General features: G+C 46.2%; 4 protein-coding genes across 6 annotated transcripts; 2 read left to right on the plus strand and 2 right to left on the minus strand.

Annotated features, from left to right (window-relative positions):
- Positions 1–181,332: 181,332 nt before the first annotated feature.
- Positions 181,333–422,515, minus strand: MORN2 (MORN repeat containing 2). 2 transcript variants are annotated; one of them, XM_085612314.1, is made up of 5 exons: positions 422,207–422,277; positions 372,869–372,919; positions 309,248–309,354; positions 246,154–246,290; positions 181,333–181,765 (listed from the first exon to the last, which is right to left on the minus strand). In XM_085612314.1, exons 1-5 carry the CDS (start codon positions 422,214–422,216, stop codon positions 181,663–181,665), a joined length of 408 nt encoding a protein of 135 aa, XP_085468440.1. In that variant the 5' UTR covers positions 422,217–422,277; the 3' UTR covers positions 181,333–181,662. The 2 variants fall into 2 exon arrangements, with proteins under 2 accessions (XP_085468440.1, XP_085468439.1); XM_085612313.1 differs by lacking the exon at positions 422,207–422,277 and adding an exon at positions 422,325–422,515 and having other exon boundaries at positions 181,340–181,765.
- DHX57 (DExH-box helicase 57) lies at positions 422,266–809,397 on the plus strand. 2 transcript variants are annotated; one of them, XM_085612311.1, is made up of 25 exons: positions 422,292–422,405; positions 478,798–478,973; positions 480,974–481,266; positions 510,127–510,276; positions 514,506–514,691; positions 531,403–532,235; positions 534,711–534,898; positions 612,000–612,121; positions 614,498–614,693; positions 625,211–625,335; positions 626,998–627,131; positions 639,134–639,188; positions 689,300–689,526; positions 717,979–718,095; positions 731,981–732,077; positions 733,127–733,300; positions 752,030–752,230; positions 752,622–752,898; positions 753,813–753,908; positions 754,035–754,118; positions 761,295–761,432; positions 779,708–779,782; positions 782,324–782,458; positions 788,899–789,099; positions 808,567–809,397. In XM_085612311.1, exons 3-25 carry the CDS (start codon positions 480,983–480,985, stop codon positions 808,708–808,710), a joined length of 4,239 nt encoding a protein of 1,412 aa, XP_085468437.1. In that variant the 5' UTR covers positions 422,292–422,405; positions 478,798–478,973; positions 480,974–480,982; the 3' UTR covers positions 808,711–809,397. The 2 variants fall into 2 exon arrangements, with proteins under 2 accessions (XP_085468438.1, XP_085468437.1); XM_085612312.1 differs by lacking the exon at positions 478,798–478,973 and having other exon boundaries at positions 422,266–422,405.
- A 181,520-nt stretch (positions 809,398–990,917) lies between these two features.
- On the minus strand, positions 990,918–1,078,284 carry GEMIN6 (gem nuclear organelle associated protein 6). Its single transcript, XM_085612316.1, has 3 exons — positions 1,078,147–1,078,284; positions 1,024,907–1,025,058; positions 990,918–991,538 (listed from the first exon to the last, which is right to left on the minus strand). Exons 2-3 carry the CDS (start codon positions 1,025,032–1,025,034, stop codon positions 991,175–991,177), a joined length of 492 nt encoding a protein of 163 aa, XP_085468442.1. The 5' UTR covers positions 1,025,035–1,025,058; positions 1,078,147–1,078,284; the 3' UTR covers positions 990,918–991,174.
- Positions 1,078,285–1,078,668: 384 nt separating this feature from the next.
- Positions 1,078,669–1,121,179, plus strand: LOC146821377 (serine/arginine-rich splicing factor 7-like). The gene is made up of 7 exons (XM_085612315.1): positions 1,078,669–1,078,853; positions 1,097,098–1,097,278; positions 1,100,367–1,100,546; positions 1,102,996–1,103,064; positions 1,103,967–1,104,074; positions 1,115,785–1,115,820; positions 1,120,899–1,121,179. The coding sequence occupies exons 1-7, from the start codon at positions 1,078,823–1,078,825 to the stop codon at positions 1,120,942–1,120,944; spliced, it is 651 nt and encodes a 216-aa protein (XP_085468441.1). The 5' UTR covers positions 1,078,669–1,078,822; the 3' UTR covers positions 1,120,945–1,121,179.
- Positions 1,121,180–1,153,433: the final 32,254 nt, after the last annotated feature.

The raw sequence follows: 1,153,433 nt of genomic DNA on the forward strand, positions 1-1,153,433 counted from the left end.
ATGACTTGTTGTAGGCACAATGCAACATATGGATGTGGGATGGCCTCCATCTCAAAAAGAGCCAGGATGTTCCTAAGTACCACATTGGGAAGCCGGTGAGCAAGCTCCACCATCACTCTGCAGCCGACTTTCTCCACGTCTGTGAACTCAGACAGCTGATCAAGATGATGAGAGATCAGTTAACAATGAAGACTGACTACTTTAAAAAACAATCCCTAGTATCAAACCAGCAGACCATAATCTTTAATTCTGTAGAATGTAAAATCTAAACCAGAGGCTGGGAACATAGCTGTAGTCAAATACTAACTGCGGTGTCAAAAATCCCTTAATATGATGTGTATGACTGCAGCTGGGAGACCGTGAGCTCAAGATCCATCACCAATAAACCTTGAATACAGTGCCAGAAGATAGAAGGCCTGTATAGCCCAAGGCACAATGCATGTATGTGTGTGCTGCATGGAGTAACTGCACTGCAATAGTACAATGAGTGCAGTGTGTGTCAGAAGATAGATGGCCTATGCAGACCAAAGCACATAGCATTTATGTGCATGTTGCATGGTGTAACACATTGCAGGGATGAGCACTTAGGATATTTTTAATAAGATGTTTCAAAGGTGCACTCAAAGCATAACACAAAATTACTCAGCTCAATTGTTCACACATCCCTTAGTAAATGTTATAGGGCTTATTTACAAGCCCCTTGCGCCACTTTTGCGTCATTTTTAGCAAAGGAAAAGTGACATACGGGTCCCGCAAGGGGCTTGTAAATAAGGCCCTATGTGCCTGAATTCTGAGGAAGAAACATCATAAAATCTAGCAATACTATATAAACTGGTAATTTGATTTTTTAAATAATTCAGTGGGCTTCTTCTTTATGAGGGAAAGAATCCTGTAAACAAAATTTAGATGGTCAGGATCGCTACTCCTCACTAGACTCCTCATCACTCCTCATCTCTCCTCACTACACCTCGAAAAGGGGATGTTTGTCAAACGAGTGATCAATGAGCCCACTGTAGCGTCTGGGGTTTTGGGGGAAGGTATCTTGTCACCTGAAGGATGGCAGATATGACTTTGGGGGAAAGTATCTTGTCACCTGAAGGATGGCAGATATGACTTGTTATTGGGTTTTTTGTTTGTCTCTTTGTAAGATTAGTAAGTTCACTTATCCTAGACAGTGAAGCTTATTATCTATAGTTTCCTAAACTAGGGGAACCTCAAAAGGGGCTGATACAGGTCTAGATGTAGGTGAGCCTGCAATACATCTACCTGACCATGTCTATGCATTGCTAACTTGTTGCACGTATTGACAGACAAAACATTGACAAGTATATAAAGGTATAAATGTAGATATTTCAGTTTTGTTAAACTCCATAAACACGTACCTATGACATTTGTATCTTTGCTGTACATGTATGTTGAGTTAAATCCATAATTACTAATTTACACTTCCACAATATTTGTTTTTTTTATATTTTTGCTATGATATTCTTGTAGCAAATATTTTTGTAGTTAATATTGTGACATACAATCTTTTATGCAGCTAGCCTACATAAGATATATTTTATACTCTATCATTGCATTAATACATGCTCTGACCACTGAAACATGAATGCTAGTATGTATATACAGCAGTAACTTTAAACCTTAATTGAAACTAACGAGAACTGCCACACATCCCTTATCTAGGTATTCCTAATCATGTCTAGCGCATGGTGCTCCTGTGGTGATCTAATCGCCCCTGTATCTCTGAAAAGAATGTGTAAAGTCAGAAATTTCCTGAATTTAGATGATCTGGTAGAGACTTTCACAATGTTTCCAAATGTGTTACTTAGAAGCATCTACTTCTCTAACTCCACAAAAATAATTGACACGGTGGAGAATTAATCCTGCCAACTTATATGTAGATAAACATGTGTTTATAGTGTAGGGATCAAAACATATTCAGAAAAATCTGAGAATAGCACTTATTTCTTGCCCCTTGTGCTTCTAAGTAATTAGAGCCCAGAACCCCACAGAAACGACAACTCGCCCCTCAACACCTCTACACTCTCGCCACTGAAACGTACGCCCTCGAGAGACATAACAAAATGCCTCATTCGGCATGGAAAGTCAACTCAAATTACTATCTCCATTGAACTATGTAGCCACAATCGGCATAACCGATCGTTTAACTCACTTGGAAAATCCACTCGATAAGGTATCTAAGGGTATCAACAACATCCTTAAGATTCTTAAACCCCCCCCTGCATACGATTGACAATCAAATTGACCCTCCTCCAACTTCACCAGCCTACCCCAATGTTTATCTCAGACCCAGATTAACCACTGGCACAAAACTTCCCTCAATAACCAATTTCACAGGCCGAAAGATCGTGCCCCACGATGTTCCTAAGGGAGATGAGAGATCTAGATAGAACATACAACCCTACAAAATCCATGGACACCCCCACCTTCAAGATACAGGTGATCTATGAGGTAGGCAGAAATCTTAACCCTCCTTGGTTTGCAAGGCCACCAGCACAGTATATCACAATACCTATGGCACCCCTCTCCCAGAAGATCAGAAGCAGCAGTAATACAACCTGCATGCTCATAACCTGCAGATCGGCGATCAAGCATGCAACACAGCTGGCAGAAACAATCCTGAACTACAACATTGACATCACATTCAATCTTCCTATCCTATCCTCAACTTTATTATTATTATTATGCAATCTCTAATGCATGCAGCTACCCCAGAGTATTAACTGGCGCAGCATAGCGCACAGGTCTGATGAGATAAGCTCAAATAACCGGGATTTCAGACCCTTAAGAAAGCACAGGAGTGAATTACAATTCCTTGAAGCTGAGGGGAGATAGTTCCACAGTTTAGGGCCTAGATTTTCAAAGGAGCGGACTTTCAGGCGGATTAGAAAAAACCTCGGTACAGAGAACAGTGTTTGATTTGAAGATCTTAGAGAGCGAGTTGGCTGGTAGGGTAGGAAAGTAGGATCTGCTTCTTATGGTTACCCCCACTTTTTGCTTGATGTTGCACTGCTTTGACTACTCTGACTGGGATTCTGCTAATCAGGACCCCAGTTTATCTTCTTTCTCCTTTAAATAGTTATGCATGTACTTTGGTACACTCCAGATTGGATACTGGGGTACCCAGGGCATAGGTACCCCAGAGGCCTCCCATGGGCTGAAGCATGTATTATGCCACCCATGAGAGGCCATGCAAAATGAAACTACAGGTCTGCTACTGCAACCTATGTAAGCTGGTGCTTGCACCACATACTTTGTATATAGGTTCACTATATCTATAGGTCACTTAAAACTTATAAGTCACCCCAATAGCAGGCCTTAACAATCCTGAAGGCAGGGTTCTTGGTTTTACTTGAGAGGGTGCCCTGCATGAGCAGAGCCCCTCTACAGCCTTCGGAGACCATTCTCCCGGGTTGTCTGTGACTCAGCCGGACAGGTGCATTATAACCTTGCGGTGAATGCTATCTCGAAAACGGCTGCATAGAAACATATTGTGTTTGGTGTCAAACACCTTGGAATCATACCTTCACACCGGTAACCGGTGTGATAGGTATGATTCCACCCTTCTGAAGTGAGCTTCGTGGGGTCACTGGTCTATACGGAGCCATCCTTCTCAGCCCGGACAGCACAAAATGGATGCTGCCGACCAAAGACGCATTTCTGCCCTCCTGCTGCTGAGCCAAGCTCGAGCAGAGGAAGGCAGCACAATAGGCATCCTGTCACAGGGAGGTGTGACCACCTCCCAGTCAGGATTTTGTGTATTGGGACTGGGCGGGTGCATTCTGAGAGTGCCTGAAAGTCTGCACCTGGGGCACATTTGGTGTCCCTGTGCATAGTCCAGCTCAACCCAGTTCTGGGAACCGTTGGCTCCTGCTCTGGCTCAAAACTGAACAAAGGACATGGATGTAAACACTCCTCTGTCCTGACTCTCCCCTAGGAGGGTCCCCCAAATCTCTCCAACCCTCTCCTGTGGGTACAAAAGAGATTACCTGACTGTAGCTCTTTAGATTTTACGTGGCCAAGATTCTACAAGAAGAAACCACTGACCTTCGACTGTCTGGACACGCTGGACTTCGCTGGACTTTGACTGGGCCCAACTTCATCTCCCTCCAAAGCTTTGTCTGTGCACTTGCTCCATACAGGCTCGGTGCAGGACCTGTGGTGCACTAAGGAAAACTGCTGAATCTCCCTTGGGGTAAATTGTAAATTGATACTTGGGTGAAGGAATCACTCCACTGCATTGGCAGGCACCTCAACGCAACTGACCGGTCTGCTGCTCCTGTGCTCTTCTGTGGACACTGAAGACTCCAGCAACACGGGAGGTGGGTTTCGAAGGTCCCTGAGGTTGATCTGCCCTCTCAGCAAGTTTGAGATCAGTATCCTTCGTGGGGAGTACATACCTTGAACCCCTGTGCACAGTGTCTATTTGCAAGAGCATGTGCTTGTTGGCAATTCCCGAGCTTGTGCATTGGACTCCCTGTAGTCCTGACCCTGAGCAGTATGTCCACCAAAGAACTCCAGCCTCCTCGCACCGAGTGCTCTGTGGGCTGGTGCTTTGTAATGTTGCTCGAGGTCCCCTCGCTTTTCCTGGTCATTCGGCCTGTGGGTCCTCCTGAAGGTCATCTTGAATTCTGTTGGGCTTTCCTGGTTTCTCCAGATGTGCCCTGATTCCCATTGCTTGGTGAGTCCCCTGGACCTTGCTGGTCCACACCATAACCTGCATGACCTTCTTTCGTGGGTTGCTTCTGCCAAGGCTTGTTGGTGCTCCAGCCGGACAACGACCCCTCAGCACTCGACATCCTTTGTGCAACAGCTCGCATCTGGCTCCTGGTCATCGTCAACATCTCCTGGTCCTCATGGCTGCAGAGTCAAGCATCCCTTCTTCGCACCTGAAGCACCCGACATTGGTGGGCATTCGTCTCCCAAGCCCCTGGTCACTCTGAAGTGACCCTGACTCTGTACCCTCTGCTTTCAGGTTCCTTTCTTCCAGAATTCCGCTAGGATTCCATCGGACCCTTTTCACCTTTACAGCAGCAGCACTTCTTTGCAGCCCTCCATTGAGAACGACGGCAGTTTCCGACACCACTCCAGACCATGCACCCGGCTCCTCTGGGATTGGTAACTCAGGTACTACGGTATCCACGGGTGGTGTGGCTCTCCAACCGCCTAAGTTCCAATGGGGTTTCCTCGAAGTCCTCCTAGAAGGGTCCTTAAACTGTAAAATTGCAACCTCGACTGCCCCATAGAATTGTACGGAAACCACTTTGAAGAGTGTCTTATGGCAATTTTGCATGTTCATGATTTTTTTCAGTGTAATAGTTAAAGCAGGCATGATAGCCTTTTAGAGAATCCCCATACATAATCTTGCAGTCTTCTGCAAACTATTTCCTCCTCGTCTAACGCTTGGCAGCGTTTCCTTTCTGCATTAGGTGCATCATTAAACCAAGGGGCTGGCAGGTGAATTCTGCCTACACGTATTAATAGTAGTTGGCAGATTAGAATCAATGGCCTCAGTGAGCCAGTGACAAATTGGATCTTAATCTAAATAGATCTGTTGTTGTAGAGTAGGTTTAGTATAAAGCAGTTGCTCATTCAGTGCAGATTAGAATCAATGGCCTCAGTGAGCCAGTGACAAATTGGATCTTAATCTAAATCGATCTGTTGTTGTAGAGTAGGTTTAGTATAAAGCAGTTGCTCATTCAGTGCAGCAATATTGAGTTTAGGCCAATTTCTGGATTCTGGTTGCAATTTTAGCCACGCTGTGGAAAGGAAAGAAAGGGGCTTGACCGTAAAAGGCACAACCAAGTGGTCAGACCAGCAGAGTGGATGGGGAGGCTCTATCTTTAAGTCCTTTATATTTGAAAAAATAGGATCTAAAAGATGCCCAACCACATGAGAGGGCAGTGAGTTAGTAAGTGCCAAATAAAGTGAATTTTAGATCCCCAATCAAAGAAGCACTTTGAGTTCTCTTTGAGCCATCTACATGAAGATTTAGGTCCCCAAGTATCGCAAAATTTTCAGTTTGCAAAATGTGGATAGCCAGTAGATCAGGTTGAGAGCCGCACCATTTCCCAGCGTACCCCGGGGGCGGAGGGGGTTAATCAAAGCTCTGGAGAACAAACATTTAGGAGTAAAAGCAAGTGTAAAGATCAATGCTTCACAATCAGAGATCAAAAAATCTTCAATTTTACAGTGGTACTCCTTCTTAAAAATAATAGCAGTGCCTCCACCTATCTGGTCTTGCCTATCTATCCTTACTATGGAAAAATTGGCAGGTAGTGCCATAATTATATCCGGCAAAGACTCAGCATGTAGCCAAGTCTCGGTAAGAAATGGGGCATCAAGGTTGTGGGTGCAACATCACTATGACAGAAACAGATTCCTTCTCCTTCCCATCATTTGAATATCTCAGCGCTAGCATAACGCCTAAAGACAATAAAGTACTAAAATGTCAATTCCTCTACCACCCACCAGGAAACACGCATCCCCCTTCAGCGAACAACTGTTGGATCTGATAATGCATTGCTGTCTCTCCAATGCCAACAACAGAATATTAGGAGACCTCGACCTCCATTGGAATGACGAGAAGAACACACTACTCCAAACTTTAAGCTAACTCTTACCCAGCAAAGATCGGACCCAATATTGCAAAGGCCAAACCCACAACAGAGGCTCAACCTTAGACTCCATCATAGCCAACAACAATTCAATAACCATTGACAACATCCTGCCAGTCGACAGGTCAGATCACCACATCATCCTGTTTCACCTGAACCAAACAGAAGCACCTCCAAACCAATCTCAGAAGTCTCTCCAATGGTCCAGAAACATCAATCAGATACCCCTTTCCGATCTGGAAGAAAGAACGGTGTCCCCCCTCCCCCCGCAAGCTTACCATTGAAAAACTTACAACCCGCTACAATTTGACAATGAATGCCATCCTAGACCAAGTAGGCTCATGAACCTAAAAAGGATCAGAGAGACATCACCAAGATCCTGGTTCAATCACTGACCTCAACTCGGAAAGCAGACAACGAAGAGCTGCAGAAAGACTCTATTTCAGGATATGCAAAAATCCCATACTAACAGAGAAAGCCACCTTCTTCCGTAGTATGCTTGATAAAGCAAAAAACCTCCACAGAGAGCTTTTCAACATCATCAAACCACAAACCTACCAAAGAAGCCCCTCTTGTCTCCAAAGAAAGATGCAACAACTTTGCCAAATTCTTCAACAAAAAAATCATGGAGATCGAACTCTCTCTAGGTGGCCAAACGTATATGTTCACCGGCAATCCCCCACCACATCACAGAGGTTTGCAACTCCTCTACCTACTTACCGACCTCGCCGGCAGTGGCTTCTCTATCTTTGACCACTGGACTTTACCAACACACAAGGTCCTACACAGCACCCAGGAGTTGGAAGACTTTCCACCCACTCACGGAAGAAGACATCTACAAGGTGATCGTAAAATCCAAACCCTCCTCATTCTAGGCAGACCCTCTTCCAGCCTCCCTGCCTAAAAGTCTCAACCACACTATAACCCCTCTCTGGACCAAGATAATAAACAGCTCTCTCATTAATGGGACTTTGCTTGACTGCCTCGAGGAGGGCCAAGTCACTCCTCTGCTAAAACAAAACAGGGGCAGACCCAGAGATCCTCTACAGTTTCCAACCTCCCCTGCCTGGTAAAAACTATTGAGAAGTGTGTTCTCTCCCAATTCAACCAATACATTGACAGCAACAACCTATTCGATTCCACCAAACCGAGTTTGGGAATGGATGCAGCATAGAAACAGCTATGATGAATATAACAGATGATACATATAATTCTTTGGATGCAGATAAATGCTGCCTCTTCATCCTCCGTGACCTATCAGTGGCCTTCCACACGGTCGACCACAAACTACTTTTGAACTCACTACAACAACGAATCAGAGCAGATGGCATGGTTACCATCACCCAAGGCATCCCACAAGGATCTGTACTCTCACCCTCACTATCTACATGGAGCCCCTCACCATAATACTTAAACAAACAAACATTGCCTACCACCTATATGTGGATGACACCCAATTATACCTGGAAATATCCTCTTTGGATGACATACGCCAGCTGAACGCTACTCTCGCACAAGTGCAAAACTGGTTGACACATAGCCACCTTAACCTTAACCAAGAAAAGACAGAAATCCTCCTTTTGTCCAATCACAGCCAGCTCCCTAGACATAAGAATCGCTAAATAACCTAGATGCCCTGAAATTCAAACTGACAACGGCAGACTCCACTAAATCTCTGGGGATCACCCTGGACTCAAATCTGAACATGAGCACTCACATAAAGACTACAGCAAAGGGTGCCTCTACAACCTAAAACTCCTTAACAAAATTAAGCCCTTCCTCCCACCAAATGACACATCTCCCACGGAATCAATAGTTAAAGTGGCTACCTATCGAAGCATACTGTTGCTTTAGCAATGCCTGCATGACCCATAAAGTTGTACACATTGGTAAACCAGCATACCTCGCTTCAAAACTCACAAAGGCAGGCTAAACAAGAAGTCTAAGAAGCTCCAATAAACTTCTCCTCATCCCCCTAAAAAACACAAGCAAAAAACCCTCTCTCGCTCCTTCTCAGGCAATGCCCCAAAATCTAGAACTCTCTCCCAGTAAATATCAGAACTAACTCTTCCTTTATGAGTTTCAAAAGACAACTGAAATAATTATTGCTCATTCAGCACCTCAACAATCCAGGATAGAACCTCTAACTCACTCTGGAACTACCACTTCATTCTATCTTGTTTTTGCTCAAGGACTATTCACTGACTTGACTCTCGTCACTCTATGTATATTATATTGCTACTGACTGATAATGCCTTGACAATGATGTTAAGTGCTCTGATACCCTCAGGACTAGCCAGCGTCATAGAAAACTCTTTAATAAATAATCTATTAGACTTGGACAGTTCTACAAACACGACATAGCTGAGTTGAATCTAGCTTGTAACAGGCTTTATGCTTTTCCCTCATATCAGTCCACACCTGTCACAACTTGCTTCAGGCAACATACCGGCTGCTGCAGGAACTTTAAGGAGGCTTGAGAGATGGACACAATATTCTTGAAGTCAACTGTCTCACGCTGGAGGATGAGGAGAAGTATTTCCAAAACTGCCAGCCTTTGCTCCCATAGGAGCTGAGATAAATAAGAAATATGGTTTTAAACATGACTGTTCATAACAAGTGTAAGAAGCCCACTTCCTCAGTTCTTACCATTGCCTTCCCTTACCCTCTGCCAGTGGAGGTGGTAGGCAAAGCTGTACTCGCATGAGCAGACTTACTTTCTTAGAACACCCCAAATAGCGACAACAGGAGATGGCTGTTTTATCTGGGTGGCACGTAGCACAGACATCCAGTATTCTTAGGATTGTGGGTCTGTCCATCTCTTTCAGATACTTCATCTTTGGAACTGTGGTAAAATACAGAAAAAAAGAAACATGCTGAATTCCCCAAATAAAAGATGTTTTTATCCACCAGAATGTTTAGATCAATTTATCTCTCCAAAATGTATTTTACTTTAAGACTCTAGATCTTTAACTTAGAACCAGCAAGACACAAAGAAATAATCAATTTTCAATCCGTGAAATAGCAAGAGTATGGTTTTGTCAGGAAGCCTTTGCCTTGGATCATAATCTTGCATATTTAGAAAGCCCCATGTACCTAGTAAAGATCTCTTTCTATAGTGCATCTGCCAGTGCGCTCATGCCCTGTAGGTACAATTGAATGTTGAGCAAGCACCATGTTCTTTTGTCCCGCTTGGAATCCTTTGTTTTTCACAACCAAACTACAAAATCATGACCTAATTAGAGGAAAACTAAAAGTATGTGGCTCTGATGTCCAATTATTTTTATCTGTGCATCAGGCAATTGTTTGCCTTTCATGCCTGAGTAAACATGCCTTAAAGACTCTACATTAACTGCGTTGATGTTTACTAGATCAATACTGCGGCTTTAAGGGCTACCAACTGCTGAGAACGGAAGGGCAGATCGATGGAGTTTACAGCTTGAAGGATAAGAGATACATTGATCTGCAATGTATAAGACATTTTACTCTACAGCCCAACAACCTGGCAGAAAGTGCTTAAGGTAAAGAAATGATTTCCAATATCATAGAAGATTGAGACTTTAAACAGCTCCAACCATGTAACTGGTAACTGAGTGGAGCATATATTCCTGATAAGTTCTGACATGTTGATACCTTAACACAGACAGGCTGGCCAAGAAGGACATCTTATAAAATGCATCATGTTGGATGGGATGTGGTTCTCTGGTATCTTGATAAATATGTTCCCAGAATATTCCCTTTATCTGCCTTATTTAAAGACACTGTAGGCTTCAGGGTATGAACACACTGTAGAATGCTTATCTAAGGTTCATCTCCATGTTGGTACAGATCTTTCGGGCCTGTGAAAACGTTTGAAAAGTAGTACCATTGCCTCATGTGCCAGAGAACCCATTTTCTACTGCAAGGTCATTGAATTGATAGGTCTCATCTTTTGAGGATTCTACTTTTGAAGCCAACGCTCCTAAAGGCAGGGAAAGTACACAACTCAGTTTGCAGGTGGTAGACGAGGGTTATGCTGCTTCAGCAATGGCAGTGCCTTCTGAAGGTCTCTGGCTCCAAAGACAGATAGGAAATTTCAGATGGATATTATGGCCCATGAAACACACTTCTGGTTTTACATGAGGGATGGCAGCAGGCCCAGGTGCTCAATTATTTATTGCGACACAACATTGAAATTACCTGCCTCTAGGAGACACACTTATCTAAGTGTGACTCCGCCCCTATGGCAGCTAGCTGGGGTGCCCATAGATACTTCTCTAATTATAGTAGTTATGCCAGAGGCGTCGCCATCCTAATACATTAGAGGATCCCTTTCAGCCCTGGTAAAGTGATAGAAGACAGCGAGGGCCGGTTCCTCATTGTCATGGGTACACTACTGGGCCACCTTATTGCCCTCATAGGCGTCTATGGCCCAAACGCAAACACTCCTGAGTTTTTTCACTCCCTACATGTGCACTTGTTGAAATTAGAACCTAGCTGGATTATTATGGGTGGAGATTTCAATTTATTGTTAGGCCCTACACTGGACATCACCTCCGAATCTCCTGACACCAAACCACGTTCCCGACGTGCCTTTGGCGACAACTTTCACTGATAGACAGAGAAAGAAAACATAACCCCATCACCACCTCATATACTCACTATTCTGGTTGCTATACCCAGAGAGACTACTGGTTAGTCTCTCCGGGTATAGCTGGCTGGTTCAGGACACTGGAGACACTGCCCCGGACATACTCTGACCACTCTCCGGTAGTTCTGCTGCTGGCTGTTCCCCGCCCCCGGGGCTTCGAACGGCAGTGGCGGTTTCCGAGCAGAGCACTGCAGGATGAGGTATTCAATGCTGAGGTGCGAGAGGCCATCGAGGATTACTTTGCCATAAATACTGGTTCGGTAGATACTTGGGCGGTCCTCTGGGAAGGTTTTAAGGCGTATATCAGGGGGGTCTGCATTGCCAAAAATGCGGGTGTGCTTAAAGACTTGCGTACCACACTGGCTCGCATTAAGCGGGATATATCGACATTAGATGCTGAGCTGCTCGCGAATGCCTCTGTTGAGACCGAAAATTGGCATCTGGCTCGCTTGGTAGAATTTCGAGAGGCCGCAGACAGAGAGACGTTGCACTTGGCTAAGCACCAGACTGCTAGAAGATACGGGGAAGGCGAGAGACCTGGTAGAGTTCTGGCACAAATGCTCCGCCCCCTGTACAGCAAGGCGTACATAACTGAGATATGCATCGCCTCAAACCAGCCAGTCTATTCCACCCCTGAGATTCGTGACACTTTCCTTGACTATTTCAATACCTTATATACCTCCAGGACTAGTGGCGATCTTCGCAAGCAGGAAAACTATTTGTCAGAAATTGTTCTAGCGTACCTAGAGAAGGGCATGCAAGATTTCCTGGCATATCCGAAACGGACATTATGGGTGCCATAGACGCACTTAAGGCTGTGTTAAAGTTTGTGATTTGAACTGAGGCACATACACCTGGCTCTACAATGGTTTCTCCTTTGAGAGTGGGTAGAAATGAGAGAACAGTGCAGAGGGGAGAGATGAAAAAAGGACAAAGCAGCTCATACTACCAGTAAACTTTGTTGATCATCCTACAGCCTTAGGGGCTTTATATAGACCCACATTGAGAGGTTTGTCACCACTTATGTACACAATGAGTAATCACACATACAATCAGAGGAATGAGGAGACCCAATCATGAAAGACTGCACATGTGTACTAAGGATAATATTGTATGCACTCCCTCCACTGGGATGCATCCCATGACTATTAATCAGCTATCACAAACCAGTGTCTTGGCCGCGTCATAGAAACAGTAATCACCCAACAGATTCTAGCACTGTGCTGGTGAGCAACATCCAAATCCAAACACCTCTCAGCGGACTTTTGTCACAAGTCTCTTGCGTAAAAAATCATACCGGGTCAGGGAGTTTCAAACCTACCCACATGGAATCCTTGGAAAACTTCTCAAGAGAATGCCTTTGTCTGTCACCTGACAGGGAGAAGAATCCTTTTGGAGAGGTGAAGATTACAGGAGATTCCTTTTTAGAGTGGGTTGAATCACTTGACATAGGTTACCGGTTATGGTAAGTTTCCTTCAACTTGGGCCGGAGAAAATAAGTTCACTAATGTTTGGTGCCAATAAATTTCCTTTTCTTCAAAGAGTGTGCAGAGGTTCCATGTTGCAAACTGTAATTGTGTTTATTGATCTTCAGGTTCTTTTAACTAGATGCCTTATGTTGGACGTTTCTACATCATATATTGAGGGAGAGGGGGGTTTATCTACCTGAGAAGGTGTCTTAGTTATGCTAACCACTGGCATTTAGTGCCAATGAAATTTTCTTTTGCACTAGGTACCGGAATTGTAATGTTTGATTAAAAGTTTACTCCCTGATCGCATTGTTTTTATTGGTCATCACCAATGGATTACAGGCTTGAATATCTATTCATAGCTTATCAAAACTCAATCTAGTTTAAACTAATTCCAATGAAGAAAAAAAGATTGATCTTACTTCCATCCTGGACCATGCGGGAACAACATTGGGAAAAACAGCACCTTTTCTGAAATATTAGAGAGAAAAGTGGTTACCTTTTCATACATAGAATTAATGTTCATACATTGTTATTAATTAGCACTTGTACAGGTTTGAATATGTTAAAAGCATGACATTGCAGTGTCTTTCATTGGTCTAAACTACCAGAAGCTTATATTTCTGCACCTCATTGTTTGCTTTCAGGAGGTAGCACCTATTCTCTGCAACCAGCACTTGCTCTCGGTTAGTCTTAAGGTTAAACACAAGGCTCTCATAGGAACTATACTGAGATGTAAGCCTGGCCTCACCTAGCCTGCCCAGCCCTGAACAGTGTGCCATGTAAAGAAGGCACAAGGGCCAAGTTAGACCCCAAAATGTCAACTGCCATTAACAAGCAACAAGGCCAAGCAGAAAGCAAACCCTCACATTTCAGAGAAGTAAAGGCCCTGCCAGAATACAAATCATTAGTAACTGCACATCAACCCTGCTCATGCATACACACTCTTCCCTCTCATAGAGTAGCTACCAGATCCTGAGAGACATTCATGGGGGAGCCAAAAAGAAAACAGCCACCAAGTGAAACAAAATGTGTGCTGCACAGCACTGCAATTTGTCTCTAACAAAATACACAAGTCCTGAATTCAGTTGGTTATTGTTTTATGGTACTAAGTATGTCTAGGTGATCTAAGACTAGTTTCTTGTCAGAGTGTTCTGCATTATTGTTCAAATGCCTCCAGTAGCAAAACCAAAGTCATCTGCTTGGCATATCCAGAAAATGCTTCTACCTGTGTCTCAATATCGCGGCTATGAAATACAAAGGCATGCAGAGCTAGGCAGTGTCCCCATCGCTGCCAGTGAGAACGTGAGATAAATATGTATTATGCCATTGAGGAGGTGAAACACATTCTGCATCAAATATCTAGCTTTGTATTTTAGATCCCCATAAATCCACCAAATGATAACAAATGCAAAACAGAAAAAGAGGCCATGTCAGCCACAAACCTAACAAGATTAGACTAACAGCCATGCCTCCATCAATCAAGTACCAATTAGGATTGCCACCAAACCAGGGCAAACATTCGGATAATTTACCAAAGGACCAAAGGGAACACTGACCCTTCTCTTTCAACAATAAAGCACCTTTGTACTCTGAACAACAAATTGATACTCACCCTTAACATTTTGAAATTGGCTTAAATTAATCAGTTCGTAGATTCCTGGAGATGGCAGGAAACTGAAAACAAAAAATACAGCATGAAATAAATACAATAGTTGACAATACCTTTAGAAATACATTTGCGCATTTTGTAGGGGGCTGGTTCTGTATATACTATGCCAAAATGAGATGTGTGCACAGAGTCCAGTGGAACCCCAAAGGTAGGCAGAGGTAAAAGTAGATAGCACCTTACTCTCTATTTGTGGTAGTGTGGGGCAGCAGTAAGGCTTTATCAGAGAGGTAGTGTTAAGCATTTGTTGTACACACTCAATCAACAAATGATTGTCACACACTCAAAGACTGATCTCAGACCAATTTTGTTTGTATAAATATATTCTTTTAGTTATTTTGTTTCTTAGAACCAAGCAAGCCTGGCACAGGTAAGTGTTTTACACTTTGCAGTAATCATACAGGTTGAATTGCTACTGTAATCAAATTAAAGTATGTATGTATATATACATATATATATATATATATATATATATATATATATATATATATATATAGATATATTACCTACTGGCGGTCGCCAGTAGGTAGTTATAGTTAGGACCACGTTTCCATAGGAAAACCTCAACATTCTATTTTGAATAACTTTGGCGCCGGTCTACGAATCCTCGCGAATTTCTCAAAATAGGTGGGGCGCTACGCTCCGCTCCTACCCTGAAAGTCTCGGGGGGATTCGTCAAGCGGGGGCTGAGATAAAAGGGGGGTCCCAAAACGCGTTTTTCCCATGCATTTTTCCATAGGACCTTTAGAACGAGCTACAGCCCGAACGGCTGAACAGAATTACTTGAAATTTGGCAGAGAGGTAGTCCTCAGGTCAAGGAAGTGCCTTTTGTAGGTTTGGTGTAAATCTGTTCAGTAGATTCTGAGAAAATAGCCTTTAAATCAATATATATATCTGAGCCCGCTTACGGTACACTTACCGTACGCTTACGGTAAGCGTACGGCGGCGTGCGCGAGCGCGATTCTGATTGGCTCTTAGATCTTAGTAAACATTCGAATCGGTCGAAACCATGAAGCGGCGGCCGCCATTTTGTGTATTTCACTCTGAAAAAAAAGAGTGAAAACAAGGAAAGGGGGCAATGAGGAGAGTTACAGACCCCCTAACATTTGTAAGGGGGTCAAAGAAGGACAGAAAAGTACAAAAAAAACATTTATTGATTTAAAAAAAAATCACGGGGTACGCGTACGGTAAGCTTACGGTAAGCGTACGGTAAAAAAAAAAAAAAAAAGATAAATGAAAAGCAGATTTAAGAGTTTAGAAATTAGGGAGCTCTAAAAAGAGCTGTTGTGTTTATGAAGTCATTTTTTTAGTGGTACCTACAAGTAAGTACCGATGCAGAGTCTAAGGTTCAAGAGGAAGACTCTGTTCCCTTCATCATTGAAGTGCACACCATCTCCTCTATAAATGTCTTGCATGTCATAACGCAAGTTGTTGTGGTAAATGGCACCCATACCATAGTCACGGAGGAAAGCAGAAACAGATTTGTTGACGTGCTTTCTTGCTTTGTCAATCTGTGGACAGAAATGATTGGACCAGTTCCATTTTTGCCTTTGGCATATGTTGGAAAACACAAAGGCAGTTTTAGGGAAAAGTGTAAACAGTTGTGCAAAGGTGTCCTTCATAAGCATTTCCAGACCTACCCCAGTCAAAGTGCCTAGGTCATTGCCACCACAGTGCACTATTATGAGGTCAGGGTGTTGGATTTGAATGAAGGATTTCACCAATGGCATCAATTGGTGCCACTTTAACCCTCTCTGACCAATCCATTTAATGTCTACATTTGGCAAAGCAAGGTCTCTCACCATATCTGTTTTCTCTGCAAACTTTTCACTCCAGAAGACATAGCTGTGCCCTACAATCCACACTGTGAACATCTTCAAAGGAGAACTGGATGCACTCAGGAGGTGTCTTTCAGTAGAATGGCAATAAGAAAAGAAAGACAGTTTGGAAATGGAGGCATACATATTTTTTTAAAACAAAAAGAACTGATTGATTGGCTGTTTCATACCATTCTAGAATAAAAACTAGGCTGTATGTGAAAATTAATAGAAGCATGTTTTGTATTGGTACAAAAAAATGTGTAACCAAAGAACAGTACTATGGATTTGCTGTAAGGTTTGAAAAGTCAAGCACTCTTGCTCTGTGGAATTGAAACATTGTGTGTCGAACTTCTGACCTAACTGCACACAGCAGTGTTCCATGAGCTGTTGCTATGGTAGCAGGCAGAAGTCAAGTTGGGGGAAGGGTACTAGGCAGAAGTCAAGTTGGGGGCAGGGTACTTTTGGAAAAGGGTTGGTTTTCAACCAATAGAAATGTGTGAATACATGTGAAAAAAGGGGGAAGCACTGAGATTTGAAACTTACATGTATATGTGTGGAAAAATAGAGGGAAAGTTTGCCATTATCTGGTTCTGCTGAGAGGAGAGAGGTGAACAGAACAGAGATCCTGGCTCTGATAATCTGCTGTTTGAGTGTCACATTTCTTTCACAACTAACTAATTTTAAAGGTGAGTTTACAGTTTGAGAGGGGATGTATGTGGTAACTTAAGAAATGAATAATAGAAATGGGAATTGTTTTTGTTGTAGTTACACATGGTGGTTTCATAATGTGTCAGTGTGTAAAAGTGATTTACACTTGCCCCGAAAAAAAAAAAGAGCAGTAAGTGTGCTTTCAAATTGGCAAAGAAATTTCGTTTTGGCACTAATGTGAAAACATGACTCTGTGTGCATAGAAGAATTATAGGCAGAGATTTATTGCGTCTTGCTCTGGTGATTTCACAGTTGCATTAGATGGAAAGGGGGAGCGAATTTTTGGGGGAAGAAGCAGAGGCTTAGCACACACCCATGTCCTTGCCGTGTATAGTCATGCACAGTATTTACAAGCGAGTGGGGTTTTCAGGTTTCAGTCTGTAATGCAAATACATTCAGCATCACTAAGGCTGGTTGCCCTTGGTGGAGTGTAGGCAGTCACAGAGAATGCACATGGTGGTGGTCTGAAAAAAAAACAGCTTGGACACGTGCAATTAAATAAATCAAAAATAGTGGTTTCATAATGTGTCAGTCTGTAAAAGTGATTTCAAATTGTAAAAAGAGATTTTCACTTGGCCCGAAAAAAAAAGAGCAGTAAGTGTGCTTTCAAATTGGCAAAGAAATTTCGTTTTGGCACTAATGTGAAAACATGACTCTGTGTGCATAGAAGAATTATAGGCAGAGATTTATTGCGTCTTGCTCTGGTGATTTCACAGTTGCATTAGATGGAAAGGGGGAGCGAATTTTTGGGGGAAGAAGCAGAGTCTTAGCACACACCCATGTGCTTGCCGTGTATAGTCATGCACAGTATTTAGAAGCCAGTGGGGTTTTCAGGTTTAAGTCTGTAATGCAAATACATTCAGCATCACTAAGGCTGGTTGCCCTTGCTGGAGTGTAGGCAGTCACAGAGAATGCACATGGTGTTGGTCTGAAAAAAAAACAGCTTGGACACGTCCAATTAAATAAATCAAAAATAGTGGTTTCATAATGTGTCAGTCTGTAAAAGTGATTTCCAATTGTAAAAAGTGATTTTCACTTGCCCCGAAAAAAAAAAGAGCAGTAAGTGTGCTTTAAAAATGGCAAAGAAATTTCGTTTTGGCACTAATGTGAAAACATGACTCTGTGTGCATAGAAGAATTATAGGCAGAGATTTATTGCGTCTTGCTCTGGTGATTTCACAGTTGCATTAGATGGAAAGGGGGAGCGAATTTTTGGGGGAAGAAGCAGAGGCTTAGCACACACCCATGTCCTTGCCGTGTATAGCCATGCACAGTATTTACAAGCCAGTGGGGTTTTCAGGTTTAAGTCTGTAATGCAAATACATTCAGCATCACTAAGGCTGGTTGCCCTTGGTGGAGTGTAGGCAGTCACAGAGAATGCACATGGTGGTGGTCTGAAAAAAAAACAGCTTGGACACGTGCAATTAAATAAATCAAAAATAGTGGTTTCATAATGTGTCAGTCTGTAAAAGTGATTTCAAATTGTAAAAAGAGATTTTCACTTGGCCCGAAAAAAAAAAGAGCAGTAAGTGTGCTTTCAAATTGGCAAAGAAATTTCGTTGTGGGACTAATGTGAAAACATGACTCTGTGTGCATAGAAGAATTATAGGCAGAGATTTATTGCGTCTTGCTCTGGTGATTTCACAGTTGCATTAGATGGAAAGGGGGAGCGAATTATTGGGGGAAGAAGCAGAGGCTTAGCACACACCCATGTCCTTGCCGTGTATAGTCATGCACAGTATTTACAAGCCAGTGGGGTTTTCAGGTTTAAGTCTGTAATGCAAATACATTCAGCATCACTAAGGCTGGTTGCCCTTGCTGGAGTGTAGGCAGTCACAGAGAATGCACATGGTGGTGGTCTGAAAAAAAAACAGCTTGGACACGTGCAATTAAATAAATCAAAAATAGTGGTTTCATAATGTGTCAGTCTGTAAAAGTGATTTCAAATTGTAAAAAGAGATTTTCACTTGGCCCGAAAAAAAAAGAGCAGTAAGTGTGCTTTGAAATTGGCAAAGAAATTTCGTTTTGGCACTAATGTGAAAACATGACTCTGTGTGCATAGAAGAATTATAGGCAGAGATTTATTGCGTCTTGCTCTGGTGATTTCACAGTTGCATTAGATGGAAAGGGGGAGCGAATTATTGGGGGAAGAAGCAGAGGCTTAGCACACACCCATGTCCTTGCCGTGTATAGTCATGCACAGTATTTACAAGCCAGTGGGGTTTTCAGGTTTAAGTCTGTAATGCAAATACATTCAGCATCACTAAGGCTGGTTGCCCTTGCTGGAGTGTAGGCAGTCACAGAGAATGCACATGGTGGTGGTCTGAAAAAAAAGCAGCTTGGACACGTGCAATTAAATAAATCAAAAATAGTGGTTTCATAATGTGTCAGTCTGTAAAAGTGATTTCAAATTGTAAAAAGAGATTTTCACTTGGCCCGAAAAAAAAAGAGCAGTAAGTGTGCTTTCAAATTGGCAAAGAAATTTCGTTTTGGCACTAATGTGAAAACATGACTCTGTGTGCATAGAAGAATTATAGGCAGAGATTTATTGCGTCTTGCTCTGGTGATTTCACAGTTGCATTAGATGGAAAGGGGGAGCGAATTTTTGGGGGAAGAAGCAGAGGCTTAGCACACACCCATGTCCTTGCCGTGTATAGTCATGCACAGTATTTACAAGCCAGTGGGGTTTTCAGGTTTAAGTCTGTAATGCAAATACATTCAGCATCACTAAGGCTGGTTGCCCTTGGTGGAGTGTAGGCAGTCACAGAGAATGCACATGGTGGTGGTCTGAAAAAAAAACAGCTTGGACACGTGCAATTAAATAAATCAAAAATAGTGGTTTCATAATGTGTCAGTCTGTAAAAGTGATTTCAAATTGTAAAAAGAGATTTTCACTTGGCCCGAAAAAAAAAGAGCAGTAAGTGTGCTTTCAAATTGGCAAAGAAATTTCGTTTTGGCACTAATGTGAAAACATGACTCTGTGTGCATAGAAGAATTATAGGCAGAGATTTATTGCGTCTTGCTCTGGTGATTTCACAGTTGCATTAGATGGAAAGGGGGAGCGAATTTTTGGGGGAAGAAGCAGAGTCTTAGCACACACCCATGTGCTTGCCGTGTATAGTCATGCACAGTATTTAGAAGCCAGTGGGGTTTTCAGGTTTAAGTCTGTAATGCAAATACATTCAGCATCACTAAGGCTGGTTGCCCTTGCTGGAGTGTAGGCAGTCACAGAGAATGCACATGGTGGTGGTCTGAAAAAAAAACAGCTTGGACACGTGCAATTAAATAAATCAAAAATAGTGGTTTCATAATGTGTCAGTCTGTAAAAGTGATTTCAAATTGTAAAAAGAGATTTTCACTTGGCCCGAAAAAAAAAGAGCAGTAAGTGTGCTTTGAAATTGGCAAAGAAATTTCGTTTTGGCACTAATGTGAAAACATGACTCTGTGTGCATAGAAGAATTATAGGCAGAGATTTATTGCGTCTTGCTCTGGTGATTTCACAGTTGCATTAGATGGAAAGGGGGAGCGAATTATTGGGGGAAGAAGCAGAGGCTTAGCACACACCCATGTCCTTGCCGTGTATAGTCATGCACAGTATTTACAAGCCAGTGGGGTTTTCAGGTTTAAGTCTGTAATGCAAATACATTCAGCATCACTAAGGCTGGTTGCCCTTGGTGGAGTGTAGGCAGTCACAGAGAATGCACATGGTGGTGGTCTGAAAAAAAAACAGCTTGGACACGTGCAATTAAATAAATCAAAAATAGTGGTTTCATAATGTGTCAGTCTGTAAAAGTGATTTCAAATTGTAAAAAGATATTTTCACTTGGCCCGAAAAAAAAAGAGCAGTAAGTGTGCTTTCAAATTGGCAAAGAAATTTCGTTTTGGCACTAATGTGAAAACATGACTCTGTGTGCATAGAAGAATTATAGGCAGAGATTTATTGCGTCTTGCTCTGGTGATTTCACAGTTGCATTAGATGGAAAGGGGGAGCGAATTTTTGGGGGAAGAAGCAGAGGCTTAGCACACACCCATGTCCTTGCCGTGTATAGTCATGCACAGTATTTACAAGCCAGTGGGGTTTTTAGGTTTAAGTCTGTAATGCAAATACATTCAGCATCACTAAGGCTGGTTGCCCTTGGTGGAGTGTAGGCAGTCACAGAGAATGCACATGGTGGTGGTCTGAAAAAAAAACAGCTTGGACACGTGCAATTAAATAAATCAAAAATAGTGGTTTCATAATGTGTCAGTCTGTAAAAGTGATTTCAAATTGTAAAAAGAGATTTTCACTTGGCCCGAAAAAAAAAGAGCAGTAAGTGTGCTTTCAAATTGGCAAAGAAATTTCGTTTTGGCACTAATGTGAAAACATGACTCTGTGTGCATAGAAGAATTATAGGCAGAGATTTATTGCGTCTTGCTCTGGTGATTTCACAGTTGCATTAGATGGAAAGGGGGAGCGAATTTTTGGGGGAAGAAGCAGAGGCTTAGCACACACCCATGTCCTTGCCGTGTATAGTCATGCACAGTATTTACAAGCCAGTGGGGTTTTCAGGTTTAAGTCTGTAATGCAAATACATTCAGCATCACTAAGGCTGGTTGCCCTTGGTGGAGTGTAGGCAGTCACAGAGAATGCACATGGTGTTGGTCTGAAAAAAAAACAGCTTGGACACGTCCAATTAAATAAATCAAAAATAGTGGTTTCATAATGTGTCAGTCTGTAAAAGTGATTTCAAATTGTAAAAAGAGATTTTCACTTGGCCCGAAAAAAAAAGAGCAGTAAGTGTGCTTTGAAATTGGCAAAGAAATTTCGTTTTGGCACTAATGTGAAAACATGACTCTGTGTGCATAGAAGAATTATAGGCAGAGATTTATTGCGTCTTGCTCTGGTGATTTCACAGTTGCATTAGATGGAAAGGGGGAGCGAATTTTTGGGGGAAGAAGCAGAGGCTTAGCACACACCCATGTCCTTGCCGTGTATAGTCATGCACAGTACTTACAAGCCAGTGGGGTTTTCAGGTTTAAGTCTGTAATGCAAATACATTCAGCATCACTAAGGCTGGTTGCCCTTGCTGGAGTGTAGGCAGTCACAGAGAATACACATGGTGGTGGTCTGAAAAAACAGCTTGGACACGTGCAATTAAATAAATCAAAAATAGTGGTTTCATAATGTGTCAATCTGTAAAAGTGATTTCAAATTGTAAAAAGAGATTTTCACTTGGCCCGAAAAAAAAAGAGCAGTAAGTGTGCTTTCAAATTGGCAAAGAAATTTCGTTTTGGGACTAATGTGAAAACATGACTCTGTGTGCATAGAAGAATTATAGGCAGAGATTTATTGCGTCTTGCTCTGGTGATTTCACAGTTGCATTAGATGGAAAGGGGGAGCGAATTATTGGGGGAAGAAGCAGAGGCTTAGCACACACCCATGTCCTTGCCGTGTATAGTCATGCACAGTATTTACAAGCCAGTGGGGTTTTCAGGTTTAAGTCTGTAATGCAAATACATTCAGCATCACTAAGGCTGGTTGCCCTTGGTGGAGTGTAGCACTGTGGACATGGGCTTTTTAAAAAATCTGAAAAGTGGTTTCATAATGTGACAGTTTGTAAAAGAGATTTTCACTTGCCCAAAAAAAAGAGCAGTTTGTGTGCATTCAAATTGGCAAAGAAATTTCGTTTTGTGACTATTGTGAAAAGAAATGTAGTAATATATTTAAATACAATAACAGATTTTTTTTTTAGTTTTTTTCAGGTATTGCTGAAGAACAGTGAACAAAATTTAAGATGCCTACAAAATCTCGAGTTCAAAAAACGCTAAAAAAAAAACTATATTTGAAGACAACTGGAGGACCAAAGTTAGTAGAAGATGCTGATGTTGGGAAAAAGAAAAAATCTTCTGGTAAGCAAAAAAAACAATTCCTAAACAAAATATTTAAAACAAAGAAAAATGTACAAAATGTCTGTTCTCGGAAAAATGTAACAAAACATAGAGAACAGCAAAAAATTGAGAATTTAGTTAATGCAAATATACCTTCTGCAATTGAAAAGTTTAACATAAACAGAAAAACAGCATTTAAAGAGATACGTAGAAAAATGTTTCAGAGAAGAGTTATGTCCAATTTGATAAAGGATATAAAGAAATATAAGCAAAAGGCTAAATATTACAAGAGAAAAAAAGAAATTGAAGCCATTGCAGCAAAAGCATTAGAATTAAAAAGGAAACTATTCATATTAATTTTGAATAGGATGCGTACATTAGACAAAATGGTTAATGTACTGAAATCACATAGCAAAAGGAAAAGAGTAGTGAACAGAACAAACTTTTGTAAAGTGTTTTTAGGCAAGTGGATGCATAGTTCAAGTAGTGAACCTTTTTTTAATGAAGAAAGCTATTTTCAAAGTAATAGTTTGCTGCATGCAGTTGACACCAGAGGTCGTTCATACGAAGTAAAAAATGGTTGCATAATGGAGAAGGAGATAATGGTTCCAAGAGATGAGGTACAAGTGATGGCAGATGAGGCAATGGGGAGACGTCCTAAAGCCCCAGTGTACACTTGGAATTGTAGTAGTATTTGCACTGTGCGTCAGGAATCTATTGACAGATTTCGAGAGTTTCTAAGAGAATATAGTAAAAAAAGTGTAAAACAAAAGATTAAGGTGCTTCAAAGTCTGGATCCATGCAGAGTGAGAGAGAATACTGGTTTGCAGGGTCATTCTCTTGCTTGTCTATCTAGAAAAGTGTGCAATAGTGTTTTCCATCATTTTAGGATGCTGGCTGTTCATCATACTGAAATGAGAAAGTTTGTGAGACGGTTGTATTTTGCCAAAAGTCCAGCAATAAAGTTAAATGAATTGAATAGGGCTCTGTTCCGAGGAACGGTATCAGATGTAGAGAAGGTTGTTGATGAAATTCAGTTTTGTTACTTTGGTCCTGAACAAAACAGTGCAGAGAAGGACACAGTAAATGAGGAAGAAGTGGAAGAGAATGTAGAACCCTCTGTAAGTAACACATTTAATGATCACATAACAAAATTTGCAATAGTCTCTAATGAAAGACCAAATTTTACTTGTATTTGTTGCCGCAGAACTCATTATAGAAAACAAACTAGGAATGTTGATCTCTACAGAAAGAGTGAAAATGAAGATAATTATAAGTGGAAGGATTTTGCCACATATATATTTCTTGAAAATTGTTTTGAATTGGGTGAAGATCAGCGTATTTGTAAATACTGTTATAACAAGTTAGAGGAAAATAGAATGCCGACCAGAGCTGTACATAATAATTTAGAATTGGATGCTATTCCTGCTGAACTTTCTGAATTAAATACATATGAGTCTATACTCATTCAATGTGTTCATCCGTTCCAGACCATAGTACGTATGGAGCCCAAAACTGGTAAATTACCTCCTTCAGATTTACTGAGAGGTTTAAAAGGTAGAGTGGTGTATTTGCCCTTGGATTTGAAAAAAAATATGGAAACTATTGATGCGGATACTTTGGAAACTGAACCATTAATTATTCTGGTTAATGGTGTACCTACAAAGAATAAGAAGATTTGGCAGGAGCTGGTAGATGTGCGGAAAGTACAAAGAGCAAATTTGTATTTGAAAAAAAATAACAAATGGTATGAATCAATTTATATAGAAGAAGAAGAAGAAGAAGAAGATTTACAAGGAGACACAGAAACACCAACTGGACAAATTGAAAAAGTGGACAAGTCAAAGGAAGAAGAAATTTATGAACATTTTAGCATACATCCTCTCCATTCGAAAGAAGTTATGGGAGACAATATTGATCTCTTTCAGATGAAGAAAGCAAAAGGAAATCCCGTGAGTGTATGGGAGGAGAGCTTGGAAGCTCGATGTTTTCCCCAGCTGTTTCCTAAAGGAAAAGGAGGACGATACGATGAACGTCCAGAACAGATTCCAGCTTCAGAGTATCGAACTACAAGACTATATGCTGAAGATCCCAGATTTCGACAAAGTATTCCTTATTTGTTCCATCTTTTATTTGAAAGCGACTTGTCTGCACTGTCTTATGCAGTAAATCACATTTTAAAAAGTGGAGTACATTTACAAAATGTGTCTGCTAAGGATTTTATGGAGAAAGTGCAGCACCGAGATGATCATTTGGAAACACAACTGATCAATCTGATGGCTTGTCAGCGTGGGACAAATGAATATTGGTACCGACGCCATGGTGAACTAAAATGCATGTTACGCAATTTAGGAACACCAACATGGTTCCTTACCCTAAGCTGTGCCGAGTACGCTTGGGATGATTTACTGGATTTTCTACGAGAGGCCAATTCAAACATTAAAAACATCGAATACAAGACAGCAGGAGAACTGTGCTCATTGGATCCGGTTAATGTTTGCAGATATTTCAATCATAGATTTGAGGCTATGATGTCCTTCATCTGCAATAAAAAAAATCCACCCCTTGGAGAAGTAGTGGATTTCTTTTGGAGAAAAGAGTACCAGGCAAGAGGTGCTCCTCATATTCATATGCTGCTGTGGATCAAGGATGCCCCAAAGTTTGGAACAGATACTGATGAAGCAGTGTTATCTTACATTGAAGAATATGCAACATGTGCTATACCAAAAAGCACAGAAGAGAACAAGTTAAAGGAGCAAGTTCTACGTTTCCAAAGTCATCGGTGTGGAAAATACTGTCGACGGAAATACAAGAGCAAAGAAAAATACTACACTAAATGTCGATTTGGATTTCCTAGACCTGTTCTTTCAAATGGAAGAGTCAACAGTTTTATGTCAGCTGTGAGACATACTATCACAAGAAAATCACCTAAGAATACCTACAACCTTAAAAGAAAAGAAGAATCTAAAAATATAAATGACTACAACCCAGTCATTTTATCCATGTGGAACGCTAACATGGATATACAGTATGTTGCTGACAATTCCATTGCTGTTGCTCGATATGTAACGTCTTACATTACGAAATCAGAAAAAACAGAATTGAAGGAAATGTGGGAAGAGATTTCTCACGAGAAGACTGTCAGTAAGAAGCTGTACAGTTTCAGTTTGAAGATGTTATCGCATCGAGAAATTGGATCCTACGAATGTTCAGATAGGTTATCTTCTGCAAGTCTCTACTCGAAGTCAAGAAGAATAATTTGGGCAAGTTTAGGCCTTGCAGCAATGAGAAATCGGGTACTGAAATCTGTTGGAGAAATTGAATATTTGGCTGAGAATGACCCAGAAAGTACAGATATATTGAAAACAAACATGTTGGACACATATTATCCCAAGAGAAGTCATCATCTGGAGAACATGTGTCTCTATGAAGTGTTACAGAACTACATTTATTCACGGAAAGCTGCAGAAGACATCAACAGTGGAAAATATAAAGTTGTTGGTGAAGAAGGATGTTTGGTGAAGCAAACCAAAGGAAGTTTGATAAATCACCGGAAGCTGAGTTGCGACACTACCGACAAGAAAGAATTTTACTACTTGGCTCTTTTACAGTTGTTTAAACCATGGCGTACAGAGGATGAACTACTGGGAGAATTCCAGAGCTATGAAGATTCTTTTAATGCTTGTAAAGACAGCATACAATGCAGTACATTCTCAACTTATCTGCAAATGTTAAATGAAGAAATTGAACAGGAAACTACAATTGCAGCAGAAATAGCTAGAGACAGTTCTCAGGACAGCCAAAGTTCAGGAACATACAGTCAAGATCCCCTAGGACAACCAATCGTTGAAAATGAAGCATCAATAGCCATGAATGAAGTGGAAACGGCTATGAATCAAGGTCAAGAAGAATTTATAGACTTAGAAAATTTGGAAAGACAACTGAATCAAGAGCAGCAACAAATTTATGAAGAGATCAAAAACAAAATTGATCACGGATTTCTACATATCAAAAAAGAGTGCTCATGCACATCATTTCATCCAATCAGGATGTATGTAAGCGGACAAGCTGGCACTGGAAAAAGTTTCCTAATTAAAGTCATCAGAAGCTACCTAAAGCAAAAAACGGATTCTACTTTGTCTTGTGTGGTTACTGCTCCAACTGGGTTAGCAGCATATAACATAAAAGGAATCACCTTACATCGTTTGCTAATGTTACCAGTGGAGCATGAGAACAAAATACAATTCAACAAGCTAACTGGAGAAGCATCCTTGGAAGTTTCAAGAGTATTGAAGAAGATGCAAGTTCTCATTATTGATGAGGTGAGCATGGTATCGAACTTAATGCTTGCCTTTGTGCATTTAAGAATGCAGCAAATTTTGAAGACAGACTATGACGTGTTATTTGGTGGAAAACACGTCATAGTTTTTGGGGATCTTTTGCAACTTACTCCAGTTAAAGGACAACCAGTGTTTAATACTGTGACACATGAAGACACGAAGAAGTCATTGGGAAGCATTGGAAATACAAATATTTGGTCCTTCTTTGAGTACAAGGAACTTACAACTAATATGAGGCAAGCAAACGATGAAGAATATGGAAGTATTCTGAAAGATATCAGGATTGGAATACTCACAGAAGTTGGGAAAAAAGCATTACAGAGTCGGCTGCTACATAATTTATTTCCAAAGGAAGAAATAGTTGCAGAGAAAATATACAAGAATATTGCAGAAAACAAAAGTGTCATCTGCTTAATGCCAACTCTACGTGAATGCTCAATATTTAATGAGGAGCTTTTGAAATTGAAAAAGGAAGACATCAGGAAATTGGAAGCAGTGGACAAAATTGAGGATGGAAGAATTACTGTCACAGTAACAGGCAAACTGAAAAATAAATTGGACTCACTAGAGAAGAACATCTCCAAAACAGCAGGATTAGAAAAAAATCTATATGTTTGCATGAACTGTAGAGTGTTTTTAAGGAGAAATTTGGATGTTGAGAAAGGCTTAGTGAATGGAGCAATGGGAAGAGTTGTGGGTTTTATTAATTATCAGAAAAAAGAAGGAATTGAATGTTTAAAAATAAAATTTGATCAGATAGAAGAAGTTAAAGATATTTGTCGTTGTACAGTTCGTTTTATGCTTGTGAAAGACTTATATGTACGTAGGAAGCAGTTTCCGTTTTCTCTAGCATATGCTGTAACTATTCACAAGTCTCAAGGATTGACTGTAGATTGTGCATTTGTGAACATTGGTTCAACTGTGTTCAAAGAAGGTATGGCATATGTAGCTTTGTCACGAGTCAAAACATTATCAGGTTTATTCATGATAGACTTTGATGACTCAAAAGTTAGTGCTGATACAAACTGTGTAAAGGAGTATAATAGATTAAGAAGAAGCTATGCTCCTCATTTAGGTCAGTATCCTGTGTTGGAGAAACGTGTAGTTTCTCGTAAAAGGAGAAATGAGAATATCTGTAATGAAGATATAGAGAAGAGGAAAAAAAAGAGGAGTGATGTAATTGCAAGCAAAAAGAAAAAGGAAAATGAAGAACAGGTTGTAGGATGTCATTTTGAAAATAGCTCTGGTGTCAACTGCTATGCAAATGTAGTGCTGAATGTTGCATTTTATCTGGAAAGTTTGCAAGAGCAGATAATAGTAAATCAGGGAAAAAGATTCTGTTCAGAGCTGAGTCTCCTTTTTCAAAAGCTGAGTAAAGATAAAACTCAAATAGAAAGTGCTACTGACATTAGAAAACTTTTAGATGTATGTTCAGGACGAACACAGTTTTCTCAAAATGAACAGCAAGATGCACACGAATTTTTGATGTATTTTCTTCAGGTAGTGGAAGAAGAAGGAGTTCCCATTGACATTTTTTTTGGTCTCTCTTATAAATGGGAACATAGTTGTGATAATTGTTATAATATATGTGGCTCTATTGTTGATAATGAAAGGTTTATTTATTTGACATTGCCAGAGAGTAAAACAGTCACTTTTGCAAAATTAGTTAAAGATGCTAATCATAGCATGAAATGTGGTGAGTGTAATTCTGACATGTTATCAACATTAATTTTAAGGGAATACGGACAGTATGTAATTTTAATGATGCAACGATGTAGAGCTGATGGATCAAAATTGGATACTTTAATAAAGAAGTTTACAGGACAGCAATTATCAATTTCAGGAAAAACTTTTGTAACTGTTGCAATAATTTTCCATGATGGACCTACTGTTACTTCTGGACATTACACAGTTTATCTAAAATGTGAAAAAGGCTGGACACTGTGTAATGATTCCCAATTGATTTTCAAACAACGTTTGCCTTTTGATTTAGCAAATTCCTATCTAATCTTCCTGAAACCTAAATTTTAGAGAGACTTGGCAAGATCTGGACAAAATAATTTTACCATTTTACTGGATTACCATTGCAATTTTGTAGAAAAAATATTTTTAAAATTATCATTTGGCCTAAAGGAAAGATAACCAATTGTAATGTGGACTTTTTTAATTTTTAATGCAATTTTGAAAAACCAATAATTTAGAGATAATCGGTAACTTCTGCACATTTTAAATTTTGGAATGCTATTGAACTGCCATTGGAAATTTTTTTCAAAAATGATTTAAAAAATTACTATTTGGCCATGTGGAAAAGTAAGCAATTCTATTGTGGACTAAATAAATTATTCAAAAAATTTTCGTGAACCAAAATGTTACAGAGAATCGGTGAGATCTGGACAGATTAAACTTTAGAATTTTAATGGATTTCCCTTGGAAATTTATTCCAGGAAAAAAAAAAATATACTATTTGGCCTAAAGGAAATAAAATCAGATGTATTTTGGAGTTATTTGAGATATAATATTGTGATTATACTTCTCAAACAAACATATCAGACGGTATTTTAAAGAAAAAAGTATTGTTTTTAGATGATATTTTTTTAGAATAATATGCATTTCTGTAATGATAAGTTTAAGTGAGAAGAGATTCTGGGCTTTTTTAATACAATCTTTGTGATTGTTAATTTTTTTTGCCCGCTGTAAAATGATGAATGCAATTGCTTTCACAATTAATAGTGAAATGCAATTTATTCTGAAAACAGCAAAAATAAGGCAAAAATATTTTTTGGTAAAAAATGTAAATATGTGTACTGTATTATTAAATGGTTTAAAAATATTAATACTTTTTTCTTTATTTTCAGATCGATATAGAAAATTTTCGGAAACTACAACCATTTTAAAAACTATTTTTTTAAAAAACAAATGAATAAATATTTTTTTGAGTGAGTATGGTAAGTCAATAATAAAAATTGTAGTCTCTCAAGGACTTTATAATGTGATAAATGATTTTTAGTGTTTTTTTTTAAAAAATAAAAAAAAGGTACGCTTACCGTACGCGTACGGTAAAAAAAAAAAAAAAAAAGTTTTTAAAAACAAGTAAAAAAAAGATGGAAGATAAGGTTGGCTCTTAAAAGAACCGTTGTGTTCATGCAGGGACAGAGGAAAGGAAGCATGGGAAAATCATTCAAAGCTACAAATGTGCTGATCTATTTTGTTGTTCACTAGGGAAACACTGGTCTCCCTATGACAAATTAGACCTTTACAAAATGTGCAATGAATATCAACCTTCCGAAATCGAAGGTTCATTTCCAGAGGGCCAGCAAAAGGAGATTCTCCCCCCACAGATGAAGGGCTCACCTGACCTGCAGAAGAAGGAGTAAGCCCTGCAGGTGATGGTCCAGGCTGAGCTGCTGTGGATGTACTGGCTCGTCTTTCTGAAGAGTTACCTCCAAAAAGATGACCATGTGTCCTTCTGTGTACATCCTGGAGGTGTCTCTTCATGGTGTGATTCCCAAAGGAATACTTCCTGTTAGGATTACCTCTAGAAAGTACACGCTTACACAGCTTGCAAGTAACTAAGGGTGCATTCACCTTTTGCTGGCCTTCTGGAAAAGTAAAATAATCCCAAACATAAGAAGGCTTTACTTTCCTCGCTCTCTGCCTCAAGACAGTGCTGCTGGTGCTAGCCTCACTCTCAGAAGAGCTCTGCTGTTCTGCCATCGTATCCCAAAGACAAACCAGCTCCTTCTCCCAAGGGATCACAAGCAGAAATGAGGGGAATGGGTGTGGTGTAGGAGAGTTCTAGAACTGAAAGTACTTTCAACCAATCAAAAGTTGTGTTTCATGATCACATGACCTACCGTACGCTTACGGTACGCTTACGGTGCGCTTACGGCAAAAAGTACGCATGCGCGTAAAAAAGACACGCGCTTGCGCGCATGCGCATAACAGTCACTCCCCGGCACTTCCGCGTAACGTGCGCGTGTGGCGTAAGCGCGCACGCGACCCACGCGCAGTACGCGCGGCTACGCAAAGTACGTAACTATACGCAAGCAGCGTAGATAGATTACGGGCGTTGCGTAAACCGTACGCTTACCGTGAGCTTACGGTACGCGTACTATAAAAAAAAAAAAAAAAATCTGGAAATAAATTTTACATGTTTATTTTAAAAAATTTATATAAAATAAATATTTAATGATTTTAAAAATTTAAGCATAGTCTTTATAAAAGGTAAGAAAATTAAATTAAAAATATGTTTGAAAAAAATGAAGAATAAAAAAAAAAAATAGCATTTAAAAAACCTTGCAAATTCACTGAAAAAACCATGGGTTTCACACACGTTATAGTTAGGAATTAGCATTTAAAAAACCTTAGAAATTCACTGAAAAAACCATAGGTTTCACACACGTTATAGTTAGGAATTAGCATTTAAAAAACCTTAGAAATTCAGTGAAAAAACCATAGGTTTCACACATGTTATAGTTAGCTGGACATTTTACTCGTAAAAAACCAATGAAATTGCCCCGTTATAGTTAGTTCAGCTAACTATAACTCGCGCGCCCGCAATGCACTGCTGATGACGTCACATATTACATCACTCATGACATGGTCAGTGACATCACTCATGACATCACTGATGACATCTCAAATGACATCACTGATGACATCACTGATGACATCATCCTTGTGATAGAGTGGCAGACCTCCTCTCACCTTAATATAAGCTTTGATACACACATTCAAAAATAGAGACTAAAATTTTCAAAACAATGGACATACCAATACCAGTTACAACAACCTCTTCAGTAATTCTAAGATCAACATACACATCCACTCATTCACCAACAGTCCTATACAGTCACTCATACATGTACTCACTCATCATATGTACTCATACACCTATACATCCTGTTACATAATGCCACTCATCCATAGAGTTGCTCACACACATAGTCACTCATGCTAGTAAAGAATCAAACATACATTCACCTGCATATACAGTTATACACACACCACCACACTTACTTCTACGGAAACTTACACATACTTAGTCTTTTAAACAATCACTTATAGAAACACATACTTATTCATACAGGAACTCTTTCAATCTCTCCCTCTCACATATACTCACATATATACACCAATAGTCACATATACTAGTTTAAAACATATGTAGTTACTCATAAAGACACTATTGAGACAGTCATTCACTCACTAACACACCAATACACACACGCATCCACCCATGCAGTCCTGCACACATGCTCTGTTCAACACATACAAACAGTGAGTCACTCATTCATGCACCTATGCACTACGTCATACCCCCCACCGAACCATGCAGACACTCAGACTAATACTCAAAAAAACCAACTAATAACCTATATAGACACCCATGTAGCTACTCACCAACCCATGCAGCCACTTATACACAAAGTGAAAAAATGATACAGATATTTACATATTTAAATATTACTCACTAAGCCATGTATTCACTATGATACACTTAATCAGTCAGTTACACAATCAATTTTTCAAAAAGAAATCATCCATTTAGACAGTAATATACCCATTTATTCTTCTATCAACCTTGAGATATACATATATAAAACATATTTAATTTTCAGAAAAACACACATTCACTGGATGATGTCATCAGTGATGTCATCAGTGATGTCATTTGAGATGTCATCAGTGATGTCATGAGTGATGTCACTGACCATGTCATGAGTGATGTAATATGTGACGTCATCAGCAGTGCATTGCGGGCGCGCGAGTTATAGTTAGCTGAACTAACTATAACGGGGCAATTTCATTGGTTTTTTACGAGTAAAATGTCCAGCTAACTATAACATGTGTGAAACCTATGGTTTTTTCACTGAATATATATATAGATATATATATATAGATATATATCTATTTTTTTTTTTTTCTTTTTTCTGTTTTCTTTTATCTAACAGATTGATAAATAGCCACTGGTTTATGGTTAAGAGCACATGAGATTCAGCAAGTTCAAGTGAACAGCCGTCTCTACAATATTACTTCTACTCTTGAGTATTAGCATCACGAATCGCTTATTTGATTTTAGATAAAATATCATGTGGATAGTACATTAGATAATGAATGACAAGATAACATATTGAATAAATTGATTGTTTGGTACTACACCAATTATCTAATCTCCATCTATAGAATTTCATCAGTGCTTAAAAAACATACAAAAGTAAATGCGTACTATACCATGATCTCTTTTGAAATGTATGATGGATTAATTGTATGAATCATTTCCTATACTCACATTAGGAGTTGGTAAACTGATTATAAGAACACAAATATAAAGAAACGATTAATACTGTTTAAAACTTTATTAACAAACCTAAACTGAACAAGCACATATGGTAATGTTTAAGTGTTTCTTTTTGTCAACTGTGCACGCTGCGTCGTGCCTGTATACTGCACCTTTAAATATTTGTTAAACTCACCTAAGTTCATGTGACCAAGATCTCAGCTGAGATCGAAACGCGTCGTTTGTCTGCCAAAATAAACCCGCACTATTAAGGAATGAAGAACTGGTGTGGCTCGTCTTTTTTGCACGATTTGCAGAATTCATATTCGCATATATATATATATATATACATACTTTAATTTGATTACAGTAGAATCACTGGTAATGCAATGCTTTGTAATATTGTACATATACTTCTTATTGGCTTTTCAATATGATGTCAAATACATTACTTTACAGATTACTTTTCTTGCACAGTGTAGTATACCTGGATACTACACTGGAACATCTCCTGTTATCCAACAGGGGATAGGGGGCCTCCGGTTGGTGGCTGCTCATGAGTAAAGCTCCTGGACTTAAGCTCCGAGCAAATAGAGTTTAAGTTTGCCCCAAAGGTGCACCCTCAGCAGCACGAGGGCGGCCGGGTGCAGGGTGCTGGTTTGTCGTCGGGTGCCCTGTTACTTTGAATAGGGATTCTCCAGTTTGCAAACACACTGCAGGCTCGGGGACGAGTTGCGTAACAAAACTTGAGGGGACCCCCCTGCATGTTACTGTGAGGGGCCCCCTCTGGATTAAATCAGGAGCTCTCCGCCCAGAGTTTTGTGATAAGGGGCCCCCTTGATCATGGGGGCACCTCCTGCACCATGCCACTGCTCATGCTCCTCACTCATATTGTCTGTCCATTTACACCACACTTCTCACACTATCTGTCCACGTGCCCCAGGCTGCTCGCACTGTCAATGTACCCCAAGCTCCTCTCTCCGTCTGTCGATGTCTGTCGATGTAGCTCGGGCCGTCGCACTGTGTGTCCATGTTCCTCAAGCTGTGCTGTGCCTGCGCCCCTCACTCTGTCCACGTGCTCTATACTCCTCACTGTTCATGTGCCCCGCCATGTCCCTGCACTGTCAATGTACCCTAAGCTCCCCCGCTCTCTATTAGCCTCCAGGGCACTCATATTGTGCACCCCAAGATCCTTATGCTGTCTAAGATTCCCGGGCTATTCACAAAGTATTTCCATGAGCCAGTAGGTCCTCGCAGGTTCTGCCCAGGTGTCTCTAGCTTAAGTGTTCCCCACACTGTCTGGCTATGTGACCCGACACAGCAGCCTAGCTATCCATGATGTCTCGCACACAATTCCCTTGTGCTCCAGGCCCTATGTGCTGTTTTCCGTGTGCTCCAGGCTCCTCTTTACACTTGCCACCTCGGGCTCTGTCCATGTTCCCAGCTCCTCACATTCTGCTTCCAGGTGTGCTAAACGTGGGCACCAGGCTCCTCGTGCTCTCTGCTCACATGCTCCCCACTCCTCCTCCCCATCTTCCCTCTAGGTGGCGAATGTCCGCTGGATTATACCACCAGGGGTTGTCCTCCCCTTGCAGTAAGGCTGTGGCCCTCCCCAGAGTGTGTGTCTCGTCTGAGAGCATTACTCTGATGCTTGTGACGTGGAGGGTGGGCCCCTCGCAGACCTGTGCTGCAGCTCGTGGCGCTGCTCTGATGAGTGCCTGTCACGTGCTGCTGCATGTGTCTAGAGTGGCCTGACTGGTGCCTTGGTGTATGCTGTTGTCACACCGGCGTGTCTCCCCCAGGCCGAGCCCATGAATAATAGAGCATAACATTCAGTGGATGCTTTCTGTTTCCCACGCAAAACGCTGATGATTTATCTATCTCGGAAGGATGAAAGTCTGAACGAATCCACCAAAATTCAAACCTGTGAACAAATGGTTACACACTGTAGCCTGCAGGGGACGCTTCAATCGCCTGAGAGACCCCTCTTAAATTAAGGTACAGCGCGAGATCACTAAGCAGTGTCCCTCTCGATAATAGCAGGCGGTAAACCAGGAAGAATTGCACATTTTAGCTGTCATTGTTCTGGCATCCGGGAGCCAAATAACAGCTTTCACACCCATCCTACACATTTTCATTGCTATGGTTAGAAAATATGTGGAAAGGCCGTTGGTTGATTTTAGAGGCATGTTCAGTGCTACCAGCCACCCCTTCTCCTCTGCCCGTCACTGTGCTCTCTGGGACAGGATCCTGCTGTGGGAGCCCCACTCCACTCAATCAAGAAAAATGAGCCTTCGCAAAGTCAAGTTAGGTGAAATGTCCGGGGTGATTTGTGGCTCGATTTGATTGCAAATACCTCTGCAGTAACTGAGGGTATCCTTAGATTCTTTGGCCACCTATCCCCCACCCAACCCCACACACACACTCATCACCCGCCCCACCCAACTCTTTTGAAGGGCCTCTTAGCCCCAAGATCGGGATAGGTCAGAAAATAAGCTCAGTCCCAAAATAAACGTGCCCCCATTGGTGAATTAGATAGCTAAAGAAGTGGCCCACATATGCAGATCAGGGCAGTTCTGAACTTGTAAAGACACACTGTATAAGTGTTTTGGAATGTATGTGAGACTGCATGGATTTGTGCTTGCTGCAGGCAATGTTTGTAGATATATCAGAGTAATCAATGGCATACCGACCCTCCAGACTTTAAAACAGGCCCACAAACAGAAAACACCAGCCCACACACTGACCAGCCATGCCACCCTCCTGGCACAGCCAGATTGCCCTATAGGCCAGTCCGACCATTCTTAACCCCAGTATACCGGGCGGTCTTCTCGCTAGGGATACTGGGGTGGTGCATGAGCATCACCCTGTGTGTGACAGGTGATGCATGCGCAGGGCTCTATTCTCTCAGGCACACGCCCTTAAAGCCATTGGCCAAACCATCATGCGGGTCCAGGGCTGCCCCTGAGTGCCATGGTGTCCATTCCAGTGCTCGCTGATACTGATGGCAGCAGAAGACGGGAATGGCACCTACCTGTGTGTCTTGGACTCCACGAATCCTCGACCGAGAAACCTGTAGTGAGACGCTGACAGGAGGTGGTAAACCCCTACAGGGTCTGTATTGGGATCCTGGGTCCCCAACAGTGCGCTGCAAGGAGTGAGGGGGCGTCCTGGGGTCGGCACCGAGACAGTGATGGGATTTGGGGACAAGGCGTGAACAGAAACCACTGTTTTGACAATGTTACTTAACCAGAAATGGCCTCACTCACCGTCTCAGTGCCCCCGGCACGCCGGCGCCGCCTTACGTGCAGTTTACACTACATGAACATTCCAGACGAGCTCTGCTCCACCCAGAGGCTGAAGACTACGAAGCTGCGCAGCATTTGATTTATTTGATAGGACTGGGGCGCGCAACGGCATAACATTCAAACCAGGGCTTAATTTGTGCCAGTGCTTTCCGGTGCTTAGCACCGGCACGTTCTTCACAGGGCCGGGTCTACACTCTTGCACTGCGCGCACCAGGCGCACGTCACATTTTTCAATTAACTTGTACTGCGTGTGATGTGTGTAGTGTATATCGTGCCGCCCGTGCCGCAGTGTGTTTTTCGCATCTTCTGAGGAGTGAGTGAGTCACTCTCACGCATGCTCACATACACTGGCTGTCTGTAATATTATATAAAATTTAAAAAAACAACTGTCTTTAACTTAACTGATTGTCATGGAGGCATTCGCGGCAATGCGCGCGGCATCATCGCACTGCGCGCTTCGGAGGCCTTTATGGGCGGGCCAGAGGAGGACTGCTTTGGGCGTTTTTTGGGCTCGATTTTGGTTGTGATGGGGCGGCTGTGCGGCAACGTGCGCAGATTTTTTACAAATTGCTGACACGCCCCAGCATAACCTACGCTGCACGCATAACCAACGCGCGCAACAGGCAGCTGAGCGAGTCATCGCGTTAAAGTCGGCCCCGGCCCCCGCCGCCCGAGGCCCGACCCGAGTGTGCCGCCTGGTTACGGTAGCTAGCAGCAGCAGTAGCAGCACCGGTCCGGACCAGGCCTACTAATCGCAGCCGCCCGTTGTGTCCAAACAACTCGAGTTCCTGCCGGCCGGCCGGGCCCACCACAGCAGGTAACGGACGGAATGTTAAGTTAAGACAGAGTAGTACTTTATGATCCCCACAATGTGATTTTTCAATAGAATGATGTGATAATGAAACAAATGGCTGGAGGAAGGAGAGCAATATTGGAAATTGTTAATTGCTATCGGGCAGTTCACTAGTTCAGACATTTGTAATTGGAGCTGAATTACATTCCAGAATTGACTCCTATCTTATACATCATGAGCGCAATGGGAACAGCCTGTCTCCTTTGTTAGTGTTATATATTGTGAAGAGCACAATGCATCCTGCCCCAGCCAAGCGAAGTGCTTGTTAGTTTATATTTAGTGCAGCATAAAGATCAGTCGCTCCTCAAGTGTGTGGTCATTAAACGGCCCGAGTCCCCGTTTTGTAACTCCCAGCACCCCTTACTGCTCTGCATCGTACTTGGAAACATGCACTCTCTTGCACATAAATTAAACAATCTGTGGCAGTGCATGTTCATGAACGGGGCAATACATTGACAGTGCATTACATACCGTTGAATTTACATTCCACACGACCACACCATGGGATAGTGTGTAAAAATTGACTTGCACACATTCATGTTGCCACTGAACAAATTTTGTGCTCAATGTGTGGAAGGTGCTGATTCCTGAGCTTATCTCGTTCACAGAGAGAAGGCCCACAATGTGTGTCATTACCCTTTTGCAGTTGGAACCGAGCTGTAAGGCTCCCTCAGGGGGTGTGACAATGCAGGCGGGCGAAAGAACCAGCGGTGTAAAGTAAAATACCGAATGTGATGAGGGGTCCTGAGTCTCCCATATCTGAAGATTATTCAGTTCATTTGCGCTGAATAGGGGCTTCCTGGAAGATTTCAGGCCCCCCTGAAGTACTGAGGGACCCTAGCACTGCTGGAGCTTCAGGGGTCTGCGTTACGCCCCTGGAGAAATATGTCTCCCGTTTCCTTTGCAAAACCCATCATGGACCACTCAAGGCATGGGCCGTGGTTTGCAGATTTACGAGTGGAAATGTGAACATCAGTACCGAGTTGTGATTTGTAAATATGTGACATAGATAGAAGGACTTATTGGCAGTCAAAGCATTAAAACTGCACCTGCAAGTACACTATCTCACTCATGTGCAGATGTGCAACTTTTGGGACATTTCAAAACTTTTCGAAGTTATGCCATGAGGATCGGTGTCACTTGCAGCCCTTCTGTCGTTATCATGAAAACGTTTTGTGAATTCTACTTTCTAAAGTAAAACCATGCACGTCTGTTCAGAGTGAATTAGCAATCTGATCTATCGGGGTCCTCGGAGCACGAGCGCGGGCCTGCTTCCCAGCAAGCCACAGTTGCGCAGACAGCATTACAGCAGGGGAGGGAAGTGGGGGGGTACGCGGAAGGAGCTGCAGCAGCCAGCACCGCATTCCATGTGCTTCGTTTAAAGCATTAAATATGTAATTATGTGAGTTCCCAGTAGATTAAAAAAAATATGTTAATCAAATATCCATAAAGATGCAGCTGATTTACAAATAAATATCATTACCTAATAAACACCTGTTCTGGAGATTCCTCCGCATTCAATTACTTTTACTCTCTATGCCCCTGGGAAAAAGATGTGCTTGGAATGAGTGAGGGATCAAGTCTCCTCGTGCGTGCTTACAGGACAGAGAAATGCGTGGTACATTAATGGCTCTTTTTAACCAAATGCGAGCCTTTTCATTATGTGAGTAGGGGGGGTGGGGTCCTGCCGCAGTACGGACCTCCTGCTGGGGTTAATACTTCTATGACATGGATATAGATGTAGAGCCTAGAGATGACTCGTGTACGCACATCCGCTTTCTTTCCAAACATGGTGCGCAGCATGAATTAGGTTGGTGGGTGGTCCTTCTCGTGACCTAGGATCCAGTGTAATATAAATAATAAACTTTAACTTAACTGATGATTGTCATGGCGGCAATGCGCGCGGCATCATCGCGCTGCGGAGGCCTTCGAGGGCGGGCTGGAGGAGGACACTGCTTTGGGCGTTTTTTTGGCTGGATTTTGCTGGTTATGTGATGGGGCGGCTGGGCGGCAACGTGCGCAGATTTTTTACAAATTGCTGACACGCCCAGCCCCCAGCATAACCACCGCGCACAACAGGCAAGTCATCGCGTTAAAGTCGGCCCCGGCCCCCGCCGCCCGAGGCCCGACCCGAGTGTGCCTGGTATGGTTACGGTACTAGCTAGCAGCAGTAGTAGCAGCACCGGTCCGGACCAGGCCTGCTAATCGCAGCCGGTGTGTGTCTGGCTCTGGCTGGCTGCTCTGTGTGTCCCAACTCGAGTCCCTGCCGGCCGGCCCACCACAGCAGGTAACGGAACGATGTTAAGTTAAGAAATGCACTTTTGGTTTAATCTTTTTAAAAATGTTCACAGGGCAGGGGAACCTCCTCTCAAAACCTTACTATGAGGAAGGCTCCCTTGCTGAAATTCAGATCGATTGGTATTACATCTGACTTTTAGCAGTGCCAGTTGAGGATGTGGGTGGAGCCAATATAGTGGGTGGAGCCAGTGGAGGAAATGGGTGGAGCCGAAGAAAAGTAGGTGTGGCCTCTCAAAAACATTTGAGCACCTGCACTTCATATTTTACAAATTAAGCACTGATTCAAACATCAATGTCCCAGCGTGGTGCGCGGACCCTGCTCTCAATGACTACTGGTGGTGCAATTTACTGCATGATTTAGAGTTTCAGTTTTAAAAAACGTTGTTTTATTTAACAATTGCTGTGTAGGAGTACAGTTTAACCAACAGCCCTGCCAAGTATCACGCATCAGGCGTGAGACTAATGCATTTCAGTGTGGTGGTCCGCATCACCGCAATGAAATGTGAAGTCACGCATTATGGTGCCTCCTTTGTGAAAGCGGAAGCGCTGCTAGTGCACCTTTATTAACTGAATTCATAGCTGCCAAGTTTTCTGATTGCTATGTGTGACATTTTCCTAATTTCCGTGTAATTGTGAGTGACATTTCAACGACTATGATTGACACTTTCTCGCAAGCAAAATCAAGCAATAGAGTTGAGGGAAACCTATAAATATCAGAAATTACACCCATTTGAGCAACAAGAAGCTCTGAGAAGAGCTTAAAACTGCTGCAAAGCACGAGAAATGGAAGGGGTGACTGCAGTTCTCAGTAACAGAGGGCAGACACTGCAGCTGCTCAGAAGATGATCTTATGAATCTGATCATTCATGACCACGCGATAGCCTAAAAAGCAAATTTTAAAGCATAGCAAGTGCAGTTAGGAGATTATACTGTCTCTCGGTCTCAAGCACGTACTCATAGCTGGCAAGTTTTCTGACTTCTTATGTGTCACATTTTCATGATTTCACTATACATATGAGTGACATTCAATGGTAACATGTGACAACATGTGTAACACTTAGAGTGACACTTTCGCAAACCAAGCAATGAAGTGCATTGACAGAAATAAATATCCGAAATTACACACTTGCAAGTAATGAGAAGTTTAAAAAAGATACTGAAACTACTATAGAATACCTGAAAAGGAGGTCCACTAACCTCCTGCCTCGTTCTAAGATGATCGTACTGTCATCCGTCAGGGGCGCAGTGAGGCAGTGAGTGTTGGCATACATTGCACTCAGCTGCTGTCCTCTGACTCTGGCCTCAATGCTGGCGGCTCACTTAGGATTGCCACTTCTTGCAGAAAAAATACCGGCCACCATTCCAGGTTTTAACAGTTTGTTAAGGCCTGGACTTGATTTTTAAGGGACATTTATTTGAAATTGTCCGTATTCGTTTTTGATATGCACTTTCTGTCTTTGTTTACGTCATCAGTCGGAGGTCATTAGGACAGCTTGACTTGGGAACACATTTTATAATGTTTTCTTATCATATGCACTGTTTACAGTAGGAACAGCTATGGGTAAAATACCTTTTGTGTCTGCCAGGATATTAAAATGCTTACTATACTGGAGTCGCGCTTCTAGTGTTGTTTTTTCTGATAATTTAGCTGAATGCTGCTGCTGGTGCTGACGTGGTAGGCTGAGGCAGAGGTTATAGTTACTGGGGTTCAGTGCTGCAGAGAGTTCTGGCATTCATTACACTCGACTGCTGTCATTTAACTTTGGCATCAATGCTGGTGCTCACTGCACCGGAAAGGCTGTGGCAGGAAATTGAACATCAAGCCCATGCACTAGTTGGAAATGTGTTGCTGAGCCGGCAGAAAAACAATTAGATCATGATGCCATTTAGCCAGCGTATGCCGACTGGGCCCCCTGGCTCCTACCCTGGCATTTGCAATCATAATAATAGCATGATCATGCGTTACAGCACTTTGGGCGTCAGGCCGCGCTCTGTTCCACGTGGGACCTGGGCGGGGCCAGGCCGACACTCGAGTCTCCATCAGGATGTGAGAGGCCCCAAACACGGTCGGATGTCATCATCAGCTGCCTAATAATTATATAAAAACACTGTTAGATTGAGTCAGTGGATTCACTCGAGCCAACGATACCGGACATTAAGTCAGACAGACAGACAGACAAAGCAACTTTATTCGATTAATTAAAATCATAAAGTACAATGCATAAGTACACAAAAATAAAAAGAGGTATGTTATCATAAAAAAGTTAAAATACCAGGCCAATCAAAATTCATTCAAAATAGTTCATGGCAATGTTTTTTTTCTGCGGTGAACAGCAGCAACAAGAAAACTAGCCACACAGAAAATAGTCCTAACATCATCCAGTAATTGAAGGTGTAAAAGGGCTGGTCTAACCTGGAAGAAGCCGTTTTCCCTCAAAAGAGGGACTAGAAACCTCCTCCGTAGGTCGTTATAAGAGTCACAAAACATGTTAAAGTGCATAGTGTCCTGTGAAGAAAAATTGTCACACTGGCACGGGCCCATCTCCTCTAATTTACACCAACCAGAATAATTACCTAACAAAGAGGGGATTAAATTAAAACGAAATCTGGTCAGGAGCCAACGGTGGTAAGGTTTAGTCACAACACTTAAATAGGGCTCAATCAGTAAAGTGGAAATGGTTAAGTAATGGGCTTTAACCATAGGTTTTTGTAACTCTAGTTGCTCCCTTTCTAACATTGCTGAAGTAAAAAAATATGTTTTCACCCAATTTACATCTTCTTTTTTAATACTTGCTGGAGTGTTATAAATTTCAGGGCGCCCTAGTTTGTAAAACATAGACTTAACATAGGACAGCCATGGGATATTACTAGCGTTATCCAGAGCAACACAATCCCGCAAAATCTCATGGTTCAGGGTCAACTCCGGGTTTAGCCATGTTTTAATCCAGCAAACTAATGAGGCCAATCTCAATTGATCAGTCACATACCCCAACCCTAGTTCCTGATGAATAGAAAATGTGGGGGATGATTGGGTCACAGACAAGAGTGAGCGTAAAAAGTTATTTTCCGCCAACTGCACCCCTGTCGCAGGTTTATAACCCCAGATAGCAGCACCATATGTGGCACTAGCCAGACATTTAGAGCGGTAAATGGCGAGAATAGCATCAAAAGGTCTGGCTCCCAACTGCTTTGAGAACCTCAGAAGTGCTGAAGTTGACCTAACTACTGCATTTTTCTTGGCTTTAAATTGAGGGACCCAAGAACCTCTTTCATCGAACAAGACCCCCAGATACATAAAAGAGGACAGTTTGGAGATCTCTACTCCATTACAGAAAAATGTTCTGTCTTTTCTGGGTCGTTGGCCGGTTATCATAACATGTGATTTGGACATATTCACCACCAGGTCCAGGGATTTCATATGGGCCACGAATGCATCCAGAAGTCTCTGGAGCCCTACAGCAGTCCGGGATAATAACACGGCATCGTCCGCGTAGAGGAGAACCGGGACTGACTTATTTCCTATACGGGGAACGTCCAGACTGGCCTTATCTAGGGATCTATCTAGGGCGCTAATATAAAGAGTAAAAAGTAACGGCGCCATGATACACCCCTGTCGGACTCCTCTAACCGATTTAAAAGGTCTAGAACATTTACCATCCTGAGTAACTCTAACTACAGCTGAGAGGTTCTGATGTAAATCTGCTAAGAAATGGACCAGACACGGGTCAATGCCCATGTCGAGTAAGATGGACCACAGCTTCGATCTGTTTACCAGATCGAAAGCACTGCTGAGGTCCATAAAAGCCATTAGCAGGGAACCTTTTTTAGCTATTGTATACTTGCCAGCCAATAAATGTAGGTTGAGGCACTGATCCGTAGTGCCTCTACCTGACCTAAAACCATATTGAAGGTTAGACAACACCCCGTTGTCATTGACCCAGTCTGAGAGTTTTGCCAAGATCACCTTACCCAGAATCTTAACGACATTAAGTCTAGAGAAGTGGTGAATCAGTGTAGACGAGGCTGAGGCAGACTGAGGCACAGGTCAGTCACATAGGTCACAGCCAGGCAGCCTCAGGCTGGCTGTATTATAAAAAACAAAAAGAACACTACAAAGTTGTTTACTCACGGCTGCACGGCGCAGGTAGTCAGCCTGTCATATAACCGTAGACATAGCTGCACCAGATCACACAAGCACGGTGCGCCCAGCATCCACTCATTCACAGAGCTGAGCTGGGGCGACTCTGCTGTACTTTAGTGACAGGAGCAAATTAATTACCAGCATAAGCAGCAACTAAAGTCATTGACACTCCCCAGACACTTACTTTTTTGCAGCGAGCAGGGCAATTTGGTAACGTTGATGTGACAAGCCGCAACATTACAACTGGACTTGGACTAAAACCCACCGGCACGACCCTGAAGCCAGCAGATGGCAACCAATGGAATCTCCCAGGTAATCATGGTTTCGGACGGCTGGTCATGTGTGCTAAGCTGTGGGCTCCAGCTGCACCATGTGCTGCTGAGATTCAGATTACCCGGGCCAGTAGCCAAAAGGTATTAACTGCAGCTGCCGCAGTGCGCACGCTCAGATAACTGAAATTCAAGCAAATTCATTGGCCAGGCAGTCACTGACTCCTGATGACGTCACTTGAAATGTTGCGCGCGAGGTCAGAGTCAGTGAAAATTCAATAGTGTTTAAATTAGCGAGAAACCGCCCAGACCCAAAGCCTGCCCGGACCAGCATGCACCCGGGTGACTACGCACTGCCTAAAATTCTGCAGCGACTACTGTGTGCTGAGGGGGACCCTCGAACTTAGGGGCCCCCGCAACGTGGGGGCTGCGGGGGCCTTTGTTACACCCCTGCCGGGGACGAATGTCTTCTGGGAGCGACCAACACTTGGAGAGGTAAGTTGGGATGCTGGGAGTTGGCTAGACACCGTCGGTTGGGCCACTCAAGGCGTGGGGCTTCGGGTGCAGGGGTATCTTTTAGGGTCGGATCTTCTTACAAGCTCTTGGTCGCAGTTGGTGGAACCTTCGGATTGAGGCTGCAAGCGTCGGCTGGAGGCTTGAGGTCGGTCAGGGATCGCTGGATCATGGGTCAGGATCGCCGGGGAGAACTCCTCTTGGTGTTGGGCCACTTGAACTCGGGCCGGGGACGTCGGGTGCAGAGTTGTGCAGACTCACGGATTTGGCCGGAGCTGGAGTCTGTTTGATGAACAAATCCGGTGTTCACGGGAGACAAAGTCGTTTACTTGGAAGGGAGGGCAGGTCCTCTGGGTTCTTGAGGTTGCTGGCTGAAGAACAAACCGTAGTTTCGCTTCTGCAGGTTCAAGGTAGGGACAGGCCAGTAGGGCTGGGGCCAGGTCAGTAAGCGTCCTCCTCTTCTAAGCTTCGGCACGGCTGTTCGGTCCTTCTTCTTTTCTTCTTGGTCGTTGCTTGTCTGCCTTCTTGGTTCAGGGCTGCCCCCTAAATACCGTATTTAGGGGGCGTTTTAGGGGTCTCGAGGTCAGGAGCCAATGAGCTACTGACCTTAGGGTGACTACACCCTTGGTGTGCTCACCCCACATGGGGGAGTGAGAACAATCCCTAACCCTGATTGGGGAGTGCCTGCCATCTGCAAGATGGCGGACACTGAAGAGAGGGCTTCACCTTGCCTCCCCTACCTGAGGGGTGGGGTTGGCAGAGGTGGGCATACCTTCTGGGCTGGCAAATTTTTCCCGCCTGTCTTCCTGCCGAAAAGGAGGGGAGACAGGATGGGGGCCTGCTCCTGATAGCAGGAGAGGCTGGGGGTCGCATTACAAAGGCTGCAAGGCATTTGAGGCTCCCCTGCCACAGATGGCTCTTTCTTGCCTGGGGATGATAGACCACCTCCTCCCAGGAAAGGCTTTGTTTCTGGGCTCAGGGAGCAAGGGCCTCCACCCCAGGGGTCCAGAAACATGTCTTGTGGTGGCAGACTGGTGTGTACCAGTCAGGGAACCCACCAGAGGCTGGTCGTTTTTCAGGGGGCATCTCTAAGATGCCCTCTGAATGCATTTTTCATTAAATCCCACACTGGCATCAGTGTGGGTTTAATGTGCTGAGAAATTTTATACCAAACTTCCCAGTTTTCAGCAAAGCCATGATGGTGCTGTGGAGTTCGTAATGACAAACTCCCAGCACCATATACTCTTAATGGCATTACTGCACTTACAATGTCTAGGAATTGGTCTAGACACTGTAGGGGCACAGGGCTCATGCACCTGTACCCTCACCACTGGTATAGTGCCCCCAGCTAGAGGGGTGGCTGACCTATGCCAGGGCAGTGGGTTGTAGGCATGGCACACAGGGATGTGTGCCATGTCAACTCTTCACTTTGTTCTACACCAAAACATGCAGCCTGCAATGGCAGTGTGTGTGTGTAAAGGTATAGGACCTCTAAAGGTGGCACAATAAGTGCTGCAGCCTCCTGTTCTGAAGTCTCAGGGACACAAAGACTTCGCCACCAGCTCCCCCTGAATTTCCTTGCTGGGAATTCTACCTGCAGAGAGGTGCCTGCTTTTGTTTTGGGCCCTCTAGAGACTGCCTGTTGCTGGGAGCTGGAAGTGCGACGCAACCAGGAAGAAGCGTGTCGCCGCTGGAACTGTTGTCATCGCATCATCAAAGAAGCGTGCCACTGTTGCTTGCCGTCGCATCGCCGAAGAAGTGCGTCACATCACCGGAGAACCGTGCCGCCGCCATGGAAGTTGCCGTCGCATCACCGGAGAAGCGCGTCACAGGGCCTGTCGTGGCTCCAGAAACCATCGAGTTTGCCGCACTGCTGTCGGACATGCATGCATCAAATCCAAGTTGTCGCATCGCATCAAATACGCCATTTTGTCGCATCGCACCTGACGTCGCATGGCATCGAGGTGCCATCTTGTTGCATCGTAATCAGAACGAAGTAAGAAACCGACGAATCACCTCCTCTCCGTTAAGGAACCAACGCATCACCTCCCCTGCGCTGCAGTAAGGAACCGACGCATCACTTTCCCTGCGACCCTTTTGTTTGTTTTGCATTACGCATTCAAGGTACCTCTGAGAGTAAAGTGTTGCATTTACCATCTACATTAAACTAAGCTATTTCTACCATGTGAAAGTCTTATGTTTTTTAATACTGTATTGTGGATTTGTCGTTTGGTCTTGTGTTAAGTCTAGATAAAGATTGCTTATTTTTCTAAACTGGTGTAGTGTCCATTTGTAGTGTCTTCACCGTATTACTGTATGTGTTCACACATGCTTTACACGCTGCCTATAAGATAAGCCTGTCTACTCATGCCAAGCTACCAAGGGGATGAGCAGGGGTTATTTTAGGAGTGTAGCCCCCTTACCCTGACTATAAGCAAGGGCCCCTACTTGGTCAAAGGTACCTACCTCTGTCAACTAGAGACCCCCATTTCTAACATTGGTGGTCAGCAGTGAGGATTTGTACTTGCATTTGTGACTCATATACAGTGATTGGTGTACACTACTAGTGAGTGCAGAACAATAACGCGACCACATACATTTTGGTAAAATGTTTTTCCTTGAGACGTCTATTTTTGCTAAGAACTGCCAATCCTTGTTACCATGAGCAAAGCAGCATCCAACGCATCTATGGATCTACAGTTTGAAGAAGAGAGGATTGATACCTACACTGTGCCACAGCTTAAAACCCTCTGTAAAAGATTTAAAGTCTCTGTGAAAGGTCTCACCAAGAAGGAGGAGTTCCAAAAGGCGCTGAAGGCCTGGTTGGAAGCTGGAAATGCTCCAGAGCATCATGAAGTGCCTAGGGAGGAGGTAGAGAATACAGAGGGGCAACTAGATAGGCCATTGGGCCTGACCGGGGATAAAGTACCTTCCAGGGCAGGCAGCAGTGTTTCTTCAAAGGTCCTGTCCCCAGAAGAGCTGGAGGACAGGGAGAAGGGTAGAATGCATACGATGGAGCTAGCCATGCCCAAACTGGGTGGTCAGATGGAATTAGAAAGCAAGAAGTTAACCTTGGAAGAAAAAAGAATGCACTTAGAGCATGGGAGAATGTTGAGGGAATTGGAGCTGAAAGCCAAGAGCTTAGAAATTACTCCCCTGGTGGCAGCACACCATCCGTGCCTGTAGAAGCAAGTGTATTTATCCCCAAAGATGTATTTAAGGAGTTCCACAAGCATGAAGATATTGGGCAATGGTTTAAGGCCTATGAAGTGGCCATGACCTCCCACCGGGTCCCTGAGAAGGATTGGGAGCGGGGTTGTGGGCGCGGTTTCTCAGTGATGGGCAGGACACCTTGTTAGACTTGCCCTCTGAGGACCAGAATTCCTATGTCCACATGAAGAAAGCCTTAATGACCAGGTATGGGTTGACCCCAGATCTTTATAGACAAAGGTTTAGAAATTGTAAGAAGCTGGAGTCAAGTACCTGGGTGGAATATGTGTCTTTTTTTTCAGAGCATTGGATGGTTGGGTGAAGAGTAGCAAAGTGAATGATTTTGAAGCGCTCTATGATTTGATTGCATGGGAGCACTTGTCCAGTAATTGTTTTCCAGAGCTACGCCAGCACCTGATTGATAGTAAGCTGACTAACCCTAGGAATCTTGCTGAGGAGACGGACCGCTGGGTTAGTACCCGGGTCCACAAGGGTCATGTGGGAGACTTTGCCAAGGGTGGGCAGGGTCCCCAGCAGGATAGTGGGGGGGACAAGGGTAAACAGAGGGAGTTCCAAAAAGGACCCCAAAGTAATCCCCAAGGGAACCAAGGGAAGGGTTCCCAGCCTCGCCCTGAGAAGAATTCAGCGGCCCGACAGATAAGCCTGTTCAAAAAGGGCCCAGGAAATATTATAATTGTGGTCAGGTGGGCCACTGCTTTTGGTATACTAAGTGTCCCATGAAAGCGAATGCAGCACCCACTGGTGCACCACCCGGCAGATGGCTAGTGTGGCCCTGGGGGAGGATTTGGGTGCCCAAGGTGGGTGGGGTCCCGCAGAGATGTCCCTAGTCTCTCTAGGAGACAGTGAGATGGTCCTTAGGATCCAGCTGCCTGATACCACTAAGAAAAACAGGCAGTGGGTGACCATCAATAGCCAAAGGGTGGAGGCTCTGAAAGACACCGGAGCCAGTGTGACAGCTGTCAGTTGTCGGCTGGTGTCTGAAGAGCAGGTGATCCCCAATGCATTTTACCCTGTAGTTGCAGCTGACAGCTCGGAGAGCCACTGTAAGGTGGCCCAGGTTCCCTTTGAGTGGGGGCGGTCTCAGGTACCTTTTAAGTAGCTGTGAGGCCAGCCATGCCTGTTGACTGTCTGCTAGGCAATGATTTGGACCGCTCCCCTTGGACTAAGGTGGAGCGAAGACCTCATTTGGAGATGTTGGGTCTGCCTGAGTGGGAGTGTGTGACCACTCAGTCCATGGCAGACAGTAAGGGAATTCAAGAAGACCTGGAGCCTGAAAGAGTGGCCCAGGTGCCTGCCTTAAAGAGAAGAGGCAGGGGGTGCAGGAAACCAGCCCCCAAAGTTCCCACGGTTTAGGAGGAGGCAGACCTTGAGGGGAATGCCCTGGAACCTACAGGGGAGCAAGTAGCTGAACTGCGGGACCTGCCTGAGCTGACCCATTGGCAGCAGGAAGGACGACCCTCCAGGGAAGAGTTCTACAAGGAACAGAAGAAGTGCCCTTCTCTTGTGGGTTTGCGGCAACAGGCCACAAACCAGGCAGCAGATGATCAGTCTGGATCCCATTGGATCTACTGGGAGAATGGTCTCCTGTATAGTGAGCCTAAGGTTGATGAGCCTGGGTCAGCCCGTGCGCTGGTGGTACCCCAGCAATTCAGAGCTTCCTACTGGGTCTGGCTCATGGCCTTCAGCAGGACATTTGGGGCGACACAAGACCTTTGGACAGCTTGTCATCCACTTTTATTTTCCCCTAATGCGCAAGAGTTCAGATACTCATTGCAGAACCTGTCAGACTTGCCAGGCAAGTGGTAAGAGTGGGAGGAAGCAAAAGGCCCCTCTCCAACCGTTCCCTGTAGTCAGCACCCCCTTTGAAAGGCTGGGCATTGACATTGTGGGGCCTCTGGATCCCAAGAAAGCCATGGGCAACAGGTTCATCCTGGTCTTGGTGGACCATGCCACCCGGTACCCGGAAGCCATCCCTCTCAGGACTGTGACGGCCTCCGTGGTGGGACGTGCGTTGATAGGGATTTTCTCCTGTGTGGGGTTTCCCTGGGAGGTGGTGTCAGATCGTGATCCCAACTTCATATCTAAGTATATGAAGTCCCTGTGGCAGGAGTGTGGTGTAACCTACAAGTTCACACCTCCTTATCACCCCCAAGGTAATGGGCTGGTGGAGAGATCCAACCGGACCCTAAAAGGCATGATTATGGCTCTTGAGGAACCTATGAGACGTAAGTGGGATGTCCTCTTGCCATGCCTACTGTTTGTTTACAGAGAGGTGCCACAGAAGTCCTTAGGGTTGAGTCCCTTTGAAGTGCTGTATGGTCTCCCTGTAAGAGTACCTCTGAGTTTGGAAAAGGAAGGCTGGGAGAAAGCTCCCAGTAAACCTCCCCAGGATGTATATAGCCACATGCTGGCCTTCAGAAACCAAACCAGGAGTTTTATACAACTCGCTCAGGCGAATCTGGAAGCCAGCCAGGAGGAGATGAAACGGTGGTACGATCAGAATGCCACTCTGATTGAGTTTCAGCCTGGTCAGAAAGTTCGGGTCATAGCCGCCGTGGAGCCTTGTGCGCTCCAGGATAAGTGGACCTTACCATTTGAGGTGGTGGAGTGCAAGAGTCATGACACCTACTTGGTAGACTTGCGGTCTCCTAGGACCCCTTTGCCGGTCCTGCATGTTAACCGCCTGAAGCCCCACTTGGAGAGGTCCGAAGTGGGCCTGCTCCTAGCAACAGATGATAGAACGGAGGAGGAGACTGAGCCTCTTCCTGACCTCCTGTCTGCAACAGAGCAAAATGGGTCAGTGGACAGTGTGAACCTCTCTCCCGCCCTGACCCCTGAGCAGCAAGATGACTGTCGCCAACTGTTGGGGCAGTTTCCTGATCTGTTCTCCCTGACTCCCAGTGTCACTGATTGGTGCGTCCATGATGTGGACACTGGGAACAGTCCTCCTGTAAAGCAAAAAACTTACAGAGTGACTGACAGGGTGTGAGCTTGCATCAAGGAGAAGGTCTCCAAGATGTTTGCGTTAGGGGTGATTGAGTCATCTAACAGCCCTTGGGCCAGCCCAGTGGTCTTGGTCTCAAAAGCTGCTGCGCCTGGTGCCACACCCGAACTCCGGTTCTGTGTGGACTACCGAGGACTCAATTCAGTCACCAGGACTGACGCGCACCCCATCCCCAGAGCTGATGAGCTCATTGATCGGTTAGGGGCTACCCGGTACCTCAGTACGTTTGACTTAACGTCTGGGTACTGGCAGATCGCCTTAACTGATGGGGCCAATGAGAGGTCAGCATTCTCCACACCAGATGGGCACTACCAATTCCGGGTTATGCCCTTTGGGATGAAGAATGCCCCTGCCACCTTTCAGAGGTTGGTCAACCAGGTGTTGGCTGGACTGGAAGATTTCAGTGCCACCTATCTGGATGACATCGCAGTGTTCAGCGCCAGTTGGGAAGAACATCTGCGCCACCTCTGAGAAGTGTTGATGGCGCTGCGGAGGGCAGGCCTCACAATCAAGGTGAGTAAGTGTCATATTGGGCAGGGTTCCGTGGTGTACTTGGGACACCAGGTGGGAAGCGGTCAGGTGGCTCCCCTACAGCCTAAGATTGAGACCATCCTGGCTTGGGAACCCCCCAAGCCCCAGACAGAGGTGAGAGCCTCTATAGGACTCACAGGGTACTACAGGAGGTTTGTCAAGGGGTATGGCAGCATTGTTGCACCCTTGACCGAGCTGACTTCCAGGAACCAGCTCAAGAAAGTGAACTGGAATGACACCTGAAGACTGCCATGTGTACGGCGCCTGTGCTTCAGGTGCCCTATTTCTCTAAAGAATTCATTGTGTAGACAGACGCTTCAGAGCATGGTGTGGGGGCTGTACTTTCACAGATGAATGAGGAGGCCCTGGACCAACCTGTAGCCTTCATTATTAGGAGGTTACTTCCACTGGAACAGAGGTGGAGTGCAATTGAGTGTGAGGCATTTGCTGTAGTCTGGGCACTGAAGAAGTTGAGACCATACTTGTTTGGGACTCACTTCCGGGTTCAGACAGACCCCAGGCCACACAGATGGTTGATGCAGATGAGGGGTGAGAATCCAAAGCTGTTGAGGTGGTCCATTACCCTAAAGGGGATGGACTTCACGCTGGAACACCGCCCTGGTACAGAGCACGCCAATGCTGATGGTCTGTCCAGATTTTTCCGCCTTAGTGAAGAGAACTCCCAAGAGGTAGGGTAGTTCTCCTCACATTTCAGAAGGAGAGGACACGTGTTAGACCTGGCAACATTGGCGTGGGTCTCCCTTCCATTTCTTTGCTGTTGCCTCCTGTGTTTTTGCTATGTTTTTGCTGGTCTAGATGCTTTGGACACTTTGTCACTGCTATTCAGCGCCAAAGTACAAGTGCTCACTATTGTAAATTGATGTAATGGATTAGTGACTCCATGATTGGTGTTAGACCTGGCACCTTGGCGTGAGTCTCCCTTCCACTTTTTATTGCTGCTCAGAGCACTGTGCCACTGCCAACCAGTGCCACAGTGCAAGTGCTCCCTATATAAAATGTATATGTTGGTTGGATTCCATGATTGGCTTATTTGGTTTACTGTCAGACCCCAGTAAAGTGCACCAGGAGTGTCCAGGGCTTGTAAATACAAATGCTGCTGGTGGGCTTTCAGCACTGGTTGTGCCACCCACAGAAGCGGCCTGGTAAAATGTGTCTAAGGTCTGCCACTGCAGAACCTGCGTGCAGTCTGGTACTGTCATGCTGACTGGGCAAGTGCACCCACTTGCCAGTCCCTAAACCTTCCCTTAACTTCATATTAGTCACCCCTATCGTAGGCCCAAGGGCAGGGTGCATTGTAAGCATAAGGTAGGACAAGCCCTGATGTGTGTGGCATGTCCTAATAGTGCATTACAGCCATTTTCGTTTTTCACTCAGAATAATAAAATACATCTGTTAGCAAGGTTTATTTTAATGTTCTGTGTTTGCAAACGCCACTTTTAGAAAGATGGCCTTTGCTTGCCTAACCATTTCAGCCCGCCTCTGTGCTGATGTGTATCTGCTGTCTGGTTTGTGTGAGTGACAGGGCTGGGGAATTCCAAGAGACAGTCTGGGCAGCCAGGTGGTGAATAGGAAGATTACACCAGGATGGGTGGGAGGAGTGCACCTGGATTTGAATAGGGCTGTGCTCTGCCACCACAATGCTGGCTCCACCCCCTGTGGAGTGTCTGATGTCTCTGACCTGCACACTGAAAGCAGAAGCCTGCATCATGTCAACAAAGTGCTCAGAAACCGGACCGAACTAGGCAAGGGCCCCCCTGGCCTGCAAGAACAAAAGAAATGTAGTATAAATGTAGGAGCCCTGCTCCTAAGAAATTAGATCCTGCTACAAGACGAACCTCTGCCTGAGGGGAAGGAACCGGGAAAGCTGTAGGAGGAGTAGTGTCCCTGACCTGGGGGATTGGCCTGCAGTGGTTGCCTTGCTGCTGAAGGAGAGGAGAAAGATTGCTTATAAACTTTGCTTCAACTTGTGCTGTTTAAGATCTCCAAGGGCTTGTGCTTGAGCTTGCCCCCTGAACGAAGTCCCAGGACCAGTGGACTTCACCGCCTTGAGAGCCGCCGCTCTCGCCGTGAAGCTGATGCCGAGAGAAGTGTGCACCTCCCCAAATCGGCGCGTACACTGGCAGCTTGTGCTCCGCTGTCCGGCTCAAACAACACGACTAAGGCCCCTTACGAGCCGTAGCTCGCATTGTGAAGGAATGACTTTGTGACGTCCTTTGTTGCCCCCTCTCTGCATCGTACTGCTCAGCGTGCCCCCCCTACCCCTGTTGTGGGCAGATTGCGGCGAGTGGTTGGTACATGGCTCCCCACCGGAGTGTACTGCCTGCTTCGCACCACGCTGAGAGAAAAGGCGCCGCTTTCAAGGTACGGCTCGTACGCCGCAACGAAGAGCCAGTGCACCGTACTTTCGCACCGTCCCTTTGAGCATCGTGACTGAGGCCCCCTACGAGCCGTAGCTCGCACCGCAAGAGGAGGACATCGCACCGTACAACGCGCTGGGATTCAACGCATCGTCCGTGACAAACTTCTAAAGTTAAAGGTACTGTGTCCGCTTCGCACCGTTGGTGTACGCTTCGCACCGGAGCGTCGGGGCGTCTGTGAGCCCCGTACGTAAGCTCCGTAGGAGTACGCTTCGCCCGGAGTGTCTGCAAACGCTTGTGAGCCCCGCTCTTAAGCTTCTTTCCAGCCCGTACGAACCGTACAAAGAGCGCGAAGCGCACAGAACTAATGAAATACGCTTAAAACCAAGAACTGCTTATTACAAATTGTATTGTGGGCCCGTTTATCGTTATTGGGTCTTGTGCTAAGTCTACCTCTATATAAAGTAATTATTTTTGATAAAACCAGTGTGGAGTCCATTTGTGGGGGTATCATTGAATTACTATATGTGGTCACAAATGCTTAACCATTGCGCCCTGAGATAAGCCTTGTCTGCTCGCGCCAAGCTACCTAGAGGATGAGCAGGGGTTATTGTTAGAGTGTAACCCCTTACCCTGACTGGAAGAGAGGATCCCTGCTTGACACAAGTCCCTAACTGTGTCAACCAGAGATTCCCGATTCTAACATTGGTGGTCAGCGGTGAGGATTCTGAATTTGCATTTGTGATTCATGTACAGTGATTTTGTGAACACCACTTAGTGAGTACAGACCCATAACGTAGCCACATACTTTTTGGATTTTTGGTTGCCAAGGAATATACATTTGTGAAGAATCATGCCTGGTTCAGTCATTATTGAAAAAGCAGCATCTGTAGTCTCTGAAGGTGAAGAAGTGGAATGAGAAGAGGAAAGACTAGAGAGCTACACCAAGGCCCAACTGAAGGGCTTCTGCAAAAAATTCAAAGTTCCCCATGCTGGATGCAAGGTCAAGGCAGATCTACTCAAGGCGCTGAGGGCCTGGATTGAGTCAAGATCGCATGAGGAGGCAGAAATAATTGAACCAGCAGAAAGCGTCCGTAGCTTTGGCAGAGGCCTGTCGCCAGAAGAGTTGGCCGATAGAAAAGAAACCAGGATGCATGAAATGGAAATGGCAAAACTTAAATTGAATGGGCAACTGGAGCTGGAAAGCAAAAAGCTGGCTCTGGAAGAAAGAAGAATCCAAATGGAGCATGAAATGAAGTTGAGGGAATTGGCTCTACAGGCTAAGGGTTTAGAGCCCACTCCCTCTGGTGGCAGCACACCGTCAGTGCAGGTAGAATCAAGGGTGTACATACCAAAAGATGTAGTAAAATAATTTTTTTTAAATGATGACATAGGGCAGTGGTTCAAAGCCTATGAGGTAGCCATGTCTTCCCACCGGGTCCCTGAGAAGGATTGGGGAGTGGGGTTGTGGGGACGGTTCCTTAGTGAGGGGCGGGACACACTGCTAGACTTGCCTTCAGATGTTTATAATTCTTATCCCCATATGAAGGCAGCTTTGATGACTAGGTATGGGTTGAACCCTGAGTTGTATAGGCAAAGGTTCAGGGGTTGCACAAAGATTCCAAACAGTACATATGTTGAGTATGTAACTTCTTTTGGCAAAGCACTGGATGGTTGGGTGAAGGGTAGCAAGGTTGATGATTTTCAAGGGCTTCTTGATTTAATGGCATGTGGCATGGGAGCACTTGTCTAGTAATTATTTTCCTGAGCTACGCCAGCACCTGATTGATAGTAGGCTGACTAACCCTAGGAAGCTTTCTGAGGATGCGGACCGCTGGGTCAGTACCAGGGTCCACTAGGGTCCAATGGGAGATTCCGCCAAAGGTGGGCAGGGTCCCCAGCAGAAGAGTGGGGGGGACATGGGTAACCAGAGGGATTTCCCAAGAAGGCTCCAAAGTGATCCCCAAGGGAACCAAGGGAAAGGTTCTCAGCCTCCCCCACCCCAGAAACCGACCGGGGCCCCGACAGGTCCACCTGTTCAAAAGGGGCCCATAAAATGTTACAAGTGTGGTAACATGGGGCATTTTGCCTCTGATTTAAAGTGTCCTTTGTATGGTAATCCAGCACCCACTGGTGCTCCACCCCGGCAGAAGCCTAGTGTAGCCTTGGGGGAGGAGATGGCAGTCCAAGGTGGGTGGGGTCCCGCAGAGATGTCCCTTGTCTCATTAGGAGACTGTGAGATGGTCCCCCAAACCCAGCTGCCTGATAACACTAAGAAATACAGGCAGTGGGTGACCATTAATGGCCGTAGGGTGGAAGCTCTAAGAGATACAGGAGTCAGTATGACAGCTGTCAAGTGTCACCTGGTGTCTCAAGAGCAGGTTGTCCCAGGAGCATTCTATCCAGTTGTTGCCGCTGACAACACAGAGAATCACTGCAAGGTGGCTCAGGTTTCTTTTGAGTGGGGGGTCTCTGGTACTCTTCAGGTAGCTGTGAGGCCCGCCATGCCTGTAGACTGTCTGTTAGGGAACGATTTGGAGAGCTCACCTTGGGCTAAGGTGGAGCGGAGTGCTCACCTGGAGATGTTGGGTATGCCGGATTGGGCGTGTGTCACCACACGGTCCATGGCAGCAAGTAGAGGTGCTCAAGAGGTCCTGGATCCTGAAAGGGAGGCCCAGGGACCGGCCTTAGAGAGAAGAGGCAGGGGGCGCGGGAAACCGGCCCCTGAAGTTCCCACGGCCCAGGAGGAAGCAGACCTTGAGGGGCATGCCCTGGAGCCTACCGGGGAACAGATAGCTGAACTGGGGGACCTGCCTGAGCTGACCCATTGGCAGCAGGAAGTAGGCCCCTCCAGGGAGGACTTTTGTAAGGCACAGAAGGAATGCCCTTCTCTCGTGGGTATGCGGCAGTAGGCTGCAGACCAGGCCGCAGGTGATCAGTCTGGGTCACATTTCATTTACTGGGAGAACGACCTCCTATATACAGAGCCTAAGGTTGCTGAGCCTGGGTCAGCCCGGGCGCTGGTGGTACCCCAGAGCTTCAGAGCCTTCCTACTGGGGCTGGCTCACGATGTGCCATTGGCAGGATATTTGGGGCAGGACAAGACCTTTGAAAGGCTTGTCACCCACTTTTATTGGCCCCAAATGCGCAGGAGTTCAGACACTCACTGCAGGACCTGTCTGACTTTCCAGGCAAGTGGAAAGAGGGAGAGGAAGCAGAAGGCTCCTCTCCAGCCATTCCCTGTGGTCGGTACCCCATTCCAGCGAGTGGGGATTGACATTGTGGGGCCACTGGACCCCAGGACAGCCATGGGCAACAGGTTTATCCTGGTCCTGGTGGACCATGCCACCCGGTACCCGGAAGCCATCCCTCTGAGGACAGTGACGGCCCCCGTGGTGGGACGTGCACTGATGGGAATTTTCTCCAGAGTGGGATTCCCTCTAGAGGTGGTGTCTGACCAGGGTACCAATTTCATATCCAAGTATATGAAATCCCTTTGGCAAGAGTGTGGTGTAACCTACAAGTTTACCACACCTTACCACCCCCAAGGAAACGGGTTGGTTGAGAGATTCAACCGTACCCTCAAGGGCATGATAATGGGTCTGGAAGAACCCATGAGGCGAAAGTGGGATGTCCTCTTGCCATGCCTTCTCTTTGCGTACCGTGAGGTGCCACAGAAGTCTCTAGGGTTCAGCCCCTTTGAGCTCCTGTATGGCCACCCAGTGAGAGGACCTCTAAGTCTGGTCAAGGAAGGCTGGGAGCAATCTCCCAGGAAACCTCCCCAGAATCTATATAGCTACATGCTGGCCTTCAGGAATCAGACTAGGCGATTCAGACAACTTGCTGAGGCAAATCTGGAAGCCAGCCAGGAGGAGATGAAGCGATGGTACGACCAGAATGCCACTCTGGTAGAGCTTCAGCCTGGACAGAAGGTGTGGGTCTTGGCCCCCGTGGAGCCTTGTGCGCTCCAGGAAAAGTGGACCGGCCCCTTTGAGGTGGTGGAGCGCAAGAGTCCAGTTACCTATTTGGTGGACTTGCGGTCTCCCAGGAACCCCTTGAGGGTCCTACATGTCAACAGCCTGAAGCCCCACTTGGAGAGGTGCCAAGTGGGCATGCTCTTGGCAACAGATGCTGGGATGGAAGAGGAGACCGAGCCTCTTCCTGACCTCCTGTCAGCCCAGGAGCAAGATGGGTCAGTGGATGGTGTCATCCTCTCTTCCGCCCTGACCCCTGAGCAACAGAATGATTGTCGCCAGCTGCTGGGACAATTTTCTGATCTGTTTTCCCTAGTTCCCAGTGTCACTGATTGGTGCGTCCATGATGTGGACACTGGGGATAGTACACCTGTGAAGCACAAGGCCTACAGGGTGACTGACAGGGTGAGGGCATGCATCAGGGAGGAGGTCTCCAAGATGTTTGCACTCGGGATAATTGAGTCCTCCAGCAGTCCTTGGGTCAGCCCAATGGTCTTGGTCCCAAAGGCTGCAGCGCCGGGAGCCACACCCGAACTCCGGTTCTGTGTGGACTACAGAGGACTCAATTCAGTCACCAGGACTGACGCACACCCCATCCCCAGAGCTGATGAGCTCATAGATCGGCTAGGGGCTGCCAACTACCTCAGCACGTTTGATTTAAGGTCTAGGTACTGGCAGATCGCCTTGACCGATGGGGCCAAAGAGAGGTCAGCATTTTCCAGCCCAGATGGGCACTACCAGTTCCGGGTTATGCCCTTTGGGATGAAAAATGCCCCTGCCACCTTCCAGAGGTTGGTCAACCAGGTGTTGGCTGGGTTGGATTCGTTCAGTGCTGCCTACCTGGATGACATCGCAGTGTTCAGCTCCACTTGGGAAGAACACCTGCGCCACCTCTGGGAAGTGTTGATGGCGCTGCGGAGGGCAGGCCTCACGATCAAGGCGAGTAAGTGTCAGATCGAGCAGGGTTCCGTGGTGTACTTGGGGCACCAGGTTGGGAGCGGCCAGGTGGCGCCCCTTCAACCCAAGATAGAAACCATCCTGAATTGGGAGTCGCCAGAGGTGAGAGCCTTCCTAGGTCTCACCGGGTACTACAGGAGGTTTGTCAAGGGGTATGGCAACATTGTTGCCCCCTTGACAGCGCTGACTTCTAGGAAGTAGCCCAGGAAAGTGATTTGGACTGACACCTGTCAGAAAGCTCTTGAGGCCCTGAAAGCTGCTATGTGCACGGCGCCCGTGCTCTTGGCTCCCAACTTCTCCAAAGAGTTTATCGTTCAGACAGACGCTTCAGAGCATGGTGTGGGGGCTGTTCTTTCACAGATTAATGAGGAGGGCGTAGATCAAACTGTAGCCTTCCTTAGTAGGAGGTTACTTCCACGAGATCAGAGATGGAGTGCTATTGAGCGTGAGGCATTTGCTGTGGTCTGGGCGCTGAAGAAGCTAAGACCATACCTGTTTGGGTCTCACTTCCGAGTTCAGACAGACCACAGGCCCCTCAGATGGTTGATGCATATGAGGGGTGCGAATCCAAATCTGTTGATGTGGTCCATTTCCCTACAGGGTAAGCATTTCACGGTGGAACATCGCCCTGGTACAGATCACGCCAATGCTGACGGTCTGTCCAGATTTTTCCGCCTTAGTGATGAGGAACTCCCTGGGGTAGGGTAGTTCTCCCCACATTTCAGCTGGAGGGGACACGTGTTAGACCTGGCACCTTGGCGTGAGTCACCCTTCCACTTTTTATCGCTGTGCCTCATGTGTTTTGCTGGTGTTAGCTGCTCAGAGCACTGTGCCACTGCCAACCAGTGCCACAGTACAAGTGCTCCCTATATAAAATGTATATGTTGGTTGGATTCCATGATTGGCTTATTTGGTTTACTGTCAGACCCCAGTAAGGTGCACCAGGAGTGCCCAGGGCTTGTAAATACAAATTCTGCTGGTGGGCTTGCAGCACTGGTTGTGCCACCCATAGAAGCGGCCTGGTAAAATGTGTCTAAGGTCTGCCACTGAAGAACCTGCGTGCAGTCTGGTACTGTCATGCTGACTGGGCAAGTGTACCCACTTGCCAGTCCCTAAACCTTCCCTTAACTTCATATTAGTCACCCCTATGGTAGGCCCAAGGGCAGGGTGCATTGTAAGCATAAGGTAGGACAAGCCCTGATGTGTGTGGCATGTCCTAATAGTGAATTACAGCCATTTTCGTTTTTCACTATTGTAAGGCTACCTGTTCTCATAGGTCAGAATGGGCTGTTGGAATTGTTACATCCTATGATCCTAACAGACCCAGGGAACATGGTAGAAAATCGAGTTTAGTATGCCTGAACTCAGAATAATAAAATACATCTGTTAGCAAGGTTTATTTTAATGTTCTGTGTTTGCAAACGCCACTTTTAGAAAGATGGCCTTTGCTTGCCTAACCATTTCAGCCCGCCTCTGCGCTGATGTGTATCTGCTGTCTGGTTTGTGTGAGTGACAGGGCTGGGGAATTCCAAGAGACAGTCTGGGCAGCCAGGTGGTGAATAGGAAGATTACACCAGGATGGGTGGGAGGAGTGCACCTGGACTTTGAATAGGGCTGTGCTCTGCCACCACAATGCTGGCTCCACCCCCTGTGGAGCGTCTGATGTCTCTGCCCTACACACTGAAAGCAGAAGTCTGCATCATGTCAACAAAGTGCTCAGAAACCGGACCGAACTAGGCAAGGGCCCCCCTGGCCTGCAAGAACAAAAGAAATGTAATATAAATGTAGGAACTCTGCTCCTAAGAAATAAGATCCTGCTACAAGACGAACCTCTGCCTGAGGGGAAGGAACCGGGAAAGCTGTAGGAGGAGTACTGTCCCTGATCTGGGGGATTGGCCTGCAGTGGTTGCCTTACTGCTGAAGGAGAGGAGAAAGATTGCTGATAAACTTTGCTTCAACTTGTGCTGTTTAAGATCTCCAAGGGCTTGTGCTTGAGCTTGCCCCCTGAACGAAGTCCCAGGACCAGTGGACTTCACCCCCTTGAGAGCCGCCGTTCTCGCCGTGAAGCTGACGCCGAGAGAAGTGTGCGCCGCCCCAAATCGGCACCTACACTGGCAGCTTGTGCCCCGCTGTCTGGCCTAAACAACGCGACTAAGGCCCCTTACGAGCCGTAGCTCGCAACGTGAAGGAAGGACTTTGTGACGTCCTTTGTTGCCCCCTCTCCGCATCGTACTGCTCAGCGTGCCCCCCCTACCCCTGTTGTGGGCAGGTTGCGGCGTGTAGAGTGGTTGGTACGTGGCTCCCCACCGGAGCGTACTGCCTGCTTCGCACCGTGCTGAGAGAAAAGGTGCCGCTTTCAAGGTACGGCTCGTACGCCGCAACGAAGAGCCAGCGCACCGTACTTTCGCACCGTCCCCTTGAGCATCGTGACTGAGGCCCCCTACGAGCCGTAGCTCACACTGCAAGAGGAGGACATCGCACCGTACAACATGCTGGGATTCAACGCATCGTCCGTGACAAACTTCTAAAGTTAAAGGTACCGTGTCCGCTTCGCACCGTTGGTGTACGCTTTGCACAGGAGCGTCGGGGGCGTCTGTGAGCCCCGTACCTAAGCACCGTAGGAGTACGCTCCGCCCGGAATTTCTGCAAATGCTTGTGAGCCCCGCTCGTAAGCTTCTTTCCAGCCCGTACGAACCGTACGAAGAGCGCGAAGCGCACAGAACTAATGAAATACGCTTAAAACCAAGAACTGCTTATTACAAATTGTATTGTGGGTCTGTTTATCGTTATTGGGTCTTGTGCTAAGTCTACCTCTATACAAAGTAATTATTTTCGATAAAACCAGTGTGGAGTCCATTTGTGGGGGTATCATTGAATTACTGTATGTGGTCACAAATGCTTAACCATTGCGCCCTAAGATAAGCCTTGTCTGCTCGCGCCAAGCTACCTAGAGGGTGAGCAGGGGTTATTGTTAGAGTGTAACCCCTTACCCTGACTGGAAGAGAGGATCCCTGCTTGACACAAGTCCCTACCTGTGTCAACCAGAGATTCCCAATTCAAACCATTGGCTATTTGATTTACTTGTCAGACCCTAGTACAGTGCACCATGGTTGCCCAGGGCCTGTAAATCAAATGCTGTTGGTGGGCTTGCAGCACTGGTTGTGCCACCCACAGAAGCAGCTTGTAAGTGTGGCTCCGGCCTGCCATTGCAGAGCCTGTGTGCAGTCCGGGACTGCCATGTCGCCTTTGCAAGTGCACACACTTGCCAGTCCCTAAACCTTCCCTTTTCTACATATTAGTCACCCCTAAGGTAGGCCCCAGGTACTCCTGTGGGCAGGGTGCATTGTATGGGAAAGGTAGGACATGCCCTGATGTGGGTGGCATGTCCTGATAGTGAATTAAAGAATCAACAAAGGAGTGTACCATCAAAATAGAAGAAGAGCAAGCATGTAGAAAATAACAGTTAGGCTATACTGTAGAGAAAGACCCATTAGGTTTCTAAAATAGCCCTCACTCACCAACCTGGTTGGTGACATGCTTCATCATAGGGCCCCACCAGGAGGGGCCGAATGCCACCCTAGTTTGCTGCGACGCCAGTTTACTGCAGAGCTGGTAATTGGTGTTTGGTGAAGAGTGAATAGTGAGTTTTAAAAATGTCTAGACTGTCAAAAAAACATTTTATTAGTTTTGCCAATCAGACATGGATAAAATATGTATTGTGTGGGATAAAGAACTAAAATAAAAGTTAAAAATTAAAAGTTCAGTTTTATCCCTAGGGGTGTGGTCAACATGTTTCTGCCTATGTGTGATTGCTAAACAGGCTTTCGTCAGGACCAAAATGTAATGATGAACCCCGGCGGTATGGGCGCGCTAAGGGCCACCCTAACCAGGGGTTGCTAGTGTGAAAATTTTTTAAAAACACTAAGAGTTCAGATTCCCTCGAGATTGGAGAGGAACCGAGTTTATTCTGATAATAAATGTGACAGACATTGACAAACAAACAAAAAGAACAAAAAAAGACAAAGAAAAGTTTTGTCAGTATGCTCCTAGAGGTTGTCACAATTGAGAGACCATGCAAACATGCTCTTCTTGGTGCTCTTCATAGACAGTATCCAGTTCACATGTGATGCTATTAGTGAACTCGTGCACGTAAAGGACTACGATCGAAATCCTTGTGAATGGGGACAGCCGTCCCCTATCAGACTCATACAACGTGGTTGTATAGCTAATCGACTATGGGGCCAAAGGTGTACATAATGCCCGTTTAGCGTTACTTGATAACATGTGAACTAGGGAAAGAAACGTTGGTTCAGTAAAAACATACACAATAGTGCTGCTGGGCAAATTATGGCTAGGGAAAGCAATTTAAAGTTCTAACAAATAATACAATCGTTCATTGTAAAATTGAAAAATAATGATCATCGAGGTTGGGACTAGGCAACTTTCTACCATAAACCGACCAACTGAAGCATGGGATGCAGAATCACTGGTGCAACCAGATGGAGCGGACACAGATTCCTCCAGTCAAGTGCAGGACATTGTACCTGATACCCAAATTGGAATGGTGGGCGAGACTGAGGGTCTATGAGCAAAATGTCTAGGGCTATATGGGGTTGGATTGTGAGTTGGGTGTCCAACGGATGTGAATTTATGTACCAGTTAATGTGTATGGCATGGTGCTGAAGAGTTTGTCCACATGCGTGGGGTGGATAGGGTGTGCCTAGGATCCTCTGGGTCGAGGGTGCATCCAATTTCCATTAGTTCTGTAGTTCATCATCAAATACTTTATTCAGCTCAATTGAACCATAAAAGTCGGAGCAAATATAAGAAAACCACATACAGTATTAAGCTTCATAAATTTGAGAAAGATACCTCCTAAAAAAACACTCAAAACAAGTTTTAAAAGACATCTGAAATGAGATCGTATCTATATAGCACTTAAAATTCAATTTAAAGCAGCATGTATCGCGGTTTTTATTTTCCAAGCAGTGCAAAAAATCAAAGTTCTGTAGTTATACCGTGTGCCTCGCCTTGGTGTTTGTGCGTGACGACATATTCATTGTGAAGATGGGAAGTATGATTCCATGAATGCCAGGCTGAGACGCTGTTTGACAGTTGGGTGTAAGTCAGCTTCTGCTGGACTTGCCAGGGATGCTGTGTGAGTCCTGGCATGCATGATTGGTGGACATAGATAGACATATGCTTGTGCTATGTTTGTCCGAGGGTGGGTGGGGGAGTTCTATTCACGTTGTTTGTTTACTTTTACAGTGGTTCATCAGCATTGGAGAGGTGGGTGGGGTGACGATGCATGGTACACATTCACCTCAGGAATGGGGGGCATTTACAGAGTCCTGGCCTGAATTTCTGGGGATGGGGCTCATATGTAAAGAGATACCAGGTGCTCACCTTTCTTAAGTGCCACAAAATTGACATTGCATGCCAGCAGGAAACTCACATGAACGATGCAAGTGCCACCACACTAGCCAAGAAATGGATAGGTCAAATTTCCCATTCTTTCTTTTTCACATACGCCAGAGACACATTGATCTGGGTGGCCCAGGAGTCCCGCTTTCCCTCACATACATGGAGACGGATGTGGGGCAGATACTTCCTCATACAGTGTTGCCTGGGAATAGATCTGTAGAGTGGGAAGCACTCAAAGTAGTGCTAAGGGGCCATGTATGGGACTGTCCTGTGGGGTCTGTGGACAACTCCAGACCGACCTGTGTGAGTCAGTGCAGATGTTTGCTCTGAGCCATGTGATGCATACAACTACTCTGGCCTTGCTTCAGGATAAACAAAACATATGGGGATGTATCTCTGACATCTGGGACAGACTAGACAAATACATACATGTTAAAGCAGTATCGACAATAATTGCATCGTGAAGGCGATAAATCTGGGCACTTATTGGTCTAGATTTCGAGTAGGGAGCAGTCACCCCCAATTCTGATGAGTTTAGTCTCTCCGAATGTGACTAGGGTTACCTCCAGGGCGGGTATTGTGGAAGTGTTTTGCACACACTTACAGCGCGTATATAAGGTAGCTCAGAATGTCAGTGCGAGTATCTACTCCCCTTTTTTGGAAGGGTTGGCCACTCCCAAGTTGGAACGGGTCTCCTCTGAGGAGATGGATGAACAGTTAATACTACAAGGTGCTAAACATGCTTCCACGGGTCAAGACGCCAGAGGGTGAAGGGTTTCCGACTGAGCTTTATCAGGCATTTTCAGCCACAATAGCACAGGGCCTGTGAGAAGTTGGCCTGATATATGCTGTCCACTAATTATAGTGGGCACCTTGTATCAGTCCAAACAACCCCTTATGGTGAATAGGTTTAAGACAACCTTTATTGAAAGCTATCCTAGTGGTAGCTATGGAGAGCAGCCTTCAGGCTAAGTCTTGAAGGAATGTAAAGCAGCTTGTTTTACCAGTCAATAATCTCTTGAATGACCAAATGAAAGGACAACCACACCAGGTATATATGTAATATATATGTATTTAGGATAAAACACACCCCTCTAGTCTCTTTATGAGACTGGAGTTCAAAGTACTTAATTTACAAGTTAGCAATCAATAGTAATAGCACAAATACACGTTTGGGCCCTAGGGGCGTACCAAACCATATACCAATAAAGTGGTATAAGAACCCCGACTGAACTAGACACAAGGCCTAGAGCCTGTAGAATTGCTGGGACCCCAAGGAACCACCCAAGGTAGTGATGCAGGGGTCCCACGGGGGCCGTGTGCAGTGTGTAAACACAACCGCGGGTTCCCGTTAGCTTCTATGAGCAATGTCGCGGTTGGAAAATTAAAGATTAGGGACACTTAGAATCGAGTTAGTACCAAACCCTTTTGGACTTAGGCAGTTCTAGGGCTAGCACCCACAAGAGCACCGGAGTACTCGTGTTACCTCACCCAGGGAAGCCGGGTGCATAGGTGTCTTTTGGTGTTGGGTCGCGTTGTCGGTTTCAATGGAAGCTGGCGAAGAAGTGCCAGTGACCAAGGGCAGGATGGACCAATGCCCACAGATGTCGGGTGCTTCAGGTGAGTTGAAGGGTGTCTTGACTCTTCAGCCACGAGGTCCAGGAGGCGCCGATTACAACCAGGAGCTGGATTCGAGCTGTCCCACAAAGTCTGTCAAGTGCTGCGTTGTCGGCGACCAGATTGGACCCAACAGGCCTAGGCAACGGCAAGTTAATTGAAAGCAGAGTAAGGACGTCGGTGCAGACTAGCAAGGTCTGGAGAACACACCCAGCAAGGGTAAGTCGGGGCACATCTGGATCAACCTGGAAAGCCCAATCAGAAGAGGAGTTGCCTACATGGGGACCTACTAGCCAACGGGCTAGGGATCGCGAAGGAGCCGCGAGCGGTCGCACTTGAACCTGGCCCACGGGTCACTCGTGGAGTGGAGGCCAGCAATCTTCGGGGCAGGAGGTGCTCAAGGCTGGGGCTACTCGGAGCCCAAAGCACAATTTCAAGGAAGACCCAGAAGATAGTGCTGCTCCAAAAGTTCACGGTGTCCAGGGGTCAAGGTTCCACGTCACCCACGATAGCCACGGGCCATAGCTTAGCTGTGGACTCACGGTAGCCTCAGGGAAGTCTGGAAATCCACTTCTGGTGATGCAAAGACTCCGGCGTACGGTGGGAGCTTCAGCGATGCAGACCAGTCAGTTGCTTCTTTGGTGCCTGCCAAGCAGGGGAGTCACTCCTTGACATCAAGGGAGATTTCTTCAATCTTCTAAGCAAAGTAGAACATATATGGATATGGATATATATTGCAGAGTTTCGTCCAGGGTAATCTAAAGTCTCAAGGACTGGGTTCCCATACTTATACCAAGTTTGGGGGTTGGACATACTCTAGGGACCCACCTATGGGAGGGTTTGGAAAGAAGGGTGGTTACACCCATTTCCTTTGTCCAGTTTCGCGCCAGAGCAGGGGCAGGTATCCCCTGCAACCGGTTTGAACTGGACTATGCACACGGACACCAAATGTGCCCCCAGTGCAGGACTTCAAAGCACCAGAGAGTGCTCCCGCCCAGCCCCAATACACATCTACCTGTCTGGGGAGGTGGTTACACCTCCCTGGGACAGGAAACCTATTGTCCAGGCCTCCCCAGCCGGAGTTTCGGTCATCAGCAGGAGGCCAGACCCGTGTCTATGGCAGAGGCATCCATTTTGTGATGCCAGGGCTGTAGAAAGTCCTACCGGGTTAGACCAGTGTGAACATGTCTCTCCCTCTAGAAGGGTGGAATGCTACCCCCGCCACCCAAACTCGCCGGGGGGTAGTATTCCAAAGCGTTTGACACCAAACACGACATGTTTCCGTGCAGCCATCCCAAAGTTAGCATTTACCGCGAGGTTATAATGCACTTAAGAGTATATGGTCAGGCTGCACCACAAACAGCATCAGAAGAGGTACTCCGAACGCTGCAGAGGGGTTCTGCTCATGCAGGGGCACCCTCTCACATAAAGACAAAGCACTCTGCCTTCAGGATTGTTAAGGCCTGCCATAGGAGTGACTTATAGGTTTTATATGTGTGTGCAATGGTATTGGTATAGGTAGCCTATACCACTGTAAGGGGTGCAAGCACACCCTTACCCAGGCTGCAGTAGCAGACCTGTGGTGCCATTTTGGAGTGCTTCCCAGGGGTGGCATAATACATGCTTCAGGCCCTGGTAGGCCTCTGAGGTACCTATGCCCTAGGTACATAGTATACCATATACTAGGGGCTTAGAAGGCACTCCAGAATCCAATTAGATATGTACCTAATATACATGGAAACCATTTTAGAGAGGAAGCAGCTAGGCTGGGTTCCTGATTAGCAGGGCCACAGCCAGACTAAGGTCGAAAAACAGTGAAACACCAGCAAAAAGTGGGGGTATCCATGTGAAGCAGATCCTACTCTCCTACAGGGCCTCCTGGAGGTTTTTACTGAGGCTTCAGAATTGGGTGTTTTACCTTCTACGATGCGGGAAGGTGAGATCTATATGCTCCTTAAACGAGGGGGTGACGCTACTGACTCTACAGCATTCAGACCTCCCACTATAATAAACACACACATGAAAATACTTCGCAAGACACTAGCCGTTCCTTTAACGCCACATATGCAATGTTTGGTTCACAAGGACCAGTGTGATTTTATCCCAGGAAGAAGCACCAGCATGAACGTTAGGTGTCTGACGCATGTTTTACACGAGACATTCAACGAAGAACTTGTGCTTGTGTCGATTGATCTGGAAAAGGCATTTGGCACTGTGGATTGGGGTTATTTACACCAGGTGCTTCAGATCATGGGTTTTGGCCCTGGGTACTGCGGTTTGGTTTGGCTCCTCTATACAAACCTGACTGCAAGGGTGAGGGTGGGGCAATGGCGCTCGGAGTAGTGGACACTCGTTGGTGATAGCGTTATTAGCTATTTGGGCAAACCAGGAACTACACGACTGGGGCATATGGTTGGGTGAGGTACAACATGTCATTTCCCTATATTGGGATAAGGCTTTGTTTTATCTTTCCTTCCCTAGGGTCACCTTGCTGCAGCTTCCACAGCTGCTAGATGATTTTGGAAACATCTCCTGTCTTCGTGTGAACTGAAATAAGTCCTTAATATTCCCACTTGCTTCTCTCATAGGCATACCGGTGTATTGTTTACCGGTTTTGGAACTGCGGTGTGAATTAGAGCAATTTCTGTATTTGGGAGTCCTTGAGGACATCAGTAACTTTTTGGACCACCTTGCCCCTCTCCCTAATGGTCCAGACGGCTATTGCAAAAATGGTGTTGCTTCCACTAAGTCTCTACGTGCTGCAAACCTCACTTTGTCCCCTACTGCATACCATATTTAAGCAGCTCAACTCCCACTTAAATGTGCCCCTCTGGGCGAGCCTCTCAGCAGGGTAGCTCTGATGACCTTAACCAAACATTATGAAGATGGGGGATTGGAAGTTTCGGGTCTAGAATTATATGACGATGCCACACATCTTCAACTTGCAGTCAGGTGGCTTGATCTGGCTGAAAATTGGGAAAATAGGCTACTGTTGGGCAGTGCAGCAGTGGGCCGCTTACCGTAATCGCTGATGGAGGGGCCTGGGACGCCTGTGGACACCTGTACATAGTGCGACAAACAGCTTTTATCTGCCAATGTTTCATGCAGACCATCTTAAAGCGGGCCCCATTCCACAGGCAACTTGACATATGGACATTAAAACCAATTAGTCAGTTATTAGGCAATATATCCTTTCAAGCATGGCAGGAGGGTGGGTGAGCGCTTTTTGGAGACTTGTACCCTGGAGAAGCATTCATCACTTTTGAGGAGGCAAGCCAGGAATTCACGCTTGGCCCTGGTCACTTCTTACAACATGATAACCTGGCCGACGTAGCTAGGACCACCTGGCCTTCATACCCTGAGCCCCCGTTCCCACATAAACACTTGGGGTCTTACTGAAATGTGTCACTGGGCGTCACTTAATATCCTTGCTATCCCTTGGCATGTGGGCAGAGGGCACAGCGACCCTTCCCCGGGAGCGTTTCACATGGGATTTGGACCTCGACACACCACTGTCTGACAGGGATTGGACACAGGTGAAGGAACTAACACGTACTGTCTCCAACAATGCTTGATTTCAGTTGCTACACTAAACATTTTTTACAAGACCAACCTCACACCTAGGGCCCTACTTCGTTTATCCTCAACACGTCCCGATAGCTGTCCCCGATGTGGTGCAGACAGTGCCGACTTTACGCAATATAATTTTTCACAATTGGCATTAGTATTGGCTAGACGTAGGGTTGCCATTACATGGATGGGTCACCAAGTACCTGAGATAATACACTGGCATATAATGGAGTGGTCACTAGCAGAAGAAATTCATATGATGCTACAGAGATGTGATGACAAGTTAGCAGAGGATCTAACAGACTGGAGAGACTTATGTGGTGTCCTCCTGAATCCGATATCGGATTGGCCCTCTTCGGCAAGTGAGGGGGCAGACGATACTGGGAAGGAATGTATGGATGGGGGGGTCCACAATGGGACGTGCTGAAGCGAAGGGGGATTACAGTCCTGTGGGGTGAGGCCCTATGTCCTATTGAGGAGCCTAATGTGTCTGGTGCTTTCAACAGTGTCATATGTAAAATTGTTCTTGGTTTCTGTGCTCACTGTACTCACCACTACTTGCTGCCTGGTTCTCTGTACTGTGTTATAAAATGGTAAAATAGGAATAACATCCCCCTACTTTTGGTGCTACTGTGCAGAAGTTAGAGCTTAAGAAGGCATATTGTTTCAATAATGGAGCAAGTGAGGGTCATGAAACTTTGTCCTCAAGCAATGAAAGAGGCTACATTTGCAGGAATGTGTTAGTTGGCCTCCAAATATGTTTTTCCCCCAAGATGCGGCCTTTGAAAATTCTGTCCCACCCTCCGTATTATCATGAGGCATCTGTTTGAGTAGCATATTTTGACATATTCACAGATAGGTTTTGGTGAGAAAGGCCATGTCGTGACCGATAGGAACAGTTCATTGATCCTGTCTAACTGGACTCCAACCTCCTCTTATCATAAAATTGTATTTTCTTGTAAATCTGCACTTTTTTTGCTCATTTATGTATCATTCCTTTAAATTCTGAGGCAATCAGCAAGCTTTGGGTGTGCAATCTCAAAGAATCTCCTACATGCTGAGAGGAAGAGAAACTTTACCTCACATCCTATATGCCTGTCAATTCTCTTCTTCTGTAAAGAAATGTCATGCCTAAAATAGCACAGTTTTCAGATGAAATGAGGATTAATAAAAAGAGAATTAAAAAACATGTGTTCACGATATTTTTTTTACAATATTCCCGTCTGTAAAAGAAAAGATGGTTGTTTGGGAAGAAGCAGATAGGAGAGCTGAAACTATCATATCCTATTCCTCTCTTCAGACATCTATGTGTTTTGAAACTGTTCATTTTCTTTGATGCATTGGTCAGAATTCATTAATTCACTTATTCTCCCTCATACACTTTGACTCTCATTGTCTTCCCAATTTCCCTTCCTGTCTCCCTCACTTGATCGTCCATTGTGACATCTTTTCTTCCACACTTGTTATTTACTTATAAGACATACAGTTCCCATTTCTCACTTCCATTTGTCCTCTTTGTTCTTTTACTGCAACTCTGCATGATTTTAGGCTGACTACACTGTGAATAAAAATGTTGTTTTGCATGCAATTGAATAACGGGGTCACCATTTCATTATTTAAATATTTGTTTGAGAAAAAAAACTCAACTTACTTTTGTGAAAATGTGACAGCGTTCAGTTTTCACACGGCCAAGCAACTGTCCAAAATACCCCAAAGTAAACCTTTTTTCTACACCAGTGAAGCTGCTGCCTCAAGTAATTATGAGCTTCAGCCTTGATAGCTGGGTATCTCTCTCAAGAAGTTTGAGTTTTTTAGATCAAGCTCTACAAAACAAAACAGTTAGTTAGGAACCACGGATAAAAGTCTCCAAGAAAACAATAGACTCTGAAGACCAATGTTTCTGTCCTACATATCAGAACAACCTGTGAAACCGCCTACCTCACCCTTCTCTGGGCAGAAATGGTCACACAGCTAGATTTAGGCACATTGAGGGACGGGGGGAACTCACCATGACATGGCTGATGAGGCCATTTCTATATTTCCTTGATATTCACAGTGAGGTTTGTAAAAAGCCAATGACTAAAGACTAATAAGCATCTCCCTGTTTTCTGTCTTTACTATACCTTATATTTAGGTGTTATTCTTTAGTTCACTCTGTGTAAAGCACAAAATGATATTTTTTGCAAAAAAGGTATCTTTTTCTCATTTCAGTGAATTATGTTTAACCATGTGTTTCCAGAATTATAGAAAGAATATCAGTCTCCTGTTATGGCCTTTGCTTTACAAATGCTGGAGGCACTATTCCTTCTCACACTGACAAAAAAGCAGCAAGAGTTGCCCAGGTCTAAACTCCTAGTTTTGCTTTAAACCTCGTGGGTTTTTTTGTAACATAAAACATGAATATTGTTAACGGGGCAAGTAGAGGTTCATTAACCTCTGTTCTCAAGCAATGAAAGTGGTTAAATCTCCCAAAAAAGTGTTAGATGCCCTCAGGAGTCTTGTCTTCTATGGCTCAGGCCACTCATTCTGTCCCTCAGTAACATTATCAGGCACCACCTGTTTGAGGAACATACATGCTGAGATACACGGAGATGCCTTTGTTCTTTAGCAAGGGTTATCTTGCAGACTCGATATATGAACACCAGACGGGAATGCTTCACTGAACCTGTCTGATAAGTCTACAACCTCCCCATATCAGTAAATTGATTTCCTCAATCAAGTACTCTTTAGTAACCGAAAGGCAACATAGAGCGCTCTTAAAAAAATCTTCAATAAATCAGAAACTTGCGTGCTCAACATTGTAGGTTATTTCTTTAGTTTCTGATTTATCCAGATGGATGAGTCTGCTACTTCTCAGCACAGGATGAGCCTATTAAGGATAAGGTCTTTGAAAGATACAGACTGCCATTCCCAAAAATAGGTTACTGACTCTCACAAGAGGACAGATTCATTACACAAAACTCTACAAAACAAGAATATGGATTGGAATTCACAGAGGTAGATTGACAAGAATTGATAGACTTCAAATACCAGTGTTTATGTCCTAAAGAGCAGAGCAACCAGAGAAGCCTCCTTACTCTTCTCTGTCTGAGGAGAAATGGCCGCACAGTATAGTTTATGCTGACTAGTGGGACAGGTGGTAAATTCCTATGACATGGTTAATGGGAGTATTTACATTGTCTCCTTGTCCGGGGGGCATGGGCAGGCCTAGGACCTTGAAGCTCTGGAGAACCCGCCACCATTTTGCAGCCTACCTCCGCCTCCTGAATCTTTCTCGGAGTGCCAACGAAGGAATCAGCACACTTTGACCTCCTGGGGCCGGCTATCCAGCCTGCTTCCTGCTGCGAGGAAGTGGCAGGGTGCTTCGGGTTGCAGTAGTCATGGGCTGATGCAGCCCTCGGAAGCCCCGTGAGGACAGGGGTCGGGGCGAGCCTGAGGCCAGGGCCAAGATTGGGCCTGTCGGCTGCCCCCTAATAGAGGTAGGGCCATCTTCATGTCCTCCTCCTTCGAGGCCTGGTCCTGGGTGCTCACGATTATTGGCAGCAGGCACCCTGCTGCTGGGTGACACGAGGCTCCAGATTACGGCGGTGAGCTACTTGCTCTGTCAACCCTGGTGCCCCGTGGCTCCTCTCCTGTCATCCATGTCCCTGCAGGCTCCTCTGGGTTACCAGCTCTGCGGCAGATGGGGCCACGTGAGTCCTGTTGCATGAACGCCACTCCTGTCATCACACTGATGTCCCTCTGCATCTGCCTATTTCCCACCATGTGTGCAATCCAGACTGCAGCTGGAAGGACGAGAAGCATCATGCCAATATTCATTATCTTACCAGACCTAGCATGCTTCTCTGCTCCCGTGCTCAATTTTACTTAACAGGCCCTATGTCATTTTCCATATATAGATTCTACTGACCATTTGTTCCCACCATAGGAACGCACCTATAGTTTTACGAGACCGGTCTTGTATATAGTGGCCTACCCACAATCTACTTACCTCGTTTGGCGATGACCTGCTGATGTTTGTCCTCGCTTTGCTTGGCTGGCACTCTCTGTTCCTCTCCCCCTGTAACGTTAGCACCTGGCATAGGACAGTTCTACTTCCAATGGGGCGCAGCAATCCCAAGCAGCACCTGCTGTCTTTTGATGCGGCCAAGACCCCCTTGCGTGGGGCGGGTAATGGTCCCCAGGGGGATTCCCTAAGATAATCTATGGCGGGCGCACCGGCATTGGAAGGCACAGTGGCCATAATGGCTGAACTGAAAGCCAACCTCAAATCAATTGACTCTCGTTTCGAGGCGCTCTCAGCCTGGCTGGAGAGCATGCACAAACGTCTTGACCAGCATGAGACTCAGCTCAGTGCCACGGAGTAGCATGTCTCCAACCTCGAGGATGCCAGTCCCAGGACCAGCAAGTGTATCGAGAAGTTTAGGAGACTACTCAAGACGGTGGCCACTAAAGCTGATGACTTGAAGGTATGTTTGCACTGGAATAATATCCGCATTGCAGGAATAGCAGAATCTACCAATACTGGCCGCATGAATACCTATGTGAAACATCTACTCGAGGAACTCTTTGGAAGAGAGGCATTTTCGTCCACATTTGCAGTTGAGAGGGCCCAAAGAACACTTGGCCTGTGACCAGCACCTGGCACTCGGCCACGCTTGATCATCGTGAAACTTCTTAACTATCATGACTGAGACACAGTTCTACGTCTTGCATGTGACAGGGAGCAAATACAACACCAGGGTGTGACTATATCTTTTTTCCCAGACTTCACCCCAATTGTGCTGGAGATGCGCCATATATTCTGTGATGTTAAGCGCACACTCCAGAAAACTAATATGTCCCATGTATATTGTACCCTCCGTGACTATGAATCCAAATTAATGGCAAATATCACTTTTTTGACTCTCCTGCTAAAGCTACAAACATCTGTAAACAGTAACATTTTGGGTCCAGATCACCGAGCGGTGGGGAGTCTTCTTCTCCTGCCTCCCATGACCAGGCAGACCTGTGAATCTCCTCTTTGCCTGCTCCTGTTTGCCACCACACTGCTGTGTCAGATTGATTATTACTGGATTCAGTTGTGTAACTAACTACTGTGGCTGCATCGGCATGCCACCTGTCTCTTTTACTCATGTTCTAGATAAGGCGATAACACTGAGGTGCATGACCTGGAACGTAAGAGGACTGACTAATCCTCAGATGGGATGGCAGGTGTTGTCCTACCTGACCAGACAAAGTACCGAGTTGGCCTTCCTACAAGAAACCCATTGTGCTCTGAATTCCCCCAATCGCTATGTATCAAACTAGCGGGTAATTACTTTTTTGCTAACTATAGCACATACTCCAGGGGTGTCTGTATCTCAATCCATAGCGCAATCCCTTTCAGGGTGCGTGAACTCATTGCGGATCCAGAGGGCCACTATTTGTTCGTTTCCAGCACACTAGCCACCACATCCCTTTTACTGGTCAATATCTATACCACTAATGTGAATACACCCGATTTCTTTTTGAACATTTCCACACATATCACCCGTTTGTCTGCAGACAGCATAATAATGGGGAGCGACTTGATTTAACTCTCTGTACTTCCCATTAACTAGCTGTTACCAGACATGTGACCAAGCCCCAATCTACACAGGTGCTTTCATCTCTTTTGCAATCCTTTCACCTCGCTGATGCCTGGTGCCCCAGATATCCACTCAATATGGCATATACTTTTTATTCTGCTCCCCATGGTACATGGTCACATATTGACCATTGGTATCTTACCTCGACTTGTTGCTTACGATTACCGATGCTGAGCATATCCCCCAGACCTTATCAGACCACTCTCCGGTGCTTTTGACCCTTCACTTCCACAACATTGTGCCACCCGTCCACCAGTCGATTCCCTACAGGCGCGTTTCTGGACAACATTTTTCGAGTGGAGGTTTGTGATGCAGTTGTGGAATACTTTGCGCTCAATACTGGAACCGTATCACAACATTGGGTACTCTGGGAGGCTTTTAAAGCTTATATCAGGGGAGTTTGCATTGCCAAGCACTCAGTAGTAATTCGATCCATACATGGGGAACTAGTGGCAATTGAACGTGCACTAGAAGAACTCGAGGCACAGACCTTGATTGCTAACCGACTTCCCCACCCCTGGTGTTGCACTGATGCGAGGCACTGCTCTACGAATTTCATGATCTGGCAGCTCGCAAGGTGAACCGTCTGGGCAAATATGCACGGGTGTGAGTTTACGGTGAGGGTGAGAGACACAGCCTCATGCTGGCTAGACTGCTCTGCCCCCCATATCAGGCTTCCTTCATCACGCACTTACAGCTGGATGATGGTTCCTAAGTTACACATAGCAAAGACATCTATGATGCCTTCCTCTCCTATTACTCTCATCTGTATACGTCCTGCAGCTTTGCGACTGATGAGGTGCTAGCTGATTATTTAGCAGAGGTAGCTATGGTATGGCTGTATGAGGGACATCAACAGTTCCTCACCTCGCCCATCTCCTGTGACGAGATTTTGCATGCCATTGACGAGCTTAGCGGCACTCGCGCCCCAGGTTTGGATAGCTTCACAGGTGATTTTTACAAGGCCTATAAGTCTTTATTGATCCCTCACCTGCTAAAAGTCTATGCAGAATCTTTAACACAAGGAATTCCCCCCCACAATGCGTGAGTCGGTGATAACTCTTTTACTTAAACCAGGCAAATCTCCACAGAGTTGCACCGCATACAGACCCTTGTCCCTGCTAAATCACAACAACATTTTAGCTAAGGTCCTTGCTACTCGCCTCTCCCTTCTTATGGACAGCATAATCTCCCCATTGCAATCTGGATTTGTTCCAAATCGCTCTACATTGGTTATTCTCCAAATTGTATTCGGTGTCCTTAACCAAATAACTCCTGATCACCCGCTACAGCAGTTTTACTCAACGCCGAGAAGCCGTTTGAGTCGCTGGAATGATCCTTTTTGAATGCTATGCTACGGAAACTGGGTGTGCCAAAGGGCTTCCAGGACCTTGTCTGTCTACTCTATACTGCCCCATGGGCCCGACTCAAGGTGAATGGCGCATTACCCGACCAGTTCACACTCTCACGAGGCACTAGACATGGGTATCCTCTCTCGCCCCTATTATTTATCATCGTCATAGATCCCCTGGTGCGTAATTTCCAGGAGTGCCATTAGGCATGCGGATTGCACTTCCATCATGGCCCCCTTTTGGCTTCCCTATATGCAGATGTCGTAATGCTCTTTGCCAGAGACCCCAAATTCAATCTTTCTCCCATTCTCCGAGAGGTCATCCGATTTGGGGTATTTTTGGGACTTACTATTATAGTAAATCTGATTTTTTTCCAGTGGCAGAGGCCACTGTCCCCTGTCCCCTTGAGTTTCCTTCACAGTTGTGCACAGATTCCCCCAAATACCTGGGCATCTATCTGCATCAGGACAACGCAGAGGTGTTCGACCTCAATTATGGCCCTGCTATCGATAGGCTTTTATCCCAAATCGATCAGTGGATTAAACTCCCCTTATCCATTGCTGGCAGAATTGCCATCATCAAGATGGTGGTGTTACCTCGGTTTTTCTATCTATTTCTTAATATCCCCATAGTCCTGACGGGCGATTTTTTGACACTTTGTGTAGCATGCTCATACGGCTAGTCTGGGCCGGTAAACAACCAATAATTAGCTGGCAAACATTAACCTTGCCCTACGTGCGGGGGATTTGGCGTCCCTGACTTCTATCTCTACTATCTTATAGCACAGGCCCAGTTTGCATTTTATTGGTACCACCCGGATGCTCGCTTGCAATTCCTAAAGCCGGAATGGACTCAGGCCCACCCATATCCCCTTTCAACCATTATGCCGCAAGGCCTCTCCAGGACTCCATCAGAAATACAGATGGTCCCTACTATGCAGTGGGCCTCTACCAGACTCAAACGTTACCTGGGCTTTGACTTATTATATTCCCCACATAGTCTCTTAAAAAAATCTTCAATAAATCAGAAACTTGCGTGCTCAACATTGTAGGTTATTTCTTTAGTTTCTGATTTATCCAGATGGATGAGTCTGCTACTTCTCAGCACAGGATGAGCCTATTAAGGATAAGGTCTTTGAAAGATACAGACTGCCATTCCCAAAAATAGGTTACTGACTCTCACAAGAGGACAGATTCATTACACAAAACTCTACAAAACAAGAATATGGATTGGAATTCACAGAGGTAGATTGACAAGAATTGATAGACTTCAAATACCAGTGTTTATGTCCTAAAGAGCAGAGCAACCAGAGAAGCCTCCTTACTCTTCTCTGTCTGAGGAGAAATGGCCGCACAGTATAGTTTATGCTGACTAGTGGGACAGGTGGTAAATTCCTATGACATGGTTAATGGGAGTATTTACATTGTCTCCTTGTCCGGGGGGCATGGGCAGGCCTAGGACCTTGAAGCTCTGGAGAACCCGCCACCATTTTGCAGCCTACCTCCGCCTCCTGAAACTTTCTCGGAGTGCCAACGAAGGAATCAGCACACTTTGACCTCCTGGGGCCGGCTATCCAGCCTGCTTCCTGCTGCGAGGAAGTGGCAGGGTGCTTCGGGTTGCAGTAGTCATGGGCTGATGCAGCCCTCGGAAGCCCCGTGAGGACAGGGGTCGGGGCGAGCCTGAGGCCAGGGCCAAGATTGGGCCTGTCGGCTGCCCCCTAATAGAGGTAGGGCCATCTTCATGTCCTCCTCCTTCGAGGCCTGGTCCTGGGTGCTCACGATTATTGGCAGCAGGCACCCTGCTGCTGGGTGACACGAGGCTCCAGATTACGGCGGTGAGCTACTTGCTCTGTCAACCCTGGTGCCCCGTGGCTCCTCTCCTGTCATCCATGTCCCTGCAGGCTCCTCTGGGTTACCAGCTCTGCGGCAGATGGGGCCACGTGAGTCCTGTTGCATGAACGCCACTCCTGTCATCACACTGATGTCCCTCTGCATCTGCCTATTTCCCACCATGTGTGCAATCCAGACTGCAGCTGGAAGGACGAGAAGCATCATGCCAATATTCATTATCTTACCAGACCTAGCATGCTTCTCTGCTCCCGTGCTCAATTTTACTTAACAGGCCCTATGTCATTTTCCATATATAGATTCTACTGACCATTTGTTCCCACCATAGGAACGCACCTATAGTTTTACGAGACCGGTCTTGTATATAGTGGCCTACCCACAATCTACTTACCTCGTTTGGCGATGACCTGCTGATGTTTGTCCTCGCTTTGCTTGGCTGGCACTCTCTGTTCCTCTCCCCCTGTAACGTTAGCACCTGGCATAGGACAGTTCTACTTCCAATGGGGCGCAGCAATCCCAAGCAGCACCTGCTGTCTTTTGATGCGGCCAAGACCCCCTTGCGTGGGGCGGGTAATGGTCCCCAGGGGGATTCCCTAAGATAATCTATGGCGGGCGCACCGGCATTGGAAGGCACAGTGGCCATAATGGCTGAACTGAAAGCCAACCTCAAATCAATTGACTCTCGTTTCGAGGCGCTCTCAGCCTGGCTGGAGAGCATGCACAAACGTCTTGACCAGCATGAGACTCAGCTCAGTGCCACGGAGTAGCATGTCTCCAACCTCGAGGATGCCAGTCCCAGGACCAGCAAGTGTATCGAGAAGTTTAGGAGACTACTCAAGACGGTGGCCACTAAAGCTGATGACTTGAAGGTATGTTTGCATTGGAATAATATCCGCATTGCAGGAATAGCAGAATCTACCAATACTGGCCGCATGAATACCTATGTGAAACATCTACTCGAGGAACTCTTTGGAAGAGAGGCATTTTCGTCCACATTTGCAGTTGAGAGGGCCCAAAGAACACTTGGCCTGTGACCAGCACCTGGCACTCGGCCACGCTTGATCATCGTGAAACTTCTTAACTATCATGACTGAGACACAGTTCTACGTCTTGCATGTGACAGGGAGCAAATACAACACCAGGGTGTGACTATATCTTTTTTCCCAGACTTCACCCCAATTGTGCTGGAGATGCGCCATATATTCTGTGATGTTAAGCGCACACTCCAGAAAACTAATATGTCCCATGTATATTGTACCCTCCGTGACTATGAATCCAAATTAATGGCAAATATCACTTTTTTGACTCTCCTGCTAAAGCTACAAACATCTGTAAACAGTAACATTTTGGGTCCAGATCACCGAGCGGTGGGGAGTCTTCTTCTCCTGCCTCCCATGACCAGGCAGACCTGTGAATCTCCTCTTTGCCTGCTCCTGTTTGCCACCACACTGCTGTGTCAGATTGATTATTACTGGATTCAGTTGTGTAACTAACTACTGTGGCTGCATCGGCATGCCACCTGTCTCTTTTACTCATGTTCTAGATAAGGCGATAACACTGAGGTGCATGACCTGGAACGTAAGAGGACTGACTAATCCTCAGATGGGATGGCAGGTGTTGTCCTACCTGACCAGACAAAGTACCGAGTTGGCCTTCCTACAAGAAACCCATTGTGCTCTGAATTCCCCCAATCGCTATGTATCAAACTAGCGGGTAATTACTTTTTTGCTAACTATAGCACATACTCCAGGGGTGTCTGTATCTCAATCCATAGCGCAATCCCTTTCAGGGTGCGTGAACTCATTGCGGATCCAGAGGGCCACTATTTGTTCGTTTCCAGCACACTAGCCACCACATCCCTTTTACTGGTCAATATCTATACCACTAATGTGAATACACCCGATTTCTTTTTGAACATTTCCACACATATCACCCGTTTGTCTGCAGACAGCATAATAATGGGGAGCGACTTGATTTAACTCTCTGTACTTCCCATTAACTAGCTGTTACCAGACATGTGACCAAGCCCCAATCTACACAGGTGCTTTCATCTCTTTTGCAATCCTTTCACCTCGCTGATGCCTGGTGCCCCAGATATCCACTCAATATGGCATATACTTTTTATTCTGCTCCCCATGGTACATGGTCACATATTGACCATTGGTATCTTACCTCGACTTGTTGCTTACGATTACCGATGCTGAGCATATCCCCCAGACCTTATCAGACCACTCTCCGGTGCTTTTGACCCTTCACTTCCACAACATTGTGCCACCCGTCCACCAGTCGATTCCCTACAGGCGCGTTTCTGGACAACATTTTTCGAGTGGAGGTTTGTGATGCAGTTGTGGAATACTTTGCGCTCAATACTGGAACCGTATCACAACATTGGGTACTCTGGGAGGCTTTTAAAGCTTATATCAGGGGAGTTTGCATTGCCAAGCACTCAGTAGTAATTCGATCCATACATGGGGAACTAGTGGCAATTGAACGTGCACTAGAAGAACTCGAGGCACAGACCTTGATTGCTAACCGACTTCCCCACCCCTGGTGTTGCACTGATGCGAGGCACTGCTCTACGAATTTCATGATCTGGCAGCTCGCAAGGTGAACCGTCTGGGCAAATATGCACGGGTGTGAGTTTACGGTGAGGGTGAGAGACACAGCCTCATGCTGGCTAGACTGCTCTGCCCCCCATATCAGGCTTCCTTCATCACGCACTTACAGCTGGATGATGGTTCCTAAGTTACACATAGCAAAGACATCTATGATGCCTTCCTCTCCTATTACTCTCATCTGTATACGTCCTGCAGCTTTGCGACTGATGAGGTGCTAGCTGATTATTTAGCAGAGGTAGCTATGGTATGGCTGTATGAGGGACATCAACAGTTCCTCACCTCGCCCATCTCCTGTGACGAGATTTTGCATGCCATTGACGAGCTTAGCGGCACTCGCGCCCCAGGTTTGGATAGCTTCACAGGTGATTTTTACAAGGCCTATAAGTCTTTATTGATCCCTCACCTGCTAAAAGTCTATGCAGAATCTTTAACACAAGGAATTCCCCCCCACAATGCGTGAGTCGGTGATAACTCTTTTACTTAAACCAGGCAAATCTCCACAGAGTTGCACCGCATACAGACCCTTGTCCCTGCTAAATCACAACAACATTTTAGCTAAGGTCCTTGCTACTCGCCTCTCCCTTCTTATGGACAGCATAATCTCCCCATTGCAATCTGGATTTGTTCCAAATCGCTCTACATTGGTTATTCTCCAAATTGTATTCGGTGTCCTTAACCAAATAACTCCTGATCACCCGCTACAGCAGTTTTACTCAACGCCGAGAAGCCGTTTGAGTCGCTGGAATGATCCTTTTTGAATGCTATGCTACGGAAACTGGGTGTGCCAAAGGGCTTCCAGGACCTTGTCTGTCTACTCTATACTGCCCCATGGGCCCGACTCAAGGTGAATGGCGCATTACCCGACCAGTTCACACTCTCACGAGGCACTAGACATGGGTATCCTCTCTCGCCCCTATTATTTATCATCGTCATAGATCCCCTGGTGCGTAATTTCCAGGAGTGCCATTAGGCATGCGGATTGCACTTCCATCATGGCCCCCTTTTGGCTTCCCTATATGCAGATGTCGTAATGCTCTTTGCCAGAGACCCCAAATTCAATCTTTCTCCCATTCTCCGAGAGGTCATCCGATTTGGGGTATTTTTGGGACTTACTATTATAGTAAATCTGATTTTTTTCCAGTGGCAGAGGCCACTGTCCCCTGTCCCCTTGAGTTTCCTTCACAGTTGTGCACAGATTCCCCCAAATACCTGGGCATCTATCTGCATCAGGACAACGCAGAGGTGTTCGACCTCAATTATGGCCCTGCTATCGATAGGCTTTTATCCCAAATCGATCAGTGGATTAAACTCCCCTTATCCATTGCTGGCAGAATTGCCATCATCAAGATGGTGGTGTTACCTCGGTTTTTCTATCTATTTCTTAATATCCCCATAGTCCTGACGGGCGATTTTTTGACACTTTGTGTAGCATGCTCATACGGCTAGTCTGGGCCGGTAAACAACCAATAATTAGCTGGCAAACATTAACCTTGCCCTACGTGCGGGGGATTTGGCGTCCCTGACTTCTATCTCTACTATCTTATAGCACAGGCCCAGTTTGCATTTTATTGGTACCACCCGGATGCTCGCTTGCAATTCCTAAAGCCGGAATGGACTCAGGCCCACCCATATCCCCTTTCAACCATTATGCCGCAAGGCCTCTCCAGGACTCCATCAGAAATACAGATGGTCCCTACTATGCAGTGGGCCTCTACCAGACTCAAACGTTACCTGGGCTTTGACTTATTATATTCCCCACATAGTCCTCTACCAGATAATCCTTGGCTTCCGATGACTGTGGAGGCATTCACTGAGCAAACATTGGACACGTGTTGGCTTCACACACTGGGCAATCTCTTTGTTGACAGAGGGGATTGATGTGTCCTATATGGACAGATTCATTCTGCATTGACTATTCAACACCGTGCATGCTACACTCACGTCCTTTCCTGCGGAGCCTTTGGACTTCCCACCACCTACTATGGTAATTATGTCCGCTGATAATGCCTATTTGGTTTATCTATTATACCATTCATCTTTCCTACTGAGACCTGTCCGGGTGGGGGGGGCTTGGGTTGCATGGGGGAAAGACTTGGGGAACCCCCTACTGGACGTGACATGGTACTATTGTTATGAACAGGCACGGTTTGTCTCCAATAACCTTCAACACAAGCTAATACACTTTAAATACCTACACTGAGCATATACTACCCCACATCTCATCGCAAAACTGACCCTGCCAAATCGAGGCGGAACATCTGGCCCGGAACTGTGCCCTGATACTTTCTTATTGGGAGGAATTGTTTAACATTTTATCGCAGATGATTGATTTTGCACTTACTGCGACCCCACTAATGGCATTATTAGGCTATGTTAAGCTATTGCCTGCAGGAGTCTGACGTTATTCCGCTATTGCTCTGTTATTGGCTAAACGTTAGGTGTCTCTGCTCTAGGGCAGCCCTACCGCCCCGACGGCAAAGAGGTGGAATCGTGATTTGGTATATTGAGATACCACGAGTGATCTATATGCTACATTACAACCACCAGCCTCCAGACCCAAGAACATATCGCAACAATTGCAAGACTATTTGCTGTTTTTCCCTATTGCTATAGAGGGACCCGAGCATGGTTGATGCATACTCCACTGAGTTCAACGCATGACTGGGAACATACATGTATTCATTGTGATGACTCTGGTGTTTACTTCAACATGGCCACTATCGGGTTGCCCTTTAAGTTGGTGAAGCAGTGTAGCTGCCTGTTCTTCTTCATACTCCATCTCATGCTCTCTCTCCACTTATTGATTTGTTCACGTTGACTTTAATAGGTGTCATTTATTTCATATATAATGTGCACTGGCATGAATTGCTTTATGTATTGTATGTGCTGATAATTATTTTGTATCTCTTCAGTCCCTTGTACATTTCCTTTGTGCTTCTTCTGCATTGTTTCAGTGTTATAAAACTCTATAAATAAAGTTTTAAGCTACAATATCTCCTTGCTCTTAACAATGAAGTTTATAAAATGCCAATGACCCTGTGGACCAACTGGTCTTTCACAATTTTATCTAGCTTCTTTATTATATATTCTAATCATAATTTTTTCTTTAATGTACTTTGTGAAGTACAAGACGTTGTTTTTAATAGCAAAAGGCTTATTTTCATCATTTAAATTCTTTCTGTTTGGCCATATGCTTCTAAAATTGTACAAGGAATATCCCCCTCCTGTTTTGGACATGTGCACTGTAAATGCCAGAAAGGCTTAAAAGGTTGTTTCAATAATGGGGCAAGATGAGAGTCATCAATCATTGCCTCAAACAATAATAGTGGCTAACTTATAAAAAAATGTGTTAGATGCCCTCGAGTATGTTTTCTTTCATGTTTACCCTTTCAAATTCTATCTCTCGATAACATCATTAGGCACTACCTAACAAAGTAGCACACATGCTGTGATACCCTTGGATAGGTTTCAGTGAGAAAGGGTGATCTTGCAGACTCAATATAGTGAACGGTGGGAAAGGTCACTGATCCTGTCTTGCTAGACGCCAACCTACTTTCATCAGCAATTGTAGTGTCATCTGCCAAACGCTCTGAGGGGCAACACACAGTACCTTATATAACTCCTCAATAAATATGTACTTTCTTTGTTCTGTTAGTCACCATTCCTTTACTTCCTGATTAAGGCAATCATTAAGTATACTCCAGGTATCCCCATCTGGAAGAAACACATCCACTCGGAGAGAGACTTGTCCCTTCCTGTCTCCCTCACTCAAACACTCCCACTGCTATGCCTTTCTCTTTTCTTCCCAATGTATTATTTATTTATAATGCACACACGTCCTGTAATTAGACCATCAAGGTGCACATAAAACAAATAAAAACATACATTTTAAAGAATATTATAAATCAAAAATAACAATCCTAAAATAAAATAATATTTTAATTTAATTATTGTTTCTAGATGAAAATCAGATCACATGATGCCATAAATATTCTTTCAGAATGAATATTATCACATTTCCACATCTTTAGCTCACTGTTTCATGCCCCTCTTCTTCTGTTCACTCTACCACTCTACATATTTCTTGGGCACGCCAATACATTGCCCTACTTTATTTTGCTACCCGGCATCAACTCTGTCCATTATCCTAGACATGTTGACACTCCTCCTTCGTCGCACAACCCTCTCCATCCCTCCATGATGAGTCTAAACAGACCATGCGATGGAAAACTTTGGAATATAATTAAATTAGAGAGAGTGGCTACTCCCTCAAACTACCTGCATGAAACGGAGCTTCTAAGACAGGCTTTAGATCATGCTGTCAAACGTCCTGGTCGCCATCTCCCACATCAATTGGTGAGAGAAGGAGGATTGGAAAAGGCGACAGCACCCTTGGTGTCCTAGTAGTATGCTTGACGTAGTACAATAGAACCAATATTGGGTTTTGCAGTCAGCAGTAGGTAGTGTAACATTTATACCACACCTAATAGACTAGCCAGACACATAGCCTGCTGCTAGTTACCACAGCCCTCCTTGACCCACATCATGATGGGACAAGAAGGCTCTGTTGACCTGATGCAGTAGCCTCAAAAGAAACACGTCTATAGTTGCTCGCAGAGATACCCTACTGACTCCCAAGCTACGTACTACAGCCTTAGACAGAATGATATGTGTTAATACCTATTGTACCAGAAGCAATGACATCAAAAGGATAATTATTGGACATTGGGGATTGATCTCAGACACTATAGAAATACAAGAACCACCCATGCATGCTTTTAAAAAAGCTAAAAATATCAAGGACCAAGTTGTCCGTTCATTACTAGACATGCCATCCAACCCGACCATCCAAACAATGTGGAATCTACCAGAAATAATGGGTCACTACAAGTGCACAAAATGTAAGGCGTGCTCAATGTGCATGGAAACCAAAACCTTTGAATTCAAAGATCATACCATCAATCTGCAGGCACATACTAATTGCAACACCGCAAACGTAATCTATGCCATTCTGTGCCCCTGCAACCAACTATATGTGGGTCAACCCGACAAAAGGTGAAGACACAAATCCTACAGCACTGTAGCAGGATTAGGTGCAAGACAGCGGGAGCACCACTTGTGGAACATTTCTCTACCAACATGCACACTCCAGAATCTATCAAATGGCTAGTGCTAGAGAAGGTATCTCTTGGCCAACGAGGAGGTGACCTATGCCCTATCCTTAACATCAGGGAATGTAAGTGGATGCACCGACTGGACACAGTGATGAATGGTCTTAACGAGCAAGATGCCACCTATGCCCAAATGGCGGGTCTACATGCAGAATAAAGCTGATTACCTTGACCTTTAGACTAATACATACAGGATCGACACTAGTCTTTAGCTACCAATCCAACATATCATATAGATGCCATTTTATGTATCAGGGAACATTAAAAACACGATGTTACTCCAGCTTTCCCCTCTCTAGGGCTAATCCTTAAGAAATAAGCATCTTTCTCAAGGTATATACAATGACTAACTGCACCTCTCTGTCTCCCAATTCGATTAATTGTAATCCTCAATGTTGAATATGTAACGCATTATATCCAAATACAATCAGATGTGGTAGAGTGCTCACCATGTATGCCTATCATGCACATACACGCTCTCTACCAATGATCATATATATTCTGATGTTTGCCGGCTTCGTTTTAATAATGCTTGTAATAACGTTTGTTGAACAGCGAATACGTTACTAGACGTTGCTCGACATTTGTGCAAATTGAATATAAACAGTTCTGTGTAAAGGTTGATACCACTTAATCACGACGGATATTTCAATGCGGTATGAGATAGTACCCGTCAAGTATGCTTACTGTACACAAAATGTGTTCCCAACTAATGATCATTTTACAATGTGTGTTTTTGTAAATAATGCATGTATAACATTTGTCGATAAGCCAATAGGTTAGTAACGTTTATAGAAAGTGAACCCTACTACTTGGAGCTAAAGGTCAATATACCCTATTCACTACAGACATTTTCCACCATGCCTTAGAACTATAAATGCTCGAGATCATTAACTCTAAACACGCCAATTCGTGACACACCTACGCATGGCCGGTTCATGCCTTTTACTGCCATGGAAACGAGCGGCTCCGTCCCAGCACCCTAATACACGCCCCCCTCCTTCCTATTGGCCAGACGTGAGGCGAGCCCCCAGGAACAATCAAGCGACTGCACCTCTGGGTGCATGCACGCCGTGGTTTCTGCCTACATCTAGCGTGAGCACACTGAGCAGGCTCATTGTTCGAGCTACCCAGCCACGTTGAGGAGGTATGTGCTTAGCTGAGATTTGCCATGTCTTTGCGTAATCCAACACCGTGCTAAATCCCTTCTTAATGCAAAGACCAGCACACGTTATTCGGTGGTTCATTTGCATATAATGGATTTTAACATCACTACGATCGACACATCATGTCCGCTTTTAAATATTCTGTCAGATGCTATCCACAACGGGAACTCTTTACTTTAAGGTATATGTTCCCATTTGTAAAACGCGTCTTCGGCGTTCATTGTCCCGTTTAGTAAGGGATTTTTTTAATCACCACTCCGAGCCTTTTCAACATCACTTAGATCTTTCACAACGATCGATATGCCCTGTTGAGCACTGCTTACACTAACCATTTTGCCAGATGCTACCCACATTTGGAAACGCGGGTTCGGTAGTTTACCCGCGTTCAGCATCTCACATAGTAGGAGAGGAGTTTAACACCGCTTTGAGCTTTTCAACATCACTTGGATTTTCCGATGTGGCAGAATATATGAGTGTCATTTCTTTTTGATTCCCACTTACTAACTTACCAGCGCGTAATTGACATTTCTGCACGATGCAATAGCCCTTATGACGCCCTACTCCCTTCCTCCTTCAGACCCCGATCTGGATTCACTCCATCTTTTGCACCAGGAGAATGACTACCCCGTTTGCAAGATAAGCGACAGAAGTGAGCATGCTACCCTTCTGTCTCTCCTATGTATGCAGAAATCTTCTGCCCCGACATGTACGTCAATTAAAACAACATGTCTCCCTTTAGATTTTCAGGAGCCTCTTGAGAGCCCATTAAGGATCGTACATTGCCCGTCCTTCCTTACACAAGTAGGTGTAATATGTCTCACCTACCTGACTTTTCACCACTTCCACTATATCATTGCACTGAACCAATATGAATTATTCTTAGGTGCTCACCCCAAGAATGTGTCCTGACGAAGACCCCGACGCGAGGACACCACTCACACTCCATCTTGCTGGGGTCGAAACGTAGACCGTTTTACCAAAACCCCCACAAGCTCATAGAATAGAATAAATCAATTGAAAACGTACCTATGAGCAATGTGTGTATAGGAACTAACAGACCTTTAATAGGCTGGAAAAGTCATTTTGTATATCATTTTAATTGTGTCTTTGTCACAACACCTTTACCCTGTCCCTTACTCGCCAATCCACTACCATTGCCCCATCTTCCTTTCTTCTCACACTGAGAGCACTGTGAATACTTTATGTATTACCAATGTTTTGGAACTAATACATTGCGACCCATTAATGCTTTGATTGACAATCGCATTTAATGCTGGTGTTACCTATGGAAATTACATTTCTGTTTTTGAATTTGCTTTTGAATCTACAGTGGTGAATTGTTTTCTGTTGTTTTGTAATTCTTAAGAGAAATAGAACTACCTCGACCATTCTTTTCAATGTACTGTAATACTGACCCAGGCCGGGTAGTTTTTTCTTGGGGTCCAACCCGTAAAAACGTATCACTCTCAGAGCAAGTGTCTGCTTGCGAGGGTTTATTTCAGATTGAATGCTTATCAATTGGGTGCCCTATCATGAATGAACGGGACACTCTTTCATACACAGAGGAATATATCAGGAGTCTGATAGAAGGGGAATCAGGGTCTACATTCCTGTCATCCAACTCTCCAAATATTGACTTTTCACTGAACGAAAAAATAAACAAGTTGGAGCGGTTAGAAAAGAAACTGGTACGCACCAGGTTACACGGACACTTATTAACAAAGTATCTCCAAGCAAATATCATACCAACTGGTCTCCAAGTACGCAACAAGCCGACGATATTTGCAGATAACCCTAAATTTAAAGAAGGATTCAGCTTCGTAGCCAATAACTGTTCACGTCACTGGATGGTGTTGGGGGTGGAAACAGCACTGGAACAAGTTGAGAAACTAATCAAGGAAATCAGCGATCTCAGGCAAGTGAAAAGTGGCGACTCCGCATTTGCTAATGCGAGGAGACGTTAGAAAGACTTGAGAAGACATTAAAGGATTTTGACGTGGACACACAGGCCAAGAAGTTAGACAAATTGGCAAAGGACGTACGCTACTACGATAAGAAGAAAACATACCCTTACCTGTAGGAAGACTACTTTAAGCAGGATAACCAGGGACATTTCTTCTACAGAGGAAGTGGAGGATACAGAGGTGGAAGGAGGTTTACCAACTTTTCTGATTCATCATACAGCACAGGAATATACTGGGATGGGTCCACCATCAACGTTCATGCCTCCAGCACACTCTGTATCCCACAAGATTCTGACCTATGAGAGCGTGGTACTATGTGACATTATGAAGATCTGCACCAAGAGACCATATGTGAAGTACAACATTACCAAAGGGAAACAAGAAGCCCTCAACACCCTGAAGAACAATAGAACTGTTGTTATAAAGCCTGCTAACAAAGGGGGAGCAATTGTTATGCAAAATGTCGAGGACTACAAAGTGGAGATCTACTCACAATTAAGAGATGGGATCAGCTATACACACATCAGCGCGGACCCTACCAAAGAAATCTGGATGACTATTAGAAAGAACACGGAAAAAGGCAAAGTATCGGGTTTCCTGTCGCAGAAGGAGTATGACTTTCTAAACGTGAACCAGCCACGCACTCCCACCATCTATACTTTACCTAAAGTACATAAGGATCCACTCAAGCCACCGGGATGACCAATCATTTCCGGCTGCGGATCGCTCCTGGAGCCGGTCTGCAAGTACGTGCATTTCTTCCTAAAACCACTGGCTGAGACAACTAAAACATACTTGCGAGACACTATGCAAGTAATTAACCTGGTGGACGACATAGCGTTTGATGAGAATAAACAACTATTGCTAACCATGGACATCGTCTCCCTCTACACCAGTATCCCCCAAACACCAGCCTTGGAGTCTATGACAAGGGCTCTTGAAAAAAGATCAAAACCCGCTAACGTCCCCACTGAATTTATAGTGGAACTGCTGGAAGTGGCAATGACTAAAAACTCTATTGTCTTTCAAAATGAATTTTTCATACAGAGCAAAGGTGTGGCGATGGGGGCAGCCTTCGCCCCAGACCTAGCGATCCTCTACATGGACGACTTTGAGGAAACTAATATACTTTCATCAGATAATCCATTCAGGAACAACATCACTGAATGGAGAAGATATATAGATGAAGTTCTCCTCATTTGGATGGGAGAGGTGAATGAACTCACCAGTTTCTTCATCTGGTTGAACTCTCCGTCTGACGATATCAAGTTCACCATGCAGTATGACAGACACACTATTGATTTCCTGGATATCAGCATAAAAGCCAAAGATAACCACCTCTACACCACCCTTTACAGGAAACCGGCAGAATTGAACACGCTATTGAAATACACGAGCCACCACACCAGAGGACTGCGAGATAACCTGCTGTTTGGCCAGTTTCTCCGGATCAGGAGAAACTGTTCCCTCAAGGAAGATTTTTTCAAAGGATCAGACAATTTGATCAACCGCCTTTTGGAAAGAGGTTACCTGAGCAGACTGGTCAAAAGAGCTAGGAAGAGAGCGTGGTATAATGACAGAGATACCCTACTGACTCCCAAGCTACGTACTACAACCCTAGACAGAATGATATATGTTACTACCTATTGTACCAGAAGCAATGACATCAAAAGGATAATTAATGGACATTGGGGATTGATCTCAGACACTATAGAAATACAAGAACCACCCAAGCATGCTTTTAAAAAAGCTAAAAATATCAAGGACCAAGTTGTCCGTTCATTACTAGACATGCCATCCAACCCGACCATCCAAACAATGTGGAATCTACCAGAAATAGTGGGTCACTACAAGTGCACAAAATGTAAGGCGTGCTCAATGTGCATGGAAACCAAAACCTTTGAATTCAAAGATCATACCATCAATCTGCAGGCACATACTAATTTCAACACCGCAAACGTAATCTACGCCATTCTGTGCCCCTGCAACCAACTATATGTGGGTCAAACCCGACAAAAGGTGAAGACACGAATCCTACAGCACTGTAGCAGGATTAGGTGCAAGACAGCGGGAGCACCACTTGTGGAACATTTCTCTACCAACATGCACACTCCAGAATCTATCAAATGGTTAGTGCTAGAGGAGGTATCTCTTGGCCAACGAGGAGGTGACCTATGCCCTATCCTTTACATCAGGGAATGTAAGTGGATGCACCGACTGGACACAGTGATGAATGGTCTTAACGAGCAGGATGCCACCTATGCCCAAATGGCGGGTCTACATGCAGAATAAAGCTGATTACCTTGACCTTTAGACTAATACATACAGGATCGACACTAGTCTTTAGATACCAATCCAACATATCATATAGATGCCATTTTATGTATCAGGGAAACATTCAAAACACAATGTTACTCCAGCTTTCCCCTCTCTAGGGCTAATCCTTTAGAAATAAGCATCTTTCTCAAGGTATATACAATGACTAACTGCACCTCTCTGTCTCCCAATTCAATTCATTGTAATCCTCAATGTTGAATATGTAACGCATTATATCCAAATACAATCAGATGTGGTAGAGTGCTCACCATGTATGCCTATCATGCACATACACGCTCCCTACCAATGATCATATATATTCTGATGTTTGCCAGCTTCGTTTTACTAATGCTTGTAACGTTTGTTGAACAGCGAATACGTTACTAGACGTTGCTCGACATTTGTGCAAATTGAATATAAACAGTTCTGTGTAAAGGTTGATACAACTTAATCACGAAGGATATTTCAATGCGGTATGAGATAGTACCCGTCAGGTATGCTTACTGTACTCAAAATGTGTTCCCAACTAATGATCATTTTACAATGTGTGCTTTTCTAAATAATGCATGTATAACATTTGTCAATAAGCCAATAGGTTAGTAACATTTATAGAAAGTGAACCCTACTACTTGGAGCTAAAGGTCAATATACCCTATCCACTACAAACATTTTCCACCATGCCTTAGAACTATAAATGCTCGAGATCATTAACTCTGCCGTTAATAAACACGCCAATTCGTCACACACCTACGCAGGGCCAGTTCATGCCTTTTACCGCCATGGAAACGAGCGGCTCCGTCCCAGCACCCTAATACACGCCCCCCTCCTTCCTATTGGCCAGACGTGAGGCGAGCCCCCGGAACCATCAAGCGACTGCACCTCGCGGTGCACGCACCGCGTGGTTTCTACCTACATCTAGCGTGAGCACACTGAGCAGGCTCATTGTTCGAGCTACCCAGCCACGTTGAGGAGGTAAGCGTTTAGCTGAGATTTGCCATGTCTTTGCGTAATCCAACACCGTTCTAAACCCCTTCTTAATGCAAAGACCAGCACACGTTATTTGGTGGTTCATTTGCATATAATGGATTTTAACATCACTACGATTGACACATCATGTCCGCTTTTAAATATTCTGTCAGATGCTATCCACAATGGGAATTCTTTAAGGTATATGTTCCCATTTGTAAAACGCGTCTTCGGCGTTCATTGTCCCGTTTAGTAAGGGATTTTTTTAATCACCACTCCGAGCCTTTTCAACATCACTTAGATCTTCCATAACGATCGATATGCCCTGTTGAACACTGCTTACACTAACCATTTTGCCAGATGCTACCCACATTTGGAAACGTGGGTTCGGTAGTTTACCCGCGTTCAGCATCTCACATAGTAGGAGACTGTTTAACACCGCTTTGAGCTTTTCAACATCACTTGGATTTTCCGATGTGGCAGAATATATGAGTGCCATTTCTTTTTGATTCCCACTTACTAACTGACCAGTGCGTAATTGACATTTCTGCACGATGCAATAGCCCTTATGACGCCCTTCTCCCTTCCTCCTTCAGACCCTGATCTGGATTCACTCCATCTTTTGCACTGGGAGAATAACTACCCCGTTTGCAAGATAAGCAACAGAAGTGAGTGTGCTACCCTTTTGTCTCTCCTATGTATGCGGAAATCTTCCGCCCGACATGTACTTCAATTAAAACAACATGTCTCCCTTTAGATTTTCAGGAGCCTCTTGAGAGCCCATTAAGGATCGTACATTGCCCGTCCTTCCTTACACAAGTAGGTGTAATATGTCTCACCTACCTGACTTTTCACCACTTCTGCTATATCATTGCACTGAACCAATATTAATTATTCTTAGGTGCTCAGCCCAAGAATTTGTCCTGATGAAGACCCCGACATGAGGACACCACTCACCCTCCATCTTGCTGGGGTCGAAACGTAGACCGTTTTACCCAAACACCCACGAGCTCATAGAATGGAATAAATAAATTGAAAACGTTCCTATGAGCAATGTGTGTATAGGAACTAACAGACCTTTAATAGGCTGGAAAGGTCATTTTGTATATAATTTGAATTGTGTCTTTGTCACAACACCTTTACCCTGTCCCTCACTCGCCACTCCACTACCATTGCCCCATCTTCCTTTCTTCTCACACTGAGAGCACTGTGAGTACTTTATTTATTACCAATGTTTTGGAACTAATACATTGCGACCCATTAATGCTTTGATTGACAATCGCATTTAATGCTGGTGTTACCTATGGAAATTAAATTTCTGTTTTTGAGTTTGCTTTTGAATCTATAGTGGTGAATTGTTTTCTGTTGTTTTGTAATTCTTATGAGAAATAGAACTACCTCGACCATTCTTTTCAACGTACTGTAATACTGACCTAGGCCGGGTAGTTTTTACTTGGGGTCCACCCCGTAAAAACTTATCACATGTAAAAAGGCATGGCTGGACATTTGGGTGCTTTCTACATGTCAATTAATCATATCACTAAATAACCATAAAACAATGGCATATTAACAACCAGCTTCCCTAGAGCTAGAAATAAGTGACAATGAAGGAAAGCTGTAGAGGAACTCACCCTCTGGCTACTTCTATTCAGCATTGAATGTGAGAACACATACACAGGTTAACTTCAGTTCTCCTTGATATATCCACACCAAGGACAGTACAGCCAGCACAGCTCCTATCACTTGTGAATCGCCTTGTTGCCAAGTGCCCACCACATTCCAAAGATCATGATGTAAACAAAGCTCCAAGGCATTACATCACCTTAAGGAGATAGTACAAAAACGGTGAGAGAAGGCCATAATATATCTCCCTCCTAACAATACCAACCAACATAATCCTAACCTAAAACAAAAGGATAACAAAACAAACACATGCTAAAGACCAAAAGGATATACCATAATGTCATCATAGCATAATAATACAAGAAATGATGATGGGAACAGGAGGTTTGGATAATACCCAAGAGGACACAAGTTTTGCAATAATATGGTAATACAGGGAATAAAATCAGACACGGGCATATTTTTGAGAAAGTGGCAAAGCGTAGGTTAGCTCCAAAATTGGTAACGCAGCGCTCTCTCACTTTAGAAATGCAGGGATGCGCCGTATTTAACATAATACAGCACACCCCTGTGTTTCTCCCTGCGCTGGTGCTAAATTCAGCTGCCCTTCAGGCACCCTTGCACCATAGTGCAGGAGTGCCTGTGTTGCGGGAATGATTGTTTATGTGCAGGAAGGTGTTCCTTCCTGGACATAAACAATCCAGATTGGTGATGCGCAACTGCTATGTGTGCTGCATCTTGCAGCACATATAGAGGTTGCAAATCGTCATTTTTTTAATTATTGTATATGTGCAGGAAGGGACTTCTTCCTACAAATAACCAATCATTCATAGCAATTTCCTGTTTCTATGTGTGATGCATATTGCAGCACACATCGAAACAGCAAAAACGAGGAGAAATACGTTCAGAAATAAAGCATTTCTCCTCGTTTCACCATGTTGAGACCAGGTATTCCCTGGTCTTAAGTTTGGTGCTGCCTACGTTTTACACCACCGCAACACTGATTGCCCACCCCTTTCATGCTGAGGCTAGCATTAAAAAAGGTCTTATTTACAAGGCAGCGTTAAGCCACGTTAAGTGGCTTAACACCGCCTTGTAAATAAGGTGAAGCCCCTATCGCCAAAGGAACGTCACAAAAAGTGACCTTCCAATGGCAATAGGGGCTTGTAAATATGCCCCCTAGTCCTTGAGGTATGTGGGTCTCCTCCTGTTACAAGTGTCACGGGGTGAGTCAAACCAGTAGCCAAACCATTGTTCAGAAATTGCACTTCCCCCACCCTAGTCAGGACTGACATCCCAAGTACTAGTGTCATATGTTCTATATAGGTCCTATTGTAATTTTCCCTATTTTAGCCTAATTGTGCACGACTCAGGCCGCATTACCTTTGTACATGTTACTACATAATCATGTTTGCTTTTTTGCCACATTATATTTTCACACAGAATCTGGAGTTGTTTTCTAGTTCTGTTCTTTCCTGGTATTTAGTCTGCACAGCAGACAAGGTCAAGCAACAATATCCCTTGTTATTTTGTTCTGGTCAGTCACTCGCACCTAGACACAACACAAAAATACAGCTGTTGTTTATGAACATGTGAACCTTGTCATATAGGTATGCACATCCCTGTAACACAGAGAGAGAAAAAGATATTTCCAGAGAGATCACAGCTGTATCTGAGATGTAGAATGTTCATTTGTGTATGCTAAGGTACGGGGTCCGCTGCTAAGCCCAGAGATCTTTGCTGTATAAACAGTTTTGATTCTGTAGAAGGCAGGAGAGTTAAGCTATATTGTCTTATAATATGACAGGGCTTTTTATAGTATACGGTTTATTGACATTGCTGATTGTATTTTTGCTAGGAAGTTGTTTTCTAAGTGTGGCACGTATACTGCATTTCAGAGTACGATAGTTTAAATAAACATTTCAAACTTCCTTTGTCTCTCTTTAATATCTCACTGTGAATGAGTACGAGTGTCTTAGTCAAAGGGAGTGTCCTGTCACGGTGATCCCTGGGAGGATCGGGCGTGTTGTTTTCTGGAGTGTCAATTCACTTGTTCCTCTGATTATGAGTAGGAAGGCAAGTGAGGCACTATAGCCGGTCGGACTTGGACTCATGATACTGGGGTGGTATGGTGACTCAGTCCCTAACTACTGATGTTCTTTTGTCCCAAGCATAGTTCTGTTACTAAGCAGAATCCCTGCAACATGAAGCTGCCAACGTTTGATCTGGCACTTACTTGCGGTAACCCTGCGTAGCGCTTATGCCTTTACACAGTACCCTTACACCATCCTGCAGAGACGTCCGTGGTGATTGGAACTTATCCTCCATAGTTTTTAGGGAACACTTACTTCTGCTGTTTTTTCAGCTTGAATATTAAAAGACTTTTACCCACGTTTGTGCTGCCTTTTTTAATCCTTTGCTTGTACATTATGGCTGTAGTCATTGAGGCTTATTGCCGCCCGGCGTTTACTCAACACTTACTGGCACATGGAGTCCCTAATGCTGGAGCTCCTGTGGTTTTTGTCATAGTAGCGGATGCAGCGTACCGCTTTGAAGTTTTCTATTCCTGGGTCACTTTTCCGGCTGTCAACGCTAATGATAATATCTTTCATATTTATACTGTTGCAGCGAATGTTTAATTCTACTTATGCACGTCATGAAATTCCTCCCACGGTCTGGGAACACCAGACTTGGTTTAATATCGCCCTTCCCCATGTTCTTGCCATTGGTTTTATGGGCCCCTTAAGTATTGACAGGGCCACTTGGCCTACTCTTGCAGGATTTACACCTCAACCAAATGTGGCTGATCCAGAATTTGGCTGAGTTGCATGCGTTATGTAACCAGATTGCTCTTTTACATCAACGCCTCATACAATTTGTTTACCGTGCCTTTTTAGCAGGTCCGATAGGACTGATGCTACTGCTCAGGCACACCAAGCTCCAGGACTGGTTATTACTCCAGTGATTGTGAATTCAGTTATGGGCAAACACCCATCTAATCGGGAGGACATCTCATTTTGGATAGCCTAGAAAATGTGTCAACATGATGCTGTATTTCCGTTTATGGGTCCACAGGAAAAACGTAGAATGTTAACCATGTGCTTGCCTATTGATCTGGTTCTCCATTTAGCCGACTGCAACACCCGGGGGACTGTGTTTGTCTCACTCTTTTCGTCATGTAACCCTCTCTCATGCTGAAGTTTCTTGACGATACACTACAAGGAAAGAAAAACATTTTCCTATTCAGGCTTCAGTGAGCCCTCGGGCAGCAGGATGGATAGACGTATTACATCAAACATCAATGCAGTTCCTTATTTTCCCCTCCCTAACCCAGCCAGAGACAATTGCAAAGTTTTATGTAAGAACTGATGAAACAAAAAAACCAGAAACAGCAACTTTGCCAAATTATTTGTGACAAGGTGGTAAACATTCAGTTTTTATACTACAAAGCAAGTAGCCAATATTCAAAGTAATTAGCCCTGATATCACAAGTAGATTGTATTATATTCTAACAATAATCTCAAGAACATCTCACCAACTTGTGTGAAAAGTTGACAATGCTCCACTTTCAGAATCCCTAGCAAAGTCCAAATTCAAAGCAAATATCCAAAATTCCACAAAGCAGACCTTACCCCGCAGGGGTATAGCTATCTCCTCTCAAGAAGCAATGAGGCTCTCAAGATGGATAAGGTCTCGAAAGACATGAATATCATCTCCGACAAGAGGTTTTGTGTCTCATAAGCAGATGGATTCTTCAGACCAAATTCTACAAAATGAAATGTGGATCAAGCTACAAAGAAGAAAATCTACAACAATAGGTAGACTCTGAATACCAATATTTCTGTGAAAAAGCGCAGAAGAAGCAGAGAAGCCTCCCAACGTGTATCTTTCAGAACAGAAATGGCCACACATCTCAATTTAGACACATTGAGGGACAGGCGGTTACTAACTATGACATGACTGTACCATATTTTCTTGACCTTCGCAGTGAGGTTTGCAAAACGCCACTGATTCTGTGGGGCAACTGGTCTTAACCTCTTTTCTTTCTTCTTCAGTATATGTTTTAATATACACTTTTCACATTCATTTATTCTCTGTAAAGCATAGAATGTTGAACAGAAAAAGGTCTCGTCCTAATTTCAATACTTATGTTTGGCCATATGCTTTTAAAGTTAAACCGGAATTACAGGCATCCGGTAGGCCTGGGCCAAAATTCCGTTCCGTTCGCGGAAATTGCGATAATTTGGCATTTTCGCGTTTAGCGGAAAGCACGAAAATGTCAAAATTATCGCATTCCGCAGCTTAGCGATAATTTGTTTCTTGCTCGCACTGTAAAATAATACATTCTCGTATGCGCGCGATCGCCTTACCTGAATCCCCGCGTTCGCCGACAAGTTTTCCCGATCCGGTCGCGTTCTCCACGAGATGTTGGATTGTTGGTAGCCATTTGCGCTGTCTCGCGACAGTTCGCGCTCGCAGTAACGTCATGCGTTGCACGATCACGTCTTTCTTCTCGCGATCATGCACCGCGAGACAAGTGAAAACAAGATGGCCGCGCCCACGAGCAACCGCATGGGTAAGTTGGCGAGCCGCGACCACGCACAAAATACCTCGAACGGGCGGGAAAAAAACTTCAGCATCTTCGCGATATTTCCACTTGTTTGCGGAGATTTTTAAAATTTTCGTGATAATTTGCGAAAGTGAATTTCGCAAATTCCGCCCACCCCTAGCATCCTGTTCTTGGCAGTGTCAGCAGTGGCTCAGAGAGCCGGTCCTGGCATTTCCACGGCGGGGCTGATCACAATCTGCTTTTTATGGAGGGGCCATCGCCATGAAATGGTCAGAAGACAGGCAGGTTTTGAGGTGCAAACATGTCTCTAAGGTGAGTGGGCCCTTGATGTTACTGGTGCCAGCTGTGTTTGCCCCCATGCCATCAACCCTGTTGCACGCACTCCTTCTCCACTGGACCATGCTGCAGAAAAACAGTGCCAACGACCGCCCTGTGCGCCATCCACGCTGGCAGTGCATGGCATCCCACTGAGGAAGAGCTGCTGCAGCCAGACGGTGCCCGTTTGAGCTGCCTCCATCACCGTAGCAGCGGCTGCAGACGAGAGGCCTAGCACAGCTCCCGCGTGGTGAAGCCGAACGGCGGCGCCCTCTGGAGGGGCCTGGCTGACCACGCCGCGACTGCCGCTGTGCTACTGCCACGCCGGAGGGAAGGGTGCGCACGGCTTCCCCCGCGCCTTCAGATCCTGCAGGAGAGGCGGACGTCGCTGTGCTGCAGCTGTCGGCGGTGAATCACCCGGCGGAGGCTGCCTGAGTCTCGGGGGCATGGTGCTGCGCGACCTGTGGGCCGCTGGAGGGCTACGGGCCTGCGCCTGGTAGCGGTATCCCTGGTGGGAGGCGTGCGGAGCGGGGGGCTGCCCTAGTGGTGCTGGCTGGAGCCGTGGGGCATTGACGGACCCTCCGGAAGGCAGCGGGGCCTGGGTTGGAGCCGTCCTGCGTGCAGAGTGGTGGCATCGGCGGTGGCAGGCAGGGAGTAGCGGCCCGCTGAGGAGACTACAGACGGCCCGCCGCGGAGCTTGCAGCGGGCGGCCCCTGGAGGATCCTGTCCCTCGGCATCGGCTGAGTGCTGGAGGGGAGGCGTCTGGCGGGAGCCGCTTCAGAAGCAACCAAGGTGGGAGACGCGCTCTGGGACCTGGGCATCGCTGCGAGGTGCAGACTTCCTGGCGCTGCCTTCACGCCTGGCCTGTGTCTTCTGGATCTCCTGAGCTGCGGAGCGCGGGGGCTGCTAGGCCGCACCGGGGCCTGCTGGTGACCATCCCCCTGAGGAACTGACACTCATCATCTGGGCAAAGCGGGCGATCGGCCTGCGGTGGCGGGGACGTCTACGTAGGCTGCATTGACTCCCTGGCCCGGTTCTGTGCCCCAGAGACTTGGAGGTTGTTGCTACGCCTGCGGGGGAGGCCACAGAGAGCATCCTTATAGGGGACAGGCGGCTGCCTCGAGCAAACCACTATCCTTGGAGTGCGACACTCACCTGGCCCTTGGCCTAGACGCACACAATCTCACTGTCGGCCCATACAGGTCACTTCCTCGTGGCAGGCGCGGGTCCGTGGGCACACGGTTGCGGCTCGTGTGCCGTCTCCATGAGATGGATGCGGCTGACGGGCGGGGGACACCTGCAGCCAGCGACTGCGGCACACTGCTGTGAAGGAGGCGAGCATTCCGCCACTACCCTACCAGACGGAGGACCCCCACGGGTGTGGACCTGCGGACAGGGGCCGCATCAGCCCGCTACAGGTGGGGAACCTGTCTGCCAAACTGCCGTGAACCTGGTGTGCTGGCGGCCCTCCCTGTTGGGGTCACACTCAAGGCCTCCTCCGGACACATCCTTTGAGAACCGCACGCTCAATGGTCGGCCGGCCTCTTTCCCGTGCTGTGGGCGCATCTACACCATCCGCGCACTCGCTCCCCTGGACGCTGGCTGCGAATGCCCACAGCACAACAACTGGTGATGGGACGTATACGTGCCAAGATGCAGCAGGGGCCGCTGCGCACGAGCTCTCTCGACCCTGCGCACCTGAGAGGTGAGAGCGAAGCAGAGCCGATGACCACAGCGCTCGCAGCCAAAATGCACTCCGTCCTTGCAGCAGTGGAGAAAATAGGGGCCGCCTTGGACCACACCAGGACATCCCTGGAAAACAGGATTGACAAAGTCACCTCTGACTTCACGCACCTGCACGCAGATCATCGCAAAGTAGCGGACACAGTCACCACCCAAGGGCACACGCTCAAGGAGCTGCAATCGGTCACTCACTGCCACGCCGCTGCCCTGCAAGATATGTTGGATCGTATACATGTCCTGGAGGACAGAGCAGAGGATGCGGAAGGGCGCTCTCGCCACAACAATATCCGCGTGGTGGGACTGCCGGAGGGCGAGGAGGGGCGGCACCCGGAACAATATGTGGAGACCTGGCTGTGCGACCTCATGCCACAGGGCACACTGTCGGCCCGATTTGCGGTGGAAAGAGCCCACCGTGTACCCCACAGAAACCCCGACCGGGAGCCAGACCGCGCCCATTTCTATTCAAACTTCTCAACTATAGGGACAGGGATGCGGTGCTACGAGAAGTCCGGAAGATGGACGACCTCACTGTGGGCGGCAGCCAGGTCGTGGTCTTCCCTGACTACACCGCTCTTGTGCAGCGCCGCAGAAACAACTTTACGGCAGTGAAACGTCAGCTCCGTGAACAAGCACTGCCCTACTCGCTCTTGTTCCCTGCCAGGCTGCGAGTGGTTGAGAAAGGAAAAAACCTGCTTCTTTGATTCACCCGCGGAGGCGTGGGACTGGCTTGAGGAATTCGGACTATGGACGGGAACAAGGTCGACTGCTCTTGGAGATGGCGCCTCGCCGGGAAGATGGGAAGGCTGCCGCAGACGACACAGGACCACCCGCGGGACCGCGCCCAGGGCTGTGGCCCCAACCCCGGAGAAAATGAGACTGGAACGCCAGCACGTACTTGCAGCGGTTACCACGCTTGCCAGCCTGACTCCCACGGATTGTCTGAAACCCTACGCACAACACACGGTGGTGGTGAGAGGCTCCTCATCACCGTCAACTGAAATTTCTGATTACCTTTGCTTGCCGGAGGTCACCCCGCAGACTGCAGGTGGTATCCTGGACTGAGGACACGAACATGCTGCACTATGCGGCGCATCACTCACGCAAGTATCTTATTGTATGTTGCTATGGCTCTGCTCATGACCTATGTGGGGCGAGGGAGGGTTGGCAGTGTCATTGCTTGTATGTGCCGGATGCGCGCTAACAGGGAACCGCCCAGCTTATAACCGGATGCCCCTTGCGCCCCCCCCGAGAGCGACTAGTTTGCGCGAGGCAGTCTCTAGCTCCACACCTGCACCTCACTAACCCCACAAGACATTTTAGTGACACTCCTCGATGGCGCACTGCGTAATTGTGTGGTAATGGGGGGAGAGCCACTGCAGTCTGTTACCTACACACACGCCCCTCCGAGTCACAACCTGACCTAGTTTCAACCCGCGCAAAGTTGCGGAAGCTTGGTCGGACACACAAGCAAGGTTCGCCCCAGCCGTTATGTTTTACATAGTTCATACACTGTTCTTGTTACCTCAGAACGGTGCCTACGCACCTCGCCGAATCCCGAGCTCACTAAGACATACCCCACCCCCGGCTTCCTCAATGACTACCCACACTAGTGATGGCACGGGTTAACATACTCACATGGAACATACGTGGCATGCATACCCCCACATGGCGATACTCCTTCTTCGCCTACCTCCAGAGACACTCAATCGGAATCGCCCTCCTGCAGGAAACCCACATGACACAGCCGGAATTGAACAGACTGCGGAAGTGTTGGAGAGGGCGGGTGTATGGCACAGTCTATTCAGCTCACACCAGTGGCACCCTCGTCTGGGTTAGAGCAGGTGTCCCATTCGTTGACACGGATGTGGTCATAGACCCTGACGGCAGGTACACCCTCGTACGCGGTACACTCAATGGTCAACCACTCTTGTTGGCCTCGATCTATGCTCCGAATGTGGACCAAGTGCCATTCCTCACACACCTGTCACTGGCGCTGACCCCTTATGCTGGACTCCCCTGGTTTCTGGGAGGAGACTTCAACTCTGTGCTTGATGTACATCTCGATAGATCTTACGCCCCCTTCGGAAAATGACAGCCATCTCTACAGCGCAGGCGCTCCAGGACTGGCTCTCCCACTGGGCGATACTAGATATCTTGCGGACCCTTCGCCCCACTGACCGTATTTATTACCACTACTCGGCGACGCTTGATCTCCATGTGCGATTAGATAGAGTGGTAGGGTCCCAATCTTTGCTGCCGCTGGAAGCGAAATCAGAGTACCTGGGGCGGACGCATTCCGATCATAACCCCCTGTGAATACATTCTCGCGTGCGCGCGATCGCCTTACCTGAATCCCCGCGTTCGCCGACAAGTTTTCCCGATCCGGTCGCGTTCTCCACGAGATGTTGGATTGTTGGTAGCCATTTGCGCTGTCTCGCGACAGTTCACGCCCGCAGTAACGTCATGCGTCGCGTGATCACGTCTTTCTTCTCGCGATCATGCACCGCGAGACAAGTGAAAACAAGATGGCCGCGCCCGCGAGCAACCGCATGGGTAAGTTGGGGAGCCGCGACCACGCAGAAAATACCGCGAATGGGCGGGAAAAAAACTTCTGCATCTTCGCGATATTTCCGCGCGTTTGCGGAGATTTTTAACATTTTCGCGATAATTTGCGAAAGTGAATTTCGCAAATTCCGCCCACCCCTAGCATCCTGTTCTTGGCATGTGCGTTGAAAATGTGAGAGACATAGGGCCCATTTATGACTCTAGCAGTCTTTGAACTGCCGTTGCAGTTTGACGATCCGACCACCCACTACCCTGGCAGTCCGACCGCTGGTATTGTGAGCAGGGCGGATGGACCGCTCCCACGCAAAGTGTCTGCTACCACAGTGTCAGCAGTGGCTCATAGAGCCGGTCCTGGCATTTCCACCGTGGGGCTGATCACGATCTGCTTTTTATGGAGGGGCCATCGCCATGAAATGGTCAGAAGACAGGCAGGTTTTGAGGTGCAAACATGTCTCTAAGGTGAGTGGGCCCTTGATGTTACTGGTGCCAGCTGTGTTTGCCCCCATGCCATCAACCATGTTGCACGCACTCCTTCTCCACTGGACCGTGCTGCAGAAAAACAGTGCCAACGACCGCCCGGGGCATAGCAGCATGGTTGGCATTGGCTGCAGGCTCTTTTCAAGAGCCACAGCATGCCGCCGCCATGACTGTGCCACCTACACACCGCCAGCCCTGCGGTGATGTCGTAATGCGTCAGTCGGGATGACGCCTCCTTGGCGGCGAGTTCCAGACTGCTGCCGTGACAGCCCCGCAGTGTGTCCGCCCAAACTTCATTTTTCAGCTCACATCATATAATGAGTACAGAGTTCTTGGTGACTAAACTCAAGGTTTCGTTTTTAACCAGGAAATACTTTTCAAGTTTTTAATCACATTATTTATTCTCAATAAAATAACATTGCAATGTTCATCGACCCCTGACCTAAGCCACTGCAAGTGGGTAAAAGGAGACCTGGACAAAAAAAATTATAATGCTGGGAAAATATATTTATATTCCACATTCCACAAGTGTTTGCACATGGAAGGCTTTTTAAAGCAGAAAATGTCTCACAGACATACATTTTCTGCTCAAACCTATCTCCTGTTGATATCATTTTTTATGCAAAGTTCATACTTGCACGAAAATAGTCCCACAAGTACTTGCAAAACTTGTTTTGTTCAAAAATCATAGTTTCACAAACGTTTAATGAAATTTTGTAAACAAAATACACAATTTCATGCACGTCTTTATGACAAAAAAGCCACAAAATGTGTTTGATGCCCTTAAGTGTAGTATATAATACAAGGTTTGTCTTTCCCACATTTTCTAGTCTAACCATGGCATCACCAGGGACCACCTGTTAGCGTATCATATGTTCTGTGATACCCATTTGTAATTTTGGTAGAGAAAATGTGTCAATGTAGGCTCAATATGAGCTCAGTGACTTCTTGGCATGGTTCACCGGACCTCTCTGATTGGACCTTGCATTAGGCTCTATCAAGCGTTCGGAAGTTTCCAAAAGCCAAAATCAGCGATTTATTAAGCTCCTTGTTAAATATGTAACTTCTTCACTCATGGTTAAAGGTTATTGCGTTACATTCTGATTAAAGCAATCATTTAGAATGCTGAGACCCCTCCTCGGAGCAGCCCTCATTCAGAGAAGGTGACATCGCCTCATTTTATCTTCTGCATGTTAATTGACTTCTGCTGAAGAGACACCACATCTCCAAAACGTGAACACTGTCTGAAAAATCTATTATTAATCAAATAGAAATTGAAAAACATGTCATCATAACATTCCTTTTTCCAATATGGCAATCTTTAACTAAAAATATAGTGGTGGAGGGAGGGGCGTCCAGAAGGAGTGGCGGAACAGCCCCACCCTACCTGTCTCATCACATCTCAGTGTGCCACTCTTCTTCATTTCATACTTCTGCTTTGACCCTATTACTCTCACTCACAATCTCTCACTGCCATACCTTTGTCATTTTCCCTACTCTTGCTGTCAGCTATCCATCCAAATGTATTTCTCTTTCCCCTTTTCTTCTACCTCCTCTTCTAATGTCTAGGTCATCCCTATCAATTACACGTATGTATCTTCCTCTGACAAATTGTCTCACGTGTAAATGTTCTCATCCACTCTCTGACTCCCTCTTCATCTCAGTTCCTTCGGCCCTCCCTCCATTTCTTTGTCTAACTTCCTCAAACCCTTTTTATATCAAGAAGGGTACAGAACAGGCCCATCAACACCGCTTCACCACTGTTACAGGCCAAGTGGGAAGCAGAAGTGATGAGGTGTACACATATTCATGGCATGTCCCTACCCCCATGCAACTCTGACAATCCATCTGGGAAATTATACATTGAAATGAACAGTGGCTACTTCATCATTATACCTGTATGAAAAGATGTGAACTCTGAAAGTCTTTAGATCGCAAAGCCAATGAAACAAGTTCCACAAACTAGATATTTTTCCCGTCCTCACACAGGCAAAGTCGCTGCCTCCCAGGATTAGGTTGTTCATATATAACCATATACATATATATATATATTTCCAGAGTTTTATATAGCGCTGACTTGACCCTAAGGTATCAGAGCGCTTTACATGAGCACCAGTTGCGTTACAGATGGACACATCCATGTTTTGTTAGGCACGGGGAAATTAAGTGATTTGCCCAAAATCACAGGATGTTGGGCGTCCCTGCCGAGACTCGATCCCAATTCCCCAGCGTCTAGGCCACATCCTCTCCCCAGAGAGGATATATGTGTGTGTGTGTGTGTATATATATATATATATATATATATATATATATATATATATATATATATATATATATATATATATATATATATATATATATATATATTACCTACTGGCGGTCGCCAGTAGGTAGTTATAGTTAGGACCACGTTTCCATAGGAAATCCGCAACATTCTATTTTGAATAACTTTGGCGCTGGTTGACGAATCCTCGCAAATGTTTCAAAATAGGTGGGGCGCTACGCTCCGCTCCTACCCTGAAAGTCTCGGGGGGATTCGTCAAGCAGGGGCTGAGATAAAAGGGGGGTCCCAAAACGCGTTTTTCCCATGCATTTTTCCATAGGACCTTTAGACACAGCTACAGCCCGAACGGCTGAACAGAATTACTTGAAATTTGGCAGAGAGGTAGTCCTCAGGTCAAGGAAGTGCCTTTTGTAGGTTTGGTGTAAATCTGTACAGTAGATTCTGAGAAAATAGCCTTTAAATCAATATATATATCTGAGCCAGCTTACGGTGCGCTTACGGTGCGCTTACCGTACGCGTACGGTGGCGTGCGCGAGCGCGATTCTGATTGGCCCTTAGATCTTAATAAACATTCGAATCGGTCGAAACCAGGAAGCGGCGGCCGCCATTTTCTCTCTCGCACTCTGACAGGGGGTTGAAAAACCAAGTGCAAAAACATGTAAAGGGGCTGTTTACACAGCTCCCAAGCACCTAGCCATGTCGAGGGAGTCCCCAACGATCCCCCAAGTGAAAAAAGGCAATTTTAATTTTTTTTTAAATTTCGCCGATTACGCTTACCGTACGCGTACGGTAAGAAATAATAATTAAAAAAAAAATATCCACATTCTCCCCACCCCGTGTGCAAAAGGTGCCCGACGGGCACCTTTTGTGCATGGCTTATTAGAGATAAACAAAACATATATTTTACCTATCACAACGATGCTCATCATATGTCCTCATGTGCGCACGGTGCGCGAAGCGCATCGTGCGTTCATGGCCCATCTAGCGTAACGTGGGCACGCGGTGCGCGAAGCGCACTGCGTGCTCACTGTGCGCGCACGGTGCGCGAAGCGCACCGTGCGCGCACGGAACGAACTGCGTTAAGTGGGCGCGCACGCCACAAATGGCGTAAAGTAACTTAGCATTTAAAAAAACGTACAAATTCACTGAAAAAACTATAGGTTTCACACACGTTATAGTTAGGAATTAGCATTTAAAAAACCTTGCAAATTCACTGAAAAAACCATAGGTTTCACACATGTTATAGTTAGCTGGACATTTTACTGATAAAAAACCAATGAAATTCCCCCGTTATAGTTACTGTAGGCAACTATAACTCACGCGACCGTAATCCTCTGCTGATGACATATGTGTCTTTATGAAAAAAAAATATTTGTAATATATGTATAGCTAAAATTTAATGGAAGAAGACATGGGCAAATAAATGTCTAAATACAGTATTAGCATCAGCAGAGGATTGCGGTCGCGTGAGTTATAGTTGCCTACAGTAACTATAACGGGGGAATTTCATTGGTTTTTTTATCAGTAAAATGTCCAGCTAACTATAACATGTGTGAAACCTATGGTTTTTTCAGTGAATATATATATATATACATATATATATATATAATCTAGGGCTTCAAAAGACCTGGACCTGGACAAGTGTTGATGGAACAAGGCTAACACCTCATACAAGAGTTTTTCTTATTTTCAGGCAAATGGACAATATGGATCAGCATCTGCCTATAGAGAGGGTCTCCAAATCTACAGTGGATATTGGAAAGAATAATAAACAGGGGTACTTCGCAAGAGGTATCCCTCTAGGCATGAGAGGTCTCTCAGGTAGCTGTGAAGCAGAGGTCAGAGAGGATTCTGTGATATCACTGAAAGCCGATTTATAATGTCTTCTGCTCACCCCAGTGAGATTTAGAAATGCTAATCATGCTACGGGCCAAGTCTACTATAAAATGATAGTCCTAACCTCAAACAACAAAAGCACAAAAGTGTAAAATAAAGAGTATAAAGACTACCACTTCTACCACTTTAATACTGATTTGGCTCATCAGGGAATTAATAATGCTAATTTAGTGAATATTAAGACATAGATAAAAAACGGTTTTTTTCTGTTAAACTCTGACTAATTATATCGCTTGTTCAACTTTAAATAACAATGCTAGATCACTTGAAAGTGCTCTACATCAACTCACCATACTCTCTCTATATATATCGCCCTTCGATTTTGAAATATAATTAGCCTATATTTTATCATGTTAGTTTTAGTCGGAACTAGGAACAGCTAAGCACTGATTAATTTGTAAAAAAAAAATGAATATGGGCAGTTACACAAATGTGTTCTTAGGAGCTCACCCCCCACTGACATGCCCAAGTCCATCTTTGACCCCACCCACCTACACCACTTATGCCACCGTATGCCTGCATGAATGATACCTAATGCAAGACTGCAGCAAGCAAATAAAGCGAGTTAGCCTTCTTTCCACAAGTGGGGTTCCCCACATGAGAAACATTTGAAAACATTGGGTCCAATAATGCCTTTTACAGCCCACTTATGACTTACACGTTCTCAAAAGTCTAAAGCTCTGAAAGCTCTTGTGAAACAGCCCAGCCCTTTCGAGGTGTGTTTGGGAGGAGGCAGTACTAGTCTCTAACTCAGGGAGGTATCAGACTCCATGCAGAGGGTACACTTAGATTGGTGTTGACTGCTCAGCTTTAGAGAGGCTGTGGCCACTCTACCAACCATACAGTGCAGAGAGGGAGAGCCAAACATGCCATCACACCCCACAACCCTGGACCTACTGCTTTTGTGGGCAGCTGTGTGCATATCCAATTTAATTGGTAGTGTACTGAGAGTTGGATTCCCACTTCTCTGTCCATGATTTACAAAGGTCATTGAGTGTAGTTTCAGTGCCAACAGGTGGCTGGTGACTGACCATATAAAACATTATAGCTGGACATGTGGGTCCTTTCTATATGGTAAGTAATCATATCACTAAATAATCATAAAACAATGGCATATTAACAGCCAACATCCCTAGAGCTAGAAATAAGTGACACTGAAGGAAAGGTATAGAGGAACTCACCCACTGGCTATTTCTATTCAGCATTGAATGTGTTGAGAGAACCGATACACGTGTTAACTTCAGTTCTCCTTGATATATCCACACCAAGGACAGTACAGCCAGCACAGCTCCTTTCTCTCATGAATCGCCTTGTTGCCAGGTGCCCATAACATTCCAAAGATCATGATGTAAACAAAGCTCCAAGGCATTACATCATCTTAGGAAATAGTACAAAAAAGATGAGATCAGGCCATAACACTCCCACCCCTCAGCAATACCAACAAAAAACAAGCAAAAAACATTAAGCTAACAAAACAAACACATGCTAAAGATACTATAATAACTCAACGGAAAACAGATACCATAATGTCATCATAGTATAATAATACAGGAAATGATGATAGGAACACTAAATTTGGATAATAACCAAGCGGACACAAGTTTTGCAATAATATGATGACACAGGGAATAACATCAGACATTGGGGCATATTTTCGAAAAACAATTGTCAAAGCGCAGATTAGCTCCAAAATTGCTAATGCCGCGCACCGTCACTTTAGAAACGCAGGGATGCGCCGTATTTACAATAATATAGCACATCTCTGCATTTCTCCCTGTGCTGGCGCTATATTCAGCTGCCTAATGTAGGAAGCTGGCTCTGTATATACTATACCAAAGTGAGGTTTAGAGTGCACAGAGTCCAGTGGAACCCCAAAGGTAGGCAGCGGTAAAGTTAGATAGCACCTCACTCTCTATTTGTGGTAGTGTGGTCGAGCAGTAAGTCTTTATCAGAGGACAGTGTTAAGCATTTGTTGTACACACTCAGTCAACAAATGAATTCACAGACTCAAAGACTGAACTTCAGACCAATTGTTTTTGTATAAAAATATTCTTTTAGTTATTTTATTTCCTAGAACAAAGCAAGCCTGGCACAGGTAAGTGATAAGTACTTTGCAGTAAATATACAGAATGTAACACATTTTGGATTGTAATTGTAAATGCACTTTGTTTTGAATTTCAGTATTGTTTCTGAGAAATGCAATGATTTGTAAATACAGTACATATACTTTTGTATAGGATTTTGAATACAATTACAGGTAAGTTACTTTTGAAATTACTTTTCTTACACAGTGTAGTATACCTGGGTACTACACTGGGACATTTCCTGTAAACAGGTAAGTAAAATCGTTGGGGGGTGTGGCTAGCTGGCCAACATGGCGGCCGCGGATTCCTAATGCTCCGGCCAATATCCCTTTATCCGACAGAGTTCTCCTACCTGTGCGCCATTCACGCTGGCAGTGCATGGCATCCCACTGAGGAAGAGCTGCTGCAGCCAGACGGTGCCCGTTTGAGCTGCCTCCATCACCGCAGCAGCGACTGCAGACGAGAGGCCTAGCGCGGCTCCCGTGTGGTGAGGCCGAACGGCGGCGCCCTCTGGAGGGTCCTGGCTGACCACGCCGCGACTGCCGCTGTGCTACTGCCACGCCGGAGGGAAGGGTGCGCACGGCTTCCCCCGCGCCTTTAGATCCTGCAGGAGAGGCGAACGTCGCTGTGCTGCTGCTGTCGGCGGTGAATCACCCGGCGGAGGCTACCTGAGTCTAGGGGGCATGGTGCTGTGCGACCTGTGGGCCGCTGGAGGGCTACGGGCCTGCGCCTGGTAGCTGTATCCCTGGTGGGAGGTGTGCGGAGCGGGGGGCTGCCCCTGTGGTGCTGGCTAGAGCCGTGGGGCACTGACGGACCCTCCCGAAGGCAGCGGGGCCTGGGTTGGAGCCGTCCTGTGTGCAGAGTGGTGGCATCGGCGGTGGCAGGCAGGGAGTAGCGGCCCACTGAGGAGACTGCAGACGGCCCGCCGCGGAGCTTGCAGCGGGTGGCCCCTGGAGGATCCTGTCCCTCGGCATCGGCTGGGTGCTGGAGGGGAGGCGTCTGGCGGGAGCCGCTTCAGAAGCAACCAAGGTGAGAGACGCGCTCTGGGACCTGGACATCGCTGCGAGGTGCAGACTTCCTGGCGCTGCCTTCACGCCTGGCCTGTGTCTTCTGGATCTCCTGTGCTGCGGAGCGCAGTGGCTGCTAGGCCGCACCGGGGCCTGCTGGTGACCATCCCCCTGAGGAACTGACACTCATCGTCTGGGCAAAGCGGGCGATCGGCCTGCGGTGGCGGGGACGTCTACATAGGCTGCATTGACTCCCTGGCCCGGTTCTGTGCCCCAGAGACTTGGAGGTTGTTGCTACGCCTGCAGGGGGAGGCCACAGAGAGCATCCTTATAGGGGACAGGCGGTTGCCTCGAGCAAACCACTATCCTTGGAGTGCGACACGCACCTGGCCCTTGGCCTAGACGCACACAATCTCACTGTCGGCCCATACAGGTCACCTCCTCGTGGCGGGCGCGGGTCCGTGGGCACACGGTTTAGGCTCGCGCACCGTCTCCATGAGAGGGATGCGGCTGACGGGCAGGGGACGCCTGCAGCCAGCGACTGCGGCACGCTGCTGTGAAGGAGGCGAGCATTCCGCCACTACCCTACCAGACGAAGGACCCCCACGGGTGTGGACCTGCGGACAGGGGCCGCATCAGCCCGCTACAGGTGGGGAACCTGTCCGCCAAACTGCAGTGAACCGGGTGTGCTGGCGGCCCTCCCTGTTGGGGTCGCACTCAAGGCCTCCTCCGGACACATCCTTTGAGAACCGCACGCTCAATGGTCGGTCGGCCTCTTTCCCGTGCTGCGGGCGCATCTGCACCATCCGCGCACTCTCTCCCCTGGACGCTGGCTGCGAATGCCCACAGCACAACAACTGGTGATGGGCCATATACATGCCAAGATGCAGCAGGGGCCGCTGCGCACAAGCTCTCTCGACCCTGCGCACCTGAGAGGTGAGAGCGAAGCAGAGCCGATGACCACAGCGCTCGCAGCCAAAATGCACTCTGTCCTTGCAGCAGTGGAGAAAATAGGGGCCGCCTTGGACCACACCAGGACATCCCTGGAAAACAGGATTGACAAAGTCACCTCTGACTTCACGCACTTGCACGCAGATCATCGCAAAGTAGCGGACACAGTCACCACCCAAGGGCACATGCTCAAGGAGCTGCAATCGGTCACTCACTGCCACGCCGCTGCCCTGCAAGATATGTTGGATCGTATACATGTCCTGGAGGACAGAGCAGAGGATGCGGAAGGGCGCTCTCGTCACAACAATATCCGCGTGGTGGGACTGCCGGAGGGCGAGGAGGGGCGGCACCCGGAACAATATGTGGAGACCTGGCTGCGCGACCTCATGCCACAGGGCACACTGTCGGCCCAATTTGCGGTGGTAAGAGCCCACCGTGTACCCACACAGAAACCCCAACCGGGAGCCAGACCGCGCCCATTTCTGTTCAAACTTCTCAACTATAGGGACAGGGATGCGGTGCTACGAGAAGTCCGGAAGATGGACGACCTCACTGTGGGCGGCAGCCAGGTCGTGGTCTTTCCTGACTACACCGCTCTTGTTCAGCTCCGCAGAAACAACTTTACGGCAGTGAAACGTCAGCTCCGTGAACTAGCACTGCCCTACTTGCTCTTGTTCCCTGCCAGTCTGCGAGTGGTTGAGAAAGGAAAAAACCCGCTTCTTTGATTCACCCGCGGAGGCGTGGGACTGGCTCGAGGAATCCCGACTATGGACAGGAACAAGGTCGACTGCTCCTGGAGATGGCGCCTCGCCGGGAGGACGGGAAGGCAGGCGCAGACAACGCAGGACCACCCGCGGGACCGCCCCCAGGGCCGTGGCCCCAACCCCGGAGAAAATGAGACTGGAACGCCAGCACGTACTTGCAGCGGTTACCAGCCCGACTCCCACGGATTGTCTGAAATCCTATGCACAACACACGGTGGTGGTGAGCGGCTCCTCATCACCGTCAACTGAAATTTCTGATTACCTTTGCTTGCCCGAGGTCACCCCGCAGACTGCAGATGGTATCCTGGACTGAGGACACGAACATGCTGCACTATGCGGCGAATCGCTCACGCAAGTAGCTTATTGTATGTTGCTATGGCTCTGCTCATGACCTATGCGGGGCGAGGGAGGGTTGGCAGTGTCATTGCTTGTATGTGCCAGACGGGCGCTAACAGGGAACCACCCAGCTTATAACCGGATGCCCCTTGCGCCCCCCCAAGAGCGACTAGTTTGCGCGAGGCAGTCTCTAGCTCCACACCTGCACCTCACTAACCCCACAAGACATTTTAGTGACACTCCTCGATGGCGCACTGCGTAATTGTGCGGTAATGGGGGGAGAGCCACTGCAGTCTGTTACCTACACACACGCCCCTCCGAGTCACAACCTGACCTAGTTTCAACCCACGCAAAGTTGCGGAAGTTTGGACGGACACACAGGCAAGGTTCGCCCCAGCCGTTATGTTTTACATAGTTCATACACTGTTCTTGTTACCTCAGACAGGTGCCTATGCACCTCGCCGAATCCCGAGCTCACTAAGACATACCCCACCCCCGGCTTCCTCAATGACTACCCACACTAGTGATGGCACGGGTTAACATACTCACATGGAACATACGTGGCATGCATACCCCCACACAGCGATACTCCGTCTTCGCCTACCTCCAGAGACTCTATTGCTTGGACGTTCTATCGATGTGCGGTCCATTCCCAATTTGGGTACACTACTACCTATCTGCTCAGTATACCTCCAGAGACACTCAATCGGAATCGCCCTCCTGCAGGAAACCCACATGACACAGCCGGAATTGAACAGACTGCGGAAGCGTTGGAGAGGGCGGGTGTATGGCACAGTCTATTCAGCTCACACCAGTGGCACCCTCGTCTGGGTTAGAGCAGGTGTCCCATTCGTTGACACAGACGTGGTCATAGACCCCGACGGCAGGTACACCCTGGTATGCGGTACACTCAATGGTCAACCACTCTTGGCCTCGATTTATGCTCCGAATGTGGACCAGGTGCCATTCCTCACACACCTGTCACTGGCGCTGACCCCTTATGGTGGACTCCCCTGGTTGCTGGGAGGAGACTTCAACTCTGTGCTTGATGTACATCTCGATAGATCTTACGCCCCCTTCGGAAAATGACAGCCATCTCTACAGCGCAGGCGCTTCAGGACTGGCTCTCCCACTGGGCGATACTAGATATCTGGCGGACCCTTCACCCCACTGACCGTATTTATTCCCACTACTCAGCGACGCATGATCTTCATGTGCGATTAGATAGAGTGGTAGGGTCCCAATCTTTGCTGCCGCTGGTAGCGAAATCAGAGTACCTGGGGCGGACGCATTCAGATCATAACCCCCTGTGGTTACAGCTCAGCTAGGACGCCGATCGGCCTCCCATACCCAAATGGCGGCTCCAACCTGCTGCGATGGAGGACCCCAAATTCCGCTCCTCGCTAGGGACGGCTATCCTTACATATTTTCATCTCAACGAAAACACAGCGAATAACGCGTTAGTGGAGTGGGAGGCCCTCAAAACAACGCTTAGGGGTCACTGCTTGGGGCCACATGGAACATACGAAAACAGCTGGCGCAATCACTCACCCGCCTTGAATCCCAACTGCTACAACACAAGCACGAAGGGGAGGGAGGTGGCAGACATGCAAACCGCTTGCTAGACCTTCGGACATAGCATGCGGCACTTCTGGAGCACTTACAGTGTCACAACTACGCTGCACACATGGCCTGCACACACGCCACGGCGGATAGAGCGGGCCGCCTGCTCGTCTGGCTCCTGAAACAAGAGTATACTCACGCCCCGATTGCAGCTATGCGCACGCCGGAGGGGGACCTAGTGCACACGCAAAAAGAGGTTCACAGGGTTATGGCAGACCACTACACGCAGATGTATCGGTCTAAAGTTGCTTGCATGGGCCAGGACCTGGAGAAGGTCTTTGAACAGGCCCAGCTACCCACGGCATCTGACGCACACCAGGAGATACTCAACTGCCCCCTCACGCTGGAGGAAATAGGCGACGCGATCTCCTCCATGGCGTCTGGGAAGACGCCGGGCCCGGATGGCCTACCCACTGAATTTTACAAGGCCTACTGGGAGTATCTTGTGCCGCGCCTTCACACGCTATACGTAAGAGCACTTGAGGACGGCATACTACCCCCTTCGATGTGCGAGGCCTACCTGGTGTCTTTGCCCAAACCAGACCGAGACCCCACAGACCTGGGATGCTATAGGCCTCTAGCGCTCCTCAACGTCAACTGTAAGATCCTTGCCAAAGTTCTGGTGGACCGTCTGGCGCCAGTGGTCTCTGATCTGGTCCACAGGGATCAAAACAGCTTCGTGCCCAAGCGAAGCACGTCGCTGAATCTGAGGAGGTTTTTCAGGGTGGCTGCGGACAGCCTGCGGGAGTGGCCACGAGCAGGTTGCTTAATGCTGGACCTGGAAAAGGCATTTGATTGCCTGGAGTGGTGCCACCTCTCGGCACTGCTGATGCGCTATGATCTGGGACTGGGCTTTCTGCAGATGGTGGGCCTACTATACAAAAACCCCACGGTTAGGGTGCGGCTGGGTCCATACATCTCGCACGGCATACCGATCTGCAGGGGCACCAGGCAGGGGTGCCCACTCTCGCCACTCCTGTTCGCCTTGGCAATGGAGCCTCTGGCGGCGACATTACGCACGACGCTGGGAGATGGCATACCACTGGGGGATGCAGTACACCAAGTGTCGCTATACGCTGATGACCTGTTGGTATATGTGCGAGACATAGAGGATATTCCAGCCCAGTTGGCCCGCACTCCTACCGGGTGAACGCCTGTAAGTCCTGTCTTTATGCGTTTGATGAAGGGAGGCGTGATCCGGGCTATACCCTTAACGGCACGTGGGTACAGTGGAGAAGGGACACATTTCGATACCTGGGGCTCCAAATTTACCGGCAGCCGGCAGACCTGTTCAATGGCAACCTAGGCAGGGCCTTCACGGCCATTAAATCACAGGTGCGCTTTTGGGGTACGTTGCCGTTAACGGTCACTGGTAGAGTAGCGCTATCCAAAATGGTGATTCTCCCGCGGTTACTGTACTATTTTGCTAAACTATCTCAACTACTCAGAGATCTCATCTGGGGGAACAGCAGGCACAGGATGTCACTGGCGAAACTCTATCTCCCCACAGACCAAGGGGGTCTGGCCGCGCCTTGCTTCGAACACAACTACTTAGCCGCTCAGCTGCCGTGGACAGCCCGCTGGTTAGCGGATAGGGGTCGGGAGGACACTGCCTCCACACTGCCACAATGTTCTCTAGAGCAGCTACTGGCGCTGTTCCACCTGGCCACAAAGTCTTCAACGCCGACTCCGCATCTCCTCGCGTGGCATATCGTTGCTACCGCAGGAGCCTGTTCCTCACTAGAGCCTTGGTCCCCTATGCACCGGCAATCCCATTAGAGGGCTCCCCTAGCGGGACAGGAGCGCTTACCTCCCTTGCACTTACACACTGGCGGGACGCAGACATACAGAGCTTGGGAGACCTGTACCGCGATGGCATGCTCATCCCGTACGACTCTCTGACTGATGACAGGGGATTACCACCGGGACAATTCTTAACCCACCGCTCATTAATTATGACCCTGAACGCTAAATGGGGGGACATGTCCACAGAACCCTGCCAACACCTTACCATACAGTATCTCCACGTTATGGGGCCAGGCAGGCGCCTAATCCGCTGGTTCGCGGTGTCACTGTGCACACACTCGGCGATCACCCTGGCGCCTCTCCGACGCAAATGGGAACTCGACCTGGGCAGACAGTTATCGGACAAGGAGTGGGAAAGGGTACTGAAAGGCCCCGTACACATACCCAGAAACATGAGACTCCAACAGATACAACTGTTCGCTGTGCACAGGGCATATCTCACACCTGAGGCGCTCAATAGGTACTTCCATCGTACAGACGCGATGTGCCCTAGATGTGCGGAACCAGGGGCTGATCTCATGCACATGCTGTGGAGTTGCCACAGGCTACACACATACTGGCACACAATCGGCGAGTCGCTGCGCGTCAGCACAGGTCGCGACATACCTTTTGACTGGACTGTCTACTTGCTGCACCACTTCCGTAGAACTCCGGCCACCAAAGTGACATCCCGGTTTCTTGACCTGGGACTCGCAGTCGCTAAGCGACTTCTGACCAAGAGGTGGAAAGCGCAGGGCATGGAGGTGCTCTCTCTCCGCGTGGGCCGGAGCGGAGGGAACCGCCATTCGCCGGGAAGAGACACTGGGGTTGTGCAAGGTATCCATAGCCACACAGTGGGAGGGCTTGCTCCAGGCACTTCAGCCCGGGGGAACAACCGGAGGAGTCCACACCCAGGGTGGGAGGTGGGGGTCATGCCAGCGCGCAGCCGTAGTGTTCCATGCCAGACGATCCCGAGTAGGCACAATGGGTGAACGCAACTAGCGCCATGATTGGGGAGCCCCAGCCAGACCGCTAAATAGCGGAGTGCGGCAGGGGACCGTCTATGTTGAGGTTGTTGGGTTTTGACTGTTTTACCTATTTGATGCCTGATCCGCAGTCCGCACCGATTCACTTGGAAAACTTTATGCGTTGAACTAATCTCGCTATGCTCTCACTGCATCGAGTCCTGTCGTGTCCATGCAATCAGCCAACCATGGGACTCATCCGCATCCTGGTGCAAAGACTATCCTATAGACCATTGAAATGTTCCCACTTCATGTACCAGAATTGTGTTTCCCTTGCTGATATGTGATCTGATGCATAGTTCATTACAGAAGTGTATAGCTTTTCATATACATGTAACCTAAAAAAGTCAATAAAACAGAGTAAAAAAAAACAGGTAAGTAAAATCGTTTTTGTTAGTTAGTAAATTTTTAAAGAATTTCATTAGGTTTTCAAACGTCACACTTTGAAACTTTTCCAAGAAAAACAGTCAATGTCATCCTATGGAGAAAAATAGTGTTATCAGTTTTAGGGTAAGTATTCAGTAGTGGTAGTTGAGGTTCTGGGGGTAGACTCAGGGGTTCCCCAGGGTCAGGGATGCACTCTCGTTACACCCTCAGCGGAACTAGGGTGTACGTGTGCAGAGTGCTGTTTCAACGTCGGGCACCCCGTTGTTTGCAATGGGGAACCTCCAGTTTGCAAAGGCACTGCAGGCTAGGGGACAATGGTCTTCTGGGTGCGACAACCACTTCGAGAGGTAAGTTGGAGGTTGATTAGGCACCGTCGGTTCGACCACCCAAGTCCACGGGGCGTCAGGTGCATGGGTGTCTTTTAGGGTTGGATTTTCTTACCAGCTCCTCGTCGTGGTTGGGGGCACCTCCCGGATTTAGGCTGCATGCGTCAGCTGGAGGTGTGAGGCAGGTCAGAGGTCATCGGATCTCGGGTCAGGATCGCTGGGGGGGACCTCCTCGTGAAGTTTGCCCACTCGAGCTCGGGCTGTGGACGGCGGGTGCAGAGTGGGGCGGATTCGTGGTGTCGGGCCGGAGCGAGGGGATGGGGATGAACAAATCCGGTGTTCACGGGAGACACAGTCTTTGTGGTTCAATGCAGGCAGGTCCTCTGGGATTTTCGAGGTAGCTGGCTGCAGGACAAACCGGGAGTTTAAAGGTTTAGGTTCAAAGTGGAGACAGGGAGGTAGGACTGGGGCCAAGTCAGTGGGCTTCTACCTCTTGTTAACTTCGGCACGGCTGTTCGGTCTTTCTTCTTTTCTAGTAGTTTTTTCTGGTCTGAGGAAGCAGGGTTCAGGGGTGCCCCTAAATACTAGCTTTACGGGCGTTACAGGTAGGTAAAAGGTTGGGACCAATGGGTCTCTTCCCTGGGGTGGGTACACCCCCTATTATGAGATCAATCAAAAGTGGACAGACCCATTGGTGTTGGTACGAACACTGGCAAGCAGTGCTTGGGAACCCACTAGGTGAGTAAAAGGCCCCTCACACACCAACCTAGTTGGTGTCATGCTTCATCATAGGGGCCCCAACCGGGTGGCCGAGCGCCTCCCGGTTGTGCTGCAACGCCTGACTACAGCGGAGCTGGTGTGGTGTGATAGTGTGATATTGTGAAAAATTAAAAATATCTCTGAGAATCCTTGCCGGGGGAACTTTAATGGTGGCGGCTCAGGATATATTAAGATTAAAAATTATGTGTAGTAACTAAGAAAAGGAATTAGATTTCGTAGTTAACTATGTGTGTGGTCTACATGTTTCAGCCCGCTTAAAAAAGTGTGTGGGGCTTTCTTCAGGACCAGGAAGTGCAGTGAATGGCAAAATAGTGCCACGTGAGTAGTGAAAAGAGAAAAAGAGGGTAATTTACCTACACACTCGCTAAGGTGTGTGGAAGCGATATCAGCTCATTGGCAGACACCGCAGCGAAAAACCTGTGGGAAAGAAAACAATACACAGACATAGATGCAAAAGAGATGCTGTAATACGTAACAATTATAAAATGCAATCTTTGACTGACTGTGAAGAGCAATCTTACAGGGCAGGTGGTCGTACAGATGGTAACACACACGTGGTGACATGCGGCTATTGGCTAGTGCTTCATATGATCAGATGTTAGGGTGGGCGGAGTGCGCCCTTGGTGAGCTAATGGTGAGGCCAGCAAGGAGCGTGTGGGTCGCTCTCGTGAGGAGTGGCAGGCAACTGTAAGCCCGTGATGGCGTGTGGCCACAGGCTAGGGTAGTCGGGCTCGAATGAGCGAGGGCGAGACTAGAATATTCAGATAAACTGTGCGTGTGCCAAGTAAACTATAGGGCACACTGTATAGAAAAGGGGCGATTACCCTTGAGTGGCGCTCTGCAATTGTGTGCTCAAAGTCAAAGCAAGAAGACAAAGGGAAAATATATTACACTATGGCTGAGTATTGTTCGCCGATCAGGAAGGGGAGGAGTGCGCTCCTCCTGACACAGAATCTGTGAAGGAACGGTACAGGGTCAAAACAGGGTGGGTATAGTAGTTAGAAGTCCGGCAATGCCAGGATTTGTTAGCGCGCGTCACCTTACTTGGTCTGAGAGCAGCACCCGCTTGGCACCTACTGAGGTCTCCCGGCTCCTGGATGGTGTGGAGTCGAGGACTGTCGGGGATTTTAAGGAGGCGGGGGCCATGGCGTACGTGCTGTCTGTCCGGTGATCGCGCTAGGGGCCAGGCAGGCTGCGCAAGCGTGTGTGCGAGGCACTGATTCGCTAGAGAGAAAGCGAATACAGGTGATCGCGTGAGGGACAAGGCTTGCTGCGCATGCGTGCGTGCCAGAAACTGAATCACTACGCTAATGCGTGTGTCAGGGATGCTGTTACCGTGCGCGTGCGCACAGGCAAACGAACTGAGTGTGCTGTACAGCGTGTTTGCCAGAAGTGTCAAATGATTAAGGCTTCCAAAATGAGTGGGGCGTCAGTGCCCCTACTGGAAATATTTTAGATATCTGCCCAGTGTGTACTAGGGAATGAATAAGACTGCCATGCAGTGTGTGGCGTCAGTGCCCCTACTGGGATAGTGATTAGGTATGTGCCAAGTATATTCAGGGGCACAGGGGATTGATGTGAAAAGGCGGACTTATAGTGGCATAGTGGCTACGATGTTAATGGGTGCAACAGCTACGGTAGAAGTGGCGTCTGAGCCCCTGATGGGGATGATGGAAGTAACAGTCACACGGTTAAGGTCTCCTTAGGCTGTTCCAAGGGATATTGTCGTTCAGCCCATTGAGGTGGCTGGAAAGGCGATAGATCCATCTTTGCTCTTGTTCAAATAGGCGGTTCTGGATATTGGGTAAATTGTTGTCCAGGGCTTCCACAACGACCCATCTCATATCGTTGGTGGTATGGCCCTTCTCCATGAAATGATTTGTCATTTTGGTGATGTTCTTTTTACAACGTATCGTGCTGCGATGCTCGCAAATCCTGGTTTTTACCTTCCGAGTGGTCATGCCAATGTAGACAAGATTGCATGGGCACGTTATGCGGTACACCACATTTTCTGTATTGCAATTCGTGTGTTTACGAAGCTCCCATACTTTGCCAGGTTCTAGGTGTAGGCTTTTAGTTGTTTCTGTGATGTGGCAAACGCTACAGTTGCCACAGGGGAAATGTCCTTTGATGTTGGGCAGACCCCAGGCGTTCAAGACCGTGTTGGTAGGTCTCGGAAGGGGAAGAGGTCTTGTGGACACTACAGTGTCTTTGATGGTGCGTGCTCTCTTGTTCGATAGGAGTGGGGGTTCCCAGTTGAGTTTGCCTGTATTGAGTATTTTCCAATTCCTTTTGATGATCTGGGCGACTTTAGGTGTCACTGTATTGTAGGTGGTGACACATGTCAGTGGGGGATTGGTGGGTTCCTTAATGAGGTTATCCAAGAGGCCATCACGATTTTGATTCCTGGCCCTTTTGTTCGCAGTCTTGGTTATCTTTTTGGGGTAGCCACGTTGGTGTAGTTTCTCACAGAGGTCACTGGCTTGTATTTTATAGTCTTTGATCTCACTGCAATTCCTCCGAAGGCGGAGGAACTGGCCGTATGGGAGATTCTCACGGAGAACCCGTGGATGGAAACTGGTGAAGTGCAGTAGGGAGTTCCGGGCTGTAGGTTTAAAGTGTGTCTTGCTCGTGAGGCCTCCCGAGGTTGCCTGTATGTCCAAATCAAGAAAGGTGGTCTTGTGCCTGTCTGCGTTATGTGTGAATCTGAGATTAGGGTCACATGTGTTAATCCATTCGCAGAACAAGGCCAGGGACTCATGTGATCCCTCCCAAATTAGGAGGATGTCATCAATGTATCGCCTATAAAACTTGATTTGCGGAATGCGTGGTGTGCTGTTGTTGAGAAGGTGTTTGGTCTCAAAATTGAATACGTACAGGCCTGCTATGCTGGGGGCGAAAACGCTCCCCATAGAAGTGCCGTACTTCTGTAAGTACAATTTGCCCTGGTACTCAAAGTAGTTTTCCTTGAGTGCTAAGGTGGCGCATGTCAGTATGAACGAGCGTGGGGTTTTGTGTTGCCAATTGGAGTCTCTTAGAGCCTCTTCTAGTACTCTCAGTGTGTCGTCTTGGGGAAGGCTAGTGTAAAGGCTTTCCACGTCAAGTGATACAAGAAAGGAGGTGTTGGGGTCGTAGTTCACGTCTGCTAGTAGTCCTAGTAGGTCCTTGGTGTCTTTGAGATACGTACTGGTGGATTGGACCAGTGGTTGCAGGAAGTAGTCACAAAAGCGTGACAGGGGTTCAAGTAGTGACCCAATGCCTGAAACAATCGGGCGTCCAGGAGGGGGGTTTTTGTTTTTATGGATTTTAGGGACTATGTAGAAATACGGAATTTTGTCTTGTGTAGTGGTAAGGAATTTTGCCTCATTCTGAGATATGTGACCAGAGGTTTCTGCATCATCCACTATGGTTTTGATGCGGGTTTTCAAGGTGGGCGTTGGGTCACGAGTGAGTAACTCGTAGTTTTTGGTGTCGTTTAGTAGGCGTTCACATTCCTGATGGTAATCTTCTTTGTTAAGTATAACCGTACCACCCCCTTTGTCTGCCGGTTTGATTATGATATCTGTATTGTTTTTCAAAGACATGAGAGCCATACGTTCTGCTTTGCTGGTGTTCTGGAACGTGTGAGGTTCTTTGAGTGCTTCTATTTCTTTATACACTGTCTGTTCGTATACCATGATCTCTGGTGGTATGGAGCAAGGTGGAGGCATGAATGTGGATTTAACCCTGAGGGTGGTGTCCCCCTGGTCTTCCGGATCGGTGGTAATCGGTGTGTTTTCAAAGAAGGCCTTAAGTTTGATTTTGCGGAAAAATTCGGCAAGCTCACGATGTAATTTAAATTTGTCCAATTTGGCTGTGGGAGCAAAGCCGAGGCCTTTTTCCAGGATGGTTGTTTCTGTGGATGTAAGAGCATAGTTGGAGAGGTTGGTGACTAGGCTCAGCGCGTGCTCGGGCCTGGTTGTTGGTCTCTGGTTTGGCTCCTCGTTTGGGCTCCTTGCTGTGGGTTGTCCTGCCAGTGTACGGTGTTCCCTCTGCGTCTCCTTCCGCGCCCTCGTCGGCCTCTTCCTAAAAAAGCCTGTGGATGAGTTTGGTTCAGGTATGGCGGTGGAGGTCCAAACGGCGGGTTCCAGCCGTATCCGAACTGAGGGGGCATTGGTTGGTACAAAGGGGGGTAAGCCAGGTTGGGTCCCTGGGGGCCGTGAGGCCATGGTGGTTGCCATCCGGGTTGTCCGTTTCTGCCTTGTTGGCGTCTGCGGTAGCTGTTGTTGCTGGAACCGCTACTCGCGGATGAGTCATCATCTGATGAGGTGCCTGTGTTATCTGCCCGGTGTGGTGGTTGGTAATCAGCTTCCGCATAGGGATATGTCTTGGCGTAGGAGAATCTTCTGAGGTCTTTCTGCTGGCCTCACCATTAGCTCACCAAGGGCGCACTCCGCCCACCCTAACATCTGATCATATGAAGCACTAGCCAATAGCCGCATGTCACCACGTGTGTGTTACCATCTGTACGACCACCTGCCCTGTAAGATTGCTCTTCACAGTCAGTCAAAGATTGCATTTTATAATTGTTACGTATTACAGCATCTCTTTTGCATCTATGTCTGTGTATTGTTTTCTTTCCCACAGGTTTTTCGCTGCGGTGTCTGCCAATGAGCTGATATCGCTTCCACACACCTTAGCGAGTGTGTAGGTAAATTACCCTCTTTTTCTCTTTTCACTACTCACGTGGCACTATTTTGCCATTCACTGCACTTCCTGGTCCTGAAGAAAGCCCCACACACTTTTTTAAGCGGGCTGAAACATGTAGACCACACACATAGTTAACTACGAAATCTAATTCCTTTTCTTAGTTACTACACATAATGTTTTATCTTAATATATCCTGAGCCGCCACCATTAAAGTTCCCCCGGCAAGGATTCTCAGAGATATTTTTAATTTTTCACAATATCACACTATCACACCACACCAGCTCCGCTCTAGTCAGGCGTTGCAGCACAACCGGGAGGCGCTCGGCCACCCGGTTGGGGCCCCTATGATGAAGCATGACACCAACTAGGTTGGTGTGTGAGGGGCCTTTTACTCACCTAGTGGGTTCCCAAGCACTGCTTGCCAGTGTTCGTACCAACACCAATGGGTCTGTCCACTTTTGATTGATCTCATATATACTACAGGGGATACGGACGCACCCTTGCCTCCCTAGCTCTCCCATTGTTCTCCTCACACCCCCTATTATGCCACCCTCCAGTGGAGGGGAGCATAAGCCTTTCCTGGTTGGCTGAGTCCCCCCATCTGTAAGATGGCAGGGACTGAGAGTTGTGTTTCACCTCGCCTCCCCCACCTGAGGGGTGGAGTTCGCAGAGGTGGGCACAACTCTCTTTCTCACTTGTTTTTTCCCGCCGCTTCTCCCGCCCAAAGTCGGAGTCAGGAACCAGTGGGAACCAGTTACTGAAAGCAGCAAGTGGCCTAGGTAAACTTACAAAGGTGGCAAGCCTTTGAAGCTTCCCTTTCGTGGACCCTACCAATCCTGGGGAGGTGGCTTGGCACCTCGTCCCAGGATGTGCATTGTTTCAGGCCCCCAAAGCAGCAGGTTCTCGACCCAGGGGTCCAGAAAAATGTCTGGTGGTGGCAGCTGAAAGCAGCCACTCAGACTGGACACTAGTGGTAGGTTAGTTTTCAGGGGGTATCACTAAGATACCCTCTGTGTGCATTTTTCATTAAATCCCACACTGACATCAGGGTAGGTTTAATGTGCTGAGAAGTTTGATTTCAAACTCCTCAGTTTTCAGTGTAGCCATTATGGTGCTGTGGAGTTCGTATTGACAAACTTTCAGCACTATATACTCTTAATGGCAGCACTCCACTTACAATGTCTAAGATCTACTTAGACACTGTAGGGGTACAGGGCTCAAGCACCTGTACCCTCACCACTGGTAAAGTGCACCCAGCTAGAGGGGTGACTGATCTATGCCAGGGCAGTGGGTTGTAGGCATGGCACACAGGGATGTGTGTCATGTCGACTCTTCACTGTGTTTTGTACCAAAACACGCAGCCTGCAAAGGCAGTGTGTGAGTGTCAAGGTACAGGACCTCTAAGGGTGGCACAATAAGTGCTCCAGCCCTTAGAGGCCTTCTTTGGTCATAGTGCTCTGGGTACCTGTGGTATCATTGAACAGGGGCTGACCTGTGGCCAGAGATGCCAATTGAGTTTAGGCATTGATGCAGTTTTAGGGAAAGAACATAGGCTCTGGGTACCTGGTTAGCAGGAGCCCAGGGCCCACTCAGTCAAAGCACATTAGCAATTCAGCAAAATGTGGGGGCAACCATCCAGAAAGAGGGCACTTTCTCACACAACATCTCCCCCCCCCCAAACGAAAGAGGATTAGACCAACCTTTCCCTACAGAGTCTTAATTTCCTAAGTGGAAGAACCTGGAAAGTACATCTGCATTGGGTTGGGCAGTCCCAGGTCTGTGTTCCACTATAAAGTCCATTCCCTGTAGGGAGATGGACCACCTCAACAGTTTAGGATTTTCATCTTCATTAGCCACTGGTCTGTGATCAGTTTGAACTAGGAAGTGAGTAAGAAACAAGTATGGTCTCAGCTTCTTCAGGGACCAAACCACAGCAAAGACCTCCCTCTCAATGGCACTCCAACGCTGCTCCTTGGGGAGAAGCCTTCTGCTTATAAAAGCAACAGGTTGATCTTAGCCTTTAACACTGGTCTGGGATAGGATCGCTCCTATTCCTATCTCAGAGGCATCAGTCTGCACAATGAACTGCTTGGCATAGTCTGAAGCTTTGAGAATTGGTGCTGAGCACATAGCCTCTTTCAGGGTGTCAAAAGCCTTTGGACAACTAACGGTCCAGTTTACCTTTTTGGGCATCTTCTAGGAGGTGAGTTCTGTGAGGGGAGCCACAATGGACCCATACCCCTTCACAAACCTCCTGTAGTACCCAGTCAAGCCAAGGAATGCCCTGACTTGGGTCTGAGTTGTTGGAGCTGTCCTGTCCAGGATAGCCTGGAACTTAGGCTGTAAGGGTGTACCTGGCCTCCACCAACAAGGTGGCCCAAGTACACCACGGTTCCCTGCCCTATCTGGCATTTGGATGCCTTGATAGTTAGGCCCGCAGTTTGCAGGGCATTTAAAACCTTCCCGCGTTGGATCAGGTGATCCTGCCAGGTGGAGCCAAAGACAGCAATATCATCTAGATAAGCTACACTAAAGGACTCCAATCCAGCAAGGACTCGATTCACCAACCTCTGCAAGGTGGCAGAGGTATTCTTTAAACCAAAGGGCATAACAGCAAACTGATAATGCCCTTCAGGTGTGGAGAATGCTGTATTTTTTTATGCTCCTGTTGCCACTGGCTTGACAGGTGACACACTCCTTCACCTTCTGAGACATCTGGGGCCAGTAAAAGTGGCTAACTAGCCTTTCTCAGGATTTGGTTTGGCCCAGATGCCCAGCTAGAGGGATGTCATAAGCTAAATTTAGGAGAATTTCCCTGTAAGTCTGAGGCACTACCACTCTCCTAGTGGTTCCAGAGCTGGGGTCGCTGGCCTCAGTGTACAGTAGTCCCTCTTCCCAATAAACTCTGTGGGTACCACTGACATTTCCCTTTTCCTGTGCAGCAGCTTGCTGCCTCAGGCTTTCAAGAGTTGGACAGTCCTACCTTCCAAAGCACAGCTCTTCCCTAAAGGGTCCCGCTGGACCTAAGAGTTCAACCTGATAAGGGTCAAGCTCCATGGGCTCAGTTCATTCTGGGCTGTCCAAGTCCTCTCCCTGAGGAGAGGGGTTCTGATCTTTTTGCTATACAGAAGCTGGTTCCCCAGTCTTCTTACCTTTCCTCTCGGAAGGTTGGGCCATACTTTCAGGCTCCAACACTTTTCTTCGCCCCGTTTTCTGCTCTGTGCTCTTGTTTTTACACACACCAACTCAGGGATATCCAGCATTGCTGCATGGGTTTTCAGTTCAACCTCAGCCCATGCTGAGGTTTCCAGGTCATTGCCAAGCAGACATGCAGCTGGTAGCTTTGGAGAGATCACTACCTGTTTCAGGCCAGTAACCCCCTTCCCCAGTCTAATGTCACCATAGCCATTGCATGGTTAGTGGTAACACTGTCAGCATTGATGACTGGGTAAGTTCTCCCAATCAAGTATTGCTCAGGGGAAACCAGTGTATCTCTCACCATAGTGACACTGGCACCTGTATCCCTCAGAGCTTCTATCCTTGTTCCATTAATCCAAGGGTATTGTAAATACTTCTTTAAGTTGGGTGGCCACACAGCTGCAGTTGCAAACTGAACTTCCCCTTCTGAAACTAGAACTACTTCAGTGTACAACCTGATTTGCTCTTGGTACACTGTTGATCCCATTTGGAGACTTGCTACACCAGGAGGTGCTGTAGTTGGAATAGGGGGTGTCTTGTTTGGGCAAGCAGCATCCCCAGTTAACTGACCCAACTTCTTACAGTTGTTACCCAGGTCTTTAAAGGATCAAAATGCTTTCCCTGTACCTATTATTGGACTGGGAAGAGTTTTGGGACCCACTCCGTGTGCAGGTTTTTGGGGCCCTTTAGAAGACTCTGGCTTTTTATCTTGGGGATTCTCACCACCTTTCCCCTGGGGAGGTTTTGTAAGCCCTTTCTTTTGGTTACCCCGAGTGGTTGTTTTTGTCACCCTTGTCTTGACCCAGTGGTCTACCTTCTTTCCCAATTCTTGGGGAGAAATTAAACCTACATCTACTAAATACTGATGTAACTTTACATTAGTGCAATTACTTAAAATATGTTCTTTCATAAGCAAATTGTAAAGGCCATTGAAATCATGCACATTGTGTCCTGTTAACCAACCATCTAGTCAATCCAGGATTGGTTTTGGGTTTTGTGAGCCCCCCTGAATCTAATTCTATATTCCTCAGTTGTGAGTCCAAATCCCTCAATCAGAGTTCTCTTCATGAGGTCATAAGACCCAGCATCTGCCCCAGAAAGGTTCAGGAGTCTGTCTCTGCAGTTACCAGAGAACAGTTCCCAAAGGAGTGCCCCCCAGTGTAACTTCTTCACTTTTCTCATTTCACAACCACTCTCAAAGGCTGTGGCCCGTTTTGTGATATCATCACTCTCTTCATATTTAGGGACATTCCCTTTGGGGATTTTAGGATCATAAGATTGCTCTTCATCCTTATTAAGTAAATTGATGCCACCATTGATGGGTGCTAGGCCCATCTCTACTCTCTCTCTCTCTCTAGAGCCAGCAACCTGGTCTCTAGATCCAGTCTTTTGGTCAACCTTGCTAAAAGGCTGTCCTCCTCATTCAGGCTCTCCTCAATGTCCTCAGTAGTGCCTGACCTACCTGTGTGTAATCTAGGTTCTGAGAGGTTGATTCTCGGAGTCAGGGCCACTGGGGGCCTTTTCTCCCTATCAAGTGGGGGAGGTTGACCTACCTGGCCATCCTCTCCCTCTTCTTTCTCATCTGACTGGTCTTCACCGGTTTCAGATGGGTGGTCCTTAGCATACTCAGCCAACAGCTCCTGGAGCTTTTGTTTGGTGGGATGGGACCCCATGGTTATGGTTTAATTTTGCATAGAGACCATACCTCTTTGAAAGATAACTGAATTTAAGGGGTGAGGTCAAGCTCCTCACCCAGGTCCTCCATGACATTGTGGGTATTTTTACTAACAGCTGGGTTCTTGTTTTGAGACATTGAGGAAAAAAAGATTCTAACCCCTCTAACCCTAGCTAAAGTGACTCTTTATTTTTCAAAAATTCTACAGGTACTCAACCAAGGCCCTAACAAGACTTTTAGTAATTTTGCAAAAATGCCAATTTGAAAAAATCTGAATTCTAAAGACAATTTAAGAGTTCTGTCGTGTGATCAGGTGGTAACCAAGTAGTCCAACAAATGCTAAGTTGTATATCCCACCACTCATCCACCAATGTAGGATGCTGGCTCTGTATATACTATACCAAAGTGAGGTATAGTGTGTTCAGAGTCTAGTGGAACCTCAAAGGTAGGCAGAGGTAAAGTGAGATAGCACCTCTCTCTCTATTTGTGGTAGTGTGGTCAAGCAGTAAGGTTTTATCAGAGGACATTGTTAAGCATTTGTTGTACACACTCAGTCAACAAATACATTCACACACTCAAAGACTAAACTTCAGACCAATTGTTTTTGTATAAAAGTATCCTATTAGTTATTCTATATCCTAGAACCAAGCAAGCCTGGCACAGGTACGTGATAAGTACTTTGCAGTAAATATACAGATTGTAACATAGTTCGGATTGCAATTGTAAATGCACTTTGTTTTGACTTACAGTATTGTTTCTGAGAAATGCAATGCTTTGTAAATACAGTACATATACTTTCTATAGGATTTTGAGTAAAATTACAGTTAAGTTACTTTTGAGATTACTTTTCTTACACAGTGTAGTATACCTGGATACTACACTGGGACATTTTCTGTAAACAGGGAGGTAAAATAGTTTTTGTTTGTTAGTACCTTTTTAAAGAATTTCTTTAGGTTTTCAAACTCCACACTTTGAAACTTTCCAAGAAAAACAGTTAATGTTATCCTACGGAGGAAAATAGTGTTATCGGTTTTAGGGTAAGTATTCGGTAGTGGGAGTGGGTACATAAACATTTAATGTTGTTGAGCAGGATGTTACTTTTGGGCATGTTGGAAGGAATATTTTGTTTTTCACTAGGTTTTCCTTTTAACCCCTTCAGTGCTCATGACAGAACAGTTCCGTCATGAGCACCAGTGGGCGTGTGCTCATGATAGAACCGTCCCGTCATTGCACCCACCCATGGGGGAAGCGCTGGCTCTCTCCCCATGATGAGCAGCCCATCTAACCCATTCAAACAGAAATGGCAGCAGAAGAGTTTCCGCTGCCACTCCCGATCCCGCCCCCTGGCAATCCCATTACTTCAGCACGCATGGCTCACGCCAACGTCATCAGGAGCCCCCAGATGCTCTTGAAGTCATTTGATTCCAGGCATCAGAAAAGGAGGTAGGTGTTTCCTGCTCCGAGGGGGGAGGGAGTGGGGTTCTTAGTGCTCAGAGGCATCAGGGGAGAGCAAAGAGTATTTCCGCTCCCCTGATGTCTCTTTGCGAGGCATTCCTGCTGCAAGATCGCGCATTGGGTCACGATCGTGCAGCAGCAATGCTACTACTAGCACTAGGGACTCTTTTTTACAGAATGGAAGCGACCCCTTGGACAAGGGTCACTTCCTATTGGGGGCATTTGCTGTTGGTCATTTTCTGCCCCTCGGAGGGGGGTAAGAAAACCCCACTAGCACCAGGAATTCTAGATGTTTGTGCATGGGGCGATCTCTTGGGCAAAGTTCGCCCCACATTTTTTTTTATACTTGTGGCCATTTTTTGACCCTCGGGCGGATTGGCCCTATTTGAGACCCATCTGCCCTCGGAGGGGGTAGAAAACCTACTAGCACCAGGGATTTTCTTTTTTAGTAAATGGAAGCAACTCCTTGGGCAAGGGTCACTTCCAAAGGGGGAGCATTTTGTATCTGCTGTTTTCTGCCGCCCCTGGGGACAGATCGGGCCTATTTGAGGCCCATCTGACCCCGGGGGGGGGCAGAAGACATGAGTAGCACCAGGGATTTCTAATGTTTGTGCACGTTTGTGGCTGGGGGCGATCCCTTGGATAAGGATCGCACCCCAAATTTTCTTTTGGATACTTGTGGCTGTTTTCTGCTCCTACCCAGTGGCAGATCGGCCCTATTTGAAGGCCCATCTGCCCCCTGGGGGGGTAGAAAACCCACTAGCTCCAGGGAAATAGTTTTTAGTGAATGGAAGCAACTGCGTGCCAAATCCAACCAGTATGTGTGCGTACTTGAGTAATAGATTGTTGTGCAGTAATATTTGTCTTTTCTATCTTTCTCTGGCAGGGAGTAGTTTGTCTCTTTTTGTGAATGTTTTAATGTGTTGCCTCCGCGACTGGCGGTGTGAATCGTCTTGTGTGTATCACATACGAAAGGTGTGTGAATGGCCTATAAAGTGGTTGGGGCCTTGACGTGGCTTTACAGCTCGCGAGCTGAGAGTCACTGTTCAGTTTCTGTCCTTTCAATTATTAACAGTGCATTTAATTATTGTGTAACCTCATGTTGAATCCAACCTGTATGTGTGTGTGCTTGAGGAATAGATGGTTGTGCTGTCTTTCTCTGCCAAGGTGTACATCCGCTGTAGTGAAAATCTACCAACTCTAGATATTTTTGTAAACTAAGCACCCAGGGGCGTGCACGTGATGTCTCTTTTGTGGATACCAACAAGTTATCTTACATCCAATGACCTGCAAACCAAAAAAATTGACTAATGTCACCTTTTCCTTGTAATATTGTGCCATAATTTTGCAAATTCAGAAAGAAACCACAAATATCCAACTACCCAGCATTTCCCCAAGTCTCCCAATAAAAATGATACCTCACATGTGTGGGTGGGCCAAGTACCCATGGCAGGGAAGGGTGAAAAATGTATTGTGGAGACATCAAAATTATCTTTCACAAAACAACCTGGTTTTGCAAGATGGCCACCTGCGTTTTAGGTCCCGGGCTCGGCGGACATCTGTGGAAACCTACCTAACCCCGACATTTCTGAAAGCTAGAAAGCCGGGGGAGTCCAGAGTGGTATGGCTTGCATGGATCCCCCAAAGTTTCCCTGCCCAGAATCCTCTGTAAACCTCAAATTTAGCCCCCACCCAACGTTCCCTCAGGTCTCCCAATAAAAATGGGGCCTCACTTGTTTGGGTGAACAAGTACCCGCAGGGAAGGGGCCAAAACGTATTGTGACTCTCTTGCAAAACCAGGTTGTTTTGTAATACATTTTCAAAATGGGATACCAGGTTGTTTTGTGATAGATCATTTTGATTTCTCCACAACGCGTTTTGGGCCCTTCCCTGCCGTGGGTACTTGGCCAAACCACAAAAGTGAGGTACCATTTTATCAGGAGACCGGGGAAAATCCTGAGTGGGTGGAACTGTGTGGCTCCCAGCAGATTCCAGAACTTTCCATCACAGAAATGTGAGGAAAATGTGTTTTTTTACACAGTTTGAGGTTTGCAAGGGATTCTGGGTAACAGAACCTGGTGAGAGCCACACAAGTCACTCCATCCTGAATTTCCCTGGGTTTCTAGTTTTGAAAAATTTACCGGTTTGCTAGGTTTCCCCCGATGATGGCTGAGCTAGGGTCCAAAATCCACAGCTATGCACATTTCTAAAAAAGGCTTCGTTTTCTGTGGAAACACGTGATGTGTCCACGTTGCGTTTTGGGCCGTTACCTGTCGCGGATACTAGCCCTACCCACACAAGTGGTGTACCAATTTTATTACGAGACTTAGATAAATGCAGGGTGGGTAGAAGTTTGTGGCTCTCTTCAGGTTCCAGAACTTTCCATTATAGAAATTTGAGGAAACAGTTTTTTTTAAAAATAGTTTGAGGTTTGCAAGGAATTCTGAGTAACAGAACCTGGTAAGAGCCACACAAGTCACCCCATTCTTGGATTTCCCAGGATGTCTGGTTTACAAAATGCACTGGTTTGCTAGGTTTCCCTAGGTGCCAGCTGAGCTATGTTCCAAAATCCACAGCTAGGCACAATGTGCAAAAAGAGTCCGTTTTCACTGGAAAAATGTGATGTGTCCATGTTGTGTTTAGGGCCGTTTAGGGCTTTTTCCTGTCGCAGGCACTAGGCCTACCCACACACGTGAGGTACCATTTTTTACGAGAGCCTTAGGGAAACACAGAATTGTAAAACAAGTGTTATTATCTTTCTATGCATTTCTGTTTTCCAAATGTAAGACAATGTGTAAAAAAGAAGCCATTTTTAAAAATGTCCTCTAATTCACAGGCTAGTATGGATACCCACATTATCGGAGATGTGCACAAAACTACTGTTTCTAGACTACATTTTGTTCCCCTTTCAGAAATACATAGGTGTCCTTGATACCTATTGGTCACTCTTTATATTTTACCAAATAAATTGATATATACCCGTCACACAATGAAAACCCATTGCAAGGTACACATCAGTTATTGGCTCTGGGTACCTCAGGTTCTTGGTGAACCTACAAGTCCTATTATATCACAACACCAAGAATCCTCAGGATGCTGGAAGAAAAGGATGCAAAGTTGACGTAGATACGTTATGTGGAAAAAAGGTTGCAGAGGTTTAAGCGCAAACTACCCCAACTAGCCCAAAAGAAAGCTTGGCACAGGTGAAAAAGGATTAGCAAAAAAGGGATTAAGCACCAACGCCCTTGTATTTTGTTTATATTTTCATGGTTGTTTGATGTCACGTGACGTGGATTTATCACATGAAGAATGACCAAAGTCCGACACATCACAGTGTTTTTTTAGAACATGCAAGATGTATTTCAACATGCACGTGTTGTTTGGCAGGTGCCAGATTTTTGGGTGATGGAGGTAAGTCACTGGTAGGCTGGTGCATTGTTGTTTTCTTGGATGCATGTTTGTATTCACTGTTCACTACCTGTTGAACTTTGTGGTTTTTGGGAAGGCATTGTGGGAGAGAGAAATCATGGAGCATGTAGCATTTACATTAAGCACTGGATTTAAAGAGTTGGGGCATAGCACATGGTTTGCGCAGTGGCAGTATCGGAATGAGCATGTTTGTTTAGTCAGGGACACTACGATTGAGCACAAAAGTAGGGTCACGTAAAGCAGCATATGACTTTTTGTTTTAAGAAGGTATATTAGTTTGTAATGTTCAGTACATAATTTAGGATTAACCTTTTTTGTTAGGGCGTAGATGTGTTATTTTAAGTTATTTCACATACTTGATTTATTTAGGTCGCTATTATGTAATGATGATAGTGCTGATGTTCATTTGTTTTATTTATGAGGCTGGATGATACATGGTTTTCATGTGTGTGTTTTTCACTGTAGTTACCCTTGAGGTAGGACAAATCTGCCCAAAATGCATTGGCATTACCGCATTTACGTTGAATTATTTGGATTACCATCTTCACGTTGAACTATATGGATTGTGAATCTTTTGTGTCTAGGAGCAAAGCCGATATATGCACTCGTGGAACTATGTAAACAGACTGAACACCCACAAAGTTTGGGAAAAAGTTTGGATTACTTCTGTAAAAAAAAAGAATAAAACTGGCTAAAACAAGAAGATACTGGTTGCCTTTATTGGATGGTCTATGTTCTTTTAAGCTGTGCATCCTGGGCTGTGGGACCTGACTAGGCTCCAACTGCTTTCATGAGACATTACCGCACACAGACAGAACACATTCTAGGGTGGCACACCCCATATATTGCTTTGAGCATCTAAAATGTTGAAATACATTACAAATAGGAGTGCATTCTACCATTTGTCTTTGATATTTGCTCCACATTTCACAATTCTCAAGTTTCACTACATTCCTCATGACTGCAACAATGCGGAAAGACCTTGAAACTTGGATCCACCCTTGGCACACCACCTCGGTCTCTTCGCAAACGCATCCTCCCCCAGCTTCCAATTCCTGCGAGTAGCACCAAATCTGGCATCAAAACGTTCTTTAAAACTCCGCTGGTGGTGCACCACCTTGTTTCTGTTGTGGCTTCCCCCATTACTTTTCCACGCCAACCACTTGGGAATGAGCTTTGAACCAGCTATATAGCCTTTTAATCTTTGAAAGAGCGAAATCGTAATTCTCATGTTAGGAGCAATACAGTGTGCCCATAAACTGTCTCTTAATAGCTCTCCAATGGACCCCCTGCCTGTTACTGCAGCTTGAGCACAATTCCGTAACCAGACTATTAATTTTCTCTATCAGGCCATCGGCCGGTGGGGGGGTCGGGAGGTCGGGGGGATATAGTGCTGTTCGTTGATGCTCGACCGCCAGAAGCAAAGTGGACACCATTGTCCATAACAATAACTCTTAGTATCCCCTCACAACTAAACACATACTTGAACTTGAGGAACGCCATTATACTTGTTGTGGTTATAGAATAAGTAGAACATGCAGACACATATTTATAGGTATAATCAACTAACACAAGTCCATATCTTTCCCTGGGGATTAACAGATTGAAAGTGCCAAAAATGCCCAAACCTATCTTATACAATGGCTCCTCTCGCATTTTACAGAAAACAAAAGTGTTGTCCTTACCACGTTAGACTTGTCACTGCTTGAGCATAACCCACAATCTTTCACTAGACTCTCTGTCTATCTATCAAGTCCCGGCCAACAATAGCTGTCCCTCACCCTTGCTTTGTTGAGATGGTCTTCATGAGTCAAATTCATTATTTTGTCCTTCAAAATCACTGGTGGAGCTAAGCGGATTCCTCTGAACGACTTGCCATCCATGATGCTAGGCTCCTCCTTCACTCCCAAAAATGTCTTGACCTCAACTGCAAATAATTTAAGTTCAGGTCAACACTCCACTACATTCCTTTTCACCTCTGTCCAAACTCCAACTTCTTCTCAAGCTTCACCCCATTCAAACTCACCCAGTAAAGGATCTTTCACCAACAACACCGGAGTCTCAGGATCAGAGAGAATATTGTCTATAAGGTAGCACGCCCTATATATTGCTTTGAGCAACTAAAATGTTGAAATACATTACAAATGTCTTCCATTTGTCTTTGATATATGCTCCACATTTCACCATCCTTAAGTTTCACTACCTTCCTCATGACAGCAACAATGTGGAAAGAATTTGAAACTTGGATTCATCCGTGGCACACCACCTTGGTCTCTTCACAAATACATACTCCTCCAGCTTCCAATTCCTGCGAGTAGCACCAAATCTGGTATCAAAACGTTCTTTATAACTCCGGTGGTGGTGCACCACCTTGTCTCTGTTGGGACTTCCCCCATTCTTTTTCCGCTCCAACCACCTGGGATTGAGCTTCGAAACAGCAATATGGCCTTTTAATCTTTGAAAATGCGAAATCTTAATTATCATGTTAGGAGCAGTAGAGAGTGCCCATAACTTCTCTCTTGATAGCTCTCTGTCTGGACCCCCTGCCTGTTACTGCAGCTTGAGCACAATCCCTAACCAGACAATTCATTTTCTCTATCAGGCCATCGGCTTGGGGGGAATATAGTGCGGTACGTTGATGCTCGACTGACAACCTTCCAAGGAACTTTTTCCTCTCATCAGAAGAGAACTGGACACCATTGTTCGTAACAATAACTCTCAAAATCCCCCCACAACTAAACCCATCCTTGAGGAATGCCATTATACTTTTTTGTGGTTATAGAATCTGTACAACATGCAGACACCTCTTTAGAGGTATAATCAACTAACACAAGTACAGATCTTACACTGGGGGTTAACAGATTGAAAGTGCCAACAATGCCCAAACTAGCTTATACAATGGCTCCTCCCGCATTTTACAGGAAACTAAGGTGTTGTCCTTACCCCTTTAGACTTGTCACTGCTTCAGGATAACCCACATTCCCTCACAAGGCTCTCTGTCTGTCTATCAAGTCCTGGCCACCAGTAGCTGTCCCTCACCCTTGCTTTGTTGCGATTCAGACCCAGATGGCCTACATGGGCCAAATTCATTATTTTGTCCTTCAAAAGCCACTTGTGGAACTAAGCAGATTCCTCTGAACGACTTCCCATCCATGATGCTAGGCTCCTCCTTCACTCTCCAAAATGTCTTAACCTCATCTGCAAAGAATTTAAGTTAAGGTCAACCCTCCACTACATTCATTTTCAACTCTGTCCAAACCACTTCTTCTGCAAAAGCTTTACCACATTCAAACTCACTCAGTGCAGATTATTTCACCCACAACACCGGAGTCTCTGGATCAGAGAGAATGTTGTTTTCCAAAGGCAATCTGTATAGAGAATCCACAGCAGCATTGGGAACCCCAGAAATGTATTCCACCTTGAAGTTAAAATCCGCTACACCCTCTAGCCATCTCCTGATCCTGGGAATGGCTTTTTCAGAACCTCGTGCAAAAAGATTTTTGGAGGTACCCTTATTTATCAATCAGGGACAAGGTCAATAGTTCGGGAAAACACACAAAGTCCCAGAGAAAAGAGAACTATAGCTCAAACTATCTAGAGCCGTCTAGACTCAAAAGTTGTGGTGACACAGAAATGTAACAATTTATACAATATACAATAGAAATCAATTGTAGTGAGTCAAACATATATAGAGAACTAATCACAACAATAATTCAATAAGTTAAAATTTATTCAGATTAGTACACATTCAAAATTAAAAACATAACATATAAAAAATCTTTTTAATAATAATCTCATTTAAAAATATACATATATTTTACAAAACAATGTGAAGAAAACATCAAGTCGACGCAGCGTTTCGGTGAGAAGTAGATCATTCACCTTCCTCAGGACGCTGCGTCGACTTGATGTTTTCTTCACATTGTATTGTAAAATATATGTATATTTTTAAATGAGATTCTTATTAAAAAGAGTTTTTTATATGTTATGTTTTTAATTTTGAATGTGTACTAATCTGAATAATTAGTAATTTATTGAATTATTGTTGTGATTAGTTCTCTATACATGTTTGACTCACTACAATTGATTTCTATTGTATATTGTATAAATTGTTAAATTTCTGTGCCACCACAACTTTTGAGTCTAGACGGTTCTAGATAGTTTGAGCTATAGTTCTCTTTTCTCTGGGACTTTTTTGTGTTTTTCAGAACCTCTATCCATAAAGATCTGCACTAAGGGCTTAGGATCAGACCTCCAGGTAAACAGCAAACCCCAAAGGAAGAACTTGATGTGGTGAACAGCCCAATCGCATGCAAGTGCCTGATGCTCAATGGCAGAATATCTTTCTTTGGAACCTTTGAACGAGCGTGAGGAAAAAGCTATCACCCTTTCCTCACCATCCACAAATTGGGTGAAGACAGCCCCTAGACCCTTAAGGCTAGCATCGGTGGTTACAAAAGTTCTTTTAGGTACATCAAAATGCCCCAAAGTGGGCATGCTTCAAACCACTTCCTTAATGCTTGCAAAAGCTTCCTCACATTCGCTTGACCAAGCAAACGTGACCCCCTTTTTCAGCAACAATCTCAAAGGCATTACTATGCTTGCAAACCCTTGAATGAAGTTTGAATAATATTAATCCAATCCGAGGACGGACCGGACACCATCCATGTCCATAGGAGCCGCAGCTTTAGTGATGGACTCAGTAAAACTCACCGTAGGCTTGATACCCTTTCCAGAGATCGTGTGCCCTAGGTAGGATACAGTGCCAACTCTAAATTTACATTTCTCACACTCAAAATTAAGTCCACAGGTCCTTAGCCTCTCAAACTGTTGTCATGGGCCTCACTGTCCTTACCGTAAACCAAGATGTCGTTGTGGAAGAACAGTACATTACTGATGCTTTCCAGGACCCTCTTCATTAGCCTTTGGAAGTAGGCAGCGGCTAAAGCTAGGCCAATAGGAAATCTTTGTGCAGCACCACTTGATGTTAGGCCACAGAAAGGTCCATCATACCAAACATCTGGGCTCCATTTAACATAGACAAGGTTTCTATGATGTTTAGAAGAGGCTGTTGGTCCATCCAAATACATTGGTTCAGATCTCTGAGGTTCACACACATCCTAATTTTGGACCCATTGTCCTTGGGGGCCAGGACCACATTGGCCAACCATTCCTATAACTCAATCTCTGCCACAACATCTATGCTCATGAGCTTATCGAATTTCTCTTTCAAAGGAGCCACCATTAGGTTAGTGACCTTTCACATTTTATGGACAACGGGTTTGGCATTACTCTTAAGGATAATCCTGTGCTCAAACCCCTTAACACATAACTTGATCAGTGGCATAAGGGTTAACAATGATCCCCAAGTTTTCTAATGTCGCCATCCCAAAAGATAGTCTCCCCGTTTGGCCATGTAGCTCTTACCAACCATTTCATACCCTTTAAAGTTTATACTCCCAATGGTGTAACCCAAGAGATCAATCTTCATCCACCATAACCCCCAGGTGCGATATCTTGTGTACGTAGTTCAATGTTGTCCTTACCAAAAATAAGTTCCCGATTCTTGTCCCCTATGAAGGTGAATGGGAAACCAGAATCTGCTAGGACAGTGATCTCTTCATCATCCAAAGATATATGACATTCGGGCATTTGCGCATGCCCAACATCCATTTCCTCACTTGTTTGACCCCCACATTGATTCTGTGACACTCAAAGAATGGCATATTAATACACATCCGGTTGATCATCCACAGCTTTCACATTCATGTTCTTGCAAACTTTCACCATGTGTCCCCTTTTCCCACAACATGCAGGACGTGAGATTTCTGGCAATGCAATTCAAACTTGAGGAAAGATGATTGGTGTTTCTACTTTTGTAACATCTCATCTTGGATGCCTCCTCGGAATCTCTGGTCCCAGACCACTTGGTCCTAGTATTTCTAGAACTAGACTTGAAGCTTGCAGCTCCTACCTTATGTACTGACACGTGATGTTCATCCTCATCCTTAAAGTTCATGCATAAAGGAACTAACATGAACTTTGCCTTGAATTTCCTTGACCCATCCCGTAGTATGCTCGATGCCTCAACAATTTCCACTGCATCCTTCAGGGTGGGATTCTTTGAGTGAAGCTTCTCCTGCACTCTTGGAGTGTTTGTGCAATGCACCAGTTGGTCCCTAATCAAAGATTCTGTTAAATGCTAAATTCACGAGTGCACACCAAGCTTTTGAGAGGAGTTATATAATTACCCACCTTCTCTGTTTTGCCTTAGGCTCTGGAGAAAAATGTATTTCTTTCTATAACTACGTTTATGAGAGGTCCAAAATGCTTCTCTATCATCTGCAACAACATCGCAAAAATGTCTCCAGGATCCCCTTCAGCATCCCCCACTATAACTTTATCTAGGCTTTCATATATATTACGGCCCTCAATTCCAGGTGGTCGCGCTCCAAGGCTGTGTGCACCAGAATTTAAATGCCACTGAGCACCGCTTGGCCAACGACAGGGTAAAGGAGAAAATATAATGTTTTACACGCCCCAAACTGCAAAAGCAAAAAGGGCTTATCACAATCAAGTTCAGTCAAAAGTACCTTGAAATGACCTACTGTGGCACACACACCCTCCGGCTCTACTTCAAAGCATAACAAGGGAAATCAGGTCAAAGGCAGTTCCTTGACTCTATCCTTCACAACAGTATGCAGCTTGTAATACCTGTGTATGCAGGGTTCTTTAGTGGTGGGTGTTCCATCTTGTTACCAGTGTTGTGAAAACACTCATACACAGGTTAACTTCAGGTCTCTTTAATATATTCACCACAAGGACATTACAGCCAGCACAGCTCCTCTCACTCGTGAATCTCCTTGTTGCCAAGTGCCCATAACATTCCAAAGATCATGATGTACACGAAACTCCATGGCATTACATCACCTTAAGGAGTTAGAACAAAAAAGGTGAGAACAGGCCATAACAGAATACATAGCACTTCAGCAACACCATTGTAAATATAGCATTAATACTGCAAATATTTTGTAGTGGTTATCTAATCTGTAGTTATCTGAAAAATCTGGTAATTATTCATATCTTCTCGGACTACGTTTGAGCTCCCTTCGTTTTGACAATTAGGGCCAGATGTATCAATGCTTTTTGCGATCGCAAATGGGCCGATTTGCAGAAACGGCCCGGTTGCAAACGCAAAAATGCATTTGGCAATGTATGAAACATTTTGAATACCGCAATATGAGTAATCACAATTATTTGCGATTACCTAAATTGCGAATCCAGTTAGGGAATTGCAATTTGCGATTCCCTAAATGCAATTCTTGTAACTATTGCAAATTGCGAATTAGCATTAAGGAATCGCAAATTAATTTGCAAATTCCTAGAAAAATTCACTTTTTTGCATTTTTCTAAGTGCCATGTGACCCTTAGGGCATGTATGTGTGCCACATGTGCACACATGCATATTTCAGGGGTGCAACAGGGTGTCCTTTTTGCACTCTTGCACCCTTGAAATTGCATGCGCAATTTGCGAGTACCTGTTGTGTACTTGCAAATTGCGCATGCCCATAGAAATGAATAGGAAGCCATTCCTTATTTGCAACTTGCGATTTGCGAGTCACAATTAAGGAATGCGTAGGAATCGCCAAATGTTTGCAAAAACCTACATACATTGCATTTTGCGAGTCTATAATAGCGAATCGGTAAAATTCGCTATTATAGGCTCACAACATCCAATGTTGATACATCTGGCCCATAGAGAATTAAATATGGATGTTAAGCCTTACCACATAACCAATCATTACCCTTCCCCCAACATTAATGATACAGGATGTCACTCAGTGTTGCTGGGCCCTAATCATTCTGTAAAACAATCTCTTCCCAACTATTTTATGTCATAAAATGATTGTCATTGCATTAATTAAATTCTTCGGGTTTCAAAGTGAAAACTAACCTACCTTAATCATGAACTTTGCATTCGAACAAGAGTTGAGGCACTTTATAGCTACATTCAAAATTGTGAAACTGTGCTTTTCTTAATTTTTCTATATGTGAATTTTCTTTTCCCTTCATTTACAAACATTACACTCTTGCGATGGGAGGCATTCAACTGGTTGCTATTAAAGTATTGGACAAGTCCATCATGACTGGTGTCAGTGTTTTGCAATTTCAACAGTTAAAAGGAAAAAGAAGATGAACCCACATTATTGAATTCAAAGAGTGAAAAGACTGTGCCTTTCTTTGCTTTTAGTCCATAAGAGCTCATTGGAACCTCTGCTACATGGGGGTAGGTGAGTATAGGAAATGCATAAGGCACCAGTATAACAAACTCCTGAATTACGATGTAACTTCCCTCTATCTACATGAAATAAATTGGAGTATTATTTGAGGTTGGTGAGAACCCACTTCAAACAATAATCGCAATCCTAGGCAGGTGAACTAAATAAACCTGTGCTTAAACTTGTGATGGCTTGATGCAAAGCCAGCCAACTTGGAAGCTGGGGAACCAGGTTTGAGTCAGGCAGGAGGTTCAAACATCCTGTGATTCTGGGTAAATCACTTAGTCTCCCTGTGCCTGGAAATGATTTAGTCCAACTGTAATGCAACTGGTGCTCATGTAAAGTGCTCTGATACCTTTGGGTCGAGATCGCACTACATAAAACTGCAACAAAAAAAGTCAGGCTTAATTTAAAGGCAATGTGTGAAGTATCTATGCAGTACTGAAATAGGATTAAAGTGAAAACAAATAACATAATAAAAATCACAAAACAATTTATAAAAAGAAAGTACATTTTAATGAACAAAATTACACCACAATGACACATATCTAATAAGTAGAACCAGAGATATGAATCTTTTAAACTTTGAACTAAAAATTGCAACAAAAAGTGCAAAGCCTCAACCATGGTTATCTAGTCGCACCAGACCGCGTCAAAGTTAAAAGTTAAGGCAGAACATGATGGAGCCCAGGTTGGATACAAGTACCAGGTTTGTCCCTGTGAAAGTTTACCTTCTGACATAAAAACGTTTATGAGGAAAAAGTTGTCGTCAATGAGTAGTCGTCAAGGCAATCTGCAAGCTGGTTCTGAAGTGGGGCTCAACAATGGTAGGTTCCTAGAGAGCAATGTCATGGTGTTTTTGTCAACAAAGGCGGAAAAGCTCTGAGCAGGAGAAGTTCAAAGTCTGTGCTCAGGAATGCCTTGATGTCGATGGGTTGTTGCTCGGTGTCAGTCCTGATGAAGCCTTCTATTTTCAAACTTAAAAACCTTTCTGAAATCAGACCTTCTTCAGCAGGTCAAACCAGCAAGCTGAGGCCGACTGGCGATTAAACATTGACGGCTGCGGTTTTGAATGGCAATCCCAGTTTCCGTTGGTTCTCGGGCAGAAGTTTGGCAAAAAGTTTCAAAATCCCAGCTTTTGCAGTGGGCAAAGGAGAAGTACTGTCGAACAGCAGCCAAGGGTCCAGATCCTGGGGGCACCACTTGAGGGTTAGGACTCACTCTCACAGAGAACAGCAGCAGGGTCCAGGGCAGGTCCAGTTGGAACTGGTCAGCTGGGCATCTGCAGGGAGAGAGGCTTTGGAAGCTTGTTGTGTCCCTATAGCTCAAACAGGAGGCTAGATTATGGACCCCTGGAGTCACTTCCAGGTTTCCTGGGTTCAAGGCAAGCAGGTCCAGTCTTTCTGAAGATTCTTCTGACAGCAGGGTGGTCCTTCTTCTGATCCACAATGGTTCTGGAGTGTTCTGAGAGGGGTCAGGGGCTGCCATTCTTATACCCAATGCTGGCCTGTGGTTGGTGCAAGTCAGCAGGGCAGTCATTCTGATTCTCCACAGATCCAGGTATGTTCTGAGGTGGTACTGGGGTTGCCACATTTAGGCCCAGTGTCTGCAAGTGAGTGGTGGGAAACACCTGACCATTACCTAAGAAATGGGGTAAAAGCTCCCAAGGGTGACCTTACCCACTTTTGCAGTATGTCCGGTGTATTTTACTGTAAACTATCCCACAGTGCCCTTCTGTTCCTAAATCCAACATGGCAGAACCCTTCTTCCCCTGGTCAGAGCTCCCTGTGCCCACCCAGAAGAGTCGCATGATAATGGGCAAACCGGCCCTTGTGGTCACTCCTAATCAGTTCTCTGGCAGCTCTGCCATCCCATTAGGTTTGGTGCCAAGCTAACTAGGAAGACAAAGGGAGGAAGGCCTAGATGTGAGCTACACCTGCCAGTGACAGGGTAGGCATTTTTGAAGCTCAGGAAGGGGTTGAGCACAGTCCTCCAGTCCATCCTGCTCAATGAGGAAACATACCTCTCCACACCCAAGCCTTTGTCTACTGTCTTGGGGAAATCCACATCTCCCCACCGGGCAGCACTTCAACAGTCCGGTGACACTGGGCACTGGTTGAAAGGCCCTTTTAGCTTAGGCAGAGAAACAGCAATCATCTAAAAGTGAAATTTCTAAAAATAGTAAATATAAAATCTGACTTGACCATTAACTTGGATTTTAAATAACTATTAATATTAATCCTTGAATCATCTAATTATGTTGTTGATTCGTATTATCCCTGTGATTTCCCTTCTACCAGTGCCTTAAATTGAATTCAAGTTTTAAACTTAAAAAAGTACACCTCATACCTAATTTTCAATTTGCAATGCACTGGACAACATTCTTTTCATACTTAACTCTTGTTGTGTAATGTTTTCCTTTACTTCGTTCACTTTTTGTAAAGCAGTTTTTCACTTTTAAAAATAACAAGTTTGATATCGCCTACTTGGGGGAATTGGATCAAAAAAAGAAGGCTAGACTAGCTCACAAATTTTACCCAAATCATTCTTATCCCAATATGTGTCTCTCTTCTTTGAAAAAAATGGCTGGAGTAATCAACAGTGGGATCAGCGGTGGCTCCTCCTCTGAGTAGTTCAAAAAGGAAAAATAAAATGATAATAAAGCAAAGGTATTATCATTTTATTGTTCTGTACTGGCTCAGTTGGTTTACATTCTAGGGGGCAAATTAACAAGAAAGTTACTCAGTCCGTGCTGAAAGCCATTTGGCTGTGCCGCACTGAGTCACTTTCAAAGCATAGGGAAGCGAAATATTTACAACAATATGTTGCATCTCTGTGCTTCCCCCTGCGCTGGCGCACAAACTGCAGCCATGTGCCGGTGCAGGCACCCTTGCACCATAGTGCAAGGATGCCTGCGTTGTGGGTAGATTGTTTTTGTTCAGGAAGGGTTCCCTTCCTGCACGAAAACAATCTGAAATGCCGTTTTTCAACTTCTATGTGTGCTGCATTCGCACACCTAGAAGTTAAAAAACGTAATTGTTCCAATTAATGTTTATGTGCAGGAAGGGACACCTTCCTGTACATAAACAATCATTAGAGGTGATTTTCTCTTTCTATGTGTGCTGCAGAAAGCAGCACGCATAGAAAGAGAAAAACAAAACGAAGAGAAATGAATCTTTGCACCTCCCTAGGCCTGCCCTGGGGAAGAGTAGCATTCACACGCATTTCCAGATTTACGATTCCTTATAAATCTGGAAATGTGTCTGGTTCCATGGGAGGCTTTTCCTTTCCTTGTAAATATGGAGCAGTAAAATGCGCCTCTGGTACGTCACAAAAAGTGACGCACCAGTGGCGCAAGGAGCTTGTAAATCTGCCCCTAGGTGCAGGTGGGGCTGGGCTGGCCAGAGCAGGATGGGGCGTGGTGGGCACTCTCTAAGTGTGCATGATGGTTTGGCCGGCCATCTTGGGCACTTAGCATATCTAATCCGGCTGTATTGCACAGCCTGGTGGAGAACATGCACGGGCTCCCACTTTCTGTCTGAGCGCTGAACCATGCGACTCAGCCCAATCATGATGTTGCTATCATACTGGTGACAGCAGCGTCGTGATTGGCTAGGGGAGTTTGGGAGCCTGTGTGCTTCTGTGCTTCCGGGAGTCAGAAAAGAAGAGGACGGAGGCAGCAGCCGTACCCAGGTAAGTGCTATATTTTTCTTCTATTCCATCCCCCTTGCCCCAGCGCACCACCCCATGTCGGTAGCAGCTGCCACTGAGTGGGATAGTCACACACATATTTCACAAGGAAATGTGGATTGTTAGTGCTTGATTTCATTTACAAAGGAACAAATTGGTGAGCAGTCTAATAGTGGCATCCTGAAAGGGGCTGATGATTTGAGACTACTCCAACCTCCAGAGGAAGACCAATTACTGAAGGGCTTTTTGGAAGAGTTCTGCAATTTCCTGAGGAGGCGTCAAACAACTCTAAGACAATGTACTGGATCTCATCACTGAGTAAGGTCAATTCTAGGGGAGGACTCAACAGCTGGAGAACTTGGCACGCTGATATCATAGACTCCTACAAGATAGGATATCACATGCATGTGGATGATATAATGTTCCACTTCAAGCTTGAGGATGATCACAGCACCATTCTCAACTTATTTCTTTGATTATTTTCTGATTCAACAGTGAAAGCAGAATAACAGACTCTGACTAGAATAACAAAAAATGGATATTGTGCTCCGGTGCAATATCATTTCAGCTGCCTCCCCTGTACCTGAACCTGATGAACTGGGTGCCCCACAAATTTCCAGTAGAGAAAGTACGCAATTTTGGTGTGATCTTTGATGGAGATCTTTAATATGTCCCCAGATAAATGACGTCTCCAAAGCAGCATAACACCATCTATGTCGGCTGAACGGTGTCCATGTTCATGTCACTCCCAAATTATAGCAACAACCTATAAACTCCCCCCCCACCCCCAACCATGACCAGTCACTCTCAGAGATTCAGATGCTTCCGTACTAAGCAGCTTGCTTGCTATAAGGCCGAAAATGACACAATCACATCACAATGGCATAGGGTGGTTTCCAGATGTGGTGGTCTCATAGTAATCTGCCAGGAACAGCCAAATGTTTCCTTCTGTGATTTAGGTTTCCCAGCTTGGATTGCTTAAATGGAGCTGCTATCATGCAGGCCTTAAACAGTGGTGCTTCAGGAACAATAGCATGCAACTCTGGTATTTAGACAATGTCATGATGATATAAATGTCCTCTCTCAAGAGTGGTAGTATGATTATGATTTTATTATAGAATTTATGATACTCCGTTTATTGACCTCGAAATGGTAGACGGCCAAGTCAAATTCATACCCTCCTGCTTAAAGAAAGAAACTTTAGACTGATTTGACTGCCTGTGTTTCCAAACCTCACCACACACTCCAAACTGCCTGCGAGGGGCACGGAGGACTAATTAAGACGGTTATGCTTTGTGTTTTTGTGCCGAAAAATAAGAAGAACTTAATAAAAGTGTGTTACTGTGGAGCTGTGAAGCACGATGGAGGTTGAATTTGGTGCGATGGGCCACTTAGACACTGAGAAATTTAGCAGTTTTGGGTCACATTCAACAGCTGACTTGTTCTTCACCGCCACCTCAACTTTTATTAGAGTCTTACATGTCTGCCGACAATAGCACATGCAGCATGACACTAATGAGGGATGGGGGGGAGGACTGCAAAAGAAGCCAAACATTGAGGCAGAGAAAGAAAACAAATGAAGAAACATGGAAGGAAGTAGACATTTAAACAGAGGAAAAAACATAGTGAGATATAGGAAAGGAAGAATGGAGGAAAACCAAGTAAGAAAGGGAAAAAGAATAAAGTAGAGAAGAAAAGAAGGAAAAAAAGAAACAGGGAAGCAGAAAGAAGAAATAAAAAAAAAACAAGCAACAAAGGAGAGAAAAACAAGTTAAGAAAAATAAAGAACTAGGGACGTAAAGAAAAAGAATGAGAGATGGAAAAAAGAAAGTGAGAAGAAAGAAGGAGTGAACATAAGAAAGAAAAGAAAGATGAAAAAGAGAACATGAAAGAGGAGAGAAAAAAGTCAGAGAAGGAGAAAAGCAAAGTAAGGAAAAAGCAAATCATGAAGGATGAAAGATCAGAAGATAGAAAAACAAAAACAATAAAGAAGAAACAAATAAATAATGAAGAAGAAAATAATAGCAAAGAAAAGGAAGTAAGAATGAAACAGAAAGACAGAGTTGTATGAAAATTATTGAGAATAAACAACAAAGGACTATGGTAATTGAAAAAAAATACAAAATGTAGAAAAGTAAGAAATCAGAAAAATAGAAAGAAAAAAGGTGAGAGAAAAAGATAGAACGAAAAGAAACACAAACAAAGAAATTGAAAGAAAGAAATGTTGAGAGGAATGAGAACGCACAAAAGAAAGAATGAAAGAAATTAATCCAACTGGCCTTATCGTGATAGGGGAACCTCAATCCAAGCTTTACCGCTATCCTTCTTTTACCCACCCCTGCTTCAAGTTCAGGGAGAGGGAGATTGGGAACTAGTACGGAATAGAGGCGTTAGGCGGGGCAATAGGGAAAGGGGTATCCCCTGTATGAAAGAAAAATCGTACCTCGATTACTTCCCTACCCAGAACAGATATGGGAATTTAGACTGGGTGGATTGACAGTCTAGGACAGGTAGCAAAGAGGAATGCGCTATATCTCCCCTAACTGAGGAAGTTAACTCTGTAAAGGCTGACATCACGAATCGGATAGTTAATTCCCTTGCTCACTCTAATATTCCTGCCCGGGAGGTAGAGATTTCCCAAGCCCTTACCTCCGGCACCAGTATATCGCAGGTGGACCGAGTGCGCAGTCCTCCTGTTTTAGAAGAACCCACTGACAGCACTAACTCTCCCTTTTTAAAAATATTATCATGGAATGTGGCGGGCCTCACTAGCAAGTTGCACTGCCCAGAATGGAACACATTTGTCAGGAGTAAAGACATATGTATGTTTCAAGAAACCTGGGCATGTAAAGAGGTGACTTACCCAGGATACGCGACATTCTTTACGCAGGCGAAATGGGGCGGGAAAGGACGTCCCTCGGGTGGACTCGCAACTTGGTTGGCAGCAGACTTGGGATGTGTTTGTTGTAACGCTTTTCGCCCTAAGTGGGATGGGTATTCCCAGACGTGGGACCCGTGCTCACTACGCCACTGGAGTCAAGCTATCCTGGCTGATGACGGCTGACAGCCAGAAACCGGTCCTAGGATGCTTGATTCCGGTCCAGGGAAGACATGGCTTGGCAGTTCGGGCTGGACTGTTCCCATGAGGCACAGGGTCAAGACTGATTTGCATATGGCCATGTCTAAACTGGGGTGGTGTAGTGGGCAAAAGAACGATGGATTTAACCCAGATCTCTTGACTGGGGGAGAATGTATGCATTGTCAGCATTCCGTCCATCATTTGTTTGTTGTAACGCTTTTCGCCCTAAGTGGGATGGGTATTCCCAGACGTGGGACCCGTGCTCACTACGCCACTGGAGTCAAGCTATCCTGGCTGATGACGGCTGATAGCCAGAAACTGGTCCTAGGATGCTTGATTCCGGTCCAGGGAAGACATGGCTTGGCAGTTCGGGCTGGACTGTTCCCATGAGGCACAGGGTCAAGACTGATTTGCATATGGCCATGTCTAAACTGGGGTGGTGTAGTGGGCAAAAGAACGATGGATTTAACCCAGATCTCTTGACTGGGGGAGAATGTATGCATTGTCAGCATTCCGTCCATCATTTGTTTGTTGTAACGCAAACCCTATGATAGGACACGAAAGATTAGATCGGGTTTCTACCTTTGAATATCTAGGTGTAACCCTAAATCAACATCTGACCTGGGGCTCACACATAATGAAGGCAAATCTGAAACTCGCCCAATTATCAGGTGGCATATCTAGGATGATAACTAGGTCCTCGTACAAGCCATTTGGCCCACCTCTTCACATTTATAAAACCCAGGCTAGAGGGGCAGTAACTTACGGGGGTGAGATATGGGGGCATATAGTGTGCCAGAAGTTACAGATAACTGAGAACAACTTCATTAGACAACTGGCCGCACTACCATCTAGTACCCCACTCCTCCCGTTAAGACTGGACCTCGGCCTAAGACCAATTACTGAAGAGTTGGGACTCAAGCCCCTGACTTATTGGCGCAGAATATGGAGCTCTATAGAGCTATCTAGCTACAGAGCAGAACTAAAAGAAATTTTGCGCCTTCCAAGAGTATCACAAATACCCTGGTTTAAATACATCAAGTACACTTTTGAAATGATGGGGAGACCGGAGCTGTGGCTTGACCCGCAGAATGCTTGTCCCAGGATCTCTCGTAGATCCTTGGAGGAGGCATACTACGAGTACAAGTTACGGGTAGCAATTGAATCCCTACGTCAAGACTCACTTTCTAAACATTTTCTTGTTATCAAGGATCAATACCATTTGGAAATGGTCCTTGATGATGTAGGTCCATCATTAACACGGAAGTTGTATATGCAGTGGCGTTATGGAACCCTCCCCTTGAGGGCCCACACAGAACACTGGCATAAAACGCAGACTATTCCTAATTGCCAAGTATGTCCTCTCTTGCGAGAAGACGAACTACATGTGATTTTCTTCTGTCCTGCATATAACAACCCACGGAAATACTGGCTCGCCCCACTCCTTAGGAACCTAGGCTTTAGGGAACACCGCCCTGCATACAGAATTCTAAAATCAGATCTATCTGCCCCACTGTATTTGCAGTAGCCAAATTTTTAACTGCAGCATGGTTCATTCGCAATCGTTTTATGTCTAAATAATATTATATTTTAACTCTAAAACGTCTTATACGAGTGGCACATGTTTTTTATCACTGTTCACGTTTTTTTTTTTTTTGTGTGAAATTGTTATTGTATTTTGTCGCATTCTTTTATGGGAATCAAACAACAAGAGAGAGAGGGTCAAAAACACACTCTTCGTCCCCCTAGGGTAATTATGATAAACAACAAAAGTTTATGGGAAAGAACAACTACTACAAAAGAAAGGGAGAGAGAACCTATATTGCCAAAACAATCAAAATTTGTAAAAAGAGTCCTCACTCACCAACCTGGTTGGTGACATGCTTCATCATTGGACTCCCACCAGGGAGGTCTAGTACCTCCCCGGTGTGCTACAACGCCTGTTTACAGCGGAGCTGGTGATTGAAGTGTCGCGTGTGATAGTGCAAAGTGATGTGCAAAGTGAATGTAAAAAATGTCTAGGTTTCAACCAAAAACCTTTATTATGGTAAACCTGGCATTAATTAAAAAGGGTATGATAACTAGATACCAGATTTTGGTTAGTTAACCCTAATAGTGAGAAGGATAAAATTTGGTCAACATGTTTCTGCCATTTTTAGTTGATTCACCAGGCATTCGTCAGGACCTTACTGCCCCGGTGGTATGCACACGCTAAGGTGCACCCAACCGTTGGCAGTGATGTTAGTAAAAGACTCACGGTTCTTGTTACCGGAGAGGCTTCAGGATTTCTGAAGAAAAAAGTGTCTGCAAGAATAAACAGAAACAACATACAACATAAAAAGATCATTGCTTAGTGAAAATAACATGCATTTACATGTTTTTAGTCAAAGGCAAAGGTCCCCTTTCACTTGGCAATATCGTTTTTTGGTATACGATAAAGACCACACAAAATCTCATTTAGAAATCATCAAAAACTACTGTAGTGTGTGGAAGTCTGTAAATATTTAACAGCATGCGTATCAATCATTACGTTTCGAAAGAAGTCGCAACTATTCCACTTCCTCTTATTTAGGGTTGAACTCATTGGCCAAGGAGCCAAATGTAAAAACAATGAACTCCAAGATTATAATCACGGAACTTTCAGGGGTCCCCAAGGGAATCAATAGAGGACAGAAAGGGTCTTAATGGGCTTAGTCATTATCGTGCCTTGTCACAGAACGTGTTCGTAAAGAGACTTACTAATGGCTATGATCTGCCTCACACCATGGACCCAGGGAGGGGGATGCGCACTTGTAGTCACACACTGCAATAGACAATAATAAAAACGTTACCATCTGGTAACTGGAAAAGTTAAAATAGAGAGCGAATTATGCAGTTGCGGGGGACCACTTACTTCGTCAAAGCGCAGCACCCGCCGGAACACCTAGCGTTCCCTCCGATTTGGATCCCGTAGGTGTCGTTACTGGTCAGGGCAACAGTTTAAATATCTTTAACATCCAATCAGTATTCAAGCAAAACGGATGTTATTTGTTTCTCAAACGCGGAAGCCCCGAAATACGTGCTTCGTCATATTACGTCTTTGTAGCCAATCAGAAAATGAGGAAATCGCTCAGGGACTAGAACGTTAAACCCACTAAACAATCCAGCCTTTCCTACGGGTGTGTCATGTAAAATGTAAAGGCGGCAGCGTTACAGTGTGCTATCGCATAAAAGCAGACACAAAAGAATTATAAGTGCCCTACTTCTTTACTGAAACTATAAAGTGCAGTAGGTCTTGAGAAACAAAAAAGAGGAGGGATACCTCTTTTTCAAACGTTTTTTCTTTGCTCAAAAACTTTATTCAGTGGCACTCGTGGACATTTAGGTAAAATAGGTAAGGTACCAGTCCCTATTATTTTTATAGGGTGACCACACTAATAAACCAAAAGCCAGATAGAAGATTCAATGCTGCATTACACTATTCCAGGGTATATTATCATTAAGGCCTGATGTATGAGTGGCCAGACGATATACCCATCGTTGTTCTTTCTCAAACAGTCTCTGGGTTATATTATTGCCTCCTTGTAGATGTTCAATAATGGTCCACACCAGATCATCAATTGTGTGATTGAAGCGGAGAAAGTGTTCGGTGAGCTTGGTGGTATTACGCTTACACCTTATATTACTCCGGTGTTCACACACTCGTTGCTTAATTTTTCTGGTGGTCATTCCTATGTACCGTAACCCACATGGGCAGGTAATAAGGTAGACCACGTTGTTAGTGTTGCAATTTGTGTGTTGTCTTTGCGTCCAGACTTTGTCGCTCTCCAACAGCAAGGTCTTACTTGCTTTCGTTAAGTGGCAAACACTACACGACCCACATGGGTAGTTTCCCGTTATTTTAGGCAGACCCCAAGCATTAAAAAGTGTATTTTCGCCTTGCATAGTTATGTTCTTGGGACGAGTATGTACTAGGGCATCTTTAATGCTTCTTGCCTTCTTGAAAGAAAACAAGGGTTTTTCCCATTTCCTGTTGTTACTCACCAAAATACGCCAATTCTTGCGTATAGAGTTGGTGACTGCGTTGGAAGCCGTGCTATAGGTTGTTACGCACGTCAAGGGGATACCCGTGTCTGTCTTTACTGTTTCTTCAAGGAGAGCTTCCCTAGGTTGATTACGAGCTCTTTTGCAGCTTTTTGTAAGGAGTCTTCTAGGGTAACCTCTTTTGCTTAGTTTCTGAGTCAAATCCTCTGATTGCTTACGGAAATCAGCAACCTCACTGCAGTTGTGTCTCAGACGCAAATACTGGCCATATGGTAAGTTTTCACGTAATGTGCGTGGATGGAAACTCGATAAAGCAAGTAAGTTGTTTTTTGCTGTAGGCTTATAATGGGTACGTGTTGTTAATGACCCATTGGTTTTTGTTATCACCAAATCAAGAAAGATCATCTCCATACACGGGTATCCCCTTGACGTGCGTAACAACCTATAGCACGGCTTCCAACGCAGTCACCAACTCTATACGCAAGAATTGGCGTATTTTGGTGAGTAACAACAGGAAATGGGAAAAACCCTTGTTTTCTTTCAAGAAGGCAAGAAGCATTAAAGATGCCCTAGTACATACTCGTCCCAAGAACATAACTATGCAAGGCGAAAATACACTTTGTAATGCTTGGGGTCTGCCTAAAATAACGGGACACTACCCATGTGGGTCGTGTAGTGTTTGCCACTTAACGAAAGCAAGTAAGACCTTGCTGTTGGAGAGCGACAAAGTCTGGACGCAAAGACAACACACGAATTGCAACACTAACAACGTGGTCTACCTTATTACCTGCCCATGTGGGTTATGGTACATAGGAATGACCACCAGAAAAATTAAGCAACGAGTGTGTGAACACCGGAGTAATATAAGGTGTAAGCGTAATACCACCAAGCTCACCGAACACTTTCTCCGCTTCAATCACACAATTGATGATCTGGTGTGGACCATTATTGAACATCTACAAGGAGGCAATAATATAACCCAGAGACTGTTTGAGAAAGAACAACGATGGGTATATCGTCTGGCCACTCATACATCAGGCCTTAATGATAATATACCCTGGAATAGTGTAATGCAGCATTGAATCTTCTATCTGGCTTTTGGTTTATTAGTGTGGTCACCCTATAAAAATAATAGGGACTGGTACCTTACCTATTTTACCTAAATGTCCACGAGTGCCACTGAATAAAGTTTTTGAGCAAAGAAAAAACTTTGAAAAAGAGGTATCCCTCCTCTTTTTTGTTTCTCAAGACCTACTGCACTTTATAGTTTCAGTAAAGAAGTAGGGCACTTATAATTCTTTTGTGTCTGCTTTTATGCGATAGCACACTGTAACGCTGCCGCCTTTACATTTTACATGACACACCCGTAGGAAAGGCTGGATTGTTTAGTGGGTTTAACGTTCTAGTCCCTGAGCGATTTCCTCATTTTCTGATTGGCTACAAAGACGTAATATGACGAAGCACGTATTTCGGGGCTTCCGCGTTTGAGAAACAAATAACATCCGTTTTGCTTGAATACTGATTGGATGTTAAAGATATTTAAACTGTTGCCCTGACCAGTAACGACACCTACGGGATCCAAATCGGAGGGAACGCTAGGTGTTCCGGCGGGTGCTGCGCTTTGACGAAGTAAGTGGTCCCCCGCAACTGCATAATTCGCTCTCTATTTTAACTTTTCCAGTTACCAGATGGTAACGTTTTTATTATTGTCTATTGCAGTGTGTGACTACAAGTGCGCATCCCCCTCCCTGGGTCCATGGTGTGAGGCAGATCATAGCCATTAGTAAGTCTCTTTACGAACACGTTCTGTGACAAGGCACGATAATGACTAAGCCCATTAAGACCCTTTCTGTCCTCTATTGATTCCCTTGGGGACCCCTGAAAGTTCCGTGATTATAATCTTGGAGTTCATTGTTTTTACATTTGGCTCCTTGGCCAATGAGTTCAACCCTAAATAAGAGGAAGTGGAATAGTTGCGACTTCTTTCGAAACGTAATGATTGATACGCATGCTGTTAAATATTTACAGACTTCCACACACTACAGTAGTTTTTGATGATTTCTAAATGAGATTTTGTGTGGTCTTTATCGTATACCAAAAAACTATATTGCCAAGTTAAAGGGGACCTTTGCCTTTGACTAAAAACATGTAAATGCATGTTATTTTCACTAAGCAATGATCTTTTTATGTTGTATGTTGTTTCTGTTTATTCTTGCAGACACTTTTTTCTTCAGAAATCCTGAAGCCTCTCCGGTAACAAGAACCGTGAGTCTTTTACTAACATCACTGCCAACGGTTGGGTGCACCTTAGCGTGTGCATACCACCGGGGCAGTAAGGTCCTGACGAATGCCTGGTGAATCAACTAAAAATGGCAGAAACATGTTGACCAAATTTTATCCTTCTCACTATTAGGGTTAACTAACCAAAATCTGGTATCTAGTTATCATACCCTTTTTAATTAATGCCAGGTTTACCATAATAAAGGTTTTTGGTTGAAACCTAGACATTTTTTACATTCACTTTGCACATCACTTTGCACTATCACACGCGACACTTCAATCACCAGCTCCGCTGTAAACAGGCGTTGTAGCACACCGGGGAGGTGCTAGACCTCCCTGGTGGGAGTCCAATGATGAAGCATGTCACCAACCAGGTTGGTGAGTGAGGACTCTTTTTACAAATTTTGATTGTTTTGGCAATATAGGTTCTCTCTCCCTTTCTTTTGTAGTAGTTGTTCTTTCCCATACTCTTTTGTTGTTTCGCACTCTTTTATGGTCCATAGTGACCGAAATAAAGATTTGATGATTCTGAAAAAAGAAGGAAATAAGGAGAGGAAGACAAGGATGGAAGAATACAACAGACAAAAAACGATAGGGGAATACATTGAATGAATCCAAAGTATGTCTTAATAGAATGTGACAGAAAAGCAAATAAAACAGAAGCAATTATAAAAGAAAATATGGGAAAAGTATAATGTGAAAGAAAGGTAAAGAAAGAAAAAAGCATAAGATTGAATGGGAGATGAGAAGTAAAGATGTAGAGGACGGAGAAATTAAAAATAATAGAATTTTGAAAAATAAAAAAGTGAAAATGGAGAAGCAAAGTTAGAAAAGGGAACAAATGATGAGAAATACAAGCGTAAGATGGTGATAAAGAAAATACTTCAGATGACAAAGGGATGGTGGAACGAAAGGGTAACACAAAGAAAAAACTAAGAACAGAAAAAAGAAAGAAGAATGAAAACGCAACGGTAAGAATTCCTTTTTTGAGTGCTACGGGACAAGCAGATGCTTCGAGGCCCAAATGTGGGTGGAGGTTGAGGGCTTTCATTTTTGATGTCCCAGGACCAGACTCACTACAGACTTTGTTTAAGTGATTTAAATACTAACCCTTTAGCATTTGACTCTAAGTGGTAGAGTGGGTTGAGCAGCTAAAGGCTTCTAGTGGGCGAGCAGGTGCAAGGTTTACATGGACACAAATCAAAAAATACTCTTCGTAACCTCACTAAATGAATGTCCAGCCAGATACTCGCCTCCATGAAAAAAATAGCATTGATATAGGAACACAAAGTGAAATACAGCAGACCACAAATAATACACACAGACCTCGTACGGCCAGCTCTCAAGCACTGTCCAGGTAAGATCCAGAGTCGTTCTTCCCTGTCTACAGACTGTGGTTATTCCCCGTTTACTTGAGGCAACATTCAGGCTAGATACTGCTAGTATGAGTCTTAGAAGTTCCACACTTTTCTTTTAAATCAAAGGGGCAGATTTCGAAGCCCCTTGCATCATTTTTGCACCACCGTTGCGTCACTTTTGGCGACGCTGCGGTGGCTTTAAAATGCGGCCCATTTACAATGTGACTCATCTAGGGTGATGCGTCACGTTGTAAAGCCATGTGTCACATTATACCTCTGTCAGGTATAATGTATGCAGGGTGGGTGTTCCCACACAAAAAGGCCTGGTAGAAGTGACGCAGTGAAATCTACAAGATTTCACTACGCCACTTCTAGGAAGCAACTGCGTCAAAACCTTACACCTGCTTGGAGCAGGCGTAAGGAGTGACGCAGCACAATGAGGATAGGCATTCCTGTGCATTGCTGGAGTTGCGCAGTGCTTGCGACACGACTCCAGCAATGCGTGACCTTTGCACCAACAGATGCGTCACAATTTCTGACGCATCTGTCAATCCTTGCGCCATGGTGCGGCGTATTGTACAGATACGGTGCATCCATGGTGGCGCAAGCGTTTTTCAGGGTGACGCAGGGAAAGTGACGCATCTCTACAGATGCCTCACTTTCTTGTAAACCTGAACCAAAGTTTCTCAGCATCCTAACACTACAGTCAGAGCAAGTTCCCCCATAGGCTGGGTGGCCCGTGATCAGTCTGACCTTTACCCGCTGGTGTAGCAATAAGGAAGGCCCAGGCACGTGTCAAAGGGCCGGTGATGATAAGTAGTGGCATGCGCCCTCTATGCCCCTTCGGTCAAGAAGAAAGTCCTCCTGATTCTGGCGATGCTCAGCTTATATGGGTTGCAAATCGAGACGTTTCACTTTCAAATTCTGCTCAATGGCAACGGCCCTCTCTCTTCATTGTCGTCCCCACCTGGCATACGGGGTTCACAAACAACGGCACACAGGGAGACTATTTCTCCGGCTCACAGTACTGCACAGCGATACCGCCCTCTTCAATCACAGTGATGCACCAGGACGACGGCTCTTCAGTTACAGCAATGCGTCGGGAGACATTCTTCATTTGCAATCCACAACGCTTTACTTTTGCATGCTGTTCAAGTGTGACAGGCCTTAATCTTCACCACAGCCCCCACCTGGCATGCAAGGGTCGCATACAGCAGCACACGGTGGTCAACAAGATCGGTGCAGTGGTTCCAACAGGATGGGAATCTCACACTTCGTTTTAGGGATCCACTCGACAGGATGTCCAATGGACCTCACTCTCCTCCAGGCACTCACCTACTCCTCACAGAGTCATCTGGTCTCAGCGGCAGGCAGATGCTGGTGCTCTAGGCTCCAGGGCAAGTGGTCTTGATTCTCCTGGGTGATATCTTGGCACTCATCAGGGAGACTAAGAGAACTTGGCATCCAGCCCTGGTCAAAGCAGACAAAAGCTGTGCTGAACTTCTCTACGTGGGACATCCAGCCACGGTTTGACTGTTTGACAATTTGAGAGATTCAAGCTCCCGTTTTCATAATCCATTTCCAGACATAGGTGTGATTTAAAGCCTCAATCTCTGAAGTTTGGGTTGGGGAGGTTGCCTTCTTTGAAGCGCCCACTCCTCTATCCTGTCCTTTCTTGCCCATGGAAACAGTCTGTCACAGCAGAAGCTCCAACTTTGATAGGCCCACAACACCGGCCATGGGAGTGACTCTTGGATAACACCTGAATGCCAGCCTAATAAAAGGCTAAAATGGCCCTAGACCTGCTCTTTATGATTCCCGGTTTCTGCAGTGTTTCTCTTTTCAGGCCCCTCATCCTCCTTACGATGTGCCTAGGCATCACTTACCAGTGATCATTTCAGAATCAAAGAATTCTTGAAGTTCCTCCAGTGTGTGTCCAACCCTGCTCTCAAGAAAGCGACAATCCACAAATCTGTCTGGGATGGCTCCTCCACTTGCTTTTTCAATACCTTGGGTTTCCAATGTGGAATCCACTGACCTTCATCTACTATACCACACAAAGGCACACATACATCACAGCACGCACACGCAGATTAACATGTACTGCACAGTACTACATACTACCTTGATGTAAGCACACAGCAGTGGAACTTTTGTATAAGTGGGGCGGGTTGGCCCCATTCTAGTGACACTAGTAAAAATGCCTGTCCACTCTACTGATCATTATTACAAAACATACGGCATGCTGCCACCACCGTGCTTGTGCTACTTAACTCTTGGTAAGAGCAGTAGCTATTTACCACTGTGAGGGTAGCGATTTGTGCAGCCCTCCTGGTCGAACAAGATCCCAATCTGTGAGAATGGCCTAGGTCATGGCACATACAATGGTCCATGTATGCCCATGACCAAAAGTAGGTACCAAGGATACAGGTATCACTGCAGCTGAGGCTCTTAAGGTAGGATTAAATGTTCGTCCCCATGCAGGGGACATTTCCTTCCAGACAACAAGGTAAAAGGAGGAAAAACAAAAAAGAAATGAAATAAAATAAAGAAATGAACAAAAGTATAAATGTGAGTGCATATCAAAAACAAGAAAGGAAGAATTCAAATAAAGGCAAAAAGGAGCAGAGAAAGAAAAGTCATTACAAATGATAGAACTAGCGAACAACATGACCACCTCACCCAACACCTCCGCGACCTCCACTTGCTCCCTGTTGAAAGAAGAATAGCCCTCAAACTGCTCACACATGCCCTACATAACACTGAGCCCCAATACCCCAATGATCGAATATCCTTCAACTCACCCAAGAGAAATCTCCGCTCTTCTGACCTCGCCCTAGCCACGTTCACCTGCATCCACACTGCCAGAGCGAGTGGCAGGTCCTTCTCCTACCTCGTGGCCAAGACCTGGAACGAACTCCCCCACCGTAACCGATGAAGCCCAACACTGTGCCAATTCAGAAAGGACCTCAAGACCTGTCTCTTCGAATTACCTAAGGAGCTGCTCGCAACACCCTCCCCCCCTGCGCTTTGAGACCCTCACTGGTGAGTAAACCCCTGATTGATTGATTGATAAATGGAAAGATGGGGAGCGAAATGAAGGGGACAGACAAAAGGTAGGGGAAGGATAAAAAGATGAAATATGAATCGAGAAGGACTAAGATAGATAAATATTGGAAACGATATAAAGGAGGATTAGAACTGAGTCACAAGCAATAATGTGGGGGTGATACAAGAAAAATATGGAGAAATATATATGAGGAAGAGCTGTAGATAATCAGGTGAGAACGGATCTGGAAAAACTGGAGGCGAGAGAAACAGAGCTGTGGATCACTGAATGAGATAGGGAAACAGGAACATTGAGGTCAAAGCGACACTGGTTCAGATTGAGGTAAAAAATGTCAGGCATTAAAGCAAAGTGGCCATAGCATAAGATAGCCCTCACTGGTATACTGTCAACATTTTAATCATTTTGATGACCTCTTTTAGCATAATGAAAGCATTGTAAGCATTTTAGTGGCTCTACCATAATGTGTCCATTCTTGGCATAGTGAGAGCATTCTGAAGTCCCTGGCAAAAGTTAACCTTTCTTTGCATACTCTGGGTAGTCATGGCTTCATACAGGCTCTGGCATTAGACTGTCCTCCTTGGCATATTGTGGCCATAGTAGGCTTTCTGGTGTCCCTGGCATAACATGTCCTTTCTCAGAAAGTTATCAGCCTTCCTGGCTTTATTGTGGTCGTCCCAAGGACTGTGGTGGCCATCCCCAGCACATATTGTCTGTCCATGGTTTCTGATGAGTATCTTGGGATAAGGTGAACATTCTTGATATTTGCTGGCTATTACTAGTAAATTATGGGCAATTCTGACATGCAGCTTTAACATGTGTGCATGTGAGACAGATTCATTCCATATGGATGTGTAGTACACAAAGTGTTGATGTACTGAACAAGTTGCTATTTGGGGGACTAATCCCTAAAAATTAAAACTTGCTTTTTAGATTGCAAAAGATTATTTTTTTAAGTTTTGCACGCTTTTGCCTGGGGGAATTGGGCTTACTTATTCCAAATGAAAAACTGCTATTTAGGTACAAATTATTTGGGTACAAACTAAGACAAATGTTTGTTTTTCTATAATGTACAAAAAAATTGTATTTCAGTGATAATGTGTGCTTAGTTAACTGCACATTCTGCTGATGCCAAGTTTCTAGGGGCATTGCTGCTGTCTCAATTATTTCTTAGGGTGTCTGAAATAATAACCTTGTCTACAAAGTCGTGAATATTTACCCTTCAAGAAGGTGGGTAATGTTACCCAACTTAGCTGAATAAAACTATTGGCTTTTGACTTCCTGCATTCGGATGTCCTCCCCACCAAGAAAAGTGAGTCATGCGACATCAGGGATTACCTGGAAGAAGGAGTGTTTTACTCACTGCCACTGAGAGCTCTCTTGAACATTCAATGGAATTTAGGAAAACAGGAGACAGAGCTCCTCAGCAGACTCAGTTAGTCTAGTCCACGTACTATAGTAAATAGTGCCCCTTATCTCAGGACTTATGGCAGCACTGAAACACTGATACACTGTTGTGGACCTGAGGAGCCACAAGAACATGTGTTGCTGTCCCACAGGAACACTGTTTTTTCTTACTCCCCAAAAAATGATGTGAAGTTGAAAGTTAACTGACTTGTCAACTTTGCACACTCCTACTCATAAATTGTAGTTAACAAAATCATGAAGATTTGTCTAGCTTAACGTCATGAAGTTAAACAAAAGTTGCAAAAGTGTGTCTGAACCTCACAAAGTTCATGATGCTTTGCAAATATCGTGTACAAAAAGTAGAAGTTAAAGGGACAAAAGCCATCAATACCTTCTGTTAGTAGAAAAATGTTAGAGTGAAAAAAAATTATAGACAATTCTCTCATCTCTCAAATCCGTTGAGGTCAAACATTTCCCTCTCATGCAAAGTTGGGTGATAAATAACATTTACTGAGTTCAAGTTGTATTTGTCACTGAATTTTTCCAACAAATATATTTTTTTTTGTACCCACAATTATGCGTTGTCCAAATGATGTACATTTCAGTTCTACAGCACTCAAAAGATTTGCGCCCATATCCAGCACACTTCATGGGCGACAACATCACTACATTTACAACAAATATCACAGAATGGCGAGAAACTGTATGTTTCAAGTCAGCTGTGGCTGCTGCAGGTAAGAGAGGTGGGGCCGGCTGCAGGGGATTTCGAGAAACAACCACAAGGGAAAATTAATTATTTATTTAATTTTCCCTTGTGGTCGTCTTTTGAAAGCCATGTCATAAAAAAAAAATCACTTCTGTGGCACCCCAAGTTTCGTCATCATCAATGTTCCTTTACAATATATACAAGAGACACTTGGCAGAGGTAACTGTAAGTTAACAGATCCAAATGTATGGTGATAAAAATGCAGCTGAATTTTCATTGGTAGAGCAACCTGGAGAAAGACAGAAAAAAATAACGAAGGTCGGAAACATAATCAAGTCCTGGATGAAGGAGACTTATCTAGGCTACAATAAGTCCAAGTTAGAGATCCTGAGAGTTACACCTGCAAACTCAATACACCTAATTACATGAAAGGTTATTTTACTATCACATAAAGTGAAAAAAACAATCTGGTATCCCGGTTGAACTAAACTCTCTTGAACATTGCAAGACAACACAAACTGATGATCCTCTGCAGAGTCTTCCCACTCAACCCGAAATCATCACAAAAAACATGTTTTTCCTTTCTAGACTTCTATTATAGCATCTACAAGGGTTTTCCACAAATAGATGCCCAAAACATTAACAAATATGCACCCAAATACCTTACTGTGCTTAACCTGATGAACTATAGAGGGTTGAGCAGCTTTGAGGGAGCTATTTGGCCACTCAGCTAGTTTTTTGACAATAGGTTATTATATTGAGAGAACAGAGAGAATTATTACTAGGCGACGAGAGGGAGTCTGGGTGTAAATACAAATGCAGCTATCTCTTATCTATATCCGCTTAGCTGCACAGGACAGCCCCAAGATCTATCTGTTGGGAATGAATACCAATTCTAAGACGTATAGGAGGAAAAATAGACATTAATTGTGTGGTGAGGACATGGAATAGACTGCTGACGTTGTAGCCCCATCTATTGCTGAATGCATTAGTTCCCCCAAACTTAATGATCTTATTTCTTTCGATACTGTTAAGGTCCTAAGCTGGAACTTGGCAGGCATTCAAAGGAAATTGTGTTCTCCTGAGTGGAATGCCTTAGTGGAGGCTCATACGATCTGCCTATTTCAGGAGACATTGGGCCCGATTCACAGAACTAACTTAAGACAAAATCCTAAACTTACTACCATTTTGGTATTCACAGAAGGCACTTACTCATTTTGGTATTCACAGAAGGCACTTACTCATTTCGGTATTCACAGAAGTTAGGAGTCCTAACTTTAGGACTCCTAAATGCCTTCTGTGAATACCGAAAGTCTTAAAATTAGGATTTTTCTCAGTTTAGTAGTAGTATAGTTAGGACTCCTAACTTTAGGACTCCTAAATGCCTTCTGTGAATACCGAAAGTCTTAAAATTAGGATTTTTCTCAATTTAGTAGTCCTAAATTTAGGACTCCTAACTTTAGGACTCCTAAATGCCTTCTGTGACTACCGAAAGCCTTAAAATTAGGATTTTTCTCAGTTTAGTAGTAGTATAGTTAGGACTCCTAACTTTAGGACTCCTAAATGCCTTCTGTGAATACCGAAAGTCTTAAAATTAGGATTTTTCTCAATTTAGTAGTCCTAAATTTAGGACTCCTAACTTTAGGACTCCTAAATGCCTTCTGTGAACACCGAAAGCCTTAAAATTAGTTTTTTTCTCAGTTTAGTAGTTGTAAAATTAGGAGTCCTAACCTTAGGACTCCTAAACTGAGAAAAATCCTAATTTTAAGACTTTCGGTATTCACAGAAGACATTTAGGAGTCCTAAAGTTAGGAATCCTAACTTCTGTGAATACCGAAGTGAGTAAGTGTCTTCTGTGAATACCAAAATGAGTAAGTGCCTTCTGTGAATACCAAAATGGTAGTAAGTTTAGGATTTTGTCCTAAGTTAGTTCTGTGAATCGGGCCCTTGGTCTCTTGAACCGCTCCACCGGGTTGGTTATACTACGTATTTTGTCCCAGCTGGTCTTCCTAGAAACGGCATGGGTCGACCTCTGGGTGGCCTGCTTATCTGGGTAAATATTGCCTTGAATTGCCGAATAGACCAAAAGAAAATTAATTCCCCCGACATCCTAGGAATTTCTTTAAGAGGCCCTCGTATGGGTCCCACCCTTGATTTGTACAACATCTATGCCAGAGGCACTAAACATGGTTCAATATCCTTGACAGTGTCTACTCTCGAATCGGAACTTAGGAATAATTCAGCTGTAGCTCAAGTCTTGGTTGCGGGAGACTTTAATTGCACATATGAGCCTCTCACATCAGATGATATTCTTGACTTGGGCGAGGAGGATGCTAGATGGGGTATCCCAGCTTTAACGATCCCCCCGATTAAGAAATGGACACAAACAGCGATCCAGTTGAATGCTTTAACATCAGAGTTCGGCCTAAGAGCTACCAACGGCCGCACAATCTCAGACCCCACGGGCGCGGCCACATTTAACAGAGATAACCACACCTCAAGGATTGATTATATCATACTTGATTTTTCTCTTCGGGGTTTGGTTCAAGACATGAAAGTTATACCCACAATTGAAAGTGACCATAATTCACTTTCTTTGTCCCTCAAGAACCCTTGGCCAAGTGAAACTATTAGACCATCTTCTAGGTCAACCGACGCGATCTCTGTCTCCTCTTATGGAAGACGGTTGAAGTGGAAATGGGTTGCGGGGGACGAAAATAAGCTCAACATTATTAATTCAGTCCTTCTTGCTTCACAAATAGAGCTGGATAGTATTGACTCGGCCTCTCTGCCCCTTATAGGAAGGGTTACATCTATCTTTGAGGGAACCCTTGAATCTATTGGCAATGTGTTCTTGAAAAAGAATTGGGTGGATAAAAAAAATGGTAGCTCGGACCTTGAGGGGCAAGCAGGAGTGGTTTACACCCACTTGTAGACATGCTAAAACTATTTTGATTAAGGCTATTAAAAGCAAAAACCAAGGAAAAATTCAGGGTGCTAGGAAAAACTATAAGGATACTCTGACAAATGCCAGAAAGGAGTGGGACCTAGAGTATTGGTATACCTTAAAAGAGGCAAGCTCTGGGAAGGACTCTAGGCGCTTCTGGGACACAATAAGAACCAGAAATAGACCGGATAGTGATATTATAACATGCAATATCACTAGTCAGGCGTGGACTAGCCACTTCTCCAAATTATATTCAAATCAACTGAGTGAAATTGTCATAATTCCTTCTAATGACGAACATGCCGGGTCGTTAGATTGTGCTACTCTTGGCACTCCACATATAAGTACCACTATTTCTACTAACATCTCATGTTTTACTTCACATCTGATTGCCCAAAATCTTGATTTTGCTAATCCCCCCTTCACTATTAAAGAAGTTGAATATGCAATCAGAACCATTAAGCCCCAAAAAGCAGCTGGTCCTGACGGCATTCCAGGGGATTTGTTGCGCTCAGACATCTCGAAATGGGGCAAACTTATCCTTGCCCTGCTTAATGCGATTGGTAGGGGTGCACCTATTCCTGCATCTTGGAAGGGGGCGGAAGTTGTGCCTGTTTTTAAGAAGGGGGCTAGGGACGTCCCATCCAACTACAGGCCGATAAGCTTGCTTGATATATCTCAAAAGGTGGTTGGCAAGGTGCTCCTAGTTAGACTGCTTCAATGGACCGATGAAAATAACATCCTTTCCGACCTCCAGGCAGGCTTTAGAGTGGGTACCGGCACAATTGAGCAAGCCTTTAGGTTGCTATTAGTTTACTGGAAGGTGGTGGTCCTGGCCAGGGGCAGTCTCTATCTCGCTTTTATCGACTTGAAGACTGCCTTTGACCTAGTACCCAGAGCGACCCTATGGAGAGTCCTCATTGATATGGGGGTACCCCATCATATACTTTTGTTAATCATAAGGTTGCATGAAAACACCTTTGCCCAGATTAGATGGGGTAGTGAGGGAGAAAAAACTGGTAGAATCCCGGTAGAGCGAGGGGTTCGCCAGGGATGTGTGTTGGCTCCCACTCTCTTTTCCCTTTATGTTAATGGCATGGTAGAGCATCTACTGAAAGATCCTTCAGATGAACCATCCCTGGCGGGGAAACGCATCCCCACCCTCCTCTTCGCGGACGATACACTCTTACTCTCCAAATCACCAATTGGGCTTCAAAAATTGCTAAACAACTTCCAGACTTTTTGCGCAGAACGGGGCCTAATAATCAATGTTGATAAAACAAAATACCTTGTGATGAACCCACCCAAGAAACCTGTGCGTCCCCCGAGGTTGAATGGCGTGCCCTTGGAGAGGGTAGACGAGTTTGATTATCTTGGGATTCGTTTGTCGCACAATATGCTTTGGGCCCCCCATCTGTGCAAAATGCTGTTAGCACATAAAAGGGTTACAGGGGCACTCCTGAGAGAACAGCGCCAATGCGCATTTAGACCTATAGCCCCTGTTATGGAAATTTATGCAGCTAGGGGAGTCAGCTCTGCACTTTATGGGGCTGAATTGTGGGGCTCATGTAACGCTAGTGAGCTGTTAAGATCAGAAAGAAAGTTTTGCAGGGCTATCATGTCACTTCCTCAGGGTACCCCCATGACCCCGTTGATGCTTGATCTAGGCTGCCGGCCCATCGATGAGTTGGCGAAATTTCGACCCTTATTGTTATGGGCGCGGATATGGAGAGTTCCAGAATTAGCAAACTACGCCAAAGGTCTCGCAGAAGTAATGTCACTACCTGGGTGGCACAAGATTAAATGGTTGAGAGATATGAAAACTCTCCTTTGCAATCTGGGATTGAGTTCAGCATGGGAAAGCAGGTCCTCCCCATCGAAAGCGTCTCTTAAAATATTATATTGGAACTGGATTGCAGTACATGAGAATACTACTTCTTCATTGGGCAGACTCACGGAGGACTTTCTGAGTTTTAAGGACCTGCCCCTCCGTGAACTATATCTGGACATTATAGAGAAGCCTTTTGATAGGACCCTTTATTTTAAATTTAGGGTTGGGACTCTCCCACTCCACGCTTTCACATCTGGATGGAAATCCCCTGCACAGACGACAGATCTTTGCCCTTTTTGTACATCTAGGCGCGAGACTGTAGCACACTTTTTATTTGAATGCCAAGTGTATACTCTCCCGAGGAGAAGATGGCTCAAACACTTGTGCCGCTCATTAGGCACTAGACAGCACGCTGTCGCGCTACGTATTTTAAAGTCTGATTCTCGTTCATTGTATGTTTGCGCCCTCTCTAAATTTTTAGCCTGGGCATGGCGTATTAGAATTAATAGGCTTAAATTAATTCTTTAATCTGTTTCTTAAACTTTATTGATGTGACTTTTTATTGTAATATATGGTTTCTATGACTAAAATGAACTGAAACTTTTTATTGTAATGCTTTTATGATAACTTTTTATCGAAATAAAGCCTTTGATTGATTGACTGCTGACATTGCTAAATTTGCATATGCTTGGCTGCCATTTTGCTGCTTTTTGCACGCGTTCCTACATGGCTCAGTTCTCGTAAATACTCTGCTTGCCCTTTTTCACATGAGAACTGTCTGCCTTTCACACATATAGCTGTACACTGTGCTCCTCGCCTGCACAGCGTGTTCAAGTTCGAAAAACAATGTATGCTGTTGATTCACTTTGGTCAGTCCCACGCCCATAGACATAACATGGAACACAGCTGCACTACTGAAACTCGGGTGCTTTTAATATGGCATTACATGCATGAAAAGGCACTTGGAGAAAATCATTCCAACCAAGAAGAGCTGTGCTTGTCCGGAGATGTAAAATCCTTGCATCTAACTTGGAGGTATGGGGTCCCCCTGACAAGCCTAGAGGTCTTCTATTATTATAATAATCTAGCTCATAGCACGGGAAGGGTGGGAAGGCGCTGTAGTTCTGTTTCCACTATCATTCTAATATGGTTTCCCTTTTGTGCTTTATGGAATTGTAACAATGCTGATTATATTATTCTCATGCATTTTGCTGCTAGTATTGGCTCATGTACTGCATTATAGAGCACGTTAGTTAAAATAAACATTTTAAACTATACCGTGTCTCTGTTTACTCACGTTGTGGACAAGTATGAGTGTTTGAACGAAAGAGTGTTCTTATTCCCGCGATTCCTGAGAGGGTCGAAGTGACATGTTCTAGGATGTCTAATCATTGGTAGCTTCGCTGTAGCACGGAGAACGAATGAGACACTATAGCTAGTCGGATTGGGGTTCTGGGCACCGAGGTGGGTTTTTTGGTACACCACTACACACCAAGGTCCTGGTTTCCTGCGCATAGTTCTGTGTATGTGCAGAATCCCTGCAACATGGCGCACCTAACGTTTGGTCTGGTACTTATTTACGAAGCACTCTAGTAGTACTTGTCCTTGTCCACAATACCCTTGCTTCTGTTTTCCGGTAAAACAGCTGTGACGGCAAAACCTACCTATATTGATGTTTTTTTAGGTTTTTTCAAGCTTGATACAATTAAATGGTTTTATTATTCTTTTGAATTACTACCCTATCGTGCTGCCACGCATTAAGTTGTTATTCTTTCTTAGTCCTTATGGCTGATGTAGATACTGCGGCAGCAGCACTCTGTCATCATTTGACTAATTATGGAGTGCCTGGCGTGGGTATCACACTTATCTTTGTGGTTGGAGCTGATCCAGCTTTCCATTTTGAGGCAGGAACTGGTTCGCCCATTTATATAACATACAACGTGCACTAAATAATCTCCCTAGAATATCTCTGGGTGGGCGGACCCCATACGAAATGCTCTTTGGTATGAAAATGTTTGTGCCAGACCTTGATGGACTAGACATGGCGGCGGCTGACGCATCCTTTGACGTAGATAATCATTCTGCTATGTTAAAGAACCTACAAGAGACCCGAGACAGTCTTGCAAAGGAACATTTACCCTCTGCCAGAGATGCAGCACTGCAGATTCCGGTAGTCGGCTGGCTACCCAAAGTCGGAGACCTGGTCCGAGAGAAGGTGGAGAACAAAAAAGAGTTTGGCCCCTCTTATCGTGCAACTGTCCCAGTGCTTGGTGTGAAGGGTGCTGGTACAGTAATTTTACCACCACTTCCTGGTCTAAAAGACAACAGATACATCTCAGTGGACAATGTCAAGTTACAATGTCTGGACGATCCTGAATAGTATAACACCGGCTGCATCCTGTCCAGCAATATCCAGGAATCCAGTGTTGGGCACATCTGACAGCATGCAGCGTGACACTGCCATAGAGATGGAGTCTGTTACTAATCCCTTGCTAAACCCCCTTGCTTCCAGTCATAATGAAGAAACTGAGTATGCTTATCCCACTACCAAGTCATTGCCTGGTTTGCAACAGGATACCCTTAACCAGTCACATTTTTCTTTTGACTCGAACTCCACATCATCATTGGCCCCTACCAAATCCTCTATTCTAGTCACATGATTTAAACAGACTTATTTGGTTCCGCCTTGGACATACATCTGTTTGGTATTTATCGCCATTTTTTGTTCATGTCGATTGGATTTGTGACATTTCTTTTCCTTCTCATCAATGGTCACTACCTGTAGGCTCTGCTTTAAAACTGGTTGATGGAACTTTGGCTCAGCACTCTTCTTCTCACATCATGAAAAGAGACCAGACTTTTGTCAACATCACCGCCTGGCCAGTTGCATATGGCATAGTATGGGATGCTGTGGATTTCCAAATTCATGGCCCTACAGAGATAATTAATGTACCAAATGTACTTCGTTTTTCAATGGGTGATGTAGTGAAACACAATATGAGATCCAATGATTGGGACGTACATGCCATACAATCTTTGTTTTCTGATTTAAAGTATTATGCTGCTTTTGATGCTGAAGATTTATATGTAAATACTGCAAATTATGCTGATTTGTTTTGCTACCAGCATTATGGACATCACTACCTGCATAAAGCTAATACCTTTAGAAATGTTTTTAATTACACACAGTGAGAACATTACCCGACCCCTTTGCAAGGCAGCTCAAAAACGCCTTTGAAGAAATTTGCATATTTCACAGATTTTAATAAGTCAAATCCAGAGTCGTTCTATTTTAAGTTAAATACTTCGTCCTATCCTAAGGTGATGCTCACCCACACAAAATGCGGGGCACAGAAGCTTTACATTGCGCGTGCCTCATCCCAACTCAGATTTCATTTTTAAATGCTTCAATCTATCAGACTACTTGTTTTGGATTGGCTCCTTCGAAGCAAAATAATCCCCCTACAATACCAGCTCTGGAGCAAACATACGGATTATTACATTGAAGACTTGCAAACATTATTTACAAATGATACCTTTAATATTTCTAGTCTAGACCCCTTAGGTTGGTTGGTTTGGCAGACCACTGTGGATGCTTGCCAACTCCGTTTCCATGACAAGGGCCCTGGCTACACACAGGATTGGCCTGATCCACGTTTTTCCAACTCCTATTCAGTTACCACCTATTCAGTGGGAAAGTTATGTCAAAATTGGTTAAAACACTCAACACTAACGTCAGTAAAACAACATTTGTCGTTGTTATCAGGTGACATTGATTTGACAGACTTTATAAAAGGGCCTGTTGGTCCGAGATCGAAAAGATTTATTTATGCAGCTTACAACAAAATCTGGAAGCTATCCCAAATTGAAGCCATTTCACGTTTAAGGGCAATAAACCAGGCTAATTTTGAAAAGGTACTTGCCGTTGTTGATAATAGTATTAACACACTTTCTTCCCGCATTTACACATTGGATAATATTGTTTCATCTGTTGTTGATATTGTACAGGATGATGTTTCTGTTTTGTATCATGGTCAACATCAATTGCGTTCTGTTATGCAGTTTGCATGGACTTTACAAACGCTGAAGATGGGGAAAGTTCCATGGGATTATTTGAACACATCATCTTTATTTTTGCCTTTTAACTTGACAGATAAACAACAGTTTATGTCCATGAAAGATGCTACATACACTCTTTTACATATTGAAAAGTTAGAACCTTTACCATTCTCTGTGGCCGAAACGGACTCTGCAGTCTGGCTCATCCTTGGGGTAATAGCCCTATCGTTTTCTTTGTTTAAATTTAGTTCATGCATGAAACATTATCCACTAGGCTGCTTTGAACCCCCGGGTACTGCATTCCTTCATGAGGTGTGGTCGTTACCATTCACATACAGATGCCTATGGGATGAAAAAGAGGTTTACCTTACTGGGGAATCCTGCAATTCATCCATGGGTCATTCCGGGTCATTCCGGAGTTTGCAAAAATATTCAGTTGCATGAAGCTTGTAACCTTACGGCACCAAATCTTGCATGTGTTTTGAAGGGTAATCCAGTGCCAGATATTAGATTGATTGATTGATGTACTTATAGAGCACAGCTATCACCTTACGGGCATCTTGGCGCTTGCATTGGGAACCCGTCCTGGTTTTTCCCTGTAAGATAACCCGTACTGGGCATCCCCAAGGTGAAAGCCAGGCATCCCGCCGCGGGGGGCCATTGTGGAGATTAAGCAGGCTTGTTGCCCAGAGCTGCATAGTGTGAACTCGTGCTTAGAGTGGGCACCGAAGCGAGAATTATCAAGTCCGTGGACGATTGGGCTCTGGACCCTGCCGCGTCGGGAATCGAACCCAGGTCCCGGGTCTGATCTCTGCTTCAGGGTATGCCTCCTCTAACCAGTGAGCTACACTTTCACTCTGCTTACAAACGGGAGTTATCTGCTTTTAAATAATGAGGAATGCTGCGGCATGCTTGCTGGCATCCCTTACATTGTGTCAGTCTCACAACGTGTGGTTTGCTGTAAAAATGTACTTTTTCCACCCCCACACGGGAGGCTCGATAACTCGATCTGGCCTTCCCTCCCGACCTTGAAGGCAGACTTCAATAAGTTGAGCAGAATCAGAGCATTGTTATCCCAAAAATAAGTTTCGCTCACATCTGCCCGTGAGACATTCGTCCTTCATGTAGCTAACATCCGGACAGAGGTGCAAGCCCTTCTTAATACTGACCTCCCACTGCATTTCGGTGCTTTAATTCATACCATTTTCAATGCCTTGCATACTACAGGCTTGGCCATCTTTTTAAAGTTGTGGGCTCTGGCCTTGTGTCTTCTTTCCAAACTATATTTGGTGTGATGCCGGGGGCGTGGCCGAGCCGAGCTGCAAGATGGCCGCCGTGTAACGGGGCTCTGCCGGCCGGACACCTAATCCGTCAGACAATCCGACCTTTGCCTTGCTTTTTGACCATTAAAATACACGGCGGGAAGTGCCCAGGTGAAGGGGATCCTAGCGGTGCCACTGCGGTTGAAATCGGCCTCGGAGATCCGGAGCTACACGGCCGGACTGGCCGAGCGGCTTTTGGGCACCGTGCTGGGCGGAGACCTCTCCTACGTGAGACCCTGGTCGAGGGCCGCGATCTGGCGGATACGAGGCGGCTCTCGTGGACCCAGCTGAGACGTGGTGAGCCCTGCGACTGGCGCCCGAGTGGCTGCGGTGGCTTCCTGACGTGCTGAGGCCGGCCCCTGCTGGGGAACTGGTACCGGGGGGAGGCTGAGCTGGCGGACTGGCTGCCTAGGCCTATCCGGCGTGTCTGTGCCCTGGTCTGATGCCTGGGCCGACGGGCCTGCTGGAGTGAGGAGACGGGAGAAGGAAGCTGTGGCGCCCGCTGGTGGGCCCGATCCCTGCCCGCAGAAGGTGATATCCGGCTGCCGGAACCTGCCGACGACCTGCTCTAACCCTTGTGTGCCGGCGGGCCGGGGAGACACGGCGATTGAGAGGCTTACTGAGCGGGAGGTCGGCCGGGCTGCCTCCCGGGCCACTGCGAGAGGACGGTGAGGCCGCCATTGTTACCCGACTAACGCAGACCCGCGCCCTGAATGTGACGAGAGCTGGCCTGGTCTTCCCTACTTGGCGGTGTTCCTCGTGTGGAGGGGGTGACTGTGTGGTGACCACTCCACCTACGCGTTCCTTGCGCTTGGTGGCCTGCTTGTTGCTTGATACCCCTCACCGCCATTGTTGGTAGGTGGCGGGCCCTCGGGGGAACCATGGGGAAATCGGACGCCAAACAGAGGAAGCTCCCCTTCGAGAAGCAGACCTTCCGTGGCGCCGAAGCGGTGCCGGAGTCGCAGACGGTGGTCCCTGAAACACAGTTGGACCCAACACCGGACGATGATGTCAAAAGTATGTTCCGTGACCTTAAGGGCTGCCTAAAGGAAATTGACGGAAAACTCGACTCCATGGCCCAGCGACTGGATGGCATATCGCACAGGGTCGACAAGCATGAGGAGCGTATCACGGCGATGGAAGCGAGAATTGCGGACTGCGAGGAGGGCCACGGAGACACCCAGGAGAAGTTACTCCGAATGGACAGGGTCCTGGAGGTGATACGTGGGCGCAACGAAGATTTGGAAGCTCGCTCCCGCCGAAATAATGTACGAATTATTGGGGTTGCCGAATCCACTAACATTGGTAATATGGAACTATTTGTGGAAGGAATGTTCCGTGAACTGTTTGGAGAGGGACTGTCGGCCATGTTCTTGGTTGAACGCGCACATCGCACGTTGGGGCCGCGACCCGTGCCGGGGGCTCCGCCGCGGCCAATCCTGGCCCGGGTTCTTAACTACCGGGACAGGGATACCATCCTGCGGTTGGCACGTGAAAAGGGGGAACTAACTTTTCAAAATATGGTTATCTCCTTGTTTCCGGATTTTACGCAGGCTGTGCAGGCCGCCAGGCGCGAATTCATACCGGCCAAAAAAATCTTCCAGAAGGTGGGGACTAAGTATGCGATGCTGTACCCGGCCAAGCTGCGGATCCATCATAAAGGGAAGCCCATGGTATTTACTACGGCGGCAGACGCGATCAAGTTTGCGAGACAGGCGGAACGTTCGCAACGTGAGAGGCGAGATGACCAAGAGAATCCGCCGATGGGACAGCTAAGTGACATTGAATGACATGACACAAAGACACGCGTGCCCATGCTGGGTCGCTATACTACATTAATGTAGGGCGCGCGCCCTATGTCCAACACTGAGTGTCCCTGAGACCTGCAGAGGGAGATAGGTCCGTCCCTGAGCTGAGAGACTGGTCTGTTCATGCATTATTAACACTACTAGTATCCTGCGGAGAACTGTGATGAGAAGCATGCAGGGACTTCCAAGCTGTACCTTGAGATACTGCTTTAAATGCTAGGCGGAAATGTCCGGCCACCCGGTCGTTTATAGACTGGGGAGTGAGCCGGTAACCCCACGCCCCTGTGGGATGATTCCCGAGATACTATTGCAAGACAGTTTCAGTTGGGGGGGGTGGTGGGTGGGGATGATATCTCAACCTGATTGGGGGGTTGGAGTGGGTGGGGGGGGTTGGGGTTATTGTTGGTTGGTTCTACATCACTACACTTTCTGGCTACACCACTACATGGCGATGCGGTCCAGACACGGGCAGACTTACTGTGGTTGCTGATTCATAGGACGGGAGGGCGAGATACCTGCGAGTGGGCCCTTCTACTGGGTCCCTCGGTGACCACACGTCTACATGAGAAAGGCACACACAAGCCGCCCTGACCGCGTTGCGCTGCCTTACCTGGAATATCCGTGGTCTTAACGATCACCGAAAAATACGCTTGACCCATGCACATCTGACGCGACACCAAATAGATATATGTTTCCTACAGGAAACCCACTTGACTCGCGCCGCCGGGGACAAGCTTAGAAATGCACGGTGGGGAGAGGTACACACATCGGGTTGCTCCAACTACTCCCGTGGAGTGGCCATTCTTATCCGTAAAGGCCTTCCCTGGCAGACGTTCAAGGTACAAGCTGATTCGGATGGGCGCTACATCATACTACTTGGGCAGCTCTTTCATATGCCGATCACGTTGATTAATGTATATGGCCCCAACTCGGATGACCCTGGCTTTTTCCGGAATGTCTGGAACCTGGCGCAATCCCTGGGTGGGGGGGCTTGCTTGTGGGGTGGAGATTTCAATGCTGTACTTTCACTGGAGCTAGATAGGGAGGGGGTGGCCCGCACGCATCATCCGCTAGCGGCTGGCCTCATCCGTGGCCTAATGGCAGATTACACTCTACTAGACACGTGGCGCGTACTGCATCCCGCGGTTAGGGAAGGCACCTGCTTCACCCCGCACAGAGGTGCCTGGTGCCGCTTGGACTACTGGCTCTTAACCCCGCAGGTACATGTATGGGTCTCTGCAGTCACTCACAGGGCGCGTTCCCTCTCCGATCACTCTCCTGTCGAACTAACTCTGAATGTCCCCAAGCCATATATCACACCCTTCACGTGGCGGCTACCACCACATGCCCTGACAGATAAGGTGTTTCGGGAAGAGATTCATCAGCAAATACTTGACTACTTTGAGCTGAATGAGGGATCTGTGGCTTCACTAGGCACGCTGTGGGACGCATTTAAAGTGGTGGTAAGAGGCCACTGCATTGCGGGGCAGGCAAGGGTCCTAAAGACTATCAGGTGTTCGCTAGGCAAATTAGAGGATCGCCTGCATTCCTTAGAGGTGCAATACTGTTCGGACCCCTCGGCGGCCACGTTGGCCGAAACTCGCACAACGCTAACTGCATATCAGGAGGAGGCTGACAGGGAACTTAAGTTCCTGACTAAGCATGCTGTGGCCCGTAGATATGGAGAAGGGGACCGCCCGGGTAGAACACTCGCCCTGCTCCTGCGCGCACAAAGACCATCTCCCTTCATATCCTCAGTGATGACACAGGGAGGGGATAACGTATGCACTCCCCCTGAAATCCTAGATACGTTTCGGACCTTCTACAGAGACCTCTACAGGTCGCGGGAGGCCCACACGCCGGTGGAGCTTGCTGAATATTTGGATACTGTACAGCTTATCTGGTTCAATGCGCACCAAAAAGGCTACTTCGATCGGCCTTTTGAGGCGGATGATGTGCGGGAGGCCATAGGCTCCTTGGCGGCCGGAAAGGCGCCGGGTCCGGATGGACTGCCGGCGCAGTTCTACAAGGAATACGCAGATCTTCTGGTCCCCCGGCTGTTGGCAATGTATGCTGAGGCGGTCGAGTCGGGTATGCTCCTAGGGTCGCTTAGAGAGGCTGTCATCATCACCCTCCTGAAACCGGACAAGGATAGCCAACAATGCGACTCCTACCGGCCACTGTCATTAATTAACACTGATGCGAAGATTTTTGCGAAAATGCTGGCCACTCGGCTACAGCCGGTGTTGCCCCTCATGATCCGTCCGGATCAGTCGGGATTTGTACCGGGCAGATCGACCTCTCACAACCTCCGTACCCTCTTTGGAGTACTACACTATTTGGCCCCACATGTTAAGGTTGCGGCGGTGCTACTGGACGTCACCAAAGCGTTCGACTCCCTGGAATGGGGGTTCCTGTTTCCGCTGCTGCAGCGCATGGGTGTGAGTGAAGCCTTCATTGGCTACATTAGACTGCTCTATACCGGCATCACGGCTAGGGTGAGAGTTAACGGGCTCGTCTCGGCGCCCTTTGCAATTCAGAGGGGTACCAGGCAGGGATGTCCCCTGTCGCCCCTGCTCTTTGCTATCGCCACGGAGCCTTTGGCTGCTCGCATCAGGCAGCATCACGCGGCTAGAGGCATTGGGTTCTCGTCGAGGGCCTTGACGGTATCACTGTATGCTGATGATATCACGTTATATGTCACTGATCCTCAGACGAACCTCTCCCCTCTGACGGGAGAACTGACGCATTATGGTCAATTATCGGGGGTGAATATAAATTGGGAAAAGTCGGTAATTATGCCCCTGACGTCCGGGACTCCCCGCTTTACTCCGGATTGCCCGCTGAAAGGGGCCACTGGCCCGGTGCGATACTTGGGGATTTGGATAAGCACGGATAAACAGCAAATATGGACGGAGAATTATGGACGGGTGATGAGTTGGGTGGAGGAGAGGGTCGACCGCTGGAAGCACTTGCCCCTTTCGCTGGCTGGAAGAATTGCGGTGGCCAAAATGGTGATCCTGCCCAAACTCCTCTACCTGTTTGGGAATATCCCACTACCCCTGAATGCACATTTTTTGCGGCGGCTACGCTCGAAGATGGTGGAGCTGGCCTGGGGGGGTAAACAACCGAGGGTGGCATGGGAGACTCTGACTCTCCCACAGCGACAGGGAGGCCTGGCGGCGCCGGACTTCTCCTTATATGCTTACTGTGCACAGGCAGAATTCCTGCATTACTGGGCACATCCTACACCGTTTCAACCACATGTGGCGATAGAGACGGACAGAGTAGCCCCGCTGCCGCTAAATGTAGCACTTTACGTGCCACACACCCGGAGATGCACGGACATAGACCCGGTGCACGCACTCAGGTGGGCATGGGATGGGCTGCGGCGGAGGGCCGGACTTGACCTTCTTTATTCACATTCTGTGCCCCTGCGCGGGAACCCGATGTGGCCGCCGCTGCGCAGCATGCAGACCGGGGAGCGAGCTGAAGAGCTGGGCCTCCGCACTGGGGGCGATTTGTTTCCGGGAGACACCTTCCTAACTCCGGAGCAGATGTGTAATGCAGAGGCTCCGACGGTGCTGGACACGCTTCTTTACTATCAGCTCCGTCACTCGTGCCGGAGGTTGTCTCCCGCGTTCCCGGCGCCGCCGCCGGCCCTGCTTGCCTTGGAAAATGTACTAGCTGTGGAGTCCGGGCGCAAACTTATATCCCGCTTGTATGTGCAAATGCAGACTTGCCACCCCGTGGTTCTGCCGGCGGCGTGGGGCATGTGGGCGGCAGAACTGGGTACGGATATTTCGGATCAACATTGGGACTTGTGCTGCAAGAATCTTGAGATTTTGTCCCCCAACTATAGGCTGCGCCTGATCCACTTCAAATATATACACATGACGTACCGTACCCCTAGCCGATTGCACCGGATGGGTTTAAGAGACACGGATGAATGTTGGCGCTGCTACACTCAGGGCGCCACCTTTCTGCATATGGCATGGAACTGTCCTACATTGTCGTCATTCTGGGCAAGGGTAGTAGAGATTATATGCGAAATCACTGGCCTACAGATCCCGTGCACCCCACAGGCTGCGCTGCTTGGTATTTTGCACATGGTTAAGCCCAAACACCGTAAGCTACCAGCGATGCTATTGTTACTAGCTAGAAGACAAGTTGCGATGCACTGGGGAGTTGCTACGTCACCTAGCATTCGAGCGTGGGTCACGAGCGCAGTCTACTGCCAGACACAACTTGCCCTGTACTGGGAGCTTATGCCGCTGCGTTCACGACCTAAGGACATTTGGGGGCCTTTCACACAATGGTTGGAGCAAGCTACACTGCAGGCGCTGTAACTCGATACTATTCCCTAAGGCGGACGTAAGATGGCGGTGACTGTATTTCTCAGGGGGACTTTTTGGGTGATGAATCGGATTGAGGTGACGCATGCGGGCGGGATGGGACGCTCGGCTGCTGAATGCCACGCACCTGATAGTGTAGCACTGAGTTCGTGTGATGGTACCCACATTTTGATGATCTGCTTGGTGTGGAGGCGTATCGTCATCGCTTGTCATATGTACACAACAGTGTGTGATGTTGTTTTAAGTTTGTTTTTGAAAACTGCAAATAAAAAGAATTTAAAAAAAAAAAATATATTTGGTGTGATGCCAGCCTTTATTCATTCTATTTTTTCCAGCGTCTTCGGTGGTTTGCCACTGTTACTTGCCTTAGCTGGTGGAGTGCTGCTGTTAATTTGCCTACTACGAATTGGCTGCTCCTCTTGTGGTCCTACACAGCCCAGATCGGTTGCAGATGCTTCGTAGCCGTATGCTTGAATGCTACGGTACTCTGCCCTTAGCCACACTGAGCGTGGCTTATGGATTATCCTTTTGTTTCACATACTACACTTGTGTGCAACCAGTCTTCACCTGCTTGGAATATTCATTTGAATGGGCACTGGATCTTTGCCTCTCCAATACGGTATTTCCTGCACCAGATATTGATCTGCTAATGAGTCCCTTATTGTCCCATGAGCAAGAGTGTTACGGAGTTGGGATTATGGCCAACGCGGCTGCGCATGGAGTTTTGGCGCAATGGGATATCTGTGCGGCTACACATGACTTTCTCCAACTGAGTTATATCGAGTATCGCACAAGTTGTCCTCTAATGGTGCTGGAGGCACCCATTATAGAAGAGCACATATGTTCGTTCTCTTTATTACACTGGATGGGGTCTCTTTTTTCTGGCGATAACAATGACTTCCTCTTGGAGGCTGTGGCAACTTACTGCTCATACACTCTAATGGATTGACTTGGCCTGCGCCCATCATCAGCAGGATTATTATTATTTTTTTTGATGAGTTACCTTTTTACAAGATACTTTTCTGTTATTTGTGCAATATTTAAAATTAACTCTCTTTGTTTACATCTGAGGTCACATCACTGTTGATGCTCTTGATTCTTGCTCAAACTTCTTGAACTCTGTGTTCTCTACAAACCTCTGTCCGATGGACTGACCAGGGGAGGGTGTAGTGAGGAAATGGGATAGACTGCAGACATTGCTAAGTTAGCAAATGCTTGGCTGCCATTTTGCCGCTTTTTGCACGTGTTCCTACATGGTTCAGTTCTCGTAAATACTCTGCTTGCGCTTTTTCACATGAGAACTGTCTGCCTTTCACACATCTAGCTGTACACTGTGCTCCTCGTCTGCACAGCGTGTTCAAGGTCGAAAAACAATGTATGCTGTTGATTCACTTTGGTCAGTACCACGCCAGTAAACATAACATGGAACACAGCTGCACTACTGAAACTCGGGTGCTTTTAATATGGCATTACATGCATGAAAAGGCACTGGAGAAAATCATTCCAACTAAGAAGAGCTGTGCTTGTCCGGAGATGTAAAATCCTTGCATCTAACTGGGAGATATGGGGTAAACCTGCCAATGCCTTGAGATCTTCTATTATTATAATAAACTAGCTCAGAACACGAGGAGGGTGGGAAGGTGCTGTAGTCCTGTTTCCACTATCATTATAGTATGGTTTCCCCTTTTGTGCTTTATGGAATTGTAACAATGCTGATTATATTTTTCTTATGCATTCTGCTGCTAGTATTGGCTAGTGTACTGCATTATAGAGCACGTCAGTTAAAATAAACATTTTAAACTATACCATGTCTCTGTTTACTCACGTTGTGGACAAGTATGAGTGTTTGAACAAAAGAGTGTCCTTTTTCCCGCAATTCCTGAGAGGGTCGAAGTGACATGTTCTAGGATGTCTAATCATTGGTAGCTTCGCTGTAGCATGGAGAACGAATGAGACACTATAGCTAGTCGGATTGGGGTTCTGGGCACGGAGTTGGGTTTTTTGGTACACCACTACACTCAGAGGTCCTGGTTTCCTGCGCATAGTTCTGTGTATGTGCAGAATCCCTGCAACAATTGTTTTCATTGATTCTGTCCAAGAAGAATATAGCCTTGAACAGGATGGCACAGGGGACACCTGTGAGAAAGGCTTGATGAAGCAATGTACAAAAAAGGCCAAAGGCTGAGGTACACAGAACAGAGAGGTATAGAAGAAAGGGCAAGAAACAACAGGAGGATCTGGCAGACTGAGAATTATAAGTGAATTATCTTCCTTTCCCGCCCATTGACATGATGCCCTGAGTCAACAGGCTGAGATTCTCTAAAGATGTTGTGTGATGGTCTCTGTTTGCCTCCATATGTAGAGCTTTCTATTGGGATTAATTTTCTTTGTCTTCTTTAGGACTCTTTTAGACTTGGTTAAGGGATGCATATATGGGACATTCTATATCTGTAGAGGATTTTATAGTTTTGATACTTGTGAATAACATGTATGAAATGGAAATATCACACATTTAAAAAAAAAAAATTAAAACAGAGGAAAAGTGATCATGTGACACCAACTTTTAAATCACTTCACTGACTCCAAGTAGATCAGAGAACGATATTCAAGATCATGACCCTAATTTAAAAAGCTTAAAAGAGTAAAGATCTTTAGTACCAACAGAAAATGGAACTCCATTACTTGGTTGACTGCAATTCAGGTCCAGTAACTGAAAACAAATCTGTGAAACCAAGTCCAAAAGAAGCAACATGGGGCCAAACCTCTTAGACTAAAAGGCAGTTACCTAACTAAAGTTAGAGTACACTCAAGCTACTCAATGTTCAAGCCTAGTGCTACTGACTGCACCATTAGTATTTTCCTCTCCTTTATACTTCTTAACTCAGGTGATCATAGTGTGCATTTCAAATATTAAGTGATGTTCATAATAAAAAGTATTGAAAAATAAAGCACATAAGGGAGGCCACAGTTCCACCAACATGTTTTCAACTTACAGAAAATGTTGAAATAAATCAAAGAGACATTAAAGGGCTTATGAACCACACTTAAAAGGAAAAAGCAGTGACACAAAATACAAACACTTGATAAAAGTATAAGAATGTTAGTGCAATTTTGGGAACAGGAGACAAAGTCAAGAGTTTGTTTTCTGTAGGGAATGATATGCCTTTGGCTCTAGAGAAATGACAAAACCAACAAACTCAAATAAAATAAACATGATTTTTATCTCAATGCAGTCCTCATGTTCCCAGTCAAGAAGAAAGGAGTCAACGTACAGGTTTACCATGTGACATAAATGGAGGCATGGGAGGATGAGAAGCAGTGTCATATGACACAAAACAACATCTCAGCCAACACTGCAAATGGCCATTACCTCATCTGTACTTTTAAACAAATAACATTTAAAGCTAGAGTTTATGTTTAGACCGCACGTGTCCAGTTTTCCTATCACCCTAGTACTTTTATATTTTTCTTTTTTCTCCTGTCTCAGTCTTCCTACTCTTGTAATGTTAGCATATTTCACCATAAAACAATTCATTGTTCAAGATCATGCATAAAAATGTTTAGGTAATAGTGAAGCAAAAGCAAAGATAACAAACTACACAACACATTGGTATAATTATGTTAACCACACTTTAATTTGCAATTTATGTTCACCAAAGACTACATTGTAAAACAGTGACCTCAAGTAATATAGAGTCTATCACAAACCATTTTCTTTAGTGAAAGATAACTTTGATGTGGGATGTCTACATTTCAATGCACAGTGTCTGCTTTCGATGCCTCAATTTTATTTATAATGTCCAGTGTCTGCATTTCAAGCTCCAGTCTCTTGCTTGATGCGTAGATTTCGAGGTTGGGCTCAATATTATTGTCTGATGTTTATCAAGCTTCAGTTTCAAAATCAAGGCACAATTTAAGCTTTATTTTGGTTTTGATGGAGATCTACATAGCAAGCTTCAGTTTCAGCCCCGGTGCTGCTCTCTTATGGAACATGCCTCTCCATTCAAGCCCCTGGGTATCAACAAAGTCCCCCTCTCCTTCCAATCTGCAAAAATAAAGAGACATCCTGTCTATTTACGTTAGGAGTTTGGTGTCTTTTAAAATGAAATGTTCACTGGCCAGTTCAGCATATTGTTATGTACAGTAATAATAAATGCAATAACCTTCATATATGCCAACATTAATCTCACAAAAACAGAAAAGTAGAGAGTTCCACGCATCAATCTTCACAAGCGACCTTTTTGAAAAAATTGACTTAAGTGAGTAGAACCATGCCTTTGTTGATTGTTCTTTTCACAGGTTTTACATATTTCCCAGTCTATCTCAAGCTGTTTTCTAATTGTTTTCCTGCTGGTTTCAAATTATTTGAATTACCTGGAGTGGAAGGCTTCTTCCTGGTAAATCTATAAGTGGCAGGAGCAAACTTATTGACAGAATGTATGATAGCATGGTTCTTCTGATTAGTGAGGGTTTTAGTAGAAAGTGGGATCAGAAACTTTGACAAGGCTTTAAGTTCTTGACATAGAAATGCTTATTAGTGGTTGTTGCATAATTTACATTGACCATTTCTCCTTATTGTGAAGGTTCAGCAGGGTAAAGTAGAATGCATAGCAGTCTTTTCAATTGAGTTTAAATGATTGCTAAGAATGATGATATTTGAATGAGAAAATATAAGATACAGGGTGTTACAACTGTAGTCAGTCAGTATGGACAGTGATTGAGAAAGATAATGAAGTAAGCAAGTTTCTTTTAGCTTTGAAGCAAATAGGTTTTTGCTGTTGTTCCTCTGGATATTGAGGTCTCCTAGGGGAACACTGACTGTTGTGAAACATCTTGGATGTAATGAGTTTGTTCAAGTTTTCAAAAAGGGTAGCATTATGCTCTTGGGGATGGCAAATAATATGAATGAAGGCAAGCGGTATTGTGATCCAGTCTGATGATTACTAGTAGGAAAAGGAAAGGGAGTCACCTATTGTCAGGAGCAGCTAGTGCAGGTAAAAACGGTGGGGCAGGGGAAGCAGTGGGGGATTCGACATACGACAACAAGAGAAACAAATAAAAAAAAGAAAACCATGGTTTCTATTCTTTTTAATGTAAGTTTCCCACATCGTCATATGTCAAATCCCCACACCCCTCACCCCTCCCCAACGCCCTTACCTGCATGGGCCACGCCTGCATTTTGTGCAAATCTAGCTATGGTTGTGTATTAGAAGAGCAGTGCTTAAACCATTTTTGAGGTCTATCTTGATGAGAATGAGAATAGACATCAGCTAATAGGGTCAAACATGATGGTGGTGTTTGTGCACTGATGTTCAATGCCAGGAACATATGGACGCTGCTATTATTCTGTAATTTGTCTGTGGGATAGGTGGTGGGAGGGGGTAGTAGAAATCTTGGGGGAAATAATGTCAATTTGTTGTATCTTGATGCGCCACAATATAATGTTGCTTTTTTCTGGTTTCTTCTTACTCACAATAAAAATATATATTTTTTAAATGGTGGTGGAGAAGAGGGAGATAGCTACATTTCGACAATGCATATGAAATCTAGACTGTGAGATGTACTGAGTTCAGAAATCTCACAAGTTTGTGAAGATCTTGTATTAATTAACATACATTTTCAGTTAATATCTTTGGAGAAAACAGTATGAAAGATGTAGGTGGCATCAGTTTGCATACTTAAGGCTATCCTTTGGAATACATTTGTTTCTTTATGGCCTCAAGGACGGGATGTGGGATCCTGAGTTTTTAGAAAGGTATAGATAGGTATTTTTGAAGGTAATAAAAGTGTGGGGAAAGGGAGGCGATAAAGTCAATAAATGTGAAGTGTAACTAGTGAATGGGGGGGCAGAGCCAGCCACCATGCTCTGACTGAGTCGACCTCAGAGCACCTCTAAACCTGTGGTCTCCCTGGCCTCTTCCAGCAGCCTTCCTGTTTCTGAGGGAAGGACTTGAGGCACACCCTTGGACCTCTACGGTGCTGGTGATTGATGCTGTGGACGTAAATTGGTACCAGGAAAGCAGGAGTACCATCATCCCTGGAAGACAGCAGAACTTTAACATGGTGGCTTCCCTTGGAGCCTGGGAGCCTCCCTGATCTCACCTAGAGTTGGGGTGAAGCAGCTCTTGGGAGGAATAGCTGCCCAGTCCTGAGAGTATTAACAGGGGGAGCAGTAGATATGGAGGCCCGCGACTACAGATGACCTCGGGAGTATGGCTCCTTGGACCCGCCCCCTTTCTCATCGGCACTACCCTGAATTGCTGAGACTGCAGTGACGGCTCTACTCTCATAGTGGGCGACACCCTATTCTCGCCTCCTGCAGTCCCAGCGGTGGTGCCTTTGTGCCTGAACATTGCTCCCCTCAGGAGTGTGATTTTGTGGGGCCAGTGGACTCGGGGCCTTCCCGCAACCAAGAACACTATTGAGTGTGATATTGCCTGGGCCCGCCCAATTTCCTCCCTGGCATGGTCCTGCAGCATGTCTTATGTGCCTTGATTACTCGACTCCCTAGCGATTGCCACCTGCATGCTCATCTATGACTAACACAGGGTGCTCCCTGATACCAACCCCTGTAGCAGATCCTTGCCTGCTGGGCCAGTGCTGGCACATGAATTGTAGATTGGATACTGTGGCCTATATTCTACAGCCTTGCAGGTATGCTGGTGGAGTATCAAGTTTACTTGTTTGGCGAGCTGGTGTCTTTTATTGTGGACTAATTTAGCTGACGTATGTACCTGTCAGCTATTTGGTGTTGGGACAGGCCTACTTGTGTGGAGGGTTAGGTTGCAATGTCGGGATATCTTGTGATGTTGCTGGTACTCTGGGCGGAGTGAGTCACTGATGACAATAGGACCTGCCTTGTTGCTACCTGCGATCCTGGAAGTGTATGACTGGTGACTTCGGGATAGCTGTGGAATTGGAGGGCCCAGGATGTTCTGGTGCTGCTACTGGGGACTACCTATCTGGGCTCACCTTCTCTCTCCTGGTTGCTGTGGCTTGACTTTTGGTTGTGCACTAAGTCCCTTTACTGTTGTGCTACTGTGGGGGCTGTGACCCCTTACTGCACCCCTATTGGGATCTTAGCCTGGGACTTTCGTGCTGCATCAGAGCCATACTGGGAGGCTGTCAGCGTGCCAAGGATGACGATGCCACCAGCACCTCCCTGCAGGGATCAGGCATGGCACCTGGTGGAGGCGACAGTGCCTACATGGATGACAAGTTTGATAAATTGCTGGCCACCATTGATGCATCAGGGGAGCACCTAGATGGAAAAATTGATTTCCTGTCCATGGACCTCGGTCTGATCCGTGAAGATTCGCTGAAGGTTTCAGAGAGGGTCTTGGCCTTTTAGACCACAGTACAGTAATTTTCGCCAGTAGTTCAGACAGCAGACCAACGTATTACTGCTCTGGAGGCCCCAACAAAGCACTACCTTACCCGCTTGGATGACCAGGAGGGTCGGGCCAGGTGTAACACTGCTTGCATTGTAGGGTTTCCAGTCCCAGTTGAAGGGGACTCTCTTCTGGCCATCCTTGAGACCTGGCTGTGGGATATTGTGCCCCTGAGGGAATCTCAAACTTCCACGCCCTGAAACGGGAGCACAGTGTCTCAGCATGTGAGCCCTGGCCCGGGGTTCCACTGCAGCCGCTGGTGGCCTGTCTTCTTCATTTTCTGGACCGAAATTATCTTCTGCAGCAGGCCCAGGCCCATGGCCCATTTGTGGTAGATAACCCTTAGGTGTCCTTGAGTCCAGATTTTATGTACAAGTTCACATGCAGGGAGCGTCTTTTGTGTCAGTAAAGAAGAATCTAAATGAGCTGGGGCTCCTGTACTCTGTTCCTGGCCCACCTGGGGGCTCAATCGGAGGATAAGGTGCATTTTTTCACAGACCCATCAGCGGCGTGGGACTGGATTGAATTGCACAACAAGGGTATGACACTTCCTGAGGCATCTGGGCCCAGCCACGCTCAGTGCCCCAGATGCCAGCGGTTCAGGCAGCGTGGAGCAACCCGCCCCTCAGGAACTCAGGTGGAGTTGGAACAATCTTGAGCAGCTGAGACAGCTGCTGCTCTATGGTCGAGTGGATAGATGGCCCGATCTGTGCCACAGGCGAGCTGCTCCACTGTGTCAGACTCTGCGAACTCTCTTCCCCCTGGCCTTGGAGAGATATTACCAGGAGCTACTCCCAGGTCTGTAGAAGACTTGATTTGAGATGTTACTGCAATGCCTATGAAAATTCGCTTTACCTCATTGGTTTTTTTCAGGTTGTATGGCTCGCTAATTATCTATGATTGTTTCATTTCTTTACCTTTCTTATAAGACGTTGGGGAGGGGGCTTCTGGAACATTCTCTATTACCATACTGTCTTGTTGTGGTAAGTTCACACCTACTGCTGGCGGCTTATCTTCCTCTGTGGATCTGTTTGGCCCTTTGGCCCAATCTTTGTTTTTTGTGGGGGACCTCTATGTGGTGTTGTTTGGACAGGATGGTTGTGAGTCTCAGTCCTTGGGGGGTGGTGGGTATCACATTAAGTTGGAATTTTATGTTTAGCTGTGTGTATTTTAGTTTTCCAGCAACTATGTTTACAGTGTTGTAGTGTTGTAAGATTGGCACAGTGTTCAGCAGGGCTCCCCACAATTGTTGTGTTGATTGGCCTGCTTCAGCGGCTTCCCCCTCCCCTGACATGTCCTCCATGGCTCTGCATGTTAAAACACTAATGTGGAATGTACGGGGCCTTACTTACCCATCCGGGTGCTGTAATCTGCTGTCCTACTTAAAGCAGTGGGAAGCCCACATTGCTTTTTTTCCAGGAGACCCACCTTGCCGAGACGGAGGGCTACATTCTTCAAGGATGGGTTCATCTTTACTCTTATTGTGCTTTCTCTCGTGGTGCACTTTTATGGATTTAGCCAGGAGTTCCTTTCCGCTTGCATAGGGCGATCATAGACCCAGAGGGTTGCTATGTTCTGGTGCTGGGGAGTTCGGATACAAGGTATGTAGCTCTTTAAATGAGAACACGCCTAATGTGGACCAATCCACATTTCTTGTTTGTTTAGTGTCCCTGCTATCGTAGATGAACCCCTACTGGAGGATGGGGAGGGGGGACTTTCTTGCATGGAAGATCTGGGTTAATACCGCACGCACCTTCCTTTGCGGGGTGCACCTTCAATTGCGGGGTGATGACACTGGCAGTTTGGCAGCAGTTACTGATTCGTGGTCAAGCCGGTGGGAGTTAAAGAATTGCGGCCGTATGCGTTACTCAGAGTCCTCTCATTGCTCTGGACTACAAGATCTCGAGGTGCATCTTGATCTGATTTATACATGTAAATCTTTGTATGGACAGGTGATGGTGCTGGAAAACCTGGCAAATATGTATTCCGCCCATGCTCCTATGCTGGGGACTTTTCATTGGTCCCCAACTGATCAGGCCTACTGTGGCCTCCTCAATCGGAGTGGAATGGTAAGCGATGAATGGGGTGCTTAGGGGGTACTGTATTTTTAGTAAGGTGTGGGTTTGTACTCAACTTCTTTCTGAGATCCGTAAGCAGGAGAAGGTGCTAGATGGGTTGTTTGGAGAAATGGAACTGACTTCGGAGGGTAGGTGTCGGCTGCTGGTAGAGCAGGAGAAGTTCTTTATGTTGGTAGAATGACCTTGCAGCATTGATTATAAGGCCTATCTGACTAGGGTACATGGGGAGCATGATAAATCAGGCAGAATGATGACCTGGTTTGCTCCGGAGGGCAGAGAAGGCTGTTCTGTGCGACAACTTCGGTATTCTTTGGGGCGCATTGTATCCACACAGGAGGTTAATGCAGTGTTTCTACAGCATTATCGTGTGTTATAGTGTTCTGGGTCTGCGTGTGCAGAGGCGGACATGTTAGACTACATCCTGGATTCCTCTCTGAAGGCTCTTGATTCAACGTTGGTGGGTCAAATGGGAGGAGACATCACTGAGCAGGGGGTACAAGGGTGCAGTTAAGGAGATGGCATGGTGTAAGATGCCCGGTTTAGATGTGTTTTCGATTTAATTGAATGTATGACAATACAACGCAAACATTTAAAACGCATGCCTTTACAACGCAGTTTTTACATCTCAACATCCTTTACAACGCATGTTTTTACATCGCATGCCATCACAATGCATTTTTAGAAACTACATTTACAACGCATTTCATTACAATGCATACCATTACAACACATACCATTACAACGCATATTACTTTTAGGGCAACAGTAGGGTAAGTGTTGGATAGTGTAGGGGTAACAATTACTATTCCCACTCCAGTGAGTGCAACAGTAGGGTAAATGTTGGATAGGGAAGGGGTATAAATTACTATTTCCCATTACTTACCTTATGTTGCGTTATAATGACATGCATTGTAGTGACATGCGTTGTAATGACATGCGTTGTAGTGACATGCGATGTAATGGCTGCGTTGTAATGCCATGCAATGTAAAGGATGTTGCGTTGTAATGACTGCGTTGTAAAGGTAGTGCAATGTAATGACTGTGTTGTAAAGGTTGTTTCCCGATTTAATTTTATGCCCCTGTGCATCTGTTCTTTCGCCTAACTTGTGGCTGACTTCCGCCCTTGCTGGTTGAAGCTGCAGTTGTGTCATTCCCAAAGAAAGACAATGACCCACTTCTGCTTGATTCTTATCATCCCCTTTCTATGTTAAATGTTCATTATAAAATCTTGAGTAGAATATTAGCGACTCGATTACTTCCCCACATGTGCACTCTAATTCACCCGGATCAGTCTAGCTCCATTCCGATGCATAGCACCATGTCCAATATTTGATAGTTATTCCTGATGCTGCATTGTAGAGAATATATCCCTTCAGAGGTCACAGTCATTTCAGTAGACATCAGGAAGGCATTTGACTCGCTCCTTTGGGAATTTCTATATATTACTATGCTCAATATGGGTCTGGGCTTACCCTTTGTTAAGTGGACACGACTGCTTTACACCAGCCCTCTGGCCAGGATTCGCACTAGTGTGCTGATCTCTGATGTATTTTCGGTCAAACGTCAAACTCAGCAGGGCTGCCCAATTCCCCCCTTATTATTTGCACTAGTTATGGAGCCCTTTGCCTGCACAATTCGCCAGGGTAATTATATTCAGGGTTTGCACATTGCTGATAATTGTACATACTTGTCTTTGTATGGCGACAACATGTTGCTGTGTCTTCCGCGGCAAGATGGTGACCTCTTGGGAGAGATTGCTGCATTGTCAGATTTTGGGGTTTGATCGGGTCTTGCAGTTAAAGTTGTGCGTTTACTCTATGCAAGGAGATGTTGCAGAGCGCAGGCCTGTATCTTTGATGCTGGCGCTGTGATGGGTGTGAGATATGCTACCGTACCTTGGGGTGGCCAGTGTACCGTACTCCTGAATTGCTGTATAATGTGGAACTATGGGAGTGTGTTGACTGGGTTCCGTCAGGCTGTTGCCGTCTGGACCACGTTGTCTTTATCGGTCCAGGCCGAGTTGGCCTCTCTAAGATGATCATGCTACCACGTTTACTTTATATTTTTCAGGGAGCAAGATACTTTTGCTTTACTGGGGTACTTCCACTCATCGAGTAGCTCTTTGGAAGATGCGTTTACCTGCAATTGAAGGGGCTTAGCGTCTCCTGATTTTGAGCTATATTATTTGGCGGCTCAGCTGCAGTGGGTGGCACGCTGGTGTGCCTTCCTCTGGGAGGGCGTGGGGTCCGCTGATTAAAATATTGGCTCAATCACTCAAAGTTATAATCGACTCCACATCAAGATGTATGTCTCTTTATAAACGGGGGAGTCAATTTTGAAAGGTAAAGATTTAGTGAAGGTGGCGAGAGAGCAATTGATTTTGTGAAAATGTAAGAAATGATCATTTATTAACAAATTGGGAGTCTTAGATTAGTTGTCTCTTTAGTATGTGTGCTCATGATGTTGACTACATTGTTGTTCCTGGTAAAGTCTGTAATCTACTCAAATGAAGTGCGCATGTTTCAAGGTAGCAGAAGAAGCTTAGTGAAGGTACTTTATGCAATGTACTGAGGTAGTCTTCTTTTTGAGACATGGTGATTTACTCTAGATGTAGCTACGAGTTGCTCGTATAGAAGCTGAAGGTCATGAATCAATGTAAGATGGCAAATGAATATGGTGCCTGAGGGCACCTCCTGTTGAGATACAACTTACCTCACTAAAGCCAAGGAATGTGTTGTTTGTAGGCTTAAGTTGCAGATAAAGAAACTTGTAAACCTATGAGTAGCCTACCATCAAGATAGCCAACAATGACTGTGGATTAGTCAGTCCCTTCCAAAATTGTGTTGCAGATCCTATAGATGTGAGCCGTACTGTAAAGATGTTGACGTTTGAATTTAGTTACTCATTGAGTGAGGGTTATGCAATACCCAGTCCACTTTTCTAGGACAATAAAGCAGTATAGTTACTTCGCTGTGAATCCAATTGAGTTACATTTCTATCTGAGGGCAATAAATATATATATTTATTATCTACTGCCGATAGCCAGTAGGTAGTTGTAGTTAGGACTAAAGTTTCTACAGGAAAAGCCTTTTTTGTTTTGTCAATAACATAGGCGCTGCTTGACAAATCTTCGCAAACCTTTCACAAAACGTCAATTTTTTTGGTTCAGCTGCTGTGTGGAAAGTTTCAGGGTGATGTGGCAAGTAGGGCCCGAGAAAAATGGGGGATCCAAAATGCGTTTTCCCCATTTTATGTCCAAGGGGATTTTTCATTTGTTGCACCCCTATTTCTCGGTCCTTACTGCACGGATCACCCCCAAACTTTCCATGACACACAGAACCCTGACACATTTTGGGGGAAAATTCATGAAGATTGGTCAAACGATGCCAAACTTATAGGCAAATCATAAAATACTATGCACTACGTAATACCCCCACCGAACCATACAGACACTCATACTGATACTCAAAAAACCAACTAATAACCTATATAGACACTCATGTAGCTACTCACCAACCCATGCAGCCACTTATACACAAAGTGAGAGACTCATACAGATATTTACATATTTAAACATTACTCACTAAGCCATTTATTCACTAAGATACACTTAATCAGTCAGTTATACAATCAATTTTTCAAAAACAAATCATCCATTTAGACACTTATATACCCATTTATTCTTCCATTGACCTTGAGATATACATATATAAAACATATTTAATTTTCAGAAAAACACACATTCACTGGATGATGTCATCAGTGAAGTCATTTGAGATGTCATCAGTGATGTCATGAGTGATGTCACTGACCATGTCATGAGTGATGTAATATGTGACGTCATCAGCAGTGCATTGCGGGCGCGCAAGTTATAGTTAGCTGAACTAACTATAACGGGGGAATTTCAATGGTTTTGTACAACTGAAAAGTCCAACTAACTATAACGCCCCTGAAACCTATGTTTTTTTCAGTGAATTTCTAAGGTATTTTAAATGCTAATTCCCAACTATAACGTGCCTGAAACCTATGGTTTTTTCAGTAAATTTCAAAGGTTTTTTAAATGCTAATTTCTACTATGCCTACAGAGATAGGACATGTGAAGAAAGAAGAAAAAACGCACAGAAAGAAAAAAAGAAATGCAGAAAGAAGCATCAGAAGTCCTCAAAGACGAAGAAAACTGCAGGAAGAAGGATAACGTGCAGAAAGAACAAACAGAAGAGCAGAAAGAAGCCTTGTTGCAAAATCATCCTGTACCCTCAACTTTTTCAGATGGATACTGGTGGTAACTGAGTCTGACTAACCAGTCCTAGAGCCAGAGCTATGTTAAAAGACACTCAGAATACAGTGAAAACACCTACATACACTAGGGAACACTATGCGTTGGGGTCCCCCTGTGATTAGCATGACCTCCTCTGTAAGCCCCTAGTATATAATAGGGCGGGGGGATTAAAACTACCTCTTAAAACGAGCCACAGGGCGTGATAAGTCCCCTTGAATCCTGAGGGTCCCTAGGGTCCATCTAGACCAGTAGGTACCTCCAGTAAGCGCCACAGAGCTGCGTTGCAGAGAGATGTAAAAAGGGGCACGGCCTAGACCACCTCTCTGCAACGCAGCGCAGTGGCACTTACTGGAAGCACCTGGTGGGCTAGTTGGCACCCAGGGTCCCTCAGGATTGAAGGTGAATTATTTCTCCCACTTAAAACGTGCCACAGGGCGCCTTTGCACACGTCACCTCAGGCCCCGTCCCCTCCCTTCCCCACTGTGTAAACACGCCCTGTGGCCGTTTTAAGTTGGGAGATTAAGTTCATTTGAATCCTGAGGGTCCCTAGGGTCCAACTAGCCCACTAGGTAACTCCAGTAAGCACCACAGAGCTGCGTTGCAGAGAAGTGTAAAAAGTGGCATGGCCTGGACCACCGCTCTACAACGCAGCTCAGTGGCGCTTACTGGAAGCACCTGGTGGGCTAGTTAGCCCCCAGGGGCCCTCAGGATTGAAGGGGAATTATTTCCCCAACTTAAAAGGCGCCATAGGGCGTGTTTGCACACGTCACCTCAGGCCCCGTCCCCTCCCTTTCCCACTGTGTAAACACGCCCTGTGGCTGTTTTAAGTTGGGAGATTAAGTCCCCTTGAATCCTGAGGGTCCCTAGGGGCAAAATAGCCCACTAGGTACCTCCAGTAAGCGCCACAGAGCTGCGTTGCAGAGAGGTGTAAAAAGGGGCATGGCCTCAGAACACCTGTCTGCAACGCAGCTCCCTGGCACATACTGGAGATACCTGTTGGGCTAGTTGGCCCTCAGGGACCCTCAGTATTGAAGGGGAATTAATTCCCCAACTTACAACTGGCCAGGGGGCGCGTTTGTAGAGTGCTGCAAGGAGGGGCGTGATGCCGGTCTTTTATTTATTTTATTTTTTTAAGAAGGAGGGCTGTGTGGCCCCCCTTCTTTTTCTAATTTATTGGCCCTGGGGACCCCATCCCCCAGGGCCTGCCCCCTAATTTTTTTTTTGAAAAAAAAAAAATTGGAAGGGGGCTGCGTGGCCCCCCTCCAAAGGCCTTAATCGGCCCCGGGGACCCCAACCCCCGGGACATGGCCTTTTCTAAAAAAAAAACAAATCTTTAGGAGGGGGGCTACATTGCCCCCCTCCTCAGGCCACTTATGGCCCCAGGTACCCCATCCCCCGGGGCCAGCCTTTGTTTTTTATTACTTTTAAAATATATATATTTATAGAAACACCTAGGACATGCTGGACAAACCGTATGTACCCATCACCATGATGATTTGCGTGATATTCATTAAAAGGCGATTATGCATACAATGAATCCACGTGGAATGTATTTACACCACTAGTGAAGCTCTGACGAGTCTGACGCCCTACCGTGCCTAATCCCGGCGCCCCCGCCGGTGGGTACTCTCCAAGTAGACACCCTTGTTGTTTATTTATACAAACATGGGTAGCTATTGACGGGCATATTTAATACACACGCACACCAAGCCACTCAAAGGGGATTCGACAAAAATTCGACCAAAACTATGCAAGAAACCCCCCTCACAGTTAATAAAACACACATCCACCGCCGGATGTGTAATTCTTTTTATTTTATTCTCTGGAAAGGAGACAAACCTCACTTGAGAGTTACAGCGCACTCCTGGCTGAGCCCAATGCTGTGTTACACCCACCAGTGCCCGCTGAGTGCCACACACCTCTGTGTTGTATTCCACCAGCTAGTGCGTATGCTATGACACTCTAGCCCATGTGCACTGTAACACCACCCCATGAATATGTCATGCCAGACTTGCCTTCGCACAGGTTTTATTGCCACATCTAACGTGCCTTCCTCGATGCCTATGTTATAACGCACAGCGCTATGCCATACATAATGCAATCTGAGATCCATATATTTGTCATAGTGCATATGCAACGTTACACTCCCCAGCACATATTTTATATTACAACTTTAGAGACTAGTTAGGTTACACAACACTGCCCTGTGCATATAACACTCCAAGGCGCATATCGCATAGCACGCACTAGTGCCTGTGCTATCTCGCGCTCTCCAATGAATCTGTCATTGCGCACAATGTATTGCATATTATAATTAAGACCCGGTTCATCTTATATCACACTTTTTGGTGCATGGTTTATACCATACACTATATCTAGTTTTCATTTTCAATCGTGCTCTCAGGACTATGTTCTATATAACACTGCGTTCACCTACCCTTTTCACGGGCATTACATTTTGCGATGGGGGGTGGAGGGTCAGGGGGTGTTTCTGCCAAGGGAGCCCGGAGTCACAGTCACAAACGTCCTCTTCTTCCTGAATAAAAGTGAGATTATGCTGCATACTTGTTCATATTTTAAGTAGTTCGAACAGACACACATTTTAAAAACAATAAAGTTCCTAATAACCACCTTCTCTGAACAGTTATCTTGCTGCCCCATCCACCTCCTCCCTATCCTCTGCTGTCTGAATCCATGGACTAGCCTCCTCCCTCCTGTCATGCATGGTCTGATGTGCTGCCACTGCCCTCCATTTAGCATGATGTACAAGTCCACTCCTCCTGCCCTCCATTGCCCAATTCTATGCCCCATCATTGACCTCCTGCTTAGCCTCTGTGCTTAGCTTGCTGCCCCTATTCTCCTTCCCCCTGTCCTCCGATGTCTTTGTGCATGCCCCTGCTCCATCCTTTTTGCCCACCATGTTCCATGGACCTACCACTCCTATCTACTCTGAGTGTTCTGTTGAGCTGCCACTCCCCTCCCGCCTGCCTAGCATTGTCAGATGACTGTAACCTGTCCCTGCCACCTCCACCCTGCCTGTCCACATGCCATGCCCATATCCCCTTCCTCCTGTCCTCCATGGTCCATTTTACTACCATACCCTTCTGCCCTCCCTGGTCTGTTGTGCTGTAACTGCTTCTCCTGCCTGGCCCGCGCGGTCTGTTGTGAGGCACCTTCCCCTGAACTCTCTTGTCTGTGCCCAGGTCCTGACCCTCCCTTCTATCTTCCATGGTCCTTTGTGCATGCCCCTGCACCCTCCTTCTTGCCCATCATAGCCATTGTGCTGCCACTAACCCTACCGCTTGCCATGCATGGTCTTCTGTGCTGCCACAGCCCCTCCCACATTCCCTGTGTGGTCAGCTAGCTGCCCCTGACCCCCTCCCACCTTCCTTCCATGGTCTGTGTGTATGCCATCATAGTTTCACTGTTGCTCTTCATGGTGTGTCTTGTTTCTAGTGCTCATCCTCCCTGATCTCCATGGTCATCTTGCTGCTCCTGCCCTGCCCCCTTGACCCCAGCCCTCTGTTTCCATGTGCAGACCCCTATTCCCTCCCTCCTGGCTTGTCTGTTCCATTGTAATGCCCCTGATCTGTCCCTCCTGCCCTTTATGGTCTGTTACGCTGCAGCTTTCTCTCCTGTCTGTCCATTGTGGTCAGCTAGCTACCATTGCCTCTTTCCCCTCTGTTGTCTGTTGTCCATGTGCATGGTCCTGTCCCCTCCCTATTGCTTCCTATGGATTGTGGTGCTGCACTCCCGTTCCGCATGCCCTGTGTGGTGTATTGTGCTGCTGCAAACCCTGATGCCTGCCCTGTAGGGTCAGTTTGGTGCACCTCACCATGTCCCTCTTGTCCTCTGTTATCCGAGTCCATGTCCCTACCCCAATTCCTCCTGCCTTCCATGATCCAATGTACCATACTTGCGAACATTTTGAACTTGGTAAGAGGAAGATTTTTTTTTAAAACTGGGGTATTGATTTTCCCCTTTGAGTTACATTGAAAAAGAGGAGATTGTAGACAGGAGACAGATCAAATAAAGCCCATTTGAGCTTAAAAACATTGGACGTTTCCTGGCTGAATCGGGTCTGTTGGCATGTATGGTTGTACTACCACTGCCTCTTCCTTCTGCCCACAATGGTCTGTTATATTGCCACAGCCTCTCTTGCCAGTCCCGTATTGTTGGTTTGTTGCCCCTGCCCCCATTCCACTGCCCTCTATAGTCTGTTGTGCTGCCACTGCCCTTCCTGCCTGCCCAGTGTGGTCAAATTGTTGCCTCTGCACCCACCTTCCTGCCTTCAATTTACAGAGTCCGTGCCCCTGGCCTCTGCCTCTCAACAGTATCCTAATGAACAACTAGATTGCTAACATTCTATATTTATTACAAAAGTGTGGAACGCCTGACGTCATCTTGATGTAATCAAAACTGTAATACCTAGAGCATTTCCTTTAGAAATTACATATATGAGAGGGTCTTATTTGCATCACAATTATGGTTAGTGCTCTAAAAAACTAAAATAAGGACATATTTTCTGAGTTTTCAAATAGCGACAAAGCACTTTTAACTTATTTGTTATCTTTATATTTTTTTATCCAGTTGACCACTTGATTAAATGTTGCACTTAGGGGAGAGGATGTGGTGTTACTTCCAGAGCTGAAGACTTTGCAACTGGGGAACCAGGTTGGAGTTTCTGCTTCAGGTCAACATTCTGTGATTCTGGTCAAATCACTTAATCTCCCCATGTCTACAACCAAAATGAATTTGATCTTGTGTGATGTAACCAATGCTCATGCAAAGCACTCCAATACCTGACAAGTCTGCACTATATAAAACTGCAAATACACAAAAAATAAGTGTTTTGCACACTTCTGTCATTGGGCTACATGTGGGCTACACCTGGGTGATATTTGTGCTGCATTTGGGCTCTTTTGTCTCTGGTGGCCATCTTGGGAGATTTATTTGTTATGAAGTTTCCTAATTTCCTTTTACTGCAGTCTCCTCAGTAGGAAATGCTTTCAGTTTTTTACTTTGATTCCATCAAGAAGGTATTCAGATATGTCACACATTTGCCATAAATTCTGAATGTTAGCACTCTAGTTGCTCATTAGATCACTGTAGTAAAGCTACTGCTCACCACAGAAGTCTGCTGCTGGTATTAAAAGTGCATGTTTCAGTCTGCATGTCAGAATTTTTTAATGAAATAGAAGAGGATTTCAGAAGTCACTCAAAATGTGCCCTAATTTTTCTTTCTTCAGCACTAATCATAATTTCTATGGTAAAATGAACCCCCTCCTTGTGTTCCTTTTTAAATTAAATGTTTTAAGATTTACCACTTTATTCCAATCAAGATGGCTTCAGGTGTGCAATACGTTTGTCATAAGTAGGACTGTTCGCGCTCTAGTTGTTCTTTAGAACACTATGGGAAGATACAGTAGAACACAAAGGAATCAACTGCCTTTGTCTCTGCCCTTGTTGGATGTACATGTTTTACTAAGAATGTCAGACTTCATTCTCACATGACTGAGAAAGATAATGTGAATTTACAGAAAATATGCTTTCAGTTTAGCTTCTAGATCACCTTCCAAACCTCTGTGGGAAAAGCATGAGAAAATAGTTTTCAAACATGATTCATGACATCACAGCAGAAGGCTTTTTTACATGGTACAAGCACCTTAGAACACACCACAATTCCTAAAATGAGCATGGTACCATCAACAAATGATTTATAATGTAACTAAAGTCTTAAAACCTTCTATTAACTGCAATGCTTTTTAATGAGGCGCTATCATGTATATTGGTCCCAAGATGGCTGCCAACACTTCTTGGATGAAGTACTGACAGCCAATCAGATCTCACGATGAGATGTGTGGTTAGGCTTCGCCCAGATATATATGTGATTTTGATTTTCTCAGGAACTGCTGAACGGATTTACACCATTTAAGCAAAAGGCACGACTCTGAACCAAGGTCTGCCTTTCTGCCAAATTTGGTGTAATTCCATTCAGCAGTTCGGGCTGTAGCTGCGGCTAAAGGTCCTATGGGAAATTGCATGGGGAAAGCAAGTTTTGGGACCCCTTCTTTCTCAGCCCCCGCTACACAAATCATCCCGAGACTTTCAGGATAGGAGCGGACCGGAGCTGGCCAAAAGTTTTGAAAATTTCGCGAAGATTCGTCAACGGGCGCCAAAGTTATTCCAAATAGAATGTTGCGGATTTCCTATGGAAAATAGGTCCTAACTATAACTACCTACTGGCAGCTGCCAGTAGGTAATAAATATAAATATATATATATTCACTGAAAAAACCAAAGGTTTCAGGGGCGTTATAGTTAGGAATTGACATTTAAAAAACCTTAGAAATTCACTGAAAAAAAAATAGGTTTCAGGGGCGTTATAGTTAGCTGGACATTTCCCTCGTACATAACCCTAGAAATTCCCCCGTTATAGTTAGTTCAGCTAACTATAACTCACGCCCCCGCAATGCACTGCTGATGACGTCACATATTACATCACTCATGACATGGTCAGTGACATCACTGATGACATCTGAAATGACATCACTGATGACATCACTGATGACATCACTGATGACGTCATCCATGTGATAAATTAGTGCATCTTCTCAAACCCTTTGATATACTCAATCAAAATTTCAGACGTCCATTCTCAAAACCATAGATACTCCAATACCAATAACTACATACCCACTCATTGACTCTTAGATCTACACACAAATCCTCACCTGTACAGTCACCCATACTTACAGTCACTCAGTACAGGACTATCATATGCATTTATACACCTACATAGACACTCACACACCACCAATCATCCATAGAGGTACTCTCACACCTAGTCAGTCATGCAAATAATTAATCACACTCCCATTTACTCACCTATGCAGTTATACACACACAAGTTCACTTACTCATAAAAATAGTACCACATTCTTACGCTCTTATACAATCACTGATACAAGCACACACTCATCCAGACAGCCACTCTCACAATCACACACTCTCACATATACCCACTTATATACTCTTACACACATATATACTGCCTTTCACATATGTAGTTACTCATACGTGTACCACTGAGATATACATTCAATCACTAACACACCCATACATACACTCACCCACCCATACAGTCCATCACAGATGCACTCTTAAAACCATGCACCCATTGAATCACCCACTTACACATGTATGCACAGAGTCACACACACCCCACCCACACAAACACTCAGGCACCCATACAGATACTCAGACAACCAATCAATAACCCATAGAGACACTCATATAGCTATTCACAAAATCATGCAGCCGCTTATACACCAACAGACAGACAGACAGATACAGACATTCACACAGTTTAGTCATTAGTCTGCAGTAAGATACATTTAATGACTCACTTATAGAGTCAGTCACGCACCTACTAAATCATCCATTCACACACTTATACACCCACTCATTCTTCCATAGGTTTTTCCCTATATATATATTAAACATATTTAAAATTTACAGAAACACACACTCACTGGATGACGTCATCAGTGATGTCATCAGTGATGTCATTTCAGTTGTCATCAATGATGTCATGAGTGATGTCACTGACCATGTCATGAGTGATGTAATATGTGACGTCATCAGCAGTGCATTGCGGGGGCGCGAGTTATAGTTAGCTGAACTAACTATAACGGGGGAATTTCTAGGGTTTTGTACGAGGGAAATGTCCAGCTAACTATAACGCCCATGAAACCTATGGTTTTTTCAGTGAATTTCTAAGTTTTTTTAAATGCCAATTCCTAACTATAACGCCCCTGAAATCTTTGTTTTTTTCAGTGAATTGCAAAGGTTTTTTAAATGCTAATTCTTAACTATATCAGGCCTGAAACCTATGGTTTTTTCAGTGAATTTCAAAGATTTTTTAAATGCTAATTCCTAACTATATCAGGCCTGAAAACTATGTTTTTTTCAGTGAATTTCAAAGGTTTTGTAAATGACAATTTTTAATGTATTAATTGTTATACTGATTTTTTTTATACCGATTTACTACTTTTTTAAACTATTTATTTTTAGATATTTATTTTATTACATTATAATTACATTATACATTACAATACAAAATATACTTTCTCAGAATGAATTACTTTAGTTTAAATACTTGGCAAATACGCTACAGACTTTTAAGTACAGTAGTTACAGTTGTTGCAATGGCCAACCCAATTTCAAACACAAAATAACATTGAGCTCAATGGGGAATTTCTAGTTAACAGGTGAGTAAATCGGAATTCGTAGTTCGGCTGATTTTAGAGGAATATTTGTACGTTTCAAAAATGGACACTTAAAACATTTTCTGCTGAAAACCACACAATGGATTCCTATGGAAGGAAATACAAGTTACTGGTAAGTACGCTTAGAATTACTTTTCAGAGTCAGTGCTGGGCTAAAAGATGCAGCCCTGGGTTCTCTCCTGATAACAGGTGAGTAAACCGGAATTCGTAGTTCGGCTGATTTTAGAGGAATATTTTTAGTTTGTGAAAATAAACACTTAGAAACTTTTCTGCTGAAAACCACACAATGGATTCCTATGGACGGAAATACAAGTTACTGGTAAATACGCTTAGATTTACTTTTCAGGGTCAGTGCTGGGCTAAAAGATGCAGCACTGGGTTCTCTCCTGATAACAGGTGAGTAAATCGGAATTCGTAGTTCGGCTGATTTTAGAGGAATATTTGTACGTTTCAAAAATAGACACTTAGAAAATGTTCTGGTGAAAACCACACAATGGATTCCTATGGAAGGAAATACAAGTTACTGGTAAGTACGCTTAGAATTACTTTTCAGGGTCAGTGCTGGGCTAAAAGATGCAGCCCAGGGTTCTCTCCTGATTACAGGTGAGTAAATCGGAATTCGTAGTTCGGCTGATTTTAGAGGAATATTTGTACAATGGTGAAGGAAGGGGACGGGTCCTGAGGTGATATGTGTGCAAACACGCCCTTTGGCGAGTTTTAAGTTGGGGAATTAATTCCTCTTCAATCCTGAGGTCCCCTGGGGGCCAACTAGCCCACCAGGTACCTCCAGTATGCGCCAGGGAGCTGCATTGCAGAGAGGTGTTCAGAGGCCACGCACCTTTTTACAACACTCTGCAACGTAGCTCTGTGGTGCTTACTGGAGGTATCTGGTGGGCTAGTTGGTCCCCAGGGACCCACAGGATTGAAGAGGAATTAATTCCCCAACTTAAAACGCGCCACAGGGCGTGTTTGCACACATCACCTCAGGCCCCGCCCCCTGTCTTCACCACTGTGCAAACGCACCCCGTGGGGTGTTTTAAGTTGGGGGATTAAGTCCCCTTGAATCCTGAGGTCCCCTGGCGTCCAACTAGCCCACCAGGTACCTCCATTATGCGCCAGGGAGCTGCGTTGCAGAGAGGTGTTCAGAGGCCACACCCCTTTTTACAACACTCTGCAACGCAGCTCTGTGGCTTTTAGTGGAGGTACCTGGTGGGCTAGTTGTCCCCTAGGAGACCTCTGGATTGAAGAGGAATGAATTCCCCAACTTAAAACGTGCCACAGGGCGTGTTTTTGAACAGTATCACCTCAGGCCCCGCCCCCTACCTTCACCACTGTGCAAACGCACCCCGTGGCGCGTTTTAAGTTGGGAGATTAAACCCCTTGAATCCTGAGGTCCCCTGGCGGCCAACTAGCCCACCAGGTACCTCCAGTAAGTGCCACGGAGCTGCGTTGCAGAGAGATGTAAAAAGGGGCGTGGCCTCATTACACCTCTCTGCAACGCAGCCCCCTGGGGCATACTGGAGGTTCCTGGTGGGCTAGTTGGCCCCCAGGGACCCCCAGTATTGAAGGGGAATTCGTTCCCCCTCTGCAAATGCGCCAGGGGGCGCGTTTGCAGAGTAATGAAAGGAGGGGGCGTGGCCTCCTCCCAATCCCGTTTTTTTGTCTTTTTAAGAAGGGGGGCTGTGTAGCTCCTCTTCTTTTTCTTATTTTTTGGCACTGGGGACCCCATCCCCCAGGGCCTGCCCCCTATCTTTTTTTTTTTTTAAACTGTGGAGGGGGGCCGCGTGGCCCCCCTCCCGAGGCCTTAATTTGCCCCGGGGACCCCATCCACACCACCAGGCCCTTTTTTGTTTTTTTTTTTAAAAAATTTGGAGGCGGGCTGCCTTGCCCCCCTCCTGTGGCCTCTTTTGGCCCCGGGGACCCCATCCACCTGGCCGTTTTTTTTTTTTTAAATTATTTTTATTTTGGGGGAGGGGGGCCGCGTGGCCCCCCTCCCGGGCCACTACTGGCCCCGGGGACCCCATCCCCCGGGGCCTGGCCTCCGTTGGGGACCGTGGGGGGGTCCCCAATCCCCCCACGGCCCCGCCGGCTCCCCGCCTCCTTCGGGAGCCGGCATTGCTTTTCCACATGGGGAGCAGCTAACATGCTGCTCCCCATGTGGAAAAGCAATCTGCTTTGCTATTTGGAAGAGAGAGCAGGTTTCCCTGCTCTCTCTTCCAAATAGCAAAGCAGTTTGCAATGGCAGGGTGGGAGCCGCGAGGCTCCCGCCCTGCCATTGCAAACAGCAGTGTCCCGGGGTGGGCACCGCAGGAGCCGGCCCTGGGGGGTGGCGGTCCCCAGGGCCACGACAAGGCTCCAGGAGGGGGAGCCCCCCTCCCACTTAAGTTAAAGCCCCGGGGGTGGTGGTCCCCAGGGCTTGGGGGTCCGTATCGGACCCCCTACTTTAAATATGTAGTGCCCCGGGGAGGTGGCGGTCCCAGGGGCGTGTGGGGAGGCTCGAGCCCCCCCACACAGGTTTTTTTTTTAAAAACAAGCCCCGGGGGGTGGCGGTCTCCGGGGCTGCGGGGGGGCCATGAGTCCCCCGCATACATTAAGATAAGCCCCAGGGGGTGGCGGTTCCTGGAGCTGGGGGGCCCCTCCGGGCCCCCCATAACTATGATAAATTGCCCCCGGGACTTGGCCCCCCCGGGGGCTAATTGTAAACGAAGTGCGGGAGGCCACGCTTTGTTTTTTTTTTCTCAGTGGGATACGCATCCCGCGATTTAAAAAAAAATATATATTTTTTTGGGGTCTTGGGGGTCCTTGTGGGACCCCCTGAGCAGACCTAGTGGGTCAGGGTGTTTCTACCCTGCCCCCTTTTCGCGTTTTGCGATGTTTTTTTGGGGGCTTCTTGTGCCTTGGTTCTACCGAGGCACAAGATGGCTGCCAACACTTCCTGATAAGGAGTGTTGACAGCCAATTAGCATTCAGCTTGTGCACAACAGGGTGCGCGCTGGGGAGGGTCCGCGGACCCTCCTCGGCCATAGATATCACTAACTTTTAACTCTAATTTTCTCAGGAACTACTGAACGGATTCATACCAATTAATCAAAATGCACGAGTCTGAACTGAGGACTACCTCTTTGGTGTAATTCCGTTCAGCACTTCGGGCTGTAGCTGCGTCAACAGGTCCTATGGGAAAATGCATGGGGAAAATGCATTTTGGGACCCCCTTTTTTCTCGGCCCCCGCTTGACGAATCACCACGAAACTTTCAGGGTAGGAGCGGAGCAGAGCTGGCCAAAAGTTTGGAAAATTTCACGAAGATTCGTCAATCGGCGCCAGACTTATTGGGAATAGAATGTTGCGGATTTCCTATGGAAAATAGGTCCTAACTATAACTATCTACTGGCGACCGCCAGTAGATAATATATATATATATATATATATATATTACCTACTGGCGGTCGCCAGTAGGTAGTTATAGTTAGGACCCTGTTTCCATAGGAAATCCGCAACATTCTATTTTGAATAACTTTTGCGCCGGTCGACGAATCCTTGCGAATTTTTCAAAATAGGTGGGGCGCTACGCTCCGCTCCTACCCTGAAAGTCTCGGGGGGATTCGTCAAGCGGGGGCTGAGATAAAAGGGGGGTCCCAAAACGCGTTTTTCCCATGCATTTTTCCATAGGACCTTTAGACACAGCTACAGCCCGAACGGCTGAACAGAATTACTTGAAATTTGGCAGAGAGGTAGCCATAAGGTCAAGGAAGTGCCTTTTGCAGGTCTGGTGTAAATCTGTTCAGTATTTCCTGAGTAAATAGCATTTAAAAGCATATATATATGTGGGCGGAGCCTAACCACACATCTCATCCTGAGATCTGATTGGCTGTCAGCACTTCATCCAAGAAGTGTTGGCAGCCATCTTGGGACCAATATACATGATAGCACCTCATTAAAAAGCATTGCAGTTAATAGAAGGTTTTAAGACTTTAGTTACATTATAAATCATTTGTTGATGGTACCATACTCATTTTAGGAATTGTGGTATGTTCTAAGGTGATTTCACCATGTGAAAAAGCCTTCTGCTGGGATATCATGATTGAGAGAAAAATATTTTCTCATGCTTTTACCACAGAGGTTTGGAAGGTGATCTATAGGCTAAACTGAGAGCTTATTTTCTGTAAATTCACATTATCTTTCTCAGTCATGTGAGAATGAAGTCTGACATTCTCAGTAAAACATGTACATCCAACAAGGGCAGAGACTGTCAGTTGATTCCTTTGTGTTCTACTGCAGCTTCCCAGAGTGTTCCAAAGAACTACTAGAGCGCTAACAGTCCTACTTATGATAAACGTATGGCACACCTGAAGCCATCTTGCTTGGATTAAAGTGGTAACATTTAATTTAAAAAGGAACAAAATGAGGGGGTTCATTTTTCCATAAAAAGTATGATTAGTGCTGCAGAAAGAAAAATTAGGGCACATTTTGAGTGACTTCTCAAATCCTCTTCTATTTCATTAAAAAATTCTGACATGCAGACTGAAACATGCACTTTCAATACCAGCAGCAGTTTTCCCTGGTGAGCAGTAGCTTTACTACAGTGATCTAATGAGCAAAAAGAGTGCTAACATTCTGAATTTATGGCAAATGTGTGACACATCTGAATGCCTTCTTGATGGAATCAAAGTAAAAAACTGAAAGTATTTCCTACTGAGGAGACTGCAGTAAATGAGGAAATTAGGAAACTTCATAACAAATAAGTCTCCCAAGATGGCCACCAGAGACAAAAGAGCCCAAATGTAGCCCAAATATCACCCAGATGTAGCCCAAGTATAGCCCAATGACAGAATGTCCCAGAATGTTCTTAAAAACAACTAGAGCGCTTACTGTCTTCATTATGACAAAAGTATGGCACACCTGAAGCCATCTTGATTGGAATAAACTGGTAACACTTAAAACATTTAATTTAAAAAGGAACACAATGAGGAGGTTCATTTTGCCATAGAAATTATGATTAATGCTGAAGAAAGAAAATGAGGGCACATTTTGAGTGACTTCTCAAATCCTCTTCTATTTCATTAAAAAATTCTGACATGCAGACTGAAACATGCACTTTTAATACCAGGAGCAGACTTCCATGGTGGAGTAGTTTTACTACAGTGATCTAATGAGCAACTAGAGTGCTAACATTCAGAATTTATGGCAAATGTGTGACATATCTGAATACCTTCATGGTGGAATCAAAGTAAAAAACTGAAAGCATTTCCTACTGAGGAGACTGCAGTACATGAGGAAATTAGGAAACTTCATAACAAATAAATCTCCCAAGATGGCCACCGGAGACAAAAGAGCCCAAATGTAGCCCAAAATCAACCAGATGTAGCCCAAATATAGCCCAATGACAGAAGTGTGCAAAACACTTATTATTTTGTGTTTTTGCAGTGTTATATAGTGCAGACTTGTCAGGTATTGGAGTGCTTTACATGAGCATTGGTTACATCACAAAAGAACAAATTCATTTTGGTTGTAGACATGGGGAGACTAAGTGATTTGACCAGAATCACAGAATGTCGAGCTGAAGCAGAAACTTCAACCTGGTTCCCCAGTTGCAAAGTCTGCAGTTCTGGAAGTAACACCACATCCTCTCCCCTAAGTGCAACATTTAATCAAGTGGTCAACTGGATAAAAAAACATAAAGATAACAAATAATTTAAAAGTGCTTTGTCGCTATTTGAAAACTCAGAAAATATGTCCTTATTTTAGTCTTTTAGAGCACTAACCATAATTTTGATGCCAATAAGACCCTCTCATATATGTAATTTCTAAAGGAAATGCTCTAGGTATTACAGTTTTGATTACATCAAGATGATGTCAGGCGTTCCACACTTTTGTAATAAATATAGAATGTTAGCAATCTAGTTGTTCATTAGGATACTGTTGAGAGGCAGAGGCCAGGGGCACGGACTCTGAAAATTGAAGGCAGGTAGGAGGGTGCAAAGGCAACAATTTAACCACACTGAGCAGGCAGGAAGGGCCGTGGAAGCACAACAGACTATGGAGGGCAGTGGAAAGGGGGGCAGGGGCAACAAACCAACAATACAGGACTTGCAAGAGAGGCTGTTGGAGGGAAGATCTATTACGGGTCAAGGAAGCTAGGGGCGGTCCCCAGATCCCCGGGAGCCACCACAGAACTGAGCAGGAGAGTGAGTCAGGGACAAAAGGGGCACCTTAATTTGAGCCGGGGTGCCTAGGAACGCTTGCTCCAAAAATGAAGAAAACAGACATATGAGACATGGAATTGGAGGCAGAATACAATGGCAGTTTAATGAGAAGATGCAACTTCAAAGAAACCGCAGAATAGAGACATAAAGTACAAAATACAGAATCCAGATAATCATACAGCTGTCATAATATTCTCTGTATCTCAATTAATGTACTGACAGAGAGAGAGAGAAAACACATCTATAAATGCATCATGAGAAACAAGTTACACCAAGGAAAATGTTACCTAGGAACACTCACGTTTACTCTTAGAGCAAGCATTCCTGCAATTACAATACAAAATCTTTTAAATGCAAAAGTAAAGAGAACAATGGTTAAACATAACATGACATTTCATATAGGTAAAATAGAATAAGATACTTCAAGCAAAGCAGAGCAAGACATTTTGAGCAAAGGAAGACAAGAGCTCCCAGCTCTTGGGGAAAACCTGCACTGCCTGTTAACCTACATACAGACGGCGAGGTAGTCCGTCGATATCTGTGGGTGCTCCCTTTTTATATCATTTTGTGGGCTCCTTTGCACGCTACATCTACCTACGTATGCTACCCAAAAGCTTCGTCTGCAGATTTTACCAGACATTTCGTCATTTACCCACTTAATGCTGACAATGGACTGGGTGAAAAGGTCAGTCTCTCAGGCCAATCGCTTATCGTAAGTTCCATAGAGCAAGCAGAAAATAATGGGTATTGTACGGGAATTCAATATATTTATGTATAAAATCTCCTCAGTTCTCCTAACTTGACGCTCTGCGGTTGCCACTTCCTTAAAAGCGGGAAACCTGCCCAGGAAGCAAGTACCAGTCCAGGATGCAGCCTACTGTATGTCGACAGCTTCAGGGGGATGTTGAACTTTGATACCGAACACGGAGCACTCGGGTAGGGTGGGGGCTACTAGTTTGGATCAGAAGGCCTCGCAGACCTGCCTTCAGACTGCTATACACTAAAATTGCAGAGCTATGGTCAATTTAACAAAGAGGCCTACATATTGAACAGAAGGGCCTACACAGGGGTTTTATGCTGGCTGAGTGGTAAGGATGTCTCAGGATAATTATATAGCAACACAGGACCCGCTGGTCAATTTAATACGGCCTACAAATGCAGCTGGCAGGGCAAGGACAAGGGTCTCATACTTCAGGTATGGACAGAACGGGCCAGGGGCCCCCTGTGATACAAAATCTACCCTCCTTCAAGGCTGTGGCAATGTAATAGACCATTGTGGGCAGAAGGAAGAGGCAATGGTAGTACAACCATACATGCCAACAGACCCGATTCAGCCAGGAAACGTCCAATGTTTTTAAGCTCAAATGGGCTTTATTTGATCTGTCTCCTGTCTACAATATCCTCTTTTTCAATGTAACTCAAAGGGGAAAATCAATACCCCAGTTTTTTTTCAAAATCTCCCTCTTACCAAGTTCAAAATGTTCGCAAGTATGGTACATTGGATCATGAAAGGAAATGGGATAGGGACATGGACTTGGATAACAGAGGACAGGAGGGACATGGAGAGGTGCACCAAACTGACCCTGCAGGGCAGGCATCAGGGTTTGCAGCAGCACAATACACCACACAGGGCATGCAGGACGGGAGTGCAGCACAACAATCCATAGAAAGCAAGAGGGAGGGGACAGGACCATGCACATGGACAACAGAGAACAGAGGGGCAAGAGGCAATGGTAGCTAGCTGACCATAATGGACAGACAGGAGAGAAAGCTGCAGCATAACAGACCATAAAGGGCAGGAGGGACGGATCAGGGGCATTACAATGGAACAGACAAGCCAGGAGGGAGGGAGTAGGGCTGGGGGCAAGGGGGCAGGGCAGGAGCAGCAAGATAGCCATGGAGGTCAGGCAGGATGGGCACTAGAAGCAAGACACACCATGAAGAGCAACAGTGAGACTGTGATGGCATACACACAGACCATGGAGGGAAGGTGGGAGGGGGTCAGGGGCAGCTAACTGACCACACAGGGAAGGTGGGAGGGGCCATGGCAGCACAGAAGACCATGCATGGCAACTGGGAGGGTTAGTGGCAGCACAATGGCTATGATGGGCAAGAAGGAGGGTGGAGGGGCATGCACAAAGGACAATGGAGGATAGAAGGGAGGGTCAGGACCTGTGCACAGACAAGAAAGTTCAGGGGAAGGGACCTCACAACAGACCACACGGGGCAGGCAGGAGGAGCAGTTGCAGCACAACAGACCAGGGAGGGCAGAAGGGTGTGGCAGTACAATGGACCATGTAGGACAGGAGGAAGAGGATAGGGGCATGGCATGTGGACAGGCAGGGTGGAGGTGGCAGGGACAGGTTACAGTCATCTGACAATGCTAGGCAGGTGGGAGGGGAGTGGCAGCTCAACAGAACACTCCGAGTAGATAGGAGTGGCAGGTCCATGGGACATGGTGGGCAAAAAGGATGGAGCAGGGGCATGCACAAAGACATCGGAGGGCAGGGGGAAGGAGAATAGGGGCAGCAAGCTAAGCACAGAGTTTAAGCAGGAGGTCAATGATGGGGCATAGAATTGGGCAATGGAGGGCAGGAGGAGTGGACTGGTACATCATACTAAATTGAGGGCAGTGGCAGCACATCAGACCATGCATGGCAGGAGGGAGGAGGCTAGTCCATGGATTCACACAACAGAGGATAGGGAGGAAGGGGATGGGGCAGCAAGCTAACTGTTCAGAGAAGGCGGGTATTAGGAACTTTATTGTTTTTAAAACATTGTGTCTGTGCGAACTACTTAAAATATGAACAAGTATGCAGCATAATCTCACTTTTATTCAGGAAGAAGAGGACGTTTGTGACTGTGACTCCGGGCTCACTTGGCAGAAACACCCCCTGACCCTCCACCCCCTATCGCAAAATGTAATGCCCGTGAAAAGGGTAGGTGAACACAGTGTTATATAGAACATAGTCCTGAGAGCACGATTGAAAATGAAAACTAGATATAGTGTATGGTATAAACTATGCACCAAAAAGTGTGATATAAGATGAACCGGGCGTGAAATATAATATGCAATACATTGTGCGCAATGACAGATTCATTGGAGAGCGCGAGATAGCACAGGCACTAGCGCGTGCTATGCGATATGCGCCTTGGAGTGTAATATGCACAGGGCAGTGTTGTGTAACCTAACTAGTCTCTAAAGTTGTAATATAAAATATGTGCTGGGGAGTGTAACGTTGCATATGCACTGTGACAAATATATGGATCCCAGATTGTAATATGTATGGCATAGCACTGTGCGTTATAACATAGGCATCGAGAAAGGCACGTTAGATGGGGCAATATAACCCGTGCGAAGACAAGTGTGGCATGACATATTCACGGGGTGGTGTTACAGTGCACATGGGCTAGAGAGTGTCATAGCATATGCACTAGCTAGTGGAATACAACACAGAGGTGTGTGGCACTCGGCAGGCAATGGTGGGTGTAACACAGCATTGGGCTCTGTCAGGAGCACGCTGTGACTCTCAAGTGATGTTCGTCCCCTTTCCAGAGAGTAAAATAAAAAGTATTACACATCCGGCAGTGGATGTGTGTTTTATTAACCGTGAGGGGGGTTTCTTGCATAGTTTTGGTCGAATTTTTGTCGAATCCCCTTTGAATGGCTTGGTGTGCATGTGTATTAAATGTGCCCGTCAATAGCTACCCATGTTTGTATAAATAAACGACAAGGGTGTCTACCAGGATTAGGCACGGTAGGGCATCAGACATGTCAGAGCTTCACTAGTGGTGTAAATACATTCCACGTGGATTCATTGCATGCATAGTCGCCTTTTAATGAATATCACGCAAATCGTCATGGTGATAGGTACGTACGGTTTGTCCAGCATGTCCTAGGTGTGTCTATAAATATATATTTTTTAAAAATAATAAAAAACAGTGGCCGGCCCTGGGGATTGGGGTCAAAAAAATATAATTAGGAGACTGGCCCTGGGTTATGGGGTCATCAGGGCCAATAAATTAGAATAAGAAGGGGAACCAAACAGCCCCCCTTCTTAAAAATCTAAATAAAATAAAAGACTGGCATCGTGCCGGAGGCCATGCCCCCTCCGTGCAGCACTCTGCAAACGCGCCCCCAACAGGCATCTCCAGTATGCGCCAGGGAGCTGCGCTGCAGCCAGGTGTTCTGAGGCCAAGCCCCTTTTTACACCTCTCTGCAACGCAGCTCTGTGGCGCTTACTGGAGGTACCTAGTGGTCTAGTTTGACCCTAGGGACCCTTAGGATTCAGGGGGACTTAATCTCTCAACTTAGAACAGCCACAGGGCGCGTTTACACAGTGGTGAAGGGAGGGGACGGGGCCTGAGGTGACGTGTGCAAACACGCACTATGGCATGTTTTAAATTGGGGATATAATTTCCCTTCAATACTGAGGGCCCCTGGGGGGCTAACTAGCCCACCAAGTGCTTCCAGTAAGCGCCACTGAGCTGCATTGCAGAGAGGTGGTCCAGGCCGTGCCACTTTTTACACCTCTCTGCAACGCAGCTCTGTGGCACTTACTGGAGGTACCTAGTGGGCTAGTTGGACCCTAGGGACCCTCAGGATTCAAATGAACTTAATCTCCCAACTAAAAATGGACACAGGGCGTGTTTACACAGTGGTGAAGGGAGGGGACGGGGCCTGAGTTAACGTGTGCAAAAACGCCCTGTGGCCTGTTTTAAGAGGTAGTTTTAATCCCCATGCCCTATTATACACTAGGGGCTTACAGAGGAGGTCATGCTAATCACAGGGGGACCCCAACGCATAATGTTCCCTAGTGTATGTAGGTGTTTTCACTGTATTCTAAGTGTCTTTTAACATAGCACTGGCTCTAGGACTGGTTAGTCAGACTCAGTTACCACCAGTATCCGTCTGAAAAAGTTGAGGGTACAGGATGATTTTGCAACAAGGCTTCTTTCTGCTCTTCTTTTTGTTCTTTCTGCACGTTATCCTTCTTCCTGCACTTATCTTCGTATTTGAGGACTTCTGTTGCTTCTTTCTGCACTTCTTTTGTTTCTTTCTGTGCATTTTTTCTTCTTTCTTCACATGTCCTATCTCTGTAGGCATAGTTAGAAATTAGCATTTAAAAAACCTTTGAAATTCACAGAAAAAACCATAGGTTTCAGGCACGTTATAGTTAGGAATTAGCATTTAAAAAACCTCAGAAATTCACTGAAAAAACCATAGGTTTCAGGGGTGTTATAGTTAGCTGGACTTTTCACTTGTACAAAACCATTGAAATTCCCCCGTTATAGTTAGTTCAGCTAACTATAACTCGCGCGCCCGCAATGCACTGCTGATGACGTCACATATTACATCACTCATGACATGGTCAGTGACATCACTCATGACATCACTGATGACATCTCAAATGACATCACTGATGACATCACTGATGACATCATCCTTGTGATAGAGTGGCAGACCTCCTCTCACCCTAATATAACCTTTGATACACACATTCAAAAATAGAGACTAAAATTTTCAAAACAATGGACATACCAATACCAGTTACAACAACCTCTTCAGTAATTCTAAGATCCACATACACATCCACTCATTCACCAACAGTCCTATACAGTCACTCATACATGTACTCACTCATCATATGTACTCATACACCTATACATCCTGTTACACAATGCCACTCATCCATAGAGTTACTCACACACATAGTCACTCATGCTAATAAAGAATCAAACATACATTTACTTGCATATACAGTTATACACACACCACCATACTTACTTCTACGGAAACTTACACATACTTAGTCTTTTAAACAATCACTTATAGAAACACATACTTATTCATACAGGAACTCTTTCAATCTCTCACTCTCACATATACTCACATATATACACCAATAGTCACATATACTAGTTTAAAACATATGTAGTTACTCATAAAGACACTATTGAGACAGTCATTCACTCACTAACACACCCATACATACACTCATCCACCCATACAGTCCTGCACACATGCTGTGTTCAACACATACAAACAGTGAGTCACTCATTCATGCACCTATGCACTACGTAATACCCCCCACCGAACCATGCAGACACTCAGACTGATACTCTAAAAACCAACTAATAACCTATATAGACACCCATGTAGCTACTCACCAACCCATGCAGCCACTTATACACAAAGTGAGAGACTGATACAGATATTTACATATTTAAACATTACTCACTAAGCCATGTATTCACTATGATACACTTAATCAGTCAGTTACACAATCAATTTTTCAAAAACAAATCATCCATTTAGACACTTATATACCCATTTATTCTTCCATCGACCTTGAGATATACATATATAAAACATATTTAATTTTCAGAAAAACACACATTCACTGGATGATGTCATCAGTGATGTCATCAGTGATGTCATTTGAGATGTCATCAGTGATGTCATGAGTGATGTCACTGACCATGTCATGAGTGATGTAATATGTGACGTCATCAGCAGTGCATTGCGGGCGCGCGAGTTATAGTTAGCTGAACTAACTATAACGGGGGAATTTCAATGGTTTTGTACAAGTGAAAAGTCCAGCTAACTATAACACCCCTGAAACCTATGGTTTTTTCAGTGAATGTATATATATATGTATATATATAAAGCACACACATATAAATATATATATATTACCGCTGCAACTCCCCTCCTCACATTCAACTTTTCTGGAGAAAGAAAGCACTCGCGGGGGCCGTTTCCGTAGTTTAATTAACAGGAAACTTTACACGTTAACAAAACAGACGCGTTTCGGGAACAACCTTTTTCTATGTTTACCGAAGCGCCAAAGAGCCACGATTTTTAAACATTCATCAATTTCATGAACATCATAAAGGGACCAGCGCATATTGCGTTGTCCCACACATTTCCTCCACACCATTAGCGCCATCTTGAGATGTCCAAATAATATACAGACAACGCAAAAAACTTGAGTACTCGAACATCTAAGTACACATCTACAAAATTGAAAGTTATACATTCATTCAAACCCACCGATGGGTAATGTGTAGACCCCGTTTCCAAAATTTTATAGTTTTGATATAAAACGCATTCCAAACATAAAGCCCTGTATGGGCAGATCCTAGGAGGAAATCAACGCTTCAAATTATAAATCATGACTCAGGCAGCCTAGTTGTACATTCTGCTAGGTGTTCTATACAAATATTTACAAATCTATATACACAAATATATACAAGTGGGCTATTGTTATCTTTCTAAACTCAGATGTTCAAACTCTCAAAAGAGAATCAGACCACTGGAGAAAAGGATAAAGAAGAAAGAAAAGAAAGGAAAAAAGAAAAAAAAAAAGAAAAGAAAAAAGAGAAAAAGAATAAACAATAAAGAAAGAAAATGAACCAAACGAGAATCAGAACCATCAGAAAAATCAGAAGAATCTGAAAAATCAGAAGAATCAGAAGAACGGAGATTAATAAATCCTGTTCTACCTTTTCCCAAGTATATACATCTATACAGACATCGAATACATAAACTCTAGATAATCCATATTCTTTTTCTCTTTTTTCTTTTCTTTTTTTTTCTTTTTTCCTTTCTTTTCTTTCTTCTTTATCCTTTTCTCCAGTGGTCTGATTCTCTTTTGAGAGTTTGAACATCTGAGTTTAGAAAGATAACAATAGCCCACTTGTATATATTTGTGTATATAGATTTGTAAATATTTGTATAGAACACCTAGTAGAATGTACAACTAGGCTGCCTGAGTCATGATTTATAATTTGAAGCATTGATTTCCTCCTAGGATCTGCCCATACAGGGATTTATGTTTGGAATGCGTTTTATATCAAAACTATAAAATTTTGGAAACGGGGTCTACACATTACCCATCGGTGGGTTTGAATGAATGTATAACTTTCAATTTTGTAGATGTGTACTTAGATGTTCGAGTACTCAAGTTTCTTGCGTTGTCTGTATATTATTTGGACATCTCAAGATGGCGCTGATGGTGTGGAGGAAATGTGTGGGACAACGCAATATGCGCTGGTCCCTTTATGATGTTCATGAAATTGATGAATGTTTAAAAATCGTGGCTCTTTGGCGCTTCGGTAAACATAGAAAAAGGTTGTTACCGAAACGCGTCTGTTTTGTTAACGTGTAAAGTTTCCTGTTAATTAAACTACGGAAACGGCCTCCCGCGAGTGCTTTCTTTCTCCAGAAAAGTTGAATGTGAGGAGGGGAGTTGCAGCGGTAATAGATATGCGGGTACACCCCCGCATTGAGAAGCACCCGCCTGAGAGTGCACCTGACTGGTGTTTTTGGAGCAGTAATATATATATATATATATACACACTGCAGGGACTTCACATGTTGTTAGGAGATACCCCATTACTGAATGGGCTTCCTCTAAGGACTCCCAGCCCCAGCATGCATCTACCTGGTTGGTTAGAGCGCAGGACACCTGAACATTGTTGGGCTACGGAGGGGAGAGAGACCACCTGATGGGGAGTAGCCACGATATTTATATCTGTGCGTTTGGCCCCCCTGGGAGAAGGAGCCACTGAAACCGGCACTGATTAATCCATTTGAAGGCTGAAACGCGTCTGCCTAAGCGTTTCATGGACCTCACTAACTTGCGCAGAACAAGAGCTAATAAAGCCTTTTTAACCCCCGGAGCTGTGTCGTCCCTTTTTCCCTACCTGGGAGAAAGTCTTGGTATCTATGTTTCGCCAGCAAGCAGGCACTGGCTGACGACCGCCCTCTCGGTCTGGAGCAACCCGGAGTGCCTGTAAACTCTGGTGACTGCATGAAACTGCAACACGTCGCCTCCCATACTTTGGGCGAGAGGAGGCAACATTGATTGCCTGAGAAGGGGGCATAGGAAGGCAGAATCATTCCAGGTACCTGTGGCTTCATTGAGATCCTTAGCCAACCTGTTGGGACTTCACATGTTGTTAGGAGACGCCCCGTTACTGAATGGGCTTCCTCTGAGGATTCCCAGCCCCAGCATGCATCTGCCTGGTTGGTTAGAGCGCAGGACACCTGAACATCGTTGGGCTGAGGAGGGGCGAGAGACCACCTGATGGGGAGTAGCCACAATATTTATATCTGTGCGTTTGGCCCCCATGGAAGAAGGAGCCACTGAACCCGGCACTGATAAAGCCATTTGAAGGCTGAAACGCGTCTGCCTAAGCATTTAATGGACCTCACTAACTTGCGCAGAACAAGAGCTAATAAAGCCTTTGTAACCCCCGGAGCTGTGTCGTCCCTTTATCCCTACCTGTGAGAAAGTCTTGGTTTCTATGTTTCGCCAGCAAGCAGGCACTGGCTGATAACCACCTTCTCGGTCTAAAGCAACGCGGAGAGCCTGTAAACTCTGGTAGCTGCATGAAACTGCAACGCGTCACACCCAATACTGTGGGAGACAGGAGGAAACACTGATTGCCTGAGAAGGGGGCATAGGAAGGCAAAATCATTCTAGGTAGATGTGGCGGCGTTAGGATCCTTAGCCAACCTGTTGGGACTTCACATGTTGTTAGGAAATGCCACGTTACTGAATGGGCTTCCTCTGAGGACTCCCAGCCCCAGCATACATCTGCCCGGTTGGTTAGAGCGCAGGACACATGAACATCGTTGGGCTGAGGAGGGGCGAGAAACCACCTGATGGAGTAGCCATGATATTTATATCTTTGCGTTTGGCCCCCCTGGGAGAAGGAGCCACTGAAACCGGCACTGATGAAGCCATTTGAAGGCTGAAACGTGTCTGCCTAAGCGTTTCATGGACCGCACTAACTTGCGCAGAACAAGAGTTAATAAAGCCTTTTTAAGCCCCGGAGCTGTGTCGTCCCTTTTTCCCTACCTGGGAGAAAGTCTTGGTTTCTATGTTTCACCAGCAAGCAGGCGCTGGCTGACGACCGCCCTCTCAGTCTGGAGCAACGCGGAGACCCTGTAAACTCTTGTAGCTGCATGAAACTGCAATGCATCAACCCCATACTTTGGGAGAGAAGAGGCAACACTGATTGCCTGAGAAGGGGGCATAGGAAGGCAAAATCATTCTACGTACCTGTGGCGGCGTTGGGATCCTTAGCCAACCTGTTGGGACTTCACATGTTGTTAGGCAATACCCCGTTACTGAATGGGCTTCCTCTGAGGACTCCCAGTATGCATCTGCCTGGTTGGTTAGAGCGCAGGACACCTGAACATCGTTGGGCTGAGGAGGGGCGAGAGTCCACCTGATGGGGAATATCCATGATATTTATATCTGTGCATTTGGCCCCCCTGAGAGAAGGAGCCACTGAAACCGGCACTGATGAAGCCATTTGAAGGCTGAAACGCATCTACCTAAGCGTTTCATGGACCTCACTAACTTGCGCAGAACAAGATCTAATAAAGCTTTTTTAACCCCCGGAGCTGTGTCGTCCCTTTTTCCCTACCTGGGAGAAAGTCTTGGTTTCTATGTTTCGCCAGCAAGCAGGCACTGGCTGACAACCACCCTCTCGGTCTAAAGCAACGCGGAGAGCCTGTAAACTCTGGTAGCTGCATGAAACTGCAACGCGTCACACCCAATACTGTGGGAGTCAGGAGGAAACACTGATTGCCTGAGAAGGGGGCATAGGAAGGCAAAATCATTCTAGGTAGATGTGGCGGCGTTGGGATCCTTAGCCAACCTGTTGGGACTTCACATGTTGTTAGGAAATGCCACGTTACTGAATGGGCTTCCTCTGAGGACTCCCAGCCCCAGCATACATCTGCCCGGTTGGTTAGAGCGCAGGACACATGAACATCGTTGGGCTGAGGAGGGGCGAGAAACCACCTGATGGAGTAGCCATGATATTTATATCTTTGCGTTTGGCCCCCCTGGGAGAAGGAGCCACTGAAACCGGCACTGATGAAGCCATTTGAAGGCTGAAACGTGTCTGCCTAAGCGTTTCATGGACCGCACTAAGTTGCGCAGAACAAGAGTTAATAAAGCCTTTTTAAGCCCCGGAGCTGTGTCGTCCCTTTTTCCCTACCTGGGAGAAAGTCTTGGTTTCTATGTTTCACCAGCAAGCAGGCGCTGGCTGACGACCGCCCTCTCAGTCTGGAGCAACGCGGAGACCCTGTAAACTCTTGTAGCTGCATGAAACTGCAATGCATCAACCCCATACTTTGGGAGAGAAGAGGCAACACTGATTGCCTGAGAAGGGGGCATAGGAAGGCAAAATCATTCTACGTACCTGTGGCGGCGTTGGGATCCTTAGCCAACCTGTTGGGACTTCACATGTTGTTAGGCAATACCCCGTTACTGAATGGGCTTCCTCTGAGGACTCCCAGTATGCATCTGCCTGGTTGGTTAGAGCGCAGGACACCTGAACATCGTTGGGCTGAGGAGGGGCGAGAGTCCACCTGATGGGGAATATCCATGATATTTATATCTGTGCATTTGGCCCCCCTGAGAGAAGGAGCCACTGAAACCGGCACTGATGAAGCCATTTGAAGGCTGAAACGCATCTACCTAAGCGTTTCATGGACCTCACTAACTTGCGCAGAACAAGATCTAATAAAGCTTTTTTAACCCCCGGAGCTGTGTCGTCCCTTTTTCCCTACCTGGGAGAAAGTCTTGGTATATATTTATATATATATATATATTCACTTAAAAAACCATAGGTTTCACACATGTTGTAGTTAGGTGGACATTTCGCTCGTAAAAAACCAATGAAATTCCCCCGTTATAGTTAGTTCAGATAACTATAACTCGCGCGCCCGCAATCCACTGCTCATGACGTCACATATTACATCACTCATGACATGGTCAGTGGCATCACTCATGACATCACTGATGACATCATCCTTTTGATAGAGTGGCGGTCGCGTGAGTTATAGTTATCTGAACTAACTATAACGGGGGAATTTCATTGGTGTTTTACGAATGAAATGTCCACCTAACTATAACATGTGTGAAACCTATGTTTTTTTAAGTGAATTTGCAAGGTTTTTTAAATGCTAATTCCTAACTATAACGTGTGTGAAACCTATGGTTTTTTCAGTGAATTTGTACGGTTTTTTAAATGCTAAGTTATGTATTTATTATTATATTTTTTAATTTTTTTATGGTTTTTCACCGTGCACCCCGCGATTTAAAAAAAAAAACATTTACATGTTTTTTTCTGCCTTTGGGGTTCTTCAGGGACCCCCTGACAAAGGCTAGGGGGTCAGGAACTCTCTACCCTGCCCCCTTTTCACGTTCGCCACCTTCCTTTTTCACTCTCGCACTCAAAACAAACAAAATGGCGGCCGACACTTCCTGATTTCGACCGATTCGAACGTTGACTGACATGTAACCACCAATCAGAATTACGCTTGCACACGTTAGGGTGCGCGCACCGTGCACGGCTACAGATATTTATGTACCTTAACTGCAATTTTCTCAGAAACTACTGAACAGATTGACTCCAAATATGCAAAAGGCACATCCCTGACCTGAGGACTACCTCTTTGCCAAATTTCAAGTAATTCTGTTCAGCCGTTCGGGCTGTACCTTCGACTAAAGGTCCTATGGGAAAATGCATGGGGAAAACGCGTTTTGGGACCCACCTTTTTTCTCGGCCCCCGCTTAACGAATCCCCCCGAGACTTTCAGGGTAGGAGCTGAGCGGAGCGCCCCATTAGTTTTGAATATTTCGCGAGGATTCGTCAACCGGCGCCAAAGTTATTCAAAATAGAATTTTGAGATTTCCTAGGGAAACACGGTCCTAATTATAACTATCTACTGGCGACCGCCAGTAGATAATATATATGTATATACATATAAATATATATATATATACAGATACATATACACATATATGTATATATATATATATTCACTGAAAAAACCATAGGTTTCACACATGTTATAGTGAGCTGTACATTTTACTGATAAAAAACCAATGAAATTCCCCCGTTATAGTTACTGTAGGAAACTATAACTCACGCGACCGCAATCCTCTGCTGATGCTAATACTGTATTTAAACACTTATTTGCCCATGTCTTCTTCCATTAAATTTTAGCTATACATATATTACAAATATTTTTTTTTCATAAAGACACATATGTCATCAGCAGAGGATTACGGTCGCGTGAGTTATAGTTGCCTACAGTAACTATAACGGGGGAATTTCATTGGTTTTTTATCAGTAAAATGTACAGCTAACTATAACATGTGTGAAACCTATGGTTTTTTCAGTGAATTTGCAAGGTTTTTTAAATGCTAATTCCTAACTATAACGTGTGTGAAACCTATGGTTTTTTCAGTGAATTTGTACGGTTTTTTAAATGCTAACTTACTTTGCGCCATTCGTGGCGTGCGCGCCCACTTAACGCAGTTCGTTCCGTGCGCGCACAGTGAGCACGCGGTGCGCTTCGCGCACCGCGCGCCCACTTTACGCAGTTAGTGCCATGCACGCACGGTGGTCACGCGGTGCGCTGCGCGCACCGTGTGCCCACATTATGCGAGATGGGCCATGTACGCACGATGCGCTTCGCGCACCGTGCGCACATGGGGGACATATTATGCGCATCGTTGTGAAATGTTTTGTTTATTAATTTCAATTTTTTCATAAGCCATGCACAAATGGTGCCCTTCGGGCACCATTTGCACATGGGGTGGGGAGAGTGTGGATACTTTTTTTTTTTTTACATTTTTTTACCGTACGCGTACGGTAAGCGTAATCGGCGATTTTTCGAAAAAAAAAAAATTTTTTTTTGGGCCTTGTGGGTTGTTTGGGGGCCCGTATATCATTGCTGGGTGATTAGTTTTTCAATATACTGCCCCTTTACCCTTTTTTGGCCTTCATTTATGCTGCCCTACTCAGAGTGCGAGAGAGAAAATGGCGGCCGCCGCTTCCTGGTTTCGGCCGATTCGAATGTTTACTAAGATCTAAGAGCCAATCAGAATCGCGCTCGCGCACGTCAACGTACGCGTACGGTAAGCGCACCGTAAGCTGGCTCAGATATATATATTGATTTAAAGGCTATTTTCTCAGAATCTACTGAACAGATTTACACCAAACCTACAAAAGGCACTTCCTTGACATGAGGACTACCTCTCTGCCAAATTTCAAGTAATTCTGTTCAGCCGTTCGGGCTGTAGCTGTGTCTAAAGGTCCTATGGAAAAATGCATGGGAAAAACGCGTTTTGGGACCCCCCTTTTATCTCAGCCCCCGCTTGAAGAAACCCCCCGAGACTTTCAGGGTAGGAGCGGAGCGTAGCGCCCCACCTATTTTGAAAAATTCGCAAGGATTCGTCGACCGGCGCAAAAGTTATTCAAAATAGAATGTTGCGGATTTCCTATGGAAACAGGGTCCTAACTATAACTACCTACTGGCGACCGCCAGTAGGTAATATATATATATATATATATATATATTACCTACTGGCAGTCGCCAGTAGGTAGTTATAGTTAGGACCTATTTTCCATACGAAATCCGCAACATTCTATTTGGAATAACGTTGGCGTCGATTTATGAATCTTCGCGAAATTTTCCAAACTTTTGGCCAGCTCCGGTCCGCTCCTATCCTGAAAATTTCACGGTGATTCGTCAAGCGGGGGCCGAGAAAAGAGGGGGGTCCCAAAACGCGTTTTCCCCATGCATTTTCCCATAGGACCTGTTGACGCAGCTACAGCCCGAAGTGCTGAACGGAATTACACCAAATTTGGTAAAGAGGTAGTCCTCAGTGCAGACTCGTGCCTTTTGCTTAAATGGTGTAAATCCGTTCAGTAGTTCCTGAGAAAATCAAAAGTAAAATCACATATATATCTGGGCGGAGCCTAACCACACATCTCATCGTGAGATCTGATTGGCTGTCAGCACTTCATCCAAGAAGTGTTGGCAGCCATCTTGGGACCAATATACATGATAGCACCTCATTAAAAAGCATTGCAGTTAATAGAAGGTTTTAAGACTTTAGTTACAATATAAATCATTTGTTGATGGTACCATACTCATTTTAGGAATTGTGGTGTGTTCTAAGGTGATTTTACCATGTGAAAAAGCCTTCTGCTGTAATATCATGAATCATGTTTGAGAGAAAACTATTTTCTCATGCTTTTCCCACAGAGGTTTGGAAGGTGATCTATAAGCTAAACTGAGAGCATATTTTCTGTAAATTCACATTATCTTTCTCAGTCATGTGAGAATGAAGTCTGACATTCTCAGTAAAACATGTACATCCAACAAGGGCAGAGACTGTCAGTTGATTCCTTTGTGTTCTACTGCAGCTTCCCATAGTGTTCTAAAGAACAACTAGAGCGCTAACAGTCCTACTTATGACAAACGTATGGCACACCTGAAGCCATCTTGGTTGGAATAAAGTGGTAACTCTAAAAAGGAACAAAATGAGGGGGTTCATTTTGCCATAGAAAGTATGATTAGTGCTGCAGAAAGAATAATTAGGGCACATTTTGAGTGACTTCTCAAATCCTCTTCTATTTCATTAAAAAATTCTGACATGCAGACTGAAACATGCACTTTCAATACCAGCAGCAGACTTCCCTGGTGAGCAGTAGCTTTACTGCAGTGATCTAATAAGCAACTAGAGTCCTAACATTCTGAATTTATGGCAAATGTGTGACACATCTGAATGCCTTCTTGATGGAATCAAAGTAAAAAACTGAAAGTATTTCCTACTGAGGAGACTGTAGTAAATGAGGAAATTAGGAAACATCATAACAAATAAGTCTCCAAAAATGGCCACCAGAGACAAAAGAGCCCAAATGTAGCCCAAATATCACCCAGATGTAGCCCAAGTATAGCCCAATGACAGAATGTCCCAGAGTATTCTAACGAACAACTAGAGCGCTAACAGTCTTACTTATGACAAAAGTATGGCACACCTGAAGCCATCTTGATTGGAATAAAGTGGTAACACTTAAAACATTTAATTTACAAAGGAACAAAATGAGGGGGTTCATTTTGCCATAGAAATTATGATTAGTTCTGCAGAAAGAAAAATTAGGGCACATTTTGACTTCTCAAATCCTCTTCTAGTTCATAAACAAATTCTGACATGCAGACTGAAACATGCACTTTTAATACCAGCAGCAGACTTCCGTGGTGAGCAGTAGCTTTACTACAGTGATCTAATGAGCAACTAGAGCGCTAACATTCAGAATTTATGGCAAATGTGTGACATAACTGAATACCTTCTTGATGGAATCAAAGTAAAAAACTGAAAGCATTTCCTACTGAGGAGACTGCAGTAAATGAGGAAATTAGGAAACTTCATAACAAATAAATCTCCCAAGATGGCCACCAGAGACAAAAGAGCCCAAATGCAGCACAAATATCACCCAGATGTAGCCCACATGTAGCCCAATGACAGAAGTGTGCAAAACACTTATTTTTTGTGTATTTGCAGTTTTATATAGTGCAGATTTGTCAGGTATTGGAGTGCTTTACATGAGCATTGTTGACATCACACAAGATCAAATTCATTTTGCTTGTAGACATGGGGAGATTAAGTGATTTGACCAGAATCACAGAATGTTGAGCTGAAGCAGAAACTCCAACCTGGTTCCCCAGTTGCAAAGTCTGCAGATCTGGAAGTAACACCACATCCTCTCCCCTAGGTGCAACATTTAATCAAGTGGTCAAATGGATAAAAAAACATAAAGATTACAAATAATTTAAAAGTTGTTTGTCGCTAATTGAAAACTCAGAAAATATGTCCTCATTTTAGTTTTTTAGAGCACTAACCATAATTTTGATGCAAATAAGACCCTCTCATATATGTAATTTCTAAAGGAAATGCTCTAGGTATTACAGTTTTGATTACATCAAGATGACGTCAGGCGTTCCACACTTTTGTAATAAATATAGAATGTTAGCAATCTAGTTGTTCATTGGGATACTGTTGAGAGGCAGAGGCCAGGGGCACGGACTCTGAAAATTGATTGCAGGTAGGAGAGTGCAGAGGCAACAATTTGACCACACTGGGCAGGCAGGAAGGGCAGTAGCAGCACAACAGACTATGGAGGGCAGTGGAAAGGGGGCAGGGGCAACAAACCAACAATACAGGACTGGCAAAAGAGGCTGTGGCAATATAATAGACCATTGTGGGCAGAAGGAAGAGGCAGTGGTAGTACAACCATACATGCCAACAGACCCGTTTCAGCCAGGAAACGTCCAATGTTTTTAAGCTCAAATGGGCTTTATTTGACCTGTCTCCTGTCTACAATCTCCTCTTTTTCAATGTAACTCAAAGGGGAAAATCAATACCCCAGTTTTTTTTCAAAATCTCCCTCTTACCAAGTTCAAAATGTTCGCAAGTATGGTACATTGGATCATGGTAGGCAGGAGGAACTGGGGTAGGGACATGGACTCGGATAACAGAGGACAGGAGGGACATGGAGAGGTGCACCAAACTGACCCTACAGGGCAGGCATCAGGGTTTGCAGCAGCACAATACACCACACAGCGCATGCGGGACGGGAGTGCAGCACAACAATCCATAGAAAGCAATAGGGAGGGGACAGGACCATGCACATGGACAACAGAGAACAGAGGGGAAAGAGACACTGGTAGCTAGCTGACCATAATGGACAGACAGGAGAGAAAGCTGCAGCATAACAGACCATAAAGGGCAGGAGGGACGGATCAGGGGCATTACAATGGAACAGACAAGCCAGGAGGGAGGGAAAAGGGGTCTGCACATGGAAACAGAGGGCTGGGGGCAAGGGGTAGGGCAGGAGCAGCAAGATGACCATGGAGGTCAGGCAGGATGGGCACTAGAAACAAGACACACCATGGAGAGCAGCAATGAGACTATGATGGCATACACACAGACCATGGAGGGAAGGTGGGAGGGGGTCAGGGGCAGCTAGCTGACCACACAGGGAAGGTGGGAGGGGCCATAGCAGCACAGAAGACCATGCATGGCAAGCAGGAGGGTTAGTGGCAGCACAATGGCTATGATGGGCAAGAAGGAGGGTGCAGGGGCATGCACAAAGGACCATGGAGGATAGAAGGGAGGGTCAGGACCTGGCACAGACAAGAGAGTTCAGGGGAAGGGGCCTCACAACAGACCGCGCGGGCAGGCAGGAGGAGCAGTTGCAGCACAACAGACCAGGGAGGGCAGAAGGGTGTGGCAGTAAAATGGACCATGGAGGACAGGAGGAAGGGTATAGGGGCATGGCATGTGGACAGGCAGGGTGGAGGTGGCAGGGACAGGTTACAGTCATCTGACAATGCTAGGCAGGTGGGAGGGGAGTGGCAGCTCAACAGAACACTCAGAGTAGATAGGAGTGGCAGGTCCATGGAACATGGTGGGCAAAAAGGATGGAGCAGGGGCATGCACAAAGACAGCGGAGGGCAGGGGGAAGGAGAATAGGAGCAGCAAGCTATGCACAGAGGCTAAGCAGGAGGTCAATGATAGGCCATAGAATTGGGCACTGGAGGGCAGGAGGAGTGGACTGGTACATCATGCTAAATGGAGGGCAGTGGCAGCACATCAGACCATGTATGGCAGGAGGGAGGAGGCTAGTCCATGGATTCAGACAACAGAGGATAGGGAGGAAGTGGATGGGGCAGCAAGCTAACTGTTCAGAGAATGTGGGTATTAGGAACTTTATTGTTTTTAAAATGTGTGTCTGTGCGAACTACTTAAAATATGAACAAGTATGCAACATAATCTCACTTTTATTCAGGAAGAAGAGGACGTTTGTGACTGTGACTCCGGGCTCACTTGGCAGAAACACCCCCTGACCCTCCCCCACCATCGCAAAATGTAATGCCTGTGAAAAGGGTAGGTGGACGCAGTGTTATTTAGAACATAGTCCTGAGAGTACGATTGAAAATGAAAACTAGATATAGTATATGGTATAAACTATGCACCAAAAAGTGTGATATAAGGTGAACCGAGGCGTGAAATATAATATGCAATACATTGTGCGCAATGACAGATTCATTGGAGAGCGCGAGATAGCACAGGCACTAGCGCGTGCTATGCGATATGCGCCTTGGAGTGTAATATGCACAGGGCAGTGTTGTGTAACCTATCTAGTCTCTAAAGTTGTAATATAAAATATGTGCTGGGGAGTGTAACGTTGCATATGCACTGTGACAAAGATATGGATCCCAGATTGTAATATGTATGGCATAGCGCTTTGCGTTATAACATAGGCATCGAGGAAGGCACGTTAGATGGGGCAATATAACCCGTGCGAAGGCAAGTGTGGCATGACATATTCACGGGGTGGTGTTACAGTGCACATGGGCTAGAGAGTGTCATAGCATACGCACTAGCTGGTGGAATACAACACAGAGGTGTGAGGCAATCGGCGGGCACTGGTGGGTGTAACAAAGCATTGGGCTCAGCCAGGAGCACGCTGTGACTCTCAAGTGAGGCTCGTCTCCTTTCCAGAGAGTGAAATAAAATTATTACACATCCGGAGGTGGGTGTGTGTTTTATTAACCGTGAGGGGGGTTTCTTGCATAGTTTGGTCGAATTTTTGTTGAATCCCCCTTGAATGGCTTGGTGTGCGTGTATATTAAATGTGCCTGTCGAAGGAGGAGCCAAGATGGCGACCGGGACGGCAGCGTAGACTCCCGGCTCCGTGAACCTCCGCATCCCGCACGGATATCCTGCATGAGATCCTCAGCCTGCGCTACGCGCTCGTATTTGTGAATGAGAGTGGCAACCGACCGTGTTTCTGGCGGCGGTACCGCCGGAGAAATGTGCCTTTGAAATTTGCGGCCCGTGCAGCCCTGGAGCCAGGACCTCGAGTGGACGCCTTGGCCGGGTGGCAGTTCAACAACAGCGGCCTGTGGTGACTGGGTGGAGTCGGACCACCGGAGCAGTGCACACCTCGGCCTACATTTCGCCGTGGTCGTTCCTACCGCTAAGCGTTGCGGACCGAGTGCATGCCCGGGGTGGCGATTCTGAGATTCTCCGGTGATTGCCCCTGCCTTTGACGGTGAGCTGCCCGGACGCCGCCCGTAGCTCGCCCTGATTCTTGCGGGCTGCTCCCGGATTTTCGCGGGCGCTGGCCCGTGGTGGGGACGACTGTTGCCCGTGACCACACAACGGATAATTTTTGCCTGCCCCCGGAACCCTGTTTCCAGCGACGTGGACCTTGAGGCGCTTGTCCCTGGGTCCCGGTCCCAATACGGGTCGGGCCTACCCGGCGGCCATCTTGTTATGATGAAGCCTACCATCCTGTCCACCGGGTCACAGCAGGATTGGGAGTGTGTGACTTTTGGGAGTGTGGCGGAGCGATCGCAGAGAGCTGTGCTGGGGTACGGCGACCTCCTCGAGGCTCTCGGTGCCCTTCATTCCACCTTGGTTCATGGCATCGGGGTCTTGGGGAGTAAGCTCGATGGTGTGGCATCAGCGTCGGGACAGTTGCGGCCTGCCTGTCCTCAGGTACACAGGGACTTCCCACACTGCACACAGGAGGACAATGTCGCGGCCACCCCTGAGATTAGTGAACAGCTGGAAACTCCGGACAGTATGCTTCCGTGTGATCGGCTGGCTGTGGGTCTGATCTGTTCCGGAGGTATTGGACCTGAGTGGGAGGTGGTGGCCTCGTCCCGTGCACGGCCTCCGGCGACCCGGGGAAAATTCAGGCAACAGTTGTCTGCTGTGGCTGATTCCACCTTCCGGGACCTTGTGTGCAGTGCAGATCCTGGGGCAACACTGGGAAAGATGTCCCTCCATGATGCGGACTGTGTTGGTACTCAGAGACTTCCACCCCACCTGTGTGCGTCGCGTCCCGGTCGTTTTTGGACACTCCTTTACCTTGTAACATTGGACATGGCGCTGGGTCGAGGGGTATGCATGGGCAGATTTGCAAAGAGTGGTCAAGGATAAGGCTGATCCTTCAGGGGTGGTCATCTAGTAGACGGGCGGGCTCAGGGGTTGCGTGCTCTCATGGCATAGCTACTAGTATAATTGGTGCATAATGCTCCCCATCTTTCTTTGACATGGTCGATTTTGTGCTGCTTACTGTTTGCCTTGGGGAAAACTTACCGTGCGGGAGGGAGAAGCCGGGGGCATGTTTTGAAGGCCCTCCTCCAGTTTATTAATACTTTCTCTACCCCCCGTCTGGTGGGGTTCTTTTCTTACTCCCTTTCTCTGTTCTTCTATATTTCGGGTCTGGTTCCAGGGCGACAGGCACACTGCTGGGGGGGGGGGGCCGTACTCATCTGCAGAGGTGCAGGGTGGGGGGTTGGGGAAGGGGATTCTTTAGTCTTTACCCTTTTTTTCCATGGCCTCCTTTTTCTTCTCTGATTCTTCTTTGTTTTTCTTTTCTGGGATCAGCGTGGTACAACTCCTTCGTTGTGAATCACTGCTTTTTCATGTGTGCCACAATTTCCGGGGTGTTTTCTGGGCTTTAGGGCATGGGACCGCAGGCGCAACTGGTCATGATACTTCTCTACATCCTGCACTTCCTGTTTTAGCGCCATTGACTCGATAGATTGCCGTTTATTGTTTACGTTTGTTATTCTGCCTGCCATTTTTCGCTGCTGGGAAATTGTTTGGCACCTGATCCTTTCGTCTTTCCCTATTATAAAATGAAAGCCTTCTTAATCCTGGTGTCCTACTTGCGCCATTCACTGGCCGAGAATATATTAGCATGGAGATTCTGCTCCCCGAGGTTCTGCCTGTGTCAATATTGGATCTCTGTTGCTTTGACTGCTTAGCGGCCGGCCCCGGGGGGTTGTAGGCCCATACTTGTTATTGGTTGAAATGCTAATAAAGGTTTTTCAAAAAAAAAAAAAAAAATGTGCCTGTCAATAGCTACCCATGTTTGTATAAATAAACGACAAGGGTGTCTACTTGGAGAGTACCCACCGGCGGGGGCGCCGGGATTAGGCACGGTAGGGCGTCAGACACGTCAGAGCTTCACTAGCAGTGTAAATACATTCCATGTGGATTCATTCTGTGCATAGTCGCCTTTTAATGAATATCACGCAAATCGTCATGGTGATAGGTACATACGGTTTGTCCAGCATGTCCTAGGTGTTTCTATAAATATATATTTAAAAAAAACAAAAACCCAAAGGCCGACCCTTGGGGATGGGGTACCCGGTGCCATAAGTGGCCTGAGGAGAGGGGCAACGCAGCCCCCTCCTAAAGAATTTAAAAAAAAATGGCCAAGACCCGGGGGTTGGGGTCCCCGGGGCCGATTAAGGCCTTGGGAGGGCCAAATTTATTTTTTTCAACCAAAAAAATAAGGGTGCAGGCCCTGGGGGATGGGGTCCCCAGAGCCAGTAAATTAGAAAAAGAAGGGGGGCCACACAGCCCTCCTTCTTAAAAAAATAAAAAAAATAAAAGACCGGCATCGCGCTGGAGGCCACGCCACCTCCTTGCAGCACTCTGCAAACGCACCCCCTGGACAGTTGTAAGTTGTAATACTGAGGGTCTCTGAGGGCCAACTAGTCCAACAGGTATCTCCAGTATGCGCCAGGGAGCTGTGTTGCAGACAGGTGTTCCGAGGCCACGCCCCTTTTTACACCTCTATGCAACGCAGCTCTGTGGCGCTTACTGGAGGTACCTAGTGGGCTAGTTTGACCCTAGGGACCCTTAGGATTCAAGGGGACTTAATCTCCCAACTTAAAAATCGGCCACAGGGCGTGTTTACACAGTGGGGAAGGGAGGGGACGGGGCCTGAGGTGACGTGTGCAAACACGCCCTGTGGCGCGTTTTAAGTTGGGGAAATAATTCCCTTTCAATCCTGAGGGACCCTGGGGGCCAACTAGCCCACCAGGTGCTTCCAGTAAGCGTCACTGCTCTGCGTTGCAGAGAGGTGGTGCAGGCCGTGCCCCTTTTTACACCTCTCTGCAATGGCGCTTACTGGACGTACCTAGTGGGCTATTTTGCCCCTAGGGATCCTCAGGATTTAAGGGAACTTACCAACTTAAAAATCGGCCACAGGGCGTGTTTACACAGTGGGGAAGGGAGGGGACGGGGCCTGAGGTGACGTGTGCAAACACGCCCTATGGCGCGTTTTAAGTTGGGGAAATAATTCCCCTTCAATCCTGAGGGCCCCTGGGGGCTAACTAGCCCACCAGGTGCTTCCAGTAAGCGCCACTGCGCTGCGTTGCAGAGAGGTGGTCCAGGCCGTGCCACTTTTTACACCTCTCTGCAACGCAGCTCTGTGGCACTTACTGGAGGTACCTAGTGGGCTAGTTGGACCCTAGGGACCCTCAGGATTCAAATTAACTTAATCTCCCAACTTAAAAATCGGCCACAGGGCGTGTTTACACAGTGGGGAAGGGAGGGGACGGGGCCTGAGGTGACGTGTGCAAACACGCCCTGTGGCGCGTTTTAAGTTGGGGAAATAATTCCCTTTCAATCCTGAGGGACCCTGGGGGCCAACTAGCCCACCAGGTGCTTCCAGTAAGCGTCACTGCTCTGCGTTGCAGAGAGGTGGTGCAGGCCGTGCCCCTTTTTACACCTCTCTGCAATGGCGCTTACTGGACGTACCTAGTGGGCTATTTTGCCCCTAGGGATCCTCAGGATTTAAGGGAACTTACCAACTTAAAAATCGGCCACAGGGCGTGTTTACACAGTGGGGAAGGGAGGGGACGGGGCCTGAGGTGACGTGTGCAAACACGCCCTGTGGGGCGTTTTAAGTTGGGGAAATAATTCCCTTTCAATCCTGAGGGACCCTGGGGGCCAACTAGCCCACCAGGTGCTTCCAGTAAGCGTCACTGCTCTGCGTTGCAGAGAGGTGGTGCAGGCCGTGCCCCTTTTTACACCTCTCTGCAATGGCGCTTACTGGACGTACCTAGTGGGCTATTTTGCCCCTAGGGATCCTCAGGATTTAAGGGAACTTACCAACTTAAAAATCGGCCACAGGGCGTGTTTATACAGTGGGGAAGGGAGGGGACGGGGCCTGAGGTGACGTGTGCAAACACGCCTTATGGCGCGTTTTAAGTTGGGGAAATAATTCCCCTTCAATCCTGAGGGCCCCTGGGGGCTAACTAGCCCACCAGGTGCTTCTAGTAAGCGCCACTGAGCTGCGTTGCAGAGAGGTGGTCCAGGCCGTGCCACTTTTTACACCTCTTTGCAACGCAGCTCTGTGGCGCTTACTGGAGGTACCTAGTGGTCTAGTTGGACCCTAGGGACCCTCAGGATTCAAGGGGACTTAATCTCCCAACTTAAAACGGCCACAGGGCGTGCTTACACAGTGGGGAAGTGAGGGGACGGGGCCTGAGGTGACGTGTGCAAACACGCCCTGTGGCGCGTTTTAAGAGGTAGTTTTAATCCCCTGCCCTATTATATACTAGGGGCTTACAGAGGAGGTCATGCTAATCACAGGGGGACCCCAACGCAGTGTTCCCAGTGTATGTAGGTGTTTTTACTGTATTCTGAGTGTCTTTTAACATAGCACTGGCTCTAGGACTGGTTGTCAGACTCAGTTACCACCAGTATCCATCTGAAAAAGTTGAGGGTACAGGATGATTTTGCAACAAGGCTTCTTTCTGCTCTTCTGTTTGTTCGTTCTGCACGTTATCCTTCTTCCTGCACTTTTCTTCGTCTTTGAGGACTTCTGTTGCTTCTTTCTGCATTTCTTTTTTTCTTTTTGTGCGTTTTTTCTTCTTTCTTCACATGTCCTATCTCGGTAGGCATAGTTAGAAATTAGCATTTAAAAAACCTTTGAAATTCACTGCAAAAACCATAGCTTTCAGGGGCGTTATAGTTAGCTGGACTTTTCACTCGTACAAAACCATTGAAATTCCCCCGTTAAATGCTTATTCCTAACTATAACGTGCCTGATATATATATATATATATATATATATACACACACACACACACACACAGATCGCGTTTCTCTCCACACAATTTTGAGGGCAAAAACGGATAAGGACCACAATGGTAGGTGCTGGTTTTAATCTTTCATGGTGCATATCGCCATGGTGCATTTCAGACCCTCCTTGGGCCTTGATCACATATATATATTTATATTTATATACATACATACACTCCAGTCTTCCACTCATATAGAGAGAAAATCTCAGATGCTTCTGTATGCTGAATGCTTCAATTTAATGACTTTTTGGCGCATTTCAGCATTACAACTTGCTCACGGTCACACATATGCAAAAGACAGAGCAGCTAGGTCGGCCATCTTTGAATAGAGAAAGTACCATAGTTTTCTCCAAGAAAAACATACATCCTGGGTAACATCCAAGTGTAAATACAAAATTATTTGAATATTGATTGAAATTTGTTATATAATATAAATAACCTTTTTCTTCACCATGATTCCTTATACCACAATGCTTGTTGGAATTAATACGTTGTTACATACATGCACAATCTTGTCTTAGGTTCATAACTACTTGATGTCAATAGTAGTTATCTTGTTAATTTATAAACAACATGCATGACAATACAGCATCAAACTGATTGTGCCCAAGTGGGAAAATAATGCCAAATTACATTGTTAACTTTGATCTAAATATACATGCATTGCCAATGTTAGTTCCACAAACTTTCTGAGTAAGAACAAAGATTCCAATATTATACCTCATACCAAAATTGCACTGATTGTCTCCTCCATAGGTTCTCTATTATAGAACACCTCACTCTTCATAGATCACTATTTGAGACCATTTGTGGTAGGCTTACCTGCCTTTAATTCAGCGGTAGTCGTGCTGGAGTGGCGGCTCCCAATGAAAAAAAAGAGAACCGTGGGATTCTGCGCATCTCTATTGTTTAGCCCCTGGATGGGCCAGGTCCCGGGGGGAAAGCGACCATTAATGTAAAGTAATGGCGGGATCTCATGGACCCCTGTGCCCTGGGGACCGCCACCTCCCTGGGGCTAATGCAAAAGAAATCAGGGGGGCCTCGCGGACCCCCCAGGCCCCACCACCCTGGCCAAATTAAATTTTTTAAATGAGAGGGTGGCCACACGACCCCCCTTACCGGCTGTTCTCGGCCTCAGAGACTGCCACCTCTGTGGGGCAGCCCCTAATACAAGAAAGAAGGGGGATGCAGGTCTTCCCTCCTGGAACCGTAGATGGCCCTGGGGACCGCCACCACCCAGGGCCGACTCCTGTTATGTCCTGGGATGCTCAAAACCAGGCCTAGCTGTTTGCTGTGGCTGGGCGAAAGCTTTACCGCTCCCGCCACACCAGAGCAAACGCTCGGCTGCCAGCAAACGAGAGGTCAGAAATGCTCTTGCTTGCTGTAAGCGTAGAAGATTTGTTTTCATACACAGGGAGCTGCATGTTTAGCAGCTCCCTTTGTTTGAAAGCAATGTTGGATCCCGCAAGAAGCAGGGAGCATACAGCAACCGCGGGGCCTTCAGTCCCATCCATCAGTCCCAATGGAGAGTGGGTGCCCTGGGGGACTCAAAGAGAGATGAGCAGGACCCCAGGACTGGGGTCTCTGGACCCGAATTAGGCCCATGGATGGGGGCCACGCAGCCCCCTCCCCAGTTGCAATAGCCGGGCCCCAGGGGATGAGGTCCCGGGACCAATATCTGCCTGGTGAGGGGAGCTGTGCAGCCCCCTCCCCTATTACAAGTAGTCAGGCCCCAGGGGATGGGGTCCTTAGGGCCGAAATAAGCCCATGGAGGGCCCCAATCCCCCAGTAGTATTTAATTATTTTTTAAAGGCTGGATCCCGGGGATTGGGTCCCCGGGGCTGAAATCAGCACAGGGAGGGGGGCTGAGTGGCCCCCCTTCCACTATTGCAAGTAGGCCAGGCCCCAGGGCCTAGTGCCCTCAGGCCAATAACGGCTCGGGGAGGGCCCCCCTCCCCAGTAGTATTTAAACATTTTTTAAAAGGTCAGTCCCTGGGGAGGGGCGCATGATTCCCTCCACAAATGTAAACAGGTCGGGCCCCTGAGGGATGGGGTCCCCAGTCCCTAAATCGGGCCAGGGAAGGTGGGGCAATGTGGCCCCCTCCCCTAATAAAAAAGAATTTACATTTTTATAGACCAGCCCAGGTGAAGTCACCTGAGGCCCAGGCCTCTTTCTTTACCACTCTGCAAAGGGGCCTTCTGGCGCACTACATGTTGGGGGGTGAAGTACCCTTTGTTGCTGAGGGCACTAAGGGGCCATTAACCCCTCCTGTTACCTCCAGTAAGTCCCACACAGCAGGATTGCTGAGAGGTCATTGGAGGCCCTGCTCCCTTTCTCAACCACGCTGGAAAAGTAACTCCTGGTGCACTACTGGTTGGGGGATTAAGTCCCCTTGGATGCGGAGGGTCCTTGGGGGCCAAGAACCCCTCCTGTTACCTCCAGTAAGTTCCACATAATGGGATTGCTGAGAGCTGGTCAGATGCCCTGCCCCCTTTCTCCACCACTCTGCAAACGAGCCTCCTGGCGCACCACTAGTTAGTGGATGAAGTTCCTTTGGATGTGGAGTGTTCTTGGGGGCCAAGAACCCCTCCTGTTACCTCCAGTAAGTCCCACACCGCGTGATTGCTTAGAGCTGGTCAGAGGCCCCGTCCCCTTTCTAGACCACTCTGCAAATATGCCTCTTGGCGCACTACTAGTTGGGGGATAAAGACCTCTTGGATGCTGAGGGTCCTTGGAGGTCAAGAACCCCTCCTGTTACCTCCAGTGAGTCCCACACACCGGGAATGCAATGGGTGGGCCGAAAGCCCGGCTCCCTTTCTACACCACTCTGCAACTGTAACTACTAGTTAAAAAACAGGGACATTATAGTTGGGAAGTAGAATTAAAAAATATATATAAATTCAGCAGTTATAGTTACCGGAGCTAACTATACCGTACACCCCGCAATGCACTGCTTAAGACCTCACATATCACATCACTCATGACATGGTCAATGACATCACTGATGGTATCACTGACGACATCTCAAATGACATCACTGATGACATCATACACAGAACCACTCACACATCTACTTACTCCTCCATACAAACTCTTATATGTACATTCACACACCCACACACACAAACACTCTCACACATACCCATTCACAGACCTATGCCAGTACTCACACACCCACGCACTTCTCCATAAAGCCACTCACACAATCATTCACTCACTCATTAAGCCACTGATACAACCAGTCACTTACTCTCCCAGCCACTCACATAGCCATTCATTCACCCACACAGTCTCCGCACACAGACTTATTCACCTATACAGCTACTCATACAGCCGCTCAACACAGCCACTCACTCACCCATACAAGCACTCAGACATTCACTCACACATCACACCAACACTTACATACCCATTCATACATCCATACAAGCACTCACATATCTGATTGCTTACCCATAATCACACAGACACTCACTCACCAATACAACCATTCACACACAAACTCACTTAAGGAAACACTCACTGAAAGAGCCACTCACCCATACAGCCATTGACACACTCATGCACTCAGCAACATAGTCACTCACACACTCACTCACCCACTCAGCTACTCATATACCTACCTATACACCCATACAGTCACTCAAATACCCATACAGTCACTCAAATACCCATACAGCCACTCACACACCCACAAAATCACTCACGCACTCCTTCACACACCCATACAACCACTCAGATACCCACTCACACACCTATAGACTTAATCAGAAATCCACTCACTCACTCATACATTCACTAATGCATGCACTCACATACCTGTATAGCCACTCACACACTGATACACAGTCACACACCCACTCAGATCACACATGTTAGAGATAGTATCACTCATTAGTAGCACAACTAGTATGCTAATCTAACTTTTGCAGTAGGTTAGTATATATGTGAGTAGATGTATGGGTGTATAAGTAGGTGTGTGAGTAACTGTGTGGGTGAGTGAGTGGGTGTGTCAGTGGTTGTATGGGTGAGTGAGTGGCGGTGTGAGTGGCTGTATGGGTGGGTGAGTGGATGTGGAAGTGACTGTATGGGTGAGTGAATGGGTACCAGAATGATTGTATGAGTGAGTGACTAGCTGTGTAAGTGGCTGGATAAGTCAGTGAGTAGTAGTTTGAGCTGCTGTTTGGTTAAGTGAGTTGGTGTGTGAGTGGCTGTATTGTAGCATAGGTGTCTGTGTGAATTGATGTATAGGTGAGTGTGTGGATGTGTGAGTGCTTGTTTGGATGTATGAATGGGTATGCTAGTTATTGTGTGGCTGTGTGAGTGAGTGTATGAATGCTTGTATGGGTGAGGGAGTGGCTCTGTTGAGAGGCTGTATGGGTGAGAGAGTGGATGTGTGAGTGGCTATATAGGTGAGTAAGTGGGTGTGTGAGTGGATGTATAGGTAGATAAGTGGTTGTGTGAGTAGCTGTATGAGTCAGTATGGCGCTCTGTGAGTGGCTGTATGGGCAAGTGACTGATTATTTGAATAGCTGTATGGGTCAGTGAGTGGATGTGTAAGTGCCTGCATGAGTGAGTGAGTGGTACAGCCTCGCAGGAAGTCCTGGTGAGAGGAGAGAATTTTGACTGCCACGGCTCGGGAAGACAGAGAGCACAGTGAACAAGAAGCGGATGTAGCGGAGAGCCCGCCAGTAGAGGCTGAGATAGGAGGCATCAACAGGGCAAGTAACCCCAGGGGCACACGCTTTTGGGGCGGTCGGTTCCTCCGCTGCACGCCCCCCCCCCAGCGGGCACTTTGTTCACAGCGAATCTTGCCAAGTGATAGCCGTGAATGCCCTCGGCGCAGCAGCTCGTGATGGGGCGCATGCGAGCCAAAATGAAGCAGGGACCGCCGCAAACTGATGCGCTGGACTCTCCGCATATGAGGGAGGATGCCGAAATTGAGCCAGCGTCTGCAGCGCTGGTAGCCAAAATGGATTCCGTTCTCGCAGCTATGGAGAGAATAGGGACCGCGCTGGAACACACCAGGACGTCCCTGGAAACGTGGATCGACAAGGTCACATCTGACTTTACGCTTCTGCATGCAGACCACCGAAAACTCACTGACAGGGTTGCCGCTCAAGGTCAAGTGCTCCAAGATCTCCAGCCGGTTACCCCCAGTCACGCAGCTGCATTACAAGATATGATGGAGCGGATACATGCCCTAGAAGATAGGGCGGAGGACGCAGAAGGGCACTCGCACCGCAATAACATCAGAGTGGTGGGATTGCCGGAAGGTGAAGAGGGTAGGCGCCCTGAACAGTATATAGAGAGCTGGCTGCGAGACATAGTTCCAAAGGGAACACTGTCAAATCAGTTCGCGGTGGAGAGAGCCCACCGGGTGCCAGCCCAGAAGCCTCAGCCAGGAGCCAGGCCACGTCCGTTCCTGTTCAAACTCCTCAACTACATGGACAGGGACGCGGTACTGCGTGAGACCCGGAAAATGGAAGAACTATCAGTAGGTAGCAGCCGCATCATGCTTTTCCCTGATTACACCGCCCTGGTACAACGCCGTAGAAGCAATTACACGATGGTGAAGCAACAACTTCGAGAGCTGGAGCTCCCATACTCCCTACTGTTCCCCGCCAGGCTACGAGTGGTAGCAAAGGGTAAAACAAATTTTTTCAACTCACCTGCGGAGGCATGGGACTGGCTGGAAGAGTCGGGTCTTTGGACGGGGAAGCGGCCACAAGATCTGGATAACGGGGAGGCTACTGACAGGAGAAGCAGGCGTCGACCACGCCGCAGGGCACCTCGCGGAGCAGCGGCCAGAACGGTGGCCCCAAGTCCAGAGAGGATGAGAAAGGAGCGGCAAGAGGTACTGGAAGCGGTCACAACTCTTGGTACTCCGAACAGCCAAGCCTATCGGGAGCCTTCTACGCAACGCACGGTGGTGTCGAGTGGAGCGTCGACACCATCGACCGCATTTTCTGAAGAACTTGGTATGCCGGTGGTTACTCCGCAGACGGCGGATGATATCACTGGATGAGAAGACCGATAATGTGAACATTGCAGACGTCTGCCTCACGCAAGTACTATACTGAGGGCTGTATTGGATTGTGTGGGATGTGGAAGGGGCGGGAGGGGTACTGGCTGGATATCGTGTGGGTTTCCTGGTGGGCTGCCGTTCGGGCTCTGCCCTGCTTAGGTCAAAACGCCTGGAGTGTCCTCGAGGGGGCGGCCCTTACCAACATGTAACTGCTCCACATGGGCGCTTGAGGGCTGTAGTCTTAGCAAGCTGGGATAATGGGTTCCCGAGTGGCGCACCGTATGCCTGGGAAATGAGGGGGATGGTCACGGCGGATTGCTTATTGCGCACACGCCCCGCCAAGGCCACACACTGACCTAGCCCCCTTTTTTTTCCACATGCATGGGCACATAGTTTGGACGGATAGCTTCGAGATGTTCGCCCGTACGTTCTGTTTTTACTAGTTCTTCAGTTGTTCTGGTTACCACAGACCGGCTTACATGTACCCGGGCGTGCCCGGTACTTACAAAACGGCACCCCACCCCTGGCCTCACAGCAGATTACACACCCTAGCAATGGCAAGAGTTAATATAATCACATGGAACATACGCGGTATGCACACACCCGCACGGAGATACTCCATATTCGCTTATCTTCAAAGACACTCAGTTGGTATTGCCTTATTACAGGAGACACACTTAACACAGCTGGAGCTCGACCGACTGCGTAGGCGCTGGAGGGGCCAGGTGTACGGCACCATGTACTCCGCACACGTTAGGGGCACACTCATTTGCGTGAAGGCAGGCGTCCCATTTGCTAGCACAGACACGGTAGTAGATCCGGTAGGTAGATACACCCTGGTGCACGGAGTGCTTAACGGGCAGCACATATTGTTGGCATCCATCCATGCTCCAAATACCTGTCAAGTGACATTCCTGGCGTGGCTATCGCAGGTGTTGACTCCGTATACTGGCCTCCCCTAGCTACTGGGTAGTGACTTCAACTCAATACTCGACATACATTTGGATAGATCCCCCCCCCCTCCGGGTCACGTCTGCGAGGTCCAATGCACAGGCACTTGCGAACTGGCTCTCGCACTGGGCACTGCTAGATGTGTGGCGGGTCCTCCACCCAGTAGACCGTGTTTACTCCTATTACTCCGCTACGCACGACCTGCATTTCCGACTGGACAGGGTGGTGGGGTCCCAGTCTCTACTGCCATTAATCGAGGCCCCGGAATATTTAGGTCGGGCACATTCCGATCATAACCCCTTGCAGATCCACATCAGCTGGGAAGCCGATAGGCCCCCTATCCCCACATGGCGCCTACAGCCTAACGCGTTGGAAGACCCCGAGTTCCGCTCGTCACTGGGGACGGCAATCCTGACATTCTTCGAACTTAACGAAGGCACGGCAAGTAGCGTGCTGGTGGAGTGGGACGCCCTCAAAACAACAATCAGAGGTCATTGCTTAGGTGCCACCTGGAATGTGCGGAAGCAACTGTCGACAGCTATTACTCGCCTTGAATCCCAATTACTGCAATTCGAAAGGGGGGGAGAAGGGGGAGGTAGACAGGCGAGCTGCCTGGAGGACCTTCAGGCGCAACTAGCGGAGCTATTAGAGCGGCTGCGCTGCCATAACTATGCAGCACATACAGCCCGCTACAGCAGACAGAGCGGGCCGCTTACTCGCTTGGCTGCTGAGGCAAGATAATACCCGTGCTCCGATTGCGGCGATACGCACAAGGCAGGGAGATATGGTGTATACGCAAAGAGAGATTCACAAGGTCATGGTGGACCACTATGCACAGCTGTACCGGTCCCAGGTACATTGTTCGGATCTCGAGCTAGGGGGATTCCTGGAGAGGATCCAGTTACCTGTAGCTTAGGCCGAGCACCAGGAGGCGCTTAACAGCCCCCTCACCCTAGAAGAGATAGGAGAGGCAGTTGCATCCCTGGCATCCGGGAGAACACCAGGGCCGGATGGCCTACCGGCCGAATTCTACAGAGCCTATCGGGAGTCCTTGGTGCCGCAACTACACACGCTCTACTCAAAGGCACTGGAGGAAGGCACGCTTCCCCCTTCGATGTGTGAGGCGTATTTGGTGTCCCTGCTGATGCCAGACCGAGATCCGACAGCCTTGGGGTCTTATTGACCGCTGGCGCTTCTTAATGCCGATTATAAAATACTCGCCAAAGTCCTGGCGGAGCGTTTGGCGCCAGTGGTCTCAGCCCTCATCCACAGTGACCAAAACGGGTTTGTGCCTAAGCGGAGTATGTCCCTGAACTTGCGGAGATTCTTTAGAGTTTCGGAAGAAAGCATTAAAGAATGGCCAAAAGCGGGTTGCCTAATGTTGGACCTGGAAAAGGCCTTTGATTGTCTGGAATGGAGGTACTTATCGACGCTGTTGCAGCGCTATGATCTGGGGGCAGAATTTTTACAAATGGTAGGCCTCTTATATAGAAACCCCACGGTACAGTTGAGGTTGGGCCCGTACATATCTGAAGCAGTGCCGGTGGGCAGGGGCACTAGGCAGGGGTGCCCACTGTCGCCACTCCTGTTCGCATTAGCGATTGAACCGCTGGCGGCAGCACTTCGCGCTCTGGTGGGAGAGGGTATACCGCTGGGGGACGCAATGCATCAGGTGTCATTATATGCGGATGATCTGCTGGTGTACGTGAGGGATATCGAGAATATCCCAGCCCAGCTGGCTCTTATGCTGCGGGATTTTGCAGCTGTCTCGGGGCTTCAGGTAAATGCCAGCAAATCCTGTCTGTATGCGTTCAGAGGGGGAAGGCAAGATCCGAGATACACTCTTAACGGAACGCGAGTGGCGTGGAAAGAGGGCACCTTCCGATACTTAGGCATACAGATATACCGTCAACCGCAGGACATTTTTGACAGAAATTTGGGTAGAGCTGTTACGGCTATCAAGGCACAGATGCTTTTCTGTGGCACATTGCCGCTGACAGTCACGGGTAGGGTGGCATTGTCCAAAATGGTGATCCTTCCCAGGCTATTGTACTACTTTGACAACCTGCCAATATATATACCAGCGGCCTTTTTTGCTGCGTTCTCTAAGCTGCTCCGAGATCTCATCTGGGGGAGTAGCCGCCACAGGATGTCACTGGCGAAATTATATCTACCCACGGATCAGGGGGGACTGGCGGCGCCCTGCTTCGAGCATTACTACTTAGCAGCGCAGCTGCAATGGATAGCCCGCTGGTTTGCAGATAAAGGTCGGGACTGCACGGCACGGCGACTGTGCTGCCCCCATACTCTCTGGAGCGGCTTCTCGCGCTTTTTCATCCAGCTGTCAAACACGCGACGCCAGCGCCACTCCTCCTAAAGGTGGCGTACAAATGTTATCGCAGAAGTCTATTTATCACCAGAACTCTGATACCTTACGCACCTGCGTTACCATTAGAGGGCTCCCCCAGTGGGGTATGGACACTTACTCCTCTAGCCTTGACATGTTGGAGGGATGCGGACATACAGACTCTAGGAGATTTGTACCGGGATGGCTCGTTGGCATTGTACGACTCGTTGGTGGAGGAGGAGGGGCTCCCGCCAGGGCAATTCCTTATGCACTGCTCATTAGTGGCAACTTTGACCGCTATATGGGGGGACATGTCCACAGAGCCAAAGCAACATCTTACCATACAGTATCTCCACGTTATGGGACGAGGTAGGCATCTGGTCCGCTGGTTTGCAGCGTCTCTACGCACACATGCAGGGATCACATTAGAACCACTCCGACACAAATGGGAGACTGATCTAGGGAGGCCATTAGAAGACAGGGAATGGGAACGGGTATTGAAGGGACCAGTGTGCATCCCCAGGAATATGAGGCTCCGACAGATTCAGTTGTTTATCATACACAGGGCATACCTTACGCCGGAGGCTATCAACAGGTACTTCCACCGAGTAGATGCAGTGTGTCCCAGATGCATGGAACCTGGGGTGGGGCTTGTCCACATGCTATGGAGCTGCCATAGGATATACACTTATTGGAGCATGATCAGCGAGCTGCTACATATAAGTACCGGTCGTAGCTTGCCCTTTGAATGGGAGGTATATCTACTGCACCAATTTCGTAGAACCCCGGCCACGAAGGTGACATCCTGGTTTCTGGATCTGTGAATAACGGTTGCAAAACGGTTGCTTACCAAAAGATGGAGGCGCAGGACCCCCCCACGTGCAGGCGTGGAGACACTTGCTCTATGCCTGGGCCAGGTCAGGAGGGACCGCCATTAGAAGGGAGGAAACGTTGGGACTAAGGAAGGAACCAATAGCTGCTCAATGGGAAGGTCTACTCCAGGCGCTCCAGAGGGTTGAGGAGGAACATACGAGGGGACAACCTAAGAGGAGAGGCGTGGGTCCAGGGTAGGCACTGGAGTCTGCAATCGGGTGTGGCCGTGTTGATTCATATTTTATGTTTCATGTTCCATGCATGTATTGATTTCGCATCACTATCAATGGAGAAAAGGATAAGGGCCGCTATAGGGGGATAATAATCTATCTGTCATGCTGGACGAGGTTACTGGGGAAGGCAAGATGAGGGGCGGAATGGGGACACAATCACTAGCGCCGGTCTGAGTTGGGATCGTTGGGATTGTTGGGGGTTAACTGTTTTAATTCTGCTATGTTTGTTTGGAAGTCCATATGGCACTAACGGAAGGACTTATACACTGGACTCTCGACACTAAGCAGTTCCCGAATAGGGATGTATTCCAGACACAGCAATAACTGAATGCTATTCTTATGTTTAATCTGGTGCGGCGGCTGTGTCTTGGACGGGTATAAGACCCAACATGTATGCGGTGAGAACCTGTACTTATTGCGTTTAGATGTCACCATGTATGGAGTGTACACAATTCATGATGTCTTTCAAGTGTCTGTAAATCTTCGAAATTTCAATAAATAAAAACTGATATAAAAAAAATAAAAAATAAAATGAGTGAGTGAGTGGTTGTGTGGGTACTTGTATGGATGGATCTGGAAATGGATATGTGAGTGGGTGTGTGGGTATGTGTGTATAAGAGGCTGTATAAGGGTGTGAGTGGTTCCGTGGATGATGTCCTCAGTGATGTCATTTGAGATGTCATTAGTAATGTCACTGACCATGTCATGAGTGATATAATATCTGAGGTCATAAGCAGTGCATTGCGGAGGCGTAAGTTATAGTTAGCACAGGTAACTATAAATGCTGAATTTCTATGGTTTTGTTCGAGTGAAATCTGAGCCTAACTATAATGTCCCTGTAACCCTTGTTTTTTTTCAGTGAAAAAATCTATATATATATATAAATATATATATATATCAGGCTCTGTGGGGATGTCCAAAAGCGAGCTGCACTCGGACACAAGACAGCTTCTCCCCCACACGAAGCTTAATTCAAGTATGGACAGTCACTCTCACCAGCTCCGTGGCCCCCTGTATTTCCATTAAGCTTCGTGTGGGGGAGAAGCTGTCTTGTGTCCGAGTGCAGCTCGCTTTTGGACATCCCCACAGAGCCTGATGTTAATAGCGGCCGTCCTGCCGCTGAGCTTGCACCACCCAAGAAATACAGGGGGCCACGGAGCCTGGATACACAAGGCTCATGAAGTGGGACACAAGACTTGGATTGAGGACAATTGCCCTGCACCGGAATTGGCATCAAATTGGAGCACCTCCATCCAGGAAAAAATTATACACTACAGCTCCCAGAAAGCAACGCACCTTTGATCAACCAATAGCGTGCGATATCGCTGAATAGGAAGCTGTGGATACGCATGTGCTCTGGGACCGCATCACCCTTGAAAAAGAGATCTTCTCGAAACGGTTCGGGTGCAGTCAAGTGCTTTTAAAGAACTGGTGAGAGTGACTGTCCATACTTGAATTAAGCTTCGTGTGGGGGAGAAGCTGTCTTGTGTCCGAGTGCAGCTCGCTTTTGGACATCCCCACAGAGCCTGATGTTAATAGCGGCCGTCCTGCCGCTGAGCTTGCACCACCCAAGAAATACAGGGGGCCACGGAGCCTGGATACACAAGGCTCATGAAGTGGGACACAAGACTTGGATTGAGGACAATTGCCCTGCACCGGAATTGGCATCAAATTGGAGCACCTCCATCCAGGAAAAAATTATACACTACAGCTCCCAGAAAGCAACGCACCTTTGATCAACCAATGGCGTGCGATATCGCTGAATAGGAAGCTGTGGATACGCATGCGCTCTGGGACCGCATCACCCTTGAAAAAGAGATCTTCTCGAAACGCGTCGGGTGCAGTCAAGTGCTTTTAAAGAACTGGTGAGAGTGACTGTCCATACTTGAATTAAGCTTTGTGTGGGGGAGAAGCTGTCTTGTGTCCGAGTGCAGCTCGCTTTTGGACATCCCCACAGAGCCTGATGTTAATAGCGGCCGTCCTGCCGCTGAGCTTGCACCACCCAAGAAATACAGGGGGCCACGGAGCCTGGATACACAAGGCTCATGAAGTGGGACACAAGACTTGGATTGAGGTCAATTGCCCTGCACCGGAATTGACATCAAATTGGAGCACCTCCATCCAGGAAAAAATTATACACTACAGCTCCCAGAAAGCAACGCATCTTTGATCAACCAATGGCGTGCGATATCGCTGAATAGGAAGCTGTGGATACGCATGCGCTCTGGGACCGCATCACCCTTGAAAAAGAGATCTTCTCGAAACGCGTCGGGTGCAGTCAAGTGCTTTTAAAGAACTGGTGAAAGTTACTGTCCATACTTGAATTAAGCTTCGTGTGGGGGAGAAGCTGTCTTGTGTCCGAGTGCAGCTCGCTTTTGGACATCCTCACAGAGCCTGATGTTAATAGCGGCCGTCCTGCCGCTGAGCTTGCACCACCCAAGAAATACAGGGGGACACGGAGCCTGGATACACAAGGCTCATGAAGTGGGACACAAGACTTGGATTGAGGACAATTGCCCTGCACCGGAATTGGCATCAAATTGGAGCACCTCCATCCAGGAAAAAATTATACACTACAGCTCCCAGAAAGCAACGCACCTTTGATCAACCAATGGCGTGCGATATCGCTGAATAGGAAGCTGTGGATACGCATGCGCTCTGGGACCGCATCACCCTTGAAAAAGAGATCTTCTCGAAACGCGTCGGGTGCAGTCAAGTGCTTTTAAAGAACTGGTGAGAGTGACTGTCCATACTTGAATTAAGATTCGTGTGGGGGAGAAGCTGTCTTGTGTCCGAGTGCAGCTCGCTTTTGGACATCCCCACAGAGCCTGATGTTAATAGCGGCCGTCCTGCCGCTGAGCTTGCACCACCCAAGAAATACAGGGGGACACGGAGCCTGGATACACAAGGCTCATGAAGTGGGACACAAGACTTGGATTGAGGACAATTGCCCTGCACCGGAATTGGCATCAAATTGGAGCACCTCCATCCAGGAAAAAATTATACACTACAGCTCCCAGAAAGCAACGCACCTTTGATCAACCAATGGCGTGCGATATCGCTGAATAGGAAGCTGTGGATACGCATGCGCTCTGGGACCGCATCACCCTTGAAAAAGAGATCTTCTCGAAACGCGTCGGGTGCAGTCAAGTGCTTTTAAAGAACTGGTGAGAGTGACTGTCCATACTTGAATTAAGCTTCGTGTGGGGGAGAAGCTGTCTTGTGTCCGAGTGCAGCTCGCTTTTGGACATCCCCACAGAGCCTGATATATATATAGATATATATATATATATATATAGATATGTATATATATATATATATATATATATGTATATATATATATATATATATATACATATATATATCCCCCACAGATAGAAACTTAACTCTATTGGATTCACAGAGAACTACCTATTATGCTTTATTGTCCTTGTGATGGGGACTGGGTAATGGATGATCCTCACTCACTGAGTAACTAAATTCAAACGTCAACATCTTTACAGTACTGCTCACATCTACAGGATCTAGAACACAATGAAGAATCTTGGGAGGGACTACCCAGTCCACAGTCTTTGATTCTATCTTGAAGGTAGGCTACTCATAGGTTTACAAGTGTCTTTATCTGCAACTTCAGCCTACAAGCAACACAAGCTTGCCTTTAAAGAGGGTAGTTGTATCTTAACAGGAGGTACCCTTGGGCACCATATTCAGTTGTCATCTTACATGGGTTCATGACCTCCAGCTTCTATTCCTACAAGCAACTCGAAGCCACATCTAGAGCAAATCACCATGCCTCAGAATGAAAACGACCTCAATACATTGCATAAAGTACCTTCACCAAGCATCTTTTGCTACCTTGAAATATGCGTGACAACTTTGTGAGTGTTAGCACACCGCACATTGGTTTCTCACAATATTGCGGTATTCCAGATTCAAACCCACAGCAACATTGGGCAAAGGACACACAATAATAATAGATCCAAATGCAATCCCCAAAGGACTTTTTCTCCATAGATGTTGGAATGTTCATTAATATAAAAATCAAATTTGGGAATAAGGAGCACATCAGCTTTTGAATTTATCCACAAGTGAGCACCATCACCTAGCTGGGAGGCTGCTCAAGTCTACAGAGTCTAAGTGGAACTCCCTGGGAAAACTGTTGGCTCAATATTACTTCACCTTTTAATATATGGGTGTCCGACTCAATCTCTGTTATTCAAAGGGTGCTCAGCAAGGTAGTCGAGTACAAGAACAGTATCACATCTTCTGATTTTCAATATAAAATGGGAAAACCCAATTCATTCATAAAGTCAAACCATTGTAAATTCGTAAATCTAGTTGCTAGAAGTTGTTTTGCACTGACATTGCCACAAAAATGCTCCTCTGCTCTATAAAGAAAATACAAGGAGGGAGAATAACCTAGTCGTTCATGACTTTCGTTTTCATACTTTTAGGCGGGGGTAGAGTGCAGTCTCTGCTGAAGTAATGCCAGGATCACATTGGCAGGAGGTTACCAAGAGTAATGAGGACCCCCAAGAACTAAGGTGTGAAAATGAAGTAGTAGATCTAAGCATGGTCTTTGTACAGGTTAGGGCAGTCGAATGGCCAAGTTTGAAAATAAGCCAACCAGCACGCACAGGTGCAGTAGGAACTCAAGTAACAAAAGAAAGATACTTGTAAAAAAGTCAAAATGAACTCTTTGAGATATAATCTGCCTTGTGAACATCACTGATTACGAGTTAGGAGACCACCTGGGATACCTGCGAAGATTCACAAAAGTAAGATGCCTTTTAGCCCAATTAAATAAGACCCAAAAGTAGGGAATGAGGTTGGAGCACAAAGCAAAAGTCTACAATAAGCAGAGGCATGAAGCCGCTGTCCTCTTTTACTAGATGATGATAAAGGCAGCTAGGCTCTCTGCAAATGGGAGTCTTAGAGCATGTAGCAGTATATATTCTTTTACGTACTTGTTCTCATTAAAATTGCCTATGTACTTTGCTCCATTGGGAAATGTGTAGGTCCCTCTTCCATGAAATTTGTTGTCCTTAAATTCGCCTTCATAAACCGCTCCTGAAGGATGTCCAAGTCGCCCAGGGCCATTCATCTATATTAAGGAAAAAGGATAGGAAAACAGCTTCAATAAATCACTTTAAATCATTCGTATATATGTCTGAGCTTCTACACAATATCATTCGCAAGTAAATTCAAGAAAGTAGTAGCAAATTTATGGCCAAACTCAGATGTTGTGGACACTTCTTCAGATGCTCTGGAGCATTCTTAGTAAAGCTGGTACCGCATGTGCATTAAAGAGTCTTTTAATAACAAAAGAACCCTCTGTAACCCTAGGTAGCATCCCCCGCATCAATATTTAACTATAATACTGAACCAGGTTCAAGGAGAAAGAATGATGGAAACAGAACCAGAACCAAAAGCAAAGACTTAAGAAGAGATGTCATTAAGAGGGGTATCTGGGCTATCCAGGAAATCTGCACCACATCTTGAGGGCACTGCATAACTTGTATGATGTGTCTGTCCTGAGTTTACATTTAATGTCACACAAGGTTTGTCCAATTAGTTAGATATAGTAGTCAAAAAGGAAATAAAGAATGAGTCATTCCATTTCTACTTAAGCTACAAACAGAAGGGTAAACTTTGTTGTGAATATTCTAAATGTGTTTAGATCACCAGTCACAAACCTGTCCTATGGTAATCTGGTAGATGTTACAAACGTTCAAAGGTAAGTGTTCACAACAACCTTGCCTTCAAATGCCTCCTTCCAGTCTGAATAGATTAATGAATCTTACATCATGTCTAGGAACATTGTGAGGAAAAAATACATTCACTGAGCTGCATCACACCCAGTATAGAACTTCAATCAAATGCTCGTAGGGTGCTCAACTTGTCCATGGTCGAGAAATATAAAAGTATTTCTAACATTAAGTGTTATGGGGTTTTAGTACATTAATATAGACATTGGTACAAGCGTACAAATTAGACTAAAGTTTCTTTTGATGTTACTCACCGCCCTACCTCCATTGAAATTATCAGGATATTAAGAAAATAGCCATTCGTTATAGGACTTTCTGAATTTGTTATGGTTAGCCTCGCTAAGCAAGTCCCTAGTCAGAGCTTGAAAGATTGGATTGCCATACATAGAAAATTCTTACTAGACAAAGTGCCAACATGGTACCAAAGTCATCATCTTTGTGTTGGCCTGAAAACTCGCTGAATGGGATCTATCCCTTCCAACCTGTACGGGACTATTCTTACATGGAGCACTTCCATCCTATTCCCAAAATATGATGCTGAATAAATGACGAGAGGTTTGTTTATATATTTACTAATGTTTGGTTCAAATACCATCAACAGTGCCACAAATCTCTCTCTCATGCACCCATTTATTTTGTCATACTTACTGCTACCCATCATGACATCACAATCCATAATTCACCGGGAATCAACTTTACCTTAACTTGGTCACGCAGTTACTGGGAATGACAGTATGAAAAGATCTTTATGGAAAATAATTATGACACTTTCTAAAAAGAGGGGGACGAGGCAGAGTATTTAAATTCTGGTCTAAGAAATGTAGTAAAAATTACTTTTCTGGAAATCAAAAAAGATCTCATAGAGTACGGTGTTTAACCACAGTAGTTTGCAGATAGTCAGAGGGCTATTCGTCCTGCTGTAGTGGAGAGCCAGTAAATGGAAAGGCAAAACTGAGTTTACAATAAAAGGAGAAGCAGCATAATGGGGGTCGAGTTCAGGGCACCATCAACTAGCGAGGTAGAAAAAAGACAGTGCTAAAGGAATTGCAGGTACGGAGGAAGCAGCAACCAAGTGCGATTATATTTTATTTTTATTTGATGCGTTTTTATATAGCGCGGACTTTACCCGAAGGTGTCAGAGCGCTTCACAATAAAGGAAGTAAAAACAAACTTTGGGACAGCAGATGATTCTTGTGATTCTATGGTGCATGCACACAAAGACATGCAGTGTATCACAAGGACAATCCTCTACGCCCAGCGGTACCAGGGCCAGTATTCAATATGTGTACAATGTGCAGTGGGTCTCATTTAGTAAGTTGAAACCCCATATATTGTTTGGGGAATCCATCAATCCATGTATTCATTCAACAATCCAGAAATGAGTTATTGGTTAAATTATATATAAATAAAACAAACGACTAAGAGGGTTTCTGTTGCTGGACTATATTCTCCAAAATATATGCAATAGTCAGCATGACAATATGTACAAATTGCCGATGACGCAGTGCTCACGTTAGTGCATAAATATATAAAACATATACACAAGACACTATGCAGACCCATTGATTCAATACATGATTTTGAAAAGGTACGATTGTAAATTATTGCACATTCATGTTGATCACACTTGACTTGAGACGCAAGGGGGGGAGGAGAGGGGGGGGGAATGTCAACATTTCTACCCTAAGTGATTAAAAGGGTCTGTTCAGATCAAAGATTACAACACTTACCCATGTTAAGCAAACACTGATTTGGCTCAATTGTGTAGGAATATGGAATAATCCTCAGAACCCTAACACGAGGGTCATTACAAGTATAAAAGCTTTTTACTTAGTCCAAACAGGGGAAAAGTCATTGATAACAGCTGTCTTAGGCCTACTGAGTATCAATTATTGTCCCCATAAAGTATCGGTAGCTTGATAGAACTAGGCTGATAGACTGCATTCGAGATCGCTATGAATACTATGGGGCCGATTAGGATGAGTCCGTCCGTCACCCTAGCGGTGCTGGGACCGGCCGCCAGTGGAGCGGTGGTCCCGCACCTGCAATTAGGATGCCACCGCCACCGTGGCGGTGGCATCCTCCATTCCCAGCATTGTGGTGGGCAGTGCCTACAGCACCGCCCGCCACAATGCTGGGAATACACTATGTGCATTGTCATGCACAAGGTGACAGGCACCGCGAGGGGCGTACCATAGGTACGCCCCATGTGCACCCCCCACCCCACCCCCCCAATACCCTGCTGGCCCGCAACGGGCCCCCGAAAGCAGACTCCGCATGGCTTTCCATGGCGGGGTCTCCGCCATGGAAAGCCATGCACCGCTGCCCATGCTAATATGGATGGCGGTGTCTAGCAGACACCGCCACCATATATAGCCCCTTTTCCGCCTGGTCGACCGGCAGAAAACCAGCGGACGGTCTTTCCGTCCGCCGGGGTCCCCCCGCCACACTAATATGGTGGGGGGAAATGGGTGGCGGGCGGGGAAGGATGTAGGGCGGATCGCCACCGCCATGCGGGCAGTGGCAATCCGCCCTAAATCCAAGCCATCCACTGTCCTCGGTCTAGAGAACCATCGCAGACCTTTTCTTGAAGTCGGTGCTATCAAGGAGTCAGCAATTATTTAATAATTGGCCACATCATTCCTTGTACCAGCTGGTGAGGTTCTTGCCTTCTGTCTGGCAATTGGCAACTTCCAAAACCAGCACAGTTGGTTCCTAAGACAGGCAAAAGAGGACTGGCCAGCTTGGAAATGGAAAGTCCTCTTTTGCAGTTTATTCTGCTATAACACACCTTTTTGGGCGGTTCCTTGCACAATTCCCAAGTATTTCTGTAAACATTAATGGCATTTAGGTAGGACACACAAAAAACCCAAAGACCATTCAGCACATGGTTCACCAGCTTCTGAAATGTAGCTGGGTGTTCTTTAACTTGAAGGGCACTGCTAGATACTCCGGTGTGGACAATGCAAATGTCTTCTTGGCTCCAGGCGCCAGGGCGATTTGCCAATTGCCACCTGTCAAATTAAATGTATAGAGGTACCTTGAGTCTTCCAGCTTATAAACACGCTTGTTATTTATAGGATGGGCATCAATCTTCGTAATAGGTTTGAGATCCCTGAGAGTCCCCAAAGACATGAAGTTCCATTCACTCTTGCGTTGATACTTCCACAACTGGCGAACCTATGGACTGTGATAGTGCTAAATGACTCAGCATCTCTACTTTTATGCACCATTGGGCACGGTTGGAAAACCTGTAAATTTGGCTCTTAAATGTCCCTTGCGCCGCAATCACATTTCTTCCAATTAATACACAATTGAGTTTGGACACAATAATATAGCCGATGAATCCGATGAGATGGTCGCAGAGAGTAATATAGTTTTGTTTGATAAGAAACCACTTAATCCTAAAACAATAACCCTAGAGGCCAAACTATTACTTAGTTAGACAAACAGGGGAGTACATTCAATTAAGTCTTTTGTTATTTAAAATACTAAAAACTCCAAAGTCACTGCACAAACTACATAGTGTTGTCTTTGCCAGGTAAGGTAGTGTCCTGACTCATCAGATAAGGCTACAAAGGGGCCCAGATGTCCTTTGGCTTAGCAAATTGTGGGAGAAAGGATACATAAGTGTCTTTCGTGTCATGACAGAAAATCAGATATTTCAACTGCTCATGGAAGCAAGGACATAGACCTCTTCCCCAACCCATCACTATACATCTCGTTGCCAAAAGTAAGATAACTGCGGTACACTAGAGCAGAAGGAATGTCGCGTAAATTACCCAGTACAGCCCTCAAGGGATGGCACAAGGGCCTCCTTATCAGAGGTAGCAAAGCAAAGATCATTTCTCAGAAATTCTCCACCAGAGAGCAGCCCGAGGAAAGATGAAGAAAACACACTTCTGAAACGTAGCAGTGCCAGCATCTGGTGTCATCCTTCAAACGCTTTTCAGCTAATCCTTGGGTGTACAATAGACTTCATGTAGAGAGTAGAATCTGAAATGTACTATTCCACACCTTCTGTTGCTGGAGAGCTCTCCAGGTTGAGCACAGCAAAGAGCCCACTGTCCATCAGGAATTATGGACTCTCTGCCCATTTCCCATTTGCCTTTAACCACTATTGTGAAATGAACGGTTTCATCCTGCATGGACTAATACAGTCTGGCTTCCAGGAGCAAAAGAGTAACAAGCTGAAATGGTTGTGGGGAAACTACGGATATAGGACTTAACATGCAGCTCAGAGTTGGTATTGCAGAAACATGTCAAGCGGTGGGCTATGTGTGCTCTCCATAACTGACGGTAGGTTTAAAATCCCGCCTTCAGAGAAGATATTACCCAGGATTCTGAAGCCCAACTTCGATAGTTGAGTTTTGACTTTTGAGTCAAGGGAGGGCATGAGAGGTTGTCAACTACAGGCCAGATTGAGGGTTAAAGAGTTACTGTTCCTGTGCTCTTGATTATGCTCGTCCAAGTCCAACCAGTGCAGGCCACCGAGAAAAAAATCTCAATGGCTGCTATCGGGGCAACATAGGATCACAAACAGAGGGTAAGGGTATGTAGTATAAGCTTTGACTGCCAGGTGGTGGTGGGTGGAACCAATGTGCCTGAGCATAAAAATATAATTTGAAGTCATGTGATGTAAATCTGCATATGCTGTAAGGTAAAGTTAAAGTTGTCCACCAAATAAGAAGTTGTTTCACGGCCCAAGCTAGTCTGATCATTAGAGTTCTAAGCGAAGAATTGACGAGCTAATGAGTGAGGAATATTGAGGAACAGCATCTGCTGCAACATTTGGATTGTAGAATGGCGTAGCAGGCGTCTTGAAAATAGCAATGTCCATAGAGTATGAGGAGTATGAAGCAAGGGATGTGTGAGTGTTCCATCTGCACACCAGTTGCTTCTCCGAGTTCCTGGTCAGATGAGTTTCCTTGAGCAGTGCCACATCAAGGCTATGGTCGATGTAAATATGCAAAGACTTGCCTTGCTTTATGCGGGCAATTTAGTCCACAGATAGTCCAAGTGAGAAACTGAAATGTTCACTTTGTATTGTTATCTTGCATTTGAATATGTTTAAATATGTTTAAATCTGACACAAATTTCCATGTAGTCGCAAAAACAGGTGATTTGGGGTCCTTGAACTATGGAAAGGAACAACAAATCCTCTAAATCCCTCTTAACTATTAGTGTATAATCATAAACAGTGAAGAAACTCTTTCCAATTTTTCAGAATAAACTGTTCATCAATATTCCACGCATCAATCAGGAAGCACAAACTCCAACCGCACACAAGGAAAGCGCAAGACTAAGCACTCTGGCTAGTGTAGAAGCGAGGGGCCCAGCTCACCCTTCATCAGGGAATAGTCCACCTACCGCTTCCCAGAAAACAGGGTGGCAAGTGCAAATGCCCCGCCTTCAATCCCGCTTGGACAACTGCAACACAACACTTAATGGAGGCCATGAGACAAGGATACCACCTACAACGGACAACTCCCTGGAGGAACATCCTTTCCAATGGGCGCACCAGTCTAACCACTCTAATCAGAACACTCAGCCGTGAACATTGACCAAGCTCATATCGGAAAACATGCAAACCGTCACTTTGACAACAACATCATGGTATTCACACCAGAATACACTTCTCATGGGAGCATGACACTCTAAATAGGGTAAGTATCCTGCAAGTTTTGCAGCACATCCAGGAGCTGGCACATTACAGAAGAGACAACCTGATACAGGTACAATTCAAAACCCTGAGTGCAACACTTCGAAAGAATCAACAACAGCCACCTGAAAAAACAACGCTCTTGCCCAAAAGATACTATCAGAAAAGGCTCAATTGGCTAGCTGGAGGATCCGGGAACAGGCGCCAGAACAACAAAAGGTACCTGCACATGCTGTTGGGATGCTCCAGTACAAAGATAGAGCAACAGCAAGAAAGGAACATACTAAGAGGTATCCTCTCAGTCCCATCCAGCAACGTCTTTCCTAACCTGAAAATACAGTGCGCTTTCTCTCCAAAGAATCCTATTGCAGCACGCAGAATAACTGCTGACCCGCAAGCTTCACACCACACAAGCGACTGGGGCTGGCTAACTGCCAGCCTGGCAGGGATGCTCTAAACCCATTCCTAGGATTCAGGGATCAAATAGCTTCAGCAAAGCCTCTACTTATCATATCATGGAATGTATTCAGGCTCAAGTCTACCATAAACAACACTGAAGCTTTGAACTTTATGCAGAGGAGTGACCGGCTAGGTCTACAGGAAACCTGGATAGTCACAGTTACTCATTCCGGGCTTTGTAGAATTCCAGCATCCGGACAAAAACACCAACTTATTTGGTAGACCATCTGGAGGTCTGTCCATCTACATTAATTTGGCACTAGCAGTAACTGCAGTAAACATCCACCTAATTACGGATATGGTACAGGCCGTATTACTGCTAGGCTGAAAGCTGAAGGGGCACACAACTCCTATTCTGCTAATAAAAGTGTACTTCAACTGTAGGATCGGCAAGATGAGAGAACTTGTAGGGACCCTGAAGGAAATAATTCACACCTACCCCACAAGTGAGACAATAATAACTGGTGACTTTAATACCCGCAACATAGGGGCCAAGTACCCGCATAAACTCCCTGTAGATCACGTAGGCAACGTCTTACACACATTTCTTAACACACATCAATTGAAGTCTGTTAGATTTGGGGGTCTCTAGTTGGCACAGGTAGGTACTTGTGACAAATAGGGACCCTTGCCTCTAGTCAGGGTAAAGGGGAACACTCCTAAAATAATCCCTGCTCACCCCCTTGGTAGCTTTGCACGAGCAGACAGGCTTATCTCAGAGGCAGTGTGTAAGCATTTGTGAACACATACAGTACTCAAGTGACAACACTACAGATGGACACCACACAAGTTTTATTTATATAAAAAATAAGTATTCTTTATATAGATTTATCACAAGACCATAAAAAACAAAAATCCACAATACTGTTACTTTGGCTTAGTTCTTTTTAGATCTTAAAATGCGACACTTTGAGTCAATGTACATCTACATGTGACACGCAGGGCAACGAAAGTGTTGCAACGGTGGTGATGCGTTGATTCCTTACTGCGCTTCCGGGGCGGTGCGGTGAGCAACGCCATGATGCAATGAAATTTTGGTGCAAAGAAATAAAGATGTCGTCTTCTTTGATGCGGCACGCTTCTCCAATGTTGCGAGAAGTCTCGAATCGATGCGTCAGCTGCAGCGGCGACACTCTTGTTCCGTGATGCAACGACAGCGGCTTTGGCAGCGACACTCTTCTCCGATGAAGCGAGACGCTTCCGCTCGATGCGACAGCTGCAGCAGCGACACCCTTGTTCAGTGATGCGACGACAGCGGCTCCGACGGCGGCACGCTTCTCCGTGGATGCGAGGCGCTTCTGCGGTGCAATGCGACAGCTACAGCAGCAACACCCTTGCTCCGTGATGCGATGGCAGCGGCTGCGACGCGCTTCTTCTTCGGTGCGAGACGCTTTCAGCTCCTAGCAATACGCAGTCCCTCAGAAGGCCCAAACAACTGCAGGCACTTTCAAAGAACTCTTGGGGAGCTGGGGGTTGAAGTCTGTTGTCCCTTAGACTTCAGCAGGAGGCAAGCTCTTCTCCAAAGCCCTTGGAGATCCTTCACAAGTTGAATGAAAATGCACACAAAGTCCTTTCTCCTTCTTTGGCAGTCAGGCAACCACTGCAGGCCAATCCCCCAAGCAGCACTTCAGCTTAGGGATAGTCTCTCCTTAGTTTCTTCTGGTTCCTCTCCTCAGCAAAGGTTTCTTGTTGTTGTCCAAAAGTGATCTAATTCTCTGGGGCTTGGGACCCCTCTTTTATACTAAGTTTCTCTTTGTTCTCTGAAGGCAGAGAGGCCTTTGCCTAGTCCAAACCAGTTCTGGTCAGTCCTGGAGCACTTTGTTTACATGACTCCTTCTTTCCTTTCAGAGAGCAGGGCACAGACATCGGACACACCACAGGAGGTGGAGCCAGCATTGTGGAGGGAACGCACAGCCCTATGCAGGTCCCAGGTGCAACTCCTCCCTCCCATCTAGATGCAGATCTCTCTATTCACCACTGGGCTGACTCACCCTGTCTCCTGGAATCTCCCAGCCTTGTCACTCAAACTCCAGACAAGGAATACACAGCCTAGCAGAGGCAGGTTTGAATGGTTAGAGAAGAAAATACCTACTTTCTAAAAGTGGTATTTTCAAACACAGAATGTTAAAACCAACTTCACTAAAAGATGTATTTTATCATTCTGAGTTCAGGCATACTAAATTCGAATTTCCATCATGTTCCCTGAGTCAGTTAGGATTATAGGATGTAATAATCAAACTGCCCATTCTGGCCTATGGAGAACATGTAGCCATGCAATAGTGAAAAACAAAAATGGCTGTAATTCACTATTAGAACATGCCACACACACCAGGGCATGTCCTACCTTATACTTACAATGCACCCTGCCCTTGGGCCTACCATAGGGGTGTCTGATATAAAGAAAAGGGAAGGTTTAGGGACTGGAAAGTGGGTGCACTTGCACAATCAGCATGACAGTACCAGACGGAACGCAGGCTCTGCAATGGCAGGCCTTAGACACACTTTTACAGGCTGCTTCCGTGGGTGGCACAACCAGTGCTGCAAGCCCACCAGCAGTGTTTGGATTACCAGCCCTGGGCACTCCTGGTGCACTGTACTAGGGTCTGACAGGTAAACCAAACCAACCAATCATGGAATCACTAATTCATACATCAATTTACAATAGGGAGCACTTGCACTGTGGCACTGGACAGCGGTGGCACAGTGCCCAAAGCATCTAACACCAGCAAAAACACATGAGGCAACAGCAAAAATGGAAGGGAGACCCAGGCCAAGGTGCCAGGTCTAACAAAGTCAGAACAAGACGATCTCCCATCCACAATAAGGCCAAAGTCATACAAAAACTCCTCAACACTGGACTACATGTTTATGAGCAATCGCTTCGTGGACCAACTCTCAGCAGCAGTCCAGTGTTCATCTTCAACTAACCACTGTTATATCCTTGCAGCCACTTAGCCCCCATATTCCAAACACTCTGGGCTACCCCACTGTGGAAGACATTCACACACTTCTCCGAAGAGATGGGAATAAAAATCGATACCTTGTGTCTAGCAGATTGGAAAAGCCACTGGCAGTCAAAGAACATTAATTGTTCTGGTGTGAATTCATCCTCACGATGGCTACTATTATCAGCACTCTTGCACCAACTGCTTCAAGGAAGACCAGCCAGCATGAACCTGGTGGTGCTACCTCTGTCAACGCTACAGCGTGAAGGTGAAAGAGACCAAAATAACTGTGAGGCAGGCAACCTGCCCCTATAAACGTATGGGGATGGAGGAGCTTCACCTCAAATTTGAAACAAGAAAATTACACAACATGTGTGTATGGCAGCACAAAAAACAATACAAAGACTGGCAACGGCTACATGTTTGCAAACTCCTGAAAGTTAGGCTGAATTCTAGAGGTATGTCAACAACCTCAACGGGCACCCCCATGACAGACGCAACGGTGTCCCAGCTGACATATGGATCAAGCATGTCCAAACACTCTACTGCATGTCCTCCTCCAGGGTCAGTGTAGCCAACTGTCCAGCACCATGTGACAGCACAGCGCAAGACCACCCGCACCCTAAAAACAGGGTATGGCATACAACTAGCCCACAACCAACTCCAACACACAGGGACTGCAGTCACATGCCTAAAATCCTCACGAACATAAGGTGGAACGAGGCCCTGACCCGAACAGGCCCACCTATTTAAGGAGGATTACGCATTCTGGGCCTCCCTTCTCACTGCTCTTTATCAGCAAGGTAGTGTAGATGCCACAGACCTCGAATCTTGGAAGGGTTCGATTCTACACCCTATACTCAAAAAGGGACATAACACAGATCTGACAAACTACAAAATTATTGCGCTGCTGGACACTGAAGTCAAGGCATATGTAAGCCTACTATTAAACGATCTAGACACCTGGGCCAGAGGACAAGGCATTCTGGCCATCTATCAATCATGCTTCAAGGAAGGGTCTTCTAATATGGATAACATTATAACCTTAGCTTCCTTGGTCGAGCAGGCCACCCAGCCGAATAACCACCCCCCTTTGCATGCTTTGTTGATTACTCTGCAGCTTTCAACAGCGTGGAAGGAACATTCTCTGAAACAATTACAAAACTGTGGGAATCCCAAAATAGCCCCCGGACGCCATAGCAGCCCTTTATTCCCAAACATGGATCAAACTCAAGCTCACTCAAAACCCAGAGACCGCTAAAATGTACACGGACCAAGGCCTTAAACAAGGATGCGTCCCTGAGCCATGCTTTTTAACTTGTACACCACCGACCTAGGAAAACTGCTAACGTGCTTGCACCTAAAATCAGGCAGGAACGGCTGTTTCTGATGCAGTACGTTGACAACATGATCCAAGAATGCCACACAGAAGTGGGAATGCAGAGAGCCCTTGATGCATTAAATGCTTTTAACATCACCAACAAACTAGTGGCAAATTAAAAAGATAAAGGTCATCATATTTGGCCGTTACCCCAATACGCAAAAGTTGAAGTGGAGATTGGGAAGCTTGAAAATATGGTCTGCTCCCAACTGTAACTACTTAGGGGTGTGGTTGCTAGCAACGATAAGCTCGAGGTGCACGTCACACGCCCAGAAGAAAAGGGAAAAGAGGTGGCCTATGCCTTGTGCAAACTTCACTCCACTCTACACAGCCTTACGGCCGTGGCCATACGGAAGGTAATTAGAGCAAAACTGTAGGAAGCTGGTTCTGTATATACTATTACAACTACACAAAAGGGACTAGGGGTCTAAAAGGAAGCACAATAAGTGATGTGTATGCTGTTAGAAGGTAGCTCTTCTTATATCCCTGGCAAACCGAGCTGAGCAAGATTTCCATCAAATTATATCGTTGTGATAGAGCTAAAGTGTCAAGCTCTGTGAATCAGTATTATCACGTGGTAATCTGCCACCTCCATGAGGGTAACCTTTAGATCATAAGGATTCCCTCCGTGGCGAGCTCATACGCTCTTCGTGAATGCCATTCCCAACCAAGGCAAACAATTGATGCCACAGCGTGTTGAAAAAAACATAGAAAAAACTGTGAAAAAACTATGTGATGCAGTGCAGTGAGATTTAAAAAGGTTATGTGAAAAGACGTAAAGTATTTGGACAATATCTCTTTCCTCACACCTAGTAAAAACAGAAGGAGTTAACCAGAGTCTCTACTACTGACTCATAGCAGAAAACACTATGTCTCCTACTTCATGGTCAACATGTTTCAGCCCAAATGGAAATGATCCGGGCTTTCTTCAGGACCAAATCGCAGCTACTGCACATTAACCAGAAAACTTCTTATATCAAGACACTCTAATAAGAAGAACCATACAACCTCGCTTGATGCGAAACCTTCATTTACAGGATGCAATCATCACCTACAGGAAAATAAATCAATTATCATACTTTGTGCTTATAGAGAAAAGACCTGCAGGCATAATGGTATGCCCATAGTGGCTCTAATATTTCGCTTACCCTGCATGGTCAAGGCCCAAACCTCACCTCCCTGGAACCTTCCTCGGGTAAAGATGAGGCCCCGCTCTACAATAAAAGAGGGGAGAAAAAGGGCTCTTCAACAAACAAATAAACCAAAAGAAACCCTGTCTGAAGTACAGAGTCCTACCAAATCGCAATGTGCGTGTCGATCGCACTACACTACCTTTCCGCTCTTTGAAACAAAACCATTCAAAGGTCAGCAAATTGTAAAGATCATTTCTCGCAGAAAATACTCTTATAAAATAGAGACACAGGCGCAGGCACACCTTGCTATGTGCTTGCTGTACTTCTCTTAATTATCATGGATATCGTGTTAGTGTCTTATGGCTATATATCCTCAATCGCCCACTGTCAGAGTTCAATTAATTAAATGAGATAGACTCAATGGCCCCAAGGTGTGCACGCCATTATACCACCCTGGATACTGATTAAAGATGTCCTTCAATATATTTAGACTCATTCACCCACTCGTGTGGCTTCGAGACAAGAGGGCCAACAATCAAAACCAGTGTGATACGAGTCAAACCCCAGTATGAATAAATCGCTCTTTCAAAATAGAATGGGAAAGAACGCCTCTTTATTCGTAAACAACCTCAGCGTTGTGTCAACCGGGTAAGTTATAATGTAAGAGCCCGGCATGAGTAAGCGAGTGTGCAATCTCACCTATCTAAGGCTGCTACAATGCTATATTCAGGGACCCTGTCTAGGGGATTGTATTCCGTAGCGATAAATAACTTCGTTCACCATTATCAGGTTGTCAATCGTCAGTCGCGCACTAACCTATCCGTCGGTACCTCTGGACTCCCACCGAGTTCTGGGAAGGAGGCACCGGGGTTCCAACTTCCTCGGATTTAAATACACCTTCTTATCGTGGGTGTGTTTCCGGTTTGGGAAGCGCGCGCTACATCTAAGACGGCATTACACCGCTGGACTGCAAAATGACGTCACGCGTAGCTTTTCTGTAGTTCAAAACAAGGTTCGAAACGCGCGCGCTTAATCTAAAACGTCAAAGCGCCGCTGGACTACAAATTAACGTCACGCGTAACCCTTCTGTAGTTCCAAACAAAGTTCGAACGTAGAACTACAAATGGACGTCACGCGCGAGTATTTGTAGTTCGAATGTCAAGGATAGTTCGAACTACAAAGTGCAAGAAAATCGTATTCGCTCTCACTACAGCCAAATGTCACTGCTTGTGAGAGAGGAGTTATAGTGGTAGTTATAGCAATAGTTAAATAGAAGTAATTCGCCAAGCGTCCCTGTTGATCTTGTTGTATTAGCCAAGGCTACAAACGGTATACCACTGATAATGGAATAAACATACCCTACAGGGTGTGTGCACTCAAAGGAGTGATGTTCCCATATATACCTCAACATAGGCATGCGCTTACCCGGCTCTCTTGTCCATAGGCATATATTGTTACAATGTACCTATGTGATCCCTCATGTGTTCAAAAATAGTGATGATCATCTGATGGCCATAAAATACAGATGATGGCCAAGATACGGCAACAGGTGTTTTCAGAAGCCACATAGCAACATCAATCAGAGCCATACTCACAAATAGCCAAACCAAAAAGTATGTAGTGTTATGAAACATTTGGGGAACTGCTACCAGATTAAAGACTAACCCAGGGAATATCATCATTGAGACCCAGAGTATCACTGTGCAATTTATATACCCATTTTTGCTCTTTAATAAATAGATATCTGGAGATATCACTGACAGATAAGGGTATACTGGGTTTTTCAAGAACAGTCCATTTAAAATCTTCTGGTCCGTGATGTTCATTAAAATGTCTCATAAGTTGCTATGTGGCTTCTGAAAACACCTGTTGCCGTATCTTGGCCATCATCTGTATTTTATGGCCATCAGATGATCATCACTATTTTTGAACACATGAGGGATCACATAGGTACATTGTAACAATATATGCCTATGGACAAGAGAGCCGGGTAAGCGCATGCCTATGTTGAGGTATATATGGGAACATCACTCCTTTGAGTGCACACACCCTGTAGGGTATGTTTATTCCATTATCAGTGGTATACCGTTTGTAGCCTTGGCTAATACAACAAGATCAACAGGGACGCTTGGCGAATTACTTCTATTTAACTATTGCTATAACTACCACTATAACTCCTCTCTCACAAGCAGTGACATTTGGCTGTAGTGAGAGCGAATACGATTTTCTTGCACTTTGTAGTTCGAACTATCCTTGACATTCGAACTACAAATACTCGCGCGTGACGTCCATTTGTAGTTCTACGTTCGAACTTTGTTTGGAACTACAGAAGGGTTACGCGTGACGTTAATTTGTAGTCCAGCGGCGCTTTGACGTTTTAGATTAAGCGCGCGCGTTTCGAACCTTGTTTTGAACTACAGAAAAGCTACGCGTGACGTCATTTTGCAGTCCAGCGGTGTAATGCCGTCTTAGATGTAGCGCGCGCTTCCCAAACCGGAAACACACCCACGATAAGAAGGTGTATTTAAATCCGAGGAAGTTGGAACCCCGGTGCCTCCTTCCCAGAACTCGGTGGGAGTCCAGAGGTACCGACGGACAGGTTAGTGCGCGACTGACGATTGACAACCTGATAACGGTGAACGAAGTTATTTATCGCTACGGAATACAATCTCCTAGACAGGGTCCCTGAATATAGCGTTGTAGCAGCCTTAGATAGGTGAGATTGCACACTCGCTTACTCATGCCGGGCTCTTACATTATAACTTACCCGGTTGACACAACGCTGAGGTTGTTTTCGAATAAAGAGGCGTTCTTTCCCATTCTATTTTGAAAGAGCGATTTATTCATACTGGGGTTTGACTCATATCACACTGGTTTTGATTGTTGGCCCTCTTGTCTCGAAGCCACACGAGTGGGTGAATGAGTCTAAATATATTGAAGGACATCTTTAATCAGTATCCAGGGTGGTATAATGGCGTGCACACCTTGGGGCCATTGAGTATATCTCATTTAATTAATTGAACTCTGACAGTGGGCGATTGAGGATATATAGCCATAAGACACTAACACGATATCCATGATAATTAAGAGAAGTACAGCAAGCACATAGCAAGGTGTGCCTGCGCCTGTGTCTCTATTTTATAAGAGTATTTTCTGCGAGAAATGATCTTTACAATTTGCTGACCTTTGAATGGTTTTGTTTCAAAGAGCGGAAAGGTAGTGTAGTGCGATCGACACGCACATTGCGATTTGGTAGGACTCTGTACTTCAGACAGGGTTTCTTTTGGTTTATTTGTTTGTTGAAGAGCCCTTTTTCTCCCCTCTTTTATTGTAGAGCGGGGCCTCATCTTTACCCGAGGAAGGTTCCAGGGAGGTGAGGTTTGGGCCTTGACCATGCAGGGTAAGCGAAATATTAGAGCCACTATGGGCATACCATTATGCCTGCAGGTCTTTTCTCTATAAGCACAAAGTATGATAATTGATTTATTTTCCTGTAGGTGATGATTGCATCCTGCAAATGAAGGTTTCGCATCAAGCGAGGTTGTATGGTTCTTCTTATTAGAGTGTCTTGATATAAGAAGTTTTCTGGTTAATGTGCAGTAGCTGCGATTTGGTCCTGAAGAAAGCCCGGATCATTTCCATTTGGGCTGAAACATGTTGACCATGAAGTAGGAGTCATAGTGTTTTCTGCTATGAGTCAGTAGTAGAGACTCTGGTTAACTCCTTCTGTTTTTACTAGGTGTGAGGAAAGAGATATTGTCCAAATACTTTACGTCTTTTCACATAACCTTTTTAAATCTCACTGCACTGCATCACATAGTTTTTTCACCGTTTTTTCTATGTTTTTTTCAACACGCTGTGGCATCAATTGTTTGCCTTGGTTGGGAATGGCATTCACGAAGAGCGTATGAGCTCGCCACGGAGGGAATCCTTATGATCTAAAGGTTACCCTCATGGAGGTGGCAGATTACCACGTGATAATACTGATTCACAGAGCTTGACACTTTAGCTCTATCACAACGATATAATTTGATGGAAATCTTGCTCAGCTCGGTTTGCCAGGGATATAAGAAGAGCTACCTTCTAACAGCATACACATCACTTATTGTGCTTCCTTTTAGACCCCTAGTCCCTTTTGTGTAGTTGTATTAGTTTAGAATAGGGGATTTGGACTTGGGCAGGTCTTTAAATTATTTTTCCCTTAGACCCTTCTCTCACCTGTTGTTTTGATCTGTATATACTATACCAAAGTATAGTGTGCACAGAGTCCAGTTGATCCCCAAAGGCTTACAGAGGCAAAAGTAGATAATACCTTACTCTTTATTTGTGGTAGTTTGGGTGAGCAGTAAGGCTTTATCAGAGGGTAGTGTTAAGCATTTATTGTACACACTGAGGCAGGAAATGATGTCACATACTTAAAAACTGAACTCAGACCAATAGGTTGTAATAAAAAATATTTCTTTGTTGTATTTTATTTTATGGAACCAAGCAGGACTTGTTACAGGTGACTAGTATTGTACTTTTCAAGACAGGTAGTTCATAAGCAAGCTGGATGAATAATGACTTTTCTCACAGGATTATAAAATGTGCAAATACAGTTATAATTACTTATGGATTACTTTTTAGATTACTTTAAGGATTACTTTTTCTCCTCTGTGACATGCCTAGATATTACATTGGGACATGTCCTGGTGAAAAGGTAAGTAAAACAGTTTTTCTCAAAACACAGTAGGTTTCCATACAAAACAACCTCAACAGATGTTTTTCAGAGGAAAACAGTCAATGCAATCCTATGGAGAAAAAGAGGGTTATCGCTGTGCAGGTAATTAAACGGTCTTGAGGTTTGAGTTTTGGGGGTTAGAAAAGGATTCTCCCAGGGTCAAGGATGCACTCAAAAAGCACCCTCCACGGCACTAGCGTGGCCGGGTGCAGAGTGTTGAGGCCCAATGTTAGCCTGTGGGGCTAGGGGACCCTCATTTGGTGGCTGCTTCCGAGCAAACCATAAGGTTAAGAAAGCAAAGCTCCTGGGGTTAAGCTCAGGGAAAGGGGATCCAAGTTAGCACACAAGGTGCACCCACAGCGGCATAGGGGCGGCCAGGTGCAGGGTGCTGGATCAACGTCGGGAGCCCTCTTGGTTTCAATGGGGAAGTTCCAGTCGGAACAAACACTGCAGACTCGGGCACGAAGGTCTTCTGGAGGTGACCACCGGCTAGAGAGGTAAGTTGGGAAGTAGGGGGATGCTGGGACACCATCGGTTGGGCCACCTGAGGCCGTGGGGCATCAGGTGCAAGGGTGCCTTTTGGTGTCTGGTTTTCCTTACCGGCTATGGTCGGGGACGGCCCTACAGCTGGTGACTGTAGGACTCGCCGGGAGGCTTGAGGTAGGTCGGGATTGCCGGTGAGATCTCCTCGTGGTGTTGGGCCACTCAAACTTAGGCCGTGGGCGTCGGGTGCAGAGTGGTGCAGACTTGCGGATCTGGCCAGGGCCAGAGTCTGGTTCATTGAGCAAGTCCGGTGCTCACGGGAGACAAATTCTGTGTAGGGAAGGCAGGGCAGGTCCTCTGGGTTCTGTGGGGCTGCTGGCTGCAGCACACGCTGGGATTCTGCTGGAGCAGATCGCGGTCAGGACAGGCTGGTAGGGCTGGGGCCAAGGCAGTTGGTGTCCTCCTCTTCTTCCGTCAGCACAGCTCTTTGGTCATTCTTCTTCTTGCTTGTCTGAGGAGACAAAGTTTGTGGTTGCTTCTAAATAGTACATTTAGTGGTGTTTCAGGTAGTTACAGGTCGGGACCAATGGGTCCCTTCCTTGGGGTGGGTACGCCCCTATTATACCACCTTCCAATAGGAGGGGGCATAAGCCTCACTCTGGTTGGCTGGGTCTCCCTATCTTCAAGATGGCAGGGACAGAGTTGTGCTTCGCCTCGCCTCCCCCACCCCTCAGAGTGGGCAAAGGTGGGCACACATCTCCCCCTATCTTGGTTTTCCTGCCGATTCTCCCTACAAAGTGGGAGTCAGAACTGGTGGGGGCCAGTTTGCTGGGAGCAGCAAATGGCTGGGACAGCTCCAAAAGGCAGCAAGCCTTTAAAGCTTCCCCTTCATGGACCCTGCCCATCCTGGGGGAGGAGGCTTGGCACCTCGACCCAGAATGTGCTTTGTTTCAGGACCCCGAGAGCGGGAGACTCTCACCCCAGGGGTCCAGAAACATGTCTGGTGGTGACAGCTGGCGAGCAGCTACTCAGCCAGGACACTAGAGTTAGGTCATTTTTCAGGGGCACTCTCTAAGATGCTCCCGAGTGCATTTGGCATTAAATCCCACACTGGCATCAGTGTGGGTTTAATGTGCTGAAAAGTTTAATACCAAACTTCCCAGGTTTCAGCAAAGCCATTATGGTGTTGGAGAGTTCGTAATGACAAACTCTCAGACCATATACTCTTTATGGCTTTGCTGCACTTACAGTATCTAAGAATGAACGTAGGCACTGTAAGGGTACAGGGCTCGTGCACCTGTGGTATAGTGTACCTTGCTAGAAGGGTGGATTATTTATACCATAGGCAGTGGGTTGTAGGCTAGCACACAGGTATGTGTGCCATGTCGACTCTTCACTTTGCTTTGCACCAAAATATGCAGCCTGCAATGGCAGTGTGTGTGTGCAAAGGTACAGGGCCTCTAAGGGTGGCCTAATATGTGCTGCAGTACTTAGAGGCCTTCCCTGGTCACAGTGACCTTGGTACCTATGGTACCTTTTACAAGTGACTTACATGTGGCTAGAAAGTTGCCAATTGGGTGTGCAACAGTACAATTTTAGGGAAAGAACATAGGCCCTAGGTACCTGGTTGGCAGGAACCCAGGGCACACTCATTCAAAAGCATCAGGCAAAAAGTTGGGGGAGACCATGCAAAAAGGGGCACTTTCCTACACAACCCCCCAAACAAAAGAGCATGAGACTATGCTTTCCCTAGAGAATCTTCATTGTCTAAGTGGAAGAACCTGGAAAGTCCATCTGCATTGGAATGGGCAGTCCCAGGTCTATGTTCCACTGTAAAGTCCATTCCCTTTAGGGAGATGGACCACCTGAAGAGGTTGGAATTTTCACCTTTCATTTGCATTAGCCATTTGAGAGGTCTGTGGTCAGTTTGAACTGTGAAGTGAGTACCAAACAAATATGGTCTCAACTTTTTCAGGGACTAAACCACAGCAAAGGCCTCTCTCTCAATGGCACTCCAACGCTGCTCCCTGGGGGGGGTAACCTCCTGCTTATAAAAACTACAGGCTGGTCTTGGCCATCATCATTGATCTGGGATAGGACCGCTCCTATCCCTAGCTTAGAGGCATCAGTCTGCACAATGAACTGGTTGGTGTAGTCTGGAGCATTGAGAATTGGTGCTGAGCAAATTGACTCTTTCAGGGTGTCAAAAGATTCTTGACATCTAACTGTCCAGTTTATCTTCTTGGGTGTTTTCTTGGAGGTGAGTTCTGTGAGGGGTGTCACAATGGATTCATATCCCTTCACAAACCTCCTGTAATACCCAGTCAAGCCATCAGCATGGATATGTCAGCCCTGTCACAGAAAGGTTTTAGGCAGTTCACATGGATCACCCTTTTGGGCATCATGCTTGTGCCCAGGCCCACCAAGTAGGTGACCTCACTTTTTTTCTAAGATGGGGTAAGATCCACTCCATTTGTACTGGAGGGCCCTTGGTGCCACAGGCTCCAAAACCCATACAGTTTGCCCTGGTTGGAATTCCACAAGTGCAGCTTTTTGGTCATTTCAGTGCTTCTGGAGCTCCTGTCTGACCTCAAGATTCTTGAAAGCTTTTTACATGTACTCTGCCATTCTGGACCTTAGGCCAAGCACATAGTCTACAATATCCTGTCTAGGTTGTTGAAGAGGGTTCTCCCAACCCTCTTTAACAAGACAGAGTGGTCACCTAACAGCATGGTCAAACAGAAGTTCAAAGGGGAAAACCCCACTCCCTTCTGAGGCAGCTCCCTGTAGACGAAAAGGACGCATGGCAAAAGGACATCCCATCTCCTTTTCAGTTTTTCAGGCAGTCCCATGATCATGTCTTTCAATGTCTAGGTAAACCTTTCAACCAGACCATTGATTTGTGGATGAGATGGTGTAGTAAACTTGTATTGCACTCCGCACTCATTCCACAAGTATTTGAGGTATGCAGACATGAAGTTTGACCCTCTGTCTAATGGCACCTCCTTAGGAAACCCTATCCTGGTGAAGACACCAATGAGGGCCTTGGCTACTGCAGGAGCTGTAGTAGTTGTAAGGGGAATTACTTCAGGATACCTGGTGGTATGATCCACTACCACCAGTATAAATTTGTTAGCTGAGGCTGTGGGAGATTTAAGTGGACCCACTGTGCCCACACCTACCCTTTCAAAGGGAATCCCCAACCACTGGTAGTGGAATTAAGGGAGCCTTTAGGTGTCCACCTGTCTTGCCACTAGTTTGGCATATGACATAGGAGCGGACAAAGTCCTTTAATTTCTGGGACATCTGGGGCCAGTAGAAATGGCTGACAAGCCAGTCCCAAGTTTTGGTCTGGCCTAGATGCCCAGCTAGGGGGATGTCATGAGCCAATGTGAGAAAAAACGTTCTGTACATCCGAGGCACTACCACTCTCCTAGTGGCACCAGAGTTAGGGTCTCTGGCTGGCCTCAGTATACAGGAGTCCCTCCTCCCAATAGGCTCTGTGGGTTTCCCTAATATCTTCCTTTTCCTGTGCAGCAGCTAGCTGCCTCAGGCTTTCAAGAGTGCATTAGGAAAGCCAATTCTCAAGCAGATCCTAGTCGCACGACTCATGGATCTCCCAATCAAATACATTACGGCTTCTGAAAGTCACTAGCAAATATCTGGGCATGAAAACTATGTCACTCACAAGAGGAATCCTTGGCTCATCTGATCTACATTTGTCCGGTCCTCTTAAATGCATGCCGCACTTTAATAAAGCCAATTTTTCTAAACACATGCAGTAAGGCCAAAGATGTCCTCTTCAACCTGGAAACCCCAACGGAGGTGGTAAGATTCACCAAACTCATTGAACAATCGCAAACGCTGCTAAAATCAATCAGTCACTCATAAACTTTATTGGCACTTTTAACACCTATCTGAACCCAGGTGCATAAAGAAACACTGACACTGAGGGGCAAACAGCACTCAGCACTTTAACTTACGACACAAACCAGAAGGGCCCAAAACTTGTTAACATCGACCGAGGACCCGGTCATGCAACCAGATGTGAATCATGGACTATTTTCTAAAATCAGCACATCACACCTTAGGGGCCCCGCCACTAGGTTGGCTATCCGTAAGACCTTAAAGCACTGTCCATGTACTTACAACGGGCACTTTGCACTTCTGATTCTGTCATCCATCCCGGGTGCCCGAAATTGTCATAAGCACGGGCCCACCCGACTGGCTTCTTTTGACATTTCTGACCCCGAGTGAGATTCTTTTTTTTTTAACTCTTTTTTTATTGAATTTATACAGTTATACAGCAGGCATCAAAGACCATCACTTTTTTAAACAGTTAAGTAGATTGCAAATCGCTTTCACCCATATCAAATTCAACCCTCAATAGCCCATCACATTTCTTCGTCATTTACATCTATGGTATTCCCTTCTTCACCGGATCTATTCCTTCAGAGGGAGGGGAAGACACAAATATTGCCCTGATGGGCTTTCCATTTACCCCATATCTGGTCCCACTTCTGGGGGCACCCCCTGCTTTTGTAGACTTCTTTTTCTACAATCATACACCAATCCATGTCCTGTTCCCACTCCTCTAGAGTTGGTGACTCAGCCACACTCCACATCCGAGCTATGTTTCGTTTTGCGATTATCAGTCCCATAGTGATCCAAAGTTGCTCCATACGGGTCATGTTGGATGCCTCCCATATATTAAGTATACATAGTTAAGGGGGATAGTTGAAGGGCTCCATCACTAACGTCTTTCATACATCCGATTATGGCTTCCCAGTATACCATGACAGCAGGGCATTCCCAAAGTGTATGGTAGAAAGTACCAACCCCCCTACACAACATTCTGCACCCTGCCTCTTCTCTCCTTCCCATTTTAACCAGAGCGGCACAGGACATGTATGATCTATGAAGTATTTTTTGGTTGAATTAATCTCAGCCACCATGGTACAGCTACTTCATGTGTATAGCGCATCCCGCCAGCCCTCTTCCTCCAGGATTCCTATATCTGCCAGCCAGCGCTCATGAAGACACTGAAGGGGTCTAGTAAGTGTTTTTTTTTTCTAGTGGTGAGGCCATCAGTATTTCCTCCTCAGCTTGAACAGCTGCCCTTAAAGCATGCCTTATTTGTAAATATCTAAATGTTCTCCATCAGATAGTTCAAATTATTTCTGTAGGTCAGTGAATGAGATTATTTTCCCTCTTACCCACATATCACCCACATTTGATATGCCAATAATATCGCATTTATCAAAGCCCTGGTGCCCATCAGCCACCTATCCATTTTTTTTTTTTTTTTTTTTAAATATGTTTTTATTGCAGCATTTTAAACAAAACATCCAGCGGGGGAAACCGGCATCCGCATACAATCTCAAATCACACCCCTCGTTGTAGCAATGCACACAGCCGTTTAGCCCACATCCCGGGGGCCGGGCGGCGTATTTAGACAGTAATTCGAATTATCACAACGATCACCTCATAGCAATGCCCGGTCCATGTCCCATAAGAGCCTCTGCTTTCGTTCCTATCAGCTTCACTCCCCAAATCCAACTCGTCATAACACTACCACCCCACCCCATTATCAGCCACCTATCCATACGACTGGATGGGTCATCCTGTGTGTAATGTATCCACTTATTAATGGCCGACTATTGTGCTGCCCAGTAGTATGCTCGGATGTTAGGCGGAGCACTCCCCCCGTCATACCATCCCCTAACAAGTTTATGGCATGCAATACGAGGTGGCTTTCCGTCCCAGAGTAGGGTTCTAACTTCTCGTTCTATTAAGTTAAAATATATTTTGGGGACTTTGTATGGTGTGCTTTGCAAGGCATACAAGAAACGAGGCAGCACCATCATTTTGAATAGCGCCACTCTCCCCAGTAGGGACAGCAGCAGCAATCCCCAGTGTTGCACATCTCCTCTCAGAATGGGTTAGTGGGCCCAGGAGATTACGTTCCAAGAAAAGTTTAGGGCTAGCCGTGATGAATATCCCCAGTTAGCAGAATCCCTCTGTCACTACCGCTGATTTACATTTGGATGGCAGGACTGGTGCTGGGCCATGCAGGAGGTAGATCACAGACTTAGACCAGTTAATGGTATATCCTGAGTATTTTCTGAAATTGGAACATATCTGGAGTAACCTGTTAATGAAGGACCTTGGGGACGCTACATATAACAGTATTTTGTCTGCATAAAGGGAGATTTTGTCTTCCCAGCTGGCTGTCCAACGTAATCCTCGGATTAAAGGAGCTCCCCATATCCAGATCACCAAAGGCTCGAATATTATTGCAAATATTATTGGTGACAGCGGACAACGCTGTCATGTCCCTCGACCCAAGGCATTCCCTAAACTCCTCTATCATGGCCGAGGCTACAGGAGAGTTGAGTTGTGTAAAAAAGGCTGCAAAAGCCTCTGTTATGGACTGCAGATCTCTCAGCAGTTCACCATTCTCTCCTCATTTTCCAGCGATCCGCCCGCTCTCACCTATCTGATCAAGCAAGCAGTTTACCTGCATGGTCTCTGTTAGAAAAACCCCACTCCCACACCGGAAGGGCGGTGGTAATGGGATTTTTCCAGACATACACTGTGGTAGCTTGGCTCGAGTGGTCAGGGGTCAGGCACCGTGTTAAGCATACGTTATACCCACACAATAACCATGCGTGCATCCGTTCCAAAAACGACACTACACCTTAAAAATTATACTGAAAATATATCTCTTTATCTTCTTTTCTCTTAGTTGCTGATTAAATAAATAATAATACAATCACAGTACACAAGGCTTTTTCTGTGGAAGGGTACATCAAATAAATACTGTCTTAACGATTCAATAAATAAGGTAGATCATAAATAATCAAGGCATAAATATAAGTGCATTACATTACAGGCAATTAAATATTATGAGGCAATAAATACTGTACGACAATAAATATTGTGAAACAATAAATACTGTGAGGCAATAAATAGGATAAATACAATAAATACAGTGCTCTCAATAAATAATAAAAGCCAACAGTGACACTTGTAAATCAGTTCACATTCCTGAGGTACTATGGGATGATTTGACCCAATCCCAGCTTGTAAAGATTAGGATGGCCTGAGGGGTATACTCCCTGGCTTGGACAAGGCTGAGGCCTAAACTGAGGTAGATAAAGGGGGAATCTCGAGATCTGGCTCTCCCACACTACACAACCCCTCTGTATTAGTCTCAGCTCACCCCTGGCACAATCAAGCTGGTTCCAGCACTCTAGGTTAGTCTCTCAGGGCTCCACAGGGCCTTAGGCGCCCTCTATTCCACTTACTGCCCTTTTTATGAAGCTCCGACGCCGCTGGAGTCGTGTCAACGCCGTGAGGCGGCTCCGGTTCGATGTCGGCGGCCTCGGCGCAATGTCAGTTCTTGACGACGTCAATAGGCGGTTCCGGTTCGATGTCGGCGGCCTCGGCTCGATGTCGACCTCCGGTTCGATGACGTCGGGCAGTCTTGGCTCGATGTCGACTTCGGGCAGCTCCGGTTCGATGTCGGCGGCCTCGGCTCGATGTCGGCCTCCGGTTCGATGACGTCGGGCTGTCTTGGCTCGATGTCGACTTCCGTCGGCTCCGGAGTGCGACCTCCACTCCCGACCTCCGGCACGATTCTCTTCAGGTTCCGGCGACTCCGGAGTGCGATCTCCACTCCCGACCTCCGGCACGCTTCACCTCGGTCTCCGGCGACTCCGGAGGGCGGATTTCACTCCCCCGTCGACGCCGCTCACTCGACCTCGGGTGACTTCCTCCTCGACCTCTGGTACTCTCCACGACCTCCGTCGGCAACCTCTCTCGACCTCTGGCGGCTCCGGGTACGACGTCTGCTTTCCAGTCAGCGCCGCTTCTCCACCTCGGGCTCCAGGTCTCAGGCTTCTCGACGTCGGACTCCAGGGAAACCAATAAACAGGTCAGATTCTTGCTTTTCTTTACTTCTAAGGCCTGTTCCTGCTGTCCAGGTCCTTAAGATGGGTTTTCTTGCTTTTTCCCACACAGGGCTCCAGGCTGGGCTCAGTCAGTAGGGACTAGTATCAAGGGTGGGTTTATGGACCCCACTCCAGGCACAAGTTTCCACCCCTGCTGCCTCACTCCTTCCTCCTTCAGTTCTGTGCTCCTCTCTCTTCACCAGTCAGGTGCCAACTGCCAGCTCCAACTGTCAACTCTGGCTTAGCTTCCCAACATTCCAAACCGCCTCCAACTGTCACAGGGTTCCAGAATGTTGCAGAAGGTTCTAGTAGGTTCCAGTGGGTTCTGATAATGTCACAGGTGGCCACCATTTTGTGCTCCAGGCCCTCAGACAGAAGTTCCAGGGGTAGATAAAATGGCTCCCTGAATCTGCATCAATACGAAAAAGTCTGGTGGTTCCCAAAAAGGAAAAAATACTAACAGGGTTTGAGGCAAAAGTGGGACAAAATAAATAATGATGAGGAGGGACCACCCAAAGGGCTGACAGGTCTAACACGCGTCCCCCCCAGCTGAAAGTGGGGAGAGCTACCCAACCCCTTGGGAGTTCTCATCACTAAGGCGGAAATACCTTGAGAGACCGTCTGCATTGGCGTGGTCCACTCCAGGCCGATGTTCCACCTGAAAGTCCATTCCCTGTAGGGAAATAGACCACCTCAACAACTTGGGATTCTCCCCCTTCATCTGCATCAGCCAACGAAGGGGTCTGTGGTCGGTCTGAACCAGGAAGTGCGAGCCAAACAGGTATGGCCGCAACTTCTTCAGAGCCCATACCACTGCAAAGGCTTCACGCTCTATTGCACTCCACTTCTGTTCCCTGGGAAGTAGTCTCCGGGATAGGAAGACCACGGGTTGATCCAGACCCTCTTCATTGAGTTGCGATAACACTGCCCCAATGCCATGTTCTGATGCATCCGTCTGGACAATGAACTCCTTGGAAAAGTCTGGGGCCCTTAAGACCGGGGCCTCGCACATGGCTTTCTTCAGCTTGACGAAGGCCTGCTGACAAGCCTCCGTCCAGACTACCCGTCGAGGTTGTTTCTTGGACGTAAGCTCCGTGAGGGGGGCCACGATGGTACCGTATCCCTTCACGAAGCGGCGGTAGTATCCCGTGAGGCCCAGAAAAGCTCGGACCTCAGTCTGTGTCTTGGGGGGTTCCCAGGCCATGATGGCCTCGATCTTCGCCTGGAGGGGTTGCACCGCTCCCCTACCCACCAAGTGTCCAAGGTACACTACCGACCCCTGCCCGATCTGGCACTTGCTGGCCTTGATCGTTAATCCAGCTTGTCTCAGGGCCTGGAGAACAGCTTGCAGGTGACGCAAGTGATCCTCCCAGCTGTTACTGAAGACGGCTATGTCATCCAGATAAGCAGCAGAGAAACTCTCCATTCCGGTGAGGATCTGGTTTACCAGGCGCTGAAACGTGGCAGGTGCTTTCTTGAGCCCAAAGGGCATCACACAGAACTGGTAGTGGCCATTGGGTGTGGAGAAGGCTGACCTTTCCCTTGCTCCATCAGTCAAAGAGATCTGCCAGTACCCAGAAGTAAGGTCAAAGGTACTTAGATATTGGGCAGCTCCCAGCCGGTCAATCAATTCATCCGCCCTAGGGATCGGATGAGCATCAGTTTTGGTTACTGAATTCAGTCCCCGGTAGTCCACACAGAACCTCAGTTCCGGTTGGGCACCCGGTGGTGCAGCTTTTGGTACTAGTACCACCGGACTGGACCAGGGGCTGCTAGAAGGTTCGATCACTCCTAGCTCCAGCATCTTAGTGACTTCACTGTTAATGCTGACCTTCACCTTGTCTGACATCCGGTAGATCTTGGACTTCACAGGTGGGCTGTCTCCTGTGTCCACATCATGGACGCACAGGTGAGTCCTACCCGGAACAAGGGAGAACAACGAAGAGTACTGCTCCAGGACCTGGCGGCAGTCCTCCTGCTGTTCAGGAGTTAGAGATGGGGAGAGAATCACTCCCTCCACCGACCCATCCTTCTCTTGAGACGCAAACAAATCTGGGAGAGGCTCGCTTTCCGCGTCCTCTGCTCCGTCAGTCACCATCATCAAGATGACTTCGGGCCTCTCGTGGTGGGGTTTGAGGCGGTTGGCATGCAGCACCCGTAGGGGCTGACGAGGGGTTTTAAGATCCACCAAGAAGGTAGCCTTACCCTTCTTCTCCAATACCTCAAAGGGTCCTGACCAGCGATCCTGGAGGGCGCTAAGCTCTCCTGGTTCGATCACCCACACCTTCTGGCCAGGCTCCAACTCCACCGGGTGAGCGTTGTGGTCATACCACGCCTTCATTACTGCTTGGCTGGCCTCCAAGTTGTCAGAAGCTTGCTTCCACAACTTAGCCATTTGGCTCCGGAAGGCCAGCATGTAGCTCACCACGTCCTGGGAAGCTTTCTGGGAGTTCTTTCCCATCCGTCTCTCACCAGGTTGAGAGGTCCACGTACAGGGTGCCCATACAAAAGCTCGAAGGGGCTGAAGCCCACTCCCTTCTGTGGCACTTCCCTGTAAGAAAAGAGTAGACAGGGTAGGGGGACGTCCCATTTCCTCCGCAGGCTTTCAGGCAGACTTCTGATCATGCCTTTCAAGGTTTTGTTAAACCTCTCCACCAGACCATTGGTCTGAGGGTGGTAAGGAGTGGTGAACCGGTAGGTCACTCCACACTCCTTCCACATGGCCCGCATGTACGCTGACATGAAGTTGGTCCCCCTGTCGGACACAACTTCCTTGGGAAAACCCACTCAGGTAAAGATTCCCATCAGGGCCCTAGCCACAACAGGTGCTGTTATGGTCCTCAGAGGTATTGCCTCTGGGTACCGTGTGGCATGATCCACCAAAACCAGGATAAACCTGTGACCAGCTGACGTTGGCGGATCTAACGGACCCACAATGTCGATGCCCACCCTTTCAAAGGGGGTGCTAACGACAGGAAGTGGTTCCAGGGGAGCTTTCAGCTTCACCCCTGTTTTCCCACTGGCTTGGCAAGACACACATGTCCGGCAGTAGGTATCGGACGACACTTTAATTTGAGGCCAATAAAAGTGTGGGACAAGACGGGCGAAGGTCTTGTCTTGCCCCAGGTGTCCTGCCAAGGGGATCTCGTGAGCCAACTCCAGAAGGAAGGCTCGATAACGTTGAGGGACTACCAAGGCTCGTGACGATCCATGTAGGGGTGCCTTGGGTTCACTGTAGAGGAGGCCATCCTCCCAGTAAACACTGTAGTTCCCTTCAACGTTCCCTGCTGCCTGGGCTTCGGCCTGTCGCCTCAGTCCCTCAAGGGTAGGGCACTCCCTCTGGCCCTGGTAGAGTTCCTCCCTGGACGGGCCTCCCTCCACGTGCCACTCGGCCGGGATGGGCAGGTCCTCCAGTTCGGTGACATCCCCCACCGCAGACTCCTGGTCCACCACCTCCGGTGGCCTATCCGTCCTTGGGGGTGCGGACGCCGAGGCAGGCTCCTCCTGTCCTCGGTTCTTCCCTTGACTGGCAGCTGGCTGGGCCTTTGTTCCAGGCTCCAGCCTGAACGAACTCCCTCTCCGGGTAGTCGCGGACCTTGTGCTCACACAGGCCCAGTCAGGTGTACCCAGCATCTCAGTATGAGTCCGGTATTCCACCTCCTTCCAAGCATTGTGCTCCATGTCATTCCCTAGTAGACAATCGACTGGCACGGCAGGGCTTACGGCAACTCGAAGTGAACCTGCAACCCCCTCCCATTCAAAGGGAACCTCGGCCACCGGATAGTGGCCTGTTCTGCCGTCAGCCATCGCGGCTGGGTGGAGTACATCGGGAATTACCTGCTCTGGAGACACCAGTTGGCTACGCACCATAGTCATACTGGCTCCTGTGTCTCTCAGAGCCTCCCCTCTTTGGCCGTTGATGGTGACCCACTGCCCATACTTTACGGTATTTGCGGGCACCTGGATCTTAGGAACCATCTCCCGTTCTCCCAGGGACACTAAAGTGACACCCGCCCACTCCCTTCCCTTAATTAAAGGCATCTCCTCCCCGAGCACTACACTAGCTACTCCGGGGGTTTTTCCTCCAATGGGAGGGGGTGGTCGTTTCGGGCACTTCGCATCTCCCTTGTAGTGTCCAACGCCACCGCACTCGTAGCAATGGACAACCCTTGGCTGCTGACTCTGGCCAGGATTAGGGTTTCTGGGGGGGTTAGCCCTAGGGGTGAATCCTGTTCCCTTTCCTTGGAAATTATTTTGGGGGCCTTTGGAGAACTCCTTCTTCTTTTCCCCTCCCTCTTTCTTCTGGGGGGCGCCCTGTCCGGCCTTTTGAGTATCCCCTCCAGTCCCCCTTGTGGACACCCGGGTACTAGCCCAAATGTCCGCCTCCTCAGCAAGCTTCCGGGGATTGGTCAGCTTGCTATCCACCAGGTGTTGACGCAGTTCAGGGAAACATTTTTCGAGCAGGTGTTCCTTCAGTACTAAATCAAACAACCCCTCGTAGTTCCTTACTTCACTGCCCTGAATCCAACCCTCTAGTGCCTTCCTTGCATAGTCCAGGAAGTCCACCCAATTCTGTGTGCCCAGTTTGTGACTACCCCGGAACTTCTGTCCGTACTTTTCGGGTGTTAGTCCAAACTTTCTTATGAGCGCCACTTTCATGGTGGGGTAGTGGGTCTGCTCATCCTCCTCTAAGGCCAATAAAGCATCCCTACCAGCTGGAGGCATGTACCTGTACAATCCCCCTCCCCAGTACTTCTCTGGAACCCCATGGGCCCTTAACGAGACCTCATAGGCCGCTAGCCACTTGGCGATATCGTCACCCACTCCATAGCTAGCTACTATGTCCTTTGGCAGGTAGGGTTTGGGTTCCCTGGTGATTTCTTGGTCTTTGCTGCCACCATTAGGAACAGTGTGTGCCCCGACTCTTAGGATCTGAAGATCTATCTCTTTCAGCCTTAGCTCATGAGCCATCCTCTGTTCCTCCTTCTATTTCTCCAGCCTTGCTAAGTCCCATGTGAGCTGTCTTTTCTCCCTCCGGTCTGTTAACTCCACTTCAGATAAGCCACCGCTAGAGACAGTGCTGCCCTTCCTGGAAATGGTTCTGGGCCCCGCTACTAGGTTCCCCACCTCAGGTTGGTACACCCCAGCCCCCTCGCTGTCGGGCTCTCTATCCCTGTCCTCCTCCTCAGCCTTGCTTTCTCGTCGTGCCTCCCCCCAAGCCCTTATGCTGGTTTGGAGTGCACCCTTCTTTGCTCCTGGGGGACAATACACCCCCTCCCGCTGACAAAACTCCCTGAGTTGGGCCACAGTATAGGTTTCCAGGTCTTCTAGCACAAACTCCATTTTGCCCACTCAGGTCAGAGGACAGTTATTTGCAGAAGCTATGCAGGGGGGTACCTTATATAATACCTCCTCCCACCACCAGAGTAAATTTGGAAAAAACAAAAACTCACAATTAGGAAGGCCGCTTTGAGAAAACTCCAGGTGTAGGCCTATGGACTACCCACAGTTATTGTCGAGTATACGTAGGCACAGCTCTATCCCACCACTGAACACCAATTATGTTAGAAAAACCCCACTCCCACACCGGAAGGGCGGTGGTAATGGGATTTTTCCAGACATACACTGTGGTAGCTTGGCTCGAGTGGTCAGGGGTCAGGCACCGTGTTAAGCATAGGTTAATCCCACACAATAACCATGCGTGCATCCGTTCCAAAAACGACACTACACCTTAAAAATTATACTGAAAATATATCTCTTTATCTTCTTTTCTCTTAGTTGCTGATTAAATAAATAATAATACAATCACAGTACACAAGGCTTTTTCTGTGGAAGGGTACGTCAAATAAATACTGTCTTAACGATTCAATAAATAAGGTAGATCATAAATAATCAAGGCATAAATATAAGTGCATTACATTACAGGCAATTAAATATTATGAGGCAATAAATACTGTACGACAATAAATATTGTGAAACAATAAATACTGTGAGGCAATAAATAGGATAAATACAATAAATACAGTGCTCTCAATAAATAATAAAAGCCAACAGTGACACTTGTAAATCAGTTCACATTCCTGAGGTACTATGGGATGATTTGACCCAATCCCAGCTTGTAAAGATTAGGATGGCCTGAGGGGTATACTCCCTGGCTTGGACAAGGCTGAGGCCTAAACTGAGGTAGATAAAGGGGGAATCTCGAGATCTGGCTCTCCCACACTACACAACCCCTCTGTATTAGTCTCAGCTCACCCCTGGCACAATCAAGCTGGTTCCAGCACTCTAGGTTAGTCTCTCAGGGCTCCACAGGGCCTTAGGCGCCCTCTATTCCACTTACTGCCCTTTTTATGAAGCTCCGACGCCGCTGGAGTCGTGTCGACTCCGTGAGGCGGCTCCGGTTCGATGTCGGCGGCCTCGGCGCAATGTCAGTTCTTGACGACGTCAATAGGCGGTTCCGGTTCGATGTCGGCGGCCTCGGCTCGATGTCGACCTCCGGTTCGATGACGTCGGGCAGTCTTGGCTCGATGTCGACTTCGGGCAGCTCCGGTTCGATGTCGGCGGCCTCGGCTCGATGTCGGCCTCCGGTTCGATGACGTCGGGCTGTCTTGGCTCGATGTCGACTTCCGTCGGCTCCGGAGTGCGACCTCCACTCCCGACCTCCGGCACGATTCTCTTCAGGTTCCGGCGACTCCGGAGTGCGATCTTCACTCCCGACCTCCGGCACGCTTCACCTCGGTCTCCGGCGACTCCGGAGGGCGGACTTCACTCCCCCGTCGACGCCGCTCACTCGACCTCGGGTGACTTCCTCCTCGACCTCTGGTACTCTCCACGACCTCCGTCGGCGCCCTCTCTCGACCTCTGGCGGCTCCGGGTACGACGTCTGCTTTCCAGTCAGCGCCGCTTCTCCACCTCGGGCTCCAGGTCTCAGGCTTCTCGACGTCGGACTCCAGGGAAACCAATAAACAGGTCAGATTCTTGCTTTTCTTTACTTCTAAGGCCTGTTCCTGCTGTCCAGGTCCTTAAGATGTTTTTTCTTGCTTTTTCCCACACAGGGCTCCAGGCTGGGCTCAGTCAGTAGGGACTAGTATCAAGGGTGGGTTTATGGACCCCACTCCAGGCACAAGTTTCCACCCCTGCTGCCTCACTCCTTCCTCCTTCAGTTCTGTGCTCCTCTCTCTTCACCAGTCAGGTGCCAACTGCCAGCTCCAACTGTCAACTCTGGCTTAGCTTCCCAACATTCCAAACCGCCTCCAACTGTCACAGGGTTCCAGAATGTTGCAGAAGGTTCTAGTAGGTTCCAGTGGGTTCTGATAATGTCACAGGTGGCCACCATTTTGTGCTCCAGGCCCTCAGACAGAAGTTCCAGGGGTAGATAAAATGGCTCCCTGAATCTGCATCAATACGAAAAAGTCTGGTGGTTCCCAAAAAGGAAAAAATACTAACAGGGTTTGAGGCAAAAGTGGGACAAAATAAATAATGATGAGGAGGGACCACCCAAAGGGCCGACAGGTCTAACAGTCTCCATGTTCATATATTCTATATTGTGTCGCCCGGTGCTTATCCCTAGTCGCCTCTGTTGTCAGATTCCTATACTCCAGACACCTACGTTCCAGTGTATGTCTGGCTGCCTCATCTTGCGTGTGCATAACTGCCAGTTCCATGGTTAAAATATCTTGCTCCAACTCCTTGAGTTTTTTTCTCTTCTATTTCCTGTACCCCACCATGAGGGAGAGTGCATGTCCCTTTAACACCGTCTTGTAAGTCTTCCAGATCGTTTGAGGAGATTGGACTGACCCCATATTTTCTTTAAAATATTCGTCTGTGGTTTTAATATGTGGGATTTTAAGGTACCAAGGATTAATTGAGATAGTTCTATGTGTTGGTGTGGTTTCCAATACATATTTAGCCCATATTGGGGAGTGGTCCCAAATACTCCTAGCCATGTGTCTTACTTCTATGAAGTGGTGCTTCTTGTCGGCCAACGTCAAAACGTGGTCAATTCGAGACAGGCTGTTGTGTGCTCCTGAGTAAAATGTGTATTGCCGTGTTTGGGGGTGGGCTTCGCGCTAGACAGCCACCAATCCCAAGGCACCCATGAAGTCAGCCACAGTGGTTTTAGTGTGCAGTGTGTTTCTAGGTGGGAATCTATCTATCTGGTCACATAATGTCATATTTAAACCTCCTCCTGTCACTAGCTCCCCTCCCGGCATGTCCAGGATCATCTTTCTCATTACAGGTAGAGCCATGCTGTGCAGCGCCGGGGGTACATAAGCCGACATAATGTTAACACATCTACCCACCCAAGTGCCGGACACTGCCGCAAAGCGGCCCAGTACATCTGTGCAAAAGTGTGCCACAATAAAGGGACATTTTTTACGCATGAGTATCCCTGTCACTCTAAACCCTGAGGTAAAGCCTGAGTGTGCAATTAGTTTATAGCCCCACCTATTGAGTGACTTACAAGTGTTCCAGACTAGGTGAGTTTCTTGAAGTAGGACCATATCTGGTGCCTGATGTTTTATGTATTGGAGCACTATTCCCCGCTTGAGTTTGCCTCCTAGCCAGTTGACGTTCCAAGAGAGTAGTAGAAATGACGTCTCAGACCCCTCCTCACCCCACAGTTGATTTGTCTGTCGCTGGTGTACTTTCCATCCTTGGCAGTGGGACTCGCAGGACGGGGGCATCTACTCTGTTTGAATTTTATGTGGGTTTGCTTGAATTGCTTTTCCTGGTATGAGAAATGTGATATTTTAGGTATTAAAAAGTGTAGTCTTTTTTTAACAAGAAGGGGAACTACCTGTTGTTTCCCCTGAATAATGCAACATGAACTACTTCTAAACCCCAAAACCTAATAGTAACCCCCTCCCTGCCTCCCTGCATGATGGTGCTTGAACTGCCCGCCTCTCCAACATTGCAGGGTGCCCGTCGCCCTCCCTGTTTCAGAAGAGACGTGGACCTGTCGCTCCCCGAATTCACAACAACTAGGCATGATGCATTCAATTTGTAAGGGTTCAATCGTAGTATATACTCAGTCATTTTTGCTTTGATGGTGCTGCATGAAAGAACCAACTTATTAACATTTGATGATGCTCAGTGCAGTCCATTTTCCACTAGTCTATTCTCGAATGCGCCAGAAAAATTCAGTTTACTCAGAGTTATTAGCTTTCTTTAGCTGCACGGTCGTGAGTATTGTGGTACGATGTACTATGTGCCTTGGAGCGGATCTTCGTTGGCAGGAGTCCTCTGGGATCAATCCGTTTTTGAGATTTCACCGTCCGATGCCTGCACCTGTCTGGGTTGTCCAGATCACCTACTCTCCGCCATCCCTCCAGCCACTAGTAGACTGCATCCCTCTTGGTGAAAAAACACAATTTGCCCTCCGCCTCTACCCTGAGCTTAGCAGGGAACAGCATTGTGTATTACAAATCTTTCTCTCGGAGGGCCTTTTTGACTTCCAGAAAGCTGCATCTCTGCTTCTGCACCTTCATTGTGAAGTACAGAAATAAAGTTATGGTGTTGTTTTCGTACTTGAGTGGTAGGTGCTACAAGCAGTTTATGAGCAGTTTATAAAATGACATCCCTGTCCCTAAAGTTGAACACGCGAGCCAGTATTGGCCTAGGGGGTAGTCCCTGCTTCGGTTTACCTCCTGGAACTTGGTGTCCCTTTCAATAGAAAAGTAGTTGGAGAGATTCCGAGGCTGCAAGTGATTTACATTTACCTCTTCCACGAAGAGGTCTGCAGCGGGCCCCTCACTCACTGTGGTACCCCCAAAATTCTGACGTTGTTCCGTGTCGACCTACCCTCATACACGAACAATTGTTTAACCAGGATTTTGCTGGTGGCTTGCAGTTCACTGACTTGTTTTTCCAAAGCCTTTGTATCTGTAACAAAGCCATGGGTTACTTGTTCCACCTCTTTTACCCTGGTGTCCATTTTCCTCAGGGTACAAAAGGGGGTGGTGATGGACGGAGCATCAGAACCAATCAAACATTCACACCCAGTCAACAGATCTGAGTTTGATCCATCACGTTCTTTAGCCCACTCTGCCACCCCAGTTCAGACATTGCCATATGCAAATCAGTCTGACCCTGTGCCTCATGGGAACAGTCCAGCCCGAACTGCCAAGCCATGCCTTCCCTGGACCGGAAACAAGCTTCCTAGGACCGGTTTCTGGCATTTCAGCCATCTTCAGCCAGGCTTGCTTGAATCCAGTGGCAAAGTGAGCAAGGGACTCACGTCTGAGCATACCCTGCCAACTTATGGCAAACAAAGCGGTACAAAAGGGGGTGGTGATGGACGGAGCATCAGAACCAATCAAACACTCACACCCAGTCAACAGATCTGGGTTTGATCCATCACCGTTCTTTAGCCCACTCTACCAACCCAGTTCAGACATGGCCATATGCAAATCAGTCTGACCCTGTGCCTCATAGGAACAGTCCAGCCCGAACTGCCAAGCCATGCCTTCCCTGGACCGGAAACAAGCTTTCTAGGACCGGTTTCTGGCATTTCAGCCGTCTTCAGCCAGGCTTGCTTGAATCCAGTGGCAAAGTGAGCAAGGGACTCACGTCTGAGCATACCCTGCCAACTTATGGCGAACAAAGCGTTACAAAAGGGGGTGGTGATGGACGGAGCATCAGAACCAATCAAACACTCACACCCAGTCAACAGATCTGGGTTTGATCCATCACCGTTCTTTAGCCCACTCTACCAACCCAGTTCAGACATGGCCATATGCAAATCAGTCTGACCCTGTGCCTCATGGGAACAGTCCAGCCCGAACTGCCAAGCCATACCTTCCCTGGACCGGAAACAAGCTGCCTAGGACCGGTTTCTGGCATTTCAGCCGTCTTCAGCCAGGCTTGCTTGAATCCAGTGGCAAAGTGAGCAAGGGACTCATGTCTGAGCATACCCTGCCAACTTATGGCAAACAAAGCGGTACAAAAGGGGGTGGTGATGGACGGAGCATCAGAACCAATCAAACACTCACACCCAGTCAACAGATCTGGGTTTGATCCATCACCGTTCTTTAGCCCACTCTGCCACCCCAGTTCAGACATGGCCATATGCAAATCAGTCTGACCCTGTGCCTCATGGGAACAGTCCAGCCCGAACTGCCAAGCCATGCCTTCCCTGGACCGGAAACAAGCTTCCTAGGACCGGTTTCTGGCATTTCAGCCGTCTTCAGCCAGGCTTGCTTGAATCCAGTGGCAAAGTGAGCAAGGGACTCACGTCTGAGCATACCCTGCCAACTTATGGCGAACAAAGCGGTACAAAAGGGGGTGGTGATGGACGGAGCATCAGAACCAATCAAACACTCACACCCAGTCAACAGATCTGGGTTTGATCCATCACCGTTCTTTAGCCCACTCTGCCACCCCAGTTCAGACATGGCCATATGCAAATCAGTCTGACCCTGTGCCTCATGGGAACAGTCCAGCCCGAACTGCCAAGCCATGCCTTCCCTGGACCGGAAACAAGCTTTCTAGGACCGGTTTCTGGCATTTCAGCCGTCTTCAGCCAGGCTTGCTTGAATACAGTGGCAAAGTGAGCAAGAGACTCACGTCTGAGCATACCCTGCCAACTTATGGCGAACAAAGCGGTAAAAAAGGGGGTGGTGATGGACGGATCATCAGAACCAATCAAACACTCACACCCAGTCAACAGATCTGGGTTTGATCCATCACCATTCTTTAGCCCACTCTGCCACCCCAGTTCAGACATGGCCATATGCAAATCAGTCTGACCCTGTGCCTCATGAGAACAGTCCAGCCCGAACTGCCAAGCCATGCCTTCCCTGGACCGGAAACAAGCTTCCTAGGACCGGTTTCTGGCATTTCAGCCGTCTTCAGCCAGGCTTGCTTGAATCCAGTGGCAAAGTGAGCAAGGGACTCACGTCTGAGCATACCCTGCCAACTTATGGCGAACAAAGCGGTACAAAAGGGGGTGGTGATGGACGGAGCATCAGAACCAATCAAACACTCACACCCAGTCAACAGATCTGGGTTTGATCCATCACCGTTCTTTAGCCCACTCTGCCACCCCAGTTCAGACATGGCCATATGCAAATCAGTCTGACCCTGTGCCTCATGGGAACAGTCCAGCCCGAACTGCCAAGCCATGCCTTCCCTGGACCGGAAACAAGCTTTCTAGGACCGGTTTCTGGCATTTCAGCCGTCTTCAGCCAGGCTTGCTTGAATACAGTGGCAAAGTGAGCAAGAGACTCACGTCTGAGCATACCCTGCCAACTTATGGCGAACAAAGCGGTAAAAAAGGGGGTGGTGATGGACGGATCATCAGAACCAATCAAACACTCACACCCAGTCAACAGATCTGGGTTTGATCCATCACCATTCTTTAGCCCACTCTGCCACCCCAGTTCAGACATGGCCATATGCAAATCAGTCTGACCCTGTGCCTCATGAGAACAGTCCAGCCCGAACTGCCAAGCCATGCCTTCCCTGGACCGGAAACAAGCTTCCTAGGACCGGTTTCTGGCATTTCAGCCGTCTTCAGCCAGGCGTGCTTGAATCCAGTGGCAAAGTGAGCAAGGGACTCACGTCTGAGCATACCCTGCCAACTTATGGCGAACAAAGCGGTACAAAAGGGGGTGGTGATGGACGGATCATCAGAACCAATCAAACACTCACACCCAGTCAACAGATCTGGGTTTGATCCATCACCGTTCTTTAGCCCACTCTACCAACCCAGTTCAGACATGGCCATATGCAAATCAGTCTGACCCTTTGCCTCATAGGAACAGTCCAGCCCGAACTGCCAAGCCATGCCTTCCCTGGACCGGAAACAAGCTTTCTAGGACCGGTTTCTGGCATTTCAGCCGTCTTCAGCCAGGCTTGCTTGAATCCAGTGGCAAAGTGAGCAAGGGACTCACGTCTGAGCATACCCTGCCAACTTATGGCGAACAAAGCGTTACAAAAGGGGGTGGTGATGGACGGAGCATCAGAACCAATCAAACACTCACACCCAGGCAACAGATCTGGGTTTGATCCATCACCGTTCTTTAGCCCACTCTGCCACCCCAGTTCAGACATGGCCATATGCAAATCAGTCTGACCCTGTGCCTCATGGGAACAGTCCAGCCCGAACTGCCAAGCCATGCCTTCCCTGGACCGGAAACAAGCTTCCTAGGACCGGTTTCTGGCATTTCAGCCGTCTTCAGCCAGGCTTGCTTGAATCCAGTGGCAAAGTGAGCAAGGGACTCATGTCTGAGCATACCCTGCCAACTTATGGCGAACAAAGCGGTACAAAAGGGGGTGGTGATGGACGGAGCATCAGAACCAATCAAACGGGGGGAGGAGCCTAGCGCGCAACCAAGATGGCCGTGTAGGTGCGAGGCTCCCGAGGACCTCCGCGACCTCCTGCATAAATCCTGACCATATCCTGTCCTAGACGAGGGGACTGTGTTCGTGAGACCGAGCTGAGGTGCCACCCGTTTTCCGTTTCCAAATCGGACCTCGGACACCGGCGGGAGCATCGATTGAGGTTTGCGGCCTTCTCCACGCCGGCCCCCCGGATTGGAGTCGTGGGGCGACCCGGAGACAAAGTGAACAACAGCGGCGGGCGAGGCTGGGCGATTCGCGTACCCCGCACTTTCACTTTCGCTTTCGCGCCCTCCTTGCTGCCAAGCGAGGTAGGGTCGCGAGGCGGCGTGCGGTGGTGTGGCTTCATCGGGGTGCCCTGCCGGCCCGCCAGCTGTGATCCGCCCTTCGGAGCTGTGGTCGCCCTCCCCCGGAGCCCGTGAACTGGTCTGTCAGCCCCTTTCAAGGAGATTGGCACGATTTGGGGACTGGAGCCATGTCCACGAAACAAGATGGCGACCGGGCAAAGGTGAAATCGACCCGCCGTGGCGCAGCCCCTCAGTCTAACAGCATGGACCGCTACACCCTCCAGAAGGGATCTCCAAAGGCGCCGCGTAGGTCCCCTGTTGGCCCGACTGATGCTCCTGCTCCGCCCGCGGATCTGACCCTCCGGGACGTCATGGGCGCCATCGCCGAGATGAAGGCCTCAGTGGACCAGCGCTTTGACACTCTGGCACAAAAGATTGACTCGGTCCTCGTGGATGTGGGCCTGGTGAGGGCCGATCTGTCCAAGACGAATGACCGGGTCGACTCTTTGGCCCACACCACCTCGGGCCTCACAACGGACGTGGCAGCCCTCCAAAAGGAGGTGCGCCGACTGGGCCAGGCGAGCGCCCTGATGGATCGTCGACTGGAAGATTCCGAGGGTCGGGCCCGGAGGAACAATGTTCGCATTGTCGGGGTGCCGGAGGGACGTGAGGAGGAGGCGGCGGATCTGTTTGTGGAGGACCTGATCCTCACCCGTCTCCAGCCCCGGGGGCTGAGTAAACTCTTCGCAGTGGAACGTGCCCACAGGGTCCCCGGAGGGAGACCTAAGATCGGAGCCCCTCCGAGGCCTCTCATTGCCCGGATCTTCAACTTTCGGGACAGAGACGCTATCCTGCAGACTTCTAGGCAACAAGGACCGGTCAGACTCGACAATATGGACGTAAACTTCTATCCTGATTTTACTCCGGCGGTCCAGAAGCAGAGATTGAGTTTTCTCGGAGTCAAACGTCGCCTACGGGACCTGAACCTCAAGTATGCGATGCTTTTTCCAGCGAAGTTGAGGGTAGAGGTGGATGGCCGCACGCACTTTTTTGGTCGTCCCGAGGCGGCCGGGGACTGGTTGGACACTTTGCCCGGGGATCGGGGCCGGGGGGGTGGGGGGGGCGCGGTTGGTGAGGAGGGCTTGCCGGATCAGGACTGAGGGACTAATAGTAGGCCTTGCTCTGGACAACATTATTGTCATCATTGACTGATTGTGTAAGTTCCCCTCCCATGGAGGTCGTACGGGGTCTCTTGGGGGCTTTCCCTCCTCCTCTGGGGGACTAGTTAGTGTTTTCATCTATGGGGCGACAGGCACACTGCACTTTGGGGGGGCTGTTTGGGCTCATGCAGGGGTGCAGGGAGGGGGGAGTTTGGTTGGGATGGGTGGGTTGGGGTGGGGTGTTGTTCGTTTTTACCGCAAGGCAAACCCTTTACTGTATTGGTGTTTTTGAGGTGCTCTCGGGGGGACAAATGATGGCTTCTGTATGTGATGGGGGGTAGGGACTTGACTTTGTTGTCTTGGAACGTTAATGGACTGGGGGAAAGGATTAAGCGAGGTGTGGTCCTGCAGTATCTGAATCGAATTCCGCCAGATGTGGTCTTTCTGCAGGAGACACACCTTATTGGTAATTCCTTTTGTGCCATGAATCGGCGTGGCTATCGTTTGGTGGCCCACTCGGGCTTCACGTCTGGCTCGCGGGGGGTGGGCATCATGGTTAAGAACTCGCTCCCGCTGGAAATAGATGAGGTGCGCCATGATGAGAGGGGACGCTACACTGCCTTGGTGGGGAGAATGGAGGGCAAAGTGGTTGTCTTTGTTTCAGTGTATGTCCCACCGGGGCTACAGTCTACCACTTTTGCGGACCTGGGGCGCCTCCTCCTTGACCTTCCGGGGGGGCTTCTGGTGGTTGGGGGGGATTTCAATGCGGTGGTTTCGGGGACTATGGATCGTCACCCCCCAGGGACCTCCCCCGGGCGCAGGCGTGGCTGTCCGGCCTCTTAGACACATTGGGATTGGTGGACTGCTGGCGCTTAAAACATCCCACGCAGCTGCAATACACCTTCCATTCGGGTGCCCATGGTAGCCTCTCGCGGCTTGATCATATCCTTGTCCCTGCGGCCTATGCTGGGAGGGTGGGAGAGGTGCGCCATCAGGCGCGGGGTATTTCAGATCACTCCCCGCTCCTGTTGCACTTTGGTGTCCTCCCGAGGGGGGAGGGCAGGGTAGCTCCAATCAATGCCTGGTATCTGCGCGACCCCACTATTCGTGCTGACCTGATTAAATCCTTGCAGCGGTATTTCGAGGAGAATGTGGGGTCTGTCCCTTCGGCTATCTCCCTTTGGGAGGCCTTCAAGACAGTTATTAGGGGGGAGGCCCTCTCCTTCATATCCCATGCCCGGAGGCGCGAGCAGGAGGAGGTGACCCGAGTGGAGGCCGAAATTACTGACCTAGAGGGTGATTTGGGGAGTGGGGTGACGGATGCTGCACTGCATGTTCTACACCTTAAGCAAGCGGCCTATAGGGCCCTCGTCACGGAGGCAGCCAGGGGCCTCAGTAGAGAGCAACAGGGGCGACTGTATGATGTGGGTGATAAGGCTGGTAAATTGATTGCGTGGTTGGATAAAAAGGAGAGAGCGAGTCGTGTGGTTCCGCTGATTGAGAGGATGGATGGTGTACGTGTCACCGAGCCAGAAGACATTGTCTCTTGCTTCGCGGATTATTTCCGCGAGGTGTATTCCCCGGTCTCTCCCTGCTCGGAGGCGGATTCTCATGCCCTGCTTCGAGATATCGCGCTGCCCTCCCTTTCGGTGGAGGACAGGGAGTCGTTGGATGCTGCTCCTATCTCGGACGAAATTGCCCTCGCTATACGCTCGGTCGCATCTGGCAAGGCCATGGGCCCGAACGGCATCCCGGTCGAGTTGTATAAGCTGCGACCGGACGTACTGGCACCCCACCTCCGCGCGATGTTCCTGGCGGCCCACTCGCGGGGCTCCCTCCCGCCGGACCAACGTCTGGCTACAATCGTGGTGATCCACAAGGAGGGGAAACCCCGAGACCGGGTTACCTCCTATCGGCCTATCTCGCTCTTGAATGCGGAGCCCAAAATCCTTGCCAAGGTGCTTGCCAACCGGCTGGTCGGCGTGGTGGGCGATTTGGTCCACCAAGACCAGTCTGGCTTTATCCCCCACCGCAACACGGCCCTCAATCTGCGGCGCTTGCACGGGGTGCTCGCGCGTGTTCCGTTTGTGCGGGAGCCGGCCATCTTGGCGTCCTTAGACGCCACCATGGCGTTTGACACGCTCGAATGGCCATACATTTGGGCGATGCTGGCGAAGTTCGGATTTGGACCGGGATTCATCAGCTGGGTCAAATTGTTGTACTCGGGCCCGTTAGCGCAGGTGGTAGTGAATGGGCGAGTCTCGGCCCCGTTCGCGCTGGGACGGGGCACGCGACAGGGTTGCCCCTTGTCGCCGCTCCTGTTTGCATTGGCCTTGGAACCCCTGGCGGAGTGGCTGCGGTGGCACCCTTCCATCCGTGGTCTCCGTTGGACCCCCGAGTATGAGGACCGCGTGTCCCTCTACGCTGACGATATCCTTTTGTACCTAGCCTCCCCGCGCAAATCACTGATTGTCCTGGTTGATGTCCTGCGCTCCTTTGGCCGTAACTCAGGCCTTGTCATCAACTGGGCTAAATCATGTGTCTATGTGCTTTCCGGGGAGGCTCCCGTCCTCCCGCGGGGATGTCCGATCCAGATTGCCTCGCAGGGGTTTCGGTACCTGGGTGTCTATATCACGTTGGACCCGGAGGCCCGCTACGAGCGAAACTTGCTTCCCCCCCTCCAGCGCTTGAAGGAGGACGTCGCGCGCTGGCGGCGCCTGCCGCTTTCGCCGCTCGGCCGGGCGGCATTGTTTAAGATGATGTCGTTGCCGCGCTTCCTGTACGCTCTCCAGAACACTATGGACCTAGTCCCGGCGCGCTACTTCCGTGAGGTGGAGAGTCTACAGCGCCGCCTGTTCTGGGACGGGAGGCCGCGTATAGCCCTGGCGAAGTTGACGCTCCCGTGGTATGACGGGGGGATTGCCCTCCCGGACATTAAGCGGTATTACTGGGCCTCCCAGCTAGCTGCAATTAATCACGGCCTCTATGGGCCCGCCTTGAACCCGGCATTTGAAATGGACAAGATGCTCCTGCCCGGTGGCGACTACAATCGAGCACTCTACTCTGGCGCGCCGGATCCCCGCTTGACGGGGCCCACGCGTGTCATGGTGCGGGTGTGGCACGCGGCCAATGCAGCTATGGGGTGGAAGGACCGTTTAACCGGGCGTCGCCGTTGTATGCGCCTCAGCGGTTGGGCTCCCTGTGGACCTCGAAGGGCTTCGAGAAGTGGGACACGATTGGCATCAGTAAAGTGGGAGACCTCTGGACGAGAGGGGGATTTAAAACATTCGAGACGCTGCAGACGGAGTTTCAGCTGCAGGGCAGTGAATACTTTCGGTACTTGCAGGTCCGTCATGCGCTGGGCTCCGTCTTCCCAGACGTCGCCTCCATCCCGGAGTCTTCCCCCCTGGAGGATAGAGTGCTGGATGGCCACGTTCCGGATAGCACGATCTCCCTCATTTACAAAAAATTGATTAATGACCGCTCGGGCCTGCTGACTGGCCTCCGTGAGGCTTGGGTTGCCGACAGGCTGGAGTTGGACGATGAGGACTGGATTTCCGCGGTGGCCTCTCCGAAGGAGGTGGCCATACCGGCTCGCCTTCGCTTCGTCCAGCTTAAGATACTCCACCGGGTTTACATGATGGGGCCAAGGCTTCTGCGTATGGGTTATGCTGAGGATGGGTTGTGTAGGCGTGGGTGTGGCGCTTTGGCGACTTTTTTGCATATTTTGTGGGAATGCCCGAAGGTGGAGCGATTCTGGCGTGGTGTGCATGAGGTCCTGCGTCTGGTTACGCATGTCGCACTGTTGCCTGAAGCGAGGAGATGCTTGCTGAATGTGTGGGAACCAACTGATTACTCGGTTCCGCAGACGCGATGGGTGACTCTGGGAAATATGATAGCTAAGCGTGACATCGCTCAATTGTGGGGATCCCAGCGGCCCCCGGCGGTGTCGGCCTGGAAAGAACATATGGATTGGTGCATGTTCCGAGAAAAGGTGGTGTATGTGGCGAGGGGCAAGCCTGGGGCGTGGGTGAAAATATGGGGCCCCTGGAACGCCTACCGCGGGGGTATCTGCGAGCCACCACTGCTGCCTGCTGCCTCACCGGCTCCGTCCCCCTAGTTGACCCCCTCCCCCAGCCCCGGGCACAGAGTTCCCCCAGTCCTGGACTTGTTTCCCTTCCCCCTCTTCAGATTCCTGTGGATGGTCGGGATCCCTCATTTGAGGAGCACGTGTGGTTACCTTTGATTGCGGGTTGCCTTGCGGGTGTGGGGTTTTTTTTTTTTATGTTGTTGTGTGTGTATAAAATGAAACCGTATTGTGGGCTTTGAGTTATGTGGCCCACGTCGTTGATGCCTCCTGATTTACTTCTCTGCAACGCCAAGTGCCCTTTTGTAAGTTTGTCAGGTGCTCCTGTCACTCTAGCGGCCGGCCGGAAGGTTGTAGGCCCATACTTGTATATACTTGAGATTGCAAATAAACGGTTTCAAAAAAAAAAAAAAAAAAAGAACCAATCAAACACTCCCACCCAGTCAACAGATCTGGGTTTGATCCATCACCGTTCTTTAGCCCACTCTGCCACCCCAGTTCAGACATGGCCATATGCAAATCAGTCTGACCCTGTGCCTCATGGGAACAGTCCAGCCCGAACTGCCAAGCCATGCCTTCCCTGGACCGGAAACAAGCTTCCTAGGACCGGTTTCTGGCATTTCAGCCGTCTTCAGCCAGGCGTGCTTGAATCCAGTGGCAAAGTGAGCAAGGGACTCACGTCTGAGCATACCCTGCCAACTTATGGCGAACAAAGCGGTACAAAAGGGGGTGGTGATGGACGGATCATCAGAACCAATCAAACACTCACACCCAGTCAACAGATCTGGGTTTGATCCATCACCGTTCTTTAGCCCACTCTACCAACCCAGTTCAGACATGGCCATATGCAAATCAGTCTGACCCTGTGCCTCATAGGAACAGTCCAGCCCGAACTGCCAAGCCATGCCTTCCCTGGACCGGAAACAAGCTTTCTAGGACCGGTTTCTGGCATTTCAGCCGTCTTCAGCCAGGCTTGCTTGAATCCAGTGGCAAAGTGAGCAAGGGACTCACGTCTGAGCATACCCTGCCAACTTATGGCGAACAAAGCGTTACAAAAGGGGGGGGTGATGGACGGAGCATCAGAACCAATCAAACACTCACACCCAGGCAACAGGTCTGGGTTTGATCCATCACCGTTCTTTAGCCCACTCTACCAACCCAGTTCAGACATGGCCATATGCAAATCAGTCTGACCCTGTGCCTCATGGGAACAGTCCAGCCCGAACTGCCAAGCGATGCCTTCCCTGGACCGGAAACAAGCTTCCTAGGACCGATTTCTGGCATTTCAGCCATCTTCAGCCAGGCTTGCTTGAATCCAGTGGCAAAGTGAGCAAGGGACTCACGTCTGAGCATACCCTGCCAACTTATGGCGAACAAAGCGGTACAAAAGGGGGTGGTGATGGACGGAGCATCAGAACCAATCAAACACTCACACCCAGTCAACAGATCTGGGTTTGATCCATCACCGTTCTTTAGCCCACTCTGCCACCCCAGTTCAGACATGGCCATATGCAAATCAGTCTGACCCTGTGCCTCATGGGAACAGTCCAGCCCGAACTGCCAAGCCATACCTTCCCTGGACCGGAAACAAGCTTCCTAGGACCGATTTCTGGCATTTCAGCCATCTTCAGCCAGGCTTGCTTGAATCCAGTGGCAAAGTGAGCAAGGGACTCACGTCTGAGCATACCCTGCCAACTTATGGCGAACAAAGCGGTACAAAAGGGGGTGGTGATGGACGGAGCATCAGAACCAATCAAACACTCACACCCAGTCAACAGATCTGGGTTTGATCCATCACCGTTCTTTAGCCCACTCTGCCACCCCAGTTCAGACATGGCCATATGCAAATCAGTCTGGCCCTGTGCCTCATGGGAACAGTCCAGCCCGAACTGCCAAGCCATACCTTCCCTGGACCGGAAACAAGCTTCCTAGGACCGGTTTCTGGCATTTCAGCCGTCTTCAGCCAGGCTTGCTTGAATCAAGTGGCAAAGTGAGCAAGGGACTCATGTCTGAGCATACCCTGCCAACTTATGGCGAACAAAGCGGTACAAAAGGGGGTGGTGATGGACGGAGCATCAGAACCAATCAAACACTCACACCCAGTCAACAGATCTGGGTTTGATCCATCACCGTTCTTTAGCCCACTCTGCCACCCCAGTTCAGACATGGCCATATGCAAATCAGTCTGACCCTGTGCCTCATGGGAACAGTCCAGCCCGAACTGCCAAGCCATGCCTTCCCTGGACCGGAAACAAGCTTCCTAGGACCGGTTTCTGGCATTTCAGCCGTCTTCAGCCAGGCTTGCTTGAATCCAGTGGCAAAGTGAGCAAGGGACTCACGTCTGAGCATACCCTGCCAACTTATGGCGAACAAAGCGGTACAAAAGGGGGTGGTGATGGACGGAGCATCAGAACCAATCAAACACTCACACCCAGTCAACAGATCTGGGTTTGATCCATCACCGTTCTTTAGCCCACTCTGCCACCCCAGTTCAGACATGGCCATATGCAAATCAGTCTGACCCTGTGCCTCATGGGAACAGTCCAGCCCGAACTGCCAAGCCATGCCTTCCCTGGACCGGAAACAAGCTTCCTAGGACCGGTTTCTGGCATTTCAGCCGTCTTCAGCCAGGCTTCCTTGAATCCAGTGGCAAAGTGAGCAAGGGACTCACGTCTGAGCATACCCTGCCAACTTATGGCGAACAAAGCGGTACAAAAGGGGGTGGTGATGGACGGAGCATCAGAACCAATCAAACACTCACACCCAGTCAACAGATCTGGGTTTGATCCATCACCGTTCTTTAGCCCACTCTGCCACCCCAGTTCAGACATGGCCATATGCAAATCAGTCTGACCCTGTGCCTCATGGGAACAGTCCAGCCCGAACTGCCAAGCCATGCCTTCCCTGGACCGGAAACAAGCTTCCTAGGACCGGTTTCTGGCATTTCAGCCGTCTTCAGCCAGGCGTGCTTGAATCCAGTGGCAAAGTGAGCAAGGGACTCACGTCTGAGCATACCCTGCCAACTTATGGCGAACAAAGCGGTACAAAAGGGGGTGGTGATGGACGGATCATCAGAACCAATCAAACACTCACACCCAGTCAACAGATCTGGGTTTGATCCATCACCGTTCTTTAGCCCACTCTACCAACCCAGTTCAGACATGGCCATATGCAAATCAGTCTGACCCTGTGCCTCATAGGAACAGTCCAGCCCGAACTGCCAAGCCATGCCTTCCCTGGACCGGAAACAAGCTTTCTAGGACCGGTTTCTGGCATTTCAGCCGTCTTCAGCCAGGCTTGCTTGAATCCAGTGGCAAAGTGAGCAAGGGACTCACGTCTGAGCATACCCTGCCAACTTATGGCGAACAAAGCGGTACAAAAGGGGGTGGTGATGGACGGAGCATCAGAACCAATCAAACACTCACACCCAGTCAACAGATCTGGGTTTGATCCATCACCGTTCTTTAGCCCACTCTGCCACCCCAGTTCAGACATGGCCATATGCAAATCAGTCTGGCCCTGTGCCTCATGGGAACAGTCCAGCCCGAACTGCCAAGCCATACCTTCCCTGGACCGGAAACAAGCTTCCTAGGACCGGTTTCTGGCATTTCAGCCGTCTTCAGCCAGGCTTGCTTGAATCCAGTGGCAAAGTGAGCAAGGGACTCATGTCTGAGCATACCCTGCCAACTTATGGCGAACAAAGCGGTACAAAAGGGGGTGGTGATGGACGGAGCATCAGAACCAATCAAACACTCACACCCAGTCAACAGATCTGGGTTTGATCCATCACCGTTCTTTAGCCCACTCTGCCACCCCAGTTCAGACATGGCCATATGCAAATCAGTCTGACCCTGTGCCTCATGGGAACAGTCCAGCCCGAACTGCCAAGCCATGCCTTCCCTGGACCGGAAACAAGCTTCCTAGGACCGGTTTCTGGCATTTCAGCCGTCTTCAGCCAGGCTTGCTTGAATCCAGTGGCAAAGTGAGCAAGGGACTCACGTCTGAGCATACCCTGCCAACTTATGGCGAACAAAGCGGTACAAAAGGGGGTGGTGATGGACGGAGCATCAGAACCAATCAAACACTCACACCCAGTCAACAGATCTGGGTTTGATCCATCACCGTTCTTTAGCCCACTCTGCCACCCCAGTTCAGACATGGCCATATGCAAATCAGTCTGACCCTGTGCCTCATGGGAACAGTCCAGCCCGAACTGCCAAGCCATGCCTTCCCTGGACCGGAAACAAGCTTCCTAGGACCGGTTTCTGGCATTTCAGCCGTCTTCAGCCAGGCTTCCTTGAATCCAGTGGCAAAGTGAGCAAGGGACTCACGTCTGAGCATACCCTGCCAACTTATGGCGAACAAAGCGGTACAAAAGGGGGTGGTGATGGACGGAGCATCAGAACCAATCAAACACTCACACCCAGTCAACAGATCTGGGTTTGATCCATCACCGTTCTTTAGCCCACTCTGCCACCCCAGTTCAGACATGGCCATATGCAAATCAGTCTGACCCTGTGCCTCATGGGAACAGTCCAGCCCGAACTGCCAAGCCATGCCTTCCCTGGACCGGAAACAAGCTTCCTAGGACCGGTTTCTGGCATTTCAGCCGTCTTCAGCCAGGCGTGCTTGAATCCAGTGGCAAAGTGAGCAAGGGACTCACGTCTGAGCATACCCTGCCAACTTATGGCGAACAAAGCGGTACAAAAGGGGGTGGTGATGGACGGATCATCAGAACCAATCAAACACTCACACCCAGTCAACAGATCTGGGTTTGATCCATCACCGTTCTTTAGCCCACTCTACCAACCCAGTTCAGACATGGCCATATGCAAATCAGTCTGACCCTGTGCCTCATAGGAACAGTCCAGCCCGAACTGCCAAGCCATGCCTTCCCTGGACCGGAAACAAGCTTTCTAGGACCGGTTTCTGGCATTTCAGCCGTCTTCAGCCAGGCTTGCTTGAATCCAGTGGCAAAGTGAGCAAGGGACTCACGTCTGAGCATACCCTGCCAACTTATGGCGAACAAAGCGTTACAAAAGGGGGGGGTGATGGACGGAGCATCAGAACCAATCAAACACTCACACCCAGGCAACAGGTCTGGGTTTGATCCATCACCGTTCTTTAGCCCACTCTACCAACCCAGTTCAGACATGGCCATATGCAAATCAGTCTGACCCTGTGCCTCATGGGAACAGTCCAGCCCGAACTGCCAAGCGATGCCTTCCCTGGACCGGAAACAAGCTTCCTAGGACCGATTTCTGGCATTTCAGCCATCTTCAGCCAGGCTTGCTTGAATCCAGTGGCAAAGTGAGCAAGGGACTCACGTCTGAGCATACCCTGCCAACTTATGGCGAACAAAGCGGTACAAAAGGGGGTGGTGATGGACGGAGCATCAGAACCAATCAAACACTCACACCCAGTCAACAGATCTGGGTTTGATCCATCACCGTTCTTTAGCCCACTCTGCCACCCCAGTTCAGACATGGCCATATGCAAATCAGTCTGACCCTGTGCCTCATGGGAACAGTCCAGCCCGAACTGCCAAGCCATACCTTCCCTGGACCGGAAACAAGCTTCCTAGGACCGGTTTCTGGCATTTCAGCCGTCTTCAGCCAGGCTTGCTTGAATCCAGTGGCAAAGTGAGCAAGGGACTCATGTCTGAGCATACCCTGCCAACTTATGGCGAACAAAGCGGTACAAAAGGGGGTGGTGATGGACGGAGCATCAGAACCAATCAAACACTCACACCCAGTCAACAGATCTGGGTTTGATCCATCACCGTTCTTTAGCCCACTCTGCCACCCCAGTTCAGACATGGCCATATGCAAATCAGTCTGACCCTGTGCCTCATGGGAACAGTCCAGCCCGAACTGCCAAGCCATGCCTTCCCTGGACCGGAAACAAGCTTTCTAGGACCGGTTTCTGGCATTTCAGCCGTCTTCAGCCAGGCTTGCTTGAATACAGTGGCAAAGTGAGCAAGAGACTCACGTCTGAGCATACCCTGCCAACTTATGGCGAACAAAGCGGTACAAAAGGGGGTGGTGATGGACGGATCATCAGAACCAATCAAACACTCACACCCAGTCAACAGATCTGGGTTTGATCCATCACCATTCTTTAGCCCACTCTGCCACCCCAGTTCAGACATGGCCATATGCAAATCAGTCTGACCCTGTGCCTCATGAGAACAGTCCAGCCCGAACTGCCAAGCCATGCCTTCCCTGGACCGGAAACAAGCTTCCTAGGACCGGTTTCTGGCATTTCAGCCGTCTTCAGCCAGGCGTGCTTGAATCCAGTGGCAAAGTGAGCAAGGGACTCACGTCTGAGCATACCCTGCCAACTTATGGCGAACAGAGCGGTACAAAAGGGGGTGGTGATGGACGGAGCATCAGAACCAATCAAACACTCACACCCAGTCAACAGATCTGGGTTTGATCCATCACCATTCTTTAGCCCACTCTGCCACCCCAGTTCAGACATGGCCATATGCAAATCAGTCTGACCCTGTGCCTCATGGGAACAGTCCAGCCCGAACTGCCAAGCCATGCCTTCCCTGGACCGGAAACAAGCTTTCTAGGACCGGTTTCTGGCATTTCAGCCGTCTTCAGCCAGGCGTGCTTGAATCCAGTGGCAAAGTGAGCAAGGGACTCACGTCTGAGCATACCCTGCCAACTTATGGCGAACAAAGCGGTACAAAAGGGGGTGGTGATGGACGGAGCATCAGAACCAATTAAACACTCACTTTTTTCTCAGGTCTGCGCGTATCAGGGTGATTTCCGTGGATACCACATCTATGCGTGATTCTAGAGAGGTGCGCATGCTGTGATGGCAACCATTATGTCCTGCAGGGTGGGGGTGCCCTGTTACGCCGATGTCTGCTGTGCATCTTGCACTTGGTCTGATTGATTGATTGTCCCTTCTTGGTTCTTTTGCCATGAGAATTTGTCCAATTTTGGCTAATGTGAGTCACGCCCTCCTTTACCACCCGACATTGCCATAGTGCCTTTGAAGGGTCGGAGTAGTGACGTTGTTGTTGATGTGGACATGGGCGTAGGAAGTGTGGGGGACGCGGGGGATATATCCCCCCCAGATTTTGGAGTGGGGGGGACACGGGGGACAAGGGTGGGGGGGACGAGGGGACAAAGGAATTTCCCCTCTCCCTTCTGTTATCGCAGGGCCATTAGCACGCGAAAGCGCTACCTAATGGCCCTGCACTTGACCTGCCTGGAGTCAGAGGCCACTCGCCCTCTGCCTTTTGTTATGCTGCAGGAAGGCTCAGCCGTTCTGGGCAGGGGAGAGAACGGAGAAAAAATAAACGCTGTCTCTTTTCCTTCATGGCAAGGACCGTGTCCACTACTCCTGATCTGCCTATGGCGGCTGCCCTCCTCTCTTTATTCCTCCATCTCTTTCTGTCTCTGTCTCGCTCCTGCTTACGTACTGATTTCAAGAGGCAGCTCTTAAGGTACTCTCTCTTGCCTCTCCTTTTCTTTATTTGTTCCCCTGTGAAATTGATCCAAAAAAGGCTGAACACTTTGGCTGTAAATGTCCTCATTTTCTGACCGTTTTCTATTGAAAAGAAAAACCTCGGAAGGGAGAGAAAAAATAGTTAAATACCTGAATAAAGCAATACAGAGTGGACAGCAGACAGGCCAGACTGTTATTTACACCCACACACATTAGCGCCACTTTACAGAGTTTGCCAGTGAAAGCGCTACTTTCTTTTTATCTTCTTTCTTTGAACAACATTGTTTTCCCAGGGTGGGTAAGTGCGCCATTCCTAAAGGGACTGCAATACCTGGTTGATGGGTAGAGTGGAAACGTTTAATATGATCGTTTTCAACTTTTTAATTATTTTAGCTTATAAAATGCGGAACTGTGTTTGGGGATGTGGTCTTTTTTAAACCAAACTGCATACATTTTGAAAGGATATAAGCAATGGACATTGAAAGGGGTCCCTTCCTGGTCCTGTAGCCATGTCTTGAACTTTTCAGGCAAAATCACTAACTGATTTCTGAATAATGAGTTTAAAACCGTTAAGGTAACCATGTTTTTTTCTGATTACAGTTCACATGCTTTGCTTATTCTTGCATTCACTATGAGTGTTTACTTTCTCCAGGGTGTTATTCATTTTTTTCAGGCAGCATTTTACTGTTGTCTAGTGCATAATTTGAATTTAGTCGCAGCACAATTGAGTTGTGCTGAAGGCAGTGCGAGTTTCTCTCAGTGGGGCAGTATGGTGTTCAGTGTGGGAGAGAATGTGGCACTCTGGCCAGAGCTGCTGAATTTGGAACTGGAGAACCATGTTCAGACCTTCATGACCGGTTCACCATACCACACTCCTGACAGAGCTTATTCCGATGCTACACCTTAGAAGGCCCGATAGACCTTAGAAGCCCAGGTGTCTTAGCACCCGCAGGTGGACCTGTCCACCACAATCCATACTGCAGTTCACTTCCAGTCTTACAGGCAGGCATATAAAGAAGCACATCCTAGATCTACAGGGAATCTGTCACTGAGGTCACAAGACCCTTGAGGCCAGTCCACCTCACCCATTGGTACCTCCATTGGCCTTTTTCCAGCACTAGCAGTGCAACTTGCCAGGTGTTGGCAATGTAGGATTTGCATGCACACCAAACTTAGGGGGTGATTATAATGGCAGTGGGACCGCCACGTCACCCCGTCGGTGGCGGTCCCACCGCCATTGGTGACTGCATCACAGCCCGCCATATTACAATGGCGGGTGGTTACCTGGCGGTCGGAAAGACCAACCACCACGCACCCGACGGGCTTCTTGAGCCCGCCGGTGTGGTGAAGGGGCTCGTGGTTCCTACAATGCTGGTGGTGCCTACCATGCACCGCAACAGGGATTACGATGTCCCTTACCCGCCAGCTTATCAATGGCGGTTCACCTGCCATGGAAATGCTGGCGAAAGGGACATTGGGGGCCCGTAGCAGGCCCCTTTACTCCTGGCCCCCAGACATGGGTCCTGGGGGGCATCTATGATGCCCCACAACATATCACTGCACCATGTGGCAGGCACCGATATATTTAACATGTTCCTTTTTTTTTTACTTTGCGGCGGATGATGCAGCCAGCAGCACCTGCTGCAATGTAAAAGATAGGCACTGCGAACACCGTAGTGGCAGTCGCATTGTAATGCCTATTGTGGGGCCTTCACCTTGAAGGCCAGCGGTCCCATTCCCCGATTCGATGGCGGTGGTACTGAAGTCCACCTGCCATCGTAGTCAGCCCCTAAGTTTGCATTTTATGAATATGATTCAGCGGGAAATAAATTGATGTTTGCAATTTAATTGACTTTGGTTGGCCTCTTATCTATGAGATTTCCCTGTTGAATGTGCCTTTACATTATACATTTTCGGTTGTATGAATTGATTGCATACTACACTCTCCTACAGGTATTAACTTGAGTGTCATTAGGAGTGTCTGGGACCAATTGTTTTCTTAGGAATTGTTTTCTTTACTAACCTTTGCAAAGGGCCCTAAACTTCACAGCAACACAAGTCACATTTCTTTTAGTAATTTGGGATCCGTTTGAGCTACAAAATTGTTTTGGAGGAAATCGTTAGATTATGCAGCAGATGATGTATTATGTGGCAAATATGATACAGCCATAGTTAAGTGGAAAACATTTTTCCACTTAATTTTGCCCCAACATTGTAGTTGATCAATTTGTAAGTTCCCCAAACCCAAAAGTCGAGTTCGGGCACAATTTGCATTTTAAAAGCAGCCCTATAACACAGGGCTACTTTTAAACTGACCTCAGGCTTCAGCAGTGCACACATGCAAGCGCAGAAAGGGCTGCTGGCCTCTAAACTGCCATGCCTTATTATATTCTAGGGACTTAAAAGTAGTTCTAATCCCCCTGCCCTATTATGTACTAGGGCCTTATAGGAGAGGTCATGCCAATCATAGGAGTACCCTAACCCATAGTGCACCCTAGTGTATGTAGGTGTTTTCACTGTATTTTTAAGTGCCTCTTTCAGAATAGCACTGGCTGTTTAGGCAGAGGCCAGGGTCAGTCAGTCAGGTACCACCGGTACCAGTCAGCAAAAAGTTGGAGAGTGCCCAGGGCGGCTTTGCAACACTAGAGAAACACAAACTCAGAATGTAAAACATAACACCATGGTTGGGGGGTTCTCTTCAATAATCAGAATTGATTTCTATCCTAATGAACCCATTTTCCAACATTAGGATAGGGAAAGACTGGGGAAAAATCATAACGTTCTAATCTATTCATTGAAATTTTTATGCAGCTCTTTGATGACGGTTAATAGCTCACTGTTCAATGTTAGGATTTTAACTTATAAACTTCAAATACCAAAAGAATATCTCAGACAAAAGCAGTAACTCACTGACCTTTTGAATTAAAACTTTCACTAGACAAGCCTTCGCTCTCTCTCAAAAAAAGAACATTAATCACCAAAGTTATCTTCACATTTTTATTGTTGCCTGAAAATTGCTGGAGACCAGGAATGCAGCAGCAGGTACTTTTCAAACCATAATTGTTGGAAGGCGTTTTCCGGGGGGGCTTCGGAATACGTTCCTGACCACCCGTTGACCCACCTCTCCCAGAGTTAGGCCGAGCAAGGGCGGGGAGGCCCTTCCTGGAAGGGTCTCGTACCTAGGATCGCACACACTGTGCTTGCACTCTCTGACAGAGGGACACCACACAGTAGTTCTTCGTAAGACAGTATACTTTATCGTAGACGTAAGGGATCTTTATGATCCGAAATGCAGGTATGGAAACAGTGCCACAATCAGCGGCGATCTCGTGATGGGTGTATGGGGGTAGCGGGACAGTCTTTGAGTCAGTGTCTCGGCGGAGTATCCTGCGCACAGCTCTCAATCCTCGAGCTGGGTGGATGTTGCTTCTCTCGGCAATCTCTGCCGATTCCCTTGGAGGAGAGTGCCGCGAGTCACTCAGCAGGCACAGGTGGTTCGGAGTTCGGGGAGCCGCGACAGTGTCAGCAGGGCTCAGATGGTTCAGAGTTCGGGGAGCCGCGACGGCGTCAGCAGGGCTCAGATGGTTCAAAGTTGGGGGAGCCGCGACAGCGTCAGCAGGGCTCAGATGGTTCAGAGTTCGGGGAGCCGCGACAGCGTCCGCAGGGCTCAGATGGTTCAGAGTTCGGGGAGCCGCGACAGCGTCAGCAGGGCTCAGATGGTTCAGAGTGCGGGGAGCCGCGACAGCGTCAGCAGGGCTCAGATGGTTCAGAGTTCGGGTAGCGTTCTTCGGTTTGGGGAGCGATCGAGCCGCGACCAGGTCAGCAGGCTCTCGTCAGTCCAGGTCTTCTCTGCCTCCCGTCCCTTCAGCACCCCTTGTTATACTCCCCCTCCTCTTTGGAGTCCGGAGTCCTCGCCGAGAGGGGTCTTGGTGCCTGGGGGCGGTGTGTCGGGACTTCCTGTCGCTCGGCCCTTTGATCTGTTCAGGTGGGTCCGGGAGGGACTCCAGACACCCAGCAGGCGAGGCGCCCGCTCACCGGGGGCCTGGTGGCCGATCGAAACCTTCCTTGGGGAAGAGACCAGAGGTGTGACAGGGACGGCGCCTCCCGGTCTGGCTTGGGGGGGGGGGTTCTCTCTCCCTCGGCCGGGCATTCGTGTTGGGGTCTGGCCGGCCATCGGGATGTTGGGCCATGGTGGCCGGAAGTCTGTGACATCGGGGATCGGTGCGGTTGCAGGGTGGCTTGCTGGTCGGGAGGGCCCACGCCACGAGGCCGGTCTCACAATAATGCACTTGCAAACACGACGCCCCCACCCTAAGTCAGCGGCCTTTGTTTGCTTTGTGCATTAAGATGCAAGATTCATATATATGTTTTTTTTAAACATTTGGTCTCATTACTATATGAATGTAAATAACAATAAAGCATACATGCAAACTGTGACTACATGCCTGCTTTTCTCAATATTTCACTTCGAAAGTATGCAATTGTATTTGTTTAACGGGCGGTGATTTGTATAGGGTCACTGGAAAGTGCACATGGTTGTCCCTGTCCCCCCCAGAATTTTAGTGTCTCCTACGCCCCTGGATGTGGAGCCTTATGGTAATCACAGCCGCCTGCCTAAGGAGAAATTCCCTCGCCGCCTGTCATTTTTCCCCTGCCGTGCTTTCACACCTCTGTGGTTGTCGCCAGCGCGCTTATACCTTAGGGCAACAGTTACTGTAGTGGGGTGTTGATTCTGTGTCTCTGTACTCAGTTTCTTATTCTTATGCCCGGGTTTTTAAAGGTTGTATGTAGGCTGCACGAAGCCGCCATCTCACCGGTTGCCCACAAGCGCGCCTTGCCCAGATTTCCACCGATGTGTCGCGAAGATTCAGGTGTGGCCTGCCCTCATCCACTACCGGCCCCCAGCACTTTCTCCTCCCTGGCCCGCAGGGCTTGTCCTTACTTGGGTACTGAGTATTCCTCTGCACCCTCCTCTCTTTTCCGCTCTCTCTTACGGGCAGAGTCGTTGGCAGGCTGGACTCGACAGAGAGCGTTACACTGCTCCGTTGTCGGTTTTGGGACACTGGGCTTCTTCGATTGGCCGTGATACAGTGGGGGGCGAAGAGCCTGTCCCGACCGTCACCCGCGAAATGTACCTGTGGTCAGGCCAGGGACGGAGCAGCCTCACTGGGGCAAACACTGACGGCTCACTCAGGCCGCTAGTCGCAGCGGACTCTGTTCGCCTCGGCTGAGCGGTTCTTTTTCGGCAGCCTCGATTCCTCAATGCTTCTGTCCCAACCCAGGCTCAGATTTTTGTCATCATGCCATAGGATAAGTGTCTGATTTATGGGGGATGGGAAGTAGGGAGCCAGGGCAGCGTTAGTGTGCGGCCATCTTCTTCCCCCGTGTGACATGTTTGCACTTTAGCATCACTTTGCTCTTTGCCAGCCGTCTGACAACTTAAATGCACAGACTGCTTTTTCATCAGCACTCTGCACTTCAGAGACTCTGTGCGTTCTGCTGGCAGAATTGTATCTTACTGCATGTAATGGGTGATGAATTTGGTTTTATCAGTATTTTACATGTTGCAACATTTTGTAACAATTTTAATTAATTGAAACAAATACAGAATTATTATCTTACTAGTGCATACCTTCCCACTGAGAATACCCCTCTAGCACTGAACCAAATCTGTGTATCCCTTTAGAAGACTGAGGGTGCATTTGCAAAAAGAAAAACAAACAGAGGATGCTATGCACATCAGGGAATCAAGGCCAAGAATAATGTCCCTACCAACCAGGAAAAGTGGCTGGGGAAAAATAGCAGGCAATGCAGTATTGGATTCCGTATTTGCAGTGGTGTTGTAAGGTGTAGCAAAGAGAATAACATAGATCGCTCTAAAATTCAGTTTAGGGCATTTGCATTTCTACAACCTAGGCACCGTAACCATGGCAAACAACAGAGAACCAGGTCCCATAGCCGAATGGAACACATAACAGTCTGTTGAGCCTGCTATAGCCTCAGTCTTGCATTTGGTGTCATAGACGGTGATAGGGTTCTATGAGAGGCACAGTCCACATATCACGCGTTATCAATTAAACAAGTCAGCAAATGAGAGAACACAGAAAAATCTATAGTCTGTAAGGATTCTGTTAAATAGGGCACAAAAGTAGCATATCATTGGGTAGTATAGAACATAGTATATTCAGATGATAGCATTGTTGCAGAAATAGGACGCAGGCTCACTGAGACATAAAAAGCCCCAATCAACTCAATCAAGTTGACATGCTAGGGAACTCCCTGAATGCTTTTCCAGGAAGATAGCTGTCTGCGTGGGGTCAGAGGAGATATGTGGCTTCCCCTGTAATGGGATCTTTCAGTGGACCAGGACAGATTATTGCCAAGGAGATATTGGCCAGTTGGAGCTTTTTTTTTTACTGTTGTGAGCGCTCGTCTGGCATCTTGCATAGCTAGAGTAAAGTCTAAGAAGATGCAGATAGTAGAGCCTTTGTTTGCCAGATTGTGCTGCTTGGGTGCTAAATTTTATTGGCCGTGCAGATGTGCCAGGTGAAGGTCTTGGCACCAGAGAACAGTGTACTGTTCCAAAATAAACAATGGTGAGAGAGTTGAGCTATCAAATAAATCCATTAGCAGAATTTTGTTTAATGTCTTTCTCTCCCCAGTGTCTATTGACTCTGGCACTCCTAAGATACACTCTATTTCGCTTTGAATAAGCTTCCAAATCCTCATTCCGGCTTTGGTTTACTCCAGCACCTTCTCCTTAAGCAAGAATGTTTTTGTTTTTAGTGGATGGGTAATCTTTGATATCAGCGATGCACCGTTGAGTATTGTAATTGAGGGCAGATTGCTGATCTAAACGCTCCCACATGTGCTCCATTTGAAGCTGAACAGAGTTAATCTTTCCAAACAAGTCAGGCTTTTTTACATGTTTAGCAGTAGTTGTTTGACCTATGCCTTATCCTCTGCCGGATGATCTGAGTATGCAGAATCTATCTGGGACTGTGGCTCAATATTGGCAATTTTTTCAGAGCACTTCAGATCAAAGGAGGGCTTGTCCTGCTTCTGGTATCCCCTACTGATAGTTACACAAGCTTAAGGAGTAAGGTAATGGATGCTGAAGTAGGTGGCTCAGATGTAGCTGACCCTTTGAGGGCCAACAGTAAAGGTCATCCACAGCAAATCTCACAGTCTATAGTGTTTAGCAAGAGTAAAGCCTGGTATCAGAAGACTTATAATTCAGCCCATCTGGAGTCACCTAGAGGACCTCCCAATAGCATGGCCAGCATGGACTTTACAGGTAAGATTGCGCCGAACGGGGTAGACTTCAGGTCCAAAACATAGTGAATTATTTCCACAGGCGCCACAGAGACAATCAGTAGTGCAAGCTGCAGGGACGTCTCAACCAGCCTTACGTAGGATCCCAGTCTTAGAGCCAGTCCCTTCAGTGCACACCAAATGACACCAATTGACCTGAGGGGAGACTCCACAATCATGTCTGGTGTGGCCTAATTGTGACCTCTCTGTAAGGAAAGCCAATGAAGACAGTGGGGCCAGTACATGCAGTGAAAGCCCTAGTATCCAGAAAGGGGCAACCCAGGGGCATGACAAAGGTATGACATCATGTTTCAGTTAGTAGTGTTAGCAAATCCACCTTCTATGGGGGAAGAGCAGGTCCACTGATGACACCAATCATTCAATATGGAGCTAAGCTGGAATCAGTGTGGAGCAGTACATTTCAGTGACTATGATTGTGATCTGGGTGAGTTCTGCAGTAGCGCTAGCAGTGCTCTAGTGATGTGCTGCACACGTTGGAGAGCGGGGAAGGGAATTAGGAAGGGAATGCGGCGGTGAAAACCAAGAACAGTTCTTAAATTTACCCATTGGGGCCTGAGTCATGACTGGTGACATTGCAAGAAGTGACATAGCCAGAATTGGTGTCACAGCCAGTTATATAGAACTGAAAAGCCACTGTAGGTTCACATTTGTAAAATACAGCATGTGACTACATTCAGAATGATGTCAGGCACAAATACAAACCACTACACCACACCACAGGACAGTGCACCACAAATCTACTATTATCCTAGCTAGAACGTTTTATCCATATGCCTCTTCCCTACATCTTCGTGTCTCTGGCAAGTTTGTACTTTGCACTCCTCGTATTACCACCGTTTCTTTTGGCGGCATCCTTTTTCCTACTGTGCTGAAAAAGACTGGAATTAACTCCCTTTAGAAATAGGTATTTACCTATTACTCTATCCTTTAAAAAACCTTTGAAAATTAATTTTATTAGGAAGGTATACAATACTTTGGTACTTTGTTTAGTACTCTTTTCCTTTACAATTCAAGACGCTTTGGCATATGCTGGACTTTATAAATAATACATAGACTGATAGACTACAACAAGAAAAACGAAAGTCCTATTTAAGCGATAACAGATTGGTTTAATCAAAGGAGTCAAAATTGTCCACCTGCAAATCCTCTGCACTTATCTGAATCACTATTAATTACATATTCAGCCTGTTTAGTGTCAATTAGATAACTAAATTATTATCTCTCGAGGAAACTAGGTTTACCACTAACCTATTCGTATACTCTTTTGGGTTAGTCATGAACACCAATTTTTGCCAAGTAACACCATGCCATGTGAACCCATCCTGGCTAATGTTCCTAAAGCATATTGCATTCTGGGACATGTAGTTTGTTTTTATCATTGTAAGAACTGGCTCAGACATCTCAGCATGCAAAGTGCTATTTGCGTACAAGCCTCAATTGGCTACAGGTGGTCCACATGGAATAAGACCACTCTGAAGCGTGTTCCATTTTGTATGAAAACGTGCATATAATAATTTAAGTTGTTCCAGAATAGCATTGAAATAATAGCAGAAGGATATCCACATTTATAGCTCAAATGGTAACCTTAACTTAGCTTGCAGAGCACTTGTGTGAACTAAGCATTCCTATACCGGCATAAGACAGTGACAAAACATATATGATGAACGCTACAGCTTGAATACCTCACCCCTCCCTCCTCCTCTTGGCTTCAGCAAAGTAAATCACGCCACTGCTTCTCAATGAAAGGTGCTTCCTTTCTTGCAGACGTGTGGGAGGGCGTGCTCGTCTGCAGTAACCGGGGGTCTGGGCAGCTGGACTCCCCCCTGCAGCAGCCTTTGAGTGTGTGCAAAGCAGGGAAAAGCACTCTTCCAGGGGTCAAAATATTTCTAGAGGGCTGAGACTCTTCAGACCCTGTTAACCTGGCACCCCTACTCCTACTGTTCGCAATAGAAGTATGAATGTGTTTATTTGCACTGCCACCCCAGACATTCTGCTCCCCTAGTACAATGGACATCTGTGGCAGAAGCACTCAATTTCTACCTTGATGTTGTGCCAAACAAAATGCAAGAAAATCCCTCCTGTTTCTTTTTTGCTCCTACATTTCCCAGAGGGAAGCTCATTGGACAGCTGCACTCTAAACGCTTGCAGACTTCTAAGGTCAGCTTCTAGGATGCGACGGTACAGCAAGAAGTGGGATGTATGTGGAACCACTCGCTAACCAGAACCCAACCAAGTACGAGTCGCAGGTGGTCTGCTGATTCTAATGCAAAGATCCGCTTCTTAGGCTTTGCACAGCAGAAGAAGAGCTGGTCTGATCTTTGTGAAGCACTGCCAGTGCCTTGGGTCAAGGGTTAGAAATATTCAACATATCAATCCTCTCTTAGACCGCAGCAGAAATCTCCTTTTTCTGAGCTGCTTCCAAGTCCAGTTGTGCACCCAAGTCTCTGAAGTGGGAGCCTTTTCAATTAGTAGTGATTGGCTTGACACTGGTGATGGGTGAAAAGCCTATCCTAAGGATCTCTAAAGTCGGCTCATCCTGCTTTTACAGAATGTACTCTACCTTTACTGCAAAACAATTCAAGAAAGTCACATTGTTGTTGTTTTCAAGGATCAAAAACAGTCAACTGAGCTGTCTTAGCTTGTCTAGTCTGCAAAAAGGATGCCCCAATAAAATGAGGTACCTCTGTCTTCCAAAAAGTGGAAAAACCTACTCAGGACACCTACTGGAGGGGCAGAAATAAACTGAGGAACAGACCACTGTCCTATTTTGGTATAAACATGGTACAATTAGAGTTCCTTCCTGTCCTTTGTATGGCTCTTTGGTGTAAAGTATTCTCTTCCGGATGTTCTTGTACTTAACTTCCTTCTGTCGAGAGGAGCCTTAGAATGGCAAATGTGCTCCAGAAGGTCTCTGATAGGAGCCAGTCACACTTTCTCTTAGTGCTGGGGAATTTAATTACAGTTACTGCAAAGGAGAAAAGCCTGGCTTATTCAGTTCGGTGGCCATTCAAGCTCGAGCAGAGATAGACAACTTTGATACAAATTTGGGAAATATATACCAAAAATCCAAGTTCACCAGTTAATTTGATTTTTAATAAATAGCAGATTGCATCGAAGATGGATTTTCTAGTCTTTGCCTAAGCCACTTTATGAAAATATGAGTTTTTACTTAGAGCAACCCTTATCAAAACAGAAACGCTGCTTCATCCTATGCATTAAATATCACTTTTGAGTCCCTTTATTACAGATATATCCAGTCTCAAGTTTACATGTCTAGCCTCTACACATTATGCTCCTAGGCCATTTGGCCTCCAAGGCATGCTTACGCTGACTTACTATGGTTGAGTAGGATTTTATAGATCTATTAAAAGGGTTTATTTTAAACCTGAATCTGATACAGCTCTGCCTGTAGCCAGTAAGGGTTGCAGGCGCACCCCAGATGCCATGTTTTAGTTACTCAACTGAATAATGCAAGTGAAACTGTCACCCACAAGTGACATTTTACTTTTATGCCATTGGTACAATTTCTGCTCTCCTGTACTGCAGGCTTACCTAAAAGCCAGAAGTCAATTGACTTTAGCCAATTTGTCACCATGTTTATGGATCAAAGAACATGCATTCGGAGGTGTCTGGCATTCTTGCAGTATCCGGAGTCACAATATGCTAGCAAATACAGCCTAAACAAATGGGTGAACCACACAAGAGGTACAGTTTCATATACAGATAATATACATTTTGTTTATATGATTGTTAACTGCAGAATTTGCTTGTATTACACAAGTGCTTTGAGATGGCCACTGGGTGGTAGCAAGTAAATAAAAAAAAGATACTTTCTTCTATTCTGAACAGATTTCAAAACCAGTCATATGCATTACCCGGTCATCTCTCCAGGTTCCTTCATATATAATTCCATTTGGGGTTATATGAATTCCTCTTCCATTTCTCTCCAATGCTCCGGATGGAGTTCGTGTACATTCACCTTCTACAGTAAAATAAAGAATATTGGTCCTGAGAATTCACGTTCCTCCACTAACAAATACCCAGGGTTTCTCAGTATTTTAACAAAATGTTGAGGAAATACAATCAAATTGAAAAATACTGACAATAAACAAAAGACGATGGTTAAAATGTATATAATGTTTTCGGTTTTAAAGCTGGCATAATTTGGAATTAAATATGCTAATATTAGGGTTTCATACTGAGCTACAGAAGAAGCAGTTGTCAGGGAGTAAATAGCACTAGAAGTGCAAATAAGCTACTGGTCGGAAACCAGACTAGAATCCTTCAAGTACAGCAAGTAAACTGTGCGAATAAGCCAGTAGGTCAGGAATATAAATTAATGCGGCACTTCACTGGTTAGTGAGTTTGTGAGTATGGTATTGTGGATGGGCAAGTGAGTGAATGCAAGAATGAGCCAATGAGTGGATGAATGGATGTACGCGTACAAGGCTGAGTGACAGAGAACGTGCATGATTAGTGCCTAAGATCACAAAAGAAGGATGAGGAAGTTTCAGTAAGAAGCCAGATCTTTTGCTTTTGTGAATGTGCATTGCTAAGGTCATGAATAGCAGAGATTTAACAGAATTCATTCACACTGAAAAATTCAAAGACTTGCGGCAAAATAACCTTGCCCATCCCACACCACTAAAGTGAAAAGTATGCTCTAGAATGTTATGAGGTAGAAGGCTCATTTTAGAATCCACTACTAAAAAAAGTTCGAGTTTGTGCATGGGACAGGTGGTGAATGGAGAATGAGTTAATGCATGGATGAGTGCAAGGATAGATGAATGAGTCCGAGCATCGATAATTAGCAGGCATTTCAATAGATGGATCAATGGGTATGTGAATGGATGAGTGAATGGTTAAAAAAGTGTTTCAGTGGCATGGCTAGATAAATGGGATAACTCATAAACATATAAATGCAAACCCACCTATGTCAAACCAGAGGATGAGGCTTTGGTCATAAAATACCAAGAATTTCCAATATTATGCCAATGCAAGCAGTATACTAGGGCTGGGAGACATCATGTTAGGGATCCCCACAACATAAAATAAGAATTATGCCAGTGCATGCATTACATGAGAGGTGAGCACCATTGTGTCAAGATGTCCACAATATGCAAGATTGTAGATTCTCCAAGTAGGTGAAGAGAGAATCTGGATTTCATTAAAGACACGGAGGCTAGCATTATGCATATATATCTTTTATTGCCAGCTCCTAGCAGCACTTTAAAGCAAACATCAAAGATTCCACAACTAGAATGTCCATAACCCTATATAACTCCCATCTCAGCAGCCATTTTCCTCTTTTAAGCTGCTCCGGTCCCATAACTCCAAAAAAAAATTCACAAATGAACAAATTATTCTCCTCTTCTTTTCCTCCTTTTCTATTGGGTGTCTATAATAAAACAACAAATGAAAAGAATATAAAATATTCTTATAACATCATATTCTGCAAATCACATTCTCTCCAGATCACAAAATTCCTACTTATTACTCTCTCCCCCAAATACTCACCTGGGAGGGAGGGAGGGATAATGCAGCTTCCGTGTGTTTAATAAAATCCAGATTCTCTCTTCACCTATTTAAAGAATCTACATTTCATGTCAAGACCTGCGGCAAGCATTATGCATGTTCAAAGCTGTGTTAAAACCACCCACAATTCATGTTCCATAGGCTTCAAGTAATACCTCCCATATACATCAGTATTTGACCAGTCAGCTGCCTGCAAAATCTCCTCTAACCATCCACCAGACGTTAACACCTTACTTGCCATAGCACCTCTCACTGAATGTGCTCCATACCTTTCCAGATCAATACCGACTTCAAACATGCAAGACCTCGCCCAACATGCAAAAGTTGCCGAAATTACTTGCCTGAAAGCTTTTACATAAGAAATCAACAACTGATTATCTCCATCCCATCTGTACTCATCCATTCTACTCTCATATTCTCTCATACATCTCACAACACACAATTTAGGATGGTCATCAAACTTTGGGTAAAATATAGAAGGAGACATAGTCTTTGTTCTCCTAGTGATCGGAAAATTACCCCATCTGGATTATAAAATCTATTTCCAACCTCCAACGCTCTTACATCCGAAACCCTAATGAAAGATATCAAACACAACAAAGTTGCCATCTTCCCTGACAACTGTTTCAAACTTAAAAACCTATTCATTGGTCATCCTTCAAATAAAGGAGGATGTAAACTTACATCCCACATACAACTGTATCAAGGCTTAGGAGGACTCTGCAACTTAATACCTTTCATCACTCAACAAACCAGAGGATCTCTACCTATAGTACATCCTCCAACCAAACCATGAACCACTGCAACCGCAGACCTGTAACAATTTATAATTCTGTAACGTAAACCTTTTTCAAACAAAGTTGATTGAAAAAAGTCAAAGTTCTATGGTAGATGCTTCCACTGGATCCAAACCCTTTCCATGCACCAACACACCCACTTTTTCCAAGCGCCAACATATCTCTTCCTTGTCCCTGGTGCCCAAGACTCCCTGAGTAACTCTTGAGCCTGTTGCGAAAGTCCTGCAATTTGCACCCTTCCCCTGAAATCTTCCAAACAATTAGGCTCAAAGCTACCTCCACGAATAAAGAATGTAACATCCCTTCCGGCCCTAAAAGAACATCCTTTGCCTCTGGAATTTAAAAGAGTTCCTCTATTTCCAATTCCAATAGCCCTGGAAACCAAGCCTGTCCCACCCAAAAAGGCGTCACAAGAATTACTTGGCATCTCTGCCTCCTCACGATCTACAATACTCTCTGAATCACTGCAAATTGCGGAATTACACACTCTTGCAACTACCTCCAATCCTGCTGAAAAGCATCCACCTCCTCTGCTAGAGGTTCCGGTCTCCAACTGTAATACCAGCTCAACTGGAATGCTTGCCTTGATGCAAACAGATCCAACTCCAGAAATCCTCAAACCTGACATTTCCTCTGAAAAAATGGTACATTTAGCTTCCAATCGCGGTAATATCTCAGATATCTGGAATTCCAATCTGGAATATTCTGCTTGCAACCCAATCTTTTGTTCTAGACAATAATCCCAAATCTGCTTCATAATCAGAGTCAAATTCCTCGACCTACTGCCTCCTAAGTGGTTTATATACCAAACCGCTGAGACATTGCTCATCTTCAACAAAACATTGACACACCTCAACTTTATTCCAAAACTCTGCAGAGCAAAAAGACCTGCCTTCATTTCCAAACCATTTATATGCTCTGAAGTCTCCTGCGAACACCATGATCACCTCTCTCCCTGGGAAATTTCGCCACCGGTCTCAAAACCTTCGTAAAACACCAAGGTACCAATGCCAACCCGAATGGAAGGCATGCAAACTGATAAAGAACCCCTAACCACCTGAACTGTAGAAACCTGAGACTCTTCCCCGCTATCGGAATTGTAAAATACGAATCCTTCAGATCGAATTTTACCAACCAATCGTTCTCATGCAAAATATCCCTCAATAGATGGATCCCCTCCATCTTGAAATATCTGTAAACAAAAAACTTTTCAACTCTCTCAAATTTTTTACAGGCCTTCAACCCTTGTCCTTCTGTCTGACCAAAAAGATTGTACTCACAAAACCCAGATCTTCCTTGCACACTCTCTCTATAGCTCCTTTTCGTAACATTTCCTGCACCTCTTCTACTACTAAATTCTGTTGTTTCTCTTGAAAGACTAACTACATTGGCTCCCCTATCTGCCTTGGATCCTTTCCGAATTCTAAAACATACACTTGAACTGCGAGAAGAACCCACAGATCTTTTGTTAAAATCTTCCAATTGTTCGCAAACCACCTCAATTTTCGCCCTACCTTTTTTGGGGAAGAACCAAAAGGAGTCTTCCTACTTACCCTGAAATCCTTGAGCAAACTGTGCTCTTCCTCTCGACTGGCGTGTCCTGCTATTTCTTCTCCTCTGGTGATACATACCCAGTGTGGACTGAAAACCGCTGAATGCACCACGTCCCTGGTATTGGGATTGGGACTTTGTGGAAGATCGGCCAGGGAAACATCCCCTTGCCGGGGCCTGATCAAAAACACTTCTGTCAAACACTCTTCTCAGAGAGGATTGAGCCTTGTCTAAACTGGACACGTACTTCCCTACACCCTTCACCAAATAAATAACCCTTAGGGTCCTCCGAAGTTTTTTTTTCGGGCATAATCCCCCAATTTAGGACTTCTCCTCATCAGGATGGCCTTGTGTCTCTCAGCAATAATTGCTGCATTTGCATTTCCAAGGAAACAAACTGCCTTTTATGACCATTCACGCAGCAACTCATTATCTACCTGCACAGACTTCATCTTTGCTTCCTCAGCCATGTCCAAGATTCTGACTAATGGCCCCAACACATGCAGCAAACAATCTTGAATCTGTTTTGGTGTCCTCTCTAACCCTTTCCTTGGATCATGACCCATCTTAAACAAGAAACTGATCAAATCAGGATCCAAGTCTCGTGTTACACAAGCTTTGTTATCCACAACAGGTCGAGAGCACTTCACCCTCATAACCTTCCTGGCCTCCTTCTCTAATGGTCTCTGACTCAAAGCTTAAACAAATCTGCCACATGAGGAAGTGGCCACCAGTCCGCACTTCTTATCATCTCAGGACTAAACATACCCTCTCCTTGAGGATCTTCAATGATCTCTTTATCCTTTCTCTTCTTTGCCCAAATCCATGTCCCAACCATCATCAAAGTAATCATCTAAAATGAACTCATCATCATTTTCTCCAAATTCCTGATTTATTTTGTCTCCATGAACTTCTTTAGTCTCCTTTGTGCCGCTAAGGACACCATCTCTCATGTCGCATTGGACACCTTCATCCTTTGTGGTGCTTGGCACACTTTTCTCTTTAGTCAGAAATCTGATACAAGCCTCAACATATTCAGTCTTCCTTCTCCTTTTTCAAAATCTTCTGTCCTTACTTCCATCATCTTCTGACCAAAATTCATTGTCTGAAAACTCTACAGCCTTTCTTTTCCTCTTTAAAACACTCTCAAAAACCTCCTTTACTGAGGTCTTCCTGCACCACCTTCCTCAAAAAAGAATTCTGAAGAGTCACCCTCTTCACTCATCTCTAATGTTTTTCGTTTCAATGTCCAGTGATAAAAGTTATATATTAAACAATTTTATCCTACTATATAAAAGTTGATTCTGCTAAAATCAATAGATTCGCCTTTACTCTTTTTTTCTTTCTTTTCAACTTCACGCACTACCGCTGTCCTTCCTAAACTGCCGACTGTCAAAATGTTAAGAAACAGCTGTTTTGAAAGTTGGACTTGGATAAAGATCATCACATCCTTTTCCAAAATGGCCATTGTTATCTTCAATCCAATTGAATCCAATGCAGAGACTTAACTTTTTCAAAATGGCTCCCACGCAACGTCATCACGTGCGCACGCGTGACATCATCATGCTCGCCATTACAGGCGCCTACGAGGGTCAATCCTGTTTCCAAGGCACCTCTAGGAGACAACGCATGATCCCCGCTCGCGCAAGCAAAGAAAAAAAGATTGCGCAAGCACAGGTCGGTGCTCAAAAATCATTACCGCAGCGGACCATGAGACCAAAACAGCCGCTCGTGCCCCCGTGGTTAAATTCACATATTACTATACCTATTATACTTTAAGTTCCTAAAGCCTATATATCTATCCACCTACTGCTGATACGCTAAAAAAAAACATAAATTGGGTCAGTTCAAACAATTACTAATTACATGTAAATCTACTTAAATCTCCAAACAAACACACACTTAATAGTAAAAACTAACAAAATAACACACAGTAATAATCTAAAGTATTAAAAATCATTAAAACTTAAACTAAATCAGATATCACATACACTTAGAATCACACAATACTAATCTGTCAAGGAGCAGCAAATAAAAGAGAAAGGTGGCTGCTGTGATGGGAGTAACATAGGCTTAGGAACATTCTAGTTCTGGCATTTTTGATGTTTGTGATGTTTGCTTTAAAGTGCAGCAAGAAGCTGGCAATAAAAGATATATATGCATAATGCTAGCCTTTACATGAAATTACCACATCTATGTGTGTTCGCATTTGCTTCATCACTAATTAATCCTTAGTGCATCTGCTGCTTTGCACTACCACTCATTAATTCTAAATGCATGTTTAATTTCCCCAACCACTCAGCACTCATTAGTACAGGTTCTGATCTACACCATCATTCATTAATCTTGAATGCTTTTTTCAGATCTGACTTCAGAAATCCTGAGTGCTTGTCCACGTTGGACACCATGTTCTTTAGGACTGTGTGACAAGAAAACAAAAAAAGACAACAAAGCCAGATTCCCCTCATTCAGGCTGCTTAAAGAGGTAGGCATTTTTTAACATTAATACTTTAGTTGATTTGAAAGGAGAGAAAAAAAGAGAAAGAAAACACCTTGAAAGTTTTATTAAAATCACACCATTTTATATATTTAATTTGATAAAGGTATCTGCAGCAAAATACATTTTTTTAGCAAATGATTGAGTATTAAGTGTGAAATAAGTACATTACTAAAGTAGGTCTACGCAAAATAAAATTGTATAAGAAATTCTCATTCCATACCTCCCAGAAAGGACTCTTTTCTTTGTCAATCACTAAAGCAATGTAATCACAGCAAAAGATACTCTTAAGAAAATAGGACAAGAAGAAAGAAACATACCATGAAGCAAATGGACATAGTCCTGGGGAGAAATGCTGCGGCTGCCTTGAAGGCAGAATTAAGTTGCTGATTTTGTTGGTGATGTAATGAGCATTCTACCAAGCCATGCTGAAGAACTATAGGGAAAGAGCTTTGATTTTGCCACTTCAGGGTCCATGGAACACATGGGTTTTGGTTGCTGCAGGTACTTGTCTACAATGTCCCACCTCAGTTTCCCATTCTCTATAGTTATATGACGTGGTGCATTTAAGCGTCAACTCACACCCTGCCTAGAAATTAAAACTATTCATGCATGGTATCAGTTTCATTAGACTATCACACAGAAAACAGGAAGGCATGGCATTTTGTTTGCCTTATTATTAGATGATTTTATGTGCTATTTTATGTCAAAATGCCAGCCTTTCAGCATTCTAGTTCTTCCAAGTGCACTGCGAGCAGGAACGCTTTGCAGACTTAGTTTGAGGTGGTATGACATTTTAAAACAGCTCATATGAAGTTTTTCTACACAAATAGGTTAAAAATGATTGGAGATCATCATGCTATTAGATGTACATATTTATAGCCTATGTGAAGGTAGTCTCTTATTTGTTATCGCCACAGGTTTCTGGAGATGCTGTGAACCTTAAAGCAAATAAATCTTTGGAAAAACAATATTTGGAGTATTGTGTGTGAGACAATCTGTTTGCATCCCACAGTAACTGAGCCTGGAAGCATGAGTTTATTTGGGAAGGGCCTACTGTTAGTATATTATTGTGATAAAGAAGACCACTTCACCTCATTATTAAGCCTCACTTCATCAGTGGCCATTAAAAAAAAAAACAAATTCTAACTCTAATCTTTATACAGTAGCTTTTGTCTTTGGTTCAGGCGGGGCTGGCACAGGTAAGAGCGGTGGGAAGTTGACAGACGACGGAATAAATGTAAAAAAATAAAACCACTTACCTTGTGCTTGATGCGGCGAGCGCAATGAAAGTGGTTTTATTTATTTATTTTAACTATCCCATCATCTGTCGACTTCCCACCTCCCACCCCGCGCCCGGACCACCGCTCTTAACTGTGCTGGACTCGTCTGCTTGGTTGTGTAGCTCCTCTGCTCAATTCTTTCAATTTTTGTCCATCTGAGCTCCTTTGCAGAGTGGTCTGTATTCTTGAAGTATATGACCATGTTGAAAGTGACGATCTTTTACATGGTATTACCCTAGATGTTTGCTGTCTTCAACTGAACCCATTTTTGTTAGCCGTAGGACTCTCCGCACTGTACTCCTACTAACCAGTGGTAAAGTGCTTGTGCTCTCCCTTTTAAACACAGTAATATTGGCATACACCTCATTAGCACATTTAATGTACCTATAAGTCACTAGCATATGGTACTAAATGTACCTAAGGCCTGTCCCTAAAATCAGGGGTCTTCAAACTGGGGGGGCCTCAAGTTATCCCAGGGGGGTGCCAGGCTCTGGCCAAAAGAAACATTATGCTGATAACAGTCCTTTGTTTTCAGTAGGAACAAAATGAACGACAGTAAGCTGCTCTGTAATGGGCCATCAGTTACAACTTTTGTCATTTATATTCTGGCTGGGAGAAGGTGTCAAAAGGGAAGGGACTCCAAATATTCTTCAAAACACCCACCCGCATTTCTAATATCACACTGTGGATACTTTTCACACTAGAAAGCCCTGCCTGACCAGAATGGTATGTTTGGCAATCATGTAATTGCAATGTTTAAATAGGTCTATACATATTTAAACATAGCCAGTTTAATAGAATAATTGCAAAAAATTGATGATTTTTATTCCCCATGGTGGGGCGCAGCATTAAGAAGTTTTAAGACCACTGCCTTGAATGCTACATGTGGGCTGTTGCACCCATTGTGCCACCCACTAAAAGGAGCACTGGAAAACATGTCTCAGGCTTGCCCTTGCAGCATATGTGTGCAGCTTTAAACTAACATTTCGACATGGCAAAATAAACCTTTTGCCGGGTCTAAACCATCCTTTTTAATACTTATAAAAATCACCCCTAAGGTAAGCCCGAAAAGCCCACAGGGCAGGGTGCATTGTATTTAAAGAGTTGGACATGCATATTTAAAGTTTTAAACATCCAAACTCGTTTTTCACTGTGGCATGGCTGGCTCTCCCACATAAAAAAATACTGGGCTACATTGCAACACCTTATATTCTTCTTGGGAATAGCTAGAACCCTGATTTAAGGACTAATTTGAAAGATAATTTAAAATCCAACTTAATAGTAAAGTTGGGTCTTATATTAAAATTTTAGAAACACTTCTAGAAAGTTGTCATTTTTCTGCTTAAGTCAAATGTGCCTTTCTGTCAATGTCCAGTGTCACAAGACCGATGAATGGCTCACCTGGAGTGTTTTGTCAATTGCTCACAGACAAAGGATAAAGGGACTTAGTAGCGGTGAATGGTGTTCCTCCCCTGAGCAGGATGTCCTGGGCACTGTACCCAGACCCTGGCTGAGCTTCAAAAGAGTTGCGTGGGGAATTTGATCAGTCCCTTCCTGACTTCAAAGAGTGCCTACAGTGTTACTGGCAGATGCAACTCACACCTGACCTGCCTGCCCTTTGTTTCTATAGAAGGGCTGGTGCCAACTCCAGAAAAAAAGGGGAACTGGCCATAACTGAATTATGGGGTAGACAAAGGGCTTGTCCCAACCACACCCCAGCACTGGGTATAAGAATGGCAGCTCCAGACCCATCTCAGAACACTCCTGGACCTGTGTGGATCAGAAGAAGGTCTGGCCTGCTGTCTGAAGAACCTGAAAGAAGACTGGACCTGCTTGCCTTGAACCCAGAACCCCAAAATTGACTCCAAGGATCAGTTGGCTGACCTCCTGTTTGAGGTACAGGGACACAACTAGCTTCCTGGGTCCTCTCCCTGCTACTCCCCAGCTGAATAGTTCCAACTGAACCTACCCTGGACCCTGCTTCTGGTCTCTCCTGGAGTACATCCTAACCCTCAAATGTTGCCCTTCAAGTCCTAGATCCTTGGAGTGTTGATAGAGTGCACTCCTCCTGCCTAACTGCCTAACCCTAAAAGATGAGACTTAGGAACTATTCTACCAATTTCTGCTCCCAGAATAGGTGTGGGTCTAGCGCCTATCTGCAAGCCAAACCGCCGAGGGTGCCTTACCGGTGGAATTAGCTTCACCGCAGCTCCTGCTACCTTCTTGCTTGCAGCAGAAGGTCCTGGACATGGTGGACTCATGAAAACAGTACATGGCATCATGGAGCACTCTTCGGATACAGCCTGCAGCCTTGCCCTGCTGAGAAAAACTGAGCTCTCAAAAATCTTCTAAGTTCAAAAATAGAAATCTTCAAGGAGCTCAATGTTGGGCAGCCCCTCATTGACGATGACAACCTCCTTGGTGTGAAATCTTGAATTTTTCCACCATAGTCAACAGCTTCAATGAGACTTCATTCATTGGCTTCCTGTCACCGTCGACCCCAATCTTGGATTCAGCCTGTCCTCGTCCCACTGAAGACTTTAGTTCCTTAAAATTTATTCTAAGCCCAAAGGTAACTCTGGGACCGGGTCCGACCTAGTTCCTGTATCCGACCTGTCCTCTACTGGATTCGGCCTTAACTTTTGACTTCAACCCGGTCTCACACGCCCAGATATTCACAGTTGGTGCTTTGTTCTTTTATTCAAACTTTAAAAAGTGCTGCATAAATACTTTGCCTCTAGGGTAAGTCTGACTGCTTTTGTACCAAGCCACCAGTAGGTTAAGCATAGATTTATTGAGTGACATCAGTGGTTCACCCTGACAACGATTAGGTTCTCACCCCACTCAACAAATAACCTAATTTTTTACACACCTGTTTTGCATTAAAGTTAGTACATTGTATGTTTAATTTGTGTTCCAGAATTCTGTTCCCAACAGTACATGTATTCATACCAACATACCTGACTAAGCATGGAAAGGTTTACATTTATACCTTGCTGGAGTTGTTGCAATCAGTCAGAGATATCTGGTTTTGCTTTACTTTCCACAAGGGTGGTGTCTCGAGGCCTTTGGGAGATTCCTTAATATATTTTGTCCCCAATTCTGTCTTCTAGAATGAGAATCGACCAGCTGGTCCTGGATGCTGTTTTTATTAGAAGAAGAAAGTAAGCGTTGAGTGGTAGGAATTTTGTGGACCTCTGCAGATTCCGGAAATTTACCCTTACACAAATGTGAAGAAAGTACAGGACTTAAGCCAAAGTTTAACCATTATAATAAATGGGATAACCCAACCAAAAGTCCTTGGACCTGGGTGTCGAGTAGTGCAGAAAACAATGGTCCAAGACCTATCTTTTCAAACAATATTCTTCTCTAAACAATTATCATTCAATTACACTTTTGAACATGCTTAAAGTCAGTTTGCAGTTACATAGATCCATAAATACTTCAAGTATTCAAATGTGCGACAACCATTAGATTTCAAAACAGCATGTATTTATTCATCACAAATTTGGTTCGACAGACAGTAGATCTGTTACTGAATTGTAACTAAAAAGGAAGCAGAAGAAGAAGAGGTTGCTCCAAGGGAACTTGCGAAAAAAAAGGGGGTGCTCTAATGTGGAGAGAATAGAGGTAAGGAAGGGGAAGAATTCCCAAGTAAGGTCACAAGGCAAAAAATATATACAAATCAAGTTGGACTGATAATAAATATCAATCTAAAGTGACCTGGCCAGTGATGATGGATTATACAGTTACTATGTTCAGCATAATTCATAAGGCATAGTGAGATGTATCATCGTTTGCATGATAGGGAGGGGGGCTTATTGTCCAGACCTGTTTGGGGTAGGCGTCGATGTTTCGACCCTACTAAGGGCACAGAGGGAAACTTGGGCCTCAGCCTGCGGGTCTTCTTCAGGACAGGGTTTACAGAGCAACCTAGTAGAGTGAAAGGAGGAGGCAAGTTACTCAATTGCCCAATCAATTACAAGCCAATTAGGTGAGTAAACATGCTAGTCTACCAACCTGTTCACGATGTTAAAGTATATAGCTCCCGGTGCGGTCACCTAAGTAAGGGCAGGAGAATATAGAGGAAGTGCACATCAAAGGATGTTCTAGACTACAGGATGCAGTGAATGCTAATTAGGTAAAGGGGTTAAAAAGGCTCACCCGCTAAGTAGTTGCAGTGCGATACCAGTATGGCTCTTCACGAGTCCATATTCAGTGAAGGAAGAGTAATCCTCATCTAAAAACAAACATGAGCATATGAGTGCTTATGTAGAGAAGGCCAAAAGCGTCATGTCATAAGGCCTCAATGGACTTAATTGCACCAACCCATATTTGAAGTGCAGCGTAGACCGAGTGAATCAGTATAATAGCGAATATATCAGCAACTACGATAAAAACAAGAAAGAAGACAAACCAAATTGAGGTGGTGATGTCTAAAAGTCCAAACAACATCAATCTAATTATTAGCCCCTCTCCTATCACCCGTTTTGCCTTGAAGCCGCATGTGGTGTCTTCACTCAGATGCGTCACCGCGAGAGTGAGCCGACCAAACCGGAAGGTTTAAGAGGGCTCCATAGCACGAGGACGTTCGAGTGTACATCCCGGTCGCGTGTCACGTTAATGACGTGGGCCGCGATATGGCTGCTGTAAGTGAGGAAAGATCCTAACTACAGCGTAGTCTAAGGTTTTAGGTAGCTGTGATTGTCTGGCATATCTGATGTGTATCAGCCAATTCTAGTCCAAAAACGCCTAAGGGATTAAAACAAGGCGTGTGTTTCCGAACGGAAAACAAACTCGCTAAATGGAAAAGTAGGCCTCAACATCATGTCTCATTCGTTACAGAAAACATTCATATTCACACATAAAACGACTAAAATGTTACACGTAAAACAAAATATATACGGACACATTGTGATCACAGACAAAGTCAATGAACATGTACATTGATACACATGGCAGATGGTATAACTATCCGGCTGAATTAGTACCTATAGAACAGAGTACATACGGCCACATGGTGGTCCCGGACATGTTCAATAAACATTGATGCACATAACAGATTCAATACCCATGTACATAGATATACATAACAGATAGCTTAGCTCTCCAGAGCATGGTACATAAGTATGCAAGAGTGTGCCTCCAATGCATTCAAGTTGATTACAATGAAGGCATATGTACAGGTTACTCTAAGGTAAAGATATTTGGACCACTCATGGCTGATAGCCAGACAAAGCGAGAAGTCACGATGTTCAAATGGGGGAAGTGTCGATCAGTGTGAATGCGATACCCAGAGGGACATAGTAAGGGCCTATATGATAGCAAGAGAAAGGTGTTGTTTAATCCATTGTTAAGAAATGCCACCTGCCTACTGATTTCCTCATATTCATTGAGGCTCCTCGCTTCTGTGTCGGAAAAGTGTATCCACCTGCACTGGCGGATGTTTAGTATGTTGGAAAAATCTCCTCCCCTTGGACAGGAGGGCCTTGTGTGTATCACCACCTTTTGTACTAAAAGCAATATGATCAAGAAGATCATAAATCACCATTGGCATTTGGTGTCAGGTGTACCCGCTCCAATGCATGCCTTCAAGAAAGGTAAAATGTGAGGGATTACGTAGTCAAGTCATTGCTACCCACTGAACCCAGGACCCAACAATCCACATTATGGGACATCCCTCCTGTGAAAGGACACCACAAATGTGGTCAATGTAAGGCATGTCCCTTGGTCAGGGCGCTGAACCAATTTACCCACAATAACCACATTCACACGTTACAAAACCACACCAATTGTAATTCCACCTGAGTGGTCTATGCCATAACATGCCCTTGTGATTTCATGTATATTGGGTAGACCTTACAGAAGGTTAAGACCCGCATTCTGCAACACTGCAGTCGCATACACTGCCAGGTACAGGGCGCACCCCTTGTAGAACATTTCAGAGCCTTTGGAAACACACCAGAAAGTTTGAGATGGAGGGTAATAGAAAAATTGAAGGCCAACCCAAGGGGAGGAGATTTTTCCAACATCCTAAACATCCGTCAGTACAGGTGGATACACTTTTTCGACACAGTAGCGAGGGGCCTCAATGAATATGAGGAAATCAGTAGGCAGGTGGCATTTCTTAACAAGGAATAAAACAACACCTTTCTCCTGCCATCATATTGGCCCTTACTATGTCCCTCTGGGTATCGCATTCACACTCACGACACTTCCCCCATTTGAACATCGTGACTTCTCGCTTTGTCTGGCTATCAGCCATGAGTGGTCCAAATATCCTTACCTTAGAGTAACCTGTACATATGCCTTCATTGTAATCAACTTGAATGCATTGGATGCACACTCTTGCATACTTATGTACCACGCTCTGGAGAGCTAAGCTATCTGTTATGTATATCTATGTACATGGGTTTTGAATCTGTTATGTGCATGAATGTTTATTGAACTTGTCCGGGGCCACCATGTGGCCGTATGTACTCTGTTCTATAGGTACTAATTCAGCCGGATAGTTATACCATCTGTCATGTGTATCAATGTACATTTTCATTGACTTTGTCTGTGATCACAATGTGTCCATATATATTTTGTTTTACGTGTAACATTTTAGTAGTTTTATGCGTGAATATGAATGTTTTCTGTACCGAATGAGACAGTATGTTGAGGCCTGGCTTTCCATTTAGCGAGTCTGTTTCCCGTTCGAAAACACACGCCTTGTTTTAATCCCTTGGGCATTTTTGGACTAGAGTTGGCTGATACACATCACATATGCCAATCACAGCTACCTAAAACCTTAGCCATACGCTGTGGTTAGAGTCTTTCCTCACTTACAGCAGCCATACCGTAGGCCGCATCATTAACATGACACACAACCAGGATGCACACTTGAATGTCCTCGCGCTATGGAGCCCCCTAAACATTCCCGTTTGGTCGGCTCACTCCCACGGCGACGCGTCCGAGTAAGGACACCACATGTGGCTTCAAGGTAAAACGGGTGATAGGAGAGGGGCTAATACATTAGATTGAGGTTGTTTGGACTTTTAGACATCACCACCTCAATTCAGTTTGTCTTCTTTGTTGTTTTTATCATAGTTGCTGATATATTCGCTAGTATACCGATTCACTCGGTCTACACTGCACTTCAAATACGGTGCAATTAACTCCATTGAGGCCTTATGACATGACGCTTTTGGCCTTCTCTACATAAGCACTCGTATGCTCATGTTTGGTTTTAGATGAGGATTACTTCTCCTTCACTGAATATGGACTCGTGAAGAGCCATGCTGGTATCGCACCGCAACTACTTAGCAGGTGAGCCTTTTTAACCCCTTTTACTTAATTAGCATTCACTGCATCCTGTAGTCTAGAACATCCTTTGATGTGCACTTCCGCCACATTATCTCGCCCTTACTCAGGTGACCGCAACGGGAGCTTTATACTTTAACTTCGTGAACAAGTTGGTAGACAAGCATGTTCACTCACCTAATTGGCTTGTAATTGATTGGGCAATTGAGTGACTTGCATCCTCCTTTCACTCTACTAGGTTGCTCTGTAAACCCGGTCCTGAAGAAGACCCGCAGGCTGAGGACCAAGTTTCCCTCTGTGACCTTAGTCGGGTCGAAACGTTGACGCCTACACCAAACAGGCCTGGACCATAGGCCTCCCTCCCCATAGTGCAAAAGATGATACATCTCACTATGCCTTATGAATTATGCTGAACATAGTAACTGTATAATCCATCATCACTGGTCAGGCCACTTTAGATTGATATTTATTATCAGTCCAACTTGATTTGTATTCATTTGTTGTGTTGTGGCCTTACTTGGGAATTCTTCCCCTTCCTTACCTCTATTCTCTCCACAATAGAGCACCCCCTTTTTTTTCAGTAACATATCTACTGTCTGTCGATCCAAGTTTGCGATTAATGAAACCATGTTGTTTTGAAATCTAATGGTTGTCGCACATCTTAATACTTGAAGTATTTATGGATCTATGTAACTGTGAACTGACTTTAAGCATGTTCAAAAGTCTAATTGAATGATAATTGTTTAGAGAAGAATATTGTTTGAAAAGATAGGTCTAGGACCATTGTTTTTTGTATTTTAGTCAAAGTTTGACATTTGCAGAGCATTCTGAGTAAGAAATTATTAATGGATTCACACAAGCAGCGTCTCCCTGCATTTATCGGGTCTCAGGTTTCAGAAATTCCCAGGGTTCCATTGGCTTCCAGAAGCCTGAATAGTGCAGTCATTCACTTTGGAGGTGAGAGGAAATTTGGATATACCCTCTCAGACTGTGGTAAACTGTCACAACCTGTCACCCACAGAGGCAGAAACACTTCCCTGGTGTCTAGTGGGCTCTCTTCCCCCCTCCAGATTGTGGGTTAACCCCCCCTAACATGGCCTCTGGGGGAAGAAAGATTAATGAGGCCATAAATGGATTGGGCATAGCCTTATACCTAGGCAGACTGCCCACTACCCTTCTTTTTTTTTGTATTGCCTTGCAGTCTACTGTGCTTTTTGTACCCCAAACATTGGAGATGTAAAAGGCTGTGTTGCCCCTTTGGAGTGGGGATGGCTCGATGCCAGAGTAGGCTGCCCAGTGCCTACACTCCTTATTGAAAAAAGAATAGGCTTGATGGTCTTGTGGGTTTTCTGTTCTACCCTTGGGGGTGGGGGGTGTCAGCACATCTGCTGAAGCTGGTCGGGTGTACATAGTCCAATGCCTGGGCCACCCCCACCGTTCCTTTTTTACCATAATGAAATCCCTGGTGTCTAGTAGGATTTCTGCCCACCTCAGGGGGATAAAAGGCAGTTTTGTTCCTTTTGGGGTGGGGGGGCATGACCTGATGACAGAGTGGAGAACAAGAAACAAGGAAGACCCTACTCACAAGGAACCAGGGTAAGTATTGTATAAACAGAAACAATGTTTCCTGTGGAAAAATGTGAATAATACTGATAATAGTACGCGCAATCGCAATGTGGGTAAGGGTTAAGTCGATATCCAAGGGGGAAAAACCATATACAACTCAATATTTGGTACAAACAATAGTTGTTTATGTAAATATAAATGCAATTTTTTTCTAAAACTGTGCAATCAGTCCCCAGTGAACATGGAACCTAAAAAAGTGGTGACATATTTGTGACATATACACTTGGTTTCCAACATTTGAAAAATTCGACCATCAGAAGTACTTAGTAATAGGCACAGCGTGCTTATATCATGAAAGGCGCTGATAAATGGTTTGCTTTGCTTTTGTCGACGGCGTTTCGACCCCTAGGGGATGAGGGGTCTCGTCAGAACCTAATGATATAGGGACATCTTTAATAAAATAGGAAGTGAATATTGTCAATGTGAGCCACGAAGGCAACAGCGTAGCTTTATTGGAACGTATTGAGGTGGCCTGTACCTGAGACGGAGAATGAACTGACAGCGTGATTGATGTGCACCTCAAGGAAGTGAGAAGTGTTAAAACGGGTTACTTACTGCAGATGTGATGGAGGGAATAGAAAAAGGATAACAATTGAACCAGCATTATCTGTGTTCATGACATCAAATTGCGAGCAAGTATAATTGTGATGGAGTATCAGGTGATTATAAACTTACCCCAGAGAGGGGAAGGGAAGCTGACAGGGAAGGATGAAGTGCAAGGTTGCGAAGCTGGATGAGCGGAAAACGAGAACATGACAATCCGTGTGATCCAGTAAGGTCTCTGTCATGGACAAGGGAGTATTATTACTATTGTGGAGTGCCGCAATGTGTACACACTTTGTGTAGTAAAAGCACCTTTCTAACCCGGAGTGAAGAATGCAGGGAATCAGCATTTCCAGGATATTACAATTGCTCTGGCTTGCGGTAGCAGACAAATAGTGCCAACACACGACGATCTGTGTATCTAGAACAATACGACGAGGAGAATGAAGTATTAATAGATTGTCGCTGTATCTACAAGGGCCTGCTAGCTTAGATTAAGGGAAGGCCTCTTACCTGTCTGATTAGTATGAGTCCGGTGACCATGAGAGCGTGCAGCCGCTACGCGTCCATGTGGAGACGCTCGCGTCAGTCTCCACTAGTACATGAGAAGGTGCCAGGACACGTTCATAGCTAAATGCCTTTGCGAGGCTCGCGCCAAAAGCGAACGTCACGGCAGGCCTCACAATTGATAGCCGCCTGACGGTATGCTCCGGTTTTCGGCAATCCATTGGAAAAAATAAAGGAAGGACAGACCCCGTATTATTTAGGTCATGTATTGTTCGAAGAATAAAGTTGCTCAGTAATAGCCAACTGAGGTGCACTACTAGCCATAGTGAAAATTGGCCAATAAAGTACGTGGATCATGCAGATGATGCATGTGTCTAGCAGATGCGGTACGCAAATCAATAGAGTGTGAGCATGGTCAACAAGGACAAAAGTGTATGGCGATGAAAAATCTTTTTTTTTTTTTGAGCGAGTGACATCTCTCTTACTTTAAACAGAAGTAAGGCAATACAGTGACCTAATTGGAGCTATGGACGTCCATGATGTTTGATTTCGATACTTGTGACATTAAAAAAACATTATCAATAGTGATTTATATTTTTTACATTGTTGCAAAAACATTATAATCCAATTGCGCATTAATAAGTTGTGAACATTACTTCATTACTAATACAGCATTAGGAAACATAATACAGGAGGCAGTGCATAACGTATGATTTGCCTATTACAGACATATGGACACATATAGTAGTTCATACATTTTCTTGTCGCATATTGCATAAATCCATGTAAGACATAGTAGAAGCCCAGTTTACATGAATTAAGGAATAATGTGGGCATCTCAGTTCACTAATGAGGCAACAAAACCCCACCATTCTTCAGCCGAATTCAGTCCATGGGCTATTGAAGTAGTCCTTTCTATCCAACGACAATCTAATCTTTGCAAAATTGGTGTCAGATCCCCACCTCTTTCTGGAACATTCGCTTTGTCGATTATCTGCCACTTTATCTCATCTGCTGTATGGTTGTTTTCAGCAAAATGGATCACCAATGGGGCATTAGGTACAGAGCATCTGATGCAGCTGCAATGCTGTCCAATGCGCGCTTTGAATGATTGCTGTGTCTGCCCAATGTACGGTAAATTACATGGACACCATATACAGTACACCACATTACGTGTGTGGCAGTTCGAGAAGAATTCAAGAGTGTGTTTGACATTCGCATGCTCAAATGTATTTGTGTCAAATGTGAAAGCACATGCGACACAGTTGCCACATCTAAAATGTCCTTTCAATTCTGGTAGACCCCACGCTGATTCTATGGAACCAGTTTTGCACACAATACCGCTCTCGATGGAGGAGAGTATTAAATGATCTTTTACATTTTTGTCCCGTTTAAATGCAAACATGGGGATTCTATCGTAGAATCAATGTTTTTTATCAGGTCCCAGTTCTTTGTGATCAAATTCCGGACCTTGTTGGTGTGCACACCAAAAGTCGTAACACAGATGAGTCTGTCAATAGAGGTCTTCTCTTTTATGATTAAGAGCTCCGCTCTACGGCAAAACCACGCTCGCTTAAGTGGTTTTCTTATTAGTCTATTAGGGTATCCTCTGGCTAGAAGTTTTGATTTCAATACCTGGACCTCATACATGTAGTCCTCCTTATGTGAACAATTTCTACGTGGCCGAAGAAATTGTCCAAAAGGCAACCGATCCCTCAGTGCTCGCGGGTGATGACTTTTATATGCTAAGAGTGCATTCCTATCTGTGGGGTTCCTATGGAGACTTGTGTAAAGGGTGCCTTTTTCATGTTTGATGCAGAGGTCTAGAAACTCTATAGCTGACTTGTGAATCGTAGATGTGAAAGTGAGGTACTTCTGGCTGTTATTGAGGTAGCCCACGAACTCGTGGAATTCAGTCTCACTACCAGACCAAATTAAAAAAAATGTCATCAATATACCGCTTCCAACATTTAATGTTGGAGCGGTACCTGTTTGTAGTGTTTAAGGCAAAGGTCTGTTCTATGCAATCCATGTAGATGTTCGCTAGATTTGGTGCGAAAACGGTCCCCATGCTAGTGCCAGAGCATTGTTGGAAGTGGGTACCCTCAGAAACAAAGCAATTAAATTGAAAGGCAATTCTGAGTAAGGAAATGATGAAATGTGTGGGAACTTTTATGGGCTTAGTTGTGGTCTCTAGCAATTTCTGTATTATCAAAATGATGTCTTCCTGAGGTATATTGTTGTAGAATGATGAGATGTCTAAGGTTGCCTGCCAACCAGTATGTTTCGGTGGTATAGGGCATGCCATCTGTGAGAAGTTGGACTGGCAGATGCTGTCTCCTAGTTATAGGGACACCTTGCACCAGTCCAATTTCGACTCTTATTGATGATAGGTTTAAGACAACCTTTAAAGAAAGCTATCCTAGTGGTAGCTGTGGAGAGCAGCCTTCAGGCTAAGTCTTGAAGGAGTGTTAAGCTTATTGTTTTACCATAATAACCTCTTGAATAACCAAATGAAAGAGTAGCCCACACAGGTATATATATAAAATATATGTATTTATTCTAGACAGAATCCCACAGTCTCTTTATGAGGCTAGTGGCAAAGTTACAATTCAAACAAGCATTTATAAACACAATAAATAGCACAGGAATCAATGGGCCCCAGGGGGGGACCAAACCATATATCAAAAAAGTGGTATAAGAACCACGACAATTCTACAGACAATGCCTAGGGTATTTAGGGTAGCTGGCCCCTTAAGAATCCACCCCAAGTTATGAGGAAGGGGACCCACGGGAGGCGCGTGCAGTGGAAATAGCTGCTATCGGGATCTCTATTATAGTCTATGGAGAATGTGCGGTTGAAATTACACAGATTAAAGTCACTTCTAGCAGGAGTACAAAGTTAAAACTTTAGACTTAAGCTTTTGAGGAGCCCACTACCACGAGAGTACCGAGGTACCACTGTTACCTGCCCCAGGGAAGCCGGGTGCATAGGTCGATTCTGGTGTCGGGTCGCGGGCTGATTTTCTATAGGAAAATGTTCAAAAGTGCTGCTAGCCAAAAGCGTTGATGATGCCGTGAAGATCAAAGATGTGAAGATTGTAGAGAAGAACCTGAAAGCAGAGGGGACAGAGTCTGGGTCACGGCAAAGTGACCAGGAGGCTCAAAGCAAAGAGCCCTTCGATGTCGGGTGCTTCAGGTGCGAAGTGCTGTAGCTTGGATCTGCAGCCACGGGCTCCGGGAGGCTTCAAGGAAGGCCAGCTTCCGGAGGGCGACTGTCCCACGTCGGATGAGGGTCACTGCGGTGTTAGTGTCCGGATTGGATCCACTAAGCCTTGGCAACGCAACCCACGAAGAATAAACAAATCGGCTACACTGCAGACCCACGAGGTCTGGGAGAGGTCTCCTTTGGAGAGACTGTAGAGCAGGCCTGGAGCAACAAGGGGAACTCTTGATTGTAGAAATAGACCCCCGCTAGGGCCCACAAGTCGAGAGACAAGGGACTGCGGGAGGCGGCAATTTGGAGTGCGTAAAACGGCACCCACGGGCCACTGGAGTGTGCTAGGGCGCTGGTCTTTGGCACAATTGGTGTAGGGTGGTTGGCTCGAAAACGGGCCAAAGCACAACTTCCCCACTGGTCAGGGTCGTGTGCTACGCAAGAGGTGGCCGGTGTCCTGGGGTATCACCCACGCGGTCCACGGTGCCCAAACTTGTTGAGCACACTCACTGGCCTCTGGGATGCGCTGGAAACCCACCTCAAGGGTGCTGGAAGTCGTTGAAGTCCGTAGGAGCAGCGAGGTTCCAACCGGGTCACTTGCAGTGTTTCAGGTGCCTGCCAAGCAGGGGGATAACTCCTTTATCCCAAGGGAGATTTCTTCCGTCAGCTGGGCAGCAGCAAGTCGAAGGTCAAGACTGTAAAGTTCAAGATTAATCTGAGGCTCTGGGGCCACGTTATTCACCTTTATCCCCAAGATTAGGGGAGTGTCCAGAGTAGTGTCCACCAATGAGTGGTGAGGCGGGAAAGGGTGGCTACACCCTCTCCCCTTTGTGTGTTTCCCGCCTGGGCGAGGGGCAGGATGCCCCTGAACCGGTTCCAGGCGGTGTATGCAGAATGAGGTCTCTGCAGCTGCCTACGTGCAACTCTGAAAGGACATTTGGTGCACCCACCCTGTTCCAATCCACATTATCCTGTCTGGGGAGATGCTAGCACCTCCCTGCCACAGGAGCCCTAGTGTCCAGCTGGCGAGGCTGGGGGTTTCCCCAGCAACAGCCAGCCAGGGTCGTGTAGGTGGCGGGCAGTAGCCATTTTGTGTTACTTGTGCACTTTTAAATTGGTGTCTAAATTCTGCCACTTTTCCCATATCGCCCCTCTAGCAGGGGGGAATCGTACCCTCATGCCCATGGCTGGACTGGGGGTATGATTCCTACATGTTTGACACCAAACACGATATGGTTCTGTGTAGCCATTCTCAAGTTATCGCGCTATCGCGATAGTCTTATAATGCGGTTAAGAGTATATGGTATGGCTACACTACAAACAACCCAGCAATGATTTTACGAGGGTTGCAGAGAGGCCCTACTCAGGTAGGGGTCCCCCCTCACACATATCTCAGCACCCTGCCCTGTAGGATTAGCAAGGCCTGCTATAGGGGTGACCTATGAGAATACATGTGTTGTAATGGGTGGGATATAGGGTACCTATATCCCTGTAAGGGGTGCTAGCACCACCTTACCCAGACTACAGTGGTGGTCTGTTGGTGTCAGTTTGTATGGCTGTCCCAGGGTGGCACAATAAGTGCTGCAGCCCTGGTAGGCCTACCGGGGGACCCATGCCCTGGGTACCTAGGGTACCATCTACAAGGGACTGGTAGGGCATGCCCAGCATCCAATTAGGTTTGTACCTAGAGTACTCACATCAGTTTTAGGGAGAAAGCAGATAGGCTGGGGTCCTGGATAGCAGGATCCCAGCCAGACTAGTCAAAAACCACTCAAATACCAGGCAAAAAGTTGGGGGCAACCATTAGTCAGATTCCACCTTCCTACACCATCTATCAAGTTAATCATGTACATGCTGTCCCTTACATATGTTTCGTGTGTGGGAACAAAATCCTTTATGAAAAGGTCGATATATCTCCCAATTGGTTCTAGAGCTGAACCACACCCAGATAGAATGGGCCGTCCTGGAGGATTAGGGGTGCTCTTGTGGATCTTGGGGATTGTGTACAGAACAGGGGTTCTGGGATTTTCAGCATTCAGAAACTCAAATTCTTTTTTACTAAGAAAGCCTTGCTCTTTTCCTTCTGTTGTGACCTTCAAAATTTCCTTTTTAATATCTGGAAATGGGTTTTTGCTTAGTTTTTTATCGTTTTTTATATCTGTTTCCGAATTTCCACATCATAATCTTCTCGATCCTGAATCACGATGCCGCGCCCTTTTTCAGCAGGTTTTAAGATTATTGCATTGTCAGTTTTAAGTGCCAGCAAAGCTTCTCGTTCCTGTCGGGTGATATTATAAGGTATAAAGCACTTACTGGTTTTGAGGTTGTCTAGTCCCCCAAGCACTATTTTCTCAAAGGTTATTAGCTCTGGTGGCATCATTGAGTTAGGGGGGTAGAAAGTAGAGGGGGGTTTTAGACCTGTAACAGAGTCTTGCTGTATGGGTTCTCTGTCTTTGTAAAACAGACGTAACCGTATCTTTCGAAACAATTCAAAGAGCTCCGTTTTTAAATTGAAGAAATTGGTGCGATCAGTGATCACGTATGACAGACCCTTACTTAATAAGGACACTTCAGCAGAAGATAATATGTGTTGTGACAAGTTAAAGATTAGTATAACATCAGTTCTTAGTGCTGCCTGCTCTAGTATGGTCGGGGCCCCCATTGATAATGCTTGGATATCGACTTAACCCTTACCCACATTCCGATTGCGCATACTATTACCAGTATTATTCACATTTTTCCACAGGTGCCATTGTTTCTGTTTATACTGATGACAGAGTGGGCTGCTTTAAAAAAAACAGAATGCAGTAGCCTAATGGGCTTTGTGTCCCCTCCCAGCAGGGGGGAGCGCAGAAAGTCTGCTGGGGCTATTATTAGATGGTGCACAAGCCCCAATGCCTGGATAGGCAGCCCACCCCCTTTCTTTTTGTTCTTACATTATCTCTGATGTCTAGTGAGAATTATTTTTGCCCCTCTCCACCTGAAGACTGGGGTGCAGGAAGACTATTTTTAAATCTTTAGGCAGGGAGTGCATGCCCATGGGCAGCGGGGCAGTACCCCCACAAATGCCTTTTGGGACGTTGTCCCCTTTCCAGCTGTACCTCTTCCGCACAGATTGGTGCCCCTCCCCAAAACACGGATCGAAGAGAAAGCAGACAGCACACAATGACGCTGTCTGCTTTCAATTTAGACACTTTGCACGCTGAAAGTCACACTACAAACAAAAATCAACAAAAAAAACATTCAGGTCTTCCCTCATGTTCTCAGTTTCTTTTTTTTAAGAAAACCCTTCTGGTGCTAATTTGGTGGAAGAACAGCCCACATTATCTGTACAAGAGAGGCAATGTAGCAGACATGAATGGTTTGTCCTCTGCAATAAAGAGGTTAAAACCCCCAGTCAATTTACCAAGCAGCAGCAAGCATCAATCATATATGTATATAGCCCTAGGCAGTCTTGGCCACTAAGGCACCATGGAGCAGTGAGCTTCAACGACATATTAAGGAACAGAAATAGCCCCTCGAAATCACAAGCCTTAGTAGCCCCAGGAATTAATGCCCATCACTACATTCAGTCAGTAATGGGCATCAATGGCCCCATGAACTAATGAGCCTCAATGGTACCAGTCACTAATGAGTTTTAGTGACCCAAGGAATCAATGATCCCAGCAGCAATTAACCTCAATATCCTGAAGAACTGAGGAATATTAATGTCCCCAGACAACAATGACAATTAATAGCCCCAGGCAGTCATGCGCCACAATGGCCCATAAAGCAAACATGACTTGTATTAGAACTGACAAAAAAACTGTAATCACTGGTGACAGAATACCACGTAATAATGCATGGTACCTCTTTCTTATTTTTGAAGTACTATGGTTATTTCAGAGCAATTAGAATTATGTCAATTTAGGACTATACTAAGTGTTATCTGTTCTGTATTGTGTATATTATATAGTCGTACTGGGTGAAAAGAAATCTAGCTTGAAAGGGGTGGTTTTTAGGTCTCGCCTTGCTATCGCGTGAGCGATCGCAAAGCGAGACTATAGGGGCTTTTAAAAGTGCTCCCAAAAAAGCGGATTGCATTGCTAGCACGCGCACAATCACGCGCTTGGTGCCGCCATGCACTCCGCTTTTTGGGAGCACTTCAAAGGGTTTGCTCCCCCGCCCCCAAGCGTGCGCGCGCCACGCTCCGCCGGGCTTGTCTAAATCTCCGTTGTGTGAACCCATGCAGGTGTGAGCACTTGAGAGGGAATGCGGCTGCCTTTAGAAACTGGTAACGTCAGTTCAAGGAATCGAGGAGGGAGGATACAGAAGTTTTTTTTGGGGGGGGGGTGCAGTTATGTGAACACTCTGTGAAAGCAGTAGAACTTAACTTGCTTGGTGATACTTAGCTACGGTAGAGTGATGCGCTGATATTTTGTTTCAGTATTTGATCTAGCGCTGATGGCGTTAGGATTACCTCGCATTGATTAGGACGGACGACCGACTTGGCGCGCCCGAGCCAGGTTTCGTGTTGTTCACACGCACTAGTTCTACAAGGATTTTCAGAAACTACGAGTATTTTTAGCTGCTCTATGGTAAGTACGGCTTTCCACTGTGTGTTTAATTACTGTAATTAGTCGGGGGTAAGGACGCACGACTCTGTGTTGTTTATATTACCACGCGGCATTGTCACCTATTTGTGCATATCACATGCTGTTTATTTAAATCACTTCCTTAAGAATGAGAGACTGCTCCATGGTACGTGCTTGTGGTAGCTGTGAACACTCGATTTATACTCTGTGGCACTGAGAGTGTTTTCCAGCCGAATTCGTCTCAACTCTCAGGAGAGATTCCGGTGCGCGCGCGCATGAAGCGGCCGTATTTCTATCACTTTCCCTGTCCGTGTTCCGCGGGGTTATGAGGATGCGGAATATATGTAAGCGTGCCAGCTATTTTGTTTATTTTGAATTTTATGTAGAAGCCGTCGTTCCAGTTTGTTAGAATAATACATGTATTTCATCCGAGTAGTCTTTACAACAGTATTATGAACCAATTGAATAATAAATTGGTTATGGCCGGTGAGTTCTAGTTTAAAGTTTTTCTTCAGTGATACATTCAGAGGTGACCCTGACAGCAAAAAAACGCATTGAAAGTGTCATTAGAGTAATTCAGTGGGCGTTGCGCGCCTGGTGTTTTAAACCATTTTAGCTCAATGGGCGTTGGTCCATCATCAATTAGCCACCAATGACAGTGTGGATGCTTGCATACAGATGATACTCACCGCCCCCCCCCCCTCTCTTTGGTAGCGCCGAATCGTCAGGTGTACGGAAGCAGATTTACAGACCAGGGTATGGCCCCGCCCACAACTACTCAAAGTTGATTTTAGAAGGACGACGTACGTCCACGCGCTGTTTGCGTCGGACAATTGAGATTCTAGCGTGGTAGCAGCTCAGTGAGAGATCCTGAAAAAAGGAGGTATTCTCTGGGGTCTGACTGGTTGTACTTGAGGGCCTGACATGTACGGTGATGAAGGGCTGCACTCGGGCACTGAAGTGGCAACACAAAAGTAAAATAATATTTGCAGCGCTGGGCGATGAAAGCTGACTACGCTCGTACACGACCGGTAGGGCATCTGTGCTGTTCATTGCCAGCATAAGTCGTCTCCTGGCACGTTTCACAAAACGCATTGCACCTGTATACAAAGGAGCTATGCAGGGCTTTAGTGGGCTGGGGCCTGCGTTCTGAAAAACAGGTGCTGAGATGCAGGCGCGCAACACCCATTGGGCTCACCGGGCTTCAGCCCCCCCCCCCCACGTCGTGTGTCAGCCCGGCTGAGACAGCCTCGCGGGCTGGCGTCCGTCTAATTGCAGCCGGACCCGAGTACTTCACAGGTCTTTAAAAGACCCTAAACTCGTTAATGAGGCTTTTGTTGTGCTTTCACCCCTTCTTACAGCCACTCTGCCTATGGCTGGAAGACTTACCCCCCCCCCCGAAATCTTTTTAGCCCCCCCCCCCGAAATTTGGCTCTACTTGCCCGCCTGCTGAGATGGGTGCTTATCGGGCTCTTCATTTTGCTCTGTCTAAACAAAACAAGCATTTGCAATGCAATAGGTCTCGCATTTATACGAGTTTGAGCTATTGGCATTGTTAAATGACAATGCCTTTTATTTATGTTTTAAAAACCCACACATAAATAAAAGGCATTGCCATTTACAGTGCCAATAGCTCAAACTCTTAACAACTGCGAGACCTATTGCATTGCAAATGCTTGTTCAAACATGGAAATGTCTGTTGAAAACAGTGTGTAATGTACTGAATAACTGTATTGGTTGTCTGTAGTTGAAAAGAGAAAAATACACAATTATATATTTAAGACAAGTTAAGACTATAGAATTGTATTTAAAAAAACACTATTTTCCTTGTTAAAAAACATATTTGGTCTGTAGAAGTGAAAGACTGTTCAAGCGGTTCCCAGCATGTTGAAGCTAACAGGTACAAATTGGAATTAAAATGTTCATTTTATTTACCTTTCATTTTTTAGAATGCTGATTTGAGAATGAACAACTGTAAAGCTGTGCTCAAGGGTTTGTGGCCGTCATTAAGATAATGCTTCCGAAATTTCACAAGAACCCCAAAAAATATTTTACATATTTCACAGGGACCAATGACATATTTTCCATAGTCAATGGCATATCTATGAAATTTGGAATTTTATACCACTACATTTTGTGCAATAAGACCAGTCATAATATTTAATATGTGTAGGTAGTAAACATAGCTATGGTTAAGACTCACTATTATTTGAAAATCTGTTTTGGGATTTCTCATTAACTTTGACATGGTTCGACGAATATGGACAACATTTTGCAGACAATTAGTGCAAGTGGCTAAGTTTCAGATTTCACGCAGATCTTTCTTCAGGGAAAAAAGTCAAAGCGATAGGGGGATCAAAACACTGTGTTTTCAAGTTAAACTCGAAACAAACGTTTGTTTTGCACTACAGCAAACGCTACTTCATAGACCTGGCATGAAACTAGAATTTTACTCTGAATAGGGCTTTTGTGAGGCTGTTTGTAAATTAGTTCAACAGTTTTTGAGATACTAATGTTACAAAACTCTATTGGACTGGTTTGACAGTATTAATCTATTGTATATCTTGACCATTTTTCTTTTTCCCCCGGAGTTTTATATAGCACGAACTTGACCCGAAGGTATCGGGCATCAGAGCGCTTTACATGAGCACCAGTTTCGTTACAGACGGACACATTTATTTTTGTTAGGCACGGGGAGATTAAGTAATTTGTCCAGAATCACAGGATGTTGAGCGCCGTTGCCGTGACTCGAATCCGGTTCCCCAGATTAGAGGTCGACCGCCCTAACCGCTAGGCTAGATTGCGGAACCTCAGAGGGTTCAAGGTGCTCTCACTGGTTGGCCACCATTGAACTTTTTTGTTGCAGCAGCCATTACAGGAAAATAATGTGTGTAAAAATCTGTCATGAACGGTTTGAGGGGTCATAGCGAGCATCACCCGGCCACAGGAAGGGATTATAGATGAGCAGATACTGAGACCATGGTTATGTCATGGGCTCCCGGATTCTTTCTAAACTGTAATTGTCTTCATGCAATTACTGAAAAAGGGAAATTGCTAAATGTGTCTGATCAAAGAATATGCACCTAGAGCACTGTAGACGGGGTCTGACCATAGTTTAGGCCCTTTGACCTGTTGTGCACGGCCAAAGGATGTGCACAGCTGGGGCTGGAGTAGGGCCTGGTTGTGCCCAAATCTTTCTTTGCATATCAAAGGCCCTAATACAGATAGGACGCACTTTCTCTGTTTGCGCCACTGTGCATCTTAACACAGGTGTGCCGGGCACAAACAGAGAAAGTGCGCCCTATTACATCGAAAGTGCTGCGAAGTCGTGCTGCCCTGGGGGCAGCGCATTCAAGTAAAAAACTGAGCAGCTTTGAAGCAGCCGCTTGTGTTTCACTGTGCAGGCAGCAACCCGCCTGCACTTCACTTTTAAGGGGGATTAGAGATCCTCTTGCAGGTGGGTGCAGTGAGGGGCTGCACTTGCCTGCAAGGAGAAGAATGGGGAGGGACCATAGGACCCCCTCCCCCATCCAGAGGGCTGCCATCAGTGGGTGTACTGACAGGGCCACTGTCAGAGCGCCTCCTGCCAGCTTCTTTGCCAGCGTTTGTAATACGGCGCGGGTGCAGAGGTAAAGGGACTCCCTCATTTGCATGGGGCCATGCTCTCTGGTGATAGTGCTGGTGCTATATGCGCGCCAGCGCTATCTGTATTACAGAAACAGCCCGCACAAGTGTCTGCTGCCTTTTCTGTAACACCAAAGTGCTCCGAGGGCACACAAAGCGGGTGCCCATGCCCTTTGCACACCCAGGGCACTTCTGTAATATGGCCCCATCCTGGTAGCAAGTGAAATGATGCAGGTTAGGCACTGCGTCTGCAGCTAGCTGTGTGTAGCCTATGGCTGTGTGCACCAGCTTCGGTGGCTTGGAGGCTTGTGTATAGAACCCATTGCACACAGTGAAATGTTCTGTGCAAAAGCTTCAACGGAACAAGGTCTGGCACCTGCCACGTTCTGCCCTCTGAGCCCGCTAGGTATGGCATAGGTCATGAGAGGTGGGCTTGGTGGCACAGGGCTTGTACAGGGCCTTGAAATTCAGTTACAAGCCTTTGAAATTCACAAGTTATTGTTAAGCGTGGCTTGCTCCTCATTGCACTGCTCAGGACCTCACCTATTAGGTCACAGACAGTGGCGGGTGCTGAATTCTTAAAGTGGTGCACCCAAAAGCACAGTCCAGCTTGCAAAACCCCCAGGCCAGACTTTCACATCGCAAACAAGCAGATATGCATACAAAAACAGTTGCAGGCATGCACACAGACATTCACACATACATACATGTGCACTCCTGGGCACACAGACAAACACATACTAACATTTTTAAACACAAATACGTATCTCAGCAAGCCCAAGATTTCCAACTCCCTTCTCTCTGCAGCAGCGAGAGGCATACCCATGATCTTTCACCCACTCAGAAGCTGGAATAGGGTGGAAGGTGGCGAGGTAGACCTTTTTTCTCTATTCCAGCTTCTGATTGGACAAGAGAGTGTGTGATTGACAAGCCGTGAAGCTCCATTATCTGACATGCTTCACTACATGAATCTAGTGCAGCATGTCAGATTTGTACTGTGTATGTGTGAGGCCAGGCTGCAACAGCCCCCGCCTGACACATGAGCAATAAATACATCTAGTGGATCCCTCTTCTGCTATCAATGTAATATTACTGCTTTTACATGCAAACAAATGATCCATTAAATTGTTTGCTTTTATCTAAAGGCTGTAATGTGCCAAACAGTAGAAAGGCAGAGGGAGGTAGGGGGTTGGTGCCCTGGCGCCCCTTAGGGGTAGCCGCTGTTGGTCACAGATGACATCACAAAAGACATCAGTGATCAATGATATAATAACATACCATCTCACAGAAGACATCATCTGTGACAATACTATGGTCAGTCCAGGCAGTGTTCTTCCATGGCAGCAAAAGAAAGCACGTCAACAAGCAAAAGCATCTCTGGCTAGGCAACTGACCTGACTCTACAATGAAAGCAACATGGTTATGACACTAGAAACTATTACTGATGTATTGAATTGTTCAAAAATACAAATTCTGCCTTTTTTCTGCTGCTAGACTTGGGGAAATGTGATGCAGATGTAAGTGGCTAAATAGGTCACTGGCAATACAGTGCTTGGGTGTACTCAACCCATGCTAGGCAAGACCGACGGACACGTGCAGTGTGCATGTTCATACCGGACAGATGCACAGAGTCGTCAGGCCCTACTCTCAAACCCCACAGTTCACGGTCAAATGACCTGTGCAATGGTTTATTGGCAGGGATTGCATACTTGAGAACAGTGAAAGACACTGGCTCTCAATGCACATTGCGTTGGTTACTCGCCTCTGAAATCCTACAGTGATCCAGTGTGAATGGTTATGGGTACTTGGAGATTGTGGAGCACCCGAAGACTAGACAGGGTAAGAGAAGCAATTCTATTATAATCCAGATTGTAGGATACTGCTTTCGGGATAGGGAGGTTGAACTAAGTGAAACACACCCTTAGTTGTTTGCCTGGCACCATGTTGTTTTGGATCTCCACAACGTAGATCCCACTTGGGTACTGCATCCCTTTCCATTCTGCTATTATTGCTTACTGGATCACTTGCGGTACAGTGTAATTTCCCCCCCTAACATTATTCTCATTATTACTTCCCTTGTCCTCTGGGTGGGAGTAGTCTATTCTATTCATTATATCGCAGATTTCATCATTCAGGTGTCCTGGGGGTATCATCAGGTCTGGTCTTTCCTGTCCATGCGTGGGTGCGGGGTCCCCTGCAATTCTTTCACCCAAAATTTTAGCTAAACAATATGCCCACTGATTGATTAATCGGACATGCTGGTAAACCTTAGTTTCATGCGGCAATGTGTCGCTAAAGTAAGGTATACCCCAACAAATCAAAAGAGTAAAAATATAGTCAATTAAGTAAGGTCCCAATCAATATTTGACTTCTAGATCAGCAAAATAAATTCCAAAGATTTAAAACAAAAATTTAAAAGATATGTGGTACAAAGCAATTGCCATGAAGGTTCTTATCAAATAGATCCTTACAGAGAAGTGCAATCAAAAATAGTCCCAAGTCGGGGCGTGGCTTGGTGAGCCAAGATGGTGGACGAGCTTTGAGCCGGCTCCCGCCCGCCCGTTACATATATCCGTATACTTATCTTTTTTCCCGGAGCTGAGGCGCCCTGCTTCGAGGCTGTGGGGTGTGACTGGCAGCGGCGGCAGCCCGAGCGATCCTGGAGGTCTGGAGTCCCCTGTGAGCCGCCAGACGATCGAGCGGCGTTCCCGGCCTGGTGCGGCAGTGAGCCGCGGCCTCCAGTGTGCGGGGAGGTGGGGCTTGGCCTTCGCGTGTGGAGCAGCGGCGGGGACCCGCATTGAGCCCAGCAGTTGCCGGACGGGGATTGAGTGGCTGGCGGCGGAGCGGCGCCCTGAGGCAGAAGAGTCAGCCCAGCCTGGAGGGGACCTGTGGTGGCTTCCTGGAGCGCCCTGGCCCGGAGGGGCATGCGAGGCGGTGAGGTGCGGTGAGTGACCCGGCCGGGCAGTTGGCCCCACGTCAGCGTCGCTCCCCGGCTCTCTGTACGACGCGTTTCCCCCCCCCCTACACCAGTGATCCGGGGGTTCAGCGGCTGATTCGGGTCGCAGGGGGAAAGGGGACCTGTTGGGGGCTGCCGGGATGGACCGACAGAAATCCGGCCCAGACACGGTGGGCTGCAGTATCCTTGACCCCTAAGGCGCAGTGACCTGACTCAGTCGGCTGGCTGGGTGGGTGCGGACGTCGCGCCCTCCCCGGGGCATTATCCAAGAGGTGGCGCCTGGATCCTACTGGTGGTGATTGGGCCTAGTCCAGTGCAGGCCGGTGGCACGCGGATCAGAGGGCGGCGGCCTGGCGCCTGGGGCGGGGAAGCAGGGACCCTAATCCCTATAGCTCCCACCAGACGGTTGGCGCTTTTGACTCTTCTCAGGGGCAGCATCCTGGAGGCGGCGTCGTAGGTGGCAGAGGAGACTTACCTTCGGGCCCGTCTGGTTTGGCACGGCTGTGGCCTTGGAGCAGGGTCTGAGACGATGACCAAGGACAAACATGGTGGAGGTGCGGCGAAACAGGGGCCGATAGATAAATTCACGGCCCGGGCCTGGCGGGAACGGCCGCGGGGGCTCCTCGGCCGCGACACCGGACAACGCAGCTCTCCTGGCAGCTATAACGCAATCTCGAGGCATGCTGGATGCCAAGATTGGTGAAACAGCGGTTGTGTGGGGAGAGCACTCCGATAGTGTGACAATTTAATCAATGATTCTCCGTAAGAAAAAGCAGCGGTGCATCAGTTATGTAGGAGTTTGTCCTCTCCTACTGAGATCAAGACCGGGTATTGACAGGATGAGAGCCTGTATGTAACTGTGCACTGTTCACAAAGTGTCTTATCTGACACTAACCAGTTTAAGAAACAATATGTTTAATTTTCAGCACAGAAACAAAACATTTTCTAGAGCTTTTCACAATGTCTTCATGTAAGACAGCGAGTAAAGATATAGCGGTTTGTACCAATACAAATTAATGACATTTGTACATAAATAACTTGGTTACAAACAGAAATCATGTGTAGCACAAATTCAATTTACATATTATGAACATGAAATAATGTAACGGAAATTACAACACAGCAGAAATGTAAATGCCCAATGCATTTCGGAACCAGCCGGTTCCTTCGTCAGGGGCCAGTCTGAAAAATATAAAGTAAACCATTTCGCTAGTTAGAATAATGTAATTGGGGCTCAATCTCTTAAACTCTGATGTAGAGCGGACATGTCTGAGAACGAGTTACCTGTTCGTGTGTGTTGTTGAGTGTTCTCTGAAACAGATAAAGACGTGACCAAGTCAGCAACAACTATGGTTGTGAGGTGTACGTGAGAGATGCCAGCATAACATTGCCAAATTCACGCTTACCTGAGTTTTGAAGAAACTCGTGATTCTGAAAATGTGGGAAGCGAACCATCTCGAGTTAATGAAACTGATCAGACCAAGAATGCAATGAGTGTACTCAATTGTAAAAGGGTTTCAGAAGAGATAACAAATCTTACCTCTGACAAGATGTATTTATAAGAAGCTGTGTGGGAAATAAGTGCAAAAAGTCAACAAAAACGTACCAGGTAGGCTGTACGGAGCTGACGGAAATGACAATAGTGCAATCTAGAGAAAATTACGCGCACTTCCAAACGGGTGTAAATCTTACCTCCAGAAAGGTTTGTAAAGAGCTGTGGAAAAATAAGAACGCGGGATTTTAGAAAAAAGGTATAGCCGTAGTTAACAGCGTGCTCGACCAACGTAAGACATAGGAGAGAAACCTTACCTTAGAAGTGCTACGAGACAAGAGTAACCGACGGTTCTCCAAAGTGGATGAGCGAGTGCAGGAAGTCAAATGTAAAGATGCTTTAAGAAGGACAGACCGGGACGTGAACCGGAAGTATTCAACATAGACGACGGACAATAGGAAACATATGTGATCAACTGTTTTTTTTTTGATATGCTACAGACGCACATAAGCGCCATATTGGAACGGAGTAAAAGGACTAACAGAAGTATAGGTGAATGCATCTAGGTGCATGAGATGCTAACGATGTGGGAACGAAAAGAATAAGAAAAGGAAACCAAATAGTCAGTGCAAAATGTGCATCGTTAACGGTGGCTTACACGATCGTAAAAGCGGAAATTATAAAAAGCTGACATTCCAGCTTAGATTTGACGAGCGGCTTTCACATTAGTGGTACAGAGAAAATCTGCCATATGTGGCGATGTAAGGAGTGGTAAACCCTGTAGAGAATGCTAAGTCTTGTGTTATGCGGATCGGGCAATTTAAGGAGTGTGACGATAAGATAGACGCTGAAGTGTGAGAATAAGCGCAATGAGTTACATGGGAAGCCAGGGTGTATGTTGTGACAAAGAAAATGGTACACAAGGTGTTGGTGTGTGTATAACATGGTATGGGGATTTTTGTTGTGCTGTGATGCTTGTCACTGGTCTGCAGTTTGAAAACTAGCCCAGGGTTTCATGGACTGGTCGGTGAGCTTGTAATTAAATGAAGCACGACATGTCTAACCTGTCATTAAGACCGATTGGTACCATGGTATCCAGAAGTTTAATCCAGAAGACCTCCCTTTGTAGGAGTCTCAGGTGAGTATTGACACCTAGTTGTTGCTCCACATGTTCGATTATTTGGAATCTGAGTTGTGATATGGAGTGACATGCTTCATGCCAGTGGGACGCCAGAGGAGAATTTTTGCTCTGAGTTCTGATGCGACTTTTGTGTTCAGTGAGACGTGTTTTCATTTTCCGTTGGGTTTTTCCAATGTATAGTTTGCCACACGGGCATTTAATCCCGTAAATTACATTAGTGGTATTGCAGTCACTAGTGTGTCGGAGCAGAACATCCTTGCCTGTGGTGGGGTGTTTTAAGATGTTTCCTGGGATGATGTTATTACAATGCGAACAATTTTGACATTTTAAAGTGCCTTTGTGGATGCGGCTAGTCTGAGGTTTCTTTGTTGTGGAAGATATTAGTTCACGAAGGTTTTGACCCCTAGTGTAAGCATGCAAGGGCAATTCACAGAAAATGTTGTTGAAGTCCGTCTCGTTGGATAGTAGTTCCCAACGTTTATTGATGATTCTTTTGATAGCAATGGAACAGGTTGAATACTTAGATGTAAACACTATGTTTGATTTGTTGGTTTTTCTGGTAGATGTCAGTAATTCTTCACGTGATTTTGCCATTGCTCTTTGTGCACAAGAATCAATAATAGTAGAAGGGTACCCTCGTTCCTGGTATTTTTCTTTTTGTTCATTAATCTTAGCTGTGCTGTCAGCTGTGTTAGAACAAATACGTTTGATCCGGATAAACTGGGAGTAAGGTAGATTATTAATGAGGTTGTTGGGGTGGAAGCTGGAAAATTGTAACGCATTGTTACGATCAGTGGGTTTGGTGTAGACTGTAGTGGTTAGTCCATGTCCGTCTGGATTCTTATTAATGGTGACGTCAAGGAATTGGATGGTCTGTGTTTCAATTTTGTGGGTGAATTGAATCCTGGGGTTATGAGAATTTAGAGTTGTTATCATTTGTTCGAGGAGTTGCTGGGAGTTGGTCCAAACCAGAAAGATGTCGTCAATGTATCGGCAGTAAGTGTAAATGTTTGACCACCACTGAGGTATGTCCATGATATACTCCTGTTCAAACATAGCCATGAAGATATTGGCGTACGAAGGAGCCCCCGGAAAACCCATAGAGGTTCCCGAGAGTTGAGCATAGAATTGTTCGTTCCATTTGAAGTAACTGTGATGAAGGCAAAAGTGCAGTAATTGTAAAATGAAAACCTTTTCTATGTCAATGTCTTCGCGTTGAAGAAGAGCCCATTCAACTGCCTCCATGCCTGTGGAGTGAGGAATAGAAGTGTAAAGAGCCACCACATCGATAGTGCACAATAGCCAGGTGGATTGGATGTTTGGTTGAATTAGCTCAAGTTTCTTGAGGAAGTCTGTGGTGTCCTTGGTGTATGACCACCAATTCTGCACGAATTTCTGTAGGTAATGATCCAAATATTTGCCCACGGCATCAAAAATTGAACCGCATCCTGAAACAATCGGTCTGAAAGGTGGTTGGTGTAGATTTTTATGTATTTTAGGTAACATGTAGAGTTGAGGTCTACGCGGATCTGATGTGGTGAGAAACTGTCTGGTTTGTTCGTCAATCCATCCTAAATCATATGCTCTTTTCAGGATGTCTTGTAGGATGATTTCAAGTTGTGGTGTGGGATCGGTTTGTAATGGTAGATATATTGATTGGTCATTCACGTGGATGTTAACCTGTTGTGAATAGAATTCTGTGTCCATTATGACAATTGCTCCTCCCTTGTCAGCGGGTTGGATGGTGATGTCTGGGTTGTTGGCAAGGGTTCTCAATGTGATTCTTTCGTTGTTCGTCAAATTCCGATGTTTGTTAGGGCGAAGAGTTAAGTTTTTGATGTCCTTTTTGATCATAATCTCGAATGTATCCAGCATCTTGTGGGACACTGGGGCTTGGAAAGTGCTACGAGGCTTAAATTTCGTCAGTTTGCTGGTTTCTGGGGTTGCATCTGAGATTACTACGTTAGAAAAATAATGACGTAGACGTAATGTCCGCATGAACTTATACAGTGCAACATCAATGTCCAATTGGTTTGCATGGCAGGTTGGAACAAAAGACAAGCCTCTATTTAGAACAGCTTTTTGGTGGGGTGTGATATCGACAGATGAAATGTTTATGATCAGGGAATGTTCTTCCCGCTGCGTAAAGATTTTCCTGCCCTTTCCTCGCCTGGTCTTGTTGTTGCGCTTTGGGTCTCTGGTTGTAGAGCTGGAGGTATTCCTTGATCCGGGGCCTGGGATAAAAAAGACACCGTGTTGGTTTTATCGACTTGTTCGGTGGTATCCTTAGTTGAAGTTTGTGAGTTAGAGGATGAGGTTCCGGGCTGCACTGGTGTTCTGGATGTAGAAATGTCCTTATCTGAAACCAAACTTTCCTCTGATGAGTGTGTGTTTGGTTTACGTGGTTCAAATCTTTTGCGAGCATATATTTCGGCCCAGGTGTAAACCTCATTTAACTTGTAGTCGATAGTGACTCTTTTGTACTTCCTGAGTTTGCCCTCTTGTAATTCTCTGCTGTACTTGTCTAGTTTTATGTTCAAGCCCTCTAAATTAATTCTCCAGGTATCATGTTCTAACCTGTTTTGAAGTTCATCTTTCAGTGTATTAATTTCTTGTTCAAGATCCTTGATGGTTTTGGAAAGCTCCTCGATAATAAGAAGAATCAGGTCAAGGGAGCACTTATTGAGGATTGAGAACCATTTGTTCATGAAGGTGGGGTTGAGATGAAAGCGGAATAGCATGGGTCTTATTGAAAGTCGTAGTCCTCTGGGGATCCGTTTGGCTTTATGATACTGTACGAGTGTGGAAGCATGAAGTCGTTGGTTGAGTTGGCATCTAGTTAGGTATTCAAGTTGCTTGAGTTGTTGCGAGATCGAGCCACTATGTGTGTCCATGTTTCTTACTTCCTGTATTAAAGAATGTTTTGTTTCTGTGCTGAAAATTAAACATATTATAGCCTTATAGCCCGCCGTAGCGGGCTATACCGGCTGTTAAAGGCCCGCTGCAGCGTTAAAGGCCCGAGCCGAAGGCGAGGGACTTTAACAAAGCAGAGGGACTTTAAAAGCCGGTATAGCCCTGCTATGAAGGGCTATAAGGCTATTAGAACATTCTGCCACTAGAGGGCAGAATGTTCTAACAAAACAAAGCCTTCAGGGAGCGCAGGGGATTGAAATCCCATCAGGCTCCCTGAAGTCTTTGTTCACAGCCAGAGCTGTGAACAAAGACACATTGGAATGTTGGTGCTCCGGGCTTATACCAGCCATTATAAGCCCGGAGCGCTCCATTGTTTTCAATGGAGCTTCCAACATTCCAATGTTCTAATGTTTCTTAAACTGGTTAGTGTCAGATAAGACACTTTGTGAACAGTGCTCAGTTACATACAGGCTCTCATCCTGTCAATACCCGGTCTTGATCTCAGTAGGAGAGGACAAACTCCTACATAACTGATGCACCGCTGCTTTTTCTTACGGAGAATCATTGATTAAATTGTCACACTATCGGAGTGCTCTCCCCACACAACCGCTGTTTCACCAGTTCCTTTTGTCCACCAAGGAGAAGCACCCAACCTAATTAAAAATGTCGTTTGAATCCATAACGAATATAACAGAAAACAGAGCAACTACTTTGGTCTACACCACAGATCAAGCATCTGAAATTTATTCTTTAATAAAGGAAGTAAGAAACATGGACACACATAGTGGCTCGATCTCGCAACAACTCAAGCAACTTGAATACCTAACTAGATGCCAACTCAACCAACGACTTCATGCTTCCACACTCGTACAGTATCATAAAGCCAAACGGATCCCCAGAGGACTACGACTTTCAATAAGACCCATGCTATTCCGCTTTCATCTCAACCCCACCTTCATGAACAAATGGTTCTCAATCCTCAATAAGTGCTCCCTTGACCTGATTCTTCTTATTATCGAGGAGCTTTCCAAAACCATCAAGGATCTTGAACAAGAAATTAATACACTGAAAGATGAACTTCAAAACAGGTTAGAACATGATACCTGGAGAATTAATTTAGAGGGCTTGAACATAAAACTAGACAAGTACAGCAGAGAATTACAAGAGGGCAAACTCAGGAAGTACAAAAGAGTCACTATCGACTACAAGTTAAATGAGGTTTACACCTGGGCCGAAATATATGCTCGCAAAAGATTTGAACCACGTAAACCAAACACACACTCATCAGAGGAAAGTATGGTTTCAGATAAGGACATTTCTACATCCAGAACACCAGTGCAGCCCGGAACCTCATCCTCTAACTCACAAACTTCAACTAAGGATACCACCGAACAAGTCGATAAAACCAACACGGTGTCTTTTTTATCCCAGGCCCCGGATCAAGGAATACCTCCAGCTCTACAACCAGAGACCCAAAGCGCAACAACAAGACCAGGCGAGGAAAGGGCAGGAAAATCTTTACGCAGCGGGAAGAACATTCCCTGATCATAAACATTTCATCTGTCGATATCACACCCCACCAAAAAGCTGTTCTAAATAGAGGCTTGTCTTTTGTTCCAACCTGCCATGCAAACCAATTGGACATTGATGTTGCACTGTATAAGTTCATGCGGACATTACGTCTACGTCATTATTTTTCTAACGTAGTAATCTCAGATGCAACCCCAGAAACCAGCAAACTGACGAAATTTAAGCCTCGTAGCACTTTCCAAGCCCCAGTGTCCCACAAGATGCTGGATACATTCGAGATTATGATCAAAAAGGACATCAAAAACTTAACTCTTCGCCCTAACAAACATCGGAATTTGACGAACAACGAAAGAATCACATTGAGAACCCTTGCCAACAACCCAGACATCACCATCCAACCCGCTGACAAGGGAGGAGCAATTGTCATAATGGACACAGAATTCTATTCACAACAGGTTAACATCCACGTGAATGACCAATCAATATATCTACCATTACAAACCGATCCCACACCACAACTTGAAATCATCCTACAAGACATCCTGAAAAGAGCATATGATTTAGGATGGATTGACGAACAAACCAGACAGTTTCTCACCACATCAGATCCGCGTAGACCTCAACTCTACATGTTACCTAAAATACATAAAAATCTACACCAACCACCTTTCAGACCGATTGTTTCAGGATGCGGTTCAATTTTTGATGCCGTGGGCAAATATTTGGATCATTACCTACAGAAATTCGTGCAGAATTGGTGGTCATACACCAAGGACACCACAGACTTCCTCAAGAAACTTGAGCTAATTCAACCAAACATCCAATCCACCTGGCTATTGTGCACTATCGATGTGGTGGCTCTTTACACTTCTATTCCTCACTCCACAGGCATGGAGGCAGTTGAATGGGCTCTTCTTCAACGCGAAGACATTGACATAGAAAAGGTTTTCATTTTACAATTACTGCACTTTTGCCTTCATCACAGTTACTTCAAATGGAACGAACAATTCTATGCTCAACTCTCGGGAACCTCTATGGGTTTTCCGGGGGCTCCTTCGTACGCCAATATCTTCATGGCTATGTTTGAACAGGAGTATATCATGGACATACCTCAGTGGTGGTCAAACATTTACACTTACTGCCGATACATTGACGACATCTTTCTGGTTTGGACCAACTCCCAGCAACTCCTCGAACAAATGATAACAACTCTAAATTCTCATAACCCCAGGATTCAATTCACCCACAAAATTGAAACACAGACCATCCAATTCCTTGACGTCACCATTAATAAGAATCCAGACGGACATGGACTAACCACTACAGTCTACACCAAACCCACTGATCGTAACAATGCGTTACAATTTTCCAGCTTCCACCCCAACAACCTCATTAATAATCTACCTTACTCCCAGTTTATCCGGATCAAACGTATTTGTTCTAACACAGCTGACAGCACAGCTAAGATTAATGAACAAAAAGAAAAATACCAGGAACGAGGGTACCCTTCTACTATTATTGATTCTTGTGCACAAAGAGCAATGGCAAAATCACGTGAAGAATTACTGACATCTACCAGAAAAACCAACAAATCAAACATAGTGTTTACATCTAAGTATTCAACCTGTTCCATTGCTATCAAAAGAATCATCAATAAACGTTGGGAACTACTATCCAACGAGACGGACTTCAACAACATTTTCTGTGAATTGCCCTTGCATGCTTACACTAGGGGTCAAAACCTTCGTGAACTAATATCTTCCACAACAAAGAAACCTCAGACTAGCCGCATCCACAAAGGCACTTTAAAATGTCAAAATTGTTCGCATTGTAATAACATCATCCCAGGAAACATCTTAAAACACCCCACCACAGGCAAGGATGTTCTGCTCCGACACACTAGTGACTGCAATACCACTAATGTAATTTACGGGATTAAATGCCCGTGTGGCAAACTATACATTGGAAAAACCCAACGGAAAATGAAAACACGTCTCACTGAACACAAAAGTGGCATCAGAACTCAGAGCAAAAATTCTCCTCTGGCGTCCCACTGGCATGAAGCATGTCACTCCATATCACAACTCAGATTCCAAATAATCGAACATGTGGAGCAACAACTAGGTGTCAATACTCACCTGAGACTCCTACAAAGGGAGGTCTTCTGGATTAAACTTCTGGATACCATGGTACCAATCGGTCTTAATGACAGGTTAGACATGTCGTGCTTCATTTAATTACAAGCTCACCGACCAGTCCGTGAAACCCTGGGCTAGTTTTCAAACTGCAGACCAGTGACAAGCATCACAGCACAACAAAAATCCCCATACCATGTTATACACACACCAACACCTTGTGTACCATTTTCTTTGTCACAACATACACCCTGGCTTCCCATGTAACTCATTGCGCTTATTCTCACACTTCAGCGTCTATCTTATCGTCACACTCCTTAAATTGCCCGATCCGCATAACACAAGACTTAGCATTCTCTACAGGGTTTACCACTCCTTACATCGCCACATATGGCAGATTTTCTCTGTACCACTAATGTGAAAGCCGCTCGTCAAATCTAAGCTGGAATGTCAGCTTTTTATAATTTCCGCTTTTACGATCGTGTAAGCCACCGTTAACGATGCACATTTTGCACTGACTATTTGGTTTCCTTTTCTTATTCTTTTCGTTCCCACATCGTTAGCATCTCATGCACCTAGATGCATTCACCTATACTTCTGTTAGTCCTTTTACTCCGTTCCAATATGGCGATAATGTGCGTCTGTAGCATATCAAAAAAAAACCAGTTGATCACATATGTTTCCTATTGTCCGTCGTCTATGTTGAATACTTCCGGTTCACGTCCCGGTCTGTCCTTCTTAAAGCATCTTTACATTTGACTTCCTGCACTCGCTCATCCACTTTGGAGAACCGTCGGTTACTCTTGTCTCGTAGCACTTCTAAGGTAAGGTTTCTCTCCTATGTCTTACGTTGGTCGAGCACGCTGTTAACTACGGCTATACCTTTTTTCTAAAATCCCGCGTTCTTATTTTTCCACAGCTCTTTACAAACCTTTCTGGAGGTAAGATTTACACCCGTTTGGAAGTGCGCGTAATTTTCTCTAGATTGCACTATTGTCATTTCCGTCAGCTCCGTACAGCCTACCTGGTACGTTTTTGTTGACTTTTTGCACTTATTTCCCACACAGCTTCTTATAAATACATCTTGTCAGAGGTAAGATTTGTTATCTCTTCTGAAACCCTTTTACAATTGAGTACACTCATTGCATTCTTGGTCTGATCAGTTTCATTAACTCGAGATGGTTCGCTTCCCACATTTTCAGAATCACGAGTTTCTTCAAAACTCAGGTAAGCGTGAATTTGGCAATGTTATGCTGGCATCTCTCACGTACACCTCACAACCATAGTTGTTGCTGACTTGGTCACGTCTTTATCTGTTTCAGAGAACACTCAACAACACACACGAACAGGTAACTCGTTCTCAGACATGTCCGCTCTACATCAGAGTTTAAGAGATTGAGCCCCAATTACATTATTCTAACTAGCGAAATGGTTTACTTTATATTTTTCAGACTGGCCCCTGACGAAGGAACCGGCTGGTTCCGAAATGCATTGGGCATTTACATTTCTGCTGTGTTGTAATTTCCGTTACATTATTTCATGTTCATAATATGTAAATTGAATTTGTGCTACACATGATTTCTGTTTGTAACCAAGTTATTTATGTACAAATGTCATTAATTTGTATTGGTACAAACCGCTATATCTTTACTCGCTGTCTTACATGAAGACATTGTGAAAAGCTCTAGAAAATGTTTTGTTTCTGTGCTGAAAATTAAACATATTGTTTCTTAAACTGGTTAGTGTCAGATAAGACACTTTGTGAACAGTGCTCAGTTACATACAGGCTCTCATCCTGTCAATACCCGGTCTTGATCTCAGTAGGAGAGGACAAACTCCTACATAACTGATGCACCGCTGCTTTTTCTTACGGAGAATCATTGATTAAATTGTCACACTATCGGAGTGCTCACCCCACACAACCGCTGTTTCACCAGTTCCTTTTGTCCACCAAGGAGAAGCACCCAACCTAATTAAAAATGTCGTTTGAATCCATAACGAATATAACAGAAAACAGAGCAACTACTTTGGTCTACACCACAGATCAAGCATCTGAAATTTATTCTTTAATACAGGAAGTAAGAAACATGGACACACATAGTGGCTCGATCTCGCAACAACTCAAGCAACTTGAATACCTAACTAGATGCCAACTCAACCAACAACTTCATGCTTCCACACTCGTACAGTATCATAAAGCCAAACGGATCCCCAGAGGACTACGACTTTCAATAAGACCCATGCTATTCCGCTTTCATCTCAACCCCACCTTCATGAACAAATGGTTCTCAATCCTCAATAAGTGCTCCCTTGACCTGATTCTTCTTATTATCGAGGAGCTTTCCAAAACCATCAAGGATCTTGAACAAGAAATTAATACACTGAAAGATGAACTTCAAAACAGGTTAGAACATGATACCTGGAGAATTAATTTAGAGGGCTTGAACATAAAACTAGACAAGTACAGCAGAGAATTACAAGAGGGCAAACTCAGGAAGTACAAAAGAGACACTATCGACTACAAGTTAAATGAGGTTTACACCTGGGCCGAAATATATGCTCGCAAAAGATTTGAACCACGTAAACCAAACACACACTCATCAGAGGAAAGTTTGGTTTCAGATAAGGACATTTCTACATCCAGAACACCAGTGCAGCCCGGAACCTCATCCTCTAACTCACAAACTTCAACTAAGGATACCACCGAACAAGTCGATAAAACCAACACGGTGTCTTTTTTATCCCAGGCCCCGGATCAAGGAATACCTCCAGCTCTACAACCAGAGACCCAAAGCGCAACAACAAGACCAGGCGAGGAAAGGGCAGGAAAATCGTTACGCAGCGGGAAGAACATTCCCTGATCATAAACATTTCATCTGTCGATATCACACCCCACCAAAAAGCTGTTCTAAATAGAGGCTTGTCTTTTGTTCCAACCTGCCATGCAAACCAATTGGACATTGATGTTGCACTGTATAAGTTCATGCGGACATTACGTCTACGTCATTATTTTTCTAACGTAGTAATCTCAGATGCAACCCCAGAAACCAGCAAACTGACGAAATTTAAGCCTCGTAGCACTTTCCAAGCCCCAGTGTCCCACAAGATGCTGGATACATTCGAGATTATGATCAAAAAGGACATCAAAAACTTAACTCTTTGCCCTAACCAACATCGGAATTTGACGAACAACGAAAGAATCACATTGAGAACCCTTGCCAACAACCCAGACATCACCATCCAACCCGCTGACAAGGGAGGAGCAATTGTCATAATGGACACAGAATTCTATTCACAACAGGTTAACATCCACGTGAATGACCAATCAATATATCTACCATTACAAACCGATCCCACACCACAACTTGAAATCATCCTACAAGACATCCTGAAAAGAGCATATGATTTAGGATGGATTGACGAACAAACCAGACAGTTTTTCACCACATCAGATCCGCGTAGACCTCAACTCTACATGTTACCTAAAATACATAAAAATCTACACCAACCACCTTTCAGACCGATTGTTTCAGGATGCGGTTCAATTTTTGATGCCGTGGGCAAATATTTGGATCATTACCTACAGAAATTCGTGCAGAATTGGTGGTCATACACCAAGGACACCACAGACTTCCTCAAGAAACTTGAGCTAATTCAACCAAACATCCAATCCACCTGGCTATTGTGCACTATCGATGTGGTGGCTCTTTACACTTCTATTCCTCACTCCACAGGCATGGAGGCAGTTGAATGGGCTCTTCTTCAACGCGAAGACATTGACATAGAAAAGGTTTTCATTTTACAATTACTGCACTTTTGCCTTCATCACAGTTACTTCAAATGGAACGAACAATTCTATGCTCAACTCTCGGGAACCTCTATGGGTTTTCCGGGGGCTCCTTCGTACGCCAATATCTTCATGGCTATGTTTGAACAGGAGTATATCATGGACATACCTCAGTGGTGGTCAAACATTTACACTTACTGCCGATACATTGACGACATCTTTCTGGTTTGGACCAACTCCCAGCAACTCCTCGAACAAATGATAACAACTCTAAATTCTCATAACCCCAGGATTCAATTCACCCACAAAATTGAAACACAGACCATTCAATTCCTTGACGTCACCATTAATAAGAATCCAGACGGACATGGACTAACCACTACAGTCTACACCAAACCCACTGATCGTAACAATGCGTTACAATTTTCCAGCTTCCACCCCAACAACCTCATTAATAATCTACCTTACTCCCAGTTTATCCGGATCAAACGTATTTGTTCTAACACAGCTGACAGCACAGCTAAGATTAATGAACAAAAAGAAAAATACCAGGAACGAGGGTACCCTTCTACTATTATTGATTCTTGTGCACAAAGAGCAATGGCAAAATCACGTGAAGAATTACTGACATCTACCAGAAAAACCAACAAATCAAACATAGTGTTTACATCTAAGTATTCAACCTGTTCCATTGCTATCAAAAGAATCATCAATAAACGTTGGGAACTACTATCCAACGAGACGGACTTCAACAACATTTTCTGTGAATTGCCCTTGCATGCTTACACTAGGGGTCAAAACCTTCGTGAACTAATATCTTCCACAACAAAGAAACCTCAGACTAGCCGCATCCACAAAGGCACTTTAAAATGTCAAAATTGTTCGCATTGTAATAACATCATCCCAGGAAACATCTTAAAACACCCCACCACAGGCAAGGATGTTCTGCTCCGACACACTAGTGACTGCAATACCACTAATGTAATTTACGGGATTAAATGCCCGTGTGGCAAACTATACATTGGAAAAACCCAACGGAAAATGAAAACACGTCTCACTGAACACAAAAGTCGCAGCAGAACTCAGAGCAAAAATTCTCCTCTGGCGTCCCACTGGCATGAAGCATGTCACTCCATATCACAACTCAGATTCCAAATAATCGAACATGTGGAGCAACAACTAGGTGTCAATACTCACCTGAGACTCCTACAAAGGGAGGTCTTCTGGATTAAACTTCTGGATACCATGGTACCAATCGGTCTTAATGACAGGTTAGACATGTCGTGCTTCATTTAATTACAAGCTCACCGACCAGTCCGTGAAACCCTGGGCTAGTTTTCAAACTGCAGACCAGTGACAAGCATCACAGCACAACAAAAATCCCCATACCATGTTATACACACACCAACACCTTGTGTACCATTTTCTTTGTCACAACATACACCCTGGCTTCCCATGTAACTCATTGCGCTTATTCTCAAACTTCAGCGTCTATCTTATCGTCACACTCCTTAAATTGCCCGATCCGCATAACACAAGACTTAGCATTCTCTACAGGGTTTACCACTCCTTACATCGCCACATATGGCAGATTTTCTCTGTACCACTAATGTGAAAGCCGCTCGTCAAATCTAAGCTGGAATGTCAGCTTTTTATAATTTCCGCTTTTACGATCGTGTAAGCCACCGTTAACGATGCACATTTTGCACTGACTATTTGGTTTCCTTTTCTTATTCTTTTCGTTCCCACATCGTTAGCATCTCATGCACCTAGATGCATTCACCTATACTTCTGTTAGTCCTTCTACTCCGTTCCAATATGGCGCTTATGTGCGTCTGTAGCATATAAAAAAAAACCCAGTTGATCACATATGTTTCCTATTGTCCGTCGTCTATGTTGAATACTTCCGGTTCACGTCCCGGTCTGTCCTTCTTAAAGCATCTTTACATTTGACTTCCTGCACTCGCTCATCCGCTTTGGAGAACCGTCGGTTACTCTTGTCTCGTAGCACTTCTAAGGTAAGGTTTCTCTCCTATGTCTTACGTTGGTCGAGCACGCTGTTAACTACGGCTATACCTTTTTTCTAAAATCCCGCGTTCTTATTTTTCCACAGCTCTTTACAAACCTTTCTGGAGGTAAGATTTACACCCGTTTGGAAGTACGCGTAATTTTCTCTAGATTGCACTATTGTCATTTCCGTCAGCTCCGTACAGCCTACCTGGTACGTTTTTGTTGACTTTTTGCACTTATTTCCCACACAGCTTCTTATAAATACATCTTGTCAGAGGTAAGATTTGTTATCTCTTCTGAAACCCTTTTACAATTGAGTACACTCATTGCATTCTTGGTCTGATCAGTTTCATTAACTCGAGATGGTTCGCTTCCCACATTTTCAGAATCACGAGTTTCTTCAAAACTCAGGTAAGCGTGAATTTGGCAATGTTATGCTGGCATCTCTCACGTACACCTCACAACCATAGTTGTTGCTGACTTGGTCACGTCTTTATCTGTTTCAGAGAACACTCAACAACACACACGAACAGGTAACTCGTTCTCAGACATGTCCGCTCTACATCAGAGTTTAAGAGATTGAGCCCCAATTACATTATTCTAACTAGCGAAATGGTTTACTTTATATTTTTCAGACTGGCCCCTGACGAAGGAACCGGCTGGTTCCGAAATGCATTGGGCATTTACATTTCTGCTGTGTTGTAATTTCCGTTACATTATTTCATGTTCATAATATGTAAATTGAATTTGTGCTACACATGATTTCTGTTTGTAACCAAGTTATTTATGTACAAATGTCATTAATTTGTATTGGTACAAACCGCTATTTCTTTACTCGCTGTCTTACATGAAGACATTGTGAAAAGCTCTAGAAAATGTTTTGTTTCTGTGCTGAAAATTAAACATATTGTTTCTTAAACTGGTTAGTGTCAGATAAGACACTTTGTGAACAGTGCTTAGTTACATACAGGATGCCAAGATTGGGGCAGTTGGGTCGGATGTGATGCTGTCGCGCCAGGACCTGCGCAATGCGGTTGCCCGCATCACGGAGACTGAAACTAGGGTGTCGGGAGTTGAGGATAAGGTGGCGACACTGAGGAAGCAGGTTGCGGCCTTGGAGTCGACCCAGCGGGGCCTAGCGGGCAGGGTCGAAGATGCAGAAGGTCGGGCCCGCGGAAACAACTTGCGCTTTGTGGGTTTTCCGGAAGGCTGCGAGGGGAGCAATATAGAGCGCTTTCTTTCCCAATGGCTGGAGGGCTGGCTCCTGCCTGAGTCGCTGTCCCGCTGCTTCGTGGTGGAGCGGGCGTACCGGGCACTTATCCAGAAGCCGCAGGTGGGTGCCCGTCCGAGGCCAGTCATCGCTAGAATCCTTAATTATCATGACAGCCTCTTCACTTTGAAAACTCCCGCATCCTCGTCTTCCCGGATAACATGCGCATGGTCCAACAGCAGCGCCAATCTTTCCTGGCGGCCAAGGCTCGGCTGCGAGAACTTCATCTCTCCTACGCTCTTCTCTATCCAGCTCGCCTGAGGGTTGTCTATGAGTCCCGTACGTTGTTCTTTGATTCGCCGGAGGAAGTATTCAAATGGACGGATGAGACAGTAAAGCTGCGCCCTCATACACCCCCTGGTAGGGAATCGGACTCGTCCCAGAATGAGACGTCAGGAAATAATTTGCAGGGATTATCAAAGAGACAATGGCGTTCCAGATCCTGCCGTCGCAATAAGTCCGGGGGGGCCCTGCGTGGGGCTGGCCCGGTGACTGGTCGTCAGCCGTCTGGGTCCTGAGGGCCCGGGAGTTCCCTGGGCTCGAGTTATGTTTGCTTTGCCTCATGGGCTAGCCTTCGGCTGCTTCATCTTCCTTTGGGCACGGGGTTGCCTTGGCCCCGGAGAATGGCGTGAAGGGCAGATACCACCGTAGCAGGTTGCGGGTGAGGATTCTGTGTTTTAGTTGTGGGAGACAAGTTGGGGATCCATTGGTTGGGAACTCCTGAGGTCCATGGTTGGGGCCTTGGGATGTCTCTCCCTGTGACAGGTTCTTCAGTGTTTGTGAGGTATGGGGTCGGGATGCGGGGTTGGGGGGTGTGCGATATGCGAAGAGGGCCGCTGCTGATGTACTGCTCCTACAGGAGACGCACCTGTTGTGGACGAAAGTCCTATGCCTCCAGCGCTAAGTCTACACACAAGTGTTTCACTCGGGTTTGTTCAGGGCTCCAGGGGCGTAGGCATATTGGTACACAAACGGGTCCCATTCACGCACCGTCAGACTTGGTCAGACACACATGGGAGATATATCTTCGCTCAGGGGCCGATAGGGGCGGAACAGGTATTTTTTGGTAGTGTGTACGCCCCCCCCCCCCCTTGTCCTGGACATTTGCTGAACAACTCATGGCGCTCTGGGCGGACATCCCAGATGTTCTGGGGATTATAGGGGGGGGCTGGAATGATGTGATGGATCTCTCAAGAGACCGACAGTCCGGGGGCCGGGGGCGAGGGGAGGGTGGGCCTACGGAACTCAATGCACTGGTCGGTGGCCTAGCATGGGTGGATGCCTGGCGGCGCCGCCACAGCACTGCCCGTGAATACACTTACCTGTCGGCAGTACATGGCTCCTTCTCCCGCTTCGACTACATTTTCCTCTCTGGGGCCGCGGTGTCCCGATTGGAGGAAGCGGAGATTCTTCCGCAAAGGCTTTCGGATCATTCCCTAGTGTCTGCTGTCCTCCGGACATGGGGCGCGGGGCAGCCAATTCGTTGGCGGCTCTCGGTGTGGCACCTGCAACAAAATTACTATAGGGCACATAGGACTACGGCATTAGATCAATACTTGACACTGAATTTGGGATCCGTGTCCGGGCAGATATGTTGTGGGAGGCGTGGAAGCTGACACTACGCGGGGCGGATATCTCATAGTGCGCAGCAGCCCGCCGCAAGCGCCGAGAGGGGCTGGTTCAAGCGGAGGCAGAAGTCGCGGAATTGGAGCGTAAGGGACGGGAGGATGGGGGTGAGGTGTCTCGCCAGCAGCTACTCTACGGACAGCAGACGTACGGTTCTCTCTTGCTCCACGAGGCACGCCTAGCCTGGTTAGCCACCAGGAGTCGAGTATACCAATAGGGGGATAAATCGGGTGTGATGCTGCACAGGTTGTGTCAGGGTATATATCATACCCAGGATCTCCCGGGGATTGTAGACCCGGAGGGCACACCTCTTGCGGATCCGGGTGCGCGCGCCAATAGTTTCGCTACATACTATGCAGGCCTATATAGCCCCAGTGAATGTCTCACGGAAACGGAAGTAGAGCGGTTTTTACGTGATCACCCTATCACGGCTCTATCAGAGGCGGCGCGGATTAAACTGGATCTCCCGTTTACAGTGGAGGAATTCAGGGAGGCGCTGGGTGGCCTCAACCGGGCCCAAATGGGTTCCCCCATTGATTTTTTCAAGAAGTATTTCCTCCAATTCGGTCCACATTACACGGCGGTGGTGGAGGAGGCTCGGGACTGTGGGTTGTTACCTCGGGACTGGAGGCATGCGGAAATTGTGGTGTTCCACAAACCAGACAGACCCCCGGGGGACCACGCCTCGTATTGTCCAATTTCCCTCCTTAACGTGGAGGCAAAAATCTTGGCGAAAGCCCTGGCCAACCGCCTCTTGCCATACATTACCTCGTTGGTTCACCCGGACCAGACGGGTTTTATGCCATCCCGCGCAACGCAGCATAACATTCGGCGGGCTCAAGTTGCGATTGCCGAGGTGCAGCGGTTGGGGGTTCCAGCAGCCCTGTTGTTGGCGGCTATGGATCGGGCATTTGACTTCCTTAGCTGGTGATAGCTGTTCCTGCTGCTGAAACGTTTGAATTTTGGTCCGCGGTTCATATCCTACGTGCGGCTTCTATACACGGAGCTTACGGCCTCGGTCAGGGTAGCGGGGGAGACCTCAATGACTTTCCCCGTACAACGTGGAACACGCTAGGGGTGCTCCCGGTCCCCCAATCTGTTTGCCCTGGCCATGGAGCCTTTGTCAGCCTGGGTGCGGATAGACGCGCAAATCTCCGGCTTTGAGTGGGAGAATGGACTATTCGATCACATAGCTCTCTATGCGGACAACGTCTTATTTTTTCTAACAGATCTTGACCGCACGGGGCCCCGGCTACTCCGTATTATGCAGCTCTTTGGAGAGACGTCGGGTCTTTTCATGAATCCCCGGAAGTCTACCCTGTGGGTATTGGGGGGTCCGACTCAGTTGCAGGGGTGGGCCTCCACGGTGCTGATAGCGGCGGGGGGACTCAAGTATTTAGGGGTGTTCTTATCAACTACCCTGGCGGTTTCCTGGGTGCGTAATGTGGTGCCCCTGTGGGATCGTATTTGCCAAGACATCAAATTGTGGACCCGCATGCCGCTCACCATATTCGGTCGGTCCGCGATCTTTAAGATGGTGGCCCTTCCCCGTCTTCTGTACCAGCTACAGAATCATCCGTATATGATTCCACCGGGCTGGTTCCGTCGGGTGACCTCGACCCTGGGTAGTTTCCTGTGGGAGGGTGGGGCGGTTCGGGTGGCCCTGCGGACGTGTTTCCTATCAACCTACGAGGGGGGGCTGGCCACGTCAGATATGCTTTCCTACTACCAGGCCTCCCACCTGCTGGTCCTGAACGAGTTGTGGTATGGGGATAGGGGAGATCCGGCCTACGCGGTGGAACGGCGACTTATGGCCCCACACACACTACATACCCTGCTATACTCCGCCCCGTATCAGGCACGGTTGCCACCGGCGAAGCAGGTAGTTTTTCAGATTTGGCGCCAGGTGCTGACGCGAATTGGGTGGTGGAACGTGCTCACGCGGGAAACCCCCCTGTGGCACAATGGGCGACTACCACAGATGGCGGCACTGTCTGGGTTTGAGGGGTGGGATCGGATAGGCATCTCCACCATAGGCGATGTGGTACGGGGGTGCGCCTTGAAGTCCTTTCAAGATCTACAACAAGAATTCAGCATGCCCCGGACACAGTTCTATAGATACCTCCAATTCCGCCATGCACTCTCCCCCAGCCTAGCGGGTTTGGATTCCATAGCTGAGTTTAGCCCTGTGGAAGCGAAGCTCTTCATGGGGGACCTCCAAGAGCGGAAAATTTCCAAGATATACAGAACGCTCGTCATTCACAGCTCCTCCTCGCTCCAGTATCTAAAGGGGAAATGGGAGGGAGATGTTGGTCCCCTCGATGAGACGGACTGGATGGAGGCGCTGGCCTCGCCCCGGGGGACAGCCATAGCTATTCGACTACGCCTTATTCAATTTAAATACTTGCACAGGGTTTATTTTACATGTAGGAGGCTGTGGCGAGCGGGACTGATCGCATCCCCGGAGTGTCTCCAATGTGGGCGGGAGGAGGGCTCCTTCTATCACACGGTATGGCTCTGTGTTTCATTATCTCGTTTTTGGAGAGGGGTGCTGTCCTGCCTATCCGAGATGCTGGGCTGGGATCTTCCCGCAGACCCTAAGCTGACACTCCTGCACGTCATGGCTGATATTGGAGGAAACATATATAAGAGGCACCTGCTACTGTTGGGCCTCACGCTGGCAAAGAGGGATGTCACCCGGGCATGGAAGGCTCCGGTGGCTCACTCTCTGAACGTGTGGAAGAGGGGTCTGGACTTTAGCATGGGTTTGGAGCTCCCCATATTTGCAGCCAGGGGGTGTCCACGTAAACATTAAAAGATATGGAAGCGTTGGGCAGATTACAGGGGTATCCCCCTGGAGCCAGTCCCGGAGGAGCGGGAATAGGGGTCCCTTTAGTTCCCCTGGGGAGGGAGGGCTTAATCTGGGCCCGGAGTCGGAACTGTCTAGTCTATGCTCATACAGAATGTTGCTTGTTGGTCATGGTTTGGTGCGGTCGGGGGATCCGGGAGTTGGTGGGGGGGGGGGGGGGTCGGGGGTCTGTTTTTCATATGAAGTGCATCTTCATGTATTTTACTAATGTAGAACGTCAATGATATTATGTTTGTAACGCTTCGGCAGGTACCTCTGGGATTTCAGGGGCCTGCAATCTATGTGTATATTGACGAATAAAAACAATTTTTTTTTTTTTTTAAATAGTCCCAAGTCAGCAGCAAAATCAATAAACGAAGAGCATCCCTAGCAGCATCTAATTCTTCAGGAATATCTTCTCACTCGCCCCCAAAATAGAAGGTTTATATACAGTACTGACGTAAATTGAATCACTAAAACTGCAGAATCATCATGCGATGTTCAAAAAGTTATATTCTCAGCAAATCAGAGCAAAATTGTATTAAAAGTCATATTGCCTTAGCTCCTAAGCACTATGTCACTAGATGACTGTCACTAGATGACTGTCGATTCTGCCCGCCCTATGCTAATTGCATACAGAAGCCAGAGATGGCAGAACAAAGTAGACACTAGATTAACAGCAAGTTATTGTGAATGAGTAGGGTACAGTCAGATAGCGGAAGATCCTCGAAGGAGGATACATTATTGGGTCATCATGGGAAAGTTTCTCTGGAGTACAGCAAGAACAACGTTAATGGAAATAAAAAAACATGACTCTGCTTGACTGTGTGCTGCAGAAATAACGGTCCCAGAATGATTGTTTCCGGTCCAGGGATGACCTGACTTGGCAGTTCGGGCCTTCCTGTTCCCATGAGGAATAGCGTCAAGGCTGATTTGCATATGGTTGGGTCTGAAACTGGAGTGACAAAGTGAGCTAAAGAACGATGATGGATTCAACCCAAATCTGTGACTGGGGGTGAGTGTTTGAAAAGTTTCAGCACTCCGTCCATCATCTCCTTGTGTTTGCTTTGTTCGCCCTAAGTTTGCAGGGTATGCCCAGACGTGGGTTCCTTGCTCACTTTGCCACTGGATTCAAGCTAGCATGGCTGATGAGGGGTGTTACCCCTAACCAGTCCCAGAATGCTTGTTTCCGGTTTAGGGAAGACCTGGCTTGGCAGTTCTGGCTGGCCTGTTCACATGAGCAACAGTGTCAAGACTGATTTGCATATGGCTGGGTCTGAACTGGGGTGACAAAGTGAGCTAAAGAACGATGATGGACTCAACCCAGATCTATGACTGAGGTGAATGTCTGTAAAGTTTCAGCACTCCGTCCATCATCTCCTTGTGTTTGTTTTATGCTTACTGTGCACATCAAAAAGCTTCTATCAATGAGTGGGTCGGGCCACAAGACGTTGTCATTCATGCTGTTCTTCTTGTGGTTTTTTAACATTCCCATTACCCGTTTGTTCCCATTCCAAGTTGGAATTGGTTTTAATATCTTCACTGTATCAGAATTTAAGAGCCGATAGGGGTGGGGAGTGTTTCTTTACTTGGTACTTGGCAGTTATGACTACATTGTAGGAAGGGACTGCCTGTTTACTCTGTCGAGCATCGCCCCTTTGAGCTGGAGAATTTTTGGGCCAGTTTTTTAATGCAGGGGGCCGCTACAATTGTCGGGTGCCACTTTTTCCTGCTGTCCTAGGTACCGACATCAGGCATGAGAGAGGCATGAGAGGAGAGAAAAGTAAACAAAATAGAGATGAAAGGGAAGGAAGCGAATAAACGAAGTTCATAACAACCCACAGTCAGTAAATGATAACTAATGAACTGTAAAGCCATGGTGATGCCATCAATTTTTCCCAGTAGTGAAATTTTATGTAATGTCATCAGTTAAGTCACTGAATGTTGATGTAATGTGACATCAAGTGTTAAGCCACGAGCAATGCATTGGGAACAAGCTTATGGTCAACAATAAGGGTGAATTTCAGCGGCTTTTTCACTGAAAGTCATAATCTTCACGTCACTTTCACTATGTGATTTTTACCAGTGAATTTATGTGGGTTTTTAAACAAATGTCAATGGCTTGTGAGCAACATTAACCCTAACTTATCTTTCGAGATATTTTTTCAGTAATTATATTTGCTACACAGGCAGCAGTTGCTTGAGCCTCTGTAGTTAAGGCTGACACCACATTGCAAAGGAAACCCAATGTTTGCCCTACTAATAACCTGCCATCTTCATTGACCCATTTGATTTAAACTCTGGAAAACATCATATCAAAATTCAGACTTTGATGCTACCAGAGTTGCTGCTTATTGGCCAGAGAAGGTAGGTTTTAGATTTAACGTTAAAATTCTCCTAAAATATTTTCTACACAAAAAAGGAGAAAAAAGTTGAACAGAAACATACCAGACTACACAGGCATGCAGGGGCGGCTGGTGACATTTGAAAGTGGTGAGGCGTAAAAGTATTCTCATACTGCACCGCAGCGAGTGTGCATAACGAGGCACAACCGTTTGAAAAAAGAGTGGACAAATGGTGCATTTTGAAGCAAATTTGAGAAAGCAGGAAGGTTAATAAAGCAATTGTGAAAGTGCAGTTATTACATTAATAAAGAGATGTCACTAATTCCCCATATGGTAAAAAATCCTAGATCTAATATACGAGGGGGCCTAAAGAAACCTTTATCAGCAGCAAATAGAACACCAGAGACTCAATCAAGCAGCAGTCAGGGACACAGTGAATTCTGGTGATCTTTCACGACTTTTTTAGGGGAGACAGACCTACAACTCTTTTGTACTTTAGCACTAGACAACACAATACTGACGTCTCATGCAGTTGTATACAAAAACCGTGCCAGGATTATCGGCACAGGAAGCCAAAATGCATTTTTTCTTTGGCACCTCCCTACCATCAAAATAGTCACATTTACAGCTCTCAGATGCAACACAGCACCCTTTTGCTATCTGTTAGCACTGTAAGGCACCTGTCTTATCTCATCTTAAGGACGGCCTTTAAGTAAGGCAGGGCCTGCCCTTAAGCTGCAATGGTGGCATTCCGCTCTAACACAATCTAATATATTGCTTTGCCTGCTCATTATATGACTTGAATGAATTTCAATGACTGTAAACAAATGTCAATTTCCAGATTACCCAAAAGGGAACCGGAGCTGGTCCCCAAGCAAGCTGCACAGCCACATGGACGAATGAATCAAATGAGTCAAACTTTCATTTTAATCCTCTGTTTACTCTCTGTTTAATCCACTGCATGTCACATTTTACCCACGATTTTTTCAATTCATTGTACACATTCAAATTACCCTGCAAGGTTTTTTTCAGTAGCACAAGGGAGTGAACGTTTGCCCAAGTCACGATTTTAAAAATACCCAATGCATTTTAGGAATTTTCCCTTAGTCAGGGGCATCTACAATATAGAAAATACAGACCATCAGTATCAAATGTTGTTCCAAACACAATAAAAAACCATGATTAAAAAACCATATACCACTGCATGCTTTATGTAAACTATGCCTTATTTATTACCATTTATATGTTCTACATAAAAAACAGCATAAGTTAATTCCTTACTGATCATCTATTGCCTGCATCATATCTCTTCTCAAACAACTTCTCATGGTTGAACACCCTACAACATTGTCTGTGTACCCTCATATGTCCTGAAACAGCTTTACCAATGCGTTAAATTACACTGTGCCACCCCATGTTTACCAATCAATCCCTTGCCTTAACAAAACCACCTCTCTCAAAACAATCGATTGAAATATGCTTACCGTGACTAATTTCTTTGAACTGCATGTCTGATGCCTCATGCACCAATAAAACGAATTCAAACTCTTGGCAGCGCTGGTAACGTATTTAATCCCATCTTGTCGTATTAATCTTTCTTCAAGACAAACAGCACCGCTGATAGTGGCAACTAAGTCTGCTAACTCGAGCACGCTCAGTTTTAAAACGCCCATCCAATTATCCACACATGTGTATGTTAAAGCAGAGCTGCATTACTTGTGCCACTTGACCCTGATCTTTCCCACTACCTTCCCATTAATACTACATGTCCCAGCATGCCCCACTCATCCTCCCACTTGCAATGCCCAATCACCCCACATCCCTGGTGTCAACAAAATGCGCCAACGTCATAGGCGTAAAAATGATGAATATACTGTAAATATCAAAACCGATACTGCAGTGTTCAGTGCCAGTTTAACACAATGTCCGTTTTCACAGACCCTGCATGATATCAACAGTGAGACTCTAACAAGCACCGTTTCAACATATCTTCCTAAAAGGCTGCCTAAAAGGCTGAGGGAATAGAAGAGTTTAAACCCTATAAAGATTAAAGATCACCAATCTTTGCCTTTCTTGCAAGCTTCACACCGCTACATTGGAAGTACTGACAGGCAAGAGTTGCTCGCACCTACCTTGCACGTGCAAAGTACGGTGTTTTTTCAAAACTCGACTGGGGCGCAAGACTACTTTCCACTTCATACAGCAGAATTGTGAGAAGTAAAAGACGCACATCTTTTATTCAAAATACTCCTCTGGAAAGCAAGAAGGCGACTCCCCACTTTATGCAGCAGAACTGTGAGGAATTAAAAAAACACGCATGTCTGTTTTCCCCCAAATATAAGTTTGTCTGATATTACGATGTGGCAATTAAACAGGGGGCACATTGTAAAAACTGGGAACGAATGAGCTGAAAGGGAAACCAAGCAGTCTCGCCCGGCTTCTGCTTAGGCTGGCACAGATGGGCAGGAGCACAATTATGAAGTCCAAAAATAAACAAGTTTTTTTTTTTTATAACACTTTTTATTGATCAAGAAGGCAAGGGCTGCAGGCCCCTGTAAACCCAGGGGATCTGCCACATAGTAAATAGCAACAACTCTTGACATTTTTGCCATATAGAGGAACAATGGAGAGCTATTCATACATCATCTATCAAGAAAACCCCCCTCCCCCCAACACCCACCCCCCTCCCCCGGACCACACCACCGCCAGACACCACCAGAACCATCTTTATACAATTAGAGCTCAGCACTACAATAAACAAGTTTTAAGCAAAGGCCAGGCCCCAAGAGAACCCAGGAGAGCTTTCCCTAGCTAGGTATTCAGCAGAGGAGCACCGAAAGGAATGTTCGCAATCTCTCACGGGATGCAAAATCAAGTAGGAAGACTCCATACTATATAATTAATGGCCGCCCCCCATGCCCCAATTCAGCACAGTAACTTCAAAGTAAACCAACCTGCTGCGCGCTCGTTTCAAACCACCACGGCTGCAGGTGCCTTTCTTTTTCCAGCAACTGTGTCCCGGAAATAGGAGTTGCCAAAGTTGCATAACCACTCCCCTGCACTGTGCGCCAGCCCTGCCCCTTCCCATTATCCTGAATGGCGCTCCACTGACCGCGCCCTGGGCCAATTCCTTAGCGCCCCATTTGAAAGCAACGCACTGCCACTTTATGCAGCCACTCCCACAAGGCTGATGTCACCAGCCTCCTCGCTTGCCTCGAGGGCGAGGAATAGTCCTCGCCCAGCTTTGCACTTGCGCTCTTGCGCAGGAAGACTCCGAGACAAGCACAAGAAAAATATTTTACATAGTTTCACTGAAACTATGTAAAATCTTTTTTTTGTTTCACGGGGAAGCACTAAGCAGTGAGGCTTCTTTTAAAACTGCTCCATGGTGTTTATTGAACACCACAGAGCAGTTTTAAAAGAAGTGATTCATTCTCTCTCCCTTTGGTTTTCTCGATGCTGGTAGGTAGGGCAATGCCCCCTAGGCCCCTTAATACCAGCCGCCACTGCAGGCATGTACTTTTGTAGGGTTCGTGTATTTACATTAAGCCATTTTTAAATAATAAGAACAAAATGCAGTATGTCATTGTACATGCATAGAATTGGCATATGCTCATTAAATGTGGGTAATTATTGTAAGACATTTACAAATCCAATGAAATAAAGTGATTTGCTAACATGAGACAATGTTTACAATCAGGAAATTATGAGAAAACTGTAAAATGCACCCACATAGAGCACGGTGTGAACTAAGCACATACTCTGCCCACACCACAACTGAGTGCTATGTATAATATTTGTTAGAAAACATATACAGGATATCACGAAAGACACAATGGAGGCGCTATAAAACTACAATGGACCGCAGAGTTAGTGAGGCCTGTGTCCAGACTGCAAGTTGCCATTGCATGGAATCTGATGTCCACAAACAAGTGCACTAAGGCACAATAGCACAAGAAATGCTATGGCAACTACACAGAGAAGCACACCAAGTCCCACACCCCAACCGGGAGGCTAAATAAAGATGGTACACACCCGCATAGAGCCTGGAGTTGGTTGGAGAAGCACGCCCCCCTCATGCACCGAAACTATCAGTCAGAACTACATTGAATTTGATAATTGTGAAGATTCAAACTAAGACACATATTGCATACAAGGCACTATGCACTTACATAGAGACAATAGCGAGGCTTTATAGACATACAAGTGCGACGTGCACTCCTACATCGATTCCAGCATTGGCAAAACCCATGCCTTGTTGACATTACAGGATGCAGCATGGAATAGGATGGTTGCAAACAACTACAATACACAACCAATTGGTACTTCAAGGAATAGGATATTTGCAAACATATAATATAAGGCACTAGAACATAAACAAGATGCTATTCACCTAAATGTATGTGCTATTCAATTACATGTATGTAAAACAGGCTTCAGGAAAGGTGGCTATACAGTTCCAATCGAGCCCAGCATGGACTAAGACAATGTTTCGTCAATGCTGCAAGTCTGCACTACATAAATATGTTATTATTGAACATGAGGTTTGAGGCACTGCATAACACAAAACCTGTTATACACCCACATGAAGAGACAAACCAGGCACTATACACCTACATGTAGCCACAAGTGAGGCTATATACATCTACATGGTGGCTGGTGTAGGCAACGCTGATGCTCGATTGATGCCATCAGTCCGTGCTACATGAAATAAAGAAAACCTTTAGTACTAGGCACTTTATGACAAATGAGGAACTGCCTAACTACAGAGAGCTACAAAAATAGTGCTAGACCTCTATAAGATTTATATTGGAACAGTGGTCCCTCACAATATCACTTTGCTTTTGCGATTAACACAGAAATACAATGACATCTATGCTCATATATGTAAATAGATGTTTATACTTCAATACAGGGAATACATAAAAACATAGAAGTGGGACAAATTACAAAACAAGAAACACAAAGCAGGTTTCCAGCCTCAGGCATTACACATGTTGGCCAGAGTACAAATAAGTAGTTTGGACAAGAAGTCGCCTTCTTGCTTTCCAGAGGAGTATTTTGAATAAAAGATGTGCGTCTTTTACTTCTCACAATTCTGCTGTATGAAGTGGAAAGTAGTCTTGCGCCCCAGTCGAGTTTTGAAAAAACACCGTACTTTGCACGTGCAAGGTAGGTGCGAGCAACTCTTGCCTGTCAGTACTTCCAATGTAGCGGTGTGAAGCTTGCAAGAAAGGCAAAGATTGGTGATCTTTAATCTTTATAGGGTTTAAACTCTTCTATTCCCTCAGCCTTTTAGGCAGCCTTTTAGGAAGATATGTTGAAACGGTGCTTGTTAGAGTCTCACTGTTGATATCATGCAGGGTCTGTGAAAACGGACATTGTGTTAAACTGGCACTGAACACTGCAGTATCGGTTTTGATATTTACAGTATATTCATCATTTTTACGCCTATGACGTTGGCGCATTTTGTTGACACCAGGGATGTGGGGTGATTGGGCATTGCAAGTGGGAGGATGAGTGGGGCATGCTGGGACATGTAGTATTAATGGGAAGGTAGTGGGAAAGATCAGGGTCAAGTGGCACAAGTAATGCAGCTCTGCTTTAACATACACATGTGTGGATAATTGGATGGGCGTTTTAAAACTGAGCGTGCTCGAGTTAGCAGACTTAGTTGCCACTATCAGCGGTGCTGTTTGTCTTGAAGAAAGATTAATACGACAAGATGGGATTAAATACGTTACCAGCGCTGCCAAGAGTTTGAATTCGTTTTATTGGTGCATGAGGCATCAGACATGCAGTTCAAAGAAATTAGTCACGGTAAGCATATTTCAATCGATTGTTTTGAGAGAGGTGGTTTTGTTAAGGCAAGGGATTGATTGGTAAACATGGGGTGGCACAGTGTAATTTAACGCATTGGTAAAGCTGTTTCAGGACATATGAGGGTACACAGACAATGTTGTAGGGTGTTCAACCATGAGAAGTTGTTTGAGAAGAGATATGATGCAGGCAATAGATGATCAGTAAGGAATTAACTTATGCTGTTTTTTATGTAGAACATATAAATGGTAATAAATAAGGCATAGTTTACATAAAGCATGCAGTGGTATATGGTTTTTTAATCATGGTTTTTTATTGTGTTTGGAACAACATTTGATACTGATGGTCTGTATTTTCTATATTGTAGATGCCCCTGACTAAGGGAACATTCCTAAAATGCATTGGGTATTTTTAAAATCGTGACTTGGGGAAACGTTCACTCCCTTGTGCTACTGAAAAAAACCTTGCAGGGTAATTTGAATGTGTAAAATGAATTGAAAAAATCGTGGGTAAAATGTGACATGCAGTGGATTAAACAGAGAGTAAACAGAGGATTAAAATGAAAGTTTGACTCATTTGATTCATTCGTCCATGTGGCTGTGCAGCTTGCTTGGGGACCAGCTCTGGTTCCCTTTTGGGTAATCTGGAAATTGACATTTGTTTACAGTCATTGAAATTCATTCAAGTCATATAATGAGCAGGCAAAGCAATATATTAGATTGTGTTAGAGTGGAATGCCACCATTGCAGCTTAAGGGCAGGCCCTGCCTTACTTAAAGGCCGTCCTTAAGACGAGATAAGACAGGTGCCTTACAGTGCTAACAGATAGCAAAAGGGTGCTGTGTTGCATCTGAGAGCTGTAAATGTGACTATTTTGATGGTAGGGAGGTGCCAAAGAAAAAATGCATTTTGGCTTCCTGTGCCGATAATCCTGGCACGGTTTTTGTATACAACTGCATGAGACGTCAGTATTGTGTTGTCTAGTGCTAAAGTACAAAAGAGTTGTAGGTCTGTCTCCCCTAAAAAAGTCGTGAAAGATCACCAGAATTCACTGTGTCCCTGACTGCTGCTTGATTGAGTCTCTGGTGTTCTATTTGCTGCTGATAAAGGTTTCTTTAGGCCCCCTCGTATATTAGATCTAGGATTTTTTACCATATGGGGAATTAGTGACATCTCTTTATTAATGTAATAACTGCACTTTCACAATTGCTTTATTAACCTTCCTGCTTTCTCAAATTTGCTTGAAAATGCACCATTTGTCCACTCTTTTTTCAAACGGTTGTTCCTCGTTATGCACGCTCGCGGCGGTGCAGTATGACAATAATTTTACGGCCACCACTTTCAAATGTCACCAGCCGCCCCTGCTAGGGTTCCCTTGTCTCGTCAAAATATATATACGCCTCTATAAGAAGCCTGTATGCCAGAAGCCCATGCTCCATTGATCATCCAAGATTGTTCTACAAGGGGTATGATGTTTTCCCACAATGACATAAAGATTATGCTGCACTCACAATTGAATAATAAGGCACTATATACTGTGTAAAGAGCAACATCATGAATAAAGAGCGAAACACCCCAAAAGTTAAAATAATGCACTACAATGCAAAATTGGTCAGGGTGCTATGTCACCAATAAGGTACTACACAACCAACAGTCAGCAAACAAGCATTACATATATTGTGTAAAGCACCACATAACTAACAAAAAAATACACATACAATGGAGTGGGCTAGGCACCCTAACTGTTACAGATACATGCCTGATATACATGAGGAAATATTATGTTTAACGACATTTATGTGTGTGTGAAAAATTTAAATGTAGGATCACAAACATCAAGCTAAACCAAACAAATTAGGTATGACCCAATCAATTGTGAACACACTCCTCTCTCTTTCTTTGTGACAACTAACCCCCTTTTAAGTAATTTTAGAAGTGAAAAAAAACCAAAGTGTACAGAAAAGACTGTTATTAGGATGAGCTGAGAATGGTTGGGAATCAATACTGGGAGGTGTGAACGTCTTAATGCAAGGTAGTGATTTAACCTTAACTTCTTCGCCTTGTCCGTACACTCTGTAATGTTGCACATTATTTCACACACAGTACCAGATTACAGCATCTGCAGTTTCACAAATGAAATCAATAATGATTACACAAAGATGGAGGCCCCCTTTGAAATCCAAATCCCCAAAGTGTAACAGATCATCATTAGCATTCTCACAAATCTATAGATCATTTGCTCAATGTCACATTCTCTGTCAAAATCCCAGCACAAACCCCATTAAGAAAAAACAATTAACAAAAACAATTTAAAATTAGGTCTCACTACGTGAGCTTACAGTCAGAACCATACAAACGTACACATACGCCAACATACCCATCCTGTCTCTTATTCACAGCTCATGTCCACATTTCTCACACTATGGTGTTGAAAGTTATGATTAAGTTAGCAGCTTAACTGGTGAATATGTGCGTCTTTTTAGGTTTCGCGTTTAGACAGCATTGATCACCCTTTTTTCAGTGAACACACACATGTATCTAGTGCAACGTGAAAACGTATCTTACCATATGTATCTCCATTTGGAAAAACAAAGGAAATCGGAAACACCTCAGGGCCTATTGGAAAGACAATGTTCATTTCATTACATAAATCTCAACAGATCATTTCAGTAAACTCATCAGATATTAGCATTGCAGGTTGCAGACTGCTAAGAATCATAAAAATACATAAATAAATTTCAGATTTTTTATGACAAAACTTTAAGAAGGGCTCTACAGGATTGTTACTCCTGTAAATTTTGAGTCGAAAGCAGATATCAGATTACTTTACAATGCTCTGATGGAAACCCTATTAAGGAGGCTGTCATTGCTAGGTTGGTACTTATAGGAGCTGGGCAGAAGGGCAGTGCCGAATGAAGAATGGAAAGGCAGGATATCTTTAAAGGAAGAACAAGCAATTGTATCCTGGATATGTATGGCTCAACAAGCCTTCAGCAGCCGTGGCATGTAAATCTCCAAGGTCCCACACCAATTATCATTCACTGTTTGCTCAACTGGATAAATCATCATCATCATCATTCAAGCTTTATTGCGGTTTGGTTTACCATGAAAGCACATAAAAAAAATAAAAAACAATTCTATACAGTAAGTTAATCAATCAATACGATTCATGCATATAATCACAGTTGTATAGATAGGTTATTAACCATATCCTTCAAGACTTAAAAAATTTAAATAATGTCTAGGACTCTAAAATTGATAAAACAATGATTATTGTGCTAAATAAAATACAATCTGTTCTCTCATTGTCCAATAAACTTAGTGCAGATGTATAGCAATGTTAGTTATCAAATTCCTTCGAATTGACCACATAGAAAACAAATATTTGGCTACTGCAGACACAATCACTGCATTGGTATCAGTTTTTAGAATCCTAAAAAAAAAAATATTGCTTTACACCCAGATTTTTACACAACTGAATTATCCATTTCCTCCTGATGTTAACATATGCTGGACAGAAAAGGATAACATGTACAGTGGTTTCTTCCTCAGTTCTGCAACCTGGGCAAGGGCGTGCCGGACCCCCTGTCCACCTATCAGTGTTAGAGTAGAAAGGCAAGGTGCCATATCTAAATTGCAAGTAGAGCTTCTTCGCCAAAGTGGGTTGTATTACGTCAATCTCCGTCTCAAAGCTATAAAAAGACTTAACATCCAAAAAGATGTCGGTTAGGCTTGAAGTTTTTTCTGAGCGGAAGAGATTCCTTAGTTTAAAGTCTTTTACAACACATGTCATGGTTTTCTTAGAAATGGCTGGGCAGGAGACCTCGGGGTTTAACCAGAGATCCTCGAGCCCAGTCAATGTAAGTGATTGTCTTACAAATGTTAGCCAAGGGATCCTACCAGATCCTAATGAAGCCATGACTACTTTGAGCTCCTCCTTGTAATTCACCAGCTCAGGGGTGCTCCACAGCCGCCTCCAATAGCGTCTGCGATTGGGCGAATATTCAAGTCCAATCTGAGCGGGCCCAAGGGAGTACTTTTTGACAAATCCAGTAGTTGCCTTATAAAATTATTTTCTGTTATAGATAGGTCACTTGCTGATATATGTCCCCAGAGTTCCGCCCCATAAAGGGATGATGCCCTGGCTTGAACTCTAAAGATTTCAAGGGGGGCACTTATTATTTTGTGGGTACAATTCTTCTGCACTTTTAGGATACCCAGAGCTGCCGGGGTTAATCTTAAATTGGCCTTGGCCAGTTGAGGACCCCACCCCATTTTGTCATTCAAGGTTAAACCTAGGTAATCAAAAGTTAGAACCTTTTCAAGGGGTCTGCCTTCCATCATTGGATGGGGGCAATTAACAGTACTAGCATTAAAAACCATGTACTTGGTCTTATTTATGTTGACCACCAGGTTCCTTTTATTACAGAATTTGGCAAACTGATTCAACACCCGCTGCATCCCTATTGGGGATTTAGAAAGCAGCAGCGTGTCATCCGCAAACATTAATGCGGGAAATCTTTGGGCGGCCAATTTGGGGGAGTCAATGTCGTTTATGGCAAGGAGATCTTCAATAAGCCCGTTGAGGAAGAGGGAAAACAGGGACGGGGCAAGCACACAGCCCTGTCTAACGCCTTTCTCAATCGGAAATGGTCCGGTTAACTGACCTTGCCTGCCAAAACAAACTCTGGCAAAAGTGCCTTCATGTAGGATCTTAAACTGATGACATAAATATGGCGGAACCCCCATTGATAATAAAATGGTCCATAACTGGTTCCGGTCCACCATATCGAATGCGGACTTTAAGTCCACAAATGTAAGATATAGACTACCCCCTTCCAAGACCACATGCTTCCAGTGAAGGACCTGCAACCGGAATAATTGGTCTGTTGTTGATGTTTTAGCCCTAAATCCCGCCTGAAGCGGGGTCAAGATGTTGTTATCGTTAGACCAAGCCTGTAAACGTTGTAACAGGACCCTGGCATAAAATTTTTGGGTCACATCGATAAGGCTAATAGGCCTATAATTAGAGGGTTGGAGCAGAGAACCCTTCTTATGAATGGGAATTATCTCCGCCCCCAGCCAAGTACTTGGAAGTGGTAACCCCTGCAATATCGCATTAAATAATACTTGAAGGTATGGGGCCCAAACTGTCGGTTCTTCTCTATATAAATCACCTGGGATCCTGTCCAGTCCCGGTGCTTTGTTCGGCTGGATGCTTAAGATGGCCGACTGGACTTCGACCAACGTGAATGGTTGTATTGACCACATGGGGTTCGGAGCCAATAGGCTCGGTGGGGGCTCACTTATAAGTGTAGAGGAGAGAGAATAAAGATCTTTAAAATAAGCGGACCATGCTTCTTCAGGGATGTTTGGAGCAATTGTAGTCCTCCCCTCTGATTTTCCAGTATGGACAAGATTCCAGAATCACCTTGGGTCCTTTGCCACGAGTGCAGATGTAATAGCAGACCAACGATCTGCCTCCCATTCTAATTTTGCGTTACTTAGCATTTTCTTGTATGCCTGCCTGGCTTCTGTAACACAAAGTCTATTGCCTTGCCTTAGGGCCAACAGTAGTGCTGCTTTCGCATCCCTACAGCACCTATTAAACCATGGGTTCCCATCATTACGAAGTTTAGGCTTAGCAAGCCCTGTCTTATAGAAGGTGTCCTTTAATATTGAGACCATTTCCCTATGGATACCCGTAAGTTCACCCATATCAATATCCAAGGAATTGATAAGGGTAGGGTTTACCCTTTCAAGCAGGGGGATTACATCTCGATATATTTTTGCCATAGATTCAGTGGACAATTTCACGGCTGCCCATCGGATTCTTCTCCCACCTTGCACTATTCTTAAGTCACTAGTCACTACTTGGGGTAATCATCATAACACTATCCTCACTGGTTAGTTGAAAGTCCATCTCAATTATCAAGGGATTATGATCACTTTCAATGCGAAAGGGAACACTAAGGTCTATGATTTTAGGCCACAAAACCAAGCTGGCCAAAAAATAATCTATTACAGATGCATGCCCCATGCCACTGTAAGTTTGCTGAGCTGGAGTGTCACTCTGGAATCGACCGTTACAGGCTCTAATAGAAAACGTATAGGTGAGGGAAGTCAGCTGAAGGACAAGAGCTGTCCAATTTTTTACAGGATAGGCGTTAGGGGGCGAAACTGACCAGATTTCGTCTTCTTCCATTGTGATCGGAGGGACCCCTTGTAATGGTTCAAAGTGACAGTTGAAGTCTCCTCCGATCAACAAGGCAACGTCACCCCCAAGCAAATGCAATAGGGTGGTTAATTTATCTAAGGTGTTGGATGTTCCCCCCGATCGCACTGGCCGTGATTATATATTGAGTGCCAATTTTGGTGTTTCTTTGTGTGACATCAGGATACACGTGAGATCAGGACTATTTGTTTCTAGCCTTTTCAACGTGAATCCAAGATGGACACCCACCCATATACACAGCCCCCCTGACGGTCTGCCTCTCGGGCCTTTTACTGCAGGTTCCGCAAAGGTTACATAACCCATTCTATGGGTAGAACCTACCGCCCACGTTTCCTGGAATAAGCAGATCCCGTGTAAATCCACGAATGTACACCAATCCGGGATATCTAAGTTGGATGCGAGGCCCGCTATATTCCAAGATAAAAATTTTAAGGTCCACTTTGTCAAAACCTGCCTGTTTCCTGGACTTCACTCTTGGCCAAGCCTGGCAAGACCACGCACCCCAGGACCGACTAAATGCTGATCCAAGTGCTTGCGGACAATCTGATGTTGCGGCACAGGGATAAGGTTATCAATCACAGGGGGAGGTGGACCATCCCCTAGCTCCCCTGAGGTTACATAAGATTTTCCCTTGGGGATCATTCTTGCTTCAGTAGAGGGTAAAGGGTTGATTACGGTGTTCGCCACCCCCAAGTAATCCCTCCTGATAATCTTCAAACCTTCCTCCCTTTTATTAACATCCATTTGATGGACCGATAGGGGGCTGGGGGGCATATGAAGTCAATCCACTTGATCCAGCAAACTATATCTATTGTTTACTGGAAAGCCCAACACTTCACCCCTAACCTGACCACCCCTACTTCTGTCTACGTAGTGCCAGGAGTCCTCTTGCTGGGGCCATAGGTCGTGAATCCTATAGTTGGTGGCATGATGAGCATAATCTGTTTGATGAAAATGGTCTAGCCTCAGTGATTTAATAATTGTGTCAGGGCTTGTCTGGTACCTGCTACATACATAATCAACTGCCCTATAATCCTCAAAATTAATAATTACGCAGTCCCCATCCACATTTTTTGGATTACAACCCACCCCACCCTTCTAACAAACACAATTTTACTTTGGATAGATCTAGGCAAGGGTCTATGGGTGTTCAACCAATGCATCGTCTTATTCTTAAGTTCCTCGTAAGATTCATATCTAGCATTCGTCAACTTTGGAACCCCAGTAAGGACAACCACATACGGAGCACAATCCGGAGGTAAGTTGATGCATGGTAGATCTGGAGGAACGTCTTTTCCCCAGGGTCGGTTTGAGGACTCTTTTCCTGGGGTTTCAATATTTACAGGGTTTACCGATTGCAGGGGCTGTGCCTTTTTCGCAGCTATGGGGCCATTTTTAAGGCCAGTTATGCTGGAACTCATATTTGACCCCTGGATGATGGTCGATATGGGTCGATCATTTAGAGTAATAGGTGTTGGCTTATGTTGAGTCTGCGGGACATTCGCTGTAGTGGCCAGAGCTTTGACTTGGGCTTGGATAGCTGATAAATCATTTCGAAGACCCATATTTTCCACAAGCAGTGCCTCCATTTTTCCCAGCCTTTCATCTAAAGAATTCAGTCTTTGCTCCACGGGCTGAATAACAGAAGATAAAACCATACTTAGTTTTCCCACCAATAAATCTAAGTCGAAGGAGCATGTAGATATAGAGTCGGTGCCATTCCTAACAGGGCTATCTATAGAAACCACAGGAGCGCTAAACTCAGGTTGATCTACAATAAAGGGTTCCGGTTGGGTGTTGTGTTTGGACTGTTTAGGTTTTCTACCCGGGAGTGAGGCACCAGCCCTCTTCCTTTTCGGGAAAGCACCCTCTTTGCATCTTATCTTGTCCAGAGTGTTTATACTCACTTCTGTTTGAGCAGGTATTGTGTTTATGGTCTGCCCACATAGTAGTTGGGTTAGCCCATCCGCCAGGTCTGGTAGATTGTTTCCGGTGGAGTATAAGTTAATAGGAATCTCTTCAATAGCTGTATTTAGCTGGGGAGGACCAGGTGAGCATGCTTGTGCGACAGGGCCCAGGGAAGATCTCCTTAAGAAGACCGGGTCCTGGGACAGACGGTGTTCCGTCATTACAATTTCACGTTCCAATACCGATGATGCTCTCGTGATAAATTGATCTAGGGTCCCAGCTATAAGCCCTATTGGTGTCGGTTTCATACCCCTTCTGGCTGCCATAATAGTCAAATGTTAGAATTAGGAACGAATTATAGATGGTACTCACGGTTCCCACTGGATGTCAGGGGGTTGGCCCGGTCCGGTCTCCTTCGGTCTTTGACGGGCAAGGACGGGCCCGCCCTTGGCCCGGGCTTTGCCCGGGCGCGGCCCGCGCGCTTCCCGCGCTGCGGGGCTGTAGCGGCGCTTATATGCGTCCCAGGCGCTGCCAGATGACTTATGCAGCAGGTGCCTGTGGCAGTGGCTGCTGGGAGTTGTGGTTTTGCCCGGTGTCCGTTCCCTTCACGGCGGCGCTATAGGAGATAGGCAAGCTGCAAGTTGATTTATGCCCCAAACGCTGGCCGTTTCCCTCACGGCAGGCTCACTAAAAAATAAAGAGTCACAGGATTGTGTGACGCGTCCCGCGCTGCGGGGCTGTAGCGGCGCTTATATGCGTGCCAGGCGCTGCCAGATGACTTCTGTGGCAGGCGCCTGTGGCAGAGGCTGCTGGGAGTTGTGGTTTTGCCCGGTGGCCGTTCTTTTCACGGCGGCGCTATAGGAGATAGGCAAGCTGCAAGTTGATTTATGCCCCAAACGCTGGCCGTTTCCCTCATGGCAGGCTCACTAAAAAGTAAAGAGTCACAGGATTGTGTAGCACGTCCCGCGCTGCGGGCTGTAGCGGCGCTTATATGCGTCCCAGGCGCTGCATGATGACTTCTGCGGCAGGCGCCTGTGGCAGAGGCTGCTGGGAGTTGTGGTTTTGCCCGGTGGCCGTTCCCTTCACGGCGGCGCTATAGGAGATAGGCAAGCTGCAAGTTGATTTATGCCCCAAACTCTGGCCGTTTCCCTCACGGCAGGCTCACTGTCTTGGCTTCTCCCGGAGCTCCTTAACCGTTATCTCCGCTCCTCTGCAGCATCTGAATTGAGACTGGCCCTATGTACCCTGTAATGCTGTAAGGTCACTGCCTCCTCCGACGCACTGCAGCCCTGCTGATTAAAATATCCCATGCCAAATATTTCTCTGCTGGCACCTACAGATATAGCAGTGTACATTATGTCAATTATGTTTTTAAGTTTGTGAGCCTTTTGGCACCTTTAGGATTCTAAGTTCTTCCATTATTTCCTTTTACTTTGGGGAGCCACATTGTGATGGTTATTGCAACTAACAATGTATTTTTGAATCAGGTACTTGGCGCCAGCTTTCTCGATTTTCTTTATAGACACTATACACACACAAATGGGGTGTAATGGTTTCCCTTTCTAAGTTTTTTTCAGACCATTGTTTTCCACTCATCAAAGCAAATATATTTTCCCTCTTTTTCCCCTTTTTAATTGACCACTGAGAGGTGGGTCAATAAATTGGTCCCACATTTTCTTTGACCAGATTAGTAAAGCAATTTACTAATTGTTTTTGAATAGATTACCTAGTGCCAAGTCCTGAGGAGACCTTCGACTCATCAAGGGTTGGAACGAGTCAACTCTTACCCCAAGTAAAAAATATTAGCCTTTTGATTCCGGATCAGGAGAGCTTGCCATCAGTTATGAGAAATGAGAATTAAAGACTCTCTTTGCTTCTCCTGAATCATGCTGCTAATAGCACTCCTTGGTGGCTCACACAAAAAGGCTTGTTCAGTTTCACGAACTGTAAAAAGACATATTCTTATATACCTTTTCTGAAAACGTACCCCTTTTTCCTTAGAGCAATTGTGGAATTGGCCTGTTCCTTTGTGAATCCAGATGGTTCTTTTATATTGTACAGATTGATTCACTGGAGATGGGTCAAGTACACAATATACTGCACATTAACCAAACGTTTTCCTGTGCATGATTACAATGAAATATATGTGAGAAATGTTATTTACATAATTTAAGAAATAACAAATATTTGTGCTGCTCAACCAATTGATTGCTCCTGTGGTGTTAGTTTTCCAACAAGGAACAAATAACTTCTATGTGAGGTCCTTTTCTATTGTGTGGTAAATGTACCGTGGCCCAACGTCCCGTGCGTAAGGGACCCTACCCCAGTCCCTCGAGAGTGGGCTTTCTTTAAAATTCACGGTGACTAGCAAAGAGGTAAGAGAAAGAAACAATGAATGTCTCTGCTCCAAGCAACACACAAGGTCTATCACTTACTGAATGTCCCTTTGACAATCTAGAGGCCATGGCACAAAACAGAAGCGTTATTCTTCCTTGCTGTTCACTGCAGGATCTCTTGGACACGAAGGCACAGATTCTGAGTATAGGGCTTAATTTCAGAATTGTAAATTATGCAGTAACAGACCCAGTACTTATACTCAAAAGTGCCTTTAATGTGGGGGTGAATTCAAAGCAGCTCTCTGAAGTGCACAAGTATGCCTTTCAACCCAGTTCTGTCTGCCAGGCTATCTGTGGGGGGTAATCAGTACTTTGTGTGGGGACAGGACACTGCCTATTCAAGTGAAGTGTTAGCCCCTCCCTTCCATCCTGCCCAGGCAAGTTCATCAGAATGCAGATGCATGTAGATGAGTACTTAGACACACATAACTTTCCTGTGTTGTGGCTGTCTAGAGGGAATGCACAAAGTGTAGCTGTCACCCATCCCAGACGCGTATTGGAGAAAGGCTGCAAAGCACACATAGTTAAAAGCACACAGAAATGTCCACTTTCTCAAAGTGGCATTTTTAAAATGGTAATGACAAACCCAGCTTTGCCAGTAAGGAGGATATGTTTTACCATTGCAAACATATGAAACATGAAAAACTACTCTTCTCTGATTAAGAATTACAGATGAAAAGTGTATTACTGAATTCCCAATGCTAACCTATGAAAGAAGCAGACCCACGGCAGTGAAAAGCGAAATAAGCTGTTTGTTAATACCAGGACATGCAAAACATCACAGTACATGTCCAACCTTTAATTTACAGCACCCTGCCCATGGGACGTCCTAGGGCATACCTTAGGGGGGACTTATGAGTAATAAAAGGGGAGTGTCAAGCTTGGCAAGTAGCTTTAAATGCAAAGTCAAAGTGGCAGTAAACTGCATACAAAGGCCCTGCAGTGGCAGGCCAGAGACTGGTTTGAAAGGCTACTTCTGTGGGTGGCACAATCAGTGCTGCAGGCTCAATAGTAGCATTTAATTTACAGGCCCTGGGTATATTGTATACCACTTTACAGGGAAGTTACATGTAGTTCAAATATGCCAAACAGGTGAAAACCAATTATACCATCTTAAGAGGAGAGAACACATGCATGTTAGCACTGGTCAACAGTGGTAAAGTGTCCAAAGTCCTAAAGCTGACAAAAGGAAGGTCAGAAACAGAGACGGAGGAAGGCAAAAGGTGTGGGGTGACCCTTCAGAGAGGGACATTTTCCAACAGATATCAAACTGAAACATTAGCAATTAAATAGAGTAATAAGTGGTACCATCCCTACATTTTATGAGATATTCCAATCCACCCTGGAAACCCTTAAGAGAGAAAAATGGCCCCACCATGCAGTAGTGTAAGTATGGCAGAGACAGAATTTGAATATATAAACTTTATGAAAAATGACAGGGTGAAGGTCCAAGTTAGCTGTGCCTGCTGGGTCAATGTACCTATGGTTGAGCAAATGTGTTGTGTCTTATGGTGCTAACGGCGTTGGAACTCTCGGTGTGAGGTACATTGGGGGTTCCAAGGCCATGAGCTGAGACAGTTGAGAGGTGCAGTCAGCTGAATGAGCTGCATCCATTCTTGCTGTTGCTCCATACTGCTGTTACTTTACCCTTGAATAAATAGCCAAACAACTGAGAGAAGCAGTCCTTAATGTAACTTATAGGCTCTTAATTTAACAGGGAGGATTGTTTGTCCTATGATTACATTCTCTGGAGGAACCCCCATCACTAAGCCTAATAAAGCCTCTAAGGAAAACCAAAAATGTTATCTGACATAACTGCTGTTCAAGAAACATAGTTAGGTGCTCAAAATCAAACCAGGGGGGATGTGACTATTTTATCATGCTTTTGAATATCATGAGGGAGACATGACAGTTTAAACAGAGGTTATATACTAAGAGCCTAATTAGTAGTTGTTAGATTTATACTCACCTAGCTTTGCCGGGAATGGAAGAACCTAACCTGATTTGTCCAACCAGACAAATTGCATGATACCTTGCAGCTGCAGCAGTGACGTATTGGGCACTTCTTTTTAGGTCGAGCGTACGACCGCTTGTATACTTTTACGACCTCTTGCATACTTTAGTATACATATATCTCTGTTGGCCAAATGCCATTCCTTGCTTCTCATTTGTTTGTTTCAATGTCTTTTAAAAATCCTTGCTAACTAGGGGCCAGTCCTGCCTCTTTGTCCCACCTTTTTCCTCAAGGAGCAAGGATGTAGTACAATATCATTACGCTTTATTCTGTTGATCTTCTCGTGGGGGGACAATTTTATTGTGTTTTCAACCTCATGTTACACTGTGGCTGCTCAGACCCGTAGCTGCTTATATTTTATTGCAGCATTAGACCTCTGAGTACCTTCTATGTGCTGGCATTCTTTTGTATTTTTCCTGAAGATAGCTCCCAGTCTGGCTTGGAATGCAAGCAATTATTATTGTTGTTTTAAGTCTAAGTATGCCTCCGTTAATTTCCTCTAGAAACAGGCACAAAAGCACTGCAACTGCATGCCATCTAGCAACTGCAGCTCTAAATCATGTAAAAAGTTAAACCACTACCTAAAAACAGCCATTGTTTCAGTTCCATTAAATCAAGCTTCAAATGATACTTTAATATGCATGCTGCTTGTGTTATTTCCTACCCTCCAGGACCTGTGCTTAGCTGCTGGCTGAGGGGTTGGAAGTTTCTGCTCTTGGTTTACCGCTGAGGCCAAAATGTTTCTTTCTGGAAAAATGTTCCCTGTAAATGTGCATTTGAATGTAGTGCATTAAATAAATGCAGAACAAGAAAACAGGGCCGGCACAAGGGCCATGTGAGATCACACTGGATACTAACTTCAGAGCAGAGGGCCTGTGTTTCAGAGTTTATTTTGCTTTTAAAAGCACTCGCTGACGCATTCCAGGCCTCAAGCAATTCCAGACAATAAAAATGTCAAGATAACTCCAGTGATTAATGTTCTTGCTGGAGAGATGGAGTTGTCTAGTGGAAGAAGTTTTGACTCACTGCAAGGTAGCAGAGGGTTAATATTCTGGCTGCAAAGAATGTGTACAATACAGAACACAAAACGCATAAAAGGTAAATAGGTGAGTGGGTTACTGCTTTTCTGTTACTTGCAGCTTATAAATTAAAATCCTAACCTAGATCAGTGAATTTATAACTGTCATTATAGAACTGCATGCACTGCAAAGTATAGATTAGAGCAGATATTAATGTTGCAAAAAGGGTTCATCTGGGTAGAAATTGGTACTTTTTACCCCTAACTATGGTGTGCTGTTTTCAATTCTGAGTTTGTGTTTCTGGGACCCTAGCACTCTTTAGAAATGCTGCCTACTAATATGCATGACTTGTGACTCCTACATCCTGAGGTCCTCTGTCTTATGAAACATTTCTTTTACGATAATTAATACACATATGATTGATTGCTTTTGAGTAATTTGTGTGTGATGCAAAGTGCTTTGACACCCTACACTGTTATGAGTGGCGCTTTATAAATAAGTAAAGGCATCTTAACATTAGTGGTTATGGAGCCTTAAGGAAAATTGTTAAAGAGGGGTGGTGATGAAGGAATCCGCAACACTCAACCTTGCCTCAACATCACCTCAGCACCACCTCAGCATCAGCGCAACACAACCTCCTCATCAGTGCACCACCACCAGTGCAGCACCAACTCAGCATCAGCGCAGTACCAGATCAGCACCAGCAAAGCACCACCTTAACATGAGCTATGCACCATCTTAGCTTTAGCACAGCACTATCTCAGAACCAGTGCACCACCACCACCTCAGCATCACTCAGCACCACCACAGCATCAGTGCAGCACCACCTCAGCATCAGTGCAGCACCAGCGCATCACCATCTTCCCATTAGCACAGCACAACCTGAGCACCACCAACTCAGCATCAGCACAGCCCCATCCCAGCAGAGCACTACCTCCTCAGTGCAGCACCCCCTGAGCACCAGTACAGCAGCCGCACCTCAGCATGACTCCGCACCACCTGAGCACCAAAGCAGCCCCACCTCAGCAGCAACTCAGCACAATACCGCACCACTTCAGCATCAGCACAGCACAGCATCACCTCAGCACAACACCAATGCAACATCGCTGATCACCACCTGAGCACCAGTGCAGCATCACTAACTTAGCATGAACCAGCACCTCAGCATCACTCAGCACCACCTCATTATCACCTCAGCATCACCTCCTCATCAGTTCACTACCAACTCAGCATCAGCGCAGCACCACCTCAGCACCAATGCAGCACAACATAAACATCAGCACCATTTTCGCATCTGTGCACCACCACCAACACAGCACCAACTCAGCACCACCTCAGCACCAGTGCAGCACCACCACCTCAGCACAACTCAGCGTGACAGCGTCAGTCAGTACCACCTCCGCATCACTCAGCGCCACCTCAGTAACACTCAGTATCACCTCCACACCAGTACACCACTACCTCAGCATCACTCAGCACCACCTGAGTATCATTCAGCATCACCTGAGCATCACATCTGCACGAGCACAGCACCACCTCAGCTCCATTTCAGCATTACTTAGCACCACCTAAGTGTGCCCTGAAATCTGGCATCTGTTGATTCTCTCCTAGTGCCCGTCCGCTGCTCGTGTTGTAATTCAGGTACTATTGCTCAATCTCCGCCATCCTATTGTTTATGTCCCTTCATTCATAACAACAAAAAAGCTATAATAAACAAGCATTACAACAGCCAGGAAGAGGTTGCAAGAATTGCATGGACAAAAAAACAAGAAGACATTTTTGTTAAATTTGTTTAATAGTCATTTAATTGTACATACTGTCTTCTTTAAACTCCACTACATAACACTTCACAAAACAAAATATCATTCCACATACTTAACACAGTACCACTCCACAGAATTCCAATACACTCAAAAACACACCATTACTATCCATATAATACAAGTGCACATCATACCACTTAATTCCACCACACAAATCCACACCACACAGTTTCACAACACAAAATACCACAACTAACAAGTCCAATCAAACCCACATAATTGGTACACACCACATACATCCACTCCAATCCATAACACATAGGTAAGTCATTTACAATGCCAATAGCTCCAACTCTTTCTTTTTAAACACACAGATCTGATACTTAGCTCCTACCCATTTGTACTTTTCTGTCACCAAAACCTCAAAGCTATATGCACAGTTCCATGCTACAGAATTCAGCTCCACACATTTCCAGTCCACACCACATAATATAACACCAAATCACATAATACAACTCAACAACACAATTACACAACACAGCACATACATCCAATCCACACCACACAATTCAACATTGTGCCGCAAAATTCAACAGGACAGCACATAATTAAACTGAACTACTTACCACTCCACAACACACAATCCCACTCCACATAATGCCACTACACTGAATGCCACATAATTGCTAACCATACATTTCCACAGCACACCATGCCACATAATGCCACTACACAAATCCACTCCACACAATTCCACACCACATAATTAGACAACTAACTAATCCAATCCAACCCATATTGTTCCACTGCACACCACATACATCCAATCCACACCACACAATTCAACATTGTACCGCAAAATTCAACAGGGCAGCACATAATTAAACTGAACTACTTACCACTCCACAACACACAATCCCACTCCACATAATGTCACTGCACTGAATGCCACATAACTGCTAACCATACATTTCCACAGCACACCATCCCACATAATGCCACTACACAAATCTACTCCGCACAATTCCATACCACATAATTACACAACTGACTAATCCAATCCAACCCATATTGTTCAACTGCACACCACATACATACACTCCATAACACATAAGAAAAATACATTGCCATTTACAATGGCAATAGCTCCAACTCAAACAAATGCAAGACCGGTTGCATTTCCAATGCTTGTCTAACAAAGAGGCATACAATGCTGCCCCCAGATAGAGACAAACTCTTTCCCTTACCTCCCTTACTCCTCCCACCCTCGCCCCCATCCCACATATACTTACCATAGGCTCTGAGCAGGGGTATATGAGCTGAAAAACCCCATGGAATGAAAATTATGTATGATATCACTGCACGAATAATCGGCCACACCGGGTAAATTTCTCTTTCCATTGGGTCAAACTCAAAATTGCTCAAAACTGGGGATGATTAAACAGCACAATAACAGTAACAGTCCGAGCGATTTTAAAGTGCGGTAAAACTGTACCATTATTGTTCAACTTGGAGCCAGGGCCTAAAACTATTACAAATATTACTCATTCATTTTGGCGCTGGCACCGAAATCTGGGAGACCTCGGGTCATAAATAAGAATGGGACAATCACTATCAAAACTCTCGAAGGTCAATCTCCAGAACACCCTGGCAAGGATTTAACGTTAAGGCTATTCCACATTATTATGACTGAGAGATAACGTTGTCTACATGTTACACCGCAGGCTCCACTAGCGAGAACGGGGACATCAGCTGGCTGGCTGCCTCTTTAGCTAACAGTTCAACCCTATTAATTTGGCGCAGTCTTTGCATAGAAATCCACTTGAAAATTCCACACAGTTGAAATGAAAGAGTTTGATGGCTGTGAAATATGATCTCCTAGAACAAAGCATGGTGCTTGAAGATAATCTATCTTGCTCTTTCATTGGCTTTTAAAACATGCTATGTCTACAGGAGATGTGGGAGATTTTAGGGACGAATGTGGAAGTTTTTACAAACATTTCTGTTGATGCTGTAGTAAGCTGTCAAGGTCGTCCTAAGTCAAGTAAATAGAAGCCCAGTGCTGCTGTTCACTAGGTGAGAGGGGCAGCAGCCTATGGGCCCTACTTTGAGTATGCCTGAATTAGATTCATTCTGAAACAAGTGAACAGGGGAGAATAACCAGAGATCTCCAGGGGTGAGAGCAAATATTTAACAAATAGTTAATTCCTTCAAGCAAATCTTTTTTAAAAGATTTTTTTTTAGAAGCTTTATTTCTCATTTTGCACTAATAAGGACAGATTGTTAATGATACAGCATATAGGAGCATGCCGATGGTGTGATTGGTAATACTTGCTACAGGTGATAGCATCAGAGGTAAAAAGGCACAATAAACATAATCGGGTTACATAATCATTCGGAAGTATAACATAGCGAGACTTAAGCATGGGACACACCAATGACACCCAGGCCACTTTTTGCTGGAATCACCTCTCTTGCCTCCCATCGTGATTAGAGTAGTCTTCCACATCTGACCCGCTGCCCCCACTCTCAAGCGTATCAAGAAGCAAATCTTCTTTAAAGTAAATTGACACTGTGCAATGCAAGACTTATCCCACCATTGGATGTTTAATGCAACATATTAGTCAAATACCCTTAAACAATTGAGTGGGGAGTCAATACTTTTTACAGATTGCAATGTGTTTAACACTTATAGATGGGGAGCCATGCAAGTATTCTCACCCTCACTTCCTATAGTTTTGTTTTTATGTTTTGCTATTATTTGCATTTAATTAAACCATCACAAACCAACAAAGGGTACAAAAAGCCAGCAGAACTGTCAGGAACGATGCTATGTATCAGGGTAGTGTTCCACCTAGTATAACATTTGGCAAGCAATCGTGCACCCTTTGGGTGACAGCAATTGGGTAATTGTACCCAGGGTTCGTTCAAGGGAAAGAGCGCTTGTACCGCCCCACGCCTGTCCACAATCACCACAGGTATCTGTCTATGCATTCAACCTTGGCCGGGTGCCCACAGTCTACCATACTTTCACACTCCAAACAGTTTAAGGGCTGGTTTGTAGGGATGGAGCAGTTCCACGCAAGTCAGTGGAAAGAGTAGAGGTCCGAGACTGCAGTTCCTGCTCTACAATCTGCCCATCTAGGCACAGTCTGGGGCAAGTCACCAGTATACCATCCCACTCAAGAAACATCGGGGTCCTGCGTACCCCTCTACTCTCTTCCTTCCATATCACCTCCCTCTCACGGGCCGCCCATTTCACCAACTTCAATCACCACCTATACGCGTCAGGACCTCGGGCCAATTTCCAACTCATGGGGCCCGATTCACAGAACTAACTTAAGACAAAATCCTAAGCTTACTACCATTTACTCATTTTGGTATTCACACAAAGCACTTACTCATTTTGGTATTCACAGAAGGCACTTACTCATTGATGAGTAAGTGCCTTTTGGTATTCACAGAAGGCACTTACTCATTGATGAGAAAGTGCCTTCTGTGAATACCAAAATGAGTAAGTGCCTTCTGTGAATACCAAAATGGTAGTAAGTTTAGGATTTTGTCTTAAGTTAGTTCTGTGAATCGAGCCCACTGTCAGTTGTCTGCGAGCAAGAATGAGTGCCAAATCTATGAATCTGTCTGTCACCTTACGGGCATGCAGGCCCTGTAAACACAGTTGTGGAGTGAGTTCAAAGTTCAGCTTAGTGGCATGCCAAGCAACCCAGAATACGGTGGACCAGTATGAAGCCAACGACGGGCAAGACCAGACCATGTGAAAAAAGCGTGCATCCTATGTGAGAAAACAAGAGCACATCGATTGTGCGCTGGGGAACATAGCATGGAGGCGCCAAGGAGTGAGGTTTGCCCTATGGAGGTAATAGAACTGAATGAGCATTCCTGGACACTTTGGGGGTGAGTTCCAGCACCCTCCTCCAAGCTTTGTTATTCAGTGGCGTCCCCAGGTCCTCCACCTGGTGCTGTCTCAAATATGTCAGATTCAGTTGTGCTCCCTTCAACAGTGCTCTGTAGAACAAGGTGACTGCCTTCATCCAGCCTGTTATTAGAAAGATATAACAAAGGCAATCGTGCTCTGGCAGTTCTGTGATACTGTGACCCTACCACTCACCTGTCCCGAGCAGCAGAGATCCGTGGAGTAAAAAATGTCCCACTGGCAGGTCATATGTCTCCTGCAATTCTGTGAAGGGACGAAACTCACCCCCACAAATAAATTGTCCAAGATTGTGATCCCCAGTCCTATACAGCGATGAAGTTCCAACCAACCCACCATCTGCCCAGAGCGTAGGGTACTCAGCAATGGCAGCTCAGAGGTCTATGGCAATTTCGTAAGTGTTCGTTGGAGCGACCTGTGGTCTGCAGCCCTCCCAGGGGTTCAAAACACATTCCCAGGTGTTCTGCATGTTTGAGAGCCTACCCAAGCCTTCTCTCACCAGCCCCTTATATGCCCCAAATATCTGTGGGTTTGTATTGTTCGAAGAGTGGGCATGTTTTGGGCTATCGGCCCGCTGGCTTTTTTGGAGGTGCATCATTTATGTTTAGGGTTTGAACCAACAGCACGCTCGTGAAAGGGGACGGGGCAAGTTTATTCATTTTACATGACTGGCTGAGGGCCTCATTATAATAAAAGGGATCGGGCCTGATGGGCAGGGGCCACTTCATCCTTCCACAGACCAGGTGAGCAGTGGAGTCTGTCACAGCCGAACCCTCACTTTCCTCCAGTCTGAGTCGTGGTCCTTGACCATCCGGGCCCTGCCTGTGACAGCTGAGGTGAGGAGCGGCGACTCCCTGAACGGACTGCTTTGTGGAAGAACTTCAGCACATGAACGGATGCACTAAGGGGGCGTTAACAGCTCGTGGCACGTGAGGGAGGGATGGGCCTGTTCTGAGCGAGCCACTGGAGCCCCTCCTCTCACTTGTGACTAAGCAAGCAGCTTGCAACCCAAACAAGCATTGGCATAGCCAATAGGTCTCGCTTTTGGAACCTTATAAGTATTTAGTTATGCAGCACAATATCCTTGGTGCAACAGCATCGCCCCGAGAATTCAGAACTCGACCCCTCCCCGAAATCAAACAGAATACTTAAATTGCATCTTTCAAGAAAGAAGGCAAACTTCTATTTATAAACACATTTCTGCACTAATTCCTAGGAACTCCTCTCTCCGGTTATCCTGCTCGCTTGTTACGCCGTTGTCTTTTCTGATCTGTCGTAGCATTGAGGTGACGCCGCCCTCACCTGTGGCATTGCCTTTCCCTGCACTGCTCTTGGTTATGACATGTTTGTCTCTATATGTCTCTGCTTCTTGAGCATTTGTAAAGCGATCTGATACCAAGTTTGCACTGTATAAAACTTTCAAATAAATAGAGTGAATGCACTTTAGTACTGAATTTAAGTGCAACACTTTACATTAATAATGTTAGGAAACAAAAATGATGTGTGGCTAAGAGCACGTATATATTGCGCAATTGTGATGTGTAAGGGTGGAGCCGAAATTACGCTGCTCCAGTGTTATTGACGGAGATGCCAGAAAAACGAGAACATTTCTAATAATGAGATGATTATTTCTCTCCCCCTAATGAAAATGGCAGTCTAATCTCTCTCAGCACTACTTACGGTCTGTGAAGTGCACTGGTACTCTCGATAGGAAGATAGCTCAGTGGGTTAGGATGCCTGCCAACGAAATGGCTATGGATAGCACGCCAATGTAAGCAGTTAAAATGAGGCAGGGTCTGAACCGGGTCTCTCTGGAGTTCATACAATGAGCGCAGTTGAACTGGTGAACCCTAAACCCCGGTTTTTACTTGTTGTGCGACGCTGAGTATAAAACTGGCTATTCTAATAGGCGTGAAAAGCTAATTTGAGCACACGACAAACAGCCAGTTGTGTAACAGGTGACAGTGTTTAATTAGACTAGGCTCGTCACACATAGCGTGTTTGGGGCAGTGGGCAGTTGCTATTCGGGAAGATGCATTTCTGGAAACTGCAAAGCTTGGCATCTTCGCAGAGAGGTGACGGGTCACGAGCTCTGCGTAGTCATGCAACATTTCATTAACTCTGGCGATACCATACAGTCCCCCGAGGTCGGAGACCCCCCCCCCTCCACCACCCTCCGCGGTGCCCTCAGATACATCGGGTCTGGCTCTCCCCAGTGGGAATGCTCCACAGTAATCCATATTAGCCCGCATTCACACTCCCTCCTAGGTGAATAGTGGCTGCCTGACTGAGTGGGCAATAACGGACTCATGGTACACGCCTCGCCCCGACGCTAAGCACCCCATGGCACTCCCCAGTTCAGTTCTCTCCCCTAGTTCTTCTTTCACTGGCACAGACCTGCTATACTGCAGACCACGCTCACACCAACCACGGTGTAAATGTAATCACACACTCAATGGTGGTCTATCCTGCTATGTATATGTTGCAGTCATTTACGTGAAACGTGATAATTGTCATCTTTTTAAAGCTAAATGCCAATAAAAATAATTTTCCAAAAAAAAAGAAAACTCTGGCGATACCATTATTTGCATATTGCCAGGGCGTATTCCATTATTCCTAATCTAACTGCAGTGGTCAAGAGAGAAGGAACAGTATAAATTCATGTTATGGCATACACGTACAATATATTTTGGGTGTTGGCACTTTGGTACTATTTTCTGTTACGTTTGTGTGCCTCTGTAAAGGGTGGAGTATTTTCGGAGGAGTGGTTCATTATGGGATAGGGAAGCACGTATTACCTCATGGTTCCCTTTATTGCGTACAGGTGGCACTGTTTCGTCATTCGAACACACGTAATGCCCAATAAACTAAAGTAGCATGGTGTTTGGTGGAAACATTGGATTTTCAAACCTCTGGCAAATCCACAGCCCTGGTGGAAGTTCTGGCTGGGCACTTGCAAAAGGTTTCTACCAACACCAGTGGTGGCCTATGTCTATTATGAATAATTGTTGCATAAAAGGCGGGGATTATTGACTGAAACCTTTAGAAACCAGTAACCATTTGCAGGATGCATGTTCGTTTTACTCCAAAGATGTTCATTAGATATAAAAACTCAAATAAGACGGCGGGTTGATAAACGAGAGACCATTTGAAGCCGGTCAACAGGAATTTTCACTAGCAAAAGGGAAATCTGAAAATACGTGCACATAGAACGTGAGGAGAGAACAGTGTAGATCTGTCTTCCCAAGTTCTTTAAGCTTTGGCAGAACCTTCTCTACACACTTACCACGTTTGATATTCAGTAAATGGGGGTGAGGAGGAGGAGGAGAGAGAGAGAGAGAGAGAGAGAGAGAGAGAGAGTTTGTTGTCGTCAACTACCCTTAAAGAAAGTTGACAAATAGTTTTGTGAGTTCATTTTAAGTAGGGATTCTTACAGGAAGACATTGTAACTTTGTTGATAGATTTGGGATTTTACACACACAAAACAAATAGTGACAGTGGATTGGGAGAATGTATGAAATTTCGCTTTCCTGGTTTCAAACCTGAGGACATTGTGACAACAGTTTTTTTTTTCTCTAGATATCTATACATGACCTTTAGGGTCAATCGAGATAATTACAAGTGTATAATGTAAGATCTGCTAAATGTAAACATAAGCTCCTGTACTCACGTTGCTGTCAACAAAGCCGCACAAAAATTATCAACTGAATAGGGCATATGAAAATCGAAATGTGATTACAGTAATCATTGTTATGGCAGGACAGATAAATAATTATTATATAACGCGCTCCGAGATGACAAATATCTACAAGGAATGTCACAAGCTGAAATTGAATTTGATTTGTGTTACTAGGACAAAAGTCAACAATCTATCGGATATACTGTACGCTGTGACGTAACAAGACGTTTCAAATCCTTACTACAAGCAGGGCTTTAAGTGGGCCGGGTCTCACCAGTGCGGAGCACCAGCAGTGTTTTTTAAAGGGGGCTCGAAAAGGGTCCCTATCGGGCTCTGTTTTGTGCCCTGGGACAAGCAGTCCGTTTTTTTCCGGACTGCAGTGACAGCAAGTGAGCATTGTAGGGAAGGGAAATCCTTGCTTCTTACATCTCCCATGTGTCTGCCTTTTAAAACACAAGACTCCGAGCGCTGTTGCGGGTGGGGGGAGGGGGGGGGGGGGGGGTTGAATAGCGCACACTGCAAATTGCCACTTCTCTTTTTGAACCTCAGTAGCAACAACATTGTCGTCATGGTGTCACCAGGGCTTTAAGTGGAAGCGTTTTCAATATTATATACAAACCATAGTTCCTGCTGCTTTATCTTATGCAACTAACAACCATTGACAAAGCCAATTGTCCTGACTTGTTGTAGGTATGATGTTACTTGTTGTATCATATATCTGGATGCAATGACAGAAACAGTAAAATAAAAGTCGGGCGGCACACTATGCTACGCACAGATTTTTAGCTTATGTGTTTTAAGCCACGCCCTTAATTAGGTTGTCCACGCCCCTTTCAGAGACCCCCCAGTTTTTTAATCCCACTTAAAGCCCTGAGTACAAGAGCTGAGCAGGCGTCTTCGTCATCATAAAAAGTACCAATTAGTTTGACCAACTGAATCTTTAAACTTCTGGGTGCATATTTTAAAGGACCATTCTGGTGGGGGGAAAAAAGACAGTACTGCGCCTCTCCCAATCAGCAGCAATAAACATTCTATTAAATGTTCGTTTGTTTGATGACGTCATCTGCGAGTTTGAGATTTATTGTGACTGCGTTCACCATATGGACCTTGTAAAATATAAACTTTACGTTCTCAGAGCTCTTTGAAGTATTTCGCGGAGCCTGTTTGCCTCGTAGTTTGAAAATATCTCTGTGCACTCAATAGAATTGCGAAAGGCCTGTGTGAAAAATTCTGAAAAGAAAGTTTGGGTCTCTAAAAGGTCATTTTAAAATGTGCTCAGTGAATGAATTCAAGCCTTTTAGGGGAACGTACGTACGTTTTGTCCCAACAAAACTTTACTATGCGGGAATACATTTTGGAAAATCGACTTATCTTAGATGTTAAAAACGTAAGCATATTAAATTACAGCCGGAAACAGTTTTTGCATGCCACCAGCCAAAACAAGCATTGGCCACGAAAGTCATTGCGATCACGATCGCTGTGAAAGCGAAAGTGATCGCGAAGATGCAGAAAGGCGTCCCTGAGTGCTGCTGGCTGGCCTAGCGCATGGTGGCTGTGCACGTGCACGCTCACATGCACGCAAGCGCTAGGCCAGCCAGCAGCACTTAAAAAACTCACACACAAAATGTCTCTCCGAGCCAGCGCATGCGCTGGGCTCAGCGAGACCTAAAAAGGCGAGCATTCTGTGTGTGTGGGCAAGCCCTGTGGCGAGGTGCGTGTGCCTCTAGCCCTCTATTGTCTTCTTTGAGCCCACCTCTCCATATTTTAACATTGTACTTTCGTTTTTGACCTTCCCTCTTCCTGCGCTGTCCAGCAGCAGCTTTTTCACAAATTTGTGTAAATGGGTTTTATTTTTTGTTTAATTAACGTCTTTTGTTACGTGAGCACGATGAGCCCCTTATCTGGAACAACACTCCTCTCACTATCGGGAATGTGGGCAGACGCTCGTACCTTCTGCTGACCATTGCCTTTATGTGCACTGGTTGCTTGTGCGTGAGGGTCTACAGGGGTGGTTTGGAAAGAAGTGAGGTAAACACAGAATGACGATTCTCCAATTAATATGCAGAGAGAATCTTGATTTCATTAAAGACAGATGGAGGCTAACATTATGCAAATACTTGTATTTGCTGCCCAAACATGCAGCCCTTTAAATAATGTTAATACATCATAAAACAAAGAATGTTCATAACATCATAAGAAGACAGTTCACACTCCCATCTTCCTCTTAGGCTGTGATGACACCAAAGATTGGACACAACGTGGCATTCCGATTGCTCCTAAGTATTGTTATCTGAGGACCAAAGGAAAAAAACACTGTATAGTAAAGATATAAAGAAAGGCTATACTGAAGCAGTAATAGAAAAGTAATAAACAACTTCAGACAACATTACATTAGTAGTAAAAATATATACATGCCAGAGAAAGAAACAATTTCAGTGAGCATTACATTAACTTAACATAAAATAGTAATACCAAGCCCATACCCCTCAGGGAGAGGAGGGTGGGATAATGTTAGCCTCCGTCTTTAATGAAATCAAGATCCTCTTTTCATATTAATTGGAGAATCTTCATTTCATTACAAGACCGGAGGCTAGCATTATGCATGTCTAAAGCCATGTAAGGCCGCACTGCTAACATGCTCTACTGGTCTCAAATAAAACTTTGAGAAGGTACTTGCATCTGACCAATCAGCAGCTTTAAGTATTTCGGGTAAGGATCCTCCTGCCCAAAATACTTTGCTTGCCATTGCACCCCTAGAGTAATGAGCCCAAAATCTAGAGATCCACATCTGCTTCATGCATAATCAGATGGACCTATCTGGCTAAGGTGGCTGAAGAAACCGGTCTAAATGGACTAACGTATGAAAGGAGAAGTTGGTCAGTGTTGTCAGGTCTGAATGCTGAAATTGTACTCTCATAACACTTCATACAAATAACAACAGACCATTTTTCACACTCATAAAAAAGGGGGTAGAAGATAGACTCTGAAATGGTTTTGGTTCTTTTCGAAATATCGAAATGGACACCTTCAGAGGAATACAATCTATTGGGAAGTTCTAAGACTTTAATGTCTGAGACCCTTCTAAAGGAGATTAGACACAGAAGTGTCACTAGTTTCATGGAGATTTGTTTAAGGGAGAGTAAAGGGTTATTAGGCTAGGCCAGGCCAGGAAGAGATTACAAATTAAGTTGACATCCCATAGGGATTCATAGCGTGCTTTAGGGGTCTTCTTAGTCTAAACTCCTTTCATAACTCTTTTGATTAGGGGATTGCTACCAACCGCAAGATTATTAATCAAGGCATGACCTGATGAGATTGCTGATCTGTAACAATTGATAGTTCTATAAGAGATGCCTGACTCAAAGAGATGAGCTAGATACTTGGCTATGTGTTGCAAAGAGCTTTGTACGGGATCCAGATCCCTTTCTATGCACCAACAACTCCATTTCCTCCAAACACCTCTATATCTCTTTCTAGTTCCTGGTTTCCATGAATCTTCCAGATGGCTTTTAGCCTCTCCCAAAAGGTCAGAATATCTGCCAGAACCCCTGAAATCTTCCAAACAAGAAGGTTCATCTTCCCTTCTAAGACCAAAGGATGTTCCTCTCCGTCCAGACCTTGGAGTAGACCTAAAGATGATAAGTTCAGTCGTGGAAAATCCACCGATAGTTCCATTACCCCGGGAAACCAAACTTGGGATTTCCAAAATGGGGTTAATAGAATGATGGAGCATTACTCTAGTTTCACTTAGCACAAGAGTCTCTGAAACATTGAGAAGGGGAGAAATGCGTAACCCTTGATCCTTTCCCAGAGTTGGAGAAAGGCATCTACCGCTGTTGCATTGGGATCCAGTCTCTAACTGACATACGTCCGAACTTGCTAAGTTAGTCTGCTTGCGAAAAGGTCTATCTGAATTGGATCCCATAACTTCTGGATTAGTGCAAAGGCTTCTGGATTCAATTTCCAATCGCTGGAATCGTGGAGGAAATGAGAAATCCAGTCTGCCCTGATATTTTTAATTCCCTGAATAAATTGCGCTCGGAGTGTAATCTTTTGATCCCAACAAAAATACCATATCTGTTTTGCTATATCTAAAAAAGTCTTGGATTTCGCACCCTCCAGACGGTTTATATATCAGACAGCAGAGAAGCTGTCCAAGCGGATTAAGAAGTTCTTTAGTAACTTTTTGAAACTTATAAGGGCATTTAGAGCTGCTAACATCTCTAGGTAGTTTATGCGTAGGGATTGTTCCTTTAAGGACCACCTCCCCCCGGATTCTAGATTGTTGAGGCAGGCTACCCAGCCGCAGTTGTTCGCATATGACTATAGGGTAAAGTCTGGAATGTTTCCAAAAATGGCCTTCCCGTTCCATGGTTGGAGGTTCTTTAGCCACCTGAGTAGATCCTCTTGTGCGTCCTCTGAAAGGGGAACTGAGTCCTCGTACCATAAACCCTTTCTCAGACCTAGTGCCTTTAGTCTTTGGAGACCCCTGTAATGAAGTGGACCTGGAGAAATTGCTTGGATAGAAGATGACAGAAGACCTAGGACCCTGTCTAGGTCTTTTAAACGTATTGACTCTTTTGTTAGGACAGAGGATACTTGTTTCTTTATCTTGGTAATTTTTTGTGAGGGAGAATCAGATTGGAAAGGTTAGTATTTACATGGAATCTAAGGAATTGTAACTCTTGTGTCGGAATCATGATAGATTTCTCTATATTTATGATGAATCCTAGATTATGAATAAGATCTACAGCCAGTTGTAAGTGTTTTTGAATCTCTATTTTGTCTTGAGACATAATGAGAATGTCATTTTGGTAAATAATTAGATGATCTCCTCTCTCTCTAAGGTAGCTCACTACTGGACAAAGGACTTTGGAAAAACACCAAGAGGCTGAGGACAGGCCGAAGGGGAGACAAAGGAACTGATAAAGAGTTTCTTTCCAAGTAAAACAAAGGTACTTTTGGCTGTCCTTGTCTATGGGTATTGTAAAATAGGCGCCTGAGTTCTAATTTTACCAGCAAGTCCCTGGCTTGTAAAATGTCTCTCAGAAGATGGATCCCTTCCATCTTGAAATGTCTGTCAGTTAAGAACTTGTTTAGATATTTTATGACAGGACGCAAACCCTTGTCCTTTTTTTTACTAGGAAAATTGTACTTATAAAACCGTTTGAAATCTCGGTTAAAGGTACCTTTACGAGTGCTCCCTTGTCTAACATCTGGTAAATCTCTAGATCTATTAGCTTTGAATTCTCTGAGCCAAGAGTCATCTCTCTTGGTCGCTTGAGTTGAAATGGATGTTTCCAAAATTCTATTTTGAAGCCAACTATAGTTTCTAGAACCCAAGGGTCTTGTGTAATCCTTGACCAATTGTGTGCGAAGTGTTTCAATCTCCCACCCACCTTGGTATGGGAACAGGAAGTCGGGCTTACCTTGATAACCTTGATTCGAAGATCTGGGTCTCCCGCCACGGGATCTTGAGCTCCTCCCTATTTGGGGGTAGAAGTTTGAATTTTGGCGAAAGCCTCTGTTGAAGTGAGAGGGGCCTCTCTGGTTTTGGGGGTAGAACTGGGACCTATAGGTGTTGCGGCTCACAGCCAGTCCCCTTCTGTCAGCCCTTCCAAAAAGTGGATGTACCCGAAAAACTCTCCGCATGCTAGACTGTGCTTTGCTAAAAGCAGTAAAGGTGGAAATATACTTGCCTAAAGATTTCACAAAGTTCTCTCCAAATAGGAGTCCTTTGAAATGCCCATGTCCTCCCTAGAGGACAGACCGGCTAGTTTAGGGTTCATCCTTAAAAAAAAAACGCTTTACGACATTCCGTAATTAGGTTTGTTGGCATTATCTAAAAAACAAATTGTGCATTGTGACCAACCCCTCAGAAGATCAATATTGACTAGAATGTTATTGGTTCTTGCCTCTTCAGGAATGTCAAGAATCCTGGTTAACGGACCAAGGACATCAAGGAGTTTATCCTGACACTGTTTCAGGCATTTCTCTATCCCTTTCCTGGGGTCCTTCCCGAATCTAAAAATAAATGTTATCAATTCTGGATCGAGGTTGGGGGTGTGCACACCTTGTCCTCCGTGGAGGGTCTAGGACACTCATTGCGCAAAAGGTTACGGGACTTCCTCGCCAATTGAGTTAAGTATTTGTTAACGTGGTCCATTGGCCACCATTCAGAGCTGCGTGGATGTCTGAAAGATGTAGGGTTGAACATTTCCCCGCCAAGGGGGTCCTTAATGGAAGAAGAAGTGGAAGGTTGTTCCAAATCTTGGTCAAGATTATCAAAGGTATCTTAAGGATCGAATATAAATGTGTCCATGTCCAGCTCCTCATATTCTAAGGATTCAGATTGTGAATTAAAGGTATCATCAAAATCATTTGTACCATGAAGGTTACTTCTTTCTCTCATGCCGCTACGGGCAACTATTCTCAATTTCCCAAAATGTTGGGTTTTATCTTTTATGCTGCTATAAGCACCATTATCTATTGTAGCACAAGAGTTATCAAAATCGTTAGCATGGGTGGATGCTTCCTCCAAGTGTTTCCTCTTGTGGGAAACCTTTCCCCTCTTCAGGGGTCCAGAGGTAGTAGGGGAGTCTCCGTCGGAGAGAGAGAAGTATATCTCCTCAACAGGGGAAACCCTTTTCCTCTTAGCTAATGTGGCATCCACCGCCTCCTTAATGAAAGATCTAAGTTCTTCCTCAAGGAACCTCTTAAGGCTCTCTCCCATAAGCACCTCCTTAGGGGGCTGTAGTGAATTATTAATGTCCATTCTAATAAAGGTTGTAATAAACCAAAAGATGCCCTCAAGGTTTACTCACAGTTATAAGGCCGAAGAAGGACTCTTAAAAGGGATTTCTTTCCCTTTATAATTCAATAGCAGGGATATTCTATCCCTTTAATCTTATTCTTTTAATTTCTCTATTTTTAAAAATAAATTATGTCAAATACTTGGGCCAACCGGGTGGCGTTCGCGTTGAGGAAATATATAAGGAAACCACAGGAGGCGTCCGACTCAGCAGGCACAGTTACGAGCTCGAGCGATGAGCCGTAGTCATGGTAACGTGCCTGCCGAGACGGAGAACTCCCGGACCTCGCGTCACTAAGGGCGCCTGTTGTTGATATTCTGTAACCAGGAAGGAGTCTCTCTCACATCTCCTAGGAGGTTGCTAGGAGACGCAAGCAAGTTAAATCACGCGAGCGTGATTCTTTCGGTTCTGGCCTGTTTTAAAAAAAAAAAGAATATAATGAGTAAAATGAAGCCGAAGTCCGGACCTGTCTAAATTAAACCGACCAGCGGGGAGCTATGCGTAATGGGCATGGGCCGGTAAACGGCACGCAATCAAATACATTTCTTGACAATTGCCGATAGCGTAGTAACGGCATGAATGTTATAGAAAAAAGACATTTATGACAATGAAAATAGGGCAAGGACTAAATCAGGTACCTACCTGTCCCCGCCATAAATAGGACAGGGTTAGAAAGTAGCAAAAGGAAAGAAATGTTAATACAAGTATTAACTAAAAGCTAGTGGAAAGACAAGTTGTCTATGATATTATATTGAAAAAACAAAGTTATTATATCAATATCACAATAAAATAGCAATCATGCCACGATTGTAGATAGATACTTAGCTGTGTCAGGAGCAGCGAATAAAAGAGGAAGATGGGAGTGTGCACTGTTTTCCTATGATGTTATGAACATTCTTAGTTTTATGATGTATTAACATTCTTTAAAGGGCTACATGTTTGGGCAGCAAATAAAAGTATTTGCATAATTCTAGCCTCCGGTCTTGTAATGAAATCTTGCTTTCCATGCTGGATAGTGCTAAAGGGTGTAGAAACAGTTCAATATAATTTTACTTATGTAGAGGGAGGGATGCTTCTGAATTGATGGTTCATAAAAATACATCTCTAAAGAAACTAAATTTGAATGGTATACTGTGGTATCCTGTGTGTCCCTGTTTTCTGCATGTCTAGGACTGCTGAGTGAATGATGTGCTGGAAAGTTGGTGTGGGGTCTGCAGGGGGGGTGAGGAGATAGGTGCAGTTGGAGGGTGGATGACGCCCCCAACAAAGATTGTCCTATCCTGCTGCACAGTAAGGTCATCTTTACTATGCTTTCTAAGCGAATATAGTTGAATATATAATGACAAATGTGTTGTTGAATATTTAATTGTTTCCCAAATTTTGTTGGGGGCAGAACCCCCAAAGCCCCTTTTTGTAGTGGTCAAGCTTGCTCGCTGCACTCACTGTGCACCATAAGGAGGCCGGTCTGACAAACTTTGCGAGCGCTGCTTTGGGTTCCCAGTCCAGCCCTAGCAGGAGCAGGGGCCTTGTACTGCAAAATAAAACCACACATTGAAAATAAATAATGGTTGTCTGCTGCCACCTTAGGGCTGGGGCAGTCAGTATAGGCCTGCTCCCTTCATTATATTGTCTTTTGAGGGTAAACCGAAGACAAGACTTTTGGAACAACACTTTCATCCAAATGCTGCATCAACACAATATGGCGTTGAACAAAACGAACTGTTGGGTATGTGGTCTCCTGCCTCACTCAATGGAGCACACCATGTCTTTCCTTCCATATCCCTACTCTGTGCACGCTTCCTGTACTGCCTGGATGATGCTCATCATAGACGCCCACCAGACTAGCAATATCAACGATGCTGTGATCCAACAATTCCGAGATGAATTCTGGCGAAACAGAACAGGGAACACAATAAATCCCTTCTGCCCGACTAATAGTTCCATCAGAATGTCTGAAGAAGAAAAAGAGGAAATGCTCATCTTCAACACTACTGACCGCCTTCGGTTCACTAACTTTAAAAAGAAAACTCCTGCAAAACGAACACTGCCGCTATCAACTGTTCGCATTCCTGGGCTTGTGTGCATAAAAGGCCTGGGCATCGAGTACGTTGGGGACAGCTCTTGCACCATAACAACCACTCTGAATGCGACCTCTCCTCCTCCCCTTGTCGCCTCCCCAAACACCTACTTTGTGTGCGGAACAAAAGCATACACCTGGCTTCACAAGAATTGGGGGGGCACATGTTACATAGCGTTTCTCTTGCCATCTGTCTACCTTGCTCCTCCACTGTATCACCGTACTCGCCGCAGCGACCATGTGAGCGATCAAACAGACACTAACTCTCAACAGTTCCTGGATGCAATGAAGGGTCTCCTCCCCATCTGGGAGCCGATAGCAAACAGCCAAGCCACCGCCACCTCGCCAGAGTCCTGGAGGCCACTGTCAATATCACAGCAGGTATCCTGACCAACAACACTGCGGAGCTCCAAGCGGTCCGCCTCGTCATCTTGCAGAATCGCATGGTGCTTGACACCATCCTCGCTGACCGCGGAGGAGCATGCCACATCATCAGCACCAGCTGTTGTTTGTATATTCCAGACCATTCCTCGTCTGTTTATGCAGCTATTGCTACACTTCATCGAATTGCCTCTGACCTTCACCAAGATACTGGCTCGTGGTCCCTTGGTCCCTGGTTGTGGCAACTCCTGCTAGCCTGGGGATGGAAGGTTCTGATGATTCTCCTGGTGCCTCTTGCCTTAATTTTTCTTTGCTGCCTCTGCCTCCAATGTGGCCCGCCACTCTGCAGCCTCTGTGCCAACGCTATCAAACCAATCCCTCCGACCAACCCTATCAAGAACAACAAAGCGAAAACTGAGCACGAAGTACAGCAACTAATGAACATTGTCATCGACTAGAGACATCTCTCACACACGACAGGCTGGCACTCCAATGTCACAAGCGATCGAAGGGTTCGAAAAAGGGTTGCGCGTGCTCCACACGACAGAGAAAAGATGCGTGTGCAAGCGGGCCTAACCCTGTATCACCCCAGACTGTCTGCTTGTACCATCGTTCCAAGACTCTTCACATAGCGAAACTTTGAGCCATGAGAAACTCCTTCATCGATTCCCTTTTTTTTTCTCTTCATCGTTTCTCCACATCCAGAGTGCCTGGGTAATGAAAGTGCTAGTAACCCCTCAAATTACACGAATAAAGGCACCAACGGCTATCCTCCTCCTCCTTTCCTCCTCAGAAGATTTTCAAAGAACTTCAACCAAGCGACAAGAACCTTTTTTTTTTTACTTTTGGCTTCGCTCCTGTCAAAAGGAAGGACTGTGGAAAATACCTTCTTTTTACCTTGACAGTCGCTCCGCCATTTTGTACTCTGTGTTACCATTTGCCGCTGTCTTGCAACTTGCCCTCCATTTTGTGTTGCCACAAACACTCTGGGGTCACATTCCTGACTCGCCTCACCCCTGCACGAACATCCACACTTTGTCCGCACTCTGACCTGCCTGGAACTGCCCAGTACATGTTCGACCAGTCGGGCAGGGAGTTTCCTCAGATGTTTGTTGTCCCCATCCTGTGTCCTCTGCCCTGCAGGCGCCCGGTAACCGCCACCTGTGGACATATCAGATTGGCTCCGGCTTGTTGTGCAATCATAATATGCCCTGCAGAGGCCCACAACTACCACCTATGAACTTATCAGATTGACCTCTCTGTACCATGTAATTATATGGTTTTGCCCATGTCCTGCGAAAAACCCCAAAGGCTACTCACCTGCTGATCCACCAGATTGACCATTGATTATGAACATAATAAAGTATTATTGGTACAACTCCCTTACATGCCTGGGGCAGGATAAAGGGTATATAAGACGCAAAGTAAGAACATGCTGCAGATTGCCTCAGCTTTGAGTGTCTGTCGTTGATGCACTCTCTCTCATGAGAAATACAATAAATACCCTTTCTCTCGTGCTCCTGTGTTGGTCTCCATTTGTATCCTGAACCCAGTGGACAAAGGGTGACCCTGCACCTTTGGGTGGGCTCTAAAAAGACCCCGAAATCCACAACAGGATTTACTCCAGTTTACCTCTTACATTGAGAAGTGGTCAAAATCTGTCAAAGCAGTTACTGCTCTCATGTATACAAGCATGTCATTAGTGTATAATTAAAGACAGAGGCAATCGGTAGAAAGGGATAAGCCCTGATAGTGGACCCCCTAGTATCATCTGAGCAAACGGTTCCAGAGCCAGGGCAAAAAATGGTGGCGATAACAGGCATCCCTCTCTAGTGCCCAGCTTAACTACACAAGCCTCTGAGATCACAGACCCAGTATGAACCAGAGCCAGCGGGCATGTGTATAGGGGTCTCATCCACTTAACGAAAGGCAATCCACAACCCATGCCAAGTAAGATGGTATATAAAAACTCCTGCTAGAGCGAGTCAAATGCTATCCTGATATCTATGAACATAACTAGAGAGTCTGGTGTGAGACACTCCCGCTGATCCAGGGAGAGATGCAACTGACGGATGTTAAGCATGGTGCTACGAGTAGGGATAAAGACGGGTTGGTCAGGATGGACCAGAGAGCCTATATGTGGTACTAACTGGTTTGTGAGTATCTTACTCAGTATCTAATAGTCGGCGTTAAGCACCACAAGGGGGAGATACGATTCCAAGAGAAGTGGGGGTTTCTTAGGCAAGGATACAATTGTGGCCACATGCAACAAAGGAGGGAGCACCCCTGTGCCTGGGAGTCGTTAAACAAGGTAACCAATCTGAGAACAAGCTCTGAGGCAATCTAGCACAGGGGCCTTAACCCTCGCCATCTCTTTGATAGCTCCCCGAACCTCATGCTCTGTGATGTCCATGCCCAATTGTGCCGCCACCCTCGGGTCCAAGGACACTGGTGAGGAGTAAATGATGTAGTTAAGCATATTAACTTTACTGGCCCTAGTTCTAGCGGAGTACGAAATTAATCCCCTCCTGTGTGAGGACATCACATCCAAGGCATCCCTCACCTGGAGTATGGTATGCCCTCTCGCCTCGCTCTGCAAAAGCCAGGCAAACATTTTGCCTGACTTTTGTCTCTCGGCATGGGCCTTAGTCATATTGGCTCTATAATCAAAGTGCTACAGTCGGTCTACAAAAGCAAGTCTTTTCTCCCATTCATCTAGGACGCGCTCCCTACCCTCTGGAGTCCCCTCTAAGTCCTGGGGAAGACCATTAACAAATGCCTCCTGCTGCTGTATGTCGGAGTGCAGCTGAGCTCGTACCTCAATCTTGTTAGAGATACAAAACCCCTGAACCACCACATTCGTGCCTCCCATTCCAATCCTGGCGAGGATGACAAACCCATATTATCACGCCAATAGCTAGAAACCCGGTCACGCAGGGAGGCCCGGAAGGCCTGATCTTCCGGCATTGTAGGATCCAAGCACCAGGTGGGGACACTCAGCCTGTGTGGCGGCCATGTCAAAGAACACAGTAAGGGGGGGTGGCTGGAAAATGTCTTTGCTAGGTTTTCTGTGGAAGCTACCTTACCATCTGATGCCCCACAACAATAGACTCTGTCAAGCCTCCCTTCCAATGAGTGTAAGCCTCATCGGTAAGAGTATTCTCAGGCTTCTAGGTTCAGCGCTCACCAGCAATCAATGAGGTCCCACTGGCAGCCCAGGGGTGGGCAGGCTGTGCCAATTTATGCGCTGTACGCAGACGGGGGTGAGATTTATCTAAGCCTAGATCAGCAACACAATTAAAGTCGCACTCCTAAACTATCCTCAGATAAGAGGTCGTTAGCAGTAATAGATGGTGTGAGAAGGTGGCCTGGTATATGCCGTCCACTAATTAAAGTGGGCACCCTGTACCACTCCACACAACCCTTATGATGTATGCGGTCAAAGATAACCTTATTGAAAGCTATCCTAGTGGTAGCTATGGAGAGCAGCCTTCAGGCTTAATCTTGAAGGAATGTAAAGCAGCTTGTTTTACCAGAATATCACCTCCTGATTGACTTAATGAAGGAGAACCACACAGTAGTTATACAAAATATGTATTTATTAATATAATACTCTCTACTATCCTCTACATGAAGATAGAATATCAAACACACAATACTGGATCAATAGAACAATTGTAAGTAGCACAATACACAGCAGGCTCAGGGGGAGACCGAACCATATACTAAAATAGTGGTATAACAATCACAACTTGACTAGACACAGTGCCTAGAGCACGTAGAATCGCTGGGACCCCAAGGAACCACCCAAGGTGATGACACAGGAGGCCCACGGAGGACGGGTGCAGTGAGGAAACACGACCGTGTGCTCAGTACATCTCTATAGGAAAGTCACAGATGCAAAATTAAAGTTTAAGGACCCTTCTAGGAGGACTTCGAGCAAACCCTTCGGAACTTAAGAGTTTAAAGAGCCACCCCACCCGTGGATACCGTAGTACCAGAGTTACCTAACCCAGGGAAGCCGGGTGCATAGGTCTGAAGTGGCGTTGGAAACTCTTGTCATTCTCTATGGAAGGAAGAGAAGAAGTGCTGCTGCCATGAAGGTGAAAAGGATCCGTGGAATCTAAGCCTAGATTCTTGATGGAAAGAACCTGAAACCAGAGGGGACAGAGTCTGGGTCACTTCAGAGTGACCAGGGGCTTGGGAGACAAATGCCCACCGATGTCGGGTGCTTCAGGTGCGAAGAACGGATGCTTGACTCTGCAGCGACGAAGACGAGGAGACGTCGAGGACAACCAGGAGCTGGAGGTGAGCTGTCCCACGAAGGATGTCGAGTGCTGAGGGGTCGGTGTCTGGCAGGAGCACCAACAAACCTTGGCAAAACCAATCCACGCAGGACGGTCAAACAGGCTACGAAGCGGACCAGCAAGGTCCAGGGGACTCACCAAGCAATGGGGAGTCAGGGCATGTCTTGAGCAACCAGGAAGGCCCAAGAACAATCAAGATGACCCTCAGAAGGACCCACAGGCCGAAAGACCAGGAGTCGCGCGGGGACCTCGAAAAAGATTGCAAAGCACCAGCCCACGGAGCACACAGTGCGAGGAGGCCGGAGTTCTTTGGAGCAAATTCTGCTCAGGGTGGTCAGGAAAATATGGGATCTAATGCACAGGCTGGGGAATCGCCAACAAGCATATGCACTTGCAAATGGACATGGTGCACAGGGGTTGGGGTTACACAGCCCCCAAGAGGGATACTGGCCTCAAACTCGGTGAGAGGGCGGATCAACTTCTGGGGCCTCTAGGAACCCACCTCTTGTGTTGCTGAAATCTTTGGACTCCGCAGGAGCTCAGGAGCAGCTACCGGTCCGTTGCACTTTAGGTGCCTGCAAAGCAGGGGAGTGATTCCTTCACTCCAAGGGAGATTCTTCGGTTGTCTTAAGTGCCCCACAGGTCCTGCATGGAGCCTATAAGAGGTCACGGCACAAACTAAGCTTTGGACGGAAAGGGGGACGAAGTCAAGCCCAGTCGTGGGCCAGCGAAGTCCAGGTGTCCAGACAGTCGAAGGTTAGTGGTTTCTTCTTTGTAGAATCTTGTCCATGTAAAATCCAATGTCCTGTAGCCAGGTAACCCATTTTATGCCCACGGGAAAGGGTTGGACAGATTCAGGGGACCCTCCTAGGGGAGGGGCAGGACAGAGGGGTGGCTACACCCATATCCTTTGTCCAGTTTCGTGCCAGAGCAGGAGCCAATGGCTCCCAGAACTGGTTTGAGCTGGACTATGCACAGGGACACCAAATGTGCCCCCAGTGCACACTTTCTGGGACTCACAGAGTGCACCCGCCCAGCCCCAATACACTAAATCCAGTCTAGGAAGTGGTCACACCTCCCTGTGACAGGATGCCTATTGTGCTGCCTTCCTCTGCTCGGGCTTGGCTCAGCAGCAGGAGGGCAGAAAGGTGTCCCTGGTGGGCAGCATCCATTTTGTGCTGTACAGGACGAGAAGGCTGGCACCGGTAAGACCAGTGACCCCACAAAGCTCGCTTCAGAAGGGTGGAATCATACCTCTCACACCAGTTACTGGTGTGGAGGTATGATTTCAAGGTGTTTGATACCAAACACGATATGTTTCTATGCAGCCGTTTTCGAGATACCATTTACGCGAGGTTATAATGCACCTCTTCCTATATGTCCAGCCGAGTCACGGACAACCCGGGAGAATGGTCTCCGAAGGCTGCAGAGAGGCTCTGCTCATGCAGGGGTGCCCTCTCACATAAAACCACGCACCCTGCCTTTAGGATTGTCAAGGCCTGCTAAGGGGTGACTTATACGTTTTAAGTGTAGTGACTATTAGATATAGTGAACCTATATCTAATGTAAGTGGTGCAAGCACCACCTTACAAAGGCTGCAGTAGCAGATCTCTAGTTCCATTTTGCATGGCCTCTCATGGGTGGCATAATACATGTTTCAGCTCATGGGAGGCCTCTGGGGTACCTATGCCCTGGGTACATGGTGTACCATATACTAGGGACTGACAAGGGTACCCCAGTATCCAATCTGGAGTGTACCAAAGTACATGTATGTCAATTTAAGGGAGAAAGCAGATAGGCTGGGGTCCTGATTAGCAGGATCCCAGTCAGACTAGTCAAAAACAGTGAGACTTCAAGCAAAAAGTGGGGGTAACTATGAGAAGCAGATCCTACTTTCCTACAGTAGGGTCAAGCCAGTCAGAAATGCAGGTTGGCTAACATTCAGAGCATAAATATTCACTAAGCCAAGATCTCTACCATCTAACCATCCCAGCACTAAAAGATACAGACAGTGGGGGTCAGCTATTGCTCGGTGTAACTGGAATGGCACCCGGGGCCTGATCCAAACTAGTGCTCTCCATGCAAGGATAAAGTAAGTGGTGGCATATACCTGGCCCCTCCATTGCCTACGCAATGCTAAGCTTTCAGGGCCCATAAGGTGAGTCTCCAGCAGGAATGCAATCGGTACCCCTCTGCGCTTCAGGTAAATTAAAACATTATAGAGTTTAGAGGGGGTGGATAGGCCCTGCATGTTCCATATGATCAGTCTAATCTGGGTCACCATGTGGTCCAGTCCAGGGATACTGCCACTAAGTGCCCCAACAAAATACAGCTATTTCAGGCCGCTCATAACAAGCACATATCAGATAATTCGGCACCAAATGTGCCACATTAAAAAGAAAACCGCGCAATAAAAAACAAACCAACAGGTCAAAATCACAAACCCCCAACACACCCCCTAGGACTGCGACATATAACATTCTGTCCAAACAATGAATAACACAGGGCCCAATAAGGAGCCAACTAAAGCCCAACGGTGGGACCAACTAATTTTGTAACTGAGTATGATATGGCAGGAAGAAACAACCAATTCCAGAGGGAGAAAGAGAAAAAACATAAGAAGTCCAATGTAGTGGGATGGTAGGCGCGAACGCCGCCCCCTCCCTCCCAGCCTAGATCCTCCCCTGCCCATGCAAATCAAAAAACAGTAGTAATCGACAAAAGTAATAACATGCATCCACCACTACTCCACAGCCCAAGGAAAACCATAGTTTACTCCTTAGGAAACGCCCACCAGTTGTCCATCAGACAAGTTCTTCTGCTTTGCCCAGGGTAACCCCCAGAAGTATATTCTCCAGACCTGGCTCCACGGAGTAGAGACTGCCCCCGGAGTCTCGGGGCTTTCACCGCTTTTAAATCAAACAGGCATACAGTAACTTGATGGTATGACTCCAACCAGTCCCAAGCCGCAGCCGGATTAATGAAAAAGTGCACTTGATTCTCTGTCTGGACTTTCAGCGGGACTGGGAACAGCAGGGAATAAAGCAAGCCCAGGTCATGCAGCTTCTTTTTGACCACGAGAAATTATGCTCTCTGGGTTTGTATCTGGAGGATAAAGTCAGGGAATAAAAAGACATTGCCCTTTTTCACCATGAACGGCACATGTGCGTGGGCCTGCTGCATAAGGTGATCTTTATTACAGAAGTGAAGGAGGTGAGCTATCACTGGGAGAAGAGGGGCCCCCGGTCGAGTAGGCTGTGTGGGCATACAGTGAGCTTGTGCCAGGGCTAAATGTTTGGATAGGCCCTCTGGAGTCACAAGTTTCTGAAGCCAATCCCAGAGAAAAGCCAACAAATGGTCACCCTGGAATTGTTTTGGGAGGCCCACAACTTGGATATTGTTCTGGCAGGCCCTCCCTTCCTGATCGCCTCATTTGGGCTTTTAGTTCTGTGAGGTGATGATCTGTATGTTGCACAGCTGGTGCCAGTGACTGCACTGTGACTTCCAATGTAGTGACCCTCTCCGACAGTTTCCTGGAGTACTCATGGATGAGGCCGAGTTTCGCTGCTCTGGAATCCATCGCAGCCATTATCAAACTTACTATCAAGAGATGAAGTGTCTCCACTACCTGCACTCTGCTTGATCCCCTCTGGGAGGCGCTCGTTGGTGCTTCCTCCTTGGCTCGTTGTGTGCAGCCTATTGTGTTCCCGCCCACACAAACAGGTATATAAGAAGAAGAAGTAGTACGGCAATCACTAGGATGGTCAGACCTCAACAATTGGCCTGCGGTGCTACTGTTCTGATGCTGGTGGCAGACATAGTACCAGTAGCAATCCGGGAAGTCTCAGTCAACTGCACTGCCAGCCACCAGCAAGGGCCTTAAAGGCTCTGGGGAAGGACACAGAGTCCAAGTAGCCCGGGTGTCAAGTGTGCTGAGTATAAATAATGTTTATGGGCCTTCCAGAGGGGCCCTCACAGACCGGTGTTGGGGAGGGGATCTGCAGGCCAGGGCGTGATAGGGGTCCAGTGGCAACTCAATCTGCTACGACCATCCAGCTGTTGTGCCAGGAGGACAGTGGAAGACAAGTGTACGCCAGTAGTGTCCAGCAAGGGCCTCAAACTGTCAGGGAGCCACCCAGCATCATCACTCCTGTATCCAAAAGCGGCAAAGTTAACTCTCCTATTCCAGCTGTCAGCAGCTCCGAGCCGTGGTGTCAAATAGACTATCCAGTGCCCATGCATCCACAGGTGAGGCGGAGGAACTGCACAGCAACATTCAGGAGCAGGTCAGAAGGTGCTCGATACAGTTTAAACACCATCCCCTGCCTCCTCGCCATAGGGTTCTTGCCCCCAGGGTGAAGGGGACCCCAAATGGTTACAGGGCAGGCTCCTCACCTGGGATTGATGCCAGTCCATGCATGGGGCCAGGTGCTCTACAAGCCCCCCAGCAATTTCCAGCAGCATTGGTAAGAGAGCGGGGGCTGTCCCTTACAGTGTTTCTGCAGCAACTCTTAGACCAACGGGCTCCCTATAATAGCTTAAGATTGGGGGGCGGGGGTGCCATCTCCCCCAGCAGGCATACCTCCATCCAATTGTTGTCTGCCCGCCGCCGGTCACGCTACTGCAGCTCTGGCCAGCATCTTCGCGAGTTACAAAGGTATCTGAGGCACGGTGAGGATGGTTGTACACTTCGCCCACTCGTGGGCCCTGTCGTCACCTGGAACGAGGGCCCAATGAAAATGCCGGGACCGGGTCCCCTTCAAGTTCCGGGGGGCTGAGGAGAACTTGGCCAGACCTGTTGGGCAGTGTGAACTGCGCACAGTGCAGTCGACTCTTCTCTTGCGCGGCCCTTGCTAACTGTGTGGGGCTACCATTTTGGATGAGCGAAGGCGCAGACTTCTTGGGCCGAAGTCGGCGCTTCTTGCAGCAGCGGCACAACCCCTCAAGCATCCTAAGGCCCCTCATGGAGCTTCCTGTTCCAAGGACTCCTAGTCAGACTCTGGAGTGTTAGTGTGGTGGCTGCAGTGGGCCGGGCGATCGCAGTTGGTGAGTAACTTCTACCGCCCGCGTCCTCACGGCATAGCAGCAAGGCTCTGCCCTCCCCCACTGCTTGTAGCTTGTTATTTTGCCTTCATCTTTTCCTGATTTCCATAGTCCAGTTCCTTCCACAGGTTCTTAGGAGTCCTACAAATATGACTGTTAGATATATCATCTGTTTTGTGTTTTCAGACTTGGAAATAGAAAGCACTCACATCACGTATATATTTCCAATTTTATTTATTTTTTTTAACATTTTATTGATCTTTTATCGTTGCAATATGTACGACAAACATGAAAAATAACAATATTTCACGGGAGAGGCCTATTCTGCATACCATACATTGCAAAGTAGGGAAAGCACATCTGTCATCAATACAATATACAAAAGGTCTATTCAGTTGCAGTATATCACGGAACAGTAATATCGAACACTGCACCGCCGTGCAGAACGTCCATTCAGTCACTGACTTCAGATATGGAATCATCCTGTGGGGGGTCGCATATATTGCCTCGGAATTTGTTCCATTTACTCCATATCCTTGACCACTTCCAGGGGCACCCTCTATGCATATAAACTGCTCGTTCCGCCACCATTGTACTGTCCATATCACATCCCCATTTTCGGTAAGTGGGAATCAACCCTGTTCCCCAAAGCTGGGCTATATTACGCTTTGCAATCATCATTCCTAGGGCCACCCAGTCCTGCATCCTTAGGTTTAGGTCGGTGGGCTCCCAAATATTAAGAAGACACCTTCTTGTTTTGGCAGGACGGTGGCTCCATCAACCCACGAGATCGTGCTCATGATTGACGCCCAGTAGGGTGCTATCTGTGGACACTCCCAGAGGGTATGATAGAACGTGCCCGGCAGGCCACATTGTCGCAAACAGAGGGGAGTGGGCGACCTCCCCAGTCGGTGTAATGTGGTGCGCGTATAGTATATGCGGTGTAGCATTTTTTGCTGCACTAATTTGAGTTTGGAGGAGATCGCTACCTCTCGCGGTGACGCGAGTGCCTCCTGCCAGTCAGTGTCGTCTAAGTCTCCGACATCTATTTGCCACCGGTCCCTCTGAGTCAGAGTGGGATCTGTTTGATTGTTGATTAATTTTCGATAGGTCTGAGAGATGACCTTTTTACACATAAGATCAGTAAGGAGTCTGTCCTCCAGATGGGAGGTCTCTGGTAACTGCGTTCCAGGTGGGATAGCTCCCATAAGTGCGTGCCTGATCTCTATGTATCGGAATGTTTCTGTTGTTGCCATACCGTACGTATCCCTTAGGTGAGCGAAAGCTACTACTTCCGCTTTTTTCCACAGGTCTCCTATCTTGGTAATACCTATGAGGTCCCATTGTTTGAATCCCTTAGTGTGACGTAAGTTGACTAGCTGCCAGGTGTCCCAGAGAGGTGTAGCCTGCGTTAAAACTCCCTCCCATCCCAGTGCTCGTTGCGCAGTGTGCCATAACTGGATAGCGTGGGCTGTTGGGTCTGTAAGAGAGGATCCCCATGGGGTATTGTATAGGGCACTCATAATGTGATCAGCTGGAAGGGCATACCTGTCCATGCGGTAGGCGGGTTCGTGCTGAGAGGCGTGTAGCCACTGGTTAATGACCATGAGTTGTGAGGCCCAATAGTACAGTTTAATATTGGGCAAAGCAATGCCCCCATCGTACCAACTCCGTGCTAATTTATGCATTGCTATGCGAGCTGGCTTTCCGTCCCAAAGAAGAGTGGTGACCTCAACGTCAATCGCTTTGAAATATGTGAGGGGGACCGGGAATGGGGTATTTTGTAGGGCGTACAGAAATCTGGGCAGCGCCATCATTTTAAAAAGGGTGGCCCTCCCGAGCAATGTCAGTGGTAGCGATCTCCAGTGTTTTACATCTTGCCGGAATCTCTTGAGTGGCCCCATGAGTTTTCTTCAATGAAGTGTGTGGACTGAGGAGTGATAAACAGGCCAAGATATCTAAACCCCCTGGTCGCTATTTGGAGGTCACAACGTGGCGGGAGCCATGGTGGGGGGGGCATGCAATACACATAAGAGTGATTTTGCCCAATTTATAGTGTATCCTGAGACTTTCCCGTAGGAGGCGCAGATGTCTAACAGGCTAACAATGGATCGCGCCGGGGATGCCAAATAGAGGAGCAAATCATCCGCATAAAGCGAAATACGGTCTTCCCATCCCATGGTCCACCTCAATCCTCGAATAACTAAGTCCTGCCTTATCCACGCCGCCAGCGGTTCTAATAGCAATGGACATAGGAGCGGTGACAGAGGGCAGCCCTGCCTAGTTCCCCTCCCCAGTGGGAAGTCATCTGATATGCGGCCGTTTGCTACTACTTGTGCAAGGGGTTTAGTATATAACAATTGGACCCATGCGCAGAACTTGGGGCCAAAACCCATACGATGAAGGACTGCAAAAAGAAAAGGCCATTCGACAAGGTCGAACACCATGCAAGCATCTAAAGAGAGAATGACGGCGTCTTCTTGTATGGTCGATATATGCGCCATGACTCCACATAGATGCCTCAGATTGAGCGCCGTGTTACCGTTTGGCATGAACCCAGATTGGTCCAGGTGGACCAGTGTTGTAAGATGCGGCTGCATCCGTATCGCCAATGTTTTGGCCAGTATTTTTGCTTCTGCATTTATCAGTGAGATCGGCTGGTACGAATTGCAGTCTTGTGGTGGCTTACCTGACGTGTGAATTGCAACAATCGTCGCCAGGCGCTGGTCCCTAGGTAATTCTCCCCTGTCCAGACTGTCACAGTGCATATTGAGTAAGTGGGGCATTAGAGGGGTGGCCGCTTTTTTATAGAATTCTATCGGTATGCCATTAGGCCCCATCACCTTCCCCATGTGTAGTTCTCCCAGCGCCAACTCGTCTGATGTCAGATCGGCCTCCAGTTCTTGTGCTGCATCATGTGTTAACACGGGCAGTCTGATGTCCCGGAGAAAGGCCAGATTTTCCGCAATTGTAGCAGTGGCTGTGGAGGTGTACACCTTCTCATAGTGGGCCGTGAGGGTGTTCACTATCTGTTATGGGTCTGTAGTAACAGTACCGTCATCTAACTGTAGTTGTGAAACCCAGCGGCTGGCTCTCTCTCGTCTCTCTAACCATGCAAGGAGCCTGCCCGTCTTGTCCCCCACTTCATAGATCGTGTGCTGTGTTGCAGTGTGTCTAGCCCTCACCGCTTCCCATGCATAAGCCATGTATTCCTGCTGCGCCAGAGTCACGTCATGTGTTGTGTTGTCAGTGGTGTTTGCAGCGTGTTCGCGCTCAGCCTGGGACACTTCCTGTTCCAGAGTGCCTAAGTGCTGCCGCTGTTCCAGGTTGTACCTGGTAATTAATGATATTGCTTGTCCCCTTATCACCGTTTTGTATGCCTCCCACAGGGTGGTCGGGAAGGTAACTGAGTGTTCGTTTTCAACAAAATATTGTCCCGTGGCCTTAAGCAGACCTCTTCGTATCTTGGGAATTTTGAGATAGCCAGGGTGGAGCGGAAAGACCCGTTTCCGCCCCAGAACATGCGATGTAAGTTTAATTTGGACCGGAGAGTGATCAGAAATACCTATGGCCAAATGTGCTATTTCCAGGACCCTCTCTAGCCCCGCTGCAAGTGTGAAAATGTAGTCTATCCTCGATAGGCTATTGTGGACCCCTGAGTGGAAGGTATATTGTCTTTCCCGTGGGAATCTGGTGCGCCAGGTGTCGACGAGTCCCAGCGCGACTGTGAATTCCTTCAATTGAAGAGTGGCACTGCTGGGGTCCCTGGGGGGTTTGCGGTCGATTGCGGCATCTACTGTGGTGTTGAAATCTCCACCTATGATCAATTCCCCGTGTGGTAATGTCAATAGAAATCTACCCAGGGCTGGGAAGGCTGTCTGGTGGAGTGCAGGTGGGATGTAGACCGACACCAAGTTATATGATCTCCCCTCCCACTGACAAGATATTGCTGCGAAGCGTCCCTGATCATCCGACCAGGACCCAGTTATGATAAGAGGGAAGCTGTTTTGAATCAGGATCCCCGCCCCTCGTGAAGCAGAGGTGAATGCAGAGTGTGTCACCATTTGAAGCCCCACCTGTCTAAGGCCTTGCATGTCGAACCCACCAAGTGTGTCTCCTGTAACGGGGCCACCGCTGGAGCTTTGCGTTTGAGATATTGTAGGACCAGACCCCTTTTGATCTTGTCGCCCAACCCATTAACATTCCAAGATACGACAGTAAGGGTGGGGGGCCTATACAGGAGGAGTCATGGACTGGGTGTCAGTGTCTACAATTTCAGGTGCCGTTTGTTGCATATGTGATATCAGTTGTGATCGAGTGCAATGAGTTCCACGACAAAAGCGTCCATCTAATACAGTGTGCGTCATACCTCAAATTACCGTGTACCTGGAACTAAAAGAAAAAAAAATCTTGAACTGGTGCCCATCCCCCATCCCCCACCCTGCCTCCCTGCCCAGTGGATCTAGAACTACCCACCACCCCAACTCAGCAGAGTGCTTCTGTACCATAACTTGTACTTGTGTAAGGGGGAGACTCTCCTAGCAATCCCCGGAATTTCCAATTTTTGGGGCATTATTTTATTCCAAATATTTTATAAATGGATGTATTTAGATTCCCAAAATGGTGCTCCTACTGTAAGTGTAGTCAAGGAATTGTTTGACATCCTATCCCAAAAATGTTCTTGATTTGTTAATCATTTGTTCGTAAACTTTATTCGGTTGAATATAAAAACAACCATGAAAGTACATCAATTAAAACTCCTACCAATATCAAAATACTACAATAAAAACCACAGTCACATTATCCAAATTTCCAAATTACTTAGTGCAGTTTAGCGCAAAAAAAGAGCAATTGGTCATCTGTTACAATTCATTTGTACAGATCTTCACTTGAATTTAGACAACAGCCAATAATATAAATCTGATTAAAAAAGATAAAAACATAAATAACAGTTCACTATCCTTTACAGTGGGCTTTTCTAATTTTCATAGCATTCAGTATAAAAAGTGCAATATAGTAGCACAAAGAGGGATCGCCCAGTGACACGAGGTATTTCATTGCTGCTTTATGGGATCTAATATTCTGGGCAACAAGCATAGGTTTCAAATACAGTAGCCTAGGAATCCGGTACAATTTGCAAAACAATAAAAAGTGCATGGTGCTCTGTTTACTCTGTCCGTCACATGGACAAAAAAGTATATATGCGGGACAGGACCTCATAAAGGGGAGCGGCAAGGTGATGCGCAATTGCACATCTCAGCCTTGACAGCACAAATCGGTGCTGCAAATTGGGTACATATTCCAGGTAGTTGCTATCCCCCTCCTCATTATCCGAGGACTTATAGAATGTGACAGTTGATTTGAGTTCATCATCTGACTCACGTTTGTCCAGCCTGGTTTGAAAAAGTTTATTTTTAATTCTAATCTTAGACAGTGATGTAAACTGGGTGGAATCAGACCAGATTGACAGATTAAACAATTTACTAAGGCAAGAGTTAATGTAAGCTAACCAGGGTATATTTAGGGCCTTATTCAGGGCTAGATAGTCGAGGATAATGTTTCTCGTAAGACTAGTCTCTTCCCTTGCCCATAGTGATATCCATAATTAGAAGGGTCTCACCAAAAGATGGTCAAGGTGGCAGACATAAGAGTCGTTTTAGAAATGTATTTTCCTCGATTTATAATGAATGGCCATTTGCATGGCCCCACAGGCCAGCACCGTATGTTGCAATAGTCATGCCCATAGCTTTATAAATAGCTACCTTTTACCTAATGGGCCTACTACCCAATTTAGAGCCAAACTTAAAAATCCCCTTGGGGACCCTACTCATTTTGGCTCTGGTATTTGGTATATGCTGTGACCATGAGCCGTTGTCTGGAAATGAAATATCCAGATAACAAAAGGAGTTTACTGAGGCTATTAGGATATTATCAATAAAAAATGTTCTGCCTGGTTTCCACCTTTGACCACAGACCATGGTAAATGTTTTAGTTTTATTTATAACCATTTTTTTTAAGCCATGTATTCGCCAGTTTCTGCAGGCCCACTGGTGTTCTGGCTATGTGTACTGCAACAACAGCATAAAGCAGCACTCGTATTGAATGCTATGCAGCCTTGGGAGCATCAGCCTGTACTGACTGTAGATGGCTATCCACCCGGTTAATAAATAATGAAAACAGCAGTGGTGTCAGGACACAGCCCTGTCTGATGCCACGCCCCACTTGGAATTTTGGCGTGCATTCCCCTTGTGGGCCGAACCGAACTTGGCCAGATAGTTTCTCATAAAGACGTGAGAGAAAGCCCACAATTGGTCTTGGTGCACCTATAAAAATCAGTGTTGCACATAATAGATTACGATCTACTAGGTCAAAGGCGCTACTCAAGTCTGCAAAGCATAAATATAGAAAACCCATTTTTGCCCTGGAATATTTCCCCATTAAAAGTTCAAGATTGATACATTGTTCCACAATCCATACCTGTTTCCTAAAACCATATTGGACCGGGCGTCTGACCAATGACGAATGAGGATGCGCTCATAGTAGATAGTAGTATATTGTTATTGCCTGCTGCTTTTAAATTGAAAGCCATATGGCCCCTCGAGTGCAATCCTCCACATAAACAACAATTGTCTCAATTGCCTAAACAATATTCAGATGTGTTTCATCTTTCAATTCATGTTGAGGTGCAAGTACCTGTGTGTTGTTACTTTATTCTTATTCATTTTGCATGGGAGACCGGTCTCTGCATTATCGAATGTTGCCCGTGTATCTGACTCCCTTCCTACAACTCAGCTGGATTCTCGTGGGGTCCCATCCCACAGTGGTCACCTATCTCTCCCTAGATTTTTAACATCTATGCTGATCCATCCACTGGCTATGAATATTTCCATCCATGGAACCTAATTTTATGTGTGTACTAAAGACAAACAACTCATACTGTGATTGAAAAGCGAATGTTGATTGCAAGAAACTTTTCAACTGCATACAGATACCCGGAGCTGTTTTTCAGGAATTAGAATGACTACTCCTAAAATTAATGTGGTGATTGAAAAAACGTTAAATTGCCCCGGCCAAAATTAGATTGCGCTCGGATAAAGGTGATTTGGTGGTTCCTGATATGGAACTGTACTAGCTAGTAGCCCAGTTGCAATAGGCCACAAGATGGAGATATATACAATGGTGTGCATAAGAAATTGAACAGATTGGTGTACTTTCTCGTGACATAATCTTGAATCTGTTCATTAATCCCTTGGTAAACTGCAGCCTCCATATGAGTGGCTTTTTGCTCATATGCTTAGTTACGTGTGGTCAAGAGACCTCTAGAAAATGCATACACGATTTCCACATGCACGCGAGCATCCTATAATTGCTTTATCAATGTTATCACACAAGGGCATTTGGGGAGGGCTACAGTACTGATAGTGAGAAAGGGTTCAACCACAGTTGGGAAATTGTTTGAGAAGGGTAAATTAAGAGAATTCAAAAACTTGGTCGCGAATATGAGATCCTAACTCAATACTTTCTTTTATATTGAGCATTTAAGGCTAAAATATGGACTGGGTGGAGGTGGGGCACCTCAGAGTCCCCATTACATGGCTGCTTGAAGGACATATCATATATTAATGGCAAACTCTGAGAGATTGCCCTCGTATATAAACACCTGCAGGTGCAGACTAAGGGCAATCTGACTGGCTTGCGGGATCAAAGGGCTGGAGGCATGTGAATACTACTGACTGAGGGAGACTGGAGCACTATTTTAAACAAGCATTGGTAATGTGTCGGTTTCGTCTATGTAATGAATAAATAGCTGTTTTCGTCATTCATCGTCCCGCAGAGGGAAAGACTTCCCTGACAGATAACACGGGAGTGGAAAGGATGTGGTGCAGCAGCCATAGCTGCTGAATCAAGAGAAGGGATCATGGTTCGAGGTTCGGTTGTGCCGCGCAACATCCCACGATTCTTTGGAAATCACTTAAACTCTACGGGTGATAAATTGTTTTTATAAATATGCTGCAATGGTTAAAGGCAAAACTTTATGAATATATAGTTCCACCAAAGGGGATTTTAACAGTATTTCGGCGGCGGGAAACTGATAAGAGAAGCAGACAAGGAACAAGCATTGGTAAATGGAGGAAAATATGCTACAGCCAACAGAAATGGAGGAAAGGTAAGTGGCACGCACAGGAACCAATGAGAAGCCAGGAAAGAGAGGAGGTGGGATGTAAGTCCATTTTAAGTGTATATTAAAAAAATAGATTTCTCAAGCACAGCGCAAGCACTGTGAAGACAAAATCTAAAAAACACTCCTCGTACATCTAGGAATGCTAAATTTAAACCAATCAGTATTATTATCTACATAATCTAGATCACCCCTAAAAGACTCAATTTAATGTTCCCAGATGCATATGCAGCATGCCAACAATATAACACAGAGAGGGTTAATTTTGGTCATATGGTGTGGGGTTGCCCTTTGTTTACAAAATATTGGGAAACAGTGGTGCAATGTGTTAATGTACCCTGATAAAAATATTATTTACACACCAGCAACTTGCCTGCTAGGTTTGAATACCAACACATATAGATTCATAAATCTGCCACTAATATTAGCTCCCCGTCACCTCGCAATGTGCTGGAAAACCCCAGCCGGATCTGAACTTTGGGGACAGAGAAAGGAACTGATTAAGTAGGCAGAACATGAAAGGGCGATTCCAAAGTAAATGTAAAATTGGGTTTGAGGAATAAAGACTGTGCCTGGGACCATAGGCGCTGGAAAGAAGGGTGCGTGGGTACTGCAGCACCCCCAAAATAACCGCACTGGATTTTTGAAGTTGAATGAGCAATAAAGATGCATTTGCATTTTGGTTTTATCGTGTCACATTAGCTGTGCATTTAAAGACAGAGATCAAATGTCAGGCTACGTGTTCTGACAAATTGCTAATTATTCTTTAAACATGGAAATTGCTGTGTAAGCATATTCTGTAAAATGAACTATATGACAATCTTTCTGGTGTGAAAGAAAATGTAAATACCTATAAATTAACTCTACTTCTACTTCAAAATATATCAAAATATAGGAAAGCACAATTGAGGCGCTTCTTTGTAATTCTGAAGTGTAATAGGATCAAAACAAATCAAGATTCTTTACTTGGTGATGAGCAAATGACAAATATTTTCTGAACCCCAAATTCCATCCATTATCCTTTGTGCGCTAAGTAGTTTTATCAGTAAAATTGTATGTCTGTATAGATTTAGTAGTGAGTACAATGGAGAATGTGCTGTCTGTAAATGACACTGCGCTACAACACCATGCTTTAGTAATACATTTGCGACAATGTGCTCCAAAATGCGCCACCAGCTAAATACTATACTTTTACCATGAAGGGGCGTGACTCATTTGCTACACATGCTTGTCCAGTGACACTTACGATTTTTCAAAACTACTATGAGTTTAGTAATGTAACATTGACGGTAGCATCCCATTCTGAATATTGTTCCAGCACAATTGCCTGGGAATCAATATTGCAAGGTTGCCCTATAATGGACAATACATGACAGATTCCCGTTGCCAGAAGGAAGCAATTATGAAATATACACTGCATCTAGACACTAGGGGCTCAAAGTAGAGGGCTGCATGGAATGAAACCCTAAATAAAAAAAAGTCCATCACTCACTATCCACACCATGTACATGCTTCGCTTCCCCTATGCCCACCTTACACACCCACCGCCAGGCCCCCAACCTGCTTGCATCAATGCTGTCCTTGGTTATGCCACCGATCATACTTTTTTGCCCCTGGGAAAATGTCTTCGAGTGCCCATGATCTAATTTCCCTAAACCAAACAGTGAGGGAGAACACAAAGGAGCTGCTCGGACTACATAAAAGCTAACATTTGGGAGCATCGTGGAGGGAGATTTGAAGAAAAATTAGGAAATATACTTTCCCCGTCTATTTGCATTGGATTGAATTTCGTTTTTGGCGGGCGAAAATACATTACTAGTATTTTAGCATAGGTGGTGTATAATAGACAGGAAGGGTGTTAATTTAAAAATTAAAGGTTGCAAAACGTAAACCAGCAATCATAACCTTCTTTACACCTTAGCTCATAAAGATTCCAAGCGGTAAGATAATGTTTTCACGCCAAAAGTAATGTCTGAAAGGGAAAAAATATGACCTCAAATCATAGCATTTAAACCAGCGAAATTGACATACAAGTTGTGAGACCCACAGCCAGTTGGATATTTTTGCTCCCTTAAACTACATGCCCGCGCCCGATCTGGCCTATGAATCTCAAGCTATGTGCTGCTCTATACACATCTTACCCTCCTCCATCGCTCAAGTCGGTCCGTTTTCCCTTCCCTAGCCTCAGTGCACTCTGCGACTGTGAGTGACGTAGGACGCCAACGGCGTTGCCATAGTCACCTTACAGCGGCCTCTTACCCGGAAGTGGAAAACTTGATGTCCCGGCAAGGTTGCTAAATCTGGAGGAGCGGTTTCTGCCGGCATGGGAACCCGTGGCAGGTAAGCACATGGAAGTTTGTGGTAGAAGTCTGCAATGGGAAAGCGTAGGTGGGCAGCAAGATAACAGCTTAGCCTTAGCAGTCTGTAAGTGTGACTACCCCAGCGGCAGGCTGTTATGTAGCCTTGGCGACAAAGTTATCTTTGTTTGTAACCAAACGAAGAGAGCACCTCCCATTAGCTTACGTAGTGAATCCCAGTTCTTGGCAACCTACGTAAGGAGGAAGCTGTTTTTGGCACTTGTATATAGCGCGAACTCGATCAGAAGGTATTGAGGAGCTTTACATGATATTACATTTCTCTCTACACTATCCCCATGCAGGGGGATAAGTGATGATTGACGTGTTTCTTTTATTTGCCCCGCTTTAACATTTGGGTCAGTCATTTTTGTGTAAGGTTTTGTACAGCAATGTGACTATCTTACGGCCTCCCATAGTAAAAATAGCATTTAGGAAATCAATGCATAGGGTTCCTGCGTCTGTGTCCCTGGGGGCCTGGAACGTGTGTATCAGGAACCCATGTGTCAGAGAGTATCTAGGTCGCAGTCTATATTCGCCAATCGTGGTCTCCGAGGAGATGTTTCCTGACGTGTAGCAGCCCCCAGCGTGACTGTTTCCATGACTGACCACTGTGGCATTTGACTGTCCGTGAACAATATTCCCCCAGGAGGAAGGCTCGGCAGTTGCAGTGCCGAGGCATGTAATGGCAATTGTGTTGTACGTACATACTGCCACGTTTTCTGATTGCTTATATAGCATTTCCATGGTTTTAATGTACTTATGAGTGACATTATACTGCAAAATCGGTGACAATTAGAGTGACTCTTTCTCACGAGTAAAACCAATCAATGACCTGCATGGGAGATAAATAAAATAAATTAAACCTTTTTAAGCAACGTGAAGCTTTATAAATATCTTGAAAATGCAGCTAACCCGTGAAACGGAAGTTCGCTTGCCTAATGCCTCTTTCCAGGATGACCGTCCACAGCAGTCTCTCTTCTACCTTGTGCAATACATTTTTAAAACAATGGCATACATATTTACAGTGCTTTAAGTTGCAGGGTGAGACCTCGTAGCACTATAATACAGAAGGCATTATTCCCCACTGCACCAACCAGGGCTTCATTTTGTTTTTCCGAGGTTATGCACAAAACATATACAGTGATTGCATTAACCAACTGAGGTTTCAAAACGTAAGAGAGTGCATTTCCCAAGCTGAGAGCTTTAAAGCTGCATGGAACGGGAAATTCCCACACATCATTAATAAGAAATTGCTATTACATATGATTCATTCTCTGTGTGTGGCTGGAGCAAGATAACCTAACCCCCGGTATTTTTGTGTCACAATGTCTGAAATATAAATTGGAAAAACATGCCTCAGCCTTATGTAAACTAACTGGCTGCAATTCCAATTAACAGTACTGCCGGTTAAAGCACATGCCAGCAGAGATTAGAGTGAACTTCAGTGTAGTGTCTCAAGGGTCAGATTGGTAACGCGGGCACTCGGGCAAAGTCCGGTACGTCGGTACCCGAATTCCAGCTGTGGGCTTCTTTTTTGAGCAAGGGGGGGGGGGCATTTGGGCGATTTCTGCATTGTTTGGATGCTGCCAGCGGCCCCGTGGGTGCCTGAGTGGCCTTTCTGGAGGTAGATGGGCGTCCATTACCTCACTTTTATCAATGGGCAGAGGTGTCACTCCCTTTCTCTTGCTGGCCCCCCCCCGTAATATATGCATATTGAGTGGGGGAGGGGGCACCTGAGCAAAAGTGGCCTCACTTGTGTTCAGGTGTGTTTCACCAGTGTACACTAATCCGCGCATTTTTTTTTACCTCCCCCCCCCCCCCCTTTTAATAAAATGTAGCCGAAGCAGGAATGGCAATATGGAAATGTGGGCCACTTTTGTTTTTTTAGCTTGCCCGGGCGTATTTGTAATCCCTGTCAGAGCGACTGTGAGAGTGCGTTACACATTTGGGCTGCCAGTCTACAAGTGACTGTGGAGTGTTTCTGCCAGATTCAATCAATCAAGCATTTGTATAGCGCGCTACTCACCCGGAGGGTCTCAAGGCGCTTGGGGTAGGGGGGTCCGCTACTGCTCGAACAGCCAGGTCTTGAGTTGCTTCCTGAAGGAGAGGTGGTCTTGGGTCAGGCGGAGGTGGATGGGGAGGGAGTTCCACGTCTTGGCAGCCAGGTAGGAGAAGGATCTTCCTCCTGTTGTGGCTCTTCGGATGCGGGGGACGGCGGCAAGGGCGTGGCTGGTTGATCGAAGCTGGCGGGTGGGAGTGTAGAAGATCACGCGGTCGTTGAGGTATCTTGGGCCTTGGTTGTGGAGAGCTTTGTGTGCGTGGGTGAGGAGTCGGAACGTGAGTCTCTTGCTGACGGGGAGCCAGTGCAGGTTTCTCAGGTGTACGGAGATGTGGCTGTGTCGGGGAATGTCCAGGATGAGGCGTGCTGAGGCGTTCTGGATGCGCTGGAGTCGTTTCTGGAGTTTGGCTGTGGTTCCGGCGTAGAGGGAGTTGCCGTAGTCCAGTCGGCTGGTGACGAGGGCCTGGGTGACCGTCTTCCTGGTTTCAGTGGGGATCCACCGGAAGATCCTACGTAGCATGCGTAGGATGTTGAAGCATGATGCGGAGACGGCGTTGACTTGTCTGGTCATGGAGAGGGAGGAGTCCAGGACGAAGCCCAGGTTGCGTGTGTGGTCTGTTGGTTTGGGTGCGCTGCCAAGGGCAGGGGGCCACCAGGAGTCGTCCCAGGCGGAGGGTGATGATCCCAGGATGAGGACTTCCGTCTTATCTGAGTTCAGTTTCAGGCGGCTGTTCGTCATCCACTCGGCTACGTCTTTCATCCCTTCGTGTAGGTTGGTTCTGGCGGTGGCGGGGTCGTTGGTGAGGGGGAGGATCAGCTGGGTGTCGTCGGCATAGGAGATGATGTTGAGGTTGTGTTGGCGTGCGATGGCTGCGAGGGGGCTCATGTAGACGTTGAAGAGGGTGGGGCTGAGTGATGATCCTTGTGGTACGCCGCAGATGACTTCGGTGGCCTCGGATCTGAACGGGGGTAGGCGGACTCTCTGTGTTCTTCCGGCGAGGAAGGAGAGGATCCATTCCAGTGCCTTCTCCTGGATACCGATGTTGTTGAGGCGCTGCACTAGGGTGCGGTGGCAGACCATGTCGAACGCCGCGGAGAGGTCCAGGAGGATGAGGGCCGTTGTTTCCCCGTTGTCGAGCAAAGCTCGGATGTCGTCGGTGGCTGCGATGAGGGCGGTCTCGGTGCTGTGGTTGGCCCGGAAGCCGGACTGCGAGTGGTCGAGGGATCCGTTCGTCTCGAGGAAGGCGGCCAGTTGTCTGTTGACGGTTTTCTCGATGACTTTGGCCGGAAAAGGAAGGAGCGAGATGGGGCGGTAGTTTTTGAGGTCGGTGGGGTCCGCTGATGGTTTCTTCAGTAGGGCGCTGAGTTCGGCGTGCTTCCAGCTCTCTGGGAAGGTGGCGGTGTCGAAGGAGGCGTTGATGATGACCCGCTGGTGGGGTGCGATGACGGAGTCGGCCTTGTTGAAGATGTGGTGAGGGCAGGGGTCGGTTGGAGATCCTGAGTGGATGGAGTTCATCGTGCGGATGGTGTCTTCGGTGTTGACTGGGGTCCAGGCGCGGAGGGTGGTGGTGGGGGGCGTTCCGGTCGTAGGGTGCGTTGGCTGTGTGCTGAAACTGTTGTGTATGTCTGCGATCTTGCTGTGGAAGAACGAGGCGAGCGAGTTGCAGAGGTCTTGCGAGGGCGTGATGTTGTTGTTTCCGGCGCTGGGGTTCGAGAGCTCTTTGACGATGTTGAAGAGTTCCTTGCTGTTGCGGGCGTTGTTGTCCAGTCGTTCCTTGAATGCGGATTTCTTGGTGGCGTGGATCAGCTGGTGATGTCTTCGAGTGGCGAGCTTGAGGGTGGTCATGTTGTCTGTAGTTGGGTCTCTGCGCCAGTCTTTCTCGAGGGCCCGGCAGTTCTTCTTGGAGCTCTTGAGTTCGTCGGTAAACCAAGATGCTTTCTTGGTGCCGGGTCTGGCGGGGGGGGGTCTTCAGTGGAGCGAGGTTGTCTGCGCAGTTGCTGATCCATTTCGTGAGGTTGTTGGTGGCTTGGTTGGGGTTCGCTGATCTGGTGGGGGGGGGTTCTGGCTCAGGGATGTGGTGAGCTGGTCGGCAGTGATCTTGTTCCAGCTTCTGCGGGGGACCAGTTGCGGGTGGTGGTGAGTCGTGGTCCTTCTGAAGCTGAAGTGGACGCAGCTGTGGTCTGTCCAGTGGAGTCCGGTGGCGTGGGTGAAGGTGATGTCCTTCCTGGAGGAGAAGACGGGGTCTAGCGTGAGGCCGGCGTAGTGGGTGGGGGTGGTCACCAGTTGCTTGAGTCCGAGGTTGGCGAGGTTGTCCAGCAGGGTGGTGGTGTTGCGGTCGTTGTTGTTCTCCAGGTGGAAGTTGAGGTCCCCGAGGAGGATGTAGTCAGCGGAGGTGAGGGCGTGCGGGCTGATGAAGTCGGCGATGTCTTCGCTGAATTGTGTGCGAGGTCCCGGGGGTCTGTAGATGAGGGTGCCTCTGAGGGTGGTCTTGGGGTCGGTGTGCATCTGGAAGTGCAGGTGTTCGGAGGCTGTGAGGGTGTCTTCGGAGTTGGTCGTGATGCGGATGGTGTTCTTGTGGACGATGGCGATGCCTCCTCCATTCTGGTTGGCGCGGTCCCTCCGGGTGATTAAGCGCTTCACATGTGCCGCGTATACCCCGGTTTCTTTGGTAGGTTTGCTCGTCGGGTGGGCTGCCGCGGGCTGCAATGCAGTCGGCGGCAGAGAGCAAAGGCTTTCGGTCAGACTGTCGTAGACGGTCATCACTCAGTCATCTTGCTAAGCTCGTCTGGGCTGGCCAGAAGTGTTAGTGCTATGTGCACCCCTTTACCCGGCTGTCTACGTCAGCCGAACCGAGGTAAAACTCCCGTGCCCCACACATGCTGGATAATATAGCAAAGATTGCATCCTGCCTGCATGCCGGCGCTGCCCTGTAGGGCCGGCGCCACACTTGAGGACCGAGAAGGGTCCACTCGGTCACGCGAGCTATGTAGTTCTATTCGCCTGGGCGGGCGAGGCAGAACAAATAAGACAATCAGGATCACAGTGGAGCTGCCTGTCTGAATCATATATGCAGTGGGGCGAGCTGGGCCTGGAATTGGAAAGAACGGAGCGCAGGGATCCGTACTGGACCAAGTACTTGCTTTTTGTTTTTTTCATTTTCTCCACGTCCAGTGCGGAGTGCTGGGGTTTGCTGTCTAGGGAATTAGTTACGCACGAACTTGTATATATTTTGAAGTCTGTATGCAATACTTTTGTGGTGATGAGGCGATAAATCCATTTCATTTTCGCCTTTATTCTGGAACGTGTAGTTGTGTGGCCTATTCACTCGCAGCTCCACTTATTAGTTATATCTGCATTGGCTCACGTTATGTGGGGTGTATTTTCAGCCTTGATTCTCGCACCAGGAAGGACTGTCACCTGAAGATTCAACTTTCTCTTTCTAGCATTCATGTTTGGGCACTCTACGTTTAACCCTCGGGTTCGAATGTGTGTATGTTCTCTGTGAGTGACAACATTGATTTTGACTATGTCTTGTTCAGATAAGAATTTGCCTTACCTCTGGAGCATTAGTTTTTGTACATAAGCGGCCCACCGTATGATCCTTTGGCAAATGTGGCTCTTAGGCTGCGTCTAACAGCTTGGTTTTTGCCGAGCAGCGGCGGAAACTATCAATACCTTTTATCACTACCTTTACTTGGCTGTTTTGTTATAAAAGTACAATAATAACCATAATATTATAACTAGAAGTCTAAGACTGCACTGGGGTCAGGTCACCACGGCAAAGAGTTGTGACTTCCCCCAGACCCAGCCAGCAGGCCATTAAAATATGAATTGCCTGGGCAGAATGGCATGGCAGTACACAGCAAGCACAGCTCACATACCGCTTTTATGACAGCAGAGCACTTCACTGATCCCCATACAGTCGAGGAGCTTTGTAAATGTATGGCTTATGCGTTTTAGTGCAGTGATGCAGACACCAGCATTAACATGCTTTAGCCTAACCCCTGAGGCATGGTACATAGCAGGGCTGTGCGTGTAACCACATGCCTCCAACATTTCAATGTGATGCTTACGCACAGGAGTCAACCTATTACTTATGCTTCATCCCCCATAATAGGGGAACGAGGTCTGGTTAGGCTCCACACGCAGTCACCTATTTACTTCCACTCCCATCTAACTATCTTGCTATTGACTGCTGCTCAGTCAGGTAAAATAGCTCATAATTTGGTGCTCAATCAAGGTGCATTGGTAAAGGGTACTGCTGCTTCGACAGAAGCGTCCCTGTGCTCAAAGCAGGGATTGAAAACATATAGGGTCATCAAGCACTAATTTTGAACGAACAGCCACGTTTTTAGCTCTTTTAAAACTGTCAACTGACTGAGCCATGCGAAGTTTGAGTGGTAAGGTGTTCTAAATCTTCGTAGTTAATACAGTGAATAAGCTACCTCTGCGCCAGACTTTGGAATATCTGGGAATTCGCATATGTTTGTGGTTATTGGATCCCAGCTTTCTGTCTTGCTTTTAGAGTCTATTCCTCTGGTAGAGAGGGCTCTAAAGGCCAGGTTGAGGGCCTTAAATTTAATCCGCTTCATTACTGGGAGTCGGTATAGCTGCTTTAAGTGAGATGAAATGTGTTGGTAGAAAAGGATGTGCTGAATCAGCCTAGCTGTGAATGGTATGGATTCTGTTGGTCTGAAAAGCAGGCCTACCCTGATAAAGGCTGTTGGCATAATCTAAATGCGAAGGTACAAGTGAATGGATCACAATTTTGCAGGTCTCCTCGCAGACGTAATTATCAACTTCCTTACAGATCTGAGTTTCGGAAAGCAGATCAAGGAGTTTGTCTAATTAGGGTCATGAAGGAGAGGTCAGAGTCAAACATGATGCTCAAATTTCTCGCCGATTTAGTAGGTTTTGGTGGAGGATTAGGTTCTTTAGGCCACCAGAAATTTGTGGGGGGCATTCTGGCTGAAGAAGAGAACCTCTGTCTTATTGGAATTAAGTTTGAGGAAATTAGACTTCATTTAGGCAGCTAAGCCTTTGAGACATTCCTTACATTTGAGGAGAGCTGCTTTTGAGTGTTCCCAAAAGGAAAACAACAGTTGTGTGTCATCCGTGTAAGAGGCCACCTTCACCCCCCAGGTTTCAATCAGGGTGGCCAGGTAAAGATTGAAAAGCTACAGGCTCAAGGCAGAACCCTGAGGTACCCGCAGACAAGAGATTTGGGGGAAGAAGAGAAAGGGTGGGGATACAAACGCTAGGATTGGGCTTCCAAGAAAGATTTCAGGCAGGAAAGGATCATGCCCTGAAAGCCAGATTGGCTTAATCTGTTCAAGAGAGTGGAGTGGGACACAGTGTTAAATGCTGCTGAAAGGTCTAACACCACCACCATGGCTGAAGAGCCTCTGTCTAGGGTTTCCCTTACAGACTCTGATACATTGACAAGTGCCGTTTTGGTCCTGTATCCTGCTCTTCTGACTGAGCATCGTGGAGATGACCATTGGCCTCAACAAAGGAAGATAGCTGGTGATCTACCAGCTTTCCCAGAATCTTAGCAGGGGCCAGCAGCAGCTAAATGGGCTTGTAATTACTAAGAACACTAGGGTTAGCATTGGGTTTCTTGAGAAGCGGGAGAAGTAATGCCTGTTTACAGGTAGCAGGGAAAAGGCCAGAGTTTAAGGATGAGTTCCAGATTTTGTCAAGAAATGAATTGACAAAATGAAGTATGGTAGAACCTAATTTGCATTTTACTAGCTCATTGAGTGAGTCGCCTTCCAATATCGTACAGAACTCAGAAAGATCCCACTTGCAGTTAGCGGTAGGAGCCGGCATTGTTTCTGCACTGTATCTATTGGGCAAGATGGAGTACATTGTACAGATTTTCTCATTAAAAAAATCGATAATTTGTTGCAGAGTTCGGGAGAAAGATTAAAAACACTTTTTACCGCATTGAGGGATACAAAGGACATCACTATGTTGAATACTTCCTTGGAGGTATTGGAAGCAGCCTCAATGCGTGACGAGAAGTGCTATCTCATGATCTTCCGCAAAAGTTTATGAAAATTGCTGAGAGCCGATTTATATAACCGCTTCGCCTCCGGGCCATGAGATGTTCTCCAGCTAGATTTTAGCTTTTTACACAAGCTTTTCTGTGCTATTAAGATAGGAGAGAACCAGGGAGCAGAGGGGTTGGATCTTTTAGCTGTAAGAACTTTCAGTGGTCCTAAAAAGTCCAAGGAATTGGTCATCCACTGATTAAATAGGACAGCATAATAAAGGTTGCCTGTAAATGAAAGCGGTGAGGGGCAGGGAGAGCGCAAGGGGCGCCTCTGTAACATTCTGCCATCTTCCCTTCACCACAGGAGTGACCTTTGTCTTCTTCAAGTGATCTGTTCCATAAAAAGTTAACAGGACAAAGACATTGTCAGTCCAGAACAGACGCTAAGGGCAGCTGGCATGTAAACAAGAAATATTAGAATAAATTCGGTCCAGCTTGTGCCCTGCTTTGTGTGTGGGGGACAGGACATATTGTACCAGGTTCAGATCCGCCAAAGTCTGGATTAGCAGGGAAGCCTGTGTACACTTAGGGTTGTCTGCATTGGTATTGAAATCCCCAGACGGTAAAGTTAGCATATTGCAGGACCAAGTGCGCAGTAATGTCACACAGTTAGTCACACAGTTAGAGGAAGCAGCTCTTGGGGCAGTCTGGGGGTTTATATACCACCATGTCCGAAAAAGAGAAGGTAGGGGTTACCTTAATACTGAAAACGAGACCCTCTAGTTTCTCGATTTGGCCCGGCACAGATGATGCCGTGAACATTTCTCTAAGGATAATGGCGACCCCATGTTCTCTCTTACCTCCTCCCTGATTAGTACACATAATCTGGCAACCTGGAGGGATAGCCAAGGCTAGGTCAGGATTAAAGCCTTCCTTCAGCCAGGTTTCAGTTAAAAATATAAAGTCCCGGTTGTTATCTGACAGTAGTAGAACTATGTCAGATGAGTGTTTTGAGAGGGACCTGCAATTAATAAGTCAAGCCTTTAAGCAGGCTAGACCAGATGAATCCTAAATGCACGTAATTGGGAGCTGTGATGTAAAGCGGTCGCCGGGAACAGTTTGTGTTAGCCCTGTACTCTGTGTTGTATTAAGGGTAAGGCCACATGTCTCACAAACCAAAACTGAGGAAGCCTCGCCAGAAAGAAGCGAACACCAACCCACCCTCTGTTACGGTTCTTGGAATCACCACAATGAGGGGATACTTGTTTGCTCCGTGGAGGGACTGCCAGTCACAGGCTGCCCTGCAATAGGAGAGGGTCGGAGGAAGCTATCCACACCCTTTGCAAGCGCTACTAAGCTTGGACACATCTCCTTCTATGCTGGATTAGCATGGGCAAAGCCAATTGCAGCCCCGTCATTGACTGGGCTGGGCGTCCCTTTGAGGTTTTTACGCTCCCTCTTTCATCTATGGTACTTCTGTTAACTGGTAAGATAGCAGTAGACGCATCAGCTTGTTATTGTATTGTATGTGCTTATTTAGCATATGAACACCCTCTAGCTTGATATATTTGCTACGGACGTAGGACCTCATTACCGTAATCTCTCAGTTTATACCCCTCATTTACTGGTTGAAATCTAAATATTTATAATTTATAAATCACGGACAATCATAAATTGGGTTTATCTAATCCCAATAAAACTAAGAACTCCACCCAAGATGGCTTCATTGAGCGAGCTGTGGGAATCATTGACAAAGAGATTATTAACTAGCTGAAAGACGCCTTTCTCTTTCAGTTTATGGTCTCCAACAGTCTTTAAGCTCTGGCCCAAGCAATTTGCATGGTCCAAGAAGAGGGGCTCTGAACCAGCTCCCACTTAAATCTCATTCACCTCAAATAAACCTTTTCTTTCTATGACTGCTTTGCTATCCATTGTTAGTTCACCACGTGCAGAACTCTGAAAAGGACCAAAGCAGACGAGGTCACCTGAGGCTGTTGTGGTGCAACCTACAACACAAACTCCCTATATTTCCCCATTGGTCAATGATGGATATTAACTGTTCCCTCAGGTTTGTGACAAAATTAAAATCCTCTTGTCCAACTGTCTCCGACCATTATTTCAGCATTTAGAGGCTATTGGAAGGGCTCTGACAGTGGTTCTGGAGCCCATGGTGGCTATATGTCGGAAGGACCCTACCACTAGCCCTACTACTGCTGCCTCATCACAGACTTCACCTCCAGCTGGTAAAGACTTGCCCTTAAGCTCAAAAAGTCATCCTCCGGCTACCCACCAAACACAAACTACCTAGGCAGACTCTGTGCAGCCAGTCCAGTTGTGTATCCAGCCTACCCCACCTTTAAATTACCATTTTAACAAAACTGTGTTGGCTGGGCCTAAGGAAAGTAACTCTGTGTGCCTTATACTGCCTGCTGCCTGTCCCTATTTTTATTATTTTAGCCAACATTTCTTGAAATGCCCCTCGGGTGGTTAAAAGCATTGAGCAATTACTGACTAAGGTCAAACGCTGGGGACGGTCCAATATCAAGCATAATGCAAGTTGTTCAAAGGCATTTTATTTGTTCTTAGCGTGAATTGGGTGTGGCCTATGAAAAAGGAATTTCAGGGTGACTGGATCATCGTAAACCTTGCTAACCTGTTTATTGCAGGAACATGTATTCAATAATCCTATTTGGGTCTCGCATGACATTGTTTTACCAAGGTCTTACCTTTAGGCTATTTCCTGGGATTTAAGTATGCCCCCCACATGTATCCCCCCCACACCTGGGCTCTCTAAGATTTTGCCCCCCTGTGTGCCCAGTGCCAATAGATTTTATGCTTTATCCGGTGAGTGCAGGAACAGTTGACTGGAGGGGTTTGTTATATCCACTCAAGTTGTTGCCATATCTAACCCTTCTTCTCTTACCAAGCTTGATTCAAGGCTTTCTGATAAATTTATAGCTGTGCGAGATCTATTTTCCCGCTTAACTCATCCTGTACTAGTAAATTGGTTAAGTTGCTGAACTTGACTATTATAGGTCTTGCAGCAAAATTATGTCTGAAGAACTGGATTGAATTTATGAGCTCCTGTGACATTGTTTTGTTGCAGGAGACATGGCCACGAGTGATTTATTTTGTGATGGTTTGATTTGCTTTTCTGTCCCTGCCTCTCCTTCTGTGGTTGGTTGTGCCTTTGCAGGTGTTCTCATTTTTGTTCAAAACAACACTTGATTGTGCAATTTTGCCTATCTCAACAAACTGGTGATTAATCCTAGCATTTCATGTGAATTGGCCTAAAACAGTTAGTATTATTGTCGTCAACTTTTTCACTGACAATTTTTCTCCTATGGACAAACCACATTTTGGGTTTCTTTTTGACTTTATTGATGAACGGGATTATAATTTGCTAGCAAATGCATGAATTTTAACATGCTTGCACAGGATTTTAATGCCAAATGTAGTAATTTGATTGTTACCTCAGTGGAACAGCTATATAAGGTTGGTTCTTTGGTAGGTCCTATGTGTTCTAGTGATTATAAGGACACTTTGCTATATCCCAATTTGCTCAAGTTTGATTTTTGTAAAGCATTTGTTATGTTATGTTAAATTAATTTTATACAGCGCACAGCTACCCAACAAGGGTTTCCCAGCGCTAAATCTGACGGGGGACCAAAAGCAATAAAATAAGATCAGAAATACAGATTAAAATTGATTAAATAGCCATGTTTTTAAAAGTTTATGAAAAATCAGATATGGGGTTTCATTGCGAATTGCAATGGGAAGGGAGTTTCAGAACACTGGGCCAAGACAGGCAAATGACCGCCCATCCATTCTTTTAAGTTTAACTCTAGGCACCACAAACTTACCCTGAGTGGCCGAGCGAAGCACACAAGAGGGCTGGTAAGGGTGAACCAAAGTTTGTAAGTATTTCGGAGAGGAACCAGTTTTAACTTTGTACATATAACTCATGGCCTTAAACTTCACACGGTTTTCTACCTTAAGCCAATGAAGATTACGCAGGGAACTGGAAGTTGAACAGTTTATAGAAAGCCAGGATAGCAGCCTGGCAGCAGAATTTTGGACCACTAGTAGTTTCCGTGTAACATCCTTGTTAGATCCCAGATAAAGGATGTTTCCATAGTCCATTCTTGAGGTCACAAGCGCCTGGACTACGGTTTTCTGGGTGGAAACCGGGAGCATCCAAATAGTTTTTTCAACCATTTTAAGATGGTAAAACAGGTGGCAGCCACCTTTACAGCCTGCTGCTTCATAGATAGTTTATCATCAATCAGGACTCCCAAATTGCGGACATAGGCAGAGGGCTGAGGGAGATCACCCATTTCGCATGGCCAATGCTGAGGGCCCCAGAGATTTCCCCAAAATGAGGACATCGGTTTTTTCGCCGTTAAGCTTTAGAAGATTAGCTTGCATCTACGATGCAATATTTCTTAAACCAGTCTGAAGCACTGAAGGTCCACACATCTTTTCCGTGGAAAGGGAAAAGATGATCTGGGTGTCGTCAGCATAAGGAAACCGGCACAGCCCTGCTTCCTCTGCTATTGTTGCCCAAGGTTTAATATACATATTAAGTAAAAGAGGACTCAAAATAGAGCCCTGGGGTACCCCATAGGAAGAGGGGTACATTTTAGAAGTGGCTCTGGAGGAAAAAACTTGGAATGTCCGCTTGGCAAGAAAAGACGAGAGCCAACCAAGTGCTGAGCCAACAATGCCAGAGGATTGCAAAGATTTAATTAACACGGTGTGGGACACCGTATCAAATGCAGCGCTCAAATCGAGCAATATAAGAGCTACGGTGTCCCCAGCATCCATTCGCTGTCGTAGCACCTCCGATACTCCAAGCAGAGTTGTCTCAGTAGAATAGCCTGCCCTAAAGCCAGACTGGGAGGGGTGTAGAAGACTGGTTGATTCCACAAAACAAGTGAGTTGCTGATTAATGTGTTTTTCCAAAATTTTGGAATAGGTGGGAAGCAAAGAAATAGGTCTAAAATTAGATAACTGAGATGGATCCGCATTGGCCTTTTTTAAGAGAGGAAGAACCATCGCATGCTTCCAATCGGAGGGGACAACTCGAATAGAGGCATTTAGCAGCTGCATAATTAGCATCTGGGAAGATGAGTCCAGCTGCTGCAGCACAGATACAGGGATAAGATCACAAGGAGAGCCAGATTTAATACTATTTAAAATCTTTTTAAAAGAATTAAAATCAAACAGTGCCCAGGTTTCAAGTCTAATGGATTTCCTCGCTTTGTAGTCAGACTCAATCATGGGAGGTGACATACCAGATGCCACAGTCTGAGTAGTTTGTAATGCAGAGTATATTTGCTCTACTTTATCCACAAAATAAATGGCGAGGTTATCGCACTGTTGTTTATTTAAAGTAGGTGGCATTGACTGTGTGTCAGAGCCAGCAAGTTTTTTCACCATGCTAAACAGAGTACGCGAACAATTCTGGCCATTGGAGATAGTGGAGGAGACATATTCCTTTCTAGCTAGTTTACAAAGGACTTGATAATGTTTTAAGGCAAGCTTATAGTTGGATTTAGAGTCCTGTGAGTAATTCTTCCTCCAGCTCCTTTCCAAATTTTTACATTTGGATTTTTTCAATTTTTAATTGCTCTGTAAACCAAGGAGCAGGGGGGCGGTGGTTATATTTCTTTTTCGTAGTTAGTGGAAGGCAACATTCAACTGTCCGAAATCCATTCATGTATCATACTCGATGAATTAGTTGATATATGCTCAATAATAGGGGCGTTATCAATAAGAGTCCTACTAAAGATTTCTAGGTCTAATTTACTCCAGTTCCGAGATTTTTGAGGAATACTCACAGAAGTAGTGATTGGAGTCAGAGAAAAAGTGCACTGAAATTTAGTTGCAAAATGATCAGACCAACATAAAGGCAGGGATATGGAATTCCTATAGCCCGACACCCGGGACATACTGTTTGGGGTCAAGGGCAACAAGTTTTCATGTGTATTTTGTCCTTGGGACAAGTAGGCCCAACCCCCTACAGCACAAACCCTTTGTCTGCCAGTTTAGAGTACCACGTTATGAATCGGGGAAAGGCATTGCCTGCAGCTAAGGTAATATGTGTCCATGTGTTAATGCTGTTCAAACCTCTATTTATGGTTCATTAATGCAAAGCCTTTATTGTTAGGGTGAGCTCTCTAAGTAAATGTTGTAAGCTCAGACTGCACGACTGACAGTGGTTGGGGGATAAAAATGTGCCACACGTTTGCAAAGTTTAACAATATGAGGATATGTATACTGCTCCCAGAATGCTCTCTGATTACATGCAAATATTTGCAGAAGCCTGAAAGCAAGTTTGATGATTCTTTGCTTTCAAAATAAAATGTTCACAAAAAAAATGCAAACACATTTTGCTAAACTACTGAAAAAATGTAGGTACCATTTCTTTGCAGCATAATTTAGTAAAATGTGTTGATGCATGCTAGTATTTCCCAAAAATATTAATAATGGAAAATAAATGTAACTAGTTTTATTAAGATTATGGGAAACAAAAATAAACAAGCATTGGTAAAGCCAGTAGATCTGAAATAGTTTGTTAGCCTTTTGGTTTTGTCAATGCGTGATTTGTTTTGGCATGGTTTTTGTAAAACATTATTATAGTGGGAGCTGCTGGGCCATTGCCATTATAACAAACATTGGCAAAAGCAAAAATTGTTTTGGTCTCAAAAAGCACACATTGCATAGTGAACAAAACGACTATCGATATGCTCCTTGTGAAAGAACAGAATGCTGTCACTCCCAGTGAAGCTAGCCGATAGACAGAAAGAGAGAGGCAACATTTTAACACACAAAAGGTCATGGTTAACGCCAGACCTATAGGGGCCCAATTATTAAATAAAGTGCACCCATGTCCTTGGATTAAGTGCAGATGTACAACTTTCGTAAATTCACAAGACTTTACAGAAGTAGGCCAAGAAATAGTACTCCTAGAAAATATTTGTGAACTGCATTTTAGCATGATCAAATATGCAGGCTTAGATTTGCTCATGCAAAAATCTAAGTGTTTGCAAGTTCACTTTCCCTCTACCCACTTATTTCCCAACCCTTGAAGAAGTTTAGGGTCTGCTATTGTCGGGAGTAAATATCCAACCTTTCTCAGTATGGGAAAAGATTAGAGAAGAGTTGGTGAAAACTCTTAAACCATGCAAGTTAGTAGATTTGCACAGACTCAGAAGGGCCTTCCAATCCTGGAACTACTGCTTACCATTACCTTCAGCCCCAGTATGTCGATCTGCGGAAACATGGCAACATAAGGGAATTGCTGGTATTCAAACCCTTCTTTGAAGGAGCCCTGGCATAAACAGAGAGGCTATTTTCAGAGCTCTTATATAATGAGATTGCGGTCATAATTTGTCGCCCCATTACATTGCACAAAAGGGACAATTGGATTTTGTTACAGGACAAGTAGATTTATGAAGCAACCTGCCCCATGGACAAGTAGATATTTCACGCTGATAAAGGGAGAGCAGGATCACAGTGAAGACAAGTTAAATTAGAAAACATAGGATCTAACAAATGCCCAGCCACATGAGTGGGGCCGCTATTACTAAGTAAAAGATTTAAAGCTGCAAAATCCACAATCAGTGTGCTACTAATCGGCATTCTGATTTTTCAAAATGTATGTTAAAATCACCCAATATGGGGAAATTCGACGCTTTGAGAAGATGTGGTGCGACTAAATCTGGCAGTAAAGAAGCCCAGGAGCTGGAAGGTCCAGGGGGGTGATAGACAAGAATACCTGAAAAAGTAATTTGCGGTGTCAATGTAATTTTAAATAAAGCCGCTTCATAGTTTAAAATAGATAAATCTTCCAGTTTACATTGATATGACTCATAAATTATAGCAATTCCTCCACCCTTTGTATAATTAGATGGTATAGCCGAGGCAACGTCAGGACCTGAACTGGTGTGTAACCAAGTTTCAGTAAGAAAGATAGCATCAGGATGTTCACTATTTAAAAGGTCAAATATATCCATCTTATGTTTGGGCAGGGAGCGACAGTTAACATTCCAAAAAGTAAACACTTTACTAACAGCATTCTTACCTGACAGCAAGACAGTATTTTCTAAAGGAGGGGGGGGAGAGCTCGTCAAAGTTTCATAACTCTTATTTGTAGGGGTACCGTACAAAACGAGAAATTGCAGCAGGGGCAGCAAAAAGCCATCATTAAAAACAGAGTTAACGTTACAATTCGGATCTATGCATGGGCGATATTTCAATAACTGTTCAGGTGAATACTTCATTAATACAGCCAAATTGGGAGATAATTGGCCAGGGTTCGTGGCCCCTGGTCCCGGAAGGGCGCGGACGGGCGCAGATGGGCATGCCTTTGGTGCGCCCGCTGCGCGTCAGCTTACTGCTCATTTAAGTAGAGAATGAGACAGTGCGGCATGCAAGAACTAGTGTGCTGACCGGGGAAAGTGCGTGGCACACCAAAAATGGCCGCCGCTAGGAATTTATCGTAAAACGGGCAAAGTTAAAAATGTTCAGTGCAAAGTAGCAATATTGAATTTTGCAAAAGCAGCATAGATTTTCACAAGTGAGGCAGAAAAATACAGTACAACTCATCAATTTCAATAAAAATTACGCCAGGAAAAAAACACAATGGAACCTGTCAGGCGCCGTTGAGTAGATTGCCCCACTTGCCTTTCGAGGGTTACTTATACCGGGGGAAGAACATACAAAAAATAATTGATTATATATTTGCCTCTGGGAACATCTTGATTCAAATTGTGGATGGATCTGTTTGCCCAAGTATTGTCAGTGATCTTAATCCACTTATCAGCCTGATGTTAAATCGGAAATTACTGTCGGGGGTATTAATGCCAGCACGGGGGACAATTGTCACAGGCTAGTATGGATGACTCTTAATGTAAGAGACATCCAACGCAAATTTTGTATTTATCATCTGGATCTGGTGACTGTCTCACACTGGAGCTAGGTACAGCTCATAAGTAGTTCTGAGACTTTTGTTGCATTTGGGTGCACCATTAGAGCCCTTTTACTTAAGCCCCAGAAGCACACTAACTCAAATTAACCACCTTGGTTTGATGAAGCGTTTAGGCATGCCAGTTCTGGGGCAATGATGGTTTATTTCAGCTGGGGAAAAAATGACGGTTTATTTGGGCTGGGGTGAGATATGCTCTGTGCAGAAGGAAGAATTGTAAGTCCTCTTAACGAGAGTTTCGCGATACCTGCTGAGGGAATTCTAGGGCTTGTTTCAATTCTTTGTCATGCAGCACTATCCCATGCTGCTTCTCCCATTTTTGCTGAAGCGATCTAGGGGGACCACTGACGAGTCTCGGATGGCTTTGTAGAGCCAGATAATAAGGTGTAGGCCATTCTCCATTATAAGGGTAGTCTGCACTACAGGGTGTGTGGTAGGTTCTGCTTCTGTGGTGTTCCGAAGTACAAGGCAGGTGTGGACTAACTGACTGTGAAGAAGGAATTGGCCGGGTTGAAGGTATTAGTGCGACATCAGCTGGTCGAACGAAAGGAGATGTCCATCTACAAACAAGTTGCCTATGGTGTGGAGTGACAGCCATCCAAGAAGTGATGTCTCAGTGTGTGTAAGAGCCGGTGAAGCATGAGAGCCCAACCAGGGTCTGAACCACATGGTTCAGGTGTGTGGTGTTAGAAACCTGTTAAATGTCTGCAAGCTGAGGAAAACAGAGTATGCAGGCACATTCTGGGTCACACAATCAGGCCACCAACCTACGCAGTCCATGAGGAATTTGGATTATCCTATGTTGAGAATCATATTAACTTGCCCCCCCGGATGCTGTGGTGTTCCATTTGGTGCAGGCAGGCCCCAAAATCCCTTGGTCATGCTATATCAAGGATGTCTATGCTACACAGGCCCGCTTTCTTTCTGAATTTGGAAACATTATTATCAATGGATGAACAATTGCTTAAAATAAATGTAATTGATGCCAGGCAAGGAGAAAGAGAAATGGTTGAACATCGGAAACCTGTGAATAAAGATTATTAATTGATTTAAACAGCACAATGGTTGGAGTCGTACCTCCACATAGTGACCAGCACGTTTTAATCGGGGGTTGTAGTTCTATGAATTATATATATTGTGGATTATGTGCTTTTATGTTTTTTTTGTTGTTTTTTTTTTTTATCGAATAAAGATTATTGATTCACCCTAAATGAGACTCTCTGTCTCTTTCTGTCCCTAAACAGAGACTCTAGCTGTTTGAATCAGTCAAGAGGCATCCACACTGACATGTTTATAAAGCTGTATAGTACCTGGGGAGAGTTACCATCTTGGACACAGATATTCTCGCCGTAATCGGTCACCAGGGAGATCTCCGAATGCTCAATGATCTCAAGTCCAAGCCTACTTTACCCTCCCTGAAGTCTGCCTCAGCATGCTATATTTTGATCTCAAAGTATTTACATGTATATGGAGCCCAGGCCACCCCATAGATCCCAAGGCGAGGACACAGACACATAGGGTAAGTGAAAACACACGTCAAAGTCCAGAAAGATTTTCAACCTGAGATTCATCCAAACAAAATTCCAAAGATTTTAGTGTCTCTAGGTTTTGTAAAGATAATATTAGGCCGTCTGCATAGAGGGAGATTCTATATAACCCTATCCCAAAGTGAGATAACCCTTTTCGATCTCTTTGATATGATCACCAGTGCAAATGGTTCAATTGCAACTGCAAATAGGAGTGTAGAGAGCAGACATCAATGCCATGTACCCTTGAAACTTTTATATTCTTTCTATATACCTCAACCAGTTTTAACCCTGGCCATTGGGCTAGAGTTTAGTAACGTCATCCAATTGGCCCAGCTATGACCAAACCATTTGCAATGCCTCACTGAATTGAGATAACCCCTCTGCAGTGTATCAGATGCCTCTTCCAGGTCCAATGCGACCGCCCTCTGCATTGCCCAAAATATTGGCAGCAGACTTATTAATGAGCCTGTAGAGCATCTGAAGGCTGCCAGAGGTATTGATTAAGGTAATGAATCTACATGTATAAGGTGGACATGTGATTGTAGGGTCTATAAGCCAGTATTTTACTAAGAACCTTAAAATCCAAGTTGAGCATTGATAGTGGTCTATACGAGGACACATCCTGTCGGGCCATAACCAGCTTGGGCACGGACACCACCAGGGGCTCTCTGGTGGTTGGGAAGGACCCCACATTCCAGTGCTGCTTCATATATTTCAACAAGGCATGAGCCAAGAGTGACAGAACGGTGTGGTGAAATTCTATGAGTAGGCCATCAGTGCAGGGTCTTACACCTGTCTAGCTCCTTAATTGCCCCCAAGCCTTTTCTCGCATCCTTTCTCAGGCATTGTAGAGTGGCACTACCTAGGTAGGCCTCCAGTTGCTCAATAAAGCCCCATTGGGCTTCCCATATAAAATGCTGTAATATTCTAAAAATAACTGATTTATATAAAACTGGAAATAAACCAGCTTGCCGGTAAAGTTGTGTACTTATGTGTCCTACGAGTTTGAGGTCCCAGAACAGACTAGCCAGGTCAGCAAGCTCCTTGTACTATAATCCTCCTCATGCACACTAGCTGCGTACTTCGTGCAACGATGGCGACCTAGCCTCTCTAGAAGCTAGTCATTGAACTCCTATTTAGATTTAAATGTTTTACGTTTAGTTGAGTAGCAAAGTACCATCCTCCACTCTCTCCACATCACACTGTTCCTTCTCGGGTGACTTATGCATACCCACCGACTTACCAATGCAGTGGCTTCTGACCTCCAACTTAAAAGCCTCCCAATCGACTAGCATGTTAGAGGTAGTGACCTTACTGGTCATGAAAAACTCCCTGATGCACTCTCCTAAGGATTCTCTGAGTGGGCTGTCAGCCAACACTCCTGCCTACAATTTCCAGGTAGGAATGGGTTGTGGCTGTCCCTTCATCTGAACTCCTAGCAACAGTGGATTATGGTCAGAAACAGTTCTCCCAAAATTTTCAGAGCTCGTAAGGCGCTGCCAAATGGTACTGGAACACAGCATCTTGTCCAAACATGCATGTATATAATGGAGGGGAGAATAAAAGGAATAATCCCTCTCTAAATAATGGTGCCCGACCCATATGGCTACCTGTCCCCAGTATGTTAGCCGTTTTGTGGCCACATTAGCCTTCGTAGCAGGTTGTGGATTGTGCAACAGTGGGGTCGGTTGGTCAATATCTCTTACACAATTGAAGTACACCCCTCCCACCCCCAAACAGGATCTTATTGCAGTCTGCCTCAAAGCCGAGACTGGAAGGCAGTGTTGATGCACTGACGTGAGGTTGCCATTAAATCACGCCTACGCCTGATCCAATTTAAAATACCTATCAACACAAATCTAAAATACTCCATAGGGTCTATTATGACTGCCACAGATTACACAACATTGGAAGGGCATCCACACCGAATGGGTTGAGATGCGTTGAACCAGTAGTAGTACCCTTCATGCACACACTCTGTGATTGCCCTCATATATGAACTTACTGGAGAGTGATCATCCAGGAACTCTCAGATATACTGGAGGTCTCGCTTCCTCTTGTCCCAAAATATGTCTTGCTGGGGATCCCGAATGACATGGATGTGCCACGCTTTAAGCTGTTTAGTGGCCTGGTAGTGGCTAAGAGAGATGTGTGCAAGGCACTGGCGAACGCCAGAGGTACCCTCCATACATGAATGGAATCTGGGGATTGACCTCTATATGGTACCAGAAAAAGTGACCTACCACAGTGGTGCAGACCAGGAGAGCAATAAACTATACAAACTTAATTCTGCCTACCCCACAAAAGAGTATTTTTGTGGATTTTGTTTTTGGAGTGTATACCAAACTCTGGGTTCAACATCATTTATTTTTGATGTACTAAAATAGAGACCTATGAACAATCTATGAATGTTGTGGGGTAGGTGGAATTAAGTTTGTTTTGGGGGCTTAGTCACTACTGCTGTCTGATTCTGCAGCTAAATGGAGGTCAATCTCTGATGCAGGTGACACTGTTGTGCCTCTGCCTTTCAAAGCCTATGACCTGAATGGTCTCTTAATGTTCTTCAGAAGCATCCATCTCCTCTTCTTCCTCTTCTACCTTGGAGCTTTCTATTTGGCCTAAGCCTCTCCATCCTCTCTGGCTTTGTGCAGGTCTTACGAGTCTCAGGCTTCCAAAGGTTTAGTGAAAAATAGGTATTTACTATTCAGCATAACCTTAAGCTTGAACAGGAATAGCAAGGAGAATCTGAGATCTGCCGCGCTCTGGCCCCTCTTTACTTCATTGAAGGAAGACCTCCTGAACTGCAATGCTGCGGTATATTCCAGGAATAGTAAAACTATAGAATTCTTGATTTTGTAAGGCCCAGAGAGTCTTACCCTGTGCAACAAAGTATCTTGATCTCTATAGTGCAGTAGGTGAGCCACCATAGGTCTGGAGGCGACTTCCTGGTGGCAGAGGGGGGCTGGGACCATGTGCGGACGTTCTAGGGCACCACATCCAACACCAGCCACTGTTCCAAGTATGTAACATGTCGAGGCCTTCAGTGCCCGAGCAACATTTGTATGGTGTCTAGCGGATGAGGAGTCATCTGCAGACCCATGGCGGATTGTGAAGATTAATTTAATGAAGAACAGATTGACAAGAGCAAGCTGCCATCACACCATGCCTCAAACCAAATGTCATCTTATTCCATTCCTCAGTCAAATATAAACATTCTCTTCTTGACTGAACAGCACTCCAAGAGATTTGAAAATATAAAACTAAAGAACATTCGGCTGGTTCGACATTCCACCCACTGACAAGATACTACATTGCATATCCTCTTTAAAATAAAAATCAACCCCCAAAAATATGGAATACATAATATATCTAGCTTAAACCACAACAAGGTAGCAAAGTAGAACTCACCTTTACCAAAGTGGAGGTCTACGTAGACAAATGCATCGAACAGGGGTCTCATTTGTTCAGAAGTCCAAATTCACACTGTTACAGAAGTCCATAGTCATTACAATTTTCTTCTACCTTAATCACTCTGTAAACATTCCACCACTTGCAACCATTTACTCTGACCTTATTTCAACAGACACTATCCACAACAAATGAACTCTCAAACTTGGAGCTCTCTTTTGGAATATGGTGAGCCCTTTTAACATGCACCACATCATCAACATTGAGACAAACTGCCTTGGTACACTTTCATCTATCAAAATCATTTTCCTGATTGATTTGAGCAGTTTCAGCATTGATTCTCAGCTTCGCATCCAACTCCTGAGACACACTGGTACTATCAAACAACCTCTTCGTCCATACCAGACAAAATCTAGGCACTGCTTTCTTCCCCCTCAACACCTGAATGTGATGTAGTGTCATACATGGTCCTAACCACTCTCAAAACTACACTTGCTGGCATGTGCCTGTAGTATGCATTACCCCCAAAAAAAGAACATTAGTTCAACCAAACTGTTGGTTTGGGGGTGATACAGTCAACACGTCAAATGCTTTACACCCACTGTTTTTAAAAAATTGAACACCATTTTATGATACAATTTACTCTGGGAAGACTTTCTTAAAAAATACATCTTTGAGAAACTCAACAATGCTTTTGGTTTTAGGAACTGACAAACACCTCACCTTAGGCCATTTGGAATAGTAATTGGCAAGAACTAATGCATAATGGTGACTTGAAGGCAACCGGTTTGAAGGCTCTAGCAAATTTATACCTACCTTGACTGAAAGACCAGAAGGTAACTCTTTGGGTTGAAGAGGAGAAGTACATACTACAAACATTTTTCAGATCCATCATATACTGCACAACCTCGTTAGCACCTCTTCCACATCCTTGTCCATTCCTGGCCACCAAAAGGCAGCACAAATCTTTGTTTAGTCCAAGTGCAGCCAGGACTACACTCATGGGCATTGTATTCAATCAGAAGCCACACAAAAGTACGTCTGGTATGTGTAGAAAGACCAGAAAGGATCTTTCAAGAAAGAAGAATGCTTTTCTTCGGATTGCATACTTCATCACTGGATTCCCTCTTCCCACCTGTACCTAAAGGTATCTGGTGTGGGCTACAACTCTCCGCAGAGAGGAGCAGAGGTGTTCTGTAGGGGGGAATAGATGAGCATGAGGTGTAAAAGTGAGGTGCAGAGTGCTAAATACTATATTGTTATTAATGAAAATAGTGAGGGAGTGATATGAATAAAACTGTCTCCTGAAGTTCGAAAAAACTATTTTATTCCTGTGTCTCCAGTGGACCGTATTAAAAAGCAGAATCAAGGTCAACATGTTTCTACCCTTTAAGGGACCCAAAACGGGGTTCAGGGGCATTTGTCAGCACCAAAAAAAGACTATAATGTTACACTGCAAATAGTTCTGTGTGAAAAAACCATATACTGGCCTCATCCTAGTAGGCCACATGATACGGACAAATGGCTCAAGTGTCTCAATCACGGGGTCCGCTGCCAAGTTCAATGGTATGTTACTCACTCTCAAGCCTTCACAGCCGCGAACACGTAGGGCTTAGCCCTACTATAACGAGGCTAGTGTATGTTTTTTCCAGGAGACCATTTTATTCATATCACTGCCTCACTATTTTCATACTTTTGTTCGGTTTCTATCTTTTAAAGCGAGCAGTACGCCTTGGTTTGGATCCCTGTCTCCCTCTAGACCCCCCTTGTGCATTAAAATATTGTGTTCAATCGCCAACCTGAATTTTCCAGAGGAAGAAACTTAATCAGCCCGTCAACAAACCATGCTCCTAAGCCATTCTGAAGATTCTTTTCCCTGCACCCACACTCCTTGGCCTTATGCATCACCTCCATCAACTGAGAATTATGTTTTGAAGGAGCAACCCTGTTTCTCTTAGCTATGGGACTTCATTCCTATATATCCACAGCTGCAAATAAATGGCTCTCTCATTCCTCATCGTTCTCACTGGCGTCATCTACTTGAAGAAGGATTCTGCACAATTGTTAACACCCAGATCTGGTGGGTGTCAGGCTGATATTACATTAACTTCGAGGACATTTGTGAAATGCGGGGTTTCTAATATTTGACTTTCTTACTATTGAGAATGTAAATACATGGTTTATAGTCCTTAGACATGGTGAATCTCTTTCCCCACAAATACACTCAGAGCTTTTCCACAGCCCACAGACATATCAAAAGTTCTCTTTTAAATCACATAATAGAGCATCTTGGTCTTCCGGTGACCTTGAAAAGCATAACCAACCATGAACTCATCCTGCCCTGCCTTTTTTAACCCCTTCACCGCGGCGCGGATTACCGCGCCGCGCTGAAGGTTTCTTGCGCGGGTGGGGCCGTGACGGAGCGGTTCCGTCATGTGCACAGCGCAACCGACGCACATGACGGAACCGCTCCGTCACACGCATCGAAGGGGTTAACAGCACAACTCTAAGACCAACACTGTTGACATCCACTGATTTGAAGGCCTTGACACCTACTAATTCCCTTTTTCCAACTCAAATGCACTTTTTGCATTCCTCATTCATGAGGAATGAAACATCTTTCTCGATCATGATGGATGAACAGTGCATGTGCAAGACCTACTCCGGTTAAAAACGACAAAAGAACTCACATAATCCTAAAAATGATTTTAACCCAGATTTGTCAGTGGAAGTTTGAGCATCCTTGACGGCCTGAACCAAATAAGGCTGTGGGGAAAATACCATCTTAAGAGGCTATATTCCCCAGGTATTCATGTTTATATTTTTTAGCACAATACCTGTGGACTGAAAAAAAGTAAGCACATGTTCTAAAGTACTGTCGTTCTTCGCCTTGGTGTAAGCAAAAGGTAAGGCATCATCTTGAAAGACCAAAACCTTTGATATCTTTCAAATAATGATCCGTTCACCTCTGGAAAAACAGATGCTGCTGCTGCCAGCCCAAATTGTATCCAACAGTACTAAAAAGTCCCGACTAGACAAAAGAATGCAGTTAAATGACATGACTCAGATTCATGCTCTACCTAGTGATAAGCAGAGGCCACATTTAACTTTGTGAACCATACAGCTCTCTCTGATCTAGTCAATATTTCATTGATTTTCTGTAATGGATGAGAGTCCATCCACAATTCTCTAAACTGCGTAAATCGACGCGAACAATGAGCTCACCTATTTGTTTACGTACCACCACCATGGGAGCTAACCAATGAGCAGATTCAGTTGGCTCACTAATCCCGTGCTTGCACAAAATGGCCACATTCCTTCTCCAGATCATTATTTGTACTGAAAGAAACTCTTCACACTTTGTGTTTAATGGGAATAGACCCATATTTTGTTCTGATCCTGTGCTTAAAACCAGTAATGCCACCCAATCGACCGGTGAAAACTTTGGAAAACTGACCCAATAAACATACAACCCAACTTTCTTCCCAAATAACCAAAACGTTATCCTTTGCCCCATGCCTTAAAACCATTCCAAAAATTCCCTGGTGAAACCACTCTCCTAAGATATTTAAACCTTTGACTAACATAAACCTTCCCTTCGGATACGCCTTTCGTTAAATTCAGGAACATCTTCAAAAAATACCATCAACTTGGTTGTTCTTCCAGCATAAGAAATGGGTGACCTGTTTGGTGCTTGAAGTTCTGTCATCCCAGACTTTTGCAAAAAAGATCACTGTTGAGCACGGTTATTCAAGCTCTGGAATCAGCCAGCAAATGAAGATTCTTGTCCCCAACTTTAATATCATAATACAGATACATACAATCCAAAGGGTTTCCAGAACTTGTCTACATCTTTCAGTACAAAAACCATGTCTAGCAACTCACTCTGTACCGACTCCATCGTATCCTTCTCATTTGCCACTGCAATCTTACTCACACCATGCTTGACACATAGACCTATCTTTTCAAAATGCGCTAGTTTGTTACACAGTCTGCATGTCGTATTCTTGGCAGGGCATGATTTTCACCCTTTTACATGTGGAGAGAACCCACATGTGTAACAAATGACCCTCTGTTTGGTATATGGTTTGACCATATCAAACACCTGTCTCAACTTGTTCTCATCATTGGTGTTAACTAACCATACAACCTCTGAGTGTATCTCATTTACCTTTTTCATAGATATTTGTGAAGTCTTGATGCTCTGAGCAACACAGTTTGTCTCTCTCAGTGATGGATTTCCCAAGAATAATAGTTTCTGCTGAACTCTTTGTCATAGCACTGACTTTTAAAATGATCTCTGAAAACTATATACTCCAAATTGGAACTCTCCAATTAATCGACGTAGAGTTGTGATCTTTGAGTCAATGTTTTCTTCCTGATTGAGATATCTTGGAAATGTTGCATCTCAAAGCCACTAAACTAGGTGAAACATCAAAGTAAGTTTACAATTTTTTCATTTTTGCAACTTGATGTTCATCCTGGTACTCGTCAACATTAAAACTGGTTTTTATAAATGTTTGAAGCTCACTGTCTCCTCCAACCCTGAAAAATGAAGGCGTGAACATATTTTTTGTGCAGTTCTGAACCTAGGTGTCTCAATTGCAAGCAAGGATGCCTCAAATGGTTCAAACCAATGTATCCAACTTATTTGTGGCTCACATGGGCATTGTGAAAATGTTGGGGTGTATTTACAGATTGAATGTCCCAGAATAAAAAATAGTATATTGATATGTCCCGGGTGAGAGCTTAAAGTATCTTTAAATGGCAACTTCTAAAAAACCATCCACCGGAATGTCTGCTGTAATGTGGATGGGAAGGTGGTTCTTCAATCTACTTTGAAGTTTAAGATTAGTGTTGTATAGAGAAATCCTAGATTGCTGGTGCAGTGATGTATTGATGCCCTGTGCTAACTTAGACCGCCTCTAACTGTAGACACCAAATGCATGGTAAGTGTATTTGCTCTCACACCTAAACATGTAAACGTTGGCTAATCTCTGATTGTCATTTTAAACTCTCCTCTAAGGACAAGGGAGGTTCATTATGATGAGGTCCGTCCGCCATCGTCCCGGGGATTCGGACGGCCCACTTATAAGGCGGCAGTTCTACACACGTAATTACGATGCAACCTCCACAATGGCGGTTGCATCGGCAATATTTTACATTGCGGTGGGTGCTGCTAGCTGCAGCACCCGCTGCAATGGTAAAAATGCACCTTGAACATTTCCCTGTACTACGTGGCAGGCACCATGCGGTGCCTGCCACATGGTGCAGGGAAATAAGTGCAAAAACGAACCACCCCTGGTCAAGGGGGTCCCTCTACAGGCCCCCAAAGTCCATCCCGTCAGTTTTTCCATGGCGGGTTATCCATAATCATAATCACACCGGAGGTGCCTGCTAGGCACAGCTGGCATGCATTGTGTGCTGAGGGCCTCCCCTGCGGGCTCAAGGAGCCCGTCGGATTTGTGGCAGTTGAAGATCCCGACTGCCACAAAACCGCCGCCATCAAAATATGGCGGGCAGGGAGGAGGAGCCAAGATGGCGACCGGGACGGCAGCGTAGACTCCCGGCTCCGTGAACCTCCGTATCCCGCACGGATATCCTGCATTAGATCCTCAGCCTGCGCTATGCGCCCGTGTTTGTGAATGAGAGCGGCAACCGATCGAGTGACTCCGAAGTTTCTGGCGGCTGTACCGCCGGAGAAACGGGTATTTGCAATTTGCAGCCTGTGCGGCCCTGGAGCCGGGACCTTGAGTGGACATCTTGGCCGGGTGGCAGTTTCACAACAGCGGCCTTTGGTGACTGGGTGGAGTCGGACTGCCGGATCGGTGCGACTATCGGCCTACATTTCGCCGTGGTCGCTTCCTACCATTAAGCGGAGCGGAACAAGTGCATGCCCGGGGTGGCAGTTCCACGACTCTCCGGTGATTGCCTCCGCCTTCGACGGTGAGCTGCCCGAACGCCGCCCGTAACTCGCCCTGATTCCTGCGGGCTGCTCCCGGATTTTCGCGGGCGCTGGTCCGTGGTGGGGACGACTGTTGCCCGTGACTACATAACGGATACATTTTTGGTCTGCCTCCGGAACCCTGTTTGCCAGCGACATGGATCTTGATGCGCTTGCCCCTGGGTCCCGGTCCCAATACGGGTTGGACCTACCCGGCGGCCATCTTGTCACGATGAAGTCTACCATCCTGTCCACCAGGTCACAGCAGGATCGGGAGTGTGCGACTCTGGGGAGCGTAGCGGAGCGATCGCAGAGAGCTGTGCTGGGGTACCGGGACCTTCTCGAGGCTCTCGGTGCCCTTCATTCCACCTTGCTTCATTGCGTTTGGGTATTGGGGAGTAGGCTTGATGGTGTGGCATCAGCGTTGGGACAGTTGCGGCCTGCCTGTCCTCCGATACACAGGGACTTCCTGCACTGCACTCAGGACGACAACGTCGGGGCCACCCCTGTGCCTAGTGACCAGCTGGAAACTCCGGACAGTCTACTATTGTGTGATCGGCTGGCTGTGGATCTGATCTGTCCCGGAGGTATTGGACCTGAGTGGGGGGGGGGTGGCCTTGTCCGGTGTGCGGCCTCCGGCGACCCTGGGAAAACTCAAGCAACGGATATCTACTCTGGCTGATTCTGCCTTCCTGGACCTTGTGTGCAGTGCAGATCCTGGGGCAGCACTGGGAAAGACGTTCCTCCATAATGCTGACTGGGCTGGTACTCAGAGACTTCCACCCCACCGGGGTGCGTCGCTTCCTGGTCGTTTTTGGACGCTCCTTTACCGTGTAGCATTGGACATGGCTCCGGGTCGAGGGGTATGCATGGGCGGATTTGCCAAGAGTGGCCAAGGATAAGAATGCTCTTTCAGTGGTGGTCGGCTAATAGGCGGGCGGGCTCGGGGTTGCGTGCTCTCATGGTATAACTGTCGGTATAGTAGGTGTAAAATGCTCCCCATCTTTCCTTGACATGGTCGATTTTGTGTTGTTTACTGTTTGCTTTGGGGGAAACATAATGTGCGGGAGGGAGACGCCGGGGGCATGTTTTGAAGGCCCTCCTCCAGTTTATTAATACTCTCTCTACCCCCCCTTCTGGTGGGGTTCTTTTCTTACTCCTTTTTCCCTGTTTCTTCTATATTTCGGGTCTGGTTCCAGGGCGACAGGCACACTGCTGGGGTGGGGGGGCCGTACTCATCTGCAGAGGTGCAGGGTGGGGGGTTGGGGGAGGGGATTCTTTTAGTCTTTAATCTCTTTTTCCATGGCCTCCTTTTTCTTCTCTGATTCTTCTTGTTTTCTCTTTTCTGGGATCAGCGTGGTACATCTCCTTTGTTGTGAATCGTTGCCTTTTCATGTGTGCCACAATTTCCGGGGTGTTCTCTGGGCTTTAGGGCAGGGGACTGCAGGCGCAGCTGGGCATGATATTCTTCCCTATCCTGAATTTCCTGTGTCTGCGCCATTGATTCAATAGATTGCTGTTTATTGCTTACGTTTATCATTCTGCCTGCCTTTTATCGCTGTTGGGAAATTGTTCGGCACCTGATCCTTCTGTTTTTTTTCCATTATAAAATGAAAACCCTTTTTATCCTGGTGTCCTACCTGCGCTCTTCACTGGCCAGACTATATTAGCATGAAGATTCTGCTCCCCGAGGTGCTGCCTGTGTTAACATTTGATCTCTGTTGTTCTGACTGCTTAGCGGCCGGCCCCGGGGGGTTGTAGGCCCATACTTGTTATTGATTGAAATGTCAATAAAGGTTTTTCAAAAAAAAAAAAAAAAAAAATGGCGGGCAGGAAAAGGCCTCAAGATTGCGGTGAACCTGCCACCAGTAGCCTGTCGGTGGTGGGTTCACTGCGGTCATAATCAGGCCCATACTGTAGAAACTGCACCCATGGCATTGAAAGATAAATGGCACCCTTGAACTGTAGCACTTCTTGTGCCATCTATTAGCGTGACGGGGAGAAATTGCTTCAGGAGTACTAGTGTAGCCTGGTTGCTGCACTTTACAGCCTGCAGTCTGGTCTGTCAAATTAGCCCTTTTGACTGGGGAAACATATTCCTTTTAAATATTAATAAGCCACCCTCCCGTTTAGTCCTTGTAGCCCATAAGATAGGGTGCATTATGTTTAAAATTGTTACCCTGCCCCTACATTGAGAATTCCCCAAAAGCTATTTTCACTCTGGAGGGCTCTTGCTGTCTTATAAGTAAAACTAGAGTACAGATTAAAATATTAACTTTGCGGTCTCAGATTTAGATCCTGCTAGAACAATAGTTCAGCCACTATTTGTAATATGAATTACAAGCTCAATTCAATAGTGAAGTTGAATTTTAATTAATACTTAGGAAAAGTAACTTTAAAAAAGTTATCTTTCCCTGCCTGAAGCTTGTGGAGGCTAATTTACAGTAGCCCTCGAGCAGCTCTCCAGCAAGTGCTTGATCTTAATGAGGGGTAATAACTCCATCCAGAAAAAACACAGTGGGAGGAGCGCTATCACCAGAACAAGTTTTGACTGACCACAGAGGAGGGGCTCCTCATTACTTTGGCCACACCTCTAGGTGGGTAAACAGGCTCTGCATAAAGGTGGCAGGGTTGCCCCATCTTGGATTGTGGGAGTAAGGGGCACAGTGGGATTGTTTGCAGTGGGTCAAAAACGAACCGCTGAAAGTCTGGGTATGGTTGCCCCTTGAAACTTTTATCCCATCGGTTGCGGAGGAACAAGGAATCTTCACCCACTAGCTTGTTCCAACCATAAACGTGGCACTCCAAGACCCCCTCCTTAGAATACTTTATGGGTCTTGGGAAGAACAGAAGGACTAGTTGTTTGAGACATTAAAGGTTGGAGCTGCTGCCACTTTTACCCAGGACGAAGTAGTGGACTCTAGGGGTCAGTTGCTTGACCTCCTGTGTTACTACAGGGACATAACACTTTACAAGAGAGCTTTTCCCTATGTTGTAGATGCTTCCATTTACACTATTCTCTCAGCATATACAATTGTACACTAGTCCAGTTTCTTCCAGAATGTCTGCTGTAATGTGGATGGGAAGGTTGGCTTCTTCAATCTACTTTGAAGTTTAAGGTTAGTGTTGAATAGAGAAATCCTAGATTGCTGGTGCAGGGATGTATTGATGCCTTTTGCTAACTTAGACCTCCTCTAACTGTAAACACTGAATGCTGCATAAATAGTATCCTTATAAGAAACTACTGAAATACTGACTGATATAAACTCCAGCTTGTGAGTTACGTTGTCCCAAAATTCCTGTCATTTCTACTTGCCCGTAATGCACATGTTATACCTGGGTGCTGTTGGTGAACTCCTAATGTACAAAACCAAAGCACTCAATAAGTAATAACGAAAAATGTATGGAGTCCAGACAGTCAGGACTTATGTAGAGATGAGATGTTTCTTTATTGGGAGGATGTGTTAATTCAATGATCTTCAGTACATTTATGTTTCACAAAATTCACGTTCTTGATATTGAATAACAGTTGACACGTGTTTCGTCACGCAGTGACTTTTTCAAGGCTGTATGAACATTGGTAAACAGAATATTTATGAACCATAGATCAATCTGACAAGAAAAGCAGGAAAAATGGAGAAACATAGAGACCGGCCCATAGCAAGTTGCCCATGCATCACCTAAAAGTGAATAAAAAACAGTACTGGGTCCAAAGTAAATGATTCCCCAGTGAAGAACTAGACTTGTACTAAAGGTATGTACAGGTCTGTAGGGCGATCAGCCCTACGGAGAGGTGCTTGTTGAAAATGTACTAAGCCGTATAACAAAAAGAAAACCCAACAAAAACATGTGCAAGAGTGTTTGACTCACTCTGCACCGATAGGAATTGGAACAAGTAAGAACATGTGTGCCTATTATTTAAAATGTATAGGAACATTTTATAACATGCAGTGACCCAGAGTATAAACTCAATATTGTCTCATGTCCCACCTTGAGGGTATAGAAGGATAAACCATAAGCAAGTCGTAGCTGATGTATTCTTCTGTTGTCAAAAAGCAGCATTTGGGTACTTATCTCCCTATGTTAACTGCAGTGGAAACATATGCCTTCAGGAACGTATTTTATCTTGTTTTAGTGCGCTTGGAAGTAGCCAAATTGTATGAGGTTAGTCAACTAGGCTTATTGCATTCAACTTCAGGATTAGTCAAAAGTGGCAATAAGAAATGGGCTGTTGCAATACAGAGAATACAGTTAGACAGAAAAAGAAATATGCTTGGGAAGAACTAAAATTATTCAATTTTCTCACTCTCGACATGCATGTTACACATGTGTGATAACCACTGTGTAGTTATGGTTTGGATTCCATTGAAAACCTGTTTATTTGGTTTGCATATAAAGTTGGTGCTTTGTGTAGAATTTTCACAAAACTTTTCATTCAAATAGCACAAATCATATCTCTGGGCATCCCTAGCCCATCCAGGGAGAGAAAGATAATGTGCCACAGGAAGCCACACAGCGTCTGCAGCAGGATCCTTTCATGAATGTCCGAACGCACTCACATTCAGCGCAACATGGGTGTGGGGTGTGAGATTGGATTGTGGCCTACAGCCAACTGCCACTGTGCACGGCTTCAGGCCAAAGCCTGTGCACAGCTGGGGTTGCTGTTGCTGGGCACAACCAAAGGGATTGAAATAAGACACCAAGACTCCAAATATTCCCTGGTAAAAAAATCTTGGTTTATGAGAAGTTGTGTTTTTCCAGCTCTTCTGATATTAATATACTTTTTTTAAGACTTGAAATTTCCTTTAAAAATATAATTAAAAGAAAATGTTCGTTCTTAAACAAAACCAAAAAAAAAAAAACTGTCAATTATAGTTAGCTGGGCAAACAGTAAGTTGTGCACCTGCCATGCAAACCATAACCTGGACCTTAATGCAATAAAATGTTCATGCTCTCCTAATACTTGTAAAATAAATAAGTAGTAGGACTTCACGACACAGCATCATTAAATAGCAGCACAAATCCAAACAAAAAAAGATACTGTATCCATAATGATACAATTGATTATGTAAGTGTTGTGGTGATATATAATGTCACCTGCGGTGTCATTTATGATGTGAGCTGTCACATCATGGGTAGGCTCATAAACATTGTTTTTTCTCACCTAATAGGAGGCAAAAATCGAAAAAAAGGATGTATACAAAACATACAAATTGCACTGCATGAAGCGTGTTTAATTTGAAAGAATTCGACTCTAGTTCAAAGGACTTAAGCCAGCTCCAGTACCTCTAAATCCAAAACCCTAACCTTTCTAAATCGGTGTAAATTATGTACAAACGTTTCCATGAAGAAGGTCCACAGTTTAGTAGAAAAACATGTAAAAAGGGCGTTCTCATCCATAATCTCAGTACAAGGCAATTTTGTTAACCCTGTTTGCTAGGTTAAATATGCAAAATGGGGTTCCAGAGGTTTCCCAGTCCCAAGGTGAAATCCTTTGGAATAGTCTGCCAATTGAAATTTGTACGGAACCATCGCTGCTCAAATTTAGAACATCATTTATTAAAATTATTATCGGACTGTTTGCTAGGAAAAAGCCAGTGGCATCCCTGGCTTCAAGTCTCTAAAAAAATATTTTTCCGTGCCAAAAGACTCCAGCTGGAGTGTAGGTAGCGTTTTACATGCCCCACAATAAATAAATAAATACCACAGTGGGGAAGAAAAAAAAAATAACCTCGCCGGGGGAGGAGCCTAGCGCGCAACCAAGATGGCCGCGTAGGTGCGAGGCTCCCGAGGACCTCCGCGACCTCCTGAATTAATCCTGGCGATATCCTGTCCTTGTTGAGGGGACTGTGTTGGGGAACCGGAGCTGAGGCGCCACCCGTTTTTTGGGCTCGAATCGGACCCCGGACGCCGGTGGGAGCATCGATCGAAGGTTGTGGCCTTCTCCTCGCCGGCCCCCCGGATTGGAGTAGTGGGGCGATCCGGGGACAAAGTGAATAACAGCGGCGTACGGGGCTGGGCGACTGGCGTACCCCGCACTTTCACTTTCGCTTTTGCGCCCTCCTAGCTCTCAAGCAGGGTCGGACTGCGGAGCGGGGTGTGGTGGTGTGGCTTTGTCCAGGAGCCCGGCTGACCCGCCGGCGGTGGGTTGACCCGCGGTTCGGTGGTCGCCCCTGCCCCCCCCCTGGCACCCGTGACTGGGTATAGCGGCCCGTTTGGGGTGCTCGGTACGACGGTGGAAGAGCCAGCATGTCCACCAAACAAGATGGCGACCGGGCGAAGGTGAAGACGACCCGCCGTGGCACGGCGCACCAGGCCAACAGTATGGACCGCTACACGCTCCAGAAGGGTTCTCCGGAGACATCGCGTGCATCCCCGGTGGGCCCGACGGAGGCATCCGCTCATCCGGTGGATCTGACCCTCCGGGACGTCATGGGCGCCATCGCAGAGATGAAGGCCTCGGTGGACCAGCGTTTCGACACCTTAGCGCAACAAATAGACTCGGTCCTGGTGGATGTGAGCCTTGTGAGGGCAGACTTGTCCAAAACAAACGACCGAGTCGACTCCCTGGCCCACACCACGACGAGCCTCACGACAGACGTGGTGGCCCTCCAGAAGGAGGTGCGCCGGCTTGGCCAGGCGAGCGCCCTGATGGACCGGCGACTGGAGGACTCCGAGGGTCGGGCCCGGAGGAATAATGTCCGTATTGTGGGGGTGCCGGAGGGACGAGAGGCGGAGGCAGCGGATCTTTTCGTGGAAGAGTTGATCCTGACCCATCTCCAGCCCCGAGGGCTGAGTAAGCTTTTTGCGGTGGAGCGTGCTCACCGGGTCCCCGGGGGCAGACCTAAGACTGGTGCCCCGCCGCGGCCTCTCATTGCCCGGATTTTTAATTTCCGGGACAGAGATGCTATCCTCCAGACCTCCAGACAACAGGGCCCGGTCAAGCTTGACAACATGGAGGTACATTTCTACCCAGACTTTACCCCGGCGGTCCAGAAGCAGCGGCAGAGCTTTCTTGGTGTTAAACGTCGCCTGAGGGACCTGAACCTCAAGTACTCAATGCTCTTTCCAGCTAAGCTGAGGGTAGAGGTGGATGGTCGCACGCACTTCTTCGACCGGCCCGAGGCGGCTGGGGACTGGCTGGACACTCTGCCTGGAGATCGGGGCCGGGGGGGCGGGGGGGGCGCGGCTGGCGAGGAGGGCCCGCCGGAGCAGAATTGAGGGGTGACTGCATAGGCCTTGCTCTGGACGTTGTTCCTTCACCATTTATTGATTGTGTATTTTTCCCTCCTATGGAGGTCGTGCGGGGTCTGTTGGGGGCTTCCCTCCTCCTCTGGGGGACTAGTTAGTATTTTAGCTATGGGGCGACAGGCACACTGCACTTTGGGGGGGCTGTCTGGGCTCATGCAGGGGTGCAGGGAGGGGGGAGTTTTGTTGGGACCGGGGGGTGGGGGGGGTGTGTTGTTTGTTAGCACCGCAGGGCAAACCCGCTACTATGTTGTTGTTTTTAGGATGCTCGATGGGGGACGACCGATTGTTTCGACGTATGATGGGGGGTAGGGATTTGGCTGTGTTGTCATGGAATGTTAACGGCCTGGGGGATAGGATTAAGCGTGGTGTGGTCCTGCAGTACTTAAAACGTATTTCACCAGATGTTGTCTTCCTGCAGGAGACGCACCTTATAGGTAACTCCTTTCATGCAATGAACCGGCGGGGATATCGTTTGGCGGCCCATTCTGGCTTCACCTCGGGCTCGCGGGGGGTGGGTATTATGATCAAGAACTCGCTCCCGTTGGAGATTGATGAGGTGCGCCATGATGAGAGGGGACGCTACACGGTTCTGGTGGGAAGAATGGAGGGTAGAGTGTTTATCTTTATATCGGTGTACGTCCCGCCTGGGTTACAAGCCACCACATTTGCGGACCTGGGGCGCCTCCTTCTGGACCTTCCGAGTGGCCTGCTGGTGGTTGGAGGGGATTTTAATGCGGTGGCCTCTGGGTCTATGGATCGCCATCCCCCTAGGGACCTCCCCCGGGCACAGGCGTGGCTGCCCGGCCTTCTGGACACGCTTGGCCTGGTGGATTGCTGGCGATTAAAGCATCCTGCATTGCGACAGTACACCTTCCACTCGGGTGCCCATGGTAGCCTCTCGCGGCTTGATTACATCCTTGTCCCGGCGGCCCACGCAGGGAGGGTGGGGGAGGTGCGCCATCTGGCGCGGGGTATCTCAGACCACTCCCCATTGTTGTTGCACCTCGATGTCTTCCCGAGGGGGGATGGCAGGGTTGCCCCAATCAATGCATGGTATTTGCGCGACCCCACCATTCGTGCCGATTTGATCAAATCCCTACAGCGGTATTTCGATGAGAATGTGGGGTCGGTCTCTTCGGCCATCTCCCTGTGGGAGGCTTTCAAGGTAGTCCTTAGAGGGGAGGCCCTCTCCTTTATCTCCCATGCCCGGCGGCGCGAGCGGGAGGAGGTGACCCGGGTAGAGGCCGAGATTGCAGAACTGGAGGATGCCCTGGGAAGCGGGGTAACAGACGACAAGTTGCATGTTCTACACCTAAAGCAGGCGGCCTATCGGGCCCTCGTCACGGAGGCGGCCAGGGGCCTCAGTAGAGAGCAGCAGGGGCGATTGTATGATGTGGGTGATAAGGCTGGCAAATTGATTGCGTGGTTGGATAAGAGGGAGAGAGCGAGCCGTGTGGTGCCTTTGATTGAGAGTGTTGATGGTGCGTGTGTCACTGAGCCGGAAGCCATTGTCTCCTGCTTCGCGGATTATTTCCGCGAAGTCTACTCCCCGGTTTCCCCCTGCTCGGAGGCAGACTCCCATGCCCTGCTTCGGGACATCGCACTGCCCTCCCTAACGGTGGAGGACAGGGATTCGCTGGATGCCCCTCCCACTTCGGACGAAATTGCCTTGGCTATTCGCTCGGTTGCATCCGGCAAGGCCATGGGCCCCAATGGTATTCCCATCGAGCTCTACAAGCTACGCCCGGATGTGTTGGCGCCTCACCTGCGCGCGATGTTCCTGGTGGCCCACTCGCGGGGTTCCCTCCCGCCGGACCAGCGTCTAGCCACAATTGTGGTGATCCACAAGGAGGGGAGGCCCCGTGAACGGGTCACATCCTATAGGCCGATTTCGCTTTTGAACGCGGAGCCCAAAATCCTCGCCAAGGTGTTGGCCAACAGGTTGGTTGGCGTGGTAGGCGATTTGGTCCACCAGGACCAATCTGGCTTTATACCGCACCGCAACACGGCGCTCAATCTGCGGCGCTTGCACAGGGTGCTCGCGCGTGTCCCATTTGTGCGGGAGCCGGCCATCTTGGCGTCCTTGGACGCCACCATAGCGTTCGATACGCTTGAATGGCCATACATCTGGGCGATGCTGGCAAAATTCGGGTTTGGCCCGGGTTTCATTAGCTGGGTCAAATTGCTATATTCGGGCCCATTGGCGCAGGTGGTAGTGAATGGGCGAGTCTCGGCCCCATTCGCGCTGGGGAGGGGTACGCGACAGGGCTGCCCCCTGTCGCCTCTCCTGTTTGCTCTGGCCCTGGAGCCCCTGGCGGAGTGGCTGCGGTGGCACCCTTCTATCCGTGGTCTCCGCTGGACCCCCGAGCATGAGGACCGTGTGTCCCTCTATGCTGACGATATCCTTCTGTATCTCGCCTCCCCGCGTAAGTCACTGATCGTCCTGGTTGATGTTTTGCGTTCATTCGGTCGCAACTCAGGCCTGGTCATCAACTGGGCGAAATCCTGTGTATATGTGCTTTCCGGGGAGGCTCCGGCCTTACCACGGGATTGTCCGATCCAGATTGCCTCCCAAGGTTTTCGGTACCTGGGTATCTATATCACTCTTGACCCGGAGGCCCGCTATGAGCGGAATTTGTTACCCCCCCTCCGGCGTTTGAGGGAGGACGTGGTGCGCTGGCGGCGTCTGCCGCTCTCGCCGCTCGGCCGAGCGGCCTTGTTTAAAATGATGTCCCTGCCACGCTTCCTCTACGCCCTCCAGAATACTATGGACTTGGTCCCGGCACGCTATTTCCGTGAGGTGGAGGGCCTCCAGCGGCGCCTGTTCTGGGACGGGAGGCCGCGCATTGCTCTGGCTAAATTGACGCTCCCGTGGTACGATGGGGGGGTCGCCCTCCCTGACATTAAACGGTATTACTGGGCCTCCCAGCTAGCTGCAATTAATCATGGCCTTTACGGGCCCGCCTTGAACCCGGCATTTGAGATGGATAAGATGCTCCTGCCCGGTGGCGATTACAATCGAGCGCTCTACGCGGGCGCGCCCGACTCCCGTTTGACGGGACCGACGCGTGTCATGGTGCGTGTCTGGCACGCGGCTAATGCAGCTATGGGGTGGAAGGACCGTTTGACCCGGGCATCACCGCTGTATGCGTCTGAGAGGTTGGGCTCCCTGTGGACGTCGAAGGGCTTCGAGAAGTGGGACACGATCGGAATCAGCACGGTGGGAGATCTCTGGACGAGGGGGGGATTCAAAACTTTTGAGACGCTGCAGGCGGAGTTCCAGCTGCGGGGCAGTGAGTACTTTCGGTACCTACAGGTCCGGCATGCGCTGGGCTCCGTCTTCCCGGATGTCGCATCCATTCCGGAGTCTTCCCCCCTGGAGGACAGAGTCCTAGATGGCCATGTCCCGGACAGCACGATCTCCCTCATATATAAAAAACTGATCAACGATAGATCGTGCCTGCTGACCAATCTCCGCGAGGCTTGGGTTGCCGACGGGCTGGAGCTGGACGATGAGGATTGGATTTCCGCGGTGGCCTCTCCGAAAGAGGTGGCCATCCCGGCTCGCCTTCGTTTCGTCCAGCTCAAGATCCTTCACCGGGTTTACGTGACGGGGCCAAGGCTTCTGCGTATGGGTTTTGCTGGTGACGGAATGTGTAAGCGTGGCTGTGGTGCGTTGGCAACTTTCATGCATATACTGTGGGAGTGCCCGAAGGTGGAGCGATTCTGGCGTGGTGTGCATGAGGTCCTGCGTGTGGTGACGCGTGTTGCGCTGCTGCCTGAAGCGAGGAGATGCTTGCTGAATGTATGGGAACCGAATGACTATTCGGTCCCGCAGACGCGGTGGGTGACTCTGGGATATATGATAGCCAAGCGCGACATTGCTCAATTGTGGGGATCCCAGAGGCCCCCTGCGGTGTCGGCCTGGAAAGAGCATATGGATTGGTGTATGTTTCGTGAAAAGGTGGTGTATGTGGCGAGAGGTAAGCCTGGGGCGTGGGTGAAACTCTGGGGCCCCTGGAACGCCTACCGCGGGGGTATTTGTGAGCCACCACTGCTGCCGGCTGCCTCGCCTGCTCCATCTCCCTAGATGGCCCCCCTCCCTCAGCCGCGGGCGCGCGGTCCCCCAGTCCCTGATCTATTCCCATTCCCCCCTCCAGAGTTCTGCTACTGGTTTGGATCCCCCACTTATGGAGCGCGTGCTGTTATTTTGGATCGCGGGTTGCCTTGCGGGTGTGGTTTTTTGGTGTTGTTTTGTTTTAAGAAAAAGGAACCGTACTGTGGGCTTGGAGCTGTGTGGCCTGCACCATTGATTACTCCTGTTTCACTGCTCTGCACTGCCTAGAGACTTTTGCTGTATGTGTGCAATATGTTTTTGTCATTCTAGCGGCCGGCCGGATGGTTGTAGGCCCATACCTGTAACTTTTACGAACTGCAATAAACGGTTTCAAAAAAAAAAAAAAAAAAAAAAAAAAAAAAATAACCTCGCCTTTATCCAAGGCAGAGGGTAACAAACACCACGCACACCCCTAGATGAGATGGAGGAAGGTAAAAATAAATTTTCTCCAGTCTTAGGCAAGGGATGAAAGATAAACCCCATCCTAGCACTACAGACTCGGGGAATTTAAAAGAGGAAGCAGATATAGGAGGCTCAGAAAGGCTGCACCGAGACACTATAAAAATAATCTGTGCATATTTGTGCATGACACGAGAGGCAAAAATAAGTGCAATTATGTGGCCAGGCTGTCTCGTCATGGCCCTCTTTTTATAGTTTGTCAGTTTTGGGGGAAGGGGGCAATACAGACAACAGGAGGGTGGGGACGGGAGAGAAGAGACAACATGGACAGTAGTAGGATGGGAGTGGAGAAGCTACATGAACAACAAGTGGGTGGGAGAGGAATGAAGCAACATGGATAACGCAGGTGTGGTTGGGAGGAATAAGCAACAAGGATGACAAAGAAGAAAGAAAATAGTATCTCAATCACAGCGCCAGCACCGAAGGACACTAATCAAATTAAATCAAGCAACCAGTACTTGGTCTATGAGAGAAGAAGAAGAAGTGAAACAGGCTTCGCTGCTCAATTAAAAGGCAGCAAGTAAGAGTGACAATACAGCCAACAAATGGTAAACAATGGGAAAACTCCAAGCCCATTCTAGCAGCACTATCTCTCGCAAGCGAGAGCAAACGCGCTGTCACAGGCAAGACCTAAAATTCAGAGTTTTGGGCAGCTCTCAGTTAAGGGACTGAGCCCTTATAAAGCTTTGGGATCTGATCTGTTTAATCCAGGAACAATTAGAAACTGAACTTTGAACTCTTTATGTCCTTGCTGGCATTAATATGTTCCCTTTGTCTACTCATGGAGAAAAGAAAAAAGGTTTATTTGGGCAACACTAAAAGAAGTGGAAAAGCCATGCCATTTTTTGATTTATGAATAGTCTCTGAACTGCTACATTGTGGTGGCCTAAAAATGTGTGTCTGCATGTTACATAAAGACTCGTTGTTGGAACTGGGGTCTATAGTTGGCAGAGGTTGGTACCTTTGTCCAAATAGGGACCCTTGCTTCTGGTCAGGATAAGGGGGATACTCACTTTAGATAACCTCTGCTCACTCCCTTGGTAGCTTGGCATGAGTAGACAGGCTTATCTCAACGCAATGTGCAAGGTATTAGTACTCAAAACACACAGTTAGTAATACAGTGATAACACCACAAATGGACACCACACCAGTTTATAAAAATAAAGGATCATTAAGCTGAACAAGACCAAAACAACAAAAATCCAACATGTATGTAGTAACATAGCACTTCAAAACAGTTATTTAAAAAATAAAATCACTCCACCTGGGGTTATTAAGACATCCTGAAAGCAATAAATCCAACGTTCGGTGCCAAACGCGAGATGCGCAGTTTTGGACAAGGAGTCACACGCACGGACCCCCAAACAAACACTACCTTTGGATAACAAAGTCTATGATGATGCACAGCGTCGCGGAAGGGAGTCATCGGTGCTGAGGTCGGCTCCCTGGCTGCCACAGGAGATGCGAGGTGTTGTGTCCGTGAGGCGGCATTGTGTCGAACCCAGGAAGTCCTTTGCTTTGGCAGTGAGGGGTCGGTTCCAGTGACGGTGCGAAGTCAGCGAGGTTGTGGAGTCGCCCTCGACAGTTATCGGCACCGCAATAACAGGATGCAGGCGCTGGCGTCGACGGAGTCTGTGCGAGCGCTGACGTCGGGAAGGCAGATAACTGCAGGCATCGAAGGTCGTCGGAGCTGCGGTGCAAGCCGGGCTGTGTGACGTGCACTTTACGAGTAGTGCCCTGGGCCTCAGTGCAGGTCACGGCGGCATCGCTGACGGTGTTGTTCATTGCTTTTCTTGCTTCATTCAAGTTGCGTATGGCTCCCAACTGCAGGAACAATCTCCAGAGGCCCAATGCCGGAATAGGTACCTCCTGGCAGGTCAGAACTCTCAGCAACAGAGTTCAAGGGAGCTGGGGGTGAAGTCTGTGTGTCCCCGAGACGTCAGAACAGCAGGCCAGAACACACAGGCCTTTGGAGATTCTTCTTCAAGCAGGTTCACAGCAAAGTTCCAGTCTTTGTCCTTTCCTTGGCAGAAGCAGCAACTGCAGGCCAACTCCACACAGCAAAAGGAGCAGTACTTCTCCTCACAGCTCTCCAGCGCTTCTCCTTGGCAAAGGTTCCTCTTGACTCCTGAAGTGATCTAAAGCGCTGGAGTTTAAGGTCTACTACTTATACCCCATTTTGTCCTTGTTCTTCTTTGTGTAAGGGTCTCTGATCCCAGTCCAAACCAGTTCTGTCCTCTCTGGTGCAGTATGACCACAGGGGGCGGAGACACCAGTGTGCAAGGTAGACAGGCCCTATTCAGGTGCTAGGGAAACTCCTCTCACTATGGTCTATTCAGCTCAGGTCTGAGTCATCCAGGAAGAGCCAGGCACACCTCAAGCCCCCTGCCCCCCCAGTGGCTGTCTACAGGGAATGCACATCTCCAGCCCCTGTCTCTCCAAAACTAGACCGTCAATACACAAACAGGCAGAGGCACACAGAATGGTTAGACCAAAAAATGCCTACTTTCTAAAAGTCCAACATCGGTCCCGAATCAAAACAAAGATTGTATCAGCCCCAATGGTCAACCATTTTATCGAGAATGGGCATACTAAAAAAGACCTGAAGTGGACCGTTTTGAGTGTGATCAAACCTAACCCCTGGGGAGGCGATCTTAAAGCAATCCTAACGAAGAAAGAAAGAAAGAAGCAGATTTAATTTGCAAGTTTTGCACGGCTTAAATGAAATGTCAGAGACAGACCGGTTAGAAGATACATGATTTTCTGAATTATCCGTACTGTAAACCTCAGCAGAAACTCGAAATTTACAGCGATGTGTGCTCCAAAAAATATCTGGGTATAGTCGTGTGGGGATCTCTCTGACAGTAAATGCAAGGATTTATACTGTTCCCAGCAAGACTAAGACATATAAAAGAATTACCAACATACATTCGGCATACATCGCAGTAAACTACAAATACCAGCATACAAAACAGTGTTTGAACAATAAAGTTTGAACGTGGCCAACACCAGATGATCTGCGAACTAACATCCGGTCGGACAAGTGCGGCAGTGGCTGGAACAGCGGACCTCAATGTGGTTAAGAGCCATGTATTAAAATATAGAAGGATTAGGAACTCGCATAGCAAGTGGGATTATTCAATTTCATCAGAAAAGTTGAAACTGTATAACAGACTTTCCCTAATAAACACTTTGGCGTGAATGTGATAGTAATGAAAATACAGCAGCTTTACCGAGTCTTTTGATACAAAGTTGCAAAGCCAACAAGCCGCTGCATATACTTTAGGGCGGAATTGTGGCGATAATTTAAACATGGGATTGCAAAGCCTAAATGCTGACGTTCACAAATAGATAAAAACGCATAACATTCTATCTTTTGCTCCTTTCAAAACGATTTGCCCAAACATGGAATAATGTTAAATATTTGTTCTAATGATAAAAAGTGGCAAATTAATCTGCACAGAAAGAAATCTACAATTAATTTCAATGGACAATGAAACTGGCACATTATCTTCCAGGGTGTAACCTATGCTTGAAATAAAATCTTGAGCAAAGCCGCTAAAGACAACCAAATGTACTTTTGATATACAGTTTAAATAACTCAACAGAATGTGTAGTGAGAGGTAGAAGGAGTAATGATATTAATAGAAACTTACATATTATTATTTACAGAAAGAATCCAGTCCTGAGGAGAACCCCATTACTCATAAGGGGGTACAAAACGCGTCAACACGATCTCTTGGGCAAAAAATTTGCAGAAAGAGGACTTAAACAGTGGGAGCAGTGGCAGATTGACACCACTCAAAATTTAGTCAGCAGTCCCCAAGAGCTATCATCAGCAGGAGACAATTTTTTTGAACAAGTGATTCATTACCTCACTGGTTGAATGAAAATTGTTCCTAACTCTTGTGCAGGAAAGTTTCAGTTCTATTAAGGACACAGAGCCGAGGATTATGCTTAATTTCTCTTCACTTTTATTCAACAGCAGCCTTTTTAAAACACAATTTCTTAAAACGTTCACTTTTGAAGCAAAAAGCTAACAGTCCCAAGAGTCTCTGGGAATCAAGTTACCAGCATAACCAATCACAGTCCAACAGTAGTCCATAGCAGTAACGAGTCAAGTTCCACTTGTGCCTGTAATATTCCTTTCTGATCCCCCCCCTTCCTTTGCATAAGTCAAGCCTTAGCTACTTCTTTACTGGTCCGTTTAGTACCAAATGAACCTGGAAACAAAAGAGACTTATCAGGTGGATTCACGATGTGATGATTATTTCAAACCAATAGGAAAGCCATAAGTAACACTGTCAACAAATTCTTTACGGCAAAAGCGATCTATGCATACATCATAAACTTAGTACTTACTGCTTAGGGTGGGTCCTAATAAGAGAGAAAAACCTTCTCTCCGGGTGGGATAATCCTCACCCCTGTGTCCTTAATAAAATTGAGCACCCGGTTGACATCCCAAACCGCTTCATGGCGAAGAGGGGAAATGCATATCCCTGTTCTTGGGTCCAATCCTGCAGAAAACATCTGTCGAGGCCGCCAGGTGATTCAGTCTCTAGCTGAAGAACCTGGGTAACTGGTGGTGCAGCCGAGATACAAACGGGTTCACTGAAAACGGACCCCATCTCTTCTGAAGTTGCTTGAACACCTTTAGGTCTAGTTTCCATAGGCTTGAATCCCGCAGATGTCTGCCACTTGGTTCTCATGGCCTGGGATGTATTCCGCTGTCACGGATACATGATGATCTAGGCACTACTGCCAAAAACTGGTCGCTAGATCTGAGAGAACTTTGGAATGCGTGCCCCCGAGATGTCTGGGCTCTGTCTTTCGTCCAACATCGGACCACAAAGGAACCCGCTAGATGATTCAAACAGTTAATTTGTTAGACTGTTCTTGAGGTGACCATAATCCTCCTGTTGAGAACTTGCCACACCGAGCGCCCCAACCAGACCTGCTGGCTTCTGACTTTGCCAAGGTCCGGGGCGGAACCGAAGATCGCTCTTCCATTCCAAGCCTTCATGTGCGAAAGCCACTAGGAGATTTCCTCTCTTACCTCGTCCGTGAGAACAACCATCTGGGAGTAAGTAAGGCCCTTGCAGAGATGAGTTGCCTTGAGCCGCTGCAGTGCCCGATAATGTAGGGGGCCCAGAAAGATGGCCTGGTTTTAGTAAAAGAGGAGGCACACAAGACGGGCAATCTGACGCAAAGTGGTGCGTGGTCTGGCCAGTGTACGGCGCAGTTCGTGCTTGATTTTTGTCATTTTGCGGGATGGAAGACTGAGGATAGAGGCCGTGGAGTTGATCGTAAACCCCAGAAAGATTGCCGTCTGTGATGGGATCAGGAGGGACTATCATGAAACCCAAAACTTCTAAAAGATCTATCACAGTCTGCAAGTGGATTGACAGCTGGAGAGGGAATTGGGCCATGTGGAGCATATCGTCCAGATATACGATGAGGCGGATGCCCCGCACTCAAAGGTGTTCCACCACCTGTTGGAGAACCTTGGTGAAGCACCAGGGAGCTGAGGACAGTCGGAAGGAAAGACTTGAAAACTCGAACGCCTGCTGGCGCCATAGGAATTGGAGAAAACGCCAGTGCGGCAGTAAAATGGGTACCTCCTGGTACGCATCCTTGAGGTCGAGGCAAACCATCCATTCGGATGGGCAAAGAACATCGTGCAAGAGGTGAATACCCTCCATCTTGAAAGGTCGGTACACCAACCATTTGTTGAAATCCAGTAAGTTTATTACAGTGTGCTGGCCCTCATCATCCTTGTCCACTAAAAAAATATTGCTGACGAACCCATGGGGGTGAATGGTCGTCTGCTGAATTGCCTGTTTGGCCAGCAGAGCTTGGACCTCCGCGTCTTTTGAGGCTGTTTCTGCCGCCGAGAATTGGATTGGGCGTGGTGTGGATACCTGATAGGGAGTCCCGTAGAATTCTATTTGAAAGCCCTGTGTTGTTTGCAAGATGCATGCATCTGTCATTAAGCATGTCACTCCCTGGTGAAACATGACAGTCGTCCCACCACCTGAACCCCAGAGGAAAGGCAAACACTCACCTGCATTTGTTTTGTTGGCATGTCCTTTTGAACCTTGTACTCGGAAACGCTGACCCCTGGTCGGGTAGAGGTTTGCGAAGTTGGATTGGTCTAGGTAACCATAGCCATGCCTGGAACCTTGCTCTCTGGAGTAGGGTTGGGAAACAAAGCGGCCGATCGAGCGGCCCCTACCACAGCTGGCCCCTTGCAATACCTGGGAGGGGAACACTTTCTTAATTGATGCTTGGGCTTTAATCTACGGAAGTAAAGGTGTTCACAAACTTCCCGAGGTCCTTAATAAAAAGATTCCCAAAGAGTCCTCTCTGGGCTACTGCCCTGCCTCCGAAACAGCTCGGTCCCCAAGTTTCGTGTCAACTTTAATCAGCAATGACCGTCTGTACTCCGTGGACAGTGCACAGTTGGCGTTGACCCTAAAAGATAATCGCCCTCTGCGCCCATCCTGAAAGAGCCTCTGGGGAAATCATGGCACCCAAGGCCTTTGGATCCTCGGCCATTTCCAGGATCTTGGTCAAGGGGCCAACCGCGTCTAAAAGCTTGTCCTTGCAAGCCTGCCAGGACCGGTCTAGCCTCTTTTGCGGGTCTCTGATGAACTTTGCCAAAATGTGGCCATCTTGAGGTCTATGTCTGGGGTTTGTGCAACGTTTCCCTCTAAAGAGGGCCTAGGGAATTCTTACCTTGGGCAGCTATGTGCTTCCTTCTCTAATGGCTTGCGCAGGCGATTAGCCACATACTGCTCCACCTTGTCACAAGAGATCCAGTTCGCCGACCTAGGGTGAAGGATTTGGTCGGGGTCCAGCATGTCTGACGGTGACGTCTCAGTTGGTGTCTCGCTGGGGCAAGGGGGGGGAAAGCCATCATGACCTGGATGACCCTGCCTCCTCATCGGAAGGATTGTCATCCTACAAGTCGTATGGGGTGGTGGGGCAATAAGCTGGGCACGGTGTTCCTCCATGGGACCCATAGCCTCATCTACTGCATGGTAGACAGAGGCATCCACCACATTATTAAAATCATCATCCCAAGGGAGAAAATCCAAAGAGTCCTCATAAACCCCCTCTGCGGTTTCCATGCTAAAATGCAGGGTTCCTATAGCCATGGGAAAATCTTTAATGGGCAAATTTGAGCCTGAACAGGAGTTCTACCCTCAAGGAGCCACTCATGCTGCACAACCCTTGGTAGGGGAACATGGGCAGTCAGGTAGCTGCAAAGCATTTTAGGACTGCTGGCACTGTCAAGTCTTTAACATGGGCAGAGCCACACAGCAAGGGGCCTAACCTCGGGAACACTTCCCCCTTGGTGCACGATAATGAATGGGGTAGATTGCCTGGCACCGTGTGCCCTATAGACCTAACGGTCAGTGTAAAAATACAGGCTCGTGGGGGCGTCGGCATATTATGCAATAATGACCCTACACAGGGCATTAAAACTATTCTGTGGACAATGCACTATACAGACCCCAGACACAGGGCGTCTGTGTCCAGGCAAGGCTCTCGGTGGTCCCGGCTCCCGACGCGCATCCGATCCTGTCAGTTTAAGAATCGCATGTTGGGGGGGAGAGAGAGACTGCCGGAGTCCAGCGCCACCTGGAGGATGGACGACTGCACCACGGCCATCACCATCAGCAGCAGTCTCAAAGGAGCGGAAAGACGATTCCACGACCCGGTCAATGTCATCCCTGTGCGCTATCTACACACCACACACTTTAATGTCCAAGAACAGCCAACCAAACATTCACAATCGCCAATAAAGGAGAAGTGAGAAAGCACACTTAACTGCGGCAGGAAACAGCGAAGAAAGAGGGGGATCAGAGAGGAGAGAGGACTATTACAGGCACAAGTTGAACCTGATTGGTTACTGCTATGAACTACGGTTGGACTGTGATTGGTATGCTTGTTACTTGATTCCCAGAGACTCTTGGGACTGTTCGTTTTTTGCTCTAAAGTGAAAGTTTAAATAAATTTGTTTTAAAAAGGCTGCTGTTGGAAAAGAGCGAAGAAAGATTAGGCATAATCCTCAGCTGCGGTCCTGACATAGAATTTGTGATTAGATGACTGGTTGAAAAAGTTCCCTTTTTTCCCAAAAAAATACACACATGAAAATGTTTAAAGTATTTGTATCTTTTTGAATTTCTTTCCTTTTTTACCTTGAATATATTGGTTACAGTAGGTTATGTTATATGTATATAACAAGTTTGAGAATAAAAAACAAATGAGTTTGTCCAACAGTGACATGTTATGAATTGTAATATTACTTGAAATGAATTATGAAATGCCAGTGAATGAACACAAGGGCCAAGATAATTAAGTTATACTATCCTGCTTTCAAAATTATTTATTCTTGAAAAGCGACAGCTAGAACATACTGTTGTTTTACATACTTTCTAAAAGTAGCATTCTCAAACCAGCAATTTAAACGACATCTTTACTGAAAGATGTGTTATTAAATAGGAGTTCAGAGAGCCTAAACTTCATTTCTGCATCTTGTCCCAATGGGAAGTTATTCTTGTAGGATGTTACAAAGTATCTTCCATGCTATCCTAGGGGGACAGGAAGCCTTTCAATAGTGAAAAACTAAATTGGCAGTATTTCACTATCAGGACATGTCACCTACACCAGTACTTGTCCTACCTTTCACATACTTTGCATCCTGCCCATGAAGGTACCTTGGGCCTACCTGAGGTGTATCTTGTATGTAAGAAAAGGGAAGTTTAGGGCTTGACAAGTGGGTGCCCTTGCCAGGGCGACATGGCAGTTTAAAACTGCTCGCAGACACTGCAGTGGCAGGTCTTAGATACCTTTTCAGGGCTACTCATGTGGGTGGCACAATGAGTGCTGCAGGCCCACTAGTAGCATTTGATTTACAGGCTCTGGCACACTTGGTGCACTTTACTAGGGGCTTACCAGTAAATCAGATATGCCAATCATGGATAACCAATCATGATGACCATTTACACAGATAGCATAGGCACTTTAGCACTGATTAGCAGTGGTAAAGTGCCCAGAGTCCTATAGCCAACAAAAACAGGTGAGGAAGAAGCAAAAAGTTTGGGGATAACCCTGCAAAAAGGGTGGATTTCAACACTTAAAGTAATTATAGAAGGGGGGCACTATAGTTCCCAGTGAGAGGTCATCGCTGCACTCTCTACCCCTCTGAATGTCCACTGGTGTGTTCGCTGTCACAAAGACACCTACTTGCGGCTTTGCCCTTCTAATTCTCTGTGTGCTTCCATTTTTTAAACTTTATTTCATTTTTAGGGGTTATAACGGCCATCCCCTTGGCATTTTTCTGCTGCACTTTGAGAATACGTAGACTCTTTTATGGGAAGCGACGGTATGCAGCCTAGCCTTAAAGGCCAGGCACATCCCAGAAATAGGGATGGGGTTGGCACTTCGACCTATCTCAGTGGTGTTCTCCCCCAGATCTCAGTGGTGTTCTCCCCCACATCTCCAGTTCCAGACCTCACACAGATCTTTTTCCTTTTCTTTTTTTTATATCCATGGTGCAACCTAACAGATCTTTTTTTTTAAGACGTGTTTTTGTCAGTCAGAAAACTTTATTTCGGCTGTGAGCCATAAAAGTTCATAATACACAATGAAACACAATAAAACAAATACAAAGAATATAAAAAGAAGTTACAGAAATACAAAAAGGAATAACATTCGAGACATATGGGCAAGCACATAAAAAAGAGCACAAAATGTAAGATGAATAGTGCCGCTGGATTTACATTAATACAATAATAATCGTCTTCTGATTAGCCACATTGAAAATAAAAATTTGGCAATCACCGTGACAAATAAGGGAGAGGGATCGTACTTCAATAACCTAAACAGGTCTCTATAATTCCTAGCCCCCATATTTTTTGCAAGCTGGATTATCCATTTTCTACGGGGGGTTTTATAGGCTACACAAAAGAAGATTACATGAACCTCCGATTCTTCGAGAATACCACACCCAGGGCAGGGCTGTCTGCTGAATCCAGCCCAGTTGTTCGTTCACGAGAAGAGAGGGAGAGAGCCATGCCTAAATTGTATAAATAGTTTCTTGGCAATAACCGGGTGGATCAAATCTAGTGCAGGCTCAAAACTGTAACCATTTTTGACCTCAAGGAATACCGAGGTCATATTAGGACTATTCACTGATCGAAAAACCTGAGTCAGATTATATTCCTCTAGAATTTTTGCCAGAGACTTTTTTGAAAGAGAAGGGCATGACTCCTCAGGTGTTAGCCAGAGATCTTCTCTCCCGATTGCCCTCAGTGATTTTTTTTATAAATACTAACCAGGGAATGGCACCTGCCTTTGGAATCAACAGAATAGTTCTTAGTTCCTCCCGAAAGTTTGCAAGTTCGGGAGTGGTCCATAGTCGGCGCCAGTACATTACCGGTCTTGAGGAGACCAGGTCCGCAATGAGTTGAATGCCCAGATCCATCCTAAGCGGCTGCATAGGAGTGCTCATAGGGAGTGCCAGTAATTGTCTAATAAATTGGTTTTCTGACTTAGTTAAAATCTGGACTGTATTATGGCCCCAAAGCTCAGCACCATAGGCCACCAAGCCCCTCGCCTGTGCTTTGTATATCTCCACTAGTGGGCTAATCAACTTTAATGGGCTATTTTTGTACATTTTTAAAATTCCCCCGGTTATCTGTACAAATTTCAAGTTCACTTTTGAGATCTGGGGGCCCCAGTTCATCTTATTGTTGAGGGTCAAGCCCAAATAATCGAAGATGTTCACCCGCTCAAGGTGGAGACCATCCAGTTTAGGTGCGGGGCGATTTGTAATGTCTGCATTCAAGACCATATATTTGGTCTTCTTCACATTAATGACTAAGTTCCTTTTCCTGCAAAATGAAGCAAAACCATCCAGGATTCTAACCATTCCCATGGGAGTCCTGGACAGGAGCAGGGTATCGTCTGCAAACATTAATGCCGGTATTTTTCTACCCGGCAGCCTAGGTGCATCTATATCCTTTAGGGCCAAAATCTCCTCCACCAGCCCATTTAAAAAAAGGGAGAAAAGAGTTGGGGCTAATACGCATCCCTGCCTTACTCCCTTCTCAACTCCAAAGGGGTGCGTGAGTTCTCCATTTAATCCATACCTAACTCTAGCAAAGGTGTCTTTATGTAACCGCTCTAATAGGTCACAGAGATAGAGAGGGACTCCCATCCCTTTCAACAGCTCCCACAGCTGGCGACGATCCACCATGTCAAAGGCAGACTTTAAATCTACAAATGTAAGATAAAGGCTGCCCCCTTCTAAAATAATGGATTTCCAGTGGATCATCTGTAGCCTAAAAAGTTGGTCCACAGTAGACATTTTGGCTCTAAAGCCCACCTGCAGCGGGGTTAGAATATTGGACTCATCCATCCAAGTTTGTAGTCTCCCTAGGAGAATACGCACGGAAATTTTCTGGGCAACATCGATTAGGCTAATCGGCCTATAATTTGCCGGATCAAGGGGGGAGCCCTTTTTATAAATTGGTATGATCTCGGCACCAGCCCAAGTTGGTGGAAGCGGCATTCCCGCTAGAATAGCATTAAAAAGACCATATAGATAGGGGACCCAGATGTCCGGCTCGCTCTTAAAAAGGTCACCTGGGATCCTGTCTAAGCCTGGAGCTTTATTTGGGAGAACTTTATTAAGTGCCATTTTAACTTCATTAAACGTGCACTTTTGGTCCATCCCCTGAGTATGTGATATAAAGACATTAGGGAAGGAAGAAGAATGAATTACTTCAGGTATATTAGAGGCGTATAGGTCTTCAAAATGACCGCGCCATTTTTCTTCCCCAATGTTAGGTTGGACTGCTTGCTGGGAGCATGACGATCCGGTTTTAACCAGATTCCAAAATGATCTTGGATCCCTAGGCTTCAATGCGGAGGAAATCTCCTCCCATCTATTTATTTCTCATTCTTTTTTTGCTTCTCTAGTCATTTTTTTGAAATGTGCCCTCACTTCCTTAATTGATGAAATATTACCATTTTTAAGGGTTGTCACAAGGGATGACTTGGCTTTCCTGCAGGATTTATTATACCACGTGTTATTCCTCCTCACAGGTACCGAACATCCCTTGATTTCCCGATGGAAGTGGGTCTCAAGGGCACCACATAGTTCTAAGTGGGTTGCTCCTATCAAATCTAAATCGAGATGGCCCTCTATCGAGGCAGCTTCACCCAGAGACTTCTCCAAAAGAGGATAGATCTCAGTGTACATGGCACTAAGATCCCTTTGGGATTGGGCGATCTTCTCCCATCTAACTCTGCGAGCGCCATGAGCTGTGACCAAGGGAGCTAGAGTAGTTAAATCGTGAGCGGGGGAACGGAAATTAGTAATAAAACCCTCCATAGATACAACAATGGGATTGTGGTCACTTTCACTTCGTTTCTTAACTCGAAAGTCCAGAATCCTAGACCACAAACCCATATTAAGCATTATATAATCGATGATGGAGGTTTGCCCATTTCTTTCAAAGGTAAAGTTACCTGGGTTATCTGCAGGGAGCCTGCCATTACATGCCCTTAACGAAAAGGTAAGTGTTATTGAGGTGAGTTGAAGAACCAGAGGTGTCCAAGCCTTCTTGGGATATGTGTTAGACAGGGGTATAGCCCACACATGATCCTCTTCTTGAGATACTGAATTAATCAACCCGTTAAAGGGTTCATAGTGGCAATTGAAGTCTCCACCAATTATAAGCTGGTCTACACTGGTGGATGAAGTCAAAAAAGTCTCTAAGCTAGTAAGAGTACAGGACACTTGGCCATAATTCACTGGGCGGGAGTAAATATTAATCAGGCTCAACTCCTGGTTGTCCCGAAAGGACATAGCTAGGCACATAATGTCGGATGAATCAGTGGTAATTTTCCTAATAGCACAACCCAAATGAGTACGCACCCAGATGGTCAGACCTCCTGATGGCCTCCCCCTTTTTGCCCTCACTGCCGGTTCCCAATAAGTAGCGAACCCTAGGCGATGGTAGGGGTTCAATGCCCATGTTTCCTGAAATAGGCATAAATCATGTTCATCAATGAATTCCCCCCAATCGGGAGAGGCTAATAAGCGGGATAAACCTGTCACATTCCATGAGAGGATCTTTAGCCCCTCAACCTGAGTAGAAGAGTGGGTGGCAGGATCTAGCCGATAAGGGATAGATGTATTCGCAGGAGAGATAGTGGAATGTTCCCTAATGTTGTTGGTTATCCCTGATTCAATTAGGGGGGCTAGAAAACATCTGGATGCCGGGGAAGGTAACGGAATGGGTCGCAACTGGATTTGAAAAGGATAGCTCCGCTGAATTCAACTTTGGTTGCTGGATTTTCCTTTGTGTGCAGCTTCCAGGGTCAGGGTTAAGGTTCATTGCAGGGAAAATTCCAGATCCCCCCGCAATTCTCTTAGCATTTCCGACTTCCCAGAGTTTTCGGCAATCATGTCCCAGAGAAACCTGGGAATAGGAGGATGCAACCCGGATCGCCTTAGCTTTCATCTCCACCTGCATTGTGGCACAAGGCCCAGTATCAGAGACGGGTTTCAGTCAATCCACACAATCCAACAGACTAAATCTGTTATAACATGGTATGTTGGTACATAGGGCGTGGGGATCTGCCTCTGGGATTCCTCTGTGGCCGTATCCCACCCCCACTCTTTCCCTATATGGGTTAACTAAATCCATCCTGTGTTTAGATGCTCCCAACGGATAGAAATGTGATAGGAAGGAGGTTTGAATTCCGTCAATCAATCTGGTCTCCCCCCCCCCCCCCCCCCCCCCCCCACACATTTTACCACCCATTTATCCCTGAAGTTTACAACAATACAATCTCCCCTTTATAGATTTCACACCCCGACCTACCCAAGACACTCTACGCACCATCATGATTTCCCCATTTAAGTTAGGTGGTAGAGGTCTGTTTTCGTTCAGCCAATGTGTTACCTTATTCTTCAAAGACTGATATGGTTCAGCCCTATCGGGGGGAAGTTCAGGAACACCTGTGAGAACCACAACATATGGGCTGCAATCTGGAGGCAGGTCGATTATTTGAAGGTTCCTGGAACTAAGGGGAGTATTTGAACTGGGATTTACGAGGGGAGTAGGTATGGGTTGGGGTGGTGGGCTGGCCAAAGGGCCTATGGCCCCTATAGCCTGAGCCTGGTCTAGGGGAAGAGGAGGAACGGTCCCGCCGTCGTTATGGGAAGGTATATCACTTTCGGTTGGAGGTGGATTATAACGGGGAAAGTAATCAGCACCTGACTTGCTTGTTCTATTATTTAATGGTGGAACCTGTTGATGACTAAAAGCCTTCTGGGCTGAGAGAACCGTTGCCGCAGAATTAGATTGAACGGTATCAGCTATCAATGCTATTTTACCTTCTAATATAGATAGACGCTTAATAAGAGGGGACAAACTCTCGTCGATTAAAGATACCATTTTACCCCAAAAAGAATCGTGTGTCAAGCCCCGAAGTTCTTCCTCACCTATAAATATAGGACTAGGGGGCGCTACAGGGTCCCGATTAAGGGCTCTAGGTGGATCAATATCCTTTGTAGGAGTATTAGGATCTGGATTAGGATCTATCATGCTTTTTTGTTTTTTCTTAGAAGGACATCTCATAGGGGCCCCTTCGCGTTTTTTCCCTTTTGTTGCTGTTGGCTTCACCCCAGGGTGTTTACTTCTTGTGCTCCGGTCGGACTTGGACCTTGTTGTAGCACAATTAAAAATGGAAACTGGAGAAGGGGGTTTGGTCGATAGTGGGTTGGCCTCTATAGCCCGTCTGACAGGTGGGTTAGATGAAATGGGACCTTCAAAAGATGCTGGGATTGATGTTAAAAGCTCGTCTAATGAGCCGTCCGGGTGCAAAGGCACGGGTTTGTCAGGAGAAGGGATAGACATGATTCCTCCTAATGAGGAGCGTTTCCCTAGTAAGGGATCCAGGGATAATCTGCGTTCAGTAGCCGCAATCTCATAAGCCAAAACGTTACTCGCACGAGTAATAAAATTGTCCAAGGTCCCCGCAACAGAACATCCCTTAGGAGCCAGTCTCAATAGGCCGGTAGCCATAATGAATTTACCTTAGACAGTTCTGACCAAGGGGGATGCCCAGCCCGGCCTCGTACAGTCTCGAACGGCCTCAAACGGGCCGCTCTTTGCCCGGTCTTTGCCCCGAGCTACGTCCCGCTGGCGCGTTTCGGCGGGGCCTTACTTGTAGGTGAGAGTGCAAGAGGAGGCGGGATCGGGAAGAGGAACCAGGTGCAACAGGTGAGTTGTATGCAGGGCACCCTGGTCCTCGCAGTCCCGGTTGTGGTGATTTCCAGGTGAGAGCAGCGGTCCCCCTAGAAGCTACGTGGCGTCCTCAGCAGCCGTAGACCTGGAGCAAAATGAGAGCCCAGCCGGTTTCAAACACAGTCTGAGCCTAGGACGTGTTTTTATTACCCCGACAAGGACATGGTTCACGTAAAATTGGGGCCACATCTATTCTACATCAGATCCGATGACACATTATTAAAGTTGTCCAGGTACATAGTACAGTCATAGCCCAACAATATGGTTAAAGAATAAAACCAGAGTAAAGCCAAGCGGCGGGCGGAGACAGTTACAACCACACTGTTTATATGATATAGTATTCCTCATTTACGTCTATCAAAGTTTGGGGGGGAGACCATGCATAGTAGGACTAGTGAAGGACAATGAGGTGGGAGAAGGGCGGGATAGGGGCAAACAGTGGTCACAGTGTCCCGCAACATGCCTCTCTCAACACACAGAGACCCTACCAGGCACACTCAGCCCCTGCCATCGCACAAGTCCCAGTAGTGCCTCAGTCCTCCACTGGAGAGGAGTGGACACCAACCTCGGTTCCTGAGAGGCAGGTATGGTACAATCCGTCGGTAAGTCTATCTCTGTCAAACTTTCCAACATACCCACCCAAATTTGTAAATCTCGGTCGGCGTGGTCATCAGTGCGCACCATCCGGCATTCTGCCCTTTGCCATGCCCCCACTTAAGCAAGTCTCCCATCCATTCATGAATCGCGGGTACTGTAGTTCTGTCTTTTGGCGAGACCCAGTCCCAGGAGGGCGAATCAGTGCCTCATTTAAAAGATTTTTAATATTTCTTTAACATCGCTTCCTGTGCCCACCATTTTTTTTTTTTTTTTTTTGTGAGCTAGTGGTGTACCCTCGCTTCTTTACGCTGTCAGTTTGCGGTCCAGGAAATCACAGTGTGGGAAATATCAGCAGAGGTGTGCAGGTGTTGAATGTGGTTAAATTCTACAGACATTGTATAAGTAGCATCTTGTAGTGCAAAGTGATCAGTGCCTGACATTTTTCTCAATTAGGGACAAATAGGATGTGAAGCAAGAGATAGTAGTGATTATTTATTAAGTAACATTGTTTCATTTTAAACACTTTAGTGACCTGTGTTCTATTCTCTATACTTCACAAACTAGGTTCAATCAGTCTACATTGTGCCATGATGATAACAATTAATGCTTGTATTATTTACAAAAGGAATGGCAGTATGTCTCCGTCACTCAAAAAAGTAACAGTACCTTAACCTTAATCTTGCAGAGGTGGAGTTGGAAACATATTGGGATGTGACAATCAAAGTCAACCGCATGTCCAGAAGAGCTGTTTTGAAATTTCAACGATTGCCACCAAGCTATCCTGGTGCATTATCATGTTCTAGAAATAGTTTGATGTGACACTGACCAATGTGTCCTCCTTGTAGCAGAGAGTGAGACAAGGTAATGGAAAATATTGGTATTGTACACCGGTACTCAGGGGCATTAGTAAAAGATATTCTTTCAGTTGATAGACAAGCAGGTTATAACCCTGAGTGTTCTCGGTGGAGGCTGGGGATAAGAAAAATGCTCCTACATTTCCAAAATCTGCAATGTATTCTTTATCAAAGCCTCTTAGTTTTTCAGTTTGCAGAGTCAAATAGCAACTCATGCACTCCTTATGATTTTACAAATAGTGAGAATGGGTCTGGAGATTGGACGGGGTTTGAGTACGTTTGGGATTTGAAAGTGGTTAGATGTTTAATTGTAGCTGGTTGAGTAAGAGTGTGACTAGGTAGTGTTTTTGAGGGTATGGGTGACTGAATATGTAGGTGGATGAAGCTAGACAGCTGATGAGTGAAAGAGGAAAGAATGGGGTAAGATGGCGTTGAGAATATAGGGAGATTTGTAGTAGTTCTGGTCTTTGAAATCCAGCTTAGAAGAACACAGTTATGTGCTGCAAAAGCAATGAAAGACATGCCTTTTTTGTTTGTGAGATACAAAATAAATTTGCTTTCTTGCATGCCATTGTATTTTTTTGTGTGTCAGAGAGGAACTAAATAGATAAAGAGGTGGCGAAGGAGAGTGAGTGATTTAGTGGACATAGCAAGGAGTTTCCTATTTTTGGACTAAAATGGGTGAATGTAGGTTTACCCTATTGAACGATGAGACTTGAGCGTTGGGAAGGAGAAAAGGATTTTGTAGAGGTTGGATGGGAAGGTGTTGGGAGGGTGAGGGAGAATAACAAGCCGGTGACAAGAGTGGTGCATACAAGTGTAATATTGGTTGAGAAGGAGAAGAGAATGCCATTGTCAGTAGAGGAGTACTGACTGTGGGGCTAGGAGAAGTGGTATTAAAGGGACCTTGATTGGATAGAGCCTCACCAATTGTTTTTTAAGAGGTCGTCTAGGATTAGGATGACATTTCAGCAGTGTGCAGATGTGAGCATGTGTTATTTTTTTCATGTGCATACGTTTAAAAAAAAAAAAAAGATCTTTCTTGTTATTTCAAAGAAAACAAGTGATACTGGTGTTAAGCACCCAAGTCATTTTACTAGCAATATGAATGCACCATCGATATGACCAAGTAAACGTACACAACTGCTCCCCACCCACCCCGCTCTTGTGCCCACCTTCCCAGATAGTAAATTGTACAAAGACTATTTAGACAGTGGCAATAACCTATTGCATCTCAATCATCTTTCGTGTTCACACACATCCAGTTCCCTAGGGGGAAGCTTCCGTAGAAGGCTCTCTCGTCAGCTACTATGGCTGTCCATGCTTTTAAGTAATCCTCTAGTTTTTCATACCTGTGGGCATGTTTCATTAGGACTTCTTCCGCTGTCCGCATCTGGAGATTTCTGTGAGCCAATCCATATTTGTCCGGGCTCTGCATCTTCCGGTGCATATGGTTGCTGGTGGTAGAGGATGCAGGTGATTAAGGGGTGAAGCTGCTACGTTCCTAGGAGGAGTCACTTGCCTACTGTAGCATGGTGATGAAGCAGTCAAATGACTTGGGGGAGGGGGCAAGGTCTTTGTGTATTCGTGCTAAGTAAGGGAAAAGTGCGATGGGTGATAGTTTGCACTTGCTGCATGAAAACAGAATGGGGTCACATGGGGAGGTCTTTGGGGAATGATGATGAGGAACTCGTGGATGAGGGGCTGGCCAGAGGCAGAGAGGTCAATGAAGGCGGAGTTTGAGATGTCAATACAGTCAATGGTTACTGTGGGAAGAGGGTTAGTTGTGAGTGAGTTATAAATAGGGCATGGGCAGATTGTTGCTATTCATTTGCTGCTTTCTATATTTCAAGGATGATTTTTTCAATATGGCGTAATTTAGTGCTAGTCACCTGCCATGGTCTATTGTTCTCGTAACTTTATTGAAAAATAGTCCTCTAAGGTATAAACTAACTGCCTTGCTGCATACGAAATCTAGATGTACAATAATAATTTCTTTTGTTGCAGCAACTGACGATGAACGAACCCGGAAGAAGGAAGGGAAAGCCAAACAAAGGTGGTGGAAGAAGAGGAGGAGGAGGAGGAGGAAGAGGTGGTAGAGGAGGAGGAGGAGGAGGAGGAGGAGGAGGAAGAGGAAGAGGAGGTGGCCGAGGAGGTGGTGGTGGAGGAGGGAGATTTTCAAGGCCAGGAGGAGGAGGTGGAGCTGTTGGTCCTGGAGGTGGAAGTAGAAAAGCTTCCAACCAAGCCTGGGATGATGGGGACGATATTTGTTTTTCCCACAAGCCAGAGACCCCAAACAGGTTACGACACAAAGTTATTTAAGTTGCTGTTATTGATCAAATATAAATGTTTATAGTTCAGTCTCTGTGGAGATTTGTGTTGTACATATTAAAATCCCAAATTATTAGTTGGGTATTTACATTAACCACCTTAACGGTTTTTAATTGAAAACAAGATTTTAATTTAGCCTTATAGCATGTTGTGATGTTAATCCAAATTACATTTGTTTTGTTCGATATCTGATGGGATTTTTCAGGTGCTAATGTGAACGAGTTTTTGTTTTAGTAATGTGGTTGAAAGTGAACATTATCTGTGTTACAGTCCTAAATCACATGCTCAGACTTGTTTTGCTGTTTTATCTAATTTCCAAAATAATAAGTATTTTAACATAGTTACAGTGTCCTAAACAAAAAGCTCCACAGAACATGCATAACTTATTCTTTAAAGTCCTTAAAAGACTTTGGATGCTTGGATATGTAAAATATTCATGTGCAGCCCATTTTCAGCATACCCAGTACCGAATTTCTACTACTCCAGGTTGTTTTTTCACCATTTTCATATGAATCATGATAATTCCTTGCTGAGGTAGAACAGTTAATTGTTATTCTTCCATTAGAAACTTTTTGCTAAGAAGTACGTGCTTAGATTCCAACACCAGCAGTACTGCACATACAAATGTTCTACAGAAAATCACTACATCAATATCTCCTCTCACTACTTCACAGAAACTAAACACAAAAATAACAATCTATTATATTACTTACACATATAGTCCCTTACTATGTAATCTTGTATAAATATTTATTATTTTAGTCATATTGCGCAAGAGAAAAGAATTTACTCTCTCAAAAACGTTACTCTCCTACCATCACCCTACACCTCAATCGATTTATCCTCTATCTTCATTCTGTCTCATCCCAAACTCTTTCTTACTACTATGATCTCCAAAATAACCCTTCCTAGACTCCTCCCTCCTCTACATCTCCTGGCTAACCCCAAACATGGATTTACTACTATGATGTCCCAAACAACCCTACTAAATTCTCCCTCATGTTAGCTCTCCTTGGACTCCTCTCAAACCTTATTTTTCTACTCTGATCCTCTTTCTCCCTAATTCCTTTCTACAGGCTCTTCCCTCCTCCATCTCTCTCTTGCTCATCCCAGACCTCAACTTACTATTATGATCTCCCAAGTAACACTTCTAGATTTCTTCCCTCTTCTGTCCCTCCATCACTCTATTCAGTCCAACTAACCGACTCAAATGTCCTCCACTCAAATTTACTCGTACCTCCCTATACTAATACTAAGCTCTTATTTCCCTATACTAATCCAACAATAATCCTTTTGGGTTCCGGAGTAGCGTACTACTTGCCGAAAAGTGCTTTGACACCTCGCCAGGAGTAGTAGGCACTATTCAAATTCAATTACAAATAAAAAGGAAAGTTTGGGCCTGACAAAAGGTTTTTTTCTGCCAGGTCCAAATGGCAGTTTGAACTGCACAAACAGGGTCTGCAATGGCAGGCTTGAGACATTTTTAAAGTGCTACTTAAGTGGGTAGCACAACCAGGGCTGTAGGCCCACTAGTAGCATTTAATTTACAGGCCCTATGCACATGTAATGCCACTTTACTAGAGCCTTACAAGTAAATTAAATATTGCAATTGGGTAGAAGGCAATGTTACTATGTTTTAGGGTAAGAGCAAAAGCACGTTAGCACTGGTTAGCAGTGGCAAAGCGTGGAGGGTCCTAAGGCCAGCAAAAACGAAGTCAGCAAAAACAGGAGGGGGAAACAATACCAAGGTTGACAGGTCCAACAGAATGCTGCGTGGAAGCCTGATAACGGAGAGCTGAAACATATGGAGGTGAATGTGTGTTTCACTCCCGCTTCTTCTATATTCTACAAAACTCCATGTGCCTGATTCCAAGGTCAACCTTTCAGGAATTGAACAGCCTTTTGATATTGCTAGTGCGGGTGGGTAAAAGGATTGGAGTCAGGTTGGAGACGCTGAAATTGGAAAGAGATATAGTAATTTATGACTTGGACGTGTAATAAAACTGAGCATCACAGTAAAATAATTCTTGCTAGTATTAATGTACACAGAAGGGCTGAATGATTTGGAATAGGTTTGCGCATTGGTACTACTTTTGGCAAAAGGGTGCATAGCTATACCCTGGCTTGCCCCTAATTTCCTAATGCTGTGGAGGAGTGTTGTTTGTGAGAAGTACAAAGGGGTGAGAATGCAGAGAGTGGTTTGGAAATTTGGGTGGAAATGGTCGCTCTCCAGACAGTGGACCCTGAGTATCTGCATACACAATTAAGTGACTGTACAGATGGTTCATCAAAGCAGGAGTGGAGGACATTAGGGAGGCTCTGGTTGATGGAATATGGGTAACCTCATATGGGAAACAAACATATGGATTAAAAGTGTGACTGGTGCACATGATAGCCAATTACCCTCTTTATTGTACTAGGAATGTACAATGCTGTATGCCCGATGGGCTGCATTTAACTGGCATGTGTTTGGTATCAATGTAGTACTGCATTTCACTCAGGATGTTCCTCTGTTAATATAATGATTACAATTGTAAATAAAGTGATAAAAATAAGACAGTTGCGCATTAATGATTTTTAGTCCTTCACAGGTTAGCATGCTTATAAGGAGTCATGCTTAAGAGCTACATATTCGGAGGACAGATGTATTAGGCCACCTCAGACTGACTAACTATTGCACTTCTAGGTAATCTACAAACTAATGGTCGGGCCTTGTTTTCAGAACCTCCTTTAGACATACTCTTCTTTTGTTTTGTCAGAGGAATTTGTAAGTTCTGCCTCTATGTTAATAATGCACACAAAAGGAGGCATATGACTCATCTATGATCCCTTGGCATTGATTCACATCTTTGTAGGTCGACTAGGATGGTTAGGCATGGATCCCTTAAGTTCTCTATTCTGCCTCAGATAAGATATCTAATGTCCCTTTTACTATCGTCCGTTGGAGTTTGGCATTTTTTGATTGAGACTTCTAGTTGCGCATTCCTCACTTTTTGAATATTCCCCAGGTGTCAGACTGGATCCGGAAACTTTTCAGCAGGACCTCTGCACGCCAGAAGATGGCGCTGTGTGGTTCTGCCATAACACTTTTCCACTCTGGAAATGACTTGCAGGGCCTATATAGGCGCCATTACCGTATGCTGACGTCAGTTTCCTTCTTTCTGTGTCACCAGGCGCAGGTCTGCACTCCATCTTGTCGACTGAGCACACGCGGGGCAGCGCTACCCTTTGAGATTTCGCCCCCAGAGGCAACTGACTTTAGAACCAATCCGACGATTAGTTCCGGCACAACCTGAGTTTCCAAGTCCTTCAGCCATGCTGTGTCAGATCTAAGAGTTCTGCACAACTACGCTCCGCACTCTTTGGATTCCTGAAGACTCTCTAGCGCATCTTAGAGCCCCAAGGAGCTCGGAGGCCTTCAACCTGGGATTTCTCTGACTGGCTTGCCCTTGCTACCATCTGGGTTTTCTGAGCCTACCTTGCCTCTGGCCCTTGTCTGACTCTACTTCCAGCGCCCAGACCCATCCCGGCCTTGTGCCCATCAACGCCAACTTTGTTGCCAGAGTAGACAGACCCGATTGTTTTCTCTATTATGCAGAGTTGATGTTGGTCTGTCTTGAATCAACATAGCGCTATCCACCTGATTTGCTGCTTCCTCCACTTGAATGACCACATGGTTGACAACACTCTTTCCATTTTGGGGGGGGGGGACTGATTTGGCTAATGACTATGACCAGAGTGATGAGTGCGCTCAACACTACAAGGATGGCAGTTGGTACAAGGATTTACAGGAGGCCACTCGCCTCAATTCTCCAGTATTGAATCTTTCATAGATTCACATGCTTGTATCTTCCCCGTCGTCATGGTGGGAGTCTCACGGTAACAGAATGACCACAGCAGTATAAGAAAAACTGCATAGCAAAATCCCATAGGGAATCATCTTCTTTGGTAACCAAATCTCATCATTATGTGGTCCAAGACTCAGCCAATCGGCTGCTAGCCCTGCCCTCACACTCCCCAGCAGAGCCTTCCTGCCTCAGATTTCCAACCGCCTTCGTGTGAGGAGGAGTCTCCCTGAGCCTTGCTCAGTTTTGTTCCTGTGTGAACTTTTGACCTCTGGTTCATCTAGAATTACCTTCTTCTGGCTGGTTTAAGGTATTGTGCTTCACCTTTTCTTGTTCAGTATGGCTGAAAGCTCTAAGAAGAGGCTTTTCAGGCCCTGCAGATCCTGTGGAAAGCCTAGATTGTTCTCTGAGGACCCACATAAGGACTGCTTATATTGCTTGCACCCAAAACATGTGCCTAAGGACTGTAAACATTGCAGAACCTTTTCTGCGAAGACCCTACGTGACAGGGAGGCACGTCTTCTGCTGTGGCTTCAGAAAAAGGTCACTTCAGATTCTGACTCTGAGGAGGATTCTAAGTCTTCAAAGAAGAGAAAATCTTCAACTTCGGAAGATATTTCAGAGATGAAAAAGCAGAAGACAAAAGACAAAGGGGCCCCTGCGTCTTCATTACCTCATACTCCTCTTAAAAAATCTAAAGAGTCAAGAGAAGTTTCCTCAGCCCCGTCGACGAAAATTAGGGCGTCGCCGGCGATTATTGCTTTGAAACAGTCGACGACTACGTCGACGACCACCATATCGACGACGACTCCGTCAACGACCACCATATCGACGACGACAGCGGCATCGACGGCGACTAAAACTTCGTCGTCGAAGATAAGCCCGTTAACGATTCCGTCGACGGCCACATTACCTACGTCGACGAAGACTTCGTCGTCGACGACTACGGTGTCGACGATAATACAGCTTACTCCGTCGTCGACGGGAACTTTTAAATCGCCTAAGGTAAAGAAAATAACATTAAAGTCTATGGCGTCGTCGACGGGCTCGTCGACGAAGCAGACTAAGTCTGCAGATTTTACAACATGGACAAAAATTTCTCCGCTTCCGCCTTCAAATTTACTAGACTTACAGTCCGATGATGAGGAGTCTTCAGGAGTGGCTTATAGTCCTTCCCAACTTCGCATTAAGAGTCAGGAAACAGATGAGGAAGAATTTCATGAGGTGCAAGAAGTCTTCTCATTTCAGGATCGGCCTCCGAGAGATTCACGGAGATATGAATCTTTTCAGGAGTCTTATGCCTACGAGGAAGAGGAAGAGCCTCAGCATACTTCTAGAGAGGACTCTATTTCCATGCCGGTGTCCTTGGTGACTGACTTACGCCTGATGATCAACGATTACTATCGGCGTTTCCCGGACGCAAACTCTCAAGCGCCACAGACGGTGGAGAAGCCGACGCAGGTACGACCACCTCACTCTTCTCCCAAAATTTCCACTCAGAAGATCCGATCTCTACCGATTATGAAATCAGAGATGACTTAGAAGACAGTGACGCCGATCAACTGGAAGAAGGAGAGCTCCTTCAAGATAAGCAGGTTGACGATGAATGGGATCAATATATTCTCCCAACTACGCCGTCGCCATCTCCAACACCTGCGAACTCTCCGCCGCAAGATATAGGAGGGTTCCATGACATCATGGAGAAAGCATCAAAGCGCTTTGATCTTCCCATTCCAGTTCAGGAAGCCGAATGTTTACTTTATGACTTTAAAGAGGAGTCACGCAAGTCTATGCGATCCATTCCAATAATCGACCATATTTGGGAGGAAGGCTTGAAGATTATGAAGAACCCGGCTTCAGTGGCTGCTTCAGTTCCTCGAATAGACAAAAAATATAGAGCTCCGGAATCGTCTCCGGCCTGTTTGATTGGTCATCCTCGACCAGACTCTGTGTTGACACAGGCCGCCCAAAGAAACTCAAAAAATCCGGTTTCAACAACAATCGTTCCCCCGGACAAAGACGGAAGACGAATGGACGGCGCAGGGAAGCGCTTTGCAGTGATGGCAGCGTCTTCCATAAAGGCTTCTAATGCATTAGCCCTCATCAGCAGATTCAACTGGCAGATGTGGTGCGATATAGCTCCCTTGCTCTCCCATCTTCCAGAAGATAAAAAAGAAGAAGCGGTTGCTATTCTACAGGATGGGGCTAAGGCAGCATCTGAATCCATCGACATCGCTATGGATTTGTCCTCAGTGGCTTTTCGGCAAATGGCAGGTGCAGTAGCCCTGCGCAGACAAGGATGGTTGAAGGCCACCTCGTTCAGACCTGAGGTACAGGCCAAAATAGTGGACATGCCATTTGATGGAGAGAACCTGTTCGGAAAGCATGTCGATGAGGCCCTCCAAAGTATCAAAACGGACACAGATACAGCGCGGGCGCTGGGATCTCTGCAACATGGCAGGTTTCAGTCCTTTCGGAGGAGAGGCTCCCGAGGACAATTTACACAACGATCCTCGTTCCAATCGAACAGATATCAGCCGTACCAGCAGCAGGGATCTCGCCAGTACTCGAGCAATCAACAATTTCGATCTTCCAATAACTATCACCAACAGTCCAGGGGAAGATCATCTACGAGAGGGAAGTCGCAGCAGTCCAATCGACGACAATGACTTCTCCAACACATCCGACACTTGTCCGAGAAGCAGCGCCCATTACCTGACTTCATTTTACCCAGCTTGGCTGTCAATAACAACGGACAGATGGGTTTTAGATGTAATACAACATGGCCATACTCTGGAATTCGTAGACAAGCCTCCAATTCAGCCTCCTATACACAGGAGGCAAGAACATCTATCAGTCCTCAAGACAGAAGTGATAGCGTTATTACAAAAGGAGGCGATAGAAGAAGTTCCACGGCATCAACGCGGGACAGGCTATTACTCGCATTTCTTTCTCATAAAAAAGAAAGACTCATCAAAATGGAGACAGGTAATGGACCTGAGAGGTCTAAACAATTTCATTCAAAAGAAATCATTTCGAATATTATCCCTGCAGGAAATTCTTCTCCTGATTGGCAGAGGAGATTATTTGGCATCCCTGGACCTCTTAGATGCTTATTTTCACGTCCCAATCCACGTAAAACACAGAAAATTTCTACGCTTCATGGTGGCGGGGCGTCATTACCAATTCAAAGTCTACGACTACCAGATTGTTCCTTATCTGGACGATTGGCTTATCCAAGGAAGTTCGTTCAGAGACACCCATCGCTCCCTTCACGTTTGCATGGAGCTTTTCGATCAGTTAGGTCTCAGAGTCAACCTAGAGAAGTCCCATCTCAGACCAGCGCAGTCCATTCAATTTCTGGGTGCTCTAATCTGCACGGAGGAGGCCAAGGCTTACCCGTCAGAAGAGCGTATTCGAAAGATCATACGGTTGTCAACACAAATGCAAACAAAAAAGTCCGTTTCAGTAAGGATCTACAAGTCATTTATGGGAATGATGTCCTCGTGTATTCCCCTACTCCCAAATTGCAGGTTCCGCATGAGGCCTATACAAGAACTGCTAGACGAGCAATGGCTTCAGTCGCAGGGATCCTTCGAGGATCGGATAGTAATCACTCCTCAAATCAGAGACGCCCTGTCATGGTGGAAGATCAGGGATCATTTAGCGGAAGGACTAACTTTCGAATCACAGGTCTACAATTTCGTGATGATGACGGATGCTTCTCTTCAGGGTTGGGGAGCGCATCTCCAGGAGCTCGAAATTCAAGGCCACTGGTCAAAGGCCGAAACGCAGCTCCACATCAACTTGCTAGAGCTGAGGGCCGTGTTCTTGGGACTCAAGGCTTTTCTACCCAGAATTTGCGGATCTACAGTTCTGGTGAAAACGGACAGCTCCACGTCTATGTTTTACCTGCTAAAACAAGGGGGCACAAGGTCGAAACTTCTATCAAAGGAAGCACAAGACATTTGGAAATAGCTTCTAGCTCACAACATCTCGCTTCAGGTGCAACATGTTGCAGGAGTGGACAACACAAGAGCGGATATTCTGAGCAGATCTCACGAAATCTCTCACAAGTGGGAAATACATTGGAAGCACCTTTCCAGAGTTTTCAAGGTATGGGGCACGCCAAGGCTAGACTTATTCGCGGACCGCCACAATTCGAAATGCAAAAACTTTGCAAGCAGCTTTCCGCAGAAGGGATCGTGGGGCAATGCGCTACAGATGTGCTGGACAGGAATGTTTTCGTATGCCTTTTCCCCCCTTTCCTCTAATACTGAAAGTCTTAAGGAAAATGAAATCAGAGCCGTGCCATCTGATTCTGATTGCACCAGCGTGGCCGAGACAAGCGTGGTTCTCCGAACTGATCAGCCTCTCAATGACACCCAGGATACAGTTCCCATTAGTGCAGGATCTGATAACGATGAACAACGGACAGATACTGCATCCAAATTTGAAATCGCTCCGCTTGTCAGCATGGAACCTCACGAGCATGAATTCCACCTGTTAAAGATCCCTCAGGACTGCAGAGACATTCTATCACGATCCCGGGCAGTCTCCACAAACAAAACATATGCGGCGAAATGGAAGAGCTTCTGTCAGTGGTGTGCATCTAGCAACTTGCATCCATTTCGGGTCTCTTCTGATCAGATTCTCCCATATCTACTGACATTGGCAAAATCTGGACTCTCTCATATGTCCATAAAAGTACACCTAGCCGCGATTTCAAGGTACACAAGAGTGCCTGATCAGCCCTCTCTTTGGTCTCAAAGAGTTATTAAAGAATTCCTCAGAGGGCTCTTCAGAATGTTCCCTCCTGTTCAAAGACCAGTGGTTCCTTGGCAGCTGAATACAGTTCTTACACAGTTAATGAAACCGCCCTTCGAGCCAATCCATAAGGCGGAGTTACAATTTGTCTCATGGAAGACAGCGTTATTGTTAGCGCTCACATCGGCAAAAAGGGTCAGCGAGATTCAAGCGTTCTCGATTGCAGAACCATTCCTACAATTCAGGCAGGACAGAGTGATTCTCAGGACGAATCCCAAATTTATTCCTAAAGTCCATTCCAGTTTTCACCTGAATGAACCAATAGTTTTGCCTACATTTTTTAAAGACCCGTCAACAGCGGCAGAAAGAGCATTGCACTCTTTGGACATTAAACAATGTCTCAAATTCTATATCGACAAGACCCAATCATTCAGAAAGACAAATCAGCTTTTCGTAGCCTTTGCGGGCCCCAGGAAAGGGGTGGCAATTTCTAGATCTAGTATCTCGAGGTGGATATCGTCAGCAATATCCTTGTGTCATGTCAAAGCTGGAAAACCTTTGCAAACCAAAGTACGTGCGCACTCCACGAGGAAGATGGCAACTTCTACTGCCCTATTTGCAGGGGTGCCATTGCCAGACATTTGTAGAGCTGCGACATGGAAGAATGCGCACACCTTTACTAGACATTATTGTCTGGACGCAGCGTGGAGAAAGGATGCAGCAGTGGGACAAGCAGTTCTACGGCACCTATTTCATTAAGGTATTTATCATGGATTATAACGATGTATGTATGTACAGATATATGTATATTTACACAAATTTTTCAAATACTGCAATGTATGTTAACATTCTATCCAAAAGAGCAGAGCCCACGGTTATTGGAGGTTCTAGTCTGGAAATGCAGTTTGGGATAAGTACTGCTTACTATTCTGATACAAGCATGTGAATCTATGAAAGATTCATTACTGGAGAAAAAACTAGTTACTTACCTGTACACTATGGTTCTCCAGTATTATCTTTCATAGATTCACATGCGGCCCGCCCACCTCCCCATTTCTCAGGCAGAACCTCATTGTCTCTAGGTGTATTTTAGTCTCGCACTCGGGGCTGGAAATTTGGGGCAGGAATGCTCTGCTGGGGAGTGTGAGGGCAGGGCTAGCAGCCGATTGGCTGAGTCTTGGACCACATAATGATGAGATTTGGTTACCAAATAAGATGATTCCCTATGGGATTTTGCTATGCAGTTTTTCTTATACTGCTGTGGTCATTCTGTTACCGTGAGACTCCCACCATGACGACGGGGAAGATACAAGCATGTGAATCTATGAAAGATAATACTGGAGAACCATAGTGTACAGGTAAGTAACTAGTTTTTTCCTCGCCGTAGACAGGTTGTTTTTCTCCCCCTGGACCAGACACAGAAGAATCCGCTTCCTACGCCATGGTGATGTGTAGAGTGGCTGAAGTACTTGACCTCCAGCTCTCCACTGTGTGGAGATTAAAACCATTGTCTTAACAGAAGTCCTCCAACTGGGACACACATTTTCTAAGTCCTTCATCCATTTAACGAGGCAATGATGGATACCATATTAGAAGCGTGAGTGCACCTTGTTCCGGCCCCACAGTCAATCAACAAATTGTTAGGCACCATTACACCGCTCCTAGCGACCTGGCTTTTCTTTTACAGCACTTCTCACCTGAAAACTTAGTGGTGCAGGCTTCTGCCAGCCTCTCTAATCCCATTACATTCTCCACCACTCCCCCCGATTGAGAATCTATGCGATTGGAAACATTCTGAAAACATGTCTTTTCCACCAGCTTGGCTGTTTGATTTTTTTAATGGCAGCTGCTTGTTGGGAAGATACTCACATACCCTTTCGGATTCAGTGGCACAAGTCCTCCCTGCTGTGCCCGAAGACCGCCACCCTGTGATATCTCAGGCAATTCAAGTTGGTGGTCATGCAGCCAAGTTCAAGTTTTGTTGTCGCTTGGACACCACGGATTCAAACAGTTGGCCATAGGCACCAGCATGACCATCAGAGAGGACTGGATATCACCGGAGAACCCAATGGATCGCAGCCACGCATCATTCCCTTTGGTTTTGCCTTGTTCGCCCTAAGTTGGTAGGGTCTGCCCAGACGTGTGTCCCTTGCTCGCGTTACCACTGGATTCAAGCTATCCTGGCTGATGACGGCTGATTAGCCAGGAACCGGTCCCAGGATGCTTGTTTCCGGTCCAGGGAACACATGGCTTGGCAGTTCGGGCTGGACTGTTCCCATGAGGCACAGGGTCAGACTGATTTGCATATGGCCATGTCTGAACTGGGGTGGAGGAGTGAGCTAAAGAATGATGATGGATTAAACCCAGATCAGTTGACTGGGGGTGAGTGTTTGCAGTGTTCAACATTTCGTCCATCATCCCCTTTGGTTTTGCTTTGTTCGCCCTAAGTTGGCAGGGTATGCCCAGACGTGAGTCCCTTGCTCACTTTGCCACTGGATTCAAGCTAGCCTGGCTGATGACGGTAGATTAGCCAGAAACCGGTCCCAGGATGCTTGTTTCCAGTCCAGGGTAGACATGGCTTGGCAGTTCGGACTGGACTGTTCCTATGAGGCACAGGGTCCTACTGATTTGTATATGGCCATGTCTGAACTGGGGTGGCGGAGTGGGCTAATGAATGATGATGGATTAAACCCAGATCAGTTGACTGGGGGTGAGTGTTTGCAATGTTCAACACTTCGTCCAACATCCCCTTTGGTTTTGCTTTGTTCACCCTAAGTTGGCAGGGTATGCCCAGACGTGGCTCCCTTGCTCACTTTGCCACTGGATTCAAGCTAGTCTGGCTGGTGACAGCTGATTAGCCAGAAACCGGTCCCAGGATGCCTGTTTCCAGTCCAGGGAAGACATGGCTTGGCAGTTCGGGCTAGACTGTTCCCATGAGGCACAGGGTCCGACTGATTTGCATATGGCCATGTCTGAACTGGGGTGGAGGAGTGAGCTAAAGAATGATGATGGATTAAACCCAGATCAGTTGACTGGGGGTGAGTGTTTGCAGTGTTCAACATTTCGTCCATCATCCCCTTTGGTTTTGCTTTGTTCGCCCTAAGTTGGCAGGGTATGCCCAGACGTGAGTCCCTTGCTCACTTTGCCACTGGATTCAAGCTAGCCTGGCTGATGACGGTAGATTAGCCAGAAACCGGTCCCAGGATGCTTGTTTCCAGTCCAGGGTAGACATGGCTTGGCAGTTCGGACTGGACTGTTCCTATGAGGCACAGGGTCCTACTGATTTGTATATGGCCATGTCTGAACTGGGGTGGCGGAGTGGGCTAATGAATGATGATGGATTAAACCCAGATCAGTTGACTGGGGGTGAGTGTTTGCAATGTTCAACACTTCGTCCAACATCCCCTTTGGTTTTGCTTTGTTCACCCTAAGTTGGCAGGGTATGCCCAGACGTGGCTCCCTTGCTCACTTTGCCACTGGATTCAAGCTAGTCTGGCTGGTGACAGCTGATTAGCCAGAAACCGGTCCCAGGATGCCTGTTTCCAGTCCAGGGAAAACATGGCTTGGCAGTTCGGGCTAGACTGTTCCCATGAGGCACAGGGTCCGACTGATTTGCAAATGGCCATGTCTGAACTAGGGTGGCGGAGTGGGCTAAAGAAAGATGATGGATTAAACCCAGATCAGTTGACTGGGGGTGAGTGTTTGCAACGTTCAACACTTTGTCCATCATCCCCTTTGGGTTTGCTTTATATTAAGAATGGAAGCCCTCCAGAAAGGAAAAAAACACAATAACTGACTTTTTCTTTAAAAAATCTTCTGAGCCAGCCCATTTTGATGCCTCAGATCTAGACTCGCCAAAGGAAAAATAACCCAATGGAGGCCCAGCAGCTACCCCTGCGTCCATGGTGGATATAATATCACTCATAACGCCGCCCCCCCAGATCAAATAGCAAGAGCATCCAGGTGCAACCATATTTTAATAACCAGCACAGTAATTGATATATCCTCTGGAAGCCCTCCAGACAGTATGTTGGTAGATATTGACCTAACAATAAGAAAGACGAAGAAAGATCAAAGAGTCGAAAAGGGCTCTTGCCTTTCAGCTTTCAAGACTAGCCCGGGGAGTGCACCACCGGACTTCAGATCAAACTGTATAACTACAGCTGCACAGATCCATACTCATGGGGAAACTGGGGCAGGAGGAGCAGGAGGCATAGGTCATCAGGGAATAGCAGGCCATAGACTCTGGCCAAACGACCAACTAGTCCATGAGCTCTCTACAGGCGGACAAAGGGGACCTAATATTGGTCAGTACTCGCCCGGGGGTCCCTCTCGAATCATGGCCAAGGTCACAAGGAACTCTTCAGCGACTGGGCAAGCACCCGAGCAGCATGAGCCCCATTTTCCAGCGGTCTATAGCTCCATGTTAAGCCAGAGTCTTATGGAAAGCCTAATATTATCTGCCTCCAATAAGCTCACAAATAACATCAATCAAGACTCCCTATTGGCTTCCATAAACTCAACCTTGGCCAACACAGTTAAGGCCCTGACATGGCAGTCCGATAAGCTGGAATTGCAACTTGATTTGATTCAAACCTTGGACATCTCAATACTAAAGATCGAGGAAAAGGTCAGCTCCTTGCAAGAGATTAAACAATGATGAAGGCATAGAAGGCAAAGAAACACCTTGCGCATCATGCTCCTGTCACTTGATAGCGGAGAAACTATGCACTTTGCTAGATGCCCTGAATCTATTGTTAACGGACATAAAGTTGGCCTTACAGCATCAATTATGCAGCAACTTCAGCATGCCTGACCAAAAACCAACAGAATCTGGCCGCCAGGTGGGAAAAGCGCCCACCCCATTGGATACAGCCGACAGGAAAACTTCACAGCCGGGTGTGATGCCACCAATGTTAGAATTCGAAAAATCCCCATTACGCGCCTCGTAAGGTAATTGCAATCAGGGGGTTTCCCATATAGCGCTTGAACAGGGCCTAGAATCGAAGGATACAAAGTTGCCAGGCCCCCAAAATACAAAAAATTCCATTAATGATAATAAAAGGCCAGTAGCTCTTCCAAAAAAAGCAAAAAGAAAGACAAAAGAAGGCAAGAAACAAAGCAGTGAGAGAACGCTTCTCAAACCAACTTCCATCCCAGCCAACAAAATTAGACAATAATTTGACTAATGCATATCCACTGTTCAAAGGCCGTGAAAGCACAAAAAAATGTCTACGTCCTGCTCAACCAGCCGCCTCATTTCCCCAGGCAACTTTGGTCTTGCCATCAACACTATCCAAACCAAACACAGACTCTACTATGGTACTAAGCTCAGCAACTCAAGCGATCACATCAGGAATATATCTGCTGGGGTCTCAACCTTTAATTCCACAAGAGCAGAAGGCACATCCGCCTAGTAATAGTGGCAATATGACAAAAGACTTAGAAGCTGGACAACCGCCTGCTCCTACATCTGAAAGCATCGTGAAAGCAACCTATTTCTCACCTAAGAAAAATCTAGGTCCCACTACTGACCAAAACTCTATATCTCGAAACTTAGAGTCCACCACCCACTCGTAGAGGGCACAGCAACCTTCAGTATGGGTGGTGACTTCAGCTCTGCAAGAAGTCTTTTCATCGTCGTTAGAAAATGTGGACCCACGGAGAAAAGTGCCAGGGCGTGATTTACTCAGACCAGATAGTAACGATCACCCACCCCCAGTTGACCCCCACAATGATGGACATAATAAAAAATATCCAAGCGAGGATTGACCGACTAAACTGGCCCTCATTCCACACTACTCCTCGGAAGGGAGGCATGACGTTCTGAACCGATCTAACATACTAAGATTACTTCAGGCCACTCCCATTCAGTCAAAGATATCGTCAGAGGATATATTGAGCGTGGGATTTAAAATCATCCCAGAATGTCGCAACGGGAGGGAAGCCACATTCATAACACCAAAAACAACTTCACTGGCAGAGAATTTTTTATATTGTAAAGCCATTCTCGAGGAATGGGGTCAAGGAATCGTAAGAATACAAGCGCCAAAATACCCAGCTCCCCAAGAAAGCCACTCAATCCACCCTATCCAAAAGCCCACCCCCATAGTATATTGAGGGGGACAGGGCTCTCATCCTGTCAATTACAGACAGATAACCTAAACATATTCTGCACTTACACAATAAGAGGTATGATAAAGGGTATAGTAACAGGCCAAAATGGGGGAGAACATCAACCAGATTGGAAATGGGCACCCCATTTCTTTTCTAGCGAAGTCCCAGTTTATTCCTAGCAGTGTGAAATACCCTCCAGAGCCACAACAACTCCGATCAATTCTGTCATGGAATGTGGCTGGCCTCGCAAGACTTTTAAGCTCGAACACAGAAAAAACACTCCTAATGGCATCCAACGTTCCTTGTTTTCAAGAAACATGGGCATTAGCCCCACTAACAATTGCTGGCTTCCAAGGTGTCCAACATTCAGCTAAGAAAAATAACATCTTTGGGAGACCCTCTGGAGGCCTATCAATATATTTCAATCTGAACCTAAAAATTAAAACACAATTAATTCCAACTCAAGATAAGATGCTTCGAGCGCTGGTCTTGGCAAGCACCAGGACATCGACGCCCCGAATTAAGATCCTCCTGTTTAACATCTATTTCAATAGCTTTGGCTCAGCACGAGCAACAAGACTGAGCGAGCTGAGTGACAACTTGGATCAAATTCTTTGTGATCATGTTAATCATGATATAATAATTTGTGGCGACTTTAATCTGAGGCAGCTAGGATCATCTAACACTGTTTTCCCACCTCTAAATCCCTTAAGTGCTCAAATAAATAACATTTTAAGAAAACATCTGTACAGACTTTAACTAAAAACCTTGGACAATCAACTCAGTTTCTGAAAACCTTCAGGGGGATGAGCACCATTGACTATGTCTTTGCCTCGGGAAAAATCACGAATAACCTCGTGAGCTTTAAAGTGCACCCCTCAAATGATAGTGACCATCTGCCTCTTTGCACAACTTGTAATATTCATTTACCCAAATGCAAAGGCCATAAGGTTTTGGGCACTTCTTGCAACGATGAAACAGTACACCTAACTCGAAGAATTAATTGGTGTCAAGCCAACTTGCGGAATCTAGCATCATGGAAAGTCGAAACTGGTCAGTCTTTGCAGGCACAAAGCGGTGGATTTTTACTAACTCACTGGGCTCTCATAACTAGGGGCATCCATGAAACACTGAAACCCCAGGCAGGCCCTCGGCGACATCATTCAGGTTGAAACGCCGTCGACTACCCAGCCTAGAATTCAGGCGCTGTTGTGGTCATTCTATTTACCTGAATACCTTGTAAAAATAACACTGTATATAACGGGCAATTTTGACCACTTTAACTTTATTGTATGTTTTCGCAGTTCATGCTGTACTTCACACTCCTGTGTCACTGCGCCGCCCTACTCTCTCACTTACACGCCCAGTGCTTACCCTATGTGTTATGGTCATTATGTATTTATGTACTGTAGTGCTTCTCAACTACTTATGAAATTATAGTTTATTTTCACTTACCCTACCATTACGTTGTGATCTCCCTCTCCTTTTTTTCCCTCCCCAATTGTGATTGACATCACTGTTCTGAATTGTCTTGTTTTTAAATATTGTCCAGTTGAGACATTGTTTTTTTATATATACTGTGCCCGGTCTCATCTGGGTTAACGGGTCTTACTCCTGTTATTGATCCTTTACTTAAAGGATAAGGCAGCATTATTAATTACTAGACTTTGCCAACTACATACAGCCCTTGAAAGCCCCACCTCAACCCCAATTAGAAAAGTGCTTAGGGTCGTACTACCCTCTGCATTTACCTATGGCAGCGAGGCCTTCCCGGCTCAACTCACCAAAACTATTGAAAAATTACTCCTAAAAACGTATAAAAGAGTGTTTGGTGAGACTTGAATTTGGCCTGGTGGGCATCGCATGGTCTAGTATGGGATCTTTTTTAAAGTACTTCCGTAGATGTATAACGGCGTTGCCAGGTACCTTAAAATGTATTTTGCAAGATATATTCAAACTTAAAAATAACCCGTGGTCCATGTATTTAATGACGGCAGCAGCAACTTTACAAATTGATCTGACCATTCTTAATACCTCTTCAATCCCGCATACTGCAGTAAAAAGTATAATGAAAAGACAAACCAATTTACTCTCAAAGACCACAGACTTGCAAAACATCAAGTCTACACCACCATTAAGACCCCTGGCAGTATCATATAACGATGACAGCCAAGCTGGATTCCAGGCACAACCTTACCTCAATAGTGCAATTGGGAAAGGTTGCCTGACCCAAATCTTGGCAGCAAGGATGCTGGCAATATACATTAAAGACTTTAACCCCAACTGGCCACTGCTTTCCAAGATAGTTAAGTGTAGGCTTTGTGGCTATAAATCGGAAACTTTTCTACATCTACCCTGTGGCTGCCCGACGGTGCTGGACTCCCGGCGATCTTTACTAAAGCCACTCTTTTTATCTAATGGTATAAGGACATGCAATCAGGCAATGAACTGGATTTTTAGCACCATGGAGCCCCTCAAATTGGCAAGAATAGGTACATTCTTTAAAGCTGTTCAAGACACCTTTACAAGCTCACAACAAAGCATTGAGCTGATTGTGAACCGATAACTCCTGGGTTTTGTATCATGGAAGTTGGGTATTGTAGAGTTTGGTCACTTTGCACTGTCTGAGATGGACTTGGTAAGGTATTTTACCTTTTTTATTAAGAAAAAAATCTCAAATTGGATCAATTATAACAGTTTGCAAATAGTTAAACTATGCGACATTTAACTAAAACTGCTTGTGTAATTTGAGCTTTTAATTATAATTTTTTTAAGTATTATGCTTTAGTCATGTTATAGTGTCTTGCAAGGAATTACCATTCTTTTTGTCATTTTGTATATTATGTCTTTTTCTTACTTTTATATGTTTTATATTGTCATGGTTTTAAGTAATCTATACAATAAATGATGCATCAGCAAAAAAGCAGCCTCCAGAAGGTCTGTGTTCTCATTTTACCAGAGCCAAAGCTTCTACCATTGTCTTAACGCGTACAGTCCCTATCCTAGAAATTTGCTAGGGTCCTCTGTAGGCGTCTCTCCACACATTCACAATGCACTACTGCCTGGACAGTCAGGTTCGTGAGAAGGTCATTTTTCCCGCTCATTCGTGAAGTACATTCTGGTTTGAGTCCATTCCCAGACCCCCACTAAATAGGTAATGCTTTGGTATCTATTCAAATGGTGAGAAATCTGTAACTAGAATTCTCTATCATCGGCAACGCTCTTTCTGGTAAATACTCTGCCTAACTGCAGATTACTCATCGACCTTCCCATCCACCCTGTACTGTGATTGGACTCAATCCATTGATAGTGTGCAGATTCCTAGACTTGGGATCCTATCTACCAATTTCCTTTTGGGGCTCTGACTCTGGGGGCACGAAAGTCTTGAAAGCAACTGACATCGGCTTGCAGGAGTGGTGCCTACATAGGCCCCAAAGTTCATTTCCATAGAGAAATGGCATCAGTGTGAAGCCACATGATGCCTTCTTCCTGCTCGTAGAGGTACTGCTCAAAAGTTTCCAGATCCAGCCTGACGCTTAGGGAATATTCAGAAGGTGAAGAATCTGCGGCTAGATAGTCACTACATCAGAAAGAAGTGTTACTGAAGGTAAGTAACTTGATCGTTGATGAGTTTAATGGATGATGATTTGACTTTGTTTACAGATTGTGATATCTACTTACAAGATTCAAAAGAAACAATTGATGGACGGAATGCTGGACAATGCAAACATTTCACCCCAGTCACAAGGATCTGGGTTTAATCCATCATTCTTTTGCTCACCACACCACCCCAGTTTAGACCCAGCCGTATGCAAATCAGTCTTGACCCTGTTCCTTATGGGAACAGTCCAGCCCAAACTGCCAAGCCAGGTCCTCCCTGGACCGGAAACAAGCATCCTGGTACCGGTTTCAGGGCATCACCCGTCATCAGCCAGGCTTGCTTGAATCCAGTGGTGTAGTGACCACGGGACCCACATCTGGGCATACCCTTCCCACTTAACTTAGACTGGGCTGGCATGGTGAGCAAAAAATGATGGATTTAACTCAGATCTCTTGACTGGCGATGAATGTTTTGATTTGTTCTGCATTCCGTCCTTCAATTGTGTCTCTTTTGCTTCCTTGTCCTGAGTGCGCCAGGTATGCCCAGACATGGGTCCTGGGCTCACTGTTTCCGGTCCAGGGAGGACCTGGCATGACAGTTCGGGCTGGACTGTTCCCATGAGGCACAGGGTCAAGAATGATTTGCATATGGCCAGGTCTAAACTGGGGTGGCATTGTGAGCAAATGAATTATGGATTTAACCCAGATGTCTTGACTGGGGGTGAATGTTTTGATTTGTTCTGCATTCTGTCCATCAATTTTGTCTTTTGCTATCTACTTACAAGATACATAGATGTGTGATGATTTTGATCTGATTCCTTTTGGGCCTATTCCAGCCCTGCATATCCCTCGCTCATGGATCATAGAAGAGGAGGGTAGGCTGCATTGTTAAGGAATGGCTATAAGTGGATTGTGGCTGTACTCCTGGTAACTAATTTGAAACTAATGGTGATTAATGGTATGTTTATATCTTATTGATTAACACCTGTTAAGATTTGTGTTGTTGCTCTTTATTGGTATGGGCTTCAGATTTCAATGCTAACTATTTATTCCCACTATTTTATTAGTCACTGTTGTCTGCTGTTAACATTTACAGTTTGCATAGTTTATTTGTGAAAGTTTTAGATTTTGCTTTTAGCCCTCCACCCAAGATCATTTTGGATAAGCCCCACTGTCAGATAACTTTTTCTAGAGTGATACACACTCCTCTAACCTCTGTAGAAAGAAACACTGAATTGTTTAATGATGAGGCCATGCTTTGCTGTACATTCAGAATCAGGTTATACGTGCCAGTTTTGAGAGTGGCCAGATCTTTAGGCTCTGAATTATTTAAAAAAAATATTCCCCATCAAGGAAAATGATTCCTTAGCTTATTTTCGACTGTTTTACAGGTCCATGTTCAGTCTAAAACTTTGCAATAGTAAGGTCAACTCAGTTCCAAATCCTCTTCAGTTTGTCACGTTTCTATAGTGGTAGGCCAAGATTTCACACAACAAAGTAAATCATCAAAAACTCAAGGGCAAGACGGGTTTCCAGTTAAAATGATGTACAAGAAAAATCCTAAGATCTGGTTATAAGTATTCACGATTTACCATACCCGACACCTGGTATGGAACTTTAAACCTTTCAATTTATGAGAAAGGATATTATCACCCTGTTCTAATTGTGGATGCCTCTGGCACGTTATTTGTAAAAACTATCCAAGTTATTTAGATGCATGAGTAAAGGAAGCTGAATACAAAATTCCATAATTACCATAAAGGAAAGTTTCTGTTCTAGTAAGGACACAGAGGTGAGGATTATGCTATTCCTGTTTCTCTTTTTCTTAACATAAGCCACCAGGAACATTAACGTTTCCGCAAAATTACCTTTCCCATGAACAGCAGGGAAGGTAAAGAAAAAATTAATATAACATCCAATCAGTTTTCAGTTCATCACAATAAACTTCCTTGTTAGTGTTTATCCTCCCTCTTTCTTAGTGCGACAATCCCTAGATCACCGAGTCTCCTACTCTTAGAAGTACCACCTAATTTTGATCACATCGCACATTCACTTAAGAACACATCACAGCTTATTAAACCATCATGTAACTTTTACAACTAAGAAACGCATCCCAGACTTAACCAAATCTGTGGGTGGGACATACTGGTCTCCAATCAGTAGGTGGAAATAATCCTTACCTCTGTGTCCTTAATAGAGTTAAAAGCCTTCCTTTATAATAGCTAGGGAATTTTGTATTCTGTGTCAGGACCGTAGGCGAGGATTATGCTAGTTAAAAGCTTACTCAACACCAACGAAGCCATATCCAATACCGGCTTGAAATAGAAGCTCTTAAAGGTGGAATCAGAAGACCAATCGGCAGCATTATTAATATCCTTGAAACGGGCACTTAGCCCAAATGCTTTGAAGGCCATGCACCAAAAAGACAGGTATCAATGCCTGCTAGTTGCATCACCCTTCTGACCCAACAAGCTATGGTTGGAGAAGAAACTGCCTTGAAAGACTATCCGAGGGAGATAAGGAGTTGTCTCTCGTCTAAGGGTCTTAACTCCTCTGTCATTTGCTCATAGGACTTAAAACATCTCATGACGCAAAGCATTTGAGTACCAAGAAAGGATGGATAAGAAATTATCTTGGTGTGTGTCTTTGTGCATTTTGAAGACTCAACCTGTAACCTCTGGAACCTGGACGTCCGACACTCCATGCCAGGAAACCGAGCAAAGTAGCATAGCCAACTTACCAGAAATCTTTCCTTGAGAGATATTTATTACTTTGATGTGAGAGGAAAGGATTGAGCACTCTATTTAACATCTCATAAGGACGAATACCTAGGTTCAGGGGCAACAGATTCTCGAATGCTCCTCAACTGCTTTTCCAACTGAAAGACCTTCAATAGGGTCATGACCAGCTGAGATTGTTGACAGAAATTAATTTACGGACCTTTAAGCCATACCTTTACCTGCCGTGTCCAAAAGAAAATTCAACACTGGGACAACACCGGAGTTGGTTGCATACACCAACTGGACCACCTAGACCAGGCAGACTTGTATCTGCGTACCATGGAGGATGCCCATTCCTTTGTGAGGCAGTCTTGAGCTTGTTGCGAAAGGCTCAGACTTGCCGTTGTTTCTAGTAATCTGACACAGCATGAGGCGGAGACACTGATCCACTGCCAGGCTGTGGGGATTTCCTTAGGGATCTTTCAGGAGATCTGGATATAGAGGTAGAAGAATTGGAGAATCCCAAGAAAGTTCCATCAGAACTGGATACCATGCTTGAGATTTCCAAAAGGGCATCACCAAAACCAGGTTCGCCTTTTACCTCCATACTTGCTCCAATAATAGAGTTACCATTGAGAACGAGGGTAATGTGTACCTGTATTCCAGACTCCAATCTTCCAGGAATAAATCTGTTGCTTCCACCAGCGGATCTGGCTTCCAACTGAAGAACTGACCCAACTGATGGTCCAGGCAAAACGCGAATCCACTGTGAACAGACCCATCTGCCGACCAGATATTGGAAGAGCTCCACATGCTCGAATCTTGGAGGTAACTGGAGTTCCAGTCCACTACATTATTGGAAGAACCTGAAAGATGTTCCGCCATCACTGAGACCTTGTGGGCAAGGCAGTATTCTCAAAAATATCTGCCAAGCTTTGGATTTTGTTCCTACTAAACGATTGATGTAACGGACCACAAACACATTGTCCATCTTCAGAAGTACGCCAAATCGGATTTTGTCTTTGGTCTAACACTGGAACGCAAAGGAGCCTGCCAGTAGCTCCAGGCAATTGATGTGTGAAGGGTTCTTTCTTGAGAAGACCAACTTCCGCCCGTGGATAACTCCCCAGATCTGGCACACCAGCTCATCATACTGGCGTCCGACTCGATGACTGGAGTCAAATATGGCCCTGCGTTCCATGAGTCCATGTGGGAGAGCCACCACTGCATCTCTTCTCTGGCCTCTAGAGTAAGGGGTGGGCACCAACTCGATATAAGACAGGCCGCCTCTGAAATGGAAAAGGGCCTGAATCGAGGAAAAGAGAAGACCTTTATCTGTGGGCCTAGTCAGAGTTTTTCATAAAGTCTGCCTGATCTTTGCCAATTTCCTGGAGGGAAGACTTAGAGAAGACTCAGCCGAGTTGATGACAAAACCTGGGAAGGATAGGGACTGTCAGAACGAGTTGGGACTTTGCTGCATTTATGATGAAGCCCAGGGACCCACCACCATTTGCATGTGTTCGGAGAGACTTTGAGGGCATTGTTCTATCATGAGAATGTCATTCACGTAAATGATCAGGCGAACTCCCCGTGCTCTGAGGTGATCCATCACAGGGTTGAGCACCTTGGTGAAGCACCAGGGAGCTTACGACAAACCGAAGGGTAGGGCGGTGAATTTGAACACTTGATCCCTCCATTGAAACTGGAGGAATCTGCAGTGAGGAGGAAAGACTGGAATCGAAAAGAATGTGTCCTTTAGATCGAGGTGCACAATCCAGTCGTCAGGACACAACAGATCCCGTAGGAGGCAGATCCCCTCCATTTTGAAGTGGCGATAGATTAACTACCCATTGAATTTCTTGAGATTGATAACCAGGCGTTGACCCCATTGTTCTTCTTCACCAGTAAAAGGTTGCTTAGAAAACCACAAGGATGAAGGTGGGAGGGAGTAATGGCCTGTTTCTCTAGTGTCTGTGTGAGTTCCAGATCGATGAGGGCAAGGTCTTGTTGGGAGGAAACCAGGGTGCATGGACAATGAGGCTAAGAAGAGAAGCCGTAAAACTCTACTTGAAATCCTTGGATGGTCTGTAGCACACATGCATTTGAGGTAATCCCCCACCAATTGTCTAAAAACTGGACCACCCTGTCATATGAGAGGGAAAACTTGGATTCACTGTTAGAACGTCACTTGGGTGGACTGCCCTCTGCGAGCACATCTGGAGCCAAGGAGTCGGTCCCACCTCTAGAGGGATAGAAGCCGCCAAATCGATTGGAGTCTTGCCACTGTGTCAGTTTGCCTTGACCTTTGAAGGAGGGCTGTGTTGTGGGGTGGCCAGTCATTCGACAACAATGTACACCCTAGGGTTAAAGATGCCCTTAATTGATGCCTTCACTTTATTTAGGGAACTAAAGGTGGACAAGAACTTCCTTAGCTCTTTAATGAGGGTATCCCCAAACGGGCCCCCCTGGGCCACCACCCCTCCCTCCAAAGACACTGATTCACCCAGCTTGAGGTCAACTTTGATCTGTAGACAGAGCGCAGTTGGCATTGCCCAATAGTAGGATTGCTGTTTAGGCCCAGCCTGATAGTACCTCTGAGCAAATAATGGATCCCGATGCCTTGGCATCTTTCGCCATGCCTAACATTTTTGTGAGGGGTCCTGTCACGTCTAGGAGTTTGTCTAAAGAAAGGAAGAGGTCCTCTGGAGAAAAAAATGGAGGGAGGCAGAGACCGGGGAAAGGGCTACAAACTGAAGAACAAAAGCCACCAACCCTATATATTTACATTTGTATTCATCCAATGATATTGATTATTCACAACATACACTGAGCCAAATAATTATGATAACCAACAGTCATTTATATATACTCTTGCAATACTTCTTATTTGTTATTTTTTCTTTTCTATAAAGGTTTTCTAATATTGGCTACAAATTGGCAACTCATTTGTGGAAAACAGCGTGAAGTAATAAAATAGATGCTTATAAATAACAATACAATTATACATCCTTTCTCCACAAAGCACTCTAAACATTGAACACACTCGCTCATACATATCACATCACAATCATTCATCATGCATACCACAATTGTAACTAACCATCAAAATATGTTGAAAACATCAGGTGATGTGTTAATTTTCTTCTTGTGGTACATCACCATACTTAGAATAGAAAAATATTCTCATTTTCGTTATTATACAAGAGATTTTGTACAGTCCTTTTGAAAAACAGTAAATTTATTCCGATTTATAATTTACAGAATTCAAGCCTTTCCATAGAAGTGCAAACTATTTAGGTGAATAAATCTTCTAGGTGCTCCATGTGTTTTCTGTCTATGTGGGTAGTCTTCCGTCCTCACTCTATAGCAGAGATGCGCGTTTCGGTGCAAAACCAAATGCGGTCAACCACCTCCTACAGGGCGTAAAGGAAAATAAAATACTAAAGGGAGAAATGAAAGGTAGTCTTGGATAGTTACTACATCTTATGTCACAAAGTTCACATAGCTGTAGAGGCAGGTGGGCAACACTGCCCCTTAGTCTAGGAAAAGTCGCTAGTGTAGATAATAAGACAACAGAAGACTCATGGGAAGATGGCTGGCATATATAGAAATCAAGGTGAATGACCATTTACGCCAGAGTGTAGGATAAATTCAGCAAAAGTTAGTCTGTATATGTACTAAATGGTCCTCTGGAAGATGCTGAGTTGAGAAGAGCAGGTGGAATCCACCATATCACTGACTCAAATCTGATGGCAAAGAAACGCAACGTCTAGAAGTTTGTCCTGGTAAGCCCGCCGAGGACCGATTAATACCCTTCTAAGGGTCTCGCATGTATTTGGGGAGTAAGGTCACCATTTTAGAGTCCAGTTTAGGGGTAAGAGCAACCTTACCTTCTTGAGAGGGATGAGGACATTCCGCCTAAGACGATTCCGGACCTCTTTATCAAAAGGTTTCCTGAGTCCGGTCGCCACGTAGGAAGCCACTTTGGGAGCTAGGGCCCACTTGGAGGACAGAGGGTGCATCAAAATATCATGGTTCAACATGTCACTGTCCGGTAGAAGAGGGGTGTTGGAGGCCGGAGGAGAAGCCTCTGAGGAGAGCACCAAGGTCTGGATTGTTCATTGTCCATGTCAGACCATGCCTGGGAGTCCTCTTCGTCGAAGGAGCAGCATAATCCTCGCCTCTGGTCCTTATATAGAATTCTCTTTGTAGCATAATAAACAGTATTCTGGTACTGTGCTTAGTAATGGAGAATTTGTTGTCTAGAAAAAACACAGGCTGTAAGTTGAATTTAACAACTTCTTTAGCACATTCAATTCTGTCAATAGACTGAACTATGGTTAGGTTATATTCCCCCTGGTGTACTGCACATTAATATTGTATTCTGTTGAGACTGTTGAATACATTTGAAGCAAGATCACGGATAATATCCCAGTGCATAACAGATTGAAACAAGGGTGCTTGTTTCAGCACCCCTACTGTTTTCTTTAGATATTTCAAATCTGCCTAAACTCAATGATGGACCTATTTATGTTATGTATGCTGATGACTGCTGCTAATGGATTTAATTCCAATTGAACTTCAAGGCAGCTCTCAGTTTTGGCTGAAAATGCAGATATAACTAATCTTCAGATAAGTCTACTTAGTCTACATAAAACCCAGATGATGTCTTTTGAATGCAGAGGCAAAGCATATCCATGAGGTTGTGGCCGAATGAGGTAAAATTGATGATCTGTAAAGCATTTTCAATGTCTATAGAGGTTTCACTGACCAGAAACCAGTCTTTTAAGCCACACATTAGAACACAGCTGACAAACGCTGGTTCTTTTTGTATTGGCTTATTATAGTTTTTAATGTCAAAGGGAGGTTGTGTTCCTACTCTGGTTCTCTGCATAAAAAATACCGGCTCTGGCTTTCTTTGTATGTTATCGACTGTCATTTCAGCCACTTGAGATTGTGGCTAAGTTGGAAGATCGGTTATTCCTGTTTTGTTTATATTCCACGCATTCCAAAACTATAGGAACTTACAACTCAGCCCATTTTTATCAAAAGGAAAATTAAGGTAATTTTTGGAAATCAGTGTAATATGAAATTTTGTGGTATTAAATGTATTCTACTGATAATGTTTGTTGTAAATTATGTAGGTTTTTGGAGCTTTGAGTTTTTATTGATATCTGGTGTTTTATGCATTTTCATCTATGATTATATTAAGTGAAAGTTTATTTAATGCTAAGACCCTATTTATAATTCTAATTACTTTTTCACTAACGTTTTGATTTACACATCAACAGCAAGGTCCATACAAACAACAATTAAATAGGATACTCCCTACATCATTGCATCCAGAAGATGTCTGCCTTTATTACAGTAATACCCTCTAATGTTCTCTAGGGTTTTACAACCCTGGACAGATTATATTTCAATAGACAACTTGCTGTCTAGTGGTTTGTAGATGAGGATGAGAGACTCAAGAGTCTGTTTCATAGTTCTAATTTGTCTTCCTTCTTTAAGTTTTCCCTTTAGTCTGGTTTCATTGTGAAATGTTCCTGGACTAGCGTCCAAGCTGTATTCTACTCATGATTTTTATGTTGCTTTCCATTTTGTAATACATTGTCTAAACACCATGCCAAACAATCTGAAGCCCACCATTTTGCCATTGATATTAGGTCTACTTTTTAACCATTGTAATGCAATAGCCTTTATAGCTGTTTCACATAAGACGTCAAGTATGAACATCTTTGTATGTAACATTATTCCTGAGTGTTATGACTGCTTGGTTTATGTACCTTAGATGAGGGTTCTCTTGTTTTGCATACTTTTTATGTCTTTGGGCAAAAATATATTTCCAAAGCTTTTGAATTTGTTCACAATGATCTGTCAGATGAAGTAATTGCCAGCGTATTTCTCTAAATTCTAAATCTTATTGCATTACGTGGTTCACTGCTATTCTGCTTGCTCCTGTGTTATCCAGTATTTTAGAAGTGTCTTTTTGCTAAATCTTCGCTATATTCAGACTGAACCTGGATGTTGTTTGGCTGGTACACAAGGGTTAAATAAAAATAATCTATATGGTATAGTTTTTTATCTACAATTTGTACTGATTTCTGATTTTCTAGGAATTCACGAAATCCCCAGGAGTACTGTAAGGAGTGACAGCTTATGATCACTTGCAAATACTGCACTGGTTATTTTTTTTTCTGGGCTTCCTTGCATTTACCTGCCTAGTGGTCTCAACTGTCTGAGAGTCCACTAAAGGTGTGCCATGCTATTACTTGACATGCAGTCGTACAACTTACATTCTACCAGTTAGGTGGTGCACCCAGATTGTACCCCACTTCTAGGGAATTGTAGCTATTAGACTAATGACTAGCAGATGGTGGCCACTGATGGTTATAGCAGTGCATGTGTTTACCTGCATATCAGGCAAGGAAAATGCCTGCCAATACCCTTCCTCTAGAAAATACGATAACGTACTCTATACCTGGGTCACCGTCATTTCTAAAATGTGTATGTTGTATACTGTGTAGAGTTTCATTTGGACAACATGTTTGGAGCTAGGACGTCTTGTGTAACCTTGCAGGTTGCCTTAAGCCTTTGAGGAAGCAATGATCTGCATGTAAATGATAACACTGTGGTGGAGATTGGAGAGAGTAGCCATCCCTGCCCTTCTCAACTAGTTTCCCACCTCCACAACCCTGAAACCCTCTTTCTGTGTTGTGCTTTCTGTAGCCTAAGAACGTAGATAGTTTGGCTAAGGCTGTGAGGCTAAAAAATACAAACCTTTACTTTCACAAAATGCAACTCAGTGTCATGCTACTCTATTAGTCCCCTCAATTGTTTTCAACAAATAAGGAAAGCAGCCTCTCTCTTTGGTGTTGTGAAATTAACATCCTGCCAATGTGCAGATTTTTAACCTCCACTGTGCCAAGTGACTTGGGCCATAAAAGAGCAATACTCAGGTGGCATTTGTTTATTTATCCCTTCCAAGATGTACCAAAGCTAAACAGCAGTCGATCAAAGAGTTTGCAAATAATAAAGGTCTGCTTAAAGGAAACTGATCCTTTCTGTGAACACAAAATGGGCAGTTCACAGTGTTTTCATGCAGAAGAGTTCAGCAAATCCTGTGAAAGGCTACAAATCTTCTGGCACACTTCAAAGCTTCCTTTACCATACTTATTGACTGCCTCTTAAACTATCTGATGGCCTCTCCCCATTCTTTCTCAAATTTGTGGAGCAGCGTGGGTCGTAATATTATAGACATTCTGAATTTGTTTTGCTCTCTGGATACAGAAGCTATATAATATCAATAGAAAAGAGTATTTGTGATGGAGACTGCATTTTGATAGTAGTTGTGGAAGCTAGTGAGGGAACATATGTTTGAGTGACATTAAAGAGTTCAGCCTTTCAGAGTTGCCCATTCAACCATCTTAAATATTGAATTATTCTCCATTATTTTCTAGTCCTCTCCAAGGGATATATACTATTGTTTTGTATCCGTAATTGAGTTTCTTCACCTTTGCAACTGTATCTTCTCCTGGAAAGTTGATTACATTTCTGATATTGAGTGATAGCTTCATTTGTTTGTCTAATGGTATTCTTTCTCTTGAAAAACAGTTAAATTGACCCATTCAATTAAGATTTTAGGAGGTCTTTCTGAGATACCTAAACATTAAGTAGATTCTTTCATCCTACTTTGTATCCATATTGGCATTCACGTTTCAAAATGTATGAATATGATTAATGTTGGTCATTAATATTTATGTCTTTTTTGTTATTATAGGGCAAACTATGTTAGAAGACCAAGGGTGGTACGACGCAATCCGGAAACAAGTGCACCTCTACAGAAATTGCACATGACCACTGAAAATCAGGAGAGGGTGAAAGAACTCTTGCGACATCTCCAAGGACAGGACCTCGAACCTGCTGAAGAGTGAGTTTTGGTGGTTGATATGTTTACTTTTTGTGAGCATAGAGAAATGACCATGATCCAATTTATCTTGCGCTTAATCTTACAGACTCTCAATTGGAGAAATGGCACCAGACTGATTGTGCATACGCCTGTAAACTCAGGCTAAATGAAACAGGAAAAAAACTTTCCAGAGCACCCATTAAATCGTAAACTGTAGACTTTTCAACCAACCTGCAGTGGAATGCACTTCATACATTTTCAACCAACCTGCAGTGGAATGCACTTCATACATTTTCAACCAACCTGCAGTGGAATGCATTTCATACAATGCTGAGCATGGAGGGGAAAGATTACGGACTCGTAACAATTGAATCTTTTTTAGCTATTTCTCAAAGCCACAAATCAAGTATTACTAGATCACAAAGAAAGTGGGCATATGATGGTGCAAGATTCCTAACATGATTGGAATGATAATTAATTCAAGGAGAAGAAGAAAGAGCTAAACATATCCCTTAGAGAAGGGCAGCCTTAGTGGGTGAAGCATAGCTGCTGGAAGCCTGAAAGGACCTATAAGCTTCTTATACGGCACAAAAAGAAAAAGCAGTGCACTGAGGCTTGGAAAGTCCTGCAAGATGCAATCGATCTAAAATATATAAACAAAAGTTCTGGGAAATTATAGAATGGGGCTGCACAGGACCAGGCAAGAACTTGGAGGCCAACAAAAGCCCCTTAAGATGGGCAAAACACTTTTCCTCAATATACCAAGTGGTTATGGGAAGAGAAAACATTGATTCAAAGGAAGACACAGAGAATACAGCCGCAGCTATGACTATTCTGCATAATCACTATCATAAGCGCAACACATTTAGTAAAATTGAACTAGTCCAGGCCATTCAACATAAAAAAAATTGGAAAAGCCCAAGGCCCGGACCAGGTGCTAACAGATGTGTTCAGAAATAATCTGTAAGTGTGGCTGGGCCCTTTGACAGCAGCCTTTAATTCAATCTTATCAAAAGGTGTAGTCCCCGATTCCTGGAGGTCATCCATCATCGTCCCCAGCCATAAAAATGGAAGAAGGGACGTTCCAATTATTTATTGCCCAATCTCCATACTGGATGGTGTAGGTCAGATCTTTGGTAAGCTGCTGCTCGCCCACCTGGAGACTTGGATGGAGGACAACTGTATAATATCTCACCTTCAAGACGGATTCTGCAGGGGCTGGAGTACAACTGATCAAGTCCAGCGATTATACGTGATTTGTTTGAAGTATATGTCTCTTCGAAAATCAACACTCTTTCTGGGTTTCATAGACCTAAATACCGCTTTTGATGGCATGGACCGGGCTACACTGTGGCACATCTTGGAGGATCACACTGTTCCCGAATACATATTGAATCTGCTAATTAACCTCCATACCAGAAATACAGCAGTTTTAAAATATGGCCATAAAGGCGACTGCATGACCACATTTAGCATATATACAGGGGTTAGGCAGGGATGCGTGCTAGCACCAGCTCTATTTTATATCTATATTAATGACATAGGGAAGTCGCTCATTGATCATGCCCAGGATGTACCCAAGCGAGGGAATGACTAAATCCCAATCCTTATGTTCGTCGACGATGTGGTAACTCTAGCGTGCACAGTACTGTCAAATCAGCGGCTGTTGGAAGGATTTAAACTTTTCTGTAAATCTAGGAAACTAACCATCAACGTGCAGGAAACAAAGTTCATGATAAAGAAATCAAAGGCCAAGTTAAAATGGACCTGCAGGATCTATGGAAACCCAGTAGAACAGGTTAAAACCTTCGATTATTTAGGTATCCGGATTGACGACCGCTTCATTGGTGCGGCTGAGTAACCAAATCGAAAGTGGTCATCTCCCAACCGGCTGGAGCAGTTCGGAGATTTGCAAGCAAGTGTATTAACCATCTACTACAGATACTAGTGGTTAGAGTCACATATATACAAGTTGCAAATTAACTCAAGGAAAAGATACAAACATATAAAACTCTAAATTCACAAAAGAATGGTAGCAAGTACATACTTCTACTACAGACACTAGTGGATAGAATTATATATATCTCAAAAATCAATAGGGGAGTGGATCACTAGTCCCAAAAGAGCCAGGGTGTGCAAAGACAGTACTATGTACTGTTAAGAAACCCTCAATCACGTGTTACAGAGATCGATTTAAGCGGTATATTTTTGTTCTCCGCTCTGTTGTTATCAACGTGACAGCATCATCATTGGGTTAATGCAATGCTTCCTCCACCTGGAGGTCGTCCCACTGGTTGTTTCAGTAGTGATCGTAGAAAGAAAAAAGGTGATTTTTAGTGAAGTGACATGTGGTGGAAAAATAATACTAAAAAAGGTTAAAAGTCCCGTAGAGCCAGTAAAATATCTTTAATTACACTGGATACGAGAAAATTATGATAGTTCTTCGGTGTGCACTCAGACTGGTTATGGTCTAGTGCACTATAAAAAAGTGTCCATAAAAAAGGTCGACATGTTTCAGCCCTCCTAAATGCCCCGAAGGGTCAAATGGGCTTTCTTCAGGACCTAAACAAGGTGATGGTGACCCTAGTATTCAGGGGGTCTCCAGTGAAAAAGGAGGAATGTAACGTTTATAGTCCCACGTATATCTGTTCAATTTGAACCTGTTTTCCCGTATTGAGGGCAACAGCGGGTGTATATAAGGCGGTTGCTCACGCTCTCTTCGGCGTGGGACGTGTCCAGTGCTGACTCTGCCTTCTTTGACCCGAAGTTAACGGCTGGCTCAACCGTGGGTGGGATGATCCAACCTACCAAGAAGAGCTTACTTCCCTGGGATTTGACTGCATCCTAGATATGCTATACAGTTCTCCAGTACCCTACAGTCTCCCCGACATCACTCACATGATCTTCCTCTGCTTGAGATCTACGTTAAGAATCCTTAACTGGAACTGTAAATTAATGGGGTAGTGTGCACTGGCTCCACCACTCAGCTGGCTTAGAGGGCTTCCACAAACGGGATATGAGCGGCATCACAACCCTTGGGATTGTTTGGGTGGGGAAACACATTTTGCCCTTTTGAGACCCACTGAATCGCTACAGTCTTAATTAACCGAAATTCCATAAATATGTGCAACTACACCATGCATTCATAGCCAACATCCCACCTGACACTGATGTCCGGGAATTTAGCTCACTGGAGGCAAAACTGCTTATGGACCACATTGGTAAAGGAGCAATCTCCCAAATTTATCGATCTCTGATCACGAATGCCCCACATAGTTCTGACACACTCCGACACCGCTGGGAGGGCTGGGTTGGCGAGCTTGATGAGGCAGATTGGAGGGAGGCCAGGCTGGCTCCTTGCACGTTGGACATCTGTCCGGCTGATTCAATTAAACTACCTACACACAAGGTACCTCGCCCTGATACGCTTATACCATGCTGGCAGGATCCCCAAACCTAACCTACCCCGAGGTGGCCCTGCTGGGCATGGTTGATGTGATTGGCGGTTCTTGGGCTGGAAATACGCTTGTGGGTGTTGCCACATTGGTTGCTCAGTTGTATATTGCCCATAGATGGAATTCCTGGCGGAATGAAGATCAAAAGTGGACTGGTGTACTGAACTTGAAAAAAGCCTATGTATATGGCACAAGGCTGTCCACGGAAACATAAGAAATGAGGGATCCGGGGGCCATACTATGGTTTGAGGATGTGATTGGTCACTGGTTGGTTATAATGTGAATGTGAGATGCGTCTGTATTTGTACTTTACTTGGTGGATTCCAAAAATTTAAAAGATTTTGTCAACAGAAGTTTTGACAAGAGATATGTATTTGTTGTTGTTACAAGTGGATTGTTAAAGAGTAATTGTACTGTACACAGAGATAGTCAAGGGAGACTACTGGACTACTGGACCGACACTTTATAAACGAGTGCACCTGTAAACCCTGAATTGAATCAAATTCTCAAATTGTAATTTGGGCAGTGCCTTCCAGTCTCTCGAATCCTACACTTAACTTGTATTTATGTAAAAGTCTTCATGTTGCTTCCCTGAAACATTTACACTTTTTGCTGTGGATGCAAACGAATGCCCAAATTGTTCAAGAAAATGCAATTATTAAAAGAATCAAACTGTGTTTAGAAAGGGCCATTCTTCTTTCTAAATGTATGTTCTGCTTATTTTCATGCTTATAATGGTTGTTGTGTCACTTGAAAGGACATATTTGTTGGTTATATAAATATGTTTTTTAACAGAGATGCTGGATCAGGTGAAGAGGATGAGGAGTATGATGAACATGATTACCGGGATGATGATGATCACTATTGGTCAACTGAAGTGGAGGCACCAGATGTTACAAATAACTTTTCCTTTTATCCTCCTGAGCCAGTGGAAGTACCAGAGACCATGGTTTCCCAGTTTGCTATTGGAAAACTCTCCAGGTGAATTCAAAGTCAGGAATATGTTTTGCTCTGACTGTTCATACTATCAAGAGTGTAATACATAGTTAAGATCAGAATTTGTTTTAAACGATTTTTGGATGCTATTCACACCGTAATCCCAATCTGAGAATGCTGTGATCTAAACAGAAAGAACAAGTTGATTTATTAAATTTTATTGTAAATCATAGAATTCCATACTAACTGGAACAGTTGGAAATTGCCATTTTCAGGGAATTTTCTCAAACTGAAATGACAAGTCATAGGGCATGGCCACCGGGAGGACCCTCCAGAGCTTGCATAGGATTCTCTTTTAAGAACTCCCAGGACCCTCAGTTGACCAATCACAATGGAAGGATACCTGTTACATACAGATAAGTTTAGCAAAGATGGAATTCAGACTTCACCACTTTGACTCTGATGCTTTCTTAAATTTAAACAAAACATGGCTTAAACATTGAGCAATGGAATCTTTCTCAGAAATGGAGAATCATGCAGTAATTTTCATATGGCTTGATGATAAGCCTAATCAGTGCTTTGAATCTTTCTATTGAAATGCGTATGGGAATCCGGGGTAAAGAAGTACATAAAAATTTATAAAGACATATATTGGTAGGAATTTTTATAGCAATAACTGGACAATTTGCTTTGGGATTGGTATTAAGTACCTGCAATTTTCGCTTAAAATGTGTGTTCCAAATAGCAAAAACAAGAGTGTCTAGATGTAACTGCACACAATATAGGCTAGTGTTTGTTTTCTCTAGTTGAAGCTTCAGTTGAAAGTGCAGTGGAAGTGATTGAGTAAAATATTTAACAGAAAACGACAGCTTGTTGCACAAATTGAAGGTTTTTATTTTTTAAACCATTCACTCCCAAATCACTTCACTAGAACCTCTCTCCAGAATTGTGCCATGAAATCCTAAAGCAGAGTCTCAATCTTTGTTGCTATTATTAAATCACACATTTACTTCAAATTTTAGGCTTTAGGACAGATTGGGAGGTGAATTTTGTGAAGTACATGTGAGCAGAATTGCATGATCCAATTTTGTGCTGATTGACCTTTTTGGCACAGATTAACTGAAATGCCAGTGGGGCATAGCACCCTATTTAGAGGCATTAGATATAAATATTTAACTCTGCCCTGGTGTTGCTTCTGAGGTAGTGTGGCATGCTCTTGAGTACGTTACATATTAGCTGTAATTTCAGAAGCTGCTTCCTGATTGGAACTCTTTGGTCAATACTGAAATGAGAATTTGTTGGCAAGTTCTCCCATTGAGCAAGCAAATCACTTTTCTTGGTATATTCTTGTTGAAAAGGATATTTGTTCACCCATTAAACCCCTTGATCTGTCAGGTTGCCTAAAGAAGGTCTCTTGTCCTAGTTTTACAACACTTATTTTCTAATCCAAATTACAGTGAACTGCCAAAGAAAGAGGCGGAGACCTCTGATACTCACTCACCTCTCATTATTTATCCTATTCCTATTTACCACTTGGGACCTGCCTTGAGATGTCATAGAACTCAAAATTCTTTCTGACCAGCAATTAGTGATAGGACTCCCCTCTCGTATGGAGCTTTATGTGAAAGGCTGCATACCTTCTGACAGGGCCTTCTAAATTAAACCCACTTATGTCCTTCTTCCCTCTCTGAAGTCTGGCTATGTTGCTTATTCTATCCCATATATTTAAACTCCTACCAACTAAGTAAAATGAAAGTGCAGAATACAAATGATTTCTTCTTTAGCATCTTGTACCATATTTTCAGAACAGAGATGTTTGTTGCCAGCTAAAACTAGTTCTACAGGGAAAGCATGTCCTCGGGGATTAACTGTGTCATCTCTAAAGAGTAGCAGAAGGACAAATGAAAGGGGTTATCTAGGCAAAATGTCTCAATGAAGAATCATCACACAGATTTCCTAGAACTACATTCACTCTCCATTTCAATGTTGCAATGTTTGTTTTGTATAGCATATGATCGCTTCTTTGGGTTTCTTGGAATTTGGTATAGTACTACACTAAGCAAAAGGCAACGGGACTAATTTAGTAAGGATTAAAGTTGTTAAATCGCCAGCTGCTTCCCTCATTTAAGATTCCAAAGTGTTGGTGTCACCAGATAAGTATCCATACCTCATATGCCAGCTCCTGAAATGGGCTGTTTTTTCTGGAGGCCTTTATTTGTCCGCCAGTGCACAAGTAGTCTTATCCTTTACACATTACAACTTGACTTAGCGTTTCCTCTTTCTTTGATTTGAGCCACCCACTCACTGACACAGATTCTGAACCAGTGAAAATCTGAATAATATAGCCAACAAAAGCAATATGGACGGTACCAAAGTGCAGCATCCTACCAATATCCGCAATTATTTTTTTACAAAATTATTCGTCTGACCATTCTGCAGTTTCATACCATCTTTCAAACTGGATCCAGTCTCAAAAGCCTTTTACTCCTTGGCCTCTCTTGCCAGAGATGACCCAGAAACCACGCCAGTGTTTTGCATTATCCTCTTAATCCATCTGGCTCAGGTTAGCTCAGTCTTACAATAGAGAAGCATGTTGGACCAAACACCGCACCACATACCTGCAGAGGACTGAAGTACCCAGCATATGATGGGCTGAGCAGATTTTAGAGGGTGGGGGAAGCAAAGGTAAACCTCTTGTTCCCATGAACTATCTATTCAATTTCCACTAACAATCAGTTTATCCAGAGGCTGGATCAAGGGGTAGGTAGCCACTCTCTCATATGGCTGGGGATTACCTTTCTGATGTACCCCTTTTCCAGAAAAATCCAATGTTCTTCTGGGAAACATCAAGGATTACAAGGCACGTCTGCTGCAGATTTGCAGGTCCTGAGTTCACTGAGGAAAAAACACAGACAAGGTAAGGAAATGCACAAAGGTTCCTGGTGGCACAGTTGTCTAAAAGGAACAAGGAATTATCTGTATACCTGATGTTCCTATATTTGGCCTCCAGGTTAAGAACTGGGAAAGTTGGGTTTTCAATATGAAAGTGAACAGATAGTGTGACACAAGCTACAAATGTACATAAACCCCCCCAGCTGCATGGCAATCTGCCGATTGTGGCAGCAAGTGCACACAGTTTTTTGTCATTTTTACTAGAGTTATGTTTTTGTTTCTTCCTGATGGCAGATGCAGCACATCACTAATGCATTGTCCATCCAACCCTGGGCCCTGTGTCCAGCAGAGCATTTTAGTGCACAGGAACCTGCAAAAAGGTGTAGACAGTTGATCTGTAAGTTCTCCCAATTACAACACCCACTAGGGAGCATACCTCCTCACCCATTAACCCAGCTGGCATGTGACTTGATAACCAGACTCATCCAACTGATTCCATGTGGTCTGGCCAACAGTGTTGCTTTTCACAAACCTTTTCTGAGAGCCAGATATCCTCTGCATATTACCCACAGACTCTTTCACATCTTACAAGTATTAGATCTCTGAGGGGCCCTGTATTGGTGCTCGCCCAGAAATCCTGCCTCAATGAATGTGGGTAGAAGGCTCATAGCCCATTGCAAATCCCACAGATCCTTTATGGCTAATCACAAAATGGCCTTCATTTAAACTCTTAGAATAGACCATTTGTCTCTCTAATGTCATTATAACGCCCTCAGCGTATATAATGAACTACAAACATTCCATCTCCTTATTCAGTCTATAGCCTCCTGCATATATATCCTTATTGCCCATTCAATATGAGACATGAATTCCAAGTTAATGCAGGGCTGCTGTCACTGTCTTGAACAGATTGGAAAAACACAATGGTGTGGATAAAAGACTGAATGGCAGGCTGGAGAATTCCTCTATCCCAACTGCCCAACTGAATTCCAGGAATCTGCAATGGGGCAGAAAATCAGAAGCGTTATGAATTAGTTTTTCTTACCCCACATCACTGCCCAAGAGAATAGCAGTGATTTACATACATAGCTGCACCCACCATCCTTTATTTTGTGAGGAGAAGTAAAACAGGCAAATAAGACTTCTGGGATAAAGATCAGTTATCTTCAGGGAAACGGTTTCCTGTTGCCTTGATACATTTCACCCTCCACCTGTTAGGGATCTGGAGTGGAATGAATACAGATAAAGCGATAATTTTATAATTCTTATAAGGACTGCGTGTTGGGATCTCATTCTCAAACCGTTTTTCGTGTGCTCCTTCCTGTGATGAGTCACTTTTCCTTGCGCTTACAAATTGAGAGTAAGACCCACAAGGTGTTTTTAAAGTTCAGTGTTATCCTGGGAAAGTGGAACAGCGATATCCAGTAATTTATTGAGTCTGTGACGCCCACATTGAAAAAGTGAGACTTCCTCAGCCAAACCCCCAGAACATCAAAGCAATAGCTCCTTGAGATCCACCTTAACAGTGAAGACCCAGACTTCATACTTACAATAATAGAAACAGACCTAACAAATAACACCAGAGCATCATATTGCCAGAAGATATAACTTCCTTTCCTGTGCAAAGTCTTTCTGCTGTTCTTGGACACAATGTTGGGCTAATGCTTGTGTCCATGCTCAAGAGTTAGAGAGAAGACCTCCTGGAAAATACTGTTGCAGAATAAAGCTTTGTAATTGGTATCTAATACATTTAGCAAGAAAAGCACTGGCTTGTTAGCTTTCAAGATTTGTCAAGTGAAGGAGTTTGCTTAGATTTCTGTGAATATTGTCTATGGAAGACCCTCAATTTTGTTTCTCATCTCTGCGTTCAAACACTTATAAATTGCTTTGCAGTCCACTCTAATTGACCACATTAGACACTTTTTAACACTGCCACACACTTGCAGTCTACCAATGCCCAGAGAATCCTCAATTTTAAATGAGGAAGCTGTTGGAAAACCACACACCCACTCTGAAAGGGTGGTGGTGGTCTTCCGGACACACTGTGGTAGCTTGGCTCGAGTGGTCAGGAATCAGGCTCCGTGCTAAGCATACGACATACCCAAACAATAACCATGCGTGCATCCGTTCCAAAAACGACTCTACACCGTAAAAATTGTGAAAATATCTTTCTTTATCTTCTTTTTCTCTTAGTTGCTGATTGGATAAATAAATAACAATCACAATATACAAACTTTAAATAGTGCAGGTCAAATAAATTCTGGCTTAATGATTCAATAAATAGGGGTGATCATAAATACGGAAGGCATAAATAAAAGTGCAATACATACAGGCAATTAAATATTCTGAGGCAATAAATACTGTAAACCAATAAATATTGTGCATCAATAAATACTGTGGACCAATAAATACAGTGAAGCAATAAATAGGTTAAATACAATAAATACAGTGCCCCTAATAAATACTTAAAAGCTGACAGTGACACTCATAGAATCAGTTCACTTTTGAATTCCTAAGGGCTGATTTGGCCCAGGCACAGCTTGTGGGGATGTGGAAGGCTTGGGGGTGTCTACTCCCTGGCTTGGACAAGGCTGAGGCCTAAACTGAGGTAGATCAAGGGGGGAATACCAGAGACCTGGCTCTCTCCCTCCACACAACTTCTCTAGATTAGTCCCAGCTCACCCCTGGCACAGTCAGGTTGGTTCCAGCACCTCCCTAGCCCCTTAGAGCAGTCTCTCAGGTCTCCACAGGGCCTTAGGCGCCCTCTACTCCACTTACTGCCCTTTTTCTGATGCTCCGACGCCGCTGGAGTCGTGTCGACGCCGTGAGGCGGTTCCGGTTCGATGTCGGCGGCCTCGGCACAATGTCAGTTCTTGACGACGCCGGTAGGCGGTTCCGGTTTCGATGTCGGCGGCCTCGGTTCGATCTCGACCTCCGATTCGATGGCGTCGGGCAGTCTTTACTCGATGTCGACTTCGGGCGGCTCCGGTCCGATGGCGACCTCAACTTCGATGACGTCGGCCGGCCTTGACTCGATGTCGACTTCCGGCGGCTCCGGAGTGCGATCCTCACTCCCGACCTCCGGTGCTCCTCTCCTTAGGTTTCCGGCGACTCCGGAGCGCGACCTCCACTCCCGACCTCCGGCACGATTCTCACAGGTTCCGGCGACTCCGGAGTGCGATCCTCACTCCCGACCTCCGGTACACCTCACCTCGGTCTCCGACGACTCCGGAGGGCGGACTTCACTCCTCCGATGACGCCGCTCACTCGACCTCGGGTGACTTCCTCCTCGACCTCTGGTACTCCTCACGACCTCTGACGGCGCCCTCTCTCGACCTCTGGCGGCTCCGGGTACGACGTCTGCTTTTCCAGTCAGCGCCGCTTCTCCACCTCGGGCTCCAGGTCTCAGGCTACTCGACGTCGGGCTCCAGGGAAACCAGTTTCCAGGTCAGGATCTTGCTGTTCTCTGTTTCTAAGGCCTGTTCCTGCTGTCCAGGTCCTTAGGATGGTGTTTCTGACTACTTCCCACACAGGGCTCCAGGCTGGGCTCAGTCAGTAGGGACTAGTATCAAGGGTGGGTTTATGGACCCCACTCCAGGCACAAGTTTCCACCCCTGCTGCCTCACTCCTTCCTCCTTCAGGTTTCTGCTGCTCACTCTTCACCAGTCAGGTGCCAACTGCCAGCTCCAACTGCCAACTCTCTGTCTTAGCTTCCCAACATTCTAAACCGCCTCCAACTGTCACAGGGTTCTGGAATGTTCTGGAAGGTGCTAGCAGGTTCCAGTGGATGCTGGTGATGTCACAGGTGGCCACCATTTTGTGCTCCAGGCCCTCAGACAGAAGTTTCAGGGGTAGGTAAAATGGCTCCCTGAATCTGCAGCAACACTAAAAAGTCTGGTGGTTCCCAAAAAGGAAAAATTCAAACAGGGTTTGAGGCAAAAGTGGGACAAAATAAATAATGATGAGGAGGGACCACCCAAAGGGCTGACAGGTCTAACACGCGTCCCCCCAGCTGAAAGTAGGGAGAGCTACCCAACCCCTTGGGAGTTCTCATCACTAAGGCGGAAATACCTTGAGAGACCGTCTGCATTGGCGTGGTCCACTCCAGGCCGATGTTCCACCTGAAAGTCCATTCCCTGTAGGGAAATAGACCACCTCAACAACTTGGGATTCTCCCCCTTCATTTGCATCAGCCAACGAAGGGGTCTGTGGTCGGTCTGAACTAGGAAGTGCGAGCCAAACAGGTATGGCCGCAACTTCTTCAGAGCCCATACCACTGCAAAGGCTTCACGCTCTATTGCACTCCACTTCTGTTCCCTGGGAAGTAGTCTCCGGGATAGGAAGACCACGGGTTGATCCAGACCCTCTTTGTTGAGTTGCGATAACACTGCCCCAATGCCATGTTCTGATGCATCTGTCTGGACAATGAACTCCTTGGAAAAGTCTGGGGCCCTTAAGACCGGGGCCTCGCACATGGCTTTCTTCAATCTCTCAAAGGCTTGCTGACAAGCCTCCGTCCAGACTACCCGTCGAGGTTGTTTCTTGGACGTGAGCTCCGTGAGGGGGGCTACGATGGTACCGTACCCCTTCACAAAGCGGCGGTAGTATCCCGTGAGGCCCAAAAATGCTCGGACCTCAGTCTGTGTCTTGGGGGGTTCCCAGGCCATGATGGCCTCGATCTTCGCCTGGAGGGGTTGCACCGCTCCCCTACCCACCAAGTGTCCAAGGTACACTACCGACCCCTGCCCGATCTGGCACTTGCTGGCCTTGATCGTCAATCCAGCTTGTCTCAGGGCCTGGAGAACAGTTTGCAGGTGACGCAAGTGATCCTCCCAGCTGTTACTGAAGACGGCTATGTCATCCAGATAAGCAGCAGAGAAACTCTCCATTCCGGTGAGGATCTGGTTTACCAGGCGCTGAAACGTGGCAGGTGCGTTCTTGAGCCCAAAGGGCATCACACAGAACTGGTAGTGGCCATTGGGCGTGGAGAAGGCTGACCTTTCCTTTGCTCCATCAGTCAGAGAGATCTGCCAGTACCCTGAAGTAAGGTCAAAGGTACTTAGATATTGGGCAGCTCCCAGCCGGTCAATCAATTCATCCGCCCTCGGGATCGGATGAGCATCAGTTTTGGTCACTGAATTCAGTCCCCGGTAGTCCACACAGAACCTCAGTTCTGGTTGGGCACCCGGTGGTGCAGCTTTTGGTACTAACACCACCGGACTGGACCAGGGGCTGCTAGAAGGTTCGATCACTCCTAGCTCCAGCATCTTAGTGACTTCACTATGAATGCTGGCCTTCACCTTGTCTGACATCCGGTAGATCTTGGACTTCACAGGTGGGCTGTCTCCTGTGTCCACGTCATGGACGCACAGGTGAGTCCTACCCGGGACAAGGGAGAACAATGAGGAGTACTGCCCCAGGACCTGGCGACAGTCCTCCTGCTGTTCAGGAGTTAGAGATGGGGAGAGAATCACTCCCTCCACCGACCCATCCTTCTCTTGAGACGCAAACAGATCAGGGAGGGGCTCGCTTTCCACGTCCCCTCCTCCGTCAGTCACCATCATCAAGATGACTTCGGGCCTCTCGTGGTGGGGTTTGAGGCGGTTGGCATGCAGCACCCGCAGGGGCTGACGAGGGGTCTTTAGGTCCACCAAGTAGGTAGCCTTACCCTTCTTCTCCAACACCTCAAAGGGTCCTGACCAGCGATCCTGGAGGGCGCTAAGCTCTCCTGGTTCGATCACCCACACCTTCTGGCCAGGCTCCAACTCCACCGGGTGAGCATTGTGGTCATACCACGCCTTCATCACTGCTTGGCTGGCTTCCAAGTTGTCAGAAGCTCGCTTCCACAACTTAGCCATTTGGCTCCGGAAGGCCAGCATGTAGCTCACCACATCCTGGGGAAGCTTTCTGGGAGTTCTTTCCCATCCGTCTCTCACCAGGTTGAGAGGTCCACGTACAGGGTGCCCATACAGAAGCTCGAAGGGGCTGAAGCCCACTCCCTTCTGTGGCACTTCCCTGTAGGAAAAAAGTAAACAGGGTAGGAGGACGTCCCACTTCCTCCGCAGGCTTTCAGGCAGACTTCTGATCATGCCCTTCAAGGTTTTGTTAAACCTCTCCACCAGACCATTGGTCTGGGGGTGGTAAGGAGTGGTGAACCGGTATGTCACTCCACACTCCTTCCACATCGCCCGCATGTACGCTGACATGAAGTTGGTCCCCCTGTCGGACACAACTTCCTTGGGAAAACCCACTCGGGTAAAGATTCCCATCAGGGCCCTAGCCACAACAGGTGCTGTTATGGTCCTCAGAGGTATTGCCTCTGGGTACCGTGTGGCATGATCCACCAGGACCAGGATAAACCTGTGACCAGCTGTAGTCGGCGGATCTAATGGACCCACAATGTCGATGCCCACCCTTTCAAAGGGGGTGCTAACGACAGGAAGTGGTTCCAGGGGAGCTTTCAGCTTCACCCCTGTTTTCCCACTGGCTTGGCAAGACACACATGTCCGGCAGTAGGTATCCGATGACACTTTCATCTGAGGCCAATAAAAGTGTGGGACAAGACGGGCGAAGGTCTTGTCTTGCCCCAGGTGTCCTGCCAATGGTATCTCGTGAGCCAACTCCAGAAGGAAGGCTCGATAACGTTGAGGGACTACCAAGGCTCGTGACGATCCATGTAGGGGTGCCTTGGGTTCACTGTAGAGGAGGCCATCCTCCCAGTAAACACTGTAGTTCCCTTCAACGTTCCCTGCTGCCTGGGCTTCGGCCTGTCGCCTCAGCCCCTCAAGGGTAGGGCACTCCCTCTGGCCCTGGCAGAATTCCTCCCTGGACGGGCCTCCCTCCACGTGCCACTCGGCCGGTATGGGTAGGTCCTCCAGGTTGGTAACGTCCCCCACCGCAGACTCCTGGTCCACCACCTCCGGTGGCCTATCCGTCCTACGGGGTGGGGACGCCGAGGCAGGCTCCTCCTGTCCTCGGTTCTTCCCTTGACTGGCAGCTGGCTGGGCCTTGGTTCCAGGCTCCAGCCGAAATGAACTCCCTCTTCGGGTAGTCGCGGACCTTGTGCTAACACAGGCCCAGTCAGGTGTACCCAGCATCTCGGTGTGAGTCCGGTATTCCACCTCCTTCCAAGCGTTGTGCTCCATGTCATTCCCTAGCAGACAATCGACTGGCACGGCAGGGCTTACGGCAACTCGAAGTGAACCTGCAACCCCCCCCCATTCAAAGGGAACCTCGGCCACGGGATAGTGGCCTGTTCTGCCGTCAGCCATCGCGGCTGGGTGGAGTACATCGGGAATTACCTGCTCTGGAGACACCAGTTGGCTACGCACCATAGTCATACTGGCTCCTGTGTCTCTCAGAGCCTCCCCTCTTTGGCCGTTGATGGTGACCCACTGCCCATACTTTGCGGTATTTGCGGGCACCTGGATCTTAGGAACCATCTCCCGTTCTCCCAGGGACACTAAAGTGACACCCGCCCACTCCCTTCCCTTAGTTAAGGGCATCTCCTCCCCGAGCACTACACTAGCTACTCCGGGGGTCTTTCCTCCAGTGGGAGGGGGTGGTCGTTTCAAGCACTTCGGATCTCCTTTATAGTGTCCAACGCCACCGCACTCATAGCAATGGACAACCCTTGGCTGCTGACTCTGGCCAGGATTAGGGTTTCTGGGTGGGTTAGCCCTAGCGGTGAATCCTGTTCCCTTCCCTTGGAAGTTATTTTGGGGGCCTTTGGAGAACTCCTTTTTCTTTTCCCCTCCCTCTTTCTTCTGGGGGGCGCCCTGTCCGGCCTTTTGAGTATCCCCTCCAGTCCCCCTTGTGGACACCCGGGTACTAGCCCAAATGTCCGCCTCCTCAGCAAGCTTCCGGGGACTGGTCAGCTTGCTATCCACCAGGTGTTGCCGCAGTTCAGGGAAACATTTCTCGAGCAGGTGTTCCTTCAGTACTAGGTCAAACAACCCCTCGTAGTTCCTCACTTCACTGCCCTGAATCCAACCTTCCAGTGCCTTCTTTGCATAGTCCAGGAAGTCTACCCAATTCTGTGTGCCCAGTTTGTGACTACCCCTGAACTTCTGTCTGTACTTTTCGGGTGTTAGTCCAAACTTCCTTATGAGCGCCAGTTTCATGGTGGGGTAGTGGGTCTGCTCATCCTCTTCGAGGGCCAATAAAGCATCCCTACCAGCTGGAGGCATGTACTTGTACAATCCCCCTCCCCAGTACTTCTCTGGAACCCCATGGGCCCTTAACGAGACCTCATAGGCCGCTAGCCACTTGGCGATATCATCACCCACCCCATAGCTAGCTACTATGTCCTTTGGCAGGTAGGGTTTAGGTTCCCTGGTGATCTCTTGGGTTTGGCTGCCACCATTAGGAACAGGTTGTGCCCCGATTCTCAGGATCTGAAGATCTATTTCTTTCAGTCGTAATTCATGGGCCATCCTCTGCTCCTCCTTCTCCTTCTCCAGCCTTGCTAAGTCCCATGTGAGCTGTCTTTTCTCCCTCCGGTCTGTTAACTCCACTTCAGACAAGCCACCGCTAGAGGCACTGCTGCCCTTCCTGGAAATGGTTCTGGGCCCCGCTGACAGGTTCCCCACCTCAGGTTGGTACATCTCAGCCCCCTCGGTGTCAGGCTCTCCATCCCTGTCTTCCTCCTCAGCCTTGCTTTCCCGTCGTGCCTCCCCCCAAGCCCTTAAGCTGGTTTGGAGTGCACCCTTCTTTGCTCCTGGGGGACAGTACACCCCCTCCCGCTGGCAAAACTCCCTGAGTTGGGCCACAGTGTACGTTTCTAGATTTTCTAGTACAAACTCCATCTCGCCCACTCAGGTTAGAGGACAGGTTTTGTGCAGTTACTATGCAGGGGGTACCTTTAATAATACCTCCTCCCACCACCAGAGTAAATTTGGAAAAAACAAAAACCCACAATTAGGAAGGCCGCTTTGAGAAAACTCCCGGTGTAGGCCTATGGACTACCCACAGTTATTGTTGAGTATACGTAGGCACAGCTCTATCCCACCACTGAACACCAATTATGTTGGAAAACCACACTCCCACTCTGAAAGGGTGGTGGTGGTCTTCCGGACACACTGTGGTAGCTTGGCTCGAGTGGTCAGGAATCAGGCTCCGTGCTAAGCATACGACATACCCAAACAATAACTATGCGTGCATCCGTTCCAAAAACGACTCTACACCGTAAAAATTGTGAAAATATCTTTCTTTATCTTCTTTTTCTCTTAGTTGCTGATTGGATAAATAAATAACAATAACAATATACAAACTTTAAATAGTGCAGGTCAAATAAATTCTGGCTTAATGATTCAATAAATAGGGGTGATCATAAATACGGAAGGCATAAATAAAAGTGCAATACATACAGGCAATTAAATATTCTGAGGCAATAAATACTGTAAACCAATAAATATTGTGCATCAATAAATACTGTGGACCAATAAATACAGTGAAGCAATAAATAGGTTAAATACAATAAATACAGTGCCCCTAATAAATACTTAAAAGCTGACAGTGACACTCATAGAATCAGTTCACTTTTGAATTCCTAAGGGCTGATTTGGCCCAGGCACAGCTTGTGGGGATGTGGAAGGCTTGGGGGTGTCTACTCCCTGGCTTGGACAAGGCTGAGGCCTAAACTGAGGTAGATCAAGGGGGGAATACCAGAGACCTGGCTCTCTCCCTCCACACAACTTCTCTAGATTAGTCCCAGCTCACCCCTGGCACAGTCAGGTTGGTTCCAGCACCTCCCTAGCCCCTTAGAGCAGTCTCTCAGGTCTCCACAGGGCCTTAGGCGCCCTCTACTCCACTTACTGCCCTTTTTCTGATGCTCCGACGCCGCTGGAGTCGTGTCGACGCCGTGAGGCGGTTCCGGTTCGATGTCGGCGGCCTCGGCACAATGTCAGTTCTTGACGACGCCGGTAGGCGGTTCCGGTTTCGATGTCGGCGGCCTCGGTTCGATCTCGACCTCCGATTCGATGGCGTCGGGCAGTCTTTACTCGATGTCGACTTCGGGCGGCTCCGGTCCGATGGCGACCTCAACTTCGATGACGTCGGCCGGCCTTGACTCGATGTCGACTTCCGGCGGCTCCGGAGTGCGATCCTCACTCCCGACCTCCGGTGCTCCTCTCCTTAGGTTTCCGGCGACTCCGGAGCGCGACCTCCACTCCCGACCTCCGGCACGATTCTCACAGGTTCCGGTGACTCCGGAGTGCGATCCTCACTCCCGACCTCCGGTACACCTCACCTCGGTCTCCGACGACTCCGGAGGGCGGACTTCACTCCTCCGATGACGCCGCTCACTCGACCTCGGGTGACTTCCTCCTCGACCTCTGGTACTCCTCACGACCTCTGACGGCGCCCTCTCTCGACCTCTGGCGGCTCCGGGTACGACGTCTGCTTTTCCAGTCAGCGCCGCTTCTCCACCTCGGGCTCCAGGTCTCAGGCTACTCGACGTCGGGCTCCAGGGAAACCAGTTTCCAGGTCAGGATCTTGCTGTTCTCTGTTTCTAAGGCCTGTTCCTGCTGTCCAGGTCCTTAGGATGGTGTTTCTGACTTCTTCCCACACAGGGCTCCAGGCTGGGCTCAGTCAGTAGGGACTAGTATCAAGGGTGGGTTTATGGACCCCACTCCAGGCACAAGTTTCCACCCCTGCTGCCTCACTCCTTCCTCCTTCAGGTTTCTGCTGCTCACTCTTCACCAGTCAGGTGCCAACTGCCAGCTCCAACTGCCAACTCTCTGTCTTAGCTTCCCAACATTCTAAACCGCCTCCAACTGTCACAGGGTTCTGGAATGTTCTGGAAGGTGCTAGCAGGTTCCAGTGGATGCTGGTGATGTCACAGGTGGCCACCATTTTGTGCTCCAGGCCCTCAGACAGAAGTTTCAGGGGTAGGTAAAATGGCTCCCTGAATCTGCAGCAACACTAAAAAGTCTGGTGGTTCCCAAAAAGGAAAAATTCAAACAGGGTTTGAGGCAAAAGTGGGACAAAATAAATAATGATGAGGAGGGACCACCCAAAGGGCTGACAGGTCTAACAGAAGCCATTTGTCGATTTAATCAGTGGTGTGGTATTCCTCCTTTTCACGCTTCCCATGCAGGTATTGCACCTGCAAACACAAATGTTGATACTGTATTCTGTAGGTGCAGCTAAATGTGGCAACACCATGTATCTTGAAGTTCAATATAAACATTGAATGTATTAGTCTATGTGAAAGACTGTTAAACTGGAGATCTGCTTTCAGGCCCTTTTTGGAATGCACCGCTTGCCCAAACCACTTGCCATACTTGTTAAAAGTTTTAACTTCAAATTACGCATATGTAGATCAATCTGAAACATACATCATCCTAACTGGCAACCTAGAAATACCATTATTCTTCTCCAGAGCCCCCTTAATCTCCTTAAGAACTTCAGGACCAAAAGCCTACAGCCAATGGATCTTCTTTGACCTTGGACGCCTCTTTCACTTCTGTTGTCCCTGAAGACTACTGTACTCCACATTTACATATTCATTACCTCTTCGTCCTTCAAAACCACACTTTCTTCGCGGATTCCGACCGGGTGCTCGGCTCAGGTGGTGCCAGAGGGCTTTAAGTACCTTGGGGTGTATGTGACCAGAGATAAAGGGGTGTTCTTTCAAAGAAACTTGGAACCACTTCTGGCGCGCCTAGCAGCGGATGTCTCCCATTGGCGATCCTTGCCTCTTTCCCTGATGGGGCGCGCGGGGCTCTTTAAGATGATGGCTCTACCGCGCCTCCTCTACATCCTGCAGAACTTGCCAAATCCGATCCCTGAGGGAGTGTTCCGCCGTATTGAACAGTCGGTGCGGACCCTGCTTTGGGACAGTGGAAACCCGAGAATAGCGTTGCGTAAGCTTACGAGAGGGGTCTACGACGGGGGGCTGGCCCTCCCAGACGTCCGTCTTTACTACTGGGCCTCCCAACTTCAGGTGGTTAATGAGTGGGTGTACGCAACAGGGTCGGAGCCTGCATATAGGGTTGACAGACATGTTATGCCAGGGGGAAACTGTGAGCAGTTGCTGTATTCAAGGAGAAGGTGTAGGGACCTCCCATCTCACACAGGGGTGGTCATACAGTGTTGGCGGGAGGCCAATACGTTTCTTGGGTGGGCGGGCACCCTCACTGGTCGGACGCCGCTCTGGTTTGGGGATCAACTACCAGAGGTCGCCAGTTTGTCCGGTTTCAAGGGATGGCGATTGATTGGGATTGACTACCTGGGAGATGTATGGAAGGGGGGCGCCCCTAGATCCTTCGACTACCTTCAGAAAGAGTACCATATGCACGGCACTCAACACTTCCACTATCTACGTCTCGCGCATGCCCTGCGTCCCTACCTACGACTGGGAGCCTCACTCCCTGAGTATTCTCCCTTAGAGGACAGGCTTTTGCTTGACCCCATTCCGGGGAAGCTCACGGCCACCATCTACCGTAAGCTCATTAACAACATGCCTGACCCCCTGGTATCCTTGCGGGCGAAGTGGGAGGGAGATATAGGTGGTCTGGAGGAGGAGGACTGGCAGGAGGCCCTGCAGGGCCCCCGCGAGATTGCCATCCGGATGCGGTTTCGCCTTATCCAACTTAAAATCCTGCATAGGGATTACTATCCGCGTACCAACTTATTTTCCTGGGGCAGGGCATTGTCTCCCCTGTGCGTAAGGGGTTGTCGGGAGGAAGGCACGTTCTTTCACATCCTGTGGGAATGCCCATGCATTGTGCCATTCTGGGCCAGGGTGACTACCACGATGGCGAGGGTGGTGGGTGCGCCGGTCCCGTTGGAGCCCCGGTGGCTGCTCCTACTGATCAAGGGAGAAACGGGCTGGTCCAGGTATCGGGAGATTTGGCTGGCTACAGCGGCGGGGGTGGCAAAACGGAACATTGCGAGCGCCTGGGGGCGGCTCAGCCGCCGCAATGGGACCAGTGGCTCAGGGACCTGGACTGGTGTCAGAAAGCAGAGGAAACTGTCTACAAATCCAGAGGGTGCGTGAAGAAATGGAGGAGGGTGTGGGGCCCATGGTGCAAATACCGAACCTCGGGAGGCGGGGGCGATTAGTTGTAGCGGGACCCTTGGGGAACTCCCCCGATCCTCACCTCTGTAATGTCCTATTGATGGTTCATGAGCCTTTTGATCACTGTTCTGTCATGTATATGATCTTGAGCACTGATAATAATAAAAGATTTTTTTTTTTTAAAACCACACTTTCTTAGCCTCATCCTACTTTGCTGACTTTCACACTGTCTGCTTTAACACCGTGCTTACAATTCATGATAGGTAGGCACTGCAGTGGCAACATTTTATTGGTTTTCCTTGTAATTCTCAAGTCACTCTTTTTCTGTCTCCTCTTGCTGCTTTCTTTCCTCATCCACTCCCTTGCCTTTGGCTTTCTTTAAGTCTCCATTGTGACACTTAACACCATCTCCAATTGGTGAGAAAAATGTATTTTTTACCTCTACAAATATCTCTTTGCCGATGTCACATATGTCTTTTTCTCCTTTTCCTAACTCACCCTTCAGCTACATTCCCAACTCTGTGGCTTTCTGCAATTCATTGCCAGATAACTCTCCTTTTGCGTATATGTCATCAGAGACTGCTGAAATCTACTTCTCCTACACCAACTACTGTGCCTCCTATTTGGTTTACACCAACTTGTAACACACTAACCCCCCCCCTCCCGGCAGAATACTAATAGTTCAACGTCCCCTACTTCTCATTTCATAAATCTGGATTCCATTTAATTCTTACCAAACAACCCCACCACAATACAACAAAACCAAAAAACTGTTTGGGTTCTGGATATATAAATAATATTCTTTTGTCTGATTTCTCAATGAACTTTCTTTTGCTGTAGGTATGGATTTGATAAGGAGCGCTGTGTGTCTGCACTGCAGCTTTGTGAGTCTGACGTGGGAAAGTCCTTGGAACATTTAATGCAGCTCTGCCTTTCGGAGACTTTCGGTGGAAGGATAAAACCTCCTGAGACAGCTTCGATTGTCAGCATGGAGGAATGTGTGGAGCGCAGGCACGAGGAAGCCTTTGTTCTGCAATCAATTTGTGGAGACAAATTTATGGAAAGGATTCAAAACAGGGTCTGGACCATTGGCCTAGAGCTAAATCACCTCACAGCTATGCTGCACAAACCCAGCAAACGTGAAAGTGCTAAAGAACAGCTAAAACTGAATTCAAGAGATTTGTGTCGGTTTATGCTGAGAGGAGATTGCAGGTTTGGTGCACGATGTAAGTTTAGACACGACATTTCAAAAGAAACACAGGCTCAGAAAGATGATGCCCATCTCAACAGCCATTGGCAAGGGGAGTTTTTATATGACCTTGAAATACGATTCCCTGCTGATAATAAGTACCCCTTCCAAGCACCGTTAGTGGCTTTTCATTCCACCAATGAAAATTTGCCTTTGGCTTGCCGTCTGCACATTGCTGAGTTCCTCTTCTGTAAAGCATTAGAAATGGCAGAACGGTGCGAACCTGTGGTGTATGCGTTGATGACCTACCTGGAAGATGAACAGGAAATAACAAGGCTGCTCACTAAAACTCACCACAAATATAGTGTACCCCCGCCTTTGATAACCCTTGGTTCAGCGGGTGCATCCTTGGACCGAACGAGCTCAGTAATTCGAAAACCTGTGCCTCAAGAGATGCCTTTGATTTCAAATCAGCAATTGGAAGGTATGTAGAAGGCCTACTTGTTGTTACAGGGTAGGCCTAGTCTTGCTTTATGCATTTTGTGATAAAATGTAGGGTGGTTCATGTAAACTTGTAAGTGGTCTTTTATTTTGTGCAGATACCTTAGTCTGTGCAAATTAGAATGTATATTGTTTTTAGACTTTCTGTATAGTTCTAGGTTTGGTATGTCATTAAGGAGCAAAGCACAATAAAGAGTGAGTTTGCCACAATTCTTTGGTCGACAGATATATTTGCATAATTGTGCAGACCACACCATACGCCCTAGGAAAAAGACATACATTTGCTAGTTCTAAGTTCTGGACTTTGGTTATCCTTCGGGGATTTATGTTTTATTCTTTATGAAATGCAAAAAAAAAATGTAAGAGATATTTGTGTAAAAAAAAATAATGTTAAAATCTTTACATTTTTCATTATACATTTAAGGTGCAATGAGATAGTGAAGCATAGTTTCCACCAATATCTACCCCTGAATGTACTGAAAATACAAATATACAGTTTGTCAGTTTTTAAGTATACACTAAAAGGCAAAAGATTTACATTTGTTTGAACAACTCAACATTGCTTACAAAATAAGAAAAAAAAAACTGGCACATGGATAGGCAAAACTCTTGGTAATGAACAAACAATGACTTGGCCCCAATGATACGGATAGTTTTTGCCTTATCTTTAATCTATCCTTTTACATTGCTTCATAAAGTGGTCATCTAGAATTTTCCCAAAATCAGTCAACTGTTAGACCCCTTCCATTTGAGGTTAAAGAAGGCTGAGAACAGATGATTTGCTCTTTACTCTGATAGATGTGCTTCGTTAGGTAGCCAACAATGATGATGTCCGTGTTATAGGTCTGTCTCCTGTATTTGTTTACATTGTTTATGAAGGTTTGTTAGGCTTCCTGTTGGAGATAAACATTTGATGCTTTATTCTTTGTTGGATATTCCCCTGACATATTGGAGGACTTTAGACTTTTCAGTTAGCCTAGCATTATTATTTTTTTTTTTTCAAAACCTTTATTTGACACAGCAGTTATGTACAATCACGGGCCTACAACCTCAGAGGCCGGCCGCTAGTGTGCAAGAAGGAGAGTCAATACAGCGAACAAATGAGCAGCCTGCACAGAGTGCGACTAAAATGCCCACAACAAGACTCCAGCCTAGCATTATTTAATGTTAATGCATATTTGCACCCTTTCCTAGGTTAATTTCATAATGCAATATTTGACTGATTTTCACCTACAGCCGGGGCTAACTTGTAATCAGCTATAAGAACTTGGCAGCCGAAATTCTCTTAAAACCTGGTTTGCTGCTAATCATTTTTGGATGCAATTGAATTTGTATGAAGATAATGTGTTATGTAATTTGAGGTTTTGGAGTGTGATCAGCCGGGTCTGTGAGAAATTGGGGAATCCCGGCTTATAACTCATTCTTCCATGCACAAATTGTAACTATGTGCAAATTCTGTTCCCACCGGATCTGCTTTAGGTCATCTGTTTTTTGCTACCCAATTCCGAGCCTCATTTCTTCACAGCTTCCAAACAAAAATGTTGTATTTTGCAGCTGTCTTGATACTCCAGCTACATTGTTTACAGAATGGGGAAATTCTGCTTATTGCCTTATGTTTGTGGTAGCACACTAGACAAGTTTCCTTGCAACTCCACTAGCTTCATGCGAGCTAGAGGCCCAAGTTGCTCCTAAAATCTCTGTACTTGGTAAATCAGGCCTTTCCTCACTTGGCCATGCTTCCACTGGCAGTCATTTAAATGCTACAACTCAAAACATAGCTCATGTTTCCCAACATCAAAAGGCCTTCTTAAAGACAAAAAGATTCATTAAGGCCCATGTAAAGGGGGAAGTATCAAAGGGGAGCTGGGCTTTCGCGATTTAGACATTTACTATATAAAAATCCCTCCTTACAACATTGCACAATCAAAGAAATCATCTATTTTGTTTTATAAGAGGTCGAAAACTGGCTGTTTAAAAAATATCACCTTCCTGGTACACCCCTTATTACCTGGCACTTTAGCAGCTAGAACCTTTGATTGACATAAAAGTGTCTCAATGAAATGGGTAAATACATAAGCATATAGTAGTTGTGATTAAGAATAGGTGGGTGAATGGCCAATCTAAGTATGCTGTACATTTACTTATTTTATGGTCATTTGTGAGAAAGGTATACTCATTGTGATAATCCTATTCCACTTAATTCTAGCACTTTAATCTTCACCCACAAAGGGAAATGGGATTAGGGACTTGAGTTTTTTGCACATTATTCAAGTTGCATGAAGTAATAACATGGTGTACTTATTATATTTCCTTGTTGGCTCCACACCAAACAATGAGTTCATCTCTCTGACTGCCACATCGTAGAATTTGCTCTTTTGTTTCTGATTCTGATATTGTATAGGGACAGGGATATTTGAGTCAGTCTTTCTTAAGATCTATTTATTTTTTCTGTTTCTAGTGATGAAGGAGGTGATGTTCACTCAAGAAGAGGATGACGATGCGGATGAAGTAGAATCTGAAGATGTAATTGTGGAGAAAGAAAGCTATGTGAATCTCAAGAAGAAACTCTCTAAAAAGTACCACCCTCAGCCAAAAAGTGTCCTTGCAGAAAACCTTAAAATTTGCAAACACTTTAGATTGAAAAAGGTACAGTGTGTGTGTGTGTCTGTCACTGTGTATCTGTCCATTTCACTATGTTAATATCTAAATAGAATCCATAGCAGCTGAAATGCAGATGGTGGGAGCTCTGCCACCTTGATTGCCTGGTTATGATCCGAGATTACTCCTCTGCTTTATTCTATGACGAGAAAAAAACATGAAGGTAGGGAACGAGAGTATGTTCATTTGAGAGATTGTGCCAATGCAGCAGGCGAAGAGTCGAAATATCACTGGGAGTATGCTAAGATACAGAGATGTCTTGATGTCCCTTGAGGTATGGGTATTTGAGACTTCTGGTAGCTGTGTTTGTGATTTCCCTTATGAAAATGGTTGTACCTGCAGGGACCACTACTATATACCTTTGAAACAATTTCTTGAATGCCACCTAAAAAACAAAATACATATAGTTTTTGAGTTGCAAACTGGGGTTCCAGCAGTGACTAGAAATGCCCCTCCCGCTTCATAGTATTTCATTGATGGCCATAAACGCTTGAATAATCTCGCTCTGTCTGCTTGGACCCGAAGCACTATACCATAGATATGTTGTTCATGAAATACAACACAGGATGTGAAGAATGCACTTGCCCATAGGATGAGACAGCATTCTGAAAGCAATCTATCAAAAGTGTTACATTCTTCCAACGTTTTGAAAGTACATTTCAACCTTGTTGGTGCAAAGATAGGTTGGAAATGTGAAAAGGTTAAGAAAGATGTAACTTGACAAGCTCCTGGTGTAAAAACAGAGTGAAAAGAACCCTGTTCCTTTAAGAACTTCAGATGGTTCCTCTAAGCATGATGCTTTGCACTGACAGTTTACGTCACCCACTGAGTTCTTTTTTCCAGCTCTTGCAAGAATGATCTGAGGGCACCTGTGAGGTTTTAGACTTCAGTTGTTTCTAGTCTTTGAGATAAGATTCCATTTCACGCAACATCTTTAAAAACTGTAAGTTCAGTGAGTATTTGTTTTCACTTTTTGAAAGCTTTTTCTCTCAAAATGCCTTCTCTGCTTGAGAGGTGTCCCTCCTATGGTAGAAAAAAGGCAATCTCTGACCCTTACAAGGTCTCTGCAGTTTGTCTTCCTCCATCATACACAGTGAAAGACTGCAATATCTGCCAAAAGATGTCCAAAATAACTCTTAAGGACACTGAGGACATCAGACTTTGTGGAATGCTTTAAAATATGAAGGCCGAGGAGAGGAGAGAAAGAACAGGAAGGGGCTTGAGGATGCAAACTTTCAAGTGTCTCTGCCTAAAAAAATTGCGGTCTGACAAGGACCCTCCAACAGGGAGATCCAAAAGTGAAGTGAACATGCTCAACTGCTACATCATGACTCCAGATGATGTCACCGGGTCGTCCTGCAGGGATGTGTATTTGCATCCCTCCTCTTTATTTTATATATAAACAAATTGAGTCCCTTTTTAATTAGATAACATGCCTATTTCCAAATTTTTATATGCGGATGATGTGGTACTGGTGGCACGCATACCCAAGGCTTTATGCAGCTTAGCTAGCTTCTTTGTTGAGTTTATGGCAGACCTTCAGTTAATCTTTAACTACTCAAAATAACATATTATGGCATGCAGCCATAACCCGCTAAGTGTCCTTAAACTCGCATTTCGTACCAAACGATTTGAAAGAATTCACAGTTTTCCCTACATGGGGTAATGTTTGATTTCTGTGGTTCTTGGAAGTATTACAGCTTTAACTGCAGTGTGAAGCTATCCTGATCTTTTGGAGCACTTTTTAATTTTCCTTGACCTTCCTGTGGTAATTTAATCATACCCGCATTCTCAGTCTATAAGGCCCAATGTGCCCCCGCTGCTGTATATGGAGCAGGTATCTGGGGTTACACTAACTGCTGTGCCATGGAAACTGAGGAGAACTGCTTTTGTAGGTGGCTACTCACAGTACCCACGTCAACCTCTCACTGTATATGCCATGAGGGATTAGGAATTCCTTACTTAGAAGATTGCATAAAACTGGAGCCAATTTTGTTGTGGTTATTCATTTTACTCAACCCTGGAGCCAGCCAGAGAGGTGGAGGACCCTGCCGCTCACGATAATGGGCCGTGCTGCTATGTTTAAAATGATTACCCATCCCCAGTTTTTTACCCACTACTGAACACCTATCACCCCATCCCACACACAATGTTTCAGGAGATAGACACTGAATTGCGCTGATTGTTGTGGCTGGGGAGACACCCACGGATTGCGCTGCGCACACTACAGCGTAATCCCTATAATGGAGGGTTGGCACTGCGGTATGTTCAATCATATTACTGGGCAGCACACTTTACCCCCATCAATGACTGGATACACGTAGCAGGCAATCACCCAAAATACAGGCTACGAGAAATGTTGATGCCTCCACATTCCACACTATCTCTTCAGAGGTAAGGGGAACCATAGATTGCTTCCATCCACACAGACCACTCTTGAGGCATGGGAGAGGGCGTACAGAACATTGGGATGGGCACATAGGATTACTAAGGCTATGCCACTGTGGAAAAGGAATTGGCTCAAGCAACTGAGTAAACTGAAAGGATTCAGGTCGTGGGACACAATTGGGATCTCGACCATTGGGGACATCACTGATAAGAGCACCCTTAAATCTTTTTCGGCCCTTTGTGCTGTCTTTACGCTTTATACGTCCCAATTCCTCAAATATGCCCAGCTACGCCACACGTGGCTAGCAGAGGGCCTGACTGGGGGCGACCTGCCGGAATACACGTCACTAGAGGGGCGCTACTGCAGGAGCAACTCACACTTAAGGCAGTGTCACTTGCGTACAAAAAGCTGAACAACAATATGCCTGATAACCTTGGCAAGCTGCAGGGAACATGGAAGGGCGATGTGGGAGCAATGGAAAATCTTGATTGGGAGGCCGCTCTGATGCACCCAAGGGAGGTGGCAATCAAAGCTTGTCTGCTCCTTATTTAATATAAGGTTCTTCACCTGGTTTATTATGACGGGGACAAACTTTACAAAATTGTTAAAGCTGACAATCCAAGTTCTCTGCTATGTCAACATGAACTAGGGGACTTCCACCGCAGGATATGGGGCTGCCCCAACATACAGGCCTACTGGGAAGAGATTATCCAGAAACAAAACAAAGTGTTGCAGCTCTCCCTCCCTTTGGACTCGAAATGTATTCTTCTGGGGATCCAGAGTGAGCTAGACATCGCAAGACCACAGTTACTATAAAGTGCCTTGGGCCTAGTGGTCACAAAGAGGGATATCGCAAGACACTGCGGCGTTCAAGCGCCACCGACACTATACATATGGAAGAGAGGAATGGACCTATACATGGCAGCGGAAAGGGTCACATATATGAGTAGAGGGTACCTTGGAAAGTTTCACAGGGTCTGGGACAGTTGGATGCAACACTTTGGGCTGGACTTACTGGACACATTCACACAGGCCGCAAGTGGAGAAGAATAGATGCGGCTCTCCCCCCTCCCCTCCTACAGGGTTAATGATTGTATTCTAAATATGTGGAGGTGATGGGGGTAATCACATTGGGTAGCAGAGGTGTAAGGTTTTGTTAGCCAAAGTGAATGCGCAATGTCAGCAGTTCTGCACGTTGGAATTTCAAAGGCAGAAGTCGCTCAGCGATGCTTTTCCTCACTAGTGGAATTGCGGTCTTCTATACGCCTTTCCGCCTATACCACTTCTGCCCAGAGTGCTGAAGAAGATTAAGCGTGACCAGGCCCAAGTCATTCTTGTTGCTCTATATTGGGCACGGAGAGTCTGGTATCCTGAGCTCTTGAACATGGCCATCGATCCTCCGATCAGACTGCCTCTTCTGGAGGATTGTCTGTTGAAGCAACAGGGGACTGTCCTCCACCGAAACCTGTCCAACCTCCACCTCCTTGCGTGGAGATTGAGCGGTGACAGTTGACAGCTTTCGATCTTCCTCCCAAAGTCATCTTGGCAGCCAGGCGTCCCTCCACTAAAACGGTATACGCCTGTAGACGGAACAATTTTGTGGCATGGTGCACAGCAAAGGCTGTGGATCCCCTTTCTGCCCCTCTTTCAGAGGTTCTCCCCTTCATTCTTTGTTTTGCCCTGCAGGGCTCTTCCCTGGGCACCCTTAAAGGCTATCTTTTGGCCATTTCGACCTTTCTTTGCCTCCATAACCAGCCTTCTCTTTTCAAGTCCCCTATTGTAAATAGATTTCTTAAGGGCATTGCTCACTTCTTTCCTACTATTACTTTCGTAAGGCCCCTGTGGGATTTGAAACTTGTCTTAACTTACCTTATGTGTGCTCCTTTCGAGCCACTACATAATTGTCCTGTCAGTCTCTTGACCTTAAAAACTGCTTTTTTGGTTGCCATCACCTCTGCTCGCAGGGTGAATGAGCTTCTGGCTCTTTCTTCTAAACCTCTTTTGCTTGCTGTTCATCCGGACAAGGTTGTCCTTCGAACTAGACCTTCTTTTCCTCCCAAAGTGGTTACCTCTTTCCACATAGGACAGACCATCACTTTGCCCACCTTCTTCCCGCATCCTTCCAAGGAGGAGGAGAGACTCCACCGTCTGGATCCAAAACGTGCGTTATCATTTTATCTGTATCGCTCAAAACAATTTGGGGTGGATGATCAACTCTTTGTTGGCTATGTGGGCGCCAAGAAAGGTCGGGCCGTGCAAAAACAGACAAATCTGTTATTCCCTGGCGATAAAGGAGCCTCCAGTAGGGCAGCGTGCCCATTCCACCAGGGCGACGGCAGCTACTACTGCTTTGGGACGTGGAGTCCCCCTCGGTGACATCTGCCAGGCATCCACGTTGTGCATCCCTGCACACGTTCACAAAACATTAATGCCTGGATAGCCAGGTCCAGAGAGACCGCTTCTTTGGTTGTTCAGTTCTCCAGGACTTTCTGGTGTGAACTTGGTTCGCAGACTTACATCCGGGGTTGGTATTGCTGGTGTATCTATTCTAAGGTAAGGAATCTATAACTAATAGTCTCTTTCAGATGAACAAGTTACTTACCTTCTGTAACGATATATATGTAAGAGGCATATATTAGTTCAAGATTTCTTACCTCCCCAACCATCCTCCCCGTTCTGCGAACTGACTTCTAAAGTAAGATACTCCCTTTCAGGGCCCTGGTTTTGTGCACCAGTGGTCAGTGTCTTGCATGGCTCTGCGCTTCTGGCATGGAATGTCCTGTAAAGAACTGATGTTAGCAGGGGCGGCGTCTAAGTAGATACCGCGACGTCACTCCAGGGAACACGGTGCCAACGACAGGCGCTTGGTCAACCGATGACACCAACCGATGCGCAGGGGTACTGCTAAAGAAAAATTCTCCGGATCCAGTCTGACGCCTGGGGGTCATTCTAAGGTAAGGAATCTATAACTAATATATGTCTCTTTCAGATATATCGTTACCTAAGGTAAGCAACTTGTTCAACATGTTTGCTGCCTAAGGTGGGTTTAACACCATCCCACTGTAGGCAGAGACCAGACTTCCTCAGTCTTCACAACTCATAACTTGATTAAAATTGAGGACATCGCCATCAGAGACAGGAGGATCAAAGTCGAAACACCAAAGTCATCAACAGACAACTAACTTACCAAGCTCATTGAGAAATCGCCACTCGACTTTAGTAGTGCTGTCGACCTCCGTATAACGTAGATGCTTATTGTCGAGATCACCATCAACGCTGAGAATACCGTATTGAGAGAATACACAATGTGTCACAGTGGCTTCTCATCATTCAGGTGTAGAGAGAGCACACCCCCATCACATGCTCAATCGATTTGTTTTTTTTCTCTTTCACCCATCCTTCTGTACGCACTCCGATTGCAGTTTTGTCACTGTCTCCAACTTCATCTCTGTTGAGGAAATCAATTTGAACCATAACCACTCCTCCAGAAGATGAGACGACCTTTAACACTGCACCCTCATCTTCTACATTTTAAAGCAGTAACACCTGTTATACCTTTTTGACAAACCATTTCAGTAACGCCTTCGTCTTCTTCAGTTTTCCCCTCCAAGAATGGTATCTAAAACAACTTCATTATTTCCTTCTCATTTACTTCCACCCAGACAAACACTCAAGAATAGTTGCTAGGTCTTCAATCAAGAGCTTTATTTTTTTGACACAGATGAAAACCCTTCATCGTAATATACCAAAATCACAGGCAGCCACCTCATCTCATGCATCTCCTGTGCATGCCATTAATACTTCCCATGAGGTTTTGACTAGGGGTGCCTCAGCTCCAAAACTCCTGAACTGGCCTTTATGAAGTTGTTAGACTATTTACCTAAACATCCTGAACGACTATTTTGAACAATCGGGTGAGAGGTCACTGGTTTCCAACCAGATTTTTGACGTAACAGTGGACTTATCAGATTTAGCATCCACTTCTTATTGCCATGGTGTGGCTTTCAGAAGCTCTTCTTGGGTTTGCTTAATATGTTTAAAGCCAGACACTCTATTGTAGGTAGATAATCTACTGTTTATCAATTAATATTTATTTGATCAACTTACAGATGACAAAAATGCAGAAGATGAAAAATGAAGCAGAAACCCTACATTCCCTTTTGTTATATTGATTGGTATAGCTTACTAATCACCAGAGCAGTTAGCCTACAGGAGAAGAAAAGCACATCAAGCAGTTAAACTACAGGGACAAAAGATCTTAACCAGCTTTACCATCAATATCAACAAGTGCAAAAATACCAACATCAAAGAGGCAGGCATCATCAGAAACAATTGCTCCAAAATCATCAAGACCTAGAAGGGAAATACACTTCAGTGTTAAGAGTGGTGTCTCTTCATCTAGACAAGTGATCTTTCATCCCAAAAGACAAGTGGGTGCTAAGTATTGTATATCAGGGATACCACCTTTGTTTAAAAAAAGTCCCTCCGTCTGTGCCGCCAAGACCAATAGAAAGAGAGAAGATACTTCTGCACTACTTTCGAAAAAGAGCCATAGAAAAAGTACCACGCTACTCAAAAATGTCAAGGCGCGTATTCAAGGTAATTCTTGATAAAAAAGAAAGGTCCAAAGCAAGACCTGTTCTAGATTTACGTCTCCTAAAGAAATGCATCAAACAGGAAACATTTTAAATGCTGGCATTAAATCTAATATTTCTTAATCTACAACAGAACGATTGAAAGTGCTTTATAAACCTACATGATGCATACTTACACATTCCAATAAATCTACATCACTGAAAACTATTGAGGTTTATTAGATCATCAGCATTACTAATGCACAGTCCACCTATAGGGCCTAAAGTCAGCACACTGTCTTTTTCAGAATGAATGACAGTAGTAGCTGCCCACTTGAGAAAATATTTTTCCTCATCTAGAAGATTGACTTCGGAAAGCAAATTCCCAACAAAAAGTGAGACAAGACCTAAAAAGGCGGTTAAAGTTTCTAAATCTACAAATAAATTATTTGAAGCTTCAACTACTACCAGTTCGACGATTGTATAGGTGCAATACAGTATAAGATACAATTAAAGAGTGTCTCTTTCAGATGAGAGAGTATTCTCGATCTGGAACAAATGGAATACTGTGAAAAAAGTGTCAGTCTGACTTCAAGAGAGATAACATTGCTCCTGTGGTCTAGGTTGTCTTGTGTTTACATTGGCCCGAATGCAAGACTACATAGGAGACCTCTCCAGCAATGTCTAGAAGACCAATGGAGTTAGAAATGCAACAAAAGGGAAGGACATCTTACATTTTCAGTTGCAACTAAGCTAGCTCTACACTCTGTGTCAACAATAATCTAAGATAAGAGGGTTCCTTACAAAAATAGAAAATACAGCAAACAATTGTCACAGATGTTTTCCTTGTGGGATTGGGGGCCCATTTGGATCATCTCACCATCCAAGGTCGATGGACAGGAAACAAACAGAACTCTCATATAAATCAATTGGAGCTAAAATCATTCACCAAGCTCTCTAATCATTCTTTCTCCTCCCTGATTACCAATAGTACAATCTGATTTTCAAACATACAATATGACCAGCATGTTTTACATCAACAAGCAGGGAGGCACCAGATTGAGAACACTTTCAATGGAAGCGTAAACAATCTGGTATTGGGCATTAGTAAGGAAAATATAAATCACAGCAGTTCATGTACTAGATGCAACAGACTTTCAAGCAGACGTCTTAAGTAGATACTATGAACAAAGGCATGAATGGTTGTTTGACTAAAGTCTGTGGCACACCATTTATAGACCTCTTCGCAATGGCAGAAATACTGAGACTTTGCATCCAGGCAACTCAAACATAGTTCAAAAGGCAACACCCTTTTGATGACTTAGTTGCATCATTTTCTGCATTTCCCTCCCTTGATACCTTAAGTAATCCAGAAATTGGCAACATCTCCAGGAAAGATGATCCTTTTAGCGCTTGAATGGCTTAATCAGTGGTGGTCTACTGATCTCCATAAAACTAGACAATAGACTTTTACTCAAACCCAACCTGTTGTTGAGACTCCATGGCCAGATTCTACATCCAAACCTAGCATCATTGAATTTGGCAGCATGACTCCTGAAGTCGATCAGTATGATCATCTAGGTTTACCACCTGCCTGCATGGAACTTTTAAAAGAAGCAAAACTTCTGTCTACTAGACCATGCTATTCTATGAAGTAAAAATGTTATTTCATTTGAGCCAAAACAATGGAGATAGTCCTATTACATGTCAAGAAGAAACTTCCTTATATACTTTATTTGGCCCAATCCATTTGCTTCTATAAAAGTCCACTTAGCCGTATCACAGTCCCAGAAAATCTCCATTCAATAATTCTTACTTCCAATAGTCAAATACTTTTTTGGAAGGACTGAAGAAAGTATTCCCTCCAATTAAAAGACCTCTCCTCCACGCGAACTTAATTTAGTGTCGGCAAAATTAATGGGTCCCCCTTTTGAACCATTCATAAAGCTAAATTGCAACACGTTTTTATAAAACAATATTTTTAGTTGCTTTTGCCTCAGCTCGAAGAGTTCACAAGATCCAAGCCCTGTACTCTATAGAACCCTATGCTATTTTTCATTCTCATAGAGTTGTAATGTGGACAAAATCTTTATTCCTCCCTAAGGTACTGTCTGATTTTCATATTAATCAGTCTATTACATTACCATTTTCCCCCTAAACCTTTGCACTCCAGCTGAACGAAAAGGCCCTGAAATGTTATCTTCATAAAACTGAAGAGATACATAAGTCTAATCAACCTTTTATCACCATGGTGACATCAGACAGGGATGCTCTACCGCTAAACAATCTATTGCTAGATTGTGTCTATGAGCATAAGCAGTGTCTGGCGTAGAAGTGGGTACCAAAATAATTCCCTATCGTTTCAACTGTCTTCTTTGGTGTTGGCCTAATGGCTAGGGCGGTCGACCTCGAATCTGGGGAACTGGGTTCGAGTGTTGGCAATGACGCTGAACATCCTGTGATTCTGGGCAAATAACTTATTCTCCCCCCTGCCTAACAAAAATGAATGTGTCCTCATGTAACGCAACTGGTGCTATGTAAAGCGCTCTGATACCCAATACCTTCGGGCCAAGTTCGCGCTATATAAAACTCAGTAAAATAAATAATGGTTACTCTTCTGCATCATTACCTGCTATTAGTTAGCAAATTAGCCTCTCCTAGGCAGACCCAAAGCTCACTGTACTAGAGCCAAGGCGGCTTCCACTGCTTGACTTTTAAATGGTCCTATTGCTGACATTTGTATACCAGTAAATTGGAAATCAATACACACCTTTGCTAGACATAATTGCCTTGATCCTGATACTCCTGCAGAAGCTAGAATAGATAAACTCCCCAAAATCTCTAAAATTAGAAGTAGCATAATGAACACGGAGTAGTAGTTTTGTATGTTTGTGTGTGTGTGTGTGTATATATATATATATATATATATATATATATATCTCTCTAAAACCATCCTACTGGCAGTCGCCAGTAGGTAGTTATAGTTAGGACCTATTTTCCATAGAAAATCCGCAACATTCTATTTGGAACAACGTTGGCGTCGATTGATGAATCTTCGCAAAATTTTCCAAACTTTTGGCCAGCTCCGGTCCGCTCCTATCCTGAAAATTTCACGGTGATTCGTCAAGCGGGGGCTGAGGAAAAAGGGGGGTCCCAAAACGCGTTTTCCCCATGCATTTTCCCATAGGACCTGATGACGCAGCTACAGCCCGAAGTGCTGAACGGAATTACACCAAATTTGGCAAGAGGTAGTCCTCAGTTCAGACTCGTGCCTTTTGCTTAAATGGTGTAAATCCGTTCAGTAGTTCCTGAGAAAATCAAAAGTAAAATCACATATATATCTGGGCGGAGCCTAACCACACATCTCATCGTGAGATCTGATTGGCTGTCAGCACTTTTTCCAAGAAGTGTTGGCAACCATCTTGGGACCAATATACATGATAGCATTTCATTAAAAAGCATTGCAGTTAATAGAAGGTTTTAAGACTTTAGTTACATTATAAATCATTTGTTGATGGTACCATACTCATTTTAGGAATTGTGGTGTGTTCTAAGGTGATTTTACCATGTGAAAAAGCCTTCTGCTGTGATATCATGAATCATGTTTGAGAGAAAACTATTTTCTCATGCTTTTCCCACAGAGGTTTGGAAGGTGATCTATAAGCTAAACCGAGAGCATATTTTCTGTAAATTCACATTATCTTTCTCAGTCATGTGAGAATGAAGTCTGACATTCTCAGTAAAACATGTACATCCAACCAGGGCAGAGACTGTCAGTTGATTCCTTTGTGTTCTACTGCAGCTTCCCAGTGTTCTAACGAACAACTAGAGCGCTAACAGTCTTACCTATGACAAAAGTATGGCACACCTGAAGCCATCTTGATTGGAATAAAGTGGTAACACTTAAAACATTTAATTTACAAAGTAACAAAATGAGGGGGTTCATTTTTCCATAGAAATTATGATTAGTGCTGCAGAAAGAAAAATTAGGGCACATTTTGACTTCTCAAATCCTCTTATATTTCATAAAAAAATTCTGACCTGCAGACTGAAACATGCACTTTCAATACCAGCAGCAGACTTCCCTGGTGAGCAGTAGCTTTACTACAGTGATCTAATGAGCAACTAGAGTGCTAACATTCTGATTGTATGGCAAATGTGTGACACATCTGAATGCCTTCTTGATGGAACCAAAGTAAAAAACTGAAAGTATTTCCTACTGAGGAGACTGCAGTAAATGAAGAAATTAGGAAACTTCATAACAAATAAATCTCCCAAGATGGCCACCAGAGACCAAAGAGTCCAAATGCGGCCCAAATATCACCCAGATGTAGCCCAAGTATAGCCCAATGACAGAATGTCCCAGAGTGTTCTAACGAACAACTATAAGCTAAACTGAGAGCATATTTTCTGTAAATTCACATTATCTTTCTCAGTCATGTAAGAATGAAGTCTGACATTCTCAGTAAAACATGTACATCCAACAAGGGCAGAGACTGTCAGTTGATTCCTTTGTGTTCTACTGCAGCTTCCCAGTGTTCTAACGAACAACTAGAGCGATAACAGTCTTACTTATGACAAAAGTATGGCACACCTGAAGCCATCTTGATTGGAATAAAGTGGTAACACTTAAAACATTTAATTTACAAAGGAACAAAATGAGGGGGTTCATTTTCCCATAGAAATTATGATTAGTTCTGCAGAAAGAAAAATTAGGGCACATTTTGACTTCTCAAATCCTCTTCTATTTCATAAAAAAATTCTGACATGCAGACTGAAACATACACTTTGATCTAATGAGCAACTAGAGTACTAACATTCAAAATTTATGTCAAATGGGTGACATATCTGAATACCTTCTTGATGGAATCAAAGTAAAAATTTGAAAGCATTTCCTACTGAGGAGACTGCAGTAAATGAGGAAATTAGGAAACTTCATAACAAATAAATCTCCCAAGATGGCCACCAGAGACAAAAGAGCCCAAATGCAGCACAAATATCACCCAGATGTAGCCCACATGTAGCCCAATGACAGAAGTGTGCAAAACACTTATTTTTGGTGTATTTGCAGTTTTATATAGTGCAGACTTGTCAGGTATTGGAGTGCTTTACATGAGCATTGGTTACATCACACAAGATCCAAATTCATTTTGGTTGTAGACATGGGGAGATTAAGTGATTTGACCAGAATCACAGAATGTTGAGCTGAAGCAGAAACTCCAACCTGGTTCCTCAGTTGCAAAGTATGCAGCTCTGGAAGTAACACCACATCCTCTCCCCTAGGTGCAACATTTAATCAAGTGGTCAACTGGATAAAAAAACATAAAGATTACAAATAATTTAAAAGTTCTTTGTCGCTATTTGAAAACTCAGAACATATGTCCTCATTTTATTTTTTTACAGCACTAACCATAATTTTGATGAAAATAAGACCCTCTCATATATGTAATTTCTAAAGGTATTACAGTTTTGATTACATCAAGATGACGTCAGACGTTCCACACTTTTGTAATAAATATAGAATGTTAGCAATCTAGTTGTTCATTGGGATACTGTTGAGAGGCAGAGGCCAGGGGCACGGACTCTGAAAATTGAAGGCAGGTAGGAGAGTGCAGAGGCAACAATTTGACCACACTGGGCAGGCAGGAAGGGCAGTGGCAGCACAACAGACTATGGAGGGCAGTGGAAAGGGACAGGGGCATCAAACCAACAATACAGGACTGGCAAGAGAGGCTGTGGCAATATAATAGACCATTGTGGGCAGAAGGAAGAGGCAGTGGTAGTACAACCATACATGCCAACAGACCCGTTTCAGCCAGGAAACGTCCAATGTTTTTAAGCTCAAATGGGCTTTATTTGATCTGTCTCCTGTCTACAATCTCCTCTTTTTCAATGTAACTCAAAGGGGAAAATCAATACCCCAGTTTTTTTTCAAAATCTCCCTCTTACCAAGTTCAAAATGTTCGCAAGTATGGTATATTGGATCATGGTAGGCAGGAGGAATTGGGGTAGGGACATGGACTCGGATAACAGAGGACAGGAGGGCCAAGGAGAGCTGACCCTACAGGGCAGGCATCAGGGTTTGCAGCAGCACAATACACCACACAGCGAATGCGGGGTGGGAGTGCAGCACAACAATCCATAGAAAGCAATAGGGAGGGGACATGACCATGCACATGGACAACAGAGAACAGAGGGGAACGAGGCAATGGTAGCTAGCTGACCATAATGGACAGACAGGAGAGAAAGCTGCAGCATAACAGACCATAAAGGGCAGGAGGGACGGATCAGGGGCAGTACAATGGAACAGACAAGCCAGGAGGGAGGGAATAGGGGTCTGCACATGGAAACTGGGGGCAGGACAGGAGCAGCAAGACGACCATGGAGGTCAGGCAGGATGGGCACTAGAAACAAAACACACCATGGAGAGCAACAATGAGACTATGATGGCATACACACAGACCATGGAGGGAAAGTGGGAGGGGGTCAGGGGCAGCTAGCTGACCACACAGGGAAGGTGGGAGGGGCCATGGCAGCACAGAAGATCATGCATGGCAAGCGGGAGGGTTATTGGCAGCACAATGGCTATGATGGGCAAGAAGGAGGGTGCAGGGGCATGCACAAAGGACCATGGAGGATAGAAGGGAGGGTCAGGACCTGGGCACAGACAAGAGAGTTCAGGGTAAGGGGCCTCAAAACAGACCGCGCCGGGCAGGCAGGAGGAGCAGTTGCAGCACAACAGACCAGGGAGGGCAGAAGGGCGTGGCAGTAAAATGGACCATGGAGGACAGGGGAAGGGGATAGGGGCATGGCATGCGGACAGGCAGGGTGGAGGTGGCAGGGACAGGTTACAGTCATCTGACAATGCTAGGCAGGTGGGAGAGGAGTGGCAGCTCAACAGAACACTCAGAGTAGATAGGAGTGGCAGGTCCATGGTACATGGTGGGCAAAATGGATGGAGCAGGGGCATGCACATAGACATCGGAGGGCAGGGGGAAGGAGAATAGGGGCAGCAAGCTAAGCACAGAGGCTAAGCAGGAGGTCAATGATGGGCCATATAATTGGGCAATGGAGGGCAGGAGGAGTGGACTGGTACATCATGCTAAATGGAGGGCAGTGGCAGCACATCAGACCATGCATGGCAGGAGGGAGGAGGCTAGTCCATGGATTCAGACAACAGAGGATAGGGAGGAGGTGGATGGGGCAGCAAGCTAACTGTTCAGAGAAGGTGGGTATTAGGAACTTTATTGTTTTTAAAATGTGTGTCTGTGCGAACTAGTTAAAATATGAACAAGTATGCAGCATAATCTCACTTTTATTCAGGAAGAAGAGGACGTTTGTGACTGTGACTCCGGGCTCACTTGGCAGAAACACCCCCTGACCCTCCACCCCCCATCGCAAAATGTAATGCCCGTGAAAAGGGTAGGTGGACGCAGTGTTATATAGAACATAGCCCTGAGAGCACGATTGTAAACTAGATATAGTATATGGTATAAACTATGCACCAAAAAGTGTGATATAAGATGAACCGGGGCGTGAAATATAATATGCAATACATTGTGCGCAATGACAGATTCATCGGAGAGCGCGAGATAGCACAGGCACTAGCGCGTGCTATGCGATATGCGCCTTGGAGTGTAATATGCACAGGGCAGTGTTGTGTAACCTAACTAGTCTCTAAAGTTCTAATATAAAATATGTGCTGGGGAGTGTAATGTTGCATATGCACTGTGACAAAGATATGGATCCCAGATTGTAATATGTATGGCATAGCGCTGTGCGTTATAACATAGGCATCGAGGAAGGCACGTTAGATGGGGCAATATAACCCGTGCGAAGGCAAGTGTGGCATGATATATTCACGGGGTGGTGTTACAGTGCACATGGGCTAGAGAGTGTCATAGCATACGCACTAGCTGGTGGAATACAACACAGAGGTGTGAGGCACTCGGCGGGCACTGGTGGGTGTAACACAGCATTGGGCTCAGCCAGGAGCACGCTGTGACTCTCAAGTGAGGTTCGTCTCCTTTCCAGAGAGTAAAATAAAAAGTATTACACATCCGGCGGTGGATGTGTGTTTTATTAACCGTGAGGGGGGTTTCTTGCATAGTTTGGTCGAATTTTTGTCGAATCCCCTTTGAATGGCTTGGTGTGCGTGTATATTAAATGTGCCCGTCAATAGCTACCCATGTTTGTATAAATAAACGACAAGGGTGTCTACTTGGAGAGTACCCACCGGCGGGGGCGCCGAGGTTAGGCACGGTAGGGCGTCAGACACGTCAGAGCTTCACTAGCGGTGTAAATACATTCCATGTGGATTCATTCTATGCATAGTCTCCTTTTAATGAATATCACGCAAATCGTCATGGTGATAGGTACATACGGTTTGTCCAGCATGTCCTAGGTGTTTCTATAAATATATATTTAAAAAAAAAAATAAAAAACAAAGGCCGGCCCCGGGGGATGGGGTCCCCGGGGCCATAAGTGGCCTGAGGAGGGGGACAACGCAGCCCCCTCCTAAAGAATATAAAAAAAAAAAAAAAAGGCCATGACCCGGGGGTTGGGGTCCCCGGGGCCGATTAAAGCCTTGGGAGGGCCAAATTAATTTTTTTCAACAAAAAAAATTAGGGTGCAGGCCCTGGGGGATGGGGTCCCCAGGGCCAGTAAATTAAAAAAAGAAGGGGGACCACACAGACCTCCTTCTTAAAAAAATAAAATAAATAAAAGACCGGCATCGCGCCGGCGGCCACGCCCCCTCCTTGCAGCGCTCTGCAAACGCGCCCCCTGGCCAGTTGTTAGTTGGGGAATTCATTCCCCTTCAATACTGAGGGTCCCTGAGGGCCAACTAGCCCAACAGGTATCTCCAGTATGCGCCAGGGAGCTGCGTTGCAGACAGGTGTTCTGAGGCCACGCCCCTTTTTACACCTCTATGCAACGCAGCTCTGTGGCGCTTACTGGAGGTACCTAGTGGGCTAGTTTGACCCTAGGGACCCTTAGGATTCAAGGGGACTTAATCTCTCAACTTAGAACGGCCACAGGGCGCGTTTACACAGTGGTGAAGGGAGGGGACGGAGCCTGAGGTGACGTGTGCAAACACGCCCTGTGCCGCGTTTTACGTTGGGGAAATAATTCCCTTTCAATCCTGAGGGACCCTGGGGGCCAACTAGCCCACCAGGTGCTTCCAATAAGCGCCACTGCTCTGCGTTGCAGAGAGGTGGGGCAGGCCGTGCCCCTTTTTACACCTCTCTGCAATGGCGCTTACTGGACGTACCTAGTGGGCTATTTTGCCCCTAGGGATCCTCAGGATTCAAGGGGACTTAATGTCCCAAACTTAAAAAACGGCCACAGGGCGTGTTTACACAGTGGGGAAGTGAGGGGACGGGGCCTGAGGTGATGTTTTCAAACACGCCCTGTGGCGCGTTTTTAGAGGTAGTTTCATTCCCCTGCCCTATTATATACTAGGGGCTTACAGAGGAGGTCATGCTGATCACAGGGGTACCCCAACGCATAGTGTTCCCTAGTGTATGTAGGTGTTTTCACTGTATTCTGAGTGTCTTTTAACATAGCACTGGCTCTAGGACTGGTTAGTCAGACTCAGTTACCACCAGTATCCGTCTGAAAAAGTTGAGGGTACAGGGTGATTTTGCAACAAGGCTTATTTCTGCTCTTCTGTTTGTTCTTTCTGCACGTTATCCTTCTTCCTGCACTTTTCTTCGTGTTTGAGGACTTCTGTTGCTTCTTTCTGCATTTCTTTTTTTCTTTCTGTGCGTTTTTTCTTCTTTCTTCACATGTCCTATCTCTGTAGGCATAGTTAGAAACTAGCATTTAAAAAACCTTTGAAATTCACTGTAAAAACCATAGGTTTCAGGTACGTTATAGTTAGGAATTAGCATTTAAAAAAACCTTAGAAATTAACTGAAAAAGCCATAGGTTTCAGGGGCGTTGTAGTTAGCTGGACTTTTCACTCGTACAAAACCATTGAAATTCCCCCGTTATAGTTAGTTCAGCTAACTATAACTCGCGCGCCCGGAAGGCACTGCTGATGACGTCACATATTACATCACTCATGACATCATGACATGGTCAGTTACATCACTCATGACATCACTGATGACATCACTGATGACATCATCCAGTGAATGTGTGTTTTTCTGAAAATTACATATGTTTTATATCCTCATCATCATTCAAGCTTTATTGCGGTTTGGTTTACCATAAAAGCACATAAAAAAGAATAAAAAAACAATTCTATACAGTAAGTTAATCAGTCAATACGATTCATGGATATAATCACAGTTGTATAGCTAGGTTATTAAACGTATCCTTTAAGACTTAAAAAATTTAAATAATGTCTAGGACTCTAAAATTGTTAAAACAATGGTTATTGTGCTAAATAAAATACAATCTGTTCTCTCATTATCCAATAAACTTAGTGCAGATGTGTAGCAATGTTAGTTATCAAATTCCTTCGAATTGACCACATAGAAAGCAAATATTTGGCTACTGCAGACACAATCACTGCATTGGTATCAGTTTTTAGAATCCTAAAAAAAAAAACAAATATTGCTTTACACCCAGATTTTTACACAACTGAATTATCCATTTCCTCCTGATGTTAACATATGCTGGACAGAAAAGGATAACATGTACAGTGGTTTCTTCCTCAGTTTGGCAACCTGGGCAAGGGCGTGCCGGACCCCCTGTCCACCTATCAGTGTTAGAGTAGAAAGACAAGGTGCCATATCTAAATTGTTTTATATATGTATATCTCAAGGTCGATGGAAGAATGAATGGGTATATAAGTGTCTAAATGGATCATTTGTTTTTGAAAAATTGATTGTATAACTGACTGATTAAGTGTATCTTAGTGAATACATGGCTTAGTGAGTAATGTTTAAATATGTAAATATCTGTATCAGTCTCTCACTTTGTGTATAAGTGGGTGCATGGGTTGGTGAGTAGCTACATGAGTGTCTATATAGGTTATTAGTTGGTTTTTTGAGTATCAGTCTGAGTGTCTGTATGGTTCGGTGGGGGGTATTACGTAGTGCATAGATGCATGAATGAGTGACTCACTGTTTGTATGTGTTGAAGACAGCATGTGTGCAGGACTGTATGGGTGGATGAGTGTGTGCATGGGTGTGTTGGTGAGTAAATGACTGTCTCAATAGTCTCTTTATGAGTAACTACATGTGTTTTAAACTAGTATATGTGACTATTGGTGTATATAAGTGAGTATATGTGAGAGTGAGAGATTGAAAGAGTTCCTGTATGAGTAAGTATGTGTTTCTATAAGTGATTGTTTAAAAGACTATGTGTAAGTTTCTGTAGAAGTAAGTGTGGTGGTGTGTATAACTGTATATGCAAGTAAATGGATGTTTGATTCTTTATTAGCATGAGTGACTATGTGTGTGAGTAACTCTATGGATGAGTGGCGTTGTGTAACAGGATGTATAGGTGTATGAGTCCATATGATGAGTGAGTACATGTATGAGTGCCTGTATAGGACTGTTGGTGAATGAGTGGATGTGTATGTGGATCTTAGAATTACTGAATAGGTTCTTGTAACTGATATTGGTATGTCCATTGTTTTGAACATTTTAGTTTCTATTTTTGAATGTGTGTATCAAAGGTTATATTAGGGGAGAGGAGGTCTGCCACTCTATCACAAGGATGATGTCATCAGTGATGTCATTTGAGATGTCATCAGTGATGTCATGAGTGATGTCACTGACCATGTCATGAGTGATGTAATATGTGACGTCATCAGCAGTGCATTGCGGGCGCGCGAGTTATAGTTAGCTGAACTAACTATAACGGGGGAATTTCAATGGTTTTGTATGAGTGAAAAGTCCAGCTAACATATGCTAGTTACTTTTTTTTAAAAAATCTTAAAAATTAACTGAAAAAAACTAAAGGTTACAGGGACATTATAGTTAGGAAAAAAAAATTAAAAACCTTTGAAATTCGTTTTACAGGGACGTTATGGTTAGGCTCAGATTTCACTTGTACAAAACCAGTGAAATTCAGCAGTTCTAGTTACCTGAGCTAACTATAACTTACTTAAGGCACAATGCATTGCTTGTGCCTTCACATAACAAATCACTCATGACATGGTCAGTGACATCACTGATGACATCTCAAATGTCATCGCTGATGACATCATCTACAGAACCACTCACACACCCATTCATACCCCCACACAACTTCTCATACACCCACTGCCCTATCCATACAACCACTCACACACCCACTCACTCACAGGCACTCACACAGCCACCCACTCACCCATACACTCATTCACACAATCACTCACTCACCTATGCAGCTACTCCCACTCATTCACCCATGTAGCCATGCACACACCGTCACGCACCCCTACAACCTCTCAACAGAGCCACTCACACAACCACTTACATGCCCTTTCACACACCCATACAAGTACTTACATACCTACTCACTCACCTATACAGCCACTTATATAGATACTGAGTGTGCAGTGCAGCTACTCACAGACCCACTCACCCATACGCCCACGTACACACCTAGCCACTAACCCATAGTCACTCACATCGCTACTAAGTCACCAATACAGCCACTCACACACCCATACAACACTCACCCACCGATACAGCTGCTCATGCACCCACTCACCAGTATAACTACTCACACACTCACTCACCCATACAGCCACTCACACACCCATGTACCCATCCCTACCCCCACTCACACACTCACCAATACAGCCACTCACTCACCAATACAGCCACTCACTCACCCATACATCTACTCACACCCACTTATTTACCCATACAGCTACTCACACAACCACTTTTTGACCAATAAAGGCACTCACACACCCATTCAAATACCCATACGGCCACTTACACATGGATGCAGTCTCACAGCCACTCATATAATATATGTTAGAAATAGTATTGCTCATTAGTAGTACACAAACTGTACTATTTTAACTTCTGTGGTACCTTGTTATATATTTTTACACTCCTAAACTTTTAAAGAAACACTCTGAATCACTGGCTGATGTCATCAGTAAGGTCATCAGTGATGTCACTGACCAGGTCATGAGTGATGCAGTATGTGAGGTCATAAGCAGGGTATTGCGGGCAGTATGGTATAGTTGCTCAGGTAACTATTTCTGCTGAATTTCACTGGTTTTGTACGAGTGAAATCTGAGCCTAACCATAATGTCCCTGCAACCTTTGTTTTTTTCAGTGAATTCCTCAGGTGTTTTTAAAAAAAATATATATATATATACATACACATACATACATACATACATACATACATACATACATACATACACAAAAGATCAAGGAAAGCAATAAATACCAAAGAAGCCTCGCATTCCACAGTGAGGTATAAGAGCATGACATTTTTTTCACGGCAACGCGTTTCACCCGATCCCAGGCTACTTCACGGCCAACGAAACATACACAGTTATGCCCAACCACCTGTAAAGAAAATACTTAATGACAAACAAAGAGGGGCTCAGTCAGTGTTGCCATTGACATAGAAGAGCTATCAGTAGAAGTAGGCAAACTTCTTTTCTTTCATAAGATTGTTGTAAATTACTGCAACACATTCATCAAGTTAACAATTACGTGATGATCCAATGATTATATAGAAAAAAAATTAAATGATATTCACGTCAAACAATTCATCAGCTTTGTAAAAAAGCAGAAACTTCACATTCAAAAGGTAAGTGATCATATTGTATGTGGTTTGCAAATTAATAAAGTTCTTGCGCACTACGGGGGCAAAAAAGTCCCGGGCAAATGCCCATATTATATCACAACAAAAAGTCCCGGGCAAATGCCCATATTATACCACAGCACAGAAAACACCTTATCTAGGCAAAATATAAGTTCCTAGGCGTTTCATATATTCAAATAACCACATGTATCCAAAAAATAATCAATTATTACAAGCAATTAATGCAAATCTTATAGATAATAAATTGAATACTATATAAAGTCATGGTCACAAGGTCAAATGCAGAAAAAAGCCAAGCTGCAAGCCCAACAGGAATCTGAAATTGTCAGCACCCAGTGTAGAAATTATATGAACCGTTACAAAAATTGGTAGAACCTCTTGTCTGTTCATGAGAGGGAGGAGGGGATACATATTTAAGGTAGTATATAAATAGTTTTGTAATCTAACATGTCTGATGCATGTAAAATATATCAGAAAACACTGCAAAGAAACTGATGTAAGACAGAGAGAGAGAGAGATTAAAAAAGGGGGCTGTAAGGGGGAATCAAATAGGTACGGGAAATTGAGGGAGATGGAGAGAAAGCAGACTACACTTATTCTATGCGATATCAGCCGATATGCACATGTAGCTCCTCATCCTCTTTAAGAGCCCCGGGAAACTTGCTACCGAGCAGGACAATGTACTCTGATTCCAGTATTCTGAGCTTCCGGTCTCTATCTCCTCCACAAACACTGGGAAGGATCCTGTCAACACCAAAAAAGGATGAGGTCCGCATTTTTTTTATGTACTCTTGCCCAATGTCTGGCCACCGGGTAACTCTCATCCACATTCTTAATTGCTCTATAGTGATCCAGGACCCTCTTCTTTACAGGGAAGATGGTGCTGCCAACATAAGCTAAACCACAGAGGCATACAAGAACATATACCACAAAATCATGAGAGCATGTAATGAATTTGTTGATATAACTGTTCCTTCCATAGGTAAGGCATACTCTTTTCGATATGTGCTGTTTCTGCAGGCTTTGCACCTGCCACACTTGAGGAAGCCTTTCTGTTTGCTCAGCCAGCTGCCTTCATGCTCTTATACCTTACTGTGGAGTGCGAGGCTTCTTTGGGATTAATTGCTTCCCTTGATCGTTTGTGCATTTATATCAGGTCCTAAACCCGGTCACTAAAGAGTGGATGAGGCCGGATAGTCTGCAGGATTGTGGTTGTTTGTCAGTGTTTGTGTATATATATATATATATATATTCACTGAAAAAAACATCTCAAATGACATCACTGATGACATCATCCTTGTGATAGAGTGGCAGACCTCCTCTCCCCCTAATGTAACCTTTGATACACACATTCAAAAATAGAACCTAACATTTTCAAAACAATGGACATACCAATATCAGTTACAACAACCTATTCAGTAATTCTAAGATCCACATACACATCCACTCATTCACCAACAGTCCTATACAGTCACTCATACATGTACTCACTCATCATATGCACTCATACACCTATACATCCTGTTACACAACGCCACTCATCCATAGAGTTACTCACACACATAGTCACTCATGCTAATAAAGAATCAAACATCCATTTACTTGCATATACAGTTATACACACACCACCACACTTCCTTCTACAGAAACTTACACATAGTCTTTTAAACAATCACTTATAGAAACACATACTTACTCATACAGGAACTCTTTCAATCTCTCACTCTCACATATACTCACTTATATACACCAATAGTCACATATACTAGTTTAAAACACATGTAGTTACTCATAAAGAGACTATTGAGACAGTCATTTACTCACCAACACACCCATGCACACACTCATCCACCCATACAGTCCTGCACACATGCTGTCTTCAACACATACAAACAGTGAGTCACTCATTCATGCACCTATGCACTACGTAATACCCCCCACCGAACCATACAGACACTCAGACTGATACTCAAAAAACCAACTAATAACCTATATAGACACTCATGTAGCTACTCACCAACCCATGCAGCCACTTATACTCAAAGTGAGAGACTGATACAGATATTTACATATTTAAACATTACTCACTAAGCCATGAATTCACGAAGATACACTTAATCAGTCAGTTATACAATACATTTTTCAAAAACAAATCATCCATTTAGACACTTATATACCCATTTATTCTTCCATCGACCTTGAGATATACATATATAAAACATACGTAATTTTCAGAAAAACACACATTCATTGATGTCATCAGTGATGTCATTTGAGATGTCATCTGTGATGTCATCTGTGATGTCATGAGTGATGTCACTGACCATGTCATGAGTGATGTAATATGTGACGTTATCAGCAGTGCATTGCGGGCGCGCGAGTTCTAGTTAGCTGAACTAACTATAACGGGGGAATTTCAATGGTTTGTACGAGTGAAAAGTCCAGCTAACTATAACGCCCCTGAAACCTATGTTTTTTTCAGTGAATTTCTAAGGTTTTTTAAATGCTAATTCCTAACTATAACGTGCCTGAAACCTATGGTTTTTTCAGTGAATTTCAAAGGTTTTTTAAATGCTAATTTCTAACTATGGCTACAGAGATAGGACATGTGAAGAAAGCAGAAAAAACGCACAGAAAGAAAAAAAAGAAATGCAGAAAGAAGCAGCAGAAGTCCCCAAAGACGAAGAAAAGTGCAGGAAGAAGGATAACGTGCAGAAAGAACAAACAGAAGAGCAGAAAGAAGCCTTGTTGCAAAATCATCCTGTACCCTCAACTTTTTCAGACGGATACTGGTGTTAACTGAGTCTGACTAACCAGTCCTAGAGCCAGTGCTATGTTAAAAGACACTCAGGGAACACTATGCGTTGGGGTCCCCCTGTGATTAGCATGACCTCCTCTGTAAGCCCCTAGTATATAATAGGGCAGGGAATTAAAACTACCTCTTAAAACGCGCCACAGGGCGTGTTTGCACACGTCACCTCAGGCCCCGCCCCTCACTTCCCCACTTTGTAAACATGCGCTGTGGCCATTTTAAGTTGGGAGATTAAGTCCCCTTGAATCCTGAGGGTCCCTAGGGTCCAAATAGACCACTAGGTACCTCCAGTAAGCGCCACAGAGCTGCGTTGTAGAGAGATGTAAAAAGGGGCATGGCCTTGACCACCTCTCTGCAACGCAGCGCAGTGGCGCTTACTGGAAGCACCTGGTGGGCTGATTGGCCCCCAGGGTCCCTCAGGATTGAAGGGGAAATATTTCCCCAACTTAAAACGCGCCACAGGGCTTGTTTGCACACGTTAATTCAGGCCCCGTCCCCTCGCTTCACCACTGTGTAAACACGCCCTGTGGCCATATTTATTTGGGAGATTAAGTTTATTTGAATCCTGAGGGTCCCTAGGGTCCAACTAACCCACTAGGTACCTCCAGTAAGCGCCACAGAGCTGCATTGCAGAGAGGTATAAAAAGTGGCACGGCCTGGACCACCTCTCTGCAAACTACCTCTAAAAACGCGCCAATATCCTATATTTATTACAAAAGTGTGAAACGCCTGACGTCATCTTGATGTAATCAAAACTGTAATACCTAGAGTATTTCCTTTAGAAATTACATATGAGAGGGTCTTATTTGCATCAAAATTATGGTTAGTGCTCTAAAAAACTAAAATGAGGACATATTTTCTGAGTTTTCAAATAGCGACCAAGAACTTTTAAATTATTTGTAATCTTTATGTGTTTGGATCCAGTTGACCACTTGATTAAATGTTGCACCTAGGGGAGAGGATGTGGTGTTACTTCCAGAGCTGCAGACTTTGCAACTGGGGAACCAGGTTGGAGTTTCTGCTTCAGCTCAACATTCTGTGATTCTGGTCTGGTCAAATCACTTAATCTCCCCATGTCTACAACCAAAATGAATTTGATCTTGTGTGATGTAACCAATGCTCATGTAAAGCACTCCAATACCTGACAAGTCTGCACTATATAAAACTGCAAATACACAAAACATAAGTGTTTTGCACACTTCTGTCATTGGGCTACATGTAGGCTACATCTGAGTGATATTTGTGCTGCATTTGGGCTCTTTTGTCTCTGGTGGTCATCTTGGGAGATTTATTTGTTATGAAGTTGGCTAATTTCCTCATTTACTGCAGTCTCCTCAGTAGGAAATGCTTTCCGTTTTTTACTTTGATTCCATCAAGAAGGTATTCAGATATGTCACACATTTGCCATAAATTCTGAATGTTAGCACTCTAGTTGCTCATTAAATCACTGTAGTAAAGCTACTGCTCACCACGGAAGTCTGCTGCTGGTATTAAAAGTGTATGTTTCAGTCTGCATGTCAGAATATTTTTATGAAATAGAAGAGGATTTGAGAAGTCAAAATGTGCCCTAATTTTTCTTTCTGCAGAACTAATCATAATTTATATGGGAAAATGAACCCACTCATTTTGTTCCTTTGTAAATTAAATGTTTTAAGTGTTACTACTTTATTCCAATCAAGATGGCTTCAGGTGTGCCATACTTTTGTCATAAGTAAGACTGTTAGCGCTTTAGTTGTTCGTTAGAACACTCTGGGACATTCTGTCATTGGGCTATACTTGGGCTACATCTGGGTGATATTTGGGCTACATTTGGGCTCTATTGTCTCTGGTGGGCATTTTGGGAGACTTATTTGTTATGATGTTTCCTAATTTCCTCATTTACTACAGTCTCCTCAGTAGGAAATACTTTCAGTTTTTTACTTTGATTCCATCAAGAAGGCATTCAGATGTGTCACACATTTGCCATAAATTCAGAATGTTAGCACTCTAGTTGCTTATTAGATCACTGTAGTAAAGCTACTGCTCACCAGGGAAGTCTGCTGCTGGTATTGAAAGTGCATGTTTCAGTCTGCATGTCAGAATTTTTTAATGAAATAGAAGAGGATTTGAGAAGTCACTCAAAATGTGCCCTAATTTTTCTTTCTGCAGCACTAATCATACTTTCTATGGCAAAATGAACCCCCTCATTTTGTTCCTTTTTAAATTAAATGTTTTAAGAGTTACCACTTTATTCCAATCAAGATGGCTTCAGGTGTGCCATACGTTTGTCATAAGTAGGACTGTTAGCGCTCTAATTGTTCTTTAGAACACTCTGGGAAGCTGCAGTAGAACACAAAGGAATCAACTGACAGTCTCTGCCCTTGTTGGATGTACATATCTTACTGAGAATGTCAGACTTCATTCTCACATGACTGAGAAAGATAATGTGAATTTACAGAAAATATGTTCTCAGTTTAGTTTATAGATCACCTTCCAAACCTCTGTGGGAAAAGCATGAGAAAATAGTTTTCTCTCAAACAGGATTCATGATATCACAGCAGAAGGCTTTTTCACATGGTAAAATCACCTTAGAACACACCACAATTCCTAAAATGAGTATGGTACCATCAACAAATGATTTATAATGTAACTAAGGTCTTAAAACCTTCTATTGACTGCAAGGCTTTTTAATGAGGTGCTATCATGTATATTGGTCCCAAGATGGCTGCCAACACTTGGATGAAGTGCTGACAGCCAATCAGTTCTCACGATGAGATGTGTGGTTAGGCTTCGCCCAGATATATATGTTATTTTACTTTTGATTTTCTCAGGAACTACTGAACGGATTTACACCATTTAAGCAAAAGGCACAAGTCTGAACTGAGGACTACCTCTTTGCCAAATTTGGTGTAATTCCGTTCAGCACTTCGGGCTGTAGCTGCGTCAACAGGTCCAATGGGAAAATGCATGGGGAAAACGCGTTCTGGGACCCCCCTTTTTTCTCGGACCCCGCTTGACGAATCACCGTGAAATTTTCAGGATAGGAGCGGACCGGAGCTGGCCAAAAGTCTGAAAAATTTCGCGAAGATTCATCAATCGACGCCAACGGTATTCCAAATAGAATGTTGCGGATTTCCTATGGAAAATAGGTCCTAACTATAACTGCCTACTGGCGACTGCCAGTAGGTAATATATATATTCACGCTCCGGCTTGTTTCTGTTAGTGAGAATCACTCGAATACCCACACAAGCTGCAAGATTCAACTCCTTTATTAGGTACGGAAGACGCCAGCACCCTGATCTCTTTTGCAGCCATGTCACCATTACTGCCGACGCGTTTTGAAGTCCATCTTCTTTGTTAAGGCTGGTGGTGAGACGGAAGCACAGTCCGTCCACAGTTCTTAAATTCGCAAAATTGCGTGCCCCCTAATGGGCTCTTCTGCATGATTCTGCGTAAAGTGTTATGGGAGCTGAAGTCACGGAAGGAAATGCGTTTCCTTTTCAAGTGCAAACATATCCTGCTGAGAAATTAAAAGCCCACTGATGGGCCTCAACGGGCAGCCTCCTCCTTAATCCTATTGTTGATGCCCCACGTATAGAAGCCGGTAATTACCAACCCCTGTGGCCCCCTATCATCTCAGGGTGGTGCACTCTTGGCGGACAGATCACCGCCTAATATTCACGCATAAGGTCCATGATTGCGTTCCCAAATGGGGGAGGTCGGTTTCGGGGATGACCAGGGGAAAAACAGAACCGTTAACTGTGTGGGGGAGCAGGGGGAGGGTTAGGGAGCTGTCTGAATGTATCTTGGTAACAGTCAGTTGCGTGGCTAATTCTGGTTTGTTTTTAGTGTGCTGTGGTGTTTGTAGGGGGGAGAGAGAGGCCGGGGAGGACCTCCCATAGGAGACGGAGGAGCTTGTCAGGTAGTGCCCAAGTATAGCGTTGGTCTTATGTGTCACACGTCTGCCTCGTGTTGGTTATTCGTTTGTCCTAAGGGGGATAGGGGTGGAGTTTGGCATTGAGACTGTGAGGCCATGGATGATACCGCCGGCGTTGCCTCCTGTATGAATTGAAATAGTAGTTGCGCCCATTCCATAGATATGGGATGTTTACGTATCCCTTTCACTTCCTCGTCCCTCAGTGCTTCTTCCTCAGCCGCCCCCCACTTTTTCATCGCTCCTATCCAGGCTGCTTCTGGGGGCCCTGCTGGGGCCCTCCAATGCATGGCTATACCTCGTTTCGCTAAGAGAATGGCTAGGGATGCAAAACGGCACTGTACCTTTTCTGTCTTCCGCCTGTGGAAGATTCGCAAGGCACACGCCTCCCATATGGATATGGCCATGAGGGTGACAGTTGCTCGGCGTGTCTGGTGTACCCTATCCCAATACTCTTGGATCGTGGGACAGTCCCAAAACTTATGTTTAAAGTTTGCTTCAGGAATCTGACATCGGGGGCATGCGAAATGTGTATCAGGATAAAAACGGTGGAGCCAGTGTGGTGTGAGGTATGTGCGATGCAAGATATTGAATTGAATTTTTTTGAAGCGTGCATTCCTAGAGACCTTTTTTGGATACTCCAATGCCTTTTACCATTCCCGGTCATGGAACACCCGTCCTCCCATTTCTGTCGTAGCGCGTTCAATGGAGTAGTGATCAGTTCCCGAATCGCTTTGTAGTGCCAGGTGACTAAATGTCTCCCCGTACCCATGCGTAGGATAGTGTGTTGTACCGGGTGCGTCGGTGGTTCCCCATCATTAAGATCCCAGCAGTGCCGACCGCTATCTAATACTTGTCTATGCATCAGGAACTGTACCGGTGGGAGATCATAGCATTCCATCATTTGGGCATATGTTCTCAGCTGCCTGTCCTCAAATAGGGACTCGATCTCCGTCACTGCATGATCGGTCCATACTTGAAGGGCTCCACAGGTGCAATATTTCTCCAGTTGGGGAAATCCTACTAATGGGAGTAGTGTGGAGTATAGGGGCTTTCCTCTTGACATATGATGTATTTGCATCATGCACGAGCGGGCTATTGATACCTGTAGGGGGTTTGTGCGTATAGGCTTGGTACCTGGCATTAGCATTCTCCGGATGGCCGGAAGAGGTACTCGTCCGTCATCGGAGAACGTCTCCCCTATGTGACGTTCTGCTGTCCAATGAGATAATCACTGAAGGTGAGCTGCCAAGAAGTATGCTTCGAAGTAAGGAGCTCCCAGCCCCCCATGAGTTGTGGGTAAGTACAGTGTGTTAAGGGCTACCCTGTGTCTACCGCACCCCATATTAATGCTGTGAGTAATGTATCTTGCTCCCGAAAGAAGTAGCGTGGTGGTATTACAGGGAGATTGTTGAAGTAATAAAGTAGTCTGGGAACCATAATCCTCTTGGCTATGGCTACGCGCCCAATGGGGACCAAGGGTAGGGTCTTCCACAATGTTACCACCACACACAGCCCCGCTAATGCCTTGCGATGGTTCCCCTCATAGAGGTCCTCGGGAGAGTGATAGTCTTAGCCCTAGGGACCGGGGTGCCGTAGCACTCCAAATGAGTTTCTGGGTTCCCACTGATATGTCTAGGGGAGCTAAGTGAGGGCTCAATGGAAAGATCGTAGATTTGTCCCAATTGACTTTGAGCACGGAGGCCTCCGCGAAGTCTTGTAACATTGTCCATATCGGGGTAAGGTCGCTCGTGACTTCTCGAACATCGATCAAAAGGTCATCTGCATATAGTGATACGCAGTGTACCTTGTCTGCTATTGGGATACCCCATGTCTCGCCCCCTGTCGTAAGCGTATGGCCAGGAGTTCCACTGCCAGAGCGAACAGGATGGGGAACAGAGGGCACCCCTGCCTGGTCCCCCACTCCACCGGAAATGGAGCCAAGATGTATTTCCCTATTCTCACCCTAGATGTGAGGCCTTTATAGAGGAGTTGTGTATACGCCAGTAGGGTTGGTCCAACGCGTATTTTACGGAGGACGGCGAATAGGTATGGCCACAGCAATGTATCGAAGGCCTTTTTAAGGTCCAGAGTCGGGCGTGCTGCGTGTGGGAACTGATCTTTTGCACTATCCTGTATGAGGAATAACCTACGTATATTCTGTGAAACGTTACGCCCTGGGAGAAAACCGCTTTGGTTTGGGTGGATCAATTGTGGGAGAATTTGGATGTACCTATCCGCTAATATTTTGCCTAGTATTTTACAGTCTGCATTGAGCAAGGTTATTGGTCTATATGAGGTCGGGAGCATGGGGTCTCTATGTGGCTTGAGGAATGTCCCCAGGGTAGATTCCCTGAGCGAGCCTGGGAGTTTGTCTCTTTTCAGCGCATCTTTGTACATGGATACGATCCGTGGGGTCAACTGGACTGAGAAGGTGCTATAGTACTCAAGGGGAAAGGCATTAATTCCCGGCGCTTTATTTCGTGCCAGTGCTCTGATTGCGTGGGTTACTTCTGGGGGTTTAATCTTTGCCTCCAACGCCTTCCTGTCCACGGATGGGATGCTGGTCAGAGGTAGTGGGTGGAGGAACTGCGTCAACACGTGAAGCGGTGCCGGCGTCGGGCCCGAAAGATTCCCGTGTAATAGTCGTGAAAAATGTGTAATATATCTACTTGTGAATGTTTAGGGGTGCCTGTTGTATCTATCAACTCGGTGATTGGTTTTCATGTCAGTGTCTTTATTTAGCGAGCCAGGCCAGGAGTGTCCCCGCCCTATTTCCCTCTCGATGCACCCTGGCGGTGTAAACCCTGAATTTATATTTGCGGAGGTCCCTCATGGACTTCTGACATTACGCACTAGCTAAGGAGCAGACTGCTTCGGGGGCTATTGCTGGCTTGCTGGGCTGGCAACTTTGCTGCTAATATTGTTCGCTGCTAAAACTTGCTGCCAATATTGTTGCTGCTGAAACTACCGACCGGATTTCGGTCTTTTATCGTGTTTATATTTTAATTTACTACCCTCACTCCGCATACCCTCATTGTAAAAAACAAACGCTTACTCACCTGCTGTTTAGAGCGGGGCCTCATCCCTCACCATCGAACCACGAGCGCCATCTTGGATCAGTCTGGGTCCAATAGTTGGGCGCCATTTTGTGGCGCGTGCGCTAGTGTTCCTAGACGGTGGGCATAAAAACAGACCAATGCAAGCGCGCGATTGACTTCTGACATTACGCGCTAGCTAAGGAGCAGACTGCTTCGGGGGCTATTGCTGGCTTGCTGGGCTGGCAACTGTGCTGCTAATATTGTTCGCTGCTAATATTGTTTGCTGCTAAAACTTGCTGCCAATATTGTTGCTGCTGAAACTACCGACCGGATTTCGGTCTTTTATCATGTTTATATTTTAATTTACTAACCTCACTCCGCATACCCTCATTGTAAAAAACAAACGCTTACTCACCTGCTGTTTAGAGCGGGGCCTCATCCCTCACCATCGAACCACGAGCGCCATCTTGGATCAGTCTGGGTCCAATAGTTGGGCGCCATTTTGTGGCGCGTGCGCTAGTGTTCCTAGACGGTGGGCATAAAAACAGACCAATGCAAGCGCGCGATTGACTTCTGACATTACGCGCTAGCTAAGGAGCAGACTGCTTCGGGGGCTATTGCTGGCTTGCTGGGCTGGCAACTTTGCTGCTAATATTGTTCGCTGCTAATATTGTTTGCTGCTAAAACTTGCTGCCAATATTGTTGCTGCTGAAACTACCGACCGGATTTCGGTCTTTTATCATGTTTATATTTTAATTTACTAACCTCACTCCGCATACCCTCATTGTAAAAAACAAACGCTTACTCACCTGCTGTTTAGAGCGGGGCCTCATCCCTCACCATCGAACCACGAGCGCCATGTTGGATCAGTCTGGGTCCAATAGTTGGGTGCCATTTTATGGCACGCGCGCTAGTGTTCCTAGACGGTGGGCATAAAAACAGACCAATGCAAGCGCGCAGCGGGCGCGCCAGAGGCAAGCCCGTCTGCGCCCGTCCGCGCCCCGGACAAGTCCCGGACGTCGGGCGAGGACTGCGCCTCCAACAAGATACACCATGTTTATTCTAAAAAACAGCTGCTGGAGATCGGCAGGAGGGAAGGCAGCGGTATTGCTGCTAATATCGCCCATGACAGTGCCACCGACCAGGGGTGGAGATCAGGGAACTTGCACGCTAATATGCCGGGTCATCTTAACTGTGGGCTAATAAACAGTAGGTCACTAGTGAAACACTATTCTGAAATAGCGTTTTTAATTGATGACATGAAGTTAGACGCCCTGTTTCTCACTGAGACCTGGATCAGAGCAGATTCAGCTGTGGAGACTGGTCTTGCCTGCCCAGATGGATTTAAAATTATACACAAACCTAGGGAGGATGGCATGGGGGGAGGGGTAGGATTGATTTTTAGGGAGGAACTCAATTTCACTCTGCTGCAGGTAGACAAGCTAGAGGGAATTGAATTGATGGGCTTCTCGCTTCAGGAAGCTAGAGGTAATCTCCTTTCAGACTTGCTGTGCTATCGCCCCCCGGGGAGCAATATTTCACAGCAATCCCTTTTAAATACTATCATCAATCTATCCCTATCTCACTCCAACATGGTCATCCTGGGAGATTTTAACTGGTGGGAGAATGTTAGTTCGAAAAATCAACTGAGAGATCTGAAGCACACATGTCAAAATCTCGGTCTCCAACAACTAGTCACCTCTCCGACTCACCAGGGAGGACATATACTTGACCTCTTATTCGCTAATGAGTCAAAGGTGGAACTCCTAAACATCTCCCCTCAAATCTGGACGGATCATTACCTGTTACACTTTACAATGCGGCTAGCTGTCTATTCTGCCCAAGTTAATACCGCCGTGTTGTATCGGAAAGGGAGAAACTGGACCAAATTAGCAAAGACAGGTGCCCTCTTGCCACCACCCACGGTGAGCCTCTTCCAGAGTTCCAGCACAGTGGAGGATAATTATAATACCTACCAGGAGTATATCACGGCTGCATTAGACAATTTGATCCCGATGAAAAAATTGCAAATCAGAAAGAAAATCTCAGCACCCTGGTACACAGAAGATCTGAGACAATTAAGATCACAATGTAAGAAGGCAGAAAGGACATGGAGGAAGGGATATCTGGATAGGGACAAGGCTACTTTGAAGATAGCATTGAGCAGATACAAGTCGTGTATCTTGGAAAGTAAGGCTAACTTCTATGCTCAATCTATTTTGCAAACCCCAAACGGGATTACGGAGCTCTTTAGAATTGCAAGAACTATCTCAGCTCCATCTTGCCTGGAGATTAAAGTAGAAGCTTCACAAAAGTTGTGCGATGAGATCGCCACTCACTTTAAAGATAAAGTGGCTAAGATTGTTGACCTTTTTAAGGACAATGAAGTGACGGTCCAAAGTCCTGGTAAAGAGACAATTAAGGGGACCCTGGACCAGCAACACTCTTTGGTCACTTTCCCCACCATGTCGGCCTTTACCTTCGATTTTATGGCCAGCAGTATCTTCTCCGGCTCACCCCTTGACCCCCTGCCCCAGAAAGTGTGGAAGTCATACGGTCATCTTACCTTTCCCTGGTTGCGCCAGATCTGCAACCAATCTCTGGAAGTAGGTTTGGTTCCGGAAAGATGGAAGCAGGCTTTGGTATCCCCTCTTATCAAAAAGCCCTCGCTAGACCCAGCTAATCTTGCTAACTTTCGGCCCATCTCCCTCCTTCCTTTCCCTATTAAGATCCTAACAAGGTTGTGAGCAGATCCCTCTCGGAATTTCTGGAAGAGCATTACCTGTTAGACATGGACCAGTTCGGCTTCCGCCCTGGTCATGGGACGGAGTCAGCCCTGGTCACTATGTTGGATAACATGCGAATGCGGGCTGACGCCGGGAGCACCGCGGTTTTGGTGCTCTTGGATATGTCAGCTGCATTCGACACAGTGAGTCATCCTATCCTGATAGAGCGACTGGAGGAAATAGGTGTAAAGGGCCGAGCACTGCAGTGGCTCCGCTCCTATTTGGCGGGGAGACAGCAGGTGGTAACGCTGGGGCCGTTTTCCTCTGGGAAATCCCCCGTAGCCTGTGGAGTACCACAGGGTTCCAGCATCAGCCCCATTCTCTTTAATATATACCTACAACCTTTATTTGCGATCATTAAGGCGTTTGGGGTTGAGCTCGTAAACTACGCAGATGACACGCAATTGGTATTTTCGCTGGAAGGAAAACAGGTGGTGTCTCTAGAGCAATTTCAAAACTGCATGAGTCTGACCACAGAATGGCTGCGGCGTAATTCCCTGCAGTTTAATGGAGAAAAAACCGAGGTGTTGTTTTATTCGCCGCTAAGCCAGATTCATCATCTGCAGGTGGAGTTTAGGCTTGCTCCGGATGAGGCTCCACTGGTTCCAGCAAATACCATTCGTAATCTTGGCGTCTTGTTCGATAATAATCTCCAACTGGACTCACAGGCGAATAAGACAGCCAGCGTGTGCTTTGGGCTATTACGAGTGCTCCGCAGGATTCTTCAGTTTCTGCCAGGGGATATGCGTGCCTTGATTGTAAGGAGTACAGTTCTCAGCAGAATGGACTACTGTAACTCCCTGTATTTGGGTGCCCCCTAGTATATTCTGCTGGGATTACAGAGAGTTCAGTCGGCCGCAGCGAAGCTGGCGCTAAACTGCAGAGAGCTCCATTGGCTGCCAGTCAGAGAAAGGATCCTTTTTAAATCTCTGTCTGATCCATAAAGCAACACATGGGGTGGGCCCAATTCCCCTGCAGGAAAGATTCTCACGCTATCTCCCTTCGAGACAGCTGCGCTCCTCTAACGCTAATTTGCTGGCACAACCCAGATTCAAACGTGCCAGGATGGGTGGGAGGGCTTTTAGTGTGGTAGGTGCTCGGATGTGGAACGAGCTCCCTCTGAGAATCAGACAGCTAGATTCCTTAATGGAATTTAGAAAGAGTCTTAAGACCTGGCTCTTCCCAGCAGCCTGATCGCCGTCGCTGCTGCCTACTCTTCTCAGCATAAGCAACCAACTGTTTTGTCAGAGCGCCAGGATACCCGTAGGGTGACAGCGCGCTATACAAATATCAATACATTACATTACATGGTCTCTGCATGAGATGTCTTGGCCTCTGCCACTTGCTCTGTGGTAGCTTCCCCTTTGTCCATGCTTTTTGTTAAGCCCGTGAATCTTGTTTCCGCAATTTGTAGTGATCGCTCTAGTGTTTTTCGCACACCTACTATTTGTTGGATGCAGTGTCCCCTGGCTTCGACCATAAACGCGTCCCATTCTATCAATCTTGATGTCGTTGTGCCGGCATTTAGTGCAAAGTGTTCCTGAATGTGGTCACCATGTGTGTGACAGAACGCCTGATCAGTGAGGCACTCCCGTGGCAGCTTCCATGTAGGCACAGGGGTGGGGTGGTCTCCATCTGAGGGTCACTGTGCGTGCGTCATGGTCTGACAAGATTCTTCCCAGGTATTCAGTGTGTTGTATTTTGGGGAGTAGTGTTGTGGAGCAGAGGAATCAATCTAGCTTCACCCGTAAATTATGTGGGGCGGAGTAAAAGGAGTATATTTTAATGTTTGGATTCTTCTCTCGCCAGGCGTCTACCAGTGCCCAGTGGTTCACCCAGTTTCGAAATTGCTCTGTCTGTTTAGGCGCGGGGATTGCGCCGAAGGGGGGTGTGACCTATCCAGACAGATGTCTAGGGTACAGTTATAATCCCCCCCCCCCCAAAAAGCCACGGTATTGATGTGTACTCCTGTAAGGCGGTTCCAATATTGGTCCTGCTCCACATTAGGGGCATATATGCTTCCGAACAGTATTGATCGACCCTCTAATAGTCCTGCTATAAGGGAGTATAAGCCTTCCTTGTCTATTACTTGTGATTGCTCCCTGAAGTGGATCCCGGGTCTAATCCAAATCAGGGCACCCCTGGCAAATGCAGAGTATGTTGTGGCACAAATAATACCCCGCCATTTTTTACTTAGGCGATCCACCTCTATCGCTGTCAGGTGTGTCTCCTATAGGAGCGCTATCTGTGCTTGCTGCCTTTTTATGTATGCGTAGATGGTGTATCGTTTGTTTGCTGTGTGCCTGCCCCTGACATTTAATGTAATGATTTTTAAATCTGTGTTAGGGATCTTGGTCACCATTTCGTCTTGTGTCTAGTTGGTGCTTCTCCTGGCATAGTGCCCCATCCGTCTCCTGTGCCCCTCCCCCATCAAAGTGCCTGCCACTTGTGTGTATACTATATTTTCCATTTCCGTGCATGTGCTCCCCTGGTAGTTCTGGGGGAAATTTGAAAGAGGGGGGGGGGGGGGGGGAAGTAAGATTAACTCGGGGCGATACGTCCAAACTGCACTTCATGTGCTAACTTTAGTTCGATGCTTGGGGGAAGTGGCCATCCATCTCCGCCAGCTGCTACCACTGTGGCTACCCGCCAGTTGACTGTGTGTTAGTAGTGCCCGAGGGTGTCTTTTCCTTCCTCTTCTACCCGTTGCAGTTCAATCCAGTTTTCAGTCTTCAAGCTTGCCTTGTTTGTGTCAGGTCCCCACAAGTCTTACCTTCTGCTTGAGGAGAGATCCCACGGGAACGACGTGGACAACCACCTCCTGCGCCCTGCTCTACCCGGAAGGACCAAATATCACTAACCAGGTCAAAGAGGGGACCGGGGGAGGCTGCAAAGGAAAGGGTGAGGGCAATGTGATGGATGTCGTGGTGGGGCACCCTCTGTGGTTCTTGGGGTCTTGTGTCGGCACCACCTATGGGCGAGAGTGGAGGAAGGAGTAACAGCTGCGCCAATTAAAGTGAACAGACACAGGCAACACAAAACATGAGCCCCAAATAGTCACCTGGAATGAAGTGCTTCTGTGATGGTACTGCAGTAGGTAGGGGATCCGAATCTCCACATTGTTCTACATGCCTGTGAGGAGCAAATCCATTCATCGATGTGGGTTGCAGCACACGGTGGTTGCACTCCTGCGCGGTTTGAGGAACTAAACGAAGAAAACCTGACTCTGAGCCGTTGCACAAGTTACGCAACCCAAGGTAGCGTTGGCGAGGGAGCAGGTGGTGTGGAGGACAAAGTAAGCACGACTTCGTGCCGTCGCACGAGTCGCGAAGGAAGAGGGAAGCGCTCCTGCGCTGGCATGAGGGACAGGTAAGCGCGACTCCGTGCCGTCGCACGAGTCGCGAAGGAAGGGTAAAGCGCTCCTGTGCTGGTGAGAGGGACAAGGTAAGCGCGACTCCGTGCCGTCGCACGAGTCGCAAATGAAGGGTCAAGCGCTCCTGCGCTGGTGTGAGGGACAAAGGAAGCGCGACTCCGTGCCGTTGCACGAGTCGCTGACGTTGGGAGCTTTGGGTGCCCTTGCGCGGTCCGGACAGCGACTCCGGTTGCTGATAGAGCCTTCGTGTACGCTCCTGCGTTCCTGCGAAGCTCTGTGGAAGTATACGAAGCGCCGATGTGGGCGTCTTCGGGCCTGAAATGCGGATCTTGCCGGAAGTGTCGGCCGGCAGGTGACATCAGCTGTTTCAGTCTCCAACAGCTAGACGGCTAACCTGCCAGGCGGACTTCGGTGGGAGGAGTCTCGTTATGTTTTGGAGAACGCCTCGCTTCCGATCAGCAGGAAGCGAGGAGGCGAGCGAGAACATGACAGTTTGGAACCTCCTGCATGAGCGCCTCGTTGGTGCTGAGCAATGTCCTCTTTTCGGGTGTTGAGGTCTCAGAAAATGCCTTCTCTAATGTTCATTGTGCCGTATTGGGAGCATCAAATCAATGTGTCTGCCGTTTGGGGGGTTACCATTGAGGGTGTTAACGAGTCATCACGTGGTGTGCGCGCGCGTCGCTGCCTTCTTCCTCTGAGGTGAACAGGTGTGGGCCTCTCTCTCCGTCCGAACATTCCCCCGTTAGTCTCACCTCTGTGGCCGCTCGTAGTGCCCTCCTGCGTTCCGCTATGATTTGTTCGAGATCTGGAGAGTTCTTAGTAGTTTAGTCCGATCGCGGGCTCAGCTGCGTAAGGGTGACTCTTTTGTGTTGTCGTCTCCGGTGGCCTGGCGGTCTAGGTTTGCATGCTCTTGGGATTATCCAGGTTTGATAAACACTGGTCTACCCAGGTACTAGCCTCTGCGGGGTCTGTGAAAAAGTGTGTGGTTCCGTCGTAAATAATTTTGAGACGGGCTGGAAATAGTAGAGCATATTGTACATTCTTTTGGCGCAGGATGCGTTGAACTGCTAGAAAGGTGGCTGAACAGCTCGTAAGTAGTCCGGTAATAGCATGACTTGCTTGTCCTCCACACGAAGTGTTCCCTGCTGTCTTGCTGCTCGGAGAATAGTGTCTCTATTTTTGTAATGAAGCAGTTTTAAGAGGAATGGTCGGGGCGGCGATCCCGGTGGTGGCCTCTCTTTGGAAAAGAAGGGGGTCAAATCCCCAGCCGGTGTGCACGTCGCAATCTACGTTGTGATGTATCTGAGAGGGTTAGTCCCTTCCACCCCTTCTGGCAGATTTAGGATGCGGATGTTGCTCCTGCGGAGCGCCCTTCTAAATCATCGGTTTTATTTTCCAGGATCTTCATCCACAATTGCAGCTCCTTTAAGGTGTCTTGTTGTTGCTGTACTTGCGGTTCTAGGGTTTGCAACGTTTTCTCCCCTTGTTTGACTTTGTCTGCCAACTTCCTTTGGTCATCCCGGAGCAGGTTGAGATCTGTGGCCAGTTCTACAAATTTATTTTCCATGGTGACTCTCGAATGTTCTATTGCCGCGAGGACTTTGTCCAGTTTGTCACACATGGACTCTGAGCATGAGGGCTCCCCCTCCGATTGCGTGTTTTTAATGTCCGGGGAGTTCGTTCTTAGAGGCCCTGGGGCCTGCGATGTGCCTGTTACGCACTGACGCCTCATGACAGTCGTGTCCCTCGCCGATGTTCACTGGTTGGCTCCTGCGCCGTGCTCCTCCTCTATGTACCAGGTGGACTGCAGTCAGTCGTGTCCTGCGCTTGGCTGTTAGCCGCCTCCCTTCCTCGTCTCGGTGAGTTCTCCCGGTGGCAGCCCGGTCACTGGTGTGGATTACCAGTTGTCTGGTCCAGAGTCCGCACTGTCAAATTAAACCAGGAAAAACACCTGCCTAACTTATATAATAATGGGCCTAGCACAATGGTCCCTGGATAAGGAAATCACTAACTAGAGCTGAATTGACAAAATGTTTACAACATAATTGGATAGAAAAATAAATTTCTTTTTATTATATTTTTTATATATGTAAGGTTTTCAAGATAATTTTTATATACAGAACCACAGAACAACATGGCATAATAAAAAAACGACATAGGTTAATGGAAAAAAAAAAAGTAAAATACACAACGTATAAGTTATACACAATATTCTTCAATGTCCCACACATCAATAAATTCATACATACATGCATTCATTCCATCAACAATCACACTATCATATAACGGTCCAAGTGGTACAATTTCCAGATGAGATTATATAGGTGGTTTACTCATATATATCGTCCAGTTGGAAAATGAGGATAATACAGAGTAAGATGCGCCGAAAGATCAAACGCCAAAGTGCGTTTCGGTGTCAGGCCCAACAACAGGGCCCCACCTTCATCAGGGCAAAGACCGGTGGATAGTGGGGGACATGAACCAAACTTAAAACTCAATCCAGGGCGATATAGATTTATGTATGCATCTTCGCTGAGTAAATGTGAGTATATTCAGAGACTCAACTGGCCACTGGTTAAATCCAAACAGCGGGTTATTACATGCAGAATTCTGTAAGTTGTAGAGCCCCAAAAATAAGATGAGGTTAAAAGCCAATGGCGATATTTGTACAGGGTTGCTCACGGTTGCGCAACAGGTACTACGGCTCTCAGCAAGTCAGGCTGTTAAGGCAATCTCACTTTCACATATGAACAAATAATTTAAGCGGGGTGACCCACGGCGAGCAACATAAGTCAGGGTGGCCGTTCTCGTATTTCAAGGTAACGGATATTTTCTACTGATAGGGGTTCCTCGATGTAGTGGCCATCGATCGTGGGTCAATAGAGCACCCAGCTCGTTCAGAGTCCGCACTGATCTGATCGGCCGTGTCTCTGTCAGGTGAAATGTCTCAGAGAGGTGACTAGGAGAGTCTAAGCCTACCGGTGTGTCCCTTCTTATTCCAGCGCCTTCAGTTCTCACAGTGATCGGGAGGAAGAAGAGAGGGGCCTCGATATAGCAGGGTAAAGATGCTTCCACCAGTCTACTACCCGTGGCCTCGCTTCTTTTTGTTTGGCTCAGGGATCCTCCGAGCAGGAGAGACGCGGTTGGCTATTCTTGTCAGGATTCTCCAGCAGAGGGGCCCAATTTGGTTTCCGCAAAGAGCCGGGACCCATGCACAGCGCTAGCAATAGACATATCGCCGCAGGCTCCAATCTCGCCATCACCTGGAGCATCTTCTGGTGGCGATAGTGTGTCCGTGCCTTGAGGGGCCCAAGGGGAGCCACGGGTGACGTTTGGGAGTGTCTCCGTGCATAGCCCCCTAGAGCATCCCCTCAGTCTGCTGCTCCATAACACCCGCCTTAGGCTGGCCCCAAGTGTCTTCGGTGACGCGCCTGCAGGGTCTTGTACCAGCCGTCCGGGCTACCGAAGTGACTCTACCTCCAGCCGCATGCCTCAGATCCCGGCACCGAGCAGGGGGGAGGTCGCCGTGCAGGGGTCAGGTCTGAGGTCAGGGCATTATTGCAAAGTGAGCTCAATGGGGGATCTCATAGTGAAGGAGGCCAGCAGGGTACCTCTGCAAGCACGTTGAAAAATTTGGTCTAAAATGTGGAGGGAGGAAAGAATGAGATCACTCTGAAGAGACCTTCAGGAGGAGGAAGTGAAAGGAAGATTACGCGGAGAAAGATTCTCTGGACTGATGAAATTGAAACTGAAAATACTGCTTGGTAAAATCTCTTAATTTCCCTCCCTTTTTTTATACTCTTTTGTAGTCTTCTGTATTAGAAGAGGTTGGGTTAATGAATCTCTGAAATAGAGATGTTTTCTTCTAACCATATATACTACAATATGAGATTGATCCAAGGTGTTGTGCTAGAGTATCCGAGACTTGCTGCATTCACCTTCTTCTTCTAGCGGCTCACAGAAGCAGCAGTCAACCATTGTGGTTCCACTGATGCGCGATGAGGATTTTCTCCGAATTTGTAGCTATCCCCTCTGTGGGATGGAAGTATGTTTACATAATTTCTTCTGGTTATTCTGAAATTTTTTCTTAATTGGGATTTCAAGGGGGGAGAGGAGGAATGGTGTCTAGAAATGCAGTGGCAAATGCAGTGTTATGGACTGAGTTTGGTGACAGATGATATTTAAGGAGGCATGCTGACACTTGTTCAAGTAGACAGGAAAGGGTGGTTTTAAACCCAATTCATTATACCTGAGAGGATGGTAAAAATCCTATCCTTCATTCAATCAGGTGGCTCATAAAGCACGACTTGTCACCCATAAGGGTCTTAAGGCACTGCAATGTTACTGATGATCTGCCGAAGGCGCTGTGGTTCAAACGAAGAGCCAGGTCTGGAAGTCCTACCTGAATCTAGGCAGTGACGGTGATTGCCTTAGGTGGAGGTAGAGGGTGTTCCAGGTCTTTGCTGCGAGTTAGGAGAAAGATCTTCCTCCGACCGTGGTCTTGCGGATACGAGGGACGTTAGCCAGGGCCAGTTGGGCAGAGTGGATGTCTCTGGTGGGTGCGTGGAATGTGAGGCAGTGGTTAAGTTACGCTTTGTAGGCGTGTGCGAGGAGCTTGAAGGGGATTCTTTTGTTGACTGGGAGCCAGTGGACATCTCTCAGTGAGCCAGTAACATGGCTGCAGCGGGTGATGTTGAGGATGAGTCTGGCGGAGGTGCCTGATTGTTCTGCAGTTTCTTGAGGAGTTTCCGGGTGATGCCGGTGTAGAGTGCGTTGCTGTAGTTGATTCTGATGCTGATGAGTGCGTGGGTGACATCTTTCGGTAGGGAGCCACTTGAAGACCTTTCAGAGCAGGCATAGCATGTGGAAACATGATGATGAGACATCGTTGATCTGGCGGCTCATGGTGAGTGAGGAGTCAAGGAGAATGCTGAGGTTTCGTGCGTGGTCTGTGAGTGTGTGGGGGTTCCAAGTGCTGCGGGCCACCAGGAGTTGTACCAGGTGAAATAGTTGGAGCCCATGATGAGGACTTCGGTATTCTTGGAGTTGAGCTTGAGGCAGCTGTTCTTCATCCAGGTGGCGACAGCCTTCATTCTCTCATGGAAGTTGTTCTTAGCAACTGTGGGTTCGTTGGTGAGGGAGAGAATCAGCTGGGTGTCGTCAGCGTAGGAGACGTTGTTAAGTCCATGGTTCCTGACGATTGCTGCGGATCAGGCCATGTATATGTTGAAGAGAGTGGGACTAAGGGCGGAGCCCTGAGGCACTCCACAGCTGATCTCCGTGAGTTCAGAGTGGAACGGTGGTAGTCTGACTCTGTGTTCGTCTGGTGAGGAAGGAGCGGATCCATTCCAGAGCTTTGTCGCGGATGCCAGCATCATGGAGTCTTTTGGATAGGGTGCGTGAGAGATGGTATCGAAGGCGGCCGAGAGGTCCAGGAGGATGAGGGCTGCAGTTTTGCCTCGGTTGAGGAGGCTGCGGATGTCATCTGTGGCGGTGAGGACTAGTGGTCTTTGTGCTGTGGTTTCTTCGGAAACCGGATTGGGAGAGGTTCAGAATATGGTTCGCTTCGAAGAACTCGAAGAGTTGGGCGTTGATGGCCTTATCGATGACCTTGACTGGGAATGGGAGAAGAGAGATGGATCTGCAGTTCTTGAGGTCCGTTGGGTCAGCAGAGGGTGTCTTCAGCAAGGGATTGACCTCTGCATGTTTCTAGTCTTCTGGGAAGGTGGCAGAGTTGATGAAGCAGTTGATGGTGCAGCAGAGTACAGGGGCAATGTTGGGTGGTGCCGGCTCTGTTGAAGATGTGGTGCGGGCAGGGGTCCGAAGGTGCTCTGGAGTGGATGCTCTTTATGATCTAGAGGGTTTTGTCAGCGGTGAGGGGAGTCCAGCTGAGTAGGGGCTGCTGGGGTCCGGTGTCATTGGGTGCGATGTTTACGGGTAGGGCGGGAGGGTCTTGGGTATCAAGGCTGTCGTATATCTCCTTAATCTTGTGGTGGAAGAAGGTGCCGAGGTTGTTGCAGAGGTCTTTGGAGGGTGGGATATCTGCTGTCTCTGTTCTGGGTCTGACAAATTCTTTGACCACGGCAACACGTTCTTTACTATTGAGTGCGTTGGCATTGATCCTTTTTTGTAGGGCCACTTTCTCTGTTGTTCTAATGCAGTGGTGGTATGCCATGACGGCAGACTTAAATGCTAAGGGATCTTCTGTGGTCTTGCTGCTCCTCCATCTCTTCTCGAGCCTTCTACACGTGTGTCTGGACTCATGAAGGGTGGGAGAGAACCAATTTGCTTTCTTGTTGTTTAGCTGGGGCTTTCTTCAGGGCAGCCAAAGCATTGCAGCAGTTCGTGATCCATTGGTGGAGGTTGCATTCTGCAGTATTTAGCGTCTGTGGATGTCGGTGAAGGGGTTTTGCTGAGGGAGGTGGTGAGCTGTTCTTTGGTGACCTTGTTCCAACTTCTGCAAGGGTAGTGGTGGCCGTGGTGGTGTACGGTGGGTTTGGTGGAGAAGTGGACGCAGTGGTTGCCGGTCCACAGGGTCTCAGTGGTGTGGCTGAAGGTGACGTTGTCGCAGGTGGAGAAGATGGGGTTGAGCATGTGTCTTGCTGAGTGGGTTGGGGAGGTGACCAGTTGTTTGAGTCTGGCAGTGGCGAGGGTCTCCATTAGGAGTAAGGTATTTTTGTCGTTGGAGTTGTCCAGGTGAAAGATGAGGTCGCGAGGATGATGTAGACGAGAAAGTGGGATGCAATGAAGTCGATGATGGAATTGCTGAAGTGTGGTTGGGGTCCAGTAGGGGGTATGTAGATGAGGGTGCCATTGTGCGTGGTGTTTGGTTTGATCTGGAAGTGGAGGTGCTCCATGGTGGTCGAGTGGTCGTCCACGTGGGTGGTGAGGCGAAGGCATCCTTAAATGTAAAAGGCCTTAATATGCATGTAATGTGCACAAAAGCTTAAGAAGCTCTAAAGGTAAGGGAAGCCAGACCTGATATCATTTGCCTACAAGAGGCATATTTTAGGTGAGTGGACTAATCATCGATGAAACCTAATCTATACACAAATGGGTTTCATTCTTCATACATTCCAAAGACATAATGGGGTGACCCTCTTCTTATGCAGTTGACTCTAAAAGAAATATGACTGAAAGGTACTTAAAGCGGAAGGAAAATCTTAGTCGTAGTTAAATCTCCATGGCCTCTATAAATGTACTTAACTCGTAGTGATTTCTAGCAATCCTAACACACTTTGCTATGGAGGATATTATAATGGGGGATTTTAATATGGTGTGGAATGGAATGCTAGATAGATCTGTCATTGGAAAGGGACTCTCAAATGCAACCTCTAGAAAGCTCAAACATACAATGAAAGAAGGGAGTTTAAGCGATATGTGGTGAGAGAAGAATTCAAAAGTACAAGATTATACCGACTATCACATGTTCATTGAACATACTCTCATAATGATTATATTTTGGTGAGCAACTGAGGTGTACCCCTAGTAAGAGGCATAGGGATCTGTTTGATAGCAATTTCTGATCACTTATCATAAATGTAAAGCTTGATCTGGGGATGCAACAGAAAGGGCCTTATACTTGGCAACTTCATCCTTCATTGTTTAGATACCCAATACTCTGGTCTGACCTAAAACAGCAAATACATGTATACTTTGAGATAAATTAATAAGGGGAGATGTTGCCATTGGGATTGTGGGACACATTTAAATTGTTATAAATGGTTATGAATTCAATGTTTGATCTTTGCAGCCTGAGAACTCAAGAACCTCAGAAATTAGAAAAAGTAGTGTGAGAAATAGAAGAAAAGTATACTTAAACATTCTCTTGTACGCTTTTATGGAAACCGACAACAAATAAAGGGCACTTGATTGAATGAATACCAATAGAGTGGATTTAATGATACTCCAGCTAAGAAAACATTCCTTTGTCTTTAGAAATTAAGTGCACGCATTTATACTGTGAATTGAGGCAAATGTGAAAACAAGTATATAATAGCCATACACTCCCCCACTGGAGAGACTTAGCTAGGAGATACTGAAAAGCTTTAAGAATAGTGGAAAATTCATAGTCACCTGTACAAAGTAGAGTCCTATTCTCAAGAATAATCGACAGATTACCACGCTAGAGAAATTAGATTAAATTAACCTGAGAACAAATAGAGCACCTAGAGGCACTCATAACAGAAACTAAGGCTAGCCATTTAAACACTGAAAACGAGTAAAGCCTCAGGATCAATGAATTTAGAGGAGAATTTTATACGGTACACGTTCCTTTACTCACCTCCATTTGTGAAACAGTATATTCACTTTGCTGATGTTGGGCGAATCACCCTGTCTATGGGCAAAGCTATAGTAATGATTTTTCCAAAAATGGGCAAATACCCTTGTCAGTGTCAGTCCTGCAGGCAGCTGGTATTTGAAGGCGCTGGGGAGCGGGTCTCCGGGGGAAAGGAGGGATTGAATTAAAAATGAAAATACACACTTACTTTTCGGCAGCTTGCTGTTGCCTCCTCTCAGTCCTCTTCCCCGCTTCCAGGTCAGGAAGCAGGATGCACCCGGCTCCCAGCCTCCCAATAGCCAATCGCAAGGCTGCAATGCCATAATTCGGTGCTCAGACAGAGAATGGGAGGCTGGGCATGTTCTCCATGAAGTCTGTAATGCAGCCTGCATTGAGAACATGCAAAGTGCGCATGACGGTTTGGCTGACACGAGACGGCCGGCCAAAGCATTCTGCGCACTTGGAGTAGGTAAACCACTCCTCCCCTGCCCTTCTCTGTGAACAGAGCAAGCCCGCCCCTACCCAGCTGAGTAAGGGGAAAAATAAAATGATAATAACAAGTTATTATCATTTTATCTTTTCCTTTTTCGACCTGTTCAGTGGGGCGACGCTCCTCCACCTTAGCAGATTAGCTGCCCCTGGCTGCAGGCCAGTAGCTTTCCTCAGTATAGACTTAAAGATATACATGAAAATCTAGGCCATTGCAGTAGATGTTCTTCCACATCTGGTCCACCAAGTCCAGTCTGAATTTATAAAAGAAAGGCAGCCAACATAACAACATAAAACGGATAGTCCAGGTGGTTGAGGAAGGTCAGAACAAAAGATTCCCAGTAAGTTTGGCCTCTTAGGGAGCTAAAATTATCTTTGACCAGGTTGACTGGTCATTCGTGGAAAACGTCTTACAAACGTTTGGGTTTGGTCCATGGTTTAAAACTATGTTGGTTGGGAATTACCGGCTTTGTACAGCCATGGTAACAGTGAATGTAATATAGATTCCATCTATATTAGCTTCAGAGAGGCACGCAACAATGTGTCCTCTCTTCTTACTACTATTTGCGATAAATATTGATAAGCTGGTCTCACATTAGATAGTCAGATGACATACAAAGTTTAAGGTTTGGTCCGGATGAACATAAAATTGTTCTGTATGCTGACATGATTCAATCCCAGTGAAATCCAGAAACCTTGCTGCACAGCTTGATAGGCCACCAACAAGGTATCCACTGAATATAAAATAGTAAACCTGACCTTGTCACCCGATAAAGTAATACAAATTTGGAAATTATGCCTATTTAAGTGGGCATCAACATTCATTAAATATTTGTACATTTATCTTGTTCCAAAAGTTCAGATCTCTACAGAGTTCGTTTTTTTTTTTTTTGCTTACGCTATACATAGAGCCTTATCAAACTGACTGTAATGCTAAGAGCAATATAAATACATGTTTCAGGCCCTTTCCATTATAGTAGGCAAATCTCTTCCTTCAGCTACTAATGCTGTCTTTTGTCTGGCATGATTCACAGTTCAGGATTCAAATGAAACTCTTTCAAAGGGACAAGTGTAACTCTGTCCTGCAGCTTTTGGGATTTAAGTTTGACTACCGGGCAGTAAAACTGAGAATATTGTTTTGAATGCTCCAGGGCAGAGACTAAAAAGTTCCAGGAACCCTTAGACCTTGCAGCCGTATGTGAATCATTATGGGTTCTTATTTGGCTACAGAAAGGTTTGCAACCCGACAGGGCTCTTGTGAGTGCACCTTTTACATCCATGCTTCGAATGTGGGCCAAGGTGGTGGCAACATGATGCCTCATCACATCTCCATCCCATTTATTCCAATACAAGTTAAATCTGAATCTTCCCCCAGCTTTGTGATCAGGTGCATTTGCCAAATTGAGGACTGGAGGGTGCAGAATAATATTGATTGTGTTTCAGAATGGCATAGTTGCATCATGCAGTCAATGCAGAACGTTTGAGATATATACTGGTGAGACATTGCGTCTTGCACCCATCAATGAAGGAAACTGCCAGAAGGGACAAAAATGCCTTTGAGAAACTACTCCCTAAGATAAGCAATTCTAAGAATATAATCGCTTAAATACATGGCAGGTTCATGGGATCATGTTCAAACTAGCAGTGGACACATTTGAACTGGTGGGGAAAACTGTTTGATTAGAGCAATCATACCTAAAGAGTGGGAAATGCTTAGACGGGGTAGCCATAAAAGCACTATTTGTATAAAACAAATTAGGAAGTACATTGCAAAATGCTATATAAGTGGTATTACATAACCATTAGACTGCACCTGACACACTCCAATGCCGCCTCAGAGTGTTGGAGAATGTGTAGTGGGTTTGGGACCATTTTGCATAAATGCAGGAATTATGCCCTTGTTGGAAAGAGATCTCTAAAGCACTGAAAGAAATCTTGTTCCCCATCCCCCTTGAACCTAGAGTGAGGCTGCTTGGGTTCCAGCAGTCAGGATCCACGAGAATTTCAAATATTGACACATACTTAATCTGACAGTGCCTGGGAGTGACCTAATTAGCTGTAGCTTTACTTTGTAAAATATTCTAAAAGGTACAACATCTTTAACTCAGTGGCATGCACAGTTGCAGGAAATCGTAGTCATGGAACAGTTGATTAGCAATACTAAAGAAGACTATGTAGAATTTATGGAATAATTCTGCTTATTAATGAAGGTCAGCATCTCATTAACACAGCTTTCTGCCTGCAACCAGTGACCAGCAGCGACATCAAGTTGTGAAAAAGGATACACAGCTCTGAGCCTACACCATGGAGGCCGGCAGCGATCAACAGACTCAATTTACTTTTAAAGAGGAGAATCAAGGGAAGGAAAATGGAAAAAGAAGCCAAAAGAAGGATGGGTCCCAACCAACCACCTCCACCCACCACCCCTACACCTCTGCACCATTATCCCTAACGTCTCGCACCCAGCAGACAGATACTCATTGAGGGTCAGGAGCGGCGCCCAGCACTATGATAAGGACTACGTGTCCTCACTGCCATCTCGGAGGAGCAAGCGCAATAACCATAAGTATTTCGGGCATGTCACCTCTCAGAACTCCACCGATGAGATCCGAATAAAAGGGGCCCACAAGTCTGGGTAGACAGCCGCCCTATTCTCAATCGTCAGTGACATACGCTCCATTGCCTCGGTAATCCATAATTTGTGCATCGACGATATGTGATCGGGAATTTACTCTGTCCCACAGTGCACGAGAAGTACTTGACGTGCAGCGCTTAGTTGTAATGCCATTTTTCTGCACTGCACTGACCGCAGGGAGTAGGTCAGGGGGTTGGGTAACCCCAAGATCGTATATGCGGGGAAGTGGCGTATAGTTGTGTCATACGCCATGTCAATGTCATTCAAGACCTGGTCCCAGAACCTGGCCAACTTAGGACAGTGCCACAAGAAGTGGAGGAGGGAGCCCATTTGGCCACAGCCCTGCCAGCATTTTTTAGACAGCCTCTTATTCCACCTATGTATACGGGCAGGTGCAAGGTACCAGTAGGAAGTGACCATGTGAAATGTAGATGGGCTTAGGGACTACTGCTCAAAAACATGTCAAAACATCTACCTAAATATGAATGCCATCCTAGTGCCTAGGACTCTTCAGTTGTTTCATTGGGCACAGCTAGATATAAGTGTACAACAGTATGCAAATTGATGTTACAGGACATTAAGATATTACACTTAGGAGTGAAGCTGGGAACATCTGCCTCTCTCTTATCACTGCTATTTCTACGTAGGGTTTCCTTAATTCTTGAAACTGTAACTGTACCATAGAATGGCATTATTCTTTGTCAAATATCTATAAAATTCAATAAATAAAGATATTTAACCAAAACTAGGATACAAAGTGTTAAAATTGTGCTTAAAAGTAAACTCGCAATGAAAACGCCTCATACCTATTGGGAAAGTTGTTTCTCTGTGTAAAGCCATTGAAACATGAAATATGTAAGTTACTAAAACAAATTCTCATGTGAATTTCGTTGTACTGTGGTAATAAACTGGACTTGGAAGAAAAAACAAAAAAACATTTTATTGATTTTACAACTCGGCTGGCAAGTGGTATAAAATTGAATTTTAACTGTTGTAATGGACGTCTAAATGTACGAGTATTAATACAGTTGCCTCAAATAAAGTGTATTGGACCACACCTAGTTTTGCTGTCATCACTTAATTCAGTCATCACTGGTGGAAAGGACCATCTTTTCCATGGTATTCCCACAGATTCTTTCTGCCTTTTGCTGAATCCTTTTTTATCGGACATTGAACCCTGTGCACTGTACCCTTGCTAACCACCGGTAAAGGATTGTGCTCTCCCTTTCAAACATGTTGAAATAGGCATACACTTGATTGACACGTTTAATTTACGTGCAAGTGCCTTGTATATGGTTCTACTTGTACCCATTTTTGTCTTTCTAGTCAGGCTGGCTCCAAACCCAGAGGAAGTTGGGGCACTGCTGAGAATTGGTTTAGGGGGTGTACTAAGGATTCCCCCCCTCCCAACACCACCACTGGTTGGCACTGAGCATAAAAGTGGCATCCCCAGAACTCTCCTCCAATCACTCCTGGACCTGACGAGAATCGAAAGAAGGACTGCCCTGCTGTCTGAAGAACCTGGATGAAGATTTGACCTGCTTGCCTTGATTCAAGGACCCCAGATGTGACTCCAAGGGTCAGTCGGCACATCAGATGTTTGAACTACAGAGCCACAACAAGCTCACAGAGGCCTTTTCCTGCTTTGCAGCTGACCAGCCTCAACTGAGCCAGACCTGGTCCCCTCTGCTTGCCCCTCTGCTTGCCTCTTGGGGAGCAAGTCCTGACCCCCAAGTACTGTCCCCCAGATCTTGGACTCTTGGCTGTGGTCAGAGTGTACTCCTCTCTGCGTAAACGAAGATTTAACCGGGCTCAACGCCAAACATCGACAGCTTCACCGGACTATATGCTGAATAGTACTCGATGAGTGACCTCACCAGACTCGACACCGAGCAAGACCCAGTCAACAGCTACAAAGGACTCTAAGCCGAACAGCATCTGATCAACGCCGACAACCTTTGTTGACGGTGTCATCAAGCCCAATATTGAGCAACCTCCGACTGACTCCATGTCCTTGCACCAGGACTCCCTGCCATCGTTGAAACCCTTGCTGGGTCCAGCCTGCTGCCTCCACCACATAAGACTTTCAATTGCCATAAAACTTTCAAAGTCTAAGGGTAAATTTCCACCGGGATGAACCTAGTCCCTATTTCCAACCAGTGGTCCATCACGGGCTGCTTTAACTTTTATTTGTGGTTATTGGTGCTATTTTTACTCGAACTTTAAAAATTCATATATCTGGTTTTACTTATTGAATTTTTGTGGTTTTGATGTCTTTTTTCTTTTTTTGAATAGCCTCTTGTTTTCTAAATCGGTTGGGGATTTTTTTGTTTAGTCACTTTAGAAGTGCTTAATTTGTACACTGAGTACCAGTGCCCAAATTGCTGCTCAGAAGCCCAGCCGGCACTATTAAATGTCAGCATGCCCAATACCAAGGCTGTGTATCCCTGAATCCTCACAGGTCTTTTTAAACCACTGCCAAACAAGGCCTGTCCCTTAATCTCACTGTTGCTGGGTTTTTTTGTTGCTGTGACCTTTTTCCATCTTTCTCTTCTTCCCCGTTTGTGTGTTTTTCCCTCGCTTTCTCTAGGGAAATGTCTTTTGGGGAGAAATAATTGCCGGTCCCCAAAAATGAGTGCTGGTGGCCCTCACCAGCAACCACTGTCTCAAATTAAGCACTGAATGTTTGTAGTCGCAGGAGTAATCTCTTAGGATTGTGAATGCAAGTTTGTTTTATGGCCTATCTTCTGGTATACGAAGGTGTAACTGACATTAGTCTTGTATCGAAGAGATCTAATGCATTACTGTGCCACTTTCATTTTCAATTGTACAACTTTCATTTGTGTACCTCTATTTTAAAAAGTCACTTTGTACACGATACAGTAGCACTACTTTGTTTACTGATTTATTTTTGGTGGTTTATATGGGATATATAAATCCAAATGAACCACATCATAAGAGTTTTACATGAATACAAATGCATGGAGGAAGGTACTCTGCCAGTTATTACAAAGATTTTAACTATCTTATCAGCATTTCTATAGTGCATTTTTACCATTTCCTTGATCTTTAGTTTTTTTTTAAATCTAGGAACCCTGGTCACGGGGTTCTAGAATTTCTTGAGATTAGTTATGATGGCCTAGAGTCATGCTTTGTATGTGATGATCAGGATTTTTACATTTCAAAAGATTTTTATTACCATTTTGTGGAAAATGCATTGACTGTTTTCTTTTTAGAACTAGATATACGGGTCCCCCCTTAACTCGGCTTCATTCCACCACATCCATACTCCATCCCATCTGACCTCTCTCGTAGGTCCCTGTAGGAAAGAACCCACCTCGCTCCTCAAAAACAACTTAATATCCCTAAAGGATTTCAACCCAACAACCGTCACACCCCTTCACTTACCTCTTCCTTCTCAGCCCGGTGAACTACTCTGGCCGTTTCCTGTAAAGAAGAGAAGGAATAGGCTAACCTAGATGGCCGAGAATCACTAACGAAGGAGGAAGGTGGATCTATAGACGTGCGTGACCAATCACAAGCAAGTGTGGAAAGTCAAGAGTAGAGAATAGGGACTAAGAACAGTCCCTGCTCAAACACGGTTATTAATTTCAAGAGGGATGAAGAAAAGAAGAGTAAGAAAAGAGCCTGCCTAAAAATGTGCAAGATTTGACTGTAACTTGAGTATTGTTAAGTGTTCATTACTAATAAAAAATCGATAAATAGCGATAAAGGTTCTATATAATGAATACCCGAGAAAGAGAGGTTTAAGGTGGAAATCTAGGGAAAGCCTAAAACGACCCACAAGAAAAGAGGCACTTAGTTAGTTTAATAAAGCCAGCGGGGTGAATTGCACATTTTTTTTCCTTTCTTTATTCACACTTGCCCCCCCTTCCAAAGGTCTAGATGTTAATAACCAGAGACCGAAAGAGGTTCTTTTCCTGCACACCTTGGTTTGGTGATGGTCCCTATCCATTACAAACCTACTATTCAGGCCATATTACTTACCTTGCTCTCCTTGGATTCTCTCCTGACAACCTGGGGACGACACACCAATGAAAGAAGACAACCTGAAAGACCAAAACCAATAACCCAGAACCAAGACATTTTTTTTTGTTTTCTCTTCACTTTCCTTTGTTGCATTGTCTTCCCACTATAAAAACGCCAAAATTGAGAAATGCATTCGGCCTCCCAGATTTATTTTCCGCCCCATGTAAAGGACACCCATTACATTTCTCTTGGTAATGTCTGCTCTCCCTCTCCAGTCATTTCAGTCGAGTATGCAGGTCTCTTTTCCCCCTTCTCTCTATAATGAGACTGTATCTCTTTTTGTTGTGTCATAGACGTTAGAACAGTCAACGATGTGCAAGAAGCAAAAACTCTAACAGCTCTGCAATTCTTTGCCCACGTACTCCTGCAGGGGATTCCATTATTTACTAAATTATTTCTTCCTTCCCTGTTCTGTTTGCTCATCTTTCCATGCTGAATGTTCACCACAATTTCCAGAGCCACTTATCTCCTATAGGGGGCTGTTGCAAGCCCCATTGAGGGAGTCCAGCTTATTTTGACTCCAGTAGCATCAAGGAGATCTTTCCGCTTTTTTAATGGAGAGGAGAGACTGCCTTTTAGTGCCTACCTAATAATTAATATGACTTGGGGCATTCTGATGAATTGCCCCCACCACTAATGCCTCTTTCTAAAAGGGTGCCAAGCAGGGACAGGATCAGAACCGGTGAGTAAGGGTGCCCACCTTCCCATAGCCTAACCCATGTTGCACCTCTGGGTAGCCCAATGCTCCAAGACATCCTGCCATGTAAGCCAATGATAAAACGTTTTGCAAAAGTTACCCTTCCTTTTATGCTTCACACAAAATTATTTGCATATGCAAGACATGATTCTACTGATCCAGAGCTATTGTTATCAGTACCTCTTTCCCACGCCCTCTTTAGGGGGAAGTTTATCTTTTGCCCTAGGTTTGTTAGAGATACGAAGGAAGTGGGAAATGACATGGCCTTCATTGACGTAATGTAGCAGAGACTTCTCAAGGGGAGTGAGTACCCTTTTGGCTCCTGTCGACGTATGTGGTTGCAGCACCCAGTGCCTAACCTGCAGGTATCTAAGCCCCTCTCCCTCCGGCAACCAGAACTCATCTCTGACTTGATAATAGGCTTTAAGTTCTCCTCCGCTAAACAAATCACTTATTTTCTAGCATACTCTTAATTCCAGCTCTCAAAGCTTTGTGTCGCTAGACCGTGTGTGGAAGTTTTGTTGCCCCGTAGTCGAGGTAACGTTGGCAGGAATATCATGATGCCTGTATGATCTCAGGTTTCATATGTTACACAGGGTACAAAATAAAAGTGAGGGCTTCTATGCACCCAGTGTGCACTGTATCATGCACCATCCCTTGTTTATTTCCTTAAATGTCCTGTCAATTAGGTAGTATATATGTGCAACCAAGTATTAGCTATATTCTGAGCTCTTAGACTCCCATTTCTAAATCCCTGTGTCCTTTCCTTGTTCAAACCCTTTTCCCTTCCCATATAATGTCAAAAAACAAGTGTTGCATCCCCTCCAGGTAGCTCTTCTTATGTTTAGGGGTAGTGCTGGAAAAATGTGTAGTATTTTTGTATAATTGCCATTTGGAATGCTCCTATGCATCCCATCCAAGATAGCGATTTATGTCTTCGATTTGCCATTTCCGATGTCCCTGCCATTCACAGGGCCACAAGGTTGATAGCCTTGGATCTTGATTGGGTGTGCATTAGTTCTAGTGCCAGGTATCTGATGCAGATATCTGACCACCAGAATGGGGTTGACTGCTTTAAGGTCAATAATGTTGTCTGGCTCAGTGAGAGTTTGAGACTTTCTCATTTGTGTACAGTAATTTAATCCTGACACTTATTGCTACTGCTACAGCTCTTTCAGTATTACTGTCAGGGTGACCACTGAGCCAATTAGAAATAGTAGTGTATTGTCCACATATGTTGTGGGTTTGGCCTCGTCTTCAAACTCTGATACCTTTCATATGTGTATTTGTCCAGATTCACTGTGCTAGTAGTTCCAAGTTTAGAGCAAACAAGCAGAGTTTGCATCCCTACATTGGTCTATGTGAACATAGCTATCTATATAAGCTGTATTCGAAGTCTGGTTCATGACATTTCCCTCATGAAAACGATTCCCTCGTGAAAGTACAATAAACTCTGTGAAAAATGTGTTCTGCATCTAAGGATAGCAGTAAAAGACTCCAGTTTTCTTAACATCAATTATAATGCGTTCCCATGGGTGTCATCGTGCAGTGAGATTGGTCTGTTTGATTCCGGGCTTCATCCAGTTTGGCCAGCTTGACTAGGAAGGAAATACTAGCTTCCGACATTGTGATAGTGCACAAAATCTCACAGGCTCCTGTAAAAGATCTTGTGGACCAGTGTCTTTCCAGGCAAACATAATGCAAAACAGAGGGTCCCATCTGCAACCGTCTCCCTGGTCTTTGAGAAATGTGTTACGTGGTCCAAACTCTTTCATATTTTGTAGTTTTATTGGGAAGGTATCTTGGTATAGCTGCAGCGCCTCTCCATTGTAGGACATGCCCCTCCTTTTCCTCACATTGTTTGTGAAAAGTTATTTTTCCTCAGAGATGCAGCCATGCCAAGATACCTGGGAGGCCTCTTTTCCAGATTGTACAGAGATTGTTGTATCGCCTTGGTCAATTCGGATGGCACACCCCTGATATTCACATTATTCCATTGGGCATGTTTTTTAAATTTTCTTGCTTCTGATATACTGCTCTTGTTCCTTCATTCTCATCTATTGATCCTTTGAGAAGGTTTATCCTCTCTTTGCTCTGACACGTTTCCCCATCTCTTTAACCCTTGTTTCAGTTTCTCACCGACTTAATTTATTTCTGCATATAGTTCTTGGTAGAACTGCTTCATGAAGTTTTTGGTGACCTCTTCATCCTCGTCCTTGGCTAGATCTTTGGAGCCTGAGCTGCCCTAGTCAGCTTGCTTTGATTGGTGTGTACTGCCTTTTGCTTTTTTGGTGGCTCCTTGCGGTAGTTTGCCTTTTATGTTCTCGTCACACAGTCCTTTAATTCTTGCCATGGCTCTTAAGGGCTGCCCTTGCCTGTGTCGCCAGTTCCCATGAAGTCTCCTTGGAATCTCCTTCAAATCCCTCACTTACCTTGGGAACTCCGCACTGGATTGTGTCACAGGCACTCCCAACGTGTTGCATAATAGGATTGATCAGTAGGGCTGTATGATGTGTCCCTCTGCCTCTGCTCTCCTGATTGGCAAACTAGATCATTTTCACTTATGTGGCTCGTGGGTCCTTTTGTCTGTGTCATCATCGTGGTTTCTGGCATTGCTTAGGGCACCGTCACTTGTTGTGGTTTTTAAAACCACTATAGTGCTGTTCTCACTAGCCATGGGGGCTTCCCTGACTTGGCCACTATTGTCTCTCATTGGCCCTGGTAGCTTTCAAATCCTGCCACCAAGGTATTAGAGTGACCCTAGTCAGATATATACCACTAGCTTTCCTGGTAATTATGCTCCATAGCAAGCCTGTTAACTATCCTTCCGCCTCTGAGGCCTTCGGGGCTCAGTTCACATTGTTGAATGCCAGTGCCTCTTTTGCCTAGGCTCAGTTCCTCATGGTTTTGAGATGTGTGGAGCCCTCCTCTATGCGCTTCAGGGTCATACCTTACTCTTTGTCTCCATGTGGCATCTGAGCCGCCGGCTCTGTGCTCTCCATCTCCCTTGTGGATGCCGTTGGCCCTTGGTCTTCGTTGCTCCTTGAGAGAACAAGGGATAAACCACCTCACTCCCCATAGGCTAGTTTGACCTGTTGTCTGCTGTGGTGTAGTGCCAAAACTTCAAAATGGTTTCCGGCTACACGCTGCAGATCTCTCCCGGGGCCTGGCTATCACCAAGTCTCCACATCCCTCACCACTGCACTTCTGTGTGTTGATGGTGCAATCTGCTTACAAATGGCTGAACGAACATCTCACCTTCCAGCAACAAAGACTGTTGTCGCTGTGTTCATCGATCTTCAGTCTTGTGTTTTTTACTGAGGGATCTCATGCTGCCTTCAGGAGGCTTTCAGCACTGATCTTGCTGAAAGCCACTGGTTGTCTTGTTACCGCTGGCTACTTTCCCCCACCATTTTCTAGGCTGTTTGGGATGCCTCACAATCACTGCTGACCCAATGCACTTGACACACAATTGATGGATGGAATGCAGTACAAATCAAAACATTCCCCACCAGTCAAGAGATCTGGGTTAAATCCATCATTCTTTTGCTCACCATGCCACCCCAGTTTAGACCTGGCCAAATGCAAATCAGTCTTGACCCTGTGCCTCATGGGAACAGTCCAGACTGAACTGCCAAGTCAGGTTCTCCCTGGACCAGAAACAAGCATCCTAGGACCGGTTTCGGGGTTTCACCCCTCATCAGCCAGGATAGCTTGATTCCAGTGGCACAGTGAGCCCGGGACCCACGTCTGGGCATACCCGCCGCACTTAGGGCGAGAAAGCAAAAGACACATAATTGATGGATGAAATGCAGAGCAAATCAAAACATTCACCCCCAGTCAAGAGATGAAATCCAATGCACTTTGTCCACAAGGTCTGCATGCACTGTTGTGCATCAGCTCTCCAGCATGTGCTTCTGAGGAGCTGGATTCTGACTGGCTGGCAGCTTTTCCCCTCACAGCAGATGTAAAACTCTGGTATCAAACATCCCTAGTCATCTTCCGCCAGGCTCCCTCCTCCAGAGAATTGAAAGTATTATTTATTGACGTATGCCTTAGGACTTTGTTGTTTAATTCATACTACAAGGTTGTCCACTCCCCCCACTCCGAAGTGTTATTGTGGTTGGAATGCAATGTTTGTTATGTAGCCATTGAGTTGTGTTACACAGGTGAGTGTGATGTGGTGTGGTGTAGGTAGCATTTTCTGTTCTGTTTCTATAAAATATGTTTTTTGAGGAGTGAGATTTATCTTTGGAGTGGTAAACTCTTATCCATGTGTGTGGCTTTGGGGCTGTCTTCTGCATGTGAGGGTGTGGTCTGACAAAGATGCTCTGTTGGCTCTGTATTGAAAGATTGTGTGAATAAAGGACATTTTGTTGGGACAGCAATGCTGTGTTGTGTGGTTAACAGAGTCCGAGTTCTGATTAACAGGCCCTTTTAAGGTTTCATTATTTTATATATTTTTCAGTATCACAGAGGCTGAGAAGGTTTATTACCTTGTAAGGGCCGTTTGGGTGCCCCTTGATAGGTAAATATTTAGCGCATCGAAGTCGTGTTGGGTGTTTGTGTGTCTGATCGCTTCTGTCTAATGTGTTGGGTTTGCTTTGATCCGTGGGAGCAAAGCAGACAATCAGTAATAAATAGAACACAGTTTTTATACATCAGCCACAGCAAAGACATAACTCACCTTAGTCCCTGGTGTGTCAACAAGGTCTAAACCAGAAGACTAAATGGGATCTTGTGAGCTGATTAAATTGGGGCTATATGTATGGTAAATCCAGGCTTTGGTTTTTTTTTGTGATCAGCCATCTAGTCATAGGGCCCAGTTCCTGCAAATCTTTTTGATGTTCCGTAAGGTGCAGGTATAAACTGTATATAGTGATTGAGAAAAGTACTGACAAAGGTGTTATTTCTCTTAAGGTGAAGGGCACTGGCACTTCATGTCTAGTGGCACAATAAACAGCTGCCTCGTATTGCTTTGCCATAGCACCAGCCCTGCCTGGGACTGTAGACTCCTGTTACAGATCAGCACAGTCCAGGAATCTCATTTTAGGCAGAGGATTAATCAGGCACTTGGTAGGAAAGAATCATTTTGAGTGTTTTACTAAATTCTAGATGACTTGTTTGTAATCTCGTCTGTGGATTGAACGATTTACAGTCTTTGAGGCCTGCTACCTGGAGGAACTCACATCCTAGGCATTATTGCCTGTTGAGATTCTGTTAGGAGTGGCAGGAGGTAGACTTCTTCCTTGGGGTATTATTACGGAAAGCATGCAGAAGTTGTATGGTGTCTGACCCTCCAGCATGCTTCTTGAACCAGGCAGATGAGTCTGAATGTTCTTCTTTGTTCCACTGGGGGCCAGCTAGAAGATTCCACTTCTCCTGCTTTAATTGCCGAAAAAGCCTTTGGATGAACTGTTATGAGCCTTCATCTTAATGCATCAAAAGAAACCTTTAAAAAAAAATATGCAATCTGCTTTAATGCACGAAGCACAATGCACGCTTAGATTCATTCAAACAAATGCAATCATCTTTACATTATTTGTACCATGTTTTTTTTCTGGGCAATATATTCTTAAAACATACATTACCTATCATTCTGAGTGCCTTAGTTGTTTGTAACAGAAGTTGTATAAGAGATTTTCTTTTTATTCTCTCCCCCTATCATCCCTCAGAAGTAATGTGTTATTCACTATTCTGGCCCTGTGAAATGCTTTGTTGTTAGACTGACTGTCCAAATGTTCTTGTAACACAAAATCATATATTGCTCTTAAGTTTAGTCTACTTTCCTATATTACAAAAAAGTCATTGCAAATAAAGATCACTCGGATATACCAATTTTTCTATTTAATGCCTTATCTTAACATATGCGCCCTATTTGGTCTGTTGGTCTGCAGCTCTATACTTGCTTACTCGGATTATACTGTCTCTGTTGTTGTTCAAGCCCATTGAAACGATTGACTGATATTGTGTTTCACTTGTGTTGGGAGACTATTTTATTCAGTTATAACCCTTGCTAAAGCCATATTTTATAATGGTACTAATTCCTTCCGCTTTGTTTTTTTTCACATTGTGTCCTATGGGTAGCAGTGGCTGTATTTTTAAAATGAGTACTCTGAATGGATTTGCACTGTCCTCCAGTGTGTGTGTATATATATATATATATATCCGGACTTACTTCTTGATTGGGCCGAGTATATGACAAAGACATGTAAAGGAATGCTGGAGATTCTTAATAAATATGCCCAAATTGACTTGGAAACAACAAGGAAAGAACTATCACTACTGAGAATTGATTTGGAAAAAGTAAAAACAGATAAAACAGTGATGGAATTTTTGAAATCATTACCAACAAAACTTAAAGAATATGAAGATACCATCAAAATAAAGAAACAACGCAAGTTCTTACGCGATAAACGCGATTACGCAGAAGGATGAATTCTTACATATGCCAAACGTTTTGACTGGGCACAAAGAAATCTAAGATCAACCCTAGGTAAGCAGAGGGAACAAGAAATCTCTACCGGAACCAGTTCAGATCTAAGTTCTGACTCAGATGTACTTAATACAGTTGCCCCTTTAGGCCTACGCCCGCTAACCTTTCTTCACGAATTTCAAATCCTCAAACAGAAGAAAGATCAGGCCCAACTGGACAAGCAAACAGGAAGAGGCAGAGGAACAAGAGGCAAAGGTCCCGAAAGAGGAAAAGGAAGAGGAATAAGAAAAGACGTAGACGAGTGAGGCGAAGGGGAGGAAGAACACAGTATATCACAAATGACTCTGAGGACAATGATGGTGTGAATTCCATTATTAACTTATCGTCTCGCCCATTATCTATGATCGAAGAATCAGTACTGCTCCTAGGTTTATCCTTCTGTCCAAGTAATTCCTTCAACTATACGGATACTAGAATTGACTTGTTTCTTTTTATTCGTAAACTTAAATTGATGAAACTGTACAAAATGGCAATAGGATCACAAAGCTCCAACAAACACGGGGAAACAATACCCCTTGATGAATTCCAAGTGGGAGATATTGGAATTATGTGTGACCTTTACGATCTAGCAATGGAGAATAATCAACAACAAGACAAAAACGTAGTACAAATGTTGGAATATTTTGATGTGGAATCTAACCAAACATATCACAGTGGGCTGAAATCTAAATATAATCCCAACGTCCCACATGACAATATTGAAGCCTACAACTCATAATACAGGACTTAAAGCGACTGTGTTCTAAGAAAATGAATAGACAATATGAAAATCTATCTAAAGACCAACGGGAAGCCCTACAAGTATTGGAGAAAGACTCTACCATTATTATCAAGCCCTCTGATAAAGGGGGCAATATTGTAATTATGGATCAAAAACTATATTGGGATTAGGCCCTGCGACAACTCTCTGATCATACCTGTTATGAAGAAATCAATTGGGACAGATACAAAACATCGATCAGACGTTATCATGATTTACTGATGAATTGGTATCATTGTGGCCTTCTGGATGAAGATGAATATACATTTTTAAAGACTGATAATCCACGTATTCCCTGTTTGTATCTCCTCCCTAAAATCCGCAAAAATGCCACTAATCCACAAGGGCGTCCAATAGTTTCCTCCAATGGAGGACTATTGGAAAATACTTCTATATTTTTGGATTTTTACCTTTCCAAATATGTGGTAAATTTAAGATCGTACTGCAAAGATAGTTCAGACTTTCTGAAAAGAATCTATGATGTGCAATGGAAGGATAATTTCTGTCAAGACTGCGGCACCAATTATCTTCACGGAGGCAGAATGATGCTAGCTCCCCTTGCCCCTTCTCCGGAACACACTGCGTATGAGCAGCTGCTCCAGATGGGGGGAAAGGGGAATGGGACAGAGAAGAGACACTCGTGCTGGCCTGGACTCCCTCCTCAGTCAGGTGACGATTTCCGGAGGATTCCTAATGCACAGATGGGAACATCATTTCAATTTTATGCCTCGACTTACCCCCTAATCTCTACGGTTCCAGTTTTATTTTCCTCCCCCCCCTTTGCCTACCAGGTGTCTGCAGGAGTTTTGCTTCTCTTCTTATGACCAGAGGTCCACTTCTGATTAGACTAAGTGGATGACCTAATGCACAGAGGGATAAATACAGGTTAAGTGATCCTATTCTAAATCTCTAATGCTCTCTGCTTACAGTATACTTCCTTCTCTTCCCTCTCTCTTACCTATTCTCTGATCTTCCTATCGTTACCTCCTTCTGTTAATACTTGGTGTAGTCCAAAAGATGAAAGTTTAGTTCAGGAGAGGTTTCGCTTTTGAATGATTATCCCTGCTCCACTGTAGCTCTGCTTCACGGCTTGAAATCGCGCAAAAAGGGACAGGGAAGGAAAACAGTAAGGAAAGAATAGGGAAAGCGCAAGGGAGGCAAGGAATTCCGTGCAGCAGGCGTAAGCACTTTTCAGTCAAGAACTAGGAATGCGCTGCAACAACAGTCTAGTGCTTACTTGCTTCTTGTTACAACTGGTTGGCTGACAAACTTCAGTCTCCTTCTCTCGACGGTAAGCCTACCGGAGTAAAGGAGACACGAGATATCTTGTTGTCAGTAGTTCGACGATATTCTGTATTTCTGGATTCCGCTACCTCTTCTGCAGCTAGAGGGGCTAACGGAGTTCTCTGACTGGAAACTCTTTTCTCTTGACGTGCTCATTCACGACCTCCCACTACATGAGTGTAGGTCTGGGGACAAGAGTTCCTACCGCGTGGTTACACGCGAAGGTACAAAAACAGACGCTCTGACTAGAATACCTGAGAGCCTTCCGCAAACACAACCTCTCTCAGACTTAGGCGAATTGAAGTGCGCAGTGGAACGTTCTTCCACGGCGCGCGAAATCTCACTTCCCGCGAGACTTCCAACTCCCTTCAATACTGGGGTAAACTAGGCGGCCATCTTGTAACGGTCGACCTACAAGGAACAGCAGACCAACAGTTGCAAAGAGAAGGCTTCACGATGACTCGATGTCTTTTCAGAGAGTGATTACTTAGAGTCATGGCGTTCACATAGTTCCTGACAGTACCCCCTCTCAAGGACCGATCCATCGGTCTCGGTTTCAGAGGATGCTGCGTATGGAATCGTCTTATCAGTTTGGGAGCATGAACATTCTCAGCTAGTTCCCAAGACCTTTCTTCGGGTCCATAACCTTTCCAGTCTATCAAGTACCATAACTTTCCCCTACTCTCCTTTGAATCCAGAACCCCTTTTACTTCATACTCTACATGTTCGCCCAACATCAGAGGGGGTGGAGGTTTCTGTAATCGGAGATTAGAAACAGTTTTCTTCAAAAGGGACACATGGAACACGGGGTGGATCTTTAACTGAGTAGGTAATTTCAGTTTGACAGTGACTGGACCCAGTATTTGTTCAATTGGAAATGGGCCTATGAAACGAGGCTGAAATTTTCTATTTCCCTTCAGTCTAAGATGTCGTGAGGACAACCATACGGAATCTCCTACTTGATACTGGGGTGCCTTTCGCCTGTGCTTATCTGCCTGTCTCTTGTAGCCCTCCTTAGCCTTCAATAAATTGGACTCTGCTGACTTACGAGCTGAATTTAAATCTGACAATAAATTGTTGACTGCTGGAACCCTAAAATCTCCTTGACTACTGAAAGGATTTGGGTGCTGCCCATAGTTTAGGAAGAAGGGAGAATATCCTGTGGAAACATTTTTTGCATTGTTATGTGCAAACTCCGCCATCCATAACATTTCTGACCACTGGCCACCCCGATCCAGAAGGAACAGACGTAAATACTGTTCCAACTCTTGATTCACCCTCTCCGTCTGGCCATCTGTTTCGGGGTGATAACTGGTAGAATGTCTGACCTCCACTCCCAATCCTTTCAAAAATGCCTTCCAAAAGTGGGACACAAATTGGGGAACTCTGTCGGAAATAACAATCTTTGGGACACCATGAATCCTCACTATGTTTTCCCGAATGAGTCTGGCTAACTCGGCAGCTGAAGGAACCCCTTTTACTGGTATGAAATGACTCATCTTGGTAAAGGTGTCGACCACCACCAATACTGTGTTATACCCCTTACTCAAAGGAAGGTCGGTAATCAAATCCATTGTAATAGTATGCCAAGGTTGATTGGGTGTGGGTAGGGGTTGCAAATACCCTTGAGGAGCCTGCCTATTCGATTTTCCCCTGGCACAGAGTTCACAGGCTGCCACATACTCTTTAATCTGAGAATTCATGTTGGGCCACTGTAACGCCCTGAACGTCTCAGGATCGTTTAACAGACACGACAATGAGGACGCAACCACTAGTGAAGGGTTAGTTGTTTTAATGAAGGCAAATATAATACAAAGAATAAACAAAAGTTATAGTCACTGGAATCCTCCAGGCTAAGTACGTTACCAGCCCACAGCACGGATGGTCCTAACCGTCCTCTGCATATACGCCGGTCCCGGCGTATGCCAACAGAGGGCAGAAATGAAATGGCCGACAATGCCAATCGGTAGGCTGTGAGGGGCACGAAGAGTGTTGGGGAGAATCGAGGAGTCAGGGAAACAGCCAGCCGGGGTCTCTACCTGAAGGGAGCAGCCGCTCAACCTCTTCCTCAGACTGCACCGGGACGCGGAGTCACCTCCTGGTGATGCGTCACCGATACCCCAATCACAAGCAAGAAGACTGAACCGAGAGCAGCCGCTCGATCGATCCTGTGGACTTCCGAGTCTGTAACGCGGCAAACACCTCCTGGTGTGCGTTACAGCTGGCAGTCCCTGTGTCTCTGGTCGGGCTGGGAGTTACGACTCCAACCAGCAAAAGCGCCACTGCGCTTGGACTCAGCCGAGTCAAAAAGCGAAGCTCAATGGTTGACCGGTAGAGCTTCCGGGTCCTTCACAGGTGACGATGGGGCAAGACACGGCCCAGGGAGTAACGACTCGACCTACCTCCGTTCTTGCCTTACTGGAGCACCACTCCGGAACACTGCTCTTCACGAAGCAGGTACGTCGGTGTGAACACAATATCCGACAGCGTTGTACCTCCCGGTTCCTCCCTTTATAGGGCGTGTTTTCCTTGAGTTATGTAACAGCTCTCCTGTTTACATAAGGGCGTGTTTCCTTGAGTTATGTAACAGCTCTCCTGTTTACATAAGGGCGTGTTTCCCTTGAGTTATGTAACAGCTCTCCTGTTTACATAAGGGCGTGTTTTCCTTGAGTTATGTAACAGCTCTCCTGTTTACATAAGGGCGTGTTTCCCTTGTATGACAGGAATTCTTGACAGCCACCAAAAATATCTCTGAATTAGGTCAATCGTTTTCGAGATTCCCTTATGGCCTGCTAGAGGATGGTCATGGCAGTCTTTCAACACTAGTTATTGAATTTTAGTAGTTGGTAGATACAGCGCTCCCTTTCGATACGGTAACGAATCCTTGATGATTCTGCCCTCTTCTTGACTAACCCACTCCGCCATTTCTGCTGCAGACATCTGTTTCCCGACTTCTTCTTTGAACTCAGCCAGAGATAAGGTGCACACACATTTAGATGCTGGAATAATAGGCTGCGGAGTAACGGAATGTTCAGAACTTTCTGTTTGAATCCTGGACAAGGCATCTGCCTTACCATTCTTGTTTCCGGGTCGATAAGTAATCACAAAGTCAAAGTCTGCGAAGTACAAGGACCAACGCAGCTGACGCGGAGTTAAAGTTCTTGCAGATTTGAGGAATTGGAGATTTTTATGATCAGTATACACGGTTATAGTGTGTCTCGCCCCCAGTAGATGATGCCTCCATTCCCCAAACGCATCCTTTACTGCTAACAGTTCTTTTTCGGCAATGGTATAGTTAATCTCAGCAGGATTTAATTTTCGAGAGTGATATGCCACTGGATGTAGCTGTCCAGTTGATTTGTGGCGTTGGGACAAGACCCCCCCTACTGCTTGATCTGAAGCGTCGGCTTCCACAAAGAAGGGTTCAGTGGGATCCGCATGGAGTAAAATAGGCGCAGTAGTAAAACTGTTTTTGAGGAAACGAAAAGCTTGTTCAGCCTCTTCTGACCACTGGAACTTCACTCCTTTCTTGAGTAGTCTGGTAATTGGAATGATTTTCTGAGAAAATCCCTGGATAAATCGTCGATAGAAATTAGCGAATCCCAGAAATCGTTGAATCTCCTTGATATCTTTGGGGGGAAGGCCAATCGGCAACTGCTTGCACCTTTTTCTTCTCCATTGTAATGCCTCCAGGAGACCGCACAAATCCCAAGAATTCCACAGTCTGTACACTGAAGGCACACTTTTCCAGTTTTACATATAGTTTGTGCTTATGTAGTCTTTCAAGAACTGTTTTGACATGCTGAGGATGTTCCTGAGGATCCTTAGAATAAATCAAGATGTCATCCAAATATACAACAGCAATTCGATCCACCAAATCATTCATGATGTCATTTATAAAGTGCTGAAAGGCCGCCGGGGCATTACATAAACCAAATGGCATCACTTGGTACTCAAAGAGCCCATACTTGGTCCTGAAAGCAGTCTTCCATTCGTGACCTTCCTTCATGCGAATAAGATGGTAAGCACCACGAAGGTCCAATTTAGTGAAGATCTTGGCGTCCTTCAGCTGATCTAAAAGGTCCGAAATTAAGGGCAGAGGATAACGGTTCTTAATCGTGACCCGATTGATTGCTCGATAGTCAATACATGTCCTCAGCGATCCCTCCTTCTTAGGAATGAAAAAAAGTGGGGATGACACTGGGGACTGGGATGGTCTGATAAATCCATTAGCCAGATAACGGTCCAGGTATTCTTTTAGATAGCTGTTCTCGGCTTCTGTCAAGGCATAAATCCGACTACATGGTAGCATGGCCCCTGGTTCCAGGTCAATGGTACAGTCATAGGGACGGTGTGGTGGGAGCCTCTCTGCCTCTTGCTCACTGAAAATTTCTTGGAATTCTTGGTATTCTATTGGAATCTTCGAGGTGTTGACCACTCCGATAGCTCCTCCACCAAACGATAACAAAGTGGATAAAGAAGGCTCCAAGGCAGAAGTAGGATCAACGAAACAGTGTTCCGTACAGAATGACGAGTCCATCTCCACAATGCGATCCTCCCAATTGATTGTAGGATTATGCAAGGAGAGCCAAGGAAGCCCCAAAATGATCTGAAATTGTGGAGCATCAATCAAGTTGAATTGAATGGTCTCACGGTGACCATTGGATTGAATTAATTCCAATTCTTCAGTGTGATGGGTAATTGGGCCAGAAGAGAGATTAGTTCCATCGACTGCTCGAACTGATTCTTTACATTCCTTGCGAATTGCTTGAATCCCCATCTCATTTGCGTACTTGATATCACAGAAGTTGCCCGTGGCTCCAGAATCAATCATAATGGCCACACCAGAAATCTCCTGTTCTCGAAACTTAAGAACCATTGATAAAATCAAATGCGGGGTCTGAGTCTGCAAGGTGTTCATGATATGATGAATCTTTGGAGCCGAATCTACATCTTTCACCACCTGAGCGACTCCGCCTACAGATGGTTTTACAAGTTTCCCGAATTGGACAGCTTAGGCTTTTTTGGGCACTCTCTCACAAAATGCCCCGCTCCTCCACAGTACATACACAGTTTCTTTAACCTCCTCTGTTCTTTCTCTTCTTTGCTGAGGGGCCCACGAATTGACCCAATCTGCATTGGTTCACTTTCTGCACCTCCACCCGGAGATTTGCCAACTTCTGCTCTTGTTCGCTCGAATCGTGGGAAACTCCAACGAAAATCCTTGGTCTTCTTTTCTCCTCTTCTCTCTGAACTTCTAAAGTCGATCTCTAAAACCAAATCCACTAATTCAGAGTAGTTGGTGGGTCGATTAGGAATCTGTGCCAAGGTGTCTTTTATATCATCCCTCAACCCCCGATAAAATAAGGCTGCTCTTTTCTCCTCAGGCCAATTAGTCTCTACTAATAATTTATTGAATTGTGTTAGATAGGTGATTAAATCCCTATTCCCTTGGCGCAATTCTAATAATTCATTGTCCGTAGCCTGGGACACTCTACGTCTATCAAAAATCCTAAGGAATTCTGCTTTAAAATTGTCCAAATTATACAAAAAGGGGTCATCTCGGGCAACTAAGGGCATAGCCCAATTTGCTGCATCCCCTCCCAGGTAGGATAAGATAAACGCAACCCGTGACTGAGCATCAGGAAAGAGATTTGCCCGACACATGAAGTGGAAAGAACACTGAGTGAGAAAGAGTTGGGCCTTTTGGGGATCTCCACTGTATCTTTCTGGGGGAGCTAAAGGAATAATGGGAGAAACCGAATGGACCACCTGAGCTACTGTGTGAGGGTCGTGATGTGGGAGTGAACTACTTGAAAGTTTTTGAGCAGGTGACGCCCCGGCAGAAATGTCACTAACTCTCTGAGCTAATTGAATTGTTTCCTGTCTAGACATTACTACATCTTGTCTTAAGGTCTTATTCTCATCCTTCAGGACCCCTAGATCTCTCTGAATTCCCTCCAACATTTCTCCCAAAGCTTTTAAACTAAACCCCTCCGCCATTCTACCCGGGTGAAGAACACTCCACTGGGCACTTCAATCTGTCAAGACTGCGGCACCAATTATCTTCACGGAGGCAGAATGATGCTAGCTCCCCTTGCCCCTTCTCCGGAACACACTGCGTATGAGCAGCTGCTCCAGATGGGGGGAAAGGGGAATGGGACAGAGAAGAGACACTCGTGCTGGCCTGGACTCCCTCCTCAGTCAGGTGACGATTTCCGGAGGATTCCTAATGCACAGATGGGAACATCATTTCAATTTTATGCCTCGACTTACCCCCCTAATCTCTACGGTTCCAGTTTTATTTTCCTCCCCCCCTTTGCCTACCAGGTGTCTGCAGGAGTTTTGCTTCTCTTCTTATGACCAGAGGTCCACTTCTGATTAGACTAAGTGGATGACCTAATGCACAGAGGGATAAATACAGGTTAAGTGGTCCTATTCTAAATCTCTAATGCTCTCTGCTTACAGTATACTTCCTTCTCTTCCCTCTCTCTTACCTATTCTCTGATCTTCCTATCGTTACCTCCTTCTGTTAATACTTGGTGTAGTCCAAAAGATGAAAGTTTAGTTCAGGAGAGGTTTCGCTTTTGAATGATTATCCCTGCTCCACTGTAGCTCTGCTTCACGGCTTGAAATCGCGCAAAAAGGGACAGGGAAGGAAAACGGTAAGGAAAGAATAGGGAAAGCGCAAGGGAGGCAAGGAATTCCGTGCAGCAGGCGTAAGCACTTTTCAGTCAAGAACTAGGAATGCGCTGCAACAACAGTCTAGTGCTTACTTGCTTCTTGTTACAACTGGTTGGCTGACAAACTTCAGTCTCCTTCTCTCGACGGTAAGCCTACCGGAGTAAAGGAGACACAAGATATCTTGTTCTCAGTAGTTCGACGATATTCTGTATTTCTGGATTCCGCTACCTCTTCTGCAGCTAGAGGGGCTAACGGAGTTCTCTGACTGGAAACTCTTTTCTCTTGACGTGCTCATTCACGACCTCCCACTACATGAGTGTAGGTCTGGGGACAAGAGTTCCTACCGCGTGGTTACACGCGAAGGTACAAAAACAGACGCTCTGACTAGAATACCTGAGAGCCTTCCGCAAACACAACCTCTCTCAGACTTAGGCGAATTGAAGTGCGCAGTGGAACGTTCTTCCACGGCGCGCGAAATCTCACTTCCCGCGAGACTTCCAACTCCCTTCAATACTGGGGTAAACTAGGCGGCCATCTTGTAACGGTCGACCTACAAGGAACAGCAGACCAACAGTTGCAAAGAGAAGGCTTCTCGATGACTCGATGTCTTTTCAGAGAGTGATTACTTAGAGTCATGGCGTTCACATAGTTCCTGACAATTTCACAATGATTGCCCTTGATGTATGTTCTTTATATACATGTATCGAGCAGAAAAAAGGTGTTGCGGCTTGCATGTATTTTCTTAAAAGTAGACCTATTACTATGTGGGAACACAATGCTATGTTAGAAACCATGATGCTTTACTGTCTGGAAGAAAATATTTTTCTATTTGAAAAAAACATCTATCGTCAATGCTCAGGTACAGCAATGGGCACTTGCTTTGCCCCCAGCCTAGCAAACTTGTTCCTAGGCTGGTGGGAGGAGCAAATTGTTTGGGTCGAAGAAAATGAACAATATACTGACCATATACCCATTTGGGTTAGATACATTGACGATCTATTTTTAATTTGGGATGGTCCCGATGAACAAGCCATCCAATTCATACAGAAATTGGAAGCAAATGATCTTAATCTTAAATTCACATATAAACTAAGTAAAAACTATTGTGAATTCTTGGATATCTGTATACAGATTGTGGATGGCCAAATAACGACATGTCTCCATAGAAAGGAGACAGCAGGAAATACCATCTTACATGGGTCAAGTAACCATCCTGTCCCTCTTATTAACAGCATCCCCTATGGGGAGATGCTGCGGGTTCGCTGCAATTGCAGTACAACAGAAAATTTTGTTGCAGAGCAGACAACAATGATAAACAGATTTAAAACCAGAGGTTATGGTATGAAAACTTTGCAAAGTGCCAAAAGTAAACTAAAAGGCATAACACAGAGGGAGCTCTTTTTCAAGGACCCACAAAAACAAGAACCAATTGTCTTAAGAAAAAATTATAAAATACCGAGAATGATAACCACCTTTAGCAAAGGTGCAACCGATCTGAGAAAACTCATGAAGGCCCATTGGGGTTTACTTACAGCTGACCCCATAATAGGCAAACATGTAGGCTTAAATCCCAAGATAACATACAGGAGAGCAAAATCTCTTAGAGATTCCCTGGTTCACAGTTATCCCCAAGAAGTAGTAGGTTTAAATTGGCTGAATCCTCCCAATGGGTTCACTACGTGTGGATCATGCAAGGCTTGCAAAAATGGTGTAAATCGCACAACATATAAAACAAAAACTGGACTAACCAAGAAAATTACGAAAATCATTAATTGTAATAGCGATTACACCATTTATGCTTTGGAATACCCGTGTGGTTATTACTACATTGGCAGTACAAAGCTACCATTGAAGACACGTATTTTCCAACACCTACGAGCAATAACCAATCTGGATGGAAATTATCCAATAGCCCGACATTTCCTACAAAAACATAATAGTGACAACAAATTACTGCGCTTTTTTGGTATTGACCGAATCTTACCCCATGTCCGAGGTGGAGATCGGGAGCGCAATCCTAGAATAAAGGAATCTAGATACATCATGGATTTAAACACAAAGACCCCAAATGGCCTTAACAGTGGGGAAGAATTGGCCACTCACTTAGGTTGACCATGATTCAGCAACCGCATCTCGTTCCTCACAGTAATATTAATCGCACTGTATCACTGTTTTTAATTTGGATCAGCAGAGGCTACATTTCTCTGTTTTCCATGCAGATTTAGCCATGGAAACCTACATAATTATAAAAATTATTTTATGTATTGAATATAGGGAATTGTCATTTTCATGCCAATTAGTTAGCCTATAATGTTCCATTGATTAGCACTATTAGCACTTTTACAGTTTAAGATATCACACATACCACACTTTAGGCACGGTAATTTTGTAGTGGCAATCCCCTATGATGTAAAATTGGACCAGTATAAGAAAATTGTAAAGGCAATACTGTGAACAGCGAGAAAATATGGGTATCGCTGCCCACAGCGCTCGCAGTATATAGGGTACATTACCGATTGTATTGTTTTTGAAGCTTGAGCGATTAGAACTAAGACGAACAAGGGTACATTACCCATAATTCAGTAACTGTCCTGACAATAATTTTTGCCGTCTGCGGTGCTTTTAGCGTAAATGATTTGTTACTTATTGCAGGTAATCGAAAGGTATGGAATTAAAATCAATGTTGATACAGTGATGTCCGTACATATGGTATTTTACCAATGATCAGTCCCAAGCAAAGGCACCTTTACTTATCTTTAAACTATGACAAACGTATATAATCGGAGCGTTTTTGAAATGAAATAACTTTATTGAATTTAATGAGGCACAGACGAATGCATAATGTATATTGTTTATTCAACTTCATAAGTGCAATTTAGTGGCGTACATATGAATCAATTTAGTTCATGTGGCAAAGTGGGTATTTGAGAAATGAATTCTGAATTTATTACCCGGACGCAATCACACAATTGATCGGGTGGATGTATCAACAAAGCTCCGTCTGTTATTGTAGTATGTTTTCTATGTTTTTTAGGTTTGAAAACACTGGTATCTATTTCTAAGGGAATTTGCCTGATAGCGCTCACTCGAAAAAGACTTAACGCCGAAACGCGTTGTCTTGCTTTCTGTGTACAATAAATATTGTGCATTCTCCTGGTGTGCCGTTCTCTTGCTTTATTACCTTCGGTGGAAGGGCGTTTGAAGCTGTTCTTGAAGTGCTGCGGTTGCTGTATGTATATATATATATATATATATATATATATATTCATATTCAAAATCCTGTCGTGCCTGGGATCCCCCAAGGAAACAGGTATGGACCACAGCGTGTTCTTCGTAGTTTTTAAGTGCAGTTTATTGCATTTAAATTATCTGCATCTTTGACATTTCAGCATTACGCGTTTCGACAGTGAAACACTGTCTTGATCACATGACCTGCATACGGCCAATCTGTACTTAAATACTGGTGAACAAACAGTGAGAAAAGACTCGTTTTGCTATTGTTCTTAAATACCAAGGTACAAACAATATTATTTCATCATATTGATAATATAAATATTAACATTCGTATTTATACAATGTGCAAAATCGCAGTATACAATAAATAAATATGTAAACAAGGTAAAGTGCAAGTGCAAAAAAAATCATACTAAAAAATCACCAGTTATTTAAAGCAGCATAACTGTTGGTAAATTATACATTTTAAATCTATTTATATTCGATTTTTTCGAGAAGCCTGTACTGTTATGAGATCTTATCCTGTTATTTTTCTCTCAGTTGGCAAATGCAGTGATATTGTATAATATATTGCTAATCAATCCCCTGTGGGATTATTGCATATTATCAATATTTTAGATCTAATCCTGATTACTAGCAAGTGCTAATATATCCCAGGCATATTAGGGAAACTTCATCGTGTTAAAGGATCATTTCAAAAATTAACATGTTAATAATGAAAAAATAGACACCATTGATTATGTGGGCGGAATAGTACCCCTATAAAATCACTTCCAATAAATATTATCAGCGATTCATTCGTAAAAAGACTGGTAAAATCAAAGGTAAAACCGGGACTACCAGTTAAAACCCATGATTAAAATATATATATATATATATATATATATATATATATATATATATTTAATCATCTACTGGCGGTCGCCAGTAGATAGTTATAGTTAGGACCGTGTTTCCATAGGAAATCTCAAAATTCTATTTTGAATAACTTTGGCGCCGGTTGACGAATCTTCGCGAAATTTTCAAAACTAATGGGGCGCTCCGCTCAGCTCCTACCCTGAAAGTCTCGGGGGGGATTCGTCAAGCGGGGGCCGAGAAAAAAGGGGGGTCCCAAAACGCGTTTTCCCCATGCATTTTCCCATAGGACCTTTAGTCGAAGGTACAGCCCGAACGGCTGAACAGAATTACTTGAAATTTGGCAGAGAGGTAGTCCTCAGGTCAGGGATGTGCCTTTTGCATATATGGAGTCAATCTGTTCAGTAGTTCCAGAGAAAATTGTAGTAAAAAGCACATACATATCTATAGCCGCGCACCGTGCGCGAGCGTAATTCTGATTGGTTGTTACATGCCAGTCAACGTTCGAATCGGTCGAAATCAGGAAGTGTCGGCCGCCATTTTGTTTGTTTTCAGTGCGAGAGTGGAAAAGGAAGGTGGCGAACGTGAAAAGGGGGCAGGGTAGAGAGTTCCTGACCCCCTAGCCTTGGTCAGGGGGTCCCTGAAGGACCCCGAAGCCAGAAAAAAACATTTAAATTCTTTTTTTTTTTTAAATCGCGGGGGTGCGCGCACCGTTCGCGCACGGTTTAAAACCATAAAAAAAAAAATAATACATACATAACTTAGCGTTTAAAAAACCATACAAATTCACTGAAAAAAAACATAGGTTTCACACACGTCATAGTTAGGAATTAGCATTTAAAAAACCTTGCAAATTCACTTAAAAAAACCATAGGTTTCACACATGTTATAGTTAGGTGGATATTTCACTCGTAAAAAACCAATGAAATTCGACCGTTATAGTTAGTTGAGATAACTATAACTCGCGTGACCGCCACTCTATCACAAGGATGATGTCATCAGTGATGTCATGAGTGATGCCACTGACCATGTCATGAGTGATGTAATATGTGACGTCATGAGCAGAGGATTGCGGGCGCGCGAGTTATAGTTATCTCAACTAACTATAACGGGGGAATTTCATTGGTTTTTTACGAGTGAAATATCCACCTAACTATAACATGTGTGAAACCTATGGTTTTTTAAGTGAATATATATATATATATATATATTCGCTTAAAAAACCATAGGTTTCACACATGTTATAGTTAGCTGGACATTTCACTCGTAAAAAACCAATGAAATTCCCCCGTTATAGTTAGTGCAGGCAACTATAACTCACGCGACCACAATCCTCTGCTGATGACGTCAGATATTACATCACTGTATTTAGACACTTATTTACCCATGTCTTCTTCCATTAATCTTTAGCTATACATATATTACAAATATTTATTTTTCATAAAGACACATATGTCATCAGTGATGTAATATCTGACGTCATCAGCAGAGGATTGCGGTCGCGTGAGTTATAGTTGCCTGCACTAACTATAACGGGGGAATTTCATTGGTTTTTTACGAGTGAAATGTCCAGCTAACTATAACATGTGTGAAACCTATGGTTTTTTAAGTGAATTTGCAAGGATTTTTAAATGCTAATTCGTAACTATAACGTGTGTGAAACCTATGGTTTTTTCAGTGAATTTGTACGTTTTTTTTAAATGCTAAGTTATGTATTTATTTATTTTATTTTTTTTCAGGTTTTTCACCGTGCGCGCACATCTCGATTTAAAAAAAAAAAAAAAAGTTTTTTTCGCCCTTGGGGGTCAGGAACTGTCCACTCTGCCCCCTTTTCACGTTCTCCACCTTTTTTTTCACCCCCTCAGACTGCGAGAGACAAAATGGCGGCCGACACTTCCTGGTTTCGACCGATTCGAATGTTTACCGACATCTAACAACCAATCAGAATTGCGCTCGTGCACGGCAGGGTGCGCGCACAGTGCGCGCACGGTGCGCGCGTATAGATATTGATATGCTTTTAAATGCTATTTTCTCAGGAAATACTGAACAGATTTACACCAGACCTGCAAAAGGCACTTCCTTGACCTTATGGCTACCTCTCTGCCAAATTTCACGTAATTCTGTTCAGCCGTTCGGGCTGTAGCTGCGACTAAAGGCCCTATGGAAACATGAATGGGGAAAGCGCGTTTTGGGACCCCCCTTTTTCTCGGCCCCCGCTTGACGAATCACCCCGAGACTTTCAGGGTAGGAGCTGAACGGAGCGCCCCATTAGTTTTGAAAATTTCGCGAGGATTCGTCAACCGGCGCCAAAGTTATTCAAAATAGAATTTTGAGATTTCCTATGGAAACTAGGTTGTAACTATAACTATCTACTGGCGGCCGCCAGTAGATAATATATATATATATATATATATATATATATATATATAATATTTATTTACCTTATTGTTCTTCTTCCCATATTACTTGTGTTTTTTACCATATTTCTGATCTGGCTATATCTATATACATATTTGGACTCTAGAACTGGATACAAAACTGCAGGCGAGGCCTTACTGGCAGTAGCTACAGGGATAGAAAAGCCACCCCTTTTTGCTGTTTATTCTCTCTGTTGCCAAGTCACCATTCTATTTGCATTTCCAACAATCTTTCTATATTGTTAATTATGTGTTGCCCCAGAAGGCATAAGAACGTAATATAGAAAAACTCAAATTTCACAACAAATCTTCGTATTTTAAACATTTTGGTGCTTGTTTAGTCACTGGTCAGAGTTTTCTTAGGTTAGTGGGTGAGAGAAACTAGCATCATATTGTTGGAGTTGTGCAAAAGTCCTGTAGCCATCAGCTTTCCAAGGAAGAAATCTTAGGAGATGTGAAGCCCAATCTTTATAGTTACATATGTGATTTAACAGTGGTGCCTTTGATTTGGATGTGTTTTGCATATGCCTTGCACTCTTTTCCAGGACAGATGCTGGGGATTCTTTTATACATGTAATTTGCCTTCCAGACTAACTGGTAGTGTTGTATGGATTTTAGCATTCTCTCAGTGCTACTTAAATCATACCTCTAGGGGTAATTTCTGCAAGCATGCATTCATGTTATTGGCTTCATGGGCCAAAAGGGTATACCTTAGGGATTGTACCACAAGGAATTGTGAACCTTCAGGTTTGTGAACCTCCAGATGTTTCATTATGTTGTCTAGGTTTTGTGGGCCTGTGTTCCCTATATGGCTTAGGATTTACTGTTGAACCTAATCTAGATTTATATTATGTTCATTATTCCCTCAACCCATTGTTGCATCTTGGTGCAGTGGGCATTGACAATAGATAAAGTCAGTATGACTCAAGATGACTTTGACCCAAATCCCACAATGCCCCTCAACCTATCTCCCACCTTCAGGTTCTTTTTTCCATTATCAGCTACAAAAACGGATGCAGGACCAGGATTGAAAGACATTGCAGGACTTTGACAGACACTGATGATTCAGTCCTTCTCAAACTTAAAAAATAACAAGACAGTGCCATTATCAGGAGAAGAAGACTGCAGAATTTAGACATCTCGAGTATTATGGACTTTGAGAATGTTTGGCCGTTCAGATCGTAAAGAATGACCCTGATTCGAAAACTTAATTTGTTTCTGTGCTTTCTTTTAGGGTTGCCTAGGATGTTTATTCTTGCCATGCAGTGCCTGATGCTAGTTACAGCGATATTCTATTGCAAGCACACAGGCCTTTTTAGCTGTAACCATGTAGGAGATTGCTTACTGGCACTCCCTTGTAAAGGTTCATTCAGTCTCATTGACTGGAGTCACTCGAGAGGTTGATGTCTGGGACTTTTATGAAGGTTGTCTGTTGTGTGTATGTGAATGTATGATTTACAGATGGGCTTGTAAGCATCGGGGCACATTGGAACCTGGGAGCCTGCAAACAAAGGAAAATGCACATTTAATAAGTGGCAGTCAGAGCAGGTCTCACTGCGGACATTCTGTAGAAGAGCCTGTGTAGTCTGTTTACCAATAATGCCAGAATGACTTTCCAGGGAGGAGCCTTTAAAGTTTTGAATAAGGCAAGCTATGTAGTTTGTATGGCTAGCCTGCCTTAACCATCATTGGGATATAAGTACTGGACTTCTAAGCCAGAACTTCGTTCACCATTGTCAACTCCAAACGTATCTTTTACTGTGTCATACTAAATCTGAGTTTTTTATCCTCTCTACCTCCTGGAACCGTCCCTGACTGCTTGCTACCCGGTCAGAGTCAAGCACCTAAAGGGGAGTAAATCAGCTATCCAATTTGAAGTATACCAGTGGCCCTGGGACACCAATGTCCCTATAAGGTAGTTGTGCACACAGAATACTGCACAATTATCGAGCATGGATTTTATTCACTGATACCATAACACTTGTGAAGGCTACAGGGCTCTACAGACATTAATCTATTCTAACGCCCGCGGCCTACCGGCTACAGATTTTAGAACAATCGTATTGTCTTCCAGACCACGATCGTTGATTTTAAACTATTGATATATTTCTTTTGGATCATGTACATGCCACTATAATGAATTAACTACTCCTACATGTTTCTTGCACAATATGATTTTTTCAGAATGTTTTATATTGTCAAGATTTTAATTAACCATACAATAAAATGTTACTACTACTACCGCACAATTGCCTCATATTTGCCCAGTCCCCCCCACCTAAACAATGGTTCCCTCATACCCAAACATCACCCTGCTAGGGGTAATCCCTGACTGTTTTATGACACAAAGAAAAGTCCTCACAGTAGGGTCAAATATCTGGAGTTGGTTCTGCAACGTTTTGATCCCAGGTCCTGCTGGTGTCACTCATAAACTTTTATTGCCATGTTCATTGTTTTGTAATCATTGTTTTAAAAGCAAAGCATAAGATTGCAGGTAGAGTTGTTTCCCTTCTGTATTTGAAGATATACACATAATAATGTACTTTGTCTAATGGGGTTGCATTGCTGATTATTATTTTAGGGTTCTCGAAGTTACCAATCAATGTGGGAAGAGAGAAGGAATCTTCCTGCTTGGCAGATGAGAGAAATCATTCTTGACTTGTTGACCAAGCACCAAGTTCTCGTTGTGAGTGGAATGACAGGGTAAGAGGTCTTTAATTATGACTTCAACCTAGCACTAGGTTGATGTGGGGGTAAGCCACATAACATGATAATGATTTATTAACATTTCCAAAATGTTTTCTGTCTATTTCTTTCCAAGTACATTTTCTCTCTGCAACCAAGAAAATCCCAAAATGCTAAACAAAATGTTAAGAGGCATAACCTAATATGGTATTGGAGAGAGAGCTGTGCATGCAAAGGAGCTCATTTCCACTTCCTGAAAGAAGTTGAATCGTGGTTCCTAAGTGCCTCACTTTGGGTAATGGTGGTAATGCTGTGATCAGCAAATCACACACTTAGAACAAAGAGAAATTTATTAGTCTTTCGGTGAACAATTTAAAGCCACAGAATGTTGCTGATGTACTAGGCTGTAGCTAGAACTCCCATGTTAGAATGTTATGCATGCCAACCTCCTCAGGGTTGATTGACACCACACACTAAAGACGGATATTTTTAGCCTGTTCTGAATGCATTACCTAAGCTCTGGTTAGTTTCAGCGATGTGCTGCTTAAACTTTCCATTATACACTAGACTGTAGTTAGGCTAGTCATTTAAATGCAGAAACCCCTTTTCACAGATTGATGCAAACCCTACCAGAGGTTGGAAACCAGCACAATCATTTTTATGAACTGATCACTGGGAAAACCTGGCAACATAAGAAAGAACATTTTTGCGATACCTGTATTCTTATTTGGTTTGCACACTGGGGTAAGTACAGATGTAGTTTGCAACAAGCTTATTTTTTGCCATTTGGGGGTAGAGGTAATAATCATCAACAATGACATGGGTTGACATCTGAGATTAGAAGGACCTTTGCCAAAAGAAGAGCTGGAGCTGAGCTCTTAGAATTCAAAAAGGATAGGCTTAAGAAAGGAGAAAAGAGCCGGCTCAGTTTGTCTGTGATTGTTCATAGTATACCATAAATAAATAAATAACCTCTGCTTCGAGAGATACAAGAAGCTGGCCTTTGAGTCTCACCTCTCAGTTTTGAGTGAAAGATAAATGAAGACCAGACATCATGCCTAGTTAGCTGCAGAGCACATGCACGCTATTGGCATGGGACCCATGCCAATTCTTGAAGCTGTCAGCAATTGTAAGCACCAGTACCCAGTAATTTCTGGAGTTTGTTTGGCTTTAACAAGCAGCCTAAGTGTGCTGCTCATTTGAAGACATGCAATTGTTCTCTAACACATGTTTTTATGTGATATATTGCACTTATGTCTGAGATAATGTCAGTCCCTTGCTGTATCTGCCTCTCATGATGCAACAGTATGGCTTATTGTGGATGTCTTCTTTGGAGGTGCAGACTGAGAAGTGTGTTTTTTAAGAATATTGTACTCTTCGGAAAGTGTGCACTGCATCTTACAGTGTCCAACTGTGTGAAGAATTGGATCATACAACATGCATAAGTAGTGGTGGGGTGGTGAGTTCTAGGGGGACTCTCAGCCAACACCGTAGTGAGTGAGGGGAGGAGACTGGAACATTTCTTTCCTCCCTATACTCTGCTGGCATCTTTATGGTGATGGACCGCAAAAGGAGGGTGTGTTGCTGCACTCCCCTGGGATCCTGCTATCTGGCCTCTTATTACTGTTGCAGACTTCCCAGTTGACCTTGGTGCCAGGATGCAGGTGCAAGTTAAGTACATCATTTGACTACAAACACGGAGGCCATATTGGAACTACTTAATACCCTTTCTACTTCGACCTTATGCTACCTATCAATCCTATCACTGATGGAAAGACAACTCAAGAAGGAGAAGCTGAGCAAGACCGTTGCTGAACCGAAAGGGAGGAGGGCACACCAGTGTAACCCAAATTTGCCAGGTCTGTTTATTCTTGGTCTTGCTCTGGCACCCTTTCCACAAATGTGCAAATACCCAGAGTTAGAAGAGAGGGGTTGGAATCGAGGGCCCACCTTTCAGCAGTCAGAAAATGGAGACCCATCCCCCATATTAGGAGAATCATTTATTTTTCTTAGACTTTCTTTTGTGCAAAGATTACATTTTAATACTTACCTTTTATGTTTGGCAATACTGTCAATCTTTTTATCTTCGGTTTTTGTTTTGACCCTTAATTTCACATACAAATATTTTCTGCGTTGCATCATCTGATCACTTTTTAACATTTACAATATAAAAAAGGTGTGCATTTTATTTTTATTATGTTTTTTAGCACCTTTATAAGATTCTTGTATAACCCAAAGTAAAGTGATCCAGAGCACCAAATATCATCTCTGGTGACACCACTAGTAGATGGCTATGTTTCCTAAGGATGGCCCAGCTTCATGTCACTGTGTAACCTGCCGCTTCATAATTAAAATGTATATTTTTCTAACCTGTTATCATTTTTTTTCACTTAGGTGTGGAAAAACAACACAGATCCCGCAATTTATTTTGGATGCTTCCCTACAAGGTCCTCCAGATCAAGTGGCCAACATCATCTGTACTCAGCCTCGCAGGATTTCTGCCATTACTGTAGCCGAGCGTGTTGCCAAGGAGAGAGCTGAACGGGTCGGACTTACTGTAGGATACCAAATTCGACTGGAAACCGTGAAGGTCGGTGTATTTTGTCTCAAATATTGCAGTATTTGCCTTTTATTTTTCTCCTCCATATTTGTCTTTTAAAGTTTTGTTCTATTTCTCTGTGTTATTGGCACTTCATCATCGGTGTCATGCTCTAACTTAGAGAACTTTAAACTTCTTCTCAGTATTAATTTCCCTTTTCTTTTCATGTCCTATTCTTACTTACTGCTCACTTCAGATCCTGCAAAACATCTGTCTGCTCCAAAGACAATAGGGAAAACTCTGTTTCCACTTCTTGGTGTGTCTCACTTTTGCTTCTTTCATTCGTGCAGCTCCCATAAAGCAGCCATGTTTTACTTCAGACAGTGAACAGCCCTTGCAGAATATGACCCCTTATTGCATGTCAGAATCATAGTTCTCATAGCCAAACAGACAGAGGCGTCTAATAATTGGCATAAATGCAAAAAAAATAACATTGTCTAAAAATGTCAAAACTCTCCGAGCACCACCTATACACCCCAAATAATTAATCTGCCATATTCAGAGTAATGAGTTTTTGATTATTTTGAGAGTTGCAGTGTGTAGAGCGTTGCCTCTTATGATGTTGGATTCTCTTACATTTGCAGCCAATGCATTTTTAAAGTGTGATATATTTATATGGCTCTGTCAATGTAACTAAGTTGTACGAAACACTTTCACTTTTTTTTTATTTTCAAAAACAAAATCCCAAAGTGTGATTTTATTTTTTAATTTAATAAGTATAAAAAAGCAATGATCTTATTGTCATGGGAATTTTCTCACATTGTGCGGGGGTCATTGAAATGTTTTTGCTTTCACCTACCTCCACATTTTGGATTGCGGGAAGCAAAAGTAAAAACTTGCAATTTTTTTTGTCCACTCTTAATAGGGTGGGTGGATAGACAAATGGCAAAATCTTTACTCTGAGGCCGGTGGAGGTGTATGTCAGCCGTAGAGACAAAGTGGTCTACATACACCACTGGCATACTGAAGCTCCACTTGTCACTAAATGAGGCGAGCGGACCTCTAGTAAAGCGTAAAGGGTAACTCAATTGCTGTTACGATGGGGTACCCTTTCTGCCGCACTCTAAATCAGGCCCTCGGTCTTTGTAGGATTGATTTTCAAGTACAGTAGTTATCTTCGTTGGCGATCTGGCTCTTCGTCTCTCCTTTTCTGGTATTCCATTGCTCTGATATTTTCCCAGTAGGTTGTAGGATAAAGACTTGCTTTCAGTGCAGCTTGGGCTCTAGTGACTAAACCACGCCCCCTGGACCCCATTCTAGTTGAGGCCTCCAGAAGTGTGTGGCTGGTTGGAACATTTATCGCAGGGCTGATTTTAGTTTCTAATATGGCCCTGGCTATCCTGGTTTGCGTGAGGTGTAGTCTGGATCTGTATTTAAAGATGTCTTTAGTCAATGACACTTAAAAATAAATACAGTTTAGAGTTGTTCGCTTATTGGCAGATAGCACTATCATGTTCCCTAAGGAGCACTCCCAATGGTTCCATCTAAAAAATAAACATCAAGAGAATGAGAATAGAACCCTGAGTAAATCCAGATGATACAGGTGCTGATGGGGATCTGGAGGACTCCATCTGTGCAAATTGATTTCTTCAAGAATGGTGTGAGGTAAACTAATTCAAAACAATATAAGTAGTGTCCATGAGTCACAATGGAGCATCAAGTATCACCTGGTAATTAATTGTGTCAAAGGCCTCAGACAAGTCCAGCCACACTAAGAGATATGGATGGCCATTATTAGTGATTGATAGATAGTCATCAGCTACCTGGATGGTGGCAGGCTCTATGCTTCAGCCAGAGCAAAACCCAGGTAGGTGTGTTTGGCAGATGTTGTGGAGATTGGCATGCTTTTGAAGATGGTTAACTTCTAGTCTTTCAATAGTGTTTTCAAGGAAGGGAAGACATGTCGTGGAGCGATATTTACATAACTCATCTGGTTAACTTTTGGGTTTTTGGAGCAGAGAGGTGGCTTCGTCAATCTTCAAGAATAACTGTAAGATGGCTGGGAGTAGAGAGGTGTGAGAGCCTTAGGAGGCAATAATTTAATGAGTGATGGTGAAATTAGGTCACTGATATTGGGGGTTGGTATAACAATGCCATAGGTTGTTAGTTTAGGAGAGGGTAGTAAAGGACTGTGTTTTCAGTGGTTTGAAGTACTACGAAAGAAGTATATATGAGTTTTACAGCATGAGAGGTTGAACTGGCAATGGGTAGTCTTGACAAATTTATTAATGAAATATAAATTTATTTCAGTTGATTTCTGTACTGGACGTGGGGTGCATAAAAGGTATTGGAAGAAGAGTCTGAAATAGTTTTTGACAGTTTTGAATAACGCCTAGCTTTCATTGTTCACCTTGAGCTGCTTGAGATAATGATTCGCTTTGGTGGTTGCAGTTTTTTTTGTTTTGTTTGGCACCTGTTTTTTGGGGGGATGCAAATCTCCTAAAAATAATAATATCAAGCTTAAATACTACTTTTAGTTTATAATGAGTCTAATCTGGAGGCAATTAGATTCACTCTAGAAGCAAGTAAACCATCTGTACAATGGCACCAATTGATATTAACTACCTACACTATACAGCAGGACATACAGTATAATCTAAGTGGGTATGTTAGACATACATGTTCTTACCCGTTTTAGATTCAGCCAATTTTAAGAATAGGGGGGTGAACTCAATGTAGACCAGAGTTTTTATTTATGCAATTTTTAGACAATTAATGTTTTACTAATGCAACTGCTTGTTTTTTAAAAAGTACACTTAATATCAAAGATTATTTTGATTTAAATGTCACGTGGGCATGTGTTTTTGAAACTCTGTGATGAACTTAAATCCGTGAGGCATTGATCTGATCGCGATTATTTTTTTAATATTAATTGCTTTTGCTGTTTGTTTACAAATAATATTTTTATGCACGATATTGTGCTTTTAATTGTTGTCTGCTTTTGTGATTTTACATGCATAAAATCGAATAAAGCTTGTTCTGATTCTGAGTCATATTTATAGATATTGGTAAGTAGATGTCTGATAATTAAGAATATTACAATTTTAAAATGCTATTTCTATGCAACTACATGGTAGTAAATAACACCTACATTATTTAAAACTATACCAATATTAAATATATATACTTAATTGAAGTGCTTGCTATACCAGATTGAATCACTGACTGGCAAATAAGGAGGACTGAGTTTAATTCGGATTAAATGTAAGTGGGGACTAACTCATAAAAATTTATTCTAACACTCCTATTGATATATAAATCAATACACAGTAAGCCTATTGATAAAAGTTTTTAAAATAATATTGGTCAAAGTATCAGGATTCACTTCTCTAATTTAAATCTATATTATAAATACATTTTAGCATAGTGAACAATGGAGGCAAGCATTTTCAGAGATTGAATATTGGAATGTACCAGTGAAAGAATTTGACACAGACTGCATGGCTAAAACCTCAGTTTTGAAGTCACCAGTGTTTCATAATACTTGTTTTTGGTTGTAAAAAAATTCAACAGAGGATTATTCTATATATAAACTTGAAAGTGAATGTAAAGCAATGAATTCGCTTTTGAATGTCTTTTGAGCTTGGAACAGAGTAATTGTGTGAATTATTAAAGATGAGTGAAGGTGTCCCTAATAGACTTACCTCCCTCGTGCAGTCTTTGCCTTTCCCGGTTTCTCCAGTACGAGGACGAACGGCGGTTGGGGGAGTGGCACGAGGCTAAGAACGCCGCAGCAACCACGAACTGCATCCCCCAGGTGCCCCAACAACCACCGGTGCACCGCTGACGACGCCACCTGCGCCCGGAGGCGCTACTTAACAGCGGAGCGCCGAGTGCCTTCTGTGTCCCTAATAGACTTACCTCCCTGGCGCAGTCTTTGCCTTTCCCGGTGTCTCCAATACGAGGACAAACGGCGGTTGGGGGAGTGGCGCGAGGCTAAGAACGCCGCAGCAACCACGAACTGCATCCCCCAGGTGCCCCAGCAACCACCGGCGCACCGCTGACGACGCCACCTGCGCCCGGAGGCGCTACTTAACAGTGGAGCGCCGAGTGCCTTCTGTGTCCCTAATAGACTTACCTCCCTGGCGCAGTCTTTGCCTTTCCCGGTGTCTCCAGTACGAGGACGAACGGCGGTTGGGGGAGTGGCGCGAGGCTAAGAACGCCGCAGCAACCACAAACTGCATCCCCCAGGTGCCCCAGCAACCACCGGCGCACCGCTGACGACGCCACCTGCGCCCGGAGGCGCTACTTAACAGCGGAGCGCCGAGTGCCTTCTGTGTCCCTAATAGACTTACCTCCCTGGCGCAGTCTTTGCCTTTCCCGGTGTCTCCAGTACGAGGACGAACGGCGTTTGGGGTAGTGGCGCGAGGCTAAGAACGCCGCAGCAACCACGAACTGCATCCCCCAGGTGCCCCAGCAACCACCGGCGCACCGCTGACGACGCCACCTGCGCCCGGAGGCGCTACTTAACAGTGGAACGCCTCCCGACCCGCGGGACGCGCGCGGGCATTGCCGAGCTAAGCCCGGGCAAAGGGCGGGCCGTCTGTGGCCGTCCGAGGACGGAGGAGGTCGGGTCGGGCTTACCCACTTACATCGTGTCTGGAGAGTCCTGGACTATACTCACCGACTACGGAGATCAGATAAGATATTTGGGTGCCTCTTATTGACAAATTATTGCAGGACCTTGTGACTATTTGGGGGGCCCCATATGATTGTGTGATTGTTATCGATTTACATTTCTCTGGGGGTTCCTCGTAATATGGCTTCATCTACTGGTAATTTTAAAGGGGGGGCTGGAACATTGGACGCGTTCTTAAAAAGGCCCGAAACTGCGCTGGCTAAAGAGATAGAGTTGGTGAAAAGGAGGTTATCTCTTGAGCCATCTAATGCTAATATTAACACATCGACTATTCCATTACCTACTATTCATTTGGGGAACCTTTCGGCACCTATGGCAACTTTACCAAACCAAGATTCTTCTAATGCATTAAATGCCTCATGTTCTCTTGCTCCCAGCCTAATGCCTCCACCCCCCAATATATGCACTAGACAGGCCCGGGCTGAGCCTGTCACTAGAGCTAAAGAGCCACCTAGGAAGCGGAAGGCTGATAGTGCTATTAAGGGTAGTAAACCACATGCAAAACAAGCAAGGAAAAGCAAACTCATTGTCTGTGAGAGTGCTCCGGTTATAAGACAGCTTTGGAAAATCAGGTACTAAATCATCAGGGCTCTCTGACGAATATTGATTTGGCAGCCATTCGCTCTGATTGTGTTCCTACACATCCACCGCTAGTCACATCGCTAGTCCCAAGTTTGAATAGTGATGTACAAATCCTTAGGGAACAGATAGCAGTGCAGGAAAAGATCGTACCACCCAACTCAGTCATTACAAGAAATACTATTTCTGGTCGTGGAGGCTCTACGGACAACACTAATGTTACTCACCCTTCCTTTCACAAACACACCAAATTTCAAATTCCACCTTAGGCGTGCCCATACACGATTATTTTGGCCAACGTCCCTAAAACATCAGATGGTTTAGAGGAACATTGGACATCACTTAAAAACAAAGCATTACATCATTTGAATTTAAAAACTGTGTTGGGCAATAACCTGTTTAATAATTTCAAGATGGTTCGAAGGGTGGATTGGGTGGGTGACACTAAGAAGAACATGGGTGGAGACTGTGTTGTTGTCAACTTTGCATCTCCCCAATTGGTTGATCATATCCTATGACAGGCAGGCTCATTGAGGATACACCAAGATCGTATCAACATTCTGCCCCTAGGGTATTTTTACCCCCCGCGCCCCACTGCCTTTTTTTTAGAGGGAGCAATTTTGCCCCATGTCATGACACTTATGCCAGACCTATCGAAGTAAGCAATAGATTTGAGGCATTGAGCTCTTTAGACTGTAATGACTGACTGGCTCATGGTCAAGACCAGGGTTTGAGTGGACTTCTCTTGAAAAATTTCTCTGCAGGAAACTCACTATCTGGTAGAGGCCGAGCAGGTGTAATATCCCCAGACCAAAGTGAAGTGGTTCAGATGAGTGTACCTGTAAATACTAATTGTTATGTGCAAGAGGTTTCGCACCAAGGGGACCAAGTCGATGGAGACTTGCAGGAGGTCCTAATATGTGGTTCCCAAGACAAAGATAGGGATGATGTTAACGTTTATTCGTCGTTAGTCTCCTGGAATGTGGCAGGTCTTGGAAACAAAGTCGTGTCATCCGATTGGTCAAAGTTCTTGGAAAACAGGGATATCATATTACTGCAGGAAACCTGGTCTACCGTTTTAGATTATAGACCCGGTTATCTTAGCTTTTATGTTCCAGCCGTCCCTAGCCTCCATGGAAGAGCTAAGGGGGGACTATTAACATGGATCAAACAGGACACTGGGTATTCTTTGACCCAATTGGACTCGAAAAGTAAGGATATCCTACTTATTCAAGTCCAGCGTCCTGGGTTAAAGGATCTTTTTGTTTTTAATATATATGCCAGAGGGTTACCGGGGGGTAAATCTTCGGACACTGTGGAAGAGTTGGACCAGTTACTTGATGTATATAGCCAAGAGGGTGATGTAATAGTAGCAGGTGATTTTAATTGCTGCTTTGAACCTCTGGACACTAATGATAGCGATCTTACTTTAGAAGAGGATCGTATTTGGAATATTCCCCACTTGACACTCCTGCCAATTAAAAAGTGGACCGAGGCTGTACTCCATCTTAAGGCACTTTGCATTGGCCATGAATTACGTGCAATAAATGGTAGATCAGCCTCAGATTGACATGGGGCCTCCACTTATAATAATGGACTTCGTAAAAGTCGTATTGATTATATCCTCACTAATAAAGAACATTGGGTTAGTATTAAGGACATGATAGTGGTGGAAAGGGTGGAGAGTGATCATGATCCCCTACTTCTAACATTTAAGTTATTTAACACTAACCGTCAGGAGGCTCCTACTAGGAAGGTGGAAATTGTTCCATCTAATGATCTAAGGCGTGTCAAATGGGAAAACTGTCCAATGAATGAGAGGCAGATTTTAACCATTAGGGACCTAATCACTAAGGCCACAAATGATTTACAGAATTGTATTGCTCAGAAGGATGACTTGGGCAAAGCTAATATTATCCATACTCATCTCTTTAACCGACTTAGTGTCTACTTTTTAAAACAGACCCATGCCAAACCAAATAGGCCTGCCAGAAAGGAGGATCAATGGTATGGGAAATCATGTAGGGTTGCATATCAGGCCTTGTCAGGAGCGGTTAAAATTAAGGACATAGCTGGTATAAGGAAAGCTCGTGAATCCTATAAAAAAGCTCAATATGAGGCCAAACGAGCATGGGACCAGGACTACTGGAATGATCTCCATATAGCCAGCAAAGAAAGATCTATGTGTTCCTTTTGGGACCTGGTCCGGTGGGGTAGGGGGATCAAATAGAGAAGAACCAGTTAATTCTGTACCACCCAATTTGTGGGTCTCGCACTTTGAGTCTCAGTTTGCCTCAACAGATGCTTTTGAGGGGAGCTGTACATCAATTTTTTCTGTGACCACAGACACATCTTCCCTGGTTTTCGATTTAAACGAGGTGCGAAAGGTACTGAATTCTATCCCCAGAGGCAGAGCCCCAGGTCTAGACTCGGTTCCGGCTGATCTGTTTATGTATGACAAGGAACTGTGGGCACCTTACATTTTATGTCTAGCCAATTGTTTATCAAATGGCTCACCCATACCATATAGCTGGAAGGGCGCTCAAATTATTCCAATTTTTAAAAAAGGAGAGCGCTCTGATCCAGGCAATTATAGGCCTATTAGCCTGATCGACTGTATTCAGAAGGTGGTGGCTAGGCTCGTCCTATTAAGAATCCAAGGATGGATTGAGGAGGAGGAAGTTTTATCACCACTACAGGCAGGGTTCCATAGCCACACGAGTACCATAGACCAGGTATTTAGGTTTTTGCTAATTTATTGGCGGGTGGTTCAGTTAGGAGATAGTATGTTATTTGCAGCCTTTGTTGATTTAAAATCAGCTTTTGATCTAGTTCCTAGAGCAAAAATGTGGTCTGTTTTTAAAGATCAAGGGATGCCTATTGATATTTTAAATTTTTTTATGAAATTACATGAGGATAATTTTGCCCAAGTCAGATGGAATCAATCAGGCAGTGTCACAGACAAATTCCCAATTGCCAGGGAAGTACGCCAAGGGTGCGTCTTAGCCCCGACTCTTTTTTCTTTTTACATCAACAGAGTGATCAACTATTTTAATAAAACCCCGACTGATGCCCCAAAGTTGGATGGTAGGCTGATCCCTCTGCTGATGTTTGCTGACGACACTCTACTAATCTCCAAGACTCAGCAGGGACTATAAAAAGCGATAGACGTGTTTGAAGTTTTCTGTAAGGACCATGGGCTCATTGTAAATGTTACCAAAACAAAATTTATGGTCCTGCACAAACCCAAACACGTCAGAGGGACCGTGCTGATGAATGGAGTCAAATTAGAGCAGACAAAGGTATTCTCATATTTGGGTATAACCCTCGCATCGAAACTGGAATGGAAACCGCATTTAGACCAGGTGGCATTAAAGCATGCACAGCTAACTGGTGTTTTAACAAAAGAGTTTCACCTGTCTCATACTAAACCTCTGATCCCAGCCTTTAAAATATATGATGCCAAGATAGGTACAGCAACTCTTTATGGGGCAGAATTGTGGGGGTATTCCAACCTTACTCAGTTGTCTAGGGCTCAGAATAAGTTTTTGCGTGTAATCACCGGCCTCCCGACATCAACTCCTCTAATTCCCCTTTATTATGATCTGGGTGTTTTGCGTTTAGAGGACATAGCATGCTACAGACCAGTGGCTTACTGGAGGCGGCTATGGGTAACCCCCGAACTTTCTGAATATGCCCGGGCTTTTTTGGATATTAGGGGGGCCGACAAGGCACAAAAGATTTCGTGGTTCAGGGAGGTTAGGACACTATATCACGCTATGGGCCTAGCAAGACACTGGGAAGAACCCACTTTACACATTTTTCCCCCCAGAAAATTTTTAAAAGAACTATATTGGCGGGTGGTTTCAGAAAGAAGCTTTGGTTCAAGCATCGGCCCGTCTTTAACTTCGGATTTTTTGGCACTTAAAGACAGCCCCATGTTTGAAAAATATTGGGACTGCATTACAGCTGTGGAGGACAGAAAACGATATCATCAATTCAGGGTGGGCACTCTTCCAGTAAACTCTTTTGTCGCCAAATGGCGAAAGGGCCTAAACCCCGATTGTCCTTTTTGTCTAGCACAACTGGAAAACATTGTGCATATTTTATTTGTCTGCCCAGAGTATAAAACCCCAAGACGGGTCTGGCTCAAACCAATTTGTCTTCTTATGGGTTTTCGGTCAGGTATCGAGGCTTTGCGGTGTCTTAAAACAAACACATCCCAACCTGTGACTATTGCTGTTGCAAAATTCCTCCATTGGACTTGGATTATTCGTGCTTACAAATTACGACTCATTGGATAAAATTGGTAATTTTAATATTTTGATGGGATTTTCACAAATAAGATATTTATTTATTTATTTATAACCATTGCTGCTATTTATGCGACATTGGCTGTCTATGTTGAGATTTCTTGGTCCCCTCTTTTGCTTTTTGTACCCCTCTCTTTTTAAATTGTTTATAAAATTATGTTGTCTTTTATGATGTAAAAATCGAAATAAAGACTTGGAATCGAGTGAATGTGAGGTGTAGTTGTGTAAAAAGAAAATCTGTTTTTGAGTGGACTAGGATATATGCAGAATAGTTTTTTCTAAAATGAATATTGAATTACTAAATTAATATTCTTTTTTAGATTGGCACTAAATACATCTATTTGCAAAAGTATACAATGGTCTTTTATCTTGTACCTAAAAAAGACCTCAGTTTGAAATGCTAATTAAAAACAAAACAAATTTTGCACTGATCCCTGTTGCATACCAAGTATATTCTAAATACATTTATCTGTAAACGAAGGTCCTACTTTGTCTGTACCAAGTACAGGGTGTGGGCCTCCGCTGCGCCATGTATGCAATCCTATGCCCTGTGCACAGTAAGCAGCTGAGTGGGACAAGCCGGTCCCACCGTTGTAAACTGTGGACAGTGATTGTAAAGTTTTAGTATGCATACTTATTGCAGGGCCACCGGCATGTATCGCTATAATGAATCTGACATGGCCTTGAACCAGTCGTTTTAAAGCGGAATTGTTTATGGCCAAACACTGGGTTTGCCGTTCCTGGACACTTCATCTGTGGTGTCTTTAGTGATATTATGATGTCATGGCTGATGTCTAATGCGTTTCAGAGGGTGTTAAGCTTGTTTTTAGCCACCTTAAGTGGTGAATTTCAGGTACTTTGAGGTCTGTGGCATATGCTTGGAATGTATTCCTACAGATTTGCTACTTCGCCTTAAAACAGGTTACTTTTTAATTGCACTTATTTTATAAATGCTTTAATTTGTTTTTTTATTCTAGTCCATGGCCACCAGATTGTTATACTGTACCGCTGGAGTGCTTCTGAGAAGGCTTGAGGGAGACGCAGGCCTACAAGGGGTCACTCATGTGATTATTGATGAAGTGCACGAAAGAACCGAAGAAAGGTATATATTTACACCCAGTATACATAATCCAATCAGATTTCTTTATCTCATTGTTAATAAACCTATCACAATCCCCAAAAATATTTTTAAAAATACTGTAGAGACTATCTTATAAGCTACCACTAAAAAAAAACGATTCCAGGTGTAAAGTAACAATTATAAGACAAAAAGCTGACTCAAAGTGCACTGAAGAGTAATTGTTATTTGTACCAATTTGGTTCATTACTGAAGTGATAACATGCATTGTCTTCTACCCCAATCAACACCAGTTATTACAGACACCCTTCTGTCTCTCATTTTGAAACAACTTTAGCATTGAACTAAAAATTGCTGGTTAAAATCAGTCATTTATAGAAAACGTCCTAGCAGCATTTTTCATACATTTGGCAAATTAATCTTAATTGCTGGTGGAGGCCTGTAATACTCTGATTTAAGGCTTGTTAAAAAATCGGCGAATAAAATAGGCATTTGGAATTCCTTGAGCTAGTTTTAACGTTGTTGGTCTGCACCTCATTCTTACTTGATCCCAACTCTTCTATGTGTTTGTATTGTCTCCCCTACCCTATTGCTCCAACTCGTGTGTTGGCTTACACAGAGGTGTGTTTAGCAGCCCTATGAGGAAGCATGCCACACATTTTTGTCGGTGAGGGCAGTTTTGCAAACATTTCATTTTTGCCTGTCAATCCTTTAAAAAGAGCGACCCCTCAACACTCCTACTTCTCTTTGTGTGTTGTGTCTATTATAAAGGAGGTCGAAGTAGGAGATCCTCTCCTTCCCCTTAATTTTTGTGAGTGGCATTGTTAAAAAATGTGCCTGAATATGTGGTTTTAAAGAGAGGAGCTATTCTAGAATCTCTTTTATTGCTGCTGTGCTGATGTAATCGTTTTTTCTTCTCTGTACAGGCGAATTCAAATTATAAAAATATAATATACGTATAATATTCTATGATAGTGATTGGTGGAAATAAGAGTTAAACAAATTGAATAACGTTCCAGAAACAGCAATCAAAAGAGAATTTACTTGACTGCTGACCAGGGATCTCTCTGTTCTGCACTCATCCCTAGATTTTGTTTATTTATTTTTTATAAGATTACTTGTGTTTTTCATGTGTTTCTGGGAATTCCTTGTTTTAGTATAATTGCTGTTAAATTTCTAAAATTAGAAAAACAAAAGGAGAGGAAGGGTATTGTTACTTGGGGTACTCCTAGTCCCCTAGAACAAATTAAACAAACAAAAGAAGGAGTACACCCTCAAAGGTAATTTTGATGCTTCGGAGATGGAAATGTGCACTGAAAAGAAAGGCTTTTCCTATCTTGTAGAAGACCCCTCACTCACCAACCTGGTTGGTGACATGCTTCATCATCGGGGTCCCACCCGGACAACCGAGTGTCATCCGGGTGTCCGGATGACACTCGGTTGTCCGGGTGGGACCCCGATGATGAAGCATGTCACCAACCAGGTTGGTGAGTGAGGGGTCTTCTACAAGATAGGAAAAGCCTTTCTTTTCAGTGCACATTTCCATCTCCGAAGCATCAAAATTACCTTTGAGGGTGTACTCCTTCTTTTGTTTGTTTAAATTTCTAAAATTGACAGAGCGTATGTGCATATACCTTTGTTATTACTGTTACTTTAGACTGAGCAGTACTTTGTTTTTTATTGCAGTGACTTCCTGCTGTTGGTCTTGAAGGATGTAATGTTTCAGAGACCAGACGTGCGTGTTATACTTATGAGTGCTACACTGAATGCAGACCTCTTCTCACAATATTTCAAATCATGTCCAGTCATAAATATACCAGGTGAGTTCAGTAACTGTTTAACAAGCACCAGTGAAAAATAAAGTTTGAGATCTTATCTAATGAAGACATTTACTCAAGCTTAACTAAGAACAGGGACTTCTAAAACAGATGAAAGATGGGCAGCAGCATCACACACTTATTTACACATACAGAAATGGGCACGCCACATACAGGACTGTTAAGTTACAGGTGCAGTAGCACAAATTCCTTTCTTGAGCAAATCAGATATGGAGTACGGGCAGCAGCATTGTACGCCTCCTTACAGGAACAGCAAAGATACAGCACGTACAGAAAGGAACCTGCAGAAAACAAATGCAGACACTCACACTTTTTCTGTCTCTCACTTTTTCCTCCTCTCTGTCTTGCTTCCCGTCTCTTCTTTTTTTATTTCCAGTCTTTTCATTGTGAATCATGTTAAAGAGCATCGCACAACACCATTGTCCGTACTGCTGCAAGTTTGAATACATATACACAGAGAGGGTTTTGCCCATGTGACTGCGCTAGACCTGGTCTATATCCAAGTAGCCAAACAAGAAAAAATGGTAACTAGCAGGGATAGATTGAGCACAGAGATTACTTTGGACCTGCAACAAAACTAATTTGGGTGGGTTGGATGACTGAATCACAAACATTCTATACGCTACTTTAAACAGTGTCAGCACCACTTATCTCCGTTCTATTTACTCCAGGACATTCTTGTATTGTTAATGTTAAGACCAAAGCAGCAAAAATCCAAAGCAATTCTTGACACACATATCATCTAAGCCAAACATGCTAAATTGTTAGCATCGCATTGACAAAAATAGATTGTACACTGTGAAAAACACAAAGTAGTCTAATTTAGCAAAGAAATACAACTATTACTTGTCCTTATAAGGTCCCTACTGAGTATCCAGTTCAACTAGCACTAATGCGCCTTAAAAACATTGTTTTCAGTTTTCAAAATGTTCCTTCAAGTTAAGGGTGTAGTTATGGAGTGCAGCTTCGCTCTAGAAGTGGCAAATTTGTATATGTCCTGTGAGCACAAGTGATTTTTTGGGAGTGTTGCATATGGTCCTAGGATGATCAAAAATCACCAGGTTTAATGGGCGATTGATAAATAGCTTTTAGTTTGATTTGGATACCATTCCAGAAAGGAACAATTTGATCACATCTAAACAAGTAAAGAATGTCTCCCAGTGGCTTGATTGCAATGCCAGCACTTATGAGATTCAAGTATGCCTCCATTGAACATTTTACGAGACATTCACAGAGGATAAGTCGATTGCTTCATCTCTGTTTAATGGTGAATAGTTTTACCTCTATCCTTGCTGGGAAGAGTCTGACTCTGGCCCTTCCACCTTCCAGATCTAAACAATTGGTGGTTCCCTTCAGGGTCAATCAGGGCCCCTCCCTCTCTCCCACCCTTTTGTTATATAAAATTTCTCAAATAAATAAATATGTAAATATATGTTCGGTTGATATCTTATGCTGAGGAACCACAGTGGATCCTGCTCTTTAACTGGTGCGGTCTGAGCTTCGGGCCCCAGGCCTCTTACTGCCTTTGCGAACTGGATGAGTGGCAGTCAATGCGAGCAACATAAGGTATTGCTGTTTGACCTGGTCATCTTATGGATGTTCATCCTTCAGACAGATGGAATGGGTTCTTCTCCTTTATCTGCTACAGGGGTCCAAAGCTTTAGATTTCTGTTGGATAAGGAGCTCACGCTAACTAGTTCTTTCCTTCTTCCAGGAGATCAGAAAAATCTTGCGTCCAAAACTGTTGCTTTTAGGGGGTATGTGAATTATCTACGGGAATGTCTGTTACCTTGAGAAGCCACATGGTTCCATTCTCAAATTTCTGTTTTTGCAAATGTGGCATGTATTCTGGTTTACGGCGTCAGGAAATTTAATCAAGTTTCTAAAAGACTGCATTAGCTCCTGTAGCTTATGGGACCTATTTTAATGTTCTTTGGCAATAAAGCCTTTAATGACCAGCTCAGCTGTGCTTTTTCTATTTTTAGCCCACGCTTACGTTCTACCCATCTTAGTAAAAGGTTGTTTTCAATTCTGGACCCTTACATTTGGAACCAGTTCGCGAAATATACAATTAATGTTTCTAAGCATTAATTCTTTCGCAGGGCCTAGAAATCACATTAGTTGAGCTAAAATCATGTTTTGATTGTCCTTGGGCTGCCAGTCCTAGCCCCAAGATGCTTTTAGTGAACCTGCACTGACAAATGTCTTTCACATTTATTTGCTAACTCACTTATCTGTAATCAAAGTGGCTTTCAATATTTTTTGTCACTTAAGTCTGAAAGGGATTTTTAGATGATGATGAGTTTATGTCCTGACACCATTTTTCTGTTGTTTTCTGAATCTTAAAATTTGTGGAGAAATGTGGTCGTAGCTTGAGCTGCTGCCTATAGTACCTGGGAACCCAGGTTTGAATCCTGGCCTCCGTGCTATACTCAACATCATTTGATTCTGGGCAAATCACTCAATATCACTATGCCTTAATGTGTAAAATATAGCTTTGTTATCCCCACTTGATGTACACGATCTTGTAGATCGTCTTCCTAACCCTCACATAATGTGCAGTAGTCGGATGTTAAACAGATAGGTTTATGCTACATAAATTCCAATAAATACATTATGGGACTCATTTTTTGTAGATATTTCAGACTGCAAATCCTTTTTAGCTTAAGCCTACCTGACAGTATAATCTGTCTGGTCACAAAAGACCTATTGCGGGTTTACCAAGAACTTGCAGTGGGCTTAAAGCCCACCGACTGCTTACCATTGGTTAGCTTTATTGTCACTCTCATTTACATGCTTCTTATCCAATGGCTTTCCTTGTCTGTCCCCCTGGATCGTAGTCCCTTTCATAGCTGCCACAGTTTCAGATTGCTATGTGTGACATTTTCATAATTTCAGTGTAATTATGAGTGACATTTCAACGACTGAGTGACACTATCTCTGTCACCACTGACCAGAGTCACCCGACTGTCACCGTCACGGCCCAAGATCCTTCTGATGCAGATAGATAAAAAGTGTGCATTTGGACGTGGCGTTTCTTGAGACCAGCTTCGAGTAGACCCATAACTTGCCCCATTTCTCCTCTGAATTGTTTGCTCTGTTTCATTCCATGTTCTAAATTTGAATCACCTGGTATAATTTAGTGACAGTACTACATACAGTAACCAAACAACTGGTGGCCTTACTGGTAGTCTTTTAGTGGGATGTTTGTGACACGTAAAATAAAGGCATTTTTTGCTTCAAAAATTGTTATTCTCCTACCGGAATCAGAACTATTGGCATGTATGTTTCTGTTCGATGATCAGCGGATTGTGCAGTGTCGTCTTCTGTTAATTTTGCCCCCTTTGGCTCCTCTTATTACGCTAACTTAAATGTATTTGATGGACAAAATATATTTTCAAAACCTTGCAATGTATTGCAATCTGTTCTTTTACAATCTTTTCATTTCATTATCTCAACTGACCTTACTGCTGCAAAGAACCAGAAATGTAAGTAAGGGCACTCACTCATGAGAGGCCCCTGCACGGAGCGGGCGAGACCCAGCCTTATGAAACTGAACAGAACTCAACTTATTCTGCAGACAGTCCGTGACTGCAGAGCTCTGTAACTTTCACAATTACTTTAGGGGCTCCCGGCTGTGAAGTTACTTTATACAGGGAAATGCAGAGTAACCTCTCAGCTAAACTAACAGTTACAGGCTGAATGAAGACCTGCGTTTTATAAATAAATCAAATTGCATAGCCAAGTGATTAAAAATATCACACAGCACCAGAAACGGAAGGGCACTAACCTAGAATACTGACAGACACTTGGGTCGGGTGGCGAGTGGTAACTACTTTACTTACTTAACTCTGTTCTTGTTGATCAGATCTTCAGCCAGGCAGCCGCAGCGCTGGGTATCTATCATCCGCGATTGACTCGGCAGCAGACTCAGGCTGCCTCCAGGCACCCCCCCACAGCAATCATTTTCGGTTTTCCACCGGTGCCCGATTAGTTCAGGCAGCCTGTCTGAGTCCTCTCTTGGTGACCGCTGCAACCAGAGCGGACGGTCAGTGAGTGTGACGGCTGGTCACAGGTCATTGACTTCCTGCAACCTCCCGACCGGGATCATCAATATTGAATTGTCCGTGGGTGGCCTGGACCTGTGCAAGCACTAGTCACTGAGGACAGCTCCAGACAGTACCGGACCACTGCGAGGAGTGCCGGTTTGGAGAGGGGGCTTAATGATTGAGGCGCCACTACCCGCAAACCACTGAGCCGCTGGTCTTCATACTTCTGGACCATGGAGCACACTGTCTAGCAGGAGGCAGGCCGTCACGTTCCCTCACGGCGCCACAGCCAATGTATTCAAGCAGCCTGACAGTCTCGGGAGTCCAAGTAGCTATTTGGCATACTACCGGGCCGGCCGTGAGGTCAGGCTGTCTCGGAGCTGCGTCAAGTGACTCAGACCTGCGCAGGCAGCGCGGTGCTGCAGGAATCAAATTGAAAACAAATATAATACATTGTAGCACTGACAGTGCAGCCTTAGCTCTCAGCTGGCATTCTTGCCAAGGGCCACTGAGCGCCCCAAGCCTGGGGACGCAGCGCGTGCTGCCACACACAGGTTTGCCGGCTTCAGTGACAGCAAACCTTTCATGCAAATATGCGTGACAATGCATTTCAGTGCGGTAATGCGGAGCACCACACTGAAATGCGTTAATCTAACGCCTGATGGCCTGCCCAGATCCATGCAGCAAGAGAACACTCTCTGCAATTTAATATCAGTGGAGTACAGAACTTAAAAAAACAACCCTTATTATTACATCCTAGTGGCTGGGCGCAAGGTTTTGACAGCAAAAAGCATATATATCTGGACCTATGTGACCTGAATAACCTCTGCTTCCTTGTTGTAAGCGGGAATGGAAGTAAGGGCCATGTTTAACTTAGTGTATGCTTGCTCGATACTCCGGTACTGTAATATCTGATAGAGACTTCTAGCTGCAGATTCCTTACCTTCGTATTTTCCCCAAGTGTCTGGCTGGATCTAGAATTTTTTCTTGAGCGGTACCCCTGCTCACCGGTAAGTGGCGTTGGTCGGCTCTGCATGGTGTAGTCTGCGCCGGAAGTGACAAGCGCAATGCCTACATAGGCTCCACCCCGGCGCGCTGACATCAGTTCTTTTATCTGTGCGCCAGTCAGTGTTGATCCGCAGAGAGCTACCCTTTGAATCACTTTTTCACTCCGCTTCTTTTCTACTTTTGAAAGATTTTTTGAGAGTTTTCCTCCTGGTGTGGCAAGAATGTCATCTAGGAAGGCCAGCTTCAAGCCCTGCGGTACCTGTCACTGACCGATGTTGGTGACTGTTAGGTATACAGTCGGTGGTCAGCAATAGGCAAAATGGCGCTCTAAGGTCTATCACAAGTACAAATCAGTTATGACAGGTAATCTGGCACGGTGCATAAGGTAGGGAAAAACCACCAAATCCCCACGTGTGTGGCCAGCAGACCACTCTACTATATATACAAAACCTCTGCACATGTTTAAAAGTAGATACTTAAGGTTTCATAAAAGATCACAATGATGATTGTCTTTGTATTTTCAGATGTCTTTAATTCAAGATCTTAAGCCTTCTTAGCCAGAAGTTGGTTACTGGCCAGCACCTTGTTTGCGTATGGTGTCTCAAGCGTGACCACAACGTTAACACCGGCTGCACCATGAACCTGAATGCCTTGAGGGAGTAGTCCCTAAAGCTCCTGTCGGCTCAGCGTGCAACACCATGACGGTCTCGAACCCGGTTGGGAGGAAGGTCCCAGGATTGGTTGCGAAGTCTGAGATCTTCATTGTTTCCGAAGTCGTTAGGCCACTCGAACGTCCCACCGCAAAAAGTAGAGCAAGAAGTGTAAGAGGTCTTCAACTGCACCCCATCCGTCAAAATCAACCAACAAGACGAGGGAGCATCATCATTTGAGGCCTAGCTCCACGAATGAGCCAGATTCTGGGCTGACTCCGAGCCTCCCAGTGTTTCCAGGAGCTGGAGCGAACACCACTCAACTTGCACCTCATATTGAGTGTCCTGTTCCCTCTGGCGCTGCGGGTGTTTGGTGGGACCCCTACTGGTTTCGTTCCAGAGGCTAAGGTGCCCATCGGGCCCCTTGGATCCACGGATAAATCCGGACTGGCGCCGTTCATAACATCTTGACCTTCTCTGGCGCTGCTTTCAATGCCCCCAGCGCCCCCCAACAGCACCACCATTCTAATCTCCAACTCCTAATCAAGCCGGAGGGTCGGCACTCGACACCGGTGCCGACTGCTGACTGGGGCCTTCTTTCCAGGTTGGATCCTGAACCCTATTTCTATGGGTTGGAACTCGGGTAGGAGTGGGAGGGGTTGCTGGACCTTGAAGCATGCAAGCCCCTCAACCCAGACATGGACTGGTGTGAGGACCTGGCGGATGCCAGTGGAAATGATATTTCTCCAGATATTGGCATGGTCTCACCTCCTATCGTGGCAACGTAGGAGGGAGCCTCTTTCACCGTGGTGTTGAGGAGGGCGACTGAGGTCTTGGTCCTTAGCCTGTCCTCAGTGGCAGTCAAGACTAATGTCTTGACAGAAATGTTTCAACCGGGAGTGTACCCCTCAGTACCACTTCTCCCTTTCAATGAAGCCCTCACAGACAGACAGCCCAGTCTTGGTCCAAATCTGCACAGGGGTTCCTATGAACAGGACAGTTGCCCACTGTGCACCACTCCAGGGGATCCCAGCTTCCTCATCCAACACCCTAACCCGGAGAGCTTGGTGGTGCAAGTCTCAACCTCCCGTGTAAATCCTGGTGCATTCCCTCCCACCCCACTGGATAGGGAATTCAGGAGGCTGAATACCGTAGGAAAGCAAAATGTTTCTTCTGACATCTTGGCACTGTGATCGATTAACACTTTGTGCCTTTTGAACTGCTACTCCCACGCACTGTAGGATACGGTTGTTCAGGTGCTGCCAACAGTCCCAGTGGAGGCCCGAGCCGTACTCTCCCAAGCGAAGGATGCAGCCATGTACACTGTCAGATGTGGACTGAACACAGCCGTCTTGGTAGGCGGAGAGGTTTAATTGATAGAGGCCTTATGGTGCCAAGCGTGGCTGTGGACATCTGGCTTTTCACCGGATGTCCAAGAACCGCTTATGGACATGCCCTTTAATGACACCCGTCTCTTCGGAGACAAGGTGGACTCCATGCTGGAGCGCTTCAAGATAATAGGGCTACGGCCAGATCCTTGGGTCTATTCATGGTCCCCTGCCAACCCAAGTCCACCTTTTGTGGCCTCTGAAGGGGCTTCCAGCCAGGTCTTTACATGCCCAGCCGCAGCGGCGTGTAGGCTTCCCTGCCTCTGCATGGCTGAGGACGATGTACCAACTGGCCCCGTGGGTCGGCCAGCCAGAGGTTGGGCCAGTCCACCAGTCCCCTGGCAGCCGCAGACTCCAAACCCGTAATTCATCAAGGGCACCCAGTGAGAGGCAGGATACACTGACTGTCTACTACATTAGACCAGTGGGTTCTTCAAATTGTGTAAAGGAGCTACTCCCCACCACGCTTTGTGACTTCCCCTCCACCCATGCCAACCACTTGCGAAAAACTGACGGAGGACCACCTCTCCTTTCTCAACCAGGAAGTGACGGCTCTCTTGATCAAGATAGCCATAGAGAGGGTGCCAACAGCAGAAGTAGGCCATGATTGCTATTCCCACTACTTTTTGGTGCCCAAGAAGGACGGAGGCCTTCGTCCTGTTATAGAACTGTGCCCTGTCAACTTCTTTCTCAAGGAGAAATTCTGAATGTTCATGCTCGCTCAAGTCCTTTCTGCCTGGGACCCTGGAGACTGGATGGTAGCGTTGGAGTTGCAAGATACTTACTTCCACATTCCTGTCCTGACTGTGCATAGGTGTAACCTGTGGATCATGGTAGGCCACGAGCACTTCCAGTTCACAGTGATTCCCTTTGGCCCTAACAGCGCCCCTCGGGTTTTCACCATGGAGATGGCAGTGGTTGCAGGTCATTTGTGGAGGTCAGGGATGCCAATCGCCCCCCCCCCCCCCCATCTTGACACCGAGCTGTTGAAGGCAGGCTCGCCCCAGGGTGTTGTCTCCCACCTCCAGGCTACGGGTGACCTCCTGCACTCGCTGGAGTTCACTATCAAAGTGCTGAAGTTACACCTGACTCCCTCTCAGATGCTGCCTTTCATCCGAGCTGTTCAAGGCATGGTGTAGTTTTGGACTTATCCTTCCAAACGGCTAGTCCAGGATATTCAAGCTATGATATTAATGTTTCAGGCTGGATGTCGGTGCGACTGACTCTGAGGCTGCTGGGCCTTATGGCCTCCCGCATCCTGCTTGTGACACATACCCTCTGGTATATGCAGGTTCTGCAGTGGGACCTGAAGTTCCAGTAGGTGCAACATCAGGAAAATCTCCGACATTGTCCAGATCTCTGTGGGAGCTGCAAGAGACCTAGAGTGGTGGTTAACAAAACGCGATTGGGTCAGTGGCAGTCCTCTCTCCCTTCCCCAACCAGATCTCCCAATAGTGACAGATGCATCACTCATGGGATGGGGGCAGCCCTCTGGTGGAGGTGGAGATCAGAGGCCTCTGTTTACCGTCGGAATCCGGGTTTCACGTCAACTTTCTGGAACTACAGGCGATCTGGCTAACATTGAAAGCCGTTCTACCCTCCATCAAGCGAAGGCTAGTACATGTGTTTACGGACAACACCACGGCCATGTGGTACTGCAAATAGCAGAGCTAGGTGGGGTTGTGGACCCTTTGTGAAGAGGCCCTGCGTGTCTGGACGTGGATGGAACTCCATGGCATATTCCTGGTGGTTCAACACCTGGCAGGCTCTGTGAACGCTAGGGAGGACTAACTCAGCCGAAGATGCCTAGTAGAATGCAAATAGTGCAAGGACTCTTTCAGCAGTGAGGAGAGCCTTGGTTAGATCTGTTTACCACTGCCGAGACGTGCAATGTCAGCAGATCGGCACACTGCAGTTTCCACAGTGGATCTTGCTCTGAAATGCTTTTCACCTCGAGTGGAGCACAGGCCTTCTTTAAGCCTTTCCACCCTTACCACTCCTGCCCAGAGTTCTCAAGAAGACCAGGAATTACTGGGCCCAAGCAATCCTTGTGGCTCTGGACTAGGCTCAGAAAGTTTGGTATCCTGAGCTGATAAGCATGCCATTGGTCCTCCAATCAGGCTGCCCCTTCAAAAGGATCTTCTGTTGCAGCAGCATGGGAGGGTTCTCCACCTGAACCTCTCAACGCTCCGCCTTCATGCATGGAGATTTAGTGGGAACAGTTGACAGCTTTTGATCTTCTGCCCGGAGTCTGTAATGGTATCTTGGCAGCCAGGAGTGTCTCTACCAAGACTGCATATACCTGCCATTGGAGAACATTTTAGACATGGTGTTTAGAGAAACCAATAGACCCCCCCCTCTCTGCTCCCCTCTCTCTGGTCCTTCTGTTTATTTTCTCTCTCACCCAGCAGGGCTCTGCTCTTCTCAATCTTAAGGGCTATCTTTCTGCTATTTCAGCCATCCCTCTTCAAATCCCCCTTTGTTAACAGATTCTAGAAAGGGTTGCAACACTTTTCCTCCTTCACCCTTTATCATGCCTCAGTGGGACCTTAACATTGTGCTCAGTTTCCTTATGTGTAATCCCTTTGAGCGTCTACATAATTGTCCCCTCAGGCTCCTTAGAATCAAGATGGCCTTCCTCATGACAATAACATAAGCCCGGAGGGTCAGTGAACTTCAGGCCTTATCATTAAAGCCTCTGTATCCGAGCCTCCATCCAGACTTGCTGTTTCTGCGTACTAGGATCTCTTTTCTATTGAAAGTCGTTCCTCCAGTTTGTGTTAGCCAATCCATCACCTTGCCTACTTTTTACGCTCCACTGCATCCCTCCAAGGAAGAGGAGCAACTTCACCGTCTGGACCCAAACCGAGCGTTGTTAATGTACCTCGACTGCACAAAAGAGTTCCAGGTGGACAACCAACTCTTCATGATATATGTCAGAACAAAGAAGGGAAAGGCCGTGCAGCAACAGATCATATCCTGTTGAATCGGGCTCTGCATTAATTTCTGCTACGCAACGGCCAAAAAGCAACCCCCTGAGGGTTTGCGTGCCCATTCAACCAGAGCCAAAGCTGCGACCACCGCGTTAGCAAGCGGCGTTCTGGTCCAGCACATTTGCCAGGCAACGACGTGGGCTTCTCTGTACACGTACACTAAACATTACTGCCTGGACAGTCTGGTCCGTAGTTAGGGGCACTTAGCCCATTGGGCCCTGGAGAATTTTTTGGTTTGAAATTATTTTGCAGGCCCACCTCCTGGAAGGTATTGCTTCTGTATCTATTCTAAGGGAAGATATCTGTGGCAAGCTTTCTGTCAGATGAACAAGTTACTTACCTTCGGCAGTGCCTTATCTGGTAAAGACTCTAGCTGCAGATTCCTTTCCGACCCACCAGCCTCCCTGTTCTGTCAAATCTGCGCACTGCTATTGTGATTTCTGTTGGCTCTGTGTCCCACAGTGCAGATGGAGATCAAAAGTAAACTGATGTCAGATGCAGATATAGGGACCAAAAGTCACATCTGGAGGGAGATTGATCTAACATGGAGCCGGGCACCGCCACATACCAACACGCAGGAGAAATGTTTCAAAAGAGTACTGACGTGGTCTGACTCCAGGGGAAATTCACAAGGGGAGGAATGCGCAGTTATACCAGAAAATGTATTGCCAGTGGTAAGTAACTTGTTCTGTATTGCCAGATCTATGATTTTTGCAGTCCGCCACAGATTTTAACAAGTATTTACAAAGCCAGTATGTTTCGCCTTGTGACTTTAACAAGTACATTATGGTCATGATGTACAGCATTGGTAATAAAAAAAAAATGCATTGTGACACATGCATATGCCTACTGAATTATGTAGACACCACTTTATTATTTATTTAGTGATTCAATATGGTAGACACCACTTGGTAAGGTACATTAAAAAAAATCTTGGTTGCGCTAAAGTGCATTTCTGCAAGTGGAGTGGCTTGGGAGCTTCCCGGACCAAACCTAAAAAAACTGTTAATTTTTTCAACAAAAGTACCGCAATGGATGTGCGGGCAACAGCAAAGGCGGTGAGGTATGCAATAGAGTGGGGCAAGGGATGAAATAAAAATTAAGCTAGGCGGTTGAAAAAGGTGAAAAGAAGGTGGAGAAAATAGCACACAAGGGTGACCAATATGGACCGCAGATGTGGGTATTTGGCAAGGAGAGAAGCACATGAGGGAGCCAGCTGGAAAATACATGCACTCTCATGGAGTGTTTAATGAAAAATAAAAAAGTAGCTCCATAAAAGTGACGGTAGAAGGATAAAGGTCAGCCAAACAGCATGCTTAAGAGGATATGTTTTAGAGGAGGAGGAAACACGAGAAGTGGAAGGACAGCCATTGAACAGGAATCAATGAAAAAAGAGTGACAAAAAAGCAAACCACTGGAAGGAATGGGCAGGCTCAAAGCTCACTGTACGCTTCATGGATAGTCCACAAGGGGTCTTTCTCAAGTAGACAGCTAAACCTGACTTGCAGACGAGACCAAAAAACTGTAGAGTTTTAACATCGCATTTCAGTAAACCTTTGCCTATGTGTTTCTGTTGATTTCATTAAACTGTTTCACTTGATTCTGAATGTGGTAGGATCTGTATATTTTACATATTTCTCATAATTGTTTTTACAGCATTCTCCTGCCTTTATAGGCAAGGTTAGTGTTTTAAGAAAATTCAATCAATATATAAAAAAAGCTATATATAAATAAAACTATACGAGTTGTGCCAATGGATTGTGGGTAGGAAGCAGGAGGCATATTTACTCCACAAAATGGATCAATGAAAAGAGCCTAATTGTTGAAATAAAATTATTTTCTCCTCCTTGCTTCATATTTCTAAATAAACAACTATTTGCTTTGTTTTTTTTGTAGGCCGGACATTCCCCGTTGATCAATATTTCTTAGAAGATGCTATTGCAATGACTAGGTAAGAGTTTTTGGAGACTTATAGCTTCACTTTGTTAGCAAACTGCACTACGTAAAGCAGCAGTGATTTACCTTATTTTGAACTTTATTTATTAGATTTTGAGATAACCAGAGCTGAAAAACCAACTGTATATATAGTCATCACAGAGAGTGATTTACATAGCCCTGGAGGATCACAGAAACACCATCATATATTTTTTTGTGTAAGACCCCCCTGCAAAGTTCCACCCACAGATGCTGACATTCAAGACGTTATGGTCAGAAATACCGTCTGTAGGAGAGTAGGGTCTGCAATCCTATGATCACCCAGATTTTTTTGCTTTTGCTTCATTGGTTTACGACTTTCTCCGGCTGTGGGCCTGCCAATCAGACCCACAGCCTAGCTGTTCTCTCTCGAAATTAACACACATGTACATTAGGTGCATCCACTAATTGGAACTGGGCCGCCTTGTCAGTCCCTGTCTCAGCATACCACAGGTATCCAGGGCATCGGTGTACCCAGGGCCTACCAGGGGCTGAAGCATGTATTATGCCACCCCTGGAATGGCCGCCCAAATCTGACACAACTGGCTGCACGACAGCTGGGGCCACGTGGTGTAATCACCCGTTGCTGTAGGTGTAGTATTCCTACACCTAAACCCTAAAATGGACACATGGATTCCTATCAGTCACTCCTATAGCAGGCCTTATCAATCCTGAAGGCAGAGTGCCGGGAATCATGTGGGACGGTGCTCTGGCGCGAGCTGAGCCCGTCGACGGCTTGCGGAACCAAGTCCTAATAGCCGTTCCATGGTGACGCGGGCCAACTACTTTTAATGCATTATAATCCTTGCGGTTATTTGCTAACTTTGGCATCACATCACCTACACATGTCGAGTAAGGTGTCATACGAATGGGAATACGAACCCCTCGCCAGTCCTGGCGACGGGGTTAGCATTCCCCCCTTTTAGAGGGACACGACATGGAAGTAACCTTGAACCCCGGTTAACGTTGACTCAAGCCTCAGCATCACAAAATGGATGCTGCCACCAGACACAAGTCTGACCTCCTGCTGCTGGGGGACCTTCCAGCAAGGGGAGCTTGGACAAAGGGTTTCCTGTCGAGGGCGGTGTTAGCACCATCCCAGACGGGGTTTGTGTATCCCAGGTAGGCAGGGCTGAAAGGAAGGTGATTGCAAGTGGCACCCCGGTGCTCACTGTGCATAGCCCGGCTCAAACCAGTTGCGGGGGCACACCAGCCCCTGAGCTGGCGCGAAGCCGGACAAAGGATAGGGGTGTAACCACCCCCCTCCTGGCTCCACCCATAGGTAAAACCTAGTCACGGGCAGCCCCTTTTCTTAGAATAAAGGTAGGAGCGAGTCCCCTTCCCAAATTGGATAATCAGATAATCGGATAACTCCGAATCACGAACCACTTTCCACGAAAGGAACTCTTGACTATTTCTGAAGACTCTCCCTTGTGGCTAAGGAGTAGCCACCCTGCACCAGCAGGCACCACCTAAGCGCTTGCGGTTTGCTGTACGTCTCCTACGGATCAAGACTGCCCAGCTCGACGAGACCCGAGTTCCCTGCCATCTCTGACCTTTTACCTACCTCATCAGCCCAGCTGAGAGTCGTAGGTGTGACGAGACCTGCGGGACCGGCTATCTTCAGAACCTGCACGACGCTTATCTAGCACGCCCACCGAGGGACCCTCGAGTGAGTGCACCTAGGGTTTGAGAAGCCCTAAAACCCTGAGCAGCTCCAGCATCGAAGTCTGTCTCCCCAGCATCCACGAGATCTGCGTGGGGGCCCTTCCGCTTCTTGCTGTTCCCAGCGTTGTCCGACCACTTGCCGACCGGCTTGTGGCCCTCTTCACGACGCTCCAAGATTATTTGCATCACCGGTCTGGTTGCTCCAGACTGGCTCTTGCTCCCCTTCAACAGAGGAGTACCACGGACCCTCCTGGTCCACTCCCGACGCCATCGGGACTCCCCCGCTTGGGTTGCCACTGCCAAGATCCGCTGCCCCTTCCTGGGCCCAGCATCATCGACAGCAGACACCTTCGTGGGACAGCTCGCCCTCCATCCTGGTCGCCGCCGCGCCTCCTGCTCCGAGGAACAGCCGAGTCCGACGTCACCCACTCACCTGGTCGAGGTGACTTCAGCCGGAACCCCCCTGGTACCCACACGATCGCTGGCTAGCGGTTGAGAACTGAGTCCCCTCTGCTTTCAGGTTTCCTTCACCACCGATCCAGGCTTGGATCGCTCTGAACATCGTCACTGGTCGCCTGCCAGCAACTTCTTCTTTCAGGCTCCTGAGACTACACGAGGACTCCCGACATCTTGCCGAACTTCACGCAGCCGCAGCCTCCGGGCTAGGTAACTCGAGCATCTCGGTGCTCCATCGCAGGTTCGCTCTACAAGTGTCCAGTTCCTTTTTCGTTTAGTCCCACTGATCGGAACACTCCGGAATCAGTACCTCCAGACTCTAACCATTCGCATTTCACTGTTAGTGTAGATGGTTTCTCGTGCCCCTCGGGCATTTGTGTAAATTGTGCAACTGAAGTATTTTCCTAAGAGTTTTGTAGTGTGCTTAGCTCCCTGACTCATAAAGAGCCAGGGTAGTCTTGTTATAAATAAATATCCTTTTATTTTCATAACAACTTGTGTGGAGTCCTTTCACTTGGTGTTCAAGGGGTATATGTGATGGTAAACAGCTGGCTTAACACGCCCTCTAGAGTTTAGCCTAAGACTGCTCGTATCCACGCTACTAGGATAGCTGGTCTATAAGGTTGACTTACAACCAATCATCAATAAGGGTCGTTTGGAATGATACACAGTGATCACTAGAATAGTGAGCACTACATATCAGGCCAACTTCTCACATTGGTGAGCAGCGGTTGGGATTTGAGCTTGCTGTTGTTTTACCACACACGTATCCTAAGAATATCGCAGTGAAAGATCACATAAGTACCCAGGTACATATAACTTAACTTAGAATACTCCGAGTTCTACTGAGCCGGCTGTTGTAGTGTAACAGGGCTTAGCACACCCTGACTACAACTCTTAGCAAGGGATCAGTAGGTAAACCCATAGTGTAGGTAGGTGCAACACTTACACCCCACTAGAAAAGCATGTCGGTCCACGGAGAGTCTGCAGGGACTCCCTTAGTGGTCAGTGACCCTCCACAGGTCGTGTCACGATATGCAACTCTTAGCTTCAAGGAGATGAGACAACTGTGTGCCTCCAGGAAGCTAAACCAGGGTTCTAACCCTACCATCGCAATACTGATAGGTCTCTTAGAGGCGTACGATGCTAGGAGGTCCTCTAACCCAGGTCCCCCCAGTGCAGATGGGAACATGCCTCCCTTAGAGGGAACCCTCTGTGACCCAGATCTCGACCTCCACACGGAGGAGGACGAGTTATCGGGAGACGAGGCAGACAAAGGTCCAGTGGTAGTCGGCAGGCTTACAAGGACCAACTTAAGCAGGCATGAGAATGGAACTGGGGGAGCCCCGGGCCCACGCTCAAGCAGGCTTAACCTTGGGAACGGACGAGCTAGGTCTCTCTCCAGAGGCTCTGGCAGATCGGTTCATACACATGTCTCTCAGGCACCTTCTCAGAGAGGAATGACTTCCCCTCAGAGGAGGGAGCATGAAGCGAAAATGCGGGAGGTCAATCTGAGGATCGAGCGGGAAGAACTTGCCCTCGCCAAAGAAAGACTTGCCTTGGCCCGAGAGCAGAAATTAAGTGGGTTAGACCCCACTGGTGGCAGCATTCTCAATAGAGAGAAAGACAGGGGTATAGACACTAGACACCTGAGTAAAATAGTGCCCCCCTTTAAACAAGGGGACGACATCCACAAGTGGATAACTGCCTTGGAGAGGGCCTGCACTGTCCAGTGCGTCCCCCCAAGTCAGTGGGCAGCTATACTGTGGCTTTCCTTTGAAGGTAAAGGAAGGGACAAGCTCCTCACTACAAGAGCTGAGGATGCTAACAACTACCAAGTCCTGAAGAACACACTGATTGATGGGTTCGGCTTAACCACGGAACAGTACCGGGTGCTGTTCCGGGACACCCAGAAAATTCAGTCTCAGGATTGGGCTGACTTTGTCGATTGTGCCACTAAGGCTTTGGAAGGCTGGTTGCTGGGTAGCAAGGTTACTGATTACACAGGATTGTACAATCTTATCATGCGAGAACAGATTTTAAACAACTGTCAGAACCAATTGTTGCATCAGCACCTTGTCGACTCGGATCTGACCTCTCCCCAAGAATTGGGAAAGAAGGCAGACAGATGGGTCAGAACAAGGGTCAAGCAGAACCAGAATCAGAACCAGGGTGGTCAGAAGAAAGCAGACCAAAAGGGTAACAAGAACGAACAAAATGACCAGAAGTCTTCGACAGGTCCCCAACAAACCAAAGAGGGTGGGGGTCAGGCTTCACAGAAGAAGAAGACTCAAGAAGGCCAGTCAAAAAGGTGGTGCCAATACTGTAAAAGTAAGACTCACTGGTTTAGTGAGTGCACCAAGAAAGGAGGGCAAACTCCTGCCACTGCAGCCCCTAAGGCACCTGCGCCCCCTAGTACAGTCAGCAGTGGTAGTGCGCCTCCCAAGGCATTAGTTGGGTTAACCTTGGGAACCGAGGGGAGTGACGACTTAGTCGGCACGCTCACTCAGGCCGTCCTTGTCTGTACAGGGGATATGGATATGTCCCCTGATGCCAGTCCCAATACTTTGGGCAAATACAGACAGACACCTTTGATAAATGGAAAAGTGGCTCAGGCCTACAGGGACACGTGTGCCAGTGTCACCATGGTGACGCCTAACTTCGTGGACCCTGGACAGATCATGCTAGGTACCAGTTACCTAGTGACCAATGCCAGCAACGTCACTACCAATCACAGTATGGCAGTTGTTGATTTCTCCTGGGGAGGGGTAAGTGGCCCGAAAAAGGTTGTGGTTAGTTCAGACCTCCCCGTAGAATGTCTGTTGGGCAATGATTTGGAAACGTCACAATGGTCAGAAGTGGAGCAGAGGACTCACATGGAGATGTTAGGCTTGCCAGCACATGTCCTTGCTGTGACCAGGTCACGGGCCAAAAGATGCCCCACTGAACAGGTGCTGGATCCTGGAAGAACGGACCAGACACCTTCCAAGAAAAGGAGCAGTAAGGGTAAGGCTTCGCCTTCCCCCCTGCCCCAGGTCGTGGATCAAGTCTCCGAGGAGGCTGACCTTAAAGAACTGAGGGAAACTGAGCCGCAAGAGCTTGAACCTGGTCAGGTTGAGTTTCTGGGCTCAGGGGGACCCTCCAGGGAAGACCTGGGGAAGGCACAGTTAGACTGCCCCTCACTTGAACCCCTCAGACAGCAGGCCGCTGCTGAGGCTGCAGGGAACGCCACAGGTACCCACAAAGTGTACTGGGACGATGGACTCCTGTACTCCGAGGCAAGAGACCCCAAACCTGGTGCGACCAGGAGGCTGGTCATCCCCTTGTCTCTGAGAGGTTTCCTTCTCACCTTGGCCCACGAGATTCCCCTTGCAGGTCACTTAGGCCAGAATAAGACTTGGGACAGAATTGTTCCACACTTTCACTGGCCCCACATGTCCGAAGATACGAAGGAGTTTTGCCGCTCCTGTGTCACTTGCCAAGCCAGTGGTAAGTCAGGTGGCACGACAAAGGCCCCCCTCATACCACTACCAGTGGTGGGGGTACCCTTTGAACGGGTGGGGATCGACATTGTCGGACCAATGGAACCCCAGACAGCATCAGGGCACAAGTTTATACTGGTGGTGGTGGACCACGCCACCAGGTATCCTGAAGCTATTCCCCTTAGGACCACTACAGCACCTGTGGTGGCACGGGCCCTACTTGGAGTGTTCTCCAGAGTGGGCTTCCCTAAGGAGGTCGTCTCAGACAGAGGTGCAAACTTCATGTCGGGATATCTGACTGCTATGTGGAAGGAATGTGGTGTCAACTACAAGTTCACCACACCCTATCACCCACAATGCAATGGGCTTGTTGAGAGATTCAACAGGACCCTAAAAGGGATGATTCACGGACTACCTGAAAAGCTTCGGCGGAGATGGGATGTCCTGATACCCTGCCTCTTGTTCGCCTACAGAGAGGTCCCGCAGAAGGGGGTTGGCTACAGCCCTTTTGAGCTTCTGTTCGGACATCCTGTAAGGGGACCCCTTTGTTTGGTAAAGGAAGGATGGGAGAGACCTCTCAGAAAGCCGGCATCAAACATTGTGGACTATGTGCTCGGTCTCCGCTCGCGGATGGCAGAGTACATGGAAAAGGCGTCTAAAAACCTGGAGGCGAGCCAAGAATTACAGAAAGCTTGGCACGACCAAAAGGCTGTCCGGACTGTGTACCAGCCTGGACAGAAGGTGTGGGTGCTGGAGCCAGTGGCCCCAGCAGCACTCAAAGACAAATGGTCTGGGCCCCACACGATCATTGAGCAAAAGGGAGAGGTCACCTACTTGGTAGACCTGGGAACTCCCCGGAGCCCCCACAGGGTGCTCCATGTAAACAGGCTCAAGACATATGTCGACAGGGAGGGCATGGGCTTGCTCATGGCCACAGATGAGGGACAGGAGGAGGAGAGTGACCCTCTCCCAGACCTGCTCTCTCAGAACCCTGACGATGGATCAGTAGATGGTGTTGTCTTTTGCGGCAGCCTCTCTGGACATCAACAAGAGGATTGTAAACAGGTTCTTCAATCCTTTCGACATATGTTCTCTCTGACACCCAGTCAGACCAAGTGGTGTACCCATGAGGTCGACACTGGGGACAGTCTGCCCGTAAAGAGTAAAATCTATCGGCAACCTGATCATGTCAGAGACTGCATCAAGACAGAGGTGCAGAAAATGTTGGAGCTGGGAGTCATTGAACCCTCGGACAGCCCCTGGGCTAGTCCCGTAGTGCTCGTGCCGAAACCTCACACCCAGGGCGGTAAGAAAGAGATGAGGTTTTGCGTGGACTACAGAGGTCTCAATGTGGTCACTAAGACTGACGCCCACCCGATACCAAGAGCAGACGAACTTATCGACCGGTTGGCCTCGGCCAACTACTTAAGTACGTTTGACCTGACAGCTGGGTATTGGCAAATCAGGTTAGCTGAGGAGGCCAAGCCCAAAACAGCATTTTCTACCCCGGGTGGGCATTATCAGTTCGTGGTAATGCCCTTTGGTTTGAAAAATGCACCTGCCACCTTCCAAAGGCTGGTGAATCGAGTTCTCACTGGGTTGGACGACTTCTGTGCGGCGTATCTGGACGATATCGCTGTCTTTAGCTCCACCTGGGAGGATCACCTGGTCCACCTGAGGAAAGTGTTAGAGGCCCTGCAGAAGGCAGGCCTCACTATCAAGGCCACCAAGTGCCAGATAGGGCAGACACAGGTTGTATACCTGGGCCACCTTGTAGGTGGAGGCCAGGTTCAACCATTGGAGAGCAAAATACAGGCCATCCAGGACTGGGCTCCTCCAACCACCCAGACTCAGGTTCGAGCTTTCTTGGGCCTGACTGGTTATTACCGGAAATTTGTCAGAAATTATGGATCCATTGTGACCCCGCTAAACGACCTGACAAGTAGAAAGATGCCAAAAAAAGTTCAGTGGACAGCAAGCTGTCAGAAGGCATTCGATGACCTAAAGCAGGCCATGTGCACAGCACCTATCCTAAAGAGTCCAGACTACTCCAAACCATTCATTGTCCAAACAGACGCTTCGGAGCTGGGTGTGGGAGCTGTTCTATCGCAACTGAATTTTGATGGTCATGACCAGCCCATAGCTTTTATTAGCAGGAGGCTGACCCCCAGAGAGAAGAATTGGTCAGCTATTGAGAGGGAGGCCTTTGCTGTGGTTTGGGCCCTGAAGAAGTTGAGGCCATACTTGTTTGGCACTCACTTCAAGATTCAGACCGACCATAAGCCCCTCTTGTGGCTAAATCAAATGAAGGGTGAAAACCCCAAACTACTTAGGTGGTCCATTTCCCTACAGGGGATGGACTTCACAGTGGAGCATAGACCTGGCACTGATCATGGCAATGCAGATGGGCTCTCCAGGTATTTCCACTTAGAGCAAGAAGACTCACCTGGTCAAGGTTAGCTTATTGTCCCAAAGTTTGGGGGGGGGGTCATGTAGGAGAGTAGGGTCTGCAATCCTATGATCACCCAGATTTTTTTGCTTTTGCTTCATTGGTTTACGACTTTCTCCGGCTGTGGGCCTGCCAATCAGACCCACAGCCTAGCTGTTCTCTCTCGAAATTAACACACATGTACATTAGGTGCATCCACTAATTGGAACTGGGCCGCCTTGTCAGTCCCTGTCTCAGCATACCACAGGTATCCAGGGCATCGGTGTACCCAGGGCCTACCAGGGGCTGAAGCATGTATTATGCCACCCCTGGAATGGCCGCCCAAATCTGACACAACTGGCTGCACGACAGCTGGGGCCACGTGGTGTAATCACCCGTTGCTGTAGGTGTAGTATTCCTACACCTAAACCCTAAAATGGACACATGGATTCCTATCAGTCACTCCTATAGCAGGCCTTATCAATCCTGAAGGCAGAGTGCCGGGAATCATGTGGGACGGTGCTCTGGCGCGAGCTGAGCCCGTCGACGGCTTGCGGGACCAAGTCCTAATAGCCGTTCCATGGTGACGCGGGCCAACTACTTTTAATGCATTATAATCCTTGCGGTTATTTGCTAACTTTGGCATCACATCACCTACACATGTCGAGTAAGGTGTCATACGAATGGGAATACGAACCCCTCGCCAGTCCTGGCGACGGGGTTAGCATTCCCCCCTTTTAGAGGGACACGACATGGAAGTAACCTTGAACCCCGGTTAAAGTTGACTCAAGCCTCAGCATCACAAAATGGATGCTGCCACCAGACACAAGTCTGACCTCCTGCTGCTGGGGGACCTTCCAGCAAGGGGAGCTTGGACAAAGGGTTTCCTGTCGAGGGCGGTGTTAGCACCATCCCAGACGGGGTTTGTGTATCCCAGGTAGGCAGGGCTGAAAGGAAGGTGATTGCAAGTGGCACCCCGGTGCTCACTGTGCATAGCCCGGCTCCAACCAGTTGCGGGGGCACACCAGCCCCTGAGCTGGCGCGAAGCCGGACAAAGGATAGGGGTGTAACCACCCCCCTCCTGGCTCCACCCATAGGTAGAACCTAGTCACGGGCAGCCCCTTTTCTTAGAATAAAGGTAGGAGCGAGTCCCCTTCCCAAATTGGATAATCAGATAATCGGATAACTCCGAATCACGAACCACTTTCCACGAAAGGAACTCTTGACTATTTCTGAAGACTCTCCCTTGTGGCTAAGGAGTAGCCACCCTGCACCAGCAGGCACCACCTAAGCGCTTGCGGTTTGCTGTACGTCTCCTACGGATCAAGACTGCCCAGCTCGACGAGACCCGAGTTCCCTGCCATCTCTGACCTTTTACCTACCTCATCAGCCCAGCTGAGAGTCGTAGGTGTGACGAGACCTGCGGGACCGGCTATCTTCAGAACCTGCACGACGCTTATCTAGCACGCCCACCGAGGGACCCTCGAGTGAGTGCACCTAGGGTTTGAGAAGCCCTAAAACCCTGAGCAGCTCCAGCATCGAAGTCTGTCTCCCCAGCATCCACGAGATCTGCGTGGGGGCCCTTCCGCTTCTTGCTGTTCCCAGCGTTGTCCGACCACTTGCCGACCGGCTTGTGGCCCTCTTCACGACGCTCCAAGATTATTTGCATCACCGGTCTGGTTGCTCCAGACTGGCTCTTGCTCCCCTTCAACAGAGGAGTACCACGGACCCTCCTGGTCCACTCCCGACGCCATCGGGACTCCCCCGCTTGGGTTGCCACTGCCAAGATCCGCTGCCCCTTCCTGGGCCCAGCATCATCGACAGCAGACACCTTCGTGGGACAGCTCGCCCTCCATCCTGGTCGCCGCCGCGCCTCCTGGTCCGAGGAACAGCCGAGTCCGACGTCACCCACTCACCTGGTCGAGGTGACTTCAGCCGGTACCCCCCTGGTACCCACACGATCGCTGGCTAGCGGTTGAGAACTGAGTCTCTCTGCTTTCAGGTTTCCTTCACCACCGATCCAGGCTTGGATCGCTCTGAACATCGTCACTGGTCGCCTGCCAGCAACTTCTTCTTTCAGGCTCCTGAGACTACACGAGGACTCCCGACATCTTGCCGAACTTCACGCAGCCGCAGCCTCCGGGCTAGGTAACTCGAGCATCTCGGTGCTCCATCGCAGGTTCGCTCTACAAGTGTCCAGTTCCTTTTTCGTTTAGTCCCACTGATCGGAACACTCCGGAATCAGTACCTCCAGACTCTAACCATTCGCATTTCACTGTTAGTGTAGATGGTTTCTCGTGCCCCTCGGGCATTTGTGTAAATTGTGCAACTGAAGTATTTTCCTAAGAGTTTTGTAGTGTGCTTAGCTCCCTGACTCATAAAGAGCCAGGGTAGTCTTGTTATAAATAAATATCCTTTTATTTTCATAACAACTTGTGTGGAGTCCTTTCACTTGGTGTTCAAGGGGTATATGTGATGGTAAACAGCTGGCTTAACACGCCCTCTAGAGTTTAGCCTAAGACTGCTCGTATCCACGCTACTAGGATAGCTGGTCTATAAGGTTGACTTACAACCAATCATCAATAAGGGTCGTTTGGAATGATACACAGTGATCACTAGAATAGTGAGCACTACATATCAGGCCAACTTCTCACACCGTCTACCTTGGAGGCCCTGATGATCAGTGGCTGTTTCCTCAGTGCCAGCATGCATCCAGTTATCGAGTGACTCAGTGCCCGAGTAGGTATTTGGGAATACTCTGAATCAGTACTGCCAGTGGATCCAGAGCATTCCTCATCGCCCTGGCACAATAGATAGACTCTGAGGGGGCTACAGATATCTTTTGGCTTGGATTTATTCAGCATCATGACCCAGAAAGCTCCCAGTTTTCTCTGCCGTACATCACGTCGCACAGCCAGCCTCTGGCCAATTAGTAGCCGATCTGTTTCACAAGCATCATAGCCGTCAATTTTCATACTTCTGCCGGATCCACCTTCTACATATCCCAGCAATGAAATCAGCGGTAGCCTCTGGCTGGCGATGCCGGTCACATCTGTCATTATAAGAATTACTAATGACCAAAAGTCAGCTACATCCGGGCAAGTCCACACCAGGTGGAGAATCCTGCATCACAGGCCTTGCAGCGCGTGCAGGTCGGAGGGTCTCCTTGGCCCATTGTACATAAGTAGATCAGAAATAGCTTTATTCGATTTAAAAGTAAATCATAAAAGCACAGAAGTAATATACAAATGTACATTAAAAAGCACTTTTAACATATACTGCTGATCTAAAATACATCAATTCTGCATAGTCCCACCTCAAAATTACAATTACACATAGATTTAAAAATGGCTACATACATTTCAATCAATTCATTTTCCAATTCTTGTAGCATTAAAAATGCTACACGACCAGTGTCTTAAACCTGAAGTTTTTAAAATAGGTAAAATAAACCTTTTTCTAGGGTTGGGGTAAAACTTGCAGAATAAAAGAATATGAAGTGTTGATTGTCTTGACACATCGTTGCAGGGGCAGGTGTCCACATTTCTAGACCAGTCATTTATGGTAGGAAAGCTGGCGAGCCTATGTAAACTACCCAAGGGGAACCGTGTCAATAGCATACGATCAAAACTTCCTAACACTTAACAAATATGGTTGGATGTCCAAACATGATAGCATCAACTGATTTTCCATAACAGTGGGTTTCGCACTCTCACTAAACAATCTTTTTGATTGGAAAAATGCAAGACATTCGGCTTTCAATACCTTTCTAGAAATGGATCCCATAGTGTCAGGCCTGTCAAAATATTCAGAATGGCCCATTTCATTAGTTATTTGCTTAATATACCTAAACCAGGGGATAGAAGAAACTTTGTCCAGTCTTAAACAATCTTTGATAATGTCACGATTAAAACTGGTCTCATCTGTCACCCAGACCTTATGCTATCACAGGATAGGCTCAACCTTAACCAGATCTGTTACAAATGGTAGGCCAAGCTCCGAGTGGCAAATGTTATTAGCAGTAGAACCTGGAACCGCTAGCAAATATTATAAGAAAGCATTTTCAGTCATTTGCAATTGCTGCACATCAGTAAAGCCCCATATTCCTGCACCATACAGGGCTGTCGTGAGACACTTTGATATATAAATAAGTAATAATTTGGGCACTGGTCTACGACCTATTTTTCTAGCAAAATTTATCACAGCACCTGCAGCTCTAAAGAACAACAAGTTCCTAGCAAGAACTGCCGGGGACCAGGACCCCTTGTTATCAAAGTTAATCCCTAAATACGAGAACCTTTTCGTGCTTTCAATTTTTATATTATAAATAAAAATGTTGCAGCCCTTCACATTCTTCTTCTTTTCATATGTCATAGAATAGGTCTTTGTAGCATTCACTTTCAGACATTTGGATTGCATAAAAGAGGCAAAACTATTAACTACTCTTTGCAGACCTAATGGAGTTCTTGCCATTAAAATCGCATCATCTGCGTATAATAAAACTGGTACTGGGCCATTATTAATACTAGGAAGGTCCTGACCGTGTTCTGTTAAAAACTGCCCAAGACCATTGATATATAATGTAAACAGAAAAGGAGCGAGCACACAACCCTGTCTCACTCCTTTTCTAATTGGAAACTTGGCAGTGCACTCACCTACTTTTCCGAATCGAACTCTCGCCCCTGCATCTTTATATAATTCTCTCATGAAATGTATGATTGGGAGGTCAATTCCCATCTCTTCTAGAATGCCCCACAACCTATTATGCTTCACAGTCAAAAGGTGAGCTAAGGTCAATAAATACCATATAAAGCCGTTCCTCCTTAGCCTGTGTATATTTACTCATTATAAGACTTAGGTTTAACCCCTGTTTGATGGTTCCAAGACCTGTTTGACACCCATACTACATTTTTGATAGGACGGCAGCAGCATCTGCCCAGTTTTGTAACTTGTTTAAGACAACCCGTCCTACCACCTTGAGGAGAGAATCCAGCAGGGATATTGGACGATCACATGCTGGGTCGTTTCGATCCCCCTTTTTAAAAATTGGGATCAATATTGACTCGGACCATGAGGGCCCATAAGGAAAGATTACATTTATACACGTCTACAGGGACACCATCTGGTCCTGGAGCTTTTACCGATGCACTAGCATTAATGGCACATACTACCTCTTCTAGTGAGAAACTTATATCTAGCGGGAGCAATGGGACCTGAGCGTTTCTGGTAACATCAGATATATCTGAATCTAAATCACCTTCTGTTGGATCTTATTACCGTCACTATATAGGGTGGTAAAATGTTGCACCCAACTATACTCGCTTATTGCATTTACTACTGGGGGAGTATCGTTTGGACCTAGAAAGGGAGCATTAACTGTTTTCCAGAAACCAATGTTATCTCTCCTTAGGCAAGCGCCTTGCAATGCCTGCCAAGCATCCTCCCTTAATTTCTCCTTTTGTGCTTTAAGGGCACACCTGTACGTACTTCTAGTCTGTTTAATTTCAGCAGGACTTCTGTCCTTCGTATGTAATACTTTCTTCAGATTTGAATAGGCCTTCGTTCAAGACTGATCGAACCATCCCCGGGTCTTGGCTCTTTCTGTTCTGATTCCACTCTTAATACATTTTTGATCCCACTCCTTATATGGCAAAAGGCATTTATAACAGCATCCTTCCTCCCCACCTCACTTAGACACACCACAAAATCCTCTCTGCATAAAACAAAAAGTTGTTCCATAAAAGCAGTTGAATCAACCTTATTCCAGCTCTGAGAGTATCCATTCATACTGGTATGATTGATGTCAAAATCATATTGGGCTGTGGCCTCCCTCTTACCTTTGGTGGGTCTTACCAAATCAAAATCAAGACTTATTGGATATTGGTCACTCATGACATTAGAATGAGTTGTAAAGTTATGTACCTTTGTGGCATATCTATTTGAAACCAAAATAAAATCTATTATGGAGTTACAGCCTCTACCGTTATATGTAGGTTTAAAGGGTGTTGGTGGTATACACACATCATTAGCGAAACCCATATCGAACTGGGAGGCGATTAGATTCAGCAGGTTCCCTGCCACGGAATGTATAAAATTTACCTGTTCATCTTTCCCATCATACGATAAACCACAAATACCCCGTCCAGTATTTAGACACAGAACATGATTAAAATCCCCACCCCATAGCATACAAACATCATGCAGCATATCATCCTGAATTTTGCTAAGCTCTTTATGCAGGTTCTTCAAAACAATAACTATCTGCTCTTTAGGGATGTTGTTATACAAATTTATCAAAGCCACACCAAACTTTTTTCCCACTTGGATTAGTAAAATCTGATAATAGGGTGTCGAAATTTTAAGACTTATTTTATTCACACCGATGCAGTTGGAAACAAATATACATAGGCCACCCTTATTTCTTCCATGGTCCGCTGTGACTGCTGGCGTATGAAATGTTCGAAACCCATTAATGTGTTTTTTCCGCCACCGTCTAGGTCTCTTGGAGGCACAATATATTAGCCGTCTGAACAAATCTTAACCATTGGGGATCATCAATTTTCGAAGATAACACTGCAACATTCCAGAATAATATTTTACATGCAAACAGGGCTTTAGGTAATTCATCAGGTGCTGTTCTAGCAATGACAACGCTATTTACATCGATTGGCCCATTATCATGCCCCACCGAAACAGGTAATGCTTCCACAGAAACTGTGTGCCTCTCTGCCAATACCCGGATTCACAGGATCTAATAAAGGGCACCTTGGGACACTTCTTGCATTTGTTATAGTTGCCTTAATCCGCCTCCCTTTTTGTATACAGCGTTTGTTAGCCACAAACGGCCAATCTATATCCTCAAGTGAGGGAAGAATATCAAAGCGATTTTTAACCGGGACATTATAATAACACAAAGCATTTATCATTGGTTTCCCCCTCTGAATCATGGATTGGCTGACAGTGTGTGGTTGATAAAAGAAACCTAGAGGCAGAACATTAATGCCCATGTGTGTAATAGCTGGGTTCCCTGCCCTAGATAAAACAGCCTGGACTAAATATGGGTCACTAAAACTCAGAACAACACAGTCTCCCTGTAGGAATTTAAAGTCTCGCCCTACCCAAGCCACTCGTCTGACCATTTTAAATTTTAAGAAAAGGGCATCTGTCAACCTAGTTTTGCCACCTAGCCAGTATAGAGATTTATTACGTAATGACTCCCATGTTTCAGTCACTTGTGGGGATAAACTTGGGACATTAGCCAGTATTATTATATAAGGGGTTGCTGCAGGAGGCAACTCAGATACATTTTTACTAATGATTTCTTTGGTCTGAAAGGGTCGTACTGAGCACTCTCCTGTAACATCGCCTTTCCCTGCATTGTCCCTCCTATAGTTCTCTGTATCTTGATTGCGCCTTCATTGGTGGTGGCGGGGCTACCAAAATGCCAGAGGGTGCCCCATGACCCCTATGTATTGTATCCATACTCTGTGGTATGTCCATGATATGAGATGATTTAACCTCATATAAAATTTCTGCTACTTTAGGGCCATTCTTGTTGTTTGGATTTTCATTATACGTAGTTTTATTTTTCAGACTACCTTCTATGACCCCTAATCTAGCCGTTATTCCTGTCAATGCGTCAGCCACCAAACTATGTAAATCATCTAATTTCTTCAAGATTTTTTCAAGCTCCACCGTCTGACCAAGAAGCAATGTATTAGCTGAATGTGTCATAAAAACAGCTTCCCTTTTTCCTTGATGCCCCTTTAGCCTGTTTACTAGTACTTTTCTTTTTCCCCATTACGACTTTCTTACTTATTCGTGGTGTCACTTCACAAAACCCCTCATGAGCCTCAGGATTTTTTGCTCGTTCAAGCGGTGGTACAGAAGTAGTCTGATATAAGTAGTCTGGTATATTCTCTGTAAGTATTTGAGATCTATTAAGCATAGCCTATAATTAGGCGAGGGCGTAGCAGTTTGACCACAGCAGATTTGCCTCTGAAACTCAGTAGCTAAGAGCTCTAGATCAGCCTTGAACTCCAGTCTCTCCTTAGAGACATAAATTGGTGCATTGCTTGGCAGTGCAGTTAGTGATGGGGTCACAATGGGAAAGGTTTGTAGGTGAAACACGTCAAGGGGAATAGAGTCAGTGGTAGTGCTTATTTTGTTATAGAATAAGTGCCGGTGCCCAAAGCTGTGCTCAGAAATCCACAGATGGTGCTTTTAAATGCCAACATACTGAATTCTAAGATTGCATAGTCTTTTATTGACATCATGGCTCTTCCATCCACTACCAGACACCCCTTAGCCTCTTTAACTCACACATGCAGGCTCCTGCTTTCTTTTTTTGCTGCATTTTTGTCCGTCTTTCTCTTCCTCCATCTTTTCCCTTTGTGATTTTCCCTTTCTTCCTCACAGTCAATGTTTGATGAGGAAAAATAAGTGCCAGTCTTTAAAAATAAGTATTGGTTGGCCATTGGTGGAGTGAGATTAAGAGATTAATCAGTCACAGCAGCACCAAGAGGGGGCATATTACAGCCCGTTGGAAACCTAACACATCTCTTAGCCCACATTATCTGTAACTCCAGCTTCTACGCTCACTGGTGCCTATCAGGGCTTGGTTCCTTATCGTGTTTGTGACTCTTCTCTTCAATCAACCCCTTTGCTCCACTAAAACCCCAAACGGGACTAAGTCACCTACCTGGAAGCAGTCACCCAAGGTCACCAGCCCCTCATCTGTCAAGGAATCCAACTGTCCTGTTGTAAAAAAAACAGTGGGGGAGACCCACCGGTGGAAGTTCGGGGGCATAGGGGGTCACCATGTCAATTTGCCTCATTCCGCGTCACCAGCTGGCCAGGGCAGTAGAAAGTAAGGTACCCAGGTGGGTAATCCGCAGTGCTGGGCGTAACAACATCCCCCAATAGCAGCTGCTGGTTGGGCTCCATGCCCACCTGGCCTAATTCTGACAAGCACGCTCCATCGAGCCACTGCGTTATCCACTGGAACTGGGCGGCAAGATAGTGCCAGTTCCAAATCCGGCACCCCCAATCCACCCTCGAGGAGGGGGCGACCGAATGTAGTAAGAGCTACTCTTTGGCGTCCGCCATCCCATAACCGTTCTTAAAGAAGTAAATCAAGCCTCTTAAACCAGGACACCGGGATTCGCACCAGCAGATTTACAAAGAAATAGAGAAGTCTCGGCAACATAACCATGTTAGAGAGCGCTATGCGTGCCATGATAGGCAATCGCAAGGAGCGCCAAAAGGAGACGCAGGACTTCAGGGACTGGAAGGCTCCTCCGAGGTTCCCCTCTTGAAGATCCTCCAAGTCATAAAAGACCTGGATACCCAGATATTTGAAGGTACATGGGGCCCAGGATATGTCAAGGGGACAAGAGTTGGGGGGGGGGCACGATCCGGGAACACGCAGGTCTTGCTTCGGTTGGACCGAGACCTGAGCACTGGCCAGAATCCACAAGGAGCTGCAGAACTCGAGGGTTATCTCTCGACCCATCCTGGAGGTATATAAGCAGATCATCCATATATTATATGAGGTGTACGGAAACTCAAGCACAATGCCCCAGTTTGCCCCCTCAGTTTGAAATCTCTCCGCTAGTGGCTCAATACCTTTGGTGAATAATAGTGGTGACAGGGGGCAACCCAGTCGAGTTCCCCTAAATATTTCATAAGCCTCAGAGATTATGTCAGCATTCTAACCTTTGCCACCAGATAAGTATACAGGTGTTTGACCCATCGTGTCCAGGCAGGACCCAATTCCATCAGAAGAATGGTGGCGTCTAAAAAGTCCCACCGCACAGTGTCAAAAGCCTTTTCCAGATCTACCAACACAATCACTGCGGAGGGAGCATCAGTATTCCATTCTTCAGTTTAGGTTGTTTATCCGCCCACATCAGTCTATCATATTTATTCTATGCCTACTAAATAAGTGTCTATGGAGTGAAAATGTGATATTTATGAATAAGTAGAGACATTTAGGCAGTTGCACATTTTTTGCTATAGCCATCCTGCTGGCCAGTTAGTCTAAAGATAGCTCTTCCATAGTTTTCACATTAGGTGATATCTATGCCTTTACTAATCCAAATTCCCAAGTATTTCATTGTAGATGTGTTCCACTTCAGTGAATACTCAAGGGGGAGTTCAGCAGTGAGTAGGTTTAGATGGTAGATGACTGATTTCAACCAGTTGATCTTAATGATAGTAAAATAGCTAATCGGATGTATTTCCTAATCTTAGGTGATGTGTTGGTCTCAGATATAGAGAGTGATGCTGTCTGCATGTAGCAAGATGACCAGCTCTCTGGCCATGACACCAAGCCCTTTCTGGCAGAAATGGTTTCCCTTGCTATTGCAAAAAGGATGATGAATAGGGGGCAACCCTGCCAAATTCCTCTGGAGATTGAAATTATGGGGGGATGGGGGACGGGGAGTTGCTCCAGTTAATCAAATTCATGCAGTCACCCGGTTGTATAACCGTGTGGTCTACATGATTCTGCTGAAGCTGAGGCTCTCTAGCAGCATGAACAAGTAGTTACACGCCAAGGAGTCAAATGGTTTGGTAATACTCAGGAAAAGAGCAACAGCCTTAAGTCTGTATCAGTCTGATGGAGTACGGCAAAGATAGTCTGGATGTTGTTTGTTGTAGATTGGCCCAGGATGAAACGCCGGGAGCCGGGTGATAAACCTATTGGCCATTAACTTAGCTAGGCTTTTATTATCCATGTTTATCATTGGTAGTGGTTTAGAAGAATTAAATCATTCAGGGAACTTATTGGGCTTCAGGATAGTGAAAATTAAGCCTCCGAAGGGAGAAAGATCCCAGTCTCTCTGGAGTCCTCATAGACTGACAGGAAGCAGGGAGACAAGATATGTGCATATTCTTTAGAGAATTGAGCTAGCAATACTTAAGTCCCAGGAGCTCTCTCTTCAGACATGTTATGAATCACCTTTAGAATTTCTCTAGTGGAGTAGAACACATTCAGGTATAGCCTGTGAGCATCACAGGCCAACTTGATTGAGACAAAAAGCCCACAAATATCAACTAGTGATTTCATAAGTCGATAGAGCCACTGACAAAAATTTTACTTTGCTGTTTTATGTTTATAAGAACAGTCATCAAGCCACCTGTTCTGTGCTGTTGTGTGAGGGAGGGGGCTGTGTGTGTGTTAGTTATAGATATTGATTTTTCACTCTGATTTGTCTTTCTGTACATATTGTGGACCTGTGTTTTCACTGCCTTCTGGTTTGAAAAATGATTTGCCTTGGAAATAAGGGTGCCCTCTTGCCCAGACCAAAATGTTTTGGATTGTTATAGATCGGTTAAATCAATCTGAGCAGTTGGTAATCACTTTTGTTTGTTGCGCTCATCAGTGAGGTCCCTGATATCTAGCAAGCACGGGATACACATCTGTGCGGTCCAGTCCCAACTAGTCAGACCAAGAACTAAATATTCAAAACAAATCTGTCAACTCCAAGGAAATGCCACTGCTAAAGAATCAACCACATTATTAAGAATCGATTTACAATGTTTGTTGAACTAACTTATTTTGGGTTGCTCCTTACCTTCAGCCCTCCAAGTCTGGTCTTGCTTCTGTGCTTTTCTTTCACCTTCCTCTTCATTTCTCTCTCAATTCCAGTGCGATGAGCCTCCTGCAGCTATCCCTTAGCAACCTGTGCCATACTGCCCCCTGGTGGCATTGTGCATATTAAGCTGGGTAGAGCCAGAGAGAGGCTGGGATGAAAAGTGCTAACTGCATATAAATAGCTATATACACAAATAGATATAGTGCACATTTTGTGCTGGAGTTTTCCTTTTCTTTTTCTCCTTCTAAGTAGTGGGGGGGGGTATGTGTTTGCTCCCCACTGAACGTGTTTCTTCCCTCTGGCTCCTTGTTCTCCAATGTGAAATTTCTCAACCTACCCCTGCCATGCAGTGTAATGCCTCGGTACAATGCGAAGAGAAAAAGGTCAGGCGCTGTATTGTTCACAGCGGGAATCTGCGTATCCCATGGTGGTGTTCCAGTCTTTAAGGCCATCAAGCTCACCTTTTAGCTGCTCTGTTCACTCATGTCCTATGCCATGACAATATCATTTTGGTATGTTGCTACTCAACAGATTACTAGAATCTCTTTGGTGAAAAGTTTACTTAAAGTAGTACTTCTTTTAACATAGGTGGCTACCCCTCTATGACCATCTATGACATTTCTAGCATTTGGTGTCAGCTGATTATAGTGTTTGGGATATGCTATTTTACCTGCACCTCAGTGGGGAGACTGCCTACCAGCTCCTTCTGATAAAATCAAAGTTGTGTACATTCCCACAGGACTCCCTCGATTCTACGTGGTGTGCATGAGTAGGTCATTACATGAGAGATCAGTTACTCATTTTTGGGGTACCTCACCTGATGTGGTACTCCCGGTAGGGTTTAGTAGTAGTCAGAGCTGGGATCTGCCCTCATGCCTTACTGACCCGTGCTACTATCCTAATATTCCTTTAAAGAGGTGGCTTCAAGGACTAAGATGGTGGATGCTTGATACCATGGCTCTGAGCAGATTCTCTATTATCTACCATTCATCAACCCTCCTGCAAGCCACCTGAGCCTGTTGTTGACCTCTACTGTGTGGGTGACGGAGAGGACTCCGCCCCTGGCTCCAAGCACCAGGCAGAGTTCTTGCCAGGGCTTTGCTGAGCCCTGAGGCCTGAGGCCTAGCCGCCTGCTCCATAAAGCTTCTCCATGGCCCTCACTGCTTGCTGTGGGGCTGGAAAGCCACCACAGGCCGGGATGCTCTATCCCTCCCCCATCCACCCCACCCATCGCTGTTCTGCTGCTTGATGTCTGCATCGTTGTTGGTGCGCCCTCCCCCTTCAGCACAGGTGGACATGATTGGGGGGAAGCAACATTGGCTCAGTAAGCTGACAGATGGGGCATTGTGGTGCCTGGGAACTTCTCACTGCAGATTGGACAGCTGCTCCCTTCACGTCTGCATGCAGCCCCTGGACTTTGTGACTGTTTTGCTTGGGCCGTTGCTGCGGGTGAGGCTAGACTACTGCTCTGCTGTGGTCCTTGTTGGTGTTCCATTGCTGGGACGCCGCACCTCCACTAGTCCCCCACCAGAGGGACAGAGGGTTGCCCTAGTCTGCGTGCCTTATGCCAGGGACGGGCGGGGCACCCTGACTTCATTGCTGCCTCCCCTGATGGACAATCTGCTTGTGACCAGCCATGGTAGTACATGCTAGTACACTGACATTGGACCTGGACGCAAGCCCTAAGTCTCACCGGGCCTCCCCCCGGAACTCAGGTGCTCAGCATCGAGCGACGGCCTCGGCATGCCCACCATCCTACTGGACTTCCCCTTCTGCTTGGCATGCCGTTGCCAGGGACGCTCCCTCTTCATCATTGCTAAATGCTTCACTGGTCAATGCCCCTCTCCTGACCATTGCAGTAGAAAAGGCCCAGTAAGTCTGCGCCTCTCCCAAAGACTGTGCTGCTCGTTTGCACTCATCTTGCTACCATCATGGGTGGACGCCAGAAGCTGTTGATTGCTGTGAGCTGGCCCCTCTCCCGCAGCATCAACAATTGGGTTTCAGGCCTGCGACTCAGCGAGTGAAGGACATTTCTTGCAGTTAATTTTCCAGGGAAGACTCATATTCGCCTGTATGCATGCCCACTTGCAACACTACATTCCTGGCCTCCTGCTGCAATGGGAAAGCTCTGATTCACCGTGGCAGCACAAACACCTGGGGCACTGAACAAGTCCATGATGGCGAACCTCACTCAGATGGATGCTTCGGAGAAAGTGGATCCTGTCCTGATAGCCGAATATACCAGAACGTCATTGGAGTACAAAATTGATGCAGCGTCGGTAGACCTCGTCCTTCTACAAGATGATCACATGAGTCTCAGACTGAGTCACGAATGCAGAAAGAACACTTAGAATCCTTCAGTAAAGACCACGCCCAGGGTCTGTGCCTCAACAGTTGATTGATCCGATTCTTCACTACAGAGATCTGGATGTGGTAATGAAGGGGGCCTGCAAACAGTCACCATTATGCATCACTAATGCCCATGTGATGCTCTTTCCAGACCATATACGTTGCAGGACATATACGTTGCTGTCCTGCGCCAATGATCACCTTATACAGCAGTGAAACTCAAATTGTGAGAGCTGAATTTCACCTATTCTTTTATTCCCTGCCCAGCTTTGAGTAGCCCGTGACAGTGATTCACATGGTTTTGATGACCCTGCAACTGCGTGGGACTGGAGAGACCAGTTCCACATTTCTTCCCTGGCACCCCACCAGGACTTGTCTCCTGGGCCAGATGGCACTGCAGATGAGACCACTCATTAAGTCGTCCTAGGAAATGCACTGCGGGCAGCCATACCCCTTTGTCTTACAAAAGGAGGAGGGTTGGTGCTTGAGGGTGCATCCTTCCTCTGCGGCCCTGTCTCATCTGTGCCACCACTGCACAATTCAGCCAGCAACACCGATTCTTCCATCTTATGCACTCCGTTGCTGGGATCGCTGACCCCTCCAGATGTTACCCCACACGCCACTAAGGACTTGATATGAGCCTGATGGCGCAACTGGAGGTTTATGGGATGCTGTCATTTTTTGCTCCCCCTCCTACCCACCCTGTTTAGGTCCTCGCTCACAGATGTTGCCCTTAGCATGCAGCTAAAAACAGGAAATCTGCATACCTCTCCCTTGCTGCGGAACCTTAGCCGCTACCCTGAATTCTGTCTTAGGATTGTTGTTGAATGTTTGGAATGCCCTAAAGCTTTTCCCTTGCTCTAGTTCCCTATCCCCCTACTGATTCCGGCTGGCTCCTTCCCTTTTTCCCTTAGGTGACCGCACCACTTTCCCAAGTGTGCAATCCACTCTCACGTTTATTAAGCCAACTCAAAACACTACATTCCCCCTCCTATGGCTAGCCCACTGAGTGATTACAAATCTGTCACCTGGAACGTCAGTGGGATAAGAAATGCTACCTAGCACAATGCACTGTTCTCCTATATGAAATACAGTAGGGTGCATATCTCCCTCCTACAGGAATCCCAAGTGATTGGACTTTAACTTGGCAGACTTCAACAGTGCTGGCAAGGACAACTTTTCTACATTTCCTACTCTGCGTTTCCCGAAGGGGCACTGGTATGGGTCTGGATTGGAGTCCCAATCCAACCCCACAGCGTTGATGCAGAGGGCAGATATGCACTTGTTGAGGGCACTCTGGATGGGTGGCCCTTAGTGTTAGGCAGCATATACGCTCCCAATGTGGAACACATATCCTTGTTTGACCGCCTGACCAGTATTCTCACCTGCTGAGCCGAAGTGCCCTGTATACTGAATGGCGATTTTAACTGTATCCTGGACACCAGTGGACATTTCCTTCTATCCGCTGCCCCACACAGCTGCGACACGGTGAGCTGCACATTTGACCCGCTGGCTTCTAGACTGGCCCCTGGAGGGCGTCTGGTACACGCGTCATGTACTTTCTCTGGAGTATGCCTTTTATTTCCTCCCCTCATGATCTGCATGTGCGCCTCAACAGAATTGTTTGCTTGGTCTCTCAATTTTCTTCTTGCAACTGGACTACTTGGGCTGAACTGTGTCCAATCACTATATCCTGATGGCAGGTATTTTTTGGGATGTCCCTCACTCCTTAGTACCCACACAGCGCCTGCAGCCCTTCCTACTTAAAGATCATGGGGTTCTGAGCTGACCTATGGGGCCAAATCTCTTCTTTTTTTGCCCACAGTGAGGGCACTGCCTCCTCCGGAGCCATCAAGGGCGACGTCTTTATGGCTAAGATCAGAGCTGCTTTGATTAGCATGGTGGTTGGAGCTCATAAAACCATGAAAAGAGAGCTTGCGCACTGCGAGGATGCTGTCTAATACGAACACGACAACACTCTTGGTGCTGTGCACTGAGCATGCGGTTCTTATGGACTGCTCTATTTGTGTTAATTAGGCCACACACACTGCACGCACCCACGCAGAAGCTGATAAATTGGGCACACACTTTGCGTGGTTGATCTGGCTGGATCGTTTCCCCTCGATCCTACTCTCGTTGTGCCTCACGTGACACACTTTGGTGCATACCCATTTGGTCATACGCGAGGCCTTCACCTCACATTATGGGAGGCTGTGTGCTTCAGCCCAGAACCCACTACTGAAGACCTAACAGCCTTTTTTCCAAAAGCTTCCTCTACCCCAGATCATGCTGGCCATTACCGTGCAATAACCCTTCCCATCACTCTGCGGAGATCGCTCAGTTCGGTCTCTCGCAACTTGTTGGAAGGCGGACCCCGAGGAGTCGGCGAGACCACCAAGGGGGGGGGGCCCTCACACTGCACGAAGTAGCCGAGCGCTGCAGAGAAGCCTCCTGAGAGATCCTTCTCCTATCACGTACTAGCACAGTAACACCACCACACAGGACTCAAGGAGGTTGTCTCAAGACGAGCAATTCTTTATCAGCACTTAAAGGTTACGAGATCAATATTTACACGAAAGGGATCGAGGGATCCACCAAAAGTCTCAGTGTCTCTTTTGAGGGGTAGGGGTAGCGGGACAGTCTTTGGCAGGAGCTCGGTACGAGGGTACCTGGGGCCCAGTTCTTATCCTCAAGCTGGAGGACCTCCGGATCTCGGAGGGGTCGAGCCGCGACGGCGTCAGCAGGGCTCTGGCGTTCAGTTCATGGGGAGCCGCGATCAGGTCAGCAGGGCTCTCAAGATGGTTTCTGCTCAGCTCGAGCCGCGACGTCGTCAGCAGGGCTCCGAGGGAGGTTTCAGCGAGGTTGGGCCGCGACAGCGTCAGCAGGGCCCCGATGTTCCGGGGGGCTTCAAGGTTTCCACAAGAAGGAGCCGCGACGCAGTCTGCAGGGTTCGTGGTAGTTCAAGCAAGAGTTCTTATCCGTAGGGTCGGCCGCGATTCAATCAGCAGGGCTCTCGACTCCGGGATACAACTGCCGATCTGTGGCGGGGTCGCCCCAGATATAGGTCTGGAGCCCTTTGATGTCCGGACCCTTGCGCCCGGGGGGGTGGAGAGGCCGGGTGGAGGTGGCCAGACGCCCAGCAGGAGAGGCGCCAGGCCCAAGAGAGTTGCAGGGCGATCACACCCAGGGATGGGAGGACAGTTGGGGGTCTCATCGATACTGTCCTCCGCCGGGGGCGGTGAATGGTTCATGTGGCACCCCCTGGCCAGTTCTTGGTGCCTCGATGTCGGGGCTTCGCTGGGGCCGAGGCCGGGTTGAGCGGGGTCGCGCCGGCTGGCGCACAGAGTCACGTGGATGCCAACAAGATGGCGGAGCCCCGAGGGGTATGCGACCTCGTGCGGCTCGGAATGAGGAGTCTCGGTGCAGTTCGGAAGGGTGGCCCGTGAAGGCCGGGGCGGGGAACGGGCACAATCCACGGGGGTAAGGACCACGCCACGAGGCCGGGTCCAACAGGCGTCCCCCCCCAGCCGAAGGCATGGAGAGTCACCCATCTCCTTGGGGATTCTCCTCGTCAAGGCGGAAGAAGCGGGACAGGCCGTCGGCGTTGGCGTGGTCATTGCCGGGCCGGTGTTCAACAGCAAAGTCCATCCCTTGCAGCGAGATGGACCACCTCAGCAGCTTGGGGTTCTCGCCCCGCATTTGCATTAACCACCGCAGGGGCCGGTGGTCGGTCTGGACCCGGAAGTGGGTACCGAAGAGATAGGGCCGGAGCTTCTTAAGGGCCCACACTACAGCGAAGGCCTCACGCTCGATGGTGCTCCATCGCTGCTCCCGGGGCAGTAGCCGTCGGCTGATGAAGGCCACTGGTCGGTCGAGCCCCTTTTCATCGGCCTGGGACAGGACGGCCCCGATCCCATACTCGGAGGCATCCGTCTGCACCACGAACTCCTTACTGTAGTCAGGGGCCTGCAGCACAGGGGCAGTGCACATCGCTGTCTTGAGGGTTTCGAAGGCTGCTTGGCAGCGGGGTGTCCAGTGCACCTTCTTGGGCTGTTTCTTGGACGTGAGCTCTGTGAGGGGGCCAACAATGCTCCCATAGTCCCGGATGAACCGCCGGTAGTATCCGGTGAGGCCCAGGAAGGCCCGGACAGCTGTCTGGGTAGTGGGGGGTTCCCAGGCCTGGATGGCATCGATTTTGGCTGGAGAGGGGCCACCTGCCCTCTTCCCACTTGATGGCCCAGGTAGGTCACTGATCCTTGGCCGATCTGGCATTTGCTGGCCTTGATCGTGAGCCCGGCCCGCTGGAGGGCGGCCAGGACGGCTTTGAGGTGAAGGAGGTGCTCCGCCCAGTGGTTGCTGTACATGGCAATGTCATCTAGGTAGGCCGCGCTGAAGGCCTCGAGCCCGGCCAAAACCTTGTTTACAAGTCTCTGGAAAGTGGCCGGGGCGTTCTTCATTCCGAAGGGCATCACCCGAAAGTGGTAATGCCCATCCGGGGTAGAAAAGGCGGATCTTTCTCGGGCGACGGGGGTGAGCTGGATCTGCCAGTACCCGGCGGTGAGGTCCAGCGTGCTCAGGTAGCGGGCGGCCCCTAAGCGGTCGATGAGTTCGTCGGCCCGGGGTATAGGATGGGCGTCCGTCTTGGTCACCGCATTCAGGGCTCGGTAGTCTACGCAGAATCGTAACTCCGGGGGGTGGCCGGGGGCTGCGGCCTTTGGTACCAGGACGACAGGGCTGGCCCACGGGCTGTCGGAGGGTTCGATGACCCCCAGGGCCAGCATCTTTGCTACTTCGGCCTGGATGCATGCCCGCACTCGGTCGGGTACCCTGTAGGCTCGGTGTCGCACGGGGGGGCTCTCCCCGGTGTCGACGTCGTGGACGCACCAGTGGGTCACCCCCGGGGTGAGGGAGAAGAGGGCTGCGTAGTCCTGCAGCAGTTGTTGACAGTCGTCACGCTGTTCCGGGGTCAGGGAAGAGGCGAGTTGGACACCTTTGATGGATCCGTCATGGACGTTGGACTGCAAGAGGTCGGGCAGGGGCTCGGAGTCGTCCTCGCCCCCCTCGTCGGTCGCCAGTAGCAGGCTCAGTTCGGTCCGGGCAAAGTGGGGTTTGAGCCGGTTAGCATGTAGAACCCGGAGGGGGTTCCGGGGGGACTCCAGGTCGACTAGGTAGGTGACGGGGCTTTTCTTCTCCACCACCTTGAAGGGCCCGGTCCACTTGTCCTGGAGGGCGCCGGGTTCAACCGGGGCCATGACCCAGACTCTCTGGCCTGGCTCGAATTCGATGGTAGAGGAGTTCCGATCGTACCACCGCTTCATGTCCTCCTGGCTGGCCTCAAGGTTGGCTTCGGCCATGGCTCGGAACTTGCGGGTCTGGCTTCGGAGGGTCAGGAGGTATCGGTAGACGTCAGGAGGGGCGCCTTGGAGCTTCGTCTCCCAGCCCTCCTTGACCAGGCTGAGCGGTCCGCGGACCGGATGTCCGTACAATAGTTCAAACGGGCTGAACCCCAGGGACTTCTGCGGGACCTCCCGATAGGCAAACAGGAGGCACGGCAGCAGGACATCCCATCTCCGCCTTAGGGGCTCTTCCAGGCCCTGGATCATTCCCTTTAAGGTTCTGTTGAACCGCTCAACCAGTCCGTTCCCCTGAGGGTGATAGGGGGTTGTGAATTTGTACGTGACCCCGCACTGCTGCCACAGGGACCGCATGTATTTGGAAATGAAGTTCGTGCCCCTGTCGCTCACCACTTCGCGGGGAAATACCACTCGGGAGAAGATCCCCATCAAGGCCCGGCCTACCACGGGGGCCGTTATAGTTCTTAGCGGGACCGCCTCCGGGTACCTGGTGGCGTGGTCCACGAGGACCAGGATGAAGCGGTGGCCCAGGGCGGTCTGGGGGTCCAGGGGCCCCACGATGTCGATTCCGACCCGTTCGAACGGGGTGCTGACGGCTGGAAAAAGCTGGAGGGGGGCCTTGACCCGACCCCCCGTCTTCCCGCTGGCTTGGCAGGTCTGGCAGGACCGGCAGTGGTTGTCCACGTCTCTCCGCATCCGGGGCCAGTAGAAGTGGGTAACCAGACGGCTGTAAGTTTTGTCTTGCCCCAAGTGTCTGGCGAGGGGCACGTCATGTGCCAGGTTGAGCAGGAACTCCCGGAAGCGGAGGGGGACCACCAACACGCGGCTGGCCCCGAGTTCTGCCACTTTTTGCTCACTGTACAACAGGCCCTCGGCCCAGTAGACCCAGTGGGTGCCGGTCTGGTCCCCGTTGGTTTGTGCGGACGCTTGCTGTCGGACCCCTTCGAGAGAGGGACAGGACTGCTGCTCTTGCTGGAACTGCTCCCGGGTGGGGCCCCCTTCGTGTCGCCATTGTGCAAGTTCTGGTAGGGCGCACGGGGAAGCAATCTCCTCGGGGGAGGATTCACTAGGTCCAGGGTCGGTGTCCGCCTCCCCGCCGGCGGGGGGTGGTGCGAGCCCCTCGGGCTGGGCGGCACCGGGGGCCAAGGACGAGTGGGGGGCCGGGGCGGTCATGGACCGGGTGATGGCGCAGGCCCATTCTGATAGTCCCAGCATTCGGAGGTGCTCTCGTCGCTCTACTTGAGCCCATGGGGAACTCTCCAAGTCGTTCCCCAGGAGGCAGTCTACGTGTGCGTCATCGCGGACCGTCACCTTTAGCAGGCCGGTCACCCCTCCCCACTCGAAGGGGACCAGGGCCATCTGGCACAGGCTTTCGCTGTTGTCGGCCGTCCGGACGGGGCACAGCACATTGGGTAGGATCTGTTCGGGGGTCACCAGGTGGCAGCGGACAGCGGTGACGCTGGCGCCGGTGTCACGAAGGGCTTCGGCCCGTTGTCCATTGACGGTGACTTGCTGCCTGTACTTCTGGGTGTTGCTTGGGATGGGGGTGCGGGGCACCATTTCTCGGCTACCCAGGCAGACCAGGGACATGGCTGCCGGCTCCCATTCGGGGGTCCCTCGGTCGAGGGTTTCTTCTTCCTCTTCTCCCTCTCCCAGGGCGGCGGCCGCCAGCTGTCGGGGCGGGGGCCCGCCGGCCCCGCTTCTTCGGTTCAGGGGGCAGACCGGGTCGCTGGCATAGTGTCCGGTTTGTTGGCAGCCGTAGCATGTTACTGGTGGCCGTGGTCCGGGTCTGGCCGGGGTCGCCCCCCTTCGGGCTAGGCTCGGGGAGAGGTGTTGCTGCGGTGGCCTTCGAGGGGGGCTCCTGGGGGCCCCGGCGGGGGGGTACCGGTTCCTGTTCGGCCCTCCCCCTCCACCGCGTTGGCGGGGGGGTCCGGTGGGGTTCCTCTGGTACTCCCCCATTGAGTTCCGGGGGACTCGGGAGTTGACCCATCGATCGGCCTCGACGGCGAGTTTTCGTGGGTCGGTCATCTTGCTGTCGAAGAGGTGTTGCCTCAGCTCCACGAAGCATTTGTTGGAGAGATGTTCCCACACGATGAGGTCGACCAGCTGCCCGTAGGTGGTGACTTTGCTACCCTTGATCCATCCTTCTAGGGCCCGGCTGAAAAAGTCCACATATTCCACCCAGGTGGTACCCAGGATCTTTTTGCAGTCTCTGAACCGCTGGCGGTACATTTCCGCGGTTAGCCCGTAGCGGGTGAGCAGGGCCTCCTTCATGTGATCGTAGGAGGTCATCACCTCCTCCGGCAGCTGGAGCAGTGTGTCTCGACCCTCACTCAGGAACCGCCCCCACAGGCCGGCGCCCCAGTCCTTTCGGGGCACCCGATGAGAGGTCATGGCCACCTCGTAGGCCTTGAACCATTGTTGGATGTCGTCATTCTTATAGTACTCTTTGACGACCTCTTTCGGGATATGTACCTTGGCCTCGGCAGGCGGTAGGGTGTCTCTAGTACTGGGGGTGTTGGTCCCCCCATTCTTGGCCTTGATTTCGAGCTCTTTGAGACTTCGCTCGTGCTCAAGGGTCAGTTTCTTTTCCTCCAACTCTCGGTGCCGTCTCTTCTCTTCTATCTCCTCTTGAAGCCGTAGCTGCTCTAGGGCCAGTTTCTTTTCCGCCAGCTGGAGTTCGCCGTCCAGCCGCAGTCGTGCGAGCTCTAGTTCGTGGTTCCGGACCTTCTCCCGCTCTCGTATTTCTTCTTTGGAGAGGCCGGTTTCTAGGCTCTTTCTTCCTCCGGTTGCCGGAGTCAGTGCGGTTGATGTGGCCTCAGTCAGGGGCAAGGGACCTTCTTCTTGGGAGGGGCCTGCCTCGGCCTCCAGCCAGGTCCTCAGGGCTTTCTGCATCTCCTCTTTGGTACCTAGGCCGGTGGTTGCAATGCCTTTGTCCTTGCAGAACTGTTTTAATTCCTTGTGCGTATATTCCTCCAACCGTTCGGGCTGGAACTCCATGGTCGCGTTATTTTCCTGGTTGCTCATGATTACTGTTTGACTGGATGGGTAGCTAGTGGGTACTGGCTGGTACGTACTGCGTTCGGCTCGGATCCCGTCGCTGGCCACCAAATGTTGGAAGGCGGACCCCGAGGAGTCGGCGAGACCACCAAGGGGGGGGGCCCTCACACTGCACGAAGTAGCCGAGCGCTGCAGAGAAGCCTCCTGAGAGATCCTTCTCCTATCACGTACTAGCACAGTAACACCACCACACAGGACTCAAGGAGGTTGTCTCAAGACGAGCAATTCTTTATCAGCACTTAAAGGTTACGAGATCAATATTTACACGAAAGGGATCGAGGGATCCACCAAAAGTCTCAGTGTCTCTTTTGAGGGGTAGGGGTAGCGGGACAGTCTTTGGCAGGAGCTCGGTACGAGGGTACCTGGGGCCCAGTTCTTATCCTCAAGCTGGAGGACCTCCGGATCTCGGAGGGGTCGAGCCGCGACGGCGTCAGCAGGGCTCTGGCGTTCAGTTCGTGGGGAGCCGCGATCAGGTCAGCAGGGCTCTCAAGATGGTTTCTGCTCAGCTCGAGCCGCGACGTCGTCAGCAGGGCTCCGAGGAAGGTTTCAGCGAGGTTGGGCCGCGACAGCGTCAGCAGGGCCCCGATGTTCCGGGGGGCTTCAAGGTTTCCACAAGAAGGAGCCGCGACGCAGTCTGCAGGGCTCGTGGTAGTTCAAGCAAGAGTTCTTCTCCGTAGGGTCGGCCGCGATTCAATCAGCAGGGCTCTCGACTCCGGGATACAACTGCCGATCTGTGGCGGGGTCGCCCCAGATATAGGTCTGGAGCCCTTTGATGTCCGGACCCTTGCGCCCGGGGGGGCGGAGAGGCCGGGTGGAGGTGGCCAGACGCCCAGCAGGAGAGGCGCCAGGCCCAAGAGAGTTGCAGGGCGATCACACCCAGGGATGGGAGGACAGTTGGGGGTCTCATCGATACTGTCCTCCGCCGGGGGCGGTGAATGGTTCATGTGGCACCCCCTGGCCAGTTCTTGGTGCCTCGATGTCGGGACTTCGCTGGGGCCGAGGCCGGGTTGAGCGGGGTCGCGCCGGCTGGCGCACAGAGTCACGTGGATGCCAACAAGATGGCGGAGCCCCGAGGGGTATGCGACCTCGTGCGGCTCGGAATGAGGAGTCTCGGTGCAGTTCGGAAGGGTGGCCCGTGAAGGCCGGGGCGGGGAACGGGCACAATCCACGGGGATAAGGACCACGCCACGAGGCCAGGTCCAACACAACTAATAAGACCCTGGGACCGGACGGTCTTCCAAAAACAATTTTTACTGGACTAATGCAGTCCTGTTCTCTCTCCGATTGGAATGCCTCTACCGAGTGGCAATAGAGGAAGGCCACCTTCCATTGCCTCTCCTGGAGGCCACGCTCATCTCTACTCCTAAACATGGCAAAGATGCAGCTGACATCTCTTTGTACTGTCCTGTAACAATGCTTAATACCAATTATAAAATTCTCAGCAAAATATTGGCAAAGCGCATCCTTCCACCTTGCCCCAAGACTCATGAATGCCGATCAGAACAGATTTGTACCTGGCATGAATATGTCTCTGAATCTTTGATACTTTTACAGATTTCCCTAGTCTTGTCCTGGCTATTGGCCCCATGCAGCCTGCCTTGGATTAGATCTGGAAAAGGTGTTCGACTCCCTTAATTAGAGATACTTATTTGATTTGCTAAGACGCTATGGGCTAGATGAGCAGACATGGTGCATTAAATTCCATCTTGTTTGACCTCATCTGAAGGTACGGCTGTCGGAGAGTGGCCCTACCCTAACTGTTCTCACCCACTACTCTGGAAGGACTCTACGGCCCCACAATGAAAATTATTACTTAGCATCTCAACTCAAATGGATATGCCAATAATTTGCGGGGCACCATCTAGAAGACAATGCTTCGACCTCTCCACCTGGGAACCTGAGTTGTGCTTAGCCTCTTCCACCCTCTCAGACTAGGCCCCCTATGGACCCCGTCCCGTCCGTGTTGCATTCTTTAAAAAAAAAAAACATGTAAGCACATTTTTATTGAGATTGAAGTTTAAATTGTGAACATGGCCTGGAAGGCCCACATACAGTAAAAGAAAACATAAGGAAAAAAGGCATAAGTAGAAGCAAATACTAGCACACCAAGTCTCCACAACCCACATTCTAGCAATATGACATTTAACAAGTCAAATTATTAGAATACTTGTTCCGCACCCTCCCAACACTTTCTTATCCCATCTGTGTTGTATTCTTATGCTATAATAGAAAACTGCGGGTCACTAAATTGACACTTCATATGTCTCAGCTATTCCCCTGCAGGGCTCCACAAGCAGCTGGTGCCCGCTGCCACCAGTGACGCTCAGAGACTGGCAAACTGGAGGCTTTTCTACCCGAGTTGACCTTTTTGAGGACGGGGCTCTCATACCTTATGAGGTGGTCACAGACCATGCTGTATTGTGGATGCTCTGCGCTACATGGCATATAACCATCACTGAACCCTCATCTCTTCCCTTCTCCATTACCATCACACACTGGAACCAGCAACTGCTTTTTCACCTGGGTATCCGAGGCGCTCAGAGACTGCACGCAGGTCCTCCTCACGGACTTGCATGATAAATGAAAGACTGATCTGAGAAGACCTTTCCCTGATAGGGAGGAATTGGATAGATTCTTGGCTTAGCCGGAGACAGTAGCACGTAACGCCAGGTTCAAACTTATGCAATTTTTCACAGGGCCTATCTAACCCCGGAGAGAATCAACAAATATTTTCCTGGTGCAAACAGGACCTGCCCCCGTTGCCTAATACAGTATGCTGACTTGTGCCACATTTTCTGTCTGTTCACCTCGCTCGCTCAGTACTGGTCTACGATCCACTCATGCCTTACGCAACTAACCCATTTAATCTGTCTCCATAACTGGGAGATCTGCGCCTTAAGCCGCTTCCTAAGCCCTGCGGGACAACAAGTTGAGACATACTTTTTTAACCATACGATACTCTTAGTATGATGTGCCATAGCACGTCGCTGGAAGGATGCTCGACCTCCGAGCCGGACGACATGGAGGCTCCCAACACTAGCTTGGGCTGGAGCAGAGAGCACTGCGCTTCACAGGGAAGAGACTAGGGGATTTTTTCAGTATCCTATCGCAATGGAGTGGGACACTGTTCTGCTATGCTTTCAGGAGCAGGAAACACTCAACCTGGACGCATACTAAACCTTGCTTCCCTTTGCCTCAAAAGTACAATAAGTATCTGGGGTCCCTGCTAGAGCCCCACCTGCAACTCTCTTTCCTAGACCCTGAAAGGCCAATAGCACTCTCTCAACCGTCCTGCATATACTATGCCACACACTCTGCAACTCTACAAGACCTTACCATGCTCTTGCACTCTGCACAGAGAAACCTCCCCTTCCCCACTCCGACATATTCACCCTAGCATGCCAGCCTACCCCCAGCTACTTCATCCTCTTTCCTCCTCATGATTAGGCCTTTCATGGATCAGCCCCGCTGAAACACCGGCTTCCCTCTATCCTCCTCCATCGTCCACCCCTGTTTCTTCTTTCTGGACTCTCTTATGATCCTGTCTCTCCTATTCTTCTCTTTCTCCCCAGAACGGCATGTGTTTGTATTCTTGTTATTGTTCTTGCCTTATAACAAAACAATAGATGGCATTACAAAGAAATAACTATGACTTTAAATGTTATCAATTTTTTTAAAAAAATGAAGAACTAAATGCAGTTTAAAAAAATCCTAATATTCCTTTAAAGACAAATACATATGAGCTTTTAATTCACATTCATTGTTTGGAGCTGGAATGATTTGTTGGGCTTGCTAAAAATGGGCTAAGCCATTTCCAGGTGGACAGGAAATACTTTGACTGGAGCATCAGCGAAACCAAGACTTTGGTTAATGACCTGGCTAAATGATGCAAACCTTAGACAAAGACATGTGCTGCCTGCCCATCCCATGCATTCTAGGTCCAAGTCTGCTGGACAGGAATAGAGAGGCAAGAACTCAGCAGAAGGAACTTGAGTGGGTAGAGGTCAACAGTATTCCCGTTCACACCTAAAGTGATAGTACCCTGGCAGCTAGTTGCCATGAAGCGCACTTTTCCATCATAGCACTCCCTCTAATAGGTCCCTTTGTTATAGTGAGCTGTCACTGTGCTGCTTATAAAAGTGATCCCTTTGACTTAACCAGTGTTCATCTCTCACTTGAAGGAATGCTGCCATCTGTTTAGAGGAAATCTCAGACTAAAGGCATGAACTTAGGTTTACTCTTTTGACCTAAAGAAAATATACCCAAGGACTGAGGAAGAAGACTATGTTGCTGCACCCAGAAGCATAGAGTATGAAGACGATCTTGTAAGCAGAGTCTCTACATCAGTTCTAGACTGAGCCAGTCCACATACCTTGCATCCTTCCATGAGGAGCTCAGAAGGATTACGTTTGCCAACACCGGAGACCTGTGCCACACCCGGCCTGTGTGCTGCTGAACATGTTGCTGTGTCCATGATCACCCCTTAAGATGTCTGCAAGCAACCTCAACCTGTGAAAAATGACCCATACGCATACATATGTTGCTGAGCTTTCTGAGGGTCTCCAAGAGCAACTGCAACTTCCGGTGCAAGGGCCCATATTCCATTGTCAAAACCATTGTCTGACAGAAGTTCCTGCAAGCACCCAGTTAAAGGTGAGTCGTGAGTCGTGTGTCAAAGCAACCCTGTGTTCACCTGCCCTGGGGGATCCCGGGTGTGCACATCACCTGCAAAACAAATGTGTGCGTCTCCAAATCTTCTTCTGCAAGAGCTTTATGTTTACAAATGATGCTTCTTCGTGTTAGAGCCCTTGCCCTTTACTTGCATTTCTGCTCTGATTCCAACAGCCCATCTAAAGGACGTGTCCCATGTGTCTCAACAACCACCACTAACTGTGTTCTTCGTTCTCCAGATTAGACAGCACATTCTGCGAACCACCTGGGAACAAATTGGAACTGCCACTGTCTAGGACCATGTCCAAGCCGAGTTGCTTTCTTATTTCCACTGCCAGGGCTGGGCTGGCAATTCAGCCTCTCTGGCCTTGGGGAGAGGATGTGGCGTAACGGCCAGAGCTGCCGACCTTGAAGCTGGGAAACAAGGTTACTGGTTGGCGGAAGTCGCGAGCATTTTGTAATTCTTGAAAATCACTTAATCTCCCCGTGCCTGAAAAATGCAACTGGTGCTCATGTGAAGTATTCTGATACCTTCCGAACAAGTTCGCGCTATATAAAACTCCCCCCAAAAACTCCCATGGTAGACTGCAGGTTAGGGTCTGCTTCGAGACTGGTGTGCTGCCACGACCCTATGGCCCCAGAGAACTATGAACATTTCCCAGCACGGATAGTAAACAATGTTGCACTTAGACTGTACAAAACCCGTGGACCCTGTTACAGCTCCATATACCGGCCGCACAGCCATTCCTTTCAATGAGTCCAATCAATTAAATATTCTTATTTTAATTCTTTTATGTACTCTTTGGTTAATCCAATGCTTTTCTCTGCCGTTGTCTTTCCATTATCTTCAATTCATTATACTCATTTAAATCCAATAGGAGATAAATCACCCACACACAAAAGGCAAGATGGTTTCCACATGTCACGTGTTTTATTGATTCACCCAATGCATTTCGGGATGTATCCCTTCGTCAGGGGCATCTACAATATACAAATTAATCAATGTCAACATCGTCATTGCAATTCAATCACTGTAATACATTTCATGTAGTTGAAATGAAGGTGCAAAGTTCGTGCTCAATACATTGACCCACGCACTTAAACCAAATCTATTGAAAAGAACACCAAGCCATCTGTAACAATGCTCACTCCAAGCCTCCCAAATTCAATTAACCTTCGCCTATTTCGTAGATATCCCGCCCTGCGTTTAACAAACACCCTTCCCTCTTGGAACAAAAAGTGCTTCAAAATGCCTAACTGAATACCGTTGTTCAGCGCTTACCGTGACATACTCAAAACATTCTTCAGGAGTGAAAAAGCTGCGGATACACGCTTACTGCCGATTGCACATTTACACAGCCGTGCTCGCTCCATTTACTAAATGCTCGCGCTCACATCTTTCACTCTGTAATGAAAAAAACGTTTCCCTCGCGATTGGTTTTTAAACCAATCGCTGCGCGCTAATTCTTGCCAGGTGCTCAGTCAAAATGCAAATGACTTGACAAATGGCTACCGGTTTAGTTGAAAAAATGTGAAAGCAAACATTCTTTAGCCAGTGAAGACTCCATTGCCCAGAATCCCGTGTAACGTACGTTTTCATACCTTAGTTCCTCGTCACCTGACCCCGTTACTAATACTGTATGTTCTCAAATACAAAAATGAATTCTGCACCAGTACATCACATCCATGAAAAATACAATCATTGTATTTCAAAATGCTCGTGTAGTTGCTAATTTAGGACACTTAAAAATTCACAATAATATGTTAACATTGCACATCCTTCGATCGTGACAAAAAAGACTCCTGTGTGTGTCTGCTCCATTTCAGTTCTTTCCTTGAGAACAATAAGTCATTCATTTTTTAGTCGTAATCAAAATCTCTTCCAGGGTGCAAACTCGCAGGTGGGACGATCGAAGGATGTGCAATGTTAACATATTATTGTGAATTTTTAATTGTCCTAAATTAGCAACTACACGAGCATTTTGAAATACAATGTTTTTTTCATTACAGAGTGAAAGATGTGAGCGCGAGCATTTAGTAAATGGAGCGAGCACGGCTGTGTAAATGTGCAATCGGCAGTAAGCGTGTATCCGCAGCTTTTTCACTCCTGAAGAATGTTTTGAGTATGTCACGGTAAGCGCTGAACAACGGTATTCAGTTAGGCATTTTGAAGCACTTTTTGTTCCAAGAGGGAAGGGTGTTTGTTAAACGCAGGGCGGGATATCTACGAAATAGGCGAAGGTTAATTGAATTTGGGAGGCTTGGAGTGAGCATTGTTACAGATGGCTTGGTGTTCTTTTCAATAGATTTGGTTTAAGTGCGTGGGTCAATGTATTGAGCACGAACTTTGCACCTTCATTTCAACTACATGAAATGTATTACAGTGATTGAATTGCAATGACGATGTTGACATTGATTAATTTGTATATTGTAGATGCCCCTGACAAAGGGATACGTCCCGAAATGCATTGGGTGAATCAATAAAACACGTGACATGTGGAAACCATCTTGCCTCCTGTGTGTGGGTGATTTATCTCCTATTGGATTTAAATGAGTATAATGAATTGAAGATAATGGAAAGAAAACGGCAGAGAAAAGCATTGGATTAACCAAAGAGTACATAAAAGAATTAAAATAAGAATATTTAATTGATTGGACTCATTGAAAGGAATGGCTGTGCGGCCGGTATATGGAGCTGTAACAGGGTCCACGGGTTTTGTTCATTTTGCAGGCGCAATTGGACGGAGCGCTTATCAGGCATGCACGCCTACACAGTACAATATGTCAAGTTTGAGATTAATTTTCGAGGTCAAATAATTAGGTGTGCATCCCGCTACTCATGTTTGCACTTAGACTGTAGCCAAGTCTATCCAGCTTCCTTTGTAACCCTGTTTCAAATGCTTGCAGAAATAGAGAATAATTTGCATGATAACTGCAAAATCTACCCGAATGACAACTGCGTATAAAGTTAAGAATATTATGTTCATGTAAAAAAAAAAAATGATTCTAAGTGAATATTACTGTTTGAATGTTATTATTACTGGGAGTGAGACTTGCCAACTGAATTAAGAGGTCTTCCTCACACCACCCTGCGAGAATAAGATTACTATTTTACCTCACTACCCCCTGAAATCTAAGGCCTAAAGGGGAATTTCTCTGCAGTTCGGTATGCTTCCAGTAGTACCTGGCTCATGTGTCCCCAAAAGCAACAACAGTACTATTCACATGGACTGCCCAAACAGTCCCCAGACAACTGACCTTAGAGTTACTGCTGCTGAAGTCTGGATCCCCAATCCACACCACTTCTCAGGACTTTTTCCTAGTCCTGAAGGCAGTTGTCTGGTGAGAGCCTATCCTTACCAATGATGTCCCAGGGCCTTTGACCATACTAACTGGATGTCAGGTATTGCTATTTTGATTGTAACTCGCCAAAGGTTAGAGTGGTCGAATAGGTGGGCCATACTTTAAGGAGAAATGAGTCTGAAACTCAAACAGGATGATCTAAAGTTATAATACTGAGCAAACGTCACTATCCTATTAAAACTCGATCTTTAAATATACGTGTCCTGTATTACAGCGGAAAAAGAAACATCAGTTAATACTAAGATCATTACAAAGCAACAAAAGATCCTACCACATTATGGGGTCCAAGTGTTCACTCTAGATGTACTCTCACCATGTGACACCCTAATGTGGTTAACATTAAGGCGTAGTGATGTTTTTTCTTTTTCTTTTTTAAATCTTTATAAGCCGAAAAGTTATTGTGCCTGTCTGCTCATTTGTCATTTGTTTCCTGTTTTAAAACAAAGAATGTTGATTTTCCAGAATAGTCTTGTAGTCATTTAATTTAATTGTGTCAATATGCGACTTTGCGAATGTTAAGATAGACATAGTTGTTATAAAAGAGGTTTTAAAAACAAAGCTGTCTCTTCCGGAATTCCACTAGGAGGCAAAGCTATTCAGTGCTCATGCATAACAGTGGAAATCCCATGATAGACTAAGAAAGCATACTGCTATGCTAATTATTTTTTTTTGGTGTGGGGGTAAAATAAAAGAACTACAATGCTAATGTTTTAAGATGGTTGATAGGGGAAGGGAGATAGTGAAAGAAAGAATAGGGATACGAAAGACCTGAAGTTTTAAATGAACCATCGGGTAAAATTGGGCCTTAGTTAGGACATTTGAGTGAATGGTACATCTCTTCTTGATGTCTGATGGGACAATGTCCCATGCATCTAAGACCCCATCACAGTTATCAGACAATTCTAGTTCTCTAGTGTAATGCAGTTGGCAGATAGACATGCACCACCTACCCTTGGTATCCGTGAAACTGAAATGTTTTTATTTTTAAATGTATCAGAAAATATGATGTCTAAGAACTCTTTCCTTTTCAGAAAACATATAAAGAGAAAATGACATAAGACATGGTTTAAGATAATGATCACACGCAACCATAACACAACAGGATAATCCTGCAGAAATCACAGTATCTAATGTTTCTAAGGAACTTTGGACCGTATGAGAATCCCATTTCTCTAATTCATGTCGCATTCCTCAACCCCACCACTGGCAATGATGCTTTCATGAGAGTTTCCTCAATGTTGCACCCAGGGAAACAGAACAGGCCTTCGTCAGCAGTCCCAAGCACAAAAGGGGTTTAGATATGGGAGAAAAATATAAAGATCACACTATCTACAGACCACTCTCGTCAAACTCCTAAGTCTATAATGTAAAATAATACATGTTTATTCACTACTCAGATGAACCGTGCTGCTATTTCGCAGCATCAAGCAATGCTGCGTAGAAGTAATATAAAAGTATAATTAATCACATATGTATTACCAGGGAGAATTTCATGATTGCAGCAGACGTCATATCAAATGACAAAAATACAGCGACTGCAAATTTAGAAAGAACAAATGAACAGTTGTGCTTGTGCACTCTCTAGATTGAAAAACATCTTTAAAAAGTGTATGAATTGTACATTTTGCAATTATCAAAGTAAAATATAACGAAACATTTCTCACTTACTCGAAACAAGCCTCTTGTCCCTCCGCTCCCTTTTACAAACCACACTCTAGATACCATGTAGGGGTTGGCCATAAGCAACAGCCTTCAGGGTGAGCACTCAGAGGCCTGGAGCCTAGGCTGAGCGGAGCTGGATGTCGACATTGCGGCTGGGCTGTGTTGGTCTCCAAGAGTCTCCGATGACCTCTCCTCATCTTTTATTTTGTGTTGGACACTGTTCAGCTGTCCACTATGACATATCAGGTCATTAAAGTACAAAACCATCAACTGATTAGGAAATGTTTAGAGATTTTCTTTTTGAACAGATTGGTACTTCTCATTTCTAAATCTAAATGTATGCAATAGTATTCAAAATAATTATTTTTTGTTGTTGTTAGATACATTGGTTCGTGCAGTGCTTAGCCATTCCAAAGCAACTGACATCAGAATTGTTTCTACTTTGCAGTTGGCTACATTAATCAATACTTAATTTGAGCCGGTGGTTGCAGTGGGACCCACCAACACTCATTTTTGGGGACCAGAACTTACTTTTCTTCATTATACTTTGACCTAGCACAAAAGAGAGAAATACAGAAAAGGGGGAAGGAAGGGGTAAGGGCAGCTAAATAGAGCGATGGGGAGGAAGCAAAAATGCAAAAGAGCCTGCAAGCGTGAGATAAAGGTGTAAAAAGTGTAGGGCGGTCCATGTAAGAGGCATGGGATGAATTCAAGACTAGAGAGCCTTGGTATTCGGCAGCCCCTTCATTCGGTAGCATTGACTGCTGACTTCTGAGCAAAACTTTGGGTCCTGTCAATTATTCTTTGACAAATTAAGCACTGACATTAATGCAACCAGTAGAGAGATCTGTAGATGTTATTTATTTATGTTAGGTGATTGGTGTAAAGGTTTGCAGTGTGTCAAAAAATTATAAGTGACTCGGATGAAGAATTGTAGATATTATATGATTAGTGTACAAAATGTAGAGATGTATTCAGTTAGGGTGCCCTCAGACACCATTACAGAAAAGCATTTCCAGATGTCAACAGATCAAGGAGACATGGGGCCCGTACTAACCACCCAGGCTGATAGTCACCAGAGTTATGGAATAGGTAGCTTAAATATAGCTGAACTCAAAGCAGCTGAAAAAACAGCAGAACTCAGATAAAGACTTCTAATCGCAAATTCCTCACATTTTGAATATTCCTCAGGCATCATACTTGATCTGGGAACTTTTCCATAGTACCTATGAGTGTTGGCAAGTGGCGTCTTACGGCTCTGCACTAATGCCGTTCGGCTTCAGAAGTGAAATGCGGCGCCTATATAGGTGTCACTCCTGCACTTTGAACTCATTTCCTTTCTTTCTGTGCCGTCAGACACGGATGATGGGCTTATCTTATCAGAGACCCTATTTCATGATTTTGCTTTGAAAATGTATCCATTGTGCCAGGGATATCGCTTTCCTTAAGACAGCAGTATTTAAACCCTGCAAGGAATGTTGAATGCAGATGCCTGTGACAGATCCCTACTGGGTTTGCCTGTGGTGTCGGGCCACCAATCCAGGACCTGCAGAGACTGCGTTTCGATGAACCCTGAAGCACCATCAGGGAATGGGGGGGGTGAAACTTTGTCGACAAGCTCAAGATGTTGCAGCGTCGGGACCGCTCCCAAGTTCCGCTCCAAGTCTCGATCCCAGCTCTAGAGGCTGGTTTTTGTGGCTTTTCAAGTCCTCTAGTAAGCAGAAAAAAGACAAGATGTTGAAGCAGAGTTCTGCTCGTTCGTACCTGTTAGACCTGTCAGCCCTAGGGTGGTCTTGCCCTGCATTTTTTTTTCCCCTTTCTGCCTCCATTTTTACCACCATATTTTGTTGGACATAGGACTCTGGGCGCCTTACCGCTGCTGAACAGTGCTGAGGTGCAGGTGCTCTCTCCTACCAATATGGTTGCCATAGGCCCCTGCTACTGCAGAGTGGCCACTGTCATATCTGCGCGCTAGTAGTTGGGATCAGGCTGGGACATTATGATACTGTACCCATGAGCGTCCCACCTCTTGTCACCAGAGTAGCCACCACAGAGTCCCCAGAACCTTCTGGAATCTTCCAACCCCCCAGGCTGGCGCCAGAACTTGCCGCCTGTTTGTAGGGTCACCTGAGCTAGGGGTATAAAGTGAAGGGAGGGAAAACCTGACAGTTAGTTGGTGCACTGCTGGACCTGGGGACCCTCCGCTGTAATAAAAGGCTGCTGAGCTAGGGGGAAGCTACACTACTGAGGCTGACTGATCTTAGGCCCTGCTGCCCCAAGATAGATGAGTGATCCTGCCTGCTGACCTTGCTCTGTGTGAGGAGAATCAGGTACCCCAGCCACAGTGTGCCTCCCTAGGTCTACCATAAACTTGTCACCTACAACCAACCCCTGCCATCCCACCAGCGCTGCGACCCTGTGAGGCGCTGTGGACTTGATACTTGAAACGCAACCACCAACATCTGGGAGCCCTGTGGTACGGAGTGTACGCTGGGACCTATAGGGGCTGTGCCAACCAGGTGCTGTGACCTGCATGTGCTGAGAGCAGAGAGTGCTGCGAGCTCCCAAAGCGCTGTTGCCAAATCACCGCCGCCACCCAGGTCCTGACTGTGCCCTTGATCCCAAGCGCTGACCCAGAGCGCGCCCTGTGCCCCCAGATCGCCGCTGCGGCCCCCGCGCTGCAAGTAAAAGGGGCGCTGGCGAGGGAACTCACCACCGCTGGCCGGGGATCGGTATACAAGCGCTTAGCCCCTGAGAAGTGCTGTGGCCGGAATCACCGCAGCGGCCCCGGAGCTGCCCCAGAAGAAGATCGCGTTGTCCTGCACTCCTCCGCGGCCCCCGTAGCAAGGTTGCTGCCAGGGCCGCGACAGGCCTGACGCGCGAAGGGAGGTGTTGCCCAGCAACCGGTGCGCCAGCTGTGTCATCCGCCGCACCCCGAGAAGCTGCCCACCGATTGGTTTCCGGGCCTGGAGGCCATCAGGACGCCCGGAGCTCTCTTAGGCCTCGAGGAGGGGGATCCGAGGAGAGCGGGAGCCCCTGACCTTCCCCGGCCGGGGCTAAGACGTGGAGCAGCCGAAGGAGTCCCGCCTTCCCCACCCAGTGCGAGGTAACGTCCCAGGAAGGGAGGCGATCCCATTGTTGGTAGCGGGGCTGCCGAGGAACAAGATCGAAGCAGAATGGCAGCCCCGTGACCGCCCCGTACTGAGAGAGATTCAGGCCGAGCAGCGAAGGCCTTAATTAGCTCCCTGCCTGCCAGAGCTGACGTGGTGTGCCCCAGACTGTCATCTGCGAGGGGCTCAGTTCCAAAGCATTGCTGAGGCCTCTCCCATTAGCAACAGAGAAAGCCTAAGGGGATTCTGGGGCCTAGAACATTTTGTACAAGACTCCCAGGCCCACATCAGAACTGTCTGGGGGCGGTCTTTGCCTACTACATACTACCTACTGAGAATCCCAGGCCCGTTGAAAGTATCCGCTTTGAGTGCATATCCACATTAGACCTGCCAACTGGATGTTTAAGAATGTTTACCTGCAGGGCCTGCGCTAAGCCTAGTGACCTGTAGAGAGTAGTCTCATTAGAAGAATGCTCATGTTTATCGCATACCTGCCTCGGAGTTGTTCCTTGTGCTGCATATTGGAATGAGCCGTATTACATGCACATGCATAGGAAATGTTACCGGCCTTGAATACGCGCATGAGAAGTGTTGCCCTTATAGAATATGCGCAAAAGAGATGTTGCCTTTAATGAATGTGTACATAAGAAATGTTGCCTATGTTGCCCAGGAATATAAGAAATGTTCTTTTTAGTGAACATGTGTAATAGAAGTGTTGCCTGTAGAAACTGGAGGTTATAAAAACTGGTTATCCTGTCTAAAGTGAGAACCTTGCGTTACCTACCTTGACCAGAAGTAGATAAAGATACTTGTTTTTGCCAATGAACCTGGTGTGGTGTCTTTTTCATTGCATGTGCTTTACTGGATCAGTGTGAGTGTGTGCTGCACAACTACTTAACACTTACCTTCCGGAGTGCCTTCCCGCCTTGCGCCAAGCTACCACGTTGGAGTCGGTGGTCCCTGGAACCTTCCGGGTCTAACAGTGCCATTCCCACTCCTTTGGCGAAGTGTGTGGGCAGTGCAAACCGTCTCTCTCCTGCACTTTAATTCGGCCAACTTCTGGGCCAATTCTTGCAACTCGTTTTGAGACATAAGAGGTTCTGAGCCCTTCAGCTTTACTGCGCAAGATCGGCAAGTTCCTCTCAACTATTATCCGTCTCTCCAGATCTCTACCTAGTCCCTTTGGCTCGCCTTTGGGCCCCACCGAGCTGAGAGGCCTTCCACCTGGACTACCTCATGAAGATTTCGCCCTCTGTGCCCGCTGGACCCTTTGAGTCACTTCTGCCCTCTTCTCCAGTTCCGACGATGCCCCTGGCGGCCCGGGTATATTGACTCTGATGCCAACCTGTCTGCTATAAGAGTTGGCCCCTATTGTCCTCTCTGATGCCAATTCAACACCGGTCCATCTTTGACCGACGTCGCGCCCAGATCAGACCAAGGCGTCCATTTCTGCACTCTTTTTACACCAAGGCAGGTTGCATTCTTTGCATTCCCCTTTTGGGACTGACTCCGATACGGACTGGGACCAGGGTGATGAGTTTGCTCAGCACTATGTCATGGATAATTTGTATGAGGACTTGCAGGAGGCTAGTGGGATAGATAACCTCCCCAGAGACATCCCTTTTCACTCCTGGCCCAGCCACAGAAGAAACTGCCTCTTACGCCATGGTTATATGTAGAGCAGCAAAATTCCCTGACCTCCAGCTTTCCACCATGGAACAAACCTATTGACTGAGGTCCTCCAACTGACCTATACCCTTCTGAGCCACTCCTCCCTTTCAAAGAGGCCCTGACAGATACCCACCTAGGGGGACAAGCTTTGCACTCTCCCACAAGTTAACAGACACAATCGCCCAGCTCCAGACGACCAGTCTATTTGTCGCAACGCCGTTCTCCTGAGAGCCTCGTGGTGCAGGCCTCCACCAGTTTGACCAACCCCATCGTTTTCCTATCACTCCCCCGACAGGAAATCAAGTAGAGTGGAGACATTTGGGAATAGTCTCTTCTCATCAGCCAGTTTGGCCCTGTGATTGATCAGTGCCTCATGTTTGTTGGGCCATTACACTCATGCTCTTTTGTACTCTGTGGCGCATTTTTCCCCAGGTGTACTGGGAGACCTTTGCTCTGTTCTGTTACAGGAGATTTAAGATGGTTATGACGTGATGCAACCAAGTTCACAACTTGTTGTGGCTTGACTCCCACCGGCTCTGTTGGGTGAGCTGTAGGCACCAGTGTTGCCATTCGTCACCATGTGTGGCTAAGGTCGACTGGGTACTTGGGCGACATCCAGTCATCTCTGATGGACGTACCCTTCAAAGGGGCTTACTTGACCGGGGATAAGGCTGACTCTGCCGTTAAACATTTCAGGGCCAGTAGGGCTACCGCTCACTGTCTGGGCTTTTTTGCCCGGCCTTGTCAGCCAAATTCCTTCCATCCTTCCTTTCGTGGCTTTGTCCGAGACGTCCCTTACCACCAGCCTGTCCCGTCCCAGCAGGGAACCCAGCAGTTTCACAGTAGAGGCCGGGGTGCCCACCTCTCCCACAGCCAAGGTCTGCATGCATCTCCGTCCAAGGTACCCCCACCCTCCCCACACCTGCACAGCTACAGCTGCCAAACCTTTTCAGTGTGCCCTTACTGGGTTACAACAAACAAATGATGGATGGAATGCTGACAATGCAGACATTCTCCCCCAGTCAAGAGATCTGGGTTAAATCCATCGTTCTTTTGCCCACTACGCCACCCCAGTTCAGACATGGCCATATGCAAATCAGTCTTGACCCTGGGCCTCATGGGAACAGTCCAGCCCGACCTGCCAAGCCATGTCTTCCCTGGACTTGAATCAAGCATCCTAGGACTGGTTTCTGGCTATCAGCCGTCATCAGCCAGGATAGCTTGACTCCAGTGGCGTAGTGAGCACGGGACCCACGTCTGGGCATACCCATCCCACTTAGGGCGAAAAGCGTTACAACAAACAAATGATGGACGGAATGCTGACAATGCAGACATTCTCCCCCAGTCAAGAGATCTGGGTTAAATCCATCGTTCTTTTGCCCACTACGCCACCCCAGTTCAGACATGGCCATATGCAAATCAGTCTTGACCCTGGGCCTCATGGGAACAGTCCAGCCCGACCTGCCAAGCCATGTCTTCCCTGGACTGGAATCAAGCATCCTAGGACTGGTTTCTGGCTATCAGCCGTCATCAGCCAGGATAGCTTGACTCCAGTGGCGTAGTGAGCACGGGACCCACGTCTGGGCATACCCATCCCACTTAGGGCGAAAAGCGTTACAACAAACAAATGATGGACGGAATGCTGACAATGCAGACATTCTCCCCCAGTCAAGAGATCTGGGTTAAATCCATCGTTCTTTTGCCCACTACGCCACCCCAGTTCAGACATGACCATATGCAAATCAGTCTAGACCCTGGGCCTCATGGGAACAGTCCAGCCCGACCTGCCAAGCCATGTCTTCCCTGGACTGGAATCAAGCATCCTAGGACTGGTTTCTGGCTATCAGCCGTCATCAGCCAGGATAGCTTGACTCCAGTGGCGTAGTGAGCACGGGACCCACGTCTGGGCATACCCATCCCACTTAGGGCGAAAAGCGTTACAACAAACAAATGATGGACGGAATGCTGACAATGCAGACATTCTCCCCCAGTCAAGAGATCTGGGTTAAATCCATCGTTCTTTTGCCCACTACGCCACCCCAGTTCAGACATGGCCATATGCAAATCAGTCTTGACGCTGTGCCTCATGGGAACAGTCCAGCCCGAACTGCCAAGCCATGTCTTCCCTGGACCGGAATCAAGCATCCTAGGACTGGTTTCTGGCTATCAGCCGTCATCAGCCTGGATAGCTTGACTCCAGTGGCGTAGTGAGCACAGGACCCACGTCTGGGCATAAACATCCCACTTAGGGCGAAAAGCGTTACAACAAACAAATGATGGACGGAATGCTGACAATGCAGTCATTCTCCCCAGTCAAGAGATCTGGGTTAAATCCATCGTTCTTTTGCCCACTACGCCACCCCAGTTCAGACATGGCCATATGCAAATCAGTCTTGACCCTGTGCCTCATGGGAACAGTCCAGCCCGAACTGCCAAGCCATGTCTTCCCTGGACCGGAATCAAGCATCCTAGGACTGGTTTCTGGCTATCAGCCGTCATCAGCCAGGATAGCTTGACTCCAGTGGCGTAGTGAGCACGGGACCCACGTCTGGGCATACCCATCCCACTTACGACGAGTGGACAATCAGCTCTTTGTGGGGAGTCCTCCAGATTACTCACCAAGCCTCCCATCCTCCCTGTTTTGTGATTGGATTACACCAAATCTTAAGATCCCAAGTCTGGCCTTGCGCCTGAACTCCACCAAGTCCATCCTAGTCCCCCTCCACATTTCGAGAGACTGCTTTGACTGGCAGACCACGATACCCTTCCAGAGACAGTCCTTTAAATACCTTGGGATCTGGATTTCCCTACTCCCTGACCTCGCCTGGTCGCTTAACGTGACCCCGCTAGTGAAGAAAGCCTGGGCTGATCTCCACAGGTGGCAGGCGCTGCCACTGAACCACATGGGCAGAATAACCCTATTCAAAATGATGATTCTGCCCACGTTCTTATATGTACTTCAGAACACGCCTTTCCTCTTCTCGCGAACCTGGTTCTGGGAGATGGACAGTCTGGCTACCAAATTTCTTTGGGGGGGTCGAAGGGCTCGTCTGGCTCTTGCCCAATGCCGCATCCCACCCTTCGACGGGGGACTGGGTATGACTAACCGGAACCTATACTATTTAGCATCCCGACTGCTCACCATACACAATTGGTTCAACCGCGGCTGGTCGGACCCAGCGTACAGAGTGGAACTGGATGCTCTAGGCCTGTCTAAAATCCAGGGAATGTTGTACAGGGGAGCTATTCCCAGATCCCAGCCCGCAGTGACACGGGGGGGGGGGGGGGGGTTCTCCTAGCCTGCCGTGCCTCTCTGCGCCACACCCATTGGTCAGGCAAGCTGACTCAATATACCCCACTTTGGCGGTGCATCTGGCACCAGGAGGTTACCAGCCTAACAGGATTCAGAGCCTGGGACCTCATTGGCATCTCCCAACTTGGAGACGTTTGGGGGGGTGACTGCGTACCTTCCAACCCCGCTATCCTCTGCACCTCTCGCAGTTCTACCGGTATTTGCAATTGCGACACGCCCTCCGCTCCCACATCTCCGAAGGCACCTCACTGCCCGAGTACAGCCCACTGAAGCCCAAATCATGACGGGTGACCTGGGGAGTGGGGGTATTTCACGCATCTATAGCTCCCTAACGAATAACACTTCGACCGCACTACACCGAATCAGGGACCCATGGGAGGAATGGATTGGGCTCCTGGAGGACGAAGACTGGAGGGACGCACTAATGACGATCAAAACAATCGCCACCTCTGCAAGACTCCGTCTAGTCCAAATATACTACCTCCATGCTGCCTACCTCACACCGAGGCGCCTTCACCGCCCAGGACTCAGACCAGACACGTTGTGCCCCCGTTGTAGCTTACAACAATCTGACTTCTTCCACATGGCTGGGAGATCCCACATAACCCACTGAATGTGCTCCTAGGGGTTGCCGAGGCTTGGGCGGGTCCAGAGCGGACAAGCTCTTTCTGAACACTGCCATGATGGTGGCCAAGAGAGACATCGCGGCTAACTGGTTGAACCCAGTTGCGCCCACCGTGGCGAGGTGGCGTAGGGGAGTAGACTGGTGCACAGCACAAGAAAAACCCATGTATAAAGCCGGGGGATGTCCAGCGAAATATCGCAAAGTATGGGGCAAATGGGTAGGGGTTCTAGATGACTGACATTCCACTTATACATCTGTAACCTCACTGTAAGAGTTTACTTTGTCTTCCTTTTTCTTTCATGCCTTTTCGGGGGGCTGGGGGGGGGCTATTCGATGCTGCGAAGATGCCATACATCTGCTGTATATTAACGTCTCTATTTATTGCTGGTCTTATGTTCTGTCCCTGTTTTTCAATAAAATTGATTATCAAAAGAAAAAATCCCAAGTCTAGGAATCTGCATTCTGGTCTATCAATTTGCTTGTAAGTCTCCACATCTGGAGCTGCGGGCTGTCTTAAAAGCAACTGAAATCTGCTTGCAGGAGTGGTGCCTATATAGACCCCATATGTTACTTCTGGAGTGGAACGACATCAGTGCAAAGCCACACAGCACCACCTTTCGGCGTGCAGAGGTACTATGGAAAAATTTCAGAATCCAGTCTGACACCTGGGAAATATTTACAAGTTGAGGAACCTGCTGCTAGATAGTCTCTACTGGAAAGAGTGTTACCTAAGGTAAGTAATTAAAGGCACATCAGAGTGGTGAGTTAATTTAAAGCAGGGCACTGGAATCATGTGATTCTGTGTCTGCACGATTTCCCTATAGTTATAGATTTGCTGCAGTATCCATCATCTGGTTCATGATCTGCAGATTTTAACAAAAAAAATTGTATCTGTATCAAAAGTTGCTAAAAATGTGGAAACTTCTTCCAGTGCAGTGGAAGGCCCTTATAAAAGGTTGATCGGTCATCTTTCAGGTACTAATGACATTAAATCTTTGCCCAGATGGTGTTCCCATCTGTAAAAATAACAAAATAAGGAAATAATACTATCGCAAAATGTGCTGCATTATGTTGCATAAATTTATTTTTCTTGCCACATAATTTGATCTCGACTGCCATTTAATTTTGTCCTCCGCTGCTGTACAATTCCAGTGTCCGTAATTTAAAGTCAGTGGCCTTGAATGTGCACGCCAGAGAGTCAAAACTCTGTGTGCATGTTTCTAGGAAGCAGCTGTGTGTTTTTGCTGATGGTCACACTGCGTCTTTGCATCCTTAGGTATGTGGTGGAGGACGGAAGCATGTATGCTCGCTCTGCTAAGCAGGCTGTCAGGGACGCGCATGGAAAGCCCCAAAAACCAGGAAAAGGAAAGAGCTATCAAGATGTCATGGATGAGTTAGATGATCAGATGAGCTCCTCCCTGCACGTCGAGGATTCCCGAAGGGTCAGAGACTCCATCCCAGATCAACAGCTCAGTTTTAAACAGCTCTCCGATCGATATGAAGGTAATTGTGTGCACTCCTTAAACAAATCATAATTTTTGCACCCTGTATGAAAACACTTTTTATTCATACGTTTCTGATGATTGTTTACAGTCACTTACATCGTTATCCCATAAATTAGCAAATGGGCCCGTGCCTAACATGGGGTATGCACTGAAGGAAGAGAAGTGGCAAATTTCAAAAATATTAACATTACAGAAATTTACATACAGTAAATGTTATTTTTTCTTTTTCGGAGTTTTATATAGTGCGAACTTGACCCGAAGTTATCAGAGCGCTTTACATGAGCACCTGTTGCGTTACTGATGGACACATTCGTTAGGTCGAGCTTTAGCGACAGCCCGCATGCGCTGTTCGCTCTGCGAGGCACGCAGTAGTAGAGTATGGGAGACAAGCTGCCCTCGCTCTCCTCCCATATTTTTCATTGGCTTCTGTCTTTGTCCTTCGTAAATTCTGTCTTCTGATTGATTATGAGTCCTGTTAGTTCCGCCTTATTATGCCATGTCGTCATTTGTACCCTCCCATGGCTATTGGCCCCTTTACTTCGATTGTTACACTGTGTGGTACGTGTTCTTTCGAGCACTATTTTTCCCCCTCCCCTGCCAACACTCCCGTTGTCCTTGCCTTTTCGCCCCCCTCCCGCCTGCACTCCTTTTGTCCTTGCCTCCTCGGCCCCCTCCCGTCTGCACTCCGGTTGCCATGCCTTCTTCCCCCATCCTCCGCACTCCCGTTGTCCGTGCCTTCTCGCACCCCCCCTCCCCGCACTCACTCCCGTCTGCACTCCCATTTGCAATGCAATAGGTCTCATGAAATGCGAGTCCTATTGCATTGCAAATGCTTGTTGCTCTTCTCGCGTGATGGGTGGCTCCATGCCCTCTCGCTAATTTGCTGTTTGGGCTGAGAGCGCCGGGAGTAATGAGGGGGCGTGAGAGGCAGCGGCTGTGCGGCCCCTTCACTACTGCAACGCTTCCACTTGGAGATCGGTGCCGCGTGGCTGGCTGTCTTGGGAGATCTCAACGGTGCAGATGGGGGTGGACCGGCCTCAGTGCTGGCAGGACTCCCTGGGCAGGTGCGAGGGGTCCCACAAGCGTCGGATTACACACAGGAACAGTGCACCCAGGCTATTAATGTCCATGCGCTGCCCCCAGGGGTCGCTTGTGCAGTACAACAGTGTCCCAGGGGCACACACGCCCATTGCCCCCCCCCCCCCCCCTGTGTATGATGGCCCCTGGTAATCTCACCCTCTTCCTGCTATTCCTGGAAAGCAGTGGCACAGAAGGGCTTCAGGTACATCTGTCTGGATACAGATAGCTGCCATGTGACCTCATGTCATGTCTGTGACACCTTCAGTTAGTCCCGGATTTTCACCCAACAGTGCTTTGCTTTCCTGGGCATTTAGGTACAGTCCTGAAACTCCGAGCCTCAGAATGTAAAGTGTTACGGCAGGATATTCAGAAGTGTTCAAAGTTCACACATGTGAAAGATATGGCGAATGGACAGGTATGTGGGAAGCATGGGTGAAGAAATCACAGGCATGTCCAGCTATGGGAGATCATGTGCTCTCTCTACCTATGAATACAGTTCTCATATTCCCATGGAATTATTCATTCGATCATGTATCATTGCTTTATCGCTAAAGAATGTATCCGACATGTTTCGCACAGACCATCAATATGTATTCAAGTTTTTGTCAGTGCACGCTCTGAAACGTTTGGAAGTTTACAGTTCATACAGAAACATCCTTCAGTTTGAGTGCTGTGTGAAGGAACAGGGCCAACTTGTTAAGTGACTCTCTGACCTCGGCAGAGCGTTTGATTTGCCCTCCTTGAGTACTGTGTGGTCGTCTGGCGCCTATCTGTAGAATGGCTGCTTCCATGTCCAGGTTTGACAATAACCTGTATTTAATACCCCTCTCAATAGGCCCCCCTGTAACTCTAGAATGGGTCTGGCTTTCGGGGACCATTGCTGAACCCCTCTCACCAATAGCTTCATAAGCACAGGCATTTGCAATGCAATAGGTCTCGCATTTATGAGTTTGAGCTATTGGCATTGGAGATGACAATGCCTTTTATTTATGTTTTGGTTTTTGAAACATAAATAAAACAGATTGTCATTTACAATGCCAATAGCTTAAACTCTTGTAAATGCGAGACCTATTGCATTGCAAATGCTTGTTTTTGTTAGGCACGGGAGATTGAGTGATTTGCCCAGAATCACAGGAGGTTGAGCGTCCTACCCTTTAGATCACATCCTCTCCTTATCCTGAAACTCTGGCATGGGCGTGATCCCCTCGATCTAACTTGAACACAAATGTTCTAAAAATTTGCTATTTTTCAACAATGTGTTAGTCGCAAAAGCTACATTTTGTTGCTCAAGCTTCAGATGTCATATTTACTGTGTTTCAAGAAATTTATTAGTGAGATACTGCAAGTTATATAAATAAAGGGAGCTTTGAGTGCTTCTTGTAATTTAAATGGCTGTCACCGTGGCCCACTAGCACTCATCTGCAGCTGAAACTTGCAGGACATTTTAACAACGCTGCACAGACATGCTGTACTTGGGTTGGGTATCAACATGTTCCCATCAGAACTTTCTGCCTAAAACATAAGGATATCTTCACCACAACCGATTAGAAAGAACATATCACACGCATCTACTGGGCAATTTTGTTAGGTATTCACATGCTTCAGACATGTTCACAATACCACAGCAGACTAGCTGATACTTCAAATGCAAACCACTCACAGTACTACTTGAAGCCAAACAAGACAGTCGAAATAGGACTTTTGCTGGGTATAATGGCTTCTCAAAACCACAACAAACTCCAGGTAATGCCCTCACATGATTCATATATATTATTTATTTTAAAACACAAGTTTGTAAAAGAACATGACACAAATACACTGCTGATTCTACAGCTCATAAACCAGGGAAAAGAAATATGTGCAAAATATCATAACATATAACTTCTGCCTTTAGCATTCCTACACCGCCGAGGCCTTATGAAATCTTCACCCTTGTCCTTTTGTCATAGAACAAATAACACAGAAAGTGTTTAGGCAGATATTCAGTGTTAAATGTCCACCTTTTAGGACTGCACTGTTTCCTTCACTTAGCACAGATTCTGGCATGCACAGGCTGATGTGCAAACAGGTGATGGGTATTATTGCGTTCTTCTTTTATTTAAAGTATAAAGTAAAGATTTTTGATGCACTATAGATATTTACACTTAATTGTGTTTGAGACTGTATTGGTTTTCCTATGCTGCACAGCTCTTCTCATCTATTGTAAAGGTCAAATGGGACTGTGTGAACTGTCATGGTTTATTTAAGACATACTTCACTTATATCTTACTAAGTGACTTGGAGTAACTCTGGAGCGCTGTAAAGCACATATTGCAGACCGCTCAGAGCGCTACAAGGCCATGCTAACGGCGCTATACCAATGTGAATAGCATGCTTCTTATCTCTCAATAGGTTTCTCATACACGGTTTACATACATACTGCTAAAGTAAGAACAACCTATGGAGTCCCAGCGTTGCACTGTTCCCTAGATGACAGAAGAGGTAATAATAAAAGGAAAATATTGTGTTCCTTTGACTCACTCAAGCTCCATACACCTGTTCAGATCCTCACTGCCATAATAAGATGCCTTTTTTTAAAAAACATTTACTGCATGCACATTTTTAATAAATGTATTAACCCTTCCAAGCCACCTTATTGTACACTTCAGAGCGCTGTAATTGTACAGAGGAGCATAGAAACAGGGTAAAAAAACACTTCCCAAAGAAACAGTGATGAAGTTTAAGTAATTCCCATTCACTGCTTTTGCATCCTGAATCTTTCTACCTGAGTTGGAGGGTATATCTAGGTGAGGGTTCTAGGTATGCAATTTACATGCACCGAAGATGTACTGCACCCTTGAGCCCAGTACAGCTGAAGCATTGTGTTCGCCAGTCGAATAGGCAAGTTTTGCAATCAAACTATGGTTGTACGCATATTGCATAAGTGTAGATAAATGTTATGTTGTAGCTAGCTCCGATAATAGATAGAGGCAGGCAGCCGAAAAGTTTTTCCGTTTTTTTTTTTTACAGTATTGATGTAGCTTGGCGTAGAGGCGTATTCTGTCGGACATAGTTGTTACCATAGAGAGCGTAGCCATTTCTAGAAGTAGAATTAGTAGTAGGATGGCCGCAAAGAGGGTGGGAATTATGGGCACTGTTCCTGTTATTCCAGAGATGATCAAAAGAATGTCTGAATGTAGTCTGGTATTAAAAGAAGAACAGTTTGAAAGCGTGTTAGAAGGCTGTAGGAGTCCGTGTTAAAAAAGTGTGCCAGATCTTGAGTGTGACATGTGTTGAAAATTGTGTAACAATTCACAAAGTGTAATTGGCGGTTCGTATTTAAAAGGGAGTGTATTTTATTTGAAGTTCGTGGTATCTGCAGTTGATAAATTTCTTTTGCAGAAGTGAGGGAGACTTCTGTTCTGAACAAAGGTGCTTTTAGTTTGGTTTGTTTCTTGAAATGTGTATTTCAAACTAGGAATTGAAGGCCAAGTTGAAGTTTGGGAGTTAGTTTGTGTGGGTGGGAATAGATATTGCCACAGGAAGTTACTGTGTTTGAAACAGTAAGGACATGCGGTATGCTAGCTCATATTCCGTAGGAGTGTATGTGGTTGAGAAGCAGATAACTGTCGTTAGAAAGCTGTGTGAATGTTGGTGTGACTGTGGGAGTTGGTGTCCTTTTAAGAAAGGGCGCAAGATTGGTGGCTGTAAGCTTAGAAGCGCCGTGTATTTGGACATTCTTGGATAGTAATGAATGACTGCCATTGTGGTCGCACTATTCACCTGTGAGAAAAAACATTTGTATGCTCTTTAAGACCGCGATATGTAAATGGAATAAGCCACTGCTTGTGAATAAATGCGCTACCTTATATAATGACATTCAACATGACAAACAACATTTGCATGTAGCAGACTCAATGACACTACATACAGTGGGATCCGAGGCTAGCCAAGTATACAAACTAAACATGGCATGGCATCTCTGCCTCACTATGCAGAATGCGGGGAGAGATGAGAGCAAAGTATGTGCGAAGGTGGCAAGTAATTCTCGATTTATAAAAGTATACAATGCAAAGTCTTGAGGGGATGTGCCGGACAGACTTGAGTTTGCAGAGCACAGACATATACATGTCAAAATACACTGATGGTCTATTGAGTGAAGTGGACAGTGGACGCAACCATGATAGTACAGTCAGTAGGGAAGATTACGGAATGGTAGCGCGTACGTGCCTCCTCCCCCCCCCCCCAAATGTTTAGGGAAGTGGGCTGGCTCGCCGTACGCAAGGCTAGTGTAGGGGTATGAATAAAAGGCACGTTTCTTTCGGATTGGCGAACGTGTCTGCCAGGTCTGCGCAGCTTAAATCGCCACGAGGCTGACGCTTTGAGCGAAGGTGGGTGCGTGAATGATGCTCTCAGCCTGCTTGTACTCCGAAACCGTCATGGCCGCTGTGACGCATATCTGAAAGAAACACGTTAGTTAGATTCCTCACCTTAGAATATCCCCAGGCGTCAGACTGGATCCGGAAGATTTTTCGTCAGCAATACCCCTTGCGCGTCGCTAGGCGTCGTCTGCGGCTCCGCGTCCGTCGTCGGCGTTGTGCGCCGGAATGACGTCGTCGGAGTACTTAGACGCCGCCCTCGCGCGCTGACGTCAGTTCTTCTTTTTTCCGCGCCAGTAAGCGCCGATCCGGGAGAGCTACCCCTTTAGTCACTTTTTGACTAACTTTTTCGATCCTTTTTGATCTTGTCTCGACTCCGGTGCCGGTAGGATGCCTGGTTTTAAAGCCTGTGCTGACTGTAGCCGCTTGATGTCGGTTACGGACCATCACCGCCGGTGCCTTTACTGCTTAGGCCTCGACCACGACGCGGCGTCGTGTTCGGACTGCAAGGCCCTGACCTCGAAGGCTAGACGGGAGCAGTCCCGTAAGCTTCTCGAGCTTCGCCACTCGGCTCCGCGCCCCTCTCGATCCCAGTCCAGGAGGAGGTCCAAGGATCGGTCGCGGAGCCGCAGCCGACGTCATCATCGGTCGTCGGGATCCAAGTCTTCGGGTAAGTCGAAGCACTCCAAGAAGTCCAAGAGGCGACACCGCTCTTCGGACTCCCCTCGCCGGTCGCGTGACTCGGCCGAGGGTCAGGGTGGTTCCACCCCCGCGGCTCCGGCGGAGCCGCAGGCGCCGCGCAAGTCCCCATACCCACCGGTCCCTGGGACTGACGCGACGCCGGCGGAAGACAGTGCCTTCCTCTCGGCCATGAGGAACCTCGCTCCGCCGTCGACGCCCGCTGGCGCGCCTTCGGGCCCCGCGGACCCGACTGGGCAACCTTGCCTGCCGGCGGCTCCGGCTCCGGCCTCGACGCCGCAAGCGCCCGAGGGACCCGTTCCCGAGTCCCCGCCGACGCCGGTCGACCACGTCATGCCTCCTCCGCCGGCGTCGACACCGGTTCCACCTCCGACGCCGACTCCGCTCGGCGTCGAGCCCCAGTTCAGCCCCGCTCCGGGCCCGGCGCCGATACGGCGTCGATGGACGCCGCGTTCGGCGCCGCTGGAGACACATTTTGTCTATCGCCCGGCTCCGACCATTCCTCCTGCATACCAGGAATCGGATGATGGGGGCGAATGGGAGGGATCCAAGGATCCTATGGCCACTCAGGCTCAACTGTCACAGGACTGGGCAGATGAACTGGGGGAGGCCAGTGGTCTGGATACCTCTCCGGACACTGGATTCATCTCTCCTCTGACTGTGGCTTCGGAGGAGGGTGCTGCTTTCTCTGTGGTGCTGCGCAAGGCGGCCGCAGCCCTTGGGCTCGAGCTACCTGCCGTGGCTGTGAGGACTAACGTCCTCACTGAGGTGCTTCAGTCTGCAGCAAGCTCCACTGAGCCTCTGCTGCCATTCAATGAGGCCCTCACTGACGTTCTGCAGGGCACCTGGTCCAAGCCCTCCACAGTTCCTCCTGTGGACAGGAACGTCGCCAGGCGCCACTGCCCTGCTCCGGGCGACCCCAGTTTTCTGTCCCAACACCCTACCCCCGAGAGCCTGGTTATCCAGGCCTCTACCTCCCAATCCTCCTTCCCGACCGCTCCGCCGGACCGGGATTCCAAGAGGCTGGAACAGTTCGGCAAAAAGCTGTTCTCCTCCCTTAGTTTGGGTCTGCGGTCTTTGAACACCGCCTGTCTCTTGGACCGTTATTCCCACTCTCTGTGGGATACGGTGGAGGACGTGCTGCCCCTGTGTCCGGAGGAGGTCCAGACACGACTTACCCAGGCTCTGGCCGATGGGAGGGATGCAGCGCGACATGCTATCCGATGTGGGCTTGACACTACGGACTCGCTGGGTAGGGCGATTTCTACCTCAGCGGCGCTTAGACATCACGCCTGGCTGCGGTCCACGTCCTTTTCGGGCGATGTCCAGAGCACCCTCATGGACATGCCCTTTGATGGCACTCGCCTTTTCGGCGAGAAAGCGGACAGTGCGCTGAATCGCTTTAAGGACTCCCGGGCTACGGCCAAATCCTTGGGCCTCTCGGCCCCGCGGTCGCAAACTTCTGCCTTTCGCCCCTTTCGTGACCAAGGAAGGGGTGCCTCCTCACGTGCGCCTAGCCACCAGCCGCAGAACCAACCTGCGCGCGGTCGCGGACGTGGTTTCCGCCGAGGCGGTTCTGGAGGACGACGCGGTCAGCCCACATCCACCCCGGCAGCATCCGCCTCAAAGCCTTCCTAGTCCGAGCTTTCAGGCCCATTCCACGCCAGTGGGCGGCAGAGTTCGCCATCACCTGCTCCACTGGCGGTCCATCACATCGGATAGGTGGGTGCTGCAAATCGTCCGAAGGGGCTACTCCCTCCCCTTCGAGACGACCCCTCCAGCCATGCCACCGCAGCACCACCGTATCTCGGGGGATCATTTGAATCTTCTCCACGAGGAAGTTTCGGCCCTCTTGGCCAAGGGGGCCGTCGAGCGCGTTCCGAGCCCAGAAGTAGGTCGTGGTTGTTATTCCCACTACTTTCTGGTTCCCAAGAAGGGCAAAGGGGGCCTACGCCCTATCTTGGACCTCCGTAACGTCAATGCCTTCCTCCGGAAGGAAAGGTTCAAGATGTTAACTTTGGCTCAGGTTCTAGCTGCCCTAGACCCTGGAGACTGGATGGTAGCGTTGGACTTGCAGGACGCTTATTTCCACATCCCCGTCCTGCCGGCCCACCGGCGTTACCTGCGTTCACGGTGGGCCAAGAGCACTTTCAGTTTACCGTGCTCCCCTTCGGCCTCACCAGTGCCCCTCGGGTGTTCACGAAAGTGATGGCGGTGGTCGCAGCTCATCTGCGCAGATCAGGGGTTCCAGTCTTCCCCTATCTCGACGACTGGTTGTTGAAGGCGGGCTCGCCCCAGACAGTCGTCTCCCACCTCAGGCTACGGCGGATCTCCTGCATTTGCTGGGATTTTCCATCAACGTGCCGAAGTCACACTTGAGTCCCTCTCAGAAGCTCCTCTTCATCGGAGCGGTTCTCGATTCGGCGCAGTTCCGGGTCTATCCGCCGGAACAGCGGGTCCGGGATATTCAGGCCCTGATTCCCATCTTTCGGCCTCTATCCTGGGTTTCGGTCAGGCTAGTGTTGCGGCTGCTGGGGCTCATGGCCTCCTGCATCCTACTAGTGCATCACGCCAGGCGGCGCATGCGGGCTCTGCAGTGGGACCTGAAGTTTCAGTGGGCCCAGCATCACGGCAACCTGTCCGACCATGTCTTGATCTCGGAGGGCACTGCACAGCAGTTGCAGTGGTGGCTCACGGACCGCGATTGGGTCACGGGCAAGAGCCTCTCCCTTCCCCAACCGGAGCATGTCGTAGTGACGGATGCGTCCCTCCTGGGATGGGGTGGCCATATGGGAGAGGTGGAGATCAGAGGCCTCTGGTCTCCGGCGGAGTCTCGTCTCCACATCAACCTGTTGGAGTTGAGAGGGATCCGACTTGCACTGAAAGCCTTCCTTCCCTCTGTCAGGGGAAGTGTCGTGCAGGTGTTCACGGACAACACCACCGCCATGTGGTATTGCAACAAACAGGGCGGGGTGGGGTCGTGGACCCTTTGTCAGGAGGCTCTGCGCCTCTGGACGTGGCTGGAACACCAGGGCGTCACCCTAGTGGTTCAACATCTGGCGGGCTCTCTGAACGCCAGAGCAGACGAACTCAGCCGCCGGTGCATGATGGATCACGAATGGCGTCTGAACTCCGAAGTGGCGCAAGGTCTCTTTCAGCAGTGGGGAGAGCCTTGGTTAGATCTATTCGCCACCGAAGAGAACGCGCAATGTCCGCAGTTCTGCGCGTTGGAATTTCCTAGGTGGCACTCGCTCGGCGACGCTTTTCGTCACGAGTGGAGTTGCGGTCTGTTGTACGCCTTTCCGCCTATGCCACTTCTGCCCAGAGTGCTGAAGAAGATCAGGCACGACCGGGCCCAAGTCATCTTGGTGGCTCCGGATTGGGCACGAAGGTACTGGTATCCCGAGCTACTCAGTATGTTGACCGATCCTCCGATACGTCTGCCCCTTCGGGAGGATCTTCTGTCGCAGCAGCAGGGGACGGTCCTCCACCCGAACCTGTCCAGCCTCCACCTCCATGCGTGGAGATTGAGCGGCGGCAGTTGATGCCATTTGACTTGCCTCCTGAAGTCTGTGATATCATTCTGGCAGCCAGGCGTCCCTCCACAAAGACGGTATACGCCTGCCGGTGGAACAAATTTGTGGCATGGTGCACAGCAAAGGCTGTGGATCCCCTCTCCGCCCCTCTTTCTGAGGTTCTCCTCTTTCTTCTTTCTTTGGCCCGACAGGGCTCTGCCCTGGGCACCTTGAAAGGTTATCTTGCTGCCATCTCTGCCTTCTTGCTGCTTCCTGATCAGCCTTCGCTTTTCAAGTCCCCTGTGGTTACACGCTTTCTCAAAGGCATTACTCCCACGTTCCCTCCTGTCCCTTTTGTAATGCCTCAGTGGGACTTGAATCTTGTTCTCACATTTCTCATGTGTGCTCCCTTTGAGCCTCTTCATAATTGTCCTCTTCGTCTGCTGACGCTTAAGACTGCTTTTCTGGTAGCCATCACCTCGGCTAGACGGGTGAGTGAGCTCCAGGCTTTATCATCAAAGCCTCCTTTTCTCTCTGTTCATCCGGACAAGGTTGTCCTTCGGCCTCGTCCCTCCTTTCTTCCGAAAGTGGTGACTCCATTTCATCTTGGGCAGTCTGTCACCTTGCCCACCTTCTTTCCGCCTCCGCATCCTTCCAAAGAGGAAGAGAGGCTCCACCGTCTGGACCCAAAACGTGCGCTCTCCTTTTATCTGGACCGCACAAAGCAGTTCCGGGTGGACGACCAACTTTTCGTTGGACACGTGGGTGCTAAGAAGGGGAAAGCTGTGCACAAACGGACCATCTCTCGGTGGGTCGTTTTGTGCATCAAAATTTGTTATTCCTTGGCAAAAAAGGACCCTCCTGTTGGGCTGCGCGCCCATTCTACTCGGGCCACAGCGGCTACTACTGCTTTGGGACGGGGTGTCCCTTTGCAGGACATCTGTCAGGCGGCGACGTGGGCTTCGCTACACACGTTTGCCAGGCATTATTGCCTTGACAGCCAAGTCCGGAGGAATGGCTTCTTTGGCCGTTCTGTCCTCCAGGACTTTCTGGTGTGATCTTGGTTCGCAGACCCACCACCGGGGATGGTATTGCTTGGGTATCTATTCTAAGGTGAGGAATCTAACTAACGTGTTTCTTTCAGATGAACAAGTTACTTAACTTCGGTAACGATGTATCTGTAAGAAACATTAGTTAGTTAGATTCCTCACCGACCCACCCATCCTCCCCGTTCTGCGAACTGACATCTAGGGTTAAGGTTATCCTTTTCAGGCCCCTAGATTTTATTTTTGGCACCAGTGTCGGTCTTTGCATGGATCTGCGTTCCTGGCGCGGAAAGCTATGTACAAGAACTGACGTCAGCGCACGAGGGCGGCGTCTAAGTAATCCGACGACGTCATTCCGGTGCACGACGCCGACGACGGACGCGGAGCCGCAGACGACGCCTAGCGACACGCAAGGGGTATTGCTGACGAAAAATCTTCCGGATCCAGTCTGACGCCTGGGGATATTCTAAGGTGAGGAATCTAACTAACTAATGTTTCTTACAGATACATCGTTACCGAAGGTAAGTAACTTGTTCATATGCCCCACAGTTCACCTTTCTACACCGCTGTATGTGAAAGAGGGCCAACCACGTGCCGGCAGAAAGTCCTGGGCCGAGGTCTGCGAGCTCTGAAAGCTCCCGAGATTAACGCTGGCTACCGCAACACAGCCACACAGAGCCCAGCCTGAGGCCCAGGAGCGTGGAGTGCTCTGTATAATAGTAACACAGTAGTCCGACAGGTACCAACAGTGGAACGGTGTTTTGATACCTTAGTGGACGATGTTAAAACTGTATCTGAGAGTGGAGATGACGGTACTCCCTTCGACCAGCTGCAACCAACTCTGGGTCCCAACGGTGGAACGATGTCTTGATCCCATAATGGATGATGTCCGATATTACCTGCTGCTGAGTTTTCAGAGAACTCCCCCCGTTGAGGTACATCAAACTCTGTGCTTCCGGAGCTAATTGCTGCACATGATTATTGGGCTTGGTTGACAGCAGTCGGTGGATTACACCGCGGTACAGCGGGTCGGAACAGTGAAACGGGGTCTTGATTCTATGATTGAGGATGTCAGAAGTTAGTCTGTGATGATTTCGGTGTACCCCCTCCGATCAGGTGCAACCAACTCTAGGTCCGAACAGTTGAACGGTGTCTTCATCCCACAATGGGCGATGTTAGAACTGCATCTGCGAGTGGAGATGGAGGTACTCCCTTTGACCAGCTGCAACCAACTCTGGGTCCCAACAGTGGAACGGTGCCTTGATGCCATAATGGATGATGTTAGAACTGCATCTGAGAGTGGAGATGAAGGTACTCCCTTTGACCAGGTGGAACCAACTCTAGGTTGCAACAGTGGAACGTTGTCATAATTCCACAATGGAAGATGTCCGATATTACATTCTGCTTAATTTTTACAGAACTCCATCCGTTGAGGCGGATTAGACTCTGTGCTTCTGTAGTTAACTGCTGCACATGATTATTAGGCATGGTTTATTGCAGTTGCTAGAGTACACAGCGGTACAGCATGTTCGAACAGTGAAACGAGGTCTTAATTCTATGATTGAGGATGTCAGAAGTTAAAGTGTGTGATGATTTTTGTGTATAGCTTCTGATGAGGCGCAACCAACTCTAGGTATCAACAGTGGAATGGTGTCTTGATCACACAATGGACGATGTCCGATATTACCTGTTGCTGGTTTTTCACACAACTCCATCTGTTGAGGTGCATCAGATTCTGTGTTTCTGTAGTTAAGTGCTGCACATGATTATTGGCCTTAGTTGACTGGTATTGCTGGAATACACCGCGGTAGAGCAGGTCCAAACAGTGAAATGGGGTCCTAATTATATGATTGAGGATGTTAGAAGTTACAGTTTGTGATGATTTCTGTGTACCCCCTCCGATGAGGTGCAAGCAACTCTAGGTCCCAACAGTGGAATGGTGTGTTGATCCCACAATGGATGATGTTAGAACTGTATCTGAGAGTGGAGATGGAGGTATTCCCTTCTACCAGCTGCAACCAACTCTAGGTTCCAAAAGTAGAACGGTGTGTTGACTCCACAATAGACGATATTAGAACTGCATTTGAGAGTGGAGATGAAGGTACTCTCTTCAATTGGGTTCATCCAACTTTAGGTCCCAACATTGGAACGGTGTCTTGATCCCACAATGGATGATGTCCGATATTACCTGCTGCTTACTTTTTTCAGAAGTTCGTGTGTTGAGGTGCATCACAGTCTGTGATTCCATAGCTAACTGCTGCACATGATTATTGGGCTTGGTTGACAGTAGTCGGTGGAGTATACTGTGCTACAGCAGGTTCAAACAGTGAAATGGGGTCTTGATTCTATGATTGAGGATGTCATAAGTTAAAGTCTGTGATTATTTTTGTGTACCCCCTCTGATCAGGTGCAACCACTCAGTGCTTCCAAATCCAACGGTATGTGGCTGTGAGTTGTGAATGACCACTGGATTTGGTGTAGACTGCAGTTCGCAGAGTTCACAATTTGGATTGCGTGGTGATTGTTTAGTTACAGAATCCAGTAGTTAAGTAATTAGAACGTCTATTGAAACATACACAATATTGTTTTAGTATACTTGCTTCAAGAAGGTTTTTTATATCAGTTATAGGTCTAGTGAAATGACCAAATTTATCTTGGAAGTCCAAAGGAACAGTGAATAGTGTAGACTGTGGAGAGATGAAATCCCAATTCGAATTGTTTTGATTTATTCATTGTAGAGTTCTCTGTAATTTATGTTGTTTTATTTTGTAAAGAGGGAGTGAGAAAGTATTGATGGTTGTATGTGTGAGTACTGCTTTTAATTAACAATGCAGACACTAGTGTTCACAATTCAGATCGAGTTGCTATTGTAGATTAGGTAGTTCTGTAGGAAAAGACATTGCACCAGTGTACTCTGTCTGCAGCACTCATATGCATCATTGTAGGCTCTGTACACGTTTGTTTTGCTTCATGTATTGCAAACTCTAGAGGTCAAGTCAATGCCACGTGGCTGTGGGCCCTTGCTGAACGCTCTCTCTGGCCTATACTGCAGACTTCTGTGTCCACATTTGACATTGAGTCGGTATTGTAGATGATGCAGTCCTGTAGGAAAAGATATTGCTCCAGTGCGCTCTGTGTGCACCACTCATATGCATCATTGCAGGCTCTGCGCACGTTTTTTTTTAGTTTGTGTATTGCAAACTGTAGAGCTCAAGTGAATGCCATGTGGCTGTGGGCCCTTGTGACTGCTCACTCTGGCCTACACGGCAGACAGCAGTGTTTACAATTGAGATTGAGTCACTATTGTAGATGAGGTAGTCCTGTAGGAAAAGTCATTGCTCCAGTGTGTACTGTCTGCACCATGCATATGTATCATTACAGGCTTTGCACAATCTTGTTTGTTGCTTCGCTGACGACAAACTGGGTAGGTGAAGACACTTTACGTATCTGTGGGTCCTTTGTGACCGCTCTCTATGGCCTACACTGCAGACAGCAGTGTTCGTAATTCAGATTGAGTCGGTATTGCAGATGATGCAGTGTTGATGGCAACAGATATTGCTCCTAGTACGGCCTGTCTACAGCACGCATTAGCGGTGGCTGTGCACATGCTGAATGCTTTTGATGTGGTTATGTGAGTGCACTAGAACTGATGGAGCGTTTGATATAATCTTTTTGTGTATTATTTCAGATCTATTGATTGTGTGTCAGTGTACCACAAGTTGTTCTTTTACGATGGAATTATTTCTGTATTATTCACATCTACTGTCCCTACCTTACTGCAGCATAAATTGATTCTTTTAATATTGAATCTCTGTGTGTGATCCAATGATTACTGTTGTAGTTGATGCTAGCAGCAACCATTGTCTGAAGGCTGGTTTAGACTTACCGCACACACATCCAGCACAGACGTCACTGGATATGTCACCATGGTAATTAAAAGGAGTCAAGCATACGTGCCCGTATCCACTTCCACTATCTATCTGTGTCCGTGTGTTCATTATCTATGCATGATACTGTCTCTGGGCCGTAATATATTGCGTTGTGTTGTGGACAGCGTATGCAACCATGTTACCTGTGGTATTGGAGAAAATTTCGGTAATGTAACTTTTAGGTGTATGAATATTTATGAAAATGATGGTTGCATGTTCTGTGCAGTGTAAGATATGTGTATATTGCAAAAAGTTTTGAACAAAGCTCTCTAAGCAGAAGAGGTGTCTCATGAAATGCAGTACAGATATTGACTAAAATGGGTGGCGTTTTCGAACTGTTACAATGGGAAATGTTATGAACTAATGAAATGCTTTTTTTTATGGTTACATGGCAATCGTGCAGCCAGTGCGCAATGAGACCGCACCCAATGTGATTTTGAGAAAATATATGTTCGAGGCATATGAGCTGCAGATCACACACTAGGATAGATCGCCATCTGGTGTTGGGCTCGGATGCTTGCACGTTGTTGTTGTCTTGGAAGAAGTCTTTGTGGTCACGAGATAGGTGACTCCTCCCTTGGACGATAGTGCGCATGGGCATCAACTCCATTGTTAGATTGTTTTTTTCTGCCATTGGGTTCGGAAGCAACTTTACCGCTCCGGTTGGAAATCTCAATTCCAAGCTTCTCAAAGCGCAAAATTTCCACACAAACCATCGAATCACGTTTCATCTTCGACATCGATTTCATCGGCTCGATTCCGGACGTCGACGCGGGCTGCTGGGCCTATCCACGCCGTAAGGCCTACGGCTCATGGAAAGGACGCCTTTCAAAAAATGCCCCCAGTGTGGAGCAAAATTTCCACACAGTGACCATCACAAGGTCTGCAACCTGTGCCTATCACCTAAACACAACGAGTCCAGCTGTCCAGCCTGTGCAGCCTTTCGATCCAAAAAGACCATTCGAGATCGAAGGGCTCGAAGACACATCATGGCACAGAGACCAGCTCTGGAACCAGAGGACATCTTTGATGAAGGCCCCGATGTCCCAGAAGAAGATTCCGATGATCTCGAAATCATCTCAGAGGCAGAGGACTCAGACGACCTCATCACTCCTGGGCAACGTGTGAGTACTACTGCCCCTGCCCCAACCCCTCCAAAACCAAAGGCAGTGGTCAAGACTGTGCCTGTTGGCCCCAGTCGAGACCGAAAACATCCTTCAGAAGCCCCGCCTCCGGGCTCGGCTCCGAAGAAACAACACAAACCTTCTGGTAGCTCGGTACCGAGCAAACCGCATGTCATTGTCCCACCGGCACCTTCGGCACCGAAGCCAAAGGAACACTCTGTGCCGAAATTGACTCTGACACCTTCGGCCCCGAAAACGCCAAGGCCCATAGATAAGCTGGCGTCGAAGGTTCCCAAGCCTAAAGATCCAGCTTCGGCTCCGAAACCATCGTCGGCACCGAAACAAACGGCTTAGGACTCTGATACACCTCCTTAAGCCAAAACCTACACGGATCAACCAAAACGTCACTCGGAACCAAAAAAATTGGCACCGAAAACTTACCGAGGAACAAGAACTTTTTCAACCAGATCCCATCGATCCAAGGCAGAAAAAGATTTCGATCAACCCAAAAACTGGACATGTCACGGCTGTGCCATGTAAGAAACGAAAACTGGACACACCATCTGCTCCAGTTCCTGTACACAGGAAGGACTCTGCAACATTGCCTATGCCCCCTTCCTCTCCTATACTGCCTTCTAACCTACCTCCTCTGCCTACACCACCCTTACCTGTCACTTCTCCACCACATACACCACCTCCAGATGATGATGATGATGACCTAGGGGGTGGGGGTGATCCTAATGACCCGTTCACGGATCCAGATACCTCACCACTTGATGATTGGGCATTCCCTCTCCCAACAGATATGCCAGAACCGCAGCCATATCCCTCCAAACCATCTCCCCCAGATGATCACCTGGGGTTTGGTCAATTATTAAATAGAGCGGCACTTTATCATGGCGTTACATTGCACTCCGACGCACCAGAGGAAGACTTCCTCTTAGATACTTTTGAACAATCTCAAAAGTCAGTACAAATGCTACCTATGATCAAAGGAGTCATTAAGCATGCCCCCGAAGTGTTTAAATACCCCGTCCGTGCCAGGGTTCTTAACCCTAGAATAGAAAAGAAATATAGGCCTGCCCCTGAAGATCCTACTTTACATCAAAGGACAGTTGCCTTTTGATTCTTTGGTCGTTTCCAATGCTAGAAAACGCGCCAACTCCCAGACCTCCGGAGATAGACCACCCCCGGACAAAGAATCCAAACTGCTAGAAGCTTCTGGCAAAAGAGTAGCAGCACAAGCCGCTAATCATTGGCGTATTGCCAACACCCAAGCACTACTAGCACGATATGACAGGGCACACTACGACCAGTTAGAGAATCTCTCACAACATCTGCCTGAACAGTATAAAACCCTGGCAAATGACCTTATCCAAGAGGGCAAGCTCATTTCAAATGCGTCAATTAAATGTGCACTTGACGCCGCAGACACTGCCTCTAGAGCAATTAACCCCAGTGTGTTCCTTAGACGAAATGCCTGGCTACGCATTTCAGGCTTTAAGACAGAGGTACAAACTACCATAATTAGTCAGCCATTCAACCAAGAACAGCTATTTGGGCCAGCCGTAGACACTGCCCTTGAAAAAATGAAAAAGGACACCGAGACTGCTACGTCCATGGGAGCATTACAGTCTCCACAAGCACGTGGCTCCTTTCGGCGCTCCTTCTACAGAGGAGCCTCCAAAAATATGGGCGCAGACACCTCATCTACATTCAAAGCCACTACACAAATATCCCCCAGTAGAGGATATTTTAGAGGCGGATACAGAGGAAACAACAACAAGGGACGAGGTCGAGGTAATAACAACACTCGCACCTCCCCTGCCACTAAACAGTGACTTTCCTCCGCTCCCCCCCAGACCATTCCACTCCAGTCGGGGGCAGACTAACACAGTTCCTACCTGTCTGGAACTCCATCACAACAGACAAGTGGGTAAGGCAAATTATCCAGTATAGTTACTGCCTGGAACTTACAACTACCCCCCCCCCCCCACACATACCACCCAAACGGTGTCCAATGTCCCCAGATCATCTTACGCTCCTCAAACAAGAGGTTCTCTCACTGCTCCAAAAGCACGCAATAGAGCCAGTTCCCTTAGAGAATCAAGGGACAGGGGTATACTCTACTTCCTAATCCCCAAAAAGGACGGGATTCCAAGACCAATTCTCGACCTCAGACCCCTAAATCTGTATATATACTCAGATCATTTCCATATGATCACTATTCAACAAGTGCTCTCACTGCTGCAACAAGGCGATTTCCTTGCCACACTAGATCTCAAGGACGCCTACTTCCACATTCCCATACATCCTGCTCACAGGAAGTATCTAAGGTTTGTGGTGGATGGACAACACTACCAGTTCACAGTCCTTCCAATCGGGGTAACAACCGCCCCCCAGAGTATTCACAAAATGTCTTGCAGCAGTAGCAGCACATCTCCGAAGACACCAAATTCATGTCTTTCCGTATCTAGACGACTGGCTACTAAAAGCCAAGTCATTCAACAAATGTGTTCTACACACTCACCAAACCATCCAAAGGTTACACAACTTGGGGTTCACTATCAACTATCCCAAGTCTCATCTCCAACCATCTCGTATACACCAGTATCTAGGAGCCACCATAAACACCTCCACAGCCCTAGCATATCTCAGCCCAGCTAGGATAGCCAGTATACAAGCTCTTATCACAAAATTTCAAATCCAACACTCTCTTCCAGCCAGAGTGTTCATGCAACTCATAGGCATGATGGCGTCTTGCATCTACAGTCCCGTACCGGTAGTCTACCAAGCTCGATCAACAAGCGAATACTATCCACCACATTTATATGATGCGCATTTCGTATCAGACGGGTTTGTAGCACCGTGTCCCGCGTAACAACATGTACATATGAGGTCGCGCCAGCTGCTACTTTGGTATGCGATGGGTACGCACTACCAAGCTGCGCGTTACGTCATGTACGTATAGGGTTGCGCCCGCTGCGTGTTGCGTATGCGACGAGTGCACACTGCCACGCCCTGTGTTACGTCATAGAAGTACGATGTCGCACCGCATACGCCATTCCATCATTTGTTTTTGTCTCAAAACTATATCTAAAAAACTTTAAAGTGTATATGAGAGCAAGCGATAATTACAAATATTTTAAACAGTTATATATTTCTAACTCTAATAAACTTATATTATAATAAGGAATATGCTACTTACCAGTATGCATCTGTTCTTGGCATGTAGAGCTGCAGATCCACACACTAGGAGAGTAGATCGCCATCTGGTGTTGGGCTCGAATGCTTTCACGTTGTTGCTGTCTTGGAAGAAGTCTTTGTGGTCACGAGATAGGTGACTCCTCCCTTGGACGATAGTGTGCATGGGCATCAACTACATCGTTAGATTGTTTTTCGCCATGATGGGAAATGATGGAGTTTGTAGAAGAGAGAGAGATGTCCATGTGTGATATCTAAGTAAGATAATGCTGGAACAGATACAGGTCCCGGGGAGGTGGGTGGGCGTGTGTGCATCTGCAGCTCTACATGCCAAGAACAGATGCATACTGGTAAGTAGCATATTCCATTCGAGGCATATGAGCTGCAGATCACACACTAGGATAGACTATATAGCAGTATCTCCCCCAGCGGTGGTCACCTGTATCGGTTGCAGCAGTTTGAAATAAAGTTTTAAGGACAGCTTGGCCCACAGAAGCGTGTTGCTTTGCTTGGACGTCAACACAATAGTGTTTAGTGAAGGTGTGTGTTGTAGACCATGTGGCTGCGTTACAAATGTCTCCTAAGGGAATGTTCCCTAAGAATGCCATGGAAGCCCCTATTTTGCGTGTGGAATGCGCTCTAGGGGGAACGGTTAGTGTGCGTTTAGCTTTGTGGTAGCATATTTGGATACATTTAACTATTCACCTAGCTATCCCAGATTTGGAAATGGGGTTGCCCTTATGTGGTGGAGAGAAAGCTACAAACAATTGTTTTGTTTTGCGGAATGATTTGGTTCTGCCAATGTAGTAAAGAAGGGCTCTTTTAACATCTAAAGTATGAAGAGCTCTTTCCGCTACCGAGTCTGGGTTTGGAAAGAACACTGGTAACTCTACTGATTGGTTAAGATGAAAAGGAGATATGAGTTTTGGAAGAAATTTTGGATTTGTCCTAAGAACCACTTTGTTACGATGTAGTTGTAAGAATGGTTCTTGTATGGTTAAAGCCTAGATTTCACTTACCCTTCTGAGGGATGTGATAGCGATAAGGAAAGCTACTTTCCATGTGAGGAACTGTAGTTCGCATTTATGCAGAGGTTCAAATGGGGGTCCCATGAGCCTAGTAAGAACAATGTTTAGATTCCACACTGGAGAGGGTGGTAATCTGGGAGGAATAATTATTTTAAGTCCTTCCATGAAGGCTTTGATAGCAGGGACTCTAAAGAGTGACAAGTGTTGTCGATATTAGTAAGCTGCTAATGCTGCTAGGTGGAGACGTATGTATGAGTATGCTAAATTACATCTTTGCAAGTGTAGTAAGTAGCAAATGATGTTCTGGATGGATGCATCCAGTGGGTGTATATTATTGTTAGTGCAGTAAATGGCAAATCTTTTCCATTTTGCAGCATAGCAAGCTCTAGTGGTAGGTCTTCTGGCTTCTTTTATAATGTTCATGCAGTCTGGTGGCAGGTTAAGATAACCGAACTCTAGGACTTCAGGAGCCAGATCGCCAGATTCAGTTGACCTGGATCTGGATGTCTGATCTCTCCATGGTTCTGGGTTATTAAGGACGGGGAGAGATGCAGTTTTTGGTGTGGAACTAGAGAGAGTTCCAGTAGTGTTGTGAACCACGGCTGGCGTGCCCATGTGGGAGCTACTAGGATCAGTTTGAGAGACTGCTGCCTGAGCTTGCGTACTACTAGTGGATTGAGTGGGAGAGGCGGAAAAGCATACGCAAATCTGCCTGACCAATTCATCCATATCGCATTGCCCTTTGACTCCGGGTGGGGAAACCTGGCGGCGAAGGTTGGGCATTTTGCGTTTTCGTGTGTGACGAACAGATCTATCTCTGGTTGGCCCCATTTTTTGAAAAAGGGCAGTAGAACTTGGGGATGTAGTTCCCATTCGTGGATCTGTTGTGTTTGTTGACTTCACAGATCGGCAATTTGATTGTGAACCCCTGGAAGGTGTTCTGCAAGTAGATGTATGTTCTGAGGAATGGCCCATCACCAAATGTTCTGTGTGAGCTGGGATAGTTGCATAGAATGTGTGCCTCCTTGTTTTTGTATGTAATACATGGCTGTCATGTTGTCCATCCAGATGAGGACAGCATTGTTCTGTACATGTAGTTGGAATGATTTTAGTGCTAGGAATACTGCTAGCAGTTCCAGGTAATTGATATGGAGCACTTTCTGTTGAGTGGTCCATTTGCCCTGAGTGGTGTGTCCGAGGAGATGAGCTCCCCATCCTGTGAGTGATGCGTCTGTTGTCAGCACTATCTGTGGAAGAGGCTCTAGGAACGGCCGCCCAGGTGGGTGTCGACGTCCCACCATTTGGTGTACCTCTCGTGACGTCGGCACGCTTCCTGCGGAAGCTCCTACCTCGGGGCGCCATCTTCAGATTCTTTTTTCCGCCATTGGTTCTGGATCGTCACCGTGAAGCTCCAGAGTTTTTGGGGAAGAAAAGAAGAAAAAGCATGAGTTTCTTCGAAGAAGAAGTGGAGGAAGTTTACAGAAAGGAAGATCAACAAGCCGGGACGACGAAGAAGGAGGAGAACCTCAAGATCTTCGACGTCCAACGGAGAATGCGCACTCAGGGACACTGAGCGCAGGAATGGACAAGACACCCTTTAAATTCTGCCGTAACTGCCACCATAAATACGCGCAGAAGGACCAGCACCCGGTCAGTCGACCACGAGAGCAAAGACTGCAACGCCTGTTCTGCCTTCACACCGAAGACACTCCGGGTTAGAGAGAGACAGAGGAGAGCGAATAACAACATGCAGGGCAAGGGACAGGCCCCATCGCTGTACGAACTGGGCCTCTCCACCGACGATGAAGACAACGTCGCCGAGGCACCAGATGACTTCACGGTCGCAGAGACTGATAAGAAAACGTCTGATAAGGTAGGAGAGACGTCGAACACTAAACCATCGACAGGGCCCCGAAAGCCTGAGTCAGACTCTCGAAAAACAGAGTCAAAGTCCTCGAAAGGAGCACTGGCGCCGAAAATTTCGATGACTGCAGCTGCATCCATGGACGAAAGGCCCGGCGGATCCTTCGAAAAGGACTCCCAGGTGCCGAAGACCGGCGAAAAGCCAAGGTTGTCGAAGCAAGGCCAAGAACTGGGGCGCTCGACTTCGAAGGAAAAGGTCGCGTCGACGCCGGCTCTGGCGAAAAGAACCGCGCTTGACGCCGAACAGGCCTCTGAGCTGGAAAAGAAGGAAGAGGAGGCTCGAGGTAGAGATGGAAAGCATCCTACAAAGGAAAAAGGAGTTCGACGAAAAGATGAAAAAATTCACGATTCCCACGAAACCACCATCGGTCATTGTAGACGTGGAGGAACAGGAAGAGTTTGACGCCGAAGAACTGTCGTAAACTCCGGGAGAAGAAGAAGAGGACCTATACTTTGAGGGAGAGGAAGATGAGGACCAACAATCAAACTACGGCTTGGCGCCATCGACGGCACAGGACCTGGAGTGGTAGGACCTCGATGCCGAAAACCCGGAAGAGCCTGTTGAGCCTTACCCTTCGAGGCCTTCGCCGCCAGATGACATTGGGGCCTACAATATGGTCATCAAAAGCGCAGCTGCAGCTTTTGGGGTCAAGCTGGAGGAAGAAAAGCCAAAAGCAGACTTTTTGCTTGAAACACTGCTCCCCATCCAAACGAGGAGCCAGTTCCTCTCCATGCTACAAAGTGTCATAAACCAGGGGAAGGAGGCGTTCAAGGACCCAGCAACATGCAGGTCCTTCACACCTAGGACGGAGAAAAAGTATAAGCACTCCTCACAGGACCCTCCCTACATCAAGGGATCCGTTACAGCGGACTCCATCATCGCGTCAACTGCCAGGAAAAGGGCTAATGTCCCGGCAACCTCTGGCCCACTACCAGACAAGGAAAGCAGGAGGATGGACCTGACTGGGAGGAAGATTGAGAGAAACGCGGCAATGCACTGGCGCATGTCGAACTCCAATGCCCTACTCAACAGACACCAATACCAACATTGGGACAAAATGGGGGACCTAATCGAGCACCTGCCCGAACAACACCAGCAAAGAGCCTTGCACCTGGTGGAGGAAGGGAAGAATATCGCAAATTCTTGCCTTAAAACGGCCTTAGATGGAGCAGAAACATCAAGAAGGTTGGTGGCAATAGGGATAACGGAGAGAAGGCAGGCCTGGCTCAGGATCTCAGCTTCAAACCGGAAGTCCAGAACAACATTCTGAACACCCCTTTCAACAGGGAAACGCTGTTCGGAGCCCCGGTGGATGAAAAACTCACCCAGCTCAAAAAGGAGAACGAAACAGCAAGGTCCATGGGGGCCCTGCAATTCAGAGGGATGAGAAGAGGTACCCCAACACGGAGACCATACGGAAGGGGCGGAAACCAGCCGGGAACGCCACACCAGACTTTCCAGCAGGGGCACCAGGGCGACAATCACGGCCAGCAGGGGCAGCAGAAACAAAATTGGCAGTACCAGCCTTCGGGGCCAGTCCTTTCATAGTAGACGGAACGGACGAGGGCAAAGATGAAGAGGGGGAGAACAGCCCGCCTCAAAGTGACTCCGCCCGGCGAAGCGTGCTCACCCACAAGATCCCTCCGAGGGGAGAGCACAAAAAATTCAACAAGAGGGAGTTACACAGACCAAACGGCAACGAGCCTGCAACACCAGTAGGCGGCAGGCTGAGATTTTTCCTTCAGGAATGGAAAAAGATAACAACAGACAAATGGATACTCAACATCATACAGTTTGGATACTGCATAGAGTTGGAAAGGAAACCACCGAACAGGAAACCAAAGAAAAGGGAACACTCAGGACAGGAGCTAGTGCAACTCGTAGAGGAAGCACAAGAGCTACTCCAAAAGGAGGCGATAGAACCAGTACCATTCAAAGAAAGGAACAAGGGAGTGTACTCAAACTACTTCCTGGTACCAAAGGTGGACCAAACACTAAGACCCATCCTGGATCTACGGTTCCTAAACAAGTACATAAGGACACAAAAATTCAAAATGACGTCCCTACAAGAGGTACTCCCTCAGATGAGAGACGGAGACTTCATGTCCACCGTGGACCTCAAAGATGCATACCTGCACATTCCAATGAACAGGCGGCACAAACATCTGTTAAGATTTACCATCAACAAAGATCACTACCAGTTCACAACCATGGCATTCGGACTAAAGTCCGCACCAAGGGTTTTCACAAAATGCCTTGCGGCAGTGGTGGCGTACCTGCGGAGGGAAGGGATTCATGTATACCCTTATCTCGACGACTGGCTAATAAAAGCAAGTTCACGCGAAAGATGCGAGGAACACGCACAGCGGGTCACAAGGACGCTACAAAGCTGGGATTCTCCATACACTGGGGGAAATCCTCAATGGAACCGGAACAGGTGAAGATCTTCCTGGGAGCACAGATCAACACCATACAGAAAACAGTGATCCCCAGCGACAAGAGAAGGACTTACTCTCCATGCAAAACTGAGAAGTTCTACATCCAGAGCCAGAGAGCCTCAGCCTAGCGGCATGGATCCTGAAGACATAGAGTTCGCACACCTTAAGCTACCACAAAGCACCATGCGAGTGCTCCGGGAGGCAAGGAGGCCAACGACACGAAAATGCTATGGGGAGAAATTAAAGAGGTTCACACAATGGTGCAGCAGAAAGAAACTGCAGAACAAGTTGACAAAGGAATCAACGGTGCTGAGATACCTCACACACCTACTAAAGGCTAAACTATGTTCATCCTCGTTAAGGGTACACCTAGCAGCGATTGTAGTAGTAAAGAGATTCCTGAACGGGGCGAAAAGGATAGCACCACCAAAGAGGAGGCCGCCTCCGGCATGGAACCTCAACATAGTCCTGACGGAACTTATGAAGGCACCCTTTGAACCCATCCACAAGGCCTCACTTCAAATGCTGAAAATAAAGACAGCTTTTCTGGTGGCAATAACCTCGCTACGCAGAGTAAGCGAGCGACAAGCACTAACACTGCAAGAACCTTACATCCAAATACACAAGGACAGGGTCGTAATGAGAACAGACCCACACTTCATGCCAAAGGTGGTGTCGGCATTCCATATGAACCAGACAATTCAAATACCGAGCTTCTTTCAGAACCCAGCCACAAGCGCAGAAAGGGCACTGCACACTCTAGACGCAAGAAGGGCGGTGATGCACTACATCGAGAGAACCAAGGAGCACAGGAAAACGAAGTAGTTTTTTGTGTCCTTCGCAACCAGCTTCCTGGGTAGACCAGTAACAAAAAGCACCATCGCTCGATGGATCGCACTGACGATACAATTCTGCCACAAACATGCAGGGCAAGAACTATCGGAAGGGGCACGGGCCCACTCCACAAGGAAGAAAGGAGCAACAATTGCATTTCTGGCTAACACACCCATTCAAGACATATGCCTGGTGGCAACATGGGCTTCAGTGCACACGTTCACTAAGCACTACTGCGTGGATATACAAATGAACAAGGAAGCACAATAGGACAGAAGGTGCTTCAACATTTATTCAACGACCAACGCTCATCTTCCACCCAGCCGCCACAAAGATGACAAACCGCTACAAAGTCTATGCACAGCATAGGGAATCCAGAAAGATTCACGCTGCAAAACGAATAGTTTCTTACCTGTCGGTGTAGTTTTGCAGCTTGAAGATCTTTCTGGATTCACTAGCGAATCCACCCACCTCTGCCAAAAAGATAAGCCTGGAGCAGAATGTGGAAAGACAGAGAATAGAGAACAAGAAGAGACTTAAAAGAAGCGTGTAAAAGGATAAGATTAAGGAGAAAATAATAAAATTGCCTAGGATTAAAAAAAAAAAAAAAAAGAGAGAAGGAAAAAGAATCCGAAGATGGCGCCCCGAGGTGGGAGCTTCCGCAGGAAGCGTGCCGACGTCACGAGAGGTACACCAAATGGTGAGACGTTGACGCCCACCTGGCCTACAAAAAAAGAAGAAAGACTACGATTCCGGACCCAACCACCAGACCGCGGAATAATGCACAGTATAGTGAATCCAGAAAGTTCTTCAAGCTGCAAAACTACACCGACGGGTAAGAAACTATTCGTTACTCACATATATACAACTGAGAAATCAATTCACTAATGAACACACCTGTTCAGACAGTCCGCTATCTATACAGCCCTTCTGAGATGCACTTTTGAATCTAGAGAACCAGTGAATCGGCCATTCAGACATGTATGCACAGAGTCAGACAGCACCCACACACCCACATAGAAAGTCAGACCCCCATACAGATACTCATACAATCAATGAAAAACACATATACACACTGATGTAGCTACTCACCAAGCCATGCACCTGCTTACACACCAAGTGAGAGACTAAGAGAGACATTCACACAGTCTAGTCACTAATCCATGCATTCAGTAACATACATTCAATCAGTGACTTATAGAGTCAGTCATGCATCTACTAAATAATGTATTCAGGCACTTTTACATCGACTTATTCTTGAATAGACCTTGGCATAGATATATATGAAAAATATTTAAACTTTACAGAAACACACATTCACTGGATGATGCCATCAGTGATGTCATTTGAGATGTCATCAGTGATGTCATGAGTGATGTCACTGACAATGTCATGAGTGATGTAATATGTGACGTCATCAGCACTGCATTGCAGGCGCGCGAGTTATAGTTAGCCCAACTAACAATAACAGGCGAATTTCTCTGGTTTTATATGAGTCAAATATCCAACTAACTATAACGTCCCTGAAACCTATGGTTTTTTCAGTGAATTTCTAAGGTTTTTTAAATGCTAATTCCTAACTATAACGTCTGTAAAACCTATGGTTTTTTCAGTGAATCTATATAAATATATACACACACACGCATCTAAATATGAAAGTGGGGGTTTCACTTGCCTTATATACACTTGCCTAGCGTGGTAAAGGCGTGTGTTTTAAACGCATGCATTGCAATGTCATACAACCTTGTCAAACGGGGTTTTGAAAGTTTGAGATAGAGGAACTATTTATAAAGTCATCATCCTGAAGAAAAAACATAGTAAAACCTGCACCACATGCATTGTGGCCTGGTTGCATCGGAAAAGCAGTGTTTGTACAGTCCCTGTGAAGAGGCCTGGCCAGTTCTTTGGTGTGTGCTGGATGTTTGAATCTCGCCCAGAAAAGAGAGTCTGGTTGCAAAACTTGAAGAAATTCTCCCTCCTCAATATCCTTGAGGCTGGATACATTCTGTTAATCCTTATGAGCAAAGATGATTGCATCGATTGAGGCTTGCGATGAATCCCCATTTACACAATTGCAGAGTGTTAGTTGTGGCAAGCTCTGGCACTTGAAGACGCAGTGGCAAAAAAGTGGCCCTTTGCGCAGCACATGCTTTGCCAAGGTGAAAAGCTTTTAATCAGTAGGTTCCACAATGTTATGATAATGGTCTTTTGTCCAGGTTTACACCAATTTCCTTTACATTTGACGGACGGTTCTAGGCCTGTTTATTTGTATTTATTTATTGTTTCCATTTTTAAATAGTGCAAACCCAACCCGAAGGTAAGGCATTGGAGTGTTTTGCATGAGCACCAGTTGCATTACACAAAGTCATTTTTTTTTTGGCACGGGAAGAATAAGTGATTTAACCAGAATCACAGGATAATGAACTGACGCAGAGACTTGAACCTGGCTCCCCAGTTCTAAAGTCGGTAGCGCTGGCTGTAGCGCCGCATCCTCTTTTGGTTCCTTGTGTAGATTTGGTGCATGCGCATACATGCTCCCATTCAAACCCTTTTCTGCTGAATGGCTGTTAACAACACTATTCCCCCTGCCTTCTAGATTGGGGTTATGATTCCAACAGGGCATACCAAATATTCACATAATGCTAAATATGCCCACATTGGAATCCCCATACACCCAGCCTACTACATTGTGACTCTGGTTGATAAATGCCCCGCTGTAGAATTGTTATGAGCAAGGGTTACAGCTACGAATGGTGCAACAGGCTGTGATGGGCCCTTTGAAACACAATGATGGTTGTGTTTTTTACTCCTCATCTTGTTATCAGCGGGATCAGTTTCAGTACTTGCATCTGGGTCCATGGCAGCCACTGCATATGGCAGGGTGGTTGCTGAAGGCAGAACTCTGGGATTGTTTTCGCCTGATGGTATGAAGCACACTTCATTTCATATTTTGAATTTTTTTAGCCAGTATGATTTTGCAAGCTGGCTGATGCTTTCGAATGATCATCAAGTATAATGAGCTAAAGATCAGGATACTCTACGGGCACGTTGTCATGTTTTTTATGTATCGATAAACATACAACAAGTTCAATTTGTGGTATGTATGTGTATTTATATGTTAAATAATATGAAAAGAACAAAACAAACTATATACATTGATACTTTCAGAAACACTTTGCTGAAGGAAAAAAGGAGTGTTTTAAAAAATATTTCAGAATTAAAGATATTGGACCTGATTACAGATACAAATGTGTTATTTTTTTTCTTTTAGGACTTGAGAAATCTGTAATAAAGACGTTGATTGGCATGGACTTGGACAAGATTAATCTTGACTTAATTGAGGCTGTATTGGAGTGGATTGTGGATGGTGCTCACTCATATCCGCCAGGTATTAAAACTATGAATTAAGATCTGAACTGCAAAATGGAGCGTGGGTTATGGCGCTGCCAAACTATTTTTTTGTTCCCAGACTTGTAATAAACTTCAACTATTTTCATTCAAGTTTTTATTTTATTTTTATATAGGTCTTTATTGCATTTTAATGTTTTGTAATTTTCCAACAACTGACATCACTGCTACAACATGGGAAACAACTCAGCTGGCACCGATATTCAGCTACACACATTAAACTACATCTGTGACCCAGTGATCAATCGCACTCAATGGTACTGAGGGGCGGCAACTTGTGTGCCCTGCAGAGGTCCAGTTAAAGATGGGGGATTGTTAAGCCATAACAACTACATCTCAATGTTAACATAACTTGTTGTGAGAGCGACGCCACTGTTGAAGGAGGGCTATTATTCACCAACATCAATACAGGAAAGAAGACAGGAGGGGGAGGGAGGGGAGTAGGGGCACAACGGGGACACTCAGGACCAGGCACCCCTCTCCTAGTTTGCAGTGGGTCTATGTTATTGGGTTCAGCCAGTTTGTCCAGCAACTTGAGTGCATAGATTTCCTACAACGTGGCCACCAGCTCAGCACTGCCAGTGAACATCTTGGGACATGACATCTGCCTCTGCCCACTTCTGTATTGCTATCATCCAGCCCATCTCCAGAGGTGGTGTAGCCACCTTCTAGGACATTGCTATCTGACACTTATATAAAATCATGCCAAAGTCCACTAACTTCATAAAGTCTTATCTTTTTTTTGTCCTAATCGTTATTCCCAGTAGGCACAACAGAGGCTCAGGGGCCAACTGGGTATCAACTCAGTGGCGGCTGGTAGGGACCAGTGGGAGGAGAGACAGGGGGTTAAAAAAAATGAAAAAAAGAAACTTACTTGCTGGTCATTCCAGTCGCCAGCCGCTGCCTTTCCTGCACACAAGAACAAAGGAGCAAGCGCCCAGGCTGCCAGCCAATCACAACACTGCAATGCATCATTGTGATTGGTGTGAGTACCGTGGTTCGGTGCTCAGATGGGGAATGGGAGCCTGGGCATGTTCTCCACCCATGCTGTAATGCAACCTGGGTGGAGAACATGCAAAGCGCGCGTGACGGTGTGGCCGTCCTGAGAGGGCAGACCAAACCTCCATGTACACTTAAGGATCAGCCACCACTCCTCCTCCCTGTGATGCAGGGAGCCCAGCCCCGCTGCGTCAATTGCAAGCTCAATACAAAAAAAATAACGCAGCATTATTATCCTTTTTTTAAAAATATTTATTGAGCTTGCATTTGAAACAGTGGGGCAATGCTCCACCACCTTAACGGAGGAGTCAACGCTGTATCCACCACATTCAATATAACCTCCATCATCTGTACCCACACCTGTGCCAGTACCGGGCACATACATACCATGTGGAGAAATGGCACGTTGGAGTACCTGCAGCTTGGATACTCCGGGGACGAGAGCGAGAACATCCTGTGCACCCGATGTGGTGTGAGGTAAGTCTGGTGCAGGTAATTAAATTGCGTAAATTTCAGGTGGGCATTGCGAGATACTCGCTTAGCATACTCAAGTGTCACCCTGTTTCGCTGAAAGGACCATATTCACTCAGTCCTCCCACTTAGGCTTACTGCACAAAGCGTGATCACTGCTGTTGGCTAATAATGTGTCATACAACATTGTGACCACCCGTCACCCCATCCCATGAGTGAGGACACATTGGAGCGTCTCATGCAGCACTGGTTCTCTTTGGCCCATTCGCCAGGTGTCTCGCACTGCTAGCACAAGCGAGCTGTGTACCACAAAAAGGCCCATTCCCAGGTAGTGAGAAGTCGGCAAATCAGGAAAAGACCACAGAAACCCTTCCACGTAAAGCACCCACCTGACTATCCAGAGCCTACCGCCACAGGGCCAGGTCATGAATAGCTAGCTCAGTTCTCGCCCTCGGTACAATCCATCATGATAGTTGTAGTGCATAGGACACCTGTTGCCGCCGGGGCTGAATATATCTGTTCCAGCAGTACCTACCCACGCATGCCAATCTACTCAATCCTCTCCGGGGGCTACACGTGTCCATCAACTAATTGAATATCTTAGTTCCCCGCAGTTCGGCTCAGATAGCCACACTCAGCCATTGTATTGTTGGCTATCCATCTTATTGGCCATTGCGGTTAAGTCCCGGCATAATTAAGCTAAAGGTTCTGCACCCCCAGGTACCCGCCATCAATGGCCTTTGGAGTGTGGCAATAGATACCCTATGTCGACCTTCCATTCCCCCCCCCCCTTCCCAATCAGTTGTGACATCAGACCCCTCAACTCCTTAAAGTAAGGACATGCCAGCACCTCTGGCAGGGCTGTAAACAAGTAAAGAAAGCGTGGTAAAACTAACATCTTTGGTATTGACGTACATTCCATGGGCAAGAGCAGGAGGCCCTTCCAAAGAGCCAGGGACTGGTGCACGGCCATCAACACTATACCAAGATTACTGTCAAGCAGGTCACTGTCTGAGTGGAATACATTGATCCCCAGGAAGCAGAAGGTTTGTATGCACCAGGGCAGTATTTAGGTCTGCAACCCACCCTTTCTGCCTGTTCCCATCACCGCAGAGGGAACAAGTAGGATTTCTCCCAGTTTATCCTGAGGCCAGTCATCTCCCAGAAGTGCTATAGTCTCTTGAGTAGGGCCCCAGCACCCGCCGGGGGAGGGAGGGATGGAGGGACATCTATATCCACATCCACATCCACCGGCGGGTGCTGGGTCCCTACTCAAGATACAATATCAGTTTACATGGATATTATATTCCAGTCTGTCCCTAAAGCCACACCCCAGTCCGGGCCCCATTCCCTCAACAGACAGGCCAGGGGCAAATATGGCTGATAAGGAGAAACCCTGTTGGGTGCCCCAGTCGATTGCAATTTTGCATGAGTTCTGGAGGCCTGTTTTAACCCTATCCTGTGGAGCCATGTAGAGTAGTTCCTCCTTGGGCTATCCAGCTCAAAACCCCATGTGCATATGCCACGTACCCAGGTCCTAACACTTGTACACGCCACCTTGCTATTTTCTTTGAAGTTAATACCTTAGTAATATCTTTTCTGGTCCTGGACAGAAACAAGTTCACACGCTCAAAAATGCTTTTGACTCCACCTCTTCTGTCTACTAAGTAATTGGGCATATTATCCTTTCTGTAAGGCTAATTCTCTTGATGAGGTACACCGATTTTCCTTACGCAAGTCCTTCTACTATCTCCATTCTTCCTTCTCCTCCTCCTCACCTCATGCACTCTTATATTCCCACCCATGCTGCGTACAATGAATCACAGTATTCTGTAAAGCTCCTTGTCCTTAGTCCCAGCATCTAGCCATAAAGCTGCGAGGAATGGTAAACTTGGGCTCTTTAACAACCAGTTTAAGTTTGCGGAAGTGGTGGCACTGGAATCTGGGCTTTGCCGCATCCAAGGCCATATCAGAGTCCAAAATTGTTAGGTGACGTAGCAGAGCCCACATGAGTGACCCTGCTGTGTCAGGTCATGGCTGCAGAGTGCATCTGTGGCTAGCCATGTGGTGCCTTGAGGTATTCCAGTGCTAGCTAGAGGGACTTGACTTTGTTTGTGGAGCCCTACTGAGTATAGCAGGACTGCAGCATAATGCAAAGCAGCTTTTGCCATAAAGGGAAACAGCTAAGAGGAATGTTGGAACAGTGATTAACACTTTCCTCTAGCTGAGTGATGACATAACTCTGAGCACTATTACACAGTATTTGGAGGTAGATGGAAAACATACCCCTAAAGAGAGTAAGCAACATCCAGCCAGAGAAGAAGGGTAATTGTGTTACCCAAGGTCTCAGCTCTCGAGTAGCTTCTGCAAAGAAAACCCTGAGAGTTCCAGAGATCCGGGACCAGACTTTATGGTGATTTGCACTGTGACTTTGATCTCTGCAGCATGTGTTGGTAAGCATTACAGCATTGCTGATACCTGTCGCCTTTAGTGACACCATGTTGTCACTTTTTGCTATAGACATTGGCATTTTGGGTAATACTTCGTTGTTAGTGTCCTTGACTATTTGCAAACGTTTTTCTGAATAATAAATTGGTTGTCTCCAGCATGCAGCAAAGCCTAATTCCACTCCCTACCTTTTTAACTACGCCTGTTGCTCTGCAAATTGAATGGGAACAATGGAAGGAAGGAGTTGAAGCCTACTAGGAGGCCATTGATGGTGAATAGTTCACTGAAAGAATTAAAATGCCATATTATGGCATTCCTTAGGACCTGAGAGCAGGAACATTTTAAAACGCTTATCTGTGTCTGCTGTTAAGGGTGAAGGCGATGTTTTTGATGAGTATGCCACAGCTATTAAAACGCTTGATGCTCGTTTTGAAGTAAAAAAGAAAAATATTATAATGTAGAAGCAAAAGGCATCAATTACCTGGTGTGTCTGTTGAGTGTTAGGTGGTTGCTGTTGTTGTGTAGTTTCCACCCTACAGGAGGAATTGTGCGTTTGTGGATAGCATAAGCGTTGGGATTGTGCCAGACTGATTCCATGCACCTCCTCTGGATATGTTATCCTATAGGCCAAGCTAGCTCACAGCGCCACCATAAGCCACTCTAAGCCTATGATGGGTAGCAAATGGTTCTGGCAACCACTGAACAGGACAGCCCTTATCCACAAGGAATCGTGGTAACAGATCGAGAACCCTTTTGCTCAGTCACTTGTCCTATCTTCCGCTCAGAGAAATATTCAAGGGGTACACAGTGGGGCATTTTCAATATTTATTGAGCCAACGTGATTCTTGTATAAAATATGTGCTGCAATGATCAATAGAAACAAATGAAAGTTATTTGAAGTACTAGGACAGTGAACAGAATTAAAAGTTCCACCATTGTGCTAAAACATTGTATATATGCAAGCATATAAAACAATATATAAATCTGGTGTACTCCTACTATGCATCCCCTAATCTAAGTGTCTAGGGCGTGTGTATACTCTCTGACAAGAATCCCTCTACAGGATGATCCAATCCCTGTTACCTGAAGGGAAAGAATGTAGATCCCCATTGTGGTCACGAGCTGGACACCCCTTGTAGAGATAACAGCAGGTTGCTGGGCCGAAGCATCAGCATGTAGAGACCTCCCAATGACAGCAAAGTGCTCCACTGCCAACATCTGGGAACGGATGATTATTTATAACAAAAGGCATCCTTGCCTTTGTCCGAGATCTTGATCAGGCTGCCATTGTTTGTGTGTCATAAATAGCTATGCCACCATATGTACGAAAACAACAAGCACATTTGCACAACCTATGCATAAACCTTGTGGATGGTGTCAAGGTAGCATGATAGTGTTCTTGCCAAGTTGATTATGTAATTCTGTAAGCAAGTATAGTTTCCAAGAAACAAATCCAGACTGTCACAGATGCAAATGAGGATTTCAGTATGGTGGATGTAATTGGCAGCCTAATTGACAATTGTATTTCAGAAGGCAAGTGGAAAGCTACTTTGGTGAGCGATGGAGTGTTACAAGTGGTTATAAGTTATATTAACAAAGTTTGGTCTAAAGGTTGCACAAATACGTCCTTAGAGCCTTTCAGGCATGTTGTTTCAGAGCTAATAGTGTCTGATGGCATACTTTGAAGAGGTGATTTGCTGGTAGTTCCAGAAGCTGTGCATGCTAATGTTTAGCCTTTGACTCCTGCAGGTCATGTGTTATATGAGGGACATGAAAAGGAGAATTAGAGATAAGTTCTGGTGACCTGGAATGGACAGGGAAGTGGTGCATTTTGTGAGGGAGTTATATGTTATGCTCCACCATAAGTGACAAGTCTCAGGTCACTGTGCCAAGCTGTACCAGTTCCTGGCAATCCATTGGGTTATATAGGGTAGGGATGTCATTGCACCAATCAATTAGGTCAAAAAGAATTGTTGGTGTGGAATTGTGGTTGTTGATTGTTATTTGAGGTGGGCTGATGTGAAGTTTGTGATGTCCTCCAACCCTGAAGGGGATGATTGATTTTTTTACAGTCTCTGTTTTTGAGGGAAGGGGCTTTTAGTAAGTTAGTGACAGATAATGGTGTGCAGTTCTACTTCAATGAGTTTGAGAATATTCTGTTACATTGGGGTGTAAATCATGTCAAAACCTCATTATATGACGTATGATAGTTTGCTGAAAGGTTGTAACAGTGTCATTGACGACAAGCTGCAGTTGTCATTTGCCAATGTGTTGGATTCGAGCAATGATCTTAAAAGGCTTAATTTGGGCCATTCATACTACTCCTAATGCTGTGACTGGACTCTCTCATTTTTCTCATTTGAAAGGTTAGTTGCTTACTACTAAATTGGTGCCTCCTTGGATGGGAGTTTGTGTGTATCTGAAAAGATGTCTGCTGTGAAACATAAGCGTGAAGAAGCGCAGATGAAGTATGCTGGAATTCCATGGGCTAAGGGTACACGTTCAATTTTGGTAAATTCACTAGATTGTGTCAGGGTTTGATTGTGAAGCATCATAACCAAGTATATGCCAAGTTTTCACTCCTGAAAAAAGTTATTAAAGTTGGAGATCGTGATGTTATGCTTGAGGTTGGCAATTAGTGGAATAAAGAGAAGTTGTCACTTCAAAGAACTGGGTTATTTCATGGTCCGTTGATATAAGGACCTAGTGCTGGGGTAATGATTCTTCTGGGGTGTTCAGTTTCATGATATTAGAATGTTAAGAACACCAAGGCTGAGGAAACCTCCAGTGAAATATATGTGACTATATTCAAGTGGCACATGACTGTTTAAGTGCATTCAGGATCTGGTGTATTTGACTGTTTGAACAAAATAAGGTTTCTGAGTTGTACTGCAGTATCAGTAGGTGTTTTTCCTTTCTATAGTGTCTATAGGAATGAAAGACGTCGCAGCCTGGATGAGCGACAGCGGCCTAAAACTGAACTCTGAGAAGACAGAGGTCTTCCTCCTTGGACCCTCTGCCACTGCGTGGGACAACTCCTGGTCGCCCCCTGCCCTCGGAAACCCACCCCGACGGACCACACCCGGAACCTCGGCATCATTCTAGACTCCTCCCTCACCATGACCCGCCAGATCAGCACTGTCGCCTTCACCTGCTTTAACTCCCTCCGCAAGACCTTCAAGTGGATCTCCCCGAATGCAGAAAGACAATCACCCACGCACTAATAACCAGCAGAGTGGACACCGGTAATGCCTTCTACACCGGAATCAACAAAACCCTGCTACACAAGCTCCAAACCATCCAGCAGCCAGACTTGTCCTCGGAACTCCACGACACAAACAAATGACCCACTACCTACGAGACCTCCACTGGTTACCCATCAAAAAGAGTAACCTTCAAGCTACTCACCCATGCCTATAATTCCCTCCACAACATCGGACCCAAATACCTCAATGAAATAGTCTCCTTCCACGTACCCAAAGGGAACCTCCGCTCCGCCGACCTCGCCCTGGCAGAGAACCCACACATCCGCAAAACCAGAGCAGGTGGAAGAGCCTTCTCCTACATCGCAGCATAGACCTGGAACGAGCTCCCAGTCAACATCTGATGCTCCCCCACTCTTCACATCTTCAGGAAGAGCCTCAAGACCTGGCTCTTCGACTGATCCGGAGCTGCACCTCCCCCCGCCCCAGCGCCTTGAGACCCTTACGGGTGAGTAGCGCGCTTTATAAACCCCTGATTGATTGATTGATTGGTTTTAGTAGAAAAAGTGTATTGAGGCTTTTTTTCCGTGAAGGAGAGATGGAATGTACTATGTTGAATATTTTGAACAGCAGGCTGGTATTTTTGTCTACTACTTGGCTATTCGCTCTGTGTTCTACTTCAATAAAATTTGAGTTGAATCTTAACTATGATATCCACGCTTCTTCTTGTTTGACAACCAGTTCACCTTTGTTATAAACTCTCCCTGGAGGAAACATATTATGGAATGATATATTTTCGGTTAGTAGTAGGATGTTTAACATCATCTCTCTCTTAGAGGTGGATCCAAACATGGCCGTCAGGCTTCAGCTCGGGTGTGACTCTGTGAAATGTAATGAGTTTCATCTGATTGTTAGCCAGTTCTTTGATTTTAGTGAAATAGAATTTCCTTTCCTGTTCGTCTCAGGCTAAATAACAATTTGTTGAGTTTTAGAAACAACTTAAGACTCACCTCTTCATATAATGACTTACTCATTAGTTGGTTCCTTCTATCAGTGCTGGGAGGCCCGTTTTTGGGCTAGCTTTTGCGCTTTACAAGACTCGTTAACGTAACAGTGTAGAAACAAAAGTCAAAGCAGTACCTATACTTTTATTCAGGAGTTGGCGACTGAGAATAAGGGAATTCAATAATTTTATGTTTGGTTAATTTAATGGAATGGAAATATTTAAAAACACAAGAAAGAAATGTGGTAACAGCCCAAAAGGATTTAGTTTTATATTTGCAACTCTACCAACTAGGTGTCCACACGGTGTAGGTGTACTATTACAAAGATATAAAATCTCTTAACAAAGAAAGGAAGTGAAAACAATCCATATATATCAAGAGAAAGGCAAAGAACCTGTGACTAAATAAAAATGACATCTATGAAGTCGATAAGGAAAGAGAAATGCTGGTGGGTAGTTTAGTACATGGAAAAGAGTACCTAGATGAGAATAGCGGTGGGCATAGTTCCAAGCAGGATTGATTGGAGAAGACAGGCTTGGAGGAAATGGGAAGGAATAAGTGGGAGTTAAGTGAGAAAGTTACTTGATTAGATGTATAGGGAAACAGATATAGAGACAGAAGAAATGGAATGAGAAGTGGGATGCATGAAAGACAATTAAAGATGAGTTACTAGTCCAGATATAGTTCAAAGAGATGAGTTATTAGTTTTTTTCAAAACTGAAATAAGTTCTTAAGACATGTCAACTCTTCAGACAATGAGTGCTGTATGGAAGAAGTCGCTCCTTACAGTGATTGACTTTATGCATGCGTCTAAATTCTAAAGTAATTTCTGAAATTGTGAAGCAGTGTCAAAGCTGTGCTGGGTTTGGTAGAAGATGGACTTCATAGATGATTCTTTCTATCTTTGATTTCGTTTTCACCTTCAGTGAAGGAAAATGGAGTTCTCGCAATAACATTACCAACTTCTTTGTATCAGACATTACTAGAATTTTCCTAAAATTTACCAGCAGTATTTTGTCCCTATAATTCCCTATAAAAAGGATAATAACCAGATTGACAATCATATAAGGAGTGGATTATCACTGTAGCTAGCAACCTTTATTTATTTCCAAGATTCTAGCAAAGGTATATATTGTGCATGTATCACTTGATCTGAGCAAAATAATTTCTAGTATGTGGGATTGTTATAGGCAACGATTTCTGGTATTCGTGTTTAAGCACGGAGTCAGGAATAGTATCCTCAAATAAGGAAAATGGATTCAGTTGGGGAAAATGTTTGCCCTCTTGGACAAGATATAATATATCGGCGGAGGAATACATAGCTTTTCTCAATACCAATGATCTTAACTTAAAATTCAGCGGGCATATCAGTAACACCAGCGTTGTCTATTTGGATTTGAGAGTGTACGTTGCGGACATTAATATTCTGACCCGACTGTATCGGAAACTCACAGCGGGCAATTCTGCTCTGCACGCTAGGAGTTTTCACCCTAGGAGTATGAATAATAACATCCCCCTATGGGGAGCTCCTACGGTTGAAAAGCAACTGCACGAGATCAGAAGAATATCTCCTTGCCAAGGCAGAAGCATTTAGGCGTTTTAAAATCATGGGATATTCACATCAGACTTTAAGTGCAGCTGAGAAGAGAGCTGATGTGATTTCCAGATCAGAATTACTTGTACCCAAAACATCAAATAGAACAAGCTCAAGCAGTGAGACTAAGCCTGCCAGAATGATCACCCCTTATAATTCCAAGACCCAACAAGTGGTACGCATTTTCAAAAAGAACTGGCATGTCCTCCAGACAGACTCCATCCTGGAAAGTGTAATTCCCGCACAACCCTTGATCACATACAAACGCTGCAAGTCCATCAATGACCATCTAGTTTCTAGTCATTACTGCACATCCATTCAAAAAAGAGACAACATCACAGGGTTTTATCCTTGTATGAAGTGCAAGGCTTGCAAGTACAGCAAGAAAGTTAACAGCTATAGCACCTCTAAAAGTGGACCTAAGGCAAGGAGAAAAATCAACCGATTGCTAAATTGCAATTCGGTATTCACGGCGTACTGTCTGGAGTGTCCGTCCTCAAAGCAATATGTGGGTAGCACTAACCATCCCACGAAAAAGCGCATTTTAGAGCACATGCGTGCAATCTCGAAAAAAGATCCAACATATCCAGTGGCACGCCATTTCGAGATTGCTCATAACCGTAACCGTGACCTAGGAAAATTCTTCTGTATAGAGCAGGTCCCCCAAACATGAGAGAGGAGGTGACAGAGTCAGGAACCTATGAAGAACGGAGTCAAAATACATCATTGACCTAAATATTATCGTACAGATAGGTCTAAATATTGCAGAAGAACTCTGGGTCCATTTGGACTAGCACTCTTCTCCCTATATACTGTTCTTGTGATTAGAGTCTGTACTACATAATTGAATGAAAGCTAATGTTGTCTATAAAATGAAAAGCCCAATACGTGGAGTTATATACTGTCTCTGAAAGCCTTGTCAGAATGATTATCCATTAAGGAGAGAGAGTATCTTATTTACGCAGGCTGCCCATAAACTCTTTTGCCAGGTCCAAGATTCGTCCATTCAGGGCTTTATTTCTGCTTGCCATTAGGTAAATGAAAGGCATGGTATTGTTTGTACATAGTGTTGAGAAATATCAGTTTTCGAAGAAATGTGCAAATGAGATTTCAAAAGGTGACGTTTTACATATGGAGATTTCCTCTGAAGTGTCATTTTTCCATTTGTAAATCATACAACCTGCCTCAGGATTAATATGTATATATGTTGTAAATAGACTTGCATAGCAGAATGTTTAATGCCGGAGAAACGCTGTAAGATGGCTGCTGCTGTTTAAACCAACTTTGGTCATAATAGTTCTTTTTAGGCCATCTTCGCTGTCAATTAATTCTGTTTTTACGTCACACTGTGCACTTTAAAATGGTGGTTTTAGAATACACTCACCGACATCGAGGAAGGCAGCAACGCCGAAACGCGTCTGTTGGTGCGGGGGAGGGTCTGCATATTAAATCTTTCATCTGAAATTCCTGTGAGATTATTGAGGCATTTTGTAATAAAATATCTAGGTAGTTTATTGAAGAGCGATACAACAGTAGCTGCATGAAGAGGAAGTTCAAGGATGGGGAGGTATTAGGATGAAGAGTATTTAAGGTTTTATTGTTTTTATTGCATTTTAAAATAATACCTTGACCTGAATAACCTCCCCATTCACACCCAGAGTCCCCAATCCTTGCAAATTCATCCTTCCCTAAACCCTTGTGTACCCCTCCCACGTCTAATCATCAACATCACCTTGCCCCACCTGAAATCCAAAGCCAATCATTTAGAGGCTCTTCACTGGTACAGATTAGGGGATTTTCTAGTTTCCCGTTGTACCTAAGTTAGTGGCCCATGTCCACTCTCTTAGCTGAATCATGTAACTAATGGTGGAACATACATAAGTGGAAGAACCCCAGCCACTCTAAAAAAGTGAGGGAATGCAAACCCTGTAGTCAAAACAAGAGAAAGCATAAAATATAGGAGCCTTCAGTAACAAAGCGTTGCTTTTGATTGTCTATGCCATTACAAAAATAAATATTAATTATTGTCATAGCCCATAAGTTCCAAATTCTGTGCAGTCATAATTTTGCCATTATGACTGTCTTCTCCCACTAAGAATGGCACAGTCTATTTAGCAGCCGATAACACCTCCTCAATTTTGTCCCCAAATTAATGAAGCGAAAAGATAGTCATTACCAGGTAAACCAACAGAAGAGTCGTAGGCTGTCTAGGCAAAGCAATATTGTACACTTGGTTACAGATAATAATTATTCCCAAAATTGTGTCAGTTTAGGACGTTTTTAGAATACATGTAGTAGTGTGCCTTCTCCCCCAACATGCACCAACATCTTTCAGATTTCCTGGTGTTCCGCCTGTGTACTCTGGAGTGGGTATAGTACCAGCAGTGCACTAGTTTGCAGCCTGATCCCTTGCTCATTACACAGTTAGCTGTTTTATGGCTTTAAACAAAGAATTCCTCCCATTTTATCTGATAGGTATGTCTGCCATTCCTGTTTAAATAAGATCTGAAAAGGTTTTATTGCATTGATAGCCTATCCTGTAGAAGTCTAACACTAGGTGCTTATCCCTATACATCCTTTATATCCACTTCTCAAAATCGGTGAGTGGTATGTTACCATACTTTTTGATGACTTGGTGCAAGACTAAATCTTTTAGTATCAGAGATTTGAAAGTCTTTCTTTATTCCCCTCAGTAGTTTAGATAATGACATTTTTAAATAAATCCCCAACCTACGTGCGTTTTTCTTTCAGCAATCCAAATCCCTAATCTAGTAGTGCCAATATAATGTCTGGCTTGCTTCCTACTAGAGTGGAAGGAAAAGTCACAACAATCACACCAGTAACTTGGGAACTCTGTAATCTCTTACGTCTCCAATTATTTATCTAACCACTCTCTACTGTCGCTGTCGTTTATTTAAAGAGATAGGCATATGCATATGTTCTGAGCTTGACCACTAACCAAGAATAAGAGATGCTCAAAATAGCCACTACGGATTGTAAATAACCCCCGAGCGAGCTAGCCTCTTATTATGCACAGTGCTATTGCAAAATAATCCATGAAAATAGATTAAAAAAACGGTGCAATTATTAGGAAGTTTATTAAATAACTTTGAAATATGTGTCACTACCTCAGTTAAAAGTGCAGTTTAAAATCCAGCTCGATATTTAAGAATGACAAACTCTTTTGCTTTAAGAAATGTAAGAAACATTAGTCAAAGACTTGGGGCATGATCTGGAGTTTTGCGAACTTTACGGACACCACCATAATGGATTACTGTGTGAAAAATTTTGAGATCACTGCTGGCCCAGTGGTGTTCTCAGTACTGTGAAGGAACCCCGCATTCATGGTGGTACCTGCGCACAAAAAGAACAAGAAATTTGTTGCATGGCAGCCATTGGTTGGTGGTTTGTTATTGAAAAATAAAAACTAACAACCCCTTTGGAGCCATTATTTTTTTTCCTGTCCACTAGGTTTAGCGATCATGGACATTAAAAAAAAAAGAACATCATCCCACAAATCTATTCCAGATAAGGGAAACGACTGCTACTATGTGCCAGGTTGACCAGGTTTCGGCGAAGTGGTCCAGACGAGGGGTACTAACGATTGAAGTGTCGATGCAGGAAAAGGCCAGCTTGCATGAAAGGCAGCCATAATTGTGTGCCGCAAAATCTATATGCCCAAATATATCAAACAATTCACTCAGTACAAGTAAAAAAAAAAAAACACACATACACACTAATTCCACACACGAAGAAAGCCTAACACCCCATATTAGGTCAACTAGAAGGACCTTCAACTGAGAAAGCTTCTTACATGTAGTAACTCTAGCCTACTTGTTCTACAAGATTACCTTCTATAGTAAATACATTATATCTTACTTGACTCCACCCATTATGAAACATTTGGGTATTGCATGATATAGCTTATACACAGCTTCTAAAGATAATGTGAGACACTATTGCTGAATGAAACGGTGTGGAATATTATGTTAATAGTCACTAAATTTGGTAAGTGTTACAATATGAAATGCCAGGAGAACTACTTATGTAGGGGTTTGGGGCAAAAAGAAGCACCCAGGAATAAATAGAATGGTTGGAAGGGGCTTCCACATTTTTTTTATTTCAAATTATTTATTTCTTTCTTAGGTGCTATACTGGTATTTTTGCCAGGCCTGGCAGAAATTAAGTCACTTTATGAGCAGTTACTGTCAAATGCTTTATTCAGCAACCGGCGAAACAAGCGGTAAGTATGAAAGATTGTCTGTAGCGCAATAAAAACTGAGTTCTACATAAACTAAGATAAAACCCCATAATGGAGTACTCGCCCCTCATATATTTAAGGGCAAGTCAAACACACTTCATGCTTGGGGTGCAGTGAGAAGGCCTAGTAAAAATGCCATCACTTATTTTATCAGGAAGAATCAGTAAGGATCTCCCTACTTTGGTGTGCAGCTGAATAGGCATGTACCCACAACTAAAGGTTACCTATCTTCAAACGTTGAGTTACAATAAAGTTGTTTTGAGACGTGGATGCTTAGGGTGTCGAAGACAATGCATCCAATCTTGAAGGTAATCAAATGCAACCCTTAGCTGAGTTGGTGCATAATGTATTTTCTCTAGTGTAGGACGGCTTCTGGTCTTTTGACTTTTATTGATACTAAGGGATAATAGTCAAGAATCTCACCTTGAGGTAATTGACTATCATTTGCCCAACTCTTTTGGGGGTTTGAAGTTTGAGGGGAAAAAAAGTCTGCATCCCTTTTCTGGGAGATGCTTAGGGATAGGTACGTCAGTAGCAACATTTTTAGTAAGTGCATGCAATAGAGAAATCGAGCAGCGAAAAACTGAATGATTGGTCTTCTTCTGAGTCTTTTAATATACACATGCTTCACTAGTTTCACTACAGCAGTGTACTTTGTACAAACGGTCTCTGTAACCAAAGTGCCTTTAATGCCTAGCCCTCAACCTTTCACTGAATGTGGGTGAGGATTTTTGCAAGCTGGAATTATCTTTCTACAGCTTGATGAAAGGTTCATAAAATATCTGTTGGATTTTAGTTAAACGCTGCATGTCTACTTGAATAACAACATTTCAAATGTAAATCTGATTTTTGCTTAAAACTGTGCTGTGTGCAGAAGTCTGTATTTAGACTCGTGTTGTACTTAATTATTCCCAAATTATATCAACATGCCCATAATTTAAGTGTTGGAATCAAATAAAGAACTCGAGGGAAAACATTTTCAGAAATGTAACACGCCTTGTTTTTATTTCTCGGAACCATTCGTTTTCTAGATGCTTCATTTATCCGCTCCACTCATCACTCTCCAATGAAGAGCAGCAGTCTGTGTTTCTGAAACCCCCTGCAGGGGTCACCAAGATCATCCTCTCCACTAACATTGCAGAGACTTCCATCACCATTGATGATATTGTATACGTTATTGATTCTGGAAAAATGAGAGAGAAGAGGTATGCAATATATTCAAAAAGAACGGAGCTGGAAAAGAAAGCCCATTTTCCAGAAACCTGTTCAGTCATTTAAACCTGTTTTTGATGTATCATTATAATCAAAACACACTAATCGATCATTATAATGTACAAAAGCAGCAAATGAATCTGAACTGTGAGCAGAGAACATGCATGTTTCTGCTATTGCATCAAAAGTAATTCAAGCTATCTTTGCGCCCGCCACGGTCGCAGTCCGATTCCCCCCCGCCATCCTAATTTGGCATGCGGAGAACCGTCGTCCGATGTCGGCAGGCCCAGCACCGCACGGCTGGTGGTGGCAGGCCTTCCACCATCGTAATCAGCCCCTAGGTCTTAGAAATACATTGATTTTTGTCAAAATAAGATGATTTTGCTACTTTCCACTTTTAAAAAAACACGTCGTATAAATAAGAGTCTATGAAAAATGATCACAACTACATCATATACCAAGTAGGCGACTGACCCTTAACATTTAAGACTAAGACTGCAGTCCCCTTAGGCCAGTTCTTTTGATTCTTTAGAGGAGGTACTAGAAATGCTTCTTGTCTTAACACTTTTTTACCTCCCAGATTTGTACTTTTGTTTTATTTTTTTTACGCTCAGTGGTTTTCTCTCATGAGTTTTTCATTATTATGACGGTGCTCCAAAGAATTCCACTGTGAGTAACCGATTTTTCTCCCTTTACTTTTATGGGCTTATTCAAGAACTACACCCAAGTAGTAGCAAGGTATAGGCTAATGATACTGTGGCATGAGTAATTATTACAAGGCGAAAACATCACCAAAGGCCTGAGGGTATTACAATTGCACATTTCTCCCCTGTATTTCACCCAGATATGTTGCCTCTTTTCTGCAAGTGAGATTTTCAAGTAAACTAGTTCTACAGGTTTCCCCAAGGGATGGTGGAATGGTAACTCTTGCTTTGATGGATACTTCTAGGTTCCTTATCTCTTGGGTCCCCTTCAGGAACCTGGCTGAATTTGTAAAAGTCAAAACAGTTGGTATGTGGTACTCTGCTCCATCTGGATGGTGAGTTTTAGCTCAGACATGACGTCCCGAGCCACATAGACTCCATCCTGATGTCTGTTCCTTTTTTTCTTTATACGCCCTTCAATGCAAAACCGTAGTAGCTCTCCTAGGAACATTTTCTCCACAAAATCTACTTTTGTAGAGTTAGGAAAGATGTGCCCACCCGTAAGACCGGTTTCAAACTCTGTCACTCTTTACGTGGGTAGATGTCCATATCGAACTATCACAAGGTCTGCACACTCGAAGTTGTGCGACCAGTGTGTTCTCATCACCCCATGGCCATTAAGAAGCAGATGGCAAAACTCTTGATGATGTGTGCATGTGATGACTACAGGGCTCAGTGTCGAGCCTGCTCCAGGTACTCCTCCTCTCACTTGACCAGGAAGTCTTTGAAGCCAGCATTGAAGAGGGACCAAGCAAAGAAAAATCACTGTAGAGGGATTACTCCGCATCCATGCATGGATCTTGTTCTAGAGGTACACCTCCAGGTCAGCAACATCACTCCCTGACTTCAGCTATGGTGTCGCTGCCAGAATCAGTAATTGTTGATAATACACTTGTGCCGCCTCAGACCTTGTCGTCAACCCGAGCCCAATATCACCCTTTTTAGGTCTCGCCTGACCCAGCGCATGTGCTGGTCTGGCGAGACTGTTTGAGAGGGCTCCAAAAAGTGCTACCAGGCCAGCCTAGAGCTACAGTGCATGTGCACGGGCCGCTTTGATGTTTGATCGCGATTACTTTCACGGCCGCTTGTTTCAATTAGCGTCCCTGTCACTTTGTCCTGCACTCTCTCCTACCACTTTTCCTCATGCTTTTCACTCCCCATGGCTGTTACTCTGCTTTGTTGTTGCATATTTATATAGCGCGAACTCGACCCAAAGGTATTGGAGCGCTTTACATAGCACCGTATTTACATTATACATTTAGGCACGGGAAGATTAAGTGATTTGCCCAGAATCACAGGATGTGGACGCGACCTCGAGGCTCGAACCCTGGTTTCCTGCATCAGAGGCGGCAGCTCACAGTTGCACTTATTTTCTACACTCGCTATGCTTGTCCCGCTGCCTTGCACTCTGTCCTGCCACCTTCTTAAAGAGGCTGGAGACCTACAAAATGGCTCTGCGCATGCCGCACTTGTGTGCAACTTACAACTGAGTCACCGTGAAATCATACTCAGCCTTAGGCCTCACGCTTAGGGGGAGCACTGGGACGCTAACACTTCATGAGCTCACTTAAAACATTACCAAGATAGCTCCCGCAAAGGCGTCCTTTTTGTAAATTTTATGTATCGCAAAAACAACGATGGGTGTACTGGTGGCCTTCAGTCCTTTCCTTCAATGTCTACAACGCGACTGAAGAGAGGGGGTTTATAAAGTGTTCTTGAGTAACTAAAGATGTAAACAGGACGCATTGCAAAACCAACTTGCCTATAAATATAATCTAGGGTTGCTACCTTGCTTGCACCTTACTCTATGCTGTTAGGACATCATGTTTCTACTACGGGCTTGTTATCCGGTGTGTCTGTTCTATTACTTTATCTGACATGCTAGTCCAGCTGGTTCAATAGAAAAAAACATCACAAGTCCTCGCACTTTCTCCTGCTACCAAATACAGTTCGGCCATTGCTTCCATGCTCACTTCACCCTCCCTATGTTTTTCACTCCCCGTGCCTGTCCCTCTGCCTTGCACTCTCTTTGCCACTTATCCTCATGTTATTCTCTTGTGCCCAGTCCCTCAGCTCCACACTCTGCTTTGCCACTTACCCTTATGTTCTTTAATCATTGCACCTACTTGTCTATCCTGCACTCTGTCCTAACAGTTATCCTTATGTTTTTCACTTTTGCCTTTCACCTGCCCCGTACTCTGTCCTAACAGTTATTTTCATATAAGTGCTCACGAGTAACTACAGTTGTAAACCGAATGCAGAGCAAGGACTACTCTCCTATAAAAATAATCTAGGGTTGCTACCTTGCTTGCGCGTTACTCCATGTTGTTAGGACATCAGGTTTCTGGTACGGGACTTGTTATTCGGTATGTCAGTTCAATTACCATATCTGGCATGCTAGTCTTGCCCTTCAAAATACTAATTGGCTTGATAGTTCACCAGATGTGGACTTGACGTTCTCCTCAAGGCCCAAGTCAGAGAGGAGATTATACAGTAGTCCTAAAAAACGCTGTGGAGGTATTACAATTGCCTCTTCCCGTGGAGGAAAATACGATTCTTTAGCCAGCCTTTTTAGCTTTCGAGCCCTTGCTTCCATTTAATGAGCCTTTGTGCAATACTGGGAGATCCAAATTTCCGGTTAGCTGTCCCTCCCCGAGATCTAAAAGTGCAGGCTTTGTCATGGTCCAAGCAGAATACAGGTTATTTCCACTCTGACTGGAAGTCAAAGTGGATTGAGGTCATGGAGAAAAAGATTTTCTCCTTGGGGAAACTTGCCCTCCAATCCACCAATGTGGCCATGTCCTTTGGCAAGGTACTCTCCTGTGCTTTAAGAGTTGGTTCAGTTGGTCATGTCTAACCATTTGAACCATGTTCTGGAATGCAACAAAGAAGATCCTGTGCTGAGCCCTGGACACTGTGCACTCTGTGGCACGGTCAATGGATTCATCGGTCACCATCTGCCATAATGTCTTGCTCCACAAGTTTTTCAGGGAATGTCCAGGTAAATTTGATGAACATGCCCTTCTATGGCACCCACCAGTTCGGCAAAAAAGCTGATTCAGCCATGTAATGTTTTAAACAGGAGCATAAGGAATTGCAACTCGTTCCGTAGAATTAACCTCCACTTCCTGTAAGATCAGCTGGCAATGCTGTACATTTGTGGCTATTTTAAGGGTATGCCATTTTGCCAACACCAGCTTCCGAGTCTGTCCTGCAGCAGCCATACCAATTTTACTCACAATGTAGTAGGGTATTGGATCCAGGAGTCGACTCTTACAACACTAGACTTCCTCCTCTTCCACCCCACCCACAAAACTGCTTTAGCTCACCCTTGAGCATACACATGTGGCCTCTGGGAGGGAGGGTGCCACATCACCTAGGAAAGATGGCAAGCTGTCAACATGGACCAGTAAGTCCTCCAGATCATTGAGAATGGATATTTCCTCCCTTTCCAGGAGCTGCTTTCTACCTTCTTTTCTCCCGTCCTCTCTGTTCCTTCAGGCAAGCAAATTCCCATCCTGCAACTGATAATCTTGGCATATCTGAACTGTGGATCTAGTTCCGGAGCAAGAGATTGGTAGGCATGCTACTCTCCTTTGCAGGACCAACATTTCTGTATTCTATACCTCAACAGTTGGCTGCTGGAGGCAGAATCACTACAGCTGGTGTCAGAATACTTTTTGTTTTTAAAACTTCTTTTTATTGATCATACAACAAATCATATTGCAACAAATACACCACTGTAGCCCTGTGCACAGATAGGTCATATAACATGCAGATTGACCTTTTTCACTGGTACTCCAGGCTCTCCGGTCTAGTCCCACCTTTGCGTACATTAAAGACATCAAACCTTGAGACGTAGGCATCACCAGATAGTGTGGAGGTGGCTGTGCACAGACTTTGGTGTCAGAATACTTGAGTGCCACAGTGTCACTACTGTTCAACTTGTGGTTCTCCATCAACCTGTTTTAGTCACATCTGGAGCCATCACAGATCCGCCTCTCCATCGGAACGTAGTATGTAATGATGAATCCCAGAGCCTTCTTTCGTTCCCAGAGGAGTCTGACCTTTCAGAGTACCACCGTGACGCCTTCTGCCTTCCTGTATCTTGTTGGTCACCCACGCTTACTGGACCATGTGTGCCCTCCCGTGGTGTCTCTGGTTTCATCATTGGGGTAAACTGTTAGTGAGAGACCCGACCCCCCCCCCCTCCCTCCACCAGCAGTGCCCACGGTGGTTGACGGATTACTCCACTCTAGAGAGGGATTACATCTAGAGGACTTGGAAATCTGAGGACTCCCCTCTCCCATGGAGCAGAGATGTCATATCAGCCTGCGCAAACTTCAGGCAATCCACCTGGCACTAAAGGCGTTCTTGCCATTCTTTCATAGTCTGTCAGTTCAGATCCTCTTAGACAACAGGACCATGATGTGGCATGTCAACAGATAGGGTGGCATGGGTTTGTACCCTCTGCAGTAAAGCTGTGAGCCTGGGTACTGGGTCATGAAATCTGGTTGGTTGTTTGCCACCTGGCAAATTTCCTGAAGGTGGGGTTTGACGACCTTAGTCGGTGTCATCTTGTCAACCACAAGTGGCATCTCTATTTGTAGGTGGCTCAGTCCATTTTCACCCTTTAAGGCACTCCTCTGGTGAACCTCTTTTCCACCAAGGAGAATACTTACTGCTTCTGTTGTGCGACCTCTATTTTCTGTTGCAGGAAGCTCTCACTTCGTCTGATGTGGGACCTTCCACTCCTTTATGCAATCTTCCAATCCCTCTGATTCCTCTGGTTCAGAGAAAATTTAATCAGAACTGGGCTCCAATGATTTTGATCACGCTATACTAGCCACTGAGGGTATGATAGGAGAATATGCTACATTTTTCCCTGTGTCCTACACTGCCACATCTACTCAGAGCAGACATTCTCTCACCCCCTACATCTTCATGCCTGGAGATTGAAGAGGGCAACTTGAATTTGTTTGGTTTATCTTCTGAGGTGGAAAGCGTATTTTTATCAGCACGTCACCCCTTTTACCAGCTGTCACTCCAATTGACTTGCGATTTTTCAAAGGATTGACTTATTTTTCCTCCTTCACCATGCATGCCTCATTGGGAACTTATCTTTGTACTTACTTTCCAGATTGGGTTTCCATTGGAGCCAATGCATAGCTGCCCATTGCAGCTGTTAAGTATTCAGACTGTGTGTCTAATTTACTATCACCTCAGTTCGGCATGTTAGGTAATCCCAGGGTTTGTTTGTTCCCCACTCACTTTTGTTGTTCTCAGGTAAGCTGCTTCGCAGAAACAAAGTCTTCGTTCCTGCCAAAGGTAGTCACCATTTCACATGGGTCTTCTCTTCATCCGGCTTTTCTTCTGTCTGCCTCCACATCCCACTGAGGAGGAGAAGAGACTTCAGCATTTGGATCCTCGCAGGACTCTCACCTTTTAGTTGGACAGGACAGAGGAATTCCAAACTGATGAGCAGTTCTTTGATTATGTTGGTGCCAAAAGGGCAAGACTGTCCAGAAAAGAACACTTTCCATGTAGATTGTACTGTGCATTAAGAGTTGCTTTGCACTTACCAAGAAAAATCCTCCTGCAGGTATCCAGGCCCATTTGATCCAGGCAAAGGCCAATTCACCCAATCCTGAACATTCGTCAAGCTGTGACAAGGTTTCAGTCCACACATTCATAAGTCATTATTTAGAGTCTGAAGTCTATGTAGATGACCATTTTGCCATTTTGTCCCCCAGCACCTTCGGCACCGAAAGCACAAGACCTCTCGGCACCGAGACCGGCTCCGGGAACTCCGGCACCGAAACCTTCCAGGCCCGTAGACAAACCAGCACCGAAGGCTCCCACACCGAAAGACTCTTCTTCGGCACCGAAACCTTCTTTGGCACCGAAACCTTCATCGGCACCGAAAACATCATCGGTGCCAAAACAACCGGCTAAGGACACTCCCACAACTGCTAAAGCCAAACACACTTCCGACCACCCTAAACCTAGATCGGAACCGAAAAAATCGGCGCCAAAGCCTCTTCCGGAAGAACAAGAACTTTTCCGCCCGGATCCAACACAAAAAAGGATCTACATTAACCCAAAAACAGGAAATGTCGCGGCTGTGCCATATAAGAAAAAGAAGCTGGACACAACACCTTCCCCAGCTCCTGTAAAGAAGAAGGACTCTGCCACCTCACCCATTCCTCCTTCTTCTCCTGTCTCACCTATTCACCCCCTCTCCCCACTTTCACCACTACCTCTTCCATCTCCTTCACATACACCACCTCCACAGGATGATTATGCTGACCTAGCGGGAGGGGTGGATCCAGATGATCTTAATAATCCTTTCACAGATCCAGATACTGTACCACTAGACGACTGGGCTTACCCCCTGCCTGATATACCTGACCCTACTACATATCCCTCAAAGCCCTCACCCCCAGATGACCACCTAGGGTTTGGACAACTAGTGCATAGGGCAGCACTTTACCATGGCGTCACCATGCACTCTGATGCACCTGAGGAAGACTTCCTCCTAGACACCTTTGAACAATCCCAAAAGTCAGTTCAAATTTTACCCATGATTAAAGGGGTCATCAAACACGTCACAGAAGTTTTCAAAGACCCCGTACGGGCCAGGGTACTTAACCCTCGAAGATTCATGGTAGACGGGCAACATTATCAGTTCACAGTACTCCCATTCGGAGTGACAACTGCGCCCAGAGTATTCACCAAATGCCTAGCAGTAGTGGCAGCGCATCTCAGAAGACAACAAATTCACGTCTTCCCATATCTGGACGATTGGCTCATAAAAGCCAATTCACTCCACAAATGCGTTCTACACACCCACCAAACGATTCAAATTTTACACAACTTGGGATTCACCATCAACTATCCCAAATCTCGACTACAACCCTCCCAAATACAGCAATATCTGGGAGCCACCATAAATACCTCCAAGGCCATAGCTTATCCCAGCCCAGCCAGGATAGCCAATATACAAGCTCTCATCTTAAAATTTCAACCCCAACACTCTCTCCCAGCAAGAGTGTTCATGCAACTCATAGGCATGATGTCCTCATGCATCTTCATTGTGCCTTATGCACAACTTCAAATGCGTCCCTTGCAAGAATGTCTAGCACACCAGTGGAATCAGGCTCACGGACAACTTACGGATCTGGTGTTAGTGGACAGCCGCTCACATCGCTCCCTAAAACGGTGGACCACCATAAATCTGTCCAAAGGGCGGCCATTCTTAGAGCCTCTTCCACAAATAGTGCTAACAACCGACGCATCCCTCACAGGGTGGGGAGCCCATCTCTTGGGACACACCACTCAGGGCAAATGGACCACTCAACAGAAAGTGCTCCATATCAATTACCTGGAACTACTGGCAGTGTTTCTAGCACTGAAATCATTCCAATTACATCTAAAGAACAAGACTGTCCTCATCCGGACGGACAACATGACAGCCATGTATTATATACAAAAACAGGGGGGGCACACATTCTCTCCAGCTGTCCCAGCTCGCACTGAACATTTGGAGATGGGCAATTCCCCAGAATATCTACCTGCTAGCAGAACACCTTCCAGGAGTTCACAATCAGATTGCCGACTTATTAAGTCGTCAAACCCAACAGATCCACGAATGGGAACTACACCCAAAAGTCCTACTCCCATTCTTCCAAAAATGGGGCCAACCAGACGTAGACCTGTTCGCCACACACGAAAACGCAAAATGCCCAACCTGCGCCGCTAGGTTTCCCCACCCACAGTCGAAGGGCAATGCAATATGGATGAATTGGTCAGGCAGATTTGCATACGCTTTTCCGCCTCTCCCACTCATTCCGTTTGTAGTACGCAAACTCAGGCAACAGTCTCTCAAGCTCATATTAGTAGCTCCCACATGGGCACGCCAGCCCTGGTTCAAAACACTCCTGGAACTCTCTCTAGTTCCACACCAAAAACTGTGCCTCTCCCCGTCCCTATTAACACAGAACCGTGGAGAAATCAGATACCCAGATCCTCATCAACTGAACCTAGCGATCTGGCTCCTGAAGTCTTAGAGTTCGGTTACCTCAACCTACCTCCAGACTGCATGAATATTATAAAAGAGGCCAGACGACCTACCACTAGAGCCTGTTACGCGGCAAAATGGAAAAGATTTGCCATTTACTACACTAACAATGACGTACACCCACTGAATGCTTCCATCCAAAACATCATTTGCTACTTACAACACTTGCTAAGATGTAATTTAGCGTATTCATCCATACGTCTCCATCTAGCAGCATTAGCTGCCTACTTACAAAATAGACAACACTTGTCACTATTTAGAGTGCCTGCAATCAAAGCCTTCATGGAAGGTCTTAAAAGGATCATTCCTCCAAGATTACCACCCTCCCCAGTGTGGAATCTAAACGTTGTTCTCACAAGGCTCATGGGTCCCCCATTTGAACCCCTGCATAAATGTGAACTACAATTCCTTACGTGGAAAGTAGCTTTCCTTATTGCTATCACATCCCTTAGAAGGGTGAGTGAGATCCAGGCTTTAACCATACAAAAACCATTCCTACAACTACATCGTAACAAAGTGGTTCTTAGAACAAATCCAAAATTCCTGCCAAAAGTCATTTCTCCATTCCATCTTAACCAATCAGTCGAGCTACCGGTCTTCTTCCCAAATCCGGACTCCGTAGCTGAAAGAGCTCTTCACACCCTAGACGTTAAAAAAGCCCTACTTTATTACATTGACAGGACTAAATATTTCCGCAAAACCAAACAATTGCTTGTTGCTTTCTCTCCACCACATAAAGGCAACCCCATTTCAAAATCAGGGATAGCCAGGTGGATAGTTAAATGTATCCAAATATGTTACCAAAAAGCTAAACGCACTCGAACAGTTCCCCCTAGAGTGCACTCCACACGCAAAATAGGGGCTTCTATGGCATTCTTAGGAAACATTCCCTTATAAGATATTTGTAAGGCAGCCACATGGTCTACAACACACACCTTCACTAAACATTACTATGTTGATGTGCAAGCAAAACAACAAGCTTCTGTGGGCCAGGCTGTCCTTAAAACTCTATTTCAAACTGCTGCAACAGATACAGGTGACCACCGATAGGGGAGACACTGCTGTATAGTCTATCCTAAGTGTGTGATCTGCAGCTCAAATGCCTCGAATGGAATATGCTACTTACCAGTATGCATCTGTTCTTGGCATGTAGAGCTGCAGAGCCACACACGCCCACCCGCCTCCCTGGGACCTGTAACTGTTCCAGCGTTGTCTTAATTAGACATTACACATGGACATCCCTTTCTTTATTTTTTACATACTCCATCATTTCCCATCATGGCGAAAAACAATCTGAGGATGGAGTGGATGCCCATGCGTACTGTAGTCCAAGGGAGGAGTCACCTATCTCGTGACCAAAGACTTCTTCCGAAGACAACAACAACCTGCAAGCATCCGAGCCCAACACCAGATGGCGATCTTATCCTAAGTGTGTGGCTCTGCAGCTCTACATGCCAAGAACAGATGCATACTGGTAAGTAGCATATTCCTTCTTGTGGATTCTCCTCTAGAAAAATTTGACCTTTAGTCCATAAAATGTTGCCTACACAGGTTTTGCGTAGACCTATTATAGCATATACAAAAAGAGAGAGAGCCCCAACACTAGGGCAAGATTCCAAGGAATTTAGTCTTATTTTTCATATATGTATATTACAATATGTATATCCCAAGATTCAAGTCCATCATTACAACAATCTCAAAACTATTAATATACAGATAAAAAAGTGAAAATTCTTTCATAATAGTTTTAAGGAAAACTCCTTTTGGTTTTAACAATACAGCGCAACACACTTCAATAAAAAGTCTTATCAGCCAAACAAATAACAATGAGGGGGCAAAAACAAAACATGCACAAATATCAATTTTCAGAACTTCTCTGTTCTGGTTCTAACTGAAAGACTCATTTCCAAATCTTGGCCATTGCAAAGGGCATCTGATATTGGCGTCCCTTATTGACATCGTTATTCAACTTGGTAATAGAGGAATTGCAAAACATGTCTGAAAAATCAGACACTGGCGATGCATTGTAATAGACGAAGTGCTTTATGCCATTTCCTTGTATGTGGACAGTATCCTAATATTTGCAAAGCATATAATTTCAGACTTGGTCCCAATTAATTGGACATTTTCAGTCCTTTATCTAGCCTGGTAGTGGGTATGAGTAAGTCATGCTTATTTCCTCTGAGTCCAAGTAACCCACGTAGGTTAGCAGCTCCAACCAATTTAGAGCTAGGATGGAAATCTTACAATTTTCAACACTTAGGCTTGCAAATGGATTATCAGATGGAAGGTGTCATAGCTGGCAACATTACTTGGGGCCCTTGAGCTACTGGATCTGTTTTGGCAAGGGTAGGCACAGAGTTGGCCTTTCCTAACTACAGTTACCAATCACTGAGGGCGACCTGGGCGTGCTTAACTTCTAATCCTAGTACCTGATGCCACATTTTCAGTGGTTGGGCACTATCTGAGGACAATGCAAAAGCAGGGTACCTTTGTAAAGTGCTGGACTTGAATCGCTGGCAGGTGTTCTGTAGGGGCGTTCTGACTCCTCCCTCCCTGTCCTACTACGAGTAGCGAAACACTGTTGAAATAAACTGGTCATTGGAGAACTACAACACCTGAATTTCTCTTTTGGTGTCTCTCAGGATTTCGAGAATTGTTGAGAAGGGTTATTCTTTTCCTGTTGGCTGTTGCACAAATAACGTTGGTGGGCTATATCTGCGACTCATGGATACTACAGAATTTTGATAGACTTAGACGGAAACGTGATCTTCCATTGGGGAAGTTTCTTAAGCGTGCATTAGAATGAACCTGTCACATTTTTGTTGCTGCACTACACACTGTTTATTCTGTAAGGAGGTGGAAAACTGATGGGGTGCCGCTCGTGCCTGGATTTGTGGACTCTTTGCTTGTCAGGACATCGCTGGGCGCTTGAACTGGGTGTGAGGGACTGCGAGGCGCTTGCAGTGTGAAGATTGCCAACAGCTGCTGCCTCTTCCCGGACACTCCCCTTTTGTTTGTTTGCCCGCCTGCCTGCCTTTAAAACACGACTCGCGGCCCCCGCTCCGCGGGAGCCGCTCGTGCCTTGATTTGTGGACTCTTCGCTTGTCAGGACATCGCTGGGCGCTTGAACTGGGTGTGAGGGACTGCGAGGCGCTTGCAGCGTGAAGATTGCCAACAGCTGCTGCCTCTTCCCGGACACTCCCCCTTTGTTTGTTTGCCCGCCTGCCTGCCTTTAAAACACGACTCGCGGGCCCCGCTCCGCGGGTGCTGCTCGTGCCTGGATTTGTGGACTCTTCGCTTGTCAGGACATCGCTGGGCGCTTGAACTGGGTGTGAGGCACTGCGAGGCGCTTGCAGCGTGAAGATTGCCAACAGCTGCTGCCTCTTCCCGGACACTCCCCTTCCCTCCTACTTACCTGCCTTTACTATAAATTCAGAACCTTCTCACGCAGCGCGGGACGCGCGCCGGGCGAAGCCCGGGCCAAGGGCGGGCCCGTTCCAGACCAAGCAAGACCGGACCGGACCCCCCCTCTAACGCTTAATGTTCAGTCTGTTAGTCTTTCTAGTAGGAGGAACTTAAACATATTTTCGCTTAAGTGTTTTCTTGTAGATAGTTATATCCACTACTGCTACAAATGGCGACTACTCGAGGGAGCAGGAGCAGGCTAAATGTGGATGTATCTAACATTACTGGTCCACTTGACAATTTTATTGTTAGAGCCAACTCAGTTATCGACCAAGGGATTGCAACTATGGAACGGAGAGTGTCGCAAGACTTACTATTAGCACGGCGCTCCTCCATGGGCCACATTGCAACAGCTAAGACTCCCGTCCCACAAAGTAACAAGGTAACCACGAATCTAACACACGTAGACATACATACTATCCCAAATACAGTGGATTTGTCACCGTCAATGGTGGATTCTATATCCCTTACACAATTAGAGAGGTCTCCGCTCCTTGCTTCAGAGTCATTGAGTATTGAATTACCGTCACAAGACTCAGCTAATGATCAGTTGCGAAGAGTGTGCGAGGGAGTTGGTACAAAAATAACAAAATTATCTAAAAATCCTGGGAAAAAGATAAATGATAATACAGCTAAAAGGACCAGGAAGCCACAAAAATCTACTGCTTTGGGGGAGAAAGGGGAAAGTAAACATTCCCTCAGGTCTGCAGCTCATAAAGGTCAGCAGTCAAAGGATGTGTCGACACGAAAATGTCCATTAGAAACCGTAGTTAATTTGGATTCGACTAGTGCGGGGGTCCCCTCTGTTACTGATACAAATTATAAAACTTGAATCTGACAATAATTTATTTGAGTATTTAAAGGAGCTTTTTAAAACCTATCTTTCTCCTCTAGAAATTAGGTTAAAGCGGATTGAGGCACAGTTAACGGACCTGACTGATGTCTCTAAAATCCCGATTATCTCTGGGGTACCAAAGGCTGCGAGTGGGACTCTAACCCGTACAAAAACACCATTAGTGACCTCCTCGACTCTTAAACCACAAGCTCCTGCAACCAATGCAAATAAATCGGCATCCATCATGACTGAGAACATAACAAACGTAGAAATTAAAAATCCCCCTATAAATTTGGTGCAGGAGGCTAATACTGTCAAACATTGTACTTGGGGATCCAATTCAGGAAACTCGAGCATTAGTTTGCCCCCAGAAGCATCGCCATATGTGGTAATCTTGACTGGGGTTCCTAAATTGAAGGAGGATAATGAAGAGTCAACCGGATCACTAAAAAATAAGGCACAACACTGGTTAAATATCAACCGACCCCTTCCACCAAATAGGTGTAGTAAGATTTTAATGGTCCGTAGGGTACCCTGGGTGGGGCCAGAAAGAAAGTCGAAACAGGGTGACTGTGTTCTGGTCAATTTTGATAACCCAGACACGGTCGACTATATCTGCTCCTGGGATACCCAATTTAACAACGAGGGTATTGAACCTAAACGACTTTCCTTCTTTTATCCACCTAGACCTTATCACCATCAATTTCATTGTGATGAAAATTGGACTACTGTGGGTACTCAAGTTAGTGGAGCGGCCACAAGGCGTTGGGAAAGGCAGCCTATTAGGGATCAAACACCCAGGGATACCTGGAGAGGTATACCAATCTCCAATAGATTCAATAGCTTGGAGATGGTGGATTGACTCTATTGGAGAGATCGGAGTTTAAATGTTTACTGCCCTAGCGCAAATAAATTGTATAATAATTTTAACTCCAGCACCACGGGCTCTTTAGGGGATATTGACGAGGGCAGGGTTAATCAGTTACCAGTAACCCCAATAGCAATTCCAATAGTTGGTCCATTTCGAATTGAAAATTCAGATGGATTAGAGCAGGAAATATTTACACATCCAGTCTTGGACCCGGAAACGGCCCCAAACACTCGGAATCCTCAAATTATTATGGAGATAGAAAATGAAAGTAAATCGTTTTCGATTGAAACAGATCATTGTGTTGACCATCTCCATAATTTAAAATGTCAAGGAGAAAATAAAAGAGGGGATCTGTCCTTCCTATTATGGAATATAGCGGGATTATCAAATAAGGTGAATGACCCCATTTTTCGCGATTTAATTGCGAAATATGACATCATTTGCCTCCAGGAATGCTGGGAACAGACTGAGATCCATCTGGCAGGTTATCAGACTTATTTTACCCCTGCCACCCAGTCGAGGAGAGGTAGGAGTTCTGGGGGCCTTTGCACTTACATCTCTAATACAATTACTTTGTCTATAAACCAACAGACTACACGGGGGCATAATAGTTTTCAGGTTCTCAGCTTAACAGCAGGTGGGAAACGACTCCTTATTCTAGTCAATTTATATAACAACATCCCAAAAGAAGAACATCACAAAGTTTTAGAAGATTTAAATGACTGTATATGTTCTTCTAGTATTAATCCTGAACATAATGACCCTTGTATCATCCTGATGGGTGATTTTAATTGCCATTTGTGTCATCATAGTAATTCAGGTATTTGTGGTATGGTTAACCTGATTGGCGAACCATGCACACATTTTGAGCATACTTCTTTGGGAAACTTGTTTAATACCTTAATTTTCGACTTGAACTTGGGGTTCGCAAACGAACTTTGTAATCCCCCGGTTTTATTCCAAACCACTTTTAATGGGCGTGGTTTACAGTCCGTTATAGACTACACACTGATTTCAACTTTCTATCACCATAATGTCCTGTCTTTTAAAACACTGGACATTGTGTTGAGTGACCATTATCCGATCAGTACAATCTTTGACATTGAGATGAGCATTAGATCGGGTACTAACGTAGCCGAAAATTTGTATCGCCATGCCCTTTCATTGGCGAGACAAAACGGCTACGCCTTAAAATGGAACAAAGTTGACCCTATAAATTTTCTTCAAAACTTAATTAAGGAACAACACAACAATATTAAGATTTGTTTGGAGGAAAATCCTGACCCGGGCATGATTGTTAATGCTTTTAACCAGATTACTTTGTATATTGGGGAAAAACTGACAGGAACATTTCGAACAGGGGCGAGAGAAAAAGCTGAGGGATGGTTTAACTCTGATTGTACAAAAGCACATTCTCGCTTAAAGCAGATCTTAAAGAACATACCGAAAGACCCGCTAGCAGTTAGAGTTGCGAGAACTGCCTTCAAAACCTGCTTGAAAAAACGGAAACAGGAGTTGAAGGAGATTGCGTGGGATACTCTAACAAAAGCCAGTCTGTTGAGAGATAGTACTGCCTTCTGGAAAGCAGTAAATGCTCCCTTTTTCGTAGATAGAAAATCCGATAAGGTAGAGCTTGCCATTGATGGACCAACCTGGGTGGAACATTTTACCGAGCTTTATAAAGAAGACGTCCTGCTTACTATAGATTTTACCTCCCAAAACTACCAGCTTTTAACTGAGTGGGCCCCTTCCGCTTCATTCCCTCTAAGTATTCTTTTCTCTGTCCCCGAAGTAGAATTAGCATTACTAGAAAGTTCGAGAAATAAAGCTCCCGGCCCCGATGGTGTGCCTATAGATATATATAAAGATACAATTTCCTTATGGACTCCTTTGCTGACCAACGTATTAAACAGTTTTAATAGCATGGGTTTTCCACCGACCTGGCAAGAAGCCATAGTTGTGCCTATTTTTAAAAAGGGAGATCGTAATGATCCCAAATGCTATAGGCCTATCTCCCTACTTGATTCTTTGATGAAAGTGGCAGGTAGTCATTTTAAACAGATTAAACTCCTGGGCCGAGGAAAAGGATATCCTTTCTAAGTTCCAATATGGTTTTAAGACAGGTTTAGGTACAATCGAACAAGGACTTAATTTAGCCCTTATCATCGGTAAATATATGACGGCTAAAAAAGGTAATCTTTTTATGACGTTCATCGACTTAAGCTCAGCTTTCGATTGTCTGAACCATGAGGTATTATGGAATACTTTGACAGGCCTGGGTATTGACATAAACATTCTTAACTTCATTAAAGAATTATATAGGGGGGCAGGGGCAAAGGTACGCTTTGGAAATAAAGGAGAGTGTTCTACTAAGTTCCCAATAAAGAAAGGGGTTCGACAGGGGTGCATCCTGGCACCATTTCTTTTCAATCTATATACCAATGGTGTGGCGGAATTTTTAATCAAACAAAAGGTAGATTATCCTCAAATTGATGGCACGGCGGTTCCCATTTTACTTTATGCGGATGACGCAGTTATCATGGCTAGAACCCAATTGGGCCTCCAAAAAGCTCTAACCTGTTTTACATCGTTCATGAGCTCTAGAGGCCTAAAAATAAATATAGGGAAAACGTTCTCCATGTGCTGCTCTTCGAAGAATAAACTTCCTTGTAATGTTTTTATTGAAAAGTCTAAGATAGGACTTACAAGTACTTTCTCATATTTAGGGGTTGTTTTTAATGAAAAAGGCACCTGGAAAGCAGCGATTAGGAGCAGGAATCTTGCTTTTGCTCGCGCACTAGGAGCAATAAAACAGTTTTCCAATAAGCTGGGGGGCAGGCCTGTCCGTATTTTAATGGATATTTATAATGCCAAATGTGTTTCAACTGCATTATACGGTTCCGGCATATGGGGTATCGCTGACTGTCAGGAGATTCAAGTAAAAGAAAATTCTTTCCTGCGTTATTTGTTAGCGTTTCCCAACTCGTCCTCCACATATATTTGCCATAAGGAATTAGATCTGGTTTATATTTCTGATCTAGTTAAAGTTAGCCCCTTATTGCTATGGCACAAGATATGGACTACAAAGGAAACTGTTTTTAATAGAACTATTCTGATTGACTGCCTCAAATTAGAAAGATGCATGGACATTCCCTGGATTGGCTATGTAAAAGAATTTATGATTAAGATGGGACATTCAGCTTTTTTTGAAAACCCTTGTTCCTTAACCTCGATCTCCCGGAAGGCTTTCAAAAAATGGTGTCTTGACTTCCTGGAAAGTAGACGATGGTGTGATGAAAAAAGTAAGATATCTGTATCCCAACATAATTTACTGTTACAGGCCCCTGGCCTACAGTTGTATCTGTCTCCCGATCACTCCAGCTACGACAGGATGTTGTTAGCTCGTCTGAGAGTCGGGTCCTTTTATAGATTAATAACTTTTCCAGACAGAAACGATTGGTCTCCAAATTTAATTAACTGTCCATGTGATAATCTTGCAATGCAATCGCAAATACACTGTGTTCTCTTTTGTAAATTTTATTCATGGGGAAGAAGGCAATATTTGATTCCCCTATTGAAGACCTGGGGACAGAGGCAGTGCAGGCCTGCTTTTCTAAAACTGCTTTTACTACAAGATGAAATAACCATTAATGCCTTATCCAAGTTTTTAAAATTTGCTATTCGGAGCAGATTGTCGATGAATTAATTTAGAGTCTGCCCTTATGTTGGATACCCCGACCATGATGTACTTGAGTTGTAAAAATTTTGATTTTTAATTCAGATTTTTTTAACATGTATGTATTTCTGTGTTGCTTTTATGATTTTATATTTGAAATCGAATAAAGCTATCTTGACTTGACTTGATTATATCCTTGTACCACACTACGAGGCGAGCTGTTAAGGTGACCTAAAGGAACAAATAGCGTGGTAGGAACTAGATCTTGTGACCTCATTCGGACAACAATATGGATCACATGGCCAGAGTCTGAAGGAATGCAAAATTAAAGGTACTTCAGTGTACCTTTTTGCATCAGACCACACCTCCATCCGTCCCCTCCCACCCCCTCCCCCCAGTACTTCAGATGAAACACTGGTTAGACCGCATTTTTTCTTTTTTAACTGTATGTTTATGCGCACATAATGAAACCTCTTGGTTCACCGACATTCGACTGTTCTCTTCCACATTGATTCGAAAGTGCAGCTTATGCAATCCCAAGACAAGCTTCCTAGGCCTAATGGCTCGCTGTAAAGCTGAGAAGTCTAATAGAGAAATTGTGATGAGTAGGTGATCTTCTCGCATGGGGTTGGATCTCGGAAGATGGACCACAGCTGTAAATGAAGCTCAGGCTCTCCTCAGGAGAGGCTGGTGGAGGTCATGAGATCACAAATTAGGACACATTATTAGACTTCGCCTGTGAGAGCACAATATACGCCACCATGAACTGTTCTTATTATGTGTCTTGTAATAATATCAACTATTATTTTGGTGAACGTGAATGTTTGCTTGCCCCCTTGGGGCTGCTTACACCACTGACTTTGAGCCACAGGGACATTGCTGCTAGTGATTTAGAATCCTGCATCAATTACCCATTCATCATGAACCTCCTGAAATTGATTGAATGTGTTCCACTGACGGATGGCGTTTACATAGATGTTTCTACATTTGAAAATGAGAGTGCAATGCACTTGGGTTTTTTATATCTGAAAATACAATAAAGGCTTGCTTAAAAAATGTTCAATCTGCTTTCCCCCCCTTTTTAATAGGTATGATCCATGCAAAGGAATGGAAAGTCTGGAGGACACGTGGGTATCTCGAGCAAATGCATTGCAGAGGAAAGGACGAGCAGGGCGAGTGGCTTCAGGGGTGTGTATTCATCTGTTCACTAGCCACCACTACAACAACCAGCTGCTTGAACAGCAGCTCCCTGAAATCCAGAGAGTGCCGCTGGAGCAACTCTGTCTCAGGTACTGTATGAAAATACTTCACAAAGTGCTTCCAAACAAATACCTTCATTAGTTTGAAAGTAAGAACTCCTCTCTCCCTAAAGGCGAGGGCTGTTTTTGCAACATTAGAGATGACCTGAATTTAGGAGGTTAATAAATCCCCAACAAACTATCTTTATGAGCATAGAAGAGAATTAACTTTTTTTTAGTGTTGGGCCCACAACTGTTAACTATTTATTTAAATACTTTGGAAGCATATCCTGTAAATATTTTTTAGAGCAGTGTGTTTGACGTTCGCATAGATTAGTCAAAGAAGTGCCTTTTGCAAATGTTGTTAATTTGAATAGTAAAAAAGAGTAAACATATTTTTCATTGCTTCAAAAGAGAAAACAATTAACTTGTTTTTTTCCAGAATAAAAATTTTGGAAATGTTCTCTGAGTACCGCCTGGAATCAGTTATATCAGAACTGATTGAGCCACCAAGTTTACAAGCCCTCCAGGCTTCTAAAACACGACTACAGGATCTGGGAGCCTTGACCCCTGATGAAAAACTGACCCCTCTGGGCTACCATCTGGCTTCGCTGCCTGTCGATGTTAGGATTGGGAAACTCATGCTATTTGGTACCATTTTCCGCTGCCTGGATCCTTCCCTGACTATTGCAGCAAGTCTGGCTTTTAAGTCCCCATTTGTAAGTATTCTGCATTACACTGTGATCAAGAAGCTAGTGAATGCCCTGTTTCTGAAGTGTGCCTGTATAAAATCTCTCATTTGTTTTGGTCAACGAAAAACAAGTAGCCATGTGCGCCACAGGACCGAAGCATATGCCAATTTGGCAATGGCTAAAAATATACCTCGCTACTACAAAGAAGTTGTACCAAAATATACTTTGTGATACAAATGAGAAAGCAATGATAGAGCTATAAATATCTACTACAAATGTAATCTACGTTTATTATCTGGCGAAAGAAGCAGGAACTGAGAATTCATTCCCACCAAGAGAAAGCTTCAGGGTGATCGGGAGGAAAGCAATCTGTCAGAAATTTTTTTAACACAATTTTGCCCAAGCAAGAAGACTGAAGGCTGGGCTAAAGTAAACACACTATTCACTGGTATTTGCTTTTATAGCACAAAAAACTAGATTGACTGCGCTTGATAAATGATTTACCTGAAGCGCCCCATGTCTCAGAATGTAAATGATTGAAATCTGATTGAGGAAAGTGACAATATAGAAGCAAACGGACAATGGTATACGATTTAGACATGTCATCTTCCATTTTAACATAACTAATAATTTGAATTTATTTGACCCAGTGTGTCTGTTTTTTAATTTACAAAAGTGCCTTACTCTTTGCGTTCCAGTTTTCTTATCATAGTTGTGGTTTCACATCCTGGTGAGTTCACGGTGCCAAAGAGTGCACCACCGTAGGCCTTTGAACTTTGTTGCTATCAGTTTTCGGTCAGAAAAGAATAATTCTAATGTATGTTCCCACAACGTTCATTGTGCTTAATGTCTTTTTAACCAAAGCACAGGCTGGGCTTCTGTTTTCTTGTCTGGGATATGATATACATATTGGTTGAGTGTGTTTTTTTGTTTTTATTTAGGTGTGTCCCTGGGATAAAAAAGAAGAAGCTAACAGCAAAAAACTAGAATTTGCAGTAGCAAACAGTGATCATCTGGCTCTCTTACAGGCATATAAGGTGAGAGGATCTCTTTGAGTAATGCATTAAGATAAATTTGTCATTGTTTAAACATGTCAACACTTAAGCAATTTGCACATTGCATGAGAATATGTTATCCATGCTTTCTTAATTGTGTGCACACAGGGTTGGATTTCAGCGAGCAAAGAAAGTCAGCGTGCTGGTTTTTCCTATTGCAGACAAAACTTTTTATCTGGAAGAGTCCTACAGGTAAGGTTTTAGCAAATGAGTTGGAATTGAAGGTGTTTATTTCGAAGGGAAAAATTGAGTTGCTTTGCCCAAATGATACTCAGTAACATGACAGTTCAACATCAGAGGGATTTCCGCATTATCCGTAGTAGGCTCAAGTCTTTACGGAAAAGTATATTTTCTATGGGTGCTTTGTAATTGGTATTGCTTGGAATCTGATTCTTTTTTATTGATTTACCATGCATGGAAATTTGTTATATTGCCTTAGTTGCGGAACTATGAAGTGACCAGCTTCACAGGTTTCACCTGTACAGCACATGCCAAGTGCTGTTTAATCCCACCCCGACTGACCTGAAAAGCTGGAACCTACACTGCAAAGTATATATAGCCAGACATTGTGAGGTCTGTTTCTACATTTTCTGTGCTTGTCTTTGGTGTGTTTCAAGGGGGAGCACTTGCTAGTACTGCTTGCGTAAGGGGACAGCAATGATTTGTTTGTGTCACTATTGAAAAGTACATAGCCATGTAAGCTGTATTGCACTGTAAATAATCCATTACAGTTAGTTTAAATAAAGCCTATGTTTGAAGAATATGTAAACTTTTGCATAGATTGCCATCTGGTGTTGGGCTCGGATATTTGCACTTTGTTTTTGCCTTGGAAGAAGTCTTTGTAGTCACAAGGTAGGTGACTCCTCCCTAGGACGATAGTGCGCATCAGTATCGACTCCATCCTAAGATTGTTTTTTCCGCCATCGGGTTCGGATGTGAATTGCTGCGCTCCGGGTCTATATCGGTTTTGAATCCCTCTTCGACGTGCAATCCCTCTCCACTCGACGGTATTGTCTTGATCGCGTTTCTCTTTTCGACGCGCATCTTAAAACAAACACCTCGATCTTCGGCGCTGGGCCTTTGGGCCTCTCCGCGCCAACCACGCCTGCAGTCAATGGAAAGGTCTCCTTTCAAAAAATGCCCCAGGTGTGGTGCTAAGTTCCCACACACAGACTTGCACGAGGTGTGCAATCTCTGCCTATCCCCGGAGCATGAAGATAAAATCTGCAAGGCCTGTGCTTCGTTCAGTACGAAGAAAACCATCCGTGCCCGTCGGGCTCGTCGTCACGAAATGTCTCGCGGAAGCAATTCGATTCCGGACATCTTCGAAGCAGACCCCGATATCCGGAACAATCAGGTGATAAAGAACACGTCTCCATCTCCGAGGCCGACGACTCCGGTGCCGAACAAGAGACAGTCACCCCGGCTCAACGGTCCGTGAGTATCGAAACCCCCCCTCCTGAAAAATAAACCGAAGGCTCCAGTAACACGCTCGCCCTCCGGCTCGAGTCGACACCGGCAACATGTTTCAGACGCCCCGGGCCCGGCTTCGAAACCTAAACATAAGCCTTCCGGCTCGGGCTTGAGCCAGCCCCATTCTGATGCCGGAAAGTCCTCCTCGGCACTGAAGCAACAAGTCAAACACTTGTCCACGCCGAAGACAGCCTTGACACTAGAGCCCTTGGTATCGAAGCATAGCAAGGACAAACACTCGGAACCCGAAGAAATCTTTGGAGCCGAAAAAGGCTTCTGACTCCAAAAATCGTCGGAGCCGGAAAAGTTTCGGAGCTGCAAAAACCTAAAGAGTCTAAGACCCCACAGAAAGCCTCACAAACGCCCTCCAAAGAAGGTTCGGATCCAAATTAATCGACACCAAACAAAGAAATTTTGCCCATGCAGCCTGCATCTAATTTGACATATCCAAAGCAAAAAACTTTGTTTATTGACCCAAACACGGGAAAACTAGTCACCAAGCCTCCAAAAAAGAGGAAACTGGACACTACAGAAGAACCTGCTATACATCTCGAATGACAGGACATGGACACTAACACGTCCCCACCTCGCTCTCCCCCTCCAGTTAATCCACATCTATTGATTTCTCTTCCACACTCCCCGCAACCTATATTTTCATCTCAACCATCAGATAGTGAGGATGACCCAGGTAGAGATATAGACCCACACGGGGATGATCATTCACATACCATCCCACATGACGTAGACACTTGGGGTGACTACAATACAGATCCCGACCCACATAATGATCCGGATCTCTATCCATCTAAGCAGTCCCCACCAGATGACAACATTGGGTTCAGGCAACTAATTAATAGGGCTGCTCAATACCACGGGGTCCCCTTACATTCCGACCCCTTAGATGAAGATTGCTAGAAACCTTTGCACCCTCGCAAAAATCAACAAGCACCCTGCCAATGTTAAACGGCTTGCTAAAACATGCCACAGATGTTTTTAAGGACCCAGTCAGAACCAGGGTTCTCAATCCCAGGGTGGATAAAAAATACAAGGCAGCGCCCAATGACCCAATTTACATTAAAGGTCAGATTCCCTTGTGGTAACTAATGCATGCAAGCGTGCAAACTCAAAAAGTACAGGCAACACCACCCCTTCTGATAAGGAATCCAAATTAATTGACGCATCCGGGAAACATATTGCGTCACAGGCTGCAAACCATTGGTGGACCGTCAATGCCCAAGCTTTAAGGGCCAGGTACGACAGGGCTCACTACGACGAGCTTGAAAAGCTCATGAAACACCTTCTTGACCAGTACAAACAAAAAGCCAACAACCTTATCCAGGAGGGCAAATTAATTACCAACACCTCAATAAAATGTGCACTCGATGCGGCGGATACCGCATCTCGTGCAATTATCACTAGCATCTTATTGCATAGACACGCTTGGCTCCGGACTTCCGGATTCAAGCAGGAGGTTCAAACTGCTATTTTAAATCCGCCATTTGATCAGGAACATCTTTTCGGCTCCACAGTTGACACATCACTTGAAAAGATGAAGAAGGACACCGAAACTGCAAAGTCTATGGGGGCCTTACAGTTTCCTTCCCTTAGAGGCTCTTTTCACCGCTCCTTCTACAGAGCCGGCTCCAGAACCATGGGTTCAGAACATCCATCCTCCCCACTCAAACATCCCGGAAAGCATACTTTCGCGGAGGCTACAGAGGCAGCGATAATAAAGGGAGTTGTGGCAACAATAGCTGCACCCCCCCACCACTAAACAGTGACTTCCCTGCACTTCCCCCCGATCATTCCACTCCTGTCGGGGGACGTCTCTTACAGTTCCTACCTGTCTGGAATTCCATCACAACAGACCAGTGGGTAAGACAAATTATCCAGTATGGTTATTGCCTGGAACTCACTTCTAGCCCCCCTCCAAACATTCCTCCCAGACAGCGTCCCATGTGCTCGGAACATCTGACACTTCTCAAACAAGAGGTTCTCTCTCTATTACAAAAACATTGAATAGAACCAGTTCCCTTGCCTCTTCAAGGCCAAGGGGTTTACTCACTTTATTTCCTAATCCCAAAAAAGGATGGCTCCCTCAGGCCCATACTGGACCTCAGACCGCTAAACCTCTACAGTCAGTCAGACCACTTTCACATGGTCACTCTCCAACAGGTGCTCCCACTACTTCAACAGGTCGACTTTCTCTCCACTCTGGATCTAAAGGATACATACTTCCATATTCCCATTCACCCTGCTCACAGGAAATATCTCAGGTTTGTGGTAGATGGTCAACACTACCAATTCAAAGTCCTCCCATTCGGGATCACTACGGCACCCAGAGTCTTCACCAAATGCCTCACAGTAGTTGCAACCCACTTAAGGAGACAACATATTCATGTCTTCTCTTATCTGGACGACTGGCTCATAAAAGCCAAATCACACAGCAGCTGTGTGCAACACACACCCACAACACAATTCAGCTGTTTCACAGTTTGAGATTCACAGTAAACCTCGTCAAATCCCATCTCCAACATACAACAATACCTAGGGGCTACAATAGACACTACAAAAGCTCTAGCATATCCCAATCCAGTCAGGATAAGCGCCATACAGGCTCTAATCCACAAAGTTCAGCCTCAACAGCACAAATATTCATGCAATTAATCGGGATGATGGCCTCCTGCATTCTTCTCATCCCTTATGCAAGACTCCAAATACGTCCCTTACAAGAATGTTTGGCATGTCATTGGAACCAGGCTCAAGGTCAGCTAACAGATCTGGTGTTGGTGGACGCCCGCACCCATCGCTCTCTGCAGTGGTGGAAGACACAAAACCTTTCCAAAGGGCGGCATTTCCTCGAACCGGTTCCACAGACAGTGCTAACAGCAGACGCATCGCTCACCAGCTGGGGTGCTCATCTTCATACCCATACTATCCAGGGCATGTGGACCCCCCAACAAAGACAATTCCACATAAACTACCTGGAATTGTTGGCAATCTTTCTAGCGTTAAAATCTTTTCAAGTCCACCTCCTAGGCAAAGCTGTCCTGGTCCATACAGACAACATGACAGCAATTATACTACATACAGAAACAGGGGGGAACACACACTCTGCAGCTTTCACACCTAGCTCAGAGCATACGGAGATGGGCTAATTCTGCAAAACATACATCTCCTTGCAGAACACCTCCTAGGTGTACATAATCACATAGCAGATCTGCGCAGTTGTCAAACACAGCAGACCCACGAATGGGAACTTCATCCTCAAGTTCTTCTTCCATTCTTTCGCATATGGAGCCACCCAGAAATGATTCTGTTCGCCACACACCAAAACGCAAAATGCCAACCTTCGCGTCCAGGTATCCACACCCATTGTCCAAAGGCAGTGCGCTATGGATGAAATGGTCAGGCAAATTTGCTTACGCTTTTCCGCCTCTCCCACTGATTCCGTTAGTGGTTCGGAAACTCAAACAGCATTCCCTCACAATGATCCTAGTTGCTCCAACATGGGCCTGACGACCATGGTTCACAACCCTATTAGAACTATCAGTAGTCCCTCATCAAAAACTACGTCTCTCACCCAAAACTTCTCACTCAGAACCATGGAGAGATAAGATATCCAGATCCCAATCAACTCATCCTTGCTATCTGGCACATGAGGTCTTCGAGTTTGGCTACCTAAATATTCCGCCAGACTGTATAAATATCATTAAAGAAGCTAGACGCCCTACCACCAGAGCATGCTATTCAGCAAAATGGAAACGATTTGCCATTTATTGCACAAACAACAAAATAAATATACTAGATGCTTCTATTCAGAACATTATGTGCTACCTCTTGCATCTACAACAATGTAACCTAGAATATACATCTATTGGGCTACATCTAGCTGCCATAGCAGCCTATCTCCAAAACAGACAACATTTGTCTTTATTTCAAGTGCCCGCTATCAAAGCTTTTATGGAAGGATTTAAAAGAATCATTCCACCCAGAGTCCAGCCCTCTCCAGTGTGGAACCTAAATGCGGTCCTTACCAGACTCCTGAGTCCCCCTTTTGAACCTCTCCACAAATGTGAGCTACAGTTTCTCACTTGATAGGTAGCCTTTTTGGTTGCTATCACATCTCTCAGGCGAGTTATTGAACTCCAGGCATTAACCATAAAAGAACCATTTTTACAAATCCATCAATACAGTGGTTCTTAGGACTAACCCTACATTTTCCCAAAATCGTATCTGCCTTCTATCTCAACCAGTCGAACTCCCAGTGTTTTTCCCTCAACCAGACTCAGTGGCAGACAAGCTCTTCAAACGTTAGATGTTAAAAGAGCAATACTCTACTACATTGAAAGGACAAAATCCTTTAGAAAGACCAAACAACTTTCTGGCTTTCTCCCCGCCTCATAAAGGCAATCCCATCTCAAAGACGGGAATTGCAAGGTGGATTGTTAAATGCATCCAAATATGCTATGCTAAAACTAAACGCACCTTAGCCATTCCCCCTAGAGCTCATTCCACACGCAAACTAGGGGCTTCCATGGCATTCTTAGGGAACAGTCCCCTAGATGACATCTGCAAAGCAGCAACTTAGGCTACACCACACACCTTCACAAAACACTATTGTGTAGATGTGCAGGCAAAACAACAAGCTAGTGTGGGCCAGGCTGTCTTAAGAACACTTTTTCAAACCACTTCAACAGATACAGGTAGCCACCGCTAAGGAGGTAACTGCTGTATAATCTATGCAAAAGTATACAATCTGCAGATCATATACCTCGAACGGAAAATGCTACTTACCAGTATGCCTCTGTTCTTGGCATGTAGAGCTGCGGATTCGTATACGCCCACACTCCTCCCCAGATACCTCTATCTGTTCCTGTACTATCTTACTCAGTTACATTACTCATGGGCATATCTTTCTACTTCTTACTACTCCATCGTAACCCTGCGTGGCAAAAACAATCTAAGGATGGAGTCGATACCCATGCGCACTATCGTCCTTGGGAGGAGTCACCTACCTCGTGATTACAAAGACTTCTTCCAAGACAAAAACAAAGTGCAAACATCCGAGCCGAACACCAGATGGCGATCTATGCAAAAGTATTCGAATCTGCAGCTCTACATGCCAAGAACAGATGCAAACTGGTAGGTAGCATTTTCCTTAATGCTTGACGTGCAGCTAGCAATGAAGTCAAAAGTCTCTGCAAACACAAGGAGAACACGGACGGAGCACTGAAACTTTTCAGACACTCACCCTCAGTCACAGATCTGGGTTGAATCCATCATTCTTTAGCTCACTTTGCCACCTCAGTTCAGACCCAGCTATATGCAAATCACATGGGTATGTTTCTGGTTTGAAATGACATCTACGTGGTCAATCAATCAATTACTGACATCGATCATATTGAAGGCTACATCTCCTTCAACACCCTCCATCAGTCCAATTGAGTATAATGCTAAATGTTTTATTTATGTGAGCTCCCACACTACTTGAAGTGTCTTACAAGCCTTCTCCTACCCTCTAAGGATTTATCACACATTACCGCATGACATTTGGGATGCACCTTCTTCCCTGTCCACCCTCAGGGGGTCAAAGATCCACATATTTCAACTCCAAGTAACGCAAGTATGATTATCTACCTGCTCATTTTTATTGGCATTCTTTATACTACTCGACGCTGGGCAGTTTATTGTTCTTTGTTATATTATCTTCTGTCTGATTGTATTTACAAAGGTGCTTATGTACCTAGGTCTGCTTTAAAGGAACATCTGTGTTTTGGCCGGGGTACTGTTTTGGTGCCTTTCAATGCACAGAAGGATGGGCTCTTTCTAAACCCCAAGTTAAAGGATAAACAAAAAATCTTACTGCTTTGTTGCCATATTTCTTTTCTGCAGGAAATTTCCAGTCTTAAAAGACAATTCACTGAGTTGCTGTCTGATATCGGGTTCGTAAAGGAGGGGTTAAGAGCCAGGGACATTGAGAAGAGATGGGGGCAGAGAGGAGATGGCGTGATGGATGCCACCGGAGAGGAGGTACAAGATTTTTGTCAGTAGTCATTTATTGCCTTGCTGTCATTTCTGTTATGATATTCACTTTCTAATTGAACAGTAGTTTTGATAAGCAAAGGCATCATTTCATGCACTCCTTTGGATGTTTATAAACTCCTATCCTGTCTTCTGAAAGGTGAGTTTGAGATGGCAGTCACTTCCAACTACAAGTTATTTTATAACATCTCTTAAAATGTACTCCAATTTAGTTAAAACATTTTAAAAGAGACGAGAACAATTATTTCACAACACTGCATACAAGAAAGGTAAATTATTTACGTAAACGAATTCAAAACTTCCCAGGGAAAGCAACAACGAAATGACATCAATGGGGATTCTGGGATTGTTAACTTTCACTTCCTTTTTTCGCAGCTGGTAGGAAATGTCTGGTGTCTTTTTTTGAGGAGTCCAGTGGGGCAAATGGATTCTATTTCCAAGGAGATAAGCTACAGTGTGGTGTAGCAGTCTGTTATTGTGCATATAGAGAACACTGTCCATCAAAAGTGGGTCTAAAATACCAAAACTAAATACAGAGCTACCAGCTCAGTTTTGTGTTCCCTGTTTACAGTGCGCCGTCTGAAAATAAATCAAGAGCCTAATGCTGTCCTGAAAGGAATTGTCACTGTGCTCTAAGCCTTCCAAATCCAGGAAAATGGCACTGGTCCATGTAAGCATGAAAAATGAGTACTGTGCTCTACGGCTGACTCCTGGTTGCTGTGCTGTGCCATTTTGATATTGGTTGCTAGGAGGAAACCATTGAGATGCCACTGCTGGTAAATGATTTATCCCCCCCCCCCCTCTCTCTTTCTTATTCTGTTTCTCTCTCCTTCTGTTTCTCCCTCCTCATTGAAAAGCCCACATTCCTAAGTTCCAAAGCAAAAAAAAGTGTGTCTAAACATATGGAGGCCCTAACTATTGCCACTGGGGTAATGGAAAGAGATTTTCACAACTGTTATTTTGAAGATGTCCTACTTCTCATTCCTTATCATTTTTTCCTCTTTGGAGCACACAAAATAAACCCTAAAGGTTTGGATAGGTCTGATAATGACCTCTGTGAATCATTTCTTTCTTCACAATTTTCAAATTGCTAAATATGGTTTAGCTTTCTATAGACTCAAAGCCTTTAAATTCGCTTTGCAAACAGGCTGTGCCAAGTCAGAGCAATTTTGCAAAATTGGCTCATTCTGAAAGCAAAATAATGGACATCATAAATTCGAGGCCAGGAGAAACAATTGACACAAAAATGGGGCATGATTGCAACGTAAATAACATAGTAACACCTATTTGTATTAAATACTGCTGTGAGCAGTACTTTGTACCTAGTAGAAATTATGCTCCATTTTGATCTTCTGCAGTGGACTAATATCCCTCACCACTGTACAATCTACCTGCATTTTGGAAAATTCAAATGTAAACAAGTATACAAAATATCTTTACAGAGGCATGTTCTAACCAACCAGAGGTTTCAGTCATTTTCTTTGTCACACACTAGGGTTGCAAGATTCTTCTGTGTTGGCAGAATACCATGTTTCCGCTGTTTTACATTTACAAATCCCTGTTATCAGGTGGATTATAGTAATTGTCTCCTTCCCAAACAAACAAGTTGTAGATCTTATGAAATTCATTGATTTGTTAAATGAAATTTCCCCTCTGGAAACATGGTGTTGGTCACAAGGAATTATCTGATCGATGCCTTTTCCCAAACACTGTGAAAAGCTGGCAAGGTGTCCACAGGGTAGAGTCCTTGTCATTAAGTGCCTGTGATGAGCAGACCCCACTGCCCCCTAACCAGTGTTTATACTTGAAAATGTCAGGGTGACTACATAGTCTGGCACAGACTTCCTTAGTGGAATGGTAAGCTAATCTCAGTCCATCCCTCTGTTCACTACATTATCTGCCAAGGGAGTTTTATTGAATGTATAGTTGTTTAATGTTAAATTTCATATTAACTAATTATAAAATTGGAACTTTTGCTCCCTAATATTGGTTGCATATTTGTGCTGCTTATTAAACAAATATAAAGGCACTTATTTGTTTTTTTAGCACATAACAGTGTGTAATGTTTGGTAAGAACTTTATTTCTGTGAGAAGGAGAAAACGTTTAATCATCAATTCAGCTCAGATCTCCAGTTAAGCAGTGACAGGGAAGAATAAACTATCATTTTTCGAAAGTATTATCTCCGGAAACTTGAGAAGTTCCAAGAAGATGTTGTTTTAGGACAAAATCAGGTATAGAGATTGTATCACAAGTCTCTGAGTAGTTCATGATGACATACTTAAAGATCATCTGACTTGTCTACTACACTTAAAGAGACTGATACAACCTGCATATCAGGTCTCCAGAACGAAGGCCATAGGAAACATGATGTTGTCAAGTACCTCGTTCAACAGCTTTATAGCTAACTGGCACAGACATTTACAGTATGCCCTGTTCCTGGAGATAGGTGTTCTGCTCTGTCAGGATACAGACATTTTTCCCTGAAAAAGGGGAAGAAATGACTTAAGGTGCATTGCTAAAGACCAGTACATTGGTCAAAATTATTGCCAGAGTAGGAGGACGATGGAGTGTCGATGGAAATTCTGATGTCGTCTGGAGAAAAGGAAGGGGCGGAGTCTCTATATTCCTTTGAACAGTGGAAGTTAGCATCTCATGGTGGACATAAACATGTCAAGATGGCTCTCAATCCAGCTAACAGGGAAAAGTTGACGTTTTAATAATGGCAGTTTGCTGTATAAATGGAAATTCAACCTCCAATATGGGATGAGCTGAAGAGACAAGTTGTAAAATAAAAACACACACGCAGAACTGCCTCACTTTCTGATCATATCCTTCTCTCCAATGTCTTGGCCTTTTCCCATTTGTGATGCATATCAGTTGGGGCATGTACAGAATTCAGAGAAAGATCAAGGAGGGGGTTAAACTCAAACTTATATGGATTTGGCATGCTGAGGGGTTTGATTCTTAGAGCATGATCATCTCCAGAATGCCCATGCCTGTTTGGTGGCATGCTAAGGCAGGGACAATAAGTTCTGGTGAAACTTGAACTCAGCCTGGTCTTGAATTCCTCTTACTTGAAGGTAAGGCCTGCCATGAAGTGGATAGGTTCCTGTGGTACAAGTTTGAGATTCAGTAAAGGCAGAGGTCTGTGGGCGGGATCAGCCAGTCACCAAGTGTACCAAGATGCATTGCTCAAAAGAGGGAGCCAACATGTTTTTGGTTTTATTTAACCAAATGAAATGCCAAACTGAAAATTTCATTTCCATGAAGATTGGCACATTTGGTGAAGCCCTTCTTTGCCTCCTACAGATGTGTGGGAAAATGGGAATTCGTCTTGGACAGTTAGTGGTGCATGGGAAAGATGCAGGGCCCCTCTCAAGGAGGGGACACTAGCACATTGGTCCCATCTGAACATTTTGAAGTGATAGCATCTCATGAAGAAATATATTTTTTGACCTGCCTGTGTTATAGGCATTCCCAACCTGTTGTGAAGTTCGGAAAGCAGCAGACATAGTAAGGGAGTAGAGTCATGTCTAACCAGGGCTGGACTGGGAGCTCAAAGGATCCTTCAACAGTTTTTAATACCATATCCATATTACACCGAGCTAGCAAGTAAGTATGACCATTTGAGGGAAGGGGCTAAATGATTTGTATTACGCTTCACTTACCTACTCTTTCCCAATTACATTGGCTGAAAATATTCCATTATTTCAGGGTCCAGGTTCGTTCCCTTTAACATTGTTTTCATGCACCACCAAATCATATAAATACTTTATTTTAACAACTTTATTTTAGGTTTTAAAAGAGGTAAGGGCACACTCAGCAATATCACACTTCATTGCATTGCACAATGTAAAATTGTTGATGTACAAATTAATGGGGGATAGTCCATTGTAGACACTCCGAATAATGTTAAGTGCAAGTTGGGGCTTTTCGGGTCTGCCTCAAGCCAGTCATAATGTTGTCCGCTTGTCTTGAGCCTAGTCCACCTGTGCTACATGGGATAGTTGGCTTTAAGCTTCGAGGAAGACATCTCAAATAGGCCAGAAGCACACAGTGCTTTATACCTAGTCATGTAGAGTCTGCCTGCTCTTTGTTCTCTCTTTATATAGGGGACAAATAGCCTCCATTTGTTTCTTTAATTTAAGGGCCCTATCATGAACTAGTGCATTTAGTCTCTCCATGGCATAAATAGACCATATTTCCCCCACCACATGGTTAGCGTATGCACCTGCTGTGGTTTCCATACGTGTGCTATGCTCAGCAGTGCAGAAAAGAGAAGGTGGGAGAATAGTTTCTCAAGTGGGGTCGCCGTAGGGTAGAGACTTTGTTCCCTAGGGTCCCCCAGAAGGGTAAGGAGTAGATCATGAGGCAAAGTGATGTTTGTTATTGTCCGTATAGATGTGAACACCTTGTCCCAAACAGTCTTTACTCGTAGCACTTCCACCACATATGTAGTGAGGTACCTGTAGCTCCACAGCCTTTCCATTACAGTTCTGGGCTGTGTGACATCCTGTGTAAACGTGTGTGTGTGAAGTACTATCTTGTCAACATTTTATAGGCATTTTCTCTCTAGCGTATGCAGATTGAGTACTTCTAATACCGCTGACAAATAGTCTTCCTTGTCTCCACTGGGATTTCTATGCCCAGTTCTCTCTCCCATTGTGTCACATATGCACATTTTCTCATGGGGGGGTGGGATGAGGGATGAGATGGAGCTCTAGGGGCAGGATATGCCTTTGCGCCTGGTGTTGTTGGCATACAATGATCCAATTTATTTTAAATCGCATAGACAATGTTCCCTGGATCGGTCCAACTCCCACCCAGTGAAGGCCTTGTGTGAGCCTATATTTATCTCACCCGGTCAAGAGAAACTTCTCAATGAGATCCTCCCTCGCCCGGAGTTCATCAACATTATAAAAATCTTTCAAGTGCGGGGGTTGTCCCTCATTCTAGGAGAGGAATCAGACATGCCTGGAGGGAAGTCCAGATTGTAAGCCAAGGGAGTCAAGAGGAAAGGGTTGACTGGCAATACCAAGAAGTCTGCTAGTGGGTCAGTAGCCTCACAGTGACAGGCAGGAGGGGGTAAGGTTGTACCCAAACCTTGCTTGGTAGCCACAAAAAATCATTTTGTGGTATTGTTGAAAATGTTTGTTCTATTTGTATCCATGGTTTCCCAATATGATCGTAGTTCCAGTCTAAGGAGGGGCATATTTGGACCTCTAGGAATAAATCTTATTACCTCTGGTAAAGACTAGTCCTCATTAGCTGTTGGTCACATGAGGGTCGATTTTGCCACTCACTGGGATTTGCCTTCCCATATGATGTGGAGAATTCTGTTACGTATTAGTGTAAGCATTGTTTTCGGGATAATGAGTGGGAGAGTTTGTAATATGTTGAGGAGGTTAGGTCATAAAGTTCATTTTGCGGCTATTTAGTCACCCTAGCCAAAATAATTTGAGTTTGCACCAGCGATATAAATCCTTGAATAAGGCTGTATTTAGTGGGGGGATAGTGCAATTGTGTAGTTTCTTCGTGTGTTCTAGTAAGAAGATCCCCAGATATCTTACAGCGGACACTGCCTGTGTGACCCCGCCTTGCTGGATAGGTCCCCTTTGTTGATTATGGGGATCTGCTACTCCTATTCGTTGAGATTTGGAATAATGAATATTAAATCCCAACACTTGTGGGAAGCGGTCTAATTTCTCCTGCTGCGCCAGTATTGTATTCTCTGGGTCAGTCACAAAACATAGATATCATGCGAGAATATGGCTAAATTATGCTCCTTCCCCCTACTCTCACCCTGGATCTTGGAATTATTTTGGATCTTGAATATCAGTGGTTCCATGGCTAGGGAGAATATTAAAGGAGACAAGGGGCATCCCTATCTTGTGCCTCTTATTAGAAGGGGTGTCTGATGTAAATTATCCACTGATTTTAAGTTTGGTTATTGGTTTGTTGTAGTTCACTTAAATATAGGTTTTCATCTAGGGGCCCATGTGAATTCTGTCCAATAGCCTTGACAGGTACGGCCACTCTACTCTGTCAAAGACCTTCACTGCATGTAAGGAGAAAAGGGCCATTGGCTGGTTCCGATGTTCAGTCACTTCATGAGTGCCACCGCCAATCTGGTGTTATTGTTCACTTGCTTATTTCTGATAAAGCTAGATTGTTGGGGAGAGACTAGGTGGGGGCCATACATCTGGAAGTCTAGCTACTCGTATCGATGTGAATATTTTGACATTGCAATTTAAAAGTGCAGTCAGTCTATACGACGAGTAGAGAATCTGAGGTTTATCGGGTTTTAAAAGGAGGATAAGATTGGAGCCTAGCATGGTGCCTGTCGCCACCCCGATTTTCAGAATATAGGCAAACACCTGAGAAAGGGATATAACGAGGAGGAAAGTGTAAGCCTTTTAAAAAGGAGCCAGGAAGCCATGGGGGCTCGGGGATTTCAGAAACGGCAGCCTGCACTTCATCATGGGAGATATCCTCTTCCAGGAGAGGCATTTCTGCACGATATTCTTGGAAATATTCATCCTGAAGCCTCCCGTATAGGTTTTAGGCACAGAACAGGGTTGAGTAATAGCACTTAAAGGCAGTAAGAATCTCCATTGTTTCCTGCATCAACACCCCCTCCTCCCTCTAGTGCTTTAATATGATTTTGCGAGGTACCTGCCTAAGCTTATGCGCCAAGAGCCTATCCGTCTTGCCCCCCCTCTTATGATATGTTTGGTTAATATATAATAACTTCTGGGCCACTTCTTTTGTTTGAATTTGTTTCAGTTCCCCTCTGAGCCTGCGTAAATTCCTGAGGGTTCTAGTCATGCCCCCTCATTTGTGTTGTTCCTCGGCCTGAGAGATTTGAAACTCTAGCTCTGTTTTACATTGCTTGGCCAATCGTCTGAAAATTGCGCTGTGGGAGATAAGTTCACTGCGGTAATCCGCCTTAGTCGCATCCCAATGGGTTGTGGGGGACATTTGTCATTTCCAGCTAAATTTTGTTCTCTGCTTTCTTTGATGCACTCCATCAGCACTAGATTTTTCAGTGTTACCTTGCATATGACTCACGGTTTTTTAGGACTTTGTTTGTGCAGTGTTGGAGTCCATCAGCAGCCAAACCGGGGCATGGTCTTTAAATCTATATGTAAATCTGTTAATCTGGGCAGAAGGGTCTGTGAGGTCAGGAAATCACAGAGGCATGAATAGGTTTTGTGGACGTTGTAATAGAATGTATAACGTTTTCCCTTGGATTATGGTAGTGCCCGGCGTCCAAAATAATCCGGTCTGTTATCCCCTGGGTCAGAGTTATGGGGGCTGTATAGAAATTGTCCTTGTTCTCATAGGGGCCATAGATGGAGGTAACAGTTATTGGGTATTATTTCCTTGTATCTCCACCTGACGACCCTTGTGGTCACTGAATGTGCTCTTGATGTAAAACGATAAATTCCTATGGAGAAGAATTGCTACCCACTTGTCTTGTGTGTATATGAGGAGTAAAATTGCACTGGTAACAATACGAGCATAAGAGTTTGGTATCTGCTTTTAGGAGTTGGGTCTCTTGTAACATAACTACGTTCGCCTCTTTCCTCCTAAGACATTGCAGTAGGACTCTGCATTTGATTGGGAAGTTCAGACCTCGCACGTTAAGTGAAATCAATTTCAGAGATGTTTTAGTGTCTGATAGAGAGGTGCGCTTTATTCCATAGAGCATGAGATCTATAGTGGTCAGTGGGTGTGTGATCTCCCCAGTGTACTCACCCTGTGTCAACTTGGATAGGAAAAAATAAAGCAACTCTATGGAACAAACAGCTAACTGCAACAGGGTGAATAGAATGTGCATTAAGGTCCAGTAGAAGGGCCGTTAGTCTGCCACGTACGTTGAGAATACTGTGCTATATTGAACAGTGGGTATAACCATAAAAAGTAGCGGCAGGCTCCTACAAGTAGTGTGGGAGCTCCCACCCCCAAAATGCTTAATCTTTGCAAAAAGTTCAACTTAAACAACAGGGACGGCATGTGGGTTATTAGGTTCTTGCAAGCCTGTCCATAAGGGAGTGTCCGGAGTCTGAAGACTATCATCGCAATGTGGTAATGTTCAACATTCTTTTTTGCCTTAGCGTTGTTTACGGACCTTCTTGCGAGTAGCGCCAGTAGGTTGGAAGCTCCAGCTTCCTGTCCATAAGGGAGTGCCTGGACCTCCAGACCATATCACAGCAATGTGCCTTCTTATGATGCAGATGGTCTGCATTCCTTGTTTGCGGACCTTCTTGCAAGCAGTGCACGTAGATTGGAATCTCCAGCTGCCACCACAGCCCCCCGCTACCCCCACCTCCCCAGGCTGTGAGGTTGGTGTGTGTGTAGTCTTAGGGCAGTGCAACATCCAGGGAGGGTGACATGACCAAGGACTCCCAGGATTCTGCCAACATTTGTACTGCATATTGTTTATCTTTGTGAATAGTAGGCGGAAGTAGAATTCCCACCAACAGGGGATTTTTTCTTTTTGCAGTTCATGAGTGGTTCTGCAAAATTCTCACAATTGTTTGAGCCAAGACATCCTGGAACAATGAAACAGTGTCCCCCTGGAACACCACAGGTTCTTGCTGGCGAGCAGCTAGCAAGATTTTTTCTTTTACATGGAAGTAGTGGATCCTAGTGAATACTTCTGAAGGGAGATACTTAAGTTGCTGGTATCGTTATAGATTATGGTATCTATGGGTGCATTCCAGAAGGACAGGGTGCCCACTGTTGAAGAATTTGGGCTAAGAGGGCCTGGATATGAGCCTCGCGGGCTGCTGGAGACACGTTGGAGAGATGCTCCTGGTCCTTACAGTATTCCTTGTTGAGCAATTTTCAAGGTGGTTGATTTTGTCTGGCATGATCACGTTCTACCTTTTCCAGGAGTGCAGTTCATTCCACGCTGTCGTAAACTTGGTCCCCCACCGTTGGTTGGATGTGCTGCAGGTGGGAGTTAGTTTGGTGCAAGGAGTGGTCAAGGTAATCCAGGGCCCTATTGAAGTTGGGCCTGAGAGATGTAATATATTTGCGGAATTCACACAAGAGCATCTGGATGTCCTCCTTAGTCACTGGGGCCTGGAGGTTGTGTCCCCCACCTGATTTGGAAATGGTAGGTTGGGAACCTTTTCCTTGAGACTGCAGTGTGTCAGCCTTCTGGAGTAGGTCTTTAATGGAGTGGGGAGTTTCCGCAATGCTATCTGCCATTGTCACTGGTAGTTCTGTAGTAGGGGATCTCTGTGTATAGTCATAATCTAGTGAATAGTCCCGCCCATGTGCGTGGACCCCGGAGCAATAAATATAATCTCTTAAGTTGTCAAGCCATGCAGACCTGCATCTACAATTAAGAGAGAATTCAAAGACAGATAATGCAGCCTATATCCACAGGCTACACTGTCCAGTACTTCAACTAGAAAAATTCCACCAACATCCACAAACAGCACTGCCTGCCCAGCTTTTTCCACAGAGAAAAACCTGCCTCTACCAGCAAAAGCCTCTGGAATGATAGAGAGGGAAGAATGGACAGACAAGCCCCATAGGCTGCCATTATGTGGCTCAGAACAGGATACTGTGCCTTTAAGAAAACTTTCCAGAACTTTTCCAGTATCCCAGAATGCACAGCAGGTCCCTTTTACTTTCAGTTCTTTTTTCCGGCTCCTGCTAGCAGGACCCTGGAGCATTGAGCTCTCCCTTTTCAAGGGTTTATTTGGATATTGTTCACTTTTCAAGTGCTTATTAAGTACCTTGTTGCCTTCCTTCTTGTGTGTGCTCTGTGTGGTCAACATGCCTGGCTTGTTTGACAAGTGCCCAGAGTGCAAGAGAAAGAAGGCCAAGTCGGACCCACACAGGGTGTGCATCGTCTGCCTTCCCCAGTCCCATGCTCCAGAGGAGTGTGACATTTGCCAATCTTTCTCAGCCAGGACCCTGAAGGAAAGGATGAAGATCAGGCTCCTGGGCCTGGAGGACAGAAGGCTGAGGGCACAAGGTGGGTCGGGACGGGCTAATTCTGCCCATGCTGAGGCCCCTGGGGGCTCCCCAGGGGCAGGAAGCCCCGCAAACGTCCCCATTCTCCGTCGACGTCGAGGGGGATGGCTGCAGTCTGCTCACCGTCTCCCCAGGGCTCTGGGGAGAAACGGCGTCTACGTTCTCCGTCGAGGGAGCTGAGCAGTCCGCCGTCGACGACATGAGCTTCGTCGACGCCGTCGCCTTCTCCGTCGAGTCATCGGCGTCGAGGACAGTCCCGGCGTAGGCGCTCGCCGTCGAGGCGAGGTCGCCGTCGAGGGGATCCCCGACATCGAGGACCTGTCCCAGGCGTTCGCCGTCGAGGAGGCGTTCGCCATCGAGGAGGCCTTCGCCGTCGAGGAGGCGTTCGCCGTCGAGGAGGCGTTCGCCGTCGAGGAGGCATTCATCGACACCGAAGCAGCGCAGGAGGAGTCCTGACGCCAGGAGTTCCTCGGGGTCACAAAGGAAGAGAACGGAGTCACCGGGCTCGGTGTACTCAGTGGTGTATACACCTCCTAAGCCTAGGTCGCCACCCTTTCCTCCTTTGCCAAGGGAGCCCTCACCACGGATCCCTACGCCTCCTCCTCCTCCTCCTCCTCCTCCTCCGCCTCCACCTCATACCATTCCGCCTGACACACCGTCGGGCCCACCTGTGGCCCCGCTGCGGTCGCTGTCGTTGCCTAGGTATCCGACGCCTCCGAAGAGAACTCCGAGGCCGCGGCACCAGGTTAAGCCCAGATCGCGCTCCCGCTCCGGACGGAGAGGAAGATCACGGAGCCGTGGACGGTCGTCATCGACATCTGAGCGGCGCTGCAGGAGGCGCAGAGCCAGATCCCGCACCCAATCGTCTGCCAGGGACTGCTCGACTGCTCGCTGTCGGACTCGCCAGGGACGGGAGTATCGCCTGTCGACGATATAGTCTCCTTCCAGGAGGTGCTACTGAAGGGTGCGGCCAAGCTAGGGATCACGGTGACGGTGCCAACACCTACGACGTCCGTGATCTTCGAGACGCTGCACAAGAAGCACCTGCCTCGCCCCCTGCTGCCACTAGTGCCGGGATTGGTGGAGCCCGCTACGGAGTTGTTCCTCACTCCGGCGGTGACGAAACCAGCCCCCTCAAGGCTCATGAAGAAGTATCGGGCGCCGGAATCGGACCCGACCTTTCTGAGGATGGACCCGAAACCGGACTCGGTCATTGTGACGGCGGCAAGGAAGCAGCATGCTACCACTCCTTCCTCGACAGTGCCGCCTGATAAGGATAGCTGTTGGCTAGACTCAGCGGGCAGAAAGGTCTGTGGGACGGCTTCTACCACCATGAAGGCGGCAAGTGCCGGGGCTCTGTTAGGGCGCTACGACCTTGCCCTATGGGAGTCTCTCCAGCAGTACGCGGAGCTGCTGCCTCGCGACAAGGAGGACTTTCTAGAGACTTTGCGTGAGGGGATGCTGGTGTCAAATCAGATTATCAGCGCGGCCGCGGATGTGTCTCTGTTAGCGGCACATGGATATTGTCATGGCATCAACCAACGGCGTCACGCTTGGCTTCGCCTTACCTCACTCAAACCGGAGGCACAACAAAGAGTGGCCAACCTGCCTTTCTCGGGGGAAACCCTGTTCGGCAAGCATGCGGACGACGAAATGGCCCGCATGAAGACGGAGGCAGAGACCCTGACGGCTGTCGGGTTAGAGAAGCCTGAGAAGAAAAAGCGCCCATTCCAGAGACGGTTTGGGGCTGCAGGCAGAGGGCGTAGGCAGGCCTCGGGACAGCAGCAACAACAGCAGCAGCAGTTCCGGAAACCCTTCCAGAAGCGCCAGAAGGGTAGAGGAGGCCAGCAGTCCGCTACAGCGACCAAGGGCCCGGCTGGGTCTCGGCCCTGAGCGATTACTTCCCCTGAAACCGTTACCCACTCCAGTGGGGGGGAAGCGTTCAATCTTTTATGGCAGAGTGGAGAAAAATTACTCCGGACAAGTGGGTGCTGAATATTGTTTGCAATGGATACAGTCTTCGGTTCATCAGCCCGCCTCCAGCGATTCCACCGGTAAGCTCACAGTATCAACTGCGAGAGCTCCAGGCGGAGGCAGACATCCTGTTGAGGAAAAAGGCAGTGGAAGACGTACCTCTGTCTCAAAGGGGAAGAGGTCTGTACTCTCGGTTCTTCCTGGTTCGCAAGAAGGACAAGAATGAGTTCAGGCCCATTCTGGATTTGCGGCAAGCAAACAAATGGATTCGCAGAGAGAAATTCCGCATGCTATCGTTGCATCAGATTTACCCACAGCTGCAACGGGGAGACTGGCTCTGTGCCATAGACCTACAGGATGCGTACTTCCATGTGCCCATTGCACAGAAACACAGGAAGTTCCTGCGATTCCAAGTTGGCGCCAATCATTATCAATACACAGTACTGCCATTCGGGCTAAAGTCTGCGCCCAGGACCTTCTCGAAGTGCATGGCAGTGGTAGCTGCACACCTGCGGAAGAGCAAGGTGTTTGTCTACCCGTACCTGGACGATTGGTTGATCAAGGCCTTCTCCTTCTCGGAAGCACAAGCGCACTTCCAGAAGACGTGCGTTCTCTTGAACAAGCTGGGGTTGCACGTCAACATGTCCAAGTCTGTCCCGACTCCTTTCCAGTGCATACAGTACTTGGGGGGCCTCCATCAATACGCTGTCGGCAAGCGTGTCTCCTTCGGAGGAGAGACGGTTATCACTCCTTCGGAAGGCTCAGGCTCTTATGACCGCTCCATCGACGACAGTGAGGAAGGTGTCTTCGCTGCTGGGATCGATGGCCTCATGTATCTTCCTCACGCCTCACGCACGGCTGCACATGAGACCACTGCAGGAGTGCTTGGAGGATCAGTGGGATCAGAGGACAGGTTCTTGGGACGACAAGATACGGCTGTCTCTGCATGCTCTTCAGTCGCTGAAGTGGTGGTGTTCGGCGGAAAATCTCCTCAGGGGGGTTCCCTTCCACAAGGACATTCCCACGAAGAGTATCGTGACGGATGCGTCTCTCCAAGGCTGGGGAGCGCATTCCGGAGACTTACAGATACAAGGAAAGTGGTCCTCGTTGGAGTCGACGTACCACATCAATTTCCTGGAACTCAGAGCCGTTTACTTGGCATTAAAGGCCTTCCATTAGTCCTTCCAGACCAACTCGCTGCTTGTACGGACGGACAATACAACCACGATGTATTACCTCAACAAGCAGGGGGGGTCGAGATCACGCACTCTGTCACAGGAGGCGCTGTCGATCTGGCAGTGGCTTCTGGCCTGAGGACTGACGATTACGGCCACGCATCTGCCAGGTGTGCAGAATGTTCAGGCGGACGCACTGAGCAGACTGATTCAGGAAAACCACGAATGGGTCATAAACGACGAAGTACTAGGTGACGTCTTTGCAAGGTGGGGGACTCCAGACGTAGATCTGTTTGCCACCGCCGAAAACAGCAAATGCCGAGACTTCGCATCCAGGTACTACCAGCGGGGGACGCTGGGGAATGCGCTATGGATCGACTGGTCGAACAGCTTTCTGTACGCTTTTCCACCCATTCCCCTGATTCCGGCCGTGCTCATCAAGCTGTCCCAGTCCGGGGCGCGGATGATCCTGATTGCCCCGGAATGGCCCAGACAGTAGTGGTTCACAGACCTGCTTCACCGGTCTCTCCTTCCTCACATACGGCTGCCGTGCAGGCCGGACCTTCTCACGAAGTTCGGGGAGGAGTTGGTGCACCCCATCCTCTCGTCTTTGAGTTTGGCGGCATGGCTCCTGAGATAGTGCAATATGGCCATTTGAATCTGCCAGCAGATTGTATGGATATACTGAAGGAGGCTAAGGCCTTCCACTAGGACGTCCTATGCTTACAAGTGGAAGAGATTCTGCATCTGGTGCAAGTCCAAGCACTTTGACCTGACGACATGTAAGGAAGATGTCATCCTTCCGTACCTTTTGCATTTGGCACAGTCTGGCCTTAATTTCCATTCCATTAAGGTTCATCTCGCTGCTTTGACTGCTTACAGGAAATGCCCTTCACAGACTTCCTTCTTTCAGATCCCTGTGATCAAGGATTTTTTGGAAGGCTTGAAGAAAGTGTTCCCTCCTGTCAGACTTCCCTCGCCTTCATGGGAATTGAATGTGGTGCTGTCCAGATTGATGGAGCCTTTTGAACCTATTCACAAGGCTTCGTTGCAGCACCTGTCTTGGAAGGCGGCGTTCCTAGTGGCCATTACATCGGCCCGCAGTGAACTTCAGGCGTTGTGTTGCCAAGAACCTTATACGGTATTTCATGCTGCTAAGGTTGTTATGCGTACTCACCCTAAATTTCTTCCTAAGGTTATATCTGATTTTCATGTCAACCAGACCATAACTTTACCTACGTTTTTTCAGAATCCCTCTTCTCCAGCGGAAAGGTCTCTACATTCCCTGGACGTTAGGAGGGTGTTGAAGTTTTATCTTTATAAGACCAAAGATATTCGTAGGTCAGACCAATTGTTTATCAATTATGGATCAGTCAGGACCGGTCTTGCTACCTCCAAACAGTCCATCTCTCGGTGGATTGTGTCCTGTATACACTTGTGTTACCAAAAGGCTAATCAGACCTTAGGGGGTAAACCTAAGGCTCATTCCACCAGGGGCAAAGCTGCCACGACTGCTTTGCTGCGTAATGTTCCGATTGCAGAAATCTGCAAGGCGGCCACTTGGAGGTCGGTCCATACCTTTGCTGCGCATTACTGTCTGGACACGGATGCCAGGGCAGATGCTCAGGTTGGGCAGGCTTTGCTGCGAAATTTGTTCGCACAGTAGTGGTATTATTTTGTAGTCTTCTCCACCGCTGTTTTGGTGTGGGGATGGGCTTGCCATTCTATTCACTAGATTATGACTATACACAGAGATCCCCTACTACAGAAGGAGTAGTTTCTTTTCTGTAACTCCAGTTCTGTAGTGGGGGTATCTCTGTTATAGTCATAAGCGCCCGCCCTCCTCCCCGGTGGAGAAATAAATGTTAATGTAAGGAATGCTACAGGTCTGGCGTGTTACGCCTTCAAAATGAACTGAAAGTAAAAGGGACCTGCTGTGCATTCTGGGATACTGGAAAAGTTCTGGAAAGTTTTCTTAAAGGCACAGTATCCTGTTCTGAGCCACATAATGGCAGCCTATGGGGCTTGTCTGTCCATTCCTCCCTCTCTATCATTCCAGAGGCTTTTGCTGGTAGAGGCAGGTTTTTCTCTGTGGAAAAAGCTGGGCAGGCAGTGCTGTTTGTGGATGTTGGTGGAATTTTTCTAGTTGAAGTACTGGACAGTGTAGCCTGTGGATATAGGCTGCATTATCTGTCTTTGAATTCTCTCTTAAGTGTAGATGCAGGTCTGCATGGCTTGACAATTTAAGAGATTATTTTTACTTCTCCGCGGTCCACGCACATGGGCGGGACTATTCACTAGATTATGACTATAACAGAGATACCCCCACTACAGAACTGGAGTTACAGAAAAGAAACTACTCCTGCCTTTTAGTTTTCAGCGTGGTCTGCAGTATTCGCCATCCCGGGCCTAGAGTGAAGGACTCAATTGACGTTTTTAATGTTGAATGTCTCCAGTAGCCCCTCGAGTCCGTGATGCGGGAGGTCCCGAGCGCCTCCACCACCTAGCTCCAGCTGTTGATGGTATAGTGGTGCCATGGGAAGGACTTCTGTGGGCGGCTGGGCCCTCTATATGACTTCTAAGTGGCCTCTGGGTGAGCCGGCAACCTGCTCGACTCGATGGCCCTCAGTGCAAAAAGAAGCCTCCGTCCTGCGGATCTCCGTGTGTCCTGGCTTCTATCCAGCTTCTGACTCCTGATTTGCTCCAGTCTGGCTCTGGTATGTAGGTTTCATTGTTGCCACTACGAACATGTTCTCCACATGTATGGCCCCCTGGAGTCACTAGAATCCCTTTTGTTAGTCCTTCGGGCAGGAGTTACCTTCAGCCCTCCGATGGTAAATCAGGGTGGAAGCCTACACCTCCTCACCTCCTCACCTCCCCACTCCTGGCGATCACTCTCTTGGGTGTCGGTGATCTGAGGTATGCTGTTTCATAGGCCTCCTCCGCTTACCGTAGGCTCTCTGCTCCGGGCTGAAGTCGTACTGAGGCTCTCGTACCCCGGACTTTGTTCATCTACCCATGGCCGCTGCCAAACCCTCTGTCCCGCTACGGCATAGCCCGGTGCAGGCCTCAGCAGGCCTCCCTGCTGCTCAGCAGCCAATGCTGCCATTCTCTGCGCGCCTCCATCCTCTCTCTTAGTGGCCGCCTAAGCCCATTGCTCCAGCTGGTACTGGTCTGGTGAGTCTTCCTTGTTGTATGTGTCAGAGGAGGCCCGAGGGCCTAACGCCACTCTGCCTAAGTTTGTCTTTCAGTGCATTGAAATAACACTCACAAGGAAATATTTTCAGTTTGAGGACCAGCTATATCTACAGAGTGCATTGCACCTACAGGAGGAGGAGCTGATTAAAAAAAATTACATTAAGACAGTAAAGAACACCCTGACAGGATTCAAGGGAAGAATCTAGAGTATGAAACCTTTTTAGTTAACCATAGAATCAGAAGCCTCCCAAAAAATATGAAAACGTTTACAGATAGCTGATATTTCCTTACAGTCAAGACTCCCATGAGGACACATATACCACATTAATTAGGCGCAGCATAGAGGAGGCAGAGGAAGACAGAATACACCACAGAACTGGGCTTTCGCTCCTAGTAGTAGTTAGGAAGACAACACTGAGCCAGTCCTCACCACATCAGTAATGGCTGGGGTGCAATTTGCCCCAGCTCAGTCCTATTCAGTGCATTTATTATTATATTTATTTAGGTCTCATTGATTAAAAAGATTACTCCCAAGCCAACAATCAATGCAGACTTCACCTGCACGTTTCAGAAATATATTTTAATTTGGGATGGTTATAGATCTGAATTGATGGCATTCACTTGTTGGCTAGATAATCAGGACCACAACTTGGAGTTCATCTGGACATATAGCAAAACAACAATTACATTCTTGCCTTTAATATGCAAGCAGGAAATAAGCTTAGCACCATCGTACATAAAAAGAAAAAACAAGAGTTTATTGTTCCATTAATAGGTCTTTTCGTCCTAGAGTACTGTATATAATCTCTAGGTGGACCAGTTCTTTGGAGATGGGCACAATTGTAATAATGCAACATTCATAGACTAAGCCTCAGATCTCCAGCAACTCCTTATCAGTAGACAATATCCATACACAGTGGTATGCCAAGTATATAAAAGAGCATTCATCGCTATCCACAAAGGCTAAGGATGAACAAATTATGTTAGTCACCGCGTATGATCCTCTGTCTACGCAGATATGGAATATCATAGGGAAAAATTGGTGCATTTTGGTGTCGGGGACAGGCAAAATCCCCAAATCACGTTGCATTATACTAATCTAAAGGATTGCTTTGTGCATTAATGTCCATCTGGGCAATAAAGTACGTAACTAATGTTATGGAATTATCTAACACCCTAAGGACACTATTCATTGTTATTTTGTGCCTTTTTTCCTGTCAGAATAAAGATATCAAGCGGCAGGCTGTAATGGTAACAACACAGTCTCACTAATTGTAATACTACGCGAGTGAAAGGGGATACATAATAGGTAACTGTGTAATATGGTCCATTATTGCCATCGAGTGGTTCCACCGTAAGCCATGGAAGCTACTTGGCCACATTCCAGAGCACCAGGTTGTGTCATTAGGCATATGGACAAGTTCAGATGCTTTTAATGGAATAATTTGAGACCAGACCAAGTGCGCACAAATCTGGATATCTTGGGAATTTTGAGTATTCGAATGAGTAGAAATATCACTAAAGTGTGATGTTTACAGAACGCAAAGAATACAGCATAAAAAAAGAAAAGTAAGCTCTCATTCACTTTTATCATTTTGTTGCATGCAGGCTACTGGATGTTGATAAGTTGTCTAGCTTTGGGAAGCACATTTCATAAATGTGATATTCTGTCTTATAAAACCGCCATATGTAAGTTAATTAGAGATTAGCTATAATGTGAATTGCTTGGCATTTATGCATGTTCCTTTGAAACACTGCAAACGAGGTTCATTTATCTTCTTGATTGTCTCTGTGACCCATTCAGACACGGTTTACAAACAGTAACTGAGCATACTTCATCCATATTCATATATCTGTCTGCTGGATTTGTGACACCATTTAAATATGGTTTTAATACTACTGCCTTTCTCTTACAGGCTAACTTAAATTCAGAGAACATCAAGCTAATATCAGCAATGTTGTGTGCGGCTCTTTATCCCAATGTTGTACAGGTAAGTCTTTTTTCCAGTGTCACTGTTGTTTTGCATCAAGCAGAGTGAAGGCCTTATGACCAATATCATTTGTACCCTTTTATATGACCCCATCCTTTAATATATGCACAGAAAAAGGGAGATATTTTCCTTTGTATCATAGACGCACAAAATGGTAATCGGTTGTTTTATGTTTTTTGCGGAATACCTAGAGGAAACCAATACACTCTTATATCCAAACGTTTTAGTTAAGTTTTTTTTATATAAAAATAAAGTGACTGAAAAAGGGAGATGTACAAGTAAGATACCGTTGTGATTCAGATACAGCCTTATAGCTTGCAATCTCTATTACCAATTCCTTGGTGTAGTGTGTATATATAACTCTATAGCATGCAAGTAATTTGGCATGTGGAATACCTTTGTCAATATAAACTGAATTGTCACATTCTAAACACAGTGGATAAGAGTCAAAAGAACTTTCCTAAGATTAGGGGTGATTTACTCCAGGCTTAGCATGGTTACATCTGTACATCCAAGTCTTATTCAAACAGCATTTTTATCTGTGAATAGATGCGTCTTACTCCAAGCTCTGATGTTACTTTTCCAGGAGTAAGACTGCATACTAAAGGTTTCCATGAGTAATCCTGTCTTAATCCTGGAAATTACTTGCATAACATGCTTTGTGAATAGTCCAGATTTAAGTCACATCTAAGACTGAAGCAAAGCACTCATATAAAAAGCTGTTTCAATCTGGTGCAGTCTACTTGAAGAGTAGGAACTTGAGTTTATTATTCAGAAGCAAGGGAGGGATGATGCCTGGTGAACTTAGATTGTGATGGGGTTCCATGCCATTGTCATGTGGCAGGAAAGGTGTGGCATTCATGCTTTTTCTTCCCTTGGCTCTACTTTGCAGTCTAGTCACGCTGTTTGACTTCTGAAGCTCTCTGTTCGACTTTGTTGTAGTCCCAGCAGCATTTGTTCTCTAAGGATAGCAGGTATAACCAGTTGGTAACATAGTCATATTACTTTTTCTTGGTAAACAATAGGTTTTTACTATCTTTTACTCAGCCAATCTTACCTACAAATTAGGACTATTCTTAGAAATTCCTCTTAATGCTTTCACCTGTAGGACCAAGCTGATCTCTGTACCCAACTATGTTGCCTAATTTTTCTGGTGTTTTTTTCTCTGGTGGAAAAATATCTGTTGTCTGAAATGCGGTTTATATCATTGACTTGATATTTTTCTGTCTTCACCAAACATTTTGAGTGTTTACTTTCCCTGCAGAGTTGCATTTAATTCCAGGCAATTTTTTAAATGTAGGTAATTTCATCACTTTTCACTGACAGCGAGTAGCGTCATAGAGTTATGCTGTGAGTTCTTATTCACATTTTTCTTCCTCCCCCGGGCTCATATTTGTATGTCACCTGCGGATTTAGTTCTCTTTGTACATTTCTTCAGTGATGTGACAGAAAAGTTTACCTAATTACCAGAGCGAAACAAACAATTTGAAAGAATGAAACTGGATCAAATTATGCATTACGTCGACTGTATCCCATCTGTAAGAATGGGTGGGGGTGGGGGGGGGGGTGGAAGTCACACTTAAGCAACATCCACAATCTTGTCTGGGTGAGTCCCAAATAATCACTAAATAACATGTGCTTAACCCTCAGTTAGCTTGGTACAAAAGCAGTCAGGCATCACTTAGAGGGAAAGTGTAAAGTATTTATGCAGCACACAAACAGTAATAAAGTGAAAACTCAACACAAGAAAAATCCCAAACCAATTTTGGAAAATAGAGTACATTTTTAACAAATAGAATTATACCAGAATGACAAAAAGCCAATCAGTAGAACCTAGAGATATTTAATTTCAAAGTGTTAGGAGGATAAAGCACGTAAAAGCACAAAGCACCTCTCGCCGGCATCTGGTTGTGCTTTAGCAGGAGAAAGCCACAAGTTCAGGCCGACCACGCTGGAGCACGGGTGGGATACAGGGACCATGTATTTTCCACGCATGGTTGAAATTGCACTACAGGCTGCAGTGGCAGGCCTGAAACATGTTTTAAAAGGTTACTTTAGTGGGTGGTATACTGAGTGCTGCAGATCCACTAGTAGCATTTAGCTTACAGGCCTTGGGGGCAGGAAGTACCATTTACTATATGAAATGTGCCACTTGTGTGTAGTCCAATTTTACCATGTTTTGGGAGAGACTACAAGCATTTTAGCACTGGTTAGCAGCAGTAAAGTGCACAGAGTTCTAAAAGCCAAAGAAACAGGTTCAGCAAAGGAAGGGAGTGAAGGCAAAACGTTTGGGGTGACCTTGCAGAGAGGGCCAGGTCCAACACCATCTATACTTTGTTTTTAGTTTGTGTTCACCAGACCATATATTCGGTGAGATAATCTCATTTCCAACACCATTGTCCATACATAGCACTAATAAAGGAACAGTAAACTGGTAAATTCACAAATCCAGGGTATTTCAGCTCAGAATTGCAAGTCAAAAATGTTCATTTTTATACAAGGGTCAGTTATTGTACATTGATTGTATTGTAACAATCTTAGGTAAAAGTTCCAGAAGGAAAATATCAACAAACAAGCACAGGAGCAGTGAAAATGCAGCCAAAAGCAGAGGAGCTGAAATTTGTCACAAAGAATGACGGTTATATCCATATTCATCCTTCTTCTGTAAATTATCAGGTGAGAAGCATTCAGTTTTATTCAAGGATGTGAATCAGAAGTGATACTTGGCAACCTATTCTGTTGAAGGTTCTGCTATTTCTCCTTAATGGAAATGTCACAGGATTATTGAACTACTTTCCCGTTTTGAAAATAAATGGAGATATTTAATAACATATGTGGTAAGTTAACAATAATTGAGGGGGGTGCATAAGATATCAATTACATTAAATTAGCAAGCTGTAAATAGAAAATGAACTCTCTCTTCTTGAGGCCTCAAATGCCATGTTGTTTTCTATCTCTTCCTGTGTTTTCTATACACTTCTTATATCTTTGTACATCAAACCAACTATGTCTTCCAAATGAATTACTTGACATATAGTGCAATGCATTCAAACACCCTGCAATATCCAGCTAAAGGTTATCCCTCTGTGGCCACTCTCATCCCTGTGGAGCAAAGAATACTTATTTCTAGGAATTCTGAGTTTAAAAAAGCAACAAATACTTGTCCAGTCTTTCTACTCTCTGCTGCCATTTGGTTAGATTCTCACTACAGAAATACAAATATACATATATACCTGCTACAAATACCAGCATAGAGGAAAAAAACATGAGCTAATTATGTCTGAGTTTTGCCAGCTTGAACGCACTATGCTTTATTTGTTATCGCTGCTTGCCCTTCGTCCTTTGATACCCTTTCAGTATGGTATCGGCCTAAGAGGGGCTCCGTATGCAGCCAGAACTGAGTCGCAGATTGGTCCTTTAGATAAGGCTGTCTTTAAACGGTGATGTGAAAAAGAAAGCACACCCACTAAGGATTCTGTGGTTTGAAAATATTAAAATATATTTGACCTAAACCTACACCTTCATCAAGTCCTAACTATGGATATATTTAACCTCATGTGACAAATAACGCGCAAAACGGAGAAATCGGCGTGAACCCTAGTGGCATTTGCAGTTTGGTGCATTTTTGCCCGTTTTCTTTCTTGTTAATTTGACTACTCTTGTTATCATGGTTTCTCTGACTGTTGATATGGGATGATATAACCAATACCAAGTCAATAACATATTTGCTGAATTTCCTGTTAAGAACGTGTTAGTTATGGCATCGAACCTGCCATGAGGTGGTTCCTGAACAACCGCGGATTTTGGCTGATGGTGGAGTTGATCACATGTTCTTGCACATGTCCAGCAAACAAAAAAGCCAGGGGCAAAATCGTTGCTTTAACGGTTAGTTCACTTAAATAAAAAGATGGAAACTCACTGTGCAAACTCACAGTACAAAGAATACCTTTGTAGGTGCACGACCTAGACAGAACAGCAGTGTACGGCAGCTTAGAGGTGTCAACGATTCCTCTGTTCCACCTAAAAAAAAAAAGGGAATGGAAGGGCCTCTTTAAATCAAAGATGTCACTCATGCACGTCAGTCGTTGTCCTAGGGTAGGATATGTTGACTGACCTATCAGGAAGTGGAGAGCATGAATATTATAGCAAAACCTTGTTCTTACTTACACTATTTCCCGTTGTGTTCCATAAAACCTAATTCCACCCTCTTCAACCATGCTCCGGGTTAATGAGCCTGCGTGTCTCCCTCTCCCTCTTTCTCCCTCGCTCTCCCTCTCCCTCTCCCCCTCTCCCCCTCCCCTTCTCCGTCCCTCTCTCCCTCTCCCTCCCTCTCCCTCCCTCCCCCTCTCCCTCCCCCTCCCTCCCTCTCCCCCTCTCCAACCGCGCTCCGGGTTAATGAACCTGCGTTTCTCCCTCTTTCTCCCTCTCCCTCTCCCCCTCCCCCTCCCCCTCTCCCTCCCTCTCTCCCTCTTCCTCTCCCCCTCTCCCCCTCCCCCTCTCCCTCCCTCTCCCACTCCCCCTCTCCCTCTCCCTCCCTCTCCCTCCCCCTCTCCCTCTCCCCCCTCTCCCCCTTCCCTACCCCCTCTCCCCCTCTCCCCCTACCTACCTCCCCCTCTCCCCCTCTCCCCCTCCCCCTCTCCCCTCCCCTCCTCTCCCCCCTCTCTCTCTCTCTCTCTCTCTCTCTCTCTCTCTCTCTCTCTCTCTCTCTCTTTCCCTCTCTTTCCCCCTCCCCCTCCCCCTCCCCCCAACTATAACATAGTTAATATTTGTGGTGAAATTAGTTCAGTTTCCCAGTCACATTTGTTGGTGTATGCCTCAGTATCATACATTAATTGCCAGTTTGTATGTCCTTCAAATGACCTTGAGTTCTGGTCAGGGTGTTTGTACACAGGACTTAGCATCTAACTCATTTGTGCTGATTCTGTTTTCATGCAATTCTGGGTACACACATTGTGCGAATTTTGCTTTCCTGTAGTTCTGGTTCCCAAAACCTTTAGAAGTGCATGCAAGTCGGGATCACAACTGCTTTTATGTGGTTCTTTGTCACAAGAGCTAGTCTGTTTTGTATGCTAGCAGGCTTTAATCAGTCACACTCTTGCATAGTTCTTTACACCACACCTGTAATAATGTATGTAGTCTTAGAGTTCTAGGGGTTCAAGCGCTATAGTTTTCCAAGAGGTGAGCTGTTGACTAATGTTCTAAAGTCTCACTGGAAGTAGGATTGTGTTTTGTAGTCTTAGTGGAGGGGGGATGTCCACCAATGTCCTGGAGCTTGAGGAGGACTATTGTACTACTGCCTGTGGTTCTGATTCTTCTCCTAGCAGCGTTTGGGGATTTAGGTAGGATTTTTATACCTCCTCTCTCCCAGATGGCTAACACTAAGATGTCACAAGAGCAACAGCTGTGTAGCCTGTAACCCATTCCCTTTTTCAACACCCATGATTAGGTTGTGTTCTTAATGAGACAAAATCTGCAATAATCGCTGCCATTCCAGATACCCTACTAAATTAAACTTTTGCAAAGTTTATTGTAATGTACCACATGCATGTGAAGTTAATTTTCTTTGACATTTCTAGGTAATAAATGCTACCATTAATACATCTCTGTTGTGCTTATTTAGTGTGCACTGTGCACTGTCCAGCTGTCGAATTCTATAATGGTGTAAGGAAACTGATTTTTGACTTAGATGGGGTTTACAAATAACAGATGATTCCCCTGCATTGGATCTTTCATAGATTCACACGCTTGAATAATTGTCTTTCACCCTGCAGAAAACAAGCAAAATGAAATGAGAGCCATGTCACTTAAGTCTGGTAGCTCCAGTATGGTCAAGGCAGTTCTCATTCATAACATACTCTCCATATTCTCCTCTTTACTTATCAGTGTATTCTCCTCTTTACTTATCAGTGTTTACTGTACAGATGCAGCATCTGGATTCACCACCACAATCTGGCATCATTGCATCTTAGAATCTGACTCCTGAAAAACTTTAAATATGCACACCTAGATATCCCGCGCACTTCAGTGCTAGAACCTCGCTGAAGCTAGAGCATCATCATCAACAACAAAAATGTGCTGGGCCAGGTGGAAAAGATTCTGTGGTTGGTGGTGTTCTCAGGCGCTTCATTAATTGACGGCTCTACCCCATTTCTTTTATTTGCTACTCCTTACCAAGCAAGATCTCAATAACAACTTTGTGAGAGTTCTTCTGGGAGCAGTATCCTGTGTCGGGGGCTCACCGAGAGTGCCATTCCTCTTCTATCAGAGATTACTATTCAGGTCTTTCCCACTGGTGTATTATTCCTAGTCAAGTGGAAATTGAACATAGCTCTATCACAACTCATGAAAAGCCAGTTCAAGCCCATACAGCAGACAGCTATCAAATACTTCTGTTGGGAACTCGCAATATTACTAGTGCTCATGTGTCCTTGAGGGTCAGTTAACACTGACAATAAAGAGGCCTCCTTTCACAAGGTTCTGCGATCCATTCCAAAACTAATTTATAAAGTGCCGTGTGATTTACACATTAATGAACAGGAACAGTTGTTTTAAGGTACGTCCTTCAGAACCCTACCAGTGCAGTGTAAAGATCTCTCTGCACTCCTTGATTGTTTACAGATGCCATAGGTTTTCCAACAGACCAACTAAATCTTCCAAGCGCACAAACAAAACTTATCTTTTTTGGGGAACCTTGTAAAGGCCAACCTCTTTCCAAAAAAGGCCTTTCAAGGTGGTATGTGGCAGCTACCACTCTGTCACGGAAAAGCCAACTGTGAGCTCTAAGGGGGAGTTAAAGCCCATGGAACATGACGCATAACTTCAATGGCAGCCCTAAACGCTGGAGTTCCACTAGCACTAATGCCTCGAGGCAGAAGCCACAAGAAAACGATCTATAGGGCAGGCAGTTTGATTATTATGAAAAGGTAGATTGTTTGAGCACATTTTGCATTTGATCTAGTATTTGCAAGTAATGGCTGAGACTGTGATCTTAGTAGGATACGGAGACTGCTCTGCAGTTAATGAATTTGATGATTCTCTGTTGTAGAAATATCTATTTTAGTGATAGAGTTTGTCCCTATTCGGCTGGAAATTGAGCTGATTTCTTTGGTGGTTACAGTACCTTTGCCTGTTAACTAACATTTTGTGAAAAAGTATACCTGAAAGGTATTTGTAACCATCAAGAAAGGCAGTTGTCCAGGGTTCTTTTTACAGTTGGAAACTGTTGGAAACTTTGGCTGCTTGCCGAAACTTCATAAACTTGATATTAGGGAAACTTGCCTAGTAAGTCTTTTAATCAAATAAAAGAAAGTGTTAATGGTGCGTCACAGAGGATGAGTAATAGTTTAAATACATACAACTCGATTTAGGAGAAAATTACTTTAGCAAACCTTTTATGGCGAAACTTGATCGATGAACTCGTTTCTTTACTTTTTTTCATATAATGCCATTGCCAGACTGTTAAAATCAGTCATACTGACTGCACTTCACGTTATAATGAGTCCAAATAGTATTTTTTTCTATGTTCACATAGTTCCCTTGTTTCCCCTTTATGGGAGTAGATCACCTTTGTCCCTTTATTCCTCTTCACTGTACCCTATTTGTGTTCTTGGGGATGAAACACCCCCTTCTCTTTTTACTCTTCTACTCTTCAACCCTCTTCCTGCAACCAAGTCAATCCCTCCCAGCAGTTTTTCTTTACTCCTGTTGTTTACCTGTACCTATACCTTAATCCTGCTGCCTATACCCTTTTACCTTTACTCTTTAGTACCTACCTGTGGATATTACCTAGAAACCCTACCTGATTTCTAGTACGCCACATATAGCCTACTGCTTTATTCATGCCTAAATCTCAGTTCGTCTGCCTGTTATGAAATCCTGTTACTAATGCTCCTTCCTATACTACATTGCCTCTACATATATCCTAGTGCCTTTACAGATGGCTAAATCCAAGTACCTCTACCCGGATCAGTATAGCTGTACCTCTTCCCATGGGTTAGAATGCCAATCAGAGCGATTGCTGGGGTTCGGATTATTTCAAGCATTCCTCCCATCACCTTCTGTGTGTTTCATCTAATGCCCTAAATGGCCTGGGGTACGTACAGTTGTGGGCCTGTTTGCTGTGCTACAGAATCCAAGCTATACCTCTCTGATGAGACCTAATGGCCTGTACTTGCTTGTTGTCCCTTCTAATGGGGTCCTCGCCTGGCGGTTCAGGATGGACTGATCCCATGAAGTGGAGGGTCAGTACTGATTTGTATAAGGCAGGCCTCTGGCTAGATTGGCATAGTGGTTGATAAACAATGAGCTGGAATGCTATCCAGAGTTATTGCTTGTGGTTAGACTATTTACAAGCATTACTCCGAGCACATTTTGTGTATTTGCCGTACCCATACCATGTGTGTTTACCCCTATCTATATTCTGGTAGTTCTTCTATTCACTCTCTCCATTACTGCCTCCCCTTTTTCACCATACCTGTTCGCTATTATTTTCATGTCCAGTGTGTCTTATTTTTTTCTTGTAATTTTTTTGTCGTATGTCCTCAAACCTTTTTTGTTTTTTGCAAATCTGTTTTTATTGCTTTTGTAGGTATAGTAAAGAAAAAATACATGGTTCGATAGGATACATTACACACAGAAGTACATAAACATATGCAGGTTGCTGATCCGTGCCCGGCCTAGCCAGCTGAATATCCCCCGCAATCAAGTAATGTGCCAACCGCCCCCCGCCCGGTAGCCGGGTATGTCCTCAAACCTTTTAAGGAAAAGGGTTTCCATATTTTGTAAATTCACCAAAATACAGTTTCATCAGCTTGGAGTCTGTAGGCTGGTGATCTCCATTTTCTGTCCATACTGTGGTAGACTCTCGAAGGCTCCTGATAGGGAAAATGTTGCAGACTTGCAGTGCCCTTTTTAGCAGGCTCTTGTTGAGCAGATTCTTCTTTTCTGATTGAAAAGTCACAAAGTATTTAAAACCAGACACTGCAAAGCCCTACAACACATGCAAAAACCTTGAAGGCGAAGTAGTGGGGCTACTGATATGGAACAAATGATCTTGAATGTACCTAATCTTACATAGCTCCCCATCCTCACTTTATATGCTTGAACTTTCTCTCCAGGTCAGACATTTTTCCAGTCGCTATTTGGTGTATCATGAGAAGATTAAAACCAGCCGAGTGTTCATAAGAGACTGCAGCATGGTATCCGTATACCCACTGGTTCTTTTTGGTGGGGGACAGGTCAAGATTGAGCTGCGAAGGGGAGAATTTGTCATCTCCCTTGATGACGGATGGATTTGTTTTGCAGCAGCATCACATCAGGTATCTACCATCAAATTATCATCAGGCCAAAGCTACCATTGAAATGTTTGAAATGTGTTGGTCAAAAAGGCCAAGCTCTCTGTGCAGAGGTAGGGATTAACCATGTGCTAGGTTGTCTTAGTTTCTCTCCTTTTGCCTTCATCTCCCCAACTTATATTGAGTGCTTAGAAACATTTAAAGTTTTTATTGAGTGCCATAAAACAAGAATTTCAGATGTTAACAGGAGCAAAGGAAAGCAGTAAAATGCTGGGGCTGCTTTAGAAACATGAATGTAATATGGATAACTCTCCGATTGTTGTATACCTAAAAGTGGCAGAAAGTAGCCACGTATCTCATCTTGTACTGCTTGTGCAAGCACTGGCTTCTGGCTGGTCCATCGCATGACAGTTTCTGTGATCCCCTATCATGGCAAGGGTAGATGTAAATTAACCAGATGCAGTAAAAAAAGACTGATACATGATTTCAAAAATAGTTGACAATGAACATAGGAGAAAACATATCCAGACACATAAAGCAAAACACACAAAGTTATAGAAACAGTGTAATAAAAACTTACACCTATAATTACAAATTAAATTCACAAACTTTTGAGGGTTTGAAAACAATGACAAAGGAATATAGAAACAAAAATATTTCCTAAAGAATGGACTGCAATAACTATTGTAACGTTGCAAACCTCGATAATAGTAGACAGCCGATAAATAATAATCTTAGTCAGACATTACCAAAAACGTTGAAGAAAGACAAATATAAATATTGAGATGAAACAAAAGAAAATAATGTCAATACTTTCTGAAGAATAAATATAAATGGGGCAAGATTGGCAATTAATGTAGAATAAGAATAAAGATTCTCCTGAAACTACTGCAGAAATCTAAGACAACTGTATGGAGACTTGCCATCATGCAATGAATTAAATAAAAAATACCTACAAAATATGTGCAAGGTATTAGAGACAGTAATAGTTTCAGAAGAGAACCTCACAAGAAAAACTTGACCTATATTATATTTCAAACCATACAGATGCATACATTGGATTTAGCAAATGGATGATTATGTGACAGAGAATAAATGCTCTGGAAATGTGAGACCCCCTTTTATGGCAGCACAATAATAGATGTCAACCAGGGATCGAGGGGAGAAGATTGCAGTTTGTTATTGGCATTTGTATACAGCTGATTGACATTATAATGGTACTGCACCCTTCTAAGTCCCCTTTCATCATGGATGTCATTTAGGGGTCACAGCCGCGACCCCTGGCACTGCCTTTGCGTTCCCTGGCAGCTCCGCATTCTGTATTGTCTGCTTATTTGTCATTATACTATAAGTGAATAATATTATTTTATTCACTATTATTGTAATATAGAAATGGAGCACACTTAGGACAAATGGTGGCAGCTGTCATAAGTAAACTTGGTTTTAAATGTATGTTGTATGCTTGCGTACATGTGAAAGCGTGTTTTAGTGAGAGAGAGGATGCATATGTGTATGAAAATGTTACTGTATTTGCAAAGGTGTGTGAGAGTGAAAGTGAATGAGAGACAAGTGATAGGTACTGAGTGAAATTAAGGCCTAGATTTACTATTCTTTGATGCGAGGTATCACTGCACCAAAGTTGCTGCGCTACCTTGTGTCAAAGGGTGCGATAGAAAATACACCATATCTTACAAGATCTGGTGCATTTTATCCCTCACAGTGCGCTAGCGGACTTTTGGCAGCCATGCGGCATACCCTTGTGTCAGATTGCAAGGTGTGTGCGTTCTCTGAAGCATAGGATTTGTATTTGAAGAGGACCAGTGAGATTCTAAATCTCACCGGTAATAGACAAGGGGCTCAGCAATGCCTCACTCCTTGGTGAGTTAGAAGCCTAAAGCCAGTCCTCCCCAATTGTCTATACCTGAAAAGTAATAGAAATGGCTCCAACATTCAAAGAGGTAAGGTTTTTCCCATTGATTCTTTACGCATAGGGGAAAACTATATTCTAAAGCTGTGGAATGCATTCTGTAAGTCTGCCTTGGGAGCAAATTGTTTTAGGAAGTGCTTAGCTCTTCCTGCCTACCACCCCTTCAGCGCGGCGCGAATTACCGCGCTGTGCTGAAGGTTCTATTGCGCGGGCGGGGCCATGACGGAGCGGTTCCGTCATACGCACAGCGCAACCGATGCGCATGACGGAACCGTTCCGTCATGCGCATCGAAGGGGTTAAGAAATACAATTTGAAAGATTGCATGCACACCTGTTGGGGCTGTGTTTTTTATTTCTTTTTTGGTATGAAATTACTAGGTTTTAATGTTTGCTGCATAATGATCTGTTCCCACTTCTCTACCTTAGTGTGCAGCCTTAGGTTAAAGATATCAGCAAACCCAGATATAGACTGTTCGCATAGTCCAATTTAGAGGTCACCAATACGTGAACAATAGTCTTGTGAGTGTCTACAGGAACCAAATGCAACATACTTTTGAGAGATTTAAGAGTAGCAAAACAGCTCACGAAAATGCCTTTATTTGGGGTTCAAAAGAAAGGTTAGAATCAGATTTGACACCCAAATTCCTTACAATTGGAGTGAGCAAATGAGGGATCTAAGTTCAGCCGGCCACCAATTACAAGAGTCAGGAATGTATTTGGCACCAAAAAAAGAATCTGTTTTATCAGAATTGAGTTTGAGACAATTACTATTCATCCACTCTACGACTGACTTAAGACACTGTTTTAAAGAGCTCAGAGCTTCAACATCATTCTTCTGAAAGAATAGGAGCTGCGTGTCATCAGCAAATGAGACCACACGCAGACCCCCATGACTAAACAAGGCTCACTAGAGGCTCCAAATTTACACTGAAGATGGTGGGGCTATGCGTGGAGCCCTGTGGAACCCCACAGCCAAGTGGTTTAGATGTAGAGATGTAAGGAGAAAGAAATACTGCCTTTGTCCTGTCTTCAATAAAGGATTTAAGCCAGGCCAAGACTTGTCCTCGAATTCCAATTCGGCTAAGCCTATTTAGCAGAATTGGGTGAGAAACCACGTCAAACGCTGGGGACAAATAGAGTAAAACCACTATCGCTGAGGAATTCTTGTCAAGATTCTCCTTAATAAACTCTGACCTTAAGCAAGGCCAATTTGGTGCTGAAACCTGAACCAAATCCAGATTGAGAATCATATACAAAGTGATTGGATTTAAAAAAAATAGTGGGGTTTTCTTTTGACTAGCTTCTCCAACAAATTAGCCACTAAAAGCAGAAATGAGATGGGTCTAAAATTACGTAAAATATTAGGATCAGCATTAGGTTTCTTTAGTGCAGGGAGCAGAAAAGTCTGCTTCCAACTCCTCTGAACAAAAACTAGTTCCAAAGAGGTATTCAACAGTTTATTCAAAATGGGATTCGCAAGAGTGAAGCAGGCTTTAAGATATCAGTAGGGCATTGGTCTAAAGGGGACCCCAATTTGCATTTGGCTAATTCGTCAGTGGAATCTTCTAGAGAAGATATAGGTAAAAGCAGTAGGTGAGGAGCCAGCAGCTGGACTGGGAATACTCTTCCAGATCAATCGAAACTTGAATTGGAAACTGATCATAAATTGCTTGAACTTTCTTACAAAAGAAATCTGACAGATCCTCACCTAAATTGATTAAAGGGGTGAGTTTGTTCTTTGAGGCAGTGGGAGAGAGAAAGGAATGTTCGAGGCATATGAGCTGTTTACTATCTTTAAAAGTTTGCTCTGCGGCATTCTCAACAGAAGAGCTGGAAAAGCGTTGAAAATAGAAGCGCCAGAGACAGGAAATCGCTGAGATTTACCACCCCACCAGTGGGGGAGCAGCACACAAATGAGGGCTGATCCTCCAGTGCCCTGGATGCAGATTGAATATGCGGAGGTCGGTACATTCTGTCCTGATATGCTGGGTTGTCGGCGGCCCCTGCAGAGCGGACTGAGGGCAACATCTGTGGTGAGTGGCCTGCATCCTGCTTTGAAGAGGCTTTGGGCTCGGCAGGAGTGAGCTGTTGCTTGTGTTGCACGGCAGACCCTTGGTAGTGTTGAGGACTGCCTGAGAACAGGTACTTCCCCCCCACTCCCCCATCCCCATGGAGCTTTTGAGGACTGCCAGGATATATTCTGCGGCTTTGCTGTTCCGGTGCTGCTGCGGTTCCGGGTCGAGCCATCTCAAGCCTGGACTGGGCTGAACACGCTGCCTGCCTTCCTCGGGGTCTGGTTAGTGCCAGATTGGGGGTGAGACCCTGCAACCGGTTACCCCCCGCGGGGAGAGTGGCCTGGTGGTGGGCCCCTATGTGCCTGACTTCAAGATGGTGGTCAGGCAGTGCGCACCGGCATTTGGACCCTGCGGCAGTGGCCTGTGCCACTCGACAACCATGTGGGCAGTCGCACCACTTTTCTAATACTAATCTGCACAAAGAACTGTGCCCGCAACCCTATAGGAACTTAATTAAAGCTGCAGTGGTTGGCGTTGTGGTTGCTGCTGTTGTGAGCAATTTCTTCTGGGGAGGGGGGCACTTTCATCCGCGCTGGGACACTTGGTGGCCACAACTGTAACTGCAGAGAATCTCTGGGGCAATACTAATATTGAGTATCTGATCTAAGCCTTTTGCCTCCTAAGAAGGGTCAAAGCAATAGGGTCTCCAATTATTTCCCTGCAGCGGAACGCCAAGGTTCACCTCCTGGCCCACACTCGTCAGACACCATAGCCCTAACCAAGGACTATTTCTTGGCCTCTTAAAGGAATTTCAGAAAAAAGCTGAAGGCGGACATGGCCTCCTCCCTTGAAACACTTAGGTCTGACATTAACACCCGGTTGACAACTCCCCAACAAGATGACGCTGTCGGCACCAGGACCCTGGACCTGGACGTTAAAGGGCAGGACCTGGAAGGCCACACAGAGCGTTTGGAGACTTCCATTGACCTCCGCAGCCAACTTAAAACCTCAATTCTGAAAATTGAGGACCTCGAAAATAGGTCGCGAAGAGACAATGTGTGGATTCGGAAGCTGCAGGAAAGCACAGAGGGACCAGACCTGGAGGCCTTTACTCAAGGTCTGTTCATTGAGCTGCTCTGTGAGACCCAGCTGAAGGTGAAGATTGACAGAGCGCACAGGGTGGGCCCTCCTATGCCAGGTGAAAAACGCCATTCCAGAGATGTATTAATCAAGCTGCACTCCTTCAAGGTGAAAGAAGCGATCTTTCAAGCAGTTAGAAAATCCAACAAGGTCTCCTTCCAGGGAATGTCCTGCTTCATCTTCCAGGACATTGCCCCAGCTACACTGGCGAGACTTATACAATTCAGGCCAATTACTGACCAGCTCCAGCAGATAACATCAAGTACATATGGACATTTGGCTTTGCATTTGACTTCCATAACACGCCCCATCATGTCACTGATTTCCAGGAGGCGTTGTAGCTTCTCGGCCTCTCATCTCATTCGGAGCAGGCAGCGGGATAGCGTGCTTAGCAGTCCTGCAGGCTTCCCACAGGGACTCAACGAAGACAGACCATGGCAGACCCATGGCAGACCCAAAAGGCCCATCTGTGATGACTGGGTCCAGGCGGGGCACAGATCCCTCGCTCTCTTTCTTTCCCTTTTTCCTTCCGCATTCTTATGTCTCTTCAACTTGCTACATTTCCAGCTCCCTTAACAACTTTACTAAGGTTGCCTTAGCAGGTTCGGACCAAGACGCCTGAAAGAAGGTATCGTAAGGTTAATACTGATGCACCTGGGAAAGACAGTTCAGTGTTTTGTTTGTGTGATGGGATACATCTTACCTTTTAGTTTGGTACATGGGGGATTTACACACACTCAAGATTAGAATGTACAGATAACAAGGGGAAGACTCTTGAGAAATTACTGAAAGAGAGTACCGAGCGGGTGGAACTTGGTGGGGATATTACAGGGTTAAATGTTATAGCAGAGATCTCTGCCTTGCCCTAGATTATGGTTCTCACGACCTTGATGTGTTACTTAGGGCGAACAAAGCAAGCACAGGGTCAAGACTGATTTGCATATAGCTGTGTCTGAACTGGGGTAGCGAAGTGCGCTAAAGAACGATGATGGATTCAACCCAGATCTGTGACTGGGTGTGAGTGTCTGAAAAGTTTCAGCACTCCGTCCATCATCTCCTTGTGTTTACTTTGTTCACCCTAAGTTGGCAGGGTATGCCCAGATGTGTGTCCCTTGCTCACTTTGCCACTGGATTCAAGCTAGCCTGGCTGATGAGGGGTGTTACCCGAAACCGGTCCCAGGATGCTTGTTTCCGGTACAGGGAAGACGTGCCTCGGTAGTTCCGGCAGGACTGTTCCCATGAGGCAACAGGGTCAAGAATGATTTGCATATAGCTGTGTTTGAACTGGGGTGGCGAAGTGAGCTAAAGAACAATTATGAATTTAACCCAGATCTGTGACTGGGGGCGAGTGTCTAAAAAGTTTCAGCACTTCTTCCATCATCTCCTTGTGTTTGCTTTGGGATGAATACATGCCATTAACATGATGGTCCAGCCGAAACTACTGTATTTATTTCAGGGACTGCCAATCGAGGTAGACCTGAGCTGAGCTATTTTTCAATCCTGCGCACCTTAATGACCCTTTTTATATGGCAAAAGGGGAGGGCCTGCCTTTCCTACAATTTTTTTTACGACTACCTAAATCCTTGGGGTCTAGCACAACCTGATTTTAACTTGTATTTCAAGGCTGCATAGCGGAGAGTAAGCCCGGTGTGTTCCGCCCGTGAGTCAGACAAACACTGGTTCCACATGGACAGAGCTGTAGTAGGTAAATATATTTGGGACTTACTGTGGAAACCAAAAGCAGATCGACCCCCAAAAGCATACCTGAGTACCCCTATTCGAACAACTCTTAAAGTGTGGAATGAGGTAACTAGATTAGAGACTTGGACCACCTTTCCCTCTTCTCGCACTACAATTCATTTTAATCCAGCATTTTCTCCCGCGTTACATTTAGGATCTGTTGAAACGTGGAGGGCAGAGGGGTGCCTCCTTGTCTCAGACTTATTTTGTAACTGGGACATCCGCATCTTTGAAAACTGTTCAAGAGACTTTCAGTTTGCACCCACAGAACACTTCTGGTATAATCAGCTCAAACATTGGATACTCCAACCAGAGTTAAGTGAAGCTGGCACAATGGCCCTAACACCTATTGAGCACTTAGAGCAGACAGGTGGCGGTACAAGAGGAACCATTTCCTTCCTCTACACCATGTTGATTGACACCCTATGCACCCCCAGACCAACACTTATAGAACACTGGGAACACACACAAGGGGGCCCTATTACGGAGGCTCAATGGTCCGGACTGGTGAAGGGATATACCCAGGTTTAATCCTTCGATGGGTCTAGGGATGCTCATTACAAACTTTTATTTGATTGGTACCTCTACCCCACCAAGCTTAAGAAAATATTTCCCAGGCCCACCTCAGATCTCTGTTGGAGGGGCCGTGGGATGCTGTGTGACTTTAAACACATCTGGTGGGACTGCCCTAAGATAGGCCCCTTTAGGTCCAAAATATTGGCGCAACTTAAAACATTTCTGAGGTACCTGCTTCCGGATGACCCCGACTTTGTACTTTTGGGGTTAAGGAGTGATTCTCTTTGGTATCAGACAAACGGAGACAAATGGGTTATGTGTTTGTGCCTGGGGGCAGCCAAAATGGAAGTGGCAGCAGCAGGGAAACGAGTGGAGGACCCCTCTCTGACGCAATGGCATGCAAGGCTATAGAGTGTGGTTACAATGGAGCATATGGTAGATATCCTACTAGACTCTTATAAGAATTTTGAATATGTTCTGGGTCCCCTGGTGAACTATCTTTTGAAAGGCCTGCCTTTGTGGAGGTGCCCTACCAGAACGAGGGCCCTACACCTGTTCCAATTTTGAATACATAGTACTACTGGAAAGCTGGGCAGATCCACATGCTGGGCCTATATTATTGAGAATCATAATGCAATATCTCGCAGGAAGCAATCTTCCACTGATTTTATGACACTCCCATGTACCGTATCTTTATTTGTAAGTTAAGTTGGGGGGAGGAGGTTGTTATGAAACTTGCTTTGTTCTGTAGGGGAATGTGTTTTTATATTCTATAATGGGCAATCTGTTTATACACAGCACTTCGCCGCCTCTGTATTTATGAACGCTGTACTTTTGGAAATAGCAATCAAATTTGAGGCTGAAGTGTAATGACTGCTTGTTTATATTGTGAACTTATCAGGAAAATATATAAAGAGAACTTTGACAAAAAAAAAGGTTTGCAAGGCCTATTCATTTTTGAGGCAATCGTGGAGGAGATATAGGCCTTATGAGCTCTACTAATGGATGTATGAAGCTTTTTCAGGGCTGATTTTCACATCCCTGTCATAAAATGTCCTACATTTTTGCTCCAGGAGTTTGCATTGATGTTTCTCCTCCTTTATGGCAGACTAGAACCACGGAGCAGAGGGCTTAGATCCTAGAGGTAGAGGTTTTTTGAGGAGCAATACAGTCTAAGGCCTCAGATAACCAATCATTGAAACTAGCAACATCCAAATCTAAACAGCCAGATAAATTGATAGGGATCGATTGTAGCACCACAATGAGGCAGAGTTCCGAGATTTTGTGCCATGCTCTAGAGGTGTTCTGTGTCTAACGGCCAATGTTGTGGAAACCTTAAACGGTATTAAAAAGTAGACAGACAAGATTAGCTTTAGAGCAGGCTTGACCTGAACATTTGAAAGGTTCAAAAAACATAAGATCCAGCATATGACCTGCCTTTTATGTGGGGCCACTCACTAGTTGCTCTAGATTGAATCCTTCTTAAGTAGACAAAAACTGCTTAGCAGCCCTAATGTTCGAGACAATTATCTGTGGATTAAAAGCCCATAACACTATAAAATTGGAGTGGAGAAGCGACAATTGACTAAGCAAATCCGTAAGTAGCTGTAGGAAATCCGCTGAACTATCTAGCGATCAATAAATTAAGGCCCCAGATAAAGAATAGGAAGGCACTAATGTAACTTTAAAAGACGGTCTCTCAATATTTGCAATGTCAGTCAATTTTGAAATTGAACAAGAAAAATAGAATCGGTGCACCACTGCAATTCTGCCCCCAATTTTATCTACCCGATTGATATGCAGTATTTGAAACCCTGTGGGTATAGCTAGAGCAATGTCAACTGAAGACAAACTCCTCTAACCAGGTTTCTGTTTGGAACATTAAGTCCGATTTAACCCCAAAAGTAAATTATAGACATCTAAAGCATGTTCGGGTAAGGAGCTACAATTTATTAGACAAGCTGAAAAAATGGTACTCGTGGGGGCAGCCTCACAGGACCCATTCATAGCAGGAGGGTTAGCTTTATCAGAGATGTTGGGAGCCCAGTGCTGATTCTTGTTGGGAATATCAACAGAAGAAATGAGAGCAAGGACATTTATATGTTGGGCAATTTATAGGTTCAGCATTAAAGTTAAATTGAAAATCGCACGGTGCGCTTTGAAAGTTACTCAGTTCTACTCTTGAGTATACCTGTGGAAAAGTGCTCTGACAAAGCCCATGGGCAGCATGGCTGGCGATTGATGCGATCCAAACACTGACAGGCAAAGTCAGGCTTGCCTTTGGCGGTTCTTCGGTGCACCAGCAGCATGCCCGTTGCGCACGTCCACAGCATGACCTGCTTAACCCCTTCGACGCTTGTGACGGAGCGGTTCCGTCACGTGCGTCGGTTGCGCTGTGCGCATGACGGAACCGCTCCGTCATGGCCCCGCCCGCGCACGGAATCTTCAGCGCGGCGCGGAAATCCGCGCCGTGCTGAACGGGTTAAATAAGTAAAATGTGTCACACTTCCAACCACTAGAGCACGTCTGAACCAAAATGGAGCCTCTGTGGTGGAATCTGTAAAAAAGCGAAAGTGCAACAAACAAGAATCCCCCAAAGTTAAAACATGATCCTGCTAAAAATGTCCCTCTAAAAATATCCCCCACACCCCTAATACCACAATTATAAACACAAATTATCTCAAAATCGCCAGAAACACAAACCAGTTACCGGCACCTTTTAGCTTTTAAAGTTACTACAGTTAAAGATTATCCAAGACAGTCGTAATTGTACCCCCCTCTCAGTCTTTCAGTATGTCCAGCACCACACTTGCAGTAAGTCCAGGACCACACATGACCACTCACAGGTATTGCAACACACTCCCATTATAAATAATGGAGCAGGGACTTAAAGCAAAAGCCCCTAGTAAATAATGTTAAAATACATTAACCTATGTAGACTTTTAAAAATTATGTATATGTATTTTGGTTATTGTTACAAAACGTGTATATATAACTTTACACTAGGAAATGCTGACTAGCCCTAAGTGAATACAAAGTATAAGAGTACATATAGATAGACATCTAAGTTTACCATTAGTGAATAAGCCCCTATGTGTTATAGTGCATTTTCGACTTGACACACATTATATTACCATAGGATGCCGCACTATATCAAGTGCAACAATGACCGACACTTAATTTTGCATCTGAACCTTTTGTTTTTTTTATAACCAATTTATTTGCATTGAGACACAAATTGCAGGCTCCCTTGTTCACTATAGGTTGCATCTCATTATCAAAAATGGTGGCTTTGCCACGTCTCTTATATCTGTTAGGCCAATATCCCTTTGTTGTTACGCCGGTCGGTGTTTCAAGATCTCAAATGCTGGCTTTTGGATTTGATCTGGGCGTCTGGCAGGCCCTGGTTCGCTGTGGAGATATTGTTTCTGCCCTTGAATGTTAGAGGCCTGGGGACACAGCATGACGAGCTGTATTATCTAGCATCAAGTCTGCAATGGCTTATGACCTGAATTGCTCAGGAAGCGCCATCTGAGGCGAGGTATTTCTGGTCTTTGTGGCATCCTGGAGGCCGTGCCGTGTGGTATGCGGATTCTGCTTTTGTTCCGGGTTGTTCAACACTGTTGCTCCTGTTACCTCCGTCATAGGCATTGCATGGCGGCATACTTCCCGGATCTACTTCTCTTGTGTCTGCCCGGCTTCACTGCAGTCAGGAGAACATGTCACAATTGAGAAATGCTTCTGTCATGTCTATGGGGCAGCTGTGTGAGATGGGGACTACCCTAACATTTGAGGGGCTTTGTGAAATATCCATGCTTCTGCCGGGACAGGTCCTGACTCACACTGCACTTTGGGAGACAGTGGGTGACATTTTGGTTAACTCGAATGTTGGGCCACACTGCTAACATGGAGCCCCCAGAGACGCAGGGTCACAAATGTATACGGGGCGTTGGAACAAGGGGCGAGACCAGCTCCACTTGGCCTCCAGCTCGGATGGAGTCAGGACCTACGATTTAAGGTTCTAGCCCTCATGTCTGCAAAAAAATGTGATCTCCATTGTTGGACACATGCAGTAGGCGATTTGATGCAACGACTGCAATACAAGGCTAGACAGGGTTCACAGGGTACAAGGTAGAATACCTCATGCCCTGGAACTGGATTCAGACCTGGGGCTGTCTTTGCCTGCAGCTCTTCCACCCTACCTTTGATGCACCATTATACACACGCTCTGTCCATGGTACTAGATAGTCTCTATGCTGTGCTGTTCCAGGGTGTCCCTCCCTGCTAATGTTTCTTTGTGCTCAGCACACTGCTGACCCGGCTACGAACTGCCCTCCCTATGTTGTAAGATCCTCTTTGTTTATCAATGACTAGCATGCCCCATCTAGCATATTCGGTGGCATGACAACTCTGTGCACATCTTTATGTAGATCTTGTTTTCCTCGCCTGTTATGCACTAAATCGACAAATGTATGTAGACCAGCACACTGTGGCCAGATATGTTTCTTTCTCTGTAATACTGTCTATTTATAGTATGCTAAACTTTCAGTAAAAAGCGATTTATATATTTTTTTTTTAAAAGCACATAGACACTAATTGCTAGAAACAATTTACAATTGCATTTTTTCTGAACCCAGAACCGAATTCGCAAACCTGCTTGCGTGCAGATAGGAGGACCATGCTACCAGTGCAAGTGCTGCACTGCATTGTCCTTTCATGGCCAACTCTTTGTGAATAGGGAAATGCACTGTTTCTGATGGATACTTCTGCCTGTGGATTCCTCACATTTTGAATTACCCCTCGCGCAGCATTCCACTGAAACTTTTTTCATAGCTCTCCCACGTTGATGAGGATGTCACAATGGAACGACTCCCCTCGCAACTCCGTGTGACTTCATCGGAGCCATAAGAAGACCTCGTCGGCGTGCTGACGTCAGTTCCCTTATTTCTGCGCCGTCTATGCGTAACGGTTTTTCTAGGACTTGTTACAGTCATCTGTATTTGTAGCAGTGCGATGGCTGCTCAGAAAAAGTCTGGGTTTCAAATTGTGTAGGGAATGTGGGGGTCATGTATCTATCACGGACCCCCGTGATGATTGTCTTTGGTGCCTGTCATCTGAACACGCCGTGACGGAAGTTCTTCGTGTTGGCTTATGAATCTGAAGAGAGGGAAGCATAACTGTTAATGGCCAGGGCAAAGAAGCAGAAGAGGGGTTGGAGAAAGACGAGGTTGAAGTGCAAGTCACCGACTCTGCACACCTCGAAGTCATTGAGGAAGCACAAGAAGAAGCGGCGTCATGGCTCCAGGCGTCGCTCTACTAAGGACAAGTCGCCGAAGTCGGGGTCCACAGCTTTATGGCGTCACAGGAAGGATGAAGTCTCACCTTCACCTCAGGTGACTCCGGCTAATTCTCTGACTCCGAAGGGATCTCCGAAGCCCGGGTAAGTGACGCCTTCGCCTCCCACCACTCCGCCCCTGGGCTCCGGTGTCTCCTGCGCCGCATCCAGATTCAGCCTTCAACCTTGGGCTGTTCCTGAGCAGGCTGTACCGGATCCGTACCCACCCTTTCCGGCTCCCGGTTGAGATCCTTTGCATTTCTTAAATGCGATGTATGGCATGTTTGCCTATAGGGCCTAACCCTTCTGGTGTGCCTGTTGGCCCCATGGGACCGCTGTCTTTTAATTTGGGCTTACCTCCTCCATATGCCCAGGCACCCTTTATGCCAATGACTCCGAATTGGCCTCTTCCGACGCGGAGGTTCTCGACACCAATACCTTCCCAGGATGGAAGGATGGATTATTCTCCAGCGCCATCAGGCTCTGGTCTGGTGCCATCTCGACTTCGTGCAGCGCCTCCGACCATCCCTGAAGGCCCTCCATCGAAGCCGGCTCCAAAGTCACCGGCGCCGTGTCTGGCGCCGCAGAGGCCAATACCCATGATCAGGTCAATAAGGGAGGCACAAAGGCTTCTGGAGGAGGAAGAATTTCAGGAGCAACAGGAAGATGCTGAGGAAGGGGAAATAATGGATCCCATGCATGAGTTTGAAGGGCTTCAGGAAGCTAGTGGTCTAGGTACGTCGCCAGAGTGGGAACTCTCTTCTCATAAGAAACTCCCTTCACAGGAGGTTTCTTCCTACCACTCAATCTTCAGGAAGGCAGCTGATCTTCTGGACTTGCAGTTGTCCACTGCAGAGATTAAATCAAACATCCTGACTGAGGTTCTTCACTCTCCTTCATCGGTGACAGAGCTTCTGCTCCCATTTAATGAGGCTTTGACGGAGCCCATACTAGAAGTATGGCAAAAGCCTATGTCTGCCCCACCAGTGTCCAGATCAGTTGAAAGGCAGTACAAAGTTGCCCCTGGAGAGAGCTTGGTGGTTCAGGCGTCCTGCTCTTCGAAACAATCTTCTGGCTTTTTTCCGTTCCCACCTGGAGATAGGCATTCAAAAAAGATGGAACAACCAGCGAAAAAAAGTATTTTCATCAGCCAGTATGGTTTTAAAGTCGGCAAATGCAACATGCCTACTGGGTCGCTACATCCATGCTTTGATGGATTCGGCTTAGGAGGTGATCCCTAAACTCCATAGGGATGTCCAGGGCCACTTAATGGAGGTGCTGTCGGGCACTCAAGCTGGAGCTCGTCAGGTTATTCAATCTGGGCTTGACACAGCTGACTGTGTTGCTAGACTAATGGGTTCCTCAGTGGCAACTAGGAGGCATGCCTGGCTGAGAGGGTCTGGTTTCTCTCCGGATGTTCAGGCCACCCCTTTGGATTTACTTTTTGATGGCTCTCGACTTTTTGGAACAAAGGCAGACTCAGCGCTATAGTACTTTAAAGACAGTAGGCCCACCGCTAGATAACTAGGCCTGCAGTCTTAACCTAGGGGCTTTGGTTACCGAAGATTTGGGGGCTTTGGAAAGGCTACTCCATTTCGGGCCTGGCAGAAGCAGCAACAGCAGCAGGCGAACCCACTGTATAGATTATACAGAGGGAAAGGTAGAGGTCGCCTGGGAGGCTCAGCTCGCCAACAAGACATCTCCTCCTCCTTTCTTTTTTTTTGATTGTTTTCTTTTTCCTCTTCCTCTTCCCCCCCATCTTAGAGCATGTTGGACCAGTGAGAGGTCGGCTGTCCATTTTCTGCAAAATTAGAAATCTGTTACATCAGATGTCTGGGTTTTGGATCTTGTGGGAAATGGATATTCCCTGCCTTTCCGGTACTTTCCTCCTCCTATTCCCCCCCCCCCCCCCCCCCCCCCCCGGAGCAGGAAAGGGGTCAGGGATGGTACTTCCTGTATTTTCTGATCCCCAAAAAGGACGGGCAATTGAGGCCGATCCTAGACTTCAGGAACTTGAATTTTTACCTCAAACAGGAGAAATTCAAGAAGTTGACCCTAGCTCAGGTTCTTCTGACGCTGCAGTAGGAAGACTGGATGGTGTAGATCGATTTACAGGATGCATATTTTCACATTCCCATCCTGAAGTTGCACCAAAAGTATCTCCGTTTTACGTGGGATTTCAACATTGCCAGTTTGTGGTCCTTCTGTTCGGTCTTACATCCGCACCACGGGTCCTCACAAAGGTGACGCGGTGGTAGCGGCACATCTCAGGAGGTCGGGTATTCCTGTTTTCCTCTATCTGAACAACTGGCTGCTCAAAGCAAAGTCGTCCTAGATGGTGCTGCATCATCTGCAAGTGACAACGCTGCGGTTGTTCGACTTGGGTTTTTCGATTAATGTACCAAAATCTCAGTATGTATAGAGGTGGTGGTATAATTAATAGGGTACAGGTGCCAAAAGGGTCATTCCACTTAGCATATATGATTCATGTCAGCTGTAGTTACGGTGCTGTAGGGTTGAGAGAACCACCTGCCTCTCTAAGAATTGTGGCCTAAGCAACAAGAGAACATAACATGAATTCCCCAGCACACGTGATATAAAAGCAACAACAATTTCAGATATTATTCACATGTAATTAAGAACAAAACAGTGGATCAAAATTATTTCTTTGGCCTTTTATTCCTTCTTCAGGCTTAAAATAGTGAACTGTTCACAAGCCAACACGTGTTTCGGCGCCTCCGTATGGTTGTACATGCGACTTTTTCAAGGCTAGGTTAAGATATGATTTAAGATTACTATTTAGCTCCCATCAATTTTTCAAAAACACAACAAACCACAAAAATATTCCTATGGAACACATTACGTTTAGATATTAACAATTCAAATGTCACTATCTGTGTTGGTTCATGCAACAGAGTGCAAATGTGATAACATAACCACACACAGTAGAGTGAACAATATTGTATGGTCTGAGGGTCCGCAATGCTGGGCACCTGATAATAACACCGTGAAGATATGTGCTTGAATATAGCTCTATATGTACATTATACCTAGTTGCCAGTTGTGCACCACAGTGTCACACAGTCACAGAAAGTAGAAACACATCACCGAGAACAATACCAAGAACACCTCTAGTGTCCGACAAGCCATAATTCATAAGGGATATCAAACACACCAACCTTTATAATTCACTTAAGCACAGTCTGTAACCAAAACAAAATAGAAACCAAAAGAAAAAGGGCATCAATATCTGTCAAACTCTTCGTATCTTAGACCAATATACCCCCTAGAGTATCATGGCAACAGTCAGATATTTCAAATAGGACCTACATTAAGTGTGGCGATAATTCCAGGCCACACTATCCTGTGGCGCGAGGGACTAGTAATGCTGCTGGGCTTTAATTATGAAGTCACAGTTTCTCCGGTGTCCTTAAGAAATCTACAAAAGTAAAAAGGACACACACTGTCACAGTTTAACGTCCGAATTTCGGAAACTCTCAGCCCATTTTACAATGACCTTTGTCCGGTCCTGGTGTCACTCTTCCATTTTTTTGTAACACTTTTACCTTGCTATGAGCCGCCGATCCGCGTCCTTTTTCCTCAAAATCTCACTTGGTGCCCACCTGTTCATAGGGGCAGTACTGGACACTACTTTGAGTCGTGTTATCCCGCCTCCTCAGAGGATTCTAAACATCCAAGCTATGATTCGAATGTTTCAAGATGGAGCGGCTGTTCCAGTCCTAAAGGTTCTGCGCCTGCTCGGTCTATTTTCTTCCTGCATAGTGTTGGTCAACCATACACGCTGGCACATCAGGGCACTACAGTGGTGCCTCCGCAGGCAGTGGTTTCAACTGAACGGAGATCTCAGGGAGGTGGTCAGAATCTTCAGAGACACTGCAGCGGAGCTGTCATGGTGGTGTGTTCCAGGCAACCTGTCTCAAAGAAAGCCATTTCCACCTTCTTCTCCAGTGGCCACAGTGATAACAGATGCCTCCACTTTGGGGTGGGGAGCTCATCTGGGGGATCTAGAGGTCAAAGGCCTTTAGTCTCCAGAAGAAAGATTGTTTCACATCAATCTTCTAAAATTGCAGGAGATACGATTGGCTCTCAAGGCCTTTCTTCCCTCCCTTCGTGGTCACTCAGTTCAGGTCCTGACTGACAACAATACCGTGATGTGGTACATCAACAAACAGGGAGGAGTAGGGTCGTATCATCTCTGCAGAGAGCGTCTACGACTCTGGTCCTGGGCTTAGGAACATCAGATTTGTTTAATAGGACATCATCTGGCCGGGGTGCTGAATGTGCAAGCAGACAGTCTCAGTCGGCAATGCTCGGCCAATTACAAGTGGCGTCTTCATCCGGCGCTGGTCCATCACATTTTTAGGTTGTGGGGATTTCCTCAGTTGAACTGGTTTGCCACTCATGAGAACATGCACTGCCCGTCGTTCTGCAGTCTCCATTTTCCGATGCAGGGAGCATTGGGGGGGGTGGGGGGGGGGGCGCGTTTCAATTAGGTTGGTGCTCTCAGCTTCTTTATGCGTTCCCTCTCCCATACCCTTTATTCCTCAGGTTCTGAGGACAATTCGCCAAGACCGGGCCAGAGTTATATTGATCGCCCCGGATGGGCCAAGAAGGGTGTGGTACACAGACCTACTTCACCTCTCATCGCACTCTCCGCTCCGTCTCCCTGTCAAGGTAGACCTCCTCTCGTAGTCGCAGGGGCAGGTTTTACACCCCCACCTCCAGAGCCTGCACCTTCAAGCCTGGAGATTGAACGGGACAACCTGAGTTCTTTCTCTCCCACCGGATGTGGTGGATTTATATTTTTGGCCAGGATATACTCCACCAAATCTGTTTATTCTGGTAGGTGGATCCGGTTCGTTAAATGGTGTGGAGAGAGATCAATAGACCCTTTGCAGGCCCATTTATCTGACATTCTGAGTTGCGCTCTTTCCTTGGCTCAACAGAGTTGTGCATAAGCTACTGTTAAAGGCTACTTGTCTGCCTTGTCAGCCTTTTTTTACCTACCAGACCAACCCTCTTTGTTTAAGTAAGTCATAGTCAATAGGTTCATTAAGGGCTCACTAATAGGTTTCCTCCCACTCCATTTATCATGCCTCAGTGGGATTTAAATGTAGTTCTTGCTTTCTTGATGGGGTCTCCCTTTGAGTCACTGCATAGTTGTCCGTTGAGACGTCTAACATTCAAGACAGTTTTTATGATTGCGATTACTTCTGCCAGGAGGGTGAGTGAGCTACAGGCACTTAGTTGTAAGCCTCCTTTTACCTCTATTCATGCGGATAAGATGGTTCTTCGGACCAGAGCTGCTTTCCTGCCTACGATGGTTACTCCCTTCCACCTAGGACAATCTATCACTTTACCCATTTTTTATCCTCAACCTCACCCTTCTAAAGAGGAGGGTAGACTTCATCGCCTGGTTCCTAAGAGGGCGGTCAGCTTCTACCTGGACAGGTGTGAAGACGTCCGGCTGGATGACCAACGCTACATTGGTTACGTGGGAAAAGTGAAGGGCAAGGCTGTCCACAAGTGAACGCTGTCCAGGTGGATCTTCCTCTGCATCAAGATCTGCTACGCCTCGGCCAAGAAATAGCCCCCTGAAGGTATTTGAGCTCATTCTACCAGAGCTGTTGTCTTCTTCGGCTTTAACTAGAGGTGTCCCTGTTGTATACATCGGCAAGGAGGCAACTTGGGCTACCCTCCACACTTTTGCGAAGCATAACTGCTTAGGTGAGGAGGGCCAGCCACTTTGCACGTTCTGTACTGCAGGATTTTTTGTTATAGGTAGGCGGACACCCTCCTCTGGGAACAGGACTGCTTGGGGATTCAATTCCAAAGGGGAGGAGTCCACAGGCAGATGCATCCATCAGAACAAGTTACTTACCTTCGGTAGCACTTTTACTGCTGGATACAGTGTCTGCCTGTGAATTCCTCATGCCTAATACAATTATCAACGAGTAGGGGGACACAAGGGGAGTCATTTCCCATGGAGAATCAGTTAACCTCTCCTTTGAGGTTTTGGTAACTGATCAAGAGTTTGCAATTGTTGTTGCAAACCACTGATACATACCATACCAAATCACAATAAGGAAGGAACGCCCGTTCCTAATTGTGATTCGCTTATGTTGCAAAACCATTTTGCAAATTTGAAACTTTTTTCTGACTCACTAAATAGGTTTAGTACATAGAAATAGCAATTTTTCGTATGCAACCCCTGCAATTGTGCGGGATCGCAGGGGTTGTAATTGGAAAAATGGCTTAGTACATTTGGCCCTATATTCTAACCACTACTTCGGGAGGGGAGTGGCATGTAATGAGGAACAGCAAGGCTAATACTTTGTATGATAATTTTCAGTTTGCGGTTAACACACAACCTTCACAGGGAAAGGAGTGGTGCAGCAGCCAAAGATCTCTGTGCGTACCTCGGTCAGTGACAGATCTGCATCAGCCTTTTTTGCAGCTGTGCCCACGTTTGCAGATTTTGCAAGAGAGCGAGATGCATGTACACAGATCAATTTGCCCACAAGCTTAATGTTTTACACAAGCAACAATATGTTTTGTGAATTTGCACATACATAAAATATTTGTTTAATTTCGATTTTTGACTGGCACGGGTTGGATCAAGTACAAAACAAAAAGGCTTTGCTTATCGTGCCCCTTTGTATTTATTGTTTTCTCATAGTGTGATTGTGCTTCAATATCTGGACTATGACTGCCTTGCATTAAAGTAAATTGACTTTTGGAACTTTACATGGTTTGCTTATTAGATTGTGTTATTCTGTATCCTTGTTCCTACTCAGGTGGCAGAGCTCGTGAAGGAGCTTCGGAGTGAACTTGATCAGCTGCTGCAGGATAAAATCAAGAATCCTTCCATGGACTTGTGCACTTGCCCGCGAGGGTCCCGCATTATTAGTATGATTGTAAAATTGGTGACTACTCAGTAGTGTATGATACAGCCATAAAGAGCCACAACTGAGTATGGCACTGTGATCAACTTACTGTAATGTGTAGCTTTTCAGGCCTCAGGACAGTTAAGGGTACCATGTACTCCCTTTACAAGACGACCTACTTCTCCACACTGATGTCCAGTTAAAGACTACATCATGTGGATGTGATTGGTAATATGCCGATTATTTTTCATCCTCTTTCTTTAAATATATATATCGTCCGATGAAGTACATCTGTTGTCATGATTTTGCCTTCCTGCAGCACTTCATCCTCGATTTCCCTGTTAAACATTAACCTTTACCATCTCATAGTCACCATACAACATTGTGTTTAAGTCTCTCCTGACAGTCACTGCCTGTTGTTGGTCCAACCCTCATGACAAGTAGCCACCATGTAGTGCCATGTTAACAAGTAACTGCCTGTCATTGTCTTTATTAAGTCTTTTGTTTTTCCTTTACAGCTTTTTTGTATTGTCTTCTGGATTCGTATTTTGATGGTGTCTGTGCCAAATCTACAATGACTGTTATTAAAAAAGACACTTTTACAAAATGTGTATGGAATTTGAACATAGCCATACATGAACAAGCATTTGCATATTTTGGCATTTTTTAAATAATTCAAAATGTATTGACAACCCATTCATAGCAGAACGAAAGTAAAATACCACGGATGCTAAAACCTAATATTATGTTGTATGATTTACTGAGTTTACAATGTGAGAGTTTATTGCAGTGTATTCACGAGAATAGGATTTCCATATAAAACATGGACATATATTCCTTAAGATGGATACATTAAATCTATAGGAGGTTGACAAAAAAGTACAACGTGTGAAAAAGTATGGGTTCTTCATGTGGTATCATTATAATTGTATGTCTTTTATAACACATTAAGAGATTTTTTTAGTACGTAATTGTATGTCTAAAATAATAAGCGAACTTTTTTTTAGTACTTAGTAGACAGTAGTATTTTAATTCTCAGAAAAAATGTCCAAAAACAATATTTGGGGATATCTGGTTGGTGACTTTGTGGCCCCTATGTTTTCTCCACGGTGTATACATTGGTGCCATCCCCAATGCAATTTGTTTTACCTTCAATTTATGTCTAGAAACAGATCGCGTACTCCACGTGTTTCATGTATCACTTACTGTCATTTTTCAGTGATTGCCAATAATTAATTTTAATTCACCTGTACTTGTCCAACAGCGAGATAGAGATTTCTCTATTACAGTTTGCTGGCCTTTCTGCATGCACATGTTTGTTTTTATTAGAAAACCCCAATGTTCATCTTTAGTTTCTTACCACTCATTGTGTCTTTAGGGCTGTGCCATCTGGAAGCAATTTGTGATCAACTTCGATCCTTTGGAGAACTTCATAAAATACCTAAAGCTGGAATTTCTCACTCTTTTTTTTTAAATATGTATTTTTCTAGAGACAGTCCATTTGTCTTCCCACAAAGAGTGATGTTGAGAAACCGGAATGGAACCCAATGGAATATAGGAAGGTTACTCAACTGGAGAGGGTTCAGAGCAAGACATATTTCCTTTTCCTATGTGTTAAAATGTCCAGTGGCCTAGTGAAGCACCTACGGCGTCTGGTACCATCGATAATTTTATCGGGTTATGCCCGTCTATTTAAAACTTCAGAAAGATGTACTTAAGCTGCAGTTTCACCTTCTTTATTAACAAAAGGCCTCAGTCCCCTGGAGCATTGGCACTATTCTATTCAGCTTGTTATTTGTTGGGACCCCTGGCCTACTACTAAGTTTGCTTTTTCAGTGGAGACCTCGAAAAAATGTAACCATATGTCCCCCTATGCTCCTAGAATTACTATTCTGCTACAAAACACTTTCATGCTAGGCACATCATACATGCTAAATATGTCTGAATGACCGAAGGCCTCACAGAGATTTGTCACATTGTGCTCAAATACTGAATGTTTCAAGCATTTTATTACTAAATCCTGTTTACGTTAAGCACCCTGTAGGTATGATACGTTGTGTTTTAATGAAGGATCCTTCAATATGTGTTTACAAGTCTTTTGAAAAAATTATTAGTACGAACTCTGGCAGTCAAAATTTCTGACAAAACACCACTTTTGTAGGAAGTGACATCAGATTTGTCAGTTATGTGGTCTAAGCAAGTGATTTATAATCAAACACACAATGACGTCTAGGTTATGTTCTGTTACGATATGAAGAAGTAGAAATGCCTCAGCAAGGAGCCTCCCTCCAGTGCCATGCAGGATTATTTTTAGAACAAATTAGTGATGTATGGCAAGCGGAACAAAGTTTTAAAAAAAAGAACAAGGAAGAAAAGGAAAAGTTGTATATAAGGATACACAATAACAGGAATAAGTAATCTGTACATGTAGGGAAAATTGAACTGTCCAATTATGAGCTAAATAAATTTGGGGGGTGGGGGCACAGCTTGAGCAGCAAAGACTAGGAGAAGGTTCCCTCCCTACATGACCTAGGAGTAACGAGTCGGTAAGTCCATGGCTTAAAAAGGTTAAGGAACACAGGAAATATAGATCCGATTGTAGAAGGAAATGAATTGATCTGTATGCAAGAAACTTGGCTGTGTGGGGAGCAAATCAGAGGCTAAAGAAAATGTACAGGGGCGTCCCTCAAGTTTGCAGGTAACTCTCGCTTCTGTAAAGATATCGAAAAACTTGAAACCACTGCCAGCGAAATGTGAGTTAGTGCAAATATGTAAAGTAGATGTATGTCAAAATTCTGCAGACATTGATAATTTTATTGTGAATGTCTACGTGCAAAGAGCAGGTATGATGGATAATCAAAATCAGCAGATTTACTTTATAGAGCAGTTTGAGGAATGTATGTATGCCCACTCAAAAGGATTGTTATTAATAATGGGTAATTTTAATGCAAGAATTAATATGAAAAGTCAGAAGCAGAGTGAGAATGAGCTGCTCAATGCATTCAATATAGCGGAGCCAATTTTCCCAGATAAAGTGGTCTGGTGTGATGCAATATAAAAGTTTAATTGCTTGTTTTCCGAGCGATGTACCAGCCTATCAAACCTTTCGTATTGGGTCACAGGAATGCCTAATCGATTACATATTTGTCCCAGTTTGGTATTTTTATGTAATCACAGTTTAGGGTGCTGTGTGTAGATGGCAGTGACCATCTTCCTCTGAAAGCTCACGGTCAATTAATGCGTGTAAGTAGTTAGGCAAGGCTTGTGATCACAAACATTAAGTTCCGAAAAGGTTAAAAGCTAGGGTAGAGAAAGGGGAGATGGCTAGGGTTACGACAGTTCAACTAGATCCCATAGAAATTTTACAGAAGCCAAAACTTGCAGAGATTTTTAACTGGTACTCTAAAATAATGAGAAAAGTCATTAATTGCATGAAAGTGGAACAATGCAAAAGTAGGAAGAAGGAAGCCATCAGTGCGAAGCGGTTTACTAGTCCGAACCGGTTGTTTGATGCTGAATGCCAGAGAATAAAGATTCCGCTAAGAAAGTTGCAACTGTCCATGGAGAAAGGGCAGGATTGTGAGATGGTACCGAGGTGGAAGGGAACCAAGCTGGGCAAAGTCTGCAATGCCCATACAGGAGGAGGGGCCATCACACACTGTACAGTCTGATGGCCAAACAGAATGTTCTTTGAGTGAAATCGCGGAAAGAGAGCTAAGCATACAAAGGAGAGGCATTTACAGAAATGCACACATAAAACAACCAATGGTACTTGGTGGGTGTGCCAGAGCCCATAGAAGATACAACAGGTCTTGCAGACCGCGCAAGCGCTGTCAAGGCTCTACCTAAAAATGGTTTCCGTTATATTTCATAATGTTGTCTTTCTCTTAACTAAAATGCCAGAAAATATTTTGTGGTTCCTTTCTACTTCTTGTATCTTTAAAACGCAACTTGCTCTTCCGGTGGATGTGTCGACAATGCTTCCAGGTTATATTGCCAGCATATTCTTTGCCTACTTATTTTAAATGTTTGCACCTTTTCGTCTTTACCAAGCTATCCTTGGATTTTTTTGGTTCGACCTCCATTTGGTTCAACCTTTAATCTGGTAGTACCAATCTGCACTAGACCCTGATACAACCACCATTCTTAGGCTATCTCCAAGCCGTTATCACACCAAGAGTGTTTTTTGTGCCTTTGGCTTTTTCTGCCTATCTGATGATTTCATTTAGAGGACATTCTCAAGCTGTGTGTTTTACTGCCCATGACTGGCAACGTGGTTACTGAAACTAGTCTCCCTTTCCTCAGAATCAAGAAGAAACTGGATATGAAGAGACTGTTGCATCCCGCTCTTGAGATACACAACATTATGCACTCAAAAGCACTTCATAAGGCACTGACACATACAATCAAACACCTATGCTCAACATAAGATAGCAATACACCCACCATCAGGAGATCCCCACACACCATCAGATGCCTCCATACATCAGACACCCACAGTCACATCAGGCAACCACACTGCTAGATGCACATCATATGCAAATTAATGCCATTGAACACCCAAGCACACCACAAGACACCCACCATTAGATGCCCACACATGTCACCAAACAGCAACATACACAATAAGACACCCATGACCATCAACAGATGCCCAAACATCATCGTACGCTGAACCACGAACATTCACACACCCACACCCGATTCAGACACAGACACACCCACCATCCGATGCACACACATACTGATAGAAATGGACACGGTATGGGAGTCACAGTTGGCAGTTTATCTTACAGGGCCTACATTGCCGGGAGTCAGTTTCTTGCCACGTTTTATTGTTTCCCCATTTGCAAGCAATCTGACGGCTGTTTTATTGTGCCTCCTCTTCCTTTCCTCCAACCCCTCATTGCGAGACCTTGCCTGCATATTTCTGTAGGTGTGTGTCCAACCGCCCAACATTACAGCCCCCTCCAACAGACACCCTTACAATCAACCACCATCAGACAACCCACGCATTACACTGTTCAGGCCACTGGATCCCATTTTGCTAAGCGACTAACATTAAGGAGAGTAGACTTGCAGGGCCGAGGTAGGCAGGGAAAGCTGACTATTCACCTAGGAGCCTGTTCGCTGCACAGTAACAAGTGCCATCTACCTCCCTGAAGCCGTCGGCAGGTGACAGGATCTCCAACAACGTGTTTGGAATTCCACACAGGGCAACAGGCCATTTTTTCGCTTCCCCGGGTCCCTTGTCAAACTCAAAAACATGAGTATGAAAGAGACCCAGGACAGCACACAAGTGCAAAGTCCAGTCCGAGCTTCAGTATATCTTTTATTGATCAATAGCTATTCAAGTTTATAAAATGCAGAGTAGTTACATTGACAAACAAATTAGAAGATTCTACCCTTTCCTAGGGCTGATATACAATTCTAACCAGTTTTATGACACAAACATTCTAATTCTAAAGCAGTACGATTCCAATAACCGAATACTCTGGAAAGGTATCTGATGGGTTCAGGTTCTTAAGTTGTTGGCTGTCCCTAAAACTCTTTGTAATTGATTACCTTTACTACAACTTTAGCGCAGCCCATGAACAGGGGACTAAAGGTGCCAGACCGAACAATCTATTGCTTCGAATGTCCTTGCTGGGTTTAAATATTTGGGTGTACCCCTTGGCCAGCAGTGCGCGCCTTGCTGCTGTTCTTTTTCTCTTTGCGAAAATTACAATACATCAATATAAAACAAAACTGCTTGGTGGTAGTCACACGTCCTCCTGGTGCTTCAGTTGTAAGACCCTCTGAGTTCCCCACAAAACTCCAAATAGGCCAGCTGTATCCGTGACATATATAAGGTGCAATCTAATGGGGTCTCAAAACATTTCTGATGAGAAAGCCTTACAGAGCAAGAACAGTAATTGTTGCACAAATCCCTACCTCCTAAACATCCTCCTTAAAAACTGCACATACAGAGCACCACACGTGTGTGGAGCTGAACAAAGCTTTCTAGCTGTTCTTAGTCCCAGTCAACCTTGTTCTGATGGGTGCCCAGATGTCCTGATGAGTAGAGGCTGGAGAAAGGCATGTGTCTGCCCTCTCCAGCCTCAGCCACTTGCAAAGTGTATAAAATCCACAGTATGCTGGTGAGTCCTAGGTAACTAAGGGCCAAAGGGTTCGTTCAGCTTGTGTAGAAGAAGGGCTGTAGAGTATATATGATGCAGAAAGTTTAAATGTAATATGTGATGGCTGTTGTTCACATAAGCATGACCGGTTTGACCTCAGCAGTGATTCCAGCAGTCATCGAGATTGGGTTCCTCAAGATCTACTTCCTAATATCTCGTAGCAGGGACTCCACTATGGTCTTTCAGCACCATGGATAGGTCCAATTGATGAGAGACCCGTTGTCTAGTATCAGTTGTAACCCTGAGTTAGCCACTTGTACAATGGTGTTGTGTCGCCCAAATATATAAAAGAGTCTAGCTGGGTTGATCAAATGTAAGAGACTGCCACTCTTCATAGAGAAGCCCCAGGCAGACAATTGAGCTCTCGTAAGTACTCCAACCAGTTCACTCAGATGTGAGCAAGGGGTTGCTAAGAAACAGAAAAGCTGGAGAATACTGTTGGTCAATCCCAAGTCTTTTAACTGGCCTCAACCATGCATGGTTTACGGATGTACTTTGTTTATGGATTTTCATGGTTCATGCCCATGAGTGAAAAGAGCTGTCTACTCATTACTAAGTGTTGAAGATATGGAGGCAAGGGCAACCAGTAAGCCACAATTTGGGCATGTGCTGCATGGAAATACAGTTAGGAGTCTGAGACATAAAATGCCACTTCTCATATGGAGGTGTAAGCAACTCACAGCCAGCTCGAGCCTGTTTGCCAGTCTGGATCAGGAGCAACAGTAGAGATCTCAGCCAAACAAAATCTGCCTGAGAAAATGGAATAGAAATGTTAATGAATAGGTGTAGAAGTTTCGTGAGAATCGCCACCTTTCTAAGATCTGTTTTATTAGCCTCTGATAAAGGTATAAATCTGTCAATCTATCTTGACAGTAACATCATCCATCACTGGAATGTTCTCACCACATCTCTGTCCCTGTACACCTTGATCTCCTGATATCGTACAGAATCCACGCATTGCTGAATTGGGAATTCTAACTCGACCAGAGAGTTAGCAAGAGGCAAGGGAAACACCTTAAATTTCCCCCAATTCATCTGTTTACCAGAGTCTTACCCAAATCTGATATCTTTAATGATGGGTAGGACCCTTAGTGCCACACTATTTAACAGAGAGCAGAATTTCCAGTTGCGCATATTGACACAAGGCACCTCCTGGCTCTGAAGGCAGTACCCCTGTGGGCATGCCATCCCCTCAAGCAACAGGTGAAACAGTCACAATTCTAGGGTGGGTTCCAATGAAGAAGAATTTTTTGACCAGAGGACCCACCCACCTTTAGATGAGCCCAGGGCACAACTAGCATTCATAAGGGCTGCAGAATGAAAGAACACCAGGTTAAAAAAGTGACATCCTCCCTCCAATTAGGACTCGCCATATCCCATATCCCTCTGGATGCCGAGTAATTCCCAGCCTGGAGCATTCTCTTGAGCCAATTACCTGAACATTGGTGTTTGGATGCCCCTGAATGAAAAAAGAGTAATACCCCCAAAGAGTCTGGAAACTTACGTCCATGAATTCCTAGTTTTAGGAAGGAGGCAGAGAAAGGTTTTCTTGACTGATCAGAACTCCATAACAGGGTAAGGGAGGATGCACTTCTCTTGTGTCTGTTTTCATCTTTTAGGTGGGAGGAGAGTGGATACGAATGTACTCTGCTCTGGAACTGTGAGAAATCACCACCAGGGGGCCCAGAAACTTTGTGAAAACTGTTGGAGAGCATGTGAGCCTTAAAGGTGGCTCTTAGAACAGCTAATACTACTCATGAATGCAGAACTTGAAAAACCTTTGCTGTGCCAGACAGACTGCCACTTTGGAAGCAAGTGTTTTGAAGCTCGGTGGCTGTTAAAAACTCTCCTGGAGACACCAAGGAAAGATTATTGGAATAGATTCCATCTTAAAGTGTATTGTCTGCAGGTAATAATTCAGACCGTGTACTTATATGATCAATTGATATTTCCCATATATTTTCAACACTAGGAGCACTCGAGTCAATCCAATGACATATTTTTTATAATTGTACAGCCATTACCACATTCTTTTTTTCAACAAATCTGCAAGTTCAAGAAGAACAGCCACCTGTCTTGATGCATCCACCAGGTATAGAGTGGAAACTACTCCGAAATCTAGTGAGATTACATCCAATTCCAGATGTATCCCTACTGAATGATGTCTAGTGCCCCGGAGTCGGAGAGCGAAAGCACCAGATATGGCTGAAAAGAGAAAGCCTGCCTGTAAGAAATGAATACAGACAGCAGTCAGCATTTTGCCTTGCACTAGAGATGGGCGATGCAGGAGGTTTCCTGGGGAAGATTGGAGCTGGCCCCGTCTACGCGCAGACTGATGGGAAGACTCCCCTTACTTATACTGTCCTTTTGAAATTTGTACATGTTTTAGATTTTTTTATCTCACAATGAAGGGGCTCCTCTCAATTATCTCAAACAGGTGAGTCCTCAAATAACAGTATCTTTTGGGCCTTTGAGTACCATTGACCTGCAAATCCTGATGATGAGCCACCCGGCTGCCACATTAGACACCAAGGCAAATGCCGAAAACGTGAACATATCTAAGCCTGAATCTCCTTGTCCACCAAGGGTTCTGCTCAATCTTTTTCAAACCGCAGAGCCAATGCAACTGCTTAAAAATCCTTGGCTAAAGACTGTGAATAATAAATAGCATACAGACCTGCTCCGGTGGGCAGGTGATAGCCACTATAGTTTTCATTTAAATCAGCCTTCACTTTATGATCCGGCACTGAAACATCATCTATAACTACAAGCTTGCTAACATGGGATCGACAGTCACCGAAGACAGAAGGCGAGTCCCTTTGGCTTATGTGTACAATTTGTGGGAAACTTAGGAAAGAGTGATTTCTCAGGATCTCTCTGCTCTTATAAAAAAAATGACCTTTATTTCTTTATTGACTGGCAAGGCAATTTGGTAAGAGACAACACCTAGGACCTTTGAAATTCCCCCAAACTGGTACTGGGGAGTACGTCTACAGTGCCAGCTAGAGATTCTTGACAAAGTACTGAAAAAAGCAGGCATTTCAAACCACTGGAAAAATTGGCACTGAGAGCTAAATCCAGATCAGGTACCACATCATGATATTTAGGACAGCCCAGATGAAATGGAGGAAGGAGAGGGCATCATAAGATGAGGGAGAAAAGCAGGATTCTCATCAGCCAGATGTACAGCTTCACTGGAACCTCTTGTAGTTTTCTGCAAGGCTTCAGAAAGAGATTTATTCAGAGCCTGTATCTGAAGCACTTCTTCTTTTGGTCTTAGACTTAGCTGGAAGTCGATCCTTGTTCCCATGTGGGTGGCCTAGCAAAACCAGCCTGTGCCATGCTACTCCCAAGATCTTATCGTCAACAATGACTCCATGCACACACAGGAAAGAAAATGGAAGAAAAACGGAACTCACAATGCCCTCACACTATTGAAGTCCCTCTGCGTTACATGTAGGCAACACATCACATCAGCGAAACCAATCAATATTAACACAATCGAATAAGCTGCCAACTGAAATAGAATGCCCTTCAAGACAATCAAGTACTACATTAACCTCCTGCCTGACCCTCCTATTCCACACTCCACAGACAAGTGCAATGCCAACGATCACTTTTTTAGTGGAAAACTTATGAAGACTCCACAACAACACCAAGCTTGCTTCTCTTTTTATATCCCCCTTCTTGTTGCATCCAGCAATTGTAATTCATCAAAGCCCTATCATATGCAGATCTTGCCAACATTCTCAACTCCCTCATAGCCACCTCCTTGGAAGAAGTCTTATCCACCTCCTATGAAGAAGTCTTTCCCTTTATCAAAGGTCTCTGGATAAGCTCTCTCACCCCTACTTACCATTGTCAATGCCTCCCTCGCTCAAGGCATCTTCCCAGAAGCTCTTGAAACCGGCTACATCCTCTCTCTCCAGAAGAAACTCTGACTAGGCCTGAATTACCTCATCAATTACAGGGCCATCATTCATCTACCTTTCATCAACAAGATCATAAAAATGTTCACTGCTGGAATGCACAACTACATGAACCCCAACAATATCCTGCATGACTACCAAGTTAGTTTCTATTCACCCTGGAGCAGACCAGTACCATGCACATCATAGATCACCCCCTCCTGACCACAGATGAACATAACCTTTGATTACTGATATTGTTAGACCTCTCAGCCTCCTTTCACACCATTTTCCATCCACCCTCTATCCTAAAGTTTTGAATGGGATGTACTGGCAATGTCCTTTAATGGTTCTTCTCCTACCTATCCAACTGACTGCAGTTTGTTCATAGCAACTCCAGATCCCAGACGTTCCCTATCACCTGCGGATTCTATGAAGATTTCAAATTGCCCTCTGTTATGTTCTCCATTGAGTTATTCAAGGTTCTAGTCACCAATAACAAAATCCCAGTTTCCCATTGTGCTGTGATGATATACAAATAAAAATCTCTGCTGTTCCAGGCATCCAATGCCTCAGACACAGCCTGCATCTCATCTAGAACTGGATGTCCAACACCCACCTAAAGTTCAACCCCACCAATACAGAATGTGTGTTATTTTTAAGCAACAACAGCAAAATGTAGTCCTAACTGGTCTCAATGAAATTAACCTTGACTGCTTCGAACCTCAACTTTCACCCAATGCCAAGTCACTTAGATTACCAGTTGACACAAACTACAGTCTATATTAACACATTGCTAAAAAAAACACAAAGATAGCTTGCTACCAGCTCGCTCTGCTGAAGAAAGTGAAAGTGTTCCCCCTAGAAAATGACTTTAGAAATGCTATTCAAGCTTGCATCTGGATGGTGGCAATTCCCTTCTCCACCGCCTCCCAGTCTCCACACCAGTCCCCTTTTGGGCATCCTACACTCCACAACAGAACTTATCTATGACCTGAAAAAATATGACTACATTACCCACATCCAGATGGAACTACACTGGTTCTCCTTGCTGGCCCACACTATCTTCAAAAACAGCTGTATCATTTACAAAACGGACACAACCAGCACCCACACTAATTTGCCTGCCACGCTCAATATCTTTAATGGTTTTTTGCGCACCAGCAGTCAAGGCTACATGAAACTGGAGGGAAAGAAGTGTAAAAAATAAACTAAAAAAAACAAGACAATAAATCCTCACCATCCATGCACCCAAAATGTGAAACGACAGTCCTTCATCCATGAGGACCACCACAATCATCCTTCAATTTAGGAAAGTGCTAAAGACACATCTATTTGAAGAACACTACATCAAGATATAGTAACTGCCCATTTCTGTATCTGAAAGAAACACGTTAGTTAGATTCCTCACCTTAGAATATCCCCAGGCGTCAGACTGGATCCGGAAGATTTTTCGTCAGCAATACCCCTTGCGCGTCGCTAGGCGTCGTCTGCGGCTCCACGTCCGTCGTCGGCGTCGTGCGCCGGGATGACGTCGTCGGAGTACTTAGACGCCGCCCTCGCGCGCTGACGTCAGTTCTTCTTTTTTCCGCGCCAGTAAGCGCAGATCCGGGAGAGCTACCCCTTTTAGTCTTTTTTGACTAAATCTTTTTTGATCATTTTTGATCCTTGTCTGTCGACATCTGGTGCCGGTAGGATGCCTGGGTTCAAGGCTTGCGAGGATTGCCATCGACTGATGTCGGTGACCGATCACCACCGCCGGTGCCTTTACTGTTTAGGCCCCGACCACGACGCGGAGTCGTGCTCCGATTGCCAGGCCCTGACTTCGAAGGCTAGGCGGGAGCGGTCCCGCAAGCTTCTCGAGCTTCGCCACTCGGCTCCGCGTCGTGCGCGATCCCGGTCCAGGAGGAGGTCCAAGGATCGCTCGCGGAGCCCTAGCCGACGCCACCACCGATCGTCCGGCTCCAAGTCGTCGGGTAAGTCCAAACATTCTAAGAAGTCCAAGAGGCGACATCGCTCTTCGGACTCCCCTCGCCGGTCGCGCGACTCGGCCGAGGGTCAGGGTGGTTCCACCCCCGCGGCTCTAGCGGAGCCGCAGGCGCCGCGTTCGTCCCCACACCCTCCGGTCCCTGGGACTAACGCGACGTCGGCGGAGATCAGTGCCTACCTCTCGGCCATGAGGAGACTGGCCCCGCCGTCGACGCCCGCTGGCGCGCCTTCGGGCCCCGCGGGCTCGACTGGGCGACCTTGCCTGCCGGCGGCTCCGGCCCCGGCGCCGTCGACGACTCCGGTCTCGACGCCGCAGGTCCCCGCGGGGCCCATGCCTGGGCCCCCGTCGACGCCGGTTAACCTAATCACTCCTCCACCGGCGCCGACGAATGAACCACCGACGCCGGCGCCGACGCCTTCGCCTCCGGCGCCGCCGACGCCTTCGCCTCCGGCGCCGCCGACGCCTTCGCCTCCGGCGCCGCCGACGCCTTCGGCGCCGACTCCGGACGGCGTCCAACCCCAGTTTAGCCCTATTCCGGACCCGACGCCACAACGGCGTCGACCGACGCCGCGGCCGGCGCCGCTTGAGACCTATCATCTCTACAGTCCGGCTCCGATCATTCCTCCTGTCTATCAGGAATCGGAAGACGGGGGCGACTGGGAGGGGTTCGAGGACCCTCTGGCTGTTCAGTCACAGCTTTCACAGGACTGGGCAGATGAACTGGGGGAGGCCAGTGGGCTGGACACCTCGCCAGACACTGGATTCACTTCTCCTCCGACTGTGGCTTCGGAGGAGGGTGCAGCATTTTCTGTGGTGCTGCGCAAGGCAGCCACAGCCCTTGGGCTCGAGCTGCCTGCCGTGGCTGTGAGGACTAACATCCTCACTGAGGTGCTTCAATCCGCAGCATGCTCCACTGAGCCTCTGCTGCCGTTCAATGAGGCCCTCACTGACGTTCTGCAGGGCACCTGGTCCAAGCCCTCCACAGTTCCTCCTGTGGATAGGAACGTCGCCAGGCGCCACCGCCCTGCTCCGGGCGACCCCAGTTTCCTGTCCCAACACCCCACCCCCGAGAGTCTGGTTATCCAGGCCTCTACCTCCCAATCCTCCTTCCCGACCGCTCCGCCGGACCGGGATTCCAAGAGACTCGAGCAGTTTGGCAAGAAACTGTTCTCGTCCCTTAGTTTGGGCCTGCGGTCTTTAAACACCGCTTGTCTCTTGGACCGTTATTCCCATTCTCTGTGGGATACGGTGGAGGACGTGCTGCCCCTGTGTCCGGAGGAGGTCCGTCTTAACCAGGCTTTGGCCGATGGGAGGGATGCAGCACGGCACGCCATACGCTGTGGGCTTGACACCACGGACTCGCTGGGTCGGGCGATTTCCACCACGGTGGCGCTCCGCCGCCACGCCTGGATGCGGTCCACGTCATTTTCCGGGGATGTCCAGTCCACCCTCATGGACATGCCCTTTGATGGCACTCGCCTGTTTGGTGAGAAGGCGGACAGTGCGCTGAACCGCTTCAAGGACTCCCGGGCTACGGCCAAGTCCTTGGGCCTCTCGGCTCCGCGGGCGCACACCTACGCTTTTCGCCCCTTTCGTGGCCAAGGAAGGGGCGCCTCCTCGCGTCCGCAAAGCCACCAGCCGCAGAACCAACCTGCGCACGGTCGCGGACGTGGTTTCCGCCGTGGCGGAAATGGAGGACGACGTGGTCAGCCCACCTCCACCCCGGCAGCATCCGCCTCAAAGCCCTCCTAGTCCGAGCTTTCAGGCCCATACCACGCCAGTGGGCGGCAGAGTTCGCCATCACCTGCTCCACTGGCGGTCCATAACATCGGACAGGTGGGTGCTGCAAATCGTCCGATGGGGCTACTCCCTCCCCTTCGAGACGACCCCTCCAGCCATGCCACCGCAGCACCACCGTATCTCGGGGGATCATTTGAATCTTCTCCGCGAGGAAGTTTCGGCTCTCTTGGCCAAGGGGGCCGTCGAGCGCGTTCCGAGTCCAGAAGTAGGTCGTGGTTGTTATTCCCACTACTTTCTGGTTCCCAAGAAGGGCAAGGGGGGCCTACGCCCTATCTTGGACCTCCGGAATGTCAATGCCTTCCTCCGAAAGGAAAGGTTCAAGATGCTAACGTTGGCTCAGGTTTTAGCTGCCCTAGACCCTGGAGACTGGATGGTAGCGTTGGACTTGCAGGACGCATATTTCCATATCCCCGTCCTGCCGGCCCACCGGCGTTACCTGCGGTTCACGGTGGGCCAAGAGCACTTTCAGTTTACCGTGCTCCCCTTCGGCCTCACCAGTGCCCCTCGGGTGTTCACGAAAGTGATGGCGGTGGTCGCAGCTCATCTGCGCAGATCAGGGGTTCCAGTCTTCCCCTATCTCGACGACTGGTTGTTGAAGGCGGGCTCGCCCCAGGCAGTCGTCTCCCACCTCCAGACTACGGCGGATCTCCTGCATTTGCTGGGGTTTTCCATCAACGTGCCGAAGTCACACCTGAGTCCCTCTCAGAAGCTCCTCTTCATCGGAGCGGTTCTCGATTCGGCGCAGTTCCGGGTCCATCCACCGGAACAGCGGGTCCGGGATATACAGGCCCTGATTCCCATCTTTCGGCCTCTATCCCGGGTTTCGGTCAGGCTAGTGTTGCGGCTTCTGGGGCTGATGGCCTCCTGCATCCTACTAGTGCATCACGCCAGGCGGCGCATGCGGGCTCTGCAGTGGGACCTGAAGTTTCAGTGGGCCCAGCATCACGGCAACCTGTCCGACCATGTCTTGATCTCGGAGGGCACTGCACAACAGTTGCAGTGGTGGCTCACGGACCGCGAGTGGGTCAAGGGCAAGAGCCTCTCCCTTCCCCAACCGGAGCATGTCGTAGTGACGGATGCGTCCCTCCTGGGATGGGGTGGCCATATGGGAGAGGCGGAGATCAGAGGCCTCTGGTCTCCGGCGGAGTCTCGTCTCCACATCAACCTGTTGGAGTTGAGAGCGATCCGGCTTGCACTGAAAGCCTTCCTTCCCTCTGTCAGGGGAAGTGTCGTGCAGGTGTTCACGGACAACACCACCGCCATGTGGTATTGCAACAAACAGGGCGGGGTGGGGTCGTGGACCCTTTGTCAGGAGGCTCTGCGCCTCTGGACATGGCTGGAACACCAGGGCGTCACCCTGGTGGTTCAACATCTGGCGGGCTCTCTGAACGCCAGAGCAGACGAACTCAGCCGCCGGTGCATGATGGATCACGAATGGCGTCTGAACTCCGTGGCGCAAGTCTCTCTTTCAGCAGTGGGGAGAGCCTTGGTTAGATCTATTCGCCACCGAAGAGAACGCGCAATGTCAGCAGTTCTGCGCGTTGGAATTTCCAAGGCGGCACTCGCTCGGCGACGCTTTTCGTCACGAGTGGAGTTGCGGTCTGTTGTACGCCTTTCCGCCTATACCACTTCTGCCCAGAGTGCTGAAGAAGATCAGGCACGACCGGGCCCAAGTCATCTTGGTGGCTCCGGATTGGGCACGAAGATACTGGTATCCCGAGCTACTCAGTATGTTGACCGATCCCCCGATTCGTCTGCCCCTTCGGGAGGATCTTCTGTCGCAGCAGCAGGGGACGGTCCTCCACCCGAACCTGTCCAGCCTCCACCTCCATGCGTGGAGATTGAGCGGCGGCAGTTGATGCCATTTGACTTGCCTCCTGAAGTCTGTGATATCATTCTGGCAGCCAGGCGTCCCTCCACAAAGTCGGTATACGCCTGCCGGTGGAACAAATTTGTGGCATGGTGCACAGCAAAGGCTGTGGATCCCCTTTCCGCCCCTCTTTCTGAGGTTCTCCTCTTTCTTCTTTCTCTGGCCCGACAGGGCTCTGCCCTGGGCACCCTGAAAGGTTATCTTGCTGCCATCTCCGCCTTCTTGCGGCTTCCTGATCAGCCTTCTCTTTTCAAGTCCCCTGTGGTTACACGCTTTCTCAAAGGCATTACACACACGTTCCCTCCGGTCCCTTTTGTAATGCCTCAGTGGGACTTGAATCTGGTCTTGACATTCTTGATGTGCGCTCCCTTCGAGCCTCTTCACAATTGCCCTCTTCGTCTTCTGACTCTTAAGACTGCTTTTCTGGTGGCCATCACCTCGGCTAGACGGGTGAGTGAGCTCCAGGCTTTATCTTCAAAGCCTCCTTTTCTGTCTGTTCATCCGGACAAGGTTGTCCTTCGGCCTCGTCCCTCCTTTCTTCCTAAAGTGGTGACTCCATTTCACCTTGGGCAGTCTGTCACCTTGCCCACCTTCTTTCCGCCTCCGCATCCTTCCAAAGAGGAAGAGAGGCTCCACCGTCTGGACCCAAAACGTGCGCTCTCCTTTTATCTGGACCGCACAAAACAGTTCCGGGTGGACGACCAGCTTTTTGTTGGGTACGTGGGCGCTAAGAAGGGGAAAGCTGTGCACAAACGGACCATCTCTCGGTGGGTCGTTTTGTGTATAAAAATTTGCTATTCCTTGGCTAAAAGGACCCTCCTGCTGGGCTGCGCGCCCATTCTACTCGGGCCATGGCGGCTACTACTGCCTTGGGACGGGGAGTCCCTTTGCAGGACATCTGTCAGGCGGCGACGTGGGCTTCGCTACACACGTTTGCCAGGCATTATTGCCTTGACAGCCAAGTCCGGAGGGATGGCTTCTTTGGCCGTTCTGTCCTCCAGGACTTTCTGGTGTGATCTTGGTTCGCAGACCCACCACCGGGGATGGTATTGCTTGGGTATCTATTCTAAGGTGAGGAATCTAACTAACGTGTTTCTTTCAGATGAACAAGTTACTTACCTTCGGTAACGATGTATCTGTAAGAAACATTAGTTAGTTAGATTCCTCACCGACCCACCCATCCTCCCCGTTCTGCGAACTGACATCTAGGGTTAAGGTTGTCCTTTCAGGCCCCTAGATTTTATTTTTGGCACCAGTGTCAGTCTTTGCATGGCTCTGCGTTCCTGGCGCGGAAGGCTATGTACAAGAACTGACGTCAGCGCGCGAGGGCGGCGTCTAAGTACTCCGACGACGTCATCCCGGCGCACGACGCCGACGACGGACGCGGAGCCGCAGACGACGCCTAGCGACGCGCAAGGGGTATTGCTGACGAAAAATCTTCCGGATCCAGTCTGACGCCTGGGGATATTCTAAGGTGAGGAATCTAACTAACTGATGTTTCTTACAGATACATCGTTACCGAAGGTAAGTAACTTGTTCTTCCAGAACCCAGTTGACTTTCTTTGCCTTTCACTCTGTACAGGACTCTGATGCCGAAGCTAGGTTCTCACAATATAGATTCTTAATCCATACTTAAATACTTTGTTCAGGAGCCCTGCCGGGGAGTGAGGGGCGTGGATGCTACAAAAGACGTTCGGAGGTCCTGCAGCATGGGAAGGAGAGCACTCGTCACTTTGGGAGCAGTTCATTGCTTCCCTGCATGCTGCACTTTGTCCAGGAGCCCTGCCTGGGTGTGAGGGGCGTGGATGCTACAAAAGACGTTTGGAGGTCCTGCAGCAAGGGCACGCGCGAGGCGTGCCCGGCCCAGGCGAAGATCGGGCCAAGACAAACCCGTCTTAGCCCGAGGAGGCTGGGCTGGGCCCCCCCTTTTCGTTGTGCGGTCAGACTCATTTCCGTTTTAATGGAAGTGTGCAGCATTTATGGAAGTCTGACTGGAAGGGAGCAAGTAAGTCCAGAATTATTACTGTTTGCTAAACCACTCGTTTTGTTGTTGAGTGTAGACTCTGGGGACCCGTTACATATCCTGAGACTCACACTATTGAAATCGTGTCTGGCGTACTGTCTTCCTTCCCTTCCCTTCCTGCTGCCCTCCGCACATCGCCTTCTTATCTACAGTTCCGGAAGGATCTCAAAACCCTCCTATTTGTGCGAGCTTACACTGCCTAGCCCTTCCAGCTGCTGCCGTCCACTGCATCACACATAGCGCCATGAAACCGCCTGGTAAAAGAGCGCTGAATAAAAGTTTTTAAATTCAAATTCAAATTCTTCCTATTGATACCTGGGACGAGGAAATATATTCTCCAATTACTGAAGCTCAAAACAGGATGGGTAAAAGAAAGGTAACAGCCAGTCAACCATCACCATTACCGACTAACGCCAAGGGGGCGGCTCGATCGACTTTACTGAACTATCTTACAGGTGCCATGGGAGCCATCGAAAAGCAAATCTCCACGGTCAAAGAGACTTTGAACATGGACTCTTTAGGGGCCCTAGCAAAGGAAAATAAGTGGAGGGCTTGCCGGTTGGCACAACTGAGCATCCGGGGGGGGGGGGGGGGGGGGGGGGGGGTTGTCATCTCAAAATGGGTGTATTCAATATTTTTCTGATTATATTTCGGGTATCGACCAGGAGTCTGAAACTCAGCCCCATCTAAAAGACCACGAAGCCCAGAGAAAACCTTAAGCTCTGATACCGCCACACGGGAAACTCAGAAAGACCACCTAAATTAAAGCCCCGGAAATAACTGCCAAAAAGTGCAAAAAACTTTGAGTCGACCGAGTACAGATCAAAAGGCAGTGCCATGCTCCAAGAAGAAGCCACATGCACCTTTTAGCGATCTTGGGAATTTAACTACATTAGTAATAAATCTAGAGACCTACCTGAGAGAGACGCTAAGTAGCCTGACTGATAGGGTGAGCAAGATCAAAGACAGACTGGACAAAGCGCAAAGAGTCCAGAATACTAGCAAGCTGGAGGGTAGAACATGTAACCACGAAATATTAGGAGATCCATCTAGGGCCACAGAAAATGATAATCCTCGTGGACTTTTCATACCATCAGGCGATAGCCTAGGGGCTCAGGGGAATGGGTCACACACTAAGCCTTCAACTTGCTCCTCAAGACCCCTCCAAAAGAGATATGGACCGAAAGGCATGCTAGCGTATGAAAGGAACAAAGATAGCATTGTGGAGGGCCAGTTCCCTCCGCCATCTTATAGTGCCCCATCTATCTTTTCTCCTTATGTGGAGACCCCTGAAAACTTAAATCGTCTGAACGTACCACCAGCTGCTACCCCGCATACAGTAATTTTGGCCAATGTTCAAAGGTTGTACTTGAGAGAAAAAGAAACCTGGGTTTCCCTAAGAAATAACGCTTCACATTGGCTGGGTACTAAAACAGGGCTGGCTAACACATTGTTCGATGAATTTAAAATGGTAAGGAGAATTTGTTGGCTGGGTAGAGATAAGAAAATTCTCCAGGGGGACTGTGTTGTTCTTACGTTTAAAACTCCACAATTAGTGGAAAAAATTATTTGCAGAGCCAGGGCCAAGAGTATATAATATGCCGGCATTAACGTCCTCCCTTTGGGTTATTTTTACCAGCCACATTCTTGTACGAGGCAAAGAGTCAATCATTTGGCGGTGCCAGGATCTGCCCAACGCACTTACAACATAGACAAGTCCAATGGATTTGAGCCCCTTCATACACTAGAGGAGATAGATTGACTAACCATTCACGATAATAGTACTAGGCCCAACTGGGTAGGGACTACCTACATTGTCCCAGTTCCCCCTATTAGCAAGCAGAATGATGTGCTGGATGGGGTCTTGGGAAATATTAATGTCAGTGGAGGTCAGTGCTCAGGAACTAAAAACATACAGAGAAGCCTGTTATCCCTAATACGGGGTAATAAACATGCCAGTAGGATGAATCTAATACAAGAACCCTCACTTTTGACTGCAGTACTCCCAGTTAGGTTAGAAAGCCATAATGATCAAAACGACAATTTAAGTATGCTCTTTTGGAATAGAGCAGGCTTGCGTACTAAACTGATAAACCCTGTATGGATGGAGTTTATTTGGAAATGTAAAATTCTTTGTCTCTAAGAAACATGGGCAATAGATGAAATTCACTTAAATGGTTTTAAGACATCATATCGGCAACACATGGGAGAGCCAAGGGGGGCATATGTACTTATGTCTCCAATCTGATTAATGTATCTAAGATAACCATGTTGACATCTGAAATCTACTATCAAATTATATCCATCCAATTAGATAAACACTATATATTGGCCCTGATAAATTTTTATAACAACGCCCGAAAGACCAGATAATGGAAGTCCTGAGGAAATTAAATAGTGACCTGACCAAACTGCAGAGAGATAGAGAGCAAGAGGTGATTATTATCTGGGGTGGAGATTTTAATACCGGGCTATGCCCTTCAAGTGGGGACAGCAACTGTGGTCTACTATTTGATAAAAATGACTCTTATCCCCATTTTTCTCATTCTAACTCTGGGGACCTTCTAGATGAGATCTTATTCTCACATGATATGGGCTTTGACATCAGTTTGTGCTCTCCCCCAGTCGATTTTTGAGCATACTTTTAATGGGAGAGGTTTTAAATCAACAATCGATTATATTATTTTACCTAGTCAATATGCCTCACTTCTTCTAAGCTATAAAAACGCTGTAAGGGACCCCCTCCCATTGAGTTCAAATTTAGTGTTTCCAAGTAGTAGGCGGAACCAACATAATAGTCAAGTACCTTGGGCCCAGAATTTATCTCTGGGAAGAACTAATGGGTATTCATTGCGCTGGTCTAGATGTGAACCAGTAGAGTTCACTAAGAAAATTGTGACCAAGTGCTACAACTCTATTTTAACCTGTATGGAGGAATCCAGTCCCCATGAGAATATTTTAGAAGCTTTTGATCACCTTAAATATGAAATACAAAACACTCTTAGGGTGGAGATCAAAGGAGCGCATACACGTAGCCAGGGTTGGTTTGATGCAAAATGCACTAAAGCATATACCAAATTAACAGTGGCCCTTCACAGAACTGAAAGGGATAGAGATGAAATACGGGAGTGCAGGAGGGATTATAACTAATTCCTAAAAAAACGCAAAAAGGAGTTAAATGATAACGCGTGGGCTACTCTAAATGAATCTTCGTTGAATAAAGACTGTGCCGTATTCTGGGGAGCGGTTAATGCTCCTTTCTTTACAGCCTCTAATAAACCATCAATAGAGGTCGTGATAGACGAAATGCAATGGGTGGATTTCTTTTCTAAGGTTTATAATCTTCACCCTGGTGAGGATAGTATAAACTTCCCTTTTAGCCTGATGGTGTGTAAATTGATCTTTTTAAATCAAATCTGTCCCTTTGGCGTTTACCGTGGAAAGGGTGGTTTGACAGGGCTGTGTCCTGGCACTGTTTCTATTTACACTATACACAAATGCCCTGGAACAAGCAATGGTGAAGAAAATCCAGGATACACCACAAATTAATAACCGCCCCATAGCCACCCCTTTGTATGCGGACGATGCAGTGCTGATGGCCCATACACAATTGGGTCTATAAAGGGCACTTTCCACCTACACTGCGTATATGGATAATCTGGGTTTGAAATTAAACGCTACAAAAACCTATATAATGAAGTGAGGGAAGGGTAGCTCAAAATGTAGGAGTATGTCTATAGGGGGCAGCAGGGTGGAATCAACCAAGACATTCTCATATTTAGGTATTTTATTCGATTCTAATGGGTCTTGGTTTCAGGCCGTTAAAAGCAGGAGTTTGCTTTTTATGAAATCGACTGCAGCAGTGGACAATTTCGCAAAGAAATTGGGTAGAAGGCCACCAGCCCTGCTCCTGCAAATCTACCAAGCTAAATGTGTGAGTATAGCTATCTATGGGGCGGGTGTGTGGGGTTTCAAGATTCCCAACTTATTCAGAAGGTTGAAAACGCCTTTTTAAAGTTCCGTTTGGCGGTTCCGGCTAGCACCTCTGCTTATAATTGCCACACTGAACTAGGTGTCTCATATGTCTCTGACATTACCAAAGCTCAGCCTGCTCTCTTATGGCACAGGATCTGGAATTCACACAGAACTGGTCTCAACCGCAATATCATTAGCGATAGCATGAAGTTGGATCAGCCTACCAAGATCTCCTGGTTAAAACACATAAAGAACTTCATGCATGACCTCAGTCACCCAGATTACTATAATTCCCCTGAATCCATAAACTCTGTCTCCAGGAAGAAGTTCAAAAGAATGTCTGACAAACCTGGAGGCAAATAGATTCACTTTAGAAGCAAGTAAACCTTCAGTACAACGGCCTACTTGGTACAGACAGGAATCCAGCCTGAGATACAAAGATATAAAAATTAAGAAGAAACTGCTGTCATTTCTCGGCACATCTCAGCCACAAAGCTAATGATTTCAGTTACAGGATCCCGCATTTGTGTATGAATAGTCATATGTATTTGTTGGTGCAGTATGTATGAGAGGGTGAATGAGGAATGTGATGTGTTTGAATGTATGTTTGATGATTGAGTGTGGGGTTATCTATTTATATTGAAAGTATTTTGTTTGTTTTAATCAATCATGTTTCAGTAATTGAAATTCTAAACTGTTCATGAAAATAAGTATATGAATTGTATCAGAAAGCGATATAACAGGACTTTTTTGCTTGTGTGTCTATTGTTAAACTTTGTGCTAATTTATAATAATGAGCTTTTTTGAAAAAGAAAAAAAAGAAAAACATTTCTTTACTAACAATAAATATGGTTTTATGAAATTATATGGTTGAGTAAATACTTTAGGGACATGTCTCATGCATGAACCTAAGTGGCCAGCTATTAAAGTGATATAGGTCAGCTTGGAGGTTTTGCAGTTCTTTTTGTTGTTCCCCCTCCTCTGGGTCTAGGACCTCACAGTACTCAGGGGGTACCTTTCTACTCATTGGTTAACATATATCACAATCATCCATAAGCATATGTAGTGCAGAAGGCTCAAAACGAGCTTCCAAGAACTGCAGATTAAAGTATGCTGGTACATCTGATCAGGAGAGTCTCTTTCAAAGTTTTCCTAAACACCATCAACTCAAGTTGAGGTTTCCAAGACTCTAAGAAAATGTACAGGTACACACAAGTTTACAAGCAGGCATACAGTGCACTCATAGTCTCCTCAAGCAGGCATACAGTGCACCCATAGTCTCCTCAAGTAGGCATACAGTGCACTCAGTCTCCTCGAGCAGGCATACAGTGCACTCATAATCTCCTCGAGCAGGCATACAGTGCACTCAGTCTCATCAAGCAGGCATTCAGTGCACTCATAGTCTCCTCAAGCAGGCATACAGTGCACGCATAGTCTCATCTAGCAGACATACAGTGCACTCATAGTCTCCTCAAGCAGACATACAGATGCATGTTTCACAAACAGATACGTATTTACATAACCACAGAGTCACCCAAACACCAAGAAAGATGTGATACATGAACATGTGGCAACATCGTAGCACACACAACCACACATCGACAAACGTGCATACTTACTGTTAGACCTGTCAGCCCTTTTGGCTGTTCCCTCCACTTTTTATTATTATTTTTTTTTTCCCTTTCCCTTCTCATTTTTTTTTTTCCTGTCCACTAACTACCTGTTGGGTGTTGATGTAGAGGCTCTGGGCACCTCATCCTTACTACCTGAGGGAGAGGCGCAAGATGCTTCACTGAAGAGACAGGAAGAGGGAGGTTAGACTCACAAAATGGTGGTTCCAACTGTCACCTCAGCACCTGGGCCATAGACTGCCATGAGAGGTTCCGGAACCTTCTGGGCCACTCTGGCCAGTCAGGCCCCAGGTGATAAATAGGGGTGAGGGCAGGGCGGCCATTTTAGGACGGAGTTGAGCTGTGAGGTAGTCAGGAGTAAGGCACCTGGGTGGGGAGGTGGCTGCGCTAGATAGGGAAGGGACAGGTCTTAGGGTCTGCGCGATTTCCCTCATCAGTGACACCACCCTCAACCTTCTGACCGGTCCCTGAACTCAGCCAATGACTTTGAAGGTCATCGTAACTTGGGGGGCCTCCATGTAGTCGGAATCCCTGAAACTCTGGACCAGGGGAAGAATCGCCGTCTGGAGCTACCTTACTCTCCTTCCTGTTGTTGCCTGGGATTTTCAGTCGTACTGGCCTGGCGACTGCCCACCATCTCTGACAATAGGGGAGGTGTCCGTGCCCAATAACTAAGAGCCTGGTTGGCCTGCTCCACTGCTCCGGCGTGAACCCGGCACCCTTAACTTCAGCCCCCCCCTCTCTTCGAGTCCCTTCCTGGAACCTTTGCCGCCACCACCCAGAGGTCGTGAGGTTACCTGGTCTCCTCAGGGAGTGTCCGCTGTCGCCGAGAGGCCTGAGGTGAGAGACTGGCTCCATGTGTGTGTGACTGGCGAGCGGGCGGTGCATCCGTAAGAGTGAGGAGAACTGCAGTCAGGAAGTGAGGGACGTGAGGCCTTGAAGCCGCTGTCCTAGTCACGTGAGAGGGGCCGTAGCGCCGCCCCACTGTTGCCGGACGAGAGTGGAGGCTGCGCCCCCGCAAGACGCGCTGTTTCTGGTAACTGCGGACGCGCCTCCCAGCAGGAGCGAAGAGACTACCTACAGCAGCGCCTGGCCTGAAGAGTCCGCTAAGAAGCAGGGGATCAGCATTGGTGAGGTAGCGGAAGAACGAGGCTTCCGCCAACGAGGGGAGACCACACCATAGGGAAGCCCTTGGGGGAGGTGGCCGGAGGGTGTGCGCTGTTTCCACCCCCCCCCCCCCCCCCCTTAGAGAGGACTCTCTTTTTGGCTAATCAGTGAGCTCCGTTCCACGAAGTGAGGGAACGCACCTCCCGGCATCGTTGAACTATCCATGAGGAGGACCCAAGGCGTATACAGTAAGCTGGGCAACATAAAACGGGGAAAGGGGGAGAAAAAGGTACCGGAGAATACGTGTTAAAGGCCTGATGGAGACCCATTAGTTCCGGTTGTTGTTCCTTGGGGAAGCCAGGGGCAAGTTGTCAATACCGGCACCTTGGCACAACCACACGTGTAACTGAGGTTAATTGAATAGCAGGTTCAGGCCTAGCGTTGGAGGCAGCAGGTTGAGATCTAGTAGCAGCGAGCGTTCCTGTGTACTGCCTAACTGGGATGGATTAGCCCCGGTGATAAAGTAACCTACAGGTAAACTGCCTGGATGTAACTAACTGACTGCCAGCAGCACTATCGTTGTCCAGCTAATACCTAAATGTAAGGAGTTGATTGTTAGTGACAGTCTAAGAGTCAGGAAGCATAGCAGTTAGAGAAACCATCTGTCAGGAGAACACCGTGTAGACTAGAAGATATTCTGAATTGTGTAATATGTGAGTGTTCTTCAGAGCGCAGTCTGTGAGGATTTTAATATTCCCTCCAGAGTCAAGGCACAGGGTGGAAACCTCATAAAGTCTTTAAATATCTGCTGTGCTAGAGTTAATACCGAAGGAACTGTTGCTGATGAGTGAAATGAAATGAAATGTTTTATCCTGAAATGTAATGAAATGTCTTATCTTGAAATGTAATGAAATGTTTTATCCTGAAATGTAAGGAAAGGTTTTATCCTGAAATGGGAAATTGGGTAACCACGTTTGAGAAGGAAATATAAAGACTTCTGGTAAACTTTAAAATTAATCGGTGTAGTGTCCTTTATTTTTTTCCTTTAAGTGGTGTTGCGTTAAGGTGTGAGCCGGGTGTGATGCAAGCACAATATGCGTTTTTGAGTAAAGCCTTTCTACCGGAGCCAAGCTACCTCCAGGACGTTAGGTCCAACAAGTTGGTGTTCAGCGGTGGGATCCTGAATCTGTGCTTCCATCCACTCATTAGCAGTTTTGCGCGCACCACACCCTACACCTGATTGTTTTTACTGGAGTGTTCTCCAAGTTGTCTCCCTGATTGGAGTTTTTCAAAATTGTCCTGTCCTGTGGTGTACTTCCTCTTAAAGGAAAGGTCTCCTATTGTGAAGTTCTTTTCTGCAGAGTTGGGTCCCACCTGGTAGGATGGAGTTTGAGTTGGGTAGGCTGGAAGAATATACGGTAACCCAACTAAAGGAATTCTGCCAGGAGAGGGAGGTATTTTTCAAGCAGGGGGCGAAGAAAATAGAACTCCAAACTAGCTTGAGAGCCTGGGTTATGGCCCACCCTAGCGGAAAACGGGAGGAGGGACCAGGACCGGACATCACAGAAGAAACAGAATTACTTTTCACCCCTGGGAGCGGCAACATGGACGTAGGACCTAGTGCCCCTTCAAGAGCGGGTAGTAGCGCTTCGGGGGGGAGCCTGTCATCAGCTGATCTAGTTGACAGGAGGTAGGAGAGGCAGTTCAAAATGGATCTAGCTCGCTTGGAGAAAGAGAGGGAGGAGAGGAGGTTCCTCCATGAGCTCCATTTGAAGGAATTGGAACTCAAGGCCCTACAGTTTGGTGGCAGCGTACAAAGAGAGATCCCCAGGGAGCCCAGACCCTATCTGCCAAAGGACGTAGTCATCAGCTATGGTGTCGGGGATGACATTGCTAAATGGTTGGCTGCCTATGAGGTCTCCTTACGAGCCCATGGGGTCCCCGAAGCACAGTGGGGGGGTGGCCTATATAGGTATATGCCTCCGGTGGGGAGGGATGCCCTGTTAGCTTTGGAGCAGCGAGATCAGACCAATTACCCCACCATGAAGGTCGCCCTAGGTAGAAAGTTTGGGTTGACCCCTGAGAAATACAGGCAGAGGTTTCGGGGCAGTCAAAAGCTGGCCACCCAAAATTGGGTAGACTTCCTGGACTACGCCAAGAAGGCCTTGGAGGGCTGGGTACAGGGCAGTGAGGTGAAAGACTACGAGGGGTTGTATAACCGGATTTTAAGGGAGCACCTCCTCGAGAAAAGTTTTCCGGAGCTGCGTCAACACCTGGTGGACAGCAAGCTAACTAATCCTAGGAAGCTTGCGGAGGAGGCCGATATCTGGGCAAGTACCCGGGTAACCTCAAAAGGGACTGGAGGGAATTTCCAAGGGGCTGGACAGGGCGCCCCCCAGAAGAAAGAGGGGGAGACAAAAAGAAGGAGTTCTCTAAAGGCCCCCAAAAGAGTTCGCAAGGAAAAGGATTAGGATTCCCTCCTAAGGCTGGCCCCCACAAACCCCCTTATCCTGACCATGGTCAGCAGCCTAGGGTTGTCCGTTGTTATGAGTGTGGTGAGATTGGGCACTACAAGGGGGATGCCAAGTGTCCCAAGAGACCACACCCTCCCATTGGAGGAAAGACCCCTGGGGTGGCGAGCGTAGTGCTCGGGGAGGAGTTGCCCCTAGATAAGGGAGGTGAGTGGGCAGGGCTAACCTTAGTGTCCCTAGGGGATTGTGAGATGGTTCTTAAGACCCAGGTGCCCTCAAATACTACTAAGTACAGGCAATGGGTCACCATCAATGCCCAGAGGGTGGAGGCTCTGAGGGACACAGGAGCCAGCATGACTATGGTAAGGAGTCAGCTGGTGTCCCCAGAGCAGGTGATTCCCAACGTAGTCCACCCGGTTGTGATGGCTGACAACCGAGAGGGTCACTATCCGGTGGCCCAGATTCCCTTTGAGTGGGGAGGGGTTGCGGGTCCTCTACGGGTTGCGGTAAGCCCTGCCATGCCGGTCGACTGTCTGTTGGGAAATGACCTTGAACACACGGCATGGAAGGAGGTCGAGTTCAAGGCTCACATGGAGATGTTGGGGATGCCCGAGTGGACTTGTGCCAATACACGGTCCGTGACTGCCCGAGGAGGGAGTTCACAGAGGTTGGAGCCTGGAATAAGGGCCCAACCAGCTGCCAAAAAGGGTAGACGGGGCCAAGGGAAACCTACCCCAGCATCTGCACCTCAGAAGGTGGAGGGGGCAACTGAAGTGGTCCCGGAGTCCACAGAGGGGGATGTGACTTCCCTGGAGGGCTTACCTACCCCTGCAGACTGGCAGGTGGAGGGAGGACCCACTAGGGAGGAGTTTTGTTGGGCCCAAAAGCAGTGCCCTACCCTTGAGGGTTTACGGCGGCAGGCAGCGGGTAACGATTCGGGGAACTTCCACATATACTGGGAAGATGGTCTCCTTTATAGCGAACCCAAGGCTCCGGTGCATGGATCATCCCGGGCCTTGGTAGTTCCCCAGCGTCACCGAGCCTTCCTTTTGGGATTGGCTCACGAAATACCCTTGGCAGGACACTTGGGACAAGACAAGACCTTTGCTCGACTTGTCCCTCATTTCTACTGGCCTCAGATGAGGATTACGTCCGACACTTTTTGTAGGACGTGTGTAACCTGCCAAGCTAGTGGGAAAACAGGGGTGAAGCTGAAGGCTCCCCTGGAACCACTGCCTGTCGTTGGCACCCCCTTTGAAAGGGTGGGCATCGACATTGTTGGGCCATTGGATCCACCAACGTCTGCCGGTCACAGGTGTATCCTGGTTCTGGTGGATCATGCCACCCGGTACCCAGAGGCTATCCCTCTGAGGACCATTACTGCACCTGCGGTGGCACGGGCTCTGATGGGGATTTTCACCCAGATGGGGTTCCCCAAGGAAGTTGTGTCGGACAGAGGTACCAACTTCATGTCGGCATATATGCGGGCTATGTGGAAAGAGTGTGGGGTCACTTACCGGTTCTCCACCCCTTATCACCCCCAGACCAATGGTCTGGTGGAAAGGTTTAACAAAACCTTAAAGGGCATGATCAGGAGTCTACCCGAGAGCCTGCGGAGGAAATGGGACATCCACCTACCTTGTTTGCTGTTTTCCTACAGGGAGGACCCACAGAAGGGAGTGGGCTTCAGCCCCTTCTAGCTGTTGTACGGACACCCTGTGCGTGGACCCCTCAGCCTGGTGAAGGATGGATGGGAAAAGACTCCCAGAAAACTTCCCCCGGATGTGGTGAGCTACATGCTGGCCTTTCGTAGCCAAATGGCTAGGTTGTGGACGCAAGCTTCTGAAAACCTAGAAGCCAGCCAGACGGTCATGAAGGAATGGTATGACCGAAATGCTCACCCGGTGGAGCTGGAGCCTGGCCAGAAGGTGTGGGTGATGGAACCTGGAGAGCTTAGCGCCCTCCAGGATCGCTGGTCAGGCCCCTTTGAGGTGATTGAGAAGAAGGGTAAGGTCACATACTTGGTGGACCTTAAGACCCCCAGGCAGCCCCATCGGGTGCTCCATGTCAACCGCCTCAAGCCTCACCAAGAGAGACCCGAGGTCACTTTAATGATGGTGACTGATGGGTCAGAGGAAGAGAAAGTGAACCTCTTCCTGATCTTTTTGCGTCCGAAGAGAAGGATGGGTCGGTGGAGGGAGTGATCCTCTCACCATCCCTAACTCCCGAACAGCGGAGAGACTGCCGACAAGTTTTGGAGCAGTTTGCTCCCTTGTTCTCACTTATCCCGGGAAGGACTCATCTGTGTACCCATGATGTGGACACTGGGGACAGCCCACCTGTGAAGTCCAAGTCCTACCGTTTATCGGATAAGGTAAAGGCTAGCATCCATGGAGAAGTAACCAAGATGCTAGAGCTGGGAGTGATTGAACCTTCAAGCAGTCCCTGGTCCAGTCCGGTGGTACTGGTACCCAAAGCTGCCCCGCCAGGCACTACCCCAGAACTCCGGTTCTGTGTGGATTACAGGGGACTGAACTCTGTGACAAAGACCGATGCTCATCCTATCCCGAGGGCGGATGAGCTCATTGACCGGTTGGGAGCTGCCCAATATCTGAGTACCTTTGACCTTACATCCGGGTACTGGCAGATCTCCCTGACAGATGGAGCAAAGGAAAGGTCAGCCTTCTCCACACCTGAGGGTCACTACCAGTTCTGTGTGATGCCCTTTGGGCTCAAGAACGCCCCTGCCACTTTTCAGCGGCTGGTGAACCAGGTCCTCTCCGGGATGGAGGCCTTTTCGGTTGTGTACCTGGATGACATCGCTGTCTTCAGCAGCAGCTGGGAGGACCATTTGTGTCACCTTCAGGCTGTCCTTCAGGCTTTGCAGCAGGCGGGTCTGACGATCAAGGCCAGTAAGTGCCAGATCAGGCAGGGGTCGGTAGTGTACCTCGGTCACTTGGTGGGTCGGGGCAAGGTGCAACCCCTCCAGGCCAAGATTGAAACCATCATGGTCTGGTAACCGCCCAAGACTCAGACGGAGGTCCGAGCCTTTCTGGGCCTCACTGGCTACTACCGACGCTTCGTCAAGGGATACGGTACTATCGTGGCTCCCTTGACTGAGCTCACTTCTAAAAAGCACCTTCGACGGGTAATCTTGACCGAGGGGTGTCAACAAGCCTTTGACACCTTGAAAAAGGCAATGTGTGCGGCACCTGTCCTCAGGGCCCCTGACTTCTCCAAGGAGTTCATCGTCCAAACGGATGCGTCGGAGCATGGAATCGGGGCAGTGCTGTCGCAGCTCAATGAAGAGGGTCTGGACCAACCGGTGGTTTTCCTGTCTAGGAGTCTACACCCCCGGGAACAGAGGTGGAGTGCGATTGAGAGGGAGGCTTTAGCGGTGGTGTGGGCTCTGAAGAAGCTGCGGCCATACCTGTTTGGCTCGCACTTCCTGGTTCAGACCGACCACCGGCCCCTCAGGTGGCTGATGCAAATGAGGGGCGAGAATCCCAAGTTATTGAGGTGGTCCATCTCCCTACAGGGAATGGACTTTAGGGTGGAACATCGCCCAGGAGTGGACCACGCCAATGCTGATGGTCTCACCAGGTATTTCCGCCTTAGTGAAGAGAACTCCCAAGGGATTGGGTAGCTCTCCCCACTTTCAGCTGGGGGGGACGCGTGTTAGACCTGTCAGCCCTTTTGGCTGTTCCCTCCTCTTTTTATTATTATTATTTTTTTTCCCTTTCCCTTCTCATTTTTTTTTTCCTGTCCACTAACTACCTGTTGGGTGTTGATGTAGAGGCTCTGGGAACCTCATCCTTACTACCTGAGGGAGAGGCGCAAGGTGCTTCACTGAAGAGACAGGAAGAGGGAGGTTAGACTCACAAAATGGTGGTTCCAACTGTCACCTCAGCACCTGGGCCATAGACTGCCATGAGAGGTTCCGGAACCTTCTGGGCCACTCTGGCCAGTCAGGCCCCAGGTGATAAATAGGGGTGAGGGCAGGGCGGCCATTTTAGGACGGAGTTGAGCTGTGAGGTAGTCAGGGGTAAGGCACCTGAGTGGGGAGGTGGCTGCGCTAGATAGGGAATGGACAGGTCTTAGGGTCTGCGCGATTTCCCTCATCAGTGACACCACCCTCAACCTTCTGACCGGTCCCTGAACGCAGCCAATGACTTTGAAGGTCATCGTACCTTGGGGGGCCTCCATGTAGTCGGAATCCCTGAAACTCTGGACCAGGGGAAGAATCGCCGTCTGGAGCTACCTTACTCTCATTCCTGTTGTTGCCTGGGATTTTCAGTCGGACTGGCCTGGTGACTGCCCACCATCTCTGACAATAGGGGAGGTGTCCGTGCCCAATAACTAAGAGCCTGGTTGGCCTGCTCAACTGCTCTGGCGTGAACCCGGCACCCTTAACTTCAGCCCCCCCTCTCTTCGAGTCCCTTCCTCGAACCTTTACCGCCACCACCCAGAGGTCGTGAGGTTACCTGGTCTCCTCAGGGAGTGTCCGCTGTCGCCGAGAGGCCTGAGGTGAGAGACTGGCCCCATGTGTGTGTGACTGGCGAGCGGGCGGCGCATCCGTAAGAGTGAGGAGAACTGCAGTCAGGAAGTGAGGCCTTGAAGCCGCTGTCCTAGTCACGTGAGAGGGGCCGTAGCGCCGCCCCACTGTTGCCGGACGAGAGCGGAGGCTGTGCCCCCGCAAGACGCGCTGTTTCTGGTAACTGCGGACGCGCCTCCCAGCAGGAGCGAAGAGACTACCTACAGCAGCGCCTGGCCTGAAGAGTCCGCTAAGAAGCAGGGGATCAGCATTGGTGAGGTAGCGGAAGAACAAGGCTTCCGCCAACGAGGGGAGACCACACCATAGGGAAGCCCTTGGGGGAGGTGGCCGGAGGGTGTGCGCTGTTTCCACCCCCCCCCCCCCCTAGAGAGGACTCCCTTTTTGGCTAATCAGTGAGCTCCGTTCCACGAAGTGAGGGAACGCACCTCCCGGCATCGTTGAACTATCCATGTGGAGGACCCAAGGCGTATACAGTAAGCTGGGCAACATAAAACGGGGAAAGGGGGAGAAAAAGGTACCGGAGAATACGTGTTAAAGGCCTGATGGAGACCCATTAGTTCCGGTTGTTGTTCCTTGGGGAAGCCAGGGGCAAGTTGTCAATACCGGCACCTTGGCACAACCACACGTGTAACTGAGGTTAATTGAATAGCAGGTTCAGGCCTAGCGTTGGAGGCAGCAGGTTGAGATCTAGTAGCAGCGAGCGTTCCTGTGTACTGCCTAACTGGGATGGATTAGCCCCGGTGATAAAGTAACCTACAGGTAAACTGCCTGGATGTAACTAACTGACTGCCAGCAGCACTATCGTTGTCCAGCTAATACCTAAATGTATGGAGTTGATTGTTAGTGACAGTCTAAGAGTCAGGAAGCATAGCAGTTAGAGAAACCATCTGTCAGGAGAACACCGTGTAGACTAGAAGATATTCTGAATTGTGTAATATGTGAGTGTTCTTCAGAGCGCAGTCTGTGAGGATTTTAATATTCCCTCCAGAGTCAAGGCACAGGGTGGAAACCTCATAAAGTCTTTAAATATCTGCTGTGCTAGAGTTAATACCGAAGGAACTGTTGCTGATGAGTGAAATGAAATGAAATGTTTTATCCTGAAATGTAATGAAATGTCTTATCTTGAAATGTAATGAAATGTTTTATCCTGAAATGTAAGGAAAGGTTTTATCCTGAAATGGGAAATTGGGTAACCACGTTTGAGAAGGAAATATAAAGACTTCTGGTAAACTTTAAAATTAATCGGTGTAGTGTCCTTTATTTTTTTCCTTTAAGTGGTGTTGCGTTAAGGTGTGAGCCGGGTGTGATGCAAGCACAATATGCGTTTTTGAGTAAAGCCTTTCTACCGGAGCCAAGCTACCTCCAGGACGTTAGGTCCAACACTTACACATTTAGAAACATGCATACTTACACACTTACAAACATGCACACTTACACATCCACAAACAAGCACACTTGCACATCTACACACATGCACCCTTACACTTCTACAATCTTGCATACTTACACATCTAAAAACATGACCACTTACACATCTACAAACATGTACACATACACATCTAGAAACATGCATACGTACACATCTAGAAACCTGCACACTTACAAACATGCACACTTACAAATCTATAAACATGCATACTTTCACACCCACAAACATGCACACTTACACCTCCACAAACATGCACACTTACACAGCTACACACATGCACACTTACACCTCCACAAACATGCACACTTACACATCTACAAACATGTACACAAACATGTACACTTACACATCTAGAAACATGCATACTTACTAAGGGTGGGCGTAGTTCGCGAAGTAGCACTTCGCGAAGCTACGCAAAGTGAAGTTCGCACTACGCGAGCTACGCGTAGCACTTCGCGAACTGCGAAGTAACATGTTCGCACTGTGCAAGATGTTGTTTTCAATGATTGCACAGTGCGGACAAGCAGCCGGCACTGTGCAATCATTGAAAATGGCATCTTGCACAGTGCGAGCTGTAGTTTTCTGCTGCTCGAGTAGATTTTTCCTCGAGCTGCAGCTTTCCCAACGCGAACTGGTAGTTTCTCATCGCGAGCGGTCGCGAGCATACGCGACCCCTCGCAATGAGAAACCTGACCTTCTCGCATTGGGAATCTCGCCGGGAGGTTTATTTTCCATGCTCGCGATCGCGAACAAGGAAAAAGTCTCGCCAGGATGTCATTTTGCTTGCTCGCGGTCGCCAACTTGACGTTGAGGACCGCGAGCAAGCAAAAAATGACCGCAGCACTACGCAACACTACGCTACGCGTGTTCGCACTGTGCTACGTGCAGTTCGCGTAGTGCGAAGTAGCGCGAACTTCGCAAACTACGCGAGCGTAGCGTAGTGCTTCACCCAGGCCTAATACTTACACATCTAGAAACATGCACAGTTACAAAAATGCACACTTGCACATCTACAAACATGCATACTTACACACCTACAAACATACTAACACAGATAAAGCGGACAGCTTTACATGCAAATACAAGATTTCCCTTCGTCTAATTAAACACAAGTATGACAGCACAGATACACACAGGTTGAGCTGAAGCTAGGCACTACCACTATAAACCCCCCTCCCAGGAGGCCGCAGCAGGTCCTTACTTTCAACTCCACTTCCTTCTTCCAAACCAGATTTCCCTGCACACAACGATCAGAAAAATAGCAGCTCTCGCACCCCGAGCACTGCCAACACACACAGGTGCTGCATGCTCAGATAATGATTGCTGCCCTGTGAGGAGCCAGATGGGCTGGGGCAGAGTCCGTAACATACAAAGAGACTAGTGGCAGTTTTTACACGGATTCCCTTAAAGTCCATCATTGCACAGCTGTAACATTCTGTCAGCTCAATATACAGAGCAAGTCGGGACACTTGTTCTTTCTGCTACAACCGTGTGCCACTTCTCCTTGGCCAGGGTGAGTACCAGTACTCACTGAACTTTAGCAAGTGCTGTGCAGCTGAAAACACAGGTTGTGGTGAGATTGAGGCTGTCAGCACTCTTAGATCTGATCGGAGTCGAACCAGTTGGGGGCCCTGTATGTATTGTATTTTAATTGCATTTATATAGCGCTTACTACCCCTGACGAGGCGTCAAAACGCTTTTTTGTCTAGTATCACGCTACTCCGGGACCCATAGAGGATTGGTGTTGAATTAGTATAGTGAAACATGCAAGTACATTTTAAGTGGTGGATAGGTTAGTCAGTTACTTGGATTCGGAAGGATAGCAGAATAGAAGAGGGAAAAATAAGGTTTGTATTTATATAGCGCTTGTTGCCCCTGATGGGGTGTTGGATCACGCTACTCGGAAACCCATTAGGGATTAGTGGTGAATTAGTACGGTGAAACATGAAAGTAATTTGAGAGGTGGATATTAGTCAGTTATTTGGAGTGAGAAGGATAGTGAAGGGACAGAAGGGAAAGAAATGTTTGTATTCATATAGCACCTGTTACCCCTGATGGGTGCTGAAGCGCTTTTCTGGCGAGTAGCACGCTACTCCGGAACCCATAAAGGATTAGTGTTGAAAATTAGTATAGTGAAATATGAAGTAATTTGAGTGGTGGATATGTTATTCAGTTATTTGGATAGGGAAGGGTAGGTGGCTGGATAGAAGAGGGAAAGAGGTTTGTATTTATATAGCGCTTGCTTGCCCCTGATGGGGTTTTGAAGCGCTTTTTGGGCGAGTAGCACGCTACTCCGGAACCCATAAGGATTAGTGTTGAATTAGAATGGTGAAAAATGAAAGTAATTTGAGTGGTGAATATGTTAGTTATTTGTATTGAGAAGGGTTGGGGAGGGGTAGAAAAGGGAAAAAGGTTTGCATTTATATAGCGCTTGTAACCCTGATGGGTTGTTGAAACGCTTTATTGGCGAGTAGCACGCTACTCTGGAACCCATAAAGGATTAGTGGTGAATTAGTATAGTGGAATATGGAATCTGAGAAGTGAACATGTTAGTCTGGTATTTTGATTGAAAAGGATAGTGGAGGGATAGAAGAGTGAAGGATTTGGATTTTTTTTTTGTTTTTAGGTTTTAGCAGTCGGAGGAGGCTTTTTTATGAGTAAAAGGGATTTTGGAGGGACAGAGTCAGAGGGAAGATTTTAGAAAGGTTTGTATTGGGGGATCGGTATAGTAAAAGAGGTGTCAGATGATGCAAGGAGGGGTAGTGCATTGGAAAGAGCAGTAGAAAGAAGTTTGAGATGGGTCAGAAAGTTGGGCTAGAAGATATATTGAGAGAAGTATAGGCTGAGAAATAGGGTAGTGCATTGGAAACGCTAAATTAGAAGAAAGTGAAATATATAGATCCATAAGTACAGTGAAAGTATATAGATGCTTAAAGGAGGTAAGTATATGTAGATTAAAGATATTGATAGAGGTACAGGATGAGAAATAGGGTAGTGCATTGGATGTGCTTTTTCAGGAGAAAGGTAACAGACACACAGATCCAAGTACATGGAAGGTACATAGATGCACAATGGAAGCAAGTACATGTAGACCAAAGCTGTTTTTTATATATATATATATATATATATATATATATATATATATATGTGTGAATCCGTAAGCTTGCTGCGATTGCCACTCCACACCGTCACAGCATAAACGGACACGGACCAAAGTTAAGTGCTGATTATTTTAATCTGTGCCTTTCTGCCGCCATAACGTTTCGGCTCCTCCGAGCCTTGATAACATGACAACATGATCCAATAAAGAGATGGCTTATAAAGTGACTGTGCATTCATTCAAACGGTCATGTGACTATTTACAAATGGACATTGATAACAGACTTGACAAATGGAACTGTGCAAAACAACGCGTTTAAAAACTGCATCAGCAAGGTAATTGAATTATAAATAATTAAAAAACATATATTGATAAATACATCAAATAAATATAAAATATTTAGAATCGATGTAAGTGCAAATAGCAATCAAATTTGCAAATATATATATATATTTATTTTACAACATGGTCACACTGTGATTGACGGTGCAGGGGCAATCAAGTTTCCGTGCACAGGGTTTCCCCTGCCTTGTCATGTGCAGGCTGACAATACAGGCTGAGGTGAGGCAGGCAAAGAAAAACATGGCGATATTGCATGTTTTAGATTAAATAAAAGTGTTGAACCTGTGTGCGTGGCTCTCTTAGTATGCCTCTGTCAGTGTATTTATGAATATGTGAGTGCATCAGTGTAAATGCTAGATTTCGAGTAACAGTTGAGCTGAAATGATTTGGGAAAGGAAAATATCAGCATTCTGAAACCAGAACTGCACATATGGCACATCTCATTTCGAATTCATTTTTTGTAAAAAAAATTAAAAAAAATATGTCAAATGTTTACAAGGAGTTATTTTTTGTACATGTATTTCTGGGGTAAAGACAAAGTCCACTCAAATATGCAGCAGAAGAGGAACAAATTATGTGGCAGGTTTGACTGGATTATGTGGCAAGAAGAGGCAAATTATCTGGCATAATGCTGCACCTGTTGTGAGAGCATTATTTACTTATTTCCACCATTTTTTCCTCATGTAAATACTGCCCAAGCTAACGTTTCAACTCACTGATGGCAGTTAACACCTTAATAAAGCAATCGGCAAATTAAAGGTGACCTAAACCTGTGCAGTGGCCGTTCCACTGCATGGCAACATGTGACAGTGTTTCTAATAAAGTTTGATCTGTTGGAGTTTAAGAGTATTTTTGTTTGTAAAAATTTAAAAATATGCAGAAAATTAAGGATTATGTGGCAAGTGCGGCAAATCCATAATTATGCTTAAAGAGCTGCAACCGCTGAATCGTATAAATCCGGGTAATGATGAAGCATTTAGGGGCATATTATCAAGGGCCGGTGATAAATATGGCAAAGCGCTCTTAGCACTTGCATATTTATCGCCGGCTATCTCTAGAATTTATCGCCCGGTTAGCGCGTTATCAACAACGCGCATCGCAGAGGCGATAAAAATTCCAGAGATAGTGGGGATATCGCCGGTTTCCATGGTGGAAAATGGCGATATCCGAGATGATAGGGCCTGTGGTCTTAGCCACACAATCCACCCCCCATGTTAGGTATTCATTTCATTTCAGTCTAAAACTCCTAAATTATCTAAAAGCAATAGAAAACATTGAAATAGTTCATGTCTAAAGCATCCTAGAACGGTTTCAAATTATTAATACACATAAATGCTGTGGAAACAAGAGAAATAAATAATTAATATTGGGAATACACACGGCTCATGATGCTTTTGATTTGTATGTTAGATACATATTACTAGTTAGAATTCTGTCCCTCTGTGGTTATTGAACCCAACGTGATTTTTCCTTTTTGAAATTTGCTCTTGACTAAGTGTTCCTCCCCCTAGTTTCACTGCATTCCTGAATCAGACTGCATGACCCAATGTGTAGTAATTGTATATATTTACAATCTCTGGGGGGCACAGCACCCAGGATAATGTGCTTCATGGCTGAACACTTATAAGGTCCCTGTTAGGAACTCACGGAACTCACAACAACATCAGGCATGGATCATTTGTCGCCATTCTTTCGGTGTTTTTACAAACCATGTCTCTGTTCCTGATCGCTTGTAATCATGTCTTGCTATGTGCCTTGAGATCATGTTTTGCTTAATTATACTAAATCATGTGTCATCCTTTGATGTATTAATCTCAAAACATACATGTTTTTGTTGTCATTCAAAAACATTGCCAATGCTTGTTTTTTCACTTGGCCAATGCTTGTTAGTGTTTAGTAAAGCTATTGAATAATGCCAAGAGAAATCTCTAGAAAAACTCTCACGTTACGTGACTGCCAACGCTCTGCTGTTGGGTATAAATAACCACACCCAACATGTTATAAGCGCTTGGCTTTCTGTCCCTCGTGAGTGAGCAGGCATCCTGTCTTCAAGGAAACCCTTTCAACATCTTCAAAGCTCTTCAGCGCGCGTTGCAGGACTTCAGAGGATTTCAGAACGCACTTCAAGCTGCGGATTTCTAGCTAAGTACAAATACCTTTGTTCAAACTTTGATTTATGGCATTCAGCTTCCAGCAAAGAACATCATGTGTTAGTTAAATAGTTAGAATATTAGCGCACGTGTGAAATAATTCTTGGTGAACTTTGGAAACATTTATTTATCTTGGTTAAGAAACATTCTAGCACATTGGTTACTTCAAATGCATCAAATATGAACAGAATATTGCTGATGCATTGATTTGATCGCTCACTTGGATCGCAGTGAATATTTGAAGACAATAATTCAAAGAACTTTCTTTCTATCAAGATTAATAAGACTTTGAACATTAAGACATTGAGGATTTTTATTTTGGGCAAGTTGGAACTTAAAAAAAAGGGCTCTGGTTACAATCCCCAGGTATTGGATGAATGTGAAAGAAATTGGTAATTCGTGACAATTTGTAATTAAGTTGTTTAATGCATGTATGCTCTGTTTCCCTAAAGAATAACTTAGGTACATTGAGAAAACCTCAAACCAGTCCAGTTTCAGCTAAAATCCAAAAAAGATTACAGAGTGAAATCTAAGTGCAACCACAAAAATAACTAAGGTAAAATTAATAAGCAGAGATTGTTAATGTAAAATCTGAACATTAGCAAAATACAAATACAATTACTAAGTTTCCTACTTGGTTACAGGTTGACAAAAAAGGGTGCAGCACATACCGGTGAGAATTCAGAAACTGGCTGGTCCAGACGGTTGCTGTCTCTTGTCTTCTCTCTCTTGTCATCCCAATTCCCCTTCCCTTTTGGAACATCTGCCAGGACTCCTGTTTCTATTCAGTAGTGCTGAGAGTTGTTCCAAGAGGATAGGAGAACTATCATCGCCCCTGCAAACGTCCCTGGTCTTCAGGTGAGTGGCTGGAGATTAAACTAACATAAAGCCAAGCCACAAAATTTTAGTTTGCCTGGGCGATGGATATTTCAGTAGATAAAGACGTTTCCCTACAAGAATTGTCAAAAGCTTTCAAAGCCTTACAACATGAGGTAGCGGTGCTAACACAAACTAATCATAATTTACAGTGTGAACTTCAACGGTATAAACCACGAGAGTCACCTTGGGAAGATGGTTCAGTTCGTCCTAAGCAGGTCCTCCAAGCACCACGTTTTAACTTTACTCCACACCCTCCAGATACTACTACATCAAGCTCTTCTGATGCATCTACACTTAGTAACCAGCCAGTTACTGTTTCAGTTACCATGCCCACTCCTGTTCCCTTGGCCCCTCCTGAGCGGTTCTTTGGAGATCAATCTAAATTTAGTATTTTTATGAATCGGTGCCAATTGCATTTTTTATGTCGCCCTTTAGCCTTCCCTAATGATTCTACTAAAATAGCGTTTATCCTTTCATACCTGGGTGGTAAAGCTGCAACCTGGTCAATTCTATATGTGGAAAGAGATGATCCTATTCTACATAATTTTCAACGATTCAAGGATACTATACAAAAGCTTTTTGCCAAACATCGTTTTGTTCAGGCCAGTGACAATGAGCTTTTGAGTTTAAAACAAGGAAAACAGGATCTGTTAACATATATCACTACTTTTAATAGACTCCTTGCAGAAACTGAATGGCCAGAGGAAAAAAGAACGTCGGTGTTCTATCGTGGTCTCTGAGATGAGTTAAAAGATGTCATTGCACAAATTGTTGATCCTTCCACAGATTTCACAGACTTTATTGATTTAGTGGTTTGACTAGATCATCGTTTAGGTGAACGTCATGGCGACAAAACTCGTGGGGATTTTTCTCAGGTAGTGGTAATGAAAACAAAAAAGAAAGAGGTGCCCATATCCAACTCCACAGAACCAATGCAAATTGGGGGAATCGGGACCTCTATCAAAAGAGGAGAAGGACCGTAGACGTTGACTCAATCTATGTTTATATTGTGGTCGCTCAGGACACTTCGCTAGAGAATGCATAATCAAAAATAATACTCGTAAGGCAATAGGTGTTGCAGAAATCCGACAGTCCGCCCAACTGGACTCTTAGTCGGGAAACTCCCTGGCCCAGTAAGGTTTGAGACACCCTTATCAGCTTATTTGGGCGACACGGTCTCATATTATTATTTGGCTAATGCTATTACTGATACTCCTCGTCATCTAACTCTGATAGTTACCTTACTCTTCTCTAACCAGGTGAGGAAAGTAATACCTATTTTATTGGATTCTGGTGCTACCGGAAATTTTTTAGATATTGGTTTAGCTAACACCTTACACATACCTACCGTTAAAAAAGATATGCCAGAACCTGTTAGAGCTGTTGATGGTTCTGAACTATCTTCAGGTTTAATTCTTCATCAGACAGAACCCTTGACTATGATTTGCGCAGATGGCCATTCGTAACACACTCAGTTTGATTTGATAGACACTCCTGTGTTTGGAGCCATCCTGGGTATCCCTTGGCTTCAGGTGCATAACCCAAAAATTGATTGGGTTAAACGTACTGTTACACTCGACTCTACACATTGTTGAAACAGACAACAACCGGTATTACCTTTACACTGTGCTTCCACTCTAGAAAAAGACATTTCGGAACCCATGACTTCTAAGACTGATTCGACAGCAATACCTATCCAGTATAAAGATTTCCAAGATGTCTTCTCTGAAAAAAAAAAGCTACACAATTACCACCTCATCGGTCTTACGACTGTCGAATTGATCTAATTCCAGGGGCCACCCTACCATGTAGTCGAGTTTACGCCCTGTCAGAGCCTGAAACTTTATACCTGAAAGAATATCTTGATGATCTGTTGTTGAAAGGTTTTATACGACATTCTACTTCGCCAGTAAGTTCTCCACTCTTCTTCGTGCCCAAGAAGAATAAAGAATTGCATGCCTGTATAGACTATTGCGCGATAAACAAGGTCACTATTAAGAACAGATATCCCCTTCCTCTAATACCTGTCCTATTGGGTCAAGTAAAACAATCAACCAATTTTTCTAAACTAGATTTACGAGGTGCGTACCATTTAATTAGAGTCAAGTCTGGAGACGAATGGAAGACCGCCTTTTGGACTAAATTTGACCTATTTGAGTACACCGTGATGCCCTTTGGTCTTTGCAATGCTCCTGCAGCATTTCAATTTTTTATCAACGAGTTATTGCAGGACTTTTTGTACGTTTTGTCATCTGTTACATCGATGATATTCCTATTTATTCCTCCTCTACTGAAGAGCATGTTGGCCATGTTCGGGTGGTATTACAGAGAATGTGAGAACATCCTTTATTCGCCAAATTAGAGAAATGTGTCTTTCACGCCACAAACATCGAATTCCTAGGCTATGTAATTTCACCAGAAGGTATTGCCATGGATTCTTCCATGGTACAAGACATCTTACGCTGGGACGCTCCAGGTTCTGTTCAGGACATTCAACGATTCCTGGGTTTTGCCAACTTCTATCGGCGTTTTATTCCCCAGTTCTCTTCCACAGTCTCTCCTATTATTCAGTTACTAAGAAAGGGTGTTAAGTTCAACTGGACCCCAGAGGCTGAAAACGCTTTTCAAGTACTTAAAACAGCTTTTACTGAGGCTCCCATTCTGCATCATCCAGACCCCTCACAACCATTTTTTGTAGCAGCAGATGCCTCCCATGTAGCTGTTGGAGGGGTTCTTTCACAAAGAGACCTTGATTCTGGACGACTCCATGCTGTAGCCTTTTTCTCAAAAAAACTCCTAGCTGCAGAACAAAATTATACTGTGGCTGAACGGGAGCTATTGGCTATTAAGCTGGCCTTTCAGGAGTGGAGGCATTATTTATTGGGAGCACGTCACACGGTTACCATTTATTCTGACCACCGTAATCTCCAGTTTTATCAAAACGTAAAGGCATTGACATCACATCAATTATGGTGGGTGTCATTCTTTAATGAGTTTAATTTCATAATCACCTACAGACCCGGTAAGGAACAACAAAAGGCAGACACTTTATCACGATTAAGTTATCCAAATGCTGATAAATCAATACAATCTTTTACTCCTATTATTCCTGAACACAAAATCGTTGCCTTGTGTGATTCTAATGATTTTCTCACTCTTACACAACTGGCACTACAGACTGCACCCATACCACCTGATACCATTAAAAAAGAAGAATTGGTATACTTTAAAGACCGTTTATATGTTCCTACTGACGACCTACGTAAAATGGTTTTATACTGAAATCATGATACAGTCCTTGCTGGTCACTCTGGTTTTAAAAAAACCTTGGAGCTATGTGAACGACCTTTTGATTATTTAACCAAAATGGCTAATTTCTATCCATTAAAACAAATGCCCTCTGCAAAGGAACTAAGTACATTTTTCAAACAACATATTGTACAAGCACCAGGCCAGCCGACCATCATAATTTCTGACCGGGATCCTCAATTCGTCTCTAAATTTTGGCAAGCCCTTTGCTCCTCCCTTAGCATAGATGTCCATTTGTCCTCAGCTTATCACCCTCAAACGGATACTCAAACAGAGCGATTAAACCAGACCATGGAACAGACTTTACGTTGTTTAATTTCTACCTGGACAACAGAATGGGATAAGGCTCTACTTTTAGTGGAATTTGTTTATAACAATACTACACACACAGCTACAGGAGATTCCCCTTTTTTCTATCTCTTGGGTTATCATCCCCGTATGCTTCCTCTACACACATCAGTTCATCTGAAATTGCCAGCAGTGCAGGACCATCATGATAATTTAGTAAAAATTCAGACTCAGGTAAAACATCTACAAACGTATCAGCAACAAATGAAAACGCAAGCAGACAAACATAGAAGACCAGCTCCCTCTTACACTGTAAGAGATCAGGTATGGCTCTCTACAAGAAACCTTCGGTTAAGTGGTTCTCGTAAACTTCATCCACGATCTCTGGGACCTCTCCCGGTCAAAAGACTTATTAACCCAGTGCCTATTGAATTAGATCTCCCTGCTGATTTCCAAATTCATCCTGTGTTTCATGTATCCTTAGTAAAACCATTCTCTAATGACACTCTAGCAGGTCCACCCCCCCCCCCCCCATCCGTTAAGGTTCATGATCACTGGGAATTTGAGGTAGCCAAGGTACTTGATTCAGCTCGTAGTCGAAGAACACTACATTATCTTCTGGCATGGAAAGGTTATGGTCACAAAGAGAACTCGTGGGAACCAGCTTCTTCCGTGCATGCCCCGCGATTGGTCAGACAATTCCATCAACAGAATCCCTCTAAGCCACGTCCGGTTTTGGGACCTTTGGGGGGGGGAGGACTGATAGGAACTCACAACAACATCAGGCATGTATCATTTGTCGCCATCCTTTCGGTGTTTTTACAAACCATGTCTCTGTTCCTGATCGCTTGTAATCATGTCTTGCTATGTGCCTTGAGATCATGTTTTGCTTAATTATACTAAATCATGTGTCATCCTTTGATGTATTAATGTCAAAACCTACGTGTTTTCATTGTCATTCAAAAACATTGCCAATGCTTGTTTTTTCACTTGGCCAATGCTTGTTAGTGTTTAGTAAAGCTATTGAATAATGACAAGAGAAATCTCTAGAAAAACTCTCACGTTACGTGACTGCCAACGCCCTGCTGTTGGGTATAAATAACCACACCCAACATGTTATAAGCGCTTGGCTTTCTGTCCCTCGGTGAGTGAGCAGGCATCCTGTCTTCAAGGAAACCCTCTCAACATCTTCAAAGCCCTTCAGCGCGTGTTGCAGGACTTCAGAGGATTTCAGAACACACGTCAAGCTGCTGAGAGATCCGTTCAGATTTCTAGCTAAGTACAAATACCTTTGTTCAAACTTTGATTTATGGCATTCAGCTTCCAGGAAAGAACATCGTGCTTCAGTTAAATAGAGTTAGAATATTAGAGCGCGTGTGAAATAATTCTTGGTGAACTTTGGAAACATTTATTTATCTTGGTTAAGAAACATTCTAGCACATTGGTTACTTCAAATGCATCAAATATGAACAGAATATTACTGATGCATTAATTTGATCGCTCACTTGGATTGCAGTGAATATTTGAAGACAATAATTTAAAGAACTTTCTATCAAGATTAATAAGACTTTGAACATTAAGACTTTGAGGATTTTTATTTTGGGCAAGTTGGAACTTAAAAAAAAGGGCTCAGGTTACAATTCCCAGGTATTGGATCAATGTGAAAGAAATTGGTAATTTGTGATAATTTGTAATTCAGTTGTTTATTGCATGTATGCTCTGTTTCCCTAAAGAATAACTTGGGTACATTGAGAAAACCTCAAACCAGTCCAGTTTCAGCTAAAATCCCAAAAAGATTACAGAGTGAAATCTAAGTGCAACCTCAAAAATAACTGAGGTAAAATTAATAAGCAGAGATTGTTAATGTAAAATTTGAACATTAGCTAAATACAAATACAATTACTAAATTTCCTACTTGGTTACAGGTTGACAAAAATGGGCGCAGCACATACCGGTGAGAATTCAGAACCTGGCTGGTCCAGGCGGTTGCTATCTCTTGTCTTCTCTCTCTTGTCATCCCAATTCCCCTTCCCTTTTGGAACATCTGTCAGGACTCCTGTTTCTATTCAGTAGTGCTGAGAGTTGTTCTAAGGGGATAGGAGAACTATCATCACCCCTGCAAACCACCCCGGACTTCAGGTGAGTGGCTGGAGATTAAACTAACAGTACCAAAGGCAAGACCTATTGGCTATGACTCTCCTCAAATTATGTAAGGACTAGGGGAAGGAAGGGCGGAGGACGTAATGATGTGGAGAAAAACTCGACAGGCAAGAAGAATTGTATTTAAGGTATGATGGAACAGCTTTTGTAGACAGATGAGAACAGCACTCTGACCCCCACGTCAGTTTACAATGTTATTTATTATGCATTTGTTAACTCCTTTAATTTTACACAGCCACCACATCAAGTCTCAGAACAGGGAATTCTAAAATCAGCAACGCCTCCAGTTTCAGACTTTGGTGTTCCCAAGCAATTTGCTGCCAAGACCTACTCTGGGATATAGCAGAAACGCACACTTCAAAGAAACAAGCATTTGCAATGCAATAGGTCTCGCATTTACGTGAGTTGGAGCTGTTGGCATTGTAAATGGCAATGCCTTTTATTTACGTTTTGGGTTTTAAAACATAAATAAAAGGCAATATCATTTACAATACTAATAGCTTAAACTCTCGGAAATGCAAGACCTATTGCATTGCAATAAAGGGCCATCTTGACCGCTTGTTAGATTGTAAATATCAGAGGAAGAGACCGGCCTGTGACGTCTTCAAAGCAGTGATAAATAGTGCAGTGAAGATGATGTGTACGTGTTGTAAATTACACAGACACAAAGTGTGAAGTGAGAGTTACATATGATCCGAGCTATAAACACTAACAAAGCGCTCCAACACCTTTTGCTCTGTGATTACATGAAGCTCTCGGCTTCCTCTGTGACTGACCAGGTGATGAAGGGCCCCTGGGGCTTAGGGGGTGAGAACAGCTGTAGGCGGAGCGATAAGTGAGCCGCGGGTACGACGAAGCGGCAGTGGGGACCTGGAGAACGAACCGCGAGTGCCTGCCCACTTATCTGTCACCTACAAAGGAAAGTAGTCTACCAACCTCTACTGTACTTTATAATGGTTTGCCAGTCCCCTGCAAAATGGGTCCTGTGCCCATCCTTGAAATGTACTCAAAGTGCCCTGAGATGATCCCACTGATGAAGAAGTGACTAGAAGAGCGCAGCCCATCCATGTCCAGTGGTCACCAGGAGCTAACCTGCATGCAAGAGCCGGCATCCCATGAACATTATCACCTATACCAAGGGTCAGCGCCACCACCTCACTGGGCACCTAGCGTTTGCTTTGGGTAGTGGCTTGTGTCTGGGCCAGAGGTAGAAAATGTAAAGCAAAGTACTATATGACTACAAGCAGTGCAAATTGATCCCAGCCGATCCACTGCTGCTGCCACCGAGCTTGTGCCCTTCCGAGCACCATAAGATGTCGATTGGAGTGGCCAGGCACACGACCTCAGGCCCTTTCTTCCCTCCTCCTAATTTGCCCCTCTGAGCCCTCCAGACGCGTCAATCACTATGCCTCCACACAGTTGTGCTAGTCCTCACTCCACTCTAGGCGTTTTAGAGTGGATCTGTGTAGTTTGCAGCGGCCATCTTAGAACTGCTTGCTGAGGGTGAGAGGGCTTAGACAGAGGCACGAAGAGTTGCTATCATGATTGCCTCCTCCAAGTGCTATAATTGAACTGCCTTAGCCTCCAGGGCTCACTGTTACTGTGGGGGACACGCATCCGACTTGCAGTCTATTTTCCCTGAGGATTCAGCTGTCAAGATCCTCATGGTGGTCCTCATTGCAGCCGAGTGGTATATACGAGACTCGAAGCGGGGAAAAACGCCGGTGCAGATGGAGAAGCCGGGCAGTGCAGGCGATGAACCGGAAATTGTTTTTACCTAACTTGACACTAGACTTAATGTCTATGACCCCAGCTAAGCTTTGGACCCGTTTTCCTTACATTCTTGGGCCCCCACGAGGTTTTCCACTCCCACTGCTGATCTGCCTGATTTGATCCGCTTCCCAGCCCCCTGTCGCCTGTCGCTCGCTCCCCCTCCCACTTTTGCCCTCTTTCCTCTCCTGGGGAATTGTTTCTTCTGGGTTGGATCTGTAACTATTGTAATCCATGTGCCCTTTACCAAAACGCTCCTTCTCCCCTTGTTGGGGAGGGATCCAGCATTTATTCCCTGGAATGGTTCCTTCACCCTCCCCGACCTCTTTCCCTCTTTCATTCTTTGTATTCCTCCCCTGCTCCTATCCTCCCTCCCCTGAATCTTCCCCTTGCCTCATTTTTAACGCATGCAACTGTGCCCCAGCAGCTGGTAACTATGCTCTGAAACTGTGTATCTTGTAACTATTGTTATCCATGTGCCCTTTACCAAAGCGCTCCTTCTCCCCTTGTTGGGGAGGGATCCAGTATTTATGCCCTGGAATCTCAGTGACCCCTCTGAGAGAGTCCACAGCGTATAGGGAGCCACACACAGCGGAGGTGTGGGAACGACACATTTTCCACTGGGATCACAGCACACCGGACGGTGGACACTGTTTTTCCGTGTCTCCCGGTTAAGATTCCTTCTTCCTCCGCTACCTCTTCCCCTCTTTCATTCTTGGTCTTCCTCTCCTGCTTCTATCCTCTCTCCCCTGAATCTCTCCCCTTGCCTGCTTTTCCCCTAAAGTATTCATTTTTAATGCATGCAACTGCGCTCCAGCAACTGGTAACTATGCTTGAAAACTGTGTATCTTGTAACAATGTAATTTGTAACTATGCTATGAAACAATGCTCGTCCTCATGTAAAGCGCTCTGATACCTTCGGGTCTAGCCAGCGCTATATAAAACTTTTCAAATAAAAATAAATTACACTGTCATGGGTCAGGAGGGGGGGGGGCTATTTCCTGCCCTCTCCGTGATTTGAGTGTGTGGTGTGGCATTGCGTAATGTCATTGCTATCTTTGGCCTAATAAAAATACTCCAACTGTAGCAGGGCCCTGGCTTAACCTCCTGGTGCAGGGTGGGCTGTGCTCTATGGCAGGCATGGATGGAGGGAGGGATGGTCTTGGATGCAGCTCCCGCCTCGTACAGTGCCCCTGCTATTACAATTCAGCGAGAAGCGCTGAGGTGGTGGTAGTGGTATTGGTGGTGGTGGTGGTGGTGGTGGTGGTGGTGGTATTGGTAGTGGTATTGATGGTGGTGGTGGTGGTATTGGTGGTGGTGATATTGGTATTGGTGGTATTGGTATTGATGGTGGTATTGGTGGTGGTATTGGTGGTGGTATTGGTAGTGGTATTGGTAGTGGTATTGGATTAGTGGTGTTGGTATTGGTGGCATTGGTAGTTGTGGTGGTGGAGGTATTGGTCGTGGTGGTGGTATTGGTGGTGGTGGTGCTATCGGTGGTGGTGGTATTGGTGGAGGTGGTGGTATTGGTGGTGGAGGTATTGGTCGTGGTGGTAGTGGTATTGTTGGTGGTGGTATTGTTGGTGGTGGTATTGGTGGTGGTGGTTTTGGTGGTGGAGGTATTGGTGGAGGTGGTAGTGGTATTGAAGGTAGTGGTATTGAAGGTGGTGGTATTGATGGTGGTGGTATTGGTGGTGGTATTGCTGTTAATAAAACAGGCTTTTGAAAACAACCCATCAGGTGGCTTTGTGCAGATGGCATGTAACACAGATGTGCTGTTGTCAGCTTCAACCCATTAGCACACAATTATGTGCTACCTGGAATTCACATGACTTAATTGCTAATCATTTCCAAATCCATTTTACTTGGGGGGGGGGGGGGGGTTTGAAACCGACACGAGATAATACCGGGTTAAAGTGATTAAAAGCAGGTGCCCGTGTTAGGGGGTGGCTGTGCTGCTTAAAACAACACAAGTGGTTTCAGCTGTAGCACTGAAGCAGCGCATGACCGGCCTGCAGTAAGAGAAACTCAATAAAGTATATAATGCTTACAGACTAAATAACAGGTCCCGTGTAACAACCAAAGTAAAGGGGCCAGTAGCCTTGGGACGAATCCGAAGGCAGCATTTACGAAAGACATTGACACAAGCCAATGAAAAATATGGGCGGAGAGTGGGTGCTGGCTTTTCTCCCATACTCTGCTACAGCAGTCTCGCAGAGCGAGCAGCGCATGCACGCTGCTACTAGGCTCAACCTAAAACGCTGGCTTCTCTCCCATACTCTACTACAGCAGTCTCGCAGAGCGAGCAGCGCATGCGCGCTGCCACTAGGCTCGACCTAAAACTGAAAGAGATATGCTAACAGAACCATTCTGAACTACTTGCTTGAGCCAGACAGGCAATGCCTAAACCTGAGTGGTCAAGAAGAAGGGGTTGTTTTCCTGTGCACTGAGTCTGTAAAATTGGTAAATGCAATCCTTCACTTTTTGGATAAAGTAATAACACTGGTTTGAGATCCAAATGATTGTAAATTGTTTATGTATTACATGTATCTTCATTTATAAGCGTACCTCACCATCTAACAGTAAACTGAAACTGTTGAAGCTCACTAGCTTCTGAAAGTCTGGTAAAGTTGTACTTGGTGTTTCATTTAGCTGTGCATTAGTACCCACTCTTTGGAGTCCAGAGATGAAAGGCAATGCCTGTCAAAAGGTTTGCCAGGTGTCTTCAGGTTCCCAACGTCTTGGGGACACGCTACTGATGGGGGTAATGAAACTGCCCCCCCACACCCCCAATGGTGTTTACCTTCAGGTAGGTCTTGGGGTCCACCAACCTGAGCCACTGAACCACAGAGGGCAGTAAGAGACCGGCTATTTACATACACAGCATGCAGACAAACGATTAGGACCTTCTGTGCATTAGCGATGGGAGGGTCCGTGTCAGGGGCCCAGGCCGCATAAGCACCATGCGATATGCAAGTTTACCAGGGAAGGGGTTTTGGAGCATGTGTTTCAGTGAATGCAACACAGGAAGGAGAGGGACATGTGCCATGCAGTGCAGGGCAGGTGGCCCAGAGCTAGTGGTAAAGAAGCACATCTAGCACTGTGGGACGAAGGGGTTCGTCAGCGGCAAACGGGGTTATGAATTCACCTTCAGGGTATAAGTCTGCAAATATGATGAGACCAAGCATATGAGCTTGCACTCTAGCACCATCGTCCTACAGTGGCGGGAGTATAGGATTGTGCACCAGGTGGATGGAGAAAGCATAGATGCAAGGAAGCCAGGCCCGACGCCGCATGCCGTCCCACGCCCATCGGACACACTCCACTATGTTAATTTCTGCCCACTGCGGCTTGTAGGGCTGGTAGAGTTCTTTGACCAAGGGGTAGGGGACTGCCCAATACACTTCCATCACTGTGTGGGGCTGAAAGTGCGAGGGGTAGAGCCAAAAGTGAATATATTGAACTTGCGTGCGCAATGCGTACAAGGTCATGTCAGTGGCAACCAGACCTCCCTGCTGAAACGGCAGAGTTAGCGAACTAGGGCTACAACAATGAGGCATAGACGCCGGAGGAAATGTGACGTCAGTGCTATCGGCAGGTTGAGGAATAGACATGTGAATTTAAGTAATACTACCATTTTCACGATTGCAATCCTTCCCGTGACAGACAGAGGTAGCCGAGTCCAGGTCGGTAACTGCTCCTCCAGTCATCTCTTGGCCTGCCCATGATTGAATCTTAGAGCTCTTTCAGGTGTGGATATTTCCAGGTACCGTGCCGGTTCAGAAGTTCATTGAAATGGGTATTCCGGTTCGAATGACAGTGTGCTTGCGGCGAGGGGGAATAAAATGGATTTAGCCCAGCTGATGTGGATGCTCGAGTAGCCCTCAAATCTGATGACTTCACGAATGACCAGGGCAAGGTTAGTTTGGGGGCTCGTGGACGTACAACCATACATAGTCTACATACATGGACACTGTCAGACGTTGGCTGTGAAATTAAGGCCTCTGTGGGCATTGTGCTGCCAAAGACGGGCGGCCAATGGCTCCATTGCCACAACAAATAGGGCCGAGGATAATGGGCACCCCTGTCTGGTCCCTCGCGTGACCTGGAACGGTTCTGACAGCCTCCCATTGAGTTGGAGGCGGGCCGTCGGGGAGACATACAGAAGCCGTATCAGGCTAATAGAGTGCCTGCTGAGCCCAAGGCAGGAGAGGATTCTGAATAAATATAGCCACTCTAAAGCATTCAAATGACATTGTGGCATCAAGCAAGGTGGCAACCGTGGCAAGCTGGGGGTCAACAGTGTGCATGAAGGCGAACATTGTATGTCGGTTGTGCACGCTGGATCGGTCTGGCATGAAACCCGACTGATCCAGAGGCAGATCATTTCAGGTAGAAGGAGGAGGAGGCGACGATTCGATTGAGCTTAGCGAGGATGTTATTATCTATATTTATCATTGAGAGCGGCCTGTATGAGTCACATGAACAGACTGGCTTGTTGAGCAGCAGTACGGTAACCAGAACCGCTTCACGCAAAGATGGTGGCAGTGCCCCAGACTCCAAAGAGTCTTCGTACATAGCCAGAAGGTTTGGGGCCAGAAGAGCTGCGTAGTCTTTGTAGAAGGAAGTGATGAGGCTGTCAAGACCTGGCACCTTGTCACTAGGAAGGTCCAGTATGACTTGAAGGATTACCTCCTTCGTGAAGGGAGAATCTAGGTAGAGACGGTGGACTCGATCCAGCCATATTAGCTGTATAGTATCCCCATCCGAGACTGTCGAGCCACTGTAGAGATGAAAACAAAAGGAGGTTATAGTCTGTAATAACCGAGTGGGGGTAGGCTGCCTCTCTTGGTGCACATCAGCGCCACAACATGGGCCAAAGCCCAAGGTCTGCGCATCTTGTTTGCTAGCGTTTTCCCAGGTTGGACACCCGCGCAGTTGCCCCCCCCCCACTCAAATATCGTGTCTCTCACTAAGCCCCCTCAACGTACTTCAAACGTTTTTTGAGAATAGCTGCCTGAGGTCAGGCACTTTTCCTGGCATAAAATTCCAATTAAAGGGACCGGAGGTCATGTTCAAGAATAGCAAGTTACGTCTGAATCGTTTTAATGATACCTGACTGCTTAGCAATGCAAATGCCAGGGATTACAACCATGAAAGCCTCCCACAATATCGATGGGGAAGATACTGACCCCTCATTTGTAGCAAAATAGTCAATGATCACAATTTGGACCTCGTCCACATCGCGCAGGTTGCCAAAGTTCAAGCGGCATGTAAAAGACCGTGGGGTGGCCAGCGACAGGGAGAACTCTAGCAGGACATGGGCATGGTCCAATAGGGTGCGGGGCAAATGTGTAGCAGTGGCAGCCCAGGTGAGAACATCCCAAGAGAGGAACTAATAGTCTATGACCAGAGACGTATCATGTACCGCTGTAACACAGGTGCCCCTCAGCACTAGATGCGTGAGTCACATGCAGAAGTCAGTGAGGCAATTATCGGTCATGAATGTGTGAAGTTTTGCCGCAGAGTGAGGCGACAAAATGGTCCGCAGCCTGATCAAGTACCACATTGAACTCGCCTCCCAAGATTACTGTGGCCGGACCCTTGGCAGTAATCAGGTGCCACATTTCAGAGAAGAACTCTGTGCTATCAGTGTTCAAGCCTGTAGGAAGCTGGCTTTTTTATGTAGTGTACCAAAATGAGGTACACTATGTAGAAAGTCCAGCCAACCCTTATTGGTTTACCAGGCATAAATTATTAATCCCAGATGTTCTCTTTTGTTGTAGTGTGGGTGAGCAGTTTAGGCTTATCAGTAGGTAGCGTTAGGCATTTGACACAGAGTCAATAAATGAGACATATACTCTAGAAAAACTTGAGACCAATTTAGAAAAATAACATAATTTTTATAGAATTCCAGACATCAAGATCTTCGTAGACGGATAAAAAATTTCACGTTCTCGATTGTCAGAAACGTAGAAAATGTAGGTGTCATATTTGAGGCATGATCCTCGAACGCAGTAATGTTATCCTATTGGAGAAACAAACTGTATAGGGTTACTTGCAAACGACTTACAGGACTGTTCTTCTGGACTTAAAGTAAGTAGAGGCCATGGTCCAAGAAACTACCAGCAGTTCAATTTCCTCTGACATGGGGTGTCCGGGAGCAGAGGTGCTGGTCACGGTGGTGGCCTTGAATGCTACACGAGAAAGTGAATGGGAGAAAGTACCTGTAAGAAAGATCAGTTTGGCAAAACCCAAGGGGGGGGGGGGGCTCAGCTCTTGATTGTCTCTGGGGCACAGGGTCACTATAAATTTCCTTGGACTCGGGCTGTGGGGCTCGGGTGCATAACCAGCTTCAAGCTGTCAGAGGCTCTCACTGTGTGAAAGACCTGGATAAGGGGGGAAACTAGGGCTGAAAGACCATTTTCGGTGCTGGCCTCATGAATCCTGACGTCTCTTGAAGGTAGATCAATGTCGGCGTCAGTGGTGTACGAACTTGACACACAACAAGCCTTGGTTGCGGCAAATGCTCCATTACCCAGAGTATTGGTGCAGGGCAGGTCCTGGCGTCTCCAAACTCGGTCTGGACACAGATCTGACCTCCTGGAGCATGAATGCATTTTGCTTGGGTGCTGCTCCCTTGGTGGGCCTACGGGTCAACAGAACATTGGACCTCGCAGCTGCAGTCAGGGCCTGCTGGTGCAGGGAAATGGCTCCTCCACTCTATGGGAGATCTTTCCTGGTTTTTGAGGTGCTGGATGGTCCTCCAACGGTTTGGGGAGGTTGTCCAGCTCTTTGTGAAGTCAGCCATGGCGATTATGAAGTACAAGCAGCCTGGCAGGGTTTGGAGCCAATATTTGGTGCCGGTCCTCTGTTCTCGCTTTTTCGGTCCTTCTTCGTCTTCCTCGGGTCCCAGTAGTCAAAGTCTTGACTTGATCTGTTTTCCTGGTGTCAGGGGTCACCTAAATGCAGCTGACAGGGAGTCCTCAAAGAGGGATCTCACCATTTTTGCCACAAAATCCTCCATTGTGTCTATTTCTGTGGATTCAGGAATCCCAATGATATGGAGATTGTTGTGCCAGGGGCAAACTTCCAAGTCTTTGTTTTTTAGTTTGATGGCCTAGAGGACTTTGTCCATGTGGAATAAATGTTGACCTGGATAAGGGGGGAAACTAGGGCTGAAAGACCATTTTCGGTGCTGGCCTCATGAATCCTGACGTCTCTTGAAGGTAGATCAATGTCGGCGTCAGTGGTGTACGAACTTGACACACAACAAGCCTTGGTTGCGGCAAATGCTCCATTACCCAGAGTATTGGTGCAGGGCAGGTCCTGGCGTCTCCAAACTCGGTCTGGACACAGATCTGACCTCCTGGAGCATGAATGCATTTTGCTTGGGTGCTGCTCCCTTGGTGGGCCTACGGGTCAACAGAACATTGGACCTCGCAGCTGCAGTCAGGGCCTGCTGGTGCAGGGAAATGGCTCCTCCACTCTATGGGAGATCTTTCCTGGTTTTTGAGGTGCTGGATGGTCCTCCAACGGTTTGGGGAGGTTGTCCAGCTCTTTGTGAAGTCAGCCATGGCGATTATGAAGTACAAGCAGCCTGGCAGGGTTTGGAGCCAATATTTGGTGCCGGTCCTCTGTTCTCGCTTTTTCGGTCCTTCTTCGTCTTCCTCGGGTCCCAGTAGTCAAAGTCTTGACTTGATCTGTTTTCCTGGTGTCAGGGGTCACCTAAATGCAGCTGACAGGGAGTCCTCAAAGAGGGATCTCACCATTTTTGCCACAAAATCCTCCATTGTGTCTATTTCTGTGGATTCAGGAATCCCAATGATATGGAGATTGTTGTGCCAGGGGCACACTTCCAAGTCTTTGTTTTTTAGTTTGATGGCCTAGAGGGCTTTGTCCATGTGGAATAAATGTTGACCTGCCGTCGATTGAGCATCCTCCGCATCCGAGCCGTGGGCGTTAAGGTGGTCCAACCGGTCCTCATGCTTATCCACCCGTTCCATCATGTGATCAATGCACTTAGTGAGAAGGTACATTTTGGTGTCAATGGCGTGTAAGCTGTTTTTGACATCCATGAGGATCTATTTGAGGTCCGAGTCTTGCAAAGAGGCTCCCTGCGATCTCTCCTGGGGGGGCGCAATGGTGTTTTCTGGCTCTGTGTGGCCCATCTGTCTCTTCCCCTCAAAGGCCAGCTTACACTGCTGTGCCTTCACCATCCTCATGTCTGGCAGGCCGGCAGGGCTGATAGGTCGCCCTCCGGGCACAAGTCCTATAAAAAGAAGTGGGGGGGACTGACCAAGTAAGACAGTATGCAAATGACATCATGACGTCACGAGGTAGCACTATAAAAGAAATAAAACAGTGCAATTTAAATTATTTGTGTAAATACTGGGACAGACCAACCCATCTGACAGTCTTACAGTGTCTGCATTTATATACAGGGACATGCCCCTCTTAAGTACCTGTGAAGAGAAGGCAAGCTGTGTGCCTTTGTTTCCCTTTGTGGCATTTACTTTTAAGGGCCAGGTTCCAGGTGACCCCAAGTCAGCACATACAAACAAAAGGAGGCCGGATAGCCCCTTAACTTCGGCCCAGCTGGAGGTGAAAAAAGGCTCCCTGGTTGCATGCATGTTGCTGTGGGGAATGGAAAGCAGACAACGTGTAGGCACTGTTGAACATGTCTCGGTGTCTTACCCCGGGACAAGTTCAACATATTTCTGTTGGGCCTAACCTCTTGGTGGGGGGGGACGGCGTCTACCCTGTGAAAATGGTGGGTGGACGCTGTGTACCTACGTGTACCCCCGACTCGTGCTCTGGTTGCCCTTGGAGTCACTACAGGGCAGTCGCAATGCCGAGGAGGCAAAGGCGGAATCACGTGCCAATGCCTCCAACAAGGATCACTCCAGGTCTGGTAGGGCTATACCCCGGGGCACTATTCACAGTCTATCAGGAGAGCAGTTGCAGGATGACGTAAGGACTGCGCAAATATCCAGGCCCACCTCCTGGCCCCGCCACACCCCAGAGTGAGCCAGGAACCAGTGGGGGACACGCGCTGGCTGGCATCTCAGGGATGAGAGGACCTCTCAGTTTGGACCCTCCGCAGGCGTATGGATTATGTTGATGGCCAGTCCTCACGGTGAGCCAGGTCGAAAAAGGGGGCTCCTCACCCCCAAATTTTGGCAGGTAAAAGCAGGCGCAGCCCCAGCGCAGCGAAGGCCCCCTTTCTCACAAAGAGCAGGGCTGGGGCGTTGCAGAGGGCACTGCTTAATTTGCTGTTTATCGGGAGCCCTCTGGTGATCAGCGGGGATGCTGCTGAACTCCCGCAGGAGGTGACCCATCAGAAGACTAGGGCTGCCAGTAGGGCCCACGGTCATCCTGCTGTATCTTCAGGAAACCTTGCGGCAGGGGCAGCGCTTGCCTCGGTCTGCGCCCAGCCAGAGCGCTGTCGCCCTCTGCTACCGTGGCAATGTTTCTAGGATGTTTTCAAGGGGCTGCAGCTTCATCCAGGTAGGAGGCACAGGCCCCTCTCTTCTCTGCAGTTTAACAGCACCTGGAGTGCCTCCGGCTGCTCTCCGGCTGTCCCATCCGCTCCTGCCGGGGGGAGGTGGCAGGCGCTCCTCCACAGGGCTGATCTCACTGTTCTTCAGGGGTCCCCAACAACTTGAGACCACATCTCTGACTGCCCGGTGTCCCTCCTTCTCCTCAGCACTGCCGGTGCCCCATCCTACCCCTGCACCAAGGGCTCCCGCTGCAGAGCAACGAGGCAGCCCGTGCGTTAGACCGCAGTGCGGGTCGTGATTTAGGCTTACTGTTTCATGCATTTTTAGCCATTTGTATGACCCAAGGGCGATATCAGCAGCTTTTCCTCTCCATTGTAGGGATTTGCCACAAGTTATGGTTGGTGCTGGATTATTACATAGGCCGCATAGCTCTGCTAATCAGCGACCATCTTGCTGTTGTGCTCTCTAGTGTACCCCTTTAGCAACACCTTTAAGGGGAGTTTGGGTTCCACTTCAGTGATATCCAGTGATACTACCACATCTTTGATAGGTGTACTGTTACATCCTATATGAAAGGTTCAAACCTGTGGAGCGGAGACTGCCTAAAGCAGTTTCTCTGTATGTAGCTACCGTCCCTTAGCTTGTTCCAGACATCATTGCCCACAGATTTTCTGGCACTTGTGGAATTACCAATTTCCCTTTGGCTTTAGGGTGGTGGTCATTCTGCAAAGGCTTCTGGCACGTTTGTCTTCCTGCTGAGATTTAATTTGCCTCCCCTGGCCTCTGAATCTACCTATTTTGCTGCTACATTATCCGCAGCGTTAGCCATCTGCTTGGGTCCGAAATTATGAAGTCAGTTGGGCATGGTCACATACAATTATCCAAAAGACATTGTCTCATTAGGTTACACAGTGTCTCAAAGGTTATTGCTTTCCTTCAGGACACACCTGTGGAGAAGTGTGGCTCAATGATTAGAGCGGCAGACCCTGATGCAGAGGTCTAGCCCGGGACCAGGGTTCAATTCCCCGCCTCGGTGGGTCTTGGGCTCAAAAATTCCACGGACCTGATAATTCTCGCCTCGGTGCCTATTCCAATCATGGAGTCCCACTCTGCAACTCTGGGCAATAGCTTGCTTAATCTCCACAACGGCCCCCACAACGCTAAGGATGCCTGGCCTCCACCTTGGGGGTGCCCAGGAGTGGACGCCTCACAGGGAAAGCCAGGATGGGTTCCACAGCGGTATTCGTACAAGCGCCTTGAGACCCTTGCGGGTGAGTAGTGCGCTATACAAGCATCAAATTTACATTTACAATGAATTAAATTCTGTTTCACACATACATCTATTTTCCTTTGAGGCTCCTTAGGTTTTACTTGTTAACATTCTTGAATATAGATGGGCATAAGAATGCTCAATCGTCTTGCTCAGCAAGAGCCAATCTCAATCCACTGTGGGAAAGGCGCCTTAGAAGAGCTGCTGCTTTTTAGGTCTTGCCTAGCGACGCAGCGCATGCTCTACTCGCTTGCGAGATCTATTGTTGTCGATTTAGCTTACGAAGGGTGACAGGAGATGTGCACGCGCCCGGACAGGTGATGTACACGTGTACGGCTCCCGTCGTTTGTACGGCTCCTGTTGTTTGAGCACAACGTGCGCATGGCGCGCTTTCACTTTCCTAGTTTTTCTTTGTTGTGTCTCTCTACCCTCTGAGACTACTGTCCCTCCAATCGCTCTCCTTCTGTCTTCCCTAAATATCCAGCCTTGCTTTCTGGTTTTCCTGTTCCCTCTGCCTCTTTTTCCGCTGTCCCTTTGTCCCCCACCTCTCACGTTCTTCTCTTCCTTGTTTCCCTCTCCCCTTCCCTCACTCGGTTTTTACTGAATATATGAACTTATATCCCTCTCGGTGTGCCACGGCCTCCATAGCTCAACCTCTCTTTTCTTCCCCGTCTTTGCTACTGCAGTCTCTCTTCCATTTGTCTCTCCCTCTCCCTCTATTTCACATCTTTCTCTCCCCCTTCCCTCTGCCTCGGCATCTCTTCTTTCTCTCTCGATTCCCCCGTTTCTCTTTCTTTACCCTGCCTCACTCTTTTCACTCTACTTTCCTCTCACTGTTTTCTTTCTCCCCTTTATCTATTTTCTCTGTTTTCTGTTCTCTTCTTCTCTCTGTCCCTTACCTCTGTCCTATGCTCTTTCTCCCGAGTTTTCCGCTCTCCCCTTCTCTCACTGCTTTCCCCCTCCCCGCCCTCCACTCCTCTGTTCTCTCCCTGTCCCCTCCGGTTTCTCTACCTGTGCTCCTGGTGGTCTCTTTTTAAGATCTCCCCTGGACGTCCTTCCTCTAGAGAGGCTCAGCCCGTGCCCCAACACAGCTCTCTCATTGCTACCCTTCAGAACTGCCCCCCCCCCCCCCGGGCCACAGAGGCCTGCTGTCCTGACCCCCTTCCCTGGGGCCTGCATTAACACTCCTGACACTGGTAACTCTTGCCATTAGAAGTACGACCTGTGCAGGGGCCGCTGGGCACCGCTGGCACAGGTGAGACAGTCATACCCCAGCCCTCCCGCTTAACACCTCAGGCTGTTACCTGCCCGCATGAAGGTGGATACGAGCCTCACCATCGTGCCGGTGCCTGAGGGGGGCCATGCTTTCCTCCTAGCACCCGCTTTGTATTACCTTCTCTGAGGTTACAGTTCAGTTTCCGGTCCTGAGGGCTTTGAGATTGTTATTCTGATACTCTGACCTTTCTCCTATTGCTGTTGTTGCAGCACCATTAACAGGTGAGGTCTCTGGGGCCTGGGTACCCCCGTGCAGTAAATAAGAGCATCTGTTTTATTTTAGATCTGGCTTACACACAGCTTTAGCCAATGAGCAGTCTAAAACAAAGGTTATGTCAATGGCATTACAGTTAGGGGCAGTAATAAGCAGTGCATTATGGGGTCACAAGTTATAGTTAGCTCACTAACGTATAAGTGGGAAATATCAGTGGTTCTTCAGTTTTGAAAAATACAGTTTTTGAGAAATTAGACCATATTGGAAAGTTTATGACGAATTAACACTTATATGAACCATCATTATGAGATATGATAAACTGGTACCTTCATCAAATGTCAAAGACAAACTTCTCAGATTGGGCCATGAGGGTCATATGGGATTCACAGGAACAAACAAAAAGATTAGGGTCTGAGTATTGGTGGCCGTATAAGGACAGTGATGCTGAGAGATTGGTGCAAAATTGCTATGTTCGTCAAGATCCTTCTATCTTGCTGGGGGCTGAACCGCTGGCCGGGCTCTGCTCCGCCGCTCTGCTTGGCCGGGTATGACTCCGCCGAGCCTCCACCTGTGATCCCTGGCTTACTTGCAGCCGCTTCCTGCTTGGGGCTGTATTCCGGACCGGGTTTTGCTCCGCCGCTTTCCTTGGCCGGGCTTGGCTCCGCCACACTGGGACTACATCTCCCATCAACCCTGACTGCGGCGAGGACGCCGCAAACGCCATCCGTAAGCGCCAGGAGGCGCATAAAGGACTGTTTGGGGCCGAGTTCCTTGTGATCCTTCTATCTTGCTGGGGGCTGAACCGCTGGCCGGGCTCTGCTCCGCCGCTCTGCTTGGCCGGGTTTGACTCTGCCGAGTCTCCACCTGTGATCTCTGGCTTACTTGCCGCCGCTTCCTGCTTGGGGCTGAATTCCGGGCCGGGCTTTGCTCCGCCGCTTTCCTTGGCCGGGCTTGGCTCCGCCACACTGGGACTACATCTCCCATCAACCCTGACTGCGGCGAGCACGCCGCAAACGCCATCCGTTAGCGCCAGAAGGGGCGCATAAAGGACTGTTTGGGGCCGAGTTCCTTGTGATCCTTCTATCTTGCTGGGGGCTGAACCGCTGGCCGGGCTCTGCTCCGCGGCTCTGCTTGGCCGGGTTTGACTCCGCCGAGTCTCCACCTGTGATCCCTGGCTTACTTGCAGCCGCTTCCTGCTTGGGGCTGAATTTCGGGCCGGGCTTTGCTCCGCCGCTTTCCTTGGCCGGGCTTGGCTCCGCCACACTGGGACTACATCTCCCATCAACCCTGACTGCGGCGAGGACGCCGCAAATGCCATCCATAAGCGCCAGGAGGAGCATAAAGGACTGTTTGGATCCTCGTCCCGCGGGACGCGCCGGGAGAAGCCCGGGACAAGGGCGGGTCCGTCTGTGGCCGTCAGGGGCTGATGGAGGCTGGGCTGGGGCACCCCTCTTGGTCTTGATGGTAGAGACTAAACGAGCTATGGACCCCCGACATTCGTGGTAATTTTCATAATACATTCTAACCAGTGAATTCTTGCCCTGATACTTGTTTATCATTAGGAGAAGTGCCCCTGTGGGGCCATATTTTGTTATTATTGTTTATTCTGCTTATCTCAATCGATCAGTTCAATCTGTGTATGAGATTTTATCATCATTCGTAGATAGTTTTGTTCAAGCCTTTACAATGAACAGCAAGGGCAAAAATAGTAAGTCCTCTGCTGCCCGCCCAATGACTAGACAATTTGCAGCAACGACCCAACCACTCCCGACCCTTACAGCCATTGACAAAATGCTACAAAAAACAATAGGGGTAGTGGCAACAGCCATAGAAAATACTGAAAGGCTTCTTTCAATTACCCCCGCTATGCCCCTTTTTACATCTGTGGGCGATAGCTCTGTAGCCACAGCTAACCCCGCTGAATTTATGTCTTTTCACATGCCCTCCTTTTCTGATCTTCCTTGTGCTCTGACTGAGCCTGACGTAAATCTTTTAATAGAGGTTGCTCCATCTTCTTCTCCGTCGGCATGTACAAAGCCCTTTAAACCCCATGCTAGAACTAAAAATGTAAAACGGGCTAAAACATCGGCTAAGAGAACAGCATCAACACCTGTTTATGTGCAGTCCGACCCGGGCCCTCCATCTTCTATTATAGGTCCTCCTGTTTGGGCTACCCATCTGATAATCGATCTCCAGTCACATTTAGAACACCTTATTACCACCCATTTTAAATCTTTGACTTCCAGGATTGATAGATTAGCCTCATTGATAAACAATAAAGGCCCAGGGAGATCTCAGCCTAGCCCTCCGATGGGGAATCCTGTTATTGTAGGGGCTGAAGGAGTAACCAAGTCTGCCATCAAAGGTCCAACTCAAGGTGCAAGTATTTGCCCTGACATCTGTATGCATGTCTCGGCTTCTCAAAATATTCCGAACCCCTTGGTAGTTCCGACTGGTTTTCGTCAATCTACTGGCTCCAAACTGTCTTCAGCCGTATCGGGGGAGAATCAGTCTGGTCCATCTATTATTTCAAAAATTCCCGGTACTCAGAGCCTAGAATCGGGTAGGCCTTTACACAATCTTCCCCGGAAATCTGATGTAAACGGTACACCCAAATCTCCTCCCCGCCCCCAGTTACCCCCAGAAGCGTCACTGTATGTGGTGGTGCTAACGGGAGTACCTCCACTGGATAGTGACCGAGGGGAAACCTTCCAGGAGTTAAAGAATAAAACCACCTTTTGGTTAAGTAGACATAGACCTTTAAGGGGTGCCGGCCTGGGGGAGATCCTATTTGTGCGAAGAGCCAGTTGGTTGGGGACTAGACCCAAAGATATTTGTGGCGACTGTGTAATTGTCAACTTTAGGGGTCCTAGAGTAGCTGGACACATACTAGCAAATGGAGGGCCTTCGAAGAGGGGCACTATCAACACTTGTCACCTGGGGTATTTTTATTCTCGATTTCTTATACCGGGAATGTTACAATCATTTCTCCCCCATTATGGTGCAATTGAACCTGACTATAACATCTCAGTGAGCAATAGATACAGTGCACTGAGCAATATAGATTGACCACTATCACCATCGTGTCCAGCCGGAACGGTTCCGCAGCGGTCTCGGAGTCACGCTGTGGAGGGTTTGAGTATAGAGGAGGGGTCCCTTGAGCAGGTCATCGGTACCAAGGTGGGTAGGGGAACTATACCCCCATCTTCCCAAAACTTTGGCCTTACAGGTGGTAAACAGGAGCTGGTTACCCGCATACATACAGCTTCTCCACCTCTTAGCGCGTCCCAACCCCTTGAGGGTTCCCCTGTCCACGTGGGGTCACGTAGACCACTAATCGGGTCTTGGAACATAGCAGGGCTAGGGCCTAAGCTGCATAATCCGGAATGGGGAGAGCTGATGGATCGCTATGACTTATGTCTGTTCCAAGAGACTTGGTTATTATCTGCCCCAGTGAGGGTAGGATATGCGTCTTTCTATTCTCCAGCAGGGCAGGGATCCAGGGGAAGACCCTCGGGGGGATTATGCATATCGGTGGCTTCCCACTTAGGTTGCTCAGTTAAGAAAATAGACTCTCATTGCCCGGACATCCTATGTATTATACTTCATTTCCAGGATGGCTTATCATTGGCAGTGATTAACGTTTATTTACGTCCCCAACCGCTTCAGTTGGGTGTATCAATCTTGGACGCCTTAGAGGTTCTTCTCCATTCCTTTCCCTCGTCATATCATAAAATTATTGGTGCCGATCTCAATTGCCACTTTGAACCGCTTATGGGGATCCCTTCGGTAACCTCGGACGAGGATGAAAATTGGCTGATCCCGGACTGCACTATGTATCCTGAAAAGCGTTTACTGCCTTTGGCCCTTGCAATCAATAAGTTGGTAGTTTCACATTCTTTAAGGGCTTGTAATGGCAGACTCCCCCCAGATGTTCCGGGTTTATGCACATTTAACAGACCAGGGAAAACTACGACCATAGATTACATCCTGGTAAATGTAGAATTCTGGGCCAGATTGAGAACCTTTCATGTCTTCCAAAGGGATGACAGTGACCATAACTTATTGTCACTAGAATTATCTAATACTCTGGGCCATCGTAAAGAAACTGGGGGTGCTGAGATTAGCAGTAACTCGAACTTGGTTAGAGCGGCAGGGGTTAGACTAATCAGGTGGGCGAAGATCGCATTAGCACCCAACAAGTTAGCGGAGTTATATTCTTATGTCGTACAGTCCCTAACAGAGGTTCTTCACCTCTTCAGTTCTAATGGCGATCCCTCCCATCTCTATCTACAGGGATTGTAGTGCATTCACAAGAAGCTTTTTGGCTCCCTGATCGGTTATTTTTATACTACCAATATTAAAAGGCAAAGGGTGAATAAGCGTGATCACTGGTTTAATAAAAACTGTGTGCTGGCTAAAAATATCTTGCTCAAGGAGGTAAAATCGGGGTCCCAGTTAAGTATTAGAAATGCCAGGGAAACCTACAAAACCTTGATAAAGGAGTCTAGGCTAGAGTGGGAGGCCTCAAGGTGGGAAAGTATCAAAGCAGCTCTGGAAGCTCATGACTTTAGGTCCTTTTGGAACCTTGTCCAAGTGGGGTCGGCTGAAGGGATGTCGGCCATTACACCTAACCTTAGTGAAGAGGTCTGGCTGGACCACTTCAAACCTCTTTATTCTCTTAGTAACCCTGCATCCCGAGTAGTTACAGTGATTCCAACAAGCACATGTGTACCAGCACACCTGGAGGCCTCGTGCCTTGCCTGCCTGACTTCCCTGCTCTCTTCTTGAAGTCCAGGCGGCCCTTAAAAGTTTGTCTTTAGGGAAAGCCCCAGGCCTCGATAGGATCCCGGGCGACCTATATCTTAGTGAACAAAAGGTCTGGGCTCCCTACATTTGGGTTTATTTTAACGCCATTCTTCAGGGCTTGGAGATCCCTACTACTTGGCTGGGAGCTGAAATTATCCCAATCCACAAAAAAGCTTCCCCTCTCGACCCGGCCAACTACCGCCCCATTAGTTTGATTGACGTCCTCCAGAAATTATTTGCCCGCTTTCTTTTGTCTAGGTTGCAGACCTGGATGGACGAACATCACATCCTAACCTCCCTTCAAGCGGGCTTCCGTGCAAAAGTATCCACCATAGACCAACTATTCAGATTACAGTTGGTCTACTGGAAGACGGTCACTATTGGGGCAGGTAGTTTGTATTTGATTTTTGTGGACCTTCGGTCCGCATTTGACCTGGTCGAACGGGATAAACTCTGGGCAATCCTGTTGGAGATGGGTGTTCCGGCCTACCTGTGCTATCTATTTAAACGTATGCACCAAGGTACATACGCAAGGGTGAGATTTGGGAGGTGTGGGGAACTGTCAGCTCCGTTCCCGGTGGAAAAGGGAGTAAGGCAGGGGTGCGTTCTGGCCCCCACGCTTGTCTCGCTCTTCCTAAATGGGCTGATAGACCATCTATATGGAGCAAGAGATCTGGATTCTCCAAGTTTAGCGGGGCGGAAGTCAAGTTTAGCGGGGCGGAAGATACCCGCCCTAATGTTCGCTGATGATACCCTTCTATTGTCAAAATCATCCACAGGTATTCAGCGCACATTAGAGGCTTTTTGCTCCTTCTGTAGACTGAGGAACTTGGAGATTAATCTCTCTAAAACTAAGTTCATGGCTTATAACACCAACTTAGCCAATTGTCCCCTCCCTCACCTGGATGGAACTGCTCTGGACCGAGTAACCACCTTCGATTACCTGGGGATTACATTAAATGATCGAATGGATTGGGGATCCCATATGGTTAAGGCTAACTTGAAGTTGGCACAATCAACTGGTGGTATCCTAAAGGTATTTAATGATACCTCTTCTAAGCTGTTGAGTCCGCCTATGGAAATCTATAAAACCCAGGCGAGAGGGGGAGCACTCTACGGTGCAGAGTTATGGGGTCACGTTAGTGTTGCCCCTTTATCTCGCACTGATAATAGTTTTATCAGGCGCCTACTGAGACTCCCTATGAGTACGCCCCTGACACCCCTTCGGTTGGATTTGGGCTTGGCTCCTATTCAGGAGTTGGTTGCAAATCGCCCGCTCCTGTATTGGAGAAGCTTATGGTCGACCCCTGAGCTCTCCAGCTACAGGGAGGATTTAGGGGATCTTATGTCCGGGGGGAGCAAGGGGAAAATTCAATGGCTAAATCACATCAAGCAACTTTGTAATGTTTTAGGTAGGGGGGATATGTGGTCGTCCCCTGAGGAGACCTGTGCCCTGTACTCTAAACAAATCTCTGAGCACGGCCCTTAAGCGCTACCGCATGGAATATATAATAACATATTCTTCCACGGGTAGGCTGACTGTTACCTTTTTGAATATCAAAGCCCATCCTTTTTTGAGAAATTCTTGGATGATATCCAGCCTCCCCTGGCCAAGAAATTATATATACAGTTTAGATATGGTTCATTGCCTCTTAGGGACGTAACATATAAGTGGTCAAATGCATTTCATTCCATGAGTTCCTGCCCAGGTTGCGCGTGTAGTAGAGAGACAGATTTGCATGTCCAGCTCTTTTGCCCCTTCTATGGTAAGGCATGAGCCAAAGGGATCATTCGACTTTGCAAGTCCAAGGGGCTTAGGGACTATAGGGAGGCATTTAGATTTCTCAAATATGATACCACCCCCCTAATAGGGTTTGCGACTGCTAGATTTCTTTTGTTTATGTGGTACTCGAGGAGCAAAAAATTAAAATCTGAAAGTACTCAAACTACTGTTTCTGCAGTAGCTCAAACGCTGTAACTCATGTTGTCTATATATTTCATAGTTTGGGATTGCCCTTTAGGAGCGCTGTCCTTATTTAATGTATCTAATGAAATCCTATGATCCTCCTCCATCTTCGATATGAATCTCTCATGTGTTAGGACTACAAAGTATGATTCTTTTAAATATATATGTTTTTAGCTTTAATTGTGCTCTTTTTTTATTGCAAATTTGTATTTATGTCTTTTTATGGTTTTTTACCGATATTAAAAGCTTTTTGACTGACTGACTGGCTAATAAAACTATGTGCACACGGTCATATCTCATAACCCCTGTACCTTTACCTGAAGGACCATAGCATTAAATCAGGATCGATTTTATTGATCCAGTGTACAAATGGCCAAATTTAATGAAATGTGCTATTCTGTGTATTGATTATTACAGTAAATAGATTGATTTAGAGTTTATGGCTAATCCTACGTCAAGCAATGTGATAAAGTTTCTTAAAACTATTTTTGCCGGGGAAGGTATATTACATAGTATTGTGAGTGACAATGTGTCTCAGTTCTTGTCAATAAAAATGAAAAACTTTTTACAAGCTTCAGGAATCAGTCATTGTAAGTCATCCTTATATCATCCCCAAGGAAATGGTCAAGTTGAGCGAGCTAACCGCATCATTAAGGAAGCTGTTCAGCTGGCTTTGAGAACTAAAATACCTGTGAGAGAGACTTTGCAGGATCGTATAAGGTCCAACCATACAACCTCTCACAGTGTTACTGGTGTCACACCATTTGAATTGTTGAGTGGAATAGTGCCTGTAACTAAGTTGAGTACACATCCTGCGGTCAAACCAAAATGTACTAGTGTTGAAATTGTTCAGAGTAAGAAAAATATTGTACCAAATGCAGTAGTTAGTAAACAACTTAAAATGAAGAGATATTACGATCAAAGAAAGGCTGTGACTCAGACAAAGATAAATGTAGATGATTTTGTAAGATCAGACTTCCTAGAACTTGTGCAGGTGCATCTAAATTTGTAGAGCCACTTTGAGTTATCAGAACATCAGGGTCTGCCATTCGATTGGAGAATGGGGGTGGTGGAATACGTCATATGCTACCAATGTGGAAAACACAAAAGAAGCTGTGAATAGTAAAGGAACTAGTGGTGATCAGGAAGATGGTGGGCATTAAAGAGTAGGCTTCACCTCGCCTCCTCCACATGAGGGGTGGGTTGGCAGAGGTGGGAATACCTTCTGGGCTGTTCTAATTTTTCCCGCCTATCCTCCTGCTGATAAGGGGGTTAGACAGGAAGGGGGCCTGCTCCTGTTAGCAGGAGAGGCTGGGTGTCGCATTACAAAGGCGGCAAGGCCTTTGAAGCTCCCCTGTCACAGATGGCTCATCCTGACCTGGTGGAGGTGTGACCACCTCCGCCCAGGAAAGGCTTTGTTTCTGGGCCCAGGGAGCAAAGGCTCCCACCCCAGAGGTCCAGAAACAAGTCTCGTAGTGGCAGGCTGGTGTTTACCAGTCAGGGAACCCACCAAAGGCTAGTCATTTTTCAGGGTGCATCTCTAAGATGCCCTCTAAATGCATGGTAAAATAAATCCCACACTGGCATCAGTGTGGGTTAATTATGCTGAGACGTTTGCTACCAAACTTCCCAGAATTCAGTAAAGCCATTATGGTGTTGTGGAGTTCGAAATGACAAACACCCAGACCATATACTCTTTATGGCATTACAGCACTTACAATGTCTAAGAATGGACTTAGACACTGTAGGGGTACAGTGCTCATGCAACTGTCCCTCACCAGTGGTATAGTGCACCCAGCTAGAGGGGTGTCTTACCTATACCATAGGCAGTGGGTTGCAGGCATGGCACACAGGGATGTGTGTCATGTCGATTCTTCACTTTTCTCTGCACCAAAACACGCAGCCTGCAATGGCAGTGTGTGTGTGTTAAGGTACTGGACCTCTAAGGGTGGCACAATATGTGCTACAGACGTTAGAGGCCTTCCCTGGTCACAGTGTCCTTGGTACCCGTGATACTTTTTACAAGGGACTCGAATATCCTCCCACGCCACTAGAGGTAGAGAAGGGCTTTATGTGTTAGTTGGATAAGAGACTATAACTTGAGGCTCACATTAACTCAGTGAAATGTTCTTGTTGTGATCATCTTAGATCATCATGGAAAGTGGTCTCGCCTATGTACTGGCCCTTCATAGTAGCTGCTGCAATTAATTCAACGTTTGATTGTGTTAATGGTTTTAAATGGAATTAACTGGTAAACTAATGAATCAATTGCAACTGATCCAGAACCCTGCATGAAGTTAGCTTCTGGAATGCACTAGTTTGCCCATATTGCAGAGGTTAGACGAAAATTACACTGGCTGCCTGTAAACCAGAGAATCCAGTTGTAGTCACCATTCCTCGTTCAGGAGGGAGCTGCTGCTCTTGAGATCCGCATCAAGAAATATATCCCAAAGAGGCTGCTTCTTTCCTCCTCAAAAACCTTGGTTTTGGTCTTCCAAGACAGAACAACTACCTATGTACCTATGTATATTGAGCTTCCTCAGGGATTGCTGCAAAATCCTGAACCTTCCCCCCTGCTACTCTGCAGTCTATTTCCGATCATTACACTTTTCTTTAAAAGGACTCAAGATGTATCAGTTTGCTTAATAGCTGTATATGTGCTTTCGCGTCCTAAGGTGTCATCTTATTGTGCATCTTTCTAGTGCCAAGATGCTGTTTGGTGTGCACTGCACTTTATAAGTGCCATTCCCCCTTGTTTCCTTCCTCTGTACTATAAAGTGTATAATTATCTAACTTTTTCTTGGTAACAATTCGTGCCTCATCCGAGTGTTACAACAGCAAGGGGGGCAGGCCGATGTAGGGTGAGTATTTCTTTGCTTAATGTGCAGAGGGGAGTAGATTCTTTTTTTAGGTTTCGCCTAGGTAGTGCTTGCTTTGCCTCTGCGAGACATGCCGTATTCAGGATATGGCCTTTAAAAGCTCAACCCATTTTCAAGGACTGCCCCTGTTACATGTGTTGTTACTCAGAGCTTGTGAGCACCATTTCTTTCTTTAACCTGGAGAAATCGAGACCAGTCCTTGTGGTTTTCAGAGCTCTTTTGTAAAAAGGGCTATAAATCTTGCTCTTATCTTGACACATTTTCTGTGCATTCAAAGACTGAGGTCTGTTTTGGCTGCAGCTGCCTCCTCCTCCCTCCTGCTTTTGAAACGCACGACCTGGCATCACGGTCCCTGCCTTCCTATTGCTGCTGCCGCCTCCGTCTCAGAGCTCCACAAGCTTTGCAATGCAATTGGTCTCGCATTTGCGAGGGTTTGAGCTACTGGCATTGTAAATGACAATGCCTTTTATCTATATGTTTTGAAAACCTGCAAGCGGTGCGTAAACACGCACTTTGTAGTTATAGTTGTTGTTTACAAAAAGCAAGGCTGGCAGTAACTGCGCCTCTTTTACTGTCAGTCTTGTTTCTAGTGAGCAAGGACTATAAATACAAACTGCGTATTTACACACGCTTGCAGATTTTAAATATACATGAATAAAAGGCTGTCAGCCTCATGCATCAAGCCAAAATCCAGTCGGTAAAATACCGATTCGCTAATAGCTCCCGGTATTTACCCAATCCCAATGCATCAACCCAAAAGCAAAAATCGCTATTTAAGGAATCCTTAAATAGCGATTCCTTAAATAGCGATAGCATTTAAGGAATCCCAAATTGAGATTCCTTAATTTAAGGAATCTCAATTTGGGATTCCTTAAATGCAATGCATGAAAGTTAAAAAATTAGCGAATTCGCTAATACGGGGAGCAAATTACCATGAAGATGAACTGCATGGTAATTTGCTAAAAGTTTGAAAAATGCACTTTAGTGCATTTTTCAAAGTTTCATGTTGCGCACACACATGCCCTTAGAGCATGTGTGTGTGCAACATATGTGCACATATCAATTTCAGGGGTGCAATAGGGTGTCATTTTGATACCCTTGCACCCTTGAAATTGCATGAGCAATTTGCGAGAACCTACTGGTACTCGCTATTTGCTCATGCAATCTCCAATTCATTCCTATGGGCCTGGAGGCCCATAGGAATGATTGGGATGGCATTCCTTATTTGCTACTCGCAATTTGCTAGTAGCAATTAAGGAAAGTTAAGGAATCGCTATTTGAATAGCGATTCCTACATGCATAGCCTTTTGCTATTCCTTATTAGCGATTCCTTATTTTTCGCTAATAAGGAATCGCAAATGGCATTGTTGATGCATGTGCCCCATTGTCATTTACAATGCCAATAGCTCAAACTCTCGCAAATGCGAGACCTATTGCATTGCAAATGCTTGTTTGTCTCTTTTGTAAACGAAGTCAGGCCCATGTAGGTAATCAATCCAGTAGCCAGCGGTGTAGCTTATGTAAGTAGCTTTATTCAGTTACAAGTAAAAAAAAAATATATGCATCGGAATAGGCATAGCTTTGTAAAAATACTTAGTTTGATATGCCGCAGAAGCTTCTAAAATCTGTCCAAATGTTCGGTGAGTGACCTCTCACCTGAACCCACTGCCAAAATAGCACCAGAATGAGTTTACCATCGACCGAAGATCCAGGAGAATAAAAATTATGCGGCAGGCAAGCGGGCTGCAAATACACCAGCTCTTAGAAATAAGTAGATGCACAGACAGACCTTAAATCTGCCTGTCTCACTGGGGTGCTGTGCGCACCAACGCTTATAACAAGACTCCTCCTGCCGACCATCCCTAGGAACATCCGCAATGTCATCTGCCACTGACACCAGTTGTGACCAGATAATTAGGCCAGCAAGAACAGCGTCACTAGGAAATCGAGTAGAATCCTCACGCTGAACCAAGGAGCTGACATTGGAGGAATGTGCTGACTAGCGGCAAACGGATACTGCGGCTCGTGCCTTCCTGAGCTAGCGGTTGCCAGCTTGACCTCCGCTGCTCGCGGACTACCACGCGACTCCAAGTTAAGCTGCCACAAAAGTTCTAACGTTGCCCCCAATCTTTAAATGTCAAAATATCCACAACATGCCCTTCTCGTTAGCGTTTCACACAGAGCAGCTGGTCCGTCACCTGTCAACTCTCTCCGGGGCTCGAATTATGCCCCTGAATGCCATTTCTTCAGACCACACGATGCACAGAACTCTCCCTAACACAATACTGTGGGCTGAATTACACAACCATTTTACCTTCAACCGCTGCTGATCCAGTGTAAGCACACTTCTGTCGTCAGTTGCACCGCCGCAAGGCTTTAAGTGGATGAAAAAACTGGGGGGGTCTCATAAAGGGGCGTTGCCAATATAATTAAGGGCGTGGCTTAAAACACGTAAGCTAAAAATCTGTTTAGCATAGTGTGCCGCCCGACTTGTATTTTGCTGTTTTTGTCATTGCATCCACACATATAATAAATACAAGTAACATTACACCTACAACAAGCCAGGACTATTGGCTTTGTCAATGGTTGTTAGTTGCATAAGATAAATAAGCAGCCATTATGGCTTATATATAACATTGAAAAGCTTCCACTTAAAGCCCTGGTGACACCACGACAATGTTGCTGCTCCTGAGTTTCAAAAAGAGAAGGGAAATCCAGAGAGAAAATGACTTTGTTTAAAGGATTTCCCTTCCCCTACAACGCACACCTGGCATGACGTCATGCCGTACGTAACTTCTCCACTAGTGAGAAGTTAGCAGTGTGAGCGCCGGCACATACATGTGCCTGCGCTGTCACTGCAGTTCGGAAAAAACGGATTACCTGTGCCAGGGCACAAAACAGAGCCCGATAGAGACCCGTTTCGAGGCCCCCTTAAAAAAACTGCCGGTGCTCAGACCCAGTGAGACCCAGCCCACTCAAAGCCCTGCACTGCCGCATAGCCTTGTCACAGCACCAAAAGTCAGTTAGGGCTTGAGTCCTTCCCAACTTGCTGTAGTAATTATATAACAGTGCTGCAGCTTCATAGAAAATGTGCTTCCCAATTCAATGCAGCTGGTTAGTCATAGAGTAAATGCTGCCAGTACAATTCAACTGACTGTTGTGACCACTGTTGACAACACAATAGGCTTCCAAATGACCTCCTTTTTGTTTTGTTTCTTGACATCAGATAACCGCAGGTTTCTAAGACTTCCAGCCAGTAAAGTTAAACGTCCAAAAATTCGAATCTGCAGGCAGTCTGTCATCAAGCCACACAGGTCAGACGTCTGTAGGCAGTCCCTCTTCAAGCCACAGATGTCAAACATCAATTTCTGTAGGCTGTCTGCTGTGTCAAACATCCACTTCTGTAGGCTGTCTGCTGTAATAGACACCAGTGGGGCATCCAGGGTGTTGCTTAGGCTTCTCTTCAGACTCTAACAATCTTCTTTTAGTTTCTAGTGCAATTTGGTGGCTCTTCATGCGTGGTTCTTTTTTTTCAATCGTCACCACTAAGGTAAACACAGTAAGGCCCTCATAGGTAATCATTTCAGTAGCCAGTAGTGTACATTATATAAGTAGCTTTATTCAGTTACAAGTAAGATGGTAAGTATTGTCGCAACAGGGAAAAGCGTCCTGCTGCTCAGCACCACTCATTCCAAATGACCACTCATACAAACCATGCACTCATGAACATTCTATGACATCACATTCACACAGGCTGAGCAGCAACAAACTAGGAGACACAGGATACAACAGTCTCCTCTCAAAGGCCGATTGTCACATGCTAGCTTAGAACTAGACATGCTTACTAGCGTATCCACTCAAATCATGTAGATCTCCACTAGATCCTTTTGGAACGTTAGTTGCAACTGGAGCTGCAGTTTTTATTTTATTTTATTTAATGCGTTTTTATATAGCGCAGACTTTACCCGAAGGTGTCAGAGCGCTTTACAATAGGAACAGTGATGATACATGAGGAGAAAAATTACAAGTGAGCATGTTACAAAAGCAAACATTATGTTACATGAGGCAATAGTGACAATTGTGCAAGTATCAAGAGCAAACAGAATACAAGAGGTAGCAAACAATATGTTACAAAAGGAAAAAAGTGACATGTGTGCAGGTTACAAAAGCATACAAAGTACACGTAGAGGTAAAAAACTGCAATAAATGGCTGACACTCAAAACACTAAAACAAACGTTGCGTTACATGAGGCAATGGTGGCAATTGTGCATGTATCAAAAGCAAACAAAATACAAGAGGTAGCAAATTATACGTTACAAAAGGAAAGGTGACGTGTGCATGTTACAAAAAAATACAAAGTACAAGTCGAAGGTATAATACTGCACTAAATGGCAGACACTCAAAACATAAGAACACACTGGGAAGGCACTTCTATAGGCATGGAGAAAAGAATTTCCTATAATGAAAGGACTTCCTTCAGAAAATAGAGGGCGTGAATTAAATTTGGAAGTGTCTTTGAAGGAGGAGAGCTTTGAGGTCTGTTTTGAAGGTCTGGGAAGAGGTGGTGGTCCGGAGCTGAGACAGAAGTGAGTTCCAGATTCTCACCGCGTTGCCTGAAAAGGATTGGGCCATCGATCTTTCCTTCTTGAAAGTGGGAGGTTCAAGCAATACATTTTCTGCATTGCGTGATGGTCTGGAGCCTCCAGAGAGTTTCAGTTTATTCGCCAGGTAGCGAGGGGAGGGGGAGTGCAAGGCTTTGTGGGTGATACAGGCAGTCTTGTAGATAGATCTTGCCTCGATGGGAATCCAACGGAGGGTGGATAAAATGGGTGTGATGTGGTCGCTTCTTTTGGCCCCATATATGAAACGAGCTGCTGAATGGAGAACAGATTTCAGGGGGGACAGGTGGGATTTGGGGAGGCCAATAAGAAGAGAATTGCAATAGTCCAATCTGGAGAGAACCAGCGATTGGACCAGGGTTTTGAGGTCGTGCTCCGAGAAGAAGCGACGAATCCTCCACAGAAGGCGCAGTTGGTATCGAGCAGACTTTGCAATGGAATCAATGTGGGAGAGTAGATTGAGTTTTTTGTCGAGTATGACACCAAGGGATTTTGCGCTGTCGACAATGATAGGTTTATTGTTAAGTAGATTCATCTGATCCATCCATGATTGAACTGGGGGAGGAGAAAGTGAGGAGGAGAGGAGGAGGAATTCAGTTTTGGAGGGATTCTGAATCAGTTGATGAGTTAACATCCAGTTTTGAATGGAATCGAGAGTAGAGCTTAGGAAGGAGAGATCGTGAGTGGAGGCCACCTTAAGGTAGATTTGAGTGTCGTCCGCATAGAGATGATAGTGGATCCCGGATTTACTAAGGAGATTTCCCAAAGGTTCTAAATAGAGATTAAACAATGTGGGTGCAAGTATAGAGCCTTGAGGAACACCTTGACCGACCGCCAAAGGAGAAGAAAGACTGTTCGCTATTTTGATCATTTGGGATCTATCCGAGAGGAAGGAGGCAAACCATTTAAGCACAGTGCCCTCCATGCCCATTCTCTGTTGAAGAGTGTTAAGGCGAGTGTTGTGATTGATAGTGTCAAAGGCTGCAGAAAGGTCAAGGAGGATTATAAGACAAGACTCTCCCAAATCGAGTATCCGTATCGCGTCATCAATCACTTGCAGCGGGGCTGTTTCAGTGCTGCAGTTTTGAATGAAGCCGGACTGGAAATTGTCAAGAAGATTATTGTCCTTGATATGAGAAGAGAGCTGTTTCGCTACACATTTTTTTGTGATTTTCGCAAGAAAGGGTAGGTTAGTGATGGGACGGTAGTTGTTGAGGTCATTCGCATCAGCGGTGGGTTTTTTAAGCAGAGGGGTGACCTGCCCAGTTTTGAAGGAAACAGGAAGGGAGCCTTGACAGAGGGAGAGGTTGACCAGAGAGGTCCAATAGGAAAGAGAATGGGTATAGAAGTCAATAGCAATGGCACTAGGGATGGGGTCAAGAGAATGGTTAGAGGGCTTTGTATCGAGGATGCATTTAAGGAGGGCATCTTCAGAGATGGGGTTAAAGTTCTTCCAAATGGTTAAGGATTTGCGCTCCTCTGTAGGGGTAGGATGAATGACCTGATTTACAAGTGATTTCACTTTTTCGTCAAAGAATATAGCGAATTCCGCTGCTTTCTTAGTAGAATCCTCCAACTTGGAGGTTGGGGGAGAGCAGTTTGGGTTCTTGATGAGGTCGAATAGCTTTTTGGGTCTATTTTTGGCTGAGTTGAGGAGGGATTTGAAGTGCGTCGCTTTTCCAAGGAAGATGTGCTTGTGGTACTTGGATCTTGCTGAACGAAGCGTGGCCAAATTATCGGTGGAGGGCACTTGTCTCCATTGTTTCTCAAGGACTCTTAGGTACTTCCTTTCTTCATAGAGGGATTTGTTGAACCAAGGTGCTGAGGGAGTGGGCCTTTTCTTTTTGCTTTGGAGAGGAGCGACATTATTGATTTTGAATGCAAGGACTGTGAGGCATTGGGAGGTGAGTTCGTTAACATCTAGGTCCGGGTCTAGCCTTGGGAGTGATAGCAAAGCAGAATCACAGAGGGTACCGAGGTCAATATTTTTGGTGTCACGGAACCAGGAAGTAGCCCTCTTAGGTTGGCCGAGAGTGATAGAGTGTGAGAGGTGAAGAGCGAATGGGATGAGGAGGTGGTCAGACCAGTCTACATGAATAGGGGTAGCGATAGTCAGCAGGCCTGCTTTAGAAATAACAAGGTCCAGGATTGAGCCCTTAGAGTGTGTTGTTTCTGTGCAGTGTTGTATAAGATCGTTTGCAGAGAGGAAGGTGGCCAGCAAATTCGCAGTGGTGTCTTGAGGCGAGCCCCAGTGGACATTGAAGTCCCCCACGATGATCTGATTGTCACTTTGCGAGTATTGGTCGCTGATGCAGTCCGTGAGTTCCTCCATAAATGAAGGGCTGCTACCAGGCGGGTGGTAAATAGCATGGAATCTGAGAGGTGAGCGGTAGTGCAATTGAAGCTCAAGAGATAGGCATTCAAAAGTGCGGAAGGAGCTGTTAGGAAAAGCCTTATGTTGAAGGGAGTTTCTAAAGATGACTGCAACACCTCCCCCAACTTTGTCAATTCTGTCATTTCTAAATATAGAATAGCCTGTGGGTACTAGGAGATCAAACATAGAGTGAGAGGTATTGTTGAATCAGGTCTCTGTGAGGAAGAGCATGTCAATATTGTGCAGGAGGATGGTATCAGAGATTTCAAGTATGTGTTTTATTGCAGATCTGCAGTTTAGGAGCATACAGGGCAGCTCTGTCGCAACTGTTTTGGTGACGGGGGCACTTGGGCTATGAGGGGTGATGGGGATATTGTACTTATATGAGGGTGCTCGGGAGGGTTTAGGTGGATGAGTGGTTCTGACAGAGGAGATGGTCGGAATGGTGTAGATAGTAGGGTTACTTGGAAGTGAAAGTGGAAGAAGGGTGGCGTTCGAGGGCTTGTGTGAGTTTGCAGACGACAGGTTACGCTTGGCTATTATGGGGTGTGGGGGCGAGGTGCCTCTCGTGGGAGGGTGAGTGTTTTCAAAAGGAATTGAGGTGTATGGAAAAGTCGAAATCTTGGAGCTTAAAACTGAAATGGTAGCTTCAAGTTGGGAGATGGAGGTGATTAGAGAGCCTAGCTTATTTTCGAGAGAGAGTAAGGCAGAGCACGGCATGTTGGGTGGCTCGATGGAAACAGAAGGAGGTGCACTTGGCGGTGGAAGGCAGGGAGAGGTGGGGGAACGGGGGGATTAGGGGTACAGGGTTCAGAGGTGGGGAAAGGTGGTGGACGAGAGCAGGCGTTGGTGCACCAGAGGTGGAAGCAGAGTTGTCATTGTTGGCGTTGCAAGAAGGATAGGAATTAAGGACATCATTAGGGGGAGATAGGAGAGGAGCGAGGCGGTGGGGCGGAAGGAGAGGGGAGGAATGTGTGGAGTCATAGGGATGAAGGAGGTTTGGGAGGAAGAGAGGGGAGGGGGTTGGAGAGGTCCTGTCACCTAAGTGAGGTAGCTGTGAGGGAGCGGGTATCTGGCAGAGTGAGGGGGGTTGGGAGATGGGGAAGTTGAAGAAAGGAAGTGGTTCTGCTAGGCCCGAGGGAGGGAAAGGGTTACCAGGGGGGGAAAGGGGGTAGCACAGCATTGCTGGAGGAGTGGGGGGAAGGAGAGATGGAATGGATATGTGGGGAAATCGGGGTACAAAGTGAGGGGAGGAGGGGGTGGAAAAGCGGAGAGGAGGAGGGAATAAGGAGAACGTAAGGAAAGTTAACTAGGGGAGAAGGCTGGAGGAGAGGTGAGCTAAAGAGGGGGGTGGCAGGTAGGGATAGGGGGAGGAGATGAGATTGGAGTACCGGGACGGTGCAGATTGGACGAGGAGCGTGTTAGCTAGAGGTAAGGCTGAAGTAATGAGGGGGGGCATACTTTGAGGGGGGAAGAATGGGAGGGGAGGGCACAGGTGAGGGAAGAGGGTCGACCTGTGCCTCCCAAGGGTGCAACCTATTGGAGAGTGGGGGGGTCAGGGGAGGAGATAGGGAGTAATTGGTGGCGCTAGATGAAGAGTCAAGGGATAACCCGGTCGCAGGGGAGGGAAGAAGGGAAGGGAAGAGGTGGTCAAAGAGAGAGAGACAGGTGTCTTTGGCTTGGATCATGACAGTACCGTTGTTGTAGAGTGAAATAGTGAGGGAGCCGTTGAAACACGCAGAGGGGGACATTTTTAGCTGTTTCCCACGAGGGATAGAGGAGGAGGAGGTGACGTTAAGGGAATTGTAAAAGCTGGTGGACCAAAAGGGGATGTCGTGAGTGAAAAAAATGAGATCGTTTTTTAGCCTCCCATTACGACCATTGTAAAACTGATCAACAAAAAGGGAATCAGGGAAGCATTCAATTGTGTTATGCTTGAAACATTTTGCTGAAGCTTTAGTCAGGTTAGAAGGGTAAATGATTTTGTAGCAATTAATTCCAGACTTAACTCGAGTGGTGGCCATGTTTGGAAACTGAGTAGGGGGAGGGTGGTGGGGATATAAGAAGGGTGTTACTAGGAAAGCGGTGGTGAGGAGAAGTATAAGGACAGGAAGGGGGCACAGAATCTAGACGTCGGGGGTGAAGAGATCTGAACTAATGTGCAGTTAGGGAAGTGAGGCGATTAGGAACAGGTTGTTACTTCACAACAGGACTGATTCAACAAGATAGGACTGAAGATGGAGTGGTGTAAGACGAAAATCACTGTACTTAGCATCATCCTGTGACATAAACCAAATAATGCACAGCATCACATTAGGCGCCAAACGCATTGTACGCCCGTAATCTCAACAGTCTAATATTAGACACTAACCTCCTAAGTATCTCTAACATTAGGGGCATAAAGCACAGGGTGGAACAAATTTCACTAGCATAAACCAAAGTATGAGAGACAACCTCATAATCATAAAAAAACACATTAAGAGGTAGCCAGAACAGGGTCCGAAAATCAAACTACATGAAATACATTTCCCAGCACCACATATACACATTAGGGCCTGGCGCCCTACAAACCTCCCAGTCCCCCTGGCCAACTGCCCATCTCTAAGGGGCTCAAATGCCCTGTGTCCAGCATGTCGGGGCTGCTGCCAATGCAGCGTAAGTCCAGGGTGCGTACTTGCGCAAATCTGCGGCGCAGCTGTGAAGAAATCGGGCAAGGAGTGCATCTCACTCCTAAATCAGACCAAACTGCCCCCAAATACCTTGAGCATCTAGAGGAGGACAACTTTTGTCAGTTCACCCGTTGGGAGAGGATTGATCTGCCCTTATTGTCCCTTCAGGGCCCCAGGTTTGTGGTTGTTCCTTCCCTACTGCACATTAATTACCTTGCACGTCGTCTCTGGCATTCACGGAGGTATTGATGCTTGTATATGTCCCCGAGGCCGCCATTTTAAAGTCAGGCAAGCCGCTTGGGGGCTTTCTTACTCATTCAGGTTTCCAGCTGGGGAGCACCGGTCCTGTTGTCCCCTATGCCCCAGGTACCAATCACCTTGTCTGGGCCCTCAAAATTCTCGAGCTTCCCCGGAAGTGTCCAAGCCCGTGGGTTAGTGTGGGGAGGGGGGGCGTCCTTCTTTGCAACCCACAATGATGACGGCGAGGTTCCTCTCTGATCCTGGCACCCTGATCCTCGTTGTCCACCACCAGATATGCCAGCAAGGACTCAGATCATCATTTTGTAAACAAGTGTTTGTAATCTGCAAAAAAACGAGTCTGCTGCGACACACTGCACTTAAGGAGCATTCAGAGCACCTCCTGTAATGACCCCGAGTAGAGAAACAAAAGTACATCACCACCAGAAGAGTTCCTCGAGTTTCAGTTTCCTCGCGGGCCTGCCATTTTAAAGTCAGGCAGTGAGCTGCGATGAGGGAGCAGATTGTTTAAGCGGCCCACTCTGAATAGATCTACAAAAATTGCCCAGGGATTGATTTCACTACTATCAACTCTAACTTCCACAACTTCAAAGCTTCTGCAAGCATTTTCTTAATTGCTATCTGCTATCCCACCTTTTCTCCTAACATTTCTTCACTTCATTTTTGTGCTGCAGCCCGGGGCAGTCTTAACCTCTTTCTCTGGGCCATCTGTACTGTTATTGTTATTGTTAATTTGAATTTGTAGAGCGCTTAATACCGGAAGGTCTCGAAGCGCTGCAAGAAGAACAGCGACGGATCGAGAAGACAGTTATGCCCAAGCTTCTGTGAAGAGAATGGTTTTCAGTTTTTTTCTGAAAGGAAGAAGGCGGCTTTCCGCACGGAGTTGGCTCTGCAGCCTGGTTCAAAGAGTGGGTAGGAGGATGGAGGAGGCTCATCCTCCTTTGGTGACGTAGTTGAAGCGTGGGCATTTTAAGAGGCCCTCCGTGGAGGATCTTAGCGAGCGGCCTGGCACGTATTTCTCAAGTCCTTGTTTGATATACACGGGTGCCTGACCATGAATAGCCTTGTGAGCAATGCAGAGGCCCTTAAATTTGGCCCTCTGTTTTATGGGCAGCCAGTGGAGGCGTTGTAGAAGGGGTGATGCTCGCGTGTGCCTAGGTAGTTTGAAAATGAGCCTGGCGATATCTGGAGTTTGCCCACTAGGGAGTCTGGGAATCCAATGTAGAGCGAATTGGCATAGTCGAGGCGAGCCAAGATCATGGCGGTCACAACTGTACTCATGGTGGAGAATGAGAGGATAGGGGAGAGTCTCCTTAATTGCCTGAGTAGGCCCACGCATGTTCCAAATAAAGTGGAAACTTGATTGGCCAATGTAAGCTTGGCGTCCACTTTGATTCCAAAACTTTTAACCACTGGGACTGGGGCTGGAGCGTCGCCCAGCTCCTGAGGCCAGTAGAGGGAGTTACAAGGGTTGTGAGCATCAGTCATGGCTAGGACCTCGGTTTTGTCTGGGTTAATCGTGAGTGAATTGGCTGTCATCCAGTTGACCGTGAATCGTAAAACACCTTTCGCCCGGGAGTGTGCTTGAGGGGTGTTTTCAATTTGCAGAATAATTTGTGTGTCATCCGCATAATTGAAAACTTGGCACTCCATAGCCGCGAGGGCATTAATTGGAGGTCTGAGATATATGTTAAATAAAAGCGGTGATAGAGCCGATCCCTGTGGGACTCCACAGGGAGTAGGCCCCCTCTCTGAGACCCAGTCGCCCATCTGAATTCTGTGGCTGCAATTCGTCAGGAATGAGGTGATCCATTGTATGGCGGATCCCCCAATTCCAATTGTTCGTAATCTTTCCAGAAGTAGGGCGTGGTTGACCTTGTCGAACGCTGCCGACAGGTCAAGGAGAACTAAGACGCAAGGCTTTTTGTTGTCAGCAGTCAACCTGATATCATCAAGCACCAATAGCATCACCAATTCTGTACTATGGTGGGCTCAGAAACCAGCCTGCCTGCCTGTCCCCCAGGAGGTGATGATCCTCCATGAACCTGGAAAGATTTTGCAGGACATGTTGCTCTAAGATTTTTGCAAGAAAAAGGAGTTGGGAAATGGGTCTGTAGTTTTTCATGTTGGATGTATCCGCACTGGCCTTTTTGAGCAGGGGGATAATTCTGACTTACTTAAAGTAACTTGGGACCTTCCCAGTCTCCAGGGAGATGTTCAGCAGGGCAAGGATTTCTTTCTCAATTTCTGGGAGAGCTGGATTAAAGATTCTAGGGGGGCAGGGGTCGGCGGGTGAGCCAGATTTGATTTTTGTGGCAAAGCGTCGGAGGGTTTCGAATTCGAGGATTTGGAAGGAAGAGAGAATTTCTACTCTCTTTCCCTGGGAGGCCTCCTCTACAATTGGTGGTTGCTTAGATGGGGAATTGTCAATCTCAATCAGGATGTCCCGGATTTTATTGGAGAAATATGATAAGAATTGATTTGTTCTTAGTTAGATGTGTCGACAGTGGCTGTTTTTGGCTTAGTTCTTTCAGGATTTTAAACGTTTCTTTTTGTTTATTGGTTGCTACTAGGATCCTGGTTTCGTTATAATCCGCCTTCCTACAGAGGAGCGCTTTTTTGTAGAAGGCGATTTTTACTCTATACTCTGCGAGGGCCTGAGGTTCATAATTTTTGCGCCACTGTCGTTTGTGGTGTCAAAGCGCACGTTTTAAGGCCCTGAGTTCTCCCGTGAACCACGGGGCGCCTTTGCCTTTGTTGCCGGTTTTTCTTTTTCTTTCTGGGGCTATTTTATTGATGGCAGAAAGAAGCCGGCTGGAGATGGCTTCGGACCACTCATCAATGTCTGCTGTCTCTGGCTTCTTGAGAGGGCAATCTCGGAGAGTGCTTATTAGTGGCGGGCCCTTGATTTTTGACCAATTATGAACGTATTTCCAGTCCGGGGTGGGGGGGGTGAGCATTGCGCTTAGTGAAAGGAAGTATCAGGTTGATAAAGTAGTGGTCAGACCACGCACATGGGGTGATGTCCTTTAGTGTCATAAGAGGGGTGGTGGACCAGACCAGGTCTAGGGTATGTCCTCGCTCATACTGAAAACTCTAATCTCTTTAACAGCAGAGTGTGGCACCATTCTAATAGAACAGTGGTGGACATTTGTTTGAGCACTGGAAACAAGGGCTGTAAGAGCAAGTGAACTGTCAAAAGATCCTAACTGACACTGGCACCCCTTTAGTATCCCTATCTGGCAGCCAGGCCAGAAGCTTAGGTATGAGCCCATCCTTTAATACCTTTCCTTAAGGGACATTCTGAGCTTTACGAGTTCATCTAAACTTATGTCCTGACATCTGTTATGACTACTGAACATAATTATTGACAGCCATTTCCTAAATGGCTTCCTGCTGTAAAACTAATGAGATTTTTTGGGCATATTACTCTTATCTTGCAGTGTGGATCAAGAATCCACACCACTTACCAAAGAAATATGAGGCCCTTTCTCTGGGTTTCTGAGTAGTATCCATAGTGGGAAACTGGCAATTAACATTTTTCCAGGGCGTCAAATACGATAGCAAAATTACTAACTTTGTATACTTGCTCCTCTCTTAGTTGTTAGGGTGAGCAGTCCAAGCCACCTTGAAGAGGTAGCACTAGATTTTGAACCCACAATACGGCAGTATGCTGTAATACTGCCAATAATAAGCATCTTTATGGCAAAAATTACTGGGTTTATGAATTCTATGCTAACTTCGGATACCAGAGGGTCTCTGCCCTTTTACTGTAGCTTTATCTACCGTCCATAGTCTTTGGAAGAAATGTTCTAGACAGAATGCTACAATATAGCTTGGATCCAATGATGTCTGTCTCAGTTTCACTCGAGAGTGTTAAGGCAAAAACATCAGTGGGTTTCAGCTGAGGCAAGTGAGAATCTGACAAAGATGTTACAAAGCACCAATATATTTTACACACCAAAATATCCACCATCCAATAGTTAACTTGGTTTCCCATACACACAATTATTTTAGGGCAACCAGTGTTATGTTTCACATGGTACCCCAATATAGGTCCGAGTATTCTCCTAACTCTTCACCTACATTTACCATACCATTAGCACTACACAAAGGGTTTTGGTATTGGCCTTTTACCTAGTTAAGTGCTGCATAAAATGTTGTGTGGTTTTCCCCGAAGCCTAGCCTGATTGTTTATGCATGAAGATTCTCAGAATCACAACATGATTACAATCTTCTGCATAATAACTATGTATAAGGGTCATCCCTTCTGTCACCCTCGGCCGACATGACACAGCAAGGCAGAATCCCCAGAGGGTACCTTTTGGGTATATATACACCATATCTTTGCCAAGGCAAGCAGAGGAGAAAGACTTCCATGCTGACACACTGATGCGAGACACTGAGGTTCCTGCACGCAGACACTCAAGCTAGCAGTGGTCTGACATCCCTCATGTGGTGTCCATCTCAAGACCAAGACGGGGTCGCACAGTCTCTCACTTCAGGTAATGGGGTTGGCTTCATCCTAGGGGGACTCTTGGCTCTACACCTACATGCATGCTATTTACACTTAGATACATCTAGTTAGGGTTGCATCGTAGGAGTATGTACTATTATTGTCATGTATTTATATGCTTGTATATATCCATTGTTTTAGCACTATAGTAGAAATCTACCATCCATTCACTCTGTTGGTGCTTAATATTGTGTATATCTGTTTCTGTCTTATGGTTGTTTCAGCACACTTATTTTTACACTAGAATGATGCTGGTTCAATAAATACTTATTAAAAACGTCCCCACCGTTTATTCTGTGTATCTCTCTGAGATGAAGTGAGCCCGAGTGACTGAGCAAAAAGTACTGTACTGTTCCTACGATCCCTGATGGGACAGAGTTGTCATGTTCGATAGTTGCCAAGAACTATTCTCTCCTTGGTGAGAGGAGTTTACAGTGGCACTGTGAGCTAGCTAGGTATACAGGCAAACATACCTGGTGGGGTTGTCAGGGATCAGTCTGGACACCAATCCCATAGTTTATGTTGTCTAATCCCATAGTTTATGTTGTCTAAACGCGCAGATCCTATATAGGTTTATAGGAACTACACAATACCAGAATTCTGGTCCAAATCAAGCTCACAGGGCTCGATTCACAAAGAAAAGTTGTACATTGTATATTCACACCCGTAAAAGTATTCATGCATGGAAATGTACCTGTACAAGTTTTGTGAATTCACAAACATTCCCAGTAGTATGTCTGGAGAGCTGAGCTAGTTACAGGTTTTCAGGTATATTACTAGGAATGTTATGCAACGTCTGCTATTTCCCAAATTTGGAATCATATGCCTGCTTGAACTCCACATTGGTGAAAGTACATCTGATGTGCAAATACACATTTTTTTTCATTATTCTTTTTTTTTGCCACTGGGAAAACATTTTCTCTAGTTTAAACCCCTTCAACCCCATGACGTTTGGGTGTGTTTCTTTGCCCTTCGCAAACTGGAAGGGGAGCTTATCCACCCATTTCCATGCTGAAAAATGTACTATGTGCCACGCCTTTTTTTTCTTCTAGAAGTAAGAATAATGTCTCCGCTTGTTCTTAATAAAAATAAAAAAGCCATGTTAATTTTCTTCCTGTTTAAAAAACTTAAAAGAAAATGTGCCTTTAGATATGCATTGTATTGATATATAGATAAAAGAAAGATTTTTATCTCTTCCCAGTTTTCTGAGATCCTGCACCTTGGCAGAGATATATAAAGGCTTATTACGATATTGGTCGGAGTTGCCTCCAACCGATAGCGTCGTGGTCCGGGGACCGGCCGACTTCTGGTCGGCGGTCCAGACACCGCAATTATAATGCAACCACACATGGCGCGGTCGCATACTCCCATTTCTCAATGGTAGCTTGTGCTATGGCCATAAACCGGCCGTAGCACAAGGTCCCAAAGAGAAATGGGAGATTGTGTTCATCCCTGCACCCCGTGGCATGGATCAACAGGGGGCACCATAGGTGCCCCCTCAACCCTCAACTAGAGGCCGCAAGGAGAAGGGGACCCTACTAGGGGCCCCCAAACTCGCTTTCCGACAGGCTTTTCATGTCGGAAAGCCTAGAATGGAAAGCCTGTCGGAAACCAAGCATCATAATGCCAACGGCGGAAAGGCCGTCCATTGGGATTATGGGCCGGTCACCCACTGGCCGATGGGATCCCTGAGCTAATTGGAATGCAGCTAGAATAACCGGCCAGTTTCAATTCTGACCACCTAGCTTTCAATTAGGCAGTCGGAAGTGAACCCGACGAGAAGTGTCGTAAAGCCTCAGACCTGATGTCAGAGGCTTTCAGACACTCATCATAATCGGCCCCTAAGTGGTTATGAGTATTAAGTATGGTTTTATGATGACAAACCAAGACTTACAATTGTATAGCAGTTCACCTCGACTTTCCATTGTGATGTAAGTTATAGGTGCTCTTCCGCCTCAGCTGATGAGATGACTGAGGACTTGAGAGCTACACCGAGGGGCCAGTTGCTGATTGCAGTTAGGAACCTTGATTAATTAGTGTTTTTATCTATCCAGGTCATATGCGTTAAATTGGGCAGGCAACACAGTGGTTTTCATGGATTTTCCTTGGGTGGCCATTTTTAATAAGTTCCGGAATTCATTTTTGCAGCGCATGCAAAATTTCTTCTACTCGACAAGCTTTAAACAAGCACAATGTGATCCTCTGTGTTAGAATTGGTCCTCTCTGCAAGATTACTCCAATCTTTTTGCTTTCACTCCCTTCCTTTGCTGAACCTGTTTCTGTCGGCTATTAGGATTCAGTGCACTTTACCACTGCTAACCAGTGCTAAAGTGCTTGTGCCGTCTCCCTAAAATATGGTACAATTGGCTTACACCAGACTGCTATATTTAAATTATTTGTAAGTCCCTAGTATATGTTACCACAGGTACCTAGGGCCTGTAAATCAAATACTACTAATGGGCAGCAGCACTCACTGTGATACACACTATAGTAGACTTTTTATACATCTCAGGCCTGCCACTGCAGCATGTAGGGCAGTTTTAAACTGCCTTTTTTCGACCTGGCAAAATAAAACAAATTCCAGACCTAACGAACAAGTTATTTACCTTTGGTAACGATGTATCTGTAACAGACATTGGATAGTTATAGATTACTTACCTTAGAATTAACCCCAGGCATCAGACTGGATCCGTGGAATTTTTGCTTAGCAGTACCCCTGCGCGTTGGTAGGTGGCGTCTTAACTCTGTGTCAATCGTCGCAATCGTGGTCACCGGGATGTCATCGTGGTGACTACTTGGATGTGTCCCCTGCATGCTGACATCAATTCTGACTAGACCTTCCACGCCAGAAGCGCAGAGCCATGAAAGACACTGACCAATGGTGCACCACAACTAGGGCGCTGTAAGGAGTCCCAATCCCTGGAAGTCAGTTCGCAGAGCGGGGAGGATGGATGAGGCGTTAAGGAATTTATAACTAACCTATGTCTCTTACAGATACATCGTTACGGAAGGTATGTAACTTGTTCATCTAAAAGAGACAGTTTGTTATAGATTCCTTACCTTAGAATAGATACCCCAGCAATACCACCCTGGAGGAGAGTCTGCGAACCAAGTTCACACCAGAAAGTCCTGGAGGACAGAACAGGCAAAATAGTTGTACCTCCAAAATTGGCTGTCCAGGCAGTAATGTCTGGTGAATGTGTGCAGAGATGCCCTCGTTGCCACCTGGCAGATGTCAAAAAGTGTGACTCTACATGACAATGCAGTAATTGCTGCCGTAGCCCTAGTGGAATGAGCATGCAGCCCCACCGGAGGTTCATTTTTCACTAAAGTGTAACAGATTATAATACAAAGGACAACCCATTGGGAGATGGTAAGCTATTGGACAGCCCGACCTTTCTTGACACCCACATAGCCAACGAAGAGTTGATCACCCAACCGGAAATCTTTTGTACGGTCAAGGTAGACGGACAGCGCACGTTTTGGGTCCAGACGGTGGAGTCTCTCCTCCTCCTTGGAAGGGTGCGGACGCAGGAAAAAGGTGGGCGAAGTGATAGTTTGCCCTATGTGAAATGGTACAAAAGGGGGTGGTGATGAACAGAGCATCAGAACCAATCAAACACTCACACCCTGTCAAAAGATCTGGGTTTGATCCATCACCGTTCTTTAGCCCACTCTGCCACCCCAGTTCAGACATGGCCATATGCAAATCAGTCTGACCCTGTACCTCGTGGGAACAGTCCAGCCCGAACTGCCAAGCCATGCTTTCCCTGGACCGGAAACAAGCTTCCTAGGACCGGTTTCTGGCATTTCAGCCGTCTTCAGCCAGGCTTGCTTGAATCCAGTGGCAAAGTGAGCAAGGGACTCACGCCTGAGCATACCCTGCCAACTTATGGCGAACAAAGCGGTACAAAAGGGGGTGGTGATGGACAGAGCATCAGAACCAATCAAACACTCACACCCAGTCAACAGATCTGGGTTTGATCCATCACCGTTCTTTAGCCCACTCTGCCACCCCAGTTCAGACATGGCCATATGCAAATCAGTCTGACCCTGTACCTCGTGGGAACAGTCCAGCCCGAACTGCCAAGCCATGCCTTCCCTGGACCGGAAACAAGCTTCCTAGGACCGGTTTCTGGCATTTCAGCCGTCTTCAGCCAGGCTTGCTTGAATCCAGTGGCAAAGTGAGCAAGGGACTCACGTCTGAGCATACCCTGCCAACTTATGGCGAACAAAGCGGTACAAAAGGGGGTGGTGATGGACAGAGCATCAGAACCAATCAAACACTCACACCCAGTCAACAGATCTGGGTTTGATCCATCACCGTTCTTTAGCCCACTCTGCCACCCCAGTGCAGACATGGCCATATGCAAATCAGTCTGACCCTGTACCTTGTGGGAACAGTCCAGCCCGAACTGCCAAGCCATGCCTTCCCTGGACCGGAAACAAGCTTCCTAGGACTGGTTTCTGGCATTTCAACCGTCTTCAGCCAGGCTTGCTTGAATCCAGTGGCAAAGTGAGCAAGGGACTCACGTCTGAGCATACCCTGCCAACTTATGGCGAACAAAGCGGTACAAAAGGGGGTGGTGATGGACAGAGCACCAGAACCAATCAAACACTCACACCCAGTCAACAGATCTGGGGTTGATCCATCACCGTTCTTTAGCCCACTCTGCCACCCCAGTTCAGACATGGCCATATGCAAATCAGTCTGACCCTGTACCTCGTGGGAACAGTCCAGCCCGAACTGCCAAGCCATGCCTTCCCTGGACCGGAAACAAGCTTCCTAGGACCGGTTTCTGGCATTTCAGCCGTCTTCAGCCAGGCTTGCTTGAATCCAGTGGCAAAGTGAGCAAGGGACTCACGTCTGAGCATACCCTGCCAACTTATGGCGAACAAAGCGGTACAAAAGGGGGTGGTGATGGACAGAGCATCAGAACCAATCAAACACTCACACCCAGTCAACAGATCTGGGTTTGATCCATCACCGTTCTTTACCCCACTCTGCCACCCCAGTTCAGACATGGCCATATGCAAATCAGTCTGACCCTGTACCTCGTGGGAACAGTCCAGCCCGAACTGCCAAGCCATGCCTTCCCTGGACCGGAAACAAGCTTCCTAGGACCGGTTTCTGGCATTTCAGCCGTCTTCAGCCAGGCTTGCTTGAATCCAATGGCAAAGTGAGCAAGGGACTCACGTCTGAGCATACCCTGCCAACTTATGGCGAACAAAGCGGTACAAAAGGGGGTGGTGATGGACAGAGCATCAGAACCAATCAAACACTCACACCCAGTCAACAGATCTGGGTTTGATCCATCACCGTTCTTTAGCCCACTCTGCCACCCCAGTGCAGACATGGCCATATGCAAATATAGCTTGGATCCAATGATGTCTGTCTCAGTTTCACTCGAGAGTGTTAAGGCAAAAACATCAGTGGGTTTCAGCTGAGGCAAGTGAGAATCTGACAAAGATGTTACAAAGCACCAATATATTTTACACACCAAAATATCCACCATCCAATAGTTAACTTGGTTTCCCATACACACAATTATTTTAGGGCAACCAGTGTTATGTTTCACATGGTACCCCAATATAGGTCCGAGTATTCTCCTAACTCTTCACCTACATTTACCATACCATTAGCACTACACAAAGGGTTTTGGTATTGGCCTTTTACCTAGTTAAGTGCTGCATAAAATGTTGTGTGGTTTTCCCCGAAGCCTAGCCTGATTGTTTATGCATGAAGATTCTCAGAATCACAACATGATTACAATCTTCTGCATAATAACTATGTATAAGGGTCATCCCTTCTGTCACCCTCGGCCGACATGACACAGCAAGGCAGAATCCCCTGAGGGTACCTTTTGGGTATATATACACCATATCTTTGCCAAGGCAAGCAGAGGAGAAAGACTTCCATGCTGACACACTGATGCGAGACACTGAGGTTCCTGCACGCAGACACTCAAGCTAGCAGTGGTCTGACATCCCTCATGTGGTGTCCATCTCGAGACCAAGACGGGGTCGCACAGTCTCTCACTTCAGGTAATGGGGTTGGCTTCATCCTAGGGGGACTCTTGGCTCTACACCTACATGCATGCTATTTACACTTAGATACATCTAGTTAGGGTTGCATCGTAGGAGTATGTACTATTATTGTCATGTATTTATATGCTTGCATATATCCATTGTTTTAGCACTATAGTAGAAATCTACCATCCATTCACTCTGTTGGTGCTTAATATTGTTTATATCTGTTTCTGTCTTATGGTTGTTTCAGCACACTTATTTTTACACTAGAATGATGCTGGTTCAATAAATACTTATTAAAAACGTCCCCACCGTTTATTCTGTGTATCTCTCTGAGATGAAGTGAGCCCGAGTGACTGAGCAAAAAGTACTGTACTGTTCCTACGATCCCTGATGGGACAGAGTTGTCATGTTCGATAGTTGCCAAGAACTATTCTCTCCTTGGTGAGAGGAGTTTACAGTGGCACTGTGAGCTAGCTAGGTATACAGGCAAACATACCTGGTGGGGTTGTCTGGGATCAGTCTGGACACCAATCCCATAGTTTATGTTGTCTAATCCCATAGTTTATGTTGTCTAAACGCGCAGATCCTATATAGGTTTATAGGAACTACACAATACCAGAATTCTGGTCCAAATCAAGCTCACAGGGCTCGATTCACAAAGAAAAGTTGTACATTGTATATTCACACCCGTAAAAGTATTCATGCATGGAAATGTACCTGTACAAGTTTTGTGAATTCACAAACATTCCCAGTAGTATGTCTGGAGAGCTGAGCTAGTTACAGGTTTTCAGGTATATTACTAGGAATGTTATGCAACGTCTGCTATTTCCCAAATTTGGAATCATATGCCTGCTTGAACTCCACATTGGTGAAAGTACATCTGATGTGCAAATACACATTTTTTTTCATTATTCTTTTTTTTTGCCACTGGGAAAACATTTTCTCTAGTTTAAACCCCTTCAACCCCATGACGTTTGGGTGTGTTTCTTTGCCCTTCGCAAACTGGAAGGGGAGCTTATCCACCCATTTCCATGCTGAAAAATGTACTATGTGCCACGCCTTTTTTTTCTTCTAGAACTAAGAATAATGTCTCCGCTTGTTCTTAATAAAAATAAAAAAGCCATGTTAATTTTCTTCCTGTTTAAAAAACTTAAAAGAAAATGTGCCTTTAGATATGCATTGTATTGATATATAGATAAAAGAAAGATTTGTATCTCTTCCCAGTTTTCTGAGATCCTGCACCTTGGCAGAGATATATAAAGGCTTATTACGATATTGGTCGGAGTTGCCTCCAACCGATAGCGTCGTGGTCCGGGGACCGGCCGACTTCTGGTCGGCGGTCCAGACACCGCAATTATAATGCAACCACACATGGCGCGGTCGCATACTCCCATTTCTCAATGGTAGCTTGTACTATGGCCATAAACCGGCCGTAGCACAAGGTCCCAAAGAGAAATGGGAGATTGTGTTCATCCCTGCACCCCGTGGCATGGATCAACAGGGGGCACCATAGGTGCCCCCTCAACCCTCAACTAGAGGCCGCAAGGAGAAGGGGACCCTACTAGGGGCCCCCAAACTCGCTTTCCGACAGGCTTTTCATGTCGGAAAGCCTGGAATGGAAAGCCTGTCGGAAACCAAGCATCATAATGCCAACGGCGGAAAGGCCGTCCATTGGGATTATGGGCCGGTCACCCACTGGCCGACGGGATCCCTGAGCTAATTGGAATGCAGCTAGAATAACCGGCCAGTTTCAATTCTGACCACCTAGCTTTCAATTAGGCAGTCGGAAGTGAACCCGACGAGGAGTGTCGTAAAGCCTCAGACCTGATGTCAGAGGCTTTCAGACACTCATCATAATCGGCCCCTAAGTGGTTATGAGTATTAAGTATGGTTTTATGATGACAAACCAAGACTTACAATTGTATAGCAGTTCACCTCGACTTTCCATTGTGATGTAAGTTATAGGTGCTCTTCCGCCTCAGCTGATGAGATGACTGAGGACTTGAGAGCTACACCGAGGGGCCAGTTGCTGATTGCAGTTAGGAACCTTGATTAATTAGTGTTTTTATCTATCCAGGTCATATGCGTTAAATTGGGCAGGCAACACAGTGGTTTTCATGGATTTTCCTTGGGTGGCCATTTTTAATAAGTTCCGGAATTCATTTTTGCAGCGCATGCAAAATTTCTTCTACTCGACAAGCTTTAAACAAGCACAATGTGATCCTCTGTGTTAGAATTGGTCCTCTCTGCAAGATTACTCCAATCTTTTTGCTTTCACTCCCTTCCTTTGCTGAACCTGTTTCTGTCGGCTATTAGGATTCAGTGCACTTTACCACTGCTAACCAGTGCTAAAGTGCTTGTGCCGTCTCCCTAAAATATGGTACAATTGGCTTACACCAGACTGCTATATTTAAATTATTTGTAAGTCCCTAGTATATGTTACCACAGGTACCTAGGGCCTGTAAATCAAATACTACTAATGGGCAGCAGCACTCACTGTGATACACACTATAGTAGACTTTTTATACATCTCAGGCCTGCCACTGCAGCATGTAGGGCAGTTTTAAACTGCCTTTTTTCGACCTGGCAAAATAAAACAAATTCCAGACCTAACGAACAAGTTATTTACCTTTGGTAACGATGTATCTGTAACAGACATTGGATAGTTATAGATTATTTACCTTAGAATTAACCCCAGGCGTCAGACTGGATCCGTAGAATTTTTGCTTAGCAGTACCCCTGCGCGTTGGTAGGTGGCGTCTTAACCCTGTGTCAATCGTCGCAATCGTGGTCACCGGGATGACATCGTGGTGACTACTTGGATGTGTCCCCTGCATGCTGACATCAATTCTGACTAGACCTTCCACGCCAGAAGCGCAGAGCCATGAAAGACACTGACCAATGGTGCACCACAACTAGGGCGCTGTAAGGAGTCCCAATCCCTGGAAGTCAGTTCGCAGAGCGGGGAGGATGGATGAGGCGTTAAGGAATTTATAACTAACCTATGTCTCTTACAGATACATCGTTACGGAAGGTATGTAACTTGTTCATCTAAAAGAGACAGTTTGTTATAGATTCCTTACCTTAGAATAGATACCCCAGCAATACCACCCTGGAGGAGAGTCTGCGAACCAAGTTCACACCAGAAAGTCCTGGAGGACAGAACAGGCAAAATAGCTGTACCTCCAAAATTGGCTGTCCAGGCAGTAATGTCTGGTGAATGTGTGCAGAGATGCCCTCGTTGCCACCTGGCAGATGTCAAAAAGTGTGACTCTACATGACAATGCAGTAATTGCTGCCGTAGCCCTAGTGGAATGAGCATGCAGCCCCACCGGAGGTTAATTTTTCACTAAAGTGTAACAGATTATAATACAAAGGACAACCCATTGGGAGATGGTAAGCTTTTGGACAGCCCGACCTTTCTTGACACCCACATAGCCAACGAAGAGTTGATCACCCAACCGGAAATCTTTTGTACGGTCAAGGTAGACGGACAGCGCACGTTTTGGGTCCAGACGGTGGAGTCTCTCCTCCTCCTTGGAAGGGTGCGGACGCAGGAAAAAGGTGGGTGAAGTGATAGTTTGCCCTATGTGAAATGGTACAAAAGGGGGTGGGGATGAACAGAGCATCAGAACCAATCAAACACTCACACCCAGTCAAAAGATCTGGGTTTGATCCATCACCGTTCTTTAGCCCACTCTGCCACCCCAGTTCAGACATGGCCATATGCAAATCAGTCTGACCCTGTACCTCGTGGGAACAGTCCAGCCCGAACTGCCAAGCCATGCCTTCCCTGGACCGGAAACAAGCTTCCTAGGACCGGTTTCTGGCATTTCAGCCGTCTTCAGCCAGGCTTGCTTGAATCCAGTGGCAAAGTGAGCAAGGGACTCACGTCTGAGCATACCCTGCCAACTTATGGCGAACAAAGCGGTACAAAAGGGGGTGGTGATGGACAGAGCATCAGAACCAATCAAACACTCACACCCAGTCAACAGATCTGGGTTTGATCCATCACCGTTCTTTAGCCCACTCTGCCACCCCAGTTCAGACATGGCCATATGCAAATCAGTCTGACCCTGTACCTCGTGGGAACAGTCCAGCCCGAACTGCCAAGCCATGCCTTCCCTGGACCGGAAACAAGCTTCCTAGGACCGGTTTCTGGCATTTCAGCCATCTTCAGCCAGGCTTGCTTGAATCCAGTGGCAAAGTGAGCAAGGGACTCACGTCTGAGCATACCCTGCCAACTTATGGCGAACAAAGCGGTACAAAAGGGGGTGGTGCTGGACAGAGCATCAGAACCAATCAAACACTCACACCCAGTCAACAGATCTGGGTTTGATCCATCACCGTTCTTTAGCCCACTCTGCCACCCCAGTGCAGACATGGCCATATGCAAATCAGTCTGACCCTGTACCTCGTGGGAACAGTCCAGCCCGAACTGCCAAGCCATGCCTTCCCTGGACCGGAAACAAGCTTCCTAGGACCGGTTTCTGGCATTTCAACCGTCTTCAGCCAGGCTTGCTTGAATCCAGTGGCAAAGTGAGCAAGGGACTCACGTCTGAGCATACCCTGCCAACTTATGGCGAACAAAGCGGTACAAAAGGGGGTGGTGATGGACAGAGCATCAGAACCAATCAAACACTCACACCCAGTCAACAGATCTGGGTTTGATCCATCACCGTTCTTTAGCCCACTCTGCCACCCCAGTTCAGACATGGCCATATGCAAATCAGTCTGACCCTGTACCTCGTGGGAACAGTCCAGCCCGAACTGCCAAGCCATGCCTTCCCTGGACCGGAAACAAGCTTCCTAGGACCGGTTTCTGGCATTTCAGCCGTCTTCAGCCAGGCTTGCTTGAATCCAGTGGCAAAGTGAGCAAGGGACTCACGTCTGAGCATACCCTGCCAACTTATGGCGAACAAAGCGGTACAAAAGGGGGTGGTGATGGACAGAGCATCAGAACCAATCAAACACTCACACCCAGTCAACAGATCTGGGTTTGATCCATCACCGTTCTTTAGCCCACTCTGCCACCCCAGTTCAGACATGGCCATATGCAAATCAGTCTGACCCTGTACCTCGTGGGAACAGTCCAGCCCGAACTGCCAAGCCATGCCTTCCCTGGACCGGAAACAAGCTTCCTAGGACCGGTTTCTGGCATTTCAGCCGTCTTCAGCCAGGCTTGCTTGAATCCAGTGGCAAAGTGAGCAAGGGACTCACGTCTGAGCATACCCTGCCAACTTATGGCGAACAAAGCGGTACAAAAGGGGGTGGTGATGGACAGAGCATCAGAACCAATCAAACACTCACACCCAGTCAACAGATCTGGGTTTGATCCATCACCGTTCTTTAGCCCACTCTGCCACCCCAGTGCAGACATGGCCATATGCAAATCAGTCTGACCCTGTACCTCGTGGGAACAGTCCAGCCCGAACTGCCAAGCCATGCCTTCCCTGGACCGGAAACAAGCTTCCTAGGACCGGTTTCTGGCATTTCAACCGTCTTCAGCCAGGCTTGCTTGAATCCAGTGGCAAAGTGAGCAAGGGACTCACGTCTGAGCATACCCTGCCAACTTATGGCGAACAAAGCGGTACAAAAGGGGGTGGTGATGGACAGAGCACCAGAACCAATCAAACACTCACACCCAGTCAACAGATCTGGGTTTGATCCATCACCGTTCTTTAGCCCACCCTGCCACCCCAGTTCAGACATGGCCATATGCAAATCAGTCTGACCCTGTACCTCGTGGGAACAGTCCAGCCCGAACTGCCAAGCCATGCCTTCCCTGGACCGGAAACAAGCTTCCTAGGACCGGTTTCTGGCATTTCAGCCGTCTTCAGCCAGGCTTGCTTGAATCCAGTGGCAAAGTGAGCAAGGGACTCACGTCTGAGCATACCCTGCCAACTTATGGCGAACAAAGCGGTACAAAAGGGGGTGGTGATGGACAGAGCATCAGAACCAATCAAACACTCACACCCAGTCAACAGATCTGGGTTTGATCCATCACCGTTCTTTAGCCCACTCTGCCACCCCAGTTCAGACATGGCCATATGCAAATCAGTCTGACCCTGTACCTCGTGGGAACAGTCCAGCCCGAACTGCCAAGCCATGCCTTCCCTGGACCGGAAACAAGCTTCCTAGGACCGGTTTCTGGCATTTCAGCCGTCTTCAGCCAGGCTTGCTTGAATCCAATGGCAAAGTGAGCAAGGGACTCACGTCTGAGCATACCCTGCCAACTTATGGCGAACAAAGCGGTACAAAAGGGGGTGGTGATGGACAGAGCATCAGAACCAATCAAACACTCACACCCAGTCAACAGATCTGGGTTTGATCCATCACCGTTCTTTAGCCCACTCTGCCACCCCAGTTCAGACATGGCCATATGCAAATCAGTCTGACCCTGTACCTCGTGGGAACAGTCCAGCCCGAACTGCCAAGCCATGCCTTCCCTGGACCGGAAACAAGCTTCCTAGGACCGGTTTCTGGCATTTCAGCCGTCTTCAGCCAGGCTTGCTTGAATGCAGTGGCAAAGTGAGCAAGGGACTCACGTCTGAGCATACCCTGCCAACTTATGGCGAACAAAGCGGTACAAAAGGGGGTGGTGATGGACAGAGCATCAGAACCAATCAAACACTCACACCCAGTCAACAGATCTGGGTTTGATCCATCACCGTTCTTTAGCCCACTCTGCCACCCCAGTTCAGACATGGCCATATGCAAATCAGTCTGACCCTGTACCTCGTGGGAACAGTCCAGCCCGAACTGCCAAGCCATGCCTTCCCTGGACCGGAAACAAGCTTCCTAGGACCGGTTTCTGGCATTTCAGCCGTCTTCAGCCAGGCTTGCTTGAATCCAGTGGCAAAGTGAGCAAGGGACTCACGTCTGAGCATACCCTGCCAACTTATGGCGAACAAAGCGGTACAAAAGGGGGTGGTGATGGACAGAGCATCAGAACCAATCAAACACTCACACCCAGTCAACAGATCTGGGTTTGATCCATCACCGTTCTTTAGCCCACTCTGCCACCCCAGTTCAGACATGGCCATATGCAAATCAGTCTGACCCTGTACCTCGTGGGAACAGTCCAGCCCGAACTGCCAAGCCATGCCTTCCCTGGACCGGAAACAAGCTTCCTAGGACCGGTTTCTGGCATTTCAGCCGTCTTCAGCCAGGCTTGCTTGAATGCAGTGGCAAAGTGAGCAAGGGACTCACGTCTGAGCATACCCTGCCAACTTATGGCGAACAAAGCGGTACAAAAGGGGGTGGTGATGGACAGAGCATCAGAACCAATCAAACACTCACACCCAGTCAACAGATCTGGGTTTGATCAATCACCGTTCTTTAGCCCACTCTGCCACCCCAGTTCAGACATGGCCATATGCAAATCAGTCTGACCCTGTACCTCGTGGGAACGGTCCAGCCCGAACTGCCAAGCCATGCCTTCCCTGGACCGGAAACAAGCTTCCTAGAACCGGTTTCTGGCATTTCAGCCGTCTTCAGCCAGGCTTGCTTGAATCCAGTGGCAAAGTGAGCAAGGGACTCACGTCTGAGCATACCCTGCCAACTTATGGCGAACAAAGCGGTACAAAAGGGGGTGGTGATGGACAGAGCATCAGAACCAATCAAACACTCACACCCAGTCAACAGATCTGGGTTTGATCCATCACCGTTCTTTAGCCCACTCTGCCACCCCAGTTCAGACATGGCCATATGCAAATCAGTCTGACCCTGTACCTCGTGGGAACAGTCCAGCCCGAACTGCCAAGCCATGCCTTCCCTGGACCGGAAACAAGCTTCCTAGGACCGGTTTCTGGCATTTCAGCCGTCTTCAGCCAGGCTAGCTTGAATCCAGTGGCAAAGTGAGCAAGGGACTCACGTCTGAGCATACCCTGCCAACTTATGGCGAACAAAGCGGTACAAAAAGGGGTGGTGATGGACAGAGCACCAGAACCAATCAAAAACTCACACCCAGTCAACAGATCTGGGTTTGATCCATCACCGTTCTTTAGCCCACTCTGCCACCCCAGTTCAGACATGGCCATATGCAAATCAGTCTGACCCTGTACCTCGTGGGAACAGTCCAGCCCGAACTGCCAAGCCATGCCTTCCCTGGACCGGAAACAAGCTTCCTAGGACAGGTTTCTGGCATTTCAGCCGTCTTCAGCCAGGCTTGCTTGAATCCAGTGGCAAAGTGAGCAAGGGACTCACGTCTGAGCATACCCTGCCAACTTATGGCGAACAAAATGGTACAAAATGAATGTCTGCATTGTCAGCATTCCGTCCATCATTTGTTTGTTGTAACGCTTTTCGCCCTAAGTGGGATGGGTATGCCCAGACGTGGGTCCCGTGCTCACTACGCCACTGGAGTCAAGCTATCCTGGCTGATGACGGCTGATAGCCAGAAACCGGTCCTAGGATGCTTGATTCCGGTCCAGGGAAGACATGGCTTGGCAGTTCGGGCTGGACTGTTCCCATGAGGCACAGGGTCAAGACTGATTTGCATATGGCCATGTCTGAACTGGGGTGGCGTAGTGGGCAAAAGAACGATGGATTTAACCCAGATCTCTTGACTGGGGGAGAATGTCTGCATTGTCAGCATTCCGTCCATCATTTGTTTGTTGTAACGCTTTTCGCCCTAAGTGGGATGGGTATGCCCAGACGTGGGTCCCGTGCTCACTACGCCACTGGAGTCAAGCTATCCTGGCTGATGACGGCTGATAGCCAGAAACCGGTCCTAGGACGCTTGATTCCGGTCCAGGGAAGACATGGCTTGGCAGTTCGGGCTGGACTGTTCCCATGAGGCACAGGGTCAAGACTGATTTGCATATGGCCATGTCTGAACTGGGGTGGCGTAGTGGGCAAAAGAACGATGGATTTAACCCAGATCTCTTGACTGGGGGAGAATGTCTGCATTGTCAGCATTCCGTCCATCATTTGTTTGTTGTAACGCTTTTCGCCCTAAGTGGGATGGGTATGCCCAGACGTGGGTCCCGTGCTCACTACGCCACTGGAGTCAAGCTATCCTGGCTGATGACGGCTGATAGCCAGAAACCGGTCCTAGGATGCTTGATTCTGGTCCAGGGAAGACATGGCTTGGCAGTTCGGGCTGGACTGTTCCCATGAGGCACAGGGTCAAGAATGATTTGCATATGGCCATGTCTGAACTGGGGTGGCGTAGTGGGCAAAAGAACGATGGATTTAACCCAGATCTCTTGACTGGGGGAGAATGTCTGCATTGTCAGCATTCCGTCCATCATTTGTTTGTTGTAACGCTATGTGAAATGGTGTCACCACTTTAGGAAGGAACAAAAGTCTCGTTTCAAACATCACTTTGTCCATATGCACAGAGAAGAAAGGGGGCTTCGAAGAAAGAGCCTGAAGCTCACTTACAATGCGAGCAGAGGTGATGGCAACAAGAAAAGCAGTTTTCAGGGTAAGGAGCCTGAGAGGACAGTTGTGAAGTGGCTCAAAGGAAGCACACATAAGATAGTTAAAATGAGATTCAAGTCCCACTGGGGTATTATGAAAGGAGATGGAGTAAGAAGATAAATAATACCCTTAAGGAATCTGTTCACAATAGGGGACTTGAATAAAGAGGGCTGATCTGGTGGCTGAAGGAAAGCAGAAATAGCTGCAAGATAGCCTTTTAGAGTGCCCGCAGCAGAGCCCTGCTGGTCCAAAGAAAGGATGAACAAAAAAAACACAGAAAGCGGGGCAGAGAGGGGATCCACAGCCTTTTCTGTGCACCATGCCACAAACATATTCCATCTAAAGGTGTATACCGTTTTGTGGAGGGACATCTGACTCTCAAGATGACGTTACAGACTTCAGGTGGAAGGTCAAAAGCTGTCAACTGTCACTGCTTAATCTCCACGCAAGGAGGTAGAGGCTGGACGGGTTCGGGTGGAGTACCGTCCCCTGCTGCTGTGACAGAAGATCCTCTCCGAAGGGGCAGTCTGATCGGAGGATCGATGGCCGTGCTCAGGAGCTCGCAGTACCAGACTTTTCGTGCCCAGTCCGGAGCCACACGAATGACTTGGGCCCGGGCGTGCTTGATTTTCTTCGACACTCGGGACGGAAGTGGTACTGACGGAAAGGCGTACAGGAGGCGGCAACTCTACTCGCACGAAAAGACGTCGCCAAGCGACTGCCGCTTTGGAAACTCAAAGGAGCAAAACTGCTGACATTGCACATTCTCTTTGGTGGCGAACATATCTCACCACGGCTCTCCCCACCGCTTAAAGAGACCTTACACCACCTTGGAGTTAAAACACCATTCGTGATCTACCAGGCACCGACGGCTGAGTTCATCCGCTCTGGTGTTCAGAGAACCTGCCAGGTGTCGAACCACCAGGGTCATGCCCTGATGTTCCAGCCATGTCCAAAGACAAAGAGACTCTTGACATAGGGTCCACGACCCCATCCCGCTTTGTTTGTTGCCTTACCACATGGTGGTGGTGTAGTCTGTGAACACCTGCACAACGTTCCCCTTGAGGGAGGGAAGGAATGCCTTCAGTGCCAGTTGGATCGCCTGAAGCTCCAACAGGTTTATGTGGAGCCCGCACTCTCCCAGAGACCAGACTCCTCTGATCTCCGCCTTTCCCAGATAGCCGCCCCATCCCAGGAGTGATGCATCAGTCACCATTGTGAATTGTGGTTGGGAAAGGGAGAGGGATATGCCTCTGTCCCAATCATGCAGTTGTTGTGCAGTCCCCTCCTAGATCTGGACAGAGTCAGAAAGATTCCCCTGATGCTGCACCCTCTGGAACTTCAGGACCCACTGCAGAGCCTACATATGCCACCTGGCATGATCCACCAGCAGGATGCAGGAGGCAATGAGGCACAGCAGCCTCAGGGTCATTTTCACTGAAATCTGGGATAGACGCTGAAACATCTGTTTCATAGTCTGAATATCCCGGACTCGCTGCTCGGGAGGATAGGTCCGAAACTGCACTGTGTCCAGAACATCTCCGATGAAGGGGAGTGTCTGAGAGGGAGTTAAGTGTGACTTCGGCACATTTATAGTGAACCCAAGCGAGTGCAGGAGTTCCGCCGTAGTCTGGAGGTGGGAGATGACCGCCTGGGGTGAGAAAGCCTTCAACAGCCAGTCGTCGATATAGGGGAAGACTGGAACCCCTGATCTACCCAGATGAGCTGTGATCACCGCCATCACTTTTGTGAACACCAGAGGAGCACTGGTAAGGCCGAAGGGGAGCATGGTGAACTGAAAATGCTTGTGGCCTACCATGAACTGTAGATAGCATCTGTGGGCCGGCAGGAAGGATGGGAATATGGAAATAGGCGTCCTGCAAGTCCAACACCAGCATCCAGTCTCCTGGGTTGAGGGCAGACAGGCTATGAGCCAACATGAGCATTTTGAACTTCTCCTTTGGGAGGAAGCGGTTGAGGGCCCTTAGGTCTAGAATAGGGTGTAGGCTTTAGTTCTTCTTTGGTACCAGAAAGTAGTGGGAATAGCAACCACGACCTACATTCTGGCACGGGTACCCTTTCGATAGCTCCCTTGGCCAAGAGAGCTGAGACTTCCCAGCGGAGAAGTGCCAAATGATCCTCCAACACGCGAATGAAAGATGGTGGCATGGAGGAAGGGGCAGTCTCGAGGGGGGAGGTAGCTTTTTTCGCAAAAAAGGCAACGGCCATCGCAGGGCATGTCCAGCAAGGTTGAATGGACATCCCCCAAAAAGCCAGACGTTCTCAACCAGGCATAGCACCTAAGGGCATTAACGTGGCAATCATTCTGCCCAGTGAGTCGGTGGTATCCGGTTCACATCTTGTTGTGAATTTGGCTGCATCTCTCCCATCCGCCACTGCCTGGGAGAGAACGGCCCGGGCCTCCTCTGGGCACTGAGGCAGCACTTGCGCGACCGCCTTCCAGATAGTATGGGAGTATCGGCCCAAGAGGCACACGGTATTCACGGACTGCAGTGCCAAGCTGGAGAAAGGGGACATGCGCCTTCCAAGATGATCCAGATTCTTGGATTCCCTGTCCGGGGGAATGCACCCTTGGAAGAAGAGGCTTGGGCCACCAAGCTATCGGGAGAAGGGGGTTGGGTGAGTAAAACTGGGTTGCCCAGAGCTGGGCGGTGGTGGCGGGCAATCGTCCTTTCCACAGGAGCCCCATGTGCTGGGCTTAGACCAGGTGCCCAGAAGGACGTCAGTGAAAGCTTCATTGAAGGGCAGGAGGGTCTCAGAGGAGGTTGCCGCAGGCTGAAGCACCTCATTCAGGAGATTAATCACTGAAGGGAGCCCCAGGCCCAAGGCCTTGGCTGCCCTTCGCACCACCACAGTGTAAGATGCTTCCTCCTCTTTAGCCACGGTAGGGGGAGAAAGGATGCCAAGATCTAGAGAAGTGTCCAGTCCATTGGAGTCACCGAGGTCCTCTCTCCAGTCTGGCTCTTCAAGCTGGTCTCCCAAAGGGTCCAGCAACAGCTCCCAATTCTCATCACCACCTTCTGGGCGATAGGGTACACCAGAGATGAACAGGGGAACAAACGTACCCTGCGGCATCGGAATCGATGTCGCCCGATGTAAGTCCGGCTCTGGGTCCATTTCAGGGGTGAGGATGGGGACGGCATTGGCCAGGGGCATAGCCAATGCCGGGGGCGTTGTCGCTGGGATCAGTGCCAGGGAAGGTCGAGTAAGGTCGACTGGCGTCAATCCAGATCTGGATCCAGGGAGCCCTCCAGCACTGGGCCCAGAGCCGCTGGCATCGAAGGCCCAGGACCCCCGACCGGCTGTACGGGGCCCGAAGGTGCGCCGGAGGAGTCAAGCTCCCCAAAGATACTGTGGAGGGCTTCGTAAAAGGTACGAAGTTGGGCAGTGGACGCCCTGGCTCCCAGAAATGGAGGGAGGAGCGAAGTTGTCCCTGAGGGAGCCACCGAAGACAGAACCTTGGAGCGGTAATGCTCCGGGTCCCGCGTCGCGTTAGCCGACCGACGTGGAGAAGGTGAAGAGCGCCGATGCTTTTTCACCTTTTTCTTTGTGCTTTAACTTACCCGAAAACCTCGAAGACTTGGAGTGGGAAGAGGTGTGGGGGCTCTGCGAGCAGTCTCGAGACCTTCCCCTCGAGTGAGACCAGGAGCGACGTGGAGCTGACTCCCGGGCCTCCAAGAGCTGTAGGGACCGCTCCTGCAAAGACTTTGGGTTCATGGCCCGGCAGTCGGAGCACGACTTTGGGACGTGCTCATGCTCCAGACCCCAAAGCACATGAGGTGCGGGTCTGTCACAGGTATCAGTTTGTAACAGGCATCACAGGGATTGAAGCCGGTGCGACTGTAGGAGTCAAAGACTCGAAAAGAAGTTAACAAAATGTCGAAAAAAGCTTTGTTTAAAGTGACTAAAGGGGTAACTCTGTCCGGACCTGCGCTAGGCTGGAGGGGAAAAAGAAAGAACTGATGTCAGCACGCAGGGGCGGCATCTAAGTAGGCACTGTGACATCATCCTGACAACTAACGCGCAGGGGTACTGCTAAGAAAAAATTCTCCGGATCCAGTCTGACACCTAGGGGTAATTCTAAGGTAAGGAATCTATCACTAACTGTCTCTTTCAGATCTTTATTTTTAATACCTATAATTCACCGCTGAGTTAGGCCCTAAAGCAGGGTTCTCCAACCTTTTCTGTAATAAGAACTACTTCTGTTCAATGAAAATCATACCAAGCTGCTAATATTTTTTATGTGATAATAGTTATCCTGTCAGGCAAGATTACGATGATCACTTCAGCAGGAAAAAGGCTTCCGCAATTTAAAGTGCCTCTTTATGGATAATGCACAAAACATATAGCTACAAAGCCCCTGGCATCAAGGTCATAATATAATTAATAGGTCTCCCCAAAGCCTCATAATTATCACTCAGATAGTAGCTTTAAATATATTTGGAAACCCAACCATTTTTCTCCAAACATTAGGTAATGAGTTTGGATAATAAACACATTTTTGTCATGTTATTCAGTTTTGGAGTACATATACTACTCAAAAAAGGTCCAGGCCAGGGAGGCGAAGCCGGACTCAATAGAAGCCCGGGCTAAACGCCGTCGGGAGGCGTGAGGCCCGCCCCCATCGCCCACATTAGCATGCCGGCTAGTCCGGCGGGGACTAGGATTGGCCCCCTGAAACAAAAGGAAGCCCCCCCAATCAGGGGGCAACCGGTCAAGCGAAGGGGGGGATAAAAGGGGGCAGAAGGCCCCGAGAATTCACCCCCCACTCGGAGGAGAAAGAAGAATCGGCGAAACTGACCTGGACCTTATTCATCCCCTAGTTTGCACCACTGTTGACCCCCAGTTCCTTTGCCATGTATGGAACCCGAGATTGTAGGCTGTGAACGTCACGATGATTGCATACCCAGTTTAGGCCTCATGATAACGAATTATCAAGAAATATAATTGTTGAGTAATCCTACAGGATGCATGATCGGATATGACCACTTGACGAATATGTATGATGTACAATATAAGAAATGTGAAAATGGCAATAAAAATAAGTTTAAAAAAAAAAAAACTGACCTGGACCTGCTGTGGGACGTTCGAGAGGACAGCGGCCGATTTCGCGCCTTTTTCGCAGCTAGATCAAAGCGCAGCAGCAGGATCAACAACCGGCGCCTTGCACAAGAAGGGAGGAGAAGATCGCGGATTACGCTGGTTGCCAGGACGAAACACTAATGCCCCAACCAGGACGGCATGGGTCCAACGGCGAGTGCTGGGAAGAACGATCAGAGGCTCCAGGAAGTAAGCTGCGTGGCGACCGACTGAACCGCGGCGAGGGGGGCGCTGGTCCGTCGTTCACAATCCGGTCCATCCAGAGCGGCAGCAGCGGGTACGAGCCGCCATCCCGCCCGATCAACAATCATAGCCCAGAGGAGTACGGTGCCAGCTACCGAGCAGCAGATTCGTCCTCGCAGTGTGGGGAGCGAAGGAGCGAAGGAAGAAGCGACGCGGACACCTGCACACCACCCGGGTGCCGCAGCGGGGAAACGGGGGGCAACGTGTGTAAGAGCCTCCACCCCACCGTCTATCTGACAGGGCAACGCTCCACAAGCCCGGGCACCGCCACACAAAAAACGCGGTAAGAGCTGACAAAGGGGCGGGGCGCTCCCAACTACGGTGGCGCGTGCGGCACAAGTGCTGCTCAAACAGACTCACTCACCGCAATAGAGCTGCTGTGGGGATGTCGCAGAGCGCTGCTTCGCCCCTCTCTGGGCCTGAAGTAAGCACCACGGGTGGCGCACGCCAGTTTGTGCGAGCCACTCGATCATTAAAGGCGCAGGAGCACGAGGAATAAAGGCGCTCCTTAAAGGCCAGTTTGTGCGAGCCACTCGCTCATTAAAGGCGCAGGAGCACGAGGAATAAAGGCGCTCCTTAAAGGCACAGGATCATTGAAAAGCGGAGGTGCTCTGGGCAGAGAAACGGAGAGATAGCAACGAGCCTTAAAGTCTACCTGGTTTAACAGCGTGTGGGAGTTTCCCTTTGCACCCAGAGCAACGGAGGGTGCACAGGACACAGTCGGCACCTGAGGAGATAACACAAAGGTGGCCAGCATAGAAGGGGGCAACCGGAAGCAAAAAGCAGCTCCCGGCCAGGTTCAGAGAACCACAGGAGGCACCAGCAGCACCAACAAAGGAAAGGAAAAGGCACAGCGAGGGTTCAGGCCCAGACCTGGACGAAGACCTTCAGGTCATTCTGGAACAAGCCAGGGACCTGGTAGAGCTGAAAGGGCGCAACTGGATGGAGCAACAAATCAAGGAGGGGGCAAAAAAAGAGTAGCAAAAAACAGCGCCAAGCATCACCAACACTACCACCAATGAAGACGTCAACAAAGGAGAGGCCTGCAGTCAAAACGGCGGCCCCACCTAAGAGCAGAGCGGAGCCAGTCAAGAATAAGACTGGCAACAAGAAGGCCAAAGGCAAAGTCGCAGCGGCACCAGTGCAGGTGGCCAGCTCCGAGTCGGAAGTCAGCAGCGACAATGAGGGGTCTGTGGCCAGCTCGGCGCCCCTTCAAGAGAAACAAGGGAACAACGCTCATGGTAAGCATAACGCGCCTAACAGAGAGCGGGGGTGCACAAAGGGGCGGGGGGCCCATGACAAGCTGGGGCAGAACGTTAGCGTAACAACCCCAATTTGGCAGTACAAGGGGCATGGCCCATGCACCCTACATGGCAAACAGGTATAGGACACGGGAGGCCAGACTTCCAAGGGGAAGCCTGGTTAGAGGGACACACACAACCACCACCATGGATGCCCTGGTGGCAATGGCCAGGGATGGGGGCCCAGTTCCAAGGACACGCACCATGGGGCACAGGGGGTCAGGGGCACAACACGGCAGCAGAGAAAACGTCAGAAGCTGGTGCGTCAGCGGGAAGGGCAACTTACAAGGCGCCTAGCAGGGCGAGCCAGGCAGGGCAAAGTACAACAGCAGACAGCAAGCCATACACAAGAGAACACAGGGCCCCCTGCAGGCGAGATCCCAAACACAACCAGAGCGGATGAGGGACACGGCATTAATGGGAAGCCAGCGAGCGAGTACTTGCGCCCCTCCCCAAGTGATCCTCCCACAACAACCAAGATGCTGGGGCTGGCCAATCTTATCCCACTCACAGTAAAGGAGAGGATTTGGAGGAAGGAGTTTGTAGACATTTTTTCACTGCTTGAGGTGAGACAGGCAGGCCTAGATCTCACAACACAGGATAAGAAGGAAGAGGACATGAGGGCCCGAGGAAACCCAGGGTGGAGAGATAAATAGAGACCTGGCTAAAAGCGTTCGGGACACTGGCATGCGTTTTCATTGAGAAATTCCCACTGAGCGCGGCGGCACTAATTCTTTACGAGCAAAAAGTGCATGAGGTGCAGCAGCAGTATCAAGGGGAGGCTGGCTGCAATACGATGAAGGCTTTAGGGAAAAAATGCAAGTATGGCCTTCAATAGGATGGGACTGCCAAGACATGGAGGGTTATTCTAGACACATGGTGGCAGCCAGGGAAGGAGTTAGCGCAAAAGAAAGTTTTCGCCCCTACTGGGGGGCAAGGAAAAGATTTCAAAGGGAAAGGCCAGACAGGTAGCAAATCATGCTGGAAATTTGACAAAGACGAGTGTAAGTGGGGAGCATCATGCAAGTTCAAACACGCTTGCGGGTCATTCGGGGGAAACCACCCTACCATACGTTGCTGGCGCGCCGCAGGGCCGGGGACAGAAAAACCAAAGACAGGCCCCAAGAAATGAAGTGGCGGCCCCAGTAGCCGGGGTCAGGGGGAGAGGGGACGGTGGACAGACGCTACCAACACCCATAAAAACAGGCAGGCTACTCCAGTTGCTAGAAAACTACCATAGACCGTCAGATCGTCAGCTGCTAGCGGAGCGATTTACACAAGGGTTTCTAATCCTCTACAAGGGCCTCAGGAACGCACGAGAGAGCAAGAACCTAAAATCAGTCATAGACAACCCAGAGATAGCATTACAAAAAGTGAGAAAGGAGGTATCACTAGGCCGGGCGGCAGGCCCCTACCCCGACCCCCCTTTGAGGGACTTGATAGTATCACCTCTTGGCATTGTGCCCAAAAAAGAGCCGGGAAAATTCAGGATGATACACCATCTCTCATACCCTGAGGGGGGGTCGGTCAACGACTGGCTGGAACAGGGGGCATGCATGGTGGCCTACGCATCAGTTGACGATGCTGTGGACCTCATTAGGCAGGAAGGCAAAGGGGCATTGATGGCCAAATCAGACATAGAATCAGCATTCAGACTGTTACCAGTACACCCAAACACCTACCATCTGCTAGGTTTTAAGCTGGGGGGGGGACTACTATTACGACAAGTGCCTGCCGATGGGGTGCGCGATATCATGCAAGGGGGGGCGAGTACACTACCTAGATGACTTCCTGTTCATTGGAAGAACAGGGACGGAAGACTGCAGCAATCTCCTACACAAGTTCATAGCAATGACACAGGAGCTGAGCATCCCATTAGCCGAAGAGAAAACAGAGGGCCCCACAACGAAGCTGACGTTCCTAGGAATAGAGCTGGACTCAATGGCCGGTACATGCAGGTTGCCACCAGAAAAAGGTGCCAACCTACTGAGCGAGGTAAAGAGACTAGGGCGGCAGAAGAAAGCCACTCTGGGAGAAGTACAACAGTTGCTAGGTAAACTGAACTTTGCCACTCGAGTAATCACCGCAGGGCGCACCTTCGCCAGGCGGTTAGCATGGCTAACAAGGGGCATGACACTGAAGCACCACAGGGTCCGCGTCACACAAGGGGTGAAGGAGGACCAGGGACAATGGGAGAGCTTTTTAACGGATTTTAATGGCACCCTGATATGGCGGGAACCCTGGGTTCAGGCAAGCGAGCTCGAGCTCTACACCGACGCAGCAGGGGGTATGGCTTTGGCGCAATACTAGGGACCGCATGGTCAGCAGGGGAGTGGCCGGCGGCATGGCACAATTCCGGGCTGACATCAAACATATCATTGCTGGAGTTGTTCCCCATAGTATTAGCATTCCACATCTGGGCTCCACAGCTAGCAAACAGGCAAATCACGCTGTGGTCTGACAATCACGCGGTTGTACAGGCGACTAACACGGGAGCTGCGCGTTGCCCAGCGGTATCGACCCTGCTGCGGAAGCTGGTGGGATGCCAATTAAAAGGCAACATCGCACTTAGGGCAAGACACATACCGGGAGTAGAGAATTTAGTCGCGGATGCCATTTCTCATTTCCAGTGGGAGAAATTCAGGCAGCTGGCGCCAGATGCAGACAGAACGATGACCCCAATGCCAGAGGAGGCTTGGGCATGGGTGGATCTGGGTTGAGAATATTGCTGGACAACGCATTGGCCCCAAATACGAGCACCCGCTACAGTAAGTGCTGGGAAACATTCAAGGCCAGGACAGGGGTGAAGGGATGTCAGGGGGTCACGCAGAGGGAGGTCCTAGAGTTCATTGAGGGGGCATTCTTGGAAGGTAAGCTAAAGTCATGGGCCCAAGCACACCTAAGCGCAGTTGCGTATTTTACGAAACTGGCAGGACAGGAAGACCCAACAAAAGCATTTGAATGTAGAATGGCCATGAAAGGATGGGGCAGGATCTAGGGGTCAAGAGAGGACACCAGGCGCCTGATCCACTTCGACATACCGCAAGGGATGCTGGGAGCACTGGCAGGGATCTGCTCCTCCAGACACGAATTAACCCTGTTCAGGGCAGCGTTCGCAGTGGCATTCTTTGGGGCATACAGGATCAGTGAACTAGTGGCCCCAGCAGTGGCAGACCCAGGAACGGCATGCATACACAGGGGAGATGTAAAAGTAAAGAAGGGCTACATGGACATACGGCTACGTAGGTCCAAGACAGACCAGGCAGGCAAGGGAATATGGACTAGGTTACACTGCACCAAGGATGCAAATCACTGCCTGGTGTGCCTGCTGAAGGAACACCTGGCGCACGGGCAGGGAACAACAGGGCCACTTTTCAAGCACAAGGACGGGTCATTTCTCAGCAGCTTTCAACTCATAGCGGTGATGCGAAGAACTCTAACAGCAATGGGGCTCCCCGCGCGCGAATATGGGTCACACTCATTTAGAATAGGGGCAGCCACCACGGCGGCAGGGCTAGGGCTGGACAATGGGGCGATCAAGGGGATAGGGCGCTGGGCGTCTGGCGCATTCAGGCGCTACATACGCCAGAAGTGGTACTAAGCCAGCATTCTCCCTCCTCCCACCCCCCTCTTCCAGGTCCGAACTCCTCACCGAAGAAGGTGTGGATCATGGGGCACTCCTACGTTGCGCGGGCCCAACAATGGGCTGCAGCCAGACACAACTTCGGCGGAATCTGGCTGCAGAGGACAAGCATAGAATGGCGGGGTCGCTCGGGAATAAAATGGGAACACCTGTTACCCGCAGTGCAAGAAGCTCTGCAACAAGGTGACAGACCAGATGCGGTAGTGGTACATCTGGGTGTCAATGACTTGGCAGCAATGGGGCGGGAAGCACTCCAGGTAGAAATGCAGAAAGGCCTCACGGCAGTGGCTCGCCTAATACGCCCAGCGGAAGTGATTTTTTTCCGAAATTATAGTGAGGAAAGCCTGGCGGGGAGCAAGGGACCCGGGGGCGGTCGAAAAATCCAGAAGAAAACTTAACATTACCATGGCCAAGGTTTGCATGGCCAATGGCTGGGGGTTCGTGAGGCATGGTTTCATAAACCTCAGATCACCAGGGTACCATCTGGACGACGGGGTACACCTCACGGGGGTGGGAATGGACATGTTCCTGCTAAATATCGTGGGGGTACTAGAACAGAGGGGCTTCCAGTAACGGTAGGACGTAGCAAAGGGGCAGTAAGGGGGGAGCTCCCTCCGATCGAGAGACCATAGGTAGCGTGGCGAAGCAAACCCAGTAAAATTAGCAATAAAGAGAAGAACTCACTAGACGGGAGATAGAAGGCTCTCACAGTGTCCTTGGAATGCCGCACGGCAGGGGTACTGAGGGAGCCAAAGGGCGACATACCGCCATAAAAGATTAGAAGTAATGCTCCCGCAGGAACCTTGGGATGCCTCACAGCAGGATTTTTAGAGGGAGCAAGGACCCAGCCGCAAGAATGTAGGGTAGAGGCTCAAGAAAGCTCCTTGGGATGCCACCCGGCAGGGACCCCTGGGAGAAGGGAGGGCCCGCGAAAGGTTTCAGGGCGAGCGGGACGGCACTGGCGGCCCGGACAGGTCCAAACGGACACCATCCACTTTGGTAGCAAGTTGAAGTCTAGACCCGAAAAACGGAAGCCATAAAAGGGGCCCTCCCTCCTGGGTCCGTGAGAAGGCTGGGTCCATAATGCAGATTGCTGAAAAATGAAATGTATGTAAAATCATGAACATGTGAAATGTATATATTGAGATTTGACGAATAAAAACTGCGACCTTTTCAGGCATCCAAGAACAACGCTGTCAGTGGTGATTTAAGGCGAAAGCGCGCAGTTGGCGTCAAAGGGCAGGGAGGGAGTGGGGCCGAGAAACTCGCCACCTGGAAGGGGTTAAGGTCCGGGCCAGGGAGGCGAAGCCAGACTCAATAGAGGCCCGGGTTAAACGCTGTCCGGAGGCGGGAGGCCCGCCCCCGTCGCCCACATTAGCATGTCGGCTAGTCCGGCGGGGGCTAGGATTGGCCCCCTGAAACAAAGGGAAGCCCCCCCCAATCAGGGGGCGACCGGTCAAGCGAAGGGGGGGATAAAAGGGGGCAGAAGGCCCCAAGAATTCACAATCATCCCCCCACTCAGAGGAGAAAGAAGAATCCCACCCACCCACACCTGAGAAGCGGGCGTCGCAGCCGCAGGGTAGAAGGGTAGCGGAGCAAACCCAGTAAAATTAGCAATAAAGAGAAGAACTCACTAGACGGGAGATAGAAGGCTCTCACAGTGTCCTTGGGATGCCGCACGGCAGGGGCACTGAGGGAGCCAAAGGGCGCCATACCGCCATAAAAGATTAGAAGTAATGATCCCGCAGGACCCTTGGGATGCCTCACGGCAGGGATTTCAGAGGGAGCAAGGACCCAGCCGCAAGAAAGTAGGGTAGAGGCTCAAGAAAGGTCCTTGGGATGCCACCCGGCAGGGACCCCTGGGAGAAGGGAGGGCCCACGAAAGGTTTCAGGGCGAGCGGGACGGCAATTGCGGCCCAGACAGGTCCAAACGGACACCATCCACTTTGGTAGCAAGTTGAAGCCTAGACCCGAAAATCGGAAGCCATAAAAGGGGCCCTCCCCTCCTGGGTCTGTCAGAAGGCTGGGTCCATAATGCAGATTGCTGAAAAATGAAATGTATGTAAAATCATGAACATGTGAAATGTATATATTGAGATTTGACAAATAAAAATTGCGACCTTTTCAGGCACCCAAGAACAACGCTGTCAGTGGTGATTTAAGGCGAAAGCGCGCAGTTGGCTTCAAAGGGCAGGGAGGGAGTGGGGCCGAGAAACTCGCCACCTGGAAGAGGTTAAGCAAAAGCATCTAATTTAGTAGGCTGTAACCGCAGAGCTACCAGTAGCTCATGAGCTACTTGTTGCCGATGCCTGCCCTAAAGGCTCATAGGGCAGAATGTATTGTATTTAAACAGACGTGTTTTTTTTTTTAACTAATTAATTTTATTGTATTATAATAATCAGTTCATTATAAATGTTGTACCAATAACATTTTCCAACAAATTAGTCATCTTTCCACATGTTATAAAAACAGCAGTAATTCCTTACAAATGGGGAGCGTGGCCAAGGCGGCGACCAAGATTGCCGCATGCTGCTGAAACCCCACCAGCAATTTTGCATGACGACTGTATGATCCCCGATCCAGGACCATTTCCGCCATCCAGAGCTGTACCTGTCTTCACCACAGTGAAACGGACACGCACCCTGTTTGAAGATTGGCTTGGGGAGGTGAGGAATGGGCAGGTCCGTTCTGGATTTGAGTGCGGGCCCGGTTTAGCCTCTGAGGCCCTGCAGTGACTGGGGCCATGGGTGAGCATGAGGCTGGGGCTACCGAGCCCTGTTGCTGCAGACGCCAGTCACGTGGACGCCAGTCACGTCACCCTAGACTGCTGGGACTGACCGGTACCTGCTGTGAGATAGCAGCAGGCCACCGAATCGCTGACTGGTGGATGTGGCCCTCAGCCTGAATGACCCGCTCTGCCGCCATCTGCAGCAGTTTTGGGTCACGGCATATTTGCTGGCTAGCGTTGGTTCTAGGCTGCCCTGGCCCTTATTGCAGCTGGCCGCTTCTGACCGATCGTTCCTTCCCTCATCCTGAGTGCTCGTAACTGGGTCTCCCAAGAAGGCGATGAGCGGCAGCCTCGGCTGCTTCCCATGGCGGAGGGCGTCGGCTGCAAGCTGAGAGCTGCACCGCTTCCTTCCTACGCAACAACATTGGAGTCTGGGGCAACTTGTGAGCTGGGGGGTGTGCATGCTGCCACATCCCCAGAGATGTACACCGTAATGGTTATTTGTTTTCATTTGTTGATGTTTTTGTTTTGCTATGGAATGGGGATCCGCTTGGCAATTTTTGGCCTAGGATTGGTGGGGGGTGGCAATGGGTCAGGGGCTGCTTTTTGTTCTTATTATGGATGTATACTACATTGGAAGGATGATTATGACTTACACTGCATAGGTTCTACATGGCAATTGTAGTGAATGATCATGTTCCATAACACTGCGACTAAAGGGGCGGAAATCCTATTTAGGACTTGGAATATTAGAGGCTTTAACAACCCCCATAAGGGCAAACAAGTGTTACAATATGTAGTCTGGCATGGGGTGAAGGTTGCTTTTCTACAGGAGACACATTTCTCTCCTGATTCCTCTTTGTCCTACGCCTCACCTTGGGGTTCACACAGATTCTTCTCCACCTAGAGTCTGTACTCTAGTGGGGTCTGCAAAACGTGAAATTGCGACAAGCTGGTGCAGTAGCCGTTACCCTACTGCTGCAAAGTGGATTAAGAGTTCTGCGACACCACTAGCGAGCTATACTCTTCCTTGCAACCACACACTTGCTGTCCTCTGGATATTTGGCAACCACTACACACACATTTGCAGCAAATGGGATTGGGTAGACCAGGCTGATTTACTGAGCTTATGCTTTGTGTTGCACATGCACTATAGTTTTCCTGTTGGTGTTTACTTTCGAACATGCGGTTCCCCCTCTCTAAGGTCTGATGCGGAAGTAGTGGTTATATATGTCATTATATGATGATTGATGGACTTACTAATGGATACACTAATTGCAGTATGTGTAGAACAAACTGTCAACTATGCTATTCCTTCTAGCATCAATGGAGCACATTTGTGTTGTGCTACTTTATATTTCATATACGGTCACTAATGTGGTACTGTTTGTTAGTTTAAAAAATGATAAATAAAAATGTAACTACTCCTTGCAAATGGATCATTGATTACAAAGCATCACTTTAGTAACTACCATCTAGTTCCCCTTCTCCCCTGAAATGTGCATCACCTCCCACAGCTGTTAGTATTTAATCAAGCGTCAAACTGCAGAATTTCGTCTTCATTCACCTTCCCATCCTCCACAAACCCTGCAAGTAGTAGTCCCCAGGTTTGCAAATCTTCTGCTTCATGGATTAGAGACTCATCTCTTCTGCTACTGCCCATTCTTTAACATCCTTCGTCCATTCCTGTTCCCTAGGGCCTAAAGGACCCATCCATGAAATGTTAACGTGGCTTTTTGCCAACAGCAGGGCCAGTTGTATACATTTCTACTTCATTTTCCTACCGTTTTGTTTCTTGAGATTTCCCAAGAAACACATGGCCGAGTCTAAGCCCACTGCCAGACCCTTCATATACCCCAAACTTTGGATGACTAGGTCCCAGAAAGGGCACACCGGAGGGCAGTACCAAGCCAAGTGAAGGAACGTTGCGGGCCTACTCTGACACCGGGGACATCTGTCTGCCTTGGTACAGTCTGTTCTGTGTAGGAGGACAAGGGTGATATATGCACGAACAATGTAATTGAAATGTACTAGATTGAACTGCGCACTGCAAGTCCCCTGTTCAACCACTGCACCAATACTTTTCCACTGTGCTTCCTCTAGCGTTGTTGTGGGTTCTTTCTCCCAAGCCATTCTAGCCCAAAATGTGGTCCTAGGCTTATCAGCAATCATGGTCCTATACATGTGGGAAACCAAGGGGCTCATTAGGATAACGGGCGGATCGCCACCGGCCGCCCAAAACCTCCGCCCACTGCAAATTTCCCCCCCGCCACATTACCATGGCGGGGGAGACCCCGGGGGACGGGAAGACCGTCCGCCGGTTTTCTGCCGGCAGGCAATCCGCCCGATTGCCTACCGGGCGGAAAAGCAGTTTATATGGTGGCGGTGTCTTGTAGACACCGCCATCCATATTACAATGCAGGCAGGGTGTTGCCTTTCCGTCGCGGCGTTGCCGCCACAGAAAGGCAGGCGGTTTTTGCAATTGGGGGCCCGTAGCGGGCCCCCAGGGATTCTGGGGGGTGAGGGGTGCAGGTACCCCCCTGCCTTTCAATGAACAACGTGGCAGACACCGCGTGGTGCCTGTCACATTGTGCATTGAAACGCACAACCTGCCTTTGTGGCATTGCGGTGGGCGGTGCTCTCTGCACCGCCCGCCGCAATGTTGCAGATGCGCCATGCGGCCGCCAGTGTGACGGGCGCATACTAATCGGGAGTGTGGGACCGCCGCACCCTGAGCGGGCGGTCCCATTTCCCGAGGGTATGTCCGCCCGCCATACTAATGGGGCCCCAAGTGTCTACCCTCGCCACACTCAGGAAGTACCCTGAACATGTCGGAGGAAGTTGGGACCTCAGGGTACGTTGGCCAGATATCCTGATCCATGTCCATGATACTTAGATATAATAGGAATTGTCCCTCACCCACACTGAAGGTCTTCTGAGCTGCTTCAAACGTCTCATTGGCGTATAGGTCCCCGAGAGTCAAACATCCTCCCTCCCTCCATACACTGACATTCACCGTGGTGGACAACAGCCGAAACACTGGGAGGTCCCAAAAATGGAACTCTTGTGCGTAGGAGGCGTGTCCTAGCACCACTCTCAACCCTTGCTCCCACAATGAGGCTGTATGTTTGATTATACATGGCACAGCGGTGTCACTTCTCCCACCACTATGGAGCAAATGCGACAGCTCTACTTCTCTGGAGTCATCTGCGAATAAATCCTTTTCCCAGTGGTCCCCATTCGACTACCAGTGTTGTTGCAACTGGAATGCTAAATAGTACAGTTCCATATTGAGCAGTGTTAGTTTTCCCTCCTTGATAGGTAGATGAAGAATCTCTTGGGGCACCCTGCTCCCACCCACACCAGACGTTGTGAAGTGTAGATGCTAGAACACTGTCCTTGACAGCGTGCCTAAAGAGTGCTGTAGGGCATATCAGCTAAGTGGCATGAACGGTAAGAAGACATAATATCGAGTTTCTATCGTTGTTCTTTAATATGGAGTTTTAAATGTCAAAAGTCAAAAATATCATTGTGTATAGTATCGATGTTAAGAAAATCGATTTAGTGTTGTACAAAATATCTATGTTAAGAATATCGATTTAGAAAATATCGTTAATAAAAAATATTGAATTTGTAATTGTGACATTTTTATTATAGTATATATTTGTAAATGTATTAATATTTTTTAATAAATTGTTTGTTTTATAGAAAAAACAATTAGGAGCAGGATGTTGGGTTTATAGGGGATAAGGGTGGGGAGTGTTTTAAAAAACATTTTTTAAAGGTTTTAAAGTTTTAAAGTAATATTAAAGAAATGTAAACATGTTTTTTAGGAGTGGAATGTTGAGGTTATAGGGAATAAGGGTAGGGAGTGTTTTAAAAAAGTTTTTTTTATATTTTAAATTTTGTGATTAATAATAAAGAAATGTTTTATTGTGTTTTAGGAGTGGGATGTTGGGTTTATAGGGGATGGGGTAGTATTTAAAAAAATATTTGAAAGTGTAAAAAGAAACGTATATTTTATAATAAATAAATTAAAATTTGGATTTTAGGAGTGGGATGTTGGGGTTATAGGTGATGAGAGGGGTAGTTTTTAAATAAAAAAATTAATTAAATTTAAATTTAAAATAAAAAATAAAAAATGTATTCATAATTTTGTTTTAAACTTATCTGTGAGAAATTGTGAAATTTGCAGATAATCTTGTGAGGTAATGTTTACACTTTTAAAAACAAATTGAAATAGTGGTAATTTGACAAAAAACGTTAAAAAAATTGTGATTTTTGTTTTAATATGGTTTTATAGTAGTGAAAATGAAAAATCTTAAATTAATAAATTAATATTTAATGTAGAGTTGTTTTGAGATAGTATTATTGTTTTATCTTATGAACAATATGTAATTATATTTTTTACAAATATAAAAATGTAATAAAATAATTAATAAATTGTACATTTTGAAGATGTTTGATTTTAAAAATGTGATAAAAGTGAAAATATAATTTTTTATGTTTAATATTTTTAAATAATGTTAATAACTATGTTTTTTATTTCTTTTTTAGAATTTAATTTATAAATACAAGAAATCGTATCAAAATTTAAAAAAATCTTATTTTTATTTGGATATGTTTTTATAATTGGGAATAGGTCAATGTATATATATAATGTGTATTATTTTGTATGTGTTCATGTAATTGTTTATGGAATATAACATTTTATGAGTATATTGTTTAGCATTTTCCTTCAGTTAATATAGTTTGGGGTGGGAATAGTAAATTATATATGTTTAATGTGAAGGACCTTCCCTGAGTTAATACAGTTTGGAGTGGGAACAGTAAATTATATATGTTTAGTGTCCAACACCTTCCCTTAGTTAATATAGTTTGGAGAGGGAATAGAAAATGATATATGTTTAGTGTCCAGCACCGTTCCTGAGTAAATACAGTTTGGAGTGGGAATAGTACATTATATATGTTTAGTCCCTAACACCTTCCCTGAGTTAATATATTTTGAAGTGGGAATAGTAAATTATATATATTTAGTGTCTAGCGTCTTCCCTGAGTTAATACAGTTTGGAGTGTGAATAGTAAATTATATATGTTTAGTTTCTAGCACCTTCCCTGAGTTAATATAGTTTAGAGTGGGAGTAGTAAATTATATAGGTTTAGTGTCCAGCACCTTCCCTGTCTTTTTCTAGGTTGGAGTGTGAATAGTAAATTAGGTATGTTTAGTGTCCTGCACCTTCCCTGAGTTAATATAGTTTGGAGTGGGAATCGCAAATTATATATGTTTAGTGTCCAGCACCTTCCCTGAGTTAATACAGTTTAGAGTGGCAATAGTAAATTATATATGTGTAGTGTCCAGCACTTCCCTGACTTTTTCTAGTTTGGAGTGGGAATAGTAAATTGTATATGTTTAGTCGTCCAGCACCTTCCCTGAGTTAATATATTTTGGAGTGGGAATAGTAAATTATATATGTTTAGTGTTTAGCGCTTTCCCTGAGTAAATGTAGTTTGGAGTGGGAATAGTACATTATATATGTTTAATGTCCAGCAGTTTCCCTGAGTTGGTATAGTGTAGAGTGGGAATATTAAACAAATAGTTCTTTATTTTGGAGTAAGGTTAATGATAAAAATGTATGTTTAAGTGGTAATAGTATTTTATATATGTGTATTAAAAAAATTAATTTATGTCTGACAATTAATTTAAGATAAACATTTTATTGCAAATACAGAAAAAAATATGTTATGTTAGAGTCAATTTGTAGAGCGCCTATCACCATCGGTCTCTAAGCGCTTACACAGAAAGAACATAACCAACTGCGCCTAAATCACTCCGCCAGCCGTCCTACTTGGGATGAAGAGATTATCTTTTTAAACAAATGAGTCTTCAAGTTCTTCCTGAAGGACAGTAGCTGCGGGTCTGCCTTCAGGCTGGCTGGTAACTCATTCCACAATTGCGGAAGGAGTGCAGATAAAGCTCTGCCCCCTTTTGATTTTAGCTTAAATCGAGGTTGACAGAGGTTGGAGGCCGTACCCAAGCGCAGGGTTCTGCCTGGAATGTACTTCCTCAGACGCTGCTTAATGTAGTCTGGAGCTTTGCCAAAAATTGCCTTATGAGCTATGCAAAGACATTTAAACTGCACTCTGAATTTGACAGGCAGCCAGTGTAACTTCCGAAGGAGAGGGGTGACGTGCGAGTTCCGAGGTAAGGAATAGATCAACCTAGCAGCGTCATTCTGCACTACCTGTAGTTTCCTCAACAACCTCTGTGGCAAGCCAAGATACAAGGCATTGCCGTAGTCTAGCCTTGAGATAACTGTGGCGGATACAATGGACTGTAGGGTGGGGGCAGAAAGAATAGGAACTAACTTGCGCAGTTGCCTCAGCACCCCCGTGCACGACCCCACCACTGCCGAGACTTGGGGGGCCATAGAGAGGTCTGCATCAATCTTTAGTCCTAAACTTTTCACCACCCTACCCGGAATGGGAGTTGTACCAAGTTCTGGAGGCCAAAACAGGTCACACCAGGGGTTTGCTTGATTTGTGATGACCAAAACCTCTGTCTTCTCGGCATTTACTTTCAGCAGGTTATTGGTCATCCAGTTTACAGTGAATCGAAGCAGGTTCCTTATCGATTCCTGTGCTTCCATTGAGTCTTCCGACTGGAACAAAAGCTGGGTATCATCGGCATAGTTAAAGATTTGACAATTCCTATGCATTAGCTCCTCCACAAAGGGTTGTAGATAGATAATAAAAAGTAGAGGCGAAAGAGCGGACCCTTGAGGCACACCCCAGGTCACAGCACTTGCCTCGGATAACTGATCCCCCAATTGCACTCTCTGGGTGCGACCCGTCAAAAAGGACTCAAGCCACTTAAGCACTTGTCCTGTGATTCCCAGCCTTGCGATACGGTCCAGTAAGATGGTATGGCTGACCGTATCGAAGGCCGCTGACAAGTCTAAAAGAATCAGGGCACAAGGCTGTTTGTTAGCCGCCCTGATTCTCAGTTCATCAGTGACGGCGGCCATTACTAGCTCAGTGCTATGTTGGGGTCGAAAGCCCGCCTGCCTGGGGTGGAGTAAGCCATGTTCCTCCAGGTAGCTAGCCAGAGTGTTCAAAACATGCTTTTCCAGGATTTTGCCCAGGAAAGGCAGTTGTGAGATAGGCCGGTAGTTCTTTAAGGCCTTGGTGTCTGTACCTGCTTTCTTTAACAGTGGGGAGACCCTGGCTTCCTTCAACTGGACTGGGAGATAACCCACCTTTAGCGACTCATTCAAAAGACTCAGCAACTGAGTTTGAATAGCCGGCAGGGCCATTTGGAAGATCCTTGGGGGGCATGGGTCCGTGCTGGACCCTGACTTAACTTGACCAACAAGCACGGCCAGGCTCTCCAAGATGATACAAGGGAAATCGCTCAATGTCCCTGACAACTCCTGACTAGCCGAGCAGGAAGACAACGAAGGATCAGCTGAGATCGCTGTGATATCCCTAATGATGTCCTGTACTTTCTGAAGAAAGAACCTTTGGAAGGCGTCGCAGTCAGGCTGGTTGCTAGCAGGAATCCTCCCATCCAGCTGCATTAGTTCCCTTAAGATAGCAAAGGTCTCTCTTTGTTTATTCGTGGCTACTCTGATCCTGTTTTCATAGAAGGCTGACTTCCTCACCAGAATCTCCGCCTTGTATTTTGAGAGAGACTTTTTATAATTTTCTGCCTCCGCAAGACTGTAATTAAGTCTCCACCTTCTTTCCACCTTGCGAAGAGCTTGTTTTTGTTCTCTAAGTGAGGCATCAAACCACAGTGCTCCCTTTCCTTTAGCTCTGGTCTTTTCTAGCCGTTCGGGAGCCAATTTGTCCAGAGAGGCGCGGATCCAGGCCATGAGGGCTGTGGTATCAGAATCCAGATTTGATTCCCTCACCATAGGAGGTGAGGTGGAAAGCAGCGTGGCAAGTAAGGAATCTGCCTCTATCTTTTTCCACGATCGGACCTTCCTCCACAGTAGACTCGACCCTGCGGGTGGGGGATCTCCTGGGACCCAGCACTTGATCAAAAATTGGTCCGACCATATACAGGGACTGACTTCAAATATTTCTGTCTGGGGTATAGAGGACCAAACTAAATCAAGTGTATGGCCCTTCTCGTGTGTAGGTCCTACTACTAATTGCTGTAGGTTAAATGAGGAAAGGTTATTTCCAAACTCGCCCACTATGGGGTCTCTAGGTGTCTTATCCCAGTGGTAATTGAAGTCCCCTACCACCATAAGGAATTTGTATCTAGAGGACAAGTTAACCAAGAGCTCGAGAAAAGTATCGTTAAAATCTGGCGAGCTCTGGGGTGGGCGATACACAGCCAACAGCAGGATCCAGGAGGTTTTGAGTGAAATTTTTATCCCTAGGAGCTCTGCACAGTCACAGTTTTCAGCCACCACTTGTGTTACCTTGAGACTTTTGTTAAACAGAAAGGCAACACCCCCCTCTACAATTATTAGGGCGATTATACCATAACGCATCATAGTCCGGGGGAAGTGCCGCCAGTATATCTGGCGTAGATGAAGGACCTAGCCAGGTCTCTGTAAGGGCAAGGATATCAATCTCGCCAGCAGTAAGGAGTGTGAAGACCTCTAAGTGGTGTTTTTGTAAAGAGCGCGTATTGAGCGTGGCAATTTTTAGCCCAGGAAGTTTCGGTGGGTGTGGCGGGCACAAGGATCGTGAAAGTTCACCTACTCCCTGCAATAAAGATTCTTCCTGCAACTTAGCTAATGTAACAGTGTCTAGCCCCGTAATACCTGGCCGTAGAGCCCGGAGAGTATCCATAGTATACAGTAGAGGCGGACGAAGGGACCTGGCCCCTGGGCCCGTTCTGGCGCAGACGGGCTTTCCTCTGGCGCTCCTCCGGCGCGACGATGCGCGTGTGCGCTGCGCGCTCCCATGCTATTCCCCTAAATAGTGTGTGGCAGAGGACCTGCGTCGAGACTAGAACGCTAACCCCAGAGGCATCTTGGGAGCGTCATAAACACACATACAAGATGGCGGTCGGGAGCAAAGCGGCGCGGAAATCACCCAAATGGTGAGTCTTGTGAGTCTCAATTTAAAGTGCGAGCAGTGCGGGCATGACGGGGAGTGGGGAAGATAAAATTGGCAAAATCACAGTACAGTACAATCAGAATTGTTAAAAGAGCAAAGTGCTCTGACAATGTTAAAATGTTAAAAAAGGAACGTGCAGCAGTTGAACTAGACCAGCAGCGGTAGCGTGATAGTCCTATCTGTAGGAATTAAATACAAAACAATAGTTATAATTTATTTATGTCTTTATTTTCATTCAAAGACTTAAGCAAAGAATTAATATGCATTTATTTTTATTAACTTTGTTTGATATATATATTGTCATACAGAGAAATATATTTTTTTTCTTTTTAGATACGTTGCATTTTTAGTACATACATAAACATAAACATATAATATATAAATAAAATGAGCATGAAACATTTTTATGTTTTTTTATAATGGAGAACTTGGTAAATATCTAAAAACATTTACGAATAAAAGATGTAGTTGTCCACTGGTTTTTATAAAAAATGTTAATACATATGTTTTGGGTAACAGTTATAGAATATTTATTTACATTGTAAATATGCATTACATAATTACATATTGGAGGTGATTAGGATGGTGGGCGGACTTAAGTCCGCCCGCCATCCCCTCGGTGTTGAGACCGGCCGCCAGACATGTGGCGGTCCCGCACCGTGAATCAGGATGCGACCTCCACCCTGGCAGTCGCCTTCCGCAGTTTGACATTGCGTCGGGTGCTGATTACAGCAGCACCCGCCGCAAGACCAAATTGCCATGTTGTGCATTCCCATGCACCACGTGGCAGGCACCACGCGGTGCCTGCCACCTTGTGCATGGGAATGGAGGAGGGTACCATGGGTACCCCCCAAGTGCACCCCCCATGCCCCCGGGGACCCGCAACGGGCCCCCATTGCAAATCCCCGCCAGCCTTTCCATGGTGGCAAAGCCGCCAGGGAAAGGCCTTTGAAACCCAGCATCCTAATATGGATGGCGGTGCCGCCACGATATTGAGGCACAAGTCTGCCCGGCCTGCAAACGGAACAATTGCCGACTGACGGAAAAGCGGCGGACACACTTGGCGTCCGCCGCGATACCCCCCGCTATTATAATATGGCGGGGGGTAAATGAGGTTGCGATGGCAGGCGGATCGCCACCACTTGGCCGGCGGTGGCGTTCCGCCCCCTATCGTAATCACCCCCATAGTGTACATTTTTAATAACATTTTGTTTTTTACAATTTGTTCATTGTGCAACTTGTTTATATTTTTGCACATTTTCTAATAAATAATATTATATTTTGTATAATATTATCTAAATTGTAAATACAAATAAAATGATCATGGTAAGAAATTTTGAAAAAAAATATTTTTAGCATTAATACATGCTTTCACATTTTTAGCAAGCAGTATACATTTTTCTAACACATTGGTAAGTAAACATATTTTATTTTAATGTATAATAATAAATATTATTTATTTTCTAATATTTACTATTATAATGTAACATTTTTAAACAGCAACGAAAAAATATTTTGTACATTAGTAATATTAAATAGTATTTAAAAAAAATGGATTACATTTATAATAAACATTGAGTTTAATGTAAAAAAGTATTTTTATTATTTCAATTAGGTAGCCATTTTCTAAACTAAGTTGTATTTTGTAGGCTATCTGTGTTGTTTTAGGTCATTTCTTTGGGGAGAAGCTAGCAGTTGAGGAAGCTGTGTCGCATCGGTTAAGGTAAGTTTAATTTATTTACTTTTAGGCCTAATTTAGGTGTAGGGCGAAGGTAGTTAGGTAGTCTTTTAGTGCATGTAATGTTTGTATTTTGTGTTTTATGTGAGGTTTAGTTTGTAGATTTGCGTATGCGAAATGTGGTTAGTGCATTGATAGGTAGGTGTTAGGGTATGTTCTATATGTATACTAATGTGTAGAGTATGGTGTTATTATTATGTTTATGTGTGTTTTTAAATGATTTTATTGTATATTTGTGCGGGAGGGATTATGTTGTTTTTTCCACAGGTTTTATTCGTTTTGAAGTTGCCGTTGGGAGAAGTTTGCTTTTTCTTTCTTAAGGAACTGTATATTAGTTTCTAGTAAACTAAGAATTATTTTACAGTTCCTTTATTTTTCGGGTTTTACTGGAGCGTTTCTTTTTTCAATGACATTTCTTTTTTTAATTACATTTAGATTTATACTTACTTTCATGGAAAGGTGGTTTTTTGATGATGTTTGTAGCTAGTTAAGTGTCTTTTGGAGTTTCTGTATAGGAGATATAATCTAAAACAAATATACATTAATTATTTAATTATTGTAAAAAGTGCTTTACGATTATTTTATATAGTTGTAACATTAAATTGATATTTTACTTACTTTGTGAAGTTGATATCAGAGTTTTCAATGAGGAAGTCCAATGTTGCAGAAGCAATCCGGCAGAGATTCCCCTTATGTATATTGTATTATTAAAAGTATTTCTACGGTGTTGATATTTAGTTTTTGGCAATAATTGTGTGGTCTATATTATTTACCAATATTTCTGTTATTTTGTATGGTTATTAAAAGTTTTCGATATTAGTTATGCCGATATTTTTTTCATCGCTATTAGTGATATCGATGTTAATGTTTGACGAAATTTTTGTGTCGATATTTGTGTATCGTTTTAAATAAGTATAGTATATCAATATTTATGTTATCGATATTTACGTATCGATAATTTTGTAGGTCGATATTATGAGTGTTGATGTTATGTCAGTGATCCGGCAAGAATAACATTTTCTCCACTGCCACTTGTCCCATAAGAGACAGTGGGAGCGTTTTCCAGAATTGGACAGACCTAGTTAGGTCCTCTGTCATAAGGTCAATATTGTATTGTTTCCGTTTTTAAACTGTGTGTGTGACAGCTATTCCTAGACAGAGAACTTGGTCAGTTTCCCAATGTAATGGCAAAGCTGGGAGTGTGGTAGTGTCCTGTGTCACCAGCCCAACCAAAGGGAATATCAGAGACTTGTTCGGGCTAATACACAATCCTGCAATGTCACCAAAGGCATCTCCAGTAGTAATAGCAATGACTCCCTCTGAATCGTCAGATAGAAATGTGCATCATCAGCGTAAAGAGAGAATAGATGGTCCACCTCGCCATATCCCATGGAGCCCTATGGACAAAGGCTCCAGAGCTTTTGCAACCAGCAGGGGCAACAACAAGCACATCAGACGTGCCCCTCCTGACCTTCAGAGGGGTGGAGCATATTTTACTCAGTCTGACTTTGGCCATGGGCTCCGTATAGAGCAAACTCACCCAATCTCTAAAGTGGCGTCCGATCCCCATTGCCTCAAGGACCGCAAGTAGGTACCGCCAGTTTACTGTAACACGCCTTGCCGATATCAATAGATACCAAGGCATGAGATGCATTAACCAAATAATGTTCATGGTGGTGTTCCGGCCAGGTATGAACCTACACTGGCCTGGGTGGACCAACCCCAAAATCCTCAGTCTCAATCGCAGTGTAAGAACTTTACAAAGGATTTTCATGTCAAAATTAATCATCGTGATCGGCTGATAGGAGGATGGGTCAGATGCCTCAGCACCGGGTTTCAAAATCATTGCAATGATACCTTCACGCATGCATGTCGGAAGCACCTTTTTATCCAGTGCCTCTAAGTAGACTTCGAGTAGACACGGATCCACCTCTGTATTAAAGGTATGGTAAAATTCAGCTGTGAATCTGACATTTTTCCGGTTGGGAGGGACTTGAACCCCGGTTAGCGTTCAGCTCCTGCTCGGTCACAGCTCCCAGCTTTGGGCTCCGTATCCCTGTCAGATAGTCCAAGATTCACTCTCGGTCTGGGTCACCTGGGCCGGGGTATACCCTCTCTCAAGTGCTCCAGAAACACCTCTATTACTTCACCCTGGGTTCATGCCTCACCCTATTGATGATTTGTAAAGTGAAGCACAGGGGAGTGGGGCAGCTTGCGGTGCAGGATCTAGGCCCAGAGTAGTCCTGACACATCTCTCTCTCCGTGAAGCAGTTTTCAATAAGATTTTAATGTGTAATGCTCAAGACTGTCTGTAATCTCAGTCACCTGCTTCAGTAGCTCCATTTCAGTCTCCAGTCCATGAGCTTTACCCCGCGGTCGCCTCTGTAAAGCTGCCAAAGCCTGTTCCTTGTGAAGGAGTTCTGCCTGTAGGACACGCCTCATTCCACAAGAAAGACCCACACATCTACCCTTCAGCACCGCCTTCATTGCCTCCAATTCCATCGCTCGACTCTGGGTGGTCGTCCAGTTCATGTCAAGATATTCTGTCAGGAATTCCACTACAGTCCTGCTACCCACCTGGTACTGGAAAATCTCGGAAAGAAATCACCTTGAATAGGGGTGCCAGGGGCTTCTCTTCCATTAGAATTGACATGCATGCGGCTCATGATCAGACAAATATCATTTCAGAAGTACTACTTCATGTACCCTAGTGGCCATATGCTGTGTCACCAATAGTCAATCCATTCCACTAAATTTACCATGCGTGGCTGGGTGACAGGTATATTCCCGGTGCCCCGGGTGAGTGTTCCTCCAGACATCAGAATACCCCAATTGAAATGTGACTTCTACCAACCCAGTAGTCATCCTAGATTTAGTACCCTGTTGGGAAGTGTGGCAATTCAAATCCCCGTTCCCTGCACAATTAAAGTCGCCCACCTAGAACGTATTAATCTCGGTCATAGCTGACATCACATCTCTCAGAGTGGGATAGAAGGAGTCATTGGTATTACGACCATATGAATTAAGGATCACAACATCTTCCCCATCTAGTGTACAATGAACCAGAATGCAGCAACCCTTCACATAAACCACCATATAAGTTAATGCAAACAGTAACCCTGGGGCTATCCAAACCAACTCCCCCCTGGAGAATGATGAATAGGTAACATAATGCCTGTCCCCTCCAGTTTTTGAAAGCTTTTTGGCTTTGGTCTCTGTTAGGTGGGTCTCCTGAAGACATGCTATGTAAGCCCTATGACACTTGAGGAGTGATAACACTCAATAGCGTTTACTACACACGTGCCGAGTCCTCTCAAATTCCAAGAAAAAAGTTTATAGTTAGTTATGACAACAGACCACGCACATGCCCAAATGCATCGATAGACAGGGTTGTGTAACAGAACAGTCCCACTTCGATCAGACCCTGGCAGCTGTTGCCTCTACTCCTGGAGGTAAGCCAAGGTTTCTGGTCAGTAAGGTACCCTTTTCCAGGGGAATTCACCATAGCCGACCATGCCTCCTCTGGACTCTCAAAGACGTTGGGACTTTCCTGCATGTATAACTTTCAATTTTGCTGGATATAGAAGCATATATCAGATATGCATTGTTCGAAGGGCTTTTTTCACTTCAAAAAATGTCTTGCAATGTTCTTGCACTTCATGGGTTTATTATCAGGGTATTTGGCAACATTTCGACCCTCAAATTGGGGAGGGGGTACAATTTCTGTTTTTATAGCTAAGCACTCTCGCGATGAGTGCCCTAGGCGGGGCCCCTGCTGTGGCATCGGGACCAACGCCCCGTGTGCACGCTCAATTGCAAAGAAAGTGAGACCCCATTTGGTTTCAATGTCTCTTTAATCCAGGTTTTTATTAATTGATCCACCAACTGCCCCTCTGCACACTCCGAAAATCTCAGGAGACGTAAGTTATTATACTGTGACCTCCCCTTAGTGTCTTCTGCTCTATCTTTAAGTGCCTGAGTGACTTTTGTCATGCGTGTTACTTACATCTTTAGGAGGCTGACTTCTGACTGCAGGTTAGCTATGTTAATTTCTGCTGCCCCACTTTATCAGCCATTTTTCATCGGTCCACCTACAGGAGGTTAACCTCCACTGTGACCCCCATTATCTGTCCCTCCAGTGCCACTCTCGAGCTCTGAATGACATCCAGGATTGCTGCCCAGGTAGGTTGGTAGTGGCGTTCAGGAGAGTAGTCGATCAGATCCTGGTTTTGTCTAGTTCTGCGCTGGATGGTTTGATGCAGTGTAGTGTATTGCCTTGTCGTATTGCCCTGGGCCTGCTTTTGTTGTTTGTCTTTTCACATGGCTGGGCCCCTAACTACACCCACACTCTGAGAGAAGGAGCGGCCGCACCCCTATTGGAGTTTACCTGTCCAACAATCAGTTGTTCACCTTCAGTTCCAGGCAGGGCCTAGGGTATTTCTTTCATTCCGCAGACCTCTGCAGCTATATTAGAACTGTCCTTACTTCGGGAGATATGGTTTGATCCCCCTAGTGGGGACTCCCCATCCATCTATTGGTATCTCCCAGTTATCATGTGGTGTATCTCAGGCAGTTGACGCAGGCCCCTACAGGCCGCCTCCCAGCCGACCCAAGCTCCCCAGAACCCAGAGTGTCTTTGCTGCACAGTTCAGAGTGTCACTGTCGGTTTGTGCCCCCCAGCGGGTTACTGTGGAGGAACCATTGCGAGGCACAACCTGTTACTCCCATCGCTTCTGGATATCAGGATAAGCCCTTGGGCCCAACATTGCGTGAGGTCCTAAAGTCGCCTCCCCCGTGTTCAACAGTGTAGCTTCATCTACTAAGGGACACAGAATGATCAATCGGGTTCCTTCCAGGCGCCCAGCCCCTTCAGAACACTGCTCTTATGCTCAGATCTCTGCACGGAGACCCAGCACCGTCCACCTCACTGCAGGCTTCTCTTGTTATTCTCCCTCCTCCATTCGACCTCGGCAGCAGCCCTCCCTACTCCTGTTGTAGTCTCAGGTGCACGCTATGAGGTCGGCCAGCCGGTAGCGCTCAGGGACCCAAACCCCAGCGGGCAATCTCTCTGGCCCTCAGGGAGCAGGCAGGCCCAGTAAACACGGCGAACCATAGCTGTTGGCCTCCCAAGGTCCTATATCAGTTCTCAGCTGCCTGGAGGGTGCTCAGCCTGTCCCCACTCTCGACCAGAAAACCACTGTGTGATCTACCTCACATCCCCAGATCACAGCTTCAGCTCCACAACCCACAGAACCCTAGATGTCCTCCAGCACGGTTCACTGATGGAATATCCAAACCTAAAATATCCCCTTACCAAAATACTGTGTAATAAATATCAATGTCAAAAATATCGACATCCTATATTTATAATGGTAAGTACAAAAATATCCAGAAAAAAAATATTGATGTCATTATTATAGTTGTACAAAATATTGTTTTTAGATATATATAAAATAAAATGGTAAATATGAAATAACATTAATTAAAATAAATAAATTTGATTAAATATACATCTTAACAAATATAACAAATAAACTTAATTAAAAGAATGAAACACACATAATAATTAATTAATATATTTACTTTAAAAGTTATTAAACTTATAATTGTAATGTATTTTATCATTTGAAAATGGTATACAAATATAACAAATGAATGTGTGTGTGTATATATATAATATATATATATATATATATATATATATATATTTTCAAACTTCATTCAGCTCCTCCTGGGAAATCCGCCCATAGTCTGGTGGCGCACGGGGCCGGTAGAGCCACAGCCGGCACAAATGTAAATCCAATATTCCAAAGTAAAGCGCGCTCTCAGTTTAGGGTATAATAGCGATCTTTTATTCCAACGTTACGCGTTTCGAGAGTAAACTCTCTTGCTCACACGTCGAATGCCAGTGACCCTGTGCATTACATAGAGTTCGAAGGCTCAACATAGAAAACAGACTTGTAGTGAGGTACTGTTTCAAGGTACACATGGTCGCCATCTTTGAACATGTCATATTTCATACATACAACAATTCAGTTCCGTTAATGCCAACAGATATTATTGTCACATCAAATGGTACATACACATATAATGCCAAGTGGTGTTCCTTTTCAGTTAGTACAGTTCATATTCACTGCAACAACATAAAATTTGATTCGTGCACCTTCCAGTACGTATCTCGCATATAAATGTTTCTTAATGCGCGTCATGGCAGGAAATTGTCATTCTTTAATTGCAACTGCGCCAAGTGGCGTGTAGCAAGGTGAATAGTGCGCAGTGACCGCGTTAATCATAGTGTATTATTTCTAATGTCCTATTATAGCGCCTTATGCTATTGTTGTCGCTCTAGTGGCTAGGTGTTAAGCGCCGTGTAGCGTGCAATGATTGAATTGTGTGGCGCGCACTAATATCCTTGATCGTACTAGTAGTTAAGGACGTTCTGTTAAGGCACAATGATAATTGCTGGCGCTCTAGTGGCTAAATAAAAGGGGCATGGTACTAATAAGTGAGAAGCAATCGAACAGTGAAAATTATAGTGACGAAATAAATGTGAAAGTCCTTATCTACTTCCTTCTTCGGTGCTCTCCCTGGAGTATTGAAGAAAAGGGTAGGTGGCCCGTGAATGTGCTCGTGCTGCTGTGATGGGCCCCTTCCTTTCTTCCTGCATAGAAAGAGAAAAAAATCAATTAAAATACAATAGAACACAAGTGTTCTCAGTTTTAAAAGCAAAACATGGTAATTGCATACGTAGGTACATTTACTCCTCATGAATTATAACACAAGCAAACAAAGTCCAATCTACATTTATTCTTCCATCAGGTGAGTCGCCATCTCCTCATCCTGATTATGTCCCTTAGGCTGCCTAGTTTCGAGCTCTAAGATCCATTTTGATTCCTTCCTCCTAAGGGCAAGCTCCCTGTTACCCCCTCTTTGTCTGGCAGGTATCTGTTCAATGACAAAATATTTGAGCAATCTGCTGTTAGATAGATGAAATTCTGCAAAGTGGCGTGCCACTGGGTATTGGGGGTCCTTATTAGTGATGGCTCTGAGGTGTTCCAGGACCCTCTTTTTTGCCGTCAGCGTAGTGCTCCCGACATATCTTTTGTTACAGGGACACTCAAGTATGTAGATGGCATATGTTGTGGTGCATGTGAGGAACTGCATAATTTTAAATTTGGTTGTTCTGTATGGTATGCTAAATTCCTGTACCATACCACTATTCCTGCAGGCCTTGCAGTGGCCACATGGATAGAACCCTCTAAGATCATGTTGGCTCTTACTTGTCTGATCTGTTATGTCTCCCTTCATGAGTATATCCCTAAGGCTTCTACTCTTTCTGTACGTGACTCTGGGTCGTTCCCCAATTTGTTTGCCTAATATAGGGTCACTTTGTAGGATGTTCCAGTTCTCATTAAGTATCTTGTATACTTTCTGGGAGTCTCCATTGTATGTGAGAATGACTCTACTACCCGATTCATCATCCTGATTCTCTTTAGGTTTATCCTCCATGATGTTTTCTCTTGTTGTGTTTTCCATTTTGCTCACTGCTCTGTTTAGAACCCACTCCGGGTACCCTCTTTCCCTGAATCTTTGTAACATGAGTCCTTTTTCCTCTTGGTAGTGGGTAGTGTCACTGCAGTTTCTTCTTGCCCGCAGCAGCTCGCCATAAGGAATACTCCATTTGAGAGTGTCAGGGTGGCTGCTGTGGGCATGAAGGAGACTGTTGCCCGCGGTCTCTTTTCTAAAGAGTTTGGTCTGCAGAGTATTGGCAGTAGCCATAACTTTTACATCTAGAAATTCTATTTCATCCTTACTTATCTTGTGTGTTAACACGATGTTATATGTGTTTTCGTTAAGTAGGTTTACAAAGTCTTCTGCCTCTTGTTCGTTACCCTTCCATATTACAAAGAGGTCATCTATGTACCTGAGCCATGTGATAACCTTTTCAAAGTGGGCGTTATACAAGACATTGCTGTGTATTTCCTCCTCCCAGATCCCCAGGAAGAGATTCGCAAAGCTCGGTGCGAAGCTCGTACCCATCGATGTACCCGTGGTCTGTTTGTACAGGTCCCCATTAAACATAAATATATTATTCTGGAGACATATAGTCATCATTTCCGTAAGCATTTTCGTATGTTCTAGATACCTGATATCTCTTTTCTTAAGGTAGTGATTACATGCTCTTATCCCTTGATCGTGTTTTATGATCGTGTACAGTGAACACACATCCATAGTGAGAAAATGGTACCCTTCTTCCCATTGCAAGTTATCAATTTTACACAAGAAATCTTTGGTATCACGTACATGGGACGGAAGTTCAGACACATATTCCTGCAAGAAAAAATCCACATATCGAGATATATTCTCAAAGGTACTACCAATGGATGAGACAATAGGTCTACCTGGGGGGGCCAGGGGGTTTTTATGCACCTTTGGAAGAAAATATATTATGGGAAGCTTTGGATAGTCTTTCTTCAGAAAGAGATATTCATACCACGATATTATCCCTTGTTCTTGCCACTCAGATAGGCAACTCCAAGTTGTTGTTATGCTTTCATTGTATGTCTTCGTGTTACTTTTGCAATAAAAAGCTTCATTATTAAGCTGTCTTAGTGCCTCTTTGATGTATAGTTCCTTGTCCTGTATTACAATGTTCCCTCCTTTGTCTGCTGGGCGGATTATAATGTTTTTGTCATCCGCGAGGGATGCAATTATGTTTTTTTGTTTCACAGTTAGGTTGGATTGTTTAAATCTACTCTTGGACTGTTGATGTTTATGTTCTAAGAGAGAATTTGTCACTACGTCCTGGAAAGTATCCAGATTGTCATGTGGTAGGAGAGGATAGAATACAGATTTGGGTCTGAACTTAGTGTTTGCTGCTTTATCTGTGGTAACATCCCAACATTCGGGCGAATCATAAGTGTCATCATTCTCAGGGGTTCCTATATTCATAGCTAGATCCTGCAAGGTTCTTAGTATGTTGGCATCCCCTACAGTGAGGGCGGGTTCTGGGTGGGTTGTATTCATTTGGGTATCATTCCTCTTACTACTATTCTTCAGGATATGCCACTTTTTAAGTTTAAGTTTTCTGATATATTTGAACATATCGATACGTGTATCTGAGTAATTAAAGGCTCCTGTGGGACAGAATGATAATCCTAGACAGAGTGTTCTTTTTTCGAGAAAAGACAGTTGTCTGCTAGAAAGGTTGACAATTGTTTTATTTACCATTTCTGTGTTATCCATTATGGTTGATTTCGATAGCCCCCACGTCTGGTTCCCATTGGCTCTGTTTCTCGTTCTTTTCTTGCTTCTTTGTTTGCGTCTCTGTCTCCTCTGTTTGCTCCGGCCCTCCCTCTTCCTCGGCCTCTTCCTCTTCCTCTGCTTCCTCTCCCTCTCTGTGGTGGTGCTGGTGGGGGGGATACTCGTCCCGACTGCCGTCCCCTCTTCAGCACCCGGAACTCGTCCAAAAAAGTTGCACGTTTGGTAATGATTTCTATATCTGAAGAAGTGCTTATAGATTTTAAGGATACATCGGTATCTGAGTCGTCTGTATTGATGGATGTTATTGTGGTGGTTTGCACAGTTCCGTCCTGGCTTGTCGGGGGTACACATGATTGGGTACAGTACATATGGTCGTATTTTTTGCTGTATGTTAATATACGGCCAGACTCATAATCAGTGCAATCACGGTGTAGCTTTCTTTGTTTTCTCATTTTAATATCTTCCTCGTGTTGTGTCAGTCTAAGCTTAAGGTCTTCTTTGAACTTCTTTATTGTGGTTTGGTCACTGTGCGCTTTAAATTCTTCATCCATCTCTTTTAGTTCTTTCATTATGGTCTCCCTGTCCTCCCAGGCATATTTAACTAATATGCACAGCATAGTTCTGGAGCTGTTGGCTGAATTCTCTGACCATTCTTCCAACATGCGTGGGTTAGGGGATTCGTAGGACGGGGTGGTATATATTCTCAACCCCCGTGGGACCATATTTTTGTCTATGTAATCCTGGAGGGAGATGGCCTCCCACCATTTAGACGTCTCAGATTTTTTTAATTTTTCGTATTTCCGTAGTTTCCCAATTAGTGTTGTGTCCGTGTCTTGTTTGGCCATGGTTGTGTGCCCTCTTCCCGGGGCACGGGCCCCGGGAAGAGGGCACACAACCATGGCCAAACAAGACACGGACACAACACTAATTGGGAAACTACGGAAATACGAAAAATTAAAAAAATCTGAGACGTCTAAATGGTGGGAGGCCATCTCCCTCCAGGATTACATAGACAAAAATATGGTCCCACGGGGGTTGAGAATATATACCACCCCGTCCTACGAATCCCCTAACCCACGCATGTTGGAAGAATGGTCAGAGAATTCAGCCAACAGCTCCAGAACTATGCTGTGCATATTAGTTAAATATGCCTGGGAGGACAGGGAGACCATAATGAAAGAACTAAAAGAGATGGATGAAGAATTTAAAGCGCACAGTGACCAAACCACAATAAAGAAGTTCAAAGAAGACCTTAAGCTTAGACTGACACAACACGAGGAAGATATTAAAATGAGAAAACAAAGAAAGCTACACCGTGATTGCACTGATTATGAGTCTGGCCGTATATTAACATACAGCAAAAAATACGACCATATGTACTGTACCCAATCATGTGTACCCCCGACAAGCCAGGACGGAACTGTGCAAACCACCACAATAACATCCATCAATACAGACGACTCAGATACCGATGTATCCTTAAAATCTATAAGCACTTCTTCAGATATAGAAATCATTACCAAACGTGCAACTTTTTTGGACGAGTTCCGGGTGCTGAAGAGGGGACGGCAGTCGGGACGAGTATCCCCCCCACCAGCACCACCACAGAGAGGGAGAGGAAGCAGAGGAAGAGGAAGAGGCCGAGGAAGAGGGAGGGCCGGAGCAAACAGAGGAGACAGAGACGCAAACAAAGAAGCAAGAAAAGAACGAGAAACAGAGCCAATGGGAACCAGACGTGGGGGCTATCGAAATCAACCATAATGGATAACACAGAAATGGTAAATAAAACAATTGTCAACCTTTCTAGCAGACAACTGTCTTTTCTCGAAAAAAGAACACTCTGTCTAGGATTATCATTCTGTCCCACAGGAGCCTTTAATTACTCAGATACACGTATCGATATGTTCAAATATATCAGAAAACTTAAACTTAAAAAGTGGCATATCCTGAAGAATAGTAGTAAGAGGAATGATACCCAAATGAATACAACCCACCCAGAACCCGCCCTCACTGTAGGGGATGCCAACATACTAAGAACCTTGCAGGATCTAGCTATGAATATAGGAACCCCTGAGAATGATGACACTTATGATTCGCCCGAATGTTGGGATGTTACCACAGATAAAGCAGCAAACACTAAGTTCAGACCCAAATCTGTATTCTATCCTCTCCTACCACATGACAATCTGGATACTTTCCAGGACGTAGTGACAAATTCTCTCTTAGAACATAAACATCAACAGTCCAAGAGTAGATTTAAACAATCCAACCTAACTGTGAAACAAAAAAACATAATTGCATCCCTCGCGGATGACAAAAACATTATAATCCGCCCAGCAGACAAAGGAGGGAACATTGTAATACAGGACAAGGAACTATACATCAAAGAGGCACTAAGACAGCTTAATAATGAAGCTTTTTATTGCAAAAGTAACACGAAGACATACAATGAAAGCATAACAACAACTTGGAGTTGCCTATCTGAGTGGCAAGAACAAGGGATAATATCGTGGTATGAATATCTCTTTCTGAAGAAAGACTATCCAAAGCTTCCCATAATATATTTTCTTCCAAAGGTGCATAAAAACCCCCTGGCCCCCCCAGGTAGACCTATTGTCTCATCCATTGGTAGTACCTTTGAGAATATATCTCGATATGTGGATTTTTTCTTGCAGGAATATGTGTCTGAACTTCCGTCCCATGTACGTGATACCAAAGATTTCTTGTGTAAAATTGATAACTTGCAATGGGAAGAAGGGTACCATTTTCTCACTATGGATGTGTGTTCACTGTACACGATCATAAAACACGATCAAGGGATAAGAGCATGTAATCACTACCTTAAGAAAAGAGATATCAGGTATCTAGAACATACGAAAATGCTTACGGAAATGATGACTATATGTCTCCAGAATAATATATTTATGTTTAATGGGGACCTGTACAAACAGACCACGGGTACATCGATGGGTACGAGCTTCGCACCGAGCTTTGCGAATCTCTTCCTGGGGATCTGGGAGGAGGAAATACACAGCAATGTCTTGTATAACGCCCACTTTGAAAAGGTTATCACATGGCTCAGGTACATAGATGACCTCTTTGTAATATGGAAGGGTAACGAACAAGAGGCAGAAGACTTTGTAAACCTACTTAACGAAAACACATATAACATCGTGTTAACACACAAGATAAGTAAGGATGAAATAGAATTTCTAGATGTAAAAGTTATGGCTACTGCCAATACTCTGCAGACCAAACTCTTTAGAAAAGAGACCGCGGGCAACAGTCTCCTTCATGCCCACAGCAGCCACCCTGACACTCTCAAATGGAGTATTCCTTATGGCGAGCTGCTGCGGGCAAGAAGAAACTGCAGTGACACTACCCACTACCAAGAGGAAAAAGGACTCATGTTACAAAGATTCAGGGAAAGAGGGTACCCGGAGTGGGTTCTAAACAGAGCAGTGAGCAAAATGGAAAACACAACAAGAGAAAACATCATGGAGGATAAACCTAAAGAGAATCAGGATGATGAATCGGGTAGTAGAGTCATTCTCACATACAATGGAGACTCCCAGAAAGTATACAAGATACTTAATGAGAACTGGAACATCCTACAAAGTGACCCTATAATAGGCAAACAAATTGGGGAACGACCCAGAGTCACGTACAGAAAGAGTAGAAGCCTTAGGGATATACTCATGAAGGGAGACATAACAGATCAGACAAGTAAGAGCCAACATGATCTTAGAGGGTTCTATCCATGTGGCCACTGCAAGGCCTGCAGGAATAGTGGTATGGTACAGGAATTTAGCATACCATACAGAACAACCAAATTTAAAATTATGCAGTTCCTCACATGCACCACAACATATGCCATCTACATACTTGAGTGTCCCTGTAACAAAAGATATGTCGGGAGCACTACGCTGACGGCAAAAAAGAGGGTCCTGGAACACCTCAGAGCCATCACTAATAAGGACCCCCAATACCCAGTGGCACGCCACTTTGCAGAATTTCATCTATCTAACAGCAGATTGCTCAAATATTTTGTCATTGAACAGATACCTGCCAGACAAAGAGGGGGTAACAGGGAGCTTGCCCTTAGGAGGAAGGAATCAAAATGGATCTTAGAGCTCGAAACTAGGCAGCCTAAGGGACATAATCAGGATGAGGAGATGGCGACTCACCTGATGGAAGAATAAATGTAGATTGGACTTTGTTTGCTTGTGTTATAATTCATGAGGAGTAAATGTACCTACGTATGCAATTACCATGTTTTGCTTTTAAAACTGAGAACACTTGTGTTCTATTGTATTTTAATTGATTTTTTTCTCTTTCTATGCAGGAAGAAAGGAAGGGGCCCATCACAGCAGCACGAGCACATTCACGGGCCACCTACCCTTTTCTTCAATACTCCAGGGAGAGCACCGAAGAAGGAAGTAGATAAGGACTTTCACATTTATTTCGTCACTATAATTTTCACTGTTCGATTGCTTCTCACTTATTAGTACCATGCCCCTTTTATTTAGCCACTAGAGCGCCAGCAATTATCATTGTGCCTTAACAGAACGTCCTTAACTACTAGTACGATCAAGGATATTAGTGCGCGCCACACAATTCAATCATTGCACGCTACACGGCGCTTAACACCTAGCCACTAGAGCGACAACAATAGCATAAGGCGCTATAATAGGACATTAGAAATAATACACTATGATTAACGCGGTCACTGCGCACTATTCACCTTGCTACACGCCACTTGGCGCAGTTGCAATTAAAGAATGACAATTTCCTGCCATGACGCGCATTAAGAAACATTTATATGCGAGATACGTACTGGAAGGTGCACGAATCAAATTTTATGTTGTTGCAGTGAATATGAACTGTACTAACTGAAAAGGAACACCACTTGGCATTATATGTGTATGTACCATTTGATGTGACAATAATATCTGTTGGCATTAACGGAACTGAATTGTTGTATGTATGAAATATGACATGTTCAAAGATGGCGACCATGTGTACCTTGAAACAGTACCTCACTACAAGTCTGTTTTCTATGTTGAGCCTTCGAACTCTATGTAATGCACAGGGTCACTGGCATTCGACGTGTGAGCAAGAGAGTTTACTCTCGAAACGCGTAACGTTGGAATAAAAGATCGCTATTATACCCTAAACTGAGAGCGCGCTTTACTTTGGAATATTGGATATATATATATATATATATATATATATATATATATATGTATATTTTATCTACTGGCGGTCGCCAGTAGATAGTTATAGTTAGGACCGTGTTTCCATAGGAAATCTGAAAATTCTATTTTGAATAACTTTGGCGCCGGTTGACGAATCCTCGCGAAATTTTCAAAACAAATGGGGCGCTCCGCTCAGCTCCTACCCTGAAAGTCTCGGGGTGATTCGTCAAGCGGGGGCCGAGAAAAAAGGGGGGTCCCAAAACACGTTTTCCCCATGCATTTTTCCATAGGACCTTTAGTCGAAGGTACAGCCCGAACGGCTGAACACAATTACTTGAAATTTGGCAGAGAGGTAGTCCTCAGGTCAGGGAAGTGCCTTTTGCAGGTCTGGTGTCAATCTGTTCAGTATTTCCTGAGAAAATAGCATTTAAAAGCAAATAAATATCTATACGCGCGCACCGTGCACGCACTGTGCACGCACATGCGCGCACGGTACCGTGCGCGAGCGAAATTCTGATTGGTTGTTAGATGTCGGTAAACATTCGAATCGGTCGAAATCAGGAAGTGTCGGCCACCATTTTGTCTCTCGCACTGAAAAGGAAAGGGAGAAAAAAAGTGGAAAACGTGAAAAGGGGGCAGGGAAGAGAGTTCCTGACCCCCTAGCCTTTGTCAGGGGGTCACAGAAGGACCCCCAAGGGGACAACATTTTTTTTACATTTTTTGAAAAAAATCGCAGGGTGCGCGCATGGTGAAAAACCTTGAAAAAAAAAAAAAATTATAAATACATAACTTAGCATTTAAAAAAACGTACAAATTCACTTAAAAAACCATAGGTTTCACACACGTTATAGTTAGGAATTAGCATTTAAAAACCTTGCAAATTCACTTAAAAAAACATAGGTTTCACACAGGTTATAGTTAGGTGGATAGTTCACTCGTAAAAAACCAATGAAATTCCCCCGTTATAGTTAGTTCAGATAACTATAACTTGCGCGACCGCCACTCTATCACAAGGATGATGTCATCAGTGATGTCATGAGTGATGCCACTGACCATGTCATGAGTGATGTAATATGTGACGTCATGAGCAGTGGATTGCGGGCGCGCGAGTTATAGTTATCTGAACTAACTATAACGGGGGAATTTCATTGGTTTTTTACGAGTGAAATATCCACCTAACTATAACCTGTGTGAAACCTATGTTTTTTTAAGTGAATATATATATATATATACATACACATACATATACCAACAACAAAATCTATAAAAAAACAAACCATTCTAATTAAACTAAAACATTAAACTATTTAAAAATCCTTACATTTAGTTAAACACATTCAAATACAAATAAAACATATTATAATTTAAAATAAAACATAATAATGTCTAGTGGCGCACCTACATAGACTGGTGGTGGCCGAAATACTGCCCAGGGGACTTTCAGACCACTCTCCGTTGCAGCTGGACCTGTGACTCAATACTGAGGGGCCCCCTTCCGCTGGCGTTTGTCACCGTGGCTCCTACTAGATGGTGAATATAGGTCACATATTCATGATGCCCTTACAGATTACTTTTCGCCTGCTGTTGTGTGGGAGGCAATGAAGCCTACACTGCGAGGGATAGACATTGCATATTGTACAGCACAGCGTAAGCAGCGCTGGGAAAAACTGGTGCAACTGGAGGCCCGGTTGTCGGCTGCTGGCTGCAGAGAGCGCGGCTCGTGGCGCGAATGAGTCTGACTCCCGTAGGCAGTTGCTCCATATCCAGCAGGTCTACGCCGGTGAGTTGCTGGATGAGGCTCGGGTGGCCTGGTAGGATACCCGTAGCAGAATATATCAATGGGGTGACAAATCCAGTGCTTTACTACACTACCTCTGTCAGAGAGCACTGTGCCCCACTTTCATCCCAAGTCTGCGTGATCCAGACGGGAGGGTTCTCACGGATCCCTGACAAATCGCGCAAGCTTCGCGGATTATTTTGTGGAGTTATATGCCCCCCGGGAGACTATATCATCCCAGCTGGTTCAGAAGTTTATCGATGATTTACCTCCACACCCCCTTTGGGACTAGGTGCGGGATGACCTTGATGCCCCCATAATGACAGAGGAGATTCAGGAAGCATTGTCTGGGATGCGCTCGGGCAAGGCTCCGGGACCAAATGGCCTTCCATGCGAATTCTGTAAGAAGTACCAATCCTTACTTATTGCTCCTTACCTTGCCGCACTTCATGCTGCCTCGACTGACCGATCTCTTACATAGGATTGGAGTCAAGCGGAGACAGCGGTTTTCCTGAAGCCCCGACCTTCACTCTTCATATCGTCTGATATCGCTTCTTAACGACGAGGCTAAGTTACTCGCAAAAATCATCGCCAATCATATAGTCCCGCATATCTTTGATCTGGTCCACTCGGACCAGGCGGGCTTTATGCGGGCAGCGCCACCCACCATAACTTCCTACGCGCCCATAATGCCATTGCCTCGGAGGACCGTTTGGGCGAACCGGCTTCTCTCTTGTTGGCAAACATGGATAGGGCCTTTGACTCCCTGAGCTGGACATATCTTTTTGCGCTTCTTAGTCGTCTTCATTTTGGTCCTCACCTGCTACAATATATCCAACTCCTCTACATAGATATCACGGCCTCCGTCCGTGTGGCAGATAGTGTCTCACCGACCTTTTCTATCGGACATGGCACCTGCCAGGGCTGCCCTCTCTCCCCATATCTCTTTGCGCTTGCTATGGAGCCTCTGGCGGTATGGGTGTGTGTAGACGCACAGCTCAGGGGGTTTGAGTGCCGGGGCGCGCTATCTTATCGTATAGCTCTATATTCGGACAATGTATTATTTTTCCTTACGAGACCTGACCGATCGGGACCCAGACTCCTCAGGATCATGCAGCTCTTTGGTGACACATCTGGGTTATATATGAACTCCCGTAAATCCTACCTGTGGCCTCTGCGCGGCGCGGGCCCGCTGGATTGGTGGTCCAAGGAGGTTGTGGTGGTGCGGGATGACTTTAAATATCTGGGGGTCTTCCTGGCTGCCTCGCATCACTTGTCTTGGGAACGAAACCTAGCCACTTTGTGGGTGCTAATCAAGGAGCAATTTCACTCTTGGTCAGATCCGTCACTTTCCCTTTTTGGGAGGTCGGCCATTTTCAGGAGGATGTCCCTGCCCCGTCTATTGTATCAACTCCCAAACCACCCATAATTGATACCACCGAGTTGGTTCACACAACTAAACTCTACTCTCCGGAATTTTCTTTGGGGGTGGCTCGGCTCGAGTGGCGTTGAAGACGTGCTTTCAATCAACGTATTGCAGTGGACTGGCAACGCCGGATGTCCAAGCGTATTATGCAGCATAGCATCTTCTTATACTAAACGACTGGTGGTATGGCGATAGGTCGGACCCTGCGTATATGCTTGAGCGTTGGCTGATGAACGACGTGCCTCTCCATACACTCATCTATTCGGGCCCGGCCCGTCAGGCCTTGCCCCCGGCGACTACCACAGTTTTTGAATTGTGGAAATGCACGTTTTGACAGTTGGGTTGATGGGGCAGAATAACAAAAGAGGCTCCACTCTGGCACAATGGCCTTATGCCACAACTTGCTGGGCTCCCAGGCTTCTCGGGATGGGAGGCTATAGGAATTTCAACTGTGGGGATGTCCTCCATGGACAGACCCTAAAGTCCTTTCACGAATTACAGCAAGAGTATGCAATGCCTCAATCACAATTCTATAAATATCTTCGGTTCCGCCATGCCTTCTCTCCATATCTTGCTCTCCAGGAGACCATACCTGATTTCAGCCCCCTTGAGGCGAAAGTTTTCATGGGAGAACTGGGAGAACACAAGATTACCAAAATATATTGCACGCTCATCACAAATAGCCACACGACACAGTCTAATACACGGGGGGCTTGGCAGACAGACTTGGGCCCTCTAGACGATGAGAACTGGACTGAGGCGCTGGCATCCCCTCGAAGTGCCGCCATAGTGACTCGGCTACGATACATACAGTTTAAGTACCTACACAGGGTATATTATATATATATATATATATATATATAGTCATTGACTCTGGTGGGCTGGACTTATTGCCTCTCCACTCTGTTTGCGATGCCAGGCGGCCAAGGGTACTTACCTCCATACTATATGACTGTGCACATCTCTCTCAAGATTCTGGCATGGTGTCACTGCATGTATGTCGCAGGTCCTGGGTTGGGACATCCCTCATTCACCCTGGCTATTTCGTCTGCACATAACTGATGATCTTGGGGGTAATATTTATAAATGCCTTCTGCTGTTACTGGGTCTCACACTGGCGAACCGAGACATTGCGAAGGCCTGGAAGGACACCTCCCCACCCTCCCTTGGGGCCTGGAAAAGGGGCCTAGATTTTTGTATGGGGTAAGAGATACCTATATTTGCTGCGGGGGGCTGCAACCGGAAACACCCCAAGATATGGAAGGGATGGGCAGACTTCTGGGGAATTTACCTAGAACCTATACCGCATCGTCCAATAGATTGATGTTCCTTCTGACTACCACTGGGTTTGGTGATCGAGGTATTAACGACTTAATTCTTCACTCAGGGGTGGACTCAACATGTAACATATCACAGACTGGATATATGACACTTCAGTTGATTGTTACAGTAATATATTGTTATGCATATGAGTCTTTCCTGCATATTTGCACACAAAGGAGTCGATTCCGATCCGGGTCGGACAGCTCTCGGAGAGCTGTTCGTAGCCTTACCTTGCGATCGACACGTTCCGGGAGCCAGTCCGTCCGGGCAGTGAAGTACGATGCGCATTACTGACACAATTCCGGCCGACACGTAGGCTGCAATTCCAGCAGCATTTCCCGTACGAGCCGTACCTCCGATCCGAGTTGCCCGGAAGCAGTTCCCACAGCAGTTTCCGGCTGGACGAGTATGATGCGCAAATCATATGCGCCGGATGGGTCACCACGTACAGCACGTCACTGCATCCGGGATAGCAGCATATCAGGTACGATTCGCGCCAGAACACAATCCACGGCTTTGAGACAGACCAGCTAGCAACAGGTACGAGACGGAGCAACAAGCAGCGTGTACGAGACGTACACATCATGAATCCCAACGCGTAGGTCATACCAGTACTGTACATCTATGACCGGATCAGGAACAGACACGGACGGCACAGACGGTAAGTCAGACACCCACCACACAATTAAACGACACGTACCCGCCAAATGTCACACACACCCAGGGGATCCATATCCTGTCCACTAGCAACAGGCCACCATAGGGGTTGCATGGCCATCACCACTACCAGCCCCACTCATAGGGGACTTGTTGCCTATCACTACTGCCACCCCTACTCACAGGGGACCTGTTGCCCATGACTACTGCCACCCCCACTCACAGGGGGTATGTTGCCTATCACTACTGCCACCCCCACTCATAGGGGACTTGTTGCCTATCACTACTGCCACCCCCACTCATAGGGGACTTGTTGCCTAGCACTACGGCCACCCCCACTCATAGGGGACTTGTCGCCTATCACTACTGCCACTCCCACTCATAGGGGACTTGTTGCCTATCACTACTGCCACCCCCACTCATAGGGGACCTGTTGCCCATCACTACTGCCACCCCCACTCATAGGGGATTGTTGCCTATCACTACTGCCACCCCCACTCATAGGGGACTTGTTGCCTATAACTACTGACACCCCCACTCATAGGGGACTCGTTGCCTATCACTATTGCCCCCTCCACTCATAGGGGGTATGTTGCCCATCACTACTGCCACCCCCACTCATAGGAGACCTGTTGCCCATCACTACTGCCACCTCCACTCATAGGGGACCTGTTGCCTATCACTACTGCCACCCCCACTCATAGGGGACCTGTTGCCCATCACTACTGCCACCCCCACTCATAGGGGACTTGTTGCCTATCACTACTGCCACCCCCACTCATAGGGGACCTGTTGCCCATCACTACTGCCACCTCCACTCATAGGGGACTTGTTGCCTATCACTACTGCCACCCCCACTCATACGGTGCTGTGTGACTATCAATACCAACACCCACACCCATAGGATGGGTGATGCGCCACACATCCATCATACACCAACATTAGGTATGTCAGCAAAATACACCCCCCCTAACATCATGACAAGAGTGTGTAGTCTGTGACAAATGCCCACAACAGTAAAAATGACTTTGAACATACAATGTAACTCCCATCACATGTGTGACCAAAAACTGAGTGTAGCCTACACAAGTCAAGCATCACAATAGCACTGTGTCAATGTGCACTAACCCCCCTCACTGTGTAGAACAAAAGTTAAGTGAGGGGTTCCAAACTGCAGCAAATGTTGAGCATTGTGGTAATGGGGTCTAAACCCCCCATCATCACAGTGACCAAAAGGTAAGTGTAATCATGGTAAAAGCTGCAAATGCCAAACAGCATGTATGATTCCTGGTCCCAACACATGAAACACTTTTGTGGCAAAGTAGTGGTTGTGTCCCATACCCACAGAGATGTGGTGAGGCTAACAGTGCTGTGAAAATAAAACATACTCTCGGCCATGTGCAGACAAACACCACCCATGGGGGCTGACATTGCACACAGTGTACAATGACACAAAAGCAGAAGTGACCATCATAATGCATACACACATCTCAAAAATAGACACACAAATCAATACATCCTGTGTAGACTGTAGGTGTCAGGTCACAAACTCCCATTCCATGGCAGCAATGGGACCTAACAACCAGGATGAATGTGCAGAATGATGAGATATGACTCACAGGGACAGCAGGGAAAATCACCTAAACAACATCCAGCCAATGACCCACAACAGCAATACCAATGCACTGGTGCAGATGCACAAACAGGCAACCTAACACTTCACATCTGACACAACATGTGTGTGTGTGTCTCAGTATCCCCAGGCAACTACACAACACATGAGGGGGGCTGAACCACAATGACACAGATGTGGACACAGTGCCATACAAAAGTAACCCATTAATTGGGCACCCCTTAGTGGGCAATCAGGCATTGTGAGTTGAGAGGGATCCCAACAGACACATGTGACATAAGCTGGAATGAACGGCAACTAAAACAGCAAGAGACTGACCCAAAACAGCACTACCCCCAGGGACCATACATTGGGGTGACACAAGCCTGCATGATACGTCCACTGTGATGACAAAGGTAGATGTCGTACAAACTGTGAAACTCAGACATGTGTCCTGTGCCACAAACGTACATCACACCTACACAAACACAAATCGCTCAGCATGGCCCGTCATCCAGGAACAAAAGGGAGGTAGGAGCCGAGCCATGCAAACATTCATATCTGTCCACTCTCAACACCACACACCCTGAACTGCACCAATGTGCATCAGTGAAGCCCACATGGACATGTCAAATTGCACATGCACCCATGACAAACACAGTAATGTTGGGAGGATCTAAGGTCCACAGACTCATCACACAAGGACAGTCTACAACCCTGGTGAATGACAGACATACTGCACAGTATGCGGTACATGGGCATGATGTCAAAGCTCCTGTAACCTTCGGAATCCCTGCCACAGTCCCAGGACAATGCAGAAGCCAAGGAGAACCACAAGGCACACATGCTGACACCTGCCAACATTGCACCTCTGAACCTGATGAGTGGGAGCAGTCACACACACATCCCAATCCCAATCCCAATCACTGAAAGGTACCACCTAGGGACAACTACATGATATTGCGAACAAACAAGTGCCTTGGGGACCCCTGACTGTGTCCCATTTGTGTCTGACCACATCATCACCACTCAGAACTGACAAATCCTAATGATGAAACACCAATGAACAGTAGTGTGTCATGCACCCACATATCTGGTAGCCCAGGACAAAGATGTGGAATGAACACAGGGCAACTTAGCAAGCATCAAAAACAGGAACATATCAAGGGAACACAGCCTGTGTAGAAAAAGGGATGTGGACACACACACACATGCTCACACAACACACACCATGGGCCCAGGCAATGTCACGGAACACCACACTTACTTGAGGGGACTCAACTCCTGTGGAAGCTCAGCTGTGCCAAACATAGTCCCAGCAGGTCTCAGTCATGTCAGCAGAACACTTGGTCAGTCAGCCATCAGTTACCACCCAATGAAGGCTCTGGTCACATCAGCCTGGGTACGGGAGTGTACCTTAAGTCATCTGCACATACTCAATACATATGTCTAGCAAGTTGCACAGAGGACACAGTTGCTCCTACACCAATGATGCCCAAACCTGCATGTCCAGTGGAGATGGGCCCACAGTCAGGGAAATAGACAAATTGGACAATGGGAAGCACATCATATGTGCATGGGTGCAAGCCACAGATGTGACCATGCAAATAAAATGTTTTCATCTATGTGCAAAAATTGTTAATCATGACACACCCAGTTTGCTGCAAAGGATGACATGGATACCGACCAGAATAGGATACATATCTCATGGGCCACATGGAGTACTTCACATCAACACCTCAGTATTCAACATTGAAATTCAGCATTATGACAGCAAGGTCATGGTAAACATCATCAACATAATGTACAGCTAAATCAAATTCACAAGGATAACTACAAATGCTTTATTCAGCAAATTTGAAATTCAAATGCAAAGTCCATGCAAAACAAAGGCCAATGGCTAGTCCATATCTAAAGTCCAAATAGGGTGTGAGTGACAACTGTCACACGGTGCTTGCCTGCACTGCTAAGGACAGGGGACATCCACTCAGAGGGACATAGATGGGGGCAGGCCAGGCATCGCAGGGACAGGATCAGGGTTCAGCAGAAGGAGGCAGTGAAAGGGTGGTGGATGCAGGCGAGTCACTGGCAACTGCAGTGGAGGTGTCTGACATAGTGTGTGCAGTCACAGCTGTGAGGCACAAGTCAGATGGGGTGGGTGCCGGCACAACTGCAGTGGGCAGGTCAGATGGAGTGAACTGGGTCCCCACTGCAGTGCCCAAGTCAGACGGGGTGGTCGTGGACTCCATTGCAGTACCTAACTCCATGGGAGCAGAATGGGGTTCAGGTGAGGTCGGCAGGACAGAGGGGGGCCACGGTCCCCACACCAGTGGGACAAACAGGCTGGGTGGGGGTGGAAGAGCAAGTGTTAGGGGGAGGGCCTGAGCATTTTGGGGATGGTGTATCTGTGGGTGGGGGAACCTGGGGCAGGGTGTGGCGGGGGAACGTGTGGAGTGGTGACCGGGGGATGGAGGACGGAGACTGTGTCGTGGAGCTGCGGGCGGGGGTGGGGTCTTGCTCTTCCGTGTCCCGGGGGATTTGTGGGTGGGGGCCTCAGTCTGTCTGCACCTGGGGGAGGGTGTCCGGGTGTGAGGGGCACTCCCCTCTGTGTGTGGGGACTTCCTCTTCCCCTTGTACGCTGGATATGCTGGATCGGTGGGGAAGAGGCCAAGGCACAGAGGAAGAGCTTCTTGGGAGATGGGGTTGCAGGTGAGGCAAGGGAAGGGGTCTTGGAGGGAGAGGTATCGGAGGACTGCGGAGTGGTTGTGGATGCCTGTGTGTGTGTTTGCAAACCATCCCCTGTGAGTGTGGTATCAGTCCCCTGAGGTTGCTTGCGTGCACGTCTAAACATTGGTTTGGGTGTTTGTGTGCTGCCCATGTCTGTGGGTTTGGGTAAATGTGCTGGTGTGTGTGTGCTTGGGACAGGTAGGGTGCTAGAATTTGAGGATGGGGCAGGGGTAGGAGGGGTGAGGGGACTGTTGGAGGAGGGTCACTGCTGCTGTCAGGGAGGAGGCCATGGACTGATTGGTACTCTGTAGGGCAGACATGCCTGATGACATGCCTTGCATGAACGACACCAGTTGTGTCAACAGACTGGTGTGTGCATGGAGGACACTCAGCATTGATGTCTGCCCTACATGGATCTGTTGAAGCAAGTCCACATACTCCACACTCAGGGCAGCAGGGGACACAGGGGCAGGGGGTGCAGTGCCTGGCACAAAGGAGACATGCCCCCGAACACAGGAGCCTCCACGGACCTCTGGGATGGGAGCCGATGAGAGGGTGGTGATGGTGGTGTTGGTGGTGGCGGGGACAGCCTCACTAGCTGGGGTTTGTTGGCTGCTGACACCCGCCTCCACAAGGTAGTCATCCTCTGAGCTGCTGTGGTCCTCAGCTGGGGTGGATGATGCTGAGGACTCCTCGGTGTGGCTCCACTCGCCCTCCATGCCACTGGGTCCCTCCAACTCCTCGCTTTCTGTCCCAGTCTGGCTCTGCGGCTCCTCCTGGTCCATGGAGCTGTCCCCTCCTGTGGCCGTGGATGTATCTGGATAGAATTAGGAAAACCAGACCAACATCAGTCACCTGCACTGACTGCACACACCACAGTGAGAACAGCACATCACAGGGCAAGCCCTGGCATCATCATCTGAACACTGCTCAAAGTGCTCACACTGTTTTGAATAAGCCAATTGTCAGTCTGACCATCAACCATGGCACTCATATCCCTCCTGGACTTGCACCCATATGTCTGTTGCATGTTGGATGCTAATACCCCAATGTGCAGACATGCACCACCTACACAGTTGTTGGACAAGCAAGTGAACATGTAGGAGTATGTTACTATACACACATCACATCTCTTGCCACTGACTCAGTACAGGTGTCAGGAAGACGGGATGGCCAGAGTCTCATTTCACATGCTTGTGATGCATACCAGCACCACACACAATGATGTTCTCATGTCCTGATAGTCAATGCCACAATGGGGAGCATGGAGCACATTTGACTCCAATGCAGGATCCCTCATAGCAAGTTAAATGCCATGGCACAGGCCTGCCTGGAAAGTCAGTCATCACTGTCTCCTGTCACAGGGGCAGGGCATCCAGACACCAACAGTCTGCACTGTGTCGCAATCATAGGTCATGGGTAAAGCAAACTCTGCAGCTGACAAGTGCACTTGTCCATCCTCTGCAAACAACCTATTCTGGACTCTGATGACCCCACATCATACAAATCAGACAAATTAGTGACTGCTAACACAACTCCCTGAACAGGAGCACCTCACAGTCTGCTGTGCATACACCATTGTGCACTGTCAAGTGATCACACACCTATATGTCACACAGGTCTCGTCTCCTATAGTCACATCTCAGATGTACTGCTGAACCTCAAACTCATGAACTCCCCAGTTGTCCTGAAAAGGAGCCACACCACAATGACACAGAGGCAGACACCTGAAGGCACATGTCACTAAGCACAATCTGTAAGTTGATACACGGGAGTGGGAGTACAGAGTGTTTTTAAATGCCCTGGAGTAGGCATGACTGCCCAGGTCTACGTGAAACAGTGTATAGCCCTAGACAGTAGGCAGGTGGCTAAGCAAGTGTGACACACGTGATATACATACTCCTGAGGCCCCAAATTTGGAGTCACCTGCTGCATGGGTGTGTTTGAAATGCCCCAGGCACATGTGGCGAGTCAGACCAGCAATTGTAACACATATCAAAGGCACACACAGATCACATGTCAGATCTCAGGCATTGTGTAAACAATTGACCCACCCACGAAGCACACAACAGAGTCCCGGTAACAGATGCTGTCCGGAACCTTAAGCATAGCTGTCTGCAGGGACACGGTGCCCTAGTGAAACAAGTCACAGACTGTAGGGGCCACACCTGTGGATCAGATGAGGAGGGTGCATTACACAATTGAGGGACTACAAGATCGACTTAATGTGGAAGTGTAACCAGGTCAAAAGACTGCAAATAGCATGTCAGACATAGTTCACAGTTTAGGCATGGTCTTACCCCCTCCTTGCAGCTGTCTGGCCTTCAGCTGCCCATCCAGGTCCGGGAAGACCACCGCCAGAATCCTGAGTATGTGGGGGGGTCAGGGTCCGGTGTCCGCCCCTCCTGCGAGGAGGCGACAGCTTCAGCTGGACTCTTGCGATCCTCCGGGTCCAGCCCCGAAGGTCCTGCCACCTCTTCTGGCAGTTGCGGATCTGGCGCTTGTAGTCCCCCACTGATCTAACTGCCCGGACGATGGTCAGCCAGATCTCGTGCTTCTGGTGGGCATCAACCTGTGAGGATGACAAAGTGAAAAGGCCATTACCACACATGCCGCATATTTGTGCTGCACACAGTTGGATATACATGTAGTCATCACAAAGGTAAATGAGGTACACAGGTAGTGCACCCATGGAAATGGACAATTGCCCTGCATGTTTGACATGTTAATATTGCCTGTGAAGTTAAAGCTTGCACAAATGCACTTTTGCTGCAGAACACCTGTTCATCACATGTATCTACTTTGGGGGTTAAAAGTACTCAGTGAGTACGCTTGCCACTGGTGTACACACTGCTAGTACTGCTAGTCAGACAACATGCACAATTAGGAAGGCAGTGGACTGCACACTCACCTGCTCCCCTGGTTTTCCCATACAACTTGCAGTACTGTGGAAGGAGCCCGTCCAGCAGGGCCTGGTTCTCCTCCTCTGTGAAGGCTGGGGCTCTCTCCAGAGTACGACGCGTATGCATAAAAGTCACCCACATCGGTTCACATTGCAGTCACTGGCCAAGGCGTGCGCATGGTTCAGTCCATGCCTGCAAGACACGTATGCATAAAAGTCACCCGCATCGGTTCACATTGCAGTCACTGGCCAAGGCGTGCGCATGGTTCGGTCCATGCCTGCACGACGCGTATGCATAAAAGTCACCCGCATCGGTTCACATTGCAGTCACTGGCCAAGGCGTGCGCACGGCTCGGTCCACAAATGTGCGATGCGTCTCTGTAGAAGTCACCCGCGTCGGTTCACATTGGTGTAACTTGTTAATGGATTCCACATACAATTACTTGCCAGGGACTCAGGTGCACACCTACCACACCACAGCATGTGCCACACTGTATCCCATGGCATGTAAGGCTGCATTACCTGTGTGTGTAGTGGGGGCAACATTTGGTTTGTTGTGTGGCACTTTGGTGCAGCCATTCCCAGGCTGTGCACGGGTGCATGGGGACAGAATCCTTTGTGTGTTGTGCACATTACCACTGTGATGTGCAACTGTACAGTTATGGGCATGAGTCATGAACACAGTTGCAGGTTGGATATGTTTATGACATGTCACATACACCCTGAGTCCTGGGTGGGATGGTATGTACGTCACAGTGAGACCCATATCCACAATTCTGATGTACACCCACAGTCTGTGTGCATGTTGTGTCTTAGATGTGTCTGATCCCATGTGCCCAATGGGAGACAGTCTCCACATTCATGTGGTTTGTGCATCAACATTGATGTTGTGTGTGTGTCTCAGAGAAGTCCATGTATGGCCTGCAGAGACAACAGGGGCCACTACCTGTGGGACTCATGGTTGTTTTGTGGCGTGTACATGATACGCCATGTCATGCCAGTGTCCATGTGGCAATACAGGGACCCTGGGTATCTGCCTGTCAAAGAGCTGTGATGCCTGGGAGACATCAGTCCTCACTTGTCACTGTGGTGTGTGTTTGGAACGTGACAGCAGTACATAGGTACTGTGACACAGCCTAATGATTTGCCATTGCACTACATGGAACTTATGTAGACATGTGGACTTGAGATGTGAGATGATGGGCATGTAGGTGACATATGTGTCCATACCCAACAGCACACATCTCAGTACATTGTGTATTGCCATGATGTATCATGTGATATTTTGCTCAGTCATAGCCACATGGGTGGATGAATCGACAATCTTCCTTTGTTCATCTCTGTATTGCAGGGCACCAGCTGTCCATAGACCGTTCCCAGACCTTGAAACCATGCTGGAACGCGACTGCATCCAAAGGTACCGCTTCACCAGGCCACTGATTGAGGAGTTGGCGGAGCAGTTGGCGCCACATCTGCTACCTGGCCGGACACACCCTACAGCACTGACCCCAGAGGTGAAGGTGAAGGCAGCCCTGCACTTCTTTGCTACCGGTACCTTCCAGTACACTGTGGCTACTGCTGGTGGTATGTCGCAAACTATGTTCAGTCGTGTGCTACGCGATGTCTTGGAGGGGATGTTGCACTTCCTTGACCTGTACATCAAGTTTCCTAGTCCAGGTCAACTCACTGACATAAAGGTTGCTTTTTATACACTGGACAGGATGCCGAACGTCATCGGATCTATTGATGGTACACATGTGGCCCTGGTGTCACCACGGGCACATGAGCAGACATACCGGAACAGGAAACATTTCCACTCCATCAATGCTCTGGTGGTATGTCTAGCGGACATGTGTATCACACATGTGTGTGCACGTTTCCCCGGTTCTGCGCACAATGCCTACATTATGAAGAGTAGTCGCATTGCAACGATGATGTCACAGATGCCAAACCAGCGTGCCTGGCTTGTCGGTGTGTACTGACTGTTTACCGTTGTGTGTGTTTGGCAATGTTGTATTCCACCCTCATTCAAAACTCAGCTAATTGTTCAATTGTTTGTATGTAGGTGACTCCTGATACCCCAACATGCCGTGGTTGCTGACACCCCTCAGGAACCCTGTGACACCAGCCGAGATGCGCTACAATGAGGCACATGGTCAGACCAGGAGGGTGATCGAGCGGACATTTGGTCTCCTGAAAAGCCGCTTCCGCTGCCTGGACAAGACCGGAGGGGCCCTCCCATATGACCCTGCAAAGGTGTGCAAAATTATCATTGTATGCTGCATGCTACACAACATGGCAGTGCGGAAGAAGTTGCCTCTCATCCAGGATGACGATGACCTACATCCGCCACCTGTGGAGGATCCAGACCTGGGCAACGATGCCAGTGATGATGATGATGAGGGTGACGTCCGCACACAGCTCATCAACAACTTCTTCACCTGAATGCGAGTTTACAGGGTTGTTATGTCAATGTATTGAGTTAGCCTGAAATGTGTTGGTGCTGCTCTGGTGCTGTTTGAGTGTGTCTGTGTGCTACTTGACTGGATGCGTGCAGTGATGTGTCCTTTCAGGTAGTCTGTACTCCACAATAGTGTCGACATGCTAACTTGTTTCTGTGTAGGTTTCTTGTGACATGTTTTGTGCATGTGTATTGCATTTCTATCCTGTTCTGCTGTGCTTTTGACTGTGTCGTATGTCTGTCCTTCCCAGGGTACTTTGCCTGTTGTTTGGTCAACTCTGACCCCCAACACCCAGAATCCAATCCAAGGGTGGAAGTTGTCGATTCCCGTCAAGTGATGTACCACACATCCCTGGACTTCAATACTTTGACACTTGGTGACCGTGTGTCCACTGTCACGTAGAATTACCTTGCAACTGTTGTGGAATAAACATGTTGCTGATGTGTAATGAACCTGTGCTACACTTTGTTATATGCGTTGTCTGTCTTCCCACATCTGACTGACATTTGCTTACCTCACCTGTGGGCTTGTTACCACTGACTGTGGATAGGTGTGGTGTCTGTGAATTCCACTGTATTTCTGGTCAACATCATTGTAGGCGATGAGTTACATGGCCATGGTATGTGTTGTGGTGCCCTAGTGGTGTGTCTCCCTCACATGTGTCACATCACCATGACACATAACGGTGATCACATTGCTGTAGTAGTTAGAATGCACTGTGGTCTTTAGCAGATCATCATCTCCATGACACATACCAAGTTGCAATCACAACAGAGGCAAGTATAGTGTAATAGTGAGTTTATTTACAAACATGTGTGAGGATAGTACACAGGATGGTGGGTGCTCTATATTGGATTTTGAATCCAAAGTTCACAAATGAGTTGGAAGTGTTGGTAGCTGAAATGTCCAGAGTAAAGTCCACAGTCATCTGCTACATTAGACCAACATAAACCCTCCATGTCATGTTGGCGAGTTGAGTTATATACAAAAAGGTGAACAGTTTGCACACTAAGAACCTTTTCCTGTGGGATGTGCATGGCCATCTGCGTCTCACTTGTCCTTCTTCGGACGACCCCTCTTCTTCTTCTGGTGGGGATCCTCAGGTGCAGGCGTCTGCGGTGCAGAGGACTCTACACCAGAGTCATCCTCCCTCCCTGTGGCATTAGCAGATATAGCGGCAACAGATGTAGTGGGCACACAGGGAGGTGTGGACATGTTGGTGCTTATCTGGCGGAGGCATGTCAGTATGTCCCTATGCACCACAGTAAGTGCATCCCACTTAGACTCCATGCGAGCATGATGGGCAGCCTACTCCTGTTGAATGTCCTTGAGGATCCCCACTACCTGGACGAATCCTAAGGTGCTATCCTGGTACGCATCTATGATGCGTGCCAGTTGGGGGTCATCATGCAGTCCAGACCCCTCTGCAAGCCGTGACCTCTGCCTACCAGCCCTCCCACCACCCCATGCCACACGGGCAGGACCTGCGGTGGCACGCACAGGTGACCCTGGGCCCCCTTGGGTGTTGTTACTGGTGGTGTTGTCCGTAGCTTCCTGGGTGGCCTGTGTCCCTGTGCTGTTGGAATTGTGGGTCCTTGGTCTGTCAGTGTTGGCAGAGGTGCTCTGTCTGTTGCCAGATGTTGGAGGCGTGGGTGCAGATGTTTGTACTGCTGGTGCTGCATGATGACTTACACCGGAGGTGCCAGGTTGTGCTTCGTCATCCGGAGAGGACAGAGACTGATCCACACCAGAGAGCTGAGGGTCCACCAGAGTCCGGGACAGGGACTCCTCTCCGTTTGCTGCTGTGTCCCCAGCACCACCTGTGTTTGGAAGAGACACACAATGTAAGTTATGTTTCTACAGGCATCAATGGTTCACATACATAACATTTGCAACTGTACGTCAGGATGCGTGCCTGTACACTGCATTGTCCAAAGTTGTCACGGAAGAAGATTGATATTGTTGTAGCACATTGTCCAGCCAACATGAAGCATTTCAATGTGCATGTCGAAGTGTGTGCATGACCAGCTCATGAATAGTTTTGACTGTACATGGCCATTGCTACTCAAGGGCCATCACGTGGCTAACACAGGTGTGTCATCCCTGTACACATTTGACCTTTAACGAGGACATACGTGCAATTCCACTTAGGATATATTGCAAGATTGTGGCGTGTGTGGTAGCAGTTTTTGCTAGTCTTTGTGCGTCACATTGGTGTGTTGGTACGACATGGTCACAGTCCGGTATGCCTGTGATCTCTTGGGAGAAAGTGTTTTTTTTCCTGTGTTCCCATCTCATTTCATACAAGTGATGATGTCACCGTAGCTAATGAGGCTGGTGCTGAGTTTTGTACGTGCAGAAGTGATTTCACTTGTCAATGTTCTCCATGGTGATATGGATTGAGCAAGGCAGCTCTCTGGCTTTTCCATGCTCATGACAGTGATAGCCAGTGTTGTGTGTGTTGCGGTTTTGCTGCTGTGAGTAGCATGTCTCCTCCAATGCAGTCCAGGTTAGACCTTGTGTCTACAGTGTCTATGACAGTGAGTGGTGTGTTGTGTGAATGATGCATATGTTGCAGAACGATGTAGGAGTGGAATGCAGCTCACAACAGCACCTAGTGTGAATGAGACCATGCTACGGTGTCAGCTATATTGGTGTGTCCATTCCATTCACTGTCAGATGTCCCCTGTCAATGATGTATATGTGAGTTCCTGTGTGTTTTGTGCAATGTACTATATATGGATCTCCACACTTGTCATCTGCAAGACACACCTCCACAGCCAGGCCAGGGGGCACCCCTGGACACTGCATCCCCAGACAGTGAGTTTGAACATACGGTTGCAATGGCTGTGTGTGTGAACGTGTTTGGGTTGGCCAGTGCATATGTGTGATTTGCAGCCACATCATTTATCAGGCCCATGCGTCAGCCATCTCGCCAGGGCATTTACTTTGTGAGTGATTGGTACATTTGTTTTCAAGTCAGGACCTCCTTCTTCCCCAGGCCAATTATCCCATCATGAAGCGAGCCACCATTGCAGTGGGTGCAGGTTAACTTTCAAGATGTCAGTCAGTGCAGTCCTGTTGTTTGTTGGTGCACAGTTCCCAGCAGGGCCTAGTGCTCCCCACAACAGAGCCCAGTGTCAGACATCTTGTCAGTCCATTTCCACTCCCTGTGAGGTGCGCATAGTTCAGTGTGAGCTTGCTGGGCTATGTAGATGGGTGGGGATTGTCGGTGAATGCAACTCCCATCATTCTCTTGGCTACACCCACCTTCCCAGCATGCCCATGCTTTCTTCCTTTTAACTCTGCTTCCCTGTGAGGGAGTGTGACAGCAATGGCAAGATGTCAGTCAGTGCAATCCTGTTGTTTGTTGGTGCACAGTTCCCAGCAGGGCCTAGTGATCCCCACAACAGAGCCCAGTGTCAGACATCTTATCAGTCCATTTCCACTCCCTGTGAGGTGAGCATTGTTCAGTGTGAGCTTGCTGGGCCATGTAGGTGGGTGGGGATTGTCTGTGACTGCAACTCCCATCATGCTCTTGGCTACACCCCCCTTCCCAACATGCCCATGCTTCCTTTCTTCTAACTCTGCTTCCCTGTGAGGGAGTGTGACAGCAATGGCAAGATGGCTGACAGTGCAGTCCTGTTGTTTGTTGGTGCACAGTTCCCAGCAGGGCCTTGTGCTCCCCACAACAGAGCCCAGTGTCAGACATCTTGTCAGTCCATTTCCACTCCCTGTGAGATGAGTATGGTTCAGTGTGAGCTTGCTGGGCCATGTAGGTGGGTGGGGATTGTCTGTGACTGTAACTCCCTTCATGCTCTTGGCTACACCTCCCTTCCCAGCATGCCCATACTTCCTTCCTTTTGACTCTGCTTCTCTGTGAGGGAGTGTGACAGCAATGGCAAGATGGCTGACAGTGCAGTCCTGGTGTTTGTTTGGCTACAAGTCCAAAAAGAGCCCCTGTGCTTCACACAGCAGCACCCAGTGTGGTGTATCTTTGGGTGATATTTCAATACAGTGTGAGTCAATGCATTATCCCAGGTGAGTTGTGTGGAGTTTGTGTTGAGTGGTGTGTGTGATGAAACATGCTGGTAAGTATGGTCAGAGCTGTCAGTCCTACTTCCCACGCGGCCAGACATCCCACCATGAAACATGCTTACATTGCAGGGCGTGCAAGTTGGCTTTCAGGATGTCAGGCAGTGGTGTCCTGCGTCTGATTTGAGTACAACCCCTACCAGGGCCTTGTGCTCCCCACAGCTGGCATCTTGTCTGTTATTTTCCACTCCCTGTGATGGGATCATGGTTCAGAGAGGTCTTGATGGGCCAATTGGGAGGGGGAGCATTATCTGTGACTACAAACCCCATCATGCTTTTGGATACACTCACTTCACCAGCATATCCACTATTCCTTCCTGTCAGTCAGCTTCACTGTGAGGTAGTGTGTTTGTGGTGACAAAATGTCTGACAGTGTTTATTTAGATGTGCTCTATTTGTTGGTAGGTTTGTACATGTCATGACACAGTTACAAGTCACTATGAGATGGCAGGTATTGTGTTTGTCTGACTAGCATACACATCTTGGGATGATTATCTATTGTTTACTGTGGCTTTGCTAACGGTGCATGGTTTCACTGTCCCCTTGACAGTGATGTGTGTGTATTGCCAAACAATATTATTATTATTATTAATTAGATTTATTAGGCGCACAGCTACCCTATTCAGGGTTTCCCGGCGCAGATGAGTCTAGAACTAGACTAAGTAACTAAGCCAATTGCTGGATGAAGAGCCAGGTCTTAATATCTCGTCGGAACTTTAGATAGGAAGATACCTGTTTCACATGGTTAGGAAGAGAGTTCCAGAGTTTGGGTCCGAGGTACGAAAAGGACCGTCCGCCCATTCTAGTTAGTTTAAATCTAGGAAGTGCCAGGTTACCTAGAGTAGAGGAGCGCAAGGCGCGATGCGGCGTGTAGGGACAGATAAGTTCCTGCAAATACACTGGAGCTGCTCCTTGCTTTATTTTGCAAATATGGCAGAGGGCCTTGAATTTAATTCGGCTACCAATACAAAGCCAGTGAAGATTGTAGAGAAAAGGGGTGATGGAAGCTTTCCTGGAAACATGACAGAGAAGGCGCGCCGCAGAATTTTGGACCACTTGAAGCCTTTTCAAAAGTTCCTTATTGCATCCTAAATAAAGTATTGAGTATATTGGTTGTGTACTCACCAGGCTCCGGTATGTCTGATAGACCATGGACGCTCTCTGGTGGTAGGATGTCCCGCACCTTCTCCTTCCAGGATCTGAAGTATACTGGTTTGGCAGGAGGGCCACCACCAGTGCGCTGACTCAAGGTGTGATGCTTCTCGATGAGCTTCTTGACCCACCTGCGCACATCATACCACCTGTTCTGGATGTCATCCTTTGTGTGCAACATTGGTGCTTGTGCGTGGACCTTGTCCACAATCCTCGCCCACATCTTTGTTTTCTGTGACATGGGGGTCCTTTGGACCAATGTACCAAACAAATGTGGCTCTACTCTGATGATTTCATCTACCAGGACTTCTAACTCACTATCTGTGAACTTTGGATTCTTCTTTGGGGGCATGGTGATGGGTGGTGGTGGTGAGTGATGTGTGTGTGAGGGTGCAAGTGAGGGTGGGTGAGTGTCGGTTTTGCTAGGTGTATGTGTGAGTGCTTTTGGAGAGGTGCTAATGGTGTGAAGGTTGTGTGATGGGTGAGTTGTGAGTATGTCTGTGGTTGCTGTCTAATGGTATTCTCTGCTGGCTGTTCTCTTGAATTTGCAAAGGATCATGATAGTGATTTGTGGCCTTTATATAGGTGGAGTTGTGGGTGTGACTTTGTTCCAAGTTTTTAAGAAAAATATTTATTGACTGTCATTGCTGGTTGGTCCTTTTTTTTGTATTTTTTCCTTCGGGGTTTTTTAGACATGAAGGAGACGTTCTTCTGACCGAGACGGACGCTGATGTTGGCTTGTGCGGGCTTCTCCGGGTCTTTTACGCTGACTTTCTTCTGTGTTTCATACGCGTCGGTCGCAGAGATCTCTATTGCTTCAGGTCCCTGTTTTCTGTGCTCGTCGGTCATGCGGCTTGGGCTGCGTGCGAGTCGGTCTGGTTTTACACGCATTGCATCGTACTTCGCGGGTCGGACATCGAGGGTATGTGTCAGTCGGGTTCATTCATGGTGCGTGTCGGTCGGTGCGAATCGCATTCTGTTTCCGGGCGAATCACTGGTTTCCCTACGGCTCGGTCGTACGGCTTGTATTCTGTACGTGTTGGTTGTAATTCACATGCGTTGCATCGTACTGCACGGGTCGTACGGCGCCGGTCCATGTCGGTCGGTACGTTTTACGGCTGGAATCGGAATCGGCCCCAAAATGTCGACATCAATACTTGTACTATGTATATCTTGCTGCTACGATATATGGCCTTAACAGGCGTACTCTGGCTGTTCACAATAAAATTTTGTTGTAAAAAAAACAAAACATAAAAATTTCAATTATAACAATAAAAGATAAATTATAACATTTAATACACATGCTATTCTCACTACAATTTAAACAAAACTATGCAAACTATTAAAGTAAATATATAAAACATTTGCTACTCCCACTTAGCGCAACACATAAATATTAAAACTTGATAAGAATAAAAGTTACAAATCTCCCTCCAATAAATGGAACAGTACTAAAAGTGATAGCTGCACATAGGTAATATTTACTGCACCCTTGCAGCCGATACAACACCAGGGAAACTGTTAACGGGCAGAGGGGTAAAATTTCTTTTCCCACTCCAGTCAGTGCAACAGTAGGGAAAGTGTTGGCTAGCGAAGGGATAACATTTACTATTCCCACTCCAGTCAGTGTAACAGTAGGGAAAGTGTTGTATTGTGAAGGAGTAACAATTACTATTCCCACTCCAATGAGTGCAACAGTAGGGAAAGTGTTGGATAGCAGAGGGATAACATTTACTAATCCCACTCCTGTGAGTACATCAGTAGGGAAAGTGTTGGAATACGGAGGGGTAAAAATAACTATTCCCACTCCAGTCAGTTCAAAATTAAAAACAAACAAAATATCATCAACAAAATAAAAATATTTTAAAAACAAAGTACATAAAAAAATATAAATATGTTGAAAATAACATATATTTATTATTTAAAAACAATGTAAAATAAAAACACATTATAATGCTAAATACATATCACAAATACCTACAAATATATTAAATAAAATAAATGAATAATGTTCCTAAAAATAAATATTTTTATTTAGAAATTATTTAACAAACCCATTATTAAATATATTTAGTTTATTTACTTCCTACTCTATAACACCACAAAACTCACAACCCACATCTAAAATCTACAAACAAATACATGTATTTACACAATTAACATTATCAAACAAATATTAATTGAAAAACAAATTAATTCATAAAAATTCATTAACTTCCCACCCTTTTACCCTAATTAATAAATAATTAATACATTATTTTACACATTTAACACTAGAACATCGCAATTAAACAATTATTAATAAATACAAATTATTCAATAAATGTAATATAATTAAATCACTTCTAACCCTATTCCCCTATAAACCCACAACCGCTATGGAATTGAACAACGCAAAATGTAATAAAAAAATAATAATACCTACAAAATATTTAACACATATTAAAAAACAATCAATACTTATACAAAAAAATACATCACAAGCTTTTAAAATATATACTAAAATACATAACAGTAATGTTAAAAAAACAATATTTTAAACAACTATATTTTTGCAAAAGATATTAATGACTTAAAATCGATATTCTTGTCCACGATATTCTTGATGTCGATATTTCTGTGTCACGATATTTACAAATCGATAATTGTGTCAGTCAATATTACAAACTTGACATTTTGGGGCTGATTATGATGGCAGATGGAAAAGGCTTCCGTCCGCCATGCTCGCGGCAAAAAACCGCCCGCATGAACCGCGATATTTCCGCCAGTCAAATTACGATGCAATTCACGTAAAATGCGACCGCGGCGGACGGAATTCACAAAAAGACTGTCCGCAACGTTTGGAAAGGTCCAAATCCGACCACGGCGGTCGGGGAAAGCTGCTCAAAGGACTAAAAAGGCCGCTTTTGTCACGGTATGACCGCACGGCTAATTATATGAGATTGCGGAGCAGGCGTAATGAGCATTGCGTTCCGACAGCCGCAGTCGTGCTTAGGCAAAATGAATGGCGGTCAGAACAAACTTCACAACAATGCTCAAAGTGTGCCTGTACTCTCCGCTGCCCTCAATCACATCAGACATGCCCCAATGATACACCCCAACTGTCTTTAGGTAATGAAAGCCATGCTCAGCATGGAAGATACACCTGGTGGTCATCACTCATGTGGACACACCCACATACCGCAATATAAAACCAACCCCTTCCTGGACCAGCATCCTTTGCAAAGCAGGCGCAGAGAGACAGAGAGAGAGACAGGACACAATTTCACAGACATAACACATCACACAGCACACCATCACACCCACCCATCTCTACACACCACCACTTCTCATCCACACCTGACGCACCTCACAAATCTTCCCCACCACCTTGCATCCTGCACTTTTCACTCATTTGCAACATGCCCCCCAACAAAATGCCCAAATTTACAGACACAGAGTTGAAAGTGATGGCAGACGAGATAATTAGGGTAGAACCACATTTGTTTGGGAACCTGGTCCACCAGATCCCACTTATGAGGAAAGATCAAATGTGGGGAAGGATCTACAATAAAGTCAATGCAGTAGGGACCACAGTGCACACACTGCGTGACATAAAAAAACGGTGCACTGACATCAAGAGCAGGGTCAAGGCCGGGGCCCAGAGGAACCATGAGGCGGCTCAAAGAACTGGTGGCGGCCCTCCCATTCCACCACTAACCTTCATCGAATGGGAGGAGAAGGTACTTGCCATACTGCATCCCGAGAGTCTCACAGGAATAGATGGGGGGGTGCAGACTGGTAAGTACAAGCAAAATTATCACATCACACTGCAATGTACTGTTGTGCACAAAAATTGAGCCTCAATTCCCAGACTAAACCAAACTTATGTAGAATGCACACTTTCAATATTAATGTCTCACAAGGCTACCACTTCCTTCCTCTGCTTCACGGCACAGGTAGGTAGTCAGCTCATGCACCCTGGCCTACCTCCAAAACAGCATGGAGCACCTTCCCAACCCACAGCCATGTGGTAGGCCATGTCCCTCCTCTGATTCACCTCTCAGGTAGGTAGCCATCTTACTAGGGAGGGGGTTGTTGGGTCCTGAGAACAACACCACAACTCCCACCTGACCCTCTGTCTTCCCTCCCAAACAGCTTGGAGCGCCCTCCGCACCCCACAGCCACGTGGCAGCCATCACCCTCGACAGTACCTCCTAACATGTAGGTAGCCATCTTACTAGGGAGGGGGTTGTTGGGTCCTGAGAATAACATCACAACTCCCACCAGACCCTCTGTCTTCCCTCCCAAACAGCATGGAGCACCCTCCCCAACCCACAGCCCTGTGGCAGGCCATGTCCCTCCTCTGCTTCACCCCACAGGTAGATAGCCATCTTACTGGGGAGTGGGTTGTTAGGACCTAAGAGCAAGACCACAATTCCCACCAGGCCCTCTTGCCTTCCTCCCAAACAGCATGGAGTACCCTCCCCACCCCACAGCTATGTGGCAGCCATCTCCCTCCTCTGCTTCACCTTGCAGGTAGGTAGTCAGCTCATGCACCCTGGCCTCCCTCCCTAACAGCATGGAGCTATCTGACCACCACATCCCGCACTTGTAGCCAACTCTGTAAAGCTCCATAAGTTGTAGCCAGTGCACACACAGCTAATCCCATTTAGAGGGCACATGAATCACAGTGTCAATGATGAAGTCACATGTAACTGCAAAGCAAAGCCCAAGAACGCAATGGGGAAAATCCAATTTGCAAGTCCCATTGTCTCAAAGCATAAAGGTTCACATCAACACAACACATGCATGGAGACTCAGTCAAAGCTCACAAACCACATGATGTCAGTACAAAAATCACAACAGAAATCATGAAGTTGCAGCATAGCAAACAGATACTCACTGAAAAGACTCCAATATCCTAGCATAAACTGAAGTGGATGACCAACAAGTTGGTACAGGAGGACATGTCCTTGGAAATACAATATCTGTACATATGAAAGTGTTGGCATCGCCATGTCACATCGCTAACAAGCAATGTATGTACCTCTACATCATGTTCGACTTCTGACAAACTGTTACGAATGCCAAGTAATGCCAATGTCAAATGTTTAGTTATCTCAAATGGAATATCCAAAACATGAACATCAAAGTTGTGTTGTGAACTGAACATGCTGACAATATAACCTCTGTTCAACAGGTGATACGCTATCAACACCTGGCGACACTGAGATCAATGAGCCGAGCTAGTCCCCCCCCACTCCTCCCCCCCCAAGAAGGTGACCTCTCGGATGCTGATTCTCTCAGTTTCTAGGATGAGGAGGACCAACCGGGGCCCTCAGGCGTGTCCGGGCAAGCACAGTCTCATGGCCTCACTGTCCCCACCACCACTACCATGACTCCCACAAAAGCAGCAACGCTGACCCCTGCAACAACGACCTGTGTGGCAGCCACCTCCACCATCATCACCGCTGCCTCCAACACTGTCCCTGTGGCAGCTATCACTAATACCACCAGGCAGCCCGGGGATGCTGGGCACAGTGTGCGTGGGCATCGACAGGCAATGCCACAGCTCCGTGTCTGCAAGGCAGGTAGGAGGGCAATTGGGGGACAGTCACAGGAGCCACCATGAACACAGTCCTTGGCACATACCAACAAAACCAGGGACAGATGGGCCAGGTCATGGAAGAACTGCGGGAACTCCGCCTGCTGCAGAGGTCCATGGACACATGTTTGGGACAACTTGTGGAGTACATGGGCCAGCCTGTGGGTGTTATGAGGGACATTCATGCAGCTCAAATAGCTGCACCCCCCTATCCCCTCAGTGGTCAGCCTGATAATACTCACAACACCTCAGCAGCGGCCACAGGGAGGGGTGAGTCAGAAGCCACAAACTCCTCAGACCTCTGAGCATGCAGCAGGTTCCCTCCCTGCCAAACTGCAGAGGGAACGTCCAAGAAAGACCACGGGAGGATCACATGGCAAAGCACCTTGCATAACCTAGGAGCCACCGTTGATGTCACCAGTGTTGCACAGAGCATTGACTTTGTTGTAGATCCGATCTCAAATTGCCACATTGATGGGACTTTTCTGTTGGACTGTGGAATTCCACCATTGTATGTTTCACCCCACTCATCTATGTACCATCACTTTCAACTTGAACACACCTCTCACACACGTTTAAATAAACACAATTCACACCCCTATGCCTTTGTGTCAGTGCCATCTTTATCACAGTAAGTAGTATGTTAACTCACATTGCAATGTACCACACCCTTTGAATGCGACAATCCATTGAGAGGACGGAGGAACCTAAAACGACACAAGAAAAAAACAGTACGTTGTTATAGGATGACAGCTAAAACACACTACTAGTCAACACTGTAAAAGATGCATTCCAGATAAAAACTGACAAACACCATCAACATGGACATGAGGTAATTAGAAAAAGTAAAGTGCTGCACAGAGTAACCCTCAGCAGTGTGCCAGCAACAGCCGGCATCCAGACACATCCTCAAAGTTCGGGCCAAAACAGCAAAGTGCACAGAAACAGTCACAGTTGCTCAATGCTAACTTACACTCAATGGAAGTAGTTGGCGATGAGCTGTTGACACAGGTCAAGACCTTCCTCACCACAATCATCATCACTGGGCATGTGTGGGTTTGCAGAAGGGGACTCCTGCTGCTCATCATCGTCCTGAATCAGGGGGATCTCTTTGCGTAAACCAGGTTATGTAGCATGCAGCAGGCTACTATTATCTGACACACCTTCTGGGGAGAGTAGAGTAGTGCACCACCACTCTTGTCCAGACCCCGAAATCTAGACTTCAGAAGTCCAAAGGTGCGCTCCACCACACGATGTGTCTTGCCATGGGCATCATCGAAGTGGACTTCCCCGGGCGTACTTGGATTTCTCAGTGGGGTCAGCAACCACAGACAGTTGGGATACCCCGAGTCACCTAGTTGTGAGAAACACAGACCGACAATGTAAGAAAAATATGTGAGCAGAGCAGCATGTCACACACACCACACTCATTGAAACAGCCCACTCACCAACAAGCCAGGCCCACTCTGGATAAAGATTTGCCATTAATTGTGGGATGACGCAGTATGAATGAGCCATGTGCCAAACCAGGAAAGTTTGCACACATGTGGGATATGATCTGATCAGCTTGGCATACCATTTGCACATTTATGGAGTGATGATGCTTGCGGTTACAATAGATGTGCTCACATGCCTGTGTTGGAACAAGGCCAATGTGTGTACCATCAATGGTTCCTACATTTGGGATGTGTCCAAGATCATTAAAAAAAACCTCCACATCTGCCAATTCATTTATTCTTGGAAAGTGAATGTAGCTGTCCTTGTGGGTCATCAATGCATAAGGGACATCCCGCAACACCATGCTGAAAATAGGCTGAGACATCCCACCAGCGGTGGCCACCGTGTACTAGAAAGTCCCTGTGGCAAAGTGATGCAGAGAAGCCATCACCTTTACTGTTGCTGTCAATGCTGCTGGATATGTTCGTTTAGGCTTCAAATGGGGCTCCAACTAAGCACATAGCTCTCGCAGGGTAAGGAGATTCAAACGGAATTTCTTGATGATGTCGATATTCTCCATCATCGCCAGGTCTGGGCTAGGGTGACAGACAGGTGGTCTCCTCCATGTACTCTGGCAGGAGACACATGTTAAAATGAGTCAAAGATGAAATGTGGGAACCAGGTTAACAAATGACTCACACAACCACTACATGGACTGGTCTCTTGAACAAGTGTAATGCACAAGTACATGCATACACACCTTGATCTTCTGCAGTCATTCTGGTGGCCAGGGTGTACATACTAACTACTACAAGATCAAAATAAGTCGATGTCTATGGCATATGATACACTGCTACATCATGTGTACCCAGACCTATGGGTAGATGACACAGCATATGTGGCTAACAGCAACAATACCGACTTGTATGTCACTGCTGTCACAGCACGACCTCAACCTACAGTTCCCCACTACACAACATCATCATGAAATGAAGCCAGTTAGTGTAAGCTGGACAACAATACATGAATATACAGCACAGTGGACAGACAGATATGCACATTATGGTGTCAGTCCATCTTAACTATGGGGGCAGATTGCGTTACAGACATTGCCATGTTCCCCAAAATGAAACAAAAATACACATGGAATGTGTGTATATGCACACATGGCTGAAAATTACAGGTAATGTCGGACAGACCAATGTGTTTTCACACATGTGCACTCCTATGATGTGTGTTAAAAATATACAGGCACTGGCAGCTAGGGACACTGTATGCCACACCACTACATGTGTTTTAAGTGCTAGAGGTTTCAAGTATGTCTGATCTCCGTACAATGGACACCTCTAAATGGCAGACAACATCACTGGCCCTTCATAAGACAACCCATGGACAAGAAAGCAACAGGCAAATAGCATAGCAAGGGGTATTCAAACAGTGTTCACCGGTGGAATGTTTCAATAGACAACATTAATACAATGCGAGAGGCCTTTGTCCTCTTTTGACTCCTTAACTTATTTAATTAATTTCTGGCCACAAGACATGACAAAGAATGTCATTTGACGCACAAATCACTTTAGGCAAATGTGTTGGGATGAGTGATGCAATCAGCAAATCGAGAATGGAAATGCTAAATGTGTTTACAGGCGCGGTAGCTGGCATCCATTGCAGTAACACGCATTGGCTCCAATTGAATGATGCAGTATAGAGGTCAACTCTTCCTGATCGCTGCAGTGTGGCACCGCCTATACGAATGAACCATCAGCCAATAGGAGCCGCCAGAGGCTTACATTTTTTAATGTCACGGTAGGCATGCTCCAACACTGCGGGGCCCAGCATTGGCCCCAATTGAATGATGCAGGATTGCGGTCGCTGCTTCTTGACTGCCGCGGTGCGTCACCGCCTATGAGAATTAGCCATCAGCCAATGGGAACCGAAACCGCGCTAGTGGCGAACATATTTGAACGTCGCGGGAGGCGTACTCCGCCATTGCGGGGCCCGGCATTGGCCCCAATTGAATGATGCAGGATTGCGGTCGCTGCTTCCTGACCGCCGCTATGCTTCACCCCTATGAGAATTAGCCATCAGCCAATGGGAAACGCCAGCGCACTAGTGGCTAACATATTTGAACGTTGCAGTAGGCATGCTCCGCCACTGCGGGGCCCAGCATTGGCTCCAATTGAATAATGCGAACGAGGCTGGCCAATGGCATCAGCAGAGCACCACTAGAACGAGCCTAGGGGCCTATATATATGTCTGTGAAATGTCCACACCTGTCACTTGCCTAGAGACACTGTTGCCTGCCATTCCTCACCACGAACTACTGCTGTACCTCATCTCTGGAACCAGTCATGGCTCGTACTGAGAACCTGAGGGCCCGTCCCTTCACCACAGAGGAGCTGGAGGTCCTGGTGGATGAGGTCCTTGGACAGTACAGCCGGCTCTATGATGCTCCAGAGGTACTGGTAAGTGAATGTTAAACTTACTTTGAATGCTAAGAAGGCTCACAATATGTTACTGTACAGTGCTATGTGCCTCAGTCTGCAAGCCCCATACGACATACTAGTTGATGCACTTGAGTATGTGGGGAGGATGGCACACTCGTCAATGTTGCAGCTCCATTAATGCCAAACATCACACATGTGAATCTCTGAAAGGAAACTGTATACGTGCGAGTGTGTCTAGCCGAACGATTTCAAGTTCCTGGTGTAGAGCCTTGTTCCTCCTGATCCCTGAGTGCATGCAATGAAGAATTTCCCATTACGTGGTTTCTCAGTAGTAGTTAGACTAATGACTTCATGAAATCTCATTTTGGACACACATTCCCTGTGCCATGTCCTCTATAATTACGTGTACATATGTACATTAGTGAGATGGTATCTGTCGATTGGGCAGAGGGTACTGATTATGGGGTGTATTGATTCTACAGGGATACCATGGAGATGCGTCCAGTATGCACAAGAGTACAGGGCCTGTAGCTGTCTAGATTAGTGTGAAATTACCTCTCACATCCGATAAGTGTACAGTGGACATGTCATCCTTCTTTTGGTGTCATTATGTGTAGACTTGCTCATGTGTATGCACTGTTTACTGACACACAATGCACCACTACAAAGTGTTAAAAAGCTCTCCTCTTGTCTCCCATACCTAAAGCTCAAGGTCCATCAGCGGAAGGCAATTTGGAGGGCCATCACCCAGAAAGTGCAGGCCCTAGGAGTCTCTGACCGGCAACATAACCACAGCCACAAGAGTTGGGATGACATCTGCCGCCTTAGCAAAAATGTTGCAGAAATGACGCTGGGCCTGGTTACTCGGAGTGGTCGTTTGGCGCGCTGGAGCATGACCCCACTATTGGCCCGCATCCTGGCAGTAACACAGCCAGAGCTGAATGGACGCTTGAGGGCCCAGCAGCAGCAAGTTGGGGGTGAGTACAGCACAAAGTGTGATGTTGCGCATGAAAGACTGCATGATTCCCAGCCCTGAGCAAGGCAGGAACCTCGAGGTTGTCTCTAGTGTGGCGTAATAGCTTCTAAGGTGACTCAGTGGTGAGTGCAGATATTTGGCGCCAGTACGACGTCTGCATTGTCATGTAGCCAGGTAACATCAGCATAAGTGTCAGTCTCTGAGGCATCAACTGGAAGTGAACATCAGTGAGAATCATGTCAGGGTGCATTTCGAGATTGATGTTGGGCATTTCTATGTAATTTATACATCGACAGATTGCTTACCAATGTTCAACACTAGTCGTGTTGCAGTACCTAAATTAGTGGATGCAAGGATGTCATGTCACTTAACAATAGTTTCCTTTTACTTTCTATCTGTGGGGTTCCGTCACCTCATATTTCAAGTGTGACACACAATAAATTTCCATGTGTAGCTCTCTTAGCTGAAGGCATGTAGGTGTGCCTACAGACAATCGGATGTGATGTTGAAATGTCGACACATGCACAGCAATTTGGCAGTGTGAACGCAACATGGAGCATGACTGTCCAATAAGCATGTTTCCATGCATCAGCTGATCATAGAAATAATTAGACGTATGCAGACTGTACATAGAGAGTCAAATGTGTGACTTAAGTTCAAGCATTTCTGTTTGTATTGCCTAACGTGTTTGTGATCCGGCCACTTTTACTGAATAGTGTCTCTGTCTCTTACAGAATCTACCAAGGTCAGAGAAGGAGAGGGGCTCGACACTATAGGGGAAGCTACAGGCATCACTGCTTCCCGGGAGTACAGTGACACTGAGGGGACCAGCGCATCGGAGGGAGACAGGAGTGCCCTGGAGCAGTCCGCTCCAGAAACACCTACATCCACATCTTCACAGTACAGCGGTGACTCCTTGGTGTTGTCGGGAAAAAGAAGTTCGACCTCTGCTTCGCCGTCCGCCAAACCTCATCCTGTGTCCACCCTCCCTGATGCTCCCCCGACCCGTATCTGGGCCGGCTACCCTAAGATGAGTGGAGTCGCTTTCCCTCCCCAGGCACCGCTGCCCTAGCCTGTGTCCCCTGCTGCCCTCAGTGTGGAGGCCATAGACATCTTGCGGCAGGCGCCTGTGAGGCAGACTTTGCTCCTGAATGCCCTCCAGGATCTTGGCAACAAGTTGTTGCGTTCATGGAAGGCGTTCATTCGGACGTCAGTGGCCTGCACAGAACTGTCCAGTCTTTGGCCTCCACACTGATGGCAGCCATTCTGAAGTCACAAGCTCCCAGTCCGACTCCTGTCCATTTTGCAACCACCTGACCAGAGCACACACAAACCAGAGCACTCAGGCACCAAGTCATCCACACACAGCACATGACAATAGCAGTTCAAGCGACACAGACGCAAGACATCATCTCCAAGGCACACACGGAGCACACATGCCAGCCCCACTACAAGCACATCACAGGACACTGAGAATCAGAAACACAAAAAACATGTATCCACATTACATACCTCACATTCCTCCCCCCTCCAAGAGCCCTCCCATTCCCCAAACTGATCCTAAATCCGCACGGGAACTTGCCCTGGCTGCTGTAGACCTGGTGCCTGCCATAACTGTCGTCCCCCCCACTTCAGAGGGCTGTAGTGCCCAAGACTTCCACTCCCACCACCACCCCTAGGAAGCATGGACAGAAAAGCAACGAGATAGTAGTAGCTCCTAAACAGGGGAGGCATCGTAAAAGGCCTCCCCACCCTCCAACAGTACCACCAGATCAGAAGGTTTTTCCTGGAAGGATCCACGAGCACCTGCTCCCCTTTCTGGGAAGAAGGAAGCTGTTGTGGCCACCTCACCTATCCCTTGGCCCAAGACACTTGGAGGCTATCGTATCCCCAAGCAAGTGAGGCCCAGCCCTCCACATGCAATATCAGCCACTGAGCCTCCCCACTGCATTTCACCACCTCCCGGTGCGACGACTCCACCAGGTCCAGAAAGCACCTCAACCAGTTATACCCCTCCCAGGTCCAGTCCTCCGACTACCCCAGACAGTCATCTCCCACCCAGTTCCAGTTCTCCCCAAATTTGAAGCAGACTCCCCCTTTTCACCCCATTCCTCCCTGAGGGGTGCATGACCTACCCATTTGCTGGCCCTATCCTAGTGAGATGTGGTGGACCGTGTTTCAACCATCTATGTGAAATTTCAAAGCACACATGAGGAGTTGAGTTTGAACAGGCTGTTGCCCTCAATGTTTTGCACTTTAAATGCTGATACAGAGTTTAAGTAATAAAAAAATATATTTATGTTCGGAGTGTTGTTGCTGGCCTTGCTCATGATGCAATACAATGTATGTGTATATGTTCATCAGTTCCATGCTCGGACTTCAACATTACCATTGGCATGTACTTAATTTGATATTGCAGGTGTTCCCAGAGAATCTATGTCGTCATCCCGCAGTCTTTTTCCCCCTCAGGGAATCACAACGCGGTTGCTACAACGACCGCGTTGTGATTATGCATACCATTACTCTGCAAGTCGGAACAACGACTTGCGGAGGGGGGGGGCGCTGGATGTTGGAATAGTATAATTTACTATTCCAACTCCAGTCTGTGCGGACACTAGGGAAGGTGTTGGATTTTAAATCCAACACCTCCCCCCGCAAGTCGTTGTTTCGACTTGCAGAGTAATGGTAAGCAGAATCACAACGTGGTCGTTGTAACGACCGCTATGTGATTCCCTGCGGAGAAAAGGTTTCGCAATGTTGTTTACCGTTCCCAGAGGTTCCGGCAACTAATGTTCACTTTTGACTGATGGGGTAAGCTGATTGTCTGTGATGGTCTACTCTGGTCTTGTTTATGTTGTCTGGGCTCTATTTTTTTACACGTCAGATTTGTTTGATCTCCATCAAGAGCAGCTATTCCAATTTACATGATGACCTGAGGGGTGGTCAGGGTACAACATAGCTGTGTGATCTATCTTGATGTGTACACACCAGTGTACGTCTGTTGTCATCTTGGATAGGTATGGCTTCATAGTCACACGGAGGGATGTTCATGTGTGCACTGTGTCATCAGACAGCGTGAGTGTCCTGTCATTGGCAGAAGTGTTAATATGTATGTGCCCTTGAGCATTTCCCTTTCACATGAAAGGGAAATGAGTGCCTGTTTGTTTCCATGATCAGACACCTTCTGGAGTGTTTGTGCACATGTTGGCGTTGTTGCCGGAGCAGTGTCATTGTAACCTTGCAGTCCTAGGGTGAACTTACATCTTAGCCACATCATTTGTGAGTCTGTGTTGTGAGTCTTGGGATCCGGCCTAGCTCGTGCTTACCTTTTTTCTCATTGTGCTGAATGACTCTGGAAAACAAACATGATATGTGACCATTCACATGCATTGCTGTCACTTTCCACTTTATGTGCTCCACTATGTGTTCGTCTGATTCATAGCAGTCACAGTCATACCATCGAGGCCTACACAATGTGAGATACTCCACTATGGATTTTTGCTCTGTACTCTCCTCATCTATACAATTCTCCTGTATACACTTCAGTCAAAACATGTGCCACTGCATGCAAATGTTTGACCACTCCATGGTGTGACACTGTACTGTGTGTGAATGATTCGTATCCAGAAGCATTGTGGCCCTCAGCACTGTTTCAGTATGTGATCTGTGCAATTTGACTCTACTTGATTTCAGTCATGGTTGCTGATGTACAGTACATATGGGGGTTCCAGCACAGCCCTCTTGTCTTGTTCCACCATAGATGTTTGCCTGAGTTGTGTAGCAGTCGGTGATAGCAAAAGTCTATAGCTGTTTGCTGCGGCACTGCTACCCATCCTGAGTGTGAAGTGATGCGAGTGCTGTGACGATTTGTGATGTTCAAGTTCATGGTGTTAAATTCAGTTATGTCCGATACTAGTTTTCCTGCTGTTCACAGACTGCTTACTGGGCATGCGCTGCTGTCAGTGGATGATGCATTGGCCTTGCCAGGTGTTATTCCCCCGGATGCACAGGTGATATTGCTATGGGATGTATTTGTAGGCATTCAGATGGGTGTTGAATTTGTACTGTGCATGTGTTGTGTTTATGTCAGATACTGATATGTTGATTCTTGGCAATGAGCTTGTTTTGTGTGCACAATTGTGCTATGGCACCCTAAATTTGTACAGCCTCTTGTCAGGATTGTGCGTGGGAATGCTTGTGTGACACACTGACACCATGGTCACTTTGGTACCGGTGGAGTGTCTATGGCTATTGTGGCTGATTTGTACAGATGCACACACTTTGGTGTATTTATGGGTTATTTTCGGATGTTTCCTTTGATCGCTTTTGATTATGCAGTCTGCATTTGGCCAGAGATGAAATGATATCTGTTCCAGGGAGGAATGGGATCACATTGGCTATCCACTGTTTAGCAGCACATGGCCCTGCTTGTTGGAAATCTTTTGATGTGGTCTGTGATGCATGTATTTGGCACTTGTCTTAATTTGAACATCCTTGAGCTGAAGTCAGAGATGTGGAGATACACCCCAGGGTGTTGCATTGGGTAGCAGGGAAGTCAGGTGATCTTTTTTTTCATCTTTAACAGTCATGGTCCCAGTTGTTGCACATTGAGGGTGGAAGATGGTTAGGTGAGGGGTTTATGTGCAGGTCATTGTTAAGTTTGACAGTTGGGAAATGGCACCATGAGTGTTGTGCTGGTGGCATACACATGACATATCGGTAGAGACAGTTGAGGGGCTGGTCACTGTATGGCTTGTGCCAAGTCATCTCATTGTGGAGTAATGCATTATGTGCACTACTGGATCACAATGTTACAGCAGTGATGAAAACTTTGTCAAATGTAATCTCTGTGCCACATATGTGTTGATTGATTACCTGAGTGTAGCGTCATATGTGGTACTTCAATACCATGGCCATAAGGTACTAGTCTTTTCTCCATACATTTCCTGAATTGTGCCCACTTTTTTTTTTTTAAACACATTTTTATTGTCAGTTGCACAATAAACGCAGGGCTCTGTACCCCAGAGGCCGCTGCAGTATCCAGTTATACATTGGCATGACCGCGATTGACCTTTTTATAAGCAAAACAACCACAATCTTTGACATTGAATGTCGTTCCGGATATCTACCCCACTCACCCCAACATACCCGCCCCTGAATTGCGCAATTCCTACTGATGACCGCCCACCCGCCAATAACCAAGGACCAAAAAGGAAAGAAACAGACAAAATACCCGAACTGAAGAACGACCATCCCACTCTTAGCACACACACACCCCCCAGGCAACCCCCCACCCCCCAGGTACCAGACCCAACCACCCTATCTCTACCCTCATTCCACTGGGAAATCCTCTGTTGCAGCCAGAGGCTCCAGCCACAGGCCTCTATAGTCCGCCCACCGCTTCCATATTTTGTAATGCTTACGCGGACAGCCCCGGGCCACAAAGATGGGCTGCTCCAGCCCCATACAGAAGTCCAGGCCATTTTTCCAGGCGGCCACCGAGGGGGCCCGCGTGTCCTGCCACATCTTGGCAACATCGCGTTTCGCCAACGTGAGGCCCAGCTGCCTAAGATGCAGTTTATAAATATTGCCACCGATGCCATCCATTACATGCAGCAGGGCGAGCTGTGGCGTGCGTGGGAGCAACCACCCCAGAACCTCAGCTAGGCAAGAAAAAAACTCCCCTCCAGAAACGATCCAGCGACGAGCATTGCCAGACCGTATGCAGGAATGTGCCCTCTGCCCCACCACACCAGAGGCATTCCGGGGAGGCAACCAGGCCCGCCCGATACAGTCGAACCAGAGTATAGTAAACCCGGCGGAGGTACTTGAATTGGATGAGGCGCATCGCTATGGCCGCTCCCCGAGGGGCGGCTAGGGCCTCCCTCCAATCTTCTTCCTCTTCTTCCAACGTACACACGTCCTCCCCCCACACCTTCCGAAGCTTTTCCAATGTAGGCACACTGTGGGTGACCAGGGACTGATATATCCGCGAGATCTTTTTAGTTGCGAGGTCACCCATGAAAACCTCCAACGGGCTAAAGTCGGGGATGGAGGAGAGACCCTCCAGGCTGGGGGAAAGCGCATGATGGAGCTGGAGGTACCGGTAAAACTGTGTCCGAGGCATGCAAAATTCTTCCTGCAGATCCGGGAACGATTTAAGAGACCCATTCAGCACTACATCTCCCAGGGTGGAAATGCTGATGTGCCACAGAGGACTTTCCCCAGTAAGTGTATTCCACCACCCCATTCTTCTTAAGAGACTGCCGCCAGATCTGGAAGACTACCTTTGACACCGGCGGCAGCGCACCCCGCAGCGTCGCCAAGTAGAGGATTGTGTGGAGAGTGTAACGCCCCATTATGTGCCGCTCCAATGCATAAGCCAGGTCCCCCCTGTCCCCATACCACCACTCATTGAGGACTAACAGGTGCGAGGCCTGGTAGTATGAAAGAATATCTGAGGTAGCCATACCTCCACAGTAAGTGGAGAGAAAGCATGTGCGCAACGCCACACGCACCGCCCCCTGCCCCCAAAGGAACCGGCCCAGCACCAAATTCACCAGTCAGAACCAGTGAGGCATGATCGGTTACGGGTGATTCTGTAATTGATAGAGCATACGGGGGGAGCGCAACCATCTTAAAGATTGCCGATCTACCATATATAGTCAGCGGCATACGGGACCAAGTCGTAATGTCTGCACGGACACGCTCCCACACCAGTGCCAAGTTCCACTCCCACGATATCGCCGGCACCTCCGACAGGAAAACTCCCAGATATTTAAGTCCTCCCTCCACTACCTGTAGCGCAGACGCCCACGTGCCCACTCTCACCCGAGGTCCCAAGACCCACAGTGTGGACTTGCGGGGGTTCATATACAGCCCGGACGTTTCCCCGAATATTTGCACGATCTCCAGTATGCGCGGCCCGACCTGTCCAATGCCGTTAAAAAGAAGAGGACATCATCCGCATATAATGCGATCCTGTCCGATAGACCAGGGGCCCACTCAAATCCCTTCAACTGTGCATCTATACGCACCCAGGCCGCCAACGGCTCCATGGCGAGGGCGAAGAGATAGGGCGACAGGGGGCACCCCTGTCTGGTACCACGTCGAATGGGAAAGCTGGACAAGACCGCTCCCGCCACGCGGACCGAAGCTGTCAATTCGGTATACAAGAGCATCACAAACTACAGGAACCGGCGGCCGAGATTAAGCCGACGAAGGAGGGCGAACAGATGAACCCAGCTCAGGGAATCAAATGCCCTGTCCATGTCGCCAATAGGAGCGCAGCCGGCTCCCCAGTCTGTTAGACCGCTGCCAGTGCTACGTGTGCCCGCCATATGTTGTGTCACGTCGCCCTCTGAGGCATGAACCCGGCCTGGTCCGGGTGGACCAAAGCCGAAATGTGGGGCAGGAGGCGATTAGCGAGGGCCTTGGCCAAAACCTTGGCCTCAACATTGAGGAGGGAAATAGGGCAGTATGAAGCATGCTGTTCTGGGGGCCGACCAGGCTTATGGAACACCACCACCTCTGCGTGTCGCCAGTCCGGTGGGAGCCGACCGGCCTCCCTGGCCTCCTCCACCGCCGCAAGATAACAAGATGCTAGTTGTAATTGTATCGACGATGGAACTCGCTGGGAAACCCATTGGGTCCCGGTCCCTTTCCTGAATTGAGCTCACCTAGGGCCTTACCCAGTTCCTCCTCCGAGAGGGGGAGCTCCAGCTGCTGGCACGTCTCATCGGACACTGCTCTGGGCAGGAGGTCCTCAATGAATTTGTCTACCGTTACCTCCGGTATACACTCCCGAGGGGCGTATAAATCCACATAGTAGGTGCCGAAACTCTCCGCTATGGTCATAGGGTCAATTATCGGCGCCCGCTCCCATCCAGCACCCCCGGGATGGCCTGGGGATAAAAAACACCCTGGCAGAGCCGATGTAGCATCTTGCTCGACTTGTCGCCCCATTGATAAATTCTGCTACGTGTTGCAAGCCATACTTGGCGAGCCTCATCAATCAGGAGAGAGGCATAGGACTGCCGCGCCAGCAGTAGCTGTCGCACCTCCGGTCCGCCACCCGCCTCCGACGCTCAAGCCCTTCCACCTCCGGCCCTAACCAACTCATCTCGACGCTTTCTAAGGGCAGCCACGCACCATGCAATGTCCACCCCTCATAGAGGGGACTTCAGTGCCTCCCAAAGTGTTACTGCACTGGAGACCGACCCCGCGTTAGCGACAAAGTAGTCCGCAATCGCCTCCCTCATAAGCCTCATGTAGTCAGCGTTCTGCAAGTTCCATACTGTTAGGCGCCAGCGAAAGGATTGCCGCCCCCTACCCAACTGCAGAGCCACGAATACCGGTGAATGGTCCGACAGCCCCCTAGGAAGGATCCCAGCGGACATTACCCGCGTTGCAGTCGCCCGGGGGGACGAAAACATAGTCTATCTTAGAGAAAGACTTATGGACCGCTGAGAGGTACGTAAATTCCCTCCTATCCCCATGTACGTGCCGCCAGGTGTCCACCCAATCGAGGCTCCTAACTAGAGAATGCAATTTCGTGGGTTGAGTGCCACCCAAGCCCCCTCCTGCCCTGCTTCTGTCCCTACCCATATCCATAACATCATTCCAATCTCCACCCACCACTGCGGCCACGTCCGGCATGTCTGCCCACAAGGGGAGCAACCGCTCCACCAAGGACCACTGTAAGGGGGGAGGGGTGTATACACAGCCCAGTACAATAGAATCCTCCCCAATCTTGCCCCGAAGAAACGGGTACCGCCCCTGCGGGTCCAGCCATTGTTGCGCATGCACGTATGGGACCCTGTGATGTATTAGGACCGCTACTCCCCTAGAACCCTGCATGAACCCAGCGTGAAAGACCTGGAAGCCATAACACTGCAGGCACAGGGCCTTGGAGCCCATCAGATGAGTTTCCTGCAAGAAGAGGATGTCAGCTCCGACCATTTTCGCCTGACGCAGGACTGCCCCTCGCTTAATTTTATCCAGAACCCCACGCACATTCCAACTAACAATACGGAGGGTGCCCTGGGACACCCCAGCCTCTACAGCCCCACTAGCCATTGGGCGACAAGCCTTGATGTAGCACGGACATGAGGTCCCAACCGGGTGTGTGCATTACCTGATGGGCACAGTGTAAAAGCGCAACTCATACCCCTAACCAAACCCCTTCCCCATAACAAACCCCCCTCCCCATACCTCAAGAACACTAAAGTACCTGTCGCGGCGGGGTTGGCACCAGGCCCCCAACGGGGGGGGGGGGGGGGGACGACATTCCGCACCCGCCAATGGATCCCCAACTTGCAGCCCATGTCACCCAAGCCCACCCCCCACAAGCCCTGGACAGGTGGGGATTCAGCCCTCCTAAGGGCTCCCTCTAGACCCCTTAAATCAAACAGTCACACAGTCCAATTAAAGAAGCACCCTGGCACCATCCTATTCACAAGAATCAAGGATCCAATGTCTGGGGCTGGGAGGCAGGGCCCTCCCGGGAAGAGGCTCCACGGGAAACAGAGCGCCTCTGGGATCGCGATCTTCTATGCCCCCTCCGGCGCTGTCCACGAGAATTCTTTGACGGCCCTTCACTTAATGAGGAGTCTGATTGCAGCACAGGCAGCGTATTCACCCACACAGTTTCGTCTGTCCACTTAAAGACCTCTTACGGAGAGTCAAAGAAGTGGGTGCGGGATTGAAAGACCACTCGCACGCAGGCAGGGAATAGTAGAGCATACGGGAGATTAAGGTCTCCCAGTCTGGCCTTCGCCGCCATGAACGATTGGCGTTGCTGCTGCACGAGTCGTGTATAATCCGGGAACACCAGGATACGTTGATTGTTATAGAGCAAAGGATCTTTGGAGCGGGCCTGCTTCAGCACAGTGTCTCGGTCAAGGTAATTCAACAGTCTCGCAATCACCGGTCGTGGACGAGCCCCCACCGGGGGTTTCTGAAGAAGCGCTCTGTGGGCCTGCTCCACGACGAAGCACCGGGACAGCGCATCCGGCGGGAGTCAACTCTTCAACCACTGCGTAAGGAAACGCTCCATATTGCCATTCTCACACCCCTCCGGGAAGCCAACAAAGCGCAGGTTGTTCCTCCGGGCCCGCCCTTCAGCATCCTCGACCGGAGCGCCAAGCCCTTCTGGATGCTCTCCAATCCTGCCACCCTCTACTTGAGAACACCGACATCATCTTCCACCCCTGAAATCCGGGTCTCTGCCTCCGTGATGCGGGACACCGCGTTCCATAAATCTTGGCGCAGTAACATAACGTCCGCTCCCACTGCACCAATTTTGGCATCAAGCATATCCCGGGATTGGGCAATTGCCGCCATCAGGGCCGCGTTGTCTGGTACGGCATCTTGAGAAGCCCCGGCGGCCCCACCCGTCACTCCCGGGCCAGTGAACTTGTCTATAGGCCCATGCTTTGTGGATCCACCGCCACCCTTGTCCCTCGTCATGGCGGCTTTCAACGAACTCTCCGCACCTTCAGGCCAAGGTGGACTGGACACCGGCACCAGAGCCTCCTGTGTGCAGGCACACCGCAGGTGGATCTGTCGCCCGGCCCGTGCCCAAGGGAGGGAAGGAAGGAAGGAAGAGAGGTGGGAAAGCACCCCGGGCCCGCAATCCACTGGTGTGAGCCTCGGTCTGCAAACTGACCCCGCAAACTGACCCCGCACCAGCCCGCCCGAAGTCGCTGAGCGCCAAGGTAGCGTGGCCCCGCCAGTGACGGCGTCCTCCGGACCCCAAACTGCTCGCTCGCAGTCCCAAGGGACGTGACCCGGCGCAGCCGCCGATCACAGGCCCCGCCACCACAGTCAAGGCCCAGGGCTCACACAGCAGTGAAGGGCTGTCAAGATCCGCCGTCCTCACCCTGCGGCCGCGCTGTCCCTCCTGGTCTTGCTCTTGCCACTGGCCTGTCACGGGGCGCCCCTGATGCAGCACACTCCCGGCCCGGCGAATCTCTTCATCGGCGCAGGACTCCCCCAAGGCTAAAGTACCACAGGGCCCAATCGCCGACTCCACCCCGGGACCCCGAGGAGCAAGGAGTGACCAGACAGCTCCCGTAGGGCCTCCCTAGCCCCTCCACCGCGGCCCGATACAGCCGCCGATCCCCCAGCACAGGTACCAGCCCGAAGGGGGGGGGGGGGGGGAGGAGCCTCCCGCTCTCCCTGCCGTCACCGCCGCACTGCAGCCACCAAATATCCGGGAGGAGGGCCCCCCCGCGCCCGGGGCCCTTAGAAACTGGCCTCACTCCTGGGCGCGGTGTGCAGGCGCAGCAGAATCTCCCCGCTGGCCAGGGCGCCCCTCCTCCCCCTAGCTCCTCACCGGTGCTATCAGTTCAGTCCCCAGGGCGGACCTGCCCTGCGAAAATCGCCGCCGCCATTGGGCCGTCGGAACCGCAAGCCGCCGCAGGCTCACAAGTGCCGCCGCGCAGCTCACGTCACCTCCAGGGCTCGCCAGAATCTACTCCCCGGCTCCGCCTCCAAACACCAGGCCACACCTCGCGGGCGCGTCAGCTCCAGCGCTCCGCCGCCCCGGTCACCGCTGCCGCTCACCAAACTGCCCTCTCCGGTGACTGGTGCCGAAATGCTCCCTCCAGGACTTAGAGGGTCCGAGGGAGCCAGGATTGAACGTCAGATTTATGTTGGGCTGGACGGAGCTGGCTAGCACACGTCCGCCATGTCAGCCCGCTAAGCCGTGTCCTCCACTTTTTAATGGTTCACTTGTTATCGCACAGTTTACGCCTGTCAAGATGTACTGTTCATGAACTGTTGGCATTGCTTCATTACTGTTTGAGTTCGGGCTACCTCTGGAGAGGTGGTGTGATAGTGTGGAGGTGGTCAGTGAAGAAGCAGCATAGCCAGTGTTGTTAATGTGCAGGACATACTTCCATTGGGCCATTTAGTGCAGCAGTACACAAGTGGGACTAATGCACACTGGTGCTTACTTTGAGTTAGCAGTTTGAGTCCCAAAAAGTCTACAGTGTTGCATGGTATGAGCTGTCATTATGTGGTATGGTCTGCCATTGTATGTGATGACCCTATCAATGTCTGCTTAGAGTGTGTGCTGAACGGTGATTATGTGGCAGTGGCGAGTATCTTCATAGCAAAAAGAATCCGTAGATGATGGATCAAAAGAACCTAGCCAAGAAAAACAGGGGATTCACCAATTGGGTGAAAGACCACCTCTACTGGTAGAAAAGAAAAATGTATTTTCTTGAGTCCCCTCACTCACCCAGGGTTGCCCCTAGGTGACATGCTTCATCATTAGGGCCATCCCAAACATCTACTGCTTGGGGCGTGCTGTGACTTGTGGAGTTACGTAGGAGCACTTACTTTGTGAGGATATGTGTAGTGCAGTGTAGGGGGAGTGGTGTAAGTGATGTTTAAAAAGTAACCAACTAGTGAGCTAATGTTATATTCCTGCTCCTAGTTGGTAGGGATAAAAAGCTCTTTGGATTTGCAACCTGTTTACCATCTTGCCAGGCCACGCCCCCGGACATTTGTTATTAAGGGTTGTGTTCTAGTAGTGAAAAACCCCAAAATGTGTTTTTCACTACTGTAAGGCTAACCTTTCCCATAGGATAACAGTGGGTTGCCTTATTACAATTAATAAATCCTAATATTTTTATAGAAATGTTGTGTTCAGACTCAAATGAATTGTAATGTAAATCCCCTATAATTGTACAATCGGACTCATGGTCACAATTCAGAAACTGACACTTTTACAAAGTTGCCATTTTCTTGTCCTAACCATTTGGTACCTGCTGCCACGTTCCTAGGTCACAGGACTGAGAACAGTTTAGCTTTTGGATATTTCTGCCAGACAACGAGGCAAAGGGGTATTAGTGTTGGCTGGATGGGACATCCTGCCAGAATGGGCGTAGCAGAGCAATTGCCTTCCCACTTACATTTCAAAGGGCTGCCTTAAGAGCACACACAAATAAACCTGACACTGTTGTCACCCCAGATTTCTTGGAGCCTTGGCAGAGAAAGGGGGGAACTTTCCAGAACCAGATGTGGTGGTAGCCTAGAAGATTTTCCGACTTCAAAGGCTAGCACCAGGTATAAATATAAAGGAGATGAAAACTAATACTGGTCTGCATGTCTTTAACATAATATATAATCTATTGTGCATTAATATGTAACCTTGGTATTAACAGATAACAAGACACTTCGAAATATGGAATTTCCTAACCCACGACACTATTGGCAAAAAGTATAGAAATCAAACTATAACTAAACAAGGCGTATTCTAAATAATACAGAGGAGAAAAAAAAATACCACTGTTGTACAATGAAGAATGAAAAATCAAAATGGGGGGTAAAATGGACCACTTGTCCTGTGTAACCAGGGTCTTTAATTGCGTGGAGACAGTCTTCAAAAACCCTCATATACGTACACAGGTGGAAAGGCGGTATATCTTGGTTCTCCGTCAAGGTGTACTGTAACAGCATGATCATTGGGTCTTTTTAGTCAATATGCTGTCCTCCACCGGGAGGGAGACCAACTGGTTTGTCAGTAGTGGTCAGAAATGAAAAGAGGGTGTAGTTTGGACTCTAGTGAGGTGAATTAAAATTCCTAGTGTCACAACTCACATGGATTTTATTGAAAAGGAGTGACCTGGGAAATTAAAAACGCAGTCGTGTGTTTTTAGACCAAGTTACTGGTCTAACGCACTGGTGTTGGTCAACATGTTTCAGCCTCTTGGATCCTCTAGAGGCTTTCGTCAGGACCGGGGTTTTAGAGAGTGCTTTGTGACTCTTATTAGTGGGTGTTTGCCACCTTGATAAATTGGAGGTCAGATCCGTGTACTTCCACATAAAAAGTGTTTGCCATACACACAGCTGTGATCACTTAGTTTATTTACCCAGCTGCCTGGGCTTGAACTTTCAGGGGGCACACATGATACTGTAATGCTATTAAAGTGTCTTAGACAACTAAATAGGTTATGGTGGTTTTCTCTAGCAGCAGCACAGGTCGGAGGAGGGTAGTCATCAACCTACATGGAATGTTAGGTCTGGCTTTACAGTGCAACTGCCATGTGATCTTTTAAACTAAATCAATATTATTCTATAGTTCTTTGCTTCCACACAAATACATAGTCAATCCCATGCTATTTACTGATAACACTTCTCATTACCATACAACACTCCCTTAAAGCCAGACCTATTGGCATTGCCAATGCTTGCTTAACTTAGTTGTGAAAATTGAGAAGCCATACTGGTTATGTTTAGCTTTGAATAGTCGTAATACCTTTTAAATTCGAAATTGAATAATGTCTTATCAATTCAATGTTGTAGCTAAATATTTTAATTATCTGTCACTTGTTATATAGTCTGTTTATGGAATCTTATATATATGCAATATAATTTCTATAGAGTTTTTTTAGAAATCAATATGAAATAAAAATAAATGCAAAAAGTACAGTGATCAAAAATTATAAACACCAAAATAGAACGACGATACATTAGATACAACTACCAGACTTAATTCTTCTAAGCCTGGAAATGTACTCAGGTTCTGTGAGAATTAGAACCTAGAGTTCTCTGAAAACATCTGTAGTTACTATGCAAACGAATAAACAAGACCATTTTCAAATATTATGCACCTGTCACAGTTTAATAAGTTACCCAAAAGCACATGAAAACAGTGCAGAGCTAGGACTCAAACTCGTAGATCGAATTTCAACACAATCACAAAAGACTAAACTTCTCTTCATCATTTGTCCTACTGCGAAATAAAACCCAATATGAAATCTAATAAAAGACCAAACTTGTACCAGTGTTTGTGATAATGTGATTTATGAATATCAAATGTGAAGGTCAGAAATTAGCACGGGTCACACAATCTTCTACAGTTATGTGCGGGTCATATAGGTTTGTAATAGACCTTGGAGCCTGGATAAAATTATTTCATTAGAACTGTTACAATTTTCTGGCCCATAGGGTGGATCAATGGTAAGTACGCCTGCCACACACAGTGTTCTTCCACTTTCTGTTACAGGGACGTGGTTTTCTTCCAACCACGTTTTCAGGCTGTCCTTCCTGTTTTCTAAATAATCCTGACTGTAAGTCTTGCTTTCCACTGGCATGAACAGATGTACAAATTTTTCCTTCTGTTCCTCGTTGCATTCGCTTAGAATTTCCACACTGTGAATGGCATGCCCCATTATTACTCTGACGGACACTTTACCATCTTCTAAAAAGTTGACCAGGACAATGCTAGAAAAGAAAAGATTGGGACAGGTTGACACAGGCAACAACAATATCAAAGTTAATTACATTCCAATATATCACAAACAACTCCTTGAGTCAACTCAAATTCCTCATTCATCCCACCCTGGAGAAATCCAAAGACAAACGACTGTGAAAAGTGAACCACGGAAATGTATCCAATAAAACAGAATACAGTTAGGTTTCCCTATAATTATCATCATTATTACAAGACAAGCCTTACAATTATTGTTGATGTTTCCGATATAATGGAATAGGATACTTACACAAGTTCTGCTAAAATGCAGGCGCAACCTACAAAACAGAACTGACTAGCGGAGTGCGGGTGTAGATTTGTGACATTTCATAAACATGTCTAATCTCAACAAAATTTTGAAAATGTACAGGTGCATTCTCAACATGTCTCCAACCGTTCCATTAACTTAATCATAGTTTACATACTCTGCTCAAATCAGGGTCCATCTTTATAACTTAGAAGTTTAATGATCCAATTGTTCATATTGTCTACTAGCAAAGTACAATACATTCCTGATCTTAACACAATGAAACTTAAACCTGTGTTCTGTTTGCATCTGAAGTGAAAAGGGTCTATACTGCAGAAAAATTACAGTAGTGAAAAACAGTGCAACCATTTTTGCTGAGGAAAGAAGCAAACTCGATATACAATACGGCAGCAGAAGGATAAAGTAGGTGTTCTTTTTATATATTAAGCAGAAAATACAAAAATTGCAAAATTAATTTTCTCCATTAAGATATTCCTAGGCAGACATTTAGTTCTTAAAATCTCTACTGCACATGTAAAATAATGGATGGCAAACAAGTGCGTCATGAATGCTTAGCAATTGATCTACAAATCAATTTTCTTAATTTTTGGTGCAATTTTTTTGTCTTGCGAGTTTCCCGGGGACCAACTTTTCGAATGTATCTCTCACTATGTTTCAAACACAGGGTATACAAATAATTATCATCCTTGAATGCACAAAATTCAAGTGAGTGTTAACGGGGCCTTTCTAAACAGATGGAGTATGCAACTCGATTAACTATGAATACCTGGTGATACTTTTCTATATATGGAAATACAAATCTCCCATAAACCTGCAGTCTATAACCACTGCAACAAATTCTTTGGTTTCAAATTCAACCATCATATGAAAGAGGAAACACGTGACCTTATCCGAATATATATGGAAAAAAGGGAATTTCATAACAGCATTGCTGAAAATATAAGCCAGAGGGGCATTGGGATCTTAACTAACCAAACATTATGGTGCAGCATAGGCTTTTATAGGTTTCCAAATTTTTCCAATCTATCAAAATCTCTCTCGGACTTAGCAACAGGAGGGTGTAGATTCAAAGACCAAATGAAACTCAAAACTGATCTAAATTAAATATTATGTTTTGCCTATACTACAGTAAATAATGTTGTAATCTATGTTGATTGTCGATACTTGCTTGTGATTCTTTCATTTGCTTAAATACTTCCTTTGAAATCAACTGTATATGTGGGAAATAAATTCCTTTTGTACATATTCAAAAGTAAATGGCTGCATTGATCCTTGAATGTTAGAGATCAGGGAATTAATCTAAACTTACTTTCTGTGAACTGATAACAGCGTTACTGCTGAAAATGTGTTTAATCTGTGAGATTTTTGTTTGCAAAACAAAGTTTGGAAAACAGATGGTTATTTAAGAAAGGAGGAAATAAACAAATAGCTTTAGACAGGTTGCCCTTTTTTTCCAACATGCAGGTGAAGATACAATCTTCAAAAGATCCTTTTCTTGTAGCATTGTAAGTTAGAACCTGACTATACCTTTTCTTAAGTGTACCAGTTTATTTACTTTTGCTAACACCCTATCAGCTAACACACTTTCCAGATTTTTCAACCTGCTCCCATAAAGTCTGCCTAATTATTAAAGAAGCCATGTCCTTTTTACAACTGTGAATGATATTTATTTTGTATCCATCCTAATCAACTATGTTTTATTCATCTCACTTTTTGCATTACCTTTGTGTTCACCAACAATTTAAAATTCTTGTCTCTTAAGATTTTTGCCTTGTAGTATGCAGCTGCTCTTAACCGCATACCCTCCGTAACTGCTTCTATGATCAGCCATAGTATCTTTATTATCTTTCACCAATCTCCTCTTAGTCTTCCAAAACTACAAAATACCTGAACTCAGTCAAAAATACCAATGCTGAGCTTTTCAAAAGGAAAGAATTAACTTTCCATGGACTATGCGTAGGCTTCTCTGACTCTAAATCCAGCACTGAAATTGTTGGTGCATGGTCAAATAGAGATAAGTATGCTCAGATGCAACTGCTGATGGTTCCACAACTGACCCATCTACTAAAAAATAATCAATTCTAGAGGAATAAGTGTTTGGAAGTAGAAAATGATGCCAACAGTTTAGCGTTCGGTTGATTCTTTCTTCAACAACCAAACAGCAGCTCTGTCGTCACCATGTCCACTTAACAAACTAGCATTAGCCTTCATCAAGAAAAGGTGGCGTGGAATGTTAAAAGCTACAGCAAACCAGAATGTAAGACCTTGAGTATCTTTCTTTTCTGGTGCACCATCAGGTACAAACAATTAAGCAATACTATTTGGCAGATTAATTTTTTTATAAATCTTTTTATTAAACATATTCAAATAAGTTTACACACTTCACATAGTCGAAAGAAAGGATATGTGTCAGTATTCTCCAAGTATTGTACAAATCTACCATTGTCAAATACATTAGTTTTACCACATCTTTGTCCAACAGGCTCTCAATTAAGAGGGGAGAGAGGGGGGAGGGCAACAAATATTCCCTCTATACACATTCCATTTTTCCCATATTTGTATCCATTTTTTCGGGCATCCTGTTGACATATACACTGTTTTTCCCTGAACATGCACCAGTCCATGTCTGTTTTCCATGCACGCAGTGTTGGTGCTTCCAGCGAGCCCCATAGCCTGGCAATATTTATTTTGGCAACCATCTGGCCCAGTGTCAGCCATAATTTCTCTTTGTTACCTAGATCCGATGGTTCCCAGATATTTAGCAGGCAACGTTTGGCCTCTAAGGCCAGTTTCAGTCCCAGGGTGTCCTCCATAGTGCGGTGAATTTCTATCCAATTTCTATTAACGTAGTTGCACTCCCAAAGAGCGTGGAGAAATGTACCCTTACTTCCACATCCTCGTCTATAGCCAGAGTCTGTCTTGTAGCCCATTTTGACCAGTGCTGGCCCCGAATGGTAAATTCTATGTAATATTTCTAATTGTGCCAATTTAAGCCTGGACGAAATCGCAACCTCCCTGGGTGAGGCCTGCGCCTCCATCCAGTCCTCATCGTCCAGCTCCCCCAGGTCCATCTCCCAGTTCCTGCGGAGTAGGGAAAGGGGATCGGGAGTGTGATTGATCAATTTACAGTAGGTCAGTGATATTGCCTTTATGGGCATAAATTCGTCCAGGAGTCTATATTCAAACGGCGAGGCCTCCAGGAGCGCCTCCACCTCCTGAATATTTGTTTCTGGGGCGTGTCGCACTTGCAAGTATCTAAATCTCTGAGTTTACCAACTCATATTCCAGCTGCAATTGGGAAAATGTTACTAACTTCTCCCCTTTCCACAAGTCTCTCAACCGTGAAAGTCCTATGGTATCCCAATTGTAAAAGCCTTTTTATTTCCTTAAGTTACCCAGCCTTTCTGAGTCCCATAGAGGGGTGGCCTGTGTGAGTTTCTTGGCCCACCCCAAACGTTTGCGAGCGGTATACCATACCTGAACAGCGTGTGATGTTGGCCCTGTTAATTGCAATTTGCCCGGTTTGGGGTAAAGGGCTTGGGTATAGGATTCCGCAGACAAAAGCCACCTGTCCATTCTATACCCCGGATCATCTTGTGGTCGGAATATACGTTGATTGATGGCGGCCAGCTGGGCCGCCCAGTAGTATTTCTTTATGTCCGGGAGCCCTATCCCTCCCCCGTCATACCATCCGCTTACCAATTTTCCAAATGCTAGTCGGGTGTCCTACCCACCCAGAGCAGTTCTCTTTGTGTGTTTTCTATGGCCGTGAAATAACATGCGGGAACAGTGTTGGGCGAGTTGTGCAGGACATACAAAAAGCGAGGAAGGGACATCATCTTAAATAGAGCTGCTCTACCTAGGAGTGAAGGAGGGAGAGTCCTCCAGGGGTCTACATCCAGTCGCAATCTTTGTATCGGTGGTAGGAGATTATGTTCATAGTATGACTTTGGATCTCTGCTGATGTATATTCCAAGATACTTAAACCCCACCATGGCCTCTGCCATTTTGCAGTCCCTAGGGAGGGATGGAACTCGACCTCTCAGCATGAATATCAGTGATTTGGTACAGTTGATAGTATAGCCCAAATATTTGCCGAAATTTGAGAAGATGTTAAGAGCTCTGTGAATCGAGGTCTTGGGCGACGCCAAGTATAGGAGTGTGTCACTGGCATAAAGGGAGATGCGATCCTTCCATTCTTCTGACCATCGCAAGACTCTAATGACGGGATCTCTACGGACCCAAGCCGCGAGAGGCTCCAGCGTGAGCGCAAGGAGTAGTGAGGACAATGGACACCACTGACTTGTTCCCCTTTGCAGGCTAAAGGTCTCAGATTTTTTATTGTTCACGACTACCTGCGCCAGTAGCTCGGAAAATAGGCGTTTTATCCAACTAAAAAAGTTGGGGCCGAACACCAACTTTTCTAACACTGCGAATAAATAAGTCCATTCGATTGTATCAAATACCATGGTGGCGTCCAGGACACCACCACCGCATCTTCTCTCAGTGTATCTACACGTCCCATTACCCAATGAAGGCGGCGGAGGAGGTTAAGTGATGTGTTTCTAGAGGGCATGAAGCCCGACTGGTCGGATGGACCAGTTTAGATATCACCCCCACCAGACGAGAGACCAACAACTTTGCTAAAATCTTGGCTTCAGCGTTCAATAATGAAATAGGTCTATACGAGGAGCATGCATTTTTGTGTTTGCATTCTTTATGTATAACTACCCGTGTGGCCAGTCGCTGGTCTGGGGGAGTTTACCCGCCTCTCGACTTTCGATGTGCATGGCTATCCGATAGGAGGCGACAGCGTCAGATTTCAGTTTGTAAAGCTCTATCAGGAGATCATTAGGACCCATCGCCTTTCCAGATTGTAAGCTCCTTATTGCTTGTTCCACCTCCTCCCTGGTAAGATCACTTTCTAGTAGTGCCCTATCATCTTCTGTTAAGGATGGGAGTATCATGTCTGACAATAGAGCCATTGAGTCTACCGTAGGAAGAGTGGTATGTGAGTCATATTTGCAGATAGTACTCAGCAAATCTGTTTGCTATTTCCTGGGTGTCTGTGAGTGTGCCTCTTGTCTTTGTTATTAGTTCCGCAACTAGACTGCTTGCGTGGTCTCTCTTGTCCAGCCAAGCCAGCAGTTTCCCTGCTCTGTCACCCTGTTCATATATTCTCCCAAGTTTGTCTCTGCCGAGTGTTTTTGCCATATCTGTTCCCTCCCCTTTGTATTCTTCTCTCTTTAATTTGAGGAGGTGCTCTGCTTCCTGTTTCTCTGGTCTCAAATGTCTCCCTGCCAGTTGCTGAATTTCATCTTCTAATCTATTCAGCTCTGCGTTTTTTTCTTTTCCTGCACCGGCTAGCTGCTAAATTGCATTCCTCCGAATAACTGTCTTAAATGCCTTCCAGAATTTTTGGGCCGATCCTACAGATCCCTCGTTATCCTAAAAATAATGGTCCAATCCCGGTGTCAATTTGTCTTTATTCATAGGGATACGAAGGACAAAGATTTATTGGTGCAATTCGTCTCACTTGACCCTCTCCCACTTCCATCTGCATCCAGACGGGGGAATGGTCTGAAATACCTCGGGCCATATGTCTAATTTCTTTAATGTGTCCCACTTGGTCAGCTGGGGTGAGGATTTAATCAATTGGAGAGAGGCTACCGGGTGCTCCAGAGTGAAAAGTGAATTGAGTCTCTAACGGGTGATGTACCCGCCAAGCGTCAACCAACCCCATCACCTCAAGGAAGGTGGGGAGGATCATCTGCGTGGACTGTAAGTCTTGGGAGGGGTGGTGGTCAACACACACTGACACCACAGAGTTAAAATCTCCTCCCATCACAAGTCTGCCCTCGGGGAGTTTAAGTGCGAGAGTTCGCAAATCTCTGAACGCAAGTGTTTGCATCCCTGGGGGGTGCATATATGGACACAAGGGTATTGGGAACCCCTTCCCATCTATCTGACACCGCCGCGTATCGTCTCAAGTTGTCAGATCAAGTATGGGTAATCGCCATCGGGAAGGATCGCTGGAGCATAATACCCACACCCCTGGACCCAGAGGTAAACAAAGAGTGAGCAGCCAGGTTGTAACCCTATCTGGCCAGTGCCTTACAGGTATTGCCAATCAAATGGGTCTCTTGAAGCAGGACCACTTCAGGAGAGTATCTCTTAATAAATTGTAACACAATGCCTCCCTTACGTTTGTCTCCCAAACCATTTACATTCCAGGTCAGGAGTCTTATTCGTTTATCCCTTGATGACCCCATGCTTATGTATTATCAAGTCCGGATCCCTCCGAGCCCCCTGGTTCAATGGAAGGAAAGATCATACTTCTTCGAGACCCAGCCTGTTTCTTACGTGCGTTATCGAATTGTTCCTCCTTGAATATTCCCTTTGCATGTTTTGTGATGTGTTGCTTTCTATTAACTTAAATCCATTAGCCAAAAACCAACTGGCCCCTCCCTGCTCCCCCGCACTCTGGGCTTAAAATGGCCCATGACCCCCAACTGCGCAGAGTGCCTATCACCCTGAACTTAAACTAAATAGAAATGGGGCGGGGGTGGTATTGGGACCTCTACTCCCAGTGCCCTCTGCCTGCATATATGAAAAAATCACCGATCTTTTTTTTTGTTAAAAGTTTGCCAATGTTAAAGCAGTCACTCAATTTTCTTCATTTTCTTGGTTCAGCAACGACTCCACCATCTGGTGACCTCCGATCGTCCATTTCAGTCTCCCGGGTTGTCGGCCTCATCATTCTACCACTTGGAGATGTGGGACTTGTGGAGGGATAGTCTTTGCCACGTCAGGGGTTGTGGTCCCCTGCCACACTCAATCCTTCTAGCCACGCCAGCGCTGATACCGGTGTTTCAAAGAACCACGTCTTACTCTCCGCCTCGACTGGAAACACCATAGAGTAGCGGAGGCCTTTTTCCCTTCGTTGTTTCTTAACATTGAAAAAGATTCTTCTCTGTAATTGCACATTTACTGTGTAGTCCAGAAAGAAGGACTGTTTTCAAATTTGACGGGAGGAGTTGAACAGGCCATTTGTAGGATAGTGTTTCAATCTCTAACATTTAAGAGGAGCACCAACAGTGGCCTCTTGGGGGGGTGGGGGGGCTCTACTATTTGGCAGATTTAAATTATACAGCAATAACTCTGTATTGATCATCAACTTTAATACGATCCATCTCTTTAATACACAACTTATTAACACCTAAAAATATATGATTTGCTACAGAAACACCTTGTTTTAGGACCTGCAAAATCATGACCGAAATAGTTAAAGTTCAAAATCTTTATTCGGGTACACAAAGTATCCATAAAAGCACAGACATATGCAATAAAAACAAAGAAATACATAGTAATACACAGTGTATAAAAATCTCTTTTTAAAGGATCTTTGCCTTCAGTGCAATCACAACTCTTAGCAGCATAATCAATCCAGATTAATCTGTTTTCATAGAGCTACGGGCTCGCACTGCTGTTCTCAAAAAAGTGCCTACATGAACAGTCACCTCTTCATCAGAATGTTGATAGAATATATTAAAGGGTACCTTAAAATCATTACTATTTTGTCTCTTTATAAGGGGATGCAAGAACTGCTTAATGTACATTGAATAAAAACCACACAAAAATAGGAAATACAGTGTGGTTTGCCCTGATCTCCCATCAAAGGGGGCAAGATATTAGATCAAGATTTCTTTGAAAACGCAGAGGGAAGCACAGTAGGTTTTCGATTGTTCTGGTCCTATATTGGAGCAATAAACTGTGCTCCAGCAACTCGTTTGTCCAAAAAGATATCTTGTAACGTGACTATCTGCAGTCATCTTCAGATAGGCTACCACAGTCGACTTCCTCATCTCCGTAATCATTCTTTCAGCGTGAGCGAAATCATACAAAGCTGGCTGAAGATGTTTTTTGCGAATACCCATGGAGAGCTCGGGGTCCGTAAATACATGCAGATAGTAAATCTTGCGAAGACTTACCTACAATCCTGCTAACCAGGGATCACGAGACCTTGGTCACAACTGAGACAGTCTTTAATAACTCTCCTCCTTATTTTTCCACAAGGGGGGAGGGGGCGGGGAGTTGGGAGGGGGGGATTTTTAATAAAATCTACTATAAAATGGAAGAAGGCCCAGTTCGTTGTGGCACATCAAATGGGATGATGAGATGGGGACCACTAAGACTTTTCTGCAGAGCCCTATTTCTTTGTTCTGGATGGAGTCACATTTAGAAATTCCCCAGATATCTGCCATATGTCGCTGTCTGGACACACTGCATCTTGTAAATTTGTAGCAGGGGTATAAGAGCTCCCCTCCCCTAGGTTGGGGTACGCTAAAAAGTGTTGCAATCGTCGTGTTCTTTTTAGATCTGAAGTGGGTAGTGGGTGCTGATCATGAATCAGCAGCACTGAAAGTAAGTCAGGAAAAGTGCTAGCGCATTTAATGTGTTATCCCCATTGGTAAAATTGGACAACTGACATTTTCTGGGGCGACACGATACAAGATTCAGCACAATTTGTATGCATGTCCAAGTCACCCATAAGGGAGTATCCTTTGACTTGTGGGATGTCAGGAGTAATAGTAGTTAGACTGGAGTGGAGATTATCAATATATAAAATAAATAAAAGAGGGGCTAATACACACTCTGTCTTACTACTTTGAAAGACTCCTGTCCTATATCATTAGAGACGCCCCATGAATGTGGAGTCTGACTCGTGCAAGTACGCTAAAAAGTGTGCCAGTGCTTCATCCATAGCACATAAAAGAAGGTTTGACCACAGCTCTGAACAATTTACGGAATCTAACACTGCGGTCAAATTCATATAAAGCAAATACCAAGGGCATTTTCTGGCCGCAGTATACTTCCCTAAAATCAAGGTCAAATTTAAACAAAGTTCGATGGTCCCGACCAGACTTCTGAATCCATATTGGCAAGGGTAAAGAATGTGCCTTTCTCGGTCCAATCCTTAATCCGGTTGTATACACCCCTTCCTAATATTTTTAGTGTGGAGTCTATTAAGGAAATGGGCCTGTAACAACCCGGTTTCATGCGGTACCCTTTTTGAAGATAGGAACTATAATAGAGGTGGACTATGAGGTCGGCAATGGGGAGTGAACAAGACTATTAAAAACGTTCATTCATAACGTCGCCCAGAAATCAGTGTTCTGCTTAATAAGGTCAATTGGAACCCCATCCGGGCCAGGGGCTTTCCCACCTCTACTCTTTTCTATTGCATCCTGTACTTCTCTCAAAAGTGGGACTCCCGTACATTTTGGAACCATAAGGATTTTGGACTGCTCTGGGATGGCAGCATAAATACTTGTAAAATGCTCTTTCCATGACTCACCAGTGATGTGACATGTAATCAGAGTCAGTACCTAGTTTATGAGTCTCATATCAGATACAGAAGGCCAAAAAAGTCTGCTGTTCTTTGTTATAGCCGACACCAGTGAGTCCCACTGTTTTGTTAAAACTTCCCTCTTTCTCCTAGTGTTGAATACTTGTATTCCGTAACGTAGAGATGTAACTTCTTGCGAGTCCCTAGGTTCTGCCTTAAGGACTCCACGTAACTGTCACGTAACCTTGGAACATTTCCTTATCAAGCCACCTGGGCTTATTATCGGTTGGGCACAAAGGTCTCAGTAACATCCCCCTTATATTAAGGCAAAGCTGGATAAAGACACCAGTTAATTGGTGTTCGGTATTAACCTCAACTAAACAAGCCTCAATCAATACTGGGTTTGCCTTAATCACTTTGTAAAAAAGTTGGACAGGTTCTTCAACTCTCCATACCAATCTAAAATTGTCAGTGGTCATGGAGATTTCGATCTGTGTATTCTAAACTGTAATTAGGATTGGGGCGGGGGGGGGGGGGTAGTTGGAATACTACCTTGGTGGGGTTGTGGTCGCCCTAGTGCAATGAGACAACTTTCCCATGAAGCAATGACTTCCTCAAACTAGACGATATAAAAAGTCATTTCTACCTGCCATTTCCAGTACATTGTTTGAGTCATGCGCAGCCAGGTACTCCATCAACTCAGACCCTCTCGGATCAGTGCTATTTAAAAAAACATTTTGGTGTGTCTATGTCTTCGATATAGTAGGTGATCAGGGAGGAAGCCTGCAGAGGGAGCTTGGTGTTAAAATCTGCTAAGCAAAGCTCTACACTTTGACCTTTGTCTTCAGCGGTACTTTGCAATGAAGTAATATAATAAAAAACTATAGGTAATTTGTATTTGGGGTGTTGACAAAGCCATTGTTGTAAAAGAATTAAGTACAGAGGCTGGCCCCTTGTGTATCTGACAACTTAGAGATTATCGCTATTGATTGCCTTGGTGTCACCCCCAGCGGAGAGGCTCACCGAGATGGCTAAGCCACCTGACACCCACCTTGATCGGGATGGAGGAGCCAGATTACTATAACACTCAATTTCTGAATTGCCCAAATATCCTGAAACAAAAGTATATCATACTGTTTTATAACAGTGGTTCACTCAGGACTCATAAGCTTGGATTGCAGACCTGCAACGTTCCAACTCAGGACTTTCAACACACTTTCCCCAGACAAAGTGCTTCTCAAAGGTGAGGGCAGCACGATTAAACATTATTCCTGGGATAATATGTGTTGGCGCATTGGAACCTGCAAACCTAGTCAGTCTAAGCTATCGAGATCTTCATGAAGGAAATTTTCACTTACCAGTAACACTAGAACTATCAGGTGTATCTTTATTAAATTCATGTTATGTTATGTTATGTTATTAAAAATTTATAAAGCGCGCGTACGCCCAAGGGCTTCTTGGCGCTGGTAAGATAAAAAACATAACAAGAGGTGAGTCTGCCGGAAGAGTTATTTCGGATAAGCTTTTGTGAAGAGGTGAGTTTTAAAAGCCTTTCTAAAGGCAAGGAGGTCTTTACTCTGTCTGAGGGCTAGTGGTAAAGAGTTCCATAGGGTGGCTGCCAGGAAGTGGAAGCTGCTGCCGCCTTGTCGTTTTTTCTTGAAACGAGGAACTTCTAAAAGGTCTTTGTGGGCGGATCTTAGGTTCCGTGAGGGGACATATCTACCGATCAGCTGTCTGATAAATAGGGGTTCCTTGCCTTGCAGAGCCTTAAAGTTAATGCACCCGGCTTTGAATTCGGCTCTTTGAGCCACAGGTAGCCAGTGCAAACTCTCCAGGCCTGGTTTGATAGGTTCCCATTTGGGTACTTTGCAGATCAGCCTAGCGGCCTGATTCTGCAGGTACTGTAGTCTTTTAAGTTGTCCTGCAGGTAGGCCTAGGTATAGGCTATTAGAAAAGTCAATGTGGGAGAGGACTAAGGCCATGACTACCTGGATTAAGGCGGAGGGAGTGAGGAAATGGGCGATTTTCCTGATTTTCCTTAGTTGGAAAAATCCAGAGGAGACCACGGTACCAATTTGGGATTTTAGCGAGAGGTCCCCGTTGATGGTTATCCCCAGGCTTTTTACAGTGGAAGATTTCTTAGGGGGAAGACCCATGTCCGACGGCCAGAAGTTAGGGCTCCAACTGATTTCGCTCTTGCCGGGCAGAATCAACTCAGTTTTCCCTGGGTTTAACTTGAGGTGATTTGAGGACATCCAGCTCTGGATTAGGGTCATGGTGGCTTGGAAGTCCTCCACCGCGTTAGGGGAATTGAGAACAAAGATAAGCTGTAAGTCATCTGCATAGTTATATACAGTGACTTCATAAACACTAGAATAACTCTTTCCACATGCAGAATATCGCAGAATATAAACAGAGGGGAAAAACTAACTAAAGAAAAAAATGACACACCTTTGTAAAAGTAAACGAGAGCTGGGGCTCAAGTTGGCTACTTTCTCTTCGCCCTCTCGATGACTACTCCTACTTTGAGCTTACTGTGGTGCCTGAGCACATGGGGAGCCCCGGGCGATGTCATAAAAGAGGAGTGAAAGTGTTCTACCTGCTGCAAGCAGGTGGCACCGGCGATATTAAACACTATGTCAAAGAAATGGCCAAATGTGTGCGAGAGGCTATACAAGTGGTAGTATAGCAGTGTTTGCCTTCTCTTCCCTGCTTCAAACAGGTGTTTAAGGTCCGCACCTGCAAAACCCTGCAGAGAAGATTTGTATGCCAATGTCACAGAGAGAAGAAAATGGGTAATCTTTGCACCAAACAGATCATTCACCTCGTGTTGCCTGCAGTAGTGAGAAATGTTGGGACTTGGTAGACATGACAGAGGACGCAGCAGCTTGAATGGTCTAGCCTCTGAACCAATGGAGGCAGGAAGATCACTTCACTAGCGGGGTATAGAGGAGAGGTTTGATGGGGCACTGACAAGAGACAATATCCTCTCCTGATAGAGGCAGACCACAACTTTCTCATGACCTTCAGAGGCAACTGCTGTGGAAGTGATCTCCTGCCCCCTCCCTTGCTTGGAACCAGGAGAAATGTAGATGGACGAAAACTTAGTCACTCTGACTGTGAAACTTTCTTCCATTTTTTATTCACTGCTCTTACTCAGGCTAAATCCAATACTACCAATCTCAAAGCATTCGCCTTCATGCCCATCCACCCTGACGCCTCCTTGTCAACTGTTTAAACTCCTTCTGTGCCGGATTATAAAGTGGCCTTTTATATTGGGATGCCTGCGCAACAAACTGTGCGGGGCTTGCAGTAATAAGTGGGGTGATTTTTGTTGCACCAGTTTATCTGGGACGATACAGTTTGCACCCTCCGTTACATTTCAACATGTCAAACCAGCCAGGTTTCAACAAGGAAACAAGCCTGGTATTTACCGGGACATGTTGCTTTTGATGCAGCAACTAACAAAACCTGCATGTTAAAGTCAGAATAGATAATAAGTATAGCATCTACTAATTCTGAACGCATTAATGATGTTTTTTATCAGCCTTAAGAATAATGGCATCCCACAATGGACACTCGTAATCTGGTCCATTGACTCTCAAATCTACATTTTTTTTTCTCCCAGCATTCATCATTAAATTGCACTTTTTGTACCAGCTGTAGGAAGCTGGCTATGTATATGCTATACCAAAATGAGGTATAGTGTGCACAGAGTCCAGTGGAACCCCAAAGGTAGGCAGAGGTAAAAGTAGATAGCACCTTACTCTCTATTTGTGGTAGTGTGGGTGAGCAGTAAGGCTTTATCAGAGGGCAGTGTTAAACATCTGTTGTACACACTCAGTCAGCAAATGATGTCACACACTCAAAGACTGAGCTCAGACCTATTGGTTTTGTATAAAAATATTAAGTTATTTTATTTCTAGAACCAAGCCAAGCCTAGCAAAGCTAAAAAAAAAAAAGAAAAAAGGTTTTATTGATATTTATGCAAGTGATATACATGTCATCGAAAATCACATCAGTCTCCATGGCAACATAAACAACCCGTGGCAACATATAACAGTAGTGTATACATTCTCAGAGATCTTGGACATAAATTGCGGTGTACAGTTGTACATAGGGCAGTTTTAGTACAATAATATTATAAATCAAGGTCTGTCTGTGGATCCTGCTCATGTGATCGCAAGTACTGCAGCAACGGTTCCCAAATATCTTTGGGCCTAGAGGCGGTGGGGAGCTCTTTCGCATATAGTGCCAGAGTGTCACAACACTACACCATATCTTTTATCCTTTGCACGCAGGAGGGGCTAGCTTCACTTACCCAGGTCATTGCCACCCTTCTTTTAGCGAATAATAACGCTATTTTCACCAGTCTGCCCAGACTTCCCTTCAGGAACGGCACACCTGAGGATAACAGTTGAGCTCAATATGTGTCATTTCTCGTACTGTGTTTATGACGGCAACCCAGTACGCCGCCACCTTCCCACATTCCCAAGCCAGATGCCACAAATCCGCAACTGCACTCCCACACCTTTTACAGTTGTCATTATCTCTGAGGCCATATTTAAATAACTTGTATGGTAAACTTGGTGTAGATATTTGAAATGGATGATACGTACGTTTTCATTAGATTGGAGTGCACTAGTAATCTGGCAACAATACTCCCAGTCGGTTTGTGTGATCTGTGGGTCTAATTTCGAGTTCCACTGTTCCATTCCTCTATTGTGAGTTGATGGTGTTTCCTCTCTAGCAGCTCTATACAGTTTGGTTACCAGTTTGCATCTCGTAGGGATGATAAGTAGTGCATGCAGAGATTGTAATGTAGGGGGTTCGAATGGGAATGTGGGATAATGTGCCTGTAGTGCTTTCTTCCGCCTGTGTATGGTGAAAATGAATAGCGGCGTTTGAAGCCTGGCACAGTTAAGTGAAATAAATGCTTTGCAAAATCTTATGCAGTGTTTTCCAATTGAATGCAGGTTCAAATGCAGTTGGTTGAAATACAGGTAAGTCAAAATTACTATTCAGATCACTTTTTAAATTACTTTTTTTACTCAGTGCGATATGCCTCGATATCACACTGGGACATTTCCTAGAGAAAAGGTAAGTAAAATCAGTTTTGTACAGTTGTAGTTTCTCAGGTTTTCATACAAATCAACTCCACACATAGAACATTTTGAGGAAAAACAGTCAAGGTATTCCTATGGAGAGAAATGAAGTTCTCGGTTACCAGGTTAAGTACTCAGTCTTTGGAGTTGAGTTTCTGGGGTTAGAACAAGGCTTCCCCCGGTGTCAAGGATGCACTCTCAAAGCACCCTCAGCAGCACTAGGGCGGCATGGTGCTGTGGCCCAATGTTATCCAATGGGGGATAAGGGGCCTCCCGTTGTTGGTTGCTCACTAGCAGGCCACAAGGTTGTGGGAGCAAAGCTCCTGTTAGGCTCAGGACAAAGGGGGATCAGAGTTAGCACCCGTAGTAAACCCGAAGCGGCGGGTGGGTGCAGGGAGCTGTTCTGGCGCCGGGTGCCCTGTTGATTTCAATGGGGATTCTCCGGTTTCAACAAAGACTGTAGGCTCGGGGACGAAGATCTTCTGGAGGTGACCACCGGTTGGAGAGGTATGTTGGGATGCCTGGGGATACTGGGACACAGTCGGTTGGGCCACGCCAGGCCAATGGGACTTCGGTGCAGGGGTGTCTTTAGGCGTCAGGTTTTCTTACCAATTCCGGTCGCGGTCGGTGGGATCCTCCAGAAAGAGGCTGCAAGCTTCGCTGTGAGATTCGAGGCAGGTCAGAGATCACCAGATCTCAGGTCAGGATCACCGGGGAGAACTCCTCGTGGTTTTGGGCCACTCGAACTCGCGTCGTGGGTGTTGGGTGCAGACTTGGCCAGAGGCAGAGTCTGTAGGTGAGCAAATCCAAGTCTTTTCTGTGGAAGGCAGGCCAGGTTCTCGGGTTTCTTGAGGTTTCTGGTTGCAGGACACACCGGGATTTTGCTTCTGCGGGTTCGAGGCGGGGACTGGCTGGTAGGCCTGGGGCCAAGTACGTGGGCGTCCTCCTCTTCTTAGCTTTGGCACGGCTTCTTTGGTCCCCCTTCTTTTCTTCTTAGCCGGTTCTTGTCTGAGGAGGCAAGGTTCAGGGGTGCCCCTAAATACTAGATTTAGGGGCGTTACAGGTAGGTAAAGGTTGGGACCAATGGGTCCCTTCCTTGGGGTGGGTACACCCCCTATTATGCCATCCACCAGTGTGAGGGGGGCATAGGCCTCACTCTGGTTGGCTGGGTCCCCCCATATGTAAGATGGCGGGGACTGAGAGTTGTGCTTCACCTTGCTTCCCCTACCTGAGCGGTGAGTTTGGCAAAGGTGGGCACACCTCCCTTTCTCACTTGGTTTTCCCGCCGATTCTCCCGCCCAAAGTGGGGTTCAAACCGGTGGGGGCCAGTTGCTGGAAGCAGCAACGGGTCTGGGGAAGGTCACAAAGGTGGCAAGCCTTTGAAGCTTCCTCTCCGTGGATCCTGCCCATCCTGGGGGAGGAGGCTTGGCACCTCATCCCAGGATGTGAATTGTTTCAGACCCCCGAGAGCAGCAGGCTCTCGACTCAGGGGTCCAGAAACATGTCTGGTGGTGGCAGCTAGCGAGCAGCCACTCAACCTGGACACTAGTTCTAGGTCATTTTTCAAGGGGCATCTGTAAGATGCCCTCTGTGTGCATTTTCCATTAAATCCCAGACTGGAATCAGTGTGGGTTTAATGTGCTGAGAGGTTTGATACCAACTTCCCAGTTTTCAGTAAGGCCATTATGGTGCTTTGGAGTGGGAAGATCCAGTAGTACGCGAAATGCGCGTGGGCACAGAGATAATGAAGATAGAGATCAGGTGCTTCAAATCCGCCTTGCTCGTATGGGCGGATGATTGTGGTCCAATTTAATTTTTTTTTTTTAATTAAATTTATACATGCATAAATGTCTTATAAGCACGTTATACAATTGCATTACACAGTATTATTCCAAACTGCAATAACATAAGAATCATGAGAAACAAATGTCAAGTAAAAGTCCAATATATTTCTCCATTTTGTCAAGTACTTTGTGGGGGGGGGAAAACAAAGAGTCACACGAAACAAATGGATGGAACATTAATAGTTTAGAGGAACACGTTTCCCATAGTGTTAATAACTGAGACAAAGCTGAGCCAGCAATAGGCTGACCAAACATCCCACCTCAAGACTCTAAAAGATGGGGAGCAGAAAGTAACTGTAGCTGACTTCCATTCTTGGCACATTTCAGACGGACCCATATGTGCGAGATAAGACCCACAAATGAACAAATATTGAAACGACTGTTGAGTCGACCTCAACGGAGAGGCAACAGATACAGGGCATGAGCCGTCAGAGAAGTCAGAATCTCGGCCTCTAAGCCAGATATTAAATGGTGCCTATATGTCCCTCGGGCGAGACGCCGCGGGCATAAAGGTCCCAAAATGCTGCAAGTTGCTCCAGGCAATAAGCAATATCTTTCACCCAGGCATCAATCTTGGGGACTCTGGGAGTGCCCCAATGGATGGCCAGCCTGCGCTTTGCAAGTAGGAGCATGATTGCTACTAAACGGCGCTTGTCCGGCGGGACCTCTTCCACATACCCAAACAGTGCCACCACAGGGTGCATTCCAGCGACACCTCAGTAACAGCTTTTATGGTGCCATATACTCCCTCCCAATATTGAGCAATGAAAGGGCAGCCCCACGCTATATGTAAAAAAGCAGCAGCTTCATGCCTGCATTTCCAGCAGTGCAAATCTGGACGCAGCCCTAGTTTATACAGTTGCATGGGAGTGCGATACATCCTATGTAGGAACTTGAAATGAATGAGTCTTAGTTTATAGTTCGGGGATAGATATCTTAATTGTGTACAGCAGAACGACCATTGCTTGTCTGTTGGTAGTTCCTCCAGGTCAGCTCTCCACTGTGGGTGCGCCTTAGGGGCATACCATGGGGTATGTGTTTGAGTTAGGCTATATAGTCTAGTGATTAGTCTACAAGGTGATGGCGCTTCATAGTTTCTGGGGGGGCCGGGAACGCCGTGTGTAATCTCTTGAAAGCGGCACGGAGCTGAAAATATACAAATTAATTCAAGATCGGTACCCGAGTGTCCGCCTGTTGCTGTGGTTGTGGCAGAAAGGTATTTTGTGTGTATAGGTCTCAGAGTGTGGAAAATCCCATAGTGCGTACCCTTTCTATGGTGCCCTTGTCATACAGAAATGAGGGTGATGTGCAACTGAAGCGGAGGGCACATATAACAATGAAGTTCCGACGTGTTCCGCAAACCCTCCCAGGCCCAACGTAGATGTTCAACAGTGTTTAGTTCGTTTACCGATCTACGATATGGTATGTAGACCGCTGCGTGCAGAGCAGTGGGATCAGGTAGATCTGTTTCGATGGCCATGTGCGGTTGATATGGGATGGGATATATATCCAGAAATGAAGAAATTGGGCCTGCGCACACAGCGCACGGAGGTTAAAGTCGGGTGCACCCAAACCGCCCCGGGATAGCGGGCATGTTAGCAGTTCCCAGCTTACGCGACGTTGTTTACCAGCCCACACTAAGATAATTACAATAGAACGCAGGGAGTTAAAAAAGGCTTTAGTTAGAGGTATGGGCATATTAACGAGAAGATATAAAAATTTAGGGAGAACTATCATCTTTGCAACGGCTATTCTGCCAGCCAGTGACAAAGGCAGGGCAGCCCACAAATTAATTTTTTGTTCCAGCCAATCAACTAGGGTACCAAAGTTCATACACCATAGTTCCTGCAAATCTCTGCTTAGCCACACCTCAAGATTCTTGACCGCATTTCCAGCCCATTTCAGCGGAAATTTCAAGTCAGTCTCCATAGGGGCACTAGTTAAGGGTAAAATTGGATGATTTAGACCAATTAATCTGTATGCCAGACATCTCACCATAACGAAGAACTTACCGCAGCACGGGGTTGAGGTTTTCATCTGGCTTGCGAATATATAACGTTATGTCGTCTGCATACATGGATATTATGAGATTCCCATCTGTGAAGACCAAGCCCCGTGTGGTGTGGTGTTGGCGGATCCTGGCCGCTAAGGGCTCCATTGCCACTGCAAACAGCAGCGGCGAAAGCATACAGCCTTGCCTTGTTCCACAGGTTGTGTCGAATGGTGCCGATATTAGGGTATTTGCTCTGAGGTGAGCAGTGGGTCCAGCGTAGAGTAGACTTATTAGTTTGATAAAGTTTGGGTTAAATCCCAGTCTTGGTAATATTGAAAATAAAAAGGGCCATTCCAAGGAGTCAAAAGCCTTAGTTGCATCAACAAACACAGCGGCAGCTGGCAATTTAGGGCCAATCTGATGCACCGCAGCGAAGAAAGATCACAAATTATGGGCTGTTGACCTACCCGGAATGAAACCCGACTGATCTGGTCTGGCTAGGAGTGGCAACAGCGGTTGCAGTCTATTGGCTATTAGTTTGGCTAGGATCTTTGCATCTACATTTAACAACGAAAGGGGTCTATATGAGTCACATAGGTTAAGTGCCATGTCTGGCTTTAGAAGAGGGATGATTACGGCCTCCCACATGGTTGATGGGAGGATACCCAACTCCAATGCCTCTTGATATACATCCAGTAATCTAGGTGCCAACGTCTCCGTGTAAGTTTTATAAAATGCGGTGGTCAGCCCGTATAAGCCCGGCGCTTTTTCACCAGGTAAGCTGTTGATAACCTGTCTGATGTCTTCTACTGAAAAAGGTTCATCCAGGTATGCTCTATGGGCGTTGCTCAGCCAGAGTAGTTCAATTGATTCGAAATATTCAACAAGATCAGAGTGGGGCACACTGTGTTGCGGTGAGGAGTAATATTTAGTAAGGTACGCATGTGTAGCCTCTTGACCTCTACTAGGGGATGCACCCTTGTCTAAAAGTTCTGCTATGTCGGCCGGAGAGGTGCGATGTCTAAGTGCATTAGCCTGAGTTTTGCCTGGTCTATCAGCCTCCCCATAGCTGCGTGCTCTAGAGTGCCATCCTAAAATACAGGTTTCCCTGTCCGCTTCTTCCTCAAATTCAGAGATTTTCCCCCATACCGTGGCCAGGTGCTTAGATTCCCTGATCTGGAAGAATAGTAGTTCCGCTGACTTAATTTAATGTTCCAGTTTAGTGATAGTGGATCTAATAGAGTGTAGTACCCCTGATAAATTTGAAATACAAGCCCCGCGTATTACTACCTTGAACGCCTCCGAAAGCATCGAAGAGGAGTCCACCGAACCTTCATTATTAGAGAAATATTGTGTGATATAATTTCTAATCTCCTCTCTAAATGCAATGTCCAGAAGTGCGTGCGGAGGCAGATGACAGCTGAATGCTCGGGTAGTGTTTGTGGTATCTTCCAGCGTATAAGCACTGGGACGTGGTCTGAGAGTGTGCGCGCGAGGTGTAATGTATCTAAGGTCCTGGACGCAATATCACTTATAACCAGCCAATAGTCGATCCGTGACCATGTATTGTAGAATGGAGTGATACGTGTTCCCTACCTCTTAGTTGGATTCATGCTGCGCCTGATATCTGTAAGGACGTGTTCCAAGATGATACTGTTTAGCTGCAGTGTCGCTCTGATGTGTGGATTGCGGTCCGCATCGACTCTGTCTAGTTTGTTGTTAAGAGTAACATTGAAATCTCCACCCCAAATAATTTTCTCTACCCCATGCCGCCATCTTAGCCCACACAGTAAGAATAAATTGTGGCTCATCCACATTCGGGCCATACAATGCCACCAGAGTACCTTGGTAATCATAAGGGATCCCGTTAGTATAATATACCATCCCTCAGTCTATGTATGCATGTGAGGTCGTCCAGTCAAGCCCACGTTGGATTAATATCGAGACCCCTCTAGCATAATTGGAATGGAGGCAGAGTGCATTTCCCCCCCAATATCTATTCAATTTAGGGTCAGATGCATACTTCAGATGGGTTTCCTGGAGAAAACATATGTCCATATGATGCCTGCTCAGGTATGCGTGTATTAATCTGACTTTCTTAAAATCATTAAGGCCGCGAATATTCCAAGTAAGGAAGTTGGTCTTAGCCATTACTTAATAAGTTAATTGCAGCATAATCATACATGTTCAAGGAATGAATTGGACAACAAACTACATTGCCGAGCTGTGCACTTAATAATAATAAAGCATTAACATAAGCAACAGGAAATAACAATGCACGGTGTACAACAGATATATACTGTGCAGCAAATGACCATGCGCCTGAGTAACCCGTAAACACCCTATCCCCTCCCCCACCCACATCAACCTCTCAATTAGGTTGTGATGCATGACTACAACCCCCACCCCCCTCCGGAAAACTCTTTCGACAAAACAGAAGCACATGGGAGAACTCCCTGTGGGGCTAGGGACGTCAGCAGGGTGATCAGGCTTTTATATATAGTACGAAATCTGCCAATAGAAAAACATGCATCTCTATAGAATCACAATTCACAAGTCCGCCTCTTCTGTAACTAAGATAGTTAACGATCTTATGGTGATATGCGCAAGCATAAGCCTATCTATGTACCACAATGTGTGGCCATTTTATTAATCATTGTCACTTAATTTCTGTTCTGAAGCGGCTTGTTGTGACATAAGCGAAGGCGATTTCCGTGCACCTATGTGTTTAGCATATTTCAGGGCCGACTTAGCTTCTATAAAGAATTGTGACTTTATGTCATGGGTAATTTTAAGCTTGGCAGGGTACAGCATTACATAGGTGACAGACGCATTCTGTAAAATACGTTTCACTGGTGTGAACTCTCTTCTTGCTGCTTGAACAGTAGGTGTGTAGTCCGGAGAGGTGCCTTGATAAGTTTCAGTGCTCTTATCCCTGGCTTCTCCAAGAATGGCGTCCCGGTCCCTATAGTTCAAGAGGGGCGCAATAATTGAACGCGGCGTGGCTCCTGGCAGGGGTCTGGGGCCTAATGAACTATGTGCACTCTCAATGATCATAACCTGCGAAAGGACCGGCCCAAACAGATCACGCAGTAGGTTTTCTATGTAGGGTTCCCTATTCGGAATAGCTGTCGATTCCGGCAGCCCAATAATCCGCAGGTTATTTCGCCGGGAGCGCGCCTCCAAATCTTCATTTTTGGCTTTAATGACAGCTAACACTTTTTCCAAACTAAGGATTTGTGCCCTTGATTCTGTAGTACAGTCTTGGGTGTCAGACAGCCTGTTCTCCAGAATATCTAATCTGCCCTCATGGGCATCTACACGCTTTTTGACCGTGTCAAGTCTGGACGTTAGAGCGTGTGAGAAGTTGGCCTGATGTATGATGTCACTAGTTCTAGTGTACACCCTATATCAGTCCAAATACCCTTATGGTGATTGGTTGTAAAGTCAACCTTATAGACCAGCTATCCTAGTGGTAGCATGGACAAGAGCAGTCTTAGGCTAAACTCTGAATGGCATGTGAAGCCAGCTGTGATACCATATATAATCCCTTGAATACCAAATGAAAGGACACCACAACAGATATATATATAAAATAAAGTGTATTTATTCTAGTCAACCCCTCAGCACTCTTTATGAGATTAGAGGTAAGTACAACACAGTCTTATTTAAGCATACATTAAGTCACACAGGTAAGTAATACAGTTAGGCCCTAGGGGCCACGCAAACCATATACTAAGTAAGTGGTATAAGAACCACTGTCACGGAAATAGAATAGGCCTAGGCCTAGGGAATCGCTGGGGCTACACTACACTAGCGTTAGTTAGGAAGTGGGAGGCCCACGGGATTCGTGTGCAGAGTGGAAACACTCACGCGTAATGCGTAAAAGTCAATAGCAATAGTACAGTTTAGAAAACGGTAGATTTAGGACACTTACGGAGTAGCTAGGAAGTTGAGACTTGAAAACTAGACACTAGGATAGTCACTATCCTGATGAGCACCGGAGTACCCAAGTTACCTAGCCCACAGGCTGCGGGTGCATAGGGGTGAAGATGCGTCGTTTTCGTCGTCGACTCCTATGGATGCCTGAAGAAAGATGCTGACAGGCAGTCAGTGAAGAGTGTCCGGTGGATCCCAAGGCTGGGATCAAGAAGAGAAGAAACCTGCAAGCAGAAGGGACAGAGTCAAGGTCACTAGCCAGTGACCACGTGGAACCAGGAAGGAACCAGGCGATGTCGTGAAGATTGCAAGTGAAGGTGAAGCTTGTCGCTTCAGCCAGGAGGACCAGGAAGCGTCGAGGACGACCAGGACCAGGAGGCGAGCTGTCCCACGAAGGCTCTTGCTGTCGGCGGCGTCGAAGTTGGACTAGGACTCACCAAGCCTTGGCAAGCGGAACCCACGAAGAACGAAGGACTTGCTTCTGGTGCAGACCAGGAAGGTCTGGGGTGCTTCTTCTTTGCAGAGAAGCGGGAGCCAGTCTGGAGGAGCCAAACCAGCGCAGAAGATTTCAGGGTGCGTCGTCACAAAGGCCACTAGCCAGCGGGCAAGCAACCGGACAGACGCGGCAAGCAGGAAAATGCTGAAGGGCCCCACGCAGGACTCGTGGAGTGTGGGGGGCTGATCTTCGGTGCAGATGGTGCTTGGGGTTGGGGCTTCTCAATCCCCGGTGCACAACTTCGAGGGTACCTCAGAAGCTGCGCTTTAAGTTACTAGCCACTTTTTCCAGGTAGCCGGTCCCACGTCGCTCGTCGCCTCCACGGATCTCGGCTTTGCTGTGGATGTGGATCAGGGTCGGAGAAGTCTGGAAGTCAAGGCTCTGGTCAGGCTCTGCAGTCGGTTCCTCGTAGAACGTGGGCAAAGCAAAGGGTAGTCTCTTGATGGTGCCTGTTTGCACAGGGTAGCCACTCCTTGGCTACAAGGGAGATTCTTCAGTCTTCTTCTTTCATCGAATGTCGAAGGTCCAGAGTTTCTGTTCAGTTTTGCAGGTTCAGGATAATCTAAAGTCTTGAGGCCCAACTCCCACTCTTATACTAATCTGGGGGGCTGGGATACCTGCTAGGTCACGCCTTATGGGTGGGACCTGGGAGGGGGTGGTTACACCCACTTCCCTTTGTCCAGTTTCGCGCCAGAGCTGGGGCTGGAGTGCCCCAGCACCGGTTTGAACTGGACTATGCAAGGAACACCTTGTGTGCCCCAGGCATGTCTCATTCCTTTCAGCCCACCCTGCCCCAATACACTAAAGACTGTCTGGGGAGGTGCTAGCACCTCCCCAAGCAGGAAACCTATTGTCCAGGCCTCCCTGGCTGGGATCACTCCCAGCTGCAGGAGGTCAGACTTGTGTCGTGGCAGCAGCATCCATTTTGTGATGCTGAGGCTTTGGTTAGAGTTAAACAGCAAAGTAGGATTTTAACATGTCTCTCCCTCTAGAAGGGAGGAATAATATCCTCATCACCAGAAATGGTATGGGGGTATTATTCCAAAGTGTTAGACACCTTACACGACATGTTTTGATAAAGCCAAACCATAGTTACCATAACCGTTTAAGATTATAAGGCACTTTAAGAGTATATGGTAGGCTATATCATAGAACAGCTATAAGGACTTGGTTCCGAAAGCTGCAGACAGGCTCAGCTCATGCTAGAGCACCATCTCACATGTTACCAAGCACTCTGCCTCCAGGATTGTTAAGGCCTGCCATAGGAGTGACTGATAGGTACACATGTGTCTATATATAAGGGTAGATATAGGCATACTATATCTAAGCAAGGGGTGATTACACGACCTTGCCCCAGCTGAGTGATCAGCCAGTTGTGTCTGATTGGAAGGCCAGACCAGGGGTGGCATAATACATGCTGCAGCCCCTGGGAGGCCTAGGGTACACCTATGCCCTGGGTACCTAGGGTACACTGTACAGGGTCCAATAAGGTGATCCTTACCAATTGGTTATGTACCTAGGGTACATGGAGTCCATTTTAAAGAGAGAGCAGACAGCCTGAGACCCTGAATGGCAGGATCTCAGGCCAACTAAGTCGAAAAACCAGCTAGACACTAGGCAAAAAGTTGGGGGTAACCATAGTCAGATATCCACCTTCCTACAGAGCGTCTATCTTGTTATCCACTGTTTTAATACTGGAGTGCACGTCCAGTAGTATTGTGCGAATGTCTTCCTCCTTCTGCTCCACGTGGTCTTTGGAATCCTGGGCAGTGTCAAGTTCCTGACCTGCATCGTTTGTTCTAGTCACGCGTTTGGGTTCAAACCGGAGCTTCGGTTGCTTGGGGTTGGTCTTCCCCATTGGGCCGTCAGTCGCTAGCTCAGTAAGTAGTAGTGGGTAGCTACCTGGTACAGGGCAGAGCAGGGCCTCTGCACTATAGCGATTTTCCCTCTGTGAATAGAGAGCTCGCGGCACTGTAGTCGCTGCTGCAGTTCACGACCTGTGAGATTAGATGTGTGCTCCGGGAGTATTATTTTAAGGTAGTCGCTGAGACTACCAGATCGGCATGTTATTCACAACCAAGTCGTCAGTGCAGACCTGGTACAACAATGCCGGTTCACAGAGCTACCAGGGAACGAGCGCCAACCGCAGTTCCAGCCCAAAATCCCATAGGCTCCAACTGCATGGGGATGCCGTAGGGCAGCAGCACCACCTCAATTGCTTTGTATAGTAAATGTGGCACAGATCACAGCTATCAGGCAACCATTAGGTTCGCTGCAAGCTACAGGTGTGCTCACATGAGCTTCGCTCCGTTCCGCTAGGGGCGAGAGGGCACCCCCCTACTTACTGCAGTGAATCTGGGGCCGGTGCCCAATCTATCTAATCGAGCCGGCCCGGACCGAGCGACCCCCCCCCCCAGCCTCCAAACGAGCCCCCACGTCTCTACATAGGACGTGGGGAGCAAGACAAGGTAGCCCAGGGCCCACTCACCCCGCACTACAACCCAGGTGTTTCACCTGGCGCAGGAGCCTCCTGGTGAGCCGGTGCCTTCGGAAGCCACTACGGCGCAGGCCCTGCCACACTCCACACCGCAACGCGGCCCTCACGGTGAAGTAACCGGGGAGGGCTCTCACCTATGCGGCCCGAGCGCGCCAGGCGCTCCACCACCCCAGGCCCTCTCTCACCGCACCTCACGACAGGTCCATGTTGCTGCCTCCATCCAGCAACCAGCTCGATCAGCCACATAGCAACAGGGGGCCAGATGAGCTCCAGTGCTGAGCAGCACAGTTCTCCACACGACTCCCGACCCAGAGTCGCGGCCCAGATCTCCGTCCGTGCCGCCGGCTATGCCGCAGACACCATGATTCCATTGTCTCAGAAGTCGCTGGGCCTGAACGCTGCATTTCACCATCTGTTGCACGAGGCATTCAGTTCCCGCCTCCCAAGGCTGCGTTTTCAGACGGTGGATGCATCCAGGGCAACCAGATTACGTCAGACCCGCTTTATTTGTCGTCACACAGCGGCCATTTTTGTCAAGGGTAAGGCCGCAGCCAGTCGGGTCTTGAAGCTCGCCCTCCGTGAAGTGTGGCTCAATGGTAAGAGCGGCAGACCCTGAATTAGGTCTGGCCCGGGACCAGGGTTAAATTCCCGCCTTGGCGGCTCTGGAATTGAATTTCCCCGGACCTGATAATTCTCGCTTCGGTGCCTATTCTAATCATGGGTCCCACTGTGCAACTCTGGGCAATAGCTTGCTTAATCTCCACAACGGCCCCCACAGCGCTAGGATACCTGGCTTCACCTTGGGGGGTGCCCAGGAGTGGACATCTCACAGGAAAACCAGGAAGGGTTCCACAGCGGTATGAATACCGCGCTACGAGACCCCTGGGTAGAAGTGCGCTATACAAGTACAAATACATATACATGCACAGTTGAGACAAAGGTGCCCACACTACCCTCTGGATTCCTCAAGCGCCACAAGTCTACTAAGCCATTATCAGTCATACCCTGCTGCAACACGGAAGCGGATTGTTTGCCCTGCCAGTTTCCGGTGACAGATCTGTTCCTCTCCGGGTCCAAATATAAGTTCAGGTCCCCTTCCCAGATGATAGCTGTGGTTTGTAGCGTGTGCAGTCTACGTCATATTTGTGGGTAAAACTTCAGGTCATCCACATTTGGACCATAAGTAGCTATGAGGGTGATTAGGGTGCCTCAGAGTCTGCCTTGCAGTATCACAAATCGGCCGATGTCGTCAGTGTCAGAGTGGGTAGGCGTAAAGTGAACACCTTTCTTTATTAGAATCGTGACCCCCGACAGAGTATGAGGAGGAGGATGCCACACACACAGGCCCATCTCGCCCCAACGTTATTTTCAGTATGTTTAGTGCGGTGTGTTTTCCTGCCGTAGGGCTATTTGTACTTGATGCCCATCGAGGTACTCCAATACCTGCCTAGTTTTCCTGGGGTTATTCAGTCCCCACACATTACACGTTACGTTTCCTACCGGACCTCTACTAGAAGTCCTTGCAAGCACAATCTAGTATAGTCGGGGGTTTCACCCTTGCCAGATCTCTCCAACATAATACATGCATATGATCAACATCTGCACTGTAGTAAAACAACGCAAACCAAAATAAACAGTCTCTCCACACCCACTTTAGCAACCCAAAACTGTTAAAGACATCAATATTTTCTTACAAAATAAACAAGCAGAGTACAATGATATCCAATTCGCAAAACGTCCTTGTTTGCATGTGTAATGCTAAAGAAGCATTTGGGGTGCGCCTGCTTTGAAAACTCCAGAGACTCCAACATCCTCCCGGTGGTCGGAGGTGACCAGGAATATATTACATTGGCTAAATGAAGTCGATAACTAGGGGAGCTATCTAGAGTTGGAATGTATTTACTGGACCCAACAGATTGCGGACGAGTGTAAATCTTTCATTTAGCTGGTGATCGCCCACAGATGTCTGAGGGGTGAAAAGATTCACCTGCATTTATTATATAGTTGAATCCGTCCGCAGAACTCCAGTGTTTGCACACTTGGGGAAGCATTTCAGTACTGTAACTGTTAGGAGCTGGCTACAGTATTGATAATGGTATCGATATTGCTGAGTTCAGAGAGGTTACAGAATTCAGATGTCCGCTGTAGGTCAGAATTCTTTTTTTTTTTATAGTAAACTGTTTTTATTGAGCAAAACCACAAACAGCACAGCAATGCTTTCCATTCCCGTCACGCATTTAAATATACAATCAGTGTAATTCAATAATACATGCATGTATGACTGACTCGTTATTCTAACAACTCTTCTGCTGCAGCACATAACCCATACATTTCGACCTCACTATGGCGCAGCTCCACTGTTGGAGACAGGCAAATCCCCCCTCTATATGCATTCCATGCTGCCCTTTTACGGTACCATTTCTTAGGGCACCCTCTGTATTTAAATACATCATTTTCGGCTACCATGGCTCTGTCCATGTCAACCACCCAATCTCTAATTCGTGGCATCTCCCCTGTCCCCCTTTTCTGTGCCACGTTGCGTTTGGTGATTGCCCATCCAAGTGAAACCCATGTCTGCTCGGTCTGGTTAAGGTCAGTGGCGTCCCATATATTCAGCAGGCACAGTTGCAGGGTGACCATTAATTTCTTCCCCCCCAGCCCTCTTCAACTTTTCAGCGATACCGGTCCAGTATGGCTGGATGACCAGACCTGCCTAGATCTTGTGGAAGAAAGTCCCCTTTTGTTGACATTGCAGAAGGCAAAGGGGGTCAGCCCTCCTGCCCATCCTGACTAAGGTTCCGGCAGCTAGGTAGACTCGATGCAGGACTTTGAGCTGGAATAACCGCAGTCCCATGGGGATGGCCACGTCTCTGGGGGAAGCCAAAGTGTCTCACCAAATCTTCCTCCTCAAGCTTGCCTAGATCGGTCTCCCAGTGTGGCAGCAGGCGTGTTAAAAAACCTGGGCGGTTATTAATTAGTTTTTTTTATATGTAAGGGATATGGATCTCTCAGGGATCTGCATTAAGCCCCACCCTGTTCAACGTCTACCCGAGTTCTGTGGCACATATAGTCACCCCACTTGGGGTGCAGATTGTCACCTATGAAGATGATAATCAGCTAGTCGTCTTACTGAACAAAAATGATAACTCAGGAGGGGCCCTTACCTCTTGCCTAGAAAAAGTGGCTAGCTGGATGGATACTTCATATTTGAAGCTCAATGGAGATAAAACAGAAATTATGCTTCTTGGCAAATGCGGCCCCCCTCAATATAGACCCTTGGTGGCCTAACAGCCTAGGTCCCCTCCCCACCCACTCTGAAAAAGTCTATAAAAAGCTTAGGAGTCGTACTGGATGCCAACCTAGATATCAAGGAACAGGCGCGGAAAGTGGCTGGCATCTGCTACGGCCTTCTGCGGATGATCAAGAAAATTCTCCCCATTCTACCTTTTCCGGCCAGAAGACTGTTAGTACAAGCATTAATCCTATCGAGTTTGGATTACGCGAATGCTATTTATCTTGGAGCTCCATTGTCCACCACTAAAATATTACAGACTGTTCAAAATTGTGCAGCCCAGCTGCTTTTAAATATTCCTAAACGATTTTCAGGCAAACCTGCTTTAGCCTCATTACATTGGCTTCCAATCCAAGAGAGGATTCAATTTAAGACTGTGTGCATTGCACATAAAGCACTGGCGGGAAAAGGATCCCCGTTGATTCAGGCCAGGATTCTTCCCTACCAGCCTAAAAGAGTCCTAAGATCAGAGGGTAAATACTTTTTAACAGTCCCAAAAATCAAACAAACAAGTAGTGGCGGCCGCCTGTTTTCATATAGTGTTGCCAAGTTTTGGAATCTTATTCCCCTTCACCTCTGCCCCCAAGCCAATTACCATCATTTTCGTAAACAGTTAAAAACTTTTCTTTTTCCCCGATACGTTATGAATCTGGTTTAGTGTTTTCCTTAGCGCTGTGATGCCTTCGGGTAACCAGGCGCTTTACAAGTGTTTCCTCATTCATTCATTCATGGCCTTTGTAGTCATGGGGTCCAATATCAGCCTATCTTCCAGTGGGGAAGTCTCAGGAAGTGGGTCGCACCCTGGTATTACAGTTTTGAGCGCGTGACTGACCTGAAGGTATCTAAATGCTTCGGTGTGTGTGAGGTCGTATTCTTTCCGGAGGTCGGCGAAGGTGACCAGGCCCCTGGAGTTCCACATGTCTCCCACCGTGGAAATGCCAATCAGATCCCACTTGTCAAAACCGGGACAGGTACTAATCGACCCGGGCACTCGGGTTCCCAGAGTGGGGTTGCACATGTAATTCTATTATGCCAACCCATCTGTTTGTTAACCTTGTTTCAGACTTCTATTGTGCGTGCTGTCGGTCCCGTGAGGCCTAATTTCTTGGGATTTGTGAAGAGTGCTCTGTAGTTATACCCTCCACGTTCCATAAGCCACCAGTCAGTGCGGAAACCTGGGTCCCCCCACTCGCTGTGTGTCCAGCGATTAATCGCGACTAGGTGTAGGTCAGAATTCTTGGTCTTTCAGATCCAAGGTAGCCCCATCTTGCTCAAAGTTCGGAGAGTTTTCTCATATGCCATAGCTGCTTTGGGGGATGTCAATATCTTCTGTGGCCCACAATGCTGTACTCGCAATCTGGCTGGATATAACATGGCATACTTGATCCCAAGTTGTTGCAGTTTCTTTTTGACTGGGGCAAACCCTCTCCAGCCCGCTTGAACTACCACGATGAAGTCCGGGAAAAAGGCTACTGCGTGTCCCTGGTATTGTGGGTCACCCTTCTCCCTCGCCAGGCAGAGCGCAGCATCACGATCCCAGTAGTGGAGGAGTCTGGCAATGATTGGCCTTGGTGGGGCTCCCTGTGGCGGGCAAGCCACTAGGATCTATGGGCACGCTCCACCACCAGCATTAAGGATAGATTCTCTGCTCCAAACAAGGCTCTTAATATGTCTTCCACATACCGCTCAATCGGGCCCATGTTAGTGGATTCAGGTATTCCCATTATTCTCAGGTTATTATGGGACCGCGCCTCAAGATCTTCATTCTTGGCTTGTATCACCAGCAACACTTTTTCCATATTATGACACTTTGAGGTAGCAGCCTGGAGATAGTCTTCCGCTGCCGTTATGCGCACGATTTGTTAGTCTAATTTAGCCGCCATGTGGATATTGAGTGTGCCTATTTTCCCCTCTATTGACTGTAAACTTTGCTGCATGGCAAGTAATGTGTTTTCAAGGTTGGTTACGCTGGCGCAATCTGGGTCTGAGAGGGCATCCAGTTGGTATTTGCCGAGTCACAGAGACTCAAATGTTAATCGTTACTGGGCCTTGTCCGCCGTCCCCATGTTGAATTAAGCTTGTAGGCAGTAATTGGGCAGGGAGGAGAGTGCAGTTGTATAGGGGATTTTATCCAAATCTACTTGTAGTCAGTAGTATTGACTAGGGTTTCCTGCCAGCACCAAGCAGCTGATCTCTGTGCCAAAGTGTACCCACCTCACAGCGAATGAAGTAGTTACCAGTACCAGGCAGGACCCCAAATCCAGGATCTCACCAGCAGCTCCACTCCATCCGCAGGAGCCCCACCAATCATCCGTGAAGGGGGTGAGGGACCAAGCGTGTACGCTGCACTGTCCCTGCGCCTGTGAGCGGTGACTATGCTCAGATACCGCCCCTATGATGGCGCTGTGAAAAAAGGATTTGCATGGTTTCATTCAGAATGCCCCGGGGCCAGCCACATTACAGTATTCTTGATCTTGGCACCCCGTGCATCATCGTGTGCCCTGCGGTCCCACGACCATGTGCAGATACTTGCATGAATACCTCACTTTCTCTTCTTTGGGGGTCCACATGTCAAATTCTCACACCTGTGTGCTCCGCAAGGAGATAACGCTCTGCTCGCTCAGCCGATGGCCCCTTTTTCTTCTCAGTCTTGCAGTCAGCGACCGACCCCCAGGGCTTCCCGTTGCAGCATCGGTCCGCTCTCACCTGCTGCTCGAGCGGATCAGACGTCTGCTGCAGCTCCTCTCCCCAGTGCAGCCGGGCTCATCCCGGGGGATCGACAGCCAACTCCCTCCCTGCAGTCTCCGCCCCGCACCCAGGGAGTGCCCTTCCTGATTGTCAACAGCTACGCAGCACATGGGCAGCCCACTCAATCTCACCGGCGCTCTGCTGCTGTTCAGCTGGGCTCACTGTGGCTTATGCTGGCAGTGTCCAGATAGTCACATGGCTGCCATCTTAGGCATATTCAGGCCACATCTCGCTGAGGAGTGCTTTGTCGCGTTCAGGTGTGCCTCTGCTCACAACACATTGCTCTGGGGGTCTGCAGCATCGCCATTCTTTCCCACACACACTTGCCCTCCAAGTAGAGGGCAGATGGCAGCCAATTAGTCGGATTATGGTTGGACGAATATTGCCGGCCGGCAGAGCAACACTAGAGTGTGACCATCTTGCTCTGGGCTCTCTGGGGCACCCTAAGTCCCCAATGATCTTACTTACGAATGAGGCAAGTATACAATTCTCGAAATGGGAAAATGTGCATGTATTTGAGAAACAGACACAAAGCAACAAATCTGTAGTTGGATGGAGGACCCACAATGGAAGTGCAAATAAAGGAATTATATAGGAGTAGAACTGTCTACCAGTGTATGCAATAAAGCAAAACAGTGGTCCCTAAAGGGGGACGTGTGGCCCTCTACTTCCTTGGAGAGAGTCATTTAGACCATCAAGAGATTGGAAAGTGTTCTTTCAATTTTTTACAAACTGAAAACAATCATTGGAGTTTAATACTTCAAATCAATTTGTAAGAAAAAAGGTGATCCCAAGCGGCGCAATGCAAGTAAAAATACGTGAATGTAAAGTGTGCTGGTGCTATACAATATAGGTACATAAAATAGTGACTGTCAGTGTGTGTGCCAACTATTTATGCATCCTGGATCAGAGTTAAATGCTCCAGACTCCAAATAAAAACAGTAAACTATAATTGGGTCATGTCACAGTTCCGAGCCTAACCATACAATTTAGACAGGGTCATCATCAAGACATAGGTTTGGGAAGTGCCTGCTCAATGTATCAGATGAATGCAAAGTTATTTTTTGAGCGCTAATGACGAGGGGATGCTTCAGAGTGAAACGGACACATGGGACGACTCTGGAGTGGCTGAGATTTAAGCCTAATCTATGTCATGCGGCGCTCCATTAAAGCATGTATGCCACTATATTGGAATCCTGGTTAGAGCCGTATGGTAAGGGATGAATCGATCTCCGCGGTTTGTATCTTCAACTAGAGAATAGAAATAAAACACCTGTGGCAATTGATTGCCTCCGGGAGCTGTGCTGTGATGTCCTTGACTGCGGAGTTTCCAATTGGGAAACATTTGCCTTTTGAAAGGAATTCAAAATTAATTCCTCAAACTAATAGTGGGTAAAAATCTCATAAATAATTAAGGCTTTAGAGTGCTATATTGTACAAATTAAGCAGTGAGTAGCAGGACACTCGCCCATAACAATCACAAGGCTGCCATGTGGACTGTGGCAAAAAAAACAAAGGACAACGGGACATTAGTTGGAGGAATTAATGGTGAATTCTTTTCTTAGCTTCCAAGCTTTGCTGCAATTGAAGAAATTGGACACTGCTACCAGAATGCGATAGGTTTTAAAACATAGCACTCTCCTTGTGAACTAACTTACCAATTAAATGCATCTCAGAATTCTCCTTGTGAACTAACTTACCAATTAAGTGCATCTCAGAATTCACTCATCAAAAACATTCATAGTCGTTATTCAGCCTGTTATTTTGTAGGAGCAAATTACAGCCTTGAAATATGAATTGTAAACTTACTTTGCAGACACTGGATCAGTTGTTAGAACCCAGCCTTGATACTCATTTTGTTCAGCCGCGGTGACTTTAACCTCCTTGTTGATATAATCTTGCAATTCCAGTGGTGTTTTATTGCACCACTCTGCCATAGTTCAATCTTGATACAAAATTCGCTGAATCCAAAAAAACAACATAAGAAAAAGATTTACAGAATTTTTAGAGATCATCCATTTTATGTACCTGCAACCTTCAATCGCACACTATTTTTAGCATAACTGTGAAGAGCTTAGACGACGTTGTCTTACTATTTATTTTTTATAAATATAGCTGAAATGGAAATGTATCAGTAAATGCTTATTTTGTTTGGCCTAAAATGAAAAACAGAATTGCCTCCTGGTACTTGGGCTTTTTCAGTGTGCTGGATTGTGAACAGCGGACATGAAATTGCCTTGCAAGGATTTTATGTTTTTTAATATTCGGTCAACGCCATCCAACTCAATACATCACATTGAAACATAAATCAAGTCATGTAGTTTACGCCGATATACAAGTTTCTCTGTTACGCTGTTTTCTTCTCACAAGGGATTGTGTCAAGATTTCAGTATTGATTAGTTCATTTCTCTACTCTTTCAGATTTTGCAATTTACAGCAGTATTTAATTAAATGAGAACACCACTTAACCCCGCTCAGTCTTTCAACTTTTCCCATGTGCATCATCCTTGTGCACGATGCTCGTATTTATTTCCTCTGCTTCTGCCCATTCCTGAATATGTTTTAGCAAGGACGCCTCCCTTTGTGGAGGTTCTGAATACATCAAGGATTTGTATTCCTCCTATTACCAACAAGAACCGAAAAGATAAATGTCTGCTCAAGTTCACTTTTTTTTCCGACAGTAACACCAGTATTACAAGCATTTCCATGGGATCCCTAGACCTCTGAAGCCAACAGCTGTTTGTACTCAATAAAGAAATTGTGCTGGATTATACACATTTTTGCACCTTTAATGAAGAAGTACCAAAGAAAGATACATTTGATGTGCGTAATCATAGTGTGTGACTTTAAACCTGTTATAGGGGATTGTTTACATTTGTTGGCAAGCCATATTATGCTCCCAAACGGTCAGCTCTTTGGCACAATCAATTATCTCTCTTGGATTAGGGGCTTCTGCATCCTCCCCTATTGTTCGATCCACCCACAGGTCCATCAGTGCCTACAGGGAACATACCTCTTGCTGTATTTCTATGAATCCCCACAATGTGCCTCGACTGCCATAGCTAATCTGCAGTAGAGTAGAAGATGCCCCTGTAGTATCCCCGGTATTTCCGGCGATCGCGATCCGCCCCCCCCCCCCCCATCAAAATTTTAATTTGGCTATATGTCCCCATCTTCTCAAAGTAGTTTTCGCTCCTTCTTGCCCTGCCCACATCTCTTGCTACCTTAACATAATCTACCAGCTGCAAGAGGTAAATAGTGTTCCTTTCCCGTTTCCCTCAGCCCTTTTTGTTATATATTTCAGTTAATCTTACCACCCATAGTATAAACTGAATTGTGGTCGCTCTTCTTTAGAAGTCTGTAGTGCAGATAAAGTTATTTTTTTTTTTTTAACTGTTTTTATTTATTTTTCGAATATCAGCCAAAACAGCAGCAGGTGCGTCACATACGGTACAAACGTAGGATTATAATTAGTAACCATTATTTGTAGAAATGCATACCAAATCATAAAATCATTTCTTTTGACATTTCCTATCCACAATCCCATCCTCCACAACAGACAGGTTTTATTTACTGTGCCCCCGTGGTGAAGCAAGAGTGTGTTGCCCCACTTGTTTAGACCCCTGTGTACTAAACTGCGTCTCCGTCGAGTCCTCGTCCATCAACTCTAAGCCGCAATAACTCAGCCACGGCTGCCAAATCTTCCTAAACTTCCTGGGGCATCCCCCTTGCTGTCTATACCGTATTTTCCACTCCCATATATAGGTCCACGTTTGCCCGCCATTCTGTCACGGTGGGTAAGACTGCGCTGCCCCATTATTTGGCAATATCTCTTAGCAACTATGAGGCCCAGGTTACTCAGTAGTAGTTTGTATCTGGGAAGATCAACATCTGTATGTATCCCTAGAAGGATGTATTTGGGACCCATTGGGATCTGTGTTTCGAGGATATTGTTAAGCTCTTTCACTATCCGTATCCAATACCTTCGGGTTAATTGACACTCCCACAGAGTGTGGATAAAAGGAACCCATAACCTAACTGCAACGTAGACACTCTTGGGTCACTGCTCTGCCCATGGCGTGAAGTCTCGCTCTGTTGTAATATATCCTATGTAGGACTTTGAACTTTACTAGGCGTAGCTTAAGCTTGAACGCTACCTCTCTGGGATGCATTGATGCCATTTCCCAGTCAATGGCTTCCAGTGTACCAGTGGTTCCCTCCTATTTGCTTCTAAGCGTAGATAGTGTATCAGTAAAGTTGTTAATTATCGTTTTGTATGTCCAGGACACTGCCTTTCCGGTGTTTCTTCCTGCAACAATCGGCCTTCTAACGGTGCATATTCAGGGAGGTCTGTTATATCAGGTTTTTGCACTCTCCAGGCATGTTGGAGTTACATGAATCTGTATTGTTGCTTGTTGGACAAACTACTCCTTTTGGATCTCTGGAAAGGTTATGATGTCTCCTTTCCGTATTATGTCCCCTATCGTTGCGATCCTAATTGTGTCCCAGTCCTTGAAGCGCTGCAGTTTCGCTAACTCAGGCAGTTGCTTACCCTCCCATAGTGGTGTCGATTTAGTTAATTTCTTTAACCAGGTGGAATATGAGAAGTAGCGTTGTATCGTGGCTAGATATATACAGTAGGATATCGTTCGCATAAGGAGAGATCCGTTCATCTATCGTCTGCCCCTTGGTGTCTTGAAATCCCTTTATTTTTGGACAGGGCCGTTTCTACCATTAGGCAAGACTAGGCGGCCGCCTAGGGCGCAAAAGGAGGGAAACATTTGAATACAAGTTCTTTTATATCCAATGCATTAATTCGTCTAGCCTGAATGACAGGGGGAGAGAGTGGTAGTAAAAGGGAGGGGGCGGCATTTTTCAATTCTCGCCTAGGGCGGCAAAACACCTAGAAACGGCCCTGTTTCTGGATGAGCCCTAATTATGCATGCTTGTGGTACTAAAACCAATGGCAAGAGCAGGGAGGACAGTACGCAACCCTGCCGTGTACCTCTCTGGATTAAAAATTCCGCTGACTTTACGCCGTCAACTTTAATTTGCGCCCTGAGATTTACATATAATAGGTCGACCCAGGTCCAGAAGTTCCTTCTAAAGCCAAATTTGAGGAGTACCTGTCTCATGAATGGCCAATGCACTGTCAAAGGCCTTTTCGGCATCGAACGGTAGCAGCATCAGCGGGATAGGTTTGTCTTTCACTGTATCAAGCCAGTTAACAAGTCTGCGGAGATTAAAATGAGTGGTCCGTTTAGGCATGAAGCCTGACTTGTCTCTATGAATCAATTAGCTGATTATTGTTAAGAGCCGCTTCGCGAGAACAGAGGCCAAAATCTTAGTTTCAATATTTAGTAAAGAGATGTGATGGTAAGATCCGCAGCTCTTGGTGATTTATCTGGTTTTGGTATAACCACCACTGTATTACTACCACACAACACCTTGGGTCTCACAAAAGTAGCTAGCAGTGTCTCGAACTCACATTACAGTCAACAGTGACATCTCTTTAAGAGAGAACTCCCTTTCAAAACAGAACCCATCACTCACAGAAGGTGATTAGTATCATCATTTGGGTCTGTCCTCTCCTCTAAGAGGTACCTTGGTCTATAGTTGTGGCCAAAGTAACACTAGTAGAGTAAAGAGCAGGAAGATGGCTGTCAACAGTTGGCATATGATGTACAGCAAAAGAGGAGACCAAATGTGTTCTCAAAGAGAGGAGGATTCTAAAGAACTATGTGCAGCGCTAAATGATAATCAAAGTGGTGTAGATAAAAATGGCTGAAGGAACTCAAAAAATATTTATTGGCAGATTCCCTTCGTCATGGTTAAAAAGCAGTATGGAGACAGTATGAATTTTTTAACTGTCGTCAAATTCCAAAGGTCAACATGTTTCTGCCCTAATTGATCATCCTGTATCTGGGCATTCTTCAAGACCAAAACTAGATTTACAGCTGCTGCCATTATGTGAAAAATCAAAATCAGTTATATACAAAAACTTTTTTCCAAATACTACACCGGTAATTCCTGGATTCAGATTGGTATCGTTACCGGGCACCTAGGGAAAAAAAAACACAAACAATGTAGAACTGTAAGTAGTCCATTGATATCCTGTTAGCTACTAGAGATGCCACTTAAATAATAAGGGCGCATTTGTTTAGTCTTGATTGTGTAGTTCACTATTTATTCAGGCAAATATACACTCACCCATTTCTATTGGGTTGCAAACTCGTCTCTACCTGGTCACGACTCAGGGAAGGGGGCCCAGCTCTGAAAATTTGAGACAGGATCAGAAAAAAACACAAAGAATAGTGTGTCTAACTGAGTCTCATCTAAACCATACTGTTTGCTAAAGACTAATCTGTTGCACATATTGTAAAAGCTTAATTGGTTTTAACAAAAAGAATAATTTTTGTTTTAATGTTTATCAAAAAATAAATTCTAAAGATGGAAAATGTTGTCTTGTATTAACAAGATTACTAGTAACACCACTAAGTACTGTGGTGAATGTTCAAAGGCCCGCTTCATAGGAAAGGTATCAAAGCATAAGTACGCAAAGGTTCATAGCTCTATTGACATTAACCCAAAGAGAGCTAAACTCTGAAAACACAGTCGCTGCCAAGCACTCACCTATCCGTCGGTACCCCGGGGTGGTCATTGAGTAATGACCGGAGGTATCGACGTGTAGGGAGAACTCCGTATTTATAGGCCCATAAAAGGAGAATTGTTCGCAGGTTTGTGGGGTCCTTGTTTAGTCCTCGTCACTGCCTGACTGGAGGATTGGAAAAAATACACAATGCGCATGTCTATAAACAAGCCGTTTGAATGTCGGTGGCCCGTAGATTGTACTGCGCATGTGTATAGTTCTTGCACTAGATTGTGTACATAGCTGCATTGTTAAGATGCGCATGATGTAAACATGCAATTGTGCAGGTGTGTAGTCGAGCTGCTATGTCGAGAGCAGTGCTTATATAAATTTTTAGGCGATGCTAACTACACGCGTAATATGTCAGTGTTCATGAACAAGGTAGCGGACTACTCAGGAGAGAATTGTAGTGCGCAAGTGTGTAAGCGAGCCATCACGACATGAGTGGCGCGCATGTCTAGTGTGCTTATGTGCAATAGTGTTCCTATTCACTGTATATTGTGACATGCCCCTTCGAAATCAGAAAAAGCGCACGTGTCAATCACGTATATTCAGTCTTGTCACTATAGCGTGAAATGTTCTCATGCATATCCTATTCGTTATGGAGATGCTAATGTCTTCATAATCAACCAGTATTCGAATATCAGATGACCCAGTTGAAATCAAATCATTTAGCTTTTTACAATGATAGTGATCTATTCGGAAGACAGAACCGTACCAAATCCCCAACAAATGTTGGTCGAATTTATATCTCATCAGCAATATAACTACATGGGCATGATACTCGCGTAAGGTGTTTATAGTAAAAGCCATGGACTTTCATCATTTAAACCCTCTACATCACTACGTAGCCTATGTACCCATCTCTGTTCCCTATACAGTAGGAAACTTTGTACATCTGTTATGTGTACTGGGATATACGGTTGTTCTAGGACTAACCAGTGTAGATCTTTTTCTGGTGTGTCTAAATGAGATGAAATGATTGGTAAGTTTAGTAGAGCTTTTTTTGCAACGTATTGTACTTGTGTGTTCTGAGATTCTGGTCTTTACTTTTCGTGAGGTCATTCCCACGTATCTTTTGTTGCACGGGCATGTGATCAAATAAATCACCCGCTCGCTATTGCAATTCGTGTGTTTGTTGAGATACGTGGGAATGACCTCACGAAAAGTAAAGACAAGAATCTCATAACACAAAAGTACAATACGTTGCAAAAAAAGCTCTACTAAACTTACCAATCATTTCATCTCATTTAGACACACAGAAAAAGATCTACACTGGTTAGTCCTAGAACAACCATATATCCCAGTACACATAACAGATGTACAACGTTTCCTACTGTATAGGGAACAGAGATGGGTACATAGGCTACGTAGTGATGTAGAGGGTTTAAATGATGAAATTCCATGGCTTTTACTATAAACACCTTACGCGAGTATAAATTCGACCAACATTTGTTGGGGGTTTGGTACGGTTCCGTCTTCCGAATAGATCACTATCATTGTAAAAAGCTAAATGATTTGATTTCAACTGGTTCATCTGATATTCGAATACTGGTTGATTATGAAGACATCAGCCTCTCCATAACGAATAGGATATGCATGAGAACATTTCACGCTATAGTGACAAGACTGAATTTACGTAATTGACACGTGCGCTTTTTCTGATGTCGAAGGGGCATGTCACAATATACAGTGAATAGGAACACTATTACACATAAGCACACTAGACATGCGCGCCACTCATGTCGTGATGGCTCGCTTACACACTTGCGCACTACAATTCTCTCCTGAGTAGTCCGCTACCTTGTTCATGAACACTGACATATTACGCGTGTAGTTAGCATCGCCTAAAAATTTATATAAGCACTGCTCTCGACATAGCAGCTCGACTACACACCTGCACAATTGCATGTTTACATCATGCGCATCTTAACCTCTTCAGTGCCCATGACGAGCTGGATTCGTCATGGGCCGCGGTTGCGCTGTGCCCATGACGAGTCCAGCTCGTCATAAACCCCGCCCGCTAATGTAACGGCCGGCACAGTGCGGGGAAAGGGCGTGGCACTGAAGGGGTTAACAATGCAGCTATGTACACAACCTAGGGAAAGAACTATAAACATGCGCAGTACAATCTACGGGCCACCGACGTTCAAACGTCTTGTTTATAGACATGCGCATTGTGTATTTTTTCCAATCCTCCAGTCAGGCAGTGACGAGGACTAAACAAGGACCCCACAAACCTGAGAACAATTCTCTGTTTATGGGCCTATAAATACGGAGTTCTCCCTACACGGCGATACCTCCGGTCATTACTCAATGACCACCCCGGGGTACCGACGGATAGGTGAGTGCTTGGCAGCGACTGCGTTTTCAGAGTTTAGCTCTCTTTGGGTTAATGTCAATAGAGCTATGAACCTTTGCTTACTTATGCTTTGATACCTTTCCTATGAAGCGTGCCTTTGAACATTCACCACAGTACTTACTGGTGTTATTAGTAATCTTGTTAATACAAGACAACATTTTTCATCTTTAGAATTTATTTTTTGATAAACATTAAAACAAAAATTATTCTTTTTGTTAAAACCAAATAAGCTTTTACAATATGTGCAACGGATTAGTCTTTAGCAAACAGTATGGTTTAGATGAGACTCAGTTAGACACTATTCTTTGTGTTTTTTTCTGATCCTGTCTGAAATTTTCACAGAGCGGGGCCCCCTTCCCTGAGTCGTGACCAGGTAGAGGCGAGGTTGCAACCCAATAGAAATGGGCAAGTGTATATTTGCCTGAATAAATAGTGAACTACACAATCAAGACTAAACAAATGCACCCTTATTATTTAAGTGGCATCTCTAGTAGCTAACAGGAGATCAATGGACTACTTACAGTTCTACATTGTTTGTGTTTTTTTCCCTAGGTGCCCGGTAATGATACCAATCTGAATCCAGGAATTACCGGTGTAGTATTTGGAAAAAAGTTTTTGTATACAAGTGATTTTGATTTTTCACATAATAGCAGCAGCTGTAAATCTAGTTTTGGCCCTGAAGAATGCCCAGATACAGGATGATCAATTAGGGCAGAAACATGTTGACCTTTGGAATTTGACGACAGTTAAAAAATTCATACTGTCGCCATACTGCTTTTAACCATGACGAAGGGACTCTGCCAATAAATATTTTTTGAGTTCCTTCAGCCATTTTTATCTACACCACTTTGATTATCATTTAGCGCTGCACATAGTTCTTTAGAATCCTCCTCTCTTTGAGAACACATTTGGTCTCCTCTTTTGCTGTACATCATATGCCAACTGTTGACAGCCATCTTCCTGCTCTTTACTCTACTAGTGTTACTTTGGCCACAACTATAGACCAAGGTACCTCTTAGAGGAGAGGACAGACCCAAATGAGGATACTAAATCACCTTCTGTGAGTGATGGGTTCTGTTTTGAAAGGGAGTTGTCTCTTAAAGGGATGTCACTGTAGACTGTAATGTGAGTTCGAGAAACTGCTAGCTACTTTTGTGAGACCCAAGGTGTTGTGTGGTAGTAATGCTTAATTGAAAGGGGAAATACACCTTGCTGGTCAAATTTTTTTTTCCCCTTGGACCTTCACACAAGTGCTTTTGTTTTGACATAACCACCACTGTAGCCTGACAGAGGTCTGGTTGCAACGTCCCTTCTTCCCTTGCTGCCCGGAACATATTTAGCAATCGAGGAGCCAATAAGCCATTGTGTTGCTTAGTGAATTCCGCCAGTAGCCCATTTGGTCCTGGGGTTTTCCTGGATTTTTGTTTATTAATGGACTCCTCTACTTCCGCTAGAGTGAGGTTTACCTCTAAGGCCTCGCTATCCTCTTGTCGCAAAGTGGGCATTTCGATGCCACTAAGATATGCCGTTATCTGGGTCTCACCTACTACCGCCTTAGTTTTGTATAACTTGCCATAGTAACGCGCGAAGGCTCCCGCTATGTTGTGTTGCTGGAGCAGGTAATGCAAAAATTTGTATACCCACCCCATTTTGCATGTTGTTTTACTAATTAGATTAATTAATTAATTATAATCTAATTAATTGTTTGGAGTGATGTGGAAAATACTTATCAACCTTACTGATATATGAATTACACGTGGGATTTGCATCTGCATGGCCTAATTAATACGTGAACTAAATTCTGTATGTCTATTAATGATAGACAATTAGAATATTGCATGATATATGTCGCTTTTGTGATGCAATTGTGATTCGTGCTTTATTCAGTAAGTATAAACCGCACTGAGGGTTGCTTTTGCTAGATAAATACACACACATATGGGTATTAGCAAGGGAATAACATTTAATTAGGCATTTTTATGTATTAATTACGTTTGTGTTTCTTTGCTTAAGTTGACCATTTCGAGTGGCCACAAAATGGCTGACTCCTGTATCCGATGAAACCGGCTCCATTGCTCAAGGTTCTGGGTGAAGTGCGCATGCGTCACCGCTAGCAACTGTGGCCTGGACCTGACCCCAGATGAACATGTACCTTCCAAGGACAGCCTGGGACATCGGCCAAATATTCCGAACAAAGACTGTTGTGTGAACCGGAACTGACAAGGGTCATAACCCAAAAGACACTTTCGTGAGAACCCAAAAGGATGATCCCTGATTGTCCAATCAGCGAACTCGGATGCCCAAATTTTGATACTTGTTAACATCAATTTTACTATAAATTATGGTAGAATATCTAGGTAATAATCGCGTCGTTTTCTAATTTCCTGATGTTATGCTGACGGAGAGGACGGTGACACTGCAGGACAGCTGTTTCCCTGAATCTTTGACAGACTGATCGAATGCCCAATTTCCTGATGAACTGAACTTTCAAATTTGATGGGCATAGATTGATGAGACTACTGGATTTGACTTAGAAGACGATATTTAGCCAGAATAGGTAAATATGATGGTCAGCTGCTTGAACAACTAATGATTTTATTTGCATTAAATTAGATAAAGAACTTATTTGAATCATTACAGAAAAGAGTTGGTTTGTTTATTTATGAAAATGTATTAATGCGAAGAGAAAAAGAATTAGATAATCATTTAAACAGCAACTAGCAGATCCACTGCCAGAATTATGAGAGGAATATCAAAAATGGAATATAGGGCCGAATGAGCAACGGAAGGTGGTGTAGATTTGTCACTCCTTAGGGTAGAAGTGGTATTTCCTTCTCATACCAGCGTTTGGAAGATAATCGCCTCCCACACGGACTAATGGTGAGTGAATGTTGGTGTTATGGGCCCCACCAGCGAATGTATGGATAGTGTGTGTATGTGAGATCTTTGGTCTGTGATAGAGGAAGGGATTTTGCACTCCGCGCTGGAGCAGTGTGACGTCGTATATCTCTTGTCTGCTTCCACTATCTGGCTCATCCAGTTTGCTTGTCTTTCTTTCTAATTTAGCCAGGCAAGGAGTCGTCCCGTCTCCCATCTCGTAGAGCCTGTGCTGTGTGGCTTAGATTGGAGTTTTAACTTCTCCCTCTACCAGAGTCCGCAGCTTCCTTCGTATGACCTAGAGTTGTCTTAGTGTAGCTGTCTCGGTGTCTGGGGAGATATTTCCCTCTAGTTCTAGCAGTTTGGTCTCCAAGGCTTCTATATGGCGTGTTACCTCCCTTCTTTTTTGCGCAATTGAAATGAAATGAGAAGTAGATTTATAAAGCGCAGATTGCTGCCCTGAGGCGTCCAAGCGCTACCTGAAGAGTGAGGTGGGAACAACCGGAGTGGTTCGATGAAATTAATTTTGGGGGGCAAAGAGAAAGGTCTTTAGATGTTTTCGGAAAGAGGATAGGTTGGGATTGGATCTACGCGGAGAGGGTAAGGGGTTCCACAGCTTGACGGCATTATATGAGAACATCCTGCCGCCAGCTCTTGTTCTCCTAATTCTGGGTAATGTTGCTAGAAAAGCCTGGCCGGAGCGAAGTTGTTTCCTAGGATGGTAGTGAGTGATAAGGTTACGGCAAAATGCCGGTCCTTTGTCCCAGATGGCCCGATGGGCAATACACAGTGCTTTAAAGGAGATTCTTTGCCGGACCGGTAGCCAATGCAGGCTCCTCAGTCCGGGTTTAGCTGATAATCTCCGTGGCAGCTGTAATAGTGTGCAAGCGGCACAGTTTTGACCGGTCTGCAGCTTACGAAGTGTATAGTCAGGGGCACCGAGGTACAAAGAGTTGCCAAAATCCAGTCGAGACTGGATCAGGCCTTGAACAGCAACTTGCCTGGCCTCCATAGGTAAAAGTGGGAACACTTTTCTGAGCATCCTAAGGAGGCCAAAACAGGTCGCAGACAGCTTCGTAGCCTGAGTGTTGAAAGTTAGGGCTTTGTCCAGCCATATTCCCAGACTTATTATATTATCCTTGGATGCCGGTGGAGTGCCTAACAGGGGGGCCAAAGAGAGTCGAAAGTTGTTGGAGCAGCGGGCCCCAGGAGCATCAGCTCCGTTTTGTCCCAGTTGAGTTTAAGGAAAGATCTCGTCATCCATCCTTTCACGTCCTCCAGACATTCCCTTAGTCCCCTTTGCGCGGAACCGCTGTCCTCCTGTGCCAGGGATACCACTAGCTGAGTATCGTCTGCGTAGGAAACGATCTTAATACCAAATGGGCGGACAACCTCAGCCAGTGGTCGCATATAGATATTAAATAGCGCAGGGCTTAACGATGAGCCCTGCGGGACCCCACAGCTCAGGGGTTTGCTAGAGGAAACAATATCTCCCTCGAAGATCTGAAAGGATCTATTGCTTAGGAAGGATTTAAGCCAGCATAATGCCTTGCCTGAAGAACAAGTTACTTACCTTCGGTAACGCTTTTTCTGGTGGATACAGTATCTGCTTGTGGATTCCTCACCTTGTGAATATCCCCTGCGCCAGCATTCCACGGAACTTTTCTTTCCCAGCACTCCACGTCGACGTGGGCGACGTCACAATGCATCGGCTCCGCACGCGACTCAGTTCCACCCATTTTTTCCGTGCCTTCGAGGCGAACAGGTGAACCAACGACAACTCCAAGTATACACCGTATACAGAATACCAATACATATACATAGCATACAAATAAAAGGAATGCTAAACAAACAAGCATTTCCTACAAATGTACAAGAAATTATCAAAACATTCCAACAAGACCTCTTTCATGGTACACAAAAGGTGGACAACGGGGAGGCAGGTGGGTCAGGGAGGAATCCACAGGCAGATACTGTATCCACCAGAAAAAGCGTTACCGAAGGTAAGTAACTTGTTTTCTGATGGATACATCTGCCAGTGGATTCCTCACCTTGTGAATCGATTCCCACAGCAGTCCCCACTTCCGGAGGAGGGTGTCCACCTTCCTATACCAGAAAGTCTTGCAAGAGAGCGCGCAAAGTGGCCCTCCCTCCTCATCTCCGAGTCCAAGCAATAATGCTTTGCAAAGGTATGGAGGGAGGCCCAAGTCGCGGCTTTACAAATGTCTGCCACAGGAACACCCCGGGCCAAAGCAGAAGTAGATGACTTCGCTCTAGTTGAATGAGCCCTAATGCCCTCATGAGGGGTCTTACCAGCCAGGGCGTAGCAGATCTTGATGGCAAAGATAATCCATCTCGACAACGTGCGCTTGGGCACCGCTCTTCCTTTGGAATGTCCAACATAACCCACGAAAAGCTGATCGTCCAGACGAAAGTCCTTCGTTCTGTCCAAGTAAAAGCTTACAGCTCTCTTTGGGTCCAGGCGACGAAGCCTTTCCTCCTCTTTGGAAGGATGAGGAGGAGGATAGAAAACAGGGAGAGTAATGGACTGCCCCAAATGAAACGGAGTGACAACTTTTGGCAGGAAAGGAGCCCTGGTCCAGAGAACCATCCGTTCAGCATGCAAGGTTAAAAACGGGGGTTTAGAACTAAGAGCTTGAAGCTCACTCACCCTCCTTGCCGAGGTTATGGCTACAAGAAAAACCATCTTAAAGGACAACAGCCTCAAAGGACAGCTATGTAGAGGCTCAAACGGGGACCCCATCAGAAAGGTTAAAACAAGATTAAGGTCCCACTGAGTCATTACAAATGGAGTGGGAGGAAACATGTTTGTAAGGCCCTTGATAAACCTCAGAACAACCGGAGATTTAAAAAGTGAAGGTTGATCTGGAAGGCATAGAAAAGCCGATAAGGCCGAAAGATAGCCCTTGACCGTGGCCACAGCACAGCCCTGCTGAGCCAGGGAAAGAGCAAACTGGAGCACATCAGAAAGATGGGTTTTTAAAGGGTCAATGGATCTCTCTCCACACCATTTTACAAACTTGGACCACCGGTAGGAGTAAATGGACTTGGTGGAGTGTCGCCTGGCCGATAAAATAACATCCACCACATCTGGCGGGAGAGAGAAAGAACTCAGGTTGCCCCGTTCAATCTCCAGGCATGAAGGTGTAAGCTCTGGAGGTGGGGGGTGTAGAACCTGCCCCTCCGACTGCGAGAGGAGGTCTGCCCTCAGAGGGAGACGGAGCGAAGGGCACGAGGAGAGGTAGAGAAGATCTGTGTACCACACCCTTCTTGGCCAATCCGGGGCGACCAATATGACTTGGGCCCGGTCTTGGCTAATCTTCCTCAGAACCCGAGGAATCAAGGGTATGGGAGGAAACGCGTAAAGGAGTTGCGAGCCCCAACTCAACTGAAACGCGTCCCCCAACGCCCCCTACATCGGATACTGGAGACTGCTGCAGAACGACGGGCAGTGCGCGTTTTCGCGGGTGGCAAACAGGTCCACCCAAGGTGTCCCCCACGTCCGAAAGACGTGACGAACCACCTCCGGATGGAGCCTCCACTCGTGGTCGGCGGAGAACTGCCGACTGAGACTGTCCGCACGCACGTTCAGCACCCCGGCCAGATGATTTGCCATCAGACAAATCCGACGGTCCTGAACCCAGGACCATAGTCGTAAGGCCTCTCTGCATAGACAAAGAGACCCCACCCCTCCCTGCTTGTTGACATACCCCATCGCGGTCGTGTTGTCTGTCAGGACTTGAATCGACTGACCGCGAAGGGAAGGGAGGAAAGCCTTGAGCGCCAAACGAATCGCCCGCAATTCCAGAAGGTTGATGTGAAGCAACCTCTCCTCTGGAGACCAAAGCCCTTTGATCTCCAGATCCCCCAGATGCGCACCCCACCCTAAAGTGGATGCATCCGTTATCACTGTGGCCATCGATGGAGGTAAATGGAAGGGCTTTCCTTGAGACAGATTGCCCTCCACGCTCCACCAAGACAGATCCGCTGCAGCTTCTCCGGAGATCTTGATCGACTCCCCGAGATTCCCGTTGTGCTGATACCACTGCCTGCGGAGACACCACTGGAGCGCCCTCATGTGCCAGCGTGCGTGGTTGACCAACAGAATGCAGGAGGCAAACAGACCGAGCAGGCGAAGGACCTTCAGAACTGGAACAACCGCTCCACTGTGGAATAAAGGGACCATCTCCTGAATGTCGAGAATCCTTTGAGGAGGAGGGAATGCTCGACACACAGTAGTGTCCAGTACTGCACCTATGAACAGGTTGCGTTGCGAGGGCACCAGGTGAGATTTGGGCACATTGATTGAAAAACCCAAGTCGAATAACAGCTGAAATGTCACCTGCAGATGACGCTGCACTATCTCTGGGGACTCTTCCTTCAGAAGCCAGTCGTCCAGGTAAGGGAAAACCGGGATCCCTGACCTCCTGAGATGAGCAGCCACCACTGCCATCACCTTTGTGAAGACTCGAGGTGCGGTAGTAAGACCAAACGGGAGGACAGCAAATTGGTAGTGTTGCGACCCAACCGTAAAACGGAGATACTTCCTGTGCGACTTCAGGATTGGGACATGGAAGTACGCGTCCTGTAAGTCGAGCGACACCATCCAGTCTCCTTGCTGCAACGCTTGAAGAACCTGCGCAAGGGTCAGCATCTTGAATTTCTCCTGTCTCAGGTAAAAATGCAAAATTCTGAGGTCCAGAATCAGACGCAATCTGCCGTCCTTCTTGGGAATCAGAAAATAGCGGGAGTAGCATCCCTGACCCCTTTCCTGCTCCGGAACCACCTCTATTGCACCCTTCTGAAGCAAGGCCAGAACTTCTTTCTGCAGGAGAAGCAGATGGTCTTCCGAGCAATAACCTTGGCAAGGAGGGTAAGGGGGAGGAAACTCCCGAAAGGGAAGGGTGTACCCAGTCTCTACGAGGTTCAAAACCCAAAGGTCGGTTGTAACAGATTTCCAACCCCGTAGAAAGTAGGACACCCGACCCCCCACAGGTCTTACATGATCCGGGATGGGGGATCTAGGGCTGCTTCCCTGAAGCCTCATTGGGAGCAGAGGAGGAGGAAGAAGAGGGGTTACACCCAGAACCTCTCCGACCCCTTTGCTTCCCTCTATAGGACCTATAGAGGGGATTCTGCTGCTGTTGTTGCTGCTGCTGCTGTTGGGGCTGTCTGAAGGAGCGAAAAGATGATCTTCCGATACCCCTAAACTTACGAAAAGCTGAACCCCTAGCAGGAGCCTGCAGACCCAAGGACTTCGCCGTCAATCTACTGTCCTTAAATCGTTGAAGGGCAGAATCTGCTTTCTCCCCAAACAGCTTCTGTCCGTCAAATGGCAGATCAACCAACGTGGCCTGAACATCCGCTGAGAATCCAGAGGAACGGAGCCAAGCCTGCCTCCTTGCGGCTATGGACGACCCCATAATTCTCGCCACCGAGTCCACCGTATCCAGCCCAGACTGGATCACCTGCCTGGCAGCCGCCTGAGTGTCCGCAACAACTTCCAATAAGGACGACTTATCCCCCTCAGGCAACTTAGGGGCCAAAGATGTGATAGAGTCCATCAAGGCATGAACATAACGCCCCAGCAAGCATGTGGCATTAGATGACTTCAGCGCCATACTTCCTGAGGAGAAGGTATTCTTGGCCGCCTGATCAACTTTCTTTGACTCCCTATCAGCCGGAGACTGAGGGAAAGCACCCGACGCATGTTTAGAACATGAAGCCTGCACAACTAGGCTCTCCGGAGATGGATGTGTGGACAAATAATCCGGGTCTCTTGGTGCAACTCTGTACCTCCTTGCCACCTGTCTGCAAACCGCCGGAGCTGAAAGAGGCTTCCTCCACACCTCCAACACTGGTTCCAAGATGGCCTCATTGAAAGGCAACAAAGGCTCCGAAGCCGGCGTCGGAGAGTGTAACACCTCCGTAAGCAGGTTTGACTTGTACTCCACAGAGGGTAGCTGCAGATCTAACAACTCTGCGGCCTTCTTAATCACCACATGGTAGGGTGCCAATTCCTGTGGAGGAGAAGACCTTGCAGATGCATGCTCCCACTCTGGGGTCGTATCCAAACCACTTGCTTCCTCTATTCCTTCAAACTCATCCGAAGAAGAGTCGACTTCACCTTCTTCCACCTCTGCCTGATATCTTCCTTCCTCCAATACCCTTTGGGCCTCCTGCCTCGACCGGATCCGGGGAGCCGGCGTCGTCGACGTCGTATGCGGCGTCGGTGGAGCCAAAAGTACCGGAGGCGCCATAGGTGGAGTCGGCGGCGCCGATGGAGTCGGCCTCGGCGTCGAAGAAGGCTCCGAAGACTGACGGTCCATCCGAGGTCGAGCCGGATCCCCAGCCGGCGCCATCGGCATAAAGGGCAGAAAAGGGGCCTGAGCGTAATGCTGCGGCACCCCTAGCGTAAACGCCATCGGACCCACGGGACCAGTTGGTGCTCCGGATGGGAAGGACGCCCTATTAAAAATACCATACATGGCATTCAGAAAGCCTGAGGGATCCGTACCTGGAGCCGGGAATTGGGGATAAGGGACCGTCCCTGTATCCCCTTGTGGAGTCACCGGCGTCGGCTCCGCAGAATCATCCACCGGAGCCGCAGAGTCATCCGGCACAGGAACAGCCTCCTCCTGCTCTTGCTCATCCAAAGGAACATCAGACTCCACTTGACCCCGAGTCGAGGCCTTGGACGGAACCGGTGACGGCATCGGGGAACGAGCTGGAGCCCGCTTCGGCGAGGGAGACTTCGGAGACGGAGACAAGTCCTTGCTCCGACGTCGACGGGGCGAAGCCGGTCTCGACTTCGAGGACAGACGCCGAGAAGAATGCTTCCTCTTCTTGTGGTGTTTCTTCGACGACCTTTAAGTCGATGACTCCCGCCTGGACTTCTCCTTTTTTCTCCCTCTCTTCTCCTCACCGATTTTCTTCATGAAGAGCTTAGTCTTCCTCTCCTTCAGCGCTTTAGGATTCATGCTCCTACAGCACCCGCATTCTTCCATGTCATGATCAGAAGAAAGACACCATAAGCAGTCCTGATGCGGATCCGTCATGGACATCAGGCCTCCGCATTCCCTACAGGGCTTAAAGCCCGACTTCCTCGTCGAAGACATACTGAATTCAACACAGTAACACAGCTAAACTACAAAGTAGCTAGAGAGCACTGGAAAAAAAACATTGCGCGTCGACGGCGCAGAAAAAAGGGAACTGACGTCATCACGCCGACGTGGGCTTCTTATGCCTCCGATGACGTCGCGTGCGGAGCCGATGCATTGTGACGTCGCCCACATCGACGTGGAGTGCTGGGAAAGAAAAGTTCCGTGGAATGCTGGCGCAGGGGATATTCACAAGGTGAGGAATCCACTGGCAGATGTATCCATCAGAAATTCCCATTTCAGAGAGGCGACAGAGAAGCACATCATGGCTAACAGTGTCAAAAGCTGCGCTTAGATCAAGGAGGATCACTGCCACTGACCCGCCTTGATCCAAGATCCTTCTGGTTTCCTCGGTTACTGCCAATAGGGCGGTCTCCGTCCCATGTTTTGGTCGGAAACCTGTTTGGGTGATATCCAGCAGCTGGTTGGACTCCAGAAAAGCCGTCAGGTGTATATTAATGTGTTTATCCAAGATCTTGCTTACCCAGGGAAGCAGGGAGATGGGGCGATAGTTGCTAAAGTCGCCAGGATCCAAGTTGTGTTTTTTTTTTTAGTAAGGCACGGACCATAGTCTGCTTCCAGAGTGGTGGAACTACGCCGGCGGTAATGGAAGCATTGAGGAGATTCTTGATGGTAGGGAGGACCGCCTGGATTACCAAAATCATAGCCTTTGGAGGGGCTGGGTCACAAGGTGACCCTGATTTCACTTGCCGTGCTAAAGACTCCAAGGAGTCCTGTTCCAACATAGGGAAACATTCCAAAATAGCCATGGGTTGAGGAGAGAGTTCCGCCTGACAGGGCCATGTCTGAGAAGCAAGATGAGAGTCAGTGTCAGAAAAAGAAGAATATATTTTGAGAACTTTTTGGTGGAAGAAGGCTGCCAGGTTGTTACAGTGCATTAATGTTTTACAAGGTAGCATAGACGGCGGTGGGGTTTTTGTAAGACTCTTCACTATTTGAAAGATTTCCTTGGGTTTTGATTTAGCCCGCAGAATTTGAGTGGAAAAATAAGTTGCTTGGGCGAGTTTAACCTCGTTTTTGTAGGCTCTGATTGCCTTTCTATAGAGAGCTTTATCACTTAAGGAAAAGTCAAGGTGCCACCGTCTTTCCAATTTCCTACAATGCCTCTTTTTTATCCTGAGTTCCTCAGAGAACCAAGGGGCGGTTTTTTGTAAGCGTTTTGTGGTAATTTTACGAAGAGGGAGAGTAATCTCCAGAGAGTGCGAGATCCACTCTTCGTACTCCTGATTGGCTATGTTAGGATCCATGTTGAGGGGAGGGCGGGAGCTGATAAGGCTGTTGGACCAGGATTCCACAGAGAGTTTTGTCCAGTTTCTAAAATTCTTCTCGCAGTGTATTAAGCGGGGTGGTGTGCAGATAGACCATGAGAGGGGGACAAGAAAGTGGTCCGTCCATGGAAGAGCAATGGGGTGTCCAGCCTTAAGATCAGAACAATTGCTAAACACAGGGTCTAATAAATGGCCCTTGGAATGAGTGGCAGAATCAACCAGCTGCTCCAATTGTAAAGCCGCTAGGTCGTTCGCTAGCTCGATGGCGATATGGTCATGGGCGGCATCAAAATGGAGATTGAGGTCGCCCAGCACTGTATAGTTCGAAAGCGTTGCAACAGCTTCGGCTAAAATCGAAGGTAAGACCTTATGAAACTGCCTCGGGGGGGCCTGGAGGTCTATAAACCAAGGTGCCTGAGAAGCAGTTGTTGGGGGAGAAGTTAATGCTGAAAACAAGGCTTTCACAGTCGGGAAGGGAGCTAGCAATGCATCGACAAGAATATTGTTCTTTATATACTATTGCCAGGCCGCCTCCTCTCCCAACCGACTGATCCTTTCGTAGAATTTGAAAACCCAGGGGTAGAGCTGATACGATATCTGGGTCAGAGTCTGGCGTCAGCCAGGTTTCTGTTAGGAAGATTACATCGAGCCTGTGTTCATCCAGCATAAGATTGATTTCGGTCTTGTGCTTAGGTAGAGATCTACAATTTAAAAGTAGTAGATTAAAATCCTGTTTCTTGGAGAGTGACTGGGTAGTATGGAACTCATATTTGCACAAAGGGCATACCGCAGGTAGGTCCAGTGCGTGAAAAAGGTGCAAACAATCTGTTTTCCTAGTACAGCGTAGACTTAATAGATAATCTGCGCTGTAGAGCCTTGTGTGGTAGGACGGGGAGACAGGGGTCTTGGCCCCTGGTCCCGAAAGGATGCGGCCGGGCGCAGCCGGGCTTGCCTTTAGCGCACCTTCGGCGCGCCCGCTGGCATGCGAACTTATGAGCCCGGTCCTCTGAAAGACTAGAGCGCTGTCCGCTCTCCCCCCACCCAAGATGTCAGCCAAAAGTCACCCTGCTGGTCCTCCTACACCGCCTTCACCGAAGCGGTGTGGATCCGGACAGCGGTGGTGTGGCGAGGGTGAGATCAGGAGAGGTGTGGCCCCAATGTGCGAGCGTGAAGAGTAGCACGAAGGAAGACAGGTAAATAATGCACAACAATGATTAAAAGTACGATTTAAAAGTAAACAGAACCTCCCGGCTTCCGCCTCAGGAGAGCTTCAATTACGTCCTGTAGCCAGCCCCGAAGTTATGCTTTATATGCCTCCCACAGGATTGTGTCTGAGGGCACCAAGCCTTTGTTTTCTTGGTAAAACAGGCTAGTCTCTGTCGTTATTACCCCTTTCACTGCTTCATCTTGAAGTTCCCAGGCGTTTAGTCTCCAGTCTGAACGCTGCCCATACCCCTTTCTGCCCACTGTTAGCCATAAGGGAGAATGGTCAGAGATGCCTCTCGTAAGGTATTCTGTCTTATGTACTGACTGGATTTCTCCTGAAGGGGCAAAGAGGTAGTCGAGCCTGGAAAAGACACTGTGTGCCCCTGAGAAGAATGAATAGCTACGCTTCGTTGGGTGATGGTGTCGCCAAAGATCTGTCAATCCCAGTGAATGCACAAAGTCAGCCATTGGGGTGAGAGTGCGGGTGCCAGTGGCAATATGTGAGCGATCCATGGTCGGATCCACAAAATCATTGAAGTCGCCTCCAACCACGTGTGTTTGTGTGTGTGGACGCACCGGATTCCAAAAGTATCTTTGCAACTGCCCCCGTTGTCTGTTGCTGAAGTCTCGAAAGGGCATATACACTGAATAGAGTAATCTCTCGCGGTTTCCATGTACCGTGAACGGCTGCGTATGTCCCGTTAGGGTCTATCCAGGTTTTAGTAACCTGAAATGGACGGGTTTTCCTAATTAAGATGGCTACCCTCCGTGCCCCAGGAGAAAACCCGGCGTGGGCTAGAGTGGTGCAAGATCCCCTCCCCAAAAAGGGTGCATTGTATGCCTTGGAGGGGAGTTCCTTGTAGTAGCACGATGTCGGGTTTGAGTCTCCTAATGTGTCTATTCGAACCCTGGAAGATAACCGAGTTTAGCAGGGAAGGGGAGCATGTATTGGATTTGCATGGTTCTTAACTTTGCCTTCACGGAGTCAAATGTCTTCCTTGGTTTCTGCACCTCCCTTGAGAAGTCGGGAAAAATCATTTTGGCATTTGCCATTTTGAGGTCGCCTGCTCTTCTTGATTCTCTAAGAATTATGTCCCAATCTTGGTAGTTTAAGAATTTGGGCAATCATGGGGCGAGGAGGGCCCCCCGGCAGTGGTCTTATATTCGGTATTCTATGAGCCCGGTCAATGATGAAGCATGGCGAAAATGTTGAAGACAGCAAAGTGTCCTTCTGCCACGTCGTGAGTGTGCTATGGGGTCAGTGCCCGATAAAGCGGAGATGATTTCTTCTGGCTCTATTTTCCGCATCACTTCCCCCAAGTTAGCCTTTAGTTCTTTGACCAACGACTGGAGCGTGTGCGTCGTGTCTTCGACCTCTGAGATGTGGGTTTCTGTTTGGGTTACTCGGTTTGCGATGTTTCGCACATCTTGGCGTAGAAGGGAGACCTCAGATCTGATCTCTGCCATTTTGCCCTCTATAGCTTCCCTGGAGGCGTGAATCGCCTGAAGGATCGCAGTATTATCTGGCGATCCTGAAGATTCACCCTCCGGTGTCGGTTGTTGCATAAAGACTTTTGCATATTAGTCCAATTTCCCTTGTTTTGGGGCTTTGGGTTCCTTGTCTTTTGCCATTATTAAACTTGACGATGACGGATAGCCCTATGTGTTCCGGGGTGGTGCCACTGTAGTTTCTCTTTAGGTTGTCGGTAGCCTAATTGAGGACCTCTCAGTGCACCAGCCAGGTCTATGAACGTGTGTTTTCGGGTTCTGGGTCTAGGTTCAAGGGACCGTTGAATCTCCAAGTCTCCCGTGGTATGGCGCAATGGAATTTCCTCACTCTAGGGCTCACACAGCCCCCTCCCCCGTGTTAAGCCTGGCTGGCCCTGGCTCGCTGGGGGGCTGCTTCCAGGTTTATGCGAGGCGTAATAGCCCAAGGTCTGACACGCTGCACAGTCCCTATCTCAGCCGTCCGTCTGCCACCACAGCTCTGGCTCTCAGCAGTCGTAGGAGTACCACCGCCATGCCCCTCTCAATGTTCAGGCCAGACACCCCCGTATCCATTATAGAATGGGGTCGGCCAGTAGGACCACTGTCTGTTGCGGGTCCGATGTAGATCGCCCCCCCCCCCCCCCCTGTCTAACTCTGGGGTAGGTTCTCCGCCCAGCGGCCTCACCTCTGGTATAGTCTGTGTCTCTGGCATCCGGGGTCCCGGTCAGTGTCAGCCTGGAATTACAGGTGGGTCTGGTGGCAAATTGCAGAATCTCCACAGTGAGAAAGCCCAGCCAGGCAACCCTCAGGCTCTTTTGCCGCTTTCCCGATCGTCCTCGGGCCCCCACTCACATGTGCACTCAATCTCTCCTCGCTAATATTCTGGCCCCGGTCCAGCAACATATATACGCTCCCAGCCGCTCAAGACGTTGGAACTGATGGTGCTCCCAGCCACTCCACACAGTTCCGTAGGCCCGCTCCCGGTCTGGAATGGGGAGCGGGCGGCTCCGTCATCTGCGCACGCAGCAGCCCCCCGAAGCAGAGGTCTGCCAGGTCTCCTCTACCTCTTCGGGGCATGGAAGGGGTCTTCTCATCGCCCATTGCGTGCAATCTAGGTCCAGTCCGCGGATCAGTCTCACAGCAGGACCACGCTCGGCGATGTAGGTGAGCTGCGTTCCGTTCACCTGTTGCGGCCGGTCGCTTGCGAAAATCAGCCCCAAACCATCATTTTCTCAAAGGGCCTCTCTGGACCGCACTCACTGCGCCATCTTGGGCCGCCGTTAGCGTCTCCACTCGGCTACAGTTTTCACCCACTCTGCTGCCTTAAGTGGTTCGGCGACAGCGCCGGGCTGGCCTTCAGATCTCCAGGGACATAGGGCGACCGAAAGAGTCGCCGATGGCGGCGCTAGAGGCAGGCTGAAGCACAGGATTTACCTTGGGCAGTGAGAGCTTCAGCAAACACGCTAGCCAGCCATCTTGTTGGCCACGCCCCTCTGTCCAGATAAAGTGGGACAAAATATTTGCTATTTTTGCTTCTGGGTCTGGTGCCGTCTCCAGGTACACCTCTACTTGGGTCTTACACTGCCCTAAGTTTACAGTTTCAGTAAATTTATGTTGTACACATCAACCTTTGAGTAAAGCAGGGAAATGTTACCACAGGGCTGGCTACAGCTGGTAGGCAAGGTGGAAAAGAACCTACTAAGGGAGTCCATAAGCAAACCAAGTTGGGCAAAAGTGTTTTTTTTAATGCTCCCTACTTGCCAGCTTTCTCTTTCTGAACACTTAATTTGCAGTATAACTAGCAATAATTTAGGTAAGCTACTTGCAGAGTATGGAAACAGATGTCAAATACGCAAGACACAGATGGAACTTTCTATTGTAGGTGGGAACATGATAGCAATCCATCTGAACACTTATGCATTTCTAAGAAATTGTATATGAAATTAGTACGTACATCTTAATTGGTGTGATGCAATAACATTGGTCACGATATGAAAGTTGCATAGAAAAAACAGAACTGTTCAACCTAATAATGATTTAACTAATTGGTGTGTTGCTGATCATTCTACTCAAAGCAGATTATTTGCCTGTGTATATATTTTGGGCACATATGTCAATACAGAGCCTTTCACTGAGATCAGTAAAACATGCAGAACACAAGGTTCAATCCTGGCAGGGGTTTCTCAGCGGTTCATCTTTTTTAAATTGCTCAAATGAATATACCTTAAAGGATGAAAAATGTATAAAACCATTACTGTGTACTGTTTTATGGATATGAATAAACAGAACAACGATAAAGAACAGCTAACTTGTGGTTTACATTGCTGAAAAACTCAGAGGTTTATGAAACTCGGTATTCAAGATGGTTTCCCCAATGGACTAAATCAGCAACATAGGGTACATATAACAGGTAAGACTACAAAATCTAATCCTGCAAGCTACAAAAGTATCGAAATACACCAGTTAAGGTATTTTTTGGGGGGGGGGGGGGGGGGGGGGGGGGACTTACATACAACTCAAAGAGATACACAAATATTTTACCTCTCCCTAAAAAAGGGATGGGATGGTGTCATGACGTGTTTTTGGTATTCGTGATCAATGATTACGAGTTAAGGTTTTGTGTAGAAGTAGGATTTATTTCAGCACTTTTTTAATATATATTTAGTTTTATGGGTTGTAGTCTGCTTTTACTGAAAATAAATGATTGTTAGTGGCTATATAAGAAGAGTTATGTAGAACACAGTGAAGATTTGCTCAGTATAAACATACATTCTTCAAAATGTATTAGAAGAGTGCTTGTGCAAGGAATATTGTTTTTTCTCTGAATATATGAATCTTACTTTATGGGCTGTTCAGTTCATATATGTTTAGTTCATGCCTGTGAATATGAGGTTATGAGCATATTGGCAAATACACATTCATTTAAGTAAATTCACATTAATTGGTCTGACTGTACATTCTTTAGAGCAACTCTGCATTCATAGATTTTATATTCCTAGGGCAAATAGACATTGTTTGAATTTCATCTGCATTTCTTTTTCCAAATGTATATTTGTTAGACTAAATGTACATTTGTTTAGGGTCGGTTCTATAGTTTTGAGCCAGCTAATGAAGCCAACTTCAGTTTTGTTATAACACTCATAGTAGCAATCAAACGTACACTGCCAATGTCAATATGGAGAATTGGGCAAATCCTGTTTTAAGACTCTCTTCAAGTAGGATGGGGCTCCTCCAGTGTGCGCACAAATAAGAAAGAAGCCTTGAGCATGTTTAAAGTATTACTGTTAGAAATGGGGATTTCTGGTTGGCTAAGGCTTGCGCCAAAGTCAGGCAGAAACCACCACTCTAGTCAGGGCAAGGAAGTTACACGCCAAAGATAACCCCTGCTCACCCCCTTGGTAGCTTGGCACGAGCAGTCAGGCTTATCTCTGAGGCGATGTGTAAAGCGTTTGCGCGCGCACCCAGCAACAACACCCAAGGCCCACCACAAAGGAAACTCCACACAAGGTATTCTATAAAAATAGCCGTTGTATTATACACAACACATTAGATAAAAACACACACTTTACAATGTGCCAACAGGCACGGGCAGAATTTACAAGGGATCTGTACAAGACAGGGCCACCTGGACCACTGTCAGGAATTAGCACTTTTAGAACTTAGCACAAAAATATAAAATTACTGTAGCACAAAAATAACATGTATAGCACACAACCAGTACTTACTGGTATCAGGTAAGTACCACCTACGCAACCCTAACCACTTTAGGAGACTGTCGCGCAGGGAACTAGAACCTCACTAGCACCACCTGTACTAGGAGAAAGCAACCAACCACCTAAGTATCACAATACCTGTAGGGGTAATAGAACGTTACACATGATGCATCACATTCAGAGGTGTAGGGAAGGAAAACACATGATGCATAAAAACACATTCAGAGGTGTAAAGGAATGGCACATGACGCATAAAAACACATTCAGAGGTGCAAGGAAGGAACAACAGCGCAAAACTCCCAATGAGCCACCACCTGTGGCAGTCCCTGGGCCAACTGGCCTGGTAGGGGCTAGGACGCCCTGTGTTCAGCAAAGTCAGGGGCAAGACTGCGCAGGAGGCACAGTCCAAAACTCAGAGTGCCACAACCTAAACGTGGCAGCTGCCCACTAAGTGCTGGGCAGCTGTGGAACGAACTCAGGCACCGGCGTGCCTCTGGAGCCCTCTCTGGGCTCAGTCCACCCAAAATGCCCCCTCGAGCCTTCGTGGCTCTGCACAACAAGTCCCCGCAACGTTGGAGCCTCACTGGGCTCGAAGAGAATAATTCCCCCGTCTGTGGGAGCGTGCACTGCGCTCTAAACAAATACTTGGCCAATCGTGGGAGCCTCACGGGGCTCGACAAAACACTGCCACCATGTTGGAGCGCCTCGCGCTCAGAAACCACCAGAATGCCCCCGCCGCCGGTGGAGCCCTCCTGGGGCTCAAGAAACAAAGGAAAATGCCCCCTGGACGTCGGAGTCCCACACGGGGGACTCTTTCAAGGGAGGGATGCGGGCCTCGTCTTTGGAGCGCACTAGCGCTCCCAGCCAGTGTGCACACGGAGTCCCACCCCAGCCCTTCCTCACTCACCGGGCTGGTGCTTGGTGACTCCCGCGGCGCCTCTGTTCTCTCGGTTCCGGGTCCGGCCGCACTCGTCAGCACTTCCCTCGTGGCGAGGCTGGGGCGGTCACGGCGCTGCTTCCTCTTCTCGGCGCGGGGCTTCCCTCGACCTCACGGGAGCCCCGCGTCAGTCAACAAGGAATTCCGGCTTCAGTGCAGGAGCGCGGGGTAGGCTCCCGTCCGCTTTCTGCTTTGTCACGTCCCGCCCACGTCCCAACACGGGCCGCCTGACTTCCGGTTACGAACCGGGCCGCAGCGGTGATTCTCCCCGTCACAAGAGGGGTGGGCTCCCTCCGTAAATACCACAAATAAGCGGGGTGGGCACCCGCCAACTAACTAGTCAATCAAGCGGGGTGGGCACCCGCCAGCACACCACAATGCGGGGTGGGCTCCCGCCTGACCTGGCACACGAGGGGGGGGGGGAATCCCTACGCCGGGGATTCCCTCGTTTGCACCGAGGATACACAGGAGCGCGCTACAAGTGCCAGGCCACCAAATCAAGCGCTCCTAGCGCTATACAGCAGATCCAAGCGCTCCCAGGCGCTGCCAGCAAAAGTCCAGCAACAAAAAGTCTTCAAAAGGCAAGGGGGCAAAGACTGGGCCCAGGGGCCAGCTCACAGGGCCCTCCAGCAGGGAGGCAGTCCCCAGTGGCGGTCTCTCCTGGCGCCCAGCAGCAGCAGGCCCCCCTCAAGTTGGATCCTGGAAGAGAACAAATTGTAAGGGGACACATCCCCTTTTTATACAGTAAAAGTCTTTGTCTGAAGGTGCAGGGAAGGGGCGAACCAGTTACAACAGGTTCCTGAGCACTTTGTTTTGCTCAGCCCCTCTCCCTATTCACTGGCAGGGCTAGGGTCATTAGACGCACCACAGGGGTCGGAGCCAGCATTGTGTGGGGAAATCCCTGTCCTATTCAGGACCCAGGTGTACTCCTCCCCAGCCGTCAGTATGCTAAACTCCCATTCACCACTGGGTGACTCCTCCTGACTCTGGGGATTTCCCTAGTCCATCACATGACCTCCACCAGCCAATCGCCAGACAAGCCACACATTTCATACTGCACACTGAAGTGCCCACTTCTAGAAGTGGCACTTCCACACTAGGTACATGCACGCCGCACACATCATCGCGCAGCATTCAATCACACGAGTCCGCACATACCAAACTCGGGCTTGCACAACCCACGCATCAGGAACTACCAGGACACATACATTCACCCATGCATTCCTATGGTAGGGCAGGCCAACCTCACAACACGCACGCACTTTACCCTGGGACACAGCGGTAAAGTGCGCAGAAACCCAAAATCACTACACCAAGTTACCAATAAAAAGCAAAAAGTCTCGGGGGTGAACCTGCCAGAAGGGCCAAGTCCAACAATTACTATTGTTCAAAATGATTTTATGTGCATGGGTTGCTTGGCCAAATTGAATCAAACAATTGACAGATTTGTGCGTGAAGGTGTTGCCCCAAGAAGAAGCTTGTTAAAAGACTACTCAAAAAACTCTAACCAAGCACGAGTTAAACTATTGAGTTCTTGGTCAACGCTCAGCAAACGTCCTTTCTGTAAGCACATGTTTTTCAAGAGGCTCCTCTAACTTTTCCATTAAATATAGTCAAAGGGTTCAAAAGTAATAAGCAAAAAATGTATTTTGTATTACCTGTGGAGGATGTAACATGAGGTTAGTAACAGTGATGCTATTGTGTCAATATGCTTATGTTCTACAAATAACAAGCAATTGTGAATTATCGATATAACAGAGGTTGTGGTGACAAATAATAGCTTCTTTAAGTTTTTTTGCTCTCAGTTAAAAGACAAAAACAATACTCATTACAATATATATTTATATAACGCACATGCACTTCGGACAGTGTAGATAAAATATCCATAAATGTTATTTTTACGGCTATTCACTGGATTTTAGCCAACAGCAAGGCTTTTATTAACTATTGTAACTGTACAATGGCCATTTGCACACACTTTGAATATTTAATCTTTTAAATCGGAGTTTGCCATTTGTAATGTTTTTTAGTAACTAAACGAAGTTTGGAACTGAACTACAAGTTAGAAACAGAATAAATTACTACACACATGCAGGATACAAACATTTTCTCATAAGTGCGTTTACATAATCTATAGTCTCTTGTTGGCACATTCTTTTGCCCTGGTTTAAGTTTAAGAGTAATCACCTTGGCAAACCATACATAAGAAGCTACTGTGCGCCATAGATCAATAGTAGATCCGTCTTAGGATATGAGGTCTTGTCTAACGTATAGTTGGTAATTCTATACATTTTAAGTGCCACTGGCCACTTCTTATTGAAGGTGCAGGTTTTAAAGCAAAAATGCATTAAGTGTTAAATTGTGTCCCTGCCTTTGTGTCACACTGACTCATTACATCTTGAGTGGTATTCAGTTTGACTGTATAAGCATATCTTTGTAAAGTATCCAATCTAAACATATAATGTATGTCATGCTTTTGGAGTAATCTATTCTAGATATGATTCAAAGCCATTCTTCACATTACCAGCCCAGTATAAAGCTTCTTGTGTTATTTTTTAGCATTTTCTGACATTCTGGGGACAGGTATTTCCTCAATGACCCTTACAGCGCTGGAACTTACAAAAGAAGGTTTGGCTCCAAATTCCCACAGCCTATTCCCGCTCTGGTTCTTTTAACATTCTCTGCAACTTATTGAGCCCCCCTAACAATATGACATCATGAAAGGATCCTTAATAAGCTTTTGCTTGGTGGTTCCTAAAAAACCTTCCAGAGCTATGTTCCCTCTAACCTGCGCGGCTGAGCGCCCGCGCACCTTTAAGGCACCGAGCGCGCAGTGTCCCATGTGAAGCGCGCACACATTCTCGCCGCCACCCGCGTTTAAAACGCGAGCGGCGAAAAACGGAAATTTACTGGTTGTCTGAGGCCTATGTGAAAGGATTCCTGTTAATCCCAGCGCCCGTCATGCGCTGCAATTAATCAGGAATACTTTCACAAATGCCCACAATCAGCACCCAGACACGCTCTATTGAGAAAAGACATGCCTCAAGTCCAACAGCAGGACGTGTGCTTTACACATCGTGCTTTCGGACTTTGCTTCATTTCTTTTCTAAATACAGCGCAGCTGGGTGCTGATTGTGGGCCATTGTGAAAATATTCCTGTTAATTGCAGCAAATTACAGGCGCTGGGATTAACAGGAATCCTTTCACAAAGGCCCAGTGGCGTAGCTAGGGGGGGGGGGGGGGGGGGGGGCAGTAGGGGCGGTCTGCCCCAAGTGGCACTATTTTGGGGGCGGACAAGGAATAGGACTCGGGCAATGTCCTCTTCTTTTTTTTTTTTTTTACAAATCAAGCACTGACCAACACTACTTCTCCCAGAATGCATTAGGCTGTTGGATGAAGCCCTGGGAGCAAGGCCATGACAAGCTCTGTGCCACAAAGGTCACCTTCGGTCAGTCCTGGTACTTTACAATATGAGAGTTCAAGTTTTGTTTTTGTGAACATGTACCTCAAGTCTCGCTGTACAGACGCTGCTCGCTGATAAACCCGGGCTGGGCATGTGTGCGGTGGGAACCAGGCTGGGTGTTTGTTTCCCTGGGCACTGTCAGCTTTCGTGTCTGAAAGGCCCACAATCAGCCGCAGCCAGGATCCATTACAAATGCAGCAAGTCCAAAAGCACGAGTGTAAAGCACACGTCGTGGTTCTGGACTTGATGCATATCTTTTCTTAATAGAGAGAAGCTGCGGGCTGATTTTCGGCGGAATTTGTGAAAGTATTCCTGTTAACTGCAGCGCATGACGGGTGCTGTGATTAACAGGAATACTTTCACAACAAATGCCCACATAATTCACATGCAACGTCCATGTACATAGCTGCCAAGGTGTCAGATTGCTGTGTGTGACATTTTCCTAATTTTAGTATATTTGAGTGACATTTCAACGACAATGAGTAACACTTTTTGCGAGCAAAATCACGCAGTGATGACCAGGGAAACCTATAAATATCAGAAATAACACTCTGTCCTCCCTAGAAGAGGTCCTTTCATCCCTCCTATCTATTAATCTCTCCACCCTTTAAGACTTTCATCCAGCGTCCATTTCACCTGTCTATTTATGCTCCCATCCGTCTGTCTTTTCATCTAATCCATCCATCCTTCCTTTACAATTCCATCCATCCATCATTTCACCCACCTTTTATCAATTACCCATCCTTTCACCCTTCCATCCAGGTTTCAATCCATCTATCCAAACATTCATCCTTCAATCCATTCTTACGTGCACCCACCCATGCAAATATAACTTTATTCTTCCATCTCTCAAACCTTTCACCTTTGTATCCATCTTTATATTGACCTCTCCTTCTTGTCGCAGTTTCTTCCTTCTTTTCATATTTCCTATATTTCATTCTTCCTTTCTGCCCTCTCTTTCTCTTTCCCTCTATTTCCCTCATTCTTTCTCCATCTGTTATGGTTTTTACCCCGCATTTAGAAAAAAAATGCAGCAAGTTTTTATATAGTGCGAACGCAACCCAAAAGTATTGAAGCGCTTTACATGATTTATTATTATATATTTTTTTGTATGCATGGGGAGATTAATTGATTTGCCCAGAATCACAGGATGTTAGGCTGACCCGAAACTAAAAACCCATCTCCTAAACTGACAGCTCGAGCATTAAGCCACAACCCCAACCACAAGAGCGGAAGCATTTTCAATATTATATACAACTTGATGCAAAAAACAACCATTGACAAAGACAAAAGTCTTGGCTTCTTGTAGGTGTCATGTTACTTGTAATATATATCTGGATGCAATGACAGAAGCAACAAAATATCAGTAGGGTGGCACACTATGCGATGCACATATTTTTAGCATAATTGCTTTAAAGCCACACCCTTAATTGCATTGGTTACGCCCCTTTGAAAGATCCCCGAGTATTTTCATCCCACTCAAAGCCTTGGTCTTCACGCGTGGTCAGGTTGTTGGCGCACCTAGCCTTGGCTGCAGCGCACAGAGACCTTACTCTGCCGCACACAGAGGAAAATAATTAGTGGGAACATTGTTCCAGAGTATAAGATTGAGAATGGGGCAATTGTACTAGCAATGGTTAATACCCAATTATAATCTTTAGGGCTCTAAAAGTGTACCAGACCCCCGAGACATATAGTGACCCCACCTCTACCCCGCAGGAAGTAGTGGATCGCTTTCTCGATCCTTTGCCGCTCCCAACAATCACGAGAACAGAACAAGAGGCCCTAGATACCATACTAGTTTCGGCGGATGTGACGCGGGCCCTACGTGCCCTGGCCCGCAATAAAGCTCCGGGGCTGGATGGGTTCCCCCTAGAATATTACACAACCTTTTCAGTGCACCTGATCCCTCGGTTAGTGGAGGTGTTTACGGCGGCGCTGAAGAAAGGAGAAATGCCGAAATCTATGCGAGAATCCGTCATCGTGACATTCCTGAAACCACATAGGGACCCACAACTAATGGCCTCCTACCGTCCGATATCGCTATTGTCTGCCGATTGTAAACTCTTCGGGAAGACCTTAGCGGATAGGTATGTCCAAATTATACGCTCTCTGGTTCACCCGGACCAGTGCGGATTTATACCTGGCAGATGTACGTCCCAGAACATACGTCGAGTCTTCCACATTCAGGATCAGGTGCAGGGGATCTACCCTCGAGCGGCCTGTCTCATCTTAGACCTTGAGAAGGCCTTCGATTCCCTCACATGGCAGTTTCTGTTCTCGGTGCTACAACGAGTAGGCATAGGGCCCACCCTCCTCGCCTACACGCGCTTATTGTACACCGGACTGACTTCGCGGGTGCGCCTAGGCCGATACATATCGACGGAGTTCGCGGTTCAGAGAGGCACGCGACAGGGCTGCCCGCTGTCCCCTCTGCTCTTTGCCCTGGCGGTGGAGCCCCTGGCGGTGCGGCTCCGGAGGGAAGGTGAGAGCTGGGGCATCCCGATAGCGGACACGGTGCATAGTATCTCCTTATACGCAGATGACCTACTGATCTATGTACGGGACATTGCGGATGATCTGACACCCCTCTGGGAAACCTTGCAGGAATTTACCGTGGCCTCAGGACTACGAGTAAATTGGGATAAATCCGCAATTTATCCGCTGCATCCGGGACTACCTCCGCAGGTGGTTCACATGGGAACCCAGCGAGTACCCTGGAGCGCGGAGGCCCCCCGGTACCTGGGTATTCGTCTCTACCACTCCACCGCAGATATGTTCGAGGGTAATCATTGCAGGGCTTTAGCGAGCATTAGGGCTTCGATCGGCTTTTGGAAGAGCCTCCCATTGGCTCCCATTGGGAGAGTGGCATTGGCCAAAATGATCATGGTTCCGAGATTGCTGTACTTTTTTACCAACCTCCCCGTGATCCCGCCCAGGACCTTTTTCCGGGACCTAGACTCCCTTCTTAGTGCGCTCATCTGGGGGTCTAACAGACACAGAATAGCCCTGACAAAACTACAATTGCCCACCACGCAGGGTGGCTTGGGAGCCCCATCCTTCGAAGCCTACTTCTTGGCAGCACAACTGCAATGGCTGTCGCATTGGACAGCAGACAGGTACACTGTGGAAACGCATACCATCGCGGGACGAGTATCAGTTCCGGAGATCCGTCGCTTGCTCCTCCCTGGCACACGCCCAAAGCCCACGTACCCCTTGCAGGTGCTGGTCGCACGTAAGTGTATGATGCGGATACACCGCATGTCCCCGGGGACCCCTTTGTACTCCCCTTTACTCACTCTAGTGGGTTGGCCCAATCGGGAACACTACTACACGAATAGCGCGCTTCGCACATGGACGGGATGTGACCTAACAGAGGCAGCGTCCCTTTTCGAAGACGGGCAACTAAGACCATTCCTTAGTTTGGTGGAGGAATACGGGCTTCCCCCAGGGCAGTTTCTGCTCCACCGCCAACTCCTAGATAGCTACCGACCACACCAGGACCTAAGTAGCGGGGAACCACACCCACACCCAGTGCTACACACGATCCTACATATGGGAGCAGGACGCCATCTCACTACATGGCTTTACAAAGCCATACGGGAATTGACTAATAAACCATTGGCGACCCTCCGGGCCACCTGGGAGGCAGAAATCGGGCGAGTGCTCCATGACGGGGAGTGGGAGAAGGCTTTGAGATACCCGAAGAAAGTCTCCAGAAACGCACGATTTAAAAACATCCAATATTATATTCTACACAGGGCCTATCTCACACCTGCACGCCTCCAGCGATTCTACCCTGACACTCAGTTCCTATGCCCCAGATGTCAAGAACAAAACGCGGACTTTCGACATATGTTCTGGGGCTGCTCCGTCATTCAAATCTTCTGGCATCACATTCACACCGCATTGGGCACCCTCACTGGGCTAACCTGCATGAACACTTGGGAGGCCAGCGCCATAGGCATCTTTCGCATCAGTAAGCAACACAAGGTGCAGACTCGCTTCCTCTCCTTAGCGGTGCTCTTGGCCAAACGCAGCATAGCCATGTATTGGCGTTCCCCCATCGGCCCTCCGGTGGCGGCGTGGGTGGGAGCTACACTCAAATGGGCGGCGGCGGAGGAGGAAACATTACGGGAGGAGGAGGTGAAAGGGACCCGCAAGCACCCTATATCAATGGAATGGGCCATGTTACTGTACCAATTTAGGCAGCTCTCCCCGGGGGCGGACCCGCCAGACGACGCATCTACACAACTAATCCGGAATGCACAATCACAGGCTCTGCCCACCTGAACCCGTAGGCCCCCAGCTGTGCAAAGCCTTGACAGACCCTAACTTCAGGCGCACTGTTGCGATTTTGGGTCGCAACGACCAAGATAGACACACATAGTATCAGAGATACCTCACCATCACGACGCTGCATTTCCCCCCTTAGTGCAAGTGGATATATTCTTCCATATTCATCCCCTAGTTTGCACCACTGTTGACCCCCAGTTCCTTTGCCATGTATGGAACCGGAGATTGTAGGCTGTGAACGTCACGATGATTGCATACACAGTTTAGGCCTCATGATAACGAATTATCAAGAAATATAATTGTTGAGTAATCCTACAGGATGCATGATCGGATATGACCACTTGACGAATATGTATGATGTACAATATAAGAAATGTGAAAATGGCAATAAAAATAAGTTTAAAAAAAAAAAATAAAAGTGTACCAGACCCCTGCTGCAGGGTAAAATCGTAAAGGAACGTTTAGTTTTTTAAATAATCTAGATAGAATCAGGACACCACAAATTAGCGCTGTAAATTGTTGCTCCTACAACTTTCAATAACCTTGTAAAATGCAACGTCCGGTTTGCACCAATTTCTTTCCTTATATCAAAGAACAGCATCATAATATGCTTCAAGGTTCTCAGAGAATTTTCTTTTTGCTCAGCTCAAGTGAACCTCACATCAAAAGGTACTTCCAAGTTGCTGAAATAAGTTGCCTGTTCTAGTATTTCACTGTGAATACAAAATGTGAAATATTGGGTGTCTCAGGCAATCACTACATATCAATGACCATTTATTCCTGGATGTAATATCTTTCAGAACCCTAAAGTAGGTAGTTCACAGACATTCAGTCAATGACAGCAACACCTGTCATCATCAAACAACTAGATAGTGATATCTTCCTTGCTCAACCTCGAAGCACCAAGTTTAGGTTGATTTGTTGGTCTCCCATAATATTCATTAACAAATTAAATAAAGAGGGGCAATAGGAAAATCCTGAATGGACGCTCCAGTTTTTCCATGTCAAACTTTTTCTGTATGATTGTCCAATCTTTGTAATGTCATTAAGACGTTATTTTATTTACTTATATAGCACACATCCAGCACGTGGCATACTGGTGCTGGAAGGGGGGGTTTTGTAAGGGGTTTAGTTTATTGCACAGTTAATAAAAACTCACAACATTTAATAACATGATTTCATTGCTAAAAATTTAGATTTAAAACAACCAATTAAAAGGAAAATGTCAGCTTATTTAAGGTCTTTAAAAGATTTTTAAAAGTCTTAGTTGGAATCTATTAGTGTCCCGTTTTTTCCTTGAGTCTGGCCGCAACTATTTCAAAATATTTTGTTGTTCTGCAATTTAATTGAGTTTCCGTGGGGTTAAAACACAGCAACACGGCCTGTCTGCAGCTGGTTATCCTCCTCTGATTCCAAAGAATCCGGAGCAGGGAACGCCTTATATCCAAAAGGTTTTTACAAATGCAGATGATGTGTATTAGATCCTCCTTGCCGGAGAGGCATAATCTGCAAAGATTTTTTGTTTGATCCCTCTTCCAGGGTGCTAAATGTGGCATTATGGGTATGTTTCCTAGGCGGAGGTTAAGGAACTTGTTTTTTGTTTTATGTGTGAGACCCGTTGTTAGGTACTGTTGTGGTTTGAGAGTTGTGTAGTCTTTCAAAACTCCCCAACCATGCTCTCTCTTGGCTAAAGTTGCCTTGTCCTCTTTCAATGAGATCGCCTTGGTAACTTTTGTTACCACTCTTTTGAAGGTTCCTGCATCTGTTGGAGATTCCCACAGTTCCGTTAGGCCCAGGATGTCCAATGATTCCATTAAATAGGTCCTTGCTGGGGATTTGTCTCGTTTTATCAGTTCAATCCAGAGATGTGCGTTTAGTGTTCCTTGTTCAGCTTTTCTTATTTTCCACCAGCTTTTTATGTAGGCGCCTCTTCTCTCCACTGTTTGTTTTTGTAAGCCGAACTCTAGGCGAATTTGAGCTGGTGACGAGTAACTTGTAAGGTGGAATATTGCCCTGAATGCATGACTGATGGTGTTATCCAATGTTGTTGCGTCTTTGCCTTGCATAGATTCAAAGCCATAGGTAAGCATTGGTTGTAAGCGAGCTTTTATTACCTGCAAGAGAGGGCCAAGGGTCCGGTCTGGAAGGGCTTTCTGGAGTGGCTTTATCGACATGGAAAAGGTTGTGCCCTTCCGACGAATGGCTTCTAATTGTTGTTTAAAGGAGCCGTTGCAGTCTAATGTGATGCCTAAATATTTGTAGGATAGTACCTGCTCTAGTTTCTGACTATCCAAACGCCATTGACATTTCCTTTTTTTATGATAATTTATTGTCATTGTTTTGGTTTTGTTTAGGTTGATTGTTAATGAATTTACTTTAGAGAATTCGTTTGTTTTGTCTAAAAGATGTTGAAGGCCAACAGGGGATCGGCTGATGAGGACCAAATCGTCGGCGTAAAGGAGGTTAGACAATAATGTGTCGCCCAGCCGTGGTGCATGAGATGTAATTGTTATAAGCGCTCTTGGAAGATCTGCTAAAAAGAGGTTAAATAACATTGGGGCCAAGACGCAGCCTTGTTTCAGTCCCTTGTTGGTCTGTATTTTTCTAGAAAGAAACCTCCCGGAACCTAATTTGATCTTGACCCAGGTGTTGGTGTGGAGCGCTACCAGCTGCTGTAAAAGCGGTCCTGGAATTCCCCATTTGTCCAATTTCTGCCAAAGCTTGTGCCGGTCCACATTATCGAAGGCGGCGGAGTAATCGATGAAGCTTAGAAATAAGGAGGTTTTGGTGGTTTTCGCCGCTTCTATCAAAAGGGTTAGCGCCATGATATTTGTTGTAGTTCCATGGCCGCTTCGGAACCCGGTTTGGGTAACTGTGATGATGTTTTTTTCTGTTGCCCAAGCTGTTAAGTCCTCCAAAATTAGGCCCGCATAGTATTTTGCTTCGGTGTCGATTAGAGCTATGAGGCGATAGCTTCTAGGGTCATTCCTGGCCCCCTTTTTGTAGATCGGACTTATGATTGATCCTTTCCAGGATTGTGGAATTATAGTTGTTATTCTAATTTCACAGAAGACTGGTGCTAGAATTTTGCTCCAAAATGCTGCGTCACTTTTGTACAATATTGGCGGTATCCCGTTTGGACCGGGGGCTCCCTCTGTTTTACCTTTGGATATTTGGGATATAATTCTGTCCGCTATTTCTGAGTTATAGGATTCCTCCTTATACTCTGTTAGATCAGATGGTGATGGTTGTTCTCTGAACTCCTTTTGTACTTGGTGGTGAGTTGACTTATTCATGTAAGGTGAATTTCCTGCTTTATTGGTTGTGCTGACTTTTTCTAGGTTCAGATACGTGTCATCGGACCGATCATCGCCGATGGAGGTCTCCTCTTCCAATGCAACTGTATTGAAATGTGCTTCTAGAAAGTTGGCCCAGTCAGATTCTGATATGTTAGAGTCTATTCCTTTGTGGCCTGGATGCTGAAGGTTATGAATTATTTTCCAGAAGTTAGAGCTGTTCTTTTGTTTAGAACTGTGGGCGATTTTTACCCAGAGGTCCTCATTCAGTTGTCTTTTCCTTTCCCAGGTTTTCTTTTTTAATTGGGCTTTTTGAGTGCGAAGCTCCTGTTGTAGAGTATCGGTATTGGGGTCTTTCCGGAGCCGCTTGAGGATCTTTGTTATACCTCGTTTTATGTTTTTTATCTCTGGCGTTGTTATTTTACCGAAAATAGACCATGAGGTGTGTCCTTTGTGGGTTTTTAGTTCAGTCCCATGTTTAGCTCCCAGTGTCTGTGTGAAGTTTGCCCAGATGTTGGTCAAGGTAAGAAGTGGGCTGGGTGTTTGGTGTATGATGGCTTTTGCGCTGGCTGCTAACTTCTCAATATCTGACGTTTTACACCTTATTCGTCTGTAGTTTGCTGTGTAATCTAAGCCAGTTTGGCTTTTTTGCACCTCTGCTTTGTTTTCGCAAGTCAAGCTCAGATTGGCTTCCAAAGGTAAGTGGTCACTTTGAGAGCCTTCCCCTATCCTAAACTTGCTTATTTTCTCGTAGAGTGGAAGAGTCACCAACATATAGTCTAGATATGAGGTGGTTGTTGAAGAGAAGAATGTTGGTGCCGGTGGAGTGTCCTCTTCTTGGCGACCGTTGAGTACTCTCAAATTTAGCTGCTCTAGGTCTTTCAGCAGTTGGGAAGCTGTTTTTGTAGGTTTGCTTTGGGTCGGGAAAGATTGGCTTGGAATTTCCCAAACTTTATCCATTTCCTTGGTCATATCGTCTGTTGTTTTGTCGCCAAAGAGGTGAAGGTTAAAGTCGTCTGCTATAAACGTCTTTTCCATGTCCCTTTCTTCCATTAGTTTTGTTAGACGAGTTCCGTTGAACCGGATTGTCTGTGCTTTGGGTGTATATATAAATGGACGATGTATAGCTCTTTGATGGTTGTGTTGGATGTAAGTGTTAATGATAATACCTGTATCGCATTTGGTGGAGTTAGGTTTATTGTAAGTGTTTCTATTTCACCTATTGTTGTTATTGAAGCGAATATTGCCAGTCCTCCTGCCCTGTGTCCGAATGGGGAACTACTGATTGCCGGGTTTGATCGACTTGTGTAGCCTTGTAGTGATATTTCATTTGTCTCCCATGTTTCCTGTAGGAGTATCAGGTCGAAGGTATTAAAGTAATTTATTATTTCGGGGTCCTCTAGTTTATCCATGAGACCGTTTATGTTCCAGCTACAAATTTTGAGATTAGATCTTGGGGTGTCTCCTGAATTGGTAGTTGATGCAGGTGCTGTATGTCAATTTATGGTCCGTGTTATGGTTGTTCTGCGTAGAGCTAGTTGATTAGGGCTTAGTCGTTGAGGATTAGTTTGGTGGTTTCCCACTCCCGGCGATCGACTGAGGGCTCCTTTCAAAATCGATTTGACATTTTGATGGCGATCCCGGTAGTTTTCTTCAAGTAGCGGAGTAGGATACGCTGGCCTTTTTACTGCTTGGAGTTTAATTCCCCAGTGGGAGAATCTGCTTGTTTCCTGCATGATTTGGTTTGCAACATTGTTGGTTGTCCAGAAGGTCTTCGTTATTTCATTTCCATTGGGCGATTGGGCTGGATGGAATTCGATGGCGAGCAGGTCGAGGGTGTTTATTTTTTCTAATTTGTCGATTGAATTAATTAACTTCAGTATATTGCCCCTGTTTAGGGTGTCTGCTCTTCCTCTAGATTTAAATTCGGGTATGAAAAGTATTGTATCTGATTCGGATTCGCTTGGGAACCGCGATTCCTGGTGTAATTGTTGATTAGTTGTGTTGTTCTGTTGTAAGCTCTGGGTATTGGATAATGTTGAACTATGGATTATACTTGCGCTATGTTTTAATTCCTTGGTTTTACTGCTATCTTCTACTGTTGTAATGTCTGCTTGCAAGTTGCCTTTCGGTTCTATGGTTTTTGGCTGTATTGTGGGGTATGTACTATTTGTTGAATGGGCGGTTACTCTAGTCGATGTTCTAGAGATTTCAGATTCTTCTTGGGTATGTTTACCTGCTTCTGGGTCCGCTGGTGGTTCCTCTGCTTGACATGTGCTGTAGCCCCTTTTGGTCTTATGAGTTGGGGGTCGTAGATGACTCTGTAACTCCTGCCCTGATTGTTCCCTGGTTGTGTCGTTTGTAATGGTCAAGGTTCCTATTCTTGTTTTGAATGGGGTCTCTTTAACTAATTGATTTATGTGTTGAGGTGAAGGATTTTTGTATTCCATGGGTTGGGATGTGACTCCCGGCTGATCCTGCTCCTTTGGTGGAGTTGCCAGGCCGATCTCTTGTGTGGGCGATTGGCTAGCTGGTTTGTTATACCTGCCCTTCCTTATTTGTTTTCTTTGAGTGCGCGCGTTTTTTATATCCTGAACTAGGTCTACTTGACCTTTTGCTGAGTTGTTCTCTGAGGTCTCTTCTATTGTTTTTTCAAGGTTTGACTGCTGGAACCATTGCTGTGTGGCGCCGACTAGGTCGTTTTCTTGTACAGTTAAAATTGTGTCGCAAGATGGACTTTCCAACCTTGCTTTGTTTGTTAGTGGCATTGTTGTTGTTGATTTTATTTCCTCTAAGAGATTTCCTAGCATCGTTGGTAATGAAGATAGTTTGTCGATTATCGGTGAGCATACGCAATTAATTCTTTCAAATTTGAGTCAGTTTTACTGACTCTTGTCCTCTTTTGATGAGGCCGTTAAGATCGGCGAGTTTTCTATCAATCCCCGTTGTAGCCTCTGCCAGCTTGTGTAAAACTATCAGTTGTAAATCTAATTTGTCTGATTGATACTGGAGGGCTGTGGATGATAGTTGAATTGTATTTAGTAAGGTTGTCCAGAAGATATCGGTGGGGTCTTTTGTCCCTTCTGGGGACTGGTGTATGCTCTCATTTCTTGGTCGGTTCGCAGGTTGTTTTGCGCTATAAGCGGCCACTAGATCATTCCATTCTTGTGTTACCAGGAAAGTCATATCTTTTTCCGAAGAAAATGAGTCCCTTGTTACTTTGATGGGGGAGGAATTTTTTGGGCGTGTTGCTTTTTCCTTTAGAGCTTGTCCCTTGTTGTCAAAGGGGTAGTTTAGTTCTGACTCGAAGCAAACTTCGTGACCGCTGGATGGATTGATTTCTGGCTCTTTTTTTGCATACATCTTAGCCGTTTTCTCTGTAGGCGCAGAGCAGGGAGTTGGAAGTTGAGTTGGGGAGATCTCTCTATTTGGGGTGCGGTTGCCAGGAGGACCTGGTGAGTCATCCAGCTCTGAAGCAAGTTTGCCCGGTGTGACGTCTTTTAGCATTATGTGGGATACAATTGGTTCCTGGATTAGACCTTCCGTTAGTGGGGCTGGATTAATGTCACCTAGTTTAGGTACGCCTTCGTTCGGAGTTAGGTTAATGTCGTCTAGTTCCAGTTCTTCTCTGGCCCCGGTTTTGTCTATGATTTGTTCTTTGTTCTCCCTTAGACTTGGATGCTTATGTAGTTCGACTACAGTTTGATTGTAAGCTTGGGGTAAAGGTTTGCTTGCGTCAGCGGGTTGCAGTGGGGTTTGCAAACCTGTTGCAGTATAGTTTGATGAATAAATCTCATTTCCCGGGTTCTTTAAAAAGGTGAATTTGGTATAAATTTTTGGTTGGAAGTCGTATTTAGTTGTTGGATGCTGACCTGCAAAGTTAATTAAGTCCTGTCTCTCTCGTTTTTTTGATAGGTGGTAAAACAGAAGTTAAGGTCTTGGTTTGGTCTGTTTCTGTTAACTGTTTTTCGTCTGTGAAGTGGTCAATTACGGTGTTAAAACTCCCTTGTAAGTCTGTGTCGTTTGAACTATTGGATAATTGTTTGTTTTTTGTTAATGGCCCTGCGCTTGAGGTTATGGTATTCCTTTTGTTCTTCGCCGTTTGCTTTGTTGGAGGTTTTCTTTCTCTTCCTGACCTCATGTTGTCCTTGTATGTGCGTTGTCCTGTTCTGTCTGCTGATGGTCTGCTCCGGTGCTTCTGTAGTCCTTTACCCTTGCTTTTGTGCCTTGTTGGGTTCCTTTTCAACTCTGGGCGTTGCTTTCCTGTAGCTTGCTGTTACTATTGGTCGCTGCTAGTGCGCTAGTGCACTTTCCGCGTTTTTACTGCCGCTTATGCTTTCCTGCGCTCTTATTGCTTAGCGACTCAAAGCTTTCCGTTCCCTGTGGGGGCCTCTGTGGGCTGAATTACTCAACCTCTGCCCGGGTACTGGGTCCTGGTTCGGGGTCTGGTCCTCTCTCCCCCGATGCCCCCCCTCACAGCTCTCGGCTCGCGGTTTACGGCTTACCTACTGTCCTGCTGCCCCTTTCACGGCTGTCCCAGTTGTTCCTGCTAGCTCGCTGGGTCGCTGCTGGCGGCTCTCTGTGGTTCTTCGATCCTGTGGGGCCTGGCGGGTGCAGGCGGGTGGGCAGGTAGCCACTGAGATTCTTCCGGTGGTGCGGCTGAACCGGGACCAAAGCTCCCGTGCACTGTCTCCACCCCTACGGCTCGTAGCTCTGTGAAGGTTGAGCTAGCTCACGTCTAGAGCCGCTCACATTCAGGTGTTGCGCCACCTCGGTGGGTGGTGGTCTCCGACGGGGGTCCGGGGGGATCAGGCACCTGGTCGGGGGTGGGTCCGTGACTCGACCGAGCTCAGCGATGCTGCTTCTGCTCTCTCGCCGCTTCCGCGTCTCTCTGGCGACTCTCTGGTGCTCGCTGCTCGCTCGCTCGCTCGCTCGCCGGTGCCGCTTCTGCGGTACTCTGCTGCTCTCTGCTGGCCAGTCGCTGCAAGACGGATTAGAGAAACTCATCGGTGCTGGAAGGGGGCAGCTACAATAGAGACAAGTCAAGAGCCAGATCAGCAAAACACAAAAGGTTTTAAGTGCTTGCATGGGAGCCTTTATTCCTGAATAGCCCTCTGGGACATGTCTTTCCAAGCTTTGAGACCTAAATTAGGCAAATACCAACTCCCAGAACATATCTTCTAAACACTCAGGACATGCAGTAACGAGTTAGAATTGAAATGTAGATTGCAAGAGGACTAAGGTAAAGCAGCAGTTGTGGGGCAAGACCGTTCTGTGCTTTGACACACCAGCAGCCAGTGGACCTGTCTATGGGTAGTAGACACATGATTAAATATTCTCAATCAAAAGATATTCTGAACATACATGTTTTGGATGCTATAGCATTGTTTCTTTAGAGCATGGTCTGGAAGATGTTACAGTAGTCCAGCCATGAGAGCACCCATGCAGAGGCCAATGGAGGGTGACGAATCACAGGTACAAACAAAAGTACTTTCCCAAGAGTTTTGAGTATGCCAAAACATGAAGAGGTAACAGCGTTGATCTGAGCCTTCATATCAGGCCTCGAAAAATCAAACATTTTACTAGACCTGCAGGTCTAGTGACTTAAATAATCTACTTGACCTATTTGTAATGCTCTTGACCCATAAACTGGTTTCAAATGATTTGATCGTCGGCAAACAATTTAATTAATTGAGCCGCCATTTTCTTTGTTATCACACATGGGAGCACCTACAAATGCGTGACTTCAGCATGCTTGCTGTACAAAAAAATATTTTGTTAGATTTAATAGACTAAACTTTTTTCCCCATATACAATACCAATCTAGCCATATATAGGATGCACACAACCCCTGACTTGCCTCTTAGTTTATTAACAGCATTTTCATCAGGGCGGGGGCACGAACGTTTCTCAAATTATGTTTAAAAACTATCACTTTTAATAAATACATAGCTAGAGCATGATGTGGTAGCACGCTGTCATTTGGAATCAGCAGATTTTTATTGAAATGGTCCCAAACTTTACCACTTACATGCGGCTTTACTGATAAAACTAAATAGTGTACAAACAATAATGTTTGGAAACAGACTTTTTGCAAATGTGTCAGTTGCACATCATCAAGTAAAGTGTTCTGGTTTGTTCTGTTCCTATTTAACTCGGTTTGCTTCACATTTAAATTACAAAAAATGTGCTTTTGTAATTCCTGATATATTTTGAAATATTTGTAATATTAATTTACAGGCTATTTTTTAAATTTTATGTGCTCGAAAAAATTAACTGACATCTTCTGACAACTCACTTGACAAAAACCTCTAACTCTAATAGAGAAAAATAAACCTCATTTTCCAAGCAGCAATTAGTTTAAAAGACAAACTGACATTTGACCTCTTTCCTTGAATAGACAAAGTGTGTCAAGATAAAAACAAGATTTAATGGCATCTTTATTGCTCATCCACTTTCTGAATGAACAGAACACCTGTTCCTTTATTGCCTATTACTCACCAGTAAGGACTAGTAGGTGCCAACATAGTGAGTAAGCAAGTAGATTTTTCTAAACCTGCGTGAAAGAAAGATCTTAATCCAAGTGGACTCAGAGATTTGACTTGGGAAGAAATAAGTGGTGGAGTATCCAGCTCTGTAGGAGAGGAATTGTCACATCTAGGTTTTGAGTGTCTAAAAGCATCAAATTGGTCTTACTGGGATTCAGCTTAATAAAACTGGTGGCCTTTCAGGCTTGAAATTCGAGCAGACAATAATGGTTTGATTGAAGCTTCAAACTGGCCCCTAATTGAGCCCAAATTTTTAAGTTGAAAACTGACTTAAGAGCTTTAAAAATCATAAGGAGCTGAACACTCCTAAGTAGAGCATATTTAACACAAACCATTTGGAGTTTGGTTGCCTGGCCTACTGTACATAAACCATGCTAATTTCTGCCTGGATATTAGGGAGGATGTTTTTTGGAGTCAACACATCCATACACCTCTGTATATGGTTTAATAAAATGCGACTGCAAATTCTGGCTATTCCACCAGCAGGAAAATGTGTCTGCGTATGGCAGGGTTACATCACTCCTTTTTTGTGGAGTGGGATGATCGTTGCTGACTGCCAAGATCTATGGATGTGATAATTAGTGACAATAGCACTGACTACTTTATGTTAATCTTTGGTTTGAGATTGCAGATTGGGAATATCTCAAATGGTATTGAGGTCAAGGAATACCAGGGTGTTTGTAGTCTGCGCATTCACTTGAGGGATTTCATTCGACTATTCATGGATAACAGATGTTGTCACCCTACTTAATAGTACTAATTTTTATCAACCTCAGAAATAAAAAGGCTAGGTGGAAATAATGGGTTCTGAGACTGTGACCATGGTATCAAGCGATGCCTCAAATATTCGACTGAGGCATCCCTCCCCTACTAAATGCTTTAATTCTGACAAATTAAAACAATCTAGGATACCACTATATATTTCACTCCCAAAGAAAACAAGTTTAAGTGGAGACCTGGTTGGTTGAGTACCTTTATCATGCTGCTCTACCAATAGGTCTATTAGCAATTTGTTGATTTTTCAGGGCCTGCACAGGTGAGGTCTAAGAAGCTACCCGCACAGGGACCTGCTGTGTAAGGTCAACACTGGGCACATTGGCCATGCTCCAACACGTACGCAGCACTGTGACAGTATGAAAAGAGTTCAGAGATTCCATCTTGGTAGAATGTATATGGTGGGACGAAAATGTTCTCTGCAATGCACATTGATGTGTCCCCTGCCCTGAGATCCCAACTACGTGCATAGCTGGTGCCCCGACTTTTAATCTGGTCCTACCATCACGCAAATCCTAAGCGGGTGCACCACAGCCTAGACCTGTCCCCAACTATGAGAAGTCATGGATCTGTCTTGTGACCTGTTGGGGTGAATCAAGCGTCCCCTTGTTATAGGCAGAGAACAAACGTCCCTCTCTTAAGTATACTGCTTAAAGTGGAGGTGGCAGCATACTGTGTTTTAGAAAGATCTGTATTGTGACTAAACCTTTTTAGGCCTCGCCTACGCAGCGCGCAAGCGCTGTTTGGAGTGACCTCTTGGAATCACTCCGGGCTTTTGTTGAAACTTGTGCATGTTTTGCACTGTTTCCTTTTAGTACTCGTGCATGTATGGCGTTTCCCATCTGTTAGCAATTTTCGCGCCTGCCGCTGCTCGCTCCCGTAAGGTAAACGCTGCACGTCGATTTAACTTTCGCGGCCGCGCTCGTCTTTCAGCGCTTGTTTCTCCTGCTCATGTTCACCCCCAGTATCGTTTTTTTCTTTAACCAGCCAACACATTTTAACAGAAAGGGCCCGTATGCAGCCGGCTTCTCGTATTCGTGTGTTATCCAATTAACAGTCTGCTGAAGGAATAAGCGAGAAACTGAAATCTGTCTAGAGCTGAAAAATGCTACGTGTAGATTCTGGATACCCAGGCAGCATTCACATTCCCGCGATTGACTGTTTTAAGAACATTAATTGCCCTTGTGATGCGGTTGTTAGGGTGCTGAGCGTCTCTCAATGCTGTATGAAAAAACCATAGGTTTCACACATGTTATAGTTAGCTGGACATTTCACTCGTACAAAACCATTGAAATTCCCCCGTTGTAGTTAGTTCAGCTAACTATAACTCACGCGACCGCAATCCACTGCTCCATTTAGACACTTATTTACCCATTTATTCTTCCATTAACCTTTAGATAGAAATATATGAAAAAATATTTATTTTTCCAGAAAGACACATATTCACTGGATGATGTCATCAGTGATGTCATTTGAGATGTCATCAGTGATGTCATGAGTGATGTCACTGACCATGTCATGAGTGATGTAATATGTGACGTCATCACCAGTGGATTGCGGTCGAGCGAGTTATAGTTAGCTGAACTAACTATAACGGGGGAATTTCAATGGTTTTGTACGAGTGAAATGTCCAGCTAACTATAAAATGTGTGAAACCTATGGTTTTTTCAGTGAATTTGCAAGGTTTTTTAAATGCTAATTTCTAACTATAACGTGTGTGAAACCTATGTTTTTTTGTTGTGAATTTGTAAGGTTTTTTAAATGCTAATTTATGTATGTATTATTATATTTTTTATATATTTATTTTACAATAAACTACCTATGTATATAGTTATAGATTGACTGTATCCTGTAATATGGAATGGCCCAGCTCTTTTTTTTTATTTGGTTAAAGTTGAACAGCATAGTTAATATCTTCTATAAACTTATAAACAGTTTAAAATGTTATATTTTATTTTTTTAAGGGTTTTTCACGGTGCGCGCACCGCGCGATTTTTTGGAAAAAAAAAATATTTTTTTCACCCTTCGGGGTCCTTCAGGGACCCCCTGACAGGTCAGGAACTCTACCCTGCCCCCTTTTCACGTTCTCCACCTTTCTTTTTCACTGTCACACACAAAATGGCATCCGACACTTCCTGATTTTGACCGATTGGAATGTTGACTGACATCTAACCACCAATCAGAATTACGCTCGCGGACATTTGGTGCGCGCCCCGTGCGAGCACGGTGCGCGCATATAGATATTTATGTACTTTTAACTGCAATTTTCTCAGGAACTACTGAACAGATTGACACCATATATGCAAAAGGCACATGCCTGACCTGAGGACTACCTCTTTGCCAAATTTCAAGTAATTCTGTTCAGCCGTTCGGGCTGTACCTTCGACTAAAGGTCCTATGGGAAAATGCATGGGGAAAACGCGTTTTGGGACCCCCCTTTTTTCTCAGCCCCCGCTTGACGAATGACCCCGAGACTTTCAGGGTAGGAGCGGAGCGCCCCATTAGTTTTGAAAATTTCACGAAGATAAGTCAACCGGCGCCAAAGTTATTCAAAATTGAATTTTCATATTTCCTATGGGAACTCGGTCCCAACTATAACTATCTACTGGCAACCGCCAGTAGATTATATATATATATATATGCGCAACAAGGAACTTTGCATAATGTACTTTATATACGACTAAAAGATACATTTCATTCGGCAATGCAAACTTGTAATGGAATGTATAATGTGCTGCATGGCTAAAAACTTAAAAGGTCCCAAAGGCGAGACCTATTGGCTATGCCAATGCTTGTTATCAGTGTCACTTGGAGCGAGGCCTACTGTTGCACTGGTGTAAAGTTCTTCTATTATGTTTTATTCTAGAGCCTTGCATTGGCATCCCATTTGTATGGCATGTGCATATTTGGTGCATGCAACAAGTGTAGTGATAAGCTCTGTATATGAGCGAGCCTGAGTAATGAGGGTCGGTGGGATCCAGTTTGGATTCCCTTGGCCTGCCACAGAACAAGATGAAGGGTGAGTCCTCTGTCAACAGAGACAGTAAGTGTATTGCTTGAATTTCTGTAGCAGGAGAGTGGTGAACCAGACACCGAAATGAGGAGGATGGAGACCAGGCTACCTTTTAAGATGCCTTGAGGTCTTTTGTTAGTCATGAGCTGCTGATTAATCATCTTGAGCACCACCATTTGCTGAATGGAAGGGATGAGGGGTGGAATTGAAGTCTCTTTTGTATATGATGAAGTTTCTAGGTGAGGCTCTGCCCCTTTGTTACTCCTTCTGTTGGCCTGATGACAGCCAGGTGCAGAAACACAACACCTCATTGGGCCAGTGTTGAGATTACTCCAGGTTAGAGATCAATCCCATGCTACCTGCTGTTTAAAAGTATCACTCCACACAAAGACTGTCTGGAGAGCAGCTTGAGCAGGACACTGGAAAGATGAACTACCCCAAACTGGATCTTCAGTTTGAGACAGTGGATCCACATCACAGTCTACTAGTTGGATTTAAAAGTGGGACCAAACCCTCCCACTTGTTCCTGATCCAATCCTTTTTTGATTAGGGAAGAGAGTGCGCCACAAAGTACTCAAAGGGATGCTGTGCAACCGAGGATGGCATCCCCCGAAGTCTGTATTTTCTGCTAGAAGAGCTGCGGATGTGTCTAGAGCATCCAAATGTCTGCCAGACTCTCTGCTGAGTGAGGAAAGGAGTGTGCCTGGTTGTGCAGGAGAAGAGACTGCCCATAACACCCTGCATGTCCATAGTGGCATAACACATGCAGTGAGAGCAAGCTGTGAAAGATCTGTCTGACATGGCACTCCTAGTCTCTTACACAGGTTTCTGATTGCAACTGAAGGATTATCAACGTCCAGAGGGTAGCTGCAACGGAGTGATCATCATAGCCTCAGATGAGGGCTGCAAACGAGTGATCATCGTAGCTCCAGACACACGGTGTAACTTCTATCATCATAGGCCAGGACAGGGCTGCAAATGCCATGATCATCTTCGGCCCAAGTGGGGCTTCAACTATCTCCAGTCTAATCAGGACTGCAACTGCCGTGACCAATGCTTGTTTGAGTGGGGCTGCAATACTCATCAGCCTAGGTAGGGCTGCATCAGTGCAAATGCCAGAGACCATGAGAGAAAACAAAAAGAAACTGCATCTGCTCCCGATTCAGGATTTACCCAATTCCAAAGGGGGACCCAGCAGCTAGAGGGCTAACCGGGAGGGACTAGTAAGGTGGATGGGATGTGTAGCGCCGATAAAATCACTTCTATGGACATTAATTGTATAAGCAATCGTATTATGTAGCATTTAGTACAACTGCGTGACTAAACGTAATTAATTTTTCAAACAGACAAGCACTGGGCTGAACCTTAGAATTATTGTGTACGTTTGGTCAATTGTTGACCTTGTGCACCCCACACTGCCACTCAAAGCCTGTTGCTGCTATTACCTCAACAGCCAGAGACTGCCGTGGCCAGGTCTGTACCTGCACAGAGGCCTACAAAGACTGAAGCTGGTTGGGCACGTAGTTGCAAGTGGCCTGTATCCAGCTTCCTCGTCTGCCTATTATCCTCATGCTCACTGCAGACCTTGCAGCAATATACGTCGAGGAGCCACCAGAGCTACAAGAAATGAAGACTCACTTGTTGCTTATCAAATTCAAAGAGGGGGTTAAGAATTGTACTGAGAGCACATTTCACTGTGTGAGAACAAAAAGGCTGCACGTGTACTGGATTCACTTTTACTGATTCTAAACCAGATAGAGGGCCTCCCAAAGGAACAAATAGGGTGGGGGAGAATCAGGAGAGTGTAAATCACGTCTAGAGTCACTAACTTGATTAACCAATTGGAATATGTAATATATAATTTAACCTGGTGAATAAAAGCACTTTTTTTCTAAAGGTCAAGCGATGGGCTGGAAATTGGAATTATTATATCCATTGGTTGATTGTGGAGTCCTGAGCTTGAGCAGCTACCAGTACCTCCATGAGAAGCCTGCTCACACCAGCTACCAAGAGACTTGAGTGCGGAAAGAGTTGTACTGGGCAGTTTTGCAGAGCCAAGATGAGACAGGCCCCAAGACACCAGTGTCAAACGACCTCAACCACCACTTTCTGCCCAAATGCCCCTAAACGAGGTTCTGGAAGCATTTTTAAAAAATTCATCATCTACACTTAGGGTTGCCGTCTGGCTTGTTTTATACCAATATGGCTGGTATTTTATTATCACTGTACGTACAAGTTCCAAGTCTTCAAGTTTAATTTATTTGATTTAGTTCTCTCAGAAAAACAAATTTCGAGCAAAACATTTGTTATAAAACAATATACAAAAAACGTTCAATACAAGCTTAGAAAAGTTTTTAAAAATGTAAACAAGCTATGAAACACAAATTCATCTGGTGGAGATTTAAAAAGTGAGATCAAACTCTGCACAATTGCACTATTATATCTAAATTCAACTACTTTTAAGTAGCACATTCTGGCCTCAACCGAGCTCGGGCATACCAACAAAACATGCTTCACATCTTGCACTCCTCCATTGCAAAGATTGCATACACTGGTAGCATTTTCTTTATGGGTCCATTTAAAGTCAATGATTTAAAAGGGAGTATCCCAAGCCGCAATAAAATTATACATCGCCAGATTCCATGCCTTAAAGAACAAGCATTTGCAATGCAATAGGTCTCGCATTAGGAAAGTTTGAGCTTTTTGTATTGTAAATTGACTAATTTTTTATTTATGTGTTGGTATTGAAAATATTGAAATTACTAGCTTTGTCATGTACAATGTCAATAGTTTTAACTGTTGCAAATGTGACACCGATAACATTTGTAATGCAATATGTATTTAAATTGTTATGATGAAACATTCTCACGTCAAACAGTGCATTGAATACATAATGGTTGGGGGGGTGATGAGGGAAGACGGTTGTTGGAAAGGGGAGGGGCGCTTATCTGTTCCGTGGTTTCGTAGGGCTGGTAATACCAGCCTCTGACTGGTGTGGCAGCCTCCGAGCTGTCTCCCGCATGCACTTGAAACACTGAAGTGCTCTTCTTGGCATCTTGGCTCCCGTCACATCAGTCAAATGCCCCAGCGTAAACTACAGACTTCACCAGCGGCAGCGCGGGCTGAATGAAACACCCAGGATCCTACAAATGAATGCGTGTTCACTGACAGCTGTTGTTACAAGCCCTCTTTGTTTCTGTGCATGCGCACAACTAAAGGAAAGGCTTGTTCCTTCAGTGACTTTATTAATCAGACTTGTTTACAGAATGACATCTGGCAAAGTACTGTGGAATGTGATACATTTGCCTGCTCTACAATATCTCAGAGGAAACCCTGCGTAACAGATGCAATTGCCCTTCCTGACAAAGCTTTGATACGGGCAATCGATATACGAGGTAAATCCTAGATGGTATCTTGCAGGAAATCTGCACATTAATAACACGCAAGGCTATCTTTCTCTTGTTTGTTTTTCCCGGATTACAATCTCCTACGATTGCCTGTACACCTGATCCCTACATGGAACAAAGGGGATACGTGTACACCTTATCGACAGTCTGAACAGCAAGCACAACAGAGCCACCTTCAAAGCAGAGCAGGGCAGCTCGGTTCCCGGTTGCTTTGTTCAATTGTTCTTGTAAATAAGAACGCCCGCGCCCCACCTCAGCCATCTGTTCTTTAATATGTGGAAAATGGGTCAAACGTGCCCCTCATGCCACGAGGAGCTGCGAAAGGTTATACGTCCTGGCATATTCAAATATTGCGCCTATAATATGAGTCAGCAGCTTCCATAAATCTGCGGAGGCGACAGGGAGCCGGAAAAGCTGCTTTCAGTCACTTGTGCTCACCGTGAAAATTCACTTCCGAGCAGCGAGAACATTAAGTAAACCCAACACGAAATGTAGAGTGGCGATCTGTCTTGGAAGGGTTACAGCGCGTTAAGGAGTCTGGAAAGCTCCCCAAAGCAGTAAAGATTATACAGTGCAGAAGTTGGCGTTACCGAGTGACTTCCCGTGCTGGAGAACACTCTACGCCCAGTGCAATGCCCGAGCCTGTGATCTCGGCGCTGCTGGCCCATTAATGTCTTTGATGGGGGTCTGGGTGCCGTTCCCGCATGGTATCACTTTTGTAACACGTAATTGAAATCTGTTTTATTGCGCGACCTAGACAGTCATAAAACTAATGCTGCTGAATTAGAGGGTGGCCTTTCAAGCGCTGGGAGGGCATCCCATGGTGAAGGCATGTTGGCTGAGATAAAACGAACGCTATCCCAGTGGCGAAAAAGGACACTGATTTTCCAGCCTCTGCTTGAGAGTAGCGCTATGTTTACATGTAAAATTACTTTTATTACTATAACTGGTTTCTGTTGCGTAATTCTATATTCACCTACAACGAGGCTGGTCTCTTTTGATAAATTCATGCTTCCTCCCAACCACATCCATCTGTCTAAGTATTCATCCGTCAAAGCATTCATTCACCCAGCCAAGCTGTAGATAAGATAGCTCAGTGGGTTGGGTGTCTGCTATTAAGATTGGTTTTTGGCTTCCAAGTAACAGGTCTGACTCCAGAGGCAGCTGGCTCTTCGTTTCAACCATTTTGAGGAGATAAAATGGGAAGCAAGGGTTTATGTGATGTAAGCAAACATTCTCAGGCATGAGGACAATGTAATCCGCGAGACTAGCCCTGTGGTGGGGGAGGGACAGTTGTGAGAGGCGCCATGAGGAAACAATCTCTCGGCATGCTGTGGCGGGGGAGCGCATTCCAGGCGGGGGAGCGGACACTTTGAAGTAGGATGCCAAGGCTGTGGCTACACGTGCACGCGCCAGTGGGCTTTAGCGCTTCCCTAAACGGATTGCATGGCGGCACGATGCACGTGATTGTGCGAGTGCTCGCTATGCAATCCACTTTTGGGAGCACTTTGAAATGCCCCTCTTACTAGAGTCTTGCATAGTGATTGCGTAAACGCAATAGCTAGGCGAGACCTAAAAACAGATATAATGTTGTACCTGTTTATATTCAATTAATTCTGCGTAGGGTTCATAATAGTGCAATTTGGAACAGTGTTTAATGTCCAGATTGAAACTAATCCTCGGAGTTAGATGTTTTAAGAAAAGCCTCAGTTGCGCTGGAGTCAATACAAGCATTAGAAAAATCATCCAACGCTAGTATTTTTTCACCTTATCAGTACATACTTTAAACAGTAAATGTTAGGGAAAAAACACTTTAAAATGTGTCCTAGAGCTGACCTAGTTAGCCGTGACTGATAATTAAAGTAAACAAAGACATGTTCACATGATTACACACAATTTCATAGAAAGTTCTACTCAAGAATCAGGTCCGGGCATATGCAGAATCTTAAAACGTGAACAGATGGCCGGTATTCTTTCCTGGAAAAGGCAGCAACACCCTTCATGAACACAAAATCCGTAAAAGTCAAAGTTACCAATTGAATCAAGGTTTTTAGAACTATACACATTGAGCAGAATGTGTCAAACTGAATCCGAACCCATACACGGACATTCACTTGCCAACCTACTTCTGTAGTCCACTCCGTTTACTTCTACAAGGTTCTCCAAGAACCAAACTCCTGGAGCCAAGCCTGGGTTATACCACAGCAGCAGAGATAGGAGAATGTTAAGTGAGAGTAGTGCATTTCATTTTGTTTTAGACTTTGGTGTTTGGTACTGCTGGCTGTGAAAAAGGAATCTACAACTTATAAAATGTAAAGAATAAACACATAATTATCAACATTCAAAATGGGCTTCCATCAATTGAAACTTCACTCCTATATCTGGTAGCTGCCTTTCTCTCGGTGACTGTGACATTATCTGGTCCCCGAACAGCAGAACTTTGACGAAGGAGGTAAGATTAGAAATACAACACGCAGTCTTGCGGGGAACTCGCAGTGACTCGTTGAGCTTCGACGCCCCAACAGATCAAGCATGCGCGCATGGACTCACCCAGTGCCAACAGGTGTGGCTGAGGGGGTAACCTAGTAGGACTCCAGAAACGTCTACTTTCTCCCCTTCTTAATAGCAAAGGCCGTTACCGCCAATGCCTCCAAAAGCCGATTCTTAAAACGAGAGCCATGGACTGTGAAAAGAAACTACAACTAAACCAACCCACATAACGATGAAAAGTGACAACGCTAATGGACACTCACAAAACAAAATGACACAGAGAAGATTATGGACACTTAGTGTGATATTAGAAAGAGCAAAGAGTCGAATTAAGTTATATTAACCCCATCTCGTCAGTCAGACATACAAAATTACAGGTTAGGAAAGGCAGTTGAACGTGTCTCTACTCCGCTAATGCGGACTATAAAAGTGGTGTTTTATGATACAATGTGATTACACCCAAACTTCTTAAAGCAAGTAACCACCGTGAAGCGTCAATTGGAGAAAACACAGCACCTTCTCCCCTCCGTCATGGAAACTATCCAAATTAGTCAACTTGGAGGGCATTACGGAAAATACAGTGATCACATGGTGTGGGAGTTGGGCTTTGGTGAATGTCGGCGCATGCGTCTTGGTGCTGCCTGATCCTATTTCATTTTCTGCTCTGTGCGACTGGCTGTTTAGCGCCATTACGCTGCTGGAAATTAGTCCAGGAGGCGGATAGTGGTCTGGAACCATGTCGCGGTACGGCGGGCGTTACCACGGGGGTAAGTGAATTGACAAAAGAGAGCCAGGGCTTGACAAAAGAGAGCCAGGGCTGCAACGCCGCCCCAGTTTGGATGCTGCAGTAGAGTCGCTTTAGTTAAGGCGGCGGCGGCGAGGATCACAGTGTAGGAGCACTTGACGTTTTAAGAAGTTCCTTTTGATTAGCGTGTTTCTCAGGTAGAAACTGTCGGCAGCGGTCCGAGACTCGCCTCCTTTTTACGCCTACTACCCATGATTAGGTTTGTTGCAGTTTGCAGTAAGACTGCGTGCCTCTCCTCCCTCAAAATGGATGCCGAGCAAACGGCACTGGCGCGAGCACTACCCTCCAAACCACGCACGCTGAGTTGTTCAGAGCCCCTAGGTGAAATGCGCAGGCCCGGCTGTGCTGAGAAACCACTTTGGCCTAATCCATAATAGAACCTTAAAAACTCAACGCTGGTGATGTATTCCTCCGCTCCCTCTGAAACGTTGGTGCGACGGAGGTTGTGACGCAGCCTGGAGAAGGTCTAACCGCCGCATTGCAGCCATCCTTCAAATGCAACCAAGGCGTGACTTGCTTGGGGAATGCAAGAGTAAAAAGCAACGGTGAGCAGATCTCAAGTTTTAGAATATGACATATCACCAACGAGACAGTAGAAACATTATCGTGGAAACCGGCGTTTATTGTATGTACTCGGCTAGTTACCGCATTACGCCATGGCATTGTTTTGCTGAAGAGCGCTCATCTTCCAATTTCTGATGAGTCGGAGGATCAATGCCATCCGAATCTGGACATAGTAGCCTATAATTGGCCTACAGAAGGGGGGAAGACGTTGCCAACCTGATGTGGTTATTTGTCGCTCTCAGTGAGAGACTGGGTTTGGTTTGAAAAATAGCAGGAGTGTTCGCGTTTAGTGTAGTGTTCGAAATCTCTTGCAATTTTAGATGAAGATTTGATTATTTCAGAATTTCTCAGAGGTGGAGGACCTTTTGCCTTTTCATATTGAGGCGTCAGGTAGATCCTAGAACTTACTCCAAGCCCACTATCACTTATGGGATTAAAGATGAGAGCGCCTGGTTTACAGGAAGGCAACTGAGTAATAGCTGTTAAGATATTGAGTTTTGTCACTGAGCAGACCATTAGACTTTCCCATACAGGACCTGCGCTAAGGGTCTCTGTTGTAATGAAACCCAGATCCAGTGTAATTTAAGGTCGTATTTATTCAAGTAGTAGGTTCATGGTAAAAGGTACAAAGATTCCCACCAGGAGCAGCCTTCCTGCTGCTCAGCCCATACGGTACTTATTCAAATAGTAGGTTTAAGATAAAAGGTACAAAGAGCCCCACCAGGAGCAGCCTTCCTGCTGCTCAGCCCATACTCCAACCGACGGCCTCATTCCACAGCATCATCACACACCAACATTCCACACTCACACTGGCTGAGCAGCAGGTACAACACTTCTCCCTTCCTCAGAGTTAACAAAAACAATGCAATGATTCAAGTGAAAAGCACACAATAGTGAAAATAACATGCACATGAATCTGGAAAGGTACCATTGCAAAGACCTGAAGATGGTTGAGGGCAAACCGGTTAAGATAAAAACAAGGAAAACAGTACAATAGGCTTGCAGGTCAACATCGGAAATGCACAGTAGAAAGTTAATAAAAAGCATAAGACAACATATAAGGCAATACAATCATGAACAAGCATTGAAAATGCAATAGGGCTCGCCTTTGAGTTAAAGCCATTTGCTTTGCTAATGGTATTGTATAGCAACGCAAATGGCTTTAACTTGATGAAAGGCGAGACCTATTGCAATTTTAATGCTTGTTTATTCTGCTCTTCCTTGGTCACAGTGCCATGACGCCTTATGTTTGGGTAGCAACGCGCTTATAAGCTGAATTAACAAAACATAACTAATAGTGTGCCATTCCCTGAAGAAAAATGTGTGGATCAGTTCCGAGAGTTACCGCACCATTCATCCAAAGAGAGCAGCAAAACTCTCCCAGCATGGTACTCCCGCACAAACTAATCCACATCCGTAGACAGATGTGCACTATCTAGACCTGCTTTCCCTGACGCAATTTTGGGGCCTGAAGGACTAGGAATGGCGGAGCGATGGACGGGACATATATTCCAAGTGCATTCATGTAGCACTTACTACCCCTGACTAGGTGTTGTAGCATATATGCAGGTCCACATGCGTCGGTAGAACATATATGTTGCTAAAGGATTATCACGTCCCGCCATGAATCTGGCAGAGCTCTGTACTGGAAATCAATGTTCCTTAAGCAGCTGTAAGAGGAACAGGTTGATAGCGCCAAGGCTTGACGGATGTGTCCATCTCCTGCTTACGAGCTTCAGAGAACGCCCCGCCCTCCCCGCTTCCGGCAACGAATGGAGGCTGCGCTAGATATCCAGTTTAGACCGCGGAGGCCCTGGGACGCTGGCAGAGGAGAGACAAATAGGGGCTGCTTGGCTGTAGGAACTTCAAGAAGACGGAGAGAGGCGAGAGCCCTGGAATGTAATTTTATAATATAATCAGATTAGTGCAGGACCAAGACTAATCCTGCTCCGGAAGTACGCCCGGATTTTGTCTGTGTTAAGGGAGCATAGCTGTCAATGCTGTTAGCCCCCGCATCCTCTGGTGTTTATAACATGCACTTCACCATCTCTTCCTCAGAGTGCGCGAGCGCACCACTGAATAAATGTCTCCAATTTCTATCCCCTCTTTCTGACGCACACAAAGAAGAATGTTGTTATAAGATCATTGTGCAGACCTGCATCAGAGGCGGTTAAAGAGACAAGGCATAAAAACAGAACACCTAATTGAGCTAAGCAACAAAACTGGCTTCTTACAAGAGTACAGGGATTCATCGCCATTACATTTTACAACAAGCGCGGCCCGTCATGGGACAGACAGAAGATGTGCACGCGGGGACAGCCTTTATTGGCGGCGGGGAAAAAAAGTCCCCAGTGTATCATGCTGCCAGTAAAGCATCCAATCCCTGCGTTCAGATCTTCTCTCGTTTGTCTCCCCGCGTGCACGCTGAAATCGTATTGATTCCAAAAGGCCTCTGCATAGCAGAGCAGCGCATGTGCTGCTTTTGCCAGGCCGAGACCTAAAAATCACAAAGCCCGCTCATGTACAGAAAACGCCAAACTGGACAAGGAAAATAGGTCTTCAAACAGAAAGACAACACCTACACACATCCACTCGAAACTGAAAAATCTTCCACCTTACCACACAAAACCAAACAAACCAGCAAGCAACAACACAGCGCACAACCAACCATCCCCTATTGCCACAAACACATCCGCTGGCCAGGCCGAAAATGAACGTGATCACACAGGGAACCAACCCACAACGATGCAGGAGACAACAACCCAGAGCAGAACAAATACACAACGTGAGACAAACCCTCAAGCTGAAAGGGAGGAAGGAAAGAGAGGACAAGAACACAGAAAATCCTCAGCTACAACGCCAAAGCTAAAGGTGAAGTAAAATTCACCTACCAACCACACAAAGGTGGTAGACACGAGGGACTCAAAAACAAGTCAACTTGAACACAACACCCACAAGAGTGACCAAACTGTGTCAACCTACAACCACAAAAATCGTGGTAGGCCGGAGAGGATCGCTCACTCTCTCACTCTCACACACACTCTCTCCCAACAGTGAGAGATACAGACTCCCACGACAAGGGGATCAATTTGCAGTGCCCAGAAAGTTGACAAACCTATGTCAACCCACAACCACAAAAATAGTGGTAGGCTAGAGAGGCTCTGAACCTGAGAGCCTTTTCGTACACTCACCCCCAACAGTGAGCTACACTCACAATGACGACAGGGGATGAACCAGAGTGACTACATGCGTAAAAGTAAACTCACCAACACCTACTCGGGTGGTAACACAGTGACCGAACACCAAAAGTCAACTCTTAACACACCAACAGGTTGACCTACCCATGACAACCCATGCCCACCAAAGAGGGTAATCCCCCAACAACCTACGCACACCACAACAGGAAGGGATTAAACGACCCCTATAACCACACAAGGGTGGTAACTCAGGGTGACGGAACATCAAAAATTACAACAGAAACACCACACCAACAGAAGTTGAAACTTCCGACACCCACACACGAGGCAACACTGAGAGGCATTATGTTTAAAAGACAGCCCACTCACACTATTAGTTGAAATTAAATAACGGTTTTGATAGTGAAAGACACCCTTACATAAAGTGAACACCATTTTTTAGGGGTGTCTCGAAGTTTCCGTTATTCAAAATTAAGCATTTTCCCCAAGAGTTAAATGAAAAGATGGAAACCAAGGTCTTAAAATGAGGAACAAAATCACAAAAAACAAAGCCTCTTTCACCAAAAGCGCAGGCAGCATTTCCCAGTGAGTCACAAAAATAGCAGAAAAACGCTGGGACTCTTTAAACGTAGGCAAAGTCTCGGAAATGTGGAGCAAAGTGCTTCCACTAGATGAGGAGGGCACAGACTGGCATAAGGAACCCCAGAAATGAATCAACCTCAGCAAAAGTCCAAGAATATGGCGGCACGCAGAACGACGTTGGGCTGGGTGGCTCCAGACATGTCGTGCAGGACAGTGTGAAAGCTGCAGGACACTGCGCGAGCTGAAGGCAGGGTTCGTGCAAGCACCAATGAACAAGAAAATGCTGTTTCGGATAAGTGGCGGTTGCCAGCAAATTTAAACAAGCATTGGCATAGTCAATAGGTCTCGCTTTTAGGACCTTCTAAGTATTTAGTTATGCAGCACAATATCCTTGGTGCAACCACATCAACTGTTGCGTGGCTAAACCCTTATAAGGTCCCAAAGGTGAGACCTATGGGCTATGCCAATGCTTGTTGTGGTTGGGTGTGTGAAGTTGGGGGTGTGTGCGGTTGGGGGTGGTGTGTGTGTATGTGGCCCCTGTATCCATGATGGGGGGGGGGGGGGCGACTCGCTCTTCTGATGATTTTCCCACTCTCTCCCTCTCTTCCCCACGGGCCGCCTGCACACGCTAGGGCCTCGATTTTCTCCTTCCCATTCCATCATGGCCGGACCAGTCTTCCTGCACTCGTTACCTTTTCAACTTGCCCCTTCATATTGGCCTGCCCCCTCTTGCCTGTCCTATCCATTCTCCCTCGAGAGCCCGTACCATGTGACCTGCCCCGCTTTGAGCTCCCGGAAGTCCCGACCTCACCGAAGGCTTCGGCTCGTGTACTGCTGGCATTGCGCAACCATATCACGGCGAACACAGCGCGGAGGTTCCCGCTCCGGTATTTTTTTACCGCTTACACCTGCAACCCGTTTCCTACTAGGTAAGAGAGACCACGACCTTCCCCTTCTAGTGCCCCTTCTTCCACAAGCCGCCACAATACTACCTTTGTGTCTTCCTTTACTCTTCCAGCACCCGTGAGCTTGACTCCACTGCCGTCCTGCGGTCCCGACTCGGACCGTTATTTCTCTCTCGCATTGGCGCTTCGGCCCTCCAGGTGCGGACCTCGGACGCCCCTCCTCCGTCTCCTTTGTGCGTGCGCCTCAGTACCTGAGGCTTCTCGGCCGCTCATTCTGTCAACTTGTGGCTATCTTGCAAGTTCTACAATGCGCCAGGCGGGGCCAAATTGCACACTAACACTCGAGCCCGTCCGGCCATCGCTCTGCCTTCGCTCTACCTTAGCTACCACGCCTGTCTCTCAGCCCCCTCGGCTATTTCATTTTTGTTCTTTTTTCCCCCTCCTTGCCAGCATTTGTCCTCTGGCCCCCGCCACATACGCCCTTCTTTTACCCTCTCTATTGCCTACACCACAGCTTCCCTTGATCGCTTTTCCTGCTCCCTCTTCCCCCACCCCTCTGATTATCCCTTCTTCAATTTCCTCAACAGACCCTCCTCTCCCATCCTCACCCACCCCGGGTTTTTCACTCGGTACTTACCAATTGACCTCCATATATTATTGGTTCTTTCTACTTCCTCGCTTTATCCTGCACCTACCGTTAACGTATTTCTTTCCCCCCCTCCTCCCTTCCCTACTTTTATTTCCCCCACCTACCCAGGCTAACTTCCCAGGCACCCTTACCATTGCCTTGTCCTGAAGAGATCCCACTATCCGTATGGGGATCAAAACGTCGTCGACCTACTTCTCTAAACTCAAAACCTTACTGTATATTTGTTTTCTGAGTGTGAGATGTTGATTTGACTTTTCGTATTTGCACTGTTTATTCAAAAGTCACCTTTTTAGGTCTCGGCTAGCGAAGGCTGCGCTTGCGCAGTCTCGCTCGCAAGATTTAATGTTTTTTAGCACGGGACTTGAACCCGCCCCTCTTCTCCATTGGCTGGATTCCTAAACGGAGGCCAGCCATTGGAGGAGAGGGGCGTCTGTCCATTTAAGCCCCGTCTTTTTCGGAATCGGGGGCGTGTTTTTTACTTTCTCTCCTCTGGAATGTAAACATTCCAGCCAATGGCAAGAGGAGAGAAAGAAAAACACGCCCCCGAATCTGAAAATGCAGCTGCTTTTCTCCGAGGCATTTCTGCTTGACCTCGGAGAAAGGCGGCGGTGTTCATGGCTCTCGCTGCCCTATCCAGCAGACGTGTGCTGACAGCCACCACAGAGAAACCGGCGTCCCCCAACCCCATTCTAGGGGGGTCGGTCTTTTCTTGTGGTCTGTTTGCTGGAATAAAACAAATCACTAAAAAGACAAATATTCGGCTATTAAAATCAAGCCATGAATCGAAAAAAGAGGTCTTTTGCCGGCAGGGTTACGTGTTTGCAGGCGGTTGTTTACCAACGGGCACGTCCTTTCTATCCCCGAGGTAATAATATTGAAATGAAATAAGAAGAACTGACATCAACTCTGCCAGGTTACCTAAGAAAAGGAGGGGTTTACATGCCCCCTCGCTGCAGCTTATGAAACCATGGACTGTTGTCTTGTTTCACAACAGGAGAGGGTGGGGCTTCGGCTGCTGCCAATGGGAGCCGGCCCCTTAACATCACATGGGTGCAGTTTATGTAATGGTGCATGGAAGGCACACCAAGGAGGGGTGCTGAGGAGCACCTGTATCTGGGCAGAGAGCAGTGGGTGCTGGACACTGATGTGTGAGTGAAATCCGTACATGGGTTGGAACAGGAAGCTCTCCCTGAAGCTTAACTCTTTAGTCTTCCTGCTGGCAGCGTGTCCGAGAAGCAATCCAGGCTCCAGCCTCATTCCTTGAAAGCCAACCGGAGCCCCTCTCTAGACCTTCTTGGTGGGCACTGGGGTCTGTGCCGAGGTAGGAGGGGCGGTGGAAGGATTTCTGACGGAGACAGAGGAGGGCCTGGGATTGGAGGGAATACGCTGGTGAGGTAATCCCCAACCGGCCACATCAGGCTTGCCTGAGTCTCCGGATCCGGGGTCCCCTGCTCCATCGCCCCTGTCCTATGCCAGACGCCCCACCTTTACCCTGGTGGCGGCTTATCTGTAAATATCCCCCCCACCCCTCCCCACCTTTCGCTCACGAAGCAACAACATGAATGATGCCACCTTCTTAGGGTATTCCCCTTGTTGGACCCTGGGGTCTCTAATTCGTCCTTCCGGGTGAGCGCCTGGAGGAGACCGGGTATCCAGCTTGGACCATCTTCACTGTCACTGGTGTTTAAGGCCGCGTTGAAAGGGCCTGGGGCTGGCAGGGCAGATGCCCACAGCGGCCCCTTTGTTCTCTCCTGGAAGCATTGGGAGGGATAACTCGAGTCTGTAAGAAACTGCAAGAGAAGTTGGCGGTAGGATGGATGATTGAGTTAGTGAGTGGAAACAAAGTCGTGGATAGCGCGCCTACAGACTGGGCTTCCTGACTGGGCTTCCTCTTGTAGAGTTTAGTGACTGGACCCAGCCCTCGGCGGGACACGTTGGCACAGCAGTAGACCTCTCTGATGTCACTGGGCAGCGGTGCCTCCCTAGGACAGCCGTGCTCTTCGTTAGGTGACACAGTGCCCTGTGCCCCGACTGATAGCGAGCTCCGATGCCACTGAGGCGGCTCTGACCCATGTGACGTTCCTCCCGTTGCCAGGGCACGTCCTGCCATGGACCTACTCCGTTGCCCCTCATGCCGGGGCGTCCTCTGGGACCCAGTGACGCTGTCTTGCGGACACTCCTTCTGCAAAATATGCCTGGGGCACCCCGAGGGGCTCTCTCGCTGCCCGTGCTGCCGTTAACTGCTGCGCCATCGGGGCAGCGTGAGGTGCAATGTGTTGCTGGGCGGCCTGCTCGACAAGTGCCTCGATGCCAGCTTCAAGGTAGTGCGGCTGAAGGCCGACCTGCGCGAGCTGCTCAAGACCTGGGACTACACAGAGGCGCTGAGAGCTGCACAGAGAGCCGTGGAGATGGGTAAGGCAGTGTGTAGGAGAGTAGGGTCTGCTTTCTATGTTCACCCCCACTTTTTGCTTTTGCTTCACTGGTTTTCGACTTCGATGTGGCTGTGGGCCTGCTAATCGGACCCACAGCCCAGCTGTTCTCTCTCTAAATTCACACTATGTACTTTAGGTGCATAACCCAATTGGTAGGGATCACCTTATTGGCTCCTGTATAGTGTACCCTAGGTACCCAGGGCATAGGTGTACCCTAGGCCTACCAGGGGCTGCAGCATGTATTATGCCACCCCTGGCCTGGCCTTCCATTATACAACAACTGGCTGATCACTCAGCTGGGGCAAGGTAGTGTAATCACCCCTTGCTTAGGTGTGGTATTTCTATACCTACCTTATATATAGACACATGTTTACCTATCAGCCACTCCTATGGCAGGCCTTAACAATCCTGGAGGCAGAGTGCTTGGTAACATGTGAGATGGTGCTCTAGCATGAGCTGAGCCTGTCTGCAGCTTTCAGAACCATGTCCTTATAGCTGTTCTATGATATAGCCTACCATATACTCTTAAAGTACCTTATAATCTTAAACGGTTATGGTAACTATGGTTTGGCTTTATCAAAACATGTCGTGTAAGGTGTCTAACACTTTGGAATAATACCCCCATACCATTTCTGGCAATGAGGATATTATTCCTCCCTTCTAGAGGGAGAAGACCTGTTGAGACCTACTTACCCGGTTAAAGTTAACCAGAGCCCCAGCATCACAAAATGGATGCTGCTGCCACAGACACAAGTCTGACCTCCTGCTGCTGGGAGTCCTTCCAGCGAGGGAGGCTTGGACAATAGGTTTCCTGCCTTGGGAGGTGCTAGCACCACCCCAGATAGGCCTTAGTGTATTGGGGCAGGGAGGGATGAAAAACTAGACACTGCCTGGGGCACACAAGGTGTCCCATGCATAGTCCAGTTCAAACCGGCGCTGGGGCACTCCAGCCCCAGCTCTGGCACGAAACTGGACAAAGGAAAGGGGGTGTAACCACTCCCCTTCCTGGTCCCACCCATAGGAGGGACCTTGCAGGTAGCCCAGCCCACTAGCCCAGTATATCAGTAGGTAGCTGAGCCCTGCTAAATTAGATTAACCTGAATCTGCAACTTGAACAGAAACTCTGGACCTTCGACATTCGACCTCAGGAAGAAGACTGAAGAAATCTCCCTTGTGGCCAAGGAGTGACCACCCTGGGCAACCAGGCACCATCCAGCGACCGCTGCTTGCTTTGCGACTGATCCTACGAGGGACGACTGCAGAGACTGACCAGCGCAGAGACTTCCAGACACCTCTGAACCAGATCCACATCGACAGCGAAGCTGAGACCCGTGGAGGCGACGAGGGACGTGGGACTGGCGACTTGGGAAAAGTGGCTAGTAACTGACTAGCGTGACTTCTGAGGCTTCCTCGAGGCTGTGCTTGGGGAATTGAGAAGCCCCAATCCCGGCGACCATCTGCAAAGAAGATCAGCTCCCCACACTTCACGTGTTCTGCGTGGGGCCCTTCTGCACCTGAGTTGCTCGACGTGTTGTCCGGTTGCTGGCCCGTTGGCTAGTAGCCTCTGCGACGACGAACCTTTGTTTTCATCTTGCTAGTCCGGCTCCTCCAGACTGGCACCCGCTCCTCTGTGAAAGAGAAGCACCCCAGACCTTCCTGGTCTGCACCAGAAGCAAGTCCTCCATCCTGCGTGGGTTCCGCTTGCCAAGGCTTGTTGGGTCCTAGCTCGACATCGACGCCCCTGACAGCAAGAGCCTTCGTGGGACAGCTCATCTCCTGGTCTTCCTCGACGCCTCCTGGTACCCGTGGCTGCTGCGACAAGCTTCACCTTTTCACCTGCATCTTCACGACATCGCCTGGTTCCTTCCTGGTTGCTTCCCGGCACCTGGCTGGTGACCTAGACTCTGTCCCTTCTGCTTGCAGGTATCCTTCCTTCTTGATTCCATACTTGGGATCCACGGGACACTCTTCACTGACTGCCTGTCAGCAACTTTCCTTCAGGCATCCATAGGAGTCCACGACGAAACCCGACGCAAGTTCACACCTATGCACCCGTGGGCTAGGTAACTTGAGTACTCCGGTGCTCACAAGGGTATTGACTATCCTAGGGTCTAGTTTCCAAGTCTCGACTTCCTAGTTACTCCAGAAGTGTCCTAAAACTGTTAAAATAACTACTATTTCTATCGACTTTTACGCATTACGCGTGAGTGTTTCCACTCTGCACCTGAATCCCGTGGGCCTCCCACTTCCTAACCTTTGGTAGTATAGTGTAGCCCCAGCGGTTCCCTAGGCCTATCCTGTCTTCGTGACAGTGGTTCTTATACCACTTACTTAGTATATGGTTTGCGTGGCCCCTAGGGCCTAACTGTATTACTTACCTGTGTGACTTAATGTATGCTTAAATAAGACTGTGTTGTACTTACCTCGAATCTCATAAAGAGTGCTGAGGGTTTGACTAGAATAAATACATTCTATTTGTATATATATCTGTTGTGGTGTCCTTTCATTTGGTATTCAAGGGATTACAAATGGTATAACAGCTGGCTTCACATGCCATTCAGAGTTAAGCCTAAAACTGCTCTTGTCCATGCTACCACTAGGATAGCTGGTCTATAAGGTTGACTTTACAACCAATCACCATAAGGGTTGTTTGGACTGATACAAGGTGTTCACTAGAATTAGTGACATCATATATCAGGCCAACTTCTCACACAGTGGACAAGTGTAAAATGCGCGTTACCCCTTAATAAAGAAGAAGGGCGTTGTTTGTTTACATATGGGAGCTGACGCTGTTGAAAAACATCTCCCTTTCCAGGTTACCTTCCACTGTTTCCATTTCACGTCTAGGTGCCCTGGTAACAAGTGTTATTGGACGCAAGTGCCGGGTCTTCCCGTAACTGCTGAGACTGCGCTCTTTGTTTTCTTTCCATAGATGCTCGCTTATCTCCCTGCCTTTCTGTCCTTCGCCCCCCTACTCTCGCCTCTTCTCCAAAGTTCTCGCCTCTTGTCCCAAGTTCTTGCCTTGGCTTCCAGCCCTTCCCTGTTCTTTGGCCCTACAGGCCCCGCTCCAGCCTGACTTTGCTCCGCTCCTGACATCTGTCTTGGCCCTTGAAGTCACCCCTCCTTTTTAGGTGTGTGTGTGTGTGGGTAACTGTGTGTGTGTGTGTGTAGGTGGCTCTGTGGGTGGCTCTATTTGTGTGTGGGTTGCTATATGTGGGTGGCTCTGTGTGGGTGCAATTGCAATAGGTCTCGCATTTGAGAGTGATTTAAGCTATTGACATTGTAAATAACAATGCCGTTTCTTTAACCCCTTCGACGCTCATGACGGAGCGGTTCCGTCATGAGCGTCGGTTGCGCTGTGTTCATGACGGAACCGCTCCGTCATGGCCCCGCCCGCGCTCAGAACCTTCAGCACCGCGCGGAAATCCGCGCAGCGCTGAAGGGGTTAAATGTTTTAAAAACATAAAAATAATGTCATGAGCAATGCCAATAGCTCTTACTTTAACAATGCTGAGACCATTGCATTGTAAATGCTTGTTAAGTCAAAAGCCTGGGGTAAGGAAATCGGTTGATTTCCCTTCTAACCTCCTCACGGCTAGCTCTCATTGTGTTATTTATTACGGTTTCTAAAAATCAACAAACTTTTTTTCATCACATGCATTGTTAATTCTCTTGAATTCCAATTCCTTATCGTAGTAATTGTGATATTTATTTTGACTCCTCTTGAATGGGACCACTGTTCCTTGAAAATACTTGTCTGACCTCAGGGTTTCCTTGTTTCTTTTTTTGTGTATCCATTATCAGCACTCAGTCTTCGCTAAGTGATCTTGTTTGTTTTTGTTGTTGTGTTAATGCTTTGCTGCGCCCGTTTGAGTTACGTGCTGTCTCTTTCCACAAACTCGATGTTTGTGTTCCTTTATTTTGAGATGCTTTTAATATTACTGTCACACGCGCAACCACTCATGCAACCACACCCACACACAACCCCAACCCCACACAACCACACACAACCCCAACCACACACACCCCAACCACACAACCCCACACACCCACAAACCACACGTACAACCACACCGACACACAACCCCAACCACACACACCACCACACCCCCACCCCCCCACACACACATACACACAACCCCACACATACACACAACCCCACACATACGTACAACCGCACGTACAATCACCACGCGCACCCGCACAACCACTCGCACGACCACGCATGCGCACAACCACGTGCACGACCGCCTGTACAACCACGCGCACATACACACACACATACCAAGCATTGGCATAGCCAATAGGTCTTGTCTTTGGGACCTTATAAGTGTTTAGCCATGCAGCAGTTGATGTGGTTGCACCAAGGATATTGTGCTGCATAACTAAATACTTAGAAGGTCCCAAAAGCGAGACCTATTGGCTATGCCAATGCTTGTTTCTCACTGCAATGTGGGCTAATAGGCCAGCCCACTTCAGTAGTTCACTAACATCCCAGTGAGTGACAACATTCTTCCTTTTCACACAAAGCCCATCAGCCCACATAACAGTAATTGCATGCCAAGGACTACAATGGCAACATGTGCCTTTTGAGACCAATACAAATGTCTGCTTTTAGCCTTAAACTTTTTTGCTTGATGATCCAAAAGTGCCCCCAACAGAGTTGTGCACAAACTATGACAAAACAAGCATTGAGAAAAAACTAGCTAACAACGCCTGACCTATTGGGTTTGGCAATGCATATGTGTTACCTTTGGGACACAGGTGTATGGGTAGTGTAAGGTGTTGCAAGGAAAACATTGATAGTTGAGCTCTCCCACTTTTACTTTTTATCGCCACTACTCATGGGTCCAACATAGTATGCTATCACAAACTGGGGTGCTGAGATTGCCAGCCGCTTTTGTAGCACGAATTCGGGGTAGATGTGGACAGCCTTTTGGTTGAAGCTGCTCATAGATGTTACCTCGAACAGTAGAACTAAGACCTAATTGGCACCATCTGTACATGTCTCCCATGAAGGGGGTGTTTTGATGACTGGCTGGTTAAGGGTGCTATGACAATTGCTTTTTAAAATTTGGACTGGGTAGGTAATGCAGTAATTCCATGGCACCTAACTTGGAGCAACCGCCGGTATCACCTAACATGGATCTACCTGAGATATGAAGATCACAAACTACCCATAAACTATTACTCTTTCTTGGATCATTGAGTCTGTATGGAACCTTGGACCCTTCCACTCAGCGTTGTACTGGGGTCATTCCAAACTAACATCTGTATGTAGATGGATGGAAATAGTGGCTTACATCTGTGATTCTTGATTAGTGAAGTGAGTTGGCCATGCAATTAGAAAAGAGCATTTGTCTGTGTACATGTGTCAAATAATTTCCACTGAGTACACAAACTAATAAAACAATAAAGTGACAGTCATATCTGTTGCATGGGTCTGTAGTGGAGACTGTCTGAAGAAAAGGGTTGGGAGCACTCCCCGGTAACTCTTTCTGTGGTACTGAGATTGCTTTTCCTTCTGTGAGAGAAAAGACCGATACCAGGTTGTAAAAAAAAAAAAAAGTCGGGGTAAAATATAGGAGCAATATATCAACAAAGCACAGCTGGAACTAGTCCCCAAGATGTACTCTAAGCTCTTCTATGTTCCAGCCTCCTAGGAATTTTGTTTTTTAAACCAATGGTGTGTCTTGATTCAAGGCATCTCAGGTTAAGAACGTGATTGCCACCTCTGTGTGGAACTTGGTCAGTTATAAAATAGACCAGCTTGGGCCTATCGCTGTAGTTCATCTTGCTAAAATGAGGTGCCATTGGATACTGAGGATCTTTATTATCAATGGCACACTTGTGCTCGAATTCTGTAGTGTTTACCACAAGGGAACTGTAGGACATAAACCGCAAACTCTGAGCTACACGTGAGCAGTTTGGCCATTTTTAGGTCTCGCCTTGCTATCGCGTAAGCGATCGCAAAGCGAGACTATTGTAAAAGGGCATTTCAAAGTGCTCCCAAAAAGCGGATTGCATTGCTAGCACGCGCCCAATCACGCGCTTGGTGCCGCCATGCACTCCGCTTTTTAGGAGCACTTCAAAGGGTCCGCTCCCCCGCCTGGAATGCGCTCCCCCGCCAAACGCGCGCCAAATTTGCTTTCACTTTCGCGCCGTGAGCAGACGCGCCAAATTTGCTTTCACTTTCGCGCCGCGAAACGCAAATCATAACTAAGCAAATCATTAAATATCACCGCGCCTCAAAATGAATGGGTCTGTAATGCAACTGGTGCCCATGTAAAGCGCTGTTATACCTTCGGGTTGCGTTCGCGCTATATAAAACTTCAACAACAAAAAAACTCGGAAAAAATGAAAACCATCGGAAGCAGTGCTTCCAGTATTTTAAACGATTCATTTCGAAACCACGAGGGGCTTTCGAGGCTCTTCCTCCGGAGGGGTGTAGACGAGTATGCACATAAACATATTGCCCGTTAACATGTCTAAATAGGGGTGTGGGTGGGTACGAACAGTAAGGGACAGTGCAGATGACTTCGAGCCAGGCACGCAACGCACATTGGGATCAAAGGGCTTCAGCCCCACTCCCCTCACGTCGTGTGTGGCAACCCAGGCTGAGACGGCTTCCTGGGCACCCGAGTACTTCACAGGTCTTTAAAAGACCATTTGCTTGTGAATGAGGCTTTGCTGTTTTTCACCCCTTCTCAGAGCCCCTGCATCTCCACTCTTAACTACTGCTGGAAGAGTCAGCCCCCCCCCCACCCGAAATTTTTTCTTAGCCCCCTCGAAATTTGGCTCTAGTTGCGCCCCTGCTACGAGTGTATCTAAAGGGTGATGGTGACCAAGCGTGCACCACTGAGCGCCGCTCCTCTAGATGTGTGCATGAGGGTGCTGCTGCTCATGTCTGTGTAAACAAGTCTGGTGCCCGCCCAGCGTGGGCTCAACAACCGTCCTTGTGGAGGGTGCCGAAGCCACCCGAGTCTGCGCACATCAGTGGTACGTGTGTGTGTGTGTGTGTAATTGTAACAAGCATTGGCATAGCCAATAGGTCTAGCTTTTTTGGACCTTTATAAGTATTTAGTTTTGCAGCACAATATCTTTTGCGCAACACCATCAGCTGTTGAATGGCTAAACCTTGTACCTTATAGGTGTTTAGCCATGCAACAGTTGATGTTGTTGCACCAACGATATTGTGCTGCATAACTAAATACTTTTAAGGTCCCAAAAGCGAGACCTATTGGCAATGCTTGTTCTTGTTATGCTGTTAGCTGGGATCGTGCACTATTGCAACTGAATTTGAAGGTCTTGTGTTTTCTGCAGGGAAAGAAGCCTTGTAGTTTGCCCACTTTATTAGTGTCTTTCAGGGTGACCTCTGTGTGGACAAGGGTGTCTCTGGGATCTGCTCCTCCTGTACGTAGTGCTGTGTCTGTGCTGTGCATTGCCTATGATGGTGTCAGAGGTAAGGATTTGCCCATTACGCCTGAGAATCTTTTCCACCTGTTTGTGTTGGTTATTATAGGTGGTGATGTATTTGGATTTGTCCTCTCCTTCTACATCTTTAGTGGGTGTAAACAGAATACTATCTCTGTCCTTGATGGAAACTCTCAACAGCCTTTTTAAGAACTCAACCTGGTTATCCTCTTTTAAATCTTTTCATCGTGATACTTTGTTCCTTAAGAAATGATTCCTGGGAGCTAGTGTTTCTCCTAGCCATCACCAGCTCCCTGTGTGGGATAGTCCACTTCAAAGTCTCAGGGTGGCTTCTGAGGGCGTTGAGAAGGCTGTTGCGTGCTGTGGGCTTGCCGTTTAATTTAGTGGGACGGTGATTGTCCTCTCTCTTCCCCTTCACCACCACTATGCTGGTGTTTCAGGTATAGGCCAGATCAAGCGAATTCATCATGAGTTTGCTTACAAATGCTTCTGTAAACTCTGTAATGCCTCTCCATATAATGAATACATTATCGATATAAATCCTAGGATGGTATTCTCAATGTCCAGTGCTGTGTCCTTGGCGACGTATACCTGTTCTCCAAACAACCCATAAACAAGAGAGCATACATCCAAGGTCGGAAGGGTAAGACCATCCTCAACTGGATGCCCTATATGCGTTGGAGGAAGTCCTTGGTGTCTCTTGTTTGATGGTAGTTGGAAGCAAAGTTCCTCATAAGGAAATCAATATATCTGGGGGTATTTTCTAGGCTACTTTGTCTTGAGGACACAATCGGTCTTCCGGGTGGGCCTTTCCTGCTCTTATGGATCTTTGGGAGGAGGTAGATGACCGGTAGCTGTGGGTAATCTTTGTTTGAGGTAATTGTGCTCATCAGAGAAACTCTGGTCCCTCCAGTCTTCCAATTTGATCAAGAAGGTGTCCAGTATTCTTCCTTGGAGATGAGGGTATAGCATTCCCTGTCTTTGAGTTGCCTATATGCCTCACCAATATTTTTTCCCTAGGAAAAATAAGTGTTACCGCCTTTTTTTGGCTGGCAGGATTTTTATATTGGGGTCTTACGCTAAGCCCTCTACCGTCTGGCGTTGTGCCCTAGTTGTGTTGTGTATGATAAATTGTTGCCTATGTCTGTCTTTTTAGATCTTTAATGGGTTTCTCATGGAAAGAATCTATGGTGTCAAAGGGCATTTGAGACCTGAAAACGGAGGTGCGTTTGAAGTTCGTTGGGGCTGCTCTCTCAAGTAATATTTGTCATCTAGCAAGAGAATGGGGTCACTGGCAATCCATTCTCTTGCTTGATGCGCATAATATCACTTAAGATAGAGCAGCCTCAACGAACTAAGTGTTGCACTTAACAGTTTATTTCATGCTTGTCTAGAATTTACCGCATTTTTTATTTTGTTGTGAAATCGCATCCCTCATTTTACTTTGTATCATGCATAACACTGCCTTTTATTTACTACTTTCCCATATGGCGGCCCCTGTTTCCACAGGCAACCCATGTAACTGAGTGTTGTGTGACCAAGGCCTGGCTGTAGTCTTGTAGTTCTAGTGAACAAAGACACTAACTCGCCCCTCACAGCCTAGCATTGCTCTTTAGACCTTCAATGTTGGACACTACTGCATATAACCTTTTGAATTAATTTTGTATAACGTGTTTTATTACGGGTAGTAAAATTGAAAACCTGTTTTTCGAACCTAATATATTGAAAATCTAAAGGAAATTAAATATACAGTAGGTTGACTGCAATTTTTTAGTTATGCAATTAAGAATAGAAACGTTTTCAAACACTATTTGAGATGCTTAGAAAAGTTCTGTCTGTAGAATTGAGGGATTGTTAAAGCTGTTCTCTTCAAGGTGCAGCTAGCATGTTTACATTTTAGTTGACTTCATAAATAGATAACAGTAGACGGGGCCAGTGGGATTATTTGACTGAGGCTGCAGTGTTTACTACATGTGCCACAGCATTGCAGGCATCAAAAGAAATGTTTCTAGCTCAGAATGATAGAAAGAACTGCCAGAGAATGTGCCCATAATTTGGATAACCCCAACATGTAATTTAGTTCTCCATTGCTGCACAATACTAGTGAGCCAAACAAGGATAAAACTCTGCAGAGTATTGAAGTAGCTGCTATCATGATGGCTAACCAATGTTTCGCAGGGAGCTATCAAATATTGTACATTATGCAAATGTCTCTGAAACCAAGGTTTTTATACCTCTGCATTGTATGCAATAAAAGCACCCTTACAGACCTGTAACATTGCGTTTGTCAGGGTTTTATTTTAGTCCAATGAATGGTAAGCATGTGCCTTTCGGAAACAGATTTTTTTTTTCTTCCCCCCCCTTTGAAAAAATGTTTTAATAAAAGGACACATTTTCCTTAATAGGTGTCTTATAAATGCACAAATATTTCTTTTCTGAACAGAAAACAAGGTGTTTGTGGGTAACCTTGAAGCAGGAGCTGGAAAAGGAGAGTTGGAGCGTGCATTTAGTTATTATGGCCCTTTGCGAACCGTGTGGATAGCAAGAAACCCTCCAGGATTTGCTTTTGTGGAGTTTGAAGATTCAAGAGATGCAGAAGATGCTGTTCGTGGATTGGATGGGAAGTAAGTTTACATTATGTGGTGGCATAAATTGTCTGTTTAGCAGTTGCCATTCGTGTATTGCTGAATTTGTTTTTTTTTGTAGTACCGGGTTTTTTGTGTGTGTTGTAATGGCTGTGATATGGTTTGAGTGGTACAACTCAGAAGAGAAGTGGAAAAAAAGCTCCTACAGGGAAAATAAATCTTAACGAATGTGAAATGCATTGTTATATTATTCCTTGTCATTTTTTTGTGTGCAAATTAGGCACTCAAGACCTGATAGGTTATCGTTTGTCTGTCACTGAATACTTACATAATTCTATTTTAATAATTGTCCTGCAAATTTACCTTGAATACCCTTGTTACAAGCTATCTGTAAAGGTTGAGGTATTTACCACATGATACAGCGTTTTCAATATGAAAATGGGGATTAACATTTTAAGCTGTTTAACACTCGATTCTGTACATAAATGCCATAGACCATTTGGTTTGAATAATGGGGGAATCGGTTACATTTTCTCACACCAAGGACACCCAGGCAGGTAAGTGAGTAGTTGTTAATTCAGAGTGAGTGTTTATCAACCATCCCATGGCAGCTCCAGGTCTCCACTGTACAAACATGGAATCTTCCCTTGCTGCAGTCCACAACTCACAAGTTTAATGCATAACCATACCCCCTCACCCCCCCCCCCATGAAACAATCCTAAAAACACCAAAGAAACTGTAATGTCCACGACCAATTAAGCCACAATGCAAGCATAACATTGAAAAAGGAAAAACAAGGATGTATAACATTACTACAGGAAAAGAGAAATTATAACCAATGACAGTCAGTGGCATAATCCTTCCATCACGACGGTGTCCTCAATGAAGCTGATCATTTGTGCCTTCTTCATGACACAGTTGAAAATATCTAAGCCATGTTTTAACCCTGGGAGGACTGCCTGCCATCAAGAAAGACTCCTAATCTCCGGTGTACCACAAACCTGTCCAGAAGAAACCATCTGCAAAGAGAGAAGTTTGGTACCGCCTTGTGGCCCACCCCACCCCCTTGTACTTACCTTAACTCCAGGAGATCGACACCAGACACCGCTTTACTCACCTGTGAACAGCGCAGCTTTGAGTACCCCCCCCCCCCCCCCCCAGTCTCCATTGGTTGGCATCGGGCACCCGACCATGAATTTGACCTCTGTACCCTGCCGCCCCTGTGCTGCGGGTGTTGCACTCTTGGAACCAATTTGAACCCTGCCTAGTATTGACAAGACTTCCAGAAGATAGAATCTGTTAAGTAGAGTAACCGCCTGCCAAAACTGCGTTCTTGTTTTCCTCCCATAGGTTAACACTACAAAGCACCAAGAGTCCACTTTTTTAAAGTGTAAAGCGTTTTTCCTGAAAAACTTACTTGCCTTTTTGCAAACATCTTGGTCTTTAAATTACATTTTGAAAGAAGCTTATTTTTCTAAAATTGGTGTGGATCTCCTTTTTGAGTAGTGCCATTTATTAGTCACTGTGCATAAAAAATGTCTTGCACTTTTCTGCGCTAGGCCTAAGGCTGCTTGTCCACACTACCACAAATGGAGCACTTTGGGTGTACATTGAGCCCTGTACACTTAGGGGGGGAATCTCTGGACTCTGTGCACGATAAAACCACCTAGTGTTATAGCATATACAGAGACAGCTTCGTAAACCTGGCTGCATTCTATAATTCACAATTCTAATGCATAACCTTAACAAGATTCCTTCTTACATTATTTTTATCGGGAGATGGGTTGTGTAAGGTTTCAATTAATAATTCAAATGCTGGGTCTACTTCCCTGTTTGTAACTTGATTGATGTAGGCTAGGTATTCTCCTTTGGCAATTGTGTGTTTTTGAGAAAGAAAAAAAAAATCATCAGCATCTTAATCATTGACTGGGTGGGTGCAGTTAATAAGGTGACTATGCCAGAGGTGGAAGCTAGTCTTTTAACTTGGAAATGACGATAAACGTGGGGCAACTCCGTGCCTAAGCTTTCTGGCAAGATTAATTCATCTAACATGGATAAACATGGATAAGTAACTTAGAGTTTGGTCGTGATGTATCTAACTAAGATAGATCCGATTGTGGATGGCTTATTGAGACTTGTTAGGCTGAACTAATGGAACCATGCTCTAATGATCTTTATGAAGTTTTTGCATAAACTAATGACCAATGGATTAGCTCTCCGGTATATATATCCTGTCAATTAACTCTGGGCGTTAACATTTCTTTAATCGTTTTTTTACCTGCTGGAGATAAAGGAGCTGTTCATACACCTTGTTTTGTTAATGTGATGAGCTGGTATTCAGCATATAGAGGTGTGTTCAGTGCCTTACATAAAGCCTTGTTTTCAATTTGATTTAAAATGTGCGAACTACTAAGTACAAGAACATACTTCGTGGGCATCAGTGGCGTTTGCAATGAGGGCTTTGGGATATGGTGATTACCATCGCAACTACACTTGCCTTGACGGTGTCCCCTGGTTGTGGCTTGTATTTGTTTTCCTATTAGCAAAACTACACAGGGCTGTTGAACTTAGGCTTACTTTACAAAAGTCGTTAAAAAAATTATCTAAAAATCTATCTGGTTTTGTAAAGCGCTACTCAAGTCAAGTCAAGAAAGCTTTATTCGACGATTGTCATAAAAGCATACAGATTCCATACATTTACAAAACAATACATTTTAAATATTTTGGAATAGTTTAAAACAATAAATAAATAGAGATATTTACAGAATAATTGAGCAATTCAAGGGAAGGGAAATTAATCAGGACAACATTTTGCTCCTAGTCACCCATGCCCTTCCAAGAAACTTTGCAACAGATATGTAAACAAGTGAAATTTCAGCAGACCGTAAAATACGAACTGCCACCTTGGTATTTCTAGTACCCAAGGTCCGGCACATTGGTTTAAGCCAGGTCTGTCGAGGAATTACATAGGAAGGGCATTGGAACAAAAAGTGATTAACAGATTCGATAGCTACTCATCTGTGGGGGTCTCAAGGCGCTCTTTGTCCCTAAATGGCTCTGTATAGTTGAGCACTGACTTTAGTATGTTGCACAAATATTCTTTTACATCGGGATTTCCTTATTTTAGTGTGCTCTGTGGGTCAAGGCTACGGGTGGAATTGTCAACCGGCATGCCTCGTCGCTCCCGATATGACCGACCTCCATCGAGACGCCCCTTCGATCCTAATGACAAGTGCTTCAAATGTGGAGAGGAAGGCCACTATGCTTATGATTGTCATCGTTACTCTGGCCGCCGACGGAGGAGCAGGTATTATCGGTGTATTCTTTTGCAGTTTCGTTGATTCGGACCGAAGATATTTTCTGGCATGAGTATATTTGTTACTTTACCCCTATTTTATGAATATATAACGTGGAAGTGGTACAGTCACTATTAGTTATTTAACCAGTTGCACTTGCATGAATATGAAAGTGTCGTAGGCAACATGCATTTTTCCCGTTTACAAGTAGAAACAAACCTTCAACGTCAACTGACTCTCCACTTTTCTTCTTTAGTTACAATTTACATATGGTTTAATGTCATTTTTACAGTCTAGAAAGGCCATTTATTTCCTTGATCAATTGCCTGCATCAGCCATATGTATATTCCTTAATCACTTACTCTGGTTCAGCGTTATGCATGCAATGCCCTGCTTCTCTAGTATGTGCTACCCCAACCACCCCCTAATTCCCCCTCCCTTCGACACTCATACTCGCAACTCCATGCTTTATCACTTAATTTGACCTCCTACCAGTTTGCCTTGAGTAGTAGTGACCAGTGTAGTAACCTTCAGTCCTTTCCGGAGTATACATTGGGATTTAACTCTTAAAGGGGACGTCATGCTACCCCCAAAAATAACCCATTTTATCCTGCACCTGCCATCCCAAATGTGAATGCTTGAGATTTGTGACAAAAAAAAATGCATCTTAAGGTGTGACTAGCAGAGCCACCTATAAGCCATGCTCGCCATACAGGGTATAACCCAGAATACTCCAATCTCCATCTGTGCGGCAAGGGTAGAAAGCCTCCCACTGTTAAATGTACACATCTACATGCGAGGTGTTTGTTCAGTAGCTTAACTCCACTTCCCCAATGAGCATGGCTGTATCTTCAGCAACTTGGGCTCCCGGATAATTTTTTTAAAGTTAGGTGGGTTTAATCCAGTCAACCTTGAGATGTTGGCATTCATACTGCTTGATCTTTTAGGACTGGTTCCCTTCCAGTAGGGAGTGGACAAGAGCATCCTCTACAGAATTCCCAACACCAAAATCCAAACGATTATTCTGTCCCTGTGCTGGGAGCTAGGGAAGATCTTTGTGCTTCATAACTCGCACTCCTTTACTGAGAAGGGGCCCCTCTGACAACATAGTATCTTAAATGGTGCCGGTCACAAACTAACTCTTTTTGACAAGACCGTATTTTGCTAGGCATTCTGTTTCAGGCTTACAGTGCCATCTCAGCAGCTCTTGGCCTTTGTAGACTGTAGAACTTACGGGGTTTGTTGATTGCATTTGGGGTTGGAGGTGTCTGTGGGGGGGTGGGGGGGTGGGCGGTGGTTATGGGACCATGGGAGTAAAACGTGATGCAAAAATGTAATTTACTGTGATGTTATTGGTGTATTTTATAGATTGTTCATTTTTTTTATATGCAAAATATTAATCCTTGACCTGGTCAAAACCTTTCAGGTTTCTTCGTTTGAGTCAGTCGCCTTGATTCAGAATGTCACGAGCCTTAAGATTTCATGCTGAGGCGCCTTGCAAATTCGACCATTAAGATTCTGCTATACCTTGGGTGATCAGCATGAGGCCATATCCCCTCGAGCCTTCTACATGTAGCTTCACCTTTAACAATCCTTAGAGGCCAGAAAAATTAAGAAGGTGACCGCCATTGCGCTGTAAATTTGGCTTTCAATTGGGCCCCCTACGTTAGAAAGAGGAACGTCCGATTGACCACATTCCCTCCTAGAAAAATCTTCCTCCGACAATCAAGTCTCACCCGGTTTCATTTGGCTGTCGGTATGGTCGTCGCTAGATTGAAGAAAACATCTACAATAGACGCAGCGATCGACTGATAGATCTTCTAGATCTCCTAGACCTTGAGCCAAAGAGGGTCGACCTGCAAACTTGCAAGGTTTACTTTAACTACAAATTACACTTTTTTTTTTCTTTATAAGAAATGTACATTTTATGTTCAGCTAAGCAGACTTTGTTAGCAGAAATGTAAACCCGTAGCTTGGATACATTTAGAAGTATAGTTAATTGACCCCCAGTTTTCTTTCATCTGGGAAACAGGTTTTTCTTAGTTCTGAGAAATGTTATCAACTGTTTAAATCTTGTGCAAAGGCTTAAATTCAGGCTTTGTTTAATCTGTTGCCAGTGTTAGACGTAGCAATAATTATTGGACGGACCTTTAAAACTATTTTTATTTTTAACAACTTGAGTTTTCCTTGTGATACAGACCCTCAGTTTTATTAGCTTCAGACATCATGTTCCCCACCTGTAGATCTAGCGGTTTGTGCTTTTTCTAGTGTCAAAGGAATTTCCTCTTGCCACTTAATATATTTTGGAGTCTTGGGGATAATGACCCTCCCCCTTTGGCCTCCCCACACTGGCACATGATTCTATAGTTAACTGAACACCATTCGTAAGTGGTATTGAGGCAGTGGTAGACTAAGACCTAAGGTTCTATTGTGACACTTTTTTTCAACTTGATGACTTAGGTCAAGGTCTCGATCTTACTCGAGGTCCAGAGGACGAAGGTATTCTCGTTCACGCAGCCGGGGCCGAAGGTGAGATTATTTCCTTGTGCACGGTTTTCATAAATTTATTCTCTGGCATCAAATTGTTTTTTATGCTAATGTCTTCCTAATCCATATAATTTGCCAGGACTTTCGGTTTTACCTTATGGGGCTAGTCCTAACCCCCCCCCCTTCTAATATGATGATTAGATTGTATTCATTGCCTAGTTATGAAAATTATTGACCTAAAAATTATTGACCTAAAATCCTGATGGAAAGTTCAGTTGCCTAAAAGATGACGCAAACTGGCTTACTTCAATACTTGTTCAGATGTGTTGCAGCATAATTAATATTGAATTAGCATATTGGGAAGCACCCTTTGCAATCCAGTCACTGCTGTTGTGTGTGTGTGTGTGTATATGTGTGTGTGTATATATATATATATATATATATATATATATATATATATAAGAGAGAGAGACACACTATTGTACTGAAAGTAATAATATGCCATTTATTCTTGTGATGTGTGAGAAGTCATGAACAAGTGTGGCATTCAGACATTATATGACTCAATAGTGTGTTGCTTTTTGAGATCCAGTGTCTTGAATCCTGAAGTAAGGAGAAACATACATAATGAATAACATTTACAAGACTGTTCTGTAGCAATGTTTTTAATAAAAAGAAATGTGGCACATAACGTTTGACTATGTATGAATGTTATTTGACAGAGAACAAGTCCAGTTGCACTCTTGGCATTTTCATATGTTTTATGGATATTCACCCATCAAGCTCTATTGTGGGTATATTCCAAATCTATGTGACTGTATTTTTGGTTCTTACAACCGATTTTAAAAGAGCCAGCTAAGTGAGTCTTTATTTTGATCATGCTGTTTTTTTAACATGTCACTTTCTACAATATAGTTAAGTCTATGCTTTCTTGTTTTTTTTAGAACACGGTCTCGCTCTCGAAGGTCTGCATCTAGATCTCTTAGCAGATCTAGATCTCCACGCAGGTACAGGTCTACTTCTCGCAGGTCGCGATCAGCGAAAAGATCAAGGTAAGACATGTTATTTAAAGCTTTGAATTTTCCTGCCAGGGCTTATTATAGTGCTGTAAGAAACCTACATAATCCAAATCCTCCTTCAGTTACTGCCCATCAATCATGCTACATTATACTTATTTTAAACCGAGACATGTTAAAATGACAACACTACGTATTTAGCCATGGTCGATTTTCTATTAAGTATCCATTAGATATTCATAATATTAAATAACTCGTGTTATCTTTGGGGGTCAGTGGGGGTTGTATTTTAAAATTGTTTTCTTTTGCTGAAATGTCGACTTGGTCTGGTAGGCAGGACTTCAGTTTTTCCTTTTTCCCTTTCATCTCTCAATAAAATTGATGACTTTGCGTGATTAACCGTAGAAGCCCAAACACAGCCATGGCACAACCTCTGTATTCAGTGGGGATTTTGTTTCGGCCATTGTCTGTCACTACCTTTTCAGCTTATAAACCATGTGTTGCCACTTCCGTTTCTTATTTACATATGCAGTGACAACTGGTGGGTGGGTGGGTTAGGTGACCATAAGGTTTGTCATCAGAAAACGGCCAAAGTTTTACTGAAAACAGTGTATTTCCTGTGCAATAGTTGCAGTTGGTAAAATCGTTGCTTTGAGGGTTTACTTGCTTGGATATGGCACATCTTAGTTGCTGGGAATGCAAGCTGAAAAAGGGAAATTATTTCCTTTATTTGTATGTCTGATGTGTGTTCAGTGTCTGTAATCTCGATGTTACACATTCATGTCTAGTTCTTGCAGCAGGGCGTGGACACCCCTTTCGGTGTCAGTGAGAAATACACTCGAAAGCTGGCATATCACCTTTCTGTTAAAATGTTTCTCTCCCCGTACACCTGACCAGAAAGCGAAAACTTTTCCATTTGCAATCATCTGAACGCCAGCAGATTCCTCACCTTGGATACCCCAAGGTGCCAACCTGGTCCTGCAGAAATTTGCGGTAGTGCTCAATACCACCTATAGGTGACATTGTGCTGCACCACGCTGACACCATACTATTCCAAAAGTGATGAAGCTGTTCTTCATATCTGCGCAAGCCCTGCACATCGACATCGATTCCACCTTCTGATGCATATCCGGAGCTCCAGTCCCCCATAGTCTGTCTCCTACAACTTCTAAAAACCTTGTTGCCCACCGAAACCGATAGGATTCATGCTGTACAGTGACTGCAGCAACCATGTTTTGGCCACTAACTTGCACATGGTGGGCCTTTGGGGTCTGGGCTCTATACATGACTTGAAGTCTAGTGATGAATGCATCCTGGTGCATTCTAGGGTGATTCGAGATCGGCAAGCAAAGTTGTAAGTTGCTGAACATGAAAAGTGACTTCAAAGAAAAGGTACAAGGGTGTCAAGATGCGAGCTGCACTCCCTCAGTCATCGACAATTGAACAAATTCCCCAGTTGTTCCTGATGTACCCTGAGTCCCTCAGGCTTTTGTCTACCTCACAGCAAATCGAGGCCTTCAAAGAGGTGCTGTAAATTTTTAGTGTGCTTTTGAGTCCTTCTGGCACACCTGCAGTGCCATGGAACAGCAGGGGCCTCCACACGTAGACTGTTTGAAAGTCTTTCCCTGGCCCTTCTAGTCCCTTTTAAAGCCAGTTACTGGGCCTGTACAACGTCCAGGTCCCTGATGCCATTGGTGCAGTCGGTAATCTTTTCCGACGCGTACTTTGGCTTGACCAATGTCGCACTATATTACAAAAGAGCAGGCTGCTGACATCCAGCTTGACTCTTATCCAGTGTCTTGATCTAGTAGCAACTATCAGCAGAGGCCTTATTTTCTTTTTGGGTCATTCTGGTCCTGTGCCAGAGCAGGGTGCACCTTATGACACTGAGGTTGATAACTTACTCTCTCTACCTCTTATTACTGATGATTCCTTATACATTGATTTGCAGAATGGCATGCTAAATACCTCAGCTGAGACAGTTTCTTCTCACCACATGTTTGTTTCTTTATTTTTATGGGATTTGTAGTGCGCACAGCTACTGAGTGTCGAGGCGCGAGCCCAGTGATAAGAGAAGCAGAAGAAAAATTAACAGATTAGATGAAAAGGACTGTTTTAAGCCTTTCCCTAAAGAGCTTTGCATCCTGGATACTGCTGAGGTCCAGAGGGAGTTGGCTCTAGGCCGCAGCTGCCTTGTAGGCAAGGGAGCTGCTGCCTACCCTTTTTTTTTTTTTTTAGACGAAACCTAAGGACGTGGGCCAAAAAGCATCGTGGCTGAGCGTAGCTGCCTGGGAGGGACATAGAACCTGAAGAGCTTTCTCAAGTATGCGGTGCCAAGCACATGGAGAGCTGCATGTGCCAGGACCAAGGCTTTGAACTTCACCCTCTATCACCGGCAGCTAGTGCAGATTACACAGGTGTTGTCTAACGCTGGTCTTTATAGGAATATTGAGAAGAGTTCTGGCCGTGGCGTTCTGGACTACCTGAAGTTTGTTTAGTAGGTGGCCGACCAATGTATAAGGCATTGGTGTAATCAAGGCGCGAAGATATCCGCACACAAGTGATCTTTTCCTGTGCTGAGATGGGGAGACGGGGAGAGGAGGGAGTAACTTTCAAGAGTATTTTAATGTGCCAAAGCACAGACCCGTAAGCTTCTTAATTTGAGGGATGAAGCCCAACTTCTCATCAAACCAGATCCCTAAATTCTTCGTGGGTTGGTCCTCGGAAATTGGCGTGGGAGATTCTTCAGGGCAGAATGAGTTCCAGAACTGCAGGGGGGGGGGGGGGGGGAGTTCTAGAAAATCTAAACACAGCTGACAGGCAGGATTTGACTGGGCAGGTGAAGGAGTCATTCATTTTTTTTAAAACACTTTTTATTGAGCACAAAGACAGCAAGCGTGACAAATATATTGACAATGCACAAATGTCCACCATTACCAGTTCAGCCATTTCGCAGCCTCCTTCCCACGCAGCCAAACCTTGGCGCTGTCGTCCCCAGTACCGGGAACATCCCCCACAGTGTTAGCGCTATTACACCATCTAATTGACCTGGACCCCTTCTAGGCAGGCAGTCCCACGGGCGCCTTTACTCAGTGTCATGGGGGTCCAGTGCTGCCCTTCCCGGCAACCGCTTGCTCTCATTCCTAAGTTCAATTGTTGGAGAGATACAGATGTTGCCTCGAAGGAGTCATTCTTATTCCATGTGAAAAGGAGCTGGGTGTCGTCTGCTTATGTAATGACTTTGGCACCAAGATCTTCAGCCACCTGGCTATGGGGAGGCACGTAAATGGTAAAGAGCAGAGGGCTCAATATAGATCCTTGCGGCACACCTGTGGTCAGGTTCTGGCGGGAGGCTGAAAATAGAGGGATCCAGGTTTGCTGCGTTCAGCCCTCAAGATAGGATTTCAGCCACAGCCAAGCAGGCCCTGATACTCCAATTTCCAGGAGACAGGCCAGGAGCAGAGTGTGCGGCACGGTGTGGATCGCAGCCGACGGGTCTAACAGAATCAGGGCAGCCTTGCCTCCAGAAGAGTGTGAGGATTCCTGGATGGCCTCAGAGATTTCAACCAGAGCCGACTCAGTGCTGTAGAAGGCTCTGAAGCCAGATTGGGCTGGGTGGAGAAGACCATGTTGCTCTACATAGTCGGACAGCTGTTTGTTAACGAGTTTTTCGCACACTTGCCACAGCAGGGAGGAGGTAAATAGGGCGATAGCTGGAGAGGATATTTGGGTCAAGACTAGGTTTTTTAATAGAGGGACGATTTTTGCTTGTTTCCTGGCTGGAGGCACTATGGCTGAGGTAAGAGAGGTTGATCAGCATATTCAACTCTGGGTTGATCACTTCAGTGGCCTTGGCTAGCAATTTAGCCGGACAAGGGTTAGGTGCGGAACCAGATTTAACTGACTTAAGGGCTGCGAAGGAGTCCTGCCTAGATATTGCATTGAAGGCAGAGTAGCCAAATAAGCAGGTGGCAACCAGTCAGGAGGAATGCTCGCCTGGCAGGCAGGCTATTACCAACGTCAAAATTAGATTGGAGTGCACAGATCTTGTTGAAGAAACTAGAGTTCTTCACACCAGGCGAGCGAATGGGAATTTGTAATGGACTCCACCTTAAGGGGAGGGAAAGCTTTGAGCGATAAAGATTTCTTTGGCAATGTTACCAGAGAGGGCAATTCCCTCTGCATAAGGAAGACTTTTAGCTTGAGCAATGGCTGTGTAATAGGACTTTAATGTCTTAGAGCTGTCCTAACTATCGGACAATACTCCTGTCTCCATTTGTGTTCAAGCCTTTTGCACTGCTGCTTCTGGGTTTTAAGGGATCCCGAAAAGCATGTCTTGGAAGGACAATACCTCTGGTGCCTATGACCTGTCCCGGCAGAAAGGTGCTCTACCGCCTGGAAGATCCAGTTTGTGAAACTATCTAGGGTTTCATTCAAGCTGTTGGATAGAGCCGGACGTGACTCTGCAAGACCAAAGGCCGTTGGGTCAATTCTGTGAGTGGGTTTCCGCTGGTGTCACAAACTGGGTTGTGCCAACATAGGTTTATTATGGACTTGCCAAGAGAAGTGGATCGAGAAATGATCTGACCAGTTCACTGGTTGGCGATCCTCAACTGAGATCGCAAAGTTGGAACAGATCTGATACAGCAAGTGACTGCCCGGTGGGTGGGGATGCTAACCCATTGTTGAAGCTGGACAAGTCTCAGTGTCTAGGAACTCCTGAGTGTCCCCTGCTTCACTGATGTCCAAGTGGATGTTAAAATCCACGAGAAGTATAAAGTGGGAGAAGCGAAGAGCTCGCGGGATGATTAACTCTTAAAAGCTGATGAAACACAACTAGTAGAAATGGACAAAGTATTGAGGAACTATATGCAGCCGTTCCAGGCGTTCTGAATTTCCGGTACCGACGGGAATCTCTGTACGCAATTACGAGTTTGCAGACCAAGAATTACTTGGCATAATTCTGCATGGAAAGCTGCATGTTTAAAGCTACAGATCACATTTTTAATGAAACTGCACTACAGCAACAGCACCGACCCTGATATACTATTAATGGCCGCCGAGCAGCACGGTAGCAGCAGAAAGCCTTTTAGGCTCTTACGCAACACGTAGCTAAATTAATTATTTGCAGGGAAAGGATCCCATACCCCCGGCAGCCTCCGAGGGATCAGTGAGAGCCGGACTGCGGAGGCGCTCATTAGCGACCCTCAAATGTCAGACACCGGGAGGAAAGAAGAGGCCTGACACGGAAGGAGACACAGCGACACAGAGATCTGGAAGGGAGGGGGCGCGAGAAAGACCGGGACAGCGAGGTACAATGATGGAAGAGGTGGCGACGGAGCGGGCACAAAGAGGGGAGAGGGCGCGAGGTAGACGGGGACCACAGGTTAGAGATAGGAAATAATGGAAGGGTCGTGAGAGAGCAGGATAGAATGAGGAGAGCGGGAGAGACAAAAAGCAGTAAATTCAGACATAAGAGAGAGAGCAGTAAATACAGACCTAAGCGGAGAGAGAGAGAGCAGTAAATACAGACATAAGCGAAAGGGAATGGGGTCGTAAGAGAGACAGGCCTAGGAAAAGGAGGGGAGCCAGGTAGAGAACAAATGCGTATTACGAAGAAAACAAGACCAGCCCGGCTTCTAAAGTGCTCTGGACGCGAGCGAGAGCTCCCCCGCGCTTGGCGGGGGGAGCGCATTCCAGGCGGGGGAGCGGACCCTTTGAAGTATGATGCCGAGGGTGCCAGTGGGCTGAAGCGCTTCCCCAAACGGATTGCATGGCTGCACGATGCACGTGATTGTGCGAGTGGTCGCCATGCAATCCACTTTTGGGAGCACTTTGAAATGCCCCTCTTACTAGAGTCTCGCATAGCGATTTGCGTAAACGCAATAGCTAGGCAAGACCTAAAAAGGCCTGCAGACCAGTTGGGGGTGGGGGGGTGAACGTTGTTGCAGAAGTAGAGGGTTTCTCCCCAAAAACCCTTATCTCGCCCCGTTGAAATTTCCTATTTTCCTTAAACACCCCTCCGCTCAAGATTTTCGATCAGCTCTCAATTTTAAAGCCATCTGGGTAGCTCAATCACTGGGTTAGAATTTTTAGTTAACCGGGTCTCAGTGATGAAAAGCAGGTCTATTGGATCCTCTGTAAGCAAATTGAAAATGTCCTGTGAGTGTTTAGCAAACGAGCGCGCGTGGACCACCAATGGAAAAGTTCCTCATTGCAGTGTAATTGTAGAGGGCAATATACTCATTAGAATTACAGCTGCCCTCCCTTGATCAAATAATGGACTTAATTATTAGTTCAGAGCTACTGGTAGCTACTGTGCTGGACTGTACTCCTGACATCTACTTTCAGGGTTTGAGTGAGCTAACTCAGAGGGGCTAGCTACATTCAATAAGGCGGCACTATACATCTCTGGACACTTGTAGTGGTGGGCCAGCCTAACCAATATCATAACCACATCGGCACCTACTGAGGCAAATTGCAGGACTTGAAAACGTGACCACCTGTTTCCACTCTCAATTTTGCAAAGTTACATGGAGATTTGTCCCTTTGCAAAGCACACTTTATCAGTTGTATACAGCATATAAGAAAAAGATAATGCGTTCTTGGAAGTGTTTGTACCCAGAATGGAAAGCGAATTTTCGATAGAAAAATGTGTATTTTGAGAAAGTGATAAGCTGGTGTTCTAAACCAAAATGATTACAAATCCAAAACCTATTTAAAGCTGCTCTTTGAATGGTAATTCATGGTGAGTTTGCAAGACTTTTAGCGGTTAGTATATCTGTCGTGCCAGTGTTGTGATTCCTTATATAAACATCATCAGTGAGTCACTGTGTGTACAGGGAATCCCCTGCTTTCCTTAAATTTCTTTCATGCACCCCGAACCAGAATGCAAGTCAAGCCACTGGTGGGTGATATCTTCCCATAATAATGGCATCTACTGGGTTCAATATCTTATCCTTCCTAACCTACCTGCTAGTCAAATTTTTTACGTTCGTGTAAGAAATTGGTTTATTAGTTGGTGGGGGTTATGCACCCACATCACGTAATAAGTCCTCGTCGGAGTAAACCGCAAGTCCCTAAATTACCCTGAAGTCAAACCCCCCCGGTAGCTACGGCACAGAACAGGCGTGCTTAACTTAGAGGCAAGTATTAATGCAGAACTAAAACCGCAATGAAGTCTAAATTGAAAACAATGAGATCCCAAGACGAATTAGACAAAATGACAAAAAAGCAATAGAGGATACTGGAGCTATGTATATGAAATTCTAATTATAAATAGCGCTAAGAAGCACAAAGTGCCAATGGTAGCAGTTGCAAGGGATGTGGATGCAATTTGATGCCAACTACAGCTCGCCGATCTGCTGCAGCAACCGGGTTTACCTTTGGACTTACTCTTTAACTCCGAATTCACCCCAGGAGTACGCTTCTAGAGTCCCTGGGAACTCAAGGAAGCCACTTAAAGATCACAGGGTGGCATAGTTTAGCCCAGGTCCAGTTGACGCTGGGCAGCTGCAGCAAACTCCTCTTGTTGTATCCCTGTAGCTTTAACAGGAGGTCAGCTTTATGACCCCTGGCATCCACATCTTTGTCCCTGGTACGAGAGAGCAAGCCTGTTCATCCACAACTCTTCTCAGGCTGCATATGGCAGATTCAGTCCCCTTCTGAACTTCCTCAGGTCCAGAAGTGTTGTGAAGTGGGTACCTGAAGGTGCCACATTTATGCCTGGCACAAGCTAGTGGGTGGGAATGACCCTTAGTTACACCCTAACCAATTGGGTAAAGGTTCCTAGGGGTAACACTAGCCTCTTTTCATGATGGCAAAAGTCTTTGGCCACAATAAACTTGGTATCTAAATGCTAAGATTTGGGTGTATGGGGAGTGCGCTATTATAATCCTAATGCCCCCCCAAACTAACACAAAAATGTAGTTTAAGGCGGCACCTCTACCCTCCACAAACTCCGACAGAACTCTGTTAAAAATTAAATCTGAGCTTTCAGCATCTCGCAGTGGATACATACAGGTTCTTTGGCATTCTGTTTCCCTTCTTTGAAGTGTACCCCAAATGTTCTATGTAAAACGCCAGCAGACCTGTCGAACTGGAAGTTGCATTCAAATACGATTTGAGACACTAATGTTAAGGAGGATGCTCACAGCACCACCCGATGGTCACGCTAACCCAGTTCAAGTCTGCCAGGCACCAAACCTAGTTGTAGGGAAAGTGGACCCAGAAGGACAGGAGGGAAGGATGGCCCAGGTGTGAGCTGTACCTGCCTATGACAGGGGAGGCCCTCTTGAAGTGCACCAAGTTACTGGGTACAGCCCCAGGCCAATCTGCCAGAGGGAGGACCACACACAAGGCCCCCTATCTCTGACCTGGGAGCAGTTCAGTCCTCCCCATGGGAGCCAACAAGCTTTCAGGTGACAGTTGAATACTTCAGGGTCTCCAGAAGCTTTAGGCAGGCAAAAGGCAACTTTTATAAACTCCCTTTTATGTAATAGTGCAACAAAATTTGACTTTAAAAGTTGGAAATTTAAAACTATGTGGTAGTTCCTTATTATATTCCTCCTCTGTCAACCAATCTGAAATTATCGTAAGATGTTCTAAAGTAATCTTGTTTTCCCTATGGAAGTAGTCCGCCTTGCTACAGTAAATAGAAATGTTATGCTCTTTCACTTTAAGGACATTAGGAACATTAATTCTCTACTTGTCCTACTTTTAAATACCATATACCCTACCCTATGGGCAATAGAGCTACCGCATTTCAAATTACGGTAAAAACAGTAATAAGGGTCCATTTTAAAAGGTCAAAATTGTAGTTTAAACCTGCACAGTCAGGTGACTGGTGTCAAGCCTGCAGGGATGTATGCATCATCAATGCAGTGAGTCTAAAAATGAGTGATGCCGCCCACTGAAGACACTTTGGTTACATGTCCTGGGTACACTTTGGGTATCAGTCAAAAGCTCAACGAGACCTGCACTATGAAAAATCAGACTTGGTGCTCCTCCTGTACAAACTGTCCAATCACTTTTTGAACCGGAATCACTGTATTACCCTAGGTCTGACTGGTGTGACCGAGTTCCACAGCCATGAGTCTTCATTCTAGTTGTGCCACATGTCTTTACCTGCACTTCACTGATGCCAGTCAAGGCTGAAACTGGTCTTGGGTTGCTTGCATTACCATTGCATGTGGACATGGCTTAGTATGTGGAGGACCAGCCCTGATTTGTATGTGACTGATACCTTCCACCCAATCCCAAGGCTGCGTTTTAGTCCACAATTATGCATCCGCTTTTAGAAAGTAGGACACCTAACAGAGGCACCACTGTACCTTTTGGTCCGAAAGCCGTACTTGACCACAGTTTTGTATCAAACCTATACAACGTCCAGGACTGTCGATCACCGAGCTGCAGGATTTTCCCTTGCGCACCACCAAGTGTGACCTAGGTGTTATTGACTAGATCTAGTTACCTTTAAAGTTGGCGTCTTCTTCCTCGCCCAAAGATATGTGGGTCCAAAATTGAGTGCTCCCATACGTAAATTCAGTTGGAGCCGACCTAGCCTTTGGGTATATTAGATGTCCCTCCTTCTTCCCAGTGGGATCCCCACACTAGAAATACAAGACTATCCAGTTTCAAGACCAGGCCTCCTAATGTTTGGAACCACTGTAGATGTACCTACACCAGCTGTTTTCCATCTCCTTATCCCAAGACTGACACCAGTTGTATCCTCAATTGGTCTCGCACTTTAAATGTTCCCGACTGAACATACAGACTGTTGAAACTGTCATTGGTAAGGTAAACTAACTTTTGTGGGTGCTCTGAGACTGCATTGCACTGTAAATACCACACAATATATCTGTTGGCCCTTAATGCTTTAGCTTGAAGTGAAAGTGGGACATAACAAAAAGTCATAATGTCGCCTAAAAAGGAAAGATGTCTCTTTGCCTTTAGAAAACCATAAAAGAATCATAAGCTTCAAAAGAGAAACTTTGCAAATTTCTAAAATCACAAATCAAAATGGATGCTGCCACAAGAGGTTGCGGTAAATTGCCTAAGGGAAAGGGTGAGATTCTATTCTCTTTCCTTTTCCATCATTTGGAGCTTCAATCTTAGAAATTTAATGATTTAGAAGTGGGTTACTCTGCTTGGGGCATAGACACCTGCTAAAGGTAATGCCACCAAGGGAGATGTTACCTAGCATGACAAAATCCGGAATACTTGGAGGAAAAATTTGAAAATTGAACTGAAGTAATGTATCTTGGTGACATAATCGAGGCTGTTACCACGGCTTAAGACCTCTTTGACTGGAAATGTCTAAAGTGTATGTGTTTTTTTTATCAAGTTCTGAGTCTGGTGATACATTTTTTTGTTTCTTTAGAGGTGATGGACAAATTGGTTTCTTTCCATGAGGTTGAATTTCTGTAGGAGGTGATGCAACTGCTTTTTATATTCCTCGCCATAGTAAGAGGAAAAAGTGACTGCTCTTCTAGACCAATGGATGGCTTTTATTGAAGTCTCATGGCAGTCAGGACTCGTCACGGTGCCTTAAAGGAAGTTAGTAGCTTGTGCCAAAATCACCAATTCTGATTTATTTCAATTGGGCAACTCATGTTAGATAGACCCTTTCCTACTCCTGGATGGTCAGGTCTATAAATAAGAGCCTATTTTTTTGTTGGGACAGAGAAAAACCAGATTTTTAGGTGACATTGGCATCTATACAGCAGATGGTACCAGCAGGCTCAAGCAGGTTTCATCTGTTACCTGGATATCTGTCTCGAACAGTAAGAGCTGGAGGAATCCTTCAACCAATTAATATTCGGCTCTACTCTGTGCTACCAAAAGGACATTACCTTAAAGTCTGGGGTGAAGCTGAAAAAAGAGTTTCTCTAGCTGCATACACTGTAGGTTACTGGGCGTACTTCTGTTAGTGCACCACTGATGTCAGAAAAGGGCCTCTGCAGCTCCATGGCTCTAATGCTCTTTTGTAGCTTCAGTGACTCAATCTGGCTAGTTAGGCTGCCAGATGTTGTTTCTACTGAATGAGTTACTGAAGGTGACCTCTATGCAGACTTTCGTTCACATACATAAGGAAAGACCGATGCCACTGCTTTCAACAAAGTAAGGCTCTACTTCTGATGAGCACCCCTTAATAATTTGACATTTCTACATAGGGCTTGGGTACTGTTCAGCCCACTGATGGGGAAGCTCACCAAGTCTGCGCTTCCCAAGACGTACAGAAAACCTTTTCCACCACACTATGCCCTTGATGGATTGAAAGATTACAGTACCTACCTATTCCATTCCTGTATGTTCTCCCAATTATAGGACTCTATGCAGATTCTCTGTCTTTGGTTGCTGTAAGCAAGCATTACCATTCTTAAACCATTTTTCACATGTTGGGTAATGTTGGCTGTGGTGGGGTTGTGGTGGCTTCTGCTGTGCTTCCCCCCCTTGTCAGTTATTCTGCTGCTACATAATGGTCCCAGTATTTTGTTTGCTCTGAGAGATACTTAATTTTCTCAGGGGAATGCAGGTTGTGGATGTACTAGTGAACGTTTGTTGGCATTCAATAATTCATTGGTTCATATGCTGGTGAAGGTATTCCATATCACTATCGAAATTCATGTCTACGTTCATTTTGGAAAAACTTGAGAAACTGTAATTAGGTTTTACATGGGAAAGGGGACAGGTAATGGGTGCACTTCAACTTTATTTACAGTTGTTTTTGTCTTTCTATTTGCAGTCGGTCAAGATCCAGGTCCATAACTCCAACAAAAAGGTATGGCTAAGTCATTTGAACATACGAGTGTTTTATTTCTAAAATGCTCTTTATGGTGCTACTTGAAACTAATTGTGCTCAGGCACGAGACCAGGCTCTTGAAGGTGACATGATTTAGGTTTTTATCTCTGGGGTTAGGCGCCCAGGAAAGTAAAATATGGGGAGAGGGCAGAGATGCTGGTGGAGGAGGCATCCTTCAGTGACGGGGAGCTTACAAAGATTTGATTGCTTCCATTCAAACACTCTATGGCAAAAAAAACTTGAGGCAGCTGTAACTTCGATGTAGCTCACTTATTCCAATTGGCTGAAATTTCTGTATTGATTGCAGAAGGGTTTACTGAGTTCTTTAGAACAATGACACCGAATGTTCCCAGATGCCTGTTGATTGAGATTGCAAATTGCATTATCAGATCTCATTGAATTGAGGCTAATTGGGAAGCTAACAAAGGGCAGCACAAATGGCTGTGCTTGGTGATGCCTGAAAAGAACTTGGTGAATGGTAAGTACACTACTTTATCAAGCCTAAAAATTGATATTCAGATGTTTTATTGGGGATACTGTGATGAAGCTGCCGGTGGTCCTCAGTTTTCTAATCCACATGCCTCTACCACCCACTGACGAGAGCGAGAAGCAGGCAAACATTCACTAGCAAAAGTAAAATAGAGCCGCAAAACCCTTACATTTTGAAGTTAGATATGTTGAAGAAGCATCACTAGATAGAGTACAAGAAACGAGCCAAAACACCGGAATACATGCAACTCTGGTAGGGGCAGCCTTCATGAGTATTAGCTGTCAAGTTGAACAAACCAGTAAGCTGCAAATGTTTCGTTGGATTTGGACAACTTGAAACATAGGCCTTTAGCATACTTGCCTGATGAGCGTCCAGTGGCAAATTCCAATATCTGTATAAAAACTAAGACCCATAGAGCTCTTTTCATCTGGCAAAGGATAGTTGAAGAACAGGGGATAATTGGATTCAAGGTCCCATTGCAAAAACGGCAATTTCTTTCAAGAACAGAATTTAAGGTCTCACTGTTACACTGACATTGATTACCACTGAAGAAATGTTTAGCAGAATTGCACACTTAACCCCTCAGCTGCCCTATTAATGCTTTTATATCATTAAAGACACCCTTATTATATTCACGTATGTCCGCAACAGCAAAAAGGTTATATTTGTCACTACTGATGAGGCATCCCATCCATCTGATGTGCGGTGGTTTCCTTCTAAGTCAGTCTGATGATCAAGCTGGTGGACAGGGCTATGGGAGGGTGTATTGTACTCTGCTCCTCCCTAGCCATATGCTGTTTGGATGTTATTTAACCTAAGAAAATCTATACAGAGCCTACTCCTTTCTAGCATGCAGACACTGTTTTGAATGCCAGCAAGGAGCCTGGACATGGGAAGATTTTTTTTTTCTTACTCTTGGCAATAAATCCATACTGTTACTGGTTCCTTGCTGGGAAGCTGTTTGGGTTGACTAGCACCGAGGGAAACCTACCAGCCCCAGGCATTATTAAACAACAGAATTCTAGAGACGTCCTAGGTTGTGTGAATTGGGAGTACGATGCCACTTTTCTTGTTTGATATGTAATAGGAGTTTTTTTTAACAAACATTGATTGAAGTCAGCACAGAGACCTTCCTTATGAAGGCATAGCCAGTGGAAAAGGCCAGGCCTGACCACAAGAGGATCAAACACAGGCACCAAATGACTCGGAAAAAGAGATGCCCCTGACATCAAACAACTAGTGTAGGGTGTACGCGGGGGGGGGGGGGGTTTATTCTCCAGGACTTGAAAAAAATTACCTCTTTGAAATCTGCACTCAATATCCTAAAACTCTGCTTCTACATAGCGTTGAAGATGGCAATAAATTGCAAGCCAAAGGGAAAGGTATGCAAGGGTGCAAAAGTAAACTTCTAGAATAGAATATACAAGATGATCCACAAAAGGGAGCAAAAATGGAGGTACCAAATGAACACAACCAGGGACTGTCCTCCTATATACTTTCTCATCCCACAACAAAACTTGTTACTGAGGCTTTGCACAGACCTTAGATTCCTGAATGGATTTATAAAGACACAAGTTCAAGATGACCATAATGAAAGAAGTCATTCCAGAGCTGAAGAAATTAGTCTACTTAGTGGCCATAGTCCTCCAGGACAGAGACCAGATGAGCAGTGGGCAAAAGAAATGTGATAAACAACTCTAACTACCAATTCAAAATGCGCCCATGTAAGAGTCTGCACCAAGTCTGTTTACAAATTGTGGCAGCTTACTGAAGACTGGATACTTGTGTACCCCTGTCTGGTCAGCTGGCCGGTATTGAGTGCCAAGACAGCATACGGAATCTGCAATCGCTGGGGGGGCTCTCTGGAAGTGGATAAATAATCTCCCATTCCCAGGAGGGATAGGCTATTCTTGGAGGCAACATTGAACTTCATGATAGCAAAATCATTCCTGATACACATTATTTAGGCATTGTCTGTGCAAGTTTGTCTCTTCCAGAAGGGAAAGTCTCTGGTGGTGAGAACAGTGATGACATTGATTAGCATGATAACCTCATGCTTTCAGTTTATTCACTTTGCCAAGATATAAAACACCAATCTAATAATGTTTGCAGAAGCAGTAGTTCTAATTGTCTGATACCTTGGTGGATATAGTGGGTGATGCAGTGGTGGCGGGTAGAAACTGACAAGCAGACTATTCAGACAATTCCTTCTCCGTGACCATTTCTAAAGATGCATCACATAGAGGGTGGGTTGCACATGTGGGCAAACTAAAACCCAGTTATCAATAGAACCGACAGTAGGCAGTGAAACACAATGCTGGAACGCAACAGTATTTGTAGTGTGAAGGCCTTTCACGGACACAACACCGGGCGAGTAGTACAGATTTAATCAGACACCAGATCATGTTCTGCTTAAACAGACTGGTGGGGAACAAGATCATGTGCTTTCCAAACCAGCCCAGAATGTATATGGATGGGTGCTTGTAGCCATACACCACTTGGTCTACAACATGTAGAAGCAGACAAGAAAGCAACCTTGTACGAGTGGGAGCTAAATCCGGAAGTGCACAGCAGTTAATTAAAGGAGTAGCTCCACAGATGGCATTTTTTTGTATTTCTGTGTGTTGAGAACATGACCAAGACTTTGCATATCTGTACCCACTCTACAGATCAGAGAGGAATACCCGGTCGATAGATTGGTCAGGGACATTTGCCCGTTTTTCCCCCTGACATTACTAAAATCTCCAATGATAAACCAGTGCAGGGTAATCAACTGGCAATTAGGACTGCCTCCTAGTGGGCAGTACAAACCTAGTTATCAGATCTATTGGAAATGGCACTATCGGAGTATTGAAAATGCAATTTTTTTTAACAACCTGTTGCCTATACAAGAGTAACTGATCTAGCCAGTCTCATCCTAGCAACATGGCTCTTGAGGAATTGGCTTTGTCATCTGTGCTTACAACTCATGTGTGGAGATGTTGAGGGAAGCTAAGAAATCAGCACTCAAACACTATGCAGATGGCATAGATTCTTGCCTTTGCGTTGGAAAGAATGAACACTCCATCTAATGAAGGACACTACCATACTTGGGTACCTAATGCACCTACTGGATGGAAAAATGGCTTGAATTTCCATCGCTTGGGGTTTTGCTTAACATTGGGCGAAGCTGCCTCTCAATATCTTGGGCTCCTGCGTTGTTTAAAATGATTACCCTCCCTCGCCTGCTTTGTTTTACAAAAATTTCCCCTACATCTGCTGCAGTTTTGGTGAGGCCAATTGAAATGCAAATTTCAGACCTTTTTGTGTCTGATTAACCCCCTCCCCCCTCATATAGGGTACAGGAAATGTACTCCATCCACATAGAATGGGGGAGCTAAGTATTGTGGATATGTGTTTCTACTATTGGGCAGTCCAGTTGTTCTATAAATGACTGAGTGGGGTGGATGGGGAACCTGGTATTTCTCCTGGAGGTGGTCTGCTAGGCCTGGATATGGGTATGGGATTTTTGATCTACACATCACTTGTAGTGCACTCCCCTCATCTATCTTCATAAAACATATCTGCATATCTTCAAAAACATAGAAGATATGCACGCCGGCTTCGGGCGTGGAGGGTGCACCACCCTCTAATTGCTGAGGGGCCACAGGCACATCAATGAACTGGCGCCAGAAGTGGGGAGACTGGATACCGTGGATTGTGGACACATGCAGCGCTTCACGGCCCACTCAGGGCTGAAGGACAGATCCTGATCCCACTGGGGCAACGAGGCGAATTGTGTGGCACTACATTTCCCATCAGGTATTGGATTTCTTATCACGGAGCCCATTGGAGGGCAAATATTTAAATAAAGTGTCAACATCAATGCAAGAGATCGGAGTCCAGCCTATGATTAAGGTACAAACCGAAACGCGTCAGGCACGACTCATGTGGTTGGAGTGCTGCCTGCTGGTGAATTGTGGTCCCCCGAGTGCACCCTCGTGTGCTGAGCGCTTGTTTTTGAAGAATATATATATATATATATATATCCAGAATTTTAACCTACATTTCTTTGAAATAACCTTTGGGTAACACATGCTGTCACACAATCTTAGTTTAGGCTCAAATCCTGTCCGTGAAAGGGGGAGGTTGTGCAGGGTGCAGCTTTCAATTGGCCGAACTAAAAATGTAGGTATTGTTTACCTTTCTTGATTAGAGTGGATGTTGATAACGCTGTGCAGAGTTGTTTATGCAGTGTTCTCCTACCACATGGGCAAGTTTGGTATAGAGATCATTGATGGCCAACAGTTCTGCCAAAAGGAAACCACTAAATTGCTACTTGTTTAAAAATAAAATTGATTAGAACATGCATGCATGCATTAATGGGCGGAAAAATGGGAAACAGTTGTGATCGGAGTGGAGAGGTGTGGCTGTTAACCATTCCTGCGTGTTCCCAGATGAAAGGAAAAAAAAAAGTTTCTGGTACTGCCAAGGGTTGCCCATAATAGGAGTCTAGAGTCGCTAAAAAAGTAGTTGGATTGTGTCGTCCATGTGACATTCATTTTATATATATATTTTTTCTTTTCAGTAATTCAGCCTTGGCAAGTCCTGCAAGGAGTGCCAGTCCAGAATGAGGCAAGAGATGGGATGAAGCCCTCAGATATTTGGAAGATTGTATATTTTGTGATGTTCATTTTTGATGTAATTTGGCCAGATGGGTGTTTTCAGTTGTATACTGTTAAGATTGGTTATTTGGATATTTTAAGATTCTTTGTAAAAAATAATTAGCAAGTTGCTTATTTTTGTTTTTAATTACCCTCTGACCATGCTTTTGTATCTTGATATAAACATGTGCTTAGTTTAAACCTGTCTCTTTGTCTTGACTATCTTTGACCATCTTCAGCCCGGGTGGTCCTCCCATCCACCATTTCCCCATCCCAAATGTAGAAGTGGACTTTGCAATTTTTTCCATGGCGCATTTGCTTTTTCAAGCATTTGAAACCAGTGTTCAAACTGCTGGAGGATCCCACAGTTTGGGTTCCCCTTTCTGAACAATGTTGCCAGCTGATAACATATTTTATCTTTGTGAAAGGAAAAAAAACATTCAGATAGGATGTGCTGAACATACTATACTGTGTGAAACAGCTGAGCCTTGAAATAGCAGCATCCCATAAACAGAGGAATGACCACCTTTCTACATCCAGTCGTGTGCGGTTGTGTAACCCTTCCTCAACAGTGAGCTCATGCAACCAAATGTTTTCATGCGAGGCCTGTTATCTATTCCAAGATCCAGCATTTTGGTGGACATCCTTACAGATGTAAATTACTTGTTAAGCTTCCTTGCACCATGCTACATTTGCACATCAGGAGTTTGTCCAGAGGGCCTAGACTACACAATTTTTTTATATCTTTAAAGGTAACAGTCTCCCTCAATTTAGCGAAGGCTTTGTGGTATCTGAGGAGAGCGCTCCCAACAATGTTATATTGTGTGTATTAGCACACTTTGCCCCTTGAAGATATCTTGGTGCTGAGCAGGTACTTGTGCTTAGCCCTGCCTATGGTAGGCTGGTTAATTGGAAAGCCAGGTCTTCAACTTCTTGCGGAATTCAAGAAGAGAGGAGGCAGCTCTAATGTGAAATGTGCGGCTGTTCCACGATTTAGGAGTAAAATAACTGAACGGCTATCGCCCTGATCGCTTTTTGTATATGCATGAGAGATCTGCAAGTAGGAGTCCTTCAGAGGTGTCAGTGTTTTTGTTGGAAGGAGCTGCAACTGTTCAAGTAGGTGGGGCCTGAGTTGTGTAATGTGTGTGGTCTGAAATGAGTGTATATATAAGCGAATCACAAGACGGCAAATAGGACGGCAAGCTGAATCAAGTGAAATGGCCCTGCTTGCCTTCGTGACGGACTGGTTTTCCCTCCTCTGATCTGCCTTGGAAGTTCTGCTTTGCATCCCCTCCTTGCTTGTGACTTTTGGAATCCCTGTTTCCTGAGCGCGAGAAAGCGCTGAATGCTACTCCTGAAGTCTATCCCTCCATTTATGCTGAACAAGACTCTTGAGCCCCCGTGTGGCATTAGAGCGAGGACACCCTGCTGTTTACCTCTTATTACCTTGCTTCACTCCGAGCCCCACGCTCTGCCACGGCGCTCTCTCCTGATAAGCCCTCATGTACACACGAATGTGTGCAAACAAACGTCCTCCCTTAAATCCACCACATTGAACTTTATGTTAGCTCTTTGCTGCGCTTTAATTGTCCGGAGGCAATCAATTCAGCTGTCACTCCTCTGTGATACAAAAACTCTCGTTCGCTTGTGTGAACGCATTTATTATTCGAACTGTACTATTTTGTTGGTTAACCCATTACACTCACCTGCTTGTTTCGAACGCTGAATCTTCGAGGATCTGGATCTCTAATGCATCACTGTATGGAACGTCTACCTCTGCTGCCTCCGATCTGCCTAAACACCACCCCCATCTAGTGGAGAGAAGTGGAATAGGTTTTCTTGAACTACAATTAATCGTTTTGGATGTGATTATTTAAGATGTGAAGAAACAGGTCATAGGATTGAATCCTTTTTTACTTTCTGGTCAGAGATCATCCCTCTAACGAGACCTATTCGAACGCAGCGCTGTTGGTGTAGTAATTCCTCTTACCTTGGCTCACGGACACAGAGGACGCTTTCCTGCAACAGTGGGATACCTGTAACAATCGGAGTGCTGTACTTTGCCGGGACTGCGAGGACCAGGTAGCCCGGCGTCAATCCACCCGCCCCACCTGATTCCTCTTCCCGGCTCCTCCTTCCCTGCATATTGGTATATAACGTGGCCTATCCCTGAACGCGCTAGCGGGACGCGCGCGGATCGCAACCCGGAGCGAAGCCCGGGCAAAGGGCGGGCCGTCTGTGGCCGTTAGGGGCCAAAGGAGGCCGGGCTGGGCCATATCCCTTACCTCTTACTTCCAAATCTGATTAAGGTGATGCCCTCGCCAGGATCACGTGAAACACCACTAAGGGAGGGGGGCAGTAACACAGGGACTCTGGACAATTACTTCAAATCTACCAAGGGAGACGCAGGTAAAGAAAATTCTCTGGAGAGACGCAGGGCGGAGCGGCGGCGCTCCATTGAATACATGAAGACCAGACCCTTGACAGAGATCACCCCGTATCCTATTTCCCAAGAGGAAGGTACGCCCCCCAAAAGCCCAAATCCTTCGACTCTTGAGGACTTCCCCCTCTTATTTCGGGAAATTCCTAGTCCCCCTGGGTTGGTCCCTGGAAAGTCTATAGACACAACTCCTCCCACGACATGTGTTACCCCCGTTAATTTAGTTACCCAAACTCCCCCTTTGCATGCAACTAAGAAAAGTAAGCCAAAACAAAGTGCTGTGGTGGAGTTGCATAGGCCTCCACCAAGCAAACGTGGTAGGAAGTCAATGGGGGGGAGGGGGAAAGCTAAACTATCCCATTTAGACTTTGGTAAAAAACATATAAACGCACTACAATCTGGGAGGGACAATGAGACTGTGCCTATTGCTCTTCCCTCCAAGGCCCCCAGCTCCAACATAGCTGTCACCAATAACGACCCAGTGGCCATCGCATCCAACATAAATCCCCCTCCCACATTTATAGGGAGTATAGAATTCCTACTTTGTTCCCTTCTGCAGCCCATTAGCGAAAGCCTGAAAAAAGTGGAGATTAGGCTCACTCTACCAGAGACATCTCTTACTACCTTGAACACCTTAGTTAGTAAGCAACCTAAAAATATGGGACCCCATCTCCCCGAAGGAAACCCTCCTAAAATAGGAGCCCCACACGATGCCAATAAAGTCCCCCCTCAGAGCGTGCCTACTGCCCCCCCCCCTGCAGCCATTGATGGCTATTTCAGTCCAGGCACCGCGCAGTAACTCAATCAATAGGCCTTTACAATCAATAGACTTTGCCCCTCAAAGTTCCCAGACTGGGATTAATGGCGGCCACCAAGAAGCCGGCAGCACCCCTCTATTCTCCCCGGGCCGGCAAGCCCCAAGACCACGGAGACCAGATTTGCCGCCAGAAGCTAATAGTCTAACGGTGGTCCTAGCAGGTGCCCCCCATTTAAGACCAGGGGAAAATGAAGACTACCAGTCCTTAAAGAAAAAGGTCATTAAATGGCTAAACTGGAACCGACCCCTACCATCTCATTTTAATAATGAGATTATTATGGTTAGAAGGGTCCCTTGGTTAGGGAAGACCAGAAAAACAATAATAGGGGATTGCATCTTGGTAACTTTTAAAGATCCCGGCACTGTTCTACATATCTGTGAAGGAATAAATAGATCACTGGATTCCACTATTCAGACCCTTCCAGTATCTTTTTTTTTTCCCCCCCTATCCGCATGCATCATGCTCCACCGCATGATGAGTGGATAAGGGTGGAACATAGACGCAGACATAAGGACTATGTACAACGCCCAAATCTCCAATTGCAGGATACACCCTATTCTCATTTCAACAGTTTCAATTGTTTGAATGATTTGGACGGGGTTGATTGACTTTCTGCTCATACGCCAATGACCCGAGATTGCGGCTCCTGTAGTCTTTCCAAGCCATCCTCCCCGATTGTTGGTAAAACCCTTGGTCCATTGATCGATTCAGTGCTCCTGGAAGATGGCACCAGCAGACTTTCTGATCTATCTGCCCACAATGTTGATAATGCCCCTGGAATATTGAATGAGCCAGCATTTGTGGAGAACGGCTCCAGTGGACTTTTCGAATCATTGGTCCCTACTGTTGGTAATGTGTTAGAATTCCCGATTGCAGTAGAGTCTGGAACCATTTTCTCTGACCCCTCTGGCACGGCAACTAATACCCCTGAACACTTGAGGCTAATTTGCTGGAATGTTGCTGGACTGGCTAATAAACTGGGGGACCCGGGCTGGGCAAATTACATTGAGACCGGAGATGTTTGTATGTTCCAGGAAACATGGGCCAGAGAGGACTATGGTCATCAAGGCTACATGTCCTTCTTCATTCCAGCGAGGTGGGAAGGCAAAGGCCGCCCGTCAGGAGGGCTTACGATCTGGGTCGCATCTCATCTGGGCTGTGTGGCAACGCGGCTGTCGGCTAACTCTGAAGATATCCTTGTGGTTTCATTACTATGGCCTAACCAAGCTAAACTTATGTTTATTAACATTTATTCTAGGCCAATGGGTATTGCAAAGGAATCACCGACCATAGATGAACTCTCCAACTTTATATCTGACCTACCGAGTGATTCATTCTATGTAGTAGGAGGGGATTTTAATTCTCATTTTGAGCCACTTCCTGGCCTTCTGGACGGGTTATCACCGGAAGAAGAGGCCAGATGGGCAGTGCCTTTAGTGGAAGCTCCACCCCCAAAGGCTTGGACCCCACTGGCACTACAAATTACAGCCCTCACCCTAAAGTTCGGAATCAGAGCTTGTAATGGGCGAATGAAATCCGACATACCCAGTAAAACCACTTACAATAGGCCGGGAAGAGAGTCCCGTCTGGACTATGTCTTGGCCCAAATAGTCAAGTGGCCGACAATCCAGGATTTTAGGGTGACGGACAGGACCGATAGTGACCATAATGCACTTGAGCTTGACCTTGTTCACCCTGGCCCCCAAGCTCTCGTGACTAACGCGGAAGGGAACAACCCTGCGCTCCTCCTTGACAATAGTAGGAGAAGAATCAGGTGGGAGCACCTGGTTACAAGCAAGAATAAACTCCCCATGCTCTATGATGGGATAACTCCCATCTTGGAAACTGTGGGGAGCTTGGACACCGAAGCAAACAACAAAGACTCCCAGGGCAAACTGTACAAGGCTCATGAGGACCTCATAAAAGCTGCGGCACCTCATCTCACCTGTAGTTCACGAAAACTAAAAGGGGGGCGGCAAGGCAAAACCTCATGGTATAATCTAGAAGCAGAAGGGCAAAAACAGAACTCCTTAGACTAATCAAGGAGGGTCTAGGGGGGGATAGCCTTAAGCAAAGCAGGCGAGCTTACAAGAAACTTATTGCCCACGCTAAGGCAGAATGGGAGGAAAATCAGTGGGAAGAACTCACCAAGGCCCTAGCGACCCAAACCCAACGCCTGTTTTGGAGGATAGTGAACGGGGGGTCGGGGAATTTACAATCGGCACTAGAGCCCAACATTGCCCCAGGGGTGTGGGAGGCTCACTTCCAGACCCTATACAGTTCTGAGCCGGGAGAATCTCCTGCTGTTGTTGAGGTGGGCTGGCCGGACTGCGAAGGGGAGCCAATAACGTTGGGAGAGGTCACCGCAGCCATCTCAGGACTGGCTTCTGGAAAGGCGCCGGGACTGGATGGACTACCAGGGGATATGTTTAAACAGGAGCCCATTGTTTGGGCCCCTTACCTTGCCGCCCTTTTCAATGGAGTTCTTGGGGGCATGGAAATCCCTAGTACTTGGCTGGGGGCAGAGGTGGTCCCCATCTTTAAAAAGGGCTCGCCTCTCCTCCCAGCCAACTACAGACCAATCAGTTTAATAGACGTGGCACAGAAACTGTTTGGTAGGGTTTTGCTGAATAGGCTCCAGGACTGGATGGAGGAGGTGGGCGCCCTTAGTCCCTACCAGGCGGGATTTAGGAAGGGGGTATCCACAGTGGACCAGGTTTTCAGACTGAACCTGATCTATTGGAGGACAGCAAAATTCGAGGGCGGTAGTCTGTACACAATTTTTGTGGACTTACGGGCCGCCTTCGATCTGGTGCCCAGGGGGAAACTTTGGAGCGTCCTGGCAGAGATGGGCGTTCCCCCGGACATCCTATTGATCTTACAGAGGCTGCACCACAATAATTATGCCCGAGTGAGGTGCGGGAGGTCGGGGGAACTGACTGATAGATTCCCCGTTGGCCGGGGGGTAAGACCGGGTTGTGTGCTGGCACCAACCCTGTTTTGCCTCTTCGTCAACGGGGTAATCGCCCATCTGAATGCCACTGACTATACTGACGCCCCCAAATTAAATGGCAGCAGGGTGCCCGCAATTATGTTTGCGGACGACACCCTGCTGCTATCCAAAGCCCCTATGGGTATACAGAGGATTCTCGACTCCTTCGTGGCCTTCTGTACTGATAGGGGGCTGGAAATTAATGCGGCAAAAACCAAATTCATGGTTTTGAATCCGAGCCAAAAACTGCGGCCAAATCCGCAATTGGGAACCGTACGGCTCGAGAGAGTAGCCACCTTTGAATACCTTGGTGTGACTCTCAACGAAACCATGACTTGGGGATCTCATCAGAGCAGGGCTAACCTCAAACTCATTCAAACTACTGGGGGTATCGCCCGGATGATGACTGGTTCATCATACCGTCCATTGGGGGCACTAATCCAGATATACAAGGCCCAGGCCAGGGGAGCAATAATGTATGGGGCGGAACTATGGGGTCACACGTCTTGCCGGAGTCTGTCATTAACGGAAAACAAGTTTATAAGACAGATAGCCGCACTCCCGGCCAGCACCCCGCTCCTCCCCCTGAGGCTTGATTTGGGTTTGCGACCGTTAGCTGATGAAATAAGCCTGAGACCCATAGCCTTCTGGCGTAGGCTATGGAGTAGCAATGATCTTGCAGAATACCGGGCGGAATTGGTCGAACTTCTGAATCACCCAAAAGTGCTTAATATCCCTTGGGTTAAAAACATCCTAGCCACCTGCATGGAAATAGGGCTCCCTGAATTATGGACTGAGCCAGCGAATGCCGCATCAAACATCTCCAAAAAGTCCCTGGCTAATGCATACCACGAACACAAATTAGCCAGGGCCCAAGCCACCCAGGTAGAAGGGTCCTTATCCTCCGTGTTTTTGCAAAGCAAGGATCTCTATAGGTTTGAGAAGGTACTGGATCCTATTTCCCCTGTACTGGCCCGAAAGCTGTTTCTCCAATGGAGATACGGCACACTGCCCTTCCGGTCTTTTACAAGCACCTGGTCACCGGCTTCCACTACAAAGCAGTGTCCGGTTTGCGATGCTGCGGAGGAAACTGACCTGCATGTGGCTTTCTTCTGCCCAGCCTATAAGGTAGCACGAAAATACTGGCTCCTCCCGCTGATGAGGAATATGGGTTGCAGGGAATACGCACCAATGTACAGGATTTTAAAATCTGATGTCTCTGGCCCAACTGTCTTTGCATTAACAAAATTTCTTACCAATGTTTGGCACACGCGTAATCTCATTTTAAAGGCGTTGGGTCCCTCTTAAAAATTTGTTAGTCTTTTTTAGTATATACATTCCAATGGTTTTATCTTTTTATGAAATGACTTATTTGTGATTGTATATGTGTATTGTGTATCTTTTATGGCCAAATGGCCGAAATAAAGATTGGAATAATAATATATATATATATATATATATATATCCAGTGTAGTTCCCTGATGTGTAGAGTGATGAAAGTTCTGGGTGGGGGGTTGAGGTTGCCTGCAGATTTCTGCATGGCTTGTAGTCTTCAAATTAGTTGCTTGTTTATCCGAGCGTAGTGTGTGTTTCCATAAACCAATTTGCTTGAGACAAGAAAACGCTGAAGCTCCCTACGAGGAGCGGGTGAACTTTGCGAGAGGAGCCTGTACTCACCAGCGGTCCCGCTGACTTCCCGCTGACTTCTCTGCTGGTGCCCTTGCCGCTCCTGGGTCCCTGACGCTGCGGGTCTCCCCCGACGCCGCTTCCTGGCATCGCGGTTGAGACGGGGGGAGACTACAGCTCCCAGGCTGCATAGCGGCCAACTTCCTGCCGCATTCGCGCCCGGAGGCGCTTAAAACGCTGAAGCTTCCTCCGCGTCGCGGGACGCGCGCGGGCGGCGCCGGGCTAAGCCCGGGCAAAGGGCGGGCCCTCTGTGGCCCTCAGTAACCGAGGTAGGCCGGGCCGGGCCCGGTCCTTTACTTCCTATATTTACTGTACTTTGTTACTCTGTGAGTGTTTGTTTGCAATCGTGCCCAATAGAGTAGTAGGGTTATGTGATGCAAACACTGTGATAGTTATACTGCACCCTTCCTGCTGCGCCAGTGACTGAATCAACTCCAGATTTTATTTATTTTACCTTGTTACCTCTCTTACCAATTACTGTGGAAAATGTCTAAAACTTTACGCTCAGGAAGAGTAGTGGGAGAAAATCCTGCCCAGACTTCAACTACCTTCCATATAAAAGACAAGGATGCAACCATCCCACCTTTAAAAAGACAAAGTTTGTTATCTGAACTTTGGATGCCATCTGGTATAAAAAAGCCAAAATGCGCAACTCCACACAATCTTGATACTAAAGCCTTGGAAGTATATGCTCCAACTACCTCTGTGCCTCGATCTTTCCAGGTCCAGCAGGGGGCCCCCCAAATTACGGCAGAAGGGTCTCCCGTGCGGGACTTTACAGATGGGAAGTTGATAAAGATAAGTGACCCAGTGCACATACCATCGACCCCTCAGTTCTCAATGAATGACAGGCAGGGGGATGACCTGTCTGCACTATCCATTGATTTGGAACTTTGGGGACGTTACGTAAGCCCTGCCAAAGTGGAATCCCTGGAGCAATTTAAAGGTCAGGGGGGAGCCACCCCATCAGGGTTAATGCTGTATAGTAGCACCCCGTTGCTAAATAGCCATGAGATCTCTGACTTGTTAAATTCTTCCAAGAGCCCTGACCTCAACCTCCTGGATAACATCCGTACTGCAGAAGCACGAGAAAAGCCGATCTCCGAGTCTATGATCGCGCTGGAACAACTCCTTGCCTCAATCTTGCTGCTTCTGGGGAAGTTTGTTGGCAGCTCGGACTGCATTCTTGATTCAGTTACCCAGATTTTAAAGGTATTGCTGCAGAAAGTGCCGGATGCGAGTAAGGTCGTTCCCCTTAAGTCTGAACAAGCTGCATCTGAGAGGAAACTTAAAGACATTAGAAGCGAACCAATTAAGAAAAATGAAGAGTTTTCTATGGTCCCTCATAAGGAGTTGACCTATACTGCAGCCTCTAACTGTATCAAGAATTTAGTCCTGGAGATAGAGGAGGAGGATGAAGTTTTGCCAGGATCCAAACCGGTTCAGGAACTATTCCCAATCTTTGTCTCGGACGGTGGAAAAGACCTCCTGGTCGATAAGTTGGAGGTCAACAAAGAAAAGAGAACATATGGTAAACAAAAAAGTATCAAAGCCAGCAAGAGGAAACCCACACGAAAGTATAGAAAGAAGAAGCAACGGAGGATCATTTTCCAAAAAAGCCCAGAGACAAGGGAAAATGAAATAAGGAAGGGGGAATCCTTCTCTACTGCTTTAAAAGTGGACATTGGTGTGAATTTATCCTCTTCAGCTTTGGTGGAGGAGGAATTTGAACAAAGCAGCCTGCCTCCCCTGGAGGATTTACCACTTATTGGGGGCTCTCTCCCTGGCTCTCCTTCTCGGAGTGCTTGTGAAGGTCCAACTTCTAACTTATCTGGGTTTTTAAACCCTTTGGCCCCCCCCTTTGTGGTAACTATTGACTCTGTAATGACTTGCCCTCCGGCCCGGCCTGCAAGTATGGCTAAGGCTCCTGTGGATGTGCGTGTATTAGATTTCGTCCTATTATTTGATACTGACCTCTTATTGAATAGAGCCTGGCTCCTTAAATGTTTTAGTGAAATTGAATGTCTCCATCACATCCAGTCTAGAGACATTGAATTGGTAACCTTGTTGGGTAGTAGTCGGGTTCTGAGTACTCGGGTGAAATTTTACTCTCCCATTATAACAAATCTGATACTAGAACAGGCCGAAAACTTTCAACGCTTAGGTATTGATATACTACCTATATCTACCCCAGGCAAGCCAAATCTTTTCGATAAGCAGGGGTTGAGGGGTGGTGAACAAAACGGGGTAACCTCTCCTCCTCTGAGAGACCTGAAAATTTGGGTATCCAGGGGAAAACGTATAGTATCGCACGTGAAGCCTCCTCCACTAATTGAGAATTCTATACACAATGATGATAATAATCGGTGGAATTGGCTACATAGTGCACTCTCAACAAAAAATAAGGATAACCCCAAATTGTTCCACCATCTTTAACCCAGCCTTAAATATAATTTCCTGGAATGCGGCCGGATTCCATAGCAGCCCGGAGAAAATGACTTTTTTATCTACTCTGGAGGCGGATATACTATGCATTCAGGAAACATGGTGCACAGATAGGTTAACGCCTTTAAAAGATTTTTACGTTCTGGAAGTTCCGGCTGCGTCCTCAAAGAAAGGGCATGCTAGGGGGGGGCTTGCCTGTTTACTATCAAATAAGTTTCAATGGAGATTTTCACATTATATTGATCCCAGTGGACTCTTCCACACAATAACTTTAGAAAATATGTTCCATAACAATATAAAATATTCCATGGTAATTTTTAACGTGTATATTCCGCCTGAGGAATGTTTTAATGATAATTTGCAGCGGGTTCTCCTGTACATGGATAAGATAAAAAATTCGCCTCCTTTTCCTGTAACTTTGCTTATCGGTGACTTGAATTGTAAAGTTTCAAACGCTAGTCTAAACCTTTTCAGGGATAAAGCGAAGGAGGAAGCATATGGCATCCCCCAGACGCTCTTCCCTGAAAATTTAAAGACAAATAAAAGGGGGAAGATTTTGTTAAAAGAATTAGTGATCGGGGATGGCATTATCTTAAATGGTAGATTTCCATCCGACGCCCCCGCAAGCCATACCCATAAATCCCCCTTTGGGTCATCAATTTTGGACTATGCTATCGCCAGCTATAGTCTTTTCCCCCAGATTCTTGACTTAGAGATTATACCCACGACCCTGAGCGACCATAGTATAGTGTCATTATTAATTGCATTAAACTCTATGAATACGGCGTCCTGGTCGCTAAAGGGCAGGGAGGCTACCTTCCAATCGTCATCTGGAAGATGCTTCTGGAATAATGCTGCCATTAATGGGGTCCAGGAGTTACTGACCGATACCCTTAGGGAATTAGAAGAGTGGAACGGAAATGAAATAATTTGTTTTGAGGAACTCATGGCAAAAATTTTATTGAATGCTAATAAAACTGTTCCCCCTAAGAAAAAAGGAGAGGTAGTTCCTCTAACTCTCCGTAAGCTGAATAGGGAATTAAACAAACTTATCCGGGCACAGTACCTTGAAAGGATATTGGAACGTGGGAAAGATATCGCTAGGTTAAAAAGAAAGAGAAGCAGACTTAAGCGAAAAATTAAAAGGGACAGGGAGGATGAAGTATGGATCAAATTAAGGGAATCTGCTGCTCAAGGCAATAGTAAAGATTTTTGGGCAATAATCGGGAAAGGATGTGGTACGCGTCACTCTCCTACTCCCGTAGCTATATCAGAAGATCTATGGTCCTCTCACATCCGAGAATTGTATGCAGGAATTGGGACCATGGGTGTGGATAATTTCATGCATGTCGCACCTGAGGCCTCAGTCTTCTCTCCCTCTGAGAAGGACATCGAGTTGGCTATAAAAAACATGAGATCCTCTGGGGCTATGGGACCGGATGAGCTCCCGATGACGGTCCTAAAACAAGACCCTTCAACCTGGAGTAAAATCTTGTATCCCCTGTTTAGGGCATGCCATTTTTCTAAATGTGTCCCTGCATCGTGGAGGGGAAGCATTCTGGTCCCTAGCTTCAAAAAGGGAGCAAGGGACAACCCCAGTAACTATCGCATGATTGCGCTCCTCGACTCCATCGGAAAGGTCTTTGCGAAATGTCTCCTGAGATCTCTCTCCGATTGGGTCGAGGAGCGCAACATTTTGCCGCTGGAACAGACTGGCTTCCGTAGGGAACATGGCACTCTGGATAACCTTACAGCCCTTCAGGTTATTACTGATAAATATGTCCAGGTTAGAGGGGGTGTTGTATATGCCGCTTTCATAGACTTCTCCACAGCGTTCGATAAAGTGGATCGGGGTACGCTGTGGAGAAAATTGATGGGGATGGGTGTCCCTCCTCCCCTACTGGACTTGGTACGGGCTGTACACACTGAGACCTGGTGTAGGGTCTTAATGGGGGGTGAAAGGGGGTTGTCGGCTAAAATACCATCTCAGAATGGCCTTAAACAGGGCTGCTTATTGGCGCCCCTGTTGTTCTCCCTATATACAACTGACCTCCCTGCAGCTGTGTCCCGTAGTGAGGGGATCGCACCGTTGATAGGAGGGGTGCCAATAGCCTGTCTGATGTATGCCGATGATGTTTTATTGCTCGATTTAACTGCGGGTCTGGCCAATAGGCTTCAGGCTCTTCAGGTCTTTGCTGGCGAGCATTATATGAAGATCAATATTAATAAAAGTAAAGTGATGTGTATTGCGGGTAGGAAGAAATGTCGCTCTACAAATTTCGGTTGGGCCATCGGAGGGCTTAGATTGGAGGTCGTAACTTGTTATACGTTTTTAGGGAAAATATTCTCATCCAACATGAGCGAGAATTCTCATATAGAGCATTGCTCCTGCAAAGCTCTCGCCCAAGGTAATGGGTTAAAGTCCCTATACCTGGCAACGGGGAAAAGACATTTCTCTAGTCTTCTAGAAGTATTTAGAGCTAAAATCCCCGCAACCATCTTGTACGGTATAGAAATAATTGAGATAAAATATTGGGACTTTTGCAATAAGACCGAGGGAAAACTCCTAAGATCCCTCTCGAATTTTAATAATGCTTGTTCACTGGCTGCGTGTAGGCTGGATTTCGGACTCAGGAGTGCCTGGGTTCAGGGGCTGTGCGCCTTAATAAGGTGGGTCGCCAACTTAGCCAGAGCGAGAGAAGGAACCCTGCGAGTCCTACTCAAAAATGAACTTTTGGGCAATTTTAAGGAGTTCTCTAAACTTGTTAACAATTTTAGAAGGGCTGTGAATATCCTTAGATTGGATGAAAGCGCTCTTTTCTCCTACTCTCCCACGCAGTTAAAGCAGGTCCTTAGGGAGGCCTCGTGGGAGTATTGTTTTCAATCCGACAAAAAAACAGTTGGAGATAAAAGGAATGTGGAGCTGCTGGTCTCCTCCTATAGGTTGAAACAGCCCCAACCGTATGCCCAGTGGAATCTGCCACATGGGATTCGTAGGTTTTGGTTTTTATTACGTTATGACTTAATCCCTCTTAATGTGTTGTTGTCTAAATGGTATGGCACTTCACCGTTGTGCAACCTATGTAAATTAAATAATCAGGACTGTATACATGTACTTTTGATTTGTCCTATGTTACGAAGCTTGCGCAAGAGATGGCTTAAAGTAATTTGTCTTCGCCTTAACATTGTCACTTTACAAGATTTTCTTCATGCACTTTATTGCCCACCAAATGAAATGTTTTGTGCCTATGTTTTTAACTTTTTTAAAGGATTTTTAGATATTTATTAAATTCTCTGGAAGATTGTGCCGGCCTGGCCATGTGGGATTGTTGGTTTGCAGTGTACCTATTAAGATTTGAATACTATGTTTTTATAATTTTTGTATTGTTGATGATTGTGTTGTTTTGTTTGTACATGCTTATGTGGCCCTCTTTGAGAGCCAAAACATAATAAATAAATTTGAAAAAAATTTGAAATTTGACAAGAACATTAATGACCATTTTGTCCTAGTGTTGCTTGAGAGCCATTTCATGATGTTCCTCACCATCTTGAGACTGTGGAAGCAGGATACAGTGACTGCTTTAACTTGTGTGGGCATGTCCAGTTTGCTGTTTTAGTGGTTCTAGGCGTGGGGTGTGGTTCTGGGTTTGTCTGGTCACCAGTTGGAGTCCCATGGTGAGGTGTTCTTGCCAGAGGTCACTACTTCTGTGTTGTCAGTGTTGAGCTTGACTGCTTCCTTTATCCAGTTACCGACTTCGGTCATGTAGGCAGTGAACTTGTTTCTTGTGTTGCAGGTTTTGTCCAATAGTGAGAGCAGGAGTTCTGCTTAAGAGAGAATGTTTGTTTTGTGCACAGATGACTTTGGCCAAAGGGATCATGTATGCATTGAAAAATGAGTGGCTGAGCAATGAGCCTTGAGGCACTCCACAGAGGAGTTTGTGGACTTCTGAGGAGTGAGGGGACAGGCTGCTAGCTTATGTTCTTTCTGTTAAGAGCAGAGGGCAGGACCTTAGATGCCAATCTCATGCACGCGCTTGATGAGAATGGAGTGTGAGACCATCTTAAAAGCTTCAGAGTGGTCCAGGCGAATGAGGGCTGCTGTGTCTATTGTCCAGGCTCATGTGGATGTTGTCTGGTTGGTGAGGGCTAGTGGGGTTCGGCCTGAATCCGGACTACATAGAATCTGAGCTGGTGATTGCTCGGGTGGTCTCAGAGGCATCAGTTGATTAGTTTTTCTAAGATCTGTGCCAGGTATGATAGCAGGAAGATGGGTCTGTGGTTTGAAGTATGGCTGGGTCTGTGGATGGTTTCTTGAGCGGGTGTGTGATGTTGGCCGGTTTCCAGGTGTTTGAGAATGTGGCTGAGTCAATGAAGGTGTTGCAGATATGTTAGTGCTTTGATCCCAAGGGAAGTCTTGTCTAGTGTAGGCAAATGCACATTCTCTCTGTGACTAAGTGTAAAGCCCAGTATTGTTGAATATGCACAAGTGCAATTGCCACCATCTGTCATTCCTGCAGAAACCTTTAAGGCACTCAGCCGTTTGGATTAGACCGCTAATTTGAATAATGCTACCTACGTAAATAAAGCCCTACCAAGTCCGAAGGTTTATCCCACGCTCCCATCCAACCCCTTCCTAAGCAGCATCTAATATCAGTTCCCAAAATCTATCTGTGCTTAGCAGCATGAATAATTTTCTGGATTCACATGCTGTGCATCTATTCTGCCATCTAGTGGTTTGGTCTTGATGTGTTTTTGTCCTTCTGTCTTTCAAGTCAAAGTACTTTATTCGGTTCGTTTACAAAAACCATAAAAGTGTACACACATCAAGAATAGGTATCCAAAAAATACATTATTTTTCTTAAAGAAAATATAAATACAGACGTTATAAATAACATTCTAAAATTTATCGGACTGCTCTCTTCCAATTTATTCTTTTACTCAATCTCATAACTATGGTTAGAAAACTCGCAATATTAAAAATTTCCCAAGTATTTGACAACAATTGCAGGTACAGAAGGGCCGGTTTTACCTGTCTGAATCCTTTGTCTTTAATTAGGGGTAATATGAACTTTTTCCTTGACGGGGTAAAATATGTGCAAAAGAACAAAGTGCGTGGTGTCCATAATGGAGTATCCATCACAGGGACAAATTTCTAAATCTTTCACGTTTGTCCAACCCGGACAACCAGTAATGAGAAGATGCATTTTGTTTAACCTAAATCTGGTCAACAAAAATCTATGGTTGGAATTGTTAACCACTCTCAAATACAGTTCCATCTCCCCAGAATTAGTTAACAACTGATGCGCTCTTACAGTGGGTTTAGACAATTCTTTATCTTCCCTTTCTAGTCTCGTGATGAGCCTATATGTATGTTTTACCCATTTCACATCCCCCTTAACTAATTTGGATGGCTGACTATACAGTTCAGGACGACCTAAAGTGTCCGCTAACTTTTTGATATAGTTCAGCCAGGGAATGGAGTTGCATCGCTCAAGGGCTAGGCAGTCCCTTAATACCTCGTGATTTAATTCTAGGTCTGCGTTCAACCACACTGTGATCCATTTTAAGAGTGGTGCAATTGCAATTCGGTCCACCAGGTATTCCAACCCGCATTCTTGGTGGACAATAAACCCCGGTGTGGATTGGGGTACAGATAGAATACTCTTTAGGAACTTGTCTTCCACACATTGCAGCGATTTTACATCTTTAAAACCCCATAAGTCTGCTCCATACATGGCCAAGGAGACACGTTTAGCGTTGTACACCTTTAAAACAGCCTGCAGTGGTTTCACGCCTAATTTCCGCGCAAAACCTAATACTGACAGGATTGCCCTAGACAGAACATTACGCTTGGCTGCCAATTGAGGCAGCCATGAAGAACTATCATCAAAGATAACCCCTAAGTATGGAAATCTAGAAACTTTGGACAGGACATTTCTGTTACAATATAAATTCTTCATTTGTTTGCCCTTCGGTCCCACAGTCATTACATGGGATTTATAATAATTAACACTTAAGTCTAAAACTTTCATAAAATCATAAAATGAGTTTAAAAGCAACTGTAATCCTACCATAGAGCGTGCCAAAAGAGCGGCATCATCTGCATAAAGTAATGCCGGTATCGTAAACTTACCCGCCCTCGGTATGTCCTTACATGCTCTCCCTAGGACCACACCAAGGTCGTTAACATAAAGGGTAAAAAAAGGGGGGCTAAAATACAGCCTTGTCTGACCCCACTCAAAATCTCAATCTTGTCCGTACAGTTACCCTGGCGATCATACCTAACTGTGGCAGTAAGGTCCCTATGGAGATCTGCCAGGAAGTACACAATATTTTCATCGATTCCTAGTTTTAAGAGTATAACCCACAACTTTGATCTGTTTACTCGATCAAAGGCCGATGAAAGGTCCATAAATGCTATGTGTAGTGAACCCTTCTCTTCCAGGGGATCCTCATCAATAGTCATAAGCACTGAATATTCCCGCCCATGTGCGGGGACCCCGGAAATAATAAAATTATATATGTAAAAAACATACATATATACAGCTCTGTATATGTATAAACATATATCATTTTTTCCAAGCAAATGCAGCTCCCATAAAAGGCTAGGCAATGTAAATATACACATCCAATAACACACATATATATATATATATATATATATATATATATATATAAAGGTATAACAATACACCTAAATCTCTTTTTTTTTTTTTTTTTAATGAGGTAAACACTCATGAGAAAGCAAAAAATAAAGAGAACAAACTGTGGAAAAACACAGATGTACAACACATTGCCAGCCTGCAGGCTGCATTGCAATACAATACCATAGAGACTAAAAAGCCCTGTACAGGTAAAAACTGGCACCGTGCCTTTAAGGCAGCCCTGACTTCCATATCCCATCATGCCTCAGGGGTGACAGTTAGGTCAGTTGTTCTTTCCGGCTCCTTCAGTCAGGACCCTGGAATTCAGCTCTCTTCTTTTCTGACTTTTTAGTCAAGAATTATTACAACTTTAAGATTTTTTTTGGACTTCTTCTTACAACTTCTGTGAGGAAGTCAGTATCCTGTGTTTTTCTGACTGATTTTTCAGCCGTTTTGTCAGAAAAATGCCTTCTTTATTTGTTCCATGCCCATCTTGTGGAAAAAAGAAGGCTGCGTCAGACACACATGAGGTGTGTATCATCTGTCTGCCGGACTCTCACTCTCCAGCAACATGTCGTCATTGTGAAGACCTTTCCAAAAGGACTTTAAAGGAGAGGGAGAGGATTAGGCTGTATGGCCTAGCAGAACGGTCGACGTCGAGGCAGTTGGTCCCTGTTTGCTCCCCATCGACGTCGGGCTCGGCGTCGAAGACTCCAGCGGCGGGTTCGTCGCTGAGAGGTGAGGAGTCAAGGGGAAGTCATGCTGCAAAGAGAAAATCGTCGTCGACTTTAGATTCAGCGTCTAAGCGGATGCGTTCGACGTCGTCTAAAAGCTCGGCGTCGAGGACTCGGCGCCACAGTTCAACGTCGAAGAAGCATCTGTCGACGTCAAGAGAAGATCGATCGACGTCGGCACAGAGATATCGTTCGTCGTCGAAAGAAAGACATCGTTCGACGTCGAGGTCGGCGAGACATCATTCGACGTCGCGAGAAGTACGTAGGCGATCTCCACAGTCGACGTCGAGACCAAGATCGCCGTCAACATCAAGATCGCCGTCGAGGAAACATCGGTCGACGGCGAAGAGGCTTTCGACGTCGTCGGAGCATTCGACGTCGAGACAAAAGTCTCCGTCAGGAGTGACGTCGGGGCAGACGCCTCCGTCAGGGCCGACGTCGAGGCAGAGGCCTCCGTCGGAGTCGACGTCGAGGCAGAGGCCTCCGTCGGAGTCGACGTCGAGGCAGGTGCCTCCGTCGGAGTCGACGTCGAGGCAGGTGCCTCCGTCGGAGTCGACGTCGAGGCAGGTGCCTCCGTCCGCACAGGTCTCCAAAGCTTTGGTGAGGTACATGAAGCCTCCGTCGAAGATAATCTCGACGTCGAGACAAGAAGCTCGGAGCCTCGAAGATTCGAGTCAAAGATCTCCGGTGATAGGCCTATCACCGTCGAGGCAGCCCTCTGTTGAGGGTACGCAGGAGGTGTCGCATATTCGCCTCACGATTCGACCAGTCTCAAGGCGAAAATCTCCTCATAGACTGATATATACGACTCCTGAGTCACCGCGTCTCATATCTATCTCGCCTTCAGGATCAGAGGGCTCAGGTTCAAGATCAGAATCACCAGAGCTTGTGCATCAATCTCCAGTACCTGCAAGAGAAAGTTCGCAGGAGGAGGACAATGCTGTACCTCAGAGTCCCGTAAGGGAGATACCTCAGAACCCTGCTGTACCAGACGCAATAAAGGCATCGCTAACAAGAATAAGGGGCGTGGTATTCCCAGCGACACCGATCAGACCAAGATCTCGAGAAAGAGAATCCCGAAGTCACTCTCGAGCACCAAGAAGGCGATCCAGGTCTGCCTCCCTCAGAAGAGAGTCGACCAGATCACAGAGAAGGCGCCGTAGGACCCCTTCTACCTCCCCTTCTTCCAGATCATCCAAAAGGGATTATTCACCGACACTCTCGGAGACGCCACCCTCTCGGGTATCTCCGGTAGATGATATTTCTACATTTCAAGAAGTGTTGTGTAGAGGAGCTACAAAATTAAATATCCCTATGCCGGTTCAGGAGACCACCGCATCCATAATTTTTGAAACTCTTCATGAACGCACAGTGACACGCCCGTTATTGCCATTAGTCCCCGGTTTGCTACAACCGGTAATGGATATCTTTCTCACGCCAGCAACCACCAAAACGGCGCCGGCGAGAATTCTAAAAAAGTACCGTCCAGCTCCGGAGGATCCGCTATTCCTTAAAACAGATCCTCCACCGGACTCTGTCATCACCGCCGCTGCCAGAAAGACGCATGCAGTAGCTGGATCTTCTACGGTGCCACCAGATAAGGACAGTAAAACGCAAGACTCCTGGGGGAGGAAAGTTTGCGGCTCAGCATCCTCAAGCTTGAAGGTGGCAAGTGCCTCGGCGCTTCTGGGGCGCTATGATAGGTCACTATGGGACTCTCTTCAGAGGTTCATTGAAAAAGTTCCATCAGAGGACAGACGGGACTTTGAAGAGATTTTGCATGAGGGGAGTCTGGTTTCTAACCAGATCATAAGTGCAGCGGCGGATGGGGCAACACTGGCAGCTCATGAATATGCACATGGAGTCACAGCCAGAAGAACATCCTGGCTTAGATTGACGGCCTTGAAACCGGAAGCGCAGGCAAGAATTTTGAATCTGCCTTTCTCCGGTAGTTCTCTTTTTGGGTCCCATGCAGACGAAGAAATGGCCCGTATGAAAGCAGAGCTGGAGACCATGAAAGCAGTCGGGCTTGAAAAGAGGAAAGAGTTTCGACGCCGCAAGGGAAATGACAGGCGCAATTACCAACAGAGGGTTCAAACCCCTCATTGGCAAAAGAGCCAGGACCAGCAAGGTCAAAAGAAACAGCAATACCAGTCCCGCAAGCCGTCCAGGGGACGAGGTAACAACAGGCAGTCTAATGCTGGAAACAAAGCACCGGGGAAGCAATGAGAAACCGCTTCCTCCGATGCTGTCCACCGCTCCGGTGGGAGGAAGTGTTGCGCATCATCTTCCAGAGTGGCAGACAATCACAAAGGACAAGTGGGTACTCAATATACTGCGTCATGGGTACTCGCTTCGTTTCAGAAGTCACCCCCCATCGATTCCTCCTGTCAAGTCATCCCAGCATCTAAAGCAGCTCAGAGAAGAGGTAGCGACGCTACTACTCAAATCTGCAATAGAGAAAGTGCCCATAAACCAGAGAGGAAAGGGAGTTTACTCCAGATATTTTCTCATCCAAAAGAGGAGTGTGAAGGCGGAGTTCAGACCCATTTTAGACCTACGGATACTGAACAAGCACATAAGAAAGGAAAAATTTCGCATGCTGGCGCTCCACCAAATATATCCTTTTCTCCGGATGGGCGATTGGATGTGTTCACTGGACCTTCAGGATGCATATTTCCATATTCCCATCCTAAGGAATCATCGAAAATTTCTCAGGTTTGTGGTAGGCAACGCTCACTATCAGTTCAAAGTCCTCCCATTTGGCCTGAAGTCAGCTCCTCGAGTATTCACAAAATGCGTGGCAGTAGTAGCGGCTGCTCTGAGGCGCGCAGGAGTCTTCGTCTATCCCTACCTAGACGACTGGCTAATAAAGGGCTCATCACCACAGAATGTGCGGACACAGCTGTCGCTATGCCTGAACTTATGTCGCAGGTTGGGTCTCAGAGTGAATGCCAAAAAGTCCAATTTTTCACCAACGCAAAGGATCCACTACCTGGGTGCAACTATAGACTCCGTAGTAGGAAAAGTGTTTCCTTCGGAGGAAAGACAGTCATCCATTATGCTAAAAGGCAGACAGATTATGACCAGCAATCTGTCATCGGCAAGGCAAATCTCATCTCTGCTAGGGGCCATGGCATCCTGCATCTTCCTAGTGCCCAATGCCAGGCTAAGGATGCGTCCTCTCCAGCAAGATCTCGAGGACAAATGGGATCAAAGGAACTCCCTGTGGGAAGAAAAGGTTTGCCTCTCCTCTGCAGCCAAACAGTCAATCAAGTGGTGGCTGAAGCCAAGGAATCTGCAAGTGGGGATTCCCTTCCATCAAGAGCCCCCAACTCAGACCTTAATCACCGACGCATCCCTTCAGGGATGGGGTGCGCTTTTTGGGACTCTGCAAACTCAAGGACGGTGGTCCAGCAGCGAGCAGTTGTACCACATCAACATGCTGGAGCTCAGGGCGGTCCACCTAGCCCTCAAAGCGTTCCTACCTGCGATAACGACGAGTACCATTCTAGTACAGACGGACAATACTACCACAATGTACTACCTGAACAAGCAGGGGGGTACTCGATCCAGAACGCTCTCGCTGGAAGCTCAGTCCCTGTGGCACTGGATCCTAGCAAGGAACATCTCATTGAAAGCGGTGCACCTACCAGGAGAACTCAACGTGCAAGCAGACTTGCTCAGTCGGCATTTTCAAGAGCCAGAGGACTGGGTAATCAACGACGAAGTGTTAGAAGACATCTTCGGGGAATGGGGGCGCCCGCAAGTGGACCTCTTCGCGGACGAGCAAAACACAAAATGCCGAGGCTTCGCCTCAAGATACCATCGACCAGGATCCCTAGGGAATGCCCTTTTGATCAATTGGTCAATGACATTTGTGTACGCTTTTCCGCCTCTCCCACTAATTCCCAAGGTGGTGACCAAGCTACAGAATTCATCTGCCAAGATGATACTCATAGCACCGGACTGGCCGAGGCAGTGGTGGTACACGGATCTCCTACACATGTCGATCCGCCCCCACAAGCGGCTGCCGTGCAGGCCGGACTTGTTATCCAAGATGCAGGGGAAGATTTACCATCCCAGCCTTCCCTCGCTGAGCTTAACAGCATGGCTCCTGAAGTCCTCCAGTATGGCCATCTGAACCTCCCTCAAGAGTGTATGTCCATACTGAAGGAAGCCAGGAGGCCTTCGACAAGACACTCCTACTTCTGTAAGTGGAAAAGATTTTATATATGGTGTGCTCAGCATCATTATGATCCCACTAAATGCCAGGAGGATGTAATTTTGCCCTATCTTCTACATTTAGCAAGGGCAGGGTTGAAATTTTCATCCATAAAGGTTCACCTAGCAGCCATAACAGCATACAGGCGTTCGCCTTCACAGCAGTCATTTTTTAAAGTGCAGGTAGTGAAGGATTTCTTGCAAGGGCTCAAGAAAGTCTATCCCCCTGTTAGACCTCCCTCTCCTTCCTGGGAGCTAAACTTGGTTCTGTCGAAGCTCATGGGTTCGCCTTTTGAGCCTATTCATAAGGCTACCCTACAGCACCTCACATGGAAGACAGCATTTTTAATAGCCATCACTTCAGCACGGAAGGTCAGTGAGATACAGGCCCTCTGTTCTAAAGAACCCTACACTGTTTTTCATCTAAATAGGGTGGTGATGAGAACTCACCCTTCGTTCCTACCCAAGGTGGTATCGGAGTTTCATGTAAACCAAGCCATCTCCTTACCAACCTTTTTTCCCAACCCCTCCTCTCCGGCAGAGAGGGCGTTGCATTCTCTGGATGTCAGAAGGGTCCTAAAATTCTACCTAGATAGGACTAAGAATATCAGGAAATCTGACCAATTGTTTGTGAACTATGGGATTGTCCGTATGGGCTTTGCTGCATCCAAACGTTCCATTGCTAGGTGGATTGTTTCTAGTATTACTTTGGCCTACCAACTGGCTCAGAAACCATTGGGGGCGCGCCCTAAAGCGCATTCGACAAGAGGAAAAGCGGCCACCGCGGCTTTTCTCAATAATGTCCCACTCTCCGAGATCTGCAAGGCAGCCACTTGGAGATCTGTCCACACTTTTACCAGGCATTATTGTCTGGATTCGGACACCAGAGCAGACACTCAAGTAGGACAAGCCTCCTTGAGGAATCTGTTCCAAGCATAATCATTTTCATGATTCTTTTTCTCCATGGGTGATACAACCTTAGTTTCATTTGCCTGCTGGTGGAAGGGGAGCTTGCTACTCTATTCAGTGCTTATGACTATTGATGAGGATCCCCTGGAAGAGAAGGGTAAGTTTCTTACCTGTAATCCTAGTTCTCTTCCAGGGGTATCCTCATCAAAGTCATAAGCAACCCACCCACCTCCCCAGGCAAATGAGAAGAAGTGTATTATTCATTATGGAAAGGATATATCTTTGTGTTTAGGACTACGGTCCCGCAAAGAACAACTGACCTAACTGTCACCCCTGAGGCATGATGGGATATGGAAGTCAGGGCTGCCTTAAAGGCACGGTGCCAGTTTTTACCTGTACAGGGCTTTTTAGTCTCTATGGTATTGTATTGCAATGCAGCCTGCAGGCTGGCAATGTGTTGTACATCTGTGTTTTTCCACAGTTTGTTCTCTTTATTTTTTGCTTTCTCATGAGTGTTTACCTCATTAAAAAAAAAAAAAAAAAAAAGAGATTTAGGTGTATTGTTATACCTTTATATATATATATATATATATATATATGTGTGTTATTGGATGTGTATATTTACATTGCCTAGCCTTTTATGGGAGCTGCATTTGCTTGGAAAAAATGATATATGTTTATACATATACAGAGCTGTATATATGTATGTTTTTTACATATATAATTTTATTATTTCCGGGGTCCCCGCACATGGGCGGGAATATTCAGTGCTTATGACTTTGATGAGGATACCCCTGGAAGAGAACTAGGATTACAGGTAAGAAACTTACCCTTTTTGGCAATTGTGTACTTCCCAATTAAAAGTTGGAGATTAAGACATTGGTCCATGGTACCATGCCCCTTCCTGAATCCAAATTGGAGAACCGAGAGGGTGTTTGTCTCTTCCAATTTGTCACAGAGTTTACTCAGGACCACCCGTCCTAAGACCTTTACTGCAGAGTCAATGAGCGAGATCGGGCGATAGTTACTAGGGTCCCCTCTATTACCTTTTTAGAATATCTGCACAATAACTGATTCTGCCCAGGTGGTTGGAATACCGGATTTACAAACTCTATTAAAAACATTAGCTAAAACTTTGGACCATAACTTGACATCTGATTTGAAGAGGTCAGCGGGGACGCCATCTGGGCCCGGGGCCTTATTGCTAGTCATTTTCCCTATGGTGTCTGCCACCCCTTCCAACGTAACCGAAAAAGTATATGGATACAAAGTGACAGCGGGTAAGCCCTCCTCACCCGAATTTGCCACCTCATAAACTGATTTGAAGTGCAAGAGCCATGACTGTTCCTGTATGTTGCAATCTAACACATGATTACAAACATCATTTAAAAAGGGGTTGTTGACAATGGACCAGAATTCAGCACTTTTCTTCAGCACATCAATAGAGGTCCGATCATCCCAAGCTGTTTCCCTAATCTCGCGCTTTCTAGTCTCAACGACCCTTTTATATGATTTTCTTAGGGAGGCCACGAGTGGCCTATCTACTGGATTACCCCTCAGTGCCATATGTAGTTTTTGATTAGCAAGTGAACATTTATGGTCAAACCAACCGACCCCCTCCGGGTCCTTAGCTTGATCTGGACTTTTAAGATCAGCCCCTATTTGAATACAGACAATTTGGTACGCATCTAGAACCTCCTGATCCCCTGCTTCCAAATCCCTGCATATGTCCAACTCCCTACCTACATTAGCCATGAGATTAGTGAAGAATTCTTCAGGGACAACCTTACCCCATCTTAATCTTCTACCCTGATCCGTTGACGCTAAATCTTTCTTACCAGCCCTATTCTGACCTTTCTCAGGGACACTAATAAAATCTGCAACTCTAAGAGTTACTGGGTTATGATCGCTAAAATGAGACCACTCCGCACTATAACTCTTGATAATAATCCCTAATGAAAGACTAGTAAAAATATAATCAATATTTGAACCATTTCCTCTACCTTTGAATGTGGGTATGTCATCATCTTCTTTTTGTGGGAGCATCAAACCATGATCAGCCAACATTTTTTCAAGAAATGCCCCCTGTGCTGAGTGCTCAAAATAAACTTCCCCTTGTTCTATGGGTCCCAGCTGGTCCAGAGATGAGCAATTTTCTGGGCACCCATGAATATTAAAATCACCCAAAAGAATAATTGAGCAATGGTACTGATTTGCCTCCCTATATTTGTCCAGAAAATAGTTGAGAGAAACCAGTTGGTCAGTCAGGCCTGATCTATCAACAGAATTATAAAAATTGACAAATAAAATATTACAAGCCCCATCACAAGCTATTTGTACAGCTAAACAATAAGGGAGACCAGTTTCTATCTGTGTGTGTATCCCTGGGATGGTGGCCACAATTAACGTCACTAACCCCCCCCTTTGCCCTCCCCATGACCGAGGCTATTGCCGGGAGGAAATAAGTAGAATATCCGTCTAAACTTAAATTAATTTCCAAATCCCAAGTTTCTTGTAGCCCAATAATATCCGCTGTCCCCACAAACTCTCTCCAAATAGGATCATCCAATTTGTTACGCAGGCCAGCAATATTCCAGGTTACAAATGTTATATCGGTGGTAGTCGGGGAATAAGCTGACCTATCTAGTACTCCCATCGTTCCCCCCCCCCCCCCCCTGGGGTGTTTACATCATCATTTGACGTCATGGCTTTTAGAGCCTGAGTCTCACCAAGCTCCCGGGGACCATGTATAACTCGATTCCCAGAGCTATGCCAGAGTCAATCTATCCAACCTAGGTTGGATAGAGCATCGTACTGATTGAAAACCGGGACATTAAAAAGATTGTCTATTCCCAAGGTGTGACGAGGGTTATGTTGAGAATAATCTCTGTACAGTAAGGGAGCGGGTAGTGTCTTAGCGAAGTGCCTCCTTTGGGCACAATTTCTCCCAGGGGATTGCACAAGAAAATTCTCCATACCAGCCATTTGTGGGGGCCATGAGTAGAAATAACTCCGATCAAAGGTCCTAATTCCACCGCCATTATTGTGATTCGGGAAACCGCTGATAAACTGAACTAGACGTGGATTTCTAAAGTTCACTATAATGCAGTCTCCCTCAATATCCTTTGCCTTCTGGCCTACCCAACAGACCCATCTCACCTTTATTATTTCCCCATATAGGTCTCGTCTTAGTGGCCGGTTTTACCCTAACCAAAACATCACCTTATTTTTTAGTTCATGGTAAGACTCTGCCCTATTATTCACCCACTCTGGAACCCCCACCAGAACAATAACAAATGGATAGGACTCCTCAGGAAGATCAATTCCCTTCTAATTACTCACACCATTAGATACCATAGGTGCCACTTTAACTTGAGTGTTGTCGATTGTCTGTTTACTTTTCGGGGTTATCTGACGGTTTTCAGCTAAGTTACCGGTCTGTATATCATTTACTGCCTGAAGTGGCATTCCTTTTGTCCCCCCCCCGATTTAAAATGTGCGCTACTCCCTTTAACCAGTTTTTCCTTGAGAGGTCCTCAGACTGGTTTTCGGGGGGTTAACTAAAGTAGATACACTATTTTGTGTCTGTTGTTCTTCCCCCAAATTTTTATTTGAGTTTGCGAGGGTGACATTTTGAAGGGCATCTAACTGCATGCCTATCCTTCTAAGTCGTTCGACTATTGGGCAGATTAGTGATTTTATCAAATGTTCAAGCTTTTCTAATAAGCAAACAGTATCTCCCGCTCCACCTGGGGCAGCATCTACTTTGTCAAGAATGGAAATGACTTTTTGTCGGGGGGGGGGGGGGGGGGGGGGGTTTGAGACACATCGTTCACCTCCTGCAAAGAGGTGTGTTTGTTGCCTCTCAAAGTGCCCCCCCCTTATGACCAGGTAATGTAACTTTAGACCTCTTGCGGCTCCCCCCTTCAGTGCCATGCCACAGCGTTTGCGCTTCGAGGCCAGCGCTGGCGTACTTTCTAGGGATTTATGTGCCGCTCGATGTTCTGGTGCTGGCTCATTGCTTTTCCTAGCCCCAGTGTCAGTACTCGGATAAGCCATAAAAGAAACTAGGCTAGCGTCCACCCCACGTATGTCAGAAATAACAGACTGCTCCATATTGGTATGGATTAAAGGGACACTCTGAATCTGAGCGGACGTTGGTGACACTGCAAGGGCAAAATTCCCAAGTGACGATCTTTTTTGAAGAGCAGGATCAAGAGATAGACGTCGCACCGTTTGGTCGATCTCCTTATCCAGGACCGAAGCGGCCATGGTGATAAAAGCATCTATGGGACCTATAATCCCCCCCTGCCCCTCCCTTGGTACTCAGTTTCTAGCCTTTCAATATTTTTGATGCCATACTTCCTCCCTCACAGGCTAGACTCTATACTTAACAGATGCTGTAATACCGCTCTACAAATGGGGATAACGATACAGTACTTGGCATGGGTTTCCTCTTCCCTCCACCTGCGAGATGTCCGTGACCGTCAACCAAAGGGGATGGCCCAGTCCAGTCTGACTGTCCGCCCTTTGTCCGAGCTTCGTCCCGCGATGCGCGGGTCCTGTGGTGATTTTATTCACCTGGTCCGGGTGTGCTGGGCGTGGCTTGGGTCCCCACTGCCTTGTGGGCGCTGTAGTACGTTCTCAGGTTTTCGCTCTGATGCAAGTATGAGCGAGTGTTTCCCGCGAAGCGGGGAAACGCAAGAAGTTGCTGCAAACCTTCAGAGTCCTTTATGGAGGGCTTTACTACGCTGCCCCGATCCCTGGAAGTTACCGGCTGCCAAACAGAGTTCTTCTGTCTTTCACCCCACCCCCCACCCCTGCAAATGGGCATTGTAAACCACCATTTGGTGTTAAATCTATCTCTTGTGTGACGTCAGACGGCTCCCTGGAAGTTCTAGTGTGTTTTACGCTATCTTCAGATTCTTTTTTCTGCTATTGAGTCTAGAAGCAAACTGGAGGAGCTTTGAGGAATATACAAGGATCTGCAGAGAAGAGAGGGGGAAAAATGGCACTGAATGTTACCGGAGGCCACAAGGAACATCAAAGCCTGGGAGGAGAGCACCCCTCAAGAATGGGGTGCCCATTGCTAGAGCAAACGTGGCTGGAGAATGCAGAGAGAGATAACGGGTATGGAGAACGTCGCTTTTAAATTCTGTCCAAAGTTTCACCACAAATTCACATAAAGGATCATACATCTGTAACCTGTGCCTTCTGATGTATCACAAGCCAAAAAGTCTGACGCTTAAGGGAGTGTTGTCGACTTTAAAAGAGCAGAAGCCTGGAGGAACGCCAAAAAGAGGAAGGTAACGAAAGGCCACGTCAATGTTGAAACCATCAACGACCAAAGATTGGCACAAACAGCCACATGGGCCTCAACTAAAGGACATCAATGAGGGGGGAGGGGGTAGCCTTCGAAACAAGCCTCGACACAGGCAGGTGCAAAGGTGGTGCCAAATGAAGGGCCCAGGGTGGCAAAGGTCACGAAGCTGATTGCCCTGAAGAGGAGACCCTCTGACATTCAACACCAAATGATCGCTCGAGGTTGAAAGGAAAAGCCGCTCAAGACTGAAATGGCAGTGATCCTGCAGTGGAAGCAGTTAGAATGCTTCCCTTAAGACCTTTGGTATCAAAACATAACCCTTATAGAGCAGAGGACTCTAGGAGAAAATTTGCCAGACGTTGAGGCCTCATCGACACCAGCACTGCACGAGAGAACGCGAGGACATCTTTGATTTATGAGGACGAGTCAAGCGGGCAAAGAAAAAGAGCCAGTTTGAGTGTTGGGATCTCAACGCCAAATCCACTGAGGAAGGAATAGACGGCTACCCTTTGAGTCCTTATTCCCCGGATGACCTATCCATGTACAGTGAACTAATAGATAGCAGCTTACGCATATGGCATCCAGCTGGAGGAAGATGGGGAGGAATTGTGCTTTCTCCTCAACTTGATTCCATCTTAATAGGTAACTCGTACCTGCCTATGCTCCCCAGCATAATAGACCAGGTAAAGGAAGCCTTTAAGAAACGTGCCACAGAGTGATTACTACTTGAGTGGAAGGAAAAAAAAAAGCATGACACACAAGACCCCCAGTACATGAAGGGGTACATACTGGCAGACTATCCTAGTGGCCACACCCATAAAAGGGAATTACTCTTACATCGACTTGTCCACCTTCAGAGAAGGAAAGCCAGAGGATCGGCCTGTTGGGTAGGAAGATGGAAAGGGAGTCAGTGACTCAATGGAGAATTGAAAATTCCAACTCTTTCCTCTCCAGGTATTGCCACCAGCAATGGGAGAGAATGGCAAGACTGATGCAACACCTACCAGAGTAGTTCCAAAAAAAAGCTAAAACAGTAATCCAGGCCGGCAAGAACATCACCAACTCCTGCCTCAAATCTGTGCTGGACTCAGCAGATGTCTCAGACTGCTGTGTGCACTGGCACCACCGAGGAGGCACACATGCCTCAGTATCTGGATTCAAGGCAGAGGTACAGTCCCGTTATAAACGTGCAGTTTATAGGAGAGGCTCTTGGAGACCACCGTGGTCTAAGTACTCCAACAAATCAAGAAGGACAACAAAACGGCAAAGGCCATGGAGGAGGGTCCTTATAGTTCAGAATGTCCTTCAGGAGCAGACGTACCTCTGAGGACTAGCAGGACAAGCTTGTTCCTCAACAAACCAATAGCAGCATGTCTTCAACCAACAGGTCGCACAGCAACCTGCTCAGCAGCAGTGGCAGCACCTGGTGAGGCAGCCCTCTTTAGGTCTCGCCTGATCCAGCGCATGCGCTGGTCTGGCCGAGACATTTAGTCAGTGGCATTTCGAAGTGCTACCAAACCAAAGGCTTTTCCCCTGCCACCAGCTTGCGATTATGTGCCTCGCTCCACCCCTCCATGTGCTCTTTCCTGTTCTCCTGCTTTGCACCCCTCCCTCTCCCCACCTACAACCCGCCCTTTACCTTTATTCCTCCTGCCTGTCTCTGTTCCCTCCCCTTTCTCCTTCGCGTCCGTCCATCTGTCTCCTTGTTCCCCTCCAACAGTTCCTCAGTGACACTCGCGCTCTCCTTTCGCCTGCACCTTGGCTCCTCCCCTCTATGCCTCACCTTCGTCTTCTCCCGTCTTTCCCTCCTTGCTCCCAGTTCCAGCGCAGTCTGACTTTGCCCCTGTGTTTCACTCGCAACATTTCCTTTTAGTTCTTCTTGCGCGCCCTGTCTGGCGCCGTCCATCTTTCTTACTTCCAGTCTCTCATGCCTCACAGCATAATTCTTGTTTTATCGTGGTAGTAGTTTGTACAAATTACGGATAAGTAGCTGCGCATTTTCATTCTTCAGATTGGTCCTGCTAAAGCGCGCCTAATGTGACACAGTCCACCTTTTTTATTATCGATAGCGTCCTCATTGGCAGTCATATGATCGGCGTGGTTTGGTGCGTTGCTCCATGCACCCCCTTGCAGTGTATGTTTCATACATATCATATTTCTTTCTGTCCATGGACCTTTTGTGTTTGCTGCCTTGCTCAGCTGTGTCATTCTTGAGTGTTATGCACTCGTTCAGTGGCGAATACATCGTGGATGTAGTTTCGGGAATTAGTTCACAAGGGAATTATTAGTTATTGTCATCAAATAACGACAGTTGTATATGCCAATGCTGCCGTTTGTGGCTGCGTTGGGCTTCGTTCTTTCCGCTCTGGTGTAGACTGGAGCATGCGCGGCTGCAAGTGTGGGTGTAGAGTGTGGTCCGCGGGGTAAAGAGGGGAAGTAGCACATCCATACTTATCTTTTATTTGCACCTTATTCATTAGCCTCCTGATGGTCACAGTTGGGTGTTTTGGACACCCAAAGGACCGTGTTTTTATAGGCAGTCTCCAAAAGCGTAATGTTATATACTTAAGACCACATTGGTCGGCGGGCTTAATTTCTTAAACACTTGTGCCTTCCGGTAGCAGACATCGTGTCTAGCACCTGAGGCCCGTGTTTAAGATGAGCTGTTCAGCTGTGTTGAAGTTATTATTGAGGTATTTAGGCGGGCAGACGTTACAGTAACATAGGGTCTGTAACTTTAACTGATGCTATCCCCAGTACCAGCATCACTCCGGACCAGCACAGCATCACTCTGCAGCGCGACAGCGTCAATCAGCATCACCACAGCAACAGTCAGCACAACCATAGCATCACTCAGGGCCAGCACAAAATCACTCTGGGCACCACAGCATCACTCAGCACCACCATAGCATCACTCAGCACCACCACAGCATCACTCAGGCCACCACAGAATCAGTTAACAGCACAATAGCATCACTCTGGGCCGCCGCAGCACCACAGCATCAGTCAACAGCGCCACGGCATCACTCGGGCCGCCACGGCATCACTCGGGGTTGCCACGGCATTACTTGGGCCGCCACGGCATCACTCTGGGCCGCCACGGCATCACTTGGTGCTTCTTACACTTTTTTATTACAACTTCTTAGCATGCTGCACAGCAGCCACACTTCTCTACAGCACAGCTTAGAAACATTTGCAAAGTCAATAGCTCTACCTAAACACTTAAAAGGCGCCCCAATGCATAGCCAATAGGTTTCGCCTTTGGGACATTGTAAGTGTTTAGTTATCCAGCACAATATCCTTCATTAAACGACATCAAGTGTTGCATGGCTAAACACTTATAAGATCCCAAAAGCTAGACCTATTGGCTATGCCAGTGCTTGTTCTGGAAACCCCAGAGGCAGGGGACAACCTGCGATAAGACTAACAAATAACCCCGCCATATAACACCAGTAGAGGGACGACTAGAAGGATTCTTTCAGTAACTGAGGTCAGTCACATTAGACAATTTGGCCTTAAACATTATAAAACACATCTGCTTAGAGTTCACCAAATTACTGCCTCATGTCCCGCCAAAGACCAGAACGTTCAGTAAACAGGAGTGCACACAGTTACATGAAGTTAAACAACTCTAAGAATAGCAGGTCATAGAGTCCAACAGAGGGAAACTGGTGGTGGCATCTGCTCAGTATACGTCCTAGTATTAAAACAAGACTTAACACAGAACTATCCTAGACCTTGGGTACCTAATCAAGTTCCTACAAACGCAGCATTTGAAAGTGACAGTGTCACAAAAAGTGATCCCGTTCTTAAGGAGTAGAGACAGTATGTCCACATAAGACCTAAAAGACACCTGCCTTTGTATATCAATGGACCACAGGCGCAAGAAATACCTCAGATTCCTTGTGGACGGGAGTACATTACCAATTCCGAGTGCAACACTTCAGGATCAAATCCGCAGCAAGAGTGTTGACAACATGCCGGTCAACGGTGTCTGTGCACCTGAGAAGAGGGGGTATATATGTTTACCCATAACTGGCCGGTAAAGGCAAACTTGAAACACAAATGCCGCAGGGACATGCAAACAAGCATAACACTCCAAAATCTCAAGTTTACCACGAACAGTCGTCGAGAGAAAGAAGGTGTTCCTGGGGCCAACTTTGGACTCCAAGCCGACACAAGCAAACTCCATTCCAATGAGATGGTCCGCAATAGTGGAGCGAACACTCCTCTACCAAAAGGGA

The sequence above is a fragment of the Triturus cristatus genome, chromosome 6 (assembly GCF_964204655.1).
Source record: "Triturus cristatus chromosome 6, aTriCri1.1, whole genome shotgun sequence".
Classification (NCBI taxonomy): Eukaryota; Metazoa; Chordata; class Amphibia; order Caudata; family Salamandridae; genus Triturus; species Triturus cristatus.

Excerpts from the sequence above, each read along its gene's own strand:
- MORN2 (XM_085612313.1), bottom strand. The coding sequence starts at position 422,415 with ATGTGCTTACCTGCCACGGGTTCCCATGCCGGCAGAAACCGCTCCTCC. Across the intron at positions 309,355-372,868 it reads TCCAAATGGAGATACATATG|AAGGTGAATGTACACGAACT; the intron begins GTAAGATACGTT and ends ATTTTACTGTAG. Across the intron at positions 246,291-309,247 it reads GAACCTGGAGAGATGACCGG|ATGAATGGCCCTGGGCGACT; the intron begins GTAATGCATATG and ends TCCTTAATATAG.
- DHX57 (XM_085612312.1), top strand. The coding sequence starts at position 480,983 with ATGAACGAACCCGGAAGAAGGAAGGGAAAGCCAAACAAAGGTGGTGGA. Across the intron at positions 639,189-689,299 it reads GATGCTATTGCAATGACTAG|GTATGTGGTGGAGGACGGAA; the intron begins GTAAGAGTTTTT and ends TTGCATCCTTAG. Across the intron at positions 789,100-808,566 it reads TTGCAGCAGCATCACATCAG|GTGGCAGAGCTCGTGAAGGA; the intron begins GTATCTACCATC and ends GTTCCTACTCAG.
- GEMIN6 (XM_085612316.1), bottom strand. The coding sequence starts at position 1,025,034 with ATGGCAGAGTGGTGCAATAAAACACCACTGGAATTGCAAGATTATATC. Across the intron at positions 991,539-1,024,906 it reads ACTGATCCAGTGTCTGCAAA|CATTGTCCTGGTCAACTTTT; the intron begins GTAAGTTTACAA and ends TTTCTTTTCTAG.
- LOC146821377 (XM_085612315.1), top strand. The coding sequence starts at position 1,078,823 with ATGTCGCGGTACGGCGGGCGTTACCACGGGG. Across the intron at positions 1,078,854-1,097,097 it reads CGGCGGGCGTTACCACGGGG|AAAACAAGGTGTTTGTGGGT; the intron begins GTAAGTGAATTG and ends TTTTCTGAACAG. Across the intron at positions 1,115,821-1,120,898 it reads TCCATAACTCCAACAAAAAG|TAATTCAGCCTTGGCAAGTC; the intron begins GTATGGCTAAGT and ends TTTTCTTTTCAG.